At 41.1% G+C, this 1,153,433-nt stretch overlaps 5 protein-coding genes, 1 long non-coding RNA gene, 1 other non-coding gene and 1 pseudogene across 9 annotated transcripts; 5 read left to right on the forward strand and 3 right to left on the reverse strand.

Annotated features, from left to right (window-relative positions):
* Nucleotides 1-3,552: 3,552 nt before the first annotated feature.
* Nucleotides 3,553-5,444, reverse strand: LOC126412058 (uncharacterized). The gene is made up of 2 exons (XM_050081443.1): nt 5,171-5,444; nt 3,553-5,053 (listed from the first exon to the last, which is right to left on the reverse strand). The coding sequence occupies exon 2, from the start codon at nt 4,789-4,791 to the stop codon at nt 3,739-3,741; it is 1,053 nt and encodes a 350-aa protein (XP_049937400.1). The 5' UTR covers nt 4,792-5,053; nt 5,171-5,444; the 3' UTR covers nt 3,553-3,738.
* Nucleotides 5,445-24,707: 19,263 nt separating this feature from the next.
* On the forward strand, nt 24,708-27,033 carry LOC126445728 (uncharacterized). The gene is made up of 3 exons (XM_050090976.1): nt 24,708-25,068; nt 25,164-25,481; nt 25,599-27,033. The coding sequence occupies exons 1-3, from the start codon at nt 24,708-24,710 to the stop codon at nt 26,807-26,809; spliced, it is 1,890 nt and encodes a 629-aa protein (XP_049946933.1). The 3' UTR covers nt 26,810-27,033.
* A 54,128-nt stretch (nt 27,034-81,161) lies between these two features.
* Nucleotides 81,162-81,782, reverse strand: LOC126445894 (uncharacterized). Its single transcript, XM_050090977.1, has one exon. It carries the CDS (start codon nt 81,780-81,782, stop codon nt 81,162-81,164), a length of 621 nt encoding a protein of 206 aa, XP_049946934.1.
* Nucleotides 81,783-128,998: 47,216 nt separating this feature from the next.
* LOC126412065 (exportin-6-B) lies at nt 128,999-486,948 on the reverse strand. Of its 3 annotated transcripts, none has more exons than XM_050081465.1 (20): nt 486,703-486,948; nt 460,339-460,454; nt 418,273-418,476; nt 414,036-414,233; nt 393,168-393,327; nt 360,354-360,461; nt 281,922-282,106; nt 267,961-268,142; nt 255,594-255,809; nt 254,251-254,359; nt 240,673-240,765; nt 219,315-219,489; nt 217,888-218,026; nt 192,941-193,223; nt 173,120-173,290; nt 169,569-169,735; nt 163,810-163,972; nt 142,292-142,561; nt 130,054-130,284; nt 128,999-129,363 (listed from the first exon to the last, which is right to left on the reverse strand). In XM_050081465.1, exons 1-20 carry the CDS (start codon nt 486,776-486,778, stop codon nt 129,262-129,264), a joined length of 3,348 nt encoding a protein of 1,115 aa, XP_049937422.1. In that variant the 5' UTR covers nt 486,779-486,948; the 3' UTR covers nt 128,999-129,261. The 3 variants fall into 3 exon arrangements, with proteins under 3 accessions (XP_049937422.1, XP_049937413.1, XP_049937431.1); XM_050081456.1 differs by having other exon boundaries at nt 173,024-173,290; XM_050081474.1 differs by lacking the exon at nt 460,339-460,454 and having other exon boundaries at nt 173,024-173,290.
* LOC126412086 (uncharacterized) lies at nt 200,845-217,446 on the forward strand. Its single transcript, XR_007575224.1, has 4 exons — nt 200,845-201,329; nt 201,782-201,951; nt 202,122-202,489; nt 217,186-217,446. It is a non-coding gene; the product is annotated as an uncharacterized LOC126412086 (long non-coding RNA).
* Nucleotides 380,673-380,790, forward strand: LOC126428290 (5S ribosomal RNA; annotated as a pseudogene).
* A 317-nt stretch (nt 486,949-487,265) lies between the features above and the next one.
* LOC126412080 (synergin gamma-like) lies at nt 487,266-648,755 on the forward strand. Its single transcript, XM_050081486.1, has 8 exons — nt 487,266-487,637; nt 554,593-554,857; nt 568,228-568,323; nt 568,568-568,927; nt 608,468-610,360; nt 629,023-629,173; nt 643,155-643,303; nt 647,079-648,755. Exons 1-8 carry the CDS (start codon nt 487,627-487,629, stop codon nt 647,271-647,273), a joined length of 3,120 nt encoding a protein of 1,039 aa, XP_049937443.1. The 5' UTR covers nt 487,266-487,626; the 3' UTR covers nt 647,274-648,755.
* Nucleotides 648,756-819,459: 170,704 nt separating this feature from the next.
* On the forward strand, nt 819,460-819,534 carry Trnas-cga (transfer RNA serine (anticodon CGA)). Its single transcript has one exon. It is a non-coding gene; the product is annotated as a tRNA-Ser (tRNA).
* Nucleotides 819,535-1,153,433: the final 333,899 nt, after the last annotated feature.

A 1,153,433-nucleotide genomic window follows, 5' to 3' on the forward strand; every position in this document is an offset into this window, starting at 1 on the left:
AACAACTTTTCCTGATGTTTAAATATTTCTCTTTTTCAGTGACAATAAATTTTAAAGTAACGTAAAAAAAGGTGTGGGAAGGTAGTTCTCGGATCACTTTATCATGTTCAGGTGCCAAATTATAAAAAACACGACTTTCATTTTTTTCATTTCTTACGCCCCTGCCTTGTACACCCCTCGACGGCAGCGCTATGGTCACGCGCCTTGCCGTGTTTACAGTTCGTCTCTTGTTTCGGTGAATGGAGTATAGTTTGGCTTGGTGGGTGGATACAGCGTTGCCAACCTTTCAGCATTACTGGATCGCATAACTGCATCGAAATTATCGTACATTTCGTTAAGGGAACGTACATATCTACAGTCTGCAATATAAAATCCGTTTTTGAGTGTACGTCCTGAAATGTTTTGTTCATGTAGCCTATCTAACGGCTTCCAGGAGCAACAAAAAAAATATTTTCAGTATTTCGCGTAATTATTGACCGAATCTAAAAATTTGACATGCTACCGTAAGTTGAGTTTAACACGACAAGTGTTACAATTAGAAAATAAGTATGTATCTTGAAGCTGATGGCGCTCAAATACTCCAATTTCATTCAGCCATTACTCAAAAATGATAACACTTAGCGACTTCCAACAAACTCGCATATAACTTGAAACCTTTAAAAAACCCTTTCTCGCTGACAGCCCTCACAATATGGTGGAAGGCAAAAAGTTTATCGTTTACTGCATTTTCGCTGTTCATGTGCTCCAACTTCAGCATCTGACAAGACGTTTTAATTTTTTACTTCTTTACTACTAATGCTATTTCGCAACACATTTTGGAGACAGTATCTGCATATATCACTAAATGCACCAACAACATTATATCACTGTACGGCACATATTTCAGGGAGGGTATGACGTGACAGACACTTGGACCTGTCAAATACTATCTTCTGCTTACACTGGCTTATAGTAAAACTTCAACATCGTACGTGACGTTTTAATTTATCACCTCGTTACTACTAATGCCATTCGCAACACAATGTGCATATAGTATCTACATATATCACTGAATGCACCTGCAACATAATATCACTGCACAGCAACTAGTTCAGGAGATATTATGTCAGAAATAATGAGACGCATCAAAAACGCGCTTCTGCTGAAAATGGAGCGCAAATCATCTAGTGTTTTATAATGAAACCACTTAGCGACTTCCAACAAACTTAAAACGTAGTTTCAATTTCTTTCCACATTTTTTCTCACTTAACGTGCTTATCGTCAAGAGTAACTCAGTTAAGAGCGCGCTAGTATGATTGTTGGGAAGAACTCGTGGCCAGCTTCGACCTGGGCTTTATGCAGGTACAATATCAAAATTGGTATGTCCGATTATTACACGTTAACTTCTCCAATTTTAATACAGTGATTTTTAATTCTTTTTTATTAGGAAACAATTTATAAAAATTCGATATGGTTCAGAAGATGATCTAAAAAAGTTACTTCGTTATTTTCTTATGTTGGAAGAAGACCTAAAACATGGAATGCATCTTCATCATCATCGTCTGGATGCTCAGGAACAGAAAAACTGTAAGTGGAGGGCTGTGAATATAACCGTTTTTTCTTCATGCTACTGACATATTTTCAGCAGGAAATTTTTTTTTTTTTGCATGATCCACTGCTCATCACACACTGGCTGGCAAGCAAACATCTATTCACTGAAGAAGTAACGAGCCTATTTCTATTTGTCACTTTTATACGATTCAACTTACTAAAAACTCTTTCGCAGTCAGCAATTGAACATGGAAGGGATAAATATGGGAGTACAAACTCTGGTAAGTCTGAACAGTTCGGAACATTTTCGCTATTTTAGGGTAGGAAGATTCCTCCAGTCATCATCGATTTGTTGTACTTGCTTACCATCGTCTAGAGATATTCTCCCTGGAAATTTTGACATAAGAGGTATTAGAGAGCTGGGTAATAACTTTTTATTTTTTCTCGCAATACGAATGTTTTCTTTTCCTGATTAGTAATAAGAAATTGGTACATCGCCATAAAAGACGGCAAAGATAGGCTTTTAATATTCATTGTAATAAAAGAACGATGTCGGGAGAGAATTCTATTGTTTCTATTTCGCTTGAAAGTACTTACGTTTTAGATCTCACACAAGAAGGGCGTGTAATTTCACTCCTGCATCAACAATGAGTGCTGTGAATGTTATGTGTGATAAGGAATGAAAAAATATATGTATATTAAGAGTTATCATAAACTCAAGAATATTTTCATTTATTATGCGAAGATTTACTCCCAAGCATGACTTTCACCTGTAATCATAAAAAGAGGCAATAATTTCTTCCACATTGCAAGACATCTTAGAATATATGCATTTACGCTAATCATCAAGATTTAATGGATGTATTGTACACTGGCAACCACAGAAAATCAGAGGTAAAGTCAGCGTAACTTAATCTGTTGGGCTGCATCCCAGCATAGTTATTCCAAAATCAACCAACAGAACAAACATAACTGGCGACCGATTTTCCAGCACCAAGTTGTGGGATCCTGCCTGCTTGTCTCTTAAAGGGGGGACCTAGGATGCTGTTTTCTAGGATAGCTAGACAACATACAAGCAAATCATATTAATGGAGTTTATTACAGTAATTGAATTGACAATACTTAACTTTCATATCGTCGGTGAAGGAACAATACCGCGTAAGTAGCAAAATAAGAATTTTACACAAGAGACTAGAAACTGTCTAAAATGCCTAATACATTTCACAGCGGCGCTAAATTTGCATCGTAGCACTACAAGGAAACATTGGATCAAATAAAAATGTGAAACAACAAAAATAGGTTTTAGAAAACTTAATTACGGTACATCCGCAGAATTGACTCGGTATTTATGCCATGATCTGTTACTTAACGGGGTATTTGTTTGTCAGTCTCCCTTCACGACTTGACACATTTACGTTGGTATCTGGTGCTGAGAAAGCTGGTAAGAACACCTTTTGGAGCATTAATTATTTTTTATTGAAAGACTTCATAGAAAAACTTTAAATAAATATACTGTTTACATAGTTCCGATAATGTCTGCACATTTCTTCAAGAAAAATCCTAAACGTCACTCAAAGGAGCAACAGAGAATTACACAGCACTGATACTCGTCACACAGTTACCTTCACGATAATTTTCGTTCATAAGGAATGTTGTCATAATAACTATGACAATCTTTAGGAAGTTGTTGTAAATGCTCCCATTTGGATTTCTTGATTTTCAGTCTTTCCTTGTATAGTTTTGGGAAGCAAACATCTCCAAGAATTTTCCTCGGACGCCTCGGTAATTCTTGCCACACCTCGTTGAAAGAAAAATAATACCATTTTAGCGGTACTGTAGCGCCCTCAGATCGGTAACTGTAGGCTCATTTTTTACAGCTCTTCCAGCCTAATTGAGTCGTACAGCCACAAACTTTCCTCTGCGTAGTTGATGAAAGAGGAATAATCCAGGTAATAGACTTCGTATGGATGTGGCTTCTTTAGATATTATAGCGCATTGACTAGGAAGTGTAACTTCACGCCCTTTAAGCTTGTACTCAATGGATCTGTGAACTGAGTCACATTCCATCTGCGTATGGCCTTTCTCCAAAAACTTTTGTGTAACCAATACTCCAGTACCAACTGCTAATCTTAAAAGAGCATTTGATAATATCACATTTCTATTCTGATATGTGCAGCCGTCAGAATACAGAATGACTTGAATGGGATTTTACTTAATCGTTCTGGACAGGGTGTCCACAATGCATGAGGCAAAACATGATGCAACCAAATCACCTTGCGTTTCATCGAACCAGTAGCATACTGCATCACGACTTTGTAAATTATACATTGTACAGTTATAAACAGCCAACTTTGTTTTATAATAAACTGCACTTGCACTTAAAAATGGGGCTACTTTCACGGCCTGTAAGTCCATGGTGTACACTGAGCAGAGCTTCTGCTGGGGATTTTTCTTGTCAGTATCTTTTTGCATCCTTGCCTGCTCTTTCCGTTCTGTGTGTTGCTTCCACATGTCTTCACTCAACTTACCAAGCCTGCAACTATAACACAAGTCGCACTGGTCTCTCTTGGGGGAAAACAAGCTAATATCACCATCTTCCAAAATCAAGTGAAGGGTAGCCAGACTTAATGGTGAAACCTTCTCCGCATGACATTTTTCCATATAGAGTCTACACAGTTGTTTCGATTGCAGAACAGGCTTAAGGTACAACTTCGATGAGGATTTCCTGCAGTAATGCGACGGAAGTTTCGGAAGAGACTCCAGGAATTCTTTCATGAAGGTTCTCTCATCTTTCTTCTTCGTCTGTTTGATTCGAGGTCGTGACGATTCTGTATCAGGACTCATCCCATGTGTGGAATTACCCATCCAATATCGAACAGTCCATTCTTTAATCCCAAGAGAATTGAGAAATATCTTTTTGCATACTTTATGTTTCTCCATCTCATTTATCAAATGATAAATGAGCGTCCCTTTTCTCCTGGATTCGCCGGTGTTCTTCCCTGGACGTTTGGTTGGAATTGTGTCCACAAGGTTGGTAACGTAAACCTTCCTCTGACCCCACGACATCGTTTCCCAAAATGTGTTAAATACTGCCTGCCTATCATCAATAGAAAACTGATGACACTTCCTTTGAACGGATTTCTGGCACATCTTCGATTTACATGTTGGACCTAATTTTCGTGCCCCTCTTGGAGTATCATGAGTGATTTTACCAATTCGACTTCTTCTGTATACAATATACGCCTGTCCACGCATTCTCATAATTTTATTGGCAATTTTCTTCCAATCTTCAGGATGTGGTTTAGACTTCCTTTTCCAGTAACTGCTTACGTCACCATAAAATTCTTGCCAACATCACTGTCAGCATCATTATTGCTCCCGTGATCTTCCGATAATTTATCTAGAGTGTTTGGCAAACAATGAGCAACATCGCATAGGAATGAGTGTGAAATACTGTCGTCTCTAGTGGAAACTGTGACTGTAGTTTCATTTTGAGCTTTGTTGGTTACAGCCACTGAAGTTTCTAGAAGGTAAAAAAATTATAAATTAATTTTAGCAGACAAAGATGAGTTCAAATTCATATTTTTATGAGAACGACGGCGTCAGTAATATTATTAACAATAAGCCCAATAAAATTTACCTTTGTCATTAGATGTTGCAGGAACAGTAACCGAGAACCCCATATACGAAATTAATTTATCTTCGGTAAATGTAACTTCAGCGTTACGACTTTTCTCGCCTGTTGTTTGTTCTACATTTACGGGAGATCCTACAAGAAAGCGGACAGTCTAGAAACCTTTGGCAGAAATGAATAAAGCACAGAACGAGTGAAGTGGGGGCGTTCCGATTTATATCACAATAAGACACCTTACGGTGCTACTAGCATTCAAATGTGAATAATAAAACATTTTTCTTACCGCAGCTTTCATAAGCTGATTTCAGTTGAGAAACAATTTCTTCTTCGGTAAAAAGTTCGTCATCTATATCGCTGTCCATTATGACGAATGAAGCTACAAGCATGGAACCACTTGCGAGCACTGTTGAATACTTAATACGGCAGTAACAATGTGTCGTCATCTATATCACTGTCCATTATGACGAATGAAGCTACAAGGATGGAAATACTTTCGAGTACTGTTGAATACTTAATACGGCAATAACAATGTGCTGTGGCTGCGTGCGCTTTTGTATTTACGCGGTATTGTTTACAGTATCCATAGATTATAGATACACGGTATTTAATTCTCTACAGCTCCGCGGTATTACCATCTATTTATTTGCTGTGTCCCATTCGCGGTATTGTTTTAGACCATTTTTTCATGGTAAATAATTAAAAATTCGGCATTATGGCGTTAATAGCAGATGCGCGTAGGGTCAACGGCATCATCTGACTGAAAAACGAAAAATCGGCTGTTTGTCAGTTACGCGGTATAGTTCCTTCATCGACGATATGTACAAGGTGGCGTCGCAAGCAATTGGCGACATGCAAATAATCAATGTCCTTCGAAATACACATTTTCTATGCAAGTAATTGACATGGATCACAAGTCAGAGCTCCTCTAGTGCGGCTCTTCTAGTGTGACTCTTCTAATCCTCTTTTCTAGTGCAGGCGAAGCTATGTGGTGCGTCGCTCTTATTCTCTTCGTGAAGAGGCCGCTCCTGTTGTGATGATGTCCTAATCAGCATGCTATTGGCTGACATCATCTCACAGCCCTCGTTCTTGACCTTCGTGCAGGCGCTTGTCGTTTCGCCAGAACATTCCTCCCCTCGTCCCCAAAGCGACGGATCGTCATCGTGTAGGGAGTGCGAAAATGGCAAGAGAGGCAGGAATGTGGGTGCTGTGCTGGACCGGAAGCTGTGGCTACAATTGACGTCAAGTTTTTAGTCGTACCCTCCTGATGCCATGAACCAAATGAAGAAGGCGGTGACTGCTGCGGTGTGGGCGGGTCCAGCTCCATCGGTAGGACGAGAGAAGGCGCAGGAGGTGAAGGCTCCGTCTCCCTGGGGTCGTCCTGCAGTGTTGTGATGACACCCTCTGGCAGATGCTGTGGCTGTGCTGTCCTCAGGATCCGTGATCTGGGGGAAGAGACACTGAAAGAGCATCATGCATGTGACAGAGATGAAGCTGATTTTGATATGTCGGTGCTGCAAGCTATCTGGACCTGAAACAAGATACAAGCAAGCGCCAAGTTGATGGACAATCTCTCCTCGCGCCCACAGTCTGCTGCCATTAAAAACCCTGTAAAAGACAATGTCATGCGACGTGAAGTGATACTTGCGGCCTTCCTTCGGCGGCAGATGCTGAGGTGGGTGGAGCAGATGGAGCAGTGTCCGACGGTGGCGGCTGCGAAGCAATTCCGTCGGCGATGGTCCGTCTCGTTGGTGCGAACGGTAGGAGGCGAGAAACAGTTGCAATGCTTGATCCCTGGTGTGTGCGGTGCGAAGTTTGGCTGTGGATGGAATGGAGCATTAGTTAGATGCCGTATGCCATTGCGTTGACAGAATGTTTCAGATTAATTTGACGAGATCCGAGGCGTATTGTCCGACACTATGACTTCAGGTAAGTCTCTGAAGCAAAAAATAGAGGACAACACCTGAATTGTGCTATGTGACGCTGTCGATTTCAATGTCACAGCAGAAGGAAGCTTGCTATACGAATCAACCACAATCGACGAACGATTGTTCCAAAAAGGTCCTGCAAAGTCTGTGTACACACGTTGCCTTGGTACCTGCGACTTAGGCCAAGCAGAGAATTTTTGTGGCGAAGCGGGCTGATTTTCATCATCCGCGTGACACTATGACATCATCCATTCTATTTGGGCGTCCATACCCTGTGAAGTACAGTGTCGATGCACTAACTGTTTTGTACGAACAAACCCCCCAGTGTCCTTGGTGAAGTAACTGCAACACTTCTTTTTGCAAAGCTTTAGGGATCAACACACGTGACTGTCCACTGTCATTCTGAACAAGAATCACACCGATCTGTGTAGCGAGGCTATGCCGACGTGTAAAGTATCGGCGCACTACAGAGTTGTTTATGCTATGTAATGACCGAGGCCAAGATGTGCGAATTATGTTAGCAAAATGTTCAACTCTGAATCAGCTTCCATGGCCTGTGCAATTTTCCTATAGTTCAGCGGAAAGGATTGAAGCAATTCAGAATCCTGAGAATCGATGTGACAACAAGATGCGTCAAAGTCTGTATCGGGGTCAACCGGAAGACGTGAAAGTGCGTCCGCATTACCATGTTGAGCCGTCGGACAATACACAATCTCATACTGGTATTGAGACAACAATAAAGCCTATCTTTGCAATTTTTGGGCAGTTCGCACAGGAACCGGTTTCGCCGGATGAAACAAGGACTGCAAAGGCTTGTGATCCGTTACCAAGCAGAATTTTCTGCCATACAAATAGTGGTAGAATTTGGTGACTCCATACACAATAGTCAAAATCTCTTTCTCAATTTGTGAATAGTTACACTGAACTTTGGACAGCACTTTTGATGCGAAAGCAATAGGTCTGTCTTTAGCACCAATTCTGTGCGAAAGCACTGCACCGATTCCGTAAGAGGAAGCGTCAACTTGCAATACAACTGCTTTGTCAGAATCAAAGTGAATTAAGCATCGATCACTAACAATAAGCAATGCATCTTTAAGATTTTGAAAGGCTACTTGGCACTCATCTGTCCAAACAAAGGAGACATTCTTTCGACACAATCCATGCAATGGAACCGCGATTTGTTCAGCATTCGGTATGAACCGAATATGATGGTTTATTTTCCCTAAAACTGACAGCAATTCTATGACATTGCAAGGAATTGGCAAATCACGTATGACTAACAAATGCGACCGAAGATGGTGTACACTGACTGTTTATGACATGACCAAGATACTGCAACTCTTGATTAAAGAAATCTTACTTGTCCAGTCTACACTTTAGTTCAGCATCAGACAACACACGAAACAAAGAATGTAAATTTGCAATATGTTCTAAAAGTGTACGACCTGCTACGACAATATCGTCCAAATAGAACAGTTTGGCACTTGTGCAGTCAGCTGTTCCAAATACCATTATAAAATGGCGAGTGCGGAAGCACTGCCAAAAGGCAAGCGCAAATATTTTAAAAAAGTCCAAATAATTATTTACGACACACATTTTTTGAGATTCTTCATCAAGTGGTATTTGAAGATACGCATCGCGTAAATCAGTTTTTGAAAAGTAGCAACCGGCGCCTAATCTATCCAGGAGATCCTCTGAGTGTGGCAATGGATAAGCATCAATCACAGTTTGTGGGTTGACTGAAGACTTAAACTCAACACAGAGGCGAAAACGATCTGAAGGTTTGGGGAGCAAAACCGGTGTACTTGCCCATTGACTAGCTTGCATGGGCGCAATAGCTCCGCTATCTTGCAATTCTTTAAGTTCAGCCTCGTCCTTGTCCTACAGGGTGTTTCAAAAATGACCGGTATATTTGAAACGGCAATAAAAACTAAACGACCAGCGATAGAAATACACCGTTTGTTGCAATATGCTTGGGACAACAGTACATTTTCAGGCGGAGAAACTTTCGAAATTACAGTAGTTACAATTTTCAACAACAGATGGCGCTGCAAGTGATGTGAAAGATATAGAAGACAACGCAGTCTGTGGGTGCGCCATTCTGTACGTCGTCTTTCTGCTGTAAGCGTGTGCTGTTCACAACGTGCAAGTGTGCTGTAGACAACATGGTTTATTCCTTAGAACAGAGGATTTTTCTGGTGTTGGAATTCCACCGCCTAGAACACAGTGTTGTTGCAACAAGACGAAGTTTTCAACGGAGGTTTAATGTAACCAAAGGACCGAAAAGCGATACAATAAAGGATCTGTTTGAAAAATTTCAACGGACTGGGAACGTGACGGATGAACGTGCTGGAAAGGTAGGGCGACCGCGTACGGCAACCACAGAGGGCAACGCGCAGCTAGTGCAGCAGGTGATCCAACAGCGGCCTCGGGTTTCCATTCGCCGTGTTGCAGCTGCGGTCCAAATGACGCCAACGTCCACGTATCGTCTCATGCGCCAGAGTTTACACCTCTATCCATACAAAATTCAAACGCGGCAACCCCTCAGCGCCGCTACCATTGCTGCACGAGAGACATTCGCTAACGATATAGTGCACAGGATTGATGACGGTGATATGCATGTGGGTAGCATTTGGTTTACTGACGAAGCTTATTTTTACCTGGACGGCTTCGTCAATAAACAGAACTGGCGCATATGGGGAACCGAAAAGCCCCATGTTGCAGTCCCATCGTCCCTGCATCCTCAAAAAGTACTGGTCTGGGCCGCCATTTCTTCCAAAGGAATCATTGGCCCATTTTTCAGATCCGAAACGATTACTGCATCACGCTATCTGGACATTCTTCGTGAATTTGTGGCGGTACAAACTGCCTTAGACGACACTGCGAACACCTCGTGGTTTATGCAAGATGGTGCCCGGCCACATCGCACGGCCGACGTCTTTAATTTCCTGAATGAATATTTCGATGATCGTGTGATTGCTTTGGGCTATCCGAAACATACAGGAGGCAGCGTGGATTGGCCTCCCTACTCGCCAGACATGAACCCCTGTGACTTCTTTCTGTGGGGACACTTGAAAGACCTGGTGTACCACCAGAATCCAGAAACAATTGAACAGCTGAAGCAGTACATCTCATCTGCATGTGAAGCCATTCCCCCAGACACGTTGTCAAAGGTTTCGGGTAATTTCATTCAGAGACTACGCCATATTATTGCTACGCATGGTGGATATGTGGAAAATATCGTACTATAGAGTTTCCCAGACTGCAGCGCCATCTGTTGTTGAAAATTGTAACTACTGTAATTTCGAAAGTTTGTCTGCCTGAAAATGTACTGTTGTCCCAAGCATATTGCAACAAACGGTGTATTTCTATCGCTGCTCGTTTAGTTTTTATTGCCGTTTCAAATATACCGGTCATTTTTGAAACACCCTGTATAATGCAATGGGAACAGTTCTATCCCAGCAAAATTTTGGCTGAGCATTGTCCGTCAGAGTAATATGTGCAACAAAATTATTAGCCTTGCCTAAAACTTCAGCAAAGAGTTCCGGGAATTCTTTTAGCAAGCTAGCTACACTGTCTTGTGCATTGAATGAAACACTGACAACACATTGTCCTGAATGTTAAAGCGAACACGAATCAAATGAATCAAGTCCAAATATGTTCTCACAATCGCGTTGATTGTAGCACTGTAAAAATCACTGTTCGCGTATGCGAGCGATACATGGTAGGCAACGTACAATTTCCGAAAATGGGAATGTCTTGTCCATTGTAAGCTGTCAGTTACATGTTAGTGTTAGACAGGTGTGGGGAGCCTAACAGTTCATATGTGTGACGATTTAGCAATGTGACAGAGGCATCCGTGTCCAACTGAAATTTCCCACCTTTCCCACAATGAAGTAAATGAACAAAAAGTTTGTTGGACTGGCGTATCACTGAAGAAACTGCTTGTGTGCCAGTTTTGCAAATGCCCGTTGCAGCTTTGAATATACTGCACTAACGACATGGGCCTTGTGACTAGATTTTTGTGACTGGGCCGAATTCTTATGTTTGTTCCGTTGCAAACATACGGATTGTACATGTCCTTTGCTACCACAAGCGTAACACTGAGCTTGTCGGGAAGGGCAGTCTTGGCATTTGTGCCATCAATAACATCGAGGGCAAGACTTAATTCTGTGTAGCCGCCTGTTTAGCGAGCTGAATTTGGCGTGGAGAGTTGTTTACTTGGTGTGGCGAGCGCAAGCTGCCACTGAATGGGCCAATCGCGAGCAAGGGACTCAACCTGACAAATTGCTGGCTGGTCAAATTTAACGGCTGACAGGGCACCTGTATCATACTGATCTAGTATTTGCACTAACTGCTGAAATGATGGATTGGACTGTTCCAGAATCTGTTCTCCGAATTTGACATCAGGTACTTTGTATACGATCAATCTGAATAGAAAGCACTACAAGCACATTTGAATTTGCATTTCCTTGTCATATCGTGCAAATCTGTTACCCACTTGTGATAAGTTTGTTCTGACCGTTTTTTACAATTAAAAAATAGATACCTAGCTGCTACCACATTCACTTGTCGATCATAATAGTTAGCTAGCGAATCCACAACCTGTTCATACAAAAGTTCGCTTGGAGTGGCGTTAGGAAACAACTTCTGAGTTAAACGGAACACTGCATTCCCTACCTTGGATACTAGATAGGGAAGTTGTTGCAGCCACTCGAGCCATTCCTCTTGTTCACAAAACTGGCGAAAAGGCGGTATAGCAGGTGGTGCTTGTTCCTTCGGGCGCACAGCGTTGGCCAGTAGCCGCTGCACCGTGTTGAGCAGGGTAGAGATTTGCTGCGTCTGGAACTGAAACATCTGCATTAGCTATGTTGCATCTAACACAGGCAGCTGTGGCGACAGAGCAGGGGTGGGATAGCTTTTGCAATAGTACACATAAACGAACTGTTGGAGAACTGAATTTTACGTTCTGAAAAATTATGGGATCTCTATAGAAACAAAATTTTCACATAAAACTAATTTCCAGGGTTTAAACTTGCATATGAAAACTGAACTCGATATCGAGGAAAAGAAAGGCTGCAAAATTAATATTCAGTACTCAGTTCTACATCTTTCTTTACCACCACTTGGAACACATTTAATTTTAACTAACTTTTTAAGTACTGGGTGATCAAAAAGTCAGTATAAACTTGAAAACTGAATAAATCACGGAATAATGTAGATGGAGAGGTACAAATTGACACACATGCTTGGGATGACATGGGGTTTTATTAGAACCAAAAAATGTCCGACAGATGCCGCTTCATCTGATCAGAATGGCAATAATTACCATAACAAAGTAAGACAAAGCAAAGACGATGTTCTTTACAGGAAATGCTCAATATGTCCACCATCATCCCTAAACCATAGCTGTAGTCGAGGAATAATGTTGTGAACAGCTCTGTAAAGCATGTCCGGAGTTATGGGGGGACATTGGCGTCGGATGTTGTCTCTCAGCATCCATATCCATAGAGATGTCGGTCGATCACGATACACTTGCGAGTTCAGGTAACCCCAAAGCCAATAACCGCATGGACTGAGGTCTGGGGACCTGGGAGGCCAAGCATGACGAAAGTGGCGGCTGAGCACACGATCATCACCAAACGACGCACGCAAGAGATCTTTCACGCGTCTAGCAATGTGGGGTGGAGCGTCATCCCGCATAAACATCGTACGTTCCAGCAGGTGTTCATCAGCCAGGCTGGGGATGATGCGATTCTGTAACATATCGGCGTACCTCTCACCCGTCACGGTAGCAGTTACAAAACCAGAATCACGCATTTCGTCGAAGAACGGTAGATGTGGTAAATCCAACCCATACCATGACTTTCTCGTCGTGCAATGGAGTTTCCACGACAGTTCTAGGATTTTCGGTAGCCCAAATTCTGCAGTTGTGGGCGTTGACAGACCCTCGGAGCGTGAAATGAGCTTCGTCGGCCCACAACGCGTTACTCAACCAATTGTCATCTTCCGCCATCTTTTGAAACGCCTACACCGCTAATGCCCTGGCTGTGTGCGCCTGAGCGTTCTCGGCTACCCTCCACTTCCCCTTCTTCCATGAAGGCCGGTGCGCTGCACTTGGTAGCAAGTATCGAGACTAGTCTCTGCCGCTTCTATGCTGGCTTTTAACACGGAAGTGAACAGTTCCGCGGTTTGTGTTCATAGTCATTCTTGTGTGACTTTAGTGCATATTTTCGTTGTGTCGCCAACATGAGTGAGCCAGCAACAGAACACCTGATAGAATTTTTATTAAAAACAGCTTTTTCTACATTAAAGTACGAAAAAAAGTGCGAATTGAAGGACAAACGACCTACTCCTATACTCAGTGTAGTTTTAAGTGAAGCCAAACAAAAACGCACTTTTCTGTCAGCCTGGTACGAAAAGTATGCTTGGCTGACTGCGAATGCAGTTAATAACAGATTATATTGTTATGTATGTCTTCTGTTTGGTGGTGAAAAGGAATGATGCAATGAGGGCATTTGTACAATAAAGAACTTTGACAGGAAACCACAAAAACATCAGATATCAAAACGTCACCTGCAGAACAAAGAATCATTTCAGTTATTGGGCACAAGCAGAATGAGCACGCCCTTTCTGAAGCCGCTCGTCTGACAGCAATAAAATACAACAAACAAGTTGCATCCAGCAGGGGAGTATTGGCTCGTCTTATTCAGGCAATTGTACTTCTCTGTAAACAAGAGCTAGCCTTTCGCGGCCATCGAGAAGACGAATCCTGCAGCAGCAAAGGTAACTATCTGGAATTGTTGCATTTTCTAGCTCAAGGAGAGCAGTTAGTCTGAGACCATCTGTCATCATCTTCAACCATTAAAGGAACTTCTCCAGATATACAGAATGATGTAACAGAAATAATAACTCTGGCAGTTAATGAGAATAAAATCTGAAATTCAGAACTGCAATTTCGTTTCGATTCAGGCTGATGAAACATTAGACGTGTCTTGCAAGAGTCAAATGAGTATAATATTCAGGTATTGTATTGAGGAAAGATTCGTTGAATTTTACGATGTTTCTGGAGATAAAACTGCTGAAGATTTGTCAAACATTACTCATGCAGTATTGAAAGAATGGAACGTGGAAGGAAAAGTGGTTAGTGAAACATATGATGGCGCTTCAGTAATGGCGAGCAGAGAAAGATGTCTACAACAAGTGGTGAAGCAGTTCTGTCCCTATGCGCTGTTTATTCATTGTTACGCACACCAACTGAATTTGGTACTGTTGCATGCCTCCAAAATCATACGACAAGTAAGCATGTTTGTAAGTGAGCTTACTGTATTCCATTCGTGATGGCTGGGTGTTGTGTGCTGTCCTTAGGTTAGTTAGGTTTAAGTAGTTATAAGTTCTAGGGGACTGATGACCATCGATGTTAAGTCCCATAGTGCTCAGAGCCATTTGAACCATTTTTTTGTATTCCATTCGTTTTTCAGCAAATCATCAAAACGAACTGTATTGCTAACTGAGAAAGGATTTAAACTGCCACATGCAAGCAACACTCACTGGAATTTTCGTTCCAGGGCAGTCTCAACAACATCTAGTCATTTCTCAGCGCTATATAGTGTTTTTAATTATATATTTGATGATTCAGACTCTCAGTGGGACCTAGAATCTTTGAGCTGTGCTGTGGGAATGAAACGACGGATGGATAATCCTACGTTTGTCAACTTGCTTTGCTTCTAACGAGAGTGCTTTGTTTATGTCGATCATCTCATTAATGTTCTTCAGTCAAAATCTGTCAATATAACTGCTTCCCACGACGAAATAAGAATTGTTTTGAGAAATTTACGACAACTAAGAACGGAACCATTCGTTGATGAATGCATTAAATGAAGCTTGTGTTTGAATGGCAACTACTTATCATTCTGTGACAGTCAAAAGACGTATCCCAGGGCACTAACTTACGAGTTAATGGATTCGCAAATTGTTCAGTTGGAAAAAAAGTTTTCAAGACTTTCCCTAAATTCAGTTTGTTGAACTTTTGAACGGAAAGTGTTTCCCGAACTATCAAAAAGAATTCCCAAAGTTGAAACTGCTTCAGTTTTTAGAACAGTACCCTTTTTTCAAACAAGAACAACTTGAAAATGAACTGTGTAACATATACGCTGATGAGAAAAAACACTTATCTCCAATAATCCTCTTAAAGTACAATGACAAACAACGATCTAGACTCCGTTTATGAAGAAACAACGAAGTTCCTGCGTTTGGCTTTCACCCTACCCGCAACTACAGCAAGCAGTGAACGAAGCATGAGTACTCTTAAACGAGTAAATAATTGAATGTCCAACATCCAGCAGTCACGTTTGAGCACGTTAGCAATAGAAAAGACATTACTTGGAGAGCTATCCAATTCTCAGATCTTTGTAGACTTATTCATGGAAAGAAAAGACAGACGCATTGCACTTGTGTACAAGAAAATATAAGTGCTTCTTCTATTGCTGCTGGAGCTCTACAAATTTGTCATCATTTCTTGAACGAGTTAGTTATTATTATTATTATTAGTGGCGGTGGTAGTGTCAGGCCACTCTGCATTTTTGCCAAATGTATTCAAGATGGCGGCGATGACGTCATCCACGATGGCGGCATGTAGACTTGGCAACAGCACATGTCATCCAAGATGGCGGATTTTGGAGGGGAAAATAGGCCAATTGTGCTACATCCAATAACCTAACCTCAATAAAAAATGGCGGCAATTTTGAATTTTGGCGGGAAAATAGCCCAGTTGGGCTAAATCCACTAACCTTAGCCTCCAGAAGATAAAATGGAGGGAAGTTAGAATTCCAACAGGATAATACATGCAAAACCGTACTTGTCTTTATTATTATTATTCATAATTATTGATTATCATTTATTAACATTCATTATCATTTATTATTATTTATATCATTCATTATTATTTATTATTATTGACCTGCCTCCACTAGAAAATTCCCTCCAAATTCAAATTCCAACACGATAATGGCTGCAAAACCTTACTTTTGTTTATTATTCATTATCATTCATTAACGTTCATTATCATTCATTACCATTTATTATCATTCATTATCATTTATTATTATTCATTACCATTAAGTATTATTTATTATTATAGGCCTATCTCGACTAGAAAATTGCGCCAAATTCAAATTCCAAGACGATAATGTCTCAAAAACATTACTTCTATTTATTATTATCATTTATTATTTATTCAAGATGTCCGATTTTCTCGCCGAGAAAGCAATTTTCCTTACATCCGTAACAAAAATCTATCACAAGTTCAAATCCCAACACCATAATTGATCACACGTACGAGCTTTCTCCGTCACATATCTTTTTTCACTGGTAGCCTATCATAATCCCGTCACATAATAAACTGCACTTATAGTAGCGTAAGTCACGTCCTTTGATTTTGCAGGGGGGGGGACTGAAGACTTTTTTTCAAGCAGTACGGTCATCACTTGTTCTCCAACACAGTCAGCACATACGTCTTTGATATCGCAGTGCAGTCACCACGACGTCCGCGCTCCAACTGAATTAGTTCATATCCTCTCCACCCCCTGGCCAGCGCGCGGAGACACTGCCGACGCCTGTCACGTGAGGCGGCCAGCCACTCGCACTGGACTGCTGGTATGCTGGGGGCGAGCCCAGCGATCGCTCCCACGTCGTAAACATGTTTTCGCTGGACAGGCTGGAACTTGCCAAGTTTGACGTCACAGCGGTATTTTGTCCATATGAATCACACAACGGTCGGCCGTTCCCTGCCACACTTTTGGCGCCAAAATTGTTTTCCTCGGCACGTTCAAACCTGTCGATGCCGACCGCTCACCGTCCACCACGTGTCCTTGTGCGAGCGAGCGAGAATGCAGTGCAACACTTTTGGCGGCAAAGTTTGCTCGACAGTGGAATCTGCCATGACTATATAACAGCACATTTGGTCCACACTAGAACGCTCGCTAATTGACTCTCTCTCGCGTGCGTGGGATAACTGTACAATCGCTGCGCTGCCGCTCCGATTACGTCACACACCCTCTATACACGCGACGGACATAGTCTTCTGTAAATACCTAAGTACTTAATTCCATTACGTTTTTAATCATATTAAATAATTCAGTTTACAATTTCATATATGTATGCAAAGGTGTTCAACTACCTAATTTCAACTACTTTTCGAGGACCAGACAGCCACCTCTCCCTAGGAACCAGCGCCGAGTTTGAATTCTGACAGTAAAGAAAAGTCACTTCTGCTTTCCCTACCAACCTAACAAAATTGTTGGAAAGAAAGGGCACTTGTACTAACCTCAGCCACCCGAACGCCACTTCTTCCTAGGAACCAGCGCCAAGTATGAAATCTGCCATTAAACAAAGCTCACTGGCGCTTCCACCACCAACCTAATAAAATTGTTTCAAGCCAAGCTCATCACTACTAAACTAAGCCACCAGCACTCAACCTCTTCGTACACGTTTCGGGTAAAAGGACTCACGCTGCACAAGGTCCATGGATGGGGGAACCAATTTACTTTATTTGCGAATGGAGTATATGTATCACACCTACATGTTCCACACCTTACAGACCTGCAAAACACTCCTAAATAATTAATTTATTATGCTCTATACACACGCTTGCTAATTGTAAACAGTTAAAAAAAACTCATAGCACAGCCTACAGACATGCGAACCGCTCGTAAATAATGCAAAACATTTACGTCAAAATAGCCTAACAACTGCTAATTTTCGGAAATAATTTCAGTGCATAGGCTGATGGAAGGAGGAACGAGTGTACTTTATTTATTTGCGACATATTTTTTTGAAATTTTTGCTTCTCATAGGTTTCGATGTGTAAGGCTGAGCTAAGGCATGTTCTGAACTCCAGTAGTGCACTACACTTGGCAACACAACCACACCCATCAAAATATTCATTCCAATCCAGACCTGTAACTCCTCTACAGATACATTTGTCCAGTTATTTTTCGACTCACCCACAGTCTGACCAGATTGCCGTTATTGCGCAAAAACAGCTCAGACTGCGCTGTGCTGCTCGGGGAAGTAAGGAAGGGCTGCACTCTATTTATTTCAAGGCCTTTTATTTAGTAGTGGAGTATATGTCACAAAACACCCGCACTGATCCGACTCTGGTCATCTGACACAGCCACAAACACGTAAACAGCTCCTAATTTCACCACACAATAGCAAACAACTCTTAAATAATGTAGTACACAATATCAGCAGACGAGCTCTGTACTCTTAAACTCTCCAAATAAAGCACAGCACAGTGCACAGACATGCTCGCAAAATAGTGCAACAGACGCGCCCAAACACCCACAGCTGCCAAACTGACCAAAAGTCTCTGCTCGGCCTCCCCCCAAACATGACCTCAACACAGTCGCATTCGCGCCTAACACCAGAGAAATTGATATCGCCTATGCGCCTTAGATTACGCTCCAAGGCAGGCCCAGGCCACGCGCGCGCGCGCCCGGTCGGCTGGGGGAGGGCGTTACAGAGCCTTCACTCAAGTTCAGCTTCCGAGCGCTCCTGACAGCCGACCAGAAAGGGCACTCTCCTCCGACACATGTCAAAGCTGCATTGTTCTTCTCATGTATACCGCCGGCGTCTCAGGTCTGGACCTGCCTTCACGTCTATTGTCAGAATAGCCCATAATTCAGTGACACACACGATTAACGCGGCCGGGAAAACATTTACTACTCACACGCAACCGAGATGGTGACAGAAAAGCAATCACTCTGATCTGTGCTGCAGGCGCGTGTAATCATTGAGAACACTCTGTTTATTTTTTCGAACAACTTATTTAACCATAGAGTATATCTATCACAAAACACCCACCCAGATGTGCCCCGGGCCATGTTGCGCCGCCCACAGACACGCACCCAATCATAATTTCAGTACACACTACAGCAAACTGATACAAAATAATACCTCACGCAGATGTGTAGATACGCTCAATACTCGTAAACTATCCTAATAACGCATAGCAGAACCTGCAGATCCGCTCGAAAAATAACTCAACAGGCGCGCGCAGGTAGCCCCACTCCGCAACCTGCCCACAGGATAGCGAAGTCACCCATCCGTCTGATTTCAGACCTCGCACAGCCCCTGCTCGGCTTCCGCAAGCGGGAGTTGGTGCGGTCAACACGCTCGTCACCGTCAAAGCACACACATACATCCGTCCAGGCCCGCAATCCCTCGCAACCCCGAGCCGCTACCACCGAACGCGGGTGAAAGTCAACTTTATATCAACGTAGCATAATTATAAAAGCGCAGCCTCCATATGCTAGACACATCATAGCAGCACATGTCTTTACCTCCTATGACTCTGTAGCACACTGCGCATTGTTCCTCACACGACATTAACACGGCCCTTCTAGTTTCCTTGTGTTGTGGCTGTCCTTTATTTAAAATCATTCAATGTTATGCTATCGACTGTAAGAATATGATTTACAAGGTGCAAGGTATAGTTTCCTGTGAGAGGCCGTGTATCAGTCTGTGTTAAGGTCTGTTTAGAATCAGACACTGACTTCGAAGTCGTGGGAGAAAGACGAAGTGCTCGGCAGTGTGCAAAAGTAAGTTAGAAAACACTGTTTGAACAAGGGCCAGAGGCAGCTTTTCATTCAGTTAGAGTATGGGTGATCAAACTTTAAAAGGGTCTCTGCAGCGTATGTATATTTAATATGATCTTCTTCATATAGGCATCTCTAGTTTGAGGTGTCGGACTTGGCGAGCTGTTAGGAATTCTTGGATGGTCGCATTCTGAGATTCCCGCCGCCTCACGTGACAGGCGTCGGCAGTGTCTCCGCGCGCTGGCCAGGGGGTGGTGAGGATGTGAACTAATTCAGTTGGAGCGCGGACGTCGTGGTAACTGCACTGCGATATCAAAGATGTGTGTACTGACTGTGTTGGAGAACAAGTGATGAGCGTACTGCTTGAAATAAAGTCTTCGGCCCCCCCCCCCTCCAAAATCAAAGGACGTGACTTACGTTACTATAAGTGCAGTTTATTATTTGACGCGATTATGATAGGCTACCAGTGAAAAAAAATAAGTGACGGAGAAAGCTCGTACGTGTGATCAATTACGGAGTTGGGATTTGAACTTGTGATAGATTCTTGTTATGGATGTAAGGAAAATGGCTTTCTCGCCGAGAAAATCGGACAATTTGAATAAATAATAAATGATAATAATAAATAGAATTACAGTTTCCGAGACATTATCGTCTTGGAATTTGAATTTGGCGCAATTTTCTAGTCGAGATAGGCCTATAATAATAAATAATAATGAATGTTAATAAATGATAATGAATAATAAACAAAAGTAAGGTTTTGCAGCCATTATCGTGTTGGAATTTGAATTTGGAGGGAATTTTCTAGTGGAGGCAGGTCAATAATAATAAATAGTGATAAATGATATCAATAATAATAAATGATAATAAATAATAATAAATGATAATGAATGTTAATAAATGATAACCAATAATTATGAATAATAATAATAAAGACAAGTACGGTTTTGCATGTATTATCCTGTTGGAATTCTAACTTCCCTCCATTTTTTCTTCTGGAGGCTAAGGTTAGTGGATTTAGCCCAATTGGGCTATTTTCCCGCCAAAATACAAAATTTCCGCCATTTTTTCTTGAGGTTAGGTTAGTGGATGTAGCACAATTGGCCTATTTTCCCGCCAAAATCCGCCATATTGGATGACGTCATGCGCTGTCATGTCTACATGCCGCCATCTTGGATGACGTCATCCCCGCCATCTTGAATAAATTTGGCAACAATGCAGAGTGACCTGATACGAACCTCGCCCTACTACTGGTGGTTGTGGTAATGGTAGTAGCAGTAGTAGTAGTAGTTGTTGTTTTTTTATTTGATGTATTTTGTTTCATTTGCTTAAATTATTGTTATTGTACTATTTTGTCTCCCTATAATAAGTGCAGAGTCTCCACAATCTTTACAACCACGCTACACCACTGACATAGACAAACCCGCTACAGTCTTCATTTCTTCCTGAACTGTCTCAGGAGTATTACGCCTTGTGCTCGGTCGGCCACTATGGGGTCTATCCTCTAAACAACCCGTGTCTTTGAACTTCGAAATCATTCTCGCCACAGCTGCATTTGTCAACGGAACTTTACCCGTTCGAATCCTCTTCCTATAGCGATAGGATCATAACGCTGAATTAGCACATTCCCCATTCTGATAATACAGCTTCAGTAAAAGCGTCCTTTCAGGTAACGTCAACATGCTGTGACTGCTGGCGCTGATTCTCTCTCTCATTACAGCTCCTTTTATACACGTTTGTCATGCGCAGTCACTAACGTTTTGCTGTCCGGCGCCATCTGTCGGACATTTTGTGAACTTTGTTTTTTTTTGTTCTAATAAAACCCCAAGTCCTTCCAAGGATGTGTGTCAATTTTCACTTCTCTATCTACATTATTCCATGGTTTATTAAGTTTTCAAATTTATACTGACTTTTTGATCACCCGGTATTGTGTTGGAGAAACAGAAAGGTGCTCATCACCATTGTCATGCAGTTCTTCCTCTGAATGGACCTCTTGTTCACTAGCAAAATTCTGATCACTGGATATTGAAAAATTGTTATTTTCTTTGTCTACTTCTTGTTCTATGTCATTGACATCATTCTCCACCCACTGACTAAAAATTTCATCTAACTTAGAGTGCGTAAAATTGTCACATTCTTGCGAACACATTTTGTACTGAACTAACGAAAACAGATGCGTAGCTCATAAGGTGCAGTCTAGGAGACCCCTTGTCTTGTCAACAACACACGTCAGTAACAATCAAACAAGGTGATAACACAACTGACAATAATAATTTGTAGGGTTGGTGATTAAAGGAGGATAGATGGTGGTTAATACCATTCTGCCATAACTGACCTACCAGAGCGACTTAGAAACTCTGGCGTGGTCAGAGAGACCACACGTAGTGAGTTAAACGTTGAGTTAGACCTGCAAAAATGCAAATGAAAATCGCATCCAATTCTGTGCATTAGTTTTTGAGTGATGCGCATACAGACATACACACAAAAATTCGAAAAATAATTTTTTTCCCTTCGATAACTGTTGTAATAAACACCCTCATATTCAGTTTTCTCAAATATCTCCTACGTACAAACGTCTTCAGGTTATAATTTCAAGGTATGTGTTAATTCACAATGCAGTGGAAACCACTGAGCGTATCATTCGAAGAGTAGCAGTTTATATGCAGCAAAGCTATGTCCAATATCTAACGATTTTCGCTGCCACTAGTAGTTGGGTGGACATCTGTCCAGATGACCATCCAATTGTTAGAGGTACCGTTAATGGAACACTTCCTTTGAATTGTAAAGCTGACAACATTAATGTGAAGTACAGATTCAAGAGCTACACCATTCTTCAAGGCTAAAAATTTGTAAATTGAAAATTATTAACCTGTTATTAAAATGATCGTTTAACCAATTAGCTGTGTTCGCGCTTCATGCTTTACCATTAAGAGGATGCAGTGGGGTGGGGTACTGCAACAACCTAATGTTTAAAATGTACATCAAATTACTGCTCAAATTTTGACGTAAAATCGATTGCAAGGTTGTTATTTCACCAGTGTTCGGATTTCCTCTTTAAAATTTGAATTAAAGTAGATGACGTTCCATTGTGTTATTAAAAACTCTCAAGTATATACCAGTAGTAAGGGTCAACAAATTCTGAGCGCTAAATAAATGCCTACTGTATTCGAAATCATCCAAATAAAAACTACAGTGTTTTATGATGGTATCAAACACAAATAGCTGATTCCGACATAGTTTACATACCGAGAACCAACACACTTTTTTATTGTTTGAACTACGAGGTGTATACGAACGATCAAGGACCTAACCTTATGCTTCAGTGGTCCCTCTTTTCAGTCAGCAGCTTCTGTAATCAACAAATAAAATCGATGTCACCCACTTAACAATCTTCTACTTTGCAAAAGAAGTTGACGATTCGTCTCCAAGCACCGACTGTTTGGTGTTTGTACCTCTCAAGACTTGTGTCAACTGTCCTTTTTGAATCGCTGTTACCAACATCAACACTCCCACGGTTTTAGATTTCTAATTGTTGTACTGTGTGGTGTTGGTTACATGCAAGGGGTTTGTTGCATGAATTAAATGTCACCAAGAAGTTATTGCTGCCCATCGAGGTTAGCTCCGACACATCGATTACCCTGTTCTTTATCGTGATGCCAGAAACATTATTAATCAGTTGGCAGAATTTGAACTTTGCCAAATTTCACCATTTGGTTAAGTTCACATTCTGCCAACTTCACTTCAGCTTTTTCCTTAGTCTACTTTGCAACAAATAAATGCTATACTTGAAATGACTGTAAAAAAAAAAAAAACCTCTCTAAATTGACAGGAGTTTTCGCGACCAGGCATGGGGGCCTCCCAATGCGGATATATGTATAGTTATAGTTCAACATTGCATATGTTTGTGTGTGTGTGTGTGTGTGTGTGTGTGTGTGTGTGTGTGTGCAATGTTGAACTAAGAAAATGTACAAGAGACTACGAGTAATATCTGCATAAAATATAAAATGATTATGTTAACTTATGCTATACAGATACATATGGGTATTTACAGAAAGTAAACTACCGGACGTGTGACATACATTTAAGGGTATGAACGATGACACCTAAGAAGAAAGCATGATACAGAGATAGGAGCACAAGTATCTCACGCTTCATTGAATTTTGTAGATACTTTTCTTTACAGGGTAAGGGTAAGTGAAATGGGTGAAGTACTGGGCAGAACATGCGAATAAAATGGGTGCATGCTGAAGTAAAATAACGACTGAATCAATCGCCACTGAGCTACTATACATTTAGTTTTAAGTTTTTGCTTTTCACCGACCAGTGCATCGACATGGCGTGAAAGAAGAGATGATACGCTTCGAGAGTGGTACCATAGATGTTTAATGGGCCGGACCTCAAGCGGATAAAATTTAGTTGTACGAAATGCTATATATATATATATTATACTATACATATTATTATTATTGGTGTTTTGCCCATTAAGAGCGCAGTTGGACTAAACTACATGGCAAATTCGTTTTGCTGCCTTCCTTGGTGCCCAAACTTTCCTCATTCGCTCGCTGTGTTTCTGTTTCCGGTCCTCTGTCCATGCTTCTTGTCGGCTTCGTGTCTTTGGCTTCATCTTGATTGCCTCTTTGGTAGCTCATATTTCTTTCATCTTTCGGCTGTGATCTTGCTTGCATTCTTTGGTACATTTTACGCCTGTTCGTTTGTCACAGTGTCATGTAGTTTACATTTCTTAATGGTGTTTCTGAATTTTATTCTATCATTTATTGTGTCTGCTGTTATGTTGAGTTGGGGAGTGTCTCCCGACAGTACGCACTTGGCTGTTTTGACGTTTACTGACCGGAAGTTGGTTTCACGTGACGAGGCATCCTGTTCGAAGACGCCATTCATGTTGATGTTTGCCTTGTGCTCCACTTAACTGCTTTCGTTGTTTGTTGCTGCTTCTTGTTATTTCGTTGCTGCTGTTACGTTTTGTTATTGTTTCTTGTTATTGTTTAGTTTGTTTTAGCAAACATGAGTGATTCCCAAGAAACGCTCTATAAGTGTGAGGAATGCAGTTCAGAGTTTAAAATGCGAAAGAACCTCTACGCCCATATGAGGAAAGTTCATGAACTTGATATCCATGTGTCTAAAAAAGGAGAAGGCAGTGAATTGTGTCCCCAGTGCGGAATTGCATTTATGAGATGCAGTTCATTAAAACGTCATCAAATAACTGTGCATGGCATGAAGTCGGAGGAAAACAGTCGGAAATGGCGCATTATTTGCCCACAGTGCTCTCTCTCGTTTCTCACCTATGACACACTGAGAACACATATTCAAGAGAACCATGACGTTAGTTTTGAGTGCCAGGAGATAGAATTTGGTGGTCTTGCAGGTTTGTTTTTTATATTTATTGTGTTAGTCACGTTTTAGTAAATTTTGTTGATCCCAAGTACATGACTTAAAAATACTGTCTTAACATTTTTTCAGACTTTGAAGAGTGGAAAATTTCTTACGAAAAAGTAAACCATGTTCGTTATGTAATGAATTGTTCGGAGCAGGAGCGACTAGAAAAACGTGTTCGATATTACCACTGCCATCGCTCTTTCAATTTCAATTCTAAAGGAACAGGTGCCAGGTGTGTCAAAAGTATGGGCACGAATAAAATAGGCAGTACTTGTCCATCCAACATGCATGTGACAATAACAGAGGACAAATGCTGCTTAAAATTTTTTCCAAAACATATGGGACACACCCAAGATGTGGGAAGAACATTTCTGCATGGGAACGAGAGGGCAGAGTTGGCAGGTAAAATGGATTATGTTACACTTATGTACATGAAACATGAAATTATCAAATTTGTGTGAACAGACGTAGGGTCTATCAATGTGCTTCATTTTTATTTCCTTTTTTTTCTTTTTTCAGGACGGCTGTCACAGGGTGTACCTGTTGGACGAGTCTTACAAGATGTCCGAAGTGCACCAATCGCTGCAAGTGTGGAGAGAATCCAACTCCTTGAGAAAAAAGATTTGCATAATATAAAAAGGGATTTTGATATTGGTTATGCAACGAAGAAGCATGAAAATGATGCAGTGAGTGTGAAATTGTGGGTTGAAGAAATGAAGAGACAAAGTGACAACCCAGTACTGTATTTCAAGCAGCAAAAACAAGTGGATCCTAATTTTCAAGATGAAGACTTCATTCTTATTATAATGACAGATTTTCAGGCCGAACAACTTCTAAAGCATGGAGAAGATAAAATATGTGTGGATGGCACTCATGGCATGACTGCATACGATTTTCAACTTTTTACTATTGTCGTTGTTGATAGATATGGTGCTGGAATGCCAGTTGCATTTTGTTTTTCAAATAGGGGAGACATGTGCTTACTGTCTTTTTATTTCAAATGTGTGAGAGAAAGGGTGGGCACTGTAAAGACCAATGTGTTTATGTCTGACGATGCACCAGCATTTTATAATGCATGGTCAGCAGTAATGGGACCTGTGCCAAACCAGTTGCTGTGTTCTTGGCATATACAACGGAACTGGTCTCAGAATTTAAGGAGAATTTCTGGGGGTAGTGAGAAAAAATCAGCAGTGTTTAGTTCACTAAAGCGACTTCAGACTGAACTGGATATAGATGTTTTTAGTTGTAGTCTGGAGAAAGTGGTGGAAGACTTATTGAATGATCCGGATACTGCAGAATTTGGCAGGTACTTTCTTAAGATGTACTGCCAGCGAGTGGAAAAGTGGGCGTATTGTTTTAGGCACCGATTGGGCATTAATACAAACAATTACTTGGAGTCCCTACATAAAGTTATTAAATACAGTTATCTAGAAGGGAAAAAGTGCAGAAGGCTGGATAACTCATTAAATGCTTTGTTATGTTTAGTGAGAGACAAAGTATATGAGGGCTTAGTGAAGCTCTCAAAACGTAAGCAGTGCTCTAGGGCGTCAAGAGTGAAAGCAAGCCACAACGATAGCTCAGCTATAACAAATGGGATGATTTTATGCAGGGGTGAAGGGTTGTGGGAAGTGCTTTCTTCCACTGGTTGTGAAGTGTATGTTGTTGTAAAAAATTCAGAACTGATATGCGAAAGAAAATGTTCACTTAAGTGCAACACCTGCAACATATGAGTACATTCGTATAAATGCAGCTGTTTAGACAACATTTTAAATTTTAACATATGTAAGCATATACATGCATGTGCCAAATCATTGTCTGGTGCTGTCCAGGAGAGTGAACAGTGTTCCTTGCCCTCTAGTGCAGACAATGAATATGTGTCAGCATTGCTTTCTGGCAATTCAGAAAAATCTGCTGACACATTTGAACAGGATGTGATGTCTCACTGTAAAACTATAGTTGCACTCAGCAAAGGAACACAGTGTGGACAGGAGACTAAGGCCAAGGTATTGAAGGATCTGAAGAAGATCATTGGTAATCTTAATAAAGATTTTTCTTTCTCAGAAGAAAACGCAGTAAATGTGAATGCCATGATTGAATCTCAGGCTAGATTTTTTTCCACAAAGCAGAGAAGGGTTTTGTGAGGGGTGATTAAGTGTTTAAAAAAAAGTAAACTCCAGGTGGATAGCTATAATCAAATTTGGTTTTGATGGTCTGAAATAACTCTTTAAATGCATTAATTACAGCCATTTCTTGTAATCCCACCTGTGAGTCTACTGCAGTTAGCGCTGTTTGAAAAGAGTTTAATGTTTCCTTGTTAATGATCCTTTTTGTGAATACATAATTAGAATACTAGGAAACAGCTGGTTGATTATTAGTTCTCTTTGTATAAAGTCCCATGACTAGTGCTCTGTTGGCAGACGTCATTGGGTCAACTAAAGTCATCTCATAGTCCCATGTATTTAGATTTGGGATAACAGTGCCAAGGCAGGCATCACCTCTGGTTGGTAAATGACATGCTACAAATAGTCCATAAATTGTTAATAGATTCATAAATTTTCCTCCTTAGAACTCTCCTTGCAAAAGTGTACATTGAAATGAACACCCAGTGCAATTTCTGATTTCAAGTGCATAAAATAGCACAGCCAAGATTCTATTTAGATGAGAAAATTTTCAAAGTTGCCATCTGGACAATGGTATACTAGACAACAATTATTATAATAAGATTTAATAAGTCCGAAGCAGCCAACTCAAAATCTAGGTCCACACAGTAGCTTTTTAAATCAATTTCTTTAACACTAGATTTTCTGTTGGTATATTTAGATACATCACCGAAGGAAGCAGGTGTTCTGCACCATGCACTTATTGAATTTAGGCATTCAATTCAGATATACTACCCTGCTTCTTGTGCTGATAACCAATGTTTACATACACAGTAAAATTGGCTTCACTTCTATAAAAAGTGATAACACATTAAGTTTAGTTCTAAGATACAGGCATTATGGGAGTAACTTTTTGAGCACTATGTGACCCGTTTACACTTAATTCTTCTTTCTGTTTGTCACAGAAAAGATTATTTCACAGGAATATTGGCGACACTATGGAATAAAAAAAACGATACATCACAATGTTTTTGGGCCATGTAGCATTATCCATTACATTATATCTAAGATCAGGGTAAACACTTTCAAGATTTTCACCCCTTTTTTTTTTTTGCTGGAAGCTAAAGACGTTTTCTAGAGTTGTACAAATTATGACTCTGTTCAGGTCTAGCCATAATCTTTTTTCACCATACAGCATTCCCTATGCAGGTTTTCAACAGGGCTGGAACTATACTATGGCTACTTAAAAGCCGCTTTTCGTCGTCCAAAATATTAAAAATACTTCATATTCCCCGGTTTGGTCCCCCTACATGCGAATGCGAAATAAACCGAGGTAGCAGACTTATGAGCAGTATAGCCTTGTGTTAACCTTTTAACCACATTTATTTTCCATATTTTACGCACATTTCGGTATAACAACTAAGATCCACAGAAAGAAAGGGAAAAAAAACCTGACACTAATCGGCAGAATATTTCGGCGAATCTGTACGCACATATATCAATTACGTAAATTTCAGTATGGGCCTACTGCGGAAATTTTACACTATTCTGTTTATTGAACATGAAGGACTAAATCATAAGATGGAAATTACTTTGTGCTTAACTAATTCCTTCAGTATGCACGTGTGCAACTCAGTGATCTCCATACTGATGCAACTGCACTGCATGAAAACCGTCCTCGCAGCAAAGTGTTTACTGAAGGGACAGTCACGTGACTTCCGGCAGCCAAACGTCAAAACAGCCAAGTGCGTACTGTCGGGAGACACTCCCTGTTGAGTTGGTTCAGGTCGTTTTTTACCTCTGCCACCCATTTGTTGTTGCCCAGTCAAAGATCTTTTTCGTCAGTCTGTGTGATGGCATTCTGTATAGGTGTCCATCTAATCCACTGGTCTATTGAATGTGACCGGGCCAAATATCTCACGAAATAAGCATCAAACGAAAAAACTACAAAGAATGAAACTCGTCTAGCTTGCAGGGGGAAACCAGATGGCGCTATGGTTGTCCCGCAAGATGGCGCTGCCGTAGGTCAAACGGATATCAACTGCGTTTTTTTAAATAGGAACCCCCCTTTTTTATTACATATTCGTGTAGTATGTAAAGTAATATGAATGTTTTAGTTGGACCACTTTTTTCGTTTTGTGACAGATGGCGCTGTAATAGTCACAAACGTATAAGTACATGGTATCACGGAACGTTCCGCCAGTGCGGACGGTATTTGCTTAGTGATACATTACCCGTGTTAAAATGGACCGTTTACCAATTGCGGAAAAGGTCGATATCGTGTTGATGTATCGCTATTGTGATCAAAATGCCCAACGGGCGTGTGCTATGTATGCTGCTCGGTATCCTGGACGACATCATAAAGTGTCCGGACCGTTCGCCGGATAGTTACGATATTTAAGGAAACAGGAAGTGTTCAGCTACATGTGTAAACTTCAACCACGACCTGCAACAAATGATGATGCCCAAGTAGGTGTTTTAGCTGCTGTCGCGGCTAATCCGCAGATCAGTAGCAGACAAATTGCGCGAGAAACGGGAATCTCAAAAACGTCGGTGTTGAGAATGCTACATCAACATCGACTGCACCCGTACCATATTTCTATGCACCAGGAATTGCATGGCGAAGTTCTGCCACTGGCCACAAGAGAAATTATGGGACGATGACTGATTTTTTGTGCGCGTTCTATTTAGCGACGAAGCGTCATTCACCAACAGTGGTAACGTAAACCGGCATAATATAAACTATTGGGCAACGGAAAATCCACGATGGCTGCGACAAGTGGAACATCAGCGACCTTGGCGGGTTAATGTATGGAGCAGCATTATGGGAGGAAGGATAATTGCCCCCCATTTTATCGATGGCGATCTAAACGGTGCAATGTATGCTGATTTCCTACATAATGTTCTACCGATGTTACTACAAGATGTTTCACTGCATGACAGAATGGCGATGTACTTCCAACATGATGGATGTCCGGCACATAGCTCATGTGCGGTTGAAGCATTATTGAATAGCATATTTGACAGGTGGATTGGTCGTCGAAGCACCATACCATGGCCCGCACGTTCACCGGATCTGATGTCCCCGGATTTCTTTCTGTGGGGAAAGTTGAAGAATATTTGCTATCATGATCCACCGACAACGCCTGACAACGGGCATCAGCGCATTGTCAATGCATGTGCGAACATTACGGAAGGCGAACTACTCGCTGTTGAGAGGAATGTCGTTACACATATTGCCAAATGCATTGAGGTTGACAGACATCATTTTGAGCATTTATTGCATTAATGTGGTATTTACAGGTAATTACGCTGTAACAGCACGCGTTCTCAGAAATGATAAGTTCACAAAGGTACATGTACCACATTGGAACAACCGAAATAAAATGTTAAAATGTACCTACGTTCTATATTTTAATTTTAAAACTCTACCTGTTACCAACTGTTCGTCTAAAATATTGAGCCATACGTTTGTGACTATTACAGCGCCATCTATCACAAAGCGAAAAAAGTTGGCCAACTAAAACATTTATATTTCTTTATGTACTAGACGAATATGTAATAAAAACTGGGGGTTCCTATTTAAAAAAACGCAGTTGATATCCGTTTGACCTATGGCAGCGCCATCTAGCGGGCCAACCATAGCGCCATCTGGTTTCCCCCTTCAAACTAGATGAGTTTCATTCTTTGTAGTTTTTTCGTTTGATGCTTATTTCGTGAGATATTTGGCCCGGTCACATTCAATGGACCACCCTGTAAATATACAGGGTGTTTCACTAAATGTGTTTGCCTCTGTAAGTTACGAAGTAATAGGCGAAGGAAATATTTATTGCAGTAGGTCACCACAAGAAACATCACACTGTCTGCAGAGTTATGAACATAGTTTATTGTCTTATTATCCAAAGAGTTACAGCAAAAAGGTACAATTTTTTAAATGGAACAATAGTTGTTTTTATCATGCACTGGAATCAGTAACATCAGTTGTGTATACCTCAATTTAAATTACATTCCTCTCACTTTTATTTTGGGAGCTACAACCCTTCAAAGTTTCAGGGGCAGATACCACACACTGTACATAATACATGGCTGTGTGGTGGGTGATGGATGTTCTGGCGGTGGGAAGTTGATTTAAATAAGATGTTCAAATGTGTGTCCATGTTCCTGAATGCACAACGCAATGCACATTGCAATGTAACATTGCCGATGTCACGGAGCAGCATGCATCCTCGATGCGCCATTTTAGATCACGTAGGGATGTGGGCTCAGTGACATAAACACTATCCTTTAGATATCCCCACAAAAAGAAATCTAATCGTGTTAAATCGGGCGAACCTGTGGGCCAATAATGAGGACCATGGCGCCCCATCCACCTTCCTGCAAACCTATTGTTTAGTTCTTCCACAACAGCACACACAGAATGGGCTGGGTGACCATCGTGCTGCATCCAAATATGGGCTCTTGTGTGTAGACACACTGTTCAAGGAGATCACCCAAACTGACGACTATAAACGCACGATATAACCCACCTGTCAGTGTGCCTGGGAAGTAGTGTGGACCGATGATTTCATCCCCAAGGATTCCACACCATACGTTAGTCGATCACCTACAATGACGGTCGACAGGTTGTACCCACCAAGGATTGTCTGTGTCCTAGTAGTGCATGTTATGGCGATTCACTGCAGCATAATTTGTGAATGTGGGTTCATCAGAGAACATAACACCTTGTAAAGACTCCAGCGTGAAATTACGCGTGGCCCATTCACAGAATATAACTCTCGCACGGAAATCGTTCCCATGGAGCTCCTGGGTCAGTGACAGGCGTTATAGGTGAAACTTGTGGCCGTGTACTATACGCCACACAGATGTGAGACTGACACCAGCAACGGCTCGTAAGCTGACCTGAGGATCGTGGTGTACTGCAGGTAAAACAAACACCACCGTCTCCTCACTTCTTGCAGTTCTTCGTCTGTTACTGCAGCACGTTACCAGGCTGCCTGTTCCCCGAAGTCGTTGTTCGGAATTTAAGAATATAATGGCTGCTGGAGCTCTTCGCCTAGGATATCTCACGGCGTACGCCGTGGCTGCTTCAGTGGCTTTGTGACGGCACTCGTCGAGCATCAGCAACTTGTCAATGTACTCGCTGTTCATGTATGCCATCTTCATCTGATGTCAGTAACTGTGGTATATTGAACCCCGTTTGTTTGTGTGGCTTGAACTGTCAGGTATACTGCCGTGTGCGGCGCCAATCGTCAGTCTAACAGCGCATCGAGGAAGCTTCTCGCTCCGCGACACCGGCGACGTTACAACTCGGCCGCACCACATTTAGAAGGCACATTGCGTTATGCACAGCGTCTGTGGTATCTGCCCCTGAAACTTTGAAGGGTTGTAGCTCCCAAACTAAAAGCGATAGGAATGTAATTTAAATTGATGTATACACTGTTGGTGTTACTGATTCCAGTGCATGATAGAAACAACTATTGTTCCATTTAAAAAATTGTATCTTTCGCTGTAATGCTTTGGATAATATTACAATAAACTATGTTCATACCTCCGCAGGCAGTGTACCATTTCTTATGGTGGCCTACCACAATAAATATTTCCGTCGCCTATTAATTCGTGGAGCCGGCTGGGGTGGCCGAGCGGTTCTAGGCGCTACAGTCTGGAACCGCGCGACCGCTACGGTCGCAGGTTCGAATCCTGCCTCGGGCAGTTAGTTAGGTTTAAGTAGTTCTGAGTTCTAGGGGACTGATGACCTCAGAAGTTAAGTCCCATAGTGCTCAGAGCCATTTGAACAATTTTATTACTTCGTGACTTACGGAGGCAAACACATTTATTGAAACACCCTGTATATACATGCGTGTCTGTGTGTGTGTGTGTGTGTGTGTGTGTGTGTGTGTGTGTGTGTGTGTGTGTGTGTGATAATCGAACAATTGACTTTTTATTAAGCACCAAGTATGCAGTAAAATACGGTTTGTATTACTTCAGTATTGGTACATTGCATTATATTTTTTTCCTGCACTATGAGGAAGACTGTTCATGGCACCAAATTTTGTTTCAACAAGAATTCATGCTTTAAATGTAGTAGCGTAAGTATTAATTATCTCTTATTACGTAAATTTCATGCCGATTCACACTCTTTGTGTTCGCTTTTGGCCTGCTCCCCAGCACAGTTATTCCAAAATTAACCAACAGAACTAACACATTTGTTATAAATAGCCGTTTTAGGCGTCAATACTGCAAGCAATAGGGTAATAAATCATCATCAGAGTTATATCTCTTCTTCAGTTCTGAACATTCCATCTGCATGAAATCCCTACATCTGCAGTACATATCTTTCATGGCATCCTATTCAATATATATTTCTGCTTCCTGAATTGTCATCAGAACGTCAACTCAAGAAGAAATTTTGAGGTGTTGTTGGAATCAATGTCAGTTAGTTTATTAGTTACAAGATTCTGCCAGTCCATGTAGCAAAGCAACATTTCCTTGTACCCTTCTATCATCTTTTGATGTAAGTCAACAATTACCACTTTACCAATCCGAATTACTTATTTAACTCTGCGAATTTCGGGAAAATAATATAATTTTAAAAAAACTGTTATTGAGAAATTGGTGAATTTCTTCTGCCACAACCAGCCTCTCCTCAAGGTATTTAGAATCAAAATAGAGACGGAGAGCATTCCACTGTTCTAAATTCTTACTGCAATGGCCTACAAAGATAGCTATCGTGTATATGATGGATGCAGAAATTTATGAATTTTGATATCAAAAACTTTTAAAATTTATGCAGCTCTGTCTGTCTCTTAGCATTAGCTTTAAAACGGTTGTGAATGTTCCTACCAAGGTCTCATATTTCTCAACTGTGAGTGCTGTAGTATACCAGTCCATGGCAACAAAATTATGAATAAGTATATTTTTAAAGTAGGGAGTTTTATTCTGTTCTTAGAAAGTCCCATTTTTTGAAAATGCTGCCATGAATAGGCCACATAATATGGTACCTTCTACCAAACGCTTTCCAATAAGTATGTAATCGACAGATGTAAACAGTAGTTTCAAAATACATTTTACTACAGTGGACCACACAAACAAGTTCGTAGGAAGAAAGTAACTAAAAAGTTTGAGTTCATCTAGATAATTCTATTTATTTAAATAAATGAATACACATTGTAGTACGACCATAATTATATACATTGGTGCAGGACGGTAATACTATATGCATCTCTCTTGCCATTCAACCTTTCCATTGGTGTCATAAAATATTCTTTGGATTCCTCTCGTACTGCCTGTGCATCACAGGAAGGTCTTCGAGATACTTTTGATAAATTCGTTAAGCCTGTATAGTTGCGAGTAGCTTCTCTCCATTCTCCAAGAGTAATTACACCACTGTCTACGTCTTCTGTATCCAAACTATTTGGAGGTGAATAAATAGTTCTGGACGTTGCACTTTGCCTTAAAAAATTATGGACATACGTGCAAGCTTTTTTAACTATTCAGCGTTCTCAACTTTAAGTAACAATGGCTTCCTAAACACTCGAAAAACAGAGGACATTATTCCGAAAGCGTTTCCGACAATTCGTCATGCGCGAGAAAGTCGGCAATTAAATATTCTTTCCTCTGACCTTGGTAGCTGGCTAGCATACGGTTTCCTTACATTTGTGGTAAATGGAAATGCCTCGCCCGCTACTAAATCATATGGTGTCCAATTTTCTCTTCCTGGAAGAGTTTCTGAGGGAGGAATGTTTAATTTATTTTCCATTAACGCTTTATGAAACGAAGTGTTCTTAAAAACTCTCCCATCTGATATGTGGCCCTGACGACCAACATGTATATACTGAAAGCAGTAATTTGCGTCTGCAATGGCCATAAAGACGATACTATATGCTTTTTTGTAGTTAATATATTCACTTACAGTATGGACAGCACATATAATTTACACATTTGCCATCTATGGCTCTTACACAATGAGGGACGTTCCGCTTCACTTCTAAATTTCTGGCAACATTCTTCCAGTCTTCGGTGTCCTTTGGAATCTGAAAAGTAAAATATTATCATTAATTTCTCTATTTTTTTCAGAACGACGACACAGGGGACACCGAAACAAAAGATGAAGATGCAATTCAGCCTTTTTAAGAAAATGTGGCTCAAACACCAACTATGTCTCATGAGGAAACACAGAAAAAAAGAATTACTAAACCTAAAAAAAGAACAGCTCAGGAAATGGAGAGAGATGCTCGAGTTGAGGAAACTTACCAGATTTTAAAAACTGTTAACAACAGAGATGAATGGCGTGTGTATGGAGAGTTCATCGCCAATGAGATGAGAATATTTCCACCAACTACAGAAACGGATGTGACGCAAGTCATTGGAAATATAATATTCAAAGCAGCTTTGGGGGAGTATGCGAAGTGAACTCCCAGCATCACGTCATTACCCGTTGTCGTGTCGGAAAACAGTACAGAAATAAGCTGCCCAGAAGCTAACTGCGAAAATATATACGTTGATAGTGATACTGCCCCCCCCCCCCCCAATGAACAATTGACCTTGCCGTGGTGGGGAGGCTTGCGTGCCTCAGCGACACAGATAGCCATACCGTAGGTGCAACCACAACGGAGGGGTATCTGTTGAGGGGCCAGACAAACGTGTGGTTCCTGAAGAGGGGCAGCAACCTTAGCAGTAGTTGCAAGGGCAACAATCTGGATAACTGACTGATCTAGCTATGTAACACTAACAAAAACGGCCTTGCTGTGCTGGTACTGCGAGCGGCTGAAAGCAAGGGGAAACAACGACCGTAATTTTTCCCGAGGGAATGCAGCTTTACTGTATGGTTAAATGATGATGGCGTCCTCTTGGGTAAAATATTCCGGAGGGAAAATAGTCCCCCATTCGGATCTCCAGGCGGGGACTACTCAAGAGGATGCCGTTATCAGGAGAAAGAAAACTGGCGTTCTACGGATCGGAGCGTGGAATGTCAGATCCCTTAATCGGGCAGGTAGGTTGTTGTTGTTGTTGTTGTGGTCTTCAGTCCTGAGACTGATTTGATGCAGCTCTCCATGCTACTCTATCCTGTGCAAGCTTCTTCATCTCCCAGTACTTACTGCAACCTACGTCCTTCTGAATCTGCTTAGTGTATTCATCTCGTTAGAAAGTTTAAAAAGGGAAATGGATAGGTTAAAGTTAGATATAGTGGGAATTAGTGAAGTTCGTATGGAAGGAGGAACAAGACTTCTGATCAGATGACTACAGGGTTATAAACACAAAATCAAATAAGGGTAATGCAGGAGGAGGTTTAATAATGAATAAAAAAATAGGAATGCAGGTAAGCTACTACAAACGGCATAGTGAATGCATTATTGTGGCCAAGATAGATACGAAGCCCACACCTACTACAGTAGTACAAGTTTATATGCCAACTAGCTCTGCAGATGACAAGAAATTGAAGAAATGTATGATGAAATAAAAGAAATTATTCAGACTGTGAAGGGGGACGAAAATTTAATAGTCATGGGTGACTGGAATTCGGCAGTAGGAAAAGGGAGAGAAGGAAACGTATTAGGTGAATATTGATGGGGGTAAGAAATGAAAGAGGAAGCCGCCTGGTAGAATTTTGCACAGAGCACAACTTAATCATAGTTAACACTTGGTTAAAGAATCATGAAAGAAGGTTGTATACATGGAAGAAACTTGGAGATACTGACAGGTTTCAGATAGATTATATAATGGTAACACAGAGATTTAGGAACCAAGTTTTAAATTGTAAGAGATTTCCAGGGGCAGATGTGGATTCTGACCACAATATATTGGTTATGACCTGTAGATTAAAACTGAAGAAACTGCAAAAAGGTGGGAATTTAAGGAGATGGGACCTGGATAAACTGACTAAACCAGAGGTTGTACAGAGTTTCAGGGAGAATATAAGGGAACAATTGACAGGAATGGGGGAAAGAAATACAGTAGAAGAAGAATGGGTAGCTTTGAGGGATGAAGTAGTGAAGGCAGCAGAGGATCAATTAGGTAAAAAGACGAAGGCTGGTAGAAATCCTTGGGTGACAGAAGAAATATTGAATTTAATTGATGAAAGGAGAAAATATAAAAATGCAGTAAATGAAGTAGGCAAAAAGAAATACAAACGTCTCAAAAATGAGATCGACAGGAAGTGCAAAATGGCTAAGCAGGCATCGCTAGAGGACAAATGTAAGGATGTAGAGGCTAATCTCAATAGGGGTAAGATAGATACAGCCTACAGGAAAATTAAAGAGGCCTTTGGAGAAAAGAGAACCACTTGTATGAACATCAAGAGCTCAGCTGGAAACCCAGTTCTAAGCAAAGAAGGGAAAGCAGAAAGGTGGAAGGAGTATATAGAGGGTCTATACAAGGGCGATGTACTTGAGGACAATATTATGGAAATGGAAGAGGATGTAGATGAAGATGAAATGGGAGATACGATACTGCGTGAAGAGTTTGACAGAGCACTGAAAGACCTGAGTCAAAACAAGGCCCTGGGAGTAGACAACATTCCTTTAGAACTACTGACAGCCTTGGGAGAGCCAGTCCTGACAAAACTCTAACATCTGGTGAGCAAGATGTATGAGACAGGCGAAATACCCTCAGACTTCAAGAACAATATAATAATTCCAACACCAAAGAAAGCAGGCGTTGGCAAATGTGAAAATTACCGAATTATCAGTTTAATAAGTCACGGCTGCAAAATACTAACGCGGATTCTTTACAGACGAATGGAAAAACTAGTAGAAGCTGACCTCGGGGAAGATCAGTTTGGAATCCGTAGAAATGTTGGGACACGTGAGGCAATACTGACCCTACGACTTATCTTAGAAGCTAGATTACGGAAAGGCAAACTTACGTTTCTAGCATTTGTAGACTTAGAGAAAGCTTTTGACAATGTTGACTGGAATACGCTCTTTCAAATTCTGAAGGTGGCAGGGGTAAAATACAGGGAGCGAAAGGCTATATACAATTTGTACAGAAACCAGATGGCAGTTATAAGAGTCGAGGGACATGAAAGAGATGCAGTGGTTGGGAAGGGAGTGAGACAGGGTTGTAGTCTCTCCCCGATGTTATTCAATCTGTATATTGAGCAAGCAGTGGAGGAAACAAAAGAAAAATTCGGAGTAGGTATTAAAATCCATGGAGAAGAAATAAAAACTTTGAGGTTCGCCGATGACATTGTAATTCTGTCAGAGACAGCAAAGGACGTGGAAGAGCAGTTGAATGGAATGGATAGTGTCTTGAAAGGAGGGTATAAGATGAACATCAACAAAAGCTAAACGAGGATAATGGAATGTAGTCGAATTAAGTCGGGTGATGCTGAGGGAATTAGATTAGGAAATGAGACACTTAAAGTAGTAAAGGAATTTTGCTGTTTGGGGAGCAAAATAGCTGATGATGGTCGAAGTAGAGAGGATATAAAATGTAGACTGGCAATGGCAAGGAAAACGTTTCTGAAGAAGAGAAATTTGTTAACATCGAGTATAGATTTGTCAGGAAGTCATTTCTGAAAGTATTTGTATGGAGTGTAGCCATGTATGGAAGTGAAACGTGGACGATAAATAGTTTGGACAAGAAGAGAATCGAAGCTTTTGAAATGTGGTGCTGCAGAAGAATGCTGAAGATTAGATGGGTAGATCACATAACTAATGTGGAAGTATTGAATAGGATTGGGGAGAAGAGAAGTTTGTGGCACAACTTGACTAGAAGAAGGGATCGGTTGGTAGGACATGTGTTGAGGCATCAAGGGATCATCAATTTAGTATTGGAGGGCAGCGTGGAGGGTAAAAATCGTAGAGGGAAACCAAGAGATGAATACACTAAGCAGATTCAGAAGGATGTAGGTTGCAGTAGGTACTGGGAGATGAAGAAGCTTGCACAGGATAGAGTAGCATGGAGAGCTGCATCAAACCAGTCTCAGGACTGAAGACCACAACAACAACAACAACAACAACAATGATACTGGTGAGAGTGAAGAATTCATTGAAGTATCAGATACATCAGCAGAGCTCCATCAATTTTTGCAATTTAAAAAATAAGTGAAATACTTTGTACCATTTATTTAATTTTGCGTATAACTTACTTAAAAATGAAAATAAAAATTATTTAAATATAGTGAGTATTGATCTTGCGTGCTTACCTTTATGTAATTCTTCAACACTGATGAAATAGCTTCACATGCTTCTGGCATTATGAGGGAAATAGCAGAATATGATACTTCGAATAAGTACATTAGTGACTTGTACGAATCCCCAGTGCCTAAAAAACGCAATGCGATGGCCAGTCGAATTCTTGGTGAAATACTGTCTTAGCAATTGGTATCTTTTTTTTTAGAATAAGAGGTGTAGTAAACTGAAGTAAATAACTTAAGTCTTCACTGGAAATTCTCGCAAAATTACTAAATAATGCACAATCATCTGTTGCCAGATCTCCTAGTATACTCGTTCGTGGACCTTCTTTGAATATTCTTCTCTTGCACCATCGTTTCCTTTTCCGTTTAGTTTCATTTCCATTGATAGCGGCATGTGCGATGACCAAGTAAGCAGCCACCGTAATCCTTTATCACCCATTCTCCTGCAAGACCGACTCAGTGTGGCACAAATTCTGTTGCTTTAATATAAATTAACCTGCTGCATGCAACATAGGCACCAAGATGTTGCCTTTTGTAGTAAAATGAAAGACGACGCACTTCACATTTCCGTAGCATGCCACAATGTTGCAAGATGATGCCCCAGCGTAAACGATCCTTCTATCGTGTCGTTGTTAAGTGATCATGGTTCAGAGTTCAGACAACGCCACCTAGGTGGCGTTGGTTCAGACAGCTACGCAGACGATCCAGGTCCAAAATACTTTCGTACAATTAATTTTTACTTAATTTTTTTCACAAAATTATGAACTGTCCGTCCGCTTATTGAAATGTTTGTTCTCTGTCTGTAGTCTGGGCAGCTGTCATATTATACATTGGTTATAGAATATGAGTCTGTGGTAAGAATACATTACCTTCGCAAGTAAGTGTGATGAATAGTGAGAGACGGCGAGACACCAAATAGACATCTCACGGAAATGAAAACAGCAAATAAATGAGAGTGAATTATGTTACAACAAAGGAATTCAAGAGTCAAAAACTCCAAAATAGAACCCAACTTTGAAAACGTTAAAAACGTGTTTTGTCGGAGCGCCGGAAAAACTGTGTGACTGTGAAACTGTTACGTTCATTTGTTTCTGCTTTTGTGACACAATGTTTTCACCATTTCCTTGGGAGTGATCACAATCTCATTCATACGAGCACCTAAACCGCGCAACGAGGAATATCTCACTCACTCACCAGCCGTACAAGTTAGGTGCGTCGATAAAAGATTCCCATCATATGACACTTACTGTCACTAATGCCGTGTTTGACACACTAGACGTGTTTTCTAGTGGAGGATTCGTTTGACTTGTCGCTTTGTCATCAAACGTTTCTTGTTCCCATTAGAAAGCCACTCCTTTCGGCTGTGGTTGTGCAGAATCAACATTCATTATAAGCCCCTTCCTTACAACTCGCTGCTGCAAACGGACGTTACACAACGACGTTTGAATACAGCGAAACAATATTTGGGTGAGGGAGCTTCTAACATGGCTCGCCTGCTTTACAATCCTGTTTCATTACCACTTAATCGTGACGCTGTTACTGTTCCATCCTTGTGAGTATAGAGATTAGCTAGAAAAATATCTGCTGGGACATGGGGTTTCATGTACTCAATCGAGTATATTACCATGAGTTGCTCATCTCCTTTTAAGTTCAATGATGCCTTCAACCATGAAAGAACTTACATCTATAGCACTGAAATTATGCCACTTTTTGCAAATGTTACATCATGTTTGGCCTACCTACTGAAATGGAGCAAAGATTCAGTGTTAATGGGTGCTTAGTGAGAACTATTTGTTCAGGTTACCATTGCTAAGTAATAATTAATCATCAGGTAAATTAATACATCCTGTGATACCCTAATCGTTATCTCCTTTTGTAGGTTTCTAAAGTATGTATGCATAGTTTTGAAACCGTTTGGAGATTGCTTGATCATGTTAGTAGACAGAGGTCCATCAAATTGTTCAGCAGGCTCTAAAAGTTCTCAGCATCTCACCAAAATTTTGAGGACAGTGTGAGCTGTCTACATCTTTAGAAATGCTCGCTGCCGAAGAAGAGTTTTTGTAGAGAACAAAGTCTTCGGCCCTTTGGGGTCTTCCAGATGAAATAAACTTCTCTTAAAGGTTTTTATTCTTGTCACATCTAGCTTTCTTATTTTATTGGCTCTGCTAGATTTCTTCATTTTCTTTCTGTTAATCTAGCTTTTACCCAAGGCATTTTTTATGGGTAATTAAATCATTGATTTATTTTTCTTAGTGTGTTTCCTTTTTACAACATACCTCAGTTCTTCTACCACTAGTGTTGACTTCTTAACAAGGCAGAGGAATTTGAGATCTGCAGCTATAATCCTGTCAGAAACATCAATAGTAGAAACATATGGAAAATTATTGTTAAGATTACATTTTGTCACTAAAATTCAGTCAAATAAGCTTTAAAACTGCAGTATTATTTCCATTGGTGAAGGGAAGGAGGAATTCTGTGCCAAACGATCCAGATCACGATTGATTTCGCTTTTCTTGCCATTAGATCAAAGTGTCTTATCACAGAATAACTCCAGACAAGCAAGAAGTGGTAGGTTATGGCTTGTGTGAGGTAGCAGAGTAACCAAAATTATACTGTTGGTAATTTTTTTTTTTAAATCGTCCAGAAACATGAGTTTCGGATATACTAGATTGTGAAAGAACACTTTCACTTTGGCTGCTGTGAAGATAGTGGTCCTTCATAGACGTGCCTGATGTGTGTAATGGAAATTTCATGAATTCCCTGAGCCATTCCCATCCTGCTATGTTCTCTTTGCCAAGTCTTTGTTACATATTTTCCATTTCCCTAGACAAATTAATATGCCAGAATCGTTGCAGAGTTTGTGGTTAAGCTATAAAGCATATTTTATTAATAATTAATATACTAAGAAGTTTTTTCTTCCACTTTTGTTCAGAGCTCATTTGAGCTTAAAACTGATATAATCAATCCCAGAAGGACAAACCTTGTTTAACAGTTTGTCAGGGCTGGTTTGTCAAGGTCCCAGAATATTTAACTATCACAAAGATGTAATAAAGCATGTTTTAAAGGACCAGCCAGTAATTCTCAGGCAGCCCATCATGGTCGAGTGAGTGCATGGTAAGGGAAAGTGTAGCCAGTGGTAAATAGCACGAATGGATAAACGCCAGGGTGGCCACGAGCAGTGAAGCTTCCGGAACTTGTAGGGTGAGTAGGAATATTCCACCCCAGATCTTTACATGAAAGAGAAAACCAGTGTAGGCCCAGAGTGATGGAATATTCTGGAAGACGGTAAAACAAGCTAGGGGAAAGCGGATGCAAGGTACTGTGCCCGAGCAAGGCACGCCTTCAAAGTGCGTATATAAAGGGCATCCAGGAGCAGCAAAAGATAGTCAGTGCAGAAGTTGAAGAAAGCACAAGTGGGTGCAACACTGACCACCTGAGAGAGAGCAGCAGCCACTACAGATGGAACGATAATGACTTCAGCCATGAGAGGATGGTGGTACTTGGGTGCACACAACTGCAACTTTTAGATAACTTTACCTTTTCATCTGAATAGTACTGAATGGAGACAGCCTGTCTCTGTCTCAAGTTGTTGTGTTATAGAGTTTTACTGGATGTTAGTACGAACAAGTTACTGTTTAGTACTTGTCTCCTAGTTAGTGTGAATTATGCCATAGGGCCAGTGGTTGAATAGTTAGGGCAAGGGGCCAGTGGTTCAGTAGTTAGAAGAAAAAGTTGCAGCAAAGACACTTGTCTTGTAACTTTTGAGAACATTTCTCTTGGAGTACAGCGAGCAAGCACTAAAAAAAAAAAAAAAAAAAACTGTCAGTTGTGATAAAGTATGAGGAACACTCTGAGAAGACATTTTCTGGCTGAACCTATAGGGACTTGTAGGAATCTGTATACGGAGTAAAGGGTAAAGGACCTGACATATCACATTCTTCTATGGCAATAATCCAATAAACTGGTTTAAGAGAGAAGTTGTACCTTACTACTTCGACAGACCTGTGATGCCTAAATCCCGTTTTATCTCCCTTAAACAAGAATTTGTCAGCTGTAGCTACACCACCTCAAGTAGACAGGGCGAATACTACCTCTCGTCTCCATTGTGAAGGTTCACTGAGGTAATCACAGACTCAGAGTATTGTTAACATGCTGGTTGCACCATGCAGGCCATGCCACCACTATATAAGTAACCTGGATCTGTGCCAGGATGCAACAGACTGATGTAGAAAGTCCTGTGATTCTTTGTAATATCTGTAAAAATATTTTCATGGATATATTAGCCAATTTCATCTTTCAGCAATTCACTTGATAATTTCAATGATTGGTGGTTCCATCTTACTCGTAGTACATGAAATCTGTAATTCATAGTATGACTAATTATTATGCTTAATAAAGCTTTGGTTGACATATAACAGACAATACATGCTTCTAGGGGGGTTAACTGAACACTGACCAGTTAACCTCAAAAACGAGTGGGTCACTTATCCCCATGTGTACTCGTGAAATATATTTCGCAGCAGCATAACCCCAACTGAAAGAACATTTTAAAATTGCATATGCAATCAAACTTTTACAAACTTAATTCTGACTGCAGTTGTCAAAAACATAGTTCATAGTCAGTGACTAACAATAGAACAGAAACAAAAGAGCAAAGAAATTACTTCAAATCTTGTTATCTCAGCAATGGTTAATAATGTGACAGTTACTTACTTTAGTTGCCAAAACATGAGATGTGATGAAAGGTGCCTAAATTACATAACTAAATTTTCTAGAGACTGAAAAACTTCTGGATCAATTGAAATATGTGAGTTTTTCATATTATGTGAGAAGTAGTCAACATAAGAGCTATCTTAAGATGTTACACAAAGTATAAGTGAACTGCTTTAATTACTCTATGTGGTTTACCATTTTGGTTCTTATTTATGCTTGAAGGAAGAACTTAGTTTGGTGGATTAGGGATAGTATAGATACTTCTGATGGACTTTGTTTTCTAGTCTGGCATTACTAATTCATAAAATTGGCTATTTTTTATTGTTAACAGCTTTTGTGACAGAAGAGCAGAATTTTATTATTTATTTTTCCTATATGTTGTTGATTTTTTGTCATTTGTTGCCAGTTTTCACATCCATATATTCAGTAATTTTTACATACCTTGCATTTGGTAAAGCATGTGAAAAACACACACACACACACACACGAGAGAGAGAGCGCTTGATACGAGACCGATCTTTTTAAAGGCAGCAAATGATGGTTGCTAACAATAGGAGTATAATGTAAAGTAGTAGCATAGCATAATGGGTAAAAAACATTCCTGGTGTGTACAAGGTCATGAGTTTGGTCTTGTCAGATTCTGTGATACATTACTGTTTCTAAATCTTATCAAAGTTACTTTATTATTTTTATTCAATTAATTGGTTTGGATGCAGTTCTGTTTCTAATAGCCCGCATCTCGTGGTCGTGCGGTAGCGTTCTCGCTTCCCACGCCCGGGTTCCCGGGTTCGATTCCCGGCGGGGTCAGGGATTTTCTCTGCCTCGTGATGGCTGGGTGTTGTGTGCTGTCCTTAGGTTAGTTAGGTTTAAGTAGTTCTAAGTTCTAGGGGACTTATGACCACAGCAGTTGAGTCCCATAGTGCTCAGAGCCATTTGAACCATTTTGTTTCTAATATTTGCTGTGTCATTTTCATCATCATATTGACTGTTTTAAATCGCACGTATTTTTTCTTCTTATGATTCCTTTTTCATTTGGAATCAGCGCAGGCTACAGCGTGCCAAATTTAACACATGTGGGTTGCGAGGGCCGCAGGAGGGCCAATGCACGGCTTTGATAATTCCTTCCAGAAATACTCAGAACAGTGTGACATTTCATTTAATATTGTGGTGTGGCATTTTTCAGTCGGCACAATTCTCTTCAGTCTGGTGGAATTGTGGTGTCAGCACTGTTTACCCTTTGCTATTTGTTCGTAATATGAAGGACTTTCACAGGATCAGTGACAGTTTGCATAAAAAGAGACAGTCCTGCAATCTATCATCACAAGCCTTTAACAATGAATGGGGATGACAGAAGAGAGCGATGAGAATTTTCGATATGTAATAAGCACTTGCATAAGTGACAGGTGCAGGAAATTTGCTATGAAGCAATATTAAAATGCTACGGCGAAAGAATTTAAAGATTTAATTGACAATGAAAGAGCAAAAACATACAGTGATTGACAGACAAAATTCATTGTTTTGTACATTAAAAGCACTTTGTTGTTAATTTTTCAGCCTTGATGCACGTGTAAAAACTGGTGATATGAACAGTAAAATTCCTGAAGTTGCAGGTTATCAGTTGAAATAGTCCTCAGTGGAACTTAAGGAAGAGTATGGAGACCTTATTATTGCAAAGTGTGCTGGAATGATTTTTTTATGTTAAGCTTGCTATTATTGAAATTGTGACAGAAAAAGGAGTGCAGGAACAAAAATTAGAACATCCAGACTGGACTGCAGATCTCGTTTTACGTGGATTTGACTGCACACTGCCTGCAGTAAGACATTGCAAGGTGTTCTAAATTCTTTTCCTCAGGTAGTTTGCAAGTCTCCATAATGAGGTTATAAAAGTGCTACACTATGTCGCGAACATATGTGTGTGAAAGATGTTTTCTTCTATTATGAAACTAAATAAGTCAACCTTAGTGCAAAACTCTGTGATGCTATCTACGTCTGTCCAAATGCTGACAGTTTTTACCAGATAAAAACTACACTGCTAGAAAAACAAAATTACCACATCTGGAAAGACAACATCAATTTTGATCCGATAATGGCACACGCCACTTGGGGGATTAGTAGGTGTAATAATAATGGTTTGATCTGATGACAGCATATGCCACTTGGGGGAGGGGGGGGGTGTTAGTAGATGCATTGATAAGGGTTTAAACATTGTCCACCAACAGATAGTGTTGTAGCATATCTACCAGAGTGCCACCTGTGTCTGCCCTTTAATAGGGAGTTCTCGTAGCCATAAGGCTTAGTGTGGTGCAAACATGTGCTTCCTACAGCCAGAAGAGCTAGTTTGAAAGTGGTCAAATCATGGCCTTCAATGTGGTGGGATGGGCCTTTTGGAGAATCGCCATACAAGTTGGATGTGCTGCATCAGCTGTACAACGCTGCTGGTATCAGTGGACTCATGAACATTCTCCCACCCATAGAAAAGGTTCTGGACATCCACGCAGCACAGATAAGAGGGCTTGTGAGCCCAGGCTTGTTAACACAAACTATTGCAAACTGATTATTATTAGCAGTGTGAGTATGGACACCTCTAGCTCATCTTCCACTCACACTACAGCACTGATTTACATGGCTTGACTTTTGCCATCACTCGGAAGATGGAATGGCACACCGTGGTCTTTAGCGTTGAAAGTAAATTATGCCTGCATACGAGTAATTGTCATTTACGCATACGACACAGACCTGGTGAACCCCGTATAGTAGAGTGCATTCATCTGAGATACACTGGTTTCTCCCTAGGCCTTATGGTCTGCAGTGTGATAAGCTACAACTCTCATTCACCTTTGGTGTTTCTGGGGGGGACACTAACCAGCACTTGCTACCTGCAGAATGTTTTTAGACCTATTCTTTTGACGTTCCTACAACAGGAAAGTCACGTGCTGTTCCAACACGATAATGGTCACCTACACATTACCCGTAAAACTCAACATGCTCTGCAAGATGTGCAGCAGCTTCCCTGGCCAGCACAGTCTCCACACTTGTCTCCAATCAAGCATGTGTGGAATATGATGGGATGAGAAGTGACTTGTCAACCAACAAGTCTTACAGGACTATGTTAACAGGTTGAGCAGGCATGGCATAACATTCCCAGGACAGTATTTGCCATCTGTATAATCAACTGGGTGCCATAGGCAGCATCTACATTGCCATCCATGGAGGAAACACCACTTACTACTATGGGTGTTTCAGCATGGGTCAATACCTGGTACCTCAGAATCACCTGTGATATTGATCTGCAAAAGTAATAATTTCATTTACTCTGTATGCACTGTTGCGGCAATAAATCTTGAGTGAATTGGAAATCTCTAAAAGGAAGTACTATTTTTTTCTGGCAGTATATATTTCTTCAATGTGTCAAAAATAATAATTCAATAATATTGAAAATTTGTTTTGTTTGTGATCCGTGTTGCTGAGAAATGTGACATATAAAACCAAGTCATACGCAGTGCTGCTGCTGCACTGCAATGTAAATGCGGGACATCTGCAGTTTCCCACTCCTCATGCTGAGACAATGTGGCACGGGAGTGCCCAGGCTGAGCGCTATGGCAGTTGTCCCAGGTCACGGCCTGCGAGCCAAATTCTGGGCCACCCCTGCTGTAACCGAATGCCAACCAGGACTGCTCATTGGTTGGTAATGTGGTAGCTCATGTAGCCAGTGTGAGGATCGTTTCTGGTGCCATAATCAATGAAAGCAAGAAATTGCAGTTTGCTTTCAGCACTTAAACAGAAACTTTTCTCTCTTGAGTTTGCTAATAGATGTTACCTAAATAACATGTTGTCTGCTGCATGCTTAACTCTGGATGTCTCACCAAGAAGCCATGCCAGGCACATGTCACAGATGTGAGGCTCTGCTGTTGCTGCTTGTGCCACATGGTATTCGATGTGTTAATTGTTGTGAACAAAGGGAGCGTGATTAACAGTTCTATTGTAGAATGCTGACGCTATTTTCTTGGATATATTGCACATTATGAGTTTGTGGTTAGGTTAGAAAATGAGTTTAAATTTAAGGTTGTAAAATGTGCTCTCTTTCATAGTTAAGTCATTGGTCATTTAAAATCAATTGTCAGCAGAGCATCTCGTGTTCCCATCGCATGTCAAGGTGGCCACTTCAGACATTGCTTAGAGTTACATGCATATGTTCTCCCAATCTGTGCTCTGCCTCTAATGAGAGTACTGTTGATTGGATGTTAAACCCTGCGTTTTTTTATATGAAAATTAGTTTTTTTATATGAAAATTAAATTGAACATAACTTGTGAAGTGACCCACCCTGTTTGTGTGTTGCCTTTAACCCAGCAGCAAGCGATGTGGCAACAATGTATCAACAAGTGACAAGAGACAAATGTCAACTAACAAGTAATTTTAATTAGGCTATATCTCTGTGTACATGTTCAAAATGGTTTCCAATAATGGTTGTGTTGCTATGGAAAAGAACAGTCAGCAAGTGAACATACTGACAGGTCATGTTTAGTATAATTATGTCTTACCAGTTAAGTTTATTTTTTGTAAATCCAAATTTACAGTAATTAGATTCTTCTGCGTAAGTATTCTTCACATATACTGTCTTTACAAAGGAGAATAGTTTGACATTTATTGGAACCATGATAAATCACTTCAATCGTCTGGAAGCGGTGTGTTATTCTCACTGCATGTGGCAGACAGTTCCATTTCTTTACTAGGTACTATGGGTGTGACATGCAGGGAATTTTGCTCCAGCACTATGTCAAATATTTAGACAACCTGGTTCCATCAATTCAGAACTTCTTGTTATTTGATATATATTTTTGAACTGTATATGTTTTTCTCACATTGAATTTTAGTAATTATCAATAACAATGTTGGTGATTTTGGCTTTATGAGAAACATATTATTATTGACAGTTTTGGGTAAAACAAGTATTTATTCAAGCAAAATCAGGACAAATAGCACACTGGACTCGCATTCGGGAGGACGACGGTTCAATCCCACGTCCGGCCATCATGATTTAGGTTTTCCATGATTTCCCTAAATAGCTCCAGGCAAATGCCGGGATGGTTCCTTTGAAAGGGCACGGCCGGCTTCCTTCCCCGTCCTTCCCTAATCCGATGAGACCGATGACCTCGCTGTCTGGTCTCCTCCCCCAAACAATCCAATCCAATCCAATCCAAAATCAGGACATGTTTCCTACCTTTCTCCAGTTCCGCATTTGCTGTTGAGGGTGTATGGTGCAGGCACTGCATTCTGGGACTGAATTATTATAAAAGTAGAGAGACTTGTGTGCCTGAGTACTTGGTAATGACATAAAGCTGTGTTAAGATATATTTACCGCCCATTAAACGAGATAGTAACAAGAGAAATTTGTTAAATAAATTTTTTACTACTTCTTTCTCAACTACCTCATATAGGACAAGTGTAAGGATGTTACCTGATTATACTATGCAGTCAGCAAAAGAACATAGGGATGCAAAGGCAAAAATGAGCATCCAGCAATGGCGGATACAGAAAAGCCTCTGGGAAGGGGTGCTAAAGATACCTTGAGCTACCTTTACTTTTATATAAAACAAATAATCAAATCACATGCAAAGTTTAAGAAAGATTTATTGAAACTGATTATACACATATACAAGACAATGCCATCTTATGATATAAAAAGTTACAATTACCGGAGATATATGCCTTAATAGTTATCCATACCTAACTTGTATTACAAGTTAGGTACAGGAAACTATTGTTACATTATTAGTAAAAATATTGATACGAGTCTTGTAACAAAATTTTTACTGAGAAATTACTATGAATTGCTATTATTAATACTTCAAAATTGACTGATCACTCTCACTCTTGATTAATCTTCACACTTGCACTTGCTACAACTAGGACTTGTTCATTCTTCAGTCTTAATATTTCTGATACTGAATGAAAACTAGCTTCCTGTTCGGTGAATAGTCCACAATTATAATGCTACGTATTGAAGGTTCTCTGTACAAGAAAACAGTAGAATATCTGCGACTTTTCTCAAACAGATGCCAGACAGAATAACTTATTGAGGTCACTAGAATGGCCGCGACCTTTCTCATAGGTATGAGTTATAGTTCAATTCTTTTATCTTGGCGGTTCGCGCATGCCCGCCCAGACGCAGGAGATTGCTGCGTTGCCAGTTGCACGCGACAAGAGAAGCAGCGCCATAGCATAGTTCGCAAACTTACATTTAGGGGGGAGCGCGCAGTTTATGAAGTAAAGCCACCATGGCCGCATTAACCCTTTCGGTGCTATAGAGACGTGCTCCCCGCAATCCGCGATGTGCGCGATTTTGTCATCATTGCACTGCTCACCTGTGCAGACACATGGTGTTTCGACTGCTTTGACACAATTTATCATTCGATTTCACAAAAACTATTTGGCCCAAAAATTTTATTTTTACACATCTTCTTGACTGATACCTTCCCCCCATAAATGACTTAATTTTGTTTTGATGTTCAATGCAGTTATTGTGCAGCATTAGATGTAGTAAACCATTGCACGAAATTTTGAAGAGTTTGCAGAGGTAAAAGTCCATAGCGTATGCTTTCCGTATGGTCGATTTTAGTTGCCACTAGAAATTTCAAAAAATTATATTCAAACGAATAAAATTCATGAGGTAAGACACTTCAATATTGTTTTTAAATTAAAGAAAATATAAAGCACCGATCAAGGCTTGAACTCAGAACCTTTCGCGTAGCAGCCATACACTTTAACCATTATGCTAATCCAGCTCGTCATTCAATACGATTCCCGGAGGATTTTAAAAGATCACGCAAAATACTGACAAACACTGTTGGTATGATTATGAATTACTCACATTTCGTCGAAGTACAATAGGAAATAAACAATTACCGCTGTTCTTTATTGCGAAAAAGCGGTTAGTGAGAATGATACAAACACCTTTCTTTGCTATCGCCTGAATTAGGAAGCTTATTGCTTGTTTGGTTTAATTAATTAATAGAATATGAAGCAATTGGTATAAAGAATGCTTTTTCCAAACTTTCTATAAAAGAAAGTTTACTATCAAGACATTGATTTTGTTCAATTACTTTATTTATGACTGAACGTTTCTAAAGCTGAAGACACTCGGCCGTACTCTGCACTGCAGTCGAGCTCTGGCAACGTCGTTCTCTGTTCGTTGGCTGACTGTGTTTTGTGACGTCAGATGTGCAGAACGAACCTAAACTCGGCCGCCGTCATAAATGACGCGCACTTTAGCTATCGATGTGCCAGACAGAAACACATAAAATACGATGACACGGACGCGTGTGCTACATAGGAAAGTACAACTACTTGATAACTCGATTCACTTGAGTCAACTGACAAAAGAAATGAATGAACAGCGTGTGGGCTGACAGGTGGGGATGGTGCGGGAGGGAGAGAGAGGGGGAGGGAGGGAAGGAGAGAGAGAGAGGGGGAGGGAGGGAGAGAGAGGAGGGAGAGGGAGGGAGGGAAGGAGAGAGAGAGAGAGACAGAGAGAGAGAGAGAGAATACCAAATTATATGAAAACATTTCAGAATGTTTCGCAAGAAATTTCTGAATCACCAACTGAGAGAATTTAGAGATCATACAAAAGAGTTGTGAACATATGAGTTTCCCCAGAGAAACGAAAATGCATAGCTGTACTTTGGACAGCAGTGGCTATCAATACGTGAAGAATGGGTGAAAGCTTATGAGGACAGGGGCAATTTTGACACCACTGACGCTACTAATGGAGTTGATTCTATGAACAAGACTGTAGAATGGTTTTTCCTAAAACACAATGCATTAATGGGTACTACTAAAGTTACAATAAATCATTTCCCTCCAAGCCATATTAGAAGGTATTGACTGCAAAATTCTGCCATAAAATCAAATAACAAAGGTGTTCCACTACTTTTGCAAACAAAAACAAATAAGTTTATGAAATGTCATGCCACAATATGGATTTGCAAAAGTTGACTGGATGGTCAGTGAATATGAGATCGAACAGTTTGTTTTGTGTGGAGAGTGCAATGTCCAAAGACCATAATTATGATGTAAGCTTTGCTCTACAAGGCTGCACATGTGAAGATTTTCAGAGGTATAAATACCTTTGCAAGTATTTCTAAGCGGTCCTTTTTACCCAGAGTGGGGTTTTGATAAAATGCCAGAAAGTTACAGGAACAGCCAATTAATCTGTCTTGATGGGGGATGTATGGGGTTGGCTTCAGAAGTGGCCCTGCAGTAATTTCGCATGAAGACAATAACAATTACGAAGCATTTGAAGTAGTTGAAGAACGAATATAGAGCATCATGCTGAAACCTCAAACAACAGGGGGGGAAAAAAAAGGTATGTGAATCACTCAGCAACTGTGTGCGACATTTGTAGTCAGCACACCCTTTAGTTGGTGGTCCCCTGTTAGCAGTGCTATCAAGTTCCAAACAATAGAAAGATGCCTTTATGACTGATGTAGGCAAGGTTTTGCCTCTCTTCTACCCAAATAAGAATGTACTTGCTCCCATTTGCTTCAGTACATTTCTAGTGCTTCATGTGAAAACAATACAAAGATAAAGGTTACACTGGTAGTGAACACAAGATTGCCCAACTTCACACTGACAGAAGTATATAGTAATTCCTGGATATGGTATCTGGTAGGCAATGTCATTGGGGACCAAAATAAGTGAATATTTGTTTTAGAAATCATGTTTTGAAAACCCCATACGTATCAATTACTTCATGTTGCACAACTAATTACTTGGTTCTAATATTCTTAACTTATTTATTAGGTCAGTTATAAAAGATTTTTGTGCCATCAATCCAAGGGAAACTTCACACCTGACTGCATCAAGACTGTTCTATTCCACAGACACCTTGCAAGATGGATTGTATAATTAAAGAAAAACCATGAGTATATGGTGTTTCACATATTTATCAAATCCTCATTTGTAGTGGCACATAAATATTTGCAATTGATTGTGATTTGTGCATACAGTTTTTCAGCAACCCAAGAACTTCTTGTTATGAGGAGTACACATCGTTACTTGGATAAAGGTAATACAAATAATGTTCAATGCAACAACCTTATTGACTTTCCACAGGAAAACGTATTTTCTCTAAGTACTACTACTTTAAATTTCACAAATGGAACAAAGTTTAAATAATGGGATCTGGCATAAAGACCTCCCTTATTCGTATTTTATGTAGCTCTTAATTTCTGACCCTTCAAATGGAATGCTATGACCTCCACTTGATCTATCTCTTAGGAGTTAATTACCCTTGAAGGCACAAATGTATAAACATTATAATAAGAAAGGCCTTTATGCCTGACACTGTACAATTACTGGCATCTTACTTCATGTTATTGTTGGAAATCTGATGACTCAGATTTGGGGAGACCTTCAACATCAGGGTTTGCCACCTGTAATTATTGCCCACAGTTTTTGAGCAATCAGAATACTTTCTGTAATGTTTCATTGTTGTTCAAGTTGTACATACGATTATAGACCTGTTTACACAACTCCCTCACCTCAAAGTGCTGCAAAGGAAAGGTTAAGGTTTCAATGTGATGCTCTATATGTGTTTCCTAAACTGCATCCTCATTGCTACTGACTTCATGTGAAATTATTGCAGAGTCACTTCCATTGAAGCCAAGTCCCATACATCTCACCACAAATTAATGGGCTATTCTTAGAATTTCCTTTTATTTCATCAAAACCCCACCTGAGGTAGAAAATGATGACTGCACAGAAATACTTGCATGGGTAGTTATACGCCTGTAAATCTTCACATGTGCATTTTGGCTCAGCAAAGTTTACAACACAATTAGTCTTTGGACATTTTGTACATGACACTAAACAGTTATCATATTCTGTGATCTTTCAGTAATCTCAACTTTTTCTAATGCATATTTCTGCATGATGTGCTTCACAAACTTATTTGTTTCTGTATGTAAACACAGTGGAGTATCTTTGTTACACAGTTTGTGGCAGAATTTTTGCACACAGTACTTTCTGCTAAGGCTGGGAGAAAACCTCAGTAATCCTCATTAACGTCCCCTCTGCAGTGCTTGGAAAAAAAAAAAAACATTTTGTTCATGGTGTGAACTCCATTTGTAATGTTATTAGTGTCGAATTTGACCTTGTCCTCGTAACCTTTCATCCACCTGTGATGTTCTCATATCACTTTCCCATTGGCCCGTGGGTTCCTCTGAGAAACCTCATGTGTTTGCAACCCTCGTGTGTGAACTCTGTTCAATTGCATTTATCTCAGACTGTGAGATATCAGTAATTCTGTAGGTGGGATTCTAATCCTTGTTCCAGTTCTTGAAAATGTCTGGTTCTTCATAAGTGGGTCTTGCTTTCTCTGTCTGAATGGGAAAAAAGGAAACTAAACAATTCACATTATTCATAACAGCTACAAAAATAAGGAATATCATACATTGTTGTTTTGTATGTTGTGTTTAACAAATAACTGTCCCCATACTACTTTAAAATATATCTTTGCCAAAATTTTTGACACCAAAAAAGTAATGGCTTCACAGCTCCATAAGCATCTGTAAAGGGTCTGAAAAATATCCTGTAACTGCATGATTCATTTTGCCACCCATCACCTCGATTCTGCAGTCTACTCAAATCAATGTATTATTTGTTGTCTGATACATGTAAGTATACATCGCTTTCTCAGAGAGGTAAAATGTAGTATTCATTTTACCTGGTGTGTGTGTGTGTGTGTGTGTGTGTGTGCAGAGAAAAAATTGTCAGCAAACATATCTAGAGCCAATGTTATGACTATATGATGTCATTCCATTATGCATCCAAACTTGTATATCCTTCATAAGCTTTCATAAGAATATGAATGTGTGTGTTGCTCTGCTGAAGAAGTAAACAGATAAAATCATTCAGCTATCTTTTCGATCCTAGTTATGTCTAGTGCTTTGCTGCCAACACTTGATACAGTTCAATGTTTGAAGACTATTGTGTGTCAGACAAATGTTAAAGTGTGATTTATCCATTTACACTTATTATTTGATACACATATGATCGATTTTTAGTAGTAAATAATTAATGTTCATCTGATATTTTTAACTGTGATTGTGGTAATGTGCAAACATGTGTAACTGTCAACTAAAAAGAAACTGATTTTCATGTTGTTGTTGTTGTTGTTGTCTTCAGTCCAGAGTCTGGTTTGATGCAGCTCTCCATGCTACTTTATCCTGTGCAAGCTTCTTCATCTCTCAGTACCTACTGCAACCTACATCCTTCTGAATCTGTTTAGTGTATTCATCTCTTGGTCTCCCTCTACGATTTTTACCCTCCACGGTGCCCTTCAATACTAAATTGGTGATCCCTTGATGCCTCAGAACATGTCCTACCAACCGATCCCTTCTTCTAGTCAAGTTGTGCCACAAATTTCTCTTCTCCCCAATTCTATTCAATACCTCCTCATTAGTTATGTGATCTACCCATCTAATCTTCAGCATTCTTCTGTAGCATCACATTTCGAAAGCTTCTATTCTCTTCTTGTCCAAACTATTTATTGTCCACATTTTATTTCCATACATGGCTGCACTCCACACAAATATTTTCAGAAACGACTTCCTGACCCCTATATCTATACTCGGTGTTAACAAATTCCTCTTCTTCAGAAACGCTTTCCTTGCCATTGTCAGTCTACATTTTATATCCTCTCTACTTCAACTATCATCAGTTATTTTGCTACCCAAATAGCAAAACTCCTTTACTGCTTTAAGCGTCTCATTTCCTAATCTAATCCCCTCAGCATCCCCCAATTTAATTCGACTACAGTCCATTATCCTCGTTTTGTTTTTATTGATGTTCATCTTATTTTTTTGTTTCTATATAATAATTCTGCAGCTTGGTGACTTGAGTTATAAGGTATTACCATTATATTAAAAATAAAGCAATAACAGATCACAAATTGTGTATGGATGTATGTAAACTAGTAAGATCTTAACAAAAGATTGGTTACCAAACGTACAAAACAGGATGCATTCAATAGTACTACATTAAGCTGATGCCTTAGTAAGGCAGACACACTCCTTGAGATTTCTAAATAGTTTAGTTTAGCAGGAGAAAAGTATTTTCATCAATGTATATGTTCACATAAGACTAAGGAACCTATGTCTTTTGGCCTTGAGTTTCAGGTAATTTTGCACTCTGCTGTATGTTATCCATCCTTAAGCTTTCCATTCAGATTCATTACATTGTTGGAAGAGGCATATGTTAAAAACTTTAATAATTCAGTAATTCACATAGTTTCCATATGTGACTGATACTGTTTATTTATCACAACTTCATATCTTAATTTCGCCCTGTGGTTGCTATTAACTTTTTTACCATGGAAGAGTAGATTTGTTACTCCAAACAATAGCTACCATAAGACAAATTAAGAAACACACCATTTACAAATTATTGAAAAAGGTGGCACAGTTCCTATAGTCCAAAGAGATGCCCTAAGGCCTAAATAGTCACTTTTATTGGATTAAGCTCTTTTCACATCCTTCCTGGAGATTTCAGCCAGCTGCATACTACTGTAGTGATAGGACAAATGCCTGGTTGCAAGTGAATCCAAATTGTGTAACATCAGAGTGTGGTAGACTACATGAGAAACATTAATTTGTTATATGGCCAGACCCGAAACAAACTTTTTATTAAATGCGCTAAAGATCTGGTCTCCAGTAACTACCTTTGTTGATGAACCAATTTCCAAAACTTACACTTTGTGTAAAGGCATTAAGATTGCACACTATCTTTCAGAACATTTTTAACATAGCAGGGAGAATGGCAATTATTTACCTTATCTTTACCCTAAGGTATGTTACAGATTATATATATATCATGTAGACCAATCAACTGTTGAATAAGACTTCATACTTCACCTGATAACTATTACAAGGGAGATTAATTTGAAAACAATATTATGGGAAGCAGATGAAGATCAGGTGGAAGATATACTATGAGAATAATTTCAAATGGCAATGAAAGATGTAGGACAAAACAAGGTACCTGGAGTAGACAACATTACCTCACATTTGTGGAGGTGGGATATTCCACTAAAGTAGGATACACTTATGGTTTTTAAAAGATTCAGCCTTGCTGTGCTGGTACTGCGAATGGCTGAAAGCAAGAGGAAACTACAGCCGTACTTTTTCCTGAGGGCATGCAGCTTTACTGTATGGATAAATGATGATGGCGTCCTCTGAGGTAAAATATTCCGGAGGTAAAATAAACCTCCATTCGGATCTCCGGGCGGGGACTACTCAGGAGGACGTTGTTATCAGGAGAAAGAAAACTGGCATTCTGCGGATCGGAGTGTGGAATGTCAGATTCCTTAATCAGGCAGGTAGGTTAGAAAATTTAAAAAGGGAAATGGATAGGTTAAAGTTAGATACAGTGGGAATTATTGAAGTTCGGTGGCAGGAGGAAAAAGACTTCTGGTCAGGTGAATACAGGGTTATAAATACAAAATCAAATAGGGGTAATGCAGGAGTAGGTTTAATAATGAATAAAAAAATAGGAATGCGGATAAGCTACTACAAACAGCATAGTCAATGCATTATTGTGGCCAAGATGGACACGAAGCCCACTACTACCACAGTAGTACAAGCTTATATGCCAACTAACTCCACAGATGACGAAGAGATTGATGAAATGTATGATGAGATAAAAGAAATTATTCAGATAGTGAAGGGATACGAAAATTTAATACTCATGGGTGAATGGAATTCGATAGTAGGAAAAGGAAGATAAGGAAACGTAGCAGGTGAATATCGAATGGGAGTATGTAATGAAAGAGGAAGCCGCCTGGTAGAACTCTGCACAGAGCATAACTTAATCATAGCTAACACTTGGTTGAAGAATCATGAAATAAGATTGTATACATGGAAGAAGCCTGGAGATACTGGAAGTTATCAGATAGATAGAATAATGGTAAGACAGAAATTCAGGAACCAAGTTTTAAATTGTAAGATATTTCCAGGGGCAGATGTGGACTCTGAGCACAATCTATAGGTTATGAACTGTGGATTAAAACTGAAGAAACTGCAAAAAGGTGGTAAATTGAGGAGATGGGACCTGGATAAATTGAAAGAACCAGAAGTTGTAGAGAGCTTCAGGGAGAGCATAAGGGAACGATTGACAAGAATGGGGGAAAGAAATACAGTAGAAGAAGAATGAGTAGCTTTGAGAGACGAAATAGTGAAGGTAGCAGAGGATCAAGTAGGTAAAAAGACGAGGGCTAATAGAAATCCTTGGGTAACAGAGGAGATATTGAATTTAATTGATGAAAGGAGAAAATACAAAAATGCAGTAAATGAAGCAGGCAAAAAAGAATGCAAATGTCTCAAAAATGAGATCGACAGGAAGTGCAAAATGGCTAAGCAGGGATGGCTAGAGGACAACTGTAAGGATGTAGAGGCGCATATCACTAGGAGTAAGACAGAAACTGCCTACAGGAAAATTAAAGAGACCTTTGGAGAAAAGAGAACCACCTGCATGAATATCAAGACCTAAGGTGGAAGCCCAGTTCCAAGCAAAAAAGGAAAAGTAGAAAGGTGGAAGGAGTATACAGAGGATCTATGCAAGGGCGATGTTCTTGATGACATTATTATAGAAATGGAAGAGAATGTAGATGAAAGACCTTAGTCGAAACAAGGCCCCAGGAGTAGACAACATCCCATTACAACTAATGACAGCCTAGGGAGAGTCAGGCCTAACAAAACTCTACCATCTAGTGAGCAAGATGTATGAGACAGGCTAATACCCTCAGACTTCAAGAAGAATATAATAATTCCAATCCCAAAGAAAGCAGGTGTTGACAGAAGTGAAAATTACCGAACTATCAGTTTAATAAGAGGTGCTCTAAAATACTAACACCAATTCTTTACAGACGAATAGAAAAACTGGTAGAAGCCGACCTCGGGGAAGATCAGTCTGGATTCCGTAGAAATGTTTGAACACGTGAGGAAATACTGACTCTACCACTTATCTTAGAAAATAGATTAAGGAAAGGCAAATCTACGTTTCTAGCATTTATAAACTTAGAGAAAACTTTTGACAATGTTGAATGGAATACTCTCTTTCAAATTCTGAAGGTGGCAGGGGTAAAATACAGGGAGCGAAAGGCTACTTACAATTCGCACAGAAAGCAGATGGCAGTTATAAGAGTCAAGGGGCATGAAAGGGAAGCAGTGGTTGGTAAGGGAGTGAGACAGGGTTGTAGCCTATTCCCGATGTTATTCAATCTTTATATTGAGCAAGCAATAAAGGAAACAAAAGAAAAGTTCGGAGTAGGTATTAAAATCCATGGAGAAGAAATAAAAACTTTGAGGTTTGCCGATGACATTGTAATTCTGTCAGAGACAGCAAAGGACTTGGAAGAGCAGTTGAATGGAATGGACGGTGCCTTGAAAGGAGGGTATAAGATGAACAACAACAAAAGCAAAATGAGGATAATGGAATGTAATCGAATTAAGTCGGATGATGCTGAGGGAATTAGATGAGGAAATGAGACACTTAAAGTAGTAAAGGAGTTTTGTTATTTGGGGAGCAAAATAACTGATGATCGTCGAAGTAGAGAGGATATAAAATGTAGACTGGCAATGGCAAGGAAAGCAATTCTGAAGAAGAAAAATTTGTTAACATCGAGTATAGATTTAAGTGTCAGGAAGTCATTTCTGGAAGTATATGTATGGAGTGTAGCCATGTATGGAAGTGAAACGTGGATGATAAACAGTTTAGACAAGAAGAGACTAGAAGCTTTCGAAATGTGGTGCTACAGAAGAATGCTGAAGATTAGATGGGTAGATCACATAACTAATGAGGAGGTATTGAATAGAATTGGGGAGGAGCTTGTGGCACAACTTGACTAGAAGAAGGGATCGGTTGGTAGGGCATATTCTGAGGCATCAAGGGATCACCAATTTAGTATTGGAGGGCAGCGTGGAGGGTGAAAATCGTAGAGGGTGACCAAGAGATGAATACACTAAACAGATTCAGAAGGATGTAGGTTGCAGTAGGTACTGGGAGATGAAGAAGCTTGCACAGGATAGAGTAGCATGGAGAGCTGCAACAAACCAGTCTCTGGACTGAAGACCACAACAACAACAAAACCTGGTACTTTTTATAAGTTGTTTGAAAAGGCTGGACTTTTTACTGTATGGCAACAATGGTTTTTTTGGCCATTACCTCTTTCCCTCCATAATTTGTAGCCATTTTTATATGGCCATACTTTTTTCATGTGATGCGAATGTGAATTATTGGTGATTTTGGACCTTCATTTCAACTATTTTGCAGGTATGGATCAGTATATCATTATTTATAGTACAATTATGTACCCTAAAGTATTGCATAAACAACACAAAATTGAAATCGGTAAATGACAGGTTAGGATAAATAATTTAATAATACAGCACAAACTTTCATGTAACGTGAGTCACTTTCATGTAATTAAGTTTTTATACACAAGTCAAAAAAAGTTTAGCATTACCCCGGTTCCCAGACCTCCTGAAGATAGATGTTGACTCTGGATATTGTATCACAGACACAGTCCCTTTGACTGTTCAGAGATGTCATTAAACCCGCCCAAAGATGTAAACAACGATGCATGAGCAGCGCCTATTAGACAGAGGGGGTCCAACAGCCAATCAGTTCCATTCTTTCCACCAGGAAGCAGGTACACGGCTCGTGTTGTCTGTAGTTCATCCAAGCCTAGATGGTCAATATCGTGGTTTGATCAGATCTGCATTGTTACGTTGTACCAGGAAGGACTCTTGACAAGCGAAGTGTCCAGGTGTCTCGGGGTGAAGCGAAGTGATGTTGTTCGGACATGGAGGAGACACAGAGAGACAGGAACTTTCGATGACGTGCCTCGCTCAGCCCACCCAAGGGCTACTACTCCAGTGGATGACTGCTACCAATGGATTATGGCTCGGAGGAAGCCTGATAGCAATGCCACCGTGTTGAATAATGCTTTTCGTGCAGCCACAGGACATCGTGTTACAAGTCAAACTGTGCGCAATAGGCTGCATGATGAGCAACTTCACTCCCGACATCCATGGCAAGGTCCATCTTTGCAGCCACGACTCGATGCAGCGCGGTACAGATGGGCCCAACAACATGCTGAATGGACTGCTCAGGATTGGCATCACGTTCTCTTCACCGATGAATATCGAATATGCCTTCAACCAGACAATCCTCGTGTTTGGAGGCAACATGGTCAAGCTGAACACCTTAGACACGCTGTCCAGCGAGTGCAGTAAGGTGGATGCTCCCTGCTGTTTTGGGGTGGCATTATGTGGGGCCGACGTATGCTGCTGGTGGTCATAGAAGGCGCCGTAACGGCTGTACGATACATGAATACCATCCTCCGACCGATAGTGCAACCATATCAGCAGCATATTGACGAGGCATTCATCTTCATGGATGACAATATGCGCCCCCATCGTGCACATCTTGTGAATGACTTCCTTCAGGATAACAACATCGCTCGACTGGCATGGCCAGCATGTTCTCCAGGCATGAACCCTATCGAACATGCCTGGGATAGATTGAAAAGGGCTGTTTATGGACGACGTGACCCACCAACCACTCTGAGGGATCTACGCTGAATCACTGTTGAGGAGTGGGACAATCTGGACCAACAGTGCCTTGATGAACTTGTGGATACTATGCCACAACGAGTACAGGCATGCATCAATGCAAGAGGATGTGCTACTGGGTATTAGAGGTACAGGTGTGTACAGCAATCTGGACCACTGCCTCTGAAGATCTCGCTGTATGGTGGTACAACATGCAATGTGTGGTTTTCATGAGCGGAAATAATGTTTACGTTGATCTCTATTCCAATTTTTTGTACAGGTTCCAGAACTCTCGGAACCGAGGTGACTCAAAACGTTTTTTGATGTGTATATTAAGAAGAATGTAAAAGCTAAATTTATCTGGTTCAATAATTTACTTCTTTGTGTGAATGGGTAACAAGTATCACAATTAAAAATTTCCCAATTTCAAACAATACTTTAAAAAAATTAAATGTGTAACGTGAGTCACATAATCTGCGTCACATTTATATTTTTTTAATGTCAAAAGAGTAGGATGCCCTTAACAGCAGCAGAAACACAGAAAAGGAGGTAGGGAAAGTTAAAGAGTGAAGGAAAATATGAAGAATTTAAGAAGCAGCATCTAGAAGAAGTTAGAAAATGTCATCAGAAGCAGAAACAGAAGTTTCTACAATTGAGTCCACATAAGCAATGACTGTTATTAGAAGAAAGAAGAACTAAAACTAGGGGTAGTGCAACATAAGTTGCAAGATCAGCAACCTAGTAAAACTGTTTTGTCACCGTACAAGTCACATGGCACTCTACATAAAGCCATGGCTCGAGCAAATCATTTCTTGGCATTTTCACCATGATGTAAAGTCTTATGGTTTGTAAGGTGTTCAGTGAAATGTGTGGAAACTTCCTGGTAGATTAAAACTGTGTGCTGGACTGAGACTCAAACTTTAGACCTTTGCCTTTCGTGGGCGAGTATTCTAACATCTGAGGTACCCAAGCACAACTCATGACCCATCCTCACAGCTTCAATTCTGCCAGTACCTCATCTCCTACCTTCCAAACTTCACAGAAGCTCTTCTGCGAACCTTGCAGAACTAGCACTCCTGGAAGAAAGGATATTGCGGAGACATGGCTTAGCCATAGCCTGGGGGATGTTTCCAGAATGAAATTTTCACTCTGCAGTGGGGTGAGCACTGATATGAAGCTTCCTGGCAAATTAAAACTGTGTGCAGGACCAAGGCTCGAACTCGGGACCTTTGCCTTTTACAGGAAAGTGCTCTAACTGGAAATATTCACCAGGCTGTGGCTAAGGCATGTCTCCACAATATCCTTTCTTCCAGGAGTGCTACTTGTGCAAGGTTCGCAGAGAGCATCTGTGAAGTTGGGAAGATAGGAGACAAGACACTGGCAGAATTGAAGCTGTGAGGATGGGCTGTGAGTCGTGCTTGGGTAGCTCAGCTGTTAGAGCACTTGCCCGCGAAAGGCAAAGGTCCCGAGTTTGAGTCTTGGTCCTGCACACAGTTTTAATCTGCCAGGAAGCTTCATATTAGTGCACACTCTGCTGCAGAGTGAAAATCTCATTCTGGAATTTTGTGGAAATTTATCAGATAGAAAGTCTGAAAGACATAGTCATGGTAGTAGCCTACAAAATAGAGGCCTCAGTTCTGAAACTAGGGACTTGGTAACTTGTTTCTACTGTTGCGGCAATGTCTGTCACCAGTCACTGGGCAGGGAGCACACAATAGTGATTAGCGAAAATAATGAGTAAAAGACAGTTCATAATTGTCACCTGGTCATATGATGCATTCAAACAGGAACACTCTGAAGTTCAAGTTGGGAAATCTAAGTTTGCACAAGTATGGCCACCACATGTTCAATTAAGCAGCAAACTACCTCATAAGACATGGTTTTGTAAATGTCTTGAAAATTTCTGCAGCCTTCACAAGAAACATGATAATATTCCAGCCTACAGCAACACATTTGCAACAAACATCATACACCAGCAACCCAGTAAGCTTTGTTGGCAAAATGAATGTCAAAATGGTAGAGGTTTCAACAAAAACCATAAAATTTATGAACTGTAAATTGTGAATTTATCATGGTATGTTTGGAAGATGGAAGAAAACTACTCTAAAATTATTAAAGCCAAAGAAATAGGCTCTATAGCTGATATAGTGAAATACATAATTTCCATAATTCCTTCACTTCTTAACTGCTATACAAAGAGAGCTAAGTCTGAATCTCATTATCAGAAAGAGGAAATGGTTCTGAGCCAAGATTCTAAGGAGTTTGCAATGCTGCATATTGATTTTGCTGAAAATTATACTTCTGTTTATCAATATGAGGTGCCAAGTGCATATTGAACACAAGCACAATTTAGTATTTTTACTGCTTCATTCAGGTTCTAATCCCACAATTGTTGTTTCAGACAGCTTAACCCATTCCAAAGATACTGTGAGTGCATACATTCACAAGGTACTGTCAAGTACTCCTGAAAATGTAAAGGTCGTTTCAACCTGGTCAGATGGACCTGGCTCACAATTTGAAAACAAATATATTGATGCCATTACACCTCAACTTCAATCTTTCCACAACGTGGAAATCTACACCCTACAGTAAAGGAGCCATATATAGAATTGGTGCAGTTGCGAAATGGCAAGTGTGGAGTACATTAAAAAAGTGAAAATTGATAGTAGCTGACGCATAAGCTTTTGCTCAGGCAGATGGAAAGTACCACAACTATGCAGGTTTTCATGTGTCCACTGATGAAATTCAAGGAATCAATGTGAAACTTAATTTGGCTCAAATATTTTCTTCAACATCATGAGTACCAAATATAAAAAGCATTCACAGCTTTCCCTACAAGAAAGTAGTACTACAAACAATTCTGCTGTTTCCAAAGAATTTCCCTGATGCAGATCATCATGCTGAAGAAACTACAGACAGTGTGAAAATTTGAGAGTGGTACAAAGTATAATATGAAGGTAAATTCTACACTGGAGAGGTACATGCAAGTTTTGGAAATTCTTACCTAATCAGTTAAATGGAGCGTGCTAGTCACTATTGGAAATGGCCTGCAAAATGCGATGAAATTATGTGCACACAGGACAAAATTGTAAAGAAAATTACTCCACCTGATGTCGCAGTGCAACAGGATATTTTAAGTTCTCTGGCTTTTCATTGAGTTTACAGTTTATTTTCCCATGTGTCATGTTCTTATAATTTTTCACAGTGTTTAAAAACTGAAATGTTAATGACAAGTTTATTTTATTTGGTGAATAATGTCATATTTAAAAAGGGAAATGGATAGGTTAAATGGATAGGTTAAAGTTAGATATAGTGGGAATTAGTGAAGTTCGGTGGCAGGAGGAACAAGACTTTTGGTCAGGTGAATACAGGGTTATAAATACAAAATCAGATAGCGGTAATGCAGGAGTAGGTTTGATAATGAATAAAAAAAAATAGGAGTACGGGTAAGCTACTACAAACAGCATAGTGAACGCATTATTGTGGCCAAGAGAGACACGAAGCCAACGCCAACTACAGTAGTACAAGTTTATATGCCAACTAGCTCTGCAGATGACGAAAAAATTGATGAAATGTATGATGAGCTAAAAGAAATTATTCAGGTAGTGAAGGAAGACGAAAACTTAATAGTCATGGGTGACTGGAATTCAAGCGTAGGAAAAGGGAGAGAAGGAAACATAGTAGGTGAATATGGATTGGGGCTAAGAAATGAAAGAGGAAGCCACCTGGTAGAATTTTGCGCAGAGCATAACTTAATCAAAGCTAACACTTAGTTTAAGAATGATGAAAGACTGTTGTATACATGGAAGAACCCTGGAGATACTGACAGGTTTCAGATAGATTATATAATGGTAAGACAGAGATTTACGAACCAGGTTTTAAATAGTAAGACATTTCCAGGGGAAGGTGTGGACTCTGACCACAATCTATTGGTTATGAACTGTAGATTAAAACTGAAGAAACTGCAAAAAGGTGGGAATTTAAGGAGATGGGACCTGGATAAAGTGAAAGAACCAGACATTGTTCAGAGTTTCAGGAAGAGCATAAGGGAACAATTGACAGGAATGGAGGAAAGAAATACAGTAGAAGAAGAATGGGTAACTTTGAGGGATGAAATAGTGAAGGCAGCAGAGGATCAAATAGGTAAAAATACAAGGGCTAGTAGAAATCCTTGGGTAACAGAAGAAATATTGAATTTAATTGATGAAAGGAGAAAATATAAAAATGTAGTAAATGAAGCAGCCAAAAAGGAATACAAACGTCTCAAAAGTGATATGGACAGGAAGTGCAAAATGGCTAAGCAGGGATGGCTAGAGGACATATGTAAGGATGTAGAGGCTTATCTCACTAGGGGTAAGATCGATACCGCGTACAGGAAAATTAAAGAGACCTTTGGAGAAAGGAGAACCACTTGCATGAATATCAAGAGCTTTGATGGAAACCCAGTTCTAAGCAGACAAGGGAAAACAGAAAGGTGGAAGGAGTATATAGAGGGTCTATACAAGGGCGATGTACTTGAGGACAATATTATGGAAATGGAAGAGGATGTAGATGAAGACGAAATGGGAGATATGACACTGCGTGAAGAGTTTGACAGAGCACTGAAAGACATGAGTCGAAACAAGGCCCCAGGAGTAGACAACATTCCATTAGAACTACTGTCAGCCTTGGGAGAGCCAGTCCTGACAAAACTCTAACATCTGGTGAGCAAGATGTATGAGACAGGCGAAATACCCTCAGACTTCAAGAAGAATATAATAATTCCAATCCCAAAAAAAACAGGTGCTGACAGATGTGAAAATTACCTAACTATCAGTTTAATAAGTCACAGCTGCAAAATACTAACGCGAATTCTTTACAGACGAATGGAAAAACTGATAGAAGCCGACCTCAGGGAAGATCAGTTTGGATTCCGTAGAAATATTGGAACATGTGAGGCGATACTGACCCTACGACTTATCTTAGAAGAAAGATTAAGGAAAGGCAAACCTACATTTCTAGCATTTGTAGACTTAGAGAAAGTGTTTGACAATGTTGACTGGAGTACTTTCTTTCAAATTCTGAAGGTGGCAGGGGTAAAATACAGGAAGCGAAAGGCTATTTACAATCTGTACAGAAAGCAGATGGCAGTTATAAGAGTCAAGGGATATGAAAGGGAAGCAATGGTTGGGAAGGGAGTGAGACAGGGTTGTAGCCTATCCCCGATGTTATTCAATCTGTATATTGAACAAGCAATAAAGGAAACAAAAGAAAAGTTTGGAGTAGGTGTTAAAATCCATGGAGAAGAAATAAAAACTTTGAGGTTCGCCGATGACATTGTAATTCTGTCAGAGACAGCAAAGGACTTGGAAGAGCAGTTGAATGGAATGGACAGTGCCTTGAAAGGAGGGTATAAGATGAACATCAACAAAAGAAAAACGAGGATAATGGAATGTAATCAAATTAAGTCGGGTGATGCTGAGGGAATTAGATTAGGAAATGAGACACTTAAAGTAGTAAAGGAGTTTTGCTATTTGGGGAGCAAAATAACTGATGATGGTCGAAGTAGAGAGGATATAAAATGTAGACTGGCAATGGCAAGGAAAGCGTTTCTGAAGAAGAAAAATTTGTTAACATCGAGTATAGATTTAAGTGTCAGGAAGTCATTTCTGAAAGTATATGGAGTGTAGCCATGTATGGAAGTGAAACGTGGATGATAAATAGTTTAGACAAGAAGAGACTAGAAGCTTTCGAAATGTGTTGCTACAGAAGAATGCTGAAGATTAGATGGGTAGATCACATAACTAATGAGGAGGTATTGAACAGAATTGGGGAGGAGTTTGCGGCACAACTTGACTAGAAGAAGGGATCGGTTGATAGGGCATATTCTGAGGCATCAAGGGATCACCAATTTAGTATTGGAGGGCACCGTGGAGGGAGACCAAGAGATGAATACACTAAGCAGATTCAGAAGGATGTAGGCTGCAGTAGGTACTGGGAGATGAAGAAGCTTGCACAGGATAGAGTAGCATGGAGAGCTGCATCAAACCAGTCTCAGGACTGAAGACGACGACATCAACAAAACCTGGTACAACAACAATGTCATATTTTCATTTCTCTGCCTGCAGGAAAAAGTTTTTCCAGCAATAAGTTGCAAGTAACATGAGTAATGCAACAATAAGTCACGTGATTATTTCAATATGCATTTTCTGTGATAAAAACTATATCCACATTTCTGATAGTTTGAGAACACTTTTGACCTAAAATGCACATTCTTGTTCTTTAATTGTAATGTTCTTCCCTGCTTAAATATTAATTCCAGATCTTTGTTCGAATAACACTATATGTAAATGATGACTTACAAAAGAAAATATAGGTTTACACATTCATAAAGCCAACACAATAAAACACTGATTTGAAAATGTAAAATGAGTCACCATGGAAATGTAAAATGAGTCACCAGCTCATTCAGACAGCCATCCAAGACAAAATATTCCGTCTCGTATGCAAGACTATGAGATAGTGAAATACCCTCATAATTCGGGAAGAAGTAACGATACCCAATCCAAAAAAAGACTGGTCCTGAAAGTTGTGAGTATTACAAAATTATCAATTTGGCAAGCCATGGATGCAAAGTGCTGACACAAATTAACTTCAGAAGAGTAGAAAAACTGGAAGAGGCCGCAGACCTCAGGAAAGGTCACTCTGGGATCTGGAGAAAATTAAGAACACCTGAGGTTGTACTGACCCTATGACTTATCTTACAAGATAGATTAAAGAAAGGAAAACATACATTTGTGCAATTAGTGGAAATAGAGCAAGCTATTGACAATCTCGATTGGACTATACACTGAAATTCTTAAGGTATCAAGAATAAAATAAGATGACCAAAATTATATGCAAAATTTGGACATAAATGAAATACAGTTATGTGTAAAGGCATGCTGTAATTGAGAAGGAAGTGAGACATGGAGGCAGGCGACATGGAAGTGGGCAGAGGGGGTGGGGGTGGCCACTGTTGTTGAGGCCAAAACAATGGCCTGAATACGGTATCTAGGTTCAAAGGGTTGTTTTCCACATTTAGCCTTGTTTTTCTTACACAGGAGCTAATTGCTTTGTATACAGTCCTTCCTGTGCTTTGTATTACTAATCTTTTGACGGGAATGGCAATATTAAAGTAATGGCACACAAATTCCATGAAAATGAATGACCCTTGAGTGTTATCTTCATCAGCTCTGATGCTTCAAAATGTATTTATACTGCTTGGTCATATATAAGACACTTGTCTGCAGCTCAAGAAAGTTCATTACATATAATTTGAAGATTAATCAATGTTACTGTAACATAACTCAGGTCTGTATTCTTTTACATTTGGTCATCTTGCCAGACACAGGATACTGCATAATTAACAACAGTATTATATACATCTGAAATAAGAAAAACAAGTGTTTACCTGCAGATAACTGACTGTTGGTAATCAACACTCTGTAGGACAATAAATACCCTACAGATTAAGGGTTCTTGGGCAATCACATACTTATCTCTCCTTTTTGAACTTTTGAATCAAATCTAAAGTGACTTAGCATTATGTGGTAAAAATTGTGGATGTGCCATTACAATGCAGAGTGGAGAAATAAAATTTGCAGGAGTCTTGCAGTAAGAATGGTTAAAAGTCTTCGTAATGCAGAGTGGAGAAATAAAATTTGCAGGAGTCTTGCAGTAAGAATGGTTAAAAGTCTTCGTAATGCAGAATGCAGAGTGGAGAAATAAAATTTGCAGGAGTCTTGCAGTAAGAATGGTTAAAAGTCTTCGTAATGCAGTTCGTGTCGTTTACTCTTGACTCTCCTGCTGAGAGAGATCTGTGCACTCAATAGAAAACTGCCTTGTAGCATGTGCTGTCAAGATATTTAGCCATTCTTCAAAAACCTATTTATAGTTTTTGTGTGACAACACTGCATGTAATTACTCAGTTATAACGGGCAAGTATTCTTACCAATTTGACTGTGATAGAATGAGCTTGGGAAGAACAAAGTTTCTTGAAGAATTTTACAGTGGGTTTCTTTCATAATGTTTGGAAGCCGTTTTGCATGATTAAAATCTATCCGCATGATCACAGAAACCATTATTAATATACAATATAAAAAGAAGCTGTCCTGCGTGTAGTAGCCAAACATCCATCCCTTAAATTTATAATAAAGGCTGCTCCTTCAGAAAAGTAGTTTAGTAGTTCATTGAGAAAACTGCAAAAGGAATTGCGCAACTTCCTATCAGATATAAAACCACAAAACATAAGTAACAGCTCTTAGCAAACCCGTATTTCATTATAACTACAAAGGAACCATGGTTCCCTGTAAGCAAAGATGAATGACCTTACCATGACACTCATCTTAAAAGTATATTGTATTTTTTTCCTAATACGTGCTGTGTATTCGACAACAAATGCTGTTTTTCGTAACCAATGACAGTATTTAGCCTCTTTCTACGGTTCTATATTAGGGTTCATGGAAAGTGTTAAGGAAATACTGCATTTATTATTTGGGTGTACACCTAAAGTACGTACACATTTTGTGCTAAATATTTGATATAAAAGAAAAATGACGAATCAAAACAGTCTCAAGTAATAGGTTAAATCCAGAACGACGACTCTCCATGCGAGTTACTCACTTGCACGTAATCTATGTTTCCATTTCTTCACTACAGTATAAATGCAACAACTACAACACACACAACGAGCCCCACTCTTTTCGTATTACGCTCCCAATAGTGCACGTACCGTCCGGAAACTTCCAGCACGATTGGAACGCGAAACTCGACGAGCGTGCAATGCGTTTACGACGCTGTCTTATGAACTTTCCACTTTGCTTCCTTTACTTCACGAAATAGTAAATACCCATAGTTGACGTACCACGCAATGAGGATGCACACATTTAACTATTCGTTTTACAGATATACAAATTTGGAATTAATATTATAGGGCATGCTTACACACCCTCCAAAAATTGTTACATATGGCGACCCTTGCCAGGATTCCGCATTGGGTGTCGCCCAATGACGCCCCAAGTTCCTTGCTAGCCACATTTTATTGACAAGCTGTTACGCGGATCTATTGGGTACAAGTTGTATACCTTTCCTTTAAGTGTGATTTTAACTGTCAAATGCTGATCACTTAAACCTTCAATAGTTTGAGACACAATTTGTTAAATATTGTGTCTTCTGTTACCTATTGTGCTTGTAAATTCAATTTTTGTCACGATATTACACTAGTTTACTTGTGGCGGCACATAGCGGAGGAAAGGGGAGCTACTGTCAGGTCACTGCTGCTTAATCAAGCCCGATGCACGCAACAGAGAACACTTACTATCAAGATAATACATCATATTTTTGGATTTCCAGACATCCTTTGAAGTTACATTATCTAAATTTTGTTAGCGCCAGTGGCCAATTTTGTCAGAAGCTCTTGATATGACCTACACCTTAGTAAAATGATACTACTGATATAGATCGGAACAATCAATTCACGTATGGATAGAAAAGTACTCTTAACAAATAATTGCATCTATGTTACACCAGTCGGTTGCTGCGAAGTTATAATAACGGCAATAAATGCAAATTCAGCTTTTTTCTCTCAATACAACACGATTATGGATTGACACTAAATGTTTATTTTTACACAGAAAGAATGAAATGTAATCTACTACGTAATAAAAAGCACAGAACATACACAAAAACCGTCGATAGAAACAGCAGTAGCAACAGCGGCAAGATTTACTTTTCTCTTACAGATATGGATTCTAATTCGTATTTTCCAACAATTTCATTGGAATCCATTATCGGAGTCAAAATTCTTGTGATAGTTGACGATGCCTAACTCTTGACAACGGCTTTGTTATCGTGTTCGCAAGCATTCCGTTTGTCAAAATTTGTACCACTGTTATTTCTACGAGTTCTTGAATTCAACGCTTCTTCCGAATTTATGTTATCCATCATGACATTGAACCTACGACTGTTAAAATAGCATATCATTCCTAACGTAACTGTAGCCAAAAATCAACAACAAAAATACTTGTATTACTCGATAGCTTACGAGACATTACAAGCTCATCCTCACAAGGAAAACTCCCATCGCACACACCTCAGATTTAGTGGTAAGCCCGTCAAAAACTGAGCACAGATCAAGCATGAAAACAGGAAGGAGGTCTACTAGACTGTGAAAAAAGCAAAATAGAAACAGTGAACAGTCCAAGGACGGAAAGTGCAAATAAGAACAGTGTGTAACAGATACGGCGTCGTGATTAAGTGGCTACGATATTGGACTACAATGCGGACGATCCGTGTTGAAGCCTCCCTCGTGCCGACTTTTTTTTTTTTTTCTCCTCACTGTTCCCTTTATTCTAATTTGTTTCTGTGTCGTGATGTAACGTCGTTTCCAACTGTTGGTTCTGCACAACTACTCTATTAGCAGCCGAAAGGAAGTGGCTTTCGAATGGCAACAGCAAACGTTTGGTGACTGGGCGACGAGTCAACCGATCCTCCACCGGAAAACACACCTGGTGTGTCATACCCGGCATTAGTGACAGTACGTGTGTCGTATGGCAGGAACCTCATACAAATGCACCTAATTTGTACGACTGGTAAGTAAATTAAGTAAATAAGATATACCTCCTTGCCCAGTGGCGGATCCAGGATTTTATTTTGGGCGTAGGTTTTCTCAAGGTAAACATTAATATATAAACAAGCACAAATAATTTTATTTTGCTCATTTAACGCATAGCGAGTCTCCTCGGACAACGTTTTGCAATTTCTTTAATGACTTCGACAGATTGTAAGCTGCCAGATATATATTGGTGAATAGAAAATAGATTAAGGAAAGGTAAACCTACTTTTCTAGCATTTGTAGACTTAGAGAAAGCTTTTGACAATGTTGACTGGAATACTCTCTTTCAAATTCTGAAGGTGGCAGGGGTAAAATACAGGGAGCGAAACGCTATTTACAATTTGTACAGAAACCAGATGGCAGTTATAAGAGTCGAGGGGCATGAAAGGGAAGCAGTGGTTGGGAAGGGAGTGAGACAGGGTTGTAGCCTATCCCCGATGTTATTCAATCTGTGTATTGAGCAAGCAGTAAAGGAAACAAAAGAAAAATTCCGAGTAGGAATTAAAATCCATGGAGAAGAAATAAAAACTTTGAGGTTCGCCAGTGACATTGTAATCCGGTCAGAGACAGCAAAGGACCTGGAAGAGCAGTTGAACGGAATGGACAGTGTCTTGAAAGGAGGATATAAGACGAACATCAACAAAAGCAAGACATGGATAATGGAATGTAGTCGAATTAAATCGGGCGATGCCGAGGGTATTAGATTAGGAAATGAGACACTTAAAGTAGTAAAGGAGTTTTGCTGGAGTGTAGCCATGAAGCCATGAAGCTTTCGAAATGTGGTGCTACAGAAGAATGCTGAAGATTACATGGGTAGATCACATAACTAATGAGGAGGCATTGAATAGAATTGGGGAGGAGTTTGTGGCACAACTTAACTAGAAGAAGGGATCGGTTGGTAGGACATGTTCTGAGGCATCAAGGGATCACCAATTTAGTATTGGAAGGCACCGAGGAGGGTAAAAATTGTAGAGGGAGACCAAGAAAAAAATGGTTCAAATGGCTCTGAGCACTATGGGACTTAACGTCTATGGTCATCAGTCCCCTAGAACTTAGAACTACTTAAACCTAACTATCCTAAGGACATCACACAACACCCACTCATCACGAGGCAGAGAAAATCCCTGACCCCGCTGGGAATCGAATCCCGGAACCCGGGTGCGGGAAGGAGACCAAGAGATGAATACACTAAGCAGATTCAGAAGGATGTGGGTTGCGGTAGGTACTGGGTGATGAAGAAGCTTGCACAGGATACAGTAACATGCAGAGCTTCATCAAACAAGTCTCTGGACTGAAGACCACATCAACAACAATATGGCAGCAAAGCATTCAACCTGTCATCCGTCACTTTCATCAGTTTACGCGAAGAGAAGCTACGCTCCACACTACGAGTAGATACTGGTAATGTTGCGAGAATTTGTAAAAGAATTTTTATGTTAGGGAAAAGTTCATTTGCATCTTGATGTGCCTCTGCTGTTGTTTGAGAGGGATGTTCCCTATCTCTAGAGAGCTCCTTCCAAAGTGTTATTTCTCCCGATAACGAGAGACGATGAGGCAAGTCGCTTTAGTAAACATGTGTAGCTGCCACTGAAGAGTTCAGATTTTCTGTTTTTACGATGGCACTTGGTATAAAGCTGAAGAGTGTATAGGAACATGGTGAAAGACCCTCATGATATCGTAAAGTTAAAATTTACTGAAAACGAAAAATGAAAAGGCGATCGACCATAAGCGTCGGCAAAGACATTAATTATGATTACGCGGTAAGACGCCGACAAATGAAACAAAGAAATTCATTTTTCCTTTGTACACGATTTTGTTTTTCACTCTCTCGTATGTAGAAGGACGATTAAGATGCAGTGCTTAAGATACTAAGTATAACGAGTGTTCTGTATTGTAAGTGTGTATGAATAATACTTAACACCAGTATTATGTAATTTTTATTGAAGTGTAGTGGAACCAAGTAAGGAGAATTTTCTTCATTTTTTGACATGCACTGGTGTCCTTGGAGTCGGCTACCTGCATCTACAATTGAAATGTAAGAGAGGAAGTCCGAACAGCCGAAATTCGTACAAGCAGAACATTTCTAATAATGCAATTGTAATATACTTGAAATTAATTTTTCCTGTTCTTTATTACTATTAGAACACAACAGGTCGAGAACTGAAGCGTGCTCTGCTCTCGAAAAGCGACTCCTCAACTGTCCCAATACAAAATTGATGAAAGAAAGGAATAAATTCAATCTGAAACAAAACACGAGATGACATTATTCTCGAAATCGAAAGAACAGAAAAGAAAGAAATGCTACATCAGGCAAAAAGCGTTGTGTATGTATTAAAGGTTTATTTTACCTGTAGTATTCCTTAGCATCAGGTGCATCTATATTTGAGCGATGAGCAGAACGTTTGGCGATTCTGGGTGCCTGCACAAGCATGTCCGAAGGTTCTACAATATGACTCCTCTTGGAAAATTTCTTCATATTTCGTTTCTCTGTATCGTTCTAGTGTACTTATTATTCTGTGTACCATCTCATAGCAAAGGCTGAGATCTAATGCAATAGCCTCAAGTTGCCGTGAAAGCGAAACAGTAATTTCAACAAATACAGCGGCGGTTACCGTCAAAGTTAGACAAAGTCATATCGTTGAATAGATGTCAGAAGACTTGCACTTTCCGATGATGGAGAAGTTCTGTCCATTTCTTCAAGGAACTGTACGATAGACTCAAAGAGCTCTTTGAATTGAAGGAGCGCATCATGCCTTGCAAGCCAGTGTGTATCACTAATACTATTTTCGCCTCTGGGTGTTTTTCAAGGATAGCTCGCTTTATCAGTTCCAACCTTTTTGCTGACTCGCGCCCAAAATTGGTAACGCGACATACAACTCCCATCATATTGCGAATACCAAGCTGCATGCCCTCACGTTAGCTAGGTTTAGTTTATGTGCTGCACAATGCATGTAGGTCACTAACAGCTGGAGCTGCTTTATTCGGGATTGCAGGCCACTGAATTATCTAGACATATTGGCACCTCCGTCATAACCTTGATCTCTTAAATTCTTAACTTGTAGACCGACTTGATTTAATTCTTGAACGATTTGATCGCTCAATACAGCACCAGTTATGTCAGTTGCAGATAGGAAGCATATTAAGTCTTCGTGTATCGTATCATTTGCATCCGTTGTTTCGTCGCCAAGGACAGAGTAATATTTTGCTTCTTTGACTTTGTCGAGGACCTTTCTCATAATGACAGAATGGCAACAAGCAATCAGCTGATTCTGAGTTGGCCGGCCGGTGTGGCCGTGCGGTTAAAGGCGCTTCAGTCTGGAACCGCGTGACCGCTACGGTCGCAGGTTCGAATCCTGCCTCGGGCATGGATGTGTGTGATGTCCTTAGGTTAGTTAGGTTTAATTAGTTCTAAGTTCTAGGCGACTGATGACCTCAGAAGTTAAGTCGCATAGTGCTCAGAGCCATTTGAACCATTTGATTCTGAGTTGTTTTGCTCAGATATGTAGCAATTTTGCCGCTGCTTCTAAATGTTTTTGGAGAGACGAATCACCTGAGTCAATGCGAAATTTTAAAAGTGCTCGAAATTTTCCTTGGCTGATTTCATCACTCAGTGTACCATTATCTCGGTGGCCCCTTAACGGTATGTTCTCTCGACCACATAACATGATCGTCTTTACTATAGAAATAAGCCACTCTCTGTTTGATTTAATCATTTTCAGTTTCTCAATTTCGATTACATTATTTACAGCTTTTTCAGGGTTTTCGTATGAACTTTTTGAATGTGTGCTTTCCAAAACTACCATTTTGTGGTAATCTGTAGCAGAATGGTTTCTGAAGATTTCTAGTCCTTTTTTACATTTGCAAAGTGGACGAGCGAGTGAAGATTTAGAGCCACAGAATGCTTGCCCCCACTATCTGGACCAGAAACAATATGCACCCTTCTGTTGTTGGCTACAGACTAGCCGAGAGTATTCCTTAGCCAATCAGAACGGAGCTTTCTTTTTTGTCCACCCTCTGTCTGCTGCGGATATTCATAATTACGAGGTTGTTCTGAAGAATCCGCCAGATGTTTATACTTCTCCTCGTCACTGAGTATTTTACCTACCAAATAAGACTTATCAAAAGGATTTTCAGCGCGAGTAGTCGATGTACTAGCCACTCCCACTGACAGTGGTTCCGGTTTTGTAACAAGAGCAAACAAAAACTACAACTTGTACACGAATTAAAGGATCATATATAAGCAAATCAACATCTTACTGACAACTAAAATAACTCTTCGGAACTACATTACAGGGTTATTTAAAAAGGCCAATAATCATTCAAGGGTTTAAAATAATGCTCATTTATATGAAACTTTTCTTTTATTATGAGACAAACTTAAAATCAGCTAGTCCCTGTAAAAGTTACATACAAACTAACATATTCGACCAAAATGCACGAAAAAGCTGATTTTTCACGATTTTGAAGTTGGTTCCACAGTAAAAGTTGTTCTTATTGATGAGTACTTTAACCCATTAAAAGATTATTTACCGTTTATAGGTAAATAATTCATAGGAACACCGGCATGCGCGCAAAGAAAGCTAGTTTAAAAAGAATTCAAAATCGATTATTGATATTACATTACTTCATTTACGCTAAATATTACTTCACGGCTGTCCTAGGGCAGGCAGAGAGGATCGAGTGCACAGAACAGTTGTGTTGCTAACAGTGAAATGAGATTTCGCGCTAACAGAACTTATTCAAGACCGCTATATACCACTACATTTTTTACCGTGTCTTTAACAAAACCGTTAGATTGCTATTTTAATCGATGGTCTATGTGTCAATAAAGAAATACGAAAAACTAATGTTAAAATAAAAAATGTGTTATTTGTTTGGAAAATGTAGCGTCCTAGATATGGGTAAATTGGACAGATGTCAGCATACAAAACACGGAATGCATCTAAATTATGAAGGAAAAAACTTGGTGTTCAAAATGATAAATGGAATCATTGCGAACAGGGAGAGAGCGGACAGCAAAATTCCATGTACCGATATGGGACCAGTCTCAGCAGCAGGAGAAGCAGCATCGTCAAAAGCGGGAGAATCTTAGAGGCAGGGCCAACGGCTGAAACATCGACACATGTAGCAGAAACTGTTGCCCGCCCTACATGCAACAGAAAGCAAATCCAGCATTTTTTTGTTCAACCACTCATCCCCTTAACAAGACAAGAACTTCACCACCATGCCATCTGAAGGAGCAGTCAACATTAGAAAATCCATCAAATGGTCATATACTGAGGAAGAGGAAAGCAGCAGTCCCATCTCATCTCAATGATTTTTTGCTGAAGGGCTATAGAAAAACCACACTAAGATAAGTACAAGTGTAATGTTCTTACATATTAATGTGCAGTTTTTTAAAAACAAAACTTAATGAACTTCAGTATTGGCTGGAAAACTTAAACTGCACTGTTATTTCAATAAATGAACACTGGCTTAGCAATGAGGAACTAAAATGAAGTGTACCGTTTGGCTATGATTTGGTAACCAGCTACTGTAGAACAAGTATTAAACATGGTGGTGTATCTGTATATGTTAAAAACAGTGTGAACCTAATCTATGAAGCTATAGATGTAAGTGGACTGTGCATATACGCAAAATTTGAATCTGCAGCCATAATGTTGCCAAACCAGGAAGTTATAATAGCTTCAGTATACTGCCCCCCAAAACACAATGAAGACATGTTTGTGGAGCCTCTGGAGAAGCTGAGACTCTTGCTACTCGAATACAGGAGCTTATACTCTTGCTACTCAAATACAAAAACTACAAAGTACTAATATTTGGTGATATCAATATAGACATTAGGTTTAAGTATAGAAAGGTTGATCACTTGCTAAATACATTAAGATCCCTTAACTTCAGTTGCGTAAATGGCAAACCCACAAGATAGGAAGCATGTCTAGATAACATAATTTGTAATTTTCATCTATACAAAACAGAATTCAACACAATCAAGCTAGGCATTTCAGATCATGAGGGACTATGGCTCAGACAAACTCTTAACAGTAAAGCAACTGAAACTTCCACAGACTGCAGAAAAATTATAAGACCAATTAACGAGTCAAAACTAAACAAGTTGGTAAGTAGATTGAATTTAATAAAATGGGATAAAATAATAACCACTGCAGGTGCAAATGAATCTACCAACAAATTTCTAGAACTGTTGACTGCAGAACTTTGAAGCATGTTGTCCCAAACACTACAAAAAATATCAAATCAAAATCGTCACACCAAACCACAAAATCTAAAAAGCTGGTACACCCCACATCTAAGCACAATAAGAATCATAATGCTACTTTATCATGATAGGTACAAGCACAATAATGCTGACAATGAAATGTACATGAAAGTGAAAAAGATTTACAGGTCTGAAATCAAGGCAGCTAAGTGCAAAGCAAATGATACATATATACTGAACTCAGTAAATAAATGCAAAGCTGCATGGGAAATTATTAAAACAGAAACTAACTGTGATGATAAAGTATACCAGACACCAATTCTACCTGATATTCGAAACGTATATTTTGTCAGTCCTCAATCAAATAACAGCATAATGGAGAACGTGAGCAAGGCAGAGGCACTTCTGCCAGAAATGAACAGTAAGCAGACAAACAGCTTTCACTGAATTTGTGTAACTGAGAAGATGGCCAATGAATCAATAGCCAAGCTCAGTAATTCTAGAGCAGAGGATTACTATGGTCGCTCAAAGTTTGTTATTAAATACATCAGAAATCAAATTGTAACACCACCGTCTAAAATAATTAACAAAATTTTAAATAAAGGTAATTATCCAGAATGTTTAAAAATATATGTAGTTAAACCAGTACATAAGAAAGGAGATATAGCATCACCAGATAACTATCAACCAATATCACTTATACCCATAATATCAAAAATAATAGAATACTGCATGCATAAACAGATGAGTCAATATTTTGAACATAATAATATACTCACCTCCTTACAGTATGGTTTCAGATCTAGCCTTTCTACAGTCAAAGCAGATGAGAGTATGGTAGCAAAAATATACAATTGTTTTGAAAATAAGGATATTATCTGTGCAACATTGTTGGCCCTCAGGAAAGCTTTTGATGTGGTCTCCCACAATATTCTCATAAAAAACTGTACCACTATCGAGTGAGAGAGAATGCTGTATGCCTAATGCATTCATACGTGGACAAAAGAAAACAGTTAGTTAAGGGGGGTAGGACGTCAAACGGGCCGACTTGGAGCAGGGAAGGCACCACAGGACATTTTATTTTCTACTGTCTATACTTTTACAAATAAATTCATAAAAGTTTGTCAGCATGACCAGGAAGGATTCAGGATTCACACTCATAGCAGCGGAAGTGCAAAAACAAAAAAAAATTAGATATGAAATTTCATCATTTTTTCACTTACTGTTGGCTGCATTTGTTGCTATAGGTACATTTTTCTTTCACAAGCAACAGAGATTCTTTGACGAATTTTGCACAGCATACAAACCATACTTACAGGCGTATGAATATCTAGAATTTTCCAAATCTATTAAAACCTGTGGTAAAAATTGGGATAATTAACTACAAATTTTGATTTTTCTAAACATAAAGTTTAAAACGTAACAGCTCATTAATTTTTTCATAAATTAAATAGATTCTAGAGTTTCAGACACCTGTAAGTATGGTTTGTATGCTGTACAAAATTCATTGAACAGTCTCTTTTACTTATGAAGAAAAATGTACCTATAGCAACAAATGCAGGCAATAGTAAGTGAAAAAAACGATGAAATTTCACATGTAAAAAAACTATTATGTTATGTTTTTGAATTTCCGCTGCTACGAGTGTGAATCCTGAATCCTTCCTGATCATGCTGACGAAGTTTCATGAATTTACTTGTAAAAGTATAGACAGTGGAAATTAAAATGTCCTGTGGTGCCTCTCCTGCTCCAAGTCCGCCCGTTTGACGTTCTACCCCACTTAAGGTAAATAATCAAATGTCAGATTGTCTCCCAGTCGTAAAGGGTGTACCTAAAGCATCTGTTCTTGGACCTTTCCTTTTCATTATTATATAAATGATTTACCTGCAGTTGTATCATGTGATGCAGTGCTATATGCTGATGACACAACACTCATCACATGTGATACCAGTCTTGAAATTGTGCAACACAGCATAGCAGTGGCAATGGAGAGGTGCACTACTTGGTTTGAGGCAAATGAACTGCAGAAGAATGATAGTAAGTGAACGTTTAGGCTAAATTTACACTGCCCGCGATGCGATGCGATGCCGAGCCGAGCGGAGCGATGAAGCGCTGAAATCGCGTGACAATGGGCTGGGATGGTTTAACAGTGGCAACAGAGCGGTGCCCATTTAGACTGCAGGCTGGGGCGAGCGATGTGATGCGGTGCGATGCGATGACTCCGCTGTAGTCGCAACCGAGTTTGCGTTTCGCACGAGTGTTTGGAGCGATTGCTTGTTTGCGCTTGCGTCTGGAGTAATTGCTTGTTTGCGATGAACATCGAAAGACTAATTAACAATGTGCGTCTGGAGTAATTGCTTGTTTGCGATGAACATCGAAAGACTAATTAACAATGTGCGGGAACGCCCCGTGTTGTGGGACCAGAAAAATAAATATTACCACAATAGGGATTTTGTTAGTCAAGCATGGAATGAAATAGCTGAAGATTGTGGAACAGACAGTAAGTACAAAAAAGTAAAATAAATAGCTACAAGACTCCAAGAAATAAGCAACACAAACAACTTCGTTTATTTTCTAATCTTAATTGTGTATAGATACTATTACAGTATTTTGATAATGAAATGACGTTCACAATAGTTACAGTATTTGATAATTTCGACATGAAATATATTTGCATTAATGACTGTTGACATAGTTTTTGAAGGCCTCTCTGACATTCCTCGCTCTTCTTGAAGCACTGCTGTTTGCTCTGTCATTTTGGAAGCATGCTGCTAAAGCATTGTGTTCTGTTATGTCCTGGTCAATAGACAATTGAAAGGAAATGTCAGGCCCATCTTCATCGATTATTATATTGTGCAAGACACAGATGCACTGAATAATAATGTCTGCATGTTCTACAGAAGTTTCAATTTCCTTTCGGAGAAGACGCCACTTGCTGGCCATAATTCCGAAAGTGCGTTCCACCACCGTTCTAGCCCTCGACAGCCTCCTGTTAAATAACCTCTCTTCCTCAGTCAGTGACAGTCCAGGGTAAGGGCGCATTAACTTTTCCAGTAGTGGAAAGGCTTCATCTCCAACCAACACTAATAGGGCTTTTACTGAAGTACCTGGTAGTTCTTTCGGTGGAGGCCAGTTTTCAGTTCCGTTCAAAATATTATTGTACAACTTACTTGCTCTAAATGTGCCACCACCTGATTGCTTGCCATAGCCTCCAATGTTAACTGCTATTAATCTGCAGTTAGCATCGGCTACAGCTACTAAAGCAAGCGAAAAATATTTTTTGTAATTGTAATACATTGTCCCAGAATGAGGGGGACATTTAACCCGAACATGCTTACCATCAATGGCCCCCACACAATTCGGAAAATTCCAGTTGGCATACATGTGTTTTGCAGCGGTTTGAAGCAGTGGTATAGTAGGGGAAGGCAGGTGCACAGGGCTCAGAATTTCACATATTGTGGCGCACGTTTCATGCACACATTGTGCGACTGTAGTTAGACCCATCCGAAACGACTGTGACAGTGCATGGAAAGACATCCCACCGACAAATATCTGAAAAAGAATGAAATGAGCGTAATTGAAGGATGTGTAGGATCTCCGTAGGATTTGCAGTTAATGTGCCAAGGACAAAAAATGTATTAAGTATGCAGTGTACTCAATTATTTACGCATATTTTCACGTCTAAATTTTCAGGCGAGGTACTGAAGAATAAATGGAAGAACCTACGTGACACTTTCCGCTCTGAACTCAAAAAAACTCGTGCTGAACGTTCAGGAGACGAAGGTGGCATGCCGCCTTTCCAATCCAATTGGCCGCGGTACGAGCTAATGACCTTCCTGACTGACATAATGGCGCCACGGAAGACGAAGATCACAGTAAAAGAACAGCATCGCAACACGACGACGCACACGACGACGTACCATTTTCACCAGCTCTTACACAGAGAGAGAGTGTGTTTCACCTGATGAAACCAACCAAGCCAGCTCTTCAAGACTGTCTGTAAGTTCAGAGGGTAGCGTTTCGATGCCTCCTCCATCACCCACCCTACACACAAACCAAAACAAGAGATCCAAGAAATCGACAAACTCTGAGTTGCTAAATACAGAGAAGCAAAAGTTGAAGCTAATTGAGCAACAAATGTCGAAATCAGAAACGCAAGATGACAGCTGTAATTTTGTAGTGAGTTTCCTGCCAGCAATGCGGAAACTATCACCAGCAGCTCAGTTGAGAGCCAGGATAAAAATTCAGCAGGTTCTTTTGGAAGAATTGGAACAATCAACCTCTTCCACTGCACATTCGTTGATGTCACCCTACGCACCTGAAAATCCAGTTGAAATCGTAATTGCTGGAAATCCGCAGAATGAAATAGTTATTTCTGAAATTCAACCTGATGACATTGTTATTTCAAGCCACCAAGATTCTGACAACTTTGATACTTAAGTGAGTGAACTGTGATGTATTTTACTTCTCATTGTCATTTACGTCAAAATTTATTAAAAGAAAGATTGAATCTATCACAATTTGTAAATTTTTAATAATAAAATGATTGCTGTAAACTTAATATTGTATACTTACCTGATGGTGATCATAACTTTCTCTTCAGGGGTAATAGTTATCCTGAAATCTGTAATCTATTTGAAACAGACGACACTATATAATCAAATGTCTCTGTACTCATTCTGAAATAATTCCAAAATTTATCCTCATCTTTTCTCAAGTCACTGTACAAATGATGAAATTCTCCTAAAGCCCTCCTCTCCTTGTTGATTTCATGCACCCATTCACGACTGCGTTGAATTCTCAGAGCACTGTTTTCTAATAAAAAAGAATTTACTGGGTCGAGGAAACACATCGTGCCGAGACTACTCGTTTGTTGGCCAGATCGCGCGCGCGCCGTATCGTGTGCAATGTGAACGCTCCATCGCATTGCATTGCCTTGGCCATTATGCCTCGCATCGCGTCGCGTCGCGTCGCATCGCATCGCAGGCAGTGTAAACGTACACTAAATTCTTTTTTACTAGCAAACAGTGCTCTGAGAATTCAACGCAGTCGTGAATGGGTGCATGAAATCAACAAGGAGAGGAGGGCTTTAGGAGAATTTCATCATTTGTACAGTGACTTGAGAAAAGATGAAGATAATTTTTGGAATTATTTCAGAATGAGTACAGAGACATTTGATTATATAGTGTCGTCTGTTTCAAATAGATTGCAGAAGCAAAACAAAAATTTCAGAATGGCTATTACCCGTGAAGAGAAAGTTATGATCACCATCAGGTAAGTACACAATATTAAGTTTAGAGCAATCATTTTATTATGAAAAATTTACAAATTGTGATAGATTCAAACTTTCTTTTAATAAATTTTGACGTAGTTGATAATGAGAAGTAAAATACATCACAGTTCACTCACTTAAGTATCAAAGTTGTCAGAATCTTGGTGGTTTGAAATAACAATGTCATCAGGTTTAATTTCAGAAATGACTGTTTCATTTTGCGGATTTCCAGCAATTACGATTTCAACTGGATTTTCAGGTGCATAGGGTGACATCAACGAATGTGCAGTGGAAGTGGTTGATTGTTCCAATTCTTCCAAAAGAACCTGCTGAATTTTTATCCTGGCTCTCAACTGAGCTGCTGGTGATAGTTTTCGCATTGCTGGCAGCAAACTCACTACAAAATGACAGCTGTCATCTTGCGTTTCTGATTTCGACATTTGTTGCTCAATTAGCTTCAACTTTTGCTTCTCTATATTTAGTAACTCAGAGTTTGTCGATTTCTTCGATCTCTTGTTTTGGTTTGTGTGTAGGGTGGGTGAGGGAGGAGGCATCGAAACGCTACCCTCTGAACCTACAGACAGTCTTGAAGAGCTGACTTGCTTGGTTTCATCAGGTGAAGCACTCTCTCTCTCTGTAAGAGCTGGTGAAACTGGTACGTCGTCGTGTTGCGATGCTGTTCTTTTACTGTGATGAACATTAGTCTTCGTCTTCCGTGGCGTCATTATGTCAGTCAGGAAGGTCATTAGCTCGTACCACGGCCAATTGGATTGGAAAGGCGGCATGCCACCTTCGTTTCCTGAACGTTCAGCTCGAGTTTTTTTGAGTTCAGAGCGGAAAGTGTCACGTAGGTTCTTCCATTTATTCTTCAGTACCTCGCCTGAAAATATGGACGTGAAAATATGTATAAATAATTAAGTACACTGTATACTTAATACATTTTTTGTCCTTAGCACATTAACTGCAAATCCTACAGAGATCCTACACATCCTTCAATTACGCTCATTTCATTCTTTTTCAGATATTTGTCGATTGGGATGTCTTTTCATGCACTGTCACAGTCGTTTCCGATGGGTCTAACTACAGTCGCACAATGTGTGCATGAAACGTGCGCCACAATATGTGAAATTCTGAGCCCTGTACACCTACCTTCTGCTATACCACTGCATCAAACCGCTGCAAAACACATGTATGCCAACTGGAATTTTCCGAATTGTCTGGGGGCCATTGATGTCCATCACAAGCAAGCAATTACTCCAGACACAAGCGCAAACAACCAATCGCTCCAAGCACTCGCGCGAAACGCAAACTCGGTTGCGACTACAGCGAAGTCATCGCATCGCACCGCATCACCATCGCTCGGCCCAGCCTGCTGTCTAAACGGGCACCGCTCTGTTGCCACTGTTAAACCAAGCCTGCCCGTTGTCACGCTCGGCTCGGCTCGGCATCGCATCGCATCACGGGCAGTGTAAATTTAGCCTAAAACTGAAGCTATTGTATTCAATCTGAATGCTCCTAGTCATGGTAACAAAAGAGTAAAATTATCAGGGTTTCATACAGATCAAAAGCTCAGCTGGGATACTCACACAGGGAAGATATGTGGCAAGTTGGCACGTGCCATATAGCTGCTGTACAAGCTGAGGAGTAAAGAACTTCTGTTGTACGCGTATTTTGCATTCTTCCATTCGCATCTGAGTTATGGAAAACTATTATGGTGCAATTCCATAGGCTCAAAATTAATGTTTAAATGGCAAAAGAAAGCCATAAGGTGCATGGCCGAACTTAGCCCATACGAATCATGTCGAGATTATTTTAAGAAACTAGTGACAATGCCTATCCTGTATATTTACAACTGCCTTGTCTTCGTTAAAGAGAATCTGAGTAAATTTGACTTAAGGAGAACAGTTCATGACCATAACAAAAGAAGTGGACATAGTATTACTATGCCATATGCAAAGACACATAACAGTTACAAATATCTTGGTCCCGTCTACTTCAATAAATTACCTGAAAATGCCTACACAGTGCCAGTAAATAAATTTAAAACTAGTCTTTCGAGGTGGATCAAAAGTAAAGTAATTTACTCTGCTCAAGAGTTCCTTGAGTATGTGACAAATGACCCACTTCCCTTATGAGAATGAACTGTACATTAACTGCAAACTATACATATGCCACATTGTTAAACTATTTTATTACTGTTTCATGTTCTTATTGTTAATTATCTGTTTGATTACTTATTTGTCATTCACTGAACTATATAGTTCATTTATCTTGTAATTGATCTATTAATAAACTTCTTGTTGTTATTTACATTTGCACAAATATGTATTGCATCCATCCTGGATTATTATATTGTAGTTAATAACATTTGTCATGTCGAAGTTCATATTATTATTATTATTATTATTATTATGTAAACACTGAAGACACCATTGTATGTAAATATGCTCAACGGTGGAATAAAACATTTGTATTTGTATTAACACGATCGATTTCGCTGCGTTAAAGCAAATCTTCAGGTGTAAGTGGTGTCACATAAATTAGCACACGGAGGCCCCCCAACGTTCGTAGTCATAGAATTCAACCCCATCAAGAGGGGAAGTGCTCAACGAATAAAAATCGGCGAAATATTGGGGCGAATAGTGCAGGGGATGTGGCAACTGTAGTCAGTAGTCGTTAAGTGTAAAGGACTAGTGGATTCTCTGACTACGAACGTTGGGAGCATCTCCATGTACTAATTTATGTGACACTACTTACACCCGAATATGCTGCTTTAACGCAGCGAAACTGGTCGGGTCAATAAACCATCACTTAAATGCTGTCTGCGGTTTCATTCGGTTCCAAGTCGCCATGAATTTCAACGGCTGAGGATGCCAATGTTAGAAAGTTGTTCCTACCTGCGTCAGCACTTGTGTTGACTGTTCATTATTGTGGCAACACTGCTTCTTCCCTCCGATTCCTGCTCGAATCGACAAATGCGAATTCATCATCTCGGATTTCATTTTATTTCTCGCTTTAGTTTTAATAATGTTCATCTGGCTAAAAAGTCTTTCCGCTTCCGCATTCGACCAGGGTAACATTAGTAAGTGACAGCACAGAAGTTGTGAATTCGTGAAATGGGTTGGCGTCATTTGCATCTCAGTGTTGAAGCACTTCACACCAGAAGTTAACGGCGTCTGTTTCGGACCATTTCACATGAGCTGAATTTTGTCATTGAAAAACAGTTTTTGTTATTGTGCTAGGATCAATATTACACGATTCAAGGAGAGGAATCAATGACTCTTTAACGACACGAAGAGCTTTGGACACGGAAAGAAGTGAAATTCTCCTCAAAATTTCATTTTTGTCTGGAATCTACTTTCAATTCTTGAGGCGTGTCTTTAATTGCTGTTACACTAGACTGTGCATTATAATGTTTGAGATCGGCTAATTTTAAAAATGTTGAAATGATCACATTGGTTGCAGCACTATAATATATTATTGTTACCGGTATTCCTAAAAATTTGGTCATGCTAATGTCTGTTGATTCATTAATTATAATGATATACATGCTGTCACCGATATTTTGCCGCACGTTTTCGACAAAATACCGCCTCATTTCATGTTTTACAGCTGCACTACATTTTGTTCTAAGTATTTTAAGTTTCCTGGCAATATTACTGCCTGCGAATTTACTCTTGCAAAAATCAATTAAGTGATGAAGACATGACATGATCGGACAATGAGTGGAAGCAAATACTGCAAGGGAAACCTCACCTTGATTCACTTCTGAATACTCTTTCATGGTTCTTAGAAGTATTTTTTGCATGTTGACAATGGTGCTGTCGCTGTCATTTTTTTACTTCACTGTGGCTTATTATTGCGACAGAACACGCTAACAAAATATTATTTCAAAATTTATAATATGCTCGTGTCATCGCCTTGAATTATTTCTAGCCAGTCTGTAAGTATGCTGTCACGTAGCGATTCTGCACGAAATTTGTGGGTATACTGTCCTTTAACTTTACACGTTAAGCACTAAAACAACAGAAACTGATTTAAGAAACACCACGTTTCCACCGGCACTACAGACATGCACTGTACATACAATTGCAGATTTATTAATGCGCATAACAAAATGGGTGCATAACAAACGGCCGTAAAACAACACGTAAACGAAGACAAAATACCATGTGTTATAAATGTTTAAGTGATATAAATTTAAGAGCTACCAAACGTTAGCAAATTAAATAGTGCTGTTCGCTGTATGTAGAATGGATCAAGTGAATTTAAAAAGTAATTTTACCAAATCTGTTTATAATCCACTATAATTCACACCAGCCAGTAAATGCAAAATCTGCAAACTAGACAGGTACCCAAAACCACCAAATTTAGTGGGAAAAATCACTAACTTCGCAATACTGATCCAGGGTCCAGACCACAGCCACCCACACCACATCGACCAAAAGATCAACGAACTCAACCCAATAAAAAGTCACAAACTCAACTAATCATGTTTGCATGGATTTCACTAAGTACATTCAAAATAATCAGAAAGATGTACCTGCTGAACGTTGAGTCGACAATGATAATGTCATTGTTTCCAGGTAATACTGGTTCATTTTCGCTCGATTCTACCATCTCTTTCCTCCTTTTCGATGTCATTTTTTTGAAACTCTGTCAAATACAAAAAAAGCACGGCTTGATTACAATTAAAAACCACTTGAATAGCGCATTCTATTGTGTCTGATTCGACAAACATAAAAAATGCCTCCTGTGTACAGCGGCGCAGAGCGCGCACTCGGAATAAATAATATTAATTTATTACAGCAGCGCACCGAGCGAGGTGGCGCAGTGGCTAGCATACTGGACTCGCATTCGGGAGGACGACGGTTCAATCCCGTCTCCGGCCATCCTGATTTAGGTTTTCCGTGATTTCCCTAAATCGTTTCAGGCAAATGCCGGGATGGTTCCTTTGAAAGGGCACGGCCGATTTCCTTCCCAATCCTTCCCTAACCCGAGCTTGCGCTCCGTCTCTAATGACCCCGTTGTCGACGGGACGTTAAACACTAACAACCACCACCGCCAACCACCACCACAGCAGCGCAGTGCGCGCACTCGGAAACCGCACACTTGTATCGGGTGGGCAGGTGGCGGTGGCAGTGGTGTGTGTGTGTGTGTGTGTGTGTGTGTGTGTGTGTGTAGCTGCGTTCCGAATGGGTGGCGCGCGATTTAAAAACTAATCACATAAGCACCTTCTTAGAGGAGTGTAAAATTTGATACTACACCTACTTAAAATGGACTATCTAACAAGTGATGAAAATTGTACTGTAGGTAGTATAGTACTAACGCAGAAAAATTTTAATTTGAGATGAGTCTCTTAGACCTCCCCCCCCCCCCCCCCCCCCCTTGAATCTGGTACTGTCATTGCCTGGTATAGATAGTTGACGCCTGTTTATTTGTTGTCTTCATTTTTGTGAGACGTCTATGTTTGTATCTCGGCTGCTCTCACTATTCATCACATTTACTTGCGACGATAACGTGTTCTTAACACAAGACACATATTCCATATCCAATGTATAACCAAAACTACAGAAAGAGAACAAACATGTTAGTGGGCGGACGGACAGTTCAAAACCAGCGCGAGGGAGTTTCGAACACAGCTAGCCCTCTGGCAGCCCAGCACCAAGCCCACTTTTTTTTAAAATCTTATTTTATTCGCTGTTGCTCGTTGCACATCGGGGCGAATATCCTATGACATCCGTTGACGTTCGTTGTTGATAAATTCAGCTTTTTTTTATTACAGAGGGCAGCTAACTCTCGGACCAAACAGGCTGAGCTGTCGTGCCGGCAACCACTTACACACAACGCCATTGCTGTCTTAGTCTGCTTTTTGTCACACTTGTTGTTCTTGGACCATTCACTGTTTCTATTTTGCCTTTTTTCACAGTTCAGTACACCTTCTTCCTGTTTCCATGCTTGATTTGTGTTCAGCTTTTGACTGGCTATCCACTGGGCTATCTTACCACTAAATTTGAGGGGGAGGGGATGCGATAGGGAGTTTCCCTTGTCAGATGTTGGGTGTTTGTAGGCCCTTTATATTTTTGTGCTAAATAAGTGCAACTATAGACTGATTAAAATTACTTGATAGCTGACACTTCACACGTTGCAGATGTCTTCCTCCAATCAGAGCGCTCAACGCCGTTACCAAACTGCCACAACAAACGGTCAGTTATCGTCCAGTTCCTTGTCTGGCTTTTTTTCTTTTTTTTCTTTTCCTTGGTGCAGCCCGGTCCCTTTATTTCAAATTTCACCACACATGATAAAACACACACACAACGAATTGGCATCACGGAAATCAGTGTACACAACGTAAACTGCATACGACATGGTGTAAAATCGAGTTTTAAGGCAGAAAATCATCGTTGCAACTGGTTTTATAATAAAGAAAATATAAAGTTGCAACCTGTAGCTGTACTGTAACACAGAGGTAACGTCACCAGTCCATGACGTAAAGTGCTTCTTTCGGACATACACTAATGCTATGTGTTCCAGCGCACGTTATCTGTGTTCCCCATACGCACTACAAAAGGCCTCATGTAAGTTTACGTGGCGATTATTTATAAGCTGACCGTTGCTGCTGCTACTCACATTGTCTGTCGTTGCAGAATCTCTCTCACTTTTTAACTTTCTCCTCCTTGGGGAAGTGTTTTGAGGAGTGTGTAGCCCGTTGGCTTTTACTCCACTGTGTGTGTGTTTTGAGTGTGTTATTGTCTTTGACTGTTTTATCTGTCTGTGTGTTGTGTTTGTGTTCTGGTGGTGTCTAGAACTTGCCTGAGGTTGGTGAGATGTTTGGTGTTTTAAGGATTAAGGTTAGGATTTGGGGATTTTCTCTTCAGCTTCGTCGTCGAAGATCGTCATGGGGCGTTTTTGCTTGTCGCGGGACATGTCATATCGACCTAGGGATTGGATAAGGTTATTTCGAGATCTGGAAGAGCTCTCATAGAAAGCCCTTGTCAGATCTTGGAATCTTTCTTTGAGGAGTGGGATTTCGGCAGCGGTGTGCAGATCATCCGTGGGGAATCCCATGGGTAGGTGCAGTGCCCTCCTGAGGGCGTGGTTCTGCAGCCTCTGGAGTTTGTCCTGGTGCTGCTTTGCCGCGTATCCCCAGACAGGGCATGCATACTCCATTACTGACCGTATGAGGGCCTGAAAGACGTTTAGTCGTACAGAGCAGGGAAGGGAGCTGGTTGTGTTGAGGATTGGGTATAAGATGGACATTCTGGTGCAGACCTTCCTGTGGATCTCGTCTATATGGGGTTTCCATGTTAGTCTCGAGTCCAAGGTTATGCCGAGATACTTGGCGGATCTGCGCCAGGGGAGTTGCGATCCATGTAGGTGCAGGTGAAAGGGGAGGGGCGTTGAGGGGGTCTGTGTCTCCCTAGTCTCCGGGTGATCAGCATAGCTTGTGTCTTTTCAGGATTGATGGTGATGCGCCAGCAACCGGCCAAGGTTCCTGTGTTATCTAAAACCCTTTGTAGCCTACAAATGACCAGGTCCTTATACACATTACGAGTGTAAAAGGCGGTATCGTCAGTGTACTGTGCGGTGTACACCAGGGGGGCCGTTGGAGTGTCCGCAGTGTACAGACTGTACCAAACGAGCCCCAGGACCGATCCCTGTGGTACCCCAGCACGAATACGCCTTTTGGTGGAGGTGGCTGTTTCTACCTTGACAGAGAAGGTTCTATTTGTGAGATAGCTTTGGATTAACCTGACTATGCTCCCGGGGAACCCTTGTGTGTATAACTTGTATAGTAGCCCTTTATGCCATACTGAATCGAAGGCTTTGGCTACATCAAGTAGCACTATCCTGCAGTAGCCTCTGTAGTTGAAGCCTTCTGTGGCTGCTTCCACTAGTCTCATGATCTGTTGTGGAGCGGAGCGCTTTTGTCGGAATCCGAATTGGAAATCCAGCATTGGTGATGTGGTCTCATATGGGATAAGTAAGAGGCGCTCATAGATCTTGCTGAGAGTTGGCAAGAGACTAATCGGCCTGTAGTGATGCGGGAATAAAGGGTCTTTCCCTGGTTTTTGCATTGCAACCACTTCTGCGTGTTTCCAGTATGCTGGGAACTCGCAGGTATGAGTAATCTCATTGAAGACGTTCTCAAGGTGTTCGATAGCCGAGGGCGGGAGGTTTTTAACTAGCTGATTGGTGACACTGTCATGTCCTGGCGCCTTTTTTGTAGGGAGGGACCTAATTACTTTTGCCACGTCTTCGGGGGCGAAAATTGGGGGTTCGTCCTCTGGGTCTTCCTCAGCGTTGACGGATTTGGGCTAGTAGATGTTCCTGGAGTTGTACTTGTGGGGGCGGGCCATCCCTTTGTGGGGGAGTGTCATCTTCCGCGGCCTGCAAGATGGTTCCTGTCAGGTCTTGTAGCGCTTGTTCTACTGTTTCGGCAGTAGGTGGCGGAGCACAAGCGATATCAGAGGCGACAGTTTCTCAGTATCGCTCCGAGCCAGTACGTTTGTATGACGTCTGTTACCGTGGGAGTGCTATCCATTCTCCAACATCGACCTCTAGAATCACTGGGTTGTAATCAGAGGACATTCTGTTGATTGTCCTTGTGGCCACAAACCCCGCGATCCTCCTAGTGAGGGCTATGTCTAACGCGTCGGGCCTACTTCCATTTTTTGGAAAATGTGTGGGCTTGACCGGACCCCATGTTTCAAAGTGGTGGTCATGCGCTAGTCGTTGCAGTTTGGCGCCTCCTCTGGACGTTACTCTAGATTTCCAATAGGGGTGTTTGGCATTGAAGTCGCCCCCTATTATGAGTTTGCCTTCAATTTGCCTTAGAGCAGCTATGTCTCCCTTGTCTATCTCGTCTTGTGGGGGTCGGTAGATTGCAACGATTGTTAGGGGTCCGGTGGCAGTGGTTACTTCCATGGCCACTGCTTCGATTTTATTGGTAGCTGGTATGAATACCTGGCGGTGGGGGATTCCTCTTTTTATGTATATGGCCACTCCTCTGCCTTGGGTTGTCCTGTCTTTACGGTAGCTAACAAAGTTGGGAACTGTTGCTTTTATTCCCGGTTTTAGGTGGGTTTCCCCATCATACATATGTCGATGTAGAACTCCATGAGTTCTCTGAACTCGACCTCTTGATTAACAATGTCATCTACATCAAAGACGCACAGTGTCAGGCCTTGGATATTTGGTCGTCTATCCATGAGGAAGTCGACGAGAAGAGCGACTGCCGGACTGTTGCCTGAAGGGCAACGAGGATCTGAGTGTTCTACTTCTGGGCCTCCCTGATTTCCTTAATCATTTCCATGGTCTGGATCATAATGCCTAACAATAGATCCGAGGGGGTGGAGTGTGTATGAGGTTCCCTAGAGTTCTCTGTCTTGGTGGACCTGGTCGTTGTTGTGTCTTTTCCGGTGTTGTTCTTGCATGTGTGTCTGGTGTTGTGGTGACAGGGCTTGCGCCGATTTCTCGACGTTTTCGTGGCTCTTTGGTGGAGAGACCACTTCTGCATATGTTGCCCTTGGAGTGTCAGGCCTTGATTTTACCCACGTTTTGTCTGTGTGTCTTGTCCTGTTTTGTCTTTCTGTGTGGTTTGACGGGAAGGCTGTGTCTTGTCTTCGTGTGTGTGTGTGTGTGTGGGGGGGGGGGGGGGGGGAGCGGCCTTAGCACCCTTTGCTTTCTGTGTGTGTTTTTTGTAGACCTCACAGCCTTGGTACCCTGCTGTGTGGTTCTTCCCACACAGCATGCACCTTACCTTCGGGTCCATCTGTTTTACTGTGCAAGTCCTAGTGTTGTGGGGTTCAGCGCATTTTCTACAGTGCACAGGCATGTGGCACTGGGCAGCAATGTGATCCGGTCCCTGACACCTGAAGCAGTGCACCACCTTGTCCTTGCGGAGGAGCGGCTCTGTGGTGACAGGGACTGACAGAACAGCTTTTATTTCGCACCTGTTCTGCGGTATGTCCGGCAGAGTAACCTGGAATAGTGGCCACTTTCTTCTGCCCCATTTTTACCCATCTGCTCTACTGTTTTTACTACAGATCCCTGGGCTGTCAGGTCTGTCTTGACTGCCTGGGCCGAGAGCCGTCTGGGGAGGTCCCTAATGACGATGTGTGTGTTCCTTGTCTTGGTGGTGGGGAACGTGTAATGGGGTATATTTTTGTCTGTGTGGAGCTTTTTGATTGTGTTGTAGTTTTTGATGTTGTGTAGAGTGATCTTTATTTTGACTCCCCCTATTGGTTTTGCTGTAAAGTTGTCTCTTTTGAGTTGTGTTTTGATCATGTCGTGGAGTTCCTTGTAGCTGTGGGAAAAATTCCCCGACGATTGTTGGGAGGCAGTGTGTTGTGTGATTCTGTGCTGTTGTTTCTTGTGTGTCGTCTGACACATCAGCCACAGCCTGAAACCTGTTTGGGATGGGTCCCACTCCCCGAACCAGTGGACGTCTCGGCTGGCGAAATGTTTTTCTCGCCAGCACAAAGCCCTCCAAGTCCTGCCCGGTTTCCTTCCAGGGCAGCGGTTTCCTGCTTCCCTTCCAGGGCGACGACAGGTGCTTTCGGTGGCTCAGGAACCACGGGCTCTTCAGGGGACGGGGGGGATTTGTGTTCTGGGGGGGTGGGATTCCTGCTCTTTTTATGTTTCTCTTTTCTATCCTTCTTTGCACGCCACTGCTTCGTGGATGTGCTCTTGAGTGGGGGGGATTTGAGGAACTGAGATCGGGTAGGGGGATGAGTAGCAGTTGCGGGTTTGGGAAGGATTTTGGTCGGTTGACAGGACTTCTGCTTGCCATTTAGGTCGAGAATGTGTCTGGCGATACGATTTTGGAAGTTGGCAAGCAGGAGTGGGCTAAGGAGAGGGGAGGGAGGGAGGGCATCGCAGATACTGACAATGTAATTGTTTGTTGTGTTTTTCGTGTATTTGCCTTGTGTGTACCCGATGCCATGTCTGGAGCGGAAAGGGGGGTTGCTGCCATGGGATCGCCAGTTGCAGCTTTTCTTGTCACCGTTGGGTTTTCCGGTTGCATTGCTGACCTAAGAGAACGATGGGAGACGCGGGATTCTGGAAAGAGGCGGCGGAAAACCTTTCTGTGGTTCCACAGCCTGCTTCCTGGTCCTGGCCTACTTTTTCCCTATTCTTGGGGGGGGGGGGGGGGTAGAGACTAACTCAGCGGCAGTCAAAGTGCTCGAAACGGCCGGTGGCGCGGCCCGCGGCAACAAGAAAACGCGCCTCGTGTCGTCAGCGGAAAGAGACCGCCGCGACCCCAAGGCACCACCAAATCTCGACATACCACCTCGACGAGAAGACACGACAATTCTGCAGGCAGGCAGGCATGCAAAACTTACCAAGTGTCATTTTGCTAAGCTGCGAAACCTCGATGCAAGTGCCCGTCAGAGTTTTGATAAAAACAAAGCCGGAAACAATCCTGGTTGTAGACCAGTACAAGCGGGGGCCTATGGCTGACAGTGCGCAAGTAAGAGGAGCGACGATCAACCCTTCACTGCCACTCAGCGGGTGCAGAATGGCTGTAGTTAGGATTTGTAGGTGAAGCTGCCTGCTGCATTTCCCTCAAGGGCTGATTGGCCGATGCGCATGGAGGTTCTGTCATGTTAAGTAGCTACTGATTCTCCACATGTTGCTTTCTCATAGTATGATTGGTGAAGTCTGGCATGGTACTACTATTACACAATTCCGATCTTTAGTGGGTTCGGTTATCTCCAGGTGATAATTTTTTTCTTTTTTTTAAAATCCTTACCTAAATTTCTCTAATTATTATTATTTTAAATTAATTTATTTCATCTAATTTTTTATATTTAAACTTTTGTTGAATCATTTTCTTCATCGTACTAACTTTTTTTATTTTCTCTCATTTTTCTTCTTACACTATTCTTTCTTTTGGAATCTGCTTGTGTATAAACTGTAAATCAGTTCCAACCAGGACTGCTCATCGGTCGGTGTCGCGTCAGCTCACACAGCAAAAGCGAGAAGTTACAGTTCGGTTTTACCGCTGAAACAGATTTTTTTGTCTTGAGTTTGCTGGTATAGGTCAGGTTTAACATCCGTGATCGAAGTAAGGGATATTTAAAGCGTATATCGAAAGGACGGTCCCGCAACTACGATGTTTCCGAATCGGGGCAAAAAGCACTCTCCCTCGAGCTTTTGTGACGGGACGTCAAAAATTAAAGAGAATAGATTTTTTAAAAGTATGTAGCTCACATTTTTTTGAAGAGTTTGCTATATAAAACATGTTCGAGGAAATGTAAGACATGTTATTCGGTCATAAGTTTACGCTACGCCTCTTCACACAGCATTCTTCTATCACACGTCACTGTATTTCGCTCTGTGGGATACAAACTTGCATACATTTTAATGGAAGCCATCAAACCTATATTCAGGACAGAGGAAATTAAGATGTCCTCTGGTGCCTCTCCTGCTCCCAGTCGTCTGTTTTTACATCCTAAACTCCTTAAGAAAAACTCGCTATTAACACTGGCTGGGATTATTTGTGACCGAGAAATAAGAACTCTTCAGAAAATTTGCACTATTCATTGCCTATTAGGTAATAATTTTCTCTTTTGTGTTACATAAAATTAAATACAGGAAACATAAAACTAGTAAAGGCAAGGGACAAACAAGACAGTACACATTTCTTCAATCCTTAAGCCGGGTTCACACAGGCAACAAAAGTATCGCCACTGCTAATGGCGAACTGCAGTTGCTTTGTAGTTGCATGTGTGAACTCATAGTTCTCGGTGGCGCCATTTAAGAAGGGCAACTTTTGTCACGCCACAAAAAGTTGAACTTGGTTCTACTTTGTTGCGCCATTTTGCCTTCTCCACAATCGAATAACGTCATTCGATTGATACCTCGCGGCTGGATTCAAACCTTTCTAGTGCGTATTCGTTTTTAGATAGTGCTTTTGTTTGTGCGTTTGCTATTAACATGTCGAAAAAGTGATCAACAGCGACAATTATGAGATTCTTGGAGGTGTATCAAGAACGAGAATGCCTTCTGAACCACAAAAGCGAATCATGCAAAGACAGAAATTTGAGAGATGCTGCATTAATTGAAATAGTAGACAGTATGCGTGAGTATGTACCTGGAATTGACGTAGCTACAACAAAATTAAAAATTCGAAGCATTCGAAATGCTTACATGAATGAACAAAAAAACTACTGATATCACTTAAGAGTGGTGCGTCTACAGACGGTATTTATAAACCCAGCCTTGCTTGTTTTGAAGCTGCAGACCGGTTCTTAAAACATGTAGTCGAGACAAGAGAGACGAGAAACACTTTGGCAAGTAATATACGGATCCATTTGCGTTTCCGTTTCTTTGTTGTTAACTCTTCGCTCAGTTCTAATGCCACAATTTAAGCTACAACATTAACGCAGCCCCGAATCATTTCAGCTGAGACAGGTGACGCCATTTTGCAAACTGCGCAATTACGAAGAATTTGTGGCGTCCTGTGTAAACGGTAGCTCACAGCGCCACTCCAGAATGACTTGACTTGTGGCGATACTTTGGTTGCGTGTGTGAACCCGGCTTTAGGTCCCAGCATTTCTTGCTCTCTAATCTTGCTACAGCTATACACGGCGTGCTTCCCTTTCTACGAAAGAATCTATTATCTCATCAAAGTTCGGCAAACGTTTTGCTACACGAAGACTCGAAATGTCGTTGTCTTATACTGGAAATGCTGTTAATACGTTCAGTATCCGAGGCTGGTACGGTTTCTCGATCTGATTACGTCTATTTTGCCACTCTGCTAGATAAAACGAAATAGGGCTTTGTAATATGGCAGCAGTTTTATTATACGCTAAATAAGCGTTATTGTTGTGGCATAAATGGTCATATTTGTGTACTTCGTTTACATAAATAACACAACAGAATATAATTCACGAAGTACCAATATCAGATGCCTGTTAGGCCCACTCAAAGCAAAAAGTTTTATGTTATGAAATAGTTTCACATTTCATTAATTTAGAAGCATGAGATCGAAAAATAGTAGTACAAAATTTTTATATAAATTTGGAATCGTTATATTCTCCCATACAATTTGTGTGATGTCTCCGGTTCTTCTCCGTCGTTCTAACAACCAATCTTGTCATCACTAATTCTGTAACTATTTTTGCCATTGTTGAAACTTACTCTGCAGTTAACTTCACTAATCCTGCCAGAATAAGTGGTTCAGTTATCCGACTTTTATTGTCCGGTTAGGTGTTATTACTTGTTTGTACAATGAGTTTTCCGCGAATTTAAACGAGCACTAACCGAGGACTGCACAACTCGCCCTTAGTAGTGTGGTGATCTGGCAAAAATATTCTGTCCAAGTTTCATTTTCTTGGATACACCGAAAAGGTAATATGTAATTTTCCTTATCTTTTATCTGGAGTCCGAATCTAAGTATTTCGCTAATAATTACAATGCTGATCATTTAAACGAGCGCTAACCGAGGACTGCACAACTCGCCCTTAGTAGTGTGGTGATCTGGCAAAAATATTCTGTCCAAGTTTCATTTTCTTGGATACACCGAAAAGGTAATATGTAATTTTCCTTATCTTTTATCTGGAGTCCGAATCTAAGTATTTCGCTAATAATTACAACAATGTTGATCATTTGCATACCCACATACCCAGTCAACCACATAAACAAGCAGCGATTGGCATTTACCTGTTCAGGTTTATTCGGCTCAGCGCGAATAGCCCTGTCCCCTTTTGTCTGCAGGAAAGTTTTTAAAAAAATGGTTCAAATGGCTCTGAGCACTATGGGACTTAACTTCTGAGGTCATCAGTCCCCTAGAACTTAGAACTACTTAAACCTACCTAACCTAAGGACATCACACACACCCATGCCCGAGGCAGGATTCGAACCTGCGACCGTAGCGGTCGCACGGTTCCAGACTGTAGCGCCTAGAACCGCTCGGCCACTGCGGCCGGCAAAGTTTTTTATTTCTAGACGCGATGCTGATTTCCCTAACAGAGACATCACATATACTGTGCACGCATTCAAAAATCGACTTATGATTCATTCAGAAATAAACTTGCAATGTATTCAATCATGTTACAAACTAACAGCGATGTGTTTCTGAATTATATGAATAATCGATAGACCAATGTACACTGGATGCTAGGCGCTGTGTGAAACAAAGTTTTTTTCTTCAAGGATATGAATCTGGCATCCCTTGAAGTTATCTCCCAAGGCAGATCCCACTTAAAGTAGTAGATGAGTTTTGCTATTTGGGGAGCAAAATAACTGATGGTGGTCGAAGTAGAGAGGATATAAAATGTAGACTGGCAATGACAAGGAAAGCGTTTCTGAAGAAGAGAGATTTGTTTACATCGAGTATAGATTTAAGTGTCAGGAGTGTAGCCATGTATGGAAGTGAAATGTGGACGATAAATAGTTTGGACAAGAAGAGAATAGAAGCTTTAGAAATGTTGTGGTGCTACAGAAGAATGCTGAAGATTAGATGGGTAGATCACATAACTAATGAGGAGATATTGAATAGAATTGGAGAGAAGAGAAATTTGTGGCACAACTTGACTAGAAGAAGGGATCGGTTGGTAGGACATGTTCTGAGACATCGAGGGATCACCAATTTAGTATTGGAGGCCAGCGTGGACGGTAAAAATTGTAGAGGGAGACCAAGAGATGAATACACTAAGCAGATTCAGAAGGATGTAGGTTGCAGTAGGTACGGGGAGATGAAGAAGCTTGTACAGGATAGAGTAGCATGGAGAGCTGCATCAAACCAGTCTCAGGACTGAAGACCACAACAAGAACAACAACAACAACAACGCAAGAACTTCTGGATAGACTGAAGAAATTTCTTTGACTAGTATGTATAAACTTCATTTTTGTACTTATGTCAGAGAAGAAGGCCCAGTGCCACTTTATCAGAGAGAGAGAGAGAGAGAGAGAGAGAGAGAGAGAGAGAGAGAGAGAGAGAGAGTGTGTGCAAGCCAAGCACCCATCCTACTGGTACCAAATAAATAAATTTATGCATTGCAGGTGGTACTTTCTGTATGAAACTTCAATAAGAAATTATAAATATCTTTACACTTTATGATTTTTTCACTGATGTACGTAGACTGCAATAATCCCACCAAAATATTCACTTCCTTGTGTTCAGCCTACTGTAAGTTCACCCATGACGATTCTCAATGGCCCAATAATGCACACATTACATTCAGTTTCCCTTGATTTATACATATTACTTGAACAGTGTAGACAGTTGTTTGAAAAAAATAAATTATTTTGCAGTAAACTCAAGTTACAATATCCCGTTTTCTGCTGTCTAATTGATTATTTTTCTGGTGAAGTTATGTGATTTGAATGGAAGTTCTTTGCATACAAATGCGAACAGTACTGGACTGACTTATATTAGAGCATACGTGAGTGTTATAAGAAACAGCTGCCATAATATCTATTTCAGTCACTCTACTCAACGTAAGCTTACCATCTGCATAGCATCCACCCCAACAAGTTTTTGCACATCTGCTAAATTTTCATTGTTGTTGAATACTATCTGTCAAGATAGAACCCAGCTGCCCTCTTTGCATTTTTGTCATTCTCCACTGGCAAGCACAATATCTCTTTTCTATTGGTCAATGAGTGCATTTTTTCAAAGTAACTAATTTTCCGTACAAGGATAATACAGGATGGAGTAATATTCTGTACATACATATTATACAGATAGAATACAAAGCTACATTTCCTCTGCGCACTTTTATACTGCTACAGGGACAGTACAATACACTGCTTCCTCCTTACCTGATGTGATGTATTTCCTTAATTTTGTATATCATGAACTTCCACATAAGGCAGCAATCATTTTGTAGTTGACAAGAAGTAAATACTAAGATCTACGTAATGTCATTTCACTGATACTGGCATGGCCACAAGCTGCTAACTGACACTGTGACTAGGGAAAATGTTGAAGGGATAGTTTCCTACTTAATCAGTTAATTGGTGTGAGAGGATAGGGAGAATTCTGGTCCCTCCGCAGCTTTATCGTCATTTTTGTCCTTGTCAGCAGTCCGACAACTAGTTCGTGACCATGACTGCACAAAAATCTGTACTGTGGTTCCAGTGATGTTGATACATAACATCTGGTGGAATGGAATATACCAGATACAAGACTGTCTATCACAGAGTCAACTCATTTTGAAAACAACTCTTAGACAGCAGTAAAACCACTGTATTGTGTTTCTTGACACTGAAGAAGTACTTTGTCAGAAAGCTCTGCAGTTTACTGACCTTTTTATGAGTCTGTCTAATGGTCAGTGCCTCTTTTATTTGGTGATTAGTAAGATCTACACACAGTTATGTTCCATCCTTAATTTACCATATATTCAGATTAGTTATGAATACTTACATTAGCAGACCCACAGTTAAGTAGTGCACGACACGCAGCTGTCTGCTGGGCTTGTATAACTTTATGATGTATGAACTGAACAACTGTATTAGAAAAGAAAAGAAATCAGTGAGGAGCCAATGTGCAAGCTGTATGCCTGTAAACCAGAAACTGTAAAAATTTCATCAGACTTGGAATCAACACAGTTGCTCGCATCTGAGGAGCTGGAATGGACACTGGTTAAAAAAGAATGACTGGAATTAATATAAAGTACTGTCTGAAGTCAGTAATGTGCACAGTAACTACCACATCCCACTCTGAACTCAAACACAATATTCATTCAATTTTCTCAAACTTGCAAAGTGTTAATTGGATAAATATGGAACAGACATAAGTGTGTTCTGGGAGAGCTGCACAACTACTTCATTTGACAATAAACTTTTACAAGGACATAAGGAAATTTAACAGAAACTATGTGCATCGCTGATGGCATTACCAAATTTTTGTCACGTGGTATACTTGTCTTTTGTTGACATTGGGTGAACACATTATGCAAACAAAATCTTTAAAATAACTCATATTTTCATCCGGTCCAAAGTGAAACTCTGTCAGAGATCTGTAACATCAGATAATTTGAGTTAAATACAATGCACAATGCTCCACCCACACACAAGAGGCTGCCAGTTTGGTTTTGTTAGGAGAAACAGACTGCTAGATTTATAACTAACCTATTATTAATTTTCTTATCATCCTATTTATTTCTAAGATGGAAAAAGTTGAGGTAACCAATCAGTATTGGAAGGAAGAAGAATACCTATACAAAAAATAGTACCTTGTCAGCAGTTATATTGCAAAAAGTATGTTTTTTTTTGTGGTAAAGACTGAATTCCGAGATAAATATCGTTTGCACTTAGTGGCCTTCTTAAAAATGTCAAAACCTATAAAAATATAATTTTCTTATATTGCAAATTGTGCACTCCAAATATTTGTCTGAATCTGCTTGAGCATGATTTCTATTGTGACAATGGAAATATTGCTCTCACATGATCCTCTTTGCTATTACAGATCCCGGAAGTGTTCACTGCCACTGTTGCTATTTAATGAAATGATAATTTCCTCCACTGAATTTACCAAAATAGCTTAACTAGCTTTCTTCCTGTCTTCAGAGGTGACTTTCTTAACAGCTTCATTGGTGGGAGCATTGATTGCAGATAAAGTAAATTTATTGTTATTCCAGGAAATATAATTTTTAATTTGGGTCCATATTGACAACACTGGGATAAAAAGAAATGATAGGTGCTTGCCTAATGACAGTATGTTCATATGTTTTTGCCAGCTAATCGTTTTCTTATCTTAGGTCTTGTGCTTTAGGAAAGGATAGTAGTTTCATTAACTCCACCTTTTTCTTTTCACTTTCCCATGGTAAGTGCCTTTTCAACAACAGTATGGAAAGGAGCATTATTGAGAACATTTGTTGATGGTTTTCTCAGATCTGGTTTTAGTGAGTCAACAGACAACTTTTTTTCCAGATATTTTTGGTTAGGCTTTACTTTGGCTGTTATTGTTATTGATATTAAATGAAACAACAAATTAACAGTTCTCAGTCACAATTTATTTATTTACATGACATATTACAGAGGTTTAAATCTCCATCATCAGATAGATTTATGTGGATTAATATGACATGTATGAACTGTGGTAACCCGTGGCACTATTTCGAGTGGTCACAGGTTCCTTTTTCTGTCACATGCACCATCATTCTTTGTAAATACTTCATAGTATAAAGTGTTATGGTCTACGTGATGTAACACAGAAAAAGGAGTCCAGATTTGTAATACAACATACACATCATATTAATCAACATAAATCTGATGATGGTGGTATAAACCTTGAAACGTGTCATACGAATACATAAATTGTGACTGGTAGTCACAACAGTTAACTTGTTTCATTCAATAACAACTTGGTAAATGTACCATGCTTCATTTCTTCACAAAAGTCTCCTGTCATATTAGATTTAAAAATCATGAGACAGTTTGGAATAAAACACTGCAAGGTGCCAGTATGATGAAAAATAAGGCTGCCTTCCACAACAGTGTTCCTTTAGTTGTGTTCTTTTCTAGCCCTGTTTCAGTATGTAGCCACAATTGGTCCAAGTTTCATGAAGCCAAATCATTTCTTAGATATTCACCCCATGAATGTGCTTTAAAAATTGACATTCTCACACTGCTATATTTTCTTTCTGCATCAGCAGCTTGTGGCTACATACCAGTAAATGCTCATAATGAAAACCCAGGTCCTGCATATCTGCAAATAATGTTGCACGACTTCCTTGAAGAAGATCTGCTCCCTTATGGATAACCAATAATTTGCTGAGTATTGGGTGTCTTTTTGTGCAATAATAATCATAAACATGAAATATATTGAATCTTCAGCAAATCAATCTGTGTTAGTTATCCATACTTTTTCCGTTTTTCAAGCTTCAATAATTTTTCAGCTTTCTCTTTTTTATTGAACATTTCCTTACCAATCTTCTCGCTGCAGCAGTTCTTTGTTGACTAAAGAGTATTTAACAAGACTTCTAACAGGAAGCTTCAAATGAGGGAGATACACAGTATTCAACAAGACTTATAACATGAAGTTTTCAATGGGGGAGACATATAGTAAATCAGAACTGTTTACAGACTTATTACAAGTAGTGGAAAAATGACATCAAAATAAGCAATTTTAAAACATGTGTTCCAGGAAATTTTTCAGCTGGACACCCTGGTAATGTTTCAGTCATTAATGATAGGACACTAGTGTAGATGTGAAAAAATATGTTTTTGTTTAAGGAAACACACTGACATTGCTCATAATTATTCAGGAAAATCTTGAAGTCTAAATCAAGGGGAACAGAGAGGCATTTGAACCATGTGCCTCAGTGTCTTAGTCACTGATAAGAATTATTTTTGTGGAGCAGAATATTTCAACATTTGCAACATTACTTTTAATTAAGAAGAAACTTTTCACAGTTAAGTATTACAAAGGTCTAATTACAGTTATCACACTAGCAAGAGGTGCTTTATTTGTTGAAAAATATCAAGACACAGAGCAATAGAGAGTATTGTGGGTGTAATTTATGTGAATGTCAGTACTTTTATTTTTGAGACACAAGTCAGGTAAATTCTGAAGTGTGTGAAAATGCTACCTGCCAGTCCACTGAATGTATACACATTTGAGCAATGATCAATTGCAGATACAATTTATATAGTACAGTCGGATACATTTTCTACATAAGACACATATTTTCAAACCGTTGTGCTTATTTTAAGAGAGTCACAATACGAAGATACACCTCATTAGTACCTATGGTATGGAAATGTTTTTCTAACATGTCCACTAGCACCCCCCACCCCCGTAAAAGAATTTTTAAAATCTCTCATGACAACGTGGATTACAAAGGACGGTAATACATAAATGATTATGTGCAAATACTATATTAGTTGCCCTCTTTTTGGCGTCACATTCATTCCATAAGGTAGTGGGCACTTTTAAATAAAATGAGCCAAATAAACATTGTTAAACATAAACTATTACTGTGGGCTGCCCTGTAATAAAGAGAAAAATGAATGAAGTAAAATCAGTTAATGGTAACAGATAGATAATAAAAAGAAAGAGGAGAGGTAGTGACATTTGATGACAATGATACTGGCTCCAGAAAGCTCAATGGCATGGTTAGCACCACCCTAGCAGAATATGAACTAAATGTTTATTGAGAATAAGATCTTTCTTCCTGAGCTGTCTTCTTTGAAGAATGGCCATTAGACTCTAATGACTGCCAAACAATGACAACAAAGACAGTGAGTGCTGATCAATATATGAGGGTTGTCCAGAAAGTAAGTTCCGATCAGTTGCGAAATGGAAACTACAGTGAAAACCAGAAATGTTTGCAACAGTTAAGTACACCTTCCACCTACTTCTCTACATAGTTGCCACTCCAACTTTGAGTGTTGTATCAACTTTCCAATATCCTTGTCATAGGAAGTAGCTGCCCGTGCTTTCAGCCAATTATCTGCACTGGTCTGTGGCTCATTGTCTGTGGAAAAATTGTCTTCATAGCCAGCGGTACTTGTGAGCAGAGATGAGACCCAGGGGGAGCCAATTACAAACTGTATTGTGGGTGATCAAACTGTTCTCGTAGGAAATGCTGCAGGAGTGTCTTCATTGCCTCTGCGGTTGTGGCCGAGAATTGGCATGAATTCGACAGTTGTGTTATGTGGGCTGCATGACACAGGCAAAATCTCTAACCAGTCCCTCATATCTGGTGGGAGACGCTATTCCCTATGCATCTTTACGTGCTCACTTTTCACTCAAAACTGAAAAGAGCGACACTAGAGACGCTACCCAACACATCTGTGCAAAGCTTCACTGCATTTTCCCAGTGGTTTCCATTTCGCGACCGATGGAACTTACTTTCTGGAGAACCCTCGTATAAAATTGTGAATTGGAGCATGCATCTCTAGACAAATGTTCATGTTCTTTCTTCATTCTTGAATAAAACTGTTATACAGTTACAACACAACATATTCAGTAAAATAACAGCGCTAAAAGGTTATTCTGTTATGTATGACAACCTGACCAAAAAAAAAAAAAGACCAAGCCACTGGGAAAATAAGAGAATTTTGCTTATCAGTTCTACACACAGATGCTTTAAAAAAGGTGAGTCTCAGTCTTAAAACATATCATGAAAGAGAAATAGGCATTCAGTCAAAATTGTAAAAATGATTCAGATAATCATGGCTAGCTTCACTGATGACTACAAATGGATGATCTAGCCACTCTGGGGTACCTTTCAATACTTTACCCAAAAATTTGGGAAACCTTAATATCTTTTCCACACTCACGCATTGTTATTTAAAACAATGGTTGCTGCAAGCACCAAACACTGGTGAGTTGTCCTGCCAGAGAGTTACCTGTATGTCAGAGGACAGAGTGCTGCTTTTAGTCACTTATTTCCATCATGTATCTGCTACAACAGATGGCATGCAAAACTGTAGGCTTCAGAATACTTAGCTATTTTGTACCTCCAACCATACAGTCTCCCTCTGACACACAACTCTCCTCCTCAATGAGGTAACTGCTTTCAAGAGGATCACATTGGGTAGTACATTACTTTTTCTCCATGCATCCCTTGCTTTTGTGGCAGCTCGCTCACTCCCAGGATTCTGTCGTGGCCTGGGACCAAGCAGAATGATAATTCCTTCCCTCGACATTGTAGTTACAATTTCAGTTATTAAAAACTTGATGTACAAGGTTGAAATTGAGACACAGACATTTATCAGGGAAGCCATTGTTTTAGCCTGTAATTCTAGTCTTCTTAATGTCAGCTGCAGTTGTTGAGAAGTCGTCTCAAGACTAGACGACAAACAAAAGATTGAATAGATCATCCACAAAAAGAGAGCCCAGATAGAGATCCTGACTGTTACTGTCAACTGCAAGATCACCACTGAACACGCTCCACCGAAGTACCCCATTCTCTTGTGTATGTCGCTCTTAGAGTACACTGCTGGGAAGACAACCCTGGAAGCTTCATTCCTACAGTTGTTAGGTAAGATAAGAAGTACTTTTGTTCCAACAGATCCATAGTGAGGAGGTCCTCCAGGATGTAGAACATGTCAGAAAAACAAAAATACACAATAAATATTTATAAAGAAAAACAAATATGCTAATGTACCTTCCACTGATCCTAAGTGAAATGATAATCATGAATAGGGAAAAATATTAAACATTTTTTCATTTAAAAGGTAATTAAATGCCTTGCCACATGAAAATATTCAACATACTCAGCTGCATAATTATGATACTTTGTCTCTATATAGTGTCACATACCATTTCAATATAAAAAAAAATATTCCCATCCACTGCTGCCTATTAAAAAAATGCTCTTGTATTGCTGTCTTGACAAATATTTGATTCTCAAGTGTGGCGTGGTCTCTACAGAAACCACACAAAGGTAAATGAGGAGTTTTCTGATTTATGGAACCCATACTAAGTGGCTGTTGATCATTTGCCTTTCCTCTAGAAATGGTAAGTGTTACACTGTGATAAATAATTGGGCTGGTACTATCCTTCTCAAGTTTCCAAAGATGGAGCACAATAGTTTCCCTTCAAGAATCAGAGTATTCTCCATCAAATCAGATTCTGTCAAAAAGTATGATAAGATAGGTTTTAGACAATATTCAATTTTTGCAATATGTTATAATGCATTTTTTCTGACCCTGGTGTTGGATTGCGAACCACACATAGCATATGCTCTAACTCCTCCATACAAAAGATGTGCTTTTACTCTTCAGTGTTACAGAGCTGAAGTCCAAATATGTCCTCTTAGCTAATGCCCATCTGCACTGGCATGTGACATCTTTATTGGCTTTTTCTGTAACTTGGTCTAAATATTTTGCCACTAACTAGGTTACACCTTCTGGTGAAATGCTTAAAGCATGGCTGATCCAGCATGTCTTATCTTCTCCAAGATCCTTCTCGTAACTCCCACAACTTTGCTTATTATGTGAAACGGTTAATTGACTGTAAAAAAATTTACCATGGTTGTTTTTTGCTCCATTTGATAACGTGCCAAGCCTTTGCCCGAACAACACAAATGCCTGGAAGATAGTCAGGAGATGGATTATGAAGAAACTATTACAGCACCACCTACCTGTCCATGATGGCTAAATGGCACTCCTCACTACATCATGGATCAGTTATACCCCAAGTTGACAGATGATTTCAGGATAGAGACATCAGCAGCTCTGTGAGTGACATCAGTTACATGTTCTGCCATATCTTGAATATTGGACTGAAATTATAATACAAAAAGTTAACTATAATGTGTCCAGTTGGCTATGTTTAACATTCACTTAAAAGAATTGGTGGTAGGTGCTGATGTAAGAGCAAAGTGACATCAATGGCTGTGGATGATCTGTTTGCTGTGATGGAAGTGTCATTTTCCCTATATTGTGGAGAAAAAAATCTTTCAACAGGAGGAAGCTCTCTACTACTCAGCCCCAGAGAAAAGTGAACTCAGAGTCCCATTGCATGCAGTGCTTGGTGAACTCTATGGGGATGAGGTCCTCAAAAGCTTCATTATCTACATGCCGTGAGAGATATAGGAAATATACAGTTATTGTTAATAGTGTGTAAATCTGAACAGCTACATCTTGAAAGTGAATGTGGAGTAGTGAGTATAACAGGTACAGAATAGCATATATTGTGGATGAATACTGTTACTCCACATTGGCCCTAGTGACATCAAGCTGTGACCTGTGACACGGTACAGCTAAAACCTGCCGAGCTCTTTTGGAGAAACCTTATGCTGCGCCAGTCTTGTGACTTTGGAAGAGATTTAGATTGGTGACAAAAATTCAGTTCTCTGCATCTTGTAAGGGGTCCACAGCCCCCTATGTAAAGACAAATGTAGTTTGGCCTCACTCACACCAAGCTAGGCTAGATATTGGTAGTTGATTGACGGAAAGATATAGCAATTGTTAGTAAGTGGAGAGCAGGCAATGTGCAGGAAGAAGTTGCTTAGTGAGCTCTAAGGGAGCAGAACATGGTATAACAGCGGCAGGCTGACTGTTGTTGACAGAGTTTTCCTGATGCCATGAATTGATCCTTAGTAATTTACCGATCATGATATATGGGTTTACTTTGAAGGTTTTAATTACCTACATTGTACAATTATTAGGCATTCCACATCAACCGCACTGGTCACCTACAATGGGATTGCAGCGAGGACTATGGTGTGTCTGTGACAATTAATGCTATAGCATGCGAAGATATCAAAGAGTGACCTATGATAAGTATAACCATCACTAAACTGTAAGACAAAGGGAGTAACTGCCTCACATTTATGTAAAATCAAGAATATAATATTTAATTACAATGGAACACTGTAGTGACTATTGCTCAACAGAACATTATTGGTTGTGTTAATTCATTATTTAGCAGCCGAAACACTTATGAGACAACTCCCATAGCAGTATTAGCCAATCAGTCCCTTATCCCTAGGGCATGGTCTGTACAAATAATGTATTAGGTTGCTATTTGGTGATTGACAATATCCAAACACGCTGGGGGTGTTTCAACGTGGCTTTCCATGAAAGGACGTTTGCAGTTTTCAGACAAAGGGAACTAAAATACATGTTTAATTTTGTGCTGTAATTTCTTGATTTACACGTGCACGGGCGAAAATAATTGCAAGCTTTTGAGCCAAGAACAATATTTCGGTTCACAATATTTTATCATCAATACTGTGGCTAGAATCTGAGAATGAACTGAATAACAAAACGCATCAAACTTTGAACAGTTTGCTACAATGTAGTCTGCAAGATTAAAAATCGAGAGAAGAAACAATATATTTTGAACAGTACATTCCCCGTTACCACACCATCACCATAGCCTACATCCCCAACAAAGTGCATGGGTGCAGCAGTAAAGTTGGCTCACTGCATGACCGACAAATAAGTGGTGATACCCACAGGTTTCCTTATCAATATCATGCAGATACACTGAGAAGCCATGCCAACGAACATCAAGCAGCAAGAGATAATAAAATGTAGCAAAACCTGAAACAGTTCTGACAAGATATGGCCAAGATGGAAGAGATGGTGAGAAGTAAAATCGACGAAGATGTTAAGGAAGTCAAGGAAGAACTAAATGATAAGATCCAAGAAGCTGCGACACAATTTGGCCAAAAGATCAAAGAGGTGACACAAAAGCAATGGCAATGTGATGCCACTATTCGGGGACTAGGGGCTAAGTAAACTGAACTGGCTGTAAATATAAACGACGCTATAGCACTGCAAAGTAGACAAAGTAAGCAGCAGATTTTGTAGGATATGCAGCATTTACAGACAAGAAGATGCCATATAGCATTAGCAGTGGGGGAGAATAACGTTGTTACATTGGTGATAACAGGTACAAACAAGCTCATGTAGGACAAAGAAATAAACTTAAGCGAACCTTGCACCCAATGATATTCATGAAATGTTTGAAGGGCATTTTCTTTGCACATTTCAAGATAAAGACAAGATCCAATTTGCGACAGATATAATGAAGGTTGAGGTTTCAGTTACGATCAATATGAAGGAGAATTTCTAAAGAAGTACTGGTCGAGCAATCATCAGTGTGCAATGCTGGAAGACTTACTACACTGCAAATTACTTAACAACTGGAGAAGTATCTGAAGGGGTTTGCTGAACATTTGCAGGGACTAAATGAAACTTTAGAGCAGCTGTTAAAATGAGGATACAATGATATCAATCTTTAAGAGAAGACTGAGTGGAAGAATGAAAGAGAACTTAGCAGTACGCCTAATCAAGGACAAAAATGCACTAATGAAGGTACTTGAGCAGTTACTGTCAACACATGTGCAGGAAGATATTCAGATGGATGAGCAAAACTGAGGAGGAGACAATTACCAATGAAATAACAAAAATCACGCCACTGAGTAAGAGGAGCTGGTCATGGGTACAAGGAACCAAGGGCATGGTCATCAACTTTACAATAATTCCAGCAGAGATGAGGATTCAAGGAATTATGAGAGGTGAGATGGTAGATGGAGGAACAGTGACATACAAATTCAGGAGGTAGGATGTTCGATAAACTACACTGCACAGGGTCTGTTGGGAGTGAGACATAGGAGGACCAATATTAACCTGATTAGGCATGGCAATGGTGGTGACCTGAGAGGAGACCTTATCAAGGAAAATGAAAAAAAGTCTGAAGAACTTGTATTACGACAGAAACTTGTGGATTAAATGTCGGTGCCCTTGTTGTTCCAGGGAGTGAAGCATGTGCTATATCTCAGAAGTTATATAAACAGATACTGAATACAAATGTTTTACCTAGTCTCGTGTCCGTCGGACGTCGTAATTTAATATATTATTATTTTTTGATCGTTGCCGACTTCCGTGGTGGGCCTTAATAAAAAATGATATTTCATTTAATTTTGATTTACGATTAAATGCTTTCCTGAAGTTCTCCTTTTTAACAATATTAATCTCAAATTATTTGTTATGTTAATGAATGTTAGACTCGCTGAATCTTAAAACATGAGCAAAGCTGAACAATGTAATAAACTTTTCATATTAATTTCCTCGTCTAGTCATCTCACTTTAAAGCAAAAGATCTTTAGTTATTAATTACAATTGCGGCCCACACATGCACGGAGAGTATTTTTTCTTACCTCCTTTAACTATTGCCACGTAGTCGGAGTCATGGCTCTGGCTATGGTACTGAAAATAAGAATCTTAAAGCTACGTATTTCTGCAACTTTGTGCGGCTGTGGAGAAAAATTAATATTATGTTAATAGCGGGCGAGTACTTCGCTTCCGCTAATTTTTCATAAGTTAATATCGCCACGTAATGGCGTCGTTGGCTGCATCGGCCGCTGCGATTGTTGAACTGTAAATTACTTGAATGCAGGTTAATTCAAGGAAGGCGGACATGAAATCGGGATCACCTCTTACAAATTAAACGTGCACAATAATATTAAATGAATATATTATATGCTTAACTCATACAAATATGCTTACATTTGCCAGCACTCTCAAGATGTCCGTCTATACACAATCAAGACAAGAGAAGACGTGAGGTCGACTAAAAAATTAACAAAAGAGCGTATCTTGTCGTCTCTTTAGATCATTTTGTCATAAATTATTTCTTTGCAATCGAAACTTACATAGAGAAATTATTATTTTACGGCTACACGATAAAAATATATTATTCAATTTTTAAATGTCTCTTCTTTATAAATACTGTTTTTTAAGTCTTTTCGTAACATAGCACTGGGGACGCTATATTGCCCCCCGAAATGTTGATGTCATAAAAAATGTTCGTGTTTTTTGACAAATATTTCCTTTCATGTACACAGTGTTCACACGCAGATTTTTCTTTCACAGTCTACATATGTCACATCGTATGTTTATACCGTTGTAATTACTGAGGTGTGTTGCACACAAAGTGTAATACAGATGAAGTTATCTACAGAACAATATAATATACAATTGGTTACGTATACAGTCATGTACAAAAGGACATAGAATACAAGTATTTTCATTTTGGCTGCTGCTTTTTAGGGTTGCAACTTTTGCAGTGTTCAAAGGTATACAATCACGAGTTAGTCCGGAATATTTGAAGTCCCAGGGGTGTCAACTGTTCGCTCCCCATTTGGCGTGGCCTTAGGGAAACCCCGGGGAAAACAACTGCTTTGGTCACTTTCACTTAATTGTTTCTGGGATCTCATTGGAGTACAGGATGCGCATACATTACAAATAATTTTTTCTTCCACTATGCAAAAAATGAGGTATATCATAACAATTGATTGCGGTATCATTGATGATCAACGCCGCGACGTTTAGCTCGCGACGGCGCCGGTTGGTGCGTTCCGTGCTCGGCGTTCGCGACGGCTGCGGAGAGGTCAACGCCCGCTCGACGCCAGCGTGTCTCTCGCCGTCGCGGAATGTCAGAATCAGCTGATAGGCTGCACGATTGGCGATGCGTTTCTGTCTCGGCCGGGCGTGGCGGAGTGGGATGATATCCGCCCCCCGCGCTTGTTGGCAGGAGTCAGCTCTGCTACGCATCTCCGACGTAGTACATGAAACATACACACAACCAACGTAATATTTCTTTCCCGCTGCAGATGGTTACGCTAGTGGGAAAGAAGCATTTATTAGTGCGGCAGTTGTTGTTAAGTTTTCGCCAGTTTCCGAGTGTCAAGCTAGCACTGTCTTGCACAATACATGACATGGATCTTCTCCCGTGAATGAAGTTTTGATGCGTCACTATTTCCATTACACGTCAGTTTTTGTCTTGATAAAATTATTTATGTTTTCGCCGCACTCGCAGGCACTGGTGAGTGTCTCAGTACGAGCTTAGCACAAACATTCGCCGTTTCTGCGGGCGCTGTTTTGCAACAGTCCACGCATCGAATTCCAATCTCGCATTATTGTGCTCACTGAAACTACAGTCTGTCTCAAAAATATTGACTGTGGGTTCACTTCACGTTAACAGCTCACATTTATAAGCAAATTCACAGTTTTTCGTGCGTAATATTGGCGTTTGGCGTCCTTACCGTTGTTGAACGTTCATACTAGCACTTCACTGTCCGTATCACAGTTTCACCTTCACAGTTTTTCACACGGCTTAAAGTAACTGTTTCGATTAGTTCACAAACACTAATGTATTTCATTCAGTCTGAACTGGATTTTGGCTCGTGCTGGATTTTACCAGTCTCTCGCACTAATTATCTCTCTTCATTTTCCACTTAGAGTCGTACTTGCCTTCAGATTTTTCGACTATACAATTGTACTTCCGTCTCATCTGAGTCCCCATGTCATGTCTGCCCATTCATTACGTACTTGCCCTCCAGAGCCAGGCTCGACTTTACAAAACTTTGCCTCTCGCATTATTGTACACATCTTATAATCTAGGCCTAGCGTGCAAGTTCCTAGATTAGTGTTAGATTTGTGACTTTTGTTTACACGATAAATTCGTACAAATCTCTGCCTTAGCAGATGGCAATATATTTTAACAGTGCTTAGCGGTAGTTGCGTTTACTGATTTGCTTTGTAACTTGTCCACAACACATGAGGTACCTTGGGTGATGTACACCCTGCACTCATGTTGTTTAGTAAATTATGATTGAGCATATTTCAAGATCGGTATAGACATAAATACATGGAACAACATATACTCTATAATATTGAATTTCATAAGTTTCATTACTACTACAGTCCAAAAATGTTCATGACACACTAATGAAAAATTCCTTCATCATTACATGCTGTTGAATTTTTTTTAATATTTTTAAAGCTTTTTTTAAAAATGAAATTTGTAAAATATTCTTAAACCTACGTTCTTTTTTTTTCTTTCAAAATGCAATTGCTTAAAAATACTGTTATTCCTACAAAATTGAATCGCACTAATCTTGTGTGCCTCATTGTCTTTAAATGTTACACTAAAATCTGAACATTTACACACAGAAAAAAATACACTCTAAACTTAACCTCCTACTAATATATGTAAACGTTGCTCTACTGAGCGAACTTCTTTAAGTATTTTTCTTGTTTCCTTGGCAACTGCCTCCGTATTTGACCACGGGATGGTGTAGTTTGTGTGACAGAAAGTATCGTGAGGTACCACTTCGATGTTATAGGTGTAGCCCTCAATAACACCGGGTTTTTCCGAAAACACATTCTCATAATCTGTAAGTAGCTGAGTCAATTCGTTTTGTTGTGCTTCAGTCAAATGTTCTGACTCCCTGACTTTCATGGCTATGAGTTTCCTTTTTTCCTCTCTGTCTTCAGTAATAAACTCTTTATAACATGCTTGTCTTGTACTTAAGTCAGAATATAAATCATTACCTGTATTCCTTCGAATCTCGACTGAAAGCTCCGGCAATATTTACAGTGCACTTCCCGTGTCCTCAACAACGGCAAAATTACCCGTCTACCCTCATTCATAAGGCTTACTTCCCCGCACAAGAGGTCGATTTTTGCGTCCCTCTGGCGTAAAAATTCCATCCCCAGGATGCAAGCAACACCTAATCCTTTAACTACTAGGAACGAGCTTTTCATTGCTTCATTTCCTACCGTAAACTCGACTTGCACCTGGTGCTTTATATGAGATTGTGCACCTATTGCACCTGTTACACGACAATTCTTCAATGGCAATACTGGTATTCTATTATTTTGACTCAAGTACTTGTAAAAATTAGCACTCATGACATTGGTTGACGCACCAGTATCGACTATTATCTGTATTGGTGCTCCGTACATATCTGCTTGCAATATAGCATGCACAACACTTTTGTCGGTTCGGTTACATTTCTGCGGTATGTCTACAAGTTCCTTTTCTATTTTTATTCCCTCATTGTATCTCAACATACAAAGTTTATGGCTGTCTTTAGTTTAACGGATGAGCATTAGTGGATTGACAGTTGTCTGTCACTTCCACTAACCTCACATTGTGGTTCTGGTTGTTGTTGTTGCTGTTGCCGCCCTGCCTCGCCAATGGCGTATTTTGATACTGTGTATGGCCCTGGTTTTGCGGTGGTCGGTTGTAACTTACTGACATGTTCCGTGACGGACCTGGGTTGGCGTTCCATTGTGGCGCTGTGTTTTGTTGCCACTGTGGTGTCGGTTCATTACAACCACGCCACTGGTTTCGGTCGTTCCGCCATTGCGGATTGCCCTTACCATTATATCCATTACTCATGCGTCCATCATGATGTCTCTTTCGATTCTGACGATTATAACCGTTGCCGTTATAACCATTGCCATTGTTTGTGCTTCGATTCTGTTGCCGGTGCTCTTGCCTATTCCCGTTACCATTTGGTACTAAGTTACTACCGTTACTGTGGCTGCTATTGTAATCGGCTTTTTGTTGATTACAGCCTGCATGGTTCCACTTGTTTTCGGTTTTCATATCTTCGATCAATAAGTCAACAGAATCCACTATTTCCATGAATTGTTCTATATCGTATTCTGGCACATTGATGAAATATCTTTTAATTTCACTGGGCAACTTCATTTTTATTAATCTGATTATGACACGATCGGACATTGGCTCGTCCCAGTACCTGGTTTTGTTTATATACTTTTCAAAATATTTGCGTAACGTTAACACCTTAGGATTGTACATTTCTGGACTGTACAACTCCTTTCGTAGTCTTTCTTGGACGCTATCGGACCAGAATTTTTGCAAGAATGCACCTTCAAACTGTTGCATCGTTAGACACTTTTCGGACACGTCGGTGGCCCACAGTGCCGCGCCACCTTGAATAAAGGAGACCACGAACTGTATTTTTTGTCTTTCCGTCCATGTTCTGGGAAATATTCTTGAAGCTCTTAATAAAGACAACAGGGTGGACATTTCGTTTTTCTCTATTGAAGGGTTGGAATGTCCTATGTTTTATTACATTGTCCTCTTTTTTGCACATCTGATTGCTACATTCTGGGACATTCATTACTTCGTCATGTGCGCTGCACGGTATCGCATGTTGTTCGTACTCATAATTCACATTAGGTTGCGGTTGCGCACTCGCACCCTGCCTACCGTCAGCGTTATTATAGTAATCAGTATGCGGAGTCGGATTCATTATCTGTCCGCCACTGTTTACATTGCTTTCCAACGCAGACAGTCTCCGCGCGACCTCCTGTTGCCAATTTGGCAACTCCGCTGTCACACGGGATTTGATCTGTGTTAATTCGGCATGTAGTGGGGCAGCGCTAGCGTCAATATTTACACTCGCGGCCACAGTCGCTTGTTCTACAGCTGTTTTTACGTCGCTTTCAATCTTTGCAGATATCTCGCGATCCTTTATTTCTAGCCATTCATTTAATTCTCTTTCTACTTTTTGAGCTTGCACTTCCAAATATGCGTGAATACTTTTCCGTGCATCTATCTCCACATTATCCACGCGGTTGGTTAAAGCCTGGACATTGTCTTCAAGCCTAGCCTGCGATATCTGTAATTTTTGCATCTCGCCTGCTAAGCTTTGCACAAGATCGGGTATTTCTTTGCAAGCGTCCCGCATCTCGGCTAATTCGCTTTGGATACTATCTAGCTTCGCTTCACTGCGCAGCTCTTGCTCAATGAGCTTTTGCGTTAATTTTTTCTCCTGCTCATGTAGCATCTGAGCCAGTTTTTCGTCTCTCTGTTTTTCCCTCTGTTCTGACATTCTTTCTTTTTCCCTATCTCTTTCTTCTAACCTGCGCAGAAATTCTGCAAATGGGTCTGCAATCGGTGAGCATACTGGTGCCCCGCTTAATCTAGCACTCGATTGGCCCCCCTGCCCAGGCAGTGGAGTTATTCTATTCCCATTCTGCTGTGGAGCGTCATTCACCGACCACAGATCCTCGCCCCCCGCTCCGGAAATTATGTTATCCGAGGCGGTGGCTTGGGATTCGTTTGCGTATTGCAAATGACCCTCACTTTACATATTAACAAAATTTTGTTCGTCTGGTACGGATGCTTTAGCTTGTCCTATCCTACCCATAATAAATTCACTTTAAGCCACTGACGAAACTTTAACACTGATACACACACGAATAATTATCCCCTCCAAAAATAAACACATAAATACACAAAACACCGAAGGTATCTCACGTGCACATGGGTTCGATATTCCGCACAGAGAGCTACACAGGATGCTTGCACAATAGGCCTTACCTTTGTTTTTCTTTCTCGTAATCCCTTTTCTTTTCTAAACTTTTTCTTCTCCAGCTCTCCTCAGGGTGTGGTTTTGTTGTTGTACATGTAAAGGAATTCATATAGGCATTAATATTTTACAACAATTAGACACATACATAATTACATTCATTACAATAGTCAGATTTAGTAAATTTCGTATTTTCTTAGATCGGGCCCCGAAGTTGCGGCGCCAATCTCGCGTCCGTCGGCCGTCGTAATTTAATATATTATTATTGTTATTATTATTTTTTGATTGTTGCCGACTTACGTGGTGGGCCTTAATAAAAAATGATATTTCATTTAATTTTGATTTACGATTAAATGCTTTCCTGAAGTTCTCCTTTTTAACAATATTAATCTCAAATTATTTGTTACGTTAACGCTGAATCTTAAAACATGAGCAAAGCTGAACAATGTAATAAACTTGTCATATTAATTTCCTCGTCTAGTCATCTCACTTTAAAGCAAAAGATCTTTAGTTATTACGTATTTCTGCAACTTTGTGCGGCTGTGGAGAAAAATTAATATTATGTTAATAGCGGGCGAGTATTTCGCTTCCGCTAATTTTTCATAAGTTAATATCGCCACGTAATGGCGTCGTTGGCTGCATCGGCCGCTGCGATTGTTGAACTGTAAATTACTTGAATGCAGGTTAATTCAAGGAAGGCGGACATGAAATCGGGATCACCTCTTACAAATTAAACGTGCACAATAATATTAAATGAATATATTATATGCTTAACTCATACAAATATGCTTACATTTGCCAGCACTCTCAAGATGTCCGTCTATACACAATCAAGACAAGAGAAGACGTGAAGTCGACTAAAAAATTAACAAAAGAGCGTATCTTGTCGTCTCTTTAGATCATTTTGTCATAAATTATTTCTTTGCAATCGAAACTTACATAGAGAAATTATTATTTTACGGCTACACGATAAAAATATATTATTCAATTTTTAAATGTCTCTTCTTTATAAATACTGTTTTTTAAGTCTTTTCGTAATATAGCATTGGGGACGCTATACTAGTTTTCCAGTACAGGGTGTACGGTTGTAAATGCTGTGAGTGCTAAAAGTATACCCATTATGGATCAAGAGTTAATTAACTTTAAAATAGAGTGCGAATAATATGAAGCCACATATCTGGTGGTACCAAGACGCAATACATCAATTATATTGAGGACTGATTGGCTGAATGAAGTGGAGGCAGTAGTAAGTTTTGATGAAGGCACTGTGAGTGTGAAACAGGGAGGAGAGGAGAAAAGAAAAGGTTGACCTTTATAGAGGATATTGATGTAGAACAGGAAGAGGGATTTAATTAGGTGAACTTATGCTATGAAGAGGAGCCTACAGCAGAACAAGTTATGGAATTAGACGGGGAAAAAGTCCTGATACTTTATAAGGGATTGGTGCAAGAGGTTCAACATCGGGAGGACATAGTAGGCAATAAGCTGGAAGAACAGCCACAGCCGGATGAAGAGGTTTGGAGGAAATTAGCTGCAATAGTATATAAACACTGCAAAGTCTTTGTGTTATAGTTAAAAAACTATAATAATACATATATCAATGGAAAAAATTAATTTTAAAAGTATATTGCAATTGCATTATTAGAAATTTTGTGCTTGTATGATTTTTGGCTAATCGAAGTCCTCCTTATTATGTTCCACTTCATTTCTATAAAAAATATTTAATACTGATATCAAATCATCCCTACCCCCATGAACCATGGACCTTGCCGTTGGTGGGGAGGCTTGCGTGCCTCAGCGATACAGATAGCCGTACCGTAGGTGCAACCACAACGGAGGGGTATCTGTTGAGAGGCCAGACAAACGTGTGGTTCCTGAAGAGGGGCAGCAGTCTTTTCAGTAGTTGCAGGGGCAACAGTCTGGACGATTGACTGATCTGGCCTTTTAACACTAACCAAAACGGCCTTGCTGTACTGGTACTGCGAACGGCTGAAAGCAAGGGGAAACTACAGCCGTAATTTTTCCCGAGGGCATGCAGCTTTACTGTATGGTTAAATGATGAAGGTGTCCTCTTGGGTAAAACATTCCGAAGGTAAAATAGTCCCCCATTCGGATCTCCGGGCGGGGACTACTCGAGAGGACGTCGTTATCAGGAGAAAGAAAACTGGCGTTCTACCGATTGGAGCGTGGAATGTCAGATCCCTTAATCGGGCAGGTAGGTTAGAAAGATTAAAAAAGGGAAATGGATAGGTTAAAGTTAGATATAGTGGGAATTAGTGAAGTTCGGTGGCAGGAGGAACAAGACTTCTGGTCAGGTGACTACAGGGTTATAAACACAAAATCAAATAAGGGTAATGCAGCAGTACGTTTAATAATGAAGAGGAAAATAGGAATGCGGGTAAGCTACTACAAACAGCATAGTGAATGCATTATTGTGGCCAAGATAGATACGAAGCCCACGCCTACCACAGTAGTGCAAGTTTATATGCCAACTAGCTATGCAGATGATGAAGAAATTAAAGAAATGTATGACGAAATAAAAGAAATTAATCAGATAGTGAAGGGAGATGAAAATTTAATAGTTATGGGTGACTGGAATTTGTCAGTAGGAAAAGGGAGAGAAGGAAACGTAGTAGGTGAATATGGATTGGGGGTAAGAAATGAAAGAGGAAGCCTCCTGGTAGAATTTTGCACAGAGCACAACCTAATCATAGCTAAAACTTGGTTCAAGAATCATAAAAGAAGATTGTATACATGGAAGAAGCCTGGAGATACTGACAGGTTTCATATAGATTATATAATGGTAAGACAGAGATTTAGGAACCAGGTTTTAAACTGTAAGACATTTCCAGGGGCAGGTGTGGACTCTGACCACAATCTATTGGTTATGAACTGTAGATTAAAACTGAAGAAACTGCAAAAAGGCGGGAATTTAAGGAGATGGGACCTGGATAAACTGAAAGAACCAGAGGTTGTAGAGAGTTTCAGGGAGAGCATAAGGGAACAATTGACGGGAATGGGGGAAAGAAATACAGTAGAAGAAGAATAGGTAGCTTTGAGAGATGAAGTGGTGAAGGCAGCAGAGGAGCAAGTAGGTAAAAAGACGAGGGCTAGTAGAAATCCTTGGGTAACAGAAGAAATATTGAATTTAATTGATGAAAGGAGAAAATATAAAAATGCAGTAAATGGAGCAGGCAAAAAGGAATACAAACGTCTCAAAAATGAGATCGACAGGAAGTGCAAAATGGCTAAGCAGGGATGGCTAGAGGACAAATGTAAGGATGTAGAGGCTTATCTCACTAGGGGTAAGATAGATACTGCCTACAGGAAAATTAAAGAGACCTTTGGAGAAAAGAGAGCCACTTGTATGAATATCAAGAGTTCTAAGCAAAGAAGGGAAACAGAAAGGTGGAAGGAGTATATAGAGGGTCTATACAAGGGCGATGTACTTGGGGACAATATTATGGAAATGGAAGAGGATGTAGATGAAGATGAAATGGGAGATATGATACTGCGTGAAGAGTTTGACAGACCACTGAAAGACCTGAGTCGCAAAAAAGGTCCGGGAGTAGACAACATTCTATTAGAATTACTGACAGCCTTGGGAGAGCCAGTCCTGACAAAACTCTACCATCTGGTGAGCAAGATGTATGAGACGGGCGAAATACCCTCAGACTTCAAGAAGAATATAATAATTCCAATCCCAAAGAAAGCAGGTGTTGACAGATGTGAAAATTACCGAACTATCAGTTTAATACGTCACAGCTGCAAAATACTAACACGAATTCTTTGCAGACGAATGGAAAAACTAGTAGAAGCCGACCTTGGGGAAGATCAGTTTGGATTCCGTAGAAATATTGGCACACGTGAGGCAATACTGACCCTACGACTTATCTTAGAAGCTAGATTAAGTAAAGACAAACCTACGTTCCTAGCATTTGTAGACTTAGAGAAAGCTTTTGACAATGTTGACTGGAATACTCTCTTTCAAATTCTGAAGGTGGCAGGGGTAAAATACAGGGAACGAAAAGCTATTTACAATTTGTACAGAAACCAGATGGCAGTTATAAGAGTCGAGGGACATCAAAGGGAAGCAGTGGTTGGGAAGAGAGTGAGACAGGGTTGTAGCCTCTCACCGATGTTGTTCAATCTGTATATTGATCAAGCAGTAAAGGAAACAAAAGAAAAATTCGGAATAGGTATTAAAATCCATCGAGAAGAAATAAAAACTTTGAGGTTCGCCGATGACATTGTAATTCTGTCAGAGACAGCAAAGGACTTGGAAGAGCAGTTGAATGGAATGGATAATGTCTTGAAAGGAGGATATAAGATGAACATCAACAAAAGCAAAACAAGGATAATGGAATGTAGTCGAATTAAGTCGGATGATGCTGAGGGTATTAGATTAGGAAATGAGACGCTTAAAGTAGTCAAGGAGTTTTGCTACTTGGGGAGCAAAATAACTGATGATGGTCGAAGTAGAGAGGATATACAATGTAGACTGGCAATGGCAAGGAAAGCGTTTCTGAAGAAGAGAAATTTGTTAACATCGAGTATTGATTTAAGTGTCAGGAAGTCGTTTCAGAGAGTATTTGTATGGTGTGTAGCCATGTATGGAAGTGAAACATGGACGATAAATAGTTTGGACAAGAACAGAATAGAAGCTTTCGAAATGTGGTGCTATAGAAGAATGCAGAAGGTTAGATGGGTAGATCACATAACTAATGAGGAAGTATTGAATAGGATTGGGGAGAAGAGAAGTTTGTGGCACAACTTGACCAGAAGAAGGGATCGGTTGGTAGGACACGTTCTGAGGTATCAAGGGATCACCAATTTAGTATTGGAGGGCACCGTGGATGGTAAAAATTGTAGAGGGAGACCAAGAGATGAATACACTAAACAGATACAGAAGGATGTAGGTTGCAGTAGGTACTGGGAGATGAAGAAGCTTGCACAGTATAGAGTAGCATGGAGAGCTGCATCAAACCAGTCTCAGAACTAAAGACCACAACAACAACATCAAATCATCATTTTTTTTTTTTTTTTTTTTTTTCAATTTATATGGTACAAAACACTTGTAGCCCATCATACACTGAACTGCACATTTTAACAGAAACTACTACATGCGAGAGAGTGAAACAAAATCATATATAAAGAAAAATGAATGTCTCTCTCCCCCCCTCCCATTTGCATGCACCTTACTGTGCATTCATAATTAATGTTTTTGCCAATGCTTTTGGTTGATTGCTGTTTCAATTGTTTGTTTTTAAAAAAAAATTAACTTTACAATATCTCGGGGGTCTTTCACCATGTACCTACACATCTTCTGTTGACAGCCAGGCATCCTGAAATGGGTAGAATTTAATATTAGTATTAAATAGCTCAAGCTAAAAGGAAAGCAGTAGGAGAAGAAATACAGAGAATGGTGGATCTTGGGAGTTACTGAAAGAACCGATAGTCAGTACAATAGTCCTCTATTTGTGGTAGACGAGGAGGATGGAAAAGTGAGGGCAGTTTTGGATGCACATAATGTGAACCAGATCATTGAACCAGAATGAGACAAGCCAGAAATCATAAAACTGATTCAAAAATTTTAAAGGTGGAAAAATACTTAGTTTCATCAACTTGACAGCTGGTTACCGGCAGATACCCCTAGCTCCAGAATCTCGCCAATACGCTGCCAGATGCTATCATTTTAGAGTATTACCATTTGGACTTAACGTGTCACTTTCTGAGTTTATCAGAACGCATAACATTTTGGGTGAAGAACTACTTAAAAATGTTACTGGTTATGTAGATGATGTATTAAATGTGAGTGCAACATGGGAAGAATAATTTGATAAACTGGAGGGAATATTTGAGGCATTTGAGAAAGCTACTGTACCAGCAAACCCAGACAAATCAGAATTTGGTAAATCCCAGATACAGTTTCTAGGGCATATAATATCAGAAGAAGGCATTTGCCCAGATCCTAGCAAGCTGGAAGTGATCAGGCAGTTCCCAGTTCCAAGCACTAAGAAACAACTGAGAACAATTTTTAGCATCTCCGAGTTCTGTTGAAAATTCCTTAAAGAATCTGTACTCAGTGCACAATATTTTAGAAAAATTACACAGGTACAGATGTCGTGGCTCTGGATTGAGGAATTCCAGGAAGAGTTCGAATGGATTACAGAAGCGTTGTATAGTGCTGAAATACACTGAAGAGCCAAATAAACTGGCACACCAGTCTAATATTACGTAGTGCCACAACATGACGTGGCATGGACTCAAATAATGTCTGAAGTAGTGCTGGAGGGAAATGACATCATGAATCCGGTAGAGCTGTCCATAAATCCACAAGAGTACAAGGGGTGGAGATCTCTTCTGAACAGCACGTCACAAGGCATTCCAGACATGCTCAGTAATGTTCATGTCTGGGGAGTTTGGTGGCCAGGAGAAGTGTTTAAACTGAGAAGAGTGTTCCTGGAGCCACTCTTTAGCAATTCTGAACATGTGGGGTGTCGCACTGTCCTACTGGAATTGCCAAAGTCCGTTGGAATGCAAAATGGACATGAATGCATGCAGGTGATCAAATAGGGTGCTTATGTACATGTCACCTGTCAGACTTATACCTAGACATATCAGGAGTCCCATAACATTCCATCTGCTCAAAACAATTTGAAATGAGACTCGTCCGACGAGGTAACACATTTCCAGTCATCAACAGTCCAATGACGGTGTTCACGGGCCCAGGCGATGCATAAAGCTTTGTGTCAGGCAGTCATCAAGGGTACGTGAGTGGGCCTTCGGCTCCGAAAGCCTATATCGATGATGTTTTGTTGAATGGTTCACATGCTGACACTCGTTGATGGCCCACCATTGAAATCTCCAGCAACTTGCGGAAGGGTTGCACTTTTGTCACACTGAACGATGCTCTTCAGTTGTCATCGGTCCTGTTCTTGCAGGATCTTTTTCCGGCCACAGCGATGTCAGAGATTTGATGTTTTACCAGATTCCTGATATTCACAGTACACTCGTGAAATAGTTGTGCAAGAAAATCCGCACTTCATCGCTGCCTTGGAGGTGCGGTGTTGCATCGCTTGTGTGGCGACTATAATATCTCATTCAAACTCGCTTAAATCTTGATATCCTGCCATTGTAGCAGCAGTAACCAATCTAACAACTCTGCCGGACACTTGTGTCTTATATAGGCATTGCTGACTGCAGCGCTGTATTCTGCCTGTTTACATATCTCTGTATTTGAATACAAATGCTTATACCAGTTTCTTTGGCACTTCAGTGTAGTATACCATTCAGGCATTTTAAAACACTTTTGTCTGGGACCAGACAGCTCAGATAATGGATTACGTGCACACTTATTCCAAGAAGAGAAAGACAGAGTACTGAGGTAGTTAAGACCACAGTGTTTGGCAGCAGAAGTCTGAACGTTTGGGAAAGGAGATATTGTATTACAGAAAGAGAGGCACTGGCTATTGTGTGGGGTTTCAAACTTTTCCGGTATTATTTGGCCACTGACCACAAAACACTGACATTCTCAACCACCAGTAAGATGAGGCAGGCTTGTTTGTTAAGGTGGGCTGTGGCACTTCAAGACTGTGACTTTGAGGTGATATACAAACCAGGTAAAAATCTGTATAATACCAGATGCAAAATCAAAGCTGCCATTTGATACAAGGGGACTGCAGTGAATAAGCCACAAGGAGAAGAAATCCAAATGAATTTACTGAAAGGGGTACAACATGAAGAGAGATTCTTAACAAACATACATAGAGTACAGAATGAAGATGAAAAGCTGAAGCTAAAAATAAATATCAGTGCGCTGGTGAAGGGAAGATTCGGACATATTATTACCTCCATCAAGGAATACTATACAATGGAGAGGAGGAAGAGAATTGGAAGTTATAAGTAACAAAACACACAGTAGACAAATTAATCTGGCACACTCATTATAGTAATTCACATTATGGACCTGGGAAATGCCTGGAAAAGCTGAAGTTAGACTGAGCAAGTATTATACTTGCCAGAGAACAAACATGACCACCAAGCAATCTAAAGGTTACCTACACTCAATTATACCAGAATCCATCAAAGACATATTAGCAACTGACCTGTTCAGACTGTTGCTTGAGTTTGAGGAAAATACACCCAAATTCTTGTTGCAAATGAATTAGTATCCATTGAAGAAAGCTACCAGCAAAGCCATTATTAGTAAATTTGGAAAGAACAATTTTTCTTGTCAGGTGTGTACACCAAAATGAATCTTAAGTGACAACAGATCCCTGTTCGGATCCAAGGAATGGAGGGAGATGCTCAGAAGACATCAAATAGAACAGATTGCCATTTCTCACTACAGACCGACCTCAAAACCAGCCGAATGGACAATGAAAGAACTGAACGGGTTATGTAGGACATATTGCCATCAGAAGCATGGTTCACGGAAGGAGAACCTGGAAGGGTTTGAACATATCAGAAGCCACTTACTGCACAATTCAACAGAATTCGTGCCATGCGAGATATTACTTAATCAGGAGCCTGACAGTGTCTTTTGTGAGTTAGTGGAACACCCACCTGGAAGTAATATAACCTGGGAAAGGAAGCTAGAGCTTGTTGAACTGAATATGAGGCAAAAGTTGTCGAGACAAGAGAGACACGATAAATTAGAGAAATCGATAACCTATTGAGTAGGAGACTTAATGCTGGTGTTAAGTACGTGCAAAGTCAAAGAAAATAGATTCAGAGATGCATATAATTAATCATGTGTATAAAGGACCAATATAGAATTGTTAGGATACAGCATCCCAGCACCGTAGAGCTGGACTATGTTCAAACCAAATGAATACATGGCAAGGAACATAAAGAAACATTACCCGCATGAAGGTAGGGGTAACCCGGATGAAAGGAATGAGCAAGACAGTTAAAGCATAGGTAACAGGCAGCATTTTTGTCTGTGTACAGAGTGGTAATTGGTATGCTTCCAGCTGGGTGCGACTTTTCTTTCTTTTTCAAGTCTTGCTCCTCTACCATCTTTCCTGCCCATGGATTGAAGAGGTCTTTAGGCATAAATACTAAGAAAGAGATAAGAAAATAGAAGGGTTTATTAATTATGTCAATAAATAGATTAAATGGCGGTTATTCAGACAACATCTAGAATGTAGTAGGGGTTATTGCTTAAGTTATTATGTTGTCATAGCCAAATGGTTGTCCAGAAATTCTAATCAAAAGCAATTAGTAACCTATGGTATATTTCATTATGATAACAGGAGATATATACAAAGTATCAAAGAAGTCATATCTTACGTAATTGTTTGGAAGTTAAATTACAAAAATAGTAGGGCCAGACTTGATGGTAAACATTTTATATAAGGTGTAAGTCGGATGAAACATGTAACAGCTGACGCGTGAATGTCTTTCGTGTGTGCACAAGTTGTCCTATTTATATCAGAATGTATTTACATGTTGTAATGATGAAAGATGTATGATGATGATGATGATGATGATGATAAGTGGAGAGTAACTCATGAAGAGTAGAGAAATAATGATTCAGTAATCTAATTAGCTGTTGAGGTTGATATCTTAGGTTATTGGATTGAGGGTGAAGGCGGAATGCTGGCACTATGTGGTAAAATAATGAGAACTGATATTTCAAATTTTGAATCTATATAACAAAAGGTATTTACCATCTTATCTGTGATATTAATAATGACTGTTCAAATTCAGTAAAAATAGGCTAGGGCAGAGTAATATAGCTATCTCTTTGGAAACTGGTTCAGAGAGAACCACATTAGTGATAGACTTACATTTGTATAATCTAGTAAGGAGTAAAGGATTGCCAATTATTTGTATTATTTATAATACATTGTTTAATATCTTTTGTGTTACTAGTGTGTTAGAGATAGAGAATAGTCACTGCTTAGAGGTAGTTCCTCTCCTCCTTGTGAGGTGCTGAACTGAGGTAATAGTGTTTTGGACGGCAAGCCCTACTGAAAAGATGGCAAGCCCAAGGGATAATGGAAACAAAGTTAAAAAGTGTTTTTGTGCTGTGTTTCATAATATATATCTAGCATTTCATGGGACGCACTAACAGTTCAAGAGAGAAACTTATTGTAGATTATGTAAAGAATTTGTGTAAACTGTTTCCTAATTTTCCAATTCGGTACGTTATATATTTTGTATAACATTTACTTTAGAGGCAGTTTACAACTGGAGTCAGAAGGAATTTACTCATCATTTTATAATTTTAATGATTTCTTGGATTTAATGTCTTAACTCTTTTTGAATATGAACAAACTTTTCCTATATCATTTTTGCCTCCAGCTACAAAGAAGCCTTTTTGGACAGGGATGTACGGATTCCGCAGCCGCTTACCTAAGGTAAATGTAGTTTGATTTCACAAAGGTCGAGGTAAGCTAGATATTGACAGCTGAGCACCAGAGACCAGAGAGATACAGCAATTGCTAGTAAGTGGACTGCAGGCAGCATGCAGGAAGAAGTCGCAAAGTGAGCTGTAAGAGAGCCCGTAATACATCCTGTCAACTGAGTGTGTCCCCGATGCCACAGGTTGACCTTCAGCAATTTACTGATCGTGACATAAGAGTTTACTTTGAAGTGTTTAAATAAGTATCTACATTGTACCATGATCACGCATTTCGTGTCAACTGTGCCGGCCACCTACAATTGCTCTTCAGCAAGGACAGTGGTGTCGTTTTGCTAATTAATGCTACAGCGTGTGAAGATATCAAAGAGAGACCTGTGAGTAGTATAACCATCATTAAATTCTAAGGTGACGGGAGTACCTGCAACACATTTGTGTAAAATCAAGAATGTAACACTTAATTACAATGGAACACCATAGTGATTATTGTTACACTAGAACATTATTGACTGTGTTAATTCATTACTCAGCAGCTGAAAGACTGATACAGAAAACACCCACAACAGTATTAGCTGAACAGCCCCTTATTCTTAGGACACAGTCAGTGTAACTCATTTATTAGGCTGCTATTCGGTGGTTATCAATAACATCTAAACCACTTGGGAGAATTTCAGTCTGAATGTTCAATTCACAGGTACTATTACCTTGTGGTCCTGACAGTTGCCAACATGTCTCTTCTTGTTGTAGACACACAGTATAGTATTGCTATGAGTGGAGCAGGGAAGAGAAACTGACTCCAAACCTTGGTTCAAGAGAGACAATGTAAAGGAAGTCATTATTTGTAATCATAGACTACAATCAATGAGTCAATACAGGGCTGCAAGAGGTCAGAAGCTTTTGTGTCACAATGCCATGTCTCACATCCTTTATGCTTCCATTTACATGGGTATCAGAGGCTTATATCCATGTCCATGTTGTTTACCATAACAAGTTGTTTACATGACTATCAAGCAACTTACCTCTCTCAGGTCGTTAAACCAGAGTAGCTCCTGAAAATATAATGAAGATCTGAACCTCCAACACCACTACGTTTGGAGTTACAAGAGCAATTTGCAATAGATATATGATACAAACAGAAATGAATTAATTGTAGTAGAGCTCTTTTTATTGGTTGTAAAACCTTCATTATCTTCAGGAAATCCATATAACAAACACACACACACACACACACACACACACACACACACACACACACACACACACACACACACCAGAGAACAGTGCCAGAGTAACAATTGAAACTCATTGCTTCTTTCAGATTTCTATTTTATATCTGTGAACAATACACAACTATACAAAATAAGAAAATTTGCACCATTCTTCTTCTATAAGAAGTTTAATAACAGCAAAATACATAATAAGACAATCTTTTTGATTCAGGACTTTCATCCTAATCATCATTAGCAATATAAAAATTCACAAAAGCCTTATGAAGAATATAAAAAGTTACACATATTGGTCCACTTTACACTGCAAAGCTAAAGCCATTTATATGACTGTACACTATAAAGTTCAGAGTTTTACACTGCCCCCAGGAAGACTGCTATTACACAGCCTATAACATCGTAGATCATTTACCAATCTCTGCACGTTCTGGGTAAACGATGGAAGGTCCTGCATGAAAATAAAATACAACAACTTGAATAACTCTTACAACAGCAGCCTAATAGGGACTAATCAATTTATCCTTATACATGATGAACAGGTTTTTAACCCAAATAAAGTAAGAATGTTGCACATATGAAGAGGAGAGAGGGATAGGGTATGCTAAGGGGATGAAGCACATCAGGATTAAGTGGGAATATAGTAATTGGGGTGGGGGGGTGGGGGTGTGGAAATGTGGCAGATACAGCAATGCGAGTGTGGTGCATACAGAGATGGGGTTGTGCGGGATACAGAGATGAGGGGGGGGGGGGGGGCGGAGGACGAGGGCGAGAGGGGTGGCGGGGGCGGGGGGGAGGGGGAGGGCATGGGCGGGCGGCAGGGGGTGAGAGTTGGCATGGGTGAGAGGGAGTAGGGGGGGGGGAGGGCATAGGAAGGTGGGAGGCGGTAGGGGTTGTAGGTTTGTGAGAGCAGTAGTGAAGTGGGAGGAGGAGTAGGGATGTAGGGAGAAGGTTGCCGAGAGGGGGTAGGCGGCGAGTGTGGCTAGGGGGTGATGAGAGGGCTTAGGGAGGTGAATGGTAGGAGTGTTAGATGGGCGAGAACAAATGAATTGAGAGGCTGCAGAAGAGCCTGAGGAGGAGAAAGACGAGACGGTGTAGGAGGGTGGAAAGAGGGATGGAACTTTCATAATTCTATGCTTACCACTTCTTGCCTGAAATTTCTTTGTAAAATCTCCTTTTGATCATTATCCAAACCCTCGGTAGACTGCAGAAACCTGGGGAGATATTCACTGTAGAAGGCAGTAAAATTTACAGATGCCATGTTGTACATTGCTGTTGTAATTTCTTCTTCCAGCAAAGCATGAGATTTGTGTATAAGTGAATGAAATAATACTGTCAAAAACTGCCCCAGCAACTCTTCCTGGAAGATACTCTGCAGAAAGACATTTACAACAGGCATTAGTGCAACCTAACTGTGTTAATGTCAGAAGAACAGGTGCAAAACACATTCAATTCACTAATGAAACACATATCATCTAACTAAAATTACACAAGTAACACACAAATTAAAAATATGAAACAACAAAAATTGTTCAGTTAAATCCTGATATGCCATAGTCCAATACACTGCGGATACAGATATAACATGGTGTAAGAATCTAATTATAGTTTGCAGATCTCTGTAATATCATTTACTGCTGCAACCTTCAAGCCTTGAAAACAATAACCGTGAGGAATATGAGCAAATAATCTCAACCATTGGTCTTTCTTATTATCAAGAATGGTTGCTAGACAGAAACCTGAATATATGTGCCATGTTTAACATTGTGAAGCAGTCAACAAAATGACTATGAAAAAACAGTTGACAACAGTTGAAATGAGTAAAATCATAATGATGATCATGCTTCATTCATTCAGCATCTATATTTTTCTGCAATTGTTATGATGTAGCAGTAACAATGATTAAAGCTCAAGTCACAAAATTTCACATTGATTTACATGGCAACAAAGACTTTATTACCTCTGAGAGATAGTATTAAAGTGGGAATGTCAGTACAGAATAAGCCAAATGAAAATAGGAGGAGAAGCAGGGCCTTCCAATGGTCAATATTCTTCACAATTTCTTGAAATTTTACACTGAGTGATAAGATGAACATTTAAGTTATAATCAAGCGTTCAACTGTGATGCAACAACAATTTATTCTTGCCTGCTTCCAGCCAGAACTCTAAATGTAAAAAACTCAAGAAGTAAGCTGCAATTCAAAATGAAGAGAGACAGAATTATCTTTCTCCTTGCCCCAAATAAATCACATAGTCATAAACTGAACCTCTTTGTATAGGTAAAAATACAAGCCTGAGATGTTTTGAGCACATTTAACATGCCATCATTACAGTTCACATCTTGGATGACATGTGAAATCAACATAAAGTGGCTTTGTGCTTCATCAGTAAAAGCACCTGCAATCACTTATTAATCCTTGGTCACTGTCTGGGTCATACAACCAATGATATGTTGCAGTCAAAAGATGAAATAATAAAAACATTGTCTTTGCTCAAAAACCACATCAGTATTAACTCAGTCAATGTGTCAGTGCCTCATTAAAGGATTTAAGGCTCGTTATCAGCATGAATTTCTCATTCATCCTGATGAGGAAATGGAAAAGTTCTTGAAATCTGTAGCTCTGTACACTGTTGCATATTTAACAGTCCTGACAAGGCAAAGCATTAGAACTTGCAGGAACAAGTCTTCAATGGAAGAAAACACATCAGATGAAGAAGAAACTAGCTCCTTTTCTCATGAAGTAACGAGTGTCATCAACACGGGATATCAAGCTGGTTACATGTTTTTAGACTTTCAGAAGGCTTTTAACACCATTCCTCACAAGCACCTTCTAATCAACCAGTATGCGTACTGAGTATCAGCTCGGTTGTGTGACTAGATTCACAATTTCCTGTCAGAAAGGTCACAGTTTGTAGTAACTGACAGAAAGTCATAGGACAGCTCATTCACAGGATAAAATTATAACTATATGGCCAGTGATGAAGGAAGTGTCTGGTCAGCAGCACAAGGTTGAGGATATAAAGTCAGTATGCAGTAAAAATGTTTCTGTTACTGATAAGTCAGAAATTTGTGAAGTATCTAATAATCGGTTTCTGAACATAGCTGGTAATAACTTAGTTTCTACAGGAAATCATATAACTCTTTCTTGAAAAATGGCTGGCTGAGACTGACATCTGAAATGCACTTCTGTGATACTGACAAGGGGGAGAATGAGTTGATGGTTAAATCACTGAAGACTAAGGACTCATAGATATGATGGAGTATCCAGCACAATACTGAAGTACTATGCTGCACATTTTAGCCCTGTACTTAGCCATATTTGTAATTTTTACTTTAAGAATGGTCAGTTTCCTGAACAATTCAAGTACTCAGTAGTAAAGCCACTTTATAAAAAGGCAGAAAGGGATAATGTAGACAATTTTAGACCTATTTCTATGTCATCAATGTTTGCTAAAGTTACTGAAAAGGCTATGTATGTAAGGATAATTGATCATTTCATTTCACATAATTTGCTGTCAAATGTACAGTTTGGTTTTAGAAGTGGTGTAACAAATAAGAATGCTATATTCTCTTTTCTCAGTGAGGTTTTGGATGGATTAAATAAAAGGTTTCAAATGCTAGGCATCCGTTTTATTTAACTAAGGCATTTGAATGTGTTGATCACAAAATATTGTTCCGGAAAATGGACCATTATAGAATACAGGGAGTAGCTCACAACTGGTTCACCTCTTACTTTAAGAACAGACAGCAAAAGGTCATTCTCAACCTATTGATAATGGCTATGATGTGATGTCCGAGTGGGGCACAGTTAGATGTGGGGTGCCCCAGGGATAAGTGCTGGGGCCATTCCTGTATTTTATTTATATAAATGATATGCCTTCTAGTATTACAGGTGATTCTAAAATATCTGCTTGCTGATGACACTAGCTTGATAGTAAAAGATGTTGCGTGCAGCATTGGTATTTTTTCAAATAGTGCAGTTCAAGACATAAGTTCATGGATTGTAGAAAATAAAGTAATACTAAATCACAATAAGATTCAATTTTTACACTTTCTAATACACAATTCAACAAAACCTGACGTTATAATTACAAAGAATGGGCATATGACTAGTGAGATTGAACAGTTCAGATTTCTAGGTGTTCAGATAGATAGTGAACTGTCATTTGGTTTGTTCTGGGGAGCAAAAACAACTAAGGCCATATGCGTCCACATCAGAACCTTAGAACACTAATACAAGTAAGAGGTTAAAAGTGACTACACATTAAGCCCAGTCAATGAAAGGAAAGAGAACTAAAAACAAGGACTACCTCTTTGAGGAAGGTCCACAAAATATGCCATAGAGACAACAGAGGTCCCAAACTTTAGATTACATGTCCTTTGCCATGTTACTACAATGGATAAAAGTAAAAATGCTGTCAACAGCCCCATGTAGTTTGCTAAAATGACCTGTAACTCAGAAGGCAAATGTGCATTAGAATGTAAGTGGTTAAAAAAAAGGGCATTTGAGAAGGAAATGGTGAACCATCAAAAGTCGATGACAATGAGCACAAAGTGGTGGGGGATCACCACTTAACAAATTCTGATGGCTAAAACAGAGTGCCCGATACGCAACCTAGCTAAAATGATCTCCTCACAGTGAGAGAGTCAAGACGATGTTGGCCAAGCAGCTGGGAGAGGTTTAATTCCACGGAACTTGTTCCCATGAAGAGAAGACCAGTGGTGATGCAAAAGTGATACCACCTGCTGACTGACAGCTACACGGAGATCATCAAATGGAATGGACATCACGGTGGCTCCCTCAAGAGTGAGCAAGTGGACACTTTCTAGGACCCATTGCACAAAGGGATGGACTGCGATAGCACACAGATGCTCTGAAGGGCACTAAGAGATTTGGAACAGATGACACAATTGAAAAGCCTATGTCACTGGATGTACTGCTTGGCCTGATACAGAGCCGAAGAGTTCTCCTGTAAACACCGAGTAGTGTCCTGGAAGCCGATACTGAAAATCCTCGGTGCAATAAATGAAGCCACACTCAATACCACAGTCAGTCCAAGAGCCATCAGTGTACACAAGGGCACTATTGCAAAGTTCCATGCAAAGATTGTGAAACTTACAATGATAGATCGAATCTGGAGTAGTTTCCTTAGGAAACAGCTCTTTGTAGCAGAGAAGAGGGACGCACCCCATGCTAGTGGTCAAAGGAGTCACTGAAGAAGATGGGCTGGCCGGGCTTGGCTGACAAATGGCATGCATGTCTGCTGAGGATGAGGAGAAGAAATAGTTTGATATGAAAAGTGGTCTACTTTGCTTATTTTCATTTGCTTATGACATATGGCATTATATTTTATGGTAAATCTTCCCATTCTCAAAGGGTATTTCTAGCTCAGAAACAGGCAGGTATTCTGACACTGGGCTCTCAATAAATACATTCTTTAATGTCATTTCTTGCTAACAATATCAGTTTATTTCCAAGAATTAGCAGCTTTCATTCAGTTAATAGTATGCAGAAATTCCAGTCTGCTTTTGGATCACAACCTTCTTGACTGTCGTACAGAAAGACGTGTAGTATTCTGCTGCATCCATTTGCAATAAGCTACCACAAGAATTCAAATATCTTAGCAGTTAATCCAAGTGGTTTCGAGTATGAACTAAAGAATTTCCCTATTGGTCACTCCTATTCTATCAAGGAGTTCCTTGAAAAGTAAGCTAATTCCCACATTACTTTGTCAATTCTATATACATGAACCTATAGTTTTTTTTGTCTTTTTACCGTTTATAAACATTTTATTTTTTCTGTTATTACTTTTCTGTTGTAATTTCATGAACAGACACATTCCATAGCCAGGGAGATTTGCTCCTCAATTTGGTCCTATAGAACTAGAAATGTAAAATAAAATAAATAATAAAAAAGTAAAACAGAAGTGATATCTGACATTCACCAAGGAAGCGTTATAGGCCTTCTGCTTTTGCTAATCTACATAAATGATTTAGAGGACAATCTGAGCAGCCCTAAGTAGATTGCTGTTATTGACCATTAGATGATCAAAACAAACTGCTAAACAATTTAGACAAGATATCTGTATGGTGTGAAAAGTGGCAATTGACTCTAAATAATGAAATGTGTGAAGCCACCCACATCAGTACTACAAGGAATCCAAGAAATGTCAGTTACGTGATAAATCAAACAAATCTAAAGGCTGTAAATTCAGCTAAATGTCTAGGTTTTAAAATTACAAGTTACTTAAATTGCAACAGCCACATTGATACTGTTGTGTGGAAAGCAAACCAAAGAACGTGATTTCTTGGCAGAATACTCAGAAAACACAACAGGTCTATAATAGAGAGTGCTTACACTACGCTTGTCTGCCCTCTTCTCAAGTATTGCTGTGCAGCATGGGATCCGCATGAGATAGGATTGATCACGGACATAAAAAAAGTTCAAAGAAGGGCAACTCATTTTGTATTATCACAAAGTATGGGAGAGAGTGTTATAGATGTGATACGTGAATTGGACTGGCAATCATAAAAGCAAAGGTGGTTTTTGCTGTGGCAGGATTTTCTCATTAAATTTCTGTCACCAACTTTGTCCTTAGGAGGAACGATCATCGTAATAAAATGATTAATCTATTGTCCGATGTATGGTCAATGAGGAATACGGTCCGCGTCTAACTCCAAGTTATCAGAATACTGATTTAGTAGATGTTGGCATTTAATCATGATTTAAAATGATTTCATCTAGTTGAGAGTTCGACGACTACTACATAGCAGATGTATAGTTTATTAATAACACAGATGTAGAACTAACCTTTACAAACAACAAAATGGGTCAATATCATCTCTCAACCCTTTTCTCCACAGCAAAGAATTCAGAGTTTAATATATTTAAAACAATTTTCATTTATTCCTCAGTCTAAGTTACCATTTTTAAATACATGAGGTGTTTTTATATCTCTGGATGACCTTTAGTTGTGTCAGCAACCCACCATGTCTATGTCAGAACCTCTTATCAGAGTACTAACAGAGATTCTGACACAAACATGAGAAGTTGCTAATGAAATTATACACATCTGACTATGATCCAGGGAGATCAAAACTTGTCTTGCAGTTAAAAAAGTGCAACTGAGACTGAAGAATAAATGTGAAATTTTTTAAATATCAATACTGTTTCTGTTCTCTCCTACCCTTCATGACTTTCCCTCACGTCTTCTATTTTTGACTATATCAGACTTCAATTTTCATGATTTCATGGAAATATCATAGAATATATCTAGCAGAGGGGGTCAATTGACCCCTGTGCCACACTTTTTTTAGAACATTGCTTTTCGTAACTAAAAAGGTATTATTATTGCTGCATTTTGCTCCATTCAAATATTGCTGTCTCAAATGAGGGTATGTGCTACGATGGAGACATTTAGTGCTGGACATTGTAACATCACAGTCATATTCCATGAGTTGCTGCTGTTATTCGCTTATTCAGGTAGATAGTGTGTTTTGTATGTGGTAGGTCTTTTCCATTACTATGTGTCTGTGTGGCCATACAAATGAAGATATTTGCATATTGTGGAGATCTCTGATACTTAATCAAAAAGTGACACATGAAATGCTGTCATCCAGAAGAAGGGCTGCTTTGAATGTCCTGAAGGAGAGAGGACGGCCCATTGAATATTCCTGCGACCAAGTGGACGAATCAGTCATCAGTGCCTTCCAACTTTTTTACAAATGCTCAGAATCAACTAAAAAACACCAATTCAATTGTATCATGCAGAAACTGAATGCAGTGATTGGTATCACATAGTTAGAGATGCTCTTTGTATTAAACATGATTTCTTGAATTACCATTACTTGAGTTCTTGGGCACCTAATTTTATCAGGATTAAAAAAGATTCCATGTACTTGTCATATTCCTTAGCTTTCATGAGAAGTTCATGCAAAGCTGCCATTACTGGCCCTGGTAGAAAAATTACTATTATGAACACTTACTTTGAAGCAAAGCAAGGTCCAGATTTACCTAGTTAATGCTAAACAAATCTGACCAACACAGACTCAAGTTTCAGATAACTGCAGGTGTAGCATACCAGTACATTTGCAATGGCTTACCATACCTTGGTAAGGAGGAAGGTGAACCTTGGTAAGGAGGCAGGCCAACCAGATAAGCAGCCACTGGGGGTCCGTCAACATCCCCTCTCCTCACTGTAACGTCTCTACACCGAGGAAGGAATGTGACAACAGAAAACTACTTCACATCCCTTCAAGCTTGCCAAGGAACTTCATCAGGAGAAAATGCTATTAGTGGCTACAATGAACAAGACGTACTGAAAAATCCACAATTGCATGATGAAGACCAATAAAAACTTACATTCCACCATCACGCTGGAAAAGATTGATAAGCCACAGTGCACCTTAACAGTGTACCATGTAAAGTAGAACATCATTATCCTCATCACACTGCATCATAAAGAAGAAGAGAGTGAAGAATAGGGAAGAGGAAAACAGAAACAGTTACCTTCTGTAACGGCACAAAGTGTGGTATGATCGTCGTTATTCAAATGATTCATAAGTATTCAACTATGACCTCTTGTGGGAGATACCTGATAAAACCTCTGGAGTGGCCCCAACAAAATTTGGCACAGAAACAGCAGGCCTCCTGATTATCAGCATTGTGGAGTTTCTACCTAGCTCCAACAGAGTGGAGGTACCAGCCAAAAGATGTTTATCCCAGTCACCAGCCTATCGGCTGCCCTGTACGATAGACATGTTGTGTGGGAACAGTTTCAGCCTGCCACATCAACCTGCTTTGTAGGCAGCCTACATGTCAGGGACAAGAAACAGCTTTTACACACCCAATTGGCATGATGTGTTGCAGTGTACCAGCCTGCTTTATCACCCTACTCTACGTGGTGGGCTGTACACCAGGGGCAAGTAAATGATTTTTAAGTGCCTAATGTGTAGCCTGCCCTGCATGACAGCAATGTTGTGGGAGTAGTATCAGCCTTATTTATTTAAGTTTATTGATGGGGCGACACGTGCCAATGAGCATGGCTGGGGGCAGGTTGAGATGGATATGGGGGGGGGGGACTGACAGAGTGGGGGGGGGGGGGGGGGGGGGGGAGGAAATGAGCTGTCTCCAACTCAGCAACTCTGCTATATGCAGAGTAGCAACTTTCCTTCTCACAATATTGTTACATTCCATCCTGGGTTTTCCATTGTTTGATTTTTGAAATGAACAATTGTGAGAAAAGTGAATGATGTGTATGAAAAGTACCAATAATATGCTCTATGTGAGACTTCAGTTTTTAGAAACAAACAAGTTAAATAAATGAAGAAAAGTTGGAAACAGATCACATTTCTGGATAGACATGCAATGTTTTGTAACCATAACGGTAACGTGAATGTCTCTGAACTCTGAAGTAAGGCTCTGATTGAAATGTGTACATGACTTACAAGTTAATGGAAAAATATACACTCCTGGAAATGGAAAAAAGAACACATTGACACCGGTGTGTCAGACCCACCATACTTGCTCCGGACACTGCGAGAGGGCTGTACAAGCAATGATCACACGCACGGCACAGCGGACACATCAGGAACCGCGGAGTTGGCCGTCGAATGGCGCTAGCTGCGCAGCATTTGTGCACCGCCGCCGTCAGTGTCAGCCAGTTTGCCGTGGCATACGGAGCTCCATCGCAGTCTTTAACACTGGTAGCATGCCGCGACAGTGTGGACGTGAACCGTATGTGCAGTTGACGGACTTTGAGCGAGGGCGTATAGTGAACATGCGGGAGGCCGGGTGGACGTACAGCCGAATTGCTCAACACGTGGGGCGTGAGGTCTCCACAGTACATCGATGTTGTCGCCAGTGGTCGGCGGAAGGTGCACGTGCCCGTCGACCTGGGACCGGACCGCAGCGACGCACGGATGCACGCCAAGACCGTAGGATCCTACGCAGTGCCGTAGGGGACTGCACCGCCACTTCCCAGCAAATTAGGGACACTGTTGCTCCTGGGGTATCGGCGAGGACCATTCGCAACCGTCTCCATGAAGCTGGGCTACGGTTCCGCACACCGTTAGGCCGTCTTTTGCTCACGCCCCAACATCGTGCAGCCCACCTCCAGTGGTGTCGCGACAGGTGTGAATGGAGGGACGAATGGAGACGTGTCGTCTTCAGCGATGAGAGTCGCTTCTGCCTTGGTGCCAATGATGGTCGTATGCGTGTTTGGCGCCGTGCAGGTGAGCGCCACAATCAGGACTGCATACGACCGAGGCACACAGGGCCAACACCCGGCATCATGGTGTGGGGAGCGATCTCCTACACTGGCCGTACACCACTGGTGATCGTCGAGGGGACACTGAATAGTGCACGGTACATCCAAACCATCATCGAACCCATCGTTCTACCATTCCTAGACCGGCAAGGGAACTTGCTGTTCCAACAGGACAATGCACGTCCGCATGTATCCCGTGCCACCCAACGGGCTCTAGAAGGTGTAAGTCAACTACCTTGGCCAGCAAGATCTCCGGATCTGTCCCCCATTGAGCATGTTTGGGACTGGATGAAGCGTCTTCTCACGCGGTCTGCACGTCCAGCACGAACGCTGGTCCAACTGAGGCGCCAGGTGGAAATGGCATGGCAAGCCATTCCACAGGACTACATCCAGCATCTCTACGATCGTCTCCATGGGAGAATAGCAGCCTGCATTGCTGCGAAAGGTGGATATACACTGTACTAGTGCCGACATTGTGCATGCTCTGTTGCCTGTGTCTATGTGCCTGTGGTTCTGTCAGTGTGATCATGTGATGTATCTGACCCCAGGAATGTGTCAATAAAGTTTCCCCTTCCTGGGACAATGAATTCACGGTGTTCTTATTTCAATTTCCAGGAGTGTAGGTCTCACTTCAAGTGCATTGGGAATTTAAGACAAATCTCATTACGGGTCAGACGAATTTATCCCACTGTTATAGGGGTATCACATTTTCCTCTGTTATAGTGTTAATATATCATGGTGCAAAACAAAATTTTATCTGGAACTGTCCATGTGTTGTTCTGACCACACTGCAGAAGTTTCACTGGGAAGCCCTCACACATCCTCCATACCATTCCGATCTCTCCCCAAGAGATTTGAATATTTTTGGAACCCTGAAGAAAGACAGTGACGGTCATCAGTTTGCTTCAAATAACGAAGTGTGTGCCTGGGTACAATCATGGTTCCACAGGCAACCGGAAACATTTTTCCAAGAAGGCATTGACCATTTTGCCTCACAATGGCATAAATTTATTAAAAGTTTTGGGGATTGCTTCTGAAATAATAAACAATTTACTTACTTTTTTCCATTTGTCTTGTTCTTGTTTGACTGCCCCTCATATAAGGTATGTATATATGTCTGTATAAAACTTTTTCAAAGACTGCTGTAAATTTATTTTAATATTTAATGACTATTCAGAGAATGTATAACAATTACGAGGGCCGTTCAGAAAGTAACCTCCGGTTGATTTAAAAAAATACACCAAGTTAAATAAAAATATTTTAATATATACATCTTACAACTACATCTTTGCACTATTTTTCTACATAGTCTCCATAGCGATTGAGGCACTTATCGTATCTCTTCACAAGCTTTGAAATTCCTTCTGCATAAAAATCACCCACTTGTGCTTGGAGCCAGCCTGTGACCGCATCTTTGAGCTCTTCGTCGTCATCAAACCGCTGTGAACCGAGCCATTTCTTCAAATGCATGAAGAGGTGATAATCACTTGGCGCCAGGTCTGGGCTGTAAGGTGGATGGTTGATAATGTCCCACTTGAAGGACTGAAGAAGGGCCGTTGTTCTGCAAGCAGAGTGAGGACGGGCGTTATCGTGAAAAAAACGATACCGGAAGTCAGCATACCACGGCGTTTGTTCTGTATAGCCCGTCGTAACTTTTTTATTGTTTCACAGTACACGTCTTGATTAATGGTCGTACCACGTTCCATGAATTCAACCAACAACACCCCTTTGGCATCCCAAAACACCGTTGCCATCAGTTTTCTGGCAGAAAAATCTTGCGAGGCTTTTCTTGGTTTGGTAGGCGAATTTGAATGTGCCCACATCTTTGATTGTTCTTTTGTCTCAGGGTTCACGTACTTAATCCAGGTTTCGTCACCGGTCACGATTCTGTTTAACAATGGTTCTCCTTCGTCCTCATAACGTGACAGAAAGTCTAATGCAGAGGCCATTCTTTGAGTTTTGTGGTGGTCGGTAAGAATTTTGGGCACCCATCGTGCACAGAACTTACGGTAACCCAATCTTGCTGTCACTGTCAGAAATCTGTGGAAAACCAGTAGACAACTCCGACATTGAGAAACGTCGATTTTCACGAACTTTTGCATCAACTGTCTGAACGAGTTCGTCAGTCACCAATGATGGTCTACCACTCCTCTCTTCATCATGAACGTTTTCTCGTCCACTTTTAAATAAACGTACCCATTCACGGACAACTCCTTCACTCATAACTCTTGGTCCGTACACGGCACAAAGCTCACGATGAATAGCTGCTGCAGAATATCCTTTGGCTGTAAAAACCCTTATGACAGCACGCACTTCACATTTGGCGGGGTTTTCTATTGCAGCACACATTTCAAAGTGCCACAAAAATTAAACTAGCGCAAGTACGACGTTCACTCGACCACGGCTTGATGCCGACTGACCTGTTGAGTGCGTGAACGCACAGATGGCGTCGCTACTCCCCCCACAACCCGCACAGGTTACTTTCTGAACCGCCCTCGTACATCAATGTATGCACACTTCTGAGATGTTACAGATTCTGTGATGACAGCATAAGAAAACATGACATGAGGATGAAATGTATTTCCTAAATACAGATTAACTATTAAAATAAATTTGCAGTAGTCTTCAAAAAAAGTTACAGAAATTAGTAGAAAGCTACACAACTTGCTACTAGTCCATAAATGCAGGTTGCTGTGACCAAAAGCATGCACAAATACTACACTTTTTGGTCTTAAAAAAAAAAAACCACACACACGAAAGGGCAACTAAAAAGCATCTTCTGCTGATGTTATCTACTGAGTGTATTGTTTATTGAAAACATACTAATAGCTTGAATTAAAATATACCTAATTCACGCCAGTATAATTTTTCACTTTACATACATGGAAACAACTAACCATACGAGGATAGATCTCTACTCATAGAGTAGCCTTTAGCAGCAAACAAATACACAGAAACGACTACTACTACTACTACTACTACTACTACTACTACTACAGCAACAACTACAACTCTCTCTCTCTCTCTCTCAACGACTCTTCTACATTGAGAGTGGGGATTTACTGTTAATTTATATATAAATTATGTTTTGTAGAAAATATTGTACTCACTCTATGGTAAAGTTTCCATTTGATGTTTATTTGCTCAAGACTTTTCAGGTTCTGGCCAAAAATATTAATATCTGGTTGCAGCAATGACTGCCCATATGCTCTAAGAATAGAAATCAATTGTTCTCTGTTGTCAATATGTTCTGATCCAGCATTTTGATTAAGTGCTTGAAGAAGAGGCGTGTTATAGAAATATTGCCATTTGTGCATCATTACAGCATGCAGCAGCCCGAACAAAGCAGGCTTTATTTCTGGTGAGGGAGATTCTGCAACCTGTGGAAAATTCCTGTTTAATAGTAAAAATATAACTGCAAAACAAATTAAATCAGAACAAACATTAACAAATGGCCTACAGATATTTAAAATTTTAATTAATATAATTATTTTAATGAAACAAGTGTAATGGATCTTGTGAGACAGCTATATAAATATCAGCAAGAGAAATTGATTTTATTCAGTGAACTATTGGTGTATTCATAATGAATGTGTGTGCAGTATGCTCCTAATGGACGAAAGCAATAGAATACCTGGATTAAATGAGAAAAACTCGGAATGAAATGTGCGTCGCCTATAATATCTACGAAAGAACAATCTTATCAAATGACCTTTTAAAAATCTTAAATAAATTCTGGTCATACGTCAAGTCTGTCAGCAGCACTTGGAACTCACAGATGATACAGGAACTGAAATTGCGAGTAACAAAGTAAAATCAGAAATGCTCACAATGATTATCAAATACTGTTTTGCAAAGGTAAGTCCAAAAGTATTGCTACAGTTTAATTCTCACACCACTGTAAAGATGAGTAACATAGATATTAGTGTAAGTGATTGGCACTGAAAAATGGCTAAATTTGTTAAAATTGAAAATATCTCTAAGGCCTATGGGAATCCCCCTCAGAATCTATATAGAATTTTCTGCAAACTTAGCCTCTCTTTTAATCACAATATACTGTAAATCACTGAAAAAAAAAAAGTGCCCAGAAGTTGAAGAAAGCATTGGTCACACTCCTCCACAAGAAGGCCAGGAGAAGTGAATTACAACACTTCCATCCAATGTCTGACATCCATTTGCTGTAGCTTCTGAGCACATATTCTCAGTCCAAATATAATGAGATACTTTGAACACAATGCATCCTCCACACCAACCAGCAAGCTATACCAAAAACAGGTCAAGCAAAAACAGACTTTTACGTTTTTCATTTGACATCCTGAAAGCCAAGGACCATGGCTGTCAGGTAGATGCAGTATTTATTAACTTCTGAAAATAATTTGACTTGGTAGCACACCAACGCTTACTGATAATACGGGGTAGAGTGCACACAAAAGAACTTGGTCACACCTGTGCAGATGCAGCAGTAGGGGAATGGTGGCAGCTTCACTGTGAACAGCCACCATGAAATAGGGGGAGCGCAGTTCAACATCTGAGATCTGCACACAAATCTATATCTCAAACAACTGTATTAACATATTAGGTCGGTATGATCAATAATTTGACAAATACAGATCTTTGAAGTCAACAGTTTCTCACTAGAGTAACAAGAAGGAAATAGTTGCATAAAAAAATATCAACCCAAGCAAAAAAAGTCTGACCACATGTTGCCAGAAGGAAATCTCATTAAACAAAAAATGGATAAAAGAATGTAGTGTAGTGGATGTCACTTGCTGAAAAACTGACAATGTGAAATAAAGAATAAATGCCACATGATAATTTGATGTTAGTTCTCTGATAAATTGTTTGTCAATCTCTACACACTATTAAATTTAAGTACCCTGCCTCATTTTTGTATCTATACATGAAAGCTAGTCTCGGGAACTACTTTGGGAATTTTGATATGGTTTTCAATAATAGATACACTGATTCACGAGTAAGGTTTGTATATATAATTTATAATTATAGTACTGATGAGTGTGTAATATATGTATTGTTATCTGTTCCATATTTAATGTTGGGAATGACGCCTCATGGCAATAGTGGGAGCTAACACTTGCCAGAAGTGGCGGTATCTGCCATGAAAAGCATTCAAGTAAACATATGATGTGAACAGCGAAACTTGACTGAACCTACACATATCTTTACGTATTATAAGTTAAAGCCCTCCACTGCAATTTTCTGTCTGCACGTAAAGGCTAATCTTGGGATCTACTGTAAGGATTTTGATATCATTTTTAATAACAGATAAGACTGATTCGTAAGGAACATTTGCATGTATATCATTTATTAACACTACGTGGGACAAGTCATCCGGCTGTACATACTTAGCTTTACTTGTGCGAAGCTGGGGCACATTGCTGGTGTTACCTAAATACAAAATTTTCCTCCTTCTTCATCCACATCTTTCCTGATAAACTGAATACTTGTGAAGTACTTGTTACCATTTTTTCACTCCTGCTTTATTCTTTTTATGATGCATCTGCTTCCTTTTTTTGCCCATTCAAATATAAATTTAATGGCACTGTGTATAATCACATGTGCCTGACTGAATGAAGTACTTTTCCTGCATGAACTTATTGGTAGGGATGAAGCAGCATGTCAACTTGGAAAGATATTCACTGGGAAATGTAGAAGTAACTTCAGACGTGCCCTTCGGGAAGTATGATGTGATCCACACTTTCCATGTTCCGTATTAATGACCTGGCACACAATTTTAACAGTACCATCAGACATTTCCCAGTTGATGCAGTTATCTGTAATGAACTACTTTCTGAAGAAGCTGCACAAATGTTCAGTTATGTCCTGATAAGATTTCAAAGTGATGCAAAGTTTGCAACTCACTTTCAAAAGTTCACATATTTGAAAATATGGACTTAATTAAATAAATAAATTTAGTATCCTATGACTGTGGTATTAATGAGTTACAATTAGAATCATTCAACTCCTACAACTACCAGGAAGTAAATTTGTAAGGATACAAAATGATGGCCACATAGTCTCAGTCAGGGGTGAAGCAGGTGGTAGACCGCAATAAACTTGTTGCATACTGGGAAAATTCAATAAATCTAGAGAGGGGACTGCTTGCAAAACACACGTGCAACCTATCCTAGAATATTTCTGAAGGGTTGTTGTTGTTGTGGTCTTCAGTCCTGAGACTGGTTTGATGCAGCTCTCCATGCTACTCTACCCTGTGCAAGCTTTTTCATCTCCCAGTACCTACTGCAACCTACATCCTTCTGAATCTGCTTAGTGTATTCATCTCTTGGTCTCCCTCTACGATTTTTACCCTCCACGCTGCCCTCCAATACTAAATTGGTGATCCCTTGATGCCTCAGAACATGTCCTACCAACCGATCCCTTCTTCTGGTCAAGTTGTGCCACAAACTTCTCTTCTCCCCAATCCTATTCAATACTTCCTCATTAGTTATGTGAGGTGTAGGACCCAAACAACGAGCACCATCAGGAGATATTGAATGCATACAAAGAAGGGAAATGGTATTGTCTCAGATTTGTTGACTCATAAGAGAGCATCACAGAGAGGCTGAAGAATTTGAAATGACATATGCTTGAATACACACACACCAACAACCCTGCAAAAGCCTTCTGAAAAAGTTTTGATAATCAGCATTAAGTGAGGAATCTGTTAATACCCTAAAGCCATCTATGTATCAATGTTATAAGGGCACCACAGACAAGATTTCACCAATTACTGCGGACACAGAGCCACTTAAGAAACCATTCTTCCCCCACACCATATGAGAACAGAAACTAAAGAAGCACTAATAAGTAGGAAGTGCCCTTTCTCCAAGTACTTCACAGTGGTTTGCAGAGTATGCAGTAAGTGTAGAATACTTATGACATTCTGCGCAAACGTGAGTTCTTTTGATGTGGGTGAAGAAAATAGACATTGATGCCTGTGTCACCAATGAAAGAAGGTTAGTATTCATTTTAAGTCAACAGCTGACAAATGCTGTATTTGGAGGAACAAGCATCAGGTTTATTTAACAACCACTGGGTTGGTATGTCACCAATGAAAGGAGGTTAGTATTCACCCCAAGTCAACAGCCGACAAATGCTAGTATTTGAAAAAATAAGCAGCATGTTTATTTAACAAAAATTGGGTTGATATCAAAATTAAAGAGGAGGACAGTTGAGGATGGACTGCAGCCCCCCCCCCCCCCTCCCTTACCCTCTCTCTCTCTCTGTGTGTGTGTGTGTGTGTGTGTGTGTGTGTGTGTGTGTGAGACAGAGAGAGAGAGAGAGAGAGAGAGAGAGAGAGAGAGAGAGAGAGTAAAAACAAAGATAAAAAGGGAAAAAATAAGGGAGAAATGAGGGAATGGGAAGAAAGGAGAGAAATGAAGAATGTGTAATAGTGTGGCAGAATGAAATACTGTGTGGGGTTCCATGTTTCCTGAGAAGTATTATCCATTTCATAATGTTTGATCCCTTCTATGATTACATCTCATAACAAACATCAATGTGTTGCATCTGGCTGGAATTGCGGAAATGTTTACTTTTTTTGGTGTATAAATATTATATTTTATTTCAAAATGGGGTGTATATGCAGGAATATTTTAGGGAAGGCACACTTTTTGACCCTTTTTTTGGTGAGTGTCTACTTGGACAGTCACAGAAGCTAGACTGCAATTATGTTGACAATTTTCATTGCACGGCCAAAGATACAACCATTTTCTACTGATAGGCAGACTTCTGTTGCTTCCCAATTAGTCACTTTACCATAATAATGGTGGATGTAGAATGCTGCAATTTACCTAATGGTGACACAAATGAAACACATGAAAAGTGTAAACACTGGCTCTGTTGCTGCATTTCACAACTGTTACACTTTTATGTACATAAATCTGTAAAAGCACTAAAATCACATGTTTAATTTATTTGCATCTGCCATTCATTGTTGTGTACTTATGTGTGACAGCCTTCATGATATAAATAGTCACTTTGTACTTATGTGGAATCCTGCATCATTTACAGAGTTGCGGAAATCCCACTGCGACTGGTGTGTGCGCTTACTCTGAGGCTAAAAAAGAACAGCACCCAAGCAGTTCCTTATCACAGCCAGTAAGGAGAAATTCTTAACGTCTCGATATTAGTGGAAGGAAGGAAGGAAGGAAGATTAGGGTTTTATGTCCTGTCGACATTGAGGTCATTATAGCTGGCTAGTGAAAGTAATTTGAAGCAAATGTCAAGAGAATATACAGAAATATCATATCTTGTATCACCAAAAATGTGTGTTCTGGCAGGCAACAGATATCTGCACTGGATGAGTTTACAAAGGGAGTTTTAAGGAGGACAGTACATGACTTCTATGTGAAAAGCAATTTTCAACAGTAGCAGCTGTATTGGAAAAGCTGAAGTGGAAAACGTTCCTCATATGAGTGAAGCATCCTTTTGGTGTGCTATTTGGAAATTTGCCTTCAGATTTTTTTTAAAAAAAAAAAAAAGGACACCTGGGCTGATAGAAAATAAGCAAGTACCAGGAAGAAGGGATGAGTTCTTAGGGAAAATAAGACATTTGTGAAACACTGGATGGACTATTTATAACAATGATGACTGTTTGTGTGATGCAAATCATTCTAGGTGGTGCATCAAAAATGTAGACAATTATCACTGAGGCATTGTTCAAGAGTGGAATGGCTGAAAAGAGGAATTTAAAGTGTTTGGGTCTGGAAAAAGGATTATAATTTGTCACATTGGGAATGAAGATAGGTTGATGGAAGATGTTGACTTATGTTTTGTTGGGCAAAAAAAGAGGTGCAGATTACCATTCTGAGCTGAATGCCAGACACTAGACACTTGTTATAGATCAAGTACCATATCACACAATGATAAATCCAGATTCACAAAATTCATCTATGATATGGTTGGTTGGTTGTTTGGGGAAGGAGACCACACAGCGTGGTCATCGGTCTCATCGGATTAGGGAAGGATGGGGAAGGAAGTCGGCCGTGCCCTTTCAGAGGAACCATCCCGGCATTTGCCTGGAGTGATTTAGGGAAATCACGGAAAACCTAAATCAGGATGGCCGGACGCGGGATTGAACCGTCGTCCTCCCGAATGCGAGTCCAGTGTCTAACCACTGCGCCACCTCACTCGGTCATCTATGATATGGGGGAAGGATTCTATTGCTGAATGGTTGGAAAGCAATAACACTGAGTTTCCATCTAAAGCCATGTTACATGAGGAATTTACTAAAGCAGGCCTACTGGAGCAAATGCAACTGCACTTCACATTACTAGAATATATGTTGGAAAGTGTATTGTGCTTAGTGGACAATGATATTAAACTTCTGTGGTTGCCTGTGGCATACTGTGAATTCAATGCCATGAAACATATCTGGTCCTTCTTCCAGAACAAAGTAGCAAAGGGGAACAAGAATTTTAAGATAAATGATACTTTACAGTTGTGTGACTCATTCTGGAAAGTGCTCTCCATAGCGTCTGGAGAAATTCAGTGAATCACGTGCACAAACTAGAAAACATTTAAGCACAAAGAGCTCACTATCTTGGCATGAAATGAAATGTGCGTGTAGGTAGACCCTCACGTTGGGTAGACCAGTTGCATGGTTGGCACCACTCTGGTGACTTGTGTGTCAATGAGTACGAAGACACCACAACACCCAGTCTCTGAACATATAAAATCTCTAACTCAAGCCAGGAATTGAACCTGGGTCCCTTGAATGGCATTCTGCCATGCTGATCACTCAGCTATGAAGGTGGACTCTCTTGATATAGCAACAGATTACTATTGATCCAAATAGACAGCTGCAGCAGCAGCAAGATCTCAACCAGCAACAAAGTGATTAGGGTAGATTTATTTCAATAAATTTTTTTGATAGTTTCAAACCCCTCCTTGCTCTAACGTAATGTAGTCTGGCTGACTAGAAGCTAGTTTTCTTGTCTGTTGATGCTGGTGAGATGCTCCTTTCCTGTCTTGTTGGGATTTTACGTATTTTTGATGTTTGTTGTTTGCGGTTTTCGATGTGTATGTGTGGTTTAAATGATTCTGTTATGTTTTTTATTCACAATGACAGGTGGTTTCGATTTACTACAGCATTTTTTTTTGTTTTCACTAGTATGTATCCTAGTCTTTAATAACACTAGTGCCCTCTCATGTTAGATGTGTTCCTTAGTGCAAGCTTCACCTGCTTGACACAAGCATACAGTCAAATTGGTTTCATATTTTCTATTGTATGTCAGTGTTTTAACTGGTTCTGATATGTTTTATTTATTAAGACAGAGGGTTTGAATTGGCACAACCTTTAAAATTTTGATGCAGATTATACACTCCTGGAAATTGAAATAAGAACACCGTGAATTCATTGTCCCAGGAAGGGGAAACTTTATTGACACATTCCTGGGGTCAGATACATCACATGATCACACTGACAGAACCACAGGCACATAGAGACAGGCAACAGAGCATGCACAATGTCGGCACTAGTACAGTGTATATCCACCTTTCGCAGCAATGCAGGCTGCTATTCTCCCATGGAGACGATCGTAGAGATGCTGGATGTAGTCCTGTGGAACGGCTTGCCGTGCCATTTCCACCTGGCGCCTCAGTTGGACCAGCGTTCGTGCTGGACGTGCAGACCGCGTGAGACGACGCTTCATCCAGTCCCAAACATGCTCAATGGGGGACAGATCCGGAGATCTTGCTGGCCAGGGTAGTTGACGTACACCTTCTAGAGCACGTTGGGTGGCACGGGATACATGCGGACGTGCATTGTCCTGTTGGAACAGCAAGTTCCCTTGCCGGTCTAGGAATGGTAGAACGATGGATTCGATGACGGTTTGGATGTACCGTGCACTATTCAGTGTCCCCTCGACGATCATCAGTGGTGTACGGCCAGTGTAGGAGATCGCTCCCCACACCATGATGCCGGGTGTTGGCCCTGTGTGCCTCGGTCGTATGCAGTCCTGATTGTGGCGCTCACCTGCACGGCGCCAAACACGCATACGACCATCCTTGGCACCAAGGCAGAAGCGACTCTCATCGCTGAAGACGACACGTCTCCATTCGTCCCTCCATTCACGCCTGTCGCGACACCACTGGAGGCGGGCTGCACGATGTTGGGGCGTGAGCGGAAGACGGCCTAACGGTGTGCGGGACCGTAGCCCAGCTTCATGGAGACGGTTGCGAATGGTCCTCGCCGATACCCCAGGAGCAACAGTATCCCTAATTTGCTGGGAAGTGGCGGTGCGGTCCCCTACGGCACTGCGTAGGATCCTACGGTCTTGGCGTGCATCCGTGCGTCGCTGCGGTCCGGTCCCAGGTCGACGGGCACGTGCACCTTCCGCCGACCACTGGCGACAACATCGATGTACTGTGGAGACCTCACGCCCCACGTGTTGAGCAATTCGGCGGTACGTCCACCCGGCCTCCCGCATGCCCACTATACGCCCTCGCTCAAAGTCCGTCAACTGCCCATACGGTTCACGTCCACGCTGTTGCGGCATGCTACCAGTGTTAAAGACTGCGATGGAGCTCCGTATGCCACGGCAAACTGGCTGACACTGACGGCGGCGGTGCACAAATGCTGCGCAGCTAGCGCCATTCGACGGCCAACACCGCGGTTCCTGGTGTGTCCGCTGTGCCGTGCGTGTGATCATTGCTTGTACAGCCCTCTCGCAGTGTCCGGAGCAAGTATGGTGGGTCTGACACACCGGTGTCAATGTGTTCTTTTTTCCATTTCCAGGAGTGTATGTATCCCTGGGTTTTAATGTGCGCGAGTGTCTCGCGCATACCACAAGTGCCCTCTCTGAGTGAAACCGTCTGCCCTAGGGCTTCCACACCCTCTTCACACTAGTTCACAGGCTAATTACTGATTATGTGCCATGTTCGCATTGACCTACTCTTCATAATTATGCTGTACCGATGGAAGTGATATTTTAATTTTAACTACTGACGCCTCCTTTGGCATGATTGTTTTATGTATCTCCACTGCAGGATGTGATTTTAGTAAGTGACTAGATGCCAGTTTTTGTGCTTTTAATACTTTGGTGAGTTTCACGGTTACTTAAAGCTATAAGTGTTCGTTTTTACTTCTTTCTCAGTTATAGTGCTAAGTATTTTGCTAATGCAAGTGTCTTCTGTTCAGGTGCATTTTTGCTTCTGATGAAGGTATATTTAGATATACCAAAACCGAGGTCAAGGATTTCAAAATATCTTTATCCTGCGACTGTTTGGCTGTTATCATTTACTGAGAAGATTTTCAACAGTTGCTGCTCAGTCATGTATCAAAAATTTTGATTTAAGAAATTCATCATAGATTCTCGCATGTAGTTCAAGGAAATTTACTTTGAAAGTAAAGCCTAGTTTACATGACGACATTAGGTTGCAGGCAACTGCACTACCGGCCACTGCACTTGCGCGCGCGTTTGCCGAACTCGTTGGTGAAACTAAACACTTTTGGCATGTTATAACTTTGGCAACACTAGTTGCGTGAGTTTTGAGATTACATGTGTTCATAGTGTGTGGAACAACTGAAATATGAAGTGGGAAACCGATAATAATATTCACTTTTTGGATATCTATGCTTTGCATGGGTGTTTGTGGGATTTCAGTGACGCTGAATACAAAAATAAGCAACATATTGCACCTTCATGTGTGATCGAGGGTTGACTGAAAAGTAATGCTTCCACCTTGGTAACTCTTCAACAGTTGGTAGCATTGGTATGTGGCAAGTACTGGCTTATTCTGTAGCCTCTTCTCTACAGCTCCAGTTCGCAGGAAGCCTTAGCACTGAACGGTTGTATTGTTACAGTGTAAAGTATGGAACCCTGTGCAGAAGGTTGGTCAATGTGATTTAAGCAACGTGCAGTTGTTGAATTCTTGACAGCAGAAGGTGTAACCCCAAAGGAGATCCATCAGAGAATGTAAGCAGTTTATGGTGATTGTGTTGATGTGAGTACTGTGCATCATTGGGTGAGTAAGTTTAAAGATGTTGAGGTGGGAACACCTGTGTGACAAACAAAGAGTTGGACATCCCTGGACAGCAACCACCGAGTTTCACAAGCAAAATGTTGACAGATTGATTGAGGACGATCGTCGTATCACTCAGAAAGAAATTGCAAGCACAATTGGCATTTCACAAGAACGTGTGGGTCACATTATTGTTTCGCTCAGCTATCAGAAGATCTGTGCATGATGGGTACCCCGGACGCTAACTCCTGAAATGAAAGCGCATAGACTTGAAATTTTCCAAGAACTCCTCTCGTGTTACGAGAATGAAGGTGATGCCTTTCTCCGTTAAATTGTGACAGGAGACGAAACATGTGTACACCATTACGACCTGGAGATGAAATGTCAGTCTATGGAGTACTGACACAAAGACTCACCTCAGAAAAACAAATTCAAGACGCAGTCCTCAGCTGGAAAAATCATGGCCACAGTGTACTAGGATGCAGATGGTGTCATCCATGTCAATTTCCTTGATCGTGGAACAACAAATCCAGAGTGTTACATCAAAACACTGCGAACTCTGAAACGACAGCTAACAAGGGTCCGAAAGGAAAATGAAAATGTTTTCCTACAGTATGACAATGCCAAACAACACACTTCATGTGCCACCACAGCAGAACTTCAGAGACTGAATCTCACCACCGTAGGGCATCCTCCATACAGTCCAGATTTAGCACCGTCTGACTTCCATCTGTTCCTGATAATGAAAGATGATCTACCGGGACATCATTATGCTTCTGATGACAACGTTGAGATAACTGTGAGACTGTGGTTGCGGAAACAGAGTGTCGACTTCTTCCACGACGGCTTCAGAAAACTTGCTAATCATTGGCAGAAATGTATCCAATTGGCTGGTGATTATGTGGAAAAGTGAATATTGGTAATTAAAAATAACATTGTAAGGATTATTTCTGCGTCTGATTTATTAAAATATTCCCATCCAAACCCAATTAATGAAGATGGAGGCATTACTTTTCACCCAATCCTCGTAGATGGTTTGACAATATCTGAGCAGGAGGGCAAAATTTATTGAATTAGGAGCACATATGTAATTGAATTAAGAAAAATACAAGCAAGTACAATCTGGCTGTGGAAATGCTCTCGTCTACGAGACTAAAATCCCATCGTTAGAGTTCGCTGACACTTTTTTAAGGAATATTGTTAATAGGAGGGAAAGGTACACAAATCAAAAAGCTGTATTCTTTATTCAATAATCCAAAACAAAGATGATGTGACTTACCAAACGAAAGTGCTGGCATGTTGATAGACACACAAACAATCACAAACATACACACAAAATTCAAGCTTTCGCAACCAAAGGTTGCTTCTTCAGGAAAGAGGGAAGTAGAGGGAAAGACGAAAGGATGTGGGTTTTAAGGGAGAGGGTAAGGAGTTATTCCAATCCCGGGAGCGGAAAGACTTACCTTAGGGGGAAAAAAGGACAGGTATACACTCGCGCGTGCGCCCACACACACACACACACACACACACACACACACACACACACACACACACACACACACACAAGTAGACATTTGTAAAGGCAAAGAGACATTTGTAAAGGCAAAGAGTTTGCCCAAACTCTTTGCCTTTACAAATGTCTGCTTGTGTCTGTGTATGTGCGGATGGATATGTGTGTGTGTGTGTGTGTGTGTGTGTGTGCGCGCGCGCGCGCGCGCGCGCGCGAGCGAGTGTATACCTGTCCTTTTTTCCCCCTAAGGTAAGTCTTTCTGCTCCCGGGATTGGAATGACTCCTTACTCTCTCCCTTAAAACCCACATCCTTTTGTCTTTCCCTCTCCTTCCCTCTTTCCTGAAGAAGCAACCGTTGGTTGCGAAAGCTTGAATTTTGTGTGTATGTTTGTGTGTGTTTGCGTGTCTATCAACATGCCAGCGCTTTCGTTTGGTAAGTCACATCATTTTTGTTTTTTGATATATTTTTCCCACGTGGAATGTTTCCCTCTATTATATTCTTATTCTATAGTCATCTACTTAAAATGTCGCAGCAGTGCTCCCCATTCATATATGTTTGAATTTTGAAATAATGCCACTGTACAGATCTACCTTCAAGACAGTAGTTTGCAAACTATTCTCTTCTTAATGCAGCCTGCTTCGAAAAATTATTGCTGTTAATGTTAATAACTATTAGTGTTAATGAAAAAATGTCATCACCAACTAAAACTGAGTCTTTTAGCATGCAGAATATTCTTGATTGTAATGTATGTCATGTAATATGCAATTTGTTGCTGAGCAACCGAGCTGATGTCTTTGCTTCATCCAGTCATGAATTGAAACACGTTTCTTACTTTTTTCTTATGCAGTGATTCCATGCAACAAGCTTTAACTTCATCACAACTTGTGCGATGTGCACCGGCCAAACTTTCATTTCAGACACAACTCAGGAATCGATGAAACTGAAATATATACTTGTGTTGCGGTGTCACATATGAAACCAATTGCGTGCAACTCATTCCACGCAATATTGGCGCAACCCAATGTCATTATGTGCATTAGGATTAACGCTTTTCAAACCACCATTTGCAATATTTTCCCACAACCTGTCAGAAATAGGTTAATTTCAGCAGTTGACAGAGAGCGCCAGATAACAGGCGTTACCATGCTTGCACAGCTACGATGATGTAGGAAGCCCGTCTGTTCACACACTAAAAGATCTTACATTATGCCCTAAAAGAAACAAGACATCAGAGGATACTCCAAGAGCTTCGGAATTTCATGAACCATACTAAAATGCATAATTCGACTCATAGTGCACATTATTCGCATGTCCAGATTCACAATGAAGTAGGCCTCAACCTGATGTTAAGCTTTTCATTGTGGTTTTTGGGATGTAAATTTTCTTGGAGTACCAGTACTGTATTATCTCATGTTCGGTTCTTTATTATGGCATAATGCCATACATGCTAGACGACGAAATCATGCACTTGAAATGCACTTAATTTCAAATAAATTGACTGTCTCAGTGGAAAAGATTAACAAAAGCCAAATTTCTTTAGCAAACCGACAAAAATAACTTCACTGTTCTGCAAGGCAATTAATGCTTGACTGTCAGAAAGGTGGAAATAGAATAAGATCCGAAACTGATAACGTTTTAGCCCTGCATAATTATGTGAATGTAATTTAATTCAATTGATAGTTCCCGGCCACTGAAATCTGTTTTGTTTTCATTTGACATGAGAGCAATAAACGAAGAGGAAACAGCAAAATCATTAAATGTAAACACGGGTCACATAAAGATTACCCATCTCCCCACTACATTTCAGACTGCTCTGCGCATCTGCCCCCCCCCCCCCCCCCCCCAAGCATTTGAGTTAAGACGCCAAAAAAAAAGATAGTTTACAAAAAATATTCATTTTGTAGTGCACATATTTCTAAACAGTCTGATGCATAAAGCATATATGTTCGAGAAAATGTAGGACATGTTATTTCGTCAAGTGTGCCAAAGTGAAGTACAGTGCCACACCTCTTCACACAGCATTCTTCTATTGCGCATCACTGTATTTCGCTTTTGGAATTCAAATGTGTATATTTTCTAATGGATGCCATCAAATTATATTCACGACAGTGGAAATTGAAATGTCCTGTGGTGGCTCTTCTGCTCCCAGTCGGCTGGTTTGACATCCTGCCTCTCGGGGGGCAGGGGGTGGGGAAACCACTCACCATTAATACTGGATGGGATCATTTGTAAGCAAGAGAACTAGAACTCTTCAGAAAATTTGCACTCTTTATTGACATGAGACAAGCAAGGCAGTGCACATTTCTTCAATCCTGAGGTCCGGGCATTTTTTTCTCTCTAATCTTGCTACAGCTTTATATGGCATGCTTTCCTTTCTGTGAAAGAATCTATAACCTCATCAAAGTTCGTCAAACATTTTGCTACATGAAAAATTGAAATGTCGTTGTCTAATACTGAAAAAGATGTTAACACAAATAGTGCCCAAGACTGGTGTGATTTCTCAATCCGATTACGTCTGTTTTGTCAATGTCTGCTAAATGAAATGAAATAGGCAGTCTAATATTGCAGCATTTGCAACACACACCAAAAAAATGGTCATTTTATAGCACAGCAAAATATAATTCATGAAGTACCAATATCAAATGCCTATTTGGCCTACTAAAAGCACGAAGCTTTATGTTAGGAAATAGTTTCACATTTCATTCACGCACTCCAGCTTCTCAAGCATGAGACTGAAAAATAGCAGTATGAAGTTTTTGTACAAATTTGGAATTGTCACATTCTTCCATAATTTGTGTGATGTCCCCATTTCTTTTCATTCCTTGTTCTAACAAACAATCTTGCCATCACTAATTCTGTAACTATTCCTGCCAGCGTCAAGATGCATTCTATGGTTATCTTCAGCAACCCTACCACAATAACTGGTTTAGTTATCCTGCATTTATTCTCCAGTTAGGCATTATTACGTGTTTGTACAACGCGTTTTCCACGCTACTCCCAGAATTGAACTTAAGCGGCTGCTAGCCGGGGACTGTACATCTGGCTCTTACTAGTGTAGTGATATGGCCAAAATTTTTCTGTCAAAATTTCATTTTCTTGGAGACATCGAGAAGATAATACAAGATCTTTCTTATCTATTATTCCTGTTTGTCGTTTATTTCCACTCTGGTAGTCCAAATCCACGGATTTTGCTAGTAATTGTAACAAAAGCTGATCATTTGCAAACCCAGTCAATCACATAACAAACAATGATTGGCATTCACCCGTTTGGCTTTATTCCGCTCAGCAGGTACAGCCCCATCCCTTTTTGTCTGCAGCAAAGTTTATTTCTAGATATGACCGGGAATCCTCTGGCAGGCATCACGTATACTATGCACCCACTCAAAAATCAACTTATGATTCATTCAGAAATCAACAAAGAATGTGTTCAAAAATGTTAAAAAAAATTGACAGGTATGCATTTCAAAATCATATGAATAATCGCTAGACCAATGTGTGCTGGATGCTAGGCGATTTGTGAAACAAGGTTTTTCCCCCCCTCAAGAATAGGAATTTGGCCCCCCCCCCTCGTGAAATTGTCACTCATCTACTACTTTAAGTGTCTCAATTCCTAATCTATTTCCCTCAGCATCATCCGATTTAACTTGACTACATTCCAATATCCTCGTTTTGCTTTTGTTGATGTTCATCTTATATCCTCCTTTCAAGACACTGTCCATTCCATTCAGCTGCTCTTCCAGGTCCTTTGCTGTCTCTGACAGAATTATGATGTCATCGGCAAACCTCAAAGTTTTTATTTCTTCTCCATGGATTTTAACTCCTACTCCGAATTTTTCTTTTGTTTCCTTTACTGCTTGCTCAATATAAAGATTGAATAACATCGGGGATAGGCTACAACACTGTCTCACTCCCTTCCCAACCACTGCTTCCCTTTCATTCCCCTTCGATTCTTATAACTGCCATCTGGTTTCTGTACAAATTGTAAATAGCCTTTCGCTCCCTGTATTTTACCTCTGCCACCTTCAGAATTTGAAACAGAGTATTCCAGTCAACATTGTCGAAAGCTTTCTCTAAATCTACAAAGGCTAGAAACGTAGGTTTGCCTTTCCTTAATTTATCTTCTAAGATAAGTCGTAGGGTCAGTATTGCCTCATGTGTCTCAATATTTCTACAGAATCCAAACTGATCTCACCCGAGGTCGGTTTATACCAGTTTTGCTATTCGTCTGTAAAGAATTCGTGTTATTATTTGAAGCTGTGACTTATTAAATCGATTGTTCGGTAATTTTCACATCTGTCAACATGTGCTTTCTTTGGGATTGGAATTATTATATTCTTCTTGAAGTCTGAGGGTATTTCGCCTGTCTCATACATCTTGCTCACCAGATGGTAGAGTTTTGTCAGGGCTGGCTCCCAAGGCTATCAATAGTTCTAATGGAATGTTGTCTACTCCCGGGCCCTTGATTTGACTTACGTCTTTTAGTGCTCTGTCAAACTCTTCACGCAATATCACATATCCCATTTCATCTTCAGCTACGTCCTCTTTCATTTCCATAATATCGTCTCAAGTGCATCTCCCTTGTATAGTCCCTCTATATATTCCTTCCACCTTTCTGCTTTCCCTTCTTTGCTTAGAACTGGGTTTCCATCGGAGCTCTTGATATTCTTACAAGTGGTTCTCTTTCCTCCAAAGGTCTCTTTAATTTTCCTGTAGGCAGCATCTATTTTACCCCTAGTGATATATGCCTCTACATCCTCACATATGTGTCCTCTAGACATCCCTGCTCAGCCATTTTGCACTTCCTGTCAATCTCATTTTTGAAACGTTTGTATTCCTTTTTGCCTGTTTAATTCACTGCATTTTTATATTTTCTCCTTTCATCAATTAAATTCAATATTTCTTCTGTTACCCAAGGACTTCTACTAGCCCTCGTCTTTTTACCTACTTGATCCTCTGCTGCCTTCACTATTTCATCTCTCAAAGCTACCTATTCTTCTTCTACTGTATTTCTTTCCCCCATCTTGTCAATTGTTCCCTAATGCTCTCTTTGAAATTCTCTACAACCTCTGGTTCTTTCAGTTTATCCAGGTCCCATCTCCTTAAATTCCCACCTTTTTGCTGTTTCTTCAGTTTTAATCTACAGTTCATAACCAATAGATTGTGGTCAGAGTTCACATCTGACCCTGGAAATGTCTTACAATTTAAAACCTGGTTCCTAAATCTCTGTCTTACCATTATATAATCTATCTGAAACCTTCCAGAGTCTCCAGGCCTCTTCAATGTATACAACCTTCTTTAATGATCCTAGAATCAAACGTTAGCTATGATTAAGTGATGCTCTGTGCAGAATTCTACCAGGCAGCTTACTCTTTCATTGCTTACCCCCATTCAGTATTCACCTACTACTTTTCCTTCTCTTCCTTTTCCTAGTATTGAATTCCAGTCACCCATTGACTATTAAATTTTTGTCTCCCTTCACTAACTGAATAATTTATTTTATCTCATCATACATTTCATCAATCTCTTCATCATCTGTGGAGCTAGTTGACATATAAACTTGTACTACTGTGGTAGGCATGGGCTTCATGTCTATCTTTGCCACAACAATGCATTCACTATGCTGTTTGTAGTAGTTTACCTGCGCTCCTATTTTTTTTATTCATTATTAAACCTACTCCTGCAGTACCCCTATTTGATTTTGTATTTATAACCCTGTATTCACCTGACCAAAAGTCTTGTTCCTCCTGCCACCGAACTTCACTAATTCCCACTATATCTAACTTTAACCTATCCATTTCCTTTTTTAAATTTTCTAACCTACCTACCCGATTAAGGGATCTGACATTCCACACTCCAATCCATAAAATACCAGTTTTCTTTCTCCTGATAACGACGTCCTTCTGAGTAGTTCCCACCCGGAGATCAGAATGGGAGACTATTTTACCTCCAGAATATTTTACCCAAGAGGACGCCATCATCATTTAACCATAAAGTAAAGGTGCATGCCCTCGGGAAAAATTACGTCTGGAGTTTCCCCTTGCTTTCAGCCGTTCGCAGTAGCAGCACAGCAAGGCTGTTTCGGTTAGTGTTAGAAGGCCAGATCAGTCAATCATCCAGACTTTCCCCTGCAACTACTGGAATGACTGCTGCCCCTCTTCAGCAACCACATGTTTGTCTGGCCTCTCAACAGATACCCCTCTATTGTGGTTGCACCTACGGTACGGCCACCTGTGTCGCTGAGGCACGCAAGTCTCCCCACCAATGGCAAGGTCCACGGTTCTGTTTCACTTGCCTCACTGTCATCACTAGTGTCATTTACCTCACTGTCTTAATTATCAAAACTATAAGAAATATCACTTTCAGAAAACATCACTGTCACTTTTATTCAACAGACTTTCAGTTTTCTTGTCAGAGAGAAACTTTTTATGGTACTGCAGTGCTTGCTATGACACAGATGGTGAAAAACCCTGAAAACGATTGCTTGTAACTCACAAAATATCTTAAGAAATCTAAAGTGTTATACACCATTTAGTAGATCAATTACTCATCCGTTCTGTCATGCCATCTACTGACAGAAAAGAAGAAACACTGAGAACAAGCTGTACCCACTTTGCCTGTCTCACAGCCATTAGTGTAATAACAGACTTGAAACCTGCAGCAGCCTGCAAGCCGGCTGTATAAGCCAATGGGATATTTTTATTTTCAGTGTGACAAATTCTTTTTGAAGAATTATATATGAGTAACTTGCAAATTTATATGGACATCAATCTTTTAGGTACTTTCAATTCATTTGTCATCATATGCATTTCAGCATAGCAGGGTAGCCGAAGTGTTCCACAAAACTACAATTCAATATCCTTGACATCAATTTGTTACAGAATATCAGAGCATATTATGAGTGCAAATGTAATTGGGTATCTCTAACAGAATGTCCTCCTAGTTAACCAAGATTAAGTAGAAAAATATCAGTCAAATGAAACCCAACTTGCACTTTTCTCACATGACATACTGAAGGCCATGGATGAAGGCAGTCGTGTAGATGCATTAAGGGAAATTTGTGACTTGATTGAGGAATTTTTGGTAAGGAGGATGGGGATTCAAACACAGGTGTAGAAATAACTTAGGATGTGCCCCAAGAAAGTGTGTTGGGACCCTTGCTGTTCATGCAATATATTAATGACTTTGTGGATAATATTAATAGTAACCACAGACTTTTTGCAAATGATGCAGTTACCTATAATGCAGTACTGCCTGAAAGGAGTTGCATAAATTTTCAGTCATATCTTGATAAGATTTCAAAGTGGTGCTAAGAGTGACAAGTTGCTTTACATGTTCAAAAATGTCAAATTGTGAACTTGACAAAATGAAAACACATAGTAGTACCCTATGACTATAATATCAATGAACAATGTAGGAGAAGATAGATTGCTACTTAACGTAAACATGACAGACTAAGTTGGTGGCAGGCACAACTAAAAAATGTTTCAAGAATATTCTGGCCTGAGCTTCTGGAGTTGGCGGTCACGTGTGTGTGAGGTGTGCTTGCTTGTGTAAATGAAGGTGTGTGTTTTTCTGACAAAGGCTGTAGCTGAAAGCTTATGTGCAAGTATCTTTTAATTGTGCCTGTCGGCAACTTAATGTGTCACTTTACGGTAGGTAGCAATTTAGCTTTTCATAGACTTGATATTCCAATCTGGGGGGAGGGGGGGGTCACATTTGTAATTGCTCAATTCATACAGATACCTGGGTGCAAACATTTTGTAGGTATATGAAATAGAACCATCACATAATTTGAGTCATGGGTAAAGCAGGTGGCAGACAGTGGTTGATCGGGAGAATACTAGGGAAATGCTATCACTCTAAAAAGGACACTGTATTAAAAAACACTCACACAACCCATCCTACAATACTGCTCAGACAACTCTTACCAGATAGGACTAACAGGAGATGAGAGGATACAAAGAAGAGCAGCACTGAATGGTCACAGGTTTGTTTGACTCATGGGAGAGTATCACAAAGATGGTGAAAGAATTGAACTGGTAGGCACTTGAAGGTATAAGCAAACTATCATGAGAAAACCCATTTAGAAAGTTTCTAGGACCGACATTAAGTGATGAATCTAGGAATATACAGCACCCCCTACATATCACTCCCATAGAAACTGCAAAAACAAGATTAGACTATTTACAGCACATACAGAGGCATTTAAGCAACCATTCTTCCCACAATCCATGTGTGAATGGAATGGGAGAAAACCCTAACAACTGATAGAGTGCAATGTATCCTCTGTCAAGCACTCCACAGTGGTTTTCAGAATAGAGATGTACATGTAGATAAGATTTTGAGATGGATTTCATAACTACTAAAGCAAATGACATAGAATATATTTTGCAAAATTTTCCTAATTGGCTTGTTTATCTTGATTGTAATTGACTGAATATTGCCACTTCTGTTTGCTACAGGAAGATGTTCACTGAACATAAGACCCAGGTATACAGCACTACACAATTAGAACTTTTGGAGGTGAAGTTACATGTAGAAGCAGTATTACAAAATACTGAAACTGCGTGATATAATGACCTGAAGAAAGTCTGAAGACACATAAAAAGTTAAGCACATACATATGCCTGTCAAACAAAGTATATAGCTAAAGATCAAGTATAGAGAAGATTGTCATCAGAGGATCCAAGTTTGCAATGGTTTCATAGTAATACAGGTCAGTACCACAAGCAAACTGAAATGCTGGCACAGAGGCCTGAGTGCCATTGTGATAGGTTGAGGCATAGTCTGTATGCATTACCCTGAATCTGACTGGTGGGAAATGCACTGCTATAGTGTCCTCTGCCAACATGTTCTGCTGTCAACTTTTGGATGTAACACTGACATGAGTATCTTCAGATATCATATCCTTAGACTGAAATAGGCCTCTTAGATAAGAATGTTTCAGTTTGTGTGTTCTCTGAAGTGGTTAGTAGAGGATGATTAACACCTATGCATTGACTGCTGGGTCCACCATGGTGTCGTTATGTGTTAAATCTTTGGGCAGTGCAGTTGAGTCTCAAGTGCCTTTGAAATGTGGGGCCAAAGTGGTCATTTGCAATGTTACAGGTGCAATGAAGGTCTCAGATGCCAGCAGGTATGGCCATGGCATCAGAGACATTACAGGCTGTATTAGGAGTGATATGTACACTGCAGGTGCACCTCCTGAATGTGTTGGCACTGCTGTAGATATCAACTGCTGGAATCGTGTGAACTTAACTGTTTGCAATGCTGCCAGAAGCCATGAAGATTGGCCACTGTAGAATGGTCAGACTGATTAGGTTGCTTTCGATACTGAAATTTTAGCTGAGACACAATTTCCTGGATCTTATTATGGAACCGAGAACATATGTTTTGAAAAGAAGAAATTAAGGGTCCATTAAGGGAGCTAATTCACACAAAAAGCAGGAAAGATCAGAATCTAAACAGAACACAAGAAAATCTCTCTGGTTTCGCAAATCTGTTACCTGAACAGTGTTGAAAAGTTGAATACAAGTCCCAATCTACCTATGCTTTAATGAAAAATGCAGATGTGGGGTGGAAGTGTGTTGGCAAAAGTTAGTTGATAGAAATATAGGTCAATATGGAAAATTAAGTTCAGTGTACAGGCAGCATGTCAGTCTTTGGTGCATGTGCATGAGCTTAGTTTGAGGTGCAGACTATGTATATTACCGTGAGATTAACAACTGTGGCATGTGCACTATGGAGCTCTTCTCTGTACTTTTGCTGCTTCCACTGACTTTGATGTATAGCTGAGATCAGTATCTTCAGATTTCACAACTTAAAGTTTTGAACATTTATTTGTTTATACAAAAAACAAATAATAATTAAGCTTCCTGCAAATTAAAGTTCCATGCTACAGCATGGGTCAAACCCCATCCTTTGCCCTTCATGGACTCACTGGCGGTTAGCAGTTAAGAGTAATAAGGTATTTCAAAATAGAGCATTGTCTGCTAAAGGCAGGATCAAGGTTTAAATATCAATGGCGTACATAATTTTATGCTACAATAATAATTCACTTACTTAAAAAAACATGAGAAACCATAATAACAACTATTTTATGTATACTCATTGTGACATCACTATCAACTTACAAGAGGATACACATGTTCCAGGCAAAGTGTGATAGTGCTGGGCACAAAGCGCTTAAATGAAGCAGCTGGCTCAGCTATAACAAGCTGCAGCAGCTGAAGAAATTTTTCAACAACTCTAGCTCCAGCACCACCTTCCTGTCCCATAGATGTGGATAACTGTTCTCTGGAAAACAGAAGATACATTGCAATATTACATTTTACTGTTATATTATTAAAATGACAACTAAATGAACAAAAAATTAAATTTGAAACTTTGATTAAGAATGTATGTTATAATAAGACAAAATGACAATTACAGTCTTATTACCAATATATTGTGCCAATGTATTTGACTTAAATGGAATAATTTCCACCTTTGTTACTGTTGGCAGTATGATATCATGGGGATAGAGAGAGAGAGAGAGAGAGAGAGAGAGAGAGAGAGAGAGTGTGTGTGTGTGTGTGTGTGTGTGTGTGTGTGTGAGAGAGAGAGAGAGAGAGAGAGAGAGAGAGAGAGAGCGAGCGAGCCCAGTTGATGTGAATAAAAACAGAGTCGCAGAAATTATTTCTTACCATGTTCATATATTTTACAATGTGATATTTGCTGGACTGCATTAATTCTACTGGAATAGGAGATTTTAGATGCGTATGTCGTCTGTTCTTTTCCAATACTTACAAATTTTATTTCTTGATTCTAGACTCTGAATGAAAGTTCTGAGTATTTTTTTTAGCACCTTGATGATTTGATGTGCAAAATATATTTTGTTAGCTTCTTTTAGCACATGAATAACTGGAAGCATAGTAACATAAAAAACTGTAACCTAACGTACCCCTTCCTGAAAAATATCACTGAAATTAAAAACTTTACTCAAGCTGAGTCCAGAGCTATACGTGCCCTGAAGGCAGACCACTCCTCCGTGTGAACAAAGTATCCACTACCTTGGTAATTCACTGTGGAGAGTATGAGGAAAAGGGGCCACATTAGCTTTCTAATGCTTTGATCTACAAACCATTCCCGATGTCCCATTCTTTCCACTCTGCCTGAGCTGCAGGTAAGGCACTCAAAGACTGACAAGTGCCTGTACAGAATTCTGTACTCTTTCTGACCCACATATTCCTGCCTTCCACGTACTTGCCAAAATACAGAAAAATAACCGTAGCCCCAATTGCAAGTGTATCAACCCTGGTACACCAGCATCGCATAGAGCTTCCCGTCCTATATGAAAGACATCAAACACTTCCTCAAATGCCTTTAGTCAATTTCCATCCCCATCCCCATCCTTCCTTATCACTATATTGTTACTATAAGTTAATGAGATTAAAGTTCAATGCTTAGAATTTTATAGAGTGCTAGAGGATATTTGTCTGAACTGTGTCCTAGACTGGGATGCAAAACTGGAACCTTTGCCTTTTGTGGACAAGAGCTCTAACAGCTGAACAATCCAAGCGAGACTCACAACCCAACCTCCCAGCTTTACTTCCACCAGTGCCCCCTCTTGTACCTTCCAAACTTCGCAGAAGTTCTGCTCCTTGCCTTGTGGGCCTATCACTCCTGGAAGAAAAGATATTATGGAGACACATCTTATCCACAGCCTGAGGTACTGTTTCCACAATCAATTTTCACTCTGCTGGGAGGTGTGTGTTGGTTTGAAACTCCCTGGCAGATTAAAACTGTGTGCTGTACCAGGACGTGAACCTGGAACCTTCACACAACCTTCTCTGCCTTCAACATTGCTGGAAGACTTTCTACATTAACCAGGAGTCTTTTGTGATCAGCCTTGCTCACGCACCTTAACTGATGATTGACAGTATCTTGCAAACAATCTTCCATCATTGTCAATAGATATATTGCTATCTACTAGCAGCTTAAGAATCCTTTTGTTATACATAGGCCATACAAAAAGACGTGGAAATATTTGACGATCAAAAACTGTGCGGGACTTGGCTGGGCAAGTGTCAAAATGTGCAAAGAATTTTTTCACAGCTCTTTAGGTAATTCCATGCTCTTGAATGATCTTTTCCATTCTCCATCCTCCCACATTTTTTTCTGTCTCCAATGTTGATGGAAGACCTTCAATGTTTACAAGGTGTCTTTGGTGGTTGGCCATACTTGCACACCTCAGGTATTGCTCGAGATGTTATAGAAACAGTCTGTGTAGGAAGATCACCGACAGCTAGCAGTGTCGTTGCCTACTATAAACTACAAAGCACTAATGGCTTCAGGGGAAACAGGTATTTATAGATCTGTGGCAATGCTGAGGAGGCATTACCATCAGACATTTACAAAATTTCTTTTCTAGTGTCTTCAATTCTTGAAATTTCCTGATTTTAGTATTTGCTTTGAAGGACTATTTCTGACAATTAATTATCACATCAATGTAACTTTTTATGTGCAAAAAGGTTGGCCCTTAAAGAGATGAACTTTTTGACACTTCATTATCATAGGTGCTAAACATTTCATTTTTCCATCAAATCATATATTTTTCTTAATTATCCTGATTACTTTCAAGCCTTTTTTTAAAAGTAAAACTAGATCTCACACTGATTAATTTCATACCCCATTTGGCCATTTCGTACTTTTCATTTGGACATTGAAATCGAGACAAAACTTTTCTCTCAAATTATTATTATTTTCTTAATTACCCTAATTACTTTAAAGCATTTAAACCTTTTTTTGTAAAGTTAGACATCACACTAGTCAATTTTATATGCCATTTGCCCAATAGGATACCCCCTTGCACTTTATGTGTGATATATGTACATAACAGGCATCATAAGACTTGTCAGAGACTTCTTTATTATCTAATGAAGGTATATTATGTAATAAAAACTGTTGATGTAAAAAACTGATAACTGTCTGGGAAGCAGGAACATTTGGTTCAATTTATTATGCCGTAATCAATGTTTTTGAAAGCCTACAGCTGACATTCATTATTTAAATAACAATATACTGCACTAGTTACGTATTTTTGCATCTTTAGCATGACGCATTTCAAGAATTTTTTCTTGTTGTCAAGCGCAAATATGTAAATAAGTATTTCGTATGATGTTTGAATGTGTTATTCTGCGTGTCTTGCACTGTAGTCATCTTTTTGAGGTTACCAGGAAGTTTGCCTCACCAGTTACGTAGAGAACCACACACACACACACACACACACACACACACACACACTCACACTGTTAGTTTGTGTAACATCACAAAAAATACATACATAAATAATGAACTCGACAAAGAGAATAAATTTTCAAAATATGTTTTGCTCAGCAAGAATAAAATTTGTAACCAGTGTTGTGATTAAATTAATAACATTTGAGCAACGTAAAGTGAATGACAATGTCAACTAAAGCTCCAAGTGGCCATATGCCGAAACACGCCCAATATGATTTGACAAATATGTCACGATGATCACAACAATCACGGAACAGCGTTTGCGCAGCAGACACAGTTTGGAAATGGTAGTGATTCATCATGATATCTTCATTCGAACAAACCTAGTTACTTCCATCAGCCACAATGCCAAGTAGAGCTTGGCAGCTGTGGGAGATAAGGCACGAATTGCTCCAACTTTTACATGTTTAACTGGTTCAAATCCACTGAGTAGAGTGCCCTGGTGTCAAGAAACTTAACCACATAATATTTGTAAGCACTAATGGATGGCCAACATCGTGCCATCGTCATTTTTTCTCCACAAATATCTTTTTGTAATGCGTAAATTACAGAAAAATTATAAACATGCTGGCACAAAATCAGGTACAAATTAACAGCGTGGCCATAGGAAATTTGACGGGACCGATAAAAAATGTTGTAATCGGCAGGAAAACATTAATTCTGAGGACATAAAAGTGGGGTTATACTGTACTTGTAAACTACACCTGCTGTGAAGATGTTATGTACTTATAACAAGCTTAAAGTACATTAACACTTGTGAAATTTGCTATCAACAATCAATTCCATCTTCAGGATAACAGTGTCATTCACTTCTAAATATAAGAAGGGGTAAATGTTATTCATAATCCTCTACTGAAGTCAGTTGTGGCTGAGAAAAGACAGAATTACATAGCATTGGTAAAAAAAAATTGTCAGCAAACAAAAATACAGGAGTTAGATAAAAATATGGACACACCCACAAGAGACGCATTCTTGAATGTAACGGCAGATCTGAGCCAATCCTGAAGGTTCCATCGCTGTATTTGATTATGAACACACCTGTGTAATGTCCTCAACAAATGTGTCAGTCATGGGCAGAACAGTGTTCTGTGTAGTTGTGAATGCATTATGCCAGAGCTAAGTGAGGAACTGTACCAAAAATTTTATAAAACGTAGATATATCATCATCTTACATTCATTAGATTTTGCTAGAAAATCTAGTGTCCAGTACACAAGGTCGGTCAAGGAACAATATATATATATATTTTTTAATGGCAGAAGTGTTATTACCTAGGAAGACACTCATCTTTTTTAAGGAGTTAAGAATTCTGTGAAGGGGAAAACTTTGTACATGTCATGCAGCATTTTATTAAATATTCTGGGAGTCTTATGGCTCGACAAACACTGCTGATTTGTGGTAACCATGTGTATGAAACAAAAAGTGCAAACATGACATGCTGATGTACATACTGAACAATCGAAATAGGTATGGTGGAAGCTTAACAGGGGGACATAGAGCAGAAAAAAAAGCACCTGCTCAGTCACAACAAGGATGAAAAGTATGTGTGTTGAGTGATTGTGACAGATGGTTACTGAAGAGTATTCTGATGAAAAAATAAAGAGGAAGACAGCTGCAACAGTCACTGCAGAACTGAATGTAACACTTGCAAGCAAAGTCAGCTCCAAAATAAAGTGAAGGGGGCTACATAAACTGGGAATTGCATGGTGAGCTAAAATTCCAAAACTCTATCTCACCGATACAAACATTCTTTACAGGAAAGTGTGGTGGACTATGGGGCAATGAAATTAAGTCATTTGACTGAGTGAATCTTGTTGCACACACTTTCCAACTTGTGTCCATTTACATTCCAATAATGAGACATGTTGTGGGTCAGTGGTGATTTGGGCAGCCATACTGTGGTATTCCAGGGGCCCACAGTTACTCTGTAAGGCTTCATTACTGTCAAGGATGACGTTTTGTTCCAAGATGACAGGGCGCCTGTTCACACACCTTGCTTTGGTCCAGGACTTGTTTTGTGAGCACGAGGATGAATTACTACATCTTCCCTGGCCACCATAGTCACCATAGCTCAGCCTTTGTGGTCTACTTTGGAGAGGAGGGTGTGTGATCACTATCCATCTTTATCACAGTTACCTGAACTTGCCGTTATTTTGCAGGCAGGAAGAATAGAATACAGTTCCCTTGAAAATCATACAGGACCTGTGTTTATCCATTTCAAGATAACTGGAAGCCATTTTGAACACCAATGGTTTTCCTAACTGTATTAGGCATGATAATGAGTTGTGTTTCTGTTTTTGTCCTCCTCCCGTATGTTGAAATGTTTACAAAAGTTTGCTTTTATTGCCAGCTCTTTCTACAGCATAGAGCAGTTCTTGAATAGAATAACATTCAAATAAATATCTACTGAGTTGCCTGTATGTAGCTATATATAATTTAACTAAAAGTGAGTTAACCGGACTATTGTAAAAACATATTCTACATCACAATATTTATCGAGAATGTTGTCTATGCAATATGCAGTAAATAATTGATGGAAAAATAATTACTATAAAATTTTAAATAAGTTTTCTATTACCACATAAATTACAGTTAAGTTCAAACACATCTCACCTTGTGAAAACATCCAGGAATGTTTGGACAGTTGTTTCTGTAAGTGATGCTCCTAATTGTTGCTGTAAGCCTGCAAATGCTTTCATGAAGAATTCAAGTATTGCTTCACAAACATTAGGCGTCCGCACATATGCTGGGAAGAGTGATAATGCTTTGTGTATATTTGCCTGTAATTAAAAGGAGACCGATTTTAGATAACTGTATCAAAACAAAATGTGAATATGCACTTAAAAGTATGGATAATATCTTAATTTTAGTAAATACAGCACTAAAATAAAGATAGGTAAATTTTTTATTTAGTAGGTGGTACCACACCTAATATGCAAACAAAAATTGACACAAATACTACACATTAGAAGGATAGGTTCCATCACCTAGCAAGAGAGAGCCCAAGGTCGGCCATTCATAAGTGTTCTAGACCAGGGCCTGCAATGGCAATGCTGTTAATCCCTGAAAAACTCCATTAGAAAAAAATCTCTTATCTGATGATGATAAATGTGGTTTGGAAGAACAGTGTTTGTTTAATTGCTGCTACTGTCTGCCAAGTAATTGTTCCATCTTCTTATAGTTTAAAATGAAACACTCATTTCTTCCTTAAATGCAACATTTATTTATCTTCTCCCATGAGTTTTAATGTTGAATCACATTAATTTGAACCAGATCCTAGTCATAATCCTTATCCACTATTTCAGGTACTTATTTCTTTTCATGCATTAAAAAAGATATTTACTAGCATTTAGTCAAATGATACATTAAAATCATCATTGTGCACATGAATATAACAAACAGCTAATAAAATTTTTCTTACAGGCCACTTCAAGGGTAAATCCTTCCCTGTGTAGCATTTCAACGTACTACTATTACTACTTTGAAGGAATTACCTACAAACAAATCGGGGGCACAGCTATGGGCACCCACATTGCACCTCCTATGCCAACTTATTCATGGGCTGTTTAGGGGAATCCTTCCTAAACACCCAGGATCCTAAACCCCTCACCTGGTTCATATTCACTGATGACATCTTTGTGATCTATATTGAGGGTGAGGACATCGTATCCACATTCCTCCAGGACCTTAACAACTTCTCCCCCATTTGCTTCACCTGGTCCTACTCAACCCAACAAGCCACCTTCCTAGATATAGACCTCCACCTCAAAGATGGCTACATCAGTACTTCATCCATATCAAACCTACTAATCACCAGCAATACTCCCACTTTGGCAGCTGCCACCTGTACCACAGCAAGAAGTGCCTTCCATACAGCCTAGCTACCCATGGTTGTCGCATCTACAGTGACAAGCAGTCCCTCTCGAAATACACCAAGGGTCTCACTGAAGCCTTCACAGACTATAATTATCCTCCCAACCTTGTACAAAAACAAATCTCCTGTGCCATATCTTCCCAGTCTCCCAACACCTCCCAGAGTCCCACAGCAGCCTTCAAAGGTAATAGCACAGAAAGGAATCAAACAAGCGTTCAAAGTTATCAGTGGAGAAAAGGGGACTTTAGTAAGAACACTGCTTGTGATCAATGCTGCGGGCAACACCATGCTACCCTTAATGGTTTTCCCACGAGTTCATTTTAAAGAGTTCATGCTTTATGGTGCACCTACAGGAATGCTTGTACTGGCTCATTCCTCAGGTTGGATGACTTCAGTTAACTTTGTACGGGTCATGCAGCATTTTATTAAATATTCTGGGAGTTCTATGACTCAGCAAACACTGCTAATTTTGATAACCATGAAAGTCACATGTCCATTGAAGCCATTAATATGGCAAAAGCTAGCGGAGTGCACATCTTAACTGTTCCTCCATATTCAACCCATAGAATGCAACCTCTGGAAGTTGGAATTATGAAGCCATTTCAGGCTTATTATAATGCTGCTGTAGACACACGGATGAGTGAACATCCAGAACAGTCCTTCACCATCTATAACGTTGCAGCTTGTGTAGGTATAGCCCATGTACGTGCAATGACTCCAGAAAATAAAATCAATTCATTCAAGAAAACTGGCATTTTTCCTGTTGACAGGCATGTTTTCACAGATGATATGTTTCTGCCAATTATGGTTACTGACAATCTCCATCCCCCAGAATAACAGAGAGAAACAAACCAGGATCCTACAACTGAAGGACAGAACAGTGACCAGACAGCACTTGAATGCGATCCACCACAACAAAGTGGTGTTCCTAGAAGGAAGGCTGATTTTTCACAACAACCGGAAAGTCCACAAAGTTCAAACCATTCTCCATCTTCAAGTTACCTCAGTCCTGAACAGTTCCGTGGCTATCCAAAAGCAGAAAGAAACAACAGGACTAGGAAACCTAGAGAAAAGGGGGAGAAGAAAAATCATCACTGATATGCCAGAAAAGGTAATCCTGGAAGAAAAACAGAAAGTAAAATTCTTAAAGTCAACAAAAGTAGGCCTATAGGTTACAAGTGTGAAGATGAGTCTCTTCAAGAAACAGAAAACTAGGTCTGAAAATGAAGACGAAATGCACCACACTGATGGAACATCGGACTTGGAAGATGATATTGCTCAATTAAGTGAAGATGAAGTTACAGTTCCACAAAACCCTGACATCAGACATTACGTTCTCATTAAGTTTATCACAAATAAAAAGTGTAGTCCATTATATAGGGAAGGTTTTGAAGAGAAAAAAAAGTGATGATGGGGACTTTGAAGTTTGTTTTCTGAGAAAGTCGCAGAAGACTGAAAATAATTTCTTCTACCCTGTAGTTGAAGATATTTTGAATGCCAAGATTTGTGATACAGTTATGGTGTTACCTCAACCTCAAGAACGTGGAAGAACAAAACGCCAGCAATCGCTGCTGTTTCGCTTTTGCAGTATAACATTCGTTAAAATAGTTTTTTTTACAGAGGTAGTTCATAACCTTTTTTTTCTAATTCTATTACCATTATATTTCATGTTTTATCTCACAGTAAAAAGTTTCGCTATTGTAACTGTTTTCTGCCTTTTTCAACCAATAAAGTGTTATTTTCTTCAGAGATATTTTATCTTATGACTTAATTTAAAATACTATCCCCAAATAATTAAAAAAAGGAACAAAATCAATGTTTCTTATCTAATTGTTAAGTGTGTCATTCTTCCCCATAGTGTCTCAACCTTCCCCATTCAGTGTCTCAACTTACCCCACCAGTGGGGCAGCACGAGACATTGTACATCTTCCGTATTTTGAAAGAATTTTCCAAAACCAGGCAAACTTTACATATAATTCCATAAATAATTGTATTTACAATAATGATACTCCAAAAAATAGTGAAAGCAAAACAGTACAGGGGCTACTTACAAATGTACAGCCCTTTTAATTTTTGTGCCTCAACATGCACCACTTTTCCGTAATTGTACTTTTACAAACAAGTACCTTTGATATTACAGAAATATTTTAAAAAGTAGTTGAAAATACTTCAGTAAAAAACATTACACATGCACCTGAATGACAGAAAACAGAAGTTTCTTCGTATTTGTTATTTCCGAACAAACAGATTCAACCAGGTCACCAAGCAGCAGCAGTGTGTTTGTAATTACATCTTGAGCATGAGGTGAAGTTGGTGTCACATGTTGAAAGCAGGCAGTGAGTGAATCCATAAGATCTGTCAGCAACCTGTGTCGTTCATCCCAGCATTGCTCATTATTAGGTACCCCTGGGCAAGACAGCAGTAAGGTATTACAAAGTGCTCGTGTCACTAACCGCTTTGTCTGTGGACGAAAATGAAATAAATATTAAATGATAGTAATCAATATAACATACACTCTAAATTTTTCTAGTATGAATTTCTGAAAAAGCATTACATGAAGTACACTGTAAAATTATAAGGCAGCACAACAGTTGTGCAGTACTTACCTTCACATAGCAAAATTCCAATACTGGTAGTACGACACATTGCAATTAGAGAAAAACTATAGTTAGTTTTTGGAACTAATAGTTCTTTCAATGGAAAGGAAAGACAGATTTGGTGTGAAAAATCCACCTGTTTGTAACAGTTTTTTCCCCTCTTAATGTGTCTGCCACCATTAGTGGAATTTTATTTCCTGAAGGTCAGCCATTGTTTCCATATAATATTACAGTTTTCACTAATAAATTATCTTCTGAGAGCATGCAGCATTATTAAATACAGAAATTACTCGTCACTGAATAACAGAACACAAATTTTATTTTAACTTAATTCATTCTGTCTTATGTCTGTGTGTTCTCTGTCACTAACACAAATGTTTGTTTATTTATACACAAAATCTTGCTCATGATGTGGGATACAAATTATAGCAATACAAAGGTGCAGGAGCATAAACCTTTTTATTACATAGATTTCTAAATATACAAATTCTTAAAGGACAGAATACACATACATTTACATTACAATACTTTCTAGCAGCGATTTCTATTTTAAAATACAAAGTCAACCTGAGAATTATTATTATATTATTCTTTCTTTTCTCAGACATTATGTCTGGTCAAAAATAAAAGTGACACAGACCTTGATCAAGCGTGACTTCCTTTTAACTGTACGGTATATGTTACATTGCATTTAGGAACTTTCGGGTTATTGAACCTGTATCAATAATTACGGATTTCTGTAGTTGTATATATACGTTTGGATGTAGCTGTATTGCGTTGATGTAGTGGTGGATATTGTGTAGTTGATAGTATAATCGGTATAATGTCAACTTTATCCCGATGCCACATGTCCTTGACTTCCTCAGCCAGTTGGATGTATTTTTCAATTTTTTCTCATGTTTTCTTCTGTATATTTGTTGTATTGGGTATGGATATTTCGATTAATTGTGTTAATTTCTTCTTTTTATTGGTGAGTATGATGTCAGGTTTATTATGTGGTGTTGTTTTATCTGTTATAATGGTTCTGTTCCAGTATAATTTATATTCATCATTCTCCAGTACATTTTGTGGTGCATACTTGTATGTGGGAACGTGTTGTTTTATTAGTTTATGTTTTATGGCAAGTTGTTGATGTATTATTTTTGCTACATTGTCATGTCTTCTGAGGTATTCTGTATTTGCTAGTATTGTACATCCGCTTGTGATGTGATCTACTGTTTCTATTTGTTGTTTGCAAAGTCTGCATTTATCTGTTGTGGTATTGGGATCTTTAATAATATGCTTGCTGTAATATCTGGTGTTTATTGTTTGATCCTGTATCGCAATCATGAATCCTTCCATCTCACTGTATACATTGCCTTTTCTTAGCCATGTGTTGGATGCGTCTTGATCATGTGTGGCTGTGTTAGATGATACGGGTGCTTGCCATGTAGTGTTTTCTTTTTCCAATTTACTTTCTTCGTATCTGTTGATGTTATGTTATCTAAAGGGTTGTAGAGGTGGTTATGAAATTGCAGTGGTGTAGCCGATGTATTTATATGAGTGATTGCTTTGTGTATTTTGCTAGTTTCTGCTCGTTCTAGAAAGAATTTTCTTAAATTGTCTACCTGTCCATAATGTAGGTTTTTTATGTCGATGAATCCCCTTCCTCCTTCCTTTCTGCTTCATGTGAATCTTTCTATTGCTGAATGTGTGTGATGTATTCTATATTTGTGGCATTGTGATCATGTAAGTGTATTGAGTGCTTCTAGGTCTGTGTTACTCCATTTCATTACTCCAAATGAGTAGGTCAATATTGGTATAGCATAAGTATTTCTAGCTTTGTTTCTTGCTGTCAATTCTGTTTTCAGTATTTTTGTTAGTCTTTGTCTATATTTTTCTTTTAGTTCTTCTTTAATATTTGTATTATCTATTCCTATTTTTTGTCTGTATCCTAGATATTTATAGGCATCTGTTTTTTCCATCGCTTTAATGGAGTCACTGTGGTTATCCAATATATAATCTTCTTGTTTAGTGTGTTTTCCCTTGACTATGCTATTTTTCTTACATTTGTCTCTTCCAAAAGCCATATTTATATCATTGCTGAATACTTCTGTTATCTTTAGTAATTTGTTGAGTTGTTGATTGGTTGCTGCCAGTAGTTTTTGATCATCCATGTATAGCAAATGTGTGATTTTGTGTGGGTATGTTCCAGTAATATTATATCCATAATTTGTATTATTTAGCATGTTGGATAGTGGGTTCAGAACAAGGCAGAACCAGAAAGGACTTAATGAGTCTCCTTGGTATATTCCACGCTTAATCTGTATTGGCTGTGATGTGATATTATTTGAATCTGTTTGGATATTAAGTGTGGTTTTCCAATTTTTCATTACTATGTTTAGGAACTGTATTAATTTAGGATCTACTTTGTATATTTCCAATATCTGTAGTAACCATGAGTGGGGTACACTATCAAAAGCTTTTTGGTAATCAATGTATGCGTAGTGTAGCGATCTTTGTTTAGTTTTAGCTTGATATGTCACCTCTGTATCTATTATCAGTTGCTCTTTACATCCTCATGCTCCTTTGCAGCAGCCTTTTTGTTCTTCATTTATAATTTTGTTCTGTGTTGTATGTGTCATTAATTCCTGTGTAATGACTGAAGTTAATATTTTGTATATTGTTGGTAGGCATGTTATGGGGCGATATTTTGCTGGGTTTGCTGTGTCTGCTTGATCTTTAGGTTTCAGATAAGTTATTCCTTGTGTAAGTGTATCAGGGACTGTGTATGGGTCTGCAATGTAATTGTTAAATAATTTAGTTAGATGTGAATGTGTTGAAGTGAACTACTTTAGCCAGAAATTTGCTATTTTATCATTTCCAGGGTTTTTTTCCAATTGTGCGTAGAATTAATTGCTCGGGTGACTTCATGTTGCAAGATTATCACTACAGGTATTTGTGGTATCATCTTGTATGTGTGTGTTTCTGCTTGTATCCGCTGTGCATGTCTATTATGTTGTACTGGGTTTGACTATATGTTGCTCCAAAAGTGTTCCATGTCTGTTATGTTTGGTGGATTGTCTATTTTAATGTGTGTGTTATCTATCGTCTGGTAAAATTTCTTTTGGTTTGTGTTGAATGTTTGGTTTTGTTTCCTTCTATTTTCACTTTTTTTGTATCTTCTAAGTCATTTGGCCAATGCTTGTAATTTCTGCTTCTTTTCATCTAATTGCTCTATCGCTTTTTGTTGTGAGATTTTACCTAACTTTTTTCGTTTTTTGTCTGATATTTCATTTCTTATAAATTGTGTTAGCTGTCCGATGTCTTTTCTCAGTTTTTCTATTCTGATCTGTAGCCAGTGTTGCCATGCTGGTTTTGTGGGTTTCTTCTGTGTGTTGGTTTGTTCTGATCTCTGTCTAGTGTGTATATTTAGTGTAGTGAGTGCTCCTATATAAACCAGTAGTTGTAACTTTTCCATAGTTGTATTTTCATTTATTTTGTAGTGTATGATTGTGCTGATAGTAGTTGTTGTTTCAATTTGTGGGTTATTTGGTGGTCTATGCAAGAATGGTCTAATGTCTGTATTTGTGTCTTTGTATTCTATATATGTCAGCTGAAATTTTTCTTCTATATCTAACATGTGTGTTACTTCGTGCCCTATTTGTGCTTGTTCTGGTGGCTGTCTTAAGATTTTGATTTCCTCTGATTGTTTAATTGATGCGTGTTGTTCTTTGTTTGTTTGCTCTGGGATGTTTGAGTCCATGACTGTATTTTCTTCTTCTTCTTCTGATTGCACATTATTTTGTTCCAGTATTTGTTGTACTTGTTGTTTGATGTGTTTTAATTCTGACTGGGGTATCCTGTTATTTTTTATTATTACACAGATCTGATCAGCTAGTTGTTGTTCTGTTAAAAATTTTAATTCTGGGTATCTGGTAATAAATGTTGTGTATACTTGTGATCTGTATCCAGTTGTGTTGGTTCCTAGGTAGGTTTGTTGCTTGGTAATAACAGAACATGAGGTGTCGGTTTACTTCATCTGACCATCTCATCCTCTGTCTTTGTTTTCCTTCTAGGGTGGTTGCAGGAAGCATATCCTGCATAACACCTCTATTTGGATTTAAATCATTTTCCAGTTGGCTAGCAGTGTCGTTACCATTGTGGGCGGGCATAGCGCTCAAGCGTCGTCCCCGACCATGACGGCGCTTGTCCGAGGCTTCTTTAGTTCTGTCCTGAACCAACTAATCACACTAAAAGGGGGGTTAGCCCTATTAGGGGTTTGTTCTTTTCGTCGCCTTTTACGACTGGCAGAACATTTATTATTTAACCACTTTCACATTCTGGTTCATATATTTTGGAAAGAATTTTCGCTAGACGTGACGTAAGTTAGTCTTCATAAATTCAGCAATAGAATAAAAACAGTGCTGGAGCATTATAATTTATTATAGAGTATGCTGCGTATTTGCCTCACACTGTCACGGCATTTACTCAGTCTCTCTGATTTGTCACATGAAAGTTACCATAACCATGGCTGTGATGACCATGCACACCGGCCGTTATTTGGTTTACACACACACACACACACACACACACACACACACACACACACACACACACACACACACAGGACAGGGAGTATTCCCAGTCTTGGTAAGTGTATGTGGTGGTACTAAAAATCAAGATCTTGACAATTTATTTTTGCGTAATGTAAGGATCTACAGATTGCGTGCAGCCATACGGAGCGTTAACATGTGCTCGCCAGCCGGCCTGTCTGGAATGATGACAAATTGCTTGGTCAGTAGATGCGCGTCCGGCCGCACTGCGACGGGGAGTATGTGACTGGCCGCCGTCCGAAGTGGGCAGTATTCTAGTGCGGCCTCGGGTGTGAATATGTCTCTTTCCTTAGCTCACCATGGGAGCCTTTCGATACGACCGTAATTAGCCGGTGTTAGGATGTCAGACACAGTGATGATGGGCACGCATAGCGTGCATGTTTTATAATCCGCCTTTGTTAATAAAACTGTTTAAACTTACTTCGCGCATTCGCATATTGCCATACCTCAAGGACCCACCAATTACAAATCTTGACAAAACATTCATGTAATCATCATCTGGGGCAATAACACAGACTAACCCCTTATAGAGGTGGGTCAGAATAACATATATTTGCTTTTATACTGTCCTGCAGAAAGGAATGCCATATGAAATGACAAGTTAACTAGTGCAAAGTACACAGTTTTTATGGTAGTCAAGTCAGACATAGATGGAGAACTCTAAAGGCATATCAGAAGAAACTCAGTTTACACAGTAGTTTATCTTGGTGGATCTTTCACTGTAGTGTGTTGTCTATACAGATTCCCAGAAATTTAGTCTCACTGACCTGTTTGATAACTTTCTTGTCTATGACTAATGATGCTACATGTGTTGTATGAATCTTTGATGGCCAGAATATCATATGAGCTGTTTTTTCTATATTAAGTAAGAACTGTTTTCATAGAGCCAGTATAGCAGCATTTCACAGTTGTCAACTAAATTGACTCCACCTGACGTGGAGAAATGTTACAAGAGAGGAAGTTTGTATTATCAGCAAATAATACAGGTGTTGTTGAGAGTAGGCATTTTGGGATGTCATTAGTAAAGAGTAGGAAGGTTGAGCTCTGAGGGACTCCTGATATGACTGGTATTGTATCTGTACAGCTTGTTCTCCCATCATGTGTTGTTATTTCTACCAGCTGCCATCTGTTTGTTAGATACGACCGAAACCATTCATTACAGACACCTCTTATACCATACGCATCCAGTGCACGGAGAATAGTGTATGATGATTACATTGAATGCCTTGTCAGATCAATGAAAAGTCCAGAAGCATAGTGGTTTTCATTAAATGCATGTATTACATGGTCAGTAAAAGGAAAGAGAGCCTCACTGATGGATTTATTTTTATGAAAGCCTACCGGCTGTGCTATTAGTAGGGAGTTATTTTCAAGAAAGGATATTACTTGATTACATACATCTTTTCTGCTTTTAGACACAGTTGGGAGGAGGGATATAGGTCAGTTGTTGCTGATCTCATGCTTTTCCCCTTTCTAGTGTAATGGAACTATCTTGGAGCTATTCAGTAGTTGAGGGAAAATGCCAGTACCTGTGGAACAGTTGATTATGTTGCGAAGAGGGTGTACCATTTCATCAGCAACCTCTTTTACTACATACAACATTTTGTAAAGGAAAGTTGCTAGTCACTATATAATGGAGATGCTGAATCGCAGATAGGAACAAAAAAAAGTCTGTCACAAATTAGCTTTCGGCCAGTATGGCCTTAATCAAAAATAGATGACTGACACGCACACACAAGCACGCACACACAGAGAGAGAGAGCACTCGCGCAAATGCAACTTACACACACACACACACAACTGCAGTCTCTGGCAACTGAAGCCACACTGCAGTCGTGTGTGTGTGTGTGTGTGTGTGTGTGTGTGTGTGTGTGTGTGTGTGTGTGTGGTCTATTTTTGGTGAAGGCCATACTGGCCAAAAGCTATTTTGTGGCAGTGTTTTTGTTGTGCCTATTTGTGACTCAGCACCTCTGCTACATGGTGAGCAGCAACTTTCCTTTCAATAATATTGTTACATTCCATCCTGGATTTTCCATTGGTTGTTTTATTACATAGCTAGGTAAACCATCAATGCTAGACGAGAGGTTGTTTTTTATGCTACCGACCATTAGGAGAACCTCCTAACATTAGAAAAAGTGATCTGTCAGATCTTTTACACTTTGGAAGGAAGATTTTGTTGGTGGAGAGTAACCAACTGAAAGACTGCTAGCAGTTCCAGAAAAATGTTTATTGGATGTATCACAAATATATTTGATGTCTGTTACTTGTTGGCTATTACACTGAAGATATTCTGGCGCTTCTGTTTGACATCAATTTGTAAAGCTTTTCTGACAATAACCCAAATCGCTTTACATTTGTTGTTCAAATAATTTGTGTAGGCTTTATTTGCTAGTAGTTTTGGTTTAGATATTACTTAATTAAGGACTTACTAGTACAATTTGAAATAACTGTGGAAATTTGAATAATCTGTTTTTATACTTTGCTCTAGACTAACCTCTTGGACTTACATGACATTTTTATACCCTTTGTGATCCACCTATTGTCAGTTTTCCTGGCTGACTGTTATATTTTGATTTGTTTTACTGGAAAGGTCACAATGAAATGATGATCAAGTGCACAGGGGAATAGCGAAGTTTTCTTATTCACATTATCTTCTTTGTAAATAATATACCAGGACAGATATTGAAATAAATTTTTGAGTACGACAATATTGTCAGGCTGTAGATGAAAGCATGCAATGATTGTCTTTTATTTGTCCTAAACTACGCTATAACAAGATACCCTGATGGTCAGGACTCCATTGGACCAGTTCAGAACATTAATGAATGAGAGAGGTACTGGGTCCGGGAATATTGCACCTATACAGCTGCTTGAATTGTGTGTTATTGTAATTGGATTCTTTACTATTTTTTTGGTTACGGAAAGTCGCAAGAAGGTTAATAACATCACTCACTGTACACGAAATGTTACCAAAATTTATCTTAAAATCACCACACAATATGAACTTCTTACCTTTGGATAAGTAAAAATACATGATACATTCAAACCTATTCAGAAACTGGGATTTGTTGCTGTTAGGAGACTGGTAAATAATTATTATTATGTAGTATTCTGCCTAGTGTCAGGTTATGTCTTCGTACAGAGATTTTCTGATGCCAGTGTTCCCTGTCTTCAGCCGCTTCCTTCAGCCTGCTGTAGCTCTTTCCATCTTTCATGTCATCCAAAAGTTGAATTCTTCTTCTTCCTCATCCTTCCATTCCTTTAATTTTCCCTTCAATGACTTTGTGTATGGGCCCTCCATGTCTGAATACGTGTCCAATCCAGTTGGCCTTCCTCTGAAGAATTAGATCCAGAATGTCTCTCTTCTTTCCTACTCTTCTCGCTATTCGTCACCCGATAGGTCCACCTGATCTACTCCATTCTCCTCCAGCACAACATTTCAAAACCTTCAAGGTGTTTTTCCCCTTATTTCTCATGGTCCATGTTTCTGCTCCATAGAGCTTAACTTGCTAGTCAGAAGATTCCTCTTTTTATGGAATGCAGCTTCAGCCATAGCAATTCTTGGTCGAATTTTACTGGTACATTGGGCATGCTTTGTCACCAAATTTCACAAATACTTGAACTGATTAACATCCTCCTGTTTTTGACTATTGATGGTTATTCTCAAAGGTTTCTCCCTTTTCGATATCTGCATGACTTTTGATTTTTCGATGTTGATTTTCATGCCATATTTCCTTCCAGTTTCCACGAACTGGTTCATCATGTGTTGCAATTATCTTTGATTTGTAGCAAACTCTACCAGGTCATCTGCATACTTGATGGTACTGATGAGGCGTCGTCCTATCCTGAAGTTTCTGCATCCTTTCAAAGCTTCTCTCGTCAACCATTCCCCACACAGGTTGAAGAGACTCCTATTCCTATTTCCTATTTCCTATTTCCATGCTGCTTGTTTCTGCATAGTTTGGCTGCACCTTTAATCTTTGTCACAGGTACAAGTTGAAAATTAGTCTCCGATCTTTCCAGTTTATTCCTATAAATACAACCTATTATTATTAATATAATAGGGAAACATTCCACGTGGGAAAAATTTATCAAAAAACAAGGATGATGTGACTTACCAAACGAAAGTGCTGGCAGGTCGAAAGACACACAAACAAACACAAACATACACACAAAATTCAAGCTTTCGCAACAAACTGTTGCCTCATCAGGAAAGAGGGAAGGAGAGGGAAATCTCCTTCCCTCTTTCCTGATGAGGCAACAGTTTGTTGCGAAAGGTTGAATTTTGTGTGTATGTTTGTGTGTCTTTCGACCTGCCAGCGCTTTCGTTTGGTAAGTCACATCATCTTTGTTTTTTGATAAATTCAACCTATTATTATGTTAGGCTACTTGATTTCTACAGCACAATGATCAAAATGTTTCTCATAATTTGGGTAGTCTGTTTTGTAGTGGGTGCTCAATACTGTGTGGGTGCTGAATACTGTGGCCTTCTTAAAAAGTATTGTTGTACAGTGGTTGGAGGGGGGGGGGGGGGTAGTAGTGTACCCAATGATATACAAAAAGTTCTACTAGTGGGGTGTGAGCAAAGTGTGTGTGAGAGTGTGTGTGAGAGTGTGAGTGAGTGAGTGTGTGTGTGTGTGTGTGTGTGTGTGTGTGTGTGTGTGTGTGTGTGTGTGTGTGTGTGTGTGTGGTGGGGGGGGGGGGGGCACACTTAATGGTCAACTTTTTATGTTTTTATTGACAATCTAGCAAAAATACTTCCCTGTACGAAATTAAACTACAGAACATGGAATTTCCTACAAAAGGTCCTATTCAATTTTTCTCTATCACTAGTAATTTGCATGTTGCAGGGGGTCAAAAAGTGGCACATTTTTAAAAATAGTGTTTTAATGGTATTAAATCACTGCTTACTACCATATGAAATGTGTTAAAAACACCACATCTAGGTGCAGCAGAACACTACCCGGGGATTAATTGTGTTCTGGGGGTGTTATGGGGTGGAAAGGCGGGGGTAGAGGTTAGGAGTATGAGGGAAGGTTGGTCACTGAACTGTGGTTGTGCACTTCCCTCCTCCACAGGTCTGCAAAATGAAGAGTGAGCAGACCATTATCCATTCTCTCTTGCACAGTAGGTCACTGAAAGCAACTAAAGTGTGTTTCATGAAGTTATATAGAACTTCCCACAGCTAACCTTATGAATCAGTGGTGACACAGTGTGCAGACATGCCCGGGAGAGTTTATTTCCCTCGAAGTGCATTAATATTGCATGGAATACAGACAAGAATTACTGATAATACTAATGGAAGAAACACACACAGGCAAAATCTACATAAATCGCTGTATACTGTTTTCATCCTGTATGGCTGCTGTAGCTTTCTTCTGGGAAAGCCGACTTCTCCCATCATCTACATCTACATCTATACTCTGCAAACCATTGTGGGTTGCATGGCACAGGTTATGTCCCATTGTACCTGTTATTAGGGTTTCTTCCTGTTCCATTCATGCATGGAGTGCAGGAATTATGATTGTTTGAATGCCTCTGTACATGTAGCAATTATTCTAATCTTATCCTCATGATCCCTGTGTGAGCAATACGTAAGGAGTTGTAGTATATCCCTAGAGTAATCATTTAAAGCTAGTTCTTGAAACTTTGTTGACAGACTTTCTTGAGATACTTTATGTCTGTCTTCAAGAGTCTGTCATTTTAGTTCCTTCAGTATCTCTTTGACACTCTCTTACGGATTAAACAAACCTGTGACCATTCATGCTGTCCTTCTCTGTATACATTCAATATTCCCTTTGTGAACTATCTGTTATGGGTCCCATAAACTTGAGCAACATTCTAAGACAGGTCGCATGAGTGATTTGCGTGCAGCCTGTTTCGTAGACTGATTGCAGTTACCCAGTACTGTACAAATAAATCGAAGTCTCCACCTGCTTTACGCACAACTGAACGTATGTAATCATTCCATGTCATATTCCTACAAAGAATTACACCAAGGTATTTTTATAAGTTGGCTCATTCTGACAGTGACTCATTGATATTACATCAAAAAATACTACTTTTTTTGTTTTGTGAAGTGCAAAATTTTACATTTCTGAGCATTTAGAGCATGTTCCCAATCTCTGCACCATGTTGAAATCTTAGCAAGATCTGACTAAATATTAATGCGAATTCTCTTGGACAGCACTTTATAACCACATCATCTGTGAAAAGCCTTATTTTACTATTAATATTGTCTGTACACTTATTGACATACAACATGTACAGCAAGAGTCCCAACACACTTCCCTGGGTCACACCTGACGTTACTTCTACGTCTGACGATGACTCTCCATCCAAATAACATGCTGTGTCCTCCCTACCAAAAAGTCCTCAATCTGAATTTCACTTGATACCCCATATGACTGTACTTTTCACATTAAGCTTAGGTGCGGTACTGAGTCAGATGCTTTTTGGCAATCAAGAAACACTGCATTTACCTGTTTGACTTGCTCCAAAGCTTTCAGTATGTCATTTGGGAAAAGTGCAAGATGCATCAAAGTTTTTTAATACTATGCTGGTTGGCATTGAGGTGGTTATTCTCTCCATGATAACTCATTATGTTTGTGCTCAGAATATGTTCTAAAATACTACACCAAACTGTTGGCAAGGATACCGGATGGTAGTTTTGTTGATCACTTCTACCTATCCTTGTAGACAAGCGTGACCTGCACTTTTTTCCAGGAACTGGGCATGGTGTTTTGTTTGAGTGATCTACAACAGATTATAATGAGAAGAGGGGCTAACTCAGCTGCAAATTCAGTATAGAATCTGCCAGGGATTCCATAGAGGCCTGGGGCTCTGTGCAGTTTTAATGATTTCAGCTATTTCTCAACTCCACTGATGCTAATATTTATTTCATTTATCTTTTCAGTGGTTGTTGTTGTTGTGGTCTTCAGTCCTGAGACTGGTTTGATGCAGCTCTCCATGCTACTCTATCCTGTGCAAGCTTTTTCATCTCCCAGTACCTACTGCAACCTACATCCTTCTGAATCTGCTTAGTGTATTCATCTCTTGGTCTCCCTCTACGATTTTTACCCTCCACGCTGCCCTCCAATACTAAATTGGTGATCCCTTGATGCCTCAGGACATGTCCTACCAACCGATCCCTTCTTCTGGTCAAGTTGTGCCACAAACTTCTCTTCTCCCCAATCCTATTCAATACTTCCTCATTAGTTATGTGATCTACCCATCTAATCTTCAGCATTCTTCTGTAGCACCACATTTCGAAAGCTTCTATTCTCTTCTTGTCCAAACTATTTATCGTCCATGTTTCACTTCCATACATGGCTACACTCCATACGAATACTTTCAGAAATGACTTCCTGACACTTAAATCAATACTGGATGTTAACAAATTTCTCTTCTTCAGAAACGCTTTCCTTGCCATTGCCAGTCTACATTTTATATCCTCTCTACTTCGACCATCATCAGTTATTTTGCTCCCCAAATAGCAAAACTCCTTTACTACTTTAAGTGCCTCATTTCCTAATCTAATTCCCTCAGCATCACCCGACTTAAGTAGACTACATTCCATTATCCTTGTTTTGCTTTTGTTGATGTTCATCTTATATCCTCCTTTCAAGACACTGTCCATTCCATTCAACTGCTCTTCCAAGTCCTTGGCTGTCTCTGACAGAATTACAATGTCATCGGCGAACCTCAAAGTTTTTATTTCTTCTCCATGAATTTTAATACCTACTCCGAATTTTTCTTTTGTTTCCTTTACTGCTTGCTCAATATACAGATTGAACAACATCGGGGAGAGGCTACAACCCTGTCTTACTCCCTTCCCAATCACTGCTTCCCTTTCATGTCCCTTGACTCTTATAACTGCCATCTGGTTTCTGTACAAATTGTAAATTTTCAGTGGTACGAGGATTAAATTGGGGATATTTTTCTGGGTTTTCCTTTGTAAAGGAATATTTGAAAACAAAGTTAAGCATTTCACCTTTTACTTTGCTACCTTCTATTAAAATTCCAGTCTCATTCGCTAGGGATTGGACACAAACTTTGGTGCCACTAACAGCCTATACACATGACTAAATTTCTTTGGATTTTTAGAAATGTCATTCGACAATATTCTGTTATGATAAGTCACTGAAGGCCTCATGCTCTGCTCTCTTGACAGCCAAATGCATTTCATTCAGCATCTCTCTATCTATAGCCCTACGCTTTGTTTTTCACCTATTACGCCACAATCTTTGTTTCTTTAGAAGTTTCTTCACAGTTACTGTATCCCATGGAGGTTACCTCCCATTATGAACTGTTCTGCTGGGTATATATCTATCCAGTGCGTGGTCAATTATTCTTTTAAACCTGAGCTAGAGTTCAACTTCCTCACTGAGATATGAGATTACTGATTTTGTTATCTAGTTTACTGAACATGTATATCTTTCTGCTCATTTTAGTTGTCCTTCGTACTCTGATAATCATTGATGCCACATCTGTATCATGGTCGCTGATACCAGGTTCAATGTGGACAAATACACCACCTCCATTTCCCATTTGTCTGTCCTTTCGATATGCAGTTAAATTTTCCCCAAAAATCTCACTGCTATCAATTTCAAGTTTCAACCAGCTTTTTGTACCTATTATTATGTGAGCTTCACTGCTTTTCATGAGCACTTCAAATTCTGATCTTTGTTGCGAATGCTTCGGCAGCTTACCATTAGGATTTTAATACTCTCACCTGTGGGAGGCATTTCTTTCAATCTTACACTGATACTTGTGGGTTTCCTACAGCTATCGTTACCTGGATCGGATGGAGAGTTGTCTTATCTAAAAAACCCTTGTGTGCACCCCCACACAAAGCCATAGGATGTGTAGTGCAGACCCGACCTGTTTATGGGGACCCTACAGTTCTCAACCCTATGGTGCAAGTCCAGGAAGTCACAGCCAAGCTTGTCACTGGTTCAGTCCTTCCACTTGACATAGAATGAAAGGGCCACAATCAGTTCTGGGGACAATGCTGCAAATTGTGAACTTAATTGAAACTCCACGTGCAAGGCTGATGATCTCAATGTTCTCTGCCAGTTGCTGGAATGACCCAAGAATGACTTCGGAGCCCAGACAACAGACATCGTTTGTTCCAATGCGTGCTACAGTCTGCAGTTGGTTGCGCACTGTTCCCTCAATGGCTGCTGGAATAGCCTCTTCAACATGTTGAATGAGGTCCCCAGGCATACACACTGAGTGCACTTGGTTCTTTTCCATCCCTTGCTGCCGTTGCCATGAAAGAGTGCTACTCAGCTTTCAGTTTACGGACAGACTACACTGATCAGGCAGAATATTACGACCACAGACCTACCACTGACATAAATCTGCCATAGCAATAGTAGTGTCACCTTGTGAGGAATGGCTGCTAGTCAGACACATGCATAGTGCATGTAGTACAAGTGAGCACGCTGTCTGCATGTAGAATTGGGAAGGCGTGCAATCTATCAGAGTTTGATCAAGGGCAGATTGTGGTAGCCCGGAGGCTCGGCACAAGCATTTTGGAAACTGCACAACTTGTTGGGTGTTTGAGGACTGTTGTGGTGAGCATCCTCAAAACATGGTGAATCCAAGGTGAAACAATATCCAAACATCATGGGGTTGGATGGCCACCCCTCATTACAGATGGCAGACGTTGTAGGCTGGTCAGACTGGTAAAACAGGATAAGCGGCAAACTGTGGTGAAACTAACACCATATTTCAATGCTAGGCAGTGTACAAGTGTGTCTGAACACACAGTGCATTGAATACTCCTAAAGATGGGCCTCCACAGCTGGCGACCTGCGCATGTGCCAATGTTAATGCTACGACTGAAATGGGCATGTGACCATCGGCACTGGACACTGACGCGGTGGCAGAGTATTGCTTGATCTGACAAATCCCGAGGCCTCCTTCGTCATGCTAATGGGAGGGTGCAATCCTATTGTCTTGACTCGTTGCAGACCATGTATAACCCTTCACGACAATCTTGTTTCCCGACAGCAGTAGCATTTTTCAACAGAATAAGGCACCAAGTCACAAGACCAGCAGTGTGATGGCACTGTTTGAGGGACACATTGGTGAGATCTAATTTACATGCTGGTCCTCTCCCCAGAATTTATGGGAATTAGGTGACTTGTGTCAGCAGATGTGGTGCTAACTGCTTCCAGTGACCAACCAACACCTCTTTGCTTCCATGCTATCACATGTAGCCTTTGTTATCCATGCCAGAAGTGGACATACCAGCTATTAGGTAGGTGATCACAATGTTCTGGCTGATCAGTGTGTATCTCCCCAGCATTTTCTATCCAGGTCTCTCATGTGAGTAGACAAAATAACTTTACTAAGCTGATGTTTATATTTTGGAGTTGTCATTAGTTTATTTAGTGAGTATATATTTGCAGTTATTAAATGAGCTATTATGTGAAGCAGCTCAACAGCTGGAACAGTCAACTGTCTACAACACTGAATAGCCTGCACAAAATGTAACATGCTGTCAATATGTATTAGACAATGTTGATTTCACTACCCCCGCTATCAATGCCTGAAACACTTTTCACAACTTAAGGGTATCAAATCCATCAATCCATCACCCTCAGCCAAATCCCCCAATATCTGAAGAGGCCTAGAGGCTTGAATTAGCTCTCTCGGCCACCTAAATAACTTCAAATATTTCAACACAACCCAAACAAAGCATTATTGCAGATTACAGTTCTAGATCTAAACATGATCACTGCTTTTCCCTTAGATATACTGAAACCCATCTTGCAAGGTATAATCTGCATGTGCCGTAAGTAGCCAGAAACACAATTAAAGGCAAGAGAAGACAATAACTTACTGGTTATTTATTAACACAGTTACATGTGTTTACAATATCCTGTCAATGACAGAAGCAGCAAGATGCCACATTAACCAATCATATCCCTTTCCCACCCACACTACATAGGTCCCCGACAACCTTACACTTACTAAGTACTGTATTTTATGGACTATAAGACGGTCTTTTTTTCTTTGAAAAATTAACCCCAAAATCCAGGTTGCTTTATAATTGAAATGAATATAAAATGTCCAATGTTTAATTTAAAATTCCTGCCAATTTTAAAAATGGCCTTATATTTGATGCCACGAGAAACATGTCCCTATCTGGCAATATCGGATTCAAGTGGTAGTAGCAGTGCACTGATGTGACGAACATGAGTTATGGGAATTCAAGAGCTTGCTAACATTGTTTCCCCCCCCGCCCCGCCATCACAAACCCAGAATACTGTCTAGCCTATGATGTGTCATTGCTGTCTACGGTGCCAGTGAACTGGAATTGCAAGTGATTTGTGTTATTGGTAACAGGACATTTTTGTTAGTAGCTAGTTTTGTAATCGAAAAAAATAAAATGTATTCATATGATGTGGGCTATAAACTGACAGTAATAACATATGCAGAAGAACATGGAGACAGAGCAGTAACAAAATGTGCAAATAGAGGACTGAATGCAAAATGGCCAAAACTGGGAGATGACATACTGAAACAGATTCAAGGACACCGTCAAGATGGCATTGGAATTAATACAAAAATGATTCAAATACGAGGTGCATTCGAGTTCTAAGGCCTCCGATTTTTTTTCTAATTAACTACTCACCCGAAATCGATGAAACTGGCGTTACTTCTCGACGTAATTGCCCTGCAGACGTACACATTTTTCACAACGCTGATGCCATGATTCCACGGCAGCAGCGAAGGCTTCTTTAGGAGTCTGTTTTGACCACTGGAAAATCGCTGAGGCAATAGCAGCACGGCTGGTGAATGTGCGGCCACGGAGAGTGTCTTTCATTGTTGGAAAAAGCCAAAAGTCACTAGGAGCCAGGTCAGGTGAGTAGGGAGCATGAGGAATCACTTCAAAGTTGTTATCACGAAGAAACTGTTGCGTAACATTAGCTCGATGTACGCGTGCGCTGTCTTGGTGAAACAGCACACGCGCAGCCCTTCCCGCATGTTTTTTTGCAGTGCAGGAAGGAATTTGTTCTTCAAAACATTTTCGTAGGATGCACCTGTTACTGTAGTGCCCTTTGGAACGCAATGGGTAAGGATTACGCCCTCGCTGTCCCAGAACATGGACACCATCATTTTTTCAGCACTGGCGGTTACCCGAAATGTTTTGGTGGCGGTGAATCTGTGTGCTTCCATTGAGCTGACTGGCGCTTTGTTTCTGGATTGAAAAATGGCATCCACGTCTCATCCATTGTCACAACAAATGAAAAGAAAGTCCCATTCATGCTGTCGTTGCGCATCAACATTGCTTGGCAACATGCCACACGGGCAGCCACATTCGTGGCACCCACCTGGATGACACTTTTCGCATTTTCAGGTCGTCATGCAGGATTGTGTGCATAGAACCCACAGAAATGCCAACTCTGGAGGCGATCTGTTCAACAGTCATTCGGCGATCCCCCAAAACAATTCTCTCCACTTTCTCGATCATGTTGTCAGATCGGCTTATGCGAGCCCGAGGTTGTTTCGGTTTGTTATCATACGATGTTCTGCCTTCATTAAAATGTCGCACCCACGAACGCACTTTCGACACATCCATAACTCCATCACCACATGTCTCCTTCAACTGTCGATGAATTTCAATTGGTTTCACACCACGCAAATTCAGAAAACGAATGATTGCACGCTGTTCAAGTAAGGAAAACATCGCCATTTTAAGTATTTAAAACAGTTCTCATTCTCGCCGCTGGTGGTAAAATTCCATCTGCCATACAGTGCTGCCATCTCAGGGACGTATTGACAATGAACGCGGCCTCATTTTAAAACAATGCGCATGTTTCTATCTCTTTCCAGTTCGGAGAAAAAAAAAAATCTGAGGCCTTAGAACTTGAATGCACCTCGTACATCCTCTTAAGTTAGTGTTACAGTGGAACTTAACTTACTTTAAGGGTGGAATTGGTTGGTGCTAAAGATTTATGAAGCGTCATGGACTTAGCATGCGAAACAAAACCAAAATATCTCAGAAAATGCCACAAGAGTAGGAAGAGAAAATATTATCTTTCTATCGCTTTATTATTCAGCGCTGAAAGAAAACCAGTGTGGAACTAAGCCAAATTGCAAGTATGGATGAAACTCCACTGGCATTTGATGTGCCGAGTAACAGAACTGTTGTTAGGAAAGATCCTGAAACTGAAGCTAAAAAAAACAAGTGGACATTGAAACATGCACTACACTGTTGTCCTTTAATGTTGTGCTAATGGTACTAAACTTAATCCAATGATAATTTTCAAGTACAAAACAATGCCAAAACCTTATGAAATACGCCAGGTGCTGTTTTCACATACATGGCAACGACTGGATGGATGAGGCTGGTATGAAATTATGGATTAACAGAGTGGTAGAGAACGAAAGGTGCTTTATTGAAGAAGAGTTTTCTTCTTGTGCTAGAACAGTTTAGCAGTCCTGTGAAAGAGAAATTGAGACAGGGAAATACAGAGCTTGCTCCTATTTCAGGATGACTCACTTCACAATTGCAACTGTTTGATGTCTTGGCAAATAAAGCATTTAAAGTGTATATGAGAGAGGAATGGAACAAATGGATGATGGATGAAATCCAACATGAATTCATGTCGAAGGGAGCTTTAAGACAACCTACAGTCAGACAAGTGTGTCAGTGGACGAAATAGTTGTGGCCTAGAGTGAAGAGAAGATATTATTGTTAAATCTTTGAAGAACTGCAACATACATAAATCTCTCTATGGTAGTGGAGGCCATTATATATATATGAAGATTACATCAAAGAAAAGGAAGAAGAAGAAGTTAGAATCATGATTTTCAGGGATTTTAAAACTCAGTTAGGTTTTATAAACTAAGAAATTTTTGTTAGTCTGGCTTTGCAGTCTAATAATAAATATGATACAAATGTTATTTATTAAAAAAATTGCTTAAAAATGAAGATGTGGCTTATTGTCCATAGCATCTTATAGTCTGTAAAATACAGTAAGTACTTTTCACCCATTGTTTATAGCAAAGTATTTGACATAAAAGCTCATTTAATAGTAGCCAGTAAGCACTCACTGAATAAAAATAGCTTCACTAAACAAGTCGTCAGTGAAGTTACAGTGCCTATTAACGTAACAGAACTGGACAGGAAATGCTGTGTATAATCTGTGAACTGGAAAGCGAGCAGCGATCCTGGTGGAGGAAGTCGCTTTCCCTGGAAGAACACAGTCGCACAGGCTTGCTAAGTATGTAAATTATTTTGGAATTTTCCATCTCAGTTTACTCAGTACAGTGTTGCCTTTATGCATTTTTTTGTTGATTCCTATGACCCTTAACTGGGGAAGTATATAGGAACACAAAGTAACAGATATAATAAATGTTGCACCTTAGTTTCACAGAAAATTTATGACAAATGTTATATATATTACTCCCCCCCCCCCCCCCCCCCCACTCGCCACACACACACACGCACACACACACACACACACACACACACACACACACACACACACACACAAAATCCTTTTCCTCTGTAGATTTCAAGATCAAAACCAGTCTTATTTAAGGAAAAGCTCACTTACGCTATAATAATACTGTCTCTTTATGCACAAGGTTACAACAGGATGCACAGTATATTCATCCTTGTACTCGTTTTATTGGCTCCAAGGAGGGCTCAGTCATTTGCAATATAGAACACCAACTACCAACATACTGAAAAGTGGGCGACTATGTATGTGAGAAACTGTTGCCTGTCTACAACACTCCTCAAAGAAATAAAAGTCACTGGTTTTCTAGCTGTTGTACTAGACTGTACCCTCATCAATAATAGCAAATATGACATACACATAGAAAAAAAATTAACTTCATGGCTATGAAAGTCTACATCTAAAAATGATGATATATAAGAAAATACCATGCCTCAGGTTGGAGATAGTTCATCCTTGGCACAATCTGATACATTTCTCTTATTGCATCTGCTTCCCACAGCCGCAAAGGTCTTACAACATTGGTGAATGACAACAGCAAATGTGCAGCTGAATGGCACAGTCTTTCTGGCTCTCCAGCTTTAGTCAGCAATGGATAAACAGATTGTATGATATCTACCATAACTTGTTCATATACTGCCCTCATACTTCCTTCAGACCTCAACTGAGCAATCCAGTGACACCAGGCTTTTAGAGCAGCAAGAACTTGGGAATGGCTGAAATGAAAGTATTATTAATGCTATTGTAAGTTAAGAAAATAATCGTTTAAATACATTGCAGAAAAATATATAAATAATACAAAGATTTGAAATAGGAAGTGTTGCTTTGTTTATTATTCTGTAATTTTTTTAAAGAAACTCAAAATATATAATATTAAAGAATTATTTAGCCTGATATGAAACGGAAGTTTTAATACATTTCTTGTGGCAGGCATCTTCGCAGCAGCTGTCTACAAATTGCAGTACTTCAAAAGAAATACTGTCTTTTGCATGTTGGACATTGAGTTTTTTTTTAACTTGGGCACCCAGACATATTTTGCCGTAGTTACAAGGGAGCTACAAGGAGCATCTGGAAATAAAATGTGACTTTTTTTGCTTGCATATATACAAGTAGGTACACATACAAGCTATAATAGATTTAAAACAGTTTATTGAAATTTTCGTAATAAAATGGAAAAGCCCTTACAGATCAGCAAGTAACTCCATTATTCGAAAGCCAAGCCAGGCTGCCACAAGACAGGAAATGTGTCTGGGTGCACAAGTTAAATACTTAATTTGCAGCACACGAAAGGCATTCTTCTTTTGAATTACAGCAATTTAGAAGTTTCAATATCTATCAGATAGAAACACATGCCATAAAAAAGGGCAGGGCCATACATTAATAGCTTTAGTCAAACCTGTTCCAGTATTAAATTATTTAACGAATATTTCACATCGTACAAAAAATAAAAGACAAAATTAATATATTCAGCATTTTACAGTTTCAGTATCATATATTCTTTCTTAAAAATCTCCACAAGGACATATTTAAAAAGAAAATAGTGACCGGATACAATTGGATGGTTAACCAAGAATCACAATTACATAGTGTGTTACAAAACATAGCAAAGTGACAGTTCATCTAATTACTGTATTCTATTATACTGACAATGATAAAATACAGTATTATTACAACACACACACACACACACACACACACACACACACACACACACACTCTGAAGTAAATGTACTGAGAATTAAGTGGGGAAAAAATGGGGACTAGGTAGAAACATTAAGTTAAGAGACCAAAATACATAGATATAAAATGAATAGTTGAAAAGTAAGGAAACTCAATGATTTAAATAATGAAAACTGCTCCAGTTACTTATGTTTTGATGCTTAGCACAACGGGTTTTGAGAATTTATGCTCTTCCAGTGCATTTGTACATTTATTAAGATGAATATGTTTGGTGATGGTTGTATGCATGATTTTCTGCCTCTCTTGCAGCCTTTGGCGATTAGAAGGTGTTGTGACTCTTTCATTATACAGAGTATCACATATCCACAAATCATCACTTACAATGTTTGTTTACAAAGCATGCTACAAAGACATTATGACACTAGTCTCACAATATCTTAGTAGCATGTTTTATAAACAAACAGTGTGAGTGATGATTTGCTTGTATGAGATATTCTGTATAATGGAGGAAGCAGAATACCTTCTAACTGCAAGAAGACACAACAGTGGCAGAAAATCACACATGTCATCACCAAACATATTCATGTAAACAAGTACACAAATGCACCTGAAAAGCATTTTGCTAAGCATCAAAACACAAGTAACTGGGTAGTTTCCTTTACTATACTTCATGGACTGTAAGACACTTATTTTTCTTCTGAAAACTGCCTCCAAATTTCAGGTGCAACTTATACTGAAAATTTATATGAAAATGTCTAGTGTTTGATTTAAATTTTCTGTCAGTCTTAACCCTATACTTCCCAGGTCACTTTTTCGTCACCCACTGACCCAGGTGTGGTCAGAGTGACCACTATATTTAAACAGCCATAAAAATTGCATTCAGCAGTTTCAGTGGAACAGTTCAGATTTTATGTAAAAGGTTGCATTAATACCACACAAAAAATTTATTATAATAAATTTTAAAGGTAATTATTATGAAAAAACCGTATTTAAACAGAAAACTGTACAAACTAAACATAGTATTACATGATAATGTCAATGCTATGAAAACTCAAATACCTCCCACTCTAAATTTTACTTTTTGCTATATTTCTATTGTTTATTATTCATGCAATTAAAAAACATAACTCCCACCAAACATTCATTCACAAAATGAAAATTACATTAGTACTTTTTAGATGTTTAGTTTCATTCTCAGTGGCTTTCTTTGCACTCTGCTGGAATTTTGTTCAGATTGGTTTCTTGCAACAATGGCCAAAATAAGACGTATTTCTCTTCTTTTTTGGATCATACACGGAGCATGTTTTGTGTTTTTTCAATCATTCTGCAACAACTTGTAATCTTAGTTCTGCTACACCCAAAATATAGTGAAGGATGCACGAAATTCACATAGCCTTATGTTCACTTTCATTTTCACTGCCACTGTCCGATCCAACATCACTTCCTAAACTCTTCTCAAATTATTTTAAAATAGTATCCTCAAAGTCAGTGCCTGTAACATGAACAGTAGACGTAGCTCTGGCTACTGAATCAATAATGCATCGTCCCTGGTGCAGTCTCAGAGATGGCTAGGATGAAAGAAGCAGTAATAGTACAGGGCCACATCATATTCAAATGGCTACTGACAAAGGAAACCTTGGCAGCTTCAGAAAGAACAACTACGTAACACTGTAATTTCCTACCCCCAGCATTATGCATTAGCAGTGGAGTAACAATAAATGCTAGCAGTCTGAGGGACAGCACCTGGGACCCAAGGATTAAAAATAGCCATATATTCAGTGCCACATGAAACCTCTCCCTATTTGGCAACATTGGATTCAATTGGCAGCAGCATTGCACCAATGCAATGATCATGAGTTGCAGGGACTCACAAGCTTGCTAACACTGTCTCCCTCCCACCCCACCATCACAAGCCCGGAATACTGTCTAGCCTCTGATGTGTCATTGCACTCAACGGTGCCAGTAAACTTGAATTGAAAGTGATTTGTGTTATCGGTCACAGTATAATGTTTTTGTTAGTAGCTATAGTTTCATAATAGAAAAAAAAGAGGTATTCATACGATGCGGGCTATAAATTGAAAATAACAGTATATGCAAAAGAACAAGGAAACAGAGCAGCTGATCAGCATTTCAGCCCTCTACCAACAGAAAGAAACCATTTACGGCTGCCAGGCTAATAAAGAGTAACAGAAAAAATGAAGATGACTAAATGTGCAAATAGAGGACTGAATGCAAAATGGCCAAAACTAGAAGATGATGTATTCAAATGGATTCAAGGACACTGTCAAAATGGCACTGGAATTAATACAAAAATGATTCAAATACACGCTTGTAAGCTAGCACTACAGTGGACTTAACAGATTTTAAGGGTGGAGGTTTATGAAGCATCATGGACTTAGCATGCCAACCAAAACCAAAATATCTCAGAAAATGCAAGAAGAGTAGGAAGAGAAAATATCTTTCTATCACTTTGCTATTCAACATCGAAAGAAAACCAGTGTGGAACTAAGCCAAACAACAAGTATGGACGAAACTCCTCTGGCATTTGATTAGTCGAGTAACAGAACTGTTGTCATTAATGATGCTAAAACTGTAACTATAAAAACAAGTGAACATGAAAACATGCACTACACTGTTGTCCTTTCATGTTATGCTGAAGGTACTAAACTCAATTCAATGATAATTTTCAAGCACAAAAGAATGCCAAAATCTTTTGAAATACTGTGAGGTGGTGGTGTTCAGGTACATGACAATGACTGGATGGACGAGGCTGGTATGAAATTATGAATTAACAGAGTGGGAGAGAGAAGAAAAGGTGCTTTATTAAAGAAGAATTCTCTTCTTGTGCTAGATCAGTTTAGTAGTCGTGTGAAAAATTCTGCGGAAGAGAAACAGAGGCAGAGAAATACAGAAATTGCCCTTATTCCAGGACGACTTACTTCACAATTGCAACTTTCTGATGTTTCAATAAATAAACTGTTTACAGTATATAAGAGAGAGAAATGGATAATGGATGAAACCCAACATGAATTCACGCCAGAGAGAGCTTTAAAACAATCTACAATCAAACAAGTATGTTAGTGGCTAAAACAGTTGTGGCTAGATTGAGAGAAGCGATTATTGTTATATCTTTGAGGAACTGTGGCATAAGTAATGCTCTCGATGACAGTGGAGACCACCTTATATATGAAGAGGACAGCGATGACAGTGAAGAGGGAGGAGGAGGAGAATTAGTTCATTTTGTGGCGGCGTTCGTAGCGACAAACAATTCGCTGTAGAAACGGCTTACGAAGTCACCGCCACACTTTTAATAGCGGGCCGCCTGGTACGCTGGAACAGTGAACAGAAAGATGAAAACCCAAACACTCTGATTAAATAAAAGTCGGTACTTATCTTTATTAACGAAGATACAGAAACAGTAGTGAACTCCGTGTCTACAGAAATCTGTCTAGTTCGAGTCGGAGCGGCTAGGTCAACGTCGGCTGACGACAAACAACAACTCTGCTGCGATGAACACACAACTGACTAGCAAGTACACAATTCGGTGGCGAGTATACAACTGAGCGGCGAATACAGAACTGTCCTAGCGCTCGCGACTCCAGCGCTTAAGAAACCAGAAGCCAGCGGTGGCGCGCGCAGACTTGCGGCGATTTCCTGTCTCGCTGGCGCTGCTTATGCGGACGGCGTCCGGACTTTGATGCTGCCAACCTTTTGGCAGCGGGCTCGGGTTGCATTACTGGCTAGGATATAACAGTTCAGATGACTATTTTCAGATTTTAAAGGTCAGTTTGGTTTTATAAACTAAGAATTTTTTTAGTCTAGCTTTGCACTCTTACAATAAAAATGGCAAAAATGTTATTTAAAAAACTGCTTAAAAATTAATGTGCTTCTTACAGTCTGTAACTTCTTTTGATCCGTAAAATATGGTATTTAACTCATGAATGAGGCAGTTTCAGACTTTCTTGAAATATCTAATATGATGAACGAAATTAAGGAAGCTCAAATTATACAGAAAGTAAGTTCGGAAGAGGGATGCTGTAACTGCAGTTATACAGGGAATGAAAAAAAGTGTGATGTAGATTTAAGACGTGATAAACAAATAGGCTTCTTTAATGCACTATTTTCATATAGCTTAGCACATAAACGATACAAACTCTTTGTGGGCCATATTTGTCAGTTGTAATTTGCAAAGCAAGGTAGATATTATGCTTGGATAACTAAAGCAACAAAAAAGCTATTAATGATTTTAAAAAATATTTACTTATGCTGGCAAGATTAGGGCACCCTCTGTTACATCTAACTAGGAATTTTATATTTTTTGCATTACATTCATACTAACACAAGTTATATAAAGAATTACATTTAATATGTGCTACAACACTTAGATTTAACTATAACATAACTAATGAAACACAGTAGTAGCTATAGTAAGAGAAACCACAGTTTATATTAGTCCATAAAAAGTAGAACAATGAAGTCAGACTACAGCCAGGTTGGTTTAAATTATGGTCAATGGCAGCGATAAATGTAACAGAAGTTATGGGAGAGGATTGTGATAGAACACAGATAACGAAAATATTGGGGAAAAAAAGTGGAGTGACAAGAGAAGATGGAAGCATTTGATTTCCTGTTTCCCAGAGAGAATATGGCTAAGAAGTTATGATGTTGGCAAAAGAGGGCTATAGCTTACTCTCACATGGCAAAGTGCTCTGCATTGTGCACAGTTTTATGTTCATTCTGCTTAAGATTATGGATTTGTGTTCACATTGTACACACCTGCAGACATCAATACCATGCTTGATTGACCTGTGAGCCTTAATAATACATGTCCTCCGAGATGGACAGACGTGGAGGATAAGGGTGGCTTTAACTGAAGTTTCAGATAGAAGAGTTGTTTGAAAGTTTAGCTGATGGGGAAAAAAGTGTCAGTCCTTTGTATTGTGTGGACAAGAATTGAAGATTACAATACCTCATCAATAGCTCTGGTGTGTACTTTCAAACAAATCCCCGCAGGCAGTCTGACAGCTTTGCACCTACCTGATGGAAGCAAGGCTAAAAAATGTATAAAACAACTTTAGGGAACCTTAACTTTAAATTATAAGATGAGAAGTCATGTGCATCGCAAGAATATGTGGTCGTCATTTAATCTTCATATAATGTGAAAAACTACAATGGTAGTCATGAAGTTTTGATTAAACACAAAAAAGGTTTACACATTTTTTTTTGTTTGTTTGCAGGTACGTGTCCACAATCCTAGTTCACAGCGGAATCCTCTTGCCACGATACTGTAGCTTGCTGGCAGAGAAGCCAAAACTAAACAGTGCAGCCCACTGATAAAATGGAATACCACATAATCATTCATTCTCAGCAGCAGCACCAGGAATGTTAGTTGTTTCAGGCCACTGCAGACAGTTTAAAAAGTCGTCTGGATTGGTAAAACTACAAGACATACAGAAAAATGACATATCAGAGGTTAGAGCATCTCTCCGGGTTTTGGTTCATAATATATAACGTGGTATAGTTGTAGAGCAGGCGGCTAGGGAGCGGACGTGTCTGAACATGTAGACAAATCATCTGTCCCATATGGTCGCATCAAACTAGTTCATGCTTACAGATAGGCAACCCAATGAATAAATTTCCATACTAGGCTACTGTCATTCACCTTACCACTCTCAGCAGCAGTGACTTCAATGAATGATACACAAGTATTGAGATTTGCTGCATTGAAAATTGTGTCCATACTGAGGACCTGAAAAATGAGTTAGAAACTTGGAGCATATTATTGTCATATTTAGAGGAAATGGACATAAAGATGCATATTTTTGACATTTAGAGGTCATATTGAGGTTTATTTTGTTCCCTGACAACCCAAGAACCTCCCAGGATATTAGGCCAATAGATTTCCAAAATGAGATAATACGGGATGAGCTATCAGAATAAAAGCCTTTTCAGGTAAATGTGAGTAGTTTATGGAGGGACATAGTTTTGTTTTTCCACTTAGGTAGTTTCTCGGATAAGGATGCTAAAGACTTGTGATGGTTCACTGTTGCAATATGGACTATCAGAGTAGAAACATGCTTTGGTATTTGTTACCCGCAGTTAATGCGTATTCAGGTCATTCACCTGATCTCTGCAGTGCGCCAACAATGCCCTACTACTTGTTGTTGGCATTTCAGAATATGAATCATTTTTGCATGTGTTTCCGTGCTGTTCACAACGACTCTTTGCTACCTTCTTCAAATTACAAATATGCCCCAGCTAAAAACCAATAATTTATGGAAATGGATCGGGAGTGACTGTGCTTTCACAACAGAAAGTTAAATAATATTCTCCCAAGGTTAAATAATATTCTCCCAACTATGTGAAAAAGAGGTAGTTTAATTTTGTAAATTTGCATGCATGTTTTCTATGTAGGGGGGGGGGGGAAAAAAAAAAACTTTAGGAATTATCTTCGGCGTTATTGAAATTTAAAAAAATGTTAAATGTTGCGAGGGGATCTAAGTTCCAATTTTTAGGAACTTATTTGTAGTCTTAATTCGCTTTTTTGAGTGACCATCTCAAGGGTACACACTGTTCTCTTACATTATTGTACAACTGTACATATTTATTGATATTTATTCATTTCTCCAACGCTTTAGGTCAAGGTTGAGAAAAAAATTCAACTGGATCAGCATAAAAAGACATCTCAGCACCAGAACAATGTAACCAAGATACAGTTAAAAACTCTACAGCAACCACTGATATCCTCATTTTCGAAGCATATGGATGACAAAAATGAGTTAAAAAATGGCTCTGAGCACTATGGGACTTAACATCGGAGGTCATCAGTCCCCTTGAACTTAGAACTACTTAAACCTAACTAACCTAAGGACATCACACACATCCATGCCCGAGGCAGGATTCGAACCTGCGACCGTAGCGGTCGCATGGTTCCAGACTGAAGCGCCTAGAACCGCTTGGCCTCTCCAGCCGGCAAATTGAGTTCAATGAAGATCTTTGTGAGGCTTTAATATAAGCAAACATCCCCTTGAATAAGCTGGAGAATGAAGGGTTAAGGACCTTCTTGAAAAAAATACACAGGAAAAGATATTCCTCATGAGTCAATGCTCAGAAAGAACTATGTGGACCCACTGTATGAAAAGGTAAGGTTTTCGGTAATTTTTATGAAAGTAAGTATGTGAAAGTCAATGGATATAATTTGGTATAATAATAGTTGTTTAATTTAAAAAACTCAAAAAATAAATTTAAATTATCTTTGAATATTTATTTTTGTAAAATGAACATTGTTACTTGAACATAGAAAAAACTACATTTAAAGTGAGTGAAGTTTTTCAATAAATGAAAAGACAAAAGAAGAAAGGGCTTGAGAAGGAGACAGTCTGTCTTGAAATGTTCACTGCAAAAAAGAAAGTAAATTTAAATATAATTTTTTGTGCGAATTAAATGACTATTATTTTGGTGAATGTATATACATAAGAAAATAGTCAAAATATAGGTAGGTGCTAAAACGGATATAGTTTGTTTTCATGTGTATGTCTCCTCCGTAATGTCCACATGTTTATGTGTATTTTTTAATTTAGTTTCTCTATTACAGACATTGGAGAATATTAGGAAAGACCACTGATTCTTGCAGTCAGTAAATGGTGCACGTCATAGCTGGAAAACTCTCTGCTGACAAGGCTGGACGAGGACACCTCATACTGTGTAAAGAAGTGGAACGAACGACACACACCACGAATGCACGCACAGTGCAGGAAGCATTGTGTAAGTTTCGCCAATACTGAATAGTTTAAAATAAATTATAGATAATATAAGAGTGAAGTTTTTCACATCATATCCTGAGCCAATAATTAGTTTTTCACATCATTTTCCGAGCCAATAATTAAACAATAAAAAAAATGGTAAAATTTGTAAAATCCTCTGATTTCTTCTAGGTGTGCTATGGAGATGTGAAGATCAGAAACGTGGGGAGAACAAGGATTTGGCCTTTGCGATGGATAGTGAAACATATATGCTGAAGGCCGCAGAGTGTCTCCGAGGTGTTTTACCCTAAAATTATTCACCTCACGTGTCTGGTTCATGGGATACATCAAATTGCTGAAGAGATCAGAGCCACATTACCAGAGATCAACAGCCTTATATCTTGGGCAAAGAAGGTTTTCATCACGGTACCAAGTCGTGTGAGAGCTCTCAAGACTGCTCACCCCGACTGTCCTCTGCCACCTGAACCGGTCTTGACAAGGTGGGGAACGTGGATTTCAGCTAAAAGTATTATGCAGACAACAACAGAAGAGTTGAAGAGGTATGGCATATGTAGTCCTGGATAAATTGAATAAGCAAAGAAAACAAACACAACAAAGAATTTCAATGTTGTTGTTGTTGTTGTTGTGGTCTTCACTCCTGAGACTGGTTTGATGCAGCTCTCCATGCTACTCTATCCTGTGCAAGCTTCTTCATCTCCCAGCACCTACTGCAACCTACATCCTTCTGAATCTGTTTTGTGTTCGTCTCTTGGTCTCCCTCTACGATTTTTACCCTCCATGCTGCCCTCCAATACTAAATTGGTGATCCCTTGATGCCTCAAAATATGTCCTACCAACTGATCCCTTCTTCTAGTCAAGTTGTGCCACAAACTTCTCTTATCACCAATCCTATTCAATACCTCCTCATTAGTTATGTGATCTACCCATCCAATCTTCAGCATCCTTCTGTAGCACCACTTTTAGAAAGCTTCTATTCTCTTCTTGTCCAAACTATTTATTATCCATGTTTCACTTCCATACATGGCTACACTCCATACAAATATTTTCAGAAATGACTTCCTGACACTTAAATCTATACTCGATGTTAACAAATTTCTCTTCTTCAGAAACCCTTTCCTTGCCATTGCCAGTCTACATTGTATATCCTCTCTACTTCGACCATCATCAGTTATTTTGCTCCCCAAGTAGCAAAACTCCTTGACATTTCCTAATCTAATACCCTCAGCATCACCCGACTTAATTCGACTACATTCCATTATCCTTGTTTTGCTTTTGTTAATGTTCATCTTATATCCTCCTTTCAAGACACTATCCATTTCATTCAACTGCTCTTCCAAGTCCTTTGCTGTCTCTGACAGAATTACAATGTCATTGGCGAACATCAAAAGTTTTTATTTCTTCTCCATGAATTTTAGTACTTACTCCGAATTTCTCTTTTGTTTCCTTTACTGCTTGCTCAATATATAGATTGAATAACATTGGAGAGAGGCTACAACCCTGTCTCACCCGCTTCCCAACCACTGCTTCCCTTTCATGTCCCTCGACTCTTATAACTACCATCTGGTTTCTGTACAAATTGTAAATAGCCTTTTGCTCCCTGTATCTTACCCCTGCCACCTTCAGAATTTGAAAGAGTGTATTCCAGTCAATGTTGTCAAAAGCTTTCTCTAAGTCTACAAATACTACAAATGTAGGTTTGCCTTTCCTTAATCTAGTTTCTAAGATAAGTCGTAGGGTCAGTATTACCTCACATGTTCCAATATTTCTACAGAATCCAAAATGATCTTCCCCGAGGTAGGCTTCTACTAGTTTTTCTATTCGTCTGTAAAGAATTCGTGTTACTATTTTACAGCCGTGACTTATTAAACTGATAGTTCAGTAATTTTCACATCTGTCAACATGTGCTTTCTTTGGGATTGGAATTATTATATTCTTCTTGAAGTCTGAGGGTATTTCGACTGTCTCATACATTTTGCTCACCAGATGGTAGAGTTCCGTCAGGACTGGCTCTCCCAAGGTCGTCAGTTATTCTAACGGAATGTTGTTTATTCCTGGGGCCTTGTTTCGACTCAGGTCTTTCAGTGCTCTGTCAAACTCTTCACGTAGTATCATATCTCCCATTTCATCTTCATCTACATCCTCTTCCATTTCCATAATATCGTCCTCACGTGCATCGCCCTTGTATAGACCCTCTATATACTCCTTCCACCTTTCTGCCTTCCCTTCTTTGCTTAGAACTGGGTTTCCATCTGAGCTCTTGATATTCATACAAGTGGTTCTCGTTTCTTCAAAGGTCTCGTAATTTTTCCTGTAGGCAGTATCTATCTTACCCCTAGTGAGACAAGCCTCTAAATCCTTACATTTGTCCTCTAGTCATCCCTCTTCAGCCATTTTGCACTTCCTGTCATTCTCATTTTTGAGATGTTTGTATTCCTTTTTTGCCTGCTTCATTTACTGCATTTTTGTATTTTCTCCTTTCATCAATTAAATTCAGTATTTCTTCTGTTACCCAAGGATTTCTACTTTTTACCTATTTGATCCTCTGCGACCTTCACTACCGGTACTTCACACCTCAAAGTTTGCGGATGATTAACTACAAAAGAAAAACAACTGTAATGCGAAACATACAAGAACCACAGCATGTGGAAACAAGCTAATACAATTTTTTTTGTAATCTGTGATTATTATCTTAAACATTTGAATTTATACATGCAATAACAGTAAACGGAATTTTCTTGTTCATTAACAGAAAGAAAGAAAGTAATAATAATAATAATAATAATAATAATAATAATAGTAATAATAATAATATAAAATAAACACTGACTGTGCTGTAACTTCAGTGAAACATGCCTGAATAAAAGAAGCAAAAAAATCATGGCCGCTTAAAGCAGATCCCATCCAAAAAGGTATTTATTTGTAAGCAAACATGGACACAAGAGCTTCAGCTTCATAATGAATATTCTTGAAATGAACCTCAATCTGCCATCTACAACAGTGTGCTGAAAAGTAATGCCTTCGAATTTTTTATATGAAAAGTCTTGAAGCTTTTTAAATAAAATGAATGTTATTAACAGTCTACATCTTTATTCTTCATGTCTACATATTTACTTCCCAACAAAGTCACCATGGCGATGAACATATGTCTCCCAACTGGAGACCAGTTTTTTGATACCGTCACTGTAGAATGTTGGATTTTGTTGAAAGAGCCACTATCTCATTTCTGCTTGCGCCACTTCATTACTGTCAAACTGAAGGTCCTTGAAGATGTTAGTCAGGATAGTCTGGAGGATGATCTGTGATAGTGAACCAAAAGTGTCTGATTGTTGCAGATATCACAGTCCTCGTGTGTGATCTGGCATTTACATGCTGACGGAGAGGGTGCTCAATTTGTGAATGAACTCTTCGAATTCAAAACTAAATTACAGTGTGCTGTTTGTCACTCACCAATACAATATTTTACATACTGCCATCATACATTGGTAAAATTCAAAACTCCCTAGTGGCAGAGGCTGCAAATCCGTAGACATGAAGAATATAAAGTTGTAGAATGTTGATAATCTTTGCTTTATTTACAAAGCTTCACGAGTTTTCACACAAAAACTTCAGACACATTACTTTTCAGCATGACCTTGTACTTTTCCTGCTACTAGTTTTGTGTGTGTGTGTGTGTGTGTGTGTGTGTGTGTGTGTGTGTGTGTGTGTGTGTGTGTACTATCCTAAATCACTCCAGAAGTGAACTCCTAGATTTGTGTATTAGTCTTTCCACCTACGTAGGGAAAGGGAGAGAAGGAAACATAGTAGGTGAATATGGATTGGGGGGAAGAAATGAAAGAGGAAGCCGCCTTGTAGAATTTTGCACAGAGCATAACTTAATCATCGCTAACACTTGGTTCAAGAATCATAAAAGAAGGTTGTATACCTGGAAGAATCCTGGAGATACTAAAAGGTATCAGATAGATTATATAATGGTAAGACAGAGATTTAGGAACCAGGTTTTAAATTGTAAGACATTTCCAGGGGCAGATGTGGATTCTGACCACAATCTATTGGTTATGAACTGCAGATTGAAACTGAAGAAACTGCAAAAAGGTGGGAATTTAAGGAGATGGGACCTGGATAAACTGAAAGAACCAGAGGTTGTAGAGAGTTTCAGGGAGAGCATAAGGGAACAATTGACAGGAATGGGGGAAAGAAATACAGTAGAAGAAGAATGGGTAGCTCTGAGGGATGTAGTAGTGAAGGCAGCAGAGGATCAAGTAGGTAAAAAGACGAGGGCTAATAGAAATCCTTGGGTAACAGAGGAGACACTGAATTTAATTGATGAAAAGAGAAAATATAAAAATGCAGTAAATGAAGCAGGCAAAAAGGAATACAAACGTCTCAAAAATGAGATCGACAGGAAGTGCAAAATGGCTAAGCAGGGATGGCTAGAGGACAAATGTAAGGATGTAGAGGCTTGTCTCACTAGGGGTAAGATAGATACTGCCTACAGGAAAATTAAAGAGACCTTTGGAGAGAAGAGAACCACTTGTATGAATATCAAGAGCTCAGATGGCAACCCAGTTCTAAGCAAAAAAGGGAAGGCAGAAAGGTGGAAGGGGTATATAGAGGGTTTATACAAGGGCGATGTACTTGAGGACAATATTATGGAAATGGAAGAGGATGTAGATGAAGATGAAATGGGAGATAAGATACTGCGTGAAGAGTTTGACAGAGCACTGAAAGACCTGAGTTGAAACACGGCCCCGGGAGTAGACAACATTCCATTACAACTACTGATGGCCTTGGGAGAGCCAGTCATGACAAAACTCTACCATCTGGTGAGCAAGATGTATGAGACAGGCGAAATACCCACAGACTTCAAGAAGAATATAATAATTCCAATCCCAAAGAAAGCAGGTGTTGACAGATGTGAAAATTACCGAACTATCAGCTTAACAAGTCACAGCTGCAAAATACTAACGCGAATTCTTTACAGACGAATGGAAAAACTAGTAGAAGCGGATCTCGGGGAAGATCAGTTCGGATTCCGTAGAAATGTTGGAACACGTGAGGCAATACTAACCTTACAACTTATCTTAGAAGAAAGATTAAGAAAAGGCAGACCTACGTATCTAGCATTTGTAGACTTAGAGAAAGCTTTTGACAACGTTAACTGGAATACTCTCTTTCAAATTCTGAAGGTGGCAGGTGTCAAATTCTGAAGGTGGCAGGTGTCAAATACAGGGAGCGAAAGGCTATTTAGAATTTGTACAGAAACCAGATGGCAGTTATAAGAGTCGAGGGGCATGAAAGGGAAGCAGTGGTTGGGAAAGGAATGAGACAGGGTTGTAGCCTCTGCCCGATGTTATTCAATCTGTATATTGAGCAAGCAGTAAAGGAAACAAAAGAAAAATTTGGAGTAGGTATTAAAATTCATGGAGAAGAAGTAAAAACTTTGAGGTTCGCCGATGACATTGTAATTCTGTCAGAGACAGCAAAGGACTTGGAAGAGCAGTTGAAAGGAATGGACAGTGTCTTGAAAGGAGGATATAAGATGAACATCAACAAAAGCAAAATGAGGATAATGGAATGTAGTCAAATTAAATCGGGTGATGCTGAGGGGGTTAGATCAGGAAATGAGACACTTAAAGTAGTAAAGGAGTTTTGCTATTTAGGGAGTAAAATAACTGATGATGGTCGAAGTAGAGAGGATGTATAATGTAGACTGACAATGGCAAGGAAAGCGTTTCTGAAGAAGAGAAATTTGTTAACATCGAGTATAGATTTAAGTGTCAGGAAGTTGTTTATGAAAGTATTTGTATGGAGTGTAGCCATGTATGGAAGTGAAACATGGACGATAACCAGTTTGGACAAGAAGAGAATAGAAGCTTTCTAAAAGTGATGCTACAGAAGGATGCTGAAGATTGGATGGGTAGATCACATAACTAATGAGGAGGTATTGAATAGGATTGGTGATAAGAGAAGTTTGTGGCACAACTTGACTAGAAGAAGGGATCAGTTGGTAGGACATGTTCTGAGGCATCAAGGGATCACCAATTTAGTACTGGAGGGCAGCGTGGAGGGTAAAAATCGCAGAGGGAGACCAAGAGATGAATACACTAAGCAGATTCAGAAGGATGTAGGTTGCAGTAGGTACTGGGAGATGAAGAAGCTTGCACAGGATAGAGTAGCATGGAGAGCTGCATCAAACCAATCTCAGGACTGAAGACCACCACAACAACAACAACAACAACAACAACCTACGTATGAACATGTTCTATTTGTTTATGCTAAAAGTCTATGCTCCAGGATGTTTCAACAGTATAAGCGACTGGCATTGTCAAAGCTTCACCCTCCATTGCTTGAGGTGGACTAAGGTTAGCTCATGGCCACAGGTTATAAGGACCTGGTGTACCAACATCCAAGGGCTTTTCCATGGTCATTTCCGGTGTGGTTCTCCTCTTGATATCTGCAATGGTTGTTTGCTATAGCACGGGGAGCCAGTATCTATTCATCTCATGGCTTTCTTCTTTCCTGTAGAAATTATTCTCATGTTTGTCTATTTCTATACCTTCTGTGAGCAAGCATATGTGATAGCTCGTATCTATAGCCAGAACTTCTGTGTCAGCGAATTTTACTGTGTGGCTCACCTCACACAGCATGTGCTCTGCCATGCTTGATTTCTCCATCTGCCCCAACCTGCAATGTTCTCTAACCCTGGTGTTGATTTTTTTAATAAATACTCTTTATGCCATGTTTGCACAATGTATGGCTGATTCTGTCCATCACTCTGGGAATGCCTCCGTGCCACATACAATTTACTACGGAAGTAGAAAAGGACAAACAGGTACCCTTTCAAGATGTGCTGGTCATAAGGGATGGTGAAAACCTGGGACATAGCTTGTATCGAAAACTGACACAAACGGACCAATGCCGGCACAAACTGTCAAATCACTGCCTGAACCAGAAAAAGAGATGTGATTAATATGCTTGTAATGCAAGGGAGATGAATATGTGACCCACAGCGCCTCAGATGCAATATGCAACACCTGGAAAGCATTCTGAGGAGCAATGGGTACGCCACCAGTTATATAAGAAGTGTAACAGAGTCACTCAGAGACACATCGGAAAAGGAAATGTCAGGTATGACCTTTCTGCTATATAAGCCCACAGTGATGGGCAGAATCAGCTGTACGTTGTGCAGATGTGGCATAAAGACTATTTATAGACAAACAAAGAAGATCAGAGTGTTTCTCAGATTGGCTAGGGAGAAAAAGGGACCCACTTGCAACATAAGGAATATGCCATGTATCATGCACATGCAGAAAAATTTATGTTGAAATGACTGGTCAGTCAATCAACACCAGGATCAAAGAACATAAGCAGCATTGCAGGTTAGGGCAGGTGGGGAAATCGGTCATGGCACAGTAAGTGCTGACTGTAAAGTAAAATTCACCGACACGGAATTTCTGGCTGTAAAAAAGAGCTATCACAGGGGCATATTCAGAGAAGCTACAGAAATACACAAACATGAGAATAGTTTTAACAGGACAGAAGAAAGCCTCAAGGTGAATGGATCTTGGATTCCCATGCTGGAGTGAACAACTGTTGCAGATAGCAAGAGGAGAACTGCACCAGAAATTACCGGAGAAAATCCCTGCCTCCACCTCCTCCTCTTCCCCCTCCCCTCTGGGCAAAAACAATTAATTAACTTTGGAGCAAAGACAAAAGAATAAACAAAATAATGGCAATCAGTTCAAAAGTGTACATTTTTGCACATTAGAGATATTAAAATCAGCTGCTCGGTCACATTAAACACCACACTGGCCCGCTCCAAGTCTGTGCCACTTTTCAATGGCAGCCTCCATTAGCCCTTTGCACACCAACAATGAGTGGCACTAGACTCTGCGAATTTTGTTTTCCACTCTGATGCGGAGGTCCATTCAACATGATTTTTGGTCTTCTTTATACTTTTACAAAATTAGCTGCAAATAGTTTATTTCTAGTTGTTTTTAAATTGGTTCATGATAAGATTGTTTTGCTGTTTTGTGCCATTTTCAAGCGTCCCTGTTGACATTACATTTATCTGTTATTTTATTCGATGTCCATGTATCACTGTTATGAGAATTTTATTTTATATTATGCTTACGTCTAGATGGAGTGATGTCCATAAAACATATTCAAATGTAATTTCCTTTATTTACTACGTTGTTAATATAGGTCACATACAGACATGATTCACAGTTTCCACACTGGGGAGGCTGCGGCATTTATTGATTGGAATTAATCTAGAACTCAGGCTACTCTACAGATCTATCTGTCACCACAACCAAGATTTCAGGTGGTGGTGGTGGTGGTGGTGGTGGTGGTGGTGGTGGTGGTGGGGAGGGGGGTTGCAATACCACACACTAGCCAAATAATGTTAACATAATCTTTTTCTGTTTAATAATCAACTACTAAGTCAAATCAAAAGCTAACTCCAAGATGAAACTTACAGGTAGCTTATTTATCCCTATGTCACTTTTCCCAGCAGTTTATCACAACAAATCATAATAAAAGACACATTTTGGAGAGATCATTAATGTGGTGTGTGTTAGCTTTACTGCATGCTTAATGTTTTTGGTATTTTCATTTCTAAATTTCAGATGGATAAAGTTTTGTGTGCTCAAACAACGGTGTTTAAGAGTTCGTGTGATGTTTCTATGATGTCATGGATATCATGCCATGTGGCTGACATGAGCAATTGCTCTGTTAAAATTGTGTGTATATCTTGCCTGGATTTACATTGTTTTTGTTCTGGATTCATGTTTACATTGGGTCTGGGTGCACCAAGTTCCTTCACTTTCATCCTGCCGGATGTTCCAACATTTTACCTGATAAATTGCACAGTGGATTCATATTGTATTGTTTTCAAACTTGTGGTGTTCTGCTGTTATTCACAAGAATGTAAAACTCACTAAAATCATGCATGATAACTCACAAAAAGAAACTTGCTAATGACAAGTTACTGCAATCAGCAAGCAAGGGGGCATATTTTATGCACCTTTCCTCTCATCATCAGTAAAACTGTTGCTAGGTGATGATGCTTATGTTACCGTATTCTAGTGCACTCTGGCAAGACATTTGCAAACTTATTCCAATAGCGGATACAGCAGCCAGTAGCAGAAACAAAAAGAACTATCTGAAACACTATTAATGCACTAATACTAAATGTTAATTAATGATACAACAAAGTATAACAGAGATATACAGAGACAGGGATTCGACAGCGAAGTTTCAGAAACTCTTTTTATTAATGTAGGTTGATTCTTACAAAGAAGAAGACAGCAACCAGCCACTCTTTTTATTCCTTTTTGATGCACGCAGAGGAAATGAAAATTGTTTGCAGGCTGGTAGGACACACTCAGGCTGAAATACCTGAGCCTTTGGGACACCTGTAAGAGCTTTATTCTGATGAAGACATGCTCCCAAAACTCTGCTACATTGAGCTAAGCAGCATTTCAATGTGCAGCCTTAAGACTAGCTACTAACTGTTTGAAAAATATTGCTTCATATCACATATCAACATTTCCAAAGACGCTGACAGGCATTATTTAAATCCATGTGGGAAATATGCAAAAAGTGTTCTGATAATTTAAATTCTGTAATACGTTAGTGAGACAGTTATTTTAATACATATAGCTCTGCCTCAGAGCCTTTATTTATGAGCCATGCCTGGTGACATTTACCTTCTACGTAAATTTCATATTAACTTTTTTTGACAGTTGTCAAATGACACATTGTTCCATTTATGCATTATGTTCGCAAATAAATTATATGTTAAGTAGTCAGAGATAATTTTGCCAGAGATATTTTGCATTATGTAGATGTGCGACCTTAATGCTGTCTATTGTTTTTTGTTTATCATTTTGTGTTCATTCGTTTTCTTTTTCTATTATGTTAATAGTTTTCCACATAATTTTTATGTTTGAGGTCCACTTGTTCATTTAGGATGTCATTTGGTATCTGTTTGTGTCTATATAAATTTCTAGTTCTTTCAAAATATTCGTGGTTTGACCTCTTGGTATCCCAAGTAGAATTTTCAAAGCATTTTCAATTGTGTGCACTCTATAGTTTTTATTTCTTAAGTGTATATAAAAACTTTATGGACGTCACTCCATCCCCCTAGACATAAGTATGATATGAGATAGAAATCTCATAGTACTGTTAAACGGATGGAGAATAAATGATATCAAATGTAATGTCGACAAGAACACTTGAAAATGGCACTAGTGCCAAAACAATCTTGTTGTGAACCTACCTAAAAATAAAATAAACTATTTGCACCTAATTTTGTAGAAGTGTAAAGGCGATGCCATATTATGATCTTATGAAAACTGTGGGCCCAGCAGAGAAGAAGTTATTTAATATTACGATTTTTTGTACCTCTCTCATGCTCTAATCTCAAATCTGGCTGTACTAGGCATCATGCTGCATGATACTGCTGTATACGGAAGCCCGTGTTCATTCACTGTCATACTGTATTAGTTGTGTTGCGAAAGAAGTTGTAATTATTACATTAAAGTTAGTAGAATAGGTTTGTTTATAAATAACTCATCTGCTACCAGTCACAAATTTCTTTATTTTATTTTTCGCACGATGCGTTTCGGGAAATGATTCCCATTTTCAAGTGCATTTTTTGTGTTTGTTATGCCATTCCTCTGTTACACAACACACGCATGTTCAAAATTCATAGGAAAAACGCAATGACTGACTCCACAATCCCTGCAACCTCATGTCACCCAAATATCCATAAACAGGCAGTATATGGATCGATGCTACATAGGGCAACTAAAATACAATTGAACCAAGAAAACATGCAACAAGAAATAAACACAGTGAAAAAGATTGCTGTTGCCAATGGGTACAATGCTTCCATAGTTGACACAATCCTAGGCAAAGTGAAGAAAGACCCAGGTACAAACTGTACCACAGAAGAAAAAGATAAAAACAAATGTATATCTAGTATCCCATACATTGGCATTGTATCACAGAAGATTGCAAATATTTTCAAAAATCACAATGTAAAAATTGGATTTTCTACATGTAATAAACTACAACAAAAAATAACACACAATATAAAGTGCAAGCATGAGCCATACTCAGACTCTGGAATATACAAGGTCACATGCCAGGAATGACCCATGTTCTACCTAGGACATACAAGCCGAAATTTCAACACGAGGTACACAAAGCACATAAAAGCCTACACACACAACAGACACACTCCATCAGCCATAGCAACACATGTACACGATACAAGACATCCATTTGGAAAAATAGAGCAAACTGTCAAAGTACTCCACTGACTAAATAAAGGACATAAAATGGATTGGAGATATATTCACATTACAGAAAATATGAAGATAAAATATTAAACAAAAAACTTGAAAGTAAATCAGTGAATTTCTTCAGATGTTTCGATAGTATACTTAAATAAAAATAGTAACACATACAAATAAGCACAATTGTAAAATAGGCAAGTAAATTATGATCCAAATTGTTAAGACAAATAGCCTCTGTACAAAAGCATATCATACTTTGTGGAAGACCTACAATGTCATCTCTGTTGACTACTTGTAGGAACATTCGTGTAACTGTTTTCTTTATGCAAAATGTTTTCGATGTTTAAAAGTGTACAAAAAAATGTGTGTGATGTTTCGTGTGTGTAGAGACTGCACAAATGGACCATAAGGAAACTAAGTACAAATTATTCTAAATTTTGCCACTAACTTCACAAAAAGATCAACAACCACTAAAAATTGCGTGTTTTCTTATATACTGCAGTAAAGTCAATGAAATGAAGCAGAATCTCACGCATTGACATCACATAGGAATGACACAACAAACACAAAAAACTCACTTGAAAATGAGAATCATTTCCAGAAACATGTCGTGCGAAAAATAAAATAAAGAGAATCGTGACTGGTAACAGATGAGTTATTTATAAACAAACCTATTGTTTTTACTGTCGTAGGCTTTCAGAACCATTTATAATGGATCAAATCAGAAAGTTAGTAGACACGAAATGGCTAGGTCTTCACCCACAGTCAGTTCTGACGAGGAGATTGTAGAGATGTTAGGGGAATGTCTAAGTGAGAACGAGAGTAACAATGATATTGATGATGACAGAGATTCATTTGTAAACAATTAGAATGAAATAATGATGGAAACAGTCCAACATGAAAGTTTCAAATCATATAACACAACGAAAAGATCTGTATTGTAATGTTTATGTAAAATACTTGAATGAAAGCACACTTTCTGCTTCAATGGTGCAGTATATCCTAATTGATTGTCAGTGGCCTCATTGTTTCCACAAAGAGACTTGTGGAATTCTCTGTGGCGCACTTGCTGCACAGGCAGTAGCAATTTAAATAACAGTGCATGGAGACACCCTATGTTTGCATCACAGAACGCAAAAGGTTAAGTCATCCAGAGTGTGATGATGGTTCTTGCAATAATGCACGACAGGTTTCAACTGTGCCAAGAGATCATGTCAGCAGAGACTGGATGCCATTTCATTCGGTTCATTCTTGCCTCCTGGAGGAACGTCTTCATGAGGTGCTTGGGGTATGCTGATGCATCATCATCTTGGTAGATAAGCCCAGCTCTGAAATATTGAACTGTAGGGCTGTACTAAGTTGGAGCATCCTGTTTATATACTGTACAGTCCTTAAATTATCCTTGATACTGGCCCAAATCATGACTAACTCACCTCACCACTTAACCTGTGGAACTGCATGCCTGAGACACGCATTAATAAGTGGCTACTTACTGACTCCTCCATGATGATCATCATCAAGTGTCAGAGAAATCCTGAACTCATTGGCAAAGAGAACCTAATGCCTTTAATCAACATGACATTCCAGGTGTTACCTTGCCTTCTTATGTTGTTAAGAGTATGTACTGTTGTTCATAATGGATACCTAGAGACAAAGATGATCATGTAGAGATGGTTATGTACATCTGGATCACCATAGACCTCCCAGTTGCTTCCAAAATGGCAGTTGTGTTTCGTTTTCCTGAGGTAGGCTAAAAACTATAATTTATAGGTAGAGGTCATCAATTGGTGGTGTTGACAATGGATAATCATTGTGAGGTAGACTTTTATGTTTTGTGTCCCACAATAGCAAATAAATGGCTGAAAGATGTTGCCACAGTGTATGGCAATTTAGTGATCAACATTCTACACTGATAACCCTTCTTGCTGTAAAGTGAAAATGACTGCCATGTCTAAGTTTGAAATGGCCATCTGAAGATGTTGACTAGCAGAATTGTGAACACAAACACCATTAACCCACTTAAGATTGGAGACAAAATGCACTCTACTGAACTGTACACCACCTTAAACTACTTTCACATAAGCCCACTACTCACCACTGAGAACCATTTCTACTAGAATATTATGTTCTACAGAAACAACTGATAAAATAAGAGTGAGGCAACCACTCACCTATAGTGGACTGATGTGTGCAGTATAGACTTGTGTAACAGAAAACACTATTCACACCAGCTTTCAAGCTATTATTCTTTCTTGATCAATAGCACACACATTTATGCACATACTCACACAAGTACCCAAAAGTGCACTATCACAGATGTTGCGAGGCTTGCTGCATCCATGGGAGTGTGCATGGTTTGTGTGTGTGTGTGTGTGTGTGTGTGTGTGTGTGTGTGTGTGTGTGTGTGTGTGTACTTTTGCTAGAAAAAGACCATGAGCTCAAAAGCTGGTGAGAACATTGTTTTCTGTTATGTGTATTTACACTGCACACATCAGTCTGCTTCGGATGAGTGGCTGCCTTTCCCTTATTGTATGTACTGTTCCATCCAGGTTATTCTGTTATTGTGAAGTTCTACAGAAAGTTGTCTGTAATAAACACTGTATGCCACAACATGACTGTTACGGACCACACCATTCTCTCCCAACTGTTAGATAGTAGTACGCTGTAATAAAATTGTGGAACTTATGAAACAGTTTTTTGTTTTTGATCTCCAGTCAGATTTTCACTGACACAGTGTTTCCAAAATGAGCTACTAAACTGTAGGATGTTACGTTATATAATGGTACTACCCTGTTTCCACATCTGTTATATAAGACAATTAGTGCTGCTTAATTATCACACTTGCAAATACAAATCCATATCCTTCCTTAGTAAGAGAGAGTCACGGTGATTCTGTATCGTGGATATATCAATTGCACACTATGTAGAGTCATAATTCACTACACTGTTTTTTGTAACAAGCTGTTTGATGTAAACTCATATAATAATTTCAGTCTAAAGGCACACAGATGGAAACTGAATGGACAATTATATATTATGCTGTGTAATAACAATATAAAATATTACTTTAAAAAGCTTAACGTGCTGTATGAAACTTAAGAGTACAAAGGTCAATAATTCGAGGAATACTTGACAGCTTGAATGTGCGTTGCATCATGTCCCACCAGATACCACTTCGTTTTAACTGTAGCTGATCATTTTATGGATGTTTTGTGGTTGTGGTGGTGGTGAAGCAAGGGGTCAGAAGTGTGTGATTAGTGCTAACTTCTCTGGGTGGAGTTATTAAGACTAACAATATACAAAAAGCCCCACTTCAAATTCTGTCCCAGAACACTTCATTCTCATAGGAAAATTGATCTGGCAGTATCACACCAATTTTATAGCACCAGAACAATTCACATGGAATCGAAGCTCAGTCTCCACACAATTGAAGATTTACGTTGTAGTCTGTCTAGCCATACTAGTGAAGTCAATAAGTGCTCTGGAATTCTTTTCCCTAAATCTGTAGGTGCAGTATAAGCACCAATTTCGGCAGCATAGTAGTTAATACAGCCACCCCATCTACGATAAAAATAATTCTACATGCCTACTCCTGATATGTTCATGGACTGTGTGGAACACATAACAGAATTCAGCAGCCAGGCTACTGTTTCCTCAAAGTTTGTCATCCTGTGGGTTCTAGCGATGCAAAACTGAAAAGTTGAAATATTATCTACACAAACAGACTACTTTTAGTCCTCACTGTATCATATGTTCCTGGGAAGAATGTCTCAAAAAGAAGAGGCTCTCTAAAAGTGACCTGCAGATTTGATAAAATACACATCATCACAAATGTGACATCACTATAAGTGAAAGAATAATGTTTAATTTTATAATTTAATGTCTTTGTCAATGTCATAGTCTTACAGAAATGCGCTTCATTTCAGTTGGAGAAGGATGGTGCGAGCAATGAGCTGTGAACTGCTGAAGTAATCATCCAACAACTGGCCAGAAGTTTTTTTAAGAAATCTTTGGGAAACTAATAATTAAAACTTATGTTTGTAACCCCCCGCCCCCAAACAGATCATAAATGAGAGTGTAGTGTTTTATCTAGACAGTGATGAATTGTTTTCATTTTTGTGAATGAGGACTGAGGATTGTTACACAGTGGCAAAAGATCTTTGTACAATGTGTCTGTATTTTTTTTAGTTATGTGTATCCTTTTTGCCTGAAGGCAAAAGATGAGGAATTAAATCATCTGCTCATGCAGAGTCATTAATATCTGAGGATGCCTAATACAACCCAAATCACCAACTGCTCCAGAGATAGTACAGGAATGGATATTCATCTAAAATGCTCTCAAAATCGGCATGAAACTCTTCAATCCGTATATGACTTCCATAGTCCTCTTGGTCCCAATGTTCCACATTAAAGCTCCTGTTTCTGCTAATGATAATTGCAATCAACACAGAGTAACCATTATAAACACACATGAGCTGATGCAAATTTTCAGGAAAAAATCATGTTTAACTGACTTCCACTTATTTCTGCAGCAATTCCTAACAGATCCATATAACTGTCACTAGAGATGTTTAGTATACACAGTTTCTATTTTTGATTAATTAAGTAATGTGAAGGAACTAACTTACACTTCTACCAAGTCCTCAGTCAGTATGGGAGGTGATGTATGAAGATGATGCAACTGAACACGAGATGCATATGTTGCCATTCCTGTTAATTGTAGCACCAACTGTTGTGCATCAGGGAATAGCGTTCTAAGAACTTTACCTAAATGAAGACAGAATTGTCGTAATGATGTGTTAAATGTGCAAAAATACAAATACAATAAAAATACAACTAATGCACAATGACAAGAGACAGCAGCTCTGTAATATGCACAATGGAAAACTGCTTAAACAGAAACAAAACTGAATTTCCAAGCTTACAGTCGCCTTCTCACATTCCTTACTAGCAATGCATGAGAAAGAAATCGAGAGAGAAGTACTGTGCAGATAGACATGAAGGTTAAATGACACAGGAAGAGTAAATAATGAAAATTGCATGTTATCTGAGAGTTGACAAAAGAATAACTAAAGTGGTGAGGCCAATAACAAAGGCACAACACCTACAAAAATTAGAAAAGCAAAGCTCTAATTAATAATGAAACCAGAGGAAAACACAGTTACTCTTGTTCTGGCTCAAAGTAAGGGTGCTAAACAACTGTAAGTGAAATGGGAGATTACTTAGCAAGGGGGCGCAAGCTAGAAATAACAATGAATTAAGTACTAAATACCATTAAAAATTCAACAACAAAAATATATTAAAAATAAAATTTGGTAATTACATGCCATAAAATATGAAGTGATAGCCTTAGTAAATATTTTAACTAAATAGAGTGGAGTATAAAGAGCTGCTTAAATCTGATGCTGATAAAAAATAATCACAAATTAAGGAAAAATCTTATGAAAACACAAATTTAAAAATCCATGACTGAAAGAACTCTACTGGAAAAAAAAAAAAAAAAAAAGCGGTCAATTAATGGCGAAATTTTAAGCATATGCCTCTTCATAAGCATGTCCTTCTACTTAATTTGCTGTTTGTTTTGGTAAAAATAATATCATGCTTTCAAAAAGATGAGGATTTCTTTTTTCCAGTGTATTTGATAAAGAGGCACACTACTATGTGCACCACGAAAATAAATGTTTAAATATAGATTGCATTGGGATGACATCTTTCTTTTTAATGAACAAAATGTGAAATAGTACAACCATCAAAGTATAGTCAACTCATTCTCCCTCAATATCGTTCAACTAATTCTTAAACTACAGTACACCACCTTCCGTAGACAAACGAATTCAGAAGTATACAAACAGTAATATCTGGTGGGCAAAAACAGAAATTTTTTTGTATACTGACAAAGAAATCAAATTAATTTTGCATTGGAAACTTAATATCTTTTGAAGAAGTCATTACGTTCTTTCTGTAGGTCAAGAGATTATTGTTTTTCTTGCTAACACTAAAACATGAAAATACAGTAATTCAATGCAGATATATTTAGAGAAAAATTTAAACTTACCAATGAAATGTGGATACATTCGACCTATCAATTGTGTAAGTGAAGAAAGATCACGCAGTAGACAGTGGAGACGAACGCACTCATGTTCGGCAGTGACTGAAAGTTGACGCTTTGAAACATCTACAGCCTGTTCAAGGTGCAAGTAGATGTTTGCTGCTTCCTTCCATGGCTCATACTATAAAAGTTTATAAATTTCATCAATTTTGTTTTGATGATGTGTCTAAGACAAAAGGAAAAGAAACTGCCTTTCTTTTTACATATGTATGTATACTGTTATAAAATGTCAGAGGTAATTTGATATAAAAAACCATACGATAAAAGTTTTCAATATAAATAATCAATATTTGAAAATATAATGTAATATGGATAGATAAAAAGTTTATCCACCAAGTGGCAGCAGAAAAAAATGCTTATAAAAGAAATGGAAATGTGCAACCTTTCAGAGTCAGTGATCCCTTCTTCTTGCAGAATAGTTGAAGGGAAAGTAAAAGAGATGAAGGAAAAGGACTGGTACAGTTTAGGAAGTGAGGGGAGTTATGGAAAAGTCACCCTGAACACCAGGTCAGGGGAGACTTACTGGGCGGGATGAGAAGGAAAGACTGATTGTTGCAGACTGCACCGGATGAAATATGAAAATCTGAAAGCTTAAAGGTGAAAGATAGGGTAATAACCATGACAGAGATTACTGACAACACGGAAAAGTTAACAAGAGTGGAAAGCCAAGTGCACTATATGTGGTAGATGGGGATGGGAAAGGGATAGGGGTCAGGGCAAGTGTGGTGTGGCAGGTCAGAAAGTAAGATATATAAAAAAAACTAATAGTTGCTGAAAAGAAATGCTGAGACTGAAGAAAGTACATAAATTTATACCAGGTGGATAGTGAGAACTAAGGACATGTTGTAAAGCCGGTTCCCACCTGCAGAGTTCTGAGAAACAGGTGCTAGGAGGGGATAATCAAGATGGCATATGTGGTGATACAGGCACTGTGTCATGACTATCATGTTGTAGAGCATGCTCTGCAACAGGCTATTGTGTGTTACTAGTACCCACACTCTGTCTATGCCCATTCATCCTAACTGATAACTTGGTGGTGGTCATGACGATGTTAAAGGCTGAAAAGTATTTACATAACAGCTGGTACATGAGGGAAGTCATTTCACAGGTAGCTCTCCGTTTGAGGTATACGTTTTGCCACTTACAGGGCTGGTACAGGTGGTGGAGGGTGGTGCACGGCAAGTCTTACGATGGGGACAGTCACAGGGGTATGAACTAAAGGGTAGGGAAATCATTGCATAAGGAGCATATGGTTGGTTGGTTTGGGGAGTAAAGGGACCAAACTACATGGTTCATGGTTATCAGTCCCAAGCATATGGTCTGAGCAGGATATTGCAAAGATTGAGTTTGGTGGGGGGGGGGGGGGGGGGGGGGCAGCCGAAAGATGTTCTTGCTGTGGTGGGAAAATGTCAGGCAAATGGACCTCATTTCAGGGCACAATGTTATGAAGGTATAAGCTTATTGGAGTAGCTGCTTAATAAACTCAATAACAGGATAATATTGAATGACAAGAGGTGTACTCCTAAGTTGTTTTTTGTTGGGATTGGCAGTAAAAAAGATTGGACGTGATGGCCCAGGAAATCTGCTTTTGAACTAAACAGGTGGGTCAATTACATGCAGTACAAGCTGAGGTGAGAACAGTGGTGTATTGCTGTAAAGAGTCTGCATCTGAACAAATACATTTTCCTCGAATGCCAAGGCTGTTGAGGAGGAATGTTTGACATGGAAAGGACGGAAACTGTCAAAATGTAAGTACTGTTGTTGGTTAGTAGGTTTAATGTGAGCAGAAGTATATAGCTGACCCTCAATGAGTATGAGGTCAACAGCAAGTAAAGTGGTAAGGGATTCAGAATAGGACCACGTGAAATTTAATTGAGAGAATGTATTTGGAGATTCCAAAAATTTTAACAGCTCAGCCTCACCATGAGTCAATATGCTACAGACATCATCATAGTATCTAAACCAAACTATGGGTTGAAGGCTTATGGATCACAGGTAAGCCCTCTTCAAGTGTCACACAAAAAAGTTGGCTTAGGAAGCAGCCATGCTGGTTCCCACGGCTGTACCCCTGATCTGTTTGTGTGCCCCTCAAAGGTAAAGTAGTTGTTTGTGAGTATGCAGTTAATCAAGGTGAGCAGGAAGGACATCAAAGCTTTTTAATCAGGTGGGTGGTAATTGAGGTATGTTAACCATGTATATGTGGCATCAATGGTGGCGAGCAAGTTGTGTTGTGGAAGTGGGTGGGCACAGACATCAGGTGATCTAAGAAATGCTTTGTTTCTTTGATATAGGAAGGGAATCTTTGTACTATAGGTTGCAGGTATTGATGTAACAAGCTACTTTCCTTCGTGTTCGTTTCATCCTCACTGACAGTCAGCTGCATACTTCTGTTCACATTAAACCTATGAACAAACAACAGTACAATAAACTCTTTATTATTTATAGGCAGTTAATCACAGCCTATTTCCTAAATCCCCCCCCCCCCCCCCCCCCCCACCCCCCAGATTTTCCATTAACCTGGCAATGGTCTTAGGTAAGCAATAATCTCACATTATAACACGAATGTAGTAAACGATGTGCTGCTTGAATACTGCAAGAGCTATCTGTTCACAAATAGTTAAGGTAACGTAATAGTGGATTTTACTGTATTCATTTTAAGTACCGAATTTTCACATATACTGTGATGATTAAAGTAGAATTTATTATAAACATTAGTTAATGATTTTAATTATAATATTGCAATTAATTTTCACATACGACTGCAGTCTCAGGCAACTGAAACCACACTGCGAGCAGCAGCACCCATGCATGACGGGAGTGGAGACTGGGTGGAGGTAAGGAGGAGATCGGGGCAGGGAAGGGAAGGGAAGGGGAGGGGAGGGATAGTATGGTGGGGGTGGCAGAGAGTGAAGTGCTGCATGTTAAACGGAGGGCAGGGGAGAGGTGGGGATGGGGGGGGGGGGGGGGGGGCAAGAAGTATCAGAAAAGGGGAGAAATAAAAAAACTGGCAGAAGGTATCACAGAAAAAAGTTGTAGTTGGTGGGAGGAAGGCAGGGGCACCCATTGTCCTGATCCCAAAAAAGTCTAGACTTGGCAATAAGAAATATCATTTTTCTTGCAACTACCACTGCCTATCCAATACCAAAAATCACAAGGACATTTAACAACTAAGGCAGATTATTATGCAGTATTCTGCCTAGTGGCAGGTCTGTGTCAACATATGGAGAATTTCTGATGCCAATGTTCCCTGTCTTCAGCTTCTTCCTTCAGTCTGCTGTATCTCTTTCCATCTTTCATGTCATCCAAAAGTTGAATTCTTCTTCTTCCTCATCCTACCATTCCTTCAATTCTCCCTTCAATGACTTCGTGTATGAGCACTCAGTGCCTAAGTATGTGTCCGATCCAGTTGGCCTTCCTCTGAAGAATTGTATTCAGAATATCTCTCTCCTCTCCTACTCTTCTCAGTACATTGTTATTCATCACCCGATCAGTCCACTTGATCTTCTCCATTCACCTCCAGCACCAAATTTCAAAACTTTCAAAGTATTTTTTCTTCCTTTTTTCTCATGGTCCACGTCTCAGCTCCATACAGTGCAATGCTCCAGTTGTAGCACTTCACCAGTTTCTTCCTTAATTCCAAGGTTAACTTTCATGTCAGCAGATTTTTCTTTTCACTGAATGCAGTTTTGACCATAGAGATTCTTGCTCGAATTTCACTGGTGCATTGGGCATCCTTTGTCACCAAATTTTGTAAGTACTTGAACTGTTTCACATCCTCCAGTTCTTGACTATCAATGGTTATCCGCAAAGGTGTCTCCCTTTTTGATATCCACATCACTTTTGATTTTTTAATGTTGATTTCCATGCCTTATTTCCTTCCAGTTTCCACCAACTGGTTCATCATGTGTTGCAGTTGTTTTTTATTTTTAGCAAGCATGTGTGTACTTGATGTTATTGATGAGGCATCTTCCTATCCTGAAGTTTCTGTATCCTTTCAAAGCTTCTCTCATCAGCCATTTCCCATATAGGTTTCTCCATAGTTTAGCCACACCTTTACTCTTTGTCCCAGGTACAAGTTGAGAATCAGTCTCTGGTCTCTCCAGTTTATTCCTATCTCCTTAAGGACTTTCATCAATTTTATCCAGTTGACTGTCAAAGGCGTTCTGCCAGTCTATAAAACAAACACAAACTTCTTTGTTAACAGCCAAAACTATCTCCGACAATATCTTCACCATGCTGATCCGATGGTGTCTCTGGTCCCTTTTCCCTTCCTAAAACCAAACTGGTCCTCTCCTATTACTTCTTCAATTTTGTTTACCAGCATTCTGTTAAGTAGTCTTGCAAAAATCTCCACTACATGTGAGATTAAACTGATTGTTCTGAAATCGTTACATTTCTTGGCCTGCTGTTTCTTCTCAAGAGCAACCACCGTGGCATCCAAAAAGTCCTTAAACCATTCCCTACTTTCGTAGATTTTGTTTATGAGATGTGTCTATGCCTTCAAATCCTCTTTTCCATTTCTTTCAGCAAATCCACTGGTATGTCGTCATCTCCTGTGGCTTTCGTCCTCTTCATGTCTTTAATGCTAGGTCCTTTTTTGTCTTTGCCAATCTCTTTCTTTGTCCCTATTTCAATGCCTTGTGGGCGATGTTCCTTAGCGTAGAGATCCTTTATATATTGTTTCCATACTTTCAGCACCTTCATCAGTTCAGTAACCATTTGTCCTCTAAGGTCTTCTATCCCGAAAGTCCTTACTCCTTTGCTTTCTCTGCTTCCCAGCTCCTTTGTTTTCTGGCACTTGAAGTCACACCTTCCTCTTCTATGTAGGTATCTATTTTATTCCACATTTGTTCTAAATACTTTTCTTTCAATTTGTCGGTTTCTCTTCTGAGTGCATTGTTAAGCCTTCTATATTCTTTTTCATTAACATTTTTACCCTTCCTCCTTTCCTCCGTCTTTTCCAGCATCTCATTGGTGATCCATGGTTTCCTCATTCTCTTTGCTTCCCTCCCAACTTTGCTCTTTAAAATATTCTATAAAACCTGTTTAACATTTCACCACTGCTGGTCCACATTTTCACTTGTATTTGCACCACCTCTCATTCCCCCAAATTGTTGTTCCAAGGATTCTCTTGCTGCCTCATTGTTCTCTCTTAGCTTTTCCAGGTCCCATCTCTGCTTTCTCCTTCCATGCTGTCGCAACCTCTTCAATCTTGACCCAATGTCTGCAACCAAAAGGTTGTGATCAGAATTGACGTCAGTAGCTGGCAGAGTCTTAGTGTCTTTCACACTACCCCTAAACATGTGTTTGATGAGTATGTAGTCCATCTGGTATCTGTTAATGTCTCCCGGGTCCTTCCGTCTGTACAATTTACTCTACCTTTTATGGAACCAAGTGTTCATCACTACCAAGTCGTTCCTCTGACGGAATTCCACTAACATCCCTCCTCTGTCATTTCTTCTTCCTAATCCATATTGATCCACTATGTTTGCTTCTCTACCTTGTCCAACCACACTATTAAAGTTGCCCATGATTATGGTGTTTACTCTTCCTCTGCCTTCACAATGTATGATATCTTCTATTTCATCGTAAATTTTCTCCACTTCTTTGTCGTCATAGTCTGACACTGGCATGTACACTTGTACTATCAGACTGTCCACTGGTTGTGTACTTACTTTCACAAACATTAAACAATCACTATGGCATCCCACTTTAGTCACTCTTTGAACTATTTGATTTCGCATCACTATTGCCACACCAAAATCAAAACCTTTTCCATCAGTATAAAACATTGTGTAATTACCTGATGTTACTTCACCCCTATCTGCCCACCTCACTTCACTTAAACCCATTATGTTCACTTCAGAGGAGGCAGATGCAAGTACTTATCTACAATGGATTTGTATAACAGGTACCACCAGTTGGAGGTAGTACCAGGAGATAGACCTACAATGGCTTTTTCCGTCCCATGGAGGCATTTTCAGTATCGTCGGATGCCATTCACGCTTAAAATGCACCAGCCACATTTAAAAGATTGCTTGATGGCGTTTCTCTTGGCCTGAAACCAATGAAGTACATTGGTCTAACTTGATGATATTGTACTTTTTTCCAGCACGGTTGTACAGAGGAAATGGTTACAGGAAGTATCTGACAGACTAAGAGCAGTACGTCTTATACTAAGTATTGATGAATGTAATTTTGCACAGACTCAAGTCAAGTACTTAGGCCACATCATTAATGAGGAAGATGTATGAATCAATCCATTTTCTGTGTTTTCAGCACAAGTAATTTATACATTTTGGTGAGGAAAGTGAGTTTTTAAAATTGCAAGCAAGCAGAGGCTCCAGGTCATTCTGCATCTGGTGGTCAGCCTGTATGGATTGGTCCTGAGGTAGCATGTTGGTAAGCTGACAATGTGGTTTCAGACATGTAAAAATGATAGATTTTGGGTGGCCAGCAGCCGTGTGAACACTTTAACATTCATTTGTACTAATGAAATTTCCGAGTCAAGTGGTACAAACTATGAAATATAGATGGACCTTTAACATTTTGTGACCATTTGGTGATGTGCAGGCTTGAACTTTAACACTTTGAGGATTAGGCAGCTAGGGTGTTGACAGCTGGTTAACACTGCACATTTTCAGTTTTTATAATTTTGTGTAGTAGGTTCTATTGCACAGAATTCAGATCAGTTTATTGGAACTGAAAGACAGATCTTTTCTATATGACATGCTGTAAAGAAAGACATTTACATCTGTGATTTTTTTATACTGAAATGAAACTGTTTTTATAACAACAAAAATGTTTTCATCTTTAATTTCCTAAATGAACATGAGATTAGAATTTGCTGGTACTAAAAAGAAAACTACTTGAAAATGTGGTTGTCTTTATTTAAAATTATTTAGTTGCTTTTAGTTTAGTGGAAAAAATTTTGAAACATTATGGAAAACGAAGTCCTACATCACATTCTGCACAAACTTTATGTCTCCTCTGTGATCATTTTGACTTTTCTAAAGCTGGAATCAATCTAGGAAAATGTTTTCCACTGACTATTTAAAAAGTTAACTGTTTTGGGTGGAAGTTTATTCAACCAGACCACCTCTGTTCAGATGGAATTACAATTTCCTTGAGACTTATGAGTCTCAACTTCATCTTCAATAATGATAGAAGCTGAAGTAATGAATTTAAACTTGTGCCCTGGCCAGGACTTGAACCCAGGTCTCATCCTTACTAGGCAGATGTGCAAGCCATTACACCACTGTAGTAATTTGGTTAATGCAGCTGCACAGACTACCCTAGTCCAATGCTTTCCCTAACACAAACTTGGGCTGAATGCACGAGTTGAAGTTTGTGTTAGGGAGGGCATTACATTGGGGTAGTCCATGCAGCTGTAGTTAACCATTGTGCTACATTGGTGTAAAAGCTAGCACATCTGCCTAGTAAGCAGGAGACCTGGGTTCAAGTCTTCGCCATGGCAAAAATTTTAATTCATTTTTTCGACTTCTATCATTATTGCAGTCCATCTTTGCTCACCAAAGACTATGCCAATTAAATAATGAACTCAACAAGATGTTTATTAGTAGGTATTGACCTTTTACATAGAACATACGAGTTAACAACCACCATAGTGAAAAGGTGTGTGTGTGTGTGTGTGTGTGTGTGTGTGTGAGAGAGAGAGAGAGAGAGAGAGAGAGTGTTTAGATGTTGACACTAGATGCTGTCATACTGTGTTGTTTCAATAAAATCTTCTCAATTTACAAGCCACACCATTTCAAATAAAAGATTTGAGCTCTCAATAGCTGTCACCACCATCATCATGTGGAGTTGAAATCCCTGACTGCCGGGGCTGGCACGCTGTTTTGCTTATATAAATGTAATGGCAGCCTCTGGAACCTTCCAGAGAAGACCAGAATGGCATATGCATGGAAGGCTTGTTATGCAGCTCCTAGCAGCTCAGTTCCACTGCAGGACCAAGTGACATCACATGGTGCGAGCAACTGGTGATACGTTTGAAATGGCTGTTCTCGCATTGAGACAAGCGTCAAGCCTATGTCTCTGTTTTCACTGAATGTCCAAAGCTTGCTCCATACTCTACTAAGAGTGTACCCTAGGCCCCTGTTAAAATTGTTGCTTTTAATTCTAATTTCCGACACTTCCTTGACAACAGACTCCCAGAATGATGGTGTTTGTACCTAAACTCTTGTTTTTTCAAACTGTCTATTATGGCCGTTTACTAAGCAATGTTCAGTTGCGGCTGACTTTCTCAAGTTCCCTTTGTTTCATATGTCATGAATGCTCTGAACAATTCTCAACAACAGTGCAAATAGTTTGACCCTTCTAAATGCTACCACATTCACATAGAGCACCATACACGCCAGGAACTCTCAGATCTATGTTGTCTTTCACAGGGTATAACACATCTCTTATCTTGGAGGCAGGCCGTAGCACTGGTTTCAGTCCTTGTCTCTTCAGCATACATCCTATCTTGCTAGTAGTTGCTCCATAGTATGGAAGGAATGCAGCTGGATTGGTCTCTTTTTGCTATTTCATAATGCACCTTTCGTTGGTGGCACTCGAAAGCTTTAGCAATTTCACTCTTACTGTAACCATTTTCTCTGAATACACGCACTTGAAATGCTGAAATTCCGACTCTAGATGGACGCTGTCAGAAAAAAATCTTTGCCCTGTGTACTAAAGTGTTCAGTGCACTTTCTTGTGTATGGTGTGGTGAAAACTGTTGGTGCTCAAATACTGGCCACTACGCATAGATTTCCTGTACACTGAATGACTAAACCGCCCTCCCACTCAACTAAAACATCCAAGAATGGAAGCTTGCCATCCCTCTTCAGCTCGACAATAAATTTATGTTGGGATGGACACTGTTCATGTTGTCAACAAACTCATACAGTGCATTTTCACAATGAGGCTATATGAAGGAGGTGTCGTCAACGTACCATAGCAAGCAAGATGAACATAACCTCACGCAGTTCAGGTCTTGTTCCGCAAAGTGCTCCATGAAAAAGTTTGCAACAGCTGGAGACAGTGGGGATTCCATGGCTGTGCTCCCTGTCATCTCATAATATTTGTTGCAGTACAGAAAGTTTGTTGTCGTTAAGGCATGGTGAAAAGGCTTCACGATATCAGATGGAAACTGTTGGGCCAAAAATTTCAATGTGTCTTGCACCAGTGCTCTCGTAAAAAGTGACAACATCCAGGCTAAACATTATGTCAGTTTGGCCTATCTTTGTGAGACTTTGATTTCTCCCAGCGTATACGATGTTCAAATAAATTAGAGGAATGCAGCCGGGTGGTGTCATCGACAACGTCTGACATTTCAACAAGAGAAGACCCTGCCATTTTTAGGGCATAACTGCAGTAAGTAAGCACTGTGCTAGGGAATTTAAAACCTCAGTTACAGTTCCTGCTATTGGGATGGTGTTATTAAGGAAACTGTTGAAATTAAATTAGCAAGTGATCTTATAAATAGAGATGGTGATTTATATAAATTCTGTATGGAATCCTGCTCTCTCCCTTGTCAAAAAACACAGAGCCAGAGTTAATGCTACCTCTCCTTTTGATTAAACAGTGGGAAATCCAGGATGGATTGTCACCTGTTAATTATTAATTTCACTATTCATAACTTCTGACATTGGTCATCTTTGGTTTGTGTGAATGTTATCTTTCTGGAGTTTCTCTAAAACCAAGTTTTAAATTCTCCTGCACAGCACTTAATTGTTGGCAGTTATACTTTGAAAATGGCATGTCCGCTCCTGTCGAAATAGCGGCGTTTGTTGATGATGTAACCTGGCTGCATCCCCATTAGTTATTTGAACATGGCCTATCTTTATTTTCCTGAGGGTCTCAACAAATGGCTGAGAGTTAACATGATGTTCGCAGTGTCCCAGTTCGGGTGCTAATAAATGTGCCAGATGTTTTGCCAATCAGTAGGTGGGTGAACTAATTGCACTAACTATAGGTCTCTTGTGTTTAGTTGTCAAAATAAATACATCCTTGGAGTGTTTTTGTTTCACAGGCAGGAAATGGTCTCTTCTGTGAGAAGGAAGTTATTTTCCGAACCATTATGCTTCTACATCTTTAGCTAGACATATTCTATTTTTCATTACTGTACCAACCACCTCAGTTTTGTTTCACAATAAATGTTCAGTGTTCGAACGGATCAGGGCTGACATAAAACCAATCACCATATAGGGTGTGGCCTTCACCACAGACACTTTCACACAGTCTGTTTACTACATGCAAAATCCTGTTATTAGCATTTGCCTAACTAACAGAATATATTTCAAATTTCTAAATGTAGCCACTTTCAGTGTTACATAACATAAAAAATTTTTTGCCATATCTATTAGGCTTATTTTTTATGTAGACCTCGAAACTAAGTCTACTGTGAAAATGGCAAATTCCTTCATCTATAGCGAGATTTTCACCTGGTTTATATGCTCCTTAATTTTTCTCATGGATATACGAAAGATGGGTCTCGTCTTGTGAATAGGATTATGCCCTCCTCGACGTTTTGAAATAAAAGTCACATTATCTATAAGATGCAGAATTGACAAACAGTGATTTCTTGGTAACCATTTTCCCACAAAGGAGATCTGAAGTATTGTAGACCAATAGTAGGTCAATTTCAGTTTTCTAATAAGGTGCACACAATTATCAGGAAAACTTTTGGAAAAATAGATTTATTTGAGATATTGCTACAATGTCTCAAAATTCTTCAAAGTACAGCTTTTGAGTGTTGACACACTTTAGCCTGTGACTTTTCTTTGACTTGAAGGCTGCCCGGTAGGCAGATTTTGGTAGGTCCTTAAGCAGTATGCATTCAAGATCCTTTAACAGTACTGGTGTTCCCATGGTGACTTCATTTGAAGGAGGGTTTCAGCAATTTCACTTTTGGGAATAGCAAATACTCTGTTGGTGCCAAGTCTGCTTCTTTCTTCTTAGCATTTGTAGGTAAAAATGCACCATTCTCTGTCTGCCACTCAGGTACAAATTCATAGTGGACCAATCTCTTGGCATTGAAGAAAATGATGAGTATGGGTTTCACTATCAATTTACTCATTTGAACTTTGTTTTGGATGAGGTGATGCTGCAGTGGACCATTGAGAACTTTGGCACTTAGTTTCCAGATTGTATTCAAATATCCAGAAGTAGTCTCTATTGCATTGTCCAAAAAGCTGGGGCCTTCTTCAATGCATTGCTGGAGGTCTTTGCAAGCAGACACTTGCCCTGCTTTTGCCACTTGCCCTGCTTTTGCCATCTGTCAAGACCTTTGGGACAAGCTTAGTGCAGATCTTTCACTTTGCCAAATTTTCAGTGATAACATTTCCACTGTCATCTTATCAATGCCAATTGCATTTGTGACCATGTGCATACTTAACCAATGGTCTGAATTCAGCGCTTCATGCACACCTTGCACATTGTTATTGGTTTTTGATGCCAATGGCCATTTTGCATAGGGCTCATCATCCACACACTCTTGGCCATCTCTGGAGAACTTGTACCACTTAAAAACTGTAGATTATGAAATTCTTCCATTCTTGAACATTTGGCAAATCATGGCCCAAGTCTCTATGCCCAATTTCCCAGTCCAACACAAAATTTGACACCGTTCCATCATTTGCTGCATTTGGCACTTGAAATGAGTCACTCATCAGGGTCCCCCTAAAAACACGATCTCATCTGAATGAAGGCTCGCAGTTGAGTGGCGCCGGGCAAGTCTTGTTCACATCCCCACCATCAACTATGTGAGGTGTGAGCACACTGCAGCGTACAGTCACGTCTGAAAAAAGTTGTTCCCGATACTCTTTGGGCAGATATGTATGTAAAACCACACCAAAGAAATTTACATGTTCACGAATTTCACAGTACTCCAATTATGTCAAACTGGGTGCTGCATCAGGTTCCATGTTGCATTTAGCTTGTCAATAGTTATCCTAGCACAGTGGTTTGTCTCTCGGGTTATCATTTTCAGCAGTTCTTCATCAAAAAAGCAGGAGAAACAATCAAACACAGAAGGATTCTGGTCAATTCGAATCTGAATCCCACTTGATTCTTCAAAAAATCGAAGCTGTGGAGCAGTGGTGTCGTCAAACTGTCCACTACCTAATTGAAAGAGGCTTACTGATAGGTTGAGGCAAATGATCTCTGATGCATCAATGCCTGTAACTTCATCATGAGAACTCACTGACTCTTCATCATCAGAAATGCAATCTTCATCTATAGCATAAATTATAAAATTATGCCATCTTGTGCACAGTAGACAATACACACACTTACAGAAAAAATGCGACGAAATAAATTGCATATCGTCACCGCCTCTGAATGAAGCTCAGACTCCCTATTGTCTAACAGAAATACTATCTCATAATCACATAAGACAATCTGAAAGACAAACACAAAACGAGAAGCCAACAACACAGACAACAACTGAGGCCCTCTGTTCAGAATAACTTTTAGTGTAAATCCATGTGACACAGGAGCTATGTCGCTTGTCTTGAAAGTGTTAACTTACTTTGGTTGCCCTTTTCTAATTAATACGGAATGGAATTAAAGAATGTGGTTGCGTAGCTAAGTGTTTTAATATGTTGATCAACGTGGTGGACTTCATGTATTTGTGAACTGGTGAATATGTTGTTTTCAATTTAAGGTAGCAGGTCTCTGTTTTCCACATACCAGCGATGTTTGGTTAGCATTTGGGGGTTCTGTTATTCTACCTGCACAAGCTTAACTGCATTATTATTATTGTATTACATGTTTAAATTATTTATTATAGGACCCCTAACCCTATGAACCATGGACCTTGCCGTTGGTGGGGAGGCTTGCGTGCCTCAGCGATACAGATAGCCGTACCGTAGGTGCAACCACAACGGAGGGGTATCTGTTGAGAGGCCAGACAAACATGTGGTTCCTGAAGAGGGGCAGCAGCCTTTTCAGTTGTTGCAGGGGGAACAGTCTGGATGATTGACTGATTTGGCCTTGTAACATTAACCAAAACGGCCTTGCTGTGCTGGTACTGCGAACAGCTGAAAGCAAGGGGAAACTACAGCCGTAATATATCCCGGGGGCATGCAGCTTTACTGTACGGTTAAATGATGATGGTGTCCTCTTGGGTAAAATATTCTGGAAGTAAAATAGTCCCCCATTCGGAACTCTGGACGGGGACTACTCAGGAGGACATTGTTATCAGGAGAAAGAAAACTGGCGTTCTACAGATCGGAGTGTGGAATGTCAGATCCCTTAATCGGGCAGGTAGGTTAGAAAATTTAAAAAGGGAAATGGATAGGTTAAAGTTAGATATAGTGGGAATTAGTGAAGTTCGGTGGCAGGAAGAACAAGAGCAAAAATGGCTCTGAGGGGGCAGGAAGAACAAGACTTTTGGTCAGGTGAATACAGGATTATAAATACAAAATCAAATATGGGTTAATGCAGGAGTAGGTTTAATAATGAATAAAAACAATAGGAGTGCGGGTAAGCTACTACAAACAGCATAGTGAATGCATTATTGTGGCCAAGATAGACACGAAGCCCATGCCAACTACAGTAGTACAATTTTATATGCCAACTGGCTCTGCAGATGATGAAGAAATTGATGAAATGTATGATGAGATAAAAGAAATTATTCAGGTAGTGAAGGGAGACGAAAATTTAATAGTCATGGGTGACTGGAATTTGAGAGTAGGAAAAGGGAGAGAAGGAAACGTGGGTGAATATGGATTGGGGGAGAGAAATGAAAGAGGAAGCCGTCTGGTAGAATTTTGCACAGAGCATAACTTAATCATAGTTAACACTTGGTTCAAGACTCATAAAAGAAGTTTGTATACATGGAATAACCCTGGAGATACTAGAAGGTATCAGATAGATTATATAATGGTAAGACAGAGATTTAGGAACCAGGTTTTAAATTGTAAGACATTTCCAGGGGCAGACGTGGACTCTGACCACAATCTATTGGTTATGAACTTTAGATTAAAACTGAAGAAACTGCAAAAAAGTGGGAATTTAAGGAGATGGGAGCTGGATAAACTGACTAAACCAGAGGTTGTACAGAGTTTCAGGGAGAGCACAAGGGTACAATTGACAGGAATGGGGGAAAGAAATACAGTAGAAGAAGAATGGGTAGCTCTGAGGGATGAAGTGGTGAAGGCGGCAGAGGATCAAGTAGGTAAAAAGACAAGGGCTAGTAGAAATCCTAGGGTAACAGAAGAAATATTGAATTTAATTGATGAAAGGAGAAAATGTAAAAACGCAGTAAATGAACCAGGCAAAAAGGAATACAAACGTCTCAAAAATGAGATTGACAGGAAGTGCAAAATGGCTAAGCAGGGATGGCTAGAGGACAAATGTAAGGATGTAGAGGCTTATCTCACTAGGGGTAAGATAGATACTGCCTACAGGAAAATTAGAGAGACCTTTGGAGAAAAGAGAGCCACTTGTATGAATATCAAGAGCTCAGATGGAAACCCAGTTCTAAGCAAAGAAGGGAAAGCAGAAATGTGGAAGGAGTATATAGAGTGTCTATACAAGGGCGATGTACTTGAGGACAATATTATGGAAATGGAAGAGGATGTAGATGAAGATGAAATGGGAGACACGATACTGCGTGAAGAGTTTGACAGAGCATTGAAAGACCTGAGTCGAAACAAGGCCCCGGGAGTAGACAACATTCGATTAGAACTACTGACAGCCTTGGGAGAGCCAGTCCTGACAAAACTCCACCATCTGGTGAGCAAGATGTATGAGGCAGGTGAAATACCCTCAGACTTCGAGAAGAATATAATAATTCCAATCCCAAAGAAAGCAGGTGTTGACAGATGTGAAAATTACCGAACTATCAGTTTAATAAATCACTGCTGCAAAATACTAACGCGAATTCTTTACAGACGAATTGAAAAACTAGTAGAAGCCGACCTCGGGGAACATCAGTTTGGATTCCATAGAAATATCGGAACACGTGAGGCAATACTGACCCTACGACGTATCTTAGAAGCTAGATTAAGGATAGGCAAACCTATGTTTCTAGCATTTGTAGACTTAGAGAAGGCTTTCGACAGTGTTCCCTGGAATACTCTCTTTCAAATTCTAATGATGGCAGGGATAAAATACAGGGAGTGAAAGGCTATTTAGAATTTGTACAGAAACCAGATGGCAGTTATAAGAGTCGAGGGGCATGAAAGGGAAGCAGCGGTTGGGAAGGGGGTGAGACAGGGTTGTAGCCTGTCCCCGATGTTATTCGATCTGTATATTGAACAAGCAGTAAAGGAAGCAAAAGAAAAATTCAGAGTAGGTATTAAAATCCATGGAGAAGAAATAAAAACTTTGAGGTTCGCCAATGACATTGTAATTCTGTCAGAGACAGCAAAGAATTTGGAAGAGCAGTTGAACCGAATGGACAGTGTCTTGAAAGGAGGATATAAGTTGAACATCAACAAAAGCAAAATGAGGATAATGGAATGTAGTCGAATTAAGTCGGGTGATGCTGAGGGAATTAGATTAGGAAATGAGACACTTAAAGTAGTAAAGGAGTTTTTCTATTTGGGGAGCAAAATAACTGATGATGGTCGAAGTAGAGAGAATATAAAATGTATACTGGCAATGGCAAGGAAAGCGTTTCGGAAGAAGAGAAATTTGTTAACATCGAGTATAGATTTAAGTGTCAGGAAGTTGTTTTTGAAAGTATTTGTATGGAGTGTAGCCATGTATGGAAGTGAAACATGGACGATTAACAGTTTGGACAAGAAGAGAATAGAAGCTTTTGAAATGTGGTGCTACAGAAGAATGCTGAAGATTGGATGGGTAGATCACGTAACTAATGAGGAGGTATTGAATAGAATTGGGGAGGAGAGGAGTTTGTGGCACAACTTGACAAGAAGAAGGGACCGGTTGGTAGGACATGTTCCGAGGCATCAAGGGATCACAAATTTAGCATTGGAGGACAGCGTGGTGGGTAAAAATCGTAGAGGGAGACAAAGAGATGAATACACTAAGCAGATTCAGAAGGATGCAGGTTGCAGTAAGTACTGGGAGATGATGAAGGTTGCACAGGATAGAGTAGCATGGAGAGCTGCATCAAACCAGTCTCAGGACTGAAGACAAGAACTGAACTGAATTATAGGACCATCACTTTTCTGTGTTTGACTGACTGAATAAATCAGTTCATTCAATTTAAACCATTTCATATTGTCTACATCAATTATCCAGTACCGTGCAACTACTTTACCAATTATTATTATTATTATTATTATTATTATCATTATTATTATTGTTATTACTGAACTTTTACTGCAACCTGTTTCCTTCCTTAATATTTCACGTTACATGGCAGTGCTTCAACATTTATATTGCAGGATCACAGGTTAACAGCTGGGCTGGAAGCAGACGTGTATGGCCCCATCCTATGACTATATCAAGTCACAATTCTGAACAGACCGGTGCATCGCCCAACTATGTTGCATAAAGACACAGTCACACCTAAAACCTTCCTGCTAGAAGAAGGAGCTACTGGCTCTGAATGCTTGCGGATTTCTACATCGTTTACGAGTGTCTTCTCCTGCAGTTGCCTGATGAGTAGAATTTCTTTATCTATCCATATTATAAGATAAAAATGTATTTGAATATCGAATAAGACAGCACTGGACAGCTGACTTGCCATTTTTTTAGTAACTATAGTGAAGTTAATGTACACAAAGATACAACTGTGTGTGAGAGAGAGAGATAAAATATGAAAAATAAATAATGAAGGAAGGCAGGTTAACGTTTAAACATCAGGTAGCTATTTCACTACATTATAGGTAATAAATAGCCACTCTGCTCTTTGGATCTTAAAAGAATGATCCAGAAACAACAATGGACAATAGCCTGAAAGTCAAATCTTAGAGAAATAATTGAAACTCCAAGCACCTAATATGAGCAGTGAGGGATGTTGAACATTAAGGAAATCAAAGAATATGAAAGACAAAAAAAAGTCACACCACCAGCATGTGTATTACCCCTTCTCCGCTTTTCCCTAACCTCTACCTAATGCTTTCTGTTGACTCCTTGCAAGTTCCAAAATAAATTTCACTACAATTCCATGAGCTAGGACTACCAAATATCTGACATAGTCTATATCCTTGAGTACCTCCTCATTCTAGATATATGCAAAAAAAAAATAAATCTGTCATTTTTGTTTTTGATTGTGCTGCTACTTGTTCTTATTACAACAAGTAACACAAACAGTAAAAAATAAAGGATAATAATTTAAGTCTTTTGTAGAATATAATTAAAAATAATCAAGACCTTTTTTAAGTTTTGAGCTGGTTATCATAATTTGACGCATTGCCTGCCACACAGTTTTGCAAGAAATATTCCTTCAGAGCCAGACAAATTTTTGTACGAAATATTAACAAGATCCATACGAATTCTTTTACATGAGCTGTAGCTCAGTTTCACACAGGGAAATAATATTTTATATTAAAAATTTGTGTCAACATCATACATCAGATGTGGTCCCCTGCGTGCATTATTTCTGCTGAAGGCCATGTCAGCCAAACATTTATGACAAACTATTGTATACAGTTAGTGAGATATGACTGTTGGTTTCTTTTAGCATTCGCCATTTTTATGTAGAAGGAGCAGTTGAGACAAAGGAATCAGTGCATACACTGCTGCACAGTGAACATTCATTCTGGAAATAATTAAATAACTTTATTTATTTTTTGATGCTGTAATAAAATTTTTGACCACCTCTCAAATACTCCATTTTTTCCCTTCCCTGTAATCTTTACAGGACACATTTACCAGTAGCATTGCAGTAATAGTTCCCACACCACTCACACAATATGTGATCTCACAATGATTGTCACTGGACTCATCTTTAGATGTACCATCTGGCCATCCAGCTCTAAACTTTCTGTAATTTCCTTTAATTAATTAATGTTTGAAAATTAAGTTATACACACTGCTGGAAAAAAGAAATTAGTACACCCTTTTAGAGGTTTCCAATTCACTCAAGATTTATTGTTGTGACAGTGCATACAGAGTACATGAAATAATTACATTTACAATCAATAGCACAAGCACTGCCCTGGTGGCTCATTTCGACCCATGTGGAAACAGTCATATCAATACTTGGTGTAGCCTCCACAGGTGGCAATGCAGGTGCTGACTCTGGTATCCAGTAAATCATACCAATGGCTAATACAGTCCGGAGAAAATTTTGCCATGCCTGCTCAACCTGTTTACATAGATCTGTAAGAGCTGTCGGTTGATTAGTCACACGAGTCACTTCTCGTGCCCTCATATACCACACATGCTAGACTGGAAACAAGTCCAGAGCTCATGCTGGCCAGGGAAGTTGCTGCCCATCTTGTACAGCATGTTGAGCTTCAAGGGCTGTGTGTGGTGAACATTATCCTGTTGGAGAAAGACCCAACCTTCCTCCAGCAAGAATGGCAAAAGAATGGGCCTGACAAGATTCTGCATTATGAGATTTTCACTCAGCAGCAGAGTGCATGTACCGAGCACTGGTTGGTGTCCCCTCCAGAAACACCCAAGGTGGATGATGGTTGCAGCTTACTGCACCCCAGACCATAAGGCCTGGGATGGGGTCATGGATTTTGGAAAAATTCACTATGAGACAGTGCTCACCAGGTATACGTTGTATGCAGTTATACGCCGTATGTGCAAATGACTGTCATTTGCATGCAGGCAGAATCTCCTTTCATCATTGAAGATCACAGCATGCCATTCCATCTTCCATGTGATGCTCTAATGGCACCAGTCAAGTTGTGCACGTCAATGCTGTGGTGCGAGTGGAAGACTGGCTAGAGGTGTGCGTACCCACAGTCCCCCTACTAATAATCAGTTTTCAACAGTTCGTGTTCACACATCTGTGTTCACAAGCCCTCGTGCCTGTGGTGTGGTAGCTGTATAATATGCCAATGGTATCCTTACAATACAACTATCCTGTCAGGTGTCTGTGCTGCCTCGTCTACCAGCGTGAGAATGTTCACGAGACCAGATACAAGCAATGGTGCACAACTGACGCAGCACATCCAACTTGTGTGGCAGTTCTTGGAAAAGATAATCCTGCCATTTGAAATGCCACAATTTCACCCTCTGAAACTTGCTCAGTTGGCTGTAGGAAGCATGAGGGTGTCCCCTTGGCATGGTTGCTTGCTTGCATCACACTTAGCCTTCTGCCTGTGAGTATTCCCTATTAAAGGGTATACACAAATGGTGCTCTAGTAGCTATGCTATCTCTATCTGTTGGTGGACAATGTTGATACCACTATTAGCACGTCTATTATTCCCCACGTGTACGTGTCATCATCAAATCAAGTTGATGTCACCTTTCAAGGTACACCAATTTTTTCCGGCAGTATAATTCTATCGTGAGAAAAATGCACTTGAGAAACCCTATAAAATTATATGACAGAATTGATGGCCAGAATTGATTGTCAGGAAGTGAAACACGTAACACTGCCAACACGCTGTTAAATGTAAAAGTCACTTTTTCCCATGCCCTTTTCCACTCAGTTTTTGATTATACTACTCATTTCATTTGTCTTCCTCTTAATCCATTTTTGCTTCTTGCTCTGTCCTCATAATCTTGGGACTGAAGCAGGCATAGTGCAAACTCCTTTCTTCCACCAGTGCTAGGCCCAAAAGAGTCACAGGAGAGTTTGTGTGAAGTTTGGGAGGTATGAAATGAGGTAATGGTGGAGGTAAGGCTGTGAGGACAGGCTATGAGTCACACTCAGGTAGCTCAGTTGTTAGATCACTTGCCTCTGACAGGCAAAGGTCCCAGTTTTGTGATCCACTCCAGCACACAGTTTTAATCTCCCATGAAGTTTCAAGTTTGTTTATTTGCTAGTAGGTACATGTCTTCAGTCCTGGTACATAATGAAAGTCGTGTATCACAGTACCATAACATGCCGTTGGAGGAGCTGCCAAAACTGAATACTTCAGCCCACTGGTAAAATGGAGTAGGGTGCATTTTTGACAGCAATGGAAATGTTGCTGTTGTGTCATATCAACCCAAGCAGCTAAGGAAGTTGTCTGGATTGGCCTTACACAGCTGCAACATTTCTCTCTTCACAAAAATGAATTACCGCATTATACTCCACTTTAGCAATGGGATACACCATTTTGTTTCAGCTGCTCTAGCGGCATGTTATGACACTGTGATACAGGACTTTCTGTATGTACTAGGACTGAAGACATTTACCAGCAAACAAATAAATAATTAATTAACTTTATTATTTTTTGACACGATAATTAGCTTTCAAATCCCTTTTCTTCAAGGCACAACAGTTTACTTCATACTTTGTGGTACTTGTTGAAAAATGACTACAGTTTGTAGTGGTACAGGACACGTAGTGTTGACCAGCCCATATTCTGAAATGTGAGGTTCACCAAGCCCATCCTCATCCATTAATGGCTAGACGTCTTGGAGGTGTTGAATTATAGAAATTCTGTATGTAATAGCTTCTAAATATTCAGAAGTTCCTCCATCCATGATGTCTAAAATATCCCCAACCACCACTTAGTCCTTACCCATTTCTTTACTGTATTATAACTTATTTAACTCAATCTGTTTGCATAAGCTTCAAAAATAGGTAAGTGGTAACTTCATAAGTCACAAATGTACAGATTAAGTATGTGCAATTATAAACAGTAAATGGGGTGTGTGAATTTGAATTGTGTTGCAGAACAATACAAATGAAAATTTCATGCAGTGTGACTGCAAATATGGGAATTCTTTCCTGATGTAGAAGATACACATTCTGTGGGTGAATGAAAGTAATCACTGTGCAACCGATTACTTGCACATTTAAATAAATCTGAGACATGCCTGTAATTAAATTAACAACTGTGTTTTTTCCTGTCAAATAATAAACTGAAATAGATGTACTCTCAAAAATGTCAATGCAGCTTTTGAAGACAGAGTTAAACAGAAAAATAAAATATTGAGACTGAAGATTGTGCACTGTTGTCAACATATTTTAAAGCTAAAATTTTAAGTTGTTCAGAAATAATTATGTTAATTTAAGACAAAAAGTACAAATTGCATGGCAACATATACCAATCACATGCTGTATAATAATTAAGCAACAAAACATTCGAAATGCAAGATAGTGTTTATGAGACATTAATATGCTTACCACTAATGAGTATGTATCTAAAATTTAAGACAAAAAGTACAAATTGCATGGCAACATATACCAATCACATGCTGTATAATAATTAAGCAACAAAACATTCGAAATGCAAGATAGTGTTTATGAGACATTAATATGCTTACCACTAATGAGTATGTATCTAATGGAGCAAATTCACCAACTTTTGCGACAATTTCTATATTTTGCCGAAGAAACTTCTGCCATTCTGTTTGCTCCTGACAAAAGAAATTAAAACCATTAACTTCATCAGTTCATCATGCAGAAAAATAAAACAAGCTGTCATTAGAGTAATGTACAATAGCTATTCAATATGAGTAACTTTTTATACAATGTGAAGGTGATTGTGTCTCTCTCTCTCCCTCTCTCTCTCTCTCTCTCTCTCTCTCTCTCTCTCTCTCTCTGTGTGTGTGTGTGTGTGTGTGTGTGTGTGTGTGTGTGTGTGTGTGTGTGTGTGTGTGTGTGTGTGTGTGGGCGGGCGCTTGCTTGCTGTGGGGAGGGGGGGGGGGGGAAGACATGGTGAAATGAATTTTCTATGTTATAAATGAGCCCTATAACAAGAGAAACTGTGAGTACTATTAATTGTTGAACAACAGTGCATTATTAAACGTCCGCTGAGCTGACGCAAACGTCCGCTGAGCTGACGCAAACGTCCGCTGAGCTGACGCAAACGTCCGCTGAGCTGACGCAAACGTCCGCTGAGCTGACGCAAACGTCCGCTGAGCTGACGCAAACGTCCGCTGAGCTGACGCAAACGTCCGCTGAGCTGACGCAAACGTCCGCTGAGCTGACGCAAACGTCCGCTGAGCTGACGCAAACGTCCGCTGAGCTGACGCAAACGTCCGCTGAGCTGACGCAAACGTCCGCTGAGCTGACGCAAACGTCCGCTGAGCTGACGCAAACGTCTGCTGAGCTGACGCAAACGTCTGATGACGCAAACTTCTGATGACGCAAACTTGTAGCCAAATGGAATTTCACAAAAATAGAAATAAAATATGTGGAACAAATGGTGTCAGAATGATAAGTGCATGAACAGTATTAATGCTTTACTAAAGAGAGGAATTAGTGAATGATTAAATACAGAAAATACCACAGGGTTTATGGCTGATCTGACAACATGACCATAGTGAACTGGTTAACAAAATATAACGTGTCTTTACTCTTTCATAAATTTTGTGAAACATAGGAATGCTGACACTATGATCTGATCAAAGCAGGGCATTAATCATACTTCATATACAAAAATGTAAACACCACCTTTGAAGTATAGATGATTTCTTCACGCCAACTGACAGACTATAAGAGGAAGGTAGAGAATACATCTGTCTGTACCATTTTCATGTTGCAACAATTGCTATGCTGAATGTTCTCCATTTAACTACTTCATTTCAAACGATGATGAACAACAAGAGTTTATTTAGAAAGTAAAAATACAATCTCAATAAAATGGAAGACTATTTACTTTTGCTTGCTGGACGGCACTGTCTACAGAAATGGAAGAAAATTTATTTTTTCATACCAGATGGTACTGTCTCTATTGTCTACATGATATGTCAACAACTGATGAGGCATCAAATGCAAAAAAATGGCTCTGAGCACTATGGGACTTAACTTCAGTGGTCATCAGTCCCCTAGAACTTAGAACTACTTAAACCTAACTAACCTAAGGACATCACACACATCCATGCCCGAGGCAGGATTCGAACCTGCGACCGTAGCGGTCACGTGGTTCCAGACTGAAGCGCCTAGAACCGCACGGTCACAACGGCCGGCTCATCAAATGCAGATCTGTTGTGCTTGAAATGTGAGTTTCAAATGGTAACCTCGACTTGAAATTTTCATTGGTGACATTCATACTATGGATAATAGAAATTGATCACTGACACTTATCTGGTTACAGTGTAACACAAAAAACAGCGAAACATGGCAAAATGGTGTTGCAAACTACCTGAGTGCAAAGTGAAGTTACCAATGAAGTAGTAGAAAAATGGTCGTACTCCAAATCCCATGCCACTTTCCTTGATGTTGACCTCCACCTGTCCAATGGCCAGCTTCACATGTCCGTCCACATCAAACCCACCAACAAGCAACAGTACCTCCATTATGACAGCTGCCACCCATTCCACATCAAACGGTCCCTTCCCTACAGCCTAGGTCTTCGTGGCAAACGAATCTGCTCCAGTCCGGAATCCCTGAAGCATTACACCAACAACCTGACAACAGCTTTCGCATCCCGCAACTACCCTCCCGACCTGGTACAGAAGCAAATAACCAGAGCCACTTCCTCATCCACTCAAACCCAGAACCTCCCACAGAAGAACCACAAAAGTGCCCCACTTGTGACAGGATACTTTCCGGGACTGGATCAGATTCTAAATGTGGCTCTCCAGCAGGGATACGACTTCCTCAAATCCTGCCCTGAAATGAGATCCATCCTTCATGAAATCCTCCCCACTCCACCAAGAGTGTCTTTCCGCCGTCCACCTAACCTTTGTAACCTCTTAGTTCATCCCTATGAAATCCCCAAACCACCTTCCCTACCCTCTGGCTCCTACCCTTGTAACCGCCCCCGGTGTAAAACCTGTCCCATGCACCCTCCCACCACCACCTACTCCAGTCCTGTAACCCGGAAGGTGTACACGATCAAAGGCAGAGCCACGTGTGAAAGCACCCACATGATCTACCAACTGACCTGCCTACACTGTGACGCATTCTATGTGGGAATGACCAGCAACAAACTGTCCATTCGCATGAATGGACACAGGCAGACAGTGTTTGTTGGTAATGAGGATCACCCTGTGGCTAAACATGCCTTGGTGCACGGCCAGCACATCTTGGCACAGTGTTACACCGTACGGGTTATCTGGATACTTCCCACTAACACCAACCTATCCGAACTCCGGAGATGGGAACTTGCTCTTCAATATATCCTCTCTTCCCGTTATCCACCAGGCCTCAATCTCCGCTAATTTCAAGTTGCCGCCACTCATACCTCACCTGTCATTCAACAACATCTTTGCCTCTGCACTTCTGCCTCGACTGACATCTCTGCCCAAACTCTTTGTCTTTAAATATGTCTGCTTGTGTCTGTATATGTGTGGATGGATATGTGTGTGTGTGTGTGCGCGCGAGTGTATACCCGTCCTTTTTTCCCCCTAAGGTAAGTCTTTCCGCTCCCGGGATTGGAATGACTCCTTACCCTCTCCCTTAAAACCCACTTCCTTTCGTCTTTCCCTCTCCTTCCCTCTTTCCTGATGAGGCAACAGTTTGTTGCGAAAGCTTGAATTTTGTGTGTATGTTTGTGGTTGTTTGTGTGTCTGTCGACCTGCCAGCACTTTCACTTGGTAAGTCAAATCATCTTTGTTACACACTCCTGGAAATGGAAAAAAGAACATATTGACACCGGTGTGTCAGACCCACCATACTTGCTCCGGACACTGCGAGAGGGCTGTACAAGCAATGATCACACGCACGGCACAGCGGACACACCAGGAACCGCGGTCGAATGGCGCTAGCTGCGCAGCATTTGTGCACCGCCGCCGTCAGTGTCAGCCAGTTTGCCGTGGCATACGGAGCTCCATCGCAGTCTTTAACACTGGTAGCATGCCGCGACAGCGTGGATGTGAACCGTATGTGCAGTTGACGGACTTTGAGGAGGGCGTATAGTGGGCATGCGGGAGGCCGGGTGGACGTACCGCCGAATTGCTCAACACGTGGGGCGTGAGGTCTCCACAGTACATCGATGTTGTCGCCAGTGGTCGGCGGAAGGTGCACGTGCCCGTCGACCTGGGACCGGACCGCAGCGACGCACGGATGCACGCCAAGACCGTAGGATCCTACGCAGTGCCGTAGGGGACCGCACCACCACTTCCCAGCAAATTAGGGACACTGTTGCTCCTGGGGTATCGGCGAGGACCATTCGCAACCGTCTCCATGAAGCTGGGCTACGGTCCCGCACACCGTTAGGCCGTCTTCCGCTCACGCCCCAACATCGTGCAGCCCGCCTCCAGTGGTGTCGCGACAGGCGTGAATGGAGGGACGAATGGAGACGTGTCGTCTTCAGCGATGAGAGTCGCTTCTGCCTTGGTGCCAATGATGGTCGTATGCGTGTTTGGCGCCGTGCAGGTGAGCGCCACAATCAGGACTGCATACGACCGAGGCACACAGGGCCAACACCCGGCATCATGGTGTGGGGAGCGATCTCCTACACTGGCCGTACACCACTGATGATCGTCGAGGGGACACTGAATAGTGCACGGTACATCCAAACCGTCATCGAACCCATCGTTCTACCATTCCTAGACCGGCAAGGGAACTTGCTGTTCCAACAGGACAATGCACGTCCGCATGTATCCCGTGCCACCCAATGTGCTCTAGAAGGTGTAAGTCAACTACCCTGGCCAGCAAGATCTCCGGATCTGTCCCCCATTGAGCATGTTTGGGACTGGATGAAGCGTCGTCTCACGCGGTCTGCACGTCCAGCACGAACGCTGGTCCAACTGAGGCGCCAGGTGGAAATGGCATGGCAAGCTGTTCCACAGGACTACATCCAGCATCTCTACGATCGTCTCCATGGGAGAATAGCAGCCTGCATTGCTGCGAAAGGTGGATATACACTGTACTAGTGCCGACATTGTGCATGCTCTGTTGCCTGTGTCTATGTGCCTGTGGTTCTGTCAGTGTGATCATGTGATGTATCTGACCCCAGGAATGTGTCAATAAAGTTTCCCCTTCCTGGGACAACGAATTCACGGTGTTCTTATTTCAATTTCCAGGAGTGTGTGTGTGTGTGTTGTGTGTGTGTGTGTGTGTGTGTGTGTGTGTGTGTGTGTGTGTGTGTGTGTGTGTGTGTATATATATATTTTGAAGAAAGGATTCAAGCCAAATGCCACTTAATTACACTGAAAAATGTTCAGATGTGTCAAGAAATGTCTTTCCTAAAACTGTCACAGACACAGCTATGCATATGCTGTTGTGTGAAAAATGCTTACCATAGGTAACAATAAAATTGAATGGCTTAATTTGCAAATGTATGAGCTGCTTATTAATTGGCATTAAACCACGAACTAAATTTTTTTGTATATAAACTTTTTTTAGTCATATGTCAGTACACTTATCTTAAATATGAACTATCTTTTTAAGTACACTTCTCATCTTAAATATGAATTTCTTTTTACATGCACCATTTGTACATTTTTAATTCACATATAGTCTTTTCTATATTGAGGGTGGATGAGAATTCAATATAGTTTGAGCTTAAAATTTTGGCGCAAATGAGTCTTAGACATATTCCTTGTGTTCCAGTATGCTCAAACATTTTTGTAAACTTATGCATTTGTAGACTTAGAGAAAGCTTTTGACAATGTTGACTGGAATACTCTCTTTCAAATTCTAAAGGTGGCAGGGGTAAAATACAGGGAGCGAAAGGCTATTTACAATTTGTACAGAAACCAGATGGCAGTTATAAGAGTCGAGGGACATGAAAGGGAAGCAGTGGTTGGGAAGGGAGTAAGACAGGGTTGTAGCCTCTCCCCGATGTTGTTCAATCTGTATATTGAGCAAGCAGTAAAGGAAACAAAAGAAAAATTCGGAGTAGGTATTAAAATTCATGGAGAAGAAATAAAAACTTTGAGGTTCGCCGATGACATTGTAATTCTGTCAGAGACAGCAAAGGACTTGGAAGAGCAGTTGAATGGAATGGACAGTGTCTTGAAAGGAGGATATAAGATGAACATCAACAAAAGCAAAACAAGGATAATGGAATGTAGTCTAATTAAGTCGGGTGATGCTGAGGGAATTAGATTAGGAAATGAGGCACTTAAAGTAGTAAAGGAGTTTTGCTATTTGGGGAGCAAAATAACTGATGATGGTCGAAGTAGAGAGGATATAAAATGTAGGCTGGCAATGGCAAGGAAAGCGTTTCTGAAGAAGAGAAATTTGTTAACATCCAGTATTGATTTAAGTGTCAGGAAGTCATTTATGAAAGTATTTGTATGGAGTGTAGCCATGTATGGAAGTGAAACATGGACGATAACTAGTTTGGACAAGAAGAGAATAGAAGCTTTCGAAATGTGGTGCTACAGAAGAATGCTGAAGATTAGATGGGTAGATCACATAACTAATGAGGAAGTATTGAATAGGATTGGGGAGAAGAGAAGTTTGTGGCGCAACTTGACCAGAAGAAGGGATCGGTTGGTAGGACATGTTCTGAGGCATCAAGGGATCACCAATTTAGTATTGGAGGGCAGCGTGGAGGGTAAAAATCGTAGAGGGAGACCAAGAGATGAATACACTAAGCAGATTCAGAAGGATGTAGGTTGCAGTAGGTACTGGGAGATGAAAAAGCTTGCACAGGATAGAGTAGCATGGAGAGCTGCATCAAACCAGTCTCAGGACTGAAGACCACAACAACAACAACATGCTCTTGTTAAAAGGTGGTTGTTAATATTTCTGGTTTGTTTAGCATCAAGTCAGAGCCCTTACTGCAATATAGAACTATATCAACAACAAGTCAGATACAAGAGATGAAATAAATTTCATTACTCTGGTTATCCCCCCCCCCCCCCCCCCCCCCCCCCCCATAAACCATGGACCTTGCTGTTGGTGGGGAGGCTTGCGTGCCTCAGCGATACAGATAGCTGTACTGTAGGTGCAACCACAACGGAGGGGTATCTGTTGAGAGGCCAGACAAATGTGTGGTTCCTGAAGAGGGACAGCAGCCTTTTCAGTAGTTGCATGGACAACAGTCTGGATTATTGACTGATCTGGTCTTGTAACACTAACCAAAATGGACTTGCTGTGCTGGTACTGCAAATGGCTGAAAGCAAGAGGAAACTACAGCCATAATTTTTCCCGAGGGCATACAGCTTTGCTGTATGGTTAAATGATGATGGTGTCCTCTTGGGTAAAATATTCCGGAGGTAAAATAGACTCCCCATTCAGATCTCCGGGTGGGGACAACTCAGGAGGATGTTGTTATCAGGAGAAAGAAAACTGGCGTTCTACGGATCGGAGTGTGGAATGTCAGATCCCTTAATCGGGCAGGTAGGTTAGAAAATTTAAAAAAGGAATGGAAAGGTTAAAGTTAGATACAGTGGGAATTAGTGAAGTTTGGTGGCAGGGGGAACAAGACTTCTGGTCAGGTGAATACAGGATTATAAATACAAAATCAAATATGGGTAATGCAGGAGTAGGTTTAATAATAATTAGGAATGCGGGTAAGCTACTACAAACAGCATAGTGAACGCATTATTGTGGCCAAGATAGATACGAAGCCCACGCCTACCACAGTAGTACAAGTTTATATGCCAACTAGCTCCGCATATGACGAAGAGATTGATGCAATGTATGAGGAGATAAAAGAAATTATTCAGATAGTGAAGGGAGGTGAAAATTTAATAGTCATGGGCGACTGGAATTCGATAGTAGGAAAAGGGAGAGAAGGAAACGTAGTAGGTGAATATGGATTGGGGGGAAGAAATGAAAGAGGAAGCCGCCTGATAGAATTTTGCACAGAGCATAAGTTAATCATAGCTAACACTTGGTTCAAGAATCGTGAAAGAAGGTTGTATACATGGAAGAAGCCTGGAGATACTAGAAGGTATCAGATAGATTATATAATGGTAGGACAGAGATTTAGGAACCAGGTTTTAAATTGTAAGACATTTCCAGGGGCAGACGTGGACTCTGACCACAATCTATTGGTTATGAACTGTAGATTAAAACTCAAGAAACTGCAAAACGGTGGGAATTTGAGGAGATGGGACCTGAATAAACTTGAAGAACCAGAGGTTGTAGAGAGCTTCATAGAGAGCATTAGGGAATGATTGACAAGACTGGGGGAAAGAAATACAGTAGAAGAAGAATGGGTAGCTTTGAGGGACGAAATAGTGAAGGTAGCAGAGGATCAAGTAGGTAAAAAGACGAGGGCTAATAGAATTCTTTGGGTAACAGAAGAGATATTGAATTTAACTGATGAAAGGATAAAATATAAAAATGCAGTAAATGAAGCAGGCAAAAAGGAATACAAACATCTCAAAATGATATTGACAGGAAGGGCAAAATGGCTAAGCAGGGATGCTAGAGGACAAATGTAAGGATGTACAGGCACATATCACTGTTGTTGTTGTTGTGGTCTTCAGTCCTGAGACTGGTTTGATGCAGCTCTCCATGCTACTCTATCCTGTGCAAGCTTCATCATCTCCCAGTACCTACTGCAGCCTACATCCCTGTGAATCTGCTTAGTGTATTCATCTCTTGGTCTCCCTCTACGATTTTTACCCTCCACGCTGCCCGCCAGTACTAAATTGACGATCATTTGATGTCTCAGAACATGTCCTACCAACCGATCCCTTCTTCTAGTCAAGTTGTGCCACAAGCTTCTCTTCCCCAAATTCTATTCAATACCTCCTCATTAGTTATGTGATCTAACCATCTAATCTTCAGCTTTCTTCTGTAGCACCACATTCAAAAGCTTTTATTCTCTTCTTGTCTAAACTATTTATCGTCCACATTTCACTTCCATAAATGGTTAAACTCCATACAAATACTTTCAAAAACAACTTCCTGACATTTAAATCTATACTCGATGTTAACAAATTTTTCTTCTTCAGAAACGTTTTCCTTGCCATTGCCAGTCTACATTTTATATCCTCTCTACTTCGACCATCATCAGTTATTTTGCTCCCCAAATAACAATACTCCTTTACTACTTTAAGTGTCTCATTTCCTAATCTAATTCCCTCAGCATCACCTGACTTAATCCGACTACATTCCATTATCCTCATTTTGCTTTTGTTGATGTTCATCTTATACCCTCCTTTCAAGACACTGCCCATTCCGTTCAACTGCTCTTCCAAGTCCTTTGCTGTCTCTGACAGAATTACAATGTCATTGGCGAACCTCAAAGTTTTTATATCATCTCCATGGATTTTAATACCTACTCCGAACTTTTCTTTTGTTTTCTTTATTGCTTGCTCAATATACAGATTGAATAACATTGGGGATAGGCTACAGCCCTGTCGCAATCCCTTCCCAACCACTGCTTCCAGGGGTAAGATAGATACTGCCTACAGGAAAATTAAAGAGATCTTTGGAGAGAAGAGAACAACTTGCATGAATATCAAGAACTCAGATGGAAACCCAGTTCTAAGGAAACAAGTGAAAACAGTGAAAGCAGAAAGGTGGAAGGAGTATATAGAGGGTATATACAACGGCGACGTTCTTGAGGACAATATTATAGAAATGGAAGAGAATGGAGATGAAGATGAAATAAGAGATATGATACCACGTGAATAGTTTGACAGAGCACTAAAAGACCTAAGTCGAAACAAGGCCCCGGGAGTAGACAACATTCCATTAGAACTACTGACAGCCTTGGGAGAGCCAGTCTTGACAAAACTCTACCATCTGGTGAGCAAGATGTATGAGACAGGTGAAATACCCCCAGACTTCAAGAAGAACATAATATTTCCAATCCCAAAGAAAGCAGGTGTTGACATATGTGAAAATTACCGAACTATCAGTTTAATATGATCTGGGTCTATGGACTCAAGGTATTTACAATATACAGTGCCAATGTGGGATATCATTCATAGGCCAGACCACCAGGACTGTGGAAGTCAGGGGTAAAGAACATTGGATGCATACCAGACTGACAGGCAACCAAATCAGCAATAGCAGAGCATTGTCTACAACTCAGTCATTCGATGAAGTATAATGATACCCACATTGTGACACAGGTCCTGAGATCCTGGGATAGTGTCAGAAAAGAATCCATTGAGGTCAAGGTCTCTGAGAGTATCATCAATTGTGACACTGGATACAAGCTCATCCCACCTAGAATCCATCACTTGAGTTTCTGAAAACACAACAGAAACAACATCAAGATTCTATGATACATAGAAATTGGAGTGGAAATTGAGAAAACTGCCCTTGGGCACAGCAGGAGACACTACAGACTAGAGGCGACACATCACTAGACAGTCCCAACAACAGCAGACATAGGACTGAACACTTGGAGTGCCCAATGAGAAGTACAGCACTGGAGGCCTGCCCCAACAGGCAAGCACTTCACACACGATGCCCAAGGCAACTGGAGGACGACCAACGCAGCTACAATTTGTGGGTAGAACGCATGACACGTGGACACAGATGTGAGCAAAGCATCAGGTGACAGGCATGACACCAGGTAAGAGAGGACAAATAGAGCCGTTCCTGGCAGGTGCGGATCCCAAAAGGAGTGCCTGGCACCATCTAGGCATAAATAATGGACCCAATCGACTCAAGGAGGAGTCTCAGGGAGCACCTGAAGAAGCCAGTGAGTGACACTGTCATAATACTGTGTGAGAATTGTGCGAACAATTGGCAGAAGACCCGGTTATTCAGTACGTTAGATTTATTTCACTCAATTCCAAGTCAATCCTAGATTCCCTATAAGGAAGTGTAAATCTTTTTTTCCTGTCAATATTACAATATATGAAAACAATAGTTGCTACTCACCATATAGTGGAGATGCTTAGTTGCAGAAACTCACAATGAAAATACTGTCGGAAAGTTAGCTTTTGGCCAACAAGGCCTTTGTCGAAAGTAGACAACATACACATATGCACACACTCACGCAAACGCAATTAACACACACACGACCACAGTCTCTGGCAGCTAGAGACAGAGCCTGGCTCTAGACGCCAGGGACTGTGGTCACATGCATGTTAATTAGTATGTTATCTACTTTTGACAAAGACCTTGTTGATCAAAAGCTAACTTTCTGACAGTCTTTTGGTTGTACCTTTCTACGACTCGACACCTCTGCTATATGGTGAGTAACAACTATCCTTTTCATATATTGTTACATTCCATCCTGGATTTTCCATTGTTTCTTTTCAATATTGTCATAGTGAAAATCTCTACAGTTATCAAACTGCAATAGATTGTTGACATGTTTCATCAGTGAATTAGTATATTATGGCAGGGACATGAAAAATTCGCATTTTGCAATAAATGCAAAGATATGTGCAAATTCTGCCTCAAAATGCAAACACACGATATTCCCTCATACTCCTATTTCATAACAAATTGTAGTCAGATAAACTATTTTATAAGAGATAGTTTGAAACAGCTTTATTTTCTGCATATAAATATTGAAAATTTCGCAAATTTTCAGTCATTGGTACTGCATATCATCTAGTGAAGCTGATTTGAAACAATAATACTTAACAATGTATCTGCAAAACAGAAAGTATACAAACACAACAATGTAGCAGTGTGCTCGATGCTATAGTGTTACATCAGTTGTAGGTGGTTGAATGGTCTTTATACATGTCACATAACACAATGTAATACTAAGTTGTGGGACCTAACATCTTAGAACAAAGGTACACTTACATCTGTCTGCTAGCTAAAGCTCAAAAGTTGCTGGTAATCACTACATTTACATGTGACACAACTTTTTGAAGCTCAACACCAAATATCAGAAACTGTTTTTCACTGCCCTGTTTATATATTAAGGGCTGAAATGGTTTTGATAGATCGATCAAATAGTATATCTGGAAATCAGCTGTTCTGCTTTCTGATCTAGTCAGCACAATGGCCGATCAGTTATGTTAAAGGTACTCTAACATATTTCTACTTTTCATCCGCTGCACAGTAAAGTCACACTGACCACATAAGTTAAAAACTATTAACTAGAAGACATAACATGATAACCCTAGTGTATTTCAAAAACGGGGGTGCAAAATTCACAAATTGGTTTATGAAATCCATTTATGGGAGTCCCACGTAAAAATAGTGAATCTGGACACTTTAACATGGCAGTTTTAGGTGGCAGATGTTTTAAACTGTGTCAGATACTGATAAATGTCAACCCTGTGCTACCTTTTTTATGACCAACTGCATAGTAGCCATTACTGAATGTTTTGAGCTGTGCACTGCTTATCATTTTTCTTTCTTATTTTGAAGTGAGTGAAAAGCTAATTCTGGTCATCACTGAGATCAATTATGACACACACAACCTGGGCATCCGAGAAATTTTCCCAAGAGGGGACAAGGTGCAAAATCTTCCGGTTTCGATATACCTGATTCAACAATCTGAAAATGTGTCATGTTCCACAATCTAGACGGGACAAGAAGTACATACAACTTATTGTATCTCCAAAGACTGATAATTTTCTACTTAGTAGTTTTAAGGTACATCACTTTAGTCCATAAAAGGTAAGCATATGTCAACAGTACAAGCAGAACACATCTGTTTTGTTATTAGTATGGACATGGATGCCATTTTTTGATTCAGTGACCTGAAAGTACATTCTCACGTGATTTAATCCTAGGCAGCCAATGAGTTACTAAATAAAGGTAAAAAATATTCACAAAAATAATTATATCATACTCTCACAATAGTTGGTTGAAACTGAAAAGTAAAAATATGAAACAGGAAAAAAAGAATGATTCATAAAAATATGGCTGAATATCAACAAAAATGCCACATTTCCGTCAGAGTGGAGAAACAGGGAATAAACTTCAAAAAGCCTTATTCAACTTAGACATCTTCTATAACATTTTATTTGCTTATGGAATTCAGAGCGAAGACTGAAGACATTATTTCGGCATAGTCATGTACAGGTTCGTATACAGTTTGACTGCAGATCAGTGCCAAAACTGCAACAGCAGCAAGGAATTAGCTTGTTTGGTTCCCTCCCCCAAATCAACAAGCCAAGGAATCAGCATAATTTCCCCTGAACAGAGTGACAACTACTAAAATCCAACATATTTAGTGACTCCTAAAGCTCCAGTATTTTTCATCACGGTCGGCAACATTAAATTTGCATTTTAGAGGAGTCACAGACAATGAGTGTTCGAAATTCAAAAGAAATCTGTAAGTAACAAAATGTCATTGTTCAGATTCCATAAGGGGGCAAGAGCTCCTCCTGCCCCCCACCCCCCTTCCCCCTGTGGGCGCCTATGTTCACAACACCAGATGGGATTGGCAATCCGTATGACTAACCCTCTAGCAGTAATAAATGCAGTTTTGCAGTTTCCTTATGTTCAGGACTGACTAACAGTTTATAGTGTCCACACTCTATACTCTAGTGACTGGAAAACAAAACCTGCCAACGTATTTTGATCAGGCTGAAAGATTTCCCGTAAGTTGTGAATAGATATATTTCCAGTTCTACACAATGTACTTACACAGTTCGATCTGTAGTGTTGTCAAGTATGGGTCAGACAGCTATGAATGGCCATGAAAGTCTGAAATCAATATTCGGCCAATTTTGTAATTAATGAATCTGGTGGGAAAATAAAAATAATATACAGAAACACATCAAATCAGAGCACTCTGTTCACTGGCAGGAATATGCTGCTGATTATCAATGGAAACAAGACATTTTGCAAAAGCAAACATTTCAGTCAAAAAACACCCTGATCATCACTTTTTTTCAATGGCCAATTTCAATGTATTAAGGCTTTGTCTTCAGGCATGAAGCATAAAAACATTTTTAAAAAAAATACATGCTATATTTCCAGGTCACTAACTGTGTGACTTTCAAAGATGCCTCCAAATCGAATGTGTGTGAAATGATGAGATTCTACATGCCTTACTCATCTTTAACACAGTTTCTCTTATCAGTGCATTACAGGTGCATACAAATATTATATACGAAAGGACAAAATGCATTAGAGTATCACAATTATGAAACTACTCAACTTACATCATCATCCAGAGTTTTATCATCCAGTTCTTCCAATTCACATTGATTAAATTTAAATTGTATTTTTCTTAATATCTGTTCCACTAAAGACAGCAAGGCTGCATGAAACCTGCAAAAAGTATATATCTAGACACTCTCCATAAAATGAAGCAAGTTTTTTGCACACAGATTTAAATAATGATAATTAAATGTTTTGAAACTTTTGATATCGGGTGCTGCTTTCCCACCAGGTTCTATTTAGTCTTAAGGCTGCTTCTACACATTACAAAGCTCCCCCCCCCCCACTGACTTTGCCTGTAGAGTCTAAGGGTGTCCAACCAACCTCCGTACTGTTTTCACATTCCACTGCTTACATCAAAATGAATAAACAAACTAGCTGAAACTTCCCTACTGAATCTCTGTCTCTATATACCTCTATTATTTTATAACGTGTTCAGTATTTATGTTTTGAAAGGATTTCAGATAGTTTTTTGTTTCTGGCAGTAATAGTTTTATCCACTGTAAGAGTAAGTTAGTTAATAACTTGTTAGAGTTTGTTAGAATGCAGTAGTGACGGGACAGTCACCTGTTAATAACAATTGATGGTTCAGTGAATTGTTTTTTCATTCAATTGGTTGTTCAGTTGAATGAAACAACTGTATGAAACAAGTCTCTGCAGCCATGTCAGCTATATGAATGTTTTCATTCACCCACCACGTTTGAATGGTTCCAATACATGCGAGTCAACTGATTGAAAAGACAAATGATTTATCTTATTTCAAGGCGATGTGAATGGAATGTATATTTCTAAAAACAAGGTATATTCAAAATGTATGTATTTACTTACTGAAATACGAATTTTTTACTTGTAGCATTAAAGATCAATTTTTTGTTGGTTTTAAAGTTTAAAATCCGGTGCTCCACTGTAGATTTGTGTATATGTAAACAAACAATCACTTATTAATGTGTTTTTATTAAGTCTGGTTCTTGTTTGTCTTTTTTTTCCTTCTTTTCTTTTCTTCTTCTTGAATATCACTCACAAGTAACAATTTTCTATATATTTTAAAGTTGAACATATCAATTATGGTGGTCAAAAAGAGACATCAACATAGTCTTGTTTCAAATGTTGCATTCTGGTAAATGGTATGCAGATTATTCTTTACTGTCCTATATAGAATTCACTGTAACAAAACTTTTAGTGTGTTGCTTCATATTTACTACAGATTTTAATTTTTCACTTTTGTAAAACTTGCAAATATAGCAGTTAATTCTATATAAACAGCAATATGTAAGTAAATTGTCATATGCTCTGTTAGATGGGAGTTAACTTTCTTTACTGAACACATGGTGCTCAATATACCTACGTCGTCGTAAGCATTTCAGTCCCTGTATCCAGCTGCCCCAGAAGGATGTTCCATACTTCTAGGCAATTAGAGAAATGCTCCAGACTTGATTGTTGGAATGTATACTTGAATAACATTGACAAAAAGTCCAATAAAGAGAATTTTTGGTTATTTTCAAGGCGTCGCAGGTGTAAGCCAACAAAAACTCTGAGAAACTCTGTTATCTTCTCTTGGTAACTGAAAAAAAGAGATGAACAGAACTATAACATAAATTAAAAACACAAATGTTTATGATGTAAAAACTTGTTTACTATACCAGGTTACTATAAATTACTTATTTGTTTTCAAAGTTCTATATTTTCCAAAGTATTACATGTGCAAGTATGACTGATGCATGAATATAAATGTAAACTCATCAAGTTTGCACTGTGTCTGCCAGTTGGCATTACATTATGGCAAGAAAGCAAGAAAAAGAGTTTTGGTGAGTGTTGGAATATGTGAGACGTTTATCTGTTACAACAGGGCAGTGTGCACTCAGACGGAATTATGGAAAATAACCACCATGTAAATTGATAATTGTCTGCAGGTATTGGCAATTCAGGGACATTGATTGTGCCTGTAAACAGAAAGCTACTGGTTGACCAAGCGTGCCAGATAAAACCATGGAGAAAGTGAGGGAAATTTTAATACGCAGCCCAAATAAATCAACAGTCCATAGCAAGCCACGACCTTGAAATATGGAAGCAAACAGTGTTCAACATATTGTGACAGTGCTTACCAAGTAACTGTACCATCTGGAGATAGTGCAACAATTAAAATGGGAAGATCATCACCGCTGCCTTCAATTTTGCATCACAATACAGGAAGCAATTGAGAACAAACATTTCACTTCTAAGGTGATATTCAGCAATTAAGCAACCTTCCATTTATCTGGAAAGCTAAATAAGTACAATGTAGAGTGTCTAGCAGACTGAAAATTATCATGAAATTATGACACACAAACGAGATTCATCAAAGGTTAATGTTTTCTGTGCAGTGTTCCGGACAAAGTGGCATTGCCCATTATTGTTCTGTGACAAGACTGGAATGGGTACCTCGTACCTAGACATGTTCTGCTCGTTTACACACATGACTACTGATTCTTAGATCATCATCTTCCAACAGGGCCGGGCACCCTCTTATTGGAGCTTTGCTACCTAAATGACAAACTTCTGCATAGTTGGACTGATGTAGCTCTTTTCCCTTGCCCCTGCCCTCCCCTCTTTTCCCTTCCCAGGTTATCTGACCTTATGCCTTTGACTATTTCCTTTGGGGGAACATCAAGGACCGTATTTACATACGCCCACTGCCAAGAACACTGGAACAGCTCAGAGAATGCATCAATGCTGCAGTGTTGACTACTGATAGGATGTTGCTAATGTAAGATGTCAAACAAACTTAATTTGCGCTGTTGGCTGCAACAAGCAGGACGTGCATTGTTGGTACTGCACATTTTAGTGATTTTGATTGAGATAAACTCACACTGCAGGGTTCTTCGGCTGCTCATGTAAAAGTGTGCACAGAAACAGTTAAGAGAAAAATCCAGGCAATACGCATATTTATTTATATATAAAAGCAGACTTATGAATTTTCCTTTGTGTTAGAGCACAAGTACAAGATCACGTGCCAATTCAAAGTTCTAGACCACATATTCTACTGTTCATGTCATTTCTGCCTAGTCTTTCACTGATTGTATCAATACCCGTTTATACTGTTATATATTTTGAAATTTCGAACATTTGTGAGTGCCGCAATAACTCGTACCATTATCTTTAATTGTGGGTTTAAACTTAATTGCGCTCTTTTGAAATTTTTGAGTCAGCAAGCCTATCCTCCTTCAAAACAATCTTTCTCTAATTTCATTGTACAATTTCATGAGAAAGAGCTTATTTTGTGAATTTTTGGACACTTATGAAACTATAGTTTCGTAAGTTACTGGCATGAGTGTTTTGGGTATGTAATTTATTTAGTAGCAAATCAGCATTTCTGATTCAAAGTTCTGCCAAAGAATATGTCACCCCTGAATTACATTGTATATCAATGCAAACAAATGTGTGTTTTTGAAAATTTTTGGAAGCTACCATTGTCCTTTGCATAATCTATGAGCAATTTGTAGTAAATCAGCATTTCTAACTTAGCTACTGTAACAATATTATGAGAAGGAAAGTTGCTACTCACCATATAGTGAGGATGCTTAGCCGCAGATACGCACAACAAAGACTTTCACAGCATCTCTGCTATATGGTGAGTAGCAACTTTCCTTCTGATAATATTATTAAATTCCATCCTGGATTTTCCATTGTTTGATTTCAGCTACTGTAGCAGATTCTTTTAACTAACAACTTGTGTTACATCTAGTTTTCCCTAAAAGAGTAGCAGCCCCATAATTTATCTGCATTTGTCGTAAATTAACTTGTTTTTGAGTTTGCTACCAACTATAAATAACCTCAAAATGTTTTATGAAACTAGTTGTTTTTACCACAGGTTTTTGTGTATTCGCTTCAATTCTCATAAGCAATTAGCCTAAAGACCCCTAAATGGGTCAGGTAAGCACTACACATCAGAAGCTGCTACTCAGGTAGCTGACTGTGTGTAGAGTGCACACTAGTGATTTTCAAGTTAGGCAACTCTCCATCCTATCCAGATAATGATAGCTGTAGGAAACCTAGATGTATCACAGTAAGACGAAAGAAATACCTCCCACAGGTGATCTTATTACAATCCTAATGGTAAACTGCCAAAGCATTCGCATCAGTTTAATAAGTCACTGCTGCAAAATACTAACGCGAATTCTTTACAGACGAATGGAAAAACTAGTAGAAGCCGACCTCGGGGAACATCAGTTTGGATTCCATAGAAATATTGGAACACGTGAGGCAATACTGACCCTACGACGTATCTTAGAAGCTAGATTAAGGAAAGGCAAACCTACGTTTCTAGCATTTGTAGACTTAGAGAAAGCGTTTGACAATGTTGACTGGAACACTCACTTTCAAATTCTGAAGGTGGCAGGGGTAAATTACAGGGAGCAAAAAGATATTTACAATTTGTACAGAAACCAGATGGCAGATATAAGAGTCGAGGGACATGAAAGGGAAGCAGTGGTTGGGAAGAGAGTGAGACAGGGTTGTAGCTCCCCGATGTTATTCAATCTGTATATTGAGCAAGCAGTGAAGGAAACAAAAGAAAAGATCGGAGTAGGTATTAAAATCCATGGAGAAGAAATAAAAACTTTGAGGTTCACCAATGACATTGTAATTCTGTCAGAGACAGCAAAGGTCTTTGAAGAGCAGTTGAACGGAATGGACAGTGTCTTGAAAGGAGGGTATAAGATGAACATCAACAAAAGCAAAATGAAGATAATGGAATGTAGTCGGATTAAGTCAGGTGATGCTGAGGGAATTAGATTAGGAAATGAGACACTTAAAGTAGTAAAGGAGTATTGTTATTTGGGGAGCAAAATAACTGATGATGGTCGAAGTAGAGAGGATATAAAATGTAGACTGGCAATGGCAAGGAAAACGTTTCTGAAGAAGAAAAATTTGTTAACATCGAGTATAGATTTAAATGTCAGGAAGACGTTTTTGAAAGTATTTGTATGGAGTGTAGCCATGTATGGAAGTGAAACGTGGACGATAAATAGTTTAGACAAGAAGAGAATAAAAACTTTCGAAATGTGGTACTACAGAAGAATGCTGAAGATTAGATGGGTAGATCACATAACTAATGAGGAGGTATTGAATAGAATTGGGGGAAGAGAAGCTTGTGGCACAACTTGACTAGAAGAAGGGATCGGTTGGTAGGACATGTTCTGAGACATCGAGCGATCATCAATTTAGTACTGGAGGGCAGCGTGGAGGGTAAAAATCATAGAGGGAGACCAAGAGATGAATACACTAAGCAGATTCAGAGGGATGTAGGCTGCAGTAGGTACTGGGAGATGATGAAGGTTGCACAGGATAGAGTAGCATGGAGAGCTGCATTAAAGAAGTCTCAGGACTGAAGACCACAACAACAACAACAACAACAACAAAATGAAAAGCAGTGGAGCTTACATAATACTAGCTACAGAAAGCTGGTTGAAACATGAAATTCATAGCAGTGAGATTTTGGAGGAAAATTTAAGTGCATATTGAAAGAACCGGCAAATGGGAAATGGGGGTTGGGTATTCATCGCAGTAGACAAGAAACTCAAATCCATTGTGGTAGAGATTGAAGCTGCATGTGAGATTTTTTGGGCAAGTCTCAGTACCAGGGGTCACCCACCCGACTCATCACCTGATGTAAACCAAAACTTTAGAGAAAACATCAGTTCACTTGTACAGAAATTCCCCAGTCATACTGTAGTCACTGGTGGAAACTTTACTCATCCAACAATTAATTGGGAAAATTACAGTTTTGTTAGTGGTGGGCATGATAAAGACATCCTGCGAAACTTTATTTACTAAATGTCTTCTCTGAAAACTGCCTAGAACGGACAGTTAGAACCCCACTCATGATGGATACAATTGGATCTAATGGCAACAAGTAATCCTGACCTGTTTGAGGATGTCCACATCGAACCTGGTATCAGCGACCGTGACGCTGATGTGGCAACAATGATTACCAAAGCATAAAGGACAACTGAAACAAGCAGAAAGATAATGCTCAATAAACTAGGTAAAAAATCATCAGTGTCATATCTTAATGAGGAACTTGAAACTTTCAGTGCACGGCAGGAGCACGTAGAGGAACTTAAAAGAGTCACTGATCATGCACTGGATAGGCATGTGCCCAGTACAACTGTTCATAATGGGAGTGAACCTCCATGGTATACAGTCACTGTAAAAAAACTTCTGAAGTAATAGAGATTACTGCATAACAGGTGTAAAACTAAGTGTAGTGCTATAGATAGACACTGAATGAAACGTGTTTGGCTGTCAAGAGAGCAGTGCACGAGGTTTTTAATGACTACCATAGCATAATATTGTCAAATGACGTTTCACAAAATCCAAAGAAATTCTGGTCATATGCAAAGTCTGTTATTGGCACCAAAGTTAGTGTCCAGTCCACATGGAATGAGACAGGAACTGAAATTTAGGATAGCAAAGCAAAAGCTGAAAAGCAAAACTATGTTTTCAAATGGTCCTTTACAAAGGAAAACCCAGGAGAACTGCCCCAATTTAATCCTTGTACCACTGAAATGATGAATTAAATAAGCATTATTGTCAGTGGTGTTGAAAAACAACTGAAATCGTAAAAACTGAACAAAGCTCCAGGGCCTGATAGAACCCCTGTCAGATTATATGTTGAATTTGTGGCCGAGATAGCCTCTCTTCTAACCACAATCTATCATAGATCCCTTGAACAAAAAACCATGCCCGTTTTCGGAAAAATGCACAGGTCACACCTGTCTACAAAAAGGGTAGCAGAAGTTAACCACAAAACTACCATTAAATATCCTCGACATCAATTTATTGTAGAATTGTAACATATTCTGAGCTCAAACATAATGAGGTATCTTGTACATAATATCCTCCTCAATACCAACCAGCGTGGGTTTCAAAAACATCGATCACATGAAATCCAACTTGCACTTTTGTCACACGATATACTGAAAGCTTTGAGTCAAGGTAATCAGGTAGGTACCATATTTATTGAATCCTGAACAGCGTTTGACTCAGCACCACAACTATATTTATTGTCAAAAGTATGATCTACAGGGTACCAAGTGATATTTGTAACTGGATTGAGGACTTTTTGGTAGGTAGGATGCAGCATTTTATCTTGGATGGAGATTCATTTTCAGATGCAGAAGTAACTTTGGGTGTACCCCAGGGAAATATGCTGGGACCCTTGCTGCTCATGTTGAATATTAATGAACTTACAGACAATACTAATAGTAAAATCAGGCTTTCTGCAGATGATGCAGCTATCTATAATGAAGTACTATCTAAAAGAAACTGCATAAGTATTCAGTCAAATCTTGGTAAGATTTCAAAGTAGTGCAGAGAGTGGCAACTTACTTTAAAAGTTCAGAAATGTAAAATTTTGCACTTCACAAAATGAAAAAATGTAGTATTCTATGACTATAATATCAATGAGTCACTGTTGGAATCAGCCAACTCATGCAAATAACTGAGTGTAACACTTTGTAGGAATATGAAATGGAATGATCACACAGGTTCAGTTGTGGGTAAAGCAGGTGGAGACTTCAGTTTATCTGTAGAATACTGGGTAAGTGCCATCAGTCTATAAAATAGGTTGCTTGCAAATCACTTGTGCCACCCATCCTAGAATATTGCTCCAGTGTGAGGGACCCATACCAGGTAGGACACAAAGAGGATATTGAACGTATACAGCAATTGGCAGCATGAATGGTCACAGGTTTGTTTAATCTGTAGGAGAGTGTCACACAGATACTGAAGGAACTGAACTGGAAGACATTTGATGACAGACATAAACTATCCCAAGAAAGGTTATGAACAAAATTTCTAGAACCAGTTTTAAATGATTACTCCAGGAATATTCTACAACCCCTATGTATTGCTCACATATGGATCATGAGGATAAGATTAGAATAATTACTGCATGCACAGAAGATTTCAAACAATTATTTTTCCTGCACTCCATATGTAAATGGAACAGAAAGAAACACTAATAACTGGTACAATGGGGTGTATTCTCTGCCGTGTACCTCACGATGGTTTGGAGAGTGTAGATGTAGATTACCACCTCCACTTGGACATGTGTCCTGTGACCAGAGGGGCACTCTTAGAACATTTGTTTAGTGCAAAATGCATACTTTACAAGTTTATGGCTCTATTCATGTATAAATTATATTTGTACATGTAATGCTTTGCAAAATATAGTGTTCTGAAAACAAATGAATCATTTATAGTAGTGCTGTACATTACACAAATAAAACTTTATCAAATACTGATAGCAAAAATGACAACCTGAGTACTAAGTTTAGTGATAATAGATGTGTCACTATATTATTTTCCAACACTGATTTCAGAACAGAAAAGAGGATTGGGATTTAATTTTTGGCTACCAGCAATATTATTAAGGATTAATTCCAAGCTTGAAATGGAAAAGTATTGATGTAAGAAATCAGCTGAAGCAACTTTAAAGGAAGCAGCATTCATATGAAGAGATGAAAAACCTAAACCAGGATGTCAGATGTGCATCTGAACACAGTTCCTAGCGATTTGAAACTGCTTCATGTCACTCAGTAATACCAGTTGACTTAAATCATCAAGTGCAGAATAGCAATAAAATATTATAATTAGAAATGTTATTTCAATATGAGAGTAGTTGTGCTACTTCTTACCTTTGACTCGCAACACTCGAGGTAGTACAAAAAAGATATTGTTACAGTTTTCTGAGAGTTTAATTGATTTAAATATAAAAGTGCTAGTACGGGATAAGGAAATGACATCCCAGTATTAGTGGAGTTTTGGCTGAGAACATTCACACATGCGTGACACTAATACTGTCACAAATATTGGTTAACTTTCTGTCATCGATTTAATGTAGCACACTGAGTTGTGAAATATTTGGAGGGAAGTGAGTATTCACATTGACTTGAAGTTATTTCTCCCACATAAAAAATGTAAGGGTTGTTGTGTTGTTTGTTTTTCCCCCCAATGTGTTTGAAATAAAGTTCTTCACCAATGTGTACTGCCACTTATCATCTATAGCAGCAAAACAAGAACTTTAGATGTGCACACCGTCTAAAATTGAGTCCCTTATAGGGGAATGGGAATAAAAAAGAAGGATACAAATGTATAATTAGTTAAGAAAGCACCAAAGATTTGTGGGTATTATAGTAACTGCCATGAAATTTATGTGAAGGAGGCTGGGGCATATAGCCATAGAGACTAACAAAAAATGGATTAATTAAATTCTTTTCAGTACTATCCACGAAGAGGATCTGGTGAAAGATGAGAAGGCATTACTGGACAGACAGGAAAAACATGGATATGTAAACACTATGGATGTAATACGTGAAGAAGTTTTAAAACAGCCGTTTTCCAACATTGAATGAGGATTGTTTGATGATGATTAAAGTAACAAGCCTGGTATCTGGAAATCCTACAAATTATATAGTATATGTGATAATACAAGCACTATGATCAACTCTTTGTTCACAGATAATAGATTGATTTCCCAGAATGCATTCTCACTCTAGCAAAAATTAAGCTGTGAGGATCAATCATGAGTTGTGCTTGGATAGTCCACTCAGTAGATCACTTGCCCACAAAATATGAGGTGCTGGGTTCAAGCCCTGGTGCAGCACACACTTTTAATCAGCCAAGAAGTTTCATATTGACTTCCAATTGCAATGAAGTGCTAGACATCCAACTTATTACACAAATTCCATCAAAATTAACATTCAGTTCTCCTACAATGGTGTAAACAACTCTTATCGTTAGTTTCATTCATCAACTTCATACAAAATATATTATTAGCCATAAAAAGTGAAACAACAGAGCCATAATTGATGAATCTCACATAGGTCTTAGTTTATGCGGTGAGTCTTAGATCATAGTACATTTACAACAAGTCTTTTGGCTCCCAACACAGCAAGTACATTTAAAAGGAGCAACAGCTCCAATTCAGTGAGTCCAGGACATGTAAATGATATTAATGTTGTGAACACATGTTTACAAATTGTTATGAAATGTGAAGAGGTTCGCAACATACACTGAAAGGGTTCCACATTAATATTTATTGTCGTCCTCAAAATACTCCCCTCCTCTATCCCTACAACACACCATGTGAATTTTCCACTGATGGAAACAGTCTGGAAGTCTTACTCACTTCCACTGATGGAAGCAGTCTGGAAGTCTTGCTTAGTGAGCTCCTTGATGACACTTGCTACTTTTTCTTTCACTGCTTCAACAGAGTGAAATCTTGATTCTTTTAATACTGATCTGACATTGGCAGACAGAGAAAAGTCACATGGCGCTCGGTAGGGTGAATAAGTTGTGGTCTAACAATGGGACGCTCTACTTCACTACAAACTTCTTAACAGATAATGCGGCATGAGCCGGTACATTGTCTTGATGCAAAACCCATAACTTGTTCTTCCACAATTCTTGTCATTTTTTCCCTTATTTTATCATGGAGTTCTCAGAACATCAAGGAAGTAATACTGATTAATAGTATGACCTTCATGTACCCAATGAAGGAACACAATTCCACAAATATTGAAGGAAAAAAGAAAAAAAAAAAAAAGTCCTCATGACTTTGAAATTCGATTTGCTCATTTGAGCTTTTTTCACTCTCGGGGAAGTTGGGTCCTTACAGTGCGTAGACTGGTGCTAAGTTTCTGAATCATAAGTGAAAAACCAAGACTCATTACATATTATCACTGTTTATACGAAATCAGAATCATTTTCAATGATAATCAAAGTTTAGTACAAACATTTTTGTAAACCCCTTTCTGTTTGATTGACTGAGTTTTTGGCACCAGTTTCATGCTTGTCCCATGTTAAATTATGTAAAATTTGCCTTATGCACTCTTTAACAATTCCTGCAGTTTCAGCAATTGGTTGAATACTCAACCAATGGTGAGATCAAATCAGATTACCTACTTTTGTGATATTTTCATCCATTATTGAGGTTGTGGGCGTCCCAGGCATCAGTCATCTTCAGCATCTTCTCTGCCACCTTGGAAATGTTTGAACCACTCAAAAACACACATACATGATAGTCAGTCTTCACCTTACTCTTGTTTTAATTAAAGATATGTTTCAGTAGCAGTTCTTTTTGGAAGTTTCATGTGAAACTTCATGATAATTTGCTGTTCTATTATTACATGTATCAGTTTTCCAGCAAAATAAAATAACACTTCTTATGCAAATGATGGCCATGGCACAATGTTTTGTCTACAGACACCAGGGATACTGCATTTGACTGAAAAAGCTTCAGGCTTCACAACTATTGGTCTTTCATTTGTAGCAAATGCATACATATTCTGCGACAGCATCAGGCCCTTTATTTTATAGCCATGCACAGTTGCTCCAGTCACAGGTGGATGTACAGAGTGATTATAATTGAAGTTAAACTTTCAAACTGCTGTAGAAATAACACCACTGCTCAGAATGACGTCAAATTGTAACGGAATACTATCGGAGAAGGGGAAAAACGTATAGCAGAAGAAAAATAAATAGTTACAAAATGTAGCAATAGATAGTGCTGTAAGAACCAAAATTTAATAGTGATTGACTACAAATAACAAACGAATCATATTACAATGACTAAGGCGTACGTGTGTGATACTGTTAGTTATGTAAGCCCATCCACCACTGAAAGGTCGTATCACATCAGATGGGAAAAATCAGTTTTTAATTGTACTGAGACCAAAAACCGCATAAAAAGCATCACTCACATTGGTTTTTAATTGTCCTGAGGCCAAAAACCGTATAAAAAGCATCAATCAAAATCAAATCGGATAATTAATTTCCTTGTGACTGGAGCAAAACATGTTCAATATGCTGCCCACTTTTTTCTGCAACAAGTTGAAATCGAGAAACAGCATGTTCCACAACTGACTGAATTGTTTCCGGGGTCACGTTCAGAATGTGTTGCATCATGCGTCCCTTCAATGCAGCTAAGTTTGCAATTGGAACACTGAACACAACATCTTTCAGATAGTCCCCACAGCCTGAAGTCACACGGATTAAGATCAGGTGATCAGGATGGCCAGGCTGTAGGGAAATGGTGGCTGATAATTATAGCACTTCCGAAATGGTGCTTCAGCAGAGCGGCTGCTTAACTGGATTTGCAATGTGCAGAGGTGTGCCATCTTGCATAAAAATCATCCCACCCACACATCCACGCTGTTGGAGAGCTGGAATGATATGGTTATGCAAAAGACACTATTATCGCTTACCAGTGATGGTACAGGTAACAGGACCAGAAACATCTGTCTCTTCAATAAAATATGGCCCTATGATAAATGATGCCATAAATCTGCACCACACAGCGACCTTTTCAGGATGAAGTGGTACTGGTTGATTTGCATGTGGAGTTTCTGTTTCCCATATTCATCAATTCTGTTTATTGACATATCCTGTCAGATGGAAGTGGTCCTCATCTGTCCACAGAATCTTCCACTGCCAATCACTGTCCACTTCCACGTGAGCAAGAAATTCTAAAGCAAAGGTTTCTCTTGCTGGCAGGTCAATAGGAAACAAGTCGTGCACATGGGTAATTTTGAATAGATAGCAAAGAAGGATGTTTTGCAGGATTTTATGCACTGTTCTCACAGGTACGTTCTATGTTCGGGCAATTCTCCATGTACTACACGTGTGCACACCACCACTCATCTCCTCCTGCATTGCTGGGGCCACTGCTTCCACTGACATCAAATCAATTCGTTTCCTCCCTCTACCAGGTTGCACACCAAAAGAAACTATCTTTTCAAATCCGAATCATTTTTTCCAGATCCACGGCAGTCATTGAACCAACTGCTTTTTTCAAACCCTTCAGTGTCAGGAACTTGTGCAGAGCAACGTGGGTAGTCATCATTCTTGTAATACAGCTTTACAAGCAGAGTGTGATCCTGCATTGAGACAGTCATGGCGAACATTGCAGACACAAAAGCCATGTACCCAGCGTGTTTATACCAACTTCAATGGGTCGTGCCCATGGTTGGTTGTCTGTCTGGGGGAAGAGACCAAACAGCGAGGTCATCGGTATCATCGGATTAGGGAAGGATGGGGAAGGAAGTCGGCCGTGCCCTTTCAAAGGAACCATCCCGGCATTTGCCTGGAGAGATTTAGGGAAATCACGGAAAACCTAAATCAGGATGGCCGGACGCGGGATTGAACCATCGTCCTTTCGAATGCGAGTCCAGTGTGCTAACCACTGCGCCACCTCGCTCGGTGTCGTGCCCATGATAGGTGTTTTTATTTACATATTCTGACACATGCAGCATCATCTACTGATCAATTTTCACACTGTTTTTTTCTTCTGCCATACATTTTCTTCCTCCTCTGATAATATTCCGTTGCAATTTGAGATCATTCTGACCAGTGGTGTTATTTCTACAGTGTTTTTAAAGCTGAATTTTAATTATCATCACCTTGTATTTGAGTGCCACTGTGGCTGTGTATTAAATTGGAGAAAGTGTAATAGCTCGAAACCTAGGAATGTCTCTGTGATGTTAGGCTTCTTTATTTGTCACTCAGAAATCTTAGGCTGTGTAACCTCGAAGATATGGTGCTAATGACAAAATACCTATGCAATCACACATCAATAATCAATAGGCAAGTGGTTGCCTTTTCTCATTTTTGTTTGTTATTTTCATTTTGGTATTTCTGTTATTGTAATAAAAGTAATTAGATGTTCTTGCCTTTCTTCTAAGTGCTCAAGTCCCCCTGATTGCAGTATATTGTTCATTAAATGCATTGCCTGTTGAAAAACACCCAAAAGAAAATCCTCACAAGAGACAGGTATGCAATTTTTGTACATTATTTCATTTATTGCAGCCATTGCCAGCATTCCAACACTATGGCCTTCATGTGCAGATGAAGCCTAAAAAGAAAGAAAAAAAGAATTATGGTGTTAATGTTATTGTATTACACAAAAAATTAATTTTTCTCAATTCTTCAGACAAATAAATGGTACACATTTCACAGTAATAAGAGCAACAACAACATTGATGATAATTAATAGACAATTTCTGAAATTTAACATGAGATATGTTAAACTTAGAATCTGTTCCCCTGGCTGAACTGAGCCATACAGGCAAGCGTTAAGTTTCTATCTGGCAGCACTTCCATCTTCTCTTCCTAACTTCACAGAGGTTGTCAGACATCCATACTTTCCTGGATAATCACCCCAGGAAGGAAGGATGTCTGAGTATATGGGCTTCTTCCATAATTCATTTTTCACTTTACAGAGAAGTGTAGACCACTATTTAATTCTGAAGAATACCTGTACATTGTGACTCAGTCATTCTCACTTTCCTTTCTTCTAGTGGTGTCTGTCCACTGGAGCATGCAGAACGTCTTTACCATTCAGGAATACAGAGAGAGAGAGAGAGAGAGAGAGAGAGAGAGAGAGAGAGAGAGAGAGAGGGTGGAACAGCTAAAAGGAAGGTGTTATGGTATTATATGTGCTTATTTATTTTCTTCTGTGGTCAACTAATGTCAGTTTTCTTGTCCTCTTTGACTAATTCCAAGTAACTGCTTACTTTTGGGGCTTTTTGGGTGTTAATCAGTAAAATCTGAATCAACTGTTTACTTTAGTGCTGCAGTTTAATCTAAATGGACACTTTCAACATTTAAATTTGCAATTAATTGATTTGTGAACTACCTTACATGAACATAATGTGCTGAATATAAAATCAATTAGCATCTCTATTTGGGGCAAAATTGGCAGTATACTAATAACCCAACAGATGCTTCTTGTAAAAACCAACATCAAAGTTTATTCCTTGAGAGTGACTGGCTTCTCTCTGCCTTATCACATGATGGTTAGATAAGAGCCAATTTGCAATAACAAACAGTAATGATGTGCTCACAAGCAGGAACTAAAAAGAAACACAATGGAAGAAATTAACATAAATTCAACATACAACCAGCAAATACTAAGTTTTTCTCACTTGCATCTATTGTGCAATATGCTAATTGAACAGCTGTTTCTATATGACACATTCTGTGAGGTCATGCCAAATGCTTCTCAATCATGTTATGCAATTTTTTTGTTCCCTCAAATTAGAGTCCATTATATGTGAAAGGAGGAGGTCCAGGTTCAAGTCACAGTCTACCACATAGTTCTAATCTGCTAGGAGGTTTTCACTTCTTTCTTTTACCTATCAAAGTTTTTTTGAGGACGTAAAATTTCATGCTGTAATCCTTCACAAGAAAGAGGTGAGATTGCAGTTGGGCTCCAGAGCCTTGAAACGGTGGTCGTGTGTGTGTGTGTGTGTGTGTGTGTGTGTGTGTGTGTGTGTGTGTGTGTGTGTGGGGGGGGGGGGGGGGGGGGGGCGCTATTTCAGAAGAAGGACTTCATCCAAAAGCTTAATATTTTAGCAGTCTTTTTCACTGTGTCTGTCTGTGACTCAACGCCTCCTCTATGTGGTGTATAGCAGCCTATTATTTTCGTATTGTCGTTATTCCACTGAGGACTTCCAATTGTTTGATGCTTTACATTTTGGAATTTGTAGGAGAAGAGAAAACAGAATGAAGGTCACAGTTTCGTATCATGGTTATTAGAGATGGCATACTAGTTCAGTAGGACAGGGATGAAATGAAAACAGTCCTGACCTACTCAAAGGCATCATCCTGACATGTGATTCAAACACTTTATAGAACTGATAGAAAAACTAAATCTAGGTAGTTTGATGGGAACATTAGCTTCAGACCTGCAAGAGTGTAGTACTGTCCAGTTTCCACTTTGATTAGTGTGGAGAAGATAATGTTGAATATTTTGGAAACATTTCTCTTCTAGATACATACGCTGAACAGTAAGCAGAACACCCACAGTGTTGAAGTGAAACCACCCCACACAACACAAACACAACTTATCAGAGCCATAACCCCCAAACTCCATACAGTTCTGCACTGAATATTGTGAATTTATTGGCAGCCATATCTAGGGACACATACAGGGCCTACAACAGATCACTAAGAGAATCTTAGTGTTTAGAACCATTCGTGTAGATTACTTTATCATCACACATCTCACTTAAAACACAGTACAAAAATTAAAAAAAAAAAAATTTGATTATCTTTTCAAAATACTTAAAGCTGCCTGAAATTTCACTTTGCTTCTACAGAATCCAGAGTATTAAGGACATTAATGTGCTAATGGAATAAATTTGTAAAAAGGAGGATCTGCTTATTGCAGACAGCAAGGCTGTTAATGCTGTCTAATCGAGCACAGACACTGTGTAATCTAGAAGAGGAAAATAGAACATTAAATGTATCCACTCCAAGTGCTACTTGTTTTGTCTTCCACAAATCTCAAATAACCTTATTGTTAGCTAATAATGAAATCCTGCTCCAATGACGGACAAGTAGCAGTAAGGGAACATTGGTGATTATAGAACAGACACATACTCCATGCAAAACAGATTAGGATTAATTACTACTGGATGGGAAGCTGTGTCATCCAACCTGGTACAGAGGTTGATTATGGGATTGGGTTTACTAGCACCTTTTAGCCAAACAACAACTGTCATCATGCACAGTGCCTTTGATTTGGAGGTGTGTTGTTTTCACTGTTGTATACAATTTGTATTCCTCATAAAACAACACCTGCTACGACTCTCTTGTTAAAATCTATTTGAAAGAATACCACTGAATCAATACTTGAAAAATAATTGGGGAAGGGAAATTTTATGAGGAAAGAAATCTATGCAAGCCTAATTTGAGCAGCTGGCAATATTGTTCATCCATTTAGAGTCAGGTCTCTCCAAAGTAAAAGATGACACACAGTGTTATGCACATAGGAAAGCCTATTGCATTTCTACTTCTTACACACAGGTTATCAAACTTGGAATGGCTCTTCTAGAATTTCCCAGCAGAAGATCTTTCCTTCAGTGTAGGTCATCAGTCAGAGGTCCGATAGCAATGCAGTCTACAGTCTTTTCCTATGTAGCTTGTGAAGACAACTCCAAGATAACTTACTATGACAAATTTGGAAAGTTTAATATCAGCTAAAGTCAGCTATGCGGTGGCCAAGAGAATTTATTTAGTGCCTAATTTTGGTTGCTGCAACATGCTGCATGAGATCTGATCATTTACCACTGAAGTCTTTCGAACAGCAAGTGATGAATGTGGTTTCTATATGGAGAAATAATAAACTGCATTCCTCAATGTTGCTCAAAAAGTTCAACTTACAAGAAAACATCAATTTTACTTCACATTTTAAGAAGGATAAGGCACACTTGCATGACATCAGCCCCATCAATCCATAGTACGCAGGTACAACCTTCTGAAAGAACAGCTTTCAAATTTTTGCAAAAACCAGTTGTATTTATCTCAAGGAATACATAATATGTCAAAGTAGTACACACACACACACACACACACACACACACACACACACACACAATATTTTCAGAAAAGCAGAGCAACTTGAACGATTAGGGAGGGGACATTCATATTCACATTCACAGGACATGTACATTAGCACGTTCTGCAGAAATGAATAGTATTTCAGTCACCTTGGTTTAGCAAGTGACCTGCTGCCTAATAGGCAGAGGATCTGCCATGGACCCTGATAACGTGTTCCATGCGTGATGGCATTGATGTGTATATGACTATACGATGCAAATGACATCCTGTGGTATAGCTATCCATGCTGCATTCCCCTGGTTCCAAAGTTCATCTGTGGTGGCCGGCACTGGGTCACAGTTCTGCACCTGTCATTATCACCATATTGCAAACATTTTCGGTTGGTGACAAGTCTGGTGATCTGCTGGGCCAGGGAAAAACGCTGACATCTTGTGACACCAAGAGGGCACATGTTTGTGCAGCAGCATGTGGTTGCACATTGGCTTGTTGAAAAATGGTGTCTAGTGTCGCGCAGAATGGGTATGAGTACAGGTCACAGGGTGTCGACACATCGACACAGAGAGGGGTTGGGTTGTTTCGGGGGAAGAGACCAAACAGTGAGGTCATCGGTCTCATCGGATTAGGGAAGGGCGGGGAAGGAAGTCAGCCGCGCCCTTTCAAAGGAACCATCCCGGCATTTGCCTGAAGCGATTTAGGAAAAATCACGGAAATCCTAAATCAGGATGGCCAGACGCGGGATTGAACCGTCGTCGTCCCGAATGCGAGTCCAGTATGCTAACCACTGCGCCACCCACAGGATGTCATTCATATAGGTCACACTGGTCACAGCGTCCTGGACGTGCACCAACTGAGATTTGTGGTTGTACCCAATTGTACTCCTTACCATAGGACCTCGAGCTGTCGCTGCATGTCTTGTACAAATGCAGTCACTGTGATGTCGCTCCACTTGGCTACAGCGAACCAAAATGGGTCATCATTTTCAAACAAACAGAATCTGGATTCACCCAAAAACAGTATTTGATGCCATTCCTGTCCACAGCAAAGTCATTCCATACAACACTGCTGTCTAGCATGTTTCTACACATTTGTCAAAGGTAGGTGGAGAAGTGGACGACGCACACATAACCCATGCCATAATAAACAGTAACAGACTGTCACCCTTCATAGTGTGTGATGTGTTCAACTGTTCCACTGTTGCTCCAGGGCCAAGGAGGACACATATCTGTCCTGCAATGCCATTAGGATGAGATGTCGATCTTCTTGGGAGGTTGGCTGAGCAGTGTGACCTGACCCATCTCATAGTGTTCTACGGCCTTTGGTGAACCGTTCTGCACACATCCATTGCACTGCTGAGACACTTGGTCCTACATGAGCAGCAGTTTCCCAGATGGATGCATCACATTCTCTCATGCCAATAATGCGCCCTCTTTCAAACACTCTGATTTAATGACACGGTACGCACATACATCTGCGAGGTATCCTTTATGTCTGCTCAAGTCACACCTTTGGCTTACCACGAAAACAAGAGTCGCAGGCACATTTTACCGGTGGGTGGTGTTGCGCCACGATGTTGACCTTGAACCCGTGGGCTGACATGGTTCAAATGCTAATCATTTCTGTAGAACATATTAACGTACATGTCCTGTGAAAATGAACGTCCTATCTCTAGTCATTCAAGGTGTTCTGTTAACCTCAAAATCAAAATGAATAAAGCTAAGCACTGAAGAACTATTATGAAATGAAGTTAGTGATTTTTGATTGACAGTTTAATCATGCTGCTGACATTGAGGAATTGTGCATCTCCTGCAAATGTACAGGGTGTCCCACTCAAATCTCCCTAATTTCAAGGATCCAGGAGAGAAAAACCACAGTAGACACAACAATTAAAAATGAACCACATTCTAGAGCACCTCAAAGAATTTATATTCCCGCATCAGAAATGCCAAGTGTTGTCACCAGAGTGCAGCATGGTCGCATGAAGAGAAAATGGCAACTCCACAGCAGTGCTTGTAAGCAATAATGTGGTTTGCAGAAACAAAATCGCTGATTACTGTGCAAAGAAATTAGCGTTGTGTATATGAATGTGATCCACCTGATGTGAAAACAATTAAGGAATGGTATAGGAAGTTTCTGGCAACAGGAAGTGTTCTGAAACATTCTGGCGGTGCACATTACAGCGTTTCAGAAGAGACAGTGGAGGACATCAGACAAACGTTTCTCAGAAGCCTATGTAAGCCAATCTGTCACGCATCTAGGCAACTTGATGTACCTCAATCAACATTGTACTGTGTAGTTCACCAGTGTCTTCGTATGTGTGCTTACAAAATGCAAATTCTGCAACATCTGATGCTGAACGACAAACCACACTGACAACAATTTGCTGCGGATATGCTGCAGCGTATTGATATGGATGCCAACTTCCTGAAAAAAAGTTTATTCTCAGATGAGGCAACCTTTCATCTATCAGGAAGGGTTAATAGGCACAATGTTCAGATTTGGGGTTCACATAATCTGCACGTTGTCATTGAACATGTTTGTGATAGCCCTAAACTAAACATATGGTGCGGGCTAATGCATGACAGGATTGTTGGACCGTTCTTCTTTGCGGAACAAACGGTGAATGGGTCAGTGTATCTGGATATGTTGGAGCAGTTTGTGTACCCTCAGATACAAGACTTGCAACCAAACATCATTTTTCAACAAGGTGGAGCTCCGCCGGATTGGTCAGCGGCTGTTCGCAAGTTCCTGGATAGGAAATTTCCCAATCGTTAGATCAGTCGCAGAGGACCCATTGCTTGGCCACCATGTTCACCCAACATTACGCCGCTTGATTTCTTGATGTGGGGATTCACGAAGGACTCCGTGTATGCGACCAAAGTGGATGATATTTCTACATTGCGACTTCGTATCACCAATGCGATTGGAACAATAACAGAGGAAATGTTACTAAGAACTTGGCAAGAAATTGAATTTGGACTCTATATTCTTTGAGATACAAATGGTTCACATGTAGAGGTGAATTGATGATAAATAAATATATTCTTTGAGATGCTCTACAATGTGGTGCATTTTCATTGTTATATCTACTGTGGTTTTTTTCCTGGGCCTTTGAAATCAGGGAGGTTTGAATGGGACACCCTGTACTTCACTTTCACAGTGCAGCTTTAAAATCTAAAGAAAATAATGCACAACAGTGACTTAAATAATGAAATAGCAGCACTATTTCTATATCGGCACACTCATTTCATTCCTTTACAATGCATTTGTGAATCACAACAAAAAAATGTTCAAAGCAAAGAGATCTCTAGTAACACCTACAGGTTAGAAACTGTGCACTTTAACACAATGAAAGAAGCACGTTAGAAACATCAAAACAGTATTTCACAAATCTCTTATTCAATCCACAGTACAGTGCTTCGTGCTCACGCATAAAGCAGCTACAGTGGGGCAAAGCTAATAACAACCAGTGTGCCTGCATATTTAAAAGCTGTACTTTCTGATTGTCATAACTGGATATTATCAGCATTAAGGTCCTGATTCCAGCATAGGGGCAACTGCTGGGGCGGATACCTTGCAAATATGCATTTTTCTCCTTAAATATGAGGTCAAGTCAGTGATGTTTCCTCATTAGTCCTTTTCGTCAATGCTCAATGGTGGCATGATATTGGATTTTATGCTGTTGAAAAATAGTCCACCAGCTTCTGAATGGTGTGTGTGTGTGCGTGCGCGCACGCATGTGTGTGTGTGTGTGTGTGTTGCAACTGCTACAAAACGCCAATATAGCTTTCCATATATTTGTGCCGCTCATGGGACAAATGACCAAGCTAAAAAACATATATAACACAATATGAATTGTTTGAATTGTTATAGCAAATATTATTAATTTTGTCTTTGCTGTTGTACCGTAAGAAAACATGTGTAAGGATGAGTGAGATGATTTTTTCAGAGGTAACTTGCTATTACTGCAGACATATGACAACGCTACACAGATGCGCATGTTAGTAATTCTGTACGATGTCACATTATGCATGTCAGAATCAATGGCATTATCTCTTATGCTTCATGTGGGCTATTCTTCTCCTAATCCTGAGGTTTAAAGAGGGGCAGCACAGCACATACTTATCACCTGATGGAATGCTGCATGTGCTATCCTCAATACTGCTGCTCAGACTGTTCATTCAAGGTAAACTATTTAGGCTTCTGGGTTTTATTTTTCCTTCATCCTTTCGACCAACTATTTTTGTACCTTTTATGGCAGTTTGTTATGCCACAAGACAATCTTGGTGCATCTCACAACATTGTGACAGTGTTCAGTGAACTGTGTAAATATGTTCAGAATATGTTGTTTATTTTGTACTTCCTATTAGTGAACATACGTGTTAAATTAACTTTTGTTTCCACAGTCATAAAACACTGGACAGGAGTCTTAAACAGAGGGAAAGACTCCTGTATGATAGAGGATGTGATTGTGAAAATTAAACTTACAATAAACAGTCAGAACCTTGAGAGAGTTATCAAGGATGTGAATGTTGACCTGTGTGAATTATCAAAATGGTGACAGAATATACGATCAAAGCACAATCCACCTAAAACTCAAGATGATCTGGTTCACCATTCTAGGCTCAGTAGCCTAAAGTTCATACCATCTTTAATCCTAAATGGTATAAATGCAAATTTATCTTCCTCTACAAAGAGTCTATGAGTAATAATTGATGTAAATCTAAACAAGGTTGAACACATAGTTACAATGTATTCTTGCACATCAGCATCTCTCCACATCCTACAAAAATATAAAAAGCTTTTTTCTCTGGAAAAGAAATTTGTACAAATGCTTGTACTTCTAATGTATGATTACAGTAATGTTATTCTTCCAGCTCTTTCTCAGGAAATCTCATTGCACTTAGAGCTGGTGACGAATGACTGCATATGATTTATCTGTGATGTTCAAATTTTTGATTGATCTCATCATCACATGCCCAACTATCCTGGCCACATGCACACTACTGCAAAGTTTTCTACACATACTGTCTTTTCTTGATTGCCTAGTGTTCCTGCCTTCAGTGCGGAAAGACCTGGGTTCCATTCCCAGTACTTCAGACTTTTTTCTGAGGTAGGGGTGCCTGGAATGCAGTCCTCTCGGCCTTGCAAGGTCAAATGAGAACTGCTTGAATAAAGACGAAGCGATACCATCAGGATTCATTGAATGGCAATAAATGCCGGAGGGATTGGCCTACTTATCACTATAGATTGCCCCCAAATACTGCCTTGTAGTCAGCAGTCAGCCAGTCAGAACAGGCGTAAGGTCTTATCTGCGAGTGCTGTTTACATTTACTATCTCCTTTATTGTTTTACCACTGTATGCAGTCTCTCATATCTCTGCTCGATCTTAACATCCTTCTCGGAACACTACAGCAGAAACACTTATTCCTATCAGAGTAAAAATCTTTCAATCCTACTACAAACCCAGCAGATTTCTCCACGTCCTTTTCAGTAGCAAGAGACCCAAATGTTGAATTATCCCCCTCACCATATCAGAGCGCTAACTAAAATCTCCAGTTTCAAAAAACAGCTAATGATATATTTATTAAAAAACAATACAGTAATGTCTTCACCTTTTCTGTACACACGCTTTATCCCATTAAAACTATGTAGGCCTACCCTTCTTTCCCACCAGGCCTCTCTCATTTCCTGGACCTTAGCTGGTACAGTCTATCTCAATCTCTCTCCCTCAGAACTCACTCTGACTATTTTATTCCCATAAATACACTAATGGAAAACTATCATAACAGCAAAACTAATTAAAGCAGAGTAACGAAATTTTGAGAATACATTTGTCTAGGTGACATATGTAAGTGATTAACAATGCAAGATCACAGGTTGATGCGAGGGTGAGATAAGCCACTGCAAATGTGATATGCTGATACATTAATAACCTGTGTAACTGCCAGAATGTTGAATACAAGCAAGCAAATATACACACATTGTGTTTTACATGTGTCGGATGTTAGTTTGTGGGATGGAATTCCATGCCTGTTGGACTTGGTCAGTCAATACAGGAATGACTAGTGCCGTTTTGTGAATGACACTCGAGTTGTAATCCGGTAATTTTCCTTATGTGCTCAAGTGGAAACAGATCTCTTGATTAAGCAGGCCAAGACAACATGTCAACACTCTCTAGAGCATGTTGGGTTACAACAGTGGTATGTGGGAAAGCAGTATCTTGTTGGAAAACACAGCTTGGAATGCTGTTCGTGAATAGCAGCACAACAGATCGTATCACAAATTTGCAGTCAAGGTGCATGGGATAGCCATGAGAGTGCTCCTTATGTCGTACGAAATCACACCCCAGACCATAACTCCAGAGGTAGGTCCAGTGTGCCTAGCATGCAGACAGGCTGGTTGGAGGCACTCAACTGGTCTCCTCTTAAACAGCACACATCCATCAGTCACCTTAGGCAGTTTCAGTTTTCATCAGAAAACACAACAGGGCTCCACACTACCCCTCAATAAGCTCTTGCCTGACGCCAGTGAAGTTGCAAATGGCAGTCGGTTGGAGTCAGTGGAATGCACCCTATAGGGTATCTCATTCAGAGCTGTCCTTGAAGTAACCAATTTGTAACAGTTCATTGTGCCGCTGTGGTGCCAAATGCTGCTCAAATTGCTACAGCAGGTGCAGTATGACGTTCCAGAGCCAGACGTCGAACACAATGTCCTTCCCTTTTGGTACTGCCATGTGGCAGATGGAGCCCTGTCTTCTTGCAACTGAACATTCTCCTGACAACCTCTACCAGCCATCACTTACAGTGGCTACATTCCTGCCAAGCTTTTCTGCAGTATTGCAGAAGGAACATCCACTTTCTCATAGCTGTATTACACGACCTTGTTCAAAGACAGTGAGATGTTGATAATGTCTTCTTTGTCGTATTAAAGACATTCTTGACTAACATTAACTCACCATGTCCAATCTCAAAGGTAAATAATGGTTAACGATCGTTACAATATGCATTTAAAGCAAACCTGATTTGCATCCTCATAGTGGCACTACTGGTACCACTCTTATGCGTGTGGTGCAAAATTTGAAGAGACATCATATTTCCGATGCAGAAACACATCTACCAACTTTCATTTATAACAAACAACTCTTTATTGGTGCTGTGATTTTTTTCTGTCATGTGTGTTTTCGTATTTGCTACTGTCACTATTATTATTATTGTTATTATTATTATTATTATTATTATTTAGCATCAGCAGCAGCAGGTGCAATAGTAGTAGTGAACCCTACCACCATCCTGCCCCCCACCCCTGTTCTCTCTCTCTCTTTCTCTTTTGTTATCATTACTATTATCAGCAGCAGCAGCAGGAGGAGGAGGAGGAGCAGGTGCAATAGTAGTAGTGAACCTTACGTGCACCCTCAACTAACCTTACATCCACAGAAAGATCCACAATCTATCACCTAAAAACTGATCCCGATATTATAATCCTACCTGCTGACAAAGGCTCCACCACCGTTGTTTGAACCATAAGGATTACCTGGCAGGACTCTGCCAGCTGTCATATTCATCCATCTACAAACCCTGCCACAGCAACCCCATTCCAGAAATACAGCAGGATTTCCAGTCTCTCCTCAAATCCTTAGGCCCATCCCAGAACCTCTCCCAAGAATCTATCTCTCTCCCCACCCCGACCACTCACCACACTCCTACCTTCTACATGCTTCCTAAAGTCCATAAACTCAACCACCCAGGACACCCCATCGTGGCCGGTTACTGTGCTCCCACTGACAGAATCTCTGTCCTCATAGACCAACACCTTCGCCTATTAAACACAACCTACCCTCCCATATAAAAGATACCAACCATTTCTTCCACAGATTCTCCACAGTTTCTGTTCCTTTACCAAATGGTGTCCTGCTCTTCACTATTGATACCGCCTCCCTTTACACAAACATCCCTAAGCCCATTGCCTTACCACTATTGATCACTACCTTTCCCAACATCCGACGGATTCCAAACAAACAACCTCCTTGCTAGTCATCATGACCAACTATATCCTCACCCACGATTACTTCTCCTTTTAAGGCATTACCTTCAAAAAAATCTGGGGTACAGCTATGGGAACACACATGGTACCATCCTATGTCAACCTATTCACAGGGCATCTAGAGCAATCCTTCCCAAACATCCAGAATCCCAAACCGCTCATATGATTCAGATTCATTGATGCCACATGCCACCTTCGTGATCTGGATGGAGGGTGAGGACACCCTGTCCATATTCCTCAAGAATCCAACACCTCCTCCATTCACTTCACCTTGTCCTACCCTACCCATCGAACCACTTTCCTCGATGCTGACCTCCACCTCAATGATGGCTACATCAGTCCCTCTCTGTCCATATCAAACCACCATCCACCAGCAACACCTCCACTTCGACAGCTGCTACCCATTCCATACCAAGAAGTCCCTTCCATACAGCCTAGCCACCTGTGGCCATTGCATGTGTACTGACAAGTGGTCCCTCTCGAAATACACTGAGTATTTCACTGAGGCTTTCACAGATCGTAATTACTGTCCCGACACTGTACAAAAACAAATCTTCTGGGCCTTGTCTTTCCAGTCATCCAAGATCTCTCAAAGCCCCACCATCTGGCCACAGAGGAGCATTCCCCTCTTGACTCAGTACCACCCAGGAGTGGAGCAACTGAATTATATTCTCCACCGGGGTTTCAACTACCTCTTGTCGTGCCCTGAAATGAGAAGTGTCCTACCCACTATACTTCCCACTTCTTTCACAGTGGTATTCTGCCACCCATCGAACCTACACAATGTCCTCATCCATTCCTATACAACCCCTGATCCCAACCCCTTGCCTCACAGAGCATGTCCCTGTAATAGACGTAGATGCAAGACCTGTCCCATACATCTTCCCACCACCACTTACTCCAGTCCTGTCACAAAATCACCTATCCCATCAAAGACAGGGCTACCTGTGAAACCATTCATGCAATTTACAAGCTAAGCTGCAACCACTGTACTGCATTCTACATGGGCATGACAACCAACAAGCTACCTGTCCACATGAATGGCCACCAACAAAATGTGGCCAAGAAACAACTGGACCACCATGTTGCTGAACACGCCACCAACACAATGCCCATTTCAATGACTGCTTCAAGCCTGTGTCATGTGGATCCTTCCCACTAACACCAGCTTTTCTGAATTTCACAGGTGGGAACTCTCCCTGCAATATATCCTCTGTTCCCATAGCTCTCCTGGTCTGAATCTTCTGTTAGTCATTGTCCTTACCCATCAGCCATTTCAATGTTCCCATTCCAGCATTACACAGCCCTCTATTCCTCCAATGCACCCAGTCCCTTTACTTCTCTCCTTTTCCACTAGTCCCCCCCCCCCCCCCTCCACCCTCCATCTGACTTCCAAAATGCATCAAGCTGCCCCACTCTCCATCTTGTCCTGCATGCTCCCAGCAGCACTTTACTGTCCCCCACCCCTACATAGCTATCCCTCCCCCTCACCACCCCAGCCCAGCCTCTTCCTTCCTCCACACGGCTGCCTCTCCCACAATGCCCTGCTGCTCGCAATCTGGCTCCACCTGCCAAAGACTGTGTCATGCGTGTGAGTGTGTCGCGTGTGTGCACGTACATGTGCGTGTGGTCTACTTTTGACATAGGCCTGTTAGCTGAAAGCTAAAGTTCCGACCGTCTTTTCATTGTGCCGTTGCTAAATCAGTTAATAGGTGCAGAAAGGCAAAGTCATGCCATCTGTAACAGCTAGTGAAGCAATTGGTTGTTCCAATCAATCTTCAGGTTGTGGACAAATATACTTAACACATTACACTTTTAAAACTGAAATAATTTAATAGTTAGTTGCACCTTAGACTAATTTTCTTAAAGCTATGTTGTGTATGGCATATTTTTCACTCTTTTGTTCCTTCATTTATCTAGAACAGTTTTCATTACATGTACTTACTTTTAACAATAATTTACTTTTCACACCAAGTTAAGTAATGTTGCCAAAAAATTTGTTATTTCAAATCTCTTTTAACAGAGAATCTAATGCAGCTTAAAGAATCAATTTACCTACGCAAAATATACATAAAGTAGTACAAGAAAATGCCATCTGGCTTGTACATCCTGTAGTTACCTATAACATAAGTACTATGATAAAATGCCAGGGGTTTCTAATATTTCAATTTTAGTCTGTAATTATTGCAATGATTGTATTTTGTGTTGAGGTGAGTAAAGAAAAATAAAAGTATAACAGCAAACTTACCTGTGTAATGCTAGCTAGTTGAAAAAGTGAGGCTACGAGATTTGGCGTAATGTACGATGAAATAGGAACCCAGGAAAGAAGATGTGTCAGTGCCTGTAAGGCCAGGCAACAAATTGTGTCGCTATCTGTGTCCAAACAGCTGTGGAACTTCCTTCCATTTCCAAGCACTGAACTCAGCAAAGAGCCTATTAAATTTAGAACACAAAAATAATTCACAAATATACAACAGCTCAAAAATGAAATATGCTTAGACTCTGACAGAAAGTATTTTTGGTAAACACGCTGTAGAAATACAACCTTCAATACAGTTAGTAGAGTAATGTACAAACATTTCAGCACACTAGCAATACTGCATGATAAGCGGGAAGTTATAGTTTAGTGACAGAAATGTATCTCACACAGTACACTTTTAATTCAGTTTGGGATTGGTTATATGACATGAATTTTTATTGTCGGGGAAAAATTTATCCACAATAATTCAGAAAGAAGAATTAAGTGGGTGCAAGTTCTAGCCAGAAACTCTTGTAAATTCTGAATTTTATGTTTGCAGCCTTCAGGTAGTATAAGTAGGAGTTCAGAGACAAACAATTACAGTAGTCCAACAACCACAATATCATTCAAATACCTTGTTCTTGTACCTCCTTTGCCCTTTGACAATACTTATTTATCTCTGGATGAAATCCCTGACTGTATCAGCCTCAGCCTCTTGGTGTATTTATGATTCCAACATCCATTTCCCAACCAATATCATTCGCACAGATGATTTTCAAAAAAAATTTCTACTTTACATTAACTTCCAATACAGACTGCTTTTAACATTTCCCTGAGTTTTATCCGCCACTGAACTGATCATATTTTTGAAACACCAGGACAAATATCACAGAGAGTTGCCAAGACTTCTACAGTATTTGGTTAACTCACTAGAGCCATTCCTTTTTATATCACATTACAGCTTCCAACAGAAACTACACAACAACTTTCACTCCTCTGTCTTGTAAATACAACTCCACATTACAAGAGCACAATTTTAGTGTAACGTAGACACCAATTTCTGCCAATAATACAGTCATTAATCTGTTTTTCAAGAACTCCATCTTACCATCCAGGAAGCCCATTTATACAAATACCATTTTTCTAAATAAAAACAACATATTACAAGCCAGTTTTAGGACCTTTTATTCAGAGTGAACTGAGTATAGATAAATTTTTATACATTCTCATGTGATGTAGACTGAGGTCCCTAACAATATCCCAAATTCAACAACTGCTCTTGTCAGTCATATAACCTGTCTATATAATCCACAGTGACAATATTCACAATGAAAATATTTAACCATGGCAAATGTGAATCTGAGTGTGTAACACCTCATCATCTGTCACCATTATCACACTCCATGATTAACATTAATCCTACCCACGTCTCACAACTGAATCCATACAGTTTCATAGTCCATCTCAAACCCACACACCCAGGTGACAAAAGTCATGGAATACTGACATACCCAAACACATACATATATGATGATAGTATCACATATATAAGGCATGAAAGAGCAGGGCATTGGTGGAGCTGTCATTTGGACTAAGGTAATTCATGCGAAAAGATTTCCGACATAATTATTGCTTTGAACCCAGAATGGTAGCTGGAGCTACAAGCATGGGTCATTTCATTTTGGAAATCATTGTGGAATTTAATATTCCAAGATCCATAGTGTCAAGTGTGTGTTGACAATACCAAATTCAGGCATTACCTCTCACCATGGACAACAAAGTGGTCGATTGCCTTACTTAACGACTGAGAGCAGTGGCGTTTGCGTGGAAACTAGTGTGACTGCTTGTTGGCGTCAGTCAGTCAGTCAATCAGGCAGCAGTAGCCGACTGCAACAGACGCAACAACAGATAAGTAACCGCATTTGTCATTTACGAGTTCCTAACCAGGATGGAATTTTATTATATCGTCTGTGTGCTTTAATAGTTTAGTTTCTTGAGTTTCTGCGTGAAAATTTAACATCTAATAGCCACAGTTCTCGCATTTTCGTTTGCGTCAGAAAGTAAACCAATTTTGTGACATATTACAAGTTCCAAATCAGGGTCAAATTACTTAGTTTCACCTGAGTGCTTCGGTAGTTAGGTTTTTGTATATCTGCGTATTACTAGACACACTTCGTGTGTTTTCGGCAGGTTCTACAGTAGAATTGCGTAGCATGTGCTGATAGTCTGTTTAACTGCATAGTTTAGTTTTCCACGGTCTTTAGTATGGACAGGGATTGCAATTGTTGTGTGCGGATGTGAGCAGAGTTGGTGCAGCTTCAGGCTGTGATGGCTTCGGTTACACAGCTTGAGGCTGTAGTGGATGGGCACCACTGTTGTGGGCCGGCCGTGGGGATCCAACGGACGTCCAGCATGTCAGTGTCGTCTGATCGGTCCTCACCGGTGGCCAACCCAGTTACTGCTCGCACTAAGGCTGAACCCTCACCTGTGGTCAAGTGGGAGGTCGCCCCGGGGCGAAGCAAGTGGCGAAAGACTTCCAAGGCGGCCACAAATAAGGCCTCCTCGGTTTGTCTGACAAACAGTTTCGAGGTGCTGTCTGTGGTTGACACTGTCGCTGAGCCAGATGCTATTGCCTGTCCTGTTTCAGAGGAAACTACTCAGCCTGCAAGATCCGGGCAATCGCAGAGGGTGGGATTATTGGTAGTTGGGAACTCCAATGTTAGGCGCATTATGGGGCCCCTTAGCGACTTGGTTGACAAAAAGGGTAAGAAATCCAATGTGCACTCCGTGTGCATACCGGGTGGAGTCATTCCAGATGTGGAAAGGGTCCTCCCGGATGCCATGAAGAGCACAGGGTGCAGTCAATTGCAGGTGGTTGCTCACATCGGTACCAATGGTGTGCGTCACTTTGGATCAGAAGAGATTCTCTCTGGTTTCGAGCGGCTAACAGAAGTGGTAAAGGCTGCCAGTCTTGCTTGCAAGATGAAAGCAGAGCTGACCATTTGCAGCACAGTCAACAGGACCGATTGCGGACCTCTGGTACAGAGCCGAGTGAAAGATCTGAATCACAGGCTCAGACGGTTCTGCGACCATGTAGGCTGCAGATTCCTCGACTTGCGCCAAAGGGTGGTTGGGTTACAGGTTCTGCTGAATAGGTCAGGTGTCCACTATAAGCAGGAGGCGGCTACACGGGTAGCAAGGGCTGTGTGGTTTTTAGGTTCGAGGGTCTCGGGAAAACACAAGAAGGGCTTCAGTCACAAAGGGTGCAGGCTGAACACAGGAAAAACATTGATACAGGAACCACTGGTATAACAGTTGTAAATTGTCGTAGCTGTGTTGGGAAAGTACCAGAGTTCCAAGAGCTAATAGAAAGCACTGATACTCAAATCGTTATAGGCACTGAAAGCTGGCTAAAGCTGGATATAAGCTCAGCTGAAATTTTTGTGAAGAACCTTACAGTGTTCCGAAAGGATAGGCTAAACATGGTTGGCAGAGGCGTGTTTGTTGCGGTCATAAGTAGTTTAACTTGTTGCGAAATTGAAGTAGATACTTCCTGTGAGTTAATATGGGCAGAGGTCATTGTTGGCAACTGGAATAAAATAATAATTTGATCCTTTAACGAACTCCCAATTCAGGTGGTACAGTTGCTGAAAGGTTTAAATAAAAAAAAAAAACTTGAGTTTGATTTCAAACATGTACCCGAATCATATGATAATAGTTGGTGGTGACTTTAATTTACCCTCGATATGTTGGCGAAAATACATGTTTAATTCCGGAGGTACATACAAAATATCATCCGAAGTTGTGCTAAACGCATTCTCTGAAAATTATCTCGAGCAATTAGTTCATGAGCCCATGCGAATAGTAAACAGTTGTGAAAAAACACTTGACCTCTTAGCAACAAATAATCCTGAGTTAATAATGAGCATCAAAACCGATTCAGGGATTAGTGAACACAGGGCTGTCGTAGCAAGATTGAATATTGTAATCCCCAAATCCTCGAAAAATAAGCAAAAAATATACCTATTCAAAATAGCAGATGAAAATTCACTTGACGCCTTCTTAAGAGACAATCTCCACTCATTCCAAATTAATGATATAAATGTAGACCAGATGTCGCTTAAATTCAAAGAAATAGTATCGGCAGCAATTGAGAGATTTATACCAAATAAATTAACAATTGACAGAGCTGATCCTCCTTGGTACACAACATGGGTTAGAACACTGTTGCAGAAACAACGAAACAAACATGCCAAATTTAAACAGACGCAAAATCCCCAAGACTAGCGATCTTTTACAGAAGCTCAAAATTTAGCGCGAACTTCAATGCGAGATGCTTATAACAGTTTTCACAACGAAACTTTGTCTCGAAACCTGGCAGAAAATCCAAGGAGATTCTGGTCATTTGTGAAGTATGTTAGCGGCAAGAAACAATCAATGCCTTCTCTGCACAATAGCAATGGAGATACCATTGAAGACAATGCTGCCACAGCAGAGTTAGTAAACACAGCCTTCCAGAATGCCTTCACAAAAGAAGACGAAGTAAATATTCCAGAATTCGAATCTAAAATAGGTGCCAACATGAGTAACGTAGAAGTAAATATCCTCGGAGTAATGAAGCAACTTAAATCACTTAATAAAAGCAAGTCTTCTGGTCCAGACTGTATACCAATTAGGTTCCTTATGGAGTATGCTGATGCATTGGCTCCATACTTAACAATCATATACAACCGTTTGCTCGATGAAAGATTCATACCCAGAGACTGGAAAATTGCACAGGTCACACGAATATTCAAGAAAGGTAGTAGGAGTAAGCCACTAAATTACAGGCCCATACCATTAACGTCGATATGCAGCAGGATTTTAGAACATATATTGTGTTCGAACATAATGAATTACCTCGAAGAAAATCGTCTATTGACACACAGTCAACATGGGTTTAGAAAACATCGTTCCTGTGAAACACAACTAGCTCGTTATTCACATGAAGTTCTGAGTGCTATTGACAAGGGATTTCAGATTGATTCCCTATTTCTGGATTTCCATAAGGCTTTTGAAACTGTACCACACAAGTGGCTCGTATTGAAATTGCGTGCTTATGGAATATTGTCTCAGTTATGTGACTGGATCTATGATTTCCTGTCAGAGAGGTCACAGTTAGTTGTAATTGACAGAAACTCATACAGTAAAACAGAAGTGATTTCTGGCGTTCCCCAAGGTAGTGTTAAAGGCCCTTTGCTGTTCCTTATCTATATAACGATTTGGGGGGCAATCTGAGTAGCCGTCTTCGGTTGTTTGCAGATGACGCTGTCGTTTATCGACGAATAAAGTCATCAGAAGATCAAAACAAACTGCAAACTGAATTAGAAGAAATATCAGAATGGTACAAAAAGTGGCAGCTGACCTTAAATAACAAAAAGTGTGAGGTCATCCACCTGAGTGCTAAAAGGAGCGTGTTAAACTTCGGTTACATGATAAATCAGTCTAATGTAAAAGCCGTAAATTCAACTAAATACCTAGGTATTACAATTACGAACAATTTAAATTGGAAGGAACACACAGAAAATGTTGTGGGGAAGGCTAACCAAAGACTGCGTTTTATTGGCAGGACACTTAGAAAATGTAACAGACCTACTAAGGAGACTGCCTACACTACGCCTGTCCATCCACTTTTAGAATACTGTTGCACGGTGTGGGATCCTTACCAGAAAGGACTGACTGAATACATTGAAAAAGTTCAAAGAAAGGCAGCACATTTTGTATTATCGCGAAATATGGGAGAGAGTGTCACAGAAATGATACAGGATTTGGGATGGACATCATTAAAAGAAAGGCGTTTTTCATTGCGACAGAATCTTCTCACGAAATTCCAATCACCAACTTTCTCCTCTGAATGTGAAAATATTTTGTTGACACTGACTTACATAGGGAGGAACGATCACCAAGATAAAATAAGGGAAATCAGAGCTCGTACGGAAAGATGTAGGTGTTCATTCTTCCCGCGTGCTATACGACATTGGAATAATAGAGAATTGTGAAGGTAGTTCGATGAACCCTATGCCAGGCACTTAAATGTGATTTGCAGAGTATCCATGTAGATGTAGATGAATTGTCAGTGTTAACAGACAAGCAACACTGCATGAAATAACCACAGAAATCAATGTGGGATGCCCGACAAACATACGCGTTAAGATGGTGCAGTGAAATTTGGTGTTAATGGAATATGGTAACAGACTACCAACATGAGTGCCTTTGCTAACAGTGTAACGTCACCTGCAGCATCTCTCCTGGGCTTCTGACCCTATTGGTTGGACCCTGGCCTGGAAAACCATGACCTGGGTCAGACGAGTTCTGATTTCAGTTGGTAAGAGCTTAGGGGAATTGTGTTAGAGTGTGCTTTGCACCCCACAGAGCCGTGGACCCAGGTTGCCAACAAGGCACTGGGCAAGCTGGTGGTGACTGTAATGGTGTGGGCTACGTTTATATGGAATGGACAGGATTCTTTGGTCAAACTGCACCAATCATTGACTGGAAATGGTTATTTTCAGCTGCATGGAGGCCATTTGCAGCCATTTATGGACTTCATGTTCCCAAGCAACAATGGAATTTTTATGGATGATATTGTGCCATGTCTTTGGACTGCAATTGTTCGTGATAGGTTTGAAGAACATTGTGGACAATTCGAGCGAATGATTTTGCCAACCGGATTGCCAAACATGAAATCCATCGAACATTTACGGGACATAATCGAGAGGTCAGTTGGTTTACAAAATACTGCACCAGCAGCATTTTTGCAATTATGGATGGCTATAAGGGTAGCAGGGCTCAACATTTCTGTAGGGAACTTCCGACCACTTGTTGAGGCCATGTCACATCAAGCTGCTGCACTACATTGAGCAAAAGGAGTTCTGCCATGATATCAGTAGCTATCCGAAGACTTTTGTCACCTAAATATGTGCCTATTAGGTCCAAAAATTACATAATTGATATAATATGAATGTCAGTCACTAATTCTTGATGTCTTTGAGGAGCATATGTAAATATTTGATTTTCTGGATACCAGACATTCTCTGACCCATCAACAATACTGATCGACAATAACACAAGCTTTAGCTTTTACCAATATTCCCTACACAGATGGTTTGAAGAATGTTGACCGTCTCTCCAACTGGTCTTCATCTGATAGCAGACTTAATCATTTTTCTATTTACCTTAATGGACTACAATACATATTTCAATAACAACTACCACAGTTGCAGTACTGACTACATTCAAGTTCTTACCATTCCTGCTATAAAATTGTCCTAAGCTCCCACCCATTACTACCTACTCTAGTTCCATCACGAAAGCACAACACGAAAAGCAGAATACATTTGCTATCTAAAGTTTTCATTGCACGACTGTCTCCATTTGAATGACTACAATGAAACAGACAGAAAAAAAAAAAAACACAAAGTCTAACTTGGGAATGTACAGTACTTCATTGCTGAGCAAGCTCTGTGGCCCAACTAAGAGACCCAAAAGGAACCTCCCAACAGTTCAAAAATGTATGTAAACACTTCAAAAACATTAATATGATCAATGTAAATCGAATTGGGTGCAGATTCCACACTCACCACGGTTCACCTTTAAATGGACTAGGTTACATCTAGTAATCAAGTAAGCACTTTGCATAATAGTAAACAAGTCAACACACAGAAAATGTTAGGGTGGAATCAAAAACCTCACCATAATTCTTTTTTAGTTTAAGTGCGGAGACTGACTGTGTTGACAAAGTGCTACGTGAACTGCATTCAGACAGGACAGATCCCCACCTATCTTGTAATACCTCTATGGTATTTTTGCGTACCAACATCAGATGTTTAAAAAATAAGGTAGATGATCTTAATGTTATAGTAGGAGAAAGAAAAAAATTGTTCTATGTATTAATGGACACTGGCTAAATGAGAATGAACTATATTTTCACGAGGCATCAGGCTATTGCTTAGTATCAAATTTTGTAGATGTCTGAACAACTACGGAGGTGCTTCAGCATACCTTAGCAATGAGCTTTTTGGCAAAATGCCTTAATCTTGACATCAGTAATTTCTGCACGGAAAGTGTATTTAAGGTAGCTGCTAGGTTACTGTCAGATCCCAAACTAATTGTAGTATCTATATACTGTATCCCTCACAGCACTATTGACATCTTCACAGAGGCACTAGACTGAACAATCTCCCACTCGTACAAATATAATCAACATAAAATTTTAATCTTTGGGGATATTAACACTGACATTAGGGTTACACAAACAAAGGAGATATACTTGCTCAATGTCCTCAAGTGACACAATATATTTTGTGCACATAACAAGCCAACAAGACACTACCATGTCTAGACAACAAAAGTAGAAAGAAATATACATGAAATAGGACTTTTTACTAAGTATCTATCAGGTCATAAAGCGAGTTGATTTAAATTTATGACAAAAAATCCTATAGAGCAACATTTATGACCCATAAAAATTAAAATTGTTAACGATACTCATACAAAGTCCGTTCAAAAAATTCTTAATTTTGTGCCAATGGTGTGCTGGAGCAAAATGCGGTTGTCATTGCTACAATGCCTGTGTTTAATGTGTAGCTGCCGGAACTTTCATTGTTATATGTTTCTTGGTTATTGTTCAGTGCAGTATTGCGTAGAACATTGCGTTGCACAGTTTGCGAATTTCAAGGTGGCAGAGTTAGAGAAGTAATGAATCCGCATTAAATTTTGCATGAAACTCAAAAAACCTTTACAGAGACACACCAAATGATGCAGGAAGGCTACAGTGATCAGTGCTTAAGCTGTACTCAGCGTTACAAATGACTCACATGATTTAAAAATGGCCGGATGGAAGTTAAAGATGACCCACATTCAGGATGCCTTTGGTGTCTACCAACAACGCTCATGCCAGGAACATCAACAAAACTGTGTGTGCCAATCAAAGATGAATGTCTGAGACATTGCAGAAGAATGTAACGTTTCAGTTGGATCATGTCATGAAATTCTGACATGGCATCTTGGAATGAATCGTGCTGCTGTCAAGTTCGTGTCACAGTTCATGAGTGAAGACCAGACAGACATTCACCTCACAATCTGTGAAGAGCTTTCGGATTGTGCAAATGAGAGCGAGATGCTTCTTAAGAGAATTGTATGGCCCTGTGGACTTTTTTTATTTTTATTTCTGAAGTCAAAAACCTATTTGAAAGGACGATTGTTTGCAACAATAGATGAGATAAAAGACAATTTGCATATCCTGCTTTGCATGATCCAGCAAGAGGCTTACCAAGACTGCTTCTGGTAGCAAAAACAGTGTTGGGAGTGGCGTATCAATTGAGGAGGAGACTATTTTGAAGAAGACCATGCACAATAAGTAAAGCATACTAAAATTTTGTGGACAAAGTTCAGGAAGTTTCTGAAGAGACCTCGTATTGATGCTTTCAGATCACAGTGTTGTATGATAGAATGGTCCAACTTCTTGGCCCAATTTACGATTGCTGATCAAGCTTATGACAGCGCTGTCAATCTTGTTTCTAATATGTTTAATAACAGCTGTCCTAAAGTATTATACAGACAAAAGGGGAAACTAAGCAAAAGTAATTACAGAAGTTCACATCAATGGCTAACGTCTAACCTCAGAAAACTGGAAACACAGGTCATCAGTCTTAATAACAGATCAAAGAATGGCAGAGAAGGCCGACTTCAGTATCTTCAACTAAAGAAGACGTACAGATCAGAAATTATAAAACTGAAACAAATGACAAATAAGAACGATATCCAGCAATCACAAAAAAATGCAAGGCTGTTTGGAGAGTTACCAGATCAGAACTGGGTAATACTAACAGAAACACTAGTGACACAGCCAATATCACATCCAATGAAATGAATGACTTCTTTATTAACTCACCTGATGCAACAAAGTGACACATATAAATCAGCCATTAATAAAGACCTACAAAAACAAAGTTATTTACATCGCACAACAAACATGCAACATCTCCATTCAAGTGGGCACAAATTGTTGTCACTAGCATTGCAATAGCTTTAGCAAAACTCAGCAATTCAAAATCATGACCTGTTTGGTCTGTCAAATGATGTTATTAAAAAGATAGTGGACATTATACTACAACCACTTCAAGTACTAATAAACCGTATAACAGTATTTATTCTTCTATACAAAAAAATGAAGTCTCTAATAGATAAACAGAAGTGTTATGGCACTGGAGATACTAAACTCACTATTACAGAATCTTATCTTGACAACAGGAAGGGGACTTTGTACGGGTGCTGATGACTGCACAGTTGAGGGGCCCACAAACCAATCATAATCATCATCATCAACATCATCATCATCATCATCATCATCATCATCATCATCATCATCACAACAGAAAGCAGAAGGTACACTTTAGTAGTATGAGCTATGGATTCCTAGATGTTTTAAGAAGTGTGCATCAGGGTTCCATACTGGGACCCTTATTGTTTATATTAATCACCTATCTGGTACCATGCCATTTATATCTGTACTGTACACTAATGATACAATTTTCATTGAGCTGGAAATCACAAAAAGGTCCTGAAGGAATGAAGCAAAGACAACCTACGAACTTCTAGTACCTGGCTTAAAGACACTGAATTAATTGTTGTTGTTGTTGTTGTTGTGGTCTTCAGTCCTGAGACTGGTTTGATGCAGCTCTCCATGCTACTCTATCCTGTGCAAGCTTCTTCATATCCCAGTATCTACTGCAGCCTACATCCTTCTGAATCTGCTTAGTGTATTCATCTCTTGGTCTCCCTCTACGATTTTTACCCTCCACGCTGCCCTCCAATACTAAATTGGTGATCCCTCGATGTCTCAGAACATGTCCTACCAACCGATCCCTTCTACTAGTCAAGTTGTGCCACAAATTTCTCTTCTCTCCAATTCTATTCAATAGCTCCTCATTAGTTATGTGATCTACCCATATAATCTTCAGCATTCTTCTGTAGCACCACATTTCGAAAGCTTTTATTCTCTTCTTGTCCAAACTATTTATTGTCCATGTTTCACTTCCATACATGGCTACACTCCATACAAATACTTTCAGAAATGACTTCCTGACACTTAAATCTATAGTCAATGTTAACAATTTTTTCTTCTTCAGAAATGCTTTCCTTGCCATTGCCAGTCTACATTTTATATCTTCTCTACTTCGTCCATCATCAGTTATTTTGCTCCCCAAATAGCAAAACTCCTTTACTACTTTAAGTGTCTCATTTCCTAATCTAATTCCCTCAGCATCACCTGAATTAACTATAGACCAGAATAAAACTGAAAATGTAATTTTTAGTTTACGCAATGCAAACAATGGTCGTACGTTGGTTAAACTTCTGGGTGTATACATGGATTCCAAACTAACTTGAAACCTTCCCACATATTCTACATGCGCTAAATTATCAAGACTTATATACCAGTTACATAAACTTACAGCATGTATGAGTGAAAATATGATGCTCATCTCCTACAAAGCAGTTTTTTTATAACCATATAACATACCATATACAGCTTTGGGGTGGCTCCAATAAGGCAAAAAAGAGTTTTTTATGATAGGAAAAGAGTATCAGATGTGTAGCAGGCAACTGGTGGAAGGTACATTAGCTTATTTGTTTCAGTCGTAAATATTTGTCATGTATTATTGTTTTTCCAACTCATTCTACATCCTAAAAGACCTCCTCACTACGAATCAATTGCAACAAAAGTAAATTTAATCTAATCTAATCTATTTTCAAAAACAATATATCTTGTAGGCCACTTTTCAAGAAACTGGGAGTAAAACTGTTCAATGCACTGTCGCCAGATTCACAAACTATCTCATTAAAAACTTCCACAAAACTGGAATAAATGTTGTTGTTGTTGTTGCGGTTTTCAATCCAGATACTGGTTTGATGCAGCTCTCCACATTACTCTATCCTATGCAAGCCTCTTCATCTCCAAATAACTACTGCACCCTACATCCTTCTGTATCTGCTTAATGTATTCATCTCTTGGTCTTACTCTACGATTATTACCCTCCATGCTTTCCTCCAACACTAAATTGATGATCCCTTGCCTCAGAACATTTCCTACTAACCGATCCCTTCTTCAGGTCACGTTGTGCCACAAATTCCTCTTCTCCTCAATTCAATTCAGTACCTCCTCACTAGTCACGTGATCTACCCATCTAATCTTCAGCGGTCTTCCGTAGCATCACATTCTGAAAGCTTCTATTCTGTTCTTGTCTAAGCTAGTTATTACCCATGTTTCACTTCCATACATGGCTACACTCCATCCATACAAATACTTTCTGAAAAGACTTCTCAACACTTAAGTCTATCCACAATGTTAAAAATTTCTCTTCTTCAGAAACACTTTCCTTGCCATTACCAGCCTACATTTTATATTCTCCCTACTTCAACAGTCAGCAGTTAATTTGCTTGCCAAATAGCAACACTAATTTACAACTTAAAGTGTCACATTTCCTAATCTAATTCCCTTAGCATCACCCCATTTAATTTGACTACATTCCATTATCCTCGATTTGCTTTTGTTGGTGTTCATCTTATATATTCCTTTCAAGACAATTTCCGTTCTATTCAGCTATTCTTCCAGGTCCTTTGCTGCCTCTGACAGAATTACGTCATCAGCAAACCTCAAAGTTTTTACTTCCCCATGGATTTTAATTCCTATTTCAAATGTTTCTTTTGTTTCCTTTACTGCTTGCTCAATATACAAACTGAATAATATATGTGACAGGCTACAACCCTGTCTCACTCCCTTGCCAACCACTGCTATACTTTCATGCCCCTCAACTCTTGTAACTGCCATCTGGTTTCTGTACAAATTGTAAATAGCCTTTCGCTACCTGTTTTTTACCCCTGCCACCTTCAGAATTTGAAAGAGTGTATTCCAGTCAACATTGTCAAAAGCTTTCTCTAAGTCTACAAATGCTAGAAACGTAGGTTTGCCTTTCCTTAATCTTCTAAGATAAGCCGTAGGATCAGCACCTCACGCGTTCAACATTTCTATGGAATCCAAACTGATCTTCCCCGAGGTCAGCTTCTACCAGTTTTTCCATTCATCTGTAAAGAACTTGTGTCAGTATTTTGCAACCATGACTTATTAAACTGATAGTTCGGTAATTTTCACATCTGTCAGCACCTTCTTTCTTTGAGATTAGAATTATTATCTTCCTCACCTGATGGAAGAGTTTTGTCATGACTGGCTCTCTCAAGGCTATCAGTAGTTCTAATGGAATGTTGACTCCTGGGGCCTTGTTTTCACTTAGGTCTTTCAGTGCTCTATCAAATTCTTCACCTCCCATTTCATCTTCATCTACATCCTCTTCCATTTCCATAATATTGCCCCGAAGTACATCGCCCTTGTATAGGGCCTCTATATACCCCTTCCACTTTCCTACTTTCTCTTCTTTGCTCAGGACTGGTTTTCCATCTGGACTCTTGATATTCATACAGGTCTTTTGTTTCTCCTCAGGTGTCTCTAATTTTCCTGTAGGCAGTATCTATCTTACCCCCTAGTGATACATGCTTCTACATCCTTAAATTTGTTCTCTAGCCATCCCTGCTTAGCCATTTTGTACTTCCTTTTGATTTCATTTTTGAGATGTTTGTATTCCTTTTTGCCTCCTTCATTTACTGCATTTTTATATTTTCTCCTTTCATCAATTAAATTCGATATATTTCTTCTGTTACCCAAGGATTTCTACTAGCTCTCATCTTTTTACCTACTTGATCCTCTGCTGCCTTCACTACTTCATCCCTCAGAGGTACCCATTCTTCTTGTACTGTATTTCTTTCCCCCATTCCTGTCAATTGTTCCCTTATGCTCTCCCTGAAACTCTGTACAACCTCTGGTTTAGTCAGTTTATCCAGCTCTCATTTCCTTAAATTCCCACGTTTTTGCAGTTTCTTCAGGTTTAATCTACAGTTCATAACCAACAGACTGTGGTCAGAGTCCACATCTGCCCCTGGAAATGTCTTACAATTTAAAACCTGGTTCCTAAATCTCTGTCTTACCATTATTCTATCTATCTGAATCCTTCCAGTGTCTCCAGGCTTTTCCCACATATACAACCTTTTTTCATGATTCTTAAACCAAGTGCTAGCTACAATTAAGTAATGCTCTGTGCAGAATTCTACGAGGTGGCTTCCTCTTTCATTCCTTATCCTCAGTTCTTACTCACCTATTACTTTTTCTTCTCTTCCTTTTCATACTATCGAATTCCAGTCCCCCCATGACTATTTCATTTTCATCTCCCTTAACTATCTGAAAAATTTCTTTTATCACATCATACATTTCTTCAATCTCTTCATCATCTGCAGAGCTAGTTGGCATATAAACTTGTAATACTGTGGTAGGCATGGGCTTTGTGTCTATCTTTGATACAATAATGCATCCACTATGCTGTTTGTAGTAGCTTATCTGCATTCCTTTTTTTTTCTCTCATTATTAAACCTACTCCTGCATTATCCCTATTTGATTTTGTATTTATAAGCTGGTATTCATTTGACCAGATGTCTCATTCCTCCTGCCACCGAACTTCACTAATTCCCACTCCATCTAACTTTAACCAGTCTATTTCCCTTTCTGAATTTTTTAACCTGCCTGCCCAATTAAGGGATCCGACATTCTACACACTAATACATAGAACACCAGTTTTGTTTCTGCTGATAATGACATCCTCCTGTGCATTCCCCGCCCAGAGATCTGAATGGGGGACTATTTTACCTCTGGAATATTTTACCAAAGACGGCGCCATCATGATTTAACCATACAGTAAAGCTGCATAGATGTAGTCTCCCCTTGCTTTCAGCCGTTCGCAGTACCAGCACAGCAAGGCCATTTTGGTTCATGTTACAAGGCCAGATCAGTCAATCATTCAGACTGTTGCTCCTGAAACTACTGAAAAGGCTGCTGCACCTCTTCAGGAACCACATGTTTGTCTGGCCTCTCAACAGATATGCCTCCATTGTGGTTGCACCTACGATACAGCTCTGTATCACTTAGCACACAAGCCTCCCTACCAATGGCAAGGTCCACAGTTCATGGGTCTGGTTTTGTTTTGCTTTGCTTTAGGGCACAAGAAACACTCGGGTCATACACGCTCAAGTCAAAACTATAGAACATGAAGACAGAGAGGAGTTGAAAAACAAGTATATGTCAGTCCCTACTGGAATGTCAGGAACGTGGGAAAACGGCTGAAAAAAGACACCATACTGAAATGGAGGTAAAAAACTAAAAATTAAATGACCATCGCCATATTGCTTTGGCGGATAAAAAGTAAAACGCGGTCGACAGCCTGTGCGTCATTTGCTAAAACGACTGATAACTGACAAACCCAAATGGGAACGTAAAACAGTTAAAAAATGGGCATTCTAACAGGAAACTTGGGCACAATGTGAACGAAGTGGTGGAGTAGTGCGACTTATCAAATGACGATGACTAAAAAGGCAGCCTAATTAAAATGACCTCCTCCCAGCGGGAGGGCCGAGAGGAGGTCATCCAAGCCACTGGGAGATGCTTAATAATCCTGAGCTTATTCTCATGAAGGGAGGACCATTGGCGATGCCAAAGGGATACCACATCCTGACAGACAGCAACACAGAGATCATCAGAGGGAACAGAGGAACTCGCGGGCTGAGGTACGAGGACTGCAGCCTCAGCAGCAGCCTCGTTTCCTGGAAGACCGACAGGACCAGGAACCCACAGAAGCACCACACTGGCTCCACCAAGAGTGAGCAAGTGACCGTTTTCCTGGACCCGCTGCACCAAGGGATAGGTGGTGTACAGCGCACACAGACTTTGAAGGGTGCTGAGTGAGTCTGAGCAGAGGACACAATTGAAAAGGCTGTGTTGCCATATGTACCGTGTGGCCTGATACTGGGCGAAGAGCTCAGCTGTAAATACTGAGTAGTTTGCCGGAAGCCAAAATCGAAAGACACAGGTGCCAATGATGACCCCACGGTCAGTTCGAGAGCCATCGGTGTATACAAAGGTACTACCGTGATTTCCATGTGAAGGTTGTGACGGTACAAACCCCTGTTACTAGATGAATAGGTCTAGTATGCAAGCATTGCTTTGTGGAGAGGGAGTGCAAGACATGGTGCGCCAGTCGCGGAAGTGCGTGGTTCCCCCGCGCAAGATTTGCAACGGTCGGTGGGGTATCTCCGCCGCCGGGCGGCCATATGGCCCGTAGCTTGAGCATTGTTTGGTTTTTCGCACATTACGCAAGCACTTTGTAACTTACGGTGAAGAGTGATGCGGCAGTGGATTGTGGTCAGCAATATGCACCTTCTGAAAGATCGATCTTTATTTCAAGTCTGAGACGCAAAAGTTATAGTAACCTCAAAATCGGTTAATATCACGAGTACTGAAAGATTAATAAAAATAGTAAATAACAACTTACAGCGATGAGCAAGCACTCATTAGAAACGTTTCGTCATAGCGGATCGAGTGGCATAGTCATATGTTAAGATCCATAATAATTAAGCCCATAAAGAGCAATAAACAAAGTTTGAGGGAAAATTGTTTATAAAATTCAATAGAAAATTCATGACGTAAAGAATGGTACTATATAATATTTTGGGTGGCATCACACATATTTTAAACTAGTTAATTTATACTATATACTTAACTTGCAATAGTTTTCATTGTTTGCAAATTATTATTAATATTTATCACCCGCAATTAATTAATTATTATAGATATGAAGATTTTGAACAGCGCAATGTGTAGATCACCATAGATTACATCTAAAAACGGCGCTATATACAGTTCCATGTTAAAACTTTGCAGCAGAGATGCCAACAAACAAATTTGCGCTAAGTGGCGAAATTTTGGAAAAACTAAAACATGATTTACGGATGATAGAATAATCCTAGAAATTAATGTAACATAGTAAATAAGATGTAGTTTTAGCACGGTTCCGATGGTGTACTTATTTCTGTTGAGGGATGTATGTATCAAAATTTGTAACCTTAACTGATGAGATTGGTACTTAAATAACCATGGGGGTGGACATCCAAGCCTTTTTAAGCGAGTGACCATCTTGGCTAGGGGTCAGTCGTTCTGGAGGGTGGGTGGCAAGCGAGCCCCACTTGAGGGTGTCCCATGTGGTCGTTTGAGAATTTTTTTCTCGCGCCGATATATTTCGGCAAAGAGTATTGTTTAATAGTGCAAGTGTGCAAGCATATATTTGGTGAACTGGAAGTGCTACGATTATTTGTGTGAGTACGAATTACGAGGTATACATCAGTGTAAGTGAACACGTGGAGATCTGTGATTTCATGCCAAAACTGCTACAACAAAGAGGACAGTGGAACTTGTGGTTCTGTTCTAATTGATTGAGTAATTTTCGTTTATAGCAGCCTACATTACTGCTATTGGGGGCTCGGAGTCAAATTATTATTAAAGTAAAACTGTAAACCATTTCACCAGAGCTAATTTCATTGTGTGAAAGCAAAGGAAACGCCAATACATAGTGATTGAACTGTGTCATGAAAAACTGATTTTGCTATAATAATCGCCTAATTTTTGTTCCCTAGGATAAACTGTACTCATGAATATTAATTCAAAAACTATAACTAATGTGTGGGTGTGGAACAGTGTACTAATGCGCCAAGTGTGGAAATCATCCCCTGGGACTTACTTGAGAGCGAAAATTTGCAATAACATTTTTTAACCAACATTTGTATATGCACATTCATGTGAACTCTTCAACCGCACTTCTTTATTTACCACCCCATCGCAAGGTCATGAAACTAAAGGTGATAGTCTGAGGCTTGAGTAGTGTCCTTAGGAAACAAATGAAGGCCAAAGTTAACAAGAACCCTTTCATGAAGCTAAAGTGGTGAAGGGTTCAAACCCACCAGGAAAGTTGCAGGTAGTGTGAAGTTAAGGTGCCATAGCAAGTGCCGAAAGCAGATTCCAGAAAGTAGCAGAGAAGAGAGATGCGCCCCATACTGGTGATCAAAGGAATCATTGAAGAAGGAGGCACAGGATGGGTGGCCATGTATGGCAGACAAACGGCATGCATACCTGATGAACAGAAAGTCACAGTGGTAGGACAACGGTAGTTCAGCAGCTTCAGCATAGACACTCAACCGCGCTAGTGTAAAATGGCCCCATGGCCAAACGGATGCCATGATGGTGGATAGTGTTGAGACAAAGTAAGAGGGATGGATGTGCAGATGCATACACAAAGCACCCATAGTGGAGTTTCGAGTGGACAAGGGACCGGCACAAATGGAGGAGGATGGTTCGATCAGCATCCCAGGAAGTATCATTGAGGACATGTATGACACTGCGGAACCAAATACAATGGGCTGCAAGGTAAAACACACAGTAGGGCCAAGAGAGTTTCCTTTTGAGCATAAGCCCCAGGAATTTCATAGTTTCAATGAATGGAAGGGCAACAGGCCCAAGATGCAGAGATGGTGGGAGAAACGATTTGTGCCAACAGAAATTCATACAGATGGTTTTGTCAGTGGAAAAGCGAAAGCCACTGTCAATGCTCCAGGAACAAAGATGATGAAGACAGCGCTGAAGGTGCCGCTCAGTGAGACAGGTCCGTGGAGAACTGCAATAGATGGCAAAATAATCAACGAAAATGGAGCCGGAGATGCCTGGCAGGAGACAGGCCATTATAGCGTTAACGGTGATAGCAAAGAGGATGATGTTCAGGACGGAACCTTGATGCACACCATTTTTCTGGATAAAGGTGTCCAACAAGGCAGAACCCACAAGCACCTTGAAAACTCGGTGTTTTAAAAATGCCTGAAGGAATCAGGGCAGGCCCCCTTGGAAGCCCCACATGTAGAGCACGGAGGATAACAGTTCTCCAGTAGGTGCTGTAGGCCATTTCCAAAGAAAACCATTCGTGACACGGGTGGACAAAGTGATGAGATGGTCATCACCTTGCACATGCAGCTGGTAAGAGAGATGGGGCGGTAGCTAGAAGGAAGGTTTTTGCCCTTACCAGGCTTAGATATGGGAATTACAGTGGCTTCATGCTAGCATCTGGGAAATGTACCCTCTGCCCAGATGTGGTTGTATATGTTAAGCAGAAAGTGCTTGCCCGCAAGAGGAAGGTGCTGCAACATCTGAATGTGGACAGCGTCTCTGGTGGAGGATCGGGATGAACTGAGAGCATGATCTAGCTCCCTCATAGTAAAGGCAGCATTGTAGCACTCACAATGCGGAGAAGAGAAGGGCATCACCAGAGTCTCCTCGGCTCATTTACTGTGGGAAGAGCTTGAAATTTCCGTAAAATGGCAGCCCAAGGCACTGGAGATAGCAATAGGGTCCACGATGACATCATCAGCTACTGTCAGGTTGGAAACTGGGGAATGGATCTTGATCCCAGAGAGCCGTCGGAGGTTGGCACACAACAGAGGAAGGCGTGGAAATGTTAAAAGAACTAGTGAATGAAATTCAACTAGGTCTTTTGCTATCTCAAAGAATGTGACGACATTTTGCATGCATCTGTTTATAATGAATGTAGTTTGTCATCGTAGGATGGCAGTTAAAAACGCAAAGAGCACGTCTCCATGCGTGAACTGCACCGAGGCATGCCTCAGTCCACCAAGGGACTGGGACACAAAGTGGTAAAGAGGAAGTGCGGGCAATGGAACGTCCTGCAGCAGTAAGGATGCCGTTTGTAAGATAGTCCACCTGCTCATCACAACAGGGGAAATCTTGTTCTTCGAAGGTCGCCAGGGAGGAGTGAAGCTGCCAGTCAGCCTTAGGAAGCTGCCATTTGGGTGTGCACGCGAATGGGGTAGGAGTCAGCAAACAGATAGCACATGGGAAATGGTCGCTCGAGTTGGTGTCAGAAGGAATGGACCACTCAAGACGAGGGGCAACCTCGGCACTGCACATGGATAGGTCCAAATGGGAATAGGTGTGCGAGGAGTCGGAAAATGAAAGTGGGTGCTCCAGTGTTAAGGCAGAAGAGGTTAAGTAGTTCAAGAAGGTCAGCCAAAGGCACCTCTGACAGGTCTAGGGAGAACCCCAAAGGGGATGATGCGCATTAAAGTCACCAAGTAGCAAAAGCGCGAGAGATAGCTGCCCAATAAGCTGAAGTGAGTCTGCCCTAGTTGCAGCGAATGACGGAGGGACATAAATAGTACAGAGGGAAAAAGTCAGGTGGGGAAGGAAAAGACGAATGTCATCCCACATGAGCTGCATGACGCCCCGCCCCCCCCCCTCCCCCCCCCATGAGATGGAATGCTGACCTCATGGGGAAGGTCAAAACAAATCAGTAAGAAATGTGAAAGCTCAAAGCAGTCGTGAGTGTGCAATTTCGTTTCCTGAAGGCAGAGTACAAGGGGACGCTGCGATGCTAAAAGCAGCCATAAATCCTCTTTGTGGGATCGAAGGCCACGAATGTTCAATTTGAGGAGAGGCATGATGAGAAAGATATGTAGGGATGTCACCTCAGCGGCTGCTACTACAGGGCACAGGAGCAGGAGGGTCCTACTCAATGGGGTCCGCAGAACCATCAGCTTGCTTGTGCAGTCGGCCTGTGGAGTCCAATGCTGAAAAACAGCTGTTGGTGAGCACTGTGTAACACTCCTGTTTGATCTTACTGACTTATCCCGCTCGATCGGGATCTGATAGCAGCCCAAATAGATAACAACTAATGTGACCGTGTACCTAATGGGGCTGGCAATCGGATTGGACTGCTACGGAGATGTTACATTCCATTTTGTCCTTCTCGAATGCTGTAATAATAAAATGTCTGGTGGCAAGAAGAACAACAACACAGCTTCATTAATCAATGACCTATATTCATCACAAAAACACAAAGTAAGGAGACAGCCACTGCCTTCGTCGTACAGAATTAATAACGGCTAATCTCAGCACAGGCCCTTTCTTATTCATTATCGTCACACGCAATTTCAATCATTGTAATCCAACACTATAATCCAACACTGCAATCCAAATGATGCTGGCGCAGTAGACGCGTAATTACAAATATCGACACAAAATATCACCGAATCACACTAGTAATTATACTTTTTCACTTTCCCGTATATTTTTAACACAAAGGGGTTAAACCACGGCGATGGCCACTCCCTTTGTCGGTACGGTCTTGCATTCCAGCAACAGACCTCCACCCGGCTCGGCCCGCAGCGCGTACCACACTAGTATCTCAACACTCGCTCTCGCTCTCGCAACCCGACACACACTATCGATTGTTTGTCCTGTCGACCTGTGCTGTCGCAAATTTATAGTAAGGGCCTACGGACCCCTTACATCCCCGCACTCGAAAACTTCTTTGAAGCCACAGGCGTAAAAGAATCGGCTAGGGAATTAGACATCACTACATATGAACAAAACACACAGTGCAAATAAGTAATGAAATTACAATCACCAAGAAAATCCTTGACTCCGGTAGTGGGCTGTCTCTACAATAATATTCTACAAAAAGTTATTACATCTCAAAAATATGGCAGTGTCCAAATAACACACAACATCAATCCTACTTACTTAACATAGCACGGTAAATATTTTTTTTTATAAACTTATCTTACCAAAAATTTCCAAAAACTTTTCACTTTCAAAGGTTTGTACGAGTCATTAACTACATATCTGTTATAACTTGCTATAGCAAAGACAAGAAAAGAAACTAGTTGAATGCCAGCTACCCCTTTGGTATGCCGTCCTTTCAGCGGGGTTCGTGCCGTCCATACTACTATCACTCTAATTTATAACTCAATTGGCCAACACACATAAAAGTTAAGGAAGAAATTCACAACTTATTCATTACAGATTCCATAAATTTAAATGCTACATTGTACCGCTAAGCATGTCTTACATAATTATTTGCAACACTACAACTAATGTGGTCACCCAATTAAAAATTTTAAACTACTGATCAATTCATTTTGCCAAACATTACTGCCATATATGAATTGTTATCAAGAAAACTTAGATGAGAGGTACAATATTTCCTGTTATATTCACATTAATTCAAATCCACTATATGGATATTTGTCATTCATTGCTCAGTGCCAGAATCCTGCTTCTAAAGCTTGACCTACGTATAATCATAATTGACTCTGATAGCTAATTGGATACATGAATTACTAATTATTCATTAGTTACACTTTGTTTTATCAGCATACTTCAGATAAACATGTATACCTACAAATAACTTGCAAACAGATGTTGCTCATTTGCTAAATGACATACTTCAATATTTCAAACATCTCATACTCCATACTCTTCATTACACATAACGTAACACCAACTTCAACTGCAAATAAATATACATCTTCAACCTACATCAATCCTCCATATACTTCAATACTTCAAACATCTCATACTCAATATACATCATTACACATAACTCCCTCAACTTAATAGCAACTTCTACTGATATATATCTCTTCAACCTACATCAACCCTCCATATTTGCTGCAATAACCACATAAAAATACTACTTCAGGCTCCTTAGCCTCTCTGTTCATCATTATTTCACGTCATTTATTCGAACAACTATCTCCCCATGTATTTGTTTCTTTATATGTTCATCTACTTACAAGCTGATACACTACTTCAATTTTCTTACCACAGTTGACCTTTTCATGTCTCATAAAACAACTCTATAAGATTACACAAAATCTTTTTTTTTTTTTTTTTGACCAATTAGCTTCCCATGACATTTTGTATACATTAGCTTTTTTATCTGGTTCTCATTTTATTACTTCTGGCACTATTCACTTTGTAATGTACTCACACTAAACTGAGCTTTTAACTTATTGATTCTTTGACACCTCACACACTACATCAACAGTAACTACTTATCCTTATTTTAAGTCAACTATAAATTTACTACATGGTTCCTGACTGAATTACTTGGATGACCACTACCAATCCTAACTACTACTCACTAACTTTCTTAACCTAAGGATAGAGAAAGATGGTAGAGGAGTGACACTTGAAATTAGAAATAAAGTCTCACCCAGCTGGGAGTGTACCAGTTGCCACTTGGTATACCAGCAAAAGAGTTGCTAGCTCCCTGCACCTTAACTACTTCTCCATATATGAGTGAACTATAAATTTGCTACAAGATTCCTAACTATCATTTGTACAACCACTACCTATTCTAACTACTACACACTAACTTTCTTAACCTAAGGATAGAGAAAGATGGTAGAGGAGTGACACTTGAAATTAGAAATAAAGTCTCACCCAGCTGGGAGTGTACCAGTCGCCACTTGGTATACCAGCAAAAGAGTTGCTAGCTCCCTACACCTAACTTTCTTCAAAAAGGCTGCTATAAACGAAAATTACTCAATCAATTAGAACAGAACCACAAGTTCCACTGTCCTCTTTGTTGTAGCAGTTTTGGCATGAAATCACAGATCTCCACGTGTTCACTTACACTGATGTATACCTCGTAATTCGTACTCACACAAATAATCGTAGCACTTCCAGTTCACCAAATATATGCTTGCACACTTGCACTATTAAACAATACTCTTTGCCGAAATATATCGGCGCGAGAAAAAAATTCTCAAACGACCACATGGGACACCCTCAAGTGGGGCTCGCTCGCCACCCACCCTCCAGAACGACTGACCCCTAGCCAAGATGGTCACTCGCTTAAAAAGGCTTGGATGTCCACCCCCATGGTTATTTAAGTACCAATCTCATCAGTTAAGGTTACAAATTTTGATACATACATCCCTCAACAGAAATAAGTACACCATCGGAACCGTGCTAAAACTACATCTTATTTACTATGTTACATTAATTTCTAGGATTATTCTATCATCCGTAAATCATGTTTTAGTTTTTCCAAAATTTCGCCACTTAGCGCAAATTTGTTTGTTGGCATCTCTGCTGCAAAGTTTTAACATGGAACTGTATATAGCGCCGTTTTTAGATGTAATCTATGGTGATCTACACATTGCGCTGTTCAAAATCTTCATATCTATAATAATTAATTAATTGCGGGTGATAAATATTAATAATAATTTGCAAACAATGAAAACTATTGCAAGTTAAGTATATAGTATAAATTAACTAGTTTAAAATATGTGTGATGCCACCCAAAATATTATATAGTACCATTCTTTACGTCATGAATTTTCTATTGAATTTTATAAACAATTTTCCCTCAAACTTTGTTTATTGCTCTTTATGGGCTTAATTATTATGGATCTTAACATATGACTATGCCACTCGATCCGCTATGACGAAACGTTTCTAATGAGTGCTTGCTCATCGCTGTAAGTTGTTATTTACTATTTTTATTAATCTTTCAGTACTCGTGATATTAACCGATTTTGAGGTTACTATAACTTTTGCGTCTCAGACTTGAAATAAAGATCGATCTTTCAGAAGGTGCATATTGCTGACCACAATCCACTGCCGCATCACTCTTCACCGTAAGTTACAAAGTGCTTGCGTAATGTGCGAAAAACCAAACAATGCTCAAGCTACGGGCCATATGGCCGCCCGGCGGCGGAGATACCCCACCGACCGTTGCAAATCTTGCGCGGGGGAACCACGCACTTCCGCGACTGGCGCACCATGTCTTGCACTCCCTCTCCACAAAGCAATGCTTGCATACTAGACCTATTCATCTAGTAACAGGGGTTTGTACCGTCACAACCTTCACATGGAAATCACGGTAGTACCTTTGTATACACCGATGGCTCTCGAACTGACCGTGGGGTCATCATTGGCACCTGTGTCTTTCGATTTTGGCTTCCGGCAAACTACTCAGTATTTACAGCTGAGCTCTTCGCCCTGTATCAGGCCACACGGTACATATGGCAACACAGCCTTTTCAATTGTGTCCTCTGCTCAGACTCACTCAGCACCCTTCAAAGTCTGTGTGCGCTGTACACCACCTATCCCTTGGTGCAGCGGGTCCAGGAAAACGGTCACTTGCTCACTCTTGGTGGAGCCAGTGTGGTGCTTCTGTGGGTTCCTGGTCCTGTCGGTCTTCCAGGAAACGAGGCTGCTGCTGAGGCTGCAGTCCTCGTACCTCAGCCCGCGAGTTCCTCTGTTCCCTCTGATGATCTCTGTGTTGCTGTCTGTCAGGATGTGGTATCCCTTTGGCATCGCCAATGGTCCTCCCTTCATGAGAATAAGCTCAGGATTATTAAGCATCTCCCAGTGGCTTGGATGACCTCCTCTCGGCCCTCCCGCTGGGAGGAGGTCATTTTAATTAGGCTGCCTTTTTAGTCATCGTCATTTGATAAGTCGCACTACTCCACCACTTCGTTCACATTGTGCCCAAGTTTCCTGTTAGAATGCCCATTTTTTAACTGTTTTACGTTCCCATTTGGGTTTGTCAGTTATCAGTCGTTTTAGCAAATGACGCACAGGCTGTCGACCGCGTTTTACTTTTTATCCGCCAAAGCAATATGGCGATGGTCATTTAATTTTTAGTTTTTTACCTCCATTTCAGTATGGTGTCTTTTTTCAGCCGTTTTCCCACGTTCCTGACATTCCAGTAGGGACTGACATATACTTGTTTTTCAACTCCTCTCTGTCTTCATGTTCTATAGTTTTGACTTGAGCGTGTATGACCCGAGTGTTTCTTGTGCCCTAAAGCAAAGCAAAACAAAACCAGACCCATGAACTGTGGACCTTGCCATTGGTAGGGAGGCTTGTGTGCTAAGTGATACAGAGCTGTATCGTAGGTGCAACCACAATGGAGGCATATCTGTTGAGAGGCCAGACAAACATGTGGTTCCTGAAGAGGTGCAGCAGCCTTTTCAGTAGTTTCAGGAGCAACAGTCTGAATGATTGACTGATCTGGCCTTGTAACATGAACCAAAATGGCCTTGCTGTGCTGGTACTGCGAACGGCTGAAAGCAAGGGGAGACTACATCTATGCAGCTTTACTGTATGGTTAAATCATGATGGCGCCGTCTTTGGTAAAATATTCCAGAGGTAAAATAGTCCCCCATTCAGATCTCTGGGCGGGGAATGCACAGGAGGATGTCATTATCAGCAGAAACAAAACTGGTGTTCTATGTATTAGTGTGTAGAATGTCGGATCCCTTAATTGGGCAGGCAGGTTAAAAAATTCAGAAAGGGAAATAGACTGGTTAAAGTTAGATGGAGTGGGAATTAGTGAAGTTCGGTGGCAGGAGGAATGAGACATCTGGTCAAATGAATACCAGCTTATAAATACAAAATCAAATAGGGATAATGCAGGAGTAGGTTTAATAATGAGAGAAAAAAAAAGGAATGCAGATAAGCTACTACAAACAGCATAGTGGATGCATTATTGTATCAAAGATAGACACAAAGCCCATGCCTACCACAGTATTACAAGTTTATATGCCAACTAGCTCTGCAGATGATGAAGAGATTGAAGAAATGTATGATGTGATAAAAGAAATTTTTCAGATAGTTAAGGGAGATGAAAATGAAATAGTCATGGGGGGACTGGAATTCGATAGTATGAAAAGGAAGAGAAGAAAAAGTAATAGGTGAGTAAGAACTGAGGATAAGGAATGAAAGAGGAAGCCACCTCGTAGAATTCTGCACAGAGCATTACTTAATTGTAGCTAGCACTTGGTTTAAGAATCATGAAAAAAGGTTGTATATGTGGGAAAAGCCTGGAGACACTGGAAGGATTCAGATAGATAGAATAATGGTAAGACAGAGATTTAGGAACCAGGTTTTAAATTGTAAGACATTTCCAGGGGCAGATGTGGACTCTGACCACAGTCTGTTGGTTATGAACTGTAGATTAAACCTGAAGAAACTGCAAAAACGTGGGAATTTAAGGAAATGAGAGCTGGATAAACTGACTAAACCAGAGGTTGTACAGAGTTTCAGGGAGAGCATAAGGGAACAATTGACAGGAATGGGGGAAAGAAATACAGTACAAGAAGAATGGGTACCTCTGAGGGATGAAGTAGTGAAGGCAGCAGAGGATCAAGTAGGTAAAAAGATGAGAGCTAGTAGAAATCCTTGGGTAACAGAAGAAATATATCGAATTTAATTGATGAAAGGAGAAAATATAAAAATGCAGTAAATGAAGGAGGCAAAAAGGAATACAAACATCTCAAAAATGAAATCAAAAGGAAGTACAAAATGGCTAAGCAGGGATGGCTAGAGAACAAATTTAAGGATGTAGAAGCATGTATCACTAGGGGGTAAGATAGATACTGCCTACAGGAAAATTAGAGACACCTGAGGAGAAACAAAAGACCTGTATGAATATCAAGAGTCCAGATGGAAAACCAGTCCTGAGCAAAGAAGAGAAAGTAGGAAAGTGGAAGGGGTATATAGAGGCCCTATACAAGGGCGATGTACTTCGGGGCAATATTATGGAAATGGAAGAGGATGTAGATGAAGATGAAATGGGAGGTGAAGAATTTGATAGAGCACTGAAAGACCTAAGTGAAAACAAGGCCCCAGGAGTCAACATTCCATTAGAACTACTGATAGCCTTGAGAGAGCCAGTCATGACAAAACTCTTCCATCAGGTGAGGAAGATAATAATTCTAATCTCAAAGAAAGAAGGTGCTGACAGATGTGAAAATTACCGAACTATCAGTTTAATAAGTCATGGTTGCAAAATACTGACACAAGTTCTTTACAGATGAATGGAAAAACTGGTAGAAGCTGACCTCGGGGAAGATCAGTTTGGATTCCATAGAAATGTTGAACGCGTGAGGTGCTGATCCTACGGCTTATCTTAGAAGATTAAGGAAAGGCAAACCTACGTTTCTAGCATTTGTAGACTTAGAGAAAGCTTTTGACAATGTTGACTGGAATACACTCTTTCAAATTCTGAAGGTGGCAGGGGTAAAAAACAGGTAGCGAAAGGCTATTTACAATTTGTACAGAAACCAGATGGCAGTTACAAGAGTTGAGGGGCATGAAAGTATAGCAGTGGTTGGCAAGGGAGTGAGACAGGGTTGTAGCCTGTCACATATATTATTCAGTTTGTATATTGAGCAAGCAGTAAAGGAAACAAAAGAAACATTTGAAATAGGAATTAAAATCCATGGGGAAGTAAAAACTTTGAGGTTTGCTGATGACGTAATTCTGTCAGAGGCAGCAAAGGACCTGGAAGAATAGCTGAATAGAACGGAAATTGTCTTGAAAGGAATATATAAGATGAACACCAACAAAAGCAAATCGAGGATAATGGAATGTAGTCAAATTAAATGGGGTGATGCTAAGGGAATTAGATTAGGAAATGTGACACTTTAAGTTGTAAATTAGTGTTGCTATTTGGCAAGCAAATTAACTGCTGACTGTTGAAGTAGGGAGAATATAAAATGTAGGCTGGTAATGGCAAGGAAAGTGTTTCTGAAGAAGAGAAATTTTTAACATTGTGGATAGACTTAAGTGTTGAGAAGTCTTTTCAGAAAGTATTTGTATGGATGGAGTGTAGCCATGTATGGAAGTGAAACATGGGTAATAACTAGCTTAGACAAGAACAGAATAGAAGCTTTCAGAATGTGATGCTACGGAAGACCGCTGAAGATTAGATGGGTAGATCACGTGACTAGTGAGGAGGTACTGAATTGAATTGAGGAGAAGAGGAATTTGTGGCACAACGTGACCTGAAGAAGGGATCGGTTAGTAGGAAATGTTCTGAGGCAAGGGATCATCAATTTAGTGTTGGAGGAAAGCATGGAGGGTAATAATCGTAGAGTAAGACCAAGAGATGAATACATTAAGCAGATACAGAAGGATGTAGGGTGCAGTAGTTATTTGGAGATGAAGAGGCTTGCATAGGATAGAGTAATGTGGAGAGCTGCATCAAACCAGTATCTGGATTGAAAACCGCAACAACAACAACAACATTTATTCCAGTTTTGTGGAAGTTTTTAATGAGATAGTTTGTGAATCTGGCGACAGTGCATTGAACAGTTTTACTCCCAGTTTCTTGAAAAGTGGCCTACAAGATATATTGTTTTTGAAAATAGATTAGATTAGATTAAATTTACTTTTGTTGCAATTGATTCGTAGTGAGGAGGTCTTTTAGGATGTAGAATGAGTTGGAAAAACAATAATACATGACAAATATTTACGACTGAAACAAATAAGCTAATGTACCTTCCACCAGTTGCCTGCTACACATCTGATACTCTTTTCCTATCATAAAAAACTCTTTTTTGCCTTATTGGAGCCACCCCAAAGCTGTATATGGTATGTTATATGGTTATAAAAAAACTGCTTTGTAGGAGATGAGCATCATATTTTCACTCATACATGCTGTAAGTTTATGTAACTGGTATATAAGTCTTGATAATTTAGCGCATGTAGAATATGTGGGAAGGTTTCAAGTTAGTTTGGAATCCATGTATACACCCAGAAGTTTAACCAACGTACGACCATTGTTTGCATTGCGTAAACTAAAAATTACATTTTCAGTTTTATTCTGGTCTATAGTTAATTCAGGTGATGCTGAGGGAATTAGATTAGGAAATGAGACACTTAAAGTAGTAAAGGAGTTTTGCTATTTGGGGAGCAAAATAACTGATGATGGACGAAGTAGAGAAGATATAAAATGTAGACTGGCAATGGCAAGGAAAGCGTTTCTGAAGAAGAAAAAATTGTTAACATTGACTATAGATTTAAGTGTCAGGAAGTCATTTCTGAAAGTATTTGTATGGAGTGTAGCCATGTATGGAAGTGAAACATGGACAATAAATAGTTTGGACAAGAAGAGAATAAAAGCTTTCGAAATGTGGTGCTACAGAAGAATGCTGAAGATTATATGGGTAGATCACATAACTAATGAGGAGCTATTGAATAGAATTGGAGAGAAGAGAAATTTGTGGCACAACTTGACTAGTAGAAGGGATCGGTTGGTAGGACATGTTCTGAGACATCGAGGGATCACCAATTTAGTATTGGAGGGCAGCGTGGAGGGTAAAAATCGTAGAGGGAGACCAAGAGATGAATACACTAAGCAGATTCAGAAGGATGTAGGCTGCAGTAGATACTGGGATATGAAGAAGCTTGCACAGGATAGAGTAGCATGGAGAGCTGCATCAAACCAGTCTCAGGACTGAAGACCACAACAACAACAACAACAACAACAACAATTAATTCAGTGTCTTTAAGCCAGGTACTAGAAGTTCTTAGGTTGTCTTTGCTTCATTCCTTCAGGACCTTTTTGTGATTTCCAGCTCAATGAAAATTGTATCATTAGTGTACAGTACAGATATAAATGGCATGGTACCAGATAGGTGATTAATATAAACAATAAGGGTCCCAGTATGGAACCCTGATGCACACTTCTTAAAACATCTAGGAATCCATAGCTCATACTACTAAAGTGTACCTTCTGCTTTCTGTTGTGATGATGATGATGATGATGATGATGATGATTATGATTGGTTTGTGGGCCCCTCAACTGTGCAGTAATCAGCACCCGTACAAAGTCCCCTTCCTGTTGTCAAGATAAGATTCTGTAATAGTGAGTTTAGTATCTCCAGTGCCATAACACTTCTGTTTATCTATTAGAGACTTCATTTTTTTGTATAGAAGAATAAATACTGTTATACGGTTTATTAGTACTTGAAGTGGTTGTAGTATAATGTCCACTATCTTTTTAATAACATCATTTGACAGACCAAACAGGTCATGATTTTGAATTGCTGAGTTTTGCTAAAGCTATTGCAATGCTAGTGACAACAATTTGTGCCCACTTGAATGGAGATGTTGCATGTTTGTTGTGCGATGTAAATAACTTTGTTTTTGTAGGTCTTTATTAATGGCTGATTTATATGTGTCACTTTGTTGCATCAGGTGAGTTAATAAAGAAGTCATTCATTTCATTGGATGTGATATTGGCTGTGTCACTAGTGTTTCTGTTAGTATTACCCAGTTCTGATCTGGTAACTCTCCAAACAGCCTTGCATTTTTTTGTGATTGCTGGATATCGTTCTTATTTGTCATTTGTTTCAGTTTTATAATTTCTGATCTGTACGTCTTCTTTAGTTGAAGATACTGAAGTCGGCCTTCTCTGCCATTCTTTGATCTGTTATTAAGACTGATGACCTGTGTTTCCAGTTTTCTGAGGTTAGACGTTAGCCATTGATGTGAACTTCTGTAATTACTTTTGCTTAGTTTCCCCTTTTGTCTGTATAATACTTTAGGACAGCTGTTATTAAACATATTAGAAACAAGATTGACAGCGCTGTCATAAGCTTGATCAGCAATCGTAAATTGGGCCAAGAAGTTGGACCATTCTATCATACAACACTGTGATCTGAAAGCATCAATACGAGGTCTCTTCAGAAACTTCCTGAACTTTGTCCACAAAATTTTAGTATGCTTTACTTATTGTGCATGGTCTTCTTCAAAATAGTCTCCTCCTCAATTGATACGCCACTCCCAACACTGTTTTTGCTACCAGAAGCAGTCTTGGTAAGCCTCTTGCTGGATCATGCAAAGCAGGATATGCAAATTGTCTTTTATCTCATCTATTGTTGCAAACAATCGTCCTTTCAAATAGGTTTTTGACTTCAGAAATAAAAATAAAAAAAGTCCACAGGGCCATACAATTCTCTTAAGAAGCATCTCGCTCTCATTTGCACAATCCGAAAGCTCTTCACAGATTGTGAGGTGAATGTCTGTCTGGTCTTCACTCATGAACTGTGACACGAACTTGACAGCAGCACGATTCATTCCAAGATGCCATGTCAGAATTTCATGACATGATCCAACTGAAACGTTACATTCTTCTGCAATGTCTCAGACATTCATCTTTGATTGGCACACACAGTTTTGTTGATGTTCCTGGCATGAGCGTTGTTGGTAGACACCAAAGGCATCCTGAATGTGGGTCATCTTTAACTTCCATCCGGCCATTTTTAAATCATGTGAGTCATTTGTAACGCTGAGTACAGCTTAAGCACTGATCACTGTAGCCTTCCTGCATCATTTGGTGTGTCTCTGTAAAGGTTTTTTTGAGTTTCATGCAAAATTTAATGCGGATTCATTACTTCTCTAACTCTGCCACCTTGAAATTCGCAAACTGTGCAACGCAATGTTCTACGCAATACTGCACTGAACAATAACCAAGAAACATATAACAATGAAAGTTCCGGCAGCTACACATTAAACACAGGCATTGTAGCAATGACAACCGCATTTTGCTCCAGCACACCATTGGCACAAAATTAAGAATTTTTTGAACGGACTTTGTATGAGTATCGTTAACAATTTTAATTTTTATGGGTCATAAATGTTGCTCTATAGGATTTTTTGTCATAAATTTAAATCAACTCGCTTTATGACCTGATAGATACTTAGTAAAAAGTCCTATTTCATGTATATTTCTTTCTACTTTTGTTGTCTAGACATGGTAGTGTCTTGTTGGCTTGTTATGTGCACAAAATATATTGTGTCACTTGAGGACATTGAGCAAGTATATCTCCTTTGTTTGTGTAACCCTAATGTCAGTGTTAATATCCCCAAAGATTAAAATTTTATGTTGATTATATTTGTACGAGTGGGAGATTGTTCAGTCTAGTGCCTCTGTGAAGATGTCAATAGTGCTGTGAGGGATACAGTATATAGATACTACAATTAGTTTGGGATCTGACAGTAACCTAGCAGCTACCTTAAATACACTTTCCGTGCAGAAATTACTGATGTCAAGATTAAGGTATTTTGCCAAAAAGCTCATTGCTAAGGTATGCTGAAGCACCTCCGTAGTTGTTCAGACATCTACAAAATTTGATACTAAGCAATAGCCTGATGCCTCGTGAAAATATAGTTCATTCTCATTTAGCCAGTGTCCATTAATACATAGAACAATTTTTTTCTTTCTCCTACTATAACATTAAGATCATCTACCTTATTTTTTAAACATCTGATGTTGGTACGCAAAAATACCATAGAGGTATTACAAGATAGGTGGGGATCTGTCCTGTCTGAATGCAGTTCACGTAGCACTTTGTCAACACAGTCAGTCTCCGCACTTAAACTAAAAAAGAATTATGGTGAGGTTTTTGATTCCACCCTAACATTTTCTGTGTGTTGACTTGTTTACTATTATGCAAAGTGCTTACTTGATTACTAGATGTAACCTAGTCCATTTAAAGGTGAACCGTGGTGAGTGTGGAATCTGCACCCAATTCGATTTACATTGATCATATTAATGTTTTTGAAGTGTTTACATACATTTTTGAACTGTTGGGAGGTTCCTTTTGGGTCTCTTAGTTGGGCCACAGAGCTTGCTCAGCAATGAAGTACTGTACATTCCCAAGTTAGACTTTGTGTTTTTTCCTCATCTGGGTTATCCCTGTTCTCGTGTGAGTAGTACCTTTTTATGTTTTCCACATGTTCCTGTGATCGAATAGATTCCAACTGTTCCAGTATTTCCATCAAGGCCTCCCTATCTTTAATTAGGCTCCCGGATACAGTTTCCTGCATTCTCCGGCTCATTCTTCTTTTTATTGCTGATATCATTACGTCATCACTCAGGGGTTGTTCCAAGGTCTCGTTCAATTCCCACAAATGTTCGGCAAACTCTCTCAACGTTCCTCTCCATGTATTAAGTGACTTGCGGTGGAGTAGGTCCTCTATTGCTGCACACTGATGACTTTTGGACCAGTATTTCTTCAAGAATTCCTCTTCAAACTGATCATAACTAGTAGTCCCTTCCTTCTTCCTGACTCCCCAAGTGAAGGCCTCACCTTCCATTCTATCTATTGCAAACTGAATCTTGTCTAGTCTTTAAGATGTGCTGGGAAAACTCCTTTTAACCATTTCATAAATATCATTGGGTGCAACCCTCCTTTCGGTCTAAATTTCTGCCCTGTATTATTTTGGACGTACCGATTATCACTGCTCATCAAGGTAACTACTCTACCTTCCCCAACGGTTAAAGTGGCATTGCTAATTTGTTTATCAATTTCTTCTGTCTTGCTCTCCAATTTCTGCACTCCCTGTTGTAATTGCCTGACCTCCATTGCAACCCTCGTTATCCTCTTCCCGTTGCACGGCTATAGCATTTCTCAGATTGACAGCCAGTTGGTTTTGCCTATCCCCTATCCCTTTAACTGCATCATTGCATTGTTTCTGCATTTGCGTCACCTCGGCGATTCGATGATTGCAATTTGTTTCCACTTCGTTGATTCTTTCTCCCAATTCGGCTTTCGTTTCTTCAATATCGTCTTCCATCTTTTTTGTTAACTTTCCTTCCATCTTCTCCACGTCTCCCTGGACTTGGTCTATGCTCTTCTGTAGCTTCCTCTCTCTCTCGTCGACGTCCATCTTCAGTCGTTCTTGTAACGCCTGCATTTCCTTCTTCAGACTACATTCCATCTTCATCTGCGATGTTTTGATCTCTTGTGCTATAGTTTCTTGTAAATCTTCCCTTAATGATTTGCGGAATATTTCTTCCCTTTCTCTAGCTTCTTGTAAACTTTTCTCCAATGATTCTCAGGATATTTTTCCCTCTTCTCTAGTTTCTTGTAAACCCTTCTCTAATGATTCTCGTAATATTTTTCCCTCTTCTCTAGTTTCTTGTAAACTTTTCTCTACTGATTTGTGGAACTTTTCTTCCCTTTCTCGTAAATCTTTCTTTAGTGATGCGTTGTTTTCTTGTAAACTTTTCTCTAATGATGCGTTATTTTCTTTTAGCAAGGCTGCCAACATCGACCATATATCTGCACCCTCGGAAACTGGCTTATCTGTCGTTGTTTGTCCCGGTGTCTCGGGATAACTAGTTGAGTGTGCTAATGGGCTATCTGATGACAATCCATAATCACTGATTCCTGAATCATCTCTGTCTTCCTGTCCTATCCCTTTCCTTTCAACTACTGCCTCACAAACCTGCTTATCTTCAGTAGACATGTTTGTTTATTTTTAATGCACAGGTAAGTAATATAGAATAACCTCTAGTAACCCAAAACACTCCTAATTACCATGAAACTAATCAAACAGCACCTGCAGTATTTTCAGTTAATCCCTAAATTGATACAATATGCAAGAGCATCGAACATAACAACCCTCAAAACCTAATCACTTCAAATATCAATTTTCACATACACAGCTTATATAAAATGTTTTAAATAAGATAACTCATACCATTCATAAAATCTATACATATAAAATCCCCCAGAAACAATAAGCATATCTGTATAATTATCATTTGGACAGCGCAGTATGCATAAATAAGTATGCTCAATTTCAGAGTATTTTTCACAAACTTTTCGGAAATTACCGCAATTGGGCACTTTTCCTAACACGCAATTCAGTTTACAAACGTTTATTTACCGCGAAAACTGCACATTGCAATTTAATGTTATGTCAACCAGTCGTCTCCACTCACCAACCGACGTTACCACGAGTCGCGATGTTTTGACGTTTGAAGTGGGCGTGGCGCTGTACTGCCGCCGGAACCGCGTGAAGTCGCGCTGCTCGCTGTGGCTGGACGACGTCGTAGTTCTCAGCCTGCCGCTCTGTGGCGCTGCAGGCGGGCGTAGTTTGTAGTTCGGCTGTTAGATGTCGGGACGGCGCTCGGTGTAGTGCGTCTGTGCTTGAACTACTCTTTGCACAGGTAGTTGGGATGACGTGTGAAATCACCTCGCAGATTGAAGCTCTATGGCGCAACTGCTACACGTGTCTGCGTGACGTCACTCAATAATTGCGTCGCCACAATACATTGTCGTCTGCATAACAGTTTATGGGTGCACGTGAAGTTGCCCGATTTTCACTATTCAAAGAGCAATTTCAGTCACAATATTACCACTAAACACTTCTTTAAATCTTTCGTGACGAATTCTTGGCTCGTTTTGCTATTTTAATGTTCACATGTGTCCTTCTTTGGTGTTCACTTTTCACAGTTTTTCGCGCGGATTTACGCATTTACACATTATAACACAGTTTGTTGACACTATTATTTTCATCTAATATGGCAAGAAAAAAAGTTTAGTCACAATTGTAAGGTGCTATTACTTCGTATTGTTCAAAATGCACTGTTTCTTGTCGCGATTATCAAGTTTATGCTCTGTCCCGATTCAACATTGGAAAATATTTTCTTCGCGTTAAATAAGATAAAATTACCTATTGTTCTTTGCGATTCGTCCGAAAATTGCACTTGTCCTTTCACGGTAAGCCAAGGATGTAACACTCCTGTTTGATCTTACTGACTTATCCCGCTCGATCGGGATCTGATAGCAGCCCAAATAGATAATAACTAATGTGACCGTGTACCTAATGGGGCTGGCAATCGGATTGGACTGCTACGGAGATGTTACATTCCATTTTGTCCTTCTCGAATGCTGTAATAATAAAATGTCTGGTGGCAAGAAGAACAACAACACAGCTTCATTAATCAATGACCTATATTCATCACAAAAACACAAAGTAAGGAGACAGCCACTGCCTTCGTCGTACACAATTATTAACGGCTAATCTCAGCACAGGCCCTTTCTTATTCATTATCGTCACACGCAATTTCAATCATTGTAATCCAACACTATAATCCAACACTGCAATCCAACACTGTAATCCAAATGATGCCGGCGCGGTAGACGCGTAATTACAAATATCGACACAAAATATCACTGAATCACACTAGTAATTATACTTTTTCACTTTCCCGTATATTTTTAACACAAAGGGGTTAAACCACGGCGATGGCCACTCCCTTTGTCGGTACGGTCTTGCATTCCAGCAACAGACCTCCACCCGGCTCGGCCCGCAGCGCGTACCACACTACTATCTCAACACTCGCTCTCGCTCTCGCCACCCGACACACACTATTGATTGTTTGTCCTGTCGACCTGTGCTGTCGCAAATTTATAGTAAGGGCCTACGGACCCCTTACAACTGGCAATACAGAGGCCGGCCGGGCTAAGGTGTCACGTGGTGACACCATTCAAGAGTATCTTTGAGTTGGTAAAGGAGAAGACCATTTGCCTTTGGTGCACTTCTTCGAGCCTTTCCAGTTAGAGGAAGACTCGGGTGGTGTTTGCCTGGATGGACGGAGGGAGTCTGCACGGAAGTACTCTTTCTGTCCTTTCCGGCCTACCGGTTGTGTAGCTGGTGGCTTCGCCCCTTGAGGGAGAAGTCTGACTGCTTGTTACACAGCTGGATGGGGGGATGGCAATGCTACCTTGACACTGGGTGATTTCACAACCTCAGAGCTGAATTGGAGATTGCATACCTGAGTGGCCATATCCTTCATAGGTACCAGATGGGAGAATGCAGGGTTTGCGAGTAGCCAGTAACTTGCGAGCAACTGGGTAAGGCACTTCTTCCATTGCCCAGATCTCTTAAACAGCCCGCTCATCAAGATACATGAGACAATCCAGAGGGGAGGCGGCATGGCCGCCATTGCAGTTGATACACCGGGGAGAAGGAGATGGAGAATCGTTCTCATGTGAGTCCCTACCACAAAGTGACACATTTGACTGGGTTTTGAAAAAATATTCTAGTGTGGTCGAAATGATGACACTGGCAGCAGCGCATCGGGTTTGGAATGTATGGCTGGACTGTGATAATTTCATAGCCTGCTTTGGGCTTGGATGGAAGCATCACTGTATCTCTAGCTACATCTACATCTACATCCATACTCCACAAGCCACCTGACAGTGTGTGGCGAAGGGTTCTCTAAGTACCTCTATCGGTTCTCCCTTCTATTCCAGTCACGTATTGTTCGTGGAAAGAAAGATTGTCGGTATGCCTCTGTGTGGGCTCTAATCTCTCTGATTTTATCTTCATGGTCTCTTCGTGAGATATACGTAGGAGGGAGCAACATACCGCTTGACTCCTCGGTGGAGGTATGTTCTCAAATCTTCAACAAAAGCACATTCCGAGCTACTGAGCGTCTCTACTGCAGAGTCTTCCACTGGAGTTTATCTATCATCTCCATAACGCTTTTGCGATTACTAAATGATCCTATAACAAAGTACACTGCTCTCCATTGGATCTTCTCTATCTCTTCTATCAACCCTATCTGGTACAGATCCCACACCGGTGAGCAGTATTCAAGCAGTGGGTGAACAAGTGTACTGTAACCTACTTCCTATTGTTTTCGGATTGCATTTCCTTAGGATTCTTCCGATGAATTTCAGTCTGGCATTTGCTTTACCGACGATTAATTTTATATGTTCATTCCACTTTAAATCACTCCTAATGCCTATTCCCAGATAATTTATGGAATTAACTGCTTCCAGTTGCTGGCCTGCTATATTGTAGCTAAATGATAAAGGATCTTTCTTTCTATATATTTGCAGCACATTACACTTGTCTAAATTGAGATGCAATTGCCATTCCCTGCACCATGCATCAATTCGTTGCAGCTCCTCCTGCATTTCAGTACAATTTACCATTGTTACAACCTCTCAATATACTACAGCATCATCCGCAAAAAGCCTCAGTGAACTTCTGATGTTATCCACAAGGTCATTCCACTAGTGTACAATAGCATAATGTCAATCAACAGCTCCACTATTACACCAGTGATGCAAGTGAAGCAGCAAGATGATGAAATTGTAAGTGATCAACTGTCATATAAAAGCCTTTCAATTTATTTTCATAACACATAACTGATGCAAATCTATCTGCATCCGATACAGGCTGTGATATACATAGTCAACAACAAAAAAGAAAACCAGCTGAAGACATCACTGATTTTGATTTCTAGATATACAATGCCCCCCTCCTACCCCCAAATGCCACACCAGCAGCTACATTAAAAAAAAAACTATGGACAAAGTGTTCTACACTAATCTAGTTTAAGACTGTTTATTTTTAAGTAACATTTCTCTATGTATGTATTAACGCTTGAAGATGAACAGAACATGTTCGAAACGCGTTGCATTGTGTTAGAGTAAGCATAAAATAAAATAAAAAGTGACTGGTAGCAGAAACTTGAAATAAATAATTATCCCACACAGTCAGCCATTATGGCTGAAAATAATAGTCATTTATGTATATTGTGAATAGCAATGGTCCTACGACACTCTTCTGCAGCACACCTGAAATCACTCTTACTTCGGAAGACTTCTCTCCATTGAGAATGACATGCTACATTCTGTTATCTAGGAACTCTTCAACCCAATCACACAATTGGTCTGATAGTACATATGCTCTTACTTTGTTCATTAAACAGCTGTGGGGAAGTGTGTCAAACACCTTGCGGAAGTCAAGAAACATGGCATCTACCTGGGAACCCTTGTCTATGGCCCTCTGAGTCTCGTGGATGAATAGCGCGAGCTGGGTTTCACACGATCGTCTTTTTCGAAACCCATGCTGATTCCTACAGAGTAGATTTCTAGTCTCCAGAAAAGTCATTATACTTGAACATAATATGTGTTCCAAAATTCTACAACTGATCGACATTAGAGATATAGGTCTATAGTTCAGCACATCTGTTCGATGTCCATTCTTGAAAACAGGGATGACCTGTGCCCTTTTCCAATCCTTTGGAACGCTACGCTCTTCTAGAGACCTGTGGTACACCGCTGCAAGAACGGGGACAAGTTCCTTCGCGTACTCTGTGTAAAATCGAACTGGTATCCCATCAGGTCCAGCGGTCTATCAAAGGTGAGAAAGAGAGTGCAGGTGGGCACTAAGGAGGAATTTACCTTTTTTTATTACACAATGGACGGCAGTGACACCCTGATCAGAGAGGTAAGATTGGATTTCGGCCTCATTTAGACCGTTGAGCAGCCTGGTGTGCATTACACCAAAGGAAGGACTCGAAGTTCTATGGGCCTTGACACAAACAGCATAGCTGCGGAGAAGCGAGGCAGCAAGCAATTGTCGTGCTTGAGAATCAGAAGTGGTGTTCAAAAGCAAAGTGCCATTCCGTAAATGAGAGCAGGATTTCACAAGGCCAGCAATTGCATCAACACCTTTCTCAATAATAAATAAATTTACCATGGCGAAGGACTGACCATCTTCAGTACATGAGACCATGAGGAACCGTGGTGCAGTGGGGAGGGTCTTTCAATCATTAGCCTCATTATGTTTACATTTTGTAGACAATGAGTGGGAAGATGATTGACTCATCATGAGGAAATCCCCCATGATTGACAGCGTCTCTGATGGTGTGCTCCTTCCAACTGGGGGCTCTCTTCATAAGGGGGCGCACCTGTCTTGGGTGATGGTTCACACCTCCGTTCACAACTCCCGAACACCTGACAGAGGGATCAATCGGCAGTTTGGGGTTAGAGCTCAGGCAATTTCTCCTCCCTGAGCCTGGCCTGTACCAGGGGGTACGTGCAAACCTTAACTGTTGACCTGGGGCTGGGAATTACACGTTACCCAGTCACCTGTTACATGTCACATGCATGGGCCGGCCTTCAGGAGTGCGCAGGGAGGAAGAAGAAAAAAGAGGATATTCAAACGCCGAGGCAGAGGAATGAGAAGAGAAGGGAAACAAAGGAAGGAAAAGGGAGCAAAAAATGAAGGTGAAACTGTTTGTACAGCAGCGACAATACAGAACATTCCCAACAAAACCCCATACATGTTCCCCACGGGAGGGGAAATAGAATAGCAAGAGGATAGTTATGCAGCATGGAAGGGAAAAAATGCTGCAAAGACTGGGGCCCTGTGGTAGCCAAGCACGAACTTGCCAAAGAGTAGCGAGCTCCGGGGGGACAGTTGGGGTGGGGGAGTGGGGGGTGGGGGGGGTGGGGAGGAGCGATGACACTAGAATAAAAAGAAGGATTTTATGCTGTAGAGGCACTTTTTGACTGTGCAAAAGAAGATCTACAATTTTAAGTTATAGTCATAGTATGTTTGCATGCAGAGCTACACAATTTAATTGTTTTCTTTATCATTATTATTATTATTATTATTATTATTATTACACTCCTGGAAATGGAAAAAGGAACACATTGACACCGGTGTGTCAGACCCACCATACTTGCTCCGGACACTGCGAGAGGGCTGTACAAGCAATGATCACACGCACGGCACAGCGGACACACCAGGAACTGCGGTGTTGGCCGTCGAATGGCGCTAGCTGCGCAGCATTTGTGCACCGCCGCCGTCAGTGTCAGCCAGTTTGCCGTGGCATACGGAGCTCCATCGCAATCTTTAACACTGGTAGCATGCCGCGACAGCGTGGACGTGAACCGTATGTGCAGTTGACGGACTTGGAGCTAGGGCGTATAGTGGGCATGCGGGAGGCCGGGTGGACGTACCGCCGAATTGCTCAACACGTGGGGCGTGAGGTCTCCACAGTACGTCGATGTTGTCGCCAGTGGTCGGCGGAAGGTGCACGTGCCCGTCGACCTGGGACCGGACCGCAGCGACGCACGGATGCACGCCAAGACCGTAGGATCCTACGCAGTGCCGTAGGGGACCGCACCGCCACTTCCCAGCAAATTAGGGACACTGTTGCTCCTGGGGTATCGGCGAGGACCATTCGCAACCGTCTCCATGAAGCTGGGCTACGGTCCCGCACACCGTTAGGCCGTCTTCCGCTCACGCCCCAACATCGTGCAGCCCGCCTCCAGTGGTGTCGCGACAGGCGTGAATGGAGGGACGAATGGAGACGTGTCGTCTTCAGCGATGAGAGTCGCTTCTGCCTTGGTGCCAATGATGGTCGTATGCGTGTTTTGCGCCGTGCAGGTGAGCGCCACAATCAGGACTGCATACGACCGAGGCACACAGGGCCAACACCCGGCATCATGGTGTGGGGAGCGATCTCCTACACTGGCCGTACACCACTGGTGATCGTCGAGGGGACACTGAATAGTGCACGGTACATCCAAACCGTCATCGAACCCATCGTTCTACCATTCCTAGACCGGCAAGGGAACTTGCTGTTCCAACAGGACAATGCACGTCCGCATGTATCCCGTGCCACCCAACGTGCTCTAGAAGGTGTAAGTCAACTACCCTGGCCAGCAAGATCTCCGGATCTGTCCCCCATTGAGCATGTTTGGGACTGGATGAAGCGTCGTCTCACGCGGTCTGCACGTGCAGCACGAACGCTGGTCCAACTGAGGCGCCAGGTGGAAATGGCATGGCAAGCCGTTCCACAGGACTACATCCAGCATCTCTACGATCGTCTCCATGGGAGAATAGCAGCCTGCATTGCTGCGAAAGGTGGATACACACTGTACTAGTGCCGACATTGTGCATGCTCTGTTGCCTGTGTCTATGTGCCTGTGGTTCTGTCAGTGTGATCATGTGATGTATCTGACCCCAGGAATGTGTCAAGAAAGTTTCCCCTTCCTGGGACAATGAATTCACGGTGTTCTTATTTCAATTTCCAGGAGTGTATTATTATTATCACCACCACCACCACCACCACCACCACCACCACCACCACCACCACCAATATTATTAAATGCAGCACTACATATTATTCAATTTAACTATTCACATGAATAGTATGCAAAATACTCAAAGATGAATAAACTACAAAAAAGAGCAATGAGGATAATCTGTGGCCTCAAAAAGCTGGAATCCTGTAAATGTCAATTTATAAAACTTAATGTTCTAAGCATCCCATCCCTATTCATTCAAGAAACAATCCTATTCACCAGGGAATACCTCTCAAGAACAGGCAAATTAATCCAAAACAATGATATACACGCTCATTATACCAGAGGGCAATCTAATATCCATCAAATTTTTTCAAGGACATCATCATACCAAAAATATATAACTCATCTGGGTGTCATATTACACAATAAAATTCCAGAACAAATAAAAACTGCTCCAGATACAATATTTAAAAATAAACTAAAGGCATTTCTGACAAAGCACTGTTTCTATTCAGTACAAGAATTCCTGGAAATGAAAAATTATAAAGTTCCTTTGTAAAATACTGTGATTAGAGTAAAACATTCTGTAGGCAAAATAATAACCTAATTTCTACTATACACAACTATGTTTCAGTTTCACTTCCCAAAATTTTTTAACTCGCTTTTTGAATGTACAAGTACACATTCTATTAGTATCAAAACTTAATTGTCTGTGAAATCTCAATGTTAATTTCATGTTTAATGTAGTTTTTAAATGACATTGTCCTTCTGTTGTGTTTCCAGTTGACATTTTCACTATTCTGTAATCTCAGTGATTATTTGTGTAAATTTAAAGTAGCACTACATTGCCTACATGTTTCTTAGTTCCCCATGTAAATTGTTTGTATTCTCTGTATGTGAAGTTACTATATTCATCAATGAACAATTTTGTGTACATTTTTTAAATGGCAGTCCATTGCCTATTTTTTTTTCTCCAAACTACATATTTGTTAAGAAAAATGACTTGTCCTATATCATGTGTACTTTGTACAATATGTGATCCACAGGATAAATAAATAAATACAATACAATACAATACAAATGAACAGCAGTTCCCATGAACTTCAAATACTGTAAACTTGATCTTCAACATGCCCTATCCTCCTGCTATCTACCTGGACTCAACATACAATAGCTGGACTTCAATCTTCTTCCTTACTTAATTCCAATTTGGGTTTGTTATAATTTTCAAACTAGATGTTCCAAGACTGGGTGTATACTAATGGAACATTATTTTCATGATCCTGTTGCATATTCCCACTTTAATTAATAAAGGCCATATTTCCTAAGCAAAGTGACAAAAACAACTCCATTCTTCTGCAAGGTGATTAATGCTTGACTGCCAAAACCATGGAAATACAATAAAATAAGAAAACAAACTAATAATATATTTTAATCTTCGGTAATTATGTGAACGTATTTATTTCCCTTGATAGCTCCCAGCCACAGAAATCTGTTTTGTTTTCATTTGAGGTGGAAGCTGTAAACGAAGAGGTAACAGCAAAATCACTAAACGAAAACATGGGTCAGGTGGTAACTACTCCCACCCCCACAAAAGCTCTGACTGTTTTGCGCGCGCGTGAATCTGGCAGCTTGGGGTCACTACAAAAATTTTTCCGGTAGCATCTGGATGCTTGCTGCTACTGCAGATACAGCTAACGACGGACTTGAACTAGCCAGAAGCAGTAGATGGTACTGCTCACATGCGACTCAACTGCGCATGCATGTGAGCTCACTAGCAACTGCTCAAATGAACCTAATGTAAACACGAAGCCTATAAGAAAGATAGGCTGCAGTTCATACATCATGAAGGTAGGTCTGCACTCACTCACTCACTCACTCACTCAACTAGCAGACAAACCATGTTTCTACACTTGTAAACTCATAATAAGGTGTACACTTACGAACTAGAATTGCATCTTCTACTGGAATCTGACATTATGGAGTCTTACTGTTACTAGTCCTACAATGATCACAAGTCCACAGGCCTACATAAAATTTGTTAAGGCTGTACTGGGGTACAATAAAATTAAAATCATGCCAAAATGGTTATCAGTTGCATAAGGCAAGACTTCTTGTATGCAATGAGGACTGTTAAGCAGAAGAAACTAAATGCTATAAACAAGCCATTATACCATTTATATCACGTATTGATCTCAAATTAAATTTTCTTGTAGTATCCTTGATCAGTAAGACTTCATAATAGCAGATTCCAGTAGAAGATGCAATTCTCGTTAGTACGTACACACTCAGGTGCGAGTTAACAGGGTCAGAAACACATCTTTTCTGCTGAGCTGAGCGAGTGAGTGAGTTCAGGCTTATCTTCGAGACGTACGCGCCACAGCCTGTCTTTCTCGTGGGCCCTTATGTAAACAATTGTGACGTCACACTCATCGGAAGCATTTTGTTGTTATGAAGTATTGCATAGTCTTCATCCTAAGGTCTCTGACACATTCTTCTATTGGCAGATGCTTGTGTGCGCACAGTGTTTTGTTGTTGTAAATGGCGCATTTCCTTTGCGACTAAAGTTTTGTTTTGGTTTTTTCCTCTTGTTTATGTTTTATTGCTGCAGTATTATTCTGCAGTAGCAGGATACACTAATATTCTTTGAGTATCAGTTCTCACCAGTCAAAATTACAAAAATTTAACTGAAAACTAAAAAATGAAAAATTCCCGGGCTTCTCCCGGATTTCCTGGGGTCTAAACACCCTGGGCTAAAAACATACAAAAGGGGAACTATCCAATCAATACAATAATGAACATCCAACATCTCTCACATAAACTATCAGCCTGTTGCATCTTTGGCCAATAAGGAACAGGCCTCTACGAGAGCCCACAGCTCACCTTTAGGCAGGCAGAGAGAGTACTTGGATACCCATCAGGCAACCCTATGGACTACAGTCACACCCTGTTCTGTCATCTGCATGAGCCATTTGTCCGCCCCTGTCTGTAGGCACTTGACTGAGGTATACAACTGCACAGGCTAGGGCTTGCATCTGTAGCTCCACATACGTGAGCAGTAGCCCACTCCTGCCCAAAGGCATTCACCTGTCCACAAGTGGGCTATAGAGTTGGAATAGCTTGCATTATGCACAGTACCACATAAAAGTACACCAAATTCAAATTTTTTTCCTCATCAATCAATTATGACAGGAATACAACAACAATAAAAATCTACTTCATACTCAAAGTCACTGACTTAGAGGTTACTTTTATTCCGGTAATAAAAGGAAAGTAACTCTACTTTTTTTGAAAAAACTACTTCTACTGGGTACTTCTAAAATCAAATCAGGTAAGACACATTTTAAGAGTACCATGCTCACCAAGATAAAGTTCTTTGATAACAGGGGACATAACTGCTGACAATGCACGAATTTTTGTTTGAGCGCATGTATATTATTATACAGTCAGTCACTTATTTATGAAACCAAAGGAAGGTATAGGTCAAGAATAAGATGAAAAGATTTTATAGATCGTAGTGGGAGTCACAGTAGCAGTAGCAGGCTAAATTTACATCAGAGGTAAATAATGCAGAAAAACGGTTGGAAGTAGGTGACTATATATGATATAAGAACAACACAGAGAAAATGCAATCATGGCTACAGCAGTACTAAAGATGATATTTTATCTCCTGTAACATCTAAAGAGTCATATTAAGGAAGGAATTACTGATTGAAATTTCAATGGGAAGGAAGTTCTTTGGTAACAGTGCAATAGACGAGTCTTTTGAACAATACAGTATTATAGTAGTCGTAATTAAAGAAGCAGCATTCATAAAACAAAGTAGTTTCTCTGAATGTGACAGCAGAACAGATAACAATGAATGTAAGTAGAAGCTAAATCAAACTGGAGAAGATAAAACAGGAAACGAATGCAGGCAAGTCATCACAGATAACAGTTTGAGCATAAGCAAAGGATAGGTGTCGAAAGAGGAAGACATTAATGCAGACGTGGAACAAGTCAAAATTACAAATAAAACATTGGAGCCTTAAGATAAAGCTAAGTGTAAAGTCCAAGACTGCATGACATCAAGAACATTTGACGCTGCAATGAAAAACTGAGCCAAATCATCACTGCCATATGACGGACAACAGAGGATTAATAGAAATAGAACATCAAAATACTGTAGAACTGGTGCACTTCAGAACAAATAATGGCTTTAGGAAGGAACACCTCAAGAATATTAAGAAGGAAAAGAAAGAGGAGGACTCCATAAATTTAAAGGAAGGAAGATGGCAAGGGAGATGATGTTGCAGAATCAAAAATAAATACAAGAAAGCAAAGGCATGCAAAACATAGGATTCAGAATCATTGAAAAAATTTCAAAATGGCTCTGAGCACTATGCGACTTAACATCTGAGGTCATCAGTCCCCTAGAACTTAGAACTACTTAAACCTAACTAACCTAAGGACAGCACACACATCCATGCCCAAGGCAGGATTTGAACCTGTGACCATAGCAGCAGCGCGGTTCCAGACTGAAGTGCTTAGAACCGCTCGGCCACAACAGCCGGCTGAAAAATTTCAAGTATGCTGTACAAAAGTTGAAGTATAGACAGCTATCCGAATGATAAAGTGACAGCTTACGATAATTGGGAAAATTGGGTTAAAATTTTCACACATCACCAATTGGTAGGATATCCATACCTAATACAGCTGACATCAAGTTAATCAGATTCAGCAAATCTCTCTCTCTCTCTCTCTCTCTCTCTCTCTCTCTCTCTCTCTCTCTCTCTGTGTGTGTGTGTGTGTGTGTGTGTGTGTGTGTGTGTGTGTGTGTGTAATTCAAATGGGAATCTTTCATGTGTACACAGCACGTGAAGAGCATCAAATGGAAGCTTAGCAATAGATGCTGTTGTTTTCAAGTGCGGAGTATGACACACACATTTTAACAATACCACCCTAGCAGCTTCGCAGGGAGGCAAAGAAGAACAAGAGGCATGATGTAAATGTGTCATAGGTGGCAGCTGTAGGGGGTATGTGGCTGATGTAAACAATGAATTGTATAACGATTTGCCCGAAATGAAAATCACATCAAAGTGAACCATGGTGGGGATACGCTCATCCAAGAATCACCAGATAGCATGACAAGGCATGATGCCACAAGCTGTGGTGCACACCATCTGCATTTCAGAAAATGGCACAGCAGGGTGTGCTAAACGTAGCTATGAGAAGGAGTTAACAAGTTTAAAATTAAGCTAATGGTGTGAGAGAACATGACAATGCCTCATGCACAGCAGTATTAGCCACTCACAGAACCAAATCCACCAAACCAGGCACTGGCGGCAGGTTGCAGCTTGAGCAAAGCTTATCATGCCTGCCAATACTAAAAGGAAAGAGAAAACCAGGCTACTGGATTGGAGAGTATAAACAGGGAAAATGCATAATAGCAGAGCGGGCCACTTACAAATGTAATCCTGCCAAATGAGATTTCAATGAGAAGGATGTAGTAAAGTGCTCATAACATAGCGGGTCAGACTACGACACCCACAGCTGCAACCCCCCCCCCCCTTCCCACACACACGAGGGGAGGGAGGGAGAGAAAGGAAGGACGGGGGGTTGGGGGGGGGGGGGGGAGGAGAGGGAGAGGGAACAGAATTTTGGAGAGAATACAGTTTGAATACTGCCTCAAGAAGGTTTCAAAGAGATGCTTCATTTGTCATGTAAATGTAAATATTGGCATAAATGTGCACTCCCTATATGTTATGGATTTTAATAACTAACAAGCACCAAAGGATTGCTATATATGTAGACATGCGAAGTCTGACATGTTGCATTTTAGCTGTGTATACTTTTACTTGAGACAAACCAGTTTATAATTTTATTTCCAACAAATTGTATGGAATGTGCAATATACCATACAATGTATGTAATGTTATGAATATAATAGAGGGAAACATTCCACGTAGGAAATGGAAAAAAGAACACATTGACACCGGTGTGTCAGACCCACCATACTTGCTCCGGACACTGCGAGAGCGCTGTACAAGCAATGATCACACACACGGCACAGCGGACACACCAGGAACCGCGGTGTTGGCCGTCGAATGGCGCTAGCTGCGCAGCATTTGTGCACCGCCGCCGTCAGTGTCAGCCAGTTTGCCGTGGCATACGGAGCTCCATCGCAGTCTTTAACACTGGTAGCATACCGCGACAGCGTGGACGTGAACCGTATGTGCAGTTGACGGACTTTGAGCGAGGGCGTATAGTGGGCATGCGGGAGGCCGGGTGGACGTACCGCCGAATTGCTCAACACGTGGGGCGTGAGGTCTCCACAGTACATCGATGTTGTCGCCAGTGGTCGGCGGAAGGTGCACGTGCCCGTCGACCTGGGACCGGGCCGCAGCGACGCACGGATGCACGCCAAGACCATAGGATCCTACGCAGTGCCGTAGGGGACCGCACCGCCACTTCCCAGCAAATTAGGGACACTGTTGCTCCTGGGGTATCGGCGAGGACCATTCGCAACCGTCTCCATGAAGCTGGGCTACGGTCCCGCACACCGTTAGGCCGTCTTCCGCTCACGCCCCAACATCGTGCAGCCCGCCTCCAGTGGTGTCGCGACAGGCGTGAATGGAGGGACGAATGGAGACGTGTCGTCTTCAGCGATGAGAGTCGCTTCTGCCTTGGTGCCAATGATGGTCGTATGCGTGTTTGGCGCCGTGCAGGTGAGCGCCACAATCAGGACTGCATACGACCGAGGCACACAGGGCCAACACCCGGCATCATGGTGTGGGGAGCGATCTCCTACACTGGCTGTACACCACTGGTGATCGTCGAGGGGACACTGAATAGTGCACGGTACATCCAAACCGTCATCGAACCCATCGTTCTACCATTCCTAGACCGGCAAGGGAACTTGCTGTTCCAACAGGACAATGCACGTCCGCATGTATCCTGTGCCACCCACCGTGCTCTAGAAGGTGTAAGTCAACTACCCTGGCCAGCAAGATCTCCGGATCTGTCCCCATTGAGCATGTTTGGGACTGGATGAAGCGTCGTCTCACACGGTCTGCACGTCCAGCACGAACGCTGGTCCAACTGAGGCGCCAGGCGGAAATGGCATGGCAAGCCGTTCCACAGGACTACATCCAGCATCTCTACGATCGTCTCCGTGGAAGAATAGCAGCCTGCATTGCTGCGAAAGGTGGATATACACTGTACTAGTGCCGACATTGTGCATGCTCTGTTGCCTGTGTCTATGTGCCTGTGGTTCTGTCAGTGTGATCATGTGATGTACCTGACCCCAGGAATGTGTCAATAAAGTTTCCCCTTCCTGGGACAATGAATTCACGGTGTTCTTATTTCAATTTCCAGGAGTGTATCTAAAAACACAGATGATGTGACTTACCGAACGAAAGTGCTGGTAGGTCGATAGACACACAAACAAACACAAACATAGAAATGAAATTCAAGCTTTCGTAACAAACTGTTGCCTCATCAGGAAAGAGGGAAGGAGAGGGAAAGACGAAAGGATGTGGGTCTTAGGGGAGAGGGTAAGGAGTCATTCCAATCCCGGGAGCGGAAAGACTTACCTTAGGGGGAAAAAAAGGACGGGTATACACTCGCGCACACACACACACACACACACACACACACACACACACATACAGACACAAGCAGACATATTTAAAGACAAAGAGTTTGGGCAGAGATGTCAGTCGAGGCAGAAGTGCAGAGGCAAAGATGTTGCGAAAGCTTGAATTTCATGTGTATGTTTGTGTTTGTTTGTGTGTCTATCGACCTGCCAGCACTTTCGTTTGGTAATGTATGTAATGTGTGATATACCCCTCCCCACTCCACCCTCAGAAAAATACTTAGGGCAGTTAGAGTTAAGACTTGCAAGAAATAGGAATGTAAAGGTTCAGGGTCCCAGTTTCACCAATAATGTACACACAAAAGAGATGTTGGTTGGTTGGTTGGTTTGGGGAAGGAGACCAGACAGGGTGGTCATCGGTCTCATCGGATTAGGGAAGGATTGGGAAGGAAGTCGGCCGTGCCCTTTCAGAGGAACCATCCCGGCATTTGCCTGGAGTGATTTAGGGAAATCACGGAAAACCTAAATCAGGATGGCCGGACGCGGGATTGAACCGTCGTCCTCCCGAATGCGAGTCCACTGTCTAACCAATGCGCCACCCCGCTCGGTCAAAAGAGATGTAAGCCCCTGGTGGTGAATGAATGTGATAATGTGTACGAAACTAAAAATAGCAATTATTGTTCTATTGGCATGGAAAAGAGTAACAGTCGTTCTGGAATATTCATGTCGTATTCTGCTTTGATTGTCAATTAAGACAAACTTTGGTGGCATATTTACTGTTTTGGGAGTATGTATCTTAGTGTAGCTTATGTACATTCGTTTGAACACACATACATTCTTATACAGTCAATTAGTCAGTTAATTTTCCAGCTGGTTGGAGTCAGAGGAGTGGCATTAATTGGAACAGTAATCAATATAAATACAAGATTAAATAATTTAAGAGTAGAGAGGACCATTCAATGAATAGTGTGCGTTGGGCCATAAATAGGCACACAAAAGAAGAATGAAAACTTTGCTAGTTTTCAGATGGATCCATTAATTTTATGTAGTACACACACATCAGCATGCCCATTAATGCGAAATTTCACTGCACTGTCCTAATGGATTCATTTGTCTGTGGTTATTTCATGCAGTGTTGCTTGTCTGTTAGCACTGATAACTCTTCGCAAACGCTGTTGCTCTTGGTCATTAAGTGAAGGTCATCGACCACTGAGTTGCCTGTGGTGAGACGTAATGCCTGAAATTTGGCATTCTCAGCACACACTTGTCAATGGAGATCTCTCAATATCGAATTCATTAATAATTTCTGAAATGGAATGTCCCATGCATCTAGCTCCAACTACCACTCCACATTCAAAGTCTGTTATTTCCTGTCATACGATCATAATCACATCGGACATCTATTCACATGAATTGCCTGAGTACAAATGACAGGTCCGCCAATGCACTGCCCTTCCATACCTTATGTACATGATACTACTGCCATCTGCATATGTGCATACCACTATCCTATGACTTGTGTGATCTCAGTCTATATAGAGTTAAAAAACAAAAATAAAAATAAATTGTCACTGAAGAGCCTCAATCCCACATTATATGGAAAAATGAATGTAGGACTAACACACTACACCACATGAAGACCGCAATGAGCCACTCTATAAGCATGTACCAGCATTGTCAGGACAATTGAGACTATTGTTGCACTGCATATGCACTCTGAATGAATGTCAGTAATGTGCCTGGAAAAAGAAAAGTAACAAACAAAGCTGCCGGGAAGTAGACTCAGGATGAAAATGTGTATTTAATTAGTTTGTATGAGGAAAGACCAGCATTATGGAATGTATAGTTACAGGACTACAGGAAATGAGATTAGAAACAAAGTTTACTGATTGAAATGGCTAATGTTTTCAACACCTCACCAGAAGAAATTTATCAGAATATCCACAGTTCAAGGAAACGGAAAAAGTAGTTTTATAGCATGGATTAATTAATATACAGAAACAAGTGAAGTTTTGTTTTGAAGTAATTGTTTTGGTACTCAGAAAATTGCCATTTAACTTCAAGTACTACAGCTGTGTCTATAATTTTGTAAGATGTGGTATTTATTGATTCTATTATTATACTGGGTGTTAAAGAGCAGATATTCAGGAATTTACGAGTGACTCCTAAGTCAATAAAAGTAAAAACATTCAAACAAATACATACCTGGAAATGCTTCATTTATCAAATACTCACCCTACTTGGGTTTTGAGCATCTATGGGTATTAAGATGAAATTGGTGAAATGTTATTTGATTGTAGTAGTTACTTAACCAAATATTAAAGAGAATGAACATAGCTGATGCTATTAACATTGTGTCACCTCTTTAACACTAATGGATTTACGCATAATAGTAGATTGGCAATTTTGAGTCCAATTGTAAAGAGCATTTCTTTCATGTCAATCGCTGTCATTCCCATAAAATTTTGATTTCGTTGCAGATTTTCCATCACAAGCTCTACAATGAGATTCTTGCATACTTCATAATCATACTGCTGCCTAATCTGCTTCTTACTCAATGCAAATATGGTCATTTACATTTTTTCTTTGCCAATAAAAGTATTAAAAGTGCAGCTGGAGCCCAGTGCTCTCCTAACGCAATCTTGCCCATCATGCACAGAACTACAATGGAAATATCTTGCAGAGAGTGATCTTTCAGCTCTCACACACGCTCTCACCCTGCTGTGCGCAAATGCTATGCTTCTGACATCTGTTCCTGCAAGATTCTCACACACTTGTAGAAAGTACTAACAAGGAACTATCTGACAGTAACTATCAATGAAAATTTGCACCTAGTGAAACAGTTCTGCGTGTACTATCTGATAGTATCAAAAGTGTCTTATACTAAAAAAAACACTCTCACATTTATCGCAGCCCTTAGAATTATTTCCTACAGTAAATGTAACTTTTTAAGTGGTGGCATCCAACTTTCCTCACTGGTCTCGTTGCATTAGCCATGATATGAGAACACAAGTAATATGTGGACTGGCCATCAGTAAACATTTGTTTGTTGTGTATCAACTATTTCTGAACCAGTATACACTGCCTGACAAAAAAAGTGAAGTTCCCAGAAGACATGGTTGGAAGTCAATGTGGTTATGTCACGTACGCACAATTAGTGAGTTTGTAAATGATTAGAGTTTCAATTATCTTTCACAATTAGAATGGCCGCCAGAGTTCATGTGTTAGTCATGTTCTGTGTTGTCATCAGGCGTGGTAGGTTATGTAAAGTAAGACAGAATTATTAACCCTTTGTCTTACAATTTAAGTTCTGTTAGCATGAGCCGTAAGTGGCTGCAAGGTATGGATGCGCCTTACAATTCCCGGCGCTTACACACGCTAAGGCTGTGGTGCAGTATGCCTAGTGTCATCCGAAGTCGTGCAGACACCCTCGGGATTTGTAAATTCATGTGTGGGGTATCAGTAACGTGACATTTCTACAGGTATAATAAATAATGATGATTAGTTGCCCATTGGAGACGAAACACTCATTGTCTCAAACACAATGATATATTCACAAACGTTTTATTTCCCTTTACAAGCAAACATACATTGATGAAATACATCTTAATAATAATAATATTCACAACAATGCAATGATCTAAGACTGTATAATATTTTGTTCAAAACATTCTGGGACCTGTTACGTTAGTACGTTGGCAAACATATTTTCAAACACAGCGTCTTCACAATGACACGTACACTAATTTAATAGTCTTCGACTGTATGATATTGTTCAAAACAATCTGGCACATGTAATGCAACCGTACACTTTTTGCATTGCCACGTTGTTTCGCTGCATTGTTTATGCTTTCTGCACACTACTCAAGTTCTCGCAGGATTTACTTTTGATGGTGTTGATTAGATTAGATTAGATTTACTTTCATTCCAATTGATCCGTAGTGAGGAGGTCCTCCAGGATGTGGAACATGTCAGAAAAACAACAATACATGACAAATATCAATATGTTTGGGAAAATGTGCCCAGTGTTGCGCGTGCGGTCTATGTGGTATATCGCTGGATGCTAATCGCCCCTTCGATCGCTGGATGCTAATCGTCCTTTCCGGTTATATTCCGGTAAAGGTGTAGTTTTCAACAATGATTCTGCAATGTGAATCATATATTCTGCGTAGCTCTGTCATTTGCCACAATGTATTTTGTAATACAAAATGTACTTGTTAAATAAAGCAACATCAAATAGGTAAAAGAATATCTTGCGGTATCCTTTCACACATGTTCTCATCACAGGGAAGCATGCGAGCATCTGGTCTTAACGATCAATTCCAATCATGCCTCTATTGTATTTAATGACACATTTCGGTTTCCACAACGCATTGCGGAGAGGTGTGTCTGTGGCAATCATTTCTGCTGTTTAATGTTTTGTGGAAAGCATGTAAACGTCTTGTTTATCTTTCCATTTTAGTGGAAATTTGCCATTACAACTCCTCACTGTATTTATCCTTTCTTTAATTTTGCCTTCAGGAAGTCTGTGGGCATGTTTTTTCTGTTTGAGCGCACTGTTCCAATCACATTAGTTTTATTGGTGAGGACAGTTTTGAAAAGTTTTGGTGAAGAAAACCAGTTATCTAAATATAGAGTATGCCCTTTGTGTAATACCGACTGTGATAGTTCTAGAACTACACTTTCAGAGGCACTACCACTAGCATCACGTTTGTCACTACCCGTGTATATCTTAAAATCATAGCAGTACCCTGAACTTGACTCACACAATTTATAAATTTTAATACCAAACCTTGCTCCTTTTGATGGGTTAAATTGTTTGTAGGGTAAGTGCCCCTTAAATTTCGTTAATGATTCATCAATGGCAATATTCTCTTGTATTGTGTACACTTCCTTAAATTTTTGATTGAACAAATCTATGACTGGCCTTAGTTTGTACAGCTTATCTGTGTTGTTGGCTAACTGTTATTCGCTAGAGGCAGAAGTCAACCTATGTGCAGAAATCTCCTGAATGGCATTGTCTTCCTAAATATTGGCGTTTCTATAATGGCCCTCCTAGACCAATACATCTGAATCGACAGTTTCCTTACTTCAGCCATGATTGTACATAACGCAATGTATATTTTTATTTCATTACAGCTGATTGGAGACCACTTTTGGTCTATTTTATGTCTCTTCTGTTCATTGTTGAGTACGTCTTGTGCATACCTATTCATCTCAGTTACGATGTTTTCCCAAAATGTGCTATTAAATATTACATAGAAAACGTCTAATTCTCTGATGCTTGTACTCACATGCTGTAAAGCTGCTTCCTTTATTCCGGGAATTTCCTTATACGTCCAGATTGTTGGTTTATTGTCTTCCTATTGCCACATCCATGACTCTGATTGTTGCTCTTCTTCGTCAGTATCATCTTCAATCACCAGCCGCTTACACTGTTTTTGTACAGGAGGTAAAACATTGCTACCACTGTCACTGCCACTGTCATAATATCCTGCAAAATCATTGTTGGCTATGCCACCACATGTCTCCTTTTCTTCGTGAACACGTTTGCTACATGTCGGGGACATTGTGAAAGTATTTTTGTAATGTCGTCAGGTCTGAAGAACACTTCATGTATGCCGTGTGTACTCGATCAGCTCCGCAACATGTCAGAGACGTTCTGGTTTCATTTGGCACGGCTGACCGACCACGTCACTCAAACGACATGCGCTTGTTCGGTGCGGTAAACGTACCACATCTCTGATATGTCTAGCTGATGTTTGGCCAGGTCGGCACGCTACGTCTCTCACACGACATTGTAAGCTAAGGGGTTAACACCAGGGATGGTTTTGAAAGGGACCCCATTGTTTGTCTTCAATTGGCTGGCTGTGCGAATTTTGCAATATCCAGAATTGTGGGGCATTTGGATGCGACAGTGGCCCAATGTCAGCTGCACAGCAACATGAGGGCAGGCATACACATCATCACAGTTCTGGTCGATGACGACTGACCACCACAAGGGAGGATGTGGACTCCTGCAACGTTCTGTGTCCTCCTCCACCATTAGTCAGAGACTAGCAACAGTCGGACTAGGGAATTCATGTCCTATGCACAGGCTGTTGTTAATACCACAGATGTGTTTGGAGTGGTATCATGGTAGGGAAACACTGACTGCTGATGAATGGCTATGTACTATCTTCAGTGATTAATCTTGGTTCTGGACTACCCCAGAAGCCCATCATTGGTGAGTATGTAGGCACTCTGGAGAGAAGTCCAATTCTTATACGGTTTTTGAGAGGTACAATGGCATTACTCCTGTTGTGGGGGGTCATCAGGTATGACTTCAGCTTGTGGCTGGTAGTGACTGAAGGAACGCAACCCGAGTCCTTAATGCATTACCTCACATGTGACAGTATTGTGGGTGCATTTTTGAAGAGGACAGTACTTATCCACATATGGCATGTGTCTTATGAGATGTCTGCATGTAGTTGAGGTATGCCCATGGACAGCATGATCCTCAGATCTGTCCCAAATAGTACGTGTGTGGCACTACATTGGACATCAGCTCCATCCCAGTGCCTGGAAGGAAAACAAGGCTTTATGACACCTTTCACAAATGAATCAGTGCATGTGTCCAGGCCACAGACAGTAGAATGTCATACTGATAATTGAGCTCATTCACACACGTTATTTGTGAATCTGAGTTGATTTTGTAATCACTGAAATATTAATATATTACTCTACCTGAAGTTTCATTTCATTTCGTTTCCTGCTGCCTTCCTGGGCGCTTCACTTTTTTTCCTCCCATATGGTCACAACTAGGTCTCTTCCTTAGGCAATGCTTACTCTCTACATGCAACACAGTGCACTAAACTGCAAATGTGCAGCGTAGGAACTTGAAGCTGTAGACTTTGCTCGTCAGTATCAATGGAACAACTGTTTCAAATGGTCAATGTGTCAAACAGTTTACCAGCAGTAAGTTGTTAATAATACACATGTATACAGCCAACAGCAACACATTATGAGATTTAGAATATGTGTAACAGCCCAACCATAGTCTTTGAAATGTTATGTAATAATTGGGAAAGTCAAAACAAATATCAGTCTGCCCAGCTGACATCAAAATGTGTATAACAATATGAGTGTGTCTTTGAATGGGACAGAATGATCTGTTTTCAGTAACTGGGTTTATCAAACATGACATGTTACCGTGTGCAGGGCATACTGTGTGTGTGTGTGTGTGTGTGTGTGTGTGTGTGTATAATTAATAGAGGGAAACATTCCACGTAGCAAATATATATATAAAAACAAAGATGATGTGACTTACCAAATGAAAGTGCTGGCAGGTCGACAGACACACAAACAAACACAAACATACACACAAAATTCTAGCTTTCGCAACAAACGGTTGCTTCGTCAGGAAAGAGGGAAGGAGAGGGAAAGACGAAAGGAAGTGGGTTTTAAGGGAGAGGGTAAGGAGTCATTCCAATCCTGGGAGCGGAAAGACTTACCTTAGGGGGAAAAAAGGACGGGTGTACACACACACACACACACACACACACACACACACACACACACACACACACACACACATCCATCCACACATATACAGACACAAGTAGACATATTTAAAGACAAAGAGTTTGGGCAGAGATGTCAGTCGAGGCGGAAGTGCAGAGGCAAAGATGATGTTGAATGACAGGTGAGGTATGAGTGGCGGCAACTTGAAATTAGCGGAGATTGAGGCCTGGTGGGTAACGGGAAGAGAGGATATATTGAAGAGCAGGTTCCCATCTCCGGAGTTCGGATAGGTTGGTGTTGGTGGGAAGTATCCAGATAACCCGGACTGTGTAACACTGTGCCAAGATGTGCTGGCCATGCACCAAGGCATGTTTAGCCACAGGGTGATCCTCATTACCAACAAACACTGTCTGCCTGTGTCCATTCATGTGAATGGACAGTTTGTTGCTAGTCATTCCCACATAGAATGCATCACAGTGTAGGCAGGTCAGTTGGTAAATCACGTGGGTGCTTTCACATGTTGCTCTGCCTTTGATCGTGTACACCTTCCGAGTTACAGGACTGGAGTAGGTGGTGGTGGGAGGGTGCACGGGACAGGTTTTACACCGGGGGCGGTTACAAGGATAGGAGCCAGAGGGTAGGGAAGGTGGTTTGGGGATTTCACAGGGATGAACTAACAGGTTACGAAGGTTAGGTGGATGGCGGAAAGACACTCTTGGTGGAGTGGGGAGGATTTCATGAAGGATGGATCTCATTTCAGGGCAGGATTTGAGGAAGTTGTATCCCTGCTGGAGAGCCACATTCAGAGTCTGGTCCAGTCCCGGAAAGTATCCTGTCACAAATGGGGCACTTTTGTGGTTCTTCTGTGGGGGATTCTGGGTTTGAGGGGATGAGGAAGTGGCTCTGGTTATTTGCTTCTGTACCAGGTCGGGAGGGTAGTTGCGGGATGCGAAAGCTGTTGTCAGGTTATTGGTGTAATGGTTCAGGGATTCCGGACTGGAGCAGATTCATTTGCCACGAAGACCTAGGCTGTAGGGAAGGGACCGTTTGATGTGGAATGGGTGGCAGCTGTCATAATGGAGGTACTGTTGCTTGTTGGTGGGTTTGATGTGGACGGATGTGTGAAGCTGGCCATTGGACAGGTGGAGGTCAACGTCAAGGAAAGTGGCATGGGATTTGGAGTAGGACCAGGTGAATCTGATGGAACCAAAGGAGTTGAGGCTGGAGAGGAAATTCTGGAGTTCTTCTTCACTGTGAGTCCAGATCATGAAGATGTCATCAATAAATCTGTACCAAACTTTGGGTTGGCAGTTCTGGGTAGCCAAGAAGGCTTCCTCTAAGCGACCCATGAATAGGTTGGCGTACGAGGGGGCCATCCTGGTACCCATGGCTGTTCCCTTTTATTGTTGGTATGTCTGGCCTTCAAAAGTGAAGAAGTTGTGGGTCAGGATGAAGCTGGCTAAGGTGATGAGGAAAGAGGTTTTAGGTAGGGTGGCAGGTGATCGGCGTGAAAGGAAATGCTCCATCGCAGCGAGGCCCTGGACGTGCGGAATATTTGTGTATAAGGAAGTGGCATCAATGGTTACAAGGATGGTTTCCGGGGTAACAGATTGGGTAAGGATTCCAGGCGTTCGAGAAAGTGGTTGGTGTCTTTGATGAAGGATGGGAGACTGCACGTAATGGGTTGAAGGTGTTGATCTACGTAGGCAGAGATACGTTCTGTGGGGGCTTGGTAACCAGCTACAATGGGGCGGCCGGGATGATTGGGTTTGTAGATTTTAGGAAGAAGGTAGAAGGTAGGGGTGCGGGGCGTCGGTGGGGTCAGGAGGTTGATAGAGTCAGGTGAAGGGTTTTGCAGGGGGCCTAAGGTTCTGAGGATTCCTTGAAGCTCCGCCTGGGCATCGGGAATGGGGTTACCTTGGCAAACTCACTCTCACTCTCTCTCTCTCTCTCTCTCTCTCTCTCTCTCTCTCTCTCTCTCTCTCTCTCTCTCTCTATATATATATATATATATATATATATATATGATGTGACTTACCAAACGAAAGTGCTGGCACGTTGATAGACACACAAACATACACACAAAATTCAAGCTTTTGCAACAAACTGTTGCCTTATCAGGAAAGAGGGAAGGAGAGGGAAAGACGAAAGGAAGTGGGTTTTAAGGGAGAGGGTAAGGAGTCATTCCAATCCCGGGAGCGGAAAGACTTACCTTGGGGGGAAAAAAGGACGGGTATACACTCGCGCGCACACACACACATATCCATCCACACATATACAGACACAAGCAGACATATTAAAAGGCCAGAAAAGATTTCGAAATGCAACAGTGACCAATAATAAACGTGATTGTTGGGTTGTCTGTGTTTCTATCGACCTGCCAGCGCTTTCGTATGGTAAGTCACATCATCTTTGTTTTTAAATATATTTTTCCTGCGTGGAATGTTTCCCTATTATATATATATATATATATATATATATATATATATATATATATATATATATATATATATATATATATATATATATACAAAGATGAGGTGACTTACCGAACAAAAGCGCTGGCAGGTCGATAGACACACAAACAAACACAAACATACACACAAAATTCTAGCTTTCGCAACCAATGGTTGCCTCGTCAGGAAAGAGGGAAGGAGAGGGGAAGACGAAAGGAAGTGGGTTTTAAGGGAGAGGGTAAGGAGTCTTTCCAATCCCGGGAGCGGAAAGACTTACCTTAGGGGGAAAAAAGGACAGGTATACACTCGCACACACACACATATCCATCCACACATACACAGACACAAGCAGACATTTGTAAAGGCAAAGAGTTTGGGCATTTTTTGGGCAGAGATGTCAGTCGGGGCGGATGTACAGAGGCAAAGATGAAGTTGAAAGACAGGTGAGGTATGAGCGGCGGCAAATTGAAATTAGAAATTAGCGGAGATTGAGGCCTGGCGGATAGCGAGAAGAAAGGATATGCAGAAGGGCAAGTTCCCATCTCCGGAGTTCTGACAGGTTGGTGTTAGTGGGAAGTATCCAGATAACCCGGATGGTGTAACACTGTGCCAAGATGTGCTGGCCGTGCACCAAGGCATGTTTAGCCACAGGGTGATCCTCATTACCAACAAACACTGTCTGCCTGTGTCCATTCATGCGAATGGACAGTTTGTTGCTGGTCATTCCCACATAGAACGCTTCACAGTGTAGGCAGGTCAGTTGGTAAATCACGTGGGTGCTTTCACACGTGGCTCTGCCTTTGATCGTGTACACCTTCCGGGTTACAGGACTGGAATAGGTGGTGGTGGGAGGGTGCATGGGACAGGTTTTACACCGGGGGCGGTTACAGGGGTAGGAGCCAGAGGGTAGGGAAGGTGGTTTGGGGATTACATAGGGATGAACTAAGAGGTTGCGAAGGTTAGGTGGACGGCGGAAAGACACTCTTGGTGGAGTGGGGAGGATTTCATGAAGGATGGATCTCATTTCAGGGCAGGATTTGAGGAAGTCGTATCCCTGCTGGAGAGCCACATTCAGAATCTGATCCAGTCCCGGAAAGTATCCTGTCACAAGTGGGGCACTTTTGGGGTTCTTCTGTGGAAGGTTCCGGGTTTGAGGAGATGAGGATGTAGCTCTGGTTATTTGCTTCTGTACCAGGTTGGGAGGGTAGTTACGGGATGCAAAAGCTGTTTTCAGGTTGTTGGTGTAATGGTTCAAGGATTCCGGACTGGAGCAGATTCGTTTGCCACGAAGACCTAGGCTGTAGGGAAGGGACCGTTTGATGTGGAATGGGTGGCAGCTGTCATAATGGAGGTACTGTTGCTTGTTGGTGGGTTTAATGTGGACGGACGTGTGAAGCTGGCCATTGGACAGGTGGAGGTCAACGTCAAGGAAAGTGGCATGGGATTTGGAGTAGGACCAGGTGAATCTGATGGAACCAAAGGAGTTGAGGTTGGAGAGGAAATTCTGGAGTTCTTCTTCACTGTGAGTCCAGATCACGAAAATGTCATCAATAAATCTGTACCAAACTTCGGGTTGGCAGGCCTGGGTAACCAGGAAGGCTTCCTCTAAGCGACCCATGAATAGGTTGGCATACGAGGGGGCCATCCTGGTACCCATGGCTGTTCCCTTTACTTGTTGGTATGTCTGGCCTTCAAAAGTGAAGAAGTTGTGGGTCAGGATGAAGCTGGCTAAGGTAATGAGGAAAGAGGTTTTAGGTAGGGCGGCAGGTGATCGGCGTGAAAGGAAGTGCTCCATCGCAGCGAGGCCCTGGACATGCGGAATATTTGTGTATAAGGAAGTGGCATCAATGGTTACAAGGATGGTTTCCGGGGGTAACAGACTGGGTAGGGATTCCAGGCGTTTGAGAAAGTGGTTGGTGTCTTTGATGAAGGATGGGAGACTGCATGTAATGGGTTGAAGGTGTTGATCTACGTAGGCAGAGATGCGTTCGGTGGGGGCTTGGTAACCAGCTACAATGGGACGGCCGGGATGATTGGGTTTGTGAATTTTGGGAAGAAGGTAGAAGGTAGGGGTGCGGGGTGTTGGTGGGGTCAGAAGGTTGATGGAGTCAGGTGAAAGGTTTTGTAGGGGGCCTAAGGTTCTGAGGATTCCTTGAAGCTCCGCCTGGACATCAGGAATGGGATTGCCTTGGCAAACTTTGTAAGTAGTGTTGTCTGAAAGCTGACGCAGTCCCTCAGCCACATACTCCCGACGATCAAGTACCACAGTTGTGGAACCCTTGTCCGCCGGAAGAATGACGATGGATCGGTCAGCCTTCAGATCACGGATAGCCTGGGCTTCAGCAGTGGTGATGTTGGGAGTAGGATTAAGGTTTTTTAAAAAGGATTGAGAGGCAAGGCTGGAAGTCAGAAATTCCTGGAAGGTTAGGAGAGGGTGATTTTGAGGAAGAGGAGGTGGGTCCCGCTGTGACGGAGGACGGAACTGTTCCAGGCATGGTTCAATTTGGATAGTGTCTTGGGGAGTTGGATCCTTAGGAGTAGGATTAGGATCATTTTTCTTCGTGGCAAAGTGATATTTCCAGCAGAGAGTACGGGTGTAGGACAGTAAATCTTTGACGAGGGCTGTTTGGTTAAATCTGGGAGTGGGGCTGAAGGTGAGGCCTTTGAATAGGACAGAGGTTTCGGATTGGGAGAGAGGTTTGGAGGAAAGGTTAACTACTGAATTGGGGTGTTGTGGTTCCAGATTGCGTTGATTGGAATTTTGAGGTTTTGGAGGGAGTGGAGCTGGAAGTGGGAGATTGAGTAGATGGGAGAGACTGGGTTTGTGTGCAATGAGAGGAGGTTGAGGTTTGCTGGAAAGGTTGTGAAGGGTGAGTGAGTTGCCTTTCCGGAGGCGGGAAACCAGGAGATTGGATAGTTTTTTAAGGTGGAGGGTGGCATGCTGCTCTAATTTGCGGTTGGCCTGTAGGAGGATGCTCTGAACAACAGGTGTGGATGTGGGAGAGGAAAGATTGAGGATTTTTATAAAGGATAGGAGTTGATGGGCGTGTTGATTGGCTGAGTGGATGTGTAGGTGAAGGATTAGGTGGGTGAGGGCAATGGATTGTTTGGTTTGGAACTGGTATAGGGACTGATGGAAAGAAGGGTTGCAGCCAGAGATGGGAACTTTAAGTGTGAGGCCTTTGGGGGTGATGCCAAATGTCAGACAAGCCTGAGAAAATAAAATATGGGAGTGTAATCTGGCTAGGGCGAAGGCATGTTTGCGGAGGGAATGTAAATAAAACTTAATGGGGTCGTTGTGAAGGTGTTGTGAGGGTGACATGGTACTAGAAGGTGGAAAGTGGAACACGAGGCTGAAATGAAAATGAGAATAAATATGAAAAAATATATGGGGAGAGATAAAGGTAAAATTAGAAAGCAAATGGAGATCTGGTGTGAAAAAAGGCGAAAAAGGGTTGGTTAGGGCTGGGCTATGTTTATCCTGTGGTGAACTTGTGTAGGTAGATAATGATGTGCATAAAGGTTAGGTGGTTGTGTTGCCGCCAAAACACGTTAAAGGGTGGAGAAATTCGGGAAAATTTCGAAAAAACTACGTGAGGATGTATTAAAAGGAGTGGTTTGGTGGTGGCAGATTATGGAAATGAAGCTAACAATTGTTTGATGAAGAAATAATGACGTTAAAACCTGTGGGAAGCGGCTAAAAATGATCGGTGATGTGAGAAAAACGGAAATGGAAATAAAGCAAAAGTTATTAAAACTGCCGAAAGGGTTGTTTAATAGCTGAAAGGAACTGTTTGTGGACTGGAAACGGTGGATTTTATGGCAGCAAAGCGGAAAAAAAAAAATTTTTTTGGTTATGGTTTGGAAGTGATTTACGTATTATTACGTATTATTGAGTGTATATCGACGGGATAAAATTGTATACTGGATTACGGTAAAAAAGGAGAAGGTGAATAGAAAGTGATGGCAAAAACAGAAGGAGGAAATAAGACGACAGAAAAGACTTCGAAATGTAACAGTGACAATAACAATAACGATAACAATAACAAACGTGATTGTTGGCTTCAAATTAATGATATGAATATAATAGAGGGAAACATTCCACGTGGGAAAAATATATCTAAAAAGAAAGATGATGAAACTTACCAAACAAAAGCGCTGGCAGGTCGATAGACACACAAACAAACACAAACATACACACAAAATTCTAGCTTTCGCAACCAATGGTTGCCTCGTCAGGAAAGAGGGAAGGAGAAGGAAAGACAAAAGGATATGGGTTTTAAGGGAGAGGGTAAGGAGTCATTCCAATCCCGGGAGCGGAAAGACTTACCTTGGGGGGAAAAAAGGACAGGTATACACTCGCACACACACACATATCCATCCACACATACACAGACACAAGCAGACATTTGTAAAGGCAAAGAGTTTGGGCATTTTTTGGGCAGAGATGTCAGTCGGGGCGGATGTACATGCCTTGGTGCACGGCCAGCACATCTTGGCACAGTGTTACACCGTCCGGGTTATCTGGATACTTCCCACTAACACCAACCTGTCAGAACTCCGGAGATGGGAACTTGCCCTTCAGCATATCCTTTCTTCTCGCTATCCGCCAGGCCTCAATCTCCGCTAATTTCTAATTTCAATTTGCCGCCGCTCATACCTCATCTGTCTTTCAACTTCATCTTTGCCTCTGTACATCCGCCCCGACTGACATCTCTGCCCAAAAAATGCCCAAACTCTTTGCCTTTACAAATGTCTGCTTGTGTCTGTGTATGTGTGGATGGATATGTGTGTGTGTGCGAGTGTATACCTGTCCTTTTTTCCCCCTAAGGTAAGTCTTTCCGCTCCCGGGATTGGAATGACTCCTTACCCTCTCCCTTAAAACCCATATCCTTTTGTCTTTCCTTCTCCTTCCCTCTTTCCTGACGAGGCAACCATTGGTTGCGAAAGCTAGAATTTTGTGTGTATGTTTGTGTTTGTTTGTGTGTCTATCGACCTGCCAGCGCTTTTGTTTGGTAAGTTTCATCATCTTTCTTTTTAGATATATTTTTCCCACGTGGAATGTTTCCCTCTATTATATTCATATCATTAATTTGAAGCCAACAATCACGTTTGTTATTGTTATCGTTATTGTTATTGTCACTGTTACATTTCGAAGTCTTTTCTGTCGTCTTATTTCCTCCTTCTGTTTTTGCCATCACTTTCTATTCACCTTCTCCTTTTTTACCGTAATCCAGTATACAATTTTATCCCGTCGATATACACTCAATAATACGTAATAATACGTAAATCACTTCCAAACCATAACCAAAAAAATTTTTTTTTTCCGCTTTGCTGCCATAAAATCCACCGTTTCCAGTCCACAAACAGTTCCTTTCAGCTATTAAACAACCCTTTCGGCAGTTTTAATAACTTTTGCTTTATTTCCATTTCCGTTTTTCTCACATCACCGATCATTTTTAGCCGCTTCCCACAGGTTTTAACGTCATTATTTCTTCATCAAACAATTGTTAGCTTCATTTCCATAATCTGCCACCACCAAACCACTCCTTTTAATACATCCTCACGTAGTTTTTTCGAAATTTTCCCGAATTTCTCCACCCTTTAACATGTTTTGGCGGCAACACAACCACCTAACCTTTATGCACATCATTATCTACATACACAAGTTCACCACAGGATAAACATAGCCCAGCCCTAACCAACCCTTTTTCGCCTTTTTTCACACCAGATCTCCATTTGCTTTCTAATTTTACCTTTATCTCTCCCCATATATTTTTTCATATTTATTCTCATTTTCATTTCAGCCTCGTGTTCCACTTTCCACCTTCTAGTACCATGTCACCCTCACAACACCTTCACAACGACCCCATTAAGTTTTATTTACATTCCCTCCGCAAACATGCCTTCGCCCTAGCCAGATTACACTCCCATATTTTATTTTCTCAGGCTTGTCTGACATTTGGCATCACCCCCAAAGGCCTCACACTTAAAGTTCCCATCTCTGGCTGCAACCCTTCTTTCCATCAGTCCCTATACCAGTTCCAAACCAAACAATCCATTGCCCTCACCCACCTAATCCTTCACCTACACATCCACTCAGCCAATCAACACGCCCATCAACTCCTATCCTTTATAAAAATCCTCAATCTTTCCTCTCCCACATCCACACCTGTTGTTCAGAGCATCCTCCTACAGGCCAACCGCAAATTAGAGCAGCATGCCACCCTCCACCTTAAAAAACTATCCAATCTCCTGGTTTCCCACCTCCGGAAAGGCAACTCACTCACCCTTCACAACCTTTCCAGCAAACCTCAACCTCCTCTCATTGCACACAAACCCAGTCTCTCCCATCTACTCAATCTCCCACTTCCAGCTCCACTCCCTCCAAAACCTCAAAATTCCAATCAACGCAATCTGGAACCACAACACACCAATTCAGTAGTTAACCTTTCCTCCAAACCTCTCTCCCAATCCGAAACCTCTGTCCTATCCAAAGGCCTCACCTTCAGCCCCACTCCCAGATTTAACCAAACAGCCCTCGTCAAAGATTTACTGTCCTACACCCGTACTCTCTGCTGGAAATATCACTTTGCCACGAAGAAAAATGATCCTAATCCTACTCCTAAGGATCCAACTCCCCAAGACACTATCCAAATTGAACCATGCCTGGAACAGTTCCGTCCTCCGTCACAGCGGGACCCACCTCCTCTTCCTCAAAATCACCCTCTCCTAACCTTCCAGGAATTTCTGACTTCCAGCCTTGCCTCTCAATCCTTTTTAAAAAACCTTAATCCTACTCCCAACATCACCACTGCTGAAGCCCAGGCTATCCGTGATCTGAAGGCTGACCGATCCATCGTCATTCTTCCGGCGGACAAGGGTTCCACAACTGTGGTACTTGATCGTCGGGAGTATGTGGCTGAGGGACTGCGTCAGCTTTCAGACAACACTACTTACAAAGTTTGCCAAGGCAATCCCATTCCTGATGTCCAGGCGGAGCTTCAAGGAATCCTCAGAACCTTAGGCCCCCTACAAAACCTTTCACCCGACTCCATCAACCTCCTGACCCCACCAACACCCCGCACCCCTACCTTCTACCTTCTTCCCAAAATTCACAAACCCAATCATCCCGGCCGTCCCATTGTAGCTGGTTACCAAGCCCCCACCGAACGCATCTCTGCCTACGTAGATCAACACCTTCAACCCATTACATGCAGTCTCCCATCCTTCATCAAAGACACCAACCACTTTCTCAAACGCCTGGAATCCCTACCCAGTCTGTTACCCCCGGAAACCATCCTTGTAACCATTGATGCCACTTCCTTATACACAAATATTCCGCATGTCCAGGGCCTCGCTGCGATGGAGCACTTCCTTTCACGCCGATCACCTGCCGCCCTACCTAAAACCTCTTTCCTCATTACCTTAGCCAGCTTCATCCTGACCCACAACTTCTTCACTTTTGAAGGCCAGACATACCAACAAGTAAAGGGAACAGCCATGGGTACCAGGATGGCCCCCTCGTATGCCAACCTATTCATGGGTCGCTTAGAGGAAGCCTTCCTGGTTACCCAGGCCTGCCAACCCGAAGTTTGGTACAGATTTATTGATGACATTTTCGTGATCTGGACTCACAGTGAAGAAGAACTCCAGAATTTCCTCTCCAACCTCAACTCCTTTGGTTCCATCAGATTCACCTGGTCCTACTCCAAATCCCATGCCACTTTCCTTGACGTTGACCTCCACCTGTCCAATGGCCAGCTTCACACGTCCGTCCACATTAAACCCACCAACAAGCAACAGTACCTCCATTATGACAGCTGCCACCCATTCCACATCAAACGGTCCCTTCCCTACAGCCTAGGTCTTCGTGGCAAACGAATCTGCTCCAGTGCGGAGTCCTTGAACCATTACACCAACAACCTGAAAACAGCTTTTGCATCCCGTAACTACCCTCCCGACCTGGTACAGAAGCAAATAACCAGAGCTACATCCTCATCTCCTCAAACCCGGAACCTTCCACAGAAGAACCCCAAAAGTGCCCCACTTGTGACAGGATACTTTCCGGGACTGGATCAGATTCTGAATGTGGCTCTCCAGCAGGGATACGACTTCCTCAAATCCTGCCCTGAAATGAGATCCATCCTTCATGAAATCCTCCCCACTCCACCAAGAGTGTCTTTCTGCCGTCCACCTAACCTTCGCAACCTCTTAGTTCATCCCTATGTAATCCCCAAACCACCTTCCCTACCCTCTGGCTCCTACCCCTGTAACCGCCCCCGGTGTAAAACCTGTCCCATGCACCCTCCCACCACCACCTATTCCAGTCCTGTAACCCGGAAGGTGTACACGATCAAAGGCAGAGCCACGTGTGAAAGCACCCACGTGATTTACCAACTGACCTGCCTACACTGTGAAGCGTTCTATGTGGGAATGACCAGAAACAAACTGTCCATTCGCATGAATGGACACAGGCAGACAGTGTTTGTTGGTAATGAGGATCACCCTGTGGCTAAACATGCCTTGGTGCACGGCCAGCACATCTTGGCACAGTGTTACACCGTCCGGGTTATCTGGATACTTCCCACTAACACCAACCTGTCAGAACTCCGGAGATGGGAACTTGCCCTTCAGCATATCCTTTCTTCTCGCTATCCGCCAGGCCTCAATCTCCGCTAATTTCTAATTTCAATTTGCCGCCGCTCATACCTCACCTGTCTTTCAACTTCATCTTTGCCTCTGTACATCCGCCCCGACTGACATCTCTGCCCAAAAAATGCCCAAACTCTTTGCCTTTACAAATGTCTGCTTGTGTCTGTGTATGTGTGGATGGATATGTGTGTGTGTGCGCGCGAGTGTATACCTGTCCTTTTTTCCCCCTAAGGTAAGTCTTTCCGCTCCCGGGATTGGAATGACTCCTTACCCTCTCCCTTAAAACCCATATCCTTTTGTCTTTCCTTCTCCTTCCCTCTTTCCTGACGAGGCAACCATTGGTTGCGAAAGCTAGAATTTTGTGTGTATGTTTGTGTTTGTTTGTGTGTCTATCGACCTGCCAGCGCTTTTGTTTGGTAAGTTTCATCATCTTTCTTTTTAGATATATTTTTCCCACGTGGAATGTTTCCCTCTATTTTTTATTTATATATATATATATATATATATATATATGAATATAATAGAGGGAAACATTCCACGTGGGAAAAATATATCTAAAAAGAAAGATGATGAAACTTACCAAACAAAAGCGCTGGCAGGTCGATAGACACACAAACAAACACAAACATACACACAAAATTCAAGCTTTCGCAACAAACTGTTGCCTCATCAGGAAAGAGGGAAGGAGAGGGGAAGACGAAAGGAAGTGGGTTTTAAGGGAGAGGGTAAGGAGTCATTCCAATCCCGGGAGCGGAAAGACTTACCTTAGGGGGAAAAAAGGACAGGTATACACTCGCACACACGCACATATCCATCCACACATACAGACACAGGCAGACATATTTAAAGACAAAGAGTTTGGGCAGAGATGTCAGTCGAGGCAGAAGTGTAGAGGCAAAGAAGTTGTTGAAAGACAGGTGAGGTATGAGTGGCGGCAACTTGAAATTAGCGGAGATTGAGGCCTGGCGGATGACGAGAAGAGAGGATGTACTGAAGGGCAAGTTCCCATCTCCGGAGTTCTGACAGGTTGGTGTTAGTGGGAAGTATCCAGATAACCCGGACGGTGTAACACTGTGCCAAGATGTGCTGGCCGTGCACCAAGGCATGTTTAGCCACAGGGTGATCCTCATTACCAACAAACACTGTCTGCCTGTGTCCATTCATGCGAATGGACAGTTTGTTGCTGGTCATTCCCACATAGAACGCTTCACAGTGTAGGCAGGTCAGTTGGTAAATCACGTGGGTGCTTTCACACGTGGCTCTGCCTTTGATCGTGTACACCTTCCGGGTTACAGGACTGGAATAGGTGGTGGTGGGAGGGTGCATGGGACAGGTTTTACACCGGGGGCGGTTACAGGGGTAGGAGCCAGAGGGTAGGGAAGGTGGTTTGGGGATTTCATAGGGATGAACTAAGAGGTTGCGAAGGTTAGGTGGACGGCGGAAAGACACTCTTGGTGGAGTGGGGAGGATTTCATGAAGGATGGATCTCATTTCAGGGCAGGATTTGAGGAAGTCGTATCCCTGCTGGAGAGCCACATTCAGAATCTGATCCAGTCCCGGAAAGTATCCCGTCACAAGTGGGGCACTTTTGGGGTTCTTCTGTGGAAGGTTCCGGGTTTGAGGAGATGAGGATGTGGCTCTGGTTATTTGCTTCTGTACCAGGTCGGGAGGGTAGTTACGGGATGCAAAAGCTGTTTTCAGGTTGTTGGTGTAATGGTTCAAGGATTCCGGACTGGAGCAGATTCGTTTGCCACGAAGACCAAGGCTGTAGGGAAGGGACCGTTTGATGTGGAATGGGTGGCAGCTGTCATAATGGAGGTACTGTTGCTTGTTGGTGGGTTTAATGTGGACGGACGTGTGAAGCTGGCCATTGGACAGGTGGAGGTCAACGTCAAGGAAAGTGGCATGGGATTTGGAGTAGGACCAGGTGAATCTGATGGAACCAAAGGAGTTAAGGTTGGAGAGGAAATTCTGGAGTTCTTCTTCACTGTGAGTCCAGATCACGAAAATGTCATCAATAAATCTGTACCAAACTTCGGGTTGGCAGGCCTGGGTAACCAGGAAGGCTTCCTCTAAGCGACCCATGAATAGGTTGGCATACGAGGGGGCCATCCTGGTACCCATGGCTGTTCCCTTTAATTGTTGGTATGTCTGGCCTTCAAAAGTGAAGAAGTTGTGGGTCAGGATGAAGCTGGCTAAGGTAATGAGGAAAGAGGTTTTAGGTAGGGCGGCAGGTGATCGGCGTGAAAGGAAGTGCTCCATCGCAGCGAGGCCCTGGACATGCGGAATATTTGTGTATAAGGAAGTGGCATCAATGGTTACAAGGAAGGTTTCCGGGGCTGCAACCCTTCTTTCCATCAGTCCCTATACCAGTTCCAAACCAAACAATCCATTGCCCTCACCCACCTAATCCTTCACCTACACATCCACTCAGCCAATCAACACGCCCATCAACTCCTATCCTTTATAAAAATCCTCAATCTTTCCTCTCCCACATCCACACCTGTTGTTCAGAGCATCCTCCTACAGGCCAACCGCAAATTAGAACAGCATGCCACCCTCCACCTTAAAAAACTATCCAATCTCCTGGTTTCCCACCTCCGGAAAGGCAACTCACTCACCCTTCACAACCTTTCCAGCAAACCTCAACCTCCTCTCATTGCACACAAACCCAGTCTCTCCCATCTACTCAATCTCCCACTTCCAGCTCCACTCCCTCCAAAACCTCAAAATTCCAATCAAAGCAATCTGGAACCACAACACCCCAATTCAGTAGTTAACCTTTCCTCCAAACCTCTCTCCCAATCCGAAACCTCTGTCCTATCCAAAGGCCTCACCTTCAGCCCCACTCCCAGATTTAACCAAACAGCCCTCGTCAAAGATTTACTGTCCTACACCCGTACTCTCTGCTGGAAATATCACTTTGCCACGAAGAAAAATGATCCTAATCCTACTCCTAATGATCCAATTCCCCAAGACACTATCCAAATTGAACCATGCCTGGAACAGTTCCGTCCTCCGTCACAGCGGGACCCACCTCCTCTTCCTCAAAATCACCCTCTCCTAACCTTCCAGGAATTTCTGACTTCCAGCCTTGCCTCTCAATCCTTCTTAAAAAACCTTAATCCTACTCCCAACATCACCACTGCTGAAGCCCAGGCTATCCGTGATCTGAAGGCTGACCGATCCATCGTCATTCTTCTGGCGGACAAGGGTTCCACAACTGTGGTACTTGATCGTCGGGAGTATGTGGCTGAGGGACTGCGTCAGCTTTCAGACAACACTACTTACAAAGTTTGCCAAGGCAATCCCATTCCTGATGTCCAGGCGGAGCTTCAAGGAATCCTCAGAACCTTAGGCCCCCTACAAAACCTTTCACCCGATTCCATCAACCTCCTGACCCCACCAACACCCCGCACCCCTACCTTCTACCTTCTTCCCAAAATTCACAAACCCAATCATCCCGGCCGTCCCATTGTAGCTGGTTACCAAGCCCCCACCGAACGCATCTCTGCCTACGTAGATCAACACCTTCAACCCATTACATGCAGTCTCCCATCCTTCATCAAAGACACCAACCACTTTCTCAAACGCCTGGAATCCCTACCCAGTCTGTTACCCCCGGAAACCTTCCTTGTAACCATTGATGCCACTTCCTTATACACAAATATTCCGCATGTCCAGGGCCTCGCTGCGATGGAGCACTTCCTTTCACGCCGATCACCTGCCGCCCTACCTAAAACCTCTTTCCTCATTACCTTAGCCAGCTTCATCCTGACCCACAACTTCTTCACTTTTGAAGGCCAGACATACCAACAATTAAAGGGAACAGCCATGGGTACCAGGATGGCCCCCTCGTATGCCAACCTATTCATGGGTCGCTTAGAGGAAGCCTTCCTGGTTACCCAGGCCTGCCAACCCGAAGTTTGGTACAGATTTATTGATGACATTTTCGTGATCTGGACTCACAGTGAAGAAGAACTCCAGAATTTCCTCTCCAACCTTAACTCCTTTGGTTCCATCAGATTCACCTGGTCCTACTCCAAATCCCATGCCACTTTCCTTGACGTTGACCTCCACTTGTCCAATGGCCAGCTTCACACGTCCGTCCACATTAAACCCACCAACAAGCAACAGTACCCCCATTATGACAGCTGCCACCCATTCCACATCAAACGGTCCCTTCCCTACAGCCTTGGTCTTCGTGGCAAACGAATCTGCTCCAGTCCGGAATCCTTGAACCATTACACCAACAACCTGAAAACAGCTTTTGCATCCCGTAACTACCCTCCCGACCTGGTACAGAAGCAAATAACCAGAGCCACATCCTCATCTCCTCAAACCCGGAACCTTCCACAGAAGAACCCCAAAAGTGCCCCACTTGTGACGGGATACTTTCCGGGACTGGATCAGATTCTGAATGTGGCTCTCCAGCAGGGATACGACTTCCTCAAATCCTGCCCTGAAATGAGATCCATCCTTCATGAAATCCTCCCCACTCCACCAAGAGTGTCTTTCCGCCGTCCACCTAACCTTCGCAACCTCTTAGTTCATCCCTATGAAATCCCCAAACCACCTTCCCTACCCTCTGGCTCCTACCCCTGTAACCGCCCCCGGTGTAAAACCTGTCCCATGCACCCTCCCACCACCACCTATTCCAGTCCTGTAACCCGGAAGGTGTACACGATCAAAGGCAGAGCCACGTGTGAAAGCACCCACGTGATTTACCAACTGACCTGCCTACACTGTGAAGCGTTCTATGTGGGAATGACCAGCAACAAACTGTCCATTCGCATGAATGGACACAGGCAGACAGTGTTTGTTGGTAATGAGGATCACCCTGTGGCTAAACATGCCTTGGTGCACGGCCAGCACATCTTGGCACAGTGTTACACCGTCCGGGTTATCTGGATACTTCCCACTAACACCAACCTGTCAGAACTCCGGAGATGGGAACTTGCCCTTCAGTACATCCTCTCTTCTCGTCATCCGCCAGGCCTCAATCTCCGCTAATTTCAAGTTGCCGCCACTCATACCTCACCTGTCTTTCAACAACTTCTTTGCCTCTACACTTCTGCCTCGACTGACATCTCTGCCCAAACTCTTTGTCTTTAAATATGTCTGCCTGTGTCTGTATGTGTGGATGGATATGTGCGTGTGTGCGAGTGTATACCTGTCCTTTTTTCCCCCTAAGGTAAGTCTTTCCGCTCCCGGGATTGGAATGACTCCTTACCCTCTCCCTTAAAACCCACTTCCTTTCGTCTTCCCCTCTCCTTCCCTCTTTCCTGATGAGGCAACAGTTTGTTGCGAAAGCTTGAATTTTGTGTGTATGTTTGTGTTTGTTTGTGTGTCTATCGACCTGCCAGCGCTTTTGTTTGGTAAGTTTCATCATCTTTCTTTTTAGATATATATATATATATATATATATATATATATATATATATATATATATATATATATATATATATATATATATAAAAGGTTGATAACTTATGCTATTACACAGCAGTGACAGACTGCACAAGACCGCAACACATGGTGAACACTACCTTATTTACATGGCCAAACAGGCAATCTTGCTTCATCAGACTGTTGTGTGTTGTCAATCTGACACTGTTAAATATAGGCTGGACTTAATGTGTGCACACCACTGTGTTGACTTCCAATGTCTGGAACCACAAGTGCCAAAGACTGCGATGCCCATATGAATGCCACTGTTGGCAAGGTGAGTGTCAAAGTTTCATGTTACTTTTTCAAAAATCTTTCATTACAACATTTTACAGGCACCGGGCAATTTTCTTACTTTTTATAGAAGCAACGGTAGAATTTCCCATCTGCAACATGGTTGAATGTTGAGTATGCCTCCACGAAATTTTATGTACGGCAATCTTAGTTTAGATAAATATTGGAGATTTTACTTATTTGCCAGCTTTTTCCTTAACCCCGATAGTCCTGAATTATTTGTTTTTCAAAACTGATTTATATCTTATCTACATTCATTTACAAGGTTGTAAGGAAGAAAGTAAAAGCAATTTTGAGTATTTAGTATTTCCAACAATGTGCGTCCTTCCTGAAAGACGTCAGAACAATGAGGGAACCTGTTTTTAAAGTATTTGACATTGCACAATTAACTTGTTTTGGTTTTTATACTTTCAAATAAACAAAAATAAATTTTAATTATGGGCTAAAACAGCTAATAAATACAAAAAACAAATTAAAAAACCTACACACATATTTTATGCACTAGTACTATAAGACAAAAAGCAACAAACATGAAGTGGTTTGTCACATTTTACGCACATAGTAGTAGTTTTTTTGTGGCAACTTCGACATTTTAACTGCTGCTTCTTTTTTGTTATCTCGTCCGTTGGTAATTCAGCAACATAATGTTTTCTTCCATCAAATCTGGAATTTAGTTTTGCCCTCTTACTAGTACATCCTCTGTTGTTAGTGACTCTTTTGTTACTTTCAAGAAATGCAGTGACAATTCGATGACAAAATGTCAGACGATCTATGGGTTCTTGGTTGTGCTTGTAAAGATCCCAGGCATTTTGCTCTGCAATGTCCATAAAATGTGCAATGATTGGGAAATACCACTTTTTCCCTCTTATAGAGCATATATATAGGAATACATTTTGGTCAGCTCGATGTATGCCTCCCATATGAGTATTGTAGGAGTGTAATATGTTAGGTTGAGGCACGCTAATCCTTTTCTTTTGTTCCCTGGAAAATCTTGCTACAGAGCGTAGTGGTTGCACTCTGTCAAAGTTGGTGGTTACAGTAACAACATTGTTGTCATTCCAACGTACAATGGAAATCCCGGATGCTGAGTCAGAACAAACTTCATATGATCCTCTATTTTCTTTCATCATTTTATCTACAGATGATAGAATACAATTCTTAACTCTGTTTCCTCTTATTGTTCCTGTTGCTTCCATGCCCCTCTCTTTTAGGTCACGTAGTAGTTCAACGCTGGTAAAGAGGTTATCGAAGTATATTCGATATGGAACATGTGGAAGTAATTGGTCAACATAAGTCGTTACCACACCGTACCCCATACCTTTCGTTTCATAATCCTTACTACACGTGCTAGCTCCTTGGTAGGGTTCAAGCCAAATAATATATTTGTATCTGCATCGGATTGGTTTCCCTTTTATGAATTGTTTGCACCTGTGACTTCCGAAGTATGGGACCATTCATCGACAGAACGATGCCGCACGTGAGGCACAAATTGTTTGAATCTATCATTCAGCATACACAGTAATGGGCGTATTTTCCCAAAAAGGTCTGATTTATCTAAATAGTCATTGTTGCATACATGCAAATTGGAAAAGATAAAAGTCAAATCGATCTCTGGACATGGCATTTGTTATGAGGTCGTTGTGACTGTCTTTATCTGGTTGCCAGTACATCTTCCTGCGTGACACTGTTACATATTCACTTAGCAGAAGTACTGCAATAAACACCAACATCTCATCTTCTGAACAATCACCTAGTCTATTTCTCTTGGCTGCGTATTGATTTGTGAAAGTAACCATCATTTGAAGCACTTCGTTATCAAAAAACTGTTGGAAATATTCAAGCGGTGTTCACCCTTTCTTCATTGCAACTGTGAACATTAGAGGCCATATAGCTGTCGGATGAACTATTTCACCACTTTTCCAGTTATATTTCTTGAGGTTTATAACTTTATTCTTCAATAGCCTTGCTGGTTTGTTTGTGGTGGTTGTTGTTATTGTTGCTGTTTTTGTACTGCTGGAGGGTCCTGGAACAACATCAGAGGTAAAGGATTGTTTCCTTAGTGCATTCACTGCATTACCATTGGTAGAAATGGCCAAATCACAAAGCGCAGTAGCACTGAGCTGACTTGCTGGTAATTTATCTACACTTGGATTTTCTTCAGCACCTGAACCTTCATCTGTTATGTCATCACTTGAATTTAGAGGAGGGTGTAATGTTACATTCACACCAGTATTAGGTATTCCCTCATCTTCTGATTCTAACATGTCCAATAGTTCCATCAGTGTACATCCTTTTTTGTGTGAATACAAAATGACAACATATTACCCTGACGCCCTTCTGGAAGGACGGTTGAAAACATTATTGAATTACAACTGACGAAAACTTTCAATCGTAATATGAACCCATAAATAATATAGGTTAATTCTTTAAGATATTATATGACAAGTTTCAGAATTATTGACGCAATATGAATAAAATATACACACCCATCAATGACAAGGTCAGTCAGTTCGTCCATGGTAAAATCGGCCCTATTTTCAAGACACAGTTTCTCACTCACTATGAATGGCAGCGTCAAACTGACTGTCGCAGCGCGCAACTGACTCTGCCTACTTCATATAACAATGCGTCACAGCCCGTTGCAACAATGCGTTATTCGCAAAAATAAATAATTTCAACAGTGAGTGACGTCGTCCTTCCAGAAGGACGTCAGGGTTATCTGGGTTAATATATTATTTCCAATGTTCTCTTTCCTTACTTACTTAAGAAGGCCATATCAGCATTCTAGATCTTCCTGTTGCTTTTACAATGCATTATGGAATATGGTTTTGTGTACAATCTGTTGCAGTCACTCTCTTAGGAAAAATCTATTTGAAATGACAAAATCCTCATTTAAATGGTCATTGTTATATTCTTTCCCAGTCTTTGGGATCAGTGTTTTTACAGTGAAGGACATGGATGGTAAAAAACACTGCTAGGATAAAATACTTCTAAACATACTTAAATGTTCTCTTGTAGGATGAACCTTTAACTTTTATATTTCTGGAAGATGTATGTGATTTACATGTTCCTGATGAGTCCTGAAAATGAAGGACAGTTATTTTGAGCACCAGTGCACTGCCAAATTTTGTTTCACACTCAAACACTGACAGTGAAATGTTTGCAAAACTACAGCAGGTGAACCGAGAGAGTGTTTTGTCACAGGCTGAGGTTTGCAGGTGGTTTAAGGAATATTTTGAGGGCTCAGAATGAACTGAATATTGTCAACACTGAGAACTGGTGAAAATTTCTACCGATTCAGACATCTTGAGCATCACAGTTGGCACATATGGGTAATAACACTCAGAGAGAAACTGAATTCTATTTTCACTAACTTTCAACAAAATTTGCATTGCACTATTGAACAACAAAAAGACTGCCAGAGAGTTAACACACACACACAACCACAGTCTCTGGCAGCTGTATATAAATCGGTTACCTCAACTTTGGGTGAACCCGTCCTACATGTCTGAACTTTCCACCAAGTAACAACTTAAGTATTCTCTGGAATGACAACTTAATTGAAATATACTGACATCAAAATACAGAGCATCAAACATTTAAAATAGTTCTTTTATTAATTTCATGCTCTTGTACACAGATTAAATTTCAGTCAAATGTAAATGAAATGTTACGGTTTTAAAATATATGATATGACAGTATAATGTGTACGAGTTACTGACTGATTTCAAACAATGGAAAATCCACAACCGAATAATGACAATATTACGGAAAGGACAGATTGCTGTTCACCATATAGAGGAGACGTTGAGTTGTAGACTGGCACAACAAAAAGACTGCTGCACATTTGGGCTTCTACTTAAGTAGAAAACACACACACACACACACACACACACACACACACACACACACACACACACACACACACACACACACACCCTGCACATGCAAGACCACTGTCTCTGGCTGCTGGGACTGACTGATTTTGATATTAGTTCAGTCGTTGTTCCAAAGAATGCCTCAACTGCAGCTGATTCACAGCTTTTTATGTACAACGCCCAGCATCAAGTTAAAATTGTGGCATACTGTTTTGTTTGCCATTATGTACAGTGGAAGCAAATCACATAATTGTAATGCATTCCAAACTGCTTTTAGAAAGTAACATCACTGACAGATACCAGAAAACTAAAGCTTATGCAAACCAAAGACAGAGTGATGATAGAAATAATTTTTCTCCTGCAGATTTTAAATTACCTGAATGAACTGGTGATGTTGAGTTGGGCTGCCCATGGGTTGGTGATGGAGGAGGGGTTGCTGTAACACCATGTTGTTGTTGCTTCTGTGCGATTTGTTCAAACAGATCTGTGTCAATGAAAGATTAATTTTAATTACAATTGGCAATGGTATACCACAAATGTCTTAAACTAGCAAGATGATTAATATTTCTGTGTTTCAGATCAAAAAATTATCTGAATTAATACAGTGAAAACACAGACGTTTCACTGTATGCAACACCTGCACATTTACAGAGTAACTAAATGCTTGGCCCCAGTACAGTTTCATATTTTATACTATACATACAAGGTAAACTTACTAAGAACTGGGAGAAAGATCTCTAATCACATTTTAGTCACGATTAAGGTTTGGCAACTGAGATTAAAGTCCTCCTTGCGCAATGTTGTGTGTGAGTGTTTATTCCTATCATGGCTGCCAGAGATGCTTTTTCATTTCTATTGGAATATACTTATTTTGGACTTGTTATCTATTGTTTTTCAGAGGTATACGAGGGTTGTTCAAAAACTTCCAGAATTTTGCCCACAAAATTTTTCTATGCTTACCTTTTACTTATTGTCTGTAGTCTCCTTTGAAATACTCTCCTCCATAACTGATACACTGCCCCCAGCACCATTTCCACTTCTGGAAGCAGCTTTGGTATGCCTCTTGCTGGATTGTGCAAGGCAAAGTCTGCGAATTTTCTTTTATCTCATCTATCATTGCAAATAGCCTTCAACAAATTCTTCAACTTTAGAAATAAAAAAAGATTAACAGGGACCAGGTCTGGAGAGTACAGAGGGTGAGGCAGCACACTGATTTCGTTTTTTGTGCAATAGTCATGCACTAACAGGGATGAACACACGGGTGCATTATCGTGGTGCATGAGCTATGAATGACTTGCCATATTTCAGGCTGTTTCCTTCTCATTTTCTTGCAGGCATTGCAACAAGTCCTCTATCCATTAACAGTCCGTCCCTGTGGCAAGAATTCATGATGAACCCACCCTTCAAATTCAAAGACAACTATCAGCCTCACTTTCACATTTGAACTGACCTGATGTGCTTTTTTTTGGCCTTGGAGAACCTTTCCTGACCCATTGTGAAGACTGAACCTTGATCTCACCATCATAACCATAAACTTATGTCTCACCACCAGTTACAATTCTCTTAACCCTTTAACCGCTCTGAATGTGTTAACGTACGCCTTTGTACCTGCCCCTGTGTGCTCTGATGTGTTTATGCGCGCCACCAGTCATCCTGCCTGGTACTCTGAACGTGTCTACGCATGCCACCATAGTGGCACCTGTGTCGTCCTGATATTCTGAGATGGGCTGCCGCTTCTTCCCCTGTGGCCTCTGGCCACATTAACGTACCCAGTCGTATATTCGTGCCGAGCACCTTGTAACTGTTCAGTGTTCCGCTGGCACAGTAGAAGTCTCATGAGCGTTTGCTGCTGTGTTCTTGTGTTGCAGTTTTCGTCTGTGCTTTTACTGACTGTTGACGCTGTCAACGTTTTGAGAAGAAAATGGCACACCGATGTGGTTGTACAGATGAATAAATCATCAAAATTCTCAATAGAAGTGACAGCGAGAATGAAGTTTTCAACAGCAATGGTAGTGATTATTCTTTGACTGAATCTTGAAGAATCTCGAAGTAACAGCCGGAACAACAAATCTGTCAACAAGGGAGTGGTATATTTCAGAATCTAATGGGTCTGAGAGTCATAGTGAAGTGCAAGTGAAAAGAGCTCACTTTAGTGACATAGTTGACTGGAAGAAAAGTGATTTTCGTCCATTTATGCATGCGTTCAATGCTTGAGCTTCGGGACACAAGTGTGGTTTAGGGCCAGATTCAAGTGTTTTGTCATATTTCTTGATATTTTTAACAGAAGAACTGATGAAATCTGTAGCAGATGGAACCAACAGATTTTTTTATATACTAAAGAAAATACACCAGAATCAGAGCATTCTTGTTTGTCCAGATTGAAAGAAACAGGTTTCAAGGAACTGTATTCCTTCGTCGTTGTTTGTATGTTAATGACTCATGTGAAAAAGCTGAAAATCAGTGACTATTGGTCCTCAGACATACTCTCGAACATTTCTGTTTTCAGTGAAATTATGTCCAGTGACTGTTTTCTGTTAATTTTAAGAATGATTCACTTCAGTGATAACTCTGTCAACAATGAAGGAAACAGGTTATTTAAAATTAGGTATATTGTTGATGAAATTTGTGCAACATTTCACAGCACATTTTATCCACGCCAAAAGCTCTGCATTGACGATTATCGTTTGAACAATACATTCCCTCCAAAAGAAGTATGTTTGGAATAAAAACATTTGTTCTTTGCGAGTGCCAGATGGGTTATATCCTGGATTTCATTGTTTACACAGGCAAAAATACTGAAACTGACTTCCACAATCTGGGGAAAAGTGGCGACATAAGAGCAACATTGATAGAACAATTTTTAGGAAAGGGACATATGCTCTATGTTGATAATTGGTATTCAAGCCCACACCTGTTCCTCTGGCTTCCTAACCAAGGAACAAATGCGTGAGGTACTGTTCGCAAAAACAGATGCAGCATGCCGAAATTACAGAAAAAAACTAAAACAAGGAGAAATACAGGTGATGTCCACTGACACAATCCTTGCAATGAAATGGTGTGACAAAAGAGAATTGTGGAGGCTGACCAGCTGTAATACTGCAGAAATGGTTGAGATGGAAAAGACACACAGAAGACAGGTGAAAGATTAAGGAAACCACAACATGTTGCAAAATTCAACAAGAGTATGGATGCTGTTGACCGCTGTGACATGCTGCTGAGTTCAGTGCAATAATGTATGAAAGACTGTCAAGTGGTACAAAAAGTTCTTTTCCCATGTACTGGATCTGTGCATTTTCAATGCCTATGCTCTCCACAGAGTAGTAACAGGACGTAAAATGCAACTAGCAGAATTTCATTTGTATCTGGTAAGAGAGCTTGTTGAAGCTTATGCAAAAGAACAGAGGAAAGCTGGCAGATGAAGGCGCTCTGGAGACGAGAATCCTCTAATATTTATAGGGAGACTTTTCCAAATGTCACTGAGATGGGAAACTCAAAGAAATTTATGCCAATGCATCGGTGCACAGTATGTTCGAAGCAGAAAGTGTGCCGCGAAACAAGATATCGCCAGTGCTGGTCCAAAACCTGGATGGAAAATATATTCATAAGATGTGAAAGACACTACAACACTTAGGATTTCTGACTTTGAAGCCATTTACAGAAGAGTTACTGCACTCTCAAAAATACGAACTGCATTTCTCAAATGCTGTTAAATCTATTACATACGTTAAGCATAAAATTAAAACAAGCATAGTGCTACAGTGTTGATTTAAGCAAACACCATGTTTGTTTGCATGGCCATCTTAATCTTACTGCAATTAATGAAGAAGAATTTCACACTAAGCATGTTTCTCTTTTATTTACAAAGCATCTTCTGTAGTAACTGGTGTTCCTGCTTCATATTTACATCCTTTGTACACCACTGCTTCCCCTCTCACCTCACTTATGAAACTCTAGTTCCATAAGTGAGGTAAGGTACAGTGCCAAAGCAGCAGAAGAAAAAGCTGAAAACGGCAAAAAAGACTGCCAGCTATATGTATACAAACACGTCTTTGGATGTCAACCTCCGCTAATGAAGAGAGGGAAAGCAATGGTGTGCAAAGGATGTAAACATGAAGCAGGCAAACCAGTGAACACAGAAAACGCTTTGTAAATAAAAGCAAAACATGCCTGGTGTGAAATTCTTTTTCCATTAACTGCAGTAAGCTTAAGACAACAAAGCTAACAATAATTAGTTCTACATATCGTTTATTATAGTGATTCTTAGCAACATAAGCAGTTTAAATGCACATCATGTGTGTGTCCAGTAATTCATCCGCAGATTCAAAGCCACGGAAAAAGTATCGAGATACACCATGTGTCAATGATCACACTCAGAAGGCGAGATAGATTCACAGATTGTGAAGTGAAGGTCTTTCTGATCTTGACCAATGGGCCGTGGGATGAACTTGGTGGCAACACAATGCATTCCTAGATTCTGTGTCAGGATTTCATGAATGATCCAACTGAAATGTTACATTCTTCTGGAGTCTCTTGGACAGCCAGTCTTTCATTGGCGTGCACAATTTTGTTGACAGTCCTGACAAGTCGTCGGTAGATGTCAAACGCATTCTGAATGAGGGTCATCTTTTAACTTCAGTCTGGCCATTTTTAGATCTTGTGAATCATTCGTAACACTGAGTATGGCTTAAGCTCTCATCACCGTAAGGTCCCTGCATCATTTTGTGTGTGTCTGTAAAGGTTTTCTTGCAACAATGAAACTTCTGGCAGTTGCACATTACACACAGGCGTGTGCGGAGATGCCAACTGCGTTTCTCTCCAACACACCATTGGTGCAAAATTACGAATGTTCTGGAATTTTGTGAATAGACTTCATATTCCTGAGCTACTTAGTCGCTTGGTTACGCACTAAACTGAACTTATTCTTGTATCTTGTATCTCGAGAGAAGATTCTACATGTCTGTAAAATTTCTCCAAAGCTGCTGACTCTTAATAAGTTTCTGTTTTCTATGCCATGTAATAAAGATTGTTCATTCCCTGTATGAGTGTTTATATTTCAAATGTCATCCAGGCTAGACACATGTAACTTAGGCAGCCAGGGGACAGATAAAGAAGCCAGTCCACACAACTGGTGATCCATACGTGATCTAGACTGCACTGCATCACAGGAAGAGCTTTCTACCATGACTGATATGCTAATGCACAGAACCGTCAGTAGCCACACTTGCCATGCAGCTACTGCCTTTCTGGCCATGCAACCCTCCATTGTGGTTTGTGCAAGTGGAGGCCAGTTTTCATTATGCAGAGATCACAACAGATTCTATGAAGTGTGCAATTGTGGTAAGTCAACTAGACTATCAATATGCTGCAAAGATTGATGACGTGGTATCCATGTCAGCTACAACTAATATGTATGAGAAACTGAAGGCAGAATTGATTCGTGGTCTCAGCATCTCAAGAAGAGTTCATCAACAAAGTTTTGACTTGGGAAGATATCGGTGATGAGAAGCCATTGAAGTATCTAACGTACTTGAGGAGCACCGACACTGTTCCCAATAACTTGCTATGTTCATTACGGAATAGCCACCTACCACCGCAGATAAACACAAGCCCTTGGATGCAGTGGCCAACTTGGCTCACAAGATAATGGTTGTGATGAAGCCTACTCTGACAAGTGCAGTGACAGCATCATGTAGCAGCATATCACAAACAACGGAAACACACATGTGAAGTAATTAATGACACTATCAGCTGTGTATCTGTACCTATCATACCGGGTGATCAAGAAGTCAGTATAAATTTGAAAACTGAATAAATCATGGAATAATGTAGATAGAGAGGTACAAATTGACACACACACTTGGAATGACATGGGGTTTTATTAGAACCAAAAAAATACATAAGTTCAAAGAATGTCCGACAGATGGCGCTTCATCTGATCAGAATAGCAATAATTAACATAACAAAGTAAGACAAAGCAAAGATGATGTTCTTTGCAGGAAACGCTCAATATGTCCACCATGATTCCTCAACAATAGATGTAGTCGAGGAATAATGTTGTGAACAGCACTGTAAAACGTGTCCGGAGTTGTGGTGAGGCATTGGCGTCAGATGTTGTCTTTCAGCACCCCTAGAGATGTCGGTTGATCACGATACACTTGCGACTTCAGGTAACCCCAAAGCCAAGAATCGCACGGACTGAAGTCTGGGGATCTGGGAGGCTAAGCATGAGAAAGTGGCGGCTGAGCACACGATCATCACCAAACGACGCGCACAGGAGATCTCTCACATGTCTAGAAATATGGGTTGGAGCGCCATCCTGCATAAACATCGTACGTTCCAGCGGGTGTTTATCAGCCACGCTGGGGATGATGCGATTCTGTAACATATCGGTGTACCTCTCACTCGTCATGGTAGCAGTTACAAAACCAGAATCACGCATTTCCTCGAAGAAAAAAAGGCCCAATAATGGTATATGTGGTAAATCCAACCCATACCGTGACTTTCTCGTCATGCAATGGCGTTTCCACGGCAGTTCTAGAATTTTCGGTAGCCCAAATTCTGCAGATGTGGGCGTTGACAGACCCTCTGAGCGTGAAATGAGCTTCAGTGATCCGCAACATGTTACTCAACCAATTGTCATCTTTCACCATCTTTTGAAACGCCCACACCACAAATGCCCTCCGCTTCATTAAATCACCAGGTGACAGTTCATGATGCCAATGGATTTTGTATGGATAGCATCAGAGGATACGCCTCAATGCCAACCAATAGTAGTGTATGGAATGCCGGTGCGACATGCGACTGAGATTGACGGACATCATTTTCAGCATTTATTGCATTAATGTGGTATTTACAGGTAATCATGCTGTAACAGCATGCATTCTCAGAAATGATAAGTTCAGAAAAGGTATATGTATCACATTGGAGCAACCGAAATAAAGTGTTCAAACGTACCTACGTTCTGTACTTTAATTTAAAAAACCTACCTGTTACCAACTGTCCAAAATTGTGAGCCATACGTTTGTGACTATTACAGCACCATCCATCCCAAAGCGAAAAAAGTGGTCCAACTAAAACATTCATATTTCTTTACGTACTACATGAATAGGTAACAGAAAATGGGGGGGTCCTATTTTAAAAAAAAAAAAAAATGCAGTTGATATCTGCTTGACCTACGGCAGCGCCATCCAGCGGGCCAACCGTAGCGCCATCTGATTTCCCCCTTCAAGCTGACAAATTTCGTTCTTTGTAGTTTTTTCGTTTGATGCTTATTCTGCGAGATATTTGGCCCGGTCATGATCAATGGACCACCCTGTATAGTACATCAAACCATCTTCAAGCAGTTATCATTCCATTCTCTAACAACATGCGCAAAAAATGAACACTAAAATCTTTCTGTGCAAGCTCTAATTTCTCTTCTTTTATTACAATGATCATTTCTCCCTATGTACTTGGCACTGACACAATATTTTCACACTCTGGGGAGAAAGTTGATGAATGAAATTTCATGAGAAGATCTTTCCACAATGAGACACATTTTTATTCTAATGATTGCCACCCCAATTCGCATATCATATCTGTAGCACTTTCCCCCATACTTCATATTAATACAAAATGAGCTACTCTTCTTTCAGCTTTTTCAATGTCCTCCATTAATCATAGCTGATGCGGATCTCCTGCTGCACTATACTATACTCCAGACCCACTGCATTTTCTGTGTGTTCTGCCAATAAATCGCAGTCTTTGGTTTACTTTCCCCACAACAGTATCTATGTGATCATTCCAATTTAAGTTATGAATAACTGTAATCCCTAAGTATTTAGTTGAATTTCCAGTCTTTAGATTTTTGTGATTTATAATGTAGATGTATTTAGTAGATTCCCTTAAGCACTCACGTGGATGACTTCACATTTTTCGTATTTAGTTAATTTCCACTTTTTGCACCATAGACATATCTAGTCCAAATCATTTTGCAATTAATTTTGATCATCAAATGTCTTCACAAGACAGTAAATTACAGAATTATCATCAAATAACTTCAGAGTGCTGCTCAGATTGTCTCTTAAATTGTTTATGTAGGTTGGAAAGAGCACAGGGTTTATAACACTTTGCTGGGGAATGCCAGATATTACTTCCATTTAACTCTATGACTTTCCGTCAGTTACTACAAACTGTGGTGTTCCTGACAGGAAATCACAAATACAGTCGTACAACTGAGACAATATGCCACAGCCACGCAATCCGATTCAAAGTCATTTATGAGGAACGATGTCAAAAGCCTTCTGAAAATCTAAGAATGTGGAATCAATTGATAGGATGCATTACTTCATGAGAATAAAGAGCTGGCTGAGTTTCACAAGAACGGTATTTTCTGAATCCATATTGGTTTTCTGTCAATAAATTGTCTTCTTCAAAGTAGTTCATAACGTCTGAACTCAAGGTATATGTTTCAAAATCCTACTGCAAATCGACGTTAGTGGTTTGGATCTGTAATTCAAGAGGATTACTCCTGGTTCCTTTCTTGGGTATTGGTGTGGGTGGGATGATGGGAGGGTTGGAGGAAGCTAGCTCTCAAGAAAAGACTATCTGAAACTTGAGCAACTTTCAATCAGTGTGTGTGTGTGTGTGTGTGTGTGTGTGTGTGTGTGTGTGTGTGTGTCTCAAATCTTCACAATCTCCACACACAGTTTTAAATTGGTCTGTATTTGCAATAAAAAATGTTTTATAGATGAGCTGTATTTTATGTTACTACCTACATTGCATAGGGGCTTGTTTTACAATTTCCTATTAAATAATTGTTATCCTTCGCTTGCAGCAAAAATGAACAATAAGGTCAAATCCCATTTCATAATTCTGTAACAGTTGACTGTGTAGCTTTCCCCTCAAACTATTTCTAGAACATATATTTTACAGCATAAATTTGTTAATATACATAATACACAGGGTGACACAGATAAAACTAGCCAGTGCAAGTGTAAAGGAAATGTAGTGTAACTACAGAAACAAAGCACTCAAATAGACTTCTCATTTATTTAAAATGAAAAATATAGTAAAAAATACATTTATAGAAGATCTTGAAAGTGAGCCCTGCAACATCAATACACAGCTATGCATGTCTAAGTGTATTCAGATATATCCGGATATCAATGGCAACAACTACGAGGCGGCTGCTGTATTTCAGTTGCTGTACTACAATGTGTGGGATTGTTTCATAGACTTTGGTCTTCAAGTGTTCCAGCAAGAAAAAAAAAATCACATGTTGTTTGATCCAGCGAACGTGGTGGCTATATATGTTTGCTGACAATTTGTTCCTTAGTGAACATATCGACTTTTTTCAGGAGTACCTTAGATGTGTGGCATGTTCCCCCCTTCTTGCTGGAAGAAGCAGCATTGTCTTTCATATTCAGTGAGTTGAGCACAAAATGTATCAAAATTTTATACATATTCAACCACGTTGAGAGTAGTGTCAAAAAATATTGGTCCAATGACGTATGTTTCCATTACACTGCACCAAATGCCGATTTTTTTCATCATGGAGTGGTTGCTGACGCACAATGTTAGGGTTCTCTATTGCCCAGTACCTTGTGTTCTGTGAATTCATGTGACCGGAATAATGAAACCATGCTTCATCACTCATGGTGTAATGGAAAGGGTCTAACAAACCATGTTATTCAAAACCTACATGCAGTAATCTACTCGTTTCTGACTTTTATCCTTCCATAACTGATGCACAACCATCACATGATATGGCTTCACATTAAGACTTTTCAATCTGCACAGGTAACACCACCTACTTACATGCATCTACTGGACCGATTTACACGTAGACTTCTTTGGGCTCTGAATAATTCTTTGGCAAATGCCTCCAATAACTTCTGGTTTGTGAACTGAAAAATTATTTGTCATTTTACATAGGTGTGTCAATTTTTTTGCACACTCTGCATAGCTCTCTTTGCTGGTAGTTCTCTATCCAGATACTTAACCCCAAAAATTTTGTGAGTTTCTTTAATTGAACCTTTATTCACATATGCTTCCACTATTTCAATTCATTCTTCTATTGATACGGACATTTTGCAAACTGCAAAGAGAAATGTCCAACTTCACTGATGAAATAAAATGAAATGATGACAGAAAAATGCTAGTAATCGATTATAGCATAAAACTGTCCACTGTTTTCGCTGTTTATTCTATTTCAGATGTTGAAATATTGCATTCACATACAAAGAGGACGTGGGCTACTTTTAACTGCATCGCCCTGCATTATGTCATCATTACATCACAAATTATCCAATTTTCAACTGATGGTGTAGGCAGCCATCCATGACAATTTACAGTATGCTGTTTCTTTTATATACAATTTGTGTATACTTTGTTGTTATGGTTATGTGGTGTATACTACTCTGAAGTTACATTTCATCTGTTAATTGCAATACTAAACAAAAATGTGAACCTATTACATTAGTCATAATTGATGTCAGGCAGTGCAGACTGCCAGCAGGTTGTATCTCTCAGCACTAGCTTCTGTCATACTCCAAATCCAGTTGTCATAACAACAAAAATAATATTTTTCACAATATAATTGGATAGATTAAAATCTACTAACCATGTGGCAGCAGGAGAACACACATGTAAGTTAGTCACTCTGTCACAGCCAACATGACTTTCTTTACACCATGAAGTGCCACGATGTAGCATGTATCTGCCTTGTTCATGTTCGAAGTTGTACATACTTTATAATAGAACACCCCGTAAGTCAATGTAGTGGTTCGACACTTATCGTATGTTGTTATTTAAAATTTTTTACTTATTAGAGATATTCCATTATTATACAATGACGGAAAAAAATTGCAACATCAAAAATAAATTAATAAAGCTTAATGAAATTTCAGGAATACATTCGTATAGGTAACATATTTAAGTGATTAACACTGCAAGATCACAGGTTAATGAAAGCGCGAGATAAGTCATTGTAAATGTGAACTGCTGGTACATTAATAACCGGTGTAACCACCAAAATGTGAATGCGAGCAGGCAAATGTGCACGCATTCTGTTGTACAGGTGTCAGACGTCAGTTTGGGAGATGGAGTTCCACACCTGTTGCACTTGGTCAATCAATACGTGTGTTGTGCGGATGACGCTGGATTTGTCGTCTGGTGATGTCCAATATGTGATCAATTGGAGACAGATATGGTGATTGGGCAGGCCACGCAACAAGTTGACACACTGTAGAGCATGCTGGGTTACAACAATAGTATGTAAGCAAGTATGATCCCGTTGGAAAACACCCCCTGGAATTCTGTTCATGAATAGCAGCACAAAAGGTTGAATCACCAGATTGCTTTAAAAATTTGCAGTCAGGGTGCACGGGATAATCTAAAGTGCTCCTGTTGTCATATAAAGCTGCACCCCGACCATACTCCAGGTGTAGGTCCAGTGTGTCTAGGCACTAGAGAGGTTTGTTGCAGGCGCTCAATTGGTTTCCTCCTAACTAACACATGGCAATCACTGCCACTGAGGCAAAACCAGCTTTAATCAGATAACACAACAGACCTCTACCCTGCCTTCCAATGAGCTATTGCTCGACACCACTGAATTCGCAAATGGTGGTGGTTTGGGATCAGTGGAATGCACGCTACAGGGCATCTGACTTGGAGCTGTCCTTGAAGTAACTGATTTGTAACAGTTCGTTGTGTCACTATGGAGCCAACTGCTGCTCGAATTGCTGCTGCAGATGCAGTGTGACGCATCAGAGCCTGCGGCAAATGTGATGGTCTTCCTCCTTGGTAGTGCCACGTGCCTGTCCGGGGTACAGTCTTCTTGCAACCGTATGTTCTTGTGACCACCACTGCCAACAATCATTTACTGTGGCTACATTCTTGCCAAGTCTTTATGCAAAATCGCAGAAGTGATACCAGGTTTCTCATAGCCCTATTACACAACCTCATCCAAACTCAGTGAGGTACTGATAACAGCATCTTTCTCACCTTAAAGGCATTCTTGACTACAATCAACTCACCACATCCAATCTCAAACGTAACTAACATTCATGATCTTTACAGCGTGTATTTAAAGAAAATCTGATTTGCATCCTTGTAGTGGCACTGCTAGTGCCACTCTTACATGGAATTTGATTAGGCTTCATCTTTCAGATGTAGAAACAAGCCTACTAACTTCCGTTTATGTCACACAACTACTTCCTGAGGTTGTGATTTTTTTCTGTCAGTGTATGTTGACTTTGGATTGTTTCTGTTGATATGAGCAGAATTTTATGAGAATTGTTATTTTGCAGGATATCGTATAGCCCTCATGTGACAGAGTGGTGTAAACATTGCATGATGTAGATACTACTGCCTGTTTTTATGGGTAGGTAATTTTTTTCTCACTTGGATGTTGTGTATGTCCTACTACCTTTATTTTTTGACTGTAAGCTTATAACCTCAACATGTTTTATTAGGATGGCAATACATACTGCTGAAACTAGTAATCCAGTAACTGTGTTTACAAAGCAATATTGGCAAATAAATTGGTTTTCATAAGAAGACTACAATACAAAATTGTAGATGACCACCTGCACAGACTGCTCATGTCAGGTACCCATAAAAATGTTAATGACAAAAGAACTTTATTCTTACTCAGAAACCACAAATGCAAAAATTTTTCAGAGAGCTATTTACTGTCTCAATGGTGTTATAATTTTGGAGGTGGGGGAAGATGGCATGAGAGGTGGATGGAAAAGGAGACTTAACAAATACATACAGTGTGAAGAGGGATGGCAGTTTTAATTGCACGATTTACAAATACCCAAGCCCAGCAAATTACAAAATGGGAGACTGAAAATCAGTACTTGTACTACTGTGACTACACACATAAGAATACCTGGCAATGACAGAGTACAAGTAACAACAAGGAGAAACAGAAAGCTGTTGATATCAATTTACATATCCCAACATGTCCCATTGAACTGACATTGTAACACAATATGAAGTTCAAATGCACAGCCACTCCTTCCCTTATTTCACAAGGCCACAGTTTGTTACATGTGTTTCATGTCTTGCATTACTTAGGAGCTTTTTAGAAGAAACAGCTAACATTCCTTCAGATGGGAGATGTTCAACACTACTTACATCTGACTCAACGTTCCTTCTTATAAAGTGATAATTGATCTACATATCTACATGCTTGGATCCAGGATTCGTCACTAGATTCCTGGATTTCTGGCAAAGTGAATAGCTCCTTATTATCACAATGACATTCAAGTGATTTTGTAACACTACTTGAATCTACCTCACATGAAAGTTGTCTAGCCACAGTAAATCTAGAACAGCTGATTTCAAATCCATATATTCAGCTTCACAATTCCAATCCCACAGAAAGCAGGTGTTGACAGATGTGAAAATTACCGAACTATCAGTTTAATAAGTCACAGCTGCAAAATACTAACACGAATTCTTTACAGACGAATGGAAAAACTAGTAGAAGCCGACCTCGGGGAAGATCAGTTTGGATTTCGTAGAAATGTTGGAACACGTGAGGCAATACTGACCCTACGACTTATCATTAGAAGCTAGATTCAGGAAGGGCAAACTTACGTTTCTAGCATTTGTAGACTTAGAGAAAACTTTTGACAATGTTGACTGGAATACTCTCTTTCAAATTCTGAAGGTGGCAGGGGTAAAATACAGGGAGCGAAAGGCTATTTACAATTTGTGCAGAAGCCAGATGGCAGTTACAAGAGTCGAGGGACATGAAACGGAAGCAGTGGTTGGGAAGGGAGTGAGACACGGTTGTAGTCTCTCCCCGATGTTATTCAATCTATATATTGAGCAAGCAGTGAAGGAAACAAAAGAAAAATTCGGAGTAGGTATTAAAATCCATGGAGAAGAAATAAAAACTTTGAGGTTCGCCGATGATATTGTAATTCTGTCAGAGACAGCAAAGGACTTGGAAGAGCAGTTGAATGGAATGGATAGTGTCTTGAAAGGAGGGTATAAGATGAACATCAACAAAAGCTAAACGAGGATAATGGAATGTAGTCGAATTAAGTCGGGTGATGCTGAGGGAATTAGATTAGGAAATGAGACACTTAAAGTAGTAAAGGAGTTTTGATATTTGGGAAGCAAAATAACTGATGATGGTCTAAGTAGAGGGGATATAAAATGTAGACTGGCAATAGCAAGGAAAGCGTTTCTGAAGAAGATAAATTTGTTAACATCGAGTATAGATTTAAGTGTTAGGAAGTCATTTCTGAAAGCATTTGTATGGAGCTTAGCCATGTATGGAAGTGAAACATGGACGATAAATAGTTTGGACAAGAAGACAATAGGAGCTTTTGAAATATGGTGCTACAGAAGAATGCTGAAGATTAGATGGGTAGATCACATAACTAATGAGGAAGTACTGAATAGGATTGGGGAGAAGAGAAGTTTGTGGCACAACTTGACTAGAAGAAGGGATCAGTTGGTAGGACATGTTCTGAGGCATCAAGGGGTCACTAATTTAGTATTGGAGGGCAGCGTGGAGGGTAAAAATCGTAGAGGGAGACCAAGAGATGAATACACTAAGCAGATTTAGAAGGATGTAGGTTGCGGTAGGTACTGGGAGATGAAGAAGCTGGCACAGGATAGAGTAGCATGGAGAACTGCATCAAACCAGTCTCAGGACTGAAGACCCCAACAACAACAACAACAACAACAACAACAACAAGTAAAAATAGCAGCAATGTTCTATTGCACAACAGAATTAAAAAGTTTGCATTTTTATGCATGACATAGTTACAGAGTATCTGGCATTGGTTATACTTCCTCAATCTGCATGACTAAAGGCCATTATTTATTTATTGGCATTTCTAGAAAATTCTAACATTCAGCCCTTGGCTCCCTATAAACATCTGGACACTTTATTTAAATGATAACCAATCAATCTTTTTAAAACAGTGATTATATCTACTAAGGAGATTAACAGCAAAACACATGTCATGTCAACAGATTTGCAGTAGATATAGAAGACTTTCACTTGCTTTCTGATAAGGTACATTGATGTCATCTGATTCAGTTGCCTCAAAGTCAAAATCAAGTTCAAGTTGCATCGACCTCACCTTGGCTTCACTCATTCCAGAATTTTCCAGAACATTTCTTGCACAAGATTCGTGACAGTTCCAAATCTTTCCTTTTTCACTATTTCATGTAAGTTGCATACCTAAGTATGACTCATTGGCCGTAAATCTTTTATCTCAAAAAATCTCTACACGGAATTTATGACATTATTCAAAACACTTCTATCATTTGAGAAAAAAGCATATCACCACCATTTAAAGATATGATGATTAATTTGGTGCAATCTCTATAAAAATAGGTACATGGATCAGTGTTTGATATGGCAAGTTTCAGTTTTCTTGATGCCTCATCAAATTTCTCTTGAGCTACCATTGACAAGAGGTGTATAACAGATGTATATTTGACCACCAGTGCAAAGGTTTCATCTAGGTCTACATCTACATGGTTATTCTGCAATTCACACTTATGTGCCTGGCAGAGGGTTCATTGAACCATTTTCATACTACTTCTCTACCATTCCACTCTCGAATGGCGCATGGGAAAAAGGAACACCTAAATCTTTCCGTTTGAGCTCTGATTTCCCTTATTTTATTATGATGATTATTTCTCCCTACGTAGGTGGGTGTCAACAAAATATTTACGCATTCAGAAGAGGAAGTTGGTGATTGAAATTTTGTACATAGATCTCACCGCAAAGAAAACCGCCTTTGTTTCAGTGGCTGCCACCCCAACTCGCATATCATATCAGTGACACACTCACCCCTATTGCGCGCCCTAACACGGAACGAGCTGCCCTTCTTTGCACTTTTTCGATGTCCTCCGTCAATCTTATCTGGTAAGGATCCCATACTGCGCAACAATATTCCAACAGAGGATGGACAAGTGTAATGCAGGCTGTCTCTTTAGTGGGTTTGTCGCATCTTCTAAGTGTTCTGCCAACAAAGTGTAGTCTTTGTTTCGCCTTCCCCACAATATTATCTATGTGGTCTTTCCAATTTAAGTTACTCATAATTGTAATTCCTAGGTATTTAGTCGAACTGACAGCCCTTAGATTTGTGCGATTTATCATATATCCAAAATTTAGCAGATTTCTTTTAGTACACATGTGGATGACCTCGCACTTTTCTTTGTTTAGTGCTAATTGCCACTTTTCACACCATATAGAAATTCTATCTAGATCACTTTGTAATTGGAATTGATCGTCTGATGAATTTACTAGACGGTAAATTACAGCGTCATCTGCAAACAATCTAAGGGTGCTGCTCAGATTATCACCTAGATCATTTATATAAACCAGGAACAGCAGAGGGCCTATGACACTACCTTGCGGAACGCCAGATATCACTTGTCTTCTACTCGATGAATTACTGTCTATCACTACAAACTTCCTGATAAATAACACTTTGCACTGTAACTGCTCTTTAGAGAGTGGGTATTCAGAAATGAATATTAGATTAAATTCTGTAATACAAAATGACCCAAGAGCCAAAAAACGGTAGCTGTACTTCGAAGTAATAGTTTGTTAAAATTTTACAAAGAGTAGATATTTGAAATAGAGTAATGCAAATTAGTACAAAGGGAATCCAAGGAAGACATAACAGAGCTGTGTTTTGTTTTGAATATAATATATAAACCAATGTGCAGCATTGTTAGCTCTAGAATGAAATTTTCACTCTGCAGCGGAGTGTGCGCTGATATGAAACTTCCTGGCAGATTAAAACTGTGTGCCCGACCGAGACTCGAACTTGGGACCTTTGCCTTTCGCAGGCAAGTGCTCTACCAACTGAGCTCAGGGACGGGACGGGGTGGGGGGCATAGCACTGGAGAGTACCCTTTTATTTCTAGGTGTATCTTAAATGTTTCTGGTGCACTGCTAGACCCAGGATCTATCTCTAATACCCACTTAACCCTGAGAGGTGTGTGTCCCATGGGTAACTGTACCTCTCTGAATGTGTCATTAAGAACTTGATATGACAATTCTCCCCCCATGAACCATGGACCTTGCCATTGGTGGGGAGGCTTGGGTGCCTCAGCGATACAGATGGCCGTACCGTAGGTGCAACCACAACGGAGGGGTATCTGTTGAGAGGCCAGACAAACATGTGGTTCCTGAAGAGGGGCAGCAGCCTTTTCAGTAGTTGCAGGGCAACAGTCTGGATGATTGACTGATCTGGCCTTGTAACATTAACCAAAACGGCCTTGCTGTGCTGGTACTGCGGAACGGCTGAAAGCAAGGGGAAACTACAGCCGTAATTTTTCCCGAGGACATGCAGCTTTACTGTATGATTAAATGATGATGGTGTCCTCTTGCGTAAAATATTCCGGAGGTAAAATAGTCCCCCATTCGGATCTCCGGGCGGGGACTATTCAAGAGGACGTCGTTATCAGGAGAAAGAAAACTGGCGTTCTACGGATCGGAGCGTGGAATGTCAGATCCCTTAATCGGGCAGGTAGGTTAGAAAATTTAAAAAGGGAAATGGATAGGTTAAAGTTAGATATAGTGGGAATTAGTGAAGTTCGGTGGCAGGAGGAACAAGACTTTTGGTCAGGTGAGTACAGGGTTATAAATACAAAATCAAATAGGGGTAATGCCGGCGTAGGTTTAATAATGAATAAAAAAATAGGAGTGCGGGTTGGCTACTACAAACAGCATAGTGAACGCATTATTGTGGCCAAGATAGACACAAAGCCCATGCCTACTACAGTAGTACAAGTTTATATGCCAATTAGCTCTGCAGATGATGAAGAAATAGATGAAATGTATGACAAGATAAAAGAAATTATTCAGGTAGTGAAGGGAGACGAAAATTTAATAGTCATGGGTGACTGGAAATCGTCAGTAGGAAAAGGGAGAGAAGGAAACATAGTAGGTGAATATGGATTGGGGGGAAGAAATGAAAGAGGAAGCCGCCTTGTAGAATTTTGCACAGAGCATAACTTAATCATAGCTAACACTTGGTTCAAGAATCATAAAAGAAGGTTGTATACCTGGAAGAATCCTGGAGATACTAAAAGGTATCAGATAGATTATATAATGGTAAGACAGAGATTTAGGAACCAGGTTTTAAATTGTAAGACATTTCCAGGGGCAGATGTGGATTCTGACCACAATCTATTGGTTATGAACTGCAGTTTGAAACTGAAGAAACTGCAAAAAAGTGGGAATCAAAGGAGATGGGACCTGGATAAACTGAAAGAACCAGAGGTTGTAGAGAGTTTTAGGGAGAGCATAAGGGAACAATTGACAGGAATGGGGGAAAGAAATACAGTAGAAGAAGAATGGGTAGATCTGAGAGATGAAGTAGTGAAGGCAGCAGACGAAGTAGGTAAAAAGGCGAGGGCTAATAGCAATCCTTGGGTAACAGAAGAAATATTGAATTTAATTGATGAAAGGAGAAAATATAAAAATGCAGTAAATGAAGCAGGCAAAAAGGAATACAAACGTCTCAAAAATGAGATCGACAGGAAGTGCAAAACGGCTAAGCAGGGATGGCTAGAGGACAAATGTAAGGATGTAGAGGCTTGTCTCACTAGGGGTAAGATAGATATTGCCTACAGGAAAATTAAAGAGACCTTTGGAGAGAAGAGAACCACTTGTATGAATATCAAGAGCTCAGATGGAAACCCACTTCTAAGCAAAAAAGGGAAGGCAGAAAGGTGGAAGGAGTATATAGAGGGTTTATACAAGGGCGATGTACTTGAGGACAATATTATGGAAATGGAAGAGGATGTAGATGAAGACGAAATGGAAGATAAGACACTGCGTGAAGAGTTTGACAGAGCACTGAAAGACCTGAGTCGAAACAAGACCCCGGGAGTAGACAACATTCCATTAGAACTACTGATGGCCTTGGGAGAGCCAGTCATGACAAAACTCTACCATCTGGTGAGCAAGATGTATGAGACAGGCGAAATACCCTCAGACTTCAAGAAGAATATAATAATTCCAATCCCAAAGAAATCAGGTGTTGACAGATGTGAAAATTACCGAACTATCAGTTTAATAAGTCACAGCTGCAAAATACTAACGCGAATTCTTTACAGACGAATGGAAAAACTGGTAGAAGCGGACCTTGGGGAAGATCAGTTTGGATTCCGTAGAAATGTTGGAACACGTGAGGCAAAACTAACCTTACGACTTATCTTATAAGAAAGATTAAGAAAAGGCAAACATAAGTTTCTAGCATTTGCAGACTTAGAGAAAGCTTTTGACAATGTTAACTGGAATACTCTCTTTCAAATTCTGAAGGTGGCAGGTATAAAATACAGGGAGCGAAAGGCTATTTACAATTTGTACAGAAATCAGATGGCAGTTATAAGAGTCGAGGGGCATGAAAGGGAAGCAGTGGTTGGGAAGGGACTGAGACAGGGTTGTAGCCTCTCCCCGATGTTATTCAATCTGTATATTGAGCAAGCAGTAAAGGAAACAAAAGAAAAATTTGGAGTAGGTATTAAAATTCATGGAGAAGAAGTAAAAACTTTGAGGTTCGCCGATGACATTGTAATTCTGTCAGAGACAGCAAAGGACACGGAAGAGCAGTTGAACGGAATGGACAGTGTCTTGAAAGGAGGATATAAGATGAACATCAACAAAAGCAAAACAAGGATAATGGAATGTAGTCAAACTGAATCGGGTGATAGTGAGGGAATTAGATTAGGAAATGAGACACTTAAAGTAGTAAAGGAGTTTTGCTATTTAGGGAGTAAAATAACTGATGATGGTCGAAGTAGAGAGGATATAAAATGTAGACTGGCAATGGCAAGGAAATCGTTTCTGAAGAAGAGAAATTTGCTAACATCGAGTATAGATTTAAGTATCAGGAAGTCGTTTCTGAAAGTATTTGTATGGAGTGTAGCCATGTATGGAAGTGAAACATGGACGATAACTAGTTTGGACAAGAAGAGAATAGAAGCTTTCGAAATGTGGTGCTACAGAAGAATGCTGCAGTAGGTACTTGGAGATGAAGAAGCTTGCACAGGATAGAGTAGCATGGAGAGCTGCATCAAACCAGTCTCAGGACTGAAGACCACAACAACAACAACATGACAATTCTTCCTTCATTGCTATTTCCATTCTTCCTTATTTATCCCTTCCAAGGTCTCTTTGATATCAATGTCTCCATTTGTAAGTCCTTCTTGTAAATAGTAATTATAAAGGTGAGGCCACTCCTTGGGTTTCAGCTCTCTGCTTGACCTTCCTAGCTGTAACGACTTGTGGAACTATAGGATCAATGTTTTGATTCTCATGTTTCTCGTCTTGAACTTCAGTTTGAACTGGATAATTGTCAAAACCATAAAAGGATTCAATACCACTGTCTACTGATTTAATTTCTTATTCAGAATGTGAAGTACTTTGGTGATCTTTGTTTCCTCTATCTTTGAATTCGTAAAATTCTCATGCTTCAGAAAATTTACATCTGTGCTGACACTCATCTGCTTAGTCTCCCTACCAATGAACAGATAGCCTTTTGATGTCTGGCAGTACGATCGCATGTAAACCTCCTGCGAGTGCTTATCTCACTTCTTCTGATGGGATTTCAGAATGTGAGCCACTGCATTGCGGCCAATAATTCTCAAGAGCAATAAAAAAGGCTTTCTCGTGTATGAAAATTAATATGGTGTTTTATTTCTTAAGTGTTGTGGCAACGGCTTTACCGCAGTGGATACACCGGTTCCCGTGAGATCACTGAAGTTAAGCGCTGTCGGGCATGGTCGGCACCTAGATGGGTGACCATCCAGGCCGCCATGCGCTGTTGCCATTTTCTGGGGTGCACTCAGCCTCTTTATGCTAATTGAGGAGCTACTTGACTGAATAGTAATGGCGTCGGTCAAGAATACCTTCATAACGACCGAGAGAGCGGTGTGCTGACCCCACGCCCCTCCAATCCGCATCCTACACTGAGGGTGACTCTGCAGTCGGATGGTCCCGGTAGGTCACTCGTGACCTGAAGACGGAGTGCTTTTTTATCTCTAAGTGTTGTGGACAGATAACAATTTGATAGGTATGCAGCTGCAGACACAGCTTCAGCCATGTAATACTTCAGTAAGTTGTCACTGAACATCATGATTCTGGTTTTTCCTACCAATGTTCCACTAGCTCTCTCAGCAGCACCTCTTTTCTGTGGTCTGTTACATACTGTAAACTGGCAGATGATACCCTCAGAATTCAAAAATCTTTTTACCTCATATTTTGCATTCACATTTCTATTGTCAGATCACAACTTCTTGATACTTGTGCATTTCTGCTTTTCCTTCACGACTTTGAAGTTTTTAAATATGAGGGCATTTTGAAAAGTAAAGATACAATGGCTCACAGTCCTTAAATAGAACATTTATTTAGAAAATATCAGTTACATCTTATTAACAGGATTATTTTTTATTTTTCAACATAATCACCCCCGTTATCTAAACATCTGTTGAGTCAGTGCACAAGCTTTTGTATTCCACAGTCATAGAAGGTTGCCGCCTGTTGTCAGAACCTCATTTCAACTTCATCTTTGATCTCTTCATCATCGTGGAATGATTTTCCACCAAGATGCAACTTCAGGTAACGGAAGACATGGAAGTCGGTGCGCGCAACGTCTGGGCTGTATGGCGGATAGTCCAATACGTCCCATTTGAATTGTTAGAGTAGTGCTTTGGTTATGAGTGCTGTGTGAGGCCGAGCGTTGTCATGAAGCAAGCGGACTCCACTTGTCAGCATTCCCCTGCGTTTGTTTTGAATTGCCCTTCGAAGACGTTTCAAAGTCTGGCAATATGCAGCAGCATAAATTCCAACAGAAGAATGCCTTGTCTGTCCCAAGAAACAGAAGCCATGATTTTCTTCTCTGAAATCGACGTTTTGCATTTCTTGGCTTTTGGTGAATTCGAATTGCGCCATTGCATTGATTGTTGCTTGGATTCAGGTGTATGGTGATAAACCTACGTCACGTCACCTGTCACAATGTGATCAAGGAACTCATCACCTGCTTCAGCATAGCGTGTGAGGAAGCAGAGTGCAAAGCCCATCCTTCTCTTTTTGTGTTCTTCCATTAACATTTTTGGAACCCAGCGCGCACACAATTTCCTGTACCCTAACGTGACAATCACAATGTCATAAAGAGTTGTCACTGACACGTCCGGTATGATCTGATGCAATTCTTTCAATGTGAGATGTCTATGCACACGAATTGCTTCCTCCGTTCTGCGAAGAAGGGCATCAGAGATCACAGATGGCCGACCTGTTCTATGTTTGTCATGAACATCAGTCCTACCTTCAGAGAAATGACGACACCATTTCATTACATTTTGCCGATTCATAATGTTATCATAAACAGAAACAATTTCTTTGTGAATATCCGCTGGTTGCTGACCTTTTGCATGAAGAAAACGTATGATGGAGCGCACTTCGCATTTGGCGGGATTCTCAATCGGTGCAGCCATTTTAAACACAACCTACTCCAACCAGAAGCAACGTTCCACTGCCGAACGACCGCGAGGAGAAAGCTAACGGTTCAAGGTTAACACCAGTGTTGCCAACTTGCTCACCAAAACTCTTCTGTTCCTCTGGCGTACAGTGTATCTTTACTTTCCGAAATACCCTCGTATATGAGAGACCTCCGATTTTTTCTAAAAAAAAATAGACAAACTTGTATCTTAAAGAACCATCAAACAAATGTGAGAAAATAATGAAAAATCCAGGATGGATTGTAACAATGCTACAAAAAGGATAGTTGCTACTCACCATACAGTGGAGGTACTGTCACAGATAGGCACAACAAAAACACTGGCAGAAAATGAGCTTTCATCCAACAAGACCTTCTTTGGAGATAGAAAACAAACAAACACAAACACAAACACACACACACACACACACACACACACACACACACACACACACACACAAACGACTGCCGTCTCTGGCTGCTGAGTCCACACTGCGAGCAGTTGCGCGTGATGTGAGACACAAAAGGGTGGTGGGGGTAAGGAGGAGGCTGGAGCAGGGAGGGAGAGGAGCAGGGATAGAAGGGTAGGGATGGGGGATGGTAAAATGCTGCTTGTTCCTAACCTTGTACAAAAACGGATCTCCCATGCCTTATCTCGGCAGTAACACATCACCTCCCAAAGTCCCACCGTCCAGCCACAAAGGAGCGTTCCCCTCATGACTCAGTACCACCCAGGACTGGAGCAAATGAATTATATTCCCTGGCAAGGTTTTGACTACTCTCGTCGTGCCCTGAAATGAGAAATGTCCTACCCACTATCCTTCCTATCCCTCCCACAGTGGTATTCTGCCGCCCACCAAACCTACACAATATACTCGCCCATCCCTACAAAACTCCTGCTCCCTACCCTTATATCATTGCTCATATCCCTGTAACAGACCTAGATGCAAGACCTGTGCCATACATCCACCAACCACCACCTACTCCAGTCCAGTCATAAGCATCACCTATCCTATCAAAGGCATGGCTACCTGTGAAACCAGTAATGTAATCTACAAGCTACACTACAACCACTGAGCTGTATTCTACATGGGCATGACAACTTACAATCTGTCTATTCGCATGAATGGCCACTAACAAACTATGTCCAATAAACAGGTGGACCACTCCATTGCCGAGTACGCCGTCCAACACAGCAATTTCATTTCAACGACTGCTTCACAGCCTGTGCCCTCTGGATACTTCCGATAAACACCTGCCGAATTGTGCAGTTGGAAACTCTCCCTGCAATATACAAGGATGGTTCAAAAAGTTCACAGAATCACCACAAGAGGTCAGCGCTAGTGCAATGAGTTGTTTATGTGATATTCATTGGACTGTTGCCTGTAAACACAATGCCACGTCAGTGCTCTTGGAAGAGAGCTGTGGCGGTGGCATGGCTCTTTTGTAGTTTCTGTGTTGTGATTTGCGAATATGGGGGGGGAGGGGGGGGGGGGGGGACACATTGTCCATTCCGTTCCACTGCTCTTCCAGGTCCTTTGCTGTCTCTGACAGAATTACAATGTCATCGGCGAACATCAAAGTTTTTATTTCTTCTCCATGGATTTTAATTCCTACTCCAAATTTTTCTTTTGTTTCCTTTACAGCTTGCTCAATACACAGATTGAATAACATCGGGGAGAGGCTACAACCCTGTCTCACTCCCTTCCCAACCACTGCTTCCCTTTGATGTCCCTCAACTCTTATAACTGCCTTCTGGTTTCTGTACAAATTGTAAATAGCCTTTCGCTCCCTGTATTTTACCCCAGCCACCTTCAGAATTTGAAAGAGAGTATTCCAGTCAACATTGTCAAAAGCTTTCTCTAAGTCAACAAATGCTAGAAACATAGGTTTGCCTTTCCTTAATTTATTTTCTAAGATAAGTATTACGGTCAGTATTGCCTCACGTGTTCCAACATTTCTACGGAATCCAAACTGATCCTCTCAAGGTCGGATTCTACCAGTTTTTCCATTCGTCTGTAAAGAATTCGTGTTAGTACTTTGCAGCCGTGGCTTATTAAACTGATAGTTCGGTAATTTTCACATCTGTCAACACCTGCTTTCAGTGGGATTGGAATTATTATATACTTCTTGAAGCCTGGGCGTATTTCGCCTGTCTCATACATCTTGCTCACTAGATGGTAGAGTTTTGTCAGGACTGGCTCTCCCAAGGCTGTCAGTAGTTCTAATGGAATGTCGTCTACTCCTGGGGCCCTGTTTCGACTTAGGTCTTTCAGTGCTCTGAGAAACTCTTCACGCAGTATCATATCTCCTATTTCATCTTCATCAACATTCTCTTCCATTTCTATAATATTGTCCTCAAGAACATCGCCCCTGTATAGACTCTCTATATACTCCTCCCACCTTTCTGCTTTCCCTTCTTTGCTTAGAAGTGGGTTTCCATCTGAGCTCTTGATATTCATACAAGTGGTTCTCTTTCTTCCTGTCAATCTCATTTTTGAGACGTTTGTATTCCTTTTTGCCTGCTTCATTTACTGCATTTTTGTATTTTCTCCTTTCATCAATTAAATTCAGTATCTTTTCTGTTACCCAAGGATTTCTAGTAGCCCTCGTCTTCTTACCTACGTGATCCTCTGCTGCCTTCACTAATTCATCTCTCAAAGCTACCCATTCTTCTCCTACTGTATTTCTTTCCCCCATTCTTATCAATCGTTCCCTAATTCTGTCCCTGAAACTCTCTACAACCTCTGGTTCTTTCAGTTTATCCAGGTCCCATCTCTTTAAATTCCCACCTTTTTGCAGTTTCTTTAGTTTTAATCTACAGCTCATAACCAATAGATTGTGGTTAGAGTCCACACCTGCCCCTGGAAATGTCTTACAACTTAAAACCTGGTTCCTGAATCTCTGTCTTACCATTATATAATCTATCTGAAACCTGTCAGAAACTCCAAGCTTCTTCCATGTATACAACCCTCTTTTATGATTCTTGAACGAAGTGTTGGCTATGATTAAGTTATGCTCTGCGCAAAATTCTACCAGGTGGCTCCCTCTCTCACTTTTTGGTCCCATTCCATATTCACCTACTAAGTTTCCTTCTCTTCCTTTTCCTACTATCGAGTTCCAGTCACCCATGACTATTAAATTTTCGTCTCCCTTCACTATCTGAATAATTCCTTTTATCTCATCATACATTTCATCAATCTCTTCATCATCTGCGGAGCTAGTTGGCATATAAACTTGTACTACCGTGGTAGGTGTGGGCTTCGTATCTACCTTGGCCACAGTAATATAATAATTGCTGTTTGTAGTAGCTTACCAGCATTCCTATTTTCCTATTCATGATTAAACCTACGCCTGCATTACCCGTATTTGATTTTGTATTTGTAACCCTGTATTCACTTGACCAGAAGTCTTGTTCCTCCTGCCACTGAACTTCACTAATTTGCACTATATCAAAGTGTAACCCATCCATTACCCTTTTTAAATTTTCTAACCTACCTGCCCAGTTAACAGATCTGACATTCCACGCTCCGATCCATAGAATGCCAGTTTTCTTTCTCCTGATAACAACATCTTTCTGAGTAGCCACCGCCAGGAGATTTGAATGGGGGACTATTTTACCTCCGGAATATTTTACCCAAGAGGACGCCATCATCATTTACCCATACAGCAAAGCTGCATGCCCTCGGGTAAAATTACGGCTGTAGTTTCCCCTTGCTTTCAGCTGTTCGCAGTACCAGCACAGCAAGGCCGTTTTGGTTAGTGTTACAAGGCCAGATCAGTCAATCATCCAGACTGTTGCCCTTGCAACTACTGAAAAGGCTGCTGCCCCTGTTCAGGAACCACACATTTGTCTGGCCTCTCAACAGATACCCCTCCATTGTGGTTGCACCTACGGTATGCCTATCTGTATCGCTGAGGCATGCAAGCCTCCCTACCAATGGCAACGTCCATGGTTCATGGGGGGATCATATATATGAATATTTCAGGAAGACTGACATTGTCACATACACCTTGTAAATAATTGTTAACACTTATTGCATGAAAGGTGACGGAGTGTCTTTAATATCAAAACTGTGTTGAATGATTGCCTATACTAGTAGAGGTTGGAATGGCAGGCGTAACTCAAGCTGTTGGTGGAGAAGCCCGCACAGGTGTGTTGGTTCTGCTTCACACAAGAAGTGCCAAGATGGACGGTCTGGGCACCTGAACATGAAAGCCCAATACAGCGGCGGGCGGCCGGTCTAGTAGCGGGGGCCAGAAGGTTAACCAGATAATACTTCTGAAACTATGAAAATCCTGGACACAGCAGAAAGGAATGAGGAAGTGTTACTTCGGAAATCGCAGGCTGGGTTATTTCCGAGGATTTTTATTCTGAGAAGCGTACAGTTGTATGACCTCAAAAGACTAAAATATGGTTGGTCGGAGTTCAGAAGAATCTGTAGAGAGGGAGAATATTCCGTGGTATCGAGAATATGACTCGCCTTCTGAGTTACGAGGGAGGGGAGCCGAGCTTTGCTGGGAAGCCAGCAGTGGAAAGAAGAAGTCTTCCGTTTTGAGCGCCCGGGTTTGATGGTCGCTCAGTATCAGCTTTTGTTGGTACAGATGGACTTACTGTCTTTGCTCTCAAGAGATTTTATAGTTAGAACGGTTAGACACTGTACTGTTGCAAACTTGTACAATTCTGGACTTCACTTCTGGGTAGGGAGTCGTCGTTGAGCACGCAGTGTTCAATGATTGAGAGCACTACTTCTGTCTATGCTCACATTGAGACGTTATCTGAATTCTGTTCTTGTGACTGGGAGTTCGCGTTTCAGAGAGGAGAAGACAGTATTAGATTATAATAGTCAGAGAACCACCTTTTGCTGTCCTAGTGTTTGAAAGAGGTTTATTTTGTCGCAGACATGTATGAGAACCATCACTCCAACGCACCGGATGCAGTACATATGGTGATATTGCTAATTGCTTCAGCTTATTAGGGCTATAAAGCTAAACAGCTGTGATCACGTAAATTTTATTTCCACTGAGGTTGCACACCACTGTAGATGATCTTTGAAAGTAGTGTCTTCTAGTGTTTGGTACGTAGATGATGTCAGTCGTCTCGCATTATTTATATTAGATCACGTAGGCACATAAAGGGGCAGATTTGGGCAACTGATCAATCGTATTCGAAATTCATTTGTATTGTTTTATGTCCACTGGACATCAATATATAAACATTTGTAATATAAAGGGGTTTTAATCTTCAATAAATGTGAAATTGGAAACAGCATTTATCATTCGGTAGTTACTAGTTCCCTTAATCATTCATTTATGTTTATGTTGTAATTTACATGTTAAAGGGCAAGAAGGAGATAATCACCATTAAAAAAATCCTAAGATCTGCTTCATGGGGTAGTCAAACAGGGCCAAATCTTCATTTCTGCGTTAAGTATTTCTGTTGCACTCATTCACCGGCCACGGTGGTCTCTCGGTTCTAGGCGCGCAGTCCGGAACCGTGCGACTGCTACGGTCGCAGGTTCGAATCCTGCCTCGGGCATGGATGTGTGTGATATCCTTAGGTTAGTTAGGTTTAAGTAGTTCTAAGTTCTAGGGGACTGATGACCACAGCAGTTGAGTCCCATAGTGCTCAGAGCCATTTGAACCATTTTTTGTTGCACTCATTCATTTTACATCCGCCTGGAATAGCATCTTGGAACACTTGCCAGATGCCATTTGACAGGGTATATCACACTTTAACTGACGAATTAGAAATGAAAAAGTTATCGCAAGATGGGTGCTGCAACTATTGACACTCCACCAAAAACACATGAGAATGGACATATTGGAACAATGTTTGGCCCGTTTTAGGAGAAACGAACAAGATTTTTTGTACTGGTTTGTGACCACAGATGAAACTTGGGTGCACTACTATACCCCAGAGACAAAACAACAGTCAAAGCAGTGGAAACATGCTGATTCTCCGCCACCAAGGCATCAGTCTTCTGGGGTGCGAAGGGGATTCTGTTTGTAGATTCTCTCTCCACTGGAGAATACTATGCTACCCTCCTGGACAAATTGCGACAGAAGATACCCGAAATAAGGCCAGGTTTAGCAAAGAAGAAAGTCATCTTCCATCAAGACAATGCCCTCCCGTACACATGTGCCATCACCATGGCAATTTACTTAACTAAGGTATGAATTATTGCCACACCCACCTTATTCACCCGATATGGCTCCATCAGACTTCTATCTCTTCCCAAAACTGAAAATTTTTCTTGGTGGATGAAGATTCACTTCAAACGAAGAATTGATAGCCGAGGTTGACAACTATTTGTCAGACTTGGAGGAAAATTGCTTTCCAGATGGGATCAAGGTACTGGAACAGCACTGCACCAAGTGCATTAATCTACAAGGAGACTACATCTATATATATGAAACAAAGTCGTGTTAGTTGCACTATTTATAACTCAAGAACGGCTGGACCGATTTGGCTGAAAATTAGTGGAGAGGTAGCTTAGAGCCAGGAGACGGACACAGGATACTTTTTATCCCGTTCGACTGCTATAAAATGTGGTATAACAAAATTGCATCTGGCATGGAATAACAAAACGCAAATGTCAGCTAAACATCACTATAAAATGTGGTATAACAAAAATGCATATGACACGGAATAACAAAATGCAAATTACAGCTAAATGTCTATGGTTAAGTATCAGTATATATCATTAATTAAAAATTTAAAGAAATAATTTGTATTTTCTTTGAATCACCCTTAACAATGCCGCGACCAAGACAATCGAATATTTCTCGACAAAGCTGTAATGCAAGAAGGATACAAAACATTGCGAATGAAAGGACTGAAGAAAAACAACAAATTGCCTGTGAAGAGTGCCGCGTTAGTATGGCTCAACTTTATGCTTCTCAATCACAAGAGCAAAGTGAGGCAGCCCGTGAAACGGCTCGGTTGGCAATGCGAAATTGTCGAACGAACAACAATATGAGATCAACATCTAAATTGTGCGAGATCCAACATTGCGTTTGCAGTTGCTTCTTCTGGAATAGCAGCCACATTGTTAGAAGGATGCCGTACGGCTCATTCAGCATTAAAATTATCGTTAAATCTTCAAGCTATTGAAGAATCAACATGTAATATTACAAAAAACTCAGCAATGGCCAAAGTTTTATCAGCATCCAAGAACATCATCTGGGAAGAATACACAAAGGCGCCTAAACGTGCATTACAGGCACTTAACCGAACATTGAAAGATCTATGCAATGACTCGAGATGTTTTGGAGGAGCAATTATTTTACTGTCTGGCGATTTCCGCCAAACACTGCCAGTACTTCCAAGATCAACAAATGCACAAGAAATAAATGCTTGCCTCAAATCATCGAATCTACGGCGCTACGTGAAGAAACTTCAGCTGACAACACACATGAGAGGTGCATTGGTTAATGATACATCTGCTGAAGATTTCTCGGAGCAATTGCTGACTATCGGTAATGGTCGAGTACCTGTCAAAGAATCGAGCAGATTGATTTCATTTCCTCATAATTTCTGTAACTTTGTCTCACCGAAAGATGAACTTATCAACAAAGTATTGCCAAACATCATTACTAACTACAACAGTAATAAATGGTTGAGTGAGCGAGCAATTTTAGAGGCTAAGAATAAATATGTAGATGACCTAAACTACATAATTCAGAATGAGATCATTGGTAAAATGCATTCATTCAAATCTATTGACTGTGTAACAAGTGAGGATGAAGCCACCAATGATCCAATTGAATTTTTAAGCTCCTTGGATGTACCTGGGTTACCACCGCACAATTTACGCCTAAAAGTTGGCTCCGTAGTAATCATTCTTCGAAACATAAACCACCCAAAACTGTGCAAAGGTACGCGTTTGGTGGTAAGTAAATTGATGAACAAAGTTATCTGCGTGACGATATTCAAAGGAATATTCGAAGGTGAGGAAGTTCTCATTTCGAGGATCCCGATGATCCCAACCGATATGCCGTTTGAGTTTAAAAGACTACAATTTCCGATCTGTCTTGCATTCGCCATGACCATTAACAAATCACAAGGCCAATCCTTGAAAGTTTGTGGTTGAAATCTGGAATATCCATGTTTTTCACATGGTCAATTACATGTGGCATGTTCACGGGTTGGAAGATCATCTGTGTTGTCTGTTCTTGCGCCTGATAATAAAACAAAAACTGCCGTGTATCACAAGGTACTTAATTGAAGAGTGGAAGCTATGCACCAAAAAACATAAAGAATCATTAAAATACTTAATCTTTTTATTTGTATTTCCTAATAAAAAATTGAACTTAACATCCAAAATCTGATTATTTATTGGCTTCAAGGCGGAACAGAATTTGCCAGGTCAGCTAGTTGAAAAATAAAGAAAAGTTTGAGTGATGTAAGTATTTTTTTTCTTATCTGTTCTGAGAACTACTTTTGTATCCTATTTACCTGTAACCCTCCTGGCCTCAGCCTTCATTAGTCTTTGTCTTTACCATCTAGCCCCTTCCCTGATCCCATTCCAACACTACACATTCCCCTGTTCCACCACCACCAATGCACACATGGTCTTTTTACCTCTCTCGTATTCTGACTGCACCTAGCTCCCTGCCCTCTCTCCACATTGTCCCTGCGTGCACCCACAAGCAGCAATTTATGTCCCCTACCCCTATCTGCTAACCCTTATCCTCCCCACCCTAACCTCCTCTTTACCACCATCTGGTTGTGTCTCCCATCATGCGCAGCTGTTCGCAGTGTGGCTTCAGCAGCCAGAGACTCTGTGTGTGTGTGTGTGTGTGTGTGTGTGTGTGTGTGTTCTTTCTCCGATGAAGGCCTTGCTGGCTGAAAGCTCTTTTTCTGACAGTCTTTTTGTTTTGTCTACCTGTGTCTTGGCATCTCCGCAACATGATGAGCAGCAACTATCCTTTTCATAATACTGTTAAGAAAATAGATACTGTCCCCACTTCCAAGACGTTTTCGGAACACCTATCCTCATTTAATAGTATTGAAACCTTTGTTGACTTCAGCATACTTTTGTGATTCATATGTACAAGGCTGTGATGCCATAGAAACCCACTATCTTTTGTATTGCAGCACTGTTCCATTTCACTTATATTCAAGCAACAGATACCATTCTTAGGTGATGCTTTGCAATTAGTTCACCTTCTGTATCACAGAAGAATCCACTTTTTTCTCTCTCTTTTTTTTCTCAAATTCATGGCTGAGTTTAGGATAAGAATGACATCAAACGATAGGTCAGATCAACACTTTCAGAAGGCTTTGCCATTAAGCCATCACCTCCCATGCTGACAATTTAGCTATTATATGGCCTGGTATTATGACTCCCCCGTCCACAGTTAGTAATGCTAGACAGGGCACTAGATTCTACATAACACATCTTCCTTTCATGAGTCTGTTTAGAATCCGTTGAAAGGAAGACTTTCTTGTGTTCTGACTGTTTTCTAGTTACATTGGCTTAGTCATTATTTTTTGATGAGCTTCCTCCTTCTTCGCCGATGCTAAGCAAAATTTAGCAATATAATTGAGTTTGTTGCACTTGGTGGCTTTGTTTATTTTGATGTAATGCTGATTCTTCATTTCTATTTGCATCTTCAGATCTGACATCTTCTATTAGCTTTATTTTAATACAATCTCCAGTGATATGTGTCCCACAATTTCAAGTGCCATAATTATAGGTTGATTATGGTCAGGTACTCAAACTTGGAGCAAAGTTCCAATCCACTTTTCACTTACTCGATACTTCATCTCATTTAATTTAAATGCGGCCATTGCAATTATTTGCAATAGTCATATACTAACTTAGATTTATCTAATTTGGTTGTGATTAATGTTCTAAACAATTCGAAGTGTGATTCCAGAGCCTTCAAATAATTTTTCTGGGGCCCTCCAAGCTTTTGCTGCATTATTCATGTCCCTTACTTGGGAAAAAGCTTTTGCTGGTGTATTCATGTCCCTTATTTGGGAATAATTTGTCTTGTCCACGAAGAGTACAATCTCTGTGAATGAAATTTTCTGTCTCTTTTCTGGCAAGAACTGAAATTTTGTCTATCTGAAGGAGAGCGCTCTATAACAATCCACAGTTTGTCATTGACCAAAAACACCACTCCACAGCAAATTTCTATTTATAATAATGTTCTTGTCTGATGAAATTTTCAACTACTGGGAATCCATTCATTTTTAGACCTGAATGTATAACGTAAACAGCAGCCTGCATGTGCGAATGACCAACTGGTGAAAATGAAAAACTAGTAAGCACATGTAACTAACTTACAAACTGACTCCAGGTTTCCACACAAAACTTCTATTTTTAACATTTATAGTGTTAGTTCCTGGGCTTATAATCTTTTGTTGAGTGTTTTTAGCATAACTGCTCTGAAAGCTTGTGAAAGAACATATTATTTAATGAAAATCAGTATGTGCACCAACAACAAGGGGTAAACTGAAACCTGTCGGTATCAGTTTACATATCCCAACAAGACACACAGTGACAAAGCCATTTGGTTACTGACTAAAGTGGTCTCATACATAAAAAATAATCCTCTATTCAGTGTTCATTCCATTTGCCTCTTCAGTGATATGTGCGCCACTGTTTTCAAATTCCATAATGAAATCCATCAATAAGTGCTCCCAGCTACTCTTAACATGGTACAGGTATAAATAATTAAATGCTGAATTAACGTACTTGTGAGAATGGAGAAAACCTGGGGAATGTGTGCCAGCAACAGGCGCCGAAGCTCTTCTTTACGTGAAATGCTTAGATCTTCCCATGGGCAAACTAGTTCCTCTGATGCTGTTTGCAGAAAGACTAGACCAAGAACTGTTGTTTCTGGATTCTGGATCAGCTAACAACAGAAATCTTATTTAGTCATGCATGTTATTTGAAATTTAACAACAGGATAAGGAAAGGTTTAGCAGAAAGAAAACATAGTTATCTGGAGACATTTAGTGAAACACACACAACAATGTTCACCTGGATACTTTTCACTGTGGGATAAACTTTCACAAATTTTGTGCTCTCAACTAAGACTGGAAACATTATTGACAGTGTCTGCCCTTCTTAGTCACCATCAAAATACTGTTGGCCAAAAAGTTTTTGTGTGTACGAAAAAATGATAATTATTGGGACTATGATTTGTACTATACAATGTATGTGCCATTGCACAACTCCTTTAGAAAATGTGTGATATGCTGAGTCACATTTTGAAACCATTTTGCAGATCAACACTATATTTCCACTAAGTATCCTGAACCTCTTGTTCCGAACAGCCAGGCACTATCTACTCTGAAATAGCTTGCTTGTATTTCGTGTTACACAGAGACTAATTATAATGTCAACTCATCTTTTTGAGTTTGATTTCCTTGATAAAGTTAGCAACCCACATTCCAGTGCCTGCAACAATCCTGTCTAAGAACTAATTATAATTATTATGACACCACTACATAAAGCCCATTGCTGCTACCATGCATTCAGTATTGTATCCAAGTGTCAAGCTTCTTGACAGTTGATTTAAATACAGTTTCCATACGAATAGTGCACTGTTACTATTTTGTGCAAAAAGGATTATGATTTCTGCTGGAAATGATTGCCAAGTTACATAATCATAGAGCAATAGCTTTTCACATACATTATTGCACTTCCTCCACAAGCTCATCACTGTCGAGTCCATTGTGCTCCTCATCATGGACATTGTGATGTCCATGTGCATTGCACACCTTCTATCAACTCATATCTTACATCTACACAAGAAGGAGATGGAATTAATTTCGGGTGGCACCATGTCCCGTAACTTCTCACATGCATAATCTTTCAGTTGATCAAAGGATGAATTAGTCTGTACAATTGGAAGGGTCCTACTGTTGCAGTGAAAAGGATATCATTAATGTACACATCTTTCACAATGTATTGCCTGCCAGCTTTTTGCAATGTGTGAAATTTACCTTTTTGATAGCCGTGACAAAGATTTAAAACTACTAAAAAATGTAATATAGTCAGTTGAAAGTAGTGTTATATATTTCTAAGGTTGGGCACCAACCGGAGTGATGTGGCAATTTTAGTGGCACAAGGTGTGCATCCAGCTTGTAACTTCAGATGGAACACACACAGTCTAACACTGCAGCATTTACTGGACTGATGCAATGTAACTGACTTGTATGGCATGCCATGGCACTGCCAGATGAATGTGGCATGCTCAACTTTTTTCCATGTGTCACATCTGTGTCACTTGCAGTTTACGAATGTTTCTGCTTTGGCTGTGCAATTGTGTCTGTACCAAAGACAATGAGAAACAACCCCGAGTTCAATATTAAATATGTTTGCCTGGGGAAAAATATCCCTGTATTTACAATCACAGCAGTTATTAACACAGTTAACATGTATGGTCAAAATAAAGTGTGGGATAGGATTGCTAGTGAAATATGAAAGAAATACAACAATTGGAATTCATTTAATTTGTTTGTGGGAGAGAATGGATATAAAAACTAAAGTTTTGCATAAGGAGGTTTCCTATAAATCAATTCTGCAAATATTTTTAATGATTTGCTGGATCTAACATAATGACAGATTCTTTTGGTATGTTGATAGATACGTGCTTTGTTCTGCAAAGAGAATGCTCCCACTTGGGCTAAAAAAAAGTACAGAATGGATTACTCAGTTCCATAGCATTGTTTGTAGATCACTGCTGGTTTTCTGGCTTTTGATTGTGAGTTCTCAATAAGGTGGTCTACACTAGGCTACAGACAGCTTGATTATCACATCAATTTTATTCATGTCACAATTTACTGAAGTATCCAACAATAGTATCTTTGACACAAACATGACAAAAGAACAGTCAGCACACCCTCCCATGCAAAATCTGTAATCAAATGTGTCTTTATTAGTTAACTCTCCATGAGGAATACTCTCATTATACAGGGTGATTCAAAAAGAATACCACAAATTCAAAAAGAATACCACAACTTTAGGAATTTAAAACTCTGCAACGACAAAAGGCAGAGCTAAGCACTATCTGTCGGCGAATTAAGGGAGCTATAAAGTTTCATTTAGTTGTACATTTGTTCGCTTGAGACGCTGTTGACTAGGCGTCAGTGTCAGTTGATGCTAAGATGGCGACCGCTCAACAGAAAGGTTTTTGTGTTATTGAGTATGGCAGAAGTGAATCGACGACAGTTGTTCAGCGTGCATTTCGAACGAAGTATGGTGTTAAACCTCCTGATAGGTGGTGTATTAAACGTTGGTATAAACAGTTTACAGAGAATGGGTGTTTGTGCAAAGGGAAAAGTTCTGGACGGCCGAGAACGAGTGATGAAAATGTAGCACGCATCCAGCAAGCATTTGTTCGCAGCCCAGGAATTGGCTGTTCCCTCAGCTCGAACAAGAAGCACAACAATTCATATTTCAGCAGGATGGAGCGCCACCACATTGGCACTTATCTGTCCGTAACTACCTGAACGTCAACTACCCGAGGCGATGGATCGGCCACCAGGCAGCCCGTGACAGAGCACTTCATCACTGGCCTCCAAGAAGCCCTGATCTTACCCCCTGCGATTTTTTCTTATGGGGGTATGTTAAGGATATGGTGTTTCGGCCACCTCTCCCAGCCACCATTGATGATTTGAAACGAGAAATAACAGCAGCTATCCAAACTGTTACGCCTGATATGCTACAGAGAGTGTGGAACGAGTTGGAGTATCGGGTTGATATTGCTCGAGTGTCTGGAGGGGGCCATATTGAACATCTCTGAACTTGTTTTTGAGTGAAAAAAAAACCTTTTTAAATACTCTTTGTAATGATGTATAACAGAAGGTTATATTATGTTTCTTTCATTAAATACACATTTTTAAAGTTGTGGTATTCTTTTTGAATCACCCTGTATAACAATACCAGAAAAGGAAAGTTGCTACTCATCATATAGCGCAGATGCTGAGTCGCGATAGGCACAATAAAAAGATTCACACAATTATAGCTTTCGGCCATTAAGGCCTTCATCAGCAGTAGACACACACACACACACACACACACACACACACACACACACACACACAACTTGCACAAACGTCTGCAGTCTCAGAACTGAAACCACACTGCTAGCAGCAGCACCAGTGCATGATGGGAGTGGCAATTGGGTGGGAGTAAGGAGGAGGCTGGGCAGGGAGGAGGAGGGATAGTATGATGGGAGTGGTGGACAGTGAAGTGTTGCAGCAGTTTAGATGGAGGGAGGAGAGAAGGTGCGGAGGGGGGGGGGGGGGGGGTAAGCAGCAGAATAGAGAGAGAAATAAAAAGAAATTGAAAGACTGGGTGTGGCGGTGAAATCACAGCTGAGTAGTGCAAGAATGGGAACAGGGAGGGGCTGGACCGACTCTCCACAGTTCCTGCCCCTTTACCACATGGTGCCCTGCTCGTCACTATTGATGCCACCTCCCTGTATGCTAACATTCCTAATGCCCATGGCCTTACTGCTATCGAACACTACCTTTCTAGATGCCCTATGGATTCCAAACCAACAACCTCCTTCCTAGTCTCCATGACCAACTATATCCTCACCCACAATTACTTCTCTTTTGAAGGCATTACCTGCAAACAAATCCATGGTACAGCTATGGGCACCCGCATGGCACCATCCTATGCTAACCTATTCATGGGCCATCAGGAGGAATCCTTCCTAAAAGCCCAGAATCCTAAACCCCTCACCTGGTTCAGATTTATTGATGACATATTTGCTATCTGGATTGAAGGTGAGAACACCTTATTTACATTCCTCCAGAACCTCAACAACTTCTCCCCCATTTGCTTCACCTGGTCCTACTCAGCCCAACAATCCACCTTCCTAGATGTTGACCTCCACCTCAGAGAAGGCTACATCAGTACCTCTGTCCATATCAAGCCTACTAACCACCAGCAATACTTCCACTTCGACAACTGCCACCCATTCCCTACCAAGAAGTCCCTTCTGTGCAGTCTAGCCACCCGTGGTCATTGCATCTGCAGTGACGAGCAGTCTCTCTAAAATACACCGAGGGTCTCACTGAAACCTTCACTGACCGTAATTATCCTCCCATCCTTGTACAAAAGCAAATCTCCCGTGCCTTATCTTTCCAGTCTCCCACCACTCCCAAAGTCCCACAGTCCGGCCACAGAGGAGCATTCCCCTCATAACTCAGTACCATCCAGGATTGGAGCAACTAAATTACATTCTCCGCCAGGGTTTTAATTACCTCTCGTCATGCTCTGAAATGAGAAATGTCCTGCCCACTATCCTTCCCACCTCATCTACCGTGGTATTCCGCCATCCAAGGAATCTATACAATATACTCGTTCATCCTTACACAACCCCCGCTCCCAATCTCTTACCTCATGGCTCATACCCCTGTAATAGACCTGTCCCATACACCCTCCTACCACCACCTTACTCCAGTCCGGTCACTATCATCACATATCCCATCAAAGGCAGGGCTACCTGTGAAACCGGTCATGAGATTTACAAGCTAAGCTGCAACCAGTGTGCTGCATTCTATGTAGGAATGACAACCAACAAGCTGTCTGTCTGCATGAATGGCCACCGACAAACTGTGGTCAAAAAACAAGTGGACCTCCCTGTTGCTGAACATGCTGTCAAACATGATATCGCTCATCTCAATGACGGCTTCACAACTTTTGCCATATGGATCCTTCCCACCAACACCAGCTTTTCTGAACTGCACAGGTGGGAACTTTCCCTGCAATACATCCTACGTTCCTGTAACCCTCCTGGCCTCAACCTTCATTAGTCACTGTCCTCACCCATCCAGCCCCCTCCCTGTCCCCATTGCAGCACTACACAGCCGTCATTTTTTCACCACACCCAGTCTTTTAATTTCTCTCCTTTCCGCTACTTACCCCCTCCCCCCTCCGCACCTTCTCTCCTGCCCTCCGTCTAAACTTCAACAGTTCACTGTCCGCGACTCCCACCATACTATCCCTCCCTCTCCCCGCCCCAGCCTCCTCCTTACCCCCACCCAGTCGCCACTCCCATCATGCACTGGTGCTGCTGCTAGCAGTGTGGTTTCAGTTCTCTGAGACTGCAGACGTGTGTGTGTGTGTGTGTGTGTGTGTGTGTGTGTGTGTGTGTGTGTGTGTGTCTACTGCTGATGAAGGCCTTAATGGCCAAAAGCTATAATTGTGTGAATCTTTTTGTTGTGCCTATCGCGACTCAGCATCTCCACTATATAGTGAGTAGCAACTTTCCTTCTCTGATATTGTTACATTCCATCCTAGATTTTCCATCATTTAATCTCATTATATGTTTTGTGAGAGGAAAAGCTCCAAGTGCAGAAAAACAATGAAATTTGCAGTCGTCTTCTGGCAAAGATTTTTGATTCCAGTAGCAGGTGTGCACATCCAAACAATGCTTCATTGAAACAACTTATTTTTAATGTTTCTCTCATCACTGTAGCAGTCATATTCCTCAACATCAGCTGATAAAATTACTCCATTTGCACTTAAAAAAATAAGAAAACTTTGGATTGGAATTACAAAATGTAGATTTAACAGGATCTTTAACCCTGATTCATTTTCCAGTGAAGCAAAACTGTATCTGGTAGATTCCATATTACTAGTAATAATCAGCTGCTTCCTTTCAGAATTATTAAGTTGGTGTCGGCAAATTGTGAAGGTATACAATTTTTGTGAAGTTAAATTCAGGATTTTTTCCCTAAAGGTTCATAGGTGAGAGGTTTTATGTACACTTATGATCTTATACAAGATTAGTGAAAGTGTTATTTATTAACGTTCCGTTAAAGAATATGCTTAAAATAGCTGAAAGGTCTGAATGTTTGCATATACTGTCATATGTTAGTACCAATATTTGTTTGTGTTGTATTATTATTTTGTTTGAGATACTCCTTAGATGGTGACGGCAGTTAGAATTTGCCAGCAGATGCCGTTATGTCCCTAGCACATCACGGAATTTCCAACACTGCACGGCTGCTAATGGGGCTCCTCAGGACAGGAGCAATGAGTGTCACCAAGGAAGAAGGTGTCTTAAGAAAACTAGAATCAAATGAGAAGCAGTTAATTTGTTTCAGTGTTACACAGAGGTCCACACAAGTCATGAATGTAAACATTCATGCAACGAACATAAACAGAGATATAATCCCGTTACACTTACTTCTAAAGCATGGAAGAATAATTAATACTTCAAGATCAACATTGCATAGAGAATATTTTTTTTATGAATTTGCTACCCGGAACCTTTTCACACAGTGATCCTGGGGTGAAATATGAATCTATTGCAAAGAAGTTGGATTTACAAACAAAAGAAGAAGAAGAAGAAGAAGAAGAAGAAGAAGAAGGAGATTTATAAAAAGAGTAAAATATTATTTTCACCTGGATTTTGATCCTACTGCAAGATTTCTTGAAGAATACATTATTTATGGATATGCCATTCAGTATTAAAGAATATTGCACTATTTCTACATGAAACACGAGTATGTGAATTACTGATAAGAGGCTACATCATTACATATATAAAAAACTGTCATACAATACCAAGATTAGATGGGTAGATCACATAACTAATGAGGAAGTACTGAATAGGATTAGGGGGAAGAGAAGTTTGTGGCACAACTTGACTAGAAGAAGGGATCAGTTGGTAGGACATGTTCTGAGGCATCAAGGGATCACCAATTTGGTATTGGAGGGCAGCGTGTAGGGTAAAAATCGTAGAGGGAGACCAAGAGATGAATACACTAAACAGATTCAGAAGGATGTAGACTGCAGTAGGTACTGGGAGATGAAGAAGCTTGCACAGGACAGAGTAGCATGGAGAGCTGCATCAAACCAGTCTCAGGACTGAAGACCACAACAACAACAACAACAGTGAACACAGCCAGGCAAAGTAAGAAAGGTCCCCAACCGGAGATGTTTGGCCGCTGGGTTGAAAGTATTATTTCGGTTGAAGAAACATTGGGCAACTTGTATGTCGGTGGTGGTGATGGTGGTGATGATGATGATAGGAGAATGAGGAAAAAACAGCACCCAGTCCACAAGCGGAGAAAATCCCCAACCTCACTGGTAATCGAACATGGGCCCGCTGCATGGTAGGCAAACACGTTATCGCTCAGCTAAGCAGGTGAACATTTACGCCATAGAAGAATTTATATGCAAGTGATATAAATGTTCATATACTACATCGATAATTAATCTAATATTGCATATCTGAACTGAAGACAATGTTTAAATACTTATTGTTATCTCAAAGAAGACAAGAAAGTTATTTTTATAGGTAACATGAGTAAACAAGCTGTGTATGAACAATCATCAAGAAAATAAATATGCCTTTAAACATTATCCAATATTTTTGAAACCAAACATTAAATATAATGAAGATTTTCAGCACATTGAAAGTAATTAATAAGGTTTCTTGAGCAAAATTTAACCAAGACACGTATGTTCAAAGTAATCACAGAAGATTCATATGCACTAAAACTTCACTGGGAGTAAGCTAAATCTATGACAAGAATAGTTCAAGAACGAAATGACAATAGATTGCAGTAGCTGGGTTCCACTAAATTAACATCGGTTGACAACCTACATCTTGCTGCAAGCTGTTTCTACACAACACAGCCAGGTGGTGCAGTAAGCAGTCAAATGAGCATCAACAAGTGATGGAACAACACAGACCACACACAGCAACTGCAGCCAAGGCTGTGAGACAAAAGCAGGCAACAGGTGCATTCGGTGTCTCATGTACAACATCCCAGCACGCTTTGTTAAAATCCAGAGGTTCTGTCCCTTTAGGACCGAATATACTGTGAAGTGATTTCATAACTGCAGGTAACTTTAACAGTTAATACAGTGAATTGATTAAGTGAATACCCAATTACAAAGCCAATTTGTCTATCAAAGTTCAATTTTGAAATAAAATAGGTTGATGGAATTTTGTTCACTAGCAAATGATACACACAGAAGAAAAATACATCATTTACTGTTAGCGATGTCTTAGTAAAGTTTCAATACCAATATTGTGTCTTTATCATTATGAGATTGACATAATGGCTTTCATATACAGATATGTACCTTTAGGAGAAATTATGCAGGTGATTTCAAACATAAAAACAGAATTAAAAGCAGAATTCAACATAAGTTTTTCAAATACAGGGAACTATCTAACGCAGATGATAAATTTGAGACTTGCCGCAGCCAAGGGAGTGTGCAATTGGGCGTTTGTGTGTTTGTAAATGTGTATACTATAGCTGGAAAAAGGAATAATGCTTAAAAGCTATGAGAACTTTGTTTTCTGTATGTGTTACTATGGTCCATGCACCACTCTGTTACAGGTGAGTGGTTACGTTTCCCTTGTTTTATATACTGATCCATCCAGGAATTTCCTTTCCCTTATTTTATGTACTGCTCCATCCAGGAATTTCCGTTATTTTGAAACTTGTAAATGATATAAATGAGCATTTAGATTTAGTAGAGCTTACAGGCAACAGTAACTACATCTGCACTATTAGACGTTGTTATCTCATTAAGTAATGATCAAAATAAGAGTGTTACTGCATAGTGTGCAGACATTAATGCTCGTTTGAGCTTTGGTTACGTTATATGCGAAGTATGCAAACAATCCGATGACCTACATTTTGGTCATAAGAAGTGCGTGCTCCATAGGAGGAATTATTACTTTAAAAATTATGCTTAGTGCTGTGATGAGAGAAGTTTCTACAATTGTGGATAATATTTTATGTTTAACAACAGCACAAAACTTTGGAATTTTGCGGCAATGAAGCAAGACGGTCCACTTCCTCATGGTCAGGGAGAAATGAGAGACAAACACGACACATTGTGTAGCTGACACACCAATAGAGCCTAGAATTATTACATGATGTGACACACCAATACTGACATTAAATATTACTGACAATACAGACAGAACGTGACAATTATTATGAAAATCCTTGCAAAGTGACCAATGTGCCATTTCACAATTTTGGGTACTGAAGTATCTCCAGAATCTTCAAAACATGGTTAGTCATCTGGATGGAGCAGAGAGGGAGGCGAGAGGGATAAACATTTGGAACTGCAACGATTTAAGAATCTATTTTTTAGAATGTTTCACAGATAACAACCACATGGGAGAATGAATGTAAATGTGAAGTGGTCCGAGTACCTTTTGTGCCCTGCTTAGGGGGCAGCTTTTATTAGATATGTGCTGTGATGGATTAAATAATCTGAAAACTCATGAGGAGTCTTAGTATTAATTGCTATTGTGGTAAAGAAACCAGTTTTCCATGCCCTTTAAGTGATGTGCACCTGTGTGGTGTATATTGACAAAGTGTGAAGGAGTGGGAACTCGTGGAGAGTCTGAAAATGTGTACCGTGGTCTTAGAGCTCTGTATCCTCTGTCAAGGAACAATTATTTCTTTCCTTGCTGTAGAGAAGTACTAATTTATTGGTGATTGTCATGGTCTTTGTACCATTTGCAGAGAAACATTATTTTTCCCTGCAACTCATAAATGCTAGTTTGGCTGGCTGGAATTTGCTCAGAGAGGAGAATCCCTCAGAAATGGTAATTCTAATAGTAGTTCAATGTCAGAGCAAACAGAACATCCTTTAAGAGTCATTCACTATTTGAAGCAAGCACAATGGTATCAATCCCTAATAAGTTTAACTTAACGATATTGTATAAGTAAAATGCTCGTGTTTATTTTAAAAAAAAAAAAAAAAAAAAAAAAAAAAAAAAAAAAAAAAAAAAAAAAAAAAAAAAAAAAAAAAGGGGGGGGGGGGGGGATGAAAATTTTGTGGAAAAAAATGTATTATATTCTACAGATTTAATTTATTAAATGCCAAACTCTGGTGAGAATTTATATGGTTTCCTACTGGGTGATAATTACTGGTGCAGGTTTTGTACATAGGAGTTTGTAATATATTTTAATGGGAGGTTAGTTTAATTTAACTGGTGCAGGTTTTGTACATAGGAGTTTGTAATATATTTCAATGGGAGGTTAGTTTAATTTAAAGGGGAAGCCACAATGTTGGGATCACAAATTTACTTCAAACTTTGTATGCCTTTAGTAGGCCATTCAAATAAGGTAATGTGCAAGTAGTAAGGTGCACTACTTTGGCAATTCCGAGAAAACTGCAAGAAAAGTTTCACATGTCTATTATGTATCTGATGTACCTGTGCATAGATACATTAAAGTTAAAGGTGATGAGCGTTTGAGCTTTGTAAGACTAGCGTGTAGGAGGTGATGGTTAGATTTCCACTCAAACTTTAATAATGACTATACTTTTTTTTTGGTCACTGGTGATATTATTTAGTTTATATGACACTTGGGAGATAATATTACGCAAAATAAATAAATAAATAAATAAATATGCATGAAGTTTCAATTTACGTTTTCCATCCTGGAATGTGTGATGCCGAGAGCATATCTTACGAGTAATTGTACATTACTTTTCTGGTCCGTCACATTGTCACTTACTATATAACTGATCGCAAATAACTTCATTCGCATAATTATTGAACGAAGTTTGACTTGGGTTTTCCAAGGCTGTCCCTCATCCTTGAAAATTTAATTACAAATAGTAAACAGTCAAATAAAAGATGAAATTCACTACAACTTCATGAAAATTCACCCTTTTTTCATTATATTACCTCTCAAACATCATATAAACTAAATAATGTGACCAACGATGAAAAAATATACATTAAAACGTAAGTGGTAGCGGGATTTGAAATGCTGCTTTGTCCACAACCTGGATGCAACACACGAATGCTAACTACTTGACCACAATGACTTCTTACAACTATTGACAAAATTTAGAGAACAGGCATTTGAAGGTGACTGTTGAACGATTTTGCTGCTGCTGACATATATTGTGTGTAAGGACCACAAAGATAAGATACGAGAAATAAGGGCTCATACAGAGGCATACACACAGGTTTTTTTCCTTGCTCTATCTGTGAGTGGAAGAAGAAGGGAAATGACATGGTACTCACCGCCATGCACCATATGGTGACTTATGGAGTACCGTCAAACGGGGTGATTTCGGACACCGGGGCAAAATCGGACAGTATGGCTTATTTCCTCTTTGCCATTGCATAGAAACAAAGAGTTACATATTTTAACATCCGTGAGCCAGTTATTTTAAGTGCAAGATTGCATTTATTGCTTTCCACAACTTTTATTTTGCGTCAATTGTTTCCCTAGGTGAATAATTGATGAACAGTTTCAGTGTTAAAAATCCATGCATTATCGTAAAGTGAAAACTTTCTATTGATGCACCGAGCGGGAAGTTATTGTAACCATAATTGTCGACATGCTCAGTAGCTAACAGTATTGAGACAATTTCTTTACAAGTTTGTTGAGTTCCTCATGCAATGTTATAAAATATCGACAGTTTTTGTAAAACTGTGTACAGTGTGGGGTGATTTCGGACAATGCCAAGAATGTATAAGAGCAGGAGAGGTGCTACAGTAAGGTGTAATTACAGTAAGTTATGGAACTTTTAGATAAAGCTGTTCGTGATATTCAGAATGGTAAATTATCGTACAGAAAAGCGTGTGATTTGTATGGTATACCTAAATCAACCCTACAAAATAAAATGCAGAAAGCACATCTGAAAGAAATGGGAGGACAGTCAGTGCTAAATAAAGAAGAAGAAGAAATGTTGAAGCAAGGTATCTTGAGGGCTGCACACTGGGGATTTCCCTTCACTTAATTGGATATTAGATATTTAGTTAAAGGCTACCTTGATAAATCTGGCCGAAAAGAGAAGAAATTTCATAATAATTTGCCAGGAGAAGAATAGGTGCATTTATTCCTCAAACGACAGTCAGAAGATCTTTCCATTTGCTTAAACGAAAATATTAAATGAGCTCGTGCAGAAGTGAACAAAAAGACTGTTAAGATGTTTTTCTCCAATATCAAGGCAAAGCTGGAAAGTCTATTGCAAAATAAAAACTTATCTGTAATTTATAAAATTCATTATAGCATTCCATATCACTTATTCGTAACAAAGGGCTACCTTAAAATGTGTAAAATGTCACCAAAATCCAATAAAAAGCATGTAGAATTTAAAAAAAAAAAAAAAAAAGGCAGCAACTGTCCGAATTCACCCTCTGTATAATGTAACTTTGGACAGAGACTTAAAAAACACACGTGTCCAAAATCACCCCATTCAATGGGGTGACTTCGGACGCTTTATTTAACTGCCTCAGATAAATATACCTACACATACACTTTCTGGTTCTGGGATATTTTATTCGTTACACATATACCTTACGACTTCCATAACAATCAATTTAATCTAACAATATATACAAAAGTTACAATCAAAATAACGACAAAACCATCCAAAATCACCCAGTTTGACGGTATTGATGTAGATGTAGATTTAAGAACAGAAACACACACACTCATTTATATGGTACCAAGAAACATGTCTAATACACTCACTGTTAGTATACAGACAAGTATGTAGTTTGTTAATTATTTTACTATAAACATGCACAACAAATTAATTGAATGAGCCATAAGAATAAATCATCTGGTGGCAGCATCCATTATAGTCGCTTACAAGTTGTGACAGGTGGCAGTGATTCCAAGTCTGTTTCATGACCAAGCAGCAATAACAGCATTGATTCCTTTGCATCATATGTATCACCTTGGACAATTATGTTATTGTAAATAGTGATATTTAGATCAACATAAATACGACATTAAGCAAACCAAATTCAGTGGGCAGTATGAGGAAGGGTAAGCAGCAGCAGCAGCTTACTTTGTTTTATTGTGCTTCAGAATAATTTACACACACAACTACCAAAAATAACACTCAAGATGGAACAATGAAATTTATGGATTTGTGCATGTAAAGGGAAATGCATGTGACAGATCATATTCTGCTTTATGCAAGAGCTCAGATTTTGCTGCCCTGCCACGGTTCTTTACCAGTTTCACTTACAAAATGATTACCAATTGCATCTCTGTTTCTTACAGCTGACAGATTCCTTCTACTTGATCAAAGTTTGTGGCAGAGCCAAATTCTTTCTCAGTAAATGTGTCTTCTACTTCGTGACACCCTGAACATGATATGCTTTAGTTACACCAATAGCCAAGACTCAGTTACCCTATATTAGATTCAATTACCACATATCAACAGCAAATATACATTTTCACATTCATTGTTTGTCGAAGCATAACCATTCGTTTGACAACATTACAACAAAAACAGTTACTGAATTTTTCGGAATGAAACTGTTAACATAGACAAGAAAAATGTCTCTCTCTCTCTCTCTCTCTCTCTCTCTCACACACACACACACACACACACACACACACAGACACACAAAGTAAGTTAGCTAGCTAATTCTGCTGCTGGGCCTGTGATCATATCCAGTTCTACAACGAAAATAACTCTTAGTGCAATGTGAACTTAAAATACAACTATAACTGACTTCATAAAGCACATATGAAGGTTATACATAAGCCAGAACTCCACATAGCACGCAGTCACAGCATGGAAAGTGGTGTGTCATAACTTGCTGTGGCCAAATGTCAAAATTTATCACTTATTTATTCGGGACTGGAAAGAGATATGGCTCTCCTCCCAGGTTAAAAACAATTTCGACATGTTAGCTACATTTCATACTCACCAATGTATCTAAAATGCACCAAATGTAAACTGGCTGACAACTACACTTTTCATAACAAACTTTTTGAAATATGTACAGTACTTACTTAATTTTCAAATGGCAAAATAACTATAAGCGATTTCAAAAAGAGAGCCAGTTCTTTATAAAGCTGCAAAATCAGGCAGTAAGGTAAGAAAGAGCCAAACTCTTTTAGTTTCCTCAAAAATGAATGATAAAATTTGCATAGCAGAGAACACGTGTATCCAAAAACAGTGCTTTTAATTTTTTCTGTGAAAAGTAGAAGTTCTACTGAGAAACTTACTACAGAGATGGAAGTAGCTTTGCTTCATTTACATAAGTCTTTAATTAAATTGACTCAAGCTAGAACACCTTCATCATATGAAGAAGACACAGTGCATGCCAAGCTACTACGGTGTATCTACCATGCCAGTTGTCATATCACCAGTCTACATCAGTGAGGCCCTGCCTAATATTGATAATTAAAAATTTTTCTTACATTACAAATGGAAATAAAAAGCTGGTATTTTCAGAAAGGGGTGGGGTGATGAGAGGGAGCAGCAATTTGTCAACAAGTTAAAAGACAACTTTAGACACAAAGAAGGCTAGTGATATTTAGACACTGACTAGAGATGAGGAGAGATGTTAATCATACGATAAACGAGCAAGAAACAGAAGATTAGTGTTTAACATACAGTTAATGAGCTAACACGCTTCGCAAAACATCTAAGGTCATAAGCGCCCAGTATAGAACCACAGAATGCTGGGATAGCGAGGGTAAAAACCGTTTTGAGGTCAAATACAGAAAGGAAGAAAAAAAAAAATCCAAAACGTCAAGACATTATGGAAGAGTATCTAAAAGACGTCAACAAGACACCAGAGTCACCAGGTAGAAATCAGATCTCTTTCGTCATATTACTGCTTTTTAAAAAACTTAATACGCGAGCCACAGGTCGCATGTCTCCCGCAAAATGTCCGTCAAAGCGGGCGACAGCCCGACCCCGAGACGTAAGTGGCTAAAATAGGGGCAGAGGATCAGGAAATGTCTGTTAATGGCTAGCTACATAAAGGACAGCTGGGTGCAAGGTCGCCACTCAACAAGTGGCGGTGACTAAAGGGGCAGTGCCCTATTCGCAACTGAGCTAACATTACTTCCTCACAGCTAGACGGCCGGGAGGAAGTCGACCAGGCTGTTGGGAGAGGTTTGACTTCTCTGAGTTTGTTCCCATGAAGGGAGCACCAATGGTCATGCCAAAGTGACGTGATATGCCAATAGAGAAAAGTACGAATATCTTGCGAGGGAACAGAGTAGGACGCGGGCCGACCGAGATGGACTGCGGCCTTGGTTGCAACATCAGTAGCTTCATTCCCAGGTACACTAACATGGCCAGGAACCCACATGAACATAACTTGGCCTCCCCCATCCGGGAACAAATGGAGGCAGTCCTAGATCCATCGAATGATGGGGTGGATTGGATCTGGATCATCCAGACTCTGAAGGGCACTGAGGGAGTCAGAGCATATCACACAGCAAGTGAGCTGGTGCCTCCGGACATAGTGAAGAGCCTGATAGAGAGCAAAAAGCTCTGCGGTAAAAATTGTACACTGGTCGAGAAGCCGGTATTGAAACTTATCTCCCCTGACGACAAAAGTACAGCCAACACTGTGGGCGGACTTGGAACCATCAGTGTACAAAAATATGCTATCGGCAAGTTGTGAGCAAAGTTCGAGAAATTTGCAGCAATAGGTCAGTTCGGGAGTTGAATTCTTTGGGAACGAACTGAGGTCAAAATGAACACAAACCTGTGCCTGAATCCAAAGTGGTGAAGGGCTCTCACCCATTTGGGAAGTGGCAGGAAGTATGAACTACAGCTGCTGAAGCAGGTGAAATGTACATCTCGTATTGGTGGTCAAGAACATCATCAAAAAAAGGGTCAAAGGTTGGGTGGGTTGGCATGGAAGAAAGCTGACATGCATACCTACTGATTGGATGTCACGCCGGTATGACAGTGGTAGTTCACCGGCTTCTGCGTAGAGACTGTCAACTGGGCTAGTATGGAAGGCACAAGTGGGGAGATGGATCCCCAAATGGTGTACTGTATTTAGATGGCGTAAGATAGACTGAAGTGCAGAAAAGTAGACAATGCATGCATAATCTGATTTTGAGCGGACAAGAGATTGATAGAGGTGGAGCAGGACAGTCTGGTCAGCTCCCCAAGAGGTACCACTCAATACACGAAGGAAACTGAGGGACTGGGTGCAGCGTGCAGCCAGGTAGGTCACGTGGGGAGACCAACTGAGTTTCCTATCAAACGTAAGCCCTAAGAACTTTGTAGCATCCACGAACGGAGAGCATTTTGGCTCAGCTGCAAGGACAGTGGAAGAAACACCTTGTATCACCCGAAGTTGACGCAAACGGATTTGGCAGCAGAAAAGTGGAAACCATTTGTGACACTCCACGAATAAAGATGTTCCAGATAACGCTGAAGGCAGCATTACAGGAGACACGTACACTGGGAGCTGCAATAAATAGCAAAGTCGTCAACGAAAAGAGAGTCGGAAATGCCAGCTGGAAAGCAGTCCATAATTGGGTTGATGGCTACGGCAAAGAGGACGACACTCAGTACGAAGCCCTGAGGCACCCTTTTCTCCTGTGAAAAAAGTGTGGGATAAGGAGGAACCCACACGTACCTGGAGATCTCGGTCTGTTAAAAATTCCCAGATGAAAGTGGGAAGATGACCGCGAAGGCCTCATGGGTGCACAGTACGTAGAATGCCTGTCCACCAACAGGTATCATAGGCTTTTTCCAAATCAAAGAATAGGGCCAATGTTTGTCGCTTCTGCAGAAAATTAAAAATTATTCACGATGAATGTCGACAGGGTGATGAGATGATCAACCACTGAGCGGCGCTTTCGGAACCCACACTGGGCATTAGTGAGAAGACGGTGTGACTCCAGCCACCACACTAATCGACCATTGATTATGGGTTCCATCACCTTACAAACGCTGCTGGTAAGGGGAATTGGATGATAGATGGAAGGAAGAGATTTATCTTTACCACACTTAGGTAGGAGAACAATAATAACTTCACGCCAAAGTGTGGGAAATACACCATCTGTCCAAATATGGTTGTAGGTATTGAGGAGAAAGGGTTTTCCTGCAGGATTAAGATTCTGCAGCATGAGGACATGGAGTGTATCGGTGTCCAGGAGCAGAAGACCTGGATGAGGAGAGAGCACATTCGAGCTCCCTCATAGTAAAAGGATTATTGTAGCATTCTCGATTCAAAGAGAGAAAAAGAGATCGCACGATTCTCCTCCGCCTGTTTGCAAGGAAGGGAAGGTAGGATGGTAGTGGGTGGAGCTTGAAGCCTCTGCAAAGTACAGGCCCAAAGTGTTGGAAACATTGGCAGGGTCTACTATGACGTTTCCCGCCACAGTCAGACCAGGGATCGGGGAGTGGGCAGTAGTCCTGGAAAGCCGGTGCAGACCACCCCAAACAAGAAAGTACGGAGTAAAACTGTTGAACAAGCTGATGAAGGAAACCCAGCATGCTATCTTGCTTTCCTTAATAGTGCGACGGCACTGTGCACGTAGCTGCTTGTAGCGGATGCAGTTCGTTAACGTAGGATGACGGTTAAAGACATGAAGCGCACGTCATCGGGCACGAATCGCATTGCCGTACTCCACAATCCACCAAGGGACCAGGACCCAACAGGGAGAAGAAGTAGTACGAGGGATAGAGGATTCGGCAGCCGAGAGAATAACGTCCACGAGGTGCTCGACCTGATCATCACAGTTGGGATATGGCTGTTCGTCAAAGACTGCCAAGGAGGAATATAGCCTCCAGTCAGCAAGAGAGAATTTCCAGTGAGCGGGCCACTGTGGTGGGGTACGACTGTACAGGCGAGTCACACTCGAGTAAGTATCGGAAAGAGCACATTACTCGAGACGTCGAGCAAGCTGGGCAGAGCAGATCGAGAGATCTAAGTGGGAATAAGCGTGTGTGGAATCAGAGAGAAACGTGGCTTCGCCAGTGTTAAGGCATACAAGATTAAGATGATTAAGTAGATCTGCCAAAAGGGAACCTCTCGGGCAGGCGACAGGCAAGCCCCAAAGAGGATGATGGGCATTGGTGTCACCGAGGAGCAAAAAGGGTGGAGGAAGCTGAGCAACAAGCTGCATCAGGTCCACCCTAGTGACAGCAGAAGATGAAGGGATATAAATGGTGCAGAGGGAAAAGGTAAATTCGGGAAGGAAAACACGGGCAGCAACTGCTTGCAGGTGTGTATGCAAGGGGATAGGAAGATGACAAACATCATCTCATAGCAGCAGCATGACCCCCACCATGAGCAGGAATCCACAGCGAAGTAAAATGGGAAAGAGCAAAATAGTCTTGAGGATGTAGCTTGGTTTCTTGGAGACAGGCTACAAGCGGACATTGCGATTGCAGAAGCAGCTGGAGGTCTGCCCTGTTAGACTGAAGGCCATGGATATTCCATTGTAAAAGGGCCATAAAATTTAGGAACATCGGATAATGAAGAAGAAACAATCACCTTGATGGCCGCTTAGGGTGAGCTATCGAGGGAGAATGGTCGCTGGAATCCACAGGTGGAGAATCTTTGTCCATCAACTCAGTGGGATCAACGGAGCTTCCCCGGTGTCAGTCAGTTGAAAAGGACTGACGAGTCAAAGAGGGATGATGAGTCGAAGAGGGGGAAGACTGTTTGCCTTTGGATGATTGTTTTGACTTTTGGGGATTGGTTGAAGAGCCAGATGGTTGCAAACTTTAAGTACGCAAGAAATCTTTCCAGGAATAATCCTTTTTGAATTGACGGTTCGCTGGCTACGTTGCAACCACCTTCGCTGGTGAGGGCAAAGAACGGGTAGCAGAATCTACAGTCCATGAAGCAGGAGATGGAGTGTCAGTTTGAAGGTGAGGTGACTTTGCCACCATTGAACAGATCTGTAAGTCACAAGTTTGCGTAGCCATGTTTTTCGTGGGGCGGGGAGAGGCTAACACGGTGCTGTAGCTTCCAGACGAAGGGACATTCGGTTTATGGCTCACCAACAGTTTCTGAGCAACAGGAAAAGGTACCTTCTCCTTCACCCTTATCTCCTGAACAGCCTGCTCATCTTGACAGACGGGACAAGAAGGAGAAGAAGCAGCATGTTCTCCATGACAATTAACCCAGCAGGGGGAAGGAGGTGGACAGGCGCCCTCGTGTGCATCCCTATTACAAGTGACACATTTGGCTGCATTTTTACATGATGTGCTGGTATGATTGAACTGGTGGTATTTATAACACCTCTACATATTGGGAACGTAAGGGCGCACAGAGATGGCTTCATAGCCTGCCTTTATCTTGGTAGAAAGCGTTAACCGATCAAAACTCAGGAACAATGTGTGAGTGGGCACCAAATCAACAGCTTCCTTCTTCATAACTCTATGAACAGCAGTAATGCCCTGATCCTATAGATAATTATTTATTTTGTCCTCCATCAAACCATCCAACAGCCGGGTGTAGATAACACCTTGGGACGAGTTAAGTGTCCTGTGAACCTCCACTTTTATAGCGTATTCGTGGAGGAGTTGGGCCTTCAGTAGTTTCTGGGCCTGGAGAGCACTATCAATTTCCAAAAGCAGAGTTCCGTTGCGGAGACAGGAGTATGACTTCACAGGGCTGGCGATGCCATCCACGCCTTTCTGTATAACAAAGGGGTTTAAAATAGCAAAAGACTGGTTTTCGTCTAAACATGACACTACTAGATATCGAGGCCCAACAGGAAGAGATATTGAGGCAGGAGCCTCATTCCATTTTCTTTTATGTGAAACACTTGGAGAAAGAGAAGGAAAAATCAGTCATTGTGAAGAAATCCCCCATGATTGCCAGCATCTCCGATGGCGTGCTCTTTCCAGCAGGGGCCCTCCAAAGGGGAGCCCCCCCGCCGTAGGTGATTGTCCTCACCTTAGGACACACCTCCCGAACGACAGACAGAGGGACCAATCGCCAGAGAAGGAAGGTAACAGCTCAGGCAATCACCCCTCCCTGGGCCTGGCCTGTACCAGGGGGTACGTGCAGGCCCTACATGCCAACCTGGGGCTGGGAATTACCCGTTACCCAGTCTCCTGCTAAGCGTAAAATGCATGGGTGGCTGTCAGGCACACACAGGGAGGAAAAGAAAAGATAAGAAGGAAAGGAAGAAAGGAAGGATGGCTTCAAATGCCGCAGCAGAGGAAAAAGAGGGAGAGTGGCGGCACAGGGAGAGTGGCGGCACAGGGAGAGAGGCGGCACAGGGATAGAGGCGGCACAGGGAGAGAGGCGGCACAGGGAGAGTGGCGGCACAGGGAGAGTGGCGGCACAGGGAGAGTGGCGGCACAGGGAGAGTGGCGGCACAGGGAGAGTGGCGGCACAGGGAGAGTGGCGGCACAGGGAGAGTGGCGGCACAGGGAGAGTGGCGGCACAGGAAAAGAGCGGTACAAGAGAGAATATTCCTACAAGCAAACCAATGCAATGGAGCTTCAGGAGCCCATGAAGGCATGAGACATCTCACCAAGAGAGGGGAAAAGGACAGGAGAAGAGGGGACAAGCAGCACAGAAAGAGAAGCGGTTGGTGTACTTAAAAGAAGCTGGAAGAGAAGTGCTAGAATAACATCCCATTGGCAGGGTTATTACATTACAACAGGTATGTCAGTGTTTTATGTTGTTGACAGCCACATATTAATTGTTGCACTTACAGCAAATGTTAACAACATGGTTTTCCTCTACATTGTCATCAATGCTACTCATTTCAACAATACTTAGAAAAATTTTCACGATTATTCAAACATTGAAAATTAAATAAACCATTGTAATAATAATTACAAAATCATGCCATCTGATTGTATTGCTTAGCTTTTGCTATTTGTTTCACAACTTACTTGTAAAATATTGGTGAAAAAATCTGGATAGAAGTGAGGCCAGTCAAGCCGAGCAATGTCCACAACTAACTTGACTAGTTTATTTCGAATGAAATTTGGTACTGTATTATGGTGTTCCAAAGCGAACTGGTAAAGCATTGACTTTATTTGAGCACGTTCATCCCACATAAGACCAAGCCACTGCTTTGTAATTAATTTCTGTGAACACAAAAAGCACAAGCACAAAAACTAATATGCTGACAGTTACTACATTTAATCAATTATTTAATTTAAAAAACATACATTGTTTAAGAAAATGAATCACATTTTGCAACAGGAACTAACATGAACCAACAAACTACAAGAAAAATTAAGAAACCTGAACAACAGAAGGATTAATGGTAACCATTCACATTCACCACATGGTTGAGGTGCTGAAACACACACACACACACACACACACACACACACACACACACACACACACACACAAAGACTGAAATGATCACTACATTTTCAGAAAATGTCCTTGCTTGGAGCCAACATACTAACAAAAAACACATTCACCACAGGACTTTCCAGTATCATTCTGAAAAATACGAGATAACTGTGCTAAATGATGATGTTTAGTTTCTTTGTTTAGTCCAGTGAACTGCAGTGTGTTTTCAGATAAAACCAGTATTAAATGAAAAACAAAACTGTTTATACAACTGTAGTAAATACTATTTTAAATAAGGCAGGTAAAGACTTTCTCAGTAAACTTTTGATTGATATGTTAGACTGGTTCACCAATTTGTGTAGTTTTTGTTTCGTGTGTTGGTATTTCAGTTGCTATGGGTTTATTTACAGATTGCCATTTTTTATTTGTAGTTCATTGTTGCTATTTGAGTTTACATACTGTTATTTTGTCATTTGGAGATAGTGAGTGGAGTGTGGATGCTAGAAAATGTAGCCTGAAGTGGAGAAATGTGAAAATTTCTGACATATTCTTCTGTTTGAGTTCAACAGAGGGGCGACAGCAACAGAGGCAGCCAGAAACATTTGCACCATGTAAGCGGATAATTTCAGCGGGCAATACACACCAAGAAAGTGGTTTTCTTGTTTTAAGAAGGATGGTCTTGATACTAGTGATGCTTCACAATCAGGAAGACCTTTGGGGTTTGATGAAAATCGCTTAAACTCATTAATCCACAATGATCCATGTCCGTGTACTCAAGAACTGGCAACTGTGATGAACTGTGATCATTCTACCATCACGCATCATTTGCGTGCAATGGGGAAGGTTAAAAAAAATCGTGTGTATGGATACTGCATGCTCTAAGCCAAAATCACAAAAATCTGTGAGTGGATATATGTGCACCTCTGCTTCCCCAGCATAACAACACCACCAACGGTTCCTATCCTGTATCGTTACTGGTGATTGGAAGTGGTGTCCTTATGCTAACATAAGGAAAAGAAAGGAATGGTTGACTCCAAACAAAATAACAACTCCCCATATGAAACCCTGCATGCATCCACAAGAGATAATGTTATGCATCTGGTTGAACAGTGATGGTGTGGCACACTACTAAATGCTTCCTTGAGGTGTAAACATCATTGCTGATATTTATTGTCAATAACTGAGATGTCTTGCAGAGATAATCCAAGAACAACAATCACTAAACTGTGTAAACTGATGCTACTCAATGATAGTGTCATGTAGAAGGTGTAATTAGATGAATGGTGAACACTAACTTCACTTAATGAAGGTTTATTCAGCACTTGCACTTGCAAGAGCACACAGCGAACTGCCTCCGGCCAGAACACATACAGTACATTCCAGTAGAATGATTCTTGAGATTTGTGGATACTTCTAGAATGTACTCGAACCGAATATAAATATTAAAATTGTACAGTCCAGGTGAGTTTTGAACTCACAACCCTCCATGCAACAGTTTAGTATCATAACCACTACACCACGGAGCTACTCAGCTTCTTCTGCGACAATAGCATCTGCCCACAATCTGCGAGACTGACAAAAAACACTGTACAGGAGTTGAGTTGGGAAGTCATTCTCCACCAACCTCAGTCACCTGACCTTGCCATCCCAAATTTTCACCTTTTCCTCTTTCTAACAACCTTCAAAGAACTTCCTTTTCAGATGAAAACGTGCTCCTAACATGGCTCAATGTGTTCTTCACCTCAAAACTATGTGATTTCTACAGTTGTGGAATCAGGAAGTTACCCCTATGTTGACAGACTGTTGTAAATATTGAAGGAGAATATATTATTGATGACACTATGTTGACAGACTGTTGTAAATATTGAAGGAGAATATATTATTGATGACAATAGTCTCTGTTATGTTTATTAAACTTGTGGAGAAACTCTACAAACCAATGCACCAACCCAATTTATTTCTCAAACTGGTATGTAGTGACACTTCAGTCTTCTAAATTTCTCATCTTAAACAGTGAAAGAACTTTAGGGGTACAGTTTACTAATTATTTCTTGGACTTCATGTCACTGGTGGCATTAATGTGAGTGGGTCATGCCACACTCATCAGCAATTCAACAAGTTAGTAGATAGTCATAGAAAATTAAAATAATTGAAGAGCAATAAAAACATATTAGCGACAAGCTAAAATCTAAAAGCACAAAAGAAGTGTATAAAATGTCTTGGGACATCTACAATGAAAATGCTAATTGATTAAAGTTGGTGTGATGAGCGAGCTAACTGTTCCTTCTTATCATTACTTACAAACTGGGAGAATAAACAGCACAGTACATTGTCAACTAAAATAGGATGGGCACCCACCCAATTATGAAATTCCAAATTCCCAAGCCGGATGACTTTTTCTGAAATGTGCCCCAGACAACATTCTCGTTGGTGCATGAACCCTTGCATCAAAGATCAATGCATAATCTGAAGGACAATAAGAAGCACTTTGTCTCACCTCAAGAGGCTCGAAGTACCTACACCACAACCAATCTGTTTTGTCAATCCCTGACTTCTAGTCATTCATACTCCAATGACTCATACTTTTGCACCTTAGCTCTGAGGTCACTGCATGAAGAGGGACTTCACACTGATCAATGGCACCTTTTGTGGACAAGTTCAAGGCTGCTTTATCCATCAATTCATTGTACTGAATGCTAACCTAGAAACTAAGTAAACTGTCACTGCTACTCTCACCTTCCAACATCACACAACAAATCCCTCTATCCCTCTCTCCTCAATGACAAAGGAACATGTTTTTCTGAGCACTAGGGGTATTACTTTCCATTTCTTTGGACATCACTGGGAGGTGTACCTCCTGAGTAGAAGTACCAGCCATTTGACACTCTGAAAATTATTGCCTGTATGTTTGCACTCTTAAGCAGTAACTTTTTTTTTTAACCATGTCCTTTTTATCTCCAGTGTGAAGATTTCCCTATTTCAATATTTCAGCATTCTGTTCTTGGAATTTCACAGCCATTATACAGGTAATAAGTAACTTTTGCCATGCACTGGCTCACTCAGTATCTATACATATTATAAATTAAAGTTCCCTGGCATATTTTTCTACTGCTATATGAAGGACAATCTCAGGTCGTATTGTAGGGATTTTGAAACTATTTTCACTAACAGATACACTGACTTACAAAAAAGATTTGTGTATATAATTTATTACTGCTATGCCGGACAAGTTATCTGGCGGTAGATAATTAGTGCTACCTGTGCGAAGCCAGGGCACGTCACTAGTATACTCTCTGCTTTTATATAGTTTAAATTAAATCAAATAGCTTATCATTTTTCACACTGCATACATACTCATTATATACTGTAATCCTATTTGTGAATTCTTCCATCGCACATACGTAATAGAGAAATGTAGTACAACAAAATAATTTTTTTTTTTCCCCAAGGGAGCATCACGCAAGGTGCAGTAGCTTAAGCTGTATAGGCTATGCAGAAATTACAATCAAAGTTAACATTACATAGGTTTGTCCTCCTTTTTAACTTAAAGAGCATAGAAAACAAAAGCACATATTGAGTCTCTAAACATGATGCATAAGAAGTCATTGGGCATTTAGTACTAACATTCTCAGCTGTATCATAAACTTTTATACGCAACATTACATTTCAGATACAAAGATTAGTATTTCACTTGGCAGATGGAAGTAATATATCTTTGAATACAATATCTTCTACAAACAGATGCGTACCAGATGTCTATAGTGCAAACTGTACTTAATAATTATTTGCAGTATGTAAATGACCAAATATATTACTCACTTCAATAGTATTCAGACTGTACATGCAGACATACTGATTGCTGGAATGTGACATAAAATAAATGCAATGTTTCCATGCTCCTTGCTGGTTACTAAAGTCATGAAGCACTGTTTCAATTTCTCGTTTCCTGTCATTGCTAGTCTCTGGAGCAAAAAATTCATTCATCAAAGCCTCAAGAGCTGCAAGTGATTGTGATTCAGTAGCCTGAAATAGAAAAATCATAAATTAACACCATTTATTACACATTTTTGGACATATTTATCAAAGCCTACCTACTGGACTTACTGAAATAAAATACACACAAGACTCAATTAATTAGCAATAAGAAAATACATATGCTTGGAAAATTTACCAAGACTATGGATTTTTGTTGCTGTCAAAAATAATTAGTAAGTAATCATGGATATTCATTACTCACACTTAAGATTAGTGGCAAACTCTAAAAACACAGCATGTTTGTTAACAATTTATGGCATGCTAAAATTCATTGCACTCAAATTCTGTTGTCAGATGTTATGTAAACATGATAAATATCTGAACAGAAGTACCAAGACTAAGTTCCACTTGGTACATTAGAAGTTAATGTCTAGAATACGTCCAGTATAACAGTTTCCCTCTGCGACAGAAAGTTTGGTAGTACATCAGTTTTGTGTAGCCACTAGCACGATTGCTTTAAATTTAGATAATAATCTGAATATTGAACTAGATCTGTGACTGTTTAGGGCTTAGCTACAGACAGAACTCGGCACATAGTTCTTAATGGGATGACATCAAGAGATGTAATGGTAATTTCAGGCAAACCCCACATGCATTTTACAGGGTCATTACTGTAAATGAAATCTAGTGGGTAATGTTGGAAGTTCCACAAGGCTGTTCGTAGATGACACTGTTTACCTAAAGGAAAGTTGCAGAAGACTAGCAAAATGCACGAAAAATTGCAGGGTATTGATATTTGGTGCAGGGACTTGTGGTTGACTCTGAAACTACATAAACATATTGTACTGCATATAAATTGGTGAAGACATCCATTACTGAATGATTATGCAACTGATAATAAATCACGAGACCTGGAAACAATCATAAAATACCTATGGAGGGACAGTTGTAGCAAAAGCAGATGTCAGGCTGAGATTGGTTGGGATATTTTTTTTAAATTAAATTTTCTCATTCAAGAGCACTGAAAGGTAATCTATCTGTTTTGATTGTAAAAAAACTATTCAACAGCCACGATCACATAAAATATTTCTTCATTTAAGACAACCCGTTTCAACAGACTTTGCTGTCATCTTCAGGTCTGAAAATTTTTTTGTTGTGTAACATGTTCAGTTTACACTGAACCTCACACACACGATGTCATGTGGATAAAAATTAGCACATTATGATGTGCTCATTTATTCCACTTGACATTATTATGTGCTGATTTTTATCCACTTAACACCTTGTGCGTGAGGTTCAGCATAAAATGAACATGTTTTACAACAAAAATTCTAAGACCTGAAGATGACAGCAAAGTCTTTAGAAATTGTCTTAAATAAAGAAATGGTTCATGTGATCTTGTCTGGTGAACAGTTTTTTCTTTTCTATTTTTTTCAAAAAATAAGAATACATCGAAGAAAATAGTGGTTTACAATACACTTCTTTAACCAATTCTAGAGTACAGCTTACAATGTGTGAAGCTTATCAGATTGGAGTAACAGAAGAGACACAGATGAAATGAAGAGTAGTACATTTTGTCAAGAGATTGTTTAGTAAGTGCAAGAGTGTTACAGAGATGTAGAACAGATTTGTTGTGAACCATGGAGAGGCTTACTGCTGAAATTCCAATGATGTTCTTTCAAATAGGTGTCAGGCAACATATTACTTCATATCACATGTCTTGTAAAATGACCACAACTAAAATCAGAGAAATTAGAGCTCACATGGATGCTCGCGATTAGTTGTCCTTCCCACACAACCTCACCTTTCCATTCCTATGTGGATTACTCCATTAGGAGTCACACATGGTCAAATTTCTGTTGTGGACATAAGGACTAGGCCGTTTTTAGGATAAATCATGACAACAGGCTCCCCTCTCAACCACAAGATAGTATGTACCACACATGAGTCATCACTCACTAGATATCATAAGGGGGGGGGGGGGGGGGAAGGGAAGGGGGAGGAATCATAAGGACAAACACTGCATGAATTTGCCCCGAATTATCTATTCTTCATTAAATATGCAACTATTAAAAATAAAGCACACTAGCTCAAACCTGAATTATCTTTGAACAGCTTTGCATTACAGAGCACCATACAGAGATGCTGAAATACAGCAAATAGTGCTATCGCTATCTGTGCAAATTGCTAGTGCAGAACTATCTTAAATGATGAGGAATCACATATTTATAACAGGAACGACACGCATTTTAAAGCTGAAGAAGACTGGATGCCAATTAGTGCAGATAAACATTCTGAAACTGCAGCTGTTGAACTAACAACATTAGGCTTCAATGAAAAGTTAATCATTCTGTTGTACTTATAACACTCATACAGTGGTAATGTGAACACTTTTTTTCAACAAATTAACTGAAGTCCTGGAAAGAGTCTAATTTCCCCAAACTAAGTAATAACTTCCTAAAACTGTGAGGACACTTTTGGAATGACAGATGTGGTAAACACTGTTATCTGCATACCAGCAATTTCAGCATCAATCTTAGAACACTTACTTACAGATACTGGAAGTGAAAATTGTGTAGTATTTATAAAGCATTATGGCCTCTGTTAACTACTGTCAGGTAACAAAGATACAGACAGGCTTGGTAAAATCCACAAACCTGCAGGCCTATCGTCTTGAAACACAAATTACATACTTTTTCTAAAGCACCGGCAAAACAAACCTTGACTGAAACGTATATGGAAAACAAAATATATATTAAGTTCTCTAAATTCTGGGCCCTGTTTACATTACTTTTTGAAGGGCTATTTTCTTAAGCAGCCACTGCAGCAGTAGATAAGGAAAATAAGTGGATAACTGTGGGCATTAGAAAGCCCTCCCAGATGTTTAAATTTCTCATTCTTTGCAAAAACACTACAATAATCCACAGTTACTAGACCATTGTCTCAGATAGAAAATGATATACAGGAGGGTAGCACTCACTGTTGAAAAAAGTAATTCAATGACAATATAATATATAATGCAGAAAATAAAACCAAAATATTATCGGTTGTGATAAAACATGAAACTGGAAAAGGCAGACAAATATAAAAACATACAAATGAAAGATGAGAGTAGAGCAATAGAAAATCCTCAGGAATTGGCAAATCTTTTAAGTGACTATTTCTCTTTACTGAAGATAAGTTGCAACATCATCTTGAAACACATTTAGTATCCTTAATCAATTACACTGCAAGCACTGTGGCAATATTTCTCACAATAAAGCTTATAGTGAGGAAAATAATACAGAATTAAAGAAAAGTAAGAAGTCAACAGGTACACATGAGATTCCTGTCTCTGTTCTGAAGGTGAGCATAGACAGCACACAAATCTCGTTAACAGACATAATAATTGCATCCTTTAGGCCAGATATTTTTACTGAGCACCTAAAGGACGAACAGTTTGTGTCATAACTAAAAAAAGGTAATGCAGTGTACAGAAAACAACAATCCAATATCACTGTTGTCAGCATTTTCAAAAATAACTGAATCAACTGTGAAAAACACACTAATTAATTACACGAATAAGCACAAATTATTTAAGGAATTACAATTTGGTTTCCAAAGAGAGAGAAGTACAATGTCGGCTATAATAGCATTCACAAAAATGGTACTTTAAGCTCTTGACAAAAATAACTCTGCTACAGGCATATTCTTAGCCTTGTCCATGGCTTTAGAACTGTTGTCCATAAAATGTTAGACTAGAAGCACTAAGTGGGTAAGAGGAATAGCAAATGAATGGTTCCAGCCTTACCTGTAAAATAAGGTGCAAAGGCTAGAAATGGTTCATACATCTGCTGACGACAAATTTTTAGTAGAACAACTGTCAGACAAGAACCACACACTGAACAGTCACATTAATGTGACCATCACTCAAAAGCCGGAATAACCACCTTTTGCAGCATGGTCCGCTGCAAGATGTGCAAGAAGACAGTCAGTGAGATTCAGAAGATACTGACAGGGATATGCAGCCATGCTGACTCCAGTGCCATGGCTAGCCCTGCTAGGTTTCTCAGTTGAGGATCCATGGCGCGTAAAAACAAACTGCAAGTAAGGGTGAACATGATTCCTAAGGACAGATGCAAACTTGGGTTGATTCACTGTGCCTTCCAGAATGATGAAATCACCCAGGGAACACCACGAAAACAAACACTCTGGTCTGGACCCTTCGCTTTTAGACGTTTCACACTGAACACACCATTGGCCATCTACCCGATAGAGCATAAAATGTGCTTCATCTGAAAAGGCTACCTGTCACCACTCAATGAATGCCCAGTTGTGGTATTGGCATGCAAATTCCAGGCTTCATTGCCAATGAGCAGCAGCCAGCATGGGTAAATGAACCAAGCGCCTGCTCCAGAGGCCAAAACGCAGATATGTTTGCTAAATGGTCATTGAGGAGATGCTGTTGGTAGCCCCTTGGTTCATCTGGGCAGTCAGTTGCTCAACAGTTGCACTTCTATTAACTTGTATAGATCTCTGGAGCAGTAATTCACCCATCTTCTACAGTCCATGATGCACCACAGTTATCTTGGAGTCAGTTTTGGATAGTGCCATTTTACCATGCATGGAACACTGTGAGATGCAAACAGTTTACAAACTTAGTCATTTCAGAAATGCTTCCACCCTTTGCCCAAAAGCCAATGATCATTCTCTTTTGGACATCATATAAATCGCTCCATTTTCACATTATGACAATGACTGCATTGTTTTCTGCCTCCCCGCTGACACGCTTTATATACTCTCCTCTGCTAGTGCTGCCACCTGTCATCTGCGAGTAGCTGTTATACACTGGTGTCGAACATACACAGCGGTCACAATGATGTGAAGGGGCTGTGTATAAACAAAGGAGTGCCTCAGGGTAGCATACTGGGGCTAATTCTGTTGTTCTGTGCAGTCAACGTCCTCCTTGCTGTTAATGGTAATATCATAATCACTGATAAAACACCAAAACTCTTAGTAGATAAAGCAAATGAGACACTTGGGAGTGTTTACAGGCTGTATGTAATAAATTAACATCAAGCATAAAGAAAACAAACAGTATGCACTCCAACACAAAGAGGAAAAGCAACACTAGCAGATTCAGAATAAATGATAAACCTGTAGACTGCATAACAAACACAAAGTTTTTAGGGATAAACATTGATTGCCAATTGACACAGAATGAATACACAAAGATGTCGGAATAAAGAATGTCATTGGCATGTTATCAGTGTTCTAGTAGCGATTTGTAACAGCCAATGCCTTGGGATGACATACTATTCCAAAGTACACTCACACAATGGGGTCCTTTTCTTGGTATGAAAGGTGCAGAACATGGGCACCATTTTCAAACTGCATAAAAGGACCATGAGAATAATAACTAAAAGTAATTAATAACTTAAATTACACAGCATTAATGTTCCAAAATAATATTTATTTAATAGTTTGCTATGAACTGGCTTCTTTCTTCTTAGGCTATGTCAGATAACTTAATACTAAAACAAAGTCCACATAACTTCAGAAAGAATTTATAGCTGCACAAAGATATGTGACATTTTATGACTCTACTGATGCAAAACATAATGCATAATGTAATGGCAAACTATGTGAATGTATACAGCCAAAAATGTTGTACAAATGAGTAATGGCATAGGGACTATGTCATGTGGATAAACTGGTGAATGTGATGAACAGACCAAAAAAGGGGGAGGGAGAATGTAATCTATGGAAATTGGGTGTGGAACAGTTATAACAAGTGTATTATCTAATGGTGAAAGAAATAAGGGTTGAGTATGCTGTCAATCAGGTAGCAATGGTTAGTCCTAATTGGTGACATATTCAGCAAAAAGAAGAGACAGAGGATAGCAGCACTCCTTCATCCACCTCAAACAGTGCAAAACCACACTGACAATGTATGGGCCCCATGCTATATGTTCATATGCTTCACACAGTCTTGTCAGAAAACTAAGATCCAGGAAATATACTCCAGATTTTTACACTAGGAATAGTGTTGTCCACCTTCTGTTCAACAGGAAGGATAAGATTCGACCTTTAGAACAGAGTGGGTTTTAGACTGACCGAGTGCAACAGTAGTTGGAGACTGAAAAAGAAAGATTTCACCTCTGCTCAGCTTGCTCTGAATGAATGGAATTCATATGATGTGAAATGTGATGTTCTCCATAAAGGAAGTAAAGGCAGAAAATTAACATTACTTGAAATTCTGGCCATTAATAAACACAAATCAGATTCCTTACCCAGTCCCTCATGAACAAACACAGTTCCATTATTTACCCTTATTAAAGTAGTACAAGCCAGTTATTATTTATTTCTCCATTTACATAGTAAGCTTGTTATAGCTGTTCCACACCACATTCCATAGATTTCCTTCTCATTCCCTCCCCCACCCCCTTTTGGTTTAATCACATTCTCCAGTTTGTTTACAAGACATAGTAGCCTGTGCCATTACTCTCTTTATACAACATTTTCGGATTCTTCATTCATATAGTTTTAATATTTTAATATCTCTTTTTAGCTATTACATTATGCTTGTGTTTTGTATCAATGTAGTCATAAAATGTCACACCTTTGCACAACAATCTTTATACAGCTACTAATTTAGTTGAAGTTGTGAAGGCCATCTGTTTAGTATAATGGCCTAAGAAGCCAACAGCTGGTTCATAACCAACTACAAAATAAATATGATTGCGGAATATTAACACAATGTATTCTAGTTATTAATATGTCTATGTTTCTCCAAAAACCGATGGAATATTCCATAAAAAAACAAAAGTAATAGCCGGGATTGTTGCAAACAAATATTTAAAAACTGGGTAGTCTTACTAAACCAAATAAGTATATCCATCAGTCTGTTGTGCCTATCAAGGAAAACATTTGTAGTTATTTCATTACTAGTTCAATACAAAATAATGGAACAAGAGCCATTTTGGACTTCCATTTACAAAGGAAAAACAAACAAAAACTCAAAACAGCATTTTCTATAATAAACTGACCAAGGAGATGACAAATATTACTAAAACATATATATTAAAAAAGGTAACTAAAACATACTTTACTGACACACTGACAGGAGGAAATGAAGACATGCATGTTCGTGGTTTTGGAGTTGCCAGAAGATGTGCATACTATGTGCAGTGGTGCAGCATAAACTTGTGTTTTATATTAAAATATTTATGGTGCTCACTGTGTACAACCCAAAGGAAATTGTACAATAGGGACAAGCTGAACAAGACAATGCTGTTGTTTGACACTGGCTTCCTATTTGGGAGGAGAGACTCTGGTCTATCCTGCCATCCTGATTTAGATTTTCTATGGTTTTTCTGAATCATTTCATTTCAGGCAAATGCAAGGATTGTTTCTTCAGCAAAGTCATGGCTAACTACGTGCCCATCCTCATAAAACATAAGTACTGTGTGTTTGTATACTGGAGCTATTTATTTTCATTGTATTATGACGACAAATCCTATATCATTGTGAGACTATCCTTGGAACGATAAATACAATCGGGAAAGTGTCTTGTGGGGTGTAGGTGTATATGAGAAAAGGGGATGTATTTCACCTATCAAAATTGAAAATAATATTTATCACTGATAATGTATGGTTATGTTGGAACGTGAAAGAAAGTCTTCAATAGCTGCTGCCACAGTATCTGTAGAGGAATGAAGATCTTGGTCGTAGGTAGACTATACCATTGTCTCAGGTGTGATTAGTTTGAAAGACGACGATTAATTTACCACAGCCATAGTTACTGTTAAGTTAGTTATCTCACCTTTACATGACATATCACAAAATCACAAAACTTACTTCATTGTTATGGCAAATACATTTTGAATTTTTGAGATTATGACTGCTGTTTATCCTGTTGTGTGTTTATATTTGCATCAGGACTTGATAAATTATTTCTACTAACTGCTACAAAACATATTGTCTACTGCTCTCTGGTTAGGTTCTTACAATTACCTTCTGTCACACCACTGTATTCCCACTGTGTCTGATGGTGATTGCTGCCAACATGACTCTGCAGAACTTAAACAATGACACTCGCCCTGTTCTAAATTCCTACTGGTATTGGATAGCCGTAAGTATAGAGATACTATATGAGTGGTGTATAATTATTTTTCATGTTATTAAACTAAGTTGTTCCAGGGTCATTCCATGTCAAGTCACCCGGGCCTTGACACCAACCATGTCAGATTTTGATGAAACTTGGTACAATTACTTCTTTTATCATCCTGAAAGCACTTGTAAAATTTTTTTGCTCAATCTCTTATAGTTTTTTTTATAAATTTTTAAAGTTTTTAGATTTGGCTTTGTTTCAGCAGTCGGAAATTGTAACTTAAACGTGTCCTCACAAATTAAATTTTGTATATTAAAGAATACTCAAGATATCAGTATGAAATTTTGGAATAAGTTTGTGTATTATATCTAAATGTTAAAAAAAATTACCATAAAGATATATTAAATTCTTCCAAATGAAAAAAAATTAATAAGGTTTTTTTTGCTAACGGATGTTTAGTTTTACAAAAACTGCAATATCTAGAGTCTCAGACCTGATAGAAAGCTCAAATTTGTTTTAAAATACTCTTAATTGTATAGGCTATTAGATAAAAGAAAAATTATGTTGGCTTTTTAACCTGTTTAATAGTTATCTAATTTTTAAAATAATATTAATTATATTTTAAAAATAAAAAATGCCAAGTGACTTAGACACCGAAAATAAGTTTTTGTCTTCTTGGAGTAACAATGTACACTTGGATTTTGTATTGTTACTCCTGTGTTCTGAAGTAAAAAATTATTACAGTGTTAAATAGTGCTTGGATAGTATTTTATTAAGTTTATTCAAACTCTCAGTAAGTACTGTTGCTTAGTTTACAGAGATTCTTTTCCAATATCCTACAAAAGTAACCAGAACAGTAATCAGACCAAAAGTGAAATCAGTATGTCAGATATTCAAACCTGTAGTGTAGGGTTATTTAAAAAATCTGACTGTTTCCTAACAACCTACACACCTTCAAAAAAGTTACAACCGGTATCAGAATTGAGTGAGGAAGAAAAAGATTTGATCCACTTACGATCTGGAATTAATCTGTGTGAATTTAAGAATATATGTTCACACCACAGCTACTACTTTTTAAATGTTTTTGAAAAGTATCAAACAACATGTGTAGACCCACTAAAAAAACACAAAAAGCCCATCAAAAAATCGTTGAGAAGTGTAGGCTTGGATCTTTCTAAACAATTACTGACAAAAAATATTAGCATAAAACCTGGACAAAAGCTTTGCTCAACATGCCATAACTTTTGTGAGGAAAAATTAAGAGTTGAAGTCAATGAAAGTGAAACAGATGATGAAGTCATGGTTGAATTAGAATCATTGGAATCCAGAAATGAATCCCTCATACAAACAAACATTGCTCTTGATTATTTAGGTTTAACACCGATAAAGCTTCATGGCTTGTCAGAACAAAGTAAAGGGTCTTATTTTAAAAGGAAGGTTAGCAGTATTGAAAAGACTGCAAAAAAGGCGGTTTCAAAAGCATTAAAATATGATGCACCAAGTTCTGATGATGACGAAGAAAATAAAAGTGTGGTTGAGAAAGCAAAGGATTTTGATGTAATGATTTCTCTTATGAAAGAGAAGATTTCATCAGTTGGGAGGTCTAGAAAAATCCAGATTCTGACCTTGGCTCCAGATTCTTGGACTCGAAATAAAGTGATGAAAGAATTTAATGTAAGTGAGTACATGGTGCGACAAGCTAGAAAGCTAAAATCTGAAAAGGGTATTTTGGAAACTCCTGGTCCAAAAAAAGGTAAAACTCTTTCTGAAAATACAGTAAGACTTGTAACAGATTTTTATGAAAAGGATGAAAGTTCCAGAGTGCTACCTGGAACAAAAGACAAAGTAAGTGTTCAAAAACATGTGTACATGCAAAAAAGACTCATTTTGTGTAACTTGAGAGAACTCTATTATTCTTTCAAATGGGAGAATCCTGAGGTAGAAGTAGGATTTTCAAAATTTTGTTTCTTGAGACCTAAATGGTGTATCCTTGCTGGTGCTGCAAACACACACACTGTATGTGTATGCAGTATCCACCAGAATGTTAAACTATTGCTGGATGCTGTGAAAATTGAAGAATCTTATAAAGACCTAATTAAGATGCTTGTGTGCAACACAGAAAACCAAAACTGCATGCTACATCATTGCAACAGCTGTCCTGCAAATACTGCACTAACAGAGTGCTTAACTGAAAAACTAAGTGAAAATTATGATTTAGAAGAAGAAATTGTAATCAGTCAGTGGGTTAACACAGACAGGGCAGAAATGATCAAACAGTCTATCAGTGTTGAAGACTACATTTCTTTATTGGTTAGGTCATTGGAAAAGCTCACCCCACACTCGTTTATAGCAAAATCCCAATCAGCAGCCTTTAAAAGATTGAAAGAAGACCCACCACCCAAAACAGCAATTATTGTGATGGATTTCAGTGAAAATTATTCCTTTGTTATACAAAATGAGATCCAAAGTTACCACTGGAATAGAGGTGGTTGTACTCTACACCCAGCTGGAGTTTTTCCAAGAAATAAGGAAAACAATGTTTTTGTTTCCAACCACTGTTTTATTAGTGATGACCAAGAACATGACACTGGTTTTGTTAACTTTGTACAAAAAGAAATTACAAAGTGGCTGTCATTACATCATACTGACATTGACTCAGTTCACTACTTTACAGATGGTTGTGCTGGGCAGTACAAAAATAGAAACAGTTTTAAAAATTTGACTGAACACTTGAGAGACTTTAATTTGAAGGCCCAACACTCTTTTTTTGCAACAAGTCATGGGAAGTCAATTTGTGATGGCCTAGGAGGAACTATTAAAAGAATTTTAAGGAAAGCCAGTCTACAGCTTTCAGACAAAGAACAAATAATGACAGCAATTGATGTGTATAAGTTTTGTGAAAAAAATATTGAAAACATTCATTTTCACTTTATTGACAAAAAAGAAGCTGATTTGCTATGGTTAAAACTAGAAAAACGTTTTTCAGCAACCCGAACCATTCCTGGAACTAGAAGTTTTCATAACTTCAAACCACTTCCAACAAACAACCTTGAAATTAGAAGGACTACAGATAGTGTAAAACCCTCCTTAGTCTTTTCTTTCCATTCTTCTTCTGATTGGGTTCGTGTTGAACCATCCATAAATTGCTATGTGGCTGCAAATTATGATGGTAACTGGTACTTTGGACTGGTAAAAACAATATTCAATGATGAAGAAGATGCAGAAATTCTATTTCTACATCCTTCAGGACCAGCTGCATCATTTTATTGGCCTGAAAGAGAAGATTCCTGCATAGTGCCTTTGGAGCACATAGTCTGTGTAGTAGACGCACCTCAATCAAGCGGCACTGGGAGAATGTATTACTTCAAAAAAGACTGTATCAAAAGAACTGAAAGCTCTTGGATGAAGTGGAAAAACAGTTTGAATCAGCATTAATGTTTATTAAAAAGACAAAATTACTCAAAAAACTCAATGTTTCAAGCAATCAGTTGGGTTATACATAAGTGCCGTAAGTAAACTATCTTTGTACATCATGTCAAGAATACTATACAACCGCTGTAAAGATCAATTAGAACTGGAACTGGGAGAATATCAAGGAGGATTTAGATCCTGGAGAAGCTGCCCAGAACAGATAACCACCTTGAAGTTAGTTATGGATGTCTACAAAAGAAGGCAAAAACAACTAGTCATAACCTTTGTAGATTTCAAAAAGGCGTATGATTGCATCCATAGATCTTCAATGATGAAAATATTAAGGAATTTTGGACTTCATCCTAAATTAATAAAAATGATACAGTTAACCTTAACAAACACCAAATCCAAAGTAAAATTTAGAGGAGAAATATCTGAACCATTTACGATTAAAACAGGGTTGAGACAGGGAGATTGTTTATCACCATTGCTATTCAATTGTGCTCTTGAATATGTAATGAGAGAATGGTACAAGGAAAATCCTATGAATATTAAAATTGGAACTAAGAAAGATAAAATAAACCTAAATTGCTTGGGATTTGCTGATGACCTAGCATTACTAGCTAATAATATTCAGGAAGCCACGAAACAAATAACAAGCTTACAAAATATAGCACAAAAATTAGGACTCCAGATATCATTTGAAAAGACTGAAATAATGGTAACGGATCCACTTGTAATAGATCACATCACAGTGAGCAATAGGGAAATTAAAATAGTGAAACAATTTAAATACCTGGGTGAAATTATAACACATAAATTGGACAAGAAACCTGCATGGCGAGCAAGAACTAATAAAATGATAAAAGCTCAAAAACTAACAGGGTCTACGTACAATAAAAAATGTCTATCAATTAAAACAAAATTAAAACATTACAAGACGGTGGTTCAACCAGAGGTTACATACGGAAGTGAAACTCTTTTTAAAGTCACCCAGAAAAACAGAATTGACAAAATTTTAAAAGTAGAGAGAAGAATTGCTAGAACATGCATAAATAAGAAATATCAAAAAGCTGGGCAATGGCGGATAGTTCCAAATGAAGTGGTATACAGAGAACTGGAGCCCATCACTGATACTATACGAAAGAAAAGGATCTCTTTTTGTGGTCACATTCTGAGACACCAGAAACCAGATTATCAAGGAAAATTATTGAGAAACTCTGGAATTTGAAACAACAAGGAGGATGGCTTAAGGAAATAAGAGAGGATATGGAAGAACTGGAAATAACTCTGGATGATTTGCAGAACAAAACGCCAAATTTAAAGAAGTTGAGGGACACAGAAATAAGATTTAAACCAAAAATTGACAAACGACATACAATGAAAAGGGTATTTACAGATAAGGAACGACGAAAAGCATCGGAACGAATGAAGAGATACTGGGCCACTCGGAAGGGGAAAATACCAAAGAAGAGGACCAGAAATGATTGACTGAAGTGGTCCAATGAGGCCGTAAAAGCAGAAGAAAAAGCAGAAGAAGAAGATATATTTTTTTTCATAGAAAATATTAATATATTTTAATAGCATCATTTTTATCTTCAAATATGTATAATAAATAAACTTGCTGCAAAAATTCATGATGTTATCTAAAAGAGTTTTTAAGATAAGCAAATTTAAAGTTTTGAATACAAATTAAACTGACCATTTCCGAAGGTTCAGAAAACGCAAAACATAAAAACTTTAAAAATTTATAGAAAAAAAACTGTAAGAGATACAGCAAAAAAAAAAAAAAAAAAAAAAAAAAAAAATTGCAGGTGTTGTCAGGATGGTATTAGAACCATTTGAGCCAAATTTCATGAAAATCTAAGGAGGTGAGTGTAAAATTTATTTTTTATTGGGTGATTTGATATGGAATGACCCTCCAAGTATGCAAAAATGAATTGTATGTTACATATAACAAAATAAGGTAGTTCAATTGTTAAGATACTGGCCTCCGGTTTGAAATGGAGGAGGCTCATGCTCTGTCCAGCCATGCTGATGTAGATTTTCCTAAATCACTTCAGAGAAGTGACAGGATAGTTTCATCAACAAGATCACAGCTTACTGTCTGTCCTCTCCTCATTAAAAATGTGTGTATTCATACATCTGTATAAATGACTAATGTTTTCCTTGTATTAAGATGACAGATCCCATATCATTGTAAAATTATCGCTGTGATAGTAAATTACTACTACTACTACTACTACTACTACTACTAATAATAATAATAATAATAATGTAGCATATTTCTTTCTTTTTAAATAACTGATACACCAACAAAAGATCACCCTGACACAAAGTAACATAATATGAGATCACCTGTTAGCTGACGCCAATGCTTAATAACAAATGACTGCTAAGAACTCAATAGTTCTTATTCTCTATTATGAACCAAACAATAAGTTAATAGTAACACTTTTTTATGCTTTACAGTGGTTTGGTGGAAATCTTCTCTGTAACAACTAAACTTTACATAGGGCACAATGCCGAACACAGTAACACGTAGCACACAAGAGATCAAGTCACATAGATAAACTCCAGTTGCTACATAATAGTTTGTGGTAGTATAGTGATAATTTGATATTAAACAAATTTTTAACAGTTGTCTCTCTGTTAACGTATTCCTTGACATTTACAGTATCTGTATTTGGATCCCTGAAAACACGTTTGGTTTGTTGAAAGAGAGAAGGCAATGCTTCTCAGGAGGTATCGGCATTCTGTTAAAATTAAATGCTGGACTGAAGGATCTCTACACACATGCTCCTACATCACCAACCACACCTGCAATCCAGCACCACCCTGTACTGGAATAACTTAACCACATCCTCCAACAGATCTCCTAATACCTTTTCTTTGCCCTGAAATGAATAACTTTATACCTTCCTCTCCTAAAGTGGTATCCCACTGTCCACCTAATCCACGAAATATCCTGGTCCACCCTTATATCTATCACCAATCTCTTGCCATATGGGTCATAGTCCTGAGGAAGATCAAGCTGTAATACATTTCCTATGCTCCCAGCACATCTAATTCAGTATAATCAAAGGCATATTGTCGGTGAAGAAACAATACCACGTAAGTAGCAAAATAAGAATTTTACACGAGACGAAAAACTGTCTGAAATGCCTAATACATTTCACAGTGGCGCTAAATTTGCATCGTAGCACTACAGGGAAATACTGGATCAAATAAAAATGCTTTAGAAATCTTAATTATGGCACATACGCAAATTGTCTTGGTATTTATGCCATGATATGTTACTTATGCGATATTTGTTTGTCAGTCTCCCAGCATGACTTGACACATTTACGTTGGTATTTGGTGTTGAGAAAGCTAGTAAGAACACATTTTGGAGCATTAATCATTTTTTTATTGAAAGATTTCATGGAAACATTTTAAATAAATATACTGTTTACATAGTTCCAATAATGTCTGCGCATTTCTTCAAGAAAAATCCTAAACATCACTCAAAGCAGCAACAGATAATTACACTGCACTGATACTCATCACACAGTTACCTCCGTGATAATTTTCATTCATAAGGAATGTTGTCGTAATAACTATGACAATCTTTAGGAAGAACAGATTTAAGTTGTTGTACATGATCCCATTTGGATTTCTTGATTTTCAGTCTTTCCTTGTATAGTTTCGGGAAGCAAACATCTCCAAGCATTTTCCTCGGATGCCCCAGTAATTCTTGCCACACCTCGCTGAAAGAGCACTTGTAGTAAATAATACCATTTGGGCGGCACTGTATTGCCCTCAGATGGGTAACTGTAGGCTCACTTTTTACAGCTCTTCCAGGCCTAATTGAGTCGTATAGCCACAAACTTTTCTCTGCGTAGATGATGAAAAAGGAATAATTTAGGTAATGGACTTCATATGGCTGTGGCTTTTTTCTCACTTCTTTAATATCATACCGTATTGGCTAGGAAGTGTAACTTCATGTCCTTTTTAAGCTTGCACTCAATGGAACTGTGAACTGAGTCACATTCCATTTGAGTATGGACTTTCTCCAAAAACTTTTGTGTAATCAATACCCCAGTATCAATTGCTAATCTTAAAAGAGCATGTAATAATATCATGTTTCAGTTCTGATATGTGCAGCCGTCAGAATACAGAATGACTTGAATGGCATTTTCCTTAATCGTTCTGGACAGTGTTCAAGATGCATGAGGCAAAACATGATGCAACCAAATCACCTTGCGTTTTATCGAACCAGTAATATACTGCATCACATCTTTCTAAATTATAAATTGTAACGTTATGAACAGCCAACTTTGTTTTATAATAAACTGCACTTGCACTTAAAAATGGAACTACTTTCACGGCCTGTAAGTCCATGGTGTACACTGAGTAGAGCTTCTCCTGGGCTGCTTTCTTTTCAGCATATTTTTGCATCCTTGCCCGCTTTTCCTGTTCTGTGTGTTGCTTCCACACATCTTCACTCAAGTTACCAAACCTGTAACTACAACACAAGTCGCACTGGTCTTTCTTGGGGGAAAATAAGCTTATATTACCACTTCTAAAATCAAGTTAAAGGTAGCCTGACTTAATGGAGAAATCTTCTCCACATGACATTTTTCCATATAGAGTCCATACAGAAGAACTGTAGAATAGGCTTAAGGTACAACTTCGAGGAGGATTTCCTGCAGTAATGCAATGGAAGTTTCGGAAGAGATTCCAGGGATTCTTTCATGAAGGTTTTCTCATCTTTCTTCTTCGTCTGTTTGATTCGAGTCGTGACAATTCTGTATCAGGACTCATCCCAAGTGAGGATTTACCCAGCCAATATTGGACAGTCCATTCTTTAATCCCAAGAGTATTGAGAAACATCTTTGTGCATACGTTGTTTCCCCAGCTCATTTTTCAAATGATAAATGAGTGTGTCTTTTCTCCTAATTCGCCAGTATTCTTCCCTGGACGTTTGGTTAGAATTACGTCCACAAGGTTGATCCCATGACATCGTTTCCCAAAATGTGTTAATACTGCCTGCCTATCATCAGCAGAAAACTGATGACACTTCCTTTGAATGGATTTCTGGCACATCTTCGAAGTACATGTTGGAACTAATTTTCGTCCCTCTCTTGGAGTATCATGAGTGATTTTACCAATTTGACTTCTTTTGTATCCAATATAGGCCTGTCCACACATTCTCAGAATTTTATTGGCATCTTTCTTCCAATCTTCAGGATGTGGTTTAGAGTTCCTTTTCCTGTCACTGCTTACGTCACCATAAAATTCTTGGTCTTCACTGTCAGCATCATTATTGCTCCAGTGATCTTCTGATAATTTAACCAGAGCGTTTGGCAAACAATGAGCACAGTCGCATGGCAATGAGTGTGAAGTAGTGTCATTTCTAGTGGAAACTGTGACTGTGGTTTCATTTTGAGCATTGTTGGATACAGCCACTGAAGTTTCTAGATGAAAAAATATTTATAAATTAATTTAAGCAGACAAAGATGAAGCTCAAATTCATGTATTTGTGAGAACAATGGCATCAGTAATACTATTAACAATAATCCCAAGAAAATTTACCTGCATCCTTAGATGTTGCAGGAACAGTAACCGAGAACCCCATATACGAAATTAATTCTTCTTCAGTAAATGTTAACTTCAGCATTATGACTTTTCTCGCCTGTTGTTTGTTCTGCATTTATGGGAGATCCTACAAGAAAGTGGACAGTCTAGAAATCTTTGGCATAAATGAATAAAGCACACAACGAGTGAAGTGGGGGCGTTCTGATTTATATCACAATAAGACACTTGCGGTACTACTAACATTCAAAGGGGAATAATAAAACAATTTTCTTACTGCTACCAGTCATTCTCAGGAATGATTCTCATAGGCTAATTTCAGCTGAGAACCAATTTCTTCTTCAGTAAAAAGATCGTCATCTATATTGTTGTCCATTATCACGAATGAAGCTACAAGCACGGAACCACTTTCGAGCACTGTTAAATATGTAATAAGGCAATAACAATGTGCTGTGGCTGCGTGTGCTTTTGTATCTACGCGGTATTGTTTACAGTATACATTGATTGTAGATATGCGGTAGATGGGTAGATCACATAATTAATGAGGAAGTATTGAATAGGATTGGGGAGAAGAGAAGTTTGTGGCACAACTTGACCAGAAGAAGGGATCGGTTGGTAGGACATGTTTTGAGGCATCAAGGGATCACCAATTTAGTATTGGAGGGCAGCTTGGAGGGTAAAAATCGTAGAGGGAGACCAAGAGATGAATACACTAAGCAGATTCAGAAGGATGTAGGTTGCAGTAGGTACTGGGAGATGAAAAAGCTTGCACAGGATAGAGTAGCATAGAGAGCTGCATCAAACCAGTCTCAGGACTGAAGACCACAACAACAACAACGCGGTATTTAATTCTCTACAACTCTGCGGTATTGCCATCTATTTATTTGCTGTGTCACATACGTGGTATTGTTTTAGATAATTTTTTCATGGTAAATAATTAGAAATTCACAGATTTGAGTACGATCAACGACATCAACTGACTGAAAAACTAAAAACTGGCAATTTGTCAGTTACTGCGGTATTGTTTCTTCATCAATGATATGGTACCCTACCTGAGGCAGGAACACCTATGAATGCATGCTTCTCACATATCAACTCAGCTGTAACTGAGTTGTAAGTTCACCACTCAGTGTCAGAACACGCCAAACACACCACTGACGACATTTGACTTCAATGACTGCTTCACAACTCTTGCCATATGGATCTCCGCTAACCCTCCCCACTCAAATAGCAGCTTCTCTGAATTACATAGATGGCAACTGTCTTTACAATCTTAGAACACATCCTTTGATTCCACAATTCTCCTGGCCTCTAACTCCACTAGCGTGCCTGAACCCACCTTGAACCCTGCTCTCATGCCTCACACTTAACTTCAATACTCTACAACTGCCATGGTCTTTGCTTGATCTATCCTTTCACCCACCCAACTTTTCCTCAACTTTATCTTGTACCACAAACAACTTACTCTGTCTGCAACAATCCTATCCCACTTAACAATTTTTTTGATCTTTTTCATATGCCTGTCAACTACTGATCACTAAACCACAACTTTCACTATTTGGGGATCAAAACAAGTTAAGGCTGGAACTGCTGATTCTATAAATAACACCATGTAATACTTAAGCTGCTGTTCAATTTATTCTTTGTTGTGTGACCAGTTTCAGTCAAAGTTCATCATCCAGCACTTATTGTATGCACATCATCATGGATATAGGAACACTTCACAAGAAAAGGATGACTGAAAAATTGCAGTAAAAGTACAACAATACCTACAGATTTTTGTTAATTCAAGATTTACATATATAAAAAACATAACATAAAAAATATAATATTTATAAATAATCTTTAGTGTTACAGACATAAATACAAAGAGCATCAATTCCAGACGGCTATTCAAGGATTAAGAAAAATAAAATAGCAAGTAATAATTAACCATAAAAAAGTAAAATATCACAACTTTGTAAATGCCATAGATTTAGTTCTAATCAACTGGTCCTCATGACTAGTATTATCTTTGTAACAAGAATCACAAAAATTTTCAATATTTTCTTTGTTTTTCAGTTCAGGTTATTGATTTAAAATGGGATTTGGTTTCTTAACATAAAACAAAAATTTTCAATATTTTCTTTGTTTTTCAGTTCAGGTTATTGATTTAAAATGGGATTTGGTTTCTTAACATAAAGTGAAAAACTATCTTTCTTTCGTGAAATGCATATATTTACCTTTACCTGTTTACGTAAAATAATAACACTATTTTCAATTTTATCTATTGCATGTTTTTCATCTCTTAAAGGCATAGCAAACATTACTGGATTGTTTTGGTCAGTCTTACAAAGTTCTTAGTGTAGTGTACAAATTTTTCCAACGTAATATTTATCACACTTGCTTCAATGCACTTGAGAAATATCTAGCTGGTGGGAGTGGCACACTGAGTCACATTTATTCCCTTATTGGATTTGCAGTCCAAAAACCAATTTTTGCTGTTTGGTTTCCAGACTGGAAATGCAATAAGAAATTAATACCAACACTTTTGTGATTACTGAGACTGGTGGAGATTAGTACTCATAAAAATTTTTGATGGTGAGATACTTTTATAGACGTTTGTAATTTATAAAATGGTGCAGGGCTTACGAAAGTTCCAATAAAATGTTTACAGGGATGAATCATGTTGTAAACTATTAACAGATACAGTCATGATTTAATTACCCGCTTCAAACACAGACCGACACAATATTATAAAGTAAACGTTCTGAAATGGTAATCAACCAGTTGGATGAAGAAATTTGGATTGATTGACAGACGTAGGGAGAATACTGGGAGTTTGAAAAAGATCATTTTCCAGTAAAGGGACATTTTTTGGAGCCTGTCAATTTAGAGTGTTTGACACTCTGCATTTTTAAGGAATGAAACTCTGAGTATAATGTAGTTGACTTTCAGTGTGTGTTTTTAGAAGCAGTTGATTTCTACCGAAAGAGAATTTCCAAAGGAAGGGGTTCTTGAGGCGAGAATGGGGAAGGGAATCTGTCTTCAGAAAATGTCATCAGTTCTCCTTTGACTCTGTCCACTCTGAATGTTTCTTTTCCTTTTTCCTTCTTCTTTCACAGTGTCAGGACCTATTTGCTCCTCTTGCAGTATTCATTAGCATTATTATGACACTACTGTCACCTGCACATCAATTCTACATGAGTGCCCAATCTCCTGGTATCCTTTTCAGAAGCTCACCTGATGAAGATTGTCTAGCAGTCAAAGGACCCCCAATGAAGAGACAGTGCTCTGAACAGAGTTAGTGACATTATATTGTCTGGACGTTACTCAGACCTGTCTTGATGAGCAACAGGTGGCAGGAGATAAATGAGTGACTGCCTTTAATCATAACTGTGAACTACCAGTCTTGTCTATAATGTAAACAACAGATGAGTCCTTAGTACATAATTTGTTTTTAATTAGTTTACAAACATAAGGTGGTGTAATGCTTATCAGAAGTCAAAACTTTACCTCAAAGAGGAAAAGGCTAAATGTCAAAGTGTCAAATGGCACCCCTCCCCCCCTTCTTTTCTTTCTTCATTTTTTTTAAAAAGAGGTTTGAATGAGCAGGTCAAAGCCATGCTTCTTTGAAACCTTGGTTGTGGTCCACCACAAATTTATACCTGAGCAACAGATGATTGTGCATTTTCTACACAGTAGTGCTGAAAAGTGAAAGACTGAAGAGGTCAACTGAATGAAGCCAAGCACTGCCACCAATCAAAAGCTGCACCATGACAATGCAGCATAACACCTCTGCTTCATGGTTAAAAACTATCTGGACCAGATGCCACTGCAACAATTCTCCAGGACACCTACAATCCCAATGCAGTCTTGCCACACTCTCTCCTGTTCCCTCAACTGAAAAAAAGCTCTCAAAGGGAAACAATGTCAGATTGTAGCATGGGTCAAAGCAGTTTTGATATGCTACTTGAGGGACACTCTTGAAAAGGACTTCCACAGAGAAATGTGGAAAACTCACTGCCAGTAGTGTGTTGATGCCCAAGGGTTCTATTTTGGAGAATTTTTATTGTTTGTAGCAATAATTTCAATACCTTTCTTCAAATTTGGACTCATTACTTTCTATATAGGCCCTATACTAAAGGTACTACTTTAATCAGATGCAATAAAATAGTTTGCAGCTGCTGGAATTATGATGTCAATACTGTGCATACAGGGTGTATTGGAGCCATGTTCAATATTTACAAATACGACAGGAACAATAATTTGAAGCAAAAAACTTCATTTGGACACCTGCTCTATTCCAAATGGTTTCCAAGATAGAATGTTGTTTATTTTCTGTATTATTCAACACATCATCAGGTTTCCATACATACAACAGTCAGAAAACATTACAAAATGTTTTTTTTACAAAGTATCAATTGAAAAATACATATTTTTAATGCATTCAGCTGTAAGCATTATTGTGTACCTCAGATTACAGCTGTAGTACAGTTCACAATAAATGTCTGAATTTCCCTCCATTAACTTCAATGCATTTGTGCACTTTTGGGACAACATGTCATATTGCGTGTCTTGACAAGTTCCCTCACATGTCTGATAAAATGTGGAGGGGCTCCATCAAGCTGAAAACACATTGCAGTCCATGTACATTATTAGTGTAATTCATAAGCATGATCTTGTGGAAACTTCATTTACTGATCTTGGAATCAAGTTTACGAACACATTGTGTTAGCATGCCAATGGCCCTGTATGAGAAAGGCAAAGACCAGGGAACACTATGGGTGTTACACTTTTTTTTTTTTTAAAGCAGCTCTCCATCCAGTACAGGAGTACAGGCAATGATGGTTATTGAAGGGCTTGAAGAATTAGTTTAATACCCAAATCTCATACAGAAGCCTGTTGTTGTGGTCTTCAGTCCAGAGACTGGTTTGATGGAGCTCTCCATGCTACTCTATCCTGTGCAACATTCTTCATCTCCAACTAACTACTGCAACCTACATCCTTCTGAATCTGTTTAGTGTATTCATCTCCTGGTCTCCCTCTATGATTTTTACCCTCCACACTGCCATCCAATGCTAAATTGGTGATCCCTTGATGCTTCAGAACATGTCTTACCAACCGATTCCTCCTCCTAGTCAAGTTGTGCCACAAATTCCTCTTCTCCCCAATTCTGTTCATAACCTCCTCATTAGTTACATGATCTACCCATATAATCTTCAGCATTTTTCTGTAGCACCACATTTTGAAAGCTTCTTGTCTAAGCCAGTTATCGTCCACATTTCACTTCTATACACAGCTACACTCCATACAAATACTTCCAGAAAAGACTTTCTGTCACTTAAATCTGTACTCAATATTAACTAATTTCTCTTCTTCAGAAATACTTTCCTTGCCATTGCCAATCTACATTTTATATCCTCTCTACTTCGACCATCATCAGTTATTTTGCTTCCCAAAAAGCAAAACTCATCTACTACTTTGAGTGTTTCGTTTCCAAATCGAATTTCTTCAGCATCACACGATTTAATTTGACTACATCCCATTATCCTCGTTTTGCTTTTGTTGATGTTCATCTTTGTATCCTCCTTTCAAGGCACATCCATTCCATTCTATTGCTCTTCCAAGACCTTTGCTGTTTCCAACAGAATTACAATGTCATTGGCAAACCTCAAAGTTTTTATTTCTTCCCCACGGATTTTAATTCCTGCTCCAAAGTTTTCTTTTGTTTTCTTTACTGCTTGCTCAATATGCGAGATAGGCTACAATCCTGTCTCACTCCCTTCCCAACCACTGCTTCCCTTTCATGCCACTCTACTCTTATAACTGCCATCTGGTTTCTGTACAATTTGTAAGTAGCCTTTCACTCCCTGTATTTTATCCCTGCCACCTTCAGAATTTGAAAGAGAGTATTCCAGTCAACATTGTCAAAAGCTTTCTCTAAGTCTACAAATGCTAGAAAAGTAGGTTTGCCTTTCCTTAATCTCTGTTCTAAGATAAGTCGTAGGGTCAGTATTGCCTCACGTGTTCCAATATTTCTACGGAATCCAAGGATCTTCCCCAAAATCGGCTTCTCCTAGTTTTTTCATTCGTCTGTAAAGAATTCGTGTTAGTACTTTCCAGCCCTGACCTATTAAACTGATATTCAGTAATTTTCACACCTGTCAACACCTGCTTTCTTTGGGATTGGAATTATTACATTCTTCTTGAAGTCTGAGGGTATTTTGCCTGCCTCACCAGATGGTAGAGTTTTGTCATGACTGGCTCTCCCAAGGCCATCAGTAGTTCTAATGGGATGTTGTCTACTCCCGGGACCTTGTTTCGACTTAGGGCTTTCAGTGCTCTGTCAGATTCGTCATGCAGTATCATATCTCCCATTTCATCTTCGTCCATGTCCTCTTCCATTTCCATAATATTGCCCTCATGTACAGACCCTCTCCTTCCAACTTTCTCCTTTCCCTTCTTTGCTTAGGACTGGTTTTCAATCTGAGCCCTTGCTATTCATACAGGTGATTCTCTTTTCTCCAAAGGTCTCTTTTAATTTTCCTGTAGGCAGTATCTATGTTACCCGCAGTGATATATGCTTCTACATTCTTACATTTGACCTCTAGCCATCCTCGATTAGCCATTTTGCACTTTCTGTCGATTTCGTTTTTGTGAGATTTGTGTTCCCTTTTGCCTGGTTCATTTACTGCATTTTTATATTTTCTCCTTTGATCAACTAAATTCAATATTTCTTCTGTTACCCAAGGATTTCTACTAACCCCTGTCTTTTTTACCTACTTGATTTTCTGCTGCCTTCACTATTTCATCTCTCAAAGCTATCCATTCTTCTTCTAGCGTATTTCTTTCCCCCGTTCCTGTCAATCGTTCCCTAATACTCTCTATGAAACACTCTACAACCTCTCGTACTTTCAGTTTATCCAGATCCCATTTTCTTAAATTCCCAACTTTTTGCAGTTTCTTCAGTTTCAATCTGCAGCTCATAACCAACAGATTGTGGTCAGAGTCCACATCTGCTCCTGGAAAAAATTAATTTAAAACCTGGTTCCTAAATCTCTGTCTTACCATTATATAATATATCAGAAACCTTGCAGTGTCTCTGGACCTCTTCCATGTATGCAACCTTCTTTCATGATTCTTAAACCAAGTGTTATCTATGATTAAGTTATTCTCCATGCAAAATTCTACCAGGTGGCTTCCTCTTTCATTCCTTACCTCCATTCCATATTCACCTGCTACTTTTCCTTCTCTTCCTTTTCCTACTATCGAATTCCAATCCCCCATGACTATTAAATTTTCGTGTCCCTTTACTACCTGAATAATTTCTTTTATCTCCGCATACATTTCTTCAATCTCTTTGTCATCTGCTGAGCTAGTTGGCATATAAACTTTTACTACCGTGGTAAGCATGGGCTTCGTGTCTATTTTGGCTACAGTAATGCGTTCACTATGCTGTTTGTAAGAGCTTACCTGCGCTCCTATTTTTTTATTCATTATACAGAAGTCTACTAACAATTATTTTTCTTGAGTACCATTTGCGAATGGAACAGAAAAGGGAGGAAATGACAACGGCACACAAAGTACCCTTCCCCACACACCAAAAGGTGGCTTGCAGGAGTGTACATGTAGATCATGTCATAAGCTTTCACAGGATAAATGTAAGTGTAGGCTTCTGTGGCCATTGTCACTACAAACAAAATTCTTCAGGATATGTGACCACATTGTCAATATGTAAAATGTCACAAGTTAGTTTGCGTATGTCTTCAAGCATCTCCCAGTAAAAGCAAGATTCTCATCTTTGTACCACTTTGAAATCTTACTCAATATTTACGCAACTGTTTGAGACAGTATTTCATTATAGAGGACTGCATTACCTGCGAACAATCTGAAATTCCTAATTGCCCTGGGGCAATGGCCTTCCATCCAAGATAACATGGTGTGTTGTCCTCACTAAGAGATCTTCAAACACAAATTTTACTTGATACAGGATGTATTCCTAAAAGCATATGACTCAATAATGCACCTCTGCTTATTGTCAAAAGTATGATCATATTGGGTATCAAGGGAAATTCGTGACAGGATTGAGGACTTTTCTGAAGGGAGGATGCAGCATGCTGTCTTGGAGGGAGACTCATTGTTGATACGTAGAAGTAACTTCGGGTGTGCTCCTGATAAGCATACTGGGACCCTTTCCTGTTGATAATGTATATTAACGACCTTGTAGACAATGTTAATAGTAACCCCAGAATTTTTGCAGATGATGCTTTTTTGGTTTTAGGGCGCACAACTACAATGGTCATTAGCGCCCAGACTAAGTTAGGAATGCACTGCGAGGCACAAGGTTAAAACAGCAACTAAAATGGACAATACTATAAAAGACAGACAGGCATAGGATTAAAAAAACAGCATAATCAAATGTCCTTAGACAGGTTTGTCAAGTTGATAAAACGAAGAACGCGAGCAGCTGCTCCTGGGTCATCCGCTAAAATGGCATCCAGAGTACATGGCAGGCCAAGATCAACACACAGTGCATTAAAATTCGGACAGGACATTAAAACGTGGCGGACCGTCAGCAATTGCCCACATGGGCAGAACGGCACCAGCGCAGCCGTCAGCAGATGGTGATGGCTGAACCGGCAGTGTCCAATTCGTTACCGGGCCAAAACGACCTCCTCCCACCGAGAAGGGCGTGAAGAGGTCGTCCAAGCCACGGGAAGAGGTTTCAAGGCCCAAAGCTTGTTGTCCGTAAGTGCAGCCCAATCGGCATGCCACAGCGATAAAATGCGCTGACTAATGACCCTGCTACAATTTGATGAAGGGACACAACAAGAAGCTGTCCGAGGCTGGAGGACCGCAGCCTTGGCCGCGGCATCTGCAGCTTCGTTCCCAGGGATACCGACATGGCCAGGAACCCACATAAAGGTAACCGGAGAACCGTCGTCCACCAGCTGCTGAAGAGAGCGTTGGATCCGGTGCACGAAAGGGTGAACCGGATACGGATCACTGAGGCTCTGGATGGCGCTCACGGAATCAGAGCAGATGACATAAGCAGAATGTCGGTGGCGGCAGTTGTAAAGAACAGCCTGGCAGAGGGCAAATAGCTCAGCTGTGAAGACCGAACAATGGCCATGGCGCCAGTATTTGAAACTGTGTGCCCCGACAATAAAAGAACACCCGACGCCATCATTGGTCTTAGAGCCATCTGTATAAATGAAGATCATACTAATGAACTTTGAATGAAGTTCAACAGAACGGGAGCAGTATACCGAACCGGGAGTAACCTCCTTTGGGAGCGAGCTGAGGTCAAGGTGAACGCGAACCTGAGCCTGGAGCCAAGGTGGCGTTTGGCTCTTGCCCACTCGGAGGTTGCAGGGAGTGAAAAATCAAGGTGCTGAAGGAGGTGACGAAAGCGAACTTCAGGAGGTAGCAGGGCAGAGACATACAACCCGTACTGATGGTCGAGAGAATCGTCAAAAAAGGAACGATAAGACGGGTGGTCGGGCATTGACAATAGCCGACAGGCATACCGACAAAGCAGTATATCGTGCCGGTAGGTTAGTGGCAATTCACCGGCTTCAGCATGAAGGCTCTCAACAGGACTAGTATAGAACGCTCCGATCGCAAGACGTAAACCCCGATGTTGTATGGAGTTGAGGCGGCGTAAGATGGACGGCCATGCAGAGGAGTATATGAAGCTCCCATAATCCAGCTTGGAGCAGACGATCAACCGATATAGGCGAAGTAGGACGGTTCGATCCGCTCCCCACGACATACCACTGAGAACACGGAGGACATTTAGAGAACGGGTACAACGGGCAGCCAAATATGAGACATGTGGAGACCAGCTAAGTTTCCTGTCAAATGTAAGACCTAAAAATTTTGTTGTCTCCACGAATGGGAGAGCAATGGGACCAAGTAGTAAGGACGGTAGGAGAAACTCTTTGTAGCGCCAGAAGTTAATACAGACCGTCTTCTCGGTGGAAAAACGGAAGCCATTGGCAACACTCCAGGAGTAAAGACGGTCAAGACAACGCTGAAGACAGTGCTCCAGGAAACATGTACGCTGCGCGCTGCAATAGATGGTAAAATCGTCCACGAAAAGGGAGCCTGATACATCAGCTGGGAGGCAATCCATTATTGGATTGATCGCTATGGCGAAGAGAGCGACACTCAAAACTGAGCCCTGTGGCACCCCATTCTCCTGGCGAAAGGCGTTGGACAGGACAGAACCCACACGTACCCTGAACTGTCGATCCATTAAAAAGGCACGAATAAAAAGAGGGAGGCGACTGCGAAGGCCCCATGTATGCATGGTGCGGAGAATGCCCGCCCTCCAACAGGTGTCATAAGCCTTCTCCAAATCAAAGAACACAGCCGCGGTTGGGCACTTCTGCAAGAAGTTATTCATAATGAAGGTCGACAAGGTAACCAGATGGTCAACAACAGAGCGGCGCCTACGAAATCCATATTGTACATTGGTAAGTAGGCGTCGAGATTCGAGCAGCCAAACCAAACGAGAGTTAACCATTCGCTCCATCACCTTACAGACACAGCTGGTAAGCGAGATGGGTCGATAACCGGAAGGCAAGTGCTTGTCCTTCCCCGGCTTAGGAATCGGGACAACAATAGACTCGCGCCAGCATGTGGGAACATGACCCTCAATCCAGATGCCATTATAAGTACAAAGAAGAAAACCTTTACCTGCAGGAGAAAGGTTCTTCAGTATCTGAATATGAATAGAATCAGGCTCTGGAGCGGAGGACCATGACCGGGCAAGTGCATTTTCGAGTTCCCGCATGGTGAATGGGGCATTATAACTTTCACAATTCGAGGAGCGGAAGTTACGTGGCCTAGCCTCCTCTGCCTGTTTTCGGGGGAGGAAGGCAGGGTGGTAATGAGCGGAGCTCGAAACCTCTGCGAAAAAGCAGAGGAGGCATTGGAGACATCCTCAGGGGCCACAAGGACGTCATTCGCGACCGTCAAGCCAGAAACTGGTGATCGGACCTTAGTGCCAGATAGCCGGCGCAGGCTAACCCAGACAACAGAAGAAGGAGTAAAACTGTTGAAGGTGCTTGTGAAAGCAGCCCAGCTGGATTTCTTGCTTTCTTTAATAACACGACGACACTGCGCACGTAATCGTTTATAATTGATACAATTCACCACCATAGGGTGGCGTTTAAAGGTGCGTAAAGCATGTCGACGAGCACGTAAAGCGTCTCTACATGCTGCGGTCCACCAGGGGACCGGTACGCGACATGGAGAAGAAGAAGTGTGAGGAATGGAATATTCAGCAGCAGTGAGAATGACTTCCGTGAGGTGTGCGACCTGACTATCACAGCCTGCGAAGGTTTGATCCTGAAAGGTTGCCCTGGAAGAGAAGAGCCCCCAGTCTGCTTTGGAGATGTTCCAACTAGTTGAGCACGGAGAGGGGGTATGATGCAGAAGATGGATAACACACGGGAAGTGGTCGCTCGAATATGTATCAGAAAGTGCATACCACTCAAACCGGGGTGCAAGTTGGGTAGTACATATAGAGAGGTCTAAATGGGAATAGGTGTGAGATGTGTCCGAAAGAAAAGTAGGGGCGCCAGTATTGAGGCAGACAAGAAGTGGTTGAATAGGTCTGCTAACAGGGAGCCCCTCGGGCAGGATGCTGGAGAGCCCCAAAGGGGATGGTGGGCATTGAAGTCTCCAGTTCACAAAAATGGTGCAGGTAGCTGAGCAATAATTTGCATCATGTCTGCCCTGGTAACGGCAGACGACGATGGAGTGTAAACGGTACAAATGGAAAATGTAAAAGTGGGGAGAGTAATTCGGACAGCAACTGCCAGCAGGCCGGTGTGCAACATGATGGGATCGTAGTAAATATCATCCCGGACCAGCAACATAACCCCTCCATGAGCCGGAATACCTGCCACAGGGGGTAGGTCAAAACGCACAGAGGTATAGTGTGCCAAGTCAATTTGATCGCATGGGCGTAGCTTCGTTTCCTGGAGAGCTACGACAAGCGGACAATGCAAGCGGAGCAGCAACTCTAAGTCCTCTCAGTTGGAGCAAATGCCGCGAATATTTCAATGAAGAAGTGCCATCATGAGAAGAAAAAGAAAAAAGAGAAGCAAGAAGGGGTCACCTCGAAGGCTGCTGAGGGCCTGGCTTCGAGCGAGCACTGCCGCCGCTATCTATAGGCGGAGAGTCATCGTCCGCTGGTTCAATAGGTTCATCAGCCATCTTGTTAAGTTGGCTGGGAGGGGGAGCTTCCTCCGCCGGTGAACGGCCAGATGTTCGGCTACCAGCAGTGCGGCCAGGCGAAATGGACGACGGCCTGGGGCGGCAACCGCTGGGTGGCGCAGGAGAAGAAACGCGCCATGGCGGAGAAGGAGAACTTTGCTCCCTATGAGCCTTCTTGGAAGGTCGTCTAGTGGAAGTACTGGTCGATGGCTGGGAGTTCGAGGTACGTAGGAAGTCTGCACGGGACGGTTCCTTCGTGAAGGCCCGTGCATCTGACTTCTGGGTCTTCACATTGGCAGAAGCTGATGAAGGTGCTTGTGTCTTAGGGGTGACGGGAGGAAGAGGAGACGTTGACCAGGCAATCTCAGCACTGGTCGAACGGACAACCGTAGTTCTGAAGGTCAGATCGCATGTCTGTGTCGCCATCTCCCTGGTAGTCCGAGGAGAGGCGAGGACAGTACTGTATTTCCCCGCTGGGAGCAGCGAGGGCTTCCTACTAGCAAATAGCTTGCGAGCAGCCGAGGTGGACACTTTCTCTTTGACCCGAATTTCCTGTATACAGCGTTCTTTTTTGTAGGTGGGACAGTCGCAGGAGGACGCTGCATGGTCACCCTGACAGTTCGCACAATGAGGAGACGGAGGTGGACAGTCACCCTCATGGGCATCCCTGCCACAAGTGACACATTTAGCCGCATTAGAACAAGACTGGCGAGTGTGATTAAAACGCTGACACTGGTAGCAGCGCGTAGGTATCGGGACATAGGGGCGTACATAAATAACCTTGTAGCCCGCTTTGATGCACGATGGCAGCTGAACACTATCAAAGGTCAAGAAAAGTGTCCGGGTCGGTACGAGGTCATTGTTGACCTTTTTCATGACCCTATGGACAGCCGTCACGCCCTGCTCAGTGAGGAAAGACTGAATCTCCTCATCGGTCAATCCGTCGAGTGATCTAGTATATACCACACCATGTGACGAATACAAAGTGCGGTGAGCCTCCACGCGTACAGGGAACGTGTACAGGAGTGTGGCCCGATGCAGTTTTTGTGCCTGAAAGGCGCTCTCAGTTTCTAGTAACAAGGTACCGTTACGCATCCTGGTACAAGACTTGACAGATCTGGCTATGGCATCTATGCCCTTCTGGATAACGAAAGGGTTGACAGGTGAAAAATTCTTTCCGTCCTCAGATTGAGAAACTAGGAGGAACTTTGGGGCAGGTGGTAGTACTTTTGCCACTGGTGCTGGTCAAGTTTCCGTTTTTGGGCAAAAGTCGAGAGAGAAGAAGAAGAGAAATCCATTGCGGAGGAATCCCCCATGATTGCCAGCGTCTCCAATGGCACGCTCCTTCCTTGTGGGGACCCTCTAGGAGGGCACTCCCACCTTAGGTGAATGTTTACACCTCAGGTCACACCTCCCGAGAAACGGATGGAGGGACCATCTGGCATGGTCGGAAGGTGTCAGCTCATGCAATCACCCCTCCCTGGGCCTGGCCTTTACCAGGGGGTATGTGCGTGCCTTACTTGTATACCCAGGGCGGGGAATTACGCGTTACCCCGTTACCGGCTACGCGTGCAAACGCGTGGGTCGGCTTTCAGGCATGCACAAGGAGGAAAGAGGAAGAGGAAAAAAGAAGGGAGAGAAAGGACAGACTGTCTCAAACGCCGAGGCGGAGACCAGAGGGTGGACAAGAAGGCAAGGAGAAGAAGGCAAGGAGAAGAAGGCAAGGAGAAGAAGGCAAGGGAAAAGGTAAGGAAGACAGTGAGGGGGAAAAAGAAAAAAAAGGAACCAAACAAAGGAAGGAAGAAACCAGAATAAGTGAAAACCAAAATGACCACAAATATAAGTCGTGGAACCGTCTGTCTCCGGATGCAGGCGCAAACTACCCCCTTGAGGGAGAGGGACTCCTTTTAGTCACCTCTTACGACAGGAGGCAGGAATACCTCGGGTCTATTCTAACCCCCGGACCCGCAGACGGGAGGGGGGGGGGGGGGGGGGGAGGGGGGGGGAGGTGATGCAGTTACCTACAACGAAGTACTGTCCAGAAGAAGCTTTATAAATATTCAGTCAGCTCTTGATAAGATTTCAAACTGATGCAAAGATTGCCAACTTGCTTTAAATGTTCTGAAATGTAAAATTTTGCACTTCACAAAATGAAAAAAATGTAGTATCCTATGCCTATAATATCAATGTGTCACTGTTGAAATCAGCTAACTCACACAAAAACCTGGTTGTAACACACTGTAGAGATATGAAATGCAATTATCAAAAAGGCTGTCATGGGTAAAGGAGGTGGCAGACTTTGGTTTACAGCTGGAATACTGTGGAAGTGCAGTCAGCCTACAAAGGAGATTGCTCGCAAATCATTCGTGCGGCCAGTTCTAGATTATTGCTCAAGTGCGTGGGACTCATACTAAACAGGACTAACACAGAATATTGAATACCTACAGAGAAGAGCAGCACAAATGGCCACAAGTTTGATTGACCCAAGGGTGGGTATCACAGAGATATTTAAAGACTCTTGACGATAGGCGTAAATTACGCCGAGAAAGTCTACTAACTAAGTTTCATGGACCAACTGTAAATGATGACCCTAGGAATATACTACAACCCCCTATGTATTGCTCACATAGAGATTGTGAGGATAAGATTATAATAATTACAGCACACACAGAGGCATTTAAATAATTATTCTTCCTGTGCTCGATACGTGAATGGAATGAGAAGAAACCCTAATAGCTGGTACAATGGGGCCATGCACTTCACAGTAATTGAGAGTATAGATACAGATGTAGATATGATCATGCTTTTGATAACAACCTTACTATGGTACAAAGTCAAATGCTTTTCAGAAGTCAAGAAATACTGCATTCACGTGATGCTTTGGTCCAAATGAATTATGATGCTTTCAGTTCGAAATATCTCATTATGTTTGAACTCATATGCTCTAGGACTCTACAGCAGATGCATGTAAAAAATATGGGGTGGTAGCTCTGCAGATCACTTATGCTATCTTTATTGAAGATAAGTCTGGTTGCACTTTCTTCCAACTAGTAGATACGGCATTCTGTTTGAAGGATCTATGGAGTATTATGGCTGAAAGAGATGTTAATCCAGCTGGAAACTCTGTATACAATGTGATATGGATTCCATTGGAACAATGACCATTGTTCAATTATAGTGATTTCAGCATTTTGTCAATGCCACCGACATTAACATGTATAGCACATTTGCAGTGGTGAGAGAGTTATACTGGGGCTTTTGCTCTGTGAAGGAGCATAGGACGAGTGAGTTCATCATCTCTGCTTTTGCTTTGCTTTCAATTTTAATTCCTGTGACATCTATGAGTGTTTGGAAACTAACTAGGGTACCAGTAATTGTATTTCATATGAGCAGAATTTCTTCAAATTTTTTGAGTGGTCTTTCGATAAAATTCTGCTAGGCAGTTATTGAAAGCGTCATACAACCCATTTTAACAGCCAAATGCTTTCTCTAGCCATAGCCATAGGCTGTGATTTACAAATATTGTGCCATAGGATCTGTTTCTTTAGAGGTTCCTTTACAGCGATTGTTTACAATGGAGCGATCCCCCTCCACCCAACCCCCAATCATAAACTGTTCTGCTAGGTGCATACCTAACCAGTAACTGGGCAACTATTCTTTTAAAGCTGGCGAAGAGTTCTCGGGCTTCCAGCCGGGTGGCGATGTCTTCAAACTGCGACGTTTCGACGAGTGACATACTCATCATCTTCTGGCGAAGTGCCGAGACTTTGCAAAGTCTCGGCACTTCGCCAGAAGATGATGAGTATGTCACTCGTCGAAACGTCGCAGTTTGAAGACATCGCCACCCGGCTGGAAGCCCGAGAACTCTTCGCCAGCTGTATACGCCGGGAAAGCATACATTCATATTCTTTTAAACTTGATATGTAATTGTTCTACATGCTCTTGTTCAGAGCTAAATGTTGCTGGGTCCTCATTGAGATATCACACAGCTGCTTTTTTAGGCATATAAGTTTTTCTACTGGTTTTAAGTTGCCCTTTGTACTTAAGTATTCATTTTTCCTGTGATTGCTTCATGTTCACCAATTCCAGTTTCAACAGAGACATCCTCAAAGGGGTCAGGTCTATTTGTTGCCATTTGGTCTAAACATTTCCATCATGAGTTGGCTTCCAAACTATTTGTTACAGGAAGTACTCAAGAAAGTTTTTAGTAATGTTTCACATTCAGTCACCTCACGCCTACAACTTAAGAAACTGCAACTGTCACAAATGACTGTTGGATGATTAAAGTCCCTCCAATGATAACGAAATGATTCGGCAACATACTTACTTGTGTACTGAGCCTTTCTCCAAACTTTTCGGTAACATGTGTGGGTGGGTCTGGTGGCAGATGGATCCACTTATATGTTTATGACAAACATCGATACTGTATCACAACCAATCAATGTAGCAGGCAGCTTGTATTTCTACCTCAGGGGATGTGAGATTCTTGTCTTACAAACATACCTGCTCTATTTTTCAGTAACCTATTCTACTGGCATCAGCTTAGATATACCCCACAATTGTCACTGCTATCAATTTCAGGTTTTAAACCATTTCCTGTACCCAGTATTATCCAAGTTCCATGGTACTCTGCTTTTCTTTTTGCAAATGCTTTGACAGTTGGTCACTAGAATTTTAATGTCTCACTCATCTTTTCTTAGGCTTGTGAGAAAAGCTTTTTTAGACACTGATCTTGTCAACCTTCTCCGCTCCTTGCCAGAAAGATCCAAGTGTAACCTCCAAGCCCAGACTAAAGGCATTGTTTGTTCCAACTTGCACCACAATCCACAAATGATTGCACCATGTCCCTTCACTGCCTACCAGAACATCCTCTTTAACATGCTGAATAAGATTATCAGGCATTCAAACTAAAAGCAAAAGGTGATTCATCCCAACTCTTTCTACCATTTCCATAGGCGTATCATTCTTCCCTATATATTTGAACTGCTGATGATTAACAGAACTCTACTCTTCTGTGTTTGCCTCCTCTTGATACAGCTCATAGCAGGCTTCCCACAGGTGAAGTTTGTCTCACTGGCTTAATTTTAGTGGAAGACAACCCAACACTCAACACTTTTGAACTTGTTGGTTATGGAGGTGAGTGTAACATCTTGAGTTTTTGCTGGTCCTTGTCTGTCACATACAGGCCCCTGGCATGCTAACACAGTAAAGTGGATGAGTTGTGGCCGACCCTGTAGTTCCTGTAGAGCAGACTGCCTCCACAGAAGAGCATAGCACTTTATGTATGTTTGGTATCTATGGTATGTCTTTTGATAGCCCTCCCAAAATACCCACTCTCAGCAGTTTCCAATTGTGTGACAACAATCATGGGGCTATCCAGCTGTTTATGAACTCAGATCAAGTTGTGATAGCAGTATGGGTTAAGTTTGCATAACCTGTCACACGGGACTGTTTTTCTTCTTGACGTGCATTGCTTGGCGTGTTTAGTCAGGCTACGGTGTCCTGTCAAGCCAATATGGGACATATTTTGCCTTTTTTTGGAATGTAGGGTCAGGCTTCCTGCAGATCTTTCCAAAATAAATATAAATGTTCATGAACTTTACTCCAAGATCAATACATGAATTTTCAACAAGATCATATCTGCAAGAGACCTAACAAGGAAGTAATTCATTTCAGGTGTTTATTGTAAAGCTTCCTTATGGGATCTGTACTTTTGGCTTTGTTGATATACATCTTATTTGCACACTCAGCTAACACACTGTCACTAACAGGCTTTACTACCTTCCCACAGCCTTTCAGTACAGAGAATGGCACTGGGTTTTGGTAGCAGATAACATTGATAAATGGTTCACTGCTAACCACAATCTTGGGATCTATAGTATATTACGGTTAACAGAGAACTAATTCAGCTGCAAATGCATTGTAGTATGTGACAGGGATTCCATTAGGCTATGGAGCTTTATTCAGTTATAAAAGTGTTCACCTGCTTCTCAACACCACTGACATATGACTTATCTTTGCAATGGTGTAAAAATGAAACTGAGCAGTACTTCTGGATTTTCATTTTTAAAGGAACATTTGAAAACAGAGTTAAATGTTTCTGCTTTTGCTTTGCTAACTAATTCCAGTCCATGTCACCTCCATAAAGGGCTGAACACTAACTTTGGAAGTCTTTACATATGGCCAGAATTTCTTTGCATTTTGTGAGAGATCCTTTGGTAATATTCTGTTATGGTGGGTCACTGAAAGCTTCAGGATTTGCCCTCTTTCAGCCAAATGTGTTTCCGTCAGCGTCTCCCTATTTCTAGCCCTGTGCTGTTATGCAACAGTCTCTGTTTCCTTAGAATTGGAGTCCCTCCCATCATGAACTATTTCACTAGGTACATATCTATCACGTGCATTATTCTAAACGTGAGCTACAGTTCTGCTACAGGCTCCTCTCAAGAACTGTTTCTTTCGAGTTCCTTATTGAGATACAATACTACTACTTCTTTATTTGGTTTGCTGAAAATGTAACTCTTTCTACTTGTTTTAGTTGCCCCACTGTAATTCTCTCACCACTGCAAATATGAGTGCTATACATGTTAATGTCAGTGGCACTGAGAAACAGCTGAAATCATAGTAATTGAACAAAACTTCTGTGTTTGATGGAATCCGTATCACACTGTATACTGAATTTGCAGTAGAGCTAGTCTCTCTTTAAACCCTTTGAGCACTAGTGGTTTCTGGCTGAAATCACCATATGATTTTTTTTTTAACTAGTGGCTTTTGCATGAAACCATCAATGTTATTGCAAGACAGAGACATCTAGTGGTATGCAGAAGTAAGAGGTACTTCTATGAATGTAGTGCACTGTAGCAATCACTTACAGCAGTCATGCTGAGGAGATCATTGGCAGTGAGAATAAGTATATCTTAAGTTATTGTACCATAAATTTGAACTTGTACTACACATACTTCTGCTGTGAGTGGTTTCAAAATGAAACCACTGGTGCAGTAAGTACTTTTGATATAAATTTGTTAAATTTTAGTCCTAATTTTGGTTGTTATTGCTTTTAGGCATATAAGTTAATGGCAGTTTAGAGATGTGGGACTATGTCTAGGAAAAATGTCAGTTTGCCATCAAATATATCTTACGGAATGATAGGTGGCTGAAAACCACATGTCACAGTAGTTATAAAGTGAAACCACAACTTTAGAACAATCGATTGTTTACATTTTGATAATTTCTTCTTATATTCATTGCTTAATATGATAAACGTCAATTTTGTGAAAAATTTTAATTTTAGTTTTTGTTTATATAGTTGGAACTCAAAAGGTTAATCATAAAATACCATAGATCCCTCAAACAAAATGGTGTACCACCTGGTTGGAAAAAATTGCAGTCATACCTCGCTACAATAAAGGTAGCACAAATGAGCAATAACACTATCATCCCATATCTTTGACATGTACCTGTTGTAGAATACTAGACAATATGAGTGCAAACATAATGAGATATCTCAAACTGGGAGAAAAAAAGATCCATGAATCAGAACCCAACTTACGCTTCTCTAATAAGGCATCTTGAAAGGAATGGACCAAAGCATCACATGGATGCAGTATTTCTTGATTTCTGAAAAGCATTTGAATCTGTGTCACACCTAAGCCTGTTATCGAAAATATGTCACATGTGGTATCAAGTGAAATTTGTGACTGGTTTTAAGATTTCTTATAAGGGAAGACACAGCCTATTATCTTGGGTGGAGAGCCATTGCCCTAGGGAAGTGTGTTTGGACCGTTGCTGCTAATGTTATATATTAATGACATGGATGATATTATTAATAGTAATTTCAGACTGTTCACAGGTAATGCCTTTATCTATAATGAAGTACTATTGAAAACAGTTGCATAAATATTCAGTAAGATTTCAAAGTGGTAGAAAGATTGTTTTACTGGGAAATGGTTGAAGTCATATGCAAACAATCCTCTGAAATTTTACATACTGATGACGTCATCAAATACCTTGAAGGATTTTACTGACAGTGACAATGGCCATGGTGGCCTATGTTTGCATTTTATATGATGAAAGTTCATGGCAACATCCACATCCACATCCACAGTCCCTCGAGCTACTTTTTGGTGTGTGATGTAAGGTACTTAGTTTATCACTGTCAACAATTGTCAATAGGCTTCTGTACAAGCTCAAATCTCTCTTTCTAATGTTGCCTTCATGGTCTTTTCAGGAAATATTCATAGGATGAAGCAATACATTGCTAGACTTTTCTTGGGATGTACGCTCTCAGAGTTGTAACAGAAAATCACACTGTGATTTGCAACACCTTTACTTTAGTGTCTACTACTGGTAATGGGAGAGGATCTTCATGATACTTTAATGCTTTATAAATTAACCCATGATGACATGCACTGTTATTCTTCCAAACTTATTTATTCCATCCATCAGTCCTACCTAGTATGGCTCCCAGACTGACAAGCAAGTGTTTTGTAAACTCGCTCCTACATGGCTGGTCTATACTTTCAGTGGATTCTTCCCATGAATCATAGTGTGGCATTCTCCTTTTCTACGACTACTTTTTTCTGGTCATTCTACCAAAAACATTCCCAGATGTTAGTGGATATGACTGCTTCTAGTGGTTGTTCAGCAATCATATAATCATACAATAACAGATATTTCTGCATATTTATGTGTAATACATTACATTTCTTTACGTCAAGGGGCAAAAGACAAACAGAGCAAGTTGAGTTTCACACAACTGTCATTTGCAAAATACACCTGGATTCCTTCAAACGAGATTTTTGGTCACCAGAAAGGTCACCATATGTGGGCACAAAACATATTGAACAGTTCCACAACATCCTATTATCAGCAATATAGGCCTGTGGTTGTATGTATCTATTTAATGAACCTTCTTGAAAATGGGAATGCACCTTTTTCCAAACACCTGGAATGCTTCATTTCTTCAGTGACCTACTGTAGATGGCTGCTAGCAGAGGTGCAAGTTCTTTTGCACACTCTACATAGGATCCTATAATTATCCCCTCAGACTCAGCTTTCTTTGCTCTGTTAAGTGGTTTTTGTTGATTTTCTATCCCCAGACATTTATTTTGACAGAAGTCTGTTTGATGTTTGTGTGACTGTTTGAAAGGGGAACTTCAGCATAATGCTCTTCTGCAAAACAATTTTGGAAATGTAAATTTAGCATTTTGGCCTTCTCTCTGTTATTCTTTTCCAATGCAATTATGGCCACAGACTGTCTAGACAGACGGCTTTGATCTGTTTACTAATTGTACAAAGAATAAAATTTCTTAAGATTTCCTGTCAGGTTGTTAGACAGAATTTTAGTTCAGAGTTTGTTGAACACTTCACACAAGGCTCTTGTAAGTATAATTTTGGCATTGTTCTGTTTTTGTTTGTTGATGAGGCTTTGGCTACATTTAAATCTGCAGTTAAGACCTTTTTGCTTTCAGAGAAGCTTTCTTACATGCTTGTCAAACCACGTCAAGTTTCTCCCATCCCTCACAACTTCAGCTGGTCCACACCTGTGTAGGATGTGCTGTACAATACTCTTGAACTTTGCCTGTTTATACTCAGCAGTTTCAGCCTAAGAGGTGAACATGTCATGTGACTGTTCATGTAATATGATTGGTTGGGTTGTTTGGGGGAAGAGACCAAACTGCGAGGTCATCGGTCTCATCGGATTATAGAAGGATAGGGAAGGAAGTCAGCCGTGCCCTTTCAAAGGAACCAGCCCAGCATTTGCCTGGAGCAATTTAGGGAAATCACGGAAAACCTAAATCAGGATGGCCAGACGCGGGATTGAACTGTTGTCCTCCCGAATGCGAGTCCAGTGTGCTAACCACTGCGCCACCTTGCTCGGTTCATGTAATATGAAATCGGAATATTAAGAAAACTACAATAGCTGTTATTTCAAGTGTATTTATTTATTACATAACAGCCAATTTAATTATATATAAACATCCACATCATACGCCAAGGTGGCAGAAATGTGCTGGTGTCATCATTTTTTTAAGTGCTTGATCATCCAATAAAATGTTCAAAGTACATGTTGGAATATGACAAGTACAATGATACAGTCCCAGGACTGTGCTTGGAATAAACAGAGCCAGGAGTACATGTTTCCACAGAACAACATGTAGCTCTTTCACCTATGTTTCACTCCAGCAAAGATTGCAATAAGGAGATTAGACTAATTACAGTAAGCACAGAGGCATTTATGCAATCATTCTTTCAACGCTCCTTATGTGGACGGAATGGAAAGAAGCCCTATTAAGTGATACAATGGAAAATACCACATATCTGGCACTCTGAAGTAGTTTGTAGGGTACAGATGTAGAATGTAGAGTCAAACTGAAGATGTGTGAGGCCCAAGGTAACTAGCAAATCCATCTTCACTTGTCTTACTGACCCAGTTCAGTACTGTCTATACCTCCTGTACAATGCTGCCGTCCATACAACTTGATACCAGAATTTAACATGATATTCCAGGCTGACACATCCAGACACAACAAGCCATGCCTGTATAGCACAGTATATTATACTGACAGAACAAACCACACTTACCACTGAACCTGCCTGTGTCTATGCAACCTGATCCACCAATCCAAAATGATGAACTAGTTTGATCACAGGTCAACTAATGAAACCTACCCGACAGTCATACCTTCCACCTTAACAACAAGATAAATAGAATACAATCTTCACAGAATCATATCATGAGAAAGACAAGATCCTTGCTGTCTTTAATTCCAACTGCAGTTGCTTTATGGGTGACAGTATCTGATGTAACATGGTCAGGCAGAGGAAGAACAAATAAAACATGTTAGCCAAGTAAACAGATCTTTTCTCTACTAGATGTTGTCAAGGAGACTGGATACGATTTGCAGAGGGAACAGTTGTCTTATTTCAGTAGAATCTACTCTTTGGAAATGGTCACCTGAAGCTAGAAAAGGCTGACATATATTCAGTGAAAGAAAGGCAAAAGTTGATTTACAGCAGATTCACACTGAGCATCAACAGCACGATATGACATCCTATCAAACATTAATTTGTTCACACTAGACAGAACATCTGTAGCATGTCACACTGCACAGTCCAGAACAGGAAGTTGAAAGTGAATTTATGAGGCTGTCAGCTTTGGCTAATGACATATACGTTGCGCTATGTGACATTATGGTTGCATGGCACATGTGGAATGGATCATGTCTGAAGAAGGCATTTTGTAATTTGTGATGGCACTCTAGTGTTGTATGTAAATGCTTTGAAGTTGCTGTTGAGTGTTGTTAGTGACTGACTGGGCTGATGCAGTGTTATTTGTCAGGCATTATAATTCGATAGCTTCATGTGCAATGGATCACTTTGCATGATAGATCACAATGATGAGAAATGAGCTATTTTACATTTACATCAAAAATTAAATTTTGCATATTGTTACATTATGAATATTTCTAAGGGTTGCAGTCTCCCCAGTCTCTCTCTAGAAAGAAAATAGATATACTGGTTTTGTGAGTCGGTAAGTGTTAGCAACAACCTTTTTCATATTACACTAATAGAAAGTCTTCTATGGAATAGAAGGAGTTGTCAAGAAGAAACTTTCTGTTTGTTTTCAAATTTTACTCTGCTGTCTGTCAGACATTTTATACCATTCAGTAAGTGATCAAAATTTATTGTGCAGCACTGTGGAACCTTTTATGTGCTAAAGACAACCTCAATGTGAAGTGATGAATGCTATTTTTCCTTCTGTTTTTGCAGTTATGTGCATCATTGTTCCTTTTGAACTGTAGAGAAAGTCAGAATGCCCAAATCCTCAAACAGATGTCTACAAGATGATCATGAGTGGGCACTACACATTATTCTTACTGAACATTTTTTCGCAATGAAGACTTTCTTTCTTAAAGATGACTTACCTTTCAGAACATTATTCCATATGACATTATTAACAGAAAATATGCCAACTTACTGGTTTTTCTCTCTGCAAGATTTGCAATGATTCTAAGTGCAAATGTGGCTGAACTAAGTTGTTTCAGTAATTCCAAAATGTGCTTTTTCTAATTTAAATCTTTGTGAATATGGGCACCTGAGAACTTTGAAGTTTTCACCCTATTCATAGGTTCCTCAGTATGGATTACACTTATCACTGATGTAGTGTCCATAGACATGCAGAATTGAATATGCTGTGTCTTTTTAAAACCAAGAATGAGACCATTCACAGAAGACCACTCAATGATACTTGTAAGAGTTTTGTTTACCATTTCTTATATTTCTATATGTATGCCTGGATTCATTACAATAAAAGTGTTGTCTGCAAAAAGAGCTAATTCTGCTTATTGTATAATAGACAGTAGATCATTTACACAAAAGAGGAACGATAGTGGACTTAAGACTGAACCTTAGGGAGCCTCACACGCGATTTCTCCCAGTCAGAATTCTCTCCCCAGAGTATACTGGTTGGATGGGGAGTCGGAGGTGGTCAAATCCAAAAAAATCACGTTTTTTTTTTTTTTTTTTTTTTTTTTTTTTTTTTTTTTTTTTTTTTTGCTACCGAAAATTAATTGGAACATTCCTCTTTAATGTAAACTTTGAATTATTGTTTTACTCACCCTAGAAGTGGAGTTATTACCATTTTCCCCCACGCCTGCAGAGGAAATGGGCGGCCGCTGAATGCATCTAACACCCTCTCGTGACTTCCTGGCGAACTGCTTGGGATTTTCTCGGCCTGTTACGCATACAGCACCTTATGTTACGCATACAGCGAGTGTGCAAGGATTGGCTACATTGTTTTCTGTGACAAATGAAGCGCTAAGAGTGCGGAACATCGTCTCTTTGCAGTTTACCATTTCGAATTAGTTCAGTGTTGCGCCTGTTGTTGGTAGTATTATACTTCTTGTGTAAAGTGTTGTTCTGGTTACGATGCCACATTTTAGTAACTGTGTATATAAGAACAAGAAGAACGTAGCGAAAAGAAAATTAACACTAAAACCAAGTTGCGATACTTCAATTACTGAAACAGTGCGTTCTTCTGCTAAGCAACACATGGCCGGCCATAGCCCTGTGACATCTTCTAGCAAGAAGCTGACTGGTGGAAGTGACAGATTTCGTGAATATGTTAGTGACAGTGATGATATTAACGAAGTACTGAATATTGGATTATTATCTTCTGTACTGAAAGAAAGTGTTCTGTGCAAAATGTGTTCAAGTGTAGGAGTGGGACTAGAGATAAAGCACTTTGGTTTAGCTTGTGAGATGAAGATAATCTGTGTATGTTGCAAGTATCAAGTGACTTTCTACAATTCACATGCCAGTCTCTTTGGTGAAAATGGACGATCTAGAGTGTTTGATGTGAATGTTCGACTTGTGTATGGTCTTCGATCCATTGGAAAAGGGTCTGCTGCTGGTAAACTGTTTTGTGGTATTATGAACTTGCCATCACCTCCAAGCAAATTTGGGTACTACTGTTGAAGATGTGGCTTTGAAAACCATGAAGGAAGCAGTGGAGGAATCTGTAGAAATGAACGGTGGTTCTAGGGATTTGGTAGTGGCATTAGATGGTTCCTGGCAAAAGAGGGGTCATAAATCCCTGAATGGGGTTGTAACTGCTACTTCTGGTGATAGTTCAAAAGTGATAGATGTTGCAATATTATCGAAACATTGTAGGTGCAAAAATAAAATCAGAGGAGAGCACAGTGGAACCTGTGAGGCAAATTTTAGTGGATCAAGTGGAGCAATGGAAGTGGATGGAGTGAAACAAATTTTTGAACGTTCAGTTCCCAGATACAACGTTAGGTACAAATACTACCTAGGGGATGGTGACTCCAAAGGTTTCAAGACTATAGAGGAACTGAAACCATATGGAAATGAATTTGTAGTTGAAAAGTTGGAATGCATTGGGCATGTGCAAAAGCGTATGGGTGCACGGCTTTGAAGGCTCAAACAAACTTTGGGTTCAAGTAAGCTCAGTGATGGAAAGACAATAGGAGGGAGAGGCAGGCTTACTGATGAGGTGATTGAACGTCTACAGAGATACTATGGGTATGCTATAAGGCAAAATACTAGTAATGTTAGTGACATGTGAAAAGCAGTGTGGGCATTGTTCCTTCATACTGCCTCTTCCAATGACTACCCTCAACACAGCCTGTGCCCAAAAGATTCCTGGTGCAAATATAATGCAAAAAAGGACTGTGATCACAAACATGGTTTGCCAGCAGCTGTGATAAATGCAATAAAGCCAATTTTTCATGACTTAGCACAGCCAGAATTGTTACACAAATGTCTACACGGAAAGACGCAGAATCCTAATGAGAGCGTAAACAATTTGATTTGGAAAGTGATTTCTAAAAGGGTGTTTGTAAGCATAAAAACACTGCACTTTGGCATTTATGATGCAATAGCAGCCTACAACCAAGGGAACAGTGTGAAGTGTGAAGTTCTGAAGGCATTAGGATTTACAGCTGGGGTGAACACTGTACGAGCACTAAGAAATATTGACAGAGAAAGGATAAGAGGAGCAGAAAGAAGAGAAAGGCATATGAAGTATGATGGAACTACAGGCCAGAAAAGAAGACAGAAGAGGAAGCTTTTGGAGGATGAAGAAGAAGACCCTGATAATCCATCCTATAGTGCAGGAATGTATTGAGAAACTTTGATAGCCAGTTCCCGTAAATTAGAATTTTTCGAATATAAGGAACATTTTCTCAAAATCCACTCAAGCTAGAGAGATGAAATTTTTATACAGCACTCCTAGTGGTCAAACTTACATTGTAACACAGCCATTTGGCAATATGTTCAGTAGTTTCATTTCAGTTTAATTATAAAGCAATTATTTGTAAAAAAATTTGGGTCATTAATAAAAAAAAAAATAATTGGAAGGAAACTGGAAAAGATACTCCAAAATCCCTCTGTCATAACTGCAATACTAAACCACTCTATATGTAAAAAAAAAAAAAAAAAAAAAAAAAAATAATAATTCAAATTTTTCTATTTGGTAGTTTAATTCATAAATGTTCCTCAAACTCAGTGATTTTAACATGGGCAGCATAGGCACCTCCGGCTCCCCTTAAGTACACCTTTCTGCATTATTTTGTTTACACATGACAATCCATTGGATAGCTATATCATAAATTCCATAAAACTTCAATTTATCTAGGAGAATATAGTGATTCACACAGTTAAATGCCATATTTAGGTTGCAGAAAATATCAACCAATGCTATGTTATTATTTTATGCTTGTAAAATCTGGTTAGTGTACATGTAAATGGCGTCCTCAATAGAACAATCCTTTCGAATCTCAAACTATGGTTTGTTGACAATATTAATTGTTGCTAAGGTGAGATACTATTCTAGAATACAACACCACCTCAAAAATTTTACTTGTCTGCTTAGTATTGGAATTCTGTGTTTGAATCTTTGTTAGTGAGTTAGTTTAATGTCGCTGACTGAGTCTGATATATTTTCAGCTTTGCAGTTATTAGTTTGCCGTGTTGTTAACAGCTGGATACTTAATTTTTGCACTGCTTTTGTTCTTAGTTATGGATACTATGAAAAAAATTCACTAGAAGATAGTCGCATACCAAAATAGGTGACAATATGGTGACAACAAAAAATTTTTTTTATTTCTCTGGTCTGGTGGCTGAGTATCTCGAGTGCCATGTTTACTAGGAATTTATGAAGTTAGCCAAAGTTGCTGCACTTCAGGTCAAGGATGGATATATGTGACGTGGTTGGCATTGCAATGTTTGGCTATTTCCAAGAAGTCTAGGTCAGCTTTTCATATTGTTGTTTTGTTAATTTATGATGGTTTTTGTTTCGTTTTTAGTGTGTGTGTGTGTGTGTGTGTGTGTGTTTTGCATGGTTGTGTTTTGGTTGTCCAAAATTGATGTTAACAGAACTTTTTAATGACTTTGTGGCTTGTGGATTTTGTTATAGCTACACAGTTGAAGTTTTCAATACTAGTATTTTGAACTGTTGTGATTTCTCGGTATTATGGACTTAATTCTAGTTGTACAGGTCAAGTGAAGTTACCAGATCTCTGAGTGAGTTGTGGTTTCGAGGACTTTATTTAAGCTATATATATCAAGTGAACTTTCTGATACCAGTTTGTTGCATGTGTATTAGTGTGTTGGTATTGTAGAGTTGACTTCATTATCTAGGTTAACTGAGGTTGAACCAAGTTTGTGGATTTCGTGTAATGTTGGCTTAGACTTACTGCATTTTTATGCAAGCTTTTGTTTGGCAATGAAATTTATGTTAGGAATATAGTCTATTTTATTTGTCTCACCCAAAAACCCCAAATTACAGCAGTCGTCTCATTAGTTCCACACTCTTCTTTGGATTATTTTAATTATATTTGCCATAATGGTATCATTTTCACAAGTCTGCACCTTGAAGGTGTGATGTCATGGTTGCCATATGGCATAAGAGGGTAAAAATGCAGTGTGTGTTATCTTGATGACATCATGGTTCAAAGCTGACAGTTGGTATCAGAATTACTGCCAAGCAGATATGACTTTAGTTTGTGTTTGAAGTTAATTTTAATATTCATTAAATGATTTATGCTTTTTTATTCCAGTCTCTGATCACAAATGAATTCTTTCAGTCTGTAATGACCATCTTCAGATCCGAAGATGTTCATTACAGACTGAAACCGGTCATCATCTAAAGAATTCATTTGTGATCAGAGACTGGAATAAAAAAGCACTTTACAATATTGGATGACTGTTTGTACACGTGATTATGTCGCAGTTGGTGTAAATGATTTATATCACTGGGTATGTGGTCAAACATTTTTATGGCGGAATAGCTCACTCCTTCTTTGTAACACTAAGGCTGACTGATGGATAGCATAAACCATTCCTCCTTCCAATATTTTGTTTATAAATGTTACTGTTGCTGTCAAACTGTGACTTCTTGTTGACAACATACTTCATAAGGGAGTAAGAGCGTTGTGAAGCAATTATCAGTATGCCCAACTGTTTAGAGGGCTATCTATAAGAGACTCTAAAAAGGACACCACACATTACCTTTATGCATAGGGTCTATTACTTATTGGCATTTCAAAAGTACAGGGAATGATGGTACCATTCTGGAAATGGCAGCAAGGGACAGAAAAGGACACCAGGTGCGCTCAGTGTGTATGCCTGGAGCCCTCATTCAACATGTTGAAGAGGCTGTTCAATCAGTCATTGAAGGAAAACGGTGCAACCAACTGGAGACTGTGACACATGTTGGAACAAATAATGCCCGTCTTATGGGCTCATAGGTCATACTTGGGTCATTCTTGTAACTGGCAGGGAAGGCTGAGAAGACCAGCCTTGTACAAAAAGTTTCAACGAAGTTCACAATTTGCAGCATTGTCTCCATAACTGATTAAGGCCCTTTGGTTTTGAGCCAAGTGGAAGGACTGAACCAGATACTTTGTAGATTGGACTGAACCAGATACTTCGTTGATTCTGTGACAAGCTAGGCTGTGACAACCTGGAATTGCGCCATAGGGTTGATAAGTGTAGGGTCCCCCTAAATGGGTCAGCTGTGCGCTACACATCAGGGTCTGCTACTCAGGTAGCTGACTGTGTGTGGGGCGCACACTAGGGATTTTTAGATTAGGTGACTCTCCATCCTATCCAGATAATGATACTTGTAGGAAACCCAAAAGTGTCAGAATACAATTGAAAGAAATGCCTTCCACGTGTGGTAGTATTAAAATCCTAATGGTAAACTGTGGAAGCATTTGCAACAAAGTGCCACAGTTTGAAGCACTCATGAAAAGCTAGTACCAGGTACGGAAAGCTGGTTGAAACCTGAAACTGATAGCAGTGAAATTTTTGGGGAAAATTTGTGTGTATATCAAAATATAGGAAAATGAGAAATGGAGGTGGTGTACTTGCTGAAGTAGACAAGAAACTCAAATCCACCTAGGTATGGATTGAAGCTGCATGTGAAATTGTTTGGGCAAGACTCAGTATTGGGGTGGGCATAAAATAATAATTAGATCCTTCTATCGCCCACCAGTCTCATCTCCTGATGCAAACAAAAACTTTACAGAAAACATCAGTTCACTTGTACAGAAGTTACCCCATCATACTGTAATCATTGGTGGACACTTTACCACACAACAATTAATTGGGAAAATTACAGTTTTGTTAGTGGTTGGCTTAATAAAGACATTCTGTGAAACTTTATTTACTGGCTTAATAAAGACACTCTGCAAAACTTTGTTTACTAAGTGCCTTCTCTGAAAACTGCCTAGAACAGATAGTTAGGAACACTGCTCTTTCTGTTGTCGCTCAATAAGTTAACATCACATCACCCTTGCCACTTTTGCTGACTTACCTACCTACAGGCACTACCATGATGACCAACATCTACATGTACATTTACGTAGGTACCCAGTCAATCACAATTAAGTGCCTGGCACAGAGTTCATTGAACCACCTTCACAATAACTCTTATATTATTCCAAACTCTAACAGCACATGGAAAAAAATAACACCTATATCTTTCCATACGAGTTCCAATTTCCCTTATTATGATTGTTTCTCCCTATTTAGGTCAGCAGTGTCAACAAAATATTGTCACATGAGGAGGAGAAAGCTGGTGATTGAAATTTCATGAGAAGATTCCTCCGCAATGAATAACACTTGTTTTAATGATGTCCACCTCAAATACTGTATCATGTCAGTGATACTCTCTCTCCTATTTCACAATAATACAAAATGTGCTGTTGTTCTTTGAAATTTCTTGATGTACTCTGTTAATCATATCTGGTAATGATCCCAGACTGTGCAGTAGTACTCCAAAAGAGGATGGATAAACGTAGTGTAGGCAGTCTCTTTAGTAGATCCGTTACATTTTCTGTGTTTTGCCAAAAAAATACAGTTTCTGGTTTGCCTTCCCCACAACATTTTCTGCATGTTCTTTCCAATTTAAGTTGTTTGTAACTGCAATTCCTAGGTATTTTGTTGAATTTACAGCCTTTAGGTTTGACAGAATGATCATGCAACCAAAGTAACATATTCCTTTTAGCAATCATGTGGATGACACACACTTTTCATTGTTTAGGGTCAACTACCAATTTTCACACCGTGCAGATATCTTTTCTAAATGTTTTTGCAATTTGTTTTGATCTTCTGATGATTTTACTAGATGATAAATGACAGCATCACCTGCAAACAACCTACAATGGCTGCTCAGATTGTCTCCTAAATCATTTACATATATAAGGAACAGCAGAGGGCCTGTAACACTGCCTTGGTTGGTTGGTTTAAAGGTGGGAGAAGGGGCCAAACTACGAGGTTACCGGTTCCTTGTTCCTAATAAAACAATGCCACAAGTGTTAGAATAAAATGGACAAAACATATAACACAAAACGGAAAGAAAGGAAAAGCCACAAGAACAAAGAGAAGGCAACAAACACTAAAAGGAAGAAAAGAGGACAAAAAGCAGCAGAGAGACACTAGAAACAGAAAAGGGTAAAACATGAAAGCAGATTACAGTGGCTTGCCAACCACGAGAATAAAAAGGGAAAGCCAGCCACTCTGCAACACATTAAGTACTAGGGTGGAGGATACAGAGGGACAAAGAACATGCGCTAAAACCTACATAGAGTACAAACCCATTCTTACAGATAAAACGTGAAACTAAAGCTGCTGTGGAGGCATTGTCACCCAACACCGAAGGCCGGGTGCTGGGAAAGTTAAAAGTCTGCCGCAGAGCAGCTAAAAGTGGGCAGTCCAGCAAGAGATGGACAACTGTCATTTGGGAGCCACAGCGACACTGAGGTGGGTCCCCATGATGGGGCAGATAACTATGCGTTAGCCACATATGGCCAATGCGGAGCCGGCAGAGGACAACTGATTCCCTGTGAGAGACCCGCATGGAAGACTTGCGCACATTCGTAGTCTCTTTAATGACATGCAGTTTGTTGTGCGTGCTGTTATGCCATTCCATCTCCCAAAGCCGTAAAATCCTGCAGTGTAAGACAGAACACAGGTCAGCTTCGGAGATGCCTGTCTCCAGAAGTGGTTTCCGTGTCACCTGTTTGGCCAGCCTGTCGGCAAGTTCGTTGCTGGGGATTCTGACGTGTCCTGCGGTCCACACGAACACCACGGAATTGCGGGACTGTTCCAGGGCATAGAACGACTCCTGAATGGACACTACCGCAGGGTGGCGAGGGTAGCACTGGTCGATAGCTTGTAGGCTGCTCAATGAGTTAATACAGAGGAGATATGACTCGCCAGGGCATGAGCGGATGTACTCAAGAATATGAGATATGGCAGCCAGCTCTGCAGTAATACTGCAGCCAACTGGCAAGTAGTGCTGCTAAATATGTCCTCCATGAACAGATGCGAAGCCTACGTGACCATCAGCCATTGAGCCGTCGGTGTAAACTGCTTCAGAGGCCCAGAACACATCAAAAATTGAGAGGAAGTGGCAGCAGAGAGCGGCGGGGTTAACGGAGTCCTTAGGGCCTTGCAATAGGTCCAGACAGAGCTGCAGCCGAGGCCTACACCATGGAGGCGTATGTGAATGGACCGCCAGTAGAGGTGGTAAAGGGAAGGACTCCAGTTCGGAGAGAAAGGATCGCACGCGCCCCAATCTGAGCCGCTGATGCGGGAGATGGACTGCCGCGGGCGGGAAAAGGAGATGGTAATTCGGATGCTCAGGAGAACTATGAATGTGTGCTGTATACCTGGCGAGCAGTTGCGCACGTCTGATCTGCAGGGGACGGACACCAGCCTCCACCAGTACGCTGGTCACCGGACTCGTCCTAAAAGCTCCTGTCGCTAATTGAACCCCACAGTGGTGCACAGGGTCGAGTAAATGCAATGCTGAACACACTGCCAAACCATAAACCACACTCCCATAGTCAATTCGGGATTGGACAAGGGCTCTGTAGGGTTGCAGCAGCGTACAGCGATCTGCACTCCAATTGGTGTTGCTCAGGCAATGGAGGGCATTGAGGTGCTGCCAGCACTTCTGCTTAAGCTGACAAAGATGAGGGAGCCAAGTCAATCAAGCATCGAAAACCAGTCGTAGGAACTGATATGCCTCCATTACAGTGAATGGAAAGTCATTAAGGTAAAGTGCGGGTTCCAGATGAATGGTACGACACCAACAGAAGTGCATGACACACGACTGCGGCTGAAAACTGGAAGCCGTGGGCTAGAGCCCATGATGCGTCTTGTGGATGGCTCCCTGGAGGCACTGCTCAGCAACACCAGTACTGGAGCAGCAGTACAAAAAGCAGAAGTCGTCTGCATACAGAGAAGGTGAGACAGAGGGCCCAACAGCTGCTGCTAGACTGTTAATGGCCACTAAAAATAGACAGACACTCAATACAGAGCCCTGCAGGACTCCATTCTCCTGGATATGGATGGAACTATGGGAGTCACCAGCTTGGACACGGAAAGTACACAGCAACAGGAAGTTTTGGATAAAAATCTGGAATTGTCCTCGGAGACCCCATCGTACAATATGGCAAGCATATGATGTCGCCAAGTCGTGTCGTATGCTCTACATAAGTAAAAAAAGATGGCAATCAGACGTTGCTGCCTGGAAAAGGCTGTTCGGTTGGCAGACTCAATGGACACAAGATTATCAGTGGTAGAGCGACCCTGACGGAAGCCACCCTGACATGGAGCCAGCAAGCCATGTGACTCCAGGACCCAACCCAACCGCCGACATACCATACGTTCCAGCAGCTTACAAAGAACGCTGGTGAGGCTGATGGGCCATTAGTTATCCACATCAAGCGGTTTTTACCAGGTTTGAGCACCAGAATGATAGTGCACTCCCGCAATTGTGATGGATAGACGCCATGCACGAGATTTGGTTGAAGATGTCGCTTGTAGTCAGATGACAGGTGTTTAATCATCTGGCTGTGAATGCGATCAGGCCCAGGAGCTGTGTCGGAGCAATGTGCAAGGGCACTGAGGAGCTCCCATTCTGCAAATGGGGCATTACAGGATTTACTGCAGCGTGTATTGAATGAGAGGACTTTCCCTTCCTGCTACCGATTGAGTATGCGATGAGTTGGGGGGGGGGGGGGGGGGGGGATAATTCTCTGATGCAGAGGCTAGAGCAAAGTGCTTAGCAATCACGTTTGTATCAGTACATAACTCACCATTTATGGTAACACCAGGGACAGCTGTTGGGGCCTGGTACCCAAAAAGATCCCAATGGTGGTGACGTATCTCCCCCAACACTCCTCCTTCCGTTGTTTGATGAGGTAGTGAACATGGGCACGGAGCCGTTTAAAGGTTATGAGGTGCTCCAGGGAAGGGTGCTACAGTAGAGCTCGGTGATGTTCCTTAATTGCTTCAGCAACTTCTGGCGACCACCAAGGGACTGCATTACGCCTCGGGCACCCTAAAGGCGAGGGATCGCATTTTCTGCCACAGAAACAATTGTGCTAGTCACCTGCTCAACCATCTCATTGATGTTACCATGTGGGGGAGATTCAATGGTGACAGCAGAAGTGAAAGTTCCCCAGTCTGCCTTGTTCGAAGCCCATCTGGGCAGGCACCTGTGCGCCTGACGCTGGGGCAGTGACAGGAAGATGGGGAACTGGTCACTATCACACAGGTCATCATGAGCTCTCCGGTGGATAGTTGGGAGAAGTCCTGGACTGCAAATTGATAAATCAATGGCCACACTGAAATGTGTGGCGACCCCAGTATTTAAGAGGCAGAAGTCGAATTGCGATAGTAAAGTTTCGACATCTCTGGCTTGGCCAGCAAGCATAGTACCACCCCACAAGGGGTTATGGGCATTAAAATCCCCCAGAAGTAGGAAAGGTTTAGGAAGTTGATCAGTCAGTGCAGCTAATACATTCTGGGGTACTGCACCATCTGGAGGAAGATATACATTGCAGACAGTTATTTCCTGCATCATCCTTATTCTGACAGCCACAGCTTCAAGAGGGGTTTGAAGGGGCACATGTTCACTACAGACCAAGTTTAGGACATAAACACAAACTCCACCTGACACTCGATTATAGTCGCAACGGTTCCTGTAATATCCCTTATAGACGAGGAGGGCAGGGGTCTGCAAAGCTAGGAACCAGGTTTCCTGGAGGACAATGCAGATAGCAGGAGTAAAGCTTAACAGTTGCTGCAGCTCAGCCAGGCGGTGGAAAAAACCGCCGCAATTCCACTGGAGGATGACATCGTGAGACTGGGAAGGCATGGAACATTCAATGAGGCAGTTTATGCCTCAGAGTTACCTGCTGCCACTGACTTATTGCCCGAGCAGTCTACATCCATTGTGTCTGATGGTCTGGTGAGATCTAGGTCCTCAGCGGGCGTCAAAATCTCCACCTCATCCTCAGACGCGGAGCTTGAAGGTAATGGTGGTGTAGGTGCATTGGCAATTTCCTTGGTCTTAGGGGTTTTCTTTTTGGATTTCTCTCACGACTCCTTGGGTTTCCCCTGGCTGGGAGGAATTCACTGGCTCAGTCTCCGGGACTGAGGATGAGCGTGAAGCCCTACAACCAGCTGCTTTTGGGCTCTTCAGCCACTGGCGGGTGTCGTCTTTCCCTCTAGCAGAAACCTGGGAAGGGAGTGGGGATGGACATCCCCGATGGTTGGGGGGGGGGGGGGGGGTGTTGCTCCCAAAGTAGGTGTTGCAGGAGCAACAGGGAGGGAAATGCTGCCCACCATCAAGGGGGCAGGTGTAGTCTTCCGGCTCTGAGAGGCGACCTGGGTTGGCGGAGCTGATGGTGCCAGACTGTTGTAGCGGCGGCATAAGACGATGTCATACGCACAGGATGCAGGCATTCTAATTTTCTCTTAGCCTCAGTGTAGGTCAATTGATCCAGGGTCTTGAACTCCATGATTTTCTTTTTTTCTGGAGAATCCTGCAGTCAGGCAAGCAAGGCAAATGGTACTCTCCACAGCTGACACAGATGGGAGGTGGAGCACATGGAGTATTGGGATGGATGGGCATCCACAATCTCGGCATGTGCCACTGGAAGTACAGTGGGAAGACATATGGCCAATCTTCCAGCACTTGAAGCACCACATTGGGGGAGGGATATGGGGCTTTACATCACACCGGCAGACCATCATCTTGACCTTCTCGGGCAATGTATCACCCTCAAAGGCCAAGATGAAGGCACCGGTAGCGACCTGACTATCCTTCAGACCCCGGTGGACACACCGGACGAAATGTACACCTCACCGCTCTAAATTGGCGCGCAGCTCATTGTCGGACTGCAAAAGGTCTCTGTGAAATATGATACCGTGGATCATATTTAAGCTCTTACGGGGCGTGATGGTTACAGAAACATCCTCCAGCTTGTCACAAGTGAGTAAGTCATGTGACTGGGCAGAGGATGCCGTTTTGATCAAGACTGACCCAGATCTCATTTTGGACAAGCCCTCCTCCTCCCCAAACTTGTCCTCTAAATGCTCAACAAAAAACTGAGGCTTCATCGTCATGAAAGATTCCCCATCAGCTCTTGAACATACAACGTACCGGGGCGAATAAGATTTGCTGCCATCCTTAGCCTGACGTACCTTCCATGGAGTGGCCAGGGAGGGGAACAATTTGGGGTTGTATGTCTGTGCGATGAATTGAGATTGTGATCGCTTAGAGACTGCTGGCGTTTGACCACCAGCAAGAGATGATGGACTATGCTTCATCACGTGTAATCTGCCCTGATGCCACCCACTCCGACCAGGAGCCCTCCCCATGGGCACCACCCAGCCGCAGCAAAGGCCACCTGGCAGGATGGCCATCGCCGAAAGTCCCGATGCCCCAGGGGGATGGGCATCTACCCCTTGGCATACGTGGGGAGTTAATGGCGCAGGCATCAGCAGAGTGATCCCTGTGTGATCAGGGGGCTACAAACAACAGGGTACATGGCGGCCCCACCACAACCGACTGGCTACCGTGCTGGATATCAGGTGCAAAGAAGTCCATGGTCATCGTTGACACAGAAATCAACACTGCATATTGCATGGTGGAAAATGAACCCAGGAAGGTGTCCTCACCCAACAGATGGAGAATGAGCTGGACTGCAAATGCGACAATGAGAAAGTGGGGTAAAGATCTCAACGCACGATGGACACAATGCACCTTGTAAGGCGCCCTTCCCCAACTGGCTCACTCTTCGGGAAAATTTTGAAGAATGGAGGTCAAACCCTACAGGGGACCATCACATAAAGGCTGAAATGTGTGGAACTCCTTTTAGTCACCTCTTATGACAGGCAGGAATACCCCGGGCCTATTTTAACCCCCGGACCAGCAGGTTTGGGGGGGGGGGGGGGGGGGGGCACTGCCTTGGGGAATGTCAGAAATCACTTCTGTTTCACTCAACGACTTTCCATCAATTACTATTAACTGTGAGCTCTCTGACAGGAAATCATGAATCCAGTCACATAAGAGACAATATTCCATAAGCACGCAATTTCATTACAAGCCTCTTGTGTGTTACAGTGTTAAAAGCCTCCTGGAAATCTAGAAATATGGAATCAAATTGAAATCCCTTGTCAATAGCTCTGAACACTTCATGTGTGTAAAGAAATAGTTGTGTTTCCCAAGGACAAGATTTCTAAATCCAGATTGACTGTGTCAATAGACCATTCTCTTTGAGGTAATTCATAACGTTCAAACACAATATATGCGCCAAATTCAGGCTGTGTATCGATGTTAATGTCATAAGGGCCTCTGGTATAAAGTCAGGACCGGAGGTGAACTTGCTTTTAAAGTTGATTCACTAATCCGAGGATATCTACTTCTAAGGTAATCACATTGGGGGGTGTTCTTGATTTGAATTCTGGAATATTTACTTCGTCTTCTTTGGTGAAGGAATTTCGGAAGGCTGTATTTAGTAACTCTGCTTTGGCAGCACTGTCATCAATAGTATTTCCACCTATATCACGCAGAGAAGGCATTGATTGTGTCTTGCCATAAGCACACTTTGCATATGACCAAAATTTATAAGGATTTTCTGTCAGGTTTTGAAACAACTTTTTGCTGTGGAAACTGTTATAAGTATCTTGCATTGAAATCCGCACTAAACTTCAAGCTTCTGCAAAAGATCACCAAAATGGACTCTGGAAACATCAATCATGAGACACCCAACATGTACTTTTCTCACGACATACTGAAAGCTTGGGATCAAGGCAATCAGATCGATGCAGTATTTCCTGATTTCTGAAAGGCATTTGAATCAGTACGACACCTACACTTCTTGTCAAAAGTATGATCATATTGGGTATCAAGTGAAATTTGTGACTGGATTTAGGACTTCATGGTAGGGATGATGCAGCATGTTATCTTGAATGGAGAATCCTTGTGAGATGTAGAAGTAACTTCAGATGTGGCACAGAGAAGTGTGTTGGGACCCTTGTTGTTCAAATTGTTTATTAATCACCCTGCAGACAATAGTAACATCAGGCTTTTTGCAGGTGATGCAGTTATCTATAATGAAATACTATCTGGAAGAAGCTGCAAAATGTTCGGTCAGGTCTTGATAAGATTTCAAAGTGGTGCTAAGATTGGCAACTTGCTCTAAACGTTCAGAAATGTAAAATTGTGCACCTAAAATAATAATAATAATAATAATAATAATACTATTCTATGACTATTATATCAATGAGCCACTGTTGGAATTAGCCAACTCATACAAATGCTTACCATCAGCATTCAAAAGACTAAAATCATGGCGCAGGGAACCACCAACAGTCCACTCATCGGCATTGACGGCAATCCTCTGCAGGTAGTTGATGATTTTATCTACTTGGGATCAATAATATGTAGCAACTTGTCTCTGGACACAGAGTACCAACAGAATTGCAAAAGCATCGGCTGTCATGGGTAGGTCGAAAAACAGAGTATGGAAGAATGGACTACTCACATTAAAAACTAAACTGCAAGTTTATAAAGCTTGTGTTATCAGCACCCTTTTGTATAGCTGTGAGACGTGGACAACTCTTGCTAAACACGAATCCTGACTGAACAGCTTCCATCTCTGTTATCTCTGGAGGATCCTTCAGATCTCTTGGAAGGATAGAGTACCCAACACCGAAGTATTACAGCTCGCAAGCACAACCAGCATTCATAAACTCCTGAGCCACTGACGTCTAAGGTGGCTGGGACATGTCAGGCACATAGATCCTGAGTGAATACCAAAAATAAAGTTCTGTACGGAGAACTTCGAGAGGGTGTGAGGCCAGTAGGAAGACTGCACCTTCGCTTCAAGGATGTCTGCAACAGAGATCTGACTAAGGCCAGCATTGAACCAATCAGTGAGAAAATACAGCTGGTGACCAGGGCAAGTGGCGACAAGCTGTGCAAATGGGGTTGAGCTTGCTGAGAATGAACGCATGCAAAATGACATCAGGAAGAGGGCAAGACAGAAGGAGAGTGTGGCCTCTGGTGGAAGTCCTCCACATTTCAAGTGCCCAAACTGCAGTAAAGACTGCCACTCTCGAGTGGGACTTTCAGCCATAGCAGATGTTGCAGAGTCTGGACCAACTATGCTACACCATCATCCTTCGACGATGGACAGATGCCATTTTAAAACGCTTAGTAGTGATATGAAATGGAATGATAACATATGCACAGTTGTTGGTAAAGACTTTGGTTTATTGGTAGAATACTGGGAAAGTGCAATCAGTCTACAAGAGAGATCGCTTACGTATCACTTTTTTACATATCACTTATGTGACCGATTCTAGAATATTGCTCAAGTGCGTAGGACCATACGAGGTGGGACAAACAGGGTATATTGAACGTATACAGTGAAGGGCAGCATGAATGGTCAAAGGTTTGTTTAATTCATGGGAGAGTGTCACAAAGACACTGAACAGGCAGACTCTTGAATATATATGTAAACAAACCCAAAAAAGTCTATTAACAAAGTTTCAAGAACAGGCTTGAAAGGATTACTCTAGGGGTATCTACAACATCGTAGTATTGCTCACAGGGATGGTGAGGATAAGTTTAGAGTAATTACTGCATGCATAGAGGCATTCAAACAATTATCCTTCCTGTTCTCCACACATGAATGGAATGGATAGAAACCCTAATAACTGGTACAATGGAATGTATCCTCTGTCATGCACCTCATGGTGGTGTGGATGTAGACACAGATATTACACGCTTGCTTCTGTGCAATAGTCACAGTTTCCCTGAATGATTAGTTACCCTAGAATTCGATGCCGTATGGCATGAGTGAATAAAAATAGGAAAAATAAATCTAGATTTTAACATTGTCATCTCTTTCAGGTTATCATCAGAATCAAAATGTAAGAATGGTTCAAATGGCTCTAAGCACTAAGGGACTTAACATCTGAGGTCATCAGTCCCCTAGACTTAGAACTACTTAAACCTAACTAACCTACAGACATCACACACATCCATGCCCAAGGCAGGATTTGAACCTGCGATCGTAGCGGGTTCCGGACAGAAGCGCCTAGAGCCGCTTGGTCACTGCAGACGGCAAAACCTAAGAATTTCGAATATTATATTTCATTTATTGATTTACCCTTACGCATTATTTCTAATGGTGTGATCATGTCTCACACAGTACTGAATTGTATGTATTTCATTTTACTTAAATTCACTGTCAGTAACAGTACATCTGTAGAGAACCAATTACTAATTTTAAAGAAAATATTTGTAAATCTTCAAGTGTATAAAGTTACTTCATTAAGCTTGATTATAGTATCTGCATAATGCTTGTAGAATTTATAAATGACTAAAGCTATATTAATAATGGATGCTCTTAACAATTTTAGAACTGAAAATAGGTGACATTAAGCACAAACATATCAAAAGAACATTAATTTGCTCAATAAAGTAAATAAACAGGAAACCCATATTCAGAAAGCAGCACATATCCTCTCTCCTGTTTATTCCTAATCTTCTTGTTTCCTATCTAAATATCGGTAAAACGTGAGGAAACCTATTTTTCTAATCAAGCAGAACTGACTATTTCACTGGTTAACCAATCTTCTAAAAACATTATCCAGAAAATCTATTTATGCACAGTGTAGGGCGTTATCTTCGTTAAGGTACTATGAAACCAAATTAATTCAGGTCAACCGAACTTACCAGTACTGGATATAAGCTATGTCCCACAACATACTGTAATGATAATGTGGTGTGTGGCATCATATGAGCACAGACTGAAAGGGAACATAAGACTGAGAATATTTATTCTGTGTCTAGATTATTTTTTGGAATGTAGTTTGTGGTGACAGACCAAACTGTAATGTAACTTGTGGTCTACATTATGTCATGGTTGTGAGTTGGTGATGCAGCATTGAATGCTTCAGTTAATCCATTAATTTTTTTCTGACCCTTAAATGGCACAAAATGCATATACTATATTTATAGATTTATTTATTCTTATTGAAGTATTCATTTATGGTATAGGAGGAGTTCTCAAGGACATATGGTTTCAATTTACTTTTGAAGCTATTACAGCTGTCTGTCAGACATTTTATTTCATCTGGTAATTTTTCGAAAATTTTTATAGCAGCATATTTTACCCCTTTTTGTGCCAAAGATAGGTTGAGTAAAGGATAGTGTAAGTATTTCTTTTTTCTGGTATTATAACCATGAATGTCACTGTTGTTTTTAAACTGGTCCATGTTGTTGAGAACAAACTTCATTAGTGAGTAAATATACTGTGAGGCTGTTGTCAGAATTCCCAATCTTTTCAAAAGATGCCTACAAGATGTATGACTATGAACCCTACACATTATTCTAACCACTTTTTTCTGAGCAGTGAATACTTTTTGTCTAAATGTTGAGTTACCTCAAAATATTATTCGATATGAAATCAGAGAGTGAAAGTATGCAAAGTATGTTACCTTACTAATTTCTATATCCTCAAAATTGGCAATTATTCTGTTTGCAAAAGTTGCTGAACCTAATCGCTTTAGAAAATACAAAATATGAATTTTCCAATTAAGATTCTCATCTATGTGTACACCCAAAAACTTAATCAGCTCTACCCTGTCTACTAACTTCTGTTGATGTGTTGTATTTATTGAAGAAACTGTACTTTTTGCAACAGAAAATTGGATGTACTGTGTTTTTTCGAAATTTAGAGCAAGCCCATTTGCAGAAAACCAATTAATGACTTTTCCAAAGACCTTATTTGTATCATTTTCAATTGGATTTTCCTTTACCGGATTAATAACGATGCTTGTATCATCAGCAAACAGTGTCAGTTCAGCTTCCTGTTTCAGATACGAAGGGAGGTCGCTCACATATATCAAGAACAGAAGGGGACCTATGATTGAACCCTGTGGAACATGTAATGTAATTTCACTCCAGTTAGATGAAATGGCAAATTTATTTAAATCACTTGACCCATATAAGGAAACTTTGTGCTTCCTGTTCTGTAGGTATGACTTAAACCACTCACATGCTACTCCATTTATACCACAGAACTGTAATTTCTGTAACATAATGTCATGGTTCACACAATCAAATGCTTTGGACAAGTAACAGAAAATTCCTATTGGTGACATTTTACTGTTTAAAGACTCTATCATGTGGACAGTGAAATTGTATGCTGTTGTCTCAGTGGAACAGCAATTTTGAAATTCGAACTGTTATTTACTAAGTATCCCATTACTGAATGAGATTTTCACTCTGCAGCAGAGTGTGCGCTGATATGAAACTTCCTGGCAGATTAAAACTGCGTGCTGGACCGAGACTTGAACTCGGGACCTTTGCCTTTCGCGGGCAAGTGCTCTACTACATGAGCTACCCAAGCACGACTCACGCCCCATCCTCACAGCCTGGAAAGTAGGAGACAAGGTACTGGCAGAAGTAAGGCTGTGAGAACGGGGCGTGAGTCGTGCTTGGGTAGCTCAGTTGGTAGAGCACTTGCCCGCGAAAGGCAAAAGTCCCGAGTTTGAGTCTCAGTCCGGCAAACAGTTTTAATCTGTCAGGAAGTTTCATATCCCCATTACTGTTGAGATGGCTAACCACTCTTGAGTACATTACTTCCTTGAAGATTTTTTAAAATGCTGTAAGCAAGGACACTGGCCAATAATTATTGACATCTGTGGTGTCCCCCTTTTTGTAGAGCAGCCTAACAATGGTATATTTTAACCTGTCTGGGAAATACCTTGAGTCAGTGATGCATTACATATGTGACTCAAAACCTCAACTGTAATTGCTCCACATTGTTTTAATATCTTATTAGAGATGTCATCTACTCCAAAAGAACATTTATTTTTCAAAGATTTAATAATTTTACTTATTTCACAAGAGGTTGTTAGGTGAAACTTAATCTGACTAATTTGTTTCAAGACAGACTTTTCCATGTACTGCCTAGCGTTTTCTTTTGAACTGTTCTCACCAATTATTTCTCCTACACTTAAGAAATGGTTGTTAAATACATTAGCTACTTGTGTACTGTTGGTTGGGATGGTCTCATTCTCCGTAATAGTAATACTACCTACCCAAGTAGTTACTTTTTCTGTCTCCCTTCTAACAACATTCCATATTGATTTTATTTTATTGTCAGAGTTGTTAATTTCTTCTCTAACATACATATTTCTTGATTTCCTTACAACTTTTCTCAGTATGTTACAATAATTTTTATGGTGCAAAACTACTTCTGGATCTTTACTAGTTCTTGCTATCTCAAAGTTTTCTTTTTCTTTTTCAAGACACTTTAATACCTGTAGTAATCCACAGTTTCCTTGAAAAGTGTGTGGTTTTACACTTAATGATTAATGGAAAATCTCATACAAAGATGTGAAACAAATACTAACAAAGAGAGAGAGGGGCTGGCCAAATCAGTACAGCCGATAGATACACAAAAAACAGAACCGAAAATTTACGTTCCTAGCTTTCGGAACAAATGTTCCTTCATCAGGGAGGAGAGAGGGGAAAGAAAGGGAAGAAGGGAAAGTGGATTCAGTTACTCACAACCCAGGTTATGAAGCAACAGGGAAAGGAAAACAGGGAGGGTAGCAAGGATGGAGGCATGGTTGTCAGAGGGAAGTCAAAGATATTCTACTGTAAGTACTGTGCCAGCTTCAAACCAAAGAGGATGCATACAGAAGTAAAGAGGTATACAGTATAAAGATAACCACAACTATGTAGGATGAAAAGATGCATGAATGGCTAAAGAGGAAAGGGAAAGAGGAGAAGACTGAAGAGTAAATGGGAGTGATGTTGTTTAACGTAAGTTCAGTCCAGGGGGATGGCGGGATGAAAGGATGTGTTGGAGTGCAAGTTCCCATCTCCGCAGTTCAGAGGGACTGGTGTTGGGTGGGAGAAGCCAAATGGCACATATGGTGTAGCAGGTTCCTAGGTCCCTAGAATTATGCTGGAGGGCATGCTCCGCTACTGGGTATTGGACATCTCCTAGGCGGACAGTTCGTCTGTGTCCATTCATGCGCTCAGCCAGTTTAGTTGTTGTCATACCGATGTAAAAGGCTGTGAAGTGCAGGCATGTCAGCTGATAAATGACATGTGTAGTTTCACATGTGGCCCGGTCTTGGATTGTGTATGTTTTACCAGTAGTGGGGCTGGAGTAGGTGGTTGTGGGGGGATGCATGAGGCAGGTTTTGCAGCTCTACCGCTGGGTAGAGAAGGTAGTCTGGGAATATTGTAGCGTTTAACGAGGATGTTACGGAGGTTAGGGGGGCGACGAAAGGCAACTCTGGGTGGTGTGGGGAGAATTTTGTCAAGGGATGATCTCATTTCAGGGGTTGACTTGAGAAAGTCATATCCCTGGCGGAGTAATTTGTTGATGTATTCAAGGCCAGGATGATATTGGGTGACAAGGGGGATGCTTCTCTGTGGTCTGGGGGTAGGAACATTGTTGTTGGATGGGGAGGAATGTATTGCTCGGGAGATCTGTTTGTGGACAAGGTCTGCAGGATAGTTGCGGGAGAGGAAAGCACTGCTCAGGTTATTGGTGTAATTGTTGAGGGATTTGTCACTGGAGCAGAAATGTTTGCCACAAATACCTAGGCTGTAGGGAAGGGAGCATTTGATGTGGAATGGATGGCAGCTGTCAAAGTGAAGGTACTGTTGTTTGTTTGTGGGTTTGATATGGACAGAGGTGTGGATGTGAGCTTCAACAAGATGAAGGCCAACATCCAGGAAGGTGGCTTGGGTTTTGGAGAAGGACCAGGTGAAATTCAGATTCGAAAAGGAATTGAGGTTACGGAGGAAATTAAGGAGTGTTTCTTCACCATGAGTCCAGACCACAAAGATGTCATCTATAAACCTATACCAGGCCAGGGGAAGCAGCTGTTGGGTCTTCAGGAAAGCCTCCTCCATGCGGCCCATGAAGAGGTTGGCATAGGACGGAGCCATCCTGGCTCCCATGGGCGTGCCCCTGATTTGTTTGTACTGGCCTTCCTTCTCCCCACACCACCCAGAGTTGCCTTTCGTCGCCCCCCTAACCTCCATAACATCCTTGTTAAACGCTACAATATTCCCAGACTACCTTCTCTACCCAGCGGTAGAGCTGCAAAACCTGCCCCATGCATCCCCCCACAACCACCTACTCCAGCCCCACTACTGGTAAAACATACACAATCCAAGACAGGGCCACATGTGAAACTACACACGTCATTTATCAGTTGACATGCCTGCACTGCACAGCCTTTTACATCGGTATGACAACAACTAAACTGGCTGAGCGCATGAATGGACACAGACGAACTGTCTGCCTACGAGATGTCCAATACCCAGTAGCGGAGCATGCCCTCCAGCATAATTCTAGGGACCTAGGAACCTGCTACACCATATGTGCCATTTGGCTTCTCCCACCCAACACCAGTCCCTCTGAACTGCGGAGATGGGAACTTGCACTCCAACACATCCTTTCATCCCGCCATCCCCCTGGACTGAACCTACGTTAAACAACCTCACTCCCATTTACTCTTCAGTCTTCTCCTCTTTCCCTTTCCTCTTTAGCCATTCATGCATCTTTTCATCCTACATAGCTGTGTTTATCTTTATACTGTAAACCTCTCTGGTTTGAAGCTGGCGTAGTACTTACGGTAGAATATCTTTGACTTCCCTCTGACAACCATGCCTCCATCCTTGCTACCCTCCCTGTTTTCCTTTCCCTGTTGCTTCATAACCTGGGTTGTGAGTAACTGAATCCACTTTCCCTTCTTCCCTTTCTTTCCCCTCTCTCCTCCCTGATGAAGGAACATTTGTTCCGAAGCTAGGAACGTAAATTTTCGGTTCTGGTTTTTGTGTATCTATCGGCTGTACTGAGCTGAGGTAAGTACTGGTCAGCCCCTCTATGTCTTTGTTAGTTGGTGTTACACTTAGTAATTTTCTTTGGGAAACAATGTTCAAAAAGGGATATAAATTTATCAAGAAATATGTTGCATTTATCATTAGCATTTGGCTCATTATATACATCTCCCCAATTAACATTTCTTAAGTGTTCTTTGAAGTGCTCTATAGATACTGGGTTGAGCGACCTTACACTTTTACTTAGTGGTTTCCGAATAGTACACCCTGTTAGGTTTTGTAAGTTAATCAGTAGTGCATCATGGTCTAACAATCCATTTACCACAGGGAATGCATGTGTTTGTTTTACATCCTCTTTCTGTACAAATACATTATCTATTAGCGTACCACTGTCTTGAGGTATATGTGTAGGGAAATTGATCACTGATTCTAAATTATATGCTGTTAATAACACTTCTAGTTCATTTTTCCTATCAGAATTACTTAGTAAGTTTACACTGAAATCACCAAAGATTACTAACTTCTTCTTTTTGTCTGACAGACAGCACAATAGGGAGTCAAACTTTTTTATGAACAGCTCCCAGTCTCCTAATGGGGACCTGTACACTGTTGCTAATATCAATATTACATTATCTAGCTGAAGTTCACATGCACAAACCTCAAAGTGCTGATCAACACAAAATTTGCTTACTTCTACAGTTTTGCATTTATACCCTTGTTTTATGAAAATGGCAACTCCTCCTTTATCCATTCTAGATCTACAAGTGTAAGATGCTAAATTATACCCACTTATACTGACACTATCCCTGCCCACAGTTACATGGTGTTCAGACAGAGTGTATCAATTTCATTCTTATTTTTGAGATCATCTAAATGCACTAATAGCTCATCTAATTTATTTTTTATTCCCCTGATATTTTGATGAAGTAAGTTTCTTTTATTATATTTATCTTGATTGTCATCTGCCTGGACTTTGGCTTTAACCTAAAAAAACCTGCTGCCTGGACACATTAACGACAGGGATCACTCTTTGTGTGACTGTTGACCCCCTTACAGTTTCTGCTAATAGAGAAGCTAACTTATTTTTCACCATCCTATTCAAGTGCAGGCCATGTGTAGTGTATCCCCACCTACCAATAACATTTACTGGAACAACACTTATGTGAGATTTTGCCGGTGTCCGGAGCATCCTGTTCAGCTCAGTGTTAACATGCCTTAAGTCCCTGCATAGCTAACCTAAGTTTTCTGTCACCTGGGCTAAGGCTAGCAATTGGTTTCACAAAACTTGTGACCTCGTACTCTGCACCTAATTTCTCCTGAAGCGGCTGGCCCACACCCCTCCCATGACTGCTGCTTATAAGGAGAATGTTTCTTTTCCTATTCTGGTTTGATCCCGACCTGTCTTTTTCTTTAAGCTAATATTCTGCTTCTACCTACTTTCAACTACATCTGGATGAGGCCCATCCTCCACTTCAGAAAGCAAGCCAAATTGATTTACTAATTGAATTTCTGGAGTTTTTTTCAAGTGTTTCCCTATTTCGCCCTTTGCTTGCTACCTTTTCCCCTGTTCCCAGTCTCTTTTTCCTCCCTTAACCTACATAATTCCAAGTACGCGTTTTCTAATTCAGCCTTAAGGGCACAAATTTTTACCTCCAGTTCAGCGATTTTTATGTCCTTTCTACATAACCTACACTGCCATGGAAGAGCCTCATTTTCTACCCTCGTTTCCTTGCCACTACATTCTCCCCAATGAAACCATAACTTACAGTCTACACAGAACACCCCCTCTTTCAAATTTCTACGGCAACCACCACATTTGTCACACATGGTTTGACAGACAAACTTAACACAAAAGCAGAGAATAAGTTGGCACAAGGCCACAGTAGTTTCGTAACCTGTAGCCTACTAATTCGTAAACAAACACTAATGTAAACATACTTTGTGGGGAATGCTAATATGGAAAAACACTAAGTTCTCCTACATCTTTTGTAACTGCCACGAAAACAAAAAAAATAATATATAAAAATTAAGGAGACTTGAAAAACACAAAATACACGAGTACAGCATGTGACCTTCAATTGTTAGCAGATGATGCCACCATCCATCAATACCTATACCTTGAGTTATGCTATAGATCTCACTGCACCACAACCATGATTCTGGGTGGCAGAGCAGGGGTGGGGTGAGTGTGGGGGTACTATTTTCATAAACAAACCTCGAACTGATAAACACGTAGCCTGCTGCTGTTTGAAGTCTTCGAGAAGCTTTGGTGTACGCTACTGCTGATTCTAGTTATTTCACTCCAACAGATGACAACCATCACTGGCTGCCATATTATATTACTATGTCATATAGCTCTAAAAGGGCCCTATTCAAAAATTTGCACTTTCAGTACCCTTCATTTACATAAAAAAATGGGTAGGGTGATCAGGTCTAAAAAGCATCATCACAGCTACAATACATGAAACTACGAGCCCTCCCTACACAACAATAAAGAATATCCCATAAACATGTGAGTGACAATAGTAGAATCAGATATAACAACAAATTCTGCAGTGTTATGGATGAAGCAGTGTTGGTAAAGCTCGTGCACCATTTTTCTGAAGTGTACAGACAGAAGTTTTCATAATTCCAGTAGTGCTATAGTTTACAGTTCTTGTTTATAGGACGAGCTAATTGTAGACTATGTTACTGAATCACTTATTTTTGTTTGTTTATAAAGTATATACCAAGGGAGAGGGGCAGCGTTACAGAACTGGACTGACAATCAGGAAGACTTTGGTTTTAGCCCTATTCTGTCCACTGTAACTTGGATTTGTCTTTGTTTCCCCATGTTATTAAGGTGATAGCTGGTATGACCTCATTGAAAAGGGCACAGACAACTCCTGACTTCCACCCTTGCCTGGTTCTATTTCATACATTTGCATACATGTGTAAATATATTTCGTATGTATCTGGAATGTTTTATATTATTAAATCTATGTTAAACAGTCAATGGGTAAAATTTTACTTACGGCAGTGATGGTGTATTGTACTGATGTTGGCAATAGTCTTTTGTGTTGACCATGAAGTAAATAATTAATGCTGTTCCTGCTCTATGGTTGACAGGCTCTTGTGTGTACCCTTTTCCTCTCAGTAAATTATTTATCCTCATAAAGTGAACATTTGATAACAAAACTTTTGCATTAATATCAAGAGATTAACACCAATGTCACACAATTTCCAGCATTCAACAGTTGTTGCCAACCTCAGCACATTATGCCGCCACAAGTTAAATTTAATCTGGTCAATAAATGAATAATTAAATCTTGTTCAAACACTTTGTGTTGCCTGCAGATTATTTCAGCCATTAATATACACACTGATGCACACCTGGATATTTTTCTTATATCCGCTCTGTTACTACCTATGGAATAACATTTTGGGGAGTCAACAGTAAAAATATTCAAATAGTTTTCAAATTACAGAAAAGAGCAATTCGTATAATAACCAAGAGTGGCAGAACATTTCCAAAAGCTGGAAATCCTAACTGTCCCCTGTGAATACATTTTTCAAAGTATTATGTATGTAAAAAAAAAATATTGACTGCTATATGAAAAATTCTTTAGTACACAGCTATGAAACTAGAAACCAATACAATCTGCATATAGAGAGGAAAAATAAAGTTAATATTCAGCATAGCTTGTTGTACAATGCCATTAAATTATATAATAAATTACCCCAAAATATATAAGATATTGACACAATTGGACAGTTCAAAGCAAAACTAAAATTTTTTTATTATATATAAGTTATTACGCAGTAACGGACTATCTGAATTAAAACATGTAGTGTAATTAAAGTAGCCTGCATTGTAATACATGAGGAAATAATTATAATATGAAATCCAGAATTGTACAGTACTATAAGAAAATTACATAAAGATATAAAACTAACGTAAGATACCTCAAAAATGTGTGTAAATACTAATTTTATGTGTATAAATTGTAGGTATACTGTATTGTATATGATTTTGCTGACGAAATCCACACAGATGTCATCCCAATGAGGCATTACATCCTTACTTATTCCATGATAATTACTCCCACTTAGCACAAAGACCTGCAGCGTTACAGGTTGCAGGTTATCATGACACTGCCATCTCCTCTGCAAACCACTCATTTTTGACATTGCTTAATCTACAACTGTTATAGAAAGGGGATTTTCCTATCATTCTTGATACATGTCCAAGACAGGCTAAATGTTTTTTATGACACCTTGACTGGTACTCTAGTTACTGTTTCTGGTATATACTGACGCACTTTTATTTTTGCGGTTTTATGCCAATGACAAACTTTTGTCAGCGAAAATAAAAGCTGGCCATGTCTGATAGGGTTAAGCTGCAAATTAACAAGTAAAATTAAAATGCTTTTTACTGACATAAAATGACAAAGTATCACATTCAGACATGGCCACAGAAGGTTAAATGAATGAGGAGATTGACGAAAACGTACAAAGATTTGCTTCGGGCGACAATACAGGAAGACCATTACACTAAATACACAGAGATTGCAGTCAACAAGTCATGAAAGGTTCCAAGACAGCGTCTGATCAACAAAAACATTAGAAATTTAAAAACATATGACTTAAAATACAGCGAAATAAAGAAGCGTCCTTTGGCTGGATTGTAAATAAGTTACCGTACCATCAGCTGTATATTGTTTTCAGTGACACGACAAGTAATAAACACTTATCAAAAACATAAAGATTAAAAGAAACTTACCATCACGTAAACAGAGACTTGGTGTTACAGCTTTTATTATTTTACAGATCAAAATTTTGAAGGCACCTATGTGCATACTTCCCTTGTCTGTGCTTATTTAATATTATTAAAAATACAATAATTGTTAATATATATTAACGAGCTTTGCATTCATTAGTACATCATTACTGAACTACATCATGCTACCTTAAAACAAATTAACCCAACATTCTGACAACTTCACACAATTATCGTTCCCTCCCCGACTCAACAAATGATTAATCTTTGAAGCTTGTATTACAGTGATTGTCTCTGATTTCGGTGTTGATTTGTATCCGAGATAAATTTAAGAGCGTGTAAGCAATATAAAAATTTCTTATACTGCAAAAGATTTATTTAATACATTCTCCAACAGGATGCAGATAAATTTTTCAAGTTGCTCCGGTCTAACTACAATACAATTTGACTGATGAAACTTTAAACTCTCTTGCATCTGCATACTGGAATATAATTCCACTACTACGCAGCTATAATAATATAAAATTAAATCGAAATGTATTCGATGGATGCTCGGTATTGTGTTTCTCAGCGCCTGAGGTCATTCTGACGGGATATCAAAATTGAGAAGTTTCTGTCACTCTGTATCTTTGACGCAAATTGTCAAAGGTTTGAAAGCAATGGGCAAAAAGAAACTGCAATGCAAATGTATGACGTGTTTGGTTAGTAGATGAGACTGAAACATAAACAAAAACACTTTCGAAGCGTTGTTAAGTGTCAGGTGTAAATTGGTTTCGTTTCGTAATGACCAGCAGATGATAGATCAACATGTCTGTCAGCAGGTGACGACTTTGGTGGAAGAAAGAACATTTGAGTGTTTTTATTAAGAAACAAGAAATGTCACCGTATTGAGCTAATTGTACATGAGAAATTTGTTATCTGGACACTATGGCAGAGAGGTAAGAAAATTGTAATTGAGCAACGTTATTTATTAAGTAGGTGTCTTCGTATGAGCTAAGCCTTCTGAGAATTAGGTACGTAGAAACCGTAGATCTATTTCCAGAAAGGTTTGCCACACCGTCTATCTCAGTCTTGAGAGATATTCTCCTGTGAACTGAACCTAGCAGAGATTTATATTGAAGACTAGGTTAGTTTCTGTATAGATTTTACCACAATGCAGCCCACACCTTTTCGAAATGTCTTGCCACTTTCGTCTGTATTGAAAATTTTCGGTAAGTGTGAAAGAAAAGAAATGGTCTAATGTTGGGGAACTATTGAAGTGTGATCGCCAGACATTCACTTCAACTCTTCTTTTATGCTTCTTTTGATGACAACACTGTAGTGCTGGTAACAGATGTATTGAACTACAGTCATTGCTAGGCAAGACATTGTATATGGAGTTCTTAATAAGACCCTACGTAATGTGCTGTTTCATATTATCTTGAGGTAATAAATAGTGTCCAGACTGCTGAGTGATCTGTTGGATGGAGTCAGTGAAACTACCACCTTTCAAAGATGCACCCGTTGTTCATCCTTACATGATGTCAGCTGTTAGCAGGAAACCCTAGTCTGGCATTGCACACTATTATTTCTCAAAAACAAATCAACACCATCGAACAAAAACCAAGAACCACAACAGTAAAATAGGTATTGCCAACCCAGTATACTTGATATCTTACGTGATACAACAGTACACCAGGAGAAACACACAGTTCCTGTCTTTACAATTTCTGAACCTAAAATGCTGCAATCACTCTGCATTCTCTTGTGAATGAAGGTCAGCACCAAATATTTTGATATGTTCCTCAAGGCTGAATATTTTCCATCTCTGGTGAATTCCATACCAGCCTTTTGGTAATGGGAAAGCTTAACTGTAACTGCATCACATGCAAATACCTGGAGTTTCACTTTTATGACGCCTGCTGTTCCAATAATTTGGAACTTAAGAAAATGCAGCAATCTGTAAGTTGGGCAAATTGACTGGTGGCATTGAAATTATGTTTGCACTTATACATAATGAATATCAGCATTGAAAATTTAATATAATGGTGAAAACTAGGATAGTAGGCCCTACAGCATATTTTCATGTGTGTCTATTGATAGTACTGGAATTTTGCCTCCTGAAGGTAAGACTGTCACTGATATTTTAAGTTGGTTATTCTTTATGATGTAATCTTCTGAGAAAATTCAGCAACTATCACAAGGCTCCTACAAAGAAAATAATTAGGAACATGAGTGTTGCCAAAGAAAGTGTACCTTTCCAAAAGTTACAAAGAAATATAAAAATACTGTCCATTCCCTCCCTTTACATATAGTCTATATAAGGTGCTGATTTTCTCATATAAAATCCAATATACGTTTGACACGTTCTGTATTGTTCACAACTTCAGCAGTCGACACAGAGAGGATTTCTCTCTGGGGCTCACCACTCTTTGATGTGTGTGTGCTTGGCTGCCACGGGGCCGCAGCTTCTGTAGCATAACTTCCTCTTTCTGTGCTGCAAACCTACACTTTGACTGGCTCTTACCTCCTTTGACGTCCCATTGAATGGTCCTTTTGGTACAAACCCAGCCTGGACTTGGTTCATGATTTTGGTTGTGATTTCCAGTTTCACTCCCAGCACTATTAATGATTACATGGTCGCCATTATTGTGTCTTATCTGCCATCTTTTCCAAATTTTACAGAAGTGTGTGTCATGCAGGGAAGGTTGACAGCTGTGGTGTATGCTCTGCCTCTATGCCCTTCCATCCTGCCACGCTTCCTTCTTATTGTCATAGTACAACCAAAACCCAGCATGGTAGCCATCGTGTTGTGGTCAGGGATCATCAGGTATCTGCAAAGTGGTAATCTCCTGACCACGCAGGGATCGCACTGTTGGTGCTTGTGCTGCGCGCTCCCCATGTATGCCATGGAGTACAAGCTCATTGTTGTTACTATAGCTGGATGGTGACCATGAGGAGAGCCCCGTTTGGAGTGGGTGGCACCATGGCTGTTAGTTCACACATGAAGTGATTTAAACTTTCTCTGTTGCTGATCACATGGCTGTAGCAGTCTCTTTGAATGGAAAAGCCTCATACGATTCAACGAAGTACGATCCCAACATGTTCCCTTCCTGGCCGCGGCATGGAAGGTGTGGAAGATCTGCAGGACTAGGCAACAAGGAACACAATCCCCCCCCTCAATACCTAGTCTGTACCAAGATTGACGTTTTGGTCACAAAGCCTTTATCTTTTGTTGTACTCACTGAAGACAAATACGGGGAAGTTGCAGCCATCTCTAAGATGAAGAGTGGTTCCCTCCTGATTAAAACGTCATCTCCTGCCTAGCCACAGGTGCTGTTCTGTCCTGAAAAGTTGGGTGACATTCCCGTGTTTGTCACTCCCCACAAGAGCCTCAATATGGTCCAAAGTGTCATCTTTCACTGTGATCTTCTTTTGCAATCTGACAATGAGATGCGGGCCAACTTAGAGCGAGGGGGTGTGCCTGCATCTGTTGTGTCCATGGGTGATCAAGGGAAGAGTTGCTACCGGGGCCTTCATCTTGACTTTTGAGGGTGATACATTGCTTGAGAAGATCAAGGTGATGATCTACCGGTATGATGTGAAACCGTGTGTCCCTTCTCCTATGAGATTCCTCAGGTGTATGAAGTTTGGGCGAACGTCATCTTGTTGCAACGCTAACCCTGTCTGGAGGGATTGTGGACATCCGCTGCACACAAACATTGCTTGAGCCCCTCCCCTATCTCTGTAAACTGCAGCGAGCTCCACTCTCCCAGCTCAGCAGATTACTCCATTTTTACACGTGAGAAGTAAATCCCAAAGTATAAGACCCTGGACAAGTTGGCATATCAAGAGGCCAGAAAAAATATGAGCGTCTTAATCGCAAGAAAATGACTCAATCATCCTTTTTGGAATTTAGGTCCCCTCTTGAGTTCTTATAAATTTTCTGATTTTAGTGTGAGCCATACGGGGAAGATCTTCCTCCCTAACATCTATAGTGTGGATTCTTCTTCCCTTTTCCTTCCCCTCTTCCCTCCCTGCCGTAGCTCCTCTCCACCTTGCTAGGTCCCCAGCACGGGTAGCCCATCCGAGTGGTGGGGCTATTGTGTACCCATCTTGCTGAGCCCCCTGACAACATAGGGTTCACTTTACTGATACCTGACCTGCTCCCTCCCCATGTATGCCAGGGAGTAGTTGCTTGTCTTCCTGGAGCATCAGAACTACCGGCAACAGCCTCGGTGCCACGTGGCCCTTGATGTGGCTAGTTGGTGCCCATGGGGAGAGCCCCTGATCGGAGTGAGTGGTATCAGGGAGGGTGCTAGGCACATGAAGCGTATCAAGCTGCAAAAATCTGGCGTTTCCCAAAAGGTTGTCTCTTCAAATGGTGAAGGATCATTGAATGCTACTTTGTGTGACCCAGCAGCCTTCCCTTCCCTGGCTACACCGTGGAAGGAAGGCCAGGCTTGCTGTCTTGGGATGAAACACTTTCCCCCACTAATTCATCTGTACTAGGATGGACGGGGACACATTCACCACCACAGAGCCATTGTTTTTTGTGGAGAATATTGAGGGCAAGTGTGTTGAAGTGGAGTCTCTCAGTAAGATGCGGTCAGGTTCCCTGTTGATCAAAGCGTCTTTTGCTGTCCAGTCTGCAGCTCTTTGTGCTTGTGATTGTCTTTGCAATGTTCCAGTGTCTATTACATGGTCCGGGGAGTAATTTTTCATAGGCATCTCATCCTGCAAACTGATGAGAAACTCTGGGCTAATCTGGAGCTTTGCAATGTTCGTTTTGTTCAACGTGTGCAGAGGGGTCACATAGACAACTGCTCTGATACCGGCACCTCCATTCTGTCTTTCGAGGGGGATACCCTTCCAGGGCAGGTCAAGGTTATGTGCTGCAGATGTGACATGAAGCCGTACATCCCACCACCCATGAGGTGCTTGTATTTTGGGCTTAAGTCTTCCTGCTGTATGGCGGATCCCCTTTGTGGTGACTGTGGACACCCACTCCATTAGGGCCCAGCTTACAAAAGAGGAAAGATGATCTGAGAGTACAAGTCCCTGGATCGCCTGTCTTACACTGAGGCTAACCAGAAATATGAGAGACTTCATCCAGTGTAACTTTCTTCAACTTCTGCCTTTGTTACATCCTTTCGCCCTCCTACCTCTTCCTTTCCCCAGCCCTATCCCCCTTTCCCCTGCAGTTCCCATGACCTCCCATCCTGGAGCCACTCCCCCTCCCCGGCCTAAGAAGTGCCCCCCTTCTTTGGCACCTGCTGGTGATAGGGCTCCCCTCCTGGGACCCCTCTCGCCGGCAGCCTACTACCACAGCTCGGCCACGAGACACACCATCTGTGTGCCCCAAGGTCACCTGCTCTCTTTTGGTTCCGGATTTTCCAGAAGCCCGTACCCCTCTGTGCCCCGCCCTCCTCGAGCTCCGAAAGAGGAGGAGGAGGAGGAGGAGAAGAAGAAGAAGAAAAAACTTAAGTTCCAGGACAAGCCGACCCCCCCCCCCCCTTCTCCCTCTGCCCTCTGGTATTGTTTGAGATGCCATCTCCCCACTTGCTACCTGACTCTTGACATCTTATCTGTGGATATCACCCCATCCTTTTTGGTGACAACCACTAACCAAGTAACAAGGCCTCTTGTTGGCTTCTTAACGTCTAACCTGGACTCTCTCCACATGGTAACCTAGTGGAATTGCAATGGATACTATAGTCACCTACTGGAAATACAGCGTCTTGTTTCCTCCTATTCTGTGTTCTGTCCTGCTCTTCAAGAAATGCACTTCCGTGATGACCACTCTCCAATGTTTTGTGGTTACCAGGTGTTCTGTCAGAACCGGGCTGGCCTTGGGATAGCATCTGGAGGGGTCTGCACTTTGGTTTGCACCAAAGATCCCCCTTCATACCAGTCTGGAAGAAATAGTGGTTAGAGCCCAAATGACTCCAGCAATCACTGTTTGCAGTGTCTACATCCCTCCAGGTAGGCCATTTCCTTATGTTGAACTGTCTAGCTTAATACAGCAACTTCCACCCTTGTTGCTCCTCCTTGGGGGATTCAGTGCACCCACCCCATGTGGGGGAATGCCACTTCAACAGGTAGAGGTCTCCTAGTTGAACAACTTATTACAGACTGTGATTTGTCTCCCCTCAATGACAGTTCTCTTACCCACTTCAGTGCTGTTAATGGCACCTTTACTGCTGTTGAACTTACGATCTCCTCCCCTGCTGTTGTGGCTTCCCTATGCTGGTCACACCATGATGATCTTTGTGACTGTGACCACTTTCAGGTAATTCTATCATTCCCCTGACACCGCCAGGCAGATGCATGTCAGATGGCCCTTACATACATTGGCAGTGCATTTCGACACCTCTCTCTTGAATTTCATTGATGCGATCATGCAGGGTGTGTCTGCCACTATTCATCATGCTGCTGGCATTGCGCTGCCCCCCTATCCATGGGTTCCTGTCATCATCGACTGGTGCTGTGGTTGATCGAGGACATTTGAGCCACTGTTCAGGACCGCCGACGGGTGCTGCAGCGATTTAAATGACATCCTTCACAGACCAAGTGTCTTTGGGCTAAGGCTTACCTTATTAAACAAAGTAAAAAGGAATGCTGGGAACACTGTGTTTCCTCCATGGGGATGTATGCCTCTTCCTCGCAGGTTTCATCCAAACTCTGTAGCCTTCTGGGCTGACAGCAACAGTTCACTGTTCAGGATCTTATCCTCCAAGATGCTCTGTGCACTGATCCATTGATCCTTGCAGAACACCATGCGACACGCTTTGCGATGGCGTCAGCATCCTCTTCCCATCCCCGTACCTTTCTCCAGCATAAACGCCGAGTTGAACAGACCCTCTGTTTCATTCCCCACCATACTGAACCTATAATGAACCCTTCACTGAATGGGAATTCTTGCAGGCTCTTACCTCTTCTCATGACACAGCCCCAGTGCTGGATTCCATCCACAACCGGGAGATCCAACACTTGCACGTTACCCAGAGGCAACATCTATTTAGGGTCTTCAACCACATTTGTCTCATGGGTGCTTTCCTGTCCCAATAGTGAGACAGTATAGTTACCCCGGGAAGAACCCAACATCTCTCAGCAGCTATTGCCTGATTAGCCTGACGAATGTACTTCGTAAACTGCTTGAGAGGATGGTTAGCTTCTGATTAACTCAAATCTCAAGGCATTTTGTCCCCTTGCCAGAGTGGCTTCCTGGAAGGGCGATCTCCAACTGACCATGTATTCAGATTGGAAACAGCAATCTGACAGGCTTTTACCAACCGCTGGCACCTTGTCATGGTCTTTGTTGATCTACATAAAGCTTACAACACAGCTTGGCATCATCACATTTCACTTACCCTCCATGACTGGGTTTTCGCAGCCCCCTTCCAATTTTTGTCTGTGAATTTTTACCCCATCGGCTCATCCACGTTTGAGTTGACACTTCACTCAGCACTCCTCAGATTCAGGAGAACAGTATCCCACAATGTTCTGTGTTAAGTGCCACACTCTTACTCATAGCCATCAATGTGCTTGTAACCTCTGTTGGGTCTATAGTTACCCCGACGTTGTATGTTGACAATTTTTGCATCTGGTGCAGCTCCCACTCGATAGTATCTGCTGGGTGCAGGTTCCAAGGTGCCATCTGACAGGCCTCTGTGTGGGCCATCTCCCATGGCTTCCAGTTTTCTCCCTACAAAACACAGGTTATGCATTTTGGTCATTGACCCACTGGACACCCTAATCTGGAACTTTAGTTGGTGTCCAGCTACTCGATGTTGTAGCACATTCCGTTTCTAGACCTTATTTTTGATAAAAAGCTGATGTGGCTACCCCATATTCACCACCTGAAGACCACATGCATGTAGAAGCTTAATGCTCTCTGCCTCCTGCCCCCCACACCTTGCAATGAAGACCTTGCTAGTCTTCTCCATCTTTACCATGCTCATGTCTTGTCCAGACTACATAATGGTTGTCAAGTTTATGGCTCCGTGGCTCCGTCCACTGTGTGAAAATACTTGACCCTGTTCACCGTTCTGGGGTATGTTTCACCACTGTTTTTAGTTGCCTTTTCCTTTCTTTGTTTCCCTTCTCCTCTTGTTCTTCTGCTTTGGCATTTGAGGTTCCTCTCCTCCCTGTGCACACCTGATGGCCGGCCCATGTGTCTGATGCATAATGGTGATTGGGTAACGCGTAATTCCAAGCCCTGGGTCAACAGATAGGGTTCTCATGAACCCCCTGGTACAGGCCAGGCCCAGGTAGAGGTGATTGCCTGAGCTGCTACCTTCCCAAGTTGCCAATTGCTCCCATTGTCATGTGTTTGGGAGGTCTGAACAATCACCTAAGGTGGGTGCGTCCCCTTGTGAATGGGCCTCCAGTTGGAAGGAGCATGCCATCGGAGACGCTGGCAATCATGGGGATTTTCTCACAATGAGCCAATCATCTTCACAATCAGTGATTGCAAAACATAAATGGAATGAGGCTAATGATTCAAAGACACTTCCACCTGCACCATGGTTCCTCGTGGTTTCGCACACTGAAGACAGTCAGTCCTTTGCAATGGTAAATTTGTTTATTATTCATAAATGTGTTGATGCAGTTTCCGGCCCTGTGTAATCCTGCTCTCATTTATGGAATGGCACTTTACTTTTGGAGATTATTCTGATCCTCAAGCACAACTACTACTTGCTGGCCTCGCTTCTCCACATCTATCCTGTTCACGTCGAGGCCCATAGAACTTTGAATTCTTCCTGTGGTGTTATTTACTGCTTGATGGTCTGACTAATGCCGAAATCCAATCATACCTCTCTGATCAGGGTGTCATTGCTGTCCATCGGGTGATGAAAAAGGTAGATTCCTCCTTAGTGCTCACCTGCACTCTTTTTCTCATTTTTGATAGAGAGATCAAAGCAAGCTATCAAATTATCACAGTCTGACCGTACATTCTGAACCCAACATGCTGCTACCAGTGTCATCATTTCAGACACACTAGAATGTCCTGTCAACACCCAGCCAAATGTGTAACCCGTGGTAGGGATGCACATGAACGTGATTCTCTGCCTCCTCCTCCCTGCTGTATCAACTGCAATGGCGGCCATGCCGCCTCCTCTCGGGATTGTCCCAAGTATCTCGATGAGCAGGCTTTGCAGGATATCTGGGTAAAGGAAAAAGTACCTTACTCAGTCGCTCACAAGTTATTGGCTAGTCACAAACTCATTGTTCTCCAGTCTGGCACCTATAGTTATGTTCTTGCTACCTCTCGCTCCCTGAAGGACTTGGCCACGCAGACATGCAACTTCAGATTCAGCTCTGAGGTTGTGAAATTGCCCAGTGTCAAGGTAGCATCACCATCCTCTCATCCAGCTGTGCAACAAGTCATGAAACTCTCGCCTCAAGGGGCGAAGCCACTGGCTACATAACCGGTAGGATGGAAAGGACAAGAGGAGTACTCCTGTGAAAACTTCCAATGTCCTTCCAGTCAACCGTCTGAGTTCTCCTCGCTAACTAGAAAAGCTCGAAGAAGTCCAACAAAGTCAAACAGTCTTCTCCTTCGCCGACTCTAAGATCCTCTTCGATGGTGTTGCCACGTGATTCCTTAGCCAGGCTAGCCTCTGTGTCGCCGGTGCACAAGGCCAGCCTCTGTGTCTCCTGTGCACACCACCAACCATTTCTCTGCAGCCGTTGAGGTGACACCCCTTCATTTATTCCTCATCATTACTCTCCTCTTATGGAATGTTCACAGCCTTCAGTTCCACAAAGAGGATTTACGGCTGCTTTTAGCATCGCAGCATCGCGTAGTACTCTGCCTTAAGGAAACAAAATTGCATCTTCACAACCACTTTGAGTTTTCACATTTCTTTCCGATTCGTTTTGACCTTCCCCCTGAGGTTGGCATTCAATCTCATGGAGTCATCATGCTGCTCATATAGGATTATGTTCATAGTCAACCCATCTCCCTGACTACCCATCTTCAAGCTTTTACAGTTTGCCTTTTCTTTCCCCACCTGACTTTTTCCCTCTGTACCATTTATGTCCCTCCGCCATTTGATGTCACCAGGGCAGACTTCTTTCAGCTTATTGGGCGGCTACCTCCCACATTTCTGCTACTCGGTGATTTTAATGTGCATCATCCCCTTTGGGGTTCTCCCAAGACCTGTCAGAGAGGTGGCATCTTGGCTGCTCTTCTTAATCAACTCAGCGTCTGCTGCCTTAACACTAGAGCACCCACATTCCTTCCTAACTCCTCACACACGTATTCCCATTTGGACCTGTCCTTCTGCACTGCCCAGCTTGCCCATCATCTTGAGTGGTCTGTCCTTTCTAACACATACTTAAGCGATTGTTTCCCATGTGCTATCCATTCGCTGACTCCTACCCCATCTTCATGCACACCTAAATGGCAGCTTACTAAGAATGAGATTTTCACTCTGCAGCAGAGTGTGCGCTGGTATGAAACTTCCTGGAAGATTAAAACTGTGTGCCAGGCCGAGACTCGAAAGAAACGAGGTACTGGCGGAAGTAAAGTTGTGAGTTGTGCTTCAGTAGCTCAGTTGGTAGAGCACTTGCCCACAAAAGGCAGAGGTCCCGAGTTTGAGTCTTGGCCCGGCACACAGTTTTAATTGGCAGCTTACTAAGACTGACTGGTGGCTTTTCTCCTCCCCGGTGACCTTCGAAGAACAAGATTTCCCTCGTTGATGACCAGGTGGAATATCTCACAAACGATATCCTAACTGCTGTAGAATGTTCCATTCCTCGCACTTCCTCTTTAACACACCGTGTCCCAGACCCTTGTTGGACTGAGAAATGCCGCGATGCAATTCGTGCACGAAGGTGTGCTCTCCGCATTTTTAACCATCATCCTATGATGGCAAACTCCAGTCATTATAAACAGATGCATGCAAAGTGTTGTCACATTCTTTGCGATAGCAAAAAAGGTAGCTGGATTTCATTCACTAGTTCTTTTAACAGTTCCACCGCATGCTCTGTTGTGTGGGCCAACCTCCGTCAGATCTCTGAGACCAAGATCTATTCGCCAATTTCAGGCCTGACAGTAGCAGACGATGTCATTGGGGACCCTAATGCTATCTTCAACACCTTGGGCTGCCATTTTGAGGAAATTTCGAGCTCTTCCCACTATCACCCCGCCTTCCTACATCGGAAATGAGCGGAGGAGGATCAGGTGATACCCTTCTGTTCTCAGAATTGTAAGTGCTACAATGCTGCCTTTGCTATGAGGGAGCTAAATCATGATCTGAGTTCATCCCGATCCTCCACCCCAGGGCCAGACGCCATCCATATTCGGTTGTTGTAGCACCTTCCTCTTACGGGCAACCACTTCCTGCTTAAGATGCACAACTGCATCTGGGCAGAGGGCACATTTCCCAGACGTTGGTGTGAAGCTACCGTCATACACATACATAAGTCTGGTAACGACAAAAACCTTCCTTCCAGCTACTGTCCCATATCTCTCACCAACTGTGTTTGCAAGATGATGGAACGTATGATTCATGCCAGGTTGCTATGGTGGCTTGAGTCTCACAATTTAGTAATGACTGCACAGCGTGGATTTTGAGGGCGCTGTTTTGCAGTTGATCATCTCGTTATTTCATCCACTGATGTCATGAATGGTTTTCTGTGGAAATCCCAGACTGTGGCCATGTTTTTTGCTTTGGAGAAGGCCTACTACACCTGCTGCAGCCCTCAGGGGCTCAGCATTGATTTTCTGGGTACGGGCTTGGTGACCCTGGGGTTCCTGAGCTGGGGAGTGGTTAGCACGACCAGTCCCCTGTCACCATGAGTCCCTCAGGGGGCTCAGCATTCGTTTGTTGGGTACGGGCTTGGTGAACCTGGGGTCCTCGAGCTGTGGACTGGTGTGCGCCGCCAGTCTGCTGATACCGTAAGCTCTGGGCATACTTCAGCGACCACCGTGTGGTGCAACGGTGGAACGTTGTGTGTCATAGGGACCGGGGATCTTGGCTTGATTGGCCGGATTGCGAGGATGGTACATACCTCTATAAAAAACCCTTCAATCTTAAGGTGTGCTGCGCGCCGATAAGATGCATGGCTGTTGAGGTGGAACAGTCGCTAGCGGGCAACCTCTGGGGATCCTGCCGCACCTCAGTTGTACAAGGCTTATCCAGGCATGCGGGGCTCTGTCTGGATGGACATAAGTTTCTCTAGCTGCTCGTGGGACGACCATGGATACCATGAATTCTTCCTCGTTTTCCTCCTCCTAATTTTTCACTGGCCAGTGGGATGGGTGGACCGCTGGTAGGCACTACCGCCCAATCCAACAAGAGGGCTAGGTTAGCCAGTCCTCCTGACTCAGGCGTCAGCAAACATACAGCAGTTCAGAGTAACAGAGCACATACTGACAACCAGAATGTGTTTTTAATAATAAAAAGGAAAGAGGGTTCCTTTGAAAATGTTTCGCCATTCTATATCCAAAAGGGTCTAGAAGGAATAGCTGGAACTTTATAATCAGTGAAGCGTTTACGGAATGGGGCACTGCTTGTTGAAACATCAACTGCTCAGCGAGCAGTTAACCTTCAAACAGCTAAAAGCTTGGGGGAATACACAATCGATACAGAGCTTCACAGCACCCTGAACTCCAGTAAGGGTGTTGTTACCTGTAGGGATCTCGTTGACATTCCTGTAGAAGAATTAAAGAATGAGTGGGCTAAGGAGGGAATTGTTGACGTTCAGAACATCATGAAAAGGGTGGATGGGAACCTGGTGAAATCTGACTCCTTCATTCTTACTTTCAATACCCCGAAACTCGCAGAAAACGTCAAGGCAGGATTTCTTCGACTAAACGTCCGGTCGTATGTCCCAAACCCAATGCGCTGTTTTAAGTGCCAGCGTTTTGGGCATACAACTCTAGGGTGTAAAGGAGAAGCGATGTGTGGCAACTGTAGTAAGGCTGCCCATGACGGAGTTGACTGTTCGTCGCCTGTCAGATGTATAAACTGTTTTGAAAGCCACCCTGTTTGGAGTAGGGACTGTAGAATCTTCCTAGAGGAACGTAAAATACAAGAAATAAAAACAACTAAGCGTATCCCCTACAGTGAAGCCAAAAAGATCTTTAAGGCCATGCAGTCCCCCACATTCATTATGTCTTTTGCTTCCATTGTTCAGAAGCCGCCTCCAAAAGTCGATGCATCTACACAGACGGAGGTTGTTAGTGTTGGCACGAACACCTGCACATGTCAGTGCACTTGCAAGGCAGCAAGTGTATCAGAGCCTGTAGCCCCTCCTCGAACAGCAGAGAAAGGTACAGTAGCTAACATTGAAGAGCCTCAGGCATCTCCGATTGCTGAGGCTGTTCCAAAGCCCAGCATGGTCATAAACACCCCAGCTCCAGTTCCAGCAAAGCCCCCTAAACAAAGGAAAGCACACGTCAAGCAGCACCAACAGATTAAATCGGCTGGTAAACCCTCGGATCATGTTAATGTGGTCCCACTAGACGCTTCATCAGACTCTTCCCCAGAGCTGATGGAGTCTGAGAATATGGGGCAATCATCTCGCCCCAAGACTGAGCCTCCACCCACTGCAGTCTCCCCACCTCAGTGGAAAGAGAGGCAGAAAATACAACCACCGTGATGGCTCTCATATTACAATGGAACCTGCAGGGTTCAGGACACATGTGGAGGAACTACGTCTATTGATTCAGGATAGACCTATGTGTGTATGTCTGCAAGAGACAAATTTCAGTGAAACATACACCCCTGAGCTACGTGGCTATGTCCTCCACAAAAAGGACGACCTTAGTGGACAGAGAGCTCGAGGAGGAGTAGGTATCTACGTCAACACAGACTATCACTCCTCGCCTCTCTCCCTCATGATGAATTTACAGGCAGTTGCAATATTAGTACATGCGCGTCATATGCTAACAGTATGTTCACTTTACCTGCCCCCACATGATGTGCTCGACGAAGAGGCTGTCAGTGATCTCCTTACACAGCTCCCCCACCCCTTCATCCTCTGTGGTGATTTTAATGCACACAATATGCTTTGGGGCTCTGTGAGTACTTGCCCCAGGGGTAGAGCAATCGAGAGGCTTCTTCTGTCTTCCAGTGTCTATTTGCTAAATACAGGTCAAAGCACGCATTTTTGCATTGCAACTGGGTCGTTCTCTGCCATTGATCTACACTTTGCTCTCCAGCCATCGCCCACACTGCTGCATGGGAAGTGGTTGATGACTTACACGGCAGCGATCACTTCCCCGTCTGGATTCACCTGCCACATGCATTGGAACCGGAAAGGAAACTGCCTCAATGGGTGCTCGGTCGAGCGAACTGGGCACTGTATAGTCAACTAGCCCAGTTTGAACATCGGGTCAGTGTCCAGGAATGGGTGGATCATGTTACTGAAGTGATCCAGTGCGCCAGTGAAGCGTCCATCCCACAGTCCACGGGACAACCGAAGCGGCAGCCTGTCCCTTGGTGGAGCGACGAATGCCGCTCTGCAGTCAGGGCTAGGTGGGCAGCTCTGCGTAGGTTCAAATGCCGGCCAACTGTAGAGAACCTTGCAGCCTTTCGGGTGGCGAGGGCAAAGTGTCGTCGGATTATACGAGAGAGCAAGAAGAGGTCGTGGCAGCAGTTCCTAACGCCATTAATCATTCTACACGAAGTTCCATTGTATGGGAGACCATCAGGAGGATTTCTGGGAAAGGTGGGAGGTGCCGTGTGGCTGCTATAATGTGGAATGGTACTCTCCGAACGACCCCAAAAGATATTGCCCAGTCTATGGCGGCTCATTTTGCAGCTATTACTGCAACCGCCAGTCTTGACTTCCGCTCACCCAATACAGAAGAGTACAACTGCCCATTTTCCATGTGGGAACTGGATTCTGCATTGTGTGGGGCTCGTGATACATCCCCTGGTCATGATAGAATCCACTATAGCATGCTGCAGCACCTCACAGGGAGAAATAAAGAAATCCTCCTCCGACTTTTTAATCTAGTTTGGATGTCCGGTCACTTCCCCGACTCGTGGCGTGAAGCAATTTTAAATCCTGTTTTAAAACCTGGGAAAGACCGCACGTGCCCGGGTAGCTACCGTAGTGTTGCCCTCACTAGCTGCGTGGGAAAGACCTTGGAGCGGATGGTCAACTGCCGCCTTGTCGGTTGGCCACTGGGGCGTTCAGAACGAGCCCCATACCGAGCCTCTGTGCAGAGGCAGGTGAACTGCCACTTCACTTCCGGCAGCGTCTACTAATGGTGCGCCAGGCCTATCAAACATTATCCACACCATACACACCTGCATACCACACTGTTACTCAGCCTCCACTGGAAAAAGGCAACGAGCAACAAGGCCCTATGGGATTCGTGCAAAGGATTGCATTTTAGAGATGGGTGTGGCCGGTTTTAATGTTTCACGTCGAGGTTGGAGCAGATATCCACCTTGGCTCCTCCAGAGGCCCAGACTGATTTTAGATTTGGCAAATTTTAAGAAAGACAGTAGCCTACATCAGATTTTACTTTCAAATCTTTGTTTTTTAACATTTTAGATAGGCATAATGATTTTACAGTAGTCTACACTGATGGATCCCAGCAGGGGGATTTTCTTGGCTACTCAATAGTGTTCCCCGAACGTGTCATCAGGATTCGCCTTCCCCAGGAATACACTGTTTTTTCCGCAGAACTTCATGCGATCCTGAAGGCATTGGAGCAGATACGGTGTACTCAGGGCAAACACTTCCTAATTTGCTCTGACTCACTGAGCGCATTACAGTCACTGCAGAACCTGTACCCAGCGGAGAAGTTGGAACAGCTGATTTACGACCAACTGTACATCCTCCAACGACAGGGCAAGCAAGTGTCCTTTTGCTGGGTGCCAGGGCATGTGGGCATACGGGGAAATGAACAAGCTGATAGAGCTGCCGAGGACGCCTGCAGATTACCGGAGGTGACACAATGTTCTATTCCTTTGCAAGGTGTCGTTTCTGTGCTGTGGCGGAAGTATATGCAATTGTGGGAGGAGGAATGGCTGGCGGTGAGGGAAAATAAGCTGCGGTTGGTGAAACCCACCATCCAGCCGTGGTGTTCCTCCTGCCGGTCACCTAGGCGTGACGAAGTGACCCTTACACGTCTTCGCATAGGGCACTGTCCTCTTACACATGCCTTCTTAGTACGGTGAGAGGAACCCCCGCTGTGCGATGCCTGTGGCGTATGAATCACTGTATGCCACATTTTAGTTGAGTGTGATTTATATCGCTCTGTCAGGACGGAAGTTAGTATTAGTGGGGATCTGCCCTCGATTTTAGCTGATGATGAGGCGAGTGTCAAGAAAGTTTTAAGGTACTGTGATGTTTCTGGGCTTCAGCCTAAAACTTTAGGTTGGATTTTTTAGTGTGTTGCCGAGTGGCTGACCACTCCTTTTTCTTCTTGTAATAGGCCAGTTCCAAACATGTGCTATGTGTTTCATTTTAACCCCTTCCCCTACGTCTCTTGCAGTTCTCCTCTTTATGTGCTGCTTTCCACTTGGCTACTGTTGACGTGCATACTGCCTATGTAGACTGTCACCTTTAACTTTAGTCCTATTTTTGCACTTGCTGCATTTTAGTGACACTCGTCCGTTGTTGTTTCCGTTCGGGCACTAAAGACTACACTGTTGAGCGCCCATAACACCTTATCCATCCACCCATCCATCCATCCATCACCATGAGCTTTGGGCATGCTTTAGAGACCACTGCATGGCACAAGTGATGCAACGTTGTGTGTCCCAGAGAATGGGGATTTTGGCTTGACCACCCAGATCATTGCTGTTTAGGTGGAACAGTCGTTAGCGGGCAACCTGTGAGGAACCTACCGCTTCTCAGTTGTATAAGGCTTACTCAGGCAAGCAGGGCTCTGTCTGAGTGGACCCTTAGCTGCTCCTGGGACCGAAATGGAAATCTCGAAATCATTTTCTTCTCCTCCCCGCGGGAATGGTGTACCATCTGGGAGTGTTCACATCCATTTAACCAAAAGGATGAGAGAGGCTTGTCTTCCTGATAATAAGAATACTTTGGACTGCAGTAACAGGGCTCTTGGAGTCATGAATAACAATGTGTTTCTGGCGATAAAGAGGAAAGAGGGGACATTTGGAAAAATATACCCCTTTTAGGTAATAGTCAATGTGGAACAACGAACGTGCAGCAATAATGGAGCAACTGGAAAGACTGCCACTTTCATTGTCACATTCAGTTCTCTGACACTGCCTGAACATCTTATGGTGGGGCTCCTTCGACTTAATGTTTGGCCTTATATTCCAAACCCTATGTGGTGCTATAAATGCCAGCGTTTCAGCTGTACAATCATGAGTTGTGGAAGTGAAGCGATCTGCGGGAACTGCTGGAAAGCCGCTCATTATACTTGGACTGACTGCACGTCTCTGGCGATCTGCATCAACTGCTCTGGAAACCATCCAGTCTGGAGCCGAGACTGCCCTGTTTTTGCTGAAGAACACAAAATACAGGAGATAAAAGTGACCATGTGGATCCCCTATGCCGAAGCCAAAAAAGAATATCAGGCGACTAAACCCCCTGTCTTTACCACCACATATTCTTCCATGGAGCAGAAACCTATTCCCAAAGTGGACGCATTGACAAAGACGACACCTAGTATGTCTGTATTGACCAGAAGCACCTGTACTTGCATGTGTACATGTCAAGGAAAAAAGAGTAAGGACAAAGCAATTCAGGCAGCTGCACCAGGAAAGACCAACAACAGTTCCACAGCAAGCATCTAGAAGGTACAAGGAAAGCAGAATGCCTCTCAGCGCCCCCTTTTCCCCTCATCCTCAAAGGGACAGGGTGCAGGGAAAGGCTCATGATGTTTGGGTCGAAAGCTGTCCCGAATGCCATCAAATGTCACTCTTTCCCCATCTGACTGATGAGAAGAATATCATGGAGTTTGATGCCTTGGATCCAGGCAGCCCCCCCCCCCCCCCCCCTGGCCTTCAAGTGCTTCACCTCCCCTGTGCAAAATTAGGGGTAAATTAAAGGGGGAGAGGACCAAGGGAGGTGTCGCAGTATTTGTCACTAATGCGCACCACTCCTCTACTCTTACCTTGTCTACTGACCTGCAAGCAGTTGCAGTTCAAATTCATGTGTGTTGATAGATCACTGTTTGCTCACTGTTTTTACCTCCGCTAGATGCACTAGACCCTGAGGCTCTCACAGATCGTATCGCACAACTCCCGCGACCAAACCTCCTTATGGGAGACATCAATACCCATCATGTCCTGTTGGGCTTGACCAATGCTTACCCTAGGGTCACGTTTTCGAGGGCCTCATGACATCTCATGAGCTGAGCATCCTTAGCATGGGTACTCACACGTATTTCTCTTCTGCTACTGGGTCATTCTCAGCTATCGACCACTCTTTCTGTTCTCCCGCCCTCGCTGACTCTGATCAGTGGGAGGTCATTGACAACCTTCATTCCAGTAATCACTTCCTAATCCACCTTCACCTCCTAAATGGTCACCGCCTGAAGTTAAGCCCCCAAAATGGATGGTCAGCAGAGCTACCTGGATGCGTTTCAGCCAGCTGTCTGTGTTTGAACAGTGCGACAATGTCTAAGGATAGGTGGACCTCATCGCACGAGTGATCCCCCGTGCCACTGACTTCTCCATCCATAGTCCTCAGGTCACCTTAGGAGAAGACCAGTATCTTGGTGGACAGATGAGTGCTGTTCCGTGATCTGGGAAAGGCGTGAATCTCTTTCACATTTTAAATGCCGACTGACAGTAGACAACCTTAGGGCCTTTCGAGTCGCAAGGGCCAAGGATTGACGCATCATTAGGGAAAGTAAGTACAGGTCATGGCAAGCATTCACTCTTTCCAGTTCTTCTGTAAAAGTATGGAAAACCATCTGGAGGATTTCCGGTAAATACAGCTATTTACTGTTAGCAGTGGTGCAGAAACGGGTGCCTCCAAACAACACCCAGAGACATTGCCCCGATGCTGGCCGAATATTTTGCCTAAAATACTGCCAATGAAAGCCAGGACCTGGCACTTCATTGCTATCATGCGACTGTAGGCCAACATTTCTGAGGCCTACAACTCCTCTTTCTGCATGTGAGAGCTTGAATCGACACTGACTGAGATTCATGACACTGCACTCGGTCATGACCAAATCCGATATTGCATGCTTCGACATTTGCCAGCAGCATCAAAGGAAATCCTCCTCGATTGTTTTAATCTAATATGGCAGATAGGCAACACCCCCAACTTGTGGAGGGAGGCAATTCTGATCCTTCTCCTCAAACCAGGAAAGGACTGCACACATCCCAGTAGTTATCGAGACTATCGCCTTAATGAGCTGTGTAGCAAAGACCCTGGAGCAAATGGTTAGCTGTCTTCTGGTCTGGTTGGTAGAGATCAGGCAACTCCTTAGCCGCTCTCAATGTGGATCCTGAAGATTTCGATCCACTGTTGACAATCTGACTCTTCTAGAGGTGGTTATTCAGCAAGCTTTCCTCCGTAAGCATATTCTTCGATATAAGTAAGGCATATGATATTACTTGGAGACACTGTATTCTCGCACAACTGCATCAATGGGGCTTTCATGGCCACCACTCCACCTTCATACAGTCTTTCCTGTCTCAGCAGTTTTTTAGGACCTGAGTTGGTGACACGCCGTCTGATCGATTTGAGCAGGAGAATGGTGTTACTCAGGGCAGTGTTTTAAGTGTTACCCTCTTTGCTATAGCCATCAGCAGTATCACATCTATGGTAAGAAGTCCTGTACAATGCTCATTATTTGTAGACGATTTTATTGTTTTCTGTACCTCCTCCAGTGTTGCAATGGTGAGCTGTCAGTTGCAACTTGTAGTGCCGTGGTTAGAGGCGTAGGCTGCAAAGATGAGTTATCAGTTCTCTGTAGATAAGTGTTTGTGTTTGTGTGTGTGTGTGTGTGTGTGTGTGTGTGTGTGTGTGTGTGTGTGTGTTCATTTTAATCATTCTCATTGTCTTTTTAATTTGCCTGCCTTGAATATGGGGGACATCATCCTACATTGTAGAGACAAAGTGCAATTTCTGGGCCTCATTTTTGATCCCCGATTGTCATAGTTACCACACATGCGAGACCTGAAAGGCAGAAGTACTGAATATCATCAAGTGCCTTAGCCACAGGTCTTGGGGAATGGACAGGGTGCGTCTCCTTCTGTTTTGTCGGGATTTTGTGCGTTCGTGGCTGGACTATGCTTGCACAGTGTACAGGTCAGCGAGGTCCTCTTACTTGTATATCATTGACGCTGTCCATCATGAGGGGATTCGGCTGACCACAGGTGCTTATCGGACTAGTCCCATACCTAGCGTCCGTGCTGAGGTGGGGGAAACGCAACTTACCATCCGGCGCCAGCTCCTCATGGTGCATCAGGTGTGTTTGCCCTTGCATTTCCAACTTCATCCACACACCATATTGTTGCTCGTCTACCTCTGGATCACCTTTTTTCCAACCATCCATGAGTGACAATGCCATTTGGGATCCGTGTGCAACCTGTGCTGGAGTCACTCGGGGGGGAGCCAGTACATCAACAAATCCAAGGTTTTAACTGTCTGCCACCCTGGTTACTATAGAGACCCAGAGTGATTTTAGATTTGATGTTATTTAGGAGAGATAGCACTCCTGCTTCCTATTTTAATGCGATATTCTCTGATATTTTTATGTGAGTATCACAACCATGTAGTTGTTTTTACAAATGGATCTAAGCAGGGGGACGGTGTTGGTTGCTCTGTCATTTTCCCAGATCATGTCCTCAAGATTAGACTGCTTCCAGAATTTACTGTCTTCGACACAAAATTACATGCGATCTTGCGAGCACTGGAGCAGATGAGATGTTCTCCTGGTTTTAGATTATTTTTCTGCTCAAATTCTCTGAGCGCCCTTTACTCTTTCCGACATTTGTACCCAGAAGGTACAGTAACCCAGAATATCTAGGATGCCCTCCTCAACTACAATGATTGGGGAAGGAGGGGTCTTTCTGCTGTGTACCTAAGCACATTGGAATTGTTGGGAATGAAAGGGCGAATCGAGCAGCCAAGGAGGCATGTTGTGATCCTCTGGTATTTCGGTGTGCTATTCCCCTGCATGCTATCACCTCACTGTTGAGGTACAAAGTCATGTGTCGATGAGAAGATGAGTGGCTGGCAGTGACCGATAACAGGCTCTGTGTCATCAAGCCCACAACTCGGCCGTGGAGTACTTCCTTGCAGCCGCGTCGGCTGGACGAGAGACTTCTTACTCGTCTTCGCATAGGTCACAGCCCTATGACACATGTATTCTTACTTTGGCGAGAGGATCCTCCTGTGTGTGGTGCTTGTGGCATGCAGATCATGGTGTGCCACATTTTATTGGACTCCATTTTATTTGCCGACCAGCAGACTGTGGAGGATTTGCTAGCGGATCTGTCGTCTATTTTATGTAATGATCAAACAAATGTGGTTAGATTTTTAAAGTTTTGTGAATTGTCCAATGTTTTAACAAGATTTTAGGGAGATGTTCTTAATCTGTCAAAGGGTGGCAGGCTCACACTTTTTTTTTTTTTTTTTTTTTTTGTAAGTGGCCAGCCAGTCAAATTTCCCTGTAATTTTCTTTTAGTTCTTCTGTGTTTTGTTTTCTCTGTGTTTTAATTTCTTAATTGGCTCTGTTCCCTTCTGATTGGTTTTAGTGCATGTGTGAGTGCATGTCATAATACAGTGTGACTGTGTGGTCATTTTGAGTGCATGCGTGTACAACACTTTTAGTTCATCTCCACATTCGTTTGTTTTTATAAGTGTAAGGGCGCTGATGACCTCGCCATTGTGTAAGGACGCTGATGACCTCGCCATTGGGCACCCATCAGATACACACACACACACACACACACACACACACACACACACACACACACACACGACACCTGCTGGAGGCGTCTGCAGTGATATTTTGATTGTCTTCCTTCCTGGAACATTGACAGTGGCTTTTGTTTTTCCACTGACAAAACTGTCTGTATGAATTTCTGGTGGCACAATTGGGAATTTCTGGTGGCACAGTTGGTTTCTCCCACCATCTTTACATTTTGGGCCTGTTGCTTTCTATTTGGCAAAACTACAAACTTCCTGGGGCTCATGCATGGTAGGAAACTCTCTTGGTCCTCCCATGTGTCTTACTGTCAATCTGTTGTATGTGGTTCCTTAGTGTCCTACGTGTCCTCAGTGGTACTTCCTGGGGTGCAGATTGAACCATCCTCCTCCATTTGTACTGGTCTCTTGTCCGTTCGAAACTAGACTATGGGTGCTTTACTTATGTATCTGCATGTCCGTCCCTCTTACACCATCTCAATACTATCCACCATCGTGACATCTGTTTGGCCATTGGCACATTTTATACTAGCCTGGTTGAGAGTCCGTAGCTGAAGCTGCTGAACTACCACCATCCTATTGCTTTGACATTCTCCTCACCAGGTATGCAAGCCGTTTGTCTGCCATTTGTGGCCACCCATCCTATGCCTCCTTCTTCGTTGATTCCTTTGATTGCTAGTATGGGGCGTGTCCCTCTTCTCCTTTACCTTCTGGAGTCCGCTTTCAGCAATTGCTCCAGCCGCGTAACTTCACACTACCTGCAACTTTCCTGGTCGGTCTGAACCCTTCACCACCTTGGCTTCGTGAAGTGGCCCATGTTCACTTTGGCTACCATTCGCTTCCTAAGAACACTATTCCACCTTCACTCTTCGCCTTCAGTTTCACGACCTATTGCATGGAAATTTGCAATAGTACCTTTGTGTACACTGACTGCTCTTGGACTGACTTTGGTGTCAGGAGTGCCTTCATCATTGGTGCCAATGTTTTTTTATATCAGGTCCCGGCACACTGCTCAGTATTTGCAACCAAGCTCTTCGCCCTGTATCTGGCCGTAGAGAACATCCAGCAACATACGCTTTTCAATTGTGTCCTCTGCTCAGACTCTCTCAACGTCCTTCAAATTCTGTGTGCGTTGTTTACCGCCCATCCCTTAGTGCACCTGGTCCAGGTAGGCTGTCACTTGCTCACTCTTGGTGGAGCCAGTGGGATGTTTCTGTGGGTTCCTGATCATGTCGGTCTGCCAGGAACCAAGGCTGCTGATGCTGCTGCCGAGGCCGCAGTCCCCGTACTTCAGCCCACTAGTTCGTATATTCCCTCCAGTGATCTCTATGTTGCCGTGTGTCAGGCGGTGGTGTCACTTTACTATCGGCATTGGTCCTCCCTTCATGGGAATAAGCCTCTCCCAGTGGCTTGGACGACCTCCTCTCCGCCCTCCCATTGAGAGGAGCTAATTTTAACTAGGTTGTGTATTGGGCACTGCTTTTTTAGCCATCTTCATTTGTTAAGTGGCATTCCTCCACCACTTTGTACACATTGTGCCCAAGTTTTAACTGTCCACCACTGCCTGATGGAATACCCATTTTTTAACTGTTTACGTTCCTTCTTGGGTTTGCTGTCTGAGTTATCAGCTGTTTTAGCAAGTGATGCACGGGCTGTTGACCGCATTTTCCTTTTTATCCACTGTAGCAATATGACGAAGGCCATTTCATTTTTAGGTCTGGACCTTCATTTGTGTATGGTGTCTTTTGTAGCCCTTTCTCCACATTCCTGTTTTTAGCTGTCTTCAATTGTGATTGATGTATAGTCATTTTTTAACTCCTCTCTGTCTTAATGAGCTATAGTTTTGAGTTGGGCGTGTATGATCCCAGTTGTTTTTTGTACCCTAAAACCAAACAAACAAACAAACAAACATACGTCTCACACTGGGTTAGAACACCAGTTACTGCCAGGGTTGTATGGTGTGTTCACAGCAGAGCTACTAGCCATCAGCAGGGCCATCTGTTTTGTTCTCAGGCCTCCCTCCACAGTGTTTTAATTTGTACTAACTCAATGAGCAACCTTCAGGCTATCAACCGATGCTACTCTCACCACCCTGTCATCTCTGCTATCCATGACCTTGTCTTGGCCCTTGGTTGTGCCACCTGCTCAGTTGTCTTTCTGTGGGTCCAATTCATATGGGCATCCCAGGGAATAAACCAGTTGACCATTTGGTTTGATAAGCAGATACTTACCCCCTTCCCTTTCATGATTCCAGCCTTGGACATGCAGATCTATGTGTCATCTCTCTTTGCCCTAAAGTGGAATGACATCTGGTGCACTACTGCTCTCAGTAATAAACTCGGCACAATCAAGGAGTCTACTGCGGTTTGTTACTCTTGCTTCCGCTCCTCTCAGGAGGAGCCCGCTGTCTTATGCCTTCTAGCACTGGTCATACCAGGCTCCCTCATTGTTTTCTCTGGTGTAATGAACCACCCCCACAATGTGGTTGTGGAGCCCGACTGATAGTATCCTATATATTGCTGGAATTTCTCCTTCTTTTGGTCCTTCCTCAAATTTAATATTAGCAGATGACTCATAAATGGTTGAATTGGTCCTCAGTTTTCTTTGTGAAAGTGGTTTTTATTTTCAGATATAAGGATTTGCTTTCCTCCTGGAGCAGCAGCAGGGGCAGGGTGGTTGTGGTTGGGATCTCTCTCCTTGTTTTCTGTGTCTGGGATCCATGACCACTCCCCCTTGCAAAGCTCCCTCTTTTATCCCTCTGCTTTCCCAGTTTTTAGATTTGGGCTACCCTTTTATAACTTCTGCTTGTGTGTTTTAACTTCCTCCTTTTATAGTTTGACTCCTCTGACTGGATCCATCCACCTTTAGCAGACCCTCTTTCTTCTGTGGGTAACTTTGGAATCAGGGGACTGATGAATTTGCCATTTAGTCCCATAACTCCCTGAATCAATCAATCAATCTTCCTTCAATGGTGTTTGCTGGTCCACAGCCAGATGCTAGACAATGGCTGAAGGAACCCCAGACTGCTGGCCTTTGGACTTCTCTTTCTTTTTGTGTCCCTGAAACCAATTCAGGGAAAGTTTCCCAGTCCTTATCTTCTGAGGAGGAGGAGGACAAAAAGAAGTGCTCTAAAATGAAGGAAGCTCCAGTGCCCTCAATGCCAACGGACTCTGCATATACTCCTCCTGTGTGTAAGGTGGAGATGAGATCCCAGTGGCCTGTGAGGCACCAGATCTCCCCATGCAATATGTCGCAGAACCTATGTCAATAGATCCCATGATGTTTCAACCGGTGGCAGCATACAACACTGTGTTATAACCTGCCCTTCTCCTGTGATCGCTGCATGCCCCACAGTATTCAGTCAGTCTGATCCTCCAGTGGAAATGTAATGGATTTTTCTGTCACCTGGCTGAGCAACTTGGATCCCCAGGGCCTCACCGCTCTTTGGCGGATACGTGCTTGGCTACCATGGGGCCCCAGCATTTCCATGCTGCATGTCTATCCTCTTACTATTCTTTCTCCCCTACCTTGGGGGACATGTCTAGGATTTTTTGGAAGTGTGTTGTGCATATTCAGTAGCCGATATCAGAACAGTTTCTCCACTGTTTTTCATTCCTTTTTTCTTTCTTTGTTCTCCTTCTCCTATCCTTCCTCTGCTTCGGCGTTTGAGGTTCATCTTTTTCTTCTTCGTCCCTATGTGCTCCTGAAGGACGGACCATGCATCGAATGCATAACAGGGGACTGGGTAACGCGTAATTCCAAGGTCCGGGTTGACCGGTAGGGTTCGCACATACCCCCTGGTACAGGGCAGGCCCAAGGAGGGTTGGTTGCCTGACCTGCTACCTTCCCAACTTCCCAATTGGTCCCTCTATCAGGTGTTCGGGAGGTGTGATCTGAGGTGTGACCAATCACCTAAGGCAAGCGTGCAAGTGTGCCCCCTTCGGTGGGGGTGGGGGGGGGGGGTGTCCCAGTTGGAAAGAGTGCACCATTGGAGACGCTGGCAATCATGGGGGATTTTCTTGCAATGAGCCAATCATCTTCTTCACAGTCAGCATCTACCAAATGTAAACAGGATGAGGCTAATGATTCAAGGACCCTCCCAGCTGAACCATGGTTCCTCGTGGTTTCATGTACTGAAGACGATCAGTTCGTATCTACGGTAAATTCGTTTATTATTCAGAAAGGTGGTGATGCAATTGCTGGCCCTGCGAAATATTGCTCTTGCTCTTGTTTATGAAATTGCTCTTTGCTTTTGGAGACTACTTCTGATTTTGAAGCACAACTACTTGCAGCTTCATTCCTCCAAGGCTGTCCTGTTCATGTCGAGGCACATCAAACACTGAATTCTTCCTGCGGTGTTATTTACAATAGGCTGCTCGATGGTCTGACCAAGGCAGAAATCCGATCAGGGTGTCATTGCACTCCATCAGGTGACGAAAAAGGTAGATGCATCTTTAGTGCCCACACTCACTCTTTTTCTCACTTTTGATAGAGTGGTGCTTCCGTCAAAGATAAAAACAGGCTCCGAAGTTATCACAGTCCAACTGTACATTCCAAACCTGATGCTCTGCTACCAGTGTCATCATTACAACCACATTCTAATGTCCTGTTGACTCCCAGCCAAATGTGTAACCTGTGGTAGAGATGCTCATGAAGGCAATTGTCCGCCTCCTTATCCCAGCTGTATCAACTGCAATGGTGACCATGCTGTCTCCTCCCAAAATTGTCCCATGTATCTTGATGAGTGGGGTGTTCAGGAGATCCGTATGAAGGAAAAAGTGCCTTACCCGGCCACTTGCAAGTTGTTGGCTAGTCGGAAACCCTGCTTTCTACCATCCGGCACTTACAGTAGTGTTCTTACTACATCTCACTCTATGAGGAACATGGCCACACATACAATGTGACCTCAACTTCAGCACTGCATTGTGAAATTGCCTAGTGTTATGGTAGCATCACCATCTCCTCTTCCATCTGAGCAACAAGCCACCAAACTTGTGCCTCATGGGGTGAAGTCACCAGCTAACAACCGGCAGACTGGAAAGGACAGAAGGAATACTCCCACGAAGACTTACTACATCCCTCCGGCCAACAAACATCGGAGTCTTCCTCCGCCAACAGGAAACACTCTAAGAAGTCAAACAAAGGCAAACGGTCTTCTCCTTCGCCGACTCGGAGATGCTCTTTGATGGTGTCGCCACGTGATACTCTCGTCTGGCCGACCTCCGTGTCACCAGTGCACACCACCAATCATTTTTCTGCCCTAGCCTCCACCGATCGACAGAGGGAGAATGTCGATGCCTCTCTAGATCTCATGGATCTGGATCTTCCAGCCTCTGCACCCTGTAGCAGTGAGTCTTTGAAGACTGGCACTCAGCAGCCACTGAGGTGACACCTCTTCATTTTTTTCCTTCCTCCATTTTCCTCATTAAGATTCACCTCCAATGGAACCTCATGGCCTTTGATCCAACAAAGATGACCTACGGCTGCATTAGAATCACAGCATCTGCTTGGTCTCTGCTTTTAGGAAACAAAATTGTGTCCTCATGACCGCTGTAAGCTCTCGCATCTTCCCAGTCCACTTTGATCTTCTCCACGAGGACAGTATTCCATCTAGTGGGGAGATCATGCTGCTTATCCAGGATGACATTCATAGTTGACCCATCTCCCTGACTACCCGGCTTCAAGCTGTTGAAGTTCGCGTTTTCTTTCCCCACTTGATCTTTTCCCTTTGTATCGTTTACATCCCTCCATCATTTGGTGTCACCGGGGCAGACTTCCTGTAGCTTATTGGCCATCTTCCTCACCCGTTTCTGCTGCTCGGTGACTTTTGTGTGCACCATACCCTTTGGGGCTCACCCAGAACCTGTCAGAGAGGTGCCCTCTTGGCTGACCTCAATCATCTTAACCTCATCCGCCTTACGTGGGAGCACCCACGTCCCTTTCAGGCTCCACTCACACCTATTCCCATTTGCATCTTCTGCACTGCCCAGTCTGTCCATCATCTCAAGTGCTCTGTTCTCTCTGACATGTATTCAAGCGACTGTTTACCATGTGGTCTCCGACTGCTTACTCCTACCACAGTTATGTGCACACCAAAATGGCAGCTCTCTAAGGCCAACTGGAGGCTTTACTCCTCCCTGACGATGTTTGACAAACATTTCCCTAGTTGCGATGAGCGGGTATAATATCTTACAAATGTTATCCTTTCCTCCACATAATGTTCCTTTTTTTACACTTCCCTTGATGACTGAGGCATGCCACAACACAGTTCACATGCAGAGACTTGATCTCCGCATTTTTAACCGTCATCCTGTGATTTTCAACTGTATTCATTACAAACAGTTGTGTGCACAGTGTCGTCGTGTTCTTTGGGATACCAGAAAAGCTAGCTGCATTTCCTTTACTAGTCCTTTTAACAATTCCACACTGTTCATGTGTGCCAACCTTCGATGGCTGTTTGGGACCAAGGTCCATTCCCCAATTTCCAGCCTGACAGTAGCAGATGATGTCATAGTGCGCTCTACTGCCATCTCCAACACCTTGGGCTGCTATTTTGCGGAGATTTCGAGATCCACTCACTATCACCCTGCCTTCCTACATTGGAAACGAGTGATGGAGGCTCAGGTGATACCTTTCTCTTCTCAGAATTGTGAGTGCTACAATGCCATCTGTACTATGATGGAGCTAGATGATACTCTCACTTCATTCCGATCGTCCCCTCCAGAGCTGGATGATGTTCACATTCAGGTGTTGCAGAACCTTTCTCTTGCAGGCAAGCACTTTCTCCTTCATATGTACGATCACATCTGGGCAGAGGGCACGTTTACCAGATGCTGGTGTGAAGCCGCTGTCATACTCATACCTAAGCCCAGCAAGGACAAACACCTTCCTTCTAATTATCGCCCCATTTCTCTCACCAGCTGTGTTTGTGAGGTGATGCAACATATGATTCATTCCAGCTGGTATGGTGGCTCGAGTCTCACAATTTACTAACCACTGCACAGTGTGGAGTTTGAGTGTGCTGTTATGTGGTTGACCATCTCGTCACTTTGTCAACCCATTTCATGAATGATTTTCTGTCAAGATACCAGACTGTAGCCGTGTTTTTCGATTTGGAGAAATCCTACGACACCTGCTGGAGGACTGGTATCCTGTGTACTCTCTCCATGTGGGGCTTCTTTGGCCGCATGCCCTGTTTCCTTCAGGAATTCTTAAAGACTGAGTTTTAAAGGTATGTACAGGTTCTGCCTTGTCAGACACCTTCATCCAGGAAAACAGTGTGCCTCAGGGTTCCGTCCTGAACGTCGTCTTCTTTGCTATCGCCACTAACCATATTATAGCCTGTCTCCCACCAGGCATCTCCGGCTCCCTTTTCATTGATGATTTTGCCATCCTTTGCAGTTCTCCACAGGCTTGTCTCCTTGAGTGACATCTTCAGCGATGTCTCAATCATCTTTACTCATGGACCATCGACAACGGCTTTCGTTTTTCCACCGACAAATCTGTTTGTATGTATTTCTGGCTATGCAGTTGGTTTCTTCCATTGTATTTACATCTTGGGTCTGTTGCTCTATTTTATTCATTGAATCCAAAATTCCTAGTGCTCATGCTCAATAGGGAACTTCCTTGGTCCTCCCACAAGTCTTACCTGGCCACCTGCTGTACCTGGTCTCTCAGTGTCCTCAGCAGTACTTCCTGGGGAGTGGATCGGACCACCCTCTTCCATTTGTACTGATCCATTGTACATTCGAAAGAAGTCTGTGGGAGCTTTGTGTATGCATCTGCATGTCCGTCCATCTTATGCCGCCTCGATGCAATCCACCATCGTGGCATCAGTTTGGCCACTGATGTCTTTTACACTAGCTTGGTGGGAATCTGTATTCGAAAGTTGCTGAACTACCACTTCATGAGGTGGCCTGTGTTCATTCTCACCCTCATTTGCTTCCTAAAGACGCTACTCCAACCTCACTACATTGCCATAAGTTCACAACCTTCGCACGGAACTTCGCAGTAGTACCTTTGTATACACTGATGGCTCTCGGACTGACCGTGGTTTGGGGTGTGCCTTTGTCATTGGAACTGACGATTTTCAGTGTCGGCTTCTGGAACACTGCTCAGTATTTACAGAAGAGCTCTTCGCCCTGTATCAGGCAGCACAGTACATCTGGTGACACAGGCTTTTCAATTGAATCATGTGCTCTGACTCGGCCAGTGCCCTTCAGAGGCTCAGTGTGCTGCACACTATCCATCCCTGTCCCTTGCTCACTCTTGATGGATATGTGATATTACGTGAGTTCCTGGACACACTGGTCTGACAGCAAACAAGGCCGCTGATGCTTCTGCCAAGGCTGCAGTCCTCATACCTCGGCCCGCTAGTTCTTCCACTCCCTCCCGTGACCTCTGTGTTGCTGTGTCAGGAGGTGGTCTCATTTTGGCAGCACCACTGATCCTCCCTTCATGGGAACAAGCTCCGGGGAATTAAACCTCTCCCATCGGCTTGGACGACCTTCTCCCTCGTCCTCTTGCTGTGAGGAGATCATTTTAGCTAGGCTGTGTATTGGGCACTGTCTTTTTAGCCATCACCATTTGTTAAGTGGTGCTCCCTCACCACAATTTGCTCATTGCCCTCAACATCTGACTTTTCACCATGACAGAATGCCCTTCTTTTAACCACTTACATTCTCATTTATGTTTTCCTTCTGAGTTATTGGCCATTTAAGAGAACAAAGCGTGGGCTGTCAACTGTGTTTTACTTTTTGTCTGTCGTAACAATATGGTGAAGGACATTTAATCTTTAGTTCAGGACCTCCATTTCTCTATGGTGTATTTTCTGGACCTTTCTCCAAGTCCCTGTTTTTAGCTGTCTTTGCTTCTGTTGCTTGGGCTTAATGTGTAGTCATTTTTAACTTCTTTTTTCTTACTGTTCTATGGTTCTGACATGGGTGCATATGACCTTAGTTGTTTTTATGTTCTAAAACAAACCAGCAACTCAGACTCGTGCCCTTTGTAATTACCAACATTATTTTAAGAATCGTACCAACTTAGAGAGGATGTTAGGTGGAGTTTGTACGTATGTTCTGAACTCTGCCTTGTGATACACTGTTGGAGGCTGTGGCTGTTTGGGTAAGGGCACATCAGAATTTTGCCATCTGTAATGTTTATCTCCCTCTTGATGATGTGTCCCAGGATGTACTGTCTGGATTCCTCTCTCAGCTCCCCCCATCTTTCCTAGTCTTGCGCAACAACTTCAGTGCCCATAACCCTTTATGGGGCGGAACAATGGAACAATGATTACTGGCCGTGGCAAAGACGTTGGAACTTTACTGGAATGGCCTGATCTTTGCCTCTTGAATTCTAGTGCTCCTAAACTCATCATTGTGGCACACAAAACTTATTCGGCTATTGATCTCTGCTTTTGCAGCTCTGGTCTTCTACCATCTGTCCACTGGAGGATCCATAATGACCTGTGTGGAAGTGACTACTTTCCGATCTTCCTATCCCTGTCTCAGCGTTGCTCCCCTGGACGCCTGCCCAGGTGGATTCTCTCTAATGCTGACTGGGATCATTTCACCTCTACTGTCATCCTTAGACCCCCATTGCAATACAGTATTGGTGCGACTGTTCAACATGCAATGGCAGCCAACCAAAAACCAAACCATCCCCTCTTCCTCAGGATCCCCCCCCCCCCCCCCCCCCCTTGGATGACGATACCCTGGACCCCAGAGGTATCTGTGGCCAATAGAGATCGTAGGTGGGCTGTCCAACACCATAAGCTGCACACTTTGTTGGAGCACCTCATTGCCTTGAAGTGGCTCTGTGTCCATGTACACTACCTCATAAAAGGATGAAAGCAAGAATCCAGGGAACGGTATGTTTCCACCATTGGATCACATACCTTTCAATCACATGTAGGGGCGAAGATCAGATGCCTCTATGGCTTACAGTCCCCTGCAGGTGTACTAGGTATTTCCTTAGATGATACTGTTTATACTGAGCCATATCCCATCACCGAACATTTTGCTGAGCATTATGCTTGCGCATCTACATCTGAGAACTACCAACCTGCCTTTCGGCTCATAAAACAGTGGGTAGTGAGAATGAGCTTATCTTTTACTACCCACTACCTGGAGCCATGTAGTGCTCCATTCAGTGAATGAATGGTTACTCTCTAGTGTTCTAGCCAATTGCCCTGATACGCCCCCAGGGCCAGGCAGCATCCACAACCAAATGCTGGAATATCTCTCAGTGGATTGTCAGTGTCACATCTTTGTCCTCTGTAATCGGATCTGGAATGAGAGTGAGTTTCCATCTCAGTGGTGAGAAATTGCAATTGTACCAGTACTGAAACCGGGTAAGAACCCCCCCCCCCCCCCCCCCCCACCTAGAAATGGACAGTTATCCCTCAATCATCCTAACCGATGTTCTCTATAAGTTGCTCTAATGCATGGTGAGCATGACCTTTTGGCTGCATCTCAGGGTGGTTTTAGGAAAGGCTGCTCCACTGCTGATGATTTGTTTCTCTTGGAGCCCAGCACCAAATTGGTCTTGGGCGTTGTCATCACCTCATCACTGTCTTCAGAAGGCTTATGACATGACATGACATTGCGACACCACATCCTTACTACATTACATGATTGGGGTCTCTGGGGTTCACTCCCAATTTTTGTTAAGAACTTCCTGTCATACGATATGATCTGGGTTCAAGTGGGTGCTTCACTCAGTACCCTCCATATCCAAGAGAACAGAGTCCCGGCCCTGTATTGAGTGTCGTCCTCTATCTGTTAGCTATCAATGGCCTAGCGATGACTGTGGAATTTTTGGTGTCGCCCTTCTCGTATGCTGATGATTTTTGATTTTATCATTGCTCCTTTAGTATTGGCATTGCTGAGCATCTCCTACAGGACACCATACTAAAGGTGCAGTCATGGGCTCTCACCCATGGCTTTTGGTCTTCAGTCACCAAGACTTGGGTCATGCACTTCTGTTGCCATCATACTACCCACCCACACCAGAACTTTACCTAGACAATCAATTACTTCTTGTAGTTGAGACGCACAGCTTTTTGGAACTGGTCTTTGATTCCTGGCTGACATGGATTCCCTATTTTGGCCCAATTAAGCGAAAATGTTAGCAACACTCCAATATACTTCCCTGCCTCAGTAACACTAGCTTGGGTGCAGATTGCTCTCGCTTTTGCACTTCTACAAAGCCCTGGTTCTACCCCATCTTGATTATGGGAGTATTGCATATGGTTCAACATCACCCTCAGCATTGAAGGTACTGAACACCTTTCATCATTTTGGGGTCTGTCTTGTGACAGAAGCCTTCCGAACAACCCTTGTGAACAGCTCACTATTCAAGGCTGGAGTCCCTCCATTACCTATCAGGCACCAACAATAACTGCTGAATTATGCTGTACACATTTGTAGCTTCCTTGAACATCTCAACTACTGTGTCCTCTTCCCTCGTAGGGAAGGTATTGTAATTGTAAACTGTCGAAGCTGCGTTGGTAAAGTACCGGAACTTCAAGTGCTGATAGAAAGCACCGAAGCCGAAATCGTTATAGGTACAGAAAGCTGGTTGAAGCCAGAGATAAATTCTGCCGAAATTTTTACAAAGGTACAGACGGTGTTTAGAAAGGATAGATTGCATGCAACCGGTGGTGGAGTGTTCGGCGCTGTTAGTAGTAGTTTATCCTGTAGTGAAATAGAAGTGGATAGTTCCTGTGAATTATTATGGGTGGAGGTTACACTCAACAACCGAGCTAGGTTAATAATTGGCTCCTTTTACCGACCTCCTGACTCAGCAGCATTAGTGGCAGAACAACTGAGAGAAAATTTGGAATACATTTCACATAAATTTTCTCAGCATGTTATAGTCTTAGGTGGAGATTTCAATTTACCAGATATAGACTGGGACACTCAGATGTTTAGGACGGGTGGTAGGGACAGAGCATTGAGTGACATTATACTTAGTGCACTATCCGAAAATTACCTCGAGCAATTAAACAGAGAACCGACTCATGGAGATAACATCTTGGACCTATTGATAACAAACAGACCCGAACTTTTCGACTCTGTATGTACAGAACAGGGAATCAGTGATCATAAAGCCTTTGCAGCATCCCTGAATATGGAAGTTAGTAGGAATATAAAAAAAGGGAGGAAGGTTTATCTGTTTAGCAAGAGTAATAGAAGGCAGATTTCAGACTACCTAACCGATCAAAACGAAAATTTCTGTTCCGACACTGACAATGTTGAGTGTTTATGGAAAAAGTTCAAGGCAATCGTAAAATGCGTTTTAGACAGGTACGTGCCGAGTAAAACTGTGAGGGATGGGAAAAACCCACCGTGGTACAACAACAAAGTTAGGAAACTATTGCGAAAGCAAAGAGAGCTTCACTCTAAGTTTAAACGCAGCCAAAACCTCTCAGACAAACAGAAGCTAAACGATGTCAAAGTTAGCGTAAGGAGTGCTATGCATGAAGCGTTCAGTGAATTCAAAAGTAAAATTCTATGTACCGGCTTGACAGAAAATCCTAGGAAGTTCTGGTCTTACGTTAAACCAGTAAGTGGCTCGAAACAGCATATCCAGACACTCCGGGATGATGATGGCATTGAAATAGAGGATGACAAGCGTAAAGCTGAAATACTAAACACCTTTTTCCAAAGCTGTTTCACAGAGGAAGACCGCACTGCAGTTCCTTCTCTAAATCCTCGCACAAACGAAAAAATGGCTGACATCGAAATAAGTGTCCAAGGAATAGAAAAGCAACTGGAATCACTCAACAGAGGAAAGTCCACTGCACCTAACGGGATACCAATTCGATTCTACACAGAGTACGCGAAAGAACTTGCCCCCCTTCTAACAGCCGTTTACCTCAAGTCTCTAGAGGAACGGAAGGTTCCAAATGATTGGAAAAGAGCACAGGTAGTCCCAGTCTTCAAGAAGGGTCGTCGAGCAGATGCGCAAAACTATAGACCTATATCTCTGACGTCGATTCTGTTGTAGAATTTTAGAACATGTTTTTTGCTCGAGTATCATGTCGTTTTTGGAAACCCAGAATCTACTATGTAGGAATCAACATGGATTCCGGAAACAGCGATCGTGTGAGACCCAACTCGCTTTATTTGTTCATGAGACCCAGAAAATATTAGATACAGGCTCCCAGGTAGATGCTATTTTTCTTGACTTCTGGAAGGCGTTCGATACAGTTCCGCACTGTCGCCTGATGAACAAAGTAAGAGCCTACGGAATATCAGACCAGATGTGTGGCTGGATTGAAGAGTTTTTAGCAAACAGAACACAGCATGTTGTTATCAATGGAGAGACGTCTACAGACGTTAAAGTAACCTCTGGCGTGCCACAGAGGAGTGTTATGGGACCATTGCTTTTCACAATATATATAAATGACCTAGTAGATAGTGTCGAAAGTCCCATGCGGCTTTTCGCGGATGATGCTGTAGTATACAGAGAAGTTGCAGCATTAGAAAATTGTAGCGAAATGCAGGAAGATCTGCAGCGGATAGGCACTTGGTGCAGGGAGTGGCAACTGACCCTTAACATAGACAAATGTAATGTATTGCGAATACATAGAAAGAAGGATCCTTTATTGTATGATTATATGATAGCGGAACAAACACTGGTAGCAGTTACTTGTGTAAAATATCTGGGAGTATGCGTGCGGAACGATTTGAAGTGGAACGATCATATAAAATTAATTGTTGGTAAGGCGGGTACCAGGTTGAGATTCTTTGGGAGAGTGCTTAGAAAATGTAGTCCATCAACAAAGGAGGTGGCTTACAAAACACTCGTTCGACCTATACTTGAGTATTGCTCATCAGTGTGGGATCCGTACCAGATCGGGTTGATGGAGAAGATAGAGAAGATCCAAAGAAGAGTGGTGTGTTTCATCACAGGGTTATTTGGTAACCGTGATAGCGTTACGGAGATGTTTAACAAACTCAAGTGGCAGACTCTGCAAGAGAGGCGCTCTGCATCGCGGTGCAGCTTGCTCGCCAGGTTTCGAGAGGGTGCATTTCTGGATGAGGTATCGAATATATTGCTTCCCCCTACTTACACCTCCCGAGGAGATCACGAATGTAAAATTAGAGAGATTAGAGTGCGCACGGAGGCTTTCAGACAGTCATTCTTCCTGCGAACCATACGCGACTGGAACAGGAAAGGGAGGTAATGACAGTGGCACGTAAAGTGCCCTCCGCCACACACCGTTGGGTGGCTTGCAGAGTATAAATGTAGATGTAGATGTAGATGAACTCAATGTCCCACAAAAGTGACCCAGAACTGGGCTTACAATTGCTGCATGCCACCAGTTTCTCTGTTCAGAGCCTTAACTTCCTCCATTGTCGCCTCTGGTCAGGGAGACATCTCATCTGACCCCATGGATTGTGCCCTGACCTCAGATTTATCTTGAAGTCTCCTTTGGTATAAATATTCCATTGACCCCATAGTTTTTCACCACCTGTTCTTGGCTGTCCATGAGACATCTCCAGCTTCAGAAGTTTTATTCATCTATGACTCAACCATTGCTGGATGAACAGGCTTTGCATACACACGTGCACGATGCAGTGAACTCCACTCTCTGCCAAATGGCTGCAGTGTCTTAACTGCTGAATTGATGGCCTAGCAGTGTTCCTGCACTGGCAAGTGTATCCTAATCTGTAGTGACTCCCTTAGCAGCCTTCAGCTTATAGACCAGTACTGCTCTCCTCACCCACTGGTTACGGTTATCCAGAATCTTGTCTCTGACCTCCACCAAGCTGAATGTCCAGTTGTTTTTGTGTGAACCCCTGGTCAAGTCGGGATTCTGGGAAATGAACGACTATCTGGTTGCCGAAGCTGACCACCAGGATGCCGATTCTGGAAATGAGAGTCCCAGAACGGGACCCTTCGGTCATTTATAAGCTATCGATTGCTGAAAGTCTGGAACTGAGAAACTCAGAAAGGTCTGCCCTGATGACCCCAAACAAACTGTGGACAATTAAGGAGACCATGATCTCATATGGCAGTCTTCCCTGCATGCTTCTCGCAGGGAATCCACCGTCCTCTGTCAACTCCATATTGGCCACATTTGGCTGACCCATGGCAACGTTCTCTGATGTGAGGTCCCCCTTGCTGCTGCCACAGAGCCCACCTGACTGTGACCACCTTACTCTAGACTGCCCTAATTTGGCTGCTTTGAGGTAGTGTATTGATCTTCCTGACATGCTACCTCTGGTGCTGGCAGACAATGCCAAAGTGGCTAGCCTGGTATTACGTTTTGCCCACCCACAAAGATGTTTTCTATTCAGTCTGCCTGAGGGGTTGGTGGCACCCCTCTGCTGATCTCTACCTTTTCCCCCTTTTTATTCTCTTTATCCTTTTTTCATTTCTCAATTTTAATGCCTTGTCTTGACTGATCTTTTGACGTCTTGTCTGTGCTGTCTTTCTTCTTGGATTTTTCTCTCTCCTCTTTTTTTTTAAGTTACACTTAGGCATTCCAGGATTTGCCTTGCGCCTCCTGCCTTTGAAGACCACTCCTGGTTTTCCACTTAATGGATGAAGGGACTGATTACCTTGCAGTTTAGCCCTTTCACTCTTTCCCAACCACAGATAGAATTTTAAACTTCCGATACACCGTTTGAAATTCTGTGCACAATTACTAGTGTATGTGTGTTTAAAAATTTTCAGTAAAATAAAATCCAGCAATATATTTAATATGCAGCATGGTTCACAGAAAATATTGTTCTTTACTCTTCTTGTGGAAAAGTGCTGTTATTCTATTGAATAATTCATTGAGAACTGTTTCACAGTTTTAACAGTGGAAAACTACAGTATTATGAATTGTTTAGAAATAAAGGAGATGACTCACCTAAAGGCAGAAGTGCTGCGTCTGTAGTGATTATAGAGTTTCTATGTGAACTCGAGAACAACTCGGCCTTCTACCATCTGAACACATGATATTCTGGATATGAGTGTGGGATGATAGAATCCTACCTACTGCGCATCACATGTTTGTGTGTGCAGGTTTAAAATCAGTTGCGGGAAGAAAGTAGATGCGGCAGACGATTCGGGCAATCCATAGATGTTTGAGTGAGTGTGTAAAGAAGAACCATGGAGTTTATATGCAGCTATGTGCTTATTGGGTCATTGACTATTGTTATTAAAACAAAGACAGTTGTAAAAGAACTCTTGAAAACTCTTGACGTAACCTTGCTATAGGCAGGACTTATTTACTGATTCATGTTAAGAAAAGTTTCCGACTGTACGAGGGACTTACCAGAAGTTGTATATTTATGTTGGAAGTGAGAGTTTTATTGTGTATGAAAGTGAAATACATCGTTTGTATGTCTACTTATTTCATAAGTAGAAAGAATCTACAAATTCCTGTACCTAGCGTTATTCGACAGAGAAGAAGTCAAGAGGGTTTCCAGCAGCCAACTATCCCGTAAAGAAGAGTGGCTGCAAATGTCAAGTAAGTCACCTTGTAAAGAAGTGGAAGGTGGTTTGGGGGAATAAACACTCACACTTTAAGTCGGAAATGTTAGATGTCATTGATAGATACTGTCTAGAGGGAGGAGCTGTCTGTGGGCTCTCTAGGAGTGCAGGGAGAAGGGGCACGTGGCAGATGGCTAAGCACTCAATTTCATGAGATGGCAGCACGCAACTAGTTGACACATGTTGGATGGGCATAATGGGAAAGGGGTGGTGTGTGTGTGCAAGTCCACACACACACACACACACACACACACACACACACACACACACACACACACACACACACACTCTATTAGGTGGGGTGAGAGTAAATTACCTTAAGTTTAAGCCGGGGAGGTTGCGGAAGTGAAGAATGTGCTGTAAGGATAGCTCACATCTGTGAAGCTCAGAGAAGTTGGTGGTGGAGGTGGGGAGGATCCAGATGGAAAGGGTTATAAGCAGCCATTGAAGTCTTGCATGTTGTGCACTGCTGCATGTTGTGTCACTGGGTGGTCCATCTTGTTTTTGGCAACAGTTTGACCCTGGCTGTTCGTTCTGGTTGATAGCTGGTTGGTTGTTGTACCAGTATAAATGCATTTTACATTCGTGTGGCAACCAACCAGCTTCTCCCAACAAGCTCCCTGCCTCTCTTCCTCCCTCCCACCCCATCACACAGCACACCCCTCACCCCAGGAAGGGGTGAGCCAGGAAAGAGCTGGCAGTTAAATGAGCACAATGTAGGGAGACAAGCTTGTGTGTGTGTGTGTGTGTGTGTGTGTGTGTGTGTGTGTGTGTGTGTGTGTGTGTGGGCGCGCATTTGGGCGCACGCACTGTTTCTCCGAGAGCTTGAAAAGAAAAGCTAACAAAGTAAAGCTCTGTACCTGACATGTTCGTCTCTGTCGATGACACAATGCTTCTACCGTTAGGTGAGTCGTCTAGAGGGAGGAGCTGTCTGTGGGCTCTCTAGGAGTGCAGGGTTCTCAGCCAGAACTTTCCATGCATTATGGAAACTACAGTATGTATTTTTGTAGCTGTATCCCAGAAATGTACGTAAAATAAACTTTTGTTTTTTCTCTTAAAAAGTCTTCTTACTGCAAATATTGAATTGTCTCCTGTGCATCAAATCACATAATTTGAAAATTGTATGTAATGAGATGAATAAATCGTGTTCCACAATACTGGCCAGCAACCCTGTCTTATAATTTTGTAGATTCCTCTAGTGAATTTTCCTAGTAATATATTCTAGGAGTCCCTCATTTATATAATTCTGTATGTATGCTGCCAATTGTGGCTAGCGACAGGAAGGGTATATGGTCACTCCTTAAATTAACCATGCCAAACCTATACCAAACCGTTCTGACCCTGTGCTGCTGTGGAACAAGGCACAAGAAAAAGATGTTAGAAAATGTGGTGATGTAATGGTTAGCCTACTGAACTCATATTTGGGAGGGGCTTGTCCAGCCAGCCTGATATAGTTTTTTCCATGGTTTTCCTAAATTAGTCAAGGCTAATGCCATGGTAGTTTCTTTGAAAATGAGATCAGTTTCCTTCTCTACCTCTACATCTACATCCATACTCCGCAAGCCTCCTGACGGTGTGTGGCGGAGGGTACCATGAGTACCTCTATCGGTTCTCCCTTTGTCCTTACTGAATGTGTGCTCTACTTCTAGTGTGGAGCGTGTTGGCACAGTGGTTAGCACACTGGACTCACATTCGGGAGGACAATGTGTGTGTTCCTAAGGGACCAACTACTTAGGTCAAAGTCCCTAGAGGACAATGGCCAAACCCACGTCTGGCCATCCTGATTTGGGTTTTCTGTGATTTCCATAGATTGTTTCAGGCAAATGCTGGTGTAGTTCTTTTGAAAGGGTACGGGCAATTTCCTTCCCTAATCCGAGCTTCTGCTTCGTCTCTGACACCCTCGTTCTCAATGGGATGTCAGACACTAGTCTCTTCCTCCACCTCCTCCTCCTTCTTCTACATCTAATGATATCATTTCTGATGAAAAGTTAAACCTTAATATTTCTTCATTGTACCCGAGTGCAAGAGAACAAAATGTAAACTTTGATCAATTGGACTCTCTTTTGTGACTCAAAATTTTTACCTGACAACCTTTACTTCCTAGATATCCTCATCCCCACCCACACACACAATACGTGTTGGTCAATGTCTTAAGAGATTCTGTGACTTCGTTTGCAATTTTAAGCAGTAGCAATAATGAAGTAGGTTGTAGTACAACCAGTGACAGCCCTGATATATGACAGCCTTAATAGTTGCAATGAGAACTATTTGCAGACATTAGTAATTGTATAGCAATCTACTGTGGTGAAACACACAACTAAGACTAATTTGGGCCTCCACTGTAATTATGACATAGTGGAGTGTGAGGTTCAAAACTTCATCACGATGTCAAGATGTGTTGTTGTTGTTGTTGTTGTGGTCTTCAGTCCTGAGACTGGTTTGATGCAGCTCTCCATGCTACTCTATCCTGTGCAAGCTTTTTCATCTCCCAGTACCTACTGCAACCTACATCCTTCTGAATCTGCTTAGTGTATTCATCTCTAGGTCTCCCTCTACGATTTTTACCCTCCACGCTGCCCTCCAATACTAAATTGGTGATCCCTTGATGCCTCAGAACATGTCCTACCAACCGATCCCTTCTTCTGGTCAAGTTGTGCCACAAACTTCTCTTCTCCCCAATCCTATTCAATACTTCCTCATTAGTTATGTGATCTACCCATCTAATCTTCCGCATTCTTCTGTAGCACCACATTTCGAAAGCTTCTATTCTCTTCTTGTCCAAACTATTTATCGTCCATGTTTAACTTCCATACATGGCTACACTCCATACGAATACTTTCAGAAATGACTTCCTGACACTTAAATCAATACTGGATGTTAACAAATTTCTCTTCTTCAGAAACGCTTTCCTTGCCATTGCCAGCCTACATCTTATATCCTCTCTACTTCGGCCATCATCAGTTATTTTGCTCCCCAAATAGCAAAACTCCTTTACTACTTTAAGTGTCTCATTTCCTAATCTAATTCCCTCAGCATCACCCGACTTAATTAGACTACATTCCATTATCCTTGTTTTGCTTTTGTTGATGTTCATCTTATATCCTCCTTTCAAGACACTGTCCATTCCATTCAACTGCTCTTCCAAGTCCTTTGCTGTCTCTGACAGAATTACAATGTCATCGGCGAACCTCAAAGTTTTTATTTCTTCTCCATGAATTTTAATACCTACTCCGAATTTTTCTTTTGTTTCCTTTACTGCTTGCTCAATATACAGATTGAACAACATTGGGGAGAGGCTACAACCCTGTCTTACTCCCGTCCCAACCACTGCTTCCCTTTCATGTCCCTCGACTCTTATAACTGCCATCTGGTTTCTGTACAAATTGTAAATAGCCTTTCGCTCCCTGTATTTTACCCCTGCCACCTTTAGAATTTGAAAGAGAGTATTCCAGTCAACATTGTCAAAAGCTTTCTCTAAGTCTACAAATGCTAGAAACGTAGGTTTGCCTTTCCTTAATCTTTCTTCTAAGATAAGTCGTAGAGTCAGTATTGCCTCACGTGTTCCAGTGTTTCTACGGAATCCAAACTGATCTTCCCCGAGGTTGGCTTCTACTAGTTTTTCCATTCGTCTGTAAAGAATTCGTGTTAGTATTTTGCAGCTGTGACTTATTAAACTGATAGTTCGGTAATTTTCACATCTGTCAACACCTGCTTTCTTTGGGATTGGAATTATTATATTCTTCTTGAAGTCTGAGGGTATTTCGCCTGTTTCATACATCTTGCTCACCAGATGGTAGAGTTTTGTCAGGACTGGCTCTCCCAAGGCTGTCAGTAGTTCCAATGGAATATTGTCTACTCCGGGGGCCTTGTTTCGACTCAGGTCTTTCAGTGCTCTGTCAAACTCTTCACGCAGTATTGTATCTCCCATTTCATCTTCATCTACATCCTCTTCCATTTCCATAATATTGTCCTCAAGTACATCGCCCTTGTATAGACCCTCTATATACTCCTTCCACCTTTCTGCTTTCCCTTCTTTGCTTAGAACTGGGTTTCCATCTGAGCTCTTGATATTCATACAAGTCGTTCTCTTATCTCCAAAGGTCTCTTTAATTTTCCTGTAGGCAGTATCTATCTTACCCCTAGTGAGATAGGCCTCTACATCCTTACATTTGTCCTCTAGCCATCCCTGCTTAGCCATTTTGCACTTCCTGTCGATCTCATTTTTGAGACGTTTGTATTTCTTTTTGCCTGCTTCATTTACTGCATTTTTATATTTTCTCCTTTCATCAATTAAATTCAATATTTCTTCTGTTACCCAAGGATTTCTACTAGCCCTCGTCTTTTTACCTACTTGATCCTCTGCTGCCTTCACTACTTCATCCCTCAAAGCTACCCATTCTTCTTCTACTGTATTTCTTTCCCCCATTCCTGTCAATTGCTCCCTTATGCTCTCCCTGAATCTCTGTACAACCTCTGGTTCTTTTAGTTTATCCAGGTCCCATCTCCTTAAATTCCCACCTTTTTGCAGTTTCTTCAGTTTTGATCTACAGGTCATAACCAATAGATTGTGGTCAGAGTCCACATCTGCCCCTGGAAATGTCTTACAATTTAAAACCTGGTTCCTAAATCTCTGTCTTACCATTATATAATCTATCTGATACCTTTTAGTATCTCCAGGGTTCTTCCATGTATACAACCTTCTTTCATGATTCTTAAACCAAGTGTTAGTTATGATTATGTTGTGCTCTGTGCAAAATTCTACCAGGCGGCTTCCTCTTTCATTTCTTAGCCCCAATCCATATTCACCTACTATGTTTCCTTCTCTCCCTTTTCCTACACTCGAATTCCAGTCACCCATGACTATTAAATTTTCGTCTCCCTTCACAATCTGAATAATTTCTTTTATTTCATCATACATTTCTTCAATTTCTTCGTCATCTGCAGAGCTAGTTGGCATATAAACTTGTACTACTGTAGTAGGTGTGGGCTTCGTATCTATCTTGGCCACAATAATGCGTTCACTATGCTGTTTGTAGTAGCTTACCCGCATTCCTATTTTCCTATTCATTATTAAACCTACTCCTGCATTACCCCTATTTGATTTTGTGTTTATAACCCTGTAGTCACCTGACCAGAAGTCTTGTTCCTCCTGCCACCGAACTTCACTAATTCCCACTATATCTAACTTCAACCTATCCATTTCCCTTTTTAAATTTTCTAACCTACCTGCCCGATTAAGGGATCTGACATTCCACGCTCCGATCCGTAGAACGCCAGTTTTCTTTCTCCTGATAACGACGTCCTCTTGAGTAGTCCCCGCCCGGAGATCCGAATGGGGGACTATTTTACCTCCGGAATATTTTACCCAAGAGGACGCCATCATCATGTACTCATACAGTAAAGCTGCATGTCAAGATATACATACTCATTCTTCCCCAAATCACTTCAGGCAAATTTTAGGACAGATTCTTTGGGAAGGCTGCAGTTGGCTTCCTGGTTTGTTCTCCACATATGGAGACTTGGTTGTTAATGGAATATTGATCCCATGTCTTACTTCTTTTGGGCCACTTTATGTATGATACAAATCATGTTTTGGAAAGTCTTTGTTAGAATGGAAATAATGGAAGGATTAAAGGTAACAGCACACCATGCAGTTGAGACATTGAGTCATCAGCAGGTGCACAAAGGACACTGAGACTATTGCCGAGGTTGCAGATAAACTCTTCTTCAGAGTTAACAGAAGACTTACACGTAAGAGTAATTTTACAAAAAAATGGTTCAAATGGCTCCGAGCACTATGGGACTTAACTTCTGAGGTCATCAGTCCCCTAGAACTTACTGTTAGAACTACTTAAACCTAACTATCCTAAGGACATGACACACATCCATGCCCGAGGCAGGATTCAAACCTGCGACCGTAGTGAGCGTGCGGTTCCAGGCTGTAGCACCTAGAACCGCTCGGCCACTCTGGCCAGCAGTAATTTTACAGTTCAGTGACTCTTTCTCTAATGAAAAATTAAGTACTGATTCAGATATGCCGATGATGTGTTGTGTTTGTAGGCTGGTACATTTATATACATTTACAGCATTTAAATTCCCAGCATAAGAAGCTGGGAGGCTCTTCTATAAATTTCATGGACCTTAATATACAGGGTGGTCCATTGTTTATGACCGGGCCAAATTTCTCACAAAATAAGCTACAAACAAAAAAACTACAAACAACGAAACTCGTCTAGCTTGAAGGGGGAATGCAGATGGCGCTGTGGTTGGCCCGCTAGATGGCGCTGCCATAGGTCAAACGGTTATCAACTGCGTTTTATTAAATAGGAACGCCAATTTTTTATTACATATTCATGTAATATATTAAGAAATATGAATGTTTTAGTTGGACCACTTTTTTCGCTTTGTGATAGATGGCGCTGTAATAGTCACAAACATATAAGTATGTGGTATCATGTAACATTCCACCAGTGCAGACAGTATTTGCTTCGTGATACATTACCCGTGTTAAAATGGACTGTTTACCAATTGCGAGAAAGGTCGATATCGTGTTGATGTATGGCTATTGATCAAAATATCCAACGGGCATGTGCTATGTATGCTGCTCGGTATCCTGGATGACATCATCCAAGAGTCCGGACTGTTCGCCAGATAGATAAGTTATTTAAGGAAACAAGAAGTGTTCGGCCCCATGTGAAACGTCAACCATGACCTGCAATGAATGATGATACCCAAGTAGGTGTTTTAGCTGCTGTTGCGGCTAATCCGCACATCAGTAGCAGACAAATTGTGCGAGAATCAGGAATCTCAAAAAAGTCGGTGTTGAGAATGCTACATCAACATCGATTGCGTCCGTACCATATTCTATGCACCAGGAATTGCATGGCGACGACTTTGAACATCTTGTACAGTTCTGCCACTGGGCACAAGAGAAATTATGGGACAATTACAGATTTTTTGAATGCATTCTATTTAGCGACGAAGCGTCATTCACCAACGGTGGTAATGTAAACCGGCATAATGTGCACTATTGGGTAACGGAAAATCCACGATGGCTGTGACAATTGGAACATCAGTGACCTTGGCAGGTTAATGTATGGTGTGGCATTATGGGAGGAAGGATAATTGGCCCCCATTTTATCGATGGCAATCTAAATGGTGCAATGTATGCTGATTTCCTACGTAATGTTCTACTGATGTCACTACAAGATGTTTAACTGCATGACAGAATGGCGATGTACTTCCAACGTGATGGGTGTGTGGCACATAGCTCGCGTGTGGTTGAAGCGGTATTGAATAGCATATTTCATGACAGGTGGATTGGTCATCGAAGCACTATACCATGGTCTGCACGTTCACCGGATATGACGTCCCCAGATTTCTTTCTGTGGGGAAAGTTGAAGGATATTTGCTATAGTGATCCACCGACAACGCCTGACAACATGCGTCATCGCATCGTCAGTGCGTGTGCGAACGGAAGGCAAACTACTCACTGTTGAGGTTGATGGACATCATTTTGAGCATTTATTGCATTAATGTGGTATTTACAGGTAACCACGCTGTAACAGCATGCGTTTTCAGAAATGATAAGTTCACAAAGATACATGTATCACATTGGAAGAACCGAAATAAAATGTTCAAACGTACCTATGTTCTGTATTTTAATTTAAAAAACCTACCTGTTACCAACTGTTTGTCTAAAATTGTGAGCCATATGTTTGTGACCATTACAGCGCCATCTATCACAAAGCGAAAAAAGTGGTCCAACTAAAACATTCATATTTCTTTATGTACTGCACGAATATGTAATAAAAAATGGGGTTTCCTATTTAAAAAAACGCAGTTGATATCCGTTTGACCTATGGCAGCGCCATCTCGCGGGCCAACCATAGTGCCATCTGGTTTCCCTCTTCAAGCTAGACAATTTTCGTTCTTTGTAGTTTTTTCGTTTGACGCTTACTTCGTGAGATATTTGGTCCGGTCACGATCAGTGGACCACCCTGTAAACATTAGTAGAAGAAAACATGTATTTATCATTTACAGAAAAAACATAGCTAGAGATCAGTAACCCCTGCAAGCTCTGCATCCATGTAGCCACAGACATGCAGCTTTCCATTCAGTAGTGCACATCTCATATCGTCATGTCTGTTCCATTATCCAAATCAGCCTTTCAAACAGAACTACAAACCATCAAACAAATGCAATGGCTGTAGTTCTGCCCTGGTTGATAATATTCTACAAAAAAGGGAAATGAATAAAATTACACTACTTCTGTTGCTGGATAACAGCAATCACTGAATAGTTTCAAAGCCTGGTGCAAAATTCCATATCTTGACAACATTTCAGACAATCTTGCAAAGAAGTTAAAGTCTTGCAATTACAGACCTGCATTTTATAATATCAATAACATATGAAAATTTTTATTCAATAGTAAAGACAAAATGCAGCCCTTGGCACAGGGTGGTGTGTATAAAATCACTTGCAAGCAGTGTGAAAAAATGTGTATTGGTCAATCAGGCTGAGCTGTGGCAATTATGGTACATGAACGTGAGAGAAGCTGGCTATTAAAGAATAAAGATTTGTCCATATGATGTAGAATGTGAAGTTTTACATTCTGTCAAAAAAAGCAGAAAGGTGATCCTGCTGGAAATACTGGAAATCAACAAGCTCATGACACAGAATGCCAGCTTAGTATTAAATAATCAGACTCAATTTCCATTTTCCCCCTCGTTAAATTAAGTTTTCGTTACACATATAGATTCAAACTGTAAATTCATTTTCTTTTTCGTAATTTGCTACATGTATCTCTCCATAAAAGCTTTGTTTAATCTTTTTTTAGTGAATGTAATTATTGTAATGTTTTCATATGTAAACACTGTCATTTTTGTATCTTCTGTACAAATAATACGTGTGTAAGTCACACGTTAATGTTTATCTGTGTTTGTGACATTCAGTTGTCACTTGAAGGTGACCTGAGAAGCCAAAAGCCAGTTCATAATCAAATAAATATAATTTTGCAGAACATTGGAAAGTGTTTTCCTTTTTAATATTACTATTTTCTTCCGCCAAGCACCAAAAGAAAATCCAGTTAATGTCATTAATATGATTGATTCTGTTATTTTTGAAAATAATGACAGTAAGCAAAATGGCATATAGTTTTCAATTTTTCCTGCATTAGCTTTCTGTAGGAGGGCTCAACTTGTGTGTGCTTTAGAAAAATTACTTACGGCCATGCTGCTGAGCACCCTAGACCCAATACCTTCGTAATCTGGCAAAATACCTTCGCTGAAAGACTAACTTATTCTGTTTGTTAATCTAGTTTGTGTGCTGTTGAAGCATGCTTTCAGAACCAAAATTGGCACTTCATCTAGGCCTGTTGACTTCTTACTTTTTAATTTATTTTTTTCTTGGATTCTTCCTCGGCTGTGGGGTACAACTTCATTTTGCTGGCTACATAATTCTTGTGGGTACTACATGTCTTTCAGGGAAATGTTGTCGCATCTTCTTTGCAGTAACCCTCAGGGCTTGGCGGCCCCAGGGTTCCTGAGCTGGGAACTGGTAAGCACCACCAATCCCCTGTCACTGTAAGCTCTGGGCAAGCTTCAGCAACCACCACGCAGCGCAGCAGTGGAATGTTGCATGCCTCAGGGAACGGGGATCTTGGCTTGACTGCCTGGATCACGAGGACAGGATAAACCTCTGTTAAAAAAAATTAATAATAATAATAATAATAATAATAAAACCTCAATCTCAATGTGTGCTGTGTGCTGATGGGATGCATTTTTGTTGAGGTGGAACCATCACTAGCAGGCAATCTCTGGGGGACCTGCCACACCTCAGTTGCATGAGGCTTACTCAGGCACACAGAGCTCTGTCTAAGTGGACCCATGTTTCCCTAGCTGTTCATGGGACCAAGACGGAACCCTCGAAATCTTTTTCTCCTCCCAGTAGGAAGGGTGTACCACCTGGGAGTATTCATACCCTTTCTTCAAAAAGAATGAGAGAAGCTAGTCCTCTTGTTAATAAGAATACTTTGGACTGCAGTAACAGGGCTCACGGAGTCATGAATAGCAATGTGTTTTTGGTGATAAAGAGGAAGGAAGGGACATTTGAAAAAAAAATTCCCTTTTTATATCCATAAGGATTTGGAAGGCCCTGCTGGAACATTAAAATCTATAAAACGATTGCATAATGGCTCATTGTTGGTTGAAACTAACAGGTCAAAGCAGGTAGAACTTCTTAAGAAATCGCAAAAACTGAGTGACTGTGATATCACTGTTGAGATGCACACCTCTCTCAACTCCACTAAGGGGATTGTCACATGCCGAGATATCATGGACATGGACATAGCAGAACTGAAGCAAGAATGGGCATCCCAGGGAATAGTCAATGTGGAACAACGAACATGCAGGAATAATGGAGCAACTGAAAAGACTGCCACTTTCATTGTCACATTCAATTCTCCGACACAGCCTGAACATCGTATGGTGAGGTTCCTTCGACTTAATGTTCGGCCTTACATACCAAATCATATGCGGTGCTATAAATGCCAACATTCTGGCCATACAACCATGAATTTTGGAGGTTAAGTAATCTGCGGGAAAGCTACTCGTGGTGCTGGCACTGACTGCCCATCTCTGACAAGCTGCATCAACTGCTCGGGGAACCATCCAGTCTCGAACCAAGACTGCCCTGTTTTTGCTGAAGAATGCAAAATACAGGAGATAAAAGTGACCAAACGGATCCCCTATGCCAAAGACAAAAAAGAATATAAAGTGACAAAACCCTGTCTTTGCCACCTCATAATCTTCCATGGAGCAGAAACCTATTCCCAAGACGGATGCTTAAATGCAGACGACACTTAGTGTGCCTGTATCCACCACAAACTCCTGTACTTGCATATGTACATGTCAAAGGAAAAAGAATAAGTAAGGACAAAGCATTCCAGGCAGCTGCACCAGGAAAGACCAACAACATTTCTGCAGCGAGCATTCAGAAGGTACAACTAAAGCAGATTGCCTCTCAACGCCCCCTTTCTCCCTCATCCTCAAAGGGACAGGGTGCAGGGAAAAGCTCCCCACCAGGTTCAGGTCAGAAGCTATCCCGAGCACAATCAGACGTCATTCTTTCCTGTCTGACTGAGGAGGATATCATGGAGTTTGATGCCTCAGATCCAGGCAGCCCCTCCACTCACCCACAGTCTTCCAGTGCTTCACGTCCCCGGTGCAATGATAGGAGTAAATTAAAACCACACTGATGACATGGCTTCCATACTACAGTGGAATATAGGTTCAGGACTCATGTGGAGGAACTGAAACTCCTAGCAGAGGCATGTCCCTTGTGCTTTCGTTTACAAGAAACAAATTTTACAGATACATATGCCCCTGTGCTACAGGGATATATGCTATACCACAAGAATAACCTATAGGGAGGAAAGGGCCAAGGGAGGTGTCACATTGTTTGTCACTAATGCGCACCACTCCTCTGCTCTCCCCTTGGCTGCTGACCTGCAAGCAGTTGCAGTTCAAATTCATGTGTGTTGATGGATCACTGTTTGCTCACTGTATTTACTTCCGCAAGATGCACTAGACCCTGGGGCTCTTACAAATCTTATTGCACAACTCCCACGACCATTCCTCCTCCTGCCCATCATGTTCTGTGGGACTTGACAAATACTTGCCCTCATGGTCAGGTCTTGGAGGGCCACATGACGTCTCATCAGCTGTGGATCCTCAACAGGTACTCACACTTTTTGTCTTCTGCTACTGGGTCATTCTCAGCTATTGACCACTCTTTCTGTTCTCCCGCCCTCACTGACATTGTTCAGTGGGAGGTCATTGATGACCTTCGTTCCAGTAATCACTTCCCAATCCACCTTCACCTACTAAATGGCTCACCACCTGAAGTTAAGCCCCCAAAATGTATGGTCAGCAGGGCTAACTGGATGTGTTTCAGCCAGCTGGCTGTGTTCGAACACTGTGACAGCGTCCAAGGATGGGTGGACCACATCAAACGAGTAATCCTTAATGCCGTTGACCTCTCCATCCCACAGTCTGCAGGTCATTGTAGAAGGTGACCAGTACCTTGGTGGACAGATAAGTGCCATTCCATGATCCGGGAAAAGTGTGTGGCTTTTTGACATTTTAAATGCCGAACGGCAGCAGACAACCTTAGGACCTTTCAAGTCGCAAGGGCCAAGGCTTGGGGCATCATTAGTGAGAGTAATAGAAGGTCATGGCAAGCGTTCCTGGACTCCATCAATCCTTCCACGTCTTCTATAAAAGTATGGGAAGCCATACGGAGGATTTCTGGTAAATGCAGGCGTTTACTGTTACAGCTGTGCTGAAACAGGGGTGCCTCCAAACAACACCCAGAGACATTGCTCAGACACTGGCTGAACATTTTGCACAGACTACTGCCAATGCAAGCCAGGATACAGCATTTCGTCACTATTGTGCGACTGTAGAGAGAGAAAAGTTGGACTTATGGTCCAACAGTTCTGAGGCCTACAACTCCCCTTTCTCCATGTGGGAGCTCGAATCGCCACTGATTGAGATTCGTGACACTGCACCCAGTCACTACCAGATCTGGTACTGCATGCTTTGACATTTGCCATCAGTATAAAAAGAAATCCCCTCAAATGTTTTAATCTAATATGGCAGTTAGGTAACTTTCCCAACTTGTGGAGGGAGGCAATTCTGATCCCTCTCCTCAAACCAGGAAAGGACTGCACATATCCTAGTAATTATCGGAATATCGCCTTAACGAGCTGTGTAGGAAAGACCCTGGAGTGAATGGTTAGCCGTTGTCTGGTCTGGTTGGTAGAGATCAGGCAACTCCTTAGCCGCTCTCAGTGTTGGTTCCGAAGATTTCAATCCACTCCTAGAGGCAGCTATTCAGCAGGCTTTACTCTGTAAGCGTCATTGTATCAGCATATTCTTCAATATAAGTAAGGCATATGATACTACTTGGAAACACTGTATTCTCATACAACTGCATCAGTGGGACTTTCGTGATCACCACCCCACCTTCATACAGTCTTTCCTGTCTCAGCAGTTTATTAGGAGCTTAGCTGGTGACACGCCGTCTGATCGATTTGAACAGGAGAATGGTGTTACTCAGGGCAGTGTTTTAAGTGTTACCCTCTTTGCCACAGCCATCGACAGTATCACATCTATGGTAAGAAGTCCTGTACAGTGCTCCTTATTTGTAGACAATTTTACTGTTTTCTGTACCTCCTCCAGTGTTGCAATGGTGAACTGTCAGTTGCAAATTACAGTGCCGTGGTTAGAGGAGTGGGCTGCAGAGATGAACTTCCACTTTTCTGCAAATAAGTGTGTGTGTGTGTGTGTGTGTGTGTGTGTGTGTGTGTGTGTGTGGTTTTTTTTTTTTTTTTTTTTTTTTATTTTAATCATTCTCATTGTCTTTTTAATTTGCCTGCCTTGAATGTGGGGGACATCATCCTACATTTTAGAGACACAGTGCAGTTTCTGGGCCTTATTTTTTACTCAGGTCGGAAGGCACTGAACATCATCAAGGGCCTCGGGTAGTGGACAGGGTGCAACTCCTTCAGTTTTATTGGGCTTTTGTGCATTCACGGCTGGACTGTGGTTGCGCAATGTATGGGTCAGCAAGGCCCTCTTACTTGTGTACCATTGATGCTGTCCATCATGAGGGGATTCGGCTGGCCACAGGTGCTTATTGGACCAGGCTGATGCTTAGAATATCTACTGAGGCAGGGGGAACTGCCTCTTTCACCCAGCACCAGCTCCTCATGATGCATCAGGCGTGTAAGTCCTTGCAGTTCCAACTTCACCCACACACCATACTGTTGCTTGTCCAACAATGGAGCCTTTTTTTCCAACCGTCCACAAGCCATGATGACATATGGGATCTGCGTGCAGGGTGTGCTGGAGTCACTCAGTGTGGAGCCAGTATGACACCAAATCCAAGGTTTTAACCATCTTCCACCCTGGTTACTGGAGAGACCGAGAGTGATGTTAGATTTGGTGCAGTACAGGAGAAATATGACCCGTACTTCTGCTTTTAATGCGATATTCTCTGATATTTTATCTGAGTACCACAATCTCGTAGTTGTTTACGGATGGGTCCCAGCAGGGAGACGCTGTTGGTTGCTCTTGTCGTTTTCTCAGATCGTGTCTTCATGGTAAGACTGCCTCCAGAATTTACTGTCTTTCATGCAGAATCATATGCGATCTTGCAAGCACTGGAACAGAGAAGATGTTCTCCCAGTGTTAGGTTTCTTGTCTGCTCAGATTCTTAGAGTGCTGTTTACTCTCTCCAACATTTGTACCCAGCAGATACAGTGACCCAGAATTTCCAGGATGCCCTCCTGCAACTACAGCAATTGGGGAAGGAGGTGTCTTTCTGCTGTGTACCTGGGCACGTTGGAATTGTGAGGAATGAAAGGGCGAATCGAGCAGCTAAGGAGGCATGTTGTGATCCTCTGGCATTTCAGTGTGCTATCTCCCTGCATGTTATCACTACACTGTTGAGGTACAAAGTCGTGTGTCGATCGGAGGACGAGTGGCTGACAGTGACCGATAACAAGCTCTGTGTCATCAAGTCCACAACTCAGTCATGGAGTACTTCCTTTACTTCCTTTTAGCCACACCAGTGGGACGAGAGCCTTCTTACTCGCCTTCACATAGGCCGCAGCCCTAGGACACATGGATTATAACTCCGGCGAGAGGTCTATCCAATGTGACGTGTTTGTGGCTTGTAGATCATGGTGTACCTCATTTTAATTGGACTGCATTTTATGTGCCGATCAGTGGGCTGCGGTGGATTTGCTGTCTATTTTACGTAATGATCAAATGAATGTGATTAGTGTTTTAAAGTTTTGTGAATTGTCCAGTGTTTTTAACAAGATTTTAAGGAGATCTTAATCTGTCAAAGGGTGGCTGGCTCACCCTTTTTTTTTTAAAAAAAAAAGTGGCCAGCCAGTCACATTTCTCTGTGATTTTCTTTTAGTTCTTCTGTGTTTTGTTTTCTCTGTATTTTAATTTCTTGAATGTCTCTCTTCCCTCGTAATTGGTTTTAGTGCATTTGAGAGTACATGTGATACGGAGTGATGGTGTTAATTTCAAATGCATGTGTGTACAACACTTTTAGTTCAGCTCCACATTTGTTTGTTTTCCTAAGTCTAAGGGCGCTGATGACCTTGCCATTGGGCACCCATCACACACACACACACACACACACACACACACACACACACTACTTTGCAGTACTTAAAAATAGTTATTTACAAAATTTGATCATCAGTCAGAGTTTATTTAGGATGTTTCCAGCTGAACGATGGCTAATTCAGAAGGAAGCGGAAAAGATGCAATGACATGACATCATTCATCCACCAGACAATCTTTGGTCCTGTCCTATGGTCCCAGTGAAGAAAAAGATGGTGCTTGGCATTTCTGCATTGGTTACCAGTGGCTGAACAAATTCACCAGAAGGATGTATATCGATTGCCACTAATTGATGGTATCTGAACTGGCAACAAAACAATTCTCCACTATGTGTATTCAGACGGGCTACTTGCAGATTCAGGTTGACGTGGAAAGGACTGGTTTCTTAACACTTGAAGTTATCTGTGAGTTTAAAGTTATGCTATTTGGTCTGTGCAACACTTCATCCACATTTCTACACATGATAAACAGCCTACTTCAACTTCTTAAAAGGATGATGTGCCTTGCTGCCTGGATTATCTCATGTTCTCAAAGGCTTTTAAAGAGCATCATAGCCACTTGACAAAGGTACTTAAATGTGATTATGGCGTAGATTTTGCCCCAAACCGAGAAAGAATCTCTTATTCACCTAAGAGAAAAAAATCTCGTGAAGTACCTAATTAACAGAAAGGGAATCTGTCCTGATGCAGAAAAATTAAGTGCTGTAAAAGGTTTTCCAACTTCTTGGCATATTTGTGATGTGAGAAGCTTTCTAGGAATGTACTGCTATGGTAAACAGTTCATAAAGGATTTCAGTTGCAAGAACTGCTGAATGAAGGTGTCACATTTTCTTGAGATGAGGGACCAAATGAGGTGGCACAGTGGTTAGCACCCTGGACTTGCCTTCTGCAGGATGAGGGTTCAAATTGTCATCTGACCATCTGGATTTAAGATTTCCATGATTCCCCTAAACTGTCCAGGCAGATGCCAGGGTGATCCCTTTGAAAAGGGGATGGCCAGATTGGGATGTTGACAAACCCCACATATTCCCTCTTTGCTGAATTTGAGTTACTTATGGTTTTGTACATTAAACATACAAGCTGATCATCATATAGAGCAACTCCACATGTCCTAGCCATTGCAACACCTAAATTGAATAGAAAACCCACATGTACAAAAGATATGGGATTTCTCAAAATTTTAATTTGTCAGCACTGTTTTAAACAGAGGAAATAATCTGTATTGGCTCCTAGTCATTCATTTAATTGATTTCTTTTCTTCTTCTTCTTGGAGAAGAAGAAGATTTCTTTCATTATTGGTGGTAAAATGTCAGACATTGGTAATGCTAGTAACAAATGTCAGGAAATAGTAAAGAGAAGGAAGAATGCAGTGGAGTTTCCGAAATATATAGCCATAAAATAAGCACGAATAAAAAATGAAGCATATATACGAGGATTAGAACTTAAATAGTGGCAACTATTTATTCACAACTGATACAAAAGAGTTACATGTTTGCACTAGTTACTTTCTTTCAAAGTAGTTACCGGCATTGTGTAGAACCCGTTGCCAGCGATGTGGAAGGCGTAGTATACCGTTAGCGGAGCCTGTTCTGTTGATGGTGCGAATGGAGCGGTCTACTGCCTGTCGAATCTCTGGAACAGTTCTGAAGCGAATGCCATGAAGTGGTTCCTTCATCTTTGGAATCAAATCAAAGTCACAAGCATTTAAGTTCAGGAAGTATGGTGGATGGTACAGTACTTCCCAGTCCCATCGACCGAACAGAGCAGCCACAGCTTGCACTGTATGTGCCTGCACATTGTTGTGCAAAATGATGGGTGGGTTGTGCAGAAAGTGTCACTGCTTCTTTCGCAAAGCTGGTCACAGGTAATGCTCCAAACATGAACTGTAATACTGAGCATTGACGGTCTGCTGTGGAGGAACATAATGCGTTAGGATAACACCATCACAGTTGTTCACAAGAATCACCATAACTTTCATCATACTGGGGCTCCGATGCACTTTCGACTTTCGCGGCGACCCATAATGACACCATTTGTTGGATTGGCATTTCAATTTTAGCTCGTACAGTGTGGACCATGTCTCATCCAGTGCTATGATAATGGCGTAAGAAAGCCTCTCCTTCATGCTCACAGCACTCCAAGTGCATCTGAGCAGCGTCGTAACGCATCCATTTCTGCATTTCCGTCAATTCATGGGGAACCCATCGTGATGCAATTTTACACATGCCCAGGCGTTTCTTCAGGATGCGAAGCACAGTCGTATGTGCCAATCTGGTTTTGTGAGTGAGCTCACAAATCGTATGGTGTCAATCACTGTCCACTGACGCAGCAACAGCATGCAGTTCTTCTTCTGAGACACTAGGACGACCTGTCCAATGCATGCTGCCACAGTTTGCCAACCTTTGTTGAAGGCTTTTACCCAGCGCGCCACTCTTCTGTATGGCAATGCCGATTTCCCGCGCGCCTCTTGAAGACCCCGATGACACTGTCGTGCTTTACGACATCTGGCACATTCAATCTTGATCCAACTCCGTTGTTCCTGTTTTGAAAATATAGTGACACCATTACATTAGACCGCTCACTCACAAGTGACTTTGTTTCCCTCGATTGTGCGCACACCGGTGATGTGGGATTGGTGAGTCCATTTGCTCAGATGTAAGGAAGGTATGTCAACAAAGTGTGCTATCAGCGGCAGTAGTTGATTCAATTGCATAGTGTCTCCACAGTAGTGTGCCACTATTTAAGTTCCAACCTACATAGATACCAGGGTATCAAGTGAAATTAGTGACTGGATTGAAGAACTTTTGGTAGGGAGGTCACAGCATGTTATCTCGGGTGGAGAATTATCGTCAGATGTAGAAGTACTTAACTTCAGGTGTGCCCCTGAGAAGTGTGTTGGGACTCTTGCTGTTCATGTTGTATATTAATCACCCTGCAGACAATAGTAACATCAGGCTTTTTGCAGGTGATGCAGTTATCTGTAATGAAGTACTATTTGGAAGAAGGCGCATAATGTTCTGTCTGGTCTTGATAAGATTTCAAAGTGGTGCTAAGATTGGCAACTTGCTCTAAATGCTCAGAAATGAAAATTGTGCACTTCACAAAATGAAAAAAAAGTAGTATTCTATGACTATAATATCAATGAGTCACTGTTGGAATCAGCCAACTCATACAAATAACTGGGTGTAACACTTTGCAGTGATATGAAATGGAATGATTACATTGGCTCAGTCGGGGGTAAAGCAGGTGAGAATTACATTTTCTTGCAGATTAGGGATCACTAAGCATCCATGTTCAAAGGTTTTGTCTTCTATACTAAACATTAAAAGGACCTGAGATTTTATCCATTGGCTGTGCTTACCTGTAGCTCCTCTTTATCTTTATGCCTACAATGGGCTTTTCCACAAAATTCTTACTGCAATTGTCTCTAAATTGTTCAGGTATACCACAAATTGGGGTACCTGTATCAAACAGTTCCCTTCCCACTAATCAATCTTAATTTCAATGTAAGGACACACAAGATCTGAATCATCATCTCTGTTATTAAACACGTCACATAAAAGATCACTCAGTTTTATCAAATGCTACATCCACACTGTCTTTACAGGATTTTATCATCTTTACAGGTATCACATTACTTTGGTTACTCATGTTATAAGGTAAAGATTGAACACAGTGAATGGATTCCATAGCACAACTAACAGCACTTATTACAGAAGGAACACAAAATATATTGCTGTCAAAATTACACTTCCTGCGTAGATCTTCTTTCACTTCATTCCACCAATTTGGATTCCAGAATGCACATTTATCCATGTTATCATCAATTTAGTCCCAAACAAACTTCAAAAAGTTTTCACCTTTATTCTGTAGGCTTACAGAGAACTAACTTTTACTGTTTGGATCATTGCTCTGCATGACAGTAGTGGAAAACTGCTTTGACTGGTCTGGTATATCACGACTCTCACTTATGTCATCACTTACATCACTTACCTTATCTGTATTGTCAACATTATTCACAAGTAACTCTGAAACTTCATTATTCTTAAACTCCAAAAATACCTGAATTCATCATCATCATCATATTCTCCCAAAATTACTTCATCAACAACATCATTAACAACACAAGTCTCATCCCCATCAACACCTTTATTCATTTGCAGTAAGCTACCTGTCTCAGACTTACCGACCTCATTTATTTCACAGCTCTCTTTCACATCTATATCAAAAATATCATCTAGTTCAGATGCTATACAGTCATCACCTGACTTAATATATTAATAACAATGTTTTCTGACCAAGAGAAGAAATAATTAGTACATACTACATCAAAATTCTCATTACTCTCACATTCTCATTTGTGATTAGCACCTACATCACCATAAGTAAAAATAGCATCCCAAAACTTTTAATCAAAAATTAAATTCATTATCAGTTCATTGATCTCGGACAACACCCCAACTTGTAATCTACCCCTCCCTCATTTGTTGATTTTCACTGACTTCATAACAAATTCTTTTAATAAGATTCGAGAGGAGTAAGATTTACAATAATCGTTTTGCTTCTCTTATTTTCTTGTAGTTGGCTCCAGTTCTTCATGTGTAGGGGCGGGTTTCTTGAAGCTGAAATTTTTGACATTGTAGGTTCTCATGTTTCCAGTGGATGTAGATAATGGTGAAATATTGCCTGTGCAGTTAATTTCTGTTTCTGTAATTTTTATTCTTTCACATTTTTCTATATCACACTGTCTTTACTATTTACACTTCAAAATCGAAAATTACATTGTTATTGCCAAATATGTCCAATCACATCAGAGGCATGCCCACTACTAACGCATTCTATGGTACTAACAATATTCCAAAGAGTTTACAAACTTTCTTGACAAATGGCTTTCCATTAATCTATACCATTCTTTTATAAATGAATTCAGAAATAAAATTAATAAATATTATCCAATTGCACAATTAATAATAGGAATTTTCATGTGCCAGATATTTCATAATTAAGTAATTTTAACCGTGCATACAGAGCTAGTATATACTGATTGTAACAACGAAAATAAAGTAATTTCCTTTTATACATTTTAGCCTGAAATATAATACTTCGTGTACAAAATCATATGAAATTCTTTTAGAAAAACAGGTGAGATAATATTAACCTGTGTAAAAAGGTAGAAAGTATTTTTGTATTAATAACTTACGTTGAAGAAAAGTAATACTAGAGGAGGGTGTCCCTTTACAATGCGCAGAGGCATTCAAACAATCCTTCTTCCCACAGTCCATATGTGAATGGAACAGGAAGAAATGCTAATAACTGGTACAGTGGGATGTACCCTGTGTCATGCACCTCACGGTGGTTTGCTGAGTGTAGATGCAGCTGTAGAACAACATAGTTACGACTGCAGGTGATCCTAACCTGAAAGTTAGTATTGCTTCCTAATTAAGGTTCAATTATCATTGCTATAAGGAAAGCTACAGTTAAGTTAGTAGTGCACTTGAAGCATGTTGATAAATTTTTCAAGAAATGAAACACATAGGCCTCTCATTTCATTTTCTGCAATATCTGCGGTTGCATCAAATACCAATACAAGACACATTTTAGCTGTGTCAGCTTTCAGTAAATGCCTTGATTGTTCATTATCTTTTAGTCATATAAATGAAAATGTGGGGCAACATTCTAAACAGCTTCAGTTTTTCTTCAACTCTTGTGGAGGCCAAAATAAAAGCCATGCAATGATGGTTTTGTTTGTGGTACAGTGAAGATTTCAGTTCATCACTCATTTCTTTCCAATAACTGGTCCGTTGTACCTTCTGTATGATAGAGATTTCAACGTGGTAAAAAGGAAAATTAAAAAGGTGAGTAGGATATATTTTCCGAAAGAATATTAATAATAGAGTCCATGACAAAGATTAAATTTGAAATGAAAGTACCAAAAACGGAAGAGGTCCTAAATTGTGAGGAATGGTGCCCACAGTTCTGCTGAAAGAATGCTATTTCTGTTGAAAATCAAGGAAGAGCTACAAAAAGAAGTAGCAAACAGGACTTTCATTTCACACCATTCATATAGTTCTGCTGTACACAGGAAAGCATTGGCATTGTGAAAGTTAGACCACTCACTGATGGAGCATAAGAGTACGCATCCCAGCTGTCTGGATCTGTTTGTAATTCCATCAAGCCCTGTATGTCAGGTTTATTAAGGTCATGTGCCTATAAATGATGAGAAAATACATGAGCTGTGGCTATTTCTACCATTCCCACCAAAAGAAGAAATCATCCAAAACTTCTATTCTGACATATGCAGTTGGCAACCGTGTCAAAGAATGAACCATGCGTGGAGTTTAATGCTAAAGATAATGCACAAGAGGCATAATCTGTTTGATTTTTCTCCATATTAACAATAAAGTATGAGTCAAGTAATGATTAATGATTATTTGTTACAAAATATTGAGAAAGCTACATGTTTACTACATAAATTTTAACTTAACGTCAAAAAAAAGTATCAAGACTGTCTACAGTGCATTGGAAAACTTCCCTCTACATTCATTTTTATGGATAATGGAATTTTGGTGTAATTTTGAGATCTGGGTAGTCTTTTGTATTTCCTGAAAAATTTAGTTTTTTGGACGTGTGAGATTTCTCAGAATTCCAATTCCAGTTTCCTTCCTCATCCTTTCGTAAACTGAGCTTGTGCTTCATCTCTAATAATGGTTCTGTTGACTGGATATTATTAAACTCTAATTTTTGTTCCTTTTTGAAATGAGGAGCAAGAATGATCTTTCAGTACCCATAAGTAGGTACTGACATACGCACCAGTCTTGGCACATTTTGTTGAGAATACTGAAATTTGCTCTAGGATTGATGGGGATTCCTACTTGACCACAAAGCAATTTCTCTTTGTTGAGCACCTTGAGTACAGATTTGGGAAAGTAGGAGCAATTTCAGTAAAGAAAAGTTCCATTCAGATTAAAACGGCATCCCATGCTCAGTCACGGGACTGCTCATGACCACCTTTTACAAACCAATGATGAACTACATGTCTGTTTGTAGTGATGATGAGTTGTTCATTTTGTCCATCATGTCCAGCGGAGGCAGAAGGAAATATAGCTGATACTGAGGTCTTGGCAACTTTTTGCCTGATAAAGTCGAGGCGATGGTGTATTGATGTGATGTGTAACTATATATTCCCTTTCCATGCAGTGCTTCAAATGCATGAGATTTGGACACATGTGTCTTTGAATTGTAACACCAGCCCCGTCTGTAGGGATTGTGGACAACAGTTGCACATGAATGCTCCTTGTGCTATTCCTCTCGTCTGTGTCAGCTGCAGGGAACAACATTCTCCCTATTCACAGGACTGCACTGCCTTCGAAAGAGAAACAAAAATCCAAGAATATGACACACTTGACCAACTCTCTTATCAGGATGCTAAGAAGAAATATGGTCATTCGAATCCTGTGCATATGACAATGATGTTTTCTATGGCTGCAATGTCATCATCCTCTGTAGTGACAGTACCCTTGCCCTTCATACCTTCTGTATTGGGCTTTTGGAGCCTTTTGACTACACCCACTCCTCTGGTGATTGGGTGTCCTCCTCCTACTATTTCCCCCACACTTACATGGGATTGTTCACTCTCCACCTGCTGGGGACATCGATCCCCAACTCCCGGCCAGAGCAGTGGCTGAAGGAGCCACTGATTGCTGGTCATAGGGCTTTGTGTTCCTCCTCTGTTCCTGCAAGCCCTTGTAGACATCGAAATCATCCAAGGACAAGAGGGGCAAAAAGAAGACGATATTGACAAAGGAGGTTCTAGTGGTCCCCATGCAACTGTATCCCGCATGTTCAGACTGTACCCGAGGCAGAATTCCTTGTGTTCACTGTGGCACTGGATCCCCCCACCACAACCTGCACCAGAACTGATGTGTATTGATGATGTATCCTTGCAATCAATGGCAGCAGGCGACACTGGGGCATAACCTGCCTCCTTGGTCCTTTCACACTCCCACAGGACACCAGTAGCATGATCCTCCAGTGCAACTGTAGTGATTTTTTTCAATCACCTGGGTGAGCTACAGTGTCTTATATGTTTACTTTGGTTTCTGCATTGCCTTCCAGGGAACTTCGTTACCAACATCACAAACCCCTACCCTCTGTGGCTCATGGAGCTATTTTAAACCAGGCAGGGTGGCCCAGTGGCTAGCACACTGTACTCAGGATGATGGTTCAAACCCATGTCCGGCCATCCAGATTTAGGTTTTCCATGATTTCTCTAAATTGTTCCAGGCAAATGCTGGGATGATTCCTTTGAAAGGTATGGCCAATATCCATTCCCATCCTTGACGCAATCAGAGTTTGTGCTCTGTCTCTAATGACCGCAGTGTCGACTTGACATTAAACCCAGTCTTCCTTGTTTGTGGGGCTATTTTAAAAATAAAGTTGGTTATGATGGCCTTGGGTGGGGTTTGCACATACATTCTGGACTCTGTCTACAGTGAACACATGCCACTGCATATGACTTTGGTGGCTATGGCTGCTCATATGCTGATGTCTGTGGATTTTTACTATCTTTAATGTGTACCTTCCTCCTGACGGTGAAGTGTCTCAGAACATGTTGTCTTACTTATTTCTCAGCCACCCTCCCTCATTTTTGGCAACTTCAGTGCTCACATCCCTTTGTGGGATGTAACTAAGACCACTCGCCATGGTAAGGCTATTGGAACTTTGCGCGCTGAGCTTGATCTTTGTCTCTTGAATATCGATTCCCCCACACACTTCAGTGTGGTATATGATCTTATTCAGCCATTGATCTTTCGTTTGCATCCCTGGTCCTCTTCCCTACATTCATTGAAGTGTTCATGATGGCCTGTGTGACAGTGATCATTTTTCAATCTTCCTGCCCCTCCTGCAGCATCACTCGCCTGGCCATCCATCCGGATGGACTCTCAACAATGTTGAGTTGGATGCCTTTGCCTCTGCCATTGTCCTTATCCCCCCCACCACGTAAAGGAATCAGAGTGTCCATCCAGAGCATAACCAACTGTGCCTTGTGCTCTCTGAACAAGCTGTGAGCAATAAAGGGGACAGTCTTCCTGTCATGCTTCTTCCAGGGAATCTACTGTGGTCTGTTAGGTTCACATTGGCCACACTTGACTGACACATGGCCACATCCTGCAATGTGAGGATACACCCCATTGTTGATGTGGTACCCATGTGATGGTGGCTCACGTCCAACTGGACTGCTTTAATTTGGCCACCTTATGGCAAAACCTTAAACTTAAGTACACGCTGCCTCTGGTGCCAGTGGATGATGCCAGAGTGGCTCACTTGTTTGTACATTTTATACTTGAAGGTGTTTCTGCTCCTGTCTTTGAGGTAGGGCAGTTTGGCCTTGTTGGCCTCTTGAGGGATTGAAGGGGTGCACCAACCGATTTAGCTCATAGATGCCCTTGCTTTGTGGTCCATCCTGTCTCTTGCCCTTCCACCTTTTTAATTCTTCATATTATTTTATGTCTGTCATTTATTTACTACCTCATCATTGTTGTACTATGTCCTGATATTTTATCAACTTGCCCAAGTTGCTACTTTTCTTGCAGTAACAGAGTGTGAGGAAACACCATTCAGATGCAGAGGGTGCACTTCTCTCTGGGTGGAGCTACTCACCCAACTTCACCCTCTTACCCTTCTCTCATGTCTATTTGCTTCTATCTCTTGGTTTTATTGATTCTTGGCTAAAATCGGGTTCATCAGGATTTGTCTTATATGCCCTTCCTTTCTGAGGACTCCTTCTGGCGTGACACATACAGGTTGGAGGGTCTGATGACCTCACAGTTTAGTCTCTCTAACCCCATCGATCCAATCCATTTCAGCCCAATTTGCTGTTGTGACTGACCACTGTTCTTTATGTTGGTTAATATGCCTGAAGGATCCAGTAGAACAAATGGCAAGATGGTTAGGAAGTTTCAGGTAACCAGCTTTACAGTAATATGCAAAAATTCATGCTAACACAATCTGCCTTTCCCAGAATCAACTGGAAGAACATTATAGCCTGAGTAAAGGTAGAAGAAATCAAAGGAGAATTCAAATTAATAGCTGAAACATCATAAAAGAGAAACTATGACCCAGTGGGACAGAAATAGTTGCTTGTCATCTCAGCTCATTTAAGCTCAAACATACTTATTTATTTGGTCTTTAAATATGTCTGCTTGTGTCTGTATATGTGTGGATGGATATGTGTGTGTGTGCGCGAGTGTACACCCGTCCTTTTTTCCCCCTAAGGTAAGTCTTTCCGCTCCCGGGATTGGAATGACTCCTTACCCTCTCCCTTAAAACCCACATCCTTTCGTCTTTCCCTCTCCTACCCTCTTTCCTGAACAGGCAACAGTTTGTTGCGAAAGCTTGAATATTGTGTGTATGTTTGTGTTTATTTGTGTGTCTATCGACCTGTCAGCGCTTTCTTTTGGTAAGATATATTTTTCCCACGTGGAATGTTTCCCTCTATTATATTAATACTTATTTATTTATTTTTCAATGACAGTCCGACATCAGGTCATCTGAAATATCCAAAGATGGAATCAGAAGCTGGTATCATGGGCCAGATCTCTTCCAATCTGTCACACATTACGAACTGTAGACGGAACCAATGACTTCTACAGTTGCTCCATATCACTGGACTGGAATTGATTTCTTATGAAGGTTTACTATGCTGGCAAATAGTAATACATGAATAAAAATGTGCACTCGCTGTTCGCAGATCAAGTTTGATATGAAAGCAGTCCTTTCCACGACAACTCGAGGGTCTTGTGAGTTCCAAGTTGTGCTATTTGATCTGTGCAACACACTATACTATCCACACTTGAATGTGTGATGGACAACCTGCTTTGGTATTTTAAATGGACATTGTGTCTTTCTACCTGGATTACGTTATGTAAGCCACTGCAGGGAATGCCAACAGTGGAACAGGTGCCTCAGTTACCTGCAGAACATCTGGTATCATTGCCTTCTGTAGCTTCTCCATGTCATTGATTGGGTGGGGGTGGCATTCTCTGGAAATTGTCTTGTTTCGTGGAGAAGACATAATTTTGAAGGATGGACAACCACGTGTAATGAGCTCTGATCGTAGAAAAGTGTTTCAGTTAAATATGATATCAAAACAAATTTCATGATGCAGCGTCCTCTATGGTATGCCAGCTACCTGCTACCCACTGATGAAGGACCTTGCAGAACATTTGAATAGGGTGTTGGCAGATATGCTCTCAGTGTATGTTGATGTCAAAAAGCCTGACTGTGATACTGTACTGCCTCACACGCCTTCTGCACAGAACACAACAAACCAAGACACTACAGATTTCACACCATTTTTTTTAATCCACAGTTGATGGTCTGAAACAATAATGTATGTATTATTGCAGTTTTTGGCCTGATGATGTTGAGGACGTATACATCAAACAGCATAGGACCCAGACTAGAGAAGCAAGCCAGCTGGCACGCATTTGGACCTTAAACACCCAAAATAAAAATAAAATAAAAAAAGAAAAAAAATACATGAACAATATAATATCAAACACTGACCTGTAAGATACAAAAAGTGCAGTGACATCATCCATGTCCTTTCAAAAATGTCCAAATGGCTCTGAGCACTATGGGACTTAACATCTGAGGTCATCAGTCCCCTAGAACTTAGAACTACTTAAACCTAACTAACCTAAGGACATCACACACATCCATGCCTGAGGCAGGATTTGAACCTGTGATCGTAGCAGTTGCGCGGTTCCGCACTGAAGCACTTAGAACTGCTCGGCCACCGCAGCTGGCCTCCATGTCCCAACATAAAGACCTACTCTACAATCATAGTTCCTCAGTGGAAGTAACTTGGAACATCTCGGCGATCAGAATATGTGAATCCACGGCTGGTGCTGTCTGAGGTACCAGTGACTAGACCCAGATCCAGGAAACTACAGTGTATCCTAAAACAGCGGGCTGCTGTTTTACTAAGCAGGAAGCATTGCTGTGAGCTCTGCATTGCCTGCTGTGGTGTAACCATTAAAGTCACTGTCTGACAACATATGGGTCACCATTCCGAATCATACCTCCATCATTGTTCAACATTTGTACTTATTGGATGGTTCTTGGACATACTTATGCATAGAAAGCTTTCTATGTATGTTTAAACTGCAGCATTCTGCTAAGTCAGGCAGTTCAGTTCCACATGTGCTGTATGTGTACTCAGTAAACACATTTTCCGTGTGAGGTATTGGTTCTTGTTGACAACCTTGTTGATTCCAGATTCTGTGTGAAAATATTGGCCTGTGTTGTATGCTTAATTCACTTGTGAGAAGGTCTAAATGTTTATAAGGGATATATTCCCTGAAAGGAGAGATAATTAAATACCTCACTAACTGAAATGTGCAAACTCTACTGTGCTTCTTGGTATCTTTTCATAGCTTTACAAGTCCTTACTTGGAAATGCATAATAACTGCTTCAATTTCTTTGCCTATTTTAAACGTCAAATCACTGTCTTTTGTAATTTTCTTCTAAGAGAAATTTTGAGTTCAGTTTACAAGAAATGAGCACTAAAAATTTTGTAAATTACTGTAACTTAATTGACATCTTAGTTTTCCACCTCATGTTATTCTATCATTTGTAGACTGGAATTGCCTTGTTGATTACCATTGTACTACATTTGACTTTCTCGGCTCTTTGGTGGCCACCTCTTCCTTCCATTTTTGTTGCTCTCATCCTCACAACAAGTCGTCTGAGTGACCTTCCATCCTTCCCAATCTTGTCCTTCTTTCCCAGTTGTGTTCTTCTTTCCTTCTTGATGGAGTAGCAGAACTTAACAAAGGACTATGCACAGTCTAAATTCGACATGTATGTTGGTAATGCCTGTTGTGATTGGTCACAGGAAATTAAGATGGCAGACCAGATGATTTGTATATCCAGTGATGTAGTAATGTTTTGGATTAGATTGTAAGGGAAATATTCAGTATTTGACATAATAATGACCTTATCCTACTAGGAGAAAATCCTTTTTGTCATGAAAGGCTATTTGATGCAAAAGTACAATAATTTAACACTGGATTTTTTTTTCTGCATCATGGTTTTCCTTTATTGTTATATGCACTGCAGGACTCACCAGCTCACAGCCGAATTATGTCCTTCCTATCTAACCTAGGCTCCATGCTAAGCTGCTGATAAGTTTATCACCTCAATGTAGATTCCATAGAATAGTGTTGTTGTATATTCTTTAAATTTACAGTGATGACACAGACAAGCGATAAAGTTACATTGTGACGTGTTCTTTCCATATGTGGCAAGATTTATATGTAAATCTTTTTTAAAGGACGATCTTAGTTGTATAGTTACTGTGAACAGCAGCCATGTCTGTGAAATAGAACAGAATTTTTACATACACAAATTGTGAGAAATGTGTTTGATAGCTACCATTCTGTTCACACTTTTAAGCAAAACACATCATATACAGTTCTAAATGTAAAACCGTGATATTTTACAAATTGTTTCATTACCTGATTTTGGTTTTACATGTTTGACAGGTGTGAACTAACTGTCTGTGTATGAGATGAAGTTTGCTGTCAGCTGTGGAGTATAAATTGTTGCGCAAGACATGAGACTTCTCATGGAATCCTTCACATTAATTCAAACTGTACAGCTGAATAGAAATTATACTTAGAAAGGGTGTTACTCTCTACGTGCAATGATGTCTACTCTCATATCATATATTGTGTATATTTAAATTTGATAACTGTTTTATGTTACTCCTGTCACTATCTGCCTTTTTGTCATCATAAGAAATTAGCAACCACATATTACTACCAATTTTTTATTGTTATTTTTTCTGTGGAATGTATTTTGGGAGGTACAGCCTTTATTTGTACTTTTCACATTAAAATAGTGATCCAGCATTTAACAGATTCACTGTTTTGAACATCATAATGGGGTTTTAAGTTGGGTGGTATATCTATGCCTTCTTCTAACCTGAAAACCTACTTAATGCCTAAGTTATAGCTGCAAATTGAACTTAATGCCCAACCATATAGTGCACATCATCTTCAACATCTGCTGTTGTATGAAAGGTAAGTCATAGTAAGTATTAGTAGAAAAGTCAAAACCAACAAATATTTGCACCCCAAGTCTGTCAACTTCACCAATAGAGCTGCCAATCCACATTTACACACATTAGCCGTATTTATATCTAAAGTTATCTAAACCAAGTGTGAACATGCAATCTAGAACCTTTTCTCTGTCATGAGATTACTGCTTCTACACTGTAATTAAGGTACTTACTTGTAAAATTCTAAATGTTAGTGTATACTGCCTATTGATATCATATGTTTGTTTTTGTTTTTAGATTTCCATTTCCACAACAGAATTTCCAGCAACATATGCCAATGCCCGTTCATAATCCAGGAGGCAATATTTTACACTACCCGACAGCACCACTGTGGCAGCAGCAACATCATCATCATCATCCTCCTCAACAACAACAACAACATCATCATCACCATCAACAACAACAACAACAACAACAACAGCAACTTTTGGAAGACCAAAAGCATAGGGAATACCTTAAACAACAGCAGAAACTGAGGCTTATTAGTTCTTCAGCCAACAAGGTATTAATTCTTTCAGATTTTGTACTTGATTTCAAGTTTGATACGTTTTTGGGAATGCAGCCAGACCTTTATCATTTCTCGGACCAATATTTTTGCTGAAACCTGGCCAGGTTTTTTCTTGGTCAGTTTGAGATTGATAACAATATACACATCATGCATATTTATGTCTTGAGAGCTAACTGTGGCTGGGGATTATATTTCTGCAGCCTGCTCAATCAAATATGAGAAACTGCAGATCCCATCCAGAGTCTCATCTTTGTGGAATTTTGTGATTGTGAAAGTGGTGAAAATATGACTGAAAGAAACCTTAATAGATCAGGACAAGAATTTTCACTTAAATAATGAATGAATCAACTTTTCTCTCTTCCTAAAATGAGTCTTTGTTGTTATATTTCCTGCCACTAGTATGAGTTTGTGCAGCCACATGTCCAATTCATAATTACTACGATACTTGCCACTTTCCACTGATGCAGAAATTTCTCAATAAGTGCTCTTCAGGCAATAAAATTGTGTAATTGTATCTTCAGCAATAATGGGAATTTAAGGATGGAGCAATACAGAAAATAAGGGAAAGGCAACCACCAGCCTGTCATTGGACTGATGGGTGGAGCACAGAAACACATAATGTATTCACGCAAGCTTTTGAGTTCTTGCTCTTTCTTTAATAAAAGCACTTGTGTGCTTGCACACACAAACACACGCATGCACCCCTCCTTCTCCCTCTCCCCATCCTACGGCCATGAGTCTTCATCATGCCCACAGAATATTGCATATGCGATGTGTGTGGTTTTATGTGTGAATCTGTGTACTTTTAGCAGAAAAAGAGCAAGAGCTTGAAACCTAGTGTGAATACTGTTTCCTGATACATGTTTCTATGCTCCACACACCAGTCCACTAAAGATTGCCTTTTCCTTATTTTACGTACAATGTTATCTTTGATGCATACACATTTGAGCTGCATCAGTTCATGTCCCAACTTTGAAGCAAATGCAGTCTGCCATCTCAAGAAATGAATGTGTCAGCTATAGAGCATGTGGGTATGAATGTGCAAACACATTCAAACTATTGGATATCAATATCTACCATAGCAGGTGGATACATGAACAGTTGCGTCATGAGGTATTGGAATACAGTGACACTCTTCAGTTATGTTATTAGTATATTACCCAGAATGTTCATCTTTGTTCAAACACGCAGATGTACTGGAATGAAAGTGAACTCATTAAGTGTATAGTAATTTTCTAACAACATGAATAAAGAGTACTGTTTTCTGACACAAAGCGTTGTTCATTTGCTGATCTGTCATGGCAGGTATTGATACACAATATTTTGAAAGTGATTACTTGCTCTCACTGCTTCTATATAGCTGTTGCACAAGAATTTGACATGTGTGGGCATAAAAGGCAAATTATGAGTATGTGTTGAATAATTGTTATAGATAAAGCAATAGGTAGCATTTGTGTAAATGATGACTTGAACATTTAATATGTTCACAATTATGGACATGATCTGAAGTAAATAAGCACAAATTGCATCCATGTGTCAGTCTCTGTTTTATTTTGAAAATGGCTGGATGGTCCCCAGTTGAAGTATTGTTGCATGAAGCAATGATGGCCTGGTTATAGCGTCTTGACTCTATTAAAGAAACAATTATAATGCCCTCTATGTTATCATTCCTTTTGTACGTGTTGCAGTATTGACAGTGATTATATTGTCTTTGGTGTTAGCTTGTTAAATACTAAGCAATTTTTCTTTTCCACTGTGCTGGCTCACTTAATAGTGTTTGACACAATCATTAAAATTTAAGACAAAGTAAATTGTAATGAAAGCTTCTTGGAACAGTGTTTTGCCCTGTAAGTTTTAAATGTCTTGTATCTAATCCAAACATGAATTTGGGTGCCTGTTCTTTAAGATAATAAATTAAGAACAGTGTTACAGTATTCCATTTATGTTAGGCTAATGCCATAAGCTGAGACAAACAAATAAAAGTGAAAAATATACAAAGTATCCAGACTACACAAAGTCTATGACTAACACTAATAAGTAATAGCTGGTGTAACATACATTGTTTAGTAAATAAACATATGAAGGTTGGACATTACTTGAGAAACAACATACATGTTGTGTCTAACAAGCATTGTAGCTGAAAGTAACCCTATTACACAAGTGCGAATCAGTAAGTCGAAAATGTCAGAATACTGTTTACCATGTTAGAATTTTGTGCTATTGTGCTTGTTTGGTTTTAGAGGGCAACAACACCTGTTGAATGGAAGGAAACTGATAAGCTGTGTTCAGTGGTCAATGATCTGTGAACTGCAGCCAGTTCAAGATGGCAGGTGCACTTAGGTAGTGTACCACAGTTGTGTGATTTTTGTGATCGTAGCGAAATGTGTCCCATTTGTGGTGAGAACTTTATTTCAAGAAAAACTGCTTTCAGTTGGATGAAGAATCACAAACTGGAGCATCTTGGTCGTTCTGTGAAGTTTTTCGCTGATGCCACTTTGCAACATGTAATACATACCAACAATTTCTACTGTTGGCAGGAGATGTGATGCTTCTGGTTGATGAGCTCACCTGACGAACAGAAGAGTTATGCAGACATTTCATTGGGAATGCAGGGAAATTCCACCACAGAACAGTGGTTCAGGTTCCTAAGCTTACAATGTGTCAAGATTAGCCTGGATAACACTAAAAAACCAGGACTGTTTGGCGTAATCCAAAGATAATCCTGGATTTTTATGCTGTCTCGGGATGTAAAAATGGCCGGGTTTGAGAATATTATGACTGGTGAGGATTTTTTAAATTTTAGACCTATTATGTTTGACATCGTGTTTCATTCTCGGTCATGCCTCTCTCAGTTGACCTTAGAGCAAGTGCTGACGTTGATGGAGAATTGTCATTATTGGTTCCACCACAATTTTTCACTTAGTCACTGGGCACTACAAGAGGGGCACTGCATTTATGTTGTCTTCGTGTGAAGTAAATCATTTACATGTTTTTGATCATTTTATCTGTATTTGTTTTTTGTCTCATAATTTAGGAATGGGCAAAATAAAGTGTGTGTTTAATGTTAACCTGCAACAGGAATACAAATTTTTGAAATTGTGTGCTAACAGTGACAATGAATATGTTTATTGTGCACTATGTATTGGAGAATTTTCTATTGCGCATAAAGGAAAGGGTGATTTTAAGGACATGTGAAATCAGCTGAACATTGGAGTGCTATAAATAAAAGTGCTTCACCAAAGATAAGAGATTTTTGTAAACCCAAAGATAGGAGTAATAGTGTTCTGGAGTGTGCTGCTAGACAAGAACTCACTTGCAAAACATCAGACTGTACATCTAAACTGCCTAAAAAATTATACAACTTAAAATTTTCATCTGCTATAACGAAAACAGAGGCAGTTATTGTTAATATTGGTTTGCCATTTGTATTTGGTAGTCTGTTGCATTCTTTGGAAAACATTAATTCTGTAACTGTAATGATGGATAGCTCAAACAGAAGTGAAGTAAAACTTGTTCTGATTGTTGTAATGCATTTAAGTCTGGAGGAGGGAATTCAAATTAAACTTTTAAATTTCAATGAAACATCACATGAAATTGCTCAGAGATGGCAGGTGGCAGCACTAGCAGTGGAGGTTATATAAAGCTCATCAGGGGAATGGCAAATAGTGCAGTGATTGTCGTAATGCAGAAACAGAATGATTTATCTGACATAAGGGCGTGATCATTGGCTTTTGGACAAAGGGTGGAAGCATTTTCAAAACAGCTAAGTTTGTTAACTGTTCTTGTGCTGCTGTAGTTGAAGTATACAGTGCTTGGGAAAATGGTACTATTCAAAACTGGCATTGAGGCAAGTGTGTTGCACCACAGGCCACATGTGACATGGGTGGAATGATGTTTGCAGAGATGTGTACAGGTGAATAGACATGCACCATTGAGCAGCTGACTGCCTAGATGAACCAAGGAGCTATCAGCAGTGTCTCCTGAATGTTTGTTCAGTGAATGATGCTGCGTATGGGTCTCTACAGCAGATGCCCAGTTCATGCACCCATGCTGACTGCTGTTCATTGGTGATGATGGCTGACATTTGCATGCCAGTATCACAGCTGGACTTCCATCGAATGGTGATAGATAGTCTTTTCAGATGAATCATGTTTTATGCTCTATCGGACAGATGGCCATTGGCGTTTATGGCATGAAACGTCTGAAAGAAAACACCCTGAAACAATATCAGAAGGGTCAAGGCCGGAGGAGGGAGTGTTCTGGGGAATGTTTTCATGCCATCTCTGGATGATTTCATCATTCTGGGAGGCAAAATAGGTCAACACAAGTATCCATCTATACTTGGAGACCGTGTGTATCCCTACATGCAGTTTGTTTTTCCTCGGCACAATGCCATCTCTGGTGGGCTGTTGACACAATGGATCCTCATGGCACTGAAGTCGACATAGCTCCACATTCCTGTTGGTACCTTCCAGAACCTCATTTTCTCGTGTCCTGCATGTCTCGCAGCAGTCATGCTGCAAAAGGTGGTTATTTAGGCTTTTGATGGGTAGTCACGTTAATGTGACTGGACGGTGTAGTATTCAATACTTAGAGTTGTGGAGAGGCAGCTTTGTTAAATTCAGACAGTTCCAGTGGTTAAATTTATGAACTGAAATTGTCTGGGCTGATTTAGAAGAGACTACACAAGCTGCTAATGAAATTATAAAAGATTCAATAAATATTGATGATCTACTCAATGATTGTCTACTCAATGATTGTACATTGTTGAACCAGGAAATTAAAAACAAAAATGTAGGTTGTGGTTCAAGTTCTGAAAAAGTATCAGATAATGTTGAACAGAAGTGGAAAGCAGTTTTTAAGAAGTTTCAAAAGACTGATATTTCACAATGTTTCTAAAATGACTGAGCTTGTGATGGCTTTGCGTGAGACATCTGCTCCAGTTAAAAGTGTTTTTTCAATTGTGGGGAACATTTGGTCTGCAGAAAGGAGTAGCAGGATTTCAGAAGCTACTGTTATAACATATGCTAAATTTTAAAATTGATTCAGATCATTCGTATTGTAAATTTCTTTGTGTAATTAAAACAAACAAGCCATTTCTGAAAAAGTCATGTTTAGTGAAAAATACAAATGAATAAATAAGTCTTAATGTTTCAATAAACTTTTAAGGCTTTCAAGTAAATCAAAAATATGTCCTAGGTTGGACCCAAAAAATATGGTAATATGACAAGGGCTGGATCCAAAAAATATGGTAAACCTTCCAATTCCCATTTAGGCTTCCAGATTTAGGTTTTCCTTGACTACCCCAAATCACTTAAGGCAAATGTTAGGATGATTCTTTTGAAACGATGCTGTCAGTTTCCTTCCCCATCTTTTCCCAAACTGAGCTTGGGCTCCATCTGTAATGATCTTATTATCGACAGGGAGTCAGACCCTAAACCCTAATCCTTCCTTTTAAAATTACAGAGAGAGAATGTCAAAAACAAAGTACTAATGGTACTGATGTCATTTGTTTCTATTTTTTAACTTATTTGTTCATTCTCATAGACATCATCAACAGGAGATTGAAATTCAGCAGCAAACGCCAGCTCCTTCTTCCAGTTCGCTTTGCTAGTCCTGTTGTTAGTCGAATATTTTTGCATCTGGTAGAAGGCACATACAAACAAAATCCATATCTAAGGCTCAGTCACATGTGAGTGAGAGACACACTGTGACAACCATACAGTCCAGTTTCAGCTGCCCTTGACTTCTTGTTGTTTCTGCACAGCCTGAAAGGCATTGTTTTGGAAAGACTGGGGGGTGGCAAGTGGTGTTTGTGAGGTGGACAAACAGCCTTGTAGTCGCCAGCTTCCAGGGGCGTATTAAGACTGGAAAAAGCACTGGCAGTGGTTTATCGATGCAGTAGTGATATGTTAAAGGAAGTTATCTCACTTTACTTATTTATTTTCGTTATACAGGTATTAGTCCTGATACATACTGTACACACATAATGCTAGCTATCCATGCATTGATAGAGATTGCAGGCTGGCAATCCTTATTACTGGAAGAAATTGCAAGGCACTAGTAACAGTCACCACTTCTGATAGAAAGTCGACAATGCTTAACTTCCTATCCGATTGTAGCTGATGGATGATGTGTCATTCACAAGGAACATAAGTCAGATTTTCTGTACATAGCACGTGTTGGCAGATGCAACTCCTCATATAACAATCCGTCAACATCAGCCGATATTTTCTGATAATAACTGAGCATATATGGTCAGTGAGTTCTTGTTGGAATTTTATAATAATAGGAATTGGATTAATTAACAGAACAACAGATTTCTAGTTTTTCAGCACATTTCAGTCAGACCACAGGCAATATAATGCACACCACCATGGACAGTCAGTGAATTAAGTTGAACATACTGATTGTCCACCAGAACTGATATGTCTTGTGCCGGTTGAGACCCAGTGAGAGCACACTCCAAGTAAACAATCATTTGAAACTTCCTGACAGATTAAAACTGTGTGCCGGTCCGAGACTCGAACTCGGGACCTTTGCCTTTCGCGGGCAAGTGCTCTACCAATGAGCTACCCAAGCACGACTTACGCCCCGTCCTCACAGCTTTAAATCTGCCAGTACCAGTAAAGCTGTGAGGACGGGGCGTGAGTCGTGCTTGGGTAGCTCAGTTGGCAGAGCACTAGCCCGCGAAAGGCAAAGGTCCTGAGTTCGAGTCTCGGTCCGGCACACAGTTTTAATCTGCCAGGAAATTTCATATCAGTGCACACTCCGCTGTAGAGTGAGAATTTCATTCTAGAAACAATCATTTTGTTAATAAATGGATCAACCAAAAGTTCTCCTTCAGAGACAAAATCACTTACAATAGTTCCTGAAGATTTGTGATTAGCCCTAAATTTTATATGAGGCTGAATTTAGGCCGAAGGCCTAAATGATGAAACAATCAAATGTCAGGTATTCACTTAGTCACAGAGCAAGACACAATCTAAGGTTAACTTGTTAGAAGAAAAAGGCACAAAAATAAGTTGGGTAGCTGATAACCAAGTCTTGGTCACCGAGTCATAGTGATGGTGGTGACAGATACTGGAGGCTTCTTCACTCAGCAGCGGCTGGCAAGTAGCATGGTGTGATGTGTAGCAGAGATTCTAAATCAGACTGTGATTGAAGAGCTGCAGGTGCAATCAGCATCTGGCTCAGGGCTCAGTTAAATACACCTTGTAGTGGATTTGTCCCACCTTAAATATGCAGGCCGCAAAGAGATGCTAGAGGACTGTATGCGATCAAATGGCCTCCTGGGAAGCAAACGGGGCGACAAGGCCAGCAACCTCTAATAGTGCTTGTGCTGTCACCTGCTGGCCTATTCAATGTGCATGATTGAAGTTCTGCCTTTTGTTGCTGTAACTCATTCCGGGTTAGGCCACTAGGCCACAGCTGTGAGAGGAGTTGCAGGTCTGCTGGGCGAGCAGCCCATACACTACATCCCCTCCCTCCTCTCCCCCTCCTCCTAGCCAATGAAAGATGAAAGGATGGTGCCCATCTCAAAGATTTGGGCTGTAATGCACCCACCTGTAGAACTGGTGACTCTGGAGAGTGTGAGCGATACATATTGACAGGGGAGTCGGGAACAGAAGAGATGGACCGATGTCCCTGAAAGCTGGGGATCGCAATCCAGTCGAGGAGATGGCAGTTATGGCATTTGTCCCCGGCACGGAGAGAGAGGAAGCCCCAATTTGGAACCAAAGATAATGAAATCCTCTGGTAAGGAGGCATCAGTGTTTGGCAGGGGCACACCAGATCTGGGTGGAGGCATGTGGATCTGGCGTGCAGTGTCACTTCTACCATGGACAAATTCAAGAGCAGGATAGATGGCTGAAAGTGGTGCAAAAGCACTCTGGCTTCCTGTGTTGGCAGTGTCAAGGAATGAAGGTATCTTGAAATGTCTAGTGGCCATGTCCCTAGGCTGGAATTCTGGCGCTACCGCAAGGCTGATATGGGCAAACCGAGAGCAGCTGGCAAGATTGATAGCAGTTGAGGAGTGAGCTATGTGGAGGGAGTCTGTAAGAAGACCAAACTTAGAAGTAGACATGGGATGTAGATGGCTGAAGTTGTGCAAAAGCACTCTGAAAAGGACATGGACAAATTGTACACAGAGGGTAGATGTGGGGGTAAGAGCACTTGGAAAGAAAAATTGCTGAGCCCAGAGCATGGAAGTGAGACCAGAGGGCGAAGTTAACCTGTTGAACCAGGACTGCATAAATAAGTGCGAAAGCATGGTAAATGAAAAATGACGGTATAGGGAGTGTAAAGGTGGGTGCCGTAGCACTTGGTATGTAAAATCTTTTTGCCCAGAAGGTAGAAGAATGTGTCAGGAGGGCAGAGGTTGGTACAAGAGCACTTGAAATTGATGAGTATTGTGCCCAGGGGGATAGATTGGTGCATGAACACTTGGTAGGAAAAATGATTGTGCCCAAAGAGCATAGTTGGCTTTGGAAGCTCTGGAAAAATAGGAAACTGAGTGCAGTTATCTTGTCTGGAGAGGAAAGAAGAAGAAGAAGAAGAAGAAGAAGAAAGTTGGTGAGGTTAGACACAACTGGCTAGGTCAAACATTTTGGGCATGGTTGAAGCACAGGATGGGTCAGTTGGGAGGGAATTTGCACAACTGTAGAGGTTTGCTGCTAAGAGGGCAGGTTCAGGTAGTGTAGAAAGAGGAAACTTCTGTGATGCTGTCCAGCGGAGGCTGATCAGGAATAATGGCTGAGGTTGTCTGGAGTTGTGATGACTCTGGCCATTGGTTCTGGTGCCTTGCCAGAAGCAGGAAGCTGTGGCAGACAGGTCCAGAAGTAGTTGACTCTGGAAGCATCTGAGACAGTGGCTGGGTACCTCTGGTGCCATGGAGATACAGGCCAGCTGTGTCATATGGTGTCTCTGGACTTGCGGAACGTTGAAGAGCAAATATAAGACTTAAGGTGCCTCTTCCATATGGAGGACAAACATCAGAGAACTAGGCATGTCAGTGCAGAAGTTACTATCAAAGTCTTTGTGACATGGTAGTCACAAGCACACACTGTGTACCTGAGGTGAAGAATACATCTAAAAGTTTAAGTTCGGAGAAAAGTATCTCATCACTGCATGCTATGAGACTAAAGTTGCCACTGGAACTGATGGAGGTGCGAGGGCCCAAACCATACTCGTTGCCAACCGATAATATGTCTTGCACCAGTCAAAGTACAAGAACACAGTCCAAGTAGACAATGTAGAATCATTTTTTTTAATATATTCATCAACCAAAAGCTTACAATTGTTTGTGAAGGTTCGTTAGCCCTGAATTTACCCAAATCCAAATTTAGGCTGTAGATCTTAATGATAAAACAGTCATAGTCAGATATTCACAGGGTGTATAAGCCCTGGGACAACAGGGAAATCTAGGGAAAAAGCCCGGGAATTTTTTCATCGGGGAGAAATCTGAGAAAACCCCAGGAATTTTGTAGGATTCCCAGAATTTTTCATTATTTTAGTTTTCAGTTAAATTTTTGTAAGTTTGACTGGTAAGAATAGATAACTCTCCCAAAGAACTTTACTGTGGCCCACTGCTACAGAATAATACTATAGCAATAAAACATAAATGAGAGAATAACACCAAAATAAAACTTCAGTTGTAAAGAACTAGTGCCAATTACAACAAATAAAGACAGTGCACACACAAGCATCTGCAGGCAGCAAAATGTGTCAAAGACTATGAAGTAGTTCGTAACAGCAAACTGCTTTAAATGTGTCTTACTTGTGGGTCTCATTTTGATGAGTGTGACATCACAACTGTTTAAATTTGCTACAGATCATGGGAAAATATTGCAAATGGTGGTTCTCATTCAAAACTTATCACTTTGAGGTCCAGCCACTTAGAAACATTTTAGGCCCAGAAGACCACTCATTTATGCCACTCTTTAATATTTTAGTGGCACATTTGTGTTTGATGTATCTTAAAGGGTAACACAGGCAAGAAAAGATCAAGTTTCAGTGTTAGCGTTTCATATTTATTTTAATTCTCTCATAGATTAAAAATTATGCACTAACGATGGCAAAAGTATAATTATCCTTCAAAAAAGTATGAAGCAAGTTCTTGAGGAATACATGCAATCAGGGGCGATTCTAGAAGTCGGTCAAGGGGGAGAGGGGGGATAATTGGTGGGGGGGGGGGGGGCGGGGAGGAGGTTTGGGGGAATGGAATATTGCTTAACAAAAGGAGAATTGGGGTCTTCCACCAACAAATTAATAAAATTTGGTTTTCCTTAAAACAGTTTTTGGTAACTGTTTTGGAGTTCAGGGTAAAAAATATATATTAATAAATAATAAGACGCCCATTTTAAGTTAAATGATATTTATTGGTTTAGATAGTAAGCTATTTACCACTCTTATTCTTTTGTTAAAATGTGTTTGAAATACATTTCAACCTATATTGCTACATAATTATATTATTCACTGATTTCTGAAGTCTGAAGTCATTTTATTCTCTCTCTCTCTCTCTCTCCCACACACACACACACTCACACACACACACACACAAAAATAATAATTATGACAACCAATATTATACACTCCTGGAAATGGAAAAAAGAACACATTGACACCGGTGTGTCAGACCCACCATACTTGCTCCGGACACTGCGAGAGGGCTGTACAAGCAATGATCACACGCACGGCACAGCGGACACACCAGGAACCACGGTGTTGGCCGTCGAATGGCGCTAGCTGCGCAGCATTTGTGCACCGCCGCCATCAGTGTCAGCCAGTTTGCCGTGGCATACGGAGCTCCATCGCAGTCTTTAACACTGGTAGCATGCCGCGACAGCGTGGACGTGAACCGTATGTGCAGTTGACGGACTTTGAGCGAGGGCGTATAGTGGGCATGCAGGAGGCCGGGTGGACGTACCGCCGAATTGCACAACACGTGGGGCGTGAGGTCTCCACAGTACATCGATGTTGTCGCCAGTGGTCGGCGGAAGGTGCACGTGCCCGTCGACCTGGGACCGGACCGCAGCGACGCACGGATGCACGCCAAGACCGTAGGATCCTACGCAGTGCCGTAGGGGACCGCACCGCCACTTCCCAGCAAATTAGGGACACTGTTGCTCCTGGGGTATCGGCGAGGACCATTTGCAACCGTCTCCATGAAGCTGGGCTACGGTCCCGCACACCGTTAGGCCGTCTTCCGCTCACGCCCCAACATCGTGCAGCCCGTCTCCAGTGGTGTCGCGACAGGCGTGAATGGAGGGATGAATGGAGACGTGTCGTCTTCAGCGATGAGAGTCGCTTCTGCCTTGGTGCCAATGATGGTCGTATGCGTGTTTGGCGCCGTGCAGGTGAGCGCCACAATCAGGACTGCATACGACCGAGGCACACAGGGCCAACACCCGGCATCATGGTGTGGGGAGCGATCTCCTACACTGGCCGTACACCACTGGTGATCGTCGAGGGGACACTGAATAGTGCACGGTACATCCAAACCGTCATCGAACCCATCGTTCTACCATTCCTAGACCGGCAAGGGAACTTGCTGTTCCAACAGGACAATGCACGTCCGCATGTATCCCGTGCCACCCAACGTGCTCTAGAAGGTGTAAGTCAACTACCCTGGCCAGCAAGATCTCCGTATCTGTCCCCCATTGAGCATGTTTGGGACTGGATGAAGCTTCGTCTCATGCGGTCTGCACGTCCAGCACGAATGCTGGTCCAACTGAGGCGCCAGGTGGAAATGGCATGGCAAGCCGTTCCACAGGACTACATCCAGCATCTCTACGATCGTCTGCATGGGAGAATAGCAGCCTGCATTGCGGCGAAAGGTGGATATACACTGTACTAGTGCCGACATTGTGCATGCTCTGTTGCCTGTGTCTATGTGCCTGTGGTTCTGTCAGTGTGATCATGTGATTTATCTGACCCCAGGAATGTGTCAATAAAGTTTCCCCTTCCTGGGACAATGAATTCACGGTGTTCTTATTTCAATTTCCAGGAGTGTACATGAAAACTTATCTTTTCTTATAGCTATGCTTTCACACTACTTAACAATGATGTTGCTATTGGCTGACTAAATCACATGTCCTATGCTCTGAATGTCTGCTGTCATTGACTGCTGAGAATATGTGACATGAGCTATGAGTGGCTGACAAAAGTGGCCCCAATCTCGATTTCAGTGCTTCAGAAGCTAACGTGCTGTATTTGGTGTTCTGTTTACACTTTCCGATTGAAAAACTATGCAGTGTAAATATTTTCACACATCCAAGATCTTTCCAAAATGCATTAATTTTTGCTGGATTTTGTTTCCTAATGTGGCGGAAGTTCTATGCCGGTGTGTAAAACTTTCACCGTTCAAAGGATTGTTAAGTTTTACAGCTGTGCGGGAAAGTGTATTGTCACTTAACGCAGAAAAAATGTAGCTTCATGAGGGATATAGTGTATTTTCACATAGGAAAAAGCGTATTTTTAACTGGGAAACCCAGAAAAATCCTGTTTTTTTTTCTTTTTTTCTTTTTTTTTTTTTTTTTTGTCCCACTTTTACACCCCGATTCACTTGGTCACAGAACAAGGTACATCTAAAGTTCACTTGTTAGAAGAATGATGTATGAAGGTAAGATCGAAGGCTGGGACCCAAATTCTAGTCGATCCTGATGCAGAGGCGCTGGTGATGGTGGCCTAATCAACATGCATGACCGAAGTTCTGTTGTCTGCTGATGTAACCCCTTCTGGTTATGGCACTCACATATCACAGGTGTGAGAGGGGTTGCAGATCTGCCAGGCGAGCAGCCCACTTTCACTTATGTTGCAATGCAAAGTGTGGCTTGTGTCAGACAGCTATTTCTAACAAAGCAAATTTCTGTTCATGTTATTTCGTGCCTGCTAGATGGTACGCAGCACACTTGACATTCTTGGTCATGTAAAATATGCTTTGTAATTGTGGTATTCTGATGAGAGAAGTGGGGAAGGAAGTGCTTTGCCGATTTCCTCTGATATGTGACAAGAGTGTAGCTGGGACCCTACCCTCCACACTATACATTATTGGATAACTCTCTGACAGTTCCTTTTTGGACCCACTTTGTTCTGCTCTTGTCGCCCCTCACTTTATAAGGAACCTTCCCTGAAATTTTGTTCTTGAATTTTCATGTGTTTGCGTACTGTCACTTTATTCATGAATATTTTCTTTTCTACTATCTTTTAAGTACTGAAATATATTGAAACACTATGTTACATTCCTACTTGTTTGGGAAGTTAGTTGTCGTTCACATTCAGTCACATTTCTTCACCATTGTTATTTTTTCTCTTTCTTTAATATGTTTGTAAGTAAACAGGCCTTTATATTTTTAATTCCCTAGGCTGTAAGTGCTGACAAACTCATTGAAAATCTCTTGGAAAAGAAAGAAACATTCCAGCTGAAGTCAAATACAAGTGCCGATGCTTCTCATGTTCAGGTGAGCTTGAATCACAAATATTTAATTTATTAGCAATATGTCTCTTAATTTTAATGCCCTTTCTCTTAATTTCAATGTCCATTTTGTGTGTGTGTGTGTGTGTGTGTGTGTGTGTGTGTGTGTGTGTGTGTGTGTGTGAGAGAGAGAGAGAGAGAGAGAGAGAGAGAGATAGAGAGAGAAGAGAGAGCACTCCTAGAGTTGCATGCGTAAATGTATGTTCTAGTTGCAGTGTAATTTTCTTCAGGTGCCAGTACTTCCAGCTGGTGTTGCTGGTACATCATTTCTGCCAGCAAATTATGTAGCCAGAGCATCAACAACACACAATGTGTCTGCGGTATCACAGCCAGTCCATGACAGACAGAAGCTTCCCACTTGGTTGACAGCGTGTTCAAACAGCCTGCCTCCTATCTACAGCCATGTGTGGTCACTTGTTTTGGGACCAAATGGCCTGGCAGATACTGGTCGACTGTTCCCAGTTCTTATAACCAGTGGTTTAACTGCTGATGTTTTGGGCCATATCTGGAGTTTAGCTAATAAAGAGGTACCTGGACAACTCACGGAACTTGAGCTGTACACTGTACTTGCTCTGATTGCTCTTGCACAGGTTAGTTTATACTATATAAAATACAGTTAATTCATTCAGACTTCGCCTTGAAAGTCCTGTGGTGCTGCATGTTTGATATGCAGGATCTCTTTCTTGTTTGTTTCCAGTAATGCTCATTCCTTCTTGTAAAATTGCTTACTCTTGCTGTCTTACGTATGATTGTATTATTAGCATCTCTCTTTACTTTGGATTAAAGATGCGTGCAAACACAACTGACACACATATGACTGCGGCATCTGGCAGTGTCAGCTGCAGTCATTTGTATGTGAGTAGCAACTTTGCTTTTCATATCATTGTTAATATAGTCCCCCATTCGGATCTCGGGCGGGGACTATTCAGGAGGATGTTGTTGTCAGGAGAAAGAAAACTGGCGTTTTACAGATCAGAGTGTGGAATGTCAGATCCCTTAATCGGGCAGGTAGGTTAGGAAGTTTGAAAAGGGAAATGGATAGGTTGAAGTTAGATATAGTGGGAATTAGTGAAGTTTGGTGGTAGAAAGAACAAGACTTCTGGTCAGGTGAATGCAGGGTTATAAATACAAAATCAAATAGGCGTAGTGCAGGAGTAGGTTTAATAATAAATAGGAAAGTAGGAATGCGGGTAAGCTACTACAAACAGCATAGTGAAAGCATTATTGTGGCCAAGATAGATACGAAGCCCACGCCTACCACAGTAGTACAAGTTTATATTCCAACTAGCTCTGCAGATGACGAAGAGATTGATGAAATGTATGATGAAATAAAAGAAATTATTCAGATAGTGAAGGAAGATGAAAATTTAATAGTCATAGGTGACTGGAACTCGATAGTAGGAAAAGGAAGAGAAGGAAACGTAGTAGGTGAATATGGAATGGGACCAAGGAGTGAAAGAGGAAGCTGCCTGGTAGACTTTCGCACAGAGCATAACTTAATCATAGCTAACACTTGGTTCAAGAATCATGAAAGAAGGTTGTATACATGGAAGAAGCCTGGAGATACTAGAAGGTATCAGATAGATTATGTAATGGTAAGACAGAGATTTAGGAACCAGGTCTGAAATTGTAAGACATTTCCAGGGGCAGATGAGGACTCTTACCACAATCTATTGGTTATGAACTGTGGATTAAAACTGAAGAAACTGCAAAAAGGTGGGAATTTGAGGAGATGGGACCTAGATAAACTGAAAGTACCAGAGGTTGTAGAGAGTTTCAGGGAGAGCATTAGAGAACGATTGACAATAATCGGGGAAAGAAATACAGTAGAAGAAGAATGGGTAGCTTTGAGAGATGAAATAGTGAAGGTAGCAGATGATCAAGTAGGTAAAAAGACTAGGGCTAATAGAAATCCTTGGGTAACAGAAGAGATATTGAATTTAATTAATGAAAGGAGAAAATACAAAAAATGCAGTAAATGAAGCAGGCAAAAAGGAATACAAACATCTCAAAAATGAGATCGACAGGAAGTGCAAAATGGCTAAGCAGGGATGGCTAGAGGACAAATGTAAGGATGTAGAGGCGCATATCACTAGGGGTAAGATAGATACTGCCTACAGGAAAATTAAAGGGACCTTTGGAGAAAAGAGAACCATTTGCATGAATATCAAGAGCTCAGATGGAATCCCAGTTCTAAGCAAAGAAGGGAAAGCAGAAAGGTGGAAGGAGTATATAGAAAGTCTGTACAAGGGTGATGTTCTTGAGAACAATATTATAGAAATGGAAGAGAATGTAGATGAAGATGAAATAGGAGATATGATACTGCATGAAGAGTTTGACAGAGCACTGAAAGACCTACGTCAAAACGAGGCCCTGGGAGTAGACAACATTCCATTAGAACTGTTGACAGCCTTGGAAGAGCCAGGCGTAACAAAATTCTACAGTCTAGTGAGCAAGATGTATGAGACAGGCGAAATACCCTCAGATTTCAAGAAGAATATAATAATTCCAATCCCAAAGGAAGCAAGTGTTGACAGATGTGAAAATTATCGAACTATCAGTTTAATAAGCCACGGCTGCAAAATACTAACACGAATTTTTAACAGGCGAATGGAAAAACTGGTAGAAGCCGACCTCGGGGAAGATCATTTTGGATTCCGTAGAAATGTTGGAACACGTGAGGCAATACTGACCCTATGACTTATCTTAGGAAATATATTAAGGAAAAGCAAACCTACATTTCTAGCATTTGTAGACTTAGAAAAAGCTTTTGACAGTGTTGACTGTAATACTCTCTTTCAAACCCTGATGATGTCATGGGTAAAATACAGGGAGCGAAAGGCTATTTACAATTTGTACAGAAACCAGATGCAATTTTGTCATATGATGACAGATGGCAGTTATAAGAGCCGAGGGGCATGAAAGGGAAGCAGTGGTTGGGAAGGGAGTGAGACAGGGTTGTAGCCTATATCCGATGTTATTCAATCTGTATATTGAGCAAGCAGTAAAGGAAACAAAAGAAAATTTCTGAGTAGGAATTAAAATCTATGGAGAAGAAATAAAAACTTTGAGGTTCACTGATCACATTGTAATTCTGTTGGAGACAGCAAAGGATCTGGAAGAGCAGTGGAACAGAATGGACAGTGTCTTGAAAGGAGGATATAAGATGAACATCAACAAAAGCAAAACAAGGATTATGGAATGTAGTCGAATTTAATCAGTTGATGCTGTGGGAATTAGATTAGGAAATCAGACGCTTAAAGTAGTAAATGAGTTTTGCTATTTGGGGAGTAAAATAACTGATGATGGTTGAAGTAGAGAGGATATAAAATGTAGACTGGCAATGGCAAGGAAAGTGTTTCTGAAGAAGTGAAATTTGTTAACATCGCGTATAGATTTAAGTGTCAGGAAGTCGTTTCTGAAAGTATTTGTATGAAGTGCAGCCATGTATGGAACTGAAACGTGGATGATAATTAGTTTAGACAAGAAGAGAATAGAAGCTTTCGAAATGTGGTGCTACAGAAGAATGCTGAAGATTAGATGGGTAGATCACATTCTAATGAGGAGGTATTGAATAGAATTGGAGAGAAGAGAAATTTGTGGCACAACTTGACTAGAAGAAGGAATCGGTTCGTAGGGCATATTCTAAGGCATCAAGGGATCACCAATTTAGTGTTGGATGGCAGCGTGGAGGGTAAAAAACATAAAGGGAGACCAAGAGACGAATACACTAAACAGATTCAGAAGGATGTAGGTTGCAGTAGGTACTGGGAGATGAAGAAGCTTGCACAGGATAGAGTAGCATGGAGAGCTGCATCAAACCAGTCTCTGGACTGAAGACCACAACAACAGAAGAATTATTACATAACTGTAATTAGAATATATCTGCAATTGTCATGTACAGTCAGTATTACAATATATGTACCCAAAATGGAAAAATCAATCAATAATAAAATATTTGTCCAATACAACAATTTCCACACTTTCCAGGTTGTGACTTGCTTGAACTGACTAATAATTTCATCGAACTCTTCCCAGACTGAAGAAGTTTCATGCGTTACAGTGGTAACTAGTTGAGAAATGAGCTGTGTTTTTCCTTGTTGGACAACCAATACTTTCTGCAGTAGCCTTCATGTAGCAATTGTGAAATGTTTCGTCGCCTGAAAATCCTTGCCTTTTGAATAAGGGGGTCCAATAAAGTTGCCTGACTAATCAGTTCATTCCTCCAGATAACTCCTAACCGCTCTGATAACCCTTTAAGCGAATTATCACCAATGACTCTGTTTCTTTAGGACATTCTTTATTTTTGTCTTTAAAAGAATTTAGTTGCCATTCCATTAATCTCGGCAAGATTTTCATTTTTGAAAGTGAGACTGTTTTTTTCTCAGGCCACTTCAGTCTTTGGTTACCTCATCAAAACTTTCAAAATCTGTAAAGCCTGTTGCGTTATCTCCCAGTTTGTATCTTTTAATTTTTAGGTGAGCAATTTTCCACCTAAAATAGCGAGGCCAAAAATTATGGGATGTATATTTAAAGTAAATCTTTGCAACATTTCTTAAGTAGATTCATCAGCTTAGGACATGGTTTCACTTGGTCCTTTTTTTATTTTATTTTTTAATTTTCTAGCATTTCAGCAAGTTTGCTTAAAGTAAAGTGTCTCCTTGAGAAACATAACTCTTTTCACCTCAGCGGTAGTTTCCTGTATGGATTTATGAATAGCTCGCTGCACAGTGAGGTGCAAAGATGTGCAAAGCATGGGATATGTGGAAGTTTCAGAAGCATGGCAGTCAATTACATATTTGACACATCATCCATAACTTTGGAAGTGATTTTAAAATTGATATTGTATTTGACAATAACAGACTTTAGCCATTTTGAGACGTTTTCTGAAGGGTGTCTGTCTTCAAATTGGAGCACTCTAAAAGATGTGACTGTAGTTAACTCTTCTCATCTATGAAATGTGCAGTGAGAGCATAGAAACTAATGTTATTTACACTCATCCACACATCAGACATAAGGCAGACTGCCTTTGCAGTCCAGTGGCCAAATCATTTTTAGTTTTATGAAGTAACTCATCATACAAACTGGGCATTAGAGAGAGTATGGTAACTTTTTCAACTTAAATCATTTTTAAAAGCTGTACATCTAATGCCATACTTTTATTTAATGTGAGTGGCTTTAAATAATAAACATTTACATTTTGGTTGTTGTAAATGAAAAGCAGCTAGGGGTGAGGGCATCACAAAAGGAAATGAATCAGGACTTGGTCCAGAATCTGTTGACATTGATGGGCCTGGATACAGCTTGAGACTTAGGTTGCCTCTCTGAGAGGATACCCTTGCAAGACATGGGAGGAGATTTCAGTGAGGACTGTTCACAAGAAGTGATTTCTCAAATTTCTTCATCGTTTGATGGCGATCTTGATCGGCTTCCTGGCCCAAAATGTTCCAGAGGTACTGTCGGATATTTCGATTTTAGATATCTCTTCAGGTTTGATGAGCCAGAAGCCATGGAAATTATCTGTTGACAGTAGTGGCGTTTTATTTTTTTATTCCCCCCCATTTTGGTAAAATGCTACCCTACACCACCCAAAGGCTGTGTGGTTGACATATTGTAGTGCAACATGGAAAGTTATGCTGGAAAAATTAAAATACTTACCATTAACATAGATATTTTAAACTGTAAGAACATAAAGTGAGAACAAATATACAAACAGCACATTCTACAATCAGAAGCTATAGAGTAGGATATAGGACATTATTATTTGGAAATTGTGATGTTTGTATCATATACAAAAAGGTCTGAAACAGTCATGGTGATTAAGAAACTCGTAAAGACAAGTCTGACAACACGCAAGGATTTCACTGCTGAAAGATAAAAATTTTGAATATTGTGATATCCAAGTTTGGGCTACATGGTGTGTGAACAAGAGCTGACAGGATAATGGTGCAGATGAAGGTAGAAAAAGAGCTGTGCAAATGAAATCCAAAGCCTTTGCTTTAGGAGCTATGAACTTGTCTACTCGTGCAGCGACTAGTTCTTTCAAAATGTCTGTGTTGTTACCGTAGAACATAGTTGGCCATAACTTTCAACTCATTTCAGTGAACTCTGCGATATATTTCAGAATATCAACATCCGTGTCTTTCTTCTAACAAACATGGACACCTGTCTCAAACCAAGCGTGCTTTCCAGTTCTGTAAATATGGAGTATTGTCTCAGTTGTGTGACTGGATTCGTGATTTCCTCTCAGAGAGGTTACAGTTCATAGTGATGAACGGTAAATCATTGAGTAGAACAGAAGTGATATCTGGCATTCCGCAAGGTAGTGTCATAGGCCCTCTGCTGTTCCTGATTTACATAAATGATCTAGGTGATAATCTGAGCAGCCCCCTTAGATTGTTTGAGATGATGCTGTAATTTACCATCTAGTAAAATCATCAGACAATGAATTCCAATTACAAAATGATCTAGAGAGAATTTCTGTATGGTGCGAAAAGTGGCAATTGGCACTAAACAAAGAAAAGTGCGAGGTCATCCACATGGGTACTAAAAGAAATCCAATAAAATTTGGGTGTATGATAAATCGCACAAATCTAAGGGCTGTCAATTCGACTAAATACCTAGGAATTACAATTACGAGCAACTTAAATTGGAAAGGCCACATAGATAATATTGTGGGGAAGGCAAAACAAGACTGCGCTTTGTTGGCAGAACACTTAGAAGATATGACAAACCCACTAAATAGACAGCCTATATTACACGTGTCCATCCGCTGCTGGATTATTGTTGTGTGGCATGGGATCCTTACCTGGTAGGATTGACAGAGGACATCGAAAAAGTGCAAAGAATGGTAGAGAAGTAGTATGAAAATGGTTCGATGAACCCTCTGCCAGGCGCTTAAGTGTGAATTGCAGAGTAACGATGTAGATATAGATGTAGAAATATTGCTTTCTGAAACTACACCAGTGTATTGCAGAAACTGACAACATTCTCTGCCCTATCCATAATGACAAAATTAGGATGAAGCATATGTTTGCAGTGCAGGAAGCCTTTCTTTTTGCTGAATCTGCAATTTCAGGAGCATGGGTGCTTGTTTTATCTCCAGTGTCATGTGGTGTAACCATGTCTCATTCTCTGTAACAATGTGGCACAGTAAAGATGCTCATTTCTTATGTAATTGCACAATATACACAAAGTAGCACATTGCATGTAACTCCAGTAATGCATAACTTTGCATCCCCTTAAGATGTAAGAACTTGATCAGGTTGACAAATTTTGCCTCTTTCAAAGGATATTGTGTAGTTTTGATATTTCATGTGTAATGTCTTCCAGAATTTTGCCCATATGTACTTCATTCAACTGTGTCTTGGTGCTATGCTTTTTTTGTGGTTATAGGTAAGTAATGATAAGTCTTGAATAATATGGCATAACAATTAAGGAGATCTTTGCACCTCCCAGGTGTTTCAAAAGTTCAAGCATCTGAGCTGCTTTTTCTAATGTGGTTTCTTTCATATTGAAATGTCCAAATACAGCATGAAATTTCATCAGGATCTAAGATACAGTGATGTCTTCATATAGTTTTTTTAGAGTACTGCATAATCTATGATTTAAGATTTTAGTAAAGTGACATCCAGATTGCAGATTTCATTTAAGGGAAATATTTTCACAGTCTGTATATAAGTTTATGCCTAATTTACTGTAATTGAAACTCTACAGGCCACATAAGGAAAAGCTGTGTAATTCTTGTTAACACTTTGCCGTCTGCACATCTCGTACAAATTTATTCGCTTGGCGCCAGCAGCGCTAATTCGGATTACTTGGCTTATTGCCGGCCGCTTGTCACTTTTCTGTTGATGACAAGCTTCAAACACATTGACTTTTGTGCACTTCAATTTTCAGGAAATCCTCTATTTTGCCATATCGTTCCACAAACTCAAATTTTCTTTTCAGGTAACTTCTCTGCAAGTTCTACACTGTTATAATAACTATCCATGCAGAGGTGATGCCACTGTCCATCAGAAGATGTCAGTAGTTCCATCACTGTTTTTGCTAAAGGTTGTCCAGCACCGGAATGTATCTTGTTTGTGGAAATGTATCCCATACTCGAATCACACAACATCCGAATGAGTATGCCGTATTTCGTAATTTTCAACAGATTGTAAACTTTAAAATTTAACTGGCCACACCACAGTATCATTCCTTCATCAGTTGAGATGTTTTAACTTAGATTAAACATTTCTTTAAACTTTTTGGAAAAATAATCAATTATGAATTGCTTTACAAAGCCGGTCGGCATTATGTGGTTTATTGTTGCTGTGGGAAAAATGTAAAAATTATAATATTTGTCTTGAGTCGGTTACAGGACATCGTTTTTCGAAATATTGGTGTGTCTATCAACAGATTTGTTGACCAATAACCATCAATCCTTGCTTCTTTTACAATTCCCATAAAGATAGCAAGACCAAACGATTTTCTAAGTTCGGGTCCCGTAACGTCGACAAATTTGGCATTTTTTAAAATCCAGTTTCCTTCTATTACAATTTTGACTGTAGTACTTGTTGGTTTCATTGCTAATATATTCAAATAGATCATTCCCAATAAATAATTCTATGATACCCTCGATGCTCTGTGTATCTTTGGGAAATATGTTTGGATCCGTAGATCCTTCAAATTTATTATTGGTCCTTGGTAAATCAAAGTCTGATCACTGTGCACTATCTTCTTTGTTTGATTCAGCCAAATCAGTTGGCAACTGTTGCGTTCGCCGAAATCTTCCTGGATGTATTTCACTATCTTCCAACGATTCTGTTGCACTTTCATTTTTTTGATATCCAATGTCTTCTTCCAAATCGGCTGAGTCATCCAGAACATCAGACAAGACGTCCTCACATTCATTGTAAATTATCCTATTGCCTCTTTCATCTGCCATGATGAAAGGGCACAAATACTTATAAAAACAAAAAAAACGTGTTGACGTGTGTAACTTATTGTTACCTAAACAAAACACCAACAGAATATAAAAGATACTAAAGTGCTGTCACCGGCCACTGCGTGATACCATGCTCACAACACCACTGTGATATCGCCGGCCACTGAGCGATATTATGCAGAAGACACAACTTTGGTGTCGCCAGCTGTTGACCGCTATTTCGCGCACAACAACACTGTGTTGTCGCCGGCCAGCAGTGTTAATGGTATGAGTATTGACAGTGAATTCTCTGAAATTAGTGTCACAACAACTGTAAGTTAGCAACCAATGCGAGAAGTGCTTGCCACAATTCAAAAATTACACACAAGGGAAACAGTACGTCGACATCTCTCCTGCAATGGCTTTGAAATTTTTCCCAGAATGTACAAAGCAACATTGCTTTTCTTCTGACATGAAACCTCCAGAACATAATATGAAGAGTTCAGAAGCTCCCAATAACCTTCAGGCATCAAGTACTGATTGGAAAGATCTAGCACAAGATAATCAAAGTTCTGATGTTACAATGGACAAAACAGTTGTTTGTCAGATGACAAATATCAGTGGTTCACCATCTTTCTCAATTCCCCCATCATCATCTAGTGATCATTTTCAATTTGAAACAACCTTATGCGAGGCAGCCCTGCCTTCTCTCCTTCAGATTTAAACCATAGTCCAGCTGTAGAATATCAAGACGACAGTGATGATAAAAGTTCTGTACAAATACATCTGTAGACGACATGTCACACTGGGGTGAACAACCTAACGAAAATCATTTACCATAAGCAGAATTGAAATCATTTGTAAAAGGCACCAGAAAATGTAAAGAAATGTCACCCATTGCCATAAAATATGCAAAGAATTATGAAGCTTTGAGACAAATGATTGACAAAAACCCCGTCAAGACAAAGATACGAGGGCAGATCAAATATAAACGGAATTTTAGTTTTTATTTAAGTTAATTTATTGAAAAACTCTAGGCAATTATAATTTATTTTTCCACATAGTCTCCTGCTTTGGAAATGCATTTGTCCCAGCGTATGGGCAGCTTTTTGATGCCTACATCATAAAAAGAACTGGATCGTGTCACCAGCCTGTTGCGCATGAAGTCTTCCAGATTCTCGTCATCTTCAAATTGTCGCCCTTCTAGAGCTTTTTTAAATGGTCTGAATAAATGGAAACTGCAGGGCGATAAGTCTGGGCTGTAAGCAGGATGATGAAGTGTAGTCCAGTGCATTTTCTGTAGCTTGGAGATGGTTAGAGCTGCAGTATGGGGCCACGCATTGTACAGTGCAAGCTGTTAGTGATTTGTTTGACTGATGAGTCTGCTAAGTGCTATGCCATCTACTGCACTCCCCTGACTTAAGCCCTCGTGAGTTCAACTCGATTTCTAAACTGAAGGAAACACTTCACGGCATTCGCTTCAGAACCGCTACAAATTCATCAGGCAATAGATCGTGCCACTCGAACTGTCAACACAACTGGCACTGCTAAGAGTATCCTACAACTTCCACATAGCTGGCAACAGGTTAAACACAATGCTGGTGACAACTTTGATGGTCAGTAAAACTTTGAAACACGTATCTATTTTGTACGAGCTGTAAATAAGTAGTTGCCACTATTAAAGTTCCAGCCCTCGTATATAACTTCATGTGACATTAATAAATGAGAAGAACTAGTTTGGTTTTGTTCAACAGTACTGATTTTTGTGTTAACTGGTTTTCGGCTCACAAGTCCATCATCGGAGATTTACTGACTATTATTGCCAAAGAACTTACAATGTTTGTAAACAACATTGGAAAAAAAGTGACACATCTCAATTGAAGCACGAACCCACAGTAGTGACTTCTTTGACAGTGTAGTGGTAATGCAATGTAAAAAGTTGAACAATAAGTAAATATACAGGGAGTAACCAGGAAAAGACTTTAACGCAAAATTGGAAGAGCATGCCTACATAACAGTTTATATTAATAAACAAAACCAATAAAATAAAATAAAATCAGTACTTGACAAGACTACTTCAGTAGGTATAAAACATGGATAGTGATATACATCTATATATATAAAAGAAAGTCCTGTTAGTTACTTTATTTATAACTCGAGAACGGCTGGACCAATTTGGCTGAAAATTGGTGGAGAGGTAGCTTAGAACCAGGAGACGGACATAGGATACTTTTTATCCCGTTCGACTGCTATAAAACTTGATATAACAAAAACGCATCTGGCATGGAATAACAAAACGCAAATGTCAGCTAAATGATGGCTGGACCAATTTGGCTGAAAATTGGTGGAGAGGTAGCTTAGAACCAAGAGACGGACATAGGATACTTTTTATCCCACTCGACCGCTATAAAACATGGTATAACAAAAACGCATCTGGCATGGAATAACAAAATGCAAATGTCAGCTAAATGTCACTGTAAGATGTGGTATAACAAAAACGCCTCTGACATGGAATAACAAAACACAAATGACAGCTAAAAGTCTATGGCTAAGTATCAGTATATATCATTAATTAAAAATGTAAATAAATAATTTGTATTTTCTTTGAATCATCATTAACAATGCCATGACCAAGACGATGCTTGCCTCAAATCATCGAATCTATGGCACTATGTGAAGAAACTTCAGCTGACAACAAACATGGGAGTTGCATTGCTTAATGATACATCTGCTGAAGATTTCTTGGAGCAATTGCTGACTATCGGTAATTGTCGAGTACCTGTCGAAGAATCGAGCGGATTGATTTCATTTCCTCATAATTTCTGTAACATTGTCTCATCGAAAGACAAACTTATCAACAAAGTATTCCCAAACATCTTTACTAACTACAAAAGTAATGAATGGTTGAGTGAGCGAGTAATTTTAGCGGCTAAGAATAAAGATGTAGATGACCTAAATTACATAATTCAGAATGAGATCATTGGTAAAATGCATTCATTCAAATCTATTGACTGTGTAACAAATGAAGATGAAGCCACCAACTGCCCAGTTGAATTTTTAAACTCCTTGTATGTGCCTGACTTACCACCGCACAATTTACGCCTAAAAGTTGGCTCTGTAGTAATCATGCTTTGAAATGTAAACCAACCAAAACTGTGCAACGGTACGCATTTGGTGGTAAGTAAATTGATGAACAACGTTATTTACGTGACGATACTCAAAGGAAAATTCGAAGGTGATTAAGTTCTCATTCCGAGGATCCTGATGATCCCAACCGATATGCCATTTAAGTTTAAAAGACTTCAATTTCCGATCCGTTTTGCATTTGCCATGACCATTAACAAATCGCAAGGCCAATCCTCGAAAGTTTGTGGTTGAAATCTGGAATATCCATGTTTTTCACATGGTCAATTATATGTGGCATGTTCACAGGTCGGAAGACCATGTTGTTGTTGTTGTTGTGGTCTTCAGTCCTGAGACTGGTTTGATGCAGCTCTCCATGCTACTCTATCCTGTGCAAGCTTTTTCATCTCCCAGTACCTACTGCAACCTACATCCTTCTGAATCTGCTTAGTGTATTCATCTCTTGGTCTCCCTCTACGATTTTTACCCTCCACGCTGCCCTCCAATACTAAATTGGTGATCCCTTGATGCCTCAGAACATGTCCTACCAACCGATCCCTTCTTCTGGTCAAGTTGTGCCACAAACTTCTCTTCTCCCCAATCCTATTCAATACTTCCTCATTAGTTATGTGATCTACCCATCTAATCTTCAGCATTCTTCTGTAGCACCACATTTCGAAAGCTTCTATTCTCTTCTTGTCCAAACTATTTATCGTCCATGTTTCACTTCCATACATGGCTACACTCCATACGAATACTTTCAGAAATGACTTCCTGACACTTAAATCAATACTGGATGTTAACAAATTTCTCTTCTTCAGAAACGCTTTCCTTGCCATTGCCAGCCTACATTTTATATCCTCTCTACTTCGACCATCATCAGTTATTTTGCTCCCCAAATAGCAAAACTCCTTTACTACTTTAAGTGCCTCATTTCCTAATCTAATTCCCTCAGCATCACCCGACTTAATTTGACTACATTCCATTATCCTTGTTTTGCTTTTGTTGATGTTCATCTTATATCCTCCTTTCAAGACACTGTCCATTCCATTCAACTGCTCTTCCAAGTCCTTTGCTGTCTCTGACAGAATTACAATGTCATCGGCGAACCTCAAAGTTTTTATTTCTTCTCCATGAATTTTAATACCTACTCCGAATTTTTCTTTTGTTTCCTTTACTGCTTGCTCAATATACAGATTGAACAACATTGGGGAGAGGCTACAACCCTGTCTTACTCCCGTCCCAACCACTGCTTCCCTTTCATGTCCCTCGACTCTTATAACTGCCATCTGGTTTCTGTACAAATTGTAAATAGCCTTTCGCTCCCTGTATTTTACCCCTGCCACCTTTAGAATTTGAAAGAGAGTATTCCAGTCAACATTGTCAAAAGCTTTCTCTAAGTCTACAAATGCTAGAAACGTAGGTTTGCCTTTCCTTAATCTTTCTTCTAAGATAAGTCGTAGAGTCAGTATTGCCTCACGTGTTCCAGTGTTTCTACGGAATCCAAACTGATCTTCCCCGAGGTTGGCTTCTACTAGTTTTTCCATTCGTCTGTAAAGAATTCGTGTTAGTATTTTGCAGCTGTGACTTATTAAGCTGATAGTTCGGTAATTTTCACATCTGTCAACACCTGCTTTCTTTGGGATTGGAATTATTATATTCTTCTTGAAGTCTGAGGGTATTTCGCCTGTTTCATACATCTTGCTCACCAGATGGTAGAGTTTTGTCAGGACTGGCTCTCCCATGGCCGTCAGTAGTTCCAATGGAATATTGTCTACTCCGGGGGCCTTCTTTCGACTCAGGTCTTTCAGTGCTCTGTCAAACTCTTCGCGCAGTATCATATCTCCCATTTCATCTTCATCTACATCCTCTTCCATTTCTATAATATTGTCCTCAAGTACATCGCCCTTGTATAGACCCTCTATACACTCCTTCCACCTTTCTGCTTTCCCTTCTTTGCTTAGAACTGGGTTTCCATCTGAGCTCTTGATATTCATACAAGTCGTTCTCTTATCTCCGAAGGTCTCTTTAATTTTCCTGTAGGCGGTATCTATCTTACCCCTAGTGAGATAGGCCTCTACATCCTTACATTTGTCCTCTAGCCATCCCTGCTTAGCCATTTTGCACTTCCTGTCGATCTCATTTTTGAGACGTTTGTATTCCTTTTTGCCTGTTTCACTTACTGCATTTTTATATTTTCTCCTTTCATCAATTAAATTCAATATTTCTTCTGTTACCCAAGGATTTCTACTAGCCCTCGTCTTTTTACCTACTTGATCCTCTGCTGCCTTCACTACTTCATCCCTCAAAGCTACCCATTCTTCTTCTACTGTATTTCTTTCCCCCATTCCTGTCAATTGCTCCCTTATGCTCTGCCTGAATCTCTGTACAACCTCTGGTTAAATTCCCACCTTTTTGCAGTTTCTTCAGTTTTAATCTACAGGTCATAACCAATAGATTGTGGTCAGAGTCCACATCTGCCCCTGGAAATGTCTTACAATTTAAAACCTGGTTCCTAAATCTCTGTCTTACCATTATATAATCTATCTGATACCTTTTAGTATCTCCAGGGTTCTTCCATGTATACAACCTTCTTTCATGATTCTTAAACCAAGTGTTAGTTATGATTATGTTGTGCTCTGTGCAAAATTCGACCAGGCGGCTTCCTCTTTCATTTCTGTCCCCCAATCCATATTCACCTACTATGTTTCCTTCTCTCCCTTTTCCTACCATATGCGTTGTTAATTCTTGCACCTGATAATAAAACAAAAAATGTCGTGTATCGCAAGGTACTTAATTGAAGAGTGGAAGCTATTCGTCAAAAAACATAAAGAATCATTAAAATACTTAATTTTTTATTTGTATTTCCTAATAAAAAATTGAACTTAACATCCAAAATCTGATTACTTATTGGCTTTAAGGCAGAACAGAGTTCGCCGGGTCAGCTAGAATAAATTAAAAGAAAGGATTATCAATTGTAACTATAGAATATTTGAAGAACTTGAGCAGTGTCAATAAGATAAACAGAAATGAATAAATGCAGAAAAACTGAGGAATGTGAGGGTACAAACAGTAAATGCCATCTGTGATATGTGGTGTTACTGCATTTTAAAAAGTAAAAGGTTGAACAATACACAAATATAAAGGGAGGAAATAGGAAAAACTTTAACAATATACTCAAAAATTGTGCCTATATAATAGTTTGCATTAAATAAATGAACCCAGTAAAATTAAAACAGTACTCGACAACTTCAAGAGGTATTAAACATTGAAAGTAATACAAGTACCAATTAAAACAAAGGGTTAACAACTGTAACTACAGACTATATGGATTACATAGGCAATTTCAATAAAATAAAAGGACTCAGTGAATACATGAAAATGGTGGAATATGAAGGAATAGACAATGTGGGAAGTAATGAAAAACTGAAGGGATTATGTGACATTTAGTGAGGGGAAGTACTAAGCTGTGTCTGGCCAATTAAGATTAGATCTTGGCTGTGAGCTAGATGTTTGTTTATTTCCAAGGCTTCCAGCAGATTGTGTTTGACCTTTGTTTGCAAAGTGAAAGACATGGGACTCTGGCTGGTAATTATGCCTCCCACTCAATACATGCTCAGCAAATGTGGAGTCAGAATTCTGCAACCTTCAGCTGTGTTCATGTTCAGCCAGCCTATTTGCGATGCCTCTGCCTGTCTGACCAATGTAAAAATTGTCACAGTCGTAATATGTAATTTTTGCTACAATCTGTGATACCTCTTCTAGATACCATAATGTACTCCACTTCTTGCAGACAATGGACAGGGCGTCAGAAGGAGCAAATAGGAGGGGTGTGTTTCTTATGAGAGATGTAGTAAATTGGGACTGGCTTGTAGCCAATGGTTGAGCAATAAATTTTACTGTATCTAACTTTGCTTTAAAATGATTTGTGAACATGGGATAGATATGAGACAGTGTACCACCAGTGAGTGGAAAGCTCATGTTCGTGAGCTATAAGGTGTTGTGAACAAGAAGATATTACTGTGTCTGTAGTTTTTCTATAAATTTTGAAAGAATGCGTCTGTGTGCTGATGTCATGGGTGAGATCTAGAAAGTTTATAGATGTGTTGTCAATCTCCATTGTGAACTGAATATTTTTATATTGATTGTTTAGGTTTTGCAAAAGTGTGTTGAGCTGCTGTGCAGTGCCAGTCCATATACACAGCACATCATCTACGTATCTAAACCAGTATTTAATATTTGTGCTCAAAGGTTCTTTTTTCAGAAAATGTTGTTCAAAATGGTCCATGAATATTCCACCCAAGATGGACTAAGAGGGGAACCCGTAGCTAAGCCATTTAATTGTTTATACAGTGTCCATTGGAACCAAAAGTAGTTTTGTTCTAAACATGTCTGAGTGACCAGTCTCAAGTCATTCAATTCCACAGGATTGACATTAGACCTGTAATTCAACTCTGTCAGAATATCAGTGCATTCCACTACTGATATGTTGGAGAACAAACTGCAGACATCAAAGGATACTAATTTGTTACTGTGTGAAGTAGATATACCTTTTATCTTATTTACAAGGACAACAGAGTTTGAAATACCACCCTTCCCTTTGAATTTAGCGTTGCTCTTAATTAAGGTGTCTAGTTTACCAGCTGGTCTGTTAGATGGAGCCGTGAATGACGATACAACTGGACAAATAGTCCTTGTTTATGTAGTTTAGGAAGCCCATACATTCTAGGAGGCACTGGATTCATATTAGTTAATAGTATCACTTTAGAATCAGAGAATATGTTTTTGTATGAATTGATTGTGTATTTAACATCATCTTTGAATAATTTAGTGGGGTCTTCAGAAAGGACTTGGAAGCATGCTGGACTCAGGAAATTATTAACTTTATCCACTTTATTCAAATAGGTTGGCAAAACATGAACACAGCTGGAGGTTGCAGAATTCTGCCTCCACATTTTCTGAGTATTTACTGAGCGAGGGCCACAGCTACCAGCCAGAGTCGTATGTCCTTTGCTTAGCAAACAAATGCCAAAAACTCAATCTGCTGGAAGCCTTGGAAATAAACAAACATCTAGCTCACAGCCTAGATCTAATCTTAATTGGCCAGACACAGCTTAGTACTTCCCCTCACTAAATGTCACATAATCCCTTCAGTTTTTCATTACTTCCCACATTGTCTGTTCCTTCATATTCCACCATTTTCATGTATTCACTGAGTCCTTTTATTTTATTGAAATTGTGTATGTAATCCATATAGTCTGTAGTTACAGTTGTTAACCCTTTGTTTTAATTGGTACTTGTATTACTTTCAATGTTTAATACCTCTTGAAGTTGTCGAGTACTGTTTTAATTTTACTGGGCTCATTTATTTAATGCAAACTGTTATATAGGCACAATTTTTGAGTATATTGTTAAAGTTTTTCCTATTTCCTCCCTTTATATTTGTGTATTGTTCAACCTTTTACTTTTTAAAATGCAGTAACACCACATATCAAAGATGGCATTTACTGTGTGTTCCCTCACATTCCTCAGTTTTTCTGCATTTAGTCATTTCTGTTTATCTTATTGACACTGCTCAAGTTCTTCATATACTCTATAGCTACAATTGATAATCCTTTCTTTTAATTTATTTGTATATCACTATCCATGTTTTATACCTCTTGAAGTAGCCTTGTTGAATACTGATTTTATTTTATTTTATTGGTTTTGTGTATTAATATAAACTGTTATGTGGCATGCTTATCCAATTTTGCATTAAAGTTTTTTTCCTGTTTACTCTCTGCATATTTATTTATTGTTCAATTTTTTACATTGCATTACCACTACACTGTCAAAGACATCATTACTGTGCGTTCGTGCTTCAATTGAGTGATGTAACTTCTTTTCCAATGTCATTTACTAACATTGTAAGTTCTTTGGCAATAATAGTCAGTAAATCTCCAATGATGGCCTTGTAAGCCAAAAACCGGTTAACACAATAAATTAATACTGTTGAACAAAACCAAACTAGTGCTTTTCATTTATTAATGTCGCATGAAGTTATATACGAGGGCTGGAACTTTAATAGTGGCATCTATTTATTTACAGCTCGTACAAAATAGATACGTGTTTCAAAGTTTTACTGACCTTCAAAGTAGTCACCAGCATTGTTTATAAGCTGTTGCCAGCAATGTGGAAGTTGTAGGATACTGTAGCGGCACCACCCTTAAGGATAGGGAAAGTTAGTTTTGTGCGATATTCGGAGCACAAGTTACAGCCAGGTGCGAGCCGGATTGCAGTAAGTTACACATACCACCAGTTGTGAAGGCAAATAGAGGCCACAGGGGCGTAGAACTGCCAGAGAGGGCACACACAGCAGTTTCCATGGCGCAAGTCACAGGCAGAAGAGGGCCGCTGGCCAACCTAAGTGTTATGCGTACGTGATGCGAACCAGCGCACTTGGCAAGACAGAGGTGCACAGCGAAGTATAAATAGGTGCCATTTTCTAATGAGATTCATTCAAGTGTGGCAGCTCTCCTGGATGGAATGTCAGACCGCCAGGCTACAAGCAACAACAGATGGGGCGCCAGCATCTCAGTCCACAGCGGGTCATTGGTTCAACCCTCTGAGGCCGACGCAAGGTCCGCAGCAAGCCAACGGCCTGCCCCCCTTTGGCTCGCTACCGCGTGCAGTCGTCTCAGCTCCTGAAACATGCCAGAGACTTCAGAGGTGAGGGCCGCAGATCTGGACTCGGGATCGCGGGCGGTTGTTGCCGCCACGTTCTCAGCTACGCCAACGAGGAAGAAGCGGCAGTGGGGCCAGCTCAGCTTACACTGAGCAGCGCTGAGTCAGCTGCTGGCGTAGCCATCCTGACTAATCAGATTCTGGAGCTGGCCGGCCAATGCCGGCACGACACAGCTTTGCGTTGCACAGGCCATTGGGGTACTTCCTCTGCATTGCAGGGTCCTGTGATGCAGACCAAGGTGAACGGAGCACTGTAGTGGAAACAAATAAATCATTTGGAAAGTTCTCACCGAGTTTTAATACTGCCCCACCCACTACATTTGGTGTCTTCCTGCTTCATTTAGTCATCCTGATTCAGCATTTGGCGTCTGATACAACAACATTTGGTGTCAGAATAGCGGACGTCGTCTGTCCAGTACAACATTCAAGCCCACCGCCTGCAGTACAGTCACAAGATGTGGTGAGTGCTGATAAAATTGTTCATTTTAGTGTTGGACGTTTTCTTTTTTTTTTTTTTTTTTCTTTTTTCATGTATGGCTCCTGACAAGCCACATTTTTAGATGTTTTGCTTGGGCATAGTATTTTGTTGTCAGAATAAGTGTTAGTGTGTTTGGGGCAGTACGATTTATTTTTTTTTCATGGCATTTGATTACTTTTGTATTGGTTTATGATGGTACTGAGTGTGATGGTGATGATACGGAGCTGTAGGAAGTCGGGTTATTCTTATACTTAGTCCCTAAACAAAATGACTAACTGAGAACGAAAGCAACACAATGGCAGAGTCAAGGACGCAAGGTGTGTCGGAACCAGAAGTGGTGCTGATTTTGATGGAAAAGGTAGCACAATTGATAGCTGACAATACGCAGTTGAGAAGTGAATTAGCCTCTAGAAATGAGCATGACACCACATCTGATCAGTCGTTGTTGCCTAGGGTGCAGGAGATTGATCCAGCTGCCGCAAGTTTGATTATTACGTTTTTTGGCAAGACATCTGAGGATGTGCGTTCGTTTGTGGAGGACTTGGAAATTTCAGCTGTGATGAATGGTTGGTCTGATGAACAGTTGTTACATGTAGCCAAGAGTAGATTAACAGGTGAAGCGAAAACATATGTAAGGTGTTCTGAGGACTTAAGGAAGGCAGGGCAGTTTAAGCAGTTAAAGGAAGGGCTTTTACAAAAGGTACAAGAAACAGAATGACGCTCGGTACTTTAGGGTGAGGTTAAGTATGATGACAAAGAGACGGGGAGAAGGTGGAGAAATTTGCAGACAGGGTAAGGGAAATTAATGAGTATACTTATGAGTTGGGTCAGAGCAATGAAGCAAATAGTGTTTTGTTGCAGGAGGCCGAGCTAAGGGCACTTGATGTATTTTTGAGAGGGTTACCAGCGCATATCTCATGGAAAGTGCATGAAGGGAATCCAAAAGATTTGTATTCGGCCATTCTGCTGCCAATTCAATGCGAGGAAATACACGTGGCAACAGGGGTACGTGAGAGGCAGTGGGTATGAAATGTTATAAGTGTGGTTGTATGGGACATGTGCAGAGGCCATGTAACCAGTCACCGGGGAATATAGGAAGGGGTGGAAATCAGCAGTGTGGAGGATGGAGAAGTGGAGATAGGAGAGGTGGACAAGCGTTAAATGGCAGAGGGGCCGCAAGACCCAGCTAAGGGAGCTCCCGTTTCATTCCAGTGCTACGAATATGTATGCAGAGGTGAAATGTTCAGTGGTAGGATCCATAGGAACTAAAAAGTTTAAGATTTTGTTGGACACAGGGGCGCAAGTGTCAGTGGCTACTAAGAATATAATGGGATGAAGGAAGTTAGACCCACCACGTTATAGATTACTTGGAGTGGCAGATAAGGAGGTCACGCCTTTGAGGTCGGTGACAGTTGACTTTTGCATAGGGAAAGTCCAACTTAATGCATGCATGGAGGTGGTACCATGGGTGAGCGAGGGCTACGACATGATCCTAGGAGTAGATTTCTTGCATCAACATCATGCAAAAATTGACCTTGGACAACAAACTGTAGAACTTGGTGGAATGTTATTTCCACTAGGGGAAACTGTTGTCAATGCAGAGCTGTCACTAGGGGCGTTCAAGTAATGAACAAACCAATTGAACCACCAACATTAGCATTAAGGCTTAATTCGCATGAGTGTGTGTCTAGTGGCACTGGGAAGTCGCTTTGGGTAAGTGTGGAGCCGAATCTACCTGTGGGTACGGTATGTGTTATTGAACCATTGGAGGATAATGAAGATTTGGGTTCATTGAGTTGTTGAAATGTAGTGTTGTACACGTACAGGAGGGGAACAACGAGGAAGTGGTTCCTGTGAACATGGATAATTTTAGCGCTGTAGGTGCGAATTTGAGGAAAGGAGTTTTAGTAGCAAATTTGGATGTGCCAGATGACGAAGACTGGTGTTCGAGAGGTAGGCGAAGTGATCGACCACTAACTGCTGATAGAACTGCATTGCATGACAAAATTAAGCATTTGAAAGGAGGAGAAAGAGAGCATATGGAAGAACTATATTGGGGATTTAAGGATTTGTTTTTTCCACAAGGGTCGTTATCAGCAACTCCATTATTTCAACATACGATACCAACAGGGAATAAAGCACCTGTTTACCGTAGACCATACAGAATACTGAAGTATTTGCAGCCGATTGTGGAGGATTTCATCGATCAGCAGCTTGCAGATGGTATAATAGAGCATAGTAATAGTCGCTGGGGAGCGGGCATTGTCGTTGTGCCTAAAAAATCTATGGATGGAACTAAGAAATACAGTTTCTGTTGCGACTACCGATACCTCAATAATAAGACAGTAATGGACGCATACCCCATACCAGTCGGGTGATGCTGAGGGAATTAGATTAGGAAATGAGACACTTAAAGTAGTAAAGGAGTTTTGCTATTTGGGGAGCAAAATAACTGATGATACTTGAAGTAGAGAGGATATAAAATGTAGACTGGCAATGGCAAGGAAAGTGTTTCTGAAGAATAGAAATTTGTTAACATCGAGTATAGATTTAAGTGTCAGGAAGTCGTTTCTGAAAGTATTTGTATGGAAGTGAAACATGGACAATAAATAGTTTGGACAAGAAGAGAATAGAAGCTTTCGAAATGTGGTGCTACAGAAGAATGTTGAAGATAAGGTGGGTAGATCACGTAACTAATGAGGAGGTATTGAATAGGATTGGGGAGAAGAGAAGTTTGTGGCACAACTTGACTAGAAGAAGGGATCGGTTGGTAGGACATGTCCTGAGGCATCGAGGGATCACAAATTTAGCATCGGAGAGCAGCGTGGAGGGTAAAAATCATAGAGGGAGACCAAGAGATGAATAAACTAAGCAGATTCAGAAGGATGTAGGTTGCAGTAGGTACTGGGAGATGAAGGAGCTTGCACAGGATAGATTAGCATGGAGAGCTGCATCAAACCAGTCTCAGGACTGAAGACCACAACAGCCACACCATGCCAAACATATCGGTGTCTTTGGATCACTTAGGACAGTGCCAGTACTTTTCTACGATGGATTTGACAAGTGGTTATCATCAGCTACAGGTGGCTCCAGAGGATCGTCCAAAAACTGCTTTCTCTACACCTGGAGGCCATTACCAGTACATTAGAAAGCTATTCGGTTTGAAAAACACTCCAGCAACGTTTCAAAGGTTGCTAGACAGTGTCTTGAGGGGTTTGAAACCACAGCAGTGTCTGGTCTATTTGGATGACATTATATAGTGTTTTCAAGTAGTATGGAGCAATGTAGACAGCGATTAAGGGAAATCTTTGAGGTTAAGAGCAGCTCGTTTGATAGCCTGGAGAAGTGTCATTTTGCATTAGAAGAAGTAAAATATTTGGGTCATATTACCAGTAAGGACAGAGTGCGGACAGATCCGAGGGTGGTACAGGATGTATGGGATTTTTGGGAACCGAAAACAGTTAAGGAAGTGCCGTCATTCATGGGACTTTGCAATTTCTATCGGAAGTTCTTGAAGGGTTTTGCAGATTTAGCACAACCGCTGACACGATTGTTACAGAGAGGTGTGGAATTTGAGTGGACAGAAGAGTGTCAGAAAGTGTTTGACAAACTGAAAGAAGTGTTAACATCAAGTCCAGTTCTTGTGTTTCCAGATTTTGAAAAGGAGTTTATACTAATATGTGATGCATCGAATCAAGCATTAGGCTGTGTTTTTAGTCAGGAAGTTGATGGGAAACACATCCTGTAGCCTATGCATCTAGGCAGTTGAATGCATCAGAGAAGAATTACTCAAGAACAGAGAGGGAGATGCTTAGTGTAATCTATGGAATCACATATTTTAAATGTTATTTATATGGGAAAAGATTTCAGGTAGTGAGAGATCATGCTGTGTTGAAGTGGTGGTTGGGGTTGAAGGATCCGTCCAGTAGACCCACTAGATGGGCTATGAGGCTTGGTGAATTTGACTACGAGGTGGTGCACAAGCCTGGGAAGAAGCACTAAGTAAAAGGTGGCAAAAGTAGTAGTTGTAGGTTATGACCTAGCAGTATGGCAAAAATTACAGGACACAGACAACGATTGTAAATTGTATCGGACACAGTCACAGTTCAATGTGTACGACAGTCTTCTGTGCAGGGAAACGAAGTTAGGGCCAAGGGTAGTAGTGCCAGTGAAGTTGAAGGATGAGGTTTTAAAGGAAACACATGATCATGTGTTATCCGGTCATGGAGGGTGTAGAGGAATGAATAGGAGAGTGGCGGAGAGGTATTGATGGAGAGGTAGGAAAGGGGATGTGGATCAGTATGTCAAGAATTGTATATCATCTGCAGAGAGAGCAGATTTGAGTCGGAAGCAAATGCAGCTGCAACGGTTACTGGAAGCGACATGTACATTTTCTTTTCTTGGGATTGATGTCTTAGGACCTTTTAGATGAACACATCGGGAAACAGATTTGTTCTGACAATAGTAGACCACTTTTCGAGGTATGTGGAGATGGTGGCTATGCCAAATCAGCAGGCAGCAATGGTTTGCAGAAGCATTAGTAAACAACTGGATTTTGAAGTTTTGTGTACCAGATACAATAATTACTGACCAAGGGATTCATGTCAGATTTAATGAAGGAACTGTATAAATTGTTAAACGTAAAAAAGTTGAGGACAAGCGCGTTGCATTCACAGGCCAATGGAAGGACAGAACGGGTACACAGAACAATCGGGAAGATGCTGAGTTTTTATGTGGATTCTCGTCACTATCAGTGGGACGAGTATTTGAAGAATATTGTATGTGCATACAAAGCAAAAGTCCATACAAATACCGGTTTGTCTCCATATGAGGTAGTGTACGGGTGAAAAACGCCGTCACCATTTGATTTAGTGAAGCTAAAGAAAGGGAGGACTGGGGAATCTGTATGTAAATTCATGAGAACAATTCGGGATGTTTGGAAATGGGTACAAAAGGCGAATACAAAGGCTTTGGGAAGGCAGGAAGATGCAGTAAAGCGGAAAGGAAGTTTACTGCAGTATAAAATGGGGCAATGGGTAATGCTGTCCCGCCCCTATATGCAAAAAGGGAAAACAAAGAAGTTCCTCACAAGGTATCAAGAGCCATACCAGGTTGCTGAAACCACATCTCCTGTTAATGTCAAGCTTCAGCTGCCAACTAGAACGACGATAGTACACATTGGGCGGTTACGCCCATTTAAGAGTTGCCTGGATGTGATTCCAGGCGTGTCACAAGAAGGAAAGAGGAAGAAAAAGAGAATGAAGAGAGATGCTAACCACAGACAAAACCAGGAAGATAGAGTACAGCATGAAGTACCGTATGCTTTGCGATCTAGAAAATAGTAGATCATTTGTAGTATTTGTTTTGTTTTTGTGTTATGTATTTTCGAATATAGCCTGCTAGGTGCAGCAGTATTTTTGAAGAGGGAGGAAGGGTGATGGTGATCCCTGTCCTCAGGTCACTGGAAAGGGAAGTGTAGCATCTGACGTATGTGAAGTATTGTTGGAGAAGAAATTGAACGCAGTTCTGGAGAAATACAGGGTGCGTCAAAAAAATGTATACACACTTTGAAGCGTCATTGAAAATTTATTTCCCATTCTACAATGTTAAATTTCTGGAAATGGAAAGCTTAAAGTCCAATTGGAAAAACTTTGTAAATGTGATTAATGTTCAAACTGGTGGCCTTCAGCATCAATATATTTCTGAGTATGAGTCACCGCTGATTCCGTTCATTGTACCAAAGTGTCCAGTGTGATTTCTGCGCACACCGCCTGTATCTCATTCCAAAGTGTGTCCAGGTTACATGGTTTACGTTTGTGCACCTCATCTTTTACTGTGCCCCTTAAGAAGAAATCCAGCGGCGTGAGGTCTGGAGAGCGTGCAGGAAACTCGATTGGTCCCCTGCGTCCTATCCACTAGCCTGGCACTTTGTGATCCAGGTATGCTCGTACTTTCCTATGATAGTGCGGCGGGACACCATCTTGTTGGAAATAAAACTCATCATTACCGTATAATGCACGAATGGCAGGGAATATAGTGTCAGCAAGCATTGTTACGTATGTTTCTCCAGTAACACTACCTTGAAAGCGGAAAGGCCCAATGAGTCCTCTTGCAGACAAACCACATCACACATTTACACCAAGCAAATTCACAGCCTTTTCAATGTGAGGATTATCTTCAGCCCAATACACACAATTGTGCCTATTGACAGTTCCATTGAGTTTGAATTGGGCTTCATCCGACCAAATAATGCTACCCATAAATCCCGGTTCACATCTCACCATCTCCTAAACTCATTCACAAAATTCTAACCTCTGATCTGGATCGTCATCACTTAGCTGCTGCACCAGCCTTGGAATGTACACACGAAACTTGCCTTTCTTCAAAATGTGTAGCACACTACTAGCACTTACATTACTCTCACGTGCCACTTGCCTTGAAGATTTTTGAGGTGAACGCTGAAACAGTTCCAAGACCGCAGTTGTGGAATCATCACTTGTAGCTGTACGAGGTCGCCCTGATCGACCTTTATGCACATCACACACTGTTCCATGAATTCCAAATTTGTCTTGTAGGCGTGTAATTGTTAACCTTGAAGGTGGTTCTTACCATATTCACTTCTCCACTGTCTTCAAACCGCAGCTACATTCTCAAACTTCCAGTACCACTTAATTGTCTGCTTCCGTGCTTTAAAGTTCAAACGCATGTCTGCCATGTTGCAGTTACTTCCTTGCCACTGCTGCCACCTGTTGAAGAAACATAACATTACTTTCTCACAGATATTTAACCTTGTAGAACGGGAAATAAATTGATTATGACAGTTCAAAGTGTGTATACATTTTTTTGACGCACCTTGTAAATGCATCAGAGAAAATTTTGTGGCATATGTTGAACGAAGTCAGAGTGTATGATTTCCTGTTTAAATTTTTAGTTATCAACAGTGCTGGGTCAGAAAAGTTGTGTTTATTGTGCCAGTTCATATAATGTAAATTTAAGGATGAAAGTAGTCACACAATCGGTGTTGAGTGTGGATCAAAAATAGTGAATGTTCGAGGAAAATCTGTGAAGCTATAAATACGAGACACATGCACTGTGCAGTTACTTTTAGTTAGGGGGAAAGGAATAGACTGGCCAAGGGACATCGTGGAGCCAAAATTGAACTTGCAACGGGTTGGGATGCACTGGATCTTCTCCACCTACGAGAATTTCGTTGTAGTAGCAAGTTGTTTTGAGCAAGGAGTGTTTACGGAAGTGAAATGTGTAGAGCTTATAGGAAGTGGAATTTTAATCAATGGAACTAAGTGTAACATAATAGGACCAACCTTCCATCTGCCAGTGTCAATTTCAGGAGTCATGTAATTGAATGTTACGCAGCCACAGCTGTACTGCCCAGAAACCACTTCAGAGTTTTTGCCAAGGCAGAATCTGACCTTGTTAAACCAAACTATGGAGTCAGGTCTGTTGAGATCTGTAAACCAGGGGTGCATATCAGTCTAACAGCTTGTTCAACATGTCACTCAGTATAGGGAAAGGCAACAGCAAATAACAATCATTATGAGCACCTCTGTGCCAAGTGTCATCACAGCCTTAACTTTGTTATGTGTTGTTTTCTTTCTGATCAGGTGGAGAGTTAATTCCAAGAGGGAACCCAGGGTAGTCCAAGTCCAGTGGATTGGATAGTAAGGGCGTGAGATGAGTAGGCAAAGGGTTGAACGAGCGTTCAGCGGAGTCGTCATCCATTAAGGATTTTTTTAATGTTTTTCCCTCATGTCATGTGCTTAGGAGCTGTGGACCATGTCTAAGTATTCTAATAGTAAGTATGTCATAAGTGCCAATCCAAACAAGTTTAAGAGTTAGATAAAGAATGACCCGGGGACTGGGTCTTTGCGAAGAGGGGAATAATGTAGCGGTACCACCGTTTAGGATAGGGAAAGTTAGTTTTGTGCGATATTTGGAGCACGAGGTACAGCCAGGTGCGGGCCAGATTGCAGCAAGTTACGCATACCAGCAGTTGTGAAGGCAAATTGAGGCCACAGGGGTGTGGAACTCCCAGAGAGGGCACGCACGTGACGCGAATTGGCGCGCTTAGCAAAACAGAGGTGCACAGCCGAGTATAAATAGGTGCCATTTTGTAACGAGATTCATTCAAGTGGAGCAGCTCTCCTGGATGGCGGGGCATGTCACACTGCCGGGCTACATGCAACAACAGCATCCCAGTCAATGGCGGGTCATTGGTTCGGCCCTCTGAGGCCGGCGCAGTGTCCACAGCCAGCCAGCAGACACTCTTTGGCTCGCTACCGCATGCAGTTGTCTCGGCTCCCGACACACACCAGAAACTTACGAGGTGAGGGCCGCAGATCCGGATGCTGGATCGTGGGTGGTCTGATACCACAACAATACTCTTAGCAGTGCCAGTTGCGTTGACAGTTGGAGTGGCACAGTCTATTGCCTGATGAATTTGTAGCGGTTCTGAACCTAATGCCGTGAAGTGTTTCCTTTAGTTTAGAAATCGAGTTGAACTCACGAGGGCTTAAGTCAGGGGAGTGCAGTAGGTGGTATAGCACTTAGCAGCCCCATCAGTCAAACAAATCAGTAACAGCTTGCACTGTACGTGCTTGAGCATTGTCCTGCAAAATGATGGTCAGGTCCTGCAGAAAGTGTCATCACTTCTGTCTCTATGCTGTTCACTTTTGGAACACAGCCCACGACCAGCTTAGAGTCAGAAGTGATGACACTTTCTGCAGGACCTGACCATCATTTTGCAGGACAATGCTCAAGCACGTACAGTGCAAGTTGTTCCTGATTTGTTTTACTGATGGGGCTGCTAAGTACTATACCACGTACTGCACTCCTCTGACTTAAGCTCTCATGAGTTCAGCTCGGTTTCTAAACTGAAGGAAACACTTCAGGCATTTGCTTCAGAAGTGCTACAAATTCGTCGGGCAATAGACCGCGCCACTTGAACTGTCAACACAACTGGCACTGCTAAGAGTATCCTACGACTTCCACATCACTGGCGACAGGTTATACACAATGCTGGTGACTACTTTGAAGATCAGTAAAACTTTGAAACACACATCCATTTTGTACGGGCTGTAAATAAATAGTTGCCACTATTAAAGTTCCAACCATCATAAATAGCTTCTTGGTTGTTAACAATGCTCATTCCTGCAATTTAGTTGTGGCCATTAGTTCATTTAAACAGTTGATTGGTGATCATACCCATGTAAAAGGCTACACCAGAGTTGGCACATGAGATGGTTGCTTTCACATATGGCCTTGCTTGCGGTAGGAAAGGCCTTTGATGGAGCAGCAATAGGATTGATGAGCGCATAAATAGGTGGCATAGGTCATGCATTTGAGTCTTCTGCACTAATATAAGTAATATAGTGAAATGACTTTCATGTACAATTGTAACAGCATTGCGCAGTACCTGTAACTTCAACCAGTCTCATCAGAGGATTCAGGTTTCTGCACTGATTTTGGTATTGTTGTCCAATATCCATTTCTGGAATCCCAAAGACGTAATTGGCAGGAGTCACCAGATATCAGTAACTGTCTTACACTATCATCATAGACAAATGTTGTTATACCCTGGAGTGACAAAAGTCGTGGGATAATGATAAGCACATATACAGATGACAGTAGTATCTCATACACCAGGTATAAAAGGGCAGTGTGTTGGCAGAGCTGTCATTTTTGCTCAGGTGATTCATGTGTACAGGTTTCAGACATGATTACAGCCACACGACGGGAATTAACAGACTTGGAACGTGATATGGTAGTTAGAGCTAGACACATGCTACATTCCATATTGGAAACTGTTAGGGAATTCAATATTCTGAGATCCACAGAGAGTGTGTGCTGAGAATATCAGATTTCGGCATTACCTCACACCATGGACAACAAATGACTAGTGGCCTTAAATTAACGGCCAAGAGCATCGGCTTTTGCATAGAGTTGTGAATGGTAACAGACAAGCAACACTGTGTGAAATAACTGCATAAATCAATGTGGGATGTGTGACGAACATATCTGTCAAAACAGTGCAGCAAAATTTGGCGTTAATGGGCTGTGGTGACAGACAGACGACAGACTTGAGTGCCTTCACTAACAGCATGACATGACATCACTTGCAGTGCCTCTCCTGGGCGTGTGACCATTTCAGTTGGACCCTGTACGGCTGGAGAAACAAGGCCTGGCCAGATGAGTCTTGATTTCAATTGCTAAGAGTTGATGGTAGGGTTTGACTGTGGCGCAAAAACCATGGACCTAAGTTGTCATCAAGACACTGTGCAAGCTGGTGGTAGTTCCATAATGGTGTTGGCTGTGTTTACATGGAATTGACTAGGTCCTCTGGTTCAATTGAACTGATCATTGACTGGAAATATTTAATTTTGGCTACTTGGAGGCCATTTGCAGCCATTCATGGACTTCATGTTCCCAAACAATGTCATGTTACGGGGCACCATTGTTTGCAATTAGTTTGAAGAACATTCTGGAAAATTCAAGTGAATGATTTGGCCACCCAGATCAACCGGCAAGTGTCCCATCAAATGTTTATGGGACATAATCAAGAGGTTAGTTTGTGCACACAATCCTGCACCAGCAACGCTTTCACAATTATGGATGGTTATAGAGGCATTGTGGCTAATATTTTTGCCAGGGACTTCCAGCGATGTGTTTAGTGTATCCCATGTCAAGTTGCTGCACTTGCCAGGCAAAAGGAGGTCCAACAGATATTAGGAGGTATCCCATGACATTTGTCAACTCAGTTTAAATGAAAAGCAGAAGATTGTGAATGTTCAACAGTATTAATTTATCCACAATTTCATGCTTTTTTGGAGTTGTGGAGTTGTCCCACCAAGCAGTAAGGGGAAGACCAGTCAACTTCTCAAATACTTTTTTAATGAGGAGACAGTATATTCATCTTTATTTGCATATACATATAAATGATAATCATAATGGAATAAAATCTTGACACATGTTAGCTGTCATGCTTCATTTATCCCTACAGGGTGAGGTGGCATAGTGCTTAAGACGTTAGACTCTGTGTTGAGCAGAGTTGATAATATCTCAAGTAAAGTACTAAAATCCTGTTCTTCACATAGATGCAATGTTTTCAGTCACATATTCTACAAATCACTATCACTGAAGACATTTCCAGACAAAGTGAAAAATGCTTTGTCATGCCCCTTTACAAGAAAGATAGAAAGACAGATGATGATGATGATAATAGTAATAATTACCGACCAATCTTATGACACCTCTTTCTCGAAGGCACTGGAAAAAATAATGTATGCAAGAACCATAACACACACCTCTAAAAATAAGATACTTAGTCCATTTCAGTTTGGATTTCAGTAGGGTCTCTCTACAGAACATGCTATTTTTCAATTCACACATCAGATTATACAAAATTTCAATGAGAAAATATTACCAATTGCTATCTTCTGAGACTTACCAAAAGCATTTTATTGTGCAGTTCACAGTATTCTCCTAGAGAATCTAATGTTTTTCGGATGACAAGAGACAGTGTGGTATTGGGTTGCAAGGCACACACGTCTCTCAATTCAGTTAACTTGCACATTGTGTGTAGCCGATCCTCTTCTCTGGGTAATCAGCTACGTCTATCTCCCAAAAGCTTCTTCTCCGAAGACTATAGCTGGTCTAAGGAATTTATTAAAATACTTCTGTATCCTTGAAGTAATTTTGGTTCTCGTGAAATACTTTTCAGTTCGATCACTATAGATTTTCAACTTTCACAGACAATAACTTCTGCAAGCTAACTTATTCCTTAAACATTAGACTCATATACATATTTTCAAATAGCATACATGTGTCTTGCTTCGTTCATAGCAAGACTTGAAGTAATTCTAAAGTCTCTTAGTCTTCAACGAGTCCAATACACGAATCAGCATAGAAATCTATATTCAGTTGTTCATTAGTCTTTTTGCAATGAACAGAGACACTAAAAATCACGGAATACTACATAAAGTTTCCGTGTTCTTCTCGACCCGTACTCGGTGACTCGGTGTACCGTACAGCAGATACTTGTCTGCTGCCGCTTGGCCGCCGGGTACATCTTTTTCTTGTAACTTTTTTTACCTGCACATACAAGTAGTCGATGCACAGTAGAGCGTACTCATTTCTCCCACGCACCTCTGAAATACCAGGTGTTCAAAACAGTGGAAGGCCGAGTGGTTCTAGAATTTACTCCGAAATTCTCAAAGCACTACAAGAAGCTAGAATATTGTGGTATTAGAGATCTTTCTGGTTACTGGATTTCATCCTGTCTAACTAAAAGCATACAGAGTGTTGCATTAAGAAACTCAGACAGTGTACTCAGTGAAACGCCATCAGAATGGGAAATGATCATTACAGGTCTAACGTGGGGATGCACTTGTTCTTGGTATATATAAATGATCTTCAATTATATATTCAAGAAGCAGAAATACACCTTCTTGCTGACAATGCAATATTATAACTAGCTTAATGAAGTAACTTTGACACTTGAAAAAATAAGAAATACTTTTAAAAAAATTCTTAACTGGTTCTCTGCAAATTGGCTGTCAGTGCATTTACATAAAACACAATATATGCAATGTAGTACTGTGTGAGATGTGACCATACTATTAGATTTATTTTGCTTTTGACACCCAGACTATAGAATATAGGTGTTAAACTAAACAAAAAGCAACAAGGCACACAAATCTGTCTGTCTCTGAAAACTTGAATTTGCAGTAACTAGCAACTTCATTATCAAAGAGATTTGAAAGTGCATGGATTTATCTAATCTGTCAATAACTAGACTTCTACTACACAGCTATACATTTAGCGACTTTCTGTATCACTTTACATTATGTTTTAAGAAACCGTTTTTGTTCCACATGCAAAATTTAACAAAATGGAGTTAAGAGGTTTTCATTATCGATATACATTATTAGAATATAAACATTGAATGTTGTAGCCAATCTTTGGTGTTGTATGTAAGTATGTGGATGTTATTAAGGTGTCTGTAAGGAAAGCCATAAACATCACAACTTAAAATATGGTCCATGGTCTTTTGGGGTCTATGGTCACTTGGGATCTTTGGCAAGTCCCCACTTCACCATTAATTGTCTGCATCATCCAAATCTGGTTCACAGTCTGTTCAGTGTAGTCCAGTGCCGCAGTGGCAGGACAAAGCCTGGCACTGCGCTGTTAGGTCAGGCACCAGGCTGCTGTTTGTCGTGGCTGTCCACTACCACTCTCCTCTCGATGCGATCTTCACATCCTGGGGTATTAGTTTGTCCAACTTGAAGGATTTTTCAGGATTTGAGACAATCTTCAGTAGGAAAATATTGGTCGATGAGTAAGGTTGCTTCTGATTGATAGAGCTAATCGCTAAGCTGCTGGTTATCATCGGATGTTTGTAGGTTCAGTATATGCTAGTATTGGAAAGCGGGAAATGGGGCTTGGTCATAGTGTTCCCAAGATTATCCTCATGGTTTAATGGAATTTGATGTCAACCTTTTTTGTGTGGATGTTCTTGGCCCATGCTGGGGTACAGTACTCACCAACAGTATATACAAGAGCGAACACTGAAGTGCGTAATGCCCAGCTGGAGCTGTCCTTGCTAGCTTTCCTATTATATTATTTCTTGTTTTCATTTTCTGGGCTACATCTTCCAGGTGGTCCTTATATGATACTGTACATGCCAGTGATCTTCCCAGGTTTTTAGGCGTTCTCTTGTGTCTAATTACTTAGTCCGTTACATTTTGATTTTACATGTGCCAGTACAGATCCTTATTTTATTGCATTTTTCAAAACTCTTGTGTTTACTTGCTCTCTCATTTTGAGTTCTCATGTTAATTTCTGTCCTCTTTACATTTTCATTCTAGTCTTCAAATGATTTTTAAAACTTTTCTCTACATTAGTTGTGAGGGCTAGAACTTTATTACAGCAGCTTTTATTCTTTCTGAACCCTCCATATGATTAGAAATAATGCATGAGGGTAAATCAGTAAATGAAACAGAATGTTCTAAATTCTTTGGAGTTGATAACGTTAAGAATCAGACAGAGATGAAAATGTCAAAACCTTCACTTAGTTTTCCTGTTTTCATTCACTAATGTCTTGTGGTATCATATTTTAGGGTAACTTGTCATTTAAGGGAAAAGTGTTTATGGCACAGAGACATGTAATGTGTTATGTCTGTTCTAAAACCTCTTGTAGACAGCTCTCTAGATAGGTGGGCATATTGACAACAGCTTCACAATACATTTACTCAACAATAAATCACAGTTTGACAATAATGTTAACATTCGTAAATGTAATGCTAGAAGGAGAAATGATTTACAATATCCATCAGTCAACCTTAGTGTGACAAAGAAAGGAGGAGTTCAGCCATAAAATCTTGGGCCACCTACCCATTGATGTAACAGTTGCGCGAATGCGTGCATGTGCATGTACATGTGTATTGCAGGGCGGGTTCTTTGACAAAGTTATGGCTGTGTTATTAGCCCATCCGTGTTCAGTCTGAGCTAATAGTGTTGTCTTGGATGACCTTAATGTCAATGAACCATTAAAATCCACCATTCCTACTTTCTAAATTTACTCTTACATTTTCTTCTCTCTCTCTCTCTCTCTCTCTCTCTCTCTCTCTCTCTCTCTCTCTCTGTCTTTTAAAATGTAGTCATGTCACTGAATAGTGAAACAAGGTATTCATTAATGTTCCCCAGCTTACCTTATGATTACTACCTTATTATGGTTTTCATTTAGGCTAAATATTCTAAACAGATTCACCATCTACTTTTCAGTGTATTGCGAGGGTTCAGTTAATTTATAAATAACTTAGTTGCTGCTCTACAGCTTCAAGAAGTCTGCGAACCCCCAACTTGTTGAGAACTGTTTTTGTGTCTATAGAATAATGCAACTCCTGCCAAAAGCGGAACTCATTGACTCTGATTTAGGCTTTTATTGTGCCTTTAATTACAAAACATGATGAGAGGTGAATCATTTAGTTACAACTCCTTAGGGAAGAAAAAAAAACAACAGTGTTTCAATACATTGGTCTATACATTATTGTTTTAATCTTCTGGCCATTGGTATTCCTTAATCCCACGGTTTGCACAGAAGGTTCTAAGGTTCTTTGATCCTTTGCCACCTTCGATTACTTTGCCTGTCATGATGCCAAGTACACCTTTAACACTCTTGGAACATCACACATCACATACAGAGTACCTCAAACGAATAATGTAACATAGAAAATGAGACTTTCTCCATAATAAATACACATGCATAAAAATTAAACTTATAAGTTGTGGACAGCTTTTCTGAGTAACAAACTAACAGATCTTCTGCTAATAAAGCTTGTTCATTTATATTCAGAAGTAGTACGAGATTTCAGCAGAATCAACATAATGATTTATTTCCAAAGCTTTGGCTACAAAACATCTGGAAAATCTTGTAACTTCACATTTGCCATCCCCTTATATATGAACAAGTGTTTGATTACTTAACAATCTTCATATGTAATAACCATTCGTGAAAATGGCTTTATTTAGTCACATTATACTCTATAGATTTTGCTCCATCCTATGTCTCTTTATTTTCCCTTTCCAGACCAAACAAAAGTCTGTATAAACTTTTCCCCAGGATTCAAGAACAAGAAAGATTAAAACAACGGCTTATAAACTACGAAATTTTACAAACTTAAAAATTACACAAAAATTTATCTTTTTTGATGACCCGTTAGCACATCTAACTTAATATTCTAGATTATCTGGCCACTAAGGGCAAAACTATAGATAGAGACCATGGAAAGGATAAAGTTATATCTGTTTTCATTGCTCACGATTCTTACGACCTCTCTGGTATCCCTTGTTGCCAGGAGATCCTTACTGCCTACATCCATACTTCACACCACTAAATAAAAACCCACACCTTCAGTATTGTTTACACAAGGAAGAGTTTCAAACATTTCCAACACCATAGACAGCCTCTCTCCCAACTGTTGCTGTCTTCATGTACTCTTCAGCTTATACCCAGTCATCACTTCTGGGGTACACCATCCCTTTTAAAGCAAAGTTTAAAGTAAATTCGATTAGTTCACTCCCCAACACAACATAACATTTTAAAGTTGTCTATGAACACCCCACATTAATACCTTTAGTGTCAGCATATGCCACATCTTGCCCCTTCCCAGGACCTCATTTCAAAACATACTACTGTTATTAAATTTTTTGTTTGATGTACTGGAATTGCTTAACACCTTCAAGTTCACCAACATGTAATAAAATAATCAGAAGCTCACATTAAAATGACCATGCCACTTTTTACTAAACATTCAGTAAAAAACATCGTAACGCCTCTGCAGTCATTGTATAGGCCAGAAACTTGCTAATTCCTGTGAAGGATATAAATCAACCACAAAAAGAGCATGTTCACAGTTCAGTGCTAAAAATCTTTTATTAATCCAGTGTGTCATGATTTTTGGGAGGTGAGTTATGAAAAGAGTGCTGTAGATGGTTAGGACAATGGGAAAAGAACTTTCATGTTAGCAGCCCAGCATGCAGTGAAAGAGAAAGTAAATCAATCATTTGTTTTGTCGAACTAGACTAGTGGTCCATTTGAGGTGAGGAAAAGTTGCACCTATGGTACCTAAGTGGGTATCTCAGTAAGAATAAAATGCTTGTGAAAGCCAGAAGTTGGGGTTTCATCAAAGGTCTAGTACACAGTTTTAATCATAGTGTTTTGTTACTGGTAAACTCTGTGGGAGAGTGAGATATTCATTTCAGAAACAGGACTGGGAAGGGAAGATTGGTACAGCTGATTCATGAAAGTTTACATGGCGGATCTTGGGCCACACACGGTCAAATACCTGTTGTCATGGGTTGGAAAAGTAGGTATCTTTTTTGGATAATTCCAGACAACAGGTTCCCCTGGCTAAAGAGAATCTCCAGCAGTTTAAAAAATAATGAAACAATCACTCACAAGATAGATGTTAACACCTCAAATATCACGTGTATCAAAACAAACCATTGGAAAGAGTAACCAGGGGGATTTCACAGACTTAAAAATCCTCCATGAAAACATGCAAAGCAGTCTGGGATGTTATAAAAAAGGAAATGGGGAGAAGCAAACAAATGCAGAATAACATACTGCTAAGGGAGGGGGATAAGGTAATAAATGATCCACAACACTTAGAAAACTACGTAAATGAGCATTTTTCAAGTATTGCACAGAAGTTACAGTAAATATTCCCCAAAACAAATATAACGCCAGTAAATAATGTTGCACTAAATACAATGATGTTACTTCCAACCACAGAGAATGAAGTCAATAAAACTGTTCAAAAACTAGAAAATAAAAAGTCAGTAGGCTTAGAAGTAGTACCAGCGTGTGTACTGAAACAATGCATAGAGATTATACAAGGCCCTTTAACATATATAATGAATGAATCCTTCACATCAGGGACATTTCCAGAGCAGTTAAAACAGGCAAGAGTTATACCTTCGCTTAAGAAAGGTAATGCAGAAGACAAACATTACTGGCTCATTTCCCTGCTGTCACCATTCTCAAAAATAATAGAAGCAATTATGAAAGACAGATTAATGAATTACCTGAATAAATACAATCTTTTAAGTGAATCACAGTTTGGTTTCCGAAGTGGCAAAAATATGGAGTCAGCCATAGTAGAATTCACAGAAGTTGTACTTGATGCTCTTGATAAAGATCAGTGTGTCACAGGCATATTTTTGGATCTTTTTAAGGCCTTTGATACAGTCAACCACAAGATTCTATTACATAAATTAGAAGCATTGGGAATAAGGTGGGTAGCTAATGACTGGTTTCGATCATACCTAGTAGATAGGGTACAAAGACTAAGGACAACACATACTTCAAATAGATCTAAACATTTAGTAAAACACTTATCAGAACCAAAATACGTTAATATAGGGGTTCTGCAAGGTAGCATATTAGGACCAATACTACTCCTGATATACATCAGTGACTTTCCCAATAGTGTTAATCATGGTGAAAAAATTCTCTTTGCTGATGACAGAAATGTTACACTCACTGAGAAAACAAGAGAACTCCTCGCAGAGAAAGCAAATGAAACTCTCGAGGAAGTTTACGATTGGTCAATAAGCAATAAAGTGACATTGAACATAAAGAAAACTAATGCCAGGAATTTTAGTTTGAAGAGGGAGAATGACAATGTTAAATTAAATGTAGATGGCACCTCTATAGACTGTGTAACAAATTCAAAATTTCTAGGAATGAATATTGTTCTCAGTTGAAGTGGTGTGAACACACAAAGGTACTTGCAGACAGAGTGTAATCAGCATGTTATGCCCTTGGAATACTGTCATCAGTGTGTAACATGCAGTGTCTTTTAGTTACATACTATTCATATGTACACTCTATTCTTAGCTATGGCATTCTCTTTTTGGGAAACAAATGCACAAATTATGAACAAAATTTTCAAACTCCAGAAAAGAGCCATAAGAATAATAACCAAAAATAGTAGTTGAGCTTATTCTAAAGATCTGTTCAAAACACTGGGGATTTTAACTGCTCCATGTGAATACATTTACCAGTGAGTTGTACACATCAAAAATAACATTGGTAATTACTGCACAAACAGCCCTGTCCATGACCATGGAACAAGAGCTAGACTCAACTTACATTTACCAAGAAAAAATGAACATAAAACTCAAAACAGCATTTTCTACCAAGGAATAAAACTGTACAATAAATTACCAAAAGAGATTAAAGAAACTGCAAAAATACACTTATTTAAAAAGGCAGCTAAAAAGTACCAGTTATACAATGCATTTTATACGTTGAAGAATTACTTATAAAGCAGAGTAGCGGTTTGGAAAAAAAAAAAAAAAATGTTACAAAATAGATAATAATGATTATAAAGCATCCAACATTCCTCATAACACCTTCACACAATGTTTTTTCCCTTTTCTAGAAATACTTACCCTCAAGATACGCATACCTCTTCCTCTTTCTGAGCTCAACATCTGACTCACTATAGAGGGACGCTGACTCAGTTTTTCAGGATAGAAAATTGGAAGTTGCGGAACAGAAAATGGCCCAGAGATCACCAGTGTGTGTGTGTGTGTGTGTGTGTGTGTGTGTGTGTGATAATGAGATATGAGTGAAAAGTGTGGCATTACCTTATTTAATAACTTATTTGTAAAAAAAAAAAAAGTATTGTATATTAGTAGAAAATTTGATGATTGTTTCTTACTGGAAGTCTGTAGATGAATGTGTATCAAATTAGCTTATTTTAAATTGGTCTAAACTTGTAAATACTTTGACATGTCCTGTTACCGTGTAAAAAGAGATCTGTGGATGAATAAAGCTACTACTACTACTACTACTACTTACTACTTACTACTTACTACCAGCTACTTACTACCTACTACCTATAACTACTAACCCTTAGGGTATGATTCGGAGGACGACGGTTCAATCCCGTCTCCAGCCATCCTGATTTAGGTTTTCCATGATTTCCCTAAATCGTTTCAGGCAAATGCCGGGATGGTTCCTTTGAAAGGGCACGGCCGATTTCCTTCCCCATCCTTCCCTAACCCGAGCTTGTGCTCCATCTCTAATGACCTCGTTGTCGACGGGACGTTAAACAACACTAACCTAACCTTAGGGTATGACTTGACCGTTGTATATCATCATCTTTTTACTTGGGATGCCAGTTCAGCAAGGTATGTAAGAGAGATTCCATGAAGTTTAGAAAGTAGATGAGGGATATTGGTGAATGAAAATTTGAGGAGGACTGTGAGCATTAGACAGTGGCTCTGTGAGTTGGAACATAGGCCATCAAAGACTGTGATTTAAATGTGCAATGAACTTTGCTAACTGGATTGCAGGGAGATCATTAACGGTTGCCGTATTTTGTGGACTACAAGACGCACTTTCTTATTCAAAAAATTGCCTACAGAATTCAGGTGCATCTTACACTCAAAACAAGTATAAAAATGTCCAGTGTTTGATTTAAAATTCTGTGAGTCTTAAAAATGGCCATATATTCAATGCTGCATGAAATATATCTCTATCTAGCAACATTGGATTCAACTGGTAGCAGCAGTGCGTTGATGCGGCAAACATGAGCTGCGGGGATCTTATCTGTGTAGAGGACAACAATTACGATGAAGCGGTAGAAGAAGAAAGTTCAGATGATGATTTTCAGGGATTTTAATACTCAGTTCGATTTTATAAACTAAGAATTTCATTTTAGTCTGGTTTTGCAATCTAATAATAAAAATGGTATTTTTTTTAAAGGTTGCTTAATCATTAGGGAGAGTCATATAGTCCGTAAGATATGATATCACCACTGATGACTTTGTTGGTTTCTACTGTTTATCATACCATGATACATCTCATTAGACCCTAGTATTTTCTGTCTTTTATTGAATAATTTGCACATCACAAGCTCTGTTAGAAGATGAGTATGTGTCTCCTTAAAAATTAAGAATTTTGAAATTTTGTTTTTCATAATTAGGTTCATATGCTCTTCCTCATAGAATGGGAAACTGCTGTTCTGAACAGAAATGACATTATCTCACGTGTGGCTTTTTAGTAGGTGTATATTAATAAAAAGCAGTGGAATCATATTTACGTATATTGAATCTAAATATTCACCAATTATTCATTTAAGATGCTGTACTTTGAGCTTGCATTGCTGTATGTGGTATGTCGGCTAGACATCTCCCATCACTCTAATAAATGGAAACTATACTGACTTTTTCCATTGAGTGTTTTATTTTTTATTTTTTTCTGTCTTTGTTGCCAACTCTTGTTTTCAATGAAATTTTGACAACATATAAATACATTTTTTCATAAATTTAATAAGAATATTTACTCATAGTCATTTTTCTTCACAGAATGGGTGCCCGTTCAGCAGTCTTGGTGTGTTGAATCTCATGCCTCAGGCACCTGTTCCTAACCTGAATGTTGGTGTTGTGCGCCAAGCAACGGTTGCAGTGGATTTGCAGTTACCTGGTTCCCATAGCAAAATGAAAAGAGAAGAACTGAATTTGAAATTAAATTCTGAGCATGATAATTCATCGCCAGGCTGTATTGCAAAGGAGACAAAAACTGGAAATGAAGACTCTGTTGATGACTTCACTGATTTCCAGTGTTTTACTGTGGGAACATCTGTAACTGAAAGAGTTGTTAATCCTGATGCAAACAACTCAGATAAGTTGAGATATAATTCACCTCCCAGTGACAGTTCAGTCCAGAAGAACCATAGCCTTAATACAGAAAGCATAACTCACAAATGTCCAAATGTGATCATAGTTGGAAATACAAGTCATTCACGGGGTATTGGTAGCAGACTTGCCAATCATTCTCTTGGCACTCCAAAACAAAGCAAAATGCGACATAAACATCACCATCACCACCACCATCATAGTCACAAAAACAACCAGCTTCCCATAAATTCTGTGTCTCCAGCAGCAGAAGATGAATTTACTGATTTCCAACAGGCTGAAACTTCTCTGGAGAATATGTCTTCAGGCACTACTTCAACCACTTCTCCGAGTGGTACATATGTGCTGAAAGAGAGTGCTATAAGAGCAGGCAAAAAATTAACTTCTGTGATTAGCAGACTGGAAAGTTCAAATGAAGTACTAAAAGACAGATCAAACGAGCTTGTTACCTCTGCTTCAGGTACTAATACTACATCACCAAATTACAGTGTTGTTAACACCCACCATACAAAACAAGATTTGGAGAAGCCAGTAGTTCATCAAAATATGCAACACGAGGAACATTCTGTTAAGGATATAGCTAAAAGAGTTAATAATGTGAGTGAACTGATGGCAGTTGAAGAAGATAAATACAGTGCACTCCGAGAACTATCAACAGTAGAAAGAGAGTCACCACTTTTAAATAACACTGGCAGTCTGGACTTGGCTGATGATTTTGGAGACTTTGTTACAGCAGAAGTGTCAAGTGATGACCCTTTTGCTGCCATTTCTTCAAGAGATAGTAGTGGAGTAAACAAAGTACCACTTACTCCTCCATCTGTATTTAATGCTTCTCAGACTGCAGAGTTTCCAGTGGATTGGACAGCTTTTCACAGTTCAGATCACACAGTTCCTAAAGCTGCTTCTGCTGTTCAAAGTAAATCTGCTAGTGGTGCTATGGATAACATTTTTAATTCTCTCCATACTGCACCATGCAGTACAGAGGAATTGCACCTTGTGGATACTCCAGTTTCAGTGAAGTGTTCAAGCTCTGGCCTCAGTGAAATAGATATTTTTTCACCACTTAAAAACTTAAGTTTAAATACCAATTGCAGTACTGCAGAAGAGAAAGTGTTAAGTGTGAGCAGTGATCTCAAGATCGATGGAAAACAGTGCGATACTAATGACAAATCATTTCCTGATTGCTTCCAGCTGGGCAATAACTTCAACATTATCAATAGCAAAGACAGTCCATCAAAGGTAGCATCGCTGTCTGTGTTTGATGAACCTACCAGAACAGATATTTTGTGCAGTGAAGCAGTAGAAGATGAATTTGGCGACTTTGTTGGTACTGATGTTCGTTCTGGAGAGCCAAGCAGTTGTGTGAGCAAAGAATTCCCTTCTGACAATCAGCCATCTGCAGTAACCAAGGATATTTTATACGACACACATTCTGTAAGCAGCTTGGAATTTCCTACTTTCTCTCTTAGTAGACATGGATCACTACCAAGCTTGGACCTTAAAGTATATCCCTCAGGATCTGAGCAACCTGGTGCTTCTCATTCACAAAATGTGTCGCCACAGGTAAGAATCTATTAATCTGACAACTTAAAAGGGAAAGGAAAAAATAGCATAGATAAACTAGTGTAAGATTAGGGTTGTTGTATATTGCTTTTGTAAATGCTGTTTTTTATTACTCTTCATTGTTCACAAAATCAGACTGGTTATTTGAATAACTAACTTAATGGATTTGAACCAGCCCCCTTTGAATATCAGAAATCACTTTCTAAGTTGATCACCACTGTTGTTATTCACATCAATCATTTTGAAACCAGCTGTTACCTATAGATTTCAGAGGTACAATATTGAAAATTATTTGTAATCTTACTAAACCAAATTCACAATGTTTTTTTTCTGTGTTCTGTGTGTCAGACTGAGTGTCTACCAGTTAGCATAAATCAGACAATGGGTAATCCAGCATGGAATGTAACAATATTATGAGAAGGAAAGTTGCCACTCACCATATAGTGGAGATGCTGAGTGACAACTTTCCTTCTCATAATATTGTTACCACTTAGCTTAGTAATTTAAGATAATGTGTTACCTCTAAGGGGATGGCCATTGACTGTTGAAAAAGCTACGGTAATGGTCCTGTTCCAGTCAGTTGTAATGAAGGGCTCATTTTGATTTACTTCTAAAATTGTATAAAATAGTCAGATATTTGTAACTAACCTGCTATGTGTAATTGATAAGTTAGCTCTTCAGTGCATTAGTTTTGAAAGAGTGAGTGGATATCTGTGTATGCATGCAGAAAGAATAGGTTGACATTAGTTACAGTGAGGAGAGAGTTTCAATCAGACCCTCCATATAGGGTGTGGGCAAACATGTTTTCTCAGCCCCTCACTGTAGGCTGCCGTGCATGACAGGTGTGTTGTGCTGGAAGATTATCAGCCTGCCTTATCGACAGGGGCAAGAAATGTTTTTCAAGCTCCTGATAAGCAGGCTGTCAAGCACAGCAGGTGTGTTGCGGCATTAGTATCAGCCTGCTTTATTGGCCTGTTTTTCAGGGTCTGTATGTGCGGATGGGCACAGCTGGGGGAAGTTTAAAATGGATAGATGTGATGATATACAGGGAAGGAAGGGAGGGGGGCAGGAGGAAATGGATAGGGTTAGAGGGGAAGGAGGCAATGGAGAGGGAATAGGAGGAGGAGAAGGATATGGATAAGGGGAGTGGGGAGGAGGAGATTGATGGTGAGAGGTTAGAAGGGAGAGATGAATAGTATGACATGGGGAGGATTCAGTGTAGGGAGAGGGAGGCAGGAGGAGATGGGAGTAGGGGGTGGAGGGAGGGAGGACAACGTATTGTGTCGAATGTCCGTTTGTGGATGAAGCCACAAGAAAAAGGCTAGAATGTCATAAAATTTACTGGATTGGTAAGTTTGAATACCTAGGTATCATAGTAGACAAGAATCCGTACTACAACATGCATCACACTGATACAAAGCCTCCTTCTGGTTTTCATCAATATGAATTTAAACTCTCAAAGTAAACAATGCTTATACAAATCCACATTCTTATCCTTAGTCTTACATAGTTGTTCAGTATGGGGTACAGCATATGAAATTGATATTAAGAAGGCTGAAGTACTACAGAAGAAATTATCCTGATGGATCCTAAACATGTTGACATGAACAAGACAGATTCATCAAGAGGTATAAGTCAAACTGGTAGAAGACCAAATGGACCATGTTACTTTACAGTTTCCTTAAGAAACGGCACGTAAATAATGAATGTCAATTGAAAATGGAGATAACTATAGGCCCTAATCTGTGTGTTTCAGTGATAAAATTCTGACCTGTTTCTCTTAACAGTAGAAACTCAGAATACAAGAAAACTGTTGGTACAGGTCACAAAGAAACTTCAGAGGTCAAAAAGAGAGAGGAGCACATATGCTGGAATACATAGAACATGCACTGAATAATCATTGAACTGCTTACAAAAGTAACAAACACATAAGAAAGAAGATAGGAAGAGAAAAAAATTGGGGTGTATATCAAACCTAATACATTCAAACTGCAAAGCATATGTGCAGTGAGGAATGGAAATAGGTCAGGAATTATCGAACAAGTTAAAACTTTCAAAAAAATGAGTCTTGTGGGTATTACAGAAAGAGGTGCAAAGATAAGAGCTTCTATGGTGCCTTAACAACATTTGCATGAGAAATGAGATACTAAATATGTGAACAATTATTGTGGCTTTCTTTACTCTCAGTAACATAAAAGATCACCAAATCGTCTTCTTAAAAGAACTTGTACAAGAAGTTGAGCATAAACTGGGGGAATTCCATGGGTGTTTCCATAACCTTTTGAAACTGAAAAAGGAGTTCATCAATTGGCTAGGACCTAACTACCTTGGCTTTGTAAGCACTTTTGCATCACAATCAGAATGCCCATTAATAGTTTAGCTGACAGTAACAGCAAAAATTTTGTATCTATCTACAAAAATATTGTTGTATTTTGTGATATAACTGGCAGTAACTTTGGAAAGGAAGCCCGCTATGGAAATTAATCAGAAGAGTGCACAGAAAATGTTAAATATAAAAATTTTAGTAGGCATAAGGCAAAATAATTACATTGAAATTATAAAGAACTGTTGTGTCCTTTGCTTACTGTAATAGAATAGCCTACTGTGTGAACTGGCGCTTGAGGATAACACATTAAATCTGTTTGAATTTGTAAATCTTGTATCATTAGTGATCAGTTGTGTTTTGTGCCTAGAGCTTTGCCTTGGTTCTCTGCTTGGTTGTGTTCTTGGTTTGTAACAATTCAGGCATTTTTGCTTTTTTATTAATCCCATATTTTTATTTCTAAGGCTGTCAGTCTCTCTTTTTATGGCACTGAGTATAAATTGTAAACCTGTAATGTATTCAGTCAGCTTTGAAAATTGACTGTCGGAGTTAACACAAACTTCCTTTTGAATTACACCAGGGACATTAATTCTGGTAGTAATATAATGCATGTTTGTACTGACTGTCCTGTTCAGAGAGTACACTTAGTTTCCTTTGGTTACCGACAGAAGTACTGAAGACCACTGACTTTGCTTGTAGGGAGCAGAGCTGTACATGATGTGAAGGCACTTAATAAGTAAATAAATAAAATCCTGTGACTGCTATTTGGTGCAGAGCAAGGCAGAGAGCTAAAACCATAGCCTTTTTCAGTTCTGTAGAATTATTAAAATGGCCAGTTAGGTGCAGTACTAAAGGGCTTCATTGAACATGGCAATCATAAATTTCATTGTGGAAGCAGCTCTTTGGGTATGAAAGGAGCCGTAATGACTATTTTGTGATGTTCAAACTACAGTCAAAAAATGGCTCTGAGCACTATGGGACTTAACTTCTGAGGTCATCAGTCCCCTAGAACTTAGAACTACTTAAACCTAACTAACCTAAGGACATCACACACATCCATGCCCAAGGCAGGATTTGAACCTGTGACCTTAGCGGTCGCGCAGTTCCAGACTATAGCGCCTAGAACCGCTCGGCCATCCCGGCCGGCCAAAACTACAGTAGAGTCCAATCTGAAGACAGGGTCATCAATGGAAAGTACGTGTATTACTGACACCAGTGTACAGCCAGAACAGAGCTGACATCATGGGCAAAGAGTGCAACTATATATACAAACAGCAGAATTCCAGAATGCTGGTATTTACACAGACATCAAATTGCCCAGAATATATTAACATAAGATATTTCAAGAACCTTCCAGGAATGATTAACACTAAATAACAAGTAAATGCTGGTGATAGGGTTTGAACTGGGATTCCGCAGCATGCCAGCCAGCAACACTAGTCATTACGCTGCACTGTATGCACCACAGCTCGCAACATTGCTGCCTCACCTGCAAAAATAGTGACCCACTGTTTCAGGAATACTGACTACAGCTCGCTTGGTGAAGGCAGTGCTGACAGATCTATGCATTCTGGCTATGTTGTTACATCCTCTTTACTCTGATAAGCACCAAAGGTAGCCCGTCTGAAGCTACATGGAGCCCCTTTGAAACTACACCCTCCCATTGTCGATCTGTTCCTCTGGATTGCAATAGAGTTTCAAATGGAGGACATGACTGACATACGTGCTTTTGTCTTCTTGATGGAAAGGTCATAATCCTCAAAGTCATACGTGGTGTTCTACAAGTGGTGAATGGTATGATACAACCCAGAGTAGTACTTTAATAACTTTCCTTAGAGACCTGCTTTCCACACAAGCGTAAAAATCCAGCCCAAGTCTCCCGGGTTGTATTGGATTGGCCACTGCCTGGCTTTTTAGTGCTCTTGGTCTTCCTCCTGGGTGTCCAGTGTCCATATGCAAGCCAGCTACTTCAGTACTTGTGATGTGTTTCATGTGGTCAACCTGAATATCATTCACTAGAATCAGAAACAGTGTAGCCATTGTTGTCCTGGCATTCTGACTGTGAGCAGACATTAATGTACGTCAGGGGTGTATATGCTGATGTCTTATTAAAGCATTTGTAACCATGCTTCTATATATAGTAGACAGTTATCATCCTGTGGGTGCTGTCACAACAAGACCTTACCTCTGACACTAATCTTGACTTTTCTATGGACAGGGATCATCACACTCAACAACAAGGAACTTTAAAGTTTCCGGAGCTTCAGCTGTCAGCACAGCTTAGGTAACTGCATAGCGGGCGAGAGAGTCAGTGCAGACTATTATTCATCAGTTCCCTTTTGTCGACTCTAGGAACTTACCTGGGATGTCAGTTCCGTTACAGTGGAATGGCACTGTTGCAGGTGGGATTGGTACCAGAGACCCCAGAGATAACTGTGGCATGTGCTTTTATTGTTGCATCCTTTACAGTGGCTCACATTGTGCCTAAAGATTGATGGACACTCAGTCAGTGATACCTGCCTCTGATTCTGTCAATAATCTTCAAAAAATGCAAGTGACCAGGGGTTAGAGCATCATGGAAGTAATTGAGGTTAGCTGACGACGAGCGGCCATTTCCACCTCAGCGTATCATATTTCTGCTTATACTATGCTCTGTTTGTTAATTGGAACTAACTTTTGGTTGATTTCTCTCTTCTTCAAGGCTTCTGTGGTTTTCAGCAGCATTGTTATTTAATCCAGAAGTAACTTAGATTTCATCTACACTGCTGTGTTCTGCCAAAGGATTTCTTGAAAGGCACTCAGTATCTTGTCTTTTTTCTGCTTTTGCATACCAGTGTGATGTACTCCTGAAGCCTCAGTGCCCATCTTGCCAGTTACCCGTGGAACTTTCAGGAACTGTCAGCCAGCATAGAGAATGGTGATGCATCACAGCAATGAATGATTTGCCTAATAACTAAGGCTGGAACATGTTGATGGTTCAAATAGCTGAAAGGCATTCACTCTGTTTGGAGTAGTTCATCACAAACTTTATTCCAAGAAAACTTCTTACATCATGAATGTGCTCAGGAGTCAAAAAATTTGTGATTGCTCTTATTTCCTCTGGATTTGGATGGACTCATATCGCCATTCACTTTGTCCAAAGATTTTCATTTCTTGTGTGATGAAGTAGTACTTTTTTGGACTTATGTGGAGGCCTGCAGTTTGTTTGAACACATTTCAACGTGGTTGTCAGCAAGATTAGATTTTCTTCAATTTTTTTCGGAAAAAAAAAAAAAAACACTGTGTCATCCAGATAGCAAAGACAGCTAAACCATTTAAGATGTCGAAGCAGTGTGTCCATCATATGTTTGAAGATGGCTGGAGGTACACATTCCAAATGACATAACTTTAAACTCATAGTGACTGTCTGGAGTTATGAAGCAGACTTTTCCCAGTCAGTCTTCATTTGCCAGTAGCCCTGTTTCATGTCCATAGCTGAGAAATGCTTTACTCCTTTCAAGTACTCTAGGGTGTCTTCAATGCACGGCAATGGATATACATCTTTCTTAGTGACTTTGTTCAGTCATCGGTAGGGGTCAGAGATGTAGCATCTATTTTTGACCAGAATCGCCTCTATTTTTTGCAAAATTTGCCTCTATATTTTGCTAAATTCGATCTATTTTTTTCTAAATTCGATCTATTTTTTTTCTAAATTCGATCTGTTTTTTTTTCTAAATTCGATCTATTTTTTTTCTAAATTCGATCTATTTTTTATTAAATTAGCTTCCATTTTTTGCTAAATTTGCATCTATTTTTATCAAAATTTGCATCTATTTTCTTTGTTTGTAAATGGTTAGACACACAAATTTAAAAGGTTGTCATGCTACTTGAGTGAAGACAATCAAATTATTAGTTCTTTGAAACTGACTTTTAAAAAAAGTGCTGATTGGGAACTTTTTGAGTGGGATGTTTGCTTTTGCTAAAACTTCAACACCTTTTTCTTCCAAAATGGCCTTTCTTTTTGTCGTTTGGCAGCATTTAAGATTTCAAAAATGATTGTTCTGTTGAAAACCAGCAGCATTTTCCTGCAGGTTAAGTGACTGCTTCTCCAACATAAGGTGTTTCTGGACATTATTTCTCTTTTCCCTCCAAATTTGAAGATTTAAAAAAATCTGCAGACTACTACTAATTTCGACGTTTCATGGGGATTCATCGCCCTACAACCCATGCTTGGCAACACTACAGTTAGAATTGACATAGCACTTAACGTAGAAGCAAAACTGAATGTACGGTAACTTGATTTGACCATCGGAAAGAATTTCGGCACTGTCAAAAAAGTTAAGATTTTGTTTTCCAATCATTATAGTGCAGAGGGCAGGTGCTATATGTTATAGTCACAGATGGCTGTGAGGGTGAATAGACTAGAATTTTGACTGCCACAGGGGAAGGAGTGATGTGTTGAAACAAACCCCGCCTCCATTTTGCTGGGCAGCAGCCTACAGCAGAACTGACACATTGTCACAGGGATCGCCGATCTCTTCTGGTGTTGTAAGGGTTGTAATCGAAATGCATCGTGGATCAGGACAAGTCACTTTGGTTATTTCAAAAGAAGAAAAGAAAACAACAAGTAATGCATAACACAAAGCATTTGGGGATGGCTACCACGCAATTGCTTGTTGAAGTTAGCAGAGTATTGTTGATGACCTCTAGCGGTATTTGATGCAACTGCAGTTCAAAACATCCAATCCCTAATTTACCACGTTAAAACTGTCTGCATTATACTCTCTTTTGAGCTGTAGGTAACAAACAAACATAAGTGTTTCCTTCTTATAAAATGCTAGGTCCCATGAGTTGAGTACTACGTTGCATTATACAACCTATACATTAAACACACCATTCAACTATCCACATTGGCTTGGCACCAGACCACTGAGTGCACTGATACATGATTATGTTCATACACTTTGTTTTGCAAGTAGGTTCTGGCACACATTGTCTTTCCAAATTGGGCTTCGCCAAGTGATGTACAATGCCAGTACCTGCTTATATTTTCAACATTGTATGCAGAAAATAAAGCTGTTTCAAACTGTCTCTGATAATAGCTTATCTGGATACAGTTTGCTATGAAACAGCATCTGTTAAGTAATTTTGCATTTTCACATTTTGAGGCAGAATTAGCATCTATTTCACATTTAACGTAAACTGCGAGTTTTTCTGGTCCATAGCCATTGGTAGTCGATGGAGCAATATGATGTGCCATCATTCTTCTTCACAAGTATCACAGGAGTGGACCAAGGACATTCTGAACATGCAACGCTGTCACCTTCAAGCATTTTCTCTGCTTCCATCAAGATTACCTGTTGTTCAGCGGGTGACACGCTTTATGAATGCTGATTAATTGGTGGATGATCCCCAACGTTATACAGTGTTTTACCATGGGCTGCTTAGTCTCTCTGTTCTCCACTTCTAATCTGAGAGTGTCTGGAAACTGACGCAGAATGGCTGTCACTTGCTGATGTTGTTCCTCAGTCAGGCCACATACTACTGACGGTTTGATTGAAGCTTCTTCCCTCCTTGCGTTGCCTGTAGTGGTAGTGGTGCATGATTCTTCATCAATGAGACTTGGCTGCTCTTCCTGGACTGGTTTGGGTGTCTTACACACACATATTTTGGAATGCGTTGTGGCTGCTTATGGTAATAAGTGATACAAAGTTCTCCTCAACCACACGCAATGCTTAAGATTACTGCTGGCATGAGTAGCTTTTTGCAGTTGATAAATGCTTCATAGCTTAACTGAGCAGTTTAATTGAGGACTGTAACTCATTAGTAATGGTGGGGCATCATCATCTTCAATGGCAAACAAGAGCCCAGAGCAGTCTTTGTTATATGTACTTGTTGGTATAGCCTTTTCAGTCTGGAGCTCTGATCTACAGACTGTGACTGCTTGTGATGCCTGCAAGAAGTCCTGTGTGAGAACAACATTTTGACTGTATTCTGTTAAAATGACAAATTCAAACAGCTGTGTTCTGTCAATGATAGTTATTCTTGCAATACATGTCCCTGTCAGCTGGATATATTTTCCATTTGTGACTTTCAGCACATTCACTTTTGTGTCAATGAACATAGTCTTCTTTAGCTGACAACAATAAGCATCCAACATTACAGAAAAGGAAGCCCTTGAGTCAACTGGCATCCAGACAGGTTGGCATTGGTGGTGGCGTCAATGAGATTTCTCGACATTCTACTGACTGGCATCCATTGAGAATTTTCATCTGTGGCAGTCTCACCTCCATAGCTGATTACCTTGTTTAGTTTTCCTGAAGCCAGAGGCTAGGCAAGCAGCTGGTACCTCTGTACTGTGATGCAGAATGGCTGCAACACATTGGGGAGTGACCTCATGCTGGGTACAGTGATGGGCTTTGTCTCACAGATTAAGTGTAATTGTCTGCTGTTGAGTTGTGTAAATAGAACAGTTGTGATGATTGACATCTTGTAGCGTAGCAATCATCATATACTTGTCTTCTTTCTCTGCAGTAGTGTGCAGTGTATCCAGGGTGTCCACAGCAACATCATACTAGCGTGTTCTTCTCCGTCCTCCAAATGTATGTTCCTCTGGGGATATTGCACTTGGCAGAAGAATTGATTTTAGTTGCATTGGCTGGATGCTGGATTATCATTTGATGGTTGTGGCGCAAGTCTGAGTTGATCGAATCCATTCTTCATGGCTTGCTCAACTAGTGGTGGACTGTTTCTCTGCTCTTACTATCTGGCATTGAATGAGGCAAGCTTGTGGTGGTATTCCTCTACTACCCTAGGTACCACATTCGGCAGTTGGTTGTACCTCATTTGTCTGACTCATTCTCATTGGATTTCCATGATCTGCTGGCACCACTTGGTGAATTCCTCTCCCATAGTGATAGCTTTCACCAGAAGAGCTTGATACAAGTCTTATGTGACTCCTTTCATCAAGTATGAAATTTTGTTGGATTCTGTCAAATTTGGATTCATGATGTGGCACAGGTACATAACATCCTGTAGTTACAACTGTGTCTTTTGCCCATGATGTTGGGCCCTATTCTTCAGTTGTTTCTCTGCTGAGTGGACTTACTGCAGATTGTCTTCAAATGTTTTCTTCAGTCCCACCTGTAATTTATCCTCAATTATTGAACTTTTCTTCTCCCCAAAATGCTGCAGGGCTGCCTCATCCAAGTAAACGTACACATTTGTCAAGCAGGTAATGTCATCCCACTTGTTGCAAGTATTTGGCAATCCAGTTATTTTGTCAGACCCTGGCCAGTGTCTGTGGAAAGCACTAATGGATGCTTGATGTGCTTCTGTTTTGGAATCCATCTATCTCCTGAATATGCAGATCTTAGGAATGATTTACTGCTTATATTGTGGTTCCTGTCCATGTGGACAATGGCTTTTACATTTTCTATTTGGAGCCATGGTGATGTAGCAATTTTGAAGTACCTGATGTCTCCACCAAAAAATGTCACATTGAAACCACAATAAAGTCCAAACCTGAAGGCAGGATTACAAGTGAAGTACAACACTTAAAACTGAAAATACATGCAGTAGAGAGACCAATGTGAACAGAACTGACTTCCTGGATGGAGAGTGCATCTATTTATACAATCGTCAAATATTCCAGAATGCTGGTATTTACACATGCAGTGAATATTGCAAAATGTACAAGCATTACAGAAGCAAGATATCTCAGGAACCTACCAGAAGTGATGAGCACTAAATAACAAATAATTGCTGATGGTCAGGTTTGAACTAGCATCCCACCGCATACAAGCCAGTGACACTAACTGCTATGTCACACTGTATGCACTGTGGCCCATGGCGATATAAATAATTTCTTATTGACAATAGAACATTAACTGTATTATTTGTTTCATTGTGATGGTGTTATCTCTGACACATTTAATTGTATTTTGAATAACATGACACACAATATGATGTAGTCTCTGCACTAAAATTTTAGAAAAAGGGACAGTGTACCTCTGCTGTTCTTTTGATCTAGGAATATTAATTTAAACAAGCATTCACATACGGAGTGAACATGTAAAAATCTTGGAATTTGTTCAGGGATTTTTTTGAGTATTTTGGTATAGGAACACATGGTCTGTGGGGGCTCTTCGTAGTGTGATAATGTAATTATGATTTATTTGGTTTGTTATCTCAATTACCTTTGTTTTGTCAAAATACTTTTACAACAATGAAAAACCATGTATTAGGCACACATAAAGATCCAGTTTATCTTAGGTGTCTAAGTAGAGATGCAGAAATATTGTGATGTGGTTTTCGTTGCTACAGGAATAACTCAGCATAACATCATTGTGCCACCCAACTTAAAGTAACTAGAAGTAACACCAGCATCCTTCACTGAAATTAATAGAATTCTAAAAAGCGAAAGCTCAAATAGTGCTGATGGAATTTCAAACACCATTCTGAAAAGTTATTACAACTTAATGAGTAATGTCCTTAGAGATTTATGTAATGCATCACTGTTACAGGTAATTTTAGGCCTAAACAATTATCAGATTTCCTTACAGACATGTTTTTTCAAAATATTCAAAAAAGTAATTTGCTCAAGAGCAGTCTCTCTCTCTCTCTCTCTCTCTCTCTCTCTCTCTCTCTCTCTCTCTCTCTCTCTCTCCCCCCCCCCCCCCTCTCCCCCCCTCTCTTATAATAAATAAATCGCTTGAGCAAGATTACTTCTCTAATCTTTTAAAATATTCAGACGTAAGACCATTGTTTAAAAAAGGTTCAAAAGATGACATGGGACATTATCACCCCATTTCTGTAATCCCAATCATATAAAAATATTTGAAAAAATGCTGCTTTACAGATTCAAAGCTTCATCACACAGTTACAATATCATTCCCAATAACCATGGTTTCCCACAAGATAAAAGAACAGTAGATGTCATAAAAGAGTTTATTGAAGAAAAAAAAATACTACTTCATCATTAGATGGAAAAACTAAATTTGCTGAAATTTCTGTGATGTTACAAAAGCATTCAACTCTGTAAACCATGCACTGCTGCTTTTCAGACTCAAAGGGTATGGAACAAGGGCTATTTCTTTGAAATGGTTTGAATCATATCTCATGGAGAGAAAACAAAGGGTAATAATCACATCAAATGGAGCAAATTACTTCTCAGAGTGGAAAACAACGTCGCAAGGTGTTCCTCTAGGCTCAGTCCATGGGCCAATTTTATCCCTGTTGTATATAAATGACTTGCCTCTCTGTATAAATACTCATCTAACCTTGTTTGCAGATGATACATCGACCCTAATTGAAAATGAAAATGCTGTCAATATACTGCAGTGTGCCATGAATGTGTTAGGTAACTTGGAAACATAGTTCAGTCTAAATAGGTTAATGCTAAACATTTCAAAAACTTACATGATGTATTTTAAAACCAGCCAAAAACTAAGAAATCTGTATTATTCATAAAAAAAAGAACTTAACTCAGTCATATTCCTTGGAATAAACTTAGAAATTTGAAATGGAATACACATATAGAATATCTAGCAAATAAATTAAACAGCTTTGCATTTGCAGTGGAAATTTTAGGCGGTACTACTCGTATGGACACCAGGAAAGTAACGTACTATAGCTATTTTGAATCTGTTATTAGATACAGCATAATTTTTTGCGGAAACTTAAGAAATGTCACACAAATCTTAACTATCCCTTCTTTGTATATCTTTGAGGTGATTCTTTTTCAATGCAGCAGAGCAGATCTATTTTTAAAAAATCATTTTGAACACTTGTACAACACAAGATAAAAAGAAAACTTTACATTCACCTCACATTTTCAGACTGCTCAATATACAGTCATAAAAATTAGTGGTGTGACATAATGAATATGAAAATAAATACTTTTAAAAGCAAGTTACACAATTTGTAGATTAAAGATGGTACTACTCAGTGGAGGATTTCATGAAGGAAGAAGTGATACATTGAGTTGGATCCATAAAATGAAATAAAAAGTTATGCTAGTTATTGTGGATGCAAATTCTGAAATAGCATTAGAAAAACTAGTAATATTATAAGTTCGACAATATTTTTAAGTAAGTCATAACCCTGACTTGTCTCCTGTACATCAGACTTACGTTCTGAAATTCTATATATTATTATATGAATAAAACACTATTCACATTTCAGTAGAAACAGTTTACTTAGCATATCGTAATTTTTATTCCAGAAGGTTTGCTCGACTGAGAATGCTATTTGTACATTCACTCATCAAATAGTACAAGCCTTAAATAATAAAATATTGCCAGTTGTATTTTTGTGATCTTTCCAAGGCATTTGATTGTGTAGATCATGAAACTTGCTGAGAGAAACACAAGTTTTATGGAATTTATGACTTCACACACAGCTGGTTTGAGTCATACTTAACAGAATTCAAAAGGTAATACTGAATAATTCAAACAATGTCAGAAGAGTAGAAAATTTTAGTGTCTGGGGAGAAATCACAAAGGGAGTCCTCTGGGGTTTACTCTCAGTTAAACTCCTTTTCTTTATATATACACTGACAGAAAAAATATTGCAACACCAAAAAAATAATTAGTGTTGAGTATTGAAATTTCAGGAATACATTTGTCTAAGTAACATATTTAAGTGATTAATATTACAAGAACACAGGGTAACGTAAGTGCGAGAGAATCCATTGCAAATGTGAAATGCTGGTACATCAATAACCGGTATAACTACCAAAATGTTCAACATAAGCATGCAACCATGCTTGCATTCTGTTGTACAGATGCTGGATATCAATTTGTGGGACAGAGTTCCATGCCTGTTGCACTTGGTTGGTCAATGCAAGGATGACACAGGATTTGTTGTCCAATGATATGCTGTATGTGCTTGAGTGGAGACAGATCTGGTGATCGAGCAGGCCAAGGGACATGTTGACACTCTGTAGAGCATGTTGGGTTACAACAATGGTATTTGTGCAAGCTTTATCTGGGTGGAAATCTCCCTTTGGAATGCTGTTCATGAATGGCAGCACAGCAGATTGAATTACCAGAGCAATATACAAATTTGTAGTCAGGGTTCGTTGGATAACCATAAGAGTGCTCCTGCTGTCATACAAAATTGCACCCCAGACCAAAGCTCCAGATGTAGTTCCAGTGTGTGGAGCATACAGACAGGTTTGTTGCAACACCTCAACTGGCACCCTTCTGCCCAACACATAGCCATCATGGCCTAACATCAACTCACAACATCCAGTTTCAAATTTAAGCAATGCTCATGATCATCACAGCATGTGTTTAAAGCGAACGTGATTTGTATCCTCATAGCTGCCCTATTAGCACAACTCTTATGAAACTGGTGCAAAATTGGGATAGACATCATCTTTCGGATGTAGAAACATGCTTACCAACCTTTGTTGATGTCACACAACTCCTTCTTAGTGTTGTGACTTTTTTTTTTTTTTTTTTTTTTTTTTTTTTTTTTTTTTTAAAGAACCATAAACTGATTCTAAGGAAATTGACTCTCCCTAAATTTTCGAAAAAAAAAATATATGTATATTTTCAGTTCTGTACAACAAGGGTACCTATTGATGAAAACTTGAACTGGAAGAAGCATATTACTGAGCTTCTCAAACATTTAAGTTCAGCTACTGTTGCATTTCATATAATTGCTATTGTTGGAGGCAAACGAATCAGCCTTCTTCCATATTTTGCATATTTCCACTCAGTAATGTCTTTTGGGATAATCACTTAGAAAGAAAGTATTGATTGCACAAAAGCAAGAAGTAAAAATGAAATGTTGTGTTCACTCACGGGTATCATGTTGGTAGCTTCAAGGAACAGGATATTTTAACTGCACTATCACAGTACATATATTTGCTAATGAAATTGGTTAAAAATAATCCATCGCAATTTGAGAAGAGCATTGATGCCCATACCTACAAAATTAAAGAGAAAACTCTGTCAGTGGCTCAGAAAGGAGTTTAGAATGCAACAACATAAAATGTCAGACAGATAGAAATGCAAGTTTTAAACCTAACTTAAAATCATTTCTCCTGGACAACTCTTTCTACTCCATTGATGAATTTATACTTAAAAACTAGTAGCCAGTTACATGTGCCCAAAGGGGAGCGCGCACACCTGCACACACTACCAGTTTTTAAGGACAGTTGCTTGAGTGGGTCTAAAACAATAATGATTTCATTAATGTTAACACTAATTATTTATAAATATCGTGTAAACTGACTCGTTCCACATTATTTTGACAAATCCTTCAAGTGATCAATGGAACATGTAAATAACTAACCAAGGATTACAGAATGCAAACATGAGAGTGAAGAGCAAGGTGGGCATTACTGTTGTCAGCAGCAAGTACCATGAATGAGTGGAAAATTTTGTTTCCAAATAAGCCACACAGTAAATGCCAAGTATCTTTGCAGTGTTATGTGAATACACACATCAAAAAAAGTTTTGCATCACCCTGGTTCTAAGAACTCCTGAAGATAGACGTTACTCTGGATATTGTATCACAGACACAGTCCCTTTGACTGTTCAGAGATGCCACTAAACACACCCAAAGATGTAAACAACCATGCATGAGCATTGCCTATTAGATGGAGGGGGGTCCGATAGCCGATCAGTTCCAGTCATTCCATCAGGAAGGAGGAACACGGCCCGTGTTGTCTGTAGTTCACCAATGCCTAGACTGTCAATATCGTGGTTCGATTGTGTCCGCATTGTTACTTTGTGCCAGGAAGGGCTCTCAATAAGGGAAGTGTCCAGGTGTCTCGGAGTGAATCAAAGTGATGTTGTTCGGACATGGAGGAGATACAGAGAGACAGGAACTGTCTATGACATGCCTCGCTTAGGCCGCCAAAGGGCTACTAATGCAGTGGGTGACCACTACCTACAGATTATGGCTTGGAGGAACCTTGACAGCAACGCCACCATGTTGAATAATGCTTTTTGTGCAGCCACAGGATGTCGTGTTATGACTCAAACTGTGTGCAATAGGCTGCATTATGTGCAACTTCACGCTCGATGTCCATGACGAGGGTCCATCTTTGCAACCATGACAGCATGCAGCGCAGTACAGATGGGCCTAACAACATGCTGAATGGACCGTTCAGGATTGGCATCACATTCTCTCCACTGATGAGTGTTGCATATGCATTCAACCAGACAATTGTCGGAGATGTGTTCAGAGGCAACCCGGTCAGGCCTTAGACACACTGTCCAGCGAGTGCAGCAAGGTGGAGGTTCATTGCTGTTTTGGGGTGGCATGGAAGATGCCATAACGGCTATACAATACGTGAATGCCATCCTCCAACCAATAGTGCAACCATATCAACAGTATATTGGCGAGGCATTCATCTTCGTGGATGACAATTCACACCCCCATCGTGCACATCTTGTGAATGACTTCCTTCAGGATAACGACATTGCTCAGCTAGAGTGGCCAGCATGTTCTCCCGACATGAAGCCTATTGAACATGCCTGGGAAGGCTGTTTATGGGAGACGTGACCCACCAACCGCTCTGAGGGATCTACGCCGAATCGTCGTTGATGAGTGGGACAATCTGGACCAATAGTGCCTTGATGAACTTGTGGATAGTATGCCACAGTGAATACAGACTTGCATCAATGCAAGAGGACATGCTACTGGGTATTAGAGGTACCGGTGTGTACAGCAATCTGGACCACCACCTCTGAAGGTCTCGCTGTATGGTGGTACAACATGCAATGTTTGGTTTTCATGAGCAATTAAAAGGGTGCAAATGATTTTTATATTGATCTCTATTCCAATTTTCTGTACAGGTTCTGGAACTCTCGGAAATGAGGTGATGCAAAAGTTTTTTTGATGTGTGTATTTTCAGTGCAATACAAATACAAAGATAAACTGGGGTAAGAACACAGATGAAATGGAATTACTCTGTAACGAACCTCCAAAGACCATGGATCCCTTATATCAAAATTCTCAGGAATGTCCATGAATGACCTCCGAAATTTTGTCAGTAGACTTCAGGATCACTCTATATTTTTAGTACACCATTTATTCCAATTACTGATTGCGCAGTAAGGCATCAAGTAACCTACAGGGTGTTACCATTAAAGATAACACATCACCTGCCTCAGCCAGACATGTTGCACAGTAGTGCTGCATAAGCTGAACTACACTGAAATGAACTAACTGAATACTTTTACCTGGTTAAATGACCTGTATGACTGAAACACTACTTAGTACATTGATCCTAAATCTAAGTTAACAATAACAAAATATGTTACTTAATTACATTTCAGTAACCTGTGAGGATATTTTACCATCAGTAAAAAATGTTGAAATGTTAAAAATTGGTAAAAAATATCTGTACATACTTTGTTGTGAATTTGCAGGAAAAATTTTTGGTCCATTCATTCTTCAACATTTAAGCAAGTGAACGATGGCAGATTGAATATGGAGACATATATAATAACTAATGTTAATAGTTTTGCATGTGTAGTCTCAGTGTTGAGCAGTATTTTCATTATATTTCGCTCTTTGGGTGTGCCAGTCTCATATAAACAAACTACCTGCATCAGTGCTTGTTATGTCAGTTATATTACTTATTAGACAGAAAATGGAGGCATTTTCTTAAAATAAAATTATTAGTAAATGAAAAGTACAGGGTGTCTCAAAAGAAAGTTTATATTTGATGTTTCAAAATAAAATAGAGGTTGAAGTCTGTCAACAAATTATTATTAAAATATACAGTTTAGAAATTTACTTGTTAAAAGTAATGTCATTTAAATGCAATCCAGCACAACAGCAGCTCTCATTTAAACAGTGAATGAAAAAGTGCATCACGACTCAACATGTTGATACTTTAATGGATGACATTTTGTTGTGGATGTTTTCTTTCAGTTGTTGCAGAGGAGTCAAGCTATTGACATACACTCTAGATCTGACATATCCCCATAAGAGAAAAATCAGTGGTTCTTACATCTGGACTGCATAAGCACCAATTTATGTCTCCTCCTAGAGATCGATTTGCCAGGAAACATTTCACAAATTACAATATAGACACATAAGACATGTGTGCTGTGGCTCCGTCTTAGTGAAACAATGTTCTTTGGTTATAACCAGTAAAATTTTGTATTTCAGGCACCAAAAAGTTATTTGATATCATCACATAATATTACGAATTTATGGTAACAGCATGACTGTTCTTGTCCTTGAAAAAGTACAGACCAGTTAATACTCTCGCTGACATCACACCCCATAGAGTAACTTTTGGCAAATGAAGGGATTTCTCATGCTTCTGTGTATGATTCATTGCATTCCTGTAGTGACAATTTTGCTTATTGATGTGACCGTTCAGGTGAAAGTAAGCCTCATCTGAAAACAAGATGTTGTTAAACGAAGGGCACTCACTCACATCATTAAAAAAATGCAACCTATGTCTGGCATTCTGAGGGTTTAATTCTTGTGCCAGTAGGATTTTGTAAGGGTGCAATATAACGTCTATTTTCAGAACTCAGTGCAGTGATGATCTCTGCACATTGAAAGATCTTGAATGTTTATGATTGGAGAGGTTAGGATCATCACGAGCAGACTAATTTACACTCTCCATGAATTTGTCCATTCTTGATGACCTTGGTTGCCTGGATTTTGGTTTGTTCAATGTTGAACCAGTCTCCTCAAATGTTTTGATCCATTTCTGGTTAAGGGAAACACTTGGAGCATCATTTACATTATGCAATCACAATCACTACAAAATTGCCTGCAGGCTAGTCATTGGACCACCATTTTTGTAAAATTCTTGCACACAAAACATGCAGTCTACTCCTGAGAAGCACACCATATTGACTGAATTCCTAAAGACCAGACAAGAAATGGATACACTCCCACTCTCCTCTGATTTATTGCACATGCGCAGAGAGCTGTTCAAATGTAAACTTCCTTTTGAGACACCTTGTGTATGATCTGACTTACATCATCATTGTCTATTGTGTCAGTGGAGTTCCTTATTTGTGGCCTGTATCATCACTGAAATGGTTCCCCATTCACCTCTGTACTCCACTTAACATAGTTTCCTAACCACATCACATGCCCACAATGCTAGCAGATGGCTTCAGTCTCATTGTGGACACTAGTCATAATGTGGTGGCTCATCAGTGTATTATAATAACCTGAAACAGAATTTGTATGCTTCTGACATAATCAGAGTAGTATATTTCTTGTGAAGAAGTTCCGTCTAGTTATGTAAGCCATATCTTCTATTGCTTTTCTTAGCATTTTGCATCATTGTTTCTTGTTTACCTTTATTTTCCAGCAGCAGTCCTTTGTATACAATGCTTATTCCCATTTTTTTTTTTGATAGGCAGTGGAACACCAAGTCACTGAATGGTGTCGATGTGTACAGAGCTGTCTGAGTCTTCTCCAGGCAGCCCTAAATTTATTTTCTTCAGTCACATCTGAAGAAGTGTTAGAAGAAGTGCTACACATTGGTGAAGGGAAAGATTATCTAAACAGTGAGTTGTGCTATTTGTCATATGTTATGAAATATATATGTTAAAAATGGTTATTTTTACTGTAACACAGATAATAAAAATGAAGAACTTTGCAGATAACATTGATTTAATGAGGTCATCTGACAAATTAAGCAGCACATAGTGTATCTTAAGTATTTTGACATGAAAATGACACTTCTGGTAGGTAATAATAATAATAATAATAATAATAATAATAATAACAATAACAATATTTTAATGGATAGGTGGGGGTTAATAGGTAGCATCTGAATTACAGCAGTGGATTATAGAAAAGTGTTTGTATCAGAAAATGAGAAGCCATTGTGGGAGATACTAGTCTGTTGCCAGCAGTCCTGAATTAGGGCAGACTAGATATGTGGAAGTAATATGTATGGAAAGAAAGTGCTGTTAGTAAATAAACTGTTGAGGTGTGGGATAGGGCTAAAACTCTGTTAGCAAGTGCTATCCAGCATTGATGAATAGTATTGTGTGGTTAATTTTAGCACAAGAAAAGAAATTGTTTTTAGATCTAATTTTCTAAAATCTTTTCTTTGTGCACTTAAATATGTTGGATAATATTCATTACAATCTACTTGGTACCATTAATCAACAATTGGAGCCCATGTTGGAACTTTTTTTTTTTTTTTTTAGATGGTCAGTGTATTTTAAACAGTAAACGACAATATTATAGTTGCAAATTTAAAAAACTGAAAAATGACTGAAAAATTTGTTGAGTTTTGCGTAAGTACTATTTATTTGCAGTTACACATGTAAAAGTAACTCCAGAGATGTCATTTTAATGCTGCAAAAACAAAATATAAGAACAGTTGCAGTTTTATGGTACACTCAAAGTGAAGAAATTTGCAGTTGTGAACATTTTGAAACTAATGTTCGAAGTGATTCTCACATTGTTATGAAACTATATTGCAACAGAGTCAGTGGTGCAGTTGTTAGTAATTATTTTGCAGATTAAGAATATCCACGTGGTGTTGACATCCAAGCTGAGCATTAGCTACGACAATGCTTTATCACCAAGTGGCTTGTTACAATGGATCAGCTTGCCATCCAAAACCCTGGGCTCAGCCACCCTTCTGTCCACTACTACCATTCAAAAACTATGTTGCTAATTGGGCTCTGAAGCACATTAATGTTTGTGATGGGGGACTAGAATTTGATAGTAGGAAAAGGAAGAGAAGCAAAAATAATATGTGAATATGGACTGGGAGAAAGGAATGAAAGAGGAAGCTGCCTGCTAGAATTTTACACAGAGCATAATTTAAACAGTTGGTTTAAGAATCATTAAATAGGGCTGTATACATGGAAGAGACACTGGAATGTTTTCGATTGATTGTGTAATCTTTAGACAGTGATTTAGGAACCAGATTTTAAATTGTAAGACATTTCCTGGGACAGCAGTGGACTCTCACCACAGTTTATTGGTTATGAACTGAACTGTAGATTAAAACTGAAGAAATTGGAAAAAGGAAGGGACTTAAGGAGATGGGACCTGGATAGGTTGAAAGAACCAGAGGTTCTTGAGAGTTTTAGAGGGTAGTAGAGGGTAGTAGAGGGTAGTAGAGGGTAGTAGAGGCAGCAGAGAATCAAATAGCTAAAAAGACAAAGCCTAGCTTAAATCTGTGGATAACACAAGAGATATTGAATGTAATTGATGAAAGGAGGAAATTTAAAAATACAGCAAATGAAGCAGGAGAAAGGGAATACAAACATTTAAAAAATGAGATTGACAGGAAGTGCAGAACTGCTAAGCAAGAATGACTAGAGAACAAATGTAAGGATTTAGAAGCATATTTCACTAGGGAAAAGATAGACAATGCCTCCAGGAAAATTAGAGGCCTTTGGGGAAAGGAGAAGCAGCTGTATGAATATTAAGAGCTCATATGGTAAACCAGTCCTAAACAAAGAAGGGAAATCTGAAAGGTGGAAGGAATGTATAGAGCACCTATACAAGGGAGATGAACTTGGAAGCAAAGCAATATTATAGAAAGGGAAGTGGACATAGATGAAAGTGGGATGGGACATATGATAATGCAGGAAGAATTTGACAAATCTGTGACAGATATAACTCGAAACAAGGTGTCGGGGGTAGATGATATTCCATCAGAACTACTGATAGACTTGGGAGAGCCAGCCATTACAAAACTCCTCCGTCTGATGTGCAGGATGTACAAGACAGGCAAAATACCCCCAGACTTCAAGAAGAATGTACTAATCAGTACTAAGAAATCAGTTGCTGACAGGTGTGCAAATTACCTAACAATCAGTTTAAAGGTCATGGTTGCAAGATACTAAGACGAATTCCTGACAGAAGAATGGAAAAACTGGTAGAAGCCAACCTTGGGGAAGATCAGTTTGGATTCCGGAGAAATGTAGGAACACACGAGGCAACACTGACTCTACAACTTATCTTAGAAGATAGGTTAAGTCAAGGCCATAGCAATTGTAGGCTTAGAGCAAACTTTCAACAATGTCAACTGGAATTCTCTTTTTGAAATTCTGAAGGTAGGAGTGGTAAAACATAGAGAGTGAAAGGGTATTTACAACTTGTACTGAAACCAAATGGCAGTTATGAAAGCCGAGGGACATGAAAGGGAAGCAGTAATTGAGAAGGGAGTGAGACAGTATTGTAGCCTATCCATGATGTTATTAAATCTGTATGTTGAGCAAGCAGTAAAGGAAACAAAAGAAAAAAATGGAGTAGGAATTAAAGTCCAGGGAGAAGAAATACAAACTTTGAGGTTTGCCGATGACATTGTAATTCTGCCAGAGACAGCAAAGGACTTCGAAGAACAGTTGAACAGACTGGACAAGTCTTGAAAAGAGGATATAAGATGAACATCAACAAAACCAAAACAAGGAATGTAGTCAAACTAAATCAGGTGATACCAAGGGAATCAGATTAAGTAGTGAGACACTTCAATTAGTAGATGAGTTTTGCTATTTGGGCAGCAAAGCAACTGATGACTGTTGAAGTATGGAGGATATACAGGGTGACAGTTATTGAACTATATGAAAAAAAATGTAAATTAGTTACAAACTACAGCATGCAAACACTTTATTCAACAGATATTCAGATTTAGGTTAAGACATGTTCGATGTGTCTGCCATCATTGGTGGTGATGTGGCACAGCCGAATAGCAAAATTCTGCATGACCTGCTGAAGTGTCAGAACATCGATGCTGTTGATGACCTCCTGAATGGCTATTTTCTTCTTAGTAATAGCTTTGGGGTTATTGCTGTATATCTTGTGTTTAACATAGCATCTCAAAAAGGAGTCACTTGTGTTCAGATCTGGAGACTGTGATGGCTAATCGAGGCCCATGCCAGTGTCCCAGAGCCATAATATGGTCTCCAAAGCGCTCCGCAAGGACATCAAACACTTTCTGCTTCGATGGGGTTGAGTCTGTCTTGCAGGAACCACATCTTGTCGAAATCAGGGTCAACTTGGATAATGGGGATGAAATCTTCTTCCAAAACCTTCATGCCATTGAGGAATATTGCACCAACTCTTCTGTGACTGGACATTGCGCACAACATAGTCACACGTTGACAGTGAAGAGACTTCTCGATTGTGAAATGTGGATTCTCAGTCCCCCAGATGCATTAATTTTGCTTATTGACAAACCCATCTAAATGAAAGCGGGCTTCATTCTACACCAAACCATGCACGTGCGTACTAATTCCCACTATGCCTTGAAGCCAACTGTGCAGTTTGAATGTCCTAACACAAACTGCTCAGAAGTTATGATGATTTTGTTTCATATAGCTCAATAATTGTCACGCTGTAAAATGTTAATGGCAATAGCAAGAAAGCATTTCTGAAGAAGAGAAATTTGTTAACATCAAATATAGATTTAACTGTCAGGGAGTCTTTTCTGAAGGTATTTGCCTGGAGTGTAGCCATGTATGGGAGTGAAACATGGACAGTAAACAGTTTAGATAAAAAGAAAGTAGAAGCTTTTGAAGATTAGATGGGCCAATCATGTAACTAATAAGGAAATGCTGAATTGAATTTGGGAGACAAGAAATTTGTGGCACAATGTGGCCAAAAGGAGGGATCAGTTGATAGGACACATTCTGAGACACCAAGGGATCACCAGTTTAGTATTGGAGGGAAGTTTGGGGGGTAAAAATTGTAGACGGGAGACCAAGAGAAGAAAACAGCAAGCAGATTCAGAAAGATGTAGGTTGCAGTAGTTATTCGGAGGTGAAGAGGCTTGCACAGGATAGAATAGCATGGAGAGCTGCATCAAATTAGCCTTCCCACAACAATAATATATGAATGATGCTTGCAACATTGTAAGTTGGTTTTCACAACATATTTTGTGTGTTTCTTTGAGTATTTGTGAGCTGATATTTGTCAGGATTCATACCTCCCTGTAGGGTAAACAGGGCCATTACCATATTTATCACCACACTCTGGTCCTTAAACCCATTTAGTTACTTGTTAATTTGACTTCCTATGGCATATATACACTTCAGCTCCAAGTATGAACTTCGTAAGTGTTTTGTATACACTTTCTGTCATAGATAAGCTATAGCTTCCAGTACTCTACCAATGAATGGAAATTTTCTATTTGTTTTACATATAACAGAGCTTATGTACCATTCAGTTTCACATCACTACACATTTTTACTTCCCTGACAAGACTGCCTTCATTTTGACTCATTGATTATAAGACAAAGACTACAACATTTTTAAGTTTTGTTGAGTGAACAGTTTTACATCTTTCTGCAATAAGAGGTAGTTGCCAGTCTCTTGTATGAAGTCGATATTTTGTCCTTAACAAAAGTGGATTGTTTGTAAGACTAGTTGTGTAAGATACTACGTTAATGATGATTGAATTTAAAATATTGTGTGAGAAATCCCAATACTGACAAGTGTTATGTTCTTTCTGCTATTATCTGAAGAATTAAAATGGAAGAAATCTTCATTCTAATAGTTGGCTATACCAGCCAGTTCTTGGCAGATAGTAAATCAGATTTAAAAAAAGAAAAGAAAAGAAGGCACCAGAGGAAGAGGAGGAGATAAAGCTAGAGTAAAAGAAAATGTTACATTTGATGAATTTTCTTCATTCTTGTAATTTAAGAATATTAGGTTTTCATTCTTCAGAGCCTGGTCATTGCTCATCACAATTCTGCGTGTCATTAGTAGTTTATTATTGAGATTGATTTTATTATTGAGATTGCAACATAATGATTAATTTGAAAATCCATAGATGTTCTACATACACATAACAGTACACAAATTGCTGCTGTATATGTGGTAGAGGACTGTGTTTTGTTGCATCAGATTATAATATGTCCATACTGAAGGATTTTTGTGTTAGTGATTCATTTGTCACAGTTATCAGTGATCAGGCCTGTGTGTACCCTCCTTTTTTGACTCTCCAGGCAGTAACTGTACTGGGTTTAGAGGTGAAAAGTGTTTACAACATTCATTCTGGGGTACAACATGCCCCACCAGTGAGTCATATTTTTGTTGAACAGTTTCAGCCATTTGAAAGGGATCACATTGTGCACCTGCAGGAAGCTGTACAGATGTGTAGACAGATTGCAGCACATGTTGGAGCATTGTATTGGTCATGTGTCGCCTCTTTCAACAGTGGTCTGTGGAACGTGGTCACACCTGTAGACCAGGTTCTGGACACACATTTAATACAGACACATCAAAATGGACACATTTTGTGAGCAGTGGCAGCCAATTGAACATCAATCAGGGTTGAAATTTGGGCACATGTTGCACCTGCTGTCATCGGGGACCTTTGCAAAGTATCTGCTTTCAGCGGGAGTAAGATCACATGTGCCTCTGGTCAGGCTACCACTGACACCTGGAACTTGCCAATCATGGCTACTCTGGTGTCATGAAATAGTCAGCTCGAGAGTGGAGTGGCGCTCTGTTGTTAGTGATAATAGTAGGTTTTGTCTGTCTGCAAGTGATGGATGTACACGTGTATTGTGCAGACCTGGTAGGCTGCATATTCGAGAGTGCATTTGCCCATGACATACAGGTCCCATCTCAGGCTTCATGGTGGTGGGGCCATCAGTTACAACACACAGTCACATTTGGTGTTTTTAAGGGGTAAATAGTGTTGTAAAATTCCTGGGAATTTAAAATCGAAGAAATATTCCCAGGGAATATTGCCAAAATTCATAAATTCCTGGGAATTTATGGTTAATTAGCAAGATAGTGCAAAAAACCATAAAAACAGTAATTATATGGTTAAATCAAACTCAAAAACTGAAATATATTTTAACATAAAGTTATAATTAACTAAAATTCCTGGGAATTGATAATTTTAAAAACTAAATCGCTCAAATTAAGAGGTCAGTGTGGTAATTGTCTGATTTAAAAAACACAAACACACTTATATGTTCAAAATATATTGTAATTGAATAAAAGCACCAGAAAAATAACCAGAATGTGAAATGTAAAAATCAAATGAAAACTACTAAAAGGCAAAAGGTTTAATACAGCATCTTTATTTTCCATATTTAATCTTTTTTAAGTCCCCTAGTCACTCTCATTGTCACTCTCAATGTCCATTAAATCATCTTGACCCTTCTACATTTCCAAATCCAAAAAAGTCATAATCATCTTTACAGGTACTTGACTCGATCTCATCTTCTCCAATCTCGAGAATTCCTTCACCTTCTTCCTGTCCTCCTGTTTCCCCTGGGTTACCCTCTGCTTGTTTGCTTGCTTGTTTCTTTCTTCTCCTCTTTTGGAGGTGGAGCAGTCATTAGCTTCCAGTCGCAAGAAAGAATTGTTAGTTTCGCTGCTCAGTCTGGAGAAAGACGGTTTCTTTTCTTGGAATGCAGCCAAGAAAACATACTAAATGTACATTCTGTGGGAGCCAAAGTTACTGGTGCCCCCAATATTCTTATGGCTACATCTGCCAAGTCACAAGTACCTGTCAACCCCCCGCCCCCCACCCCCAACATGACAGAGGCCTAATAATTTTATCCTTATCGTCCATCCCTTCCCAAAGAAACTTTCTTGAGAATAAGCCTTCCTTCCCTCTGTAGTCAGCAAAATTTTCGCCTACTTTCAAGATGTCCGAACACATATGCTGAGCACAAAAAAACTATGGCATCTAGTTCTGTAGGGTCGAGCAAACTTCCCTGCATTTTAGGGTCCAGCATAAATCCTCTGAGATGGATTGGTGCAATGCCAAATTTTTTTCTCTCAATGAACTTCTCCATGACTGTCTTTTTTCGGATTTTTGCATGGGTGATGTTGTAAAGTTTTCCTTCATACTTTCCTCTAATTCATTTAATTTCTTGAACACTATGCATTTGTGGGTTATTTGATTCAATGGATGTGATAAGATCAACAATTGATCTCAGCAGATGTATCGTTTTTTCTATTCTAACCAAAAACACAGCATCGCCTAGTAGTTTCCTTTTAATGTATGGATCTAGATCAGCCTTTTCATTGACAGCCAATGTTTGGAGGACCACTTGTTCGATTGCAAGCTCTCGAAACAAAAAAGGTGGCTGACCCATCTGGTCTGCCCAGGCAACTTCAGAGATATTCGATCTTCGAGCCTTTTCTCAAGAAATTTCATTGAACAAAGCTTTCAATATGTGACTGTTTTTGATAGTCTTTACTATAGTTATCACCTCTGCAAAGAAACTTTGAACAGTCTGGCATCCTGAGATGTCAGCACACAGTAAATGGAGAAGGTGAGCAATACCGCCTGATGGTACTATATGAGGATACAGTGTTATGGCTGCCTTCATGTTTGGAACATTGTCACCAATAACCACCAAAAACTTATCAGGACCATACTTCTCGATGACAGATCTAATGATCTCTGCCAGGTATTTGGCATTATGTTTCTCGGTTTTGGTCGTTTTGAAATCTACAAAAAATGTTTCTGGCTTTGAAATCACAGAATTAATTATAGACTCGTTCCTGATATTCCTCCAGCCGTCACATTGAAGATGTAAATTTTTTGTTTCCTGAATTATTTTTGTTATTTCTCCTTTCATTTCTGTATACTGAGCCTCAAGATAAGTTGTAGATATTCAAAATCCTGACGGTAAGTTACATGCAAGTTTCAATCGTTGAAGAAAAAAAAAAAATCTATCCACAGTGGGTGCTCTAACAAAGATAATGGGGATCCACTTACAAAAACCACTTTAGCTAAGGAATGGTTCAGCATCTCCTGTAAAAAAATAATTATTATTAATATAATAGGCTACAAAAAAGACTACTACAAACCACCCATATTCATACCACAGAATAGTAGGCCTTAAATTATTTAAACTTACATTTGTTTGATTATCAAATTGATCCAAAAATGCAGTTATTCCTCTTGATGGTCATGGCCTGTAACTTGGTATAGTTGCTGATACCAAACTAGAAAAGTGTTCATATAGGGGACATGGGCGAGGCTTTGGTGGAGGTGGTGTTGGTGACTTGAAAGGAGATGTAGCTGAACTTAAACCAGCCGATGTTAAAAAAGCTTGACATTGGATAGTGTGGCCTACATTTTAATGCGCATGCACTGTCAATGGTTGATTGATATCCTTTGTGGTTGGTGGTCTAGGTTTTGGTTTGCTGACAGTGAGAATATATGACATTCCTGCAGGGCATTTGACATATTTTTTTGTGTGCTTTTCCATTATAACAGAATTACCTTGCTTGTATTTTTGAGGACAATACGTACAACAACACTTTTTTCTTTAATATTAGAGAAGTCCCAAACTGCCCCTTTTTTCTTGACCATTTTGCAACAATGAATGAAAACACAACAATGAACAAAACAGGAGGCAGTCCTATTTGATTCACCTGCCACTTACATGTTACAATTTCACACTTTCCTCTTGCACAAAGTTCTAATGATACTGTTTCTTTAACTTGCAAACACAACTATCAACTGAAAAAAATGATATGGCTGTCTCTCTGAAAGCTGCAGTGAAGCAGTTTACTTCTTGTAAGAAGTAAATTTCCCCATTGCAGCTCATTGTAATTAAATTACCCTAAAGACCTAAACCATGGTTATGTTCAACTTAATTAGCTTTTTGTATTTTAGTGCTTTTTTTTTATTTGAGTACTCCTATTTTCTATTTTAAATTATAAATAAAATATTTGGATAGGTTTTATATTTAGGTTTATATGGATCTGGACTTAACCTCCTTGTTAGAAATAAACACATTTTATTGTTTTCAATGTTTTAAATATCAAAGAATTAGCCTGAACTGCCAAGGATTGAAATTTATGACTCTTACGTTTCCTAGAATTGCCAATGTCGAAATAATCAGCCTTTAGAAAAACAGAGTTTATAATATTGATATGCCATTTAGTGAGTAACTAAAGCCACTAAAATACACAGGGAAGTTTGTTTATTCAGTTTGTTAAGTTTTCTGTCGATGTCAGAGATATTTTAGGCTGTAAAGTTTATTTTAAACTCATGCAAATTTTGTAAACGTTAGTCATTGAAAATGACATTTCGGGGGTAAATTATGTGAATAAACTGGCCGACATTTATGATTTCCTTGAAAATGCAAGTGATTTTACTGACAGAGAACATATTAAAGTATTAACTAACAATTTTAAAAGTGAAAGTGATAGCAGTATTTCGGAAAATAAATTTAGATATCTTAATTCATCACAGGAAATGAGAAGATATTGAATTCTGAAAGGGAAACACCTGTAGTCATTGACATCTTCAACTTTTGTGGTCCTGTCCTCCTCAGTTGCGCGTAATACTATGGTATATTGATAAGTTTCACTTATGGACCATCTGACAGCAACTGAATAAAACACAATTTTAGTGCCATACGCGTTTCGCCTTTATTATCTGCAAGGCATTCATTTGGAAAAATTAAAAAATACTAAAGGTGGCTGCTGGTTGAGAATTATGCCTTCAGAGAAATATTTTTTAAATTTAGGTTTCATTCAGAAAAATGTGGGGTTTCAACTTGCCTAAAAAGAGCGAATGTTTTAAATCATTTTTTCTTCCAGACTTGCGGTAAATTATGTTTTGCATGGAATTTGCAATGAAATTAATACATGGAATGATAAATCTTGGATTAAAAATGTATGAATTTACTTAGTTAACCTAGTTTTAAGTTTCTTTAAGTACTAATAAGAATCAAAATAATCAAAATCTAAAAATGTTAATAAATTCCCAATTTTTGGGAATCTTCCCAGGCCAAAGAAATATTCCCGGCAATATTCCCATTTTATTAGTTCCCACCCACTGGGAATATACCTAGCCCACATCACTAGGGGTAAAGTAACAAGTGCCTGGTACATTACATAGCCTGTTATCCCAATGCTACTGCCATTTCTTCAACAGTAAGGTGATGTGCTTTTTTCAGCAGGACAATGCACATCAACATATTGCTGCTGTGACTGAATGTGCTCTTTGTGGTGTACAACTACTGCCCTGACCAGCTAGATCACCAGATCGCTTTCCAATTGAACATGTGTGGGGCACATCAGGTGGGAACTTGTTTTTCAGGGCCTGCGAGAACCATTGCCAAACTGCAACATAGGGAGGAAGGTGCTTGGGACAATCTACCACAGGATACCATTCGGCACCTTTATGATGTTTTGCATGTGAGACCACACGGCTGGGTTGCTGCCAGAAGAAGCACTGTGTACTGATGGTGCTGCTTAGCCACCCTTTACTGTGACATGTTTTATGTGGTCTGAATTTGTTACCATATACTCTTACAGTGATGAACTACCCGCCAGCTCCTCACTTGTCAATAAAATGACCTTGTCCATGATGGTCCTGCATTTTTTTCCGGCAGTGTATTTCATTAAAAAAATTAGAAAATCTGTTCCTCAGAAATTTTGTTGGGGCAGTAACTGACATAAATTTTGGTTTCATTTATTATTATGGAAGTAAACAATAGTGGAAAAATTATGGAATCAACGAACATATTGATTAGTAAAATTTTTCTGTGGTAGCTCTGGAGGTGAAAAATGTTGGAAGAACAGAATTACAAACTTTCTTCTATTTGCTTCAGATTATTCAGTTTTAGTTTATGTTTTTGTGGTTATGATTTTTGATTGTTTCTGCTGAACATTGGATAAATTGTCAATAGGGTCACTTTATACATCTGCTACCAACTTCATATTTCCACATGTTTGGGAAAATTCTCAAACATTACTCTTCTAAGATTGCACCTGGCCAGAAGTGCGTAACATTCTTTCTCTTGTGTGATGTTTGAAATATTAACATTTGTGTAACTCATTTTATTTTTCAAATAAATTTTGATCTTGAATAATTGGCACATCTCTATCTTTGCTGTCTCTCTGTCAAAATTTTCTGACAGTGGCATTACAAACCACCAAGTTCTCTAACCCTCTTACATTAGGTAGGTTCAAAAATAGGCAATTATGGATGAAATCTGGTTAAATACCTGCTGTGCCACTTTATTCACTTCAATTATTTATGAATCCATTCATGTATCTCAGATTGGACAGTCAGCCTATGTTTCTATTCAACACATGCTGAATTGTATTCCCCAGATTTATAGTAAATATTTTCCAAGATAAATTACCTACAGCAACAAAACATTTTGCACTCAACTAATCAGTGAGCGGTAGTAGAGAATGTAGGCCATTAGTGGTCTCTACAATGTGAAAACGTGGGTGGCAACTGGTGCCTGGTGTCTTGAGTGGGAGGTCCTTGGAATTCCTTGGAGTGTTGGATATTCAGAAACTGGCAGCCTCCAATAACTAGGTAGCAAAAATATTTTGGAATGAAACTGCTATATTTGGCATGCCAAAAATTGAAGTAAACTGTTGTTGCTTTATTATAGTTGCGTATTTTTAGCATACAAACAGAAAAAACATTTCAGAGTAAATTACCTCGAACACTGGAAAAATTTCAGTGTTTTTTAATGCAGTAGTGTCTACACTACTAGCATGTACAGCAGTGGTTTGTTTGAGCAGTAGAGAACTTCCTCCTGAAGCCTACATTGTTGGTAACTTGTGCAAATTATCAGCATCAGACTTAGAATTCAGAATGCAGTCGTGTTTATTCTCATGTTAGATTGGCTTGTATTAATTACTGTGTGTTACTCTGCTGTAGCATCAGTTTCATTTAGCTGATTAATAATGTTAATGAAAGAAGATAAAGTAGTAATAATGAAATATCATAGGATAATAATTCAGTTAAAATGACTGTCTATCACCAGGTAAACAAAACTGTACAATTCCACTTTCATTTTCTGTTTCCACTTGTAGGTGTATAGGTACAAATTTAGTGAGACTAACCACTTAACTTCCATATAGGATCACCATAATTCGAGTAGAATATCACTCTGAAGTAATTGTATCATAAAATTACTTATCATGTTAGAGATTCTCCTAGATGTGGTAGCACTATTCTTGTGGATAGATTAACTATCTAAAGCAGTGAATTATTTCTGGAAACACACCATATGTTGTATAATAGACAAAGACAATTGAAACATTCTACTGTGTTTTCCTGCTTGATGGGTAGAACTTGATATTGGCTTTGGGAGGCTGGACTCCAAAGCAAACATACTGTCATCTATGATAAATATAAATTCTATCAGTTAGTGCTTATCAAGGACAGTGTCATGTTTATGTTTGACTTGTGAAATATTTTCCAATGTACTATATCACTTCTTTCCCCAGAAAAATGATCATCGAGTAAAAGTATTCAGGCCATGAAGTGACTATTTTGATCCCAGATATATATGCATGAGTCATCTGACAGTGGCACTGTGACTGTGACATTTTTGGCCTTGATGCTTGCATGCAACTTGGAATGCTTAACAGGACAGTAGATTTTAATGCTATTCATTATACTCATATTACGATCCCGTCAGTGTGATAACTGTATCCTAAGGGATTCATCTGTTTCCAACAGGATCAGTCTCCACTATGTATCAGTGGTGGTACAGTAGTGCTTCTTTATTGGCCTACCCTTGCACCAGACTTCAACTCAATGAAATTGTCTGGGTAGAGATGAAATGGTCCATGTGAGAAAATGGGTCTGACCCAATGGCAAGAGCTTGTGATAACCTTTGGACCATTCACCCTAGTTGCCTGTTGGAGGTGGCAGACAGTGAGAGATTTTTTACATATCTTGTAAACTCCTTTATAGACTGAAGGTGGACATTGAAATCAGACGTCTTTGGACTAGTTGTTAAGTGGTGAAGAAGTGACATGCTGTGGCCTTTTGACTTCCAAATCAATCTTATTGAAAACCGTGAGATGTACATTCATTTTATTTTTTATTTTCTGTAGGTTAAACAAATTAATACAGCAGTAATGTGGCCCTGTTTCATAGTGGATAAGTGTCAGGTTACCAATCCAAAGGTCCAGGGTTCACACACTATTCAGTCTTTCAGATTTCTTTTCATTCACTTATTGCTTTTTCAGCTCTGACAGTGATTTATGTATTTGAAAAATACTGAGCTGCACAATGATTCAGAGTCCACATTAAACTTTAAGGAGGATTCAAACCAAATCCTGCTGTCACACGGTTAATTTCCAGCCTGTCGACTATGCCACCAAATGATTATATTAATTACAGGGGCATTTGGATGTTCTTTACCACTTTTCTGCTTTTGATACCCATAAGAACGTCATTGGTTTTGCTAGTGTGTAACCCTATGAATGACACAGTACAATTTTATTGTGTGTTTGACTGTATGCTGAGAGTCAAGAAGGTGTTACTCCTTAAATTACTCTCACAATTAGAAGAGTTCTTTACTTTTATGAGCAGTACTTTATAGCCTCTAATGTGATGGCACCTGTGTAACTAGGTTGGTAGTTAAAATTTCAGTTCTGATACCCCCCCCCCCCCCCCCCCCCCTCCTCATCATCTTTTATATCAGTTTGGATTTAAAGATAATAAACAATATCTCATATTTAATAGGAAATCATGCTGAGTTTTCTTTTTATAAATGTGTTTTTTTCTTTTGTTTTCTGTTATATCTGAAATTTACTTTCTTGTAGATCTGTTGGAGGTGTATGGTGTCTGTCAGAGGGTGAAGCATGCCTTTAAACTTACATCTGCTGAATCAAAGAAGCTGGAATCTCTGTTTTGTGAAGTTGACCAAGTTTGGGATGGTCTTCATGTATATTATTACAAGGCTGATATCTCGGTAAGAAATTATTATTCCATACATGGAATAATCTTTTTTATGTGAATCACATGACATTAATAAGCTTGCACATTGCTATTAATAAATTCTGTATACCTGTTGTAAATCTTATTGTGGAATAAGAATATGTTTTCCCACACTGTTTTGCCACATGTTGACGGCAAATCTCCAAGTAATAAGCCTTCCCTCATCCCTAACTATAGTCTTCAAAGACAGGTACTGACATTCAAACCTGATGGGCGAACAGATTTTCTTTGACACTCTTCTCATGCCTCTAATTCTCTACCCGTGTTCACTAGGTAAAATCCTCTTTATTACTCAATACCTGAAGTGAAACAACAAACCATGTATTCCACAAAAATTTTGACATGTTCTCACAAAAATCTTACCTAATCATTCCAAAATTTTTTGCTAACCCCATCTATGATACATCCTGGTCTGCTTTATGTCACTTGTGCTCCCAACCCTTTGCCCTAAAGGTCATATCTGTGTGAAAGACCCAGACACAAGATGTGCTGCATGCATCATTATAGCACATCACAGTCTAGTCTTGACAGTGGTATGCAATACAGCATCTGAGAATAACATCATTTTGTGTGCAATTTTGCTTCAATCAGTGTGCAGTTTGTGGGCTTAACCACCATCCAGTTTCTACAATGCCAAATAGTGAACAAAAGCCAGTCTGACCACCTGTTTGCAGAATATTCTGGTGTGCACAAAATGATCAATTTCAGTGGATGCCTGTACATCACAAACCATCACTTGAAACCTTTTCTTAAGAGTGACTGAATGTTAATTTTCTCCAAAAATCAGCAGCAACTGAAAATCCTCTAAAACTCAAGTGATGATTTAATTGTAATAAAATAATCAGTGTTGATCACAAAAGAGTTGTTTTATTTGTGGTCACCAGTTTCATTCTTGAAAGATCATCTTCAGACCATAGAGAATCACTATTAGTAACCCACATAGACTCTTGGTGGGACTGTAGTGTATGCCAGAAGGCACAGTTGTCAACTGTTGATTCCCTTCCCGCTTACACTACAGCTCCATTCAGTGTCTGCACTTTGTTAAAATTAAATTTTGATCAGTGTTTTTTCCCCAAATATGTTACCAAAAATTATTAATATCTTAATGATATTTGAATAAAAGTAGCCTTATAAGATATATAAATCATAAAGATGATTCTTTCTTCCAATGTGGATTTGTGAATTATTCTTACGACTTCAATTCAGGAATAATTTAATCATTCAAAGAATATTTCTCTAATTTCATTATACAGTTACGTGAGAAATAGGTTATTTTTGAGAATTTTCAGGTGCTTAATAAAACTATATCTTCATAAATTACCAGCGTGAGTGTTCTGGATATGTAACTTATTTCACAGCTAATCAGTGTTTGTGGTTCACAGCTATGGCAAAGAATATGTCACCCCTGAATTTCGTTGTATATCAACACAAGGAAATGTGCATTTTTGAGATTTTTCAGAAACTACCATTGTTGTTTAAATGGAAACGTGTTGTTATTTTAGCACCGCTGAAAATAGCAACAAATACTTAATCAGTGCCGTTTGTAACATTGTGAAAGGTTAAGTACATACAGAGGAATTTGTAACGTAAAGTTGATGCTTGAAACCTCAGACTTTGTCATTTGTTGTAACAACCAATATCTGTAGGGGTATGTTTACGATGACTACGATGTTTACTAGTTTGGTTGTCTCTGTGTCTGCATGTAGCGCTTGCTGAATTAGTCCTTGTACTCAGAATAACTGTAGTACATTGTGTTACTGGATGTCTGTGAGAGTGTACTGTACCCAAGTAAGAACAGAAGTACACATAGTATAAATGTGAGAAGTTCGCCGGCCGCGGTGGCCGTGCGGTTCTAGGCGCGTCAGTCCGGAACCGTGTGACTGCTACGGTCGCAGGTTCGAATCCTGCCTCGGGCATGGATATGTGTGATGTGCTTAGGTTAGTTAGGTTTAAGTAGTTCTAAGTTCTAGGGGACTGATGACCTCAGATGTTAAGTCCCATAGTGCTCAGAGCCATTTTGTGAGAAGTTCGCAAGTACAACAGTGTGTACGGTGTTGTAAGAACTGTCAAAATGGTTTATTCTAACTCTGAAAAGGCAGAGATGATACTCATCTATGGCGAGTGTAGACAAAATTCAGCTGCAGCCTGCAGGTTGTGTGCAGAAAGGTGCCCGGACAGAGATCATCCAATGTGCCACATGTTTGAAAACATTTACAAACAATTTTATGCAACAGGTATGGTCATAACATGCAAACGGGTCCATAAAAAACCTATCACAGGAGAAGCAGGTGCAGTTGGTGTGTTAGCTGCTGTTTCCATGAACCCACACGAGGCAGTGCAATGAGTCAAAGTAGTGTAATGTGCATACTTCATCATCACAAATTTCACCCATATTATGTGTTGCTGCATCAGCAATTACATGGAGATGACTTTAATAATTGAGTGAATTTCTCTCAGTGTGCATTAACAGAGAATGCATTGCAGTTCTACCTGTTTTCCAATGAAGCAGATTTTACAAACCACAGTGCAGTGAATTTGCAAAACATGCATTACTGGTCCGTGGACAATACTCACCGCCTTCAGTAGGTAGAGCGACAGCGACTGTGGAATGTAAATGTATGGTGCAGAGTAATTGTTAACCATCTCATTGGTCCTCACTTCATTGAAGGCACCCAAACATCTGCAAAACACATCAAGTTTCTACAAAATATTGCTAACATTGTTAGAAAATGTCCCACTGGAAACGCGTAGATGTATGTGGTATCAACATGATGGTGCTCCTGCACATTCTGCAATGAACACTAGGCTGACCCTTGACACAATGTTTACTGGACGTTTCATAGGATGTGGCGGATGCATAAGTTGGCCAGCCCGTTCTCCTGATCTTACACTTTTAGACTTCTTTCTGTGGGGTATGTTAAAGGATAACGTGTACCGTGATGTGCCTACAGCCCCAGAGAATATGAAACATTGTATTTAGGCAGCCTGTGGTAACATTACACCAGATGTACTGTGTTATGTAAGACAATCATTACGTGGTAGATGAAAAATGTGTGCAGCAAATGATGGGCACCACTTTGAACATTTATTGGCCTGAAATATCAGGACACACTCTTTTACATTCTGTAGTTGAAAACAGAAAACAAATTTGTAAGTTTAACTAAATTCTTCTGTTAATGTACATTTTCTTGTAACAAATCACTGCCATACAGTACTCCTCAGAGAAAAATACCAATAAAAATGTTAGCATGTGGACTTAACGTTCTGTTCAAATCTCTTCTGTATCTACATTGCATCACTGTTCCTTTTTTATCCCAAATTAACTGGATTGTCTCCAATACACATGATTGAACTGCTGAGGATTTAATCAAGTGTCAACTTTGTGTTACAAATTACTCTGGATGTAATTAGCATTTTACAATGTAAGAAACGGAATCAATTAAGTATTTTTTTCTATTTTCAGTTGTGCTAAAAATTATAACACATTTCCATTTAAAAAACATAAGTATGTGTTGAAAGTCATAGTTCTGTGCATTTCTCAATGGTTTGTATTAACCAATAACACCAGCCCCGCTCCTCACTTTCCGTTTGCGGTATTGGTTAGTCCATGTTTGTTGTGGTGTGGCGGGTGTTCCCAGTGGTAATGTTAGGTGACAGGTCCAATTCACTGTTGTGCAAAGTTTTTTGTTTTTCTTGTGCATTGTATTAGCCTGTATGTAATGAAAATGAAAATATCTGTTCCACTACAGGTCCATCGGGAACTGCCATCTTTAGATTTCGCTGATAATCCTGTTTGTGGTATATGTCTCACAGCCATGGAGGGAGGGAGTGGCAATACAAGTGCTCTCGAATATGGAGGTCAGCTCTACCATGCAGCATGTGCCAATCTATGGGTCAATTGTGTGGAGTGTAGTTTGCCCTGCTTGGCAAACTCATTGCTGTGAACACACAATGCCCTGAGATGTTTAAAGGCATCAGTATTATTTATGTTTAATGAAAATAGTTTCTGTTTTGTTAAAAGCTGTACTTAACCTATTGTGATTGTTTACTTTATTCTGTGAAATGTGCAGCCATGTATAATTTCACATAAATTTGTGAGTTGACGCCACATATCTGCAAAGACTTTTTCACCTAGTCATGTAGACAATATACTGTGATGAGTTATAATAATCAGGTTCTGGAGACAATATATTATCATAGTAATTCCTCCTATAAGGGAGAGCAGCATATGAATGAAGTGAGTACTCAGTGCTGTTTTTGTATTCTGGAGGAATGTGGCACATGGTACTAGTATGCCAAAAATGAGTAATCTTCACTGTAGATAGGTGATTTAATTTCTGACTAGAAGAAGGTGAAAGGTCAGTTTGAGATTCAGTGAAATTGTTGATAGTTTCTGAAATATTTATTTTTGTAGTGTTAGTGCTAATTATTGGCTCTAAAAATTCATCAGCTGTTATCACTTTTAGGTGTGACTATTCATGAAAGGAGAATGAACCTTCCATAATTTTGCTCTGTTCATCTGCTATTCTTAGGAGTCATCACAAATTAACTGTCCTCAGAAACTGATGGTGCAGTGATGAAAACTTTACTTTTCACATCAACAAACAGTAAAATCATGTGATCAATTTCTTATCTCTCAAAGTTGTATCTGCATTTTTTCCCTTCTCAATTAAATCATTGTATCTATTTATTTTATGAATGATGGTAACATTTGCAAGTTGTGTAGATGTCTAGTGCAACATAAATTGATTTCGTTAAAGATATGTTGTTGGTAAGGAAAATATGAGTATGAAGAACATGATTTTTGGTGTTCATTATATTAAAGAAAGCTTATAAGGAAGACTTATTAGTTTTTGAAAGTCATCTACACAGAGTTACTCAAAAGTACCTCCAGGGTTTCAGTAGCTGGCATTGTGGAAACTACAAAACATACAGATAATAGATACACATCAGTGGATAGAGCATCTCTCCAAGTTCTTAACTCACATTACAGGTGCTCAATATAGGCATCATTTTTGATACAACAAATAGCAATGTGAGTGAAAGGGACATGCAAGCAATTAATTGAAGTTGCTACTGCCCAGGAAGGCATGACGACAGCAGCCCACTTCAGAAATCCGTTCGTGGTGTTGCCTCCCTACAGGTGCAGACTAATTCAGTGTGACAATACGGAGCCCATGATTTGTATTCATGTTCTGACAAAGCTACCGTTAGTGGCTCTGCAATCACATCTCAGCACATATTATGAATTTAAATTTGCAGAGAGGCTCTATCCACTGGTATGTGTTTATTTTCAGTATGTCTTGTAGTTTCCCACACAGCCATTTTCTGTAGCCCTGGAGGTGCTTACGAATAACCCTGTATCATAAAGATCATTTATGAATTTTGTAACATTCAAATTCAAATAAAAAGTTTTGAACTACGATGCTCAGATTAAAGTTTTGAATCTTTGATGCTCAGATTAATCATATGAATTTGTGCTGCATTTGAAACATGTAGGATTCGATTGCAGTGTTGTTGAAATTTACTTCAGTTTTGTTGTTGTTCACATTAGTGATAAATTTCATCATACAATTATTCACAGTAAGAGGTTTATGGATTTGAGTTCATGTTGTATGTGTCATGTAAAATACAACACATCATTATTTCTATCTGCTGCTGTCAGATCATATAACTGTGTTTCTTGGGTCTCACTTTTTTGCAACAAGTTCTGCTTTTACTGTCTACAGAGATGCAAACTGTCTCTAAGGGAATTGTGAATTTCTTTTACAGCAAATTGTGTATACAAATTTATTCATACATATGCATGAAGTAATAAGTCACACATTTTATAACACTATAAAAAAGCAACACATTCAACAGTAGACTCACCAAATGAAGCTAAAGTAAATAGAAGTGGTAAACAGAAGAGGCCAGTATAAATAATAAAATTATGGACACTGAACAAATGAAAGAATATATTTTTTCATCTCTTTGATGAGATTTGTGTATTTAATGCAAATGATCGAATCTCATTTTATAGATTTGCAGTTTGTATCAAGAGAAGCCCAAGGTTGAAGTGGAAAGAGCTCAGTCAGGTTACTTGAATAAACACTGCAGTCATTTTCCCAATTACGTAACTGCTTTTGCTTTCCCCAAATACAGAATTACTTTTGTAGCATTTCTCTCCAGTTTCATGAGTGCCTTGGCTACTGTATTCAGTTATATCTGAAGAGGACATATTTAACTTTCAAAGAGTTTCATTTTAGTGGATAACTGACTCAGTTTTGGAAATTTTTGATGCAATTTTTTTTCCTGGTTTAAATTAGTAGTTTAATTCATTGAAACCATTTTTTCGACTCTGACATGACAATACTAGGTATATTACTTGTGGTTTTTTTAATGTTTTCTGTACTACCATTCCAAGTTGTTGCTTCACTTAAACTGTCTTGACTGAAAACGTGGCATAACTGCTGGTTCATGGGTCTGAAAAAAATCCTCAGGTAGAATGAAATGCACCACCAGTATTCGAACTTTTTGCTTTGAAATGTGAACCATTATATTAAATGTTACTCCATTTAGACAGAATTGCTGTGTGCCCAAAATACATCAGTTCTTACAATTAATTTGTAATTGTTTCTTCTGTCTCTTTTATGTTAGCTATGAGATTTACTTAGTACTTCCCAGAACAGACTTTGTATGTGCTGTAATATTGAAATAGTTGGACAACCTTTAGCAAAAGACTTCATGATTATTTTTGCAGTTGAATTATTGTTTAGTCATGCATATGAGTAATGTTTTTCTTTCTTTGGTGCATTTGTTAGAAAGAAATGCTTAAGCAGCCAACTGTGATGCTTTTCCTTCAGATAGTATTTGGCGTCCCTAAACTTTGAAAGGTTTTTGAAAAGAGGCAAATATGTTGCTTTTATTTCATGCCACTTATAATTTCAGAATAGTTAAACATCAATTTTTTTCACCACACAGTGAAAGCTTTCACACAGAAAAACTTAAACAGAAAAGAAAAAGAGTTAAAATTGACAAGTTAGTGGTCTTAGTGCTAACTAAAGCTGACAGCACCAACTCTTCACAGTACTGCCCCCATAACACACTTCGCTGCAACCCTGCAATCTTATCAGTGCTCAGATGACGTCACAACCTGATCATTGCACTATTGCATATAAATATGATTCAGCTCAATAAGCTAGTTTAGGTTTGAAGATATGAACTGTATTTATAGCCAAATATCTCCAGCATAAGAAGAATAAATGCTAGGCACAGAAACATGCTGTAGGCCACAGCGTAATTCCTATACGACAAAAATTCCCAAAAATTCCTATTTTTGTTTTCATCTAATTCATATTACTATGTTGTGATCCTGGAAGACTGTAAAACTTGCTGCCAGGTTCCCCCCTCCCCACCACCAGATTCACTTATATACACATTTCAGTCTCAGTACAGAGGAAAAGGATTGCAGTTTAATACCCTACAAATAATGAGATGGAGTTTCAGGTCACTTGGTGGAGGGAATTTTTTGTCATCGTGCTGAAGGAACCAATCTGGCATTCACCTAAAATGACTTAGAGTAAACACAAAAACGTAACTCAGAATTACTAGATGGGGGTTTGTATACCTCTTGTCCCACCAGTGAATTGTCTCACCCAGTGTGTTCTCTCACCTGACTTTTTGCAATTAAAATGCCTGAATTATGTGAGTGCAGCGTAGTGGTTTCTTTCAGAAGATAATCAGTGTTCATTATACTTTTGAGTTGAGTTTTAACAACCTCTTCCCTTTAATATAAACTGCAGACCTACTACCGCCATTAAGTGAAGAAATGAAAATATGTGATCATAACCATCTTGAGGAACCCTCTCTGTTCCCACCTGAAATTTGGTATAACATGTTGATGTTGTGCCATGAAGTAAGATGCCCCCCCCCCCCCACCCCCCCCCCCCCCCTCCACAGACACATTTTAATTACACATCTTTAGGAATGGATACACTAGGCAAATGAAAGAAAGGAATGTGTTTTCCAATTGCACCATAATTTGTTCACTGTGGGAAGTGAACTTATATGTGGTAGGAAAATAAAATCTACATTTGATTTTCCTGATACAACACTTTGTTATGATGTGGATCATATCAGTTTAATGAAAGGTTTCTTTACATAATATAATTCAGTTTTTTGATTAATTTTTTAATAATTGTAAAAGTACTAATTTATATCTAAAAATTCATCTATGAGTAGGAGGAGTTGTCATTCATAAATTCTTTTAATTTATTTCTAAATGCTGATTGGTAATCTGTCAGACTTCTGATGCTATTCGGTAGCGATCAAAGACTTTTGTGGCAGCATAATTCACCCCCTTCTGAGACAGAGTTAGATTTAATCCAGTGGTGAACATCAGCCTTTTTCCTAGTGTTGTAGCTATGCATATTGCTATTGGTTTTGAATTGGGATGTGTTATGAATAACAAATTTTGTAAGTGAATAAATATGCTGTGAATATCCTTAGTTCCTTAAATAAATGTGTGCAATGTGATCTTGGGTGGGCTCAAGCTATTATTCTGATTATGTGCTTTGTGTGATGAATACTTTTTCCCCATAATGATGAATTACCCCAAAACATGATGCCAAATAAAAGCATTGAATGAAAATAGCCATAGTAAGCTTGTTTACATTTATTTTTATTGCCAAAATTTGTGATGACCATAAATCATCAATAGCTGAACTCAGCTGTTTCAGCAGATCATCAGTGTGTTTCTTCCAATTCAATCTCTCATCACTGCACACACCCTAAAATTTTGAATATTTTGCCTGAGGTACAGTCTTCTGTACAGAGTCTGCATTTATTAATGGAGTTTTGCCGTTTATTTTACAGAACTATATATATTGTGTTTTATCACATTTAGTGAGAGTTTGCTCGCAGAGAACCACTTAATAATTTTCTGAAAGACATTATTTACAATTTCCTCACCTCATTCTTGTGTGTTGGTTGTGATTACTGTAGTCATATCATCAGTAAAAAGAAGTTGCTTCGGATCTTAGTGAATATAAAGTGGCAAGTCATTAATATATATGAAGAATAATAAGGGACATGAGACCGAATACTGTGGGATACCATTCTTGTTACCTCTCCAGTCTGAGGTTTCTGCTGATTTTTGGATATTATGTGAATTGTTTATATTGATGTTCTGCACTCTTCCAGTTAAATATGAATTAAACCATTTGTTCACTGTCCCACAAGCTTATCTAGCAGAATTCTTTGACTTACACAATCAAAAGCCTTTGAGAGACCACAAAAAAGAACCCTTATGGCAATGTTCAGTTATTTATAGCATTTAATATTTGATCAGTCAAGACATATAATACATGCTACATTAAAGCATTTTACATTGCAAAACCTTTCTGAAAACCATCTGACATTTTCTTAGTACTTTATTTTTACGAACAAGTGAAGCTACTCTTAAATACATTACTTTTTCAAGAATTTAGGATAAAGCATTCAGAAGTGAGATTGGGTGGTAGGTGTTGGTATCAGGCATAGTCCCCTTTTTATGCAATGGTTTAACAATAGCACATCTAAGTCTATCAGGAAAAGCACCCTGTTTCAGTGAGCTGTTACATTTGTGGCTGGGAATCCTACTTATCTGTTGGGACCAATCTTTTACAACTCTTTTGGAAATACCATCAATTCCATGCGAGTTTCTACTTTTGAGTACATTTATTGTTTTCCCACTTTCGAAATTAGAGATGGATAGAACATCAGTTTTATCAAATTGCATAGGTGTTGCCTCTTCTATGTAAGCTTTGCCTTTCCTAATGGACATCTGAATCCTATTTTCTCCACAACATTTAAAAAATGATTATTAAAATATTTTCAACTTCTGAATGTTGTTAGTAAACTTTTCATTTAGTTTTATGATAATACAGTCATATTGTTCTCTTGGTTGCCATGTTTCCCTTCCAACAATATTCGAAATTGTTTTAATTTTGTTAGCAAAGGTGCTAATCGCAGACATAGTACACATACTTCTGAACTTTTTGGTAGCTTTCCTTTATACAGGGTGTTCGGGGAGAAAAGGTCAATATTTTACACAGTGATAATATAATTAATTCTGAACAAAAAATATTACATGAACATAGGTCCGCAAATGCTTCGTTAGGGAGGCATGGGTATTGAAAGGAACATTAATTCTGCAAAATTGGTGTGCACAATGTGAAGGTATACGCAGTACAACTGACTTTGTTAAAAACAATGTTACAGAGAAGTACAGTTATGTTACACATTTTTACATAATGTTTATTTACTTTGCATTTAGTACATAATGCATTACAACATACATGTTACATATATTCAGTTGAAAAAGACGTACCACATATTTTACAAATGGCTTTAACACTAAAGATGTTGTACAGTTGTACAGTTCACAGAACCTGTTCATATATCCCACCATGAACGTCAATGGAATTTTGCACTCTAGCGATAACATGTGCTGCTTGTTCAATTGCCTGTGGTTGGTTCCTAATCAATTCAGCAGCATCCATGATGCAACGAAGCAGTTCATCTCATGTATTTACCTTCACTTTGTGCACCTCTGATTTCATCCAGCCCTATAAACAGAAATCTAAAGGTGTATGGTCAGGTGATCTTGGAATCCAGTTAATAGCACCGCCATGGCCAATCTAGGGATTAGGGTTGGTGCTGTTGAGATGGTCTCTCACACGTAAGGCAACATGTGGAGGGGCACCATCATGTTGAAAGTACATTCCATTTCACTTAGCTAAAATAACATCTTCCAATAGTTCCACAAATGAATTTTTCAAAAAATGCCAGGTACCTCTCTCCCGTCAATTGCTGATTGATAGTAAATGGACCTATCGAAAGGTTACCAATCATGCTGCACCAAACATTTATGGCAAAACGAACTTGGAAATTGCTATCCACTGAAGTGCGTTTATTTTTCCATGGCCATTGATGATTATTGTGTGTGTTGTTTATTCCATGTCGTGAAAACTGGGCTTTGTCAGTGAATAGTGTGCATGGAAGCAAATGACTATTCTCAATTACCCAGTGACAGAATTGAAGTTGTTGGGCATTGTCGCCAATGTGGAGATTTTGACATGGTGTATGTGTAATGGATACAGGTTTTCTGCATGTAATGTTTCTCATACACATGTCTGTGGGACATTCATGCGCAGGGACATTCTTTGTATGCTTGTACTGGGACTTCGAGCAACACTTGTGATAATTTCTTCCTGTTCTTGCAAAGTTTGTTGACATGCACGCTCGGTTGAAAAATGTTTACTTGTACAAGAGCCTGTTTCAGGCAAAGTGATAAACACTTTGGTACGCACCCTGCAATCAGGTAATAGTCAAGTCGGAAAGCGCCTGTGGTATTCTTCTCTTGCAGCAGTAGGACTACCGTCACAGAAGCCATAAACATACACCATATCTGCATATTGCTCATTGCTGTAGATGTGTGGCATTGTTAGTAGCACTTGTACGAACACAGTTAATGCCATACACTACACAGCTAACAGATCCGTCGCTGGTACACTACACAATGCAGCTTACATGGCACAACTGCAGAAACAATGGGTGATTGTACTACATACGTCACATGACCATAATACGTGGTAGGTTGCATAGTGTAAAGATGGCATGTACCTGTGCATTGTTTGCAAGAAAATCGTGTTACAGTCCAGTTGTATTGCATATACGTTCATGTTGTGCACATCAGTTTTGCAGTGCCTTTCAATACCCATACCTCCCTAACGAAGTATTTGTGGACCTATGTTCATATAACATTTTTTATTCAGTATTACTTATACTATCACTTTTAAAATATTGACCTTTCCTCCCCAAACACCCTGTGTAGTACTGTAGTTTACACAACATTTGACTGTTTCCAGGTCATTACTTGCTATTAGATACATTTCCCCTTACTGTGTACAAGATATGTTTATCCCTTTAGTAAGACATGATTTTTATGTGGGTTCTAACAGTTAAATATAACTGTTTTCTTAGGGAAACTGTTTTCAAATATACTCACAAGCATATCATGAAATAAGTTATATTTTAAGTGAACATCAGGATCTCAGTACACTTCATCCCAGCCTATCTGCTGCAGGCTTTCCCTAAAAATTGCAATTTTTATATTGTTAATTGAATAAACCATTTTGGAGGATTGTTTTGCATTACTGTAGGGAACTATGTCATAATACTGTAACTAGCCGTGGCTCATGATCAGAAAGACCATTCTTAACAGGATAAATGTGTATTTGATTAAATTTATCTTGGTTTATTAAAATAGTATCTATCAGTGAGCTGCTTTTCCTGTAGTACCCAAGTAGGAAAATCAGTATCTGTTGTCAAATTGAAAGAATTGAGTAATACTTCAAAGTCATTCTTCCTATCAGCCTCTTTCAGAAAATCTGCATTGAGATCCCCACAAATAATAATTTGCTTCCACCTGTCCGACAGACACCAGAAAAAAAAAAAAAAAAAGAATTCTAGTTTTTTTCAGAAATAGCTGAAAATTTCCCAGTGTGGACCTATACACAGTTACAATTACAAAAGTACCATTATTTAGTTCAAACTCACTGGCACATTCTTCTGTATTTTGCTCAACACATTTTTTTTTAGTTCTAAATTTTTCACACTATGATAACATTTAAGATATATGACAGTTCCTCCTTTCTCCATCTATGACTATATGATGATCAGACAGGCGTAGTACATCTATTACTTCCTCAGTTTTTAAATCTTCCAAACAAACAAGAAGCTCTTCTATTTATCTCCATCCCCTGATATTTTGATGCGATACACTAACATTATTTTTCCCTGAACTTAACATCTTTAGTACCTGCCTGCCTTAATTCCTTTCAGTATTGAATCACTGGACATTGATCTCAGCCGAAAAAAGAGTTACTCCCTTGCGTTGCGCCCCCCCCCCCCCCCCCCTCCACACACACACACACACACACATACACACTCTCCCGTAGTACATCTATTACTTCCTCAGTTTTTAAATCTTCCGAACAAACAAGAAGCTCTTCTATTTATCTCCATCCCCTGATAGTTTGATGCGATACACTAACATGATTTTTCCCTGAACTTAACATCTTTAGTACCTGCCTGCCTTAATTCCTTTCAGTATTGAATCACTGGACATTGATCTCAGCCGAAAAAAGAGTTACTCCCTTGCATTGCGCCCCCCCCTCTCCCCCCCCCCCCCCCCGCCCCCCCCCACACACACACACACACACACACACACACACACACACACACACACATACACACTCTCCAAAAATTTTGCTGTCAACAAAGCCAATTACCAGTTTACGTTTCCCTTCATTGTTGAGGTGGAGGTCATGCCTAGTGAAATCCAACTTACCAATAGCATCAACAGGATCCAGACCCATATCTGACCCAGTAGCCACCTGATGCAGCTGATCTGACTCATTATTGACCCTCCTAACAGAAATGTTCAATTGGAGCTGATAATACCACATGAAAACGGGCACCAACCCAATATTTGCATGCTTCATTTCAGAAGCTATTTTTATCAGATCACTCTCAATGTTATGGCCCTGATCCCTGACAATGCTGTTTGCTGCTCCACCCTCTGTCGCAACATGATCCTGCATTGTAAAGCCCTTGCACAAGGACCCTACATCATCTACCACTTGGCTAAGACATGCAGTGTGCTTGAAAAAGTTTGAGGCATGTTACCGGTTCACTGATTTTTTCTGCAAAATCCACACCACACTTTTCCATGGTTACTTCCTAACAACAGAACATTCCCCCTACTTTCTACTTTTGTTGAAACAGTTGGTTTCCTGATGAAATTCTGTTGGGTATTACCTACCACTATGTTTACTTGTGCCAATGAGGAAACTATCAGATCCGGTTCTCTTTCTGTGGCCCCTGTTCCCTGCTACAATTTCCCACTTATCTTCACTCTTCTCCCCTCTTAACCCCATCAGTTCCTCACTAGCACTCTCCAGTTCAGCCTTAAGGGCCCTCATCTTCCACTCTTGTTGAACTTCTTTCCTGTCTCTTCACCATACGTTGCATTCCTATGGAAGAGACTCATTTGCTTCTACAAATCTGAAGCCACTACACGCCCCCTCCTCCACCCCCTCCCAGTGCAGTCATCTGTCACAACAGCTGCATAGAAATACAGAAAAAGCTTTTCTACAGCAGCTCAGACACTTTGTACTCATGGTGGTTTATGAAATTATTTACAAAATTTAGTTAAATAATCATATATTCTATTTACTGCAGATAACAGGAGAGACAAAAGTGGTGCAGGACACTAATATATGTATGTGCTGTTAATATAGTAGCATATTGCACTTAAAATTAGATTAAAATGCTAAACTTGTTTACTGAAAAATTAGGCCTAAAATCACTTGAGCGTGATATGGACTTTATGCATTTTTAAAAGAAATAAAATATAGAACTTCACATCTTTAATTCCCTGAGTAGATAAGGATCTAGTATATATGTGTGAAACAAGAACTACCAAAATTCTGTGCTTGATAGACAAATGTTTTGTTTCTCTTTTTTGAGTGTGAGGTAGATCTGTAACGTATCATGCACTTTTACTTTGTGTTGGTTTAAGGACCTATTTTGCGTTTTTCTCTCTCCCCCCCACCCCCCCCCCCCACCCCCCCACAAAAAAATTAATATTTGGTTGTTCAGTAGTTATGTAAATCTGTTGAATTTCTACGGGAAATTCACAGAACTAGCATTGCTAGCTGCGAGATTGTGACTGTTGATCCCAGTGTGTGGATATGCTCTCTCTGTTGTTGGTAGCTATGCTATTTGCCAACTTAACTGATGAAATGTTATACCTGCAAAACATAGTATTTCTGTTTTGTTTTGCTTATACATATAATCTTTTCAATTTTCTGTTTATCATATTTTTATTCTGCATCTCATTCTATTGAAGAAACATTGAATATATTTTTGTAGTTCAACACATTATTTCACAGTTGTTTAACTTATCAGGTTCTAATTGTGACTTTCCACATATTTTCAAAGACATCTTTTTGAATAATTTTGTTTGATTCTGCAAACTATATAACATTCACTTTGTTGAAACTGTAACCTTCTCTTTAAGTGTTTCATTTGAGATTTTCTTTTCTTTTGCCATCTAATAGTTGAAAACCTTTTGCTGATTACATCTTTCATCTGTATCTAGATGTGAAATTTCCAAGCTATTGCTTTATGTAATTTAGTGTCCTTTCATATTCTTAAATAATTCTTCACAATTTTGCATCTCTGTTCACCTGCCTGATGTGTTTGTTTCTTTCTAGCTTTGTATTTCTTTTATATGCAGCTTACTGGTCTCTAATAACTAGAAAGTCTAAAATTGCATATATAGAGGAAAATAAAAAATATTATGAATACTGCAGTTGCCATGGCTTATAATGCACATGCCCAAAAATCATAAAAAGAAATTCTGTTTATACAACTTAAATTGAGCAGAAACCATGAATATGGGATCCCCCCTCCCTCTCTCTCTCTCACTCGTCATGCTTGGCCTTGATAAAACATATTTTAGTGAAACTCACTTTGAAAATGAGATACTGCTGTCATGCAGAATGCATTCAAGATACAACAGTGTTTCTTTGCTACTTGTGTGTTTGTTAACTTAGTAAAATGACTCGCATAGGAAAATGTCTTTTTTTCATTTTCTTCCTTCTCTTACTACATCATATTCAGCTCTGGTGATATAACAGGATGGTGTTGTTACCTACCAGTGAAAAAATATTGGTTTCTTTTTGCATTCTTGGTGCTGATGGCAAAAATCACCATTGCATTTTTAAATTTCTTTAGGTAACAGGAGATAAGTGGCCAAATTGAATTGGAATGAGCTTGGCTTTTTTATTACCATAGAATATTGATGAAATTACATACATCTAAAGAAAGAGCTCAACCTGCAATAGTAAATCCACACAGCATCCTGTAGAGAATTTTACTTTAGTTCTTTTATTTCTTCTTGTATTCTGTTTTATTTTTAAAAATGCATCTTAATCTTTATTTTTTAACATATTAGGAATTTGACATTTGACTAACAATCAAAATATACAGTAACAAAATTTGAATCACCTGTTTTTCATTGTAGTTGTAGTTGCGTTGAAACTGATAATACTAATTCAACATAAGTATTCTGAGCACACAGTGTTTAAATTATTTTATTCGCTGGTTGTGTAGCAAACGAGGCAGTTATTTGATTTGTGGTTAAAATTATTTCTTATTGTTATGTGATTTCTGTAAGAGGAACACTAGCATCAAGAAACACTCTTAAGTAAAATAAATTTTCACTGGAAGTATGGAGTCGGGTAACAGTCTTAGCTTTTGACCAGTGTACTAGCAACTACAATTCTCAAACTGTTTGTGTGTTCTGATGTGACAGAAAGAAATATAAATAATTCACTGTTAAGTAAAAGTGGTGACATATTTCATTTTAAATGTATTGTTAATGTTCTGAAGTTTTCAAAGATGTGACAGTGCTAACAAAATAAGCAGTCTGTTACATTATCAGCCAAAATTTGAACTAATTTAGTAAAAGGAGTTTCCTTATTAAAGAACTACAGTTCTCTTGGAAAATTGTCTTTTGCAGAAAATGTTAATAAAAATATTAAAAGTAAAAAGGTAGGGTTGTTTTGTGAGTTTCTCTTATAACTTGCAACAATTGCTGTGCGCAAAAAGTTTTATCATCCTTGAATCTACATTTGTGAAGTGACAGTCACAGAGTTTGTCATAGAGTTTGTATCAACAATGCCATTTTCCATATGTTTTTCTTCTTAATACCCAATATTTGATATTTGAAATAACTACAATAGTATCTGTCTTTTATCTTAGGTTTGTAGCAAAAGAAGACATGCTTTTTCCACATCATTTTGAAAATAAAAGCATCATTTTGAAAGTACGAGGAAGAACTAAACCCAGGAAAACCTACACAATAAAATTAGTTTGAACTTTGTGGATTTTTTTTATGATTTATAGATTTTCTTGACATTTTTGGTAGAAAGTGTTATAATAATGTTGAAAAGGAGTCTACTTTCTTGCAAGAATGCATTGTGTTCTCTCCCAGATATGTTTCACCATGTGTTCAGTTGGTTTTCCTATCATTGCTTCCATGAGATATATGTCAAAAATGTTATGTGGATTAAGAGTATGAAAATGTTTACTGCAGAGTTGCAGAGTTTCTCAGATTTTTAGATTATACGTGTATGTCAGTTGGACTTTTTTCAACCAGTATTTAAGTGACCTTCATAATTATCTTCTTTAGACATCCACTTTTAAGAAAGCTTAGCTGTTGTATGAGATGGTTGATGTTTGTAAGCAGACTTATATACTATAGTGTTATTTTGAAGGACGAGGAGCACAAAGTAGGCACACTCAGTGTACTTACTGGATAAGCATTGGAATTAAGAAATTTAGTGCTTTGTAAAAGAGCAAATAAATGAACAAAGTGACATACCAATTGTGGCAGTTTTTGTTCATATGGTTCACTACTTCGCTGACAATGCAAGATGTAATCTACCTTTCATTGCCAATTAGTTCTCCTTTCACCTGTGTGTAACACAGTGCCTAATTTCTTTAAACGAGAATGCATGAACACTTTCCTGCAACTTAATGCTTCTCACCAGTCTTATCTGCCTTCACTCTGAGTTAGGGCTATCACATCCTCTTTAATTTCTTCATTGTTTGACAGAATATAGTCAATTTTACTTTGGTTCCATTCAATTCTTTCCAAGTCCTGTATCTATAGTTTCTTTTTCTGGGAGAATTTTGTATTTAGTAATTTTCAGAACCAGTAGCTTTTGCTGGAAGAAGAGAAAGGAAAGAGAGGAAAACACACTGGTAAGGCTTAAGGGTACTGGAAGGATCACTCACGACTCTTAAGTCAAGAGAGATTTATCAAATCAAATATGCATGTTTTAGTGTATGATAAATTCTATACCATGATTAATTGCTTTTCAAAAGAACTATGCATATACAAAACATGTATGCACATTCTGTGACCAGTTTTAGAAGCTGCTCTGGGAAAGCTGTAAAAAAATTGGCTTGTGTATTTCTCAGTAAGTGTGCTGCCTCATTATAAGTTATTTTGTAAAGCTTTGTGTAAGGCTCTATCTCTGTTGCTTATATCTTACGATGATATTTCTTTTCAGAAATTTCTTTTCCATTAATTTCGTATCTTGGTCTTTTATTCTGTAATTATTATTTACTGTGTTGAGGATACCAATGTGAATCAGACTCCTTAATTTTAATTACATTTGAAAATATTCTTGCAAATGGATAGTACTTTTATGTTAAAAGGATAATGCTTTCATGTCACATCATGTGAACAGATTAAATTGCTCTTTATTCATTTTTGCACATGTAACTATCTGCTTTCATTGACTTATAGCCTTTTTTATATTTTTCTCAAGTGCTAGATGTGTGCCAAGTGTGATAATACAGCCCCTTGCAGTAGCTCCTATGTCATATGTGTTGAATAGTGGGGCAGATATAAACTATTGTCTAATTTATTTTCAAGGTATATTACATTGCACAGTACAGTTTTAATGAACTCTAATTTTTTTTCTGAAGGACTGTGGACCAAAATAAACTCTCTCATAATGACCCAGCAGTCAATGAGTAGATGACAACTAACAGAATTAAATGTTTTCTACACTCCGCAATATAGAAATTTTCTCATACTGAATTGTATCTATAGAATACTGTCATACATGGTCTTTTTCTTGGAAATACTTTAGTAAGCTTGTAAGAACTTCTGAGAACTTGTGTTTAAGGCTTCTATTCACCAGTTACCTGTTTTTTATGACCATAAAACAATTTGGTATTATTATTATTATTATTATTATATTTATTTTAAATTACAATGAGCGAAATGTGATGTCTTCATTACTCCTTTTTTCATAGTGCTTGTAAGGTCTAGTACCTTCGTGATGTACGTGGACTGAGTGCTTTTTGCAACTGTTGTATAACTTACATTACAATATATTTATAAGCATAAATGGTAAATGATTGTTTTAAACAACTGGAAAGAGTAAGTACATCACTGTTGGTGATTACTGAGTATTCATGTGATTATGTTCACAGAAGAAAACTTTTGAAAGAAAATACTGTGTCAACAATGCTGAAATAACAATGTGTAATTTTACAGGATGAAAACTTGTATTGTCACACACAGATAATTGAAAAATAAGAGTCATGTTTCATCTTAACATGGCCTTCACCAGTATTACCTAAGGCATGTTGTGCTAGGGATGCTTGCAAGTGCAGGGTCTTATTTGTCGCACTAATGGTGAAACTGATTGTTTTATTCACAGAAAAACAGTTAACATGAGGGTAATGGGCAACAAGTATAAGGAGAGAAATCCCCAATGTACATTTTGCATGCTGTGCTAGTCATCCACATGGTTGCATAAAATTTTCTTAATAGTAAACACTACATCCAGTAACAATCTTATGTAAGGAGGCAGAAAGTGTTAATTGTGGCATGTGTAGAAATTTTTTGAAGTATTTATTATGTGCACTCTCTTTCTTCACAATTTTTTTTAGTATTTAGGGGGAGGTGGAGGGGACGTTTGTAGTGGGTGTAGCAAGATTCACCATGTTTGTTATGGCTGAAAGAAATGAAAGTGTAGGATGTACCTATTTCACTAAGCAACTAGAACAAAGGAAACTGATCTTGTATTGTATAAATAACAGCAACATAAGTGAAACTGATATGCTGTTGTAACATTTTTGTGTGTCAGTGTAGTTGAAGCTGACAGTGCTTTTCATAGATGACGTCTGGAATTATTTGCACACACTATACAGCATGCTTATGTGGATAACATTTGACACCACTATTGCTTTGACCAAGGAGTTCAGATATTGGCAGAGATATTATTTGTGTGAACTCTTCTGATTTTTGCCAGTCCATAAGTTGGGAGCTCAGATACAAGTATATCTGTGGTGTCATTAAAAAGTAATTATTTTTATTGATGACAAACAATGGATATTTCTGAATGGAGCAATATGTGAAATAAGGGAAAGGCAACCATTCGCCAATAGTGGATCGATGCTTGGAGCACAGAAACACATAACAGAAAACAGCACTCACACTGGCTTTCAACCACTAGCTCTTTTTCTAGCTGAAGTACAGACAATCACACCAGATGCCCGTGGCCACAGGAGTATACATTTGGGTGTCTGTGTGGTTATGTGTGTCTTTGAATGTGAATTTGTACCAGTGCTATTATTTGTGAAAAAAGCTATATATCACACTAGGAAATACTTGTGTAGTCATGCAGATTTAGGGTGTATGTGGCTAAGTCAGACTCTTTGAAACCTAATCTCCTTAAAAAGAAAGCGTGAAAGAAACAATATTCTGAAAACTTATTTGAACAAAGCATAAGCCTGAGGACAAGCAGTCAAGCCCATTTTGAATAACTGCTTTTGAGCCCAAGCACTTTGTAAGTTATAATGACTCTTGCTGCAATAGACTATTGTGCCAAAACTCAGTAAGTCTGCAATGCTCTCACATTGCTGCAATTATATTTTCTGTTGCTGTAGTTTGAAATACCAAGCATTTTGTTCTGATTGTTGAATGAAGAGCACTCATTTCCACTAGTTTTCTAAATACAGTTTTTTTATAGGTTTAGTACTGAATCTCAAGTGGTTCATCCATTGATAAGTAGTGAAAATTGAGAAGTTACCTTTCACGTGCATATACAAACATGTCTGGTGATAAATGCCCATCTAGATACTTGAGATGTGTATACTGCGCGAGTTGCTTATAAGTATTTTTCATGACCGTCCACTGTCCGAGATGGAAGTACTTCTGGCAATTTTCAGTACTGAGAGCCAATTATACTTCCGTTTCGTAAGTATTTATTATAAAGTAGTCACAGTTTCATCGTTAAGCAATAACAGTCCATTGAATATTAGAATGTTAAAATTTAGTACACATTTACTTTCCTTGTTGGGCAGTATTTTAAATATATAAATCGTAATGGCTGTTACTTGCAGCTGCTTACAGCAAGAATGAATGCAAATAACTATTTTATCATACATACATTTAGTAAAAGTAGCTGATAGTATTTCTTGTAATTTTCTTTTTACAACAGGCACTGGAAACTGTGGTAATGTGATGGTGCGTTTCTAATTCTGATTCTTTTTTCATTGTGAAGAATCTCAGAAACGAACAAAAATTTGTAGAAAATTGTACTTTTCATGTTAATAAATATTTTTTCATGGTCATCTTGAACAATTTAGAATCAGACGTTGAACAAAAAATTTTAAAATAACAAACCCAGTGTTATTATTTCAATGAGATAATTGTATATTTCTGCCATAGAATAATACATAACTGAGAAGAGTAGTTCAGTGTTTTAAACAGTGGAAAATCCAGGATGGAATAATGACAGTATTTTGAAAAGAAAATATTGCCACTCACCATATGGAGGAGAGGTTGAGTTGCAAATACAACAAAAAGACAGCCATACATCATGTTAAGCTTTCAACCAAAAGGCCTTTTCTAAAGTAGACAAAACACCCACACACACACACACACACACACACACACACACACACACACACACACACACACACACACTGATGTATGCAAGCACAACTCACACACATTCTCATTGTCTCTGGCTGCTGAGGCCAGCCAGTGACAATGGTCTCATGTGTGAGTTGTGCTTTTGTGAATGTGTGTGTGTTGTATACTTCAGAAAAAGACCTTTTGGTTGAAAGCTCAAAATATATGGTAGTCTTTATGTTGCATCTACGACTCAACCTCTCCTCCATATGGTAAGTAGCATTCTTCCCTTTTCGTAATACTGGAGTTCAATATTTTAGTTATGGATGAGTTTTAACGATGTTTGTAAAATTTTATGTTGATTTGAACCAAACAAAATTACTGAAAATTGATTTATAAAACAATTATTTATAGTAACTGGTTTGTTGATTATATGTGAAACATGAAATGTGTTGAAATTAAAATGCTGTTATTTGTTGGCTCGTTGTGTTTTATTCATTCATCCTTGTACAAAAAACTGGTTTATAGGTTAATAAAATGGATTGTGTACATTTTAATTCCTTAAATAGCATTTGTTTAACCAATGGAATTAAGTACTAATGTGGTGTTTCATAATACAGCTCGAGGCTTACGGGGTGTTTCACAAATCATAGCAGGGGCTTCTGGAGGTTGCAGAGAGGATTTAGTAGATAAAGTTTTTATAAGGAACCCATGTCCAGAAAAGTAATATTTGAATGTAAAGTAAGACTGTAGATTGGACCACTTTCAAATCTCCTGCATCACAGTAGGCACACAGCAGAGACTATGAAGTCTGAACTGTGTACTCTGTAGGAGCTCATGGCATGGGCAGTGTTTGAAGTACTTGTTGTCAGGTTGTTTTCTATGTGGTGAAGGATCTTGAGAATAGTGTGTCTGTGGAACACCACTATTTGTGAAAATATAATTCTCTCACAGCCACTGTTATAGTTGAACAAAAATGATATGTGATGTCATAATTACAGCAGGGACTGATGACAGTACACTTTTCTCAGTTTGTGTTCATACTGTGAAGTGGGAGTCTGGAAAGTGATGTGTTCTTCAAAATTATTTTATATCCAAAGGGTACATTTCCAGAACATTATCTACTAAGTCCCCTCTACAATCCCTAAAAGCCTGTACAAGAAATTATGAAACACACTGTATATCTAATCATTATGATTGCTACCTTGTACTTGTGACATACTTTCCACAGGAAATAGTTATTTGCCATTTGCTACCCCAGATTTAGCCAACAGTCAGCAGTCCTATACTTGGGCAATAAATAGGTGACAATATGGGATCACATGCTGCTATTTCAGGCAAGATCCAAATGGAAGTGGTGTGATGTAGCATTCCTTTGACCTCTAGTAAGTGTGTATCTGTCTTTTTTTGAGTGACTGATAAGTGCTTTTGAATGTAATACTGTTATTCTATTATACTGTAATTTTATGTAAGTGTGAAATTAAAGGAATGTAGAGGGCTAAGCAAAGTGCCAAGCTTAACAACTATACTGATAGACAAATCATCATCCACAGCATCACAAGCTCTTATTCCATGAGACATTAATGTTGGAAACTTCTGTTGACACTGTTGGCTGCCTTTGAGTCAAGGGCCACTTCAGTGTAGAAGTGGGCTTCAGATCCATGTTGACCATTGAGATTTCATTGTGCTGTGGTTTTACAGATCATTTAAGGCACATTCTGGGTTGGTTCATTCAATAAAGCAAGATTCATTCCTTCCTTCTTGCATATTCCAACCGAGTTAGAGCCCACCCTTGATGACATTGCTGTTGACAAGACATTAAAACTCTAACCTGCCTTCCTATTTTCTGTAATGTCCATACAAAGAATGTCAGAGAACTGTAAGAACTTTCTTTTCCCAGTAACTAACAAAGGAAAAGGAAGTTCCTTGAGCATCTAGCAACAGTGAACTTCTTAAAGAAGATAAGAGGAAGTTATCTAAATAGTTAACTGGCTGTGTAGTTATTTAAGTGATATTTGCAGCATATCTTCGAGATTTAATTGAGGATATAGTGGCCATCAAAAGTAAAGGAACAAATGTAAACAGACTGTAACCACCCACATATTGGCAATTGACTCTGTAGAATCAGATTCAAGGGGAACAAGGAAGAAAAGAAAAAGCCTTATGAAATTTTACTAAAATAAATAAAGAAAAAAATCAAAATAAAGATAGTCTGTTCAAAAGCATGCATTTGTGAAGTTAAAATCATCTGCCAACTAATATTCCATATGATGTTTTCACCCCATACATTGTAACATGCTTTATCCCTCCTTGACGAGCATGTATAGGGTGATAGACACATTACTTATCCCACTCTTTGATTACAGCTCTTCTGAAGTCATCCATTGTTTGAGGAGGGGAGGGAGAGTGTTGCTTGGCAAGTCATGAGGATGGTGAAATTTATTTATTAATTTTTCTGTTTACATGTTGATGATCACTGTGTTTATAAAACAAGTGCCTGGAGAACCAAGTTCTAATGTGGGAAAAAACTGCCAATGTTAATTAGAGCTTATCCCACTTATCCTGCTTTATTATAGACAAGACAGCTCATATAAGTCTTTTATTGTCTGACCTCCTGTTACAATGTGAATTGGTTTGATGATATGCCTGTCTCCTATATATGAATAGGGTGTAGCACCTTATTCATCTATGGAACTAACTTGAGAATCTACTTTAACTATTTACAGTTACTTTTAGTGTTGTCTCATTAAAAAATTCCATACACAGCTAAAAACCTGTCCTCTATATGTCCTAATTTGTGGAACTGTCATTGTGGGATTCTATTTGTATGTTCATACTTCATCCATGTAAATTGACCATCCAAATTGTTGTGACCTGGTCCATGGAAGTGCCATTGGGCATCTCTGCTGCTAACAGGGCTGTCCTATTATGTCACTATCTGATATAATGTTAATAACACCATTTGACATTGATTTAAAGATTGGTGTGCTCATTTTTTGTTAATACTAAATATTAATTTAATAAATGTAAGTTTTTTTAGCTTTTATTATTTCTTTACTTTCTCAGACGTTAAGTCTGGTTAAAAATGGAAGGTGACGCGGACCTTGATCAAGCGTCACTTCCTTTTAACTGTATGGTATATGTTATATTGCATTTAGGAACTTTCGGGTAATTGAACATGTATCAATAATTACAGATTTCTGTAGTTGTATATATAAGTTTGGATGTAGCTGTATTGCATTGATGTACTGGTGGATATTGTGTGGTATGACTCCTGTAGTTGATAGTATAATTGGTATAATGTCAACTTTATCCTGATGCCACATGTCCTTGACTTCCTCAGCCAGTTGGATGTATTTTTCAATTTTTTCTCATGTTTTCTTTTGTACATTTGTTGTATTGGGTATGGATATTTTGATTAGTTGTGTTAATTTCTTCTTTTTATTGGTGAGTATGATGTCAGGTTTGTTATGTGGTGTTGTTTTATCTGTTATAATGGTTCTGTTCCAGTATAATTTGTATTCATCGTTCTCCAGTACATTTTGTGGTGCATACTTGTATGTGGGAACATGTCGTTTTATGAGTTTATGTTGTAAGGCAAGCTGTTGCTGTATTATTTTTGCTACGTTGTCATGTCTTCTGGGGTATTCTGTATTTGCTAGTATTGTACATCCGCTTGTGATGTGATCTACTGTTTCTATTTGTTGTTTGCAAAGTCTGCATTTATCTGTTGTGGTATTGGGATCTTTAATAATATGCTTGCTGTAATATCTGGTGTTTATTGTTTGATCCTGTATTGCAATCATGAATCCTTCCGTCTCACTGTATATATTGCCTTTTCTTAGCCATGTGTTGGCTGCATCTTGATCGATGTGTGGCTGTGTTAGATGGTACGGGTGCTTGCCATGTAGTGTTTTCTTTTTCCAATTTACTTTCTTCATATCTGTTGATGTTATGTGATCTAAAGGGTTGTAGAAGTGGTTATGAAATTGCAGTGGTGTAGCCAATATATTTATATGAGTGATTGCTTTGTGTATTTTGCTAGTTTCTGCTCATTCTATAAAGAATTTTCTTAAATTGTCTACCTGTCCATAAAGTAGGTTTTTTATGTCGATAAATCCCCTTCCTCCTTCCTTTCTGCTTAATGTGAATCTTTCAGTTGCTAAATGTATGTGATGTATTCTTTATTTGTGGCATTGTGATCGTGTAAGTGTATTGAGTGCTTCTAGGTCTGTATTACTTCATTTCACTACTCCAAATGAGTAGGTCAATATTGGTATAGCATAAGTATTTCTAGCTTTGTTTCTTGCTGTCAATTCTGTTTTCAGTATTTTTGTTAGTCTTTGTCTATATTTTTCTTTTAGTTCCTCTTTAATATTTGTATTATCTATTCCTATTTTTTGTCTGTATCCTAGATATTTATAGGCATCTGTTTTTTCCATCGCTTTAATGGAGTCACTGTGGTTATCCAATATATAATCTTCTTGTTTAGTGTGTTTTCCCTTGACTATGCTATTTTTCTTGCATTTGTCCGTTCCAAAAGCCATATTTATATCATTGCTGAATACTTCTGTTATCTTTAGTAATTGGTTGAGTTGTTGATTTGTTGCTGCCAGTAGTTTTAGATCATCCATGTATAGCAGATGTGTGATTTTGTGTGGGTATGTTCCAGTAATATTATATCCATAATTTGTATTATTTAGCATGTTGGATCGTGGGTTCAGAGCAAGGCAGAACCAGAAAGGACTTAATGAGTCTCCTTGGTATATTCCACGCTTAATCTGTATTGGCTGTGATGTGATATTATTTGAATTTGTTTGGATATTAAGTGTGGTTTTCCAATTTTTCATTACTATGTTTAGGAACTGTATCAATCTAGGATCTACTTTGTATATTTCCAATATTTGTAGTAACCATGAGTGGGGTACACTATCAAAAGCTTTTTGGTAATCAATGTATGTGTAGTGTAGCGACCTTTGTTTAGTTTTAGCTTGATATGTCACCTCTGCATCTATTATCAGTTGCTCTTTACATCCTTGTGCTCCTTTGCAGCAGCCTTTTTGTTCTTCATTTATAATTTTGTTCTGTGTTGTATGTGTCATTAATTTCTGTGTAATGACTGAAGTTAATATTTTATATATTGTTGGTAGGCATGTTATGGGGCGATATTTAGCTGGGTTTGCTGTGTCTGCTTGATCTTTAGGTTTCAGATAAGTTATTCCATGTGTAAGTGTATCATGGAATTTGTATGGGTCTGCAATGTAACTGTTAAATAATTTAGTTAGATGTGAATGTGTTGAGGTGAATTTCTTTAGCCAGAAATTTGCTATTTTATCTTTTCCAGGGGCTTTCCAATTGTGAGTAGAATTAATTGCTTGGGTGACTTCATGTTGCAGAATTATCACTTCAGGTATTTGTGGTATCATCTTGTATGTATCTGTTTCTGCTTGTATCCACCGTGCATGCCTGTTATGTTGTACCGGGTTTGACCATATGTTGCTCCAGAAGTGTTCCATGTCTGTTATGTTTGGTGGATTGTCTATTTTAATGTGTGTGTTATCTATTGTCTGGTAAAATTTCTTTTGGTTTGTGTTGAATGTTTGGTTTTGTTTCCTTCTATTTTCACTTTTTTTTGTATCTTCTAAGTCGTTTGGCCAATGCTTGTAATTTCTGCTTCTTTTCATCTAATTGCTCTATCACTTCTTGTTGTGAGATTTTACCTAACCTTTTTCGTTTTTTGTCTGATATTTCATTTCTTATAAATTGTGTTAGCTGTCCGATGTCTTTTCTCAGTTTTTCTATTCTGATCTGTAGCCTGTGTTGCCATGCTGGTTTTGTGGGTTTCTTCTGTGTGTTGGTTGGTTCTGATCTCTGCCTAGTGTGTATATTTAGTGTAGTGAGTGCTCCTATATAAACCAGTAGTTGTAACTCTTCCATAGTTGTGTTTTCATTTATTTTGTTGTGTTGATAGTTTTTATTGTTGTTTCAACTTGTGGGTTATTTGGCGGTCTATGCAAGAATGGTCTAATGTCTGTATTTGTGTCTTTGTATTCTATATATGTCAGCTGAAATTTTTCTTCTATATCTAACACGTGTGTCACTTCGTGTTCTATTTGTGCTTGTTCTGGTGGCTGTATTAAGATTTTGATTTCCTCTGACTGTTTAATTGATGCGTGTTGTTCTTTGTTTGTTTGCTCTGGGATGTTTGAGTCCATGACTGTATTTTCTTCTTCTTCTTCTTCTTCTGATTGCACATTATTTTGTTCCAGTATTTGTTGTACTTGTTGTTTGATGTTTTCTAATTCTGACTTGGGTATCCTGTTATTTTTTATTATTACACAGATCTGATCAGCTAGTCGTTGTTCTGTTAAAAATTTTAATTCTGGGTATCTGGTAATAAATGTTGTGTATACTTGTGATCTGTATCCAGTTGTGTTGGTTCCTAGGTTTGTTGCTTGGTAATAACAGAACTTGAGGTGTCGATTAACTTCATCTGACCATCTCATTCTCTGTCTTTGTTTTCCTTCTAGGGTGGTTGTAGGAAGCATATCCTGCAAAACACCTCTATTTGGATTTGAATCATTTTCCAGTTGGCTAGCAGTGTCGTTACCATTGTGGGCGGGCATAGGGCTCAAGCGTCGTCCCCGACCATGACGGCGCTTGTCCGAGGCTTTTTTAGTTCTGTCCTGAACCAACTAATCACACTAAAAGGGAGGTTAGCCCTATTAGTGGTTTGTTCTTTTCGTCGCCTTTTACGACTGGCAGAACATACCGAAGGCCTATTCTTTTCCAGGGCCTCCACGGGAATTATTATTATTATTATTATTATTATATGTCTCACAGCTAAGATCTGTGTAGGGTTGTCTATCAGTGATATCATATGAAACATGCATTATTTAATAGAAACAATCTATTGATACCTTATCACATTGACCTATGTAAGATCTGATCCATTTCACCACCCACAACAGTGGCATAGATTCCATAGTGACATTGCATGCTACTGAGGGAGGTTGAGGATCAACTTGACTGGCATGAGCAAATATCATTTCCAAAATATCTTTGTCCATGAACAGAGTACCTTTGAGATGTTATGTCCTTGATCATTTGTTCTCTGGGATCGTTGTTTAATATTATGATGATTTTTTAAGTAAGTATGATTTTAATACCTTTTGTTGGGCTTGTCAGTGCTGACCACAGATTAAGCAGTGCAGCAAATAATTCAAAACATATCTAAGCCGAAAGTGTGAAAGAAAGTGATTTTTCAAATCTCCCATGTGTGCACACAAAGCTCTCACCCCCACATGGCACCATTCATAATACCCCACAATGGTCCTGGTCAACTCACCTCCTACAGAGCAATGGATGGATGTAACACCTGTAAGTGACCACTTCCTCATGTTGAATTCCAGTGTTCATGCGTAACAATACTTATTCAACATCTGCACCAGGACTTGGTGCTGCCAGTTGGGTTCTCATGTGACAGATTCATTTCTACCTATCAGTGGAGCTGTGGATAATGACTGCCCTTACCCTGCAGCAGCCAGCAACATTACATGTTGTAGGCAGCCATGTTGCATGCCGAGATAGCAGATGGCTGTCAAATGACCCAGACCTCAGCTGAGGTTATCCGACACAACAAGCATGGAGTAGCAACAGGTATCTTGTCCTTCTCTCCAGCAGCCACTATCAATGTACCTACCTCATCCGAGGTTGCTTACAGGCTATACTCAGAGTAGTGGCAGCCATTTTGCCCTTCTAACCAGGAGGACATGACCGAATGCTACCAGACTTACTTGATGATATGCAACGCCACCACAGCATATCATCAACCCTGGTCAACTGATCCACCCATTACCCAGGTCACAACAGACAGCCTTATGTCACCCGCACCACAGTACACAGCCAGCAATTGGTGGGATGGTGCTGATTATTCCACTCCTACTGTGGCACCACTATGTCCAAGTGCTCCCCACCTTGCTGATAACCAAAGGCCTCCCATGACCTTCAGTAGATGTTAGAGGCCACAACATTACTTAAGTTCCCCACCCACCATATTCAGTGAACCAAACCAGTTTGTCTCACCCACCTGTCAGCTGGTGGACGGGGGATCTGAAGTCAGCTGGATTCTGAATACTTCTCTCCTTTTTCATGTCCCATGACACGGTCCCCACAGTCAAGGTGGAAATAGATCAATCATCATGACTTATGAAACCATCACCCACAATGCTGATCTTGGCAGCCATCAACCACTTCCATCTGTTCTTGGCTAACTGAATGTTATAATGCACAGATAGTATTGGGAACAGAAAGCTGGTTGAAACCAGACGTCGGTGACAACGAAATCCTAAATTCAGATTGGAATTTTTATCTTCAGGATAGATTTTGATAAAATCTAGCAAGGTTATCATGGACTCTAAGTGTGAATTAATCTGGGTGAAATCGAGTATCAAAGAACAGTCAAAAAAGGTGATTGGATGCTTTTGTAGACTACCTGGATCGGGATCTGTAGTTGTAGAGAACTTCAGTCAGAACTTGCAGAATATCATTAGTAATTTTCGTGATCATGTCGTTGTAATAGGGTATGACTTCAACTCTCCGGGTATAGATTGGGAGTGCTACGCCATCAAAACTGGTGCCAGAGACAGGGACTCATGTGGCATTGTTCTGGATGTCTTATCTGAAAATTATCTTGAGCAGATAATTACAGAACCAACTCTTGAGGCTAACACCTTAGACCTCCTGGCGACAAACAGAACTGAAGTTACCGAATCTGTTAATGTAGAGGAAGATATCAGTTATCATAAGACTGTGACAGTATCTATGATGACGGGTTGTACAAGGAATATTAAGAAAGATAGGAAGATATATTTCTCATCAAGGGTGACAGGATACAAATTTCAGAATATCTCAGCAGTCAGCATCAAATATTCGGTGATGAGGACAAAGATGTGGAGAACAAACGGAAAAAATTCAAAGGCATTGTTCAATATGCCCTAGATAAGTACGTTCCGAGTAAGGTTTCAAGGGATGGGAAAGATTCACCAGTGTTAGAAAAGCGCTACGTAAACAAAGAGCACTTCATCTCAGATTCAAGACAAGTAAAAACCTAGATGACATGAGGAGAGCAATGAGAGAAGTGTTCAATGATTTTGAAAGTAAGACGTTTTTGACTGACTGAGTAAAAACCTATGAGATTTTGGTCGTATGTAAAATCAGTAAGCGGATCAAAATCATCTATTCATTCTCTCAGTGACCACACTGGCACTGAAATGGAAGATAACAGAGAGCAGGCCAAAATACTGAATTCGGTCTTCTGAAGTTGTTTTACTGCAGAAGATGGTAACATAGTTGCTCCTTTCAATCATCATACGAACATCGAAATGGCAGATGTTGAGATAACCAATTGTGAAATTGAAACGCTTAATAGTGCAAAGGCTTCAGGACCAGATGAGATACCTATAAGATTCTATAAAGATTATGCGAAGGAACTAGCTCCTCTTCTAGCAGTAATTTATCATTGACTTCTTGAGCAATGAAAGGTACTTAATGACTGGAAAAAAGTGCAGGTCATTCCCATTTTTAAAAAAGGCCATAAGACAGATCCACACAATTATAAACCTATATTGTTGATGTCAATCTGTTATAGAATTATGACTTTTTGGAAAATGAACATCTCCTCTATAAAAATCAATATGGATTCCACAACAGAGTTCTGTGAAACTCAATTCGCTCTGTTCCTTCATGAGATCCACAACACAGTGGACAATGGCGCTCACGTTGATGCTTTGTTCCTTGATTTCATTAAGGCATTTGACACCATCCTACATTGCTGTTTAATGGGGGGGGGGGGGGGTGGGGGGGGGGGGGGGGGGGGGGGGGGGGGGGGGGGAACGAGCTTATGGAGCATCAGAGCAGATCTGCGATTGGATTCAAGACTTTCTTACACATAGAATTCAACACGTCACTCTTAACGGAACTAAATCTACAGATGTAAAGGTAATATCTAGAGTACCGGAGGGAAGTGTGATAGGGCTGTAGAAAGTGTCAGATGCTCTTTAATACTATTCGCAGATGATGCAGTTGTCTGTACCAAAGAAGCAACACCAGAAGATATTAAGAATTTGCAGAACTAGCTACACTATTGATGACAAACAGCTGGAAATAGCATCTGCCGTAAAATATCAGCAGACACCAGACTCAGATTCATCGAAGAATCTTAAGGAAATGTAACTCATCGATGAAGAGGTGGCATATAAGGTGCTTGTTCACCCAATTCTTGAGTATTGTTCATCTATTAGGGATCCCTATCAGGTAGAACTGATAGAGGAGATAGAGAAGATCCAACAAAGTGCATTTCATCACAAGATCATTTAGCTGGCAAGAGAGCATTACGGAGATGCTAAACAAACTCAACTGGTAGATGTTACAAGAGAGGCAAGAAAATTCGAGAAATTAGAGCCAATACAGAGGCTTACCAACAATCATTCTTCCCGTGCACTATTCACAAGTGGAACAGGGTTGGAGGGATCAGATGGTACAGAAAGTACCCTCCGCCACACACCATTAGGTGGCTTGTGGAGTGTGATATAGATGTAGATAGGAAGGGATACTACTCTGCCTGTCAAATAATGTTTCCATCAGTGGCATGATCAGACGAGCAAGAATGTAGCTGCACAACATGAGGACACCTTTCTTCGGTATGCAGACTCCAACTGCTACACTCATCCACCAAGAATTAATTGACAGCAACCAATAAACTGCCCATTGACGCCAGGAAAGAATGCCTCGCATTACAAGAGGAAAATTTATCCCATCACAGGTTACTGCACACACCACAAAACCCATTAGTAGAGACAAAACTGCAGCTTAGGGAAGTTCAGGCTTAATCTACCATCACCATGGAACAACTACCACCATAGGTATCATGTGGCATATGGTAGATGATGATTGTACAAGCATGTAGAAATTTGCCCCCAGCCTGGTGACAACAATGAATGCCATTACCTCAACATGTAATTGACCAAGAAATTACTCACATTGGACTCCATGGACACTAACAGCGACACACAAACACGTCACCACTGGAAAGAAGCAGTGGATACCATTCAGCATTGCATCGACCTGCTCGAGTCATCACAGGTGGTGCCTCTCACCATCAGCAAGCAACTTCCTGCAGCAACTGCTGCTCATGAACAAGTTAGTGCCAATGAAAAAAGTGACAGTGCAATCATTGTCTGTGTAACACGTGACTACGATATCGATGTTTGCCAATCCCCCCCCCAGTACCACCCCCCCCCCCCCATGGCATTGCAGGTGACACGGTACATAGAATCAAAACAACAGAGGGCCCTCCATCTTACATTATCTGCCCTTCAAACAGCCATTGGGCTTCACCAATACACTGGGACCTGAAAAAAGACTATACATCCAAATGCATGGAGACTGTGGAGCACTCGACACTTGGACAGTCTCTTATCGTTATCCAGTACCTAATATTCAGGACTTTGCACACTCATTATTGGACACAACTATCTCAGCATCATAGACTGCTGAAAGGCATGGTTGCAGATACTGATGCCAACTGAAGTTGTTGCTAAAACTCCCATTGTGGTTTCTTATTCGTGCCATTTGGTTTGAAAAAAAAAAAAAAAAACCCATACCAAACCTGGAAAATGTACTGATCTGTTCTTGTGCACCTAAAGAGCACGAAAACCACACCTAAAAGGTTTTCCATATCTTAGAATATCTAGATATTATTGTAAATAAAGAAAAATGCCAGCAAAGCATAACATCTCTAGGAAATTCCATTTCCTCAGTAGGGATCAGGCCAAGGAAGAGAGGACAGAACTCACACACCTCACTCACAAGCCGCCTACAAGGAGCTATGCAGTTTCCTAGGAATGATCAGTTTCCACTCGCCCAAAGTCAGCTGAAATCCAAGCTCTCTCCCAGTGCCATTTCTGGAAACAATCCCAAAAGAAACTGAGCTGGTTCCGTAATTGGAAGAAATGTCACAGGCTTTTATGTCAGTCAAACAGCCACTACAGAGGGCTGTGATCTTGGCTAAGCCTTAACCAATGGCCCACCTGTCATTCCTTGCTGAAACATTTGACACCACCGTCAGGACAGTCCTACAGCAGGAAATGAGTAGTATAGACCATCCCTAAACCTTTTTTCTCACTTAATTAAAAGGACCTCGCAAGGCCCTTCCACGGTACTGAAAGGACATTTCCATCACATACACCTGAACCCAGTGGCCCCTTACCCAACTCCAGAGGTTACAAATTATTTCTATCAGCTATTGACCACATGGGTAGGAGCAACACGTTTACAAGACTTTACAGCAGAATCAGTGACGTGGTATTTAATAAACACCTTGATTTTCCTTGTCAGTTGGCCCCTATCTGTCACAACCAACCAATGCTGGCAATTCAAATCCATTCTCTTTGCTGAGTTGTGCAAACGATTTCACACAATTGCCTACTACCCATAGAGCAATGGTCTTGTGGAAAGATGGCACTGGACACTGAAGGCTGTTGTGATGTGCCCCCCCACTCAATGGACAGATGCTTTACCCTGGGTCCTGCTGGGTACCTGGGCTGCATAGAAAGAGTGCCTAAGTCATCACACTCCTGGTAGATTTTGTCTTACCGTCCCCATCAGTGACACCTTCCATGGTACAGAATATTCAACACCTCATTAGCAACTTTCTGACACCACAGCCTCAGCTTTCCATCCCTCATCAATTCTACAAGACTACGTCCTGGAGTAAACTTGCACCCCTACTTGCTGTGTGGTGCTGTGCATTGGAGGTGTTGGGTGTCTGTATGGTGGCATCAAAGGTTTATGAGCAATTTTCATCCACGAGAGGCTAAGCAATTGCTCCCATGTCATCTATGTGACTACACAGTCCATAATGCACTTCAGTAACTGTACGCCATCCCGTACAATGTACTCTGACAGGGTATAACGATATGTTTACGTAATGTGTATACATAAACATACAGTTATAAATGTCCCCGTTCGTAGTCGCTAATTATAACAATATGTTTGCTTTTGTGCTGTAACATATAGCTATAATCAGCGGTGGAAACATACTTGCGAACTCCAACCGTGTGCGGCTGTTTCTTGTTTGATCGTCTGATCAGTCGGAAGTTGCATTGCAGAGGAGAGTAAATGCCTATTCAAAATATAATTATTTTTGGATATCTCAACATGAATTTCCTAATGGACCGTAGTTTATCATGCATTTACCAGTAGAATATGGCGCGGAGAAAATATTTCGCCGCATACAACTTCCGTCCGATTTCAACGAAAGAATTCGTGACTGTGAACTCTCTATTTGGCAGAAACATAAAGAAAATTAAGTAACTTCATGAAGGAGTGAGACATAGATTCTATATTAAATAAATAGTCCATACACCAGTTCCATTTAACTCTGAATTTATGGCAATTAATAGACGAACTTACACTGCAATGAAGGATTTAACATGGATGCCATTTTGACTGGCACTTCTCGTAATGAAAACAATTCCTTTGACGTTTTCACATACATGTCGCACAATAAATCTACTGCTAGGCACTTTTAGTATTACACATTTACTTTACACTAAAACAATATTATTTTTAACGATAATAATACGGCGGCAAGACATGCACGTCCAACACAAGTGACAAGAGACAAGAGAAGAATGAGTAACTGTTCATCGAGAATATCTCGTACCTAAAAAAGAAAAAAAAAAAAATTGTAAAAGTGTTCTTCTTCTGTCCGTTTTTCGCGCTGCGGTTTTCAAAGTCAATAACTCACTGCATCTCTGACGGCACTTCGACAATAAACAAGTTACGTCACAGGTCGTTCACCTTTTATATTCTCGCAACATTATTTGCTAACTGTAGCTGTTGCCGAGCGACTGCTCGATTAGTGAATGATTTAAAATGATAAGGCAATCACATAATGTTACAAGGGGAAACATACATTCTCAATGCTAATGAAAGACAAAACTACAACATAGTTGTCTGTCAGTTCAACCTGCTTGGACAATAAAAGCAAAGGATGATGACAACATTCCTCCCCTTTTTATCTCAACCTCACTGCCCATGTTCCGATGTGGACCTTCAGGCTGATACTACAGCTGTGACACTAGAACTTGAGACTAATCCACATGCCCCAACAACCACTGCTGATGACCCTTCTCACGCCTGCTACAGCAGACCTTTCACCATTTCTACAAGGCTATGTCCTGGAGTAAACTTGCACTCCTACTTGCTATGTGGTGCTCTGCACTGGGAGCGGGGGAGGGGGGTGGGGGTCATGTCTCTATGACGGCATCGATTGTCAGGATCAACTCCACCCAACATATTGACTGTAGCAATCACAAACATATTTTTAATTTGTAAACTTAATCATGATCTTAGTTCTGGCAGTTTCTGCTTGTTTCTTGAGTTGTGTGTTTTGTTGTAACATGCTCCGCATCTGATTGGTATATAATAGTGACAATACAGTGTGAAATTCTTAGCCAAAGTGTCAGTATGATATTCTGTGCACACCCGGCTACCAAGGATTCCCACAGTGCCAGTGAGTAATTTATTGTTCTAATTGCCATTAATAGAAAGGAACTGCATTTTATTTGTGGTAATATAATGGAAGCAAACAACAAAAATATTTTACATAGAAGAATGTAGTCAACAAAAAAACTTCTCATTTATTTTACATTTTTTTACAAGGAATCAACAAAATAAAATTCATGAAAAATATCTTGCAGTAATCTTGTTTCTTACACAACTACATTCTGTGAACAAATGTTGCAATGTTTACTGTAAAACTCCCTGTGCTGCTGAAGAAGGAATGACAACATTGTCAACATGTCTTTTATGTTTTGCAGCTGATAAAATATATGGCTGGTCTTTCAGGTGGAGTACAGCATGGCATACATCAGCCCTGGTCTTTCCAATATCAATCAGTATTTTATTAAATCACTCCATGCCATCAGTTCTCATAAAAGCACAAAGACAAGGGCAATGTTCTTCACCTACTTCAATTACACAAACTCATTTTAAAAATGTCTGATGTTCCATAAAAAATAAAAGTACAGTTTACTAAACAATTTATTTTATTCAATACTGCAGAGTGCATTAGCATGTTTACATATGAGTTTACTTTGGCAGTTATGCATGGACTAGTTGTATAATTGTTTATGCTGTGTTTAGAAGCAGAATTGACGGTGAAATCCCGATCCATGATTGTATTCGCTATAGAACAAGAAAGAGAGGAAGAAGGTCTACCATTTAACTTCACTTCCCACAAATGTTCCTTTGGAATGTAATGCTGTCTCTCATTTTGTTCATCCCGTACATGTTGAGCTGTGTATGTTCCCCAAAACCAGTAAGGGGCAGTCTGTCATGAATGATAATTGACTAATTGGTGACTGTGAGCATGAGTGGGACACTTTAGTTAGTTTTCTACATGATCTATAGATCATTTCAACAATTGAAGGGGTCACAGAGATACAGTAATAAGCCACATGGAACTAGTTTTGAGATTCAGTAAGTTTAATGTTTCACGGAAATCTAAAAATGGTAAACACAAAATAGAAATCTTCTTTGTACTTCAAACACATGTTTAATACACGGAAAACATGTAGTGAAACAGTCAACAATTTATTCTACATAGCATTAATTTTAGAGTCTGTTTAATTAAGATGTAGTCAATAATGGCTTATGAGTATATGTCCCAGAAAATAATTCAAAACATAAAATATAAATTTGTAAGCATTTATTTCAAACTATCCTTGCACAGTGACCAGTATTTATAATTTTTATACATTACAGATAACTGAGGCTAATAAATTATTTTACACTGAGACAATTACATCAAGAAAGTTCCTCTACTTCATCATTGTTCCCATTATTTCCATCACATGACCAAAATAAATCATGTTTTGGTGCAGGTATGTATGCCTTAAGAGCCAATAAATCATCAGCTTTTTTTCTGGTTAATTGGAATTGGCTTTCTGTACGTTATTGGCTGCTGAGGATTTGGTTCAGTCAGCAAGCCTTCCTTTCCTATTGATACGCATATCCACTGACGTGAAGGCTCCTATGTCCGAATAACAGTGCTTTATGCTTAGCTTGAAGGGATCCTCAGACTCAAACTTAAACTATGTAGCCTCACTAAAATGAAGGTGATCTCCAGATGCAAATAATGTCAATGTGTTCACGGTTTCCAAACTTCTGAAGTTTTCTGTTTTCATTTTAGTCGATCAAATTTTTTGGATTTGCAGATTTTATCACTTCTGCCCATTCATCTGACATGTATACTATTGGGCATCTGTTTCTTGCATTCACTTCAGTGGAACCAAAATTATGATTGCAAGGGAGTCTCTGGTGTGGCATGCCACAGGGAAGTAATGCTGAACAGATTGAAATCTTGTGGTATCAACAAGGGACCTTTCCAAAGCAATAATAGTCCAATTCTTTGCTTGTCCCGTGCAGTTGTCTGTAATTATGTGGAGATGTTTTGTTTGAGAATTAGTTACCTCCAAGTATTTCATAAGCAGCTCCCAACCCCATCCAAGACCCTGCCTCCATCTGTTTTGCTCCACAGAAACCTATAACCATTATTTGATGTCCATTCATGGATAACATAGTTGTATGTACATTTTTGCTCTTGTAAAATGCTGGACCAACTCTTAGTTTAGGTGTAGGGAACGTTTGCTGCATATCCATTGCTATCCCAAGGTGTATTTTTGAGTTCTCTGTAGCCAGAGCAGTTAAAGACGCAATCATATTTGGCCTATTGTCAGCCTTTCTGAGATGCAGTTCATGTTGTTGTTTCTTTTCTGTAACTTCTTCTGCACATAATTCTGTGTTATTAGTTGCCATTGGAAATGCACCACATTTTGAACGCCTGTCACTTTTCGGCAGTTTGAAGCCTGTGTTAAAATGAGATACAAAAATTCCTTTGAATTTACTTTCAGATACTGCAGGAACTGGTTTCTCTTTGCAGTATTCTGAATATTATCATAAAATAAGGACGCAGTTGTGAGATCACATTCCAAATACACTTTGTTGGGGTTCGTTTCCCACTGTAATGACTGTTGTATTTTGATATAGCACTGAGAAAATCTCTGACACCTTGTACCGAGTGATCAAAAAGTCAGTATAAATTTGAAAACTGAATAAATCATGGAATAATGTAGATAGAGAGGTACAAATTGACACACATGTTTGGAATGACATGGGGTTTTATTAGAACCAAAAAATACAAACGTTGCAAACATGTCTGACAGATGGTGCTTCATCTGATCAGAATAGCAACAATTAGCATAACAAAGTAAGACAAAGCAAATATGATGTTCTTTCAGTAAATGCTCAATATGTCCACCATCATTCCTCAACAATAGCTGTAGTCGAGAAATAATGTTGTGAACAGCACTGTAAAGAATGTCCGGAGTTATGGTGAGGCATTGGTGTCAGATGTTGTCTTTCAGCATCCCTAGTGATGTCGGTCGATCACGAAACACTTGTGACTTCAGGTAACCACAAAGCTAATAATCGCCTGGACTCGAGGTCTGGGGACCTGGGAGGCCAAGCATCAAACGATGTGCAAGAGATCTCTCACGCGTCTAGCAATACTTTTTATATATATAACCCCCGAGTCATTCCAAGTATGTGTGTAAATTTTTACCTCTCTATCTACATTATTCCGTGGTTTATTAAGTTTTCAAATTTATACTGACTTTTTGATCACCCGGTACATCTTCATTTTTAAATTTGTGTGTGTAGTTTCCCTGTTTTCCTGTTCTACAGTATTCTATCTGAGTAAATGCCTAACGTAATAGTACAGTGTAACATTGAAACCTCTTCCGTCTTCTTATAGAACTGCAAAACACTGCTTCATTTGCTGTTGCAAATTCCTCACTCTTCCCACATGATTTTGTAAGCCTTGTACCCTTACGAAAGCTTCCTTGCAGGTCAGGACTTCCATTCCACATACCTTCATGTTCATAAAAAAATAACAGCCCCAGGTGACATTTTCTTGGTAGTCTTTTCTGGATAACTGTGAAAGAAATTATGATAAAATGGAAAAAAAAGAAATGATAACTTATGTAATATTAAACCTGCATTTAAAATCTGGAGAAACATCCACTTTTTCAGTACCATTTTTATGCAGCTCATCAGGTAAGTATTCTGGGCATTGAAGTTTCCTGGGTTCCAAAATGAATGGAAAATGTTTCCTTCTTCCCCAAGTAATTTTGTGTAGCACTTATTTGAGTAAGTACATGGCTATTTCAACAAGTACAGGGACTTTCTTTAGAGGCTGCCAGAACAGTCTTGTTGGTTTTTGAAAACTTATACTGCTGACCAGCTTTTTGTCAAGGTTTTGCCTTAATTTTTTTCTTGCTGATCAATATCTCATTTTTTTCCCCTTGAAGGCTTTCATTTTTCACGGGATTCTTCATTTACCTTTATTTGACGCTGTAATATGAAGAGAAAAATAGTGTCAGAATTTGTGAGAGATATACTCATAAGCCACAGAAAAAAAAAATATAATACTTCCAAAATGGCATTCATGAGACAAATACTTTTACACATCTATTGCCATTAAAGCTATATTCTTGCAATGTTAATTAGTCATAGAAATGTGCCCATAAGGCTGTGAAGACACTATGCAATGGAATCTACTATAGTTGCTGATAGCACACATTGTTGGCATACCTACCTTACCTCCGAGCAAATGGACTCACCCGCCCCACGTCACCGGCATGCGCACAATTGAGGGAAACAGTCACTTGTGAGCGAGCGGTCTAACATAACAGTGTCACTATGTATGAGCCAAAACTGAAACGCCAATCCAATGAGTGGCATCATTATGGGTCGCTGCGAAAGTCGAAAGTGGGTCAGAGCCCCAGTATGGTGAAAGTAATGGTGATTCTCGTGTACGACTGCGATGATGTTATCCTAATGCATTATGCTCCTCCACAGTAGACCATCAGTGCACAGTATCACTGTTCTTTTTTGGAACGTCATCTGTGACCAGCTTTGCAAAAGAAGCGGCGACACTTTCTGTGCAACCTATCCATCATTTTGCACGACAATGTATGGGTGCATACAGCACAAGCTGTAGCTGCCCTGTTTGGCCGATGGGACTGGGAAGTACTGTACCATCCATCATACTCCCCAGACTTAAGTCCATGTTACTCTGATTTGATTCCGAAGATATAGGAACCACTTTGTGGCATTCGCTTCAGAACTGTTCCAGAGATTCTACAGGCAGTAGACCACTCCATTCGCATCATCAACAGAACAGGCTTTGCTAATGGTATACTACGCCTTCCACATGACTGGCAATGGGTTCTACACAATGTTGGTGACTACTTTGAAGGACAGTAACAGGTGCAAACATGTAACTCTTTGTATTGCTTGTGATTAAATAGTTGCCACTATTTAAGTTCCAACTCTAGTACATGATATCCATGAGTGAACACCACAGATTGTTCTTACTGCTCGCTTTTGTGCAATTGGTACTTTCTTTCTAAGTGATGAGTAACCCCAGAAAATTATTCTGTACGACATTATTGAGTGGAAATATGCAGAATATGTCAGGTGCTTGATACTTATGTTTCCAAGATAACACTTATACAAAGAGCAAAAGTAGCTGAACTTAATTGTTAGAGAAGCACAGTAATATATTTCTTCCAATCAAGTTTTCATCAGTATATACACCAAAAAATTTGGAGTGTCCTGCCCTACTTACTAACTCCTGATCATGCGCTTCATAAGTTGTTCATATGACTATTTATTGTAGAGAACTGAATGTAGTGTGTTGTTTTCAAAATTCAGTAAATGTCCACCTGCAGAGAACCATAAAATAATTCTTTGGAAAATATCATTTACTAACTCTTCCATTGCTCTCTAATGGGATTTATTATATTATAGTACTGTCTACAAAAAGTACCAATTCTACATGCTGAATGTTAAGTGGAAGATCATTCACATATGTAAGAAACAGGAGTGGACCAAAATTGAACCCTATGGGACTCCACTTGTGATTTTTAAAATTTTTTTAATTTTTTATTTATTTTTTTACCCCAGTCACTAAAATTTTCAACATTTCTGACATTGTCCGAATTATTCAACGTGACCTTTTGCATTCTTTTTGTGAACTGTGATTCAAACCAGCTGCAAGAAAAGACATCAGTTCCATAAAACTTGATCTATACAATCAAAGGCATTGTAGATATCAAAAAATACCATCTGTTAATATATTATTGTATAAGACTTGTACTGTTTGATGAGTGAATGTATAAATAGCATTCTCAGTCAAGTAACTTATCTAGTTTCCAAATTGTGGTATGCTAAGTAAATTGTTTCCACTTAAATGTGCAACTGCTCTTCAGTACATTACTTTTTTGAATATTTTGGAAAAAGGTGTCAGTAAGGAAGTTAGATGATAATTGTTTAAGTCTGTCTTGTCGCATTTCTTATGAAGTGGTCTAGTAATTTAATATTTTAACCTGTCTGAAAAAATTCCATCTGCCAATGATGCATTGCATTTGTCACTAGGGTTATTGCTTATTAAGATACAACAACATTTCAGTATTCTGTTTGATATCCCATAAGCCCTACAAGAGCTCTTGTTTTGCGGAATTTTTATAGTTGTATTAATTTCAGTGAAGGATGTTGGTGCTACTTTTAGTTGCTTAAAATTTTGTGGAATGATATTTTTAATATATTCTCTTGCTTCTTCAACTGAACCATTTAATCCTATATTTGTTGCTACGTTTAAAAGTGATTATTAAAAGTACTTGCAGCTTACGAACTATCAATCACAACATTGCTGTTTAGTCTTATTATTATGGAATCTTGTACACTGACTGAATGACCTGTTGTCTGTTTGACAATGTCACATACAGTTTAGTCTTGTTATCTGCATTATTTGTTTCTGTCAGGACATGCATTCTTCTGGACATGTTAATGACTTTTCTTAAATTACTACTGTATTTTTTGTAGTATGCAAGTAATGTCAGGTCTTACTTATGTAAGACATGTTATTTGGTCTTAAAAAGTATCAAAGTGTAGTGCCACTCTTCCTTTTAAGTGAGATTTTAATTCCTTTAGTTATCCACAACTTGCTTATTTTTTAATGGATCTTTCAGATAATTTTTGAGGACAGCATTCTAAAAATTTACGCAAACTTACTATGGAATAAATTGAATTTTACTTTATCATCTTTTTCTGTATACAGGGTGTACCAATTAATATTAAACTTTCAAAACGCTGTAGAAGTAACACCACTGGTCAGAATGACATCAAATTGAAATGGAATATTATCGGAGAAGAGGGAAAACGTAGGACACAAGAAAAAAAGTCCGAAAATTGATCAATAGATGGCGCTATACGTGTCAGAATATGTAAATAAAAACAACTGTTGTGCACACGACTCACTGAAGTTGGTATAAACACGCCGGGTACGTGGCTTTTACTCCTTTCCCGGCTGCGACATTTGCCATGGCTGTCTCAATGCAGGATCGTGCTCTGGTGCTCTGCTTGCAGAGCTATATTACAAGAATGATGTCTGTGCACACGTTGCTCTGCAGAAGTTCCGGACACTGAAGGGTTTGAAAAAAGGTGTTGGTCCGATGACTGCCTGGGTCTGGAGAATATGATTCAGAGATTCAAAAAGATGGACTCTCTTGGCATGAAACCTGGTAGAGGGAGGAAACGAATTGATTCAACGTCAGTGGAAGCAGTGGCCACAGCAATGCAGGAAGAGAAGAGTGGTGGTGTGCAAACGTGTAGTGCATGGAGAATTGCCTTAACATTGTAAATACCCATGAGCACAGTGTGTAAAATCTTGTACACTGACTGACTGACCTGTTGTCTGTTTGACAATGTCACATACAGTTTAGTCTTGTTATCTGCATTATTTGTTTCTGTCAGGACATGCATTCTTCTGGACATGTTAATGACTTTTCTTAAATTACTACTGTATTTTTTGTAGTATGCAAGTAATGTCAGGTCTTACTTATGTAAGACATGTTATTTGGTCTTAAAAAGTATCAAAGTGCAGTGCCACTCTTCCTTTTAAGTGAGATTTTAATTCCTTTAGTTATCCACAACTTGCTTATTTTTTAATGGATCTTTCAGATAATTCCTTCTTTGCTATCCATTCAAAATTACCCATGTGCACGAGTTGCTTTCTGTTGGCCTGCCAGCAAGAGAGGCCTTTGCTTTAGAATTTCTTGCTCACATGGAAGTGGACAATGATTGGCTGTGGATGATTTAGTGGACAGACAAAGCCCACATTCATCTGAAAGGTTATGTCAATACACAGAATTGTTGAATATGGGCAATGGAAAATCCACACTTAAATCAACCAGTACCACTTCATCCTGAAAAGGCACTGTGTGGTGTGGGTTTACTTCATCGTTTATCACAGGGCCATATTTTTTTGAAGAGACAGGTGCTTCCAGTCGTGTTACCTGTACCGTCACTGGTAAGCACTATGAGTGTCTTTTGCACAACCACATCATTCCAGCTGTCCCACAGCATGGATGTGTGGATAGGATCATTTTTATGCAAGATAGCACACCTCTGTACATTGCAAGTCAAGTTAAGCAGCTGCTGAAGCGCCATTTCAGGAATGCTAGAATTATCAGCTGCCATTTCCCTATAGCCTGGCCATCCCGATCACCTGATCTTAATCCATATGACTTCTGTCTGTGGGGCTATCTGAAAGCTGTTCAGTGTTCTGATTGCCAACTTAGTTGCATTGAAGGCACGCATTTCGCAACACATTCTGAACGTGACCTCAGAAACACTTCAATCAGTTGTGGAACCTGCTGTTTCTCGATTTCAGCTTGTTGCAGAAAATGGTGGACAACATATTGAACATGTTTTGTGCCAGTCACATGGAAATTAATAATTTGATTTGATTTTGAGTGATGCTTTTTATGTGGTTTTTGGCCTCAGGATATTTAAAAACCGATGTGATTGATGCTTTTTATGAGGTTTTTGGCCTCGGGACAATTAAAAACTGTTTTTTCCCATTCGATGTGATATGACCTTTCCATGGTGGGTGGGCTTATGTAACTAACAGTATCGCACCTGTACAACCATGCACACTGAGTAGTACAGTTTCTTTAACATCAGACGTATACCTTAGGCATTGTTGTATGATTCATTTGTCATTTGTAGTTGACCACTATTAAATTATGATGCTTACAGTGCCATCTATTGCTATATTTTGTAACTATTTATTTCTCTTCTGCCATACATTTTTCCCCTTCTCCGATAATATTCCATTGCAATTTCACATCATTCTGACCAGTTGTGTTATTTCTAGAGCAGTTTGAAAGATTAATTATAATCACCTCTTCCTATACTATCTCTTTTAACTTATTCTTAAAACATTGTACCTCCTCCGGTTCATTGCCATCATGATCAGATAGTCCATTAGCAAATTGGTACACATTAACTGTTTCAGCCTGAGCAATGTCTATAAAAATGTTATCAATCAGTGTTCTAATATTTTGCTACACATGACTTGGAAAATTGACTACTGAAATTGAACTGCAACATCCAAATAATAAGTCTAGTTAATGTTTCCTGTCCACATCATTTAAGAAGTCCACATTGAAATCTCCACAGAGTATTAACTCTTTTTTTTTCTTGTTTGACAGATAGCTCAGTAATGCATCTAGATTTCTCATAAGTACCTGAATTGTCCTAGAGGGATCTGTAGGCTGTTACAATTATGAGATACGTATTCTGCAGTGACAGTACACAAGTATGTGCTTCTAGGTTCTGATCAACACAAAATCTATTTGTTTCAACATTTCTGGCTTTGTGTCCAATTTTTACACATGTCACAACTCCTCCTTTTTCCATGTTAACCCTACACAAAAATGGCTGAATTAGGCTCATCCCTAGGACTGCAAGTGAGTGGAAAAATGATCTAAAGAAACTTTTACTAGCACTTTCTATCAAATTTTCTTCCTGGCAGTTGGTAGGCTTTATTTCTTATGTGGATATGGAACACTCCCAGTAAGGGATTTGACGGATTCCAATACTGTGGACATGCCAGGAAACACTTATTATAAAACTCCATACAGCAAATAGTTGATACCATCCATCTAGGTCGACAAAAGTCTGGAACCCAAGAGTTGCATGTGACAATAGGCTAATTGCATACACATGGGATTTATTCAAATTGTAAGATCACTTATTTTCTTGTTCATGAAATAGTCACACAAAAAGATCTTCTGTCTTTTCACAATGTAATCTTCCTTCAGCCAGTGATACTTCTCACAACTATGACACCATTATTCCATGGCCATTATGAAGTAGAAACTTGATGCAACTGTAACATAGTTAGAGAATGTCCAATGATGGACTGCATCTTTTTTTATTAATTTTTTTGCAGTCTGGCATATATACTTTTTAATTTATAAATACACTCCCAGAAAAAATATAGTACACTTGGAAAGACAAAGAAAATTTTGATCTGATGACTACACATGCCACCTGGGGGATAGCAGGTATACTGATAATGGTTTCAAACATTGTCCGCCAACAGATGATGTAGTGACATAGCTGCCAGAGTGCCATCTGTGTGTACTCTTTCATAGGGAATGCTCACAGTCAGATGACTCAGTCTGGTGCAAACCTGTGAAACAAGCAGGCAGATTTTAATAAAACTGAGTATGGTGAAATAAATGTACTAACTGATCTTGGATCATATGAACTGAACGATACTGCACCGAAGACATAAAAACCAGAAATCTGGTACTACATAGCTATGCAAAAATGTTTAAATGCAGCCCTGTATCTACAATAACCAGAACAAAAACTTGATATTGGTGCGTCCCTCCCCTTCCCCCTCAAGTGTTTGAAGTAGTATGTAAAAAAAAAAAATATATATATATTAAAATTGTGTTTCGAAAATATGTTCATTTTGTAGTGCACATCTTTCTGAGGAGTTTGCTTTATATAAAACAAATATGTTCAGTGAAATGTAAGACATGTTATTTGGTCTTAAAATGTAACAAAGTGCAGTGCCACGCCCCTTCACACAGGATTCTTCTATCACATGTCACTATATTTAGCTCTGCGGAATTCAAACATATATATTTTGTAATGAAAATCATCAAACCTATATTCAGGACATTGGAAATTAAAATGTCTTGTGGTGCTTCTGCTGCTCCCAGTTGCCTGGTTTTACATCCTACTCCCCTTACAAAAAACTCACAGTAAATAATGTTGGGATTATTTGTGACCAGGAGAATAAGAACTCTTCAGAAAATCGTCACTCTTTATTGCCACCTATTTTCTAATAACTTTCTCTTTAGTGTGACACAAAATTAAATATAGGAAACATAAAAACAGTAAAGGCAAGGGACAAACAAGAATGTACATATTTTTTCAATCCTGAGGCCATAGCATTTTTTTCTCTCTAGTCTTGCTACAACTATACACAGCACGCTTTCCTTTCTGTGAAAGAATCTATTACCTCATCAAAGTTTGTCAAATGCTGAAGATGCTGTTAATACCTTTAGTACCAAGGCTGGCATTGTTTCTTGATCTTTTAATATTTTTTTGTGGGATCTGAAATTTAAAAAACCTCTCTCACACCGGCCTGATTTAGCTTCACTGATCAGGATAGTAAAAAACATGCGTATATTAAGGGAATTTTCATTCACAAAGCAGGCTTATCACATTCACGCAATTCAATACTGTTCTATCCTGATGAAATTGAGCTTAACTTAAATTCCATAAGGCAGTGAAGCAATTTTGAAGTCTCAGTGCGACGAAAATTGTCAGTCGATCTCCTGAAAACATTTGTAATAATTATTTACTTTCGGTGATCACATGGGGAAGACTGGAGATCTGCTGGTAAGACCGTGTTAGCCCATTTATTGAAAGTAATAAACTGGATATCTTGAGTGTACAAAACAGCAGGTTCGTCCAGTGTAAATCAGATGTTCCCCACTGATCCCGTGCAACACAGCGTAGTAAGCAGACACTGTCAATAATAATCATTTAAATAATACGCGAACACACTTACTTTAGTTCATGTATTAAATTCCTTCTCATACAGAAACTCATCAAGATGGCGACTAGCTCAACAATACATACATATACATCTACGTTCTTTCACGGCTAATCGGCAAGATCTCAATCATTCTTTTTATAAGAGAAAACATAGATAGCACAGAAGCTATTCCATGGAGTAAATGCACGCTTCAAGGAATAATAGGGCTTGAAACTACTTTGCATTGATAATCATCGTATATTAAAGTTTAGGAATCCGTAAGATAAGAAGAGAGATATCGAGATATGTACTGAGTTATATAATTTATAAAAATTTCTGAAAATATCACGGAGAGACCGCTGCAAGAGACATTACAATCTGATTACGTCTGTTTTGTCACTGTCTGCTAGCTAAAATGAAATAGGTCTTTCTAATATTGCAGAAATTGTAACACAAGCCAAATAAGTGAGATTGTTATGGCATAAATGGTTATTTTTATGTACTTCATTTACATAAATAACACGACAGAATATAATTTACAAAGTACCAATATTAAATGACTGTTAGGCCTACTACAAGCAAAAAGTTTTATGTTAGGAAATAGTTTCACAATTAATTCATATGCTCCAGTTTCTCAAGCATGAGATGTCATATGCTTCCATATATTTTGTGTGATGTCCCTGTTTCTTCTCCTTCCTCGTTCTAACAAACAATCTTGTCATCACCAATGCTGTAACTATTCATGCCATTGTCAAAACTCATTCCCCAGTCAACTTCACCAACCAGTTCAGTTATCCCACTTTTATTCTCCAGTAAGGCACTGTTACATGTTTTTACAATGCATTTTCCTCGCTATTCTGAGAATAGAACTTAAGCGACTGCCAGGTGGGGACTGTATAGCCGGCCCTTAGCAGTGTGCTGATCTGGCAAAAATTTTCTATCAAAATTTCATTTTCTTGGAAACACTGAAAAGATAATATGTAATCTTTCTTAGCTGTTATTCCTGTTAGTCATTTATTTTCACGCTGGGAATCTGAATCTATGGATTTTGCTTATAATTATAACAACACTGATCATTTGCACACCCAGTCAACCACATAGAGAAGCAGCAATTGGCATTGACCTGTTTGGGTTTATTTGGCTCAGCACTTGTAGCCCTGTCCCCTTTCATCTGCAGGTTTTTTTGAGAAATGAGAAATATGACACAGTTCTACTGCCAGCAGCAAAAGAGATCTACTAAGTATCCTGCAAAAGCAAGGCTGTCAGTGTCATGGAAAACTGTGCCTGTCTAATGAATCCATCTGTAGCAGTTCCAGAACATAAGAGAAAGATCAGATATAGAAGTAAGTGTCAACAGGAAAGCATTTGTAACAATACCAGCAGCAGCAGCAGCAATAAAAGACCTAGAACCAATATCTACAGAGGCAAAGGAAATGCTCACAGCATGTATATCTACATAACCAACAACAGCAGCAATAGAAGACTCAGGAGCAACTCCACCAGAAGAAAAGGAAACAACAGCAAGTGAAATGAACAGTGTAGCAAGCAGGCAGGAAACAGTGCCTCCACACCATCTGAAAGATTTTAACATCAAGCATGAAGAGAAGGCGGCCACCATGATAAGTACTACTAAGTGTTTAACAGCACTTCACCAGAATATAAATCCATAAAAAACAAAGTTTATCAAGTAGAAGTAAATTTACAAACACTGGACAGCTCAGCTGTGTGTCTTACAGAACACTGGTGCAAAGGCAATGAAATCCCATAATGAGCTGTAGCCTCATATGAATTTGCTTGTGTCTACAGTAGACTCTCCAAGAAAGGTGAGTGTTCACGTATTTATGTGAAGAGAGGTATTTCATTTAAAGACAGGAATGACTTGGAGTTGATAAACAATTTGAACTCTCAGCTATTGAAGTAACAGAACACAGCGTTTCAAAAAAGTTAATGGTAATTTGTGTGTTCTGATCACCGACTGGTGATGTGGATATTTTTTTCTCAAAACTGAATCAGACATTACCGTAGCTTAAGTATCTGGCTCAAATACAAGCATAATCGTCTATGGGGAACTCAGTATCAGTGCAATGAAGTCAGATGATGTCAGCCATGCCTATTTAAATGTTTTGTAGAGTTATGGAATGACTTCACTTTTAAACTGTCCCACTAACAATCTTCTACATTGATAGAGCATGTAGCAACAGATATAGATAGGAGAAAATGCTATATCCATGTTCAAGATCTAGGCTTATTGGATCATTTGTGTCAGACATTAAAAGTAAATTTTTGTGTATAAAAGCCTCCTAAATTGAAAGTATGCAAAAGACTTTCCTCAAAGTCAGACCTGCTTGAATTTTCATCCCAGATACAATATGAAGGGTGGGAGGAAGTGTGTGCAGAAACAAATTGAACAAAATGTTTAATAGTTTCATGCCCATTTTTAAACTAAAATTTGAGGACACATTCCCCAAAACTTTGCATAGCATTGCAACTTCAGAAAGAAATATATGGATAACCAGAGGTATCAAAAAATCCTGTGAAACTCTTAGGTATCTCAGTTCAATCAAAAATAGATAGACTGACCCAGCCTTTTTGCAATTTTCTAAAAACTACAAGAGAATCTACAGAAAGGTACTACTAGCTGCTATAAAACTCACAAACCATAAAATACTATTGCAGGCAAAAAACAAAAGCAAAGCAGCCTGGAATATTATCAAACGGGAAACATCAAACACAGGGCAAAAACATTTGAATTCACAAATTAAGAACAAAAATAGACAAATGAACCACCCAAAAGAAATAGCTAATTTTGTCAATGTGTACTTCAACAGTATTGCTAAGAAATTACAGAAGAACTTTCCAGACAAATATGTCTTACCCACCCAGAACCATCCACCAAACTCAATGGCACTCCATCCAGCTACTGAGAAAGAGGTTGCACAAGTTATACATCAATTAAAAAATAAAAAATCAACTGGTCTAGATGAAATCCCAGCTTGCATCCTTAAAGAATGTGCAAATTCCATAAAAGTTAATTTAACAAAAATAATCAATGAATCATTCAAATCTGACTGTTTTCTCGAGCACCTAATACAAGCAAAAGTAATGCCCATAATAAAATAGGTCAATGTGGTATCTAAATAAGTTTAACCTTCTTTGCAAAGAACAACATGGTTTCTGGCCCAAAAGAGGTACAGAAGCAGCTACTTCACAGCTTACAAAGGTCATTCTTGAGGAACTGGACGAAGGTGACCATATGAATGGAATTTTCTTGGACTTGACAAAGGCATTTTATAAGTCCTACGTAGAAAACTGGATGCAGCGTGTTGAGATTTCACGTACTTGAGAAGGATTTCCAATAAAACACTTATTGGATCAAAAAAATGCTAATATAGGCATCCCACAAGGTAGTATGATAGGTCCAATCCTTTTTCTTATTTGCATTAATGATTTTCTGCAGAGTATCAGATGTGGGGAAAAAATACTATTTGCTGATGACAGCAGCATAGTGATCACAGCCATTACTCCAACACAGTTGACAGAAAAGACAAATGTGGCCCGCAAAGATGTTCACAAGTAGTCACTGAAAATTAAAGTAACTTTAAATGTATGTGCTTCCGGTTGAATAAAAGACACAATGATGGTAAATTAACCATTAATGGTGATGGAATAGAATATATAATGATACAAAATTTTTGGGGTTGGAGGTAGATTGTCAGTTGAAATGGACAGAATATGTAAAATCTTTAACAAAGAGACTATCCACAGCATGTTATGCTCTATGAATACTTGCACCAGTGTGCAGTATTTCATGCCTCAAAATGACATATTTTGGATACATACAGTCAATCCTCAGTTATGGAATCATGTTTTGGAGAACAAGTGATGGGAATATTAAGTCTGTCTTAAACATACAGAAAAGAGCTGTATGGATAAAAACAAATAGCAGCAATAGGGTCCGTTGTACTGATTTAAAAACTGGAAATTCTGACTGTCCCATGTGAATACATTTTCCAGACTGTAATGTATGTAAGGAAAAATATTCATCTGTATGTTACAAACAGCTCAATACATGACCATGAAACTAGATCCAGCCAGTACTTATACCTAAACAGGAAAAACAAGTCCAAAACACAGAACAATATGCTATAGAATGGCCTAAAACTGTACAACAGACTGCCACATGAAATAAAAGATGTAAACAAACTAACCAGTCAATCAATCAGGAGAGTTTTATACTTATAGACACAATGGTGATTTCCCTAGCAAAGACATCACGTGTACTATGCACGCAATCAAAAATCAACTTGTGACAATTTATGATTTGTTCAGAAATCAACTTAGAATGTGTTCAAAAATGTTTAAAAACCAACAAGGATGTGTTTGAAAATTGATGGACCAACATGTGCTGGATGGTAGGTGCTTTGTGAAACAAGGCTTTTTTTCTACAAAAACCCTGCTACACCCCTCCTCCCTCCCCTACCCCCATGCTGCCCACCCCTTAGATCTGGGCCTGTTTAAATGTAAATGTTTATATGTACTATATGTAATTATGATGATGATTATGGACTTCTCAAAAAAATAGATAATTAATTATGTTTTATTTACAACATATATGTTCCAAAGATTGTTTTGCATAAATAGATCAATATGTGATAGTAATTTATATTCTATACGTTGTTAGGGGTAAATCTTTGTTCTATTGTCCAGTAGGTTGTACGAGTTTGAAGTGTGAGGATGGACAATGAGTTATGTGTGTTTTATTGGTTTGTGTTATGAAGTGAAATGACTGAAAATATATGTGTAATTCTGCATAAAGTCCACCAGAATTCATATTATTATTGAAACTCAACCTGATCACCTTCTACACATTTATAGAAAGATAAACCACAAAAAGGAAATGCACAATGGGCCATCAATACACAACAAAGAAGAGCAACAAAAAAGATGGGGATTTTTATTATTAACAGAACTGGCTGTTTAAATTTTACTGTCCCTGTCACTTGCTGCAGTGTGCCACTATCTCAGCATAGCAAGTGCTGTGAAAATGTGATGGGTCACCCAAGTGATCATGATGTTGTCATTACGACTATGGTTACGAAAGTTAAAAAATCGTTCAAGAAGGCTAGGAGAGTATTCTTACTAAAAAGATCAGATAAGCAGTTCTTAGCATCCCACTTAGTTAATGAATTGACTTCAATTACTTCCGGTATGATGGACATGGAAGAATTATGGGCAAAATTTAAACACATTGTAAATCATGCATTGGACAAGTATGTGCCGAAAAAGTGGGTTACTGATGGAAGTGTGGTAGGTCCGCTTTTGTTTTTTATCTACATAAATGATCTTTTGGGTAGGGTGGATAGCAATGTGTGGCTGTTTGCTGATGATGCTGTGGTGTACAGAAAGGTGTCATCGTTGAGTGACTGAAGGAGGATACAAGATGACTTGGACAGGATTTGTGGTTGGTGTAAAGAATGGCAGCTAACTCTAAATATAGATATATGTAAATTAATGCAGATGAATAGGAAAAAGAATCCCATAATGTTTGAATACTCCATTAGTAGTGTAACGCTTGACACAGTAATGTGATTAAATATTTGGGCGTAACACTGCAGAGCGATATGAAGTGGGACAAGCATGTAATAGCAGATGTGGGGAAGGCGGATAGTCGTCTTCGGTTCATTGGTAGAATTTTGGGAAGATGTGGTTCATTTGTAAAGGAGACCACTTATAAAACACTAATACAACCTATTCTTGAGTACTGTTTGAGTGTTTGGGATCTCTATCAGGTCGGATTGAGGGAGAACATAGAAGCAATTCAGAGGCGGGCTGCTAGATTTGTTACTGGTAGGTTTGATCATCACGCGAGTGTTACGGAAATGCTTCAGGAACTTGGGTGTGCGTCTCTAGAGGAAAGGAGGTGTTCTTTTAGTGAATCGCTACTTAGGAAATTTAGAGAACCAGCATCTGAGGCTGACTGCAGTACAATTTTACTGCCGCCAATTTATATTTCCCGGAAAGACCACAAAGATAAGATAAGAGAGATTAGGGCTCATACAGAGGCATATAGGCAGTCATTTTTCCCTCGTTCTGTTTGGGAATGGAACAGGGAGAGAAGATGCTAGTTGTGGCACGAGGTACCCTCCGACACGCACCATATGATGGATTGCGGAATATGTATGTAGATGTAGATGTAGAAGTTACTAACCTACTCCAAACATTAATAAATCAACTTTGGGCAACAAGAGGTTGGGACGATCAGAACATGGGGTCATCATCTGGGATTTTCTGAAAGTGAGTAGTGAATATGGACTATTTTCCTTGTTGCATTTAAAAGATATTGTGAAAATTTTATGTGAATATTTGGCCAGTTAAGAACCACAGCAACAATAGCACCAAAAGAGGAGTTCACAAATAAGAAGAATAAAAGGATGGAAAAAATAAGAAGTGAGGTGAACAATTATCATCGCCTTTCGACAACATAGTTAAGTACTGAAAATATTTTTTTTTTCTTTTTTCAGTGAACTAAAACAAGATTATAAATATGACATAAATACCATGGTGTCATTGTTAACAAAGATGAGCGATAGTAATAAGATACAGTTCACAGAAATGATCAATGATAATAAGGATCAGTTAATAAAAATGATAAATGACCAGTTTGCAAAAATAAATTAGCAACCTGAAAGATCATAAACAAGAAAATGAATCAGAAAATGAATCAGTTCACAGAAAATTGTCATTCAATAGGAGTATTATTTGAGTGCGTCAGTAAAAATACAGCTCAAATAAACAATATTAATCAAAATTTGATAGATGTTTGAGTAGAATCTGTTGAGCCCAAAATGAAATAAATTGAACTTAAATTTAATAATGCAGTTAAAAATGTCAAAGATAAGATCACTGCATTTAGGGAGAAATACAAACTTGCTTTTGCAAATGTGCATGAGGAAATAAGTACTGTGGACAAAAATGTACATAGTCGAATTTTGACTTTGGAAACTAACGTTGACACCAAACTAGCCCTTGTTGAAAGCGGTTTTGTTGAACAGGTGAAGACAGTGGACAATAAATTCATAGAAAATGCAAAATTAAGTAACAACAAAACCAGCACCCTGGGAAGCAGTGTTTCATTTTTGTGTAAAAAAAGTTGAAGAATTGTCTTATGATATAGTTAATAGAAATCTGCTGGTCACTGTGGCCGAGTGGTTCTAAGTGCTTCAGTCTGGAACCGCGCTGCTGCTTCGGTCGCTGGTTTGAATCCTGCCTCAGGCATGGATGTGCGTGATGTCCTTAGGTTAGTTAGGTTTTAAGTAGTTCTAAGTCTAGGGCACTGATGACCTCAGATGTTAAGTCCCATAGTGCTTAGAGCCATTTGAACCATTTTGAATAGAAATCTTGTTAGCAATGTTGATACTCTGTTTTGCAACACTGCAGTGAAAAACTTTTCAGGTGAAGGTAGATCACATCGTGTAGATTTTCCACACGACAGCAGAAATAATTTTGCGTGCTGTATGTCAGATACCATGAAAATCAAGTTTGTTAAGAAGTTTCTGGAAGGTGAAGCATTAAGCTGGGCAAATCAGTATACTAATGATGAAACAATCTACATGTAGACTTTGAGAAATGGTTTTTAGGCAGATTTTGATCATAATTGGAAAAAACAGTGAAATACAACCACAATGGACACATATGTTTTCAAAGAGGTAATAATCAAAATTGGCACAGTAAGAATCACAACAGGAGGGAACATAGTGATCACAATGGTCACAGTTCTCATGAGAGGGAACATAATAGAGTAAATAGTAACTTTTTTTTTTTTTTTTTTTGGAAAAGCAACATAGGCGCTGCAAAGAGGAGAAAGAAAAGGAAAAAAAAGTTATATGAAAAAGTTGTGGAACAAAATGTTTTCTACATATATAAATAAATCAAATGAGTATGTAGTAACAGTTTTTCATACATTTTTGTGTCAACAATGTAAATATGGTAACTTATTATTTTAGCTTTTACTGTGTTACTTTTCTACAGGTTGCAAATAAATCATGATTTGTATTTTATTATGTTCTTTCATGAGAAGTAATTAGTAATTTTTGACAGTGTTATTTGTCAATGTTTGGAGTAAGATTTAAGTACAATACTCAATCTATTCATGAGCATTTATTCATTTCTCAATATAATTTTCTTGTGGTATATGATATGTTGAATGTCATAATGCTGGATTTGGAATCTGTAACATGGTAATGAGGGAAAAAATGTTGTGCTCTTTCAGTGCCATGACTGGCCTTGGGTAAACCCTGCTGTAAGGCATGTTAACACTGAGCTGAACAGGATGCTCCATATACCAACAAAATCTCATGTAAGTGTTGTTCCAGTTGATGCTATTGATAGGTGGGGATACACTACACATGGCCTGCACCTAAAAGGAAGGGGAAAGATAAGTTAGCTTCCCTATTAGCAGATACTATAAGGAGGGGCACAATCCCACGAGGGATGATCCCGGTGGTTAACGGGACCCGGCAGACAGATTTTTTAGGTTAAAGCCAAAGTCCAGAGAGACAAATATGAAGAAAAATAGAATAAAATAAGCTTCATGTACAGAAAACAGGGATAAAGCTAAGAGTAGTATCAATTCACTTTATCAAAATACCAGGGGAATAAAAAGTAAAGTAGATGAGCTGTTAGTGTGTTTAGATGACCTCAAAAATAAGAATGAGACTGATATACTTAGTCTGTCTGAACAGCATGTAACTGTAAGGATGGAAAGTGTCAGTATAAATGGGTATATTGCAGATCTAGCATGGATAAAGGGGGAGTTGTCATTTACACAAAACAAGTAAGCAAGTTTTGAGTCGATCAGCATTTGGAAGTTTGTGCATGTGAACTACAGCTAAATAATGTAGTGTTGATATTAGCAGCAATATACAGGTCCCCATTAGGAGATTGGGAGCTATTCATAAAAAAGTTTGACTCCCTATTATTTTGGCTGACAGACAAAAAGAAGAAGTTATTAATCTGTGGTGATGTCAGTGTAAACTTCTTAAGCAATTCTGATAGGAAAATAAAACTAGAAGTGTTATTGGTGACAGATAAATTAGAATCAGTGATCAATTTCCCTACACATATAGCTCAAGACAGTAGCACTCTAATAGATAATGTATCTGTACAACAAGAGGATGTTTAACACTTGCTTTCCCTGCATAAATGGATTTCAGACCATGATTCACAATTTATTAACTTACAAAACCTAGCAGGGTGGACAGTTTGGAAACTATTAAGTAAAAGTGTAAGGTTGCTCAACCCGGTATATTGATAGCACTTCAGAGAAAACTAAAGAAATGTTAATTGGGGATATGTATATAATAAGCCAAATGCTAATGATAAATGCAACATATTTCTTGTTAAATTTATGTCCCATTTTGAACACTGTTGCCTAAAAAAATTATTAAATTTAACACCAAACATTTTCAAAAAAACTTTGGATTACTACAGGTGTTAAAGTGTTTTCAGAAAGAAAAAGATAACTGTATGAGATAGCAAGAATTAGTCAAGACCCTGAAGTAATTTGGCACTATAAAAATGATTGTAACATACTGTGAAAAGTCACCAGAAAATCAATCAATTTGTATATTAGAGATGAAATTAACAATTTGGGCAATAAAATCAAGTCAATATGGTATTTTGTTAGAAGGGAGACATGAAAAATAACCAATGGGTGGGTACATTATTATTAAAGAGAATGAGACCATCTTAATGTACAGTACACAAGCAGCTAATGTATTTATCAACCACTTCTTAAGTGTGGGTGAAAAAATTGGTGAGAATAATTCAAAAGAAAAAGCCATGCAGTATATGGAAGAGTCAGTTTTGAGAAATCTTGTACAGATTAATTTTCATCTAACAACCTGTTGTGAAATAAGGAGAATCATTAAGTATTTGAAAAATAAATGTTCTATTGGAGTAGATGATGTCTCTAACAAGATATTAAAACAATGTGGAGCAGTTACAGCTGATACTCTGAGCAACATATGTAATCCATCACTAACTCTAGGTATTTTCCCAGACAGGTTAAAATACGTCATTGTCAAGCCTCTCTACAAAAAAGGGGACACCACAGATGTCCATCATTACTGGCCTGTATCCTTGCTTACAGCATTTTCAAAAATCACTGAGAAAGTAATGTACTCAAGAGCAGTTAGCCATCTCAACAGTAATGGGCTACTTACTTAATTACAGTTCAGATTTCAAAAATACTGTTCCACTGAGACAGCCATATACAATTTCACTGCCCACATAACAGAGTCTTTAAATAGTAAAATGTCACCAATAGCAATTTTCTGTGACTTATCTAAAGCATTTGATTGTGTGAACCATGACATTATGTTACAGAAATTACAGTTCTGTGGTATAAAATGGAACATCATCTGAGTAGTTTAAGTCATATCTACAGAACAGAAAGCAAAAAGTTTCTTTAAATGATTTAAGGGTTTTGCCACTTCATCTAACTGGGGTGAAATTACATTATGTGTTCCACAGGCTTCGATCATTGGTCCCCTTCTGCTCTTGATATATGTGAGTGACCTCCCATCCTATCTGATATAAGAAGTTAACCTGACACTGTTTGCTAATGACACAAGCATCATCATTAATCCAGTAAAAGAAACTCCAATGGAAAATGACACAAATAATGTCTTTTGAAAAGTTATTGATTGATTTTCTGAGAATGGGCTTGCTGGAAACTTTGAAAAAACACAGTTCATCGAAACTTCTATGGCAAGGAGTACATTTTCTTCATAAATATAACACTTTATCAGAAGTCAGTAGCCAGGGTAGAGCATGTACATAGAGATGAGAATCTTAATTGGAAAAGTCATATTTTGGATCTCCTAAAGTGACAAGGTTCAGCAAATTTTGCAATCAGAATAATTGCCAATTTTGAGCATATAGAAATTAGCCTGCTAACGTATTTTGCATACTTCCACTCTCTGATGGCATATGGAGTAACTCAACACTTAGGCAAAAAGCATTCACTGCTCAAAAGAAAGTGGTTAGAAGAATGTGTGGGGCTTATAGTTGCACATCGTGTAGGCATCTGTTTAAAAGGCTAGGAAATCTTACAACAGACTCACAGTACATTTACTCAGTATTGAAATTTGTTCTCAAATTTTAAAAACAACAGTGACATTCATGATTATAACAACAGAAGAAAAACTGCTTAACCTATCTTTGGCACAGAAAGAGGTAAAAAATGCTGCTGTAAAACTTTTCAATAAATTACCAAATGAAATTGTCTGACAACAGCAGTAATAGTTTCAAAAATAAATTGAAATCATATTTCCTTGACTACTCCTTTTACATCAAGACGAATTCTTGAATAGAAATAAATAAATCTGTAGGTATAATATATGCATTTTGTGCGATTTAAAGGAATGGGGTAGGTAACAAAAATTTTAAGCGCCCTTGATTCATGTGTGCATTTCTTATGTTCTTGACACATTACACATTGTAATGGTTACTGCGAGATTGATCAATGGACCACATAACTAACTAACTATCTAACTACTGTCATGAAGTTTCTGTTAAAGTGAGTTTATTTTTATTGGTGAATTGTAAGGTGAGAATTAATGGAAATGTCTTACAGTTTTATAATTAGAATAATGATGATTATGCTGATGTATTGTGGAGAATTATGTTGAGGAAGCACTGGACTAGAGACTTTGTATTATGTATGGTATTAAATTTACATTCAGGAAATCATGTAAAATATTATTGCTAAGTATCTGTAGCTGGAGAGAGTAATTAAAGGAGGAATCTAAGACAAGAGTAAAGTAAAATTTTAGCTGAGTTATGCAGACATGAAAATACAGAACAATGAGGAATAATAATTTAACTGAGCTTTTACATAAAAAGAAAAATAATTACCAACTATGCTCAGTAAAGAATGACATCGAATCAAAGTAGAAACCAAACATTATTCACAGATTGTATTCTTCAGTGAAATGATAAGCAGAAATGAGGGCTACTTGAAATGTGGAAAATTTTCTAGCCTGTCAAAATTGATTATCTGATTTATTGTTGTTGCTTGTGAATATTGCTTCATCAATTTGAATTTCCATGCTGCGAGGGTTGTCTTTTACTTTCGTATTCATCTTTTTATGATTACATTATACTATGTATTTGTCTTCTACTATCTCAGTGTAATGGATTTAATTGAAGATAAGTTCCCCAATATGCTAGTAATGTCAAGTGAGCTTATATGCATTAATTTTTGTTTTTTCATAAATGTGTCAGACTGAGAAAATATTACTATAGTTAACTTCTATTAGCAATGCCTAAAAATCTAGCGCTTTAGCGAATAAAAAATGTTTATGGAAAATGAAAAAGTAAGAAATTTTTAAGGTATGTCAGCCCAGTTATTATTGTGGTGTCTGTGTGAGGGAAAGGCACAATGGAGAGTGTTGTTCTTCAGACCCATGTGAAGTTAATGATTAACATAATTTTCTTGGTTTATAATACATATTGTACTATTATGAATACAATACAAGAGTTACAATGCAGAGCAATTTTTCCATTTATGCAAAATAATATTGATGGCATTATGAGATTTTGTGAAATATTTTGTGATGTTGATGAGGTTTATGTGGAGATGTAGTGCTGTGAAAAATGAAGGTTTATTGAATTGTGAACTACAATCAGTATGTGAAGTTTATGAGGTTCATCATGATGTTAGGGAAATGAAATATTAGGGAATTACTGGTGCTCTGTTTTGTAATGTATTGTGCTTTTGTTTATGATGGTATGCTCTACAAGACTCTGCAAAATGACTATAAGTAAGTTAGCAAAAATGATGTTGAACATTAGCCTTTGATTATATGATTGATGTTTATGAAAGCTTGAGCTGGGTCTGATTTGTTGAAAATGTCTGAATTTTATTTAACCACTGCGTGATTCCATAGCATTGGCATGAGAAAGAGTTAGTATTGTTCGGAAATAACTTACATGTACTAAACATATTGTTGCTGACTTGTGAAGTCATTTCCATGTTAATTTTGATCTCAATACTTGGGTGTTTTCTTTTTTTGTAAAAAGAAGAAAAAGCCTCTAGGAGCTGAAAGATGACCATTAGAGCGTCTAGTTTTGCTGTCTAGAATTATTGATTATCCAATAAAATTTTTATATTTCATGTGTACTGGGGAATGTGTGTGGAAAGCAGCACACCATTTCCCATAAAATTGCTGCAATTTCTATTATTAATTAAATTATCTAGTAATGTTTATTATGTTTATTTCTGGATCCATTTATAAAATAATTATCCAAACTAATAGAAATTTATTTAAAAAGAAAAATTGTAAACCCTTTGGAATATTGTTATTACCACAGAATGAGGTAGTAGTTAGCATGCCTCTGATGTGATTGGACATATTTTTGTAGTTTGGACGTACAATGTAATTTCGGCTTTGTTAATGTGAAAATTCAAAAAACAGTGTGATATAGTAAAATGTGACACAACAAATCATCGTAAAAACAAAGATTCTGTAAAGGCAGTCTTGAAATTTATTTAGATCAATTGGACCTTGAGAACATAAATTGTGAGAATTTCAACTTCAAGAATCAGATCCCTAGACATGAAGAACTGGAGAACCGTGAGAAAAGATAAGTAAAAAGTTTATTGTAAATCTTACTCCTCTCAAATTTTGGAAAGGGCTTCACCATTGTAGACAGTAGCGATAAAAAAGAAGGGAGGGGTAGATTACATGTTGGTGACATTTTTTGCATAATTATGGGCAATATTTTATAAACAATAACTAAATAATTCAGTTTTTAAGAAAACATGTAAGAATGAGCTAGCTGTCTCATCCTGCAACATAATTTGGAAGACTTGAAAAGCAGATTTTCATATGCTATTGTACCATCTATTATGTGATATGAAAACTAATGAATGCAAAATGCTTATAACAGTCAGAGACTAAAGGACAAAACAAGTGATAAAATTTGATAATTTTGCTCATGGAGTAGGTAGGATTTTCTGGTGACTTTGGTAGGCACACCACAATGCGAGTGATGCCTTTCCTAGCTGGGTGTAGCCATTCTTAATTTCTGATGCACTCTATTCTAACTCTTTCCTATCTGGGTTCTGTTCCCACCTTTTCATTTTTTTATTTTTTATGTTTTAATTTTTTTATAGCATACTTTCAAATGCCGAGGATTCAATGTTCTGTTGTTGTTGTTGTGGTCTTCAGTCCAGAGACTGGTTTGATGCAGCTCTCCATGCTACTCTATCCTGTGCAAGCTTCTTCATCTCCCAATACCTACTGCAACCTACATCCTTCTGAATCTGTTTAGTGTATTCATCTCCTGGTCTCCCTCTTCGATTTTTACCCTCCACACTGCCCTCCAATACTAAATTGGTGATCCCTTGATACCTCAGAATATGTCCTACCAACCGATCCCTTCTTCTAGTCAAATTGTGCCACAGATTTCTCTTCTCTCCAATTCTATTATATACTTCCTCATTGAAACTTCCTGGCAGATTAAAACTGTGTGCCCGACCGAGACTCGAACTCGGGACCTTTGCCTTTCGCGGGCAAGTGCTCTACCAACTGAGCTACCGAAGCACGACTCACGCCCGGTACTCACAGCTTTACTGCTGCCAGTACCTCGTCTCCTACCTTCCAAACTTTACAGAAGCTCTCCTGCGAACCTTGCAGAACTAGCACTCCTGAAAGAAAGGATACTGCGGAGACACGGCTTAGCCACAGCCTGGGGGATGTTTCCAGATTCTGGATACTTCCTCATTAGTTACGTATCTACCCATCTAATCTTCAGCATTCTTCTGTAGCACCACATTTTGAAAGCTTCTATTCTTTTTGTCTAAATTATTTATCGTTCACTTCATACAAATACTTTCAGAAAAGACTTCCTTACACTTAAATCTATACTCGATGTTAACAAATTTCCCTTTTTCAGAAACACTTTCCTTGCCATTGCCAGTCTACATTTTATATCCTCTCTACTTTGACCATCCTCAGTTATTTTGCTCCCCAAATAGTAAAACTCCTTTACTACCTTAAGCATTTCATTTCCTAATCTAATACCCTCAGCATCACCCAATTTAATTCGACTAGATTCCATTATCGTCATTTTGCTTTTCTTGATGTTCATCTTCTATCCTCCTTTCCAGACACTGTCCATTCCGTTCAGCTGCTCTTCCAGGTCCTTTGCTGCCTCTGACAGAATTACAACGTCATTGGCAAACCTCAAAGTTTTAATTTATTCTCCATGGATTTTAATTCCTACTCCAAATTTTTCTTTTGTTTCCTTCTTTCTTTGGGATTGTAATTATTATATTCTTCTTGAAGTCTGAGGGTATTTCGCCTGTCTCATACATCTTGCTCACTAGATGGTAGAGTTTGGTTAGGCCTGGCTCTCCCAAGGCTGTCAGTAGTTCTAATGTTCTGTATGAAAGGTAAATTTGGAAGTAAGACATTGTAAAATGTTGTTACAAAGACATTTTATTGGTGTTGTTATTAACTAACTGCTGTAATTTTGAGGCAAATTTGGAAGTGAGACAGTATGAAATGTTACAAAGACATTTCATTGGTGTTTTGAGAAAAAGGAGTAAGTTCCTAACTAACTATAGTAAGTTTTTCCCGTGATCTAATGTGTTTTGTTATATTTTCTTTAAAAAACACTTCAGATAACTCTATATGGACTAATAGATAAAAAATCTACTCACCAAGTGGTGGCAGGGGACAGACACCCAAAAGGCAAATTCGTGAATAACAGTGGAATTCTTATATGTACATTCACAAATAACAATAGGTCATCTACATGCACGAAAATGGGTACTAGAACAGATGTAGAGGCAAAATGTTGATTAATTTGGGTGGTACAGGTAAATAAATGATCAGACTAGTAGTACAAAAGGTAAAAAGCAGATGATACTTTGAACAAGACTGACGAGAACAAAGACTGACAACAGTGTTACATAAGAAGGAATGATGGCCATTTGGGCTAATTTAACACTGAAAATAATGAAGTATTGGCAATATCATGTAAATGGATACATAAAAAATCTACTCATCAGGTGGCAACGGGGGAACAGACACAAAATGGTTTAACTTTTTCAAGCTTTCGGAGCCAGGGGCTCCTTCTTCTGGCATGAGTTGAGGGGGAAGGAAGAGAAGTGAAGGAAAAGGACTGAAGAGATTTAGGGAAAGGGGTACAGTTCAGAAAAGTCATCCAGAACCTTGAGTCAGAGGAGACTTTCCAGATGGGATGAGAAGGGAAGTGATAACTCAAAGGGACAAGCAGGTTTCAAGAAACAGAATGTAGGGCCTTAATTTTGATAGTGCAAAAGCATGTTTTCGAAAAGTATGGGTGTGATATGTGTTGGGATTTATCATGGCAAGAGAGGACAGTTTGGATTATTAGAAATGGTAGGAATGCCAAAATGAGAGGGACAGGGTGTAAAAAGATAGAAAAATGAAAGAATAGCAGGAAAAAAATTGAAAAAAAAATCAGAAAAATTCATATGAATATCATGAGAACAGACCATGTTTATCAGGAGGCTTTCCTTCTCATCCCATCCAGTAAATCTCCCCTGATGCAGGGTTCTGGGTGACTTTTCTGCACTGTACCCCTTTCCTCAAACCTTTCCAGCCCTTTTCCTTCACCCCTCCTCCTTGCCCTTCAACTCTTCCGCCAGAAGAAGGAGCCACTGGCTCCGAAAGCTTGTAATAGTTAAACCCTTTTGAGTGTGTGTTTCCCTGCTGCCACTTGGTGAGTAGACTTTTCATCTGTCCATTTTCATTGTATTGTCAATAATTGATAATTTTTGGTGTTACCTATATGTACTAAGATGTTTTCTTTTGATCATAGGGCATTACCAATCAATAATATTTCACCTATTAAAGACAGATTTATAAATATTGGTATCAGACATTCTCATGACATACAAGTTTTACTGTCATGCTAATAAGATAAAACCACTGTTATGTGTACCATCCTTTTTGGTTATCTCATATATGTTACATTATATTTAATAATAATTTGAGAGGTACAGGACAGGCAAAAGATCAGACTTTGAAATTGTTTTTGAAAATTTATGAAAAAAGAACTCAGTAAAGCAAAATTTTGTTCTTGACCTCACATGAATGAAAAGATAATGTTAAGGTAGTCAAAATGCTGTATATCGCGTAATGAAGAACTGTTGAATATTGATTCGTTATACTCCAAAACTTGTTGACATAACCAGTTTTGTTATGTTGTATCAAAATTTTTCTCACATTTTATGCTTTCAAAATTTTTGGGGTCTATTGCAGTAAAATTGTTTATGGTGAGATAAATGTACCGTCTGACCTTGGATCATATGAAGTGAACGATACTGTACCAAAGGCATGAAAACCAAAAATCCACTACTACATGGTTATGCCAAAATGTTTAAATGTTAATGTTTTTAAATACTTAATGTTATTACAATGATGATTATGGACTTCTCAATAAAATAGACAGTTAATTGTATTTTATTTATGAATTGTATGTTCCAAAATTGTATGTTGCATAAATAGATATATGATAATAATTTCTTTGCTACATATTGTTAGATATAGGTTTTTGTTCTTTTGTGCAGTTGGCTGTATGAGTTCAAAGTGTGAAGATGGAGAATGTGTGATTTATTGATTTATATTGTGAAGTGGAATGACTGAAAATATATGTGTAATTCTGCAGAAAGTCCATCAGAACTTATATTATTATTGAAACATCAACCCAAATAGACTCTAAACAATTATAGAAAGATAAACCACAGAAAGCAAATGCACAATGAGCCATTAATATATAACAAGGAAAAGCAACAAAAAAGATTAGTATTTTTATTATTAATAGAACTGGTTATTTAAAATTGACTGTCCCTGTCACTTGCTGCAATGTGTAACTATCTCAGCATGGCAAGTTCTGTGAAAATATTATCAGCCTCCCATGTTGCTAACTTACTCCAAACATTAAGAAACCAACTTTGGGCAACACCCTGAGGGTGAGGACGGCCAGAAGATGTAGCCAACTGAGCAACTCTGAAAGAGGTCAAATTGTGGCCTTCCAAGTGGTGGGATGGCCCTTTCGCAGAATTGCCATACAAATTGGACGAGGGGCATCAGCTGTGGAATGATGTTGGTATTGGTGGTCACATGAACAGTCTCACACCTGTAGATGAGGTTCTCGATGTCCACGCAGCACAGACGCATGCCAGTAATGGGCAGCAGCTGCAGATCATACAGCTACCATGACACAGGTAAGAGGGCTTGTGAGCCCAAATGCATCAATATGAATTCGCTGTTTAATCCTATGTTGAAACTAGTATATAGTTGCTGAGTGACAGCCACGTTCAAAACTGAAAGCTTGAAGAGCCATAGAAGACTTTTCATAAATCAACAGTTGTGATGTAGAGGAACCCATACTGGTGATGGACAATCTCTTCAGGTAGCACCACTTGACACCTCATTGAAACTTCTCTTGCTTGAACTGAAACAATACCTTATTATGCTCCATCATCAAAACTTTTTCTTACAGTTGAGGCTGCCTCAGATCAGTGAGCAGGCATCATTGTTCAAAAGCAGTAACCAATCAGACCCTCACAATTCTCACACTAAAATGATACCTACTGCAAGGGAAATGATTGGATAAAATGTCTCATTAGATTAGATTTACTTTCATTTCAATTGACCCGAAGTGAGGGGTTCCTGCAGGATGAAGAACATGACAGAAAAACAACAATACAAGACAAATATTTACAACTCAAACAAATAAGCTAATGTACCATTCCACAGGTCCCAAGTGGAATGATCACCATTTTTTAATGAACACTATATGAAAGAATCATTTTACAAATACTAATGCACTGAATTCAAAATAAAAAAAAGTTTTTTTATAAGGTAATAAACGTGTAATACAACTACTATAATACTTATTTACAATGAACACATTACATTACTGTACTGAAATGGTGCAGAAGTTAGATTGTACTTACACACACACACACACACACACACACACACACACACACATATTTACAATGAACACATTACTGCACTGAAATTGCACAGAAATTATATTGTACTTATACACACACAAATCAGTTGGTTCTACTGAAAAATTCATCAATGGAGTAGAAGGAGTTGGCCACCAATTAACCCTTTAGGCTTCTCTTAAACTGCATTTCGTTGGTTGTTAAGTTTTTTATGGCTGCTGGCAAGTTATTGAAAATGTGTGTTCCTGAATAATGCACACTTTTTTGTACAAGACTAAGTGACTTTAAATCCTTGTGAAGATTATTCTTATTTCTAGCATTGATTCCATGAATTGAGCTGTTGGTTTGAAAAAGTGATATATTTTTAATGACAAATTTCATTAAAGAATAAATATATTGGGAAGCAGTAGTTAGTATCCCTAGTTCCCTAAACAGGCTTCTGCAGGATGTTCTTGAGTTCACACCACACATAAATCTTACTGCACATTTTTGTGCCCGGAAAACCTTAGCTTGGCTTGATGAATTACCCCAAAAAATAATCCCATATGACATTGTGGAGTGAAAGTAAGCATAGTATGGCAGGTTTTTCATTTTTATATCCCCTGTGTCTGACAGAACATGCATTGCAAATAGAGGTTTATTAAGACGCTTTAACAGTTCTGTGGTGTGCTCCTCCCAGTTGAATTTATTATCAAGCTGTAATCCCAAGAATTTAACACTGTCCACTTCTTCCATCTGCTTGTCATCGTATGTTAGGCATATACTCGTGGGACACCCCTTACAAGTTCTGAACTGCATGTAATGTGTTTTTTCAAAGTTTAGTGACAAAGAATTGGCTAGGAACCAGTGATTAATGTCCACAAATATTTTATTAGCTGACCTTTCTAAGACTACACTTGATTTGCTATTTATTGCAATATTTGTATCATTGGCAAACAAAACGAACTTGGTATCTGGTAACGTTACTGATGAAAGGTCATTGATATACTAAAGAAAAAGTAAGGGCCCTAAAATGGAACCTTGTGGGACCCCACATGTAATTAGTTCCCAGTTGGATGATGCATGATAGCTTGATCATGTCTCTTTCCTAAGAACACCTTTTGTTTCCTGCCAGAGATATAAGATTTGAACCATTTTGCAGCACTTCCTATTACACTATAATATTCTAATTTACTTAAAAGGATATTGTGATTTACACAGTCAAATGCCTTTGATAGATCACTAAACTTACCAGCTGCCTGCAATTTTTTATCTAATGAATTAAGCACATTTTCACTGTAAGTGTGGATAGCCTTCTCAATATCAGAACCCTTTAGAAATCCGAACTATGACTTTGACAGTATGTTATTTGAGATAAGATGGTTATCAAGCTGATTGTACATCACTTTTTCTAAAATTTTTGAGAATGCTGGCAAAAGTGAAATTGGACGGAAATTTGTTGCTATTTCTTTATCTCCCTTCTTAAAAAGTGGCTTAACTTCGGCATATTTTAACCATTCAGGAAATATTCCACTGATAAACAACTGGTTACACAGATAGCTTAATATGTTACTTAACTCAGAATCACATTCTTTAATTAGCTTTGTTTATATTTCATCATACCCATTAGATGTTTTTGATTTTAAAGATTTTATGATGGACATTATTTCTGCTGGGGAAGTGAGGGTCAAATTCATATTATGGAAGTTACTTAAAATGTCTGGTCTGAGGTATTCCATAGCAGCATCTACAGAACCTAAAAACTACATCTTTTCAATTGTTGTTGTTGTTGTTGTGGTCTTCAGTCCTGAGACTGGTTTGATGCAGCTCTCCATGCTACTCTATCCTGTGCAAGCTTCTTCATCTCCCAGTACCTACTGCAATCTACATCCTTCTGAATCTGCTTAGTGTATTCATCTCTTGGTCTCCCTCTACGATTTTTACCCTCCACGCTGCCCTCCAATACTAAATTGGTGATCCCTTGATGCCTCAGAACATGTCCTACCAACAGATCCCGTCTTCTGGTCAAGTTGTGCCACAAACTTCTCTTCTCCCCAATCCTGTTCAATACTTCCTCATTAGTTATGTGATCTACCCATCTAATCTTCAGCATTCTTCTGTAGCACCACATTTTGAAAGCTTCTATTCTCTTCTTGTCCAAACTAGTTATCGTCCATGTTTCACTTCCATACATGGCTACACTCCATACAAATACTTTCAGAAATGACTTCCTGACGCTTAAATCTATACTCGATGTTAACAAATTTTTCTTCTTCAGAAACACTTTCCTTGCCATTGCCAATCTACATTTTATATCCTCTCTACTTCGACCATCATTAGTTATTTTGCTCCCCAAATAGCAAAACTCCTTTACTACTTTAAGTGTCTCATTTCCTAATCTAATTCCCTCAGCATCACCCGACTTAATTAGACTACATTCCATTATCCTCGTTTTGTTTTTGTTGATGTTCATCTTATATCCTCCTTTCAAGACACTGTCAATTCCATTCAACTGCTCTTCCAAGTCCTTTGCTGTCTCTGACGGAATTACAATGTCATCGGCGAACCTCAAAGTTTTTATTTCTTCTCCATGAATTTTAATACCTACTCCAAATTTTTCTTTTGTTTCCTTTACTGCTTGCTCAATATACAGATTGAACAACATCGGGGAGAGGCTACAACCCTGTCTTACTCCCTTCCCAACCACCGCTTCCCTTTCATGTCCCTCGACTCTTATAACTGCCATCTGGTTTCTGTACAAATTGTAAATAGCCTTTCGCTCCCTGTATTTTACCCCTGCCACCTTTAGAATTTGATCTTTTCAATAACAGTTATGAAATGTTTGTTAAAAAGTTCTGCAACACTATACACATCTGTCACCAATGTATCATTTACTCTTAATGCTATTTGTCCTCTTCATGTCTGGTTCTACCAGTCTTCTCCTTCACTATATCCCATATTGTCTTTATTTTGTTATCTGATATGACTATCTTTTCCTTGTAATATATTTGCTTTGATGTCCATATTACAGTCTTTAATATTTTGCAGTAATTCTTGTAATGTGCTATAGCATCAACATCGGAACTATTTCGGATTGACAGATACAGTTTTCTTCTTGTTTTACAAGATACCCCTATTCCTTCAGTAATCCATGGCTTCTTTGTAGACTTTGCTCTAACCTTGGTAAGTTTTTGGGGAAAACAGTGTTCGAATAAGGTAAGCACTTTATTAGCAAAAGTGTTATATTTTTCACTCATGCCATGAGCACTGTAAACATCAGTCCAGTGAATGTTTTTGAGGAGTGTCCTAAAATAATCAATTTTTGACTTATTGATTACCCTCTTGAGCTCAGATTTAACATATTTTACATGGAAGTGCATGTCATGACCTGAGAGGCCATTGACTATTGGTTTTGTAATATAATTTTGTTTATTGGACTTTTCTATAAAGATATTATCAATGGCTGTACAGAGCAATTGGATACCCTAGTGGGGAAATTTACAGTGGGAATTAAGTTGAATGATAGTGTCACTAACTCAAATAAGTTCTTATTGCGAGAGTCTTTAAGAAAATCTACATTGAAATCACCAGCAACCACTATATCTTTGTTTTGGTTGTTTTTGGTTGTTAAATGGCCAGTACAGCTTCAAGGTGGTTTACAAACAGATTAAAGTTACCTGCAGGTGCTCGATATACACTTAATATTATGAAGGATTTTTTGTGAAATTCTACTTCTGTTGCATTTGCTTCCATATGCTGTGTAATGTCTTATTCAGTATTTCCACTGACTTTGACAGCTCACACCCTGCATGATCGACACTTTTATTTGACACATAAATATAAATATTGTCAGCATATTAAAGGATTCTACAGGGGGAGGAACAATTGTTTCAAGCTTGTTAGAGTAGAATGCATAGAGTATTGGGCTAAGGATACTTCCTTGTGGGAGACATCCTGTAAGAATATGTGGTCCAATTAATTTATTCCAGAAGTGAATCCATATGCGTCTTTTGGTGAGAAAAGTGTTGATGCAGTCATGGGATTTCAATGGTTCCCAACTTATTTAGCAACTCAGGTATGCAAACACTGTCATAAACTCAGACGATATCAAGAAAGACATATGTAATGTTCTCTTTTCTTGTTTCTCCATAATGGCCATCAGAGAATAATACATTTGAATTATCAACCATTCCCTTGCCTTTTGTAACCCAAACTGAAGCAATTATTCCAACCACCTTTCCAGACAGTTTTTGACCAGATGCTATAAAGTTTTGCCAGTGCTGTAAGAGAGAGAAATAGGTCTGTATAATCTGGCTCTCTCTTCATGGTTTCAATATAGGGATCACTATTTGAGTTGTCCAATGAAAATGAAACCAAAATAGAAGTAAGACATGGTGGAAATGTGATTAAAGAAACTAATGCAGAGGCAAGTGTCTTTAATAATCACTTCCTAACAGCTGCTGTGATAACTGGCTATAGAAGCAAAGTCAAAGAGGCTATGGACATTCTCAAAGAACTGGATTGTGCAAAATAAGACAAATGCACTTAGCCCCATCCATAGTCAGTGTGGCTAAAAGGACTATCACTAAAATGCATAACAAAAATTCACTCTGCTTTGTGAATATTCTCACCACGATACCTAAACACTGTCATAATGCAATGTGTTTAATACTTTGTCATCTGTGTAACGAATATCATCAACAAGGTATTGTCCCATACTGTCTGATATATGCTGTTGTGAAACCAGTAGGTAAGGAAGAGGATAAAACTTATGTTTCATACTACTGCCCCATCTCCCTTTTCCAAAGTTCTGGGGAAACTTAAGCATAAGAGAAGTTCTGAACAACTGAACATCCACATGACACTTACCTATTGGCAATTTGGTTTCCAACAGGCCATCAACTATATTTTCCTTTACCAATAATATTTTAGAAGCATTTAACAATATAATGTCTTCCAATGGTATATTTTGTGGTCTAACCAAGGATTTCAAATGTGTGAACCATGAAATCTTCCTTATGAAAGCAGTGTTTTACAGCTTAAGTGACACATAGGAATATAGCTTGGATCATACCTAGCTGGTAGAAAACAGAGGGTACTACTTAACCATGGAACTGGTACAATAGGTTCACCTGAGTGGGGAATGGTAAGTGCAGGAGTACCTTAATGTTTTGTAGTGGACCCCTTGCTTTTTTCTTATTTTTATTAATGATCTTCCACTACGTACATAAAAAAGTTATAAGCAGATTTACACTTGTTGCAGGTGATACAACTCTTAGTTGACAAAAGCAGCTGGCAATGGTCTTTCAACATCTGCCAAATATGTTTCTGCTCTTCTCCGAAAGTTGTTCAGTTGGAATGACCTAACTCTAAATACAGCGAAACAGATAGCCATACCATAGGTGCAACCGCAATGGAGGGATATTTGTTGAGAGGCCAGACAAACGTGTGGTTCCTAAAGAAGGGCAGCAGCCTTTTCAGTAGTTGCAGGAGTAACAGTCTGGATGATTGACTGATCTGACCTTATAACACTAACCAAAATGGACTTGCTGTGCTGGTACTGCGAATGGCTGAAAGCGAGGGGAAACTACAGCCATAATTTTTCCTGAGGGCATGCAGGTTTTACTGTATGGTTAATTGATGATGGCGTCCTCTTGGGTAAAATATGCTGCAGGTAAAATAGTCCCCCAGTCAGATCTCCGTTCGGGGACTACTCAGGAGGACGTCATTATCAGGAGAAAGAAAACTGGCATTCTATGAATCAGAGTGTGCAATGTCAGATCCCTTAATTGGGTAGGTAGGTTAGAAAATTTAAAAACGGAAATGGATAGATTAAAGTTAGATATAGTGGGAATTAGTGAAGTTTGGTGGCAGGAGGGACAAGACTTAATGTCGGGTGAATACTGGGTTATACATACAAATTCAAATAGGGGTAATGCAGGAGTAGATTTAGTAATGAATAAAAAAATAGGAGTGCACGTGAGCTACTATGAACAGCATACTGAATGCATTATTGTAGCCAACATAGACCTGAAGCCCACACCTACCACAGTAGTACGAGTTTATATGACTACTAGCTTCATAGATGACAAAGAGATTGAAAAAATGCATGATGAGATAAAAGAAATTATTCAGATAGTGAAGGGAGACGAGAATTTAATAGTCATGGGGGCTGGAATTCGACAGTAGGAAAAGGAAGAGAAGGAAAAGTTGTAGGCAAATATGGAATGGGGATAAGGAATGAAAGAGGAAGCTGTCTCGTAGAATTTTGCACAGAACATAACTTAATTGTAACTAACACTTGCTTTAAAAATCATGAAAGAAGGTTGTATATGTGGAAGAGGCCTGAAGAAACTGGAAGGTTTCACATAGATTATATAATGGTAAGGCAGAGATTTAGGAACTAGGTTTTAAATTATAAGACATTTCCAGGGGCAGATGTGGACTCTGACCACAATCTATTGGCTATGAACTGAATAAACTGCAAAAAGGTGGGTATTTAAGGAGATGGTATATGGATAAACTGAAAGAACCAGAGGCTGTAGAGAGTATCAGAGAGAGTATTAGGGAACAACTGACAGGAACAGGGGAAAGAAATACAGTAGAAGAAGGATGGGTAGCTTTGAGGGATCAAATAATGATGGCAGCAGAGAACCAAGTAGGTAAAAAGATGAATGCTAGTAGAAATCCTTGGGTAACAGAAGAGAAGCAGGCAAAAAGGAATATAAACGCCTCAAAAATGAGATGGGCAGGAATGCAAAATGGCTAAGCAGAGATGGATAGAGGACAAATGTAAGGATGTAGAGGCATATATCACTAGGAGTAAGACAGATACTGCCTACAGCAAAATTAAAGAGACCTTTGGAGAAAAGAGAGCCACTTGTATGAATATCAAGAGCTCAGATGGAAACCCAGTTCTAAGCAAAGAAGGGAAAGCAGATAGGTGGAAGGAGTATATAGAGGGTCTATACAGGGGCGATGTACTTGAGGAAAATATTATAGAAATGGAAGAGGATGTAGATGAAGATGAAATGGGAGATACGATACTGCGTGAAGAGTTTGACAGAGTACTGAAAGACCTGAGTCGAAACAAGGCCCCGGGAGTAGACAACATTCCATTAGAACTACTGACGGCCTTGGCAGAGCCAGTCCTGACAAAACTCTACCATCTGGTGAGAAAGATGTATGAGGCAGGCAAAATACCCTCAGATAGCAAGAAGAATATAATAATTCCAATCCCAAAGAAAGCAGGTGTTGACAGGTGTGAGAATTACCAAACTTTCAGTTTAATAAGCCACGGATGCAAAATACTAACACAAATTCATTACAGACAAATGGAAAAACTAGTAGAAGCCGACCTCGGTGAAGATCAGATTGCATTCCGTAGAAATGTTGAAACACGTGAGGCAATACTGACCATATGAATTTTCTTAGAAGATAGATTAGGAAAAGGCGGACCTACATTTCTAGCATTTGTAGACTTAGAGAAGGCTTTTGACAATGTTGACTGGAATACTCTCTTTCAAATTCTGAAGGTGGCAAAGATCAAACACTGGAAGTGAAAGGCTATTTACAGTTTGTACAGAAACCGGATGGCAGTTATAAGAGTCTAGGGGCGTGAAAGGGGAAGCAGTGGTTGGGAAGGGAGCAAGACATGGTTGTGATGTTATTCAGTCTGTAAAGGAAACAAAAGAAAAATTTGCAGTAATAATTAAAATCCATGGAGGAGAAATAAAAACCTTGAGGATTGCCGTTGACATTGTAATTCAGTCAGAGACAGCAAAGAACCTGGCAGAACAGTTGAACAGAATGGATAGTGTCTTGAAAGGAGGATAGAAGATTAACATCAACAAAAGCAAAACGAGGATTATGAAATGTAGTCGAATTAAATCAGGTGATGCTGAGGGAATTAGATTAGGAAATGAGACACTTAAAGTAGAGGATGAGCTTTGTTATTTGGGAAGCAAAATCACTGATGGTGGTCGAAGCAGAGAAGATATAAAATGTAGACTCGCAATGGCAAGGAAAGCCTTTTTGAAGAAGAGGAATTTGTTAACATCAAGTATAGATTTAAGTATGAGGAAGTCTTTTCTGAAAGTATTTGTATGGATTGTAGCCATGTATGGAAGTAAAACATGGATGATAACTAGTTTAGACAAGAAGAGAATAGAAGCTTTTGAAATGTGGTGCTACAGAAGAATGCTGAAGATTAGATGGGTAGATCGTGTAACTAATGAAGAGGTACTGAATAGATATGGGGAGAAGAGGAATTTGTGGCACAACTTGACTAGAAGTAGGGGTTGGTTAGTAGAACATGTTCTGAGGCATCAAGGGGTCACCAATTTATAGCATCAACTGTTGATACTGTAGCTGTTTTAAAGCTGCTTGTTTTGGTTACCGGTATCTTCATTCATTGTTGTCCTAATGCATTATAAGTGCAGTGTTCTCCCTAATCACAAAACTTTTCCCAAACGCCACTCCGAGTGAACTGTGTTATGAACAAATTATCACTTCACTAATTAACTATTATGGCCAACAAGCGAATGTGGTAGCGGCTAGGTATCAATTCTTTAACTGCAAAAAAAAATGGTCCGAAAAACTTATCGCGAGTGGGTAATAGATTTGCAGGGTATGACAAGGAACTGCAAAATCAAATGTGCTTGCGGCGCTTTACATTCAGATGTTATGTCGCGTGATGCGATCGTGTACAATGTGCCTGATGTCAAACTCAGAGAACAAATTTCGAAGCAGTTCGATCCATCATTTCAGCAGGTAGTTCAAACACTAGATCAGTACGATTCCGATACCTTGTTGGCTCGTACATCTGAGTAGCAAGCTATTTGTTGGGTTGAGTCCCTTGTTTCCGATCGGCCCATTTGGAGGTGGCAGCAGCTCGCCACGCCGAGTAAACAATCTTACACGCCATGTAAGCAGTTCGCTAAACAGGCGGCTACACAGGCGAACGAAATTAAGTCTTGCCCTCAGTGTTTATTCACGGCATAAACGTCAAGACTGCCCCTCCTGACAAGCCCAGTATTATGCAGGTGGTAAGAAAGGACATGTACAATCTGTATGTTTGCAATGGAACAAGTATAAGAATTCGGCCCACTCCCAAAACTCTAGTCACAAGGTCCATGTCATTAATGCAGTATATTCAAAGTCTGCAACGGGCATTAGCAAACCTAGCAAGCGTGCAGTTTCTACAGTGATCGCCAGTCAAACAAAGCTTTTATTCATTTATTTCTTTGTGGGAAATTTCAGTTGGCCACATGTGCCTCTGTCACATTGCTCAGTCGTCACACATATGAACTGTTAGGCTCCCCACACCTGTCTAAAACTGACATGTAACTGACAGCTTATAGTGGACAAGACATTCCCGTTCTCGGAAAATGAACATTGCCTGTCATGTATCACTCGCATAAGCGAACAGTGACTTTTACATTGTTACTATCACACGAGCGTGAGAACATATTTGGTTTTGATTCATTTGATTTGTTTGGCTTTAACATTCAGGACAATGTGTTGGCAGTGTCTGCATTCAATGCAAAAGACAATGTAGCTACTAGCTTGCTAAAAGAATTCCCGGAATTCTTTTCTGAAGGCTTCGGCAAAGCTAACAATTTTGCTGCACATATTACGCTGAAAGCCAATGCTCAGCCGAAATTTTGCTGGGCCAGAACTGTTCCCATTGCATTACGGGACAAAGTTGCTGCTGAACTTAAAAGACCTGCAAGACAGCGGAGTTATTCCGCTCGTATCAGCTAGTCAATGGGCAAGTCCACTGGTTTTGCTCCCCAAACCTTCAGGTCACATTCGCCTCTTTGTTGACTAAGTCTACCGTCAACCCACAAACTGTCATTGACACTTATCCATTGTCACGCCCAGAGGATCTCATGGACAGATTAGGAGCTGGACGCTACTTTTCAGAAACTGATTTGCACGAGGCATATCTTCAAATACCGCTCGACGAAGAATCTCAGAAAGTGTGTGTACTAAATACTCATTTGTGTTTGTTTAAATATTTGCGTTTGCCTTTCGACAGTGCTTTCGCACCCGCCATTTTCCAATGGTATTTGGAACAGCTGACTGCACAAGTAAGTACCAAACTGTTCAAACTATTTGGACGATATTGTCGTAGCGGCTCGTACACCTGAAGAAAATATTGCAAATTTACGTGCTTTGTTTAACGTGTTGTGTGATACAGGACTAAAGTGTAGACTGGACGAGAGTGATCTTTTTAAAACCGGGGTTGCAGTATCTTGGTCATGCCATAAACATTCAAGGTGTAGATCCTCTTCAGTCGATCTGTTAGCCATCGATATTTGCCAGTTCCTCGCAGTATCACAGAATTGCTGTCAGTCTTAGGGAAAATGAACTATTATATTCGGTTCATTCCAAATGCTGCGCGGCTCCATTGCATCGCTTGCGTGGCAAGAATGTCCCCTTTTGTTTGGACAGATGAGTGCCAAGTAGCTTTTGAAAAACTTAAAGAGATGGATTGTTCAGTGACCGATGCTTAATTCACTTTGATTCTGACAAACCAGTTGTATTGCAAGTGGACTCTTCCTCCTACGGAATCAGTGCAGTGCTTTCGCACAGAATTGGTGATATAAGACAGACCTATCGCTTTCACATCAAAAGTGTTGTCCAAAGCTCAGCGTAACTATTCACAGATTGAGAATGAGGCTTTGGATATTGTGTATGGCGCACCAAATTCCACTATTCTTTGTATGGCAGAAAATTCTACTTACAAGGGAACCTCCCCATCGCACCCCTCTCTGTTTTAGTTATAAGTTGGCACAGTGGATAGACCTTGAAAAACTGAACACAGATCAATCGAGAAAACAGGAAGAAGTTGTGTGCAACTATGAAAAAATAAGCAAAATATACAAACTGAAGGGTCCATGCGGAAGATATGCAACATAAAGGGGAGTGTGAGCTCAGGAGCGCCGTGGTCCCGTGGTTAGCGTGAGCAGCTGCGGAACGAGAGGTCCTTGGTTCAAAGCTTCCCTCCAGTGAAAAGTTTACTTTCTTTATTTTAGCAAATTTATGATCTGTCCGTTCGTTCATTGACGTCTCTGTGCACTGTAATAAGTTTAGTGTCCGTGTTTTGCGACCGCACCGCAAAACCGTGCGATTAGTAGACGAAAGGACGTGCCTATCCAATGGGATCCTCCACAGGAAAACACGTCTGATATATTCTATACGATACTGGTGACAGCATGAGGGTCACAAGACAGGAATATGTTGTCGACCCACCTAACTTGTACACTTGGCGAATGGGTAAAAAGATTCTTCTACCTTGCCCGATTTAGGTTTTCTTGTGGATGTGATAATCACTCCCAAAAAAGTGATGAAAACATAAGAGTTTGTCACATAAGCTGAAAATAAAAAAATTAAACTTTTCACTCGAGGGAAGACTTGAACCAAGCAATTGCTCACGCTAACCACGGGACCACGGCGCTCCTGATCTTCCAATATCCTTGATGTTGCATATCTTGCGCATGGACTACTCAGTTTGTATATTTTGCTTATTTTTTCATAGTTCCAGACAACTTCCTCCTGTTTTCTCTATTGATCTGTGTTCGGTTTTTCAAGGCCTATCCACTGTGCCAACTTATAACTAAATCTGAGGGGGGTGCGATGGGGAGGTTCCCTTGTTAGTAACGGATCACAAGCATTTGCAGTCCTTGTTTCATCCAACGAAACCGGTTCCTGTACGAACTGCCCAAAAATTCCAAAGATGGGCTTTGTTGTTGTCTCAATACCAGTACGAGATTGTGTATCGTCCGACAGCTCAACACGGTAATGCGGTCGCACTTTCACGTCTTCCGATCGGCCCTGATACAGACTTTGACGCTTCTGCTGCATATTGTTGTCACACCGATGCTCAGGATTCTGGATGCCTTGTTCCTTGCATTGCGTACAGAACCTTGTAGTGTGCCGATACTTTGCCCATCAGCAAAGCCTCGGTGTACAGAAAGGTGTGATTCTTGTTCAAAATGACAGTGGACAGTCACGTGTGTTGGTCCCTAAGGCTTTGCAAAAAGAAGTGTTGCGGTTACAGTACTTCACCAAGGACAAAAATGGTTCAAATGGCTCTAAGCACTATAGGACTTAACATCTGAGGCCGACAGTCCCCTAGGATTAGAACTACTTAAACCTAACTAACCTAAGGACATCACACACATCCATGCCCGAGGCAGGATTCGAACCTGCGACCGTAGCAGCAGCGCAGTTCCGGACTGAAGCGCCTAGAACCGCTCGACCACAGCGGCCGGCCTCACCAAGGACACTGGGGTATTGTTCGTACGAAACAGTTAGCGCGTCGACACTGTACTTGGTAGGGTACAGACACGAAAATACAACAAATGACGTCACAGTGTCACGCATGTGCCGAAAATCAGTCCGCTCCGCCAAAAAAAAAAAATGTCTGCTTGGCCTAAGTCGCAATCACTATGGCAACATTGCATATAGACTTTGGGAAGCTTTTTGGAACATTCGTTGGTTTATTGTGGTTGACTCGTGTAGCAAGTTTCCTTTTGCTGTGCCAATGAACTCGACAACGTTACGTAGCGCAATTTAGGCGTTGTCAGCGATTTTTTGCCTAGAAGGTTTACCTGAAGTATTAGTGTCCGAAAATGGCCCTTAGTTCACGTCAAATGAATTTGGAACATTCTGTGAACGCAATGGCATACAGCGTCTGTCTAGTGCACCGTTCCATCCACAGTCAAACGGCGAAGAGGAATGTTTTGTGAGATTAGATTTACTTTCATTCCAATTGATGCGTAGTGAGGAGGTCCTCCAGGATGTAGAACATGTCAGAAAAACAACAATACATGACAAATATTTACAACTCAAACAAATAAGCTAATGTACCATTCCACAGGTCCCAAGTGGCATGGTCATCATTTTTTAATGAACGTTATATGAAAGAATCATTTTACAAATACTAATGCACTGAATTTAAAATAAAGTTTTTTATTTATTTATAAGGTAATAAACGTGTAATACAACTACTAAATACTTATTTGCAATGAACACATTACTGCACTGAACTGGTGCAGAAGTTAGATTGTACTTACTTACACACACACACACACACACACACACACTTATTTACAATGAACACAAGTGATATATAAGAACCTTACAGGCAGCAGGTGGCCAAGCTCCGCTCTGCACACACCAGGGATGAAGCAATTGTAACTGTTTCTCGCCACATATCGTTCGCACCCACGAGATGGACCATCGCCAGCGCAATTGTTTCGTCTTCCTCAGTATCTTAGTTCAGGTCCAGATGGCTTGCAGCGCCGTCATCAAAATCAACTTCGCCTCTGTTATGTGAACGATGATCTTTCAGTGTCTCTTCCCCCAGGTTCGCGGATCCAGAGGTGAGCGCGGCCACAGCAGCCGCCAGAGGGTGTCATCGCGACACCACAGGACGACCCCATGGAGACGGAGCCTTTGCCTTCTCCGCCTCCTCTCTTCCTACCGATGGAGCTGGACCCACCCACACTGCAGCAGTCGCCACCTTCTTCACCTGGTTCACGGCAGCAGGAGGTGGACGCGTACCCTTCTGGTCGTTTTCCGCTGTATGTTTCCGCCAGAGCACAGGCCGGATGGCGGGGTACGGCCTGAAGCTTGACGTCCCCTGTAGCCAGAGCTTCCGGCCTGGTGATGCGCCCACACTCCTGCCTCCCCAGCCGTGGTCGCACGACGACGGTCCGTCGATTTGGGGAGGGGAGGAATGTTCCAGCGTAACCACGAGTGCCAGCGCGAAGATAAAGAATGCAAGAGCAAAGAAGGCTGTGAGACGACGTCAGCCAATAGCCCGCTGATAAGGACCGCACTACGACAGGAGCGCCTTCTAGCACCACCACCTTCTAGCCGAAGAGAATATAAGCGCCGCTCCTGCCAGCCCCGGCGGACAGTACCAGACCGGACAGTATTAGCACAGTACTATAGTCCGTGAGACGATTGATTGGTACTGACAGTTCCGGCGGGCAGACGGCGCTGTTACCGAACGTGGCTCACAGCACGCGGCGCCCTGTCTGCTACACGCATTCTCTAGCAGCAGAAATAAAAGCGAGACAAAATACAAGTCGTATTGGTACGCGTGAATTTATTTAAAGTTGATGCTTGAAATATATTAACTCGAAAACTGATAAGAGCTATTTAGTACAAGTATCTAAGATGCTGAAACATAATAAAGTTATTTGTTAAACTTCACAACTGAAATGAAAACTATTTTCGCAAGTTGTTGAACATTAGCAGTTTTGGTTTCCATTGTTAAGTATTAGCATTATTAATTTGTTCTACTACAAGCTACAGAATAATTGGTCAGTGTATTAAGAGTTATAACCTGAAGAAAGTACTCACAATATGATGATCTGGTTGTAGATCGATAGCAAACTCCCTCCTTACATTCCTCAATACGTTGTAGTTACTGTAATGGAAAAACACCACTCACATCACTGTCAGAATCTGATTTGACATTGTCTTCCTCAGCACTACTCGAACTATCACTGCTCTCTCCCAGATGAATAACTAAATTTTCGATGCATTCTCCCACAACCCCTTCGGTTTTGGACGCCTCTCTGATGGCACTTGCAGTGCTGTTTACAATTTTAGCCCACGTCTCGCTTGTCACTTTATCGATAGCTGCTGGAAGGAGTTTCCACTTCAGAGATCGTGAATTTTTTATTGTTTGCAGCAATGTAATTTTTTATCTGCGCCCACACTCCTTCAATTGCATTGAAGTGACAGTGGTATGGAGGAAGCCGAACGATTTCATGCCCATGCCTTTTAGCAATCTCGTCAGTTACATATGTTGGAAATTGGGGTTTCTTTTGTGCCACAATTTCGAGCAGTTCCGCCTTCCTTAAATCTTCTCTGAAATCTACTTTTCGCCGTTTCAACCACTGAATGATATCGTCTTTTTTTGTTGCCAAGGTTGGTGCCTTATCGTGAACAACGGAATGATAAGGCGCATTGTCCATAACAATCACTGATGGACTTGTCAGATTCGTCATAAGCGATGTCTCGAACCATTCTTGAAATACTACACTGTTCATTTCTTCATGGTAATCTCCCGTCTTTTTTGACCGAAACATTTTCAAGCAGTTTGGCACAAAACCTTTCGATGTTGCTACATGTAAGACAATAATACGCCCTCCTTTGCCAACAGGCACTGCCATTGTCCCCTCGGGCGTTCCATCATTCCAGCCTCTACGTAAAGAATGGCTGGCATTGACCCAAGTTTCATCTAACCACACTATACTTTCGAATTCCACACCCATGATCCTGCGCAGAAATCTGCACCGCCATGCAACTACATCTGTCCTTTCCATTAATATTTTGCGTCCGTTAAACAGTGAATAGCTGAAGCCTATGTCTTTCAACACTGTACGCAATGAAAATTTGCTCCCTTTAAAAAGATCGTCTTTCTGAAGCGACACCTGTAATTTAGATAGAGTGGGATGTTCCCTTCTCTTATAATAGCTGTATATATGACGACGAATAGCGTCTTTCTGAAAATCGTCCAAAGCTGTCACCTGCTTATTTCTCGGTAGCTTCTTTCATGGTGTGTGCAGCTTTGTTGTGCCACTCTCGTCACAATCTACACTATACTGTTCTTTCCCTATCTTTACAACAGTGTTCTTACTTATTTTCAATGCTGCTGCAGTTCTCTTCACAACCTGAACAACAGGAATTAAGGGCCCACCTTTGTCCTTTTCTTTCTCAAAGTAATCCCTCAAAGAGCACACGAATTCACGGGCCTGGGTGTGTAGCACACTTTTCTTCCTCCGTTTCACTTCTTGTGTTGGGCTGGTACTACCCGCCGCACTAGACATTGTTTACAACGAAACATAAAAACAAAGAAACACTAAAAACAACAAAAACGAAATAAACTGCGAATTCAACTTCAGACAAACGACGAACGACCGCACCGCCTGCACGCGAGACACTGATAAGTTTCATAAGCGCGCGCGCGACCGGGTTTCAGAGCGGCAACGTGGCCCTTGCTACCCGCTCAAAGTCAGGCCGTCATTGGCTGCCTGCCTGCGGTCGCTAAGCAACGGAAAGACGCTACCGAGCTGTCAATACCAAAGACTCGTCTCCCAGACTTATAGGAAAGCACTACGGTAGCAGTGTCGTGTGATCCATATCAACTGCTTACATAGATCTTGTATACAGCAAAGGACTTTGACTGTTTGCATGTCGCCCATCTTTTGTGACACCATTGTAAATTTAAAGTTAAGTATTGTAAATCTTTTTATTTGTAATAAAAACTGGTACTGTGATTTGCTTGAATTGTTGTATAGCACTCCGAGAAGGCAGCGGCCTTTAGGCACCCTAGACGAGATGAGAGGGCAGGACCCCATAAAAACAATAACCGTCTATAGGGCTATGAAGACGTGTTGATGTAGAGACGGTTACAAAATCACGTTGTATATACACGGAACAGCTGTAGCCAGCTGCCTGGACATGTAACTAAAATCATCGTTTATAATCATGTTCTGAGTCAAATAAACATTACAGAGAATTTGTATTTTGTCTACTATGTTTCTTAATTCGGATACTGTACTTAAACATGTATATTTCTTTCTACGGCTGCTTCATATTTCAAAGGTGTTTTCACGAAATCAAGGAAATGAAATTTTTTCGATATTACACTACGAAACAATTACTTTTTATTTTCGTTTCTAATAGAAAATTGGCAGATTGAATACCCTGGCTGCACTGGATTTGTCAGCTAGTATGCGATAAAAGAACAAATACATCGAGGTGACAAAGGTAATGGGCTACCTCCTAATATCGTGTCGGACTTCTTTTTGCCCAGCGTAGTACAGAAACTCGTAGTAGCATGGGTTCAACGCTGTTAAAATCTCAAGGCTGGTGCACATCAGCATCTTCGTGCTACAAAAGGCCAAAGTTGGAGAAAAATCGGTTGCCATAATTTTTGAACCATCTTCGAACTGCAGTAATCTTTGAACAAACAAAACACATTTAGTGTTCTTTAGTAGTTTCACAGGGAAGTTACTTTTTATCAATTTTACCGAACTGCAGCCGTTATTAAAATGAAAACATGTCATCAAATTTTTTTATGAAATTTGTGAATACTTTGATGTCAGACTATCACATCTTGTTTCCTTTACTTTTGTTCCATTAGAAAGAGCTGGTGTTTTTGTACTAGAAAATGTTTTGCTTGTTTTGGAGACTCTCTGGGTAACATTTAAAAATTGAAGTTGAAAATACTACTGTCAAATATTTGCAAGCAGTTGTTGTAATCAATATTGGATAGATTTTTGCTATTTTCAGGTGCTGTAATTTGTATATTTGCAAATACACATACCTTGTACCTAATCATAGCCAAGTAATTATTATGACAACGGAAAAGCAGGATAGAAATAATTCAAAAAAGAGAAGAGGCTACAGACTGGCTGACGGGCACTGTGCTTTAATTTTTAGTGACAGCCATCAACAATTACCACTCTAGCGACCAGTCTGTCCACTGAGTAATTTCTTGGTTATAAGTTCAAAAAGGAAAATAGGCTGCAGCACACTAATAGATGATTGTACAAACATATTTGTTAAATGAGTAGACACATTCAGACGCGGGCTAATGTGGGCTGCTTTTTACGTGTTGGTAGCGGCCTGGTCGGTGGACTGATAATATTTGTTGTTGCGTATCACATACCGGTACATCTAAAACGCAGCACATTTTAGCCAGAGTGGAAACGAGTATGTGATGATATGTCCAGTACTTGGAGAAGTAGTTTGTGCCATCATCTATAGACGAGTTACAGCCTGTTCTCCTTTTTTTAAATTATAACGAAGAAATTTGTCACTTTTGAGTCCAAGGACACACTGAACAATCTGTTGCAAGCGTGGCTGTCAAGCCTCCAATAAGACTAGAATTGTGACTAGACAACTTCAAGATGGTGTAGTACAAAGGCGTGTAATCAAATATTTTTTGTAGGACACTTGGGTGCGGATGTTGGCCCTGTCTTTCAGTCATACACAACTTATTGTTTGAAGAAGTCAGAGGCTATCAAACCTTTTTTAATAATTGAAGCGTTTAGTTCTATAGGGGACAAAGTGCCAAAAATCATGATTTTTCAGCTGATAATTGTAAATGGGTCTATACACATAGGTCAATACATTTCAGAAGTGCCCAAGTGGCAGAGAAAGCCGTGTTAGTTGCAGTACATGGCGATGAGTCTATCTCCGGCAAATCTTTCTGTGAATCTGTGTGCCAAAGTGTACACGCCTGCTACCATATCTGCTCTCCGCTTAATGCTTACTACAACAGCGGGTTTGTTGCATAACATACTTTTGTTGTGTGTGATGTACTATCTCACGAAAACTGGAAGGGTATTGTCAGGTGGAGAAAAATGCTTTGAAAAGAAGAAAGATTGGTGAAGGAAGTATGCCTAAAAAAAAAAAAAAATAGAATGAGAAATTCGGGATTAGGGAAAATGCCTGTCACACAGGATGCTTAACAAAATTATTGCTTACAGATTACGATTAATTTCTAGCTTATAAACTCTATTTTTAAAGTTTTAAAGGTACCGAGTGAGTGAGCACGTTGTTTACTAACAAAGGTGCTTTAACATGGTGATCTAATCCTTGATTCTTTGTTTTTGTGGTGCAAATAACTTGTTTGTGTACACACAACTGTCGAGACGTGACGATCATCTTAAAACACTGTTTGATAGCTACTATGGACCCGCTGATAAAACAAAGCAAGGATCATACTTGATGGAGATAATTCAGATTGGCGTTTTTCAACGTCGCAGTCATGATACATATGAAATTCCAGGTCCAAACAGGTGTCAGTGCAGTGTACACTATTGTTTGCCTGACGGGAAGGGTAAGCACGAAAAGGTATGTAGTGCAACGTTCGAACAAACTTTCCACATTTCCAACAAAGTATTTAAAGTTCCAATTGATCGAAAGAAAAAAGGAGACGTGACATACGTTGATGTACAGGGAGACAAAACCTTCGAAACTGAGTGCAGGAGTAAGTTTATCCATTAAAAGTCACATCAAATCAGTCCCATTGAAAGAATATAATTATAGACGAAACAAGTCCGACTAGAAATTTTTGAGCCCTGATTTGAGCAAAAATAGAATGTTGATGGTTTACAAAGAGAAAAACCCCCACCCTGACATCACCTACAGGGACTTCTATAGCACATTCAAAAACGAATATTCTCATCTACGCTTTGGGAGGTAATGAACTTATACGCATTCACGTTGTGATTGGTTAAGTTCTCAGATGAAAATTGCTCCAAATTCCGACAAAGGCCCGTCTTGATCACACACATTTTACACTTCACTATTACCGGTTTTGGCTACTGCCATCTTCAGAACTGTTACAAAAAAAAAAAAAAAAAAAAAAAATTAGTGTAACCAACTAACTACATTTACCTGAAGCAACATCTGTAACAGGCCTGGTGATACATAAGAAAATAAAAACTATTTAAATTGTTAACAACCATGCATACCAGCCATACATACCATTAAATATTCTGATGTAGATATCAACGTCAAAATTTATACATATAGGAACATAGTAAGTGCTGGTGAAGGCCTGGATGCATCTGGTATTTATACAAAGAACTGCGGCCAGCAGAGGGCACTAAAGGTAGGATGCACGAGTAACTGGTATCGTAAATTTAATAGTTAAAATGCAGTAGTCGTAGACATTAATTTAAATTACTTCACATGGCAAATAAGAATCTGACACCAAAACGTGAACTGACCTACAATATGTGGAATTAGATCCATACTTAAAATCCACATAAAAGTTGTAAATAGTAGTTACGAGAAGCTCCTAGCCTGGCAAAGTAAATAACACACTATTGTGTAAAAGCCAGAATAAAAAGTTTAAAAAAAAAAAACACCACATCTATAAATCGAAACTTTCCAGCATGACAAAACAATTAAATCATAACCGTAAGTGTAAGATAATTAACAAAACAGTGACTATTGATTAAAAATTCGATAGTCGATAACACATTCGGAGTAGGGTCTCAATGGCGCCGCCTCGTGACTTCTCTGTATGAAGTTCTTGTTTTCCTGTGCAGCGCTTGCGGAAGAAGTTCCAATCTTCTCGCCGCTGGTGGCCGGCGCACACGACCGTACGCCAAGCTGTTGCGGCGCTCGACGCTGTTCAAACTACATCAAAATAAGCATCCAGGTTAAACTCATTTTGTCCATTCAACACCAATTCGGTTGCTTTTATGTGTACATAAGTTTCAATTCTTCATATAGGCTCAGTAATTGTGCTTTTGGTGCCTTATGAACACTTCCACATTGTCCTCTGTTTCCTGCCGCATGTGTTTCGTTATCCAAATGTGTACAGAAAGTGTTCTTATTTTGGCTATATGTATGCTCTCCAAAAAGAGTCTAGAAATTCCTTCCCATATAACCAATATAAAACTTGTCACAGTCTTGGCAGCTGATTTTATACACATCAGATTCTAAATATTTGTTGCTGTTGTTGCCAACTTTGTGGCGTAGCCTAGAACCAACTGTACCGTTCGTCTGAAATCGAATTTTTACTTTAGTTTTTCCTGAAAACTTGTGTAATTCTGTCGTAAAATACAGCATTATATGACATGGCAACAAACTTCTTGTACTCTGCATCTATTGTGTCCTTCTTGTCACGTATTTTTGACTTTAGTTTATTATAAAGATTCATTACATCACAATCCTGATACCCGTTTGTCCTGGCTGCATGTCTAATCACATTTAATCATTCCACTTTGTCGTTAGGGGTTGAGTAGTAGTTTTAACATCCTGTTGATCACGGCTCTGAAGTATGCCCATTTACGCTCCTTACGGTGACAAGATTTCCATTCGTGTCAGTAGCCGTTATCTTCCTAAACATGCTAATCTTATGCCTTCCATAGCTTTTAGTTAACCTAAGATCCAAAAATTTGTAGTTCGTTCTCCTTCTAGTTCCACTGTGAACTAATATAAGGCTGGTATTCATGGCTGTTAATCTTGTAAATACTTTTTATTTTCCTTATTTACCACCAGACGCGTGACAGATTTTGCTTCAGCTGAATGAACTTAGTTGGTTACACCACTGTTTTTTATTTGTAACAGATCTCAAGGTGGCAGGAGCCGAAACCCGTTATCGTGAATCGTAAAATTTGTGTGACAAAGATGGACCTTTATAAATAAAGTGCCACAATGTGACTGCGGACTCATTTACAGACTTTGTCTTTAACTGCCAGATTTCAAACACAACTGAAACTTCATCATGGCCAAGCAGAACGTGCACGAGAGTCGAGAACACATGAGAAAAGATATACTTGAGTGTCACAAATCGGGAAATAACAAACTTGTTATTGCAATGGACCTACAGCCAGTAATATTTCTCCCAACACTGACGCATTCACGTATGTTTCATTCTAGGCAGATGTCCATTAATTTTTGCGTCCACGAATATAATACAGACGGTAGTTACACGTGTATTTTGATTGAGAATACTGGTGCTCGAGGAGGAAATGAAATAGGCTTGGTACGGTTATCATTGATCAACTACCTTGGAGATCAGACTCATTTGAAACTTTGGCGTGACAACTGCATCGGTCAAAATAAGAATCAGATGATCCTAATGAAAATGATATTTATGATATCAACACTCAAATTTCAGAGCATCTAGAAAAACCTTTTAGTAAGTGGTCTTATCTTCCGTGTGAGGAGAAAGTTACGTTTCAGAAGACGTCAAGAAGATGACTGAGGAAGCTCGACATCATAAACCTTTCGTGGGTGTAACAATCGACGGGACTGATTTCTAGGCCATTCGTCCTGTGAATTCTCAGACATTCAGTACCACGGAACTGAAGATCTGTAATATATCTCAGACCTATGCTGAGGATGGACATCTAAGACGTGGCTTGATGAAAGTAAAGAAATCTTACAATGACTTCAGACCTTGGGAAGACGTTCGTATTTTTAAGAAAGGTGTTAAATATACAAATTTCTGCAATATATATACCTGAACTCCAGAGAAGCGGGGAAATTGATCCTGGAAAACTGAAGGACCTCGAAAATATGCTCTCACACATTGCAGAAGAAGCACAAGGCTTTTATTTGGACATTATTTATAATGCATGACCATGCTAAAGACCAGTGTGAAAATGCATGATAAGACTAATCGCCAAGGATTGTTTCCTTTTTCATATATTCCATCCCTCAAGTGTCTTTAGGATAACAGAGAGGGTAAAGGTGTATCACGTGCATTCTTAATGATTGCAAAAGCGTTCATTTTTGCTACTTTAAAGGTTTGTAGTCTGTTCTAAGGCCGGATCACATTGCCATTTAAGATAGCAAATAGACCATTTTGCTGTCCACTTTTCTGAAAACTTTGTGAGGAATGGCAAATATTAATTTTTTGCCTTGAGTATTATACTGATCATCTTCAGATCTGTTGGTAAATTTACAGAAGCAATATCTTAATACAATGCCCTAAATAAATGTCTCCCATTCATCTTTCAGTTACTTTTGCTTTATTTTCTACAACTCTTGATTTTTGTACTTAGACCCCGACAAAACTAAACTCTTTACTTGTAAAAAGGGACTCGATTCACTAAATTAATTCCAACCTGACCAACAGAGATTGCGGTAACTGCGTTCTGGTTATGCTCCCGAAACGGATCCAGTGATCTGCTTCTATGGCAAACTGCCAGTTGGCTGCTGTCTCGGGTTCTTCGCCCAACGTTTGTCTCATGATTTTTCTGACGTTTTCTGGAGGGTGAAGCTTTGACAATCTCAACCATTTTTGCTGGTGAAACGTCAGAAAAATCATCAAACAAACGTTGGCCGAAAAACCCGAGTCGAAAGCCAACAGGCAGTTTGTCGACAAGTGGACACGAAAGCCTTAACAATTTTGAACTGCCTCTATTCTGAAGCCTTCCTTTTCACTCAGAGTTCCTGCAAAACTCTGTTGCAATCCTTTTGCACAAACAAATCATATTAAGAGTGGATATGGAACACGTTCTAAGTGCCAAATCTAGCATTTGTCATGAGAATGCAGAAACAATGTCTCTTTGTTTATACATAACAGACGTGTATCCAAAAAATTGAGAAGGTATTGTGATGCCACAGAATTATGCTTCTCACTACATCACCGTAAAAAATAGACAAATTAGAGAATAAATACTTCATTAAGAACTTTCTAAGTGCCATATAGGGAAACTGGTTCTAAGTCCAATAAGAAAGTTTTCAGATGTTGATTCTTGCAAAGAAGAAAACAGCAACGAGGCACGGTTAATAATGATTTTATTTACACAAATAACGCATTTACCAGTTTCGAACAGACAGGTTAAGCTTCAGACGGCTGTTCACGTTTATACTACAGTTATTTTTGTTTACGTTAATTGCTGACTGTTTTTCTCACCTAATGTAAACAACAACAAATATAACACTTACGCAAACATCCCTCTGAAGCTGAACCTGTCGGTTCGGAACCAGTGACGGATCTGTTTGCATACATAAACAACAATATTGTGTGTTGTTGTTGTCTTCGTCTTTGCAAAAATCAGCTTCCATTTTTTACACAACCACGTCTCAAAAAAGTCAGTTTTCGACAAAATCGCAAGAAGAAAGTATTTGTTCCAAGTGCCATTGATGCTGCTGCACTACTTTTTATCTGTGATAATACCAGCACAGATATGCAGCATAACATTTTTATTTAGCAGAACTGTTGAATCATTTCTCATGTCTTTTAAACTTTGGACCTGCAGACAGCACAGCTTGGCACAAAGACCATGCGTACCTATTACAGCATGTCTGAAACACTTTCTCAATGGTTTGGCAACTGGATCAAATCTACCTAGGGCCATGTGACAGAGTACCGAGAGCACAACAGTAGTGAAAACTCATTTTGTGACAAAATGGTGCTTAGAACGTTTTCATTTCCAATCTTCATATCTTTAAAAGGGCCTACATGATCTTGATAAATTGAGAGCAGCTAAAATAGGAAATCGCACAAAAAACTATGCCCCATACGCCAGAGTGAATCTCATGAGGAACTTACTGCTGTGTTATGCTTTTCAAAGTTTCAGAATGTAAACTGCAGTATGGGCCAACTCAAGTTTGTCATGTTCTGGCCATTTCCCTCTAAAATATCGAAAGTCGCAAAATAAGATTCACGGAGGTGCGCGAAACGCAAGATTTTCCAAGTACAAAGTCTAAATTGCACGCAGACTACAATTTTTCATGGTTTCAAGTCGGGTGCATTTGTACAACAAAATTATAATGTGTTGGTTATGACGACCTACTGAGTGAGATGAAGCAGAAAGCAATTTGCTAATGTTAATTCTTGCTCCCTGAAAGTTGGTCGATACCAAGGCTGGCGTCTGAACATAGAGTTTCAGCCAGAATGGTCATTATATTAGCGGTGCGTGAAATTACTAATACGCAATGCCTGGCAAGAAAAAAGGTAACGCAAAAAGAGTTTAACGCCCCGTCACAAGAAGGCCATACCTGACGGTGCTGAAGTTCGGATTATTTCAAAGATGTGGGGGAAGAAAGTCGCCCGTGGTCTTTCAGAGGAACATTGTCGGCATTTGCCTTAAGCGATTTAGGGAAATAAGGGAAAATCTAAATGCGGATGGCCGCACGGCGATATGAACATCGTCTTTCAGAATGCGAATCCAGTGTGAGTGTTGCGCCACCTCGCTCGGTCTCGAGGACGACGAATTTAGTCAGAATGAAATATATTAAATGGAGTAGCGTGTATAGAAACAAAAAAGCTTTTTGCAAAAGCTGTACTTCAAAATAAGAACAAAAAATGTAACTAATGCACAAATATTTTTACATACCTTGAACAAAATGCATTTGAGGCACTGAAAACCATGAGGACCTCAAGCCCAGAAACAAAGTTTTGAGAAAAATAGATGTTTGTGAAAATCAAATTTGCATGCAAACTACCAGTCTTATACACTGGACTTGCTTTATTAATAGAAGTCTCAATATCCTATACTTCCTATAAAAATGTGATGTAGCATTTCATGTTATGAAATTTTGGGTAATATTTAGATTTGCTATCATTAAAGTTAATCCACAAAATTCTATACACAGGCTAGTGGCAATAGTGTCTTTTTGACTGTTCTGCAGTTTGTAATTAATATGAATTTAGAATCAAGACGTAAAGAACAGATACTGAATGCACAACTCACAGAATTACGACCTATCTCAACACTTCATGATCCTCGTTATCAATATCATATTCATGAAACATATTCTCTTGGTTAAGATAAAACTATCTATTCACTTTAAGCACGAAATCTAATAGTTGTTATCGCTTTGTTAAGTCTTTGTGTTTCAAGGTTGACATTTACCTTCCACTTACGTATTTGGGCACTAGATTTTGCAAGGCATCTACAAACTCTGGGGAAATGACAAATTGTGGTTTCCCTCGACAGAACTCGAAAAAATTGGTGGCCTCCCACGATTCCAGTGATGTATATGTTACTTTAAACAAAACTTCATGACAAACTGTTGAAAACTTCATCTTTGTAAAATATCTGAAATGTACGTTGTTAGTATCAACAACTTTTGTTTGGTAGTGGCGTCGGTACCGCTCTTAAATGTTCTAAAATCCTCAGTGGCAGTGATGCCAGCGAGCGTTTCTACAACAATGATAAGTTGTGCTTTGGGCCCTTGTGGAAGTGAATAACAGAGAAATCGGTGAGACAACTTTTCGCAAATGTTCGTGTTTAGAGTCTAGGGGTACAGCACTCATAAAACTGGTTCACCATGAGATCAACAGACGTCAAGAACATGCATACGTGCTACAGTCTCAAAGTCGACGACATTGTGCATTTTTGGCCCTTATGGTTCTCAGCGATTCGTTTGAATAGATGAGGGTTGTCGAATGTTTGACAGCAGTGTCTTCAAGTTATTTTTTTAAAGCTTATATAGCGTCCAAAACAAACAAAATCAATTCTAGCAGAAAATCATCTGCTTTGTCCAACGAAAGAAAAATAAATGAAATAGGAAGTTATTATATTCAATCTTACGACTTGGAAGTTTTCACAAATTAAAGAAAGAATTGATGGGATGTGGATAAATTAATAACTTTTAGAATATTCACAAATAACTACTGCAATTTGGTAGAAATGATCACAAGTATATACTCTAAGAAACTAAAAAAGGGTAGTCAATATATTTTGTTGGTCCAAAAATGACTACAATCACAAAATGGTTGCAAAATAGTTGTGATTCATTCTCCAACTTTGTCCTCATCTAACATGAAAGTAGTAAATGACTGACGCAGCCATGAAATTTTAATTTTTCTTTTTTACATGTGAGTTAAATATCTTCTATGGATTACTACTACTTATAATTTTAAGGGCCTTTAAATTCGGCGAAGACTGTCGCAGAGCCCACACGACATTTTTCAGCTTGTTACAAAAGGCTCATCAATCTAAAATGTTTTGTGTCTTGATATAAAATTTTGCATTACTTAATTTTACTCTGTAAGGAACATCTGTGGAAAATTCCGTTCAGAATGGAGAGATGCTGAGTATTAACCGACTTAATATGGAATGGGTCTACATAAAGTTGTAGCTCTTACTTGTTGATGGCCCAGTTGGAAGAAAAATCGAAAAAATATCTCAAATAAGCGAAATAAAAGGAGAGATTCAAGAAACGTGTTGTTATTTACGTTGCTAAGACAACATTATCGTGGGATTTTATCACTGAGTTAATTTTTTCGACTACAGTAACTAATGTGTGTCTTTCGTATGATTTGGTGACGTCTGCAGAAACTTACACGAACCGTTTCGGCTTGGACACGGTAAATATTTCCACACTTATTAAGCTACGCATATGGCAAATTTTTACGCTGTTGAGTTTTCTTCATGCCTGTGTAAGCGCACATGATGGTGAACCGTTCTTTTCACCAACCGTTTCTATTTAAACATCACACGTTTTGCTGCAGAGGCGAATTAAAATTTTTATTGTCTGTATAACATTCAGTTAATCATTTCTTATACTTCACTATTTGAATTCAGAGAGTAATCTACAAAAACAGTAAACGATTTCCTTTTTTCTGTAGCAATTGTAGCTTTAGGAGCAGTGCTATTTCAGACAGAATAAACGTTGTTGTTGGATCTGTCCCTCAAAGTCGGTCTCCTGTCAGCTTGTTAGCTTTGTCACCGTACCAAAAGGCATGCTTTCATGTGAATGCTATGTCACTCTATATCAATGATACAACTACAAATATTTTCGTAGTCTTTGCTTTTGTTTTGGTTAAATGTTTATAGTTTGGGTAACTGAGAGAACATTCCTATGTGAATTACAAAAAGAATGATGCAGCCTAATTACTTAATAGTATTCCCGAGTAAAGTTTCCTGATGAGCAGCTTCAGTTGTCTACTAAAGTAGTGAGGAAATGAATATGATCTATTCTCAGATTTACTTAGTAGAATACTGTGTAGGTTCCTTCGAAAATGTATTTTTTCACTGTCATTATATTTAAGAGATAATACTTCTACAGATGTATTTCAAGTTTTTCAGCACCATTTTTTTTCTTTACTGTGTTCGTTCTATCCCTGTAGGTGTCATTCATTTGAAATCTGTAATCTCCAGGTCACTGTAAAGCAAGTGGTCGAAGGTAATTTCTGTTGAACCATATAATACAGTTTCTTCCCTTTTCATTCGCTAATGGAAACTGGGAAGTGACTAATCGTGTCTATGCGAGCTGTTATTAGTATGATGTTATCTATACGACAATCCCTTCGAGAGTGATATGAAACTCTTCTTATTTGTAGATACCACCCTGAAAAATTTTGTAAAAAGAGTTTTGTAATTAGCTTTTCTTGAGATACGAAAAATCTTTCTACGAATATGTCAGTCAAATGTCTTTTCTTAGCTGTTCTATATTTCATATGTTAGTCAAACCTGATATAGGTCTCACAGACTGGAACTGTTTTCTAATACAGGCGTTACAAAGGTTCTGTATACAATCTGTTTTACAAGCAAACTGTACATCTACATCTACATCTACATCTATACTCCGCGAGCCACCTTACGGTGTGTGGCGGAGGGTACTTATTGTACCACTATCTGATCCCCCCTTCCCTGTTCCATTCACGAATTGTGCGTGGGAAGAACGACTGCTTGTAAGTCTCCGTATTTGCTCTAATTTCTCGGATCTTTTCGTTGTTCTCATTGAGACTATCGAAGCTTATCATTTGATTATTTGCATAATCAGCCTTTGGGACCATTCTGGTTTGCATCCTCATTCTCATTTTTAGGTATCGGTAACATATTATTGGCTCAATTTGTGAACCGGTTATCGAATTGCCAAAGGCTAGTACAGTTTTATCTCTCTTGAGCGAATCACACTTTCTTTAGATGTACCAAAAATTATTCCTGTCCGTGGATGGCCCCAGTTTTAGTACAATGTTTTGTGTCTGTCAGGATGTCTCGAATACAATCGCAAACCTAGCAAGATAGTCGATGCAAAGATATTTTCTGTAGTCGGGGTCTGTGTCTGGTTGAATCTAAAGTTTTTTGAATCCGTCTGATTTTCTCTGTCCATTATGTTTCAGAACCATAGATCAGGTTTCACAGGGTCGGTGTCTTCAAGATCCATACTTGCTAGCAAAGAGGACGCGATTTTAGTTCAGGTGGATGCCTATGCTTAATCTCGGAAAAGATTTAGAATTCTGCCACGGGTAGTGTTGATTGGTAGAATAAGAAACTTGAGTTCTGCTGCCTGCTTTGTAGATAAACATGATACTTATTTCTTCTAATGACAGGTAATCGCTCTCTGTACGAGTGAGCTGGAGGTAATTGTGGTAAAAAGTGGAGATTCACCGGTTACAAGTGAACCGCACTTCAAAATCACGTACAAGATACTGTGTCAGAGAAGCGGCTTGTTACATTGGCACTAAGCCTATGTAGTCTCAAGGCCTAAATCAGGTGTAATTTTCTGTAGGCGAAGTAGAGGCACACTCAACTCATAGATACCAAAGCATCGTCCAAGTATAAGCTGATTATTCTGTTTAGTTAAGCTGTTTCTATGAACAGTGCACAGCGTAAGATCTTTAACCAATCTTAAGCGACTGCCGCAGTGCGAAGTATCCTACTTTACGGTAATTCCCACTTATTGCTCCATCTCAGTTGCACATTTTTAATTAGATGTTTCGATCACTCTGGATCATATTCCGATCTAAGTAGTTGCGTCAGCATCCCATCTTGTCGATTCATAACCGCGTATCAGATTTCTGAGATATGTGGTTCTGAGTAGACGGGACGGGTTGCTGACGCAACTATTTGATCTGAAGATAATCCTGAGTGATCGAAACATGTTATCTAATTAAAAATGTACAACTGAGATGGAACAATAAATGAGAATTTTCGTAAATATCTAAACAGTTGCTGAATCTCTCAAAACAATTATGTCGACTATATATGGCCCTGGCCAAGAAACAACCCTCTGCGAGACACGAATTAACCTCCTAAAGGCATGTCCTTTCCACGACACTGAACTTCCCTTAATTTGAAAATCAGGAGATCCTGCTAAATGCATTGAGACGTAAATCTACCAGAAAAATCAGTCAGGTGTCCCCAGGAGAAATCACGTTAATGCTGTGTAATACCGAATCGCGCCTTGATAGTGGCTCAATTCAGTGAAGAAAAGAGCCCACAAATCTAATCACGTTAAGCCACTTCCAGCTGAAGCCACTCACTGATGATTAGATTCTGAAGATATTTTTATTTCAGGGATGTTTCACCCATTGTTGCTTATAGCCCCAAGGATTTTTCGTGGGATTAAGATCGGGTGATTTAGCAATCCAATAGAGTTGTGAGAGGGCGCCTCAATGTTCATCAAACCAGGGACGAACGGGTGCAGCCCTGTGAAAGTGGCTGTTGTCATCTTAGAACATGGGAGCGCAGGCAATGTGTTCATGATAAAGACGTTGAAGAAAGAGCAACACTTTGTCACTGAGGATGTTGATACAAACATCCTAACTAACGTTCACGGAAATCTGTGTGACTGGACCCAAGTCATGGTACGAAAAGCAATCCTAAAACATATAGAATCACCTCTGGCCTGAAATGCACATCCCATACTTTATGGGTTAAGGGGAGTTTGCAGCGTGTATATGGTTAATGCTAAATAAGCCAAATTTACGTACCTTTTCCTCTTGAACCAGTGGAGATAATAATCCAAAATTTTACGGGTAACTTATCCACGTTATTGATGTCTACTGAAGTGGAGTTAAGAGATAAGATACTTAAGAACCAGAGTTATAATTTTTTTTAAATATGTCATTTTTAATAGCGAATATTTGTATATGTCAGCCCCTAGATTCATACCTATTCAAATCACTAACACAATTGTGCTTCGGTAGATACGATATTTTGTAATAAAACAGATCACATATTTTCATGTAGCTATCACAAGTAGATTTTCATATGAATATTGAATAAATTTCCAACTGCCAACATCGTTAAAATAATTTATTCATATAGATGACCGGTTTCGGCAATTATCTATTGCCATCTTCTGATCTGTAAAAGATGGACCCGAAAATGCTAGGATACAGCAACTAAGATAACAGCACACATAATTATATCCACAATCTGCAGTATACGGAATAGCAACATACCTACGTTTTAATCATTACACAGCCTCCTCCTTCAGTACAGTAAGTGGTGCTATACACTGAATGTCCATGTTGGTATCGTGAGCTATGCAAAAAGTCACCACGTCAGTTTTAAAATAAGAGCTAAGCACACACATTTTATTGCACTGATTACAAGTGTTCACGTTCATCACAACTTTGCAATTGACAGATCCCATTGTAAACATTCTTAGTGATAAAATTGTATCATAAATAGGTTTATTTTAATACATCGAAGAATAACTCGATCTACAGGCACAGATACGACATTTCATCAGTGATACATTCAAGGTATTGTACCAACAGTGGAGCTATTTAATGTTTGTGCTTTTGTGTCCATTACGATCTTCACATGAGCTTACTCAAGACAACATGTCATTCAAGGTCTAGGTGGACTCCTGTCACCTGATGCCTATGTGCAATCTCGTCACCTGATATCTTGGTGAACACACCTCAGATGTTTAATATAACCAATGTAGAATTATTACACCATGTGGAATTGTATGTTTTCCAGATGAAAAATGTCGTAATGTATTACTTGCACCTTTAATTTCTAGTATTTATGGATGTAATAAAACTAGCTTGCATATGGCATTATAACATATATGAAAGATTTTTTTAAAAAAGTTTTAAGTTATTTTTATATATTTTGATATTAAGAAATGTCAAAAAAGTTTTTAGAAATATTTTTAGAAGAAGTTTTTAGATAAAGGCTGGCATATAGTGTGATTTTCTATGAACATTTATCTTAAGGATTGTGTAATAGCAAATATTTTTAGAATTATGATAATGTGGACGATGGTCATATTCTGTTACATAATGGCATTTTGACGTTAACCATATAAAATAAATATCATGTGAACATATTTGTTCTAGCACAGTCATATATAAGAATGATCTGGTAATGCTAGATCATGGGCTCAGTTTAAGATCGATTGCAATCCCACATGGTTTAATAATTCTTCATTGGTTATATTAAACATTTGAGGAGTTTTCACCAAGATATCAGATGATGAGATTGCACATAGGCATTAAGTGACAGGAGTCCACCTACACCTTGAATGACATGTTGTCTTGAGTAAGCTCATATAAACATCGTAATGGACAACAAAAGCACAAACATTAAATAGCTCCACTGTTAGTACAATACCTTGAATGTATCACTGTAGCTATCGAGCTATTCTTGGATGCATTAAAATCAACCTTCATATGATACCATTAGCTGTACATAGAGAGATTTTAAGTGGTTATAGGTTGTTGTACCGGTTGTAATTTTGTATAAAAGAAAATTTTGTAAAGAATTATAAAATGTTTTTAAAAATTTTCTAAAATGGTATAAAAACCTTACGTATAAATTAAGTTTTATGAATGTTGCACATGGTTTTACAGACAGTTTCTTTTTAAATGTGGAATACTGATTTGGCTTCTTTTTTATAGTAATAATTTAGACATATGGAAAGATCCATGTCTTAATGTAATGAGATGAAAGTATCGATTTTTACTTTCACTGTGCTATTAGATGTGCTTTCATATCACTAAGAATGTTTACGCTGGGATCTGTCAGTTGTAATGTAAGACTTGTAATCGGCGCAGTACTATGTGTGTACATCGCTGTTATTTTTAAATTAACATGCTGACTTTTAATATAGCTCACGATATCAACATAGACGTACTTTTATAGTACCGCTTACTGTACTAAAGGAGAAGATTGCGTAATGGTGTAAACCTACGTATGTTGCTATTCTATGTACTGCAAATTGTGGATATAATTATATGTGATGTTATTTTACTTGCTGTATCTTAGCATTTTCCTTCCCATCTTTTGCAGATTCGAAAATGGCAACATAGAACTCCTGAAACCGACCAGTTATAAGAATAAATTATTTTACCGATCGTGGCAGTTGAAAATTTAATCAGTGTTCATAATACTTTAAACCGTACCCACGTTGACAATCTCAGAAGTGTATAGATTTTGATATATAGGCACATAAATTGTAAGAATAGTAAGTTTGAGAAAATCGTGTTTGTAGTTTAAAATGACAAAAAGAACTCACTCTTATTTTTAAGTTATGGTCTCAGAAGCACCCCCCCCCCCCCCCCCCAGCTTAACCAGCATAACCATCTTTGCCACCCTTCTTTTCTAAAACCTTCTTCTTTTTGAGTTCCTTAATTCTTTGGTTGTGAAGTCTGCTGCACGCTGTGCCTCGACATGCCTCGACTCGTTTAATAATTTCAACCTCTTTTCAGTACCACAGTCTGGGGTGATGTTTCCATCATTAAACGCTAAAACAGCGTCACTAACTAGCAGTTTCAGATTATTAAAACCTACAAACACATTTTTTGGCGGTCTTGTCCCGATAATATTATTAAAAGACTCATTGGGATTCTGAGACCGCCAGTGCAGACACTTTCGAAAGAGGTCTGAGTGAGCTAGGTTCCTATAAATTCGCATGATGTCTTCCATAACAGCTTCAGGAGTAGAGTTCTTGCGTTCAAAATACGCTCCTGAAAGTTCAGATTGCCGGAATGTATACCGCAATGCAGGATCAATGGGCAAAGTGAATGTATTGGTTTTCTCTCAGTTGAGTGTTAGCGGAATCACGAGGCCAAGACTGGCTTCTTCATACTTTCTAAATCATTTTCATTCTTCCTGATGGCTGTTCCATTATACTGCTGACGCTGGTCTATTGTTTTATGAGTCAGCCGACCCGTCAGTGGCGTGCCATCTGACAATGTGGTGGTGCGAAGAATTTGTTTTAATTTTCTGGGAGTGTGCCATCCCGTTTTGTACGTGTCCATTGCATTCCAGTTTCCTTATGTCCACATTTTCATACGGATTTGATTCAACTACGTACTTACAGGCTTTAGTATCGCATATAAAGAGATGCATGTCTGAAATTAGGTGGTTTCGGAAATACGCAAGTAATGTAATAAAATTAAAAATAAAATACTTCTAAGTTCACACAAAGATAAGATATTTATAGTATTTTGTGCAGGAAAAAGTGAAGAATATCGTAGGACTTGTTTTGTAAAATATAGTTTTCTTTCATGCAAACTGCCCTTAAACGCCTCATTGGGCCATCGGTGGACTCGATGTTGTGCATAGTTTGAAAAGAGGCGAAGTCACGACATTTTGAACATGACTCCAATCAACTACTGCCAAGTTTCCGTCTTGTTTGACCAATGTAAGACGTGCAGATCTATGTACCGCTTTGAGTAATGTCAATGTAAGTCTTATCCGATTTCAGATACCTGTTATACATAGTTCGTTAGCAACTTTCGCTGGCTCAGACAGGCTTACATTCACTAAGACCAGTAGTTCCTGACAATCTCCGACTGTGATTGACAAGGCATGTCTCACGTCCATGGGCGCTATCGGTCAATATATTTTAACGACTACTGTTGTTACGGGTGTTACATGGCTACAAGTGGTACTCCATTCCTCGAAGACACTTTAATACACCAGCAAACAGAGTAAATTAATTCAAACACGGCAGCTTCTTTCTGGCATTCCGTCTCCTCTGCATGTCAACTATTTTACTACACTCAGTCCATACATTCGTATACAGTCAGAACTTAGGCTACATCAGTGGAGAAGGGTCATATGATTTCCTAGTACTATACTTTGAATAAAGTTACTTGTTATTTGACGCGTCACGTGTTGGAGCTGGTTTCCTCCAGTCAGAGCGTTCTTCATCACGACCCCAGTGTTCGCCGTTGCCAGACTGCCACGACAATTGGTCAGTTCACTTGCAATTCCTTGTGCGGGGTTCTTTCTTGATGTGTTTAGAATTTTGGATCCAGGTTCCTGGGCGTGCCGCTCTTATTTCTCATTTCATCAGACGTGGTAACACACACATTACTGCTTACGAAATGCGCACTTTTCATGCACAGCACTAACCACACTCTCTTGGATATTTTCGCACAATATGTGATTCGGTGTCACGTGTTCAATTATTATCATCACAGAGACTGACCTACATTAGATAAGCTTCGTACGTGAGGCCTAATTTCTTAAAGACATCTAATCAGCATTGTGACTGGCTGTGGAAAGTCATGGTCACTGTATTGTGGGACGGTGGTGTAGTGTAGTGGTTAAGAGAGATTAATAATGTCCAGAAGGTGGTGGATTAGAATCTATTTACATACTTTGAAATTTTTTATTTCCAAATCTCATCAAACTGACTTCGATTAATACTTTTATTCAGAAAGTTGGTTTCGTTCGAAATCTACACGTGTCGTCTACGTCTATAACCAGGACTGCTCATCAACTGAGGTTGGCAACATGGCAGCTCATGTAGCCAGTGCGAGGTTGAATGTTTCTGTCTTGAATTTGCTCGCAGAGGTTAGCTTTAATCGCTATGAACAAAGCGAGTATAGTTCTGCCGTAGATAGTTCAGCATCGTTTCGTCGGATACATTGCACATCACGATGTTGTCATTAGGTTAGGACATGAGTTTAAATTACGCGTTAAAATCCACCGCACTTCATTCATTGATCACTAAAATCAGCTGTCGACAGGGCTTCTTGCGAACCATCGTTCCTCGAAGCAGGCGCTGCCAGCATTGGTCCGCGTTACGCAACACCACTTGTGAAGTGACCCGCCGTGTTTGTGTTGCCGCGTATAACCGAGCGTTACCCGGCAGCCAATGTGGCACCGTTGTAACGGCAGGTGACAGACTTCAACCAGCACGTAATTTTAGTAGGACTACAGTTCTGCACCACCTGCAGCGCTCCAAAGCGACCAGTGTGGCCTTCATGGGGGTGACACATTTTGCGCGGTGAGCTTATGTTGCTACACTGAGTTACAAACGTCCCTGAAAGGACAGCTGTGTGGATCGAGATAATACACACATACAGCTTTGCATCACCTCGGTTCCGAGAGATCCGGAACCTGTACAGAAAATTGGGATAGAGAAAAACATAAACATCATTTCCGCCCTTTTTATTGCTCATGAAAACCACACATTGAATGTTTTACCACCATACAGCGAGGCATTCAGAAGCGGTGGTCCAAATTGCTGTACACACCGGTACCTCTAATAGCCAGTAGCAAGTCCCCTTGCACTGATGCATGCCTGTATCCGTCGTGGCATAATATCCACAAGTTTATCAAGGCACTGTTGGGCCAGACTGTCCCACTCCTCAATGCGATTCGGCGTAGATCCCTAAGAATGGGTCACTTCGTCCATAAACAGCCCTTTTTAATCAATCCCAGGCATGTTTCATAGGGTTCACGTCTGGAGAACATGCTTGCCACTCTAGTCGAGCTATGTTGTTATCCTGAAGGAAATCATTCACAAGATGTGCACGATGGGGGCGCGAATTGTCGTCTGTGAAGACGGGTGAATCGCCAATATGTTGCCATTACGGTTGCACTATCGGCCGGAGGATGGCATTTACGTACCGTACAGCCGTTACAGCGCCTTCCATGACCACCAGCTGCGTACGTCGGCCCCACGTAATGGTACCCCAAAACAACAGGGAACTTCCACCTTACTGCACTCGCTGGACAGTGTGTCTAAGGCGTTCAGCACGACTGGGTTGCCTCCAAACATGTCTCCAACGATTATCTGGTTGAAGGCATATGCGACACTCATCGGTGAAGAGAACGTGATGTCAATCCTGAGCGGTCCATGCGGCATGTTGTTGAACCCATCTGTGCCGCGCTGCATGGTGTCGTTGCAAAGATGGACCTTGCCATGGACGTCCGAAGTGAAGTTGCTCATCATGCAGCCTATTGCGCACAGTTTGAGTAGTAACACGACGTCCTGTGACTGCACGAAAAGCATTATTCAACATGGTGGCGTTGCTGTCAGGGTTCCTCCAAGGCATAATCCGTAGGTAGCGGTCATCCACTGCAGTTGTAGCCCTTGGGCAGCTTGAACGAGGCATGTCATCAACAGTTCCTATCTATCTGTATGTCCTCCATGTCCGGACAACATCGCTTTGTCTCACTCCGAGACACCTGGAAACTTCCCTTGTTGAGAGCCCTTCCTGGCACAAAGTAACCATGCGGGCGCGATCTAACCACGATATTGACCGTCTAGGCGTGGTTGAACTACAGACTACACGGACCGTGTATCTCATTCCTGGTGGAATGACTGGAACTGATGGGCTTACGGACCCCTTCATCTTTGGGCGAGTTTAGTGACATCTCTGAACAGTCAAAGGATTGTATTTGTGATGTAATATCCACATTCAACGTCTATCTTCAGGAGTTCTGGGAAGCGAGTTGATGCAAAACCTTTTTTGATGTGTGTTTTAAATTGCGCTCTCCGAGAAATCGAAAGGACGATCTACCCTCCTTTCTGTTGGGCTACGTCTAGCAAAAAACTCAGGATCCTAAGCAGATGAGTCACAAGACCTATTTTCCAATGGCCTTAGAAGAATTACAAAAAATTAGTGACCTGCCCCAGCGGTAAAGTAATAAATTATACAGGGTGGTCAGAAACAGTCTGAAAATCATGCAAGGGTGTTGCAGGGCAGGTTGTGCTGAGAAGTAATTGTTAAGGAAAAATTCGATACGTTGCGGCCGCGCGGGATTAGCCGAGTGGTCTCAGGCGCTGCAGTCATGGACTGTACGGCTGGTCTCGGCGGAGGTTCGAGTCCTCCCTCGGGAATGGGTGTGTGTGTTTGTCCTTAGGATAATTTAGGTTAAGTAGTGTGTAAGCTTAGGAACTGATGACCTCAGCAGTTAAATCGCATAAGATTAAAAAAAAAGATACGTTGCGCTGTTTCTGAGTTAATTAGCATCGAAGGCAGCCAGTCAAGCCGCTGCGCGCAAATTGAAGTGGCCCGCCAGGTACAATCAGTGTCAGTTGTTCTCGTAGCATAGATGATAGTTCCAGACCGTTCAGCATTTGGCCCGGGTTCGACCTTTACTATCGTCCGATGTCCAATTTTTATATCACTCTCTTGTTCTCTTTTAGGAAACCTAACGGTACAACCTTCTGTGCAACACACTCAAAAGGTTTTCAGACTGTTTCTGACCACTCTGTAAAGACAAACCTTCCTCGTGAATGAGTATGCCTATTAGAGAAAACCGTATCAAAATCCCTATAGTGTTCCTGAGATTAGCCATCACACACAGGCAGGAAACATGGTGGGGGACTTTAATTTATAATATTTATAGATATTGCAGTTCATCAAAATAATATCTAACATTTGTTTCAGCCAAAAAGAGAATATGTTTGGCCTTTGACGATTAGAATAGCCGAAAGTTATAATTTCGCTAATTCTCCATCAATGACTTTATCCTTTGTCGAATCATCAACTTCCTTAGGTTTCTTCCAATGACCCCCAATCTGGCATCAGACTTCTTTCCATATCTACAGGGGCAGTCATATGAAAACGAGAAAGATAGAAAAGAAAGTAAACTGTTTATAATTTAAAAGTAGTCACCATAGTTGTCAATACATGTATCTCTCTGTGAGACAAAACGGTCAATGCCTTCATGGAAAATGTTTGCAGTTACCTACGGAACCGTGAGTCTACCCAGGCATGCACCCCTTCGTCCGAAGCAAATCGACGGACACGAATGTCCTTCTTCAGGGCTCCAAAAATGTGGAAGTCACGAGGGGAAAGATCAGGACTGTATGGAGGATGTGAATGGCTTTCCAGCGAAACTTCTGCAGCGTAGTCGAAAGAACAGGCACGCCAGTTCCGGGGAAGTCATGATGACCTTTTCTTTGTCTGCAAGGGCCTGCCCGTTGTCGTTCTGAAACACGGGGCCACAACTAAGGCACGGCGGCATGGCAAAGACTGAAGCACGCCATCAAGTCCAAACGCCCAGTAATGTTGACGGACGGCCTGATTCTGTTGTAGGATAATGCACCCTCATGTGGTTGCCAAGGCTGTTTCTTCTACGCTGTAGAAGATTTGCTGGGAAGTTCATACAGTCATGATCTCTCTCCAAGTGCTTTCCTTACTTTTGGAGCTATGGGGAAAGGCATTCGTGGCCTTCGATTTGCTTTGGACGAAGAAGAGTACGCCTGGATACAATTATGGTTCCGTAGGCAACCACAAACATTTTTCCATGAAGGTGCTGACTGTCTTGTCTCACAGTGGGATGTACCGGGTGATCAAAAAGTCAGTATAAATTTGAAAACTTAATAAACCACGGAATAATGTAGATAGAGAGGTAAAAATTGACAAACATGCTTGGAATGACATGGGGTTTTATTAGAACAGAAAAAAAACAAAGTTCACAAAATGTCCGACAGCTGGCGCTGGACAGCAAAACGTCGGTGACCATACATGACAGTTGTGTATAAAGGAGCTGTAGTGAGAGAGAGAATCAACTCTCCATACCCTCGCCCAAGGTGGCTTCCACCAACTCCCCCTCCCTGATGATGCCCTCATCCCCTCCATCTACCCCTCCTACCAACTTCGCTCCTCCTCTACCGCACCCTGTGTTTTTCTCCCAAGGGCACCCTCTCTCCCTTCTCTCCCTCCTCCCTTCCTCCCTCCCTCCTCCCCTGGGCATCCCCTACCTTCTTTCCTCCCCCTCCCATCTCCTCTGCCACTGGCAACTACACACTCCCCTCTCCCTCCTCCCCCCCTTTTTTCCCCTTTTGGCAGGTCCCCAGACTCGCTCACGCATAGTGAACTTTAGCGCGCCGGAGATCATCGCCTAGTGTTTGTTTGTGTCGTCGTGTTCGTGTTCAAGTGTTCCAGTGTTACTCGTTTGTGCTCCAATGTTCGCGTGTGGCATCTGTCATCTCTGTGCGTGTCCACATGTCTGAAAATGTTTTTTGGACTCTGCGCCCATGAACGGCTCCGTGTGTTTTAATTTTGTATGTCTACGTTTGTATATCCACCCTGTCTGTTCTGCGATTGTCTTCTTTTGTCTCATTAGTTTTATCTGTGGCCGAAGGGCGGCGTAATGTGCCGCTGCTGGCCTACCTGTATCAGGTGTGAAATTAACAATAAAGAAAAAAAAGAAAAGAAAAGAAGAGAGAAATCAGATGCGCCAGCAGTCGCAGTTACCTGAAAAGGCGCTTTTAGTGAAGCTGTATTATCAGAATGGGGAATGTGTTAGTTCAGCGTTACGATCCTATCGCCATAGAAAGGGGATTCGAACGGGTAAAGGTCCGTTGACAAATGCAGTTGTGGCGAGAATGATTTCGAATTTCGAAGCCACGGATTGTTTAGGCGATAGACCCCGTAGAGGCCGACTGAGCACAAGGCGTAATGCTGCTGAGACAGTTCAGGAAGACATGAAGACTGTAGCGGGTTCGTCTATGCACGGGGAAGTCAGCACTCGTGCAGTCTCACGTCGCACCGGCATTCCATTCACTACTGTTTGATTGGTACTTAGGCATACCCACTGCTGCTATCCATACAAAATCCATCGGCATCATGAACTGTTACCTGGCGAATTAGTGAAGCGGAGGGCATTTGCGGTGTGGGCGTACAAAAGATGGCGGAAGATGACGATTGGTTGAGTAACGTGTTGTGGACAGACGAAGCTCATTTCACGCTCCGAGGGTCTGTCAACGCCCATAACTGCAGAATTTGGACTACCGAAAATCCTAGAACTGTCATGGAAACTGCATTACACGACTCGGAAGTCACGGTATGGGTTGGATTCACCACATCTACCGTTATCGGGCCTTTTTTCTTCGAGGAAATACGTGATTCTGTTTTGTAACTGCTACCATGACGGGTGAGAGGTACGCCAGTATGTTACAGAATCGCATCATCCCCAGCCTGGCTGATAAACACCTGCTGGAACGTACGATGTTTATACAGAATGGCGCTCCACCCCATATTGCTAGATGCGTGAAAGATGTCTTGCGCGCGTCGTTTGGTGATAATGGGGTGCTCAGTCGCCACATTCGTCATGCTTGGCCTCCCAGGTCCCCAGACCTCAGTCCGTGCGATTATTGGCTTTGGGGTTACCTGAAGTCGCAAGTGTATCGTGATCGACCAAAATCTCTAGGGATGCTGAAAGACAACAGCCGACGCCAATGCCTCACCATAACTCCAGACATGCTTTACAGTGCTGTTCACAACATTATTCCTCGACTACAGCTATTGTTGAGGAATGATGGTGGACATATTGAGCATTTCCTGTAAAGAACATCATCTTTGCTTTGTCTTAGTTTGTTATGCTAATTATTGCTATTCTGATCCGATGAAGCGCCATCTGTCGGACATTTTTTGAACTTTTGTATTTTTTTGGGTTCTAATAAAACCCCATGTCATTCCAAGAAAGTGTGTCAATTTGTACCTCTCTATCTACATTATTCTGTGATTTATTCAGTTTTCAAATTTATACTGACTTTTTGATCACCTGGTATGTACACGGTCCAGTCATATTAACGTGATCACCACCTGTGTTCGGCGTCAACGTGCAGTAGCCACCAACAGCTGGCAGGTGGCAGCACTAGCAATGGAGGATATAAAAGCATGTCGGGGAACGCGGAAAACAGTGCAGTCGCTGTCGTAATGCAGAAACGGAGCGATTTATCTGACTTCCAAAAGGGCATGGTCATTGGCTTTCGGGGCAAAGCTGGAAGCGTTTCCGAAACGGCTGTTTGTAAACTGTACGCATGCCGCCGTGGTTAAAGTATATCGTGGATAGCAAAGGCAAAATGGAGCTATACAAAATCGGCGCCGAGGCAACTGTACCGTACCACGGGCCATAGAAGACAGGGGTGAACGATGGGTGCGGAGATTTGTACGAGCGAACAGACGTGCAACTGATGTGCAACTGACCGCCAATATTAAGGAAGGAGCTACCAACAGTGTCTCCGCCAGCCGGGGTGGCCGAGTGGTTCTAGACGCTTCAGTCTGGAACCGCGCGGCCGTTACAGTCGCAGGTTCGAATCCAGCCTCGGGCATGGATGTGTGTGATGTCCTTAGGTTAGTTAGTTTTAAGTGGTTCTAGGTTCTAGGGGACTGATGACCTCAGATGTTAAGTCCCATAGTGCTCAGAGCTATTTGAACCATTTGAACAGCCTCCTCAACGACCGTTGAGTGAACGTTGCGCATGGGCCTCCGCAGAAGGCGTTTGTTTGACGCACCGATGCTGATAGTTGTTCACCGGCAACCAAGGATGGAATCTGTACGCCAGTATCGCAACTGGACGTCTGTTGAGTGGTGACAGACGGACTTTTCCAGAGGAATCACGTTTTGTTGTTATTAACAATCCGAACGAATTCAAAAGTAATAGCAGTGTACATGGCTACAACACTAGGAGAAAGGATGATCTTCACTACTCAAGGTTAAATCTAAATTTGGCTCAGAAGGGTGTAAATTATGCTGCCACAAAAGTCTTTGGTCACTTACCTAATAGCATCAAAAGTCTGACAGATAGCCATATAGCATTTAAAAGGAAATTAAAAGAATTTCTTAATTGCAACTCCTTCTACTCATTAGATGAATTTTTGGATATAGTAAGTGGGTAATTTCCCAATCCCACAAAAAATAATTAAAAAATAAAAAAATTAAAAATATTGAGTGTCATGTAATATTTTGTCTAATGTAATATCTTGTATAGACACCTTTTATTAACCTGACACGTTCCACATCATTACGAAGTGTCGTATTCATGATCTATGGAACAAGTACTAATCTAATCGGACAGATAGCCGATGGCGTGTACGGCGTAAAACGTCTGAAAGCAAACACTCTGCAACCAGGAGGGAGCGTTTTGGGCTTGGAAATGTTTTCGTGGTATCCCCAGGATGATCTTGTCTTTCTGGAAGACACAGTGGATCAGCAAAAGTGTGCATCTTGGTGACCATGTCTACGCCTACGTGCAGTTCGTTTTTCATGGTACGATGGCACCTACCAGCAGGACAGTGAGACGTGTCACAAACCAGCAGCGTACGTGCGTGGTCCGAAAAGGACGAGGATGAGTTTACCGTACTCCTGTGGCAACCAAATTCCTCGGATTTATACACAATCGAGATATGTGGGACAACGTCGATCGGGCTGTTCGCGTCATGGATCGTCGCGGCGCTTGAGTCGGCGTGGCTCACACACATGTCGGTACCTTTCGGAACCTGACTGACTGTCTTCAAATTGGTTCAAATGGCTCTGAGCACTATGGGACTTAACATCTGAGGTCATCAGTCCCCTAGACTTATAACTACTTAAACCTAACTAACCTAAGGATATCACATCCATGCCCGAGGCAGGATTCGAACCTGCGACCGTAGCAGCGGCGTGGTTCCGGACTGAAGCGCTTAGAACCGCTCGGCCACAGCGGCCGGCTGACTCTCTTCGTGTACGACTCGCAGCGCTCTGCGCTGCAGAAGCTCGTTGTTCAGGATTTCGACTGGTGATCACATTAAAGTAACTGGATAGTGTATTAACAGTTATCGCGACTGGTTTTGGAATAATAAGCGGTTTACTTACTTTTTCTCCATCTGTCTCGTTTTTATTTGACTGTCCCTTAAAGGTTAAATTGCTCTGTATGGCTGAGTACCACAAGATGTATGATAACTGTGCTGGATTTAATTCTTCACGAACGTTGTACATGGTTTCTCTCTTGGTTATCCGCGAATCTTTACAAAAGGTACACTCTAAGGGACTGTCACCCGCGTTATGGACCGACAACCAGGTTATAGTCTTGGAATTCCATTTCATTTCATTGCAGGATCCATTTGGTTGTCATCTGCTGGACCCTTACAGCACAGCGGTACGTCGACGATATTCTACGCCTTGTTTTCTTGCCCTTCATGGCAAGCCATTCTGGGCTTACACTTCAGTAAGATAATGCCCGCCAGCACACGGCGAGAGTTTCTATTGCTTGTCTTCGTTCTTGCTAAACCGTATACTGGCCGGCAAGGTCACCAGTTCTCTCCCAGTTGATAGCATTTGAAGCATTATAGCAGGACCCTCCAACCATCTCGAGGGTGGACAGAATTTGACACCATATCCCTCAGAATGACATCCAGCAACTCTGTCAATCCACGCCGAGCCGAATAACTCCTTGCATAAGGGCCAGAGATAGACCAATACGTTATTGATCTGCACAATTTGTGAAACCCTTTCTCTTGAATAAATCATCCAAATTCTTTGAAATTGTAATTATTTGTTTATCTGTACATGTACGTGACATCTACCTATTTCCGTCCCATTTGGATAATACCTTCGTGGTGCGTCCGTTTTGTCTCTGAGTGTATAGACAAGCCAGCGGGGCAAAATAATAGCCAACTCTTAAAAAAGCACACTGGTCGATTTTAAACTCCGCAGATATTGTAGAGCTGGTATCAGTCGCGCATATGACCTTTCAAAGCTGACGTAAGTCACAGCAGTGAAGTGGTGTGTATGAGGTGAGGTCAAAATCTAACGGGATTTTTAATTTCTCGGTCCTTATACATCGGATTTTCAAAACTTTTTTTTATCTTGTTGGTAGTCATGTTCCTGATTATGTTTGCATTTTGAGCTGTTTTGAATATTTAGTTTATTGTTGACAGTCGGAAAGGTTATACCTGTATCGAGTGCAAGACGAATTTTTACTTACGAAAAGGAGAGTTCAAAGATTTGCATCAAATATTTCTTGAAAAATGGAGCAAAGTGCACCACCGCATTCGAAATATTGATTGTGGCTTTCGGTGAATGAGTAAGACAAGAATTGACGCGTGGTATAAGTGTCTGAAAGACTGTCGAGAAGACTTTGAAGACGACGACTACTATGGACGCCTTAGCACATCAATTACTGACGACAATGTTAAAGAAGTAAAGAAAATGGTTTCGGAAAATACCCGAGTAACCATCAAAGAGGTTGCTGATGATGTTGGTATATCCTTTGGCTAGTGCCAAGCAATTTTCTCACATGTTTTGGGCATGAAACGTGTAGCAGCAAAGTTTGGTCCGAAATTGTTGAATTTCTACCAAAAATGACGTCGCATAGACATCGCTTAGGAATTTCTGAATGAAGTCGACGACGTAGACCTTCTAAATAAGGTTAGAAGTGTACGGACATGACGTCAAAACCAATGCCCAATCGTCCCATGGAAACTGCCTGCAGAGCCAAGACCGAAAAAAATTCGACAAGTTCTTCACATATGAAGATTCTTCTGTTTTCTTCGATTACAATAGGATAGCGCATCATGTTTTCCTGTGTCATGGTCATACGGTCAATAAGAAATACTACCTGGAAGTTATGCGCCGTCTGCATGAAACAATCCGAAGAAAATCACCACTGTTGGAAATTGCATCTCGATACTGCTACCGTTCACGCTTCAATACTTGTTGGTGATTTTTTTGGCGAAAACCAAACTGTTGCGTTGCCTCAAAAACCGTATTCACCGAACGTGGTCGTCTGAGAATTCTTTCCATCCCCGAGGCTGAAGAGAACCATGAAAGGACGTCGTTTTGTAACCACTGATGAGATAAAAACAGAATCGCTGACGGAGCTGAACACCATATCGAAAAGTGAATTCCAGGAGTGCTTCCAAAATTGGAAAAAGCGCTGACGCTAGAGTATTATGTCCTAGGGGGATTAATCTGTAGGGAAATAAGTTGATGCTGATAATTAAATAACAAAAAAATTCCACTTACTCTATGATCACACTTCGTTTGTGCCGGTTGATTGTATGACTCAGGGCAGTAATGTGGGTCGACATGGAGACGTCGCAGAGTGGTGGCAGACAGATCCTGTCGTTTCTGGACGTGCCCTGTGCCCATGACCTCAGCGGGAATGGAGTTGCCACGTTCAGTGACATGCTCGGCCAGGTATATAACTGCATTAATTTTTCAGCAAACTGATTTCGGCAAGCTGCTCTCAGTGAAGAGACAATGTCAGTAAAAATGGTTCAAATGGCTCTGAGCACCATGCGACTTATCTTCTGAGGTCATCAGTCGCATAGAACTTAGAACTAATTAAACCTAACTCACCTAAGGACATCACACACATCCATGCCCGAGGCAGGATTCGAACCTGCGACCGTAGCGGCCGCTCGGCTCCAGGCTGTAGCGCCTAGAACCGCACGGCCACTCCGGCCGGCCAATGTCAGTAATAAACAATAAACACGTGAGATGGGAGCGTTCTGTCCACCCAGTTCTTCTGATCCATTTTTCTAAATAATCACCCCCAAGCTTTATTCATGTCCAGCAGCTATTTTGAAGTGTATGAATTCCCTTGGTCTTTTTAAGACCAGTGATTGTACACCGTGCTACATGGCTGCGAGTGGTACACCATTCCTTGCAGACAAGCTTGATGAGCTAAGGTCGTTTATCACGGACCAGAAAGGAAGAGAGAGTGTAAGCAATGGCGACGTTCTATGTCACCCAAACCAAAGATATTCCATTTAAAGCCATCAATGGGAAAGGTTATACTGACATACTTTTCGGAAGAAAAAAGGCGTTATCTTCGATCACTATAAGTTGCTATCGTCGCTAATACTGGTGCATCAAACTCATACTGCCTAAAAAATCATCTTCGTGTCGCAGTCAAATCGAAGTGACACCGATTGCTGTCCACTGGTGCTCTGATCTAGATAAACAATTTAAGAGGCAATATGAGCAGACGATGCTGTCATTTATCGTCTTGTAAAATCACCAGATGATCGAAACCAATTGCAAAATGATTTAGACAAGAAATCTTTCTGGTGTAAAAAGTGAAAATTGACTCTAAATAATGAAAAATGTTGTCATCTATATGAGCACTAAAATGGATCTGCTAAATTTCACTTACACTATAAACCACGCATACGTAACGGCTGTAAACTTAACTAAATACTTAGGGATTACAGTTACGAATAACTTAAAGTGGAATGATCACATAGATAACGTTGTGGGGAAAGCAAACCAAAGACTGCGATTTATTGGCAGAACACTTCCAAAGTGTAACAGGCCTGCTAAAGAGACTACTTACACTATGCTTGTCCACTCAGTTTTGGAGTATAGCTGTGGGGTGTGGGATCCGTATCAGGAGGATTGACGAAGGACATCGAAAAAGTTCAAAGAAGGGCAACTCATTTAGTATTATAGCGAAATAGGGGTAGAGTGCCACGGATATGATACAAGGATTGGGGTGGCAGCGATTAAAACAAGGGTGGCTTTCGCTGTGGCAGGATCCTCTCATGAAATTTCAATCACCAACTTTCTCCTCAGAGTCCGAGAATATTTTGTTGGTGCTAAATACATAGGGAGAAATGACCATCATAAAAAATAAGAGAATTCAAACCTCGCTCGGAAAGATTTAAGTGTTCGAGAGTGGAACGGTAGAGAAGTAGCTTAAAGTGTTTCAATGAACCGTCTGTCAGGCACTTAACTGTGAATTGCAGAGTACTCATGCAGATGTAGATCTAGATGTCTCTTGTGACATGACAGTGCGCAGCCGCAGACGACCTGTGTAACAATTGCGACGAGTATACAATAAATAAAATTTTAAAATATTTAAGGTTTTCATTTGATCCACTGTGCTGGTAACAATGACGACTTTTCCACCCGAACGCGAACAGCTACATTTTTTGTACTTTGTGCTATTGTATTTCAGTGTATGTACACACAAATGTTTCATCTTTGTTTCATGTGTGGATATCGGGTATCGCCTTAACAGTTTCCTTTTATGCTGGGCATTGCGATGCATTGAGCCAGTGATCCCAAGATGGGAGCCGCACTGCAAACAATCTCGTTGTGCTTTATTGTTAACTATTAAACAAAATGAATGGAAAAGCACTGTAATTGTATTACGTAATTCATGTTATGAAACGATTTAGTTCCCTCCTGTCAAAAAGAGAATATTATCTGTAATAGAATTCAAAGAGAATTCAGTCGGTACATTATTGTATTAGCTAAAGGATTATAGAAAACAGTGGTACGTGAATAGAAAGTTGATGAGACCACGAACAGAAAGAAATATTTCATAAACAAATCTGAGACTATGAGTTTTCTGTTACTGGTAAGTAATTCCTTTTATTTTTCCGTGATTGAAATGAGGAATGGAATTTGAGCAAGCGAAAGAATAAGCCTTTTGCATGTTAGTTGTTGTTGTAGTCTTCAGTCCTGAGACTGGTTTGATGCAGCTCTCCATGCTAGTCTATCCTGTGCAAGCTTCTTCATCTCCCAGTACTTACTGCAACCTACATCCTTCTGAATCTTCTTAGTGTATTCATCTCTTGGTCTCCCTCTACGATTTTTACCCTCCAAGCTGCCCTCCAATGCTAAAGTTGTGATCCCTTGATGCCTCAGAACATGTCCTACTAACCGGTCCCTTCTTTTTGTCAAGTTGTGCCACATACTCTTCTTCTCCCCAATTCTATTCAATACTTCATCATTAGTTATGTGATCTACCCATCTAATCTTCAGCATTCTTCTGTAGCACCACATTTCGAAAGCTTCGATTCTCTTCTTGACCAAACTATTTATCGTCCATGTTTCACTTCCATACATGGCTACACTCCATACAAATACTTTCAGAAACGACTTCCTGACACTTAAATCTATACTCGATGTTAACAAATTTCTCTTCTTCAGAAACGCTTTCCTTACCATTGCCAGTCTACATTATATATCTTCTCTACTTCGACCACCATCAGTTATTTTGGTCCCCAAATAGCAAAACTCCTTTACTACTTTAAGTGTCTCATTTCCTAAGCTAATTCCCTCAGCATCACCCGGCTAAATTCGACCACATTCCATTATCCTCGTTTTGCTTTTGTTGATGTTCATCTTATATCCTCCTTTCAAGACACTATCCATTCCGTTCAACTGCTCTTCCAAGTCCTTTGCTGTCTCTGATAGAATTACAATGTCATCGGCGAACCTCAAAGTTTTTATTTGTTGTCCATGGATTTTAATACCTACTCCGAATTTTTCTTTTGTTTCCTTTACTGCTTGCTCAATATACAGATTGAAAACAATGGGGAGAGGCTACAACCCTGTCTCACTCCCTTCCCAACCACTGCTTCCCTTTCATGCCCCTCGACTCTTATAACTGCCATCTGGTTTCCGTACACATTGTAAATAGCCTTACGCTCCCTGTATTTTTCCCTGCCACCTTCAGAATTTGAAAGAGAGTATTCCAGTCAACATTGTCAAAAGCTTTCTCTAAGTCTACAAATGCTAGAAATGTAGGTTTGCCTTTCCTTAATTTATTTTCTAAGATAAGTCGTAGGGTGAGTACTGCCTCACGTGTCCCAACATTTCTATGGAATCCAAACTGATGTTCCCCGAGGTCGGCTTTTACCAGTTTTTCCATTTCGTCTGTAAAGAATTCGTGTTAGTATTTTGCAGCCGTGGCTTATTAAACTTATAGTTCGGTGGTTTTCACATCTGTCAACCCCTGCTTTCTTTGGGATTGGAATTATTATATTCTTCTTGAAGTCTGAGGGTATTTCGCCTGTCTCATACATCTTGCTCACCAGATGGTAGAGTTTTGTCAGGACTGGCTCTCCCAAGGCTGTCAGTAGTTCTAATGGAATGTTGTCTACTCCGGGGGCCTTGTTTCGACTCAGGTCTTTCAGTGCTCTGTCAAATTCTTCACGCAGTAGCGTATCTCCCATTTCACCTTCATCTACATCCTCTTCCATTTCCATAATATTGTCCGCAAGTACGTCGTCCTTGTATAGACCCCCTATATACTCCTTCCACCTTACTGCTTTTCCTTTTTTTCTTAGAACTGGGTTTCCATCTGAGCTCTTGATACATGTGGCTCTCTTTTCTCCAAAGGTCTCTTTAATTTTCCTGTAGGCAATATCTATCTTACCCCTAGTGAGATAAGCCGCTACATCTTTACATTTGTCCTATAGCCATCCATGCTGAGCCATTTTGCTGTTCCTGTCGATCTCATTTTTGAGATGTTTGTACTCCTTTTTGCTGCTTCATTTACTGCATTTTTATATTTTCTCCTTTCATCAATTAAATTCAATATTTCTTCTGTTACCCAAGGATTTCTCCTAGCACTCGTGTTTTTACCTACTTGATCCTCTGCTGCCTCCACTACTTTATCTCTCAAACCTACTCATTCTTCTTCTGCTGTATTTCTTTCCCCCATTCCTGTCAATTGTTCCCTTATGCTCTCCCTGAAACTCTGTACAATCTCTGGTTTAGACAGTTTATCCAGGTCCCATCTCCTTTGATTCCCACCTTTTTGCAGTTTCTCCAGTTTTAATCTAGAGTTCATAACCAATAGATTGTGGTCAGAGTCCACATCTGCCCCTGGAAATGTCTTAGAATTTAAAACCTGGTTCCTAAATCTCTGTCTTACCATTATATAATCTATCTGAAACCTGTCAGTGTCTCCAGGCTTCTTCCATGTATACAACCTTCTTTTATGATTCTTGAACCAAGTGTTAGCTATGATTAAGTTGTGCTCTGTGCAAAATTCTACCAGGCGGCTTCCTATTTCATTTCTTAGCCCCAATCCATATTCACCTACTATGTTTCCTTCTCTCCCTTTTCCAACTACCGCATTTCAGTCACCCATGACTATTAAATTTTCATCTCCCTTCACTATCTGAATAATTTCTTTTATTTCATCACACATTTCTTCAATTTCTTCGTCATCTGCAGAGCTAGTTGGCATATAAACTTGTACTACTGTAGTAGGCGTGGGTTTCGTGTTTATCTTGGCCACAATAATGCGTTCACTATGCTGTTTGTAGTAGCTTATCCGCACTCCTATTTTGTTATTCATTATTATACCGACTCCTGCATACCCCTATTTGATTTTGTATTTATAACCCTGTATTCGCCTGACCAAAAGTCTTGTTCGTCCTGCCACTGAACTTCACTAATTCCTACTGTATCTAACTTTATCCTATCCATGTCCCTTTTTAAATTTTCTAACCTACCTGCTCTATTAAGGGATCTGACATTCCACACTCAGATCCGTAGAACGCCAGTTTTCTTTCTCCTGATAACGACGTCCTCCTGAGTAGTCCCTGCCCGGAGATGCGAATGGGGGACTATTTTACCTCCGGAATATTTTACCCAAGAGGACGCCATCATCATTTAACCATACAGTAAAGCTGGATGCCCTCGGAAAAATTACAGCTGTAGTTTCCCCTTGCTTTCAGCCATTCGCAGTACCAGCACAGCAAGGGCGTTTTGGTTAGTGTTACAAGGCTAGATCAGTCAATCATCCAGACTGTTACCCCTGCAACTACTGAAAAGGCTGCTGCCCCTCTTCAGGAACCACACGTTTGTCTGGCCTCTCAACAGATACCCCTCCGTTGTGGTTGCACCTACGGTACGGCTACCTGTATCGCTAAGGCACGCAAGCCTCCCCACCAACGGCAAGGTCCATGGTTCTTTCGCATAAGATTTTAAATTATGTATCAGTCTTTATGGATATGAGTAACGTTTATATCTGATTACACTACTAAGCAGAATTTCACAAAGAAGAAGATTTCATCATTCTGAAAATCTTTCATCTGCGTTGCGACGTAAATACGAATCAGAAAAAAAATGATAAAGATAAAGAAAAGCTAAAGAAAGGGAAGGAAGCACCACACTCGACAGTTTTAAGTTTTACACAATGTGTTGTTACATCTACTTTACTACAGTAGTTATTTCTATCGCAAGCCTGTATCGCGCTAATGAAGAACACTCAGTAGACACGATGTACTCCTAGTCTCCATACAACATCCTGCAGTTCATCGCACTTCATTTTCACTTCAACAGAACTCCCCCTGATACTTTTTCCAGTACTGATTCTTTTAGTGTATAGTCTTTTTACACTGCTGACATTTAAAACTACAACATCAAGAAGGATGGCAAATAATGAAACTTTACTTGTTTTATGTGTTCAGTATACTGGGAGGAAAACATTGTTTAGATTTGGGAGTATCCAGGGTGGGAAATCTGCTACACAGGGCTACCATTCTAGCAGCACAAGGGCTACAATTTGGTTCCACATCATCTCAAACTAAGCTTGGATGACAGACTGGGTACTTCTTTCCATGCTGTTTTAGCATCAGTTGCAGTGGCTGGTTGCTGGTGGCGTGGTAGTCTCTCAGCAACACGTGATCAAATATTTTCAGAAGTTGAGAGATATGGAGAACGAGCTGGCTGCAGCATCAGCCAAACACCCTTTTGTATAGAGGTAGGTTAGCACTGCAAGGGCAATGTGTGAGCAATGGGACAAACTTTGTACGAGTGTATTTTGTTGGTGCGGGTTGCCTACATCAGGGGCAGGTATGCACTCAGGAGCAAACCTATTGTTCTCCTTTGATTGACATGTCATTAACCTATTGTTCTCCTTTGACAGGCTCTTAACCTATTGTTCTGCTAAAAGAATTCTTCTTTTTCATTGACAGCTACTTAACCTATTGTTCCCTCACCCCCTCCCCCTCCCTCCCCCTGACAGGAAATCTCCCCCTCGCTGCTACAGGTACACTTTCAGGTCTGAGTTATTGGAATAGCCCCTCTCACTCTTATCAATTTGATTGACTGCTTAATTAAATTGCTCAATCAGTTAACCCCTCTCCCTCTGGTAAACCCCCTCCCCTCCCCCAGAAAATGGCTGGAAGTTTAAATTATGTTGGGGAAAATAGGTCAACTTGGCTACCTCCACTAACCAAAGAAAACGGTGGGAAAAAAGGTCACTTGGGCCACCTCCATTAACCTAAGTCGACCAACCGCCACCTCTTCTTTGGAATTGGCAGGAAAAGGACTCAGCCTGTGCTGGGCTGCTGGATAGTATGGATGTAAGTCTTTATTTTGTATGCAGTGTTTATTTAAACAATTTGAAGCAGTAGCTCCATCCAGCATGTCCACCATGAGGTCCAGATTCCAACTGACCAAGTACACAGTACTGCCACCAGAGGGCGCTTTCATCCCATGATGGTCTGGGAAAACTGGCGGGAAAATGACTCATCCTACGCTGGAGAGAGGAATGAGTGTACTTTATTTATTTTGGGACAATCTATTTAGCGAAGGATTTCACGTAGTTTATTTATTATACTGATACAAAGCACTCACTCTGATGTGCTTGGGGTCACAATACACGGCCTACAAACCTGCAACCTACTCATAAATTATCTAAATAATGCAGTACACTGATGTAGAGACACGCAAACAACTCGCAAATTACCGAAATAGTGCAGTACACTTATGTGCAGACATGAAAACAACTCGTAAACAGTATAACATTGAGAACCTTTTAGATGTGCCTGCACGGATGAGCCACTATGCAGACATCTCTCACTTGACACTGGACTTGTAAGTAGACGTCAGTCAGCCGGCCGAAGTGGCCGTGCGGTTAAAGGCGCTGCAGTCTGGAACCGCAAGACCGCTCCGGTCGCAGGTTCGAATCCTGCCTCGGGCATGGATGTTTGTGATGTCCTTAGGTTAGTTAGGTTTAACTAGTTCTAAGTTCTAGGGGACTAATGACCTCAGCAGTTGAGTCCCATAGTGCTCAGAGCCATTTGAACCATTTTTGTAGACGTCAGTCATAGTAAATAGGTGCGCAGCTAGAGGCGTCTCACATGTCCTATTAGATTCGCTAGGAATGATGCACCCTGTGCTATTCTGGGAAGCATTGCTACAGATTTATGTAGCGCAACTTGTGACGTCAGCATAGCATTGAGAACCTTTTAGCTGCATCTACGAGGATGAATCGCTCGACAATGAGATCTTTGCTGGGCTGCAGGTAGAGAGGCATCACGTCAGCAATGGTAAACACGTGCACGCCCAGAGGGTGACTTGGCTCTTATTTACATAGACATGTGATGTCAGTATACCACTCGAAGAATTCTAACTGTATACCTGAATACAGACGTGACTTTCACCTACTGGATGAATGCGGTAGTGGCCTGAGAGCATTAGCTCGTGCTCCTGGACACGTCTGTCCAGCAGTGACTCGTGGCAATGTCAGCATAAGTGCATGTTAGAACAGTTTGCTGATACGTTGTGCTTAACAATGGTTCGACAGCGTTTATTACATGCACTGTGTGTTTGAGCACTGCATTGTTTTCGGCTGTTTAAGCATTGTGAGCGTGTTGGCAGAGCGTTATATATGCATTATTTCGGTGATTTACGAGTAGTTTGCAGGTCTGCAGGCTTTGTACTGCATTATTTTGGCAGTTTAGAAATAGTGAATGTGTCCGCAGAGCCTTTTACATGCGTTATTTTGAAAATTTTGAGTTTTTCATGTCTGCACATCAGTGTACTGCATTCTTTCAGTGATTCACGAGTAGTTTGCAGGTCTGTATGCTGTGTATTGCATTGTTTCGGTAATTTACGAGTTGTTTTCGTGTCTGCACTTCAGTGTTCTGCGTTATTTCGGTGATTAACGAGTGGTTTGCGTGTCTGTATGCTGTGTACTGCATTGTTTCGGTAATTTACGTGTTTTTTGCATGTATGTACATCAGTATACTGCGTTATTTCGGTAATTACCGAGTTTTTTGCATGTCTGTACATCAGTATACTGGATTATTTAGATAATTTAAGAGTAGTTTGCAGGTTTGTAGGCTGTGTATTGTGACTCCAAGCACATCAGAGTGAGTGTTCTGTATCAGTATAATAAATAAACTACGAGAAATAAATCGCTAAGTAATTTGTCCCAAAATAAATAAAGTACACTTCTTCTTCTTTCCAGCAGCCCAGCGCACGCTGAGTCATTTTCCCCCCATTCTCCCCCAGACCGCCATGGGATGAACGTGCCCTCTGGTGGCAGTACTGTGTACTAGGTCAGTTGGACTCCAGACCTCATGGTGGACACACTGGATGGAGCTACTGCTTCAAATTGTTAATTAAACACTGCATACAAAATAAAGACTTACGTCCATACTATCCAGAACAGGCTGAATTCTTTTCCCACCAGTTCAAAGGAAGAGGTGGTGGTCAGACGACTTAGGTTAATGGAGGTCGACCAAGTGACCTTTTATCTGACCGTTTTCTTAGGTTAGTGGAGGTAGCCAAATTGACCTTTTTCCCCCAACATAATTTGAACTTCCAGCCATTTTCTGGCAGAGGGGATGGGGAGGGGAGGGGGTTTACCAGAAGGGGAGGGTTTAACTAATTGGGCAATTTATTCAGTCAATCAAACTGATAAGAGTGAGAGGGGCTATTCCAAAAACTCAGACCTGAAAGTGTAGCTGTAGCAGGGAGGGGGAGATTTTCTGTGTGGGAGGGGGAGGGGGCAGGGGAACAATAGGTTAAGGAGCTGTCAATCAAAAAGGATCCTTTTAGCAGAACAATCGGTTAAAGACCTGTCAAAAGAGAACAATAGGTTAATGACAGTCAATCAAAGGAGAACAGTAGGTTTGCCCCTGATTGCGTACCTGCCCCAGATGTAGGCAACCTGCACTAACAAAATGCGCTCGTATGAAGTTTGTCCCACCACTTGTGTGGTCTTGGGTTATCTTGTTGGAACATAATGTCATGGAGACCTTGAAGATAGGACACAACCACCAGCCTTAACATGCCATTAACGGCTGCTATTCAGACTGCCAGCTATGAGAACCAAAGATAATCGTGTTATGTACCGATTTGCATTCATACCATCATGTCAGATGTTGGGCACGTTTATGATGAAAAATGTATTCTCGCACTGCTTTTGTTCTCCTCTGAGACCCCAGACACAGATACACTGTCCATACAAACAGTTCCAAGACTGATTTTATTCGTGGCGTATTAGCGATGGCTGTGCAGTAGGTACGGTGGCAACTTGAACTGACAACTGTAAATGACAGATGTGCATTAGGCCAGTCAGTTGTGAGCAGGTGCTGTTAGGAAGTGGATTTGCGGCTGAAGTGTCAACATTGTTGTGTCACAGATCACAATGGTGCAACTTCTCTAAGTCAAGTGTTCAATACATCCTCCAGAATGTTTTGAAGAAAATAAAAGTGTGTGCGAAGTATGCCTGGCACACCTTGACTCCAGAGCAAGAGGAAGTGGTTGAAATATGGGAATAATTCTTTTCTGGAGAAAATAATCATGTGTAATGAGACCACATCAATACAAACCTACCACACAACGACAGAGTGCAGAAATTTTCATGCACTGTCAACACACTGACGACATAACCAACGATCAAGCCTATGTGACGCTCAAACTGAACACTATCCCAAAGAAGTATCACATAGTTGTATGGATGTTTTTTGTATTGCACTCTGCATTCAAGTAGGGGGTGGGGATGGGAAGAGGGGTGGTGAGACTATGTAGAACACCTGATGCATTAAAATCACCATCTCAATTTTTCTCTATTTTTATTACTATTTGGATTGACATTCATCATGACGCTGCATGCAAAACTGGAACTCGTCTGAAAATACGACTTGGTGTCATTCCTGTATCATGTTGTCGTTTGGAAGACCACACTGATGGTGTGCGTCCATCTGCTGCCATATAAAAGGGTCTGCAACAATGGTCGCCATGTTGACAGTCCGTGGTGCTCCAGACATCGTCGTATTGGTCGTGAGGATACTTCCCTTACTGCAAACAAGCCCATTCCCTGTCTAAAGGTGCGTGAAGTGGCTGCAAGAACCTGCCTGACTGAGTGAACGATATGTCTTTCCTGTCAGGTGCTAGTCGCTTGGGGCCACTGAGATACAGCATGGCGTTAAGTACGCTTCTTCTGAAACTATCGATTCCAGATTCGCATGACAGTCTGGTGACAGGCACTAACATTGGGGTGTGATGAACGGCAGTGTTGATGGAGCTTCAGTCTACCACCTTCGATTTGCTTTTAACATGCAGCATTACACGATTTAATCACCCTACAGCCACCATTCAACTGCGATTTCTGAATGAGATACCTACTGCGTAATTTTTGTTGTATGGAGATTGTAGTTGGTGTTACTTCTATCTACTTTGTGAGGTTAGGCTAAACTGTTAATCATTTGTAAATCCAAGCGTGTAATACACTTCTCCCCAATTTGTCGCTTGTTGTTCCCACCTTCATGGTAGGCCTATTGCACTTTTGATGCCTAGCAGAGTATATTTTTTTCTGATTGTTTCCTCCTGTAAATAAATATCTGTTTTCCCACAAAGACTACGGTCAGATGTGCCTCCAGCTTGTCGTGCGCAGCAGTCCTGACGGCGTTGTTGCAGCAGCAGCAGCAGCAGCAGCAGGCGGGATGCCGTGGCGCGCCGCGGCGGCGCTGTGGTCTGCGCTGTGCTGCGGCGAGGGCGCCGCCTCTGCGCTGCCGTCGCTCGTCTTTCTGTCGGCCACGGCCGCCTGCGTCGTCCACTTGCTGGGCGCCGGCTACGCCTTCCGCAGGATCGGCAGCCGCTTCCTCCTCAGGGTTCGTAACGTGTGCCGCGACCCGACCCTGTAAACACCCCAGCGGTGCTAAAAGCTGTTTTGTCAGCACGATTTTAAATAAGTTTGTGGGCGGGGGTAAGAAAGTATGTAAGTATAAAATGGAATTAAACACCTTAATGCATGTTTATCGTCTTACAATTTAATGACATTGCTGTCCGTAGCTACACGGGGAGGGTGGGAGAGGGGGCTGGTAGTACTGTAACCTCCCCCTCACTTATCGACCTTAATGACAGTGAAAAATTAAACCGCGTGCACCTAATGGAAATTTGGGAAAAGTAATCGACACTGAGGTTAATTTGTCGGTAAAGAGGGAGGAAAGGGTTACATCTAAATGAAAGGAAAAATGCAAATGAAATTGGTGAAAATTAATTTTGAGAAAGGGTAAAATTAATAAAGAAAGTAAATGTGCGGTCGTTACGTTAACAATCAATTGGCGTTAATTAGATATTTGACATTTGGGGAAAATTACAGTCGCCAGTCCGATGGACAACTACTATAATAACTGAAAAAGAAAGATTAATGCACATATAATTAGCACTAAAAGCGTGGCAACTGAAGGTTGACACGTGATGTGTGAAAACTGAATGTTTTTCAGAAGTAATAAATTTCAACGACGCTCGGGTTCATTTCGGAAAAGGAAGGGACCCTTGCTTGGTAATGCAATTGGGACAATGAGCAACAAAGGTTCATGCTAAGTTGCTGTATTGGTGATGCAACAGTTTGAAAAGCTGAGGTCTGCCATACAGTTCTAAAACTTTACGTGCTTCCAGTCTTCCTTGTAGGTTGATTGAAGGTTTGCAGTCGTCGATCGGGGAGGTGGCGACGTACTCATTGTCGGCCGGCGATGTTGCAGAAGCTGGTTGTTGGCGCGCCTTCTTCTCGACACGGTCACCAGGCGAAATGGGCTCTTGATGTGCGCCAGCTAATGCTTCCCGTCCGCGACACCGTGTCAGAAACTATCATAGCAAGTCGAGCGCAATTACATGCTGCCAAACCCCGAAAGCACGGCAACTCGCGGGAGTGTCACACAACACACAGGCTCCACCGCCCTACTCCAGCCAGACTCTGCTCTGCCCGCGCTCCACGCGGCAGAGTTAACACTACCAAAGATCCTAAACACTTTGGTTCTGCACATGACCTATCGATGTAATCATTCGATAGCATAGTTTTCCCTAGGCAAGACCCAGTGTAAAAATACAAATAATATTTACAAAACAAACCGATTATACATCGACATAAATGGATAAATATATATATACAAATAGTAAAACAATTACAACATATAAAAACACAGAAATGTCATACCTTCAGGTAACAAAATAAGGAAAAAATTTATAGTACAATAGATGGAAATAGGAGGATATGCATTTCCGGCGTTACAGTACACCTGGAAAGACGACATCGATTTTGATCCGACGGTGGGGCACATGCCACCTGGGGGATAGTAGATGTACTGATAATAAATTCAACGTCGTCTGCCAACAGATAGTGTAGTGGCATAGCTACCATAGTGCCTTTTGCGTCTACCCTCCAATAGGGAGTGCTCACAGCCAGACAGCTCAGTGTGATGCAAACATGTGAAACAAGCACGCAACCATGCCATAGAGAAGCACTCGTGCTTCCTATAGCCAAACTGGATGAGTTCGAAACAGGTCAAATTGTGACCTTCTGAGTGGCTGGATTGTCGTTTCGGAGAATTTACTTACAAGTTGAACGTGCTGCGTCAGTTACACAATGATGCTGGTATCAGTGCTCACGTGTACATCCTCACTCCAGTAGACGAGGTTCTGGACGTCCACGGAGCACAGAAGCCCACCAGGATCGTTGTATTGTAAGGGTAGCAATAGTAGATTGTACGGCTACTGCAGCACAGATAAGAGGGTCTGTGAGCCCAGATCTGTCAACACGAACTGTTGCGAACCAATTATTAGCAGTGCGACTGTGGGCAGTCACACCTCAAACCGGTCTTGCACTCGCGCCACAGCATCGACATCCATGGTTCAGCTGGTGCTGTCAGACTATCACTTGGAAGAAGCAATGGCGCGCCATGGTCTCCTGCGATGAAAACAGACTCTTCTCCAAGTAAGTGCTGATCGTTTGTGTGTACGACACAGACTTGGTGAGCGCTGTCCATTCGTCCAGAACACACTGACCCCACCCCAGGCCTTATGATCTCCAGTGCGATAAGATACAACTCTCGGTCACCTTTTGTGTTCCTGGAGGGGACGCTAACCAGCGTTCAGTACGTGCAGGATGTTGTTAGACCCATTCTTTTAGCGTTCTTGCAACAGGAAGTTGGTGTGTTCTTCCAACAGGATAACGCTCGCCCACACACACCCTGTGAAACTCAACATACTTTGCAAGACGTGCAGCAACTTTCCTGGCCAGCATCCTCTCAGGATTTTAACCAATCGAGCACGAGTGGGGTATGATCGGAAGAAGTGGGTGGTGCGACTCGTCAACCAATAACTCTTACAGAACTGCATGAACAGGTCAGCAAGCGTGGTATAATGCATCCCAGGACAGTATTCACCGTTTGCACGTTCAACTGTATGCTAGGGCCAGTGCCTGCATTGCCGCCCATGGAGGCTTCACCGCGTACAAATATGGGTGTTTCAGCATGGATCGATACCTGATACCTCAGAACCGCTTGTGCTATTGATCTGTAAATCTAATCATTTCATTTACTCATTATTCAGTATTGCAACAATAAATCTTGAGTGAACTGGAAACCTCTGAGGGGGTGTACTAACTTTTTTCCCGCAGTGTATTTGCAACAAGGGGAAAGAGAGTTTATGACTGCACAGGTCACACTAGTATTATTTAGACAATTTTTTTGAAAGCTGTACATTATTATTGGTGTAGTTATCTTAAATATCAATAGTATCTTGCTCGGCACAGTAAAACTGGAGGACAATGACTATACAGGGTGTTACAAAAAGATACGGCCAAACTTTCAGGAAACATTCTTCACACACAAAGAAAGAAAATATGTTATGTGGACATGTGTCCGGAAACGCTTACTTTCCATGTTAGAGCTCATTTTATTACTTCTCTTCAAATCACATTAATCATGGAATGGAAACACACAGCAACAGAACGTACCAGCGTGACTTCAAACACTTTATTACAGGAAATGTTCAAAATGTCCTCCGTTAGCGAGGATACATGCATCCACCTTCCGTTGCATGGAATCCCTGATGGGCTGATGCAGCCCTGGAGAATGGCGTATTGTATCACAGCCGTCCACAATACGAGCAAGAAGAGTCTCCACATTTGGTACCGGGGTTGCGTAGCCCCATAAATGAAAGTCAAGAGGGTTAAGGTCAGGAGAGTGTGGAGGTCATGGAATTGGTCCGCCTCTACCAATCCATCGGTCACCGAATCTGTTGTTGAGAAGCGTACGAACACTTCGACTGAAATGTGCAGGAGCTCCATCATGCATGAACCACATGTTGTGTCGTACTTGTAAAGGCACATGTTCTAGCAGCACAGGTAGAGTATCCCGTATGAAATCATGATAACGTGCTCCATTGAGCGTAGGTGGAAGAACATGGGGCCCAATCAAGACATGGGGCCCAATCAAGACATAGGGCCCAATCAAGATATCACCACCAGTGCCTGCCCAAACGTTCACAGAAAATCTGTGTTGATGACGTGATTGGACAATTGCGATCGGGTTCTCGTCAGCCCACACATATTGATTGTGAAAATTTACAATTTGATCACGATGGAATGAAGCCTCATCCGTAAAGAGAACATTTGCACTGAAATGAGTACTGACACGTTGTTGGATGAACCATTCGCAGCAGTGAACCCGTGGAGGCCAATCAGCTGCTAATAGTGCCTGCACACGCTGCACATGGTACGGAAACAACTGGTTCTCCCGTAGCACTCTCGATACAGTGACGTGGTCAACGTTACCTTCTACAGCAGCTGACATTGGGGTTATCGTCAACTGCACGAAGAATTGCCTCGTCCACTGCAGGTGTCCTCGTCGTACTAGGTCTTCCCCAGTCGCGAGTCATAGGCTGGAATGTTCCGTGCTCCCTAAGACGCCGATCAATTGCTTCGAACGTCTTCCTGTCGGGACACCTTCGTTCTGGAAATCTGTCTCGATACACACGTACCGCGCCACGGCTATTGCCCCGTGCTAATCCATACATCAAATGGGCAACTGCCAACTCCGCATTTGTAAACATTGCACTGACTGCAAAACCACGTTCGTGATGAACACTAACCTGTTGATGCTATGTACTGATGTGCTTGATGCTAGTACTGTAGAGCAATGAGTCGCTCGTCAACACAAGCACCGAAGTAACATTACCTTCCTTCAATTGGGCCAACTGGCGGTGAATCGAGGAAGTACAGTACATACTGACGAAACTAAAATGAGCTCTAACATGGAAATTAAGGGTTTCCGGACACATGTCCACATAACATCTTTTCTTTCTTTGTGTGTGAGGAATGTTTCCTGAAAGTTTGGCTGTACCTTTTTGTAACACCCTGTGTATCCAGATTAAATCATAGCTCTTAGGAAATTGCGATTATGTTGAATAGATGAATACTCTTTATTGTAGTCTACAAATATCAAACATAATTTCACTATTGATGCTTGATGCTAAGTTTAAAATAAAGGCAATGATAGCTGGTAGCTGAATAAATTATTAGAGTACAATTTCCTGGTTGGGTTTGATGCATCCACGTACAACTTGCGCTTTGTAACTGAGCTGAGTTTGTTCCTTAAAAAACTCTAATGGAAATACATGGACCACTGACTGTACCGTTAAGTTAAATTAACAGTGACATTTTATAACTGCATATAGACCAATATAATAAATGAATTTCGAAGTTTCAAACAGTCTGGAATATCAGGAGCCTGTAACATAACATCTTTGGACATCACAGGCAAATTAATGCTCACATTGCGAGACAAAGTACATGCTTGCTATAACAAGTATTATACTTAAATAGAGCCGACCGGAGTGGCCAAGCGGTTCTAGGCGCTTCAGTCTGGAACCGCGCGACCGCTAAATCGCAGGTTAGAATCCTGCTTCGGGCATGGGTGTGCTTGATGTTCTTAGGTTAGTTAGGTTTAAGTAGTTCTAAGTTCTAGGGGACTGATGACCTAAGATGTTAAGTCCCATAGTGCTCAGAGCCGTACTTCAACAGAACATTTCAACAATGATTAGGTACTGCAATAATGGAATACATAGTTTGGGTTTGGGTTTATTGTGCAATTAAGTAACAATTTGTGTATACTGCATGTATACTCAACGTAAAATGTCTTATGAGACACAATGTAACTGTTACGGTTCGGCTCTGTAGCTGAGTGGTTAGCGCGGCTGACTGCCATCTGGCGGACCCGCATCCGATTTCCGATACTGCCGGGGGACGTTTTTGTTGGTGCGAGGACTGGTGCGGGATGCACTCAGGCTCGTGAGGCCAAGTGGGAGCTACTCGACCGATTAGCAGCGGTTCCAATGTCAAGAAACCAGACGACGACCGGGAGAGCGGTATGCTGACCACATGCTCCTCCGGTCGCGCCCGATTGGCCGTCTGCAACACAGAACTTTACTTTACCTTACATTACCTTACCTTACCTTAATGTACTTTTACTGTCTAAACTTCATGTATAGTTGCTTTCCTTGATACAGATGACCGGAGGACGGTCTGAACTGGACTGAAATCCATAGCCAAATTACAATAATAAATACAGCTGTGTATTAACCGATGCAGTTCCTAAATAAATTTAATTTGAACGGAAAAGAGACAACATACGAGCGCAGAAGTTTTGAAATTCTCATAAGTTTTAAAGTACTAGGTAGGGTTTCACCTCTTGCTATTCCTCAAAGTAAACTACTCAAAAATAGATCGGTAGCGACCTGAGGCGTGCCACGTCCTTACCCGATAATGACCTCAAACATGACTCATCCACCTCCGTACAGAACCCATAGGGCCGCATGCGTGAATTATGTATTGGTACCTAACTACCTCTACACTTTTTTATGACGATTATCAGGCGTCAAACAAACCCTGCTCCTGTCTCTTAAAATGCTCCTTTACTCACCTTCTTTCCGCCACATTATGGCCTGTTGTTCGTAATGGACGCCTGGAGTCCAAATTGATCGTTTAGAGATGGCTGAACTTCGTTTGGGTCACACAGCCCTTGCATTTCCTTTCAGAAAGGGAGTGCCCAATTCTCTTGCATTCCTCTCGAGGTACCTACGAGCCATCTATTAATAGGTAGGGGTCACCGACTGGCGTTGTTAACCCTGGGTGAGAAAGATATTCAATGTTTTGTGTCACGGCTAAAAGTTCGAACGATGTCCCTGTGGCATACATCAAGTCCGATGCTGAGAACACATCTCGCAGTAAAGCGACATTGTGCGCAAGATCTAAACTTGAAATTACCCATCGAAGCGTGTTGACAGATGGTCCAGCCATGTAATTGTACATGTTTCAAAGTATCCTCTTAAACAATATAATAGTTGGTATTTGCTCAAGACAAGTGTGTTCAGCGGCAGAGACGCACTTTCCAGTCGTAAATAAAGCGTTGGAAATCGGATTCGAATTCGGTGTAAGAAGTTTGGTTAACAGAATAATGTTGTTGGTGGTAGTGGTAAGTTCCTATGGGACCAAACTGTTCAGGTCATCGGTCCCTAGGCTCACACACTACTTAATCTAACTTAAACTGACTTACGCTAAGCAAAACGCACTCACCCATGCCCAAGGGAGGTCTCGAACCTCCGACGGGGAGAGCTTTGCGAACCGTGACAACGCGCCCAAGACCGTGCGGTTACCCCGCATGGAAGGATGAAGTTCAAATTCAATTTTTGAGGAATTATCCGAATGAGATGAAAATCGGTAGAATGACGTACATGTACAGACAAAGAAATGATTATAATTTCAGAAAAATTGGATGATTTATTGATGAGAAAGAGTTTCACAAATTGAGCATGTCAGTAACGTGTTGGTCCACTTCTGGCCCTTAGACAAGCACTTATTCGGTTTGGCATTGATTGATCGAATTGTTGGATGTCATCCTGAGGGATACAGTTCCAAATTCGGTACAACTGATGATAGATGGTGAAAATCACGAAATGGATGGAGGGCCCTGGCCTTAGTGCTCCAAACATTCTCAGCTGTGGACAGATCCGGCGACCTTGCTGACCAAGGCGCGTTTTAGCAAGCACGAAGACAGGCAGTAGAAACTCTCGCCATGTGCTGGTGGGCATTATCTTGCAGAAATGTAAGCTCGAGATGGCTTGCCAGGAAGAGCAACAAAATGGGGCGTAGAACTTCTTGGATGTACCGCTGTTCTGTAAGGGTACCGTGGATTACAACACATGGGGTTCTGCTTGAAAAGAAAAGGCTCCCCAGACCATCACGCATGGTTGTCGGGCCGTGTGGCGGTCGACAGTTGGGTTGATATTCCACCGCTCTCTGGGGCGTCTCCAGACACCTATTTGCTGGTCATCGGGGCTCATTTCGAGGCGGGACTGATCACTGAAAACAATTCTACCCCAGTCAGTGCGATTTCAGGCCGAAGACGCGTCTGGGGACGCCCCAAAGAGCGGTGGAATATCACCCCGACTGTCGACCGCCACACGGCCCGACAACCATGCGTGATGGTCTGGGGAGCCATTTCTTTTCAAGCAGAACCCCATTTGTCGTAATCAGCGGTAGCCTTACAGAACAGCGGTACATCCAAGAAGTTCTACGCCCCATTTTGTTGCTCTTCATGACGAGGGAAAATGGTTCAAATGGCTCTGAGCACTATAGGACTCAACATCTGAGGTCATAAGTCCCCTAGAACTTAGAACTACTTAAACCTAATTAACCTAAGAACATCACACACATTCATGCCCGAGGCAGGATTCGAACCTGCGACCGTAGCGGTCGAGCTGTTCCAGACTGAAGCGCCTAGAACCGCTCGGCCACTTCGGCCGCCATGACAAGGCATCCTGGGCTTATATTTCAACAAGATAATGCCCGACTGCAAACTGCGAGAGTTGCTACTGCTCGTCTTTGTGTATGCCAAGCCCTACGATGGCCAGCAAGGTCGCCGAATTTTCTCCAATCGGGAACATTTGGAGCATTATGGATAGAATTTGGCACGATGTCCCTCAGGAAGACATCCAGCAACTCTATCAATCAACGCCAAGGCGAATAACTGTTTTCATAAGGGCCAGAGGTGGACCAATGTGTTATTGACTTGATCAGTTTGTGAAGCTCTTTATCTTGAATAAATCATCCAGTTTTTTTCTGAAATTGTGGTCATTTGTTTGTCTATGCATGTACATCACATATACCTTTTTTTTTCCTCAGAGTGTACAAATGAGCGGTGAAGTGAAGCAAATCAGTTTTCTTAACACCCCAACTTTAATGGCATCGGGTCTGCCAAGTCGCTTCTGGCTTCAAAATGTATTGATGCCTCAGCTCAATGTAATACGCGCCAGAGCGACGGTAAACGACACCAGTACTGGCCAGGAAGGACGAATCTGCCACATTACGGCGTGTGCAGGAACTGCACTTATGTCCTAGCAATACCAAGGCGAGTGCGGAGTCAGGAAAGCTCATTCATTATCAACATTTTCTATTCAGCATGATTTCCATACGGCGGCGTGCATAATCATTGAGGCAACAGGGTGCTACCTCAACATAACACAGGCAGCGCCTGTGGTTCCTCGGAGGCATGTGTATACACAGCGGCAATTGGGTGCCGTCACAGCGAAATAGCAGAGGTCTTGAAGCGGCCGTGCTGACGAAGGATGGTGCTATGTCTGCGGACATAACCGAATCACGCGCGCCCTGCCGTCGCTCAGCCCGGCCGCACATGCGCGGTGGTCGGCCTTAGCTTCACGTCGCGGCCGCTGGAGGTTCACGGCGTTATCTCCGGCTGAAGACGTCGCGCCATTCAATAGTTCTTGCCTGCAGCTCCCTCTATGGCCACAACGGGAGCACAGACCTGACGCCACGGCCACTCGCTCTTGCTCGCTAGCTGTGTTAATATCGAAGTGTTATAGTATAGATCTTATATGACAACCTTGGGCTTAGAACTTAATTACGATTTGGATTGGACTGCGGATTTGTGAATTGTATTGTGAACCTAATTACGTAGCTACTTGCTATGAGAGCAATAGACGGTGCCTGCTTCAGTGTGGAGAATAAAGATAAATAATCTTCCTGATCGCTGGCGCCTTACTTTGAGGCTAATCTTTTCTCGGCCATCAGATCTTGCGTCACACACCGGTCATGTTCTGCTACAAATTCCAACTTACGTTTGCCACTCCAGGCAGACATAAAAGATGGCATGAGCCCGGCAGTGGGCAAGCTTGTGCTGGACTGCTGGCAGGTCCAAACTGTTCTTCGGGCGTGAAGATGCCCAGCGCTGAATCCAGGAACCTCGGAGTCGTTTGGTGTGTCAGACGATGGCACCCAGCAAGTACACTCCATTCCGTGGCGCCGGCTAGAGACTCGGAACCATCAAAATCAAATCTAGCTGGCGGCTTGTACTTCAGTGGCTCCACCTAGCTGATGACAAGGATTGGCGAGGCTGAAGCTTCTCGGCCACATATTCGATCGTCGGCTGACGCGGAGACTGTTTCGGCATGGGCTGGAGTCGGAATTTCAGGAACAAATTATGCTCTTGTTTGAGTGGGGAGAATTTATAGTGGCTCTGGTCGGCTGTACTATTACAGGAGGTTCGCACATGCCATGTAGGTGACTGCGGAAGTGCAGCGCTGTGTCATGGCATGCCATCGCTACGGCACACTGCTGCATTGAAGAATGTTTCGTCATCCTTATTTTGGCACCTAGACAGGGGCGGTGGCAAGGAGGGGGGGGGCTATAGCCCCCCTCCCAAATGTAGTATTACATTACACTGGATAAAATGACTTCAGAAATCAGCGAATATATTGCTTCAACAGATTCACTCTTTTTTTTATAATTATGTAGCAATGTAGGTTGCCATGTATTTCAAATTCATTTTAACAGAAGAATAAGAGCGGCAAATAGCTTACTATCTAAACCAATAAATGTCATTTAACTTAAAATGGGCGTCCTATTTATTAGTATACATTAGATGTATATTAATGTATGAGTACCACTTACAATAATCAAGAAAGCTAAATATGCCAGGTATGCCTACCAACAATTAAATTACTGATCCCAGACAAAAACTTCGAAATCGATGGACATCTGGGTCAAATCGTATTGTTTTCTCGGACACCCACATTCTGTAGACACGTTTTTACCCTGAACTCCAAAACACTTACCAAAAACAAATTTAAGCAACACCAAATTTTACCAATTTGTTGGTGGAGGACCCCAACTCTCATTTTGTTAAGCGATATTCCATTCCCCCAATCCCCCAAGTCCCCTCCAGCCCCCTCCCCCGCCATTAGTCCCCCCCCCCCCCTTGACCGACTTCTAGAATTGCTCCTGCACCTAGAGGCAGCATTTCGCAGCTAGCTTTCTTGCACATTCCTCAGCAAGTTTAAAAGTGTGGCCTGCGGCTGATGTAGCAACGTAACAGAGTTCGGTTTGTATATGAAAAATTAGCCACAGGGTATTTTATTCATTGCTAAGTGAATCAACGATATACCTTTAACACAATTTATGGAAAATGATCTTCTTTTCTGATTTCGTAAGAACGTTTGACATAGCATTCTGTTAGTTAGGGCCTTATAGAAGTGGAGGGAAATTTCAAAACTAATTTCTTTCTCATCGTTTTATCATCAGAATTATACTACAACAATGTTACAAAAGTGGTAAGAATGAAATTATAAATAAAAATATTAAATGTCGTGTAACTGTACCTTCCTAAAACGTGCTTCAACATCATTCAACCACTCGGTAAAATAAACTAAAATGATATGCAGTCCGCGAATATAGGAAGTGTGACGACAGCAGCTATGAGTGGAGATATGTAAGAGATAATTAATGGTACAGGACAATGTAAGAGCTAAATAATGATTTAACTATGGTCATAATCACAGAGGAAAATAATTAGAGGTCTAACGACTACACAGTCGATTGATGACCATGGCGCAATAATTAGAAAAATTCGGCAAGCGTGAGTGTACAGTAACTGAAGACTGAAGGTAGAGATATTGTAAGAGAGATTCTGACTTCCTGTTTATGTTGTTTAGGACCGCTTCCAAACTTGACTGGTGGTGAAGCAATCGCGTCGTATCATTCGCATCAACATATGCGGAAATATACTTGATAACCACTTATCTTCACGAAGCATTTTCTACTAGGATTGTTCAAAGCTGACTGAGGCATTTGTTCTTTATGGGAAACGCAAAGATGTACCCTCATCAAAATATGTCTGCTCATACAAGTATTCTTCCTAATTGTCTACGCACAACTTGTAAGATGTGAGAGTTCCATGATTAGTATGGCGCATGAATCTGTCAACTGTTGTGAATATTGCACATGTCCTGCATTTCTTTCCAGTCAGATGATCGGCGGGTGGTTTTGGCAACTGACAAACTCTGGGAACGAGGAGAGTACGCCAAGTGCTTCCAGTACTGCTTTAAGGCCTATGCGCTGAGTGAGGATGGGAATTTCGTGGAGAACAATCATATTTATAAAAAAATGGTTCAAATGGCTCTGAGCACTATGGGACTTAACAACTATGGTCATCAGTCCCCTAGAACTTAGAACTACTTAAACCTAACTAACCTAAGGACAGCACACAACACCCAGCCATCACGAGGCAGAGAAAATCCCTGACCCCGCCGGGAATCGAACCCGGGAACCCGGGCGTCGGAAGCGAGAACGCTACCGCACGACCACGAGATGCGGGCAATTATATTTATAGACAACATTTCAATAACGCAGAAGTTTTTCACCAAACATGACGATTGCTTATAGGAAAATGTCACCGTCTCGAAATCGATCCAGAAGCTGTTTCCAAATTCGATATTGCAGTGCCTGCGTTGTTCAGAATTACGATGCAATGTTCCTTCGGACATGTATGTATGTTCGAAGGAAAGGGCTGCGGTAACTACAGCCGTTATAACATACATTAAATTCATTCACAGTTGCGAATATGCTCAACCTTCAGCTGTATAATGGAACGACGACAGTGAAAATTTGTGCCGGACTGGAACTCTAACCAGGATTGCCCTCTTATGGTGAGCGGCCGCCTTACCATTACGCTATCTGAACAAGCTTCACGGCAGATCCAAACTTCAGTATATCGTCAACCATGTGTTGACAACCTGCACTTGTACATCCATTATGTACACTACTTGCCATTAAAATTGCTACACCACGAAGATGACGTGCTACAGACGCGAAATTTAACCGACAGGAAGAAGGTGCTGTGATATGCAAATGATTAGCTTTTCAGAGCATTCACACAAGGTTGGCGCCGGTGGCGACACCTACAGTGTGCTGACGAGAGGAAAGTTTCCAACCGATTTCTCATACACAAACAGCAGTTGACCAGCGTTGCCTGGTAAAACGTTGTTGTGATACCTCGTGTAAAGAGGAGAAATGCGTACCATCACGTTTCCGACTTTGATAAAGATCGGATTGTAGCCTATCGCGATTGCGGTTTATCGTATCGCGACATTGCTGCTCGCAATGGTCGACATCCAATGACTGTTAGCAGAATATGGAATCGGTGGGTTCAGGAGGGTAATATGGAACACCGTGCTGGACCCAACGGCCCCGTATCACTAGCAGTCGAGATGACAGGCATCTTATCCGCATGGCTGTAACGGATCGTGCAGCCACATCTCGATACTTGAGTCAACAGATGGGGACGTTTGCAAGACAACAACCATCTGCACGAACAGTTCGACGACATTCGCAGCAGCATGGACTATCAGCTTGGAGACCGTGGCTGCGGTTACCCGTGACGCTGCATCACAGACAGGAGCGCCTGCGATGGTGTACTCAACGACTAACCTGGGTGCACGAATGGCAAAACGTCATTTTTTCGGATGAATCCATGTTCTGTTTACAGCATCATGATGGTCGCATCCGTGTTTGGCGACATCGCGGTGAACGCACATTGAAAGCGTGTATTCGTCATCGCCATACTGGCGTATCACCCGGCGTGATGGTATGGGGTACCATTGGCTACACATCTCTGTCACCTCTTGTTCGCATTGACGACACTTTGAACAGTGGACGTTACATTTCAGATGTGTTACGACCCATGACTCTACTCTTCATTCGATCGCTGCGAAACCCTACATTTCAGCAGGATAATGCACGACCGCATGTTGCAGGTCCCGTACGGGCCTTTCTGGATACAGAAAATGTTCGACTGCTGCCCTGGTCAGCACATTCTCCAGATCTCTCACCAATTGAAAACATCTGGTCAATGGTGGCCGAGCAACTGGCTCGTCACAATACGCCAGTCACTACTCTTGATGAACTGTGGTATCGTGTTGAAGCTGCATGGGCAGCTGTACCTGTACACGTCATCCAAGCTCTATTTGACTCAATGCCAGGGCGTATCAAGGCCGTTATTACGGCCGGAGGTGGTTGTTCTGAGTACTGATTTCTCAGGATCTATGCACCCAAATTGCGTGAAAATTTAATCACATGTCAGTTCTAGTATAATATATTTGTCCAATCATATGCATTTCTTTTGGGTGTAGCAATTTTAATGGCCAGTAGTTTGTATTCCCGTATAGGGGAGGAACTTCACATCGTACTTCTGAACAATACAGGCACTGAAATGTAGTATTTATCCGCCGATACCAGGCCAGCGACTTTCAATTAAAATGTATCCCCTGTACGGGAATATGCGGAATGGATATATGAGTGCAGGTTGTTGTAGACACACGGTTGACATTATACGGAACTTTGGGTCTGGCTGTGAAGCGTGGCCGGCCGGAGTGACCGAGCGGTTCTAGGCTCTGCAGTCTGGAACCGCGAGACCGCTACGGTCGCAGGTTCGAATCCTGCCTCGGGCATGGATGTGTGTGATGTCCTTAGGTTAGTTAGGTTTAACTATTTCTAAGTTCTAGGGGACTAATGACCTCAGAAGTTGAGTCCCATAGTGCTCAGAGCCATTTTTACCATTTGTGAAGCGTGTCCGCAGCCTAACGGATGCCAGCACGGTAGTTCAGCGTGTTCGTTCAGAGGGTTAGCTATCGTCTGTAATAATAATAATAATAAAAAACCTGAGTGAACGGATCAACGAAGAACCTGAATGGGTGTCATCGGACGTCCGCCTCGAACCGATTCAACGATCAATATAGAACAAAATGAGATAAAAAAAATGGTAAGGCGATCGCTCGCGATAAGCGTGAAATCTGGGCTGGAGTTCCGGTCCGGCACAAATTTTCTTTTCTGTTATTCCATTACACAGCTTATGGTTGCCCATATTCGCAATTGCGAGTACGTTTCATGTTCCCAGATTTCTAGCTTGTCCGCCTCTAGTCGATCGTTAAGTTGCTGGGGCTGTCACTTTTTGTAAGCACTATATCTGTAATTGTATTGCAGTGCATTTTGTCTTGACAGCCATAATGAAACGATCTTTTCGTGCGTCCCCGGAGCTTCCGCATCGTCGCGCGAAGTCGCAAATGCAGCCGGTCTCAGTGTTCAATCTCTCTTTGCGTCAAATTACGCTATGTTTGCCTCCACAGGAATATTTCTAATCTTTGGTTGATGGACCCAGGTAATTTCCTTCACTGCTACAGTGATAAAATTAGTGCTAATAAGGATCAACAACCCCGTTTTGACTTGGGAGAAAGGGTTAAGCGTTCCAAAGCTTAAAATCACAAAATAATACCCTGTAGCTACCTAGCTGCTTTCACAAAGATTACAAAATCCGATCTTTCGACTGGAAAGTGCACACCACTAACAGTTCACATTCCAGAGTGGCCGAGCGGTTCTAGGCGCTACAGTCTGGGACCACGTGACCACTACTGTCGCATGTTCGAATCCCGCCTCGGCCATGGATGTGTGTGATGTCCTTAGGTTAGTTACGTTTAAGTAGTTATAAGTTCTAGGGGACTGATGACCTCAGAAGTCCCATAGTGCTCAGAGCCATTTGAACCATTTGAGTTCACATTCCACCTCGAGCTGACTCCCAGTAACTAACGCCGACAGTCTGCACAATAAACCAAAGTAGGCATATAGGTTAAAAGTCAACAGTGAAAAGTGACTCAAAAATACCACACTCAAATTTCCACTGAAACAAATATAATTTATTGGCATGAGTCACACCTCGCCAAGTCTGCTTCGTTCATTGAACACCACATCCAGCTGACTACTGGATTCGTAATTTGGTATAAGGCCTCTACCTGCTTAACAAGATCAGTCACTAAAAGGCCAAACCTGAAATGACAAAACAGAACATCTCGACTGTGCACGAGAACGCATTTCTGATTTTTGTCATCTGCCCGTATTTGAAAATTGACTTTTTTCATGGTGTAGGATCACTAACTCCAGACTTCAGAAAGTAAAACACTTTGAAACATCAATGCCCGCTCCCCTGCCCCCACCCCAAGGGGACACAAACTTTTCTTATACGCTTCACGACGGCGGTCGACTTCTCGATATCAGGAGCTCCTAATCGATCCATGAAATTATTTAAGATTCAGACCTACCGGCTAATCAGATAATATAATCCTAAGTCGGAATTTCCTTGGGCATTTCCCACTCGCGCTAATATCACTCCAGTGAAAAACGCTGCTTCCTGTCTAGGCTTTCAAAAACTATTTTCCGACAGGTATTGGGAAACAATTGGACCATGGGAAAACCATTCGCTCTTGAGCCAATCTCGTGTGTCTCCATACCAACTCATTTAGAAGTATTTGGGATAAACCGGCCGCTCTCCAGGCTGAAAATAGCCTCCTTCCTCCTGACACCGGATCTTAATGTACACAACTACCACAGAACGAAAACACATTCGCTGCCAGGAAATGAGATATTAAATATTGCAACCTACTACTTGACAACTACTTGTAGAACACACCTCCATGACAGCTGGCACGACAGCAGATCACCGAACATCTTCATACAGTTCGTTTCTCACCTGCACGACTTCCTCAAACTGTTTTCCTAACTTCTATACCGACGTGCCAATCTTTTCTCACATTACAATAGGTTTCACTTAGTGCTTTGCAAGGAATTTTCACCGCAACCTGCATGCTTCTCTCCACAATGTTTGTTTACTCTGCTGCAGAGATGGAGGTAATGTCACGGTGGCCACGCTATCCAATTCAAGCACCAAAATGCATTTCCAAGTAGTACTGTAGAGTATACGTTAACAGCAGAATTATATCACTTCCGTTTATGATCAGAGGCTATCACACCATACGGATGTGATGTCAGAGTGACGTGTCTCTCAATGCAGCAGAAGCCATGTTAATTTTGGTGTATTTAGTTGTTTTATATTATAACCCGTTTCAAGGAAATGACACAATGATGATTTATCACAGTCACTGAAATAATGGTTAATGAAACATCAACTATACTGAAGAGGGAAAGAAACCGGTACACTTGCGTAATATGGTGTAGGGCCCACGGGGGCACGCAGAAGTGGTGCAACACGACGTGGCATGGACTCGACTAATGTCTGAAGTAGTGCTGGAGGGTATAGACACCATTAATCCTGCACGACTGTCCATAAATCCGTAAGATTATGAGGGTGTTCTCTTCTGAACAGCACGTTGCAAGGCATCCCAGATATGCTCAACAGTGTTCATGTCCGGGGAGTTTGGTGGCTCAGAAGAGTGTTCCTGGAACCACCCTGCAGCAATTCTGGATGTGTGGGGCGTCGCATTGTCCTGCTGGAATTGACCAAGTCCATCGGTATGCATGATGAACATGAACGGACGCAGGTGATCAGACAGGATGCTTACATACGTGTCACCTGCCAGAGTCGCACGCCCCACACCATTACAGAGCCTCCACAAGGTTGAACAGTCCCCTGCTGACATGCACTTTCCATGGATTCACGAGGTTGTCTTCAAATCCGTACACCTCCATCCGCTCGATACAATTCGAGAGACGCCTCCAATCAGGCAACAAGTTTCCAGTCATCAACAGTCCAATATCGATGTTGACGGGCCCAGGCGAGGCGTAAAGTTTTGTGTCGTGCCGTCATCAAGTGTACACGAGTGGGCCTTCGGCTCCGAAAGCCCATATCGATGATGTTTCGTTGAATGGTTCGCACACTGATACTTATTGATGGGCTGGCACTGAAATCTGCAGCAATTTGCGGAAGGGTTGACGATTCTCTTTAGTCGTCTTTGTTCCCGTTCTTGCAGGATCTTTTCCCGGCCGCAGCGATGTCGGAGATTTGATGTTTTACCGGATTCCTGATATTCACGGTACACTTGCGAAATGGTCTTACCCTAAAATCTCCACTTCATCGCCACCTCGGAGATGCTGTGTCCCATCGTTTGTGCGCTGACTATAACACCATGTTCAAACTCACTTAAAATCTTGTTAACCTGCCATTATAGCAGCAGTAACCGATCTAACCACTGGGCCAGGCACTTGTTGTCTTATATAGGCATTGCCGACCGCAGCGCCGTATTCTGCGTAGCGTAGAGGATAAGGGTCACGGACAACAGAGGCGAAGGACTTAGATTTACGTCCCGCTATATGCTGTTTTTCTTTTTTTTATTTATCTTAGCGTTTTTAATACATTCTGGGACTTCCTTATGAAGGTAATACAAGTATATCCTGCAACAGACTGATAACCACAGCAGGGGGAGTCCCATAGTGCTCAGAGCCATATCCTGCAACATTCGATGTTACTTACATATAAATGCGCGCTTTCCGAGGGATGAGTTTCTTCACTCTGTCTGATTAGAAAACGAAGGGTGAAATAAGTATTTGGCTGTTTGTTTCCAAATATATATGTGGCGATTCTAGAGTGTATGGTCGACAGGAACCTAAGAGGACAGCTTACATTCCTGCGAGTGAAACAAGCAGCAATAAAACCCATCTTACTTCCTGTCAAAAATACATTGACATGAGAAAAATCATGGGATACCCTTAATATCGTGCCGAAGCTGGACGTAGCATGGACTCAACAAGTCGTTGGAAAATCCTGCAGAATACCAAGCCAGGCTGCCTAGGTAGCCACCCATGACTGCGAAAGTATTCCCGGTGCAGGATTTTGTGCAGGAGCTGACCTCTCGATTATGTTCCATAAATGTTCGATGGGATTCATTTTGGGCGATCTGGTTGACCAAATCATTCGCTCCACTTGTCTAGAATGTTCTTCAAACCAAATTTGATCACCGGTGGCTCGTCATCCATAAAAATTCTATCGTTGTTTGGGAACATGAAGTCCATGAATTGCTGTAGATGGCCTCCAAGTAACCGAACACAACCAGTGATCGGTTCAGTCTGACCAGAGGACAAAATCTAAACACAGTCCACACCATTATTGACCCACCACCAGCTTGCACAGTGCGTTGTTGACATCTTGGGTCCATGGCTTCGTGGGGTCTGCGCCACACTCGAACCCTACCATCAGCTCTTACCAATTGGAATAGAGACTCATCTGACCAGGCCACGGTTTTCCAGTCGTTTAGGATCCAACCGATATGGTCACGAGCCCAGGAGAGGCTCTCCAGGCGCTGTAGTGCTGTTAGCAAAGGCAATAGCATCGGTTGTCTGCTACCATAGCATTCTGACGCCACATTTTGCCGAACTGTCCTATCGGATACATTCGTTGTAGGTCCCACATTGATTTATGCATTTATTTCACGCAATGTTGCTGTCTGTTAGCACTGACAACTCTACGAAAACGCCGCTGCTTTCGGTCGTTAATTGAAGGCCGTCGCCATTGTGTTGTCCGTGGTGTTAGGTAATGCCGGAAATTTGGTATTCTTGGCTCACTCTTTACACTGTGGATCTCGGAATATTGAATTCCCAAACGATATCAGAACGTTGGAAACTTTTTCACATGAATCGCGTGAGTACAAATGACAGCTTCACCAATGTACTGGCCTTTTATGCTTTGTGTAGGCGATCCTACCGCCATCTGTGTACACGCGTATCGCTATCCCATGAATTTTGTCACGTCAGTGTACATAGAAGTGGCTCAGTCGAACGGGAATAGCCCTTGTATTCAGTGTTCGATTAATAATCAATATAATTTTGGAAAAAACACAAACTGTTTTTGTAACTTAAAGCTGATATCATCTAGGTTAATAGTATCGCTCGATTGTAATCTGTTACTAAACATCTGAATGCAAATCCCCTGATAAGATAAGCTTAGAGATAAAGAAATTTTAACGAGACAAGGGTAACATGGCATCTCGTGTTGCAGGAGATCGTGTTGGGACTGCTCATCAACCATGCGCTCGGCATGTGGCTGTGGATGCTGAGTGCCCTCGAACGTATTTCTACCATTTTATGCTCCCAAGTAAGTTTTGACATAGTTACTGACGGCTGAATATGTACATTTAGAAGACTTCGGTTGTTACGAGTAACCAAGCGCCTTTCACCGCAGTCGAAACTGTGGTGGCTGGCTCTGAGCACTATGGGACTTAACATCTATGGTCATCAGTCCCCTAGAACTTAGAACTACTTAAACCTAACTAACCTAAGGACAGCACACAACACCCAGCCATCACGAGGCAGAGAAAATCCCTGACCCCGCCGGGAATCGAACCCGGGAACCCGGGCGTCGGAAGCGAGAACGCTACCGCACGACCACGAGATGCGGGCGAAACTATGGTAGCCAGCCGAAATACAGCATGAATAGCTAAACGAATTTGTGTCTAAACAAATAGTGTAACCTGTTACTTTTAGATCTTGATTATTACTAGGTTGATTGAGAAAATACGGAAACAAGAGCTTTCGAATTGCTCTACGTCACTGAACATGCCGTAGGATTTTAAAAGATGGCCTCAGCTATAGGTCGTGGTCGGCAAAAGACTCATCTGTTGCTTGAGACCCTTGCATTATTAACTATAGTGACTGCGCTGGCGAAACTGACAAATTGTAAATAGTGTTATCAGCTTTCTAAATATAAATGGCAACTCATTACTTTAGAATCAGTTTCTTGAGTTATGTTATCATCTCGTGCCATGCTAATAACAGCCAATTACACTACCGGCCATTAAAATTGCTACACCAAAAAGAAATGCAGATTATCCGGGTATTCATTGGACTAATATATTATACTAGAACTGACATGTGATTACATTTGAGGTGCATAGATCCTGAGAAATCAGTACCCAGAACAACCATCTGTGGCCGTAATGATTGCCTTGATACGCCTGGGCATTGAGTCAAACAGAGCTTGGATAGTGTGAACAAGTACAGCTGCCCATGCAGCTTCAACACGATACCACAGGTCATCAAGAGTAGTGACTGGCGTATTGTGACGAGCCAGTTGCTCGGCCACCATTGACCAGACGTTTTCAATTGGTGAGAGATCTGGAGAATGTGCTGGCCAGGACAGCAGTCGAACATTTTCTGTATCCAGAAAGGCCCGTACAGGACCTGCAACATGCGGTCGTGCATTATCCTGCTGAAATGTAGGGTTTCGCAGCGATCGAATGAAGAGTAGAGTCATGGGTCGTAACACATCCGAAATGTAACGTCCACTGTTCAAAGTGTCGTCAATGCGAACAAGAGGTGACAGAGATGTGTAGCCAATGGCACCCCATACCATCACTCCGGGTGATACACCAGTATGGCGATGACGAATACACGCTTCCAATATGCGTTCACCGCGATGTAGCCAAACACGGATGCGACCATCATGATGCTATAAACAGAACATGGATTCATCCGAAAAAATGACGTTTTGCCATTCGTGCACCCAGGTTCGTCGTTGAGTACACCATCGCAGGCGCTCCTGTCTGTGATACAGCGTCAAGGGTAACCGCAGCCATGGTCTCCGAGCTGGTAGTCCATGCTGCTGCAATCGTCGTCGAACTGTTCGTGCAGACGGTTGTTGTCTTGCAAATGTCCCCATCTGTTGACTCAGGGATCGAGACGTGGCTACACGGTCCGTTACAGCCATGCGGATAAGATGCCTGTCATTTCGATTGCTAGTGATACGAGGCCGTTGGGATCCAGCATGGCGTTCCGTATTACCCTTCTGAACCCACCGATTCCATATCCTGCTAACAGTCATTGGATATCGACCAACGCGTGCAGCAGTGTCGCGATACGATAAACCGCAATCGCGATAGGCTACAATCCGACCTTTATCAAAGTCGGAAACGTGATGGTACGCATTTCTCCTCCTTACACGAGGCATCACAACAACGTTTCACCAGGCAACGCCGGTCAACTGCTGTTTGTGTATGAGAAATCGGTTGGAAACGTTCCTCATGCCAGCATGTTGTAGGTGTCGCCACCGGCGCCAACCTTGTGTGAATGCTCTGAAAAGCTAATCATTTGCATATCACAGCATCTTCTTCCTGTCGGTTAAATTTCGCGTCTGTAGCACGTCATCTTCGTGGTGTAGCAATTGTAATGGCCCGTGGTGTAGATTCTGGCAGGATAAATAGGCATTGTCGGCAAAGGTGTGATCGGCCAGTCAAGACAACCATAGAATGTGTCAGTTGGAGACCTGACTCAGGACTATCTACACAATTTACGAAAGAACTGAATGTCTAGATGGGTACTGTATACACTTGTTGCATGTTAAAAATTCGGCTACCGAAAACAGATTTCACGCTGGGTGCGAAGGATATTCACGATACTCGCAAAACCACTTGGACGGGATAGTGGTTAATGCACTTGATGCCGCAACAAGCAGGAGTGTCGATTGTATATCGCATCGTGACAGAGACTGGGACATGATTATATGTATGGAAACATATTCCATCCCCAAAGCTTTTCATGGCACCGATCGTCAGAAATCATAAGTGTGCAATTTTTCCTGATGCCCTGACCGGAAAACTACGACGAATATTCTGAGTTAATGAGACATTCGGATAAGTATAGGAATTAATTAGCAGAGGACTTGTTGCCAAATTCACTGAATAACGGACACGATTATGGAGGGTTTCCGGTAGGAAGAGGAAGTCTTTATTTTCTACATACCCAGCTTGTCACCTAGTGATTTGCATCTGTTGGGCAGCAGGGGGTTCACAACGGACACTTGTCCCCAAAACATGGCTAAAGGTGCTTGATGCATACTTACTTCTACGATGGCGTACAAGGATTTGTCCATCGATGGAATAGATGTTTCCATAAGTAAGGCTACTACGAGAACAAAAGGAAAAGTTCACAGGCGAACTGCATTTCAGTTTTGACATATTCATCTTTTATTATCTTTTATTACCGCACATTGCCCTACTATTTTCCGTTGCATTGATGTAACGCGTGAAGTGTGACTCTGCAAGGTCTACAAAATACTTATACATGGCTGCTGAAATCTCTTCAATGATCTTATAACATTTTCCGGCACACAGGTAAGTGCAAGTCAGATGGTACAAAATCCTGTGAATAGCTAGGACGTTCCAAAAATTCGTACTTCAAATTCTTCAGTTTTCCCGATAGTAAAGTACGTATGTCGGTAGATGCAGCGTCTTGACGGAAGATTTTTTGTTTTTCCGTTTTGCAATTTACTGTCCTTTTCAAGTACATCTTTATCCAGAAGATCGGGAAGGCTTGTGCAATGTAAACCAATACCTACTTTCTCTTCGCAAAGAATGCCTTTTGTATCCTAGAAAATATCGGCCTTTCTATCATGTATATAAAATGAACTTCGCGTTTTTGTTGTTGGGACACAGGCTTCCGTCCATTTGTAAGAGGGCGGCTTTGTTTCTGGCATGATCTGGCGGACTTTCGTATCTCATCCACAGCAGCTAATTGGCAAAACGATCTTAGCTTGATTTTTTCTGTTAAAAAGTGCCGAGAATTTAGAATTTAGTTTTCACTTGTATTTTAGGTCAGCGATCAACCAAAGAAAAATCCGTCTTACCCAAAGTTTTCTTGCAAAAAATACATCGCATAATATGTGCCATATTATGTTTTATGACATGTCTATGGCTTCAGATATTTCACACAATCGTGATCGTTGATTGTCCAATACCGCATTGAACACTTTTTCTAGGTTTCTCATCTGCTGTTGTAGTTTTGGGAAGTGCTGCACACAGTTCACGTTTAGAAGATGAGAATACGTTTGAATTTTAGCCTTTCATTTATTAATTGTTGAAGATGAAGGAGAGGGGTTCCAATAAACCTTCACTAACTTTGGATGATTTTTTCTTAGCAGCAAATCATCAAAAACATAGTTTCATGATTGTACAATATTCCGTTTTATCCATTTGAACGAGATACAAGGTGGCAACTTAAACCAAACAGCATGAACAAAACTGTTACACAGATGAAGTCGACATTTGACTTACGTGCACCACAAACCAACGTAACAGAATCAAAATTTAATTGACAAAGTCCTCTCCGTTTCAGATAAGGACTTTTCACTTTACCTTCGTATGTGACGAGCATCAAAACTGCATTACAGAGTACGTTATATCTGTCTGTGGAATGATGTCTGTCGTAAGAGCTTTTGTTGACTTACTACTAAATAACCATCGCATTATTAACATTACAGCTAATTATTATTCTTGTTCCTATATTTTGATTTAAAGTACGTGATTATACACTGAGATGACAAATGTCGTGGTATACATCCTAATATCGTGCCAGCAACTCGACGTAACATGGACTCAACAAATTGCTGGACGACCCTTGCAGAAATATTGAGCCATGCTGCCGCTACAGCCGTCCATTAATGCGAAAGTGTTCCTGGCTCAGGATATTGTTCACGACGTGACCTCTATATCATGTCCCATAAATGTTCGATGGGATTCATCCGGATGGCCGGATCATTTGCTCAAATTCTCCACAAGTTCTGACATGGCGCATTGTCATCCATAAAAATTCCATCATCATGTGAGAACAAGAAGTCAACGAATAGCCGCTGATGGTCTCCATTTAGCCGAAAGTAACCATTTCCAGTCAATGACCGGTTTAGTTGTACCAGAGCACCCTGTCCATTCCACGTAAACACCGCCCACACCATTACGAAGCCACTAGCACCTTGCACAGTGCCTTGTCGACAACTTGGGTCCATGGCTTCTTGGGGTCTGCGCCACACTCGAACTCTACTATCAACCCTTACCAACTGAAACTGGGACTCACCCGACGAGGGCACTGTTTACCAGTCGTCTAGGGTCCAACCAATACGGTCACGAGTCTAGGAGAAGTGCTTTAGGCGATTCTGTGCTGTTGGCAAAGGCGTCGGTCGTCTGCTTCTATAGCCCATGAACGCCAAATTTCACCGCACTGTCCTAAGGGATACGTTCATCGTACGTCCTACATTGATTTCCGCTATTATTACCAGCAGTGTTGCTTGTCTGTTAGCACTGACAATTCTACGCAAACGTCACTGCTTTCGGTTGTTAAGTGAAGGCCATCGACCACTGCGTTGTCTGTTGTGAGGGGCAATGACTGAAATTTGGTATTTTCGGCACACTCTTGATACTGTGGATCACGGAATACTGAATTCCCTGAAGATTTCCGAGTTGGAATGTCCCATGCGTCTAGCTCCAACTATCATTCTATGTGCAAAGACTGTTGCTTCCCGCCGTGCGACCATAACCACATGAGGAACATTTTAACTTGGATCACCCGAGTACAAAAGATAGCTCTGCCAATGCACTGCCCTTTTATACCAAGTGTACGCGATAATACCGTCATCTACAGGGTGTTACAAAAAGGTACGGCCAAACTTTCAGGAAACATTCCTCACACACAAATAAAGAAAAGATGTTATGTGGACTTGTGTCCGGAAACCCTTAATTTCCATGTTAGAGCTCATTTTAGTTTCGTCAGTATGTACTGTACTTCCTCGATTCACCGCCAGTTGGCCCAATTGAAGGAAGGTAATGTTGACTTCGGTGCTTGTGTTGACGTGCGACTCATTGCTCTACAGTACTAGCATCAAGCACATCAGTACGTAGCATCAACAGGTTAGTGTTCATCACGAACGTGGTTTTGCAGTCAGTGCAATGTTTACAAATGCGGAGTTGGCAGATGCCCATTTGATGTATGGATTAGCACAGGGCAATAGCCGTGGCGCGGTACGTGTGTATCGAGACAGATTTCCAGAATGAAGGTGTCCCGACAGGAAGACGTTCGAAGCAATTGATCGGCGTCTTAGGGAGCACGGAACATTTCAGCCTATGACTCGCGACTGGGGAAGACCTAGAACGACGAGGACACCTGCAATGGACGAGGCAATTCTTCGTGCAGTTGACGATAACCCTAATGTCAGCGTCAGAGACGTTGCTGCTGTGCAAGGTAACGTTGACCACGTCACTGTATGGAGAGTGCTACGGGAGAACCAGTTGTTTCCGTACCATGTACAGCGTGTGCAGGCACTGTCAGCAGCTGATTGGCCTCCACGGGTGCACTTCTGCGAATGGTTCATCCAACAATGTGTCAATCCTCATTTCAGTGCAAATGTTCTCTTTACGGATGAGGCTTCATTCCAACGTGATCAAATTGTAAATTTTCACAATCAACATGTGTGGGCTGACGAGAATCCGCACGCAGTTGTGCAATCACGTCATCAACACAGATTTTCTGTGAACTTTTGGGCAGGCATTGTTGGTGATGTCTTGATTGGGCCCCACGTTCTTCCACCTACGCTCAATGGAGCACGTTATCATCATTCCATACGGGATACTCTACCTGTGCTGCTAGAACATGTCCCTTTACAAATACGACACAACATGTGGTTCATGCACGATGGAGCTCCTGCACATTTGAGTCGAAGTGTTCGTACGCTTCTCAACAACAGATTCGGTGACCGATGGATTGGTAGAGGCGGACCAATTCCATGGCCTCCACGCTCTCCTGACCTCAACCCTCTTGACTTTCATTTATGGGGGCATTTGAAAGCTCTTGTCTACGCAACCCCGGTACCAAATGTAGAGACTCTTCGTGCTCGTATTGTGGACGGCTGTGATACAATACGCCATTCTCCAGCGCTGCATCAGCGCATCAGGGATTCCATGCGACGGAGGGTGGATGTATGTATCCTCGCTAACGGAGGACATTTTGAACATTTCCTGTAAGTGCTTGAAGTCACGCTGGTACTTGCTGTTGCTGTGTGTTTCCATTCCATGATTAATGTTATTTGAAGAGAAGTAATAAAATGAGCTCTAACATGGAAGGTAAGCGTTTCTAGACACATGTTCACATAGTATATTTTCTTTCTTTGTGTGTGAGGAATGTTTCCTGAAAGTTTGGCCTTACCTTTTTGTAACACCCTGTGCACATCGCTATCCCATGACTTTTGTGACCTCAGTTTAAATCAGTGTGTTACATAAAATAAGAAAATAATTTTGTGGATTTCAGTTGAAGACGATTTCGATATTTTGTGTGTTGTCCTGCATGGGCCTACTTAATTCTGTGGAGTGAATGAGGACTTAAACGGACATCCAGTTACAGATGGACCCGCCGCAGGAGAGTGGCGAGTTCCACCAACTGCTGGCGTCTCTTCTGCAGCCGAAGCTGCTCAAGATGGTCGTATGCTCGGCCGTGTCCATGGTGCCCGTCTACCTCCTCACTGAGCTCACCGACAACAACCGGTCTGGATTTTTCGTCTGGTAAGGAGCGCATAAACCTCCTGACCATATTTGTAGTATTAGGGGTAGCTTTCAACTTACCAGCTATAGACTGGAAGACAGGAGATCTGGACGGGTGGTAGGTTCGTGACGCATTATTCTAAATACCTTATCTGAAAATTTCTGTGAGCATTTACTGCGAAAACGACTTGTAGGAGTAACGTCTGAGATATCGTGCTGGAAAACAGGCCCGAACATTTCGATTCACTTAACTGAGAGCAAGGAATAAGTGATGGGTTCTGTTTTACAATAAAACGAGTGTCAATAGGAATGTTATGAAAGATAAAAAGATATTTATGCTTAGCAGTTGCGACAAGGTATGGATTTCAGATTACCTGAGCGGTCAACATCAAGCGTTCAACTATGAGACTGAAAATGTTTACGATGAGGGGCGTTCAATAAGCAATACAACACATGATTTTCTTGAGACAGGTTGGTTTTATTCAGGACTCCAATGCTCCATATTATTCCCAATCTTAATAGCTACAAGACCCTATTTTTCAACATAATCTCCGTTCAATGCGACGGCCTTACGCCACCTTACTGGGAGCGCCTTCATTTCCGCGTGGTAAGAACCTACTGGTCTACGCCTGAGCCAACGTCTTGTTACATCGTTAACTTCGCCATCATCCACGTACAGCTTCCCGCGAGTGCATCCGACATTGGGCCAGACAGATGGAAGTCGGAATGTGCGAGATCCGAACTGTATGGTGGATCAGGAAGAACAGTCTTCTGAACTTTTGCGCTGTCCGCAGTGGCCGAGCGGTTGTAGGCGCTTCAGCCCGGAACTGCGCTCCTGCTGCGGTCGCAGGTTCGAGTCCTGCCTCGGGCATGGATGTCCTTAGGTTAGTTGGGTTTAAGTAGTTCTAAGTCTAGTGGACTGATGACCTCAGATGTTAAGTCCCATAATGCTTAGAGCTATTTGAACCGTTTTTGAACTTTTGTGAGCTCCTGTCGGGTGCACAGACTTGTGTAAGGCCTTGCGTGTTGTCGTGGAGAAGGAGAAGTTCATTTACATTTTTGTAGCGATGATCACGCAGAAGTCATTTCCTTCAATTTCCTGAGGGTAGTACAATACACTTCTGAGTTGATCGTTGCACCATGAAAGAAGACATCAAACTTAATAACCCCTTCAGAGTCCCAGAAGAGCATCGCCTATGACTTTTCAGGCTGAGGGTGCAGCCTTGAACTTTTTTTTCGGAGGGGCGGTGGTGTGGCCCCACTCCATGGGTTGCCGTTTTGTTTCCGGTTCGGAGTGATAAGCCCATGTTTCATCGCTTATGACTATGTTCGACAAAAAATTACCACGATCAATCTCTTTACGTCCAAGCACTTGCACACAGATCGTCCTTCGTTGCTCTTTATGCTCTTCTGTTAGTCGGCGAGGAACCCGGCGGCCACACACCTTTGAGTAGCCCAACTAGTGGACGAGTCTGTCAGCACTACCGACAAAGACGTCCAGCTGTGCAACGTGTTATTTGATTGTGATCCATCGATCACCTCGAATGAGAGTGTCCGCACGTTAGTGCATTGCAGGAGAGACTCCTGTGTGCGGCCGGCCGGCACGAGGGAGCTCGGACTGGTTTGTGCGGCCTTGTTGCGGTGATGACAGACGCCTCACCCATTGACTCACCATGCTTTCGCTCACTGCCAGATCTTCGTAGACATTCTGCAAGCGTCTGTGAATATCTGCAAAGCTCTGACTTTTCGCCAAAAGAAACTCAATGACACCTCCTTGCTTTGAACTCATCTCCGTCACAGACGCCATTTTGAAGGCTATGCCCAGCGCCGCCAACCGTCGGAATTTCATGAAACTATAGGAACTGAAGCCGGAATATTCAACGTTGTCCCACAACAAAGTACGCATTTTTCAATCTAAACTGGCCTAGAAAAATTGCTTTCAATGACTTGTTGAATGCCCCTCTTACAAGTAGAAAAACTCTATGAATATTATACAGTACGCCTGAGGCAGGTATATGACGAATAGAGTTGTAATGCGTGGGTCAGAGTCACTGTTGTTCAACAGCCGTGTTAGAAAATTTCTCCGAAAACAAAGAGAACTTCACCTTAGATGACAACGGAGGATAAACCCCATGCATAAATGAATATATGGAGGGCCGTGAATGGAGCGCTCAACGAATTCAAAAATAATATTGTATGCACCGATCCAAGAAAAGTCCGCCTCGTAGCTTATTGGCCAGCCTAGATAACCGCCATGCGGAGGACTCGAGTTCAATTACCGGTACTACCTGCAACTTTTCCTTCCTGGCAGGAATGGAACGGGGTCCTCTCAGTCTCGTATTGCCAGTTGAAGAGCTACTTGACTGAGAAATAGCGGCTCCAAAACCGACAACGGCCGGGAGAGCAGTGTGTTGATCCTACGTCCCTCCGTACCTCATCCAAGTGACGCCGTTGTTTAGGATGACATGGCGGTCGGTCGGTCCCGAGTGAGCCACGTGAGTTGCGAGCGATGGAGCTTTAAATCTAACAGAAAATCCTAAGAGGTTTTGGTCTTACATTAAGTAAGGAAAAGGACCAAAGGCAGTTAACTAGTCACTACAGCCACCGAAACAGGAGATGACAGGGCAAAATACTAAATTCCGTTTCCCTACTTCTTTTTTACCAAGGAAGGTCGTACTTTTCAATCTTAGGAAAAAGACCAAACTAAGAGAAAAACGAAATAGGTGATAACATGATAGAATATCAACTGAAATCGCTCGACACTAGATGGATCTCTATATGATGGCATACCTACATAATTCTAGACAGAGTATGCTAAAGAACTTATTCCTTTTGTAGCAACAGTCTATCGCTGGTCGTTGGAGAATCGAAGCATTCCACGTAACTGGAAACGAACAGATTATTTCAGTTTACTGGAAAGTTCGTCAAGACTCACGCACAACTATGACCTATGGTATTTCAGTGACAACAGTTTTTTAAAAACTCTGGTACGCGTTTTATGCCCCCGAATTATGAACTTTCTGGAGACTGAAAGCGTCCTGTCTAGGATTCAACATGGATCCCGCAAACAACGGTCGTATGAAACTTAACTCGTTCTGTTCGTCCACGACAGTGAGAAGGCAGCAGTAACCGATGACCACGTCAATAGCCTGTTGCTTGACTTCTGAAAACGGTTTGATAATAGCATTGCACTGTTGCCAAGTGAATAAAATACGACAGTACGAAATATCATACCGACTAGGTGAATCGTCTGAAAAGTTTCTAGCAAACAGAACACAATATGTCGTTCTCAACGGAAAGAAATCTTCAGGCGTAAAGGTAGCTTCGGCTTAACCCCAATAGTATTGTAGGACCAACAGACCATAGTGTTCACAATAGGGTCAGGTCGGCTGAATCGTGTCAAAATTTGTTAAAGTGTAAATAGATGAAAATTTTTACATGAACAGATTTTCATTGAAAATACACGGTGGTGCAGCGAAACGAAAATTTTGAACGTTAGTGTTGTCAACACTATAGTGCTGGTAGCTGGTCGGAACCTTTGCATATCGTGAACACGTTGCCGTTTAGCAATCATGCAGCAGTGAGGTGGTGCGGAACCTGATAGCGAAGTGAGAGTGTTTTACAAGAAGGTTGACAGTGCGACTGTCTCGTGAAGGTTATTTCGATAGCATTACCAGCTAGGACGTCATGCACCTGTGATTACTCTGTTATTCACAATAAAGTGCCTGGCAGAGGGTTCAATGAACCACCTTCCAGCTGTCTCTCTAACGGTTTGCGGGAAAAACGAGCACTTAAATTTTTCTGTGCGAGCCCTGATGTCTCTTATTTTATCGTGATGATCATTTCTCCCTATGTGAGTGGGTGCCAAAAGAATGTTTTCGCAGTCAGAGGAGAAAACTGATGATTGAAATTTCATGAGAAGATCCCGTCGCACCAAAAAACGCCTTTGTTTTAATGATTGCCACTCCAATTCACGTATCGTGTCTATGACACTATCTCCCCTATTTCGTGATAATACAAAACGAGCTGCCCTTCTTTGTAGTTTTTCGATGTCATCCGTCAGTCCCACCTGATACGGATCCCACACCGCGCAGCAGTATTCCAGAATAGGGCGGACAAGCGTGGTGTAAGCAGTCCACTACACACAGGAGGGTCTAAGGAAACCACAGAAGGGACGTCCGTCTAAAAGTGGGCAGGTAAAACACAGTAAGGTAGTCGTAGAAACGATTGGTATTATAGTAGTAAATTGTCGTAGCTGTGTTGGGAAAGAACCAGAGCTCCAAGCCCTAATAGAAAGCAATGAAGCTCAAATAGTTGTAGGTACAGAAAGCTGGCTAAAGCCGGAAATAAGTTCAGCCGAAATTTTTTCAAACGATCTAATAGTGTTCAGAAAGGATAGATTAAATCCAGTTGGTGGTGGAGTATTTATTGCTGTCAGAGTAGTTTGCCTTGTAGCGAAATTGAAGTAGATAGTTCGTGTTAAATACACTCCTGGAAATGGAAAAAAGAACACATTGACACCGGACACTGCGAGAGGGCTGTACAAGCAATGATCACACGCACGGCACAGCGGACACACCAGGAACCGCAGTGTTGGCCGTCAAATGGCGCTAGCTGCGCAGCATTTGTGCACCGCCGCCGTCAGTGTCAGCCAGTTTGCCGTGGCATACGGAGCTTCATCGCAGTCTTTAACACTGGTAGCATGCCGCGACAGCGTGGACGTGAACCGTATATGCAGTTGACGGACTTTGAGCGAGGGCGTATAGTGGGCATGCGGGAGGCCGGGTGGACGTACCGCCGAATTGCTCAACACGTGGGGCGTGAGGTCTCCACAGTACATCGATGTTGTCGCCAGTGGTCGGCGGAAGGTGCACGTGCTCGTCGACCTGGGACCGGACCGCAGCGACGCACGGATGCACGCCAAGACCGTAGGATCCTACGCAGTGCCGTAGGGGACCGCACGGCCACTTCCCAGCAAATTAGGGACACTGTTGCTCCTGGGGTATCGGCGAGGACCATTCGCAACCGTCTCCATGAAGCTGGGCTACGGTCCCGCACACCGTTAGGCCGTCTTCCGCTCACGCCCCAACATCGTGCAGCCCGTCTCCAGTGGTGTCGCGACAGGCGTGAATGGAGGGACGAATGGAGACGTGTCGTCTTCAGCGATGAGAGTCGCTTCTGCCTTGGTGCCAATGATGGTCGTATGCGTGTTTGGCGCCGTGCAGGTGAGCGCCACAATCAGGACTGCATACGACCGAGGCACACAGGGCCAACACCCGGCATCATGGTGTGGGGAGCGATCTCCTACACTGGCTGTACACCACTGGTGATCGTCGAGGGGACACTGAATAGTGCACGGTACATCCAAACCGTCATCGAACCCATCGTTCTACCATTCCTAGACCGGCAAGGGAACTTGCTGTTCCAACAGGACAATGCACGTCCGCATGTATCCCGTGCCACCCAACGTGCTCTAGAAGGTGTAAGTCAACTACCCTGGCCAGCAAGATCTCCGGATCTGTCCCCCATTGAGCATGTTTGGGACTGGATGAAGCGTCGTCTCACGCGGCCTGCACGTCCAGCACGAACGCTGGTCCAACTGAGGCGCCAGGTGGAAATGGCATGGCAAGCCGTTCCACAGGACTACATCCAGCATCTCTACGATCGTCTCCATGGGAGAATAGCAGCCTGCATTGCTACGAAAGGTGGATATACACTGTACTAGTGCCGACATTGTGCATGCTCTGTTGCCTGTGTCTATGTGCCTGTGTTTCTGTCAGTGTGATCATGTGATGTATCTGACCCCAGGAATGTGTCAATAAAGTTTCCCCTTCCTGGGACAATGAATTCACGGTGTTCTTATTTCAATTTCCAGGAGTGTAGTATGGGTAGAGGTTGAACCTGACAATTGAACGACTCATACGATATAGTTGTTGAACAGTTCAAAGAAAACTTGAGTCTCATTTCAAATAAGTACCCCGCTCATACAATTATAATCGGTGGTGACTTTAATCTACCCTCGATATGCCGGAAAAATTATACGTTTAAAGCCGGAGGCAGGCATAAAACGTCATCCGAAATAGTACTTAGCAACAAATAATCCTGGACAAATAGTGAGTATTGCGACGAATGCAGGGATTAACGACCACAAGGTAGTTGCTGCTAGGCTGAATACCGTAACACCTACAACCATCAAAAAGAAACGTAAAGTATATCTATTTAAAAAAGCTGATAAAAATGCTCTTAACGCCCTTTTAAGAGACAGTCTTCACTCCGTCCGATCTGATCAAGTAAGTGCAGAAAAGTTGTGGAATGTTTTCCAAGAGATAGTATCGACAGCGATTGTGAGATATATACCACATAAATTAATAAGTGATGGTACTGATCCCCCATGGTACACAAAACGGGTCAGGTCGTTATTGGAGAAGCAACGAAAAAAGCATGCCAAATTTAAAAGAACGCAAAATTCCCCAAATCGACAAAGTTTTACAGAATTTCGAAATATGGCGCGTACTTCAATGCAGGATGCTTTTAATAATTTCCACAACGAAATTCTGTCTCGAAATCTGGCAGAAAACACAAAGAGATTCTGGTCATACATAAAGCACACCAGTGGCAAGACGCAATCAACACCTTCACTGCGCGATAACAACGGTGAAGTCACTGATGACAGTGCCACTAAAGCAGAGTTATTAAACACGGTTTTCCGAAACTCCTTCACCAAAGAAGACGAAGTAAATATTCCTGAATTACAATCAAGAACAACTGCCAAGATGAGAAACATAGAAGTAGATATCCTCGGTGGACCAAAGCAGCTTAAATCACTTAATAAAGGCTGATAAAATAGCCCCATATTTAGCAATTATGTACAACCACTCGCTCACAGAAAGATCCGTACCTAAAGACTGGAAAATTGCTCAAGTCACACCAATATCCAAAAAGGGAAGCAGGAGTAATCCGCTTTATTACAGTCCTATATCACAAACGTCGATTTGCAGTAGGGTTTTGGGACATATATTGTATTCGAACATTATGAAGTACCTCGAAGAAAACGATTTATTGACACACAGCACGGTTTCAGAAAATATCTTTCTTGTGAAATACAACTAGCTCTTTATACTCATGAAGTAATAAGTGATATCGACAGGGGATGTCAAATTGATTCCATATTTTTAGATTTCCAGATGGTTTTCGACACCGTTCATCACAAGCGTCTTCTAACCAAACTGCGTGCCTACGGAGTATCGCCTCAGCTGTGCGACTAGATTCGTGATTTCCTGTCAGAAAGGTCACAGTTCGTAGTAATAGACGGAAAATCATCGAGTAAAACAGAATTAATATCCGGCGTTACCCAAGGAAGTGTTATATTGTTCCTGATCTACATTAACGACATAGGAGACAATCTGAGTAGCCGTCTTAGGTTGTTTACAGATGATGCTGTCATTTACCGTCTTGTAAAGTCATCAGATGACCAAAACGAATTGCAAAATGATTTAGATAAGATATCTGCATGGTCCGAAAAGTGGAAATTGACCCTGAATAAAGAAAAGTGTGAAGTTATTCACATGAGTACTAAAATAAATCATAAAAATTTCGATTACGCTATAAGTCACACAAATCTGAAGGCTGTAAATTCAGCTAAATGCTTAGGGATTACAGTTACAAATAACCTAAATTGGAAAGATCACTTAGATAACGTTGTGGGTGGAGCAAACCAAAGACTGCGATTCATTGGCAGAACACTTAGAAGGTACAACAGGTTTACTAAAGAGACTGCTTACACCACGCTTGTCCGCCCTATTGTGGAGTACTGCTGTGCGGTGTGGGATCCGTATCAGGTGGGACTGACGGATGACATCGAAAAACTACAAAGAGGGGCAGCTCGTTTTGTATTATCGCGAAACAGTGGAGATAGTGCCACAGACATGATACGTAAATTGGAAATCCAATCATTAAAACAAAGGCGTTTTTCGTTGCGAAGAGATCTTCTCATGAAATTTCAGTCACCAGTTCTCTCCTCCGATTGCGTAAACATTCTGTTGGCATCCACCAACATAGGGAGAAATGATCATCACTATAAAATAAGAGAAATCAGGGCTCGCACAGAAAAATTGAAGTGCTCGTTTTTTCTTCCCGTCGTTCGAGAGTGTAACGGTAGAGAGAGACAGCTTGAAGGTGGTTCATTGAACACACTGCCAGGCACTTTATTGTGAATAGCAAGGTAATCATCTAGACGTAACAAACAATTAAAATTATCAGAGATACATTGATTCGAACTCAAAAGTGTATTACGAAGAAGAAAATTTTTACAACTTAGTACAACTAGCAAAACCCACAACAAACTTTTACACAACAATGAATACACCTGGCAAAGTGTTCTACCTTGCAGTGCATACAGTGTCCCAGACATGTTACGACAAACTTCGAGGGATTGTAAGGATGTCTTAAGGAACACATCGAGGATAGGAACCAACGACGCTGCAGGATGTCGAAGTTACAGGAACCGGTGCCAGCCACTTCGCCACCCCTTCGGTAGCAAATATGACTTTGTACGTTTTTCGGGCGGTACGGCGGAACGTCTTGCAATGTTGTTTGTTATACAGTGATCACGACTGATTGCCACGATCGCCATTGGAGGAGATGCAGCTAGCAGCTGCGTAGACAGGCCTTGTCTCACTCTCGATACACCGCGGGAACGCTATAATGTGAAGGTAAAGCATGTTACCGGTATTTAAGAAAAATGTATAAAAGCGAGCTTCAAACGCGTTTTTCTTGAATAACTTGAAGACCTTGGCTATCAGCGAAAACGTATCCCAATACAAAATTCAAGTAAAACGGATTTCCTACAAAAAGCTCCTGTTTATTTTTTCTGTAGGACTAACAGTTTGCGCACCGAACTAGAAGGGATTGCGGGTTGCATAAAACCCAGCGGCAGGGGAAGGTGATAGTGTATCTAGTGTAAAAGTTACCGAAATGTACGTCAAAAAGTTCAACAAAGCATTTAAAATGATGGCGTTCACATTGTCCGCCAATGTAACAAAACCGAACAGTGTCACCGTCGTGAATTCGCGGGTGGAAGACAGTTTCCACGTTGACGTCATCTGTTATGAGCTTAATTTATTATTTTCGCTGCGTTCACTTTTTTATGCGCTTGCGTCTTTTTCAAGTTTATTTTACTGCTTGTGTTGTTTTCGTAACATACTGTGAAGATTGATGAGGATCTGTTTCTTGGAGTGGTCTCCGCTATAGAGACTCAGTATTTGAAAGAGAAAAATTGTTCGTGTTTCTGAGATACCTGTACAAAGAAACAACGTATTTAGTGTATGAACAAGACCTGATTTGTTAACAAAGCTTTTTTTCATGAAACTACCTTAAAAATGAAACGATTAGCTCCAACGAGGGAGAAAAGTAAATTTTTGTCGTTATTTGGTAATTATAAAGGCAACAAAAATCGCGAGCCAATAAATGTTTCTGCGATAGTTTTCCTGTTTCACTATAGAGTGTACAATTCATCATACGACCTTTGTTAGTTAGATCCATCACGAATTTTACTTTTATCATTAATAAACTCTACTACCGTTGCTAGTTCTTTAATCCTAAAACTACACTCCTGGAAATGAAAAAAAGAACACATTGACACCGGTGTGTCAGACCCATCATACTTGCTCCGGACACTGCGAGAGGGCTGTACAAGCAATGATCACACGCACGGCACAGCGGACACACCAGGAACCGCGGTGTTGGCCGTCGAATGGCGCTAGCTGCGCAGCATTTGTGCACCGCCGCCGTCAGTGTCAGCCAGTTTGCCGTGGCATACGGAGCTCCATCGCAGTCTTTAACACTGGTAGCATGCCGCGACAGCGTGGACGTGAACCGTATGTGCAGCTGACGGACTTTGAGCGAGGGCGTATAGTGGGCATGCGGGAGGCCGGGTGGACGTACCGCCGAATTGCTCAACACGTGGGGCGTGAGGTCTCCACAGTACATCGATGTTGTCGCCAGTGGTCGGCGGAAGGTGCACGTGCCCGTCGACCTGGCACCGGACCGCAGCGACGCACGGATGCACGCCAAGACCGTAGGATCCGACGCTGTGCCGTAGGGGACCGCACCGCCACTTCCCAACAAATTAGGGACACTGTTGCTCCTGGGGTATCGGCGAGGACCATTCGCAACCGTCTCCATGAAGCTGGGCTACGGTCCCGCACACCGTTAGGCCGTCTTCCGCTCACGCCCCAACATCGTGCAGCCCGCCTCCAGTGGTGTCGCGACAGGCGTGAATGGAGGGACGAATGGAAACGTGTCGTCTTCAGCGATGAGAGTCGCTTCTGCCTTGGTGCCAATGATGGTCGTATGCGTGTTTGGCGCCGTGCAGGTGAGCGCCACAATCAGGACTGCTTACGACCGAGGCACACAGGGCCAACACCCAGCATCATGGTGTGGGGAGCGATCTCCTACAGTGGCCGTACACCACTGGTGATCGTCGAGGGGACACTGAATAGTGCACGGTACATCCAAACCGTCATCGAACCCATCGTTCTACCATTCCTAGACCGGCAAGGGAACTTGCTGTTCCAACAGGACAATGCACGTCCGCATGTATCCCGTGCCACCCAACGTGCTCTAGAAGGTGTAAGTCAACTACCCTGGCCAGCAAGATCTCCGGATCTGTCCCCCATTGAGCATGTTTGGGACTGGATGAAGCGTCGTCTCACGCGGCCTGCACGTCCAGCACGAACGCTGGTCCAACTGAGGCGCCAGGTGGAAATGGCATGGCAAGCCGTTCCACAGGACTACATCCAGCATCTCTACGATCGTCTCCATGGGAGAATAGCAGCCTGCATTGCTGCGAAAGGTGGATATACACTATACTGGTGCCGACATTGTGCATGCTCCGTTGCCTGTGTCTATGTGCCTGTGGTTCTGTCAGTGTGATCATGTGATGTATCTGACCACAGGAATGTGTCAATAAAGTTTCCCCTTCCTGGGACAATGAATTCACGGTGTTCTTATTTCAATTTCCAGGAGTGTATATTCCGAGTTTTTGTATGTGGGAGAGTCCCTTATAAACCTACATTCACCGTTCAGTTCTGGGCTGAGCGAAGAGGCATTATATCGACCACCATTTAAAGGAAAAGGTATCGCCCCGCTAATCGACCTTCTGCTGGTCTGCGAGGAACATTTTCTGCCATCGGAGCCATCACCGAGACCTTGTCGTGATCCTTTGTACAGTAACACACACAACGCTGCTGATACGACTATCTGTGTCTGGCCTGTTTCAAGGTGTCCGTGTCTTCTGGCCTGCAAAACAGATTTTGAGTAGGGTCTTTGCATACTGTTGTAAGGAATTCTGCTCACAATGCAAACTCAAAGACATCTGACACATTAAAGGGGTAACGTAACGCCTTTCGTTATCATTGTATTATGTTCCTGTTTGTAGGAGAGAAGGCTGCTGTACTATAAAAATGACACCGTTTCCATTTGTGAGATAATCTAAGACGCCCATTGATAGTGATTTGTGATCTTTCACTGATTTCACCATTTTTATTGACTATGATTTTTCAAAACATATGACAAGAGCCGTTCGGCTTCAGCTAATGCAATTTTCCTCTATGTGATGTAACAAGCTCCACTGTGAGAAAGATATTTTTAGAAATATCGAAACATGGGTCAAGGGCTAAATAAACCTTTGGATTGAAACTGATTAGCTGTTTTTTTAACCTCTTCCGATTATGTTTGTCTTTTCAACACTATTGTCAGTGCTCCAGGTTCACTATTTCGTCATACTTCCGTGCTCTACCTTACGCGGCATTGAAACTAAGAAATGGACTTAGCGATGCTGTCCTGAATGCTGTGCGATGCTGTCTGGCCACCGTGTCTCCTTCTACAAATTGCGTCATTCAGGTTTAGTATGGAGGTGCACGGAGTCTGCACGCCGGTCTCCCAGCGGTTGTCAGCTTTCTGAACCTTGGAGCGGTTCTATCTCTTTCTTGACCAACCCCACGAAGCCGAGTGCACCCCGTTTCGGTCCTGTCACTAAAGGAAATTTCCGTGACGGGACTGACTGTGAGAATTAATCTCCGACCTCCTCAGAGCAGCCCCCTCAGCTGTCGGCTGTGACATTGAAGCAAACAATATTTAAATATTTCCTCGAAAGATAATTCTTCACGTAGCCTATATCTGATTTCCTTCTCTTATTGAAACAATTTGTTGAATGAAGGGCGCGTCATCAAGATGACCATTCGGAGTATCTTGGATCGCCCATTGTGTCCAATGATGGGATGTCGTTCACCTCTGTAGTATCTCACACCAATTTGGCCATCTGAGTAGACCAACAAGAAGAAATAATCATTGGAAAAGACGCTCTGCTTACTATAGGCATCCCGCTGTCTGTATTACGCACCCGTTGAAGCAGTCAGAGTTACTGGTTTGAAAAAGAAATCTGAGCCCTACTAGCAATGGTGTCTATCGCGCTTACGAACTGTAGACCCTGGTAGCATCTGTAACAATCCTCCGACACTACAGCTGAACTTCTACGGTGAATCAGAGTCATACCGACGCTGTCTTCCTTACACAGTGTTACGTCATATCTTCTGGTGTATCGGTAAGTTTACGACTGCTTTTAAGGGCTCATCTGCACCCGAAAGCGATAATATATTTTTTTCGCGCTGTCAAAGAAATGATATGAAGCGCTATCGGTAAACAATATGTAGTTGCGGTGGAAAAACAGCAAATGTTTTAATATTGTGCTTCAGCTTTTTCTCCTCTCGTGCTACTTAGAGTGGTGAGATAATCTGTTTCTGTACGGACGCGTTTTGTCATTGCTCCGTAACTCCAGACTTTAGTTACATACTGAACATAGACAGATTTAAAGAGGCACATCGACGTACTCATTTATATTATTATACTGTCAAGCAACAATTATTATTTATGTGTAAGTGTCTATTCATAATTTATGTGATTTCTTGAACATATATTTTTTTAATCTCTATGGCTTTCTTTCATTTTAGTGGTGTTAACAATGATGTAAGCGGCTGCGCCATGGCAGACGTTATTGTGCATTCTGATGGAAAATTATGAAATCCTAGAACAAAAGAACCATAAGTCAATTTTCATGTCAATTTTACTACAAGAAGTCCGATATTTCACATGGTTATGCAAAAATACTTAGGAAATGTACGACCTCAGCCACCAATGCCATTGTTTTCACGCCAGACAGGTGTGTGGAAATAATGTTGTTTAATCTTAGTACTTTGAAATATTATTGATTATCTAATCTGTATTTTCATCCTCACACACAGAAGCATATTATTATTATTTATGTTATTTATATGCTGCAAGTCACTTTGATCTACTTCTTACACACCCAGTTTGGGCTATAATTTCATGACATGACAACCGTTCGCGAAGACCGATCACTAGATTTTGTTCAAACTTTTAAATGTAGCCATAATGTGAGTTGCGATGTCAATGAGGGACAGCAATTTTTCGCGCACTGTTTACTACAGTCAGACAATGATACAGAAAACTGAACACCGTAACACCCTAACACCCTTTTACACATATCTAATATATACCCCAAAGAATATCGCTCAGAAAACGTTGCTCATACCACGAAATCGCTATCACTGGGAAATTCGAATAACTTTCTTGTCAAACTGCATCATCATAGCCTCGCTACATTAGTGTGCTCGTCTTGTTTTCTTTTGTGGGCCATAGAGCTGGTTTCCAGTGTCCAGGGACTGAGCATCTTGTTCGCTCTGGAGACGACTGGCTTGTCTTCCTTAAATCCTTCTAAATAGGTTGTGATTAAGGGCTACGAGACTGGCTTAAGAGCTTGTGTTTTTCCCATGACAGCACGTGTTTTCCATCACCTATTGAAGAGAAAATTGTGAAAATCTGGCATAATGCACTATTTTACGAGACGGTACAATGAATGGGTGCAGGAGGTGACCAACTGAAATGCCAGTATTCGGCTACTGAAGCTGACTGGCCGAATGGCCTGAATGTTTAAATTGTTTCATAGAGTGGTTCAGGGACGGAGGTGATATTTGAAGGTGGTTATCATTTCTGAAGTTCGGAGATTGTTGTCCTTCTTAAACAACGAGGTTATCTACCCAATACGAAAAGTCCACAAGCGTTCGAAATTTTGTCCCGTACGTGGGCGTGGAATTATGCTTAGGGAGTTTCCAGTTTTCTAGCTGAGGGCTGCAACTTTTGTTGGCTTCTTATCTGTTAACTCGGATCTATATCCTGTCTTGTTCTAGGTGCAGATTACCATAGTCAGCAAATTTAAACTTTTTGACTGCATCTGGCTTGTAAACGGGTGGATTTATTTAATTTTGGGGGGCTGAATTCTCTGGTAAAATCAGCTTTTTCCTATCAAGTCACATTTTCTAAATACACAACAAAATCCAAACCAGTAATGGCGTACACTGACAGAGTTAAAACAAATAAGTGATACGTATTCAGAACTTTGAAATTCAATTCTATTTAATATGTACATAAGGGTACGACGCCAGTAAAAGTTGTAAAATAGTTCACAACATATTTTTAACTTGAATCTTTTTTGGTATTCAAAAAAATGTGACAACGATGTTCTTTTTTTGTTTGCCGTTTCTTTATCACACCTGTCATCTAGTGACGATTTGTATATCGTTTAGCAATTCTATACAAAAAATTTAAAAAATTGGACGTCTAAACAAAACAGCACTAAACATCGAAATACGGAAAAGAAACAACAAAATTATGTAAAAACTCTAAAATCTTATGTGTTAGAACATTTTTAAAGGTATTCGGATCCTAGACACCAAGATACACACTAATTGATATATCACATCCCAAATGCAAAATGGATGTTGAGCAGTGTTATTGGCGGAAGTTCCTAGAAACCAGGTGGAGACAGTGTATGAACTGTTAGCTGTGTCATTTCCAGTACTGTGGCCACATTGCGGAATCTTAGGTAGCTACAGGGCTTTCATAGTTGACTATCTAGTAAGGAGAAATTTAACACCTTCTTGCAGGCCAAAGCGAAGCTGGCGACACTTATTTAAACTGATTTCTTAGTGTAGCAGAGTAGCGTTGGCGTAGATACACTACACAAGTCGAACAAGTCATCGACTTTGCTGTGTATACACAAACAAAACTACCGAAGTTGTACATACATTATGTTTTCCTGTTTATTGTCTGGGACATATTTTCCACAAATTAGCTGATAATACAGGATCTCTTAAAAAGAATCAATCGATTTAAAAAATCTTATCTATTATCTTATTTGCGATATGTGCGTGAACAATGCAGTGATGGAAAGGGCAAACTCTCGAGATATACTTGGTTCCTGCAAGGTAGCAGTTTGCGGCTACTTCAGTTCTACTAAAGATGGTGTCGGGACAACAGAAAGCGTTTTGTGTTCTACGTTTTGCTCAGTGCGGGTCAGTAATAACTGTTCAGCCTGACTTCCGTACTAGGTATGGTCTGGATCCTCCTACAACACAGAGTATTAGACGATGGCATGAACAGTTCCGAGAAACTTGTTGTTTGTGTAAAGGCAAATCACCGGGCCATCCACGAATGTCTGACACTGACGTCCAAGGCATGCGCCATAGTTTCACAAGGAGTCCGCAGAAATCCGTTCGCCGTGCAGCTCGATCACTCAACATGCCCCTGATGTCCTTCTGCCGTGTGTTGCGTCGACGGTTACACATAAAACCACATAAAATTCAGCTACTGCAAGGTCTTCGCGAAGGTGACAAACAACGACGTGTGGAGTTCTGTAATTTCGTTCTTGGCACGATGGAGGATGACAGTTTTCTTCCATGTTTAGTGTTTAGGGACGAGACAGCATTCCATTTAAATGGAAAGGTAAACCGTCATAATGTGAGAATATGGGTACGAAACAACTACATCAAGATGTACAATATGGGAGAGACTCCAAAATTTAATGTGTTTTGTGCAGTTTCACTAGAAAAGATGTACGGTCCACTTTTCTTTGCTGAGAACACTGTTACTGGAAGAAAATATCTCGACATGCTTGAAAACTTTAGTTTCCCACAGTTGGATTGGTTCAAATGGCTCTGAGCACTATGGGACTTAACATCTATGGTCATCAGTCCCCTAGAACTTAGAACTACTTAAACCTAACTAACCTAAGGACATCACACAACACCCAGCCATCACGAGGCAGAGAAAATCCCTGACCCCGCCGGGAATCGAACCCGGGAACCCGGGCGTGGGAAGCGAGAACGCTACCGCACGACCACGAGATGCGGGCCCCACAGTTGGAGACTGATTCGAAGGACTTCATTTACCATCAAGATGGGGCACCGCCACACTGGCATCTGGAAGTGTGGGAATTTTTAAATCAAAGGATTACTGAACGATGGATCAGTCGCACTGGACCAAATGACTCTGCCTTACATCACTAGCCTCCAGCATCACCGGACCTGACTGTATCTGATTATTTATTGTGAGAGTTTATAAAAGACTCCGTTCATGCGCCTCCGTTACCAACTACAATGAATGAACTGAGACATCGCATAATAGCAGCAGTGGAAGCTGTAATTCAAGACATGCTCGCTGCAGTCTGAGATCTATTTGAATACCGCATTGACATATGCTGTGCATCTCTTGGGGGAGAATATTGAACACCTATGAAAACGTATGAAAAAACTTTGAGTTTCCCGTTCATCAAAAAACAAAATTCATTGTATATGTTTATTAGTTTCAGAAATATAGACATACCAAATCGGATGACTCTTTTTGGTACACCCTGTAATTCCTATCTCCCATTTATGACCAACGTTTTCCTGAGGTTTCCCTTGATTGCAAGGCAAACTCCAGAACTGGAACCCCCTCCAAGATATTCTCAACTGACGCTGCTCAAGCCCTACTGCTAGCTCGTGTGGTGCTTGGATTGCAAAGCCGTTGACTCTCCAGTGAGGCATTCCTGTAGGATACCACTCTACATTTAGGGGTAAAAAATGAAAGTGTTTAAGAAAGTGTAGCAGAGGGAGGATTAATCTGGGTCCTCCAGTAAAAACTTCGCTGTAAATGTGCGGACTAACACGCCGCTTAAATTGTTCGCGTGCTGCACATCGCTAAGAGTGCGGGGTTTCTGTAGTCGGTGGCATTTGGAATTTCCCACGACATCACGTAAACTCGAGGACGGACGACAGGAAAGTTTGCAAACGTTGCTTTGAATGTCTCGTAATTCTGATGCCATTTGCACATTACATTTCATGGCGTTGCAGTTACCTCAAACTGTAATGTGAAAAGTCATCAGAAGTTCACAACCAACTGCAAAACGGTCTACATAAATGCCTGTAAGGTGCGAAAATTGGCAGTTGAGCGTAAATAACGAATCGTATCAGATCATCCACATCGCTACTAAAAGGAATCCGCTAAATTTCGGTTACACGATAAATCACACAAATCTAGAGACAGTCGTTTCAGTTAAATAACAACTATTACGAACAAGTTAAATTGGAACACATAGATAATGTCGTGGGGAAAGCAAACTAAAGACTACGATATATTGGCAGAACACCTGGAAAATGTAACAGGTCTACTAAAGAGCTTACTTTTACTGTGCTTGTTCATCCTCTTCTTGACTGCTGGTGCACGGTGTGGGATCCGCGCCAGTTGGAAGAAGGGGAGCTTGTTTTGTAGTATCGCAAAATAGGAGACTGTTACGGATATGTTACGGATATAATACATAAGTTGGAATGATAATCATTAAAACAAAGACGTTTCTCGTTGCAGCGAGATCTTTTCACGAAATTTCAGTCGCCAATTTTCTGCTCTGAATGTGAAAATATTTTACTGTCGCCAACCTACATATGAAGAAATGATCATCGTAATAAATACGACAAATCACAGCTCACAGGGAAAGATTTAAGTGTTTACTTTTCCCGCGGTCTGTTCTAGAGCGGGACGGTAGAGCAACAGACTGAAAGTGGTCCGATGAACCTTCAGCCAGACACTTAACTGTGAATTGCAGAGTAATCATGCTAATGTAGATAAAGTGAGGAAAATCCTGTGTATTGGCTATATGTGTATTATATTTTATATATTGTATCTCTTTGTCTTCCATATCATCTCAACATTCATAAACGGGGAACGATATCCCGGTCATCAGTGAATGCATAACGTATTTCATATGAAGCGCGTCTTTCACAAATACATTAATCGGTTTTGACGGGAAGAATGTAAGTGTCAAATATCTGCTGATAGTGTCACTTCGCAGTTATTTCAGACACTTCTCTGGAAATAACCTGTTGACTTCGTATTTGTCTTTTTCGTACATGGTCACTTACGTGGTGTACTTACCTAGACTGAAAACTTACATCTACTGCAGAGTTTCCCAAATTGTGTTCCACAGGAAATGAATAAATGCTCCAAGAAAAATTATTAATAACATGGCGCTTTTTTGTGATTTTCATGATAATAATTAATTTTTAAAATTTATTATGATTTCTGTGTTATTATTTATGATTTAAAATTGAAGAACTTGCTTAAAAAACAAGTTTTTCTCGTTTTTTAAAATTCCTCTAAACTTTCAAAATAAACAAGCTGTTGCATGATAATAATAATAATGAGCGTATGGCATTGATGGCCGGGAGACCCCTCGCGGGGTGGTTCGGCCGCTGCTCCACAAGTTCTTTAACGCCACTACGGCGACTTGCGAGTGAATGAGGATGAAACGATGATGAAAGACACACAACACCCAGTCATCTCGAGGCAGAGAAAATCCCTGACCCCGCCAGGAATAGAACCCTGGACCCCCTGCGTGGGAAGAGAGAACACTACCTCAAGACCACGAGCCGCATGATAGCACCAGGATTCTCAAAGTGTCCCGTCAGAGGGAAAGTTTGAGAATCTCTGATCTATTGTGACGCTACCGTTGAGCGAGGAAACAGCAGCATACCATATCGTCGTTGGAAATTATGTTGAGTTATCTGAGTGGACTTTAACATACTAAATTACGAAAGGATTCTGCGACAGCTTCGAATAACACTTGAATGTATTGTAGTTATGTTCAGACTAGATATGAGGCCACACAGATATGAGGCCATGTTTCACTAACATTTGCTATGAACGTTATCACTATACTTTATATTTTAAACTTGAAGGAACTCAATATTTGCTAGTCTGATTTAGTAAAAAGAGAAGCTGCAACGGCCTGAAGAATCTTATTTGAGTTTAAATGTTATTAGTAATATAAAAGAAGACATGAAATCTTCAAGCATCTTTGTCCTTGATATAACCTTGTCCTTTATAATAATCACCAGTCCATACTGAAAAACAGACTTGATATGACGCCATTAAGTCCTGTAACCTTTGTTAGAAATGCACAAACACAGTTTTTCCTGGTCAGATATGCACTCAAAGCTAGGTGTGTCCGCTGCGAAATAATTGTTTCCACCTAGAACTCATTACTGTTTAATAAGGCCTGTAAGATATTTTTTATTCCACTAATAGTGTAAATATAAAAACTGAATCGCGTAATGAAGTCGTTTCTGTTCCAATCGTGAACACTGATTAGGGATGCTACGCAACGTCATCAATTCTGTTTGCGGTGCTTGGCTTCGTTCCATAACTGATTGGCAACAGTTAAGTTGCGGTGCAACAACTGCCGAATGAAATGCTCATTACTAGTTAGCTTAAGTGGTGTTAAAATAAGAACTTTAGCAAGAGAACTGCAAGATAAGTTAAAAATCATCAAAACTGTGTAAACGTGCGAAGTACTATGTTCACAATTCGTCGTTTTAGTTTTAGGTGGAATATGTTTTGAACTCTAGTTGTGTAAGATACTTTCTCTGCCCCGTGATGACTGGGTGTTGTGTGCGATGTCCTTAGGTTAGTTAGGTTTAAGTAGTTCTAAGTTCTAGGGGACTGATGACCATAAAGTCCCATAGTGCTCAGAGCCATTTGAACCATTTTTTTTTTTGTAAGATACTGGTAGAGATCGGGCCCGAACTGCCACACTGTCAACCCCAGCAAACAATTGCACTGTAATCGTTACCGAATGTTTTGTGTACTACACTTTGTTTCGGTTTGTGCACGGTTCGTTATTTTCTTTTCTTATTTTGAAATGAGAGATGAGACTAGTTCTGGCCTATGAGTGGGTTCGAGTACGACTGTTACATCAGAAGGGATCGGCGATTCCTATGATCATTATGTCAGTTCTACCTACGCAATAGCACAGAACACGGACGCAGGCTGGCAACCCTGCGAGAGAGAGACCGGGTGTTCTCCTGCACGACTCCTCTCCCCAAAGTTCTCGTTTCTTTATACCAGTGGGCGACTGCAACATTATAGTGACCGCACTGTAGTTCAGCGTCAAAGACAGGGTACTCGTATTCTTGGGAAGTAGGGTTGAAATCTGTGTCCACTATCCAAATTTATTTCAAATGTATTCGAAATTTATTTCCAAAGAAGGCGGGAATGGTCTCTCTGAACGAAGTCACAGCTCACCTCTTCCTTGTTAAAAAATGGTCTAATGGGAGCTGTTAATTCGTTAGTTTATTTCTTTTCGTGTCGAAATTTTAAAAGATTTCAGAAAACCACCCAAGCAAAACTTCAATAGCCATAAAGCTCAAATGATTCCTTCACATATCTGGTCTTTGCACTACGATTTATATTTCTGTAAACACCTGTCAGATACTTCGGCAAACTGTAAATAAGTTTGTCTTGACATGAGCTTCATAGTCTATTCAAAATAATTAAACGGGAAATTACAAAGCAGTTGATACGGAAGTTGAAGATGTAGGTACGGTTGCGTGTTACAACACTATTAACAGCGAGTCCTGCGCTTAGCTTCAGACATAATCACATAGTAAAAATGTCTGATAGTAGAAAGGAATCTAAAGTTGTGTGAGAGAGAAAAAACAGCATATCACTCTTCTATTTAGCTAAAGAGTGGTCTCTTTCCACCACACAATACAGCTTTAGGAAGGGAACTACAAGACAAATATTCAGAACTAAGCTGGGCAACATTTACTGGACAAAAGCAATGGAGAACCGGTAGAAAATGATAGGCAGGTCAGAGGTGGTCAAATGTTTGTCCTTAGGGTCTGTTCTGAAGAGTGGTGGTAGAGAGTACTATTCGGAGAATGTTTCAGGAAGGTGAAAGTGCAAGTGGTGCAACTAGTGAGGAGTGCAGGCGGTAGGAAAGACATCTGCTGTGAGTGCACCAATGTCTGCATTAGACTGCGAATGAAAGCACAAGGGTCATTTCATAAACAAAGCACACAATTTCGTGGTTTAATACATTTTTATATACGAGGGCCGTTCAGAAAGTAACCTCCGGTTGATTTAAAAAAATACACCAAGTTAAATAAAAAAATTTTAATATATACATCTTACAACTACATCTTTGCACTATTTTTCTACATAGTCTCCATAGCGATTGAGGCACTTATCGTATCTCTTCACAAGCTTTGAAATTCCTTCTGCATAAAAATCACCCGCTTGTGCCTGGAGCCAGCCTGTGACCGCATCTTTGAGCTCTTCGTCGTCATCAAACCGCTGTGACCCGAGCCATTTCTTCAAATGCATGAAGAGGTGATAATCACTTGGCGCCAGGTCTGGGCTGTAAGGTGGATGGTCGATAACGTCCCACTTGAAGGACTCAAGAAGGGCCGTTGTTCTGCGAGCAGAGTGAGGACGGGCGTTATCGTGCAAAAAAACGATGCCGGAAATCAGCATACCACGGCGTTTGTTCTGTATAGCCCGTCGTAACTTTTTTATTGTTTCACAGTACACGTCTTGATTAATGGTCGTACCACGTTCCACGAATTCAACCAACAACACCCCTTTGTCATCCCAAAACACCGTTGCCATCAGTTTTCTGGCAGAAAAATCTTGCGAGGCTTTTCTTGGTTTGGTAGGCACGCACTTCACATTTGGCGGGGTTTTCTATTGCAGCACACATTTCAAACTGCCACAAAAACTAAACTAGCGCAGGTACGACGTTCACTCGACCACGGCTTGATGCCGACTGACCTGTTGAGTGCGTGAACGCACAGATGGCGTCGCTACTGCCCCCACAACCCGCACTGTGACCAATCGGAGGTTACTTTCTGAACCGCCCTCGTATTTTGCCGTTTCACTTTACAGTTTTTCAATATAGACATCCTGCTTTTCGATTACCTATTTCCATGTCAGGGAAGCTGCACCATTCAGTCTAAGAGATCATCCATCCTCAGCTACCGAATGGCTCCGGCAGCGATAGAAGTACGCATTTACACGAGAACAAAAAGACATTTGTGCATTGTTGAATCAACCTAGGGTCCATGTCAGACTAAGACGAAGTGGGAATTGTCCAAGGCAGTGAGAAAATGATTTAAGTAAAAGTCTTGAGAGGAGTTTACAAGAAAACAGAAGAAATATAACAAAGAAGGAAATAATTAAGTCAGAACAAGGTGTCATAAGGCAGACGAATTCTGGAGCTTAAAGGCAGTAGATAACTCGAGAAATGTCCGCAGCTCGTGGTCTAGTGCTTAGCGACGCTGCCTTATATAGTGAGCTGCCGGGTTCATTTCCCGGCCAGGTCGGAAATATTCTTCGCTCGGGCACTAAGTGTATATGTTTTCCTAATCATTTCACCTCATCTTCTCCATAAGAACGCGAAAGTCACCGAAGTGCGTCAAATGATCAGATTTCCACCAGGTGGCCGAACAACCCCAGATGGTGTTCAAATGGCTCTGGGCACTATGGGACTTAACTTCTGTGGTCATCAGTCCCCTAGAACTTAGAACTACTTAAACCTAACTAACCTAAGGGCATCACAAACATCCATGCCCGAGGCAGGATTCGAACCTGCGACCGTAGCGGTCGCGCGGTTCCAAACTGTAGCATCGAGAACCGCTCGGCCACCCCGGCCGGCCCAGGTGGTGTCACCAGGCGAATAATGCCACACCATCATTTCATTTCAATCAGGAAGTAACTAAGCTTAAGTATGGAAGAAAGTATAAGAGTACCAAGAATGAGACTGGGAGCAGTGAGTACAAGGTTCTTAAGGATCAGATTAACAGGAAGTGAAAACAGGCTAAATCAGAATGGATGACGGAAACATGTGAAGATATTGAAACAAAGATGATTAAAGGGAAAATCGAAGAACCCTGAAGTTTCGTCGTTGAGTGACTGTTGCCGATTCAGGAATTTATATCTGATGCAACAAATGACAGCCTGCTTTAAAAAAATGTAAGTGGATGCATGTGGTTAGGAGAAACCTTTTGTAATGCTCGAATACAGACTAATGGCATGCAGATTGACTCAGTCATGTCGATTAAATATTTGCGAGTAACGTTGCGAAACGACGTAAAATGGAACGAGCAAATAAGGCCAGTTGTAGGGAAGGCGAATGGTCGATTGTAGTTAGTTGGGAGAACCGTGGGAAAGTGAACGCACCTTTGAAGGGGAGTGTACACCACGCTCATGCGACCTACTCTTGAGTACTGCTCGAGTGCTTCCGGTCCGCAGCAGGTCGGATTACATGAGTTATGCAGACGCGTGCTGCTAGATTTGTTACTAGTCGGTTCGAACAGAGCGATAATATTACGGAATTACTCTATGAGCTTAGTTGGGAGTTATTGAAGGGAAGATAATCTTTTCGCGAAATGCTATTGAGGAAGTTGAGAACACCAGTATTTGCAATAGCCTGCAGACATTTCTACTGCCTGCAACGTATATATCATGTAACAGCCGGCCAAACTGCAGAAGATTAGTGGTCGTCCAGAGTATTTTTCTCCTCGCTCTATTTGTGAGTAGAACAGGAAACGTAGGAACTAGCAGTGATATAAAGTATCTACCTCCATGCACTACACAGTGGTTTTTCAGTATGTATGTCGATGCAGACGAAGATATAGATGTAAATGTGTTAACCCAGGAATTACAGTGAATGGTAAATGTGTGTTACATCCAGAAGAAAGGACGGATATGTGGCAGAACTATATCGGTGACATGTGACAGAGAGATGAACTGTTTCAAGCGTGATAGAAGGACAGGAAGTAGTTTATGTGGAAGAAATTCAGGGAGTATCATAATTAATGATGTAAATGCATACGGTAGAAAGTACACGACACTAGAAGCAAAAAAGTCTCAGTACACATAGGTCCGCAAACGAACCATTTGATATATAATTGCGACTTTGTGGTTACCAACCAGTATTATTGAAGTTCTGTGTAAACATCGCATGCCGGCTCATGATATAGTCTTCTTTTACATTTCGGAGATGTGAAGTTGTAAACAGAATGGATAGGACAGTACAGTACACAGTTAGGGTGCCACTCACGTCCGTTGTCTGTAGAAAAAAATGTTCAAATGTGTGTGAAATCTTATGGGACTTAACTGCTAAGGTCATCAGTCGCTAAGCTTACACACTACTTAACCTAAATTATCCTAAGGACAAACAGACACACACCCATGCCCGAGGGAGGACTCGAACCTCCGCCGGGACCAGCCGCTCAGCCCATGACTGCAGCGCCTTAGACCGCTCGGCTACGTTGTCTGTAGAACGACAGTTGTGTTGTACGAGTGCTGGTGGTAACATGGAATAACGAGGAGTATGCGAGTATGCATTTCATGTATGGTAAGGCTAATGGCAATGCGCGGGAGACTGCAAGCTTGTACCAAGAAGCATACCATACCCGAAGGCAACCCGAGAGCCATCATTAACAAGGGTGCATCAACGCCTCCGACAAACTGGAAGCTTTGAACATGGTACGGTAGCAGATAGACCTGGACGAATTACACCTGCGCTAGAAGACGAACACTTTCCAGGAATCTTTACAAGGAGATTTACCACATAAATTCCTGGTATGAGCCACAGCAGTGTTTGGAGAATAAAGCATCGCAAAGCAATGTACTAGCACCACCTACAACGAGTTCAGTGTCTTAGTGAGGTGGACTTTGGTCCTAGGCTGACGTTCTGTCAGTGGATGCAACAACAAGCTGTAGACAGCCCAACGTTTGGCAACAACATTTTATTTACAGATGGAACAGGGATCACTCGTTAAGGTCTGTTTAAATAGTACAATTCTCACGTTTGGAATATGTAGGCTTCAACCCATATGGTGTACCTGAGTCTCCGTATCAGCGATGTATCTCATTGAATGTTTGGTTAATGGTACTGGGTAATGGTCTTATCGGGCCGTGCATGTTACCAAACAAACTCAGTGTTCGGAATTAGCTTCGGTTTCTGTGGCATCATTTGCAGGACTGCTTGAGGATGTCACCTTAGAGCAATACCAGAGGATGTGGTACGTACATGAGGAGCACCATCGCATTTTGCTGCTGTAGTAAGAACACGTTAAAGCGCCGATATGGCCAAACATGGATTGGGCGAGGAGGACCTCTACATCTACATCTACATTTAAACTCCGCAAGCCACCCAACGGTGTGTGGCGGAGGGCACTTTACGTGCCACTGTCATTACCTCCCTTTCCTGTTCCAGTCGCGTATGGTTCGCGGGAAGAACGACTGTCTGAAAGCCTCCGTGCGCGCCCTAATCTCTCTAATTTTACATTCGTGATCTCCTCGGGAGGTATAAGTAGGGGGAAGCAATATATTCGATACCTCATCCAGAAACGCACCCTCTCGAAACCTGGCGAGCAAGCTACACCGCGATGCAGAGCGCCTCTCTTGCAGAGTCTGCCACTTGAGTTTGTTAAACATCTCCGTAACGCTATCACGGTTACCAAATAACGCTGTTACGAAACGCGCCGCTCTTCTTTGGATCTTCTCTATCTCCTCCGTCAACCCGATCTGGTATGGATCCCACACTGATGAGCAATACTCAAGTATAGGTCGAACGAGTGTTTTGTAAGCCATCTCCTTTGTTGAAACTTCCTGGCAGATTAAAACTGTGTGCCCGACCGAGACTCGAACTCGGGACCTTTGCCTTTCGCGAGCAAGTGCTCTACCAACTGAGCTACCGAAGCACGACTCACGCCCGGTACCCACAGCTTTACTTCTGCCAGTATCTCGTCTCCTACCTTCCAAACTTTACAGAAGTTCTCCTTTCTTTCGGGAGTGCTAGTTCTGCAAGGTTCGCAGGAGAACTTCTGTAAAGTTTGGAAGGTAGGAGACGAGATACTGGCAGAAGTAAAGCTGTGGGTACCGGGCGTGAGTCGTGCTTCGGTAGCTCAGTTGGTAGAGCACTTGCCCGCGAAAGGCAAAGGTCCCGAGTTCGAGTCTCGGCCGGGCACACAGTTTTAATCTGCCAGGAAGTTTCATATCAGCGCACACTCCGCTGCAGAGTGAAAATCTCATTCTGGAAACACTTCCTTTGTTGATGGACTACATTTTCTAAGGACTCTCCCAATGAATCTCAACCTGGTACCCGCCTTACCAACAATTAATTTTATATGATCATTCCACTTCAAATCGTTCCGCACGCATACTTCCAGATATTTTACAGAAGTAACTGCTACCAGTGCTTGTTCCGCTATCATATAATCATACAATAAAGGATCCTTCTTTCTATGTACTCGCAATACATTACATTTGTCTATGTTAAGGGTCAGTTGCCACTCCCTGCACCAAGTGCCTATCCGCTGCAGATCTTCCTGCATTTAGCTGCAATTTTCTAATGCTGCAACTTGTCTGTATACTACCGCATCATCCGCGAAAAGCCGCATGGAACTTCCGACATTATCTACTAGGTCATTTATATATATTGTGAAAAGCAATGGTCCCATAACACTCCCCTGTAGCACGCCAGAGGTTACTTTAACGTCTGTAGGCGTCTCTCCATTGATAACAACATGCTGTGTTCTGTTTGCTAAAAACTCTTCAATCCAGCCACACAGCTGGTATGATATTCCGTAGGCTCTTACTTGGTTTATCAGGCGACAGTGCGGAACTGTATCGAACTCCTTCCGGAAGTCAAGAAAAATAGCATCTACCTGGGAGCCTGTATCTAATATTTTCTGAGTCTCATGAACAAATAGAGCGAGTTGGGTCTCACACGATCGCTGTTTCCGGAATCCATGTTGATTCCTACAGAATAGATTCTGGGTTCCCAAAAACGACATGATACTCGAGCAAAAACCATGTTCTAAAATTCTACAACAGATCGACGTCAGAGATATAGGTCTATAGTTTTGCGCATCTGCTCGACGACCATTCTTGAAGACTGGGACTACCTGTGCTCTTTTCCAATCATTTGGAACCTTCCGTTCCTCTAGAGACTTGCGGTACACGGCTGTTAGAAGGGGGGCAAGTTCTTTCGCGTACTCTGTGTAGAATCGAATTGGTATCCCGTCAGGTCCAGTGGATTTTCCTCTGTTGAGTGATTCCAGTTGCTTTCCTATTCCTTGGACACTTATTTCGATGTCGCCATTTTTTCGTTCGTGCGAGGATTTAGAGAAGGAACTACGTGCGGTCTTCCTCTATGAAACAGCTTTGGAAAAAGGTGTTTAGTATTTCAGCTTTACGCGTGTCATCCTCTGTTTCAATGCCATTATCATCCCAGGGTGTCTGAATATGCTGTTTAGATCCACTTACTGATTTAAGACCAGAACTTCCTAGGATTTTCTGTCAAGTCAGTAATAGAATTTTACTTTCGAATTCACTGAACGCTTCACGCATAGCCCTCCTTACGCTAACTTTGACATTGTTTAGCTTCTGTTTGTCTGAGAGGTTTTGGCTGCGTTTAAACTTGGAGTGAAGCTCTCTTTGCTTTCGCAGTAGTTTCCTAACTTTGTTGTTGTACCACGGTGGGTTTTTCCCGTCCCTCACAGTTTTACTCGGCACGTACCTGTCTAAAATGCATTTTACGATTGCCTTGAACTTTTTCCATAAACACTCAACATTTTCAGTGTCGGAACAGAAATTTTCGTTTTGATCTGTTAGGGAGTCTGAAATCTGCCTTCTGTTACTCTTGCTAAATAGATAAACCTTCCTCCCTTTTTTTATATTCCTATTAACTTACATATTCAGGGATGCTGCAACGGCCTTATGATCACTGATTCCCTGTTCTGCACATACAGAGTCGAAAAGTTCGGGTCTGTTTGTTATCAGTAGGTCCAAGATGTTATCTCCACGAGTCGGTTCTTTGTTTAATTGCTCGAGGTAATTTTCGGATAGTGCACTCAGTATAATGTCACTCGATGCTCTGTCCCTACCACCCGTCCTAAACATCTGAGTGTCCCAGTCTATATCTGGTAAATTGAAATCTCCACCTAAGACTATAACATGCTGAGAAAATTTATGTGAAATGTATTCCAAATTTTCTCTCAGTTGTTCTACCACTAATGCTGCTGAGTCGGGAGGTCGGTAAAAGGAGCCAATTATTAACCTAGCTCGGTTGTTGAGTGTAACCTCCATCCATAATAATTCACAGGAACTATCCACTTCTACTTCACTACAGGATTAACTACTACTAACAGCGACAAACACTCCACCACCGGTTGCATGCAATCTATCCTTCCTAAACACCGTCTGTACCTTTGTAAAAATTTCGGCAGAATTTATCTCTGGCTTCAGCCAGCTTTCTGTACCTATAACGATTTCAGCTTCGGTGCTTTCTATCAGCGCTTGAAGTTCCGGTACTTTACCAACGCAGCTTTGACAGTTTACAATTACAATACCGATTGCTGCTTGGTCCCCGCATGTCCTGACTTTGCCCCGCACACCTCTACCGAGGCCTCCAAGATCTCCTGATCTGAACCCCATGGATTTCTGTGTATGGGACCACGTTTAAAGTGTAGTGTTTGCACCTCCAGTTCACATGGTTGAAGAAATGAACCACAGTTTTTTCAGTGCTTGCCAAGAACTGCGAAATGAGCCAGGCGTGTTTCAAAGAATTCGAAACTCATTGTGGTGACTGGTAGACCTGCATCCGGGTGCAAAGACCACACTTTGAACACCTCCTTTGATTGCGACTACACTCATGTAACTGTTGTCATTTTCATTCCAAACTACTCCACTTCTGCCAAAGTATCTCTAATAATCAGATGGGATTACGTTATTCTGGAGATACACTGAGTCTCAGTTTTATCTCCGGTAAGGGTAGAAGTTGAAGTAATGAATTAAAATTTGCGTCAAGGCTGGGACTTGAACCCGGGTCTCCTGCTTACGTACAAAGCTGGGATGCTATTTCAATTTCGAAGAGCCGCGGCAATGCTGGTGATTTAAGAGGAAAATTAAGATGGTATGAGGTATGAATTGAAGTTTGTGTTAGAGAAGGCATTGTACTGGGGTGGTCTGTGCGTCTGTGTTAGCCACAATGCGAGGGTGGTGTAGTGATAATACATCTGCCCAGTAAGCAGGAGACCTCGGTTGAAGTCCAGGCATTGGCACAAATTTTAATTCATTACTTCAGATCCTACCCTTATCTCTAAAACATTTATTAATGGTACACTAAATTGTTACTTGTTCCTAAATGGGATGATTTTCACGTAGAATCAAGTCACTGCTGCCTGGTCATCACAAAGTCGCAATTATCTCGCAAAAAGTTCGTTTGCGGACCTGTGTTTACTAGGACTTTTATCCTTCTAATATCGTGTAGTTTCAGCTGTATGCGTTTACGTCATTAATTATGATATACCCTGTACAAGTGGGCGGTGAGAATTTGATAGATTTCCGAATTATTATGTCAGTGGGAGTAGATGCTACATTTTAGCAATTACTGATATCTGAGTGAGTCATAGAAAATAGAAGGTTATTTGATTTGGTTTCAAAAGTCTGTGAAACAGATGACTTACCTTTACAGTTTCAGAAAAGCATTATTATCCCATTATACAGAAAGCGCGAGCTGATAAATGTGAGAACTATAGGACGATCAACTTGACGTGTCATACTTATAAATCGATGTCGGAATAACATAAGAAATTTTGAAGTGGTTGGGTCTAATTTGAGAGGCAGACGGGTAATATACAACTTCTGCAAAATCCCAATGATATCAATAAAATTAGAGAGGCATGTTCGTATCAAGAAGAGTATAGGGCGGAGTTGCAACCCGTGTTTTGTGCTGTTAAACATACAGCGAAGACAACAATGAAGGAAGTGAAGTAAAATTTCGGAAGAGCAATAAAAGTGCAATGGGGAACAGATATTGCCACTACGGTTCACGTTCTGACCGAAAGTCATGAAGAATTAAAAAACTCGCTCAGGGGAATTAATACCAGAGTTAGCTCAGAATGTAGCTTAAATAAACAAAGCAATGACAGACATGATTAATAGTAGTAGAAAAGAGAACAGCGATTTGTTTAACATCAATACTGGCAACGACACAGTACTGGGAGAAATGAAGGAAGCGTCCTATCTCGCAAGTACGATTCCTTAAGACGACTAAACCACGCAAGACATCAGCAGTAAGATGTAGCAGGCAAAGAGAGCTTTCTTCAGTAAAATGCTCCCTACTGGTTTCAAATACTGGTATGAAACCAAGGAAGAAATTTCTGAAAGGATACATCTGCAGTACAACACTATATACACTGAAGCGCCAAAGAAACTACTAAAGGCATGCAGAGAAATGTATGCAGTGGTTAACAAGTCAGGCGGCAGACTTCTATGAGAAGAGTATTCAAAAACTGGTACAACGTTATGACAAGTGCCTCAATATTGACGGAAATTATGTAGAAAAGTAGATTAAGGTACAGGCTTTCATGTAAAAATAAAATTATTGAGATATCTTGCAAGGGAACCTCCCCATCGCACCCCCCTCAGGTTTAGTTATAAGTTGGTACAATGGATAGGCCTTGAAAAACTGAACACAGATCAATCGAGAAAACAGGAAGAAGTTGTGTGGAACTATGAAAAAAAATAAACAAAATATACAAACTGAGTAGTCCATGTGCAAGATAGGAACATCAAGCATAATTTGCGCTCAGGAGTGCCGTGGTCCCGTGGTTAGCGTGAGCAGCTACGGAATGAAAGGTCCATGGTTCACGTCTTCCCTCGAGTGTAAATTTTACTTTCTTTATTTTCGCAAAGTTATGATCTGTCGTTCGTTCATTGACGTCTCTGTTCACTGTAATAAGTTTAGTGTCTGTGTTTTGCGACCGCACCGCAAAACCGTGCGATTAGTAGACGAAAGGACGTGCCTCTCCAATGGGAACCGAAAACATTTGATCGCAAAGTCATAGGTCAACCGAGTCCTCCACAGGAAAACACGTCTGATATATTCTATACGACACTGGTGACGGCATGTGCGTCACATGACAAGAATATGGTGTCGACCCACCTAACTTGTACACTTGGCGAATGGGTAAAAAGATTCTTCTACCTTGCCCGATTTAGGTTTTCTCGTGGATGTGATAATCACTCTCAAAAAAGTGATGAAAACATAAGAGTTTGTCACATAAACTGCAATAAATGAATGCAACAGTTTCACAGTCGCACAGTTTTCCCAGTGCTCTGTCGAAACATATGTTTTTAACGTTTTCAAATTTTTCCGTGTGTAGACCGTCAAATCCTGCATATGTCCAAGCAAATCTGAACATGTCCTGGAATTTTGGAGAGCGGAGTTGATTATATGTGAGTGCTTGAACTTTGATAATTCTCTGAAAATAAAAAAAAGAACTTTTCAATCGAAGGAAGACTTGATCCAAGGACCTTTCGTCCCGCAGTTGCTCACGCTAACCTCGGGACCACGGCGCTCCTGAGCTCATATTGTCCTTGATGTTGCCTATCTTCCAAATGGATTATTCAGTTTGTATATTTTGCTTTTTTTTTCATAGTTCCACACAACTTCTTCCTGTTTTCTCGACTTTTATTTTATTTATTTCGAGTCAAAAACATTACAACAATATTTACAATATATACAATATAACAAATCAGGTCAAATCATAAAAGAACAAACTAAACGGTATTAGCCCAAAATTGTGCAACGGCAGCAGCATTGTCTGAAACATCAACAAGCTCTTGTGTGGAACATGATACAGGACATCTAGGACAGTTAATTAAATGTTTGGTTGTCTGTTCTTCTCCGCAGTCACACAAGGTGGAAGATTCCTTCATGAAGCCCCATTTAAACAGATTGTCCTTAGTTCGTCCGACGCCACTCCTGAGCCGATTTAGAGACTTCCACACTGTCCAGACTTGATTTCCACCAGGAGGAAGGGTCTCAGAAGGAGTCATCCAATCGTTACTGTCAGATTTTGCTGTCCACTGAGATAGTCTGGCTGCTCCAGTCCGACCGGTGAGGGGTGTAGTAGTTCTCATGAAGCTCCTCCTAGATTTGAGTCTACTAATTGGTAGCTGGTATCCATGTAGCAGGTGATCGGTGTTATGATCTGCTTTATGTCTCTCAAGTTTGGCTGCGACTTCACGCCTTATGTCTGGAGGAGCAATACCTGCTAGTTTATGGAGTTTATCAATAGGTGTAGCTTTGAGGCATCCCGTTACTGTCCTGCAGGTTTCGTTCAGGGCCACATCAACCTGCTTTGCATGAGATGACTTGTACCATACAGGACATGCGTATTCAGCTGCGGAATAACACAAGGCCAAGGCTGATGTTCTTAGTAGTTTGGGATCTGCACCCCAAACGCTGCCAGTGAGCTTCCGCAGGATGTTGTTACGAGCAGCAACTTTCTGCTTGGTGTTAGTGCAGTGTTTTCTGTAGGTCAACGTTCGATCTAAGGTGACACCCAGATATTTGGGGTAGAAACAATGTTCAAGCTCTTGATCTTCCCAAAACACTGTAAGTTTTCTATAGGCCTCTCGATTGCGTAGGTGGAAAGCACAAACTTGAGTTTTAGCAGGGTTCGGTCTTAAGTTATTGACTCTGTAGTACTCAGATAGGTCCTTGAGAGCAACAGTAAGCTGGTTTTCTACTGTGTCAAAATCTCTGGCTTGTGTGACTAAGGCAAGATCATCTGCATAGATGAAACTCTTTGTAAGAGAAGGTTGAGGCTGGTCATTTGTAAATATGTTGAACAATATGGGGGAAAGGACACTACCCTGAGGCAAGCCATTCCTTTGACTTCTCCATCTACTCTTTCTTCCTTGGAACTCCACATAGAATCGCCGGTTTTCCAAAAGTGTCTGCACAGTTCTGGTGAAATTAATGTCTCTAGTGATGTAATAGACTTTGTGCAATAATTGTCGATGTTGAATGGTGTCATATGCTGCTGTGAGATCCACGAAGACAGCCCCGGAAATGTATCCTTTCTCATATCCCTCTTCAATATGTTCAGTCAGATTAAGGACTTGTGCTGTACAATTCTTTCCAGGTCGGAAACCTGCTTGTTGAGGTATGAGTTGTTTTTCAACAATGGGAGTGAGTCTATTTAGCAACATTCTTTCATAGACTTTATACAAATGGCAAAGGAGCGAAATCGGTCGGTAGTTCTTGGGATCAGCTGCACCCTTTCCAGGTTTTAGTAAGGGAATAACTTTAGTTTTCCTCCAGATGGCAGGGATCTGTTTCCGCTTCAGACAACCATTATATAATTGCAGAAGCCATCTTTCCGTGATGGGACCAAAATGTTTAATTTGCTCAATCATTAGGTCGTCTAGACCAGGCGCTTTACCATTTTTGCATTTCTGAATTGCGGTTCTGAGTTCTTGTAAGATGAAGTCATTTGATATATGGTTGTTTTCACGTTCAGGTTCTCTTTTGAGTTTTGTTCTATCTTTAGAACAATTGACCCTTCCATTCTGAACTAGATGATGAGCAATTTGATCTGGTGCAATGTTTGCATGGCCATGATTTTCTCGACTGATCTGAGTTCAGTTTTTCAAGGCCTATCCACTGTGCCAACTTATAACTAAATCTGAGGGGGGTGCGATGGGTAGGTTCCCTTGTTAGCACGTCCTTTTTTAATTTCAGAACGGCTCTTACTTAAAATAAAAAATAAACACACCTCGTAGTAATGTTTTCCTTAAAAATCAGATAATTCTTTTTGATAGATCCTTTATTTTGACGGAGTTGTGTGGACGTTGCTGTGCTGCAGGGTGCACGGGCCGCGCTGGCAGCGCACCGAGATGGGCGCGTCCACGTACTTCCTGGCGCGGCCGCCCGCCACCGACCAGCCGGCCGCCGAGTCGCGGCCGCAGCAGCCGCGCTCCATGACGGCGCTGCAGCCCAAGGCGTCCGCTCGCCGGCCGCCCAGGAGGCGCGCCACGCGCTCCGTCTAGTGTCCGCTCTCCTCTCTCCTCTGTCCGCCGCCCGCGTCGCATTAAAACTGTACACACCCGGTGTACACACAAAAATATCCATGTACATGTCTCTTGTGTCCGAGGGTAGCGCTGCATCAGTTTAAACCGTACTTGGTACATACTCTATACTGTACAATCAGAAGTACTGTACCTGGAAACGTGTTAGTGGGCATTGATGTGAGATGTGTTCACTTTTCACCTTTATGACCGCTTGAACTCCGCTGAACACGAGTTTCATAACCTTCTTTGCAGTAATAGTAAAGAAACCTGCAGGGATATGTACACAGCAGTTGCTTGTGTAAGGAGGTTGTCTAGATTTTAGGGAATCTGCTTGCGATTGACAAAATGTTAAACCTACAACACGCTTCTACTCCAAAGAGAACCTTAAGCTTGTCACTGTTCTCCATATGTTTCTCTCCTGGCCGATTCTTCAGAGAACTACCTCCTTAATTATATTATCAGTCCACACAATTTTTAACGGAATACACATCTACATGTTTCAGCTACACGCATCTTTATATACAAAGAAAACAATTTAGAATGAGAAAAAACGATTCGGGACCTCAATTTGGTCGACTGGTCAAATAATGCAGTATCAAAATTTGTGGGGTTTACGGATGTGACAGTGGTACGATGTTGGACTCATGAGATACTCGTCGACTAGTTTTGGCCACTACAAGGGACGACCACAAGTCCCCGATGTTACTCAATCTGCATACTGAGCAAGCAGTAAAGGGAACAATAGAAAAATATGGAGTAGGAACAGTCCAGGAAGAAGAAATATAAACCTTGAGGCTTACCGATGACATTGTAATTCTGTCACAGACAGCTAAGGATTACCTTTAATTAAGTAATACGGGAGAAATGGTGTACCGACAAAAAAAAGCGTTGAGAAATAATATAAATGGTGAGACTACTATGTTAATTAGAAATCTTAACACTAATCAGGGATTAAATAGTGGCGCAATATTAGTGGTAACTGAGACATTGTTGAATATTACGTCACTCTTCGCTACTAGACGAGAGAGCAATTAGGATTTCTAGATTTTCAAAAGGCCTTTGACACTGTACCACACCAGCGGCTTGTAGTGAAATTGCCAGTTCATGGAGTGTCGTCTCAGTTATGTGATACGCGTACGTGGAGACAGTGTTTGCGCAGCGATCACCGACATAGTCACTGAGGGAGAGTAAGGGCAAGCAGCCCGCATTCGCTGAGGCGGATGGAAAACCGCCTTAAAAACCATCCACAGACTGACCGGCAGGAATAACTGCTCATTGTTCCTCAACAGCCAAAACCAGAGAAGGTAGTGATGTTCGACGCTGGTAGTCTGGAGCAACGTCGATGTTCTAACTCAACCCAAAGGTGCTACATTGGATTCAAGTCGGAACTCCAAACAAGGCAGCGAATTTCAGGAATGCTGCTTTATGACAGCGTGGATTGCCATACAGGTACAAACAATCATCATTCCCAAACTGTTCCACTACTGCACCCGGTACGCAGTGCTGGACAACATGTTCATACCATTCCACATTTCGAGTTTTATAAGCGCAATGAGGGTATGTCACCCAACTACGAAAAACACCCCTACACTGTGACACCACACTCTCCGTACTTCACTGTTGTCACCCTGCATGATGACAAGTAACGTTCACCAGGCATCCGCCAAACCTAAACCCTTCCATCGGATTCCCACAGGGTATATCGTGATTAATCTCTCCAAAGTACTCGTTTCCTATCATCCACTGTCCAGTGCTGTCGCTCTTTATACAAGGGTGAGTCAAATGAAAACCTTAAATTTGTTATAACAAAAGGACTCAAGTGGACTGCCTAGCCTTTGCAGATGACATAGCAATAGTAAGTGAGACGGAAGAAGACGCAAAGACACAACTCGACAACTTAAGTAAGGTAGCCAGAAAGGTGGGACTGAGGATCGCCTATAACAAGACAAAGACATTAAACATCATTGCAAACTGGGAAACACCGGAAGGCATTGTGCAAATGGTGGACAAATTTAAATACCTGGGAGAATTTATAACAGGAATGAACAGGAGTAAGGAGGGAATAACAGAGTGGATAAAGAAGCTGAGGTCAGCCTTCTGCATGACGAGAATATATCCACACAGGCAAAGATAAGCCACTACAAGGCAACAGTGAGGAGTGCAGTATTATATGCTGCTGAGACGATGACACTAGGAAGAAATGGGGCAGAACAACTAGAGAAAGAAGAGAGAAAAATACTGAGAAAAATATTAGGTCCCAAAAGAGGTGGAGAGAGGTGGATGCGAGGATCTACAGAAGAATTGTTCCAGAACATGGGAACGATATCCGGGGAAATGAGAGTCAAAAGGGCAAGGTTTGTTGGGCATGTAGTTAGGATGAGTATGGACAGAATGACGAAGAGAAACGAAGGAAACAACAGGGAGGACAAGGGGAAAGACAGGAACCAAGGGGATTGTTCAACTTCGGAAGGACTGGTTGGAATTGGGGATCAAGGTCGAAGGAAAGGAAAATTGCAGGAACAAATATACACCGACAAATGTGCCGGAGATCAATGACAGAGAAGAATACAGGAAAAGATTAGAATGTGACCAGTGGAGCCGCCAGGAGAAACAGAAACTGAAGATATCGGAAGAACAGGAGAGGAGAAGAGAAAGAATGAAGAGGTTCTGGGAGAAGAAGAGGAAAATGCAGTCCACGAAGGGGTACCCGTGGTCCTACAGAGGCCGTAACGCAAGAAGAAGAAGAAGAAGAAGAAGAAGAAGAAGAAGACGAAGTAACAAAAAATCGAAATTTCGAGCCCTTATCCTGTAAGTTGGTAAGCGTGCTGCAAACAGCGTGCAGAATGGTCTGTAGGTGGCAGCATAGTGCAGACATACACCGTCGCAGTATCGGTATAAGGATGGCCGCCCCACTTGCGACTTGCACCTGGGAAGAACAGCGTTCTGTTATTCGGGTTTTGCGTAGTGAAGGTGTGAAACCTATTGAAATTTATCGACGAATGAAAGTTCAGTACGGTGATACATGTTTGCCACAGCAGCAAGTCCACGAATGGAGTAGGAAGTTCGCAAATGGTGTGACTTCAGTGGAAGATGCTCCTCGTCCAGATCAGGCACAACGAGTCGTCACTACACAGAACATTGCAGCAGTTGAAGCCACAGTGAAGGAAAACCGCCGAGTGACACTGAATGGCATTGCAGCATGTCTACAGATTAGTCATGTGTCAGCACACCACATTGTGCATGATGTGCTCCAGTTTCACAAAGTGTTTACAAGATGGGTGCCACGTCAGCTGACTCTTGAAATGAGAGAACGACGTGTTGATGCTTCTGAAGAACTACTTCGGCGCTTTGAACGAGAAGGTGGTGGCTTCCTTGCAAGAATCGTTACTGGGGACGAAACCTGTGTTCACTTCCACCAACCGGAGACGAAGAGAGCGAGCAAGGAATGGCGCCATTCCTCATCACCAAAACCAAAGAAGTTTCGAACAGAAACATCAGCAGGGAAGGTTATGCTGACTCTCTTCTTGGGACGAAAAAGGCGTTATTCTGGAGCATTGCATGCCTAGAGGGACCACTGTCGCCAGTGCATCATACACAGATCTCCTAAAAAATCATCTGTGGCCTGCAATCAAATCAAAGCGACGTGGATTGCTGTCAGCAGGTGTCCTTTTGCAACAGGACAATGCAGGACCCTACACTGCCCGTACAACAGTTGCAACAATCACAGACTTGCATTTTGAGTGTCTTCCTCATCCACTATACTCACCAGACCTTGCCCCAAGTGATTTCCATATGTTTGGACCACTCAAAGACGCAGTGGGAGGAAAGAAGTTCCGTTCTGATGAACAGGTACGCCATGTGGTGCATGAGTGGTTGCACAGATTACCAAAAGAATTTTTTTCTAAAGGAATTTATGCACTTTGTAAGCGCTGGAGGACTTGCATTGAGCGTGGGGGAGATTATGTTGAAAAGAGATACAGCTTTGTACCACTTCTGCACAATAAATAATATTTAAAAAAAATATTTAAGGTTTTCATTTGACTCTCCCTCGTACCTTCTCAACTGTCGCCTATCGTTGACTACGGAAATGTGTGGCTCACGAGGAGCTGCTTGATCAATTTACCCCTTTCCCTACGCACAGTCGTTGTGCTAGCTGGACTGCTGGTAGCATTTTTGAAATCACGAATGATCCGTTAAGCTGATTTCACACGATTTTTTACAGCCATCCTCCGCAATGCTGGACGGTCCGTGTCCGTCAGTACATGAGGTCTACCTGTGGTTGTTCCTTCGCGTTTCCACCTGACAATCACGCCACGAACACTCAACTTGGGCAACTTTAGAAGGGCTAAAATTCCCCTGATCAATTTGCTAGTCACGTTACACTCAATGACAAGTCCTGCATCTCAGTCACCGAGCTCTCTTGACCGACCCATGCTGGTGTTTCGCTTCTCTACTGACAACACTGTACTCCCTGCTTCCTTTTACTCTGACATCTCTCGGTATCTACTGTTCAATTCCGCATTACGTACCGGTGTCCAGATGCTTTTGATCAGAGAAAGAGATTGAGACTGATACAGAGAAAGAGAAGCCGAGAATCCATTATCTACCTTATGGTGACCCAATATCGATAAAAATCGATAGCCTCTTATGGTAACGTAGTATCAAGCGTATTTCGCTCCATCAACAGAGGTAAAGAGTTTTATTTTTAAGACTATCTAGATCTCCGAAAGCCGGATGTGTATCGGATTCCGTGCAAATGTGGCATGTTTTATGTGGGACAGACTATTAAAACATTCGAGGAAAGATGCCGAGAACATGAGCGATGTTGTTGTAGTTGTCTTCAGTCCAGAGACTGGTTTGTTGCAGCTCTTCATGCTACTCTATCCTGTGCAAGCTTCTTCATCTTCCAGTACCTACTGCAACCTACATCCTTCTGAATCTGTTTAGTGTATTCATCTCTTGGTCTCCCTCTACGATTTGTACCCTCTACGCTGCCCTCCAATACTAAATTGGTTATCCCTTGATGCCTCAGAATATGCCCTCCTAACCGATCCCTTCTTCTAGTCAAGTTGTGCCACAAATTTCTCTTCTCCCCAATTCTATTCAATACCTCCTCATTAGTTATGTGATCTACCCACCCAATCTTCAGCATTCTTCTGCAGCACCACATTTCGAAAGCTTCTATTCTCTTCTTGTCTAAACTATTTATCGTCCACGTTTCACTTCCATACATGGCTACACTCCATACAAATACTTTCAGAATCGACTTCCTGACACTTAAATCTATACTCATGTTAACAAATTTCTCTTCTTCAGAAACGCTTTCCTTGCCATTGCCAATCTACATTTTATATCCTGTCTACTTTGACCATCATCAGTTATTTTGCTCCGCAAATAGCAAAACTCCTTTACTACTTTAAGTATCTCATTCCCTAATCTAATTCCCTCAGCATCACCCGACATAATTCGACTACATTCTATTATTCTCTTTTTGCTTTTGTTGATGTTCATCTAATATCCTCCTTTCAAGACACCTTCCATTCCGTTCAACTGCTCTTCCAAGTCCTTTGCTGCCTCTGACAGAATTACAATGTCATCGGCGAATCTCAAGGTTTTTATTTTTTCTCCATGGATTTTAATACCTACTCCGAATTTTTCCTTTGTTTCCTTTGCAGCTTGCTCAACATACAGATTGAATAACATCGGGGATAGGCTACAACCCTGTCTCAGTCCCTTCTCAACCACTGCTTCCCCTTCATGCCCCTCAACTCTTATAACTGCCATTTGGTTTCTGTACAAATTGTAAATAGCCTTTCGCTCCCTTGTATTTTCTCACTGCCACTTTCAGAATTTGAAAGAGAGTATTCCAGTCAACATTGTCAAAAGCTTTCTCTAAGTCTACAACAGCTAGAAATGTAGGTTTGCCTTTCTTTAATCTAGCTTCTAAGATAAGTCGTAGGGCCAGTATTGCCTCACGTGTTCCAACATTTCTACGGAATCCAAACTGATCTTCGCCGAGGTCGGCTTCTACCAGTTTTTCCATTCGGCTGTAAAGAATTTCGTGTTAGTATTTTGCAGCCCTGGCTTATTAAACTGCTAGTTCTGTAATTTTCACATCTGTCAACACCTGCTTTCTTTGGAATTGGAATTATTATATTCTTCTGGAAGTATAAGGGTATTTCGCCTGTCTCATACATCTTGCTCACCAGATAGTAGAGATTTGTCAGGGCTGGCTCTCCCAAGGCTATCAGTATTTCTAATGGAATGTTGTCTACTCTCGGGGCCGTGTTTCGACTTAGGTCTTTCAGTGCTCTGTCAAACTCTTCACATAGCGATACATACGACGAAAACAACTAAGCAAACCAGCTCTCACCCCGAATACCTTATGAGTCCAGAAAGTTTCGAGAGTCGGTTAGTAAAAAACATGGAAGCGTTAAGATAGTGATTTTAATGCTTCACGTGTTCTCTATAGAGCCAATGGCCTTGCCGAAGTGGTAACACCGGTTCCCGTCAGATCACCGAAGTTAAGCGCTGTCTGGCTGGGCTAGCACTTGGAAGTTTGACCATCCGGTCTGTCGAGTGCTGTTGGCAAGTGGGGTGCACTCAGCCCTTGTGAGGCAAACTGAGGGTCTACTTGACTGAGAAGTAGCAGCTCCGTTCTCGTAAACTGACATACGGCCGGGAGAGCAGTGTGCGGACCACATGTCCCTCCATATCTGCATCCCGTGACACCTGTGGCCTGAGAATGACACGGCGGCCGGTCGGTACCGTTGGGCCTTCCGAGCCTGTTCGGACGGAGTTAGTTTTTAGGTTTAGTGTTCCGTATAGCACCGCCCGTCTCCCGTCATGAGTATAGCGCACAGAACGTTCATACGACCACGTGAAACACTTATAAAAGGCCTTCTTTGGGACATTCTTCGCCTCGCGCGCCGGTTGTCATCAAAGCGTCGATCGTTCATGTCAATTTCTGCACTTTGTCGTTTCGTGGTAGATTCATACTGATAGCTAAAAGTCTCGTCAGCCATGATAATTTTTTCCGGAAAAGAATTGTCCGCACTTTGCATTTCAATCAAGTCGCGGCATGCGTCCCCGCGTCGTTGTTTTTGTTCGTAATTTAAGATGTGCAGCTCAAACATTGCTCATACTTCTGTAGAATGTCTTGAACACTTGCCTTAGAGACGTTGCGCCATTGCGATTTTTTACGCAACAACGATGGCATGTCCACCGCTTGACACTGCCTGTTCACAACTGATTGGTTAAATGCATATCTGTTGTTTACGAGCACAACTAAGGCACTTAAAGAAAACGGCTTGGTCGGTCGTCGAAATATTGTGCATAACATAGAAACAGTTTGGTTGAAAATTCGGAAGTACATCATAAATTAATCTCGGGGAGAGAATCTCAGATCACTTGTGAACTATGTTGATCAAAATGTTATATCGATGTGAGCTTATTTTCAGTACAGAAAGAAGCCATTCCTATAGATGAAAAGTGGTGTGAGTACACGATGGCTATTGTGTGTGCCTTTCCAGAAGGACTGCATCCGAGAAGATTGTAGGATTGTTCATCTGGCTCTGACGAACAAATGGATGACAACAGCTGAAATCCTGGCAAAGGTTACAGGCAGAAGACCAGCGCGAACTGTCGGGAACGGTTTATGGAATCTGGGTTGAGATCTCGAGTTGCCGTGCGTCCTTTACCGTTGACGCCATACAACAGACAACAGAGACTTGTATGGCGTAGAGCCAGAGACAATTGGACATAGAGTGGCATTCTGTGGTGCTCAGCAATGAGTCTCGCTTTCTTTGTGGCAGTCATACTCACGCAAACGTGACAGAAGACGACCTGGAGAAAAGACACAGCTGGCAGCTATAGTTGAGTCCCATTCCTCTTCAACTCCTGGAATCACTGTATGTGGAAGTATTTGATATCACTATAGGAATGAGGGCGGTTTTGGTAACTGTGGAGGGAAACTGAGCGTTTACCAGTATGTGGCAAGAATGGTGAAGCCTGTTGTCAATCCTTCATAACCATGGTACCAAGTGGCGTTTTTCAGCAGGATAATGCAAGTCTCCACACTGAAGTTCACACCACAAACTTCTTGAGTGACTTGTCCAGTTCCATTATTTGTCACCCATAGGTCCTGTCTTGGATGCAACGTGAAGATGAATTCTTTCATACCAGCTTCTATCCAGAGTCTTAGTAAAATGACACGGTATGAGTTTCAGGCATGCCGAGAGATTCCTCAACATTACATCTAGAGCTCTCACCCGCACCTTCACCCCGCCCCCGCCTTCCCCCTTGACCTTGCCTTCGCCCTCGTCCTCGCCCTCGAAATTGGTAGGAAAAGGACTCAGTTTGTGCTGGGCCGCCAGATAGGGCAGACCGAAGTCTTCATTTTTTTGTGTGCAGCGCGGCATATTGATTATTTAAACAATCTGAGCTGTCATTGATCGATCAATAGATGGTAGATCCATCGAGTTTCATCAGTAATTGCTGGATGTGGAGAGAATATTTTTGCTATTAGTCTAGCCAATAGCCCTATGTGAGAAATATAGGACAGCAAGCTAACACTTAAATACAAGGAAATAGCCTCCTGCCGATCTGCAAGTGAATTGCTGCTGCTGCAAAAAACATATGGATGGGCAATAGTAATATTAGAACAGCGACCCACTGTACCATTGGGCCTTTTTTTTCTTTATTGTTATTTCATACCAGGGTTGGGCTGGCAGCGGCACAATTCGCTGCTCTTCAGACAAGAGGCTGTATAAAATAACATAGGACAAACATAAAATACATATAATACAGGGATAAAAGATGATGTTGACACATGAGAACGGGAAACAATTTGAATTAAAGTATACAAAAATGGTGTAGTTTGACCAAACATGTTTGCATAAAATGTTTGTATAAATAAAATGATGCTTAACGAGAACATAGTATATAAGCACTGGCAGCGCAGAGAGCACGATTAAAACGGCGTTAACGGTATGAAAGCCACATGGGACATCGACATTTAAAACACACTGCACTTATGTAACATATATGGCAAACACCAAAACATGATGGAGAGTGGCTGGATTAAAACTGGGAGGACCTGCCAGGGGAGGAAAAGCCATAGAGGAGTGAAAGAGGAGAGGGGGTCAGTGGAGGATGTGGGGTAGGAAGGGGCAGAGGGGGAGGGAAGCCGGTAACACACCAAGGCACAAGAGATCTGGATGGTGGGGAAGGGAGCAATCGAGGAAGAAGCGCAAGGACTGGGAAAGAAGAAGCGAGGAGGACAGTGGGGTGGGAAGGGGAAACAGTGAAGGGGGAAGGAAAGGAGAGGGAGCCCTACGGAGGAGGGGAGAGGAATAAGAGGGTCAGAGTTGTAAGGAAGGATAAATATTGCGGCAAAGTACATCATCTGGAATGGGGAGATTAGAAGAGAGAAGGTGGAGGGTGTGGAGACGCAGAAAGGGTGGGACACATTGCTAAGGGCACGGCTGCAGGCGGGGAGTGGATAGGAAAGGAGAAAGGGGGGGGGGTGAAGGGGATTGAGGTGGCAGTTGGTGTAGAGGATATGGATGTGTTCAAGGAAAAGGGGATCCTCATGGGAGGATCCTCGTGGGGGATGAGAGACAGATACGGAAAGCTAGGCAGAGTACTTGGCGTTCATGGATTTGGAGGGATTTATAGGATTTAGGAGGGGCAGAGATCCAGATAACACTGGCATAGCAGAGGATGGGTCGGATCAGGTATGAAAAAAATGGTTCAAATGGCTCTGAGCACTATGGGACTTAACACCTGACGTCATCAGTCCCCTAGAACTTAGAACTACTTAAACCTAACTAACGTAAAGACATCACACACATCCATGCCCGAGGCAGGATTCGAACCTGCGATCGTAGCAGTCGCGCGGTTCCGGACTACAGTCAGGTATGAAGGATGGTGGAAGGATGCAGTCCGCATGTCTGGCCAGACAGGAATTTCAGGAGACAAAATCTATTGCGGGTTTTGCATTAAGTGATAAGGAGATGGGGAGTTCAGGTGAGGTGATGGTTAAGGGTGAGGATTAGGTATTTCAGGGTGGGAATAAGTTAGATAGCATGGTCGTAGATGGTGAGGTAGAAGCAAATTGAGCTAGAAGGAGGGGGTGGTATGTCCTATGATTATTGCCTCGGTTTTTGTAGGATTGAACTGAAGGAGCCAGTGGTTGCACCAAGTAGTAAACTGGTCTAGATGAGTTTGGAGGGAGCACTGCGACTGTTGAAGGTTAGGATAGAGAGCAAGGAAGTCATCCTTATATTGAAGGAGATGGATGGGTGGGGACGGTTTTGGCATATCAGTAGTGTACAGGAGATAAAGGAGAGGAGAAAGCACAGAGCCCTGGGACACACCTGCAGTAGGGTAGCAGGTACAGGAATTGGTTTTATGGATGATGACATAGGAAGGACAGTGGGAGAGGAAGGGGGCAATAATGCGGATGAAGTTGATAGGAAGAGCGTGAAAAGGAGACCGGAATGCCATACACAGTCATAGGTATTCTGAAGGTTGAGGAAAACCAAAATAGCAGAGCAACAGGAGTTAAGTTGGAGGGAGAGGAGATGGGTAAGGTTAAGGAACTTGTCATCAGTGGAGGAGGGAGGCTGGAAACCACACTGTGTAACAGTGAGGAAGTGGTGTTGAGTTAGGTGGTGATGGATACTGCAGGAGAGGATTGACTCGAACACCTCACTGAACACACGTGAAGCATAGGGGGCGATAGGAGGAGGTGTTGGAAGGGAGCTTGTTGGCTTTAAGGAACAACAGGATGTGGGAGGTCTTCCAGCAGTTAGGGTGAAAGCCATAGGAGAGGATGGTGTTGTACATGGTGGAGAGGAAGGAGAGAGGACGTTCCTTGAGGTGGCAGTAGGTGGTGCAATCGTGTTGCGCTTTGAGCAGAGGAGGAATTTAATGTTGTGTGGTGTTTAATTGTGAGGGCGGTAACTGTCCAGGTCCTGGAAGTTAGGAGCAAGAGGCGGTCAGTCGCACTGTATCTCTTTTTTTTTTTTTCTTTATTGCGCCATATGGGCTGTTCCACTGGGGGACATTACAGACATGAAAAAAGATAAAAAGGTGAATACACATAATAAGCGGGAAGAGAATGGTGGTTAAAATATATTCTTACACAGACACTTTCATAGGGAGAGACAATTGAAAAAAAGGCCACATAAAGATAAAAACACAGTTTGCGATGTGCATGTAATATACACCGATGTCACAAGCACAAGATAAAAGTTGGCCACAGTATTAAAAATCCACCCCAGAATGACGACACTATTGAAACCACTGCAGCATAGTCGACAGGACCGATTGCGGACCTCTGATACATAGCCGAGTGGAGGGTCTGAACCAGAGGCTCATACGGTTCTGCGACCGTGTAGGCTGCAGATTTCTCTACTTGCGCCAAAGGGTAGTTGTGTTTCGGGTTCCGCTGAATAGGTCAGGTGTCCACTGTACGCAGGAGGCGGCTGCAAGGGTAGCAGGGACTGTGTGTCGTAGACTGGGCGGTTTTTTGGGTTAGATGGTCTCGGGAAAACACAAGAAGGGCTTCACAAAGGATGCAGGCTGAACACAGGAAAAACGTAGATACAGGAACCATTGGTATAACAGTTGTAAACTGTCGTAGCTGTGTTGGGAACGCACCAGAGCTCCAAGCGCTAATAGAAAGCATCGATGCTCAAATCGTTATAGGCACTGAAAGCTGGCTAAAACCGGATATAAGCTCAGCCGAAAGTTTTGCGAAGAACCTAACGGTGTTCCAAAAGGAGAGGCTAAACACGATTGGCGGTGGCGCGTTTGTTGCTGTTAGAAGTAGTTTATCTTGTAGCGAAATTGAAGTAGATACTTCCTGTGAGTTAGTATGGGCAGAGGTCATTGTTGGCAGCCGGAATAAAATAATAATAGGACCCTTTTACCGACCTCCCAATTCAGATGATGCAGTTGCTGAAAGGTTCAAAGAAAACCTGAGTTTGATTTCAAACACTTACCCGACTCATACGATTACAGTTGGTGGTGACTTTAATTTCCCTTCGATATGTTGGCGAAAATGCATGTTTAATTCCGGGGGTACGCATAAAATATCATCCGAAATTGTGTTAAACGTATTCTCTGAAAATTGTTTCCAGCAGTTAGTTCATGAGCCCACGCGAATAGTAAACAGATGTGAAAACACACTTGACCTCTTAGTAACAAATAATCCTGAGTTAATAACGAGCATCAAAACCGATTCAGGGATTAGTGAACACAGGTTGTCGTAGCGAGATTGAATATTGTAGTAGTCCCCGAATCCTAGAAAAATAAGCGAAAAATATACCTATTCAAAAAAGTAGATAAAAAAATTCACTTGACACCTTCCTGAGAGTTCTACAAAATGATCATTAGCTACAGAGAATGTGTCTTACAAGGAAACAGACAATCCCATAGCAGCCGTGTTTGACATGTGAAATTACATGCCGTGCTGCTCTAACTCTGGAAACAACAAAGTCTCTTCCACACACAATGCTTGTCAAGCAAATGTATACAGAGGGATTGCAATACCTCACTAACACCTGTCACTAACTTAGAATCACTATAGTTATGAAAGTGAAGACTCGATTGTCGCCCAAGAGCCGGCCCGGGTTGCCGAGCGGTTCTAGGCGCCACAGTCTGGAGCCGCGCGACCGCTACGGTCTCAGGTTCGAATCCTGCCTTGGGCATGGATGTGTGTGATGTCCTTAGGTTAGTTAGGTTTAAGTAGTTCTAAGTTCTAGGGGACTGATGACCTCTTAAGTCCCTTAGTGCTCAGAGCCATTTGAACCACTTGATGTCCAAGATGTGGCAGGGAAATTGAGTCTGACACATAAGACTTTGTTCATCTAGAGGACAGTACCGAAACAGGTATTCCATCGATGGACGTGTTTCATCACACACATGTTGGAAGTCCTCTGTTGACTGTGGTTTGGAGAGATTTGCTGTTAAGAATTTCAGGTAGATAGTGCTTAAAGTATACACAGAACATGCAATTGTGTACGAGTTGAATGCAAGTTAGACCATACAACTGATACAACCTGAGAGAACAAGGGGAAAAAATGGTTAAATGCATGATAAATGATCTGCAGCAACATCTTCCTCTTTCTAGAATGCATCATCGGTCTACCATTAAATCATCTATCGTTACAACCACATCTCAACCGATCCCTCCAGCCACTTTGTATCCTCGTTTAGTGCAGATGCAAGTGAGTTAAAAGGCAGATGGTTGTCTTTTCCAGGAAAGCAATCAAAGACAGCAGACAACTTGGTCCAGTGGACCAATACATGTATATTTAATGGGATCACCACATATATCCGTCCGCTGTGGCCGAGCGGTTCTAGGCGCTTCAGTCTGGAGCCGCGCTGCTGCTGCGGTCGCAGTTTCGAATCCTGCCTCGGGCATGGATGTGTGTGATGTCTTTGGTTAGTTAGTTTTAAGTAGTTCTACGTGTAGGGGACTGATGACCTCAGATGTTAAGTCGCGTAGTGCTCAGAGCCATTTAAACCATTTGAACCACATATGGTTGATGCCAATAAACGGACGGTTTTTGTTTCCCAATGCGCTGGAAGAGAGAGACGGGGAAAATAAATCTTATTGAGTTCTCTGCCAGGTGATGTTAACGAAGTTTTTATAGTTCGTAGTTTTATTCAGTTGTGTATTACAAAAATAATGAAGTGAGAGAGAGAGAGAGACATTGCGCTGTCATCGAAGACTCAGACACCATTATACTGTCGTGTTTCTAGTGTGGTAATCCTAGGAATACGATAAAGGAGATCAGGTCATATACATATTTATATTTAATCATTCGACATCGATGAATTGTGGGTGTTATGCTTCTGGATTTCTTTGTGCAGTCCATGTATACTCTGCACGCATATGAATTTTATCCTGTGTGTTAGTGTGCTATTTCCCCCCGTTGTGATAGGCTTCTAACCAATGGAACATTGCTGTCGGGACGTGATGCGATTTCGAGAGAATTATCGGGGGTCTGCAACTTGGCTCTAGGAACATCTGTTACTTGTCGAAAACAGGTGGATTCAAATGCTTCATATCGAAGACCGGAAGATTTGTGGTAATACGGCATGTAAGCGATACTGTGACGAAAGGGGAGTTGAGAGGTGAGCTCTATACCTTCTTGTAAGTATTGTGGGCAAACATATTACATATCACGTACGTATCGTGAAGTGACAGCAGTGAGAAAATTACAGGTGAATACGAAGGTTTCTAAAGAGACAATCAGTAACAGTTCTGTCTTTTGTTTTCTCAATAAATAGGATACAATATTCTTCCGTGACTTTTGTGTGCCTATAAATGGATGGACTGACATCCTCAGAGGTAGACTAAGCGTACATCTATATACTTACTTCCCAAGCCATCATAAGGTGTGTGGTGGAGGGTAACGTGTACAATACCAATCATTCCCTTTCCTCTTCCACAGCGAGGCAAAAAAACTACCTATATGTATCTCCATGAGCGCTAATATCTCGTATCTTATCTTCGTGGCCCTTATGCAAAATGTATGTTGGGGGCAGAAGAATCCTTCTGCGGTCAGTTTCAAATACCAGTTCTCAGTAGTCGTCCTCGAAAAGAACGTCCAGGGATTTCCATTTTTGTCCTCAAACCATACGCCCACTGTGGCGGTTTTTGTTTATCATCAACATGGACAAGTGCAATGAATATGGATGATACGATACTCTATGGTATTCTGCGGTTTGAATTCACTCTGTTTTTTTTTTCTAGCAGTTGCATTGATTTGATTTTGTAAAAGATACTGACAATATTATACACATGTATAATGGATTATTCAAACTACAACTTCTCCCGAATAATTATTTTGTTCAAATTGCACAAGAATTCCACCTGACGTAGTGCAATAATGTTGACCGTAAGCTGTGTTCATATCACTAAAATTACAGATCGTACATCAGAGCTTTTATAATTTTTTTGTCTTCGATGGATTTAATTATTCTTAGCAAATTGATCATGAAAAGGAACCACAGAATACCACCCGCACACAACACTGACGTATGCTACCAAAAAAAATATTTTTCTCCGTGATTTGTCCATAGTTTAATTTTGGCCTCATACATCAGCAATGAAATCTTGTTCAACAATAAATACCATGAGCACTGTCCTTAGAAAATGCAGTCTGATTCGATTAATTTTTTTTCTTTTATAAATAGAGTTCAATACCACCGGTGCACATTTATTTCTTACACATCGGAATATTCTTTGCAGTTTCAAGTAATTTAAATTTTCCGCTGTAATAAAAGTTAAGATGGCGGCCAACAAAAGATAGAGGATTTCTTTTTTAATTAAGACTTTCCTTTTCCCAATAAATAGTTAATCATTTAAATTGATGCCACCAATAAAAAATTATTAAATGGTTTTGCAAATTAGTTTAACACAAACCCATGCTATTTTCAACTAGAAGTACAGACAAAGTTGCTATATAATCGCAACTAACAATGGATGCGCTTCTTGCAGCTATGATAATACAATTAATACAAAATTATTATTAAAAGAGGAAGTGAATTTTCAATTATTAATCATAAATAGTTTTAACGCATTTGGCTCTATTTGTTTTTAGCAGCAAATGAACATAAAAGTACAATAATTTTACATTAAATGTTTTTCATTTAACAGGCCTCAAATCGATTCGCGTCTTGCGTCGGCGATGTACATCAGAAGAAGAAGACAAAAGGGTACAAAAGAAAAGAAAAGAATGACATAGATTAACAAAGAATGTGAGACAAATATTGTCTCTCTGTTTTACATAATTATCATCTTTTTAAGAAATAATTACATAATTGAATGAATATTATCCACAAGTTCATATTCCACTCGTAATAATATATATATATATATATATATATATATATATATATATATATATATATATATATATATATATATATATATATCGTGGATGTTATACCACTAATGTGGCGCAAAGCAGTGGGAACATTTCTATAGGGTTGCGTTCTGAGAGAAACCTAGGTCTGCAGGCTCGTACAAGTTTGGGATGTGGCGGTCAGTATGTATTATGTTACTGCTCACTGTGCAAGCCATTCCGGGATATTTCGGAAACACATCTCAGAACTTTCAGTTTCCTGATTGGATGAAGGGAAGTATGTTGTTAAACACCCTCGTATTTACGCCAGCGAAATTTAAGCGTCTACTCCTCCTGGGAAGGATAGGACAATTTTTGGAAGTCTGGAATCATTAATAGCTGTCTAGCACAACGACCGGTGCAGCCTGATGAGCAGGCAGAGGTTCACGCCACTTGACAGCTGTTTACATGTAATTCGGGCGTGGAGAAGATGGTGAATCATCCTACTGCCCCCACTGACCGATACAGTCTAAGCGGGATTAGTTTGGGAGCAGTATACTAGAATTCTCAATGACTTACTGCCACCAGCATGACAAGGCAATTGAGAGGCAGAATGGGAATAGCGTTGGATGTCTTCAGCTACTTGACGATGGTTACGACCCATTTTGGTAACTAGGTGCTTACCTAGCATGTGGGAAACCTCCAGAGACGTCACGGAAGTGTCTGTAATGGTCACCTGGTGAGTGTATCTGACTGCAAGAAAAGATGGTTCAAATGGCTCTGAGCACTTTGGGACGTAACTTCTGAGGTCATCAGTCCCCTAGAACTTAGAACTACTTAAACCTAACTAACCTAAGGACATCACACACATCCATGCACGAGATAGGATTCGAACCTGCGACCGTAGCGGTAGCGCGGCCCCACACTGTAGCGCCTAGAACCGCTAGGCCACATAGGCCGGCGCAAGAAAAGAAATTATCAACATGCAAAGGGACTATCATGATCACATTAATTAATTAGCCTATCAATTTGTTATCAATGGTGTGCTGCCAGGCAGGTGGATGCGAGTGTGAGAGGAGAGGGGAGTGGAGGAGATGGCTGGGGAGGGGAGGGGGCGAATGGGTGGGGAGGGGATGAGTGATGTTGGTGTCATGCCGAGAGGCCGTGGGAATCATTGGCCGATAGACGGTAGTCGTGGGGCCAAGTCACCACTGTTGGTGGAGTAGGGACGAGAGCAGAGTGACATAAAAGGAAGTAACCAGACCATATCTGGTAATCGACTAGACTCTCTAAAGGGAAGCAAAGATTTCTCCTTGTTAGGATGTACGTAACAGGACAATATTATAGGGGCACCCAGGTATTAACACTTCATATTCGAAGTTTGTTTCTGACTAATATGGAAAGCTCCGGCATGTTTTTGTTTTTATTGTATTACAATATCTCTGGGAGTGTCTCGTGACGCTAGAACTTCTGTGGTCCTTCTGGTTATCTTAGCGTTAGACCTCATTATTTTCTCGAGATAAAAATGACCTAAGCCTCTTAGTTGGTACAATTGTGACAACAAAAGCAATTCTGCCAGAGCTATCTAGAAGTACTGTATCCCTTACCACGACAGTCTACAAAGACCATAGAAAAATATGTACAGAGAAAATAGGAAAGTAAATAGCATTGTGAACTCTAATAACAAGACAGCTGCTACAAATGTGACTGCCACTAAGCAGACATTTAATAATGCTACAGGAATTGCACAAAGAAGGGATTATTGGTGGAGATGCTATTAGGATACAGTGGTGCAAGAGCACAAAACTCAATTACCGTCCAAGGCTAAGAAGTAATGTGATCCGACAGTTCGATTTTTCTAGTGTTCTCCACCACAGGACGTACGCCGATGAGCCAAAATATTTTGACCACCTGCTTAATACTGTGTTGCTCCAAGTTTGGAACGAAATACAACGATTTCGCATGGCATGGATTCGGTAAGTCCTTGGTCTTCGGAGGTGTGTGTCACCAGATGTGTACGCGAGGGTACTGAGAATTACGGTCTGGTGCGTTCTGGTTGCGGATGTGCTTCATCGGATTAAGATCCGTCGAAATTGGTGGGAAAGTCATTAAGTGGGCAATGATCACACTCTTTTGGATCCTAGATGTATTTTCACAGGAAGAACGTTGAATTACAGTAGGATTTTGAAACGTACGCCGTGTTAGAACATTATGAAACACCTCGAAGGTAGCGGTCTATCGACACACAGTCAGCACAGATTCAGAAAATATCGTGCTTGTGAAACATAATTAGCTATTTATTCACACGAAGTAATGAGTTCTATCGAAAGAGAATCTCAGAGTGACTCCATATTTCTAGATTTCCAGAAGGTTTTCGACACCGCTCCTCACAAGCAACTTCTAATCAAATTGTGTGCCTATGGAGTATCGCTTCAGTTGAGCAGGTAATCTGAGCAGCCCTCTTAGACTGCTTGCAGATGATACTGTCAGTCACCGTCTTGTAAGGTCATCAGAGGATCAAGAACAATTGCAAAATAGCTTAGACACGATATCTGAATGGTGGGAAAAGTGACAATAGCCTCTCAATGTGAGGTCATCCACGTCAGTACAAAAAGAAATACATTAAATTACGATTACACGATAAATTAGTTGTCAGTTCGACTAAATACCTAGGAATTACAATTACGAACAACGTAAGTTGGGACGATAACGTAGATGAAGTTGTGGGGCAGCTAAACCAAAGACAAAGTTTAACTGGCAGAACACTTTGAAGATGCAACAGCTCAACTAAAGACTGCCTCCACTGCGCTTGTTCGTCCTCTGCCAGAGTACTGCTGTGCTGTATGGGATCCTTATTAGATAGGACTGATGGAGGATATCGAAAACGTTTTCTATTACCGGGAAATAATAGGGGAAGGAGTGTCACGGATATGATACACGAGTTTGGAAGGCAGTCATTAAAACAAAGGTGTTTTTTGAAACTTCCTTGCGGATCAAAACTGTATGTTGGACCGAAACTCGAACTCACGACCTTTACCTTTCGCGGACAAGTGCTCTACCAACTGAGCTACCCTCGCACGACTCACGCAGCCTCCTCGCACCTTTAATGCCGCCAGTACCTCGTCTCCTACCTTCCAAACTTCACAGAAGGTCTATTGCGAAACTTGCAGAACTAGCACTCCTGGAAGAAAGGATATTGCGGAGGCATGGATTTGCCACAGCCTGGAGGAAGTTTCCAGAGTGAAATTTTCACTCTGGAGCTGATTGTGCGCTGATATGAAACTTCCTGGCAGATGAAAACTGTGTGCCGGACTGAGACTCGAACTCGAGACCTTTGCTTTTCGCCGGGAAGTGCTCTGCCAACCGAGCTACCCAAGCACGACTCACGTCCCGTCCTCACAGCTTTAATTCCACCAGTATCTCGTCTCCTACCTCCTTCTAGAAACATCCCCCATGCTGTGGCAGAGCCATGTCTCCGCAATATCCTTACTTTCAGGAATGCTAGTCGTGCAAGTTTCGCAGGAGAGCTTCCGTGAAGTTTGGAAGGTAGGAGACGAGGTACTGGCAGAATTGAAGCAGTGAGGAAGAACCGTGGGTCATGGTTGGGTAGCTCAGTTGGTAGAACACTTGCCCGCAGAAAGCAAAGGTCCTGCGTTTGAGTCTCGGTCCTGCACACAGTTTTTATGTGCCAGGAAGTTTCACATCAGCACACACTCCGCTGCAGGGTGAAAATTTCATTCTAGAAAAGCGTTTCTTTGTTGCGGCGAGATACTCTTACGAAATTTCAATAACCAACTTATATGAAAATATGAAAATATTTTATTATCGCCAACATAGATATGCAGGAATGGTCATCATAATAACGTAAGAGAAATCCGAAGTCGTAGAGATAGATTGAAGTGTTCATTCTTCCCCATGCGCTTTTAGAGAGTGGAACGGTAGCGAAATAATCCGAAGGTATTTCGACGAACCTCCTACCAGGCGCTTACTTGTGAATTGCAGAGTAATCAAGTAATCATGTAGATGCAGACGTAGAACATTGGGAGAAGTGTACAATCTGGACAGTCGCTTTCCGTAATGGTTTTTATTATCATATCGTATAAGTCAGTAGGTTCTTTGCAAACACTGTAAGGAAACGTAAGTGGTAATAAAGTATTTGTGAATTCATTTTAGCTGACTGATTCCATTCAGTTCCCTCTCTCCCTCTCTCCCTCCCTGTCTCTTTCTCTCTCTCTCTCTCTCTCTCACGTCTGTGAATGTTCAGTACCGGTTTGATGAGAACGAGGATAGAATAAAATGCCTGCCATGTCCTTCAAAATAGCCAGAGATGAATATTATCAAGTCACTGTAGAATTTCCTGCAAAAAATAAAACAATGGAAACATTTAGACATTTATGTAGTTCTTTAGGTCTTCACGGAACTTATCATTCTCGGTAACTTACCGGAAGAACGGTAAAATGACAAAGCGATCTATTTCACCAAGCCAAATGTCCAAATGTTCAGAGCCGTAGAAGACGGCTGCACTGAATATCAGCGTTACAAGCGTTTGAGACAACGCACATAGTCGGTTAACACGGAACGCTGCTCGGCAACTCTCACTCCTTGGACGCTGACCAAACAAAGCTGCAGACAGCGAATTTTAACTTGAGACTCTGTAATAAAAGTATCTGTTGAAATTAAAATGACAGAAAACATCATCAACTACGACACCGAGTAACAACTCAGCAAGGCTTGATATCCTGCTATCAGTCTGCCTAAAACACAGCGGTGGTTAAAACTACGCTTCGACTTTTAAAACGCAAAGGTTTATCAACAAGAAGGGCATAGCACGTCTGTTGAATAAAGGAAGTCCACTGTCCTTAGCTGTGGGTCACTGATGGCGAGGGGCATCCATACACCATCTCAGTATCTTCCTGAAATCTGTTGTCTGCAACCACCGGGGTTGCAGAAGACGAGTTCGTAAAAAGCTACAAGATATAGTGTGATGAACCTCCCAGTTTTTCTATTAGTGCAGTAATTTGAAATGGTTAATATTTATAAAAGGAAATGGAGCCAACTGGAAACAGCCCTAGTTCTAGCTAGTCCAGTACTGTAAGATCCTACAGTACTTGTAGACTGCAAAAGCTACTCAAAATAACTGGCGGTGGAAAAAGTTATTAAAAATTCAGGGAACATGCACATTATATCAGAAGCCAGTAATTTTGATCATAGACTTAAGGCTGTATGAATTGTAGTGAAACGAAAGACAGGACATCCAGCCACTCGTATTAAAGTGAAGGGTCCATAAATGAGGAGTCACAGGTAGCAAATATAATAATCATCTTTTTAAATGTAGTAGGAAGTACAGGGACAAACAACTCAAGGGAAAAAACAGTAGTGCGCTGAAAAAACAACTCTAAAATAATCAGTTGTATGAATGTCTCACCAACAGATTATGAAATTAAGAGAATTATATATTCCTTGAAAAAAAAAATGCTCATGTGTGTTTGATGGTGTTTCCAACAGAGTGCTAAAGATTTGTTCCCATATAATATTGCCTGTCTCATCTGAAATATGTGATGCATCACTAAATCAAGGCATTTTTCCACATAGATATAAATAAGCCGTTGTTAAACCCCTCCTTCATAAAGGTGATAAGAGAGATGTCAATAGCTAACCACCTGTCTCACTACTTACGCCAGTTTCCAAAATTTTTGAGGAAGTCATATACTCTAAAACAGTATTTCATCTGAGCAGTATTAATATCCTCAGCAAATCGCAGTTTGGATTTCAGAAGAGTAGCTCTACTGAGGCTGCCATTTACATGTTCGCTTACCAAATTTTACAAACATTAACTAACAAAACAGCGCGAGCTGATATTTTCTAAGACTTATCTAAGGCATTTGACTGTGTGAATCACAGTATTCTACACATGAATTGGCGTTTTATGGGATTGATTGTATAGCCAAGCAATGGATAATGTCAAATGTAACCAAAAGAATACGGAATGTTGTGCTTAGTAAATCCACCAATGCAGTCAGGGGACATTATTCTGACTGGGGAGAAATGATGATGGTGTTGGTTTGTGGGATGCTCAACTGCACAGTCATCATAGCCCATAAAAAGTCCCAGTTTTTACACAGTCCAATTTTTACACAATCCAATGTAGCCACTGTCACGAATGATGATGATGAAATGATGAGGACAACACGAACACCCAGTCACCGGGCAGAGAAAATCCCCAACCCAGCCGGGAATCGAACCCAGGACCCCGTGATCCAGAGGCAGCAACGCTAGTCACTAGACCACGAGCTGTGGACCTAGGGAGAAGTGACGTATGCGGTTCCGCAAGGCTCAACTGAGGACCACTGTTATTCCTCATGTATGTAAAAGATCTTCCATCAAATGTACAACAAGCACAATTAGTTCTTTTTGCAGATGACACTAGTATGGAAACCAATTCAGGCACACATATAACAAGAGAAGAAATGGTAAACAATGTTCTTGAAAGTATCATTGAGTGGTTTTCTGTGAATGGTTTCACACTTAGTTTTAAAAAGACACAACATATTCACTTCTGCACTACTAGAGATACAACACGAATGATCAGTGTAACACATGGTATGGAAGTAATGAACAGGGAGAAAAGTTCAAATTTCTTAAGTATCCACATTAATTAGTATTTAAACTGGAAGAAGCACATTTTAGACTCCTAAAACAACTTAATTCATCCACATTTGGACTTTGTACTGCAATTCGTAAGTTGACATATTTTGCATATTTTCATTCAAAAGCATAATACGGATTTATGTTCTGGGGTAACTCATCTTAAAGAAAGAAAGTCTTCATTGCTCAAAACCCTGCGGTAAGAATAATAGATAGTGCTCACCTCTGATCAGCTTGTAGACAACAATTTAAGGTGTTGGGCATTTGACTAACGCTTCACAGTATATTTATGCCCTCATGAAGCTTGTTACAAAAATCCATTGCAATTTAAAGAGAACAATGATGTACATAATTACAACACCAGAAGGAAAAATGACATTTATTACTCCAGTCTGTCCTCTGCAATAATAATAATAATAATAATGATGATAATAAACCTGAATGAAGCCATCAACAATGATCTTGAAGGGGTGTCACGTAATTCCTGCTCAGAGCACATGCCGAGAACAACGACGAACAAAATGAAAAAAAGAAAGATAAGGCGACCGCTCGCGATAAGCGGGAAATCCAGGTTCGAGTCCCTGTCGGGCACAAATTTTCACTGTCGTCATTCCATTATGCAGTTGATGGGTGTCCATATTCGTTGCTGCGAAAGCATTTCATGTATTCTGGAGAACGTCTTGAACACTTGATTTAGAGAAGGTACTGCACTGCGACTTGTCAAAACAACGTTGAACACTATGGTTGTACGTCCACTACTTAACACTGCCAGCTCACACCCGACTGGTCGAATGGACATCTGTTGTTTACAGTTATTAGTTTAAGATCCCACCGAAGTCACCGAATTGACGTCGGTTGTTCGCATGGAATAAGTTTTACTGATGAACGGTGTACTGCATAGTTAGCTCGATTGTAAAAAGAAAGTGGGATAGCAAAATTCACGTCCTTTTAGGCGAAAGCTATGAGGTACTTATAATGTGTCAATTTTTGGATCTTTTTAGTCCATACTAAAAAGTAGTGTTAAGTTGTAGTTACAACGACTGACACGTTAGTGGTGTATCTACATTATAATGAAGAAGAAGAATCAAATATAAAAATCCATTATTTTAATTTTCTGTCGCACCATAAAGCGTTTCGAACACTGTCTTGCGGAGCGTGCTGTGGTACTTTAACAATGAAAAACAACCAAGTTTCATTTACGATCAGCAGCCATGAATGCCGCCTACATACAACAACACAGTTATGTTTAAATACTCGTTTGCTTATGTAACGTGGGAGACTACAATATTTCGCTTTCAAGTCATGTTTTTTTTGCAGAGATCAGTTTCTCTCTAAGAAGAGAGCTTATCCTCAACATTATATCACTTGACTTTAGCGAAAGGCAACATACAATATATGCTATATGATTGGTTTATTTACCATGTAGACTTCGAAGAACACTAAGCTCAGTTGTAGTTTACTTTATCTTTTAGTAATCTCTAGAATAAGTTCTTTTTAATTTCAATTCTGTTTGTATAAACAACCAAAAATACAAAAGTAAATTTGGTCTTGGTGTTGTACCCAGTGATGCGAAAAATTAAGTACAATATGCAATACGTTTTTTTTATAAAATACATATACAACTATCTAAAGAATAACTCTTTTAAAAATGTGGCTACACCTTTTGGCTGCTTCTGCATACTTATTAGCATAGTTTAACATTTAACATTAGCATAGTTCGTCACAAAAGGACACTTTTATATCATGCGTATAGTAGTTCTACCACTATTATTCGAATCGTATTACGCAAAAGTCTGCAGATTATTTCTTATATGTGTCTGAGTAATAATTGCAAATCAATCCAGGTTTCGTAAGAGGATTACAAATCCGCACAGGTGTGTATCCGGAGGAAACTGGGACATTTTGATACTTGCGTCTTTGGTCGAGCTCATGCGTAAAGAGCAATATCACTTGAGCGACGCTAATGAATCCAAATTGTGATTTACAAAGTACTTAATACTATTACCGTGATAAAAAAATTTGGAGTAGTTCATTTATTCAAGATACGATATCAACTGCGAAACTGTTCGATTGTCGTTAACATCAGTCCTGTCACACATACCGTGTGTGTTTGTAAATACTCTCAGATACCGATGCAGTGCGCGTATAAGTTGTTAACCGTTGCGTGATATCAACTCCTGGGTACAATATTCATCTTATATCTTAAATTTTATTGAGCTGTTTTTGTGGGAATTAAGTTGTAAAATTAGCCCCATCAACGATTAACTGTATCAGCTATTAGATTTTATCCACAGAGAATCCGACGTAAGTTCGAGACAGGTGTGGATTTATAACGAGCCACTTGCCATCCACCACAACACAGCTTGTGTCGTGTAAGCAATTTGCAGAAGTTGGCGCGACTTTACATCTTTCGCCAGATTATTAAATGCGCTCATCCACTTACCTGAGGCGTTCCTCAAACGAATGCTGCTTCTTTCACTTTCCAAATGGAATTAAATGTACATTTCTCTCCGCGGCACTCAGAATTTTCGCTTAATAGCTTTTCTGTGTACTTTCATTTGTAAAGCGATACTCTTCGTCAAGTAACGTTTCCGTTGCTTACGGTCTACTGTTTGGGTTGTGGATGCTCAAGGCGGTTTTTAATTGCAGCGAGCCCTCACGAAAAAAAGCGCGGCGGAAATTTCAGCGAACGAAGTAGCGAGGTTTATGCAGTATTCATTTTTCAAAGGTGTTACGAAACACAGAGAATCTGAAAGCAATCGACGCCTCTTGCGCTGATTTGTAGTTAACTCTACGGGGGCAGTCATACAGTTTTGAGCGTCTCGGCATTTCCTACTATCGAGAAACCTGGTGACGTTGAGACACATTCCTCGCAATGATCGATTGCTAGTAACAGTCTACGTTTGAGTTGTTCAGGAAAAGTTCCACTTCGAAAATTATATCGTCTTCACTGTGAAAATGCCTGACACACGATGGTTTCTTCATCCGAGGGAAGAGAAAGAAATGAAGAATATACTCGGTGCCATCTACTTCCACATATACACTCCGCAAGCCAAGATATGGTTTGTGTAAGGAGAGTAGCCTGTACCACTGCTGATCATTTCCTTTCCTGTCCCCCTTGAAAACAGAGCGAGGAAAAAACGAATGTCTATATGCCTCTGCATGAGCCGTAATTTCACTTATCTTCGTGATCCTTACGATACCGATAGTACATTGTTCTACAGTCAACTTTAATTGCCGGTTCTCTAAATTTTCTCAGTAGTCTCATTGAAATTCCCGAAGCATCTCCGTAACAGCTGCTAGTTGTTCGAACCCACCGGTAATAAATCTAGCAACCCTCCTCTGAACTGATTCAATGTCTTCCTTTAATCCGATCTGCCACGGCCGAGCATTGCTCAAGAATTGGTCGCACTAATGTTCTGAATATGGTCTCCTTTACAGATAAACCACACTTGCCTATAACTCCCCCAATAAACTGAAATCAACCACTCGCCTTCCCTACTACAATCTTTACACGCTCGTACCATTTCATATCGCTCTGCAACGTTACGCCTAGGAATTTAATCGACGTGGCTGCGTCAGGAAACACACTACTGATGTAGTTTGTGGCCTCCCCTTCTCTCTTTGCCCCGTTTCTTTCGCTCTTCTTTCATCCTTCTTCGTACCGCGGCTATATCTCAGGGTTTTCAATGCAGAAATGTAGTGGGAAGGGGGCACATGTGTGTGGTGGTTCACGATATCGTAGCGCTGTGAGGGAGCGTCACTCGTGCCTCTGGTTTGGGAAGACTGATGACTGAAGTGCGAGCATTTCTCAAAAGAAAAACTGGTATGTGCTCTCTTTTCTTTTAAAACTATAATTAGTAGCGTAGCTAGTATTAGCTATCGTTCTACTAAACTGAATGAGCGCGACGCCATTGATGAAGATTCAACCTCGAAAGATACCAATTAGCTGAAATAAAAAAAAACTCATTCAATCCAGAAGTCACTCACTGTTAGAGTAATTAGTTTCTGATGTGTGTGAGTAGTGGTCATCGATACTTAAAAGATCGTTGCAGTAATTCTATCACTGTCCTTTTATGAATTGCTAAGCAACGTATCAACAAACTGACTACGCAATGAATAATATTTGTCGTATGCCAACAGTAAATCGCTTCTCGCTTGCTTTAAGCATCGAGACGTATGCCGCTCATATAAGTCTTTGATAGTTATTAAGCTAATATCCGTAAATTGCGGTTAATGTTACTGAATCCTACACTCGACGATAACGCCCGATATTATGCCGCACATCTTAAACTCCGCGCCGATATTTGAGAATTCGCGCGCGATTTTGTTTGCACCAAAGTCGGGACGTGGTTCCCTAGAATAATTTTTAAATCAACTGCCGGTTGTAAATTTACAATTCTATGCCCATTCATGAAAGTTACAGAAGATCCGCGCTCGACAACTACTTACACGGAAGTGTTTTTTAAAACATATCATGCATAATGCAACAAGGTGATTTGCTATGTCGAAACATATTTATACCTATCTCATTAAAACTCATTACGTATTAAATATTGTACATAATTAAATTTGTTACTCTGAAAATAATCAATAAAATTTAGAAATGAATTACATTAATTAAAAAAATCTCAAGTTGATATGACGTCATTGGTCACTCACTACTTGTTTCGACTCCCCTACACTCACCTGTCGCAAAGTAGAGCCGACTATATTGGACGTACTCATGTAATGTTACAAGCTGAACGATACAGGTTTGTTTTTTCTACTCATCAGCATTAACTTACATTTTCGTACATTTAGAGCTAATTGCCATTCACCACACCAACTAGAAATTTTGTCTATGGCATCTTGTATCCTCCTACAGAGATTCGACGACGAACATTCCCGTGCAGCACAATATTGTCAGCATACAGCCGCAGATTGCTGCACAAAATACACTCCCGTAGGGATCACCACAATAGTGTTAGACTAATTACAGTGCACACAGAGGTGTTAAAGCAGTCATTCTTCCCACTGGCCGGCCGGAGTGGCCGTGCGGTTCTAGGCGCTACAGTCTGGAGCCGAGCGACCGCTACGGTCGCAGGTTCGAATCCTGCCTCGGGTATGGATGTGTGTGATGTCCTTAGGTTAGTAAGGTTTAAGTAGTTCTACATTCTAGGCGACTGATGACCTCAGAAGTTAATTCGCATAGTGCTCAGAGCCATTTGAACCAATCTTCCCACTGTCCCTACGTGAATGGAACCGAAAGAAAACATAATAACTGGTACAGTGGGAAGTGCGGTGTGCCATGCATTTCCAGGTTGTTTGCAGAGTATAAATGTACATTTAACTCTAGATGCTTCGTCTCTGACGGTACCGCATGTCCTCGGGACGTTCAAAACTATATTTCCTACTTTATAGATAATGAACCCGAGGCCCACGGAAAAAATTTCGTAACTGGTTGAAGGATATTTTCTGAGTATTCTGAGGTAAGAGACCCGTATTTCGATTGATTTCTTACCTTCGATTGTCTTCATACGTTTATTGCAGTGAGAATTTCTGCACAAGACTACAAATGTCGGTGATATGATCCGTTTGCTTTGTCTGAAAAGAAACTTGTCTGCACCCTCACGGTACTTTGCATCACAACAGTAATGTTCATCGCAATCAAGCTTACTTTCAGTACTTCAGTTCCGACTCGATTTTGTTACGTTGACAATATTAGCACCGTGTTAACAGTGATACGCAGCAGTGTCACAAGTTGAAAAGGCGGCCGATATACGCTTCGCGTGAGGAGAGTTCAAAAGATGCAATGGGTGAACGGCACAACCACGCTGTGCCGAGCTTTACCCGCAGCGCCGGCTTCTGTGGCCGAGCGGTTCTAGGCACTACAGTCTGGAACCACGCGACCGCTACGGTCGCAGGTTCGAATCCTGCCTCGGGCATGGATGTGTGTGATGTCCTTAGGTTAGTTAGGTCTGCGTAGTTCTAAGTTCTAGGGGACTGATGACCTTACATGTTAAGTCCCATAGTGCTCAGAACCATTTGAGCCATTTTTGAATATACCCGCAGTGGCGGCAGCCACATCACAGTACAGTACTTCTGTACTTCTGCATCTGTACATAGGGGCGTACTCTGTGTTTTGTGTTGTATGCTTCGACGTTTGTGATTTACAGGCTTTTTCCCTGTTGTAATAAACAAAATAAATCACAATTTCATTATCATTTTGTAACAAGCAACCGGTGATCATCGGTATCTTACACCAAAATACTCAAAAGGTATCCCCGAACAACCACTCAAATTTTGTAGGTGGGGTTCGGGTTCACCCTTTACTTTGCTTACACTTCTACCTTGAGGTGACAAAAGTCGTGAGATATCTCCTAATGTCGTATCGGACCTCTTTTGCCCGGCGTCGTGAAGGAATTCCGCGTGGCATGACTCAACAAGTCGTTGGATGTCCCCTGCTGAAATATTGAGCCATGATGCCTCTGTAGCCGTCCATAACTGCGATAGATTTCCGGTTGAATACAGATGTGGAAATGGATTAATAATTGATTGAATAATTGGAAAAATTGATTGGAAAGAATCGTTGTGAAGACTTTGGAGCTGATTTGTGAATCTGTGTACAATCTTTCGTGAACTTTTAACGGATATCAGTGTCAACAGACATTGAATATCATTACATTAAGGTCAATAAACATAATCTGCTTTACGTAATGCTGCTTCCAGTAGTGTGCGGTTCCAAATAATCACGGCAACCACTGAAACTGTCATATCTTCTTAAACACACGAATCACAGTATTTTTGGTATAAGTAAACCAATTATATATAAGAAAAGAAAGAAACATGATATGATTCAATGCAGTTGCCCCCCACTGTGAACTGACCTCAAACCGAGGTGCACAGTGTCTTAGCATGTTTCCCTTTTTGAGGTTTGATAAACCTGGCTGGTATGGGCATAGCCTTTATTTTCGGCCATTGGTGTTATCCTGAATGGTTATCAATTTATATGGGCATGTCAGCTTCTTTTAACACACACACACACACACACACACACACACACACATATATATATATATATATATATATATACAGGGTGTCCCAGCTATCTTGTCCACCCAAAATATCTCTGGTACAATAACAGCTATTGGAAAACGACTTTCACCGGTATCAATGTAGGGCTGGGGCCCATGAATATACATATTTGGAAACATTCTAAAACGAAAGAATATGTGTTTTTTAATCCAAACTTATGTTTTTTTAAATGGGCCTCCTATATTTTTTCTTCAGCAATCCATAGCATGACAAAGCACATACACAATGGCGTTGATTGCATCGCAATATTCCCATTACATCCCGAGATATTAAGACGCGAAGTTGACGCTTGAAACACCCGACATGCGCTGCTAGCGCACGTCCTGAGGCTCAGGCGTGAACCCCATGCTGCCCGTAATCGCGATGTGATTGAAATGCGTAATCACACTTCCATAATTATCAAGAGGTCCGAAACGAATAATACGGTCTGCTGCCATCCTGCAGCATGGGGTTCACGCCTGAGTATCAGGACGTGCGCTTGCAGCGCATGTCGGGTGTTTCAAGCGTCAACTTCGCGTCTCAATATCTGGGGATGTAATGGGAATATTGCGATGCAATCAACGCCATTGTGTATGTGCTTTGTCATGCTATGGATTGCTGAAGAAAAAATATAGGAGGTCCATTAAAAAAAAACATAAGTTTGTGTTAAAAAATACATATGCTTTCGTTTTAGAATGTTTCCAAATATGTACATTCATGGGCCCCAGCCCTACATTGATACCGGTGAAAGTCGTTTTCCAATAGCTGTTATTGTTCCAGAGATATTTTGGGTGGACAAGATAGCTGGGATACCCTGTATATATCCAGCGTCCGTTATCGTCACAGTCGCAGTCACGCTCACATGTACAGTACGAGGGCAGAGTGTCCGTGTCATGCGTTTACAGTGGCTTTCGCTGCACAAATTCGTGAAGCTCGTGTTCAGCGGCGTGATCCTTCGTGAAATCTTCGATGCGGTGACTACAGGTTCCCATGTCAGCAACCCGAGGAATTTATTTAACCTCGTTGCTCTCGCTTATTCCGTGGAGAGACCAGCCGTACATCTGATATCTGTTGACAAGCAAAGTTTCTTGCTGCTTTTACGACGTCGTCGAGCACAGAAAATTCATGTTACACGAAGTATTGACATTTTTAGTTTACCATGCGCACACTCACGTGTTGTTTTAACACACCTACACTTAACACTATGCAGCCAGGTTTCGTATGTTTTTGCGCTTTGTTTTTTAGCGTCTTTCATACAGTTTCATTACATAAAGTTTATGCAGTGTCCTTTCCTCATACTGTACACACGAAATAATAAAATACAATTACAATTACAAAATATACTTATCCTATTCATTTGCTGACATGCCATTATCGTCGCTCATATACACTATAGTCTGTAACATATTCTCTCCTCTTAAAAAAAAATGTTCAAATGTGTGTGAAATCTTATGGGACTTAACTGCTAAGGTCATCAGTCCCTAAGCTTACGGAACCGCGGGACTGCTACGGTCGCAGGTTCGAATCCTGCCTCGGGCATGGATGTGTGTGATGTCCTTAGGTTAGTTAGGTTTAAGTAGTTCTAAGTTCTAGGGGACTGATGACCACAGAAGTTAAGTCCTATAGTGCTCAGAGCCATTTGAACCCTAAGCTTACACACTACTTAATCTATGGACAAACACACACACCCATGCCCGGGGGAGGACTCGAACCTCCGCCGGGATCAGCCGCACAGTCCATGACTGCAGCGCCCCTAGATTGCTCGGCTAATCCCGCGCGGCTCTCATTTTACATACAGGGTCATTACTTGTCATTTGGTTTTAGCACATTTTGTCAGATTTCATTTTCTTTACATTATTAGATTCCAATTATATGAGTACACATTTTACTCTCGTTTGGTTTACATGCTTCATATAACATTCATACAATAATAGATTCTGTTTCCATTTATGGCATGTATTGACATACATTTCATTTCAATTTACAGTGACTTCTTGTCGGAGCATACTTATCAATTCAAAAAGGTTCCAAGAAGTAAACAATAGACACTACAATAGATACTACGCGCCTCTCAGATGACCACGCATGGCCTCGCCTCTCTAGCATTCTCCAGGAAGGATCTACACTCTACAGGGTTGTGGAAATTCCACGGAAAGGTATTTATGTGCTCAGTTACGTCTCGTTAATAGATTAACTGTGATCCCAAGAACAAAATAGTTTGTTATTTCAAAGCAAAACTCAAATCTGATGATATCAATTATATCAAATACTTATTCAGTGTTTAAAAGAGCAGCTCGGTATTTACTTGATATGTTCATTGTATAAAGGATAACCATTCCATGTGCTGAGGTTTAAAGGTTTTTGTCATCAAAACAATATGTTACGTATAACGAGCATAAAAATGTTTACATAAGTAAGAAACGTGCATAAAAATTTCAATGTCATTCATGTGTTTGACACTTTCATGGGTAGTCGACGCTCACAATAGTTAGGTTTCGACCATTTGATTATTTGGTAGTACTCAACCTTAGTTCAGCATCGTGATATGTGACGTACTGCGACTGTTTTCTTCTTCACATGCTTTCACACTATGACATTCACACGTATTACAAACTTACAACTGTATTTACTTGCGGTGTTGTCATATGTTACCTAACACTCTACAAGCATTTGTTTTTCTTCACTTTAGGATGTGTCGATGCATTGTTACCTGGAAGTAAAAAACTTAATACTAACTTAAAACTAAATCTTCATAGATAAGTATATAGAGGCTCGATGGCTACTAATACTTTCTTCATATAGACAACCATGTATTCATTCATTTCTGTTTGCAGTCGTGCTATCACAAAACTTATTACATGTCATGTGTGCGTCTCTAGTTACCCTATAAACCTGAAAGATAAAGTGTATTAGAGTAGTGGTGCGACCTCTTATTCAGTTTGCCGCTTATACTGTGCTCACTTGTTTACCTTCAGGAAGACTTTTCTCGTCTATCAAGTATAATTAGTACATGCACTTTCAATACTTAATTTTTTAAATGTTGTACATATATAGATGTAATGTTTATAGCAGCGTAGCATAAGTAAATATCTCATAGTTTAGCGTCCCTTTCCTGTGTATAAAATACTATGTGTGTATTGTGTAGATAGTCATAGTTATAGTATAGACTCTCCCTTAATTTTCTATCTCTCTTTAGAAATGTTAGTGTGGGCTGTAGCTCATCAGGTTTGTTTGTTTTCGGAGCTCCAGCACTTCCAGCTGTGTCTGTCTGGCGCGCGCTCACTTGTGATTTGTTTATTAGCCTGCTCCCCAATAAGCAGGCATTGCCTCGCTCTGATACCGCTTGCGTCGCGGCGAGTTGTGTATTGCATTGCACGCTACCGTGCGTTTCACATGTTCATTTATTTGTTTAAACTGGGCTACGTGCAAGGCGAAGCGTTGTATTTAGAGTATTGTCGTCTCTGGACACATAAAAGTAAAATTCTTCCTTGTTACTACCACTCATTGTTACACATTTGACATATAAGAAAAACTAGAAACAAAAATTTTCCTTAACGACTAACAGCATAAATTTTGGAGTGTGACTTTTCAGTAGCCTAAATCTAATATTGTTATACACATATACAACTTAGAGCGTATACAGCCCTTATTTCAATATATAAATGTTTTCAAGTCTTTGTATGGGTGAAGGCCCTTGTCTTTTCCCATGTTCATGTGTAGGAATCTGTCTGATTCCGGGTAGGGGATTTTAGTAATTACGTGTGGTCCAATGTATAGTAGTTGACACTTACTGTTCAGTTTTCCAATTTTGTGGATCTGGGATGTATTCTAAGTAACACCTTTTGCCTTATATAAAATTGTGTTGTACGTTTCAGCTGCCTGTCGTATATACGTTTCCTATGTTTAGCCCAGGTTTCAAGGTTGATTACTGTTTGTCGTATTTTATCATGGAGTGATAATTCCGGTATCAGAATCTTGGGCAAATTTTTTTCCCATTCGTCTACCTGTTTGCAATTGAACATCAGCTCATTTGGTGTAAATCAAGTTTATGTATGGGGAAGGTTGTTAACAACTTGTAAGAAAGGAGTGACATATTCAATCCACTTGGTATGTTTACGTTATATGTAGGTCCTTAAAAACCTGTTGAATTCCTTAAACATCCTTTCTATGTGGGATGCTTCGGGATGAAATCTGGATACTAAAATGTGTTTTATCTGGTTAGAATCTACAAACTCTTTCCATTTACATCCAACAAAATATGAGGCATTATCTGTTAACATAACTTCTGGTTTCCCTACTCTTGCAAAATAATTATCTTTGATTCGTCTTATAATTGAACTGGTTGTAATGTTCTGTACAGCATACAATTTTATGTATTTGTTGAAACATGATACAGACCTTCTATATACTTGACGCCACCCTAACCACTGGGTTAGGGTCCAGCCAGATCCAAATATGCTTTGTCTAGAGGTCTTTAAGCCACAGTGAGATGTAGTTCAATATGTTTAGAGTGAGATGCAGTTCAATCTGTTTAGAGATGTTAGAATGTTTTGTTTTATGGCAGACAATACATTCTCTTACCACCTGTTTGGGGAAATAGCATTTACCTGTTTTGTCAGTGCACTTTGCTGTGCCCTAATGTCCCCAAGTATTGTGTGTGTGTGTGTGTGTGTGTGTGTGCGCAATATAAAATCATCCACATATTCCCCTGGGAAACACACGCTCCATTGTTCTTGTTTGGGATGGTTCCTATGGATCAGATCACCTTATGAATAGTGAAGAACCTTTTTAACTTTTCATTACCGTTTTGCATAAGTTTCGCTCTTACCTTAGTGCAGCGTATGTCTTCCTGCTGTAATTGCTCCATGTGTTCACACATGTGGACATAGTATGGTCAGAGTGTTTTGTCTTCCATCAGCATAGCTCTTATTTCACCTTTCTGCTCTAAACGATTGTTAAAATCCTCTACACCTTGTAGTAATCGAGAAAGAGCATTAGTAATTATGTTCTTCTTTCCTTTTATGTACACTATTTCAAAATCTAACTCTTGAAGGTACGTACACCACCTGTCTATCCGTTGGTGTAGCAATTTACAAGTTAACAGAAATGGTAGGGACTGATGATCACAGTTTACTTTTGTGTGTTTACCCAAAGGAAATATTCACACTTTTTAAAGGACCAAATTACAGACAAACCCTCTAACTCCGTAACTGAATATGAACATTCAGCTTCGGATAAGTTGCGGCTGGCGAAGTTAATTACTTTAGGGATGAGTTTTCTCTCTTGTACCATTTGAAAAAGGCATGCACCAAATCTTGAGAAGACGCCTCGGTGCATAATCAAAAATCCTTCTTCATGTCTGGTTGAGACAAAATATTAGAATTTAATAAGGCTTGCTTGATGTTCTCGAAATCGGTTTGACATTGCTTGTCCCATAACCAAGGTCTGTTTTTCCAGAGAAGATTGAGTAAAGCATCACTGTTCATAAGTTGTTTAGGGATGAATTTCTTGAAACATGAGACTAGGCATAAGTATGCCTTTAATTCCCTCTTGTTTTGAGGAACAGGACAGTTCCTAATGGCATCAAATTTTTTAGGCTCTGGCAGTACGCCTTCCAATGAGATTATGTGTTCTAAAAATTTTACCTTTTCTTGTCCGAAATTAGTTTTCTTGAGATTTTCTGTTACTCCATTCGGAGAAGCGGTTCAATACTTGTTCAGTCAATCTTAAGTGTTCTACCCGAGTGAGTGTTGTGACTAAGAAGTTGTCCACGTATACTGTTACATTACTCAAAAGTTCAGGTCCTAGCACTTTGTCCAGAGCATAGATAAATACACCTGCACATACATTCATTCCAAATGGTAATACTTGAAATTCAAAGCTGCTGCCCCCACATACGAAGGTGGTGAACTTCTGACTTTCTTCATGTACTTTTATTTGCCAATAAGAGGACTGGAGATCGATTATAGTAAGAAATTTAACATCATGAAATTTCATAAGCTGTTCCTCTAAATTGTCTGGACGTGTTCGTACTGGTACAATGATGTTATTAATACTACTTGCGTCGAGGACCAAACACACCTTGCCATCTGACTTCTGACTTACCCATGGCCAAAATAGGACTTACAATAAGGAGAAAATGGTGGTTGTATTATGCCCCATTCAAACATCCTGTTAATCTCTTTTCTTACTGCTTCCCTCTTTGTCCATTGTATAGGGTATGAAGTTGAACGAAAAGTTCATGAGGATATACTTCCATTTTGTACACAAAATCCTTAATGATTTTCAAATACATGTATAAAAACAGGTATCAGTTCCCTAAGTTCTGCTTGCTGTTCTTGAGACAAGTACTTTGATTCACTTAGTTTCCTGTATATTGTGTCGACATTTACCTCTCCTGCTGCCGACTGTTTGTTGCATGTACTGATAATATTGATAAACATGACTATGGGATTTACCAATTGAACCTCAAAGTCGTGAGTAACTTCAGTTTTACGTCTATCAATACTTCCCCTGATTAGATCTATTGCAAATAATTGGTTATTTACTGTGATATGACATTGGCCCTTGCCTATATCAATTTGTACTTGGTATCTCCTGAATGTATCCCCACTGATTAAACAGTGAACTATTAATTTCTCTACTATCAAAAAATTGCATTGTACAGAAAACTGTCATAATTGGATGGGAATTAAAGCTTGTAGTTTGACACCTTTTGATTTATAACCAGTCGCAGTTTGTACCTTGCTATTTTGCACTGGCAGTGTTGTTAAACGCTCACGTTTCTTCAGTTCTTGAAAGAATCCTTGTGGCATCAGATTAATTGTGGCACCCGTGTCAAGCAAAATGGGTACATCATGGTCAAACATTTTGGCTTGAATAGTAGCTTTTACCTTGCCCTCTGTCAAGTTTACCAATGTATCCTCATTACTTTCATAAAGATCATCTTTTACATCACTACTTTGCCCGTATCTGATGAAGCAAGTGTCGATCAAGCTCGTGGCCCCACCCTCCTCCCAGGTCACAGAACGGCGGCCTACCGAGACCGGTTAAAGTTTTCTGGTGCCGCTGTGGCATCGGTCTCTGGGTTAGGTGTAACATCTACTATATGGAATGTTGGTGTCTGATTACACCAGTTAGTATCCTGTGAGGCTCTAGACTGAAATTCCCTTAGCCTTTGATTGTTATTCGGCATATGTGCGTTACTTTCCTGGCCGAATTCGGCTGTCTGTGGATTATTCGGCTGTCTGGTATTGTTTTGCGTTTGCCAAGCTGTCAGCTGATTATTTTCGGTAGCTTGTGTCTGTATATATTGTACAGGTTGGTTGTTGTTGTTGTTTTTGTTAAATTTTTGCCCATTTCTTTTATATCCGCCCTTTTACGGCTTTCTCAATTTTTTGCTCACACTCCTGTAGATACATAGTTAGGTGTCACCGGAGTTGAGAACATTAATATTTGCAACATTAAAGGAAAGCCTTGCTGTCTGTCATCTCTAACGCGATGTTGAGGTAAGACCGTAGAGTAAATATCTCTGGAGTGAGCATTGCGTTCTGCGCATGTTGTCAGCATTAAACCAGGATTGACACGTGTTCTAGGTACTTCGCTGTGCGTGTGTGCTCTCTGCAGCGTTTGAAGTTTATAATATCGAGAGTTTTTGTTGTGTTTTACCGTTTGTTGATAGTGTAATAGCGATGGTGAATTACTGTTGTTGCTACGGATGCAAAGAAAGTATGTGAAAGGAGGGATAGTAACTTTTCATGGGTACATACCATGTAGCTTTAATTATAGTTATCATATTATTAAGAGACACTGTACCTGTTTAAAAATTTCGAGACGCATTATAATTAAAGCTTGATTCTGTAGACCTATTTTTCTACGATTTTATGACTATATGATAGATATTACGGCTCGTACAAAAGCTTAGAAACAATCGCTTCCTCTCGTAAATTTACTAGTGGAACAGGAAAGGGAATGGTTAGTTGTTTCAGCAAATACTATCCTCCATGCATTTATCAGTGACTTATCGATTATGTATAGATTACTCAGTCTACTATTTATTTAATAAACTGGGAGCAAGTACGTAAAATGCATTAAATAGATACTTCAAAGTGTCACCAGTACGAAAAATTGTGCCTTAGGTCGCAAAAACGAGAAAATAAATACGCAGAAATAGCAGAAAAAGGGACGAATTAGCAGGGATATAATCGCTAATGTGTGGCAAATTCGGTGTTTTTCGGACACTTGCAAAGTACTAGCGTACTGTAAAGTCGTTTTGCAAGACTATCACTGCACAAATGTACGTCAGGCTCTGTAATACTATTAAGTGCCGTATCATACCGAAAACTACCAGAAATCGAGTGCGTCTGAACTGTGACACCTATCGCAAAGAAGCAGGATGTAATATCACTTGCCCTTAAAAGTTACGTAGCTAGTGTATTCCCAGTATCAAATTGATACTGTTAAAATGTCTGCACAACATATATAAATAATCCACGACACGTACGAAAAGAATCCGTCTGTACTAGGGATGTAGTGACATTATAGATATACAGGGCGCAATACGGACAAAGACACGACGTCCCGAGAACACGTGACCAGGCCGGCAATGTATGTTGACAACACAAAATCTGTACTGCGCATGTGAATGCTCACTCCAGAGATATTTACTCTATGGGTAAGACGTGGGGCACTGTCACTGTAATAGCCGTCATGTTTGTGGCTCAGTACCTGGTGCTTGGGGACCGGCGCGGGCAGCGCGCAGGCCGGCTTTAGGGGCATGGGCAGCCTTCCGCTATCTGAGCGCCACGCGCCGCTGCCGCTGCCGCTGACGCCTGCTTATCGATGATCCCGGTCGCCTACGATCGTCACGCCAGATACATGGCCCCCGTGTGCCGCTGCTCACCGCGCGCCGCATCTGCCTCGCAGGAGAACACCCACCTTTCAGTTGTGGGGACGTCTGTCTCACCACGAAGAAAGCAACAAACCGAGATGAAACCTCTTACCTTGTCAACATTGAGGTCGGTAGAGACGGAACACAGCGATAGGTGGAAAGGAACGGGGCAGTAAATCGGGAGTGGCCTTGTTGAAGGAATCTGTAACAGCCCAACACGCTGATCGGCTAAACCACAACGACCACGTGTTCTTGATCGGAACTGAGGCAGTTGATTCCGAAACACAACAGAAATGAGATGGGGCAATGTAAATCCACTGCGGAAAATGAAATGACAGGCTCCCAATCAACTTAAATTTAAGCAAAAATATTTCCTAATTTTGATTAGAGTAGTGAAAATCACTATAGGTCTGAAGCAGTGGGAGCGCCTTCTAATCATCAGGAATAAGCCAGCCGTTGTGGCCGAGCGGTTCTAGGCGCCTCAGTCTGGAACCGGCCGACCGCTACGTTCGCAGGTTCGAATCCGGCCTCGGGCATGGATGTCCTTACATAAGTTAGGTGCGAGATGCCTTTAATAGGTTCCACAACGAACCATTGTCTCGAAATTTGGTAGAAATTCCGAAGAACTTCTGGTTGTATGTAAAGTACACAAGCGGCAAGACGCAGTCAATACCTTCGCTCCGCAGTGCCGATGGTATTGTTAACGACGACTGTGCCGCTAAAGCGGAGTTATTGAGCGCAGTTTTACGAAATTCCTTCACCAGGGAAGACGAATGGAATATTCCAGAATTTGAAACACGAACAGCTGCTAGCATGAGTTTATTAGAAGTAGATATCTTAGGGGTTTCGAAGCAACTCAAATCGCTTGATACGGGCAAGTCTTGCAGGTCCAGATTGTATACCGATTAGGTTCCTTTCAGATTACGCTGATACAATACCTCCCTACTTAGCAATCATATACAACCGCTCGCTCACCTATAGATCTGTACCTACAGATTGGAAAATTGCGCAGGTCGCACCAGTGTTTAAGAAGGGTAATAGGAGTAATCCATCGAACTACAGACCTATATCATTGACGTCGGTTTGCAGTAGGGTTTTGGAGCATATACTGTATTCAAAGATTATGAATCACCTCGAAGGGAACGATCTATTGATACGTAATCAGCATGGTTTCAGAAAACATCGTTCTTGTGCAACGCAGCTAGCTCTTTATTCGCACGAAGTAATGGCCGCTATCGACAGGGGATCTCAAGTTGATTCCGTATTTCTAGATTTCCGGAAAGCTTTTGACACCGTTCCTCACAAGCGACTTCTAATCAAGCTGCGGGCCTATGGGGTATCGTCTCAGTTGTGCGACTGGATTCGTGATTTCCTGTCAGGAAGGTCGCAGTTCGTAGTAATAGACGGCAAATCATCGAGTAAAACTGAAGTGATATCGGGTGATCCCCAGGGAAGCGTCCTGGGACCTCTGTTGTTCCTGATCTATATAAATGACCTGGGTGACAATCTGAGCAGTTCTCTTAGGTTGTTCGGAGATGATGCTGTAATTTACCGTCTAGTAATGTCATCCGAAGACCAGTATCAGTTGCAAAGCGATTTAGAAAAGATTGCTGTATGGTGTGGCAGGTGGCAGTTGACGCTAAATAACGAAAAGAGTGGGGCGATCCACATGAGTTCCAAAATAAATCTGTTGGAATTCGATTACTCGATAAATAGTACAATTCTCAAGGTTGTCAATTCAACTAAGTACCTGGGTGTTAAAATTACGAACAACTTCAGTTGGAAAGACCACATAGATAATATTGTGGGGAAGGCGAGCCAAAGGTTGCGTTTCATTGGCAGGACACTTAGAAGATGCAACAAGTCCACTAAAGAGACAGTTTACACTACACTCGTTCGTCCTCTGTTAGAATATTGCTGCGCGGTGTGGGATCCTTACCAGGTGGGATTGACGGAGGACATCGAAAGGATGGAAAAAAGGGCAGCTCGTTTTGTATTATCACATAATAGGGGAGAGAGTGTGGCAGATATGATACGCGAGTTGGGATGGAAGTCATTAAAGCAAAGACGTTTTTCGTCGCGGCGAGATCTATTTATGAAATTTCAGTCACCAACTTTCTCTTCCGAATGCGAAAATATTTTGTTGAGCCCAACCTACATAGGTAGGAATGATGATCAAAATAAAATAAGAAAAATCAGAGCTCGAACAGAAAGGTTTAGGTGTTCGTTTTTCCCGCGCGCTGTTCGGGAGTGTAATGGTAGTGTGATAGTATGATTGTGATTCGATGAACCCTCTGCCAAGCACTTAAATGTGAATTGCAGAGTAGTCATGTAGATGTAGATGTGGATGTAGGTTTAAGTAGTTCTAAGTTCTAGGGGACTGATGACCTCAGATGTTAAGTCCCATAGTGCTTATTAGAAATAAAGAAAAAGGGCAAACTACTTATTGCAAAACAATACGGTCGTCAGTTCACTAGAGACAATTCCAATATGCAACTCAATTATTCCAACATCAGTTTTCGTGATGTAGGCAAACTCACGCCTTTACTTCACTGAAGAGTCAAAGAAGCTTTTCAAATTCAGAAGAGTGTTTCTGGAGCCGCTCTGTAGCAATCCTGGACGTATGGGATGTCGCATTGTAGTGCCGGAATTGCCCAAGTCAGTCGGAATTCATAACGGACATGAATGGTTGGTTGCAAGTGATGGGACAGGATGCTTACGTACGTGTCACCTGTTAGAGTGGTATCTACACACATCAGAGGTACAATATCACTCCAACTGCACACGCCCCACACCATTACAGAGCCTCCACCAGCTTGAACAGTCCCCTGCTGACATGCAGGGTCCATGGATTCATGAGGTTGTCTGCATACTCATATACGTCAATCCGCTCAATACAATTCGAAACGACACTCGTCCGACGAGGCAACATGTTTCCAGTCGTCAGCAGTCCAATGTCGGTGTTGACAGACCCACGCGAGGCGGAAGCGTTTGTGTTGTGCGGTCGTCAAGGGTATACGACTTGCTGCATTGAAATCTGCAGCAATTTGCAGAAGGGCTGCACTTCTGTCACACTGAACGATTTTCATCAGTCGTCGTGTCCGTCCCGATAGCTGAATGGTCAGCGTGACAGACTGCCGCTCTAAGTGGCCCGGGTTCGATTCTCGGCTGGATCGGGGATTTTCTCCGCTCAGGGACTGGGTGTTGTGTTGTCTTCATCATCATTTCATCCCCATCCGACGCGCAGGTCGCCCAGTGTGGCATAGAATGTAGTAAGACCTGCACCAAGGCGGCCGGACCTGCCCCGTCAGGGGCCTCCCGGCCAATGACGCCAAACGCTCATTTTCATTTCCAGCAATCGTTGTTGCTCCGTATTTTGCAGGATCTTTTTCCGGCCGCAGAAATGTCGGAGATTTGACGTTTTACCGGATTCCTGATATTCATGTTACACTCGTGAAATGGTCGTACGGGAAAATCCCCACATCATCGCTACTTCGGAGACGCTGTGTCCCATCGTTAGTGCACCGATAGTAACGCCACGTTCCAACTCACTTAATTCTTGATAACGTGCCATTGTAGCAGTAGTAACCGATCTAACAACTGCACCAGACACTTGCTGTCCTGTACAAGCCTTGCCAACCACTCTGTCTACTTACAAATCTCTGTAGTTGAATAAGCATGCCTATACCGGTTTCTTTTGCGCTTCAGGATATTACCTAAATGCATTGCAAGTAAAGAGCGAAAATTTTCTTATTCGATTACAAAATAAATCATTTTGATTTTCAGAAACACACTTCCAGCCAAATTGTGAAAAAGTTCAGTACTATGAGCCAAAACTTTATGACCACTGCCCACCGTGAGATTGCATGCTGCCTGGGGGCACTGAGGGGACCGAAGACAAATGGGGAGTCATTTTATCGACTATAAGTGGCGCAAATGCAGAAATCTGCCTACTTAAGCGACTTTGACAGATTGTTGTGGCCCAGTTCCTTGGAGCGAACATCTTGGAAACTGCAAGGCTGGTCTTCTGTTCGCGTGCTACTGTCGTAAGCATATATGGAAGGCGGTTGAAGAATGCTGAAACTACCAATAGGCGAAAAGAAGTTGTATTATACCTCATCACACAACATAGGGATCGGAGGCTTGCCCTCTCTTTAAAGTGGGATAAGCGGGGATCTGTCCGAGGTCTGACGACAGAGTACGGTGCTGAAGCAGGAACAAGTGTTTTAGAGCACAACGTTCAGCGCACAGTGTTAACATGGCGTTCCACAGCAGAGGACCCTACGTGTTCCCATGTTGACCCAACAACATCTTAAATTATGATTACAGTGTCACGGGATCATCGGGATTGAACTGCGGATCAATGAAATCGTGTCGCCTGGTCGCATGATTCCTGTTTATTGTTAAACAAGGTCGATGGTCGTGCCCAGATACGCCGACATCCAGGAGAGTGGCTCCTCGAAACATGTAGCATGCAGCGTACCCTGGATGCAGGCCAGTGGAAGCAGTATTATGTTACGGGGGACATTCCTCTGTTCTTCCATGGGACCTCAGGTAGTAATCGAAGGCACCATAACAGCTGTGGGATACGTGGACATTATTACGGACAACCTGTAACCCCTTAAGCTTGATGTCTTCCCCAACAGTTAGGCATCTTCCAGCAGGGTGACTGTGCGTTTCACAAGGCCAGAAACATGCTGCAATGGTTTGAGGAGCATGATAGTGAACTCATGTTGATATCTTGGCTATCAAATTCAGCTTATCTGAATCCGATGAAACCCAACTGGGACGCTATCGGGCGCCAGATACGCACCCATAAACCAACCGACCGTAAATTACGGAAAGTGTGTGACCTGTTCGTGGGTCTGGCGCCACAAACCTCTGCAAACTTGTTGAATCCATGGCATGCAGAACCACTGTTGAATTGCGTTCCAGAGCTGGACTAATACATTTTTAAGTAGATGCACACAGTGTTTTGGCTCAACAGTGTAATTTGTACTGACACAAATTATCGCCAGTTGGAATTTTTTGTGATCTCTCCAAGGCATTAGACTGTGTGGATCACACTCTTAGAAAAACTCAGGTTTTATGAAATTGAAGGCTGTACACACAGCTGGTTTGTATCATACTTAATGAACAGAAAGCAAAAAGTTGGGCTGAATAGCACAAATAATATTGGGAGGGTGGTCAATTCTAGTGAATGGGAAGTTATCACGAAGGGAGTCCCACAGGGTTCAATTTTGGGTCATCTGCTGTTCCTTATTCATGTGAATGACCTCCCACTGAAGTTCAGCAAGCGGAACTAGTACTTTTTGCAGATGACACGAGTGCTATAATAAATCCCATTCCAGAAAAAGCAGCTGAAGATATTGTTAAGGATGTCTTTCATAGAATTATTAAATGGTTCTCAGAAAATGGACTCTCCCTTAATTTCGAAAAGACTCACTATATCCATTTCTGTACACTGAACAGAGTCATACCGACAACTGATGTAGCATATGAACAAGGCTCAGTTAACAGGGTGCATTTCTCCAAATTTTTGGGTGTTCACATTGATGACAACTTGAACTGGAAGAAGCATATTACTGAGCTTCTCAAACAACTAAGTCCAGCTTCTTTATCTCTTTGTATAATCGCTAGTCTTGGTAATAAACAGATAAGCCTCCTAACGTACTTTGCATATTTCAATTCAATAGTGTCTTATGGAATAGTTTTCTGGGGTAACTCACCACTTAGACATAAAGTATTGATTGCACAAAAGAGAGCAGTGAGAATAATTAGTGGTGTTCACCCAAGGACGTCATATAGGCACCTTTTCAAGGTGTTTTAACTGCACCATCAGAGTACATATATTCGCTAATGAAATTCGTTACAAATAATCCATCTCAATTCGCGAAGAACAGTGATGTTCATACGTACAACACTACAGGGATAAATGATCTTTCCTATCCGTTATTGAAGCTGTCAGTTGCTCAAAAAGGAGTGCATTATTCGGCAACAAAAATCTTTGATCTTTTGCCCAACAACATAAAGTGTCTGGCAGATAGCAGATCAAGTTTTAAATCTAGCTTAAAATCATTTCTTTTGGACAACTCTTTCTACTCCATGGGCGACTTTCTGTTTCATAAATGGTAAAAAAAGTACCTTTAAATGTTGTTGCATGTGTAGAACTAAAAATTTTAGTAATATTAATATTAGCACTATTTATGTGTGTATAAATATCTTGTAATCTGACTTGCTCCACATCATATAGATAAAATAATCGTGAAAATGATCTACAGAACATGACATAGTTAAAACTAAACTAAAATCGTACAGGGACTTCAAAATATAAGTTACACAAATTGTGGCAATATTAAAACCTAACAAACCATCGGATCTCTCCCAGAACGTTCGGAAAATTTCCCTGCTCAGTTGAACTTACACACTCTTGGATAGACTTATTTACCGCAGGATTAGACCACATTCCAATAGAACAAGCTTGTTTTATGCCTCACTGAAACTGCGACGTCGAGGTGCTAGCTCTGACAACATTCACAGACTCCAGTATCCTGGAGAAACTAAAAACATCCGTGGTCTTTATCGAGATTATGGCAGCATACTTTGAGGGAAGGGGTGATTTTCAAATTACTGAAAATAATTAAATGCCGAACTACATCTTTTATTAATAACATGATAAGTAATCGATAGTTTCAGGTTTGTTTGGATGGAAATAGAAGCTCAATAAAGAAACTAAATAATGGCCTATCACAGGGTTCATTTCTCACACCTCTCCTGTTCAGCCTTCGTATTTCTGACGTTCCAAAAACATCTTCATGGAAATTCTGCTATGCGCCGTGTTAAAGACTGGAAGGCAGAGAGTGGAATGATATCAAATGACCACCATATCATACACTGTACTATCACTGGAAGGGAAATCCAAGACATCCCAAGAAACCTGCGAATAAGGCCCAAATATAACACGAGGATGCTAACTGGCAAGAACTAAGAAGGGTGTTTCAGTTTTCGGGAAGTCCATTTCTGGGTGATAATGTAGATATTAAAGGGCAAGAACTGACAGTGGCTATACGTAAAGCAATGGAGGCATCGATACTTGTCAGCAGAGGTCATTCTAAAAGAGTACCTTACATCTGGACCGAGGCGCTGCAGAAATTAAGATGTGAAACAGGAAGAACCAGGAAGCAATACCGGAACAGCATGACCTAAGAAGAAAAGAGTCTGAAGGCTGCATAGATACAGATATTTTAAACAACGTTTTAAGGACGAGTTATGGAAAACAAAAATGGAACGATGGAAGCAATTCGCGGAGGCTACCTTAGAACTCAATTCCTAGGATGTACTATCTAAAACAGTCTGCGAGAAAATACGATGACCATCAGTCTTGTCCACGCTCAAAAGGAATGATGGGATGGCAACAGAAAATTAGGAATAGTCAGATGTCCTGCTAATACAAACGCTATTCCTGGCGAAGGAGAAAAGGGCGAGACAAATGATCGGCGTAGGTTACGAAAAATGTTTTGGGAAGACTATAAAAACAATAAACGTGTGTACTACTTCGAACAATAACACATAAGGCAAATAATTTTAAGATTGAAAAAGAAAAAGTCTCAAGGACCGGACGGGATCCCCGCCGAAGTAATACAAGCTCTTTGGGCCCAATTAGATAGTTACTTGTGCGAACTGTACAATGAGTGACTCTTGCAAGGAAAGGTACCTGCACTGCGGAAGAATGCTGAAGTGTTAATAATTAGTGAAGGGCAAGATATAAATCCAGTGATACCTAAATACTACAGACCAATATGTCTTTTGAAGATTGTCGGCAAGATATTTAAAAGACCATTAAGTGAAAGATTACAAGTTCACATACTGCCACCTGGGATGATATCTCACGTGTACGGTTTAGAAGAGGCAATCCAACTGAAGACGCAATTAATATGGCAATTCCACTAGCAACAGATACACATTCTATGTACACTCTAGTGATAATGATTGATATTGATGTCGCTTTCGATAACCTGTGGTGGTCATCTTTCCTATGTCGCCTTAGGGATTTGGAGGGACCAGAAGCGCTGTACTGGTGCCTGAGAGATTATTGCCACGTGCGACATTTTTCTTTAACATGCCCAGGAAAGAAAATAACGGATACAACAACAAAAGGTTGTCCGCAGGGATCAGTGTGGGGTACAGATTAGATTAGATTAGATTTACTTTCATTCCAATTGATCCATAGTGAGGAGGTCCTCCAGGATGTAGAACATGTCAGAAAAACAATACATGACAAATATTTACAACTCAAACAAATAAGCTAATGTACCATTCCACAGGTCCCAAGTGGAATGATCGTCTTTTTTATTGAACACTATATGAAAGGATCATTTTACAAATACTAATGCACTTAATTCAAAATAAAAAAGTTTTTTTATTTATTTATAAGGTAATAAACATGTAATACAACTACTATAATACTTATTTACTATGAACACATTACTGAACTGAAATGGTGCAGAAGTTAGATTGTACTTACAAACACACACACATATACACTTATTTACACTTAACACATTACTGCACTGAAATTGTGCAGAAGTTATATTGTACTTTAGTAGGAGTTGGCCGCTAATAAATCCTTTAGGCTTCTCTTAAACTGGTTTTAATTGGTTGTTAAGCTTTTTATGGCTGCTGGCATGTTATTGAAAATGTGTGTTCCTGATAATGCACACCTTTTTGGACAAGACTAAGTTAGTTTAAATCCTTGTGAAGATTATTCTTATTTCTAGTACTGATTCCATGAAATGAGCTGTTTGTTTGGAAAAGTGATATATTGGGAAGCAGTAGTTAGTATCCCTAGTTCCCTAAACGGGCTTCTGCAGGATGTTCTGGAGTTCACATCACATATATCTCTTACTGCACGTTTTTTTGCCCGGAAAACTTTAGCTTGGCTTGATGAATTACCCCAAAAAATAATCCCATATGACATTATGGAATGAAAGTAAGCATAGTATGCCAGTTTTTTCATTTTTATATCCCCTATGTCTGACACAATTCGCATTGCAAATAGAGATTTGTTAAGACGCTTCAGCAGTTCTGTGGTGTGCTTTTCCCAGTTGAATTTATTATCAAGCTGTAATCCCAAGAATTTAACACGGTCCACTTCTTCTATCTGCTTGTCATCGTATGTTAGGCACATACTCGTGGGACACCCCTTACAAGTTCTGAACTGCATGTAGTGTGTTTTTTCAAAGTTTAGTGACAAAGAATTGGCTAGGAACCAGTGATTAATGTCCACAAATATTTTATTAGCTGATCTTTCTAAGACTACACTTGAGTTGCTATTTATTGCAATGTTTGTATTATTGGCAGAGAAAACGAACTTGACATCTGGTACTGTTACTGATGAAAGGTCGTTGATATACATAACAAAAAATAAGGGCCCTAAAATGAAACCTTGTGGGACCCCTCATGTAATTATTCCCCAGTTGGATGATGCCTGATAGCTTGATACATGCCTCTTTCTTAGTAACACCCTTTGTTTCCTGCCAGAGATATAAGATTTGAACCATTTTGCAGCATTTCCTGTTACACTATAATATTCTAATTTCCTTAAAAGGATATTGTGATTTACACAGTCAAATGCCTTTGACAGATCACAAAATATACCAGTAGCCTGCAACTTTTTATTTAAGAATTAAGCACATTTTCAATGTAAGTGTAGATAGCCTTATCAATATCAGAACCCTTTAGAAATCCGAACTGTGACTTTGACAGTATGTTCTTTGAGATAAGATGGTTACAAAGCTGATTGTACATTACTTTTTCTAAAATTTTTGAGAATGCTGGCAAAAGTGAAATTGGACGGAAATTTGTTGCTATTTCTTTGTCTCCCTTCTTAAACAGTGGCTTAACTTCAGCATATTTTAACCATTCAGGAAAAATTCCACTGATAAATGACTGATTACACAGATAGTTTAATATGTTACTTAACTCAGAATCACATTCTTTAATTAGCTTTGTAGATATTTCATCATAACCACTAGATGTTTTTGATTTTAAAGATTTTATGGTGGACATTATTTCTGCTGGGGAAGTGAGCGTCAAATTCATATTATGGAAGTTACTTGAAATGTCTGGTCGGAGGTATTTATAGCAGCATCTACAGAACCTGAGAACTCCATCTTTTCAGTAACAGTTATAAATTGTTTGTTAAAAAGTTCTGCAACACTATACAGAGTTCTGGGTGGTAGCACTGAAGCCCATACTATAGAAGTTACATGACAGACGTAACATAAGCGTACTGGTAGCATTTGCGGAAGACGTGCTGTTCGTTGTAAGTGGTGAATCCAGACGAATGTAATGCGCCGCTACACGAACTTGAGGGTTGGTGTCGAAGTGTTAAATTACCACTAGAACTTAGCAAACAACGTACCTCCAGCTGAAAGCGAACCTAGTAAGAAACCCTAAAATAAAATTAAATGATGTAACGATTAGGAGAAGCGCAGTAACGATATATCTAGAGGCATTTCTGGATGAACGTCGTAACTTTGCACATCATATGGAGGAAGCAGACAAAGACCTGATGTGTGGAATTCCTTGCTGTAGTGGAAATGCTGCTGACGTGCTGCTCTACGCTCAGGGAATCCAGCAGACAGAGGCTGTTGACCAGGGCAGTATGAGGGCGGATTCAGTAGCGGAAACAACCATCTACAAGTTAAAACCACCAAAATAAAATGAACAAGCAGAGAACTAATTATGTAGTGCTTATAGTAGCATTAGTAGTTAGGTAACTGGTTAAGGGTTTTATAGAAGTCTTGTAGCAGTAGAAGTAGTCGTAGTATTTTAAAAATTTAGTATCAGAAATAAATAGTTAATACATAATTTATTACTATCCAAGGAAATGTGATTTGCATGGCCTGTTTTAGCTTTTCAGATAATAGGCTGTAATTGTGCAGAATAAATAAATTAATAAATATACATACGATATCGCTCTGGCTTGTCACTCAAAAGAACTTGATCAGTCAGAAGGAACATTAACGGAGGACTTAGAGGCCCTTAAATATTATTCCAAAAAATGGAGACTGATGTCCAGTACCAGTAAGAGCGAGGCTGGTACGTTTAACCTTAACAACAAACAAGCTAGCAATGAGCTCAAGGTGCAATTTTATGGCAATATTCTCCGTCACAGCAAGTACCCCAAGTGCTTTAGCATCGTACTCGACCGCACTCTGTTTTATAAAAAATATCGGGAGACCATATCAGTCAAGATAAAAACTCCCAACAACATCATTCAGAAGCTGTTTGGCACAATCTGGGAGGCTTCAATGGAGACTTTACGTACATCTGCTCTTCCACGAAGTTTTTCGGCTGCAGAGTATTGTGCTTCAGTATGGTGTACTAGTTGTCATACTAGCCTCATCTATGCGCATCTCAACAACACGATGCGCTTGATTACTGGTACAATCAGACCAACTCCTGTCTACTGGCTTCCCCTGCTAAGCAGTATTTACCCACCACAGATTCACAGCACTGAGATCCTGCTTAGAGATTACCACAGTATACAAGAGAACAAGGAACTAATCATTCATCTACATCTACATCTATATGGTTGCTCTGCAATTCACACTTTAGTGCCTGGCAGGGGGTTCGTAGAACCACTTTCTACATCTACATCTACATGATTACTCTGCAATTCACATTTAAGTGCTTGGCAGAAGGTTCATCGAACCACAATCATACTATCTCTCTACCATTCCACACCCGAACAGAGCGCAGGAAAAACTAACACCTAAACCTTTCTGTTCGTACTCTGATTTCTCTTATTTTATTTTGATGATCATTCCTACCGACGTAGGTTGGGTTCAACAAAATATTTTCGGATTCGGAAAAGAATGTTGGTGACTGAAATTTCGTAAATAGATCTCGCCGCGACGAAAAACGTCTTTGCTTTAATGACTTCCATTCCAACTCGCGTATCATATCTGCCACACTCTCTCCCCTATTACGTGATAAAACAAAACGAGCTGCCCTTTTTTGCACCCTTTCGATGTCCTCCGTCAATTCCACCTGGTAAGGATCCCACACCGCGCAGCAATATTCTAACAGAGGACGAACGAGTGTAGTGTAAGCTGTCTCTTTAGTGGACTTGTTGCACCTTCTAAGTGTCCTGCCAATGAAACGCAACCTTTGGCTCGCCTTCCCCACAATATTATCTATGTGGTCTTTCCAACTGAAGTTGTTCGTAATTTTAACACCCAGGTACTTAGTTGAATTGACAGCCTTGAGAATTGTACTATTTATCGAGTAATCGAATTCCAACGGATTTATTTTGGAACTCATGTGGATCACCTCACTCTTTTCGTTATTTAGCGTCAACTGCCACCTGCCACACCATACAGCAATCTTTTCTAAATCGCTTTGCAACTGATACTGGTCTTCGGATGACCTTACTAGACGGTAAATTACAGAATCATCTGCGAACAACCTAAGAGAACTGCTCAGATTGTCACTCAGGTAATTTTTATAGATCAGGAACAGCAGAGGTCCCAGGACGCTTCCCTGGGGAACACCTGATATCACTTCAGCTTTACTCGATGATTTGCTGTCTGTTACTACGAACTACGACCTTCCTGACAGGAAATCATGAATCCAGTCGCACAACTGAGACGATACCCCATAGGCCCGCAGCTTGATTAGAAGTCGCTTGTGAGGAACGGTGTCAAAAGCTTTCCGGAAATCTAGAAATACGGAATCAATTTGAGATCCCCTGTCGATAGCGGCCATTACTTCTTGCGAATAAAGAGCTAGCTGCGTTGCACAAGAACGATGTTTTCTGAAACCATGCTGATTACGTATCAATAGCTCGTTCCCTTCGAGGTGATTCATAATCTTTGAATACAGTATATGCTCCAAACCCTACTGCAAACCGACGTTAGCGATATAGGTCTGTAGTTCGATGGATTACTCCTACTACCCTTCTTAAACACTGGTGCGACCTGCCCAATTTTCCAATCTGTAGGTACAGATCTATCGGTGAGCGAGCGGTTGTATATGACTGCTAAGTAGGGAGGTATTGTATCAGCGTAATCTGAAAGAAACCTAATCGGTATACAATCTGGACCTGAAGACTTGCCCGTATCAAGTGATTTGAGTTGCTTCGCAACCCCTGAGGCATCTACTTCTAAGAAACTCATGCTAGCAGCTGTTTGTGTTTCAAATTCTGTCGTCTTCCCTGGTGAAGGAATTTCGTAAAACTGCGCTCAATAACTCCGCTTTAGCGGCACAGTCGTCGTTAACAGTACCATCGGCACAGCGCAGCGAAGGTATTGACTGCGTCTTGCCGCTTGTGTACTTTACACACGACCAGAATTTCTTCGGATTTTCTACCAAATTTCGAGACAATGTTTCGTTTCATACTACTTCTCTACCATTACTCTCTCGAATGCCGCGTGGGAAAATGGGACACCTAAATTTTTCCGTTCGAGCTCTGATTTCTCTTATTTTATTATGATGATCATTTCTCCCTATGTAGGTGGGTGTCAACAAAATATTTTCGCGTTCGAAAGAGAAAGCAATATTCCAGCAGTGGACGGACAAATGTAATGTAGGATGTCCCTTTAGTGGGTCTGTCGCATCTTCTGAGTGTTCTGGCAACAAAGCGCAGTCTTTGTTTCGCCTTCTCAACAATATTATATATGTGGTCTTTCCAATTTAAGTTGCTCGTACTTGTAATTCCTAGGTATTTAGTCGAGTTGACAGCCCTTAGATTTGTGAGATTTATCGTATACCCAAAATTTATCGGATTTCTTTTAGTACCCATGTGGATGACGTCGCACTTTTCTTTGTTTGGTGCCAATTGCCACTTTTCGCACCATACAGAAATTCTCTCTAGATCATTTTGTAATTGGAATTGATCGTCATCACGACATACCTCTCTTACGAAGACATAGGTTTTGTTTGAGACATCCGCCAGTGCTGTACTCTGAACATCTAGTTACAAGTAACGCCAAAGCAAGAGATATCTGAAACAGGTACTGCCAACACATCAGAAAGCATCAAGAAAGGGAGTGGTTCGAGAAAAGTAATTATGATATTGTGACTGTTGGATGTCGAACTTGACAGGAAACTGTGGGCCACATTAAATAGAATCCGCATTGGATGTGGACGTTGTTCTGTCTCACTCTATAAGTGGAGTACTGAGGAGTCTCCGAGTTATGACTGTGATGCACTGAAACACTGTGTCAAACATATAAGAGGAATGCATCCTACGATTCTATAAGGGCGCGTGGAATGATTTTATGAAAACCACTGCCACAGCGGTGGAATGGATTGGAAACCTTCAAACCAACAGATATATGACACTATTTTTAACACAGTCACCAAGTCTCTGCAAAGAACGGTTGGAACGTTCTACCAATCGTTTAGTTCCTCCAAGATAGAAATGCGCTCCACGGTCACAATGCCACACGAGAACAGCTGTTTAGACCTCCTCATAGTTAAAAAATCTCTTTCTCCCCGGATATTCTTCCAGCTTGCCGAAAATATGGAAATCGTTTGGTACAAGATCTGGACTTCGCTATCAGCATCGCATCTGGGCGGCCTTCGTCAAATTGTTTAAGCTATTTCGCTACGACTGGACGCAAAACTGCATTTGGCCCAAATGCAGCCACAGTTTCACGGTTAATCTATGTGCAATATAGACTTATTGCCCATAAATACCGTGTTTTCCACGTACTTCACCTTTATGATATGTTTCCACCTGTCGCGTCATTTGAATAACACGACGTGATGCACCCTATCCTTACCGCAGCAGAACTGTCTGCCGGAAACTCAGAATATATAGTCTCTTCTGACAATGCCCTATCTTGTTGCGCAATGCTCTTAGCGAGGGACGATATGTCTGACTTACTTTCCGATGTCCATACCTAATTATTATGGCTCAAAAAGCACATACATAATAATATTTCAAATGTAGCAAAAGCATTACGCTCGCTGGCACAGGGTAGTACTATCTAAACTGTCCAAAACTACTCAAATAAAATTTCTGAGTAATCCATAACGTAATTTTGCTCTCAGAAAGATGATTCAAGTGACGAAATACTTCATTCAAAGCCCAAGGTCGATAGAGTCAAATCACAGGTCAAAAGAAAAAAAGACAAAAAGGAATTAATGACATTAGCTGCCAGTGGGCGTTGTTTAAATCAATGGAGAAAGTTGAAAAATTTGTGCCGGATCAGGATTCGAACCCATGTCTCTTGCTGACTAGGCAGATGCGCTGACCTCTACGCCATTCTGACACAGTGGTCATCCCAACCGCACGGACTACCCTAGCACGCCTTCCTCAAACCTAGTTTCTCAACTTATCTACACACTACTGATGTACTGATCCTTGCCCACTATACTCACTGCTCGTGACATTTCGTCAATTCCCATAAGAGTTTGGGCATCGTGTGCATCCGCGTTGAAGTGATCAACTGGTCGTCCTTGCCTTAATTATATATGCGATGTCTATTCTTTCGAAATGTAAAATAAAAAAACAGACACTGCATATATAATTAAGTCGAGGACAACCAATTGATCGCTTCAATGTAGATGCACACCACACTTAAACTCTTCGGACATGTTCGAAAGACAGACACCACATGCATAATTAAGGTGAGGACGACCAACTGATTGCTTCAGTGTGGATGCACACCACACATGAAATCTTACAAAAATCCGCAAAATGCCGCGAGTAATGAAGATAATTGGCAAGGGGCACTACGACACTAGTGTGTGGATAAGTTGAGAGTTTGGGTGTGATGGGGACGTGCTAGGTTAGTCCGTTAATAGACATGTCCAAAAAATCAAAAACCACATTTATAAAAGTTGGAAATTATGAGCAAATTCGTACCAGGTTGATAACCATATAGCCATTTAATTCAATTTAAATGTAACTTACTGATTACTTTTGGAATTAATGATTTTAACTGTTGATTCATTTGAATGAACAAGAAATCTGATTTAAATTACTGTTGCAAATACGTTTAGAGGGTCATATAGGCGTGTTACACTTAAGAGCCAATGAAACTGGTACACCTGTCTAATATCGTGTAGGGCCCCCGCGACCGCGCAGAAGTGCCGCGATACGACGTGGCATAGACTCGACTAATGTCTGAAGTAGTGCTGGAGGAAAGTGACATCATGAATCCTGCAGGGCCGTCCATAAATTCGTAATAGTAGAGAGGGTGGAGGTGTCTCCTGAACAGCAGTTGCAAGGCATCCCAGATATGCTCAATAACGTGCATTTCTGGGGAGTTTGGTGGCGAGCGGAAGTGTTTAAACTCAGAAGAGTGTTCCTGGAGGTGTGGAGTATCGCATAGCCCTGCTAGAATTGCCCAAGTCCGTCGGAATGCGCAATGGACATTAATGGATACAGGTGATCCGGCAGGATGCTTACGTACGTGTCACCTGTGAGAGTCGTATCTAGACGTATCAGGGGTCCCAAATCAATCTGCACACGCCCCACACTGTTACAGAGCCTCAACCAGCTTGAACAGTCGCCTGCTGACATGCAGGGTCCACCGATCCATAAGGTGGTCTCCATACCCGTAAACGTCCATCCACTCGATACATTTTGAACCGAAAGTCTTCCGACCAGGCAACCTGTGTCCAGTCGTCAACAGTCCAGTGTCGGTGATGACGGACCCAGGCGAGGCGTAAAGCTTTGTGTCGTGCAGTCATCAAGGTTACAGGAGTGGGCTTTCGGCTCCGAAAGCCAATATCGATGATGTTTCGTTGAATGGTTTGCACGCTGACACTTGTTGATGACCCAGCATTGAAGTCTGCAGCAATTTGCGGGAGGGTTGCACCTCTATCTCTTCAGTCGTCGTTGGTCCCGTTCTTGCAGGATCTTTCTCCTGCAGCAGCGATGTCGGAGATCTGAAATTTTATCGGAATCCTGAAATTCACGTTACACTCGTGAAATGGTCGTACGGGAAAATCCGCACTTCATCGTTGCCTCGGAGATGCTGTGTCCCATTGCTCGTGCACGGACTACAACACCACGTTCAAACTCACTTAAATCTTGATAACCTGCCATTAAACCAGCAGTAACCGATCAAACAACTGCACCAGACGTTGTATTATACAGGCGTTGCCGACCGCAGCGCCATATTCTGCATGTTTACATACACTATGTGATCGAAAGTATCCGGATACCTGGCTGAAAATGACTTACAAGTTCGTGGCGCCCTCCATCGGTAATGCGGGAATTCAATATGGTGTTGGCCCATCCTTAGCCTTGATGACAGCTTCCACTCTCGCAGGCATACGTTCAATCAGGTGCTGGAAGGCTTCTTGGGGAATGGCAGCCCATTCTACATGGAGTGCTGCACTGAGGAGAGGTATCGATGTCGGTCGATGAGCCCTGGCACGAAGTCGGCGCTCCAGAACACCCTAAAGATGTTCTGTAGGCTTGAGGTCAGGACTCTGTGCAGTCCAGTCCATTACAGGGACGTTATTGTCGTGTAAGCACTCCGTCACAGGCCGCGCATTATGAACAGGTGCTCGATCGTGTGAAAGATGCAATCGCCATCCCCGAATTGCTCTTCAACAGTGGAATTCAAGAAGGTGCTTAAAACATCAATGTAGGCCAGTGATGTGATAGTGCCACGCAAAACAACAAGGGGCGCAAGCCCACTCCATGAAAAATACGACCACATCATAACACCACCGCCTCCGATTTTTACTGTTGGCACTACACACGTTGGCAGATGACGTGCACTGGGCATTTGCCATACCCACACCCTGCCATCGGATCGCCACATTGTGTACCATTATGCATCACTCCACACAATGTTTACACTGTTCAATCGCCCAATGTTTATGTTCCTTACACCAAGCGATGCGTCGTTTGCCATTTACCAGCGTGACGTGTGGCTTATGAGCAGCCGCTCGACCATGAAATCCAAGTTTTCTTACCTCCCGCCTCAGTGTCACAGCACTTGCAGTGGATCCTGAAGCAGTTTGGAATTCCTGTGTGATGGTCTGGACAGACATCTACCTATTACACACTACCAACCTCTTCAACTGTCAGCGGTCTCTGTCAGTCAACAGACGAGGTCTGCCTGTACTCTTTTGTGCTGTACGTGTCCCTTCACGTTTCCACTTCACTATTACACAGGAAACAGTGGACCTAGGGAAGTTTAGGACTGTGGAAATCTCGCGTACAGACGTATCATACAAGTGACACCCAATCACCTGACTTCGTTCGAAGTCCGTGAGTTCCCCAGAGCGCCCCATTCTGCTCTCTCACGATGTCTAATGACTACTGAGGTCGCTGACATGGAGTACCTGGCAGTAGGTGGCAGCAAAATGGTCCTAATATGAAAAACGTATGTTTTGGGGTTGTCCGGATCCTTTTGATCACATAGTGTACCTCTGTATTTGAATATCCATGCTTATACCAGTTTCTTTGGCGCTTCAGTGTGTTTCGTTAACTCAATGAGACTCTGTTGAAATTAGAAATATGTAAAGGATCTAACCCCAGGAAAGAATGACACGCGGATAATGACCGACAATGATTATAAAATTGCAGATAAAGCTGGTAGACAAAATATGGAAATAAAACAAGCACAACACATTACAGTATCTAACATGGTGTAGGAAAACCGTTGGTGTTCAAAACAGCTTCCAGTCGTCTCGCATTGGTTAAATATAGATCGTGTATGGTTCTCGCCCTGCAATTTCCTTCTTATGGAGCTCCCTTCGTGTTTTTTTAGTGCTAGCAGGGTTGCGAGTGCAACATTCAGTTGCCCACTGACTTTATGCCTGCAAAATAATGGCAAGTTGATCTAACGCTGTCTTCTCTCGAAAGTAGACCATAAAGGCTCAGTGGTATTGAGACTTGGTGGCTGTGTTCGCCAGAGGACATGCGATAGTTCCTCCACATCCTCACAAAACCAGTCCTGGTCAATGCGATCTGTGTCGTCTTGTAACACAAGGTCACCAGTGGGGAACAAACATTCCACCATGGACTGGAGCTGATCACCCAAAATGGTCACATATACTTGGCAGTAATTCGACCTTGCAGAATAACTATGCAGTTCATGCAATACCACGATTTGTCAGCCCAGATCATCGCCGAATCTTCGTCAGGTTCCCTCTTGGGACATAAACTAAGCAGAGGTGGGAAACAGGGTGAAACAAGACTCATATGGCCAAATCATTTTGTTCCAGTGCGCCATCGTCCAGGATTTATGGCTTCAGTACTACGTCTTCTTTCTTTGGGGATTTGTATCACTCATGGGTGCTGTTGGAATTCGAGCTGGCCTACAATTCCCATCTTATGGTGTTTCCTTTGTGTTCTTTTAGTGCTAACAGGGTTGCGAGTGCAACATTCAGTTGTGCACTGACTTTTGCAGCTGTCGTTTTCTTATTATTCGTCACGATTCTCTTCAATGACCGTCTGCGACGATCACTCCGTACAGACTTTGGTCCACGCTGTGACTTAATGGATGATGTTTTTCCGCTTTCCCTGCGTGCTTAGGATCTCTAAGTTGCAGAAGCACCCGCCATAAGAGCATCGTCCAGTTACCACCGTTAGAATTCATTTAGCTCCGACATAATGCATTTACAACTACACAATACACTGTTTTGACCACGAATGACATTTGAAATGTAGTGAGGACATTGTACGGGTATGTTTGTGGTGAAATACAACAGCGCAACCTATAGGCTTGCCTAGCATCTGCGTTTATGTTCAAGCACACATTTCTCGTGGTGTCTCCATATTTTTGTACAGTCCCTGAACAACAGCATAACTTTGTTACCATTATGTAACCAACTCTTCCATTGGGGCCGCCCTTTACATACGAAAGAGGCTAAACTAAGTCCCTCTCAAATTGTCGTCATATTGGTTAGAGTAACTCTCGGCAACAATCCACTGGCATTCGATGACCATCTCTCCACATGGTTTACATTAGTTATTGTTTTCTTCCGTAAGAGTAGTAACTGGAGCACCAGTCCACCTTCCTTTGAAATTGATTGTCACACCTCTTTAAACATTCTAAACCACCTTCGACCTGTGCTGTAGAGAAGAACAGACTCTCCGTAGGCCTCCTGTAACATTATATAGGCCTCAGCTGAAGATTAGTTGACACGAAAGCAGAATTTCAAAGCCGCATATTGTTCCTCGCTTGTTACCTCCATTGCAGCGGTAGGCGATACCGAACATGTCTGACCTTGCCTACCTCTCACAGGTGGGAACGAGGAACAATGAAACTACACATTAAGCTAACAGAATATCATAAGATTAAATTTTAGTGCGAGAAATTATGACCATAAAAATTATGATTATTCTTTATTGAACAGCTCCGTAAATCAACCGCGCAAGCCAGTCGGAGTAGGTCGATCGCATTCTTTTTCTTCTGTTTGCAAGGGCCTTTGGATGGCCACCTACTCCTAACAATCTTATTTGCTGTATATATTCAAATATCTATCTTCCTCTACAGTTTTTACTCTCTACAGTCTACAGCTCACTCTAGTACCATGGAAGTTATTTGCTGATGTCTTAACAGATATCCCATCATCCTGTCCCTTCTTCTTGTCAGTGTTTTGCATATATTCCTTTCTTCACCGATTCTCCAGAGAACCTCCTCATTCCATATCTTATCCGTCCATCTACACTCCTGGAAATGGAAAAAAGAACACATTGACACCGGTGTGTCAGACCCACCATACTTGCTCCGGACACTGCGAGAGGGCTGTACAAGCAATGATCACACGCACGGCACAGCGGACACACCAGGAACCGCGGTGTTGGCCGTCGAATGGCGCTAGCTGCGCAGCATTTGTGCACCGCCGCCGTCAGTGTCAGCCAGTTTGCCGTGGCATACGGAGCTCCATCGCAGTCTTTAACACTGGTAGCATGCCGCGACAGCGTGGACGTGAACCGTATGTGCAGTTGACGGACTTTGAGCGAGGGCGTATAGTGGGCATGCGGGAGGCCGGGTGGACGTACCGCCGAATTGCTCAACACGTGGGGCGTGAGGTCTCCACAGTACATCGATGTTGTCGCCAGTGGTCGGCGGAAGGTGAACGTGCCCGTCGACCTGGGACCGGACCGCAGCGACGCACGGATGCACGCCAAGACCGTAGGATCCTACGCAGTGCCGTAGGGGACCGCACCGCCACTTCCCAGCAAATTAGGGACACTGTTGCTCCTGGGGTATCGGCGAGGACCATTCGCAACCGTCTCCATGAAGCTGGGCTACGGTCCCGCACACCGTTAGGCCGTCTTCCGCTCACGCCCCAACATCGTGCAGCCCGCCTCCAGTGGTGTCGCGACAGGCGTGAATGGAGGGACGAATGGAGACGTGTCGTCTTCAGCGATGAGAGTCGCTTCTGCCTTGGTGCCAATGATGGTCGTATGCGTGTTTGGCGCCGTGCAGGTGAGCGCCACAATCAGGACTGCATACGACCGAGGCACACAGGGCCAACACCCGACATCATGGTGTGGGGAGCGATCTCCTACACTGGTCGTACACCACTGGTGATCGTCGAGGGGACACTGAATAGTGCACGGTACATCCAAACCGTCATCGAACCCATCGTTCTACCATTCCTAGACCGGCAAGGGAACTTGCTGTTCCAACAGGACAATGCACGTCCGCATGTATCCCGTGCCACCCAACGTGCTCTAGAAGGTGTAAGTCAACTACCCTGGCCAGCAAGATCTCCGGATCTGTCCCCCATTGAGCATGTTTGGGACTGGATGAAGCGTCGTCTCACGCGGTCTGCACGTCCAGCACGAACGCTGGTCCGACTGAGGCGCCAGGTGGAAATGGCATGGCAAGCCGTTCCACAGGACTACATCCAGCATCTCTACGATCGTCTCCATGGGAGAATAGCAGCCTGCATTGCTGCGAAAGGTGGATATACACTGTACTAGTGCCGACATTGTGCATGCTCTGTTGCCTGTGTCTATGTGCCTGTGGTTCTGTCAGCGTGATCATGTGATGTATCTGACCCCAGGAATGTGTCAATAAAGTTTCCCCTTCCTGGGACAATGAATTCACGGTGTTCTTATTTCAATTTCCGGGAGTGTAATTTTCAACATTCTTCTATAGTATCACATCTCAAATACTTCGATTCTCATCTTTTCTGATTGTCCCACAGTACATGTTTCATTCCCGTACAATGCTTTGCTCCAGACATACATTCTCTGAAATTCCTTGCCGGCCTCGGTGGCCGAGAGGTTCTAGGCCCTTCAGTCCGGAACCACACGGCTGCTACATTCGCAGGTTCGAATCCTGCCTCGGCCATCGATGTGTGTGATGTCCTTAGGTTAGTTAGGTTTAAGTATTTCTAAGTCTAGGGGACTGATGGCCTCAGATGTTAAGTCTCATAGTGCTTAGAGCCATTTGAACCTCAGAAATTCCTTCCTCAAATTTAGGCCTATGCTTGATACTAGTAGACTTCTCTTGGCCATACATATACATCAGTACAAAAGAATTATTTACACCGTCGAGAAAATAACAAAGAAAAAAACAAGAAATAGTAATTTTTGGTTTCAAATGCATTAATTCATTAGAAATCACCGTGATATTCGTCTCCCGTGGTTTAGAGAAACGACAGATAGCCTACATCCGAATGCCTGGGCAGAGTTTTGAGGCCCGCTCCTTCCGAACAATCGTGTAGTGCCCCAATCCCTGCATTGCCCCGGTCGCTTTCTGCTTGAGTTTTGACCACTTACAATAATCCCATACGTCAAGGTGGTTCACTTTTTTTCTTCCTGTTTATAGTCTATTGGTCTCCTCAACGTCGAGAAAACGTATCGCAACTGATTTCTAACTCAGATAAGAAGTTTTCCAGATTAGCGAGTCGGTAACGCAGTGCTAAAGGTATTGGACACGCTTTCGGCAGGAACGTGTTTCTTTTCTGAACCGTTTCTAAACCGATTAAGGTGAGCAGCAGAACTGTTGCTGTTAGCAGACCTTGTCCGAATTCCTTCCACATTCTTGTCCAGTTAGAAATCGTGCTCCGTCTTTAACGGCCTCATCATCGACTAGTCTTTAACCCTGAACTTCCTCCCTCTCCTTCGGATCCAGTTTGGTGGTTAACTATTCTTATTCAGGTATTTGAAACGGAATCGCTTGACAGATATTGTGTTATAGGGGATTTATACTCTTCAAAATTCTCTTGAAACATTGCTGACGAAAGAGAATAGTTTTTCCCTTCTCTTACCTGCTGTTTCTTTTGCCTTGCGGAGCAGCGTTGCCACGGTTATGAACGGATTTGGAATGGTGAGTTTAAAGGGTGACTCGATGCTCTCCTGTCACCACCCCACTTCCCCCACGACCGAATATGTGTACCCCAACTGGCTGGATGTAATGTTGTACGGGAGTGGGGACTAGCCCGGTATTTACCAGGAGCCGTGCGGGAAATCACTTAAAAATCACATCCAGGTTGGTCTACTGTTAAAATTCCGAGAGTGTGCATTCATAGAACAGTCAGCCAATATATTGCTTCCTCCTAAGTATATCTCCCGGAAAGACCAGGAAGATAAAATTAGAGACATTTGAGCCCACACGGAGGTTTACCGACAGTCGCTTTTCACGCGAACCGTACGCTACTGGAACACGTAAATGGCAAGTGACAGTGGTGCACATGTAGATGTAGCCCTCTAGTCGTCTCATAGTATATTGTATCTCTTACGCGTAGAAACAAGTGTGCGCATTGATTGAGGTCATGTACAGTTACGGAACTGATCTACCAACGTTGTCTGACATTATAGCGTTAAAATGTTCTTTCTGTATCTTTTGGTAAGTTCATCATCTTATTTTCCGTTGTTTGACTCGAGAATTTCGAAATTTAACATCTAATCTTCTCACAAGGGGTACGCCCATTCGTATTACTTCGCCAAACAGCAGTTATTAAAAGACGGACTGAAGACTGAGGCATCAGCTGGTCCCTCTCACCTTCCTCAGCACCTTTCAAAATTTCTCGCAAAGATTGTGGCCTTCGAACGCTTCCGCTGGCTCCTTTCTTTTCCCTGCTGCAGCAGCGCATATCACTCATATGTAAAGAACTTTATAGGTTACCAAAGTTTTCGTAACTTACTTATGTGAAATTGAAATAACGCAAAACAATATCATTTTACACTTCAGACCGGATTTTATGAGCACAGAAATTTTGCATGTGCTTCAGTACTGCAACTAAAATGGGTTCCCACAACACTTTTTGTGATAAGGGAGACACCTGACAGCATATTTCTCCTTTCTAGTAGCTTTATAAACTACGTTTTCGCCTCACAACACATTTTATGTGCGTATTTTACGTTTACAAGTTAGAGTAACTTTGAACCTCTGTATCTCTGAAACAAATAAGTATAAAGATATCAAAAAAGTTCAACATTGTTCGAGTTCTTGAAGACCGCCGTTCGGATAAAGATTTTTGAAAACGGGAAGATGGACTTCTAGAAATGCCTAGAGAACATATCCGTAAAATTAGATCAATTTGGTGCGGTTATTTATTATTTAGATTTTGCTTCAGACCGGATTTTGTTTCAAATGGCTCTGAGGACTATGAGACTTAACATCTGAGGTCATTAGTCCCCTAGAACTTAGAACTACTTAAACCTAACATAACCTAAGGACATCACACACATCTATGACCGAGGCAGGAATCGAACCTGCGACCGTAGCGGTCGCGCGGTTCCAGACTGAAGTGCCTAGAACCGCTCAGGCACAACGGCCGGCATACCGGATTTTACGAGCGTATTTTACGTATACATGTAGGGTAAGTTTGAACATCTGTATCTCGGGGACGGATAAAGGTATAAAGGAAATTTTCAACGTTGCTGAGCCATTTGTCGAGCAAAGCCGTTTTGAATCCTCGGCTGGTTTTTGGTGCCCAAAAACAATGGTTTTCGGGTTTTCTCATGAAACGCCCATGAACTAAATGGATCTTTCTATTGGGTGTAAAAATAGTTCCTAGGCCTAGGACTATCCAGAACCCTTGATAGTATCTTCCTATCAGCAATAGAGTTTGGGATATGAGCGCTGGAAAAATAGCGTTTTTATGCGCGGCGTTTATGTGCGAAATTCATTATCTGATTTAATACATTTTTTTTGTGCCTGAAGGGGTTGTTGTTCATTGTACTGAATACAGTCACGTCCACAACTACAAAATATGGAGGAAACCAGAATGAAATGACATGTTTCCTCGTGTGGTGACTGGCGTTGCAGGCCTACCTAACTGCTCGTATGCTATTTTCTGCGTGTAGAAGGCCACAACTTCGTACATGGCTGAACCTATTGGCGCATTCCGCACGTAGTCCGAGTCTGTTGTGTGCTTTGACACTCATGGTCGAGTGTACCAGACTCGGCCAAAAGCAGGATAACCAAGGTCCCGTCATCAGAGTGAAAAGTAAACCGCATTAAAAATGTCTCTGCCGTGCACCAAAGTTAATCGCTGGTCAGCAAGCCGTCGTCAGCCTACGGTGCATTTGACCGCAGTCAACTCTACCTATTGGAGATGCAAAAATATTCATAGAGACTTGAATTTGCACACGGCCGCCTACATACATATCTTTTCAGGACAGGCTCTGATGACTGACGTCATTGTCACGTGCTCTCACTTTCATCAGCATCAAGTGCGTTTATGCTTCACTAATAGGCCGTTAGTTTACGTTTGGTGAAATCGGAAACAAAAGAATAACAACAATTTTTTCGAAGTACAAGACGGATATGCTTCTCGAGTCGGTCGTTGCAAATGTATCAGTTATTGAAAATAAAAAGGTATGAAAGAAGAAGAGTACAGAGTCTCGCTCCGGTCATTATTTTTTTCGTTTCTTTTCCGTTCATGTCGAATACCTACCTCATTTAAATACAAAATTCATCAAATATATGGTACTTAAGACGACTAATAGTCATATTATTTAAAAATGGAAGTCTTCTTATTTCGAACTGCATACTGCACACTAAATTTATTATTACCGACATTTCCTAAAAGATTGTTAATCAAGAATGTATAATTAAAAAAAAAACAAAAATTAAATTATTTTTCTATCCTTTTCTGTGTTTAGCTTCCCGTAAATGTTTGCAGTACACGCACTTCTGGTTCAAATGGTTCAAATGACTCTGAGCACTATGGGACTTAACATCTGAGGTCAACAGTCCCGTAGAACTTAGAACTACTTAAACCTAACTAACCTAAGGACATCAGACACATCAATGCCCGAGGCAGGATTCGAACCTGCGACGTAGCGGTCGCGCGGTTCCGGACTGAAGCCCCTAAAACCGCGGCCGGCACGCACTTTTGTTTAAAAATTTGAATCTACTTGGAATTGGAAACGACCACCAAAAAAAATGGCTCTGAGCACTATGGGACTCAACTGCTGAGGTCATTAGTCCCCTAGAACTTAGAACTAGTTAAACCTAACTAACCTAAGGACATCACAAACATCCATGCCCGATGCAGGATTCGAACCTGCGACCGTAGTGGTCTTGCGGTTCCAGATTGCATCGCCTTTAACCGCACGGCCACTTCGGCCGGCAAACGACCACCAAGCAGGGAGTATGTACGCTATCGCAGAACGACACTGCTTGTTGAAAAAAAAGTCCACCTTATTTCAGCGAATTAAACGTGGTCAGAAAACTTAGAAGTAAAGTTTCTTAAAAATTTGTGAGAGGTGAATCGAAGCAGTTTAATTGTACTCCTCGGTGAAACAGACCGACTTGGAGCAGGAGAGGCACCACAGGACATGTTAATTTACACTGTCTGTACTTTTACAAATAAATTCATAAAACTTTGTTAGCATGACCAGGAAGGATTCAGGATTCACACTCATAGCAGAGGAAGTTCAAAAACATAACAAAACAAATTTTTTTTTACATGTTAAATTTCATCATTTTTTCACTTGGTATTAGCTGCATTTGTTGCAGTAGGTACACTTTTCTTTATAAGTAAGAGAGATTCTTCGATGGATTTTGCACAGCATACAAACCATACTTACAGGTGTATGAAACTGTGGAAAAAATTGAGATAATTAACTACAAAATTCGAGTTTTCTCTAAACACGAAGTTTAAAACGTAACAGTCCATTCATTTTTCCGTAGATTAAATAAATTGTAGAGTTTCATACATCTGTAAGTATGGTTTGTAAGCTGTGCGAAATTCATCGAAGAATCTCTCTTACTTATGAACAAAAGTGTAACTATAGCAACAAATGCAGCCAACAGTAAGTGAAAAAAATCATGAAATTTCAGATTTAAAAAATATTATTTTTTCGTGTTTTTGAACTTCCACTGCTATGAGTGTGAATCCTGAAACCTTCCTGGTCATGCTGACAAAGTCTCATGAATTTATTTGTAAAAGTATAGACAGTGAAAATTAAAATGTCCTGTGGTGCCTCGCCTTCTGGAAGTCGGCCTGTTTGACGTCCTACCCCCCTCCCCCCCCCCCTCCCCCATAACTTTGATAGAGAGTGCACAGAGTTGTACGTTGATTGGTGTTAAATTCCGACTTTTACCAATGTTTACTTTGAATCGACGTTGGTACATTCGGCCGTCAGATGGCAGCGGAGTCGTGCCGTCAGAGGTGTGTCTACGTTTTTGAAAATCTCGTAAGTCACGCTTTACGAGAAACGCTCCGACAAGCCGTGGAGCGCCTCCAGACACGCTCCCTCGTTTCGCGCCGCCAGTTTGGGCGGCGTGTCCGGCGCAGGCCGCCCCCCGGCCGCGGTCTTTGTGGCCGGCGCTGCCCTGCCCTGCCTCTGCCGCTGCCGCTGCCGCTATCGTATCTCTGCGGACATCATGCGGGCGCGACACACCCGCCCCTTCCAGGCTGCCGGTAACGGGCACGCCGGCGCCGCTTCTTCGCTGTTCCTACCACGCACTGCCATACCGAGGTGATCCTGCACCCCTCTTCCCACCCCTCTCTTAAAACAGTTTTCCTGAAATTTTTTTCTATGGCGCACGAAAGACAGAAGAAGAAAGAAAGAAGAACTTGTTACACTCGTACTCTCTTGGAACTGATAGCTTACACACAACTGCCTTGAATCATATTTAACAAACAGAGAGCAAAAAGTTATGCTGAAAAATTCAAACATTGTTGGAAAGGAAGAAAATTTTAATGGCCGGGTAGAAATCACATAGATAGCCCCATAGCGTTCAGTTTTGGGTCCACTCCTTATTCCTCATACAAGGTGTCTCAAACCTTTTGGATCAAATTGAAACAATCGCTTTTATAGAGATATAGAACCAACGGTCGGAAAAGCATATTTATTGTGTTACGGACATATACATCTTACAATCCATAACAACAAAATAGCTCGTACGAACTGTTCAAAGTTCAATTGGTTCAAATGGCTCTGAGCACTATGGGACTTAATCTGAGGTCTTCAGTCCCCTAGAACTTAGATCAACTTAAACCTAACTAACCTAAGGACTCGCTCCTGTGAACGGGAACGCGTTATGCAGATGTTGGTGCCACTCGCGTCCATCTAGAAAAGATAACCTGAAGATGCCTAAATAAGGCGAAACGCGTCGTTGAAAAATAAAAAAAACTAAAATTTCAACAAAGACTGTTTTTAACCAATACCAAGGACATCACATACATCCACGCCCGAGGCAGGATTCGAACCTGCGACCGTAGCCATCGCACGGTTCCAGAATGAAGCGCCTGGAACCGCTCCGCTACCCCGAACGGCCCTGTTCAAAGTGACGACCACCATTCGCAGTACATATTTTGCAACGGAGCGGCCATGTCTGTAATGAGGACAATCCCCGCACTAAATGGTTCAAATGGCTCTGAGCACTATGGGACTTAACTTCTGAGGTCATCAGTCCCCTAGAATTTAGATCTACTTAAACCTAACTAACCTAAGGACATCGCACACACCCATGCCCGAGAGAGGATTCGAACCTGCTACTGTAGTGGACGCGCGGTTCCAGACTGTAGCGCCTAGAACCGCTCGACCACCCCGCACTAAGGGCGGGCACTGACCAAGATCACGTAATAGGACCTTATTTGCCGCCTCCTCGTTTGACTGGTCCACTTCACCTGGTGTTCCTGCGAGATGTGCTGTCACAGTTCTTGGAGACTGAACCTCTTGTTGTTCGCGAGTGGCTATGGTTTCAACACGACCGTGCACCAGCCCACTTCGATATTAATGTACACGAAAGCCTGAACAACTTGTACCCTCATCGTTGGATAGGGCGGAGGGTCCTGTTTCACGGCCAGTGCGATCGCCGGATCTGACGCCTCTGGACTTCTTCCTCTGGGGTTACTTGAAGGCGTTGGAGCATGACATCCCCGCAGAAACGGATGAAGACCTGCTTGCTAGCGTCCAGACTGCCTGCCTCCTGGTACAACAGACACCAGGGATCTTGGAGAGCGTGCGGCAGCACTTCATGCGCGGTTGCCATGCACGCGTTGAGACTGGAGATCGTCGCTTTGAACAATTATTATGAGCTACGCCGTGGTGTACACTATGTACGCCCATAACACAGTAAATATACATTTCCGGCCATTGATTCCGTTTCTCAATGTAGTCGGTCGTGGACCCACTGTCACCTGTCGCAATTCCACCCGCAACGTTTGAGACACGCTGTTTCCTTCTAGCATTCAACAAACATAACTGGTACTTTTTGCAGACGATACTGGTGATACGATAGATCCCATTACAGAGAAAGCAAAAGAAGACAACAATTTTTAAGGGTTCTCTTCAAATGGACTCTCTCAAAATTTTAAGAAAACGCTATGTTCAGTTCCGTACAACAAGCAGAATCGTATCAGTATTGATATAGCAGTCAGTAATTAGGATACAATGCTCCAACGTTTTGGATATATATACTGACGAAAACTTGAACAGGAAGAAGCTTATTAGTAAGATTCTCAAACAATTAATTTTAGCTACTTCTTCTCATAAGTTCTAGTCTTGGAAACAGATCAACCTTCTTACGTATTTTGCATACTTCTGTTCAATTATGTCTTATGGAATAATTTTCTGGGGTAACTCCCCACTTAGAAATGAAGTACTGATTGTGCAAAAGCGAGCAGTAAGAATAGTGTGTGGTGTTCGTCCACAGTCGTCATATGGGTACCGCTTCAAGGAGTTAGTTTAACTGCACCATCTCGATACATATATTCGCTAATGAAATTCGTCATAAATAATCAGTCACAATTTCAGAAGTACAGTGATGTTCAAACCTACTACACTAGAGGAAACAACGACCTTTTTTACGCTTTATTAAAATTGTGAATGCCTCACAAAGGAGTTCGACATACAGCAACAAAAATTTGTGATCATCCGCCGAATAACATAAAATGTCTGACAAGGAGTGAAACAAGTAATCTAACACAAAACAATTTCTCCTTGACAACTACTCCTCCACAGACGAATTTCTATTTGAAAATTGGTAGCCAGAGGGGAAAAGCCTTGTTTTTAAGTGTAGTTGCGCGAGTAGGACTGACTCGTTCCACATTGTTTCGATAAAAGAATCGTTCAAATTATTATTGAGCATGTAACTACCTAACACGTCCATATGGGCACGACTGGTAGGCACCGTGAAAACAACTGACCAGTGATATTTGATACATGGGTCAAAAGTTAAGCTCAGTGGTTTGCAAAGAAACTTAAGACATTCGATGTTTTAACTAGTGTCAGAGGTCCAATCGTACTAGAATAACAAAATACCTAATACAGAAGTAACGTACTTCTAGTGGACTTACAGATGCTTGAGCAATGCAGCCGAACGGTTCAGATCGGGCGTATCTGGTGGCCAATCCATCAACGTGAGTTGGCCATCCTGCTTCTCAAACTACTGTAGCACGAAGTTTTTGTCGTGACACGGGCAGTTATCCTGTTGGAAGATGCCATCGCAGTCGAGGGAGGCAGCGAGCATGGAGGGATGCAGGGGGTCAGCACTGATGTTTGCACAGCCCACAGCTGCCATGGTGCCTTCGCTTACTATCACAAGTCCCATGGAAGCACAAGTGAATATTACCAACAGCGTAACATTGCTCTCAGTGGACTGCGACTGTCGCTCAGAGCACGTTTCGAGCAGCCGTTTGCTTGGATGATAGCATATTATGGCACGACTATCGAACTCGTGTAAAAAGAAACGTGGTTCATCATATGAGATGATATGCTTTCATTGGTCCACTGTCCAATCTCGATGATCCCGTGCTATGCAATCATAACTGACGATGTCATTGGGTCAACATGGGGACAGGTAAGCGACGTCTGCTGCAGAGCCCCATGTTCAACAAAGTTCACTAAACTGTGTGCTCCGAAACACGTGTGCCTGCATCAGTATTGCACTTTGCGGTCAGATCTGCAACAGATTGCCCCTATCCTGCTTTATAGGGTGGGGAAGCCTCTGACCTCCACCTTTTGTGAAGAAGTGTGGACGGTCAACAGCATGTCGCCTACTCGTGGTTTCACCGTCCTTCAACCGTGATCCGTTTCTAACGACCTGAACTATCCGTTACCATTACGCCATCTTCTTAGAAAAAATACGCACGCCATACATCAAATCCAGTAACCGTCTCATCAGAAAAAATCAAATCAGCACCAGGGGTTGGGGAAACGAGCTGAAGAATTTCCTCACACGCAGCTCAGCGAGTTTCCAAATCTCTCCCACTTAATTCATGGGTAACCATCATTCTGTATGAGTGGACGTGATCTCCGTGCAGATAATCCCACGCAGCTGCAGGTTTAAGTACTGAGCATTTTGGCGATTGCGGCACATTTTCCGGAGTTGCTACAGTCCGAGGTCAGCCAATAGATGTTCTTTTTCTGATGTTCTAAAGATTGATTCCCAAAATCCAACAATTTTTTTTATCAGGAACTGAATAATGTCGGCCAGGTTCGAACCGAATGCAAAATGCTCGCTGAACACCATTACGAATATACTCGTCCACGACAAACTCACGATGCTCACCTAGCCAAGACATTACGCCATTGAAAATGGCAGGTACACTGCTATCGATCTATATCGCCTCTACGTCGGTATCTCCACCACAGCCCACACAGTGGTCTCTCCAAATAAGGGAGGTATTTTTGCCAGATCGTGTGTAACATAGCTGCAACAATGACCCTTTGTTCAACGATGGTAATCGTGTGACACGGTTGTCCAGAAGGTAACTTATTTGACGCTGTCGTCTGGAACCAAGAAGAGGAGTGCGGGATATTCTTTTGGCCATCGAGTTGGGAAATTCTTCTAGACATCAAGCATACCGCAGGTCTATGATACGGGACCTCTATAGCGCGGATAATTTAGGAAGCTATTTCGTCGCCAAATTCTAAGATGTTCATAATGTTTTCTAATCTAACAAGACACTCAAAATAACAGAAGAGTCATTCAGAAAGTCAAATAAAGTTGTTATGAGCACACTGTTTTGACAGTCGTTGTAGTGTTGCTTTGCCGTTCACGGTATAACGCTAGGAACACTTACTATCTTACTGGTGTTTATACGCATGCTGTGACAATGTGCTATTTCTAAACGACGCTACTGAAGTGACTCATTATCGTGTCAGTATAGATTAGCCATTGCAGAGATTGTTCAGACTATAAATAATATGAATTGATAGTTTATATTTGTATTCGTAAACCGCTGAAGAAAATCTTGATGTTCCAGCGCTAGCAACGTCTTACCAAAAGTTCATTTCGACCTGTCGTTAGTTGTCAACGATTTCGCCACACAACTGGCACTATAAGACTTTAATGTAAGGAGTAAATTCGTCAAAGCTTTGCTGGCAACTATTTCAGTTTAATGTTATATTCATTTTCTTGCGACAAGCAACGATTCATCGTTCAAGAGGAGATGAGGTAGTTTTATTTATCAGTTTGTTTCAGCGTTTCGTCAGTTATGTAGTCAGCTGTCAGTTACCCAAATAATGGACAGTTTGCGATAAGGTTACATGGTCAGTCGGTGAGTAGACTCCTTAATAGCAATGACGTAGGGAGTAATATTTCTAGGTTTCTGTGCTGAATCTCATCTATCATATTCGTGCTTGTTTCAGTCACTGACTCAGATATACATTGATCTCCTCATAAACAGTATATAGTTTTCTATTAGATAACATTTTTTTACGCATACATGACGACCAACAAGACAACAGCAGTCATACCATCTGCTCCAGCTTGAGACTCACTTCTTTCAGTTCGTTGTAAATGCGACGGAATTCATTATCATTAATGTCTGCTTCGGAAGAATCAGAGTTTAGATATCACTGTATGTAGACGTCCACAACACTGTATGAAATTTACTCTTTGTTGTAACATTAAGCTGTATTATTTCTGGAAACGGCCATTACAGTTTCCACTTGGCTGTGGCCGAAGTGTACTCGGCCGAAGGCTAACTAATTGAAACAGCTGGAAGACAGGGCCATTCTTACTAATAAACAATGTAAGAAAGCAAAGTGCAAAATATCATCTTTGAAATTTTATGGCTAGACCTGAAGTATAAGGGTAAAAAAGCCCAGATAATTTCCTTATACGTGTTCAGAACGTCGACGAGGAACGCAAAGTACAATATGTATGCAGAGTAGGGTAATGGAGTTCTTGTTAGAATTTTGTAGCGTGCCGTCGATTTCAGTCAGGTGGCTACAGCTGCATATTCGATTCTTGTCACAGTCGCATTTGTAGCGCCTCGAGGTAAATGATTAAGGATATGAAGCCTTGAAGCGAATTATCTACATCTACATCTACATACATACTCCGCAATCCACCATAAGGTGCGTGGCGGAGTGTACCTCGTACCACAACTAGCATCTTTTCTCCCTGTTCCACACCCAAACAGAACGAGGGAAAAATGACAACCTATATGCCTCTGTACGTGCCCTGATCTCTCTTATCTTGTCTTTGTGGTCTTTCCGCGAAATGTAAGTTGGCGGCAGTAAAATTGTACTGCAGTCAGCCTCAAATTCTGGTTCTCTAAATTTCCTCAGTAGCGATTCACGAAACGAACGCCTCCTTTCCTCTAGAGACTCCCACCCGAGTTCCTGAAGCATTTCCGTAACACTCGCGTGATGATCAAACCTACCAGTAACAAATCTAGCAGCCCGCCTCCGAATTGCTTCTATATTCTTGCTTGTCCCACTTCATATCGCTCTGTAATGTTACGCCCAAATATTTAATCGAGGTGACTGTGTCAAGCGCTACACTGCTAATGGAGTATTCAAGCATTACAGGATTCCTTTTCCTATTCATCTGCATTAATTTACATTTATCTATATTTAGAGTTAGCTGCCATTCTTTACACCCATCACAAATTCTGTCCAAATCATCTTGTATCCTCCTACAGTCACTCAACGACGACACCTTCCCGTACACCACAGCATCATCAGCAAACAGCAGCACATTGCTATCCACCCTATCATTTATGTATATAGAAAACAACAACGGACCTACCACACTTCCCTGGGGCACTCCAGATGACACCCTCACCTCCGATGAACACTCACCATCGAGGACAACGTACTGGGTTCTACTGTACTTTATCTCGTTGACCTGTCACTCTTAGTGACGATATTAAATAAAAGGTGCTACACGACTGATTAAAAACGTGGCTGCAGCTCGGTCACTTCTTGCTGCAAAACTGCGTGTCGCCTTGACCGTCAGCATAGGATCTCGCGAACGAAAACCGCTGTTTCAGGTGAGCAGTGACTGAATTATTTAGAGAGAGGGGCGAATAGCTAGGGAAGTAACCGAGGTGCTGAAACTGAATTAAACTATATACTGCTCTTAAGAACAAGAGAAAGGGGGAGAAACAGCCTTCACAACAAGGGAACAACCATGAATCCACACTTCTGGAATACTACTGGCACAAACAGGCGATTACGGGAATTGAATACATCTCGTACATAAGGAAATAATACGAGGTTGATTAAAACTAGTGCCTCCGATTTTTTTTTATTCTGTTCTCAATGTTGGCTGAGGTATTACATGTCATGTACAGTGATGGGTCAAAACATTATGGCTACCTGCTTAATATCTTGTTTGTCCCTCTTTGGAAAGAAATAAATCTCTGATTCTGAGTATCAGGGATTCGACAGTTTGGTGGTAGGTTTGTGGAGGTAAGTGGCATTAGATGTCTATGCAGAGGTCATGTTTGTCCCTCTTTGGAAAGAAATAAATCACTGATTCTGCGTATCAGGATTCGGCAGTCTGTTGGTGGTAAGTGACATTAGATGTCTATGCAGAGGTCATGTAATTCACGTAAATAATAGGCCGCTGATTTTTGTACGATGATGGCCTTCTACAGCGACCCTGGGTTCAATAGGATTTACAACAGGCGAATTTGGTAGCTGAGAAATCAACGTGAGTTCACTATAATGCTCCTCAAACGGCTGCAGCACTGTTTTGACCTCGAGCCACAGCAATTATACTGCTTAATGATGACATCGCCGTCGGGGAAGACATCAAGCGTGGAGGAATGCCGGTGGTTCGCAGCTGTCAGAGTCCCATTGCCTACGTGACGCACCTGACGTTTCATCCCGCCGTTCACCTCGATGACGGCGTTTGTGGAGACAAACAACGGCCTAGTGTGGAAAAAACGTGTTTCACCTGACGAGCTGTCGCGTTTCCCTTGATCGACGGTCAAATCCCGATGGTTCTGTACCCATTGAAATCATAATTGACGATGTCGTTGGCTCAGGAAGTGAACACGTAGGGGTGGTCTGCTGCGGAGGTTCAACAACGTACGACGAACGGTGTGCTCCGAAACACTTGTGCGTGCACAAGAATTATGCTCTTTCCACAGGGATGTCACAGGTCACCATATAGACTACTTGTCCGCCTCCGGTAGCTTAGTGGTCAGTGCGACGAACTGTCAGTCCTAACGGCCCGGGTTCGATTCCCGCCTGGGGCAAGTTCGAGTCTCGGTCGGGCACACAGTTTTAATCTGCCAGGAAGTTTCATATCAGCAGGAGCGCCATGGTCCCGTGGTTAGCGTGAGCGGCTGCGGAACGAGAGGTCCTTGGTTCAAGTCTTCCCTCGTGTGTAAAGTTTACTTGTTTGCCGGCACGGTAGCTCAGCGTGTTCGGTCAGAGGGTTACGTGCCCTCTGTAATAAAAAAACTGAGTTAATCGATCAACACCGAACTTCAATGGATGTCTTACGACTTCCGCCACGAGCAGATGCAACGAACAAAAGCGAACGGAATGAGATTTAAGAAAAAGTGGTCAGCGCGACGGACTGTCAGTCCTAAGGGCCCGGGTTCGATTTCCGGCTGGGTCGGAGATTTTTTTTCTGCTCGGGGACTGGGTGTTGTCCTAATCATCATCATTTCATCCCCATCGACGCGCAAGTCGCCGAAGTGGCGTCAAGTCGAAAGACTTGCACCAGGCGAGCGGTCTACCCGACGGGAGGCCCTCGTCACACGACATTATTATTATTGTTTACAGAGCAGACAAGTCCCCGAACCATTCAGCGCCTAGTGGTAGTTTCACTGTCCTACCTCTTTCTGTAGATGCTCACGACAGTAGCAGGTGAACAGTCGACCACCTTCGCCGTTTTCGAGATACTCGTTCATATGCTCTGCGTAATAATAATCTGCTCTTTGTCAAAGTCACTTATCTCTGTGGATATCCCCATTTGAAGTCCATATCTTCGCAAAGGTGATACTCCGTCCGCGTCTGCTCCGCTCACATACTTTTGTTACCGCGTCACGTGCCCCCAACGCCACCAGGCGACATCGAACGTCGCGGTGGGCAGAGGTCATAACGTTTTAGTTTATCAGTGTGTATTACTCGATCGAATTTTTCCTCTTCGCTGACGCAAGTTGCAACTCTCTGCAGCTAGAGGGCTCCGCGTTGTAGCGTGTAACGTGGCAGTGTCTAACCTCCGCATGACACAGTACTCGTTAAAGCCTGTGCTATGGTAAGTGAGCGGGGTTCATCTAATGAGAAAGGATTTTCGTATAGTTATCGACCGCGTGTGCCTGAATGGTGGTAAATCAGACTTACATCCACTCTGTAATAACAATGATCCGTCAAGTAATTTCGTAATGCAATTAGACGTCAAGATGGACCAAAAGCAGCCCTGAAGATTCTACCAATTTGTTAATAATACGGTCGCCAGCCTAATTAGGCATTAACTGAGTTTCTTCCCTGTACAAGTTGGTGTATATTCATGCAAAACAACAAGTAGTAACACTGCAAAATATAGTAGAATTTCAGAACAAGAAAATCTATTGAACTGATAGTTTTATGTTCTGTATTGATATGGAAAAACCATGAATGCATAACACTACATTATAATGTATACTACCAAACTTTATACTGTCTATTAATCTGATTAAAATCGGGCATAGGTCACCCGAGAAATAGCACTTTCGTGCCACACACAAAATGTCAATTTTGATAAAGATAAAACACTGATAAATTTTGACTTTTATATTGACTTTAACTTTTGCTGGTCAAACCAATGTGGAACACTTCAGAATTCAAATGAATTAAGGGGGGGACCCTGAAACTGTTATGATCACTGTATTAAAAAAATGATTACTGAATTTATTATGCGTTCAAGATTTAAATTAAGATATAAGTTACTACTCTTTTCATATTATTTACTGCTCATTTAAATACCTTCATATCTGTCTCGAAATAATTAAACTTCATTACTATATCAATATTAAAGTTATCTTTCAACTTCGTTAGACTTTCGTTATTCATTTACTGGTTCATTAACAAAACATTTCTTTAAACACCATTCTAACATAGCTAGTTCTGCAAATAATTATTATTAACACAAATTTTAATTTTCATTTCGGGACACTCGGATTGCACAACATTTGGAAAGGACTCTGTCTAGATTAGTTGTGAGGATAATTAAATGATGGGAAAGTTATGGTAAAATTTAGGTTATTATTGCACAGTTCACTCTCTAATCCATAGGAATACAGTACTAAAAGTTTCAACCTGCTAGTATCGATGCGGCGGTTGGTAGGCGGCGTATGACGAGGCACAGACCACACATACAACCACAGCTATGGCTCTTGACGTATCGGCACTTTAATTCTTCTTAGCGTCGCAATACTTTTCCATTTAGTGCCTATGGAATTTTGCCACGTTGTGTGGGCGTTGGAACGGCATACCCGAGGCTCAGTGAAGCTATGTTTTCCAGGAGAGCCTCCTCGTTCCAGAAGGTGTTGCTCAAACCAGTGCCAAACTCCAACTACTGCTGACCCCGTTGTGCCGTGCAGTGCCCGTGCGTATTTTCCCGCACTCGCCTGCCATCCACCTTTTACCGCTCCCTTACAGACCGGGTATTCACCCGAAGTTTTGCACTCTACATATCCTAACACATTGCCTACGTATTGACCAGACGCACATTTACAATTTTAAACATCTTACAACAGTTTCAAAATTTGTTACATTTCAATTCTATTACAATATTATTTGACATTTGAAACAAACATTAATATTCACATTGAAACTTATTTACAGTTTTTTAACATAATGACATGAAACAAAAAATTGAAATCAGAACATCAATTACACAAGTTTATCGAAAAATCAGAAAAATAACTACTGATATGTACAGTAGTATAGAGTCGTTGTTGTTACAAGTGGGTAACGTAACTATAACGGCGCGTGGAAAACAACTTGCTGCTGTGTAGTTTATAACCGCAGAAAAGTCCATACATGGAGTACCCTCTCCTTCAACTGACACTGAGCGCTGTAACATCTTCAACAATACAACGCCTTGGGTTCATTGTCATCGATCGTCGTCCGTACAGTACCGAATTGTCCACATACGAGTTTCTTCTATTTTGAAACCTTCAAGAACACGTTATGAAGCGGTGCAAGCAGAGGCCAGGTTGTGGCTCAATCAACAAACAGTATACAGTGACGGTAGCAACAAACTGATCTCTCGTTGGAAGATGTGTGCTCGACGCCAGGGTGATTATGTTGAGAAATAAATATGTAGGCATGAATAATAAAGATGTAGAATGTTAATAACGTTTGATTTATTTTAAAAGCTTGTAAAGTTTTCACATTAAAATTCGGTGGCGTTACTTTTAAGCACGCTTTCGTAGAATAAGTTCGCCAACCCTTCGGCAAAAAATACTCAACGTATTTAGAGGGATCCAATCGAGGAGAGGTACAGTACATACTCACAATTAATGGGCCACGAGCATAAGTGAGACGAAGTACGAGGGTGAGGGCACATTAGCAATTACCACAAATGAACTGAAGAGCTGTCGGTGGAATGCTAGCAGGGCCAGAAGCGAGAGCGTGTCGTCACCCTGGTCGTGACCCCAGCATACATCATCTTAAAATGCAACCGGATTCCAATCGCACATTTACTGGACCCGCTTGGTTTCAAAGTAATGAATGCTGCGACTAACACGGCAGCTGATTTTCACGCCAATATTCCGATGTACCGTAATCGACAGACCGCTTCCGGAAGTTGCTTCAGAGTGGACCCCAGAGCGTGTGTCTCTCGGTTTTATTACCTCGGTAGCGACACAACAGCGTGGCTACTCCGAAAAAAAGGAGCCCTATGCTGCCAGCCTGACTAGAGAGGCAGCGCTGCTCTTCCCTCTTAGGGCTGGGATAAACATGAGAACTCTTTGCTCTCGGTTATTCAGTACTCTCAGATACACTCCTGGAAATGGAAAAAAGAACACATTGACACCGGTGTGTCAGACCCACCATACTTGCTCCAGACACTGCGAGAGGGCTGTACAAGCAATGACCACACGCACGGCACAGCGGACACACCAGGAACCGCGGTGTTGGCCGTCGAATGGCGCTAGCTGCGCAGCATTTGTGCACCGCCGCCGTCAGTGTCAGCCAGTTTGCCGTGGCATACGGAGCTCCATCGCAGTCTTTAACACTGGTAGCATGCCGCGACAGCGTGGACGTGAACCGTATGTGCAGTTGACGGACTTTGAGCGAGGGCGTATAGTGGGCATGCGGGAGGCCGGGTGGACGTACCGCCGAATTGCTCAACACGTGGGGCGTGAGGTCTCCACAGTACATCGATGTTGTCGCCAGTGGTTGGCGGAAGGTGCACGTGCCCGTCGACCTGGGACCGGACCGCAGCGACGCACGGATGCACGCCAAGACCGTAGGATCCTACGCAGTGCCGTAGGGGACCGCACCGCCACTTCCCAGCAAATTAGGGACACTGTTGCTCCTGGGGTATCGGCGAGGACCATTCGCAACCGTCTCCATGAAGCTGGGCTACGGTCCCGCACACCGTTAGGCCGTCTTCCGCTCACGCCCCAACATCGTGCAGCCCGCCTCCAGTGGTGTCGCGACAGGCGTGAATGGAGGGACGAATGGAGACGTGTCGTCTTCATCGATGAGAGTCGCTTCTGCCTTGGTGCCAATGATGGTCGTATGCGTGTTTGGCGCCGTGCAGGTGAGCGCCACAATCAGGACTGCATACGACCGAGGCACACAGGGCCAACACCCGGCATCATGGTATGGGGAGCGATCTCCTACACTGGCCGTACACCACTGGTGATCGTCGAGGGGACACTGAATAGTGCACGGTACATCCAAACCGTCATCGAACCCATCGTTCTACCATTCCTAGACCGGCAAGGGAACTTGCTGTTCCAACAGGACAATGCACGTGCGCATGTATCCCGTGCCACCCAACGTGCTCTAGAAGGTGTAAGTCAACTACCCTGGCCAGCAAGATCTCCGGATCTGTCCCCCATTGAGCATGTTTGGGACTGGATGAAGCGTCGTCTCACGCGGTCTGCACGTCCAGCACGAACGCTGGTCCAACTGAGGCGCCAGGTGGAAATGGCATGGCAAGCCGTTCCACAGGACTACATCCAGCATCTCTACGATCGTCTCCATGGGAGAATAGCAGCCTGCATTGCTGCGAAAGGTGGATATACACTGCACTAGTGCCGACATTGTACATGCTCTGTTGCCTGTGTCTATGTGCCTGTGGTTCTGTCAGTGTGATCATGTGATGTATCTGACCCCAGGAATGTGTCAATAAAGTTTCCCCTTCCTGGGACAATGAATTCACGGTGTTCTTATTTCAATTTCCAGGAGTGTATAATTGTTGACAGGAGGGGCGAATTTTCACAGATAGTGTCTGATGGTTCCTTGCAAGTATTTTCTGTAAGTGTCAGAGTTCTGAAACAGCAAGTGTCGTAAGCCTTAACGTACGGCAGGGTGAGAGTGTCTGTGACGACTGAGAAATTACTCTCCGCGAGATTTTTCTGTCGTATTTCTGAGCGTGAAGGAAGGAGGTTGCCATGGGAGAGCACCTTGCTACAGCTGCACTTTCAATACTGTTTGTGGTACAGATAACACCGTTAACGACCGTGATTGTGTTGGATAAGAGAGTGGATTAGGTGGCGAGATGATTTTGGAGCTTGCAGAAATCACACTGCAGAGCTTGTGAAGAAAAATCCACAACAATAAAGAGATTTTAAGACAAAGGATGAAATACTCTTTATGATTGGGCCCAAATTTGCCAGTCTAGATACTGTTTTTCGTAAATCCACTACTGTTCAAGACGCACAGTTTGTGGCCGAGCGGTTCTAGGCGCTTCAGTCCGGAACCGCGCGCCTGCTACGGTCGCAGGTTCGAATCCTGCCTCGGGCATGGATGTGTATGATGTCCTTACGTTGGTTAGGTTTAAGTAGTTTCTAAGTTTAGGTGACTGATGACACATCTTGAGTCCCATAGTGCTTAGAGCCATTTTGTGGCACTATATTTCTGCCAGCAGCTACGTTAAGTCTCTACAATATTTGATAAAGTAATAATTATGATGAAATAACATTACACCAGGTTCGCCTTAATACCCATCGAATTTCAAAAGCCAAGGAAGGAAAATATCTGATAAATGATGCATTTCCGGGCATACTTTTGCTTGGACCTTTTTGGCTGTAATTACTTAAGTAAACACTCGTAAATTTCTGAAAGTTTGTTCTTTAACGCCATATGTAATAACATAATCAGTAAATGTCATGCCATATAAAATTATAGATACAGCTGTATTACTTGAAGTTAGATGGCAGAGTTCCAAAACGATTACTTTCAAACATTACTGCAACTGTATCTCCGTGTTAATTAATCTCTATTATAACACTACTTTGCCTGTTTCCTTGAGTTGCGAATATTCTGTTAAATTTCTTGTGAAGGTATTATTAGCTGTAGCAATTTCAGCAAACAAACTTTGTTTTTTTTTTTATCTCATTTCCTGTAGCTTGGTAACTGTACTCGTACTTTCCGCAATACTGGCCTTTCGTAGTACAAACTAATTAAATGCACATCTTCGTCCTGAGCCCGCTTCCTGACAGCTTTCTTCCTTACTTGGGGCGATTTCTTCTCTCAGAAACATGCCACGGCCACATATTGTGGCTCAAAACACGCAGTTTCGGGGTAATTTATTTTAATGTGTGCATGAGTACAGCAAAATATATTAGCAAGCTATGGTAGCGTACTAACTATGAAATACGGCACAAATCTGGAACACAATATGGCTCTCAGCACTCTCCAAGAACTCTCAAATCTCCCGACAATGCCGGTATGTTTTTCCTTATCTGAGATCTATAGCGAGCAGCTCTCGAGAGACTGAGGTTGCCGCGCGAGAGGTCAAAACTCGCAGAGGGCGATTCTATAAAATCTTACCCAACTGCCGGCAGGCTAACTCTCGGCGCTGTTTACACGACACGTATTATTCGCTAAAGCTCTCTCAGAATGAAAAAGTCTCATGTGCATACCTAGATTTACAGCCCGAACCTGTACTCGTATTTTAAATTGCTTGAAGATTTCATATCAATTTTTTTGTAACTCTGAACGGACTGACTGTTGGAACCTCTCAACGTGCGTGCGGGTGTGCCCTGGAAAAGTCTCCTTTTACATAACATTATGTAGAGCAGTGTCATACAGTCTTGTTGCAATGTTACAGTGGGTCGTCGATGTTAGTCGGTCGGCTACAGTTCCATGAGTTGGAGTGGTCCTTCCCTTTCCCTTTCACATTGACGTGGCTGTGTGCGTGCAAATGCGGACCTAACGCGAGCAGTTGAAACAGTGTTGCAGTGGTCTGCGTGATTGAATCACCTGGCTTACGACCCGGTGACTAAACTTGGGTGCAGCAGTTATCGCGGAACAGACCCGCTCAGTTTCCTTTCTGCGGGTCGATACACCAATTAGGAATTTGAGCAGTAGCCCTCCAGAACTTGGCGCCAACTCTTCGCGTAACTTCTGATAATGCAGAGGTATTATCGTCCTCATGCAATGCGCGGGAAATGAGATGAGAACCTGGGTTCTTACGTCATGCCATATTCCGTGATACAATTTCGTATTCAAATTTATAAACTTCTTGCACTTCTAATTTCAAAGTTACGATTATTATCGATAGGGATACAAGCCTTTCATGCTTTATACGATTTTTAAAATCTGAGAATTAATGAAAACACCGCAATTTATTTTTTTAAAACCCTGAAATACATTTGGAGCTCACTGTGCTACTTGAATTCTGACTCAATGTGCCTGCTCATGTTGGTGTTAAGAACACCTCAACAGAAATTGTTATTTGTCTTTACGTACCACTGATGCCAAACACAAATACAACAAATGTTGATGGCGTTGAGACAGCAACCAGCCAGAAATTTATTCTCAGTTCCTTTATTCAAAGGGTACCGTTACCGGTTTCGAATCGTTACGATTCATCTTCAGACGGTTTTCATGCTTTCATTACAACATGTGGTGCGTTTTTCACAGACTGTTGTTGCTGTGGTCTTCAGTCCTGAGACTGGTTTGATGCAGCTCTCCATGCTACTATATTCTGTGCAAGCTTCTACATCTCCCAGTACCTACTGCATCCTACATCCTTCTGAATCTGTTTAGTGTATTCATCTCTTGGTCTACCTCTACGATTTTTACTCTCCACGCTGCCCTCCATTATTAAATTGGTGATCCCTTGATGCCTCAGAACATGTCCTACCAACCGATCCCTTCTTCTAGTCAAGTTGTTCCACAAACTCCTCTTCTCTCTAATACTATTCAATACCTCCTCATTAGTTATGTGATCTACCCATCTAATCTTCAGCATTCTTCTGTAGCAACACATTTCGAAAGCTTCTATTCTCTTCTTGTCTAAACTATTTATCGTCCATATTTCACTTCCATACATGGCCATACTCCATACAAATTCTTTCAGAAACGACTTCCTGACCCTTAAATCAGTACTCGATGTTAACAAATTTCTCTTCTTCAGAAACGCTTTCCTTGCCATTGCCAGTCTACATTTTATATCCTCTCTACTTCGACCATCATCAGTTATTTTGCTCCCCAAATAACAAAACTCCTTTACTACTTTAAGTGTCTCATTTCCTATTCTAATTCCTTCAGCATCACCCGACTTAATTCGACTACATTCCATTATCCTTGTTTTGCTTTTGTTGATATTCATCTTATATCCTCCTTTCAAGACACTGTCCATTCCGTTCAACCGTTCTTCCAAGTCCTTTGATGTCTCTGACAGAATTACAATGTCATCGGCGAACCTCGAAGTTTTTATTTTTTCTCCATGGATTTTAATGCCTACTCCGAACTTTTCTTTTGTTTCCTTTACTGCTTGCTCAATATACAGATTGAATAGAATCGGGGAGAGGCTAAAACACTGTCTCACTCCCTTCCCAACCACTGCTTCCCTTTCATGTCCCTCGACTCTTATAACTGCTATCTGCTTTCTGTACAAATTGTAAATAGCCTTTCGCTCCCTGTATTTTCCCCTACCACCTTCAGAATTTGAAATAGAGTATTCCAGTCAACATTGCTAAAAGCTTTCTCTAAGTCTACAAAAGCTAGAAACGTAGGTTTACCTTTCTTAATCTTTCTTCTAAGATAAATCGTAGGGTCAGTATTGCCTCACGTGTTACAACATTTCTACGGAATCCAAATTGATCTTCCCCGAGGTCGGCTACTACCAGTTTTTCCATTCGTCTGTAAAGAATTCGCGTTAGCATTTTGCAGCTGTGACTTATTAAACTGATAGTTCGGTAATTTTCACATCTCTCAACATCAGCTTTCTTTGGGATTGGAATTATTACATTCTTCTTGAAGTCTGAGGGAATTTCGCCTGTCTCGTACATCTTGCTCACCAGATGGTAGAGTTCGGTCAGGACTGGCTCTCCCAAGGCTGTCAGTAGTTCTAATGGAATGTTGTCTACTCCCGGGGCCTTGTTTCGACTTAGGTCTTTCAGTATCTGTTAAACTCTTCAAGCAGTATCATATCTCCCATTTCATCTTCATCTACATCCATTTCCATAATATCGTCCCCAAGAACATCGCCCCTGTATAGACCCTCTATATACTGCTTCCACCTTTCTACTTTCCCTTCTTTGCTTAGAACTGGGTTTCCATCTGAGTTCTTGATATTCGTGCAAGTGGTTCTCTTTTATCCAAAGGTCTTTTTAATTTTCCTGTAGGCAGTATCTATCTTACCCCTCGTGAGATAAGCCTCTACATCCTTACATTTGTCCTCTAGTCATCCCTGCTTATCTATTTTGCACTTCCTGTCGATCTCATTTTTGAGACGTTTGTATTCCTTTTTGCCTGCTTAATTTACTGCATTATTATATTTTCTCCTTTCATCAGTTAAATTCAATATTTCTTCTGTTACCCAAGGATTTGTAATAGCCCTCTTCTTTTTACCTACTTCATCCTCTGCTGCCTTCACTACTTCATTCCTCAAAGCTACGCATTCTTCTTCTACTGTATTTCTTCCCCCATTCCTGTCAATTGTTCCCTTATGCTCTCCCTGAAACTCTGTACAACCTCTGGTTTAGTCATTTTATCCAGGTCCCATCTCCTTAAATTCCCACCTTTTTACAGAGTCTTCAGTTTTAATCTACAGTTCATAACCAATCGATTGTGGTCAGAGTCCACATCTGCCCCTGGAAATGTCTTACAATTTAAAACCTGGTTCCTAAATCTCTGTCTTACCATTATACAGGATGTTACAAAAAGGTACGGCCAAATTTTCAGGAATCATTCCTCACGCACAAATAAAGAAAAGATGTTACGTGGACATGTGTCCGGAAACGCTTAATTTCCATGTTAGAGCTCATTTTAGTTTTGTCAGTATGTACTGTACTTCCTCGATTCACCGCCATGATTTCATACGGGATACTCTACCTGTGCTGCTAGAACATGTGTCTTTACAAGTACGACACAACATATGGTTCATGCACGATGGAGCTCCTGCACATTTCAGTCGAGGTGTTCGTACGCTTCTCAACAACAGATTCGGTGACCGATGGATTGGTAGAGGCGGACCAATTCCATGGCCTCAACGCTCTCCTGACCTCAACCCTCTTTCATTTATGGGCGCATTTGAAAGCTCTTGTCTACGAAACTCCTGTACCAAATGTAGAGACTCTTCGTGCTCGCGTTGTGGACGGCTGTGATACAATACGCCATTCTCCAGGGCTGCATCAGCGCATCAGGGATTCCATGCGACGGAGGGTGGATGCACGTATCCTCGCTAACGGAGGACATTTTGAACATTTTCTGTAACAAAGTGTTTGAAGTCACGCTGGTACGTTCTGTTGCTGTGTGTTTCGATTCCATGATTAATGTGATTTGAAGAGAAGTAATAAAATGAGCTCTAACATGGAAAGTAAGCGTTTCCGGACACATGTCCACATAACATATTTTCTTTCTTTGTGTGTGAGGAATGTTTCCTGAAAGTTTGACCGTATTTTTTTGTAACACCCTGTATATTCTATCTGATACCTTCTAGTATCTCCAGGCTGCTTCCATGTATACAACCTTCTTTTATGATTCTTGAACCAGGTGTTAGCTATGATTAAGTTATGCTCTGTGCAAAATTCTACCAGGCGGCTTCCTCTTTCATTTCTTAACCCTAATCCATATTCATCTTCTATGTTTCCTTCTCTTCCTTTTCCTACTGTTGAATTCCAGTCTCCCATGACTATTAAATTTTCGTCTCCCTTCACTACCTGAATAATTTCTTTTATCTCATCATAGATTTCATCAATTTCTTCATCATCTGCAGAGGTAGTTGGCATATAAACTTTTACTACTGTAGTAGGCGTGGGCTTCGTATCTATCTTGGCCACAATAATGCGTTCACTATGCTGTTTGTAGTAGCTTACCCGCACTCCTATTTTTTTATTCATTATAAAACCTAGTTCTGCATTACCCCTATTTGATTTTGTATTTATAACCCTGTATTCGCCTGACCAAAAGTCTTGTTCCTCCTGCCACCGATCTTCACTAATTCCCACTATATCTAACTTTAACCTATCCATTTCCCTTTTTAAATTTTCTAACTTACCTGCCCGATTAAGGGTTCTGACATTCCACGCTCCGATCCGTAGAACGCCAGTTTTCTTGCTCCTGATAACGACGTCCTCCTGAGTAGTCCCCGCCCGGAGATCCGAATGGGGGACTATTTTACCTCCGGAATATTTTACTCAAGAGAATGCCATCATCATTTAATCATACAGTAAAGCTGCATGCCCTCGAGAAAAATTTCCCCTTGCTTTCAGCCGTTCGCAGTACCAGCACAGCAAGGCCGTTTTGGGTAGCATTACAAGGCCAGATCAGTCAATCATCCAGACTATAGCCCCTGCAACGACTGAAAAGGCTGCTGCCCCTCTTCAGGAACCACACGTTTGTCTGGCCTCTCAACAGATACCCCTCCGTTGTGGTTGCACCTACGGTACGGCTATCTGTATCGCTGAGCACGCAAGCCTTCCCACCAACGGCTAGGTCCATGTTTCATGGGGGGGTTTTACAGATTAATTGTCCTAAAATATAAATAATACATAATTATAAGCTCGCCACACAGATGGTTGCTTTACAGATTTTCAATGAATGTGACTTACGTGAAATGGCGGTTTGGAGTGTATGTTTTCATAACATTCGTCCAGCAGATGTGAATACATTCACACTGCATTCTTATCGTTGCACACGTAAATTTTTCTCACTGAACACTTTCAATTTGTCACAGAATAGATTTCTAACACGCACCACATGTTTTGATACATACAAAGTGCTTACCAACATATGAGTGTCAAAGATGCTGTGATATATCGTAACAATATGAAGATGTCCCATGTTTGGAAAAAGATCATATATTCACTTATGCAACTGAAACGTCTTTTACACTAATACAGAGAGACATTGATTTTGCAAGTTTTAGAGCGAATACTGTTACATTAATTATAAAGTTGTTCCATTTTTAATTTTTTATTTATTTTTATTACTGTATAGGTATAGCAGAAAATTATTTATTTACATTTAGCATCATGAGAATTGTAGTAACATATAAGTTTGGTTCAATTGGCTCTGAGCACTATGGGACTTAACATCTAAGGTCATCAGTCCCCTAGAACTTAGAACTACTTAAAGCTAACTAACCTAAGGACATCACACACATCCATGCCCGAGGCAGGATTCGAACCTGCGACCGTAGCGGTTGCGCGGTTCCAGACTGCCATTTATTTACTGATGGCCACAGTACCGACAAAATGCGAGAACTCTTGGTACCAAAGGCAAATGGTTACTTTTTAACAAACCGACATTGAACATCAAGAAAATATACAGAATGAGTTTGAGATTAGAGAAGGGAAACAACTGTGTTAAATTAATCGTAGATTATGAAACCGTAAATTATGTAACAAACCAAAAATTGCGGGTAAATGTCCACTGACAACTGAAGTAAGAGTAAAGAGAATGCCGTAAGCATGTTACGACTGAGATCCTAATACCAGGGGTTACACAGCATTCCTATGTACACTCAGTCCTCGTGTAACTGATATTTGATGATCAAATACATAAAAAGGACACAGTTTTCAGACGGAAGAGAGGGTCTTGAAATAATAAAATTATACCATCTGTGTAACGATATGGGGAGTCTAATTGTTCCGCAACTACTTCTACATAACTGTTACACAGATTAAGAAAGATATGAACAGTTATTATAGTAACAATTTTATTCACGATCATGCAGCTGCGCGGGATTAGCCGAGCAGTCTAGGGCGCTGCAGTCATGGACTGTGCGGCTGGTCCCGGCGGAGATTCGAGTCCTCCCTCGGGCATGGGTGTGTGTGTTTGTTTGTCCTTAGGATAATTTAGGTTAAGTAGTGTGTAAGCTTAGGGACTGATGACCTTAGCAGTTAAGTTCCATAAGATTTCACACACACGATCATGCAACAAGAGCAAGACTTACACTTACTTAGAAAAAATAAATGAAAAACCGTATTTTCTATCCGAGAATTAAACTTTGCATAAGGTACTCAAGGAAATTAAACTGATTATCAAAAGCAACGTAATTTATAAGGTAGTTAAAGAATATGTCATCTATAATACTCTCGATAAAGTAAATGATTATTGAAATAACACGAAATAGGTAATGGTAAAATGTAAAATAAATTAATAATAAAACATTTATGCTCTTTCATTTATGCTTGATTTTTAACTTTTAACCACGTTTCATTGTCGAATTAAGCTAATGTGTTCGGTATAACTGTAAAGTGATCCGGGAATGAATAACAAATAACCAAATAACGTAGAAGTATGTTGATTTTGAGGTAATTAGAGATAAAGTACAGACTTACACAAAGCTAGAGAGAGAGTTTCTTTACGAAATCATTCCTGACCTCGCCTCAAGACACGTAGGGCGGCTACGGGAAACATAGTTTGAAGTCGCCAGACGGGAATTTGAACTCCACTTGAACCGAATACGATCAGTGGCCTGAACTCCGCGGCATTTCGCTCTGTGTACGACCGCTGAAAGCATCGCTGTGAATTGTAAACGTCTCTTTGTCGCTCCTCTTTTAATTCAGAATTTTCACAGCAGCGAAGTGTCACTGGAGCCTTTGATATTTGACAACAATTTCGGACAGCATAATGCGCAAGAACTATCCTCCAGACGTTTCGTACGTGAATTCTGTGTAGAATTTATAGAATTTTAGCTGCAAAACGACTGCCTCCAGAATTGTTGTGAGGGGAAACCCTTACCTTTGTTGTCATTATTATATGTACACTGGCGTCAAAAATTGAAGCAACAAACCGTTATTTCCGTGTCCTGTGTCTAATTCACGATATAGTAACACAAACTGTCAACCAGATGTCCGTACGAACTTGTTCGCGCGGAAGATGGCATTCCGGTCAATGGACAACCATGCCAGCGATGACGTCAGGGCACCTATAAAACGAGGTAGTGTTTGCCAGGTAGTCCCACATCCACAATCGCTGTGTAAATGGTCACAGACGGTGCAGTATGGCACAAGACTATCCGCAGTGGAGGAACATAGAAAGAATGGAAGCAGGACGGTAACAAGCTGATGTGACCCGGTGGATTAGTGTGAATCGTTTTGTTGTTTCTCGCATGTGGCGACTGGTTAAAGAGACCGAAACTGTATTCCGAACACCAGGGCAGCGCCGATCACATGTGACTTCAAAAGAGAGGAACCTCATATGGCTGTAAGGGCACGACAGTACCGCCATAGTAGTGCACAGCAAGTGGCATGTGAGCTCGCAGCATCCACCATCGAGACAAACTGTGTGCCCGAAGGCTTCGGCAGAGTGACCTTTTGCTGTCGGAGACTTGCTGTAGGTCTACCTCTTACGCGTCTTCACAGGAGAGAACGTCTAGAGTGGAGTCATCAATGTGCCAATTGGACGATCGAACAGTGGGCCATTGTTGTTTTCACAGATTAGTCCCAAAGTAGTCTGGAGAGTGATTCTCGATGGATTCCCATCTGGAGGGAACGCTGAACACGATTTCGAGCACAGACATTGTGGAGAGAGACCGATATCGAGGAGGTTCCCTCATGGTGTGGGCAGGGATTATGTTTACCACTCGAGCCCCAATCTATAAAATTGTGGGGGTGAATCGGCAAGATTTAACTACTGTCAGGTATCGTGACGCGATCTTAGGACCTCATTCGCCGTTGTTGCGAGGTGCTGTGGGCCTAGACTTCGCACTGATGGACGGTAATGCTCAACCTTACAGAAAACGGGCGGCTGATGTTTTCTTGGAAACGGAAGATATTGCACGCATGATGTGGTCTGCTCGCTCTCCAGATTTGAAACCCATAGAGCACGTCTGGGATGCATTAGGGAGATGGCTTGCATCACGTCAGCGTCACCAACCACTCTCCAAGACTGCGAGCAGCTTTTCAGGAAGAGTGGACGGTATTGCCTCAACATGAGACTAATGACATCATTCACAGCAAGCCCCATCGTTGTCAGAGGGAGTCACACCACTTACTGAGCACATTAACCAGTTGTCGGATTGTGTGTGCAAATACGTTAACTTGGAAATACGAAGGACGTTTTTGTCTACCGCTATGCAGGGTGCAATTGCTTACGCTCTGAATTCCTTGCATTGTTTCTACTTTACTACCACCTGTTTATGCCGTTTTGTGACAAAATAAAAGCAACCTTGCAAAATTTCCGTTTCTTGCTTTAATTTTGGACACCAGTGTATTTATGTTATACTATATCTCCGCCAAATGTGGTACACAGTGACAGAGTTCAGAGGGTGCCACATTCCATGTAGTCTCAGCTTGGCGCCACACATAGGCTAGATTGGTCAGTCGCCTCTAGATGGCGCACATACCTTGAAATATGTCATGCTTCCTCTGAAAGTCATTCAAATAATCCATTCATCCGCTAATAGTCACGTCTGCCAGCACAGAGAGCTCTGAAAAGCTGAACTATTTTTCCGTAACCGCTCAGTAGTTTAGAGTTGCTTTCAATACGTTGAGCACAAAATTTACCGGTCGCAAGCCGTTTCCCCGTAGTTGCCTACAGTTATCGGACAGTTCTCTATGTTTATCGTCCAGCAGTTGCCAGCAAGTTATCTACAGTTGTTCACAATTCCAGTTTCGGACAGTTAACGCCGAGTGTCGAACATTAGCCGAATTGGTAGTCTTTCAATCTGTTGAGAGTGAAAAACTCTCTAAAAATACTGAAATTCACTTAGATTAGTTAGTAAACATCTACTGAATTAGTTTCCGGCATCGGTGGCCGAGCGGTTCTAGGCGTTTCAGTCGGGAACCGCGCGACTGCTACGGTCGCCGGTTCGAATCCTGCCTCGGGCATGGATGTGTGTGATGTCCTTAGGTTAGTTAGGTTTAAGTAGTTCTAAGTTCTAGGGGACTGATGACCTCAGATTTTAAGTCCCATAGTGCTCAAAGCCATTTGAACCATTTTGAACTGCATTATTTTAGACCACGATCAAAACATTTATTTCAGAGCCACGCCTTCTCAACAAAGCAAAAGCTGAGCGTTTTGTCATGTACATTCTTTCAATAAAAGATTGTTCTCGTATCTCACGTGTTGCCCTAGTTATTCTCTTTTAGATGTACTGTCCTGTGACGTGACAGTTGCGAGCTTCTAACTAGGCCACTTCTCTATAGCCACGGAATTGGCCAGCTCGGGATTCGCTTTTTGCCACCTTACATTGGGCATGCAGGTTATTGGTGAGTAAAAACCCTTTATTCAACAGTGGTTTGTTCTGCTTAAATCCGTTAAATCTCCTTTCATTTCGTCAATGGTTGAAAGTATGGACAAGAGATTTTCGACAAATGATAATAGACAGAGGACCATGTAATTTTGTTGTATGTTACAAGCAAGGGCACCACTCATATGACAGTTTGGAGGGGAGGAGGCCTAAATCTGTGGATATGCAGCACTTACAATATTTTTGAAGACGATTGATGACTTGCAAGTAGCCATAAAGAAGTTCCAGTTATGACCCTGTTAAAAACCTACGTAATACCGCCTTTTAACTTACTTTCTTGAAAGATAAACACGTGACTATACACTATATTGTTTCGTTTTCTTGAGAGTTAGAGAGGCCGCACCCCCTCCCCCCTCCCCCACCACCACTTCCCACTGTCCCACGCATGGACGCACTTGCTTTCAGGCAAGTGTTTTGAAGCAAATGTTTTGTTTTTTTATGTAATGATATTCGTTGCAGCATCGACAGCATCTTCGTCGACTGAACCTGTTCACAGAGGAAATGACACTTCAGAACATCTCGCCACCACGCTACCGACGAAATCGCTCTTCCATCGCCAGCCCCACGCATACACGCCACTAGAGGATGCGGAAGTCTCCCATTCAACTACATACTTGCGTTGGATCCCATGTAGAAGTCTTTCAATGATTACAGCTACTGGTGAATCATATTCGTGCCAATGTCATATCTCGAAACGAGTCACCTTCTTCGAACCTACCGCTTTGAACTTTTTCTTCGGAGGAGTGGTGGTAAGTTGCCACTCCATGGATTGCCGTCTCGTTTCCGGTTAGAAGTGATGAACCTGAGTTTCATTGCCTGTGACTATGTTTGACGAAAATATGCCGCGATCAGCCGCATAACGTGCAAGCAATTGCGCACAGAGGGTCCTTCGTTGCTCTTCATGGTCTTCTGTTAGGAGGCGAGGAATCCAGCGGGCACACAGCTGTGAGTGCGCCAACAAACGGACGTGTGTGTCAGAACAACCGACACAGACGTACAGTTGAGCAGCGAGATGTTTGATTATGATCCATCGATCAGCTAGAATGAGTGTCCGCACGTTGAAACGTTGCAGGAGTCACAGCTGTGAGCGGCCGCCCTACATACGGGAGATCGGACAGGTTTGCTGGACCTTGTCGTCCAACAACTCGCCGTGTTTTTGTTCACTGTCAGGAACCCTTAGACGTTCTACAAGCGCCTATGGATATCTGCGATGCTCTGGTTTTCCTCCTAAAGAAACTCAATGACGGCTCTCTGCTTGGAACCCACCTCCGTTACGGACACAATTTTGAAGTCTACGTATATAGCACCGCTACCGATCGGAACTTCATGAAATAACAGGACCTGAAGCGTCAATATTTCACAATGTCCCACTGTAAATTACGTATTTTTTCAGCCGAAACTGGCCGAGGAAGAAAATGCGTCGTATTACTTACTGAACGCTCCTCGTACATTCGTTAATTTCGAAGTTGAAATTTTCCGAGAACTGTATTGAAGTTGAATGACATAGCGGTCACAGCCGGCTGTTACGGTATATACTTCTCTAAGTGTGGTCCTCATGCCAGGATGGGTCGTTATATGCAACAAGAAGACAGACCCATACTACTAACAAGGGAACCTCCACATCGCACCCCCCCCCCCCCCCCCTCAGATTTAGTTATAAGTTGACACAGTGGATAGGCCTTAAAAAACTGAACACAGATCAATCGAGAAAACAGGAAGAAGTTGTGGGGAACTATGACAAAAATAAGCAAAATATACAAACTGAGTAGCCCATGCGCAACATCAAGGATAGCATGAGCACAGGAGTGCCATGGTCCTGTGGCTAGCGTGAGCACCTGCGGAACGAGAGATCCGTGGTTCAAGTCTTCCCTTGAGTGAAAAGTTTACTTTAATTATTTTCGCATAGTTATGATCTGTCCGTTCTTTCATTGACGTCTCTGTTCACTGTAATAAGTTTAGTGTTTGTGTTTTGCGACCGCACCGCAAAACCGTGTGATTAGTAGACGGAAGGACGTGCCTCTCCAATGGGAACCAAAATCATTTGATCGCAAGGTCATAGGTCAACCGATTCCTCCACAGGAAAACACGTCTGATATATTCTATACGAGACTGGTGACGGCATGTGCGTCACATGACAGGAATATGTTGTCGACCCACCTAACTTGTACACTTGGCGAATGGGTAAAAAGATTCTTCTACCTTGCCCGATGTAGGTTTTCATGTGGATGTGATAATCACTCCCAAAAAAGTGATGAAAACATAAGAGTTTGTCACATAAACTGCAACAAATGAATGAAACAGTTTCACAGTCGCACAGTTTTCCCTGTGCTCTATCAAAACATATGTTCTTAACGTTTTCAAATCTTTCCGTGTGTAAACTGAAAGGTGGCTACACTGAGCCACTGCGCCAGAGATTGCGCCAAAGAGTATTATTAAGCCGCCTCCACAGTGCTTGTCGAGAGCTCGTAGAAGTCAGTGCCTGTTAAGAACTCGTAGAAGTCAGTGCTTGGAGAGAGCTCGTAGTAGTCAGTGCCTGTCGAGGTCTCGTGGTAGTCTGTGCTGAGATGTTGTAGCAGAGAGTGTTTGTAGAGATGTGCTATTAGGCAGTGCTTGCTGAGATGTGATATTGGAGAGTTCTGGTTGAGATATAATGTAAGGATTAGAATGATTTTCATCAATATAAATGAGGTAATTAACTCCGTTTGTTTTAATTTCAGTATCCTAAATAATGTGTCATTACAGGTTCAGTCAACAAAGCATCTGGCGTGTGTTCTTGTATTAGAGTTTAATTCTGCTTTCCTTACTCAATTATAGTATTTGTAATTTTCTTTTATCACGTCAGTAAAATTGGTATTAAAAAATTCTTGTCTTGTTGAAGAAGAACCATGCCAGATGTGCGTTGAGTCATACTTCCACATACAGAACAGTTATACTTATACTTTGGTTTCGTAGGTTTCATAGTTGCTGGGGACTTAATTAATTAATTGTGTTAACGAAAATTTTCATTTCATTCTTTGTTGTTGTTCTTTGCAGTCAGATTGCATAATAATTCTAGTCAGGGCCAACCGATTACGAGACACAGCGTAATCGGACATACAGCTACTAAAAACTAAAAAAATATTTTCAATTATATTTAATTAAGCCCCCATGCACGTGGCGACCCTGCCAGGATCGTCCCTTGGAATTCTTCTGATTGTAAAAATAGTAGACAGTAGTATTGTTGTAGTAATTTGTAGTTTATATTGCATGTGTAGATTTGGTAATTGGCATTCTTCTAATGGTATTTTTCAAAATTTAATTTGTGTTGTCTTGTCTACGGGTTTGACAATTTAGTGCAATTATTTCAATTGTTCGATTAATCGTGTTTGAGGGAAACATTCCATGTAAATGGTATTGTTGGAGATAAAGAGTCATTGTGTGTAATTTTCGTACAGTGACGAATTTTTTATGTTTTGTAAATGATTACGCGGTCGATGAAAAAGGCGAAAATGATGAATAGTGAGTATGACGAAGTTGTTGACATGGCGAACTCGCCAACACAGGACAACAGTATGATGAATAATGGAGTTGAAAATAATTTAATAAGTCGGGAAGACAGTCCGGAACCATTTCAAAATTTTTCTCAATCAGAAAATTCACGGAATCTGAGATTAACGACAGAAGATTCTGGAATAGTATCGAACACAGATAGCCTTATGGCTATGCAGAAGGAAGTTAGTTTTGCGGGAAATGTTAGGGGCGAAAAGAATTCTGAACAATTTGATATGGAGCAGTTGATGAGTGCTATATTAAATTTGGGAGCATGTATGGAAACACGGTTAGACTCACAAATAGGAACAATGGAAACACGGATGGGAACAATGGAAACTCGGTTAGGATCTGAATTTAAAACAGAGATGGGAACTTTGGAAACACGGATAGATTCACGAATAGGGACATGTTTCAAAAATATGAAAGATGAATTAAAGAAAGAAATCAGAGAAGAAGTACAACCAATTTTGAATGCTCACAATAATAGATTAATTGCAGTAGAAATCAGACAAAGGGAACAGGATAGAGAACAAGAAGAAAGAGATCGCGTGATAGTACAGAAATTTTCAGAGTTAAATTTACAACGTGCAAAAGATAAGGAAGAAATATTTGAGAGAATCGAGGAATCCGTACCAAACGACAGATTAAATAACCTAACACAACAGTATGAACAGTTAACTACTAAATGTGTTAATACTGAAACCCGAGTCGCGACACTTACGGAAGACGTAAATAAACAGAAAGAAAAAGTCGGTGACTTATCGGAATGAGTTGAGGAGATTTCAGATAAATTGACAAATCTTAGTTTACATGGGGACAGAGATTCGGATGATACAGCTCCATTACCATTTGCAGAAACCGAAGAGTATCAGAACATAAATAAGCATGTTGAAAATCAGGGAAAATTTAATGAACGTGTGAAAAGGGAATTTGAGGTATTAAAAAAGCAAGTCAAACAAATTCAAGGCGAAATCATAGGAAAAGACGGCAAAGGAAATTTAGAATCACAGATACCAGAAGGGTTTGAAGAAAATAATTTATTTCATTTACGGGATGCAACAAGAGAGCGCCAGGCGCGCGAACTTGACAATAATCGACATTCGGACTGGGACAGACGCAGTAGGTCTTTGTCGCCACGAGGCGAAAATTTTGACTATAAACACTTTTTGACTGTTCGGAAATTTAAGATCTTCCGCAACTCTAAGAATGACATACATCCATGTTCATGGTCAGCTCAATTTGCGTACGCACTCTCGCCAGATGTGCCACTAAGTCACAAACTAGAAATTATGTGCAGCTATTAAAGTCCTCATGGGATTCACTACTCTAAGTGAATATGTGCCGTAGCGAGCATAGGGCCCCGAGCTGTAGTGGTGCTATTTCTCTTTTAGTTTTCTGTACCGCTGCCTACTCTTTTACTATTCTTTGCATCTGTCAAAACAACTCTTCGACTATCAATCTATCTAGTGAGTAAGTAAACAATAACCGGATATGACTGTTTTACCCAAAAGTGACTTTGGAATTTACCGTTTGGACTTACTATATTTTCTGCAGCATTCATTAGTAGTTTAAATTAAATTTTGCTTGTTTATCTTCGTGACAACATTACTTCATATGTTGACGACATTCTAATTGCTAAACATTCTTGGAGTGAGCATAACAAAATTTTGGATTCATTATTACGTATTTTTGCACGAGTTGGGATTACAGTAAATTTAGAAAAATCTGAATTTGGTCGTTCTCAGGTGAAATTTCTCGGTCACTTTATTTCTACAGAAGGTATTCTTCCTGATCCAAAAAAAATTAGACGCTATTCGTAATTATGCTGTACCTACCACAAAACGTGAGGTTCGTAGTTTCCAAAATTTTTGTGGAATGATATACTTTTGAAAAATTTTTTTTGTGGAATGACATACTTTTGAGAAACTAACAGCTAGATGTAAACATGCGGAGAGTACAAGGATACCGCTCTGTGGTTTGGCGGCGGACATACTCAAAGCAACAGTCAAGTCTGCGCGCCGCACAAGGCAGTCGTTGACCGCAAACAATTGCTTCCTACGTCACGCGCCTACAGCTGATCGAGTACTCAGTGCGAATGCACTCACAGCCGTAAACAAATACACAGTTTAATTTCTCCGACTAAATTCAGTATAAAGCTATAGTGACTTGATGAATTATGTTATTAACATTCAGTATTTTTCAGGATACGGTTCTATAAAATATTTAAGAACTTCAGGTAAATTCTGTGTGTCTCCGACGTTAAGAGGACTTGCTATCGAGAAATTTTCAGGAAGAGTGTAATTTCGAAGAAGAAACTAATGAACTAAAAAGGTAACTATTAATTGAGTTTATTTTTCAGGTAACATATTTCCACTTAGGTACGTACTTTGGACGTAGTTTGGTGCTCGCGATTACGTGATTCATACTTTGTGCTAAATTTCATGTTCTATGAAATTACTTGTGAAGCGACGTGCTTGCGTACGTTAACTGATTTTGACAATGATTATTAATGAACTGGGTTGTAACTTGTGTATATTATGCATCGCTTGGCTGCACCGCTTTTTCACTGATGTCATATTTTTTTATTATGTGCCTGCTGTGCCTATTTATTTAAATTATAATTGTCACCTGATTAATTGTGCTGATGTGGTTAGGTATGTAAGTTATACTTTGTGATTTATCTGCTTGCGCCTTCATGTTTACTTATTAAGATGACATATGAACATTTATTTGCTTATGCTGATATGATGCTAATGACATGTTTACTGCTTTGCATATGGATTGCATATTTATACATTTCTGTTGTTGTCATAACTACTGTTTGATTTGGTGTATAGAAATGCTGATATACTGTGTACAAACATAGAGTTTAGGTCACACTATTGTATTAATTATAGATTGTTTGCTTGGCAGAGCCTCGTTGTAAGAATTGTGCTGCATCCACTTGTTGACATTCTGTTCTCTACTGGTATATTTACTCGCTATTGCTTGTTTTGCCTACGCTCAGTGCCTTATATTTTTAAGATAAGAAAATGAACTGCTATAATTCGACGAACGACATTGGTACAAAGAACTTCATAGAAGTCACATGAGCTGAGGTTTTATGGAAGCTGTATAACTTTATGCTAGTAGGAAGGAAGCTAACGACATGACATACCAAAACTAGGTTTAGACCATTAACAATTATTACACTGCATTTTTCGCGAGCAATTGAAATAGGAAGTGACACTTGACACAGGAAATACTCCACATGTTTGCTTCTGCCATAATTCTTGAAGTGGTGTACACACTGTGAAATATTATGCTCATTCACATTCCGTAATCGTACTTAATTACTGAGAGTTATTCGAGCTAAGTCTGTTAGAGGTCATGTATGCATTTCTTTGTTTATAATTCATAATGAGTAGAAGATTTGGCTCAGATGGATTACACAGAGGTTGTGTGTTGACAATGTGTCTTCGGTTTGTATGGGATGATGAGGTTTGCATTAGGATTTTATCTGTACTTGTTCGAGGAGACTGACTAGAGGAAAGAGTTGTTATGGAAGTGAAATGATATTGGTAATAAGGTTTATATGTATCGACGCATTGAAGAGGTATTATTGAGGTATTATTCAGATTGTGTGAAGTTGATGATTATTGAAGTTTTGGTGGATAAGAGGTAAAGTAAGTGAGGAGCATATATTGGCAATAAGGTTTATATGTATCGACGTATTGAAGAGGTATTATTGAGGTATTATTGAGATTGTGTGAAGTTGATGATTATTGGAGTTTTGGTGGATAAGAGGTAAAGTAAGTGAGATGCATATTTTTTTTGTTGGTCTTATGGAACAAGGAGGATGAAGATAGCAGACTAGAACACTAAAGTAGAAGGAAGATAGTCTATACACACACTTTGTTAAATCACTAAGCAGTATATACTTTTTTTGAAGAGAGGAAGTTTTGCATATCTTGGCTCACTGACAGTTGTTCAGCAACAGTACATTTGATCTGGCTTGGCAAACATTGGTCTTGACATGATGACTATGACGTTGACTTAACTATTATTGACTGTTATACATTGCTGCCACTACTACTTGATACACATGATGAACATCAAATTTTGACAGAATTGCATTTACACAGTTAACACTATTCAGTTACACAGTAGTACTTAATGTGGATGAAAGATGAGTGAGTGTGTTTTGTGTGTTTTTCTTTCCTAATCTTACCCACCTATCGCCTAAATATTATTTTATTTGTTTGTAGTGGCTTGCACTGACACCCATAAATATTATAGGTTTACTGATATTTGAGTATTTGTAATAGTTAATATGAAAATTATCTGACACCATTTGTGTGTTTGTTATGATTTGTATGTTTAGTGTAAAAGCATTTGTATGTGCATTCAAACTATTGTTCCTGCCTGAACTGTCTGATTAGTGATGGTAAATATTATGAACTGTTACCGGCACTTTTTCAACATAATGTGTGACACTTAGGAATGTTTAATTTCTGCTGATGAACTGTCTGATTAGTGATAATGAATATTATGGACTGTTACTTGTACTTTTTCTACATGATCGGTGCCACTAGGACATGTTTAATTTCTGCTGATGAACTGTGTGATCAGTGATAGTGAATATTATGGACTGTTGCTTGTACTTTTTCTACATGATTGGTGCCACTAGGACATGTTTAATTTGTGCTTATATACTCTGATGAACAGTGTGATCAGTGATAGTGAATATCATGGACTGCTCTCTGGAGCTGCTCATCATTGCTAGGTGGAACTGATGGACTACTTGTATGGAAATGAAGTCACTTGTTGCTGTCTGCACCTACTCAACATTGCTGGGTGCCACTGTTAGAACTGTTTCTACTGAAATGATGTTACTTCTTGCTGTCTGCACCTACTCAACATTGCTGGGTGCCACTAATGGAACTGCTTCTACTGAAATGAAGTCATTTGCTGGTGTCTGCACCTGCTCAACATTACTGGGTGCACAGATGGAACTGCTTCTACTGAAATGAAGTTACTTGTTGGTGTCTGCACCTACTCAACATTGCTGGGTGCCACAGATGGAACTGCTTCTACTGAAATGATGTCACTTGTTGGTGTCTGCACCTACTCAACATTGCTGGGTGCCACTGATGGACTGCTTCTACTGAACTAATGTGACTTGTTGCTGTGTGTACCTCTTCAACTTTACTGGGTGCCACAAATGGAATTGCTTCTACTGAAATGATGTCACTTGTTGGTGTCTGCACCTACTCAACATTGATGGGTGCCACTGATGGACTGCTTCTACTGAACTAATGTGACTTGTTGCTGTGTGTACCTCTTCAACTTTACTGGGTGCCCCAGATGGAATTGCTTCTACTGAAATGATGTCACTTGTTGGTGTCTGCACCTGCTCAACATTGCTGGGTGCAACTGATGGACTGCTTCTACTGAAATGATGTCACTTGTCGGTGTCTGCACCTGCTCAACATTGCTGGGTGCAACTGATGGACTGCTTCTACTGAAATGATGTCACTTGTTGGTGTCTGCACCTGCTCAACATTGGTGGGTGCAACTGATGGACTGCTTCTACTGAACTGATGTCACTTGTCGGTGTCTGCACCTGCTCAACATTGCTGGGTGCAACTGATGGACTGCTTCTACTGAAATGATGTCACTTGTTGGTGTCTGCACCTGCTCAACATTGCTGGGTGCAACTGATGGACTGTTTCTGCTGAAACGATGTCATTTGTTGGTGTTTGCACCTGTTGACCATTGCTGGGCTGGAATTATCAACTATATGTTTTTTTTGAATAATTAAAAGTATTTTATGTGAACATTTGTATAAACTGATTTTTTATGTATTGTGTAAACTATTATGTAAAGCCACATGTATGAAAAGAATTTGTATTGCCTACTGTATTTTATATATTAGGTTATTGAAAGGTCAGTGCAAAGCCAAAATTTTAACTAATTATGTCATATTTAGGTATTAATATTATCTTTTATTTTTGTCTGTATTTTTGTGGACGAATTTGGTGGTATTTTCACCACCAATGCTGGCAAAAATACCATCAAATTCTGGCCGGTGGAGGAGGGGCATATGAAAGGTGGCTACACTGAGCCACTGCGCCAGAGATTGCGCCAAAGAGTATTAATAAGCCGCCTCCACAGTGCTTGTCGAGAGCTCGTAGAAGTCAGTGCCTGTTAAGAACTCGTAGAAGTCAGTGCTTGGAGAGAGCTCGTAGTAGTCAGTGCTTGGAGAGAGCTCGTAGTAGTCAGTGCCTGTCGAGGTCTCGTGGTAGTCTGTGCTGAGATGTTGTAGCAGAGAGTGTTTGTGGAGATGTGCTATTAGGCAGTGCTTGCTGAGATGTGATATTGGAGAGTTCTGGTTGAGATATAATGTAAGGATTAGAATGATTTTCATCAATATAAATGAGGTAATTAACTCCGTTTGTTTTAATTTCAGTATCCTAAATAATGTGTCATTACAGGTTCAGTCAACAAAGCATCTGGCGTGTGTTCTTGTATTAGAGTTTAATTCTGCTTTCCTTACTCAATTATAGTATTTGTAATTTTCTTTTATCACGTCAGTAAAATTGGTATTAAAAAATTCTTGTCTTGTTGAAGAAGAACCATGCCAGATGTGCGTTGAGTCATACTTCCACATACAGAACAGTTATACTTATACTTTGGTTTCGTAGGTTTCATAGTTGCTGGTGACTTAATTAATTAATTGTGTTAACGAAAATTTTCATTTCGTTCTTTGTTGTTGTTCTTTGCAGTCAGATTGCGTAATAATTCTAGTCAGGGCCAACCGATTACGAGACACAGCGTAATCGGACATACAGCTACTAAAAACTAAAAAAATATTTTCAATTATATTTAATTAAGCCCCCATGCAAAACCATCAAATTCTGCATATGTCCAAGCAAATCTGAACATGTCCTGGAATTTTGGAGAGCGAAGTTTATTATGTGTGAGTGCCTGAACTTTGATAATTGACACACGATCACTTAAACAATACTGCTCTGTGTACCTGTGCAGCTTCGCGAAATAATTGTCTGAAAATAAAAAATTAAACTTGAGAGGGAAGACTTGACCCAAGGACCTGTCGTTCCGCAGCTGCTGACGCTAACCACGGGACCACGGTGCTCCTGAGCTTGCACTATCCATGATGTTACCTATCTTGCACATGGACTACTCAGTTTGTATGTTTTGCTTATTTTTTTCATAGTTCCACACAACTTCTTCCAGTTTTCTCGAGCGATCTGTGTTCAGTTTTTCAAGGCCTATGCACTGTGCCAACTTATAACTAAATCTGAGGGGGGTGCGATGGGGAGGTTCCCTTGTAAGATGAAACTTGTTCTATCTTGGCTCTGCTTCGTGCGACGTGGATAGAGGGTCAGCTAACATTTTTGTAAATGGGACTGTATACTAACTTCTAGCGTATCAGAAGAGGCTCAGAAAAACCATTTTACACGTGTGTGCATATTCATGTTATAGTGGAAAGCTTTTGTGAAAACAAACAAACTGTCGAAAGGCTTGATGCTACAGCGGGCACTCCACTTACTGATACAAGAGTGGAACGTGTTCCCATTGAAGAAAATTATGTTCCTATCTGCTTACAATCTTTTACCCTTAATCCCGTTTCCATATCTTGGACCAATCACATAAAGAAAGGGGTGAGTTTTAGCGGTTCACCCTGCACGAAAAATTGTTATCGAAATGAACCAAATCGTAGTCAAGTTGAAAATCTGTTTGAGTGTTCTTAGCGCACTTGTTTAGTTAAATTCGTCAAGCAAGGGCAGATTTTCATTTTAATATCTGAGACGTGTAAAGTCGCGTAGTCGTCTGTCATTTGTTTATTTCTTTCAAATAGTCTTTGTATGTTACTGACAATAAAGTTAGCCTTCTGCCGCCGAGCAGTGTGTCAGCAGTGCGCAAGTAGCAGCATTACTGCATTTACTAGGCAGTATTGTATTTTAATAAATGTTTAAATTTTGTGTTGAGTTGTTTGTGCTCTTTGTAGATTAGTTCAGACGTTCTTGGCACAACAGTATTTAGCATGGTTAGGGACTGCGACTGCTGTGTTCGGATGTGGGCTGAGTTGGAATCCCTTCACTCCCAGCTTTGGGCAGTGTTGGCTTCGGTCGCACGACTTGAGGCTATTGCCAATGGGCATCACTGTGGGTGTCCGGACGGGGTCTGTCGGGGACAGCCAGCTCGTCCCACGCATCCCCCGATCGGACTACGGCTGTGGCTGCCCGGGATACTGCCCACATTGAGGCTGACCCCTCACCTGTGGCAGAGTGGGAGGTCGTCTCGAGGTGTGGCAGGGGGCGAAAGACATTCCGGAGGGCTGAACGGAAGGCCTCTCCAGTTTGTCTGACTAACCGTTTTCAGGCTGTCTCCGGCTGATACTGATATTCGGCTGGACATGGCTGCTTGTCCTGTTCCAGAGGTTGCCCCTCAGTCTGCAAGATCCGGGCAGTCGCAGAGGGTGGGCTTACTGGTAGTTGGGAGCTCCAACATCAGGCGCATAATGGGACCCCTTAGGGATATGGCTGCAAGGAAGGGGAAGATAACCAATGTGCACTCCGTGTGCATACCGTGGGGAGTCATTCCAGATGTGGAAAGGATCCTTCCGGATGCCATGAAGGGTACAGGGTGCACCCATATGCAGGTGGTCGCTCATGTCGGCACCAATGTTGTGTTTCGCTATGGATCGGAGGAAATCCTCTCTGGCTTCCGGCGGCTATCTAATTTGGTGAAGTCTGCCAGTCTCGCTAGTGGGATGAAAGCAGAGCTCACCATATGCAACATCGTCGACAGGACTGACTGTGGACCTTTGGTACAGAGCCGAGTGGAGGGTCGTAATTAGAGTCTGAGACGGTTGTGCGACCGTGTGGGCTGCAGATTCCTCGACTTGCGCCGTAGGGTGGTGGGGTTTCGGGTTCCGCTGGATAGGTCAGGAGTCCACTACACACAGCAGGCGGCTACTCGGGCAGCAGGGGTTGTGTGGCGTGGACTGGGCGGTTTTTTAGGTTAGATGGCCTCGGCAAATACAGAAAGGGCAACAGCCTGAAAGGGTGTGGGGCAAAGTCAGGACTTGCGGAGACCAAGCAGCAACCGGTATTGTAATTGTTAACTGTCGAAGCTGTGTTGGTGAAGTACCGGAACTTCAAGCGCTGATGGAAAGCACAGAAGCTGAAATCGTTATAGGTATGGAAAGCTGGCTGAAGCCAGAGATAAATTCTGCCGAAATTTTTACAAAGGCACAGACGGTGTTTAGAAAGGATAGATTGCATGCAACCGGTGGTGGCGTGTTTGTCTGTTAGTAGTAGTTTTTCCTGTAGTGAAATAGAAGTGGATAGTTCCTTTTAATTATTATGGGTGGAGGTTATACTCAACAACCGAGCTAGGTTAATAATTGGCTCCTTTTACAGATCTCCCGACTCAGCAGCATTAGTGGCAGAACAACTGAGAGAAAATCTGGAATACATTTCACATAAATTTCCTCGGCATACTATAGTCTTAGGTGGAGATTTCAATTTACCAGATATAGACTGGACACTCAGATGTTTAGGACGGGTGATAGGGACAGAGCATCGTGTGACATTATACTGAGTGCACTATCCGAAAATTACCTCGAGCAATTAAACAGGGAACCCACTCGTGGAGATAACATCTTGGACCTACTGATAACAAACAGACCCGAACTTTTCGACTCTGTAAGCGCAGAATAGGGAATCAGTTGTAAGTAGGCTGTTTAGGTTTTTATGTTGGTAACGTCACGTAGCGCTCTGTATGAAAATCAGCGGCTGTGCTGTGTGCAGTCTGTGGCTGGTTGGCATTGTCGGAATATTCGCTATTGTAGAGTTGGGCAGTTGGATGTGAACAGCGCATAGCGTTGCGCAGTTGGAGGTGAGCCGCCAGCAGTGGTGGATGTGGGGAATGAGGTGGCGGAGTTTTGAAAGCGGATGATCTGGACATGTGTCCATCAGGGAGAGTAAATTTGTAAGACTGGATGTCATGAACTGATATATATATATTTAATGACTTTTGAACACTATTAACGTAAATACATTGTTTGTTCTCTATCAAAATCTTTCATTTGCTATGTATGCCTATCAGTAGTTAGTGCCTTAAGTAGTTACGAAAAAATGGCTGACATCGAAATAAGTGTCCAAGGAATAGAAAAGCAACTGAAATCATTCAACAGAGGAAAGTCCACTGGACCTGACGGGATACCAATTCGATTCTACACAGAATACTCGATAGAACTTGCCCCCCTTCAAACAGCCGTGTACTGCAAGTCTCTAGAGGAACGGATGGTTCCAAGTGATTGGAAAAGAGCACAGGTAGTTCCAGTTTTCAAGAAGGGTCGTCGAGAAGATGCTCAAAACTATAGGCCTATATCTCTGACATCGATTTGTTGTAGAATTTTAGAACATGTTTTTTGCTCGCGTATCATGTCATTTCTGGAAACCCAGAATCTACTCTGTAGGAATCAACATGGATTCCGGAAACAGTGATCGTGTGAGACCCAACTCGCTTTATTTGTTCATGAGACCCAGAAAATATTAGATACAGGCTCGCAGGAAGATGCCATTTTCCTCGACTTCCGGAAGGCGTTCGATACAGTTCCGCACTGTCGCCTGATAAACAAAGTAAGAGCCTACGGAATATCAGACCAGCTGTGTTTCTGGATTGAAGAGTTTTTAGCAAACAGAACACAGCATGTTGTTCTCAATGTAGAGACGTCTCCAGACGTTAAAGTAACCTCTGGCGTGCCACAGGGGAGTGTTATGGGACAATTGCTTTTCAAAATAGGTATATTTAAATGACCTAGTAGATAGTGTTGGAAGTTCCATGCGGCTTTTCGCGGATGATGCTGTAGTATACAGAGAAGTTGCAGCATTAGAAAATTGCAGCGAAATGCAGGAAGATCTGCAGCGGATAGGCACTTGGTGCAAGGAGTGGCAACTGACCCTTAACATAGACAAATGTAATGTATTGCGAATACATAGAAAGAAGGATCCTTTGTTGTATGATTATATGATAGCGGAACAAACATTGGTAACAGTTACTTCTGAAAAATATCTGGTAGTATGCGTACGGAACGATATGAAGTGGAATGATCATGTAAAATTAATTGTTGGTAAGACGGGTGCCAGGTTGAGATTAATTGGGAGAGTCCTTAGAAAATGTAGTCCACCTACAAAGGAGGTGGCTTACAAAACACTCGTTCGCCCTATACTTGAGTATTGCTCATCAGTGGGATCCGTACCAGGTCGGGTTGACAGAGGAGATAGAGAAGATCCAAAGAAGAGCGGTGCGTTTCGCCACAGGGTTATTTGGTAAGCGCGGTAGCGTTATGGAGATGTTTAGCAAACTCAAGTGGTAGATTCTGCAAGAGAGGCGTTCTGCATCGCGGTGTAGCTTGCTGTTCAGGTTTCGAGAGGGTGCGTTTTTGGATGTGGTATCGAATATATTGCTTACCCCTACTTATACCTCCCGAGGAGATCACGAGTGTAAAATTAGAGAGATTTGAGCGCGCACGGAGGCTTTCCGGCAGTCGTTCTTCCCGTGAACCATATGCGACTGGAACAGGAAAGGGAGGTAATGACAGTGGCACGTAAAGTGCCCTCCACCACACACCGTTGGGTGGCTTGCGGAGTATAAATGTAGATGCAAATGTAGATCGAACAGTCACGAATGTGCGTCACAGAGTATGTAATCGAGTGCTACACTTAGTCTGATATGCTGCTAGAGGAATTATTAACAGTGTTCGCAGAATCAAATGTGACAGGTTGTCATATTTATTCATTTCATTTAATGGCCGTATCGTCGAATCATTCTTTGTTTCACTTGAGCATTTCTTTCTGTACCTTGAGTATTTCATATAGGGTCACTGTACCTCAAATAAATTTTCTGGCATCCCAGAACCTATTTCATTGTCAGCTAAGCCATTGCCACACTTTGCGGTCACTCTAGGATTGGAAAGTGAATACTGTTCTGCATGAAAGTGAGACAATGAATACAAGATAGGACTGAACGCTGAAGGAATTCACTTTCGAGGAACTGAAAAATGTAATCATTGGGGAGAAACGAACCAGCCAGTTAGTTAATTGTCCTTGCGAGGACTGAGAGGGCATTTTAATATGCATGCCGCTCCAGCCAAGTGCATGCATATCACCATATTCCAAGACTAGGGATGAGTACATGTTTTCTCGCATAACGAGAAACATAGGGAGAGTTTCTGCTGGAAAAATTAGCAAAGGCTTAATTAGTTTTTACAGGAATTTCAGTGAGCGAGAGCAGCCATGCAGACGACAGCTCATCGCAGCTAAGGTAAATACCCCGAGGAGAGGCGTAAACTTATTGGTTCATCAGCTTGCATCCACTGAAAACTCGAGCGACCTTGGGTAATCTTTTGCTCAGTTTGTCACAGAACTAACCATCCTCCATAGACTTGATTGTCATCATAAATAGTACCAAACTTTGAACCGGAATCCGATGATTTATCGTAGTACTGGCGAACCTCATGATGTAGTCATAAGAATAATTTTTTAAAGAAACTTCTAGCTAAAATTTACCATTGTGGGGTTTCGGATTACTTCACTTTCTGAGGAAGAGATGCGTTTGTTTTACAACTGTCGTAAAATTGTCACATTGTAAATTGTGCAAATGTGTGAATTTCTGTGATAAATAGCAACATTAAACCAAAGTTATTTACAGATTACACCTTTGTTGTCCAGACCCGTAATCTTACACAGCTAATGACGTGCATACATTGAAGCTGGTTTGAGAATGGGGGAGAAAGTACCACAAAATAATAAAACAAAGTAACCATAGTCGTCATAAGACATAAACAAAATTGAAAGTGGATATAAACAGCATAATAAATAGAATAAAAAACTTAATGATAATTCAGATAAGTTAATATTGACGACAAGAGGCCCTATGGATGGGAGATTTGGGATCTAATTTCCTTACGGCTGTAGCTAGTCCAGTAGCATGCTTGTAGGGAACCAGACAAAAAAAAAGACCGTTCTCAATCATTAGTTAATATTAAATATCAGAAAGTGACCATAGACAGAATAAAGCGTGGACACAATTACATAATAGTGAAGCAACTAGTACTGGATTATATGCAGGTCGCAAGTACGTTTCGAGAAAGAATTGTGTCTAACGGCTTTAATACCAATTATATGGTACCGTAAGCCTTAGAACGTGTCGTGAATTGGTGTACGGATGTGAACAGCGTGGCAGCAAGAAATACGCCCGCTCAGACAGCACGCGAGATGCATCAAGGGGCGAGAAGCAAAACTGGAGTACATGGGGAAATAATTCCTAGTCAGTAGTTGAAACGAAGATTCAAAATTAACTATAGGAAAAAGGAAAAGCAGGCATCGTTGTTTACTTTTGATACAGTAAGTAACTAGGTCAGAAATGCATACAAAGCCCTAAATGCGCATCCTGAAATTGCTGTAACTGGCAACATTCACGTAAGATGTATGAAATAAGCACAGTAGGTTTGACTACCTAACTGTGAATGAATAGAAGTGCTTATTAGCTGTAAACATTACCGGTAACTGTGGAGAAAAGCATCTGCTACTTTAATAATAGATTGTCTATAGGTCATTGTTTACATAGGGCTAATATTGTGTGGCAAAATAAATCACCATCTGTAGGTTGTAGATGGTTTAGTATCTGTAATAATAAATAGTTAACAACCTAGCAATGTAAGTATCTTATCCACTTAGAACTGGAAATGTTTCGTTATTTAGATCTGTGGATGCCTAATAACCTGTGGCTATGGATGATGAACTCACTACAAATCTATAGAAAAGTTGAAAAACTACCTGTAAAAAAATTTACCGATAGTAAAAGGTGAGCTAATTGTAGTTGTGAGCAGCTGTTTAAATGTGACTGTGTATAGCTGATAACAGAAACTAAATGCTGCAGTATGTATGAATAGTGTGTAAAATACTACTAAAAAATTACTGGTTGTAAATAGGAAATTAGTGACTGTCTGCATATAGCCACTACTGAGATTTATCAAACTAGCATACTGATTGCATCCGGCTGGCGGAAATTTACTGAATGTAACTACAATCAAGTAGGTGTAGTAGAGGCAGTAACTTACCTAATGATAAAATTCTACCTACGAAAATTAATAGACTCATATAATTAACTATATACACCTAGAGAGTCCAGTTATATGGCAGATTCTGATTGTACAGTACTGCAATCATAGAAAAAGAATTAGACCAACACTAAGAAAATGTAAGGGGGGAGTTGGGTTATTTTGGGAGGGTAGGGGTGGGAATTGGGGTGGGAAGGGAGGAAAATAGTTTCAAGTATACATAATTTTTATGTGTTGCATTAATGTGTGTTTTATGTGTATTGTTGTGAAAGTCAATTGTGTATAATGTACCTATCTTTGTATTATTTTCGTTAAATTATTGTAATTAAAGAATGAAAATGAAACCAGGATTTAGTTATTTTAGGGCTCCATAAAATATTTAGTGTTTGAAAAGGGTAGCGTGGCCATAAAAGTTTGAGATGCGCTGCTCTACATAATAACTGTCACCTGTAGCAGGAAGTACAGGAGATTTCTGCTGCAGCCAGCAGCAAACGTGTTTAATTTTCTGAATTGTTATTAACCGAGTCGCAATAGTAGCTGCGGCAGGCTAAACGATGGGAAGAAAACTGCTGTGGCATTCTGAAAAGTATCTGATGGCAGCTGCACGTACTTTTTAGGAGTATTATACTTCATAATGGCCTAATCGAATTCCTCTCCGTTCTGAATTCAGTAGATGCCACGCCACTTGTTCCCCTTTAATGGGATGCATACAGATGCGAGCATGCACTGAATTCAACCGTGGCGGAAGAGGGACGCTCGCCCGTGGCAGTAACACGGCGCCCGGCCGCCGCAGAGGCGCTCAACTTGGGAATAGCCGCCGTCAGTAGATGATGGCTCTCATCCACTTCGCCCGCAGTGTATCGTAAGGCACGGCCAATTAATAACTGCGTGTATAATGGAAAGTGGGACAATGGTGGCGAGAGTGCTATCGATCAAAGTCGACAGCGGGGTCGAGCTGTCCTCATGGTCGACCTCTCCCGGCGCTCCACTTGCGGTGATTGACGACTGCACCAGAATCCGAGGCTTACCTCCTCCGACGTTTGGCGTTTAGCTGACCCGTATGTACTGTATTATCTTCTTCCACATATTATGTATCACATCAAGTCCACGCCAAATTTTATCATGAGTAATAAACGAGGTTTACGACAGATAAATTGTCTTTAAAGGGCCGAGAATTTTTTTCGCTTATTCCAAGACTTTTTTAACCACAGACGTGTTAAAGTAACAAAGTTTGGTTTCAAAATCGGTACGACATATTTTTGCGAGAGCTCATGAGAAGACTGACAAAACGCTTTCACCCACTTGATGTGAAACTTTTCACAGAGAGTGTTAGGAAATGTGGAAGCCGAGGCTACAATTACAACACCATATCCGCCTAGTTAGGCGATGTTCACTTGGCAATGGATGTGAAACTGCGTCGTCGGCACCCTCTTCTTTCGTAATTAACGTTTGTCTCGACCTGTTCTGCAAAAACTTTCTCAGCGCATATTAACTAGTATCAGTACTCGATGCTTTTCTTAAAAGATCACTCCTCTCCTCCCCCAAACACTATCAAAAAAAGTCAATGTTTAGCCTGCAAGAACACTTTATTGTTACGGTATTTCGGCAGCTAAAAACTCACAATCAGCAATCATCAACGCCATGGGGATTCAGAAGGCAATGGAAATCACAGCATCAAAGACACACACTTTACTCCTAATAACCTGTAGTGTAGGGATAGCATCTTTGACTAATGCTCAAAACGCCTTCGGTCTCGGGTCTGATTGAATTTTGCCCTGAACCTGGGTACCTGGTAAGATGAGTGGGACACACGTGATAAGGGTCACAGACTACACCAGTTCATCCCCGATGTAAGGGAGAGACTAAAACTCAAACATGCCGATCTCAGCTGCGGTATGGTCCACTTCTTAATAGGACACGGCCCTGATTCCACGTGAGTCTCAGGCAGACACTGTAAGTAGGCTGTATAGGTTTTTATGTTGGTAACGCCACGTAGCGCTCTGTATGAAAATCACTGACTGTGCTGTGTGCAGTCTGTTTAGCATTGTTGGAATATTCGCTATTGTAGTGTTGGGCAATTGGATGTGAACAGCGCTTAGCGTTGCGCAGTTGGAGGTGAGCCGCCAGCAGTGGTGGATGTGGGGACAGAGATGGCAGAATTTTAAGAGCGAACGATCTCGACGTGTGTCCGCCAGAAAGAGTAAATTCGTAATACTGGATATTATGTACTCATATATAAAATGTCTTTTGAACATTATTAAGGTAAATACATTGTTTGTTCTCTATCAAAATCTTTCATTTGCTAAGTATGCCTATCAGTACTCAGTGCCTTCAGTAGTTAGAATCTTTTATTTAGCTGGCAGTAGTGGCGCTCGCTGTATTGCAGTAGTTCGAGTAACGAAGATTTTTGAGAGGTAAGAGATCCATCAAAGGTATAGGTTATTGTTAGTCAGGGCCATTCTTTTGTAGGGATTTTTGAAAGTCAGATTGCGTTGCGCTAAAAATATTGTGTGTCAGTTTATTGTTGATCAGAATAAGTAAAGATAGTAATGTCCGAGTACGTTCAGTTTTGCTCAACTGTTTGAAAATCAAATAACGTAAGGGGTTTACCAGCACAGTAATTCATTAATTTTTCAAACAGGGTGTTTCAACACCAACATGCACATAAGTGAAGAAAGAATTTCCAGAACACATCGTCTTTTTCTGAGGACGATGTACCAGCATCAGACACACAATAAACATAAACCTCAACAATATTCAAGGCGCCATACACGCAATGCTCAGAGACGAAGACCAATGGACCATGTTAAACACACTCACTGACGATATATCCAAAGCGACCTATAGAGAGTACGTCTGAACCATACAACGAGACCATATGCACGCACAGGAAGGAACCCACAGGGTGGAAAACACCACTGATTCCAACATGCAGTCACGTGATGAGACTGATCCCGACACCGAGAGTAAATGAAAATGAAGAAATACCCTACATAAAAACGCAACGGCCTTGCAAGATAGAGTTTAAGGTTTAGTTATGAGGAAATCTAGAGCAGATGTTAGATATAGATGAAGAGCTCTGATTGGCGGTCGGTGGCTTGTTAGACAAAAAGAACACACTCACTCTCTTACATACTTGGTGAAGGGACATTCTTCCACTATAATCTTTCCTATCTTCTGTTTTTATTCTTCCTAAAAATATGGTTATGGTTTATAATTCGATTTTCCAAAATTTTGTTGGTTTCATAAGTGTTTGTTATCTTTTATCTATCCGTCTTAAATGCAAGAATCTTGTTAATTTTAGAAACATTTTTTCCAAATTTATAATATGTTCTAAAGTTATATCAGGTCATAACATCTTCTCTGTCTTCATAAATTCCCATATTCCATTCATAAATCGCTAATTTTAAGATTTTCATTTCTTAATTACTTTTACCTCCCCCCATGAACCATGGACCTTGCCGTTGGTGGGGAGGCTTGCGTGCCTCAGCGATACAGATAGCCGTACCGTAGGTGCAACCACAACGGAGGGGTATCTGTTGAGAGGCCAGGCAAACGTGTGGTTCCTGAAGAGGGGCAGCAGCCTTTTCAGTAGTTGCAAGGGCAACAGTCTGGATGATTGACTGATCTGGCCTTGTAACAATAACCAAAACGGCCTTGCTGCGCTGGTACTGCGAACGGCTGAAAGCAAGGGGAAACTACAGCCATAATTTTTCCCGAGGCCATGCAGCTTTACTGTGTGATTACATGATGATGGCGTCCTCTTGGGTAAAATATTCCGGAGGTAAAATAGTCCCCCATTCGGATCTCCGGGCGGGGACTACTCAAGAGGATGTCGTTATCAGGAGAAAGAAAACTGGCGTTCTACGGATCGGAGCGTGGAATGTCAGATCCCTTAATCGGGCAGGTAGGTTAGAAAATTTAAAAAGGGAAATGGATAGGTTGAAGTTAGATATAGTGGGAATTAGTGAACTTCGGTGGCAGGAGGAACAGGACTTATGGTCAGGTGACTACAGGGTTATAAACACAAAATCAAATAGGGGTAATGCAGGAGTAGGTTTAATAAAGAATAGGAAAATAGGAATGCGGATAAGCTACTACAAACAGCATAGTGAACGCATTATTGTGGCCAAGATAGATACGAAGCCCACGCCTACTACAGTAGTACAAGTTTATATGCCAACTAGCTCTGCAGATGACGAAGAAATTGAAGAAATGTATGATGAAATAAAAGAAATTATTCAGTTTGTGAAGGGAGACGAAAATTTAATAGTCATGGGTGACTGGAATTCGAGTGTAGGAAAAGGGTGAGAAGGAAACATAGTAGGTGAATATGGATTGGGGGACAGAAATGAAAGAGGAAGCCGCCTGGTCGAATTTTGCACAGAGCACAACATAATCATAACTAACACTTGGTTTAAGAATCATGAAAGAAGGTTGTATACATGGAAGAACCCTGGAGATACTAAAAGGTATCAGATAGATTATATAATGGTAAGACAGAGATTTAGGAACCAGGTTTTAAATTGTAAGACATTTCCAGGGGCAGATGTGGACTCTGACCACAATCTATTGGTTATGACCTGTAGATTAAAACTGAAGAAACTGCAAAAAGGTGGGAATTTAAGGAGATGGGACCTGGATAAACTAAAAGAACCAGAGGTTGTACAGAGATTCAGGGAGAGCATAAGGGAGCAATTGACAGGAATGGGGGAAATAAATACAGTAGAAGAAGAATGGGTAGCTTTGAGGGATGAAGTAGTGAAGGCAACAGAGGATCAAGTAGGTAAAAAGACGAGGGCTAGTAGAAATCCTTGGGTAACAGAAGAAATATTGAATTTAATTGATGAAAGGAGAAAATATAAAAATGCAGTAAGTGAAACAGGGAAAAAGGAATACAAACGTCTCAAAAATGAGATCGACAGGAAGTGCAAAATGGCTAAGCAGGGATGGCTAGAGGACAAATGTAAGGATGTAGAGGTCTATCTCACTAGGGGTAAGATAGATACCGCCTACAGGAAAATTAAAGAGACCTTTGGAGATAAGAGAACGACTTGTATGAATATCAAGAGCTCAGATGGAAACCCAGTTCTAAGCAAAGAAGGGAAAGCAGAAAGGTGGAAGGAGTATATAGAGGGTCTATACAAGGGCGATGTACTTGAGGACAATATTATGGAAATGGAAGAGGATGTAGATGAAGATGAAATGGGAGATATGATACTGCGTGAAGAGTTTGACAGAGCACTGAAAGACCTGAGTCGAAACAAGGCCCCCAGAGTAGACAATATTCCATTGGAACTACTGACGGCAGTGGGAGAGCCAGTCCTGACAAAACTCTAGCATCTGGTGAGCAAGATGTATGAAACAGGCGAAATACCTTCAGACTTCAAGAAGAATATAATAATTCCAATCCCAAAGAAAGCAGGTGTTGACAGATGTGAAAATTACCGAACTATCAGCTTAATAAGTCACAGCTGCAAAATACTAACACGAATTCTTTACAGACGAATGGAAAAACTAGTAGAAGCCAACCTCGGGGAAGATCAGTTTGGATTCCGTAGAAACACTGGAACACGTGAGGCAATACTGACCTTACGACTTATCTTAGAAGAAAGATTAAGGAAAGACAAACCTACGTTTCTAGCATTTGTAGACTTAGAGAAAGCTTTTGACAATGTTGACTGGAATACTCTCTTTCAAATTCTAAAGGTGGCAGGGGTAAAATACAGGGAGCGAAAGGCTATTTACAATTTGTACAGAAACCAGATGGCAGTTATAAGAGTCGAGGGACATGAAAGGAGTTTTGCTATTTGGGGAGCAAAATAACTGATGATGGTCAAAGTAGAGAGGATATAAAATGTAGACTGGCAATGGCAAGGAAAGCGTTTCTGAAGAAGAAAAATTTGTTAACATCAAGTGTAGATTGAAATGTCATTAAGTCGTTTCTGAAAGTATTTGTATGGAGTGATGCCATGTATGGAAGTGAAACATGGACGATAAATTGTTTTGACAAGAAGAGAATAGAAGCTTTCGAAATATGGTGCTACAGAAGATTGCTGAAGATTAGATGGGTAGATCACATAACTAATGAGGAGATATTGAATAGAGGTGGGGAGAAGAGGAGTTTGTGGAACAACTTGAAGAAAGGAGATGCTCAGAGAGAAAGCGGAGGTGGAGACCGACAGACTGTGGGGGTAGAGGAGATGAACCACGAGAGATGGGTTGAGGAGATGGACTGAGTGAAGGAGGAGGACGATAGACCATAAATTCTCATTTTAAAGACGCGTAAGTCGACAGATGGCTGTTTCATTACGAGAGGCTTTTCATATGCCATACGTACATACGTACAATTTTAGTCCCTTTGCTGGTACCAGAAAGTTGATCATCATACCGACCTGTCAGTTCACGCGATGATATTCGTCATATGCGGGAATGTACGGAATTCTTACCGTGATGCTTCTGGCAATGGGAACGCAAAGCACATATAAGTTCAGTAAGTTCTAGCACGCCATTTGAACCACAAAGGTTTCACCGCTTCTCGTCTCGTCTTCTGCCTGGACAGCACGCTGGTAACAAGGAGTAATTGTCTTTTGTGCAAGACGAAAGCATTTGAACAGCACACTTCGATGCGAAATGTGAGATGGGTATAGCTGGGTGCATTGCAATTGCTCCCATACGACCGAGCTTCACAATACTATTAGGTCCTGACAAAGTCTTCACTATTTCGCGCTGCTATTAATATAAAATTTCTGGTGCTAAATGTGGCTCTTTGTTCATCCACATATTTCTATATAAAACAGGGTAATCCAAATATATTTCAGTGACCGGCACAAGTGACTTATAAGCAGCTATTTCAACTTTAAATGATGTTTTGTGAACTGGAGCATGCTAATTTTGTGGTGTAGTTCTAACCTACTGCGCTGGAGGGATTCAAAGATAGTCCATTTAGAATGTATATTCACAGCCACCAGGGCTGAAACGTAAATTTAATTTCTTTTTCAGTTATATGAGATTTTAACTTCATTTGTCTATGTAAATTCATTATCTTACGCCACTTTACCTGGTTCACCAATTCTGCCAGCCATGTCGGAATTTCATAAATTGGTCCCATGGGACAACGTAGTTCTTGAATATATGCTGCACTTTTCGTAAGGGTCACATTGCACAAGCATTTTTCCTTAGAATGGATGTTTTGTAAGTGATTTTCAGCAGTTAAGGCAAATTTGATAATGATAGAGCACTCAGAAATCATCCGACGGTGGAGACGACAGATTTGCAAGTAATAACTTTCGTCAGTAGAAAGTATGCTCTCAGCTTATTTGGCCATGGCAGGTGAGTGCCAGTAAGCTACATTACTGGAGCTAGTAGGTAGCACCTCTTCACACTTTCAGTTCGTGTAGCGTGGTGTTTACACTTCCCTCTATGTATTTAATGTTCAAATGGTGTTACGACCGAATAACTTACCCCGTTCTTGCGTGTTGCAAAAATTTTGCGATCTCTTTATTACTAGCCCAGTGTCAGATCGCGTTGTCCCTAAATCATGTTTCACATTTAGCGGTATATATCATAGCATAAACAATGCTGATCTTCCTGTATGAACACTTGTTGTTAGTACAAGGAAGAGTGGCAGCTTTCAAAGTATATGTACAAATTACTCGTTGGTGCAAAAATGTGAATCTAAAAATTGTACTTTCTTACATTCGCCTCCTCTGTTTGGATAAAGTCTGCAAGGTATGTTTATGACAATTTTCTCACATGTCGTAGTGGTTAATAACGGAACACTAAGAAATGAAAAGTGACATATTACATTTATTTATCAATGAAGGATAAACAAATAATAAGCCACAGTGTTTTGGAGCATCAATCGATGAAAATTCATAGACAATCATTTGTTTCAATAAGAATTATCACATTACATACAATGGATTTACTCCAAGGTTTCACCAACAACTCAAGTTGTCGATTAAAGTTATAGTACTCAAAGTGCTGATTTTATTTTATTTCATTTTTTTTCTTTTAGTTACGGTCCAGTCACATATATAGTTCACCATTGAAACAAAAACAGATGAAAAATTCAGTTTCTTAAATCTCACCATACACAAGAGAAACAACAAGCATGAGCTCACAATTTACAGAAAACCCACAATCACCAGCACTATCATTCATAACCACTCCAGTCACTCCATAATTTATAAAGAAGCCAGCTTCAGATACTACACAGAATGAAGGAAACTCCCACGAACACACATGATTACACAGGAGAAATGAAGTCAATAAAAAATTGTGCAGGAGAATGGGTATGATACAAAGACTGTAGATAAAATGAATAACTAAATACGAAAACAGCCAACACACAACCACAAAACATACACACACACAAACACAACAGAACTCACAACAAATCAGCAGACAGTAAGAAACAAATGTCACATAATGACTTAACAACAAAGTCACACACAGGATGGACAATAAACTGAAGAGACAAGGACTTAACATAGCATACAGAAGCAACGACACAATAGGGAAGAGTATTGGAATAAATACAACCAGCACTGACAAATACAGTCAGTCTGATATGTATCAGCAACTTGCACCTGCTGTCAATCCGTATATGGGGGCAAACATGCAGAAATTTGAGAACCAGGTACACGGAACATCACAGAGCTCTGAAAAGCAATAGCACACACTCAGCATTTGCGGACCACCTAATAGCACACTTGTAACAGCCTACATCAAAAATTAATAATAGAAGGAAACTTTCACATTCAAAAATCAGTAGTCCAAGGTAAGAAAGTACGAAACGAATAGATATCACTGTGCGATAGAACTTGTAACGCCGGAAATGCATATCCTCATATTTCCGTCTATTGTACTACAATTTTTTTTCCTTATTTTGTTACCTGAAGATATGACATTTCTGTGTCTTTGTATATTGTAATTGTTTTACTGTTTATATATATATATATATATATATATATATATATATATATATATATATATATGCATTTATGTTGGTTTGTTTTGTGAATATTATTTGTATTTATACACTGGGTCTGGCCTAGGGAAAACTATGCTATCGAACGAATACATCGATAGGTCGTGTGGAGAACAAAAGTGTTTAGGATCTTTGGTAGTATTAACTCTGCCGCATGGAGCGCGGGCAGAGCAGAGAGAGTCTGGCTGGGGTGGTGCAGTGGAGCAGGTGTGTTGTGTGAAGCTCCCGCGAGTTGCCGCACTTTCGGGGTTTGGCAGCATGTAATTGCGCTCGACTTGCGATGATAGTTTCTGACATGGTGTCGCGGACGGGAAGCATTAGCTGGCGCACATCAAGAGCCCGTTTCGTCTGATGACCGTGTCGAGAAGAAGGCGCGCCAACATCCAGCTTCTGCAACAGCGACGGCCGACAATGAGTGACTGTCGCCACCTCCTCGATCGACGGCTTCAAACCTTTAATCAGCCAACAAGGAAGACTGGAAGCACGGAAAGTTTTAGAACTGTATGGCAGACCTCAGCTTTGCAAACTTTTAAAATTGTTGCATCACAAAATTACAGCAACTTAGCGTGAACCTCTGTTGCTCATTGTCCCAATTGCATTGCCAAGCAGGGTCCCTTCCTTTTCCGAAATGAGCCCGAGTGTCGTTGAAATTCAAACGCCAGCATCATTCGATTTCACTGCTTTAATTTCAAAGTTCAGTTAAGGCTACAATATTTAGATTGCACAAGCACAAATTAAGAGTGCGAGTTTTGTTACCGTATTTTAGTTACCTGTGACTGCAGCTCAGCTTGGTACGTACTAAATTTTACTATTGTTAATTGTTCAGAATCATTTAATTCAAGTTCAAAGTTAAGTCTCTTATTTCTAAATTGCGTAGATTCAAGTAGCTTTTGAAATGATTGTTGAGGTAGTCCAAGACTAACCGTATTTTACTGAATTTCGATGTGCTTCAGAAAGAAAGCTCACTATTAACTTCAGTCACTAAATTAACTTTCGATTTTCCGGTTTTATTAATTCTTTTGCTAAATTAAGTCAGAGTGTAGCGAAATTTATTACTTCTGACAAACATTCAGTTTTCACACTACATGTGCCAACCTTCAGTTGCCACGCTTCTATTGCCAATTATATGTGTAATAACCTTTCTTTTTCAGTTACTGTAGTAATTGTCCTTAGGACTGGCGACCGTAATTTCCCCCAAATCTCAAATATCTAATTACCGCTAGATAATTGTTAATGTAACGGCCGCACATTTACTCTTTATTAACTTTACCCCTTTTCAAAATTAATTTCCACCAGTTTCATTTGCATTTTTCCTTTCATTTAGATGTAACCCTTTCCTCCCTCTTTACCGACAGATTAACTTCAGTGACGATTGCTTTTCCCAAATTTCCATTAGGTACACGCGGTTTAATTTTTCACTGTCATTAAGGTCGATAAGTGAGGGGGAGGTTACAAACACTCTTGCCACATTAGAAAAACTATATAAATAACACCCACCCCAGAACTGCATACGATCAGCTTCCAAATTCCCTTCATCCCAAACTGCACATCATTCACTCTACATGCCTTACCACTGCTCCCGCACTCTTTCACACACACACTTTCTTCTTCTTCTCTGTCTCTCTCTCTCTCTCTCTCTTTCTCTCTGCCTCCCCTCTCTCTCTCTCTCTCTCTCTCTCTCTCTCTCTCTCTCTCTCTCTCTCTCTCTCTCCCTCCCTCCCTCCCTCCCTCATTTTCTTGGAAACACGCATACGCACACACACACACACACACACACACACACACACACACACACACACACACACACACACACACACACAAACAAACAAACACACACTACAAACGCCAACAGCACTTCATATCGGCGCGCCACATCCCAAACAAACATTTCAAGGAAGAAATGAACACTACACAACCAAAACAACATGTAATGGCTACGAAAACCCTGTACTTGGCGAACAAACGTTAAGAAATGAATATCTATCGACAAAAGCTCAAGAAATAACGGGTTACCTCAACACAAACAAAGTAAAAACACTACAACACCAATAACTGTGAATAACACGCTAATTATTATGGTATATAACGATTGTCGATCGGAAATTCATAATGAACAAAAAATAAATAAAATAACGTGTTGCTGGTTGCAGACGACAAGTTGTAGACTGCGTAGTAGACCTAGAGCTACTAGCATAAATATCCAATAGCTTCAAGTGAGGTATGTAAACAAATGCATACATCCATTTTATTTCCATATATGCTACAAAACTATAACCTTTAGACATATCGTAAATAAACAACATAGAACACTTTAACTCAATGACACATGTCTCAACTCTATAATGCATGCAATCCAATGTAAAATGCCATCGCTCATTTCACAAATGTAAATATTTTTACCAGAAGTTTCTTTAAACGTTAACGTGTAACAACAAGTTTACAGAAGCAAAATATTTCGGTCGCACAACTTTCTGAGTTCGGCAGAATCGTGGTGTCAGCACTGCTTAACCTTAGCTATTTGTTCGCGGTTTGAAGGACGTTCACACGTCCACTGGCTGTTTGCGCAAAAAGATGCTGTCTAACGATCTATTGGTATCATCACGATGCTTTAAAATGAATTGAAATGACAGAGGAGTGGGGTGCGAATTCTCAATTCACGTAATGGAGGGGTTATGCTTATTTGCTATTAAACGACCTTACAGTGACATGTAGAGAGGATTTAAACATTTAGATGACAGTGGAAGAGAAAAAGATTGCAACGATCGACAGACAGGATTCATTGTTTTGCACATCAAGATGTACTTTGTGCTAAATTTGCAGTCATGGTGCACTTGAAGAAATTGGTAGTACGAATAGTAAAATTCCTGAAGTCGCAACTAATATTCCATTCTCAATTGCAAAAGTTTTCAATGAAAATGTCGAAGAGTACAGAAACTTCATATATTACTGCAAAGTACGTTGGTTAAGTCAAGGGGCATGCCTGGAACGATTTTTTATTTAAAACTCGCTATTGTTCAATTTATGAAGGAGAAAGGAGTGCAGGAACGAAAATTAAACATCCAGAATGGATTGCAGACTTCGGGTTTTAAGTAGACTTGATCGCACATTGCCCACAGTAAAACATTGAAATGTAACTTCTATCTGATTTGATGAGGATGCGTTTGAGAAGAAAATCGCATTATATAACGGACACACAGACACTCCACACCCCTAAGCTCACTGGTGATAAATAAAGCGGGGAATTTGAAGAATTCATTGTGGCCTTGCAAGAATTAAAAGGATAGTTTTATAAAGGTTTTGAGGACACTGTCAGTCTTACATCTCTTCTCGAGCTGTTTTCGAGACCGTTTGCCGTTTCAGTTGAAAGCGCCCTGCCTATGTGCAGACGTAATTAACTGACCTTTACTTAAAACTGTCCATGACTTTAACATTGTATTCCTCGGGTAGATTATGCAAGTCTCCATAAGTGCGAAAGACCTTTTTTCGATTATGGATCTAAATAAGTCACGATTAAGTGGCAACTTGAGTGCGAACTCTTTGAAATTATTGTCTGTGTCTGTGCGTATGCCGATAGTTCGTACCAGATAAAAATTATATCTTCAGAGCACCAAAAATAATTAACTAATACGGAAAATTTGTTTTCTTTGTGATCTATGTTGTTGAGAAATGTGAAATATGAAACCAAGAGGCATGCAGTGTGACTGCATTTCTGTTTAAATGCCGCGCATTCGCCATTTTCCCCTCCTACCTCTCCTCGCCCACAGACAGCGTAGTGGGAGAAATGGAAATCGAGGCTGAGCGCTTTGGTACTCGGTCCCCGACATAGCCCGCACCCGAAATCTTGGCCGCCCTGCCTTATGCATCCTCATGCCGTTGATCATTGTTGATTCTTCCGCCCTTTAGGGGCAGTTTTCCACCCCAAGGGCAAGAGAGTTCATTTCTTTATTTGCTGCCATTTACAAATGACCTGCCAACTTGTTACTAAGATAGGCCGTTCTTCCACACTAAGAAACTTTACAAGTACAGAATTCAGAATGTGATACTTATTTGTTATTTCTAATTTTTAATAATGGTTACTAATATTTCAACTTTATATACTTCTAAATTTAAAAGTAATTGTTATTGTTGTTGTGGTCTTCAGTCCTGAGACTGGTTTGATGCAGCTCTCCATGCTACTCTATCCTGTGCAAGCTTTTTCATCTCCCAGTACCTACTGCAACCGACATCCTTCTGAATCTGCTTAGTGTATTCATCTCTTGGTCTCCCTCTACGATTTTTACCCTCCACGCTGCCCTCCAATACTAAATTGGTGATCCCTTGATGCCTCAGAACATGTCCTACCAACCGATCCCTTCTTCTGGTCAAGTTGTGCCACAAACTTCTCTTCTCCCCAATCCTATTCAATACTTCCTCATTAGTTATGTGATCTACCCATCTAATCTTCAGCATTCTTCTGTAGCACCACATTTCGAAAGCTTCTATTCTCTTCTTGTCCAAACTATTTATCGTCCATGTTTCACTTCCATACATGGCTACACTCCATACGAATACTTTCAGAAATGACTTCCTGACACTTAAATCAATACTGGATGTTAACAAATTTCTCTTCTTCAGAAACGCTTTCCTTGCCATTGCCAGCCTACATTTTATATCCTCTCTACTTCGACCATCATCAGTTATTTTGCTCCCCAAATAGCAAAACTCCTTTACTACTTTAAGTGCCTCATTTCCTAATCTAATTCCCTCAGCATCACCCGACTTAATTAGACTACATTCCATTATCCTTGTTTTGCTTTTGTTGATGTTCATCTTATATCCTCCTTTCAAGACACTGTCCATTCCATTCAACTGCTCTTCCAAGTCCTTTGCTGTCTATGACAGAATTACAATGTCATCGGCGAACCTCAAAGTTTTTATTTCTTCTCCATGAATTTTAATACCTACTCCGAATTTTTCTTTTGTTTCCTTTACTGCTTGCTCAATGTACAGATTGAACAACATCGGGGAGAGGCTACAACCCTGTCTTACTCCCTTCCCAACCATTGCTTCCCTTTCATGTCCCTCGACTCTTATAACTGCCATCTGGTTTCTGTACAAATTGTAAATAACCTTTCGCTCCCTGTGTTTTGCCCCTGCCTCCTTTAGAATTTGAAAGAGAGTATTCCAGTCAACATTGTCAAAAGCTTTCTCTACGTCTACAAATGCTAGAAACGTAGGTTTGCCTTTCCTTAATCTTTCTTCTAAGCTAAGTCGTAAGGACAGTATTGTCTCACGTGTTCTAACATTTCTACGGAATCCAAACTGATCTTCCCCGAGGTCGGCATCTACCAGTTTTTTCATTCGTCCGTAAAGAAATCGCGTTAGTATTTTGCAGCTGTGACTTATTAAACTGATAGTTCGGTAATTTTCACATCTGTCAACATCAGCTTTCTTTGGGATTGGAATTATTATATTCTTCTTGAAGTCTGAGGGTATTTCGCCTGTCTCATACATCTTGCTCACCAGATGGTAAAGTTTTGTCAGTACTGGCTCTCCCAAGACCGTCAGTAGTTGTAATGGAATGGTGTCTACTCCCGGGGCCTTGTTTCGACTCAGGTCTTTCAGTGCTCTGTCAAACTCTTCACGCAGTATCGTATCTCCCATTTCATCTTCATCTAAATCCTCTTCCATTTCCATAATATTGTCCTCAAGTACGTCGCCCTTGTATAGACCCTCTATATACTCCTTCCACCTTTCTGCTTTCCCTTCTTTGCTTAGAACTGGGTTTCCAACTGAGCTCTTGATATTCATACAAGTGGTTCTCTTTTCTCCAAAGGTCTCTTTAATTTTCCGGTAGGCAGTATCTCTCTTACCCCTAGTGAGAAAAGCCTCTACATCCTTACATTTGTCCTCTAGCCATCGCTACTTACCATTTTGCACTTCCTGTCGATCTCATTTTTGAGACGTTTGTCTGGTTTAGTCAGTTTATCCAGGTCCCATCTCCTTAAATTCCTTTATGCAGTTTCTTCAGTTTTAATCTACAGTTCATGACCAATAGATTGTGGTCAGAGTCCACATCTGCCCCTGGAAATGTCTTATAATTTAAAACCTGGTTCCTAAATTTCTGTCTTACCATTATATAATCTGTCTGATACCTTCTAGTATCTCCAGGATTCTGCCATGTATACAACCTTCTTTTATGATTCTTCAACCAAGTGTTAGCTATGATTAAAATATGCTCTGTGCAAAATTCTAATAGGCGGCTTCCTCTTTCATTTCTTACCCCCAATCCAAATTCTCCTACTATGTTTTCTTCTCTCCATTTTCCTACTCTCGAATTCAAGTCACCAATGACTATTAAATTCTTGTCTCCTTTCACTCCCTGAAGAATTTCTTTTATCTCATCATAAATTTCATCAATTTCTTCATCATCTGCAGAGCTAGTTGGCATATAAACTTGTACTACTGTAGTAGGCATGCGCTTCGTGTCTATCTTGGCCGGCCGGCCGGAGTGGCCGTGCGGTTCTTGGCGCTACAGTCTGGAACCGTGCGACCGCTACGGTTGCAGGTTCGAATCCTGTCTCGGGCATGGATGTGTGTGATGTCCTTAGGTTAGTTAGGTTTAGTTAGTTCTAAGTTCTAGGTGACTGATGACCTTAGCAGTTAAGTCGCATAGTGCTCAGAACCATTTGAACCATTTTCTATCTTGGCCACAATAATGCGTTCACTATGCTGTTTGTAGTAGCTTACCTGTGGGTACCCGTGGTCTAGGGGTAGCGTCTTTGATTCATAATCAAAACGTCTTCGGCACCGGGTTCGATCCCCGCCACTGCCTAAATTTTGATAAATAATCAGCATTGGCGGCCGAAGACTTCCGGCATAAGAAGTCAGCCTCATTCTGCCAACGGCCTTGTGAAAGAGGGCGGAGGAGCGGATAGAGGTTCAGGGCACTCTCTTGTCCTAGGGGTGGGAAATTGCTCCCAAAGGCGGAAGAATCAGCAATGATCAACGACATGAGGATGCAGAAGGCAATGGAAACCACTGTATTAAAGACACGTAACGTGTATCCACAGGACATGTGGCCTGTAATTGAAGAAGTGTCATGATGATCTCTCCATTGGCAAAAGATTCCGGAATAGTCTCCCATTCGGATCTCCGGGAGGGGACTGCCAAGGGGGAAGTTACCATGAGAGAAAGATCGAATAATCGACGAAAGGATAACGTTCTACGAGTCGGGGCGTGGAATGTCAGAAGCTTGAACGTGGTAGGGAAACTAGAAAATCTGAAAAGGGAAATGCAAATGCTCAATCTAGATATAGTAGGGGTCAGTGAAGTGAAGTGGAAGGAAGACAAGGATTTCTGGTCAGATGACTATCGGGTAATATCAACAGCAGCAGAAAATGGTATAACAGGTGTAGGATTCGTTATGAATAGGAAGGTAGGGCAGAGGGTGTGTTACTGTGAACAGTTCAGTGACCGGGTTGTTCTAATCAGAATCGACAGCAGACCAACACCGACAACGATAGTTCAGGTATACACGCCAACGTCGCAAGCTGAAGATGAACAGGTAGAGAAAGTGTATGAAGATATTGAAAGGGTAATACAGTATGTAAAGGGGGACGAAAATCTAATAGTCATGGGCGACTGGAATGCAGTTGTAGGGGAAGGAGTAGAAGAAAAGGTTACAGGAGAATATGGGCTTGGGACAAGGAATGAAACAGGAGAAAGACTAATTGAGTTCTGTAACAAGTTTCAGCTAGTAATGGCGAATACCCTGTTCAAGAATCACAAGAGGAGGAGGTGTACTTGGAAAAGGCCAGGAGATACTGGAAGATTTCAATTAGATTACATCATGGTCAGACAGAGATTCCGAAATCAGATACTGGATTGTAGGGCGTACCCAGGAGCAGATATAGACTCAGATCGCAATATAGTAGTGATGAAGAGTAGGCTGAAGTTCAAGACATTAGTCAGGAAGAATCAGTACGCAAAGAAGTGGGATACGGAAGTACGAAGGAATGACGAGATACGTTTGAAGTTCTCTAACGCTGTAGATACAGCAATAAGGAATAGCGCAGTAGGCAGTACAGTTGAAGAGGAATGGACATCTCTAAAAAGGGCCATCACAGAAGTTGGGAAGGAAAAAACAGGTACAAAGAAGGTAGCTGCGAAGAAACCATGGGTAACAGAAGAAATACTTCAGTTGATTGATGAAAGAAGGAAGTACAATCATGTTCCGGGAAAATCAGGAATACAGAAATACAAGTCGCTGAGGAATGAAATAAATAGGAAGTGGAGGGAAGCTAAGACGAAATGGCTGCAGGAAAAATGTGAAGACATCGAAAAAGATATGATTGTCGGAAGGACAGACTCAGCATACAGGAAAGTCAAAACAACCTTTGGTGACATTAAAAGCAACGGTGGTAACATTAAGAGTGCAACGGGAATTCCACTGTTAAACGCAGAGGAGAGAGCAGATAGGTGGAAAGAATACATTGAAAGCCTCTATGAGGGTGAAGATTTGTCTGATGTGATAGAAGAAGAAACATGAGTCGATTTAGAAGAGATAGTGGATCCAGTATTAGAATCGGAATTTAAAAGAGCTTTGGAGGACTTACGGTCAAATAAGGCAGAAGGGATAGATAACATTCCATCAGAATTTCTAAAATCATTGGGGGAAGTGGCAACAAAACGACTATTCACGTTGGTGTGTAGAATATATGAGTCTGGCGATATACCATCTGACTTTCGGAAAAGCATCATCCACACAATTCCGAAGACGGCAAGAGCTGACAAGTGCGAGAATTATCGCACAATCAGCTTAACAGCTCATGCATTGAAGCTGCTTACAAGAATAATATACAGAAGAACGGAAAAGAAAATTGAGAATGCGCTAGGTGACCATGAGTTTGGCTTTAGGAAAAGTAAAGGGACGAGAGAGGCAATTCTGACGTTACGGCTAATAATGGAAGCAAGGCTAAAGAAAAATCAAGACACTTTCATAGGATTTGTCGACCTGGAAAAAGTGTTCGACAATATAAAATGGTGCAAGCTGTTGGAGACTCTGAAAAAAAGTAGGGATAAGCTATAGGGAGAGACGGGTCATATACAATATGTACAACAACCAAGAGGGAATAATAAGAGTGGACAATCAAGAACGAAGTGCTCGTATTAAGAAGGGTGTAAGACAAGGCTGTAGCCTTTCGCCCCTACTCTTCAATCTGTACGTCGAGGAAGCAATGATGGAAATAAAAGGAAGGTTCAGGAGTGGAATTAAAATACAAGGTGAAAGGATATCAATGATACGATTCGCTGATGACATTGCTATCCTGAGTGAAAGTGAAGAAGAATTAAAAGATCTGCTGAACGGAATGAACAGTATAATGAGTACACAGTATGGTTTGAGAGTAAACCGGAGAAAGACGAAGGTAATGAGAAGTAGTAGAAATGAGAACAGCGAGAAACTTAACATCAGGATTGATGGTCACGAAGTCAATTAAGTTAAGGAATTCTGCTACCTAGGCAGTAAAATAACCAATGACGGACGGAGCAAGGAGGACATCAAAAGCAGACTCGCTATGGCAAAAAAGGTATTTCTGGCCAATAGAAGTCTACTAATATCAAATACCGGCCTTAATTTGAGGAAGTAATTTCTGAGGATGTACGTCTGGAGTACAGCATTGTATGGTAGTGAAACATGGACTGTGGAAAAAGCGGAACAGAAGAGAATCGAAACATTTGAGATGTGGCGCTATAGACGAATGTTGAAAATTAGGTGGACTGATAAGGTAAGGAATGAGGAGGTTCTACGCAGAATCGGAGAGGAAAGGAATATGTGGAAAACACTGATAAGGAGAAGGGACAGGATGATAGGACATCTGCTAAGACATGAGGGAATGACTTCCATGGTACTAGAGGGAGCTGTAGAGGGCAAAAACTGTAGAGGAAGACAGAGATTGGAATACGTCAAGCAAATAATTGAGGACGTAGGTTGCAAGTGCTACTCTGAGATGAAGAGGTTAGCACAGGAAAGGAATTCGTGGCGGGCCGCATCAAATCAGTCAGTAGACTGATGACCAAAAAACAAAAAAAAAAAAAGTAGCTTACCTGCACTCCTATTCTTTTATTCATTATTAAACCTACTCCTGCATTACCCCTATTTGATTTTGTATTTATAACCCTGTGTTTACGTGGCCAAAAGTCCTGTTCCTCCTGCCACCGAACTTCACTAATTCCCACTATATCTAACTTTAACCTATCCATTTCCCTTTTTAAATTTTCTAACCTACCTGCCCGATTAAGGGATCTGACATTCCACGCTCCGATCCGTAGAACGCCAGTTTTCTTTCTTCTGATAATGACATCCTCCTGAGTAGTCCCCGCCCGGAGATCAGAATGGGGGACTATTTTACCTCCGGAATATTTTACCCAAGAGGACGCCATCATCATTTAATCATACAGTAAAGCTGCATGTCCTCGGGAAAAATTACGGCTGTAGTTTCCCCTTGCTTTCAGCCATTCGCAGTACCAGCACAGCAAGGCCGTTTTGGTTAGTGTTACAAGGCAAGATCAGTCAATCATCCAGACTGTTGCCCCTGCAACTACTGAAAAGGCTGCTGCCCCTCTTCAGGAACCACACGTTTGCCTAGCCTCTTAATCGTTACCGCTCCGTTGTGGTTGCAGCATCTGTATCGCTGAGCACGCATTCCTCCCCATCAACGGCAAGGTCCATGTTTCCCCGGGGGGGGGGGGGGGGGGAGGTGGGGAGCGGGGCACTGTCTGCGAAATGTCTTGCGAATACAGTTAGTCGCAAAGGAATAATAAATTTAAACTTAATCTTTTCATGTGGTAGTTTTACTACACGAACAGCGAGAATGTTTTAAACAACGAACTTATTTTCCTTTCACCATTTTGTGGAGACTGTCAGCGAGAAATAGATTCTTAAAGGTTTGATATTATGTGTGAAGATTTTCGGAAGTCGCTAAGAGCTCTCAATCTGAAATAGCGGACGGATAAAGTATGAGTATTTACGCGTGGTGAACTACACTTACTTTACACACACCCATATCTACCCTTTTGATAGGTAAGTGTTTACAAGAATGAAGCCTAAGTGTTAATTCAGGTCTGTGTTTCCGGCATTCCAAATTTCATCCGAATCCGTCCAGCCGTTTCAGTGTGAAGGACTAAAAAAAAAAAATACCACAGACACACACACACACACACACACACACACACACACACACACACACACACACACACAGACACACAGACACACACACACACACACACGCACACACACATACACACAAACACATACACACACACACACAACAAAACTTAGCATGTATATTACACAACTATGAATGTCTTTATTCCAGGGTATACTTTAGAGATGACTGGCACAAGCTCTGACTCGTTATGCGCTTTGTCGAAGGCTGTTTCACGTTTATTAAAGTCCATAATGGTTGTTCCTCAACATTCAGGACATGTTGATAACATACACAAGTTTATTTTCCTGTCGCTGTCTGACCGAGTATTTGTGTAACTTGTGTAGAATAGCACTTGTTTTCATAACTGAGCGTCTATGAAAACTCTGAGATCAATATTGTCTATGCCACTACCAGATAATGTGAACAGTAATGACCCTGTTACACATTCTGAACATTATCTGAAATTATTCATATGTTTAACGATACCTCTCCATCCCGGATATAGCGTTGCGTTCTTTTTAAGTAACTGAACCCAGTCGCAAATCTAGCTAAATACTCCGTATGACAATATTGTCTTTACTTGCTTCCAAAATGAAACGATTTTACTTTGTGGGTTACGTTTTTGCAACATTCTGAAGAACTATGGCTAGAGCGGATACGGCCATTTCCCCTGTACTATTCAATGAATTCGATTTGAAAGGTAATGTGTAATTGAGTGTAATATCGAGAAAGTAAAGAGATCGAAATAATTCTCACGTGGAAAAGAGCAGCGAATCAAGGATTATGTTAACCTTTCTCAAGCACAAGGAATCGTTAATACTCCACCCCTTAGCCTCTCCCCGCCACAAAAAATGAAGAATATGAAGGGCAGGATATATAGGCTGCAATATATTAAAATTCCTGTATCAGGAAATTGCTGTTGGTAGAAGTATCGTCAAGAAAATATTCAAAAGCTGGGAAAGATGCAGAGACACATACGAGCATGAAGACAAGCACCAAAGACTGTGCAATTTTAGCGTCCCTTCAGCCTCAAAATGGATCAATGAAATGAAAATTTATTGCATTTTTAATTTCATGAAAAATATTCTTGGTATCTGGAATATCCTTAACAGAGTTTTCGCAATGGAAAATCCCCACAAGTTAAAAAAATAAAACGTGTGAAAAAGGCACTGTCCTTAGCATAACCTGATTTACGGATTTCATACAAGGAGGTTATGCAGAAGTCTTGTGATGATTCGAGGGATTTGCTGTACTGTTAAGCTATGTGAATTAATAGGTGCAAGAAAACCTTCGTTGGCTATCCATAACTAATTAGACCTACTGTACGAACTGATTGCCGGATTTTAATTTGGTGATTTTTTGGAGAAGATATTAAGCAAAAAGTTGAGACGCTAGAAGCTCTAGCGTGTTAACACAACGCGTAGCTCAAATAGTACTAGAGAAATAATAAATGAGCAGGCAGTAGGCTAAAGGTCAAATCGCGGCTCATAGCTCTTTTGTGTCTACAGACACACATCCAACTCCCAATTTGAATCAGTTCTTGATCAAAGTTTCAGTTTCAATTTCAAACAAACGCGTAGTTTCAGAGAAACCATGTAAATATGCAGGATGATGGTTGTTTGTCCCAGACTGATACTGCGAATAATACGTTTGAACTGTTATGGTGAATCGTAATATATGTTGAGATCTGGACTAGTATGTAGGTCAAAAGGCGCTATGGTACTAAAATACTAAAGGTTCCTTAAACCAAGATGGTGAGAAGCCATCCATGTATTGGATACTGAATAAAATGACAAAATGTAACGCATGTTCGAAATGGACACGGATGATGTTAAAAATATAATGTAGAACATCTTGAATCTTTACTGCATCTGTGTAATGTAGAAGAAACGAAAAACACAGAGGGTCAGTTTTTTATAGCGAAGTATGGGAACAAACACCTTACAAGAAAATGACATGCCGACGTAAGGTACACAATAGAACTTGTGGATGTAAAGAAAACGTTTAACACCAAAATGAGATGGGGTCGATTAAAGGAAAAGTCTAGAGCTTTTTGGTAGGAATGGCACAGTATCAAAGAGGTGTACCATCTGTGTTAAAGAACTTGTAGTTGCTGGAAGAACGCACGCAGAGCACGCAGTAACAACATGCATCGTGATGGCCATAGTTTATTCTACTTTAGCAAGCTGCTGGTACTTCTTTACCTTGAATACACATACACTCAGGTAAAATAAGCTCAGTTAATTAAAATTCGACTCACATATGCATCACCCTCAAATGCTACGTTTATTAAATCAATTGTATCAGTTTCATTCAGAACTCCTCGGCACTGTTCACTCGCGGTACTTCTTGAATGCGCTCAGTTCAACCCCGAAGGACGTGGGACGTGTGTCATGTCGAAGTTTTGTAATTAGTGAGCTTGTTTCACCTCAGTTACCAGCACATTTTTTTATGGTCAGGAAATCGTCGATTGTTGGGAGAAGAGGCAAAGTGTGCCGCAAGACATGGTATATTTCCGAATGAGGAGGAGTCTAACGACGCAATTCACTGTTTGTAACGACGGTTATGGTGAATAAGTTGAATGATACTTCTAATGATAATGGATTTTGGTCTAATGACGAGCTGATAATAAGTTATTTTTAACGTGCTAAGACGTATAACACTGCTACTTAATATTGTTTGCTGAACTTACTCACTAATGGCTACCCAAACCTTTCACAAAGATTGTAAGGACACTCAAGGAATTGCAATTTGAAATTATCCTTCCGTTAACTGTAATCACATTGATTGGGTGCCTTTTTGCGCTTAAATGACCAAGAGAGGTGGTGTTTTCAGTATGAAACTGAATTCGTATTCTACGGAGGGCGGATTAAATCACTGAACTACAACATTTAGTAACTGGTTCTATTTGGATACCAAATTACCCTAGGATATTTATTGTATTTTTCTGGAAGAAGTCGAATACGTATGTTGACAAGGAATATCGTCTTCCCCTCCATATCTGATTTTCTCATTCATCGAAAAATTTCTGCGTTTATTGTTTAATTCAAACAGAGATTTAACAGTATTGTCTTGAATTTAAAACACTTTTGAATGGTAATACTTTTGATGTCCACACACACTAAAATGCCACCTGTCTTTCAGATTAATGTGTGAAAACAGGTGTCAGTTGGGGCTGTAGAAGTGGGAACGGATGACAAGGGAAGTCATCGTGGTCACAGGGCGTCGATAATTCTCTTATCAGACAAACTGAGCACCAACGAAAGGTCTTTAGTATGTAGAGAAGATGGTGTAGCACATCAATCTCAGGCATAATTTGTGTAGGTGGCTTAATGTTCGATGTTCTCTTCTGCGTAGGCTTGATAGGCTTGGAATGCAGAACATTCAGTCAAAGACCGCCAGGAAATTCAGAAGGTACCAATGCCCAAAACTGGCTGCTAGACGCTAGAAAAAAGTAAAAAATAGACGGGACGTGGATCGTACTGCATTCGGCTGCACATGTTTAGACTACAGTAGGATGGCCAGTGTCAGCGTGGTATATGAATCACAGATCACTTGTAAAGTACAGGGCGACAGAGACAAATGTAAACATAAGCGCATACCAGTATAGAAACAAGAACTAGTATGCAGTTAAAAATGGAGACATTGATCAATATTTATTGACTTGGTTAAAACTAGAGTGCAACCTACGAATGAAAATTAGAACGGACAAGACATGTAGCAAAAAACACGCTTTAGAGCCTAGTTTAATAATGGGTTTAATAAGGTGATTATTTAGAAAAAGGTAGGAAGGCTTTGGACTCAGAAGGACGAGTGCGTTTAGAAGGTGCCTGAGCCTTATTATACACAAAGTACACGATCAAACCCGAAATACTTTCAAAAACGTGGACAAAATGCTAGCTCAAAATCGCTAAAACACATTAATTTAATAACTACACTCCTGGAAATTGAAATAGGAACACCGTGAATTCATTGTCCCAGGAAGGGGAAACTTTATTGACACATTCCTGGGGCAGATACATCACATGATCACACTGACAGAACCACAGGCACATAGACACAGGCAACAGAGCATGCACAATGTCGGCACTAGTACAGTGTATATCCACCTTTCGCAGCAATGCAGGCTGCTATTCTCCCATGGAGACGATCGTAGAGATGCTGGATGTAGTCCTGTGGAACGGCTTGCCATGCCATTTCCACCTGGCGCCTCAGTTGGACCAGCGTTCGTGCTGGACGTGCAGACCGCGTGAGACGACGCTTCATCCAGTCCCAAACATGCTCAATGGGGGACAGATCCGGAGATCTTGCTTGCCAGGGTAGTTGACTTACACCTTCTAGAGCACGTTGGGTGGCACGGGATACATGCGGACGTGGATTGTCCTGTTGGAACAGCAAGTTCCCTTGCCGGTCTAGGAATGGTAGAACGATGGGTTCGATGACGGTTTGGATGTACCGTGCACTATTCAGTGTTCCCTCGACGATCACCAGTGGTGTACGGCCAGTGTAGGAGATCGCTCCCCACACCATGATGCCGGGTGTTGGCCCTGTGTGCCTCGGTCGTATGCAGTCCTGATTGTGGCGCTCACCTGCACGGCGCCAAACACGCATACGACCATCATTGGCACCAAGGCAGAAGCGACTCTCATCGCTGAAGACGACACGTCTCCATTCGTCCCTCCATTCACGCCTGTCGCGACACCACTGGAGGCGGGCTGCACGATGTTGGGGCGTGAGCGGAAGACGGCCTAACGGTGTGCGGGACCGTAGCCCAGCTTCATGGAGACGGTTACGAATGGTCCTCGCCGATACACCAGGAGCAACAGTGTCCCTAATTTGCTGGGAAGTGGCGGTGCGGTCGCCTACGGCACTGCGTAGGATCCTACGGTCTTGGCGTTCATCCGTGCGTCGCTGCGGTCCGGTCCCAGGTCGACGGGCACGTGCACCTTCCGCCGACCACTGGCGACAACATCGATGTACTGTGGAGACCTCACGCCCCACGTGTTGAGCAATTCGGCGGTACGTCCACCCGGCCTCCCGCATGCCCACTATACGCCCTCGCTCAAAGTCCGTCAACTGCACATACGGTTCACGTCCACGCTGTCGCGGCATGCTACCAGTGTTAAAGACTGCGATGGAGCTCCGTATGCCACGGCAAACTGGCTGACACTGACGGCGGCGGTGCACAAATGCTGCGCAGCTAGCGCCATTCGACGGCCAACACCGCGGTTCCTGGTGTGTCCGCTGTGCCGTGCGTGTGATCATTGCTTGTACAGCCCTCTCGCAGTGTCCGGAGCAAGTATGGTGGGTCTGACACACCGGTGTCAATGTGTTCTTTTTTCCATTTCCAGGAGTGTATATTATGAAAAGTAAAGTTACTACTCACGATATAGTGGAGATGCTGAGTCGCAGATAGGCACAACAGAAAGACTATCACAATATAAGCTTTCGGCCAACAAAGGCCTTTGTCGAAAATAGATGACAAACACACACACAAACACACACGCAAACGCAACTCACACACAAATAACTGCAGTCTCTGGCAGCTGAAGCCACACTCATTAGATCTAAAATATAGAAAATTACGTAAGAGACATGAACAATGGTGTAATACAATTTACATTTAAACTTCCATTCTATGATACATACTTATAAAACTTTCATTACTTGATTTCGTGTATATGGGCCACCAGGCACTACACATCATCATAATTTGTTCAGTTGATTATTGTCATACACAAAATGTAAAATTTTATATACATTGTGGCAAAATAAAGACACATAAAGTGCATTTTATAAGTGATATATAACTGTGATCTCACCTAAAGAGGGCGTCAGGGTTACATAATGTCTATCACTAGCCACATGTGTCACTCGCAATGATACAGGACAAGACAGTGGCAGCATGGCGGCTGTCAGAGTACCAGCCGCACACGCAGCGTTATTGCTACACGGAAGTGCTGTCACAAGTCGTGCCTCAACGAACTGTCTACTACATTTACGTTATTTAAATTCTAAGGAACTATGTTCTATTTTTACGATTTGAAGTAGTCATATAATGAACATAGGCTTTTCGTTAAGTAGTAACAAAAATGGTTCAAATGGCTCTAAGCACTATGGGACTTAATATCTGAGGTCTGATGTCTATCTGCTTCTCCCCCTTCATTCTCTGTCCATCTGCCCCTTCCCCCTTTGCCCATCTGCTCCTCTCCCCTCTGTCCATTTCCTACAACCCTCCAACTCCACCTTCTTCCTCTAACTCTGTCTCCACCCACCTCTATCTCCTCCTCACCTATGTCTATCTCCTCCTTCTGCCTCTCTCTGTCCATCTCCTCTTTCTGCCTCTCTCTGTTCAGCTCCTCCTTCTGCCTCTCTCTATCCATGTCCTCCTCCCACCCTATGTCCTCCTCCTTCCCTTTCCTTTCTCTAATCTCCTTCTCCCTCCAACACCACTACCTCTATCTTCTCCTCTTAATCTGCTCTGTCCACTTCGTCCTCCACCTTTCTCTCCGTCCATCTTCTCCTCTCCCTATCTACATCCATCTTCTTCTTCCCCATCTCTTTCAGTTCCACTCCTCCTCCTGCTTTCCTCTCTGTATTATCATCCCCTCCCCAATTGCAAGTAGGCACATACCACATCTATTTAACATGTATCGGACATATTTGTTCACACATTTCAGCTGCATCCCTAGCGAATGTTGTTCTGCAGTTTTCTTTTCACGCACCTCAACGTTTATGACGTCATATCTCCTGATCTATGTGGTGTTGAATGATATATTTTTGCAAGTACAGTCAGTGTTATATGTCAATGCTGTCTGTAAAATGTGTTGGAAACAGAGTTAATAATAAAGAGGTAATAAATTAAAATGTCATATCCGATCCGGCAAGTTTTACTGTATGAAAAGCGAAAATGTAGTAAACTATAAACTTTTATCCTTTCGTCATTATGTGGGGAGTGCAGCAAGAAGATGTCTAGTAAAAGTTTGAAATTATGTATAACATTTGTTGCAAGTCAATGAGTACTCTCATTCTCAAATAATGGATGATTATAGCCTGGATATTTACCAGTTGTGAGCTACGCTTCCTTTTTCACCCCCAACCCTTTGAGAGGTAGGTTGTTCTTAATCCCAGAATGATTCTTTCTGTACAGTAAATAATATATCTTCCAAATTTATATCAGCTCAGTGGTTTGTAAACAGGTGAGAAACATGCGTACATTCATCCGCTTTTATAATATATATGGATACAATGCAAATATCGAACCATCTTACCTGTAAAAGGCACTAGTGTCAACTTTACATTCACAAACCCCACTATTAAAAGTGAAGCCTTTTCCGTTACGAAACATACTAGATAAAAATTTGAACGTGTGGCAACTATATTATTACAGAAAGAAACGAAACAATTATTTTAAGGATAGAAAGAGTTTACCGTTGCGTGTATTTGTGTTACAAGTTAATAAATGGAATCATTATATTTCGCTGTGTCAGAGATAGAACCGTTATACTTGGAACAGAATTTATGTCTGTGTTATGATTTTTTTCCGATTTTAGATTGTCTCCTGTGTTATAAAAAAGAAAGTGGGGAAAGTCCTCTTCTTCCGCCATTTTTTGCTCGAACAGCCATGTTGTAAGCTCGCGTATCTTTTATGTTCAGTAGTCTAACCAGAAATAAGAATGCATTTGAGCTTAACTATGTGTTTATTTAGTAATGTAATTGACCTCTTTTTTACTGATAATGTCTAAAGCTCATGTCAACATTTCAGCCTGTTAAATACGTTGGAAGTCGCCAGTTTAGTGACGCAACTATTGCGTGAGCGATCTATTGTTTATGCATTTTCAGTTTTAGAAGTCGAACGTGCAATCTAATGTTCTTTACGAAGTCCGATTATCACTGTTATTATCATGCAAATCATTTTGTTGCATTCAAACTGAAAATTAACATGGCATTGTGTAACCAATCTTTTCCACTTTCCAATAACGACTTGTATGCCTGATGATTCATTTACATAGAGAAAACAGGTATTTAATCAACTTAAGGGGACTGACGAAGCAGGAGAATTGCCTTCCAGTACATTAATTCTAAAGTTTACGTTTTCAGATATATCTGTTTTCTTGCTGTCAACGATGTGATGAGAGGTTGTTTTCTGAAAATTTTACTTCTGATTCCAGAACATTTGAAAAATCCCAACAGGGTCAAAACAAAGCCAGCATTACAAACCTCCGAGACTAACTATCTCATCAAAGCGAACAATACGTTGCTTTGAAGTGGAACCAAACCTACTGAGCTCATCTGGCATATCCAGTATCGTTTTGTATCGGTGCCGAAAACAACTTAACAAAGACTTAATTTCAGTCCTCGCACACTACACACAACAGACATAGTCGCGAAAATATTTTTGGTTGTTTTAGGCTGGTATCTCATGCAGGGATGCTATCAGCAACATGGGGAAAAAATTACGCTCCTGGAAGGAATTACGTATACTAACGGGAGGGAAATCTGTGACTGTGGTATACATGTACAGACAAATAAATATTCAGAAAAATCCGACGATTTATTCAAGAGAAAGAGCTTAACAAATTGAGCAGGTCAGTGACGCGTTGGTCCACCTCTGGCCAGTGTCCAAGCATTTATACTGTTTGGTGTTGATTGACAGAATTGTTTGATGTCTTCCTGAGGGACATCGTACCAAATTCCGACCAACTGGCGCATCAGATCGCCAAAATCCCGTGCTGATTGGAAGGCCCTGCCTATAATGCTCCGAACGTTGTCAGTTGGAGAGAGACCCGGGGAACTCGCTGGCCAAGTTGGGCTTTGCCAAGCACAAAGACAGGCAGTAGAAGCTCTAGCCATGTGCGTGCGGCATTATATTGCTGAAATGCAAGCCCAACAAGTCTTGCCATGAAGGGCAACAAAACGGGACGTAGAATATCGTCGACGTTAGGCTGTACTATAAGGGTGCCGCTGATGACAACCAATGGGGTCGTCCTACGAAATGAAATGGCACCCCAGAGCACCACTTCTGGTTGTCGAGTGGTGTGGCAAGCCATAGTTTTTCTGGTATCCCACCGCTGTCCAGGCGTTTCCAGACACGTCTTTTGCGGTCATCAGGGCTCAATTCGAAGCGGGACTCGTCACTGAAGACAGCTCTACCCAGTCAATGAGATTCCATGCCGAATTAACTTGCGAAGCTCTTTATTTTGAATAAATCATCAATTTCTTCTGAAAATGAATTCATTTGTCTGTCTGCACATGTTCGTCACATTTACCGATTTCCGTTCCATTCAAGTAACTCCTTAATGCTGTGTCGTTTTTTCTGTTTTAGAATGTGTTATCTACCTCGAGGTCTTCAGTCTTAGATAAATGGAAAAATTAAGAACTGCACGGTTTTTACAAGTTCAATCTGAATGGTATGCATTTCATATCACTATATTAACTTGAAGGTTGCACAGGTAGAAACGTCGTTGGAAGCTTCCAGAACCGCTTGCCATCGAGGAATAGGCTATGTGAGGATGTCGCATCATGAACAGACGGAAACATCCGATGTTTCATGTTTTTATATTGCCACTTACTCGCAGTTTTAGTGCTGGAGGGGTCGGTTGATAGCTCATTTCCGACACATCAAGGGACCTTCAATTTAGCAACGGAGGGAAGTATTTTTGGGGGTGGGATAAAAATTGTAGAGAGAGCTGCTTCATACGAGTGCTTGGGGTGAAGACCACGACAGCAATACGGACGGATACAACATGCCACTACGTACGAGAATGCGGAGCTGAGAGTCCGCACCAAGCGCACAAATGATCATAACGGTGCCGCACGCCGCGTCTTCAGGAGATGAAGCGAAGAGGTTTTGGATGTAACGCAGGGAACTGACCTTTCGGTAAACAGGAAATCTAAGCAGTCCATCAGGTATTCTCTGTCTATCGGTCATTTTATTGATTGCGGAAGTATCCAGGTCCTCTAATGTGCATTAGCTACCTCGGTAACGAAGAAAAACCTCGAATAACATAAATGACGTATTTTTTGTGATATCAGTGCAAAACTAGATGACAAATGAACAGTCCATGTGCCAAGATTGTGTGGCTAGGATGACTCAGTGAATAGATTTGAGACAACGGATATTCGGTTGACGCTCGAGTTTCTTTTCTAAATTATAGTTACATCTGCCCCCCCATGAACCATGGAACTTGCCGTTGGTGGGGAGGCTTGCGTGCCTCAACGATACAGATAGCCGTACCGTAGGTGCAACCACAACGGAGGGGTATTTGTTGAGAGGCCAGACAAACGTGTGGTTCCTGAAGAGGGGCAGCAGCCTTTTCAGTAGTTACAGGGCAACAGTCTGGATGATTGACTGACCTGGCCCTGTACCACTAACCAAAATGGCCTTGCTGTTGTGGCACTGCGAACGGCTGATAGCAAGGGGAAACTACAGCCGTAATTTTTCCCGAGGGCATGCAACTTTACTGTATGATTAAATGATGATGGCGTCCTCTTGGATAAAATATTCCGGAGGTAAAATAGTCCCCCATTCGTATCTCCGGGCGTGTACTATTCAGGAGGACGTCGTTATCAGGAGAAAGAAAACTGGCGTTCTACGGATCGGAGCGTGGGATGTCAGAACCCTTAATCAGGCAGGTAGGTTAGAAAATTTAAAAAGGGAAATGGATAGGTTAAAGTTGGATGTAGTGGGAATTAGTGAAGTTCGGTGGCAGGAGGAACAAGACTTTTGGTCAGGTGAATACAGGGCTATAAATAAAAAATCAAATAGGGGTAATGCAGGAGTAGGTTTAATAATGAATAAAAAATAGGAGTGCGGGTAAGCTACTACAAACAGCACAGTGAACGCATTATTGTGGCCAAGACAGACACGAAGCCCACGCCTACTACAGTAGTACAAGTTTATATGCCAACTAGCTCTGCAGATGATGAATAAATTGATGAAATGTATGACGATATAAAAGAGATTATTCAGGTAGTGAAGGAAGACGAAAATTTAATAGTCATGGGTGACTGGAATTAGACAGTAGGAAAAGGAAGAGAAGGAAACGTTGTTGGTGAATATGGATGTGGGCTGAGAAATGAAAGAGGAAGCCGCCTGGTAGAATTTTGCACAGTGCATAACTTAATCATAGCTAACACTTGGTTCAAGAATCAGGAAAGAAGGTTGTATACATGGAAGAACCCTGGAGGTACTAGGTCTCAGATAGATTATATAATGGCAAGACAGAAATTTAGGAACCAGATTTTAAATTGTAAGACATTTCCAGGGGTAGATGTGGACTCTGACCACAATCTATTGGTTATGAACTGTAGATTAAAACTGAAGAAACTGCGAAAAGGTGTGAATTTAAGGAGATGGGACCTGGATAAACTGAAAGAACCAGAGATTGCACAGAGTTTCAGGGAGAGCATAAGGGAACAACTGACAGGAATGGGGGAAAGAAATACAGTAGAACAAGAATGGGTAGGTTTGAGGAATGAAATAGTGAAGGCATCAGAGGATCAAGTAGGTAAAAAGACGAGAGCTAGTAGAAATCATTGGGTAACAGAAGAGATACTGGATTTATTGATGAAAGGAGAAAATACAAAAATGCAGTAAGTGAAGCAGGCAAGAAGGAATACAAACGTCTCAAAAATGAGATCGACAGGAAGTGCAAAATGGCTAATCAGGGATGACTAGAGGACAAATGTAAGGATGTAGAGTCTCATCTCACGAGGGGTAAGATAGATACTGTCTACAGGAAAATGAAAAAGACCTTTGGAGCTCAGATGGAAACCCAGTTCTAAGCGAAGAAGGGAAAGCAGAAAGGTGGAATGAGGATATAGAGGGTCTATACAGGGGCGATGTCCTTGTGGACAATATTATGGTAATGGAGGTAGATGAAGATGGAATGGGAGATATGATACTGCGTGATGAGTTTGACAGATACCGAAAGAACTAAGTCGAAACAAGGCCCCGGGAGTAGACAACATTCCATTAGAACTACTGACAGCCTTGGGAGAGCCAGTCCTGACAAAACTCTACCATTTGGCGAGCAAGATGCATGAGACAGGCGAAATTCCCTCAGACTTCAAGAAGAATATAATAATTCCAATCCCAAAGAAAGCAGGAGTTGGCAGATATGAAAATAACCGAACTATGAGTTTAATAAGTCACAGCCTCAAAATACTAACGCGAATTCTTTACAGACGAATGGAAAAACTGGTAGAAGCCGACCTCGGGGAAGATCAGTTTGGATTCCGTAGAAATGTTGGAACACGTGAGGCAATACTGACCCTACGACTTATCTTAGAAGAAAGATTATGGAAAGGGAAACCTACGTTTCTAGCATTTGTAGACTTAGAGAAAGCTTTTGACAATGTTGACTGGAATACTCTCTTTCAAATTCTGAAGGTGGCAGGGGTAAAATACAGGGAGCGAAAGGTTATTTGCAATTTGTACAGAAAGCAGATGGCAGTTATAAGAGTCGAGGGACACGAAAGGAAAGCAGTTCTTGGGAAAGGAGTGATACAGGGTTGTAGCCTCTCCCAGATGCTATTCAAGCAGTAAAGGAAACAAAAGAAAAGTTCGGAGTAGGTATTGAAATCCATGGAGAAGAAATAAAAACTTTGAGGTTCGCCGATGACATTGTAATTCCGTCAGAGACAGCAAAGGACTTGGTAGAGCAGTTGAACGGAATGGACAGTGTCTTGAAAGGAGGGTATAAGATGAACATCAACAAAAGTAAAACGAGGATAATGGAACGTAGTCAAATTAGGTCGGGTGATGCTGAGGGAATTAGATTAGGAAATGAGACACTTAAAGTAGTAACGGAGTTTTGCTATTTCGGGAGCAAAATATCTGATGATGGTCGAAGTAGAGAGGATATAAAATGTAGACTGGCAATGGCAAGGAAAGCGTTTCTGAAGAAGAAAAATTTGTTAACATCGAGTATTGATTTAAGTGTCAGGGAGTCGTTTCTGAAAGTATTTGTATGGAGTGTAGCCATGTATGGAAGTGAAACGTGGACGATAAATAATTTAGACAAGAAGAGAATAGAAGCTTTCGAAATGTGGTGCTACAGAAGAATGTTGAAGATTAAATGGGTAGATCACATAACTAATGAGGAGGTATTGAATAGAATTGTGGAGAAGAGGAGTTTGTGGCACAACTTGACTAGAAGAAGGGATCGGTTGGTAGGAGATGTTCTGAGGCATCGAAGGATCACCAATTTGGTACTGGAGGGCAGCGTGGAGGGTAAAAATCGCAGAGGGAGACCAAGCGATGAAGACACTTAGCAGATTGAGAAGGATGTATGCTGCAGTTGGTACTGGGAGATGAGGAAGCTCGCACAGGATAGAGTAGCATGGTGAGCGGCATCAAACCAGTCTCAGGACTGAAGACCACAACAGCAATAGTTACATCTGCCTTTGGCAGTGCGCGACAAGTGAGAGAAGTACCAAGTCTCACCTTTGTTTGGCTTCCACGTTACTGGGGTGAGAACTGGTTGGAGAATGACACTGCGCCCATTACAGGGGCACACACAGTGAAGCTCTAGTTTGCTGTTCACTTTAATACCAATCGAGATTGTATACAAATCATCGTTTAGTAAAGCTCTGTTCGGCGGTATGAACGTAGTTTACTCTATGTCCATTGCCGCACACACAAACATCTCGGTGCAACAGATTGTAGGTATATGAAATAGAACTATCACACAGACTCCGTCTTAGTCAGATCTGATAGTCAAGGAAGGCAGGATTTGGTTACGATTGTGGACGGGGCCGTAATCAGTTACTATTGGTTCGCTTTTTCTTTAATCACACACAATTTGTTTAAAATCAACAGCAAATTGAAATAACGTCCATAATTTAAGAATTGTTTCACGACTGAAGATCTTAACGGGAATAAATTAAGAATTGTATAAACTCGTTCTAACTTACAGTTACAGTTATTAAAATATAAAAGACAAATCACCGAAGATCTTAAAGCTCACTGCTAACATAGAATTACCAAATTAGGATTTTAAAACAAGCAGCCATGCTCACGGCTGAAGGCCTTAATGGCAATAAATTAAGAATTGTTTCACGGATGAAGGCCTTAAACGCCAAGAACGGCAATTATTAAAAAAATTAACAAACATACATAAAACACAGACACAGCAAATAATGTTTTGAAAACAAGCCACTGGGGTCGCAATTAGAATTTTAAGGCAAGTAACCACAGTCACGGCTGAAGGCCTTTAACGCCAAGAACGGTAATTATTTTAAAAAATTTAACAACATACAATAAAACAGCAAATATAATAACGAAGATTCATTCAAAAGGACAAGCAACTGATCACCTAACAGGTGAGACAAATGATGGTTACTTGGTAATACAATAATAAAATAATAACACATTAAAAAAACACAAGGGCCAGTCACAGACGGTGCTCCAGGAATCGGTCTCTGAGTAGGTCAGGCCCAAATCACTTTCGCGAGCGATGAAAAAAAAATGGCTCTGAGCATTATGGGACTTAACATCAGAGGTCATCAGTCCCCTAGAACTTAGAACTACCTAAACCTAACTAACCTAAGTACAGCACACACATCCATGCCCGAGGCAGTATTCGAACCTGCGATGGTAGCGGTCGCGCGGTTCCAGACTGAAGCGCCTAGAACCACTCGGCCACAGCCGCCGGCGCGAGCGATGAGAAAGGCAGTCAAGAATTGCATTCACACCACAAGATAGTAACTCAGACTAGTGGCAGTCTAACGACTGACTGATGATAATCTTGGTGAGGCTACCTGACGTCCAATAAACCAAATGCAAAGATGTAAAAATTCGCCAAAGCCGGAACCGACGGTCTGGACTCTGCCCGCAGAATACTGTGCTTAGAGCGCTCGGAACAAGAAAGGAATCACTACCACCAAGGTAGAAGAATCGCCAACCAACCTACAATCAAGAGAGCTGTCAAACTTACACGCCTACCGGAGAGCGGCGGCAAGGCGAGGAAACGTACACTGCTGTTACATACACTAACCCCCAGGGCAGGTAACTGGGGCGTTAGTGGTTCCCAGGCAGAAAAATACCGCTGTTTGAACTTAACAGTTGTAACAAGCTGAAGGTAGTTAATAGTAATTAGAAGCCCAGGAAAGCTAATCAGATCCACCTTCCCCAAGCACTCCAATCGCTGCTCTTTGCCTCGGCGACACTACGAGCAGCAACACGAACCCAAGTCACTGGATAATCGAGAGATTTCGCAATGGTGGAGTTTTGTCTACTCGGATTGAAATGCATTCAACTTAAAACTTGTAGAACCCGGTTTCGACGAGGTCGTGCACTGTCGTGACCACAGCCCTTTGATCCGGCAGTCCATGCGCTGCATGTTCGCGATCTGCGCGGACCTGGCTCCTGCTGCGTCCCCAAATTGCTCACTCACACGACACGGAAGAACAACGACGTCACCCCGAAGATAGGGCCACAGTTACTACATATCGATAACGCCGCTGAAGAAGAAGACAAACAACCGCAACCATGTCAACTAAACGAAACCTCTGGCCTGCAGCAGAGGACGGAAACCTACGACAGCACAAACGCGAGCTCACATAGGTTGAGCAGGTGACAGACTTCTGATGATTGAGAGCATAATAGGAAAATGCAGTCAGTCTACAGAAGAGGCTCATGCAAGCTATCATAGAATATTACTCACGTGTGTGGAAGGTACATAGAATAGCACCAGTAGGTACACTGTACATTTACAAAGAAGGCACGAATATCACAGGTTTGTTTGCTCTACGGAGAGCATCACGGATATGCAGGAAACCTAAACTGGAAAGTACTTCAAGATAGGTGCGAAGCTTACTTGCAAAGCTTCAAGAATCTGTTTTACTGTGGCACCTAGAAATGTTCTTCAAATCTCTACACCTCGCTCCTGTAGGGACTGCGAAAATAAGGTTAAGCTAAGGCGTTTGACTGCCTAGATTCAAGGTAATTGACTGAATAGATCACATTACTCTCTAAGAAACTCTTAACTGTCCTGAAATCGATGGATCTACATCCAACTGGTTTGAATCATTCTTAACAAAAAATAATTAAATAAATTAGTGTATAATGTGTACAATACCGTAAGAAGAGAAAATTATGACTGGGGAGGAACCTCAAAGGGGGCGCTACCAGGTTGAATTTTAGGTCCATTTCTGTTCCTTACATCTGTGAATGGCCTTACATTTAACATTCACCATGCAGAACTGATACATTTTGGCAGACGATACTAGTGATATGATAATTCTCATTAGAGACAAAGCAACAGATTGTTAATGATGTTTTTTTAAAGAATTATTAAGTGGATCCCTAAATCTTGGCCGGCCGGAGTGGTCGAGCGGTTCTAGGCGCTACAGTCTGGAACCGCACGACCGCTACGGTCGCAGGTTCGAATCCTGCCTCGGGTATGGAAGTGTGTGATGTCCTTAGGTTAGTTAGGATTAAGTAGTTCTAAGTTCTAGCGGACTGATGACCTAAGAAGTTAAGTCCCATAGTGCTCAGAGCCATTTGAACCATTATTGAACCTAAATCTTGAGAAAAGACACTATAGTAAGTTCCATTCAACAAGTTACAGTCATACCATTAACTGATGTAACACATGAAGAGAAGTCAGTAACCACGATGGAATGCTCCAAACGCTTGGTTTTACGTGCAGGCGCAAACTCGAACGGTAAGATGCTTATTACTGAACTGCTCAAACAATCATATTCAGCTACTTTTGATACCGCTAGTCTTGATAACAAACTAATCATATTTTGCATATTTTCATTTAATAATATCTTATGGAATACTCTTCTGTTGTAACTCATCACTTAGAAAGTAAAGACTGCACAAAACGAGGAGTAAGAATAAGATGTGGTATTCACCCACGGTCGTCATGTAAATACTTCTTTATGAGTTAGGCATTTTATGCATACTATCACAGCATATATATTCACTAATGAAATTAATTATAAATAATAAATCACAGTTTGAGAAGAGTACCTACAATACAAGAGGAAAAATGATCTGCATTACCCAGTACTAAATGTTACAGTTGCTCAGAAATGCGTTCAATATGCAGCAACAAAAATGTTTGATGATTTCACCAATAACATAGCATATCTGACAGGAAGCAAATAATTTTAGATCTAACGTAAAATAATTTCTCCTACATAACTTCTTCTATTGCATGGGCGAATTTTTATATTAAAAACTGGTAGCCTGTAAAGAAAAAAATAAATAAATTAGTTTTTAAGTGTAACTCCATGAGCAGGACTAAAACTTCGTTTATTAATTTTAACACTAATCATGTACACATATCCTGTAAACTGAGTTATTCCACACCGTTTCGGTAGAAGACTCGTTCAAATGATATACGGGACATATAAATAAATAAATAACTAATTAAAACGCCCACAGAAGAGTTTAAGCAGACAGTCTTCCTCCGTACCTTATGTAAATGGAACGGGAAAAAGCTCTAGTAACTGGTACAATGGGAAGTACTCTCTGCTATACACTTCACATCCATCAACAATGTTAACAGTTTCTAATATTTTCACCATTTGTCTGTAATTACGTTCATTATAGCCACGACTGAAATTTCGGTTTTGGAACCATTTTCAAGTGCAACGCACCGTTTCGAGACATTTCCAAGTACAAGCGATGTACTGCCCTTGGAAGTGGCTTCAGAACCTGTAACAACAACAACGACGCTGTACTATTGTACATGTAAGTAATTTTTTTTCCATCTGATTTTTCGATAAACTAGTGTAATTGATGCTCTGATTTCATTTCTTTTTTGTTTCATGTCATTGTGTTAAGAAAACTGTAAACAAGTTTCAATGTGAATATTAATGTTTATGTCAAATGTCAAGTAATATTGTGATAGAATTGAAATGTAACAAATTTTGAAACTGTTGTAAGATGTTTAAAAGTGTAAATGTGCGTCTGGTCCTTACGTAGGCAATGTGTTAGGATATGTAGAATGCAAAACCTCGGATGAATACCCTGTCTGTAAGGGAGCAGTAAAAGGTGGATGGCAGGCGAGCGCGGGAAAATACGCGCGGGCACTGCACGGCACAACGGGCTCAGCAGTAGTTGGAGTTTGGCACTGGTTTGAGCAACACCTTCTGGAACGAGGAGGCTCTCCTGGAAAACGTAGTTTCACTGAGCCTCGGGTATGCTGTTCCAACGCCCACACAGCATGGCAAAATTCCATAGGCACTAAATGGAAAAGTATTGCGACGCTAAGAAGAATTAGAGTGCCGATACGTCAAGAGCCATAGCTGTGGTTGTATGTGTGGTCTGTGCCTCGCCATCTCGCCGCCCGCCAACCGCCGCATCGATAAAAGCAGGTTGAAACCTTTAGTACTGTATTCGTATGGACCATAGAGTGAACTGTTCAATAATAACCTAAATTTTACCAGAACTTTCCCCTCATTTAATTATCCTCACAACTAACCTAGACAGTGTCCTTTCCAGATGTTGTGCAATCCGAGTGTCCCGAAATGAAAAATTAAATTTTGTGTTAATAATAATTACTTGCAGACCTAGCTATGTTAGAATGGTGTTTAAAGAACTGTTTGTTAATGAACCAGTAAATGAATAACGAAGGTTTAACGAAGATGAAAGATAACTTTAATATTGATATAATAATGAAGTTTAATTATTTCGAGACAGATATAAAGGTATTTAAATGAGAAGCAAATAAGATAAAAAGAATAGTAACTCATATATTGGAAATCTTGAACGCAAGATAATTTCAGTAATCAGTTTTTTTAATATAGTGATCATAACAGTTTCAGGTTCCCCCCCCCCCCTCACCCCCCCTTTATTCATTTGAATTCTGAAGTGTTCCACATTGGTTTGACCAGCAAAAGTTAAAGTAAAAATAAAAGCCAAAATTTATCAGTGTTTTATCTTTATCAAAATTGACATTGTGTGTGTGGCTCTAAAGTGCTATTTCTAGGCTAACCTATGCCCGATTTTAATCAGATTAATAGACAGTATAAAGTTTGGTAGTATACATTATAGTGTAGTGTTATGTATTCATGGTTTTTCCATATCAGTACAGAACATTGGTTTGACTAGCAAAAGTTAAAGTAAAAATAAAAGCCAAAATTTATCAGTGTTTTATCTTTATCAAAATTGACATTGTGTGTGTGGCTCGAAAGTGTTATTTCTAGGCTAACCTATGCCCGATTTTAATTAGATTAATAGACAGTATAAAGTTTGGTAGTATACATTATAGTGTAGTGTTATGTATTCATGGTTTTTCCATATCAGTACAGAACGTGAAACTATCAGTTCAATAGATTTTCTGATTCTGAAATTCTACTATATTATGCAGTGTTACTACGTGTTGTTTTGCATGAATATATACCAACTTGTACAGGGAAGAAACTCAGTTAATGCCTAATTAGGCTGGCGACCGTATTATTATCAAATTGGTAGCATCTTTTGGTTTGCTTTTGGTCCATCCTGACGTGTATTTGCATTTCGAACTTACTTGACGGATCATTGTTATTACAGAGTGGGTGTAAGTCTGATTTGCCACCATTCAGGTACACGCGGTCGATATCTATACGAAGATCCTTTCTCATAAGGTGAAGCCCGTTCACTTACCATAGTACAGGCTTTAAGGAGTATTGTGTGCCCCACGCGCACGTTACAAACCGACATTGCTGTAGTGGAGATAATAAAGATTATGATAGTAAAATGGTTTGCGCTTTAAAATACGATACATGACTGCGGTCCCCAATAAAGTAAAGATCAGATGTTAACAGCTGTTTCCAGTGAGTCGTGTGAGCCTCGCATTTTGCCGGCGCGGACGTATATCTGGGAGAAGGGTTTGCTCACCGCCCGGCAGCTCGTTAGCTGCTGCAGAAGCGCCGACGGCGAATGCCGGCTGCCGTGAGATACGACCGGACGCGGCTGTTCCGCCGTTACGGCGACACCTGAAACCCCAGGGAGAGACCGCTGGCTTCTGCCTGGACGTTGGACCCACTGGACCGATATCTCCTGCGCAGCTGCAGTCAATGAAAACATTTTTCCGTACGTTAAAGACAATGTTTCCCACAAATTAAGGAAAATACACAAAGTAACACGAGTTTGGTAAAATATAAAGAAAACGACGCGACATTTCCTATGGACCCTTAATGCTGACATCTTCGCTTTTAAGTTCTCCAAAAGTTCTTTCTAATCTTCAGTTGGTTGAATCATTGAGACGAATTTTTCCTTTACGAGTGCTTCATATTTTTGCTACAGCTGTCTCGCTTTAGCTTACTTGTACTTCTTATTGACATCACTCCTATGTGACTTATATCGCTGTCTTCCTGTTTTGTCCGATATATTAGTCTCTGTCGTTAATCAGTTGAACTATCTGTATTTTTATTCACAGTTTGTTCGCATTTACCTTTCCTATATCCACATTTGTCCAACCAACATCTATGATTACTCTTATACAGGACGGCCATTCCTCATGTAAATTATGATTCTTCAGTACTTCAGTCTCCCACTTCATTCTGTGGTGACTCTTTCTGATGATTATCGTAAACTTCAGCTTTATCATAATCGATAGTAATGCTTTACTCATGTCCATCGCTGTGCAGTTGAATGCATTGAGTGGTAGACGTATCCACCTATACTGGAATTAGTCCACATTCATCTCCTTAACCAGCACTGAGGTGCAGTTCAGCACATGCTGTGCGAAATATACTCATCTACATCACGTTAGCTCACTCTACGTACACTGGGGAGACAAAAGTCTAGGTATAGCGAATTGCACATATACAGATGGCGGTAATATCGTGTACACTAGGTATAAAACAGCAGCGCATTGGTGGAGCTGTCGTATGTACTCAGGTGATTCACGTGAGAAGGTTTACGACTTGATTATGACTGCAAGTCGGGAATTAACAGACTTGGAACTTGGAAAGGTAGTTGGAGGTAGATGCATAGCACATTCCATTTCGTAAATCGTTAGGGAATTCAATATATCGAGATCCACAATGTCAAAACTGTCCTGAGAATACCACAGTTCAGGCATTACCTCTCACCACGGTCAACGCATGACTAACAGCCTGAACTTAAAGGGCCGAGAGGAGCAACGTTTGCTTAGAGTTGTCAGTGCTGACAGACAAGCAATACTGCTTGAAATGACCGCATAAATCAACGTGAGACGTACGACGAAAGTATCCATTAGGACAGTGCGGCGAAATTTGGCATTAATGGGTTATGGTAGCAGACGACCGACGCGAATGCTTTTGTTACACCATGAGATGGCTCGCAGCGTCTCTCTTGGGCTCAAGACCATATCGGTTGGATCATATACGACTGGAAAACTGTGTCCTGGTCAGCTGAGTTTCGATCTCAGTTGGTAGGAGCTGATGACAGCGTTCGAGTATGGCGCAAATTCCACGAACCGAGGTTGTCAACCAGGCACTGTGCAACTAAGTAGTGGCTTCATAATGGTATGGGCTGTGTTTACCTGGAACGCATTGAGTCCTCTGGTCCAACTGAACCAGTCACTGGCTAGAAACGGCTATGTTCAGCCACCTGAAGAACACTTGCAACTATTAATTTTCTTCATGTTCCCAAACAGGGATGGAATTTTTATGTATCTGCTCACCGGGACACAGTTGTTCTCGATTGGTTCGAAGAATATTCTAGGTCATTCAAGCGAATGGTTTAGCCACCCGGATCGCCCTACAATTATTCGACCGAACATTTATGGGACATAATGAAGAGAGCAGTTCGTGCACAACATCTTGCACTAGCAACACCGCCACAATTATGGACGACTATAGAGGCAGCATGGCTCAATATTTCTGCAGGGGACTTCCAGCGACTTATTGAGATCATGGCATGGCGAGTTGCTGGACTAAGCCAGGCAAAATGAGGTCTGACGCGATAGTAGGAGGTATCCTATGACCTTTGTCTCTTCAGTGTACAACACAGAAGAGGCTAGCATCCGTCAGCGACTGGTTGTAAGGTATTAAGCAGGATCCTAACATATTCTGTCATGATGGATTCTTTCATACTGGTATTGAGGTTCAGTTTTACTGGTGACTTGAGACGTTGGGCAGAAACGTACAATCTATTGGTTGAGCTTGTTCTGTTGTTTCTCAAGTGTTTGTCTGTGATTTTTGTGAAGAGTACATATTTTGTAGGTACTATATGTCAGAAGAAAGACGTATTTATTACGGTAAAAGATGCAGTTAATATTAAACGTCCTTCAAATCTTTAGCAAGCTGTAACGATTGTTAACCCAAAAGCAGCAAGCGCTTCGTCATCTGCACGGAAAGTGACTGAAGGAGAGCTTGCCTTAGTGCAGTTTGACTCCAAGAAGAGATGGGAGCGCTTTTCTTTCCATACACACTCATTACTGTTTGGCATTAAATGTACACCTTCTCTTTCCTGATGCGCTGTGCGTCAGAACTCTCTTTTAGCTAGAGTAAAAGTATTTTAGTCACAATAAATCAATATCAACGAGTAGTTTTGACTAATTAAATGGATTTTTATTAGTTTTGTACTTGGTTAATTGTGGAAAATAAATCACTATTGCTAAAACAATGTCATTCTTTCTTTATACTAGCAGATTTAAGTATAAAATCCTTGTCTAACTCTTCCTCGTATTTGAGCAGAAAAACTACCTTTTATATAAATGTATGCATTTTGGATTGCATCAGCTGGGCAGTTCATAAGAATACGACATTCTGCAATCAAACTTTCGTTGTTAACAGGTGCTGCTTAACCTAAAAATTTTGTATCAGTAATGCCAATATGTAAGCTGTGTGCATTTTATAATACTTAATACAGAGAATTTGCATATGAACATATTTAATTTGAAGGTATATAAAATTTGCAAAGCATGATACAGAATTCAAACTTTCGTCATTAACAAGTGCTGCTTAACATATAATATTTTATCTATGTGCCAATATGCGGACTGTAAGTATTTTAACAAGTAACAGAGAGAATTTATAAGTGGAAATTCTTAATTAGAAGTTCCATAGCGCTTGCCCAGTGGGGCACAACAACTGAATTTCTGTCATTAACAAGTTCTGCATACCTTAAAAGTTTTTGTTAGTTGTATCTGTAAACAGGTGCAGGACTCCACTGCAAATCACCAGATTCAAACGTGGTTTCTCTGCTGGGAATGAGGTAGAGCATGGTGGGGGTGTATCCACGGATGGCTTCTGGTAGCAGAATAACAACATTTATTGGTGAACTGCAATAAATTGATTGTTGTCTCTCTGGGCGAGTTTTGCTTTCTATTCGTAATATTCTCAGCGGTGACAGAGCTTGCCGGCGGATGATAGGCTCACACATATACCCATTGCTGCGACTGTAGATGCATTGGCATAACTGGAACCCACTGCTTCTGCCGTGGCGCTATGGCCTTGCTTAGTCGTATTGTGACAGCTAGGACCATGTTCGATGGGACTCTGCTGGTGATCGTGACTGGTGGACGTGGCGGCGGTGGCAAACAGGACAGGTCAGTAAAGCTGTGAGGACGGAGCGTGAGTCGTGCTTGGGTAGCTCAGTTGGTAGAGCACTTGCCTGCGAAAGGCAAAGGTCCCGAGTTCGAGTCTCGGTCCGGCACACAGTTTTAATCTGCCAGGAAGTTTCATATCAGCGTACACTCCGCTGCAGAGTGAAAATCTCATTCAGGTCAGTGCCTGTTTCAGCGACCATCGCTGGTGGTGGCTGTCTGGCGTCGGATGGCCAGGGTCCTAAGCTGTGGCCCCGGTTACGACATCTATGGAGGCAGCGTCCCAGGACCCTAAGTGATGACTCCCATGACAGGTGGCTGCCTGCTGATGGCATCTGGTAATGGTGATGACTACAATAGCGGCGTCACTCTGCCACCGCCTAGGCAACGACTTGCATTATGACAGTGACTATTATAATGCCTGCAATGATAGTAATGTCTCCAAACTGGCGTGTGGCAAGCTGTTTCTTGTGAAGTCCTCCGCTGGTCGGCGATAAACTGTTCTCCTTCGTGTTGCATAACTCGCTACTCCGCAGGCAGTTTATATTTAATTTGGAGGTCCATTGTGCTTGTAAAGTGTGTTTTGTGAAATTTTATTTTGGGGTAGAATTAAAATTTTTAAGATATGTAAATATACTTGCACGATATTTACATTTTTTTGTACTTGAGAAATAATATATAATTTTGCTTTCAGGATGCCGACTCTGCCATCTTCCTTGGAAATGTTACATCTCTGTCACCATCTTTGGTCGTTTTGCGTATAAACATAGGAGAAGTTGTTCTGTTTAAGTGATATATTACAATAAAAACTCCTTTTCCTTCCTTTACAATATCTTTCCTCGTTATTTTGTTTGCATGGTGTTCCACATCATGTATTGTTATTAAATGGTGCTAGTGATAATAGGAAACACAGTCTGTAAATGTTTTAGAGAGCCTCACTTCCACGTTTTAGACAGCCTTGGCACTGTAGATCCAATGGCATCAGTTCGTTTGGACTTAACCCCGACTATGCCCAATCATTTTCATAAAAAATCAATAAGTGCCGATACGTATCATCCATTTTATTTTTTCTAGTGATAGATTACCTTCGCCCGTACTAAATTTATGCTGAAAAACGTTAGGTGAACACAGTACACAGAATCAGGTTGAAATTACAATATCATTTAGATACCATTGCAACACTTTTAATGTGAAGTATTTAATTTCAGGGTAAATTGTGACTTATACAAAGAGAAGACCTAAATAACTACGGTTTCAATGCTAATTTGTTAGTATATATGCATAGAATTTTAGCCAACATGTAGGTTAGCATCGGTCTTTTAGGACAAAATTGGAATACCAACAGTTTGTTTTTTGAAATTATTAAAACGGTGTTGGGGTACACACTTTAGAGTTCAAAATCAACTTTTAGGCACCAATTCGATAGATGTGTGTGTGTGTGTATGTGTGTGTGTGTGTGTGTGTGTGTGTGTGTATGGCAAATAACATTATAGTTAAAATGGCTCTGAGCACTATAGGACTTAACATCTGAGGTCATCAGTCCCATAGAACTTAGAACTACTTAAACCTAACTAACCTAAGGACATCACACACATCCATGCCCGAGGCAGGATTCGAACCTGCGACCGTAGCGGTCGCGCGGTTCCAGACTGAAGCGCCTAGAACCGCTCAGCCACAACGGCCGGCGAAGAGAATTCCCAGAGGGATAGAGACTCATTTAATCTCTGTGGATTTGCAGGAGGCCTGTGATAAGGTACTACAAGCAAAACAATTTGTGGACGAGTATGAATGTTCAAATGTGTGTGAAATCTTATGGGACTTAACTGCTAAGGTCATCAGTCCCTAAGCTTACACACTACTTAGCCTAAATTATCCTAAGGACAAACACACACACCCATGCCCTAAGGAGGACTCGAACCTCCGCCAGGACCAGCCGCACAGGGACGAGTATGAAGAATAATGGTGTTTCAGCTACTTACATCATAGCGGTTGAACAGTTCTATACGGACTGTGCGACTGCTGTCAAAGTAGGCAATTCATTATCACATCAGTTTCCTGTTGCAAAAGGCCTACTCCAAGGATGTGCTGTGTAGATGAAGCATTTTGAGCCTGGAGGAGAAAATTTGAAGGCGTGGGAGTTCCTGCAGGAGACGAAATCTGGTACACACTTATCTTCGCTGACGAGCGGATAATCGTAGGAGAAGACCAAGATGATGCTGAGTACAAGCTTCGGAGGCAAAAGAGGCATGTTGTGTGTGTATTTAATCGTGATAGCAGCTTTTGAAATGTCTTTAAATTGTTAAACTAATTATCTCTGTACTGGCAGCCACTCCCACCTTTTCCGTCATTTGGGAAACTGCTTGCTTCAGCGGAATTTTTGACAATGTCAAGGCTATTTTCTTTCGATATCTTTGGCTGACACCTATATCTCTGGATAACATATATATCTTTGCCCGAAAACTTTCTTGCATATGATTTATTTACGTTTTGACAATACTAACACATATTAGTTGGTGGAATGTTGAATTTGCCAACCTTTACGTGGAAGTCAAGATTTATGCGTAATGGGTGGTGGAAAAACTGTGTATAGGAAATGGAGGTTTCATGGAAATCGGTTTCACAAAAAAAAAAAAAAAAAAGCATCTCGAAATGAAGAACATAAGCTCTCAGCCTCAGCATCGAAACTTGGGACGGGACAATTGTACAGGTGCGTGAAAGATGTGGATATGGATTCCAGTGGATTCAGACTTATTGATTTAGAACTTCTCTGCCAGGCTATAAAGATTATCATGTTCATGTGTTAGCTGTAAAAATACGGAATGCATTATTGTTGATGAAGAAAGAAGAGTGGAAATAGCTTGTGATTTTAAATTAATTTGTAATTCATGTGGCTAAGAATTTTCATCTTCCTCTTCCAAAAAATCTGACACTGGTACCTATGAAAGCAATTTTAGGTTAGCATATGCTCTCACTCTGAGATGCCTTGGACAGGGCAGGGACGGATTTAATTTATTGTATGGTTTTCTGAACATGCCTCCACCTTGTGCAAGGTTTGAAAAAATAAATAAAGAAATGTCTGATGCTGTATGCGATACTGCCGAAGTTTCTATGGAGAAAGCAATGGAGGAATTGATGGAAATAAACAAAAAAGAAATAGATCCTAGGGTATATATTCATGACAGTGAATCTCCTACAAATGTTACTGCCCTCTGTGTGTTTGTAGAAGGGATTTGGATGAAAAACGGTCACACATTTCTGTGCGGAGTTGCATCTGTTATTGGTATTCACTCAGGTAAAATCTTAGATGTAGAAATTATGTCTAAATACTGCCACCAGTGTGCAACCTGGAAAATGTCCAACAATGAAGACGTGAGAAGCTGTGGCAAAAAAAAGCATATAGTAGCATGCTCTAAAAATTATAGTGGCTCAAGTGGGGGCATGGAGGCTGCTGCAGTTGTGAGGACGTTCTCCAGATCTGAGAACCAGTATCGTGTTATATGTACTAAATACCTTGGTGTTGTGGACTCCCCTTCGTTCAAAGCTGTAACAGATAAAAATCCGTACAATACAGCAACAGAAAGAAAAGTTGGAATGTGTTGGCCACATCCAAAAGAGGCTTGGTGGTAGGCTTCGTCGCTTGCTGAAAGAGAAGAAAGGTGAAGTACTTGAGGATGGAGCCGCGTGGAGTGGCCACGCTGTTAGAGGTGCCAAGTCACTGATCGCGCGGCCCATCCCGCCGGAGGTTCGAGTCGTCCCTCGGGCATGGGTGTGTGTGTGTTGTTCTTAGCATAAGTTAGTTTAAGTAGTGTGTAAGCCTAGGGACCGATGGCCTTAGGAGTTTGGTCTCTTAGGAATTCACGCACATTTGAACATTTGAGGATGGAAAACCAGTAGGAGAAAGAGGCAGGCTCACTCTGAAAGAAACTGATCCTCTTCAATTATTTTATGGGAGAGGTATCAGAAAAAACACCCATTATTTAGAGGCAATGAGGCGTGCTGTGTGGGCAATTTTTTTCCACAAACTATCCACTGACCAATCACCAATGCACAATCTGTGTCCGAAAGAAGATTGGAGTAAGTTCAACAACAGAAATGAAACGTATTCACATAAACACTCATTACCAAAACGTGTTATGAATGCAATGAGGCCCACATTCATGTTTCTTGCAAATACTGATTTATCGAGGAAGTGTCTTCACGGAAAGACACAAAATGCAAATGAAAGCCTCAGTATTTAATTTGGAGTAGATGCTCAAAAAGCACATTCTGTGGACTTGAAGTAGTCAAAATACGAGTCTATGACGCAGTTTTATGTTACAATAACGGAAATAATGGCAGAACTGAGGTGCTGGAGAGAGTTGGTATAGATCCTGGTGTGTTTACAACGAAAGCATTTTACACAATCGACGAGAGCAGCTAACACATCAGTGTCTTACATGTCTTACCTGCAAATACAGGCCAGGCAGATTCGAAGAGGAGAGAAGAGAAACCTGGAGGATGAGGAGTATCAGAATGGAGGATTTTAAAATTTGGGTAAGCTTATTACATATAGTATGGGCAGAGGTCATTGTTAGCAACCGGAATAAAATAATAGTTGGATCCTTTTACCGAGCTCCCAGTTCAGATGATACAGTTGCTGAAAGGTTCAAAGAAAACTTGAGTTTGATTTCAAACACGTACCCGACTCATACGATAATAGTTGGTGGTGACCTTAATTTACCCTCGATATGCTGGCGAAAATACATGTTTAATTCCGGAGGTACGCATTAAATATCATACGAAATTGTGCTAACGCATTCTCTGAAAATTATTTCGAGCAGTTAGTCCATGAGCCCACGCAAATAGTAAACGGTTGTGAAAACATACTTGACCTCTTAGCAACAAATAATACTGAGTTAATACCGAGCATCAAAACCGATTCAGGGATTAGTGAACACAGGGTTGTCGTAGCCAGATTGAATATTGTAATCCCCAAATCCTCGAAAAATCATCGAAAAATATACCTATTCAAAAAAGCAGATAAAAATTCACGGACGCCTTCCTGAGAGACAAGCTCCACTCATTTCAAATTGATAATATAAGTGTAGGCCAGATGTGGCTTAAATTCAAAGAAATAGTATCGGCAGCAACTGAGAGGTTTACACCAAATAAACTAACAAACGACGGAACTGATCCTCCATGGCACACAAAACGGGTTAGAACACTGTTGCAGAAACAACGAAACAAACATGCAAAATTTAAACAGACGCAAAATCCCCAAGATTGGCGATTCTTTACAGAAGCTCGAAACTTAGCGTGGAGTTCAATGTGAGACGCCTATAACAGTTTCCACAACGAAACTTTGTGTCGAGACCTGGCAAAAAATCCAAAGAGATTCTGGTCGTATGTGTAGTATGTTAGCGGCAAGGAATAATCAATGCCTTCTCTGCGCGATAACAATGGAGATACTATCGAAGACAATGCTGCCAAAGAAGTTTTACTAAACACAGCCTTTCGAAATGCCTTCGCAAAAGAAGGCGAAGTAAATATTCCAGAATTCGAATCGAGAACAGCTGCCAACATGAGTAATGTAGAAGTAAATATCCTCGGAGTAGTGAAGCAGCTCAAATCACTTAACAAAAGCAAGACTTCTGGTCCAGACTGTATACCGATTAGGTTCCTTTCGGAGTATGCTGATGCATTAGCTTCATACTTAACAATCATATACAACTGTTCGCTCGACGAAAGATCCGTACCCAAAGACTGGAAAGTTGCACAGGTCACACCAATATTCAAGAAAGGTAGTAGGAGTAATCTACTAAATCACAGGCCCATGTCGCTAACGTCGATATGCAGCAGTATTTTAGAACATACACTCCTGGAAATGGAAAAAAGAACACATTGACACCGGTGTGTCAGACCCACCATACTTGCTCCGGACACTGCGAGAGGGCTGTACAAGCAATGATCACACGCACGGCACAGCGGACACACCAGGAACCGCGGTGTTGGCCGTCGAATGGCGCTAGCTGCGCAGCATTTGTGCACCGCCGCCGTCAGTGTCAGCCAGTTTGCCGTGGCATACGGAGCTCCATCGCAGTCTTTAACACTGGTAGCATGCCGCGACAGCGTGGATGTGAACCGTATGTGCAGTTGACGGCCTTTGAGCGAGGGCGTATAGTGGGCATGCGGGAGGCCGGGTGGACGTACCGCCGAATTGCTCAACACGTGGGGCGTGAGGTCTCCACAGTACATCGATGTTGTCGCCAGTGGTCGGCGGAAGGTGCACGTGCCCGTCGACCTGGGTCCGGACCGCAGCGACGCACGGATGCATGCCAAGACCGTAGGATCCTACGCAGTGCCGTAGGGGACCGCACCGCCACTTCCCAGCAAATTAGGGACACTGTTGCTCCTGGGGTATCGGCGAGGACCATTCGCAACCGTCTCCATGAAGCTGGGCTACGGTCCCGCACACCGTTAGGCCGTCTTCCGCTCACGCCCCAACATCGTGCAGCCCGCCTCCAGTGGTGTCGCGACAGGCGTGAATGGAGGGACGAATGGAGACGTGTCGTCTTCAGCGATGAGAGTCGCTTCTGCCTTGGTGCCAATGATGGTCGTATGCGTGTTTGGCGCCGTGAAGGTGAGCGCCACAATCAGGACTGTATACGACCGAGGCACACAGGGCCAACACCCGGCATCATGGTGTGGGGAGCGATCTCCTACACTGGCCGTACACCACTGGTGATCGTCGAGGGGACACTGAATAGTGCACGGTACATCCAAACCGTCATCGAACCCATCGTTCTACCATTCCTAGACCGGCAAGGGAACTTGCTGTTCCAACAGGACAATGCACGTCCGCATGTATCCCGTGCCACCCAACGTGCTCTAGAAGGTGTAAGTCAACTACCCTGGCCAGCAAGATCTCCGGATCTGTCCCCCATTGAGCATGTTTGGGACTGGATGAAGCGTCGTCTCACGCGGTCTGCACGTCCAGCACGAACGCTGGTCCAACTGAGGCGCCAGGTGGAAATGGCATGGCAAGCCGTTCCACAGGACTACATCCAGCATCTCTACGATCGTCTCCATGGGAGAATAGCAGCCTGCATTGCTGCGAAAGGTGGATATACACTGAACTAGTGCCGACATTGTGCATGCTCTGTTGCCTGTGTCTATGTGCCTGTGGTTCTGTCAGTGTGATCATGTGATGTATCTGTCCCCAGGAATTTGTCAATAAATTTTCCCCTTCCTGGGACAATGAATTCACGGTGTTCTTATTTCAATTTCCAGGAGTGTATATTGTGTTAGAACATTATGAATTACCTCGAAGGAAACGGTCTATTGACACACAGCCAACATGGGTTTAGAAAACATCGTTTCTGTGAAACACAACTAGCTCTTTATTCACATGCAGTGCTGAGTGCTATTGACAAGGGATTTCAGATCGATTCCGTATTCCTGGATTACCGGAAGGCTTTTGACACTGTACCACACAAGCGGCTCGTAGTAAAATTGCATGCTTATGGAATATCGTCCAGTTATGTGACTGGATTTGCGATTTCCTGTCAGAGAGGTCACAGTTCGTAGTAAATGACGGAAAGTCATCGAGTAAAACAGAAGTGATTTCAGGCGTTCCCCAAGGTAGTGTTATAGGCCCTTTGCTGTTCCTTATCTATATAAACGATTTGGGAGACAATCTGAACAGCCGTCTTCGGTTGTTTGCAGATGATGCTGTGGTTTATCGACTAATAAAGTCATCAGAAGATCAAAACAAACTGCAAAACGATTCAGAAAAAATATCTGAATGGTGCGAAAAGTGGCAGTTGACCCTAAATAACGAAAAGTGTGCGGTCATCCACATGAGTGCTAAAAGGAACTCGTTAAACTTCGGCTGGTCCCGGCGGAGGTTCGAGTCCTCCCTCGGGCATGGATGTGTGTGTTTGTCCTTCGGATAATTTAGTTTAAGTAGAGTGTAAGCTTAGGGACTGATGACCTTAGCAGTTAAGTCCCATAAGATTTCACACACATTTGAACATTTTTTTTTGTTAAACTTCGGTTACACGATAAATCAGTCTTACCTAAAAGCCGTAAAGTCAACTAAATACCTAGGTATTACAATTAAGAACAACTTAAATTGGAAAGAACACACAGAATATGTTGCGGGGAAGGCTAACCAAAGAATGCATTTTATTGGCAGGACACTTAGAAAATGTAAGAGACCTATTAAGGAGACTGACACTACGCTTGTCCGTCCTCATTTAGAATACTGCTGCGTGGTGTGGGATCCTTACCAGGTAGGACTGACGGAGTACATCGGAAAAGTTCAGAGAAATACAGCACGTTTTGTATTATCGCGAAGTATGGGAGAGAGTGTCACAGAAATGATACAGGATTTGGGCTGGAAATCATTAAAAGAAAGGCGTTTTTCGTTGCGATTGAATCTTCTCACGAAATTCCAATCACCAAATCTCTCCTCCGAGTGCGAAAATATTTTGTTGACACCGACCTACATAGGGCGGAACGAGCACCACGATAAAATAAGGGAAATCAGAGCTCGTAAGGAAAGATATAGGTGTCCATTCTTTCCGCGCGCTATACGACATTGGAATAACAGAGAATTGTGAAGGTGGTTCGATGAACCCTCTGCAAGGCACTTACATGTGCTTTGCAGAGTATCGATGTAGATGTAGAAGAATGAGGAGAAAATCTTTGAACGTCGTTCTTTCTCTTTTACATTTTTTACTTTATTAGAAGCCTTTTCTCAAAAAGTACACACATAAATAAAAGTTTTGCATTACCTCAGTTTTGAAAGTTCCTGAACCTGTGCAGAAAATTGGAATAGAGATCAACATAAGCATCATTTCCGCCCTTTTTATTGCTGATGAAAACCACACATTGAATGTTGTACCACCATACAGCGAGACCTTCAGAGGTGGTGGTCTAGATTTCTGTACAGACTGGTACTTCTAATACTCAGTAGCACGTCCTCTTGCATAGATGCATTCGTGTATTCTTCGTGGCATACTATCCACGAGTTCATCAAGGCACTATTGGTCCAGATTGTCCCACTCCTCGACGGCGATTGGGCGTAGATCCCTCAGATTGGTTGGTGGGTCGCGTCGTCCATAAACAGCCCTTTTCAATCTATCGTAGGCATGTTCTATAGGGTTCATGTCTGGAGAACATTCTGGCAACTCTAATCGAGCGATGTCGTTATCCTGAAGGAAGTCATTCACAAGATGTGCACGATGAGGGCCCGAATTGTCGCCCATGAAGACGAATGCCTCGCCAATATGCTGCCGATATGGTTGCACTGTCGGTCAGAAGATGGCATTCACGTATCGTACAGCCGTTGCGGCGGCTTCCATGACCACGAGCAGCGTACGTCGGCCCCACATAATGCCACCCCAAAACAGCAGAGAACCTCCACCATGCTGCGCTCGCTGGAAAGTGTGCCTAAAGCGTTCAGCCTGACCGAGTTGCCTCCAAACACGTCACCGACGATTGTCTGGTTGAAGGCATATGAGACACTCATCGGTGAAGAGAACGTGATGCCAATCCTGGGCGGTTCATTCGGCATGTTGTTGGTCCCATGCGTACCTCGCTGCATGGTGTCGTGGTTGCAAAGGTGGACCTCGCCATTCACGTCGGGAGTGAAGTTGCGCCTCATGCAGCCTATTGCCCACAGTTTGAGTCACAACACGACGTCCTGTGGCTGCACGAAAAGCGTTATTCAACATGGTAGCGTTGCTGTCAGGGTTCCTCCGAGCATTATCCGCAGGTGGCGTTCAGCCGCTGCAGTAGTAGCCCTTGGGTGGCCTGAATGAGGCATGTCATCGACAGTTCCTGTCTCTCTGTATCTCCTCCATGTCCGGACAACATCGCTTTGATTCACTCCGAGACGCCTGGAAACTTCCCTTGTTGAGAGCCCTTCGTGGCACAAAGTAACAATGCGGACGTCATCGAACCGCGATATTGACCGTGGTTGAACTATAGGCAACACGAGCCGTGTACTTCCTTCCTGGTGTAATGACTGGAACTAATCGACTGTGGGACTCCCTCCGTCAAGTAGGCGCTGCTCATGCATGGTTGTTTACATCTTTGGGCGGGTTTAGTGATATCTTTGAGCAGTCAAACGGACTGTGTCTGTGATACAATATCCACATTCAACGACTGTCTTAAGGAGTTCTGGCAATCGGGGTGATGCAAAACTTTTTTTGATGTGTGTATACGAGCTAATGCCATGAAATTTCCAGGAACTGTTTGCAAGTGTTGCTGCTTCCTTGGAACTAAAAAATACGAGATCCTACAATTACATTCTGATTTTTAGATGACTGTATGTGGAAAAAGTTAATTTTCGATGTGCTAAATTAAAAACACTGTTAATGATACAATTTGTACCTTAAATTAATAACTGTAGTTCATTGGTCTTATATCCTTCTCAGCACCCTACAACAAAAATTTTTGATTAATTGCATGATTAGAATTTGAGTTATGGCTTTTATAAGAAATGCAACAAAAAATTGAAAATTCAAATTTATGGCAAAATATTACTCGTGCACGTTTTATTATATTTTTCCGTTTAAAGACAGCTCTTTTGCTTTACACATGAAAAATTTTATATTTGTACATTAATAAATATGGCTGTAATGATTTTTTAAATAAATGTTTAAATTTCCCGTTACAACCCCTCTTAACTTGAAAACCGAATAACTTAAGGTTGGCTACTGTACCATAGGGAATCTGAAAGTCAGAGCCAGTAATATCAGGGTCTATGGAGTCTGATATCATCAAATGGAAAAAAGTAAACACGACATAAATAATAAAACAGGGCAGTGCGAGATGGCCGTATGACAGTTGAACTCGGTCCTTTGGAATAACAAAATAACAAAAATGACCAAACAGGTCATATATCGTACAGTTGTTGAAATCATCGCTAAGTATACAGCAGAGACATGGGTAGTAAAAAAACGTCGGAGAAACAAGATCCTTAAGCTAGAGATGGATTTTTGGAGGTAAAATTGTGCCATCCCCAGGCTGGACCGTGTATCAAATGCCAACATAAAAGAGGCTATGGGGTGAGCAAATCGATAACAGACACCATAGAGATCGAACTATGTAATGGTATTGATAACTACGAGTGTCGTTCAATAAGTAATGCCCCACATTTTTTTCTCAGAACATATTTATTATTAAGAATCAGAATTTGGTGACAATATACATGAGCATGCCTTGTTCATGTTCTGTTTTTCTACGTAGTCTCCATCACGTTCTATGGCCGTACGCCAACGTTGTGGAAGAATATGTATTACCTGCTGGTAAAAGCTCTTGTTCTGTAGACGTAGCCATGTTTTCACTGCATGACTGACACTGTCGTCATTTTCAAAGTGTTTTCCCCGTAGAGAATCTTTAAGATCCACCAGTTCAGATGAAATGGCCTTTTTTTTTTATTCTTGTGGATCGCTGTGGGCATTAGTGGAACTAATCGTGAGAACCTCTTTGAATGTCCGGGAGTCTCGATCATTGCAGACGCACTCCCAATGCTGACCGACAACTGTAGGGCCAATAGTCGAGTTGTGATGCACGGGTCGGAACGAATAATGGCATCCGCACGATTCAGCCTGGAGCAGTGGCTGTGGCAGGACGTCCCGAGCGTGGCTCAACATGGAGCTCTGTTTCTGCATTTCCTGAGGCTGTAACTTTCTTTACCCAGCGCGAAACAGTACTCATATCAACTGCAGCATCGCCATATACTGCAGACAAACGTTTATGGATGTTCACCACGGTTTCTTTCTCTGAATACAAGAATTAATTACAGCACGCTGCTTGTAACGTGAGTCGTTTGTAGACGCCATTTTGACGCTGTACTACGGCTCTCTCATCTGCCAGAACGATTCGAAACTTCACCGGCGCACAGAAAAAGCATCAAATGTGAAGCACCAAAAGGACGTTTGTCTAAGTGTATTAATGAATTTTTATAAAAATGCGGGGCACTACTTATTGAATGACCTCGTAAATAGAATGTAAGATGGCCAATGGCCAAACAAAGTATAGCAGTGGACCCCAAGGGAAAGAAGAAAGCGTGGGAAACATAGGAGAAGTTGTAATGGAGATGTACGGGACATGATGAATGCCAGAGAGCTACAAGGAAGAGACCGGCACGATCGGAGAAAGTAGAATACGGGAATCAAGAACCGATTCAAGCCGTAGAATATTAGCAGGATGGTGATGATAAAGAAAATTTCAGTTAACTGATAGAATTCCTGTATTTTTATTAATTAAATTATACTATTATTTGAAGGAAAGTTCTCGATATTGAAGGCGCTACAACCAGAGTCATCTTCTCTACGATGTATACCTTACAGTTATATGAATGCGTGGTGTCTGTTATTTCGGACTTGTCCGAAAGAACAGACACCACGCAGAAACTGCAGCTGTGAAACATAACATGTAAGTTGAATAGGAGATCCCGGGCTCGATTCCCGCTTCGGTACACATTTTCGTTCGGCATCGCGGATTTTGCTTAATGTCCCACTGCAGCTGACAGTCGTGATCCCCTTCAATTTACATATAATGTTTCACAGCTGCGGATTTGAGTGGTGTCTGTTCTTTCGAGCGTGTCCGGACGAACAGGCACCATGCCTTCATATAAATGATAAGTGTAGCTGTCAATGGTCCATCTTCTTCAGTGCCAATGAACAAATACGTCCGACCTCCTGTAGGAATCTCTGAGTTGCGAACGGGAGAATAATGGACAGGGACTGCAGATAGATGGCGCTCGGTGGGAATGTAAATCGGCGTGTCGAGATAGTCCATGCAGTTTCGATAACGCTCTGTCCCGGATAACACAGAGGTTAGCGCACCTGACTAGTAAGCAGGAAATCAAAGGTTCGTATCCCGATCCGGCACACATATTCGATGTACGTCCCTAATTTCGCTTAATGTCCCGCTGCAGCTGACAGCAGTTATCCCCTTCAATTTACATATACCTTACAGCCAAGTAACGGGTTTGGGAGTATCTGTCATACAACAGGGTAGTCACGCTGGTATCTTTCTGTGTCTCGTGGTCTTTTATGAGCACATATCCCTCTATTCTGATTTTGAACAGTGTATTTTCTATTACTAGCTGAAATTCAAAATTGCAGATCACGAGGAGTCTTTGTACTCTCACATTTCTGCTAACAAGTGTAGTGTGGCAAGACATTTTTCAAATTGTGGTACTTCCCGCCTAAGTGATTACAGGTGAGAAGATTTCCAAGTTAGCAGTAAAAAAAGGGGCAGGATGTTGTCCTTGGAACAATTTTCAGACTTCCGCCTCTAGCCATCCTGTTAATAGAAGTACAGGGTGATTCAAAAAGAATACCACAACTTTAGGAATTTAAAACTCTGCAACGAAAAAAGGCAGAGCTAAGCACTATCTGTCGGCGAATTAAGGGAGCTATAAAGTTTCATTTAGATGTACATTTGTTCGCTTGAGGCGCTGTTGACTAGGCGTCAGCGTCAGTTGATGCTAAGATGGCGACCGCTCAATAGAAAGCTTTTTGTGTTATTGAGTACGGCAGAAGTGAATCGACGACAGTTGTTCAGCGTGCATTTCGAAAGAAGTATGGTGTTAAACCTCCTGATAGGTGGTGTATTAAACGTTGGTATAAACAGTTTACAGAGAATGGGTGTTTGTGCAAAGGGAAAAGTCCTGGACGGCCGAGAACGAGTGATGAAAATGTAGCACGCATCCAGCAAGCATTTGTTTGCAGCCCAGGAAAATCGACTCGCAGAGCTAGCAGAGAGCTGCAAATTCCACAATCAACTGTATGGAGAGTCCTACGAAAAAGGTTAGTTATAAAACCTGAACGTCAACTACCCGAGGCGATGGATCGGCCGTCAGGCAGCCCGTGACAGAGCACTTCATCACTGGCCTCCAAGAAGCCCTGATCTTACCCCCTGCGGTTTTTTCTTATGGGGGTATGTTAAGGATATGGTGTTTTGGCCACCTCTCCCAGCCACCATTGATGATTTGAAACGAGAAATAACAGCAGCTATCCAAACTGTTACGCCTGATATGCTACAGAGAGTGTGGAACGAGTTGGAGTATCGGGTTGATATTGCTCGTGTGTCTGGAGGGGGCCATATTGAACATCTCTGAACTTGTTTTTGAGTGAAAAAAAACCTTTTTAAATACTCTTTGTAATGATGTATAACAGAAGGTTATATTATGTTTCTTTCATTCAATACACATTTTTAAAGTTGTGGTATTCTTTTTGAATCACCCTGTATAATATATTTTCTTATTCCATTTTGAATCATAGTATTAACTTCAGATGTCCTGTAGTTTTTTTCTGAAATTACAGAAGTTACTCCAGAAAAGTAATGTTTTTCAAATATGAAAAACAGTCCAAGATACAACAACGTCATATAGCCTACCTAGGAATAAATATTCTATTAAAATTTGAAGGTGTTGCAATTGAGAGGAATCTTGTCAGCACTGTATTTAATAGTCTGTGTGTCATATTATTGCTCTACAGCATTCCAATAATCATTAAGTGAAATCAAGTTAAGAAGAAGTATTCGCAAAAACCAGTTACAAGTTAAAAAATATTTCTAATGGAAAGGTATTGGAAACTAACACAAACTTCCAATTTAGGGACAGGAAAAACTGTTCAGACATTAAAGAACTTCATTTCGTTTGCAAATATCAGACCTCCCTTGATAAAAGGACCTTCCGTTTGAAGGTCAAGATGTGCGCGACTGACAAAGTATGACTTAGCTGTTCACACGTTATGTACCTGTTTTAAAAAAAATATATACAGAATTTTACTCACCATAAATCTGTGCAACTGAAGAAACAGATTTAGTATTTTAAACAGCTATTCAATAAGTAGTTCTCGTAATATTTACAAACGCTGCACAAAACAGAGTCTCATTTATCAGAACAACAAAAACAGTAGAAAATGCGGGAAATTGCTTATGGCAGTCTCCAGTGCGCTTTCCTTCTCGTGGTTCTAAAATCTGTCACTAGGTTCAAACACCGTCCAGGAAATACCATACTTTCATACGCATGCTGCTCTCCTGGTGCAACACTCCCCTCTATATGCTAGAGAGATTTTATGTGAATTTAAAAGGTTTGGGTTGTGTAATACAATATTATTTGAAACATATGTTTCACAAATGTCACTTGCATCTGTTTCATATCGAAAGCGGCAAGCGACGTAACATGCCGACGGCAGAATCTGCGCCTGCAGCGTCCATGCACGCTGATCCGACCATAGCCACAGCTTACGTGACTGTAAGTAATCGCGAGAAGATGCCGCCGTTCATCATTGCCAATTTCTGACTCCGTTGTGAATGTGAATAATTCATTGTGTTATATCTATATATGAAACGCAGTACTTCATGGTGCAGTGCTTCACTTTTGTTTGAGATTTGATCAAGTTCACACTGACTGCCCTTATGTATTAGAGTGTATGTCCATCTGTCCGTGTGATGACAGTAAATTATTTTGCATTGTGAGACATTTTTCATCGGAAACGAGTCGTAATGTCACAGAAGCATTATGATTTTGTCTTCTTTTCCTGTGCATACCCAGACGATGACTTAGATAATGTGAATTAATGTGATGGCTCCTATATGTGTATTGGAGGAGAGTAAAGTAACTTAGTGTCATGATCACTGAGTACGTACTTGTAGGAATTTAGGTCAATTATTCAGTTCACGCCTGTTGAAATAAGACTGATCTGTTCCGAATATATATTAAATTGTATTTGGTTATAGAGCTGCTGTCAGTTGACATGCAACCCATTTATATACTGCACTTTACACTATTAATCAACTTAAGTATGAATTTGTTGATTTACGCCGAGTACCCCCAATTTTGTATTCTCATAAGAATAAAACTAAGGGCACAAGGCAATATTTGCCCCATACTACTTAATATGCACCGTCATGAAGGCAGGTCAGTTGTCCAGTTGCCTGGCCTAGTGAGTTAATATTGATCGGAACTGATTAGATAGCAAGTTCTATTTTATTACTGAGCTTTGTCAATTGCTATGAACTACTTAACTAAAGTAATGAAATAATATATTTTCCAAGTTGAAAAATGGCTCTGAGCACTATGGGACTTAACATCTTAGGTCATCAGTCCCCTAGAACTTAGAACTACTTAAACCTAACTAACCTAAGGACAACACACACATCCATGCCTGCGCCATGGATGTGTGTGTTCCAAACTGAAGCGCCTAGAACCGCTTGGCCACACCGGCCGGCTTACAAGTTGACTTTGAGAATTTTCGTCTGGTGTGACGATAAGGTGATGTATCTGTTTCATGGAAAATCCGTCCCTTATTAGACGCCAACGCATTGATATTTTATATGTTAAATTTTGCTTGCAATGATCATACAGCGACATTACACTGTAGCAGTAAGTGGGGAGTCGCTGGTAGTTTCGTGCAGAGGTGAATAGTAAAAGAGATATTTCCATTTGCCACAAGATATAGAACTATGACAGTATGGATTTGATTACCTAGTTTTAGCGCTTTGTTCCATATTAAAGTGAACTCAGCCAAGATGGGGAAATGGACTTCTACAGATTACAAAAGGTTGTAGAAAATAGGGTTGGTTGGTTGATTTCGGGGGAGGAGACCAAACTGCGAGGTGGTGGTGGTGGTGGTTAGTGTTTAACGTCCCGTCGACAACGAGGTCATTAGAGACGGAGCGCAAGCTCGGGTTAGGGAAGGAGTGGGAAGGAAATCAGCCGTGCCCTTTCAAAGGAACCATCCCGGCATTTGCCTGAAACGATTTAGGGAAATCACGAAAAACCTAAATCAGGATGGCCGGAAGCGGGATTGAACGGTCGTCCTCCCGAACGCGAGTCCAGTGTGCTAACCACTGCGCCACCCCGCTAGGTAGAAAATAGGGGACCCTGCAGAATAAGGAGTAGTTCAGACAATGACACGATAGCACATTTTACATAAATGACTAACAAGTACTGTAATCACTTTAACATATATCTCTCTTACTATACAGCGTCCATACTTAATGTTAATTGATTGTGTTTTAATTCTGTATACACACTGTTACGATATAGAGACAACACCTTCATAGGATGAGATCTGTTAATGACTGGGGAGGCCATGACCAAAGATTTTAAATCAGTGTTAAAGGACTGGCGTCGTGTGACATTAACTATTGAAATCTAATGACGTTTTGGTTATTTTATAACTACGGAAGAGATATAGAAAGACACTATTATTATTAATTTGTTATTGTGCATGAACTGTATTTTAGCTTTTTTATTAACTCGTGTTTGTGATATAAGATACATAACTATGTATGTTAGTAAATCTGCTAGGTAGTGTACCAGAGTTATGAACCTGATAGAAGTAACAAATAGTTATAGATATCTACATTACAGAAACTGAGGGAGCATGTGCCTAATAGGTATCATAGACAGTTTGTTTCTTTTATGCTCATATCAACTTTGTTTATAATAACATGACGTTATTTAAAAACCATAGTGCTGTAACAGATTACAATTAGACACGAGTGCATATTGGATGGTACCTGATTCGTAATCACTCCTATTATTCTGATTAACAATGGAGGAACAAATCAGGCACTGTCATATAACAGAGCTGGACGAGTGAAGACTCTACATAGATTATAATGCCAGCTATAAACTATTACGAAAATTACCAGTGTGACAAGACTGCTGATATATATTGGCACTCTGGAGATTTAGTGTAAAATGTGATGATTCTTAAAATGCTCTGCATGAATTTATTATGGTAGCACACTGACATCATTTGCAGTAGGATGCTATGTGACTATAAATGGGTCTTAATTTATACAGACAAGGTACTAGAATTGTAGATCTAATGATGATAATCAGTAATAATGATTATTAAACTATGTATCATGTATGGATATGTGCCCATGTGAAAAAGAAAATTATGCTTTTTATGATGATGTTATCTGTATGAATAGTACCTGTCTTACTATCACTGTTGGTTCGACCGAAGTTTGCTTGTGTCTGTTTCCACTAAAGTTAGATAGTAACCATAAAATGTAAATTGTTTGTATTTGAGTTATTAATGTTGTAAGATAGTAGATACATTTTGTGTTTGTAATCATGTGTCATGGTAAAAATCTATGCTGAACTGACACTCCATCTAATGAGTAGCTGGTATATCTTTGCAATGCCTTAAATGCTCCATTGAATTATGTTTGACCCATTCTGTTCAGTGCGTGAGATTACCACGCACAAATATCTATGAGGTTAAATGGACATATATGTTATTAGTCATAGAAAAAAATACTTACGGTAACTGTTATTCCAATTATGCAAGTGCATAGCCGATATGTTTTTGTAAGTACCTTCTTTCCTGTGATATGATGCATTCAATGTCTTTTCACGTAACAGCTGCATACTTTACTGTTACACAATTGGTTACATACGTTTTTTGTTCTTCTTCGGTATAGTGGACCCGAAGATGGGGTGATTATAGATCTACGTCAAACGTCTCTAATAAAATATAGCGATATAGCTGTTGATTCCATAATGCAGTTCTTAACAACCATAGATCTTCGCTACATAGTAAGAAAGGAAAAAAAGTTAAGTTTCATTATTGTGTTCCTCATATCGTCGTCAATCCTCTTACACTCGAAGCTATATTTTAGAAGATGCGGAGAACAGTGACAAATTTTCTTGTTCTCAGAGTCTCACACTGTCTAAAAGTCAGTTGCGTTTAAGTTACCATGGCATTTGCGTCTTCGTTTTCATCAAAGCGGAAAATATTGCGTTTTTTTGCGTGGCGATCTTCCCCAGCAACTGTTAACATGTGTTACTATACGTTATTCTGTAAATTGGATACATACGTTTGTGCACTTTTTTATTGTTTTAGGTTAAAAACAGCGTTTTCTTTATAAATTTGACCTGCAAGCTACTTACGGTGTTCCTTTACATAATCTGCTCCTTCCTTTCTTGCTATCAGTGGCTGGTGTCGACAGACTGCATTTCACATCTGCACTTGGCAGTTTTTTGCATTCTGCAGTATTTGCTGCGCTGCACTATTAACAATTTCCATTCTGCACTGCTACAGAGTTTATACCTATTCGTTTGTTTTCTTTCAAGTTGTGAGTGTTGCCAACCTCTGAAACGATTTTGTGTGTGTGGTGTGTGTGTGTGTGTGTGTGTGTGTGTGTGTGAGAGAGAGAGAGAGAGAGAGAGAGAGAGAGAGAGAGAGAGAGAGAAAGAGAGAGAGACAGAGAGTCAGTGTCATTGTCTTGTATGTAGGTGGGGAAGTGAGAGGAGTGGGGTTGTTTGACTTTTTTTTTAAGCGTGAGGAGGGGGGGGGAGGGAGGAAAGACAGGGATGGGCCCGAAAATATTGGTTGCTACTGACTGTTGTTTAACCACTTACGATAAAATAGTCCTCCGCCATACTTGTGATAAACGTATAAGATATACGACGAAACCTCTAACCGAACAACATTTACGAAGCAATCTACGTATTAGGAATAAACACGGATTTCTTGGAAGAAACAAGTTATACACAGTTACAGGGATAGCCTACAACACCTAATAGCAAATTTTGCGAAGATCATTGTTTTGTACTGGTTACAGGGAACATACCCTGCAACAAACTTTAGGTACCTGAATTTAAATATTTCTTACATAAATACTGCAACTGCAGCATTCCCGACGAGTCCACTCTCAGAAAGAATCACCTGGATTTTAACATGTTGACATATTAGAAAAACTTATGGCTGGCACTGGCAAATCACCTATATGGATCTCTGCTGGTGGCACGAAGGATGCCATAGGCCATTTCATCGCTAATCTAATTGTAGGCAAGTTGGGCTCTGAGGCTGCATTTAAACCCTATGTAATTTATTGTTAACCTTTTGAGGAACCAAATAGTTCAACAACTGTTAAATTAATGAATGATGGACGTGATATTATGGCCAGATGGTGTAAAAGAAGAGAGGGTCATATTGATGAACGCTGATGCAGCTTCATACACGTTGGAAGCGGGGAAGTCGCTTAATGTATTTTCACTTCACCGTGAAACTTCTGCAGCGTAGTCAAGACAGCCCTGACAACCTGTGGGCTCGCCCACTACTACAATTGAGAAGTTTCGCGGTAGAGCCCTTGGATATGTTCCTTGGAGACCTGACCTCTCCCAACGTGATCTCCATATTTTTGGAGCCCTGAAGAAAGACATTCGTGGCTGTCGATATGCTTCGGACGAAGAGGTGAACGCCTGGATACAATCATGGTACCGTGGACAACAGCAAACATGTTTCCATGAAGGCATTGCCCGTCTTGTTTCAGAGTGGGATAAACATATTAACAGTTATTGTGAATATTTTTTCAATATTGAACTGATGATTTACTTTTTCCTATATGTGTCGTTTTCATTTGACTGACACTTATAATTTTAGCCTTTGCGTTTCCATTTTTATGTTTTCTAACCTCCTTACCACATTCTTACTCTGGACATTCCATGCTCCGACTTCTAGAATGTTATCTTTTCGTAGGACTTTCAAATTATTCTCATATTACCTTTCCCTTGGCAGTCCAATTTCGCAGATCCAAATAGAGAACTAGTCCAGAAACTTTTACCAACGGAGAATTATTCTATCTGTTATTTTCACCTCGAAATCCTAAGCGTTTATTTTGTTTTATTAACCGTTGGTTTTGAGAGTACCACGCGGAACATAATTCCTAATTCATTATGCATATTATGTGCGTAGGCATCAGCAAGAGGGGCAGGACGGCACTTGTCCCCGTCTGAAATCTTATTAAATACACAATTCTGACGGAGTTTCAAGAATGATTGTTCGTGCTGCTAGCAATGTTAAATTTTGCAATGGTGAAGTGCAGTAGGAAACACAGAGACTTTAGCAAGCATATCCTAACTTGGAGTGTTTGGGCGTCATGCTGTTCATGATAAATCATACCCATTTTCTCTGCACGGTGGTGATTTTGTCACCGTTTTTCAGCCATGACACACAATGTTGTTGTTGTTGTTGTTGTGGTGGTCTTCAGTCCTGAGACTGGTTTGATGCAGATCTCCATGCTACTCTATCCTGTGCAAGCCTCTTCATCTCCCAGTACCTACTGCAGCCTACATCCTTGTGAATCTTCTTAGTGTATTCATCTCTTGGTCTCCCTCTACGATTTTTACCATCCATGCTGCCCTCCAGTACTAAATTGGTGATCCCTTGATTCCTCAGAACATGTCCTACCAACCGATCCCTTCTTCTAGTGAAGTTGTGCCACAAGCTCCACTTCTCCCCAATTCTATTCAATTCCTCCTCATTAGTTATGCGATCTAGCCATCTAATCTTCAGCATTCACATTAACATTAACATTCACATTAACCTTTACAAATCATTTTTATAATAGAGTCCGCAATTTTTCCTCTGTCACTTTCTCGCGGAGCCCTTATCGAGTTCCAAAAGGGCCAGTTACAACACCAAGCATGTAGCGAACTAGCGAACAATGCCTGCCCAACATCTGTCCCCAATTATCCAAAAGCGCACCCCCTTTCCTTGCAGCTCAGATTAATGAGAACAGTACATTCACGCATGTTTGTAGACAAAAAATAACTGTCAAGTTTGCTAAAAACATATTCAATTCGACAATGCCTGAAGAAAACTGCTATCAAACACTAGTTGTGATTTTCAGTACTTCTTCTATGGACCCAAATTCGTATGTTGCAAAGAAGAAATGCTATTGTCTGCGCTGGAAGAAAGGGAAAAAATTGTGAACAAAAATATTAAGTGGATAACGATTGAACATTTGAAATTAAATAATCTTTGTGTTCTCCTATCAATTTAAATTTTTAGGGCACAGATGAAATACGTATATCATAAAAGTTAATATTTGATTTTTGCGATCTCTTGGATAAATTTCTGTAGACGCTCATGATTAAGTGCCATTGATGTAGTGGTTTTCATTGTCGTTCATACCATCATGCCATTGATAATAGCTGATTATTTAGCCCCTAATGGCTATTTCAAATCCGACGGACTGCAGGTCCCTGAACTTCATTCCTTTCCCCCGCCCTTTTTTGACAAGGTCGTTGGCACGTTATATCTGATCTTTGTATATCCATCTTTAAATGGACCGGGAGACGCGGGCTTTTGTCATGTTCTTTTTTTGGTATGAGTGAATCCTTCAGTTCTAATTTAAAGGCCTCGCTATATTTTCTATCGATTTCTACTGCACGCGATTTTCAGGTACTTCTGCGATGATTAGTTCTTTCTTTCCTTACTGCTTATGAAAGTGGCGCCAACTAGACTGCCATGTTTGCCTGAACAGCACAAACGGTGAAGTTTCATTCACTCTCGTATTAAGTGGTGGGAGAAATCTGTTGATTCCGACTTATCAAAAAGTCTGTAAGAAATAATAAAGTAAAATAAATGCTGGTTACTGATACTAATTAGATTCAACAATTACGTTTTGTGCTAATCGATGCTGAGAACGGTCTGTATACCTTACTGAATACCAGTAAACATGAATATCATAATAGCAGGAAATTTGAAATACAAGATTTTCATCAAAGAAGAACGTTCGCAAAATAATCCTCAGAATTTTTGATAATTTTACAGAGATCGTAGGACGGTGTAGCGCCTCATTTCATTAATGCAGACCAATTCTCAATGATGCACACTTCTCAGAGGACGTTGCTAGACCAAATGTTGTGTAGTGTTGTGAAGCAATAAGGTGCTGTTAGTCGCGCACGAGCCCAACACAGCCTGCCAGTTACACAATCTGTGTTAACCTCCGTCTATCGCATATAGTTTTCTGAGAGGTAACGGAAGCCAACACGTTCTGCTATGAACCACTTTGACAACAAATTATTTACACATGCTTTCGAAAATTTTATGTATTTATCAACGCCAAGAAAGCATACGGTAAGAATAACTGTTTTCACGGTTATACAAATTATACAGTTGTTCTGATTGTTCACGCTAGAACGAGTAGTAACGTTTAGGGGTCTCTATAATTCCGTTCCATGTCAGAAAGAAGCAATTTCTTGCTGAAACCATATCTTATGTGTGCTCTTCCTTATATGCAGGTTTCAAATACAGGACTAGCCGCAAAGCAGATGAAACTAATTTCTGCGATTTGTTGTTGTTTGCAAGTCGATATTCTTCTTTTTCTTTGGCCTTTATTTCGTATCGTCGCAGGGTCGGTTTGTTAGTCTGGATTAGGCATTACTAGTGGTGCAGGTTGACCGGATGCCCTTCCTGTCGCCACCTCCTCCTTTCCTTTCCTTTCCTTTTTTAACATATTACGGGGCTCTTTCACGCCGAAAGGTCCTAGAGCGAAACAAGAACTAAGTATTCACCAATCATTAGTGCCTTTCAAGTACACATACGAGTACTTGTCATAGACTAAAATATTAGCTTCGTCGTCCTGCTTCTTTATCAGATTTAACACTCTCTATTACATTCAGATGACAAAATCCGTGGAATACCTCCTAACATCGTGTCGGACCTCATTTTCCCCAGCGTAGTACAGCAACTCGACGTGGCATGGACTCAACAAGTCATTGGAAGTCCCCTCCAGAAGTATTGAGCCGTGCTGCCTCTACAGCCCTCCATAGCTGCGAAAGTGTTGCTGGTGCAGGATTTTCTGCACGAACTGGCCACTCGACAACGTCCCATAAATGTTCGATTGTATTCATGTCGGGCGATCTGGGCGGTCAAATCATTCAATCGAACTGTTCAGAGTTTTCTTCGAACCAGCCACGAACAACTGCGGCCCGGTGACACGACAAATTGTCACATATAAAAATTCCATTGTTGGTTGGGAACATGAAATCCATGAATCGCTGCAAATGATTTCAGATAGTGAAACACAACCTTTCCATTCGATGCCCAATTGAGTTAAACCAGAGAACCCGTTAAATTCCATATAAACACAGCCCACACCATTATGAAGCCACCACCAACTTGCACAATTCCTGATTGACTACCTAGGTGTATGGCTTCGTGGGGTCTGTGCCACACTCGAATCCTACCATCAGCTCTTACCAACTGAAGTCGGGACTCATCTGATGAGATCACGATTTTCCAATCGTCTAGGCCCTAGACTCTAGGGTCTAACCGATATGGTCACGAGCCCAGTAGAGGCGCTGCAGGCAATGTTGTGCTGACAGCAAAGGCCCTCTTGTCGGCCCTTGAACGCCAAAATTCGCCGCGATGTCCTAACGGATATATTCGTTGTACGTACCATACTGATATCTGCGGTTATTTAACACAGTGTTGCTTGTCTGTTAGCACTGACAACTCTATGCAAACGCCACTGCTCTCTATCGTTAAGTAAAGGCCGTCGGCAACTGTGTTGTCCGTTGTGAGAAGAAATGTTTGTAATGTGGTACTCTCGGCGCACTCTTGACACTGTGGATCTCGGATATTGGATTCGCTAACATTTTCCCAAATGGAATGTCCCATGAACCTAGCTCCAACTATCATTCCGCGTTCAAAGTCTGTTAATCCCCGTCGAGTTGCCATAATCACGTAGTAAATCTTTTCACACGAATCATATAAGTAAATATGACAGCTCCACCAATGAATTGCCCTTTTCTATCATGTGTACGCGATCTTATCGCTATCTGTGAAAGTGCGTGTCGTTATCCCATAACTTTGATCACCTCAGTGGACATTTCGTAATGTCTATCTTTCTCAGACCTAATTACACATCTTATCACAATGTGCTCATTATCGTTTTTGTATTTTAAAATAATGGAAAGAAAAACCACAATAACTTTAATATTAACTGAAAAGAATAACTATAACTAAGGGGATCGAAAACCTGGGACGGTAGAAACCCACATTTAAAGTTACGTCCACCACAGCTACATTAAAATATATTCTCGCTCTCCTAACCATAATCAGGCCTCATTTTTACACAGAAAAAAGTCTTAGTTATATCCATTTAAGAGTCCTTAATTACTAAATACCCAATGTAAAATGATTTACCTCCAGACTGTCCCAAAACGCAATGGTCAAACTTGTCAGGGTGAAAGGTATTAATTTTGTCCCACTGTAGTCAACTTCGAAAACAACTATGGAAAAGAAAAGAAGCGTATGCAAAATTTTAGATGGCGATGTGGAATCGAAGTTGGTCAAAAAACTGCTATGTACGAGTATGAGATTTTTACCATTGTTTCCCGACTTCAATCTCCCTATTGAACAGCCCTGTATTCTCTCCGCTGCGATACACCAACCCCCTAACCTAGAGACAAGGTGGCGTTCGTTACGCGACGCTCTCTTTTGACAGCGATCTGAGCGCTGATTCATATTTGAAAACAGTCAAAAGATAACTAAATATTCACAGAGGAATACTATTATATTTTATCCGTAACGTCTTTTCACAACTGAAATGGAATACGTACAAATGATTACGAAATTTCCAACATGTGAACATTAATCGTATTTCTTCTGACTATTGCGGAAATGTGACATTTGATACAATGTTCCAAACATAAAAAGTTCGTATTCCAGGAACTTGAATTAAATACTAAATCTGGTAGCCTTGTGAACAGCAGAAAGACCTCGACGAATTTACAGAAGAGTGGACCACATTTAGGAATGAATACCGTCGAATATCGCTATATTTTCAAGAGTGCTCTGACATTTAATCAAATTTTCAAAGGGAAGAGAGGAAAAAAAATTGATCAATTCTGGTACAGACGTCGAGATACTGGGACAGTGCTGTTAGAGAGGCCATCGAAATTCGCACCAATGACGACCTCATAAACCGTGACTGTGGCTATAATTTTGGCAAGGCTTGGGAACCAGCGATTGGGTTAATCAAGAGTAAATCGAGCAAACGTATAGTTGTGACGACCACGGCGGACAGAGCCATCACTCCGACGTCATCTCAGACGCCGTCGCAATCTGTTCCACCGCGCGACCGTGGCGCGGGGCGCGGACAGCGGAGGGTATTTAAATCGGCCGCCGCCGCGACCGAACCCAGTTCCCTCTGAGCAGCCATAGCGTACGGATCTCCGTGCCGGCACGTTCACAGGAGCTCAGTCCGTCAGTTCACCTGATGATGGCGACATGTATGCTCGCCGAAATATTGTGCCCGTTGGACACTGTAGACCGGCAGTACACCCGTGGATATTTTGATAATTAATTGTCAATTGTCTTGCTAGTAGACTGAAAACTGCAAATTTTCTGTGGTAATGTTCTGTAGAATGCATTCCACTGATAGAAAATATTCTCCGTCTACCGTCGAGGTACATTCGTCCTATCAGATGGAAACTGAAGTATCTGTACAACTTTGTCAGTGTGAGTTTGAAATGCGACTGATTATGAGCCAGAATTTTTACGACTTAAACAGGAATCAAGAAGGAAAAAATGTGTTTGTATTCACGAAGTGGAAGAAAAACGTGACGCTTGAAAAATTTAAGATTTTCCTTTCATATATTTTTTTCAAATTCTGATGTGTCTTCCGCTTGACCTTCTGCATACAACGTTGCTCTTTTCATACATACTACAAAATTTCAGGTCGATACTACAATGCAAACAAAGAACACTGGTAATAATGAACCATTCAGACCGATAAGGTGCATAATTGTATATGGACGTTCGGGTGAAGAGTACACCACAATCGTCTTTTACCCTGCATTTCATTTCTAAAATTAATCTGAACTGCAATGTTTACGCAAGATTCTCTGAAACCAGTGATTTTATTCTTTGTATTTGTAAGAACCTAGTTAGTTCAACTAGAATACCATCGTTTTATCTTTGTCTACTGGGCTTATTTTACTTTTCGACTTTTCTTTCCGATTTGATCTATAGTTAAATGTGGCAATATCACTCACAAATTTTTCGGTAGCGTAACTGTCTTTAGTTTATTGGCCGGCAGTGGTTCAAATGGCTCTGAGCACTATGGGACTTAACATCTGAGGTCATCCGTCCCCTAGAACTTAGAACTACTTAAACCTAACTAACCTAAGGACATCACACTCATCCATGCCCGACGCAGGATTCGAACCCGCGACCGTAGCAGTCACGCTCGCCGGCAGTGGATTCGCAGTCTGTAAGATTGAGTGCTTCAGTCGTTCTTAACCATGTGTCTGCACTATTTAAACTTTCGTCTAAGAGTTTAACCACCACTTCGTAAGTGACAGGATCTTCACACATTGTCTGTTGATGGGTTCAGTTGGCATATGTTGTATATCTCCATAGCAAACAGTAAAACATTCGTAGGTTTATCATCTTCTTAGGGTTTTAAGTATGATTAAAGAGACATAATTCCAAACATTTCACGAAAAGATAATTAACATTTACGAAAGTACTGCAAAGAAGACGAATATTAGCTTCCGTTTTTAACAAAGCCTTGAATCGAGATTCCTCTTGAAACAACGCTGTACCAGCCGGCCACATGGGGAGTGCGCTCACAATCCGCAAAAGTAGCTAGCGATATGGAAGAGTGGCGCCATGCCAGAAAACACGGACGTTCGTGATTCTTAGGTATTGCAGCTGAAATTTGTGCATTTCAAGTGAGGTTAGCTACTAGTGACAAAAAATTACAGCATGTTTGAACGTGACGAAGCTGACCACTCGCTTGTTAGAACAATAGGGCAAAGTGAAGAGCGGGTTATTTTCTACTGCGAGAATTTAAGAAAATAATTCTCACAGAGTAGCTTCATTTCATTATAGATATTTTCAATCGCTTTTTTTACAGTACAACATTTTCTTGGATTGCTTCAAAAAATTTGGTATGTTTACTTTTTTTTTTTTTTTTTTTTTTTAATAAGCGCAGCCCAGTTAAAATTTTGCTCTGGACGGAAATGTTGAAACCATGTGTTCACTAAGAATAGAATTAACGTAGCTTTGCAGAGCTTGCTCTCACTGTGCCAATCCACAACAGTGTTCAAAGTGCCCTTACTTCCCAGGTGCGACTGCGCATCACATAAAAGGGAACACTAGAACGCAAGATCTCAGTACAATGTCGTCTTACACACAACTTTGTGACTGAAACAACAAAGAAAGTTTTGATGCTTAGATCTACTGTTTCATGTAGCATATTGTTCATTAGCTTACAAACTGCAAAAAAATCACGTGACGGAGGAGCAACTTCTGCCGGTTAAAATTACGGAAGGAAATAGATCCTTATTGCGACTCGTATTTGGAAACAAGTTTGTTACAATTGCATAAAGCGTTTAAACTTTATTTACCTGTAGATGGCAGTTACAGGCTGGGAGCAACCTGACATGAAGCGCATAACTTTAAGTTATACTTCTCTTGTTGTACACAGTGTGTCCCAGTTCCGTTAATACTACTTGTGTGAAGTTCCAAACTGAAGTGCTATCTCGTGACGAGCCGTAGCATTACGATCCTTGAAGTTTCAGTAACAGCAGTGTAGAAAGGGCAAGCATCGTGGCCGCGAATGTAGCAGTACGCGTCTGTCATTCATTGGAAAACGGCAATTGTGTAGTCAGCCAACATCAAGTTTTTTGAGCTCTGTAACTTCGAGAATTTGTCGAATTCGACCCGAATACCGAGGAACAGGTTCCTGGTTGGTCCTCCATGATGACACCCCAGCCCACAAAGCTAAGACTGCGAACGAGATTTTAGACAGCAAATAGACTGCAGTGCTGGATCACCCACCATACTCGCCGGATTTGGCCCCCGTCAACTTCTGGTTGCTCCCCAAATTGAAGATGGCAATGAAAGGGCACGTTATTATGCAGTTAAGGACATCCAAGAAACTGTACTGCACTACTAAATGCAGATGCCAAAACAGGCTAGAGTAACTGTTTTTCAAAACACTGTTCAAACAATTTCAGTTGTGCTTTGGTTCAAAGGAAACTATTTTGAATAAATACCATGGTTTTGTGAACATAAACCATGACTTTTATTCTTCATAGGCTCAGTGTAGTGCACGCAAAATGCCGTGGCCGCTAGATGCTCAGTCGGTAGGGAAAGCTAGGGGAGCGCGGCAGTGGGGAGGGACGCTCGGAGCGCTGTAGGGGAAATGCTGAGCGCTTGAGGGGAAGTGTCATTCTAAACTGAAGCCTACACTCACTTTTTGGTAAATATTAAGCGCGGTCCCTCCACCATTCAAAAAGATCTGTCACCTGTTCTTTGGTTAGTACCTAAAGAGAATTCCACCGAAAATGCAGCGATTTATTTTCGCCTGGTTTGTTAGCCATCTGTAGCTTTCAGAGGAGTGTCACGAGTGGGGAACTTTGAGTAAAACCTACATATTTCTTTTGCTGCCGTGTTAAAATTTACTTCTTTTTCCAAGACGCAGCGGAGTTTACACAGTTTGACCTCACTAACATGTTGTGCAGATGCAGTTGCGAGAGAATTCTGGAACAGGGATTTATTAAGTGACGAACTGAGGAAAAGTAAGGTCAGCATCTTATGAGAAAAGCACATCCTTGATACAAAACAAACGTGTAATGACTTCACTTACGTTGATCCAAAACACATTGCATTCCTCATTTCACCAGTTATCCATGGTTCTTAAAAATTACCTTGTTTCATCTGGAAAGTTTGTAGTTAGTGGAATAACACGGTAGGTAAGGACGTTTTGCATAGTAATGATACAGCAAAATACTTCCTTTTCGTGTGCTTTCATTTGCCAAAATCTCATTTAAATATCTCAAACCGTTTATGAACTATGAGGAATGTTGTGGATATTTCACTCTGGTTTTGTCACTGGCGCAGTGCGATCGCAGAATAGTGCGCTGTGTCAGATCAATTTTCTCGAGATTGGTGGCAGATAGAGACTTCCAACCAAGTGTAAAGAAACATTCAATATGTGAGCTAAATTTCAATCGCAGCAACATACACTAGTGGCCATTAAAATTGCTACACCAAGAAGAAATGCAGATGATAAACTGGCATTCATTGGACAAATGTATTACACTAGAACTGACATGTGATTACATTTTCACGCAGTATGGATGCATAGATCCTGAGAAATTAGTACCCAGAACAACCACTTCTGGCCGCAATACCGGCCTTGATACGCCTGGGCATTGAGTCAAACAAGCTTGGATGGCGCGTACAGGTACAGCTGCCCATGCAGCTTCAACACGACACCACAGTTCATCAAGAGAAGTGACTGGCGTATTGTGACGAGCCAGTTGCTCGGCCACCATCGACCAGACGTTTTCAATTGATGAGAGATCTGGAGAATGTGCTGGCCAGGACAGCAGTCGAACATTTTCTGTATCCAGAAACGCCCTTACCGGACGTGCAACATGCGGTCGTGCATTATCCTGCTGAAATGTAGCCGGCCGGAGTGGCCGAGCGGTTCTAGGCGCTACAGTCTGGAACCGCGCGACCGCTACGGACGCAGGTTCGAATCCTGCCTCGGGCATGGATGTGAATGATGTCCTTAGGTTATTTACATTTAAGTGGTTCTAAGTTCTAGGGGACTGATGACAGCAGAAGTTAAGTCCTATAGTGCTCAGAGCCATTTGAAGCATTTTGCTGAAATGTACGGTTTCACAGGGATCGCTTGAAGGGTAGAGCCACGGGTCGTAACACATCTGAAATGTAACGTCCACTGTTCAAAGTGCCGTCAATGCGAACAAGTGGTGACCGAGACGTGTAACCAATGGCACCCCATACCATCATGCCGAGTGATACGCCAGTATGGCGATGACGAATTCACGCTTCCAGTGTGAGGTCACCGCGATGTCGCCAAACACGGATGGGACCATCATTATGCTGTAAATCGAACCTGGATTCATCCGAAAAAATGACATTAGGATCCAGCACGGCGTTCCGTATTACCCTCCTGAACCCACCGATTCCATATTCCGCTAACAGTCATTGGATCTCGACCAACGCGAACAGCAATGTCGCGATACGATAAACCGCAATCGCGATAGGCTACAATCCGACCTTTATCAAAGTCGGAAACGTGATGGTACGCATTTCTCCTCCTTACACGAGGCATCACACAACGGTTCACCAGGCAACGCCGGTCAGCTGCTGCTTTTGTATGAGAAATCAGTTGGAAACTTTCCTCACGTCAGGGCGTTGTACGTGCCGCCACCGGCGCCAACCTTGTGTGAATGCTCTGAAAAGCTAATCATTCGCATATCACAGCATCTTCTTCTTGTCGGTTAAATTTCGCGTCTGTAGAACATCATCTTCGTGGTGTAGCACTTTTAATGGCCAGTAGTGCATTATGTAATATGCACCCGATGCAAAATCATAGCGACCCGTATTTTTCATTGCAAAGTTTTTCGATTTTCCCGCAACGTCCTGCTTCCACGTAAATATCACAATAACTATGACCGTTAACGATATTATGGACACATCATAATGAACCTACAAGTAAAGCAAAAAAGAAATTTTTAACAAATAGTTTCTTTAAAATCGCCTGAGAAAGACTGCAGGGCGTGGCGTCGATCCTGTCACCGCCGACCGTCCGAAAGGTGGCAACGCTTGTCGGCCTCCCATTGTGCTAAAACGAATGAACTCGCCCGGCACTTCTGGAGGAAAACTGTCAACTGCGCATCGGCCACCGCATCCTGCTCGAGCCGTATAAACGGGACCGTGACACACTGTGGCACTTGAGTATACCAGAACTGAATTCTTCCACTCCCTGCCACAAACGTCTAAAAGTGGCACACCGTTAATATTATGTGGAATAAAAGACGCCCATAGTATATCAGCGTCGATAGTAGTCATATATGGACAGAATGATTGGGTGCCGAGGTGACGCTGCAGTACATGGAAAAGTCGTGACGTCGGTAGAATGCGTGGGCCTTGGGGAACCTGCCGGCGCTTACCTGCCTGCGGCTGCTCTCGGGGCTGAGGAGAGCGGTCTAATTACGGGCCGTCGCTTCTCTTGTCTCCTCCTCTGCAGTCAACACCGACTCGCACGTTGAGCTAGGCACAGTGCGAAACACTCCCAGGTCGTCACAGGCACGCCGAAAATACAAGCGAAATGAGTAACTTCCTGTAAATAAAAAACATCTGTGAAAAGAAAAGGAAAAAGTCAGTGTTACAAAGTTAACTTTACACAGAAAAATTCACTTAAGATACTTCTATGATACTTTCGAGCTTTCATAAATAAGTAAACACATAATGCTCATTACAACGAGCCCAAGCTGATTAACCTGTGGGATATGAATAGAGATTATCCTACTGGGCGGATCACGCTGCACCAAATTGTCACAATACTTGTTGAAAAGCACGGATTAAGGCAGTCAGTCACATGCAGCATATCTTCACTTCCATAAGGTATTTGACTCGGAGATTTACTAACATCCATTAAAATATGTCATATCAACGAAATTCGTAACTGGGTTGAGGATTTCTTAGTATGGAGGGCATGGCACGGTATCTCGGATGGAGACGCAGAAACAGTTTCAGGCGTGCCCTAGGGATTGGTTTTAGACCCTTGCTGTTTGTGTTGTATATTAATGATCTGAAAGAGAATGGTAATAATAAATTGAGATTTTTTGCAGTTGATGCAGTTATCTGTTATTAAAAAAAAGATCTGCGCAAATATTCAGTCAGATCTTGGTGAATTGCTTTTGAATACATTGCGGGAGTGAACAGTGATCAATGTGTTACAAACATTTACTATCAAAAACAGTGTTGATCACAATTTATTTACTACGGTGACCGGTTTCGATCACTACTGTGGCCATCTTCAGACCAATCACTAGTGATTTACTACCAGAAGGAGGTTCTTGCTCATTGGTCTGAAGATGGCCACAGTAGTGATCGAAACCGGTCATCGCAGTAAGTAAATTGTGATCAAGACTGTTTTCGATAGTAAAGATCTTGATGTGATTTCAAAGTAGTGCAAAGTTGGGCAACTTACTCGAACAGTTCCTGAATGTAGAAACGATCGCTTTACAAAGCTGGAAAGCTGAAAACGTAGCATCCTATTACTGCAACATCAGTCTGTCCCATAAGGACTGCGAAGGAAGTTTAGAGTGTGTGCAAATAACTTACAGGAATGCAACTGGGAGGTGTCTTCGACAACCGCCGACATTTTCACAGGTGCACATCCTGTCATTTTCAATGCAGAAATGAAAGAAAAGAGCACTGTACGAGGAAACTTAAAACCCCGGTACGCAAAGCATACGTGCTGCCATCTTTGGATCTCTAAAGTATAGACAGAGTAAGCACAGAACTGGATGTCAGATATCTACATAGCAGTTTTAACATAATATGGGTCCATAATGTATCATACGCACTACACTTGAAAGAACCTCGCCTATGTGTACAATAATTCGTGTTACATAATAAATAGACATCCCAAGAATATGAAAGACATAGTATATTGGCACGGCAAAAGTGAAATAATCATTTCATTAAATATTGTATACAGTACACCAAACATAGAGGGTATCCAGGAAATAGGGACGAATATTGAAGAGCTATACAACATACAAAATTTATTGAAAATGTAATTTTTTTTAAGAACACATCAAGTAGCTCCTCCCATTTATGTATGAAAAATTATATCCTCCATACGACCACCCGAGGCCGCGTGGCAACGAGCAATGAGTTCATTAAAGTTCTCGATGACGCTTTTACAAACATCTGGTAAATGGAAATGAGCGTCTGGCATCATTGGCCGGGAGGCAACTTGCGGGTCAGGTCCGGCCGCCTTGGTGCAATTCTTATTACATTCGACGCCACTTGCGCGCCGGATTGGAATGAAATGATGATGAAGACAACACAACACCCAGTCCCTGAGCCGAGAAAATCTCCGACACAGTCGGGAATCGAACCCGAGCCCGTAGGACGGCAATCCGTCACGCTGACCACTTTTTTTTTTCGATTTTGTTCGGTGCGGATGTCCCATGACACCCGTTCAAGTTCAGTGTTGAGCCGTTGACTCAGTTTCTTATTACAGAGAGCAGCTAACCCTCTGACCGAACACGCTGAGCTACCGTGCCTGCACCACTCAGCTATCGGGGAAGACGCAAACATGCGGTGGGATGCCGCTCACAACCCTTTTGATTTCATATGAAGATAGTAACAGTTCTCGAAAGAACGGATACCACTGATGACCGTGCAGCTGCTCTAGAATAAATGATAATTAACTGAAACCCTCAGCTGCCAACAGGTGTTGTTGATATACCTCGATGGGGCAGCTGAAAATGTATGCCCCGACCGGGACTCGAACCCAGAGAAGCTGCACGGTCATCAGTGGAATCTGTTCTTTCGAGAACTGTTACTATCTTCATATATAGTTAAATGGCTACCAGGCCATTGACCTTCGTCTGCCCGAACTCTTACGGGAATCGTCACCTTAGTTGGCGCTACTAGTGAGTGGATGGGCAAATATCTATTAAGAACATTACGTGTGTAGATTGTGGACTGTTGTAAATGTGGTTCTCAATGGCAGCGTGCAACAGATAAGTCCCTGCAGTCGCGCTATTCATCTGTGTCCTCGGTGGCTCGGATGGACAGGGCGTTTGCCATGAAAGCAGGAGCTTCCGGGGTCGAGTCCCGGTCGGGGCACACATTTTCAGCTGTCCCCATCGAGGTATATCAACAACACCTGTCGGCAACTGAGGGTTTCAATTAACTATAACCTTTTGATTTCATCCTTCAATTGATGTATTGTTTGTGGTTTGTTCACGTACACTTTTGATTTCACAAATGTCCACAAAAAAGTCACAAGGCGTAAGAGCGCCTGATTGGCATTCCATTTTTGGTTGCCACGCAAAGAGATTATTTTTTTGAGAAAATTTTTCGTTCAGTAGAGCAATCGTTTCGCGACATGTGTGACGTGTCACACCATCTCTTTGAAACAAAAAATTATTTTCATCGATAAAAGGGAAAAACCAATCAGAAAGCATGCTTCGCTAACAGCCGCCGCTCCCTCATCATTTTCAAAAAAGTGTGGGCCGATCCCTCCTCATGCCCAGAGCCCGCACCACAAAGTCGTACGTTGTGGCTGCATCTCATCCTCCACAGTCAATCGTGGATTTTCGTTACCCCAAATCCTTTTAGTTCTGCTAACTGATGTTCCCAATGAGGTGGAAGTGCGCCTCGTCTGAGGAACTTATCCTTTTGTGAAGTTCTCGTTCTCCGTTTGTCGAGCCAAGATCCACTGAGCAAATCGATGTCTCTTTCCATGATGCGCAGGTTTGAACTCTTGCGTAAGCTGAATCTTGTACGCATGCGTTTTCAGATCTTTCGACAGGATTTCGTGAAGTGAACTTGGTGATAAATTCAACTGTTCGCCTTGTCGGCGAATCGTTTTTCTGGGGCTTACGGCGACATTGTCAAGCACAGCAGCAATGTTTTCTTGCGTTCTAACAGAGTGCGGTCGCCCTGTTTTCTTAACGTTTGAAACAGAACCTGTGGAGTCAAACTTCCGGATGGACTTTCGGACTGATGATTCGGTTGGAGCAGCATTACGTCCGAGTGTCACACGCAATTCACGAAGGGCTGCCGTGGGTCTTTCACTGTTATTGTAATAACTCTTAATTATTTGGATACATTGCTCAATTGTCACTTGCTCCATGACGAAAGTAAACATCAAACAATAATACACACAACACAAAAGTATCTGGCTGCTAATGAGAAGGACTGTAGACAACAAACATGAAAAAACCACGGCTGCCAACCGTCATGTGACAAAATGGTGCAAAATTTCTTATTTGTCCTTATTTTCCGGACAGCTGTTACTAGCTCATACTCGCCTAAAAGCCGCATACGAACTAAGATTGAGTAGTAAACATGTCAGATATTACAGCCAGCTTCCAGGTGGGACAAACTGAACTAAAGCGTTTCGTATAAAGCCTCTGTACAAATATAAATCCATATACATGTTTACAATGTAATTATACAAAAGAGACGTGTAACCAATGGCACCCCATACCATCTCGCCGGGTGATACGCCAGTATGGCGATGACGAATACACGCTTCCAATGTGCGTTCACCGCGATGGCGCCAAACACGGATGCGACCATCATGATGCTGTAAACAGAACCTGGATTCATCCGAAAAAATGACGTTTTGCCATTCGTCCACCCAGGTTCGTCGTTGCCATCTGTGATGCAGCGTCAAGGGTAACCGCAGCCATGCTCTCCGAGCTGTAAGTCAATTCTGCTGCAAACGTCGTCGAACTGTTCCTGCAGATGGTTGTTGTCTTGCAAACGTCCCCATCTGTTTAGTCGGGGATCGAGACGTGGCTGCACGATCCGTTACAGCCATGCGGATAAGATGCCTGTCATCTCGACTGCTAGTGATACAAGGCCGTTGGGATCCAGCACGGCGTTCCGTATTACCCTCCTGAACTCACCGATTCCATATTCCGCTAACAGTCATTGGATCTCGACCAACGCGAGCAGCAATGTCGCGATACGATAAACCGCAATCGCGATAGGCTACAATCCGACCTTTACCAAAGTCGGAAACGTGATGGTACGCATTTCTCCTCCTTACGTTTGACATCACAACAACGTTTCACCAGGCAACGCCGGTCAATTGTTGTTTGTGTATGAGAAATCGGTTGGAAACTTTCCTCATGTCAGCACGTTGTAGGTGTCTCCAACGGCGCCAACCTTGTGTGAATGCTCAGAAAAGGTAATCATTTGCTTATCGCAGCATCTTCTTCCTGTCGGTTAAATTTCGCGTCTGTAGCACGTCATCTTCGTGGTGTAAAATTTTAATGGCCAGTAGTGTAGTTTGGTGCACGAGGGCTAGGTATAGTGAGAGAACGCAAGATAGTAGTAATAAACCATAAATTAGTATCAAAAACATAGTAGACACATTGACATCTGACTTAACATCTGAGGTCATCAGTCCCCTAGAACTTAGAACTACTTAAACCTAACTAACCTAAGGACATTACACACATCCATGCACCAGGCAGGATTTGAACCTGTGACCGTAGCGGTCGCGCGGTTCCAGACTGAAGCGCCGAGAACCGCTCGGCTACCAGCGGCTGGCGATAATTATAGGTATGCAGCACTGTATTTTGCGATTAACAAAGACCTATTAAGTTAAATATAAAATTTTGTTTTAAGAAGTTATTTTTTAAAGAATAAAGTATACTCTGATTTGGATCATCCTCTGTATAATTACACTGCAAACATTCATATGGATTTATGTTTGTGCTGAGGCTTTATACGAAACGCCGTAATTCAGTTTGTTACTACTGTGGTCCCACCTGGCAACTGGCTGTAGAACCTGCCATGTTTACTACTAAATCTCAGTTTTTATGCGACTTTTAAGCGTGCATGAGCATGTATATTCGGTGCACTGTGTATAACATTTTACATGATGACATTTTTTACGTTTGACATGCCGATATACATGCCATTGTGTAGGCTTTCCCGGCGTAATAAGTCTTGAAAGTCTCTTCGGGTTTGCTGCCGGATCCTAAAATCGACTTGACTCGATATTTCGGCGATCCAACTGGTCGCCATCTTCAGGAAAATGCTGCTTCGGCTGGTGAGTCCCGCTGAGAACTAACGACAAGCTGCAAATCGACGTCCTATATAGGCCACCATTCAGTACACGGCGCATGCGCCGCCCATCACGGTTTCTGCCTTCCTAGACAGGGAGGTGGCGCCGCCCTTAGTGAAGCACTGCTGGCAACGATATATCGCACTCAGGGCCGCACCGAAGAACGTTCAATTTTGATGCGAGATAATACAGGATTCCATGTCTTGCTAAGAGGAAACCCATTGTCTCTGTTGATTAAATTATCAGCCAACCTAATTTCAATCGCCTCTTTATAAAGACTGTACCTAAAACCGGAAATGTTGGCAACTACCACAGTTCATCAAATTTCATACTGTGTCCCTCATTTAAGCAGTGTTCTGCTACTGCCGACTTTTCCGGCTGTTGTAGCCTCGCATGACGGCGATGTTCCACAGACCTGTCATGCAATGTGCGAATCGAGCGGCCAATGTAAGCTTTCCCACAATGACATGGAATTTTGTACACGCCGGGTTTCCTAAGCCTCAAATCATCTTTCACAGAGCCAAGCAGTGCCCTAATCTTAGAAGGTGGACGGAACACACTCTTAATGTTAAAATTCCTTAAAATTCGTCTAATCTTAAACGATAAGCCTCCAGCATAAAGAAGAAAGGCCACCGATCTATGTTCTTCTTCATACACCTCTGGAGATGGTCCACACTCCATAGCCCGACGAATCTACTTCTCTGAGTATCCATTTTCCTTAAAAACAGCCATCAAATGCTCAAGCTGTCGGGTTAAGCTGTCCGCGTCGGAAATGGGATATGCTCTCCGTACCAAAGTCCTAAGGATGCCACTGCGTTGATGTGATGGATGACAACTCTTAGGATGCAGATACCAATCTGTGTGCGTCGGCTTCCGGTGAACTCTGTGTCCCAAAGTACCATCTGGTTTTTTATAAACCATAACGTCTAAAAAGGGAAGCATCCCATCATTTTCATCCTCCATAGTAAATTTGATACGGAGATGAAGACAGTTGAAGTGGTCCAAAATCTGTTAAGAGCATCACGTCCATGCGGCCAGACGAAAAAGGTATCATCCATGTATCTCCAGAAGTACGTTGGTTGCAAAGCTGAAGTCCTCAGTGCCATATCCTCGAAGTCCTCCATAAAAAAATTGGCGACTATGGGTGACAAAGGACTACCCATAGCCACTCCGTCATTCTGTTCAAAAATGTTACCGTTAAATAAAAAATACGCGGACGTCAGCACATGACGACAAAGCTTCACCAGCTATTCATCCAGTTTTTCACTGATCAAACTAAGGGACTCTTCCACGGGAACTCGTGTAAAAAGGGATACCACATCGAAACGCACTAACAGATCTGAAGGACTCAACTTCAGAGATCCCAATCGTCGAATAAAATCCACCGAACTGGAGATATGCTGTTCACACTTGCCAACAAATGGACTGAGAACAGATGATAAATACTTTTCTAGGTTATAAGTGGGTACACCAAAATTACTAACAATAGGGCGTAGAGGAACCCCTTCCTTATGCAGCTTAGGCAGACCATACAACCTAGGCGGAACGGCAGCACCAGGATGAAGTTTATTACGTAAATCTTCCGACAACGAACTCTTTTTCAACAGTGAAAGTGTCTTGTGCTTGATCCTTTCTGTGGAGTCACTAGATAGTCTTCTGTACGCCGGGTGGTTGAGTAGTAAATCCATTTTTAGGACATAATCATCCTGCGTCATTACAACTGTGGCATTCCCCTTGTCAGCTGGTAAAACTACTACTTTATCATCATTCATAAGGGGACGAATGGCTGCTCTCTCATATTCTTGGAATGTCTATTTACTATGTGACACAAATTATTGTAAAAATGGACGAGATTCTCTGAAGTGCAGTGCGTAAGATACGTTATGGAGGTACATTAAATTAACAATGTTATGTAGATCTCTTATGCCCAGTTTGGGCTTACTCTGTCTATGCCGGCCGCGGTGGTCTAGCGGTTCTAGGCGCTCAGTCCGGAACCGCGCGACTGCTACGGTCGCAGGTTCGAATCCTGCCTCGGGCATGGATGTGTGTGATGTCCTTAGGTTAGTTAGGTTTAAGTAGTTCTAAGTTCTAGTGGACTGATGGCCGCGAATGTTAAGTCCCATAGTGCTCAGAGCCATTTACTCTGTCTATGATGTAGAGATCCGAAGATGCAACATATTTTGCCGAAACCGATTATCTGGATAAACGCCCTAATAAAGACATTGTGGCATTTTGAAGTTCATTACTTCTAGTTTCATATCAGTCTAGATCGCCCCCATAGTGGAATAATGTCAAGCATATACCCCATAATCAATATTAATAACCAACGGGTAAGATAGCAATAACTTTGCCCCTCCGTTGTTTAAGCAGGGTGAGACCAGCATTCCACACGGAAGCGAAAACTCCCATCTCTACTGATAAGACCAGTTGCTAATTCAGTCTGTGTCGATTCCTTAATAATACTATCCCAATAGCTGGAAGTTGTTACGTGGCTATGGTCAAAAGTAATGCCTTCGATTTTTTTATGTGAAAACTCTTAAGGATTTTGAAATAAATAAAACGTTATTAACATTGTACGTCTATATTCTTCATGCCCATACATTTGCAACCCTCTACCGCTAGATGGCTCCGAATTGTAGCGTGTAACATGGCGGTTTGTAACGTAACTTTGTCGGTACTCGTGGAACAACGTGCTGTAATGGAGTTTAGCATTCGAAGAGTTAGTCTACGCATGAAGCAACCTCTTCTTCAGCCTGACAATGCCAGAAGACACACGAGCGCTGCTACCTCTCCAACAATCCGAAGCCATGGAATCAGTGTCATCTATCATCCTCTATACAGTTCAGACTTGGACCCACTCGATTTTCATCTGTTTCCAAAACTTAAAGAAAACCTTCAAGAACTTCGCTTTGATAGAGATGAAGCGGAGAAACCAGTGTCAATAAAGTCAAACATTCTACAGTGACAATATCAACAAAGTCGTCTCTCGTTGGGGAAATGTGCCCGCTGCCAGGGTGATTATGTCGAGAAATAAAAAATGTAGACATGAAGAATAAAGATGCAGAATATTAATAATGTTTGTTTTATTTAAAAATCTGTAAGTGTTTTCACATAAGAAATTCGGAGGCATTACTTTTCAGCATGTCCTCGCATATTCCAGAGGATAACCGGTGGGAAAGTAGTGTTCTGCAAGAGCATATTTGCTCAGCTGTTTTAAGATTGTGTGACGCTTGTCTCAATATATCGACCATCCACGGTCCTCATGGTCTTACCAATACATGACATGCCACACCTACAAGGAATAAGGTTTATACCCGCCTTACGCAAACCAAGATTGTGTTTTAGGGATCCAAAAACGTTCTTTATCTTAGTGGTGGCCGAAAAACAGATTTCTCATCATATTTACATTGAATACGAACAATCTGGTTGGAAACTCTTCCTGTGTAAGGCAAATCGCCGTAGACTAAGGTTACACCTCGTTATTATCATCACTCAACCTATTCACGGTTGATTACAATGTGCGTTTGATCTGTCTTTCACTATGACTATTTTGAGAAAGATGGGTTTGAGGGGGGATGATTCAACTTACAAACTTTGAGGGTCTGAGATTGCTTGGACCGTATGACCCAATATACGAAGATACAACTATTTCTCTGTAGATGATCTGCAGCGGATAGGCACTTGGTACAGGGAGTGGCAACTGACCCTCAACACAGACAAATGTAATGTATTGCGAGTACATAGAAAGAAGGATCCTTTATTCTATGATGATAGCGGAACAAACACTGGTAGCTGTTACTTCTGTAAAATATCTGGGAGTATGCGTACGGAACGATTTGAAGTGGAATGATCATATAAAATTAATTGTTGGTAAGGCGGGTGCCAGGTTGAGATTCGTTGGAAGAGTCCTTAGAAAATGTAGTCCATATACAAAGGAGGTGGCTTACAAAACACTCGTTCGACCTATACTTGAGTATTGCTCATCAGTGTGGTATCCGTCCCAGGTCGGGTTGACGGAGGAGATAGAGAAGATCCAGAGAAGAGCGGCGCGTTTCGTCACAGGGTTATTTGGTAAGCGTGATAGTGTTACGGAGATGCTTAGCACTCAAGTGGCAAACTCTGCAAGAGAGGTGCTCTGCATCGCGATGTAGCTTGCTGTCCAGGTTTCGAGAGGGTGCGTTTCTGGATGAGGTATCGAATATATTGCTTCCCCCTACTTATACCTCCCGAGGAGATCACGAATGTAAAATTAAAGAGATTCGAGCGCGCACGGAGGCTTTCCGGCAGTCGTTCTTCCCGCGAACCATACACGACTGGAACAGAAAAGGGAGGTAATGACAGTGGTACGTAAAGTGCCCTCCGCCACACACCGTTGGGTGGCTTGCGGAGTATAAATGTAGATGTGAGTCACCTTCCTATAAATGGCATGTCCCATCATACTGTAGGGGTCGCATCCTGCCAGACTGGAAACCTCAACTGTTTTGTCAGGCTGCCGACCGAGCGTCTATGCGGCGTCGTTAAAGGCAATGAACAGTATTCAAGATTATTCGATTTATAGAATAAAAGCTGACGCTGTGTCATCTGCAATGCCTGGAATCTACGTAATCCGGAGAGGAATCCACTGAATCCAAAAGTGTGCTCACAGCTGCCGAGAAAGCCGCATCAGCTCGGAGCGGAAGTCGGTGATACACCGGTGCGGCGCTTTGCCGCCCTCTGGAGAGGTACGCACGTCCCGCCTGTAGCCCTACTTAAAGATGGCGGTGACTGCGACGTGTGTTTGATTCACACGCCGTGTAGGAGAATACTCAGTCCCTTCCACATCACTACCCTTGTTGTCCCCTCAGGTGCACCGCGATGTCGGATGTCGAGATTTGTCATGCTGGATACTGAACCTGACCCGCCATTACAATCGCGATGTCGGATGTCGTGATGTCAAGCTGAATGCTCAACCTGGCTCGCAAGTACACTGGGCCGTCAGATTTGTGCGACGCTAGAGTTTTATGGCAGCTTCTGCTGTAGCTGGGTCGGAACAGTGTTGGCAGAACCCTGGACTACCCATCGGTGCTGGCTGCTGTGCTGACTTCAGTACTGAATGCTGGACTTCATTACCGCTGCTACGGATGGCTGATCTTCTCGTGAGGCAGCTCGTGTAAGACCAACACTAGAACAGTCTCACACACTAGATGTTACTGTATCATACCACAGCCAGAGAATCGAGTGCGAACTACGGGAACCCCATCGATCCTACTAATCGACTGTTCTAAGCTAATGGTGGTGGAGTATTTATATCGTCAAGGTGAGGCTCTGCTCTATGACGTCATTCGTAATGAGTCTTCAGTAGCGCTACATTTGCTTGACGACCTTGTTACAGTGTCTTTACTGCTTAGTCCAGCTCCTGCTGGGCGATGTTGCGTCCTATGTAGTGTCTCTCCCATAGCGTTACAAGAGTAACGAAGGCACTTTGGTCTGTGCTCTTCTAAATATTTTCTGCTGTGTTTGCTCGCAGTCGCACACGTGTCGAGGTTGCTGTCTTGCTGGCCGAGTAACGGTGTCGATGTGTTTATGCTTCCCTGCTGGCGGCTGTTGATACTGCCGCGTGAGTGAGTAACGTCAACTGTTCGAACTCAGAAAATTTTACTCGCCAATTTCCTGACAATATTGCCACGCAACAGTTCTATCAACCTTCCTCCTGACCACTTCATCAAGGAAGGGAAGGCAGCCATACTTTTCCATCTTCATCGTGCAGCAGATATTCAGATGTTCTAAAAAGCCGTTCAAATTCTCACTTCTATGAAGTAAAATAACAGAAGTATCAACTACATATCTGAAGAAAACACTCAGGTTTCAGTGCACGACCCTCGAAATCTTTCATAAACAGACTGATAACTTCAGGTAACAATGGGCTCCCCATCGCAACTTCACCTGTCTGCTCACGGTTCACAGGTTCTAAATTTTCTTGCACAGCGATCACTCGTTGCATCTTAGCCTTGAAAATGCCGGATGTGAACCTGTCGAAACATTGGTGGTTGGCGAAGACACCACACGGCTCCAATCTCAAGTTATCTGTATATTTTATACTACGGGAGAAACTAAATTTTTAGAAGGTTAGACTCATTACACCACGAACTGAGGCATCATGGCAATCAGTCTTCTCGTGCTCTATGTGGGAATGGAACCGGAAGGAACCTTAATAGTGGTACGATGTTAAGCACCCTCTGCCATGCACTAGACTGTGGTTCACAGAGTATAGCTGTAGTTGTTCAACCCACAGAACGCCCTTTTGGAAGACAGTGTCACAGCAGCAAAGCTGATATCCCATTTTCTAAAGCGTTAACGTTCGGCTGCAGTAGACGTCCCCGCACGCAGCTAACGATCGAGAGGTATGGACCACGATGATTTCATTAACGAAAAATATAAAATTTTTGAAAACAGTATCAGCAATCTCTTAAAATTAAAATTTAAAGATTAAAAACAGTCTTGATGGCAACTTTTTATTTTTATTGGAGTGACCGGTTTCGATTCTATTTAAGAACCATCTTCAGACTCCGGAACGGTGGGTGGACTCCATGGAGCAAGTTGTGCCGACCTTCGACGCTGGAATAACTGCAACAGATTTAATCTTTAGACGAAAAACATACCGCAAAATGGGAGGTAAGGGAGTATCAACGTAAGGTACATTCACTAGACCACGAAAGTGTAAAAGTGCTATGTCTTTAAGGAGAAAGGAAGAAGAGAGTTTAAAGTCCTGTCGACAACGTGAACATTAGAGACAGAGCACAAGCTGGCAGTGTGGAACGATGGGGAAGGAAATCGATTGCAGCCTTTTCTATGGAACGATCCCAATGTTTGCATTAAGTGATTTAAGGAAATTATGGAAAACTTAAATCTGGATAGCTGAACAAGGATTTGAACCTCAGTACTCCAGCACACGTGTCTGATATCAGTGGTAAACTGACCCATTTTGTCCGGTGGAAAGTCTTTAAGATGAAACGGAAGTCAAAACTACGTAAAAAGATTTCGATGGTGAATGTAGCTCTGTCTACTGCCTCAATCGTTTTCTAGGACGAAGCGGCGTTTCAAGAAACTGTTGAAATAAACATGCGGTATTGGAGCATGGACAGAAGAAGACAGAACGTTTTGAGTCCGGTGGAGAACGTTTATTCTGCCGTTTCTTGTGAACAGGTGTTGGTTTTTGTAGATGGATCTGGTACAGCAGTTGGTTATGATTGTACACTATCTGTGGATTTTTCAATTTCTCTGTTACCTCTTATATCTTCTGTTGATGGGTCGTCAGCGTCATTCTCTTCACCGTCAGTTTGGGGTGAGTCATGCAGAGTCTAAAAAGGAAACGAAAAATAAAGGAATTATAGCAGTTCACAATTGTTATTATAAAATATATAAGCCACTAGGAGTATTTATACTGCTGGTGGCTTATATTTTTTATGGTTTTTAACAATTACAGTGTTTATTGTAGGGTGAAAACTGGAATTTAATAAATTAATAGTTCCGTATTCTTTGGTACTTATATAATAATTTAACAACAGTACATTTTTTTTCGGTACCAAACAATTAAGCAGAATGTGATGATGTTCCCAAAGGACAATGTAACTGTCTTAATTACATCGGTGCACTTGGTGAAAGCACGTTGCTGTCCAAGCTCCGGTAAACAGCGGTAGATTACACTACAGTTCAAATGGTTCAAATGGCTCTGCGCACTATGGGACTTAACATCTATGGTCATCAGTCCCCTAGAACGTAGAACTACTTAAACCTAACTAACCTAAGGACATCACACTACAGTTCAAATGTCCAAATGTGTGTGAAATCTTATGGGACTTAACTGCTAAGGTCATCAGTCCCTAAGCTTACACACTACTTAACCTAATTTATCCTAAGGACAAACACACACACCCATGCCCGAGGGAGGACTCGAACCTCCGCCGGGACCAGCCGCACAGTCCATGACTGCAGCGTCTAAGACCGCTCGGCTAATCCCGCGCGGCCTTACAGTTATAAAGGGAACTGAGTACTGTGTTTATGACGTTGTGTGACACAGAGCACAACTTTTTGTAAGTGGTTGTAAGTGTGCAAGGACGTGAGTGTGATGGAGGTGTACTGTTGGCCACGGAGTTACCTACTGCTACTAATCAAAACATTCTGCAGATACCACCTAAACGGTGTTTATCAGAGAGAGATGTGGACTTGCCCTTTGTAGTAGTTGCTGATGATGCATTTTCTCTGTCAGAGCGTATTATGAAACCATTTATGGAAAAACGCAGTAAAGGTTCAATTGAAAGAGTTTCTAATTATAGACATTTAAGAGCTGGGAGAGTAACTGAAAACGTTTTTAGAATAATGACCAGTGCATGTGGAATCTACGAAAACCATTGTGACTGCAACCCGAAACGGTAAGATGGGTTACAAACTGAGCTTATTTGCGTAACTTTTTAAAAAAGAATCTTTATGCGGATACCTACTTTTCTTCTCGTATGTTTGATTCAAAGAATGATTACGGTAATGTTGTCAATGAAACTTGGAGAAATGAAGGGAAGGACGGTCTTGGACTATAATGGTTTAAGTAAGTAGGAGAAAATCGTGGCAAATTTGTTCGTCAAGAGTTTGCGCACTTTTTTCAGTCACTGTCACAGCAACATCCATATGCTTAGTTATTACAATTACATGACACGGTCATAATTTAATTAACCTTTACTTGAACCTTTAAAAATGAATTAAAAAAATAATTTGTGCGATATTTACTAAGGTTCAAATGTGCTCCTTGAACAGTTAACAGCATTGCCGTTTGCATCTAATTACGTATATAAATTAAATCTTAAGAAAAATTTATAAATTCTTATTATTTACTAGGCAGATTTAGCGAGCTTGTGTGTGCAACTCGTTCAGTGGTTGTCGGCAGAAAACTCAAAAAATTGAAGAACTGCCATTTAGCCATGTAAACATCCTTAGCGCCATCACCAGTTTTCTTGTTCTTTTCTGCGTTAGTTCGCTGATGACCTCGCTATTGGGCGCCCATAAAATCCATCTATGTTTGTTTTTTCTCTCAAGTATTGATCTCTGTGAGCGAAGTTTCTTATCAACTTCTTCAATAGTGCATTCCATAACATCAAAAATTCGTTGCAGGATACCGTTGTTATTGTTAGAATTCTTATGGCATGAAATTGTTTTATTACGCAGTACTGCCTCCTGTTCGTATAGTTCAATAACTTTCGCCTCTTTACATTTAGACCACTCCATGACAAAAAAAAACAACTATCACCAATGCAAGATTGTAATACCACAACCACAAACAATAGTGTGCGTTTGAGGTTATACTCGCAGGATCTGGATTGCGATTAAAGAATTTACTGTCACGGAGACATGTTGCCCTCTGTTTCCACTGTTCGTGGTGCAAGTCGCGGCACATGTAGTCAGGTGCAGTCGCTTGGGGCGTTTCTATCCTCGGTATCTGTGCCGTAACATACTGCACACTGTTTCCATTGCAACAAATTTCGGGCACAGGTGCCTGCACACGATGCGCGACATGTTGCGGGACAGATCTGTAGTAATGGAGACGTATCTATAACAGTGCGTGCATCCGAGTGCGGTCGGGACGCTCCACGTGGTAGTGCCAGCGTTTCTGGGCACGATGTGGTGTTGGGCACTGCAGCACCTGCTGCTAGTTGACATTAACAACAAGCACATTTCAAAAAGTTTTTTTATATGATCTGTTTCGAAACAGGGCACATCATACAGTCCCGCATACATTGTTTATATCAATAACGCGATTCCTTTAGTTTTTTATACTTGCTGCATTTGATTAATCTCTTTATAGGTCCTTGTTGTTTTACTGACGATTGAACAGTGCTTCGCAAGAACCTGTTTCAAAGCCGTAGTGGATTTTCCTCTTCGATGACGGCTTCCTGATGCTTTCTGTCTCTAAAATCTCAAGAGTGGGACAGAGATGAAATTAGGTAGCTGAAGTGTTTTTTCCGTTATGAATCTTGTAAATGACACCGTAATTAAGCATGCACATGTCTAAGGAGTGAAATAAGATTTTTTTGTGCCATTTCATTGTTTTGAGAAGGCATTCTGTTCGGATAAGTAGCATGTCGTATTTGTCCACTGTACCTAATGGGCGGTCACAATCAGTCTGAAAAGCTTGTAAGGGTGCTTCAGGGTAGGTTGTGCTGAGAAATAAACGTTAAGAAAAAAATTCTGTATGTTCTGGTGTAACTGAAGTTAGGCGATCAGGTCGCTGCGCTCGCAGATTCGAGTAGTTTGCCAGATACAGTGCCACCAAATGTGTTCTTCGCTTGGTTTCCTCGAACCGGTCGAAAGCAGCTTTTCGTCGTCTAACTTAAATTTATCACTTCCGAAAAGGGCAAATTTAAACCGGTAATGAGCATGCGAACAAGGGGTAACTCACGCACCCACAGATGTCTCTGCGTTACCACATTTTAGCACGTGCAAAAGCTGGCATTTGTGTGCGCAACGACATGATTAACTAACGTCATTGGTAATTAATCGGAAACGGTGTAACTCACCGAATTTTTTCTTAATATTTATTTCTCAGCACAATCTCCCCTGCAACACCCTTACAATTTTTCCAGACTTTTTCTGACCACCCTGTAAAGAGTCGTTGTAATCTAACACACATTTTCGTTTAAATTTGTCGGTATTAGTTTGGCGACCCATTTTCGCAGCTGGTTACATTGATGCTGTATGATATGTCGTCTCTTTTGTCGTGGCACATAGAAGCCGTCTTTTTGTCTGTTAACCTAAAATCCGTATCACTTCTTTGCAGTATTGTTTCAAGTTTTGGTTTACCTTTCGTGTTCATGCGAACTGTAACTACACAACTGGTTGAAGAGAAGTGGACTTGTGTACCACTTGTTCTCATATAACTTGTGTTTTATCGCATGCATTTATACCAAAACCTCAAAACGTATATGTTCGACGTTAGGACCCCTGACGCGTAAATAAGTTGTCAGCATTGGAGGCACGACGACTGTGTACGGATATACAATATCTCATCATCGCCCAGCCCAAACCACTAAGGACAGAAACTTGAAATTTGGAGAGGGTGTTTATTTTACACCGTCCGCGTCGTTTAAGAAAAGAATTTTCGACAGTCCGCCCCTAAGGAGATGAAATAAGAGAAGGATGTTTTTGAAAATACGTCGCCATTAAAGGCAATTTTGAAGCTAGAACAACAAAAATTGGTAAATGATTTCTCGCTCGAAAATAAAAAAATCATGTTTCGGTAGTTTTGGAAATTTAATGCCCTTGAATAAATCATTATTTAAGAACTAATAAAGCATTTTTAAAATTACATTTATGAAATTTGTATTTGACTACTTGGTTAAAAATAAAAAATAAAATATATATGTGCTTCAGTGCTGTCGGAAATTCAATCCCTAGGAGCGTTAAGTAGGAGATGGAAATTTTCATGAAAATATTTCATTATGAAATCGTTTTTAAACCCAAATCTAAAGCAATTTGTACTTGGCTTCTAGGTTGGAAATAAAAAACTATGTATCTCATTGTTTTTGGAAATTCGATCCTTAAGGGGGTAAAATAGCTGGTGAAAGTTTTTATGAAATATTACATTATGGAAACATTTTTGAAACAAAATATCAGAAAATTTGTATTTGGTTTCTTGGTTGAAAATAAAAAATACGTGATTTAATGTTTTTTGGAAATTCAAACCCTAGGGGGTGACATAAAGGACGAAATGTTTTTATGAAAATATGTAGTAAAATTAAATTCAGATTTGACTTCTAAAGAAGTATGAGTGAGGAGACGGAGTTTTCTTTGGAAATATCGTCACAAGAATTCAAATGGTAGGATTAACGAAGACCTTTGACTCCACCTAGCAGAATTGCTTGTTGGTGGGAAATACATTGGGAAAAGATTATGCTTCTGTGGACGTAATTAGCGTGAGAAGTTTAGAACATGTTGCAATTTTTGAAATACATAAAAACTCTATTAAAAAAATGATAAAAAACATCTGAGCAGACCATACAATGCACGGGAGCGAAGCAGCGGGTGCTAAGCTACTGTCTGTACTGAGATGATAAGAGACTTGAGGTGCCTTCTAATATCGTGTTGGACCTCCCTTTGCTCGGCGGCGTAGTGCAGTAACTCGACATACCAAGGAATCAACAAGTCGCTGGAACTCCACTGCCGAACTGTGGAGCCATGCTGTCTCTATAGCCGTCCATAATTGATAAAGTGTTGCCGGTGCAAGATTATGTGTATGAACTGACCTCTCGGTTATGACCCATAAATGTTCGATGGGATTCATGTCGGGCAATCTGGATGGCGAAATCATTCGCTCGAATTGTCCAGAATGTTTTTCAAACCAATCGCGGGCAGTTGTGACCCGTTGACATGGCATGTTGTCATCCACAAAAATTCCATCATTGTTTGGGAACATAAAGTACATAATGGCTGCAAATGATTTCCAGTCAGCCAAACACAACCATTTCCAATCTATGATCAGTCCAGTTACATCAGATGACCAATTACATTCCCCATAAACACAGACCACACCATTATGAAGCCACCACCAACTTGCACAATTCCTTATTGACAACATGGGTTCATGGCTTCGTAGAGTCTGCGCCACACTCGAACCCTATCATCAGCTCTTACCAACTGAAGTCGGGAATCATCTGATCAGACCACGATTTTCCAATTGTCTAGGGTCCAACCGATATAGTCACGAGCCCAGGAGAAGTGCTGCAGGCAATGCCGTGCTGATAGCAAAGCCCCTCTTGTCAGCCCTTGAACGCCAAATTTCACAGCGATGTCCTAACGGATATGTTCGTTGCACGCACCATACTGATTTCTGCGGTTATTTAACGCAGTGTTGCTTGTCTGTTAGAACTGACAACTCTACGAACCGAGCGAGGTGGCGCAGTGGTTAGCACACTGGACTCGCATTCGGAAGGACGACGGTTCAATCCCACGTCCGGCCGTCCTGATTTAAGTTTTCCGTGATTTCCCTAAATCGCTCCAGACACATGCCGGGATGGTTCCTTTGAAAGGGCACGGCCGACTTCCTTCCCCGTCCTTCCCTAATCCGATGAGACCGATGACTTCGCTGTCTCATCTCTTTCCCCCAAAAAACCAACCCCCTCTACGCAAATGCCGCTACTGTCAGTTGTTAAGTGAAGGCCGTCGGCTACTGTGTTGTCCGTGGTGAGAGGTAATGCCTGAAATTTGGTATTCTCGACACGCTCTTGACCCTGTCAATCGCGGAATACTGAATTCCCTAAAGACTTCCGAAATGGAATGTCTCATGCGTCTAGATCCAGCTACAATTCCGCGGTGGTATCAGAATTTCACACGGTCACACAAGGTGGCTTTTGGATTACTTTACGACCGAAAATAAAGTCCAAGACGATACGCGTAACGATGTGAGATGAAAAAGATCTGCCTCACGGGTCCGAACTGATGATAGAAAAAATTGCACTCGAAATCTGTTTTACGAGATCCCATTGCAGTTTCCACAATGGCAAATCATTGCTTTAAAGTTTATGTGAAAAAGAGAGCAAAATAACAGCGCAATTTATAGACATATCCCTGTGGCCGATACAGTATTTTGTGGTAGTCGTAAAACAATTGCCACAGAGCGTAACAACCATTCGTTTACACGGATTCGGATAAACGCTCTCATGTGGCTGCGAACAGCAGTTTTTCACTCCGTCCAAAGCGCACCCGAGCGACTCGCAGGGCACCATGTGCGGCTCGCGCTTGGCCGGATTCGCTGAAAGTTGCACCGAGCGCTGCTGCAGGTAGGCCGGGCCGCCGCCGGCCGCAGTTTAAAGCCCCTGCGAGGCTGCAGCCCGCCGCTTTGGTACTGGCACAGCCTCCGCCTCTTGACCTCACAGTAATGCTTCCAACCCGCGAAACTTCCACATCTTCAGCTCGTTCGACGTTCATCTGGGAACAGCATCCCTTCCAAAGGTATAATCGTATGCTTGTATGGCTTCCTATAGAGACATTTATTTGCTCTGTAGCAATTCTCTCCCCCACAGAGAGATATCATTTTGTATTTCTTTTCGGAAGTGACTAGGTACCCTTGTAGCATTCTGTAGAATCTAACATGATTAGCATACTACAGGTGAAATCATACAAAGGAATCAGTATGAACAATTCAGTGAGGTTTCACGAAGACCGTGTCTTGTATAAAGTTTTAAGGGAGGAGCGTAGCTAGGATTTGAACAACGGGGATGGAATTGGGGGTAGAGCGTAATTGAGCAGTCCATATTGTTTTCTCCGTTAATGATGAAATGATTTTGAGAACTCGCCACAAATGGCTCTTCGTACACTTGCCGTTCTGGCTCTCTTCAAACTGATATTGGGTTGAGTCTGTCTGTTTAGTGAGGCGGGGTGAGAGTTCAGTTTCCAAAGACTTTCTGGACGTGAGGAGTAATTATTCATTATTTATTTGCTGCATGAAGTTTATGGTCCTGCCATCTAGATATCAGGACAAGCCCTGCATTCTTCCACTTCTTATGCAACTACTAATCATAACTGCGCAGGGCCTTCAGAAATTGTACATGTCACTTAACTCTAAGACATTTGTACAACAACAGTAGCACACTGTCAGAAGAGAGTACATGTTGAAAGGCTAATCTTCTCTTAGTCGACTATCTTTGTTATGGTCTCTCGCGTTACCTTCCTTCTGCATCAGTGTTTATCATGAAATAACAAGTAAATACGCCCCAAAGAGCTGATCATTAAATTTCACGCAACGCAATAACATCTTATAAACAAACAGGTGGTGAAAAGTGACTTATAAAAGACCATAAAGCATTTGTTCCTATTCCGCATAATTCAATTTTTGTGGTATGGAAAAAAGGTCTCGGGAGTTCTCGGGATATTTTTACGAAAATGTTTCTGTAATTTTCAATGACAACCTTTTAGTTCCCTTTTTTTCAGGTCAAGGTTCAAAATGGCTCTGAGCAATATGGGACTTAACTGCTGTGGTCATCAGTCCCCTAGAACTTAGAACTACTTAAACCTAACTAACCTAAGGACATTACACACATCCATGCCCGAGGCAGGATTCGAACCTGCGACGTAGCGGTCGCGCGGTTCCAGACTGTAGCGCCTAGAACAGCTCGGCCACTCCGGCCGGCTTCAGGTCAAGGACAAGCTGTTCAACGCGCCTTACATTAAATATCTGAACATTTCCAATAAACATCACGTGGTCCCCTAACACACAATAGTTTAGATTTAGAGGCACAATAATTAAAAATGAGAGGAAATGTACTCATCACTGAGGAACTGAGGTAATCGTTTGAAATAAAGGATTGGAGTCTTATTCACTCACATCAACTTAAGATACAGATGAAAATCATGCTATTACAAAGAAACTTCTTACAACCAACACCAGATAACCCACAGAAACGAAATTAGTATAAGCGCTTTCACACGCAAGATTGATTAACGTTAACGGAAGTTGCAATGAGGAATCTCATACAATAATTAACTACAAAAGAGTTACCCACTTATAACCGACCACTGTGATGATCAAAGTTCACCCCACTACATCTTTCTAAGCACGCCAGAATACCGTCAAATATGGAATTAAAAGTGCCAAACATTACTTGTCATAAGTACTGTAAATTAAAAGGAACTGATAGTGATAAATGAGTACGTTAACATGTTTTGTTATCTTTCTCTCTACACTAGACAGGACTGCTCCACTTACCGACCCAGTCAAGAAGTATCTGGAAAACACCCCGCTAGTGGAACTGTTCTTCCGCTTAGAAAAGGTGACAAGAGGGATTCATTGAGTCTGAATGTTCAACCAGCTCTCTTGTTCTAGACTAAGCTTTTTCATTCTGACCACAGTCTGTTCCTATCTCTGTCATGTCACTAGCTACAGAGCAGAACATCTTTTCAAAAAGTAGTGGGGTGAGATCTGTTGAATTTATCTCTCGCACCGTGCCTAGCTTTTCCAATCTTGTCAGGGCATGTTCCATTTTCCGTCCCCTTCGACCTTTTTATTTTCAAACCCACAGCCACCTAACGACACTCACACATGGAATACATTACTGGGATAAGGGAAATGAAACAAATAGCTTGGGCTATCATTTTCCATAGGTTTAGTAGTCTTGCCAAGATGGAAACTAGCACGGCAGACTCGTTGAAGGCACAACAAATATAAAGCAGAACTGACAAAACAAATCAAGCTACACGAAACGAACCGATGGACTCGTTCAACATTCTGGTTTTTGTACAGCCATAGTTCTGCTGTAGTACGGATAACAGGTCACCAAAGTGTGGATGTGAAATTATACGACAACTACACTACGCAACATAGTTCAAGTGTCACTTTTTTGAAACCCCGTAATTGTCTCCTACTGTGACCCAGAAGTCTGAAATTTGGTTCAGACGCGCCTACATGCTTCCTTCGTTATGGTGCAAAAGCGTCGCGCCCTGCGAAGTCACCCTACCCTCGCGCTCAGCTACGCTTCAAACAGCACAGTGTCGGCACGTGAGAAAAAAGGCCAGACCTCAGTATCGACATGAAAAGGCCTCAGGTGGTCGCACAAAGTGTGTAAACCAGCCCTCTCTTGGGGTGTTGATTGCCACACATTTCACTGTCGAAAACGACAGTTCGCAGTGCGACGAGCAACAGGCCGACGTCCATGGCAGCCTTTGACGTTGCTGACACTCCCACTCCTAGGACGATTCAGCACTTCTCTAAGGACAGCGTCGGCGGCAATTTTTGCTCTGGCGTACAGGGTGTAACCACTTAGACTGTTCAAAACCATTCAACGAAATTTGAAATTGATCCAGGGCAGCAAAGGGTTATTTGCTTTTCCAGTCCTCCTTTTTCGCCCCCCCCCCCCTTTCCCTGTGGCGTGATCACAGTGGGATGCCTCCGAGACCACCCATTTCTGCAAACGCGCACCTCTGATGAGCACTTTAAAAAGGTGCCGCTGTGATAGGCCTCTCTTTCTACACTCCTTAGATTTTTCATGCGGACAGAAGGCGCTAGCACAACTTTCCAGCAGAAAAAGTGTTTGGGGATAACAGATTTTCCAACAGTGAGGACGTTCACACTACAATTCTTGAATGACACCGCGACCAAGCAAAAGATTGCTATCGTCGAGGAACTGAACGGCTGGAAGAACGTTCCGACTGTTATTTATAGATAGTGATATGTATCTGCGTCACTTTGAAGAGTAGCACAGCATTGAATAAAAGTTACTTAGCCTTCCTTAATAATGTGTAACTTTCTTCTTGAAGTCTCTTTCTACAGTAATCAAATCATATACAACAATCGCATTCATCTACCATTTGTATATACAATGTTGTTCGATTGTACAATAATAATTAAGAAATGACAGTTCTGTTAGTGTTTTTCCAACCTATTACTACTTAGCCTAAATAAATATAAACTGTTGTGTACATAGTTCCGCGTAGTCAGCGCGTACACAACTTTCCCAATAGAGCGCGCCCCGCTAAGCACAACAGCGCAGGCACGGCGCTCGTCCGTCTCCGCACTACGAGATGGCGCTGTCTTAGAGACGGACCAAATTCTGCTTCCGCCGATCCGCGTATTAATATGTAACGCAGCCAATGAGATTGCTGCTAATTTAGAACCTTTTCTCCTCGCGGATCACACTCGAGCAGTGATACCTGAACGCGCGAGGTATTATAACGAGTGTACAGACATCTGATTAGTCAGCCTGCATTAGGCTGCATTTGTCTGTACCAGTCTATAGTCAAGTTTCAGTCTGCGCCTAATAAGATTACCATATTCCTGTACATAGCCATGAAGAGAAATGTATAGACACTTTGTCAAGTATCAGAGATATGTGAGAATAAGATTAACGTACCAAGACCAAAGGAACTTCAGATTGTCAGTTGTAAACAGCATCCAGAATCAAGTTACATAATGTCTATATTTTTATTATTTTAATAAATGTGTGTGAAAATTAATCAAGTTCTGTTTAAAGTTGGTCACCATCAATCTGCTACTCTAAGGGTGCAAGTGGCATTTCTATCGTCTGACCTAACGGCAGAAGATAAACACGCCACGATAAGACCACGAGACATATTGCTGACACTCACCTACTTCGTTAGAGCGACAAGTCAAATAATCTGATGGTGTGTGTACCGAAGGTCTTACAGTATGCACACCACATAAACTATGCAGAAAAATTGTACTGAACTGAAAGATAGTAAGATGGATGAAAGAATGGGAAACGGAAAGAGAATGGAGAAGTCCCCATCACAGCAATTAATGGAAGTGTACTTGGAATACCAGTCGAGTTTACATCCCACAATTCTTTTTTTTGTTGTGGCAGTTGACTAATAGACCGCGTCACCGGTTCAGATCCGGTCCAGTTGTCTCGGTGGACAAGTAATAGGAGACTGAAAGCAACGGCTGAATAACACTTTGAAGGTGTGACGGTGGAACTTTAAGTTCCGTGCCACCCTCCGACGGTGGAAGGACAGACGAGGGGTGCAGTAATGCACCAACTCTATGGTCAAGGAGAGAAGTGGCTGGACGTGAACAGGCCACTGCTAGTGACTGTACGAAACAAGCAGAAAAACGTGGTCGTATTGGGCCTATCGTCAGTCATAGCCTGAATCCGAGTCCTCCAGGATGGTGAGTGGAACAGGGAGTCGGTGCCAGCGCCGTGGAACTGTGGTGCCGATGGTTTGGAGTCCAGCGATTGTCTCACGGAGGACGTCCACTTTTCTGGACAGTTGGCGAGCCTTACGGCGAATGATTGTCCCCACAGCTAGTTACCTACACTGTATTATTGTTTCTGTTTCCTTGCTGTCTTGCAGGAGTGGCGGATGTAGAGTCTTCGTTTCGCTTACATGGCTGTTGTTAGTAGTCACAGTGGAACATTACGGTGCGTTGTGAAGTTACAACTGAATTTTACAGCAAATATTGAATTGTAGCTACTGTTAAAGTATAACACACACAAAATCTGATCAAAACCATCCGGACACCTCTATGTATTGCGCGGTTGACCTCCAGGTGTCGCGACAGGCAGACTCACCAGTAAAAGAGAGAGCCAGTAACAGCCAAACGCATCGGGCAGGTGAGTTCAGTATCTTTGAATGTGGACTGGTCATTGGATGTCATCTCAGTAACAAATCCCTGAGGAACATTTCGACCCTTCTGAAGCAGCCCACGTCGACTGTTGTTGTTATGAAGTCGAAACGCGAAAGAACAACCACAGCTAAAGTACGGCGCGCGGGATTAGCCGAGCGGTCTAGGGCGCTGCAGTCGTGGACTGTGCTGCTGGTCCTGGCGGAGGTTTCGAGTCCTCCCTCGGGCATGGATGTGTGTGTTTGTCCTAAGGATAATTTAGGTTAAGTAGTGTATAAGCTTAGGGACTGATGACCTTAGCAGTTAAGTCCCATAAGATTTCACACACATTTGAACATTTTTTGAGCTAAAGTAAGACCACGCAGAGTTAACGTGCTAAAGGACAGGGACCGTAGAGCACTGCATAAGGTATTTGTAAAAATTCGCACGAAATCAGCGGAAGGAATCAATCGTGAGTTCCAGGCTGCCATCAACAGTCAAGTTAGCATAAGGCTGTGCGTATGAAGTTAAGTAGAATAAGTGGAACGGTTGAACAGCTCCTCATAATCCACACATTTCCGTTGTCACTGCTAAGTGACACATGATGTGAGGTGAAGAGTGACGCCAGTGGACAGTGATGAATCACTCTGTCACCTGCGGCAATCCGAGAGAAGGGTTTGGGCTTGTCGAATGCCTGGAGAATGTCAACAGCGAAGTACCGAGGAGGTGGTTTTACGGTATGGTTTTTGTCCATGGTGGGGACGTGGTCCCCATGTTGTGCTTAAGAAAACGTTAAATGCACAAGGATATGAAGACATTTTACAATACGTGTACTGCGTACAGTACAGGGCGATTGTATCAGCATGAAAATGCACCATGTCACATGGCAGTATCTGTGAGGTTGTTTCTTGGAATGGACGCAGACTTACAACCTGAACCCAATCGAACTCGTCTGGAGTGAATTAGAACGTGACTTCGCACCAGACCCCCAACTTCCAACATCATTACCTTCTCTGGTTTCTGCTCTTGAGGAAGAATGTGCTACCGCTCGTCCTCAGACTTTGAGACACGGTATTAAAAGTGTCCCCGGCAGAGACAGAGCCGTCATCAAGGCGATGGTGGTCGGAGCCCATATTAATGTCCACTAGCAGGTGTACGGATACATTTGATCAAATAATGTATCTATAGTTACTAAACCTAGATATTTGACCTAAGTCAGATAGAGTAACAGCAGGGTTTTGTTGTTTACCAGGAGGAGGGGTGAGGGAAGCTGCCCTGCCTGACCCCTCGCTGGGTAGGCATCTGCTTTTTCAGTGTTGATTCTCGGCGAATTCTTACTTCATTTAAAGCAGCCTTATGGCGGCGGAAAGTCAGTCAGTGTCATTACAAAACAACTTTAGCCACAATCGCTAACAAACTTAACATCTATTGCTGATTTAGACAGTTCGATGATCTTCAACGAGCCCTCCTGTCATCGGCTTATGCTTAAATACACTACTCTGCATGACTTAAGGACAAGATTGATGAAGTAACGTATTACTTACTGGGTGGAAGCGTCTGAAAGCGCGGAAGCACGTTGCCAGATGTCCCCCAGTGATGCACGGAATGTTGAACTTCACATGACGTGAGGTCAGTGCGACTATAGCGCCAAATGGAGTGGGTTCCGCATAGTGAGACAGTTGAAGGAACAGGATAAGACAGCGTGTGTCAATCAGCGAGCAGCTACGGTGCACTGTGTTGTACCGTACATGGCGCTCATACTACCTTGCAAAGAAACAGAGTGCCATGGTAGAGATTTTGATGAAGTTGAGGTCCTCAATTACGGCGAGTTTCAGTTTGAGGTTATTCCGGGATGACACTTTTAGCCTTGTGTTGATACAATTTTGCTGTATGTTTAAGATCTATCTAAAGTTACGCCAAGGTATTTACGCATAAAGCAATGTACCAACTCGGTGCCCTCCCAATATACTTTCAGTTTTCTGTTTACCCGTTTGGAGATGGAAGGCACAGGTCCGCGTTTTTTGATAAATAGGTTTCAGGTGGTTCCTTCCACAATACACAGTTAAAGTCTTCAGTGCTTTCGTAAAAAACGTGCTCAACGTTCTCAAACTTCTTTACCTGATTGCTAATGCAGGATCAGCATCACATACGAAGTTTTTGCAGATCGGAATTTGTTTTGCCGTTGGTGTGTAAATTAAATAGTAAAAGGGACAAAACATATCCTTGTACCGAACCTTTTCTTTTTTTTGGTTTCCCCAACGACTACATTTTCCTTGACACTCAACAAAGCATCTTCGATTATCCAAAAAAGCGCCAGTTATTTTCACGAAACCATAATTGTGTATCATGCCGTACATCTTATGGAGCATTATACGATGTTCAACAGTGTCGTAGGCTAAAAATAAATCAATAAAAACAACTGCAGTTAAGTCCCTCTTTCAAATCAGACCTCTGTGTGCTAGGTTAAGTTTGATGCTTGTACTGTGTAGTTAGTTTGAGGTCCGAAGCCTTCCTGTTCAGGCATTAGTAGACAGTCAATCACAGGGATCAAACTGTTCAAAAGAAGCCTTGCAAATACTTCATAAAGGTGGGTTAGGAGTGAAATAGGTTGGTAACTGTTCTTTCCAGGTTTCAAGTTGGCAGGTGCTTTGGTTTTTCTCCGTACTTTATGGATCTGTTGCTGCCACAGGCAGTTGCTAAAGAACTTGACAACCCATTTCATAGTTTATTTGTCCATATAGTTTTATTTACTCCGCCATACATAATATAGCCCAGACGTTTATGATTCTTGCATTATCGAACGGCTTCATTCAAATTCTTCTTTACTAAATTCGCGATTGAGTTCATTTGTTTCAGCTCAGCTTGTCTCTGTGTCTTAGGTTCAGCTTCATAATTTCTGAACATGGATTAATCACAGAACATAACGCCGGCCGCTGTGGCCGAGTGGTTCTAGGCGCTTCAGCCCGGAACCACGCTGCTGCTACGGTCGCAGGTTCGAATCCTGCCTCGGGTATGGATGTGTGTAATGTCCTTAGTTTAGTTAGGTTTAAGTAGTTCTATGTTCTAGGGGACTGTTGACCTCAGATGTTAAGTCCCATAGTGCTTAGAGCCATTTGAACCATTTGAACAGTACATAACACTTTGTGATACGTCCAGAGTGAAATTATTCGGGGATCATTCGCAGAAAGTAACAGCTCCATTGAAATCTTTCTTAGGCAGCTTCTGTGTCAGTGAAAAATGGCACATGTGAAACTTGTGATCGTGTACTATTCGCCTCAGAGATGGAGGGATGATACCTCGTCGACCAGAATATCTAACGGCATGAGCGGTGGCTGATTTATTGGCATCGTATCGGCATTCTCCGCGCTTCAGCAGCATGTCAGCGTACTTACAGGATGTGTATGCCATATTTATTCCACGTCAGTAACCATGGCACATCGAACTTAAATTTCGAAAAGAACAGAAGCTGACGTAATGAATTCAAGTTTGTATCAAGGCCGGCATTTGAACCCCGGTCACATGCTCTGCAGGCAGATGTGTTATCCACTACACCACCCTGGCACTGTAGCTAACGCAGCTGCACAGACTACCTTAGTCCAATGCACTCTGTAACACAAATTTCAACTCAGCCCATCTTGATTTTGCCTTCTTAAATAGTCAGGCTCTCCGTGCTGTAATTACATTTTCCTGGAGACAGACTGTGTCTCAACTTTACCTGCCGGAAGGTTAGAAATTAACCCTTTATTGCTGTCGTGGGGTGCTCTGGACAACCCACACAGTAAAAACCGCTCACATTATTAGTTTAAATTTTCATAGTTGTCTAAAACTCCTGTTAATATTATACCTAAAAGTTACATAAATAATTAAATTAGAATGCACTAAATTTCAGTTATCACCGTTGTTCAGTTGCCAAAAAAATACACTGGGGTATTCAAGATATCACGCACCAGTCCTTATGTAACAAAAATCAAAGCAACACCAACTGGAAGTATTTTTAAATTGTACAGGCATTTCATTGTTGTCGCAATTCATGTTATGTTTAGTGAACCCACTGTTGTCTACTACTGCTAGTTTGCTTTCTGTCACTGTATGGTAACAACTCAGTCTGCAGCAAGTGTACATATGAAGAAAACGAAAGACGAATACAGAGATTACTTGAAGAAGTTGAAGCAGAAGAAACGTATGATCAGATTCAGAATCATCTGATGGCTATAAAGAACTGGAGCGTGTGACTGACACAGAGTCGGATGGTGATGGTAATGGGTCGCATCTTGGTAAGATTTCAAAGTGGTGCAAAGTTTGGAAATATTCAGAAATGTAAAACTGTGCATTTCACAAAACGAGGAAAGGCGGTATCCTCTGGTTACAATGTCAGTGTGTCAGGTGGAATCGGCCAAGTCATATACGTTCAAATGTTCAAATGTGTGTAAAATCTTATGGGACTTAACTGCTAAGGTCATCAGTCCCTAAACTTACACACCACTTAACCTAAATTATCCTAAGGACAAACACACTCGCCCATGCCCGAAGGAGGACTCGAACCTTCGCTGGGACCAGCCGCACAAAGTCATATATGGACCTGAATGATCACGTAGGATCAGTTGTGGGTAAAGCAGGTTTTAGAATGCGATTAATTGACAAAATTACTGGGAAAATGCAATCTGCAAAGGAGATTGCTTGTAAATAACCCGTGCTTATTGTTCAAGTGCGTGGGACCCATGCCAAATAGAACTAACTAGGGATATTGAGCGTATACTGAGGAAGTCAGTACGAATGATCACACGTTTGATCTGTAAGAGACTGTTACAGAGGTGCTGAAGATACTAAATTGGCTGACTCCTGAAGACAGACGTAACCTATCCCGTAGAAAGCCTACCTACTTATAAAGTTTAAAGAACCGGCTTTGAATGACGACTGTAAGAGTACACTCCCGTAGGGGTCGTGAGATTAGATTAATTACTGCGCGCGCGAGTGCCTTTAAAGATTCATTTTCCTGCGCTTAATACGTGAATGGAACAGGAAAATCTCCGAATAACTGGTACAGTGGGACGTACCCTCTGCCATGTACTTCAGTGGTTTGCAGGGTACATACGTGGATGTGGAGGTAGATGAATATGATAATAGTTTCTGGTTGGGGAAAGATACATCAAGGAAATGGATGAAGAACGCACAACCAAGAAATGTAAGGACATGATCTCAGATTGCTATAATTCATCTATCACGTGTGAAATGTGCAGCCAGAATTGGGAAATCGATCTTCAAGTGCTTCCTGTTATTTTTTGATGAGGGTATGTACGAAAAAATGTAGATATTCTATTGTGTACCCAAGAAGTATTTCGCGGATTTTTTCCTGCAAACGAAACACCAAAGAGACAGTTGTGATTGAAATTGAGGCTTTTCTTGGGTCAGTTGTTTCGGCTGGTTTTTAGCGCTCTGTGCGTGTGAACCTAGAGGACTTGTGAGACATAAATTGTTTTGCAGTTGAGATATTTCACATTACGAAGAGTTTTTGGCAGTTCCTATTCCTGTTAAATTGCATACAGTTTGCTGACATTTATAGCAGGTAATGGAGAAAGAAAATAGACAAACTTGCACCTATTAGTGAAATATCTGAATTGTTCCAGGAAAAAAATAACAGGAACTACACAGTGTCAGGATATACTTCAGTGGATGTGCAGTTAGTCGCTTTCAGAGGAACGTGTAGTTTTCGGCAGCATATAACAAGCAAGCCACCGAAGTATGGGCTGAAAATTCTAAAGCTCTGTGATTCCAAGACTTCGTAAGCCCTCGTCATGAAGCTATACGTCGGAGAACACCCAGACGGGCAATAGTAATTTGCCTGAGCAAGACAACTGACGGGTCTGGCCGTAATATAACGACAGACAATTGGTTTACTAGTTGCAGCTTGTCTAAAGAGCTACTGAAGAAGAAATTTATATTGGCTGGATTGTTTAGTAAAATGAAACTGAACTTTCTCTTGAATTTATGAGTTAGGTGGAACATGAAGTAAACAATAGATTATTTGGATTTGAGAAGGAACTGACAATCGTCTTGTATTAGAAAAAAAAAGGGAACAAGAACGTGGTACTTCTTTCATCTACACACTTCGATAATAAAGTAGATGACTGCACAGGATAGAAAAAGAATCCAGAAACCATCGAAAAAACAGGAGTCGATGAAATTTGCCTCTATACCACGTCACGAAAAAGAAGAAGCCGGCCCTGTGCAATATTTTCCCATGCCTTGGATATTTCTAGAATAAATACTAGAATAATATTTATCAGAAATAATGAAAATAGCCATTAGATTGTTTCTACGACAACTAGGAGTTTAGCTAAAAAAAAGTGGGCGATTAAAGAAACAAGACGGGACGATGCATATGTGTCCAAGAAGTAAATACGTGAAAACAAGACGTTTCTGTGTGTAATGCATAAAAAAAATGTGTCGAAGTCATATGGTTAAAATGTGTAATGATCGTTCCGATAAGGAACATGTGTCTGACGCGGAATAAAACATAAGGTGATCTGGATAACGTTGAAATTTGACAGAACTAACAGATTTATATCAACTGAACTTGGAAAGAAAGAAATATTACTACTTTTTATTACTATTTTATGTTTAAATTAGCATTACCAATGTATGGAAAGTGTATAAACACGTGGAAGAATTTAAGAATTCAATGTAGAATATTGAAACACAGATCTTTTGCACTGAAAAATTATTAAGGCTCTTAAACGTTCGGATGTTTCCAACACCCTGCGCCAGTACTGACGTTATAATGCAGTGGGCTAGTCCACAAGGGTTAATTACTTAAGCTGAAAAACTGCCATAGGCTACCGTAGGCTATCACATCACAAGTAAGCGTAGATTACCCTAGTTTTCCTAGTAGCTTTGGTCAATTAATGTCATAACTGCGTTATGCCTCATTTCTATTGCTTTGTTTGCGTATGGAATGAGTGTCTTACTAGATTACCCTAGAAACCGAAGCCGGGAACTGTCTATAAACTGAGGACATTTTTGTTCTACACAATTATCCTCCTGACCGATACTTAAAAATAAATAGCATTTATAGCAAAATTAAGAAACTGTCATTGTTTAGTTAAAGTTTTATTCAAAAATTATTGATCTGTAACGTGAAACAGAAGGATGTTGTAGTAAAAATATGTAAAAAAACGGATTTATCATTTAAAGCAAGAGAACGCAAAGTCTTCAAAATAAAAAAAAAGGTAGCTTAAAAAAAACGCGAAACAAAAACATTTCAAACGTCAGTTCAATACTTCGTCGAGCTTATCTAAAACATGTTTTTTTGCTACTCTTAAAAGACTTTTGCTATTGTCCATAACAACATGAAACTCTTTCGTTTGATCACGATGAAGAACGTCGGAGAATTGATACCTTACCCTACTCCTGATATTCACGGTACACTCGTGCAATGGTTGTACGGGAAACTCCCCAGTTCATCGCTACCTCGGAGATACTGTGTCCCATCGCTCATGCTCCGACTATAACACCACGTTCAAACGCATTTAAATCTGATAACCTGCCATTGTAGCAGCAGCAACAGATCTAACAACTGCGCCGTACATTTGTTGTCTTCTATAGGTGTTGCCGACCGCAGCGTCGTATTCTGCCTGTTTACATATCTCTGTATTTGAATACGCATGCCCATACCCGTTTCTTTGAAGCTTCAGTGTACTTACGTTCAGTCTGCATAGCTACTTGTAACGGTATGTAATTGTGGGAATGTAATTGTGCGCAACTGTGGCATGGCGTTTGATCAGTGTGCTGCTTCTATGTCTGATTCTACATCTACATCTACATTGATACTCCGCAAGCCACCCAACGGTGTGTGGCGGAGGGCACTTTACGTGCCACTGTCATTACCTCCCTTTCCTGTTCCAGTCGCGTATGGTTCGCGGGAAGAACGACTGTCTGAAAGCCTCCGTGCGCGCTCTAATCTCTCTAATTTTACATTCGTGATCTCCTCGGGAGGTATAAGTAGGGGGAAGCAATATATTCGATACCTCATCCAGAAACGCACCCTCTCGAAACCTGGCGAGCAAGCTACACCGCGATGCAGAGCGCCTCTCTTGCAGAGTCTGCCACTTGAGTTTATTAAACATCTCCGTAACGCTATCACGGTTACCAAATAACCCGGTGACAAAACGCGCCGCTCTTCTTTGGATCTTCTCTATCTCCTCCGTCAACCCGACCTGGTACGGATCCCACACTGATGAGCAATACTCAAGTATAGGTCGAACGAGTGTTTTGTAAGACACCTCCTTTGTTGATGGACTACATTTTCTAAGCACTCTCCCAATGAATCTCAACCTGGTACCCGCCTTACCAACAATTAATTTTATATGATCATTCCACTTCAAATCGTTCCGTACGCACACTCCCAGATATTTTACAGAAGTAACTGCTACCAGTGTTTGTCCCGCTATCATATAATCATACAATAAAGGATCCTTCTTTCTATGTATTCGCAATACATTACATTTGTCTATGTTAAGGGTCAGTTGCCACTCCCTGCACCAAGTGCCTATCCGCTGCAGATCTTCCTGTATTTCGCTACAATTTTCTAATGCAGCAACTTCTCTGTATACTACAGCATCATCCGCGAAAAGCCGCATGGAACTTCCGACACTATCTACTAGGTCATTTATATATATTGTGAAAAGCAATGGTCCCATAACACTCCCCTGTGGCACGCCAGAGGTTACTTTAACGTCTGTAGACGTCTCTCCATTGATAACAACATGCTTTGTTCTGTTTGCTAAAAACTCTTCAATCCAGCCACACAGCTGGTCTGATATTCCGTAGGCTCTTACTTTGTTTATCAGGCGACAGTGCGGAACTGTATCGAACGCCTTCCGGAAGTCAAGAAAAATAGCATCTACCTGGGAGCCTGTATCTAATATTTTCTGGGTCTCATGAACAAATAAGGCGAGTTGGGTCTCACACGATCGCTGTTTCCGGAATCCATGTTGATTCCTACATAGTAGATTCTGGGTTTCCAGAAATGACATGATACGCGAGCAAAAAACATGTTCTAAAATTCTACAAGAGATCGACGTAAGAGATATAGGTCTATAGTTTTGCGCATCTGCTCGACGACCCTTCTTGAAAACTGGGACTATCTGTGCTCTTTTCCAATCATTTGGAACCCTCCGTTCCTCTAGAGACTTGCGGTACCCGGCTGTTAGAAGGGGGGCAAGTTCTTTCGCGTACTCTGTGTAGAATCGAATTGGTATCCCGTCAGGTCCAGTGGACTTTCCTCTATTGAGTGATTCCAGTTGCTTTTCTATTCCTTGGACACTTATTTCGATGTCAGCCATTTTTTCGTTTGTGCGAGGATTTAGAGAAGGAACTGCAGTGCGGTCTTCCTCTGTGAAACAGCTTTGGAAAAAGGTGTTTAGTATTTCAGCTTTACGCGTGTCATCCTCTGTTTCAATGCCATCATCATCCCGTAGTGTCTGGATATGCTGTTTCGAGCCACTTACTGATTTAACGTAAGACCAGAACTTCCTAGGATTTTCTGTCAAGTCGGTACATAGAATTTTACTTTCGAATTCAATGAACGCTTCACGCATAGCCCTCCTTACGCTAACTTTGACATCGTTTAGCTTCTGTTTGTCTGAGAGGTTTTGGCTGCGTTTAAACTTTGAGTGGAGCTCTCTTTGCTTTCGCAGTAGTTTCCTAACTTTGTTGTTGTACCACGGTGGATTTTTCCCGTCCCTCACAGTTTTACTCGGCACGTACCTGTCTAAAACGCATTTTACGATTGCCTTGAACTTTTTCCATAAACACTCAACATTGTCAGTGTCGGAACAGAAATTTTCGTTTTGATCTTGTATTATTTATATTTGTAGCTGAGCTATGCGTGGCTCGTGTTCGTGCCATATCTCATTTGACATCTTGTTTTTAATTTACTACAACCTCGTTATGTTAATTTCATTTACTGGCGTCACTGAGTTGCCGCCTTGCCTGCCCGTGCGCGGCAGCAGTGGCTCTTATCGATGTAAGTCCTGGCGTATTATCTTTGCTGATTGCTATTACTTCCCGGTTGTCGTGTGTTAGAAGTTAATTCGGATCTGCCAGTGAGTTGGGAGGCGCTAGCAGTGCAGTTCGGACGTGACAGTGTTTGACTTAGGACGCGGCAGAAGTTCAGGCGGGGCGCGGCTGCAGTGAGGTCCGGACAGCCATGACTCGCCCGACGGTTTCGGATACGTATCACTTGAGTGCGGACCACCTTGGTTGGTCGTCGGTCGGTCGTCTTGTCGGTCGACGTGTATGTCTGCCGGCGATCGCTTTCCAGGGCGTGCCGACTCGTGATTCGTCCTTGTTATTGCACAGTCGCTGCCGTTAGTATTGTCTAGTCCTTCTTGCAAGTCGTGAAACTGTGTGTGGCTTGTGATGTCGACTGATCAGTTATTTTAGTGCTGTCTCCGTGCTGATGTGTGGCAGTCGGTTGGTTGACGTGGAGCAGCGAGGAAATCTCCGCGGGGCGTAGTTTGGCTGGGCCGGCTGGTTGTCTCTACACAGAGTTGGAGCGTGTGGGGCTGTTCCCATTGCTACGAGGTCCTTGGTTCACTGACCTTGGACACGAAAGTTGAGTTTGGATTTAATTTATCAGCAAGTCAAGACTGTTCACATTGTGCCGTTTGGCTGTCGTTGTTGGCTGTTGGGATATTAACGCGAGCAACAACCTGTGTGTTGCAGTTGGCGAAGGTTTAGGCACCGTCCGGTGGAGTCTAACTGTATTTGGTTATTTGCAATTGAAGTGCACCAGCGGAATTTTCTGCCTTGTGGCCACTAACGTTCAGGTTACCTGTCCTGGCCGTTGGCGTTAATTTAGGCAGTGTCCTTTCCTCACCATCTTGTCGCCGTCCAGCACGGTCTGTAGTCGACAGCTTAATTTATGCTTGGTTGTGGGCGTCCATGACTTTTACGTTTGCATTGAACTCCCGGTTGTGTGCTAGTCAAGTGGAGCGCAAGTTACCTTGTCGGCGGGTCCATTGACTGTCTGTTGTTTGGGTTGTCGACGGATCGAGAATGGTTTGGCCGACTGTCTGTCTCACCTAAGTGAACGTTAGTATTTCAAGTTCTGACCGACCCCCGAAACTTCTGAGCGCCGTTAGCTGCACTGCCTTTTCTTATTTTCTGTGGTGTGTATTTGTATGGCTCATAGCCGAAGGTTTTGGATTAAAGTTGAATTGTTTTCAGTGCTGTTTTCAATCATGGGCCTTCAGCCACTTTAATATTAAAAGTTTCTTGCTTGTCAGGTGTTAGATTGTTTGGGCCTTCAGCCTGATTAATATATTGTTTAAAGATAAAGCCTTGGGCCTTCTGCCTACTAAAAATTATTTTAGTTATGTTTTAAATCATGGTCCTTACGCCGTGTAAGAAAAATAATTCCTTGCTTGTCAAGTTTTAGATTGTTTGGGGCCTTCATCCTAATTTAAGGCTTTGTTGTTTAAATTTATTTTACCTTGAGTTTTAAGTCATGGGGCCTTCAGCCGTTTTTAAATTAAGGCTGTTGCTTTTCAGGTGTTAAATTTTTGGGCCTTCAGCCAAATTATAGAGCTTACTTAACGTGAGGCCTTCTGCCTTCTAAATATTCTTTTTGGCGTCTAAATTTTGAGTTTATGGCTTTTAGCTGTTTTTTTTTTTAATTAAAGTGGTTGTGCCCTTAAGGCACAAGATAGTGTGGCGTATTCAGCCGATAACTAAGTGCAAGAATTTGTACTGTAATGTTTGTTCAAATAAATAAAGTTATATCTATTCGAGTGTAGCTGACAGCCACTCATTTTGGCCCCTTTCCACAATTCCAACTACCTGTCCTGTCCTGCGGGTTTATCAGGGCGTTTCAATAGCACTGATGATAGCTGCGCTCGCAGCTGAAGTCTACATCTGCAATGCAATAACAGACAGATGACATTACGACCGATGCTATCCTTGTTTTTGTCCTGGATTATATAATTTATGTGGTTGTTGTTGTTGTTGTGGTCTTCAGTCCTGAGACTGATTTGATGCAGCTCTCCATGCTACTCTATCCTGTGTACGCTTCATCTCCCAGTACCTACTGCAACCTACATCCTTCTGAATCTGCTTAGTGTATTCATCTCTTGGTCTCCCTCTACGATTTTTACCCTCCACGCTGCCCTAATTTATGTATTTTACGAAAAGGCCGAACCGTTGTTTCGGTAGAGCGCAACTGTGTTTGTTGTATGACATTGTCGTCCGTAACTGAAATAAAGATACAATTCCGGGGTCGCCTCGGCAGTGTTTCGGTGCTTTTAAAGGAGCAGCCCAACCCTACAGGACTGCTGGCAGCATTGCTAAATAAACGATCGGGGGCGGGGGGTGTCTGCGTGGCAGTAACGAGAGTCGGCGCTGCTGACAGATGGGCGTGGCCGCCTGATGCTGACTGCCTGATGGAGGGGGGCCACATCTCTCATCAGCGGCGCGCGGCGGGCTGCCGCCTCGCCAGGCGTCACTGCAGCCAGGGGGCTCGGTCATCAGCTGCGCGCCGCCTTCATTCCGGCGCTCCGTATTAATTATTCGGAGAACCAATCAGACGACTATCTTACGCACCGTTCAGAGACGCGCTCGAGAGTGTCTGCTCTTCCCTTCATCAGGACCATCACACAGAGAGAGTGAGGGAATACGAACGAGTAAGAGCTCTTTAATAACGATGTTTCATGTGATGAGAAAATCAAAAGTGCGCTGTGGGCGGTATCACGGCGTTACGACCACTCTTATCTCTACCCGGCCTCACTTGTGGCTATGAGGCAGAGTGGGCACGTGCCACGCACAAACGCAGTGCTCTCAGTAGCAGTTGGCGGGCCGCGAGATAGAAGTGTCGAGGACAACTTTGTCGGGTATTACATCTCTGTGCGCCACCTCTCAACACAACGGGTAATCTTGAGGATAAGCATTAATGAAAATTTAACTATCAAAACGAAAAAGTCTATCAGCGTCTGTTAAACTTGGTGATATTCTCTGTTGTGTCGGTATCTGGGCCGACACCGTGAAGTTGAGATGGCTGAAAATGAACGCTAGACTAACGCTGTAGCCGATAGGGCACGCAAGGCTAACGCCGACGGGCGTGAAGTCTGGAACATGAGAACTCATAAATGAATAAGAAGAAAAGTATGTAGATGCTTATTACTTATCTTTTTATTAGTCCTTGGAATACATCTCTCTTGAATACTCGTAAGCTATAGGCACTGATACAAATGGCGCCTTGCTAGTTCGTAGCCATTAACTTAGCTGATGGCTATTCTGTCTCTTGGCTAATGAGAGAGAAAGGCTTCGTACATCTGGTCGGTAGCTAGGTTCTCGTACAACTGGGCGAGTGCTCTCTCGTATCACGAGACCTGCCTTGGTGGTGGCGCTAGGTCTGCGATTACACAGTGGCGACACGCGGGTCCGACATGTACTAAATGGACCGCGGCCGATTTAAGCTACCACCTAGCAAGTGTGGTGTCTGGCGGTGACACCACATTCCTCCCCCGCAAATCGGCGAACGGTCGTGTGATAAGGCTTCCGCCCGCCGTGGGGAGGACCACATGTTGACGTATGCGATGAGGTGGGGAGCCTAACAACAGGCGAGGCTGTGCCACCCGCACCCGGCCATACGGTCCGAGGGGAGCTAGGAAACGCCTGAAAAACTAGTCCAGGGTGCACGTCAACATGCGGTGTATGCGCCCGTAAAGAGACAGGAGTGACCGAAGGATCAACCTCCATTGCGTCGGGGTAGCCGACGCGCGATGACGTCATGTGGTCCGGAGCGGGCGGGAGTTCCATGGCGGAGGACGGCTGGTCACGGAAAGCGATCGGCGGCGCGTGACCCTGGGAGGCGCTTGGCGGCTGCAACGAAGCGTCGAATGCGGGCGGCGCCGGCGGGAGAACAAGCGGCGGCGGCGGCGGCGGCGGCGGCTGCTGCTGCTGCGGCGGCGGCGGCGCGTCGCCATGGGGCAAAATGGAAGGCATCGTCGGTAACACCTGGGGATGAGGCGAGCCAGTAGATGGGTCCCCAGGGCGCGGACCGGACGGCACCGTCGCTGAAAGCAGACGGGGAGCGGCAGAACCCGAGCGACGACAGAGGCGCAGCTGATTGAGATGCCGACGCACCTCACCAGAGGCCCCCAAAACCAAATACATCGCGCGGCCGAGGCAGCGAAGAATGCGCCCTGCGAGCCAACGCCGTGAACCTCGATAGGTGCCATAAAATACAACGTCGCCTGGAGCAAAAGCAGGAGTCTGCCGCTGCACAGGAACCTGATGCGGCGGATGCAGCAAAGACATCAAGGTGCGATGAGGACGACCGTGCAGCAACGCAGCCGGCGAGCGACCATCTCGGGGCTGAGAGCGATACGAAGACAAAAAGAGCAACAATGCGTCCTCCCGAGAATGCGACTCTTTCAATTTCAACATCTGTGACTTGAAAGTCCGGACCAATCGTTCAGCGGCACCGTTGGACTGAGGCGAAAACGGCGCGGATGTCAGATGTTGAATACCATTGGCCTGGCAGAATGACTGAAATTCTGCGGACATGAATTGTGGGCCATTGTCGGAAACAATAGTCTGCGGAAGACCTTCAATGCAAAAGATAGCAGACAACGCTTGGATGGTGGCGGAGGACGTCGTGGAAGACATCCGGACAACAAAAGGAAAATTACTGAAGGCGTCGACCAGAACCAACCATCGAGCATTCCAGAATGGACCAGCAAAATCAATGTGCAAGCGTTGCCAAGGGGAAGTGGCTTTTGGCCACGCAAAGACTTTCCGCGGCGGTGCGGACTGTTGTTCGGCACACGCCGGGCACGAAGAACACATATTCGTAATCGCAGCATCGATTCCGAACCAAGTACAGTGCTGACGAGCAAGTTGTTTCGTTCGCACTATACCCCAATGTCCTTGGTGAAGAAGCCGTAAAACAGAGGACTGTAACGAACGTGGGACCACGACTCTGGACTGATCATTATCAGAACGCAACAACAAAACACCACGTCGAACAAAAAGTCTCTCCTTGTGAGCAAAAAATCGGCGAACCAACGGATCCTCGATCCGAGACGTTGACAAAGGCCATTGCGTAGCAACAAAACGTAAAACAGTAGCAAGGACAGGGTCAGCAGCTGTGGCTGTAGCGACACGACGAAAATCAATCGGAAACGATTCGACCACTTCATCGGTTTCCGAATCAATGAACATGCAAGCAAGTTCGGAAGAATCGAATGCTTTATCCTCAGCAACAGGCAAACGGGACAACGCATCGGCGTTTCCGTGCTTAGCAGTGGACCGATACAAGATATCGTAGCGGTACTGCGAGAGGAAAATAGACCAGCGAATGAATTTCTACGCTGTACGTGGAGGTACAGGCTTGGTCGGATGAAAAAGCGATGTGAAAGGTTTGTGGTCTGTGATGATGGTAAAGTGACGACCATACAAGAAATCATGGAACTTAGTAACGCCAAACACGAGAGCCAAAGCTTCTTTCTCTATCTGTGAATAATTTCTTTGCGCAGACGAGAGCAATTTGGACGCAAAGGCAATAGGGCGATCATGCGAGCCAACTTTGTGCGCAAGCACAGCACCGATCCCGAAATCCGATGCATCTACCATCAACAAAAGGGGTTTCTGGGGATCGAATGGCGTAAGGCAAATATTAGAAAGCAACGCCGATTGCAACTGGCGAAAGGCGCGTTCGCATTCCGTCGTCCAGAGAAACGGAACACCTGTACGGCGTAAGCGATGAAGCGGAGCTGAAATGAAAGAGGCATTGCGCACATTCACTCACACCTTGTGATTCTACATTGTTCAATGTTCTTGCGACCTCCTGACGCAATGCGTGGGGAACATTGCGCGCTCTGAAAAATTTCGGTTGCGCGTTTCCTTCCAGTTCCAAATGTGCTTCATAGTTTTTAGTGCAACCTAAGCCCGGTGCAAAAATGTCTGCAAATTCGTCACACAGCCGAGAAACACTGTCTGTAGGCACAGTCTGATTCACTGATAGGACCTGATTTACAATAGACATGTTAAACAACTGAAACAAGTCTAGACCAAACAAGTTCACTGCAGAAGTAGAACGAAGAACGTAAAATGACACAAGTTTTGTTTGTCCCTTGTATGTTGCAAGAAGGCTGCACTGTCCTAACACAGGAAGTGTCTGTCCGGAATATGTAGTTAGCTTAACATTTGCGGAACGCAACGGAGGTTTGCCCAGTTGTTTGTACGTGTCATGATGGAGCAATGAAACTGCAGCTCCGGTATCGAGCTGGAATGGTATCACTTTGCCTTCAAAGTCTAAGTCCACAAAAAGTTTATTGTTCTGCTGACGACAAGAGCGACTGTTTTGTGCAATTGGAACAGACACTGGTACAGAATCACTTGCTAATTGACGTGATTTCCGGCGACGTCGACGCACAGTTTTTGTGGGACGATCACAGTCACTGTTAGAGAAAGTGTCACTGGACGAAGTGGAATTAACTACATGAATGTCCATAGGCAGAGGTCCACGAGCCTGAGTGTCCTTGGTTCGATTCCGGCGCGAAGCAAAGGGCCTGGAATGATTGTGATTGTCTGATCTGAGCTTTTTCTGGCAAACACTTTGAACATGTCCTTTCTTATTGCAGAAAAAGCAAATAGCTTGGCGTGACGGGCAATGTTCACGCGAATGTCTAGTAGCACACCGCGGGCACGATTTCACTACATTTGTGGGCTGGCGCGGCACACGTGGCTTAGCGCGCGGCGGCAGCTGTGCTTGTTTGTGCGATGGCAGTTGTGCGGACGTGCGCGAGGCCCGGTGACCGGGCCGCGCAGCGCGTCCAGCGGGCCGGTTAATGTTACACACGGCTGGCGAAGTTTCAAAAGATTCCTGAGCGCAGTCAAGTGTGTCCTGTCTATCCAATATGTCTATCACTTGTTGAAGGGAGGGATTAACTAGTTTCAAAATTTGCTCCCGTATGCGAACATCAGAAACGTTCTGTGCAATTGCATCACGCACCATTGTATCTGAATAAGAAAGACCACAGTCACATTCAAAGGCACAGTCCCTAGTAAGTCCTTGCAATGTTGCTACCCACTCCCTATTAGTTTGACCGGCCGTACGTTGTGTACGAAAGAACGTATACCGTTTTGCAACCACATTAACTGTTTCTTTGAAATAGGCATCTAATGCAGACAAAATTACCTCGTAGGACAGAGTTGCTACGTCTCGTCGGGGAAACAATTTCACTATCACACGGTATGTGGACACACCGACACAAGAAAGCAAAAACGGCTGCCGCTCATTACCTTGAATTCTGTAGGCAGCGAGGTGAAAGTTGAACTGGCGAGACCACTCGTGCCAGGTCTCATCGGCTGCCACGTATGGTCGAAAGGGAGGTGCAACAGCGTTTAGTGGCAGCGGTAGCGAAGAAGCGGCGGCGGCCGCATCGGTTTGAATGGTACGTTGACCCTGGACGAGCTGTCCAAGGGCATCCAGTAACGCCTGCGTCTGCTGATTCTGCAAGCGATAAAATTCGGACAGTACATCTGGAGAATGTGGCGAAGCCATGACACAATTAAATGTAAGCAAGCAGAAAACATCCCATCCTCGTCGCCAATGTTGTGTCGGTATCTGGGCCGACACCGTGAAGTTGAGATGGCTGAAAATGAACGCTAGACTAACGCTGTAGCCGATAGGGCGCGCAAGGCTAACGCCGACGGGCGTGAAGTCTGGAACATGAGAACTTATAAATGAATAAGAAGAAAAGTATGTAGATGCTTATTACTTATCTTTTTATTAGTCCTTGGAATACATCTCTCTTGAATACTCGTAAGCTATAGGCACTGATACAAATGGCGCCTTGCTAGTTCGTAGCCATTAACTTAGCTGATGGCTATTCTGTCTCTTGGCTAATGAGAGAGAAAGGCTTCGTACATCTGGTCGGTAGCTAGGTTCTCGTACAACTGGGCGAGTGCTCTCTCGTATCACGAGACCTGCCTTGGTGGTGGCGCTAGGTCTGCGATTACACAGTGGCGACACGCGGGTCCGACATGTACTAAATGGACCGCGGCCGATTTAAGCTACCACCTAGCAAGTGTGGTGTCTGGCGGTGACACCACATTCTCTATGTATTCACCCTTCAATAAAACACATCTTCCCCGTGACGGATAACTTGGTAGAGCTCTTGGTTTCAAAAGTCTGCATTCTGACTGTTCTGGAAACGTTCACCTCAAAAAACACCATGTCGTTAGTTTGGAAATGTCTGCTACGCAACACCTGAAGAAAGATGAAGAAATCAGTGGGTTCCATGCAGGGATGGTTCAAATGACTCTAAGCACTATGGGACTTAACATCTGAGGTCATCAGTCCCCTAGACGTAGAACTACTCAAACCTAACTAACCTAAGGACATCACACACACCCATGCCCGAGGCTGGAGTCGAACCTGCAGCCTCAGCAGTCGCGTGGTTCCAGGGTGAAGCGCCTAGAACCGCTCGGCCACCGCGCCCGGCTCCATGCAGGGAATAGGAGATGGAGGAGAAGGAGGATGAGGCAAACTCTGATAGTCCAAAGGCGATGCATTAATGTTTCCTGTACTCACTGAGCTCCTGGTGACACTAAATGTTGACAGCCTCCCATAACCTCGGCAGGATATTCAGATACTGTGCTCAATATGCGGCACCCTTCAGATAGCCTCTTTTAATTTTTGTTCATCTTTAATATAATAACAAAGAGCAGCTGAACTGGTTTAGTGGGAGTCATGCTATCACAGTGATTCTATGAACTGATTTCACTCCCTCTTCTTAACCTATTGTAGTCTAACATGGTTCTGGGTACATTCATTTGCTGTACGTGCTAACTGGAAGTGAGAAGTGCTTTGAATATGGGATAGGTAACGCATTGCAAGGTATTGTGTGTTACAAGCCATGGGGGGCCATGGGCGGGCTGGCCTTCGCAGAATCAGAGGGAGAAGAAATAGCAGGTAGGGCACCCAATTCTTTGCCAGAGGATAGAATTCGCTTTGGCACACAGGACATTGTCCATTTATAGGTCTGCGGGTGGCCGAAATAAAAAGCCTTCTTTCCAGAAGACGGAACTCTGCCAGCAGGTGGTAGGCGCTAGTAGCTTGTTAAGTGACATACTTGGGCAGATAAACATCTCCTGGCTCTCTTAAGGCCGGTCGTTTTGGCCAAGTGGTTCTAGGCGCTTCAGTCCGGAACCGCGCGACCGCTACGATCGCAGGTTCGAATCCTGCCTCGGGCATGGATGTGTGTGATGTCCTTAGGTTAGTTAGGTTTAAGTGGTTCTAAGTTCTAGGGGACTGACGACCTCAGAAGTTAAGTCCCATAGTGCTCAGAGCCATCTGGACCATTTTTTTGGCTTTCCTAAAAATCTGACGAAACAGCAATTACCTGCTGAACAGATGGACGCTGGAGCAGAGTCGGCTGCTAGCATCGTAGAAAGTTTTTTATCATTTCAAGAAACCTGTAATGTGAGGCTACCTGGTGGTCAAACGAGCACTGATTGGAGCTTTGGTAGTGACGCTTACGAGGTTGTAACATTGGGTAGTAAGCTTTTTAGAAAAGAGTGGAAGAAATTTGGTTCATTGTCTTGGTTATGTTTCTCTGTATCAGGGCACAAAATATTGTCAAAGAAACAATACACCATTGGTTGGCTGTATCAACTTTTAAAAGAATTGTTGGCCACGTTTCGATGACAGAAAAAGAGGAGCAAGCTGCTGGGAGAAGACTGGAAAAATATGGAGTGCATGTGAATTTTAAAATTTTTTCCGACTACTTGAATGTTCAAACAAATTTCAGGCTTGCAGACGGTTGTTGATTAATTCATTTCACTCGAAGAGAGACGGAAGTTGGAGGAGTTCCATGCCAGAAGTCACAGACAGGTGGCAGAGGCTAAGTTGCGGCTGTGTTCTCAGGTCGCAGGATCACTGTGTCTTCACTCTGCTCAAAGAACATTAAAGATTATGATAGCATTCCTAACACATCTGTCATATTACAACACGCGAGAGTGTTATAATTCAATTGCAAGACAGCTATCACTGGCTCATATTTGTCAGTGCTTCCTCCGTTCTTTAGGATACTTCGGTGCTGGTTCCAGACAAGCAGTCACTGGCATCGTCACAGAGTGGTTACTTTTTCTATTTAACTGAATTAGATCCGAGATTTTATTCAGTAACTTTGCCAACTCAGAGCTTCAGTTTGTAGTCACTTGGTTACGTACATCTTCGTACAAATAATTGTGTTTTGTTGTATTTTTATTCATGTGCCATAGTCTTACTTCAATCCTGAGTTTATTATCACAACCATTTCTTTCAAATGATAAATGTTATATCGTTTCCCCACCTTCAGATTCTCTGCTAGAGTCAATAAATTACTGCGTTAGTAAATCCGTTGCGTATATTAAATTCAACGCTGGATCTTAGATTCCTGATTAATTTCAGATTTAGTTAGGTTTCACATTCTCACACATATGGGGTCTTGCAACCTCTTGTTACGGTTCGTCCCATACGAGCATAGTCTGTTAGCACCACACCAAGACAGTTCCAAAACAGACTCAGCGTAACTTTGGTCGATGACTGTAGGGTCTTGTCCTCTTTCGGCAGTCGTGCATCCATATGTTTGTACTGCTTGTTTTCATCGTTTTTCTCTGGGTCATAGCGACACAGCCAGAAATCCCCCGACATAATTACGCGGATAAAGAAGTGATCTTGATTGCTTTGGAGTTGCGCTGATATTTGAACGAACCACCTAACCACTGTGTTATATGATAGGGCATTATTGCCTTACAATTGCACCAACTCAGTATACATTATTGCAGCGTTGTTCTCCTTCATATATAGAAAACGCAATACTCTAGCCCATTTTGTGACTGGTTTACGCAATTTTGGTTTGGCACCTTTAACCAAGTGCTACAGTACTGTAGTACAAGGATTACAACATGTACGAGGATTGTAGACATGTACTTGCAATTAAAGAAAAAAGTTACGGAATTTTCTTTTCTTTTTAAACTTAATGATTATCTCCGCTGCTTATACGAACAACTGGAATCGTCCACAACAGTGGTACTCTAACAGGTCACTACCGCTCACTCGTGGGCATTCCCGCTTTCAAGGCGGGTTTCAGCGGTACGCGTTTTAAAAACAGTTTCGGTGTCATTTTGACGTCAAGTATTTGGTAAGTACTTATTTTTAATAGCTTAGCTTGCTGTAATTGTGCTTTATAAATTCTATAAAGTTTCCTCCTTATTTTACTGTGGAACTGGTGGTCGGCTAGGAAATTTCACTGCTGAAAGAGATATAAAAATTGTTTGAATTTGTGTGAATTCCTAAGGGACCAAACTGCTGAGGTCATCAGTCCCTAGACTTACACACCACTTAAACTAACTAAAATTGAGTTATGCTACGAACAACAAACACATACATGCCCGAGGCAGGACTCGAACCTCCGGTGGGAGGCACAGGGCAATCAGTCACATGGCCCCTAAAACCGCGCGGTCACTCCGCGCGTCGAGATATAAAATTTTACGGCAGGTAAGAAAGGTTGACTACCCGTGGCGTACAAGGTGGGGTCTCAGAAGGTGCATTATCCATAAGTAGTCATCCGACAGTATTTAGCTAGGAGGCGACATAGCAGAGCATAGCTTAAGAAGTATTTAATGCCGCGCGGAGAGCCGAGTGCGTTAAAGCACACGCTTTTGGGATACTGGGAGGCGCGCTAACTCCGGGATGAATCCACCCGGAGGAATAACGTCGGGGGCCAGCATGCCGGCCAGCCTGGCGTTTTCCACAGCCCACTGGGGGAATACCGGGCTGGTACCCACATCCCGCCTCATTTAGGAAACGCTATCACACTTGAACATGAGATTTACTCGAGGCACAGACAGATGGGGTACACAGATTGGGTCCCGGATGGAAGTGGTGGCGTCAGAACGAGAATTCGATCACCAGCTACTATTAACATTTTCAAAAGCTATATAACATGCTGACACTGCAGAGAAAGAGGAAAGGCAAACAAGAAAAAGTTAGCAGTAATATACAGGGTGTCCCAAAAGGTGCTTTACAATTTCAGTCATGAAAGGCGACATGCAATTAAGTTAGAGAAAAAAGTAAAGCAACCCAAAAAAGTATTTTATGTAAGGCAATGAATAAATGTTCGCGTTTCTAGGTGAAAAGAGCAATATGACTGAAAAAAGTTTATTTGTTGTTGTAGGTTATTGAGATCAATGATGCATGAATCCAAGAGAGTGCACAATAAAAGGCACAGTGTGTGGTTCGGATTATTGAAACGGTCAGACACCAAAGTTCAGAGAAATTCCAGTCTCTTGACCGTCAATAAGAAAATGGCACAGGAACTTCATGTAAACAGGGAATGTGGATTGCAAGCACGCCGGCCGCGGTGGCCTAGCGGTTCCAGGCGCTTCAGTCCGGAACCGCGCTGCTGCAATGGACTCAGGTGCGAATCCTGCCTCAGGCATGGAGGTTTGTGATGTCCTTATGTTAGTTAGGTTTAAGTAGCTCTAAGTCTAGGGGACTGATGACTACTTCAGATGTTAAGTCCCGTAGTGCTTAGAGCCATTTGAACCATTTTGGTTGCAAACACCATGTAGGCGGGCGAAGAAGTGACGAAGATACAAAGGTAATAAAATGATAATTCCAGCGATCCGTTGGTAAGGCTTCAAAAGGACTGCAAATCTCCCTACTGACAGTACACTAGATACTCCGGAAGCGTTTTCATCTATTTCCGTACAGACTGCAATTGTTACAAGGAATCAAACAAGATGACAATCCCTGCATGATGTTGCTGATTGGAAGGCGGCTTCTGAGATAACTGACGTTGACATGTTAAAACGGGTTTGCACCGAATTTGAATATCGACTGGGCACTGTACGTGCCACAAAGGCAGCGAATGTAGAACCTGATTAAAGAACTAGCAACACTTTTTGAGTTGGTGCATCACAAAACCTTTACTTTTGATCTAAACTAAAAGTTAAGTTATGTGACACTGAAAGTGTACGGTTGAGACCGATGTGCATTTTTTAATTTAAATGGAAGCAGAATGTCTCATTATCTATAGTAGTTGATGAGTTTAGTGTGGAAATGACTGGTATTTACGAAGTGGCTAGGTGGCGACGGGTGATAACCGACTTCTTAGAGAATTAGGCCTTAGTACTGCAGAAGACATCAATCGATGGTTTGCCAGAGGACATAAGAAGAGAAATGTGGAATATTTTTCGAGATCACGAGAATAGTGGGGATAAGTTACAGAAACCCTCGCGTAATCTACATATATAAAGGCTTTTTGAGAGTAAGAAGAGTGCAAATGAAGAAAGACAATTTTGCGTCAACTTGGGGTTAAGAAGGATTACAGCAAGTGAGGACTGTTCTTCAGCATCTGCATAAAAGAATCAATGACGTGTAAATGTGACTCCATAAAGGAACTAAAAGCTCACGGGAAACAGATATTAGTCCTAAGTTTTGCTCTGGCCGAAGTAAGGGAGAGTTGTTGAAAGGAAGGTACAGGCTGTTTCTTACAGACTTTAACTATGGGCAGGCACAAAAACGAAACGAAGAGTAGGAGGAAGAACAAAGACAATTAGAGAAACAACCGAACGAAAAGACACAACAACGAAGTTCAGGAATTTGATTGTGAATGTTGAGAATAAGTTCCTTGTAATAGCTACTTTATTTACTCTTGTTTACAGTACCACTGGTTTGAAAATATCAAATCGGCAACGCTTTTCACAACACCAGTATTGATTCGGCTATACATTCATAATATCTGATAGTGAATAGATGCTGTCAAAGAATATCTTACCGCACATTTCCACACACGTTGGTGTGTGTCAGTACCATACTTACAGGAAGCGTTTAGTATTGTAGCAAGAGTTTCTTACTTCTGCCCGAATGGTATACTTACCCCACTTTTGTAGCAGATTTGTTATCTCACCTTCAGTGCTCAAAGAAATCCAAGGAGAACAACATCTGTCCTGAGCAGATACAGGTGCCAGTCATTGGGTCACTTACCTCCCGTCATCTTGGACAGGTGGCAATTATGTATGCTCTACACTCACAGGAATTAGAAGACTTGGCGAATGTGGTGTCTTACGCGCTGTAGATAGACACAGGAATACTAGGACAGTTTTCTGCTCACGGACGAGCTGCTGTTTAGCCAGGAAAGCTACTCTCGTCGTTCCCTCGTATGATGCGACATTTCATAGACGGCCGCTGTGGCCGAGCGATTCTAGGCGCTTCAATCCGGAACCGCAGGTTCGAATCCTGCCTCGGGCATGGATGTGTGTGTTGTCCTTAGCTTAGTTAGGTTTAAGTAGTTCTAACTCTAGGGAACTGATGACCTACGATGTTAAGTCCCACAGTTCTGAGAGCCATTTGAACCATTTTTTTGACATTTCATATGTAAATATCGATGAAAGGAACCAACTCAGTGGCGCCAGCGTTCTCCCCTGTGGCGATTGACTGGAAAAGCCCTTATGGAGTCTCATAGGCTACATACAATCTGTCTCTCATCTTTTCGGGCATGTTCATTAGCATTCTCACCTGGACCATCCACACAGTGGACAATTTCACCTATAAGAAGTTCATTGACAAGCACTGTTCGTCGTGTGGGAGTATTACGATGCACTGAATGGGAATCTTAAACAACAAAACTCCAGTAAAGTGAAACGTGTTGAAGCACTACTTCAGCTATCGAATATGACTCTTACCCACACCAGGTCTCTACCATCATCAAACTTGTATCTTAACATGACGCTTTTCGTACTGTACCGAATACCAAATTCTCAGATGGATGTGAGAAGAGAATTATACTGCTAGGTAACTGAGGTGGTTTTCATGTGATACAATCAAACAGTTGCTGCCTCTGCAAAAAACTGGCCAGTAAGCGTAATACGAGCCGTAAAACCATCTGCTGTGATTTTCCAGGAAGGAAATTGTTGGAAAACTGCAGCTTCCGAGAAGTTAACAATTTGAGAACAGTGCTGTTCAAACCTACAACAGTAGATGATAAAACGACCTTTATGGTCAATTATTAAAACTGTCTGTTGCTAAGAAGGAGTTAAATATAAAGCAAGCAAAATTTTTGATCATTTCCTGAATAACATAAAATGCCTGCCACGTAGCAAAGCAAATTTAAATCTAACCTAAAATCATTTCTCCTCGAGAACTGCAACAATTCCATGGAAGAATTTGATTTAAAATTGGTAGCCTGTAAGGAAAAAAGGAAAAAAATAAGTTTTTAAGTGTAGTTGCATGAGAAGGACATTAAAAAAGTGTTCATTAATGTTAATATGATAATGGTTCTGAGCACTATGGGACTTAATATCTGAGGTCATCATTCCCCTAGAGTTAGAACTACTTGTTGTTGTGGTCTTCAGTCCTGAGACTGGTTTTATGCAGCTCTCCATGCTACTCTATCCTGTGCAAGCTCCTTCATCTCCCAGTACCTACTGCAGCCTACATCCTTCTGAATCTGCTTAGTGTATTCATCTCTTGGTCTCCCTCTACGATTTTTAGCCTCCACGCTGCCCTTAAACCTGACTAATCTAAGGACATCACACATATCCATGCCCGAGGCAGAATTAGAACCTGCGACTGTAGCAGCAGAGCGGCTCCGGACTGAAGCGCCTAGAACCGCTCCGCCACAGCGGCTGGCTAATATGTTAACACAGGTCATGCATACATATCACGTAAACTGACATGTTCTACATCATTTCGATTGAAGAGCTGTCCAAAAAGATCTATGGAATGTGTAAGGCACTAACTACTATAAACAGAGTCGAATCCATGATTTCGGTCATGGGTAGGAGGCAGGACAGAGATAAAACAGAAATTGTGTAACATCGTGCCATCTCTAAATTCTCTAGAGTAAACGAAGGTGCTTTCATAATCTGTTACAACAGTAACTGCAATAGCGCGAAAATATGCTGAGACGCGAGAGGGAGGGAGGGAGAGCGAGAGAGAGAGAGAGAGAGAGAGAGAGAGAGAGAGAGAGAGAGACTGCAACCCCATAGCCTCCTGGATTCGCCTCTGTTTATAAATAATTGTATAGCAGACACAGTTGGCCTTCGTCGCGCAACACTTAGTAACTGTTTACGGCGCGTCGCTCTTTTACTAGTCTAAGTCGTACATTTTCAGCAAGCCGGTGTGGCCGAGCGGTTCTAGGCGCTTCAGTCTGGAACCGTGCGACCGTTGCGGTCCCAGGTTCGAATCCTGCCTCGGGCGTGGATGTGTGTGATGTCATTAGGTTAGTTAGGTATAAGTAGTTCTAAATTCTAGGGGACTGATGACCTAAGATGTTCAGTCCCGTAGTGCTCAGAGCGATTTGAACCATTTTTGTACACTTTTACCGTCTCAGAAGCCTAAAACCAATTTGTCTGGCCTCCAGTGCTGCTGCGAGCGAAGCGTGCGTGCTAGGCTGCTTCCAGGCGTCAGTGGATTCCATCCTGCAAAACAGATTACAAGAGATCCGGAGAACGTGCTGGCCACGGCTGCAGTCGAACATTTTCTGTATCCAGAAAGGCCCGTACAGGACCTGCGACATGCGGTCGTGCATTATCCTACTGAAATGTAGGGTTTCGCAGGGATCGAATGAAGGGTAGAGCCACGGGTCGTAACACATCTGAAATGTAACGTCCACTGTTCAAAGTGCCGTCAATGCGAACAAGAGGTGACCGAGACGTGTAACCAATGGTACCCCATATCATCACGCCGGGTGATACGGCAGTATGGCGATGACGAATACACGCTTCCAATGTGCGTTCACCGCGATGTCGCCAAACACGGATGCGACCATCATGATGCTGTAAACAGAACCTGGATTCATCCGAAAAAATGACGTTTTGCCATTCGTGTACCCAGGTTCGACGTTGAGTATAGCATCGCCGGCCCTCTTTGATGCAGCGTCCAGGGTAACCGCAGCCATGGTCTCCGAGCTGATAGTCCGTGCAGCTGCAAACGTCGTCGGACTGTTCGTGGAGATGGTTGTTGTCTTGCAAACGTCCCCATCTGTTGACTCATGGATCGAGACATGGCTGCACGATCCGTTACAGCCGTGCGTATAAGATGCCTGTCTGCTCGGCTGCTGGTGATACGAGTCCGTTGGGATCCAGCACGGCGTTCCTTATTACCCTCCTGAACCCACCGATTCCATATTCTGCAAACACTGATTGGATCTCGACCAACGCGAGCGGCAATGTCGCAATACTATAAACTGCAATGGCGATAGACTACAATCCGACCTTTATCAAAGTCGGAAACGTGATGGTACGCATTTCTCCTCCTTGCACGAGGCATCAGAACAACGTTTCATCAGGCAACGCCGGTCAACTGCTGTTTGTGTATGAGAAATCGGTTAGAAACTTTCCTAATGTCAGCACGTTGTAGGTGTCGCCACCGGCCCAACCTTGTGTGGTTGTAGGTGTCGCCACCGGCGCCAACCTTGTGTGAATGCTCTGAAAAGCTAATCATTTGCAAATCACAGGATCTTCTTCCTGTCGTTTAAATTTCGCGTCTGTAGCACGTCATCTTCGTGGTGTAGTGTATATAAAGAGGAACAGTTTTGTATTTTTTGTGCTCCGATATGAGTATTCTCTTCTGTTAACCATATGTCTCAAGAAATAAGTTGTCAGCAAGAAATAAGTTTGACAACACGTACACAAAATTTATTGTACTGTACCTCGACGAACTGATAGTGATCCCGATCAATAAATTGGGTTGTTGGGTTGTTTTGGGGGAGGAGACCAAACAGCGAGGTCATCGGTCTCATAGGAATAGGGAAGGAAGTCAGCCGTGCCCTTTTCAAAGGAACCATCACGCCATTTGCCTGAAGAGGTTTAGGGAAATCACGGAAAACCTAAATCAGGATGGCCGGACGCGGGATTCAACTGTCGACCTCCCGAATGCGATTACAGTGTGTTATCCACTGTGCCACCACGCTCGGTAATCAATAAATATTTGAAGATAGATGTGATTACGACTATAAATTATTACAGAAGCCACTTTACTAGTGTATTACCTAAAACTATATCCTCATGTAATTAAATCCAATGTATCGATCGAGTTACGAAATTAAGTTGAAAATATCCACAAATACATTTTATTCATGTATCAATAATTTCATCTGAAAAAGAAAAAAATGTGCGACTCAGAAAATCATGTTACAGATAAAGTAAAAATATTAGAATAAAATTCGATTCTTCAAAATAAATGAAAGAGGACATAAATTTTGAAAAACGCTCATTCAACTTGACTGCGAGACATCATTTGCTCACAGAAATTCACATCTGCTTTTGTTAATGGGTGTTTTGTATTATTCAGTTTTTTCTATTTCATAATGTTGTCTGAAATAATTTCAGTTACATAATGCCTTTTGAAAGTTACATGTTCTGAATACTTTGTGTAAAGTGAGACTCTGCTGAGCATACACCAGGGCGTAATTACTCGTTCACTGGTGCCAGCGCAGCAACAAATTACAATTACGTTGCAATTTGATACTATTTTAAATCTCCAGTGCCGACTCGTTCCATTATGTATTAAAAAAATTGGAAGATGCCGGAACACTGTAAGAAGGTAACTATTACTGTGGTTTATTTGTGCAGCAGAACGAGGTGAACGTTTTTAGGCACTGGAAATGGTCGTAGGGCTAGATTATGTTGTGCTGGTGACGGAGGAGAAGTGTGTCTAGGAATCTGCTACAGTAACCGAGCGCCAGCTTGCTGGACTGGTCCTTTTTCTGCAAATCGATAGGGGCGGATACGTGGAAATGACAAGTGAGAAGATTGGGCACTCTGTCTCGACACTGTTCTCTGAAGGTTAAAGTCCGCCTTGACTGCAGGACAGCGCAGAGATCGCTGCCGCAACAAGAAACCGGAATAATTTTCTCATGGTCGCCTGAAAGCCAAACAAGCGTAAGTTGTCTAGTATCTGACGAAGCACGTAACATTCAGCAAACTAATTCTGCGATCGGAACACACATTTAATCCACTGCCATTTGTTGCAAGAATTTCTTCGAAACGAAAGAAAGCTATCATTGCGGATTGATTCGAAGGCTTATTCATATTATATATTTGACCATATTATTTACAACGATCATTCTCGCCCCTTCTACGCCAAATGAAATTGCTGCAGTTGCTGTTCAGGACTTTACTGACGCCACTACCGGTTTTTGGTGTTTATATTAGGCCACTTTCAAATAGTTCTGAAAACTGCCATAAATGCGATAGTTATTTAAACATTGTAAACAGTAAAAAACGAGAGAACAAAGCTTACATACCTATAATTTCGGCACAGGTCTCACATTATCCTGTAGAGAAACAACGTGCAAATTATAAAAGTACAAGCCAGATGGATTCAAAACGCTACATGCCCAACGATTCCAACAGTCGCGAAATCACCACATGGAGAAACTGACAACTAAAATTTCTCGCAGCCTGAAAAAAGAACACCTACTCTCCTTGCGAGGATAAACACAGTAATTCTGAAGGTTTTTCATATGCTGTGTATGCTGTGGTTGTGCGGAATGGTGTATTTTGCTCACCAAAAAGAACAAGGCTAGTGACATTCTGATGTTCACCCACGTATTAGTAAAACGGACTGAGTAAACAAAAGCTTGGATCTTCCGAGTATCGGTAAAATCTAGGATCTGGTCACGGGTACGTTGAAAAAGGCTAAATCAGAAGTGGCCGACGGTTTCATTTATGGCAAAACTAGAAAGACCCATATGTTATCTCTCGTCCACTCTGTAACGATTAGACGCCTATGCAGGAAGATTTTCTTTTTTGGAAACTAGCTTGTGGTTTTTTTTGAAAAATGTCTGCATCACTCAATTCTGCGGTCTGCGTGGTTCGAAATTAATAGAAAGGCTCTCAGTATGTCTTTAGTACTCTCTGAATACATAAGAAATCTTTCATGTTCTTCCAAATAATTAGGTTGGATCTGTTGTCTGTATGTTCTGATACGTCTAGAGCGTGGAGTCTTTCATGACATTTCATTAACTGGCGGATTTTCTGTCTCTGTCGATGTTCGATGAATGTTTGTCATTTTCAAGATTTCAGAATGTTTGTAGAACTTCTGGCTTAAAACAGAATGATTCTTCCTGTACATGAGAACCAAAAAGTATCGTGTTCTTCCGTATTCTTTCTCGCCGACCCATATTCCGTCTTTAGTTGTTAGCATTTTTATGATGAAATCTGCAAGTTATTTCGTTGGTGACAATGGTTTTGTGGGCATTAACCTTAATCCGAGGCATGCTCCCGTGCCTAATAATTCGTCCCTACTGCGACAGACATCCTCAGATTCTATAAAGACGTAATCAGTTAATTTTGAACGTCAACTTGTTTAGCTAGGTGAAACAGAGTGCTGTTTTTGATCCACACTTTCGGCTAGCTGAACTCTCAGCACAATATCTGGTTGTACACTCTCCATTCTCCTAAGTTATTTTTCTCATTTCTCCGCAAATCACTGTGAGGTACACGGAAGAGGGAACATAGCATGGTAGCACATGTTAGAGTTTCTTCCCGTTCCAATCGCATATAGCGTGCGGGAGCAATGACTGCTTAAATGCTCCCATACGTACTGTTATTGGTCTGATCTTGTCTCCAAGATTCCTACGCAGGGGCTGAAGAACACCTCTAGATTCTTCACTTATTACTATTTAATGAAATTCTGTAAGTAGGCTTTCGCGGAATTATTTGGGTCTTTCGTCAAGAGTCCGCCATTTCAAATTTTTACATTCTCCTAACGCTTTCCTTTGAGTGAAACAAACTTGTATCATACGCGCCGCTTTTCTTGGTGCATAAGGGGCAGTCAAATAAAAACAAGACACATGGGAGAAAGAAAAAAAAAACGGACAAATGCGACTAGGACTCACGCTATGAGGGTTCCGTACAAACTTACTTGTGTGTGTTGTTGTTGCGGTCTTCAGTCCTGAGACTGGTTCGATGCAGCTCTCCATGCTACTCTATTCTGTGCAAGCTTCTTCATCTCCCAGTACCAACTGCAGCCTACATCCTTCTGAATCTGCTTAGTGTATTCATCTCTTGGTCTCCCTCTACGATTTTTACCCTCCACGCTGCCCTCCAATACTGAATTGGTGATCCCTCGATGTCTCACAACATGTCCTACGAACCGATCCCTTCTTCCAGTCAAGTTGTGCCACAAGCTCCTCCCCAATTCTATTCAATACTTCCTCAGTAGTTATGTGATCTACCCATCTAATCTTCAGCATTCACATTAACATTCACATTAACCTTTACAAGACATTTCTATAATAGAGTCCGCAATTTTTCCTCTGTCAAGGGCCAGTTACAACACCAAGCGTAGCGAACTAGCGAACAATGCCTGCCCAACATCTGTCCCCAATTTTCCAAAAGCGCACCCCCTTTCCTTGCAGCTCAGATTAATGAGAACAGCACATTCCCGCATGTTTGTAGACAAAAAAATAACTGTCAAGTTTGTTACATTTTATATCCTCTCTACTTCGACCATCATCAGTTATTTTGCTCCCCAAATAGCAAAACTCCTTTACTCCTTATGTGTCTCATTTCCTAATCTAATTCCCTCAGCATCACCCCACTTAATTCGACTACATTCCATTATCCTCGTTTTGCTTTTGTTGATGTTCATCTTATATCCTCATTTCGAGACATTGTCCATTCCGTTCAACTGCTCTTCTAAGTCCTTTGCTGTCTCTCACAGAATTACAATGTCGCCGGCCGATCTCTAAGTTTTTATTTCTTCTCCATGGATTTTAATACCTACTCCGAACTTTTGTTTCCTTTATTGCTTGCTCAATATACAGATTGAATAACAACGGGGTAGGCTACAACCCTGTCTCACTCCCTTCCCAACCACTGCTTCCCTTTCATACCCCTGGTATGACTGCCATCTGCTTTCTGTACAAATTGTAAACAGCCTTTCGCTCCTTGTATTTTACCCCTGCCACCTTCAGAATTTGAGAGAGAATATTCCAATCAACATAGTCAAAAGCTTTCTCTAAGTCTACAAATGCTAGAAACGTAGGTTTGCCTTTCCTTAATCTTTCTTCTAAGAGACGTAGGGTCAGCATTGCCTCACGTGTTCCAACATTTCTCCGGAATCCAAATTGATCTTCCACGAGGTCGGCTTCTATCAGTTTTTCTATTCGTCTGTAAAGAATTCGTGTTAGTATTTTGCAACTGTGACTTATCAAAGTGATAGTTCGGTAATTTTCACATCTGTCAACACCTGCTTTCTTTGGGATTGGAATTATTATATTCTTCCTGAAGTCTGAGGGTATTTCGCCTGTCTCATACATCTTGCTCACCAGATGGTAGAGTTTTGTCAGGACTGGCTCTCCCAAGGCTGTCAGTAGTTCTAATGGAATGTTGTCTACTCCGGGGGCCTTGTTTCGACTCATGTCTTTCAGTGCTCTGTCAAACTCTTCACGCAGTATCATATCTCCCATTTCATTTTCATCTACATCCTCCTCCATTTCCATAATATTGTCCTCAAGTACATCGCCCTTGTGTAGACCCTCTATATACTCCTTCCACCTTTCTGCTTTCCCTTCTTTACTTAGAACTGGGTTTCCATCTGAGCTCTTGATATTCATGCAAGTGGCTCTCCTTTCTCCAAAGGCCTCTTTAATTTTCCTGTAGGCAGTATCTATCTTACCCCTACTGAGATAAGCCTCTACGTCCTTACATTTGTCCTCTAGCCATCCCTGCTTAGCCATTTTGCACTTCCTGTCGATACCATTTTAGAGACGTTTGTATTCCTTTTTGTCTGCTTCATTTACTGCGTTTTTATATTTTCTCCTTTCATCAATTAAATTCACTATTTCTTCTGTTACCCAAGGGTTTCTACTAGCTCTCGTCTTTTTACGTACTTGATCCTCTGCTGCCTTCACTACTTCATCCCTCAAAGCTACCCATTCTTCTTCTACAGTATTTCTTTCCCCCATTCCTGTGAATTGTTCCCTTATGCTCTCCCTGAAACTCTGTACAACCTCTGGTTCTTTCAGTTTATCCAGGTCCCATCTCCTTAAATTCCAACCTTTCTGCAGTTTCTTCAGTTTTGATGTACAGTCATAACCAATAGATTGTGGTCAGAGTCCACATCTGCCCCTGGAAATGTCTTACAATTTAAAACCTGGTTCCTAAATCTCTGTCTTACCATTATATAATCTATCTGATACCTTTTAGTATCTCCATGGTTCTTCCATGTATACAACCTTCTTTCATGATTCTTGAACCAAGTGTTAGCTATGATTAAGTTACGCTCTGCGCAAAATTCTACCAGGTGGCTTCCTATTTCATTTCTTAGTCCCAATCCATATTCACCTACTATGTTTCCTTCTCTGCCTTTTCCTACTCTCGAATTCCAGTCACCCATAACTACACTCCTGGAAATGGAAAAAAGAACACATTGACACCGGTGTGTCAGACCCACCATACTTGCTCCGGACACTGCGAGAGGGCTGTACAAGCAATGATCACACGCACGGCACAGCGGACACACCAGGAACCGCGATGTTGGCCGTCGAATGGCGCTAGCTGCGCAGCATTTGTGCACCGCCGCCGTCAGTGTCAGCCAGTTTGCCGTGGCATACGGAGCTCCATCGCAGTCTTTAACACTGGTAGCATGCCGCGACAGCGTGGACGTGAACCGTATGTGCAGTTGACGGACTTTGAGCGAGGGCGTATAGTGGGCATGCGGGAGGCCGGGTGGATGTACCGCCGAATTGCTCAACACGTGGGGCGTGAGGTCTCCACAGTACATCGATGTTGTCGCCAGTGGTCGGCGGAAGGTGCACGTGCCCGTCGACCTGGGACCGGACCGCAGCGACGCACGGATGCACGCCAAGACCGTAGGATCCTACGCAGTGCCGTAGGGGACCGCACCGCCACTTCCCAGCAAATTAGGGACACTGTTGCTCCTGGGGTATCGGCGAGGACCATTCGCAACCGTCTCCATGAAGCTGGGCTACGGTCCCGCACACCGTTAGGCCGTCTTCCGCTCACGCCCCAACATCGTGCAGCCCGCCTCCAGTGGTGTCGCGACAGGCGTGAATGGAGGGACGAATGGAGGCGTGTCGTCTTCAGCGATGAGAGTCGCTTCTGCCTTGGTACCATTGATGGTCGTATGCGTGTTTGGCGCCGTGCAGGTGAGCGCCACAATCAGGACTGCATACGACCGAGGCACACAGGGCCAATACCCGGCATCATGGTGTGGGGAGCGATCTCCTACACTGGCCGTACACCACTGGTGATCGTCGAGGGGACACTGAATAGTGCACGGTACATCCAAACCGTCATCGAACCCATCGTTCTACCATTCCTAGACCGGCAAGGGAACTTGCTGTTCCAACAGGACAATGCACGTCCGCATGTATCCCGTGCCACTCAACGTGCTCTAGAAGGTGTAAGTCAACTACCCTGGCCAGCAAGATCTCCGGATCTGTCCCCCATTGAGCATGTTTGGGACTGGATGAAGCGTCGTCTCACGCGGTCTGCACGTCCAGCACGAACGCTGGTCCAACTGAGGCGCCAGGTGGAAATGGCATGGCAAGCCGTTCCACAGGACTACATCCAGCATCTCTACGATCGTCTCCATGGGAGAATAGCAGCCTGCATTGCTGCGAAAGGTGGATGTACACTGTACTAGTGCCGACATTGTGCATGCTCTGTTGCCTGTGTCTATGTGCCTGTGGTTCTGTCAGTGTGATCATGTGATGTATCTGACCCCAGGAATGTGTCAATAAAGTTTCCCCTTCCTGGGACAATGAATTCATGGTGTTCTTATTTCAATTTCCAGGAGTGTATTAAATTTTCGTCTCCCTTCACTACCTGAATAATTTCTTTTATCTCATCATACATTTCATCAATTTCTTCGTCATCTGCAGAGCTAGTTGGCATATAAACTTGTAATACTGTAGTAGGCGTGGGCTTCGTGTCTAGTGTCTATCTTGGCCACAATAATGCGTTCACTATGCTGTCTGTAGTAGCTTACCCACACTTCTAGTTTTTATTCATTATTAAACCTACTCCTGCACTACCCCTATTTGATTTTGTATTTATAACCTTGTATTCACTATTTCGCACTATATCTAACTTTAACTATCCATTTTGTGTCTAAGAGTTCAATAATAACTTCGTGTGGGTCAATGGCCTGGTGCAAGCCAATTCGACGACTTGCGTGTGCATGACGTATCCAGTTATCCAACCGGTAAAAAGGGGTCCTACTGCTTAAAGTAGAATCCGAACCACATGTAGTGTCTGTCGATTGCTCAGATCGTTGAGCGGTGACGTCTAGGTTAAAACGAAGACTGAAAATACCGTTGTTTGTCCGATACTCGCTCCTGCGAACCCCCGGTTTCCAGCCACGCGTATTATAGGTAGATAACCAGACCCAACCTCTATGTATGTAGTTCATCTACAGGTTTTGATGAATGACTTTGTATCAAAATATGTTACATATCTAACCGTATTTTTGATTGTACTCACTTAGAAACTCCAAGTTTATACGCCGTAAATGGATCGTTGATCTTAGTACGTGATACCTCTGTTCGCTACTGAGACAGAGCGGTCTCAGCACTGCTTAACCTTACTTCCGTCAAATTTTATGATTTTTGGTCAACAGGAAGTAAGTACCCTATGGGTATTGATGAGTGGGTTTGAGAATTTCAAAATATTTGACATAAGTGGCTGTGTCTTTTGACTGCATTGGCCTAGAAGCTTAAATTTTTCACACCGCTGAGAGACCATAGACAGTAGCATGGACCACAAAATTCATTTTTATACATCTACCCTTTACTGAGAAAAATGGGTCTTAAAAAGCACAGAGACAGCTAGACAGACAGGCAGACAGACAGGCAGACAGACGAACACCAAAGTAATTCTATAAAGGTTTCGGTTTTACCAGTTGAGGTACGGAACACTAAAAAAATAAGTATACAGTTCAGTATTTCAAAAGCAATCAGCGTGACTGTAAATACATTTATCCGACAGTGAGACAAGACAGTCAATGCTTTCATGGAAAAATGTTTGTGGTTGCCTATGTAACCACGATTGTACCCAGAGGTGCACCTCCTCAAGAAAATCGACGTGAAAGTCTTTCTTCAAGACTCCAAAAATATGGAAATCACATTGGGAGGGATTTGGACTGTATCGAGGATGTGTGACGACCTGCCTACTCCGTGACGTCTGCCGGATTTCTCTTTTTTTTTCCTTTATTGTATTTTCCATTCGCCATCAGGGGAGAGGTGGCAGCAGGATAAGTGCTGCTCTTCAACCGGCCGGATCTCTGCGTGTGTCGACTTACAACTCGGCGCGGAGGGATACCATTTGCTCCGTTGTAGGCGTGGCCATTAGCGGCGTCCTCCATCTGGATTTGTACCGCCACCTGTCGGTCTGGGGGCGAGTGTCGGGAGTACGGCGCGAGTACAGTGTCCATTGGTGGCCAGCCCGTAGTTACTATAATCGCCTAATTCGGAGCGGTGCGCTGGCTGCGTCATATGCGGTCGGCCTAAACGCTACCAATCGTTCAAATTTTTAATTTAGACTGCTAGTATATCAGTATTTCCATTTTTTCTTTCTCTTTGAACAGATCGTCTAATGATGTCTATCTAAGAGGTCTAAACAGCAATGATACCTTTTGTAGGACCAGAGGGTGACAAGTACAATAAACTGAAGTTGTTTGCAAGACATCCTCCTCCTTCGTGAACCCCCAGCCTCCACCGCTCGTTTCTCCGCACTCGTGACCGGGCCACACTCACCCGCCACCGGCAATTATAACGACACATCCGCAACCTGCTTAGTGTGAAGAAACGCCGCGCATGGCGACAGACAAGTAGACAACTAAACACTGCGCTCCCAATAAACTCTTCCAAGTATTGGTCTGCTTTCCACCGCCTTACTGGGAACCGACCCATACCCCAGTACCCTCTCCTTTTTCATGACCATCCATTTCCTGACAACCTCAGTAAGGCCAACCACTTTGCCTCTCACCTATCCGATGTTTTTTTCCATCCCAGACGATCCCCAATTTGATTATTCCTCTTCCCTGACGTCATCGACCGTACGGACACCTCTGTTCCTCCCCTTGCTCCTAGCTTCCAGTACTTGGTCCACCCGCCACCATCTGAACTTAAGACTTCCATCACTACACAGGACAACAGCCTCACACTCCGCACTAAACGCAACACTGCTCCCGGCCAAAACCCCATTACGAACCGCCACCTCAAACACTGCCCTCCCTCCTTCCTTGCAGTCCTTGCCACCCTCTACAACTTAATCCTTGCCACCATCTTCTACCCCGACCTGTGGAAAACCTCCCATATTCTGATGTTCTCAAAACCCAACAAGCCTCCATCTGATGCCTTTTCCTATCGCCCTCTATGTCTCGCCTCAGTGTTCAGCAAGCTTTTGGAATCCATCCTTACCCAGCGCATCAATCACCACCTCCACTGACACCACCTCCTCCTGAACACCCAATGTGGCTTTCGACCTTCCTTTTCTGCCGATCACCAACGCCTACACCTCACAGATCTCCTCTTCCTCCGTCTTAATTCCCCTCACTCCGCCATTTTTGTCTCCCTCGATCTCCAAAAGGCCTACAACCACGTCTGGCATCCCAGCGTCCTGTTTAAACTCCAGACCTACGCCCTTCCTGTCAACTTCGTCCGTCTGATTGTCTCCTTCCTCTCCCACCGCCCCTCTTATGTTACCATCTATAACGCCAATTTCCGCACTTTCTACCCCTCTGCAGCTGTACCCCAGGGCTCTCCCCTCTCCCCTCTCCTCTACCGCCTGTGCACAGCAGATATGCCCCAACGCGCCCCTCCCCCCCCCCCACCAGTACATCTCCTGCAGTATGCCGATGACACTGACTTCCTTGCCCTTGCTGCTGGCCGTTCTGGCCGAGCGGTTCTAGGCGCTACCGTCTGGAACCGAGCAACCGCTATGGTCGCAGGTTCGAATCCTGTCTCAGGCACGTATGTGTGTGATCTCCTTAGGTTAATTAGGTTTAAGTAGTTCTAAGTTCTAGGGGACTGATGACCTCAGATGTTAAGTCCCATAGTGCTCAGAGCCGTTTGAACCAATTTTTGCCCTTGCTCCTACCCTCCAACAGTCCAAACGCCTTCTCCAGAATCACCTTGACCTTTTTGCCGCATGGTGTAACCAGTGGCTTCTGAAATCAATCCTTCCAAGACTCAGGCAATCATAGTAGGTCATACCACTCACTCCTTGATTTCATCCTTACCATCTGCGCCCAATCTGTCTACCTCTCCACCACCCTCACCTACCTTGGCCTCACCCTTGTCCGTCACCTCATCTGGATCCCTCCTCCACTCTATCCAATCCAAAGCCCACTACTGCCTCTGACTCCTCAAACTCCTCTCTGGCCAGACATGGGGGTTGAAACCCTCTACCATCCTCCACACCTACAAATCCTTAATCCGTCCCATACTCTGTTATGCCAGTTCCACCTGGATATCCCCCCCCCCCCCCCCCAAATTCTATAAGTCCCTCCAGATTCTCGAGCGCCATGCACTTCGCCTCGCCTTCCATATATGCCTCCCGCCCCCACGCGGGTCCTCTAATACCTGATTCCTTTCCCCCATCTCCTACTATTCCTCGAACATATCTGCTTGCTCTACACCTCCAGCCACCTTGATCCCTCTCATCCCCTGGTTGCTCCTCTCCTCTCCAACCCCCGCCCTCTGCCGCGCCTTCACCATTGTGTCCCCCCTACACTCCATCTCTACACCATCTCCTTTTCCAAGGTGGCTTCCATCAACCCCCCCTCTTGGATGATGCCCTTTCCCCCTCCATTTATCCCTCCTATCAACTCTGATCCTCACCTCCCCCTCCATTCCTCTGTCCTTTTCCTGGGCTCCCTCTCGCCCCCTTCCATCCTGTTTTTTCCCCACCTACCCTCTCTCTGCCTCCCATCTCTCCTCTGAGTCCCTTTGCATTTCCCTCCTCCGCCTTTCTCCATTACCTCTCGCTTCTGTCCTTCCCCCGCCCCCCCTCCCCTATGAGTCCTCTAACTCCGTCGGTTCCCCCACCCCTTCGTATATGTCCAGGTCCCCCCCCCCCCCGCCCCCATCTGCCCTTGGCTGTGGTGTGTCATCTTCATGCCTACTTTTTAGTGCAGTGTTACCAGTGAGTGTTCAGTGTTGTGCGTCTTTTCCAAGTGTTGCGAATGGAAATCATACTGTCGCTGGGTGTGATTTTTATATCTCTTACGAGCAGAAACCAGACTGTCACTGTGTTTTTTAATTGTCTGTCTACTATTTTACCTGTCTGCTTCCTCTGCATTTTATTAGCATCGCCAACCCTTTGTTTTATGTTTTAACTTTCCACAATTTTCCTCGGTTTTACAGTTTAAGTCACCGTTTTATCGCCTGCTTCTATTGTTTCTTATCTTCTTCTTATGTTTTAAAAATTCTGTAGGCTGAAGAACAGCGTACTAAGCTGCTGCCAGCCCTCCCCCTTCTGGGGGAATCGAAATTCAGTTTTCAAGAAGGGACGTCGAACAGATGTGCAGAACTATAGACCTATATCTCTATCGTCGATCAGTTGTAGAATTTTGAAACACGTATTATGTTCGAGTACAATGACTTTTCTGGAGACTAGAAATCTACTCTGTAGGAATCAACATGGGCTTCGAAAAAGACGATCGTGTGAAAACCAGCTCGCGCTATTCGTCCACGATACTCAGAGGGCCATAGACACGGGTTCTCAGGTAGATGCCGTGTTTCTTGACTTCCGCAAGGCGTTCGATACAGTTCCCCACAGTCGTTAAATGAACAAAGTAAGAGCATATGGACTATCAGACCAATTGTGTGATTGGATTGAAGAGTTCCTAGATAACAGAACTCAGCATGTCATTCTCAATGGAGAGAAGTCTTCCGAAGTAAGAGTGATTTCAGGTGTGCCGCAGGGGAGTGTCGTAGGACCGTTGCTATTCACAATATACATAAATGACCTTGTCGATGACATCAGAAGTTCACTGAGGCTTTTTGCGGATGATGCTGTGGTATATCGAGAGGTTTTAACAATGGAAAATTGTACTGAAATGCAGGAGTGTTTGCAGGGAATTGACGCATGGTGCAGGGACTGGCAATTGAATCTCAATGTAGACAAGTGTAATGTGCTGCGAATACATAGAAAGAAACATCCCATATCATTTAGCTACAATATAGCAGGTCAGCAACTGGAAGCAGTTAATTCCATAAATTATCTGGGAGTACGCATTAGGAGTGATTTAAAATGGAATGATCATATAAAGTTGATCGTCGGTAAAGTAGATGCCAGACTGAGATTCATTGGGAGAATCCTAAGGAAATGCAATCCGAAAACAAAGGAAGTAGGTTACAGTACGCATGTTCGCCCACTGCTTGAATACTGTTCAGCAGTGTTGGATCCGTACCAGATAGGATTGATAGAAGAGATAGAGAAGATCCAACGGAGAGCAGCGCGCTTCGTTACAGGATCATTTTGTAATCGCGAAAGGGTTATGGAGATGATAGATAAACTCCAGTGGAAGACTCTGCAGGAGAGATGCTCAGTAGCTCGGTACGGGCTTTTGTTGAAGTTTCGAGAACATACCTTCACTGAGGAGTCAAGCAGCATATTGCTCCCTCCTACGTATATCTCGCGAAGAGACCATGAAGATAAAATCAGAAAGATTAGAGCCCACACAGAGGCATACCGACAATCCTTCTTTCCACGAACAATACGAGACTTGAATAGAAGGGAGAACCGATAGAGGTACTCAAGGTACCCTCCGCCACACGCCGTCAGGTGGCTTGCGGAGTATGGATTTAGATGTAGATGTAGATAAAGGAAAAAAATGCAAGCTAGTCACCATGTTCCCCTTAGGCAGTACGTCTTGTTTATTAATTATTGCCTCAGGTTAGGTCTTGCCCTGCTTTCATTCGTGACGTCATAGTTAATTTTATCCATAATAGACCTTCAGAAATAATAATTGAATTTATACAAGTTGAAGATACCATCATGGGGTGTGGTCGCTTAACAATAAGAAGTTCTGGACTTTTCAAGTGAGATAATTACAGCATCATTTCAGTCTGTTGACTGACGGGATTATGCTGCGGCGTGAGTATTAAGTTCGGTGAAAATTAAGTACGACGTGCTGAGTTTTGAGAAAATTTCCTGCCATACATAACTAAACACAACTCGTAATTGTGGACAGGTAAGTAATTTATTTACCAATAAAGAGAGTTGCTTCAAAGTTTTTGAATAGAGAAATTAATTATCACTTTCATAATGAACTATTAATTACTAAGTTTACTAATTAATTACGTTATTTTTCGAAAAGTTGCTTATTCTGTGCGAGAAAGCAGCACACAACATACAGCTGTGCCACACTATGCCTGTACTTGGGCTCCGTGCACAGCTGTTTAATCTACTGATGTTAAAGCCCAAGTTCCTGATACTGCTAACATGGTACCGTTACGACAGTAGAGAAATGACATACGAGATCTGCAGTTAGATGTACAAATAAATATTACCAATACAACTAATTGAAATGGACATTGCTTTTCTGCTCTGTGATCATTCATTTTTGCCTTGCTTACCACATAATTTATTGCACAGCTAAGAAATAATCATAAAGCGTGTTGATATCCTAGACCACAAATCCAAAGGATACTAAGTATCGAATACATCAGCAACGTTTTTGAGCACCAGTTCAGAACTCACACTACATCCGTTAATCTGCAAGAATTTTGTTTCCTACACATACTCGTCTCGTGCTGTCTATTTACTCCCACGCACGAAAAACTCATTAAATCGATACCACGGCGAAATGCAACTGTGTTGCGTGCCAAAAGTGTCAAACACGCTCTGAGGTGGACGGTCATAATGTTGAGGTTGATCACTGTGTATAATGCTCATTTATCGCAGTCATAGTGAGTTAGAAGGATCGATACGGAGCAAAATTACTGTTACTTAACACTGCCGCATTCATTTTTTACGTCCGTTGTCCATATCAAGATGGATATCTAGAATGATGTTAATTTTCAACTTTTAGCGATAAACAACAGGATATTTTTCTTTGCGTGCTGCAGTTAACAAGTAATACAATCGCTTACCGTAATTATTTAATAGATTAAGAAAAAATCCAGTTTTCATCCATCGTTTACTCTGAAATTGTACCTACGTATGTTCAGTGCTTCGTACTCTCTGTATCAATGTGTGTCTTAAAGACGTAAAAAATCCTGAACGTTTCACCATAAAATCGAAATGACTCGTCTGGAACGAAAATAAACATAGTCAGTGTCGGACCTTGTGGTAAAGCGTGTGGCTGGAAACAGAAGAAACGTGATTTGGAGTCCCGGTCGAACGACTGAGTTTTTCTGTCTGCTTTTTACTTAGCCTTCGCCACTCAAAGAGATAAAGATCCGTCAGGAAATACAGGTAGTTTGGATTCAGTGGTAAACTGTAGGTTCCAGGCCGTTCCGCGGTAGGGTTACTCGGGTACGCTAGGGACCATCAAGTCATTAATGTGGCATCTAGTTGAAAGACATGCACCTTGCCGTTGAATTATTATTATTATTATTATTATTATTATCTAGTCACTAATCAAAAAAACCTTAGCAGCGATCTTCATTTCCCGTGACGGCATTCAGGATAATACAGAACAGCGTCTACAAAGCTGACTGCCATTTCACAGTGCATATCACATAGTCAGATAGTGCAAGAATGGTCGCTTTCCCCGCTAGTTCTGACGTAATCGCTGCAGCCAGCACTCAGGACTCCACGGTAACGAAACTTAAGGCCTTTATTAGAAAAGCATTTAGTAGTTAGATCCTACAACTTCTCTTTGTAAAGCAACAAACATTGTCAATGGAAGCATTTTGGTAGAGACCATTGAAACAGTTCGCACAAAACAGTAATGTCTTACGCTCTCCGGCCACAGATCTTACCCATGTTAGAAGTGGGGAAAAAGTGTGCTGTTTGCATAAAGGATCGCACAACGAGAATGCCAATTCGTCTATATCTACATACATACTCCCCAAACCAAGGTAAGGTGCAAGGCGGAGGGTGCCTAGTACTACTGGATATTTTCTTTCCTGTTCCTCTTGCAAACAGAGCGAGGGAAAAACGGCTGTTCAAGAGTCTCCGAACGAGCGATAATTTCTCCTGTCTTTATGGCCCTTACGCTAAACGTACGTTGGCGTTAGAAGAATTGTTCTGCAGTAGGTCTAAAGTACCGGTTTTACAAATTTCCGTAATAGCGCCTAGCCCAAAACGAGCTTCGTCTTCCCTGAAGGGGTTCCTAGTTTAGTTCACGAAGCATGTACGTAACATTACTTTCAAGTAATATGAATCCACTGCTTCCATGTTTTTAAAAAAATCTGACAGCTGAAAGCTAGATGACATCATTTAAAAAGTACTCATAATACTTGTATGCTGATCGGACACACCGGTAACAAATCTAGTAACACGCCTCTGAATTAATTCGGTGTCTTTCTTTAATCGGACCCGTTGGGGATCCCAAACACTCGAATAATACTCAAGAATCGTTCATACTAGCATTCTATCCGCCGTCTCCTTTACGCTTTCCCACAATCCTCCGAATAAAACAAAGTCGAGCATTCGCTTTCCCTACAACCAATCTGACGTGCTCATATCAACTGGCCTGGAGGCTCTAAAAAAAAATTGATCAATGAATGCAAGAGTCCATGCCAGTTGCGGTAACTCAAGTAGCCCCTCTCTGTGTACGCAAACGGTTGCCAACACAACGAAAAGAAAATGCCGTAGGAGCAAAGGCACATGATTGTAAAAATATAACGTGTTGAACTCTCTAATTTTCCGTACGTAGACAATATGCATAAAAAATACCACGGTATAAAACACCATCGCCTCATCATCAAAAATTTCTCAAGCGAAGGGCTCCCACACACTCTTATCACAAACGACTAACAGCTCATATCGAACAGTAGGAAACCATTTGCCAGCAGCACGGAATTGCATATGGGGACTCAGTACTTGTATCACACGGAGATTAGTGGTGAATCCGGGCGATTAATATGAACCTTCGACACCCAGCATGCACTGCGACAAACAGGATGACTTCTCGAGGCTGTTAACCACCAACGAGGGCACACTTAACCGTCATAGAACGCTGAATAACAGTATCTAATTTTATAGATGAAATTCTCGTGTACGCCTTACAGTCCCTTCGAGAAAATTTATTTGCTGGTCAATATTTCCATTGCCTTTTTCATGCCTTTTATGCAATATCTGTAAAAAATTTCGATTTACTTGCAGTGTAAGTAACGTAAAAATTGAAGATAAGAAACCCCCCCCCCCTCCCTCCGTCGTCCCAGGGACTCAACCTCACTACCCTAGGATTACCTTTCTACACTCTTCCGATAAACCAACTGGTACCTTGACACTATGCTAACATAAATGGCTCATGTCGCAACCGATTCGCGCCAAAAATCCTATTTTGTCTCATTATTGGCCCCCGGAGCTCCCACTGATGTTATTTTCATTTCTCTCTAACCCTAGCATATAGCATAAATTTGGACGAAATCGATTACGATGAATAGTCGCGGTCACTGTGTCAGTTTGTCTCACGGTATAATCTTATGGAGCATTGAAAATACGACATAAAAGGTATTTATTCTGAAGAAGTGTGCAATAAGAATATTGTAAAAATGTTGATACCGAACACCTTGCAGAAGCATCTTCAGGGACATAGGGACCCTTACGTTTACTTGCCAGTACCTATACTTCCTCATGGTATATTTGATTAACAGCAGTAATGAGTTAAGGATGAACTCAGAAATTCACAACCACGATATTAAAAGAAGAAATAATTTCCACATTCCTTAGCCATTCTTTCCACAACATGGCAGCATCCTTTGCCGTAGGGATGCAAAGTCCCCGTACACCTAATATATTTGTTTGTTAGATCCTGATTTTATCAGTAGAGAGACAACTAACATAGGTCCATATAAAGTTGTCATAATTTGTTGCTAGTATACCTCATAAGCTGTAATTGACAATGACAAAGACATTGTACTACAAATGACATTTGCCAAAGGATGTTATAAAATGCGTTATTAATAGGGAAAATGCTTAAATGAGTTACCTTGAATTCGCTTCTATCGCTCTCTCTTATTTTCTACCTTCCACGTTGTACATGTCTCGCATATACAAAAATTGTGTTTGTGTATTCCTTTGAAGTTATCGGGCTCAGCCGGACGCATTTGACTTCTTCAAACACGCGTGAGAGAGCCTTGGCACGACAACGTTTGTTGTAATAATTCTTACTTTTCACGTTATCTATGTACTGCTCCTCCTAGACTGAATCTATGAAACATGTAGTTCTCTTTGTGGTGTAAGCTGTGCTAAACTGCGATGGAACCAGCCAGTGACGTAGACATAGACAAAAACGAGCAATCTTTGTCTTGGGCATCGAGCGATCTTATTTATAATAAATAGCGTCGAGAATATTTTAGGAAACTTAAAAAATATCGATGTAGTCCAGGGGTGGTCAACCATTGTTACTTACAGTCCACTTATCCTATCTCTGTTAATAACAAAATTTTCTCACTGTCCATCTGTTTAACGGTATCGGTGATTTATGAAGTAGGGAAGTAACTTCACTTCATAAAATGTATAAAGCAGGGTTACAGCAAGTGAAAGCATATAATAATAATTATTTATCAAATACGTAATATCAAAATTTTATAAAACTTAATGAAAATACTTTTAAAACCCTGCCACTTCCTGCTCACCACGAAAGCTGGAAAGCCAACTAGTCGGCGGTAGGGGCCACGTTGGCTTCCACTGCGTAGTCGGACATGAACCTGCGATCTTTACTTTTGTAGATCACGACCACTGTCAACTACGCTACACTTTCTACAGGACAGTATTTTCCAAGTTAAAGTACATAATACACTGAAGGAAGAGAATCGCAACACTATGATATATAATTAATGTAGAGTAATGAAATTTCGGATATAAATTTGTGTAGATAATATATTTAAGTGATTAACATTGCAAGATAACAATTTAAGGGCAAGATAAGCCATTGCAAATGTGGACTGCTGATACATCAATAACGTGCGTAACCGCCAGAATGTTGAACGCAAACATGCAGACGTGCATGCGTTGTGTTGTGGAAGACATCCCCTGCAACGATGCTCTTTAATGACAGCACAACAGCTCGAATCACTAGACTGAAGTACAGTTTTGCAGTCAGGATGTTTGGAATAACCACGAGAGTGCTCCTGCTATCGTATGAAATCGTACCTCAGACCATAACTTCAGGTGTACGTAAAGTGTGTCTAGCATGGTTGTAGGCCCTCAACTGGCCTCCATTTAACCAATAAACGGCCATCGCTGCCACCGAGGCAGAACTGGCTTTCATTAGAAAATGATATGAAACTTCCTGGCAGATTAAAACTGTGTGCCAGACCGAGACTCGAACTCGGGACCTTTGCCTTTCGCGGGCAAGTGCTCTACCAACTGAGCTACCCAAGCACGACTCACGCCCCGTCCTCGCAGCTTCACTTTTGCCAGTACCTCGTCTCCTACCTTCCAAACTTTACAGAAGCTCTCCTGCAAACCTAGCATCACTGGTAATGCTGTAAGACGGTGAGATGATCTTCAGGTGCCTATTTTCGTGATGGCTGCTATGGTAGTGGTACAGGGTACCTTCCTCCACGCACCGTACAGTGGCTTGCGGAGTATGTATACAGATGTAGATGAACGCTGTAAAAAAAACATTGATATTGAGTTCCACTTAATATCGCTTAATCCAATATGGTTGCTCCTAAGTTCTGCTTGTGTCGTAAAACCGATGTTACGCCCCATTAGCCACATTCCTCTCCACGACGCAGAAATCTGACATGGCAGATTCTTCCTATCAAGCTTCACATTGTAGTGGAACGTGGAATTCACGCTGTGACGTCACTAGCTCATCGTCCACAAACATTTTCATAATAGGGATAGGAAGAGGATATTGGTGTTTAACGTCCCGTCGACAACGAGGTCCTTAGAGACGGAGCACACGCTCGGATTAGGGAAGGATGGGGAAGGAAGTCGGCCGCGCCCTTTCAAAGGAACCATCCCGGCATTTGCCTGGAGTGATCTAGGGAAATCATGAAAAACCTAAATCAGGATAGCCGGACGCGGGATTGAACCGTCGTCCTCCCGAATGCGAGTACAGTGTGCTAACCACTGCGCCACCTCGCTCGGTATAATAGGGATAGCGGTTATCGCTGAAATAACGTTTTGGGCAAATCGCTTTTTTTCCACGCCGGTTTAACGTGACTGTAAAAACCACTCAAAATACCCGGTTTATGAAATAATCAATTTTCGGTTTTTTATTGCCAATTTTCCTACAAAAGAAGTAGAAACTGACAAAGACAGGAAAATTTTGGCACATTGAGTTTCTTGACACATGGAATCAAAATACTGTGCGATGATGCTGACATGGTTGCTAAGGATTTCAAACCTGTTGAAGAATGGAAAGGTCGGTGGGAAGCAGTGACAGATGTGCACCTACATAACATCTTGCTAAACTTCCAAGTGGGTTCGACCTACCACGCAAGACCTGGACTACTCTCAACAGAGCGCCGAGCGAGGTGACGCAGTTCAAATGGTTCAAATGGCTCTGAGCACTATGGGACTTAACATCTGAGGTCATCAGTCCCCTAGAACTTAGAACTACTTAAACCTAAATAACCTAAGGACATCACACACATCCATGCCCGAGGCAGGATTCGAACCTGCGACCGTAGCGGTCACGCGGTTCCTGACTGAAATGCCAAGAACCGCACGGCCACACCGGCCGGCGTGGCGCAGTAGATAGCACACTGGACTCGCATTCGGGAGGACGATTGTTCAAAACCGCGTCCGGCCATCCTGATTTAGGTTTTCCGTGATTTCCCTAAATCGCTCCAGGCAAATGCCGGGATAGTTCCTTTGAAAGGGCACGGCCGACTTCCTTCCCCGTCCTTACATTATCCGATGAGACCGATGACCTCGCTGTCTGGTCTCCTTTCCCATACAACCCAACCCAACTCTCAACAGAATTCGTACCAGCCGTGGCCGATGCAGGGATGCTCTCTTTAAGTGGAAGAAGCTGCCCAATCGAGCCTGTGACTGCGGGGCTCCATACCAGACTGTTCACCACATTGTCAGTGAATGCAGGATTCGAGCCTATCACGGTGCCGAAGAGGACTTCCTGCTACTAACTTAAGATCCAGTGCGCTGGATTGAAGGACTGGATATTCAGTTGTAAAGACAAACTTAAGTTTCTTGTGTGTCAATATGTACATATGTATATGTAATTTAATTTCATGATATGTCTGTATTAGCCATACGCTAAATAAATAAATTAACCGAATTAAATAGGAAAACAAAAGAACTTCGTCCATCTACCAAAATGGTTCAAATTGCTCTGAGCACTATGGGACTCAACTGCTGAGGTCATTAGTCCCCTAGAACTTAGAACTAGTTAAACCTAACTAACCTAAGGACATCACAAACATCCATGCCCGAGGCAGGATTCGAACTTGCGACCGTAGCGGTCTTGCGGTTCCAGACTTCAGCGCCTTTAACCGCACGGCCACTTCGTCCATCTACCGTCCACTGCTTTTCTCGAAAAGTGATAAGTGGTTGAACACTACGAAAAGTCACCAGCAGTCTCCTAATGATCCTAATTTTTTGAAACACTGCTCAAAATTCTTTTTGTAGTCGAGGATCATACCAGTATTCGGGCATTACGAATAGTCAGTGCTAAAGGGAAAAGCTAAGGTAGAAAACCTTACTCTTTTTTATTTATTACAAATGGCAGACAAATATTTAATGGTTCAAAGCAAATGAAGCATTGTACTTCATTGCTGTGTCACTTGTTAAAAATATATCGAGACCAAGGGTTGGTGTCATGTCCGGCGACGACAGTGAGAAACTACCGTACCGACCATGTCGTAGAAAATCTTGCACGCTGCACGTACACGGGTACCTTAAGCCACGAGACATGGCAGCAGTTGTGTATCTGTTGTATGAATTCTTACGCCATGTGCTTGTTGCTCTTTTCTATTGATATTGTTATTAAAGTAGCACTAAACGCTTTTCCCATTCTCTATAATAACCCAATATTTGAGTCCTGTGCAAATTTTACAAATAAAGATCACTCCCTTTTTTTTTAAAAAAAAAATTATTTTAAAAGGAAAGATTTTAGCACTTTCGGTTTTTTTCTCAGTTATCAGTAAACAATAATTAAAAACCACCTGTTGTAAACGAGTCCAATCATATACCGAAAAATACCATTTCTTCGGAACCAAAGTACCAGTATCGGTTTTAACGGGTCGGTTTTCCCGTCCCTATTTCACAGGCCTTGGGAGAACGGCTTAAGGAAAGGAGATGTCGGTTGCTGCCCGGAGAGGCTTTCTGCGTAGAGAGCGATCCGACGGCCGAAGACACGGACCGGCGCTAAGGGCCGTCCACTGTAAGGCGCCGGCGGCACGCCACTCTTTATTAGCCGGACCAGGCGGGCAGCACGCGAGCTCCCTGCTACGTCTGCGGCGTCCTCCAACAGGTCTCCGCTCCGGCGCACGTGGTGGCCGGCGACGGCGGCCGAGCGTCGGCGGAAACGCGCGACGCGGCCGCGGCAGGCGCGCCCGTGGAGCCGCGGCGGCGCAGTCTGTCTGCCGGCGGCCGTGGGCGTCCACGCTTCCAGCGCGCCACACGCCTGCCGCTCCGCCAACCTCCTCCAGGTAACGCCGCAGCTCGCACAGCCACACACACCCCCGAACACTACCGCCACCCCACGTACTCACTCCCGTCACGGCTCCGTATTTTCAAAACAAGTATCTGTTCAAATTTTAACAGTCTGCAGCAATTTATCGAATCACAGAACTATGGGTGACATTATAACAACTATCACCTAAGCTCGATTTACTTAATAGTGTAGAACTCAATACTTCGAGAATTTCAGAATTTCTATCGTTACATTTTTGATACCGTCTGGAGCTTCCTGCAGTCAAAGATTTACAAAGATCGCAACGAAAGGCGCCACTAAAAGCATTACTTCTTAACTGGGGTTTCAAGTGAGAAGATATGTTCACGATTATTTATATACGTTTTCGCGTAAATGGTTATTAGTTGTCAGTATTTCCTGCTTATGTAATTCTCATGTTTTTCTATAACATTTTTCCTTTGACAATGGAGTGTCAGTAAAGACATCAGAATCTTAAAAATACTGATTATCTTATATATTTTTCAGTCTCCGATGACTCAAATGGTACCATTACCGGCTTCGCCATGTTTCCAAGTCATCATTAGATGATACTAGAAGCAAGTTAGGGTGTGCAATTTGCGACCGCTAGCTACTAGTTAGCTATTCGTGTATTTCATCTACAGATGGGAGTCACCTAGCCTGCTCCAAGTATCAATCGATGATGTATCGTTAACAAGCCGAAACCGTTATGGATAACATGTCAGTGATCTGAGGCAGTAAGACTAGTTTTTTTAAAGTTAAAGACAAATATTCCGTTGATTTACGGACAAAACTATGGTTCCACTTTAAATGGAAACGCAAACAAGTTTTTCATGACATCGTTATTACAACTTGTTATGTGACAGATATCCCAAATGCTGTTTCGTTGTTGCCGAAAGTTAGCCAAAATGTTAATTGCTGACTTAATTTATTGGCTCCCTCCGTAACATCCACAAATAAAAAGGTAAGGTATGTACTTAATGAATCAACATAAAAAGATAGAGGAAGGGACCCTAAGGCAAAGTATTATTTTTGTATTTTATGTTTGCCGTATCACATCAATCAAAAATGACAGTCGTCTGAAAAATTATATACGTCTTTAGCTCTGTATCGACGTAGACCCTTCATGCAATATTCTTCTCATCCAATTTTTTAATCAAATGAGATCCAAGATATCAAGGACTCGCAAACAATAATAGTAATGTAATGTGAAAAAGTATACCTCTTCCTAACAGTCATTCGGAAATGTTATGTCGGTACAATGACAAATGATTTTTAGGCTATACGCATTCGCCTCTGCTCTGTACTTTAAAAACTTCGCCCAAAACTTAATAGTAAATGCGACGAATTCTCTCGAAGTCACAAACGCTACCAGAAAGTCGCGCATATCTTCACGTATCACTGACGACCTTAGAGCGTATGCTCTAAGTTATTTGTGAGCGTGACCTGGATACATCTAAGCTTTCATCACTCCATAAAGTTATTCGGAAGGAAGAACAACCCTTGAAAACGACTTCCGTTAATGCGGACGATTTAGAAGAAACGCCATGGCCTTCGTTACTGTTATTGAGTAGACATAACGGAAATAAGTTTTTTGAACAGTGTGTGAGGCATTAACATGTCGAGACAAACAAAATATTTTACAAAATTCGAGTCCCGAAAGGCACATGATTCGTAGGCAAATGTACTTATTCCCCTGTCTTCACTTGATAAGCAGTTGACTTTAAACTTTAAACTGATTCACATTTTCATAAGAATTCTTTACAGCGGTTAATTTCTACACACCGGATACGCGGAACTCACTAACGGTTCACTGTGCTAAGACTGCCAAAATAATCAGACTTAGTCCTGAAAACAGAATGGTAAGTATACTCTTAGTTAATTATTTATACGAATAGTGCTTGATAACTACGTGATGTTTTCATGATAACGAGGCCGGCCGCGGTGGTCTAGTGGTTCTAGGCGCTCAGTCCGGAACCGCGCGACTGCTACGGTCGCAGGTTCGAATCCTGACTCGGTCATAGATGTGTGTGATGTCCTTAGGTTAGTTAGGTTTAAGTAGTTCTTAGTTCTAGGGGACTGATGACCACAGATGTTAAGTCCCATAGTGCTCAGAGCCATTTGAACCATGATAACGAGACTGTAAGAGTTTCTGTTTGTACCAATGTCAGGAAATCTTCACGCGGGATCTGGTAATTAATGCTCATATCAGGATGTCAGAACTTTCATCACGGACATTGTGCGTTACTGTTACATTTCTAGAAGTACATATCCAGCACGTCATAAGACTTTAGTCAATGCTCAACGACACTGGTAGCGAAATATGTTGCTATGTCTTCTATGGGTTTACTACATAGAAACATCATAACATCATCATGAACAAAAATTATTTCGTTTTCCTGTATATTAGATCTTACTTTTAGCGATTTCGTAACTACAGGTATAATGTCTCGTGATTTAACTGGTTTCCTCACACGGGACAGAAGTTAAAGTTTGTGCAACTGATACTAGAATCGGAATAGACAGGGATGAAATATACAAACAATGACGAGTTAATTATGTTAAGAAACTGAAGATGTGCTATCAAAACACAAGGTGTGTTTTAATAAATATTATTTACTTTACAAATGAAACTGAGTGACTGTTCCAATACCCACCACAATGACAGAATTATTGAAATAAGTGTTTAAGTATTAATGAAATGCTGAAGGTTACTTTTGTCACGTTCACTAGGCAAGGGTTTCCTATTATCTTTCAGCGCTAGTTCATTTCACTCTTTATATGTTGTGTGCTTGTGAAAAAATAATAGAGAACATGGTCGTTATGGCGTATGTAGCTCGTAAAAGCTAAGGCGACGTGAAGAGTACATTCACATTCGTAACGCGTAAATTCATCTTCTACGTTCTATGTCACGTTTAGTACACAGAAACACTGTTCTCGAACTTCCATATCATCCACATTTGATGACTTATCGAGCCACCTTATCTTTCGCCATTTTGGCGCCTGCTCGTTTCTTACACTTGTATGTATACGTGTGTGAAACTGGTAGTCTCGACCGAAACGACTGAACAAAACTAAAATTGACTGGTTCCCTCAGCGCTTCTAAAGACGTCGCGAAGTACTGCAAATCCGATACGAATATGCTACCTCGGAGGACAAATAGTTGTCATCTGGTACGTTAAAGCTTATAGTAAATTTGCAAGGTTGTATATTGTGTGAGGCTAAATGGAGCGGTGGGAACAACATAGGATATGTAAGGGATCGTTCTGAGTGACCACGGAGGTAGTACACCGCAATGGCTGCCGTGTGCAACACGAGACGAAAGCTGGGCGAGTCTTTGGATGGTCTGAGGCAGTTTTAATCACGTGGAAGTGAGTTCTTTGATTGGAAAGAATCAAAATAGTCACAGAAACGCTGAACAACCGGATTTTTCTGTTTTCATACTTTTTCGTCGAGTTGCTGAAGGCCGAAACGATACCAGGGACACGAGGAACGCTGATATGTTGCCTAGCTTGCAAAAGTTTCGGGTTTTAGCGCAACTGAAAATCTGGAGCATCGATTGGAACAGAACTTCTATCGTTAACAACTATGTCCACAAAAACTGGACGAGCAGCGCGAATTATTGTAACACGAATGATTTGGACATTGGTCTCTTCTACGTATACAGGTTAGTTTAGTCCTTGCCACAGTCATTCGCAGATATTATACAGGATCGTGCAGGTGTTACATACTACTAGTGGGGAAGTGATTAACTTTTAACACAATGAGCTTAGTTTCTTTTTTTGTTTTCCTTCGTATATCTCTCGAAAAGACCATGATATTAAAAATAGAGGATTTCGGCCTTCACATGGAGGCATACCGACAAGACGATATTGCAGTTCTTGTGTTGCTAAGAAGAATGATGTAACGTTCCTTCGGACTTTCATGCATATCTTATTTATACGCCGATACCGGGCTGCTACTTGCAATTAAATTGTCCTCCCCTGTACGGGTATTACATAATGCGCGTACGAGTCACAGGTTGTGACGTAGGTACGACGACATATGTAAGTTCGGGACTGGCAGTGAGTCATGTACGCGTATCCAAGGGGACAACTAGCGTAAAGCGACAGATTGCAGATTCGGCACTAATTTTGTTTTTTTTTTTCATTCCCTTATACATCTGATAGTTGTTCGTATTCGTAACTAATAATACATTTCACATACCAACTATCATTATACCAGGACGCAATTCAGAACTTGAAAAGAAAAGCGGTGGGGGGGGGGGGGGGGGGACGGGGGGAGGGGAGTGACTGTGGGCTTAAATAGCTTCCGCCAGTCATCATAATGTCGCTTCCAGAGTGTAGATGTAGTAGTGAAGCACTTGTATTTTTTAGTTATTGTATGACGAAAACAAATACAAATACGCAACATTTGTGAACAGATGTATATCATCATAAGCCCGTACATTACATGTCCAGATCTAGTTCCCTGATGCATTCGATCGCTTCATCCGCTGCACGGTCACTGTCCATTACTGTTCCTTTGTACACTCGAAAAGAATACTCAACAACGATATGGTGGGTTGACTTTAAGGAAGGGCCACTGTCACAGTTTGTGGAACCAGCCCACACCCACTTACGCGCTAGATAATGACATCTATCTTGTCCGGGTCGAATGCGCTTCATCACCTCTCATTGATATCTGGGGCAAATATATCAGATATATTGCATGTTTAAATTTTTTTTTTCAATGACTAACTTCCGTAATAGTTTCAATCACTAGTTTATCCATCTTCAGTTTCAGTTATCTGTTCTGTTGGTATAGTCATACATTTTGTATCTATGACGATTTTTAAACATAGAAATACAGAATGCTGCAACCAGTCACTTTTTAAATATAGTTATTTGCTCCATACACCGGTTTTAGAACCCTGTCAGGCTCATCTTCAGATGGTGCACAGAAGATTGCATAACTGTTTAAAAGCGTAATGCTTGGTGCTGGCTCTGTGAAAAGAGGATGGAACATGCTTCAATTCATCCTTATGAGTATTTTTTGTGTGGTGATTTGGATCCAAAAATGAATTCTGTACTTACTGCGACAGTATGTGCGGCTTTGTTGTTATGGACTATTGGTAACAAATCACTCACTTTGTACAGGATATGTATGTATATACACCGTAGTTACGAAATTCGACAGCATCCACCATGTGCTCTACAACTGTTGCTTGTTACAAAGATCTTCATACGAAGATGCTACTGTTCTCAGACATTATTTGTTTTTGCTTGAATGTAATAAAGTCGACGTGTGCTCAGATACTTTATCAAAACTGACGTTAAGTCGAATTCCCAAAATAAAATAAATAAATAAGTTACTACAAGAACAAACTTCAAATTATCTGGTGTCTTATTTCAGTTCTTACACCAACATTTAATACATTTTATGGAAAATACTTTAATCAAAACCGGTGTTAATATGAATGCCCAGACAGTTGTCATGAGACCCAGAAAATATTAGATACAGGCTCCCAGGTAGATGCTATTTTTCTTGACTTCCGGAAGGCGTTCGATACAGTTCCGCACTGTCGCCTGATAAACAAAGTAAGAGCCTACGGAATATCAGACCAGCTGTGTGGCTGGATTGAAGAGTTTTTAGCAAACAGAACACAGCATGTTGTTATCAACGGAGAGACGTCTACAGACGTTAAAGTAACCTCTGGCGTGCCACAGGGGAGTGTTATGGGACCATTGCTTTTCACAATATATATAAATGACTTAGTAGATAGTGTCGGAAGTTCCATGCGGCTTTTCGCGGATGATGCTGTAGTATACAGAGAAGTTGCTGCATTAGAAAATTGTAGCGAAATACAGGAAGATCTGCAGCGGATAGGCACTTGGTGCAGGGAGTGGCAACTGACCCTTAACATAGACAAATGTAATATATTGCGAATACATAGAAAGAAGGATCCTTTATTGTATGATTATATGATAGCGGAACAAACACTGGTAGCAGTTACTTCTGTAAAATATCTGGGAGTATGCGTACGGAACGATTTGAAGTGGAATGATCATATAAAATTAATTGTTGGTAAGGCGGGTACCAGGTTGAGATTCATTGGGAGAGTGCTTAGAAAATGTAGTCCATCAACAAAGGAGGTGGCTTACAAAACACTCGTTCGACCTATACTTGAGTATTGCTCATCAGTGTGGGATCCGTACCAGGTCGGGTTGACGGAGGAGATAGAGAAGATCCAAAGAAGAGCGGCGCGTTTCGTCACCGGGTTATTTGGTAACCGTGATAGCGTTACGGAGATGTTTAATAAACTCAAGTGGCAGACTCTGCAAGAGAGGCGCTCTGCATCGCGGTGTAGCTTGCTCGCCAGGTTTCGAGAGGGTGCGTTTCTGGATGAGGTATCGAATATATTGCTTCCCCCTACTTATACTTCCCGAGGAGATCACGAATGTAAAATTAGAGAGATTAGAGCGCGCACGGAGGCTTTCAGGCAGTCGTTCTTCCCGCGAACCATACGCGACTGGAACAGGAAAGGGAGGTAATGACAGTGGCACGTAAAGTGCCCTCCGCCACACACCGTTGGGTGGCTTGTGGAGTATCAATGTAGATGTAGATGTAGATGTAGATGGATGCTGGCAAAATTTCGTAACTGTTGTGTATGCACATACATATCCTGTGAAATGTGAGTGATGTGTTACCTATTGCCCATAACAGTAGAAGTTGATATTAAGAACAAAGCTTCCCATAATGTCGCAGTAAGTGCAGAATTTATTTCTGTATCCATATCGCCGTATAAACAATACTGATGGCGATGCATTGAAGCATGTTCCATCTTCTTGCCACAGAGACAGCATCCAGCATTACGCTTTGAAACAGTCATGAAAGCTCTTGTGTATCATCTGAAGTTCAGCCTGAGAAGATTCGAAAACCGGTTTATGGAATAAAAAGCTGTTTCAAAAAAGTGGCTGGTTGCAGTTTTCTGTATTTATACTGAATCAAGAGTTACGGGTCGTTAAACATCCGTAACATATAACATATATTGATACGGGCAAGTCTTCAGGACCAGATTGTATACCGATTAGGTTCCTTTTAGAATACGCTGATACAATAGCTCCCTACTTAGCAATCATATACAACCGCAGCTCACCGATAGATCTGTACCTACAGACTGGAAAATTGCGCAGGTCGCACCAGTGTTTAAGAAGGGTAGTAGGAGTAATCCATCGAACTACAGACCTATATCATTGACGTCGGTTTGCAGTAGGGTTTTGGAGCATATTCTGTATTCAAACATTATGAATCACCTCGAAGGGAACGATCTATTGATACGTAATCAGCACGGTTTCAGAAAACGTCGTTCTTGTGCAACGCAGCTAGCTCTTTATTCGCACGAAGTAATGGCTGCTATCGACAGGGGATCTCAGGTTGATTCTGTGTTTCTGGATTTCCGGAAGGCTTTTTACACCGTTCCTCACAAGCGACTTCTAATCAAGCTGCGGGCCTATGGGGTATCGTCTCAGTTGTGCGACTGGATTCGTGATTTCCTGTCAGGAAGGTCTCAGTTCGTAGTAATAGACGGCAAATCATCGAGTAAAGCTGAAGTGATATCAGGTGTTCCCCAGGGAAGCGTCCTGGGACCTCTACTGTTCCTGATCTATATAAATGACCTGGGTGACAATCTGAGCAGTTCTTTTAGGTTTCGCAGATGATGCTGTAATTTACCGTCTAGTAAGGTCATCCGAAGACCATATCAGTTGCAAAGCGATTTAGAAAAGATTTCTGTATGGTGTGGCAGGTGGCAGTTCACGCTAAATAACGAAAAGTGTGAGGTGCAAAAGAAATCCGTTGGAATTCGATTACTCGATAAATAGTACAATTCTGAAGGCTGTCAATTCAACTAAGTACCTGGGTGTTAAAATTACGAACAGCTTCAGTTGGAAAGACCACATAGATAATATTGTGGGGAAGGCGAGCCAAAGGTTGCGATTCATTGGCAGGACACTTAGAAGGTGCAACAACTCCACTAAAGAGACAGCTTACACTACACTCGTTCGTCCTCTGTTAGAATATTGCTGCGCGGTGTGGGATCCTTACCAGGTGGGATTGACGGAGGACATCGAAAGGGTGCAAAAAAGGGCAGCTCGTTTTGTATTATCACGTAATAGGGGAGAGAGTGTGGCAGATATGATACGCGAGTTGGGATGGAAGTCATTAAAGCAAAGACGTTTTTCGTCGCGGCGAGATCTATTTACGAAATTTCAAATGGTTCAGATGGCTCTGAGCACTATGGAACTTAACATCTATGGTCATCAGTCCCCTAGAACTTCGAACTACTTAAACCTAACTAACCTAAGGACAGCACACAACACCCAGTCATCATACGAAATTTCAGTCACCAACTTTCTCTTCCGAATGCGAAAATATTTTTTTGAGCCCAACCTACATAGGTAGGGATGATCATCAAAATAAAATAAGAGAAATCAGAGCTCGAGCAGAGAGGTTTAAGTGTTCGTTTTTCCCGCGCGCTGTTCGGAAGTGGAATGGTAGAGAGATAGTATGATTGTGGTTCGATGAACTCTCTGCCAAGCACTTAAATGTGAATTGCAGAGTAATCATGTAGATGTAGATAAGCTTATCTTCTTTTTTAAAATCTCGCAATCTCGCAGTTTCTTTCCCATTGTATAGTCATTTTATTTTTGGTAAACTGAAACTACCAAGAAATAAGTTTACACACAGAAACATCGTTGTAACAGGTATTCGCCACTGAAGATGGGCAATCGAGTCCTCGAATCGCGCCATAAAATTTTTTCTCTGTAAGTGAGTGGTAGATTTATTTATTGTAAAACGGAGAGGATTATCAGCTAAGTCGTACTTGCATTAAAGCTTCCTCAAAAAAAAAGAAAAAAAGGAAACAGCGGAGGTGAGGCTAATGTGGGCAACAGAGTGCATACAGCGAGGCGTGGTGGTGTTGCCGTTGCCAGGGCCGGGCGCCGGGAGGGGCTGGCTCGGCAGCGCCCAGCTCCCAGCGCCGCGCCTCTAGCAGCGGCGGCCCGCCGATGCCATGTCCTGCGGCAGAGCGCCCGCCGTCGCACACCCGTGGGTCTCCGTCCTGCAGGTAACACACCGGCCGAGCCAGCGCGGCCGCGCTTCACTACTGTGCTGTGTTCATCGTAAGAGTAAACTTGGTGTAAACATTACACCGTGCGTTCTTCCGTGTGTGCTGCAATGTCTGTGGATTTCCATTCCCACAGGGAGGAAGCCCAGCTGTCTCGAGCACAGTCAAGTACGATATCGGCGATACGTTTTATACTGTGCGTTGCGCTCACATCGATTGGCGAGCAGAACCCGGCAAGTGTCCGGGCGGTGTGGCCGAGCGGCTCTAGGCGCTTCAGTCAGGAACCGCGCGACTGCTACGGTTGCAGGTTCGAATCCTGCCCCGGGCGTGGATGTGTGTGATGTCCTTGGGTTAGTTAGGTTTAAGTAGTTCGAAGTTCTAGGGGACTGATAACCTCAGATGTTAAGCCCACATAGTGCTCATAGCCATTTGTACGTTTATTTATTTATTTTGCCCGGAAAGTGCCATAACCTGATTTTCTAGAAACAGTGGAAGAGGAACCAAAATAAGTGAACACTTGTCTCGGATCATCCATAGAAACTCGACCGTTTCAGAGAAAACAACCGTCAAAGTTTTTCGACAAAATTTAGATGCCTTTTAATGCGCAATAAGCTCAGACGGGCTAGTGGCATAGCGGCTACGGTCGCGGCCTCTGAGGTCTGCCTCCCGTGTTCGAAACCCCATTATTGTTTTTATTTAATTTTATATTATACACTCCTGGAAATTGAAATAAGAACACCGTGAATTCATTGTCCCAGGAAGGGGAAACTTTATTGACACATTCCTGGGGTCAGATACATCACATGATCACACTGACAGAACCACAGGCACATAGACACAGGCAACAGAGCATGCACAATGTCGGCACTAGTACAGTGTATATCCACCTTTCGCAGCAATGCAGGCTGCTATTCTCCCATGGAGACGATCGTAGAGATGCTGGATGTAGTCCTGTGGAATGGCTTGCCATGCCATTTCCACCTGGCGCCTCAGTTGGACCAGCGTTCGTGCTGGACGTGCAGACCGCGTGAGACGACGCTTCATCCAGTCCCAAACATGCTCAATGGGAGACAGATCCGGAGATCTTGCTGGCCAGGGTAGTTGACTTACACCTTCTAGAGCACGTTGGGTGGCATGGGATACATGCGGACGTGCATTGTCCTGTTGGAACAGCAAGTTCCCTTGCCGGTCTAGGAATGGTAGAACGATGGGTTCGATGACGGTTTGGATGTACCGTGCACTATTCAGTGTCCCCTCGACGATCACCAGTGGTGTACGGCCAGTGTAGGAGATCGCTCCCCACACCATGATGCCGGGTGTTGGCACTGTGTGCCTCGGTCGTATGCAGTCCTGATTGTGGCGCTCACCTGCGCGGCGCCAAACACGCATACGACCATCATTGGCACCAAGGCAGAAGCGACTCTCATCGCTGAAGACGACACGTCTCCATTCGTCCCTCCATTCACGCCTGTCGCGACACCACTGGAGGCGGGCTGCATGATGTTGGGGCGTGAGCGGAAGACGGCCTAACGGTGTGCGGGACCGTAGCCCAGCTTCATGGAGATGGTTGCGAATGGTCCTCGCCGATACCCCAGGAGAAACAGTGTCCCTAATTTGCTGGGAAGTGGCGGTGCGGTCCCCTACGGCACTGCGTAGGATCCTACGGTCTTGGCGTGCATCTGTGCATTGCTGCGGTTCAGTCCCAGGTCGACGGGCACGTGCATCTTCCGCCGACCACTGGCGACAAAATCGATGTACTGTGGAGACCTCACGCCCCACGTGTTGAGCAATTCGGCGGTACGTCCACCCGGCCTCCCGCATGCCCACTATACGCCCTCACTCAAAGTCCGTCAACTGCACATACGGTTCACGTCCACACTGTCGCGGCATGCTACCAGTGTTAAAGACTGCGATGGAGCTCCGTACGCCACGACAAACTGCCTGACACTGACGGCGGCGATGCACAAATGCTGCGCAGCTAGCGCCATTTGACGGCCAACACCACGGTTCCTGGTGTGTCCGCTGTGCCGTGCGTGTGATCATTGCTTGTACAGCCCTCTCGCAGTGTCCGGAGCAAGTATGGTGGGTCTGACACACCGGTGTCAATGTGTTCTTTTTTCCATTTCCAGGAGTGTATTTTTCATCTACCCACGCCGGTAGAATGTTTCTTACAAAGTTAGGAGATACAAGAGCGTTATATTAATTGTAAAATTACAACTAAGTTTCCCAATAAGTATCATATATTTATTATACAGTTTGATCCATTGATAGTGACCGGGCCAAATATCTCACGAAATAAATGTCAAACCAAAAAACTACAAAGAACGAAACTTTTCTACCTTGAAAAGGGAAACCAGATGGCGCTATGGTTGACCCGATAGATGGCGCTGCCATAGGTCAAACGGATATCAACTGTGTTTTTTTAAAACAGCAACCCCCATTTTTTATTACCTATTCGTGTAGTACGTAAAGAAATATGAATGTTTTATTTGAGCCACTTTTTTTGCTTTGTGATAGATGGCACTGTAATAGTCACAAACATATGGCTCATAATTTTAGACCAACAGTTGGTAATATGTAGGTTTTTTAAATTAAAATACAGATCGTAGGTACGTTTGAACATTTTATTTCGGTTGTTCCAATGTGATACATGTACCTTTGTAAGCTTATCATTTCTGAGAGCGCATGCTGTTACAGCGTGATTACCTGTAAATACCACATTAATGCAATAAATGCTCAAAATGATGTCCGTCAACCTCAATGCATTTGGCAATACCTGTAACGACATTCCTCTCAATAGCGAGTAGTTCGCCTTCCGTAATGTTCGCACATGCATTGACAATGCGCTGACGCATGTTGTCAGGCGTTGTCGGTGGATCACGATAGCAAATATCCTTCAACTTTCCCCACAGAAGGAAATCCGGGGACGTCAGATCCGGTGAACGTGCGGGCCATGGTATGGTGCTTCGACGACCAATCCACCTGTCATGAAATATGCTGTTCAATACCGCTTCAGCCGCATGCGAGCTATGTGCCGGACATCCATCATACTGGAAGTACATCACCATTCTGTCATGTAGTGAAACATCTTGTAATAACATTGGTAGAACATTACGTAGGAAATCAGCATACATTGCACCATTTAGATTGCCATCGATAAAATGGGGGCCAATTATCCTTCCTCCCATAGTGACGCACCATATATTAACCCGCCAAGGTCGCTGATGTTCCACTTGTCGCAGCCATCGTGGATTTTCCGTTACCCAATAGTGCGTATTACGCCGGTTTACGTTACCGCTACTGGTGAATGACGCTTCGTCGCTAAATAGAACGCGTACAAAAAATCTGTATCTTCCCGTAATTTCTCTTGTACCCAGTGTCAGAACTGTACACGACGTTCAAAGTCGTCGCCATGCAATTCCTGGTGCATAGAAATATGGTACGGTGCAATCGCTGTCGATGTAGCATTCTCAACACCTACGTTTTTGAGATTCCCGATTCTCGCGCAATTTGTCTGCTACTGATGTGCGGATTAGCCGCGACAGCAGCTAAAACACCTACTTGGGCATCATAATCAATTGCAGGTCGTGGTTGACGTTTCACATGTGGCTGAGCACTTCCTGTTTCCTTAAATAACTTAACTATCCGGCGAACGGTCCGGACACTTGGATGATGTCGTCCAGGATACCGAGCAGCATACATAGCACACACCCGTTGGGCATTTTGATCATAATAGCCATACATCAACAGGATATCGACCTTTTTCGCAATTGGTAAACGGTCCATTTTAACACGAACACGGGTAAAGTATCACGAAGCAAATACCGTCCGCACTGGCGGAATGTTACGTGAAACCACGTATTTATACGTTTGTGACTATTACAGCGCCATCTATCAGAAAGCGAAAAAAGTGGTCCAACTAAAGCATTCATATTTCTTTGCGTACTACACGTATATGTAATAAAGTATGGGTTCCTATTTTTAAAAAACACAGTTGATATCCGTTTGACCTATGGCACCGCCATCTAGCGGGGCAACCATAGCGCCATCTGTTTTCCCCCTTCAAGATCGACGAGTTTCGTTCTTTGTAGTTTTTTCGTTTGATGCTTATTTCTTGAGATATTTGGCTCTGTCACTATCAATGGACCACCCTGCATAATGTGGGATGGTTCTCGTATTCTTATATTTCATTATTATCTTCATTCATATATTTTATTCGTATGTTTACTCTTCAGGAAGATTTGGGGCATTCTCTTGGATGATACCGACTGGAGAAACATTCGAAACATCGAAATTTCGAACACCACTCGCTGTGTCCAAGTGGTTCTCGGCGGTTCAGTCTGGAACGGCGCGGCCGCTACGGTCGCAGGTTCGAATCTTGCCTCGGGCATGGATGTGTTCTAATGGTTCAAATGGCTCTGAGCACTATGGGACTTAACTTCTGAGGTCATCAGTTCCCTAGAACGTAGACCTACTCAAAACTAAGTAACCTAAGGACGTCACACACACCCATGCCCGAGGCAGGATTCGAACCTGCGACCGTAGCGGTCGCGCGGTTCCAGACTGTAGCGCCTAGAAGCGCTCGGCCACACTGGCCGGCATGAATGTGTGTGATGTCCTTAGGTGAGTTAGGCTTAAATAGTTCTAAGTTCTAGGGGACTGATGACCCCAGATGTTAAGTCCCATAGTGCTCAGAGCCATTTTTGAACCGAACACCACTAGCACTGCGCGATGGCAGCTTTGCCACAGCGACATTTCTTCGTACGAATCTCACTCGCTAAGGAAACATCGTTAACGTCGCTGAAGACTTCACACGCTGACAAAAATTTGCGGCAAACCACATATAACGCGTCACTTTTCTTAAAGCTGGCGCTTGCAATCGAGCCTAGCCGAGATCTACAGGAATTCCACCGAAAACGATTTCAAATAATTTTTTCATTCATTTGTGTTTTTTTCTAGTGTATGCATCGGGCATACAGTTAGTAGACGTTTGAGATCAACGTAATTTCAATATACATAGGAAAAATTCGTATAGTAAGCTTCTACCAATATGGATAGGTAAATGAAAAACAAAAATCGGTTTTCGAACACGGAACACAGAAGTGTGAAGCCGCAACCCTTGCTACTGTGCAACCGCTTCGTCTGAAATATTTACTATCTAAAAGGCACATAAAGTACCTCGAAATCTTTGACTATCGTTTTGACGGAAGCAGTCTACGGATAAGCAGAGACACGTGTTCCGTATTTTGACTGTTCTTCCACTGAGTGAAGTTTCTGGGAAATCGAGTTACGGCACTTGCCGCCTTGCCGGCCGAAGTGGCCGTGCGGTTAAAGGCGCTGCAGTCTGGAACCGCAAGACCGCTACGGTCGCAGGTTCGAATCCTGCCTCGGGCATGGATGTTTGTGATGTCCTTAGGTTAGTTAGGTTTAACTAGTTCTAAGTTCTAGGGGACTAATGACCTCAGCAGTTGAGTCCCATAGTGCTCAGAGCCATTTGAACCATTTTGAACTTGCCGCCTTGTCCTCGTGAGCGATAATACAGGGCAACAGCTTTAACGGGGTACTTAACTTGGACAGCATAGGCCAGCTAGCTGGTTAAGCCAACCTGCAGTGATGGGAACAATTGCAGTTAAGACGTAAAAAGAGAACGCCAGAGGAAGGAAATAGCTTCGAATGACATTTAATTTTTAAACCGAATGAAACAACATTCAGCAAAACTCCATCAATACCGCACGTTCCTTAGGGGAGCAGACGGAAACCGGAGCACGATCTCGATCTAAGCTAAAAAAGTATTGTAATTAAAAACAAGAGTTATGAAAATTCCTAACTTATGCACAGGGTCATTTTTCTGCCCGAGCTATGTGTGACTCAAAAACATATTGCAAGGACTTCATCGTGTAGTTTAATACTGAAGCCACTGAATGTATTACTTACAGTCAGTCGTCGGTAATTCTTCCATATCCGAATACGAGAAATATATTTCACTAATGGAATTGTCTTTTGCCACGTTGATAGTGAATCGATCAACAAAAGAATCCACGAAGCTATCCATATGCCACGTTTTCTCCTTTAATGACGTGCCGCTTGTATCCCATCAGCGTTCGGCAGTGACGTGTGACAAAGCTTCGTGCATTAGTTCCAGCTCTAATATCTTGTAATTTCTCGCGACAAATCCCGTAACATTGTTCCAGATCTTTTCTGTAGGGTGCAGATCGGAGTGTAAAAACTGTAAAAATGCAGCATTTTATCGTGTGATCGATTCCGTGAAAATTGTTTCCCATGTTTCTACAATATTTATTACTCTGGCTCGTGTGAGACCACGTCTGTGGTATAAAACAATGCACCCGATTTCTCATTTTTGTCCGGAAATTTAATTTGTTATCGGATAATCAAGAATTTATATCTGAAATGGAAACGAGTTGGGTTGTTTTGGGGGAGGAGAACAGACAGCGAAGTCATCGGTCTCATCGGATTAGGGAAGGGTGGTGAAGGAAGTCGGCCGTGCCTTTGAAAGGAACCATACCATATTTGCCTGGAGCGATTTAGGGAAACCACGGAAAACCTAAATCAGTATGGCCGGACGCGGGATTGAACCGTGTGCTAGCCAATGCGCCAGCTCTCTCGGTAGAAACTGGTTCAAATGGTTCAATTGGCTCTGAGCACTATGGGACTTAACATCTTAGGTCATCAGTCCCCTAGAACTTAGAACTACTTAAACCTAACTAACCTAAAGACATCACACACATCCATGCCCGAGGCAGGTTTCGAACCTGCGACCGTAGCAGTCTCGCGGTTCCGGACTGCAGCGCCTAGAATCGCACGACCACCGCGACCGGCGGTAGAAACTGGAATTTTGTGTTTAATACGTAATTATAAATAAGAATACATGCATTTTTCGTAAAAATCTGGATTAGATATTTGTTAATTAGCATATATTTGACGAATTTTATAATTAAAAGCTGTAGATATTCCAAATTGAATGAAAAAATAAAATCCAGTCGAGAGTTAAACCAGTGAGCCGTGGGCTATTCCAGATTATCATGTTACTACGTACACAACCGACTCAGCTATGCATCGTGTTTGCAAAAGCGCCAAAAGTATAGTAAATAAAGCGCTCGGAAAACTTCAACGCCGATATTATTCTGTAAACTTGTGGAAAACTTTGAGAGCAACCTATTTCTCGCCACTTTTTAACGGTGTTCCAAGCGCGTCTTTCTCTGCAGTACAGGAAGCAGCGTTAGCCGTGTTGACCAACAGCGCGACATTCAGTGCACAACAATACAGAGATACGACTGTACACGATTTTTGAGATAAAAACTACATCGCTAAATTATGATTAAGGAAAACGTTAATGGCGGTTAATACATTAGAATATCTGTTTCATTTACCGTAACATATTAACAACAAAACAAACACCCTCCGAACACGCCATGAAGGCTCAAAGGTAACCGAGGGCGGCCGCGGTGTCATCCTCAACCCTTAGGCGGATACACATACGTATCGGCCTGTGGTCAGCACACCGCTTTCCTGACCATTGCCAGTTTTCGTGACCGGCACCGCTACTTCACAATCAAGAAGCTCCACAATAGACCTCACAAAGGCTGATTGCATCCCGCTTGCCAACAATACTCGGCAGACCCGGACGGTGACCCATCCAAAGGCTAGCCACGCCCGACAGCGCTTATACTTCGGTGATCTGGGGAGAACCAGTGTTACCAATGCGGCTAGGCCATTGGGATAACTCAGTAACGGCACATCTAATAAAGAAAGAGGCCTTATCAACAAGACGTGTAACAAACGCCAGTATACGTGTGCCATGGCTGCTGACCAGTCACTGGGAAGGAGGTGTTCTTCTTGCGAACAAATACTGAGAAATCATCTTTGGTATTAATAACCGCTTCAGCTGTATTTAGTCCTTTATTATTGGATCACTACCGGTGTCGTGGCGCTAAAAGCCACACCTTCAGGTGGACATGTGAGTAATAAAGGATTAAATGCTGCTGGAGTGGTTATCAATACCCAAGATGACTACTCATGGTTGTGATTGCCCCACCTACAAGTTTGATCTGCACTATTGAGAAAGTTTAGAAGACCGGCGTTTGTAGCATACTACAGAACGATTCTCCTCCTACCGACTTACACTTTGCGTATGATCCATGAAGATACGATAACAAAAATCAGTGCTCGTACGAAAGCAAGTAGACAGTTGTTTTTCGCCCGATCGATTTGTGGGTGGAACAGGAGAGGGAATTATTAGCAACGATACAAGGTACCCTGCCAGCCGTTGTGACCGAGCGGTTCTAGGCGCTTCAGTCCGGAACTGCGCTGCTGCAACGATCACGGGATCGAATCCTGCCTCGGGCATGGAAGTTGTGATGTCCTTAGGTTAGTTAGGTTTAAGTAGTTCTAAGTTCTAGGGGACTGATGACCACAGATGTTAAGTCCCATAGTGCTCAGAGCCATTTGAAGCAGTTTTTGAACAAGGTAGCCTCTGCCACGCACCGTATTGTGGCTTGCGGAACTTGTATGTAGATGTAGATGTAGATGTAGATTCCACCACTGAACGTTTACGCTCGAATCAGTCTCTGTGTACTGTACTTTGACAGGCCTAACTTAACGATTAACATTTATAGTTTGTTAGTGTTGAAGATATTATATTGTTTAAAAAATTTATATGTAGATTATTTTGGTTCTCAGTTGCGCAATCTTTTTAGTATGACTAGTTTCCATCTCCCTGGATCATCTTCATATCTATGTAGAAGCTTCAGCAACCCGTCGTGTTGGTAGCAGAATTACACATTAGAATACTGACATAGATATGAAGATGATCCAGGAAGACTGAAACTAATCAGAGTGTAAAAAAATGAAACTCAGACTGAAAAAATAAACGGCATATAAATTTTTACAATATCAACACAGTTTCTGAAGTCTCTCACGACGGACAATTTTTGGTTTATGGCATTGTAAAAGGGCTACGATGAATTTGTAAACGTCTCGCTTGAGTGCACTAAAATATCGTAACATAAGTGTCAGCATCTAACGAGAGTTTCATGAACGATTAGATGAACTAAGGGCGCCAAACATGATTCTTACTTTCAGTTGCTAAGAGCGTCCTTGCTTGCCAGTGGGGTTTGTTTGATAATGTGCGTTATTTTGCACGTATCTTTTTGTTACTGGAAGTTGATTTTAACAGTTTTCGCAACTTGTGCGTTAGATTGAACAGACAAAAAAAAACGTATTTTTCGACATAATTGAATTTGATGATAAAATCAGTAGGTTGGCTATCGAGAATTACGCCACATAGGCAGCAATTTTGTAGCCTTCGCTGCCATTGAAACTACGGGTTGCCCTTGTGCGTGTTCAGGCTGCGTGTTACGTGATTTCCTGGACCACTTAGGCCTGTGAAAATACCTTTGTGCGTCGTCACCTGGTGCAAAAACGAGCAGCCTCGTCTTCATCTGCATCATTACTTTTCAATCAAACCACTATGTGTGGTGGAGCATAGGTCTACACGGCCCAGCAGTACTATTTTACTCTTCCTGTGCTATTCACGGATGGTGCGCTGCAAGAAACCGTCACTACGCCTCCGCGGGGGATTGAATTTCTCTCACTTCACTGCCAAGATCATTACTTAAGGCATATATCTCGTAGCAGTTTTAAAATGAACTGGGTAACTTGTACTAGAGTATCAGTTAATATGTCTGCCACAGGCTGCAGCTGTTGCACATGTCAGAACCTTAATCTTAACTTGTACATCAGTAAACTGGTCGGTAGCAACACTCATCTTCGATATCTTCCTACCTTTTGTAAATTTTTCGATTCGCGAGATTGTTATTTTTTTAAGTATTTAATTATATTTATTTAATTATATTTTCTTTGCACTGAAACCTTGCTTGTTGCTTTTTTTCTTGTTCCGTGATATCTTATGAGGCAACAATTCCTATGAACGTACCCAATTCACCTCCTCCTTCCGTCCCTTGAGAGTTCTCCACAAGTGAAACTTCCTTGCAGATTAAAACGATGTGTCGGACTGGGACCCGAACCCAGGATCTTTACCCTCTGTGGGCAAGGCTCCTACCAACTGGGCAGCCGAGCACAGCTCACTTCTCGTCCTCACAGCTCTTCTTCCGCCTGTGCCTCATCACCTACATTCCAAACTCCTCCACAAGTGTCCATCCTCTTCCATTCTACTCGAAATGCATTTGATCTCCTGGTTGCGTCAACAATTTTCTGTTTTCTGCTACTTAGCTCCTTAAACCTGGTGTCGTATTTCAATTTATCTCCATTCTTATTGATGTTTAGCTTCGTTGATGCTTTGTTTCGTGTCAAGATTTCAATTTGTCTCATCTGTTTGCGTATTGTTTTTAAGTGAAATGGCATCATTCACAACTTCTTTTCGGTTATGAAAACGGTGCGATGATTGCGTTAAGACATTTATAGCATACAGCCCAGAGGCAAAATTCTCCCATGGACGAGTAAAAAGCATCCGTTTGTTCTCATCTGCATCATCTCTTCCGGCAACAAGCTTCAAAAATATATCCCTAATCGACCACGAGCAAAAATTGACAAATTGGTACGCATGTTGCAACACTATAATGGATTTCACTCTTTGTGTTCAGCAGACCAAAACGGAAACAGATGATAAACCAGTCGCCACTCTATTATCGGCCATAAATCGCCATAACACGTTTTTTTTTAAACTGGGGCCAAGATTACCAGTCGCCTTCTGATATCAGTTACTCACCTGCCGAGCAGGTTCTAAACGCGACGAAAGTCAGAGCTCAAAGCAGAATCGATATGTAAAAGTGCGCCGGTTCAGGGGAGCTGGAGGGGGAGAATATTAATAGAGTCTTGCTGCCAACACGGGTTGAATTATGGGACCCTGCCTATAGCAGCATATGGCACCCCGTTTACAAGTTCGCAGATGATTAATTGACCTATCGCTTCTCTGTGTTCCGCGTGCCTTTAATCCTTAGGAGTACTACCGTGCTTTCCTTTGATATACACTCCAACCACTGCAATCCGAGGGTCAAGACAATCCGGCACCAGCGCCTAACTACTTGACAGAGGATGATGTGTACTCATAAAACACAATGATCCGCTGTAAATACTGTGCGTGCATTGTTAAGCAAATACATTGTTATAACTGTACTGTTTACGGTTTTATGTTTTAATATTTTTATTAATATATAAGTGGCGTTCAGTAAGTAATGTAAAACAGTGAACAAAAGCACAATAGGCCGTTGTACAACGCATCTGCCATCACCGCAACAAAGTCGTGCAGACTTGTCCGATGTCGCGCTAGGCGACCGGCGGCACGCAGCTGTGACTCTTGCAATGCTGGAATGTGCGGACGCACTCGTTCGCGCTGAACGACGGATCACAATCAAACACTTCGCTGCACAAGTGGACGTCGCTGTTGGTAGTACAGACACACTCGTCCACTAGTTGGGGTACTCAATTATGTGCCCAAAAAATGGTTCAAATGGCTCTGAGCACTATGGGACTCGACTGCTGAGGTCATAAGTCCCCTAGAACTTAGAACTACTTAAACCTAACTAACCTAAGGACATCACACACATCCATGCCCGAGGCAGGATTCGAACCTGCGACCGTAGCGGTCGCGCGGTTCCAGCCTGTAGCGCCTAGAACCGCACGGCCACTTCGGCCGGCAATTATGTGCCCGCTGGGTTCCCCGCCGCCTAATAGAAGACCATAAAGAGCAACGAAGCACTAACTGTGTAGAATTGCTTGCGCTGTACGAAGCAGATCGTAACAATATTTTGTCGAACCGGAAAGAAGCGGCAATCTACTCGGAAGAAAACACTCGTGGCCACACCCTCAGCCGGCGAAGTCATGCTGACTATCTTCTGCGACTCTGAAAAGATTATTCTGTTTGATGTGCTCCCACATCGAGCAACAATCAATTTGACGCGAGTTGTATTATCATCAGAAAATTAAAGAAACGACTTCAGTATCTTCGACGCCACAAGAATTCAAATGAATTACACTACTGGCCATTAAAATTGTTACAACAAGAAGAAATACAGATGATAAACGGGTATTCAGTAGACAAATATATTATATTAGAACTGACATGTGAATACAATTTCACGCGATTTGGGTGCATAGATCCTGAGAAATCAGTACCCAGAACAACCAGCTCTGGCAAAAATAACGGCCTTGGTACGCCTGGGCATTGAGTCAAAATGAGCTTGGATGGCGTGTACAGGTACAGCTGCCCATGCAGCTTCAACACGATACCACAGTTAATCAAAAGTAGTGACTGGCGTATTGTGACGAGCCAGTTGCTCGGCCACCATTGACCAGACGTTTTCAATTGGTGAGAGATCTGGAGAATGTGCTGGCCAAAGCAGCAGTAGAACATTTTCTGTATCCAGAAAGGCCCGTACAGGACCTGCAACATGAGGTCGTGCATTATCCTGCTGAAATGTAGGGTTTCGCAGGGATCGAATGAAGGGTAGAGCCACGGGTCGTAACACACCTGAAATGTAACGTCCACTGTTCAAAGTGCCATCAATGCGAACAAGAGGTGACCGAAACGTGTAACCAATGGCACCCCATACCATCATGCCGTGTGGCGAATACACACTTCGAAAGTGGGTTCACCGCGAGGTCGCCAAACACGGATGCGACCATCATGATGCTGTAAACAGAGCCTGGATTCATCCGAAAAAATAACGTTTTGCAATTCGTGTACCCTGGTTCGGCGTTGAGTATACCATCGCCGGCCCCCTGTGATGCAGCGTCAAGGGTAACCGCAGCCATGGTCTCCGAGCTGATAGTCCATGCTGCTGCAAACGTCGTCGAACTGTGCAGATCGTTGTTGTCTTGCAAACGTCCCCATCTGTTGACTCAGGGATCGAGACGTGGCTGCACGATCCGTTACAGCCATGGGGATAAGATGCTTGTCATCTCGACTGCTAGTGATACGAGGCCGTTGAGATGCAGCACGGCGTTCCGTATTACCCTCCTGAACCCACCGATTCCATATTCTGCTAACACTCATTGGATCTCGACCAACGCGAGCAGCAATGTCGCGATACGATAAACCGCAATCGCGATAGGCTACTACAATCCGACCTTTATCAAAGTCGGAAACGTGATGGTACGCATTTCTCCTCCTTACACGAGGCATCACAACAACGTTTCATCAGGCAACCCCGGTCAACTGCTGTTTGTGCATGAGAAATGGGTTGGAAACTTTCCTCATGTCGGCACGTTGTAGGTGTCGCCACCGGCCCCAACCTTGTGTGAATGCTCTGAAAAGCTAATCATTTGCATATCACAGCATCTTCTTCCTGTCGGTTAAATTTTGCGTCTGTAGCACGTCATCTTCGCGGTGTAGCAATTTTAATGGCCAGTAGTGTATTTTCTCTCGATAAGAATGCAAGGTCTCAGACAAGTCTGTGTACACGAGAAGAGCTCACAAAACTTCGTTGGACGGTTCTTCCTCATCCACTCTATAACCAGGATTCGCACCTTCCGACTTCCATTTGTATGGCCCGATGACGGATGCAATCCCCGAGAGGCAGTGCGTAGACGATGGGGATATTATTGATGCAGCAAGACGTTGGCTCTGACGCCGCCCCGTAGAATGGTGCCATGCGGACGTGAAGGTCCTCCTAGAAAGGTGGCGCAAGACCGTCATATTGAACGGAGATTATGATGGAAACAGTGTTTTATAGCTAAAAGTGTGGGAAATAATATGGTGTATTGGCATCCTGGATAAAACCAACAAGCTTACTTGTTGAATGCCCCTCGTATATTTCTGCCTGAGATCACACGAGGTGTGTCAGTACTTGTTTAGGCTTATTACCAAGTTTTCATCAGTCTATCTGTTTGAAAAGATTGAAAAGGGAAAGAGTGAAACTCTGGAAAATTACAAACCAAATTAACTGATATACAGAATCAGTTTTTCGTATCCGACAGGGGCGGCTCCTGCACAGGTTTGCAGGTTTTCGGTACCACCAAGGATAATTCTGTTAAATTATAAATCCTTTTTGAGCTTTCTGCACCTGTGAAGAAGTTGCGCGCCATTTATATCTTTCGAAATTTCTGTGCTCTGAGCAGCAGAGTGGGACGAAAATTTGACGACGGCGAGTTGTGTTGCACTGGACCCGTGAACGCTGGCCTCGGTGTCTCGGAAGGGTTGCGGGGCAATGGTTGGCATCGCTCGTGTCGTGTACGGGGCTTGTGTGTATAAATACCCCAAAGCGAACCACCCGGGGGTGGAGGGCGAAGAAGGGAGCGAATTGAGCTGCAGTCGCCCCCGACATACGGATGAGGCATTTTCTCGACACACCGCGAGGATGACAGAGCGCGCGGACGCTAGCTGCAAAATCACTTCAGGACACTGGTAGCTCCTACCGTGGCTCGACTGATGGAGTTTGCAGCCGCAACGTGCGACGCTATAGTGACAGAGCTTCGCGCAGTCAACTAACAACCAACAATGTTGACACCAAGAGCTCCGATTGAGGGTTTTACAGATTTACCTTGCGGATGCTAAAGCTGTTCCCTTTAACCACTTCAAATAAATTCCTAATTACGAAGTATAAAATAAAGCCCTCTCCACATTTTAGCACAACAAATAAATAAACAGTGCAAAGTAGCTGGTACGCTCTCAGTGGCCCACCTGCCCCTCCCTTTCTGAAGAGAACCGGATCTGTCAGATCTTCGAACAAAGCAGAAATCTCGCGCCTCCCTACCAGATCCCTTGTAGCTGGGAGCGAAATAACGATCTTATTTTAGTGTGTCCTGCAGAGGATTTTGAGACAGCAAAAGAGTACGTGAAGTAGTAAAACAAGTAATTTTCTTGCTCTCTGAACCCATCGATTTACGCAGTTTTGAAGAAAAATAAGAAATAAAAGGCTAGATAGATCGACTTCTATTTTAACCATTTTTCAGGCAGTTAAAACGAAATGTTGTCAACTCAGTAAAAAATTTAACTCCGAACGGTCCAGCAAACATGAATACCTGTGTGACTGTGATTTGGGGAACACCATATTTTGTTTTCCTTGTTTATTATTTCGAGAGCTATCGTGGACTAAACACAGTCTGTGACATTCGACATCTGCACTAGAAAATTAGGAAACACAAACTTTCTTCAGTCCAGGTGAATAATAATCCGAATCTGTCAAGTCTAGGAAGTGTAAATATAGCTACCCAATTAGACATTGGGTACGAAAGGTCGGTGCCATTAAACAACCAAATAGTCATCAATAACTGGTACATACTAAATCTAATTGTTAACTGAATTTGCTTCTGTGGTGCGTTGGGACTTGCTCTCAGACGACACGATGAGACTCAGTTATGTTCGAATCTTGGCATTTTTCGTGCCTTGATTAATTATAGTGAAGAATTAGACTTGGTATTAAAATCGCATGTAGAAAAAGTAAGTTTTCAAAGCCACATCTAAAATAATCCATAACGAGCTCCTTCAACGCGTGCCAAGTCTGCCAAGAGGAAATTAGAAAGTAAGTACGGGTGCGGAGTTTTTAGTTGTAATATCTGACGAAACCAGTGATGTAGTCTGTGTTTTGCAGATGATTATTGCACATAGGTACATGATTAATGGAAGACGAGCTACAAGACTTTGGGATGTCATAGCACCAGAAAAGCATGATGCTCAGTCTTTGGCAACGTACATCACGGAACATAAAAATCACCATTTCGAGGATAGTTCACTTAAACTAGTAGCACAAACATGTGATGATGCAATAGTGATGAATGTTTCGTCACGCAGAGAGCAGGCTTTTGCTGATGAAAAACTTTACAATGCTTCATATGTTTATTATTACGGTCACCAGTTGAATCAAATAATGCTTAAAACCGCTTCGATTAACAAAAGTGTGGGAATATTTCTCACCAAACTTCAGGGACTTTGTAGATTCTTTTCAACATTTCCACAAAGAAAAGCAGTCGGCGATGAAATAGTGCGGAAACGTCTACCACATTTAGTGCCTACTCGTTGCAATTTCCAGTCAAAGAGTGTCAATGCTGTTTTCGACTATAGGGAACGTACTATCTAATATATGAATAATATAAGCAACTGGGAAAAAACTGTGTGAAGAAAATACAGTCCTACACGCCTGCGGCTCGGTTACGATTTTGAAGGATAAAAGGTTCATTTCCTGGATCTGGTTTTTTCATAAAATTATGATATATGTGGACATTTTGTATAACGCAGCTACCGAAAAGGGATATTGACCCAGCTCATGCACAACATCAAGTGACAGCTCCTGAGCATAAACTTACAAACATCAGATAATGCGTGATTGAAAATTCAACAGATTTGGACGAATATTATAAAGGAGAAAGAACTGGAAATGGAGGAGTGCTGTACAAATTACTGTGGGACGCAAAAAAAGTATGTGACGTAATTTACAGAGTGAAAGAAAGATTCAAATTCTCATTCTACCAGAGAAAGCCACAACTTCCAGTTTTCCTGAGCTGCTGTTAGATGCTGTTCTTTTTCAGAAACAAAGAAACTTCGAACAGGACTTTTTGTTATTTACGGAAGAGAGGAGTACAAAAGTAAGAGGGAAGCTTTGAGCTTGCTGGATTACGTAACAGACACATTGACACATTGACCGAATCTGTGAAACTCTTGCAAGAGAAAACTACAATTACAACGACCACGTCAGATGGAGAACGTTGTTTTCCATCACAGAAACGTATCGGAACCTTCTTACGTAATATTATGGAACAAGGAAAAATATTGGCACTTGCAATACTATCTATCGAACGAGATTTCATTTTAGAACTCCTGACTTCAGTCAAAGCGACGAAAAAAGCATGCCAAATGTAAAAGAACGCAAAATCCCTAAGATTGTCAAAGTTTTACAGAAGTTCGAAATATAGCGCGTACTTCAATGCGAGATGCTTTTAATAATTTTCACAACGAAATTCTGTCTCGAAATCTGGCAGAAAACCCAAAGAGATTCTGGTCATGCATAAAGCACACCAGTGGCAAGACGCAATAAATACCTTAACTGCACGATAACAACGGTAAAATCACTGAATACAGTGTCACTAAAGCAGAGTTATTAAACACGGTTTTCCGAAACTCCTTCACCAAAGAAGACGAAGTAAATATTCCTGAATTCCAATCGAGAACAACTGCCAAGATGAGAAACATAGAAGTAGATATCCTCGGAGTAACGAACCAGCTGGAAATGGAGGAGTGCTGTACAAATTACTGTGGGACGCAAGAAAAGTATGTGACGTAATTTACAAAAAAAATGGTTCAAATGGCTCTGAGCACTATGGGACTTAACATCTATGGTCATCAGTCCCCTAGAACTTAGAACTACTTAAACCTAACTAACCTAAGGACATCACACAACACCCAGCCATCACGAGGCAGAGAAAATCCCTGACCCCGCCGGGAATCGAACCCGGGAACCCGGGCGTGGGAAGCGAGAACGCTACCGCACGACCACGAGATTCGGGCCGTAATTTACAGTAGCAGGGTTTTGGAACATATACTGTATTCGAACATTATGAAGTACCTCGAAGAAAACGATTTATTGACACATACTCAGCACGGATTCAGAAAATATCGTTCTTGTGAAACACAAATAGCTTTTTATACTCACGAAGTAATGAGTGCTATCGACAGGGGATGTCAAATTGATTCCATATTTTTAGATTTCCAGAAGGCTTTCGACACCGTTCCTCACAAGCGTCTTCTAACCAAACTGCGTGCCTACGGAGTATCGCCTCAGTTGTACGACTGGATTCGTGATTTCCTGCCAGAAAGGTCACAGTTCGTAGTAATAGACGGAAAGTCATCGAGTAAAACAGAAGTAATATCCGGTGTTCCCCAAGGAAGTGTTATAGGTCTTCTGTTGTTCCTGATATATACATATTAACTACATAGGAGACAATCTGAGTAGCCGTATTGGATTGTCTGCAGATGATGCTGTCATTTACCGTCTTGTAAAGTCATCAGGTGATCAAAACGACTTGCAAAATGATTTAGATATCTGTATGGTGCGAAAAGTGGAAATTGACCTTGAATAAAGAAAAGTGCGAAGTTATTCACATGAGCACTAAAAGAAATCAGCTAAATTTCGATTACGCGATAAGTCACACAAATCTGAAGGCTGTAAATTCAGCTAAATACTTAGGGATTTCAATTACAAAAAACCTAAATTGGAATTATCACATAAATAAAATTGTGGGTAGAGCACAAGGTACAACAGGTTTACTAAAGAGACTGCTTACACCACGCTTGTCCGCACTATTCTGGAGTATTGCTGTGCGGTGTGGGATCCGCTTTAGGTGGGACTGACGGATGACATCGAAAAAATACCAAGAAGGGCAGCTTGTTTTGTATTATCGTGAAATAGGGGAGATAGGGTCACAGACATGATACGTGATTTGGAGTGGCAATCATTAAAACAAAGGCGTTTTTCTTTGCGATGGGATCTTCTCATGAAATTTCAATCACATGTCTTCTCTTCCGATTGCGAAAACATTCTGTTGCCACCCACCTACATTGGGAGAAATGATCATCAAGATAAAATACACTACTGGCCATTAAAATTGCTACACCACGAAGATGAGGTGCTACAGTCGCAAAATTTAACCGAGAGGAAGAAGATGCTGTGATACTCAAATGATGAGCGTTTCAGAGCATTCACACAAGGTTGGCGCCGGTGACGACACCTACAACTTGCTGACATGAGGAAAGTTTCCGACCCATTTCTCACACACAAACAGCAGTTGACCGGCGTTGCCTGGTGAAACGTTATTGTGATGCCTCGTGTAAGGAGTAGAAATGCGTACCATCACGTTTCCGACTTTGATAAAGGTCGGATTGTAGCCTATCGCGATTGCGGTTTATCGTATCGCGACATTGCTGCTCGCGTTGGTCGAGATCCAATGACTGTTAGCGGAATATGGAATCGGTGGTTTCAGGAGGGTAATACGGAACGCCGTGCTGCATCTCAACGGCCTCGTATCACTAGCAGTCGAGATGACAGGCTTCTTATCCCCATGGCTGTAACGGATCGTGCAGCCACGTCTCGATCCCTGATTCAACACATGAGACAACAAACAAGACAACAAACATCTGCACGAACATTTCGACGACGTTTGCAGCAGCATGGACTATCAGCTCGGAGGGCATGGCTACGGTTGCCCTTGACGCTGCATCACAGACAGGAGCGCCTGCGATGGTGTACTCAACGACGAACCTGGGTGCACGAATGACAAAACGTCATTTTTTCGGATGAATCCAGGTTCTGTTTACAGCATCGTGATGGTCGCATCCGTGTTTGGTGACATCGCGGTGAACGCACATTGGAAGCGTGTATTCGTCATCGCCATACTGGCGTATCACCCGGCATGATGGTATGGGGTGCCATTGGTTACACGTCTCGGTCACCTCTTGTTCGCATTGATGGCACTTTGAACAGTGGACGTTACATTTCAGGTGTGTTACGACCCGTGGCTCTACCCTTCTTTCGATCCCTGCGAAACCCTACATTTCAGCAGGATAATTCACAACCGCATGTTGCAGGCCCTGTGCGAGCCTTTCTGGATACAGAAATTGTTCGACTGCTGCCCTGGCCAACACATTCTCCAGATCTCTCACCAATTGAAAACGTCTGGTCAATGGTGGCCGAGCAACTGGTTCGTCATAATACGCGTCAGTACTCTTGATGAACTGTGGTATCGTGTTGAAGCTACATGGACAGCTGTACCTGTACACGCCATCCAAGCTCTGTTTGACTCAATGCGCAGGCGTATCAAGACCGTTATTACGGCCAGAGGTGGTTGTTCTGGGTACTGATTTCTCAGGATCTATGCACCCAAATTGGGTGAAAATGTAATCACATGTCAGTTCTAGTATAATGTACTTGTCGAATGAATACCCGTTTATCATCTGCATTTCTTCTTGGTGTAGCAATTTTTATGGCCAGAAGTGTAAAAGAAATCAGGGCTCACACAGAAAAATTGAGTGCTTGGTTTTCCCGCGTGCCCTTCGAGAGTGGAACGGTAGAGAGACAGCTTGAAGGTTGTTAATTGAACCCTCTGCCAGGCACTTTATTGTGAATAGCAGAGTAATCACGTAGATGTAGATGTGAAAGAGCGACTGAAATCTTCGCAAAAATGAAAGAAATAAGAATTGAATTCCTGTACAAGTGACCACCACACGTCAAACGACAGAGATGCAATCGAACGTCATCAATATCGGTGTTGCTGGAACAGGTTAGTAAGGCAGGCCCACTTTTTGCGTAAGTAGAGTTGCTAGTCGTCTTAACTTATTTTATTCTGCAAAATTAAGCTTTATTCTGTGTACATGGCTTGGTGCAGTTGCTAGTAGCTGCTGCAATGACATGAACAACCGATCTGTTCAAGAGTATGCTATGGATTACGCGCTGATTTTCTTTCCGTTGTTAATGTTATTCTTGGCGAGCAAAATGCATCACTATTGGTTTTTTTTTTTCTCATGAGCCGCCTCTGGTATCTGATGGTAATTTGGTGATAGCCGGTAATAATACCAGTGGCGTGATCAGAGCCTAAACATTTTAATAATAAAATGAATTACAAGGATGTCACTGTGTTTGATTAAAGCCATCCTCCTACGGAATGTGAAAACGAACGTGGACGAATCGTGACAGGCGAAACAAGAAGACGCGCCAGATTTTTGCGTCATGCAGAGGAACCTGGTTTATGAGATTCAAGATCGCTTTGAGCGTCACAAGCAGATGTTAGGAGAGCCATATTGGATTACGTCGTTTACAGTTAAAGACCATCTTTTTTGGTTTTTATATTGTAACTCTATCATACGAATACATACTGTATGAAGCACTGGTACACTGAGGATATCTCAAAAATTCGTCGTTTTGTTATTTGTTGTTTTTGATACAATAAAATGTCAGGGAATAATTCCTGAAAGTTTGGCCGTACCTTTTTGTAACACCCTGTATAGTCACAGACGGTGCAGTATGGCACAGAGAAGACGCCTACCAGACTGTCTTCGGTGGATGGCCATAGAAAGAATGGAATCAGGAAAGTCGGAAACTGATGTCGTCCGATGGCTTAATGTGAATCGTTTTGTTGTTTCTCGGATATTTCGACAGTTTATAGAGACCAAAACCGTACCCCAAAGACATGGGCAAGGTCGACCACATGTGACATGAGAAATAGAGGACCGTTATTTGGGTCGAAGGGCACGACGGTAGCGCCTTATAGTACTGAGCAGCAATTGACATCTGACCTCGCAAAATCCACTAGACGTGTTGTATCGAGGTAAACGATGTAGAGAATGCTCCGACAGAGTCGTCTTTATTGTAGGAGACCTGCTGTATGTGTGCCTTTGACGCGTCTTCACAGAAGAAAGTCTAGAGTGGAGCCGTCAACATGCCACCTGGACAGTCGAAACAGTGGACCAATGTTCTTTTCACAGATGAGTCCCGATTTGGTCTGGAGAGTGATTGTCGACGGATTCGCATCTGAAGGGAATGTGGAAGACGATACCGAGACCCGAACATTGTAGAAAGAGACCGATCTCGAGGGGGACCGCTAATGGACTGGGCAGCGATCATGCCGACCACTCGGATACTTCACGAAATTGTGCAGGCGAGTCGGAGAGGTTTAACTGCTGTCTCGGGATCTCATGTACGGTTTTTGCGAGGTGCAGTGCACCCAGACTTCGTACTGCTGAACAATAACGGTCGACCTCATAGAGCACGATTGGTTGATTTTTTCTTGGAAGCGGAAGATACAGCAATCATAATGTGGTTTGCTAGCTTTCCGGATTTGAATTCCATAGAGCATGTCTAGGATGCACTAGGGAGACGGGTTGCATGATGCCAACATTCACCAACTACTCTCCAAGACTTGCGAGCAGCTCCGCAGGAAGAACGGACATGACACTGATGACGTTATTCACAGCATGCTCCGTCGTTGTCGGGCCTGTATTGCTACCCGAGGTCGTCACAGGCCGCTGTGAACATGTTAACCAGTTGTCGGAATGCGTGCGCAAATCTTAAGTTGGAAAAAACGAGAAAATTTTCGTCTACTGTTATGCGTGCTGGAGTTGTTTACATTCTGTATTCTTTACGTTGATTCTACTTTGGTATCATCTGTTTATACTGTTTTGCGGCGAAGTAGACGCAACCCTGCAGAAGTTCCGTTTGTTGCTTTAATTTTGGATGCTAGTGTATGTTGAGAATAGAGCTAGTAGCAAAGAAGTAATATATTAATACATCCGGCTTGATGCTACTGTTTTACTGCACGAACAACGAAAACGTAAGCGAAAATTTTTTTTGTTTCATAATTTTGTGTTGGGCGTTATCAGGGAGCAAACGCTTTGCAAAGGTTTAAAACAATGAATAACATTTGTTGGAAGTAGCTAAGTGCTATCTTTCTCAAATACTGGATGAATATAGTCTGCGAGTTATGCTGCCACGTGACATACACAGTTTCTAACTAATGCTTTACTTATTGTGTTAAACCTTTAACGTAAGATCGTAGCTCTTACATTGCAGATCATGAAAGCATTTTAAATTTCAGTCAGAAACTGTATGAGACACTGGAAATCAAATTTTTGTTGCACTTGGAAGCCTTCAGACAAGCAGGCAGTGCATCTCGCACCGGTTTGGCCGTTTGGTAATATACATTTTTGTTTCTGTGGCCGCATGCACTCTTTATCACCGTAAACGCAATGAGAGCAAACTATTAGTCATTTAAACTCTGTAACTTTGAGAACATTTCTCGTGGAGAAACAGCAGTCTGGCTAAAAGTGCATTAAAATGGATTACAAAAACTCTCGACAGCAAAAATATTTGTGTCGATGTAACCGGTTTCAGTCGGAATTCAACCATCCTCAAGCCTTCATACTGTGATGGTAGACAGTGGCAGTGAATGGAGCGGTTGTTGTAACTGCAGCAGTTGATGTTCGCGGAGTTCGACCACCCCACACACCGCTACCGCCTACCATCAGGGCGTGAGAGTCTGATGATGGTCAAATACTGACCGGAACCGGTTATCTTCTATATACATGTTTTTGCGGTCGAGACTGTTTGTAATCCATTTTTAAAGAAGGTAAACTCCCGTTCGTGTCTTGCGGTTTTAGGACGAAAATAGTGCACGTATCTTCGCTAGTGTTGAAATCTGGTCAGAAATGCGCTATGAAGATGACTCCTCAGCCACTGCAGGAGTCAAGAGTCGCTGGTCCACAGACGTGTATCAAATCCGTGTTAGTCTCATGTCTTGTAAGTCATAAGCTGTCGGATTATGTCTTGCTCTGCTAACCACATTACATTTCATAACAATGCTAACTTCTGTTTAAAAACTTAGGACGAAACTGGAACTATTTAAGGAGTTCGTGCTGCGGCTCTTAGCTATGTACACAAGATATTGGCACAATACCGTTTTTGTCGTTATTCTTCTAACGGTGGGCGAACTTACTTAACTGGATCAAATGAGGAGGAGATAAATTGAAAGAAAATATTTTTCGCAGAAAAGGAAGAAAAGAAGAAAGATTAGGCTTTAACATACCGTTGACATTGAGACCATTAGAGACGGAACATTAGCTCGGAATATTTCAAGGATGCGGAAGTAAATTGACCGCGCCCTTCCAAAGGAACCATTTCGGCATTTGCCTGAAGCGCTTTAGGAAAAATCGCAGAAAAACGAAATCTGGATTGCCTGACGGGTCGAAAATAAGCCGTTGCCTATAGCTAAGCGCGTTCAGTTGTCGAGTTCAAGGTAAGCGTGTCGTATACAGACCTCATAATTTCTGGTTTTGTTCAGCGAATCAGCATGATATAATCCTTAATGTGACATGCATATCGGGCAGAACCGACGAAGCTGAGTTAAAGACATTCCTCTTGTGCACAAATGGGGAAAATGGTTAGCTCTTCACCATCATTAGGTAGAGCAGGGAGTTAGATAAGCTAGCCGCAAGGTTGAGTTGCGCTTCCAGAGGAGACGGTGCGGCTCTCTCTAATATCTGCTGTACAAGCCTTATACCAGAAGTGCACCATTTATAGCTCTGACGTCTGTTCTGATTTTATCTAAATCTCTAATTCAGATCCTATCAATGTAATTTATATCTTTAACAAATTCTTGTTTCACTGAACCACGACACGTTGTGCGCTCGCTTTGTCCCGTGGCCACCACAACCAGAGGGTTCTGCAACTCTTAACTACTTTATGTGGGGTTCTATAACGTTTAATATCACAATTGTACGCTGATTCTAAAATCCTTTTCGCAGAGCCGAATCTGTTATATAATGCGCATCAGTGCAGTTGTAAAACTACCGTAGGCTCCCGTAGACCATCATAAGTAGTGTAGACTGGTCGTTTTCCTGTAATAGCTTTCGTCAGTTGATCTCGTAACCGGGTTAGTATCACGTTGGGCGTGTTGCATACCTATCGGGCGTTACCTAATTTGGATCACTTTGCGTTTGCTACCAGTCTCTTCTTAGGGTCCCCTAGCCACCGAAAGCAGTGAACCGTCTAGAAACTAAGTGAGGATGTATAAAGGACAGCATAATCTACGGAACATTTTTGTTCTACATATTTATCCTCCTGTCTATTACTTAAAAATAAACAGTATTTATAACAAAACTGAAATTGTCAATGTTTAATTTCTGTTTCATTAGAAAATTGTTGATTTGTAACGCGAGACAAAGGGATGTTGTAGCAGCAAAAATTAAAAAAAATATCATATAACGCTACAAAACTCAAACTTCTAAAAAAAGTAAAATAAAAAAAAACTTTGTCAAATATCGCTTCAATGCGTCGTTGAGCTTATATAAAACATGTTTTTGTTAGTTATAAGCAACTTTCGCATCTATCAGTAATAACTGGAAAATCTTGCTTTCGATCATTGTAAGGGCCGTTCTATTGAGTACAAAATAACAATAACTATATAGATTTTTTATGCTTGTGTATGTAAACTGTAGCTGGATAAAAAGTAATTGCTTTGCTTACATAATAGCTACGAAGTTTCGGGATCAATTAATTTTTATTACTTATAAAATGCCATTTATATCTCATCAGGATATAAAATGCTCAGTGGACACGGAACGATATGCGGTTCTAATTAAGTGAAATCAAACAAACAAAAACCAAAAAGAATTTGTCAGCTTTCAGTTTCTCTCTCATACACTCGTTTATGCTCCTTTCCCTGCCAATGCTACTAATACTTCAGATAGTCCTACCATTTACCATTTATGTGCTGTGCCAGAACTACCGAACCGTAGTTGTGGTACAGCGCAGGTCTATACGTTGGTCTTTACACTACAGATGTAGATCCTCCAATCAAGAATCTATTTTCCATTTATTTCACGGTAAACTGTAAATGTCGTATGACGTTGTTGGCTTTGAAATCGCACGCGGGTGGGTTCAGCCGGCTGTCGGAAAAGCTGTTCTTCTTCCTCGCACATTGGTCCTATTCCTTGGCGGTATGTGAAAGCTGTGTCGTAAGCGTATTTCGTGGAGTTTATGTCAGTCCATTGGAAGCGTGTTTGGTGTTGTGCGATGCTCTTTGTGTTGTATGACGATGATGATGATGATGATGATGATGAAGAAGAGAGAAGGGAGATGATGGAGCCCGGTGTCGGCACATAACCTACTCTTCTCGAATAGTACCATGGGGCCGCCGACCTTAACGTTCCCGTAGGACAGGCGGATCACCATCAACTGTGTCACATGCCCTCATTTCTGCGGAGAAGTTTGGAATTTAATCCAGGACACTGGCGAAAAGACTGGTGATTATGAATTCACACCACCGTCTCTCCCTCCTTCCCGGTCAAATAATGCCAGTAAAAATTTCATCCACCGGCAGGCTTCGAACCGACTGACCCTCGAGCCGAGCGCCTGTGTTAGCGACCTCGGCTACAGAGACGGGCATTACTTAGCGACATAATGCTCTTGTTGGGGTTCTTGAAGAAATGTAGTGTGTCCACACGTGGCCACCCTTCCTGAATCGTCGCCGCCTCACGTTGTACAAAAAGTGAATTTACGAACATAGGTTTCCACTTTAAAAATTATCAGTTTACAATGAACATACTAATCGTTCCGCAGATTCCGTCCATGCACCCACCTTACACTAAAGGACAACGGGTAACCAACGAATTAGGGTGACACATTACCAAGAAACTTTGACACCATCTTTCTCAAACTTGGTGGCCTTACAGAGTCCAAACTATGCAGTTAAAGACAGGGGTTTCTATCGAAAAATCACCATTTTCCCGTCATGTGCAACATGATAAGAGATTTTTTCTGTACGTCCCGCACTGGGAATCAAGGCTTTCGGCGGCCGCTATTGCGGTGTAAACCCCCTTCCCCCAGTTACTTTCTGCAGATAACGACGGAAGCTGGCACGGGAGCGCCACTCGGTTGCGGCTGCATCGATACTGCAATAGTAGGTTCCGGTCAGCTTGCCTATCATTTCCAGCACATTTCTTTAATATTTTGTGAAACGTTTCAGCGGTTAACTACTGTTACATCGCTTGAAAAAAGCACACATTTCCATAGAGGAAGAACATGCTTCATTATCTCGACTGATACAAAAGATTACGACTTTACACATGCAGCAAAATTACGTCCCGCTCTTCGTACTGTAATTTAGCGAAGGCCTTCTTCACTGTCGCGAATAGTTGCACGAACTGAAAGCGGATATTAATTCCTACGTTATACGCACTATTCCTATACACAGAAAAGTTCATCGTTCTGTTTCAGAAAGACTTTACGACTCTGATGATGTTTTGATTTGTCGATTCACCAGTAGAGTGTAGGCGTTTGAACGTCGTACGTCGTTCATACCTTGCTTTAGTCTGTTACTTGTTTTGTGATAACCTACTGTAGAAAACACAAAGTACTTACAACAGCTATTGAACAGTTTCATAATATTTCGAGTTCAAATACCGAAGGTCAGAGATTCACTTGTCAAGCTGGATGAAATTTCTCGTGGTTTAGCTCTTTTATCTTTTCAATCATTTCTGATACCGGCTATCACAGCAGTTGCTCCTTTAATAATGAAGATGAAGGATAAGTCAGAAAAGAAGGAATACAATTTTCATTGTAGGTAACGACACTACCGGTAGATTTTACTGGGAGCTGTACTCACTTAACTGTCGTCTGGAAAATATAACAGTTTCGTTCTATTCTCCCATTATTCATGTTGTTAGTAATACATTTTGCATACGTAGTTACCATACTCCAGTTAATGTTTCCAATCTAAAAAAACCGTGTGATTTTTAGGTAAAGCCAAAAGCACAAGGAACCAGAAAAAATGTTAGGGATGGACTGTTCAGCGAAGATTAATTTTCAGGCAATTACATCTGAAGACAATGACAAGTGATGTGGATAAAGTAGAGCATTATAGAAGACAAATGATGTAAAAAAATGGAAAAGGCGGTCATAGTCTAACCGCATCCCAATCCGTCTACAGCAAAGACGCTCTTACGAAATACACACGAAAGAAATTTTAAAAATAGTCATTAGGTATACGTTAAAAAAACAGTCAATAGGTATACGTTAAGGTTTTCGCTGCGTTAAACGAGTTGATTCACTCGTGAAAAAAGTTTTTTTCTGTCATTAACCCAGTGACCTAACCAGCCGTGAATGTCAAACCCAGCGCTGTCAACGTATCGGCAACACGCTGTGTTCGCCGTCACATGTCCCCGTTTCCGCTCATGGTGCGCGGCAGCATTTCAGGGCGAACGAAAAGTGTTGTGTAACGCATTCGCTGGCGTTACCTCCGTGCAGATAGTCACTCCACTGAATCACATGAGCACTGCACCGTCTAACACCGGCCATCATTCTGAAGTTCAAAGAGTGCTCACAACACAGCTGTAGTTATTTGAAGCACACACACACACACACACACACACACACACACACACAGAGAGAGAGAGAGAGAGAGAGAGAGAGAGAGAGAGAGAGGCAGAAGCGAAAATGGGAGATATATACTCGACTTTGTAACGAAATGCGCAGTGAATGGCCATCAACAATGTAGTTGCTTGCTGTACACACGAAAGCACTGTTAGTCTCGTACGTGGAAACCTTGTTACTTCCAAAGCTTGGTTTGGATGAAAAATGTGATAAAGATACAAACATGTTCTGCAAGTTAGTTTCGAACTTGTTTATGAATAACTTCTAGCTCAGTTTATTGAAGGACGAGTCATTTAAAAAATTACTGGCTTATTGATAAAAAGTAAAGCACAATAATATATTTTCTAAAGAGTCCATAATTATCTTCATCAGAAGATAATAACGGAATACAGTGTGGAGTACGGGGTCAGAGATTTTCTCTGCCTCGTGATAACTGGGTGTTGTGTGCTGTCCTTAGGTTAGTTAGGTTTAAGTAGTTCTAAGTTCTAGGGGGCTGATGACCATAGCTGTTAAGTCCCATAGTGCTCAGAGCCATTTGAACCATTTGAACAGTGTGGAGTACATTATATTTCAGTAGTAAGATTCCATGGTTCCCAAAGAGAAGAGGTGTAGGACACATATTTTATTTATGTGAAATTTAGTGAAGTAGATTAACTTTTACCTACTATCCTATTACGGGGAAAAACTAATTGCAAAATAAAATAAAACAAAAATGGTTCAAATGGCTCTGTGCACTATGGGACTTAACAGCTGAGGTCATCAGTCCCCTAGACTCAGAACTACTTAAACCTAATTAACCGAAGGACATCACACACACCCGTGCCCGAGGCAGGATTCGAACCTGCAGCCGTAGGAGCAGTGTGGTTCCAGACTGAAGCGCCTAGAACCGCTCGGCCACAGCTGCCGGCAAAATAAAACAGTTTTAAGACTTTCTGTAAAGTTACCCTTCAGCGGAAAAAATACGACTTGTCCATGAAATACATTCCTTTAATTCAGTCTCAAAAGCCACCACATTAGCCACAAGGCGTTTTTATATCTATACTTGTACCATCTACATCAGGGCCGACCACGGCTTGCTAAGCTTCACGAGTGTAGCGTGTGCGGGCCGCGTTCTGGCCAAGACCCGACATGTCGCTCGGCTTTGCTCGGTCCTTCTTGGAAGTTCCGAGATCAGCGCGACATTTCATTTAGCATTGCGGCGCCGCATTTTTCGGTAGGCAAAAACTTTCTGAGTTCGAGAAACTCGTGCTGTCAGCGCTATTTAACCTTCGCTGTTTGTTCGTTCTAGTACGTTCACAAGCCCAGCTGCCGTCTGCACAAAAACAGACAATCTAGCGATCTATTGTCGCAAATCTTTTAAAATGAGTGGGAATGACAGAAGAGAGGGATGAAAGTTCTGAGTTCGCGTAAGTGACAGATAATGGATATTTGCTGTGAAACGACAGTACCATACCAGAAAGAATTTAAAGATGCAGATGACACTGAAAGAGCAAAGAATTACAACTATTCATCGTTCTGTACTACATCCAAAAGAACTATGTGCCACATTTGTAGGCCTGGACCGCGGGGTACTTTGTTGGTATGAAAAGTAAATTTTCTGCAGTGGCACGCAGTATTCCATTGACCACTGAAACTGTTTTCAGTGGAACTTCATATGTCACTGCAAAGTACGTTGGTTAAGTCAAGGGACATGCCTGAAACAATTTTTCGATTTAAAACGCTTTACTGTTGACTTTATGAAGGATAAATTAGAATAGAACATCCAGAATGGATTGTAGACTTCGCATTTTAGGTGGACTTAAGTGCACGCTGCCTGCAGTACGACATGACAAGGTAATTTTTCTCTGATTTGATAGAGGCGCATTTAAAAAGAAAATCGCGTTGTACGAGGGACACATTCTGACAGACAATCCAATTCGCTATGCTTACTGGTGTTACAGAAAATGAGAAGTTTCAAGAATTCATTGTAGCTTTAAAAGAATTAAAAAAAATGGCTCTGAGCACTATGGGACTTAACATCTAGGGTCATCAGTCCCCTAGAACTTAGAACTACTTAAACCTAACTAACCTAAGGACAGCACACAACACCCAGCCATCACGAGGCAGAGAAAATCCCTGACCCAGCCGGGAATCGAACCCGAGAACCCGGGAGTGGGAAGCGAGAACGCTACCGCACGACCACGAGATGCGGGCAAAAGAATTAAAAGGATATTTTTATAAAGATTTCGAAGACATTGTTAATCTTACATCTGTTACCGATCTGTTTTCGACACTGTTTCCCGTTTCAGTTGAAAAGCGCCGCTGTGCATGTGCACATGGAACTGACAATGAAAAGTCTTTTTACATTAAAACTGTCCAGGCGTCTACATTGCTTTCTTCAGGTGGCGTTCCCAAATCTCCATAATGAGATCGCAAAAGTCATTCAATATTTAGGTGACGTAGGTCTGTGGAACTAAATGAGTCACGATTACATGGCGACTTGAGTGTGAAACTCTGCGAAGCTTTCTGTGTCTGTCCGCATGCCGACGGTCTGTCACAAGTAAAAACTATATTATGTCTACAGCGCGTTAATTAAATAATACTGAAAATTTGTTTTGTTTGTGACCTATGTTGTTGAGAAATGTGAAATATAAAACGCAGTAGTGTGCAGTGCGACAGCGCGGCGCGTTCGCAGTTTACCCTCCTTCCCCATCCTCGCGCTCCGACATCGTGGCATGACGGTGGAGGAAATGTAAAGCGAGGTTGAGCGCTTTGGCACTCGTGCCCGGGCATGCCTCGCGGGCAGAAATCTTGGCAGTCCATTATCAACGTAAAGAGCAAAACTTATCGAATCTTCTGAAAATGGAAGTAGATAATCATTTATACAGGGTGTTACAAAAAGGTACGGCAAAACTTTCAGGAAACACCCCTCACACACAAATAAAGAAAAGATGTTATGTGGACATGTGTCCGGAAACGCTTAATTTCCATGTTAGAGCTCATTTTAGTTTCACCAGTATGTACTCTACTTCCTCGATTCACCGCCAGTTGGCCCAATTGAAGGAGGGTAATGCTGACTTCGCTGCTTGTGTTGACATGCGACTCATTGCTCTACAGTGCTAGCATCAAGCACATCAGTATGTAGCATCAATAGGTCAGTGTTCATCACGAACGTGGTTTTGCAGTCAGTGCAATGTTTACAAATGCGGAGTTGGCAGATGCCCATTTCATGTATGGATTAGCACGAGGCAATAGCCGTGGCGCGGTACGTTTGTATCGAGACAGATTTCCAGAACGAAGGTGTCCCGACAGGAAGACGTTCGAAGCAATTGATCGGCGTCTTAGGGAGCACGGAATATTCCAGCCTATGACTCGCGACTGGGGAAGACCTAGAACGACGAGGACACCTGCAATGGACGAGACAATTCTTCGTGCAGTTGACGATAACCCTAATCTCAGCGTCAGAGAAATTGCTGCTGTACAAGGTAACGTTGACCACGTCACTGTATGGAGAGTGCTACGGGAGAACCAGTTGTTTCCGTACCATGTACAGCGTGTGCAGGCACTATCAGCAGCTGATTGGTCTCCACAGGTACACTTCTGAGAATGGTTCATCCAACAATGTGTCAATCCCGATTTCAGTGCAAATGTTCTCTTTACGCATGAGGCTTCATTCCAACGTGATCAAATTGTAAATTTTCACTATCAACATTTGAGGGCTGACGAGAATCCGCACGCAATTGTGCAATCACTTCATCAACACAGATTTTCTGTCAACTTTTGGGCAGGCATTGTTGGTGATGTCTTGATTTGGCCCCATGTTCCTCCACCTACGCTCAATGGAGCACGTTATCATGATTTCATATGGGATACTCTACCTGTGCTGCTAGAACATGTGCTTTTACAAGTACAACACAACATGTGGTTCATGCACGATGGAGCTCCTGCACATTTCAGTCGAAGTGTTCGAACGCTTCTCAACAACAGATTCGGTGACCGATGGATTGGTAGAGGCGGACCAATTCCATGGCCACCACGCTCTCCTGACCTCAACCCTCTTGACTTTCATTTATGGGGGCATTTGAAAGCTCTTGTCTACGCAACCCCGGTACCAAATGTAGAGACTCTTCGTGCTCGTACTGTGGACGGCTGTGATACAATACGCCATTCTCCAGGGCTGCATCAGCGCAGCAGGGATTCCATGCGACGGAGGGTGGATGCATGTATCCTCGCTAACGGAGGACATTTTGAACATTTCCTGTAACAAAGTGTTTGAAGTCACGCTGGTACGTTCTGTTGCTGTGTGTTTCAATTCAAATGGTTCAAATGGCTCTGAGCACTATGGGACTCAACTGCTGTGGTCATAAGTCCCCTAGAACTTAGAACTACTTAAACCTAACTAACCTAAGGACATCACACACATCCATGCCCGAGGCAGGATTCGAACCTGCGACCGTAGCGGTCGTGCGGTTCCAGACTGTAGCGCCTTTAACCGCTCGGCCACTCCGGCCGGTTGCTGTGTGTTTCCATTCCATGATTAATGTGATTTGAAGAGAAGTAATAAAATGAGCTCTCACATGGAAAGTAAGCGTTTCTGGACACATGTCCACATAACATATGTTCTTTCTTTGTGTGTGAGGAATGTTTCCTGAAAGTTTGGACCTGTATATATATCAGAGACAACAGCGAAACCCCACACTACATGATGTCTGACGGCTTCAAATTTTGACTGTATAATTGCTCTGTGATTATATGGAGTTGATGCAGTCTACTTTCTGCCATTCTAATTAGATGATACTCATGAAAATGCTCTTTCTTCTATTCCGTAACAATTTTTTGCGTGGAAATTCGACACAGCTCACTAGACCGATTTGAATGTGGGTGAAGGATCGAAGTCTATTTGCTTCAGGGACCAACCAGACATTTCCATAAGTGGTTTAGAACAAACATGAAACTATTAAATCAGAAGAAGCAGATATGTATCTAAACCGATGCCATCCCAAATAGGAGACATAACCGCTGCATCACATCGCTCGGTTTACGAAGAAAACATCATCCACAAGATGTTGATAATATTTAGTTAGTACGAATGTGAAGCAATTAAGTAAAGGTAAAAGTCAAAGGTGGGTCAAACGTCGTAACCGGATACTTTTATAGACAATCTGCTTCAGAATCCGAACTGGTAGAGAGAACTTCGAAAAAATGTTGTGGATAAATTTCCAAACCATGTTTTTGTAACAGGGTGTACAGTCCCTTCATTCGACTGAGGAATGGAAGGAGAGTACTACCCTCTCAGAAGGTTTTTGTATCTCATGGCGAACAGACAGCAGACAAACCTTCCAAGGGCGCCTAACAGTGCACTCGCCCCTGCGAGGGAGAGCAGTGGATGCAACCTCGGTCGGTCGGCTGTCATAAGCTCGTGATCCGTGCACCGTGTGCGTCCAATGGCCAATATGTGGATCTGTGATGTGTGAATGTTCATATAATTCACCAGAACCTGCTGTCGTTCACTGCAATCTGAATTGATCTAATCATCATGCAGTCATTGTAAACGTCAATCCCAAATATTGGCCTTACGTGTAAGGTGTTGAAAGACCTCAATGATCACACTGACACTGAAACAGAAGTTGACAAAATGCAGACCGAAATTGTTTCTCTGCGGTAGATCTCAATTGTCGTACGAAGCCCGAATGACAGATGTTGAAATAAGAACGAAGAATGGGAAATAAACAAAAAAAATTGAGCAAGAGAAGAAAGCGAGCTAAAGTGATGAGATACGTACACAAATTATACACAAGAATTTATTGCCCTTCTAGCAACAGTTTATCACTAGTCGCTGGAAAAAAGAACGGAAAAAGGCGCAAATCGCTCTCCCTGTCAAGTAAAGTGTTTTTACAAATGTGCATAACTATAGGCCCACATTGGTGACGTCCGTCTGTCGTAGAATTGTGGAACACGTCTTATGCTCACGCATTACGATCTTTTTGAAGAACGGGAACTTCGACTGTGCAAATCAAAGTAGATTTCGAGAACAGCGATCTTAGGAAACTCAACTCTCTCTACGTGTACGCGGTATGTAGTAGACAGTAGATACCTATGGCCAAGTTGATGCTATCTTCCTCGACTCTTGGAAGGCACTTAATACTATCACCAAGTGAACAAATTAAGTATCAGATTCATGGTGTTCCGCGTCTTTCATATACTTGATGAACTTTTTTCTAAGAACTCCTTTAAAATGGTATAACATTTCTCTTCGCAAGTGCCTGAAGGGAATGTCATAGCAGCACACAGTGAGCCAACTCGCTTCAAAACCTTGACAGAATAGAAGAGAATGGTGCGCGTTCCGAATTTAGTCCTGCGAAATGTTTGGTGCATACTTGCCTAATGTCTCAAATCGATATGACATGTGCCATGACAGTTGAGGTGAACAGCGAATCGGACGACGACACATTTTTCATATAATTTCTGAAAACATTTCACGTGGATGAACAGCACTCGGGGTAAAAGTAACTCACAAATAGACACAAACAGTCTCGATCGCAAAAAACATTTCAATGGCACCCGGTTTTGGTCAGTTGACGTCCACGGAGTTGCCGCTTCATTCACCGCCATCGCCTACCATAATGATTTGAGGGTCTGGTAATGATCAAATACTGATCGAAACCGTTTAGCACCGAAATAAATATTTTTGCGGTCGAGACGATTTGTGTCCGTTTTTAAAGTACAATTTTCATATATTGTTTATGTGGCCTGTTCAGTACATGACAGCGATTCTGCCCAGTTGTTAGGATAAAATAAGATGGGTGGCCCTCCAGGAGGTATGTTTACAGCACTTTTAATCGCGTAATGACATTTATCGACTTAAAAATAAAGTACTACCGATATTATCCGAAATGGTTGACAATAAAATTTCCACTTCTGTAAATGGCTCTCCTGCTAGCTTACTAGTACAGTTAACGAACTCAAATGAATTTGCATGCACATATTTGCATGATTTTAGTGAACGGTCATTTTTCTATCGTGTGGCAGTGCCACTTCTACATCTACATGGATACTCTGCAAATCACATTTAAGTGCCTGGCAGAGGGTTCATCGAACCACCTTCACAATTCTCTATTATTCCAATCTTGTACAGCGTGCGGAAGAAACGAAAACCTATGTCTTTCCGTACGAGCTCTGATTACCCTTATTTTATCGTGGTGATCGTTTCTCCCTGTGTAGGCAGGTGTCAACAAAATATTTTCGCATTCGGAGGAGAAAGTTGGTGATTGGAATTTCGTGAGAAGATTCCGTTGCCATGAAAAACGCCTTTCTTTTAACGATTTCCAGCCCAAATCCTGTATCATTTCAGTGACACTCTCTCCCATATTTCGCGATAGTACAAAAGGTGCTGCCCTCCTTTGAACTTTTTCGATGTACTCCGTCTTGCATAGGAATGGAGCTAGTTGTTCCACTATGAGAATGCAAATCAGGTTAAATAGGCTACACACTGTAATAATAGTAAGCGTTAGTTACCTTTGAGATTGGAGGTGGTGTGTTGATGTTAGTCGAGAGTGCCTTTAATGCGACAAAGACATCATCAACAATACCTCACAGCGTCTTAAACAGGCCGTGTAATAGGGCTACGAGAAACTGGATGTTCCTTCTGCGATACTGCAGAAAGACTTTGCAGGAACGTAGCCACTGTACGTGATTGCTGGCAGCCGTGGTCACGCGAATGTACGGTCGGACGCAAGAAGACCGTGCTCCGGACGACCACATGGCACTACCGAGATGAAAAACCACGAGTTCGGCGTACGGCTCTGGTCCATCGTACTGCACCTGCGTGATACAACGAACTGTTGGAAATTGGTTACTTGAACGACGCCGGCCGCTGTGGCCGAGCAGTTCTAGGCGCTTCAGTCCGGAACCGTGCTGCTGCTACGGTCGAATCCTGCCTCGGGCATGGATGTGTGTGATGCCCTTATGTTAGTTAGGAGACGAGATACTGGCAGAAGCGAAGCTGTGAGAACGGGGCGTGAGTCGTGCTTGGGTAGCTCAGATGGTAGAGCACTTGCCCACGAAAGGCAAAGGTCCCGAGTTCGAGTCTCGGTCGGGCACACAGTTTTAATCTGCCGGGATGTTCCAGGTTTAAGTAGTTCTAAGTCTAGGGGACTGATGACCTCAGATGTTGTCCCCTAGTACTTGAAAGACAGCTCTGAACCAGGTGCCCTATAGCGTGCATTCCACTGGCCTCAAACCACCGCCATTAGAGAGCGAGAGCTCCCTGGAGGGCAGAGAAGAGGTCTATTGTGTTTTCTGATGAAAGCTGTTCTGCCGCAGTGCCAGTGACGGCCGTATGTTGTTTAGAATAAGGGCAGCTGAGGGCCTGCGTGCTAACAGCATTCTAGGGGTTGTTTTCGAACAGGATAACGCTCACCTACATACCGCTGTTGTATCCCAACATGCTCTACAGAGTGTCGGCATATTGCCTTGGTCTGCTTAATCACCATACTTGTCTCCAATCGAGCACATATGGGCCGTCATCGGACGACCATTCGAGCGTCAACCACTACTATCATTAACCGTCTCTGTACTGACCGACCAAATGCAATAGGCACGGAGCGCTATCCTACAAACTGACGTCTAGCACTCATACAACAAAATGTATGCATGTTTGCATGCTTGTATTCAACATTCTGGTGGACACACTGGTTGTTAATGTATCAGCATTTGCAGTATTTATCTCGCGCTTACATTAACTTGTGATCTTGCAATGTTAATCACTTACATACGTTACGCAACAAATGTATTACCGAAATTTCATTACATTAATTACGTTTGATGTTGCGAAATTTTTCCCGCCGGTGTCTAATGTGGAACTGAGCACAAGAAGGCACGAGAGAAGGACCCGCCAATATAAAAGGAGGTGGTGAATCCAGTTTTGTGAGTAGAGATGCAGTAAGAACAATATGAATCGATCGGGAGAACTCAGTGACTTCGAACGTAGACATAGTCAACAAGTGTCGTTTCATTAATAAGTTCGTTAGGGTCCATTCAACACTTCTAAAGTCGGAAGAACAACCTCAGGCTAAGCCAACTCCTGGCAGACCGCTGGTACTGATCTACAGGGACTATCGAGAAGGGCGCAAGGGGGCTTCTAAAAAGTCGCCTGAAGTCAGCGGTTTAAACCACTCGTTATTTCCGAAGTGCTGTCAGCAGTCAGACTAGCGCCATGACCGCGAGCAGAGTAAAAAGAATGAGGTGCAATGGTCAGGCAGCTTCTCATAAGCCTGTGAGTAGTCAAAGCTAAGTGAAGCTTCAAGTGGGGTAAGGAACGACGACAATGGACAATGGATGCCTGGAAACGAGTGATATGGAGTGATGAATCAAGCTATAATCCATGGCAATCCGATGGAAGCGACTGGGTTTGGCGAATGACCGGAGAACGTAACCTACCAACACGTGTAGTGCCAACAACGAAGTACGGAGAAGGTATGATATGTTTTTTTTTTTTTTTTTTTTTTCGTGGTAGGATGTGGTTGCCTCATTGCGCTTAAGAGAGCGATAAATGCAAAAGGACAGGTACATATCTTACAACACTGTGACCTGTATACAATAGAAGAATAGTTCGAGACCTTTGTGTAGAGCTAGAACTTAAACTTCGCTCCAGACCTGAGCGTTCAACAGCAATGCGTTGTCTGGTTTCGTAACATGAGGAGAAATGGGCTGCCATTCCTCCACAGACATTCAGACCTCACTGAAGGTGCCCCCAGCAGAGCTCGAACCGATATATAGGTCAAGGTTGGCCATAACTTATATTAATGTCCACTAATAGTAGTCCGGATTGTTTTTATCGGATAGCGTATTTTGTTGGTCAGTTTCATTTTGCCCACCCAGTGTAGGAAAGATTAAACGGCGGGCTTCGCATTCGTAAATCGCATCTGAATCTTGATGTTTCTGATAAGATTGTTCTATGCCTCTAGAATCGAACACCTGTCAGAATATCACAGCAGCAAGTCTTTTCCCTGTCGATACTGCGGTTTATTGTTTTGCGATATTTGCATTCGCTTTGCGCAGGATCAAATGACTGTCATGTGAATATGGAATCAGTCGATTCAGAAGAGCCATATTCAACGCCATGTAGGATCTCAGCCACCCTGTTCGACTAGCATCTGCGATGGGAGGTATATCTTAAAATGAAATCATTCTGCCTTAGACACTTAAAATATTATTTATTGCGACTGCAATCTCGACACGTGGTCGTTTTCAAGCGTTCTGAAAACAATGTAACTTCAAATCTAACACACGCAATTACGAAACTGACAAAGATTGAAAGTGTAAATTTCGAAGCTACTTACGTGTACGTGGGATGTTGTAGCTCACCCAATAATATGTGGGATGTTGTAGCCCTCCCACTAATATAAAGTTGTGACATGCTATATAAGAGCAGTGAGTGTGTAAATTTAGCTGCTGTTGCATATATCATACACTTTATAAAGCTGGTGAAATAATGATATAAACACTTAAGTTTAAATTTCATGTAGCAGGAGTGGTAAACGGATCACAAAAGAGGCAAAGATGAAAAGATACAGAGTGAGGTATGGAGTGCAAAGATGCTAGTATATTGAGTCGATATCATGTGGTTTGTGAAATATGTACGAAGAAAGGAGAAAAGCGAAGGAAATATTCGTTAAATAAAAACGTAATCCACAAATGATACTGAAAATATAGATTAAAATTATTTAAAAAGAGGAGGGGACAATAGAATAATGCCCATAAAACCCAAGCATAGAAAAGCGTCTAATATCTCAGACATAGGTGAAAGTAGCGGTCCACGTACCTAAAACAAGCGCTAGTAATGTATAAATGTAGGAATGAGACAGCTGCTAAGCAGCAATAAGTATAGCTTGGTCTAGAATATTTGCCAGGATTGAAACGGCTAAAGTCATTCATATCAAAACACACTAGATTATAAGATGTTCCTGAAGCACACGAAGATAAATTCATAACAACACATGCAACTGCCCTAAACATCATGTCAGTGCTTTATATTATTGAGTGGGTTACAACGTCAGACGTAAGTAGCTTCGAAATTTTGACTTTCAACGTTTGTCCGTTTATAATTATGTCTATTATGTGTGACGACTCGTTGTTTTCAGAATGCTTGAAAATGACCAACAGTCGAAATTGCAGTAGCAATAAATAATGTTTTAACAGTCTAAAGCGCAATGATTTCATGTAAAAAAATTCACGAAGGCTGTGGACCCAGTCATCATTAAACTTCTGGAAGGTATGTTGATTGCTCGTTTATGCAACATCGTCCAGTACTTTGAACCAGGAAATGGGCTTCTGTGAAGCGAGACAAATGTCCATATTGACTTCTGACAATCACGGACTGTTAGCAAATGAACGTTATTGATGTATACTCTACGACCATGATAAATTATTTGACCCTGTTTCCCTTCCGTAGGTCATAATTCGTCAGTCCTGAGATGGCACTGAGCTACATGAGCACTCCTTGGAGACGGTTCCGACCAATCATTGTGGGTTTCGCACCGTAGTTGAGCGGTCATACATCAGGATTCCTATCTAAAAAAAAAAAATAATAATAATAAAAAAATATGTGTGTGAAATCTTACGGGACTTAACTGCTAAGGTCATCAGTCCCAAAGCTTACACACTACTTAACCTAAAGTACTCTAAGGGCAAACACACACACACCCATGCCTCCGCCGGGACCAGCCGCACAGTCCATAAACTGCAGCGCCAGACCGCTCGGCTAATCCCGTGCGGACCTACCTAGCAATTTCAATATTCCGTCGCGTTCAAGAAACAGCGCGATATTGCTGACATCATAGCAAGGAGGGGGGAGGGGTTTGGGGGTCAAGGTACACATCATCCTATGTACACTCTAACTGAAACGCTCATGAGGTAATTTTTTAAATGATCGTTTGAAAACATTGAGATAACGGGCAACCAAACTTCTCATATTTTATTTGATAATGTATGACCTATTGCAATTTACTTCTGAAATAAATTTTTGTCGAAGTTTAACTGCCAAAAATTAACGCAGAATGTTTCAAAAACGTTCACCGATATCACAAGACAGTGTTTTATACGTGATCGAAGACAGAATATTGGGACGAATTTGGACTTACGCATCGAAACGAAAAGCTTACCTTGTCGATTCACGTGGTTGCTGGTTTTCGAAGTGGGGATATATTGCAGGTCTAAGTTTTTTATTCTTTAGAGCGGTAAAGTTCTTTGGCCATTTATAGGAATACAAAGTATTATCTAGAATACGGGTGTACAAATATTTAGCATCAGTGAGTGTATCTTGCCAACAGCATATTAGGATATCAATTTCAACAGATGTGCAGTATTTTTTAAAATATCATCCCTCACTTCTGATATTCGGGGGCGAGGGCCCTAAGAATTTATCACAGACGACCGGTATGTTTATTTCTCATGTGAGACACAGATCTCTGTCACATTTACTTCGGTAGTTAATAATCAGTTTAGTGGCACTACCGGTTTGAAAACTACGCAGAATTATCGCGTAAGTCATGTTGCACTGCCACTCAGCGAGGGGAGCGAGATTAGTTGGCTGGATGTGTAGACAGACGAACGCAGACACCAAACGAGTGGTGGACGGTAGCAGTGTGAACACACTACGTGTGTGTATGTGAGCGTCTGGGCGCGTTCGTGTGTCGTAAAATGAGCGCGGCGCTAAGCGAACACGACCGCACAGTGTGCTTTGCGGTGCTGTGCGTGCCACTAAACGCCTCAGCGGGATCAGCGGTCACTAAAGTACGATATTACGGTCCGCTGACACTTCCATCACTCATAAGCCCCAACAGTATCATTAAAGTTAACATCCTCACCATGAACAAACGTACTGCAATAGCGAAATGAGTTGTCCCTATGTATGCCGCACCAGTGACCAGAAAGTAAGGCATAGTCAGGAAGTGAGAGCTCTATTTTGAGATTAACATTTCATGTGCCTAATAAAAGAAGGTAGACCTTATTCGCAAAACTGTAGTGTACACTGCCAGACAAAATATGAAGCACCAAGAAAGGGAGGAGTAAACGAAATTAAACTACAGTTTGTATGAAACTATATCGTTATTTCTGCTATAACAATTCGAGTCAAATTTATTGTCAGTATGAGCCCACTTACCAGTATGATGCTCTGGTCTGGATGCTCGAACTGCTTCGACTGGGAAAGATGTCATACAGCAGTTATGTCCTCTCCATAGGTAAGCTGGCCTGCAACTGTCGTAACTGATCTTCGACATCTAGAATACTGGCACTGGGTCCGCCTGATTCTATCAGGGAAGGATATGGGGGGTCTTGCTGATCATGGAAGTACCTCACCATAACGCAGACAGTTCATAGAGGCACGTGACATATGTGGACGAATTTCGCCCAGTTGGAATATGACACCCCGATATAGTCGCGTGAAAGGTAACACATGACGATCCAGAATGTCCTTTGTGTACCACTGAGCAGTCAGATCTCCATCAATCACTACCAGCCGCGACCAGAAATCATTCACAATGAGCCCCCGCCCCATGTCATCAGGAGTAACACCGCTGTGCCTTTCCAAACGTTGGAAATCTAGACATCTTCCCAGGTTGCCTTGCCAACGGTGGTCGTCCGTGGTAGTGCAGAACCGCGATTGATTGCGACGACATTCTTCAGCAGTCTATGCTTCCCGGCTACGACTCTATTCAAAACGCAACCTTTCGTGTCAGTGTGTAAACGGCAGCTCACGCGTGGAACCGTAGTTCTCTATTTCGTCAGTTAAATGATGCGAGATGTTTGATAAGAGTCCATTACTTGTTTTCCGATGGCAAGCACAATGTGTTTGGTGCACAATATGGCGGTCCTTCCGTATGATGGTGAGAGGTGGTCGACCGTAACCATCACGATGAATATGCTTGTCTACACATTCCCATGCAGTCCAGCTTCAAGTCACTGTCACATCCGAATGTCCCACAAATTTGGTCATTGCACGATTCGAGCAGCTGGCCAAACGGACACCCATAAGAAGGTCCGTTTCAAACTCTGTCGTGTGCTTCCAAAAGATCTAGAAAGTACCAAAACTCGTAAAATATGTGCCCCAGCACCAGTCGCGTAACATATGACACAGTTTCCCTCGGCTACCTCATGTAACTGGCGGTGACAAGATGGTCCAAGGGCTCTATTTGCAGTCGAGAAATTTTCAAGAAAAAAGAAAGCTTTGCGAAGATTTGGAATCATCCCCAGCGGTGGCTGAGGGACTGCAATTCATTTCTCCCGATTGTGAAAGTTATCCACCAGAACAGATCACCTGACACGGACGGGTTCTATCGTATACGTAACTGTATCACTTATATGTGGTGCCTCCTGGTGATAATTTAGCAAACGAAGATGTGAAGTTACTTACTATCTCCCACGTAAAGCTTCCCTACGTTACGGCCCTCAGCAAGCTATAACTACAATGTTTTTCATTATTTATGTTACAGTTACTTCATTGTGTTGGATCTCAGATTAAAAGTAAGAGTTATTACCATTTAAGTAGTTAAATATGTCGAATGCCTAGTTATATGAATGAGAGGACCTGATGGCCCTAATATTGGCAGGACAAGAAAATAAATAAATAAAAAAAAATCTGTTTACGATGTTTCTACGAGTTTAACGTGCCCTCTTTCCGTCCAGATAAATGTGCAATGATAATCATACAGTAAATTGAAGTTGGACCATCTGCGAAGAAAACATTTTTTCATTCACTGGTTCGTACTCTATTACTAATTTTACTGACTCCACAATAAAGACACTGTCGAAGGTGTGCTGGTCATCTTTGTGTTTGCATTCCACAGCGTGTTTGAAGTTGCTCGATGGTTACTTAGAATCAGCATATAGAGACAGATATTTACCGTAAGAAGCCTTGAATAGCAGTCGCAACAGATTAAGTCATAAGGACGTTCCTACGAAGTCTCTTGAGCGATTTCATACATCATTATAAAATAAATGGATCAAAGCGATGGTTAGTAAGAAAACAGAGTGCATAGCGTAGGTAATGAAAGTGGCTCGACAAGAAGTAAGACTTAACATTCAACTACAACTATAGCACTGGCTGTAGATCGAAGCTGTGTCCTATTTTTAGCGGTTTCAACGAAGTTTATCACCTTTTGGATAATGCCTGCTATTCGTAAGTGGTGGTTAAGATGAGCTTCTTAGTTTTAAATTTGGTCTTCTTGGTAGCCAATGGATGTTTAGACACATTTTCCGTTATCTCGTGGTGTTACTGAAATGACTGTAATGTTTTTTTTTTCATTCTGTAGGTGGAGGAGGATGTCAGAGCTCTGATGCAGTGTCGCGTCAAGAGTTTTTCAGGCAGGCGATCTGGCAGTAAGGCAGAGGGAGTCCCAATCAGGCATGTTTTTACCTGATAACCAAGGGAAGCTTCCCAAAGACCTTGGTCAGAACCGGTAGATGGAAGCAATTCTTAATAAAATTCTCTCGAGTTTCCAGCCGCATCGAATGGTTTAAGCTCCACGAGTTTTCGATCGAACACTCCTCGGCAATAATTAAGTGGTGCTTTTTGTTGCTGCTACCGTCCTTATATAGCAGCGCTGCCATCTGTTACGTCACTGGTGCTCGCTCCAGAGCCACATAATGTAATGTTATCGTGGCGCGCCCGCCCTGCCTGCTTCAACCTTCCAATGGCCAAGCCCCAAGCCGTGCACAGCTGCAGGCCACCGTCTTTATTGACGGTGTTGTCAGACATTTTTGTCTCGATCGTTTCTTTCATGATGCTACCCCAGAAACTAACAGTTCGTGTAATTGAATATGTCTCTTCGAATCAATACGATGTCCGTTTTCTATAGCGTGCTCCACTACCGCCGATTTCTCTTCATACCGAAGGTGAAAGCATCACTCGCATTCCACACAGTGCTGTTGGATAGGACGCATGGTCTGTTCGATATAAACCTGTCCACATGCACACGACATTTTATACACTGAAGACTCAAAGAAACTGGTTCACCTGCCTAATATCGTGTAGGGCCCCTGCGAGTAGACATAAGTTTTTAAACTCGGAAGAGGGTTCCTGGAGCCAATCTGTAGCAAATCTGGACGTGTGGGGTGTGGCATTGTCCTGCTGGAATTGCCGTAGTTCGTCGGAATGTACAATGGACATGAATGGATGCTGGGGATCAGACAAGATGCTTGTGCACTTGTCCCTGTCAGAGTCGTATCTAGACGTATCAGGGGTCCCATATCACTCTAACTGCACAAGCCCCACACCATTACAGAGCCTCCACCAGCTTGAACAGTCCCCTGCAGACATGCAGGGTCCATGGATTCACGAGGTTGTCTCCATACCCGTACACGACCATCCGCTCGATACAATTGCAAACGAGACTCGTACGACCAGGCAACATGTTTCCAGTCATCAACAGTCCTATGTCACTGTTGACGGGCCCAGTCGAGGCGTAAAGCTTTGTGTCGTGAGTCAACAAGGTTAGATTAGTGAGCCTTCGGCTCCGAAATCCCATATCGATAACGTTTCTTTGAATGGTTCTCACGCTAACCATGTTGATGGCCCAGCATAGAAATCTGCAGCAATTTGCGGAAAAGTTGCACTTCTGTCACGCTGAACGATTCTCTTCAGTCGTTGTCGGTCCAGTTCTTGCAGGATCTTTTTCCGGCCGTAGCGATGTTGGAGAATTGATGTTTTACTGGATTCCTGATATTCACAGTACATTCGTGAAATGGTCGCACAGGGAAATCCCCACCCCATCGCTACCTCGGAGATGTTGTGTCCCATCGCTCGTGCTCCGACTATAATTCTCTGGTACCGCGCGCCGCGGAATTTGAATCCGCGCCAGACGTCATGGACGTCGAAGACCCATAGATGTCGTTGCACCGTAAGCTGTGGCGGCGCGCGCCCCCTGTCCCGCTTTTAGTGTGGGGGCGCCACGGTGGAACACGTGGTCCCAGCGGCCAATAGCGGCGCCCCCGATAGACTACTTAAGCGCCGGTCTCTCGCTCAACCAATCAGTCTGATCTCGCTTACGTCGGTTTACACCTCGCTTGCGCTAGACTGCTTACTTCCTGGTTCGTGTTCGAGTGGACGTGTTTGTTTCCTTGTGACTGTTGTTCGGTCTTGTTGTATTCGTTCTGTCCTTCGTTGGTCTTGTCCGTCCTCTTCCGTTGTGTTGTTGTTCGCGGGTCCCGCCGCGCCTTCCGTCATTGCTACCCCGCGACCGCCCTGGTCGCAATTACAACAAATTCCACGTTCAAACTCACTTATATCTTGATAACCTACCATTGTAGTACCGGTAAACGATTAAAAACTGGGCCAAACACTTGTCTTACATAGGCGTTGTCGACCGCAGCGCCGTATTCTGCCTGTTTACATATCTCTGTATATCAATACGCATACCTACATCAGTTATTCTTTGGCGCTGCAGGGTACAATCCTGCGTTCTGAAACCCCTGTCGTCCTTCACAGGCATCCGCATATTCTTAATTCTGGGACAATGTGTCGGATACAAAAATTTGAAAGCCGATTATGTGAAAATGTATTTATTAATGTGAATACAGAGTAGGTTCCTGATCTGCTTGGCATGTGTGATGTACCCATGTCGCAGGCGATGCAATCGATAACGATTTCCGTTGTCGGTGCCAGGAAGCAGTGAGCAGCTTTATGCTTGCATGGTCTAGGGGTAGCGTCTTTGATTCATAATTAAAACGTCTTCGGTCCCGGGTTCGATCCCCGCCACTGCCTAAATTTCGATAAATAATCAGCATTGGCGGCCGAAGACTTCCGGCATAAGAAGTCAGCCTCATTCTGCCAACGGCCTTGTCAAAGAGGGCAGAGGAGCGGATAGAGGTTCAGGGCACTCTCTTGTCCTAGGGGTGGGAAATTGCTCCTAAAGGCGGAAGAATCAGCAATGATCAACGACATGAGGATGCAGAAGGCAATGGAAACCACTGCATTAAAGACACGTAACGTGTATCAACAGGACATGTGGCCTGTAACTGAAGAAGTGTCATGATGATCTCTCCATTGGCAAAAGATTCCGGAATAGTCCCCCATTCGGATCTCCGGGAGGGGACTGCCAAGGGGGAGGTTACCATGAGAAAAATATTGAATAATCAACGAAAGGATAACGTTCTACGAGTCGGGGCGTGGAATGTCAGAAGCTTGAACGTGGTAGGGAAACTAGAAAATCTGAAAAGGGAAATGCAAAGGCTCAATCTAGATGTAGTAGGGGTCAGTGAAGTAAAGTGGAAGGAAGACAAGGATTTCTGGTCAGATGAGTATCGGGTAATATCAACAGCAGCAGAAAATGGTATAACAGGTGTAGGATTCGTTATGAATAGGAAGGTAGGGCAGAGGGTGTGTTACTGTGAACAGTTCAGTGACCGGGTTGTTCTAATCACAATCGACAGCAGACCAACACCGACAACGATAGTTCAGGTATACATGCCGACGTCGCAAGCTGAAGATCAACAGATAGAGAAAGTGTGTGAGGATATTGAAAGGGTAATGCAGTATGTAAACGGGGACGAAAATCTAATAATCATGGGCGACTGGAATGCAGTTGTAGGGGAAGGAGTAGAAGAAAAGGTTACAGGAGAATATGGGCTTGGGACAAGGAATGAAAAAGGAGAAAGACTAATTGAGTTCTGTAACAAGTTTCAGCTAGTAATAGCGAATACCCTGTTCAAGAATCACAAGAGGAGGAGGTATACTTGGAAAAGGCCGGGAGATACGGGAAGATTTCAATTAGATTACATCATGGTCAGACAGAGATTCCGAAATCAGATACTGGATTGTAAGGCGTACCCAGGAGCAGATATAGACTCAGATCACAATATAGTAGTGATGAAGAGTAGGCTGAAGTTCAACACATTAGTCAGGAAGAATCAATACGCAAAGAAGTGGGATACGGAAGTACTAAGGAATGACGAGATACGTTTGAAGTTCTCTAACGCTATAGATACAGCAATAAGGAATAGCGCAGTAGGCAGTACAGTTGAAGAGGAATGGACATCTCTAAAAACGGCCATCACAGAAGTTGGGAAGGAAAACATAGGTACAAAGAAGGTAGCTGCGAAGAAACCGTGGGTAACAGAAGAAATACTTCAATTTATTGATGAAAGGAGGAAGTGAAACATGTTCCGGGAAAATCAGGAATACAAAAATACAAGTCGCTGAGGAATGAAATAAATAGGAAGTGCAGGGAAGCTAAGACGAAATGGCTGCAGGAAAAATGTGAAGACATCGAAAAAGATATGATTGTCGGAAGAACAGACTCAGCATACAGGAAAGTCAAAACAACCTTTGGTGACATTAAAAGTAACGGTGGTAACATTAAGAGTGCAACGGGAATTCCATTGTTAAATGTAGAGGAGAGAGCAGATAGGTGGAAAGAATACATTGATGGAAATAAAAGAAAGGTTCAGGAGTGGAACTGAAATTCACGGTGAAAGGATATCAATGATACGATTCGCTGATGACATTGCTATCCTGAGTGAAAGTGAAGAAGAATTAAATGATCTGCTGAACGGAATGAACAGTCTAATGATTACACAGTATGGTTTGAGAGTAAATAGGAGAAAGACGAAGATAATGAGAAGTAGTAGAAATGATAACAGCGAGAAACTTAACATCAGGATTGATGGTCACGAAGTCAATGAAGTTAAGGAATTCTGCTACCTAGGCAGCAAAATAACCAATGACGGACGGAGCAAGGAGGACATCAAAAGCAGACTCGCTATGGCAAAAAAGGCATTTCTGGCCAAGAGAAGTCTACTAATATCAAATACTGGCCTTAATTTGAGGAAGAAATTTCTGAGGATGTACGTCTGGAGTACAGCATTGTATGGTAGTGAAACATGGACTGTGGGAAAACCGGAACAGAAGAGAATCGAAGCATTTGAGATATGGTGCTATAGACGACTGTTGAAAATTAGGTGGGCTGATAAGGTAAGGCATGAGGAGGTTCTACGCGGGATCGGAGAGGAAAGGAATATGTGGAAAACACTGATAAGGATAAGGGTACTAGAGGGAGCTGTAGAGGGCAAAAACTGTAGAGGAAGACAGAGATTGGAATACGTCAAGCGAATAATTGAGGACGTAGGTTGCAAGTGCTACTCTGAGATGAAGAGGTTAGCACAGGAAAGGAATTCGTGGCGAGCCGCATCAAACCAGTCAGTAGACTGAGGACCAAAAAAAAAGAAAAAAGAAAATAAAAAAACAAAACGCACTGCGAGCGGCGCTTACAGCTTGAACACAACAACCGCTTAGGCCCTCCGATACACTGTTGGAACTGCAACTGTACTATGTGAGTTAAGGTGAGACAACAATCCTACCGTCGAATGAAAACTCTTAATCGACTGAGCTAAAGCCTACGATGAACATTTTCGGGATTAGTAAACCGTCGCTTAGTGCTGGAAATGGTACTTTGTACCAGACTCAATACATTTAAGACAGTGCCCTGTGTCTGATGTACTGCAGCCATACGAGAATTCTGTTCTATGGAAGAGTGTCTGAATGGCCTCTTTGTGCTACTACGTTTTGAAATTGACGAAGGGGCTAAACTCTGCTTCCAACGAAAAATCCAGATTACAGTCATAATGCATGGCTTTTCGTTGTCTTGAAATGCTTATTTGTCGCAGAAAGTACTCGCTTCGATGTGATTTCTGACATTTTCCCAGCGTATTTATTCTTCCAGTAATTTTCGGGTTTGTAGCCGGATCCCATCAACATTCTGCCACGATATTTCGGTCCAAAGATGTCCGGCCATCATCAGGTGAGTAGACGAAGAACTGCGATTACAGTTCATGTAAAACTTTGTGGTGGACGGGTAAACGAGTCTAGGTCGTTTGTCTTTCGCGAGAAAGTGCTGTACCAACTGAGCTATACAAGCACGAATAACAAGCCGACGCCAAGATAAGAAAGTCTACTAGTTTGTTCACGATAAGATCTGTTTGTTTTAAAAGAGGAGCCTCGTAATATTAAGAGAGAAGTATTGATTGTTCTAGAAGCGGGATCTTATTTATGTTGGAAGAGATCTTATCTAAAAGAGAAAGGAGAGAAATTTAGTTTGTTTTAGAAGAGGAGCAATGTTCATTCAGAAGACGAGTCATTTTTAATAATGGAAGAGAAGTTTTTTTGTTGTTTCGACGAAGAACCGTGATCGTTGTGCTACACTTAAGCGGAGTACTGCGTTTTATGCTTTAATAAAACGATGAGGAATGTAGAAGTTAGAAGCCATAGAAGGCTGTCTGAGGAGAGAAATGATGGCGTGTAAGGGGAGATGGCAGAGACAGAAAGACAGTCGGTGCAGCACTTGCAAGAGAACGCCAAGGGGTCAAGTTCGAATCCCGGTCCATAACACAGATTTAATCAGTTAGGAGGTTTCAATATAGTCATTGTTTATAATATTCACAGGCTTTATCAGGATTGTCACTGAGTGACAATCTCCTTCTTCATTATTGTTGCCACAGCCACATACTTGTTAAATGAACGCGGCATTTGTGAAACGAAAGAAAAGTTTTAACAAACAACAGCTTGAGTGAAAAAATGTCGAAGTCATTCAAGTGACCCGCTGTTTAAAACACAGAGCTCCCATTTGGACGTACATTAGTTCAACGTTTCTTCTGGTAACAAAGAGGTCATATGAGATACTCTCTTCCATTTGAAGCCTACTCCACAGATTTGTAAAGGAAATTTAGTGGCACTTGGAAAATGTTACCTACCGGTATACCCGAAGATCGAAAACGCTTTCAAATGGTTCAAATGGCTCTGAGCACAATGGGACTTAACATCTGAGGTCATCACTCCCCTAGAACTTGGAACTACTTAAACCTAACTAAGGACATCACACACATCCGTGACCGAGGCAGGATTTGAACCCGCGACCATAGCGGTCGCGCGGTTCCAGACTGAAGCGCCTAGAACCGCTCGGCCACAACAGCCTGCCGAAAACGCGTGATGGTGTGATGTTCCTCCCAGATGTAGTCCCTTGGGTTTGTTACTAACTTCATCCGTACTGGCCAGCATCTCAGAGAGATATAACCTCGATTTCCCAATTCCCAGACTATGCACCTATATGTCCCAAGTGAAACGAAAAATTTCCCTCCAGTGCATCATCAGACGTTTAACATGGTGGTTCATTTGCTACTTTGCGAGGGGGATTACCCTCCACGCCTGTCAGTTAATGTACTGGCTCTCTTCCCGCACTACACAATATGAGGCTATAACAGAGTAATGTACACGTCACAGATACGCAGTACCGTACAGAGGGAAAGGGGGACCCTACCTCAGTAATTCTGATTGTCCCGACAACCCCCGGGAGTAGTACGTCATATAAGTCGTAACTATAATAGCTCATTATAGCGAAAACCTCAAAAATTTCTTGGCCGATTTACTTCAAATTTTTACATGATATTATCGTAAACATTTAGACGGACAGTGGCTACGTGCTTTTTTAAACAACAATGTACAGGTTTTCTGTTTGAAACTAATGCGAGAAAGAAAATGCTGTGCTGTGAATATGTGCGGTTTAGTTTTCTTTCTCGCAACCAGTTTTCACTACAACAGCAGCGCCTTTAAACCGTTAAACAAATTGTCAATAAAGTCCTTCTGGGCTGTTGACAGCACTGTCAGCTCTGCACAGCCTTGAGGAAGGCCACTTGCTATAGCGACCGATACGTCGGACAATTTCATACACTGACAATGCGGTCAACAGCCCAGAAGAATTTCATTGACAGTGACAACGGCAGCGGAAGGCTAAACTTACATTAAACAACTTGTTTCTTTCGCACGTATGTTTTCCTTACATGTAATTGTGAACAAAAATTTCATACAGAACAATGAGCGGTTCGTGTCTTCCTCGCAAACAGTTTTAACAGAAAACGTGAATGTTTCACACACGTCAAAAAACGTTTTGTCTCTCCCTGGTTCCCAGAACTCCTGAAGGTAGACGTTGACGCTGGATTTTGTATCAGAGACACAGGCCCTTTGACTGTTCAGAGATGTCACTAATCACGCCCAAAGATGTAAAAAACCATACAAGAGCAGCACCTATTAGACGTAGAAGGTCCGAAAGCCGATCAGTTCCAGTCATTCCAACAGGAAGCAGGCGGCTCGTGTTGTCTGTAGTTCCCCATACTTAAACGGTCAATACCACGGTTCGATCGCGTCCGCATTGTTACTTTGTGCTAGGAAGTGCTCTCAACAAGGGAAGTCTCCAGGCTTCTCGGACTGAACCAAAGCGATGTTGTTCGGACATGGAGGAGATACAGAGAGACAGGAACCCCGATGACATTCCTCGCTCAGGCCGCCCAAGGGCTAATACTGCAGTGGATGACCGCTTCCCACGGATTATGGCTCGGAGGAACCCTTAAAGCAACGCCACCACCTTGAATAATGCTTTTCGTGCAGCCACAGGTCGTCATGTTACGACTAACTGTGCTGAATAGGCTGCGTGATGCGCAACTTCGCTCCCAACGTCCATGGCGAGGTCCCTTTTGCAACCACGACACCATGCAACGCGGTACAGATGGTCCCAACACCATGCCGAATGGACCGCTAAGGATTCGCATCACGTTCTCTTCACCGATGAGTGCCGCATATGAATTCAACCAGACAATCGTCGGAGACGTGCTTGGAGGCAACCCGGTCAGGCTGAACGCCTTAGACACACTGTCCAACGAGTGCAGCAAGGTGGAGGTTCCCTGCTGTTTTGGGGTGGCATTATGTGGGTCCGACGTACGCCGCTGGTGGTCATGGAAGGCGCCGTAACGGCTGTACGATACGTGAATGCCATCTTCCGACCGATAGTGCAACCATATCGGCAGCATATTGACGAGACATTCGTCTTCATGGACGACAGTTCACGCCCTACCATGCACGTTTTGTGAATGACTTCCTTCAGGTTAACGACATCGCTCGACTAGAGTGGCCAGCATGTTCTCCAGACATGAACACTATCGAACATGCCTGGGATAGATTGAAAAGGCTTGTTTATGGAAGACGTAACCCACCAACCACTCTGAGGGAACTACGCCGAATCGCCGTTGAGGTGTGGCACAATCTGGACCATCAGTGCTTTGATGAACTTGTGGATAGTATGCCACGACGAATACAGGCATGCATCAATGCAAGAGGACGTGCTACTGGGTATTAGAGGCAGTGTGGTGTGTGCAGCAATCTGCCCCACCACCTTTGAAGGTCTCGCTGTTTCGTGGTGCTACCTGAGCAATAAAAAGGGCGGAAATGATGTTTACGTTGATCTCTATTCCAATTCCTTGTACAAGTTCCGGCACTCTCAGAACCGAGGTGATGCAAAACCTTTGTGTGTGTGTTTTTATGGTTTATCGGCTTATAATTAGAATACTACAGAATACTACTACAGAATCTGAACTGTCCGAAACTTTGTAATTCTACCCTTTCAAAGATTAGAAATATGCGAGATCGTTGTGGAGGAGGTCTGTCTCTATCCTGTGTACCAATGATCCCAACCGATTCACACACTAATTTTAAGGAACTTTAATTCCCAATCAGTTTCTTGTTTGCAATAACAATAAACATGGCTCACTGTCAGAGAGAGAGTGGTGAAGAGGAGATGGATAGGAAGGAAGGAGGGGGGGGGGGGGGGGGGAGGATATAGACAGAGTGACGTTGGGGAGGGAGTTCACTAGTATTTTAGAGAAAACGATTCAACAATAAATGTCTTACTCTTAGATGCATCAATGGTTCTGTACTAATATCTAATTTTTACGAAACCGTAAAAAATTGTAGACATCTGGCCATTATAATTGCACCATCAGGCAGAATAGAAAATATCTAAATTTCAATTCGTATATATATGCAGTATACCAGGGACAATAATGATTAAATTTATAGGTGATTTACGAGTACTTATGGTGCGAAATCTGGAATACACAGCCACCACCGCTGAAAGTTACGATGGTGTAATCCGCCTGGGTGCCGAGTCGAACTGAGCTTGAATGACAGAAACGGATACATCATTCCATGGCGTCTGGAATGTTTTTCGGAGTTCACCAATCGTTGCGACTGGGGAGTGGTATTGCACCAGTCTCTTGGCAACTCATGGCCAAATGTTTCCATGGCGTGGGAGACTTTGTGAACGTATTGGCCAGGGCGACAGTTGAACACCTGTGTCGAGGTAGGATACGGGAAGATGATAAGGGCTTGGACAAGGTTACGGCAAGGAAATCGGCCATGTCCCTTTCAGCAGAGGTATTCATACATTTGACTAAATCGAGACGGGACGGAGATTTCAGATTCACTTTTCCCGAATGCGAGATCAATGCTGCTCGACAGACTCATCATAAAAGCAAACCTGATTCAAACAGACACAAACGCGATGACTGGTCAGCAGCCACAGCACACATACACTGATGTTATTGCGCTCTTAGGAGTAGGTCCAACTTATGCATTAGGTATCTTATTATGAAGTCACTGTAAATAGAACTTTAAGACGTTCCCCTGTATTAACAGCCATCAATGTTTTCTTAATCGTATTTTAGCTATGTAGTTTTTATTTCAAAAATCGTGTACAATCGCAGTCTCTGTAAACGCTACTTGTGCTCTAACTGTTGCGCTGTTAATACATCCTGTGGAATTGCTGACACTGCTTCCCGTTTCGTAGTGAAACAAGAGCGCGGTACATCATTATAAAATGGGGATAAACAAGTTATTGATATTTTTCACAAGATTATATACAAAATTAGCTTTGAAGGTTTTCGAGAAACAATACTTAATAAATATAAGGCATAACTAACTTAGCTCCCGCTGCTTCGCTCGCCAAGACTGAATGGGCTGCAGATATTTTTTTCTGTTTTTACTTAATCGGGGTGGCGGCAGGAAGGACACCCAGCCACCCCTTAACATTAACATGCCAAATCCGATTAAACATGGCCGACCCTGCGTAACCGTGGGACAAGGTGCAAGCGATAGAATGGATCTTAGAAACGATAATTAATAAATATGTAGAATCGTGTATTTATTAATAACATTAAAATCTTACATCGTCCATATTTTGGACATAAAACTGAGCTTCTTCATGACTTAAGATTATTAAGAAACGCCATTACAAATATTATCTGGTATTGCTGATTTCATTGTTTCTCGATTACTCGTAATACCTACCAGGTGTTCAAATTAATGAAAAATAGTTTTGCGCGGCTTGTTTAGAAGAAGGTAAAACGATGGAAACTGTTGAGATGATATTCGAATACGTAATCCGTTAATAAAACAGTGCAAAAAAATTCAACTTGAAGTCAACTAGAAGAAGGAGTAAGACAAAGGAAGAAAGGAAAGAAGGTGTTTCTGATCCCATGCAAGCCTCTTCAAAATAATTCTAATATTGTACTTTAGTTAGAAAAGTGTGGGCCTATAAAGAAAACTACGCTAGAAAATCCGCTGCGTAGCACGGCTTGTTGTAAAATGAAATGTAATAAATTAAAACTCTTGTCTGAACAATGACAGGAATCAGAATCTGTGCTGTAATAGGAAGATATTAGTAACATGTTTGTTTTAGCTGTATTCTTGTTTGCTGGACCATTTCTAAACAATAAACTCGGTGAGTTATAGCCGTGTCTTAACAGCCGGCTCACTTAACCGTATTTTACAGCGCATTCTTTACTTTACAAGAATTAGGAAAATGGAATACACAGAATATGACTATAAAATGAAAGTAAACACTGGGCAACAAAAATGGGGATAGGATAACTTACAGTTATATTTCTGGATGAAGCTGACATAGTCGTAATTAGTGACATAACATCAGCTAAGTTTAAACAGGTGTAACGAAAGAAATGTGTAGTATTTTCGCAAATTATCCCAGAAATCTCCTGAAATTGCTAAGGAAACCACTGTTCCATCTAGTATGGAAGTTTTATAATTAATCAGAAATGCAATTGGAAAATTCCTAATAAAATAGACGAAAATCACGAGATGAAGGGATTGTAAACGCATACAGTTGGAAGAACAGAATCCACCCAAATGTGGAACAATACCCGGCTGCTTTATGAAAATATTGTGATGACTGGGTGTTGTGTGCTGTCCTTAGGTTAGTTAGGTTTATTTTGTTCTAAATTCTAGGGGACTGATGACCATAGATGTTAAGTCCCATAGTGCTCAGAGCCATTTTATGAAATTATTCTGAACACACTAAAAACAAAAGATTATCTCAACAGTCTCTTTGCCATACTTAACCTGAAAACAATGTAAGTACTTTGTGTAAAAAAAGAAGATGAAGGGTTATAGAGCTAAAATTTCACTTCAGGATTCGGACACGATGCTCTGAGTCTACGTTCAATTACGACACTCACAGAAATTTCTGGACTGAGGAACACAGCGATACGCTCAAAAATAAGTTCTACTCATTGTCTCACACAACGCGATTTTACCAACTATACAAGACCGATCGCCTGCTGTGACCGACAAAGTGTGTGTTGCTCGCAGAACGAAAGTAGTTTCTTTGTATTTATTTGGTTTCATGCTATATTCGCCAATGTACAAGCTACATTTTGTTTATACGTCCGCATATGACGCAATTTTTAAATTTCCGTGTTATTTGGACATGGTTATGTATTCAGATATAAATATTTAAAACAAAACGAAATGAAATGTTGATGTCTGAGTCTTTTTGGTGGATTCCTCTGACATGATAGATCCTTAGACCATTCTTTCTTAAGGGTACAGTAAGAGATGTAGTAATGATACCTTCGGTTGGTTCAAATTCCGGTACAGTTTTGCTTGCTTTGTCCGGTATCTAGCTCACGTTATATTAGGGTGCATGATATAAATCATCTTCCTCTTCACTGTCATGACTGCATATTGGGCAGTCTATAACTTTAATTTTATTAGGGTGACTAAGGTAACATCCTTGTCCTAATCGCATTCAGATTGCGAGAAGGCGACTGGTGGGAGGACGAAAGTAGAGAAGGTTTTGTGTCAGGAGGCATTGTGTGTGTATTGTGTATTGAACTGAGAACCTAGAAACGACGGAGAGGCTTCGTCCCGCCGTAGCCCTCAGTGGTTCACAGCCACACAACGGGCCACAGCAGTCCACCCACCTCACCACACCGAACCCAGGGTTATTGTGCAGTTCGGCCCCCCGGGAAATTCTCATACCAGACGAGTGTAGCCCAGAATGTTTGCGAGGTAGAGTAATTATGGTGTACGCATACATGGAGGCAGTGTTTATGCAGCAATCGCCGACATAATGTAACTGAGTGTGGTGTGTGTACTGTAAGACCTTCGGTACACACACCATCAGATTATTTGACTTGTCTCTCTAATGAAGTAGGCGAGTGTCAGCAATATGTCTCGTGGTCTTATTGTGGCGTGTTTATCTTCTGCAGTTAGGTCAGACGATAGAAATGCCACTTGCACACTTAGAGTAGCAGATTGACGGTGACCAACTTTAAACAGAACTTGATTAATTTTCACGCACATTTATTAAAATAATAAGCATAAAATTACTTAACTTGATTCTGGATGCCATTTACAATTGAGAATCTGAAGTTCCTTTGGTCTTGTTACATTAATCTTATTCTCACATATCTCTGATACTTGACAAAGTGTCTATACATTTATCTTCATGACTATGTACAGGAATGTGATAATCTTCTTAGGTGCAGACTGAAACTTGACTATAGGCTGGTACAGACTATTGCAGACTGGTACAGACTGGTGCAGACAAATGCAGACTAATGCAGACTGACTAATCGGAGGTCTGTACACTCGTTATAATACCTCGCGCGTTCATGTATCACTCCGCGAGTGTGATCCGCGAGGAGAAAAGGTTCTACGTTAGCAGCAATCTCATTGGTTGCGTTACATATTAATCGGCGGAAGCAGAATTTGGTCCGTCTCTAAGGCAGCGCCATCTCGTAGTGTGCAGACGGACGAGCGCTGCGCCTGCGCTGTTGTGCTTAGCACGGCGCGCTCTAGTGGGAAAGTTGTGTACGCGCTGACTACGCGGAACTATGTACACAACACTGAGGCAGATGGAAAACCGCCTTCAAAACCATCCACAGGCTGGCCGTCACACCGGATCTTGACACAAATCCGGCGGGAGGATTCGTGCCAGGGACTGGCACGCCTTCCTGGTCGGGAAGCAGCGCGTTAGACCGCGCGGCTAGCCGGGCTGGCTGTCAGGAGGCATTCTCCCACACCAGTCCTTGCCGGTTTCCATGGAAAGATGGTGGTTTACCTGTTGCCACCGGTAGATGCAATTAAAGAAGATTCAGAAGTAGTTATTTCCATTAGTTACAATCAGTGCCTTGACTCGCTGTTTTCATCCGCTGTCAATGCCCGTCGAGAATTCGCAAGGCGCGGTGGCCAACGTCGAATTCTTCGGTCGCGGCTGGCTGCTACTGTGGCGGTCCGCCGCCCGCGATGACTCTGGCGCTGGCCACACCACGATGCCGTGGTAATGAGTGAAAGCGGAGCATGTGTTGGACTTAACATACGCCGATCTGAGGGGTGCTTTACCCCTCCCGCTCACCGCATTTCTTATTCATCTGTTGAACCGCGATGACGGTTGTCGTGTAGCCGCGTAGTACGACGATCTTTCAAGTAAACACTGGTCGGTCGACCATAGTATCAGGAACGCTGAAGTTCTGTCCTGGGACAATAGAGAAGACCCCAGGGCCGACACATCTATGACAGTGGCAGGATGTGGGGTTGAACTCTGCGTCAGGTGATAATGGTGAGGCAGCCATCTTTCCTTGTAGCGTCTGTTGTTGCTCACAAGGGAAAGTCCCCGTCGACCTTCCCCCCGCCCCCTCAGATTCAGTCGTAAGATGGCATGGCCCAGTGGATAGCCCGTTAAGAGCTGAACACTGATCAAGCATGAAAACAGGAGGTTGGGTTGTTTTGGGGGAGGAGACCAAACAGCGAGGTCGTCGGTCTCATCGGATTAGGGAAGGATGGGGAAGGATGTCGGCCACGCCCTTTTCAAAGAAACCATCCCTGCATTTGCCTGAAGAGATTTGGGAAATCACGGGAAACCTAAATCAGGATAGCCGGACGCGGGATTGAACCGTCGTCCTCCCGAATGCGAGTCCAATGTGCTAACCACTGCGCCACCTTGCTCGGTAAAACAGGAGGAAGGTGTACTGAACTGTGAAAAAAGAAGCAAAACAGAAACTGAACGGTCCAAGCTCAAGATATGCAGCATTGAGATAATTGTGTAGTCGCGGCGTCGTGTTTATGTTGTTACTTGTGCCCCAATTTTTTTTATTTAACGAAATTACGAATTTTTCGCCCAGTCGCTGGTGTGACCTTCCTCCTTGCCTAGTCTTGGCAATTGGCATTGTATACATTGGTTACAGAATATGTCATGTGGTAAGAATACATTACCGTCGGAAGTAAATGTAACGAATAGTGATGGCAGGCCCGTTGCTGCATCGACCTGTCACAGAAATGAAAATAACAAATAATCGGGTGTG

This window comes from Schistocerca serialis, chromosome 1, assembly GCF_023864345.2.
Source record: "Schistocerca serialis cubense isolate TAMUIC-IGC-003099 chromosome 1, iqSchSeri2.2, whole genome shotgun sequence".
Classification (NCBI taxonomy): domain Eukaryota; kingdom Metazoa; phylum Arthropoda; class Insecta; order Orthoptera; family Acrididae; genus Schistocerca; species Schistocerca serialis.

What these genes read in the sequence shown, in the direction of transcription:
- LOC126445894 (XM_050090977.1), bottom strand. Translation starts at nt 81,782, where the DNA reads ATGTATTACAATTACAAAAAATATTTTTCGCTTGCTTTAGTAGCTGTA.
- LOC126412058 (XM_050081443.1), bottom strand. Translation starts at nt 4,791, where the DNA reads ATGAGAATGCGTGGACAGGCGTATATTGTATACAGAAGAAGTCGAATT.
- LOC126412065 (XM_050081456.1), bottom strand. Translation starts at nt 486,778, where the DNA reads ATGCACATAGGTGCCTTCAAAATTTTGATCTGTAAAATAATAAAAGCT. An exon ending in GTAATAACTCCACTTCTAGG is followed by an intron (nt 418,477 to 460,338) that starts GTGAGTAAAACA and finishes TTTCTATTTCAG; the next exon opens with GCTACTGAATCACAATCACT. An exon ending in AATGGAAACTTTACCATAGA is followed by an intron (nt 130,285 to 142,291) that starts GTGAGTACAATA and finishes GTCTTTCTGCAG; the next exon opens with AGTATCTTCCAGGAAGAGTT.
- LOC126445728 (XM_050090976.1), top strand. Translation starts at nt 24,708, where the DNA reads ATGAGTGATTCCCAAGAAACGCTCTATAAGTGTGAGGAATGCAGTTCA. An exon ending in AGAATTTGGTGGTCTTGCAG is followed by an intron (nt 25,069 to 25,163) that starts GTTTGTTTTTTA and finishes ACATTTTTTCAG; the next exon opens with ACTTTGAAGAGTGGAAAATT. An exon ending in CGAGAGGGCAGAGTTGGCAG is followed by an intron (nt 25,482 to 25,598) that starts GTAAAATGGATT and finishes TTCTTTTTTCAG; the next exon opens with GACGGCTGTCACAGGGTGTA.
- LOC126412080 (XM_050081486.1), top strand. An exon ending in TTAGTTCTTCAGCCAACAAG is followed by an intron (nt 554,858 to 568,227) that starts GTATTAATTCTT and finishes TTAATTCCCTAG; the next exon opens with GCTGTAAGTGCTGACAAACT. An exon ending in ATTACAAGGCTGATATCTCG is followed by an intron (nt 643,304 to 647,078) that starts GTAAGAAATTAT and finishes GTTCCACTACAG; the next exon opens with GTCCATCGGGAACTGCCATC.